The sequence below is a fragment of the Sus scrofa genome, chromosome 13 (genome assembly GCF_000003025.6).
Source record: "Sus scrofa isolate TJ Tabasco breed Duroc chromosome 13, Sscrofa11.1, whole genome shotgun sequence".
Taxonomy (NCBI): domain Eukaryota; kingdom Metazoa; phylum Chordata; class Mammalia; order Artiodactyla; family Suidae; genus Sus; species Sus scrofa.
In genome coordinates, this window is record NC_010455.5 from 125,761,167 (window position 1) to 126,885,732 (window position 1,124,566).

General features: G+C 39.7%; 3 protein-coding genes and 1 non-coding gene across 13 annotated transcripts; 3 read left to right on the plus strand and 1 right to left on the minus strand.

The window, feature by feature from the left end:
• LOC106508360 (translation initiation factor IF-2-like) lies at positions 16,586-26,855 on the minus strand. Its single transcript, XM_021069821.1, has 3 exons — positions 26,812-26,855; positions 21,343-21,961; positions 16,586-20,813 (listed from the first exon to the last, which is right to left on the minus strand). Exons 1-3 carry the CDS (start codon positions 26,853-26,855, stop codon positions 20,616-20,618), a joined length of 861 nt encoding a protein of 286 aa, XP_020925480.1. The 3' UTR covers positions 16,586-20,615.
• Positions 21,207-717,761, plus strand: LPP (LIM domain containing preferred translocation partner in lipoma). Of its 6 annotated transcripts, none has more exons than XM_021071246.1 (12): positions 21,208-21,463; positions 96,739-96,854; positions 198,076-198,139; positions 252,470-252,670; positions 323,074-323,186; positions 354,607-354,729; positions 443,830-444,522; positions 538,551-538,677; positions 597,068-597,237; positions 692,456-692,634; positions 699,337-699,457; positions 701,883-717,761. In XM_021071246.1, the coding sequence occupies exons 4-12, from the start codon at positions 252,478-252,480 to the stop codon at positions 702,009-702,011; spliced, it is 1,848 nt and encodes a 615-aa protein (XP_020926905.1). In that variant the 5' UTR covers positions 21,208-21,463; positions 96,739-96,854; positions 198,076-198,139; positions 252,470-252,477; the 3' UTR covers positions 702,012-717,761. The 6 variants fall into 6 exon arrangements, with proteins under 6 accessions (XP_020926909.1, XP_020926905.1, XP_020926907.1 ...); XM_021071248.1 differs by lacking the exon at positions 21,208-21,463 and adding an exon at positions 21,542-21,630; XM_021071247.1 differs by lacking the exon at positions 21,208-21,463 and adding an exon at positions 80,490-84,477.
• On the plus strand, positions 521,001-521,086 carry MIR28 (microRNA 28). The gene has a single exon (NR_049166.1). It is a non-coding gene; the product is annotated as a microRNA 28 (primary transcript).
• On the plus strand, positions 768,795-1,099,510 carry TPRG1 (tumor protein p63 regulated 1). Of its 5 annotated transcripts, none has more exons than XM_013982282.2 (7): positions 768,795-770,029; positions 812,995-813,126; positions 994,608-994,838; positions 1,004,220-1,004,311; positions 1,027,506-1,027,682; positions 1,087,024-1,087,177; positions 1,099,077-1,099,510. In XM_013982282.2, exons 3-7 carry the CDS (start codon positions 994,617-994,619, stop codon positions 1,099,269-1,099,271), a joined length of 840 nt encoding a protein of 279 aa, XP_013837736.1. In that variant the 5' UTR covers positions 768,795-770,029; positions 812,995-813,126; positions 994,608-994,616; the 3' UTR covers positions 1,099,272-1,099,510. The 5 variants fall into 5 exon arrangements, with proteins under 5 accessions (XP_013837736.1, XP_013837734.1, XP_013837732.1 ...); XM_013982280.2 differs by lacking the exon at positions 768,795-770,029 and adding an exon at positions 770,047-772,569; XM_013982278.2 differs by lacking the exons at positions 768,795-770,029; positions 812,995-813,126 and adding exons at positions 887,723-887,987; positions 888,216-888,479.

Sequence of the window (1,124,566 nt, forward strand, 5' to 3'; positions counted from 1 at the left end):
CAATTGGCAAGTCTGCTTGGAGCTGATTGCTGCTGGCTTATAGCAAGGCTGTGTGCCTGCATTGTTTAGCAGGTTAGCTCAGGCTTTTTCACATAGAGTTGAGTTTTATACAAAGAGAGAGAGGGCAAAAGCAGAAGCTGTGAGGTTTCCCAAGGCCTAGACTCAGAAGTTGCAAAACATTGGAGTTCCTGTTGTGGCTCAGTGGTTAACAAATCTGACTAGGAACCATGAGGTCATGGGTTCGATCCCCGGCCATGCTCAGTGGGTTAACAATCCAGCATTGCTGTGAGCTATGGTGTAGACTGCAGACGCAGCTCGGATCCCGCATTGCTATGGCTATGGCATAGGCCGGTGGCTACAGCTCCAATTAGACCTCTAGCCTGGGAACCTCCATATGCCGAGGGAGCGGTCTTAGAAAAGGCAAAAAGACAAAAAAAAAAAAAAAAAAAAAAAGAAGTTGCAAAATATATGGCTGCTGTATTCTTGTATCAGTCAAAGTCATGAGGCCAGCTAGATTCAAAGGGTGACTAAGTAAATTCCTCTTCTTTGTGGGAGGAAGAGCAAAGTAACATTGTAAAGAGACTATTGTAGCTCTCTTTGCAAACACAGTACACCTCTAACCAATGTCAGTTTTTGCTTAGAGATACTACAATTGATTTTCTTACTCCTTGATATTTCAACAAGGTCTAACATATGATAAATGCAGTTTGGGATCCAAAATACATACAAGTTGTAGAGAGAGTGAAAATAAATCAGAATTCTTCAGTCATCGGTGCTACTGTAAAGCCTAATCTCCTGCCCACAGTGTCTTGAGGTCTGGCCTGTGCATCTGCTTGCCTCATTAACCTGAGGCTTCTCTTAGGATTGCAGTTTGTCACATGTTACTGGGAAATGACCCATGAAATTTCCTCTGCTGGAGGTCTCTTAACCCATGCATGGTAGAGCCAATGAAGTCTTTAGAAATGTCCTGTGCTTGCTCCTTGCTAGCAACAATTATCTGTCCATAAATGAAATTTGCCTCAGAGAGAAGTGGTCAAATTTATAAAAACATAAAAATGGGGAGTTCCTGTTGTGTCTCAGCAGAAACGAATCATAATTACCCCTCAGACTCTGGTTCAATGGATCTAGAGTAGGTATTCACAGAGTAGTAGAGAATATAAGGTATGAACAGGAAGGAAAATGTAATAAAATTGCTTTTAATATAATAAAAATGTGATAGAAGAGGTATAGCAAAAGCACTGTAGGTATTCAAAAAAAGGAAGATATTTTTAGCTGGAGAGGGAGAAATCTAGAAAGACTTTCTAGAGAAAGAAAACTTTGACTTGAACTTGAGCAGTTGAGATATATTACAGATGTACTGAGGGATCACCTATGGTTGAATGAAGAAAATAGAATGTCTCTATCTCTGGGGATGCAGCAGTGCTGATGATTGGTCTCTGGCCTGTGTTGGCCACAGCAAAGTGTTAGAAGGAGACCTCTCTTGACACCTTTTTTTTTTTTTTTTTTTTTTTTTTTTGCTTTTTTGGGCTTCACCTACAATATGGAAGCTCCTAGACTAGGTGTTGAATTGGAGTTGGAGTTGCAGCTACTGACCTACACCATAGCCACATAGCTGCAGCAATAGCAATGCAGGATCCAAGCCATGTCAGTGACATACACCACAGCTTATGGCAAGGCTGGATCCTTAACCCACTGAGCCAGGCCAGGGATGGAACCCACATCCTCATGGATACTGGTTGGATTCGTAACCTGCTGAGTCACAACAGAAACTCCTTTTGATATTTCTTATCTGCCACATATTTGAATGTCAACTCAAAGTCATTGATATGAATTCCAGAAGACATGACACATACATACATGGAAACCATCCCTAAACCATAAAATTGGAAATAAATGCTAGCTGTTTGTGTTCTAGTAGATTATGCGTTTCATATCATCCAGTTTACACAGCATAACTATGGCCCTAACAGATTATCAATAAAATTCACATGGAATGAATTAAAAATTGGTCACTTAATTGGATCTGGGGCTACACATTGCGAAGACTGACTTGCCTGACTCAGAACTAGAGTGCAAGAAAACTTCATTGTTGATGGTTTGTCATGATGATGATGGAGTTTCTCAGAGGCTAGGACTGCTGAGTCATGGGGGCTCATACACTGACAGTAAGGCAAAAGGTTATTTGGGGACAGCTGTAGCTGCAGAAGGTGTGTCTCCACTTGAGAAGGCAAACAATCAGAGGTGAAGCCTTTAGCTCTAGGTTGCTCTGGAAAAAATAAGGAATACTATAGCAGAAACTAGGTGATGTGCAAATCAAGAAAGATTCAGACTGCGCATTCTTGTAAATATTAAGCATTATTAATAGTTACAGTACTTTGACATTATAGTATTCAGAACACAACAACTGAAGTCCCTAAAAGCCAAACTTGGCTTTGTCATCATTTTTAGGATTACAGAAGGCTAGATTTGGAAGGGGCCTTAGAGAGCTCTTAATCCAAACTCATTTCTTCTAATTTTAGAGCAAATGGTTCCTCTGGAGCCCAGGAAGCAAGTTGCCCAAGGCAAGATAGTAAGTTGTTCCAAATAAAGAAAGATACAACATGTTCTTTTGGTGCTTTTAAAAAAGAAACACTTAAGTATTTTCTTGGGTTTTCTATTTGTCAAGCCTAAAAATCTATTGATACTTAAAGCACTCGGTTGCTATATTAACCAAATTCAAAGCAATGCTACACAGCCAGTAAAAGAGAAGAAAGAGCATAGTGTTTCCACCATCTTTTGGACCTACCTCAAATCCTAGGACGAATGATGATTTAGTCCCTTAACGATCACCTATTGAGGCTTATTATAATCAAGGTATTTTCAAAACTCCCAAAGGCCTAGAAGAGCTCATAGTACAGCCAAGGCATTAGAATATTACCACTAATACTACTATTACTACTAATAACATAATAATGTGAGATATAACATGTTAAAGACTTGAAGAGACATACAGGGAGTTGAAGGAGGGCCAGAACAACAATGGTTCTGACTATGAGAGAAGTCTTTGCAGAGAAGATGACACCTGAACCGGCTTTGAAGGATTATAGGATTTGCCCTCACAGGTGTTTTTGGTAGGCTGAGAGAAGTGGACTTCCCAGTTAGCAAAGACACTGAGGTGGCAAAGCATGAGATGGGTTTGATAGAACAGAGAGCAGGAAGGGAAATGGTGAGAGAAAAATGCCGGAAAGGAAGGCTTAGGGAAAATACCGCAATAAGTTATGGTTTGCTTCCCGGCTTCCGTAGTCTCATGATGCCAGAAGACATTTATTTTTTTAAGTTTATTTTTATAATCTATATTAATCTACTCATTCAAGAAAGCTTGAAAAATATAGAGATTTAAGAAGAAATAATTTTGTTTAACAATTTGCTCTATTTCTTTCCAGTATTTATTTATTTATTTATTGCTTTTTAAGGCCACAGGTGCGGCATCTGGAAGTTCCCAGGCTAGGGTTCGAATGGGAGTTACTGCTGCCTGCCTACCCACAGCCTCAGCAATGCCAGATCCTTAACCCACTGAGCGAGGCCAGGGATCCAACCTGCATCCTCATGGATAGAAGACATTCATTTCTGCTGCAACTCCCTCCAGTACTTTTTTTTAAACAGACATAGCTGTTTTGACTTTTTTAAACATTGTCTTAATCGCACTTAATTGTTTTTCTCAATAATGTTAAACCTTACTTGTGTGATAGGTCCCACAAGAGAAATTTCTTGTGTCCAATGACAATATTAATCTCAAAAGACAGAAAACACCACAGTGAAAGGGATAAAATGAAAACTTTGATCCAGACATGGCTGTGAGAGGGCACCACTCTTTCCTACTGCAGATGCTTCATCCTACTTGTTTAGTCATGGGTGACCTTTTTTTTCCCCCAAGAGAAGGGTTTTACTTATTTTTGATTGTTTTTAATCTTTCCCCATTTTTAAAAAGTTTTGTAATTAAATTTTTTTTTTAATTTTTAGAATTTTTTCAAGTTTCATTGAAGTACTTGTGAGTGATCTTGACCATGCTCCTCAAGGACCTCCTGCTGAGGTGGGGGTCTCTGTCGACAGTTCACAGAGCGGTTTTCCGATCATTTAAACCATCATTTCACTATTCCTGAGTTTTTAACTTTGGTTCCCTTCTTGGTCTGCAGCGTGTGTCTTACTTATCCAGTGTTTATCAGACAGTATCATGCTTAGGAATTATCTGGGAATTTGGTGAAAATGCAGATTCTAATTGAGTAGGTCTCAGGTGGGCTGGAGATAACACATTCCTAACAAGCTCCTAGATGGCGCTGATGCTGCTGGTCCACAGACCACACTTTGAAAAGTGAAATCTTGGAGTATTTTCTTTTTCTTTTTTTTTTTTTTTTTTTTTTTTGCTTTTTAGGGCCGCACCTGCGGCATATGGAATATGGAAGTACAGCTGCCGGCCTACACCACAACCACAGCAATATCAGATCCAAGCAGTGCCTGTGACCTACACCACAGCTCATGGCAACACCAGATCCTTAACCCGTCCAGCAAGGCCAGGCATTGAACCTGAATCCTCATGGATCCTAGTCAGGTTTGTAAACCACTGAGCCACAAAGGAAACTCCAAGAGATCTTGGAATATTTCCTTTTTCATATCTGAGATTTTGCTCTTGTTGCTTTTAGGCAAGTAAAATGCATTCACTTGGTTAAATCCTTTCTCCCACAAGTTATATAAATCTTATATTATTTACTTTCACCACTTTATTAGAGCCAAAAAACCTAAGTCTAAAGTGATTTTTATTCCTTGCTAAATCTTTTTCCACCTAGATATTTAAGGAATTCTTTGTTGTTGTCTTTCTTTACTCTGTGCTATAAACATTCCGCCCTGATGTGTCTGTGAGAACTTCTTGTCTTTGGTTTTGCCTCAAAAGCAGTCTGGACCCTATAACTTGCATACCCAGGTAACTTCTGCAGCCCAGGAAAGTTTCTTCTACTTATGCCCTAGTCAGGGTTTCTGACCAACACTTGTTTCTGACGGAGGTCCTGCTTTCTTCCTAAGGATGTACTTTCAATAATTCTTAGGTTGGATCTCTGGCCCCTGATTTAAATGGGTCATTTTTTTTCTCTCTCTCTTTTTAAATCTCTTTAGCTTTTTCTCCATAATCTAGAAGAAATTCTCCTTTATCTTCTATGTCATTGGCTAGACTCTTCTAGGTGGTTTCTGCTCTTGGTTCTTGTCCCCAAAGTGGATGTTAATTCTGCTATTGCACTTTTTAAATTTCCTAAACTATTTTTCCACTTTATTCATTTCCCATTTCAGGTATTCTGTTGCTTTTCCATGTTGGAATCTCTCTTTAATACTTATGTCTTTATGGAGTTCCCCTTGTGGTGCGGTGGAAACAAATCTGAATAGGAACCATGAGGCTGCATGTTCCATCCCTGGCCTCGATCAGTGGGTTAAGGATTCAGTGTTGCCAGCTGTGGTGTATGTCACAGACGCGGCTCGGATCTAACATTGCTGTGGCTGTGGCATAGGCCGGCAGCTGTAGCTCTGATTCGACCCCAAGCCTGGGAACTTCCATATGCTGCAGTTGTGGCCCTAAAAAGATGGAAAACAAACAAACAAACAAACAAACAAACAAACCCCTTCATGTCCTTGTTTCAAAGGCATTACATTTAAGCTTTTAGGGAATGTTAAAAACTTCTTTCTCATTTTCTCCTTGTTCCCCTGGCCAATCAAATCTTGTCCTCCCTTTGTTTTTCCAGGATAATGGTCTCTTTTCCCTTGTTCTGCAGAGTCATGGGCATTTGTCATTCTTTTTGTGTCTCATCATCTGGATCTCCTTCTTCTCCCTTCCTGCATTTGGAAAATATCCAACTTCGTAGAGCAAAGTTTGTTTTCCTTATTGGAGCTGAAAATGCCAGAAACTTTTCTTTTTCTTTTTCTTTTTGGCCATGCCTACAACATGCAGAAGTTTGGAGGCCAGGGATTGAACCAGTGCCTCAGCTGTGACTAGAGACACAACAGTGACAATGCTGGATCCTTAACTGGCTGTGCTACCAGGGAACTCAGAAAATCCAGAAACTCAGTCTCTCCATCTTCCTTACCATCAGGGCACATAGAGGAAGCAAAGCTGAACTGGCCAACCCCAGTTTACAGATGTATCATGGTGGCAGTTCTAAAGATAGCACCTGGTGGTGGGTACAAGAAGGACTGTCCATAGCCAGCTATGACATTTAGGCATATCACCAAATGATTGGTCCCTTTATTTAAGGGACCAATTAAATAGCTTCACTCCTAACAATATAGTCCTTGAACCTGTTCTTTAGTCTGGAAGTAGCCTAGGGAAACTCCTCAACATCAGTGTCACAAATTTATTTTCTGTTTACAGTATCAGAGTCCAGTTTACTTCTTACAACTAAGAACAATCAGTATTCTTTCTTTTTTAATCTTTGCCATGGCATGCAGTGGATATGGGATTTCAGTTCCCGGGCCAGGGATTGAACCCAGGCTACAGTTGTGAGAGCTGTGAATCCTAACCTTAGACCACCAGGAACTCCCAGAGCAATCAATATCTTAAACAGATCCCAGGGTGGTCTTACTTTCTGGTAACCATTTCTTAAATGAATGGTCTTCTGCTTTTATTATGCAGTAAATCCTTGACTCCTCTTTGTCTACTTGGGTATGGTCAAACCTATTCTCAGAAGAGAGCTGGATGTCATACCACATTTAGAACCAGTTGCTGGTGTCTTTAGGATGTCATCCTGTTTAGGTCTGTTGGAGTTGGGATTTCCTAGCTCTGAGAAAGTAGACATAGAGGTCAGATGGAGACAGGAAGAGCTACCTAGTGCTCTTTTGAACAAATCTTGTTGTACAGTTCAATTTCTTCATCTATTAAAGTGGAGGGTGGGATTCAGTGATTTCTAAAGGCTGCATACCTGTATATGCATGCAGGTTGACCCACTGGTGATGAGGCCGGCTAAGAGGGGCCAGAGACAGGAACCAAGCTCAACACCCACTCACCCCACCCCTACCCCTGTCCCTCTGCTTAGAACGATCAACCTGAGCATAGCTCTGGACAGTCTATCGCTTGCTCAAAATTTCTCCATGGGCTTTGGATGAAGTTAGTGGCCAGCATAGATGGCCACCTGCTCTGCCAGGCCTTAATGCTTCTTCTTGTTCCTTTCTCTGAATTGCATCCCCTCTCAACTTTGGTCTGATATTTGCTAGCTTTATTGCCTTCTCCCTCATAAGTTCTTTTCTTATTCTCCCCACATTCTACACTCAATCCATAATGAACTATTTTTAATTCCCAATCCTACTGTGATTTCACAGTTTTTGGTCTTTTCTTGTTCTGCATCCTTGGCTGAGAACACTCCTCATCCTGCATTCCTACACCTAACTAATGCCTGCTCTTCTCTTGTGTATCAACATATTGATTGTTTCTTTCAACAAGTCTATGGCCTCCCCCTAAGACCTAGGTGCTCCTCCTTTAAGCTCCCATGACACTCTGATTCATCTTTATTTTGTTTTGTTTTGTTTTGTTTTGTTGCTTTTTAGGGCTGCACCTGTGGCATATGGAGGTTCCCAGGCTAAGGGTCAAATTGGAGCTACAACTGCTGGCCTTCGCCACAGCCACAGCCACAGCCATGCAGGATCTGATCTGCATTTGCAAACTACACCGCAGCTCAGGGCAACGCCAGATCCATAACCCACTGAGCAAGGCCAGGGATCAAACCCACAACCTCATAGTTCCTAGTCAGATTTATTTCTGCTGCACCATGATGGGAACTCCTGATTCATCTTTAACACAAATCACTCTCTAGAGTAATTGCGTGTGTGTCTATTTATAACTCCAACTAACCTCTAGCAAACTCTTTGGCTATGTCTTAGTATCTGTTGTATTCCTAATATTTAGTCAAGTGCCTGCCTTATTGTAGGAACTTGAACATATTTGTGAAAGAACATAAGAATAATTAGAAGTAATTCCTCCCCAATCCTGAACACACATAGCACTTTAAAATATGATGCCTGGAGTTCCCGTCGTGGCGCAGTGGTTAACGAATCTGACTAGGAACCATGAGGTTGCGGGTTCGGTCCCTGCCCTTGCTCAGTGGGTTAACGATCCAGCGTTGCCGTGAGCTGTGGTGTAGGTTGCAGACGCGGCTCGGATCCCGCGTTGCTGTGGCTCTGGCGTAGGCCGGTGGCTACAGCTCCGATTCAACCCCTAGCCTGGGAACCTCCATATGCCGCAGGAGCGGCCCAAGAAATAGCAACAGCAAAAGACAAAAAAAAAAAAAAAAAAAAGATGCCTTTTTTCTTCGTGTAAAGAACAGTCTTATTAGACTGTTCTTTTAGAGTAAAATCCATGACCATTTCAATTAAATGTCATGTTTAGGGGCTGCCTCATTAACAGGTACTCAGGAATTCCTGTGCTGTACCATAACCAAAAAAAAAAAAGAAAAAAAAAATTAACTGTCCAAATTGGGCTATCTTTGAGAGTGAAAGGCAGTGGTATTAACAACTACCTTATGACAATAGGCATTAAATTAGGATTGCCCAGGGCTAGTGGGACATATGATCATCTTATTTATTTAGCAACATCCCTTTGCCAGATCATTAATAGTTGATCTGAGACTTTGATTTAAGCTAAAAAGTGCAGGGTCAGGGAGTTTCTGGCTTTATACTCACTCTTTAGAAGGAAAAACTGAGTATGAAAGCTTATCATTTCATAATCAAACTGTAAGCAGTGAATTAGCAACAGGGAACAGGGTCAGATAAACTGCCTGTGATTTTTTTTTTTTTTTTTTTTTTTTTTTTTCTTTTTAGGGCCACACCTGTGACATACGCAAGTTTTCAGGCTAGGGGTCAAATTGGAGCTACAGTTTCTGGCCTATGCCACAGCCACAGCCAACACCAGATCCCAGCCACATCTGCGACCTACACCACAGCCAGCAGCAATGGTTGATCTTTAACCCACTGAGTAGGGCCAGGGATCGACTCCCATCCTGTTGAATACTAGTTAGGTTCATTACCGCTGAGCCGTGATGGGAACTCCCAACTACACAGGATTCTTGATTCTCTTTATTCTTTACCCCAGTGAATGCTACTTCCCTTTTTACGAAGTTGGGAACATGCAAAAGGAGACATTGCAATTTAGATAATTTTGAACTGTAATAATTAGTCATTATAAAATAGAAAGAAACAAAATCAAATCTGTTTCTTCTACCTCTGCCATGGTGATCAAGCATAATCTTCTAATTGTAATCAGAGGTAGGAATAAAATGTCAAAGCCATGTGTTTAGAGTTTAATTGGAGACTCAGCCATCATCCTAATGCAGCAACAACTTTTTTTTTTCTTTAAAGAAGAGCACTTAGAGCATTTAGACATTGGTTCAGCAATCCTCCATTTGGAGCCCTGGAAAGAATTCTTAATTCCACTTCACTTGGGAAAATCAAGGCTCAACATATATTGTATTTTGGTCAGTGTGTGTTTTAGTAGATCTACTGTTATCAACAGGTTGACAGATTTAGGGTCAAATGGTCCATGAGAGAACACTGAAGGCTAACTTTGAGAATGGTGTTGTAAATTTCAATGGGGATAGGAAAAGCAGTGCTAGGAATACCAATCATTTCATACATTTGCATAATGTTTATAGTTTGCAAGGCGCTTTCACATCCATTATTATTAGCAGAGTTGGGACTAGAACCCAAGTCTCTTGACTACTTGCCTGAGCATCCTCCCCTGTGCTCAGTTATATGGTGCTTGATCTGTGCATGGTATGGAGGACCTAAAAAATGTGACCTGGTTACTCAGAATTTGCAAGTTCTACTAAAGTTGATTCACATGGCTTCTATTTCTGTTAAAGAAATCTTGAAGTGTTCTGGTTCTCTCCCTATCTGTCTATTAAACCACATGTTGTGAGCAAAGAGAAAGCTTATAATAAGCTAGTCTACTGAAATAAAGATAGATCTCATAACCAGAGCCTTCTCAGTGCCTTGCTAGTATCTGAGACTCAAGTTACACAGCTGTAGCCACCTGGGTGATCTGGAATTAGAAGGGATCAGGACTTACAGGTGAGATATTAAAGTAGTTTGGTTCTCCATAAGTCAATATGACAAATGACATAATACTATGTGCCTGACTGGAAATTTGTGTGGTTCAAATAGAAGGTGAAAACACCAAGCACCCTTGGTTTTTATTGTTTTTTGTCTTTTATGGCCATACTCACAGCATACGGAAGTTCTCAGGCTAGGGGTCGAATTGGAATTGTAGCTGCTGGCCCATGCCACAGCCACAGTGACACCAGACCCAAGCCAAATCTGCAACCTACACCACAATGCGCAGCAACACTGGATCCTTAACCCACTGAGCAAGGCCAGGGATCAAACTTGCATCCTCATGTATACTAGTCAGATTTGATTCTGCTGAGCCATGACCAGAACTCCCCCGAGCCCCCTTGGTTAAAAAAAAAAAAAAAAAAAAAAAAGGACACAAACATGAATTGCTGACCTAATGTTCTCTATGGATATCTATTTTGATTCCTTTTTTTTTTTTTTTTGGTAGGATCACACTAATATGGTGTACTCAAAGTGTCTTTGAATTTTCCTAGTGACCGTACAATTGGAACCTCATCTCATTTTGGTTGAAATGAAAGCATATAGTAAAAATTTTTGCTTGAAATTATCCTTGAAATATATTTAAGAACGTGTCATGTTGGACACCAAACCAGCTTGTTTTTCCTCCAGATTTGGAACTAATTGCTGCTTATTGGTTGAACCCAGAATAACCAGCTTACTTTTAATCAGGGACAATGCTAAATTTAAAAAATGAGTATCTTTAAACAACGAAATCATAGGAGTGAGAGATTGTGACAATGAAAGGTAGGCAGACTCGGTGGGAGACCCAGTGTGGGACAGCAGGTTCACATCTTACATCTCTTGCTCCTAAGAACCATGAGGAGAGGACCACTGGCAGCATTTCCATGGTTCCCTCTGTCCTCTCCCTGCTCTCACTGTGAATGCTAAATGCATTAATGATGAATGAGACTAGACTCTCATGAGAACCTGACCTCACAGAAGGGGACAAGCAGGAAATAACTTTTTAGGGCAGAGTTGGCCAGAGATGACAACATTGAAGAGTGAAGCTGGAGAGAAAAAGAGATATCAGGAACTACCCTGGGTTGTGACTGGGGTGGTTGGAAGCTGGGAGGTATAAAGCAGAGAGAACTGAGAAATTTGAATTTAGAGGCATGTTGAATTTGAGGTTCTCAAATAAAGGTTGCAAAATCTAGAGAGATGCTAGATTTAGTCTACAACTCAAAAGTGAGAAATACAAATTTGAAAATTGTCTATCACTGGGAGCTTTTAATTTAAATTAAATTTATTCTGCAAAGTAGGAGAAACCTGGTTTCATTCAATTTGAGGTCAACCCCACCTGTTCACTGGGGATACACTAACAGAGACTGTCTTAAGCTACACGGTTGAGTGAAGGGTTGTAAAGATTAGAAATGTGGGTAAAAAATCTCATGAAGTATTTCAAAATAATATCCCACCACAAACCACCTGGCATGGATTCCTGAAAAGATTCAATTGTAAAAAGAGGGATTGCAGAGTTCCTGCTGTGACGGAGTGGGTTAACACCATGATCACTGGGTTGAGGATCTGCTATTGCCACAGCTGTGGCACAGCTACCACTTGGTGCTTGGATTTTATCCAAGTCTGGGAACTTACACATACCTTGGGTACTGTAGGAAAAAAAAAGAAGAAGAAGAAGGAAAAGAGGGATTGAGGGATTGCAACTTTCTATATATTTGTTGCTGATTTTTGTCTTAAAAAAGGAAAGTTTAATGTCTTTGTCTTAACCAGACACATAGGAAAATTTAAAGTAATATAGGTTTGTTGTAAGAAAATTTAGATAAGTCAGAGGAAGAAAGCATTCTACCACTTAATGATAATCATTTTTTAAAACTTTGGTTTAGGGAGTTCCGTTGTGGCACAGCGGAAACAAATTCAACTAGGATGTGGGTGTGTTCAGGATCTCTGACCTTGTTCAGTGGGTTAAGGATCCGCATTGCTGTTAGCTGTGGTGTAGGTCACAGACATGGCTCAGATCCTGCATTGCGTGGCTGTGGTGTAGACCAGCAGCTGTAGCTCTGAGTTGATTCCTAGCCTGGGAACTTCCATAAGCTGCGGGTACAGTCCCAAAAAACAAAAAACAAAACAAACAAAAAAACTTTGGTTCTTATCCTTTCAGACTTCTTTACATTTCCCTCCTTTTCTTTTCCCACTTTAAAACCTCATGCATGCAAGATACAGGAAAATACATGACCACATAGTTTCATACGATATGTTCACAGAAGCATCATTCATGATAGCCCCAAAGTTGAAATCATCTAAATATTCAACAACTGGTAATGGATAAATAGAATATGGTATATCCATCTCATGGAATATTATTAGGTCATAAAAAAGTACAAAAACTATTAATACATGCTACAACCTTGAAAACCTCCTAAGTGAAAGAGACTAGATGCAAAGCCACAGGTTTTGAAATTCTATTTATATGAAATGTCCAGAATATGCAAATCTATAGACAGAAAGTAGATTAGTGGTTGCCTGGGGCTGGAGGCAGGAATTGGGAATGTCTGTAAATGGGTTTAAGGTTTCTTTTGGGAATGGTGTTCTAATATCAGAGTGTGGCGATGGTTATCCAATTCCATAAAGTTATATAAAATCATTCCTATGCTTAAAATGAATGGATCTTATGGTATATAAAACTGTCAAAATAGAGATCACAGACCTCTTTTCATTCATGTTAAACTGGTTGGAAATGTAAATCTTCTCAAATCCCTATTGTTGGGCAGAGATCCTCTCTCCTGCCCTGAGAGCTGCTGTGATTCCCTTGTAGTTGGGTGAGGCTGTGTATTGCATCCATGAATGAGGCAAGGCACATCTTAAAGCATATCCTCAGGAAGATGTCCAGATCACCAAGAATTATCAGCTCTTCTGAGGAGTCACACACCTCTTCACAGCTTCCTAAACAAGCCCAAGAGGCCCCCAAGACCACGGCTGCAGGCATGGACCCCTTGCACATCATCCTTTACCTCTTGCTGTTTTGTGCAGACAGAAATGCGTGTTCCATGTTTGAATTCCTCCAATAGGTCTTGGGCTGTGTCTTCAGGCTCATCGTTGCCTGCTTCATCACTATCAAGGGAGGCTCCCAGTTGAAGTAGCAGATCCAGTCCATTCAGTGGTCCATTGAGAGATCTCAGCTGAGCCCTCCCACCCACCCTTTCCCTTAGAGTTGCTATGGTATACTATCTTGTGTTAGCATGTAGAACAGGCACTGTGTATTTTTCTGAACACTGTAATCCTAGGTCTAGAATCGTTAGCAAGTGTATAGTACATATTTATTAGAATATAAAGTGTGTATGGACTGCCTCCCTTTGTGTTTGAGGCTCTATGAAACTTCGTTGGTAGTGGACCTAAGTGGGATTAGAGCTCCATCCATCAACATTTCTACTACCACAGACTGACCCCCTGTCAGACTGCTCTGCCTGACCTCTGAATTCCATTGGCTTTCAGGTGTGGTCACAGCTCTCCTAGGTTCTGGGCCTACCTGATATCAAAAGCCAGCAGACTTGTACTAGGGACTGAATTGGATGGGCCAGAATGCATTCAAATAATCTGGTCCTGTGATCTAGCAAAATACAAACAATGATTACAGTTTCTGACTGAAAACTCGGCTGCAAAGCTTCGTAGGAGTTTTGTGGGTTAAGAGATCTCCATGGTTTAAGGATCTGACGTTGTCACTGCAGTGGTTTGGGTCGCTGCTGAGGCACAATTTTGATTTCTGGCCCAGGAAATTCCACATGCTGCAAATTCAGCCAACAAACAAACAAATAAACAAAACTCGGTAGTAAAGTTGTGTAGAAATTCATGGCCAGATACAAGCTATCATTTGTCTATATTGGCTTGATTCCTTTAAACAGATAAAGTAGTTTGTGACACCATTTTTCTCTTAAGACCAAATACTCAAGACATTTGAAAACTTGATAACGTATTCTTTTTTTACATGGACATCATTTTTTTCCTCTATTGTACATGAGGTGTGAAGAGCAGACAGTAAACAAACCTTTTGTAAACTGCTTCATTATATTGAATGCTGCATTTACTAAAAGCCTATTACTATTGTTTACCATACCAAGTTTCCATCTCTTTACTTTTGTAAAGGAGGCTGATGCTTCTCTGACCCAGCCAGAGGTCTTGTTTGCATCCCAAGCTGGCAAAATAATCTCGAGAAGACAACTAAGGTCAACTACAGAGCAGGATACATCAAATATTTAAACTGTCATGAGTGCTTAGTTCTTCCTGGAAAAAGATGACCTTGGATTTTTTTTTTTTTTTTAAGAATTCATTTCGTATAAAATTGCAAATAAACATTGCTTTAATTCTGTATCTACTCCTGGAGCAGAACTATATATCCTTAGACCTTTTTATAAAAGTGACAAATGCTGAATGAGAAGGCCTAGAACAGTGCACACAGAGGATCTTGAAACAAATGACAAATATTAATAATCCCCTCTCCTTCCTCCCTCCCAGCACCTGCCCAGAGTCATGGTCTAAGATAACATGAGCAACCTCCCAGAGAGAGGGTGTTAACTATGTTGCTTTTCTAGTTAAGGCGGGGGATTCACTCACTCACTCACTAGGTAACATTTGTCCATAAGTCCTAGGTTTTGCCTTGGCTGCAGGAGGAGAGAGAAAGTCAAGGAGCCCACTGTGAAGGGTTGGTTGTATGTTTGAGAGGAACAGGTCAAACACACTTATGTAAATTTACAATGCAATGGAACAATCACCTGCATTCCTTTTTCAGAAGACAGAGAAATCATTTTCATATCAATGGAGATTTGAAGAGAATGAGCCACAGAGAGGATGCTGGCAGGACAGTTTAAAACTGCATTTATGGAGGTGGATCTGGGAAAGTATTTCAGGAAGAGGAAACTAAATGAGAAAAAGCCCAGAGACAGGAAGTGCAGGAAGTTCTGTGTTTGTGTGTGTGTTGTGTGGTGATGTTGGAGAGTCGGTGGTGCCGCGTATAGCTGGAAAAGCTGTTCTTGGAACCAGGGAGGGATAATTGAAGAGTTTGGATCTAATGTGGTTGATATCATGGAACTGTTATAAGTTTCAGAGTATAATATGGAATGCTGTGCTTTCGAAAGACAAATTTGGCCCACAGGTTGAAAATGGCATTGAAACTGCACAGCTCAGATTGGAACTTAAACCCACTGTATTTTAACTGAAATCACACACTTTGCCTCAGGACTTGCTGAGGTTCAGGGACTTTTTCTAAGTGCAGAATGAATTCAGTGAGAGGTGAAGGATAGGTAAGAAATAGATTTACTGTTGGAGTTCCCCTTGTGGCACAGTAGAAATGAATTTGACTACTAACTATGAGGTTGCGGGTTCAATCCCTGACCTCGCTCAGTGGGTTAAGAATCTGGAGTTGCCATGAGCTGTGATGTAGGCTGCAGACCCAGCTCGGATCCTGCATTGCTGTGGCTGTGGCTATGGCCTGCAGGCTTTAGCTCTGATTGGACCCTTAGCCTGGGAACCTCCACATGCTGCGGGGGCGGCCCTAAAAAAAAAAGAAAGAAAAAGAAGTAGATTTACTGAGAGAGAAAGACACACACTCCTTAGACAGCATGGGTGGCCAGGAAGATACACATTCATTCTATAGAGAATTCAGTCCATCTCAAAAGGTTTGAGAATGCCCCCAAATATAGAGTGCTTGATTTTTATGGGATGACTAATGTGAAGCGAAGGGATGGTGAAGGAATGAAAGGATTATTCCAGCTTTTTTCAGTAAGAGTGGCAATTTCCAGGAATTTCCCCCCCTACACTTTTTTCCTTTTTTCTTTTTTTCCCTTAGAACTGTCATAGCGCCTACGGGCGTGTCATTTAGCATATGCTAATATATTACAATGAGCGCATAATGAGGCTCAAGGGCTCCTGGGATTGACTCCTCCGCCATCTTGGACCTAGCTGGTTCTAACCAGTTTATGTCATTTCCTCAACAGCTGTCTTTTTTTTTTTTTTTTAAGTTTTTCACTGCACCCTTCCCTCCTGTTTCAGCATCAAATTGAAGAACTGGGAGCATGTTGGACAGTATAAAATCTAAGAACCTAATTACCTTAGAAAATGACACCTGGGGTTCCCTGGAGGCTTAGCCATTAAGGTAACTGCTGTGGCTCGGGTTCAATTTCTGGCTTGAGAACTTCTGTATGCAACGGGCTTGACCGAAAGAAAAAAAGAAAGGAAAAGAAACAGACCAGAAAGGTGTTGACTTACCATGAGGTTACAAAGCAGTTTTAGGGCAAGGAAAGGACTCTCAACCATATTCTCCTCTCCCAGTCCTGCTTCCATTTCCAAGTGACCAGACTCCGCTGACTCCCACTGGTCTGCTTACATCCAGGCCTCATCTCTTAAGGGAAGTATCTGTATACCTTCCACATCATGACCAGGAACAAGAAGAAGAAGGGGGAAAAAAAAAAAACCCAAAAGACAAAAACCACAACAGTTGAAAGCCTACAGTGATAAAGGCAGACACTTTATTAAGGACTCAGAGACAAATTACACCCTGATTCCAGCAGCAGAGAAAAACAAGGTGACCAGGAGCAGGATACAAAGTCATGAGGACTGAGGGTAAGCCCAGAGTGACTGGGGCACTCTGTGGGGGATATATCCACTGGAGGTGGTGGGATGGTGTTGAAAAGAAAGAGGGCTCCTGGGAGGAAAAAAAAACTGGTATAAAGGCAGTTAGGATGTTTGGCAAACATCAGAACTTCCATTGGCCGGAGCGCTAAAGACTGGCAGATGTGATGCTGAAGGACTATGCCAACTACACTTAGGAGTTTGGCCTGATGGGTTTTAAATTGAGGGGAGACCACATAAGGTTGGTGTTTACCTTCCATCTTCAATGCTCTTGCTGTTATTATTTCTCCAATAGCCTCTTTATATCTTTTCCTCTTGGTCAGCTGTGGCAAATTATGAGTTCTGCACATTGGAAGGTTCAAACTGAGACCAGATGGTTACTCAGCAGTGGGTGAGAGAAGGAAGAGCCAGGCTGCCTGGGCTCGGGCAGGGGGTGGGGGGGTGTCTCAGCTTACCCATGTACTAGCTCTGTGTTAAGAGCAGACTATTTAACCTTCCAGGGCTTTTCTTTCCTCATGGGCAAAATAGAGAAAATAATAATGCAACCTCTAAAGTGTTTTGTGAAATGCAGATGAATCCTTAGAATATTGCTGGTCACATATAAGCCCAGAAGAAAGACTGACGCAAGGTACACAAAAGCCTTTGAGCAAGGGACTGCCAGGGTATGGTGGGACTACAACTTAGCCTTGTTCAAAGTCTTTTGTGCCATCACTGGACCAAGGAGGTGGCATCTGTAAGCTTTTAGGCCACCAGGGTGTAACCCTCTCATCACATGCCCTCTACCCCCCTGAAATTCTGTGCATCTCCTAGTCTCTGAATTGGTAAACCTGAATTTCTCTAGCATTAAGTCTGTGCATTTATACAGCCTTCCCTTCTTTCCCAAGTCCCTCCACGCAGCAGGTTTTAATAGGGTTGTTGAAAAAAAAGTGAGAATACAAAAGAAATCAGATCAGCAAATGAGAATGAGGCTTTTGATTTGGGTTTGCACTGAGACAACACTGCATGCGGTTCACCAAGCATCCAATTTATGACTTTGCCTCTTAGACTCCTGGTGAGTGCCTCAAGAGTAGAAATTATCTTTTGTGATTAACTTTATATAATGCTTGTGCTAACACCATGCCCACCTGAGCAATTCATAAATATTTCAGGAAGAGAGACACAGTGATCTTACCCAACACACTCATACAACAGTTTCAACATAATTAGGAGCATTTCTGGATCTAACAGAGCACTCTTACAATGTGTATGATGAAGGAAATGAATGACTCTAATTATACCTTATTAAATCTTATTAATCCTCATTAGAACCCTATTATTCTTGGTAAGTGGGTTACTGGGGAAGAAAAAAAAGATTCTGGTCAAGGCTTGTTATAGTCGATGGGGAATGGGTGAATTCATTCTTAGTTTGTGTGATATTAGGATTTTTTCATGTTAAAAAATAGCACTCAGAACATGGGTTTGCTGAAACACTGAGGATATTGTAAGTGGACAGTGTTGTAATAGAATCTGATCTTTTTAAAGCCCCAGAACAAAATCTCTTTAAGAGCTAATACTTTCTATTTCAAATTGTATTAGTTTGCAAAGAGAAAAAATATTTCATTATTGCCTGGAATAGGTACCTTAATCTTATATCTCTGCTACTATTTTCCTATTTTTTTATGAGTAAATGAAAATTTGAGAACAAGAAAATAATTTGGACCTGAAACTGACAACACTTATGACCTGAACTTAGCCAAGAACCTAGAATGGGATTTGAACCCAGCCAAAACCCAGACTGGGAACTGAACCCACGTTCCTGAACCTGAACCTGACAGCAGTAATGGGCTGAACCTAGCCAGAATATAGTTTGGGGCTTGAACCCATGTGTCAGGACTCGAACCCAGCCTAAACCCAGATTGGGACTTAAACCCAAGGTTTGAAATTAGAATCACTACCCTGCGTCTGGACTCACTGAGATACAGGTTCTTCATGTCTCCATGCAGAAGGAATTCAGCAAGAGACAAAGTGATAGGCAAGAAATAGATTTATTAAGATAGGACACTTGTGAGAGATGCAGGAGGGCAGGCAAGGAGGCTCTGCCCCCAGGATCCACTGGGCCACAGTTTTATTATCCAAGGGGAGTGGGGATTGGAAAAGCCCGCCTCTTCCTTTCTGGGAATACTGGCTCCTCCTTAGTATCCCTAAAGTGTGTAAAATCCATGGAAGGGTGGTCCTCAAACTCTAGCCCTTGGTCTATGAATGCAGGCCTCATCCCATCCCCCACCCAACAACATGAGGCAATTCTCAAGGCTCCACTAATGAAGCAAGCCTGCCTTGTGCTGATGGTTTTCTTGAGCAATTTATTAACTCACAGTGATCTCCCAACGTCCCCTAAGTTTCTCTCTATAAATGTGGTCCTTTGTTGGGACTTCTACAACTACCTGTGTCTACTCTATCCCTATCAAATTCATGGTTTTTAAGTTAGAATCACTCACCTGGTGACTTACTGTGGTTCAAGTTCTTTGTGCCTCAGCGTAGAAGGAATTCAATGAGAGACAAACTGATAGGAAAGACTTAGATTCATTAAGAAAAAGTGCTTGTGAGAGATGCTAGCAGGCAGGGAAGGAGGCTCTGCCCTGAAGATTAGGTGGGCTACATTTTAATAATCCAAGGGAAATGGGGGTGGGAAAAGACTGCCTCTTCCTCTTTCTAGAGTAGTAGCTCCTCCTCAGTAGCTGGTAAGAGAGTATTGACTCTGTAAGGTCAAACTAGGACTGTCCCGGAGCTTATTCAAATCAGAAGGGTGGTCCTTAAACTCCTGCCCTAGGTCTGAACCTGAATGCAGGCCTCGCCCCATCCCACACTCAAAGACCTGAGGCTTATCTCCTGCCTCCACTAGTCATTCTGATGGCCCTCCCCATTGATCAATCGCCAACCCACAGTAATTTCCCAAATCTCCCCAGGCACCCCCCTCCATCCATGGTCCCCCACTGGGACCCCCACAACCACACGTGCCATTATCCTATTCCATCCCTATCATACCCAGGAATGTGTGAATTCAAAAACTTTGCACAAAAAAGATGCTTGATAAAAGGCAGGAGCAAAAATGTTTCTGCATTTTTTAATTCTTGGTTAAAAAAAAAAAAAATCCCACCAAATACCCCCAAAAGCAAGTTTTCTAGGTTTCATGAATTAGTAACTCACTGGGTACTCTCACTATTTATTAATAGGAATTAGAAGATCAGGGCCTCCTTGTTGAGTGGAAAAATCATGGGATTAGTCAGGGGACCTGGATGGGGGAAGGTGGGTTCAGGTGTTTCGTTCTGTTGCTTATTTTGTGTTGGGCAAGCCTCTTTACCCGATTTTTTCCTTAAATGGAAACAAGGGACTACAATTTGTCCTAACAAAAAAACATAATATGCCAGTGAGAAAAAAGTGCTTTATCACGTGCTGAGGTGAGGAATGATTAGACATCAGTAGGATAGAAATACAAGGAAACAAAGTCCCCAGCCTTAGAGTGCCTTCCAGGCAATGGCTGCTGCCCCTTTCCTAACCTTTTAACATAATAAATGGTGGCTCTCCTGGTTGCTCACATTTAAATGTCTGAGGAAAAATATCCAACCCCAAACTTCCAGTATCAGGTCTGCCTTTATTCAAACCAGTTCACCCAGTTTGCAAACTTTTTTGAAGCTGGAAGCACCCAGTAAGCTTTCTGGGTTTCCAGTCAGGGCTGTGAAGTAAATGTTAAACTCCTGGGGTTCATTTATTTAAGCAAGAGACAGAGGAAGTTGCCTTGAAGCAACTAATTGGTATGGCTATTCAACGCTCACTGGCAGTCAGAGCCTTCTAGGAACTGACTTCATCGCGGCCCAGGCAAGTTCGGAATCTCTGTCTAGGGTGGTCCTTGTAGCCCGAAGACATTTGGTTCACTGCTCTGCAGGAAGCAGGGAGCCAGGGTGACGGGAACAGGGCTGGAAAGATGAGCATCCGGGTCTCATGCCTGGATCTGTGGAGTACATGACCTTGCACAAGTCACTTCTCTTCTGAGGGCTTCGGTTTCCCCATGTGTGTAGTGGACGGGTTGGAAGTTGATGTTGGTGCTCTGACATCCAGTACTTTTGAGCCTGGCTGGGAATTCGGGGCGGGGCTCAAGAGCAAGTCTCCGAAGGGGATTCAAAGGCTGGATCTGGTTTGCTCAGGCTTACCGCCCCCCCTCACCCCGCCAATCTGGCGCCCTAAACAGTGGACGCGCTTTCCCCCATTTCTTCAATAGCCCCTCACCCCGGCAGTGTCCTCCTTCTTCGTTTCCTTCCTCTTCCTCCAGTGCAGGCAAAGCCTCCACATCTCCCTCTTTCCTTCCTCCTTTGCAAGCTCCCCGCGTCTTCTCTCCCTCCCAGGAAATCAACGGCCCTCGGGTGCACCCACCTTGGAGCAAGGCCATGGCTCGCGGAGGGCGCCCCCTCCCCCGGCGGCGAGCGCGGCGCGGCGGCCCCGCGGGCACCCGCCTTCCCATACCTTACATGGACAAATGCGTGCAGGCAAAGTCAGGAATTCAGGCCCCTGACGTCAGCCTCCAGCTCTCAGGGCACCGCACGGGAGACCGAGGGGAGGGGGTGGGGACGGTGGGGAGGAAGGAGGGGGAAAGGCACCAACCAGCAGCCGCTCCAGCCCTGCCGAAGTTTCACTTTTTGTCTGTGGGTTCGCTCCCGGGCCCCGCGCGAGCTTTCCCGGGATAAGTAGCTTTAGGAAGCGGGGGAGAGCCGGGCGCTGTAAGGTAAGGGCTGGCGGCGCGGCGCGGGGCGCGGTGCGGGGCTCGGGGCCGGGCCTGGCCGGGGCTGGGGACAATAGGAGGGGGAGTGCCCGGGCACCTCCTCCTTCGCCGCTGCCTCCGCCTCCAGCCGCCGCTGCCGCCGCCGCTGCCCCGGTCTCCTCCTCCCCGAGGTATTGCTGCAAATCCTCCTTCCTTCCCCCCCACCCTCCGCCCGCGGGCGCCTCGGGAACCCCCAGCCCTCCCCGGGCGCGAGCGCCTCCGGGGTGGCAGGAGCGCGGGCCGCAGGGCGCCGAGCGCGCGTCCGGCCCGGGCCGCAGGGCCCGCCGTGCGGAAGTGCTGGCCGCGGCGCGATCACGGGGTGCATGCGTGGGGGAGGGGGACCCCGAGTTTTTCGGGAAGCGTTGGCCCGGGGTTGGGCGGGGTTGGAGCCCTTCCCTGGGCGCCCCCTGCCCGGGCTTTTCAGGGCTCCCAGGGGGCGGGGCCACACCCAGCCGCTTAGAGCTTTCGCGGAATCACAGTTGTCACAGTGGAAGGGGCCTAAGAGTACAGGCTTCGAGTTCCCCCATTTTCCTGTTGAGGCAACTGAGACCCAGAGAGAAGGAGAGCCTCCCCCAAAGTCACTTATTAGAAGCCGGGCCATAATTAAAATAGATGGCTCCCAACTCCTAGGTCTTTTTTTTCAAGCATTTCTTCCTTCGGCACACACTGGTGCGGGCGCTGTACTGGGTTGTAGGGTCCTAGAGGCATTTAGGGCCCAGACTCTGACCTCAGTGGAGCGCTCAGCTGAGGAGCCAAGCCTGACCCAAGGTAGACGATGCTAAGTGCTGGAGAAAAGGCACGAATAAAGTTTGAAGGGGCTCTGGATAAAGGATTTGCTTTTCTGGTTCCTAAGGAGGGGTCAGAGGCTTTTGAAGGGTGGAGGGTTTTCTGAAGCCAGTCAGGGACAAGGGCAGAGGCCATTTGCAAGAGAGAACTGCAGAGCAGAGAAGACTAAATAAAATGTGGAGAGTGGAGATGAAGCTGTAAATGTTACTGTGCAAGGAGGCAGGGGCATGAGGTTGGACGGCCGGGGGTGGGGGTACATGAGATGAAATAATCAGTGGAATTGTGCCTCAGTTCTTGAACGGAGGGGTGTCTTTGTGACTTTGGGGTGCTAGAGGTGCTGAAAGATCTCTCCGGCTTCCCTTTCCTTCCCAGGGATCCAAAGCCATCTGGCCCTCAACACTACACGCAAAAAATGTAGGTTCGTTATTTGAGCTTCTTTACTTGTACCAGAGTCACTTAACTTTGTATCCATCCCCTCTCTCTTTTCATTTCCTCACCCTTTTCTAAATTGCTTGCTTTCCAATAAAACTCATTCTCACTAAAGTGTTAGTGACTTAGTGGCCTACCTCCTCCAGCACAAGTGCATTTTAAGAAAGCTTTTAAGTGGTAGGAGGGAAAGCAACTAACATCCTCCCTTCCCCACATCTTCACCCTCCCAGCTCTTAGGGGTAGGGAAACAAAAAAAAAGGTTCAGCGAAGGTGGGTGCTCCTTCTAAAGCCTGCAGTAAATAATGGTAGACTATGGAAGGCCAGAACTCCCTGGAGGGTTCCTTCTACCCCATGACCAGCCTTCTTCCTTTCAAGGTCCCTACCTGCACCAGGGTCAGTTAAAAGGAATAATGTGTATCATATTAAATCTTTACAAGGCAGTTCCCCAACCCCAACCCCAGGCCTTTACAGTCAAGAATGTAGACTCTAGATGGGTGACAAGTAGTTGGAGTTAGCTGTCTGAATGATAGGGGTGCAGGCCTGGGGCCTTTGTGTCTGGCAGCCCCCCCAAGGTCATGCTGCTTATAAACAGTAGGCAGTTCTAGTGCTGCTTGGAGGATTGGCAGAGGGAGGAGAAACTGAGCTGTTGAGCTGGTTACTATGGCTGGGACTGGTTGGACCCTTCTTGGAGTGGTATGTTCCAGGGGACAGTCTGTTCCAGGTGGGGGAGGAGGCTTCATTTTGAAGGTCCTTATGCCAGGCATGGATAATGGCTTAAAGTTATCATTTGAAGCTTTTGAGCAGGCCAGGACATGAGCGAGAGGGGAGGAACTGGCATTGGGAAGACTTCTGCCACCTATTCCAATGAGAGAGGCAATAATCTGGCCTAAGAGTATTATCGGTGGATATTTGATCATTTATTCCACATATGTTACTGAATATCTATTAGGTGCCCTTGGCAAATATGAAAAATTTATGGCAGGCTTCTGTATTTTATTGAGACAAATAAGTTGAGTTTAATAAAAAAGCATACTTTTTCACATTTTAATATCACCGAAATTGGATTGTCTTAAAGTCACAAATGTGTCATAGTTGAGCAGTTCTTCATTCTAAGTTGTTAATGGTACATCTTACAGTTGATGGTTTAGAGTTGATGAAATTGGTTAATCATACCCTTTATGAATGTACAGTGCTTTGCACTTTTTTATAAAAAGTTTCCAATCAGATATTCTATTTGAATCTCAAAAATCCCCTGAGAATTGGGCCTAGTGACACTGTCATCTCCATTTTACCTCATGTCTAAGGTCACTCAGATAGAGATACCCTCAAAATTACAGTCCTGAAGTTTGACTCTTGGTGTTAATATGTGACTTTAACTTGTTATGGAACTAGCATGGGTTAATTGGGAACTGGGAAGTGTCAGGTTGAATTTGATGTCAGAACTATGCCTTAAGATGCTGGAATGATGAGGTTTTTTTTTTTTTGTTTTGTTTTTTGGTTTTTTTTTTTCGGTTTTTGGCCAATGGCAGAGTGTAACTAACAAGGACTGAGAAGCTCCCGTAGCCCAGGGATTCACTGCATTAAACAGAAAATGGGCAGGGAGATAGAAGATGCCAGGTAACATAGTAAAACCAGAGGATGGAGCACAGTGCTATTTTTACACAGAAGGGAAAGGAGCAGTGCATGAAGCATGCAAATTCTGGAGCCTACCTGCTGTGAACCAGGAACTGGCTGGTCCTGGGAGCACAAAGATGAGGAGAACATGGTGCCTGTTCTTGAGGAGGGTGTGTGCATGTGTGTGTGAGCATGTGTGTGTGTGTGTGTGTGTGTGTGTGTGTGTGTTGTGTTGTTTTAGGGGTATGTTTCTGCTGCACTGAGGAGGTTTGACCTCAGGGAAACTACCAGAGGGAATGGTGTCTGAAGAGAATCTTTAGGGCCAAATAGGAATTGCCCAAGTGGAAGGACAGGTAAGAATTTAACTCGTTTGTCACATGTAGATGGATGTAGGGAAGAGGCTGGTTTTGAATGGCCAGCAGTGATTGGGGTGGTGGGAAATGGAGAAAAGGGAGGGCTTTCTTTTTTTGCTAAATAGAATTAAATGGGCTACTAAAGGATTCTCTAGAGATTTGCTTGAAAACAAGTCTGGTTAAGGGCTCTGGGACCCTCTGTGGGATTAGATATTGGGTTGGTAAGGCAGGAAGAAGAGCAGCACATTTAGTAACTGGTTGAGTGAAGCTGAGACTTTGACCCTGGGCAGTAATTAGGAGTCCTAGTTCAGTGCGTTGGTGGGTGGGGAATTTCCTGGAATAAGGCATCAGAAGGCTGCACCTAGCTAGAAGAAAGCTAGGCAAGGAAGGGGGAGGTTTAGTTGTGAAGCATGTAGGAAGCTCCTATCTGAATGGAAAGGCACTGGCTTGAGGGTGTGTGTGTAAACAAAGGTGGGGATGGGGAGTTCCCATCGTGGCGCAGTGGTTAACGAATCCGACTAGGAACCATGAGGTTGCAGGTTCGGTCCCTGCCCTTGCTCAGTGGGTTAACGATCCGGCGTTGCCGTGAGCTGTGGTGTAGGTTGCAGACGCGGCTCGGATCCCGCGTTGCTGTGGCTCTGGCGTAGGCCGGTGGCTACAGCTCCGATTCAACCCCTAGCCTGGGAACCTCCATATGCCTCGGGAGCGGCCCAAGAAATAGCAACAACAACAACAACAAAGGACAAAAAAAGACAAAAAAAAAAAAAAAAAACAAAGGTGGGGAAGTGAATAAGGAATAGAAGTGTGTTACTGAAATCTGTTCCACTTGGCTTGGATGAGTGGAAGAAATGGTGGTGCATTCTTAATGCAAGTCGTAGGAATGGGAAAGGACCCTGGTGCATTGATGAGGACTGCACCTTTCCAGACTTTCTACAAACAGGGTGGGTGGGAAGCCGGTGGGGAGGGTTTAATGGCTTTCATACTTGAAAGCCACATAATTGATGCTAGAAAATGTTTATCTTTTTGTCCTTTTTTAATAGTAATAATAATAATAAACGAGTACTAACCATGTACTTATATAATTCTCATACTGATTCATTAAAGTAGGTTTTGTGATTATTAATTTCATTTTGTGAACTTTTCCTCATTTACAGCCTCTTCACCACTTTTCTGTGCCCACAGAAAAGTGCAAATTGTAGATGAAAAATTAAATCAGTCGATCTAAGAAAGAATTGGAAATTTTTATTCAAGCCAAATTTGAGGATTATAACCTTGAAGGAGCATCTCAGAAAGCTCTGAGAGCTGTTCTGCCCGTTAGAAATCAAGGCATGGTTATATGAGTTTTTGAGACAGGGCTGTAAATCAAATTATTTACAGTTTACAAAATCCAGATCTAAGGATCATCTTGGTGGGTCATGTGACCCCTTACGAGATCAAGGAGGAATGTTATCTTTTAAGGAGTTGTCTTGTTGATGCTAGGAGAATGTTATTCTTTATGGTTAAGCAGATATTCCTGCTGATGGGGGAGGTTTAGTCAACATGCATAATGCAGATCCACAATGCACAGTGAGGGAGAGAGGAGGCCAAAGGGCAGAGTAGAATTTTATGTTTAAATTTTTCTTGCCTTACCATAAAATATGAATTTTATTTCACAGAATCATTACTGTATTTCAGTGTTATTCCTCAGCATTTAACTCAGTAACATTCACTGGGCCCAGCTTTTCACTTCTGTAACTGTTGCTGCCCCAGTTCTGCGTCTCTCTTGAGATGCTACCATTCCCTCTATCATTTGGTATCTTCTCTTTTCAAGAGAGACAGAGCTTTCCTAGCAAATATCTGCCTTCTCCCTCAACATTGCCACCTCCCCAGTCCCTTGTAGTAATAAGGATTTGAGGAACCTTATAGAGAGACAGTGGGGACATTATGATAACAAAGTAGGGAAGTGATGGAGGGTCTTGATCTCAGTCATTGTGCTTCATCTATGGCTCCTGGAAAAGTGTTCTCTGGAGCAGAACCAAATAGCTCCTAGGTCCCTATGTTCCATAGGTCTTGCAGACCCCTTCCTCCAAGAAGGCTTTCTGGCTCAGGACTCTGAGGGGTCAACTCAGGTCCTTGCTGTGACCTACTTACCTTTGGTGAGCCATTTGTATTTTGATGACTTGCAGATAAGGCATTTTCTGGTGAGAGGAGATAGACCCTGGGAATGGCACCCAGCAAAGTATATGCATCTGTGGCTTTCTCTTCTTTGAATCCTTCTGTCTCTGGTGCTTTGAGGGATGTTCAGCAACTGCTTGTTTAGTCATTTAGAATGACTGTGATCACACATACATGTGGAGTAGAAGGGGACAAGGAGTCTGATAATGGCTTCATGGCACAAGGTTCATTTTCACCTTGAACTTAAAAAATCAGTCTCTTGTATTTAGTTCTGCACATTATTCAGGTACTGAGTGATTACCACATGCTGGAAATGAATCTTACAAAGTCAGTTAAGGCTCTGTCTTCAAGGATCTTCTTTCCAGAATAGGAGACAGACAGAAATAGAACATAACACTCTACTAGCATGTTGAACAAACAGCTAATGGGGGCACTAAGAAAGGGGTGACTAACCACCTGGAAGGACAGGCAAAAATGCTCACAGAAAAGAAGACATTGAGTTGGGTTTTGAAGGGTGAGTAGGAGTTCATTTGGTAGACAAAGGTGGGACAACTTTCTAGGCAGAGAGACCTTGATATATATGCATAGGCCTGAGACCTAAGAGTATTTGAGGACTTTGGAAATCACTGAGGAAGGTGGGGCCGGCCAGCGAGGGTTAGACTGTTAGACTGCACAGGGCTGACAGCGTGAGTTAAGGATGATGGGAGTGGTCTTGGCAGTGGGGACAGGAGGGCTTTTGTTACTTTTCGAGTAAAGGGTGTTATTAAATCTGTGTTTCAGAGGACTCTGGTAGCAGAGTGATAGCCGGTCAAGGCCAGAGGCAGGGACCCTGCTTAAGAGGCTGCTGAAATGTTCCAGGACAGGAAATACCGGGTCTGAACAAGGTCAACAGAGTAGAGAGGGAAAAAGTTGTTTGCTGTTAGAATCATATCAAGCACCATAGTTCCTATTCTTGTCTTTCTAATTATTAACCAGCTTATTAGCCTTGACTAGAAAAACTGTTTTATGGGTACCAAAGCTTGTAGGCAGTAGTAGCAGTAGACTGGCAGCGGGTTCATGCCTCAGAAGTGTAGACTGGGCCCTTGGTGTGGCCAGAGTGACTTGACCCCTTCTTTTGCAGATGAGGCCCCAGGGAAAGGACTGAAGTGCTCAGTCACACCCTTGTCAGCTGAGCTGGAGTTGGGTGTTGGCCTTTACTCCCTTTCCTGCCTTCTTTCAAGGTGTTTTTGATTCTGTTTCTGCTGAGCCTGGCCTGATGCATTCCTTCTCCACCCTACCTGAAGGGCTTTGCTTAGGAGAATTTGGGAGGGGATAAAACTTGGAAATCCTTGTTACTGGGCTTGAACATTGTCCTTTGCACTTTGAAAACAAAGTGATTAGGAAGGTTCAGTTTGGGTGTGTGTGTGTGGCTTGGGGATTTATTTCTTTTTCTGCCATTTATGCCACTCTCTTGTTTCTAAGAACCAGGCTTCTGATTTGGTGATAATGTTAAGATTCCTTGCCTGTGGCAGCATCCCCCCCATCACCTTTTATTTTTACTTATTTTTGCTTGCTTAAAGATTTTCAGGATGTCAGAATAGATCCATTACAGGTAGAGCCTGCTGGTTTTTCCTTCCATCTTAAACCTGCTGTTAGAGTCCGACTCACAGAACCCATTAGCATTTCACAGCCTTCATAGTACTTTTTATATGGTGAATGCATTTTGCAATCATTTTTATTACTTAGCCTCCCAATTTTCATCCAAGAGATGGGTTAGCGGGATCATTCTTATAGAATGTGGACAACAGTTGAGAGGTGAATACATGTCCCATGGGGTGCTTAAGTGGTAGAGTGAGAGTCAGACCCCCAGCTTCAAAGTTCCTGTCCTATAACTTCCTTCCCTTCTGCAGATGAGCAGGAGATGATTGATGTGAAAGTCCTTAGCCAGCCTGATACTCAGGCGAGAAAATATTATTATTTCATGGTGTGTCCATTATTAGCATTAGCTGCCCACATCTGTGACTTTGGAAGGCAACCAAAACTCTAGTTGGAGGAGTTCCCATCATGGCTCAGCGGAAACGAATCCTACTAGGAACCATGAGGTTGTGGGTTCGATCTGTGGCCTTGCTCAATGGGTTAAGGATCTGGCGTTGCTATAAGCTGTGGTGTAGGTTGCAGATATGGCTCAGATCCCATGTAGCTGTGGCTGTGACACAGGCCAGCAGCTATAGCTCCGATTTGACCTCTAGCCTGGGAACCTCCATATGCCATGGGTATGACCCTAAAAAGCAAAAAAAAAAAAAAAAAAAAAAAAAAAAAAAGACTGGTTGGAGAACCCAGAGCCTGGTTGGAGACCCCAGAGCCTTGAGGGAAAGGGCTTCAGATGCTTTCATTTTAGTTGTTACCATCACCATCTTGGTTTTTGGTGTAAGAAAACGGACCTGTGTTTGAGCAACTCATTAGCCCTGTGATCTTAAGCAAGTTCCAGAAAGTGCCTCAGTTACCTTCTTACAGAGATCATATAATAATCCTGATACATATGTGAGAATTAGGCATTTCCATGATAGTTTTTTTTTAATTTAACCAATATGGTTGCTTTTTATTTATTTTTAATAATTTTTTTGGAGTATAGTTGACTTACAAAGTTGTGTTAGTTTCAGAGTAAATCACTGTATCCATTCCTTTTCAGATTCTTTTCCCACATAGGTTATTACACATTATTGAATAGAGTACCCTGTGCTATATGGTATTTTATAAGCAGTCATATGGTGTGTGATGTGGCCATGCAGTGGGTACATGTGGATAGTTCTGGGTTCCCAGCATGGTGTCTAGCCCATAGTAATGGCATCTTGTCTTCCTGGAGGGGATCGTGGGATTTAGACCCAGGCTGCTCCAAGTTCAAGTCTTAGCTGTGCTACTCAACATGGTGGCCACAGACGATTTGGTTCACCAGCTTACTCATTTTAGACTTCTTATTCATGAGGGCACCACTGTTGAGAAGTGTCACTCTGGAGGGGTGAGTGCCACAGATGTTCACATACATTTGCAGGTTTTGCAGAGAGATGGTTTGTCATCAGTGAATGGTTGTGCAATGTCCCTTCTTCCATGTGGCCATCCCACTCTCTCTTGGGTTTTGTTCGTGTTGTGTTTGTGTTGTGTTTGTGTTTTACATCTCCTGTAGTCTTTTCTTCTGTCATGGCCTGCCATCAGAGCCCCCTGAAGTTCACATGGAAAGCTGGTGCTAAGGGGTGGGTTCAGGCCTTCCACAGAAACTTGTATGGGAATCTTTCATGGGGCAGGTAAGCCAGATGATCAGAAGAGGAAGTGTTATTTCACTCATCTTCAAGGCATGTGCTCTGGCCTCCTTCCATCCCCAGTCTGGGCACTTTTTCTGCCATAGCCCTTATCAACATTCCTTAGCCACTCAGCCATCCACCACAGCTTGGCCGCCATAGTGCAGAGGGCTTCAGGAGGCAGAGCTGCTTATCCCACTTGGAGAAGATGACTGTGGCCATATGTAGTGTGAGTTCCTTGGCATTTTTAGGAGACTGCTTTTTGAATCCTGTCCTTAAAGTTAGTCTCAATTTTCTTGTCTGTAAAAATGTCCGTAGCAACAATACTTTCTTCAGAAGTAGAAGAACCGTACTTTTTGGTTTTCCCAGGACAGCCTAAGTTTATGCCTGTGTCCTGGTGTAGCATTGCTAGTGACCCCTTTCACTTTCGAAGATGTTCTCATTTGGAGGATAAATTATATGGTCACCCTACTTGTTAGTATTGAGTAAAGTTTATGAGTAATATGTTTAAGGCCAGGCCTAGGGTAAAAAGTCTGCAAACATCTACTGTTTTTGTGCTCAAGAAATGTTTGTTCAGTGAACTACTAAAGTTGGGGGTTGTTTGAGGGGGATGACTAGTTAACAGGCAGTTAGAGTTCATTAGTGTTGATAAAAATGTGTTAATACCTGTTTAGAATATAAGAAAGTACCAGGAGAGTAGTACAGATAGAGGACTTAAGGAGTTCTCTGGAACATGTGCAGAATCTTGCTGGAAGGGCTAAACATTGAAGAACAGGAAGGCCTTGTCCAAGATATGATGGGGCAGCTAAAAGTGCTCTGGCTACTAATAGTTAAGAAATAAGATGGATTCTCTGTCCACTGTCCAATGTGTGTACTTTATCTTGGTTTTTGAACCTATTTTCCATCCAGTGTCCCACCTTGATAAAGATCTCTAACTGTAACTTTGGAAGCCCCAGTGTGGTACCAAATTCTATGCCAAGAGGTCATCAGAGTAACCTGTGCTTATTCTGCCTAATGAATTTCCAAAGAATCTGGTTCTTGTTTAGTTCCCAAGAACAAAAACAAAAACCAAAAACTTAATTGGCACCTGGAGCTTCTGTCTTGTTTGGTATGAAAATGAATCATTTTCAGGAACTGTAGTAGGGAGTTGCTACCCAGAGGGCTGGGTGTGTCCTGACTCGTGGGAAAGGCAAACTCTGCAGTGACCTGGAAGGTAAGCAGCACCTTTTCTTAGAATGAGGTGAAAGGTAGGTCAGCTTTCCAGTAGTCTGGTTGTTTCCAATCTGCTCACAGCAGCTTCACTTGGAGACTGAGGGTTCCAGTAATGACAGCTGACAGGACCCTAAAGACACATCTGTCCGTCATTTTGCTGCATTTGTGTATTCATTCATTTGACACCAGGTGCCAGGTGTACCTGCGAATGAATGAGTAAAACTTCAGTCTATGTTTGGGGGAGAGAAACATGAATGCTGTGCTATCCCTACTTCCAGAGGTCATTTAATAATCCAGAGCGTATGTAAAATATATGCAAAAAATATCTGGTGACTCTCCTTGAACAATGACCAACTCTAGGCACCTGGGGGTAACTTCACAGATAAAAAAAAACTGTCATTTGATTCGGCCTTGAAGGATGACGGAGGGTTTGTCTGAGGAGGAGGGGGTCACTAAGCAAAGGAAATAACATAATAGGGACTTGGAGGTGAGAAAATACATGGTGCATTGGAAAATTGGAATTTTGGGGGGCAGACTGCAGAGTAGAGAGGCCATTGGAAATGAGGATGTGAGAGTAGTTTGGGACTTGGATTGAGACAGGTCTTTGATTGCTGACTGAGGAGCTGAGACTGCACTGTGAAAGAAGCATCAGCTAGGAAAAGGAGGTGACTAGATCTGTGCTTTAGGACAGTGATGGGTTACTGTGTGCTGGATGGATTGGAGGGGGAGGGTACTGGAGATGGTGAGATGTGCTGCTGTAGTCCAGGCACAACATAATGGTAGCTGAATTAGGGTTGAGGCAATGGATCTGTGCGACAGTCCACAGGTGGAATAGAGGCCATCTGATATCCTAATTTAAACGAGCGGAGACTAGGCCTTGAATAGGTAACACATACAGAGTCACAGCCATGGTTTTGAGATAACCCCCAGGTGATCCATCCTCTGTGCAGTGTCTTTAGAGGGGTACAGGTGCCTAGTTGTTGAGATAACTGTTTGTCAAGAGGAGGATCTCCATCATTTTGTATCTTTTTTTTTTTTTTTTAATCTAATTAGGAGATTCCATGGAATTGGCTCTTTCTGGAGTTGTTGAATCTCTAATCACCAGAGACACTCAAGCAGATTGTGATGTAGTAGTGAAAACTCAGGCACTGGTTGAAGACTTGGTCTAGAACGTCTTTGACGTATATTAACCCCGATTCTTTTTTTTTTTTTTAAGTCCCTCCTTCCCTCCCTCTCTCCCTTTTTTCCCTAGAAAAGTTTCTTATAACAATCTTACCTGAAGTTCTTCTATCCATTTGGCTCTCCCAGATCATTTTAGCCAAACTGGACAAAAGGCAGAGATAATTAAACATGGATGATTAGGCATTAAGAATGGTGGACTCTGGTTCATGTAGAATGTGGAGGGAATAACCATTTTGAAGATAGTAAGTTAACACTCACCAGGGATATCTTTGTGGCCTAGGCCAGCCTGCATGGTCCCGATCAAAATGGGATCCACCATATATTTAGGACACCTTCTACTAGTCGACATTTTTACAATGCTTTACAGTTAATCATGTGTTTTCCTATAGGTAGATCCTCACAATAGTCCTGTGAGTTGTTATTATTATTCAAATTTTACTGTTCAGGAATGAGACTGGGAAAGATTAAATGACTTGCCCAGGGTCCATAGTAGCTGGACATTGAACCATAACTTCAACTTGAGTTTTCTATTAGCATAGTTTCGCATTCATCCTATTGCCAGCCCACGTAGATCCCCAAGACAGGCTCTAGCTTTTGTTCATATTCATATCCTAAGATCCATTGGGGATTCTGCTATGTGGTAAGGATTTAATAAATGTTTGTTGAATGAACATGTGCATGGATAATGTGAGTGAAGTAATAAATGACAACTTGATTTTTAGGAGAATCTTTAGTAGTAAAAAACCTAATTGAGAGAGTTCCCATCATGGTGCAGTGGAAACAAATCTGTCTAGGAACCATGAGGTTGTGGGTTCAATCCCTGGCCTTGCTCATTGGGTTAAGGATCCGGCCTTGCCGTGAGCTGTGGTGTAGGTCGCAGACGAGGCTCGGATCTGGTGTTGCTGTGGCTCTTGCGTAGGCTGGCGGCAACAGCTCTGATTAGACCCCTAGCCTGGTAACCTCCATATGCCTCAGGTGCGGTCCTAAAAAGACAACAACAAAAAAGCCCCAAAAAAACAAAAACCTAACTGAGCTCCTCTAAACATTAATCAATCTGTTATCAAAAGACAATGGAAAATATCTCATTTAGAATATATTTACTCAACTTCATTAAAAAAAAAAAATCCGCACTGAAAAAGCTCTCACCAAACTCTTACCTGACTGAATACCTCTCTCTGATCTCTTAGGAGACCATATTCTTGATCTTAACCCTAAAGGAGTATGTTCACCTTTCTGTGTGTGTACAGTGTTTCCTTTCACTAAATATTATTGCAAGAAAAGCTCTTCCTTCTTTTGGCCTGGGCCTTATATCTGTCTCTTATGTAACTAAAGATTTGTTGAAATTGACAAATCCTGCTGTAAATATTACCACTGTGGGCACTAGGATATTTTTCAAAGAAATTAGGTAGAATTCAATATGTTAAAACATGCAGTGTAAACATCAGTGGACAAATGGTTTTACTTCCTTCTAAATTATTTCCTGAAGACAAGGATTTCTTTGGCATTCCCACTTTCCCTTACACTGGTTACCATTTTGTCCCTTGTATTATGTGGCTATGTGAGTATGTATCTGATCTCCTTAAGGATGTAGTAAAAAATGCCTGTATGGCTGGGGAGTCAGACAGTTCTGGGTTCCAGTCACAACTCTACCTTTTGATAGTCATATAATCTTTTTTTTTTTTTTTAAAGGGCTGTTGCACCCGCAACATATGGAGGTTCCCAGGCTAGGGGTCGAATCAGAGCTACAGCTGCCGGCCTACACCCCACATCCACAGCAGTGGCAGATCCGAGCCTCGTCTGCGACCTACACCACTGCTCACAGCAAGGCCGGATCCTTAACCCACTAAGTGAGGCCAGGGATTGAACCAGCAACCTCATGGTTCCTAGTCAGATTCATTTCTGCTGTGCCATGACGGGAACACCCATATAATCTTAATACTGGTTACTCGGCCTCTCCGAACCTCCAATTGCTTATCTGTGAAAGGGGTAATAGTGCCTTCTGTGTAAGGTGCTTGTGGAAGGGATTCCGTGGTCAGTGTAGGAAAGCACTGAAGCCTGACCTGTGGAAAAAAATGCTATCTTTGTTCTCTTTGCTCTCTGCCATCCACCAGATGATAAGACAGCTAAGATCTTTTCCCTTATATTTCCCCATAAAGTATGACCCACAGCAGGTAGACCTTAAATAAATGTTTATCAGCTGGTTAAATAAGTTTTAAGCTCTTTCAAAGGAGAATTATAAGGACATAGTACTGAATAATTCTATTACTTTTTATACAGTTTGCCATTCAGCCTCCAGAAAGATTGTACTAATTTGCAGAGTCATTAGCAATGTGTGGACTAACTGGTTTCTCTACGTCTTCCCCAGGATTTAATTTTATAACTTGCATTTGTCTCCACTAAATTAATATGTAAGAAATCATATTTCATTATTGTTTCAAGCTGCATTCCTTTATTTAGTGAAAAATTTTCCAAGTAGTGTTTTAGAGTTTGTGTGTCGTCTTGCGAGAGCTGTCAAATGGCTATATATATACATATACACACACACATATATATATATACATATATATATATATATTTTTTTTTTTTTTTGGTCTTTTTGCCTTTTCTAGGGCCGCTCCCGCGGCATATGGAGGTTCCCAGGCTAGGGGTCAAATCGGAGCTGTAGCCGCTGGCCTACGCCAGAGCCACAGCAACGCAGGATCCCAGCCTCGTCTGCGAGGTACACCACAGCTCATGGCAACTCGGAATCCCTAACCCACTGAGCAAGGCCAGGGATCGAACCTGCAATGCCCTCATGGTTCCTAGTCAGATGCGTCAACCACTGCGCCATGAAGGGAACTCCAAATGGCAATATTTTAAAATGGTTTGGGCTGGAGAAGCTTCAAATGAACGGGCTGAAAATGTTTGGTGTTTGGAGTTGCCTAAAATCCAGTTTATATATTCATTCACTCAGTCAGTGTTTATTGGGCACCTACTATGTACCAGGGACTGTTTCAGGGGCTATGCATTCTACAAAGAAAAAAAGTGAATAAAGTCAGTGATCTCCACTCCAATCTCATTTAATGTGTGTGGTTGCTGAGATCTTGAAGAAAGAGGTTAATTACCAAAATCATTCAGCTTGTTAAGTAACAGAGCCAATCATTTATTTGCACAGCAATTATGATTTCTTATGTTTTGTATTAATAGCCATTTAAACCATGGGAACATCCTGGAAATTACAGAATTGTGATATCTAAATAACATCTCCAAACTGTATCTACATTGAGGAAGCTGAGTCCTGATTTTTGTTGTAGAAAATATGATCACCTGCTTTTTCCGTCTCATATGTAACTCCTTCATAGACCTCATTATCTCTTACATTTGTGTTCATTCTTAAATGAATAAACATTATTAAAAAAGGACTAGAATTTTGCATAGCAAAGGAAACCAAAAAGAAAACAAAAAGACAACTTACAGAATGGGAGAAAATAGTTTCAAATGATCCAACCGACAAGGGCTTAATCTCTAGAATATATAAGCAGCTTATACAACTCAACAGCAAAAAAGCCAATCAATCAATGGAAAAATGGGCAAAACACCTGAATAGACTGTTCTCCAAGGAAGATATACAGATGGCCAGCAAACATATGAACAAATGCTCAACATTGCTGATTATAAGAGAAATGCAATCAAAACTACCATGAGATACCACCTCACACCAATCAGAATGGCCATCATTAATAAATCCACAAAGAACAAGTGCTGGAGGAGTTGTGGAGAAAAGGGAACCCTCCCGCACTGTTGGTGGGAATGTAAACTGGTACAGCCACCATGGAGAACAGTTTGGAGATACCTTAGAAATCTATCCATAGAACTTCCATATGACCCCACAATCCCACTCTTGGGCATCTATCCGGACAAAACTCTACTTAAAAGAGACACATGCACTTGCATGTTCATTGTAGCACTATTCACAATAGCCAGGACATGGAAACAACCCAAATGTCCATTGATAGATGATTGGATTCGGAAGAGGTGGTATATATACACAATGGAATACTACTCAGCCATAAAAAAGAATGACATAATGCCATTTGCAGCAACATGGATGGAACTAGAGAATCTCCTCCTGAGTGAAATGAGCCAGAAAGACAAAGACAAATACCATATGATATCACTTATAACTGGAATCTAATATCCAGCACAAATGAACATCTCCTCAGAAAAGAAAATCATGGACTTGGAGAAGAGACTTGTGGCTGCCTGATGGGAGGGGGAGGGAGTGGGAGGGATCGGGAGCTTGGGCTTATCAGACACAACTTAGAATAGATTTACAAGGAGATCCTGCTGAATAGCATTGAGAACTTTGTCTAGATACTCATGTTGCAACAGAACAAAGGGTGGGGGAAAATGTATACATGTAAGAATAACTTGATCCTCATGCTGTATAGCAGGGAAAAAAAAAATAGGACTAGAAAAAAAAATTACCCCATCTAAGCTTTTTAGATCAACTCTGAACCTTTTTGGACATATTTTTGGTAAATAGGAATAAGAGGTGACATATTTCTTTATCAATAACATAGTTGATTTAGTTTTAATAAGGCAGTTATCTTCAGGTAATAAAAATTCAACTAACTTGCTATAACTATCTTGTTTAAAGTCAATTAACAGCCTCATATTCCTCACTTGGTGGGTAAAATTTAATAGAACTTGAGTTAAGCATTTATTGCTTATTTAATTCAAAATTAAGTTAATCACCACAGTTGGTAACAACCACTGAGTATTTAATTAACATTCAGCAAACTATCTTATTAAGTCTAAATTAGATACAGACAGGTCTTGTTTATCCCCATCAGTTTGTAAACACCATTTCCCTACCTCCCACCCCAGAGGGCCTTTGGTTTTCTCCTGGTTTTACCCTTTGGATTTGTCATCCTTATTTTCTTCTGGTCGACACTCCATTTGGGTAAAGAAGGAGAAGAGTTAAGGGTCCGCTCTGTTATGGGAACTTCTGGCTTGGGGCATAGATGAGAAATTTTTCCATTCCATTTCATTCTATTCCTTTTTTTGTTTGTCTTTTTGCCATTTCTTGGGCCACTCCCGTGGCATGTGGAGGTTCCCAGGCTAGGGGTCCATTTGGAGCTGTATCCACCAGCCAACGCCACAGCCATAGCAATGGATTGTTAACCCACTGAGCAAGGCCAGAGATCGAACCTGCAACCTCATGGTTCTTAGTCGGATTTGTTAACCACTGTGCCACGACGGGAACTCCATTCTATTCCATTTTTTAAGAATTACTGAACACGTTCTCTGTGTTAGACATTCTTTTAAACACTTAGAAAGATAAAGGGGAGGTCATGTTGACATATTTGTTTTATTTTCTCATGTTAGAAATGCATTCATTTAACATGTATTTTTTGGCCTACAGTTTGTAATGCACTCTGCTGGGTGTCAAGGATACTGTGATGATTTGGACAAGATCCTTGCTGTTAAGGAAAACACACAATCTAGTTTGGGAGGTACACTAGTAGAAATATTGGATAAGATGCTGCTCTAGGAGTACTGAGGTCTCTTAGTGTTCTATGAGAAAAGGTCTCGTGGCTAAGTAAGTTTGGAAAAGTCCAGGCAGGTTAAACAAAATTAAATTTGTATCTTTACTGTGGGACTTAGCTGAGTCTTTAGGAAACTAATGTGCATTGTGACTTATCAAGAGGTTTGTTCCCAAAGTTTTAGATCCTAGAATCTCTGTACACCAATCCCGCCACTCCGACATTTCTTGGGTATTGTTCTGAAGTGCTTTGGGAAAAGTCACTGTGGGCTATGGATCCTGTCTCTCAGCATCTCAGCCTAAGAGTGGGGTACTCAGGCATTCACCTTAGTAATCCATACAGAGTTAGAACTTCTGATTTGTATGAACGGCATGCAGAAAAAGTAGATGATTTCAGGCACAGGGCCTTCTGGCTGGGGTTGAAGGTGGGAAGTCAGAGCAGACTTTACTCACGGAGAGGAGCTGGGCTTGTGAGAAAGACACAATTTGCATAAGCAGAGAGGCCTGGAGGATTGCTAAAGTGTCATTGGGAATAGAACAACTGTGACATGACTGATTTGGTAGAGACACCCCTCCCCTCCAGACACACGGATACAGCTTAGGCCAATTTTTGTTATAGCCTGAATCTGGAGAGGTAGAGGTGGCCGACTTGGGTGCAGAACTCTCTGCTTTGGGTCTCGTTTCAGCTGAGGAACTGTCCATGTGCAGTAGCGATATCTTCTATAAGACATCTGATGCTGTGTTTGGGGAAGAGCCCCTGGATGGCTTCACGGATGGCTTGGTTCTGTCAGGTCTGGTGTCTCTTTGCTCCTTTGCGTCCCACCTCCTCCACCTGTCCTTCCTTCCCAGCATCTCTTCTTCTGATGAGTCACTTGTGTCTGCATTTTTCATTATCTATCTGTATCATCCTTTCCATCAGAGGAAAGTTACTGTTTATATTCTTCCTGACAAGTCATTTATTCCACTTAAAATGGTGCTACCAATTTTCTCCTCTCCAATAGCAACCAGCAGCTGAAACATGCTTGAGCTGATCCCCATGCCAGGGGAGATTTGTCGTCAGGCTGCGTTCTTTCAGTGTCCACCTTTTAAACCATGTCTGTATGGAAAGAAGCACAGGCAAAGGAGTAGATCTGGCTTCTGTTTTTGGGCATGAGTTTTCCCCTTTCTGAGCCTCACTTTATCCATCTGCGTAAGGTTAGCGTAGGCTAGGTGTGCTCGTGAGGTCCTTTCAACTAAACATGTTGAGTGTTAGTATTTGCTAAGTCGACATTTGCTGGAGTCAGTCTGGGTTGTTTGATGAGATGTATATCTTTTTTTTTTTTTTTTTGTCTTTTTGCTATTTCTTTGGGCCACTCCTGCGGCATATGGAGGTTCCCAGGCTAGGGGTCGAATCGGAGCTGTAGCCACTGGCCTATGCCAGAGCCACAGCAACGCGGGATCCGAGCCGCGTCTGCAACCTACACCACAGCTCACGGCAACGCCAGATTGTTAACCCACTGAGCAAGGGCAGGGACTGAACCCGCAACCTCATGGTTCCTAGTCGGATTTGTTAACCACTGCGCCATGACGGGAACTCTGAGATGTATATCTTTGAGCCTGGTAATATGATGGAATGGGCAATGAGCTGAGCTCCATGTCCTTATATAGGGGGCATGGTTCTCCTATGCCCAGCCTCCTACTGGACTCATTTTCTTTATATTGCCTGTGACATTTTAGTCATATCTCCTCTTTTGCCACTCAAGCTTATCTGTTCTTTGCCAACACTCCTTATGCTATAAATGTTCCTCTCCTATTGCCCAGCTGGATAACTGCCTATCTTGTAAGGATTTTTTTTTTTTTTTTTTTTGGCTGCACCCAAATCATGTGGAAGTTCCTAGGCCAGGGATTGAACCTGCCACAGCAGTGACCCAAGCCATAGCAATGACAACGCCAGATCCTTAACTCACTGAGCCCCTGGGGAACCCCTCTTAAGGATTCTTTTTTCCTTTCTGGCTCTGCTCATGGAGGGTGTCCACTCTGGAACCTTCTAAAGACAAATGGCTATAATGGTGGGGCAGCTAAGGAAATGGTGATCCTGGCCAGCTGCAAATCTTTCCAGGAGCCTATTTGTTCTTCAAAACCAGTTCTTTTTTTTCTTTTTTTCTTTCTTCTTTTTTTGCTTTTTAGGGCTGTACCCACTGCATATGTTGGTTCCCAGGCCAGGGGTCAAATTGGAGCTATAGCTGCTGGCCTACGCCACAGCCACAGCAACACAGGATCCAAGCCTCATCTTCGACCTACACCACAGCTCATGGCAACGCTGGATACTTAGCCCACCGAGTGAGGCCAGGGATTGAACCTGTGTCCTTGTGGATGCTAGTCAGATTCGTTAACCACTGAGCCATGACGGAACTCCTCAGAACCAGTTCTTTATTGAACAAATATTCTTCAATGCATGAGACCAAGTCTTGCTTTGAGGAAGCCCACAATGAAAGTGAGAAGCTTTCTGACCTCTGTTTGATACTTGGTGGAAACCATAGCCAGTGAGAAACATTACAAACTGAAGAGGAAGGTTTTTTGCTTTCTAGAACTGGGCAATGTGCTCTTAAATACTCAGCGTGGATTCTTAAGCACCTGGGAAAACTAATCACATAGAGAGCTTGATTCATAGACTTTGAAAAGGCAGCCTACATATTTCATTTCACTATCTAACTGGATGGGGATGAAATGTCAGCAGGCAGTCTGGCAGAGGCATAACATGAGCAGGGGGTGCAAATAATCAAGAATGTCGTGTCACGGGGCACAGGAGCCAGCACGAGCCCAGAGACGTTGTTCACGCGTGGAGTCACCATTAGTAATGGCAATGAGGTTTGGTTTTGTTCTGGGAAAGATTTTCTAAAGTTAGGGATTTACCTTGAGAGTCCTTTGGCTTTCTATTTTTTATATTAACCGTAATCCTCACTTCTTGAGCTTTGTGATTAGTTCTTTGGATTTTCCTAGTTATATATATCTACTTAAAAATCCAGAAACATTTTGAAGCTTTGATGGGAATAAGAAAATTACCTGTCTCCTTGTGGTGATAAAGTGAGTTGATACAGAACCAACCCTTAGAACAGAGTGTGACACATGGTAAGCATCCATTAAATGTTAGCTACTGTCAGTATGTTATCCTTAAAAATTCAGAAAATTGTGATTTGGACAATATATTAGATATGAGTGGGGTTTTTTTCTGTCTTAAAATAAACTTTTCATTTTGGAATACTTTTAGCTTTATGGAATAGTTGTAGATTGTACAGAGAATTTCCATACACCTCTCACTGTTTCTCTCATTTTCAACATCTTATTACCACAGTACATTCATTTGTCAAAACTAAGAAACTGGGAGTTCCCGTTGTGGAGCAGTGGAAATGAATCCGACTAGGAACCATGAGGTTGCGGGTTCGATCCCTGGCCTCGCTCAGTGGGTCAAAGATCCAGCATTACCGTGAGCTGTGGTGTAGGTCGCAGACGCAGCTTGGATCTGGCATTGCTGTGGCTCTGGCATAGGCCGGCGGCTGCAGCTCCGATTAGACCCCTAGCCTCGGGTGCGGCCCTAAAAAAGCAAAAATAAAAAAACAAAACCAAAAACCAAAAACCTAAGAAACTGGCATTGGTACATTTCTATTAACTAAACTCCAGACTCTTTAGCATTTACCGATTTTGCCATTAATGTTCTCTTTCTTTTGCAGGATGCAGTCCAGGGTACTACACTGTATTTAGCTGATATGTCCCTAGCCTAGAGTGGCTTTAAAACTTTCATTTTTCTTTTTTTAAATAGCTAGGGAGGGATTTTTTTTAATAGAAAAGCCTGTTACAACATGTAATGCTGAATGAATAAACTGGAGCAGCTGTGGATGAAATGGGGCAGGATGGGGCCCATTTTTCTTGCCCTTCTCTGCTTTTTCTGTTTGAAAGGGCTCTGGTAAAGGAAGGCTTAAATATCACTATAATTCAGTGTCCTTGTTTTCAGGGGAGGAGACTGAGATGAGGACTGGGGAATGATGATGGGAATGGGAATGTTGATGTTGGATAAAGCTGGAAGCCCAGAAAAGGTCAAAAAATGATGGAAGTGCCCTGATCCTATACCTGTTAGTAAAGGGATGAGTGAGCAGCGGTCAGGGACTCTGGAAGATCTGGATTTGAATCCAGGCTTTTCCACTGTATGCCTCAGTCGTCCTTATTTGTAAAGTGGGTCAGTGGTCAGTGATGCTTCACAGTACTTAATACTAATAAAGTACCACAGTTTACCTTGTGAAAGTTAAGTAAGCCAAGACGCTTACTTTTAGCATAGCCTGCAAGATAGTAGGTTCTCAATAAATGTTTGAAAAGAAGCAGCTTTGGAAATTAGGAAAGTTCATCCTTAGAACTTATTTCAAGAGGACGGGGACAATTTTGATGTAGAACAAAAACCAGCCATTCATAAGGAAATCTGTGACACTCAGGAATGGAAGCAGTGTTTGAGTTTCTGATAAGCAGGGTATACTGTCTGTTTTTATTCTTGGAGGCTTTTATCATACAATACTACATTATGTTGCAGTCTGACTTTCACACAAATTGGATCCCAAAACTTCTTACAGGAATTAAAAATACAAACTCGTGGGCAGTATGTGTTTTATAAATTACAGAAAACAGTAGTGAAACGACATGGCATAGTAAGTAGAGTTAGCCTGCGGCAGGCACTGGTACCCTGGAGGAAGACAGGGATGTGGTGGCTGAGTAGTTTTAGACTCACAGCCAAACTGAGAGGAAGGTACAGAGATTTCTCTCATGCTCCCTGCCCCCCATACATGCATAGCCTCCTCCCTTATCACTGTCTCCCCCTGGAGTGGTACATTTGTTGCCATTGATGAACCCATTGATGATAATGGTATATATCATTATCACCCAGAGTCCATAGTTTACATTTGGGTTCACTCTCAGTGTTGTACATTCTATGGGCTTGGATAAATGTATAATGACATGTATCCATCATTATACAGAATATTTCAGTGCCCTAAGAATCCTACCAACTGCGTATTCATTTCCTTTTTAAAATTTTTTTTTATTTCTTATTTTAATTTTAATTTTTTTTTTCTTTTTAGGGCCGCACCCACAGCATATGGAGGTTCCAAGGCTAGGGGTTGAATCACCACAGGCACAGCAATGCTGGATCCTTAACCCACTGAGAAAGGCCAGGGATCGAACCTGCAAACTCATGGTTCCTAGTCAGATTCGTTTCCACTGTGCCATGATGGGAACTCCCTGCCTATTCTATTCATTCCTACCTCCTAATCCAACACTTGGCAACCACTGATCTTTTTACTGTCCCCACCTATATCCTTTTTAATCTCTCATTTATGGACCAACTGACTGTTGGAACTTAACCTCCACTGCTTTCACTTACTCTTGCTTTTGTGATAGCACTCTCTCAGTTTGGATTGCTGTTCTCTGCCATCATCACCTGTTATAATCCAATTTGATCTTCAGGGTCCAGCACTTCATCCATTAAGCAGGTCTTGATTTCCACCCTTCATCCCTAAGCAGGAAATAATCCCTTCCTCTTAGGATTTCCTGTGGCCCTATCTGGACTATGTGCAGGGCACTGAACACTTTTCACCTTCTGTTATAGTTATCTGTATACCTATCTTATTTTGGGTCTTCAACTTCTTTAGAACATTCATTCCCATCTGGAATCTGGCAGAGGCATAGCAAACACTTGTTGAATGGATGGATGGATGCATGGATGGTTGGGTGGATGGATGATTGGATGGATGGATGGACAGGTTTGACATCACCCACACTACTCTCAAACTTAATTCCTTTACAACAGGATTGTAACTTGCTAATCTTTACATACATCCCCCAAATATCAGCCCAGAGAAGATGCTCTTTTATTTGTTCATTCATTCATTCATTTCACAATAGACTTTCATGCTTTATTTCAGAGTTGCAGCAATGAATAATCCATTTATTGATAGTCTGCATGGAGAGTAGGGTATTCTTTGGGATATGTTTCCATTCTTCTAAGGTTGATCTGGAATTTTTTTTTTTTTGAAACAGAAGTACTAAGAAAAAAATATTTTGTTAAGAGTTCCTGTTGTGGCTCCAGCAGGTTAAGAACCCAACACAGTGTCTTTGAGGATGCGGGTTGGATCCCTGGCCTCTCTCTGTGGATTAAGAATCTAGCATTGCCGCAAACTGCGGCATGGGTCATAGATGTGGCTTGGATCTGGTGTGGCTGTGGCTGTGGCTGTGACTGGCAGCTGAAAGTAAGTTTGACCCCTAGCCTGGGAGCATCCATATGTTGCACGGGCAACCGTAAAACGAAAAAAAAATTTTTTGTTTCATGTACATGTGTCACTGATGTACAAATCAAATCCTCTCATTCTTTCAGCTCACTTGGTAGTAAAGAGAGATTGCTGAACTTAGGAAGGTAGCAGAGTATATGGGAGTCTCTTACTCACTTGCCTTAGGGTTTTGAAAGATGGCACCAGGATGCCACAGTGCTCATGCTTGGGTTTCCTTGCTAATGTCTCTACTTTTTTTTAATATAGTGACAGGATGCATACTGCTGAGGTGGTAAATTGGAAAAAGAAGTGCAGTGGAGTCAACTATTTCTTAGGGCCTTCTGCATTAGTCACAGGAGGAGATGTCAGACTCAGCCAGATGAGAGAGCCAGCTGACTGAAGTTCATGCCAGGTTGAAATCAGAGTGGCATCATTGGGAGGACTTTGATGATGCTGAATTGAGGAAGCTTCAGGTTCTCAGAGTGGAATAGCTGGAAGGATCAGAGAAGTCATCTAGTCCAGTGGTTCTCAGACTCAGAGGGTCACCAGAGTCATCCTGGAGGGTTTGTTGGACCCTGTCCCAGGGCTTAGGATATAGTATATCATGAATATGCAATTCCAACAAGCTCTCAGGCTGTGTCTGTGCTGATGAGAACCACTGACCCAGTCTAGCTACTGATCTGGTTGTTTTTTCATAGATGGGGAAATGAAACCCAGAGATAGGTGGAAAGGACTTGCCCAAAGTCACACAGCATTCAGGAGTGAAACTGGAGTCAAAATCCTTGCTTGAAGTCATTTTCATACTATTGCCAGGGACTACCCAGGAACAATATTATTTTTGGTTTTGCTGCAGGGTGATGGCAGGTTTCACCAGCCTTGCCTGGTCTGATCACAAATTATTTTTCAGGGCCTTCCATTTAGCTGTCTCCAGTTACGTTTTCTTATTCAGTTAACCCGCACTTTTGACCACTGCTGTGCACTAGGAATTACAGTTGAACCAGAGGTGATACATCACTGTGGTAGTCTGAAAGCATGGCCTTCAGCTAGTCTCATATTTAGTAAATTACTTTTTCATGTTCTCATCTGAAAACAAGAACAGTAACACCTCTTAGGGCTGCTGGTAGAGCACTGAGCAGGTACAGGGCCCTCACTGGTAACTCTTGTTGCTGTCATTATTACTAAAGAGGATGAGATGTGGTCTCCACCCTCTCATGCATAGGTGGCTTCCTGAATGTTGCAATAGAGAGAAAGTAGGAATTAGCGGAACAAACACAGGGCTTGGCTTTAGGAGAGCTGAGTTCAAATCCCAGCTTTGCCACTTACTAGCTGTATAGTCTTGGGCAAGTTATCTGCTCTCTCTGAGCTATCATTTAAAGCAAGTAGACTTAGTTTATGTAACAGAAGAGCATAATGAGCAAGAAGAAGGATAGAAATTGGAAAGAGGTGGAAATCTGTAAACCAGGTGCAAGTTTTGGTTGACGTAGAATAAATCTTACTCAGGAGGAAGCCAGTAGAAGGAGATGCGTGGCCTGAGGCTTGGTGTTGGAAGGGGCATCAGGCCTGGGGGTAGTCCAGTAATGGTGGACTCTGCTGGTCAGCCCAGAAAGGGGACTGCTTGCAACTCAGAAGAGATGTCTTCCTCTCATATCAGGGACTGCGCCTGTAGAGCCACCAGTATAGGAAGGGAGGCCTGGTTGAAGTGATGTGGGCGCCGGCACTGGAGCATGGCTGGAGAATCTGGCTGGAGTGATGGCATCTGCTTTGGACTAGGGCTTTGAGGTGCATTCACGGTTCTGCACTGTGGACCAACACATGAGGGTGAAAGACATTGCAGTGATTAGAACCTAGGATTGACCTAGGCACAAGAGATTAGATTAGAAAGGTACTGAATATGATTGCTTTATGATATGTATCTCTCACAGTTGGTTCAGGAGCTGGGAGAGGCCTGGCTAGAGGTTGGGGTGGTCCAGGGGAAGATAAAGTCTCCTAGAAGCCTCAGTTTCCTTATCTGTAAAATGGGAGTAGCAGTGGTGATTATGTTGATGTCCCCCATTCTTTCTGGATTAAGGGTGAAAGTACTTGTCTGTGGGAAGGTGCTTCATGGTTACAAAATACTGGAGAAGAGCATGGTGTTCATGCTATAGGAGAGTACCAAAGAGCTGTAGAAGCATGAGAGATGGGGAGATGAAGCAGCCACAGGACTCTGAAAAGTCATCCCAGGGAGAAGACAGGGATGCTGAGATGGTGGGACCTATGTGATGACTGTGTAGGGTTTAGGAGTCCACAAAAACATTGCCTGGGCTGATCCAGAGCACAATCTTCCCTTCTTCTCCATGGAGCTTTTGGCATGGGTGGGCCCAGGGGCTCTGTTTGGGTGGCCACTGTAGCACCCTTGATTCACATGGGTGAGAAGAGTTAGGCTCTTGCGGCCTAACTAGGAGGGAGTGTTGGAGGAGGATGGTGCTTCTGGGATGTCCAGGCTGTCTGGGTGCTTTACAGCCAATCTGTGTTTGGATCAGGTTCCCCTCATGCTATACCCCAGTTAGGCTGCCCCGCCCCATGTCTTCTTTTCTCCACACATCTTGATTGGTCCCCCTCTTCTCTGCTGCCTTGGGACTACTCCAAGCAACCAGGCCGCTTGCTGCCTACTACTTTATTTTCCAAGGTCTCTGAATCTCCCTTTCTTCAGATCTTCACTCAGAGCAGTATGGTATCATTTTCCCAATGTTTGTCTTCTGCCCACTGCATCAAACTTTTCTTCCTTGGTTGGAATTAAATCCTGAGTGATCACTTACCTCTTTGCTTCCCTCAACTGTGGGTCTCACTGATGGTGAGTCAGAGCGAGAATCCATCAGGCGTTTTCTTGGTGCAAAAGGAGAGTCATAGCCGACTTATGGAGTTGACTCTGTGTCCGTTGTCTGCCATTCTCAGAACAGGGCGGGGAAGGTGAATAAAGTACCCTTTCGGCCGTCTGGGGCCTTGTGGTCAACACAGGAAACAGACATGCAAACCAGATTGAGGCATGGGTGAAGCAGTGCCGTGTCGCTGGGTGTGTGTATAAGCAGAGGAAGCATCCTGGCAGCAGGGTGATGGAGAGAGCCTGTCAGGTTTCCACAGTGATGGCCCTGTGGACATGGAGACATGTTTGGCCATCAAGAAAGAAAAAGACGTTTTGAGAACGTTGATGTGGGCCCTGTAGAGCCAATCCTCCACATTCCCTGTTGATCGTTGAAGCCTGCTCACCCCCAGGGCTTTTGAATTTGGTTGGAAGGCTGTGCTGAATCTTCCTCAGTGACCCTCTTTTGCCTTCCCTTCATCTCTGGCTCATCCTTGAACCTCTGACAGATGGCCCTCCACGTAGCCCTGTGAGCTCCTCCCTGGCTCCTACCCCAGCCCTGCAGCACATTTCCTGTTTCGGGCCTCAGGGCCCCTGGAGGCCTGGCAGTCTGGCCAAACCTGTCTCTCTCCCCTGGTTTCCCTTGTGATTCTGGAGCCCTTGTCCTTCTAGAGTGCCTGTATCTGCTACACATTTGTTTGCCCAACTCATGCTCTGCACTTCTAGATTCCTCCCCTGCTCAGATTTCCATTTAAAGCCACTGTGAACAGGTCTGAGTGTCCACTGCCAGCACCATTCCCGGTTTACTGGAACCCCATTTCTCTTCCTGCTGGGAAGCCACCCTTGACTGCAACTTGAGCAGGGCCTCTCTGCAGCCTTTTTTTTTCCTCCAAGAGCATGACCTCTGGCTGGAGAAGGGATCATCTGGCCCTGTCTTAGCTCATCCTCCATGTGTGAGGCTTTTTTCCTCTAACTCCTCGTCCACTCAACCTCCTGCCTTAGGTCTACTGAACAGAATGGCACCTGCAGGCCTGTTCTTTTTCCTGGCATCTGTGCCTAACACTCAGAAGTAACTTGTGAAAAAACAGGGATGCTTCGTTGGGTCTACTTTTAGAAGGACGTCAGAATGGCCTCTGGCAATGCCTGGGGGCGGTAAGAAAGTGTTGGTTTGATTTTCCAGTTAATTTTATTTCTAGGCATAAATACATGCATGGCCTTGTTCGGAGAAAACGAATCGTTTTGTGAGTGGAACTGAGTGGAAGACCCTTACCTACCAGTTTTCTTCCTGCTCTGCTTGAGCTTCTGCGATTCCCGGCTCTGCTTCAGGGCAAGCATTTCTCCAGCTTCCCTGGGGGCTTCCTGCCCTCTCACTCACCATCTCCCCTGGCCTTTGGGTAAAATCTTTCCCTGGGCACACCTCCACCCTGCCATCATCTGACCTTGCCTTGGTTCTAGGAATGTCTCCTGCCACCCCCTGCCTGCCTCACTCTCTGCTTCAGCTAATGAGAGTGTTACTGGTCACACTGTCTCGCACGCCTGTATGTCTTCACATGTGCTTTCTTCTTGGCCCTGGGCCCTTTGTTTCTATCTGGTGAACACCTGCTCATCCCTCAAAATGTAGCACAGATGTCTCCTCCTCTCCAACCTCCTCTCAATCCCTCAGGAAGAACTGAAAGCAAAAAACAAATGCAAATTTTCTAAGTATTGCTCTCAGAGTAGTACATACTCATAATAAAATATTTCAAATATACAGAACCAAATAAAGAAGGAAATGAGACTCACCTGTAAATCCACAATTTAGATACAAACACTGTTTGTTTCTAATATTCTTGAGTAATTCATTACATTTTTGTGCATTTGCGTTCTTCTGACATGTTGTCTTACAGTATATACAGTTTTGTGTACTACCCTTTCACCAAAAAATAAAGCATGAACATGGCATTAGGAATTCCTAATATATGTTATTTTTGATGACTGGATATTATTCCATCATAAGAATATGCTGTAATTTTTAATTTTTTTTGATAGCTGACATTTGAGTTTCTAGTTTTTCATCATTGTAAATAGCACTGTGATGAACATCCTTTTTATCAATTCTTTATCTACACCTCCGATTATTTTCCAAGATAGATTAGTGAGACATCAGATTGCTTGCTCAAGGTACAAAAACTTTTTTTTACTGTTAATTTCAAAGTAATCCATGGTCACTGGAGAAAATTAGGAACATTACGGAAAAACACAGAGAAGTAAATGAAAAACTGCAAGTAGCCACTTGCAACAACCAATGTGAAATTTAAGTATAATTGGCTCTCTGCATCTCTTTATCTTTCTAGCCCAGGGATCAACAAACATCTTCTGTAAAGGGCCAGAGAGCAAATATTTCAGGTTTTGTAGGCTTTTTATTGTCTATGTCACACCTTCTTCTTACTTCAAACAAACAAACAAACACCTCTTTAAAAAATATAAAAACCATTACTGGCTAGTGAGTCATATAAATATAGTTTGCTAATGCAGTTCTAGCCTCCAAGGTGGGGCTGTGCTGTACATACTATTTTGTGTTGCTGGCCTCCACCAGGTAACTACCCCCTCATTGCTTCTTATGGTTTTCTGTTTTATGCCGCCCGGATATTATTAATGGCTTCTTGTTGGAATGCCCATGACACCTTGGCTCTGCCTCTCATGTAGAATTTAAAGCATGTTTTATTGTGAATGTTTGCTGAGATGTCTCTTTTCCATGTCTTATTCATCTCTGTCTTGCCAGACCCAGCATGGTGTGGAGTGGTACCTAGTTGATGCTCAGCAAATTTGTGTGTGAATTTATCCCTTCAAAATGTCTGTGTCCAGAACATTGCTTCTCAAGGTTTGTTTCTTGTGCCAGTCCCATCATTATTACCTGGGACTTGTTAAAAATGAAGACTCTCAGCCCCATCCCAGAATCTGCATCTTAACAACTTCTTCCAGTGATATGTTTGGATAGTAAGGTTTGAGCAGCACTACTCGAGCTCACCTCTGCTCTTTTGGGCATATGCTTATTCATAGGCACCCCTTCCTCATTCTTTCTATTGGTAGGAACTTCCTGGGAGTGGACCACTGGCATGCACTGGTTCAGATTGGCCTGGTTGGCTAACATAGTTTGTTTCACAGTCACCATCTTGCCTACTGGAGCCTGTGTGGCTGCCACTGCTTTTGTCTGGAGGTGGAGGTAATGTGAAAGGAGCAAGCCTTTAATTAGTACCTGTTGAGTGCCTGGCCCTGTGTCAAGATCTTTATACACTTTTTCCCAAGGATGAGGCATGGTGATCTCAACTGAACAGTATGTAGGACTCTTTAAGGTTGGCGATTCTTCTTCCTTTTTTTTCCTGCCTTGAATTCTTTTTATTTATTTATTTATTTATTTGGCTGCGCTTGCAGCATGGGGAAGTTCCCAGGCCAGGGGTCAAACCCACACCACACCAGTGACCTGAGCCATAGCAGTGACAATACCAGATCTTTTACCACTAGGCCATCAGCGAAGTCCTTTTTTTTTTTTTTTTTTTTTTTTTTTCTTATTTTTTTTATTTAAGTATAGTTGATTTACAGTATTGTGTTAGTGTCAGGCTTACAGCATAGTGAGTCTGTATTTTGGCAAGTTACATTCCATTATAGGTTATTACAAGATAATAGGTATAATTCCCTGTGCTATACAGTAAATCCTTGTTGTTTATCTATTTTTATTTATTTACTTATTTATGTCTTTTTTTTTTTTTAAGGGCTGCACCCATGGCATATGGATGTTCCCAGGCAAGGGGTCTAATTGGAGCTGTAGCCAACAGCCTATGCCAGAGCCACAGCAACGCCAGATCCGAGCTGCGTCTGCGACTTACACCACAGCTCCTGGCAACGCCAGATCCTTAACCCACTGAGCGAGGCCAGGGATTGAACCCGCAACCTCACGGTTCCTAGTCAGATTCGTTAACCACTGAGCCACGATGGAAACTCCTATCTATTTTTATATATGGTAGTTTATATCTCTTAATCCCATACCCCTAAACTGTCTCTCCCACTAAGGCCAGTGATTCTTTTTTTTTTTTTTTTCTATTACTCAAATGAATTTATCACATCTGTAGTTGAATAATGATCATAACAATCTGATTTCACAGGATTTCCATCCCACAGCCCAAGCACATCCCCCCACCCCCCAAACTGTCTCCTCCGGAGACCATAAGTTTTTCAATGTCTGTGAGTCAGCATCTGTTCTGCAAAGTTCAGTCTGTCCTTTTTTCAAATTCCACATGTCAGTGAAAGCATTGGATGTTGGTGTCTCACTGTATGGCTGACTCCACTTAGCATGATAGTTTCTAGGTCCATCCATGTTGCAAAAAATGCCGGTATTTCGTTCTTTTTAATGGCTGAGTAATATTTCATTGTGTATATGTACCACATCTTCTTGATCCACTCCTCTGTCGATGGACATTTAGGTTGTTTCCATGTCTTGGCTATTGTAAATAGTGCTGCAGTGAACATTGGAGTACATGTGTCTTTGTGAGTCGTGGTTTTCTCTGGATAGATGCCCAGGAGTGGGATTGCTGGATCAAATGGTAGTTCTATGTTTAGTTTTCTGAGGCATCTCCATACTGCTTTCCATAGTGGTTGAACCAATTTGCAATCCCACCAACAGTGTACTGGGGTTCGTTTTTCTCCACACCCTCTCCAGCACTTCTTGTTTGTAGACTTTTTGATGATGGCCATTCTGGCTGGTGTAAGGTGGTACCTCATAGTGGTTTTGATTTGCATTTCTCTAATAATGAGTGACGCTGAACACCTTTTCATGTGTTTTTTTGGCCATCTGTACGTCTTCTTTGGAGAACTGTCTGTTTAGATCTTCTGCCCATTTTTGGATGGGGTTGTTTGTTTTTTTGGTATGGAGCTGCAGAAGGTGTTTATAAATTTGGGAGTCGATTCACTTGCAAAGATTTTCTCCCATTCTGTGGGTTTTCTTTTTGTGTTGTTTAGGGTTTCCTTTGCTGTGCAGAAACTTTTACGTTTGATTAGGTCCCATTTGTTTATTTTTGTTTTTATTGTCAATACTCTGATAGGTGGATCTGAGAAGATGTTGCTGTCGTTTATGTCAGTGAGTGTTTGGCCTATGTTTTCCTCTAAGAGTTTTCTAGTGTCTGGTCTTATATCTAGGTCTTTAATCCATTTTGAGTTTATTTTTGTGTATGGTGTTAGGGAGTGTTCTAATTTCGTTCTTTTCCATGTGGTTGTCCAGTTTTCCCAGCACTACTTATTGAACAAGCTGTCCTTTCTCCATTGTATATTCTTGCCTCCTTTGTCATAGATGAGTTGGCTATAAGTGCTAGGGTTTAATTCTGGGCTTTCTATCCTGTTTCACTGATCTATAGTTCTGTCTTTGTGCCAGTACCATGCAGTTTTGACGACTGTTGCTTTGTAGTATAGTCTGAAGTCCGGGAGCCTGATTCCTCCAGCTCCATTTTTCTTTTTCAGGATGTCTTTGGCTATTCTGGGTCTTTTGTGCTTCCAAACACACTTTAAAATATTTTGTTCAAGTTCTGTAAGGCCAGTGATTCTTAACCTTCAGTCAGAATCAGCCGGAAAAATTTAAAACCATGTACATGTCCAGCTGCCATCCCAGTCCTGAATCAGAATTTCTGAGAGCTAGCCTGGTCACGAGTACTTAGAAAATATTCCCTAAGGGTTTTGCCAGGCATCCCTGGCTTACGAACTAACAGTCTAGGCCACTATCTTGCTGTGCAGATGAGGACAGTGAGGCTCAAAGAGGTCACTGAGATGTGGGAGTCACCTAGATTTTAATCAGAACGATGCTGGGTCTTTTGCCCGAGGACCCACATCTCAGCCCCTCAGCTGCTGCCAACCTGAAGTGATGGGTAGGAAGGAAACCAGGGGAAGAAGGGGCCACCTGTCCCTGGTGCTCGAGGCAGACGTGCCCCAGGGCGACAAGTGACTCTGCAACCTGGGTGAGGGGCGCTGACTCAGTATCGACTTGGGATCATGCTGCTCTTTCCTTTCCTCCCCACCTCTACCCTCCTTCCTGGTCCCTGCGTTTGGGGCTGTGATTGGAGAGGCGTGAGCACCATCCACATCTCCAAGTGGCTGAGGCACCTGCCATGGCATCTGTTGTCCTTCACTCTGCAGAGTGGTGGGTGGATCGCACCCTTCAAGGCAGTAGCCAAAGAACCTGTGTTCCCTCTGACTTTTCACTGCCCTCTCAGTGTCAGAGTTTTAATGGGAAGTCTGGTCAGCCCTTGCTTCCAGTCCTGACAACCAGCGGCAAACACAATGGGGTGTTGGCCAAGGCTTTGCAAAGATCTCTTTTGGAGGGGTGGATGGGCATCACGGAGAGGTCAAGGGTGTGATTAGCAGTCTGATTATGTGGCAGGCTAGAATAGGAAGCAGGAATAGAACTAATTACCATGGTAGCTGCCATTTATTGAGTGCTTACTGTGCCAGGCACTCTGCCTGAATTATATTTCTGTTACTCCTTTAACGGCTATGAGCGGCCTGGGTTGGGGGCCGTGGTTGATGTCTTTCCCCAGTGGTAGGCTGGAGGGTGAACCCAGTTCTTGATTCCAAAGTCCAGGCTCTTAGTTGTCACGTGACACTGCTTCCTCAGCTGGTCCTATGCTCACTCCCTCACCTGCTGCTCTTAGAGATTTAACCCAAAAGCCCAAGGAGATAGATTGAACTCAATATTTAAGAATACATAGTTAGAGATATCAAAAAAAAAAAAAAAAAAAAAAGGTGTGGACTGTTTGAGTGTTGAAACACTTCTGGTTGTTGGAGGTGATCAAGGGGAGATGGTGCGCCTCTGGGTGGGAGACAGTCAGATGGGGATTCGAATGGCCAGGGTGTTGTGAATCTAATTGAAGGAGAGCCAGTCATAAAACAATAAAAAGCACATGAGGTAAAAATGTACAGATTGGGCCCTGCAGAGACTCTGAAGTTTTTTTTTAGTGTGGCCTACTTCTGGCTGTGGTGGCTTCTGAGGGCCTCCCTTGTGCCACGACTGTCAGCCTGGGGAGTCCTGCATGTAAGGACCTGCCCACAGAGAGCTCTTCATCCAGTAGTGGGGAGGACAGGCTGCCATGTAGAGATAAACAACCCAAGACCAGGTGTGTGGGGAATGCAGACAGGAGTGTGCCTCATGGGCTTACAAGAAGGGGTGGGCTCTATGAGCAGGGAATTGTGGTTTTACAGCCCTAAGCCATGCTTTTGAGGGTGCTTAGACTCCTTCAGATGGAGCTCACTGACTATGCTGGGAAGGCGGGTCGGGCCCTGTGTGGAGGACCTCTTGGGCTTCTTCCTAAAGTTATAGAGATCTGGTCTCTCCCCCTGCTCCCCCTGCCTCCAAAGTAGTGGAGGAAGAGCAGGCTGTCTTAATTCCATTAGCATTTACTGTGTGGCCACTGTGACTGGAATAAGCAGAGGCCACCTCTAAGGATAAGCAGGGGTGAGCTGGAAGAAGTCAGGCAGGGCCCTTTTAGGAGGAGGGAGCCATGTTGGTAAAGGTGTGGATGAGACTTGGTTATCTCTGCGGGCTCGAGATGTGTACAGATCCCACATCTTTTTGTCGTCCTTGATCTTGACCTGGGTTCAGTGCCTTGGTTTGTGGAGCCAGAAAGAGTTGGGAAATTCCCTGTACTTTGATCTCCGTCTCTCTAATACTTTCTAGTAACTGAAAACCGAGGAAGAGGAGTGATTTGCAGCTCCTGGAGAATTTACTTTTTATCTCTATATTTTCCTCCCTTTTCTTCAGCAAGAAATAAATTCCACTGTGTATTACTAACCCAACAGGTTCTTTATCTTCCTCCCACCACTTCCAGCTGAGAGACTTTTAGCATTTTTTTCTTTTAAGGGCTGCATCCTTGGCATATGGAAGTTCTCAGGCTAGGGGTCGAATTGGAGCTACAGCTGCCAGCCTACAACACAGCCACTGCAATGCTGGATCTGAGCCACATCTGTGACCTACACCACAGTTCACGGCAATGTTGGATCTTTAACCCACTGAGCAAGGCCAGGGATCGAACCCAATCCTCATGGATACTAGTTGGGTTCGTTACTGCTGAGCCACAGTGGGAACTCCAACTTTTCGAATTTTAGAGTGGTCCACGGATGCTGGCTTATGGTCATGTGCATTGTGGCCCCTGAGGAGGCTGTAGATCAGGAGTGGATGTCATGGCTTCTGCTGTGCTAATACTTGTTTAATAATTTGCTTGTCCTTGGGTTCCTATTAGGCTGAATACTTTAATGGCAGCCTCCATGTGTTTTCAGCTCTGTATCCAGAGCTTAAACACTTAACACAGCATAGTACCTACAGGAACTAATTGCTCAGTACATTTTTGCCAGATGTATGACTGAAGGGCTCCTGTAGCCTGCCTTCATATGTTTATGTCCAATGTAAGTTACTTCTTACCTCCTGTTGCAGATCATTAAAGATGGGTGAGAGAATGCCTGGGAAGTTCCCTTAAACTCACTGGCTGGAAAGTTTTGAAGAATTCATGGAAAATTCTAATGGGAGTATCTGGGCATCTGGTAGCCAGGTGGACACTTGCTAATGTGTAGTAGACTTACAAACGTGGGCCAAGGCCTGTAAGGCACAGCTATATTTAAGGAGTATCAGTATCAACCTTGGTTCCAATTTCATGATGTCCAAATAAAGGGCCAGGAGTGTCCATGTGTCTACAAAAGGGGTTTGGGTGAGAGGAACTGACCGGTGGGTGTGATGTAGGAAGAACAATGCTCAGACTGTGTTTTTTAGTTGAACACCATACCTCTGGATTTCTTTTTTGTATGGGATAGCGTCCCTAAATCATGGAGTTGCCACATGTAATGGGGAAACTGGTACATCCAGTACCTGAATTGGATCCTAAATCTTTGTTTCATGCAAGATCGTGATTTAGTCCTATTTGAAGCCTCCCCTCCCCAGTGTCTCTTCTCTTTCCCAAACAGAGGAAATCTGACATCACCCCTGTCCAATTTATGAGGAAAGTTTTGGGTGGATATGCAGGGAAAATTAGCTGATAGACATAGACTGCAGAAGGTAGGTCTCCCTGTGCTGTGTTTTGAGAGACAAGTGCCAGGCAGAGTTGCTGTCCTGGGAAGCCTGGCTATATTTGGATGGTCTCAGGTGGGTGGATGCTGAGATGTGAGAGATAAGGGTGTGAGGCCAGAGCTGCTGAGTCCCCAGGCTTGTAGTGATGGAGCTCAGACCTATGGGTTTTTGGTGGGTCATGCTGTACAATTCTTTCCTACTTAAAACAAGGGCTGTGTGGAGTATAGACTTTGGTAGATGAATGCCTAGCCAGGGCCCAAGTTTTAAAAGGTTCTAAACCCTGAGGTGGTGACAGCTAAGGTGCTGGATGGTATAAGAAGGAAACATTAAACACCGGCACAGGTGCAGTGTGGAATTTTGGAAATCCCTAAAAATGGAAATCTGTGAGAGTGCTGTTTTGGGCTCTGGGAAATATTCACACAGCGACACTGGCCTATCTCCTTAGCCCTCTCTATAGAGACACCTTTTATTCCTGTTCTTTTGATGACAAAGGGAGAAAAGGCTTTAATTTACAAGCTAAGGTGGACTGGATTTGAATTTGTGCCCTATTACCCCACAGCTCCATGACCTTGGGAAGGTTGTTTCTCCTCCCTGAGCTCCAAATTCTTCATCTGAAAAGCAGGGAAAAACTTTACCCTATAGGATGGTTGTAGGTCTTGGAGAGAAAGTTGGCCAGGAGTGCTGTGTGCTCTAAGTTCCATTTGTGCCCAGTCTCCCCTGTTGGCTCCCTGAGGTCAAGAATCAGGTCTGACTCATCCCTGCCCTCCCTGTAGCACTGAACACATGCCTGGTGCATAGGAGCGCCCAGTAGATGGGTCCTAAGTGACTGAAAAAAGGAGTGTTTGGTCTGATGGCTGGCATTCCCCTGGTCTTAGAAACCAGAGAGGAGAGAAAAATGGTTTAGGAATGGAGAGTCAGGCCTGCGGGTTCCTGTTTCCTCATTCAGGGTGCGGTTGGGGATTGCCCGGAGCCACAGTTCCTTGAGACTTACCACCTCAGGCCTAAATCTGCCTCCTTTAATTACCTCCTTTCCAGGGAACAGGAGTCCTTGTTGTCTGCCCAGAAGCAGCTAATTATAGCTCCAACCTCTAGGCCCTGGTGTGCTTCTAGGCCACAGGACTGTGCAGCCTGAGCTGTCTGTTGATTTTGGGGTTTCCTTGGGGATTCTGTACATTTTCAAGTTTTCATTGGGGTCTGCCTTTTATTTTGAAGCCAGTGAAGAAAGTTGAGGGGCATAGAGTGTTCACAATTTTATAGGAAGATGTTTAGGAGAGAGTTAAAGAGCTTGGGGAGAGAAGGGGAGAGGGGAGTTTTAAAAAGCCGGCAACGTGACTTAAAAGGGGGATCTTGTGCATTTAATGTTTCCACAAGAGTGACATTTCATAATGGTTTTCCCAAGAAAGTCCCTTCACATTTGATCTTGGTGACCTCTGGGTCATGCTCTTTGAAACAAATTCCTTTTTCCTTTGAAATGATATTTTTATTATTTAAAAAGATTTTAAAAGATGTTCAAATAAATGCTCATAGTAAAGATAAAATACTATAAAACAATTATTTAAAAAACCCAAAAAACTAGGAAGAATTTCTTGTCCCATTTCCCCCCCACCCTAAATCCCTTCCCCACATGTAACCACTTTTTGTTTTTAATTCTTCTAGTGGTTATTGTCATATCTCTAAACAATGTGCCTATGTCTTTAGTTTTTGAGTTGTTAATATGAGATGTACCTATTGGTTTTTATTATAGGTAAGAATTAGCTCATATGCACACTGGTACTTCCCATCTCCCTTCTCAAATTTTGATAGCTGGATCACTTCTTTCACTCTCTGGGTTAGTTTCCTTTATAAACTTATATAATATGTACAAATCTCCATTTCTTGGCATATCAGCTTTTGACAGTACTTCTTCACCCCCCATTTTGCAAGATGAAGATGTTGAGGTTTCTCCCTACTTTCCTCTCCCACTTTTACAATTTGTCAGTTATGTTTGTTACCCTTTGCATCTCCACCTTTTATAACAACATTCATGTCTGCATGTACTTTTATATAGTTTTGTAATCATAGTGGAGGCTTCTTTGCTGTGTCTGTGGGTTGATTTCAAAAAACTGAAAACAGTCAACAACATTTACATTATGATTTCTAGGTAAATGTTGCTCAATACAGAGCTAAGTCATGTGCTGTGGTTTCATTTCCTTTTCTAGGCTTCTGAGGTCGCCACCTTTAAGCCACTCGAAGGAGACTGAACTTTCCCTTAGTATCCAAATTTAATAGATCCTTCTAATTCTCTTCTAGTTGTTCAAAATCATCCCAGGTTGTTTGTTTTATTTGTATAATGAGTTGCTTTGTTGTTGTTGTTGTTGTTACTGATATCCTTTGAGTTTGAGGTTGTATTTTTTTGATTGGGAGAAGAAAATTAATTGTTTTTACTGTATCCTATATATCTTCTGTCTTTCAAACTATTCCTCTGCCTGCTTGGGGTCTATTCTATGTTGCGTCTTGAAGTTCCATCAACTTTTTCTTTTACTTTGGACTGGTTTCTCCAGATTTCTCATGCAGTCTTTTGCTTTTTTTCTGGAGTTTCTGATTGCCTTCTTCTATTTAAACCCCTATGTCTTTCTCATAACTTCAGATATTTCCAAGCTGTCATGGAGGAGTACTGAGTCATGCCATTAGCTGCTAGTCATCATCGTTATTAGTCAAAAAAAGGTATATTATTAAAATATCATCTACCAGTACTTTCCTTTGCTCACTCTTACTACGCAGTTTTGTTTGCTATTTTCTTTTCTCCAATGAATATGTATAAACATTTTTAGTTTATTTTATAATTCACGCTTTTTAATGGCTACTTAATACTCCATTGGATATGGATTATTGCCAGTTAATCTGCTCTTCTAAATAACAGTGCTCTGGGAGTTCCCATTGTGGCGCAGCAGAAACGAATCCGACTAGGAACCATGAGGTTGTGGGTTCAATCCCTGGCCTCGCTCAGTGAGTTAAGGATCTGGCATTGCCATGAGCTGTGGTGTAGTTTGCAGTCACGGCTTGGATCCTGAGTTGCCGTGGCTCTGGTGTAGGCCAGCAGGCAACAGCTCTGATTCGACCCCTAGCCTGGGAATCTCCATATGCCGTGGTGCGGCCCTAAAAGGACAAAGGACAAAAAAAAAAAGAAAAAAAACCAAAAAAACAAAATAGTACTCTGAAATTTTAATGCATGAAGGCTTTTTCTTTAGTTTGTTTTATGAATATTTAGTAGGGAAAGAAAACGGGTTGTGTCATCATCTTTGAGGGTGTATTCCAGGGACTTAAGTTTCTGTTGCATTCTAATAGTGGTCACTTGGCATTTCTTATAAAGAAACCCTTTTCTCTCTCTCTCTCTCTCTCTCTCTCTCTTTCTTTCTTTCTTTCTTTCTTTCTTTCTTAGTAGGAAGCAGGAAAGAATTACCACCACTAAATCAGCACCTTGAGTTTTCTTCAGGAAAGTTTAGGAAGATTTAGTGTGATTTATTGCTAACCTGATACTGCCTGGAAATCCACTGAGTACCGCCCTCTAAGTGAGCCCTTGGGGTCAGCTGTGGCTCTGTGACTTATACCCATGATGCTTTATCACTCCAAAACTTTATGTGCTAATTTTCTTGGCCAAGTATTATTCAGCCTGACCACCTGGATCATTTCCCTTATTCACTGAGGTTGTCTCTCAGTGACTGTTAATTCTCAGTGACTGTTGGAGAAATTTGAATCCATCTCCAAAATCAAAGGGGTACTCCCATTGAGAATATTCTACAAGATGTATAACTGCTTCTTATAAGGATAGGATTTGAAGAATGGCAGGGTTATTAGAGTAAAGGAACCACAGTGAAGAAATCCACAGTCACAGGAAACCTAAATTTTGATACATTGATGAGACTATCTTATTGTTTTGTTATCAGCATTTACTCTACGGGATTTTCAAAGTCTGTGTGACATAATTACATAAAAATGAGACCCTTATCTTTGAAAAGCTTTACAATTCATTGACAACACTGATCTCGTGCTTCAGGACATATACCCAGGTGCATTATGGAAAAATTCTGAGTTTAATGAGTCACAGTCTAATTATTTTGAATAGTGGGTGATAACATATTGAAGGTGATGATGAGACACATAGATCCAGAGTATCGCAGCTTGGAGAAGATCTGCTCCAACAGTCCCATTTTATTATGAAGAAAAGGGGACGCAGAGGAGAGAAGGACTTGCTCAAGGTCATATAAGTGATTTGTGGCAGAACCAAGTCTAGACTCCATACCTCGTCGTCTCTAGTCTATTGTTCTTTTCTAATACAGTCTCTTATAATTTAAATTTGTAATTTTATTTCTAGGTGTGTAGACTGTAGTTCACAGGACTGGACATTAGAGAAACTTTCTATCATCTACAGAGATACAGAATATTTAAACATGGAGGGAGTTCCTGTTGTGACTCTGTAGTAATCGGGGTGTGGCCCTAAAAAGCAATAAATTAAAAAATAAAAATAAAAAATAAAAATGGAGAGAATACATTTCCCTGGAATGGAATCAGCAATAACTTAAGCTCCAAGACATAAGGAATCATTTCTGAGATGAGGGAAACTGGTGGGCAAGCCAGGGTCCTTTCTTAGGATGTAACTGGAGGCATGCTATTGTTACTGGTCTCTGGGGAACTTGAGGGTTTGTTCTTGGCTAAGACACCTCCATTCTCTAGGACACAGATTCACATCTATAAAATAAGAGAGTTGCACCTGATGGGCTAGGCTTTGTAGATCTTTCATCTCTGAGTTCTGTGAGCCCATGATTGTGTGCTATGTCCTATGTTTAAGATTACTTGGGGGAAAAAAGAAGACCTTGCTGAATCACTAGCAGCATCACCTGCTTTGGTCTGTCTGGGAAGTAGGTCAGAGCTTGGCAGACATGAAAATGTGGTCGTCTGCAGCTGTGAGCTCTGCCTGGGTCTCCGTTGTAGACACCTGCCACAGGAAGGCTCCACAGGAGGGGCTGACTCTTGGAGGTGGAGAAGGGTGAATTTGTGGCCCTGATGCTGTCATGGAGAGGACTGATTGGTAGGAGGAGACATTTGGGAGGGATGAGGGAAGCACAGCTAAGTGACTGGTAGAGAAAGGGGACTGGCTTTTATTGACTGCTTATCTTGTGTGGAGCACTGGCAAATCTTTTTTTTTTTTTTTTTTTTAAACTCCTCTTGGGGAGTTCCCTTTGTGGCTCAGCAGTAATGAACCTGACTTGTATACCTGAGGATGTGGGTTCAACCCGTGGCCTTGCTCAGTAGGTTAAGGATCCGTTGTTGCCGTGAGCTGTGGTATAGTTCACAGATGTGGCTAGGATCCTTCGTTGCTGTGTCCTAGGCTGGCAGTGGCAGCTCCAATTTGACCCCTAGCCTGGAACTTCCATTTGCCTCAAGTATGGCCATAAAGAAAGCAAAACAAACCAAAACACCTCCTCCCCAACACACTGGAAAATAGGTGTCATTATTTGTATTTAAGGATGAAGAGGTTGAGGCTTGGAAGAGTTTAGTTGTCCATTGTTAGGCTGCTTGTAAGTGAGGGTGGAAGGTGTCAATACTGGGTCTGACTCCACATCCTCTTTTCTTTTTATAGTCAACTGTGCTCTGTTCTAGGTGTTGGGGTATAGAGATGAGATAGGCAAGGTCCATGGCCTCAAATTGCTTGCAGTATCTGACAAGTAAACAGATCCATTCTTTGAGAGAGTGAAAAGTGCTACACAGCAGAATATAGCACCATAAGGACACAGCAGGGAATTGTATGTTGCATTTTTATATCCTAGTCCATAATATTGTGTATTCAAGAGATGCGCCTATCCAAGGAAACCGGACAGCTCTGGATTGAGATTTTTGAGGTTAGAATTCAGTTGTGGCTGATGTGATTCAGCTGTGTTACGTGGCAAAGTCACCTCCCATCACTAATATTGGAGAAAGTAATCCCTGTTTTTCCTACTACACTGGATGATGAAGGAAGGGAAGTAAATCAATTTGATGTGCCACTGTTTTTAAAACCCCAATGGGTTATAAAACTATAAGGAGTTGTGTTTAACAGCTTTGCCTAACTTGTAAAAGATAACTTCTTATATTTATTCCCTATCCTTTGTGTACTTTGAGGAAACGCATTTCCCTTTGGTCATTTTCTTCCTAGAAGGACATCAAGAATGAGGACCCCTGTGCAGCTTCAGGAGAGTTGGCATTGGACTTGTCAGAATCAGGGGAACATTGTGGGTGTGGAGCACAGAGCCGGTCTCTAGGTCATGTCATTGGAAAGGGTCAAGATGGATTGGAGAGGCAGCAGCTGGGGTCAGAGTGATGGACTGGGCAGCTGGGGGAGGTGAGAGTCACACTGAGTCTGACTCGAAAGCTGCACACAGCAGGGGCATTCGGGCAGCAAGTACTTATTGAAGGCCTACTATGTGCCAAGTACTGGCTGAGGAGGCAGAGGCATAGGAGACATTGTGGATCACTTCAGTGTTTGCCACAAGCTTTGCCCTGTGTGGAGTGGAGTGTTCTGTTTGCTGAGGAGTCACGTGCTTCTGACTCTCAAGGAGCATCCTACCCAGTGATTAATTCCCACCCTGTTCCAAAAAGCATGCCAATCAACATTTCATTTACAGGTGACTTATCTGTATAGACAGGGGTGATATATAATGTATATAATATCCTTTACTGAAGGGGCACTGGCTCTGCTATGGGGAACCTTTTTGTTGCTGGATTGTGGGAAGGCTCAAGGGGTCCTAAGGGAGGAATTAAGAAAATTGAGGTGGCAGGAGGACATTTGGGAGTCTCGAAACAGAAACTATTTACCAATGAGTAAGCACATATTTAAATTGATTAAAATATTTAAATATTTTAGCAACCTGTGTTGCCATATCTATGTGTACTGGTCAACTCTCTTATTTTATTTTATTTTTTTTTGTCTTTTTGCTATTTCTTTGGGCCGCTCCTGCGGCATATGGAGGTTCCCAGGCTAGGGGTCCAATCGGAGCTGTAGCCACCGGCCTACGCCAGAGCCACAGCAACGCAGGATCCGAGCCGCGTCTGCAATCTACACCACAGCTCACGGCAACGCCAGATCGTTACCCCACTGAGCAAGGGCAGGGACCGAACCCGCAACCTCATGGTTCCTAGTCAGATTCGTTAACCACTGTGCCACGACGGGAACTCCTGGTCAACTCTTTTAGTGTCATTAGTGTAATAATTGATGTGCGTACAAAGCAGAGAGGAAGAGATTATTGGAAAGGCTTAATGGAATCAAAAATGACACTTGTATTGGGTTTTGCAATATGAATAGGAGTTCAGCAAAAGCTTTCTAGGAAAAAGGGAGAGCGTGGGCAAGAGCATCTGTGTGAAACAGCTTAGGACATGACTGGGTGCTTGAGGGGCTTAAGGGACTTTGTGCTTAGGTGACTGTGAGCATAGCAGTGCCACTGAAAGAACAGGAAGAAAGAAATAAGAGCAGCATATCCATTTTATCCTTTCCTCAAGGGAAGAGGAAAGATCCAGAGGCAGGGGGCATGTCAGGCAATTTTTGTTTTTATTTCAGATATAGCAGTTTTTCCTTATCTACAGGGGATGTGTTCCAAGATCCCAGTGGATACCTGAAACCGAGGATAGTGCTGTGTTTTTATACTGTGTTTTTTCCTATACATACATACTGTGGTAAAGTTTAATTTATAAATTAGGTCAATAAAATATTAATGACAATAACTAATAAAATAGAACAATTATAATAATATGCTATAATAAAAGTTATGTGAATGTGGTCTCTCTCAACGTATCTTATAGTATAAATTAAATTTACTGCCTTTTCCATCTTAACTAAGTACTTATCACACACTGTAGTCATAATTTTTTACAGTTTGAGTTGTAACAGCAAAACTAGCATGGATTTCATTTTTCTTCTTAACAATTTCATGGATAGAAGAAGATTCATTCTTCCTGTAGATCTTAGCAACCTCGGCATACAATTTTTTTTCCTAAGTCGAGAACTTTTCACCTTTTCACTTGAAGGAAGCTCTTTACAGCTTCTCTGGCGTATCTGAATTGCCAGCTACTCTTGTGTTCCGTGCCATCCATAAAAGAAGGATGACTTGAACACAAACACTGATACTGAGACAGTAGGTCTGATAACTGAGCTGACTGCTAAGTGACTAAGACAAGTGATACACTTGGTGCAGGGGTGATTCACTCTGGGGATGACCAATGGTGTGAGATTTTATCAAGCTACCTCAATATAAAGCCGATGATTTGCTTATTTCTGGAATGTTCCACTTAATCTTTTTGGCCCATGTTGGCCTCGAGTAAGTGAAACGGCTGATAAGTGAGAGGACTATAGTAGCTGCCCTGGGCCAGGTGTTAGGCTATTTGCAAGCATTGTCTCTAAATCTCCAAGTAACCCCACAAGGTAGGGGTATTAACCCTATGCACATCACAGGTTAGGAAGTCAGAACTCAGCATGTAACTCATACAGTGTCACGTGGTGGCAGGAACAGGACCCGAACTCAGGTTTGTCTGACTGCAGAGCCTGAACAGTCCACCTCTATACCATGTTGCTGCTGTGCCCCATGAACTGGTCTCTGTGAGGAACTGGAGGCATCACTATCCTCCTCTGTGAGATGGGGATCAGAATCCCTGCTGCAAGGGTCGGCAGTGCTCAGGGAAGAGGGAGCCTCCCTGAGTGCTTGCCAATCCCCGCAGTCTGACCTTGGCAGGGATAGAGGTGACACTTTAGTCTGTGTCTCCTGCCAACTCTGACTTGCCTCCCCCCCCTTCTGAGACCACCTCCTGGTGGTGACAAGGAATATGCTCATCTCATGGTTGCTGTATATTTCTGGTCTTGTGACTGGACTTTTCTCAGAGCAAATCAGTAACTTGGTTCTTGGTTAAAATTGGCCTCTCCTGTCACTTAACTTTAGGGAGAGAGTGTATTGGTCGTGTGCCCTTCATATCTCTTACTATCCATTAATGTTTGTGTTCTAGTCCCCTCCCCCAACAATAAAAACTAGAAAGATGGGGAGTTCCTGTTGTGGCGCAGCAGAATCAAATCCGACTAATATCCATGAGGATGCAGGTTTGATCCCTGGCCTCGCTCATTGTGTTAAGGATCCAGAGTTGCCGTGAGCTGTGGTGTAGGTCGCAGACATGGCTCAGATCCCGTGATGCTGTGGCTTTGGCTGGCAGTTATAGCTCCAATTTGACCCCTAGCCTGAGAACTTCCATATGCTGCCTGTGTGGCCCTAAAAAGCAAACAACATTAAAAAAAAAATACAAAAAACTAGAAAGACAAACAAAACCAGCTGAGAGGCAGTGTAGCATGTGCAGAAGAGCACTGGGCTTGAGCCAGATTGCCTGGATTCAGTTCCCAGCTCTGCTGCTGGCTACCTCTGTGCCTCAGTCTTCTTGTCGTAAAATGGGGATAATGATAATGGCACTTAGTTATAGAGGTTGTTGGGAAGATTGTATGAGTTAATATTTGTAATGTGCTTAGAAGATTACCTGGCGTATAACAGGTGTTTGTTAATCAACAACAGCACTTATAAACGGGCCCTGCCTTCCGCTGCCAGGATGTATTGCGTTCTGTTTTGAGAGCACTAGTCTGGCTTTGGCTGTGTGGTCAGCACAGAAAGGTGATGCCTTCACGTGTGTGGTCTGCTGGAGGCTGGTTGTGATGGCTGGTTTGCCAGAAGTACTTTATTGGAAAATGTGTGGCTGAGAAATACCAAGTAGAGCAATGATTTACCTTTCACTAGTTGAACAGAGTTCAGACTAAATGGCATATATAGTTGAGTTTATCTATTTTAAAATTTTTATCAGTACTGTACTCTGCAACCTGTGTATCAATAGTTTTATGTGGCTGGGTAATTCTTAGTTTGGCTTTTAAACAAATCAGGAGTCACATAAAGGGAGCCAACAAAACATCCGGATTCTGACCAACAGGGTTTAAGGCTCTGCTCTGCCACTCACATAATGTGACTCCATGGGCAACCCCCGCCCTTTCCATCTAGGGACCTCCACTTCCTATCCTTGTTCTTTTTTTTATTTTTTATTTTTTGTCTTTTTAGGGCCGTACCCGCGGCATATGGAGGTTCCCAGGCTAGGGGTCAAATCAGAGCTGGAGCCTCGGGCCTACACCACAGCCACCGCAGTGCCAGTTCCAAGAATGTGTCTCAAACCTACACTGCAGCTCATGGCAATGCAGGGTCCTTAACCCACTGAGCAAGGTCAGGGATCGAACCTGCATCCTCATGGATACTAGTCAGATTCGTTTCCACTGAGCCACGACTGGAATTCCACTCTTCTTGGTCTTATTGCTAAAATTAGGTGCTGGATGGTTAGATGAGCTTTTAAGTCTTTACCTAAGGCTTGTGACCATGTCTTCTGTGGGTTTTGAAGAGAGAAGGGAGGACTAGTGTTTTTGGAAATTTAAGTATTAATGTTAATGTGGTCACACAGAGTTTTATTTGCTTTTGTGTGTGTACAGGTAGACATTTATAGTATTATAAGCTCATATGGTTTATATTTATAATACAGGAAAAGTTGTGGTGATACTTTACCTCTATATAATACTTTAGTATTTTCCTTATTCTGAATTTTTAGTGAGTTAATGAGATATGCAGAGTTGTGTTATACTTTTATAGCAGGGAAAATGGAGGCTCAGGTACATGACCTTGAGACCTGTGTGAGTGGTAGATCTTCTGACCAGTGTTTTACAGAGTTGTTTTGCTCTAACAAAATTAGAGAGGCTGACGATGTTTGTGGTTTTTGAAGGAAGAAGGAAGTTTAAAAGGAATGGAAGATATGCTGTTTTATATTAACATTGCACTATACCAAGGGTCCAGTCATAGTGTGAACTGAGACTAGAAATTTAAAGTATAGTTGATAGAGGCAAAGAAGCATTGAGACTTCACTAATTTTCTCAATGGAATGACAATCCATCTATTCTTCTTTCATCCATCACCTGTCCATTCATTTTATCATATTAAAAAAAAACGCAGTGTGCCAGCTTCCGTGCTGAGTCCTGACTCATCAAATTTAAATAGGAATGACACGTGGCTGTTGAGGATTTAAAATAAACCCAGTTTAAGTTGAGATGTGCTATAAGTGTGAAATACTAGATTTCAAAAGCTTAGTGTAAAAAAAGCAAAATATCTTATTAATAAGTTTTATGTTCATTACTTATGCAGTAATAAATGTGGATATATTGGGTTGAATAAAATATATTATTGAAATTAATTTCTCCTGTTCCTTCTTGATTTTTTAAAAATGCGGCTGCTAGCAAATGACAGATTGCATTTGTTGCTTGCATTATATGTCTGCTGGGCAGCGCTGCTCTCTAAGCTTGTTGTCTAGTAGGGGAAGTAAGATATATACTCACATAACCTTCTTTGACAACATGCCATCCCTCTTCTTTGCTCCTCTGTCTTTACACTTGTCTCTCCTTCCTCGCCTTCTTTTGGCTTCTTAGCCTATTTCCAGTGTGACCGAAGTCGCTCTCACCCAGGTCTATGGGGTCAAGTTTATTTCTTGTCAGCACTTCTCTGATCTGGCCTCTGTATGGTCACTCTTGACCGCTCTTGCTTCCATGGCTTTCTTCATTCTTCCCCTGCATCTTTGTCTGTCCTCAAGGTTCCTTTGTTGGCCCTTGTTCCTGCTCACATCCCATGTGTTGCAGAGCTTTGTCTTCAGCCTCTTTCTGTATCTGTGTGCTCATGACCCCTGGGGGATTATATTGAGACTGGAACTCCTGAGTTCCAGACCCATATATGTAAGTGCCTTTTGGACACTCTGAGTGGAAATCTTAATGTTACCTTAGACTCAGCATGTCTTTTAGCATTGTCACTTTGGTGAATGAAATCAACATCTATCTATTCACTCAGCCAAGCCTGGAAACTGGGACTCATTCTGAATGCTTCCTCCCTTTACCTCACCTTTCTATCCATTCATCCTCAGACTTTATTGAGTCGACCATGGTAACTCCTCTTAATCCATGCACTATAGGTAACTAACTACACCTGACCCACCTGCTCCCTCTGCCTCGGTTCACCCTCACCATGTCTCTCCTGAAGTGTTTCGGTAATTCTCAACTAGCCTTTCTTTTCTATTTCCACTTTCCTCTGTTCTATTCTCTGTCCTTTTTCTTGAGTGATTTTCCAAAAATGCAAATCTATTCATGCCATATCTCTGTTTTAAAAATCTTTCAATGATTTCCTCATTCAGGGCAATATCCAAAACCCTTTTTATAAAATAGAAGACTTAGGAATTTGGCCCCTGCCTCTTTTCATCGTTGTCTCACTAATCTCTAAACAGATCCTGTGCTCCAGGAACACACATGGGGTTCTCTGTAGCCTCCATGACTTAACACGCACTGTTACCTTGTCAAAACATCACTCCGGAGTTCCTGTCGTGGCGCAGTGGTTAATGAATCCGACTAGGAACCATGAGGTTGCGGGTTCGGTCCCTGCCCTTGCTCAGTGGGTTAACGATCCGGCGTTGCCGTGAGCTGTGGTGTAGGTTGCAGACGCGGCTCGGATCCCGCATTGCTGTGGCTCTGGCGTAGGCCGGAGGCTACAGCTCCAATTCGACCCCTAGCCTGGGAACCTCCATATGCCGCAGGAGCGGCCCAAGAAAGAGCAACAACAACAACAACAACAACAAAAAGACAAAAGACAAAAAAAAAAAAAAAAAAAAAAAAAAAAAAAAAAAACATCACTCCTCTCCTACCTCATCAGGGTAGCTCCTCTGTGCCTTTTAAGACTTTGCTTTGCTGTCACCTCTGCTTGGAAGCACCTCTGACCCCTGATATCTCCACTTCCTTCATATTTGATTATTTATTGAAGTTAGTTGCCCTTCCTTGAGGGCAATTGTTATTCCTTTTATTTCTGTATCTTTAAGTACAAAGTACGTGTGCAAGAGATATTTGTTGAACAAATAAGTGCCAAATAGAAAAGGATAGAGATAAGGCATTGTGGAAGTTGTGATGAAAATTCTAGCTAGGTAGGGTTAGGAGCAGGGAAAGTCCCAGGAGAGGTGGCATTTGAGCTCTGCCCTTGAGTCTGATGGCATTGGGTTGTGAGGATACAGAGGAGACCTGGTGGCCATCATCAGGGTGCTATGTTCTACAGCACGCAAAAGTGAAGAATGCATAAGGAGAGTGATCTCAGGAGTGCATCTGGTCTAGTGTCTGTCTTTGGTCCCCAGCTGGCTTGTATACCTCATCATAGCTTCCTTCCCCCAGTACACAGCTGGCCTGGCAGCTCATGAGCATCCTTGCTCCTGAGCGGCCCTGGAGGAAAGGAATACACAAGAGTTGCTTGCATTTTTATCTTTACTTCTCCTTTGGAGTTGCCTTTCTGGAGAGCAAAGAGGTGACCTCAGCAGCCAGAGTCTGAAAGAGCAAAATGAGTCATCTTAGGCCCTAATGAGGTACATGAGGGTCCCTTCCTGGGAGTGAGGGTCAGGTGAGGTCATGCTGTGCCTGGGGTGAGCTTTGCCTCGGGGCTCCAGGCAGCACTGGAGCAGAGCTGTGCTAATTTTACCCATAGGAGCTGACTGTGCTGAAGGGCAGGGCTTATGACATTGGCCTTATCATCATCCTGTGATGCCCAGAGTTCCCAAGGTACAGCCCCGTTATGTCTGGGCTGTTTTTCCTCTTCCTGTTTAATACCTTTTTTCCATTAGGTGTGCATATTAGCAAGCAGGATGCAGAGGTGCAGAGAGCTTCAGATTTGGTGGGAGGTCATGGGGCTGGATTTGGATTCTGCCTCCACCCCTTGCTCACCAGCCATCTGACCTTGGGAGGGTTATAGAATCTGAGACTGTTTCCTTATTTGTAAAATAGGACTTAGACCTGTGCCCTAAGAATGCTTCTAGGTTATGCACTAGGCCAGACATAGTAAGCAATTATTGTGTGCCAGTCGCTGTTGAAGCTGCTTTTTTCACAGTGATCCACCTAATTCTATAAACAAACCTACAAGGAAGGTACTGTTGCTATCCCTATTTTACAAATAAGGAAACAAGGACAGGAACAGACATTTCTGAAGGCCTCCTCTGTGGGGCTGCACAGAGCAGATGGGCTAGGTGTGCTGCTGATATGCCTTTGAGGTACTGAAGTATTCAGTGGCAAATCTGGAAAACAAAAAGGTCAAGCCGAAGAATTCTCAGGCGAGTCAGTAATTATGCTAAAACCATGCTTCATTTTACAGGAATTAGAGTTTCTGTTGATCATAAACTAGTTTCTGACACCTGCTACTTATGTCCCTGAGGTCTGTTTGGCTCATTACAACAAAGTAAGATATTTTTCTCCCCTTAATAGAGGCAAGGGACTAGGTCTTGGGTATGGACAGTCATAGGTCTTACTCGAACAGATCAGAAATAGATGAATGGATGATCAGTTAATGGATCTATATTTTCCCCCCTCTTTCATGTATCAGGCTTAAGTGCTAGAAAGGCATTCCACATAATTTAAATGGAAAGGGATTAATTCAGAGAAAGAGATGCTAACAAAATTGTTGGAAAGGCTGGAGCAGTGGGAACCAGGAGGCTACACCTATAGCAATTGTGTTTAAGAATATATTTCATAGCTACAATCCAGGGATAAGGAAGGTGGGGTTAGGAATCCCCTGCCAAGGACTCTGACACTTTTCTCAGTATCCTCAAAGTTGGTGGCGGGCATTGGATTGCCAAATGGAGCAGTGTTTTCACTCTTGATTCCAAGGTATTGTTTGCCAGTTGAAGTAGGACTTAAACTTTGCTTCCAACTTCTAAGAGTCCTACAGATACATCTTATTGATGGAATCTAATTTATTACTTTCAAGAAAGTGTGGGGAATGTAGTTTCTAGCAGTCTGCCTTTGCAGTTCAGGAAGTCACTTTGGCAGGTGGAAATAACCTGAGCCAATGGAGAGACTATGCTTGTCACTAACACAGCCATGAAAATGCCCAGGGTTATTATCCACAAATACTTAATATGTGCCATTAATTATAATACTGTGATATAACTGGTATAATAGTCTTCTTAATATTTGTTTATTTAGATAAAATATATCATATCAATATACTTAATATCCCAAAAACCAGGCCACTTGCCTAGTCTCAGTTTCTGAAATGAGTTCTCCTTAGTTTTGACAGCAGTAGTTGATTTGTAATTTTCCAGCTCAGTTAAATCTCCTCCTGAGAATCATGCCCTGGACAGTTGTCTTGTTTACATAATTTGCTCATGAATGTTTATTAAACACTTACTATAAGCCTCCTTGCTATATTTGGCACTGTGGGCAGAGATAAGTCACGGATTCTCCCCTCCCTGGAAAGGGAATATATCAAGTCCATAGTGAGAATAGTACTGGTAAGGTCACGGTCAGTGTCCTAGATAGCAGGCTGAGCAAATTCAGAGAAGAGAGGCTATTCCAGCTGGACTGAGAAGCGAGGGAGCTTTCATGCAGTGTGACAGTGGTCAGGTGATTGGCTCTTGGGGACAGTAGCATCACTTTAAAGGGCTTTTGCAAATGTGGTGGAGTGTTTTTTGCCTCAGAGCTGGAGGCCAGACCATTGTTCTGTAGTTATCAGATGCTGGGTATCCTGTAACATGTGAGACATTGTAGAAATAATGGCTTTTCTTCAAAGAATGATCTCATTCCAGTTGAGAACTACCAGTAGGCCTTGAAGGATGTATAGGATATTTATATTTGATCTTGGTGCGGGGAAGGGTATTAGGTTGAGCAAAAGCACCACAAGCTAAGAGTTCATTCTGAGTAAAGAAAAGAATGTGTGCTGAGTGGCACTGGGAGAGAGTTTATGGTGGAAATAGAAGATTGAGTCTGAGTTATTGAGAAACTGAAGATATTAGATAAAGCATTTGAGCCATTGGGAAGCCACTGACGATATTGCTGCAGGGTTCTTGAGAACCTTATCGTCTTATTGCTGTGCATTAAAGAGACATCAGTGATGCTTTTTGATTGAATGAATGTTTCAGACAAGTTGTTTATAGGAGTTGGATCAGTTGCTTCTTGGGTTTTGCCATCTGTAGGATGCTATGGTCCTGGGAGAGCGTGGCAGTGGAGCATTTGGACTTGAGAACACACAGAGAGGGCATGGTGGCCTGCTCTCCAGATACTGTTTGGAGGTGGAACCAGACAAGAGTGTTGTGGTCAGGCACAGTTGCAGTTGCCTATGCTAACCAGAGAAGCTGATGTCCTCAGAATCTTGAAGGAAAGAGAGATTTTTCCTTTGCCTTCCCTTTTGGAGCTGTAGGCCATGAGGCAGGTAAGATGCAAACTGTGCAGTCCACATTAATGCTCATGCATCTTGAGCTTATTAAAAGTTGTCAATCAAACCAGTAACTTGCTGACAAGGTTCATGCACTGTGACCATGACTGCAGTTGTTCTTGGGGAGTGGTTTGCCGGTCTGTCTGCGTGGTGATGCTGCCACATGGCATTCCTTGTGCTGTCCTGTAGGTCCTGGTGGCTTTTTTTTTTTTTTTTTTCTTGTTAACTTTTATTTATTTTTTTAAGTTTGTATAATGATTTTTTTTTTCCATTATAGCTAGTTTACAGTGTTCTGTCAATTTTCTACTGTACAGCATGGTGACCCAGTTACACATACATGTATACATTCTTTTTTCTCACGTTATCAGGCTGCATCATAAGTGACTAGACATAGTTCCCATTGCTACACAGCAGGGTCTCATTGCTGGTCCATTCCAAAGGCAATAGTCTGCATCTATCAACCCCAGGGTCCCCATCCATCCCCCTCCTCCTCGGCAACCACAAGTCTATTCTCCAAGTCCATGATTTTCTTTTTGGTGGAAAGGTTCATTTGTGCTGTATATTAGATTCCAGATATAAGTGATATCATATGGTATTTGTCTTTCTCTTTCTGACTCACTTCACTCAGTACGAGAGTCCCTAGTTCCATCCATGTTGCTTCAAATGGCATGATTTTGTTCTTTTTTATGGCCATGTAGTATTCCATTGTGTATATATACCACATCTTCCTAATCCAGTTATCTGTTGATGGATGTTTGGGTTGTTTCCATGTCTTGGCTATTGTGAATAGTGCTTCAATGAACATGCAGATGCATGTGTCTTTTTAAAGGAAAGTTTTGTCTGGATACATGCCCAAGAGTGGGATTGCTGGGCCATGTGGTAGTTCTATGTATAGATTTCTAAGGTACCTCCATACTGATCTCCATAGTGGTTGTATCGGCTTACATTCCCGCCAACAGTGCGGGAGGGTTCCCTTTTCTCCACAACTCCTCCAGCATTTGTTATTCGTGGACTTACCAATGATGGGTTGGTGGCTTTTTGACACTTGGATTAGTCCCTCTTCCTTCTTTTGGGATGGGTGTGGGAATTTGGGAAGGAAAACTCAAGATGGAACTGACATATACATAAGACATTACCTTGTTGGTTCCTCTCTAAGGTTTTATTTCTGAAATCTTTCGGGGGGAAGAGAAAGGGGTGTGACCTCAAAGCCCTCATTTTATGGCTCAGAGAAGAAAAATGATGTGCCCAGGGCTGTGAAGTGAGGTGGCTGGGAGGCCGGTACCTTTTATAGCAGGGTTTCAATTGCATTCTGCTGCTGGAGGAGAATGTAGTGTTTACCACCCCTGGACCCAAAGCGCTGTGCTTGGCTACCAGCTCAGCTACTGACCGTATTCTGGACTCTCAGATTTCTCATTTGTAAAATGGGTTTCATGGTCATATCTTACCTTAAACATTTAAAAAGGTATGGCAGATGAAAAGCTTAGTTGACTACAAAGAAATAAAGAAATATTTCTTCTTACCATGGTGTTGATGTTTATGGACCAGTAATTGGCGGGAACATCTTTAGAGAAAGGATGGGGCAATGAGGTTGCTGCTGACTACACACTGATCATAGAACATTCCCAAGGGTTCCTCTTCCTTACAGCAAATAAAGAGATCTTTGGAGGTACAGGCCAGGGGGAAAGCGTGGCCAAATCTTGGAGTTGGGAGGAATTGGGTGTGTACTATAGCCTGGTGCCCTCAATGGGAGTGTCGTGGGAGATGTGGCTGGAAAGATGGGTTGGGGCTCATCCTGAGCGCTGGCCTGAGGGAAGTTGGACATTACCTTTTTTGCAGGGCAGAACACTGGTGAGGAGTCCACTGGGAAAGCCATGATGAAATTGAGGGTTAACTTGGCAGCCCCTTCAGGATGTTCAGTGGAGCTGGGCAAAACTCTGGTGAGAGACAGGGAATCCTGTAGCTGGAGCAGGGGCCTCCAGACCATTGGGAATTCGTGCAGGTATAGAGTTGTGAAGCTGTCAAGGTTTTTCTCACCCATTAACTCCCTGGTTCTATACAACATTATTTGGAGGTAGAAGGCAGGATTGCCTTACTTACAGGTAAGGAAATTTAGCCTCAGTGAACAGGTGGCATTTTCAGGCTACTGAGCTGGTTGGTGTGGAAGCCAGGTACTGGGGTGCCGAATCTGACACTTCTGTGCTAGTGACTGGATCAGTTGTTTTCTCAAACTCACTTTCTTGAACCTGGACTGTCTTGGTTGACATACTTGGAGGCCTAAGATGGCTATGAGTTTCAAAATTCCAGAGACAAAATGCAATATTTTCAAAGACAAGCTGTAGGGAATTTGGAACACAAAATGTCCTCCTCCCTTAGCTCTTTATTGCCATCATCTTGTTTTTTTTAAGTTGAAATGTCCATGAGAGCAAGGAAGGAAAGAAATGAATCCCTGTCACTTACTGAGCAACTTCTTTGCTCTGGATACAGTACTACCTGCTTTTCCATCTGTGGACTTAGATACATTTATAGATGGGGTGATCTTAACGCAGTATTTATCGTTACATTCTGCTAGGCAACTTATGCATTAAATTAGTTAATTCCTATAAAAAACTTATTAGGTGGATAATAATATTATTTCCTATTTTACAGATGAGAAAACTGAGGCTTAGCAAAATTTAAATAACTTGCTTCTGAGAACACAGCTCCTAAATAGATTATCATCCAAGTTTTCTAATTTGAGACCTCTTTCTTCCCTGCTGGACTGTATATTGTCTATCTCACTGGTAAAAATGCAGAGCTGCTTATCAAGGAGGTATATCTCAGAACTTGGTGGTTACTAGAATCTGACCTGGAAGGTACTATAAAGAGCTCAGAGGATGCTGGTCTCCCCTGAGCCTGGGAGACTCTGAGAGGGACCTTGGTGTTGGGGTGTGTTTAGGGGAGGTGACGAGTGCTTGGAAGAGTAGGAGAGAAGGAGGCTCTGGAGCCCAGTTTTAGCACCTTTGCTTTTATCTTTGTTACAAGCCTAGCATCTGCAAGCATTTTGCCTGAAGGAAAGCTCTACTGCTGAGAAGAAAACCATTGTGCTAGCTCAGTCTGTCCTTGTACTAAGGCTAAAAGGCAAAGTGTTTACAGTTGTGAGGGTCCCGGAACTTCGCCCCTTTCTTAAGGAAGTATGTGTTCTGTCTGTCTCCCTCTGAAGGGACTTTGGAGCACCCATCTGCAGGTTCAGGGTCATGCAGCCCCTGAGTAGCTGTGGAACCTTTGCACATGATCCTTGACCAGTATCTTTTGACTTGGCTCTGTATCCCCCTTGGATCTTGGGAACCTTGCTGAGATTAGTTCCATTTTTGTGACTGGATCAGTTGTTTTCTCAAACTCACTTTCTCGAACCTGGACTGTCTTGGTTGACATACTTGGAGGCCTTGGATCTTGGGAACCTTGCTGAGATTAGTTCCATTTTTGTGAAGAAGACAGTGGAAATTACAATCAGTGTTGTGTTACTTCCCTGGCCCAACCTTCAAAGACGTTGTTTAGCTGAATAATGTGTAATTATTGATTGTCCACTGTATGTAGGGTGCTGAGAACAAAGGCAAGGTTCCTGACTCTGAGGGCTTCCTGGAGAGACAAAACCAAATAAGGAATTTTGTCAACTATTTTTGGAGATGATTATGTTTGTTATATAGTATTTTTGTGTGTGATAGTTATGTGAAGATGATTTTATCTCATAGAAGTGGGACAAGGGAAGTTTGGGTAATAGCAAAGAAGAGGTTAGAAAATGGAGAGTATGGTGTAGAATTGCAAGGGGTTAAGTTTGCACTGAGAGTTAGTTAATCCTAGCCTCTACCATTTCTGTCTCTGAGACTGGCACAGCTTATTTTTTCTTTAAGCCTTCATTTCTTCACCTGCATTATGGGATCCAGACTGTCCAGCTCACTGAGTTGTTGATAGGATTAAATGGGACATTGTATGCAGCATATTTTGTACAATGCTCAGCGCAGACGAAACACTCAAACACTTAGAGTTGTTATTATTTAACAGTGAGGAGCCAAAGAAACTATTTTTTAAATCTGATCAATGGTGTGATCAGAGATTGCTTCTGAAAAAACAAACAAACAAACAAAACACACTCTGCTTTTTTTTTAATTTTTTAATTTTTTAATTTTTTATTTTTTTAAATATTTTTTTTTTTATTTTCCCACTGTACAGCAAGGGGGTCAGGTTATCCTTACATGTATACATTACAATTACATTTTTTCCCCCACCCTTTCTTCTGTTGCAACATGAGTATCTAGACATAGTTCTCAATGCTATTCAGCAGGATCTCCTTGTAAATCTATTCTAAGTTGTGTCTGATAAGCCCAAGCTCCCGATCCCTCCCACTCCCTCCCCCTCCCATCAGGCAGCCACAAGTCTCTTCTCCAAGTCCATGATTTTCTTTTCTGAGGAGATGTTCATTTGCGCTGGATATTAGAATCCAGTTATAAGTGATATCATATGGTATTTGTCTTTGTCTTTCTGGCTCATTTCACTCAGGATGAGATTCTCTAGTTCCATCCATGTTGCTGCAAATGGCATTATGTCATTCTTTTTTATGGCTGAGTAGTATTCCATTGTGTATATATACCACCTCTTCCGAATCCAATCATCTGTCGATGGACATTTGGGTTGTTCCCATGTCCTGGCTATTGTGAATAGTGCTGCAATGAACATGCGGGTGCACGTGTCTCTTTTAAGTAGAGTTTTGTCCGGATAGATGCCCAAGAGTGGGATTGCAGGGTCATATGGAAGTTCTATGGATAGATTTCTAAGGTATCTCCAAACTGTTCTCCATAGTGGCTGAACCAGTTTACATTCCCACCAACGGTGCAGGAGGGTTCCCTTTTCTCCACAGCCCCTCTAGCACTTGTTCTTTGTGGATTTATTAATGATGGCCATTCTGACTGGTGTGAGGTGGTATATGCTCATGGTAGTTTTGATTTGCATTTCTCTTATAATCAGCGATGTTGAGCATTTTTTCATGTGTTTGTTGGCCATCTGTACATCTTCTTTGGAGAAATGTCTATTCAGGTCTTTTGCCCATTTTTCCATTGATTGATTGGTTTTTTTGCTGTTGGGTTGTATAAGTTGTTTATATATTCTAGAGATTAAGCCCTTGTTAGTTGCATCATTTGAAACTATTTTCTCCCATTCTGTAAGTTGTCTTTTTGTTTTCTTTTGGGTTTCCTTTGCTGTGCAAAAGCTTTTCAGTTTGATGAGGTCCCATGGGTTTATTTTTGCTCTAATTTCTATTGCTTTGGGAGACTGCCCTGAGAAAATATTCATGATGTTGATGTCAGAGAGTGTTTTGCCTATGTTTTCTTCTAGGAGTTTGATGGTGTCCTGTTGTATATTTAAGTCTTTCAGCCATTTGGAGTTTTTTTTTGTGCATGGTGTGAGGGTGTGTTCTAGTTTCATTGCTTTGCATGCAGCTGTCCAGGTTTCCCAGCAATGCTTGCTGAATAGACTTTCTTGTTCCCATTTTATGTTCTTGCCTCCCTTGTCAAAGATTAATTGACCATAGGTGTCAGGGTTTATTTCTGGATTCTCTATTCTGTTCCATTGGTCTGTCTGTCTGTTTTGGTACCAATACCACACTGTTTTGATGACTGTGGCTTTGTAGTATTTCTTGAAGTCTGGGAGAGTTATGCCTCCTGCTTGGTTTTTGTTTCTCAGGATTGCTTTGGCGATGCTGGGTCTTTTGTTGTTCCATATAAATGTTTGGATTGTTTGTTCTAGTTCTGTGAAAAATGTCATGGGTCATTTGATAGGGATTGCATTGAATCTGTAGATTGCTTTGGGTAGTATGGCCGTTTTTACAATGTTGATTTTCCCAATCCAGGAACATGGAATATCTTTCTATTTCTTTACATCTTCTTTGATTTCTTTGATTAAGGATTTATAGTTCTTGGCATATAGGTCCTTTACCTCCTTGGTCAGGTGTATTCCAAGGTATTTGATTTTGTGAGGTACAATTTTAAAAGGTATCGTATTTTTGTATTCCTTTTCTAATGTTTCATTGCTGGTATACAGAAATGCAACTGACTTCTGAATGTTAATCTTATATCCTGCTACTTTGCTGAATTTATTAATCAGTTCAAGTAGTTTTGGAGTTGAGTCCTTAGGGTTTTCTATGTATAGTATCATGGCATTTGCATACAGTGACAGTTTTATCTCTTCTCTTCCTATATGGATGCCTTTTATTTCTTTTGTTTGTCTAATTACTGTGGCTAGGACTTTGAAAACTATGTTGAAGAGCAGTGGTGAGAGTGGGCATCCCTGTCTTGTTCCAGATTTGAGTGAGAAGGCTTTCAGTTTTTCCCCATTGAGTATTATATTTGCTGTGGGTTTATCATAAATGGCTTTGATTATATTCAGGAATGTTCCCTCTATGCCCACTTTGGCGAGGGTCTTGACCATGAATGGATGTTGAACTTTGTCAAATGCTTTTTCTGCGTCTATTGAGATGATCATATGATTTTTGACTTTTTTTTTGTTAATGTGGTGTATGATGCTGATTGATTTGCGTATGTTGAACCATCCTTGTGAACCTGGGATGAACCCAACCTGGTCATGGTGTATAATTTTTTTGGTTGTTGTTGGATTCAGTTAGCTAAGATTTTGTTGAGAATTTTTGCATCTATATTCATCAATGATATTGGCCGATAGTTTTCTTTTTTGGTGGTATCTCTGCCTGGTTTTGGAATGAGGGTGATGGTGGCCTCATAGAATGTCTTTGGGAGTATTCCTTCTTCTTCAACCTTTTGAAAGAGTTTCAGGAGGATGGGCACCAATTCCTCTTTATATGTTTGATAGAATTCACCTGTGAAGCCATCTGGTCCTGGACTTTTATTTGTAGGGAGTGATTTTATGACCTCTTCAATTTCATTTCTAGTGATCGGTCTGTTCAGTTGGTCTGTTTCTACTTGATTCAGTTTTGGCAGGCTGTAAGATTCTAGAAAATTGTCCATTTCTTCCAGATTGTCAAACTTGTTGTCGTATAGTTGTTCATAGTATTCTCTTACGGTTTTTTGTATTTCTGCTGTATCCGTTGTGATTTCTCCTTTTTCATTTATAATTTTGGTTATTTGGGTTCTTTCTCTCCTCTTTTTAGTGAGTCTGGCCAGGGGTTTGTCAATTTTGTTCACCTTTTCAAAGAACCAGCTCTTGGTTTTATTAATTTTCTCTCCACTCTGCTTTTAGAAGTAGAATCTAGTCACTTTAGCCTGCAACAATTATTTGCTTTCAGTTTACCTTTCTGAGTCATGTTTGTCTCTAGCCATCTGCACCCTTCTCCCACTAGTGCCTGCGCATCCTCTAAGCTTTCTCTTCACTGGACTTAGCTCCTTATGGCCTGAACTCAAATCTTTCCTCTTGCCTGCAATGTCCTTTACTCCTTCATTTCCCCTTTCCTCTGTCCTACCCTCTTTTAATAGCTAGCCCCAAACTTCATTCCTTCTATTGAGGGGGGATAATCCTGAAGTCTCTTGTCCTGTATTATGGTTAGTCTTTCTCTTCCACACTTGTGAAGTCTGTGGTACTGTCTGCATCTCAGAGTCCTTTGCTGTAGCATACCTGAGGATGTAGGCACACACTCCTGGTAGTTACTCACATATTTATGTAACAAATTAACCAAGTGTCTTTCTCCGAGCACAAGGAGGAAGCAGATGGTAAAATGCAGCCAAAAAACAATCATCTGGAGTTCCCATTGTGGCTCAGCGGAAACAAATCTGACTAGTATCCATGAGGACACAGGTTCAATCCCTGGCCTCATTCAGTGGGTTGTTGCCATGAGCTGTGGTGTAGGTCTGAGACGTGGCTTGGATCTGGTGTTGCTGTGGCTGTCGTGTAGGCCTGAGGCTACAGGTCCGATTTGATCCCTAGCCTGGGAACCTCCATGTGCCATAGGTGTGGCCCTAAAAATAGACAAAAAAAAAAAAAAAAAGAAAAAAAAGAAAAAAGAAAGAAAGAAAAAGAAAAGAAAAACAATCATCACCTGAGTTGTGTGCTGCTCAGTCTTGGGAATGGATTTCTGGGGTTGAAGCAAATCTTGATGACTAGTGTTGTGGGAGAGGCCTGAAGGAAACCAGAGCTGCACCTGTGCTTTCAGAGCTTCTCGGGTGCCCTCTGGCTCCTGGTGACCTGTAGCAGGACCTCTGGTATGTAAATGGGCTTCTCTGCTGCCTGGGCTGCCCAAATGACAGGCTGATCCTCTGTGAGCTGGGCTAGAGGTTTAATGGGGTTGGAGATTTCTTTTGGAATCTGCAACTTGAAATATCCTGTACCCTTGATTAATTCATGTTCGGGAGCTTCCTTAGTGCTTTCTGGTAAATAGCTCTGTACTGTACGTTTATTTCCCCACGGGCTTGTTGCAGAGACTGGAGCCTGTGTTTCTAACAACTACTCCAAGGAAAACATCGCAGGTCACGTTTCCGGAACAGAGCCTCTCAGAGGGTCTTCCCAAGCACCCATCTCTATTACTTGCTTTTGGCTTGGCATTTGCTTGTAGCTAAAAAGGGAGAGTTTATCTTGAGTGGTCCTGTAGACATCTGTGACTTGGCAGTTGAAAATCTGACAGTTGCTGCTGAGTTTCAAGTGCAAGAGTGAGTCGCATATGGACAGAACCCTGTAGAACTGGAATCATTTCCCCTCAATTCCCAGAGCCTTAATGTTTCTTTGTCTTGAGCATGACCTCACTGCTTTTTGTTTTTGTAATGGAATGCATAGTCATTGACAGGTAATCAAAATAATCCCCTACATTTTTGCAACGCCTTTTTGTTTTCCAGAAGGCTTTCACTTGCATTATCTCATTTGATCCTCATAACTTCTCTGAGAGGTAGGCAGAGGGGCTATTTTAATCTCTAATTTTCAGCTGTAGAAACTGAGGTTTAGGAAAGTTAAACAGTTGGCCTGAGATCATGTATTTTGTATGCAGTGGAACTGGAATCTTAAATACTTTTCCTCTTAAACCAGTGTTCTTTTAACTACTTACTGTCAGTGTGACCTTGAGAATATACTTAACCTCCTTGAGCCTCAGTTTTCCTGTCACTACAGTGGGTATAATCTTCCAGGGATAGTTGTCAGTAGAGATTAAATGAGATTGTCTGGGAAAGCATTTGTTTACTCAACAGTAAAGCATACTACTAATGTGAGGCATCATTCCTACACAGACTTGAATCTAAATAGTGCCACACCTGAACTGTGGCAGAAAAGAACATTTTCCCCCCATTTTGTAAGGACACTGAGGTCCAGAATGGTGCGGGCAGTTGTTAGAGATCACGACAAATTGGCCCTGCTGCCATGCCTGTTATTCTGAGAGCACTTGTGTTGGCAAGGCCCTCTTTTCCTACACAGCTCTCTCTTCATGTTCCTTGGAACAGTCTTGTATCCTGGAGACAGTTTTAGGTCTGGCGGGATCAGAGAGAGCCAGTGGGGAGCTGAGAATGTGGATCTGCATTCCTGAGCTTCCTCCACAAAAGGTGGGAATATGGTGTGGTTGAGGGAATGGAGGTGGATAAGGAATTGATCTTGAAGGTCTCTCCTCTCCTCTCTCAGTGACTGGGATTGAATAGGGTACCTCTTGTGAACCCACAAGGCTGGTGATACATAAGCAGAATGGGTTGTTTAGCATTAACATTTACTGTAAAAACCCCAAAAGGATGGCTGTCAAGTTGGCAGCAAATGCAGTAAAAGTTAGCAGTGTCATGTGGTCAGGATGCAGCCAGGGGATCTTGGATAGCTTCTTTCTGCATCCATATTCACCTGCAAAAGTTCAAAACCCATCTGACAGATATAGGTTGTTTGGATCAAAGACGCGGGACAAGGAGCCGGAGATTGAAGGTCTAGGAGCCATATTTATTTCCATATAAGGAAGAACTTTCTGTTGGAAAGATGGAATTTACAGCTGCAGGAGATAATGGTCTCTACTTCACTGGAGACCTTAGGGATGCTGCGGGGGGATTCATAAATAGGAAGGGCATTGGGTTCTGTGGCCTTGTGGTCTCCTGAGATCCCAGAGCCAGCAGTTTTCAGTGGTCAAAGAGGAAGAAGGGCATACATGCATTGAGGAATGAAAGATCCCTTTGAGGATATGGAAACTTACCTCATGCTGCTTTTCATACCTATCCCTGTAGCTGTCTCCTTGGTCCTTGCTTTTCAGAGTTCTCAGGCTATCCCTGGGCAAGTATTTTCCATGGAATCTCTCTTTCCTCTGCTAAAATGAAACTGTTGGAATATTGGAAGGGACTCAGAGGTCCTGAAAAGATGACAGTCTTTCTACAGAACCACTGAGTTGGTCTAGTTTCAGTTATAAATGAGGACCACCTCCTTACCCTCTTCAAGCCTACGCCAGGGACCTCCTGGGAGTACCGCATTGGCAGGAATTCTATGCTGAGTTCTAGTTCTGGCACGAGGTGGAAGGTTTTCTGATCCTGTTTCCTTATCTCACTGAATAGTTACTTATATTTATGTTCATTTATTAAACATGCAATCAATATGAAATGTTTGCCATTTTTTTAAGGTACTTGTGGCATGCTTGCAAAAATAGAAAACAAATGATCAGAATAAATGTCAGGACTATATCGATAGGCTGGGGAGAAGCAGCTTTTAGAGCATATAGCTGGACAATTTTGGGATACTACTCATTTTGTAGATGAGATAAGATAAGCTACAAGAGAAGAACCAATTTATCCAAAGTGGTAAGGAGTGACTGATCTGTGTGTAGGGCTTGGGTCCCCTCACTCCCCAATCAGTGATGTTTATTGCTGAAGATTGCCAGGGGATGAGAACAAGTAGCCTCCTGGTGAAGGACCAGAGTCCAGGAGTGGGTGATGATTCTGAAAAATGGCTCATCTGATGTAGAAAGCCTCTACAGCCAACAATAGAACAAGATTCTTCTAGGACATAGAACTACCAGGAAGCCAAGATACAGATTCCTTCTCTGAGCACACCCCTACTTCCCCACTCCATCATTTCCCCCAGCATCTCAACTTTCCTTTATCCTTCTCTAGAGTCATTTTAGACTAGCTTCATCACTGATTGACTTCACTGGTTCGATTTAATCATCAAATAATTTTTAGGACATTGAGATCAGAACTAACATTGCAAACTTACGGAATTCATCTTACAAATTGGACGTTTCACCCTTCTGTCCCACTCCTCCTTTCCCATGTTCTCCTGGAAGTCTGCTTTTATTCCTGGTCTTCCTGCCTGCTGTCTGCTCTATGAAGAACTCACACGAAACTGAGTTCCAAGAGGACTCTGCCTGAGAGAGTCAGGAATCCGAGTTTGAGGGTTGTTTTAGGACTCATCTGCTCCCCAAAAACTGTGGGCTGGATTTTTGGTGACCTCTTCAGATGCATCCCCTCAAACACCTCCTCAGATTAATAAATTGACTTCACAAATGTAGCTGCATTCTAGATGGCCCCATTCTTAAGGGGACCTTAAAGCCTTAGTTGAAGGCCAGTCACTTCCATGTTTGGGCGAGGGAGCCTATTTGCTGTAACAGGAGAGCCTATGGAACAGTTGAGACTCTACTTCTTTTGGGGTTAATCATTTACTCCGAGTAAGGAATTCTGTCTTTAGTGGGGCATGTTCTTCAAGTGCCAGAGGAGAGAAGGGTGATTTTTCTGACATCCTCCAGCCTGCTTCTCCATATATGGAAATGTTTACCCACCACACTGATCTATTGGAAGGGAAGGAGGTGACTCAGGGTTTAGGAGAAGCAGGATTTGAATTCTTGTTTCCAGAAACAAAGTCGCCCCCTCCCCCCGCCCCTCCCCCTCCATTCCTTTGCCCCTTGTTCTGGGAGCTGAGGCGAGAATGTTTCAGTGCTGTTCCCCTCAGGCCTGGGGACCACCTCCTTGCAGTGGGACTCAGGGTGTGTGAGAGAGAGTGAGGGCCAACGGAGGGCCAGCTGCCTGTGGGGCCTTTCAGCGCGTGAGTACATCATTATTGCCAGGTCGAACCGCATTTGTGCCTGCAGATCCAGGGCTCAGTGTCCTGAGGGCTGCCCGGTGATGGGATATGTGGCTGGGAGCTCGGGCTGCTTTCATTTAGGGTGTGGGCAGCTGTTTTCCCAGGGGAATATTTCTCACAGTGGGATCTAGTGACGGGCTTTGTCTGAGCAAAAATTCTATTATATATATATATTGTGTGTGTGTGTGTGTGTGTATATATATATATATATATATATATATATATATATATATATATATAAATTATTTTCTTCCACCTGAGGCCTAGTTTAAGTTGGGGAGAAAGATAATTTGGTAGTGTTGTCTGTCTGATTGCTAGTCTAAAGTAATATGCCAGAAGGGATGTTTGTGGCACTTCGGGAGGGATAGTTTTATCTTTAAAAGCAGAGTTATGCTTAAGAGTTAAGAGTATGCAAAATGTTGCTCTATAGCATTTGCGCGACATACCATCTGCAATAAATACCCGGTGTGCAGGGGATTGTGTAGAGTTGATGGACTGTCACAATTGGAAGGACTCCAATTAGAGATGATTCAGTTGATCTGTCTCATTTTACAGCATGACGGGACAGGGAAGGCCCAGCAGCACAGCTCACCTGCCTCATAGGTGCAGGCTAATTAGGTGGGTTAGAACCCAGATCTTTTCACTCGCCGTCATTCTTTCTAACACAGCAGTGAAGATGACTTTTAGGCAAAGGCAGAGAAGATGCCCATTTTGCAGATGAGGAAATTGAGACTCAGGATGCCAGAGTTGTCCACATTTACTCATCTAATTGGGGAGAAATTGAGAACTAGAACTAAGTTCTTCCAGGTCAAACCTCTTTCTGTCATGTTCTGTTGACTCAGAGGTCTGAATTTGTTGTTTTTTAAAATTTTACCCTTTTACCCTTCTTTGGATTATACTTACCTTTTTCAGTTTTGCTCATGTGAATATTGTTTGAATGTGAGCTGCTACCTTCTGATCTGCTTTGCTGCCTATATCTTTTTCTTTCCTGAAAGGGGATGATAGTTTGTCCAAGGGGAGGAACTGAATAGTGGAGGCCCTTATTTCAGTTTCGTCCCTCACGGAGAAATTATGCACAGGCCTTGAAAGAATCTGAGCAGGGCTTTCTATCTAAGCTTCTACCACTATTCTTGAAGCTGCAAGAATTCAATAGTATAATTCCCATTCACAGATGAGACTTGATTCTGACTAGATTTTAAACATACACACACACACACACCCCCAACTCCTTTAGCCATCTTTGATGTGACAGCAGCTTTTGACAGAGATCAAGAGGGCACCACCCTGTTACAGTCCAGTCCCACAGATGTTACATGGCCTTGACGAGTATCACTTTGTAGTCAGATCAGTTTTTGTTTAGCTTGGGGGCCGGGTCCCCTTTCTCCACTTCAGGGAAAGTATTGGAGAGGTATTTTGGGGAAGCACTTGATTCCCAGTAGCGTTAGGTGGCAGATCATAACAGAGAGGAGGAAGTGCTCTGAGACCTGAGTTTGTGTGATCAGTGAGGCAGCTCTCTAAGCTGCTCTGAAGCATCAAGGAGGCAGGGACTTGCCCAGGACTCCCAGGAACCTGCACACACCCTGCCCCCTCCTTGCCGATGGTACCTGGGCCGTGGCTGTAGGCTCTGTTCTCTGAGTGGGAGGAGGCTACCTTGAAGCATGAAGGCTTGAAGCACCTGCCACCGTGGTGCTGATGACAGGGGCACTAGGAGGTTACGGCTGGTCATATGGATATAAACGCTATTACTACTAATAGGGAGAACTAACTCGCCTTGACTGCTCTGAGTGCCATGTGCCGGGCTAAGCCCTTGACTTAGATTGATTTACCACCACAGCTACCTGTGAATAGGTACTTCTAAGGGGGGTATTTATTTATTATTATTATTTTTAAATTTTATTGAAGTATGTTAGTTTACAATCCTAATTTCTGCTGTATGGCAAAGTGATTCAGTTGGTACTATTTTTTAAAATTTTTAATTTTTAATTTTGGTATCATACACATTACCATTTTTTCCATCCTAACCATTTTCAAGTATATGGCTCAGTAGTGTTAAATACAGTCATATATCCTGGGCAACAATCTTCAGACCTCTTCATCTTGCAAAACTGAAACTCTGTACCCATTAAACATTCACTCTTCATTCTCCCCTCCCCAGTCAGTCCCTGACAACCATCATTCTACTTTCTGTCTCCATGAATTTGACTTCTGTAGGCCTCTTATAGAAGTGGAATCAAACAGTGTTAGTCTTTTTGTGACTGACTTATTTCACTCAGCATGTATCCAAGGTTTATCCATGTTGCAGCTTCTGTCAGAACTTCCTTCCTTTTGATGGCTGACTAATAATACATTGTATATATACACCATATTTTGTTAATCCATTTGGGTACTAACTTTTTTTCTTCTTACTGTACCTGTGGCATGTGGAAGTTCCTAGGCCAGGGACTGAACCAACACCACAGCAGCACGCTGAGCTGCAGCAATGACACTGGATCCTTACTCTGCTAAGCCACAAGGGAACTCCTGGGTACTATTTATTTACCTTCATTTTACAGCGGAAGAATCTGAGGCTTTGAGGGGTTAATAAAAGTTCCCCAACATCACACAGTCAGTAGTGGAGCTAGGATTTGAACCCAGGGAGTGTGACTTCAAGGAATTCAGCTAGTGAGAGTGTGAAAAACCAGGGTGAATCTCGCCTGGATGGTGACACCTTCTCACACATTGCTGTGACATTTCATTACTGTTATGTCTAAGGAATAGCCAGCCTGGAGCAGAGGACAGGGCCTAAAGATGAGATTTTCTAAGCTGGCTCTGCTGCTAACTCTGAGTCTGACTTGGGTGATGATGTGTGCCCCTTTCTGAGTGTCATTTTTCCTACCTGGAAGATGGGGCCGTAGTTGATGACTGTGAACGTTTGATCATTGCGGAGTTGGACTCTAAGCATTCTACTTGGTTTATTGCCTTCAATTCTCCTGGCACTCCCACAAGGCAGATGTTGTTGTCCCCCCCCCCAGCCTTTTTTTTTGTCTTTTTGTCTTTTAGGGCCACACCCGAGGCATATGGAAGTCCCCAGGCTATGGGTTGAATCGGAGCTTTAGCTGCCAGCCTACTCCAGAGCCACAGTAACTCGGGATCTGAGCTGTGTCTGCGACCTTACACCACAGCTCACAACAATGTCAGATCCTTAACCCACTGAGCGAGGCCAGGGATCGAACCTGAGTCCTCATGGATGCTAGTCAGGTTTGTTAACCACTGAGTCACGACGGGAACTCCATATTGTCCCCTTTTTACCTGAGAAAAGTTAGGTCTAGAGAAGTGGAAAATTTTATCTAAACTCCTCCAGTTCCTGAGAGCAAAGCATTAGTGATCAGCATCTGACTCTGAAGCCCAGGATATTAGTGCTGGGCTTCTTGCCTTTAAGCAACCTTTAAGGTTTCTGTCTTCTGTGGCATGCATTCATCTAATTTTATTAAAGCTTTATTGGATTCCCACTTATGTGCCTCATACTCTTCTGGGCACTGATCCAGTACCGGGTTTAGAGTGAGAAAAAGACACGAAAAAATGATCCCTTGGAACTTACATTCTAGTAGGGAAGTGTGGAGGAGGCAGATAATAAATGAGCATGTAAACAGCAGAGAATGATAAGTAACACTGAGGAGTGTTCCCAGAGGTGCTCTGCCTGTGAGGGAATGGAGGAAGGGCCCTGGGAAGTGATGTGTAAGCTGAGCTCTAAATGACAAGGAGCCAGCCCTGTGGCAGGCAGTGGGGAGAACATTGTAGGCAGAGGACATGGTCAGTGCCAGGGCTGTGGGGTGGTAATGAGTTTGTGTCTTAGAAACAGAGGAGCCCAGTGTGCTAGGAATAGGGGGCTGCAGGAGGAGAACATGAGATGAGGGCGAGGCGAGAGCTGGTAGGTGTCAGTGGGCTCAAGAAGGGGCTTGGACCTGAGTGGGGGTGTGATGGGAAGCATCTGAGTTGTGTTTACCAGCATCACTGGGGCTACTGTGGGGGAGATGGATGGCAAGGAGGAGGCAAGAGTAGAAGCAAGGTGAGGTGACTCTTGAAATAGTCCAGGTGAGAGGTGGAGGTAACAGTTATTAGGGCAGTCAAAGTGGAGCCAGAGAAAAGAGGATGAGTTCATAACGTGTTTTGTTGGGATGGTCTACAGGATGTCAAGTGCAGTTCCCTACAGAGAAATGTCAAGCTCAAGTGAGCAGGAATCTGAGAGACCCTGATGGAGGTGAAAACATGTGCAGTGGGGAGTGTACAGACTTGCAGCTGGTCCAGACTAAGGAGTCTAAGTCCTCCCTGCTTTGGTTTCTAATCTTAAGCTTCTGGCCAAGGAATGGAGTGGCTTCCTGACTCTGACTTCCTGGCTGGGAGCTGTTGGAACACCCGAAAATAAGCCCTGAAGAACACGCTGCTTCCTTTGCTCTCTCTGGGTATTTGTATAAAGCATTCTTTCCCACCAAGAATACGGAACATTCAGAGTGATGTTGACTTTATGGGCCATATTTAACTTAGTGTTTTTCCTTGATGTGTCCTCTGTTTTTGCAGAGACTCCTGCCTCTTGTAAACTCCATGGTGAGAAGCCTTCAGCTACCTTATATCTTATGGGTCTGGAAGGCTCTGGGCGGGGGTGCCTGGAAAAGCTGGGCTTCAAAACCTCACCTTGGCCTGGGGACCCTGGCCCAAGAATACCCACCTGCTCCCTTATTTACATTTGAATTCACACTTGCTGGTCCTTCCACGCTCCCTGTAATTCCTCTTAATGGGCTGGGCTTTCCTGTAAACACTCCAATTTTCAGTGCAGAAACTGGTCTCAGAGAAGTTAGGCCACTTAGTCAGTGTAAGGAGGTGGCCGAGTCAGATTGGGAATCCAAGACCCCTGACTGAGCCTTGTGCTCTGGCCACCAGGTCAAAGTGACCGAGCTTGTAACCTTATGCCCCTGGGTGTCTCATGGCGATCTTATCCTGTACTCAGCCTAAGCCTAGAGATGCTCAGAGATCATAAACAAAGTCATCTGAAATTCACTCCTTTGGCTTCATCACATACTTCTTTCCAAACAGTTTATAGTGTATAGTTACTGGATTTTTTTTTTAAGGTCTTTAACATCATCTCTTAAAAACAATGTTTTGTTTTTGCTCATGCGAATTTCTTTTAAAATTTCTCTCCTATTACCCATTCATTTAGTCAACAAACATTTATTGAATTCTTACTGTATGCCAGGCATTGTGCTAGGTGCTGGGGATGGATTCAAAGATAATTTGGAGGCGTATGGAAGGGGAGTGGATAATTACAGCACAGTGAGATAAGTGCTATAATAGAGGGATATATAAAGAGCTAGAAATAGCACTATGAATAACATCTCTGAACAAATTGCTTTCTTTTTTTCCTTTTGGATTATTCCCTTATGTATATTGCCCAAAGTGGGATTACTGGGTCATTTAAAAGATGAAAACAATTTGGCACAAAAAGATGTAATGACTTGCCTGGGGAATACAGCTCAATTTTCAACTGGGGAAAAAATTGTTGACAACTCCAGATTTAGACACCTCACCAGGAGGATTGGGCAGTTTTTACACTAGTCCTATAAGCATGGTGGTTTTCAGGGGAAGCACCTATTCTAAACATATCATCCCGAGTGTAGAAACACATATCTTTATATTTGATCTTACAAATTTAATGTTCATGCCCACAAGAGCCTATCTATGTAAGTTATTATTCCATTTTATGATGAGGGAACTGTGCTTTTGCTAAAAGGAAGTGACTTGCTCAGGATTCCATAGTTAATTAGTGGAGAATCCAAGGAGTTTTGTAAAGTCTTTTGATCCTACCACTGCTGTCCTGTTCTCCATGCTCCGTTCACCAATTAGAAGGTACTTATGCTCTGGTATTCATTTACTGATATGCAGAAACTCTTCTCAAGAAGATCAGGAACTGCCAGATAGGTATAGAAGTCCTAACCTCCAAAGGGTCCAGTGTCCTTCTGCACATTGACCTGAAAGGACCTGAAGGTCCATTTCTCCCACCACCCCCACTTACCTTCCCCTGCCCAGGTCCTGAAAGGTTAACACGTGGCCTTAGCACTGAAGCAAGAATTCCAAGGAAAGCTGAGTCCATGCCACAGTTATTATTTTCCTAGTATATTCAACTGTATGTTCCCTGACTATAAATTTTCTTATTTTGATATTCATATCATTTTACTAGTATTTTTGGTATTTAAGTAAAAATTCCTGCCTGTGGTCCCCAGGGCTAATCATAACCAGACAGCCGTACCTGTCCACTGTGAGTGTCTTTGAGTCAACCACATGCCCTGCCATTCCCCAGAGACATACCTGGAATTTTCTCATTTTCATGTTCTAACTCATGTTGTTCCTTTTGCCTGAGATGACCTCTCCCATCTTCATCCATAACACTCCTGCTTCTATAAATTTCTTCACCGAGACCACCTCCTGAATGAAGTAATTTCTCTTGTCTCATTTTCCAAAATGCACACTCCCCCACTAGAAGTGATCTCTGTGCTCTCTGTTCTGCTGACTCACAACACAGTGGGCTATGAGGCGATAACCATGGGATCTGGATTTGAATCCCAGCTATGATGCTTCCTAGCTGGGCAGGCTGTTAGGTCAGCTAACTTGATGAGTTTCCTCATCTGTCAAATGGGTAGAAATAATCACACCAACTCACAGGATTGTTATCAATGCTTCTTCTGTGGCACTTCCTGTCTCCCACTTTATGCTTTATCTCTCTTTCTAGACCGGGAGCTCTGTAAGGACAGGGAAGGATTCACATCTTACCTGTGTCTTTGACACCGGGGACCACAAAGTCTTCTTTAAGAGAAAGCATTGCATGTAGTCTTACTGGTGGCATCAGTTCAGACTCATTACTAGAGCCCATCACGTGGTGCTAGGACTCTGTGATGTGGAGCTTTGAGCACACACATTATAGGCTGGATAGGCCTCTGGCTCCTGCTTCCTTAGTGACAGGAAAGAGGCTCAAGCTTGTGTTTAGCCTATGTTCTTCTGATTCATCAAATTGGGGGTAGTACGAGCATTTCCCTAAAGGCAGGGTGGAAATCTTGTCTGTAACATGAGACTTGGTTTCTTTCTTGGGTCTTCCACAGGTGAGAGTTCCAGATTAGAGGAAAAGGTCAGTAGAGGTGTGGTTTTGGGGCAACAAGAGGGCCACCCACTCCTTTGACTTCTCTGGGGGGTGGACCATAGAGAAGAGGACTCTCCAGAGGAGCTTTCCTTTATTTTATTGTATTTTTATTTTTTTTGCTTTTTAGGGCCTCATCTGCGGCATATGAAGGTTCCCAGGCTAGGGATTGAATCGGAACTGTAGCCGATGGCCTACACCACAGCCACAGCAATGCAGGATCCGAGCTGTGTCTTCGACCTACACCATAGCTCATGGCAACGCCAGATCCTTAACCCACTGAGCAAGGCCTGAATCCTAATGGATGCTAATCAGATTCTTTAACCCCTGAGCCACGATGGAAACTCCAGGAAGCTTTCCTTTAGCTGTTCCCACCCTTGCCCAAGGGGAAGCTGACCCTGGAAGGGGATTCAGTTCCAGTAGCTCTACCATTTAACTTTCTCTTGTCTCATTTTCCAAAATGCAATAGCCATGAGTCTTGAAAGCCAGTGTTTTAGTCTGGCGCATAAGGTCCTCCATGTCCTGGCCACAACATTCCTTTACAGGCTCTTGTCCCACTGCATCCTTCCATGTTTTCTGTCACTGGCCGCACCAGATTAGTCACTTTCCCCAAGAACACCCTCAACTCATCTTCCTAATGCCTTGGTACATTGTATTCTCTGGGCCTATTGCCCACCTCCTCATACATGGAAATCCTCTTGGGTGTTCAGACCCAGTTAAAAGTCATCATTGGCAGAGCTCTTCCTGATCCTCAAAGGGACGCTGCATGTACTGAGACTTTGCACACTCTTCCTCTGTTTTGTGTATCCTGAGTGAGCCTGTGAGTTCTTTGAGAGGTCAAGGCATGTCTAATTCAGCTCCCACATCTATCTGCTGGGCCCATACATGGTGCCTTCTTAAGGACAGGAGGTGCTAGCAAAAGTCTGTTCTTTGCACCTCTGAATGCAGGACGGCTGACATCGTTACAGCTAACATTTGCACCAAGGGGTGTTGGAAAGCTGATTCTAAGGTTACCTGCTATTTGTTTGATCACGAGCCCAGACATTTGAAATCTTTTTTTTAGTTGCCCTGATAGCAGCTCATTGCCAGTCTTTCTCAGCCCTGCTTCCCACATACCCAGCTGAAGTCTGCTTAGTGCCTGGGCGCTGAGCTTTTTATTTCATTTGAGAACATAACAGCAAGGTGGCATTCAGTAAGGATCTACCTGCTTTTAACGTGAACAGTTTTTAGCTGAAAAGTTCAGGCTTTGTTTTTTTTTATCCCAAAGCTCCTTAGAAAGTGAACATAGCAGAAGAGTTTTTTCAGGTATATTTCTGCCTCTAGCAGGACAGCTGTCCATAGTATAGCTGTAACTGCAAAGTAACAAACCTCAGGTCATGGAGCTTGATTTTGAAGACCTCAGGTCAAATCCTGGCTTTACCATTTACTAATCCCAATTCTTGGGCAGTTGCCTGACTTCTCTAACCCTCAATTTCCTCAGAGGAAAATTGGAAAATCTTTCACATAGGGCTGGTAGAGAATTTAAGTGAGGTCTTGGGCATTAAACTAGGATTTTTACTACTGTCAGGTTCATCAACTGGATTTGAAACCTATTTATTTATTTATTATCTTCTTGGGGCCGCACCCACGGCATATGGAGGTTCCCAGGCTAGGGATGGAATACGAGCTGAAGCCGCCGGCCTACACCAAGCCACAGCAAAGTGGGATCCGAGCCTTGTCTGCAACCTACACCACAGCTCACGGCATCACTGGATCCTTAACCTACTGAGCAAGACCAGGGATCGAACCTGTGTCCTCATGGATGCTAGTCGGGTTCATTAACTGCTGAGCCATGAGGGGAACTCCTTCAAGGCCATTTTAAAATAGCAGTTCTAAGGAGTTTGCTTTTGAAGGAAAATGCCTGGGTGTGTAAGGTGACTTCCATGTGTTTTGTTTTATGTAAGGTGACATCCATGTGTTTTGTTTTATTTTTATTTATTTATTTATTTATTTATTTACTTTTGTCTTTTTGCCATTTCTTGGGCCGCTCCTGCGGCATATGGAGGTTCCCAGGCTAGGGGTCTAATCGGAGCTGTAGCTGCTGGCCTACCCCAGAGCCACAGCAACGCAGGATCCAAGCCGCGTCTGTGACCTACACTACAGCTCACGGCAACGCCGGATTGTTAACCCACTGAGCAAGGGCAGGGATCGAACCTGCAACCTCATGGTTCCTAGTCAGATTCGTTAACCACTGCGCCACGACAGGAACTCCTGTTTTATTTTTTGAATGACAAAATAGTTGAATTTATAGTCAGGGGCCACACAACATCTAACATACTTAGGGAGCATACATGGCTTATAAGCCTCAGTGGTAGTCCTCATAAATTAGAACCACAGAACCATAGGCTTTGAGAGATTGTAGATAGAAACTTTGGAAGATGAGGGGTAAACACTGATTAATGCATGCTGCGTGTAGGCTCTGTCCTTTGCAGGCTGGGTATGGAATCCTAAGAAGTGATTACATACACCCTGGTGAGTAGGTAATATTTTAGCCCCAGTTTGCAAACAAGGAAGCTTGTAACTCAGGGAGGTCCAATAATTTACACAAAACATGTCAAAGCCTTGAACTTCATCCTTGTCATGACCTCTAGAAATCCTTTCCATATGTGACAAGACCTGCCTTTACTTTGTTGATCCTTTATCCTTTCATTTCTGGGCAGCCACAAGTTCTGGGCAGATAAAACAGTGAAAGTTGGTGGTCTTGATGGCTCATAACTTGTTTCATGAATTTAGAAGTTTCTTGACTTTTCCTGCCAGGAATCTACTCATTTGGAGCTCATTTGACTATACTCATTCATCAGCTTCCACTTCTGTTTCACCATTTTTGGAGATGTTTGCCTTTACTCCGCTCCACTTTTGAGGTCAGTGTATTTGAAGGCAACGTCAAACTTACTTTGGAAAAAACAAAAAACAAAAAAAAACCACAGGTAAAAAGAAAAAAAATTGGTTGAGTATTTCCCATCTTCTCCATCACGTAGAGGTGGGAAGAGACAGCACCCGCTGGGAGTTAGGGAATTCTCATCTGAATCTGTCACTGACCAGTAAGATGACTTTGGCCAAGTCTCCCTTTCCCTTGGACGGGGGGTGTGTGGGGGTGTCTCAGTGTCTCTATCTGTAAACGGTGAGGACACTGTCAAGTGACTCCTAGGATTTTAAGACACTGCATGTTTTGTGGTGTCAAAACCATCAATTTCTGCTGAGGTGCATAATCCCGAAGCTGTTTCTCTGACACTTTTCAATCTTTAGGTTTAATCTATTCAACAATGTATAATTTTTTAAAGGGAAGCTTTTATAGACACTTCTAAAATATAAAATGGGGGGGATAAATGGGTGTTAAAAAATAGAAAACAACCAATTAAATAGTGTATAGTATGTAATTCTCCTTGGAAACTTACCACGAAATTGAGGAGCACTTTAACAACTGGTAATTTAAATTGCATTTGAACTCTGCTAATGGTTTGTTTGCATAGGAACTTCAATCATTTCACAGCAGTTCTTTAGCAAAACTGCTTGTTCTCTTTATGGAAAAGAAGAAAAAAAAATGTTAAAAGAGAAGTTCACTATGGAAAAGGGGGACCACAGAAGTTTGTGTGTGGAGGGGGAGCTGTCAAGTGCCTGAGGCATGCCCCAGGGCCAGGGTGGAGAGCTTTACCTTTCAATGAAGTTTAAAAAGCTGCCCTTTGGGCCTGTTGCAGAAACTGTTCTGGTTTGTATTTCTTGCTGCTAAAGGGGTGTGGAGGTTTGGGGGGGGGGGTCTGTTTTTTTTTTTTTTTTTCTTTTTAATGGGATTGCACTGTTCACAAGGCCAGTGTTGGCTTCTTCTTCATACTCCCATTTCTCAGTAAGTTTGAAATTATGGCTTTCTTTCATTTTAGCATGATGTCTTTGAGAATTCAAATGCCCTTTAAGACCACTAGCTCTCAGGAAATGTGTTTCTTTACTGGGCTTATCTTGATTATACTCCACTTTCCTAATTTAATTTCTTTCTGCTGTCTAGATAGACTACAAAGCTTTGAAGCAGATGTTCTGAGGTCTGGGTGCGTAAGTCCTGGTTCTGCTCCAAAGCTGATTGCGTGACCGAGGGCAAATCTCTTTGGCCAGTGAATGTTACTGACCTCTTCTGTTAAAGTGGCTGTAATTTGGTCCAGTGGAGCAATCCCTGGCCTGGAGCCCTGGACTTTCTGCCACTGAGTAATGGGGGGCTTCTCTGGTGCCCACTTCCCTCCTCTCCACATTTTCCTCCTGTCAGTTGAAAGAGCTGAAGTGGGTCATTTTAAGGTCCTCTTCAATTTTGAGCTTGTACAGACATTTGAAGATTGAATGAGATAATATACACAAAACAATTGTATGATTGATTCAATAATGTTTAAAATGACAACAGTGTAAATGAGTCATCATTTTCTGGTATATGGATTTCCTGTGCATATATGAAAGTCACATTTTATAACAATCTACTACCGTGGAATACTTGCCTGTTGGAATTTATGTTGCAGAATCCTTAGCAAAATAGTAGTGGTTCTTAATGAAATAAAGCTGGTAATGAGGATTTACCAGGAAGTTTCCAGCCCTCTGTTGCTCACTGGTACTCATTTTTACGTTAAATAAACTAAGGTTCACAGCGGCCGCTAGATCCTGTAGTTAGAAATTTATGTCCTAATTCATATTCCTTGTCTCTTTTTTATTTATTGTGGCTCAGATTTTGCTGTTAATTTATTCTTGCCTAAAATGTAAGTAACTAATTGATCTCTTTCACTTCTGATATTCTGATGAAGCAGTTGTGCCCCAAAGCTGAGGTATAAACACACAGCATCCGTTTCCCCATCATTCTTAGACGTATTAGTGAAATAGAAGTGCCGGAAACTGACTAGGGGCTTAGAAGGTATAGAGGTCCGCCACGAGATTTGTGGGTTTCAAGCCTGGCATCATTCCCAATATGATTTATCCAGAAAGTTCACAAATCTGGGAAGTTCTAAAGCTGGTAAAATCCTAGAGATTCATAAGCAACCTCCTTTTCCTTTTCACAGGTGGATACATTGAGGAAGCAGAACTGAAGACGGAGCCCAGTCTTCTGATTCCAGTTTAGAACTTTTTCCATTGTTCTACTGTTACTCATAGGAGGGAAGATATTTTTCCTCAGTTGGTGAGTCCTACGCAGAAAAGACTCTACCCTTTTGTAATCAATATGCATATTTCAATGAGTTTTAAAAGTCAGTGGTTTTCTCTTAAAGCATGGGCACTGGTACCTGGGATAGACTAAGAACTAAGAAGAACAAAATGTTCTTCCTTTCTTCTGGAATGGATTTCATTGGTGATGGACAAGATATAATACTTATAAAATGTGTGGCAAAGCAAAGGCAGACTCAGCTCTTGGAAGGTGGCAGGAAGAGAAATTGGAAGAGGACTTTGGGTTGCCAATAATTACATTACTTCCTTCTTTCTCCTTTGGCATGGAGGGAAGTGTTCTTAAAATTGAATGACCAGAAAGTCTCAATGAACAGTGTTATGGGCATTTGCGAGGAAAAGAGGCAGTAGTATGGAATGGCTAACCCCTGTGCAAGTTGTTTTTTCTGTGTTTTATAGCATTTTCACAACAACCCTTTGAGGTGGTGGAGGCTAAATTTGCTTAGGCAAGGGTATACACCTGTGCCTTTAAAGGGCCTGCGTGGGCTCCATGGGGATCTGAGTTTGAATCCTCTTGCATACTCAGAAAGGGGACTGGTGAGCAGGTAAGGTAAGCTTTCTTTTGTGTTTTGGAATCCTCTGTGTTTATAGCAGGTGGAATAGAACATCATGTCCTAGAGAAGAATCAGTGACATGGGATTTCCTGGGCTGTTAGGGAATCGAAGGAAAATAGCTGGGGGATTCTGGGAAAGGCTTCTATTTAGAATTCTAGATCTGTGCTCACCATCCCCAGTGCTGCTCCCTATGTGCCCTACCTCTAGCTTTTTGCCAGATAAATAATATAACTTGCCATGTTTATGGTGCAGTTTTTCAAAAGAGCATGGAGGCTGTTGTGATGTGATCCATAAGACCTAACTTCATTTAGAAGTGTGGCTGAGTTTATAGTTACATTTTGCACACTTTTTTGTTCTTAATCAGTGTATCTTAAAAGAACACCCGACTTTCTTTGTGCCTATGGATCTGCATAAGATAAAAGGCTGGAAGCCACTGCTTTGACTCTTAAACATTTCAAGTCTGTTAACATTTCAAACAGAGTCTGGAATGTTTTGCCCCAAGCATACACTTTGAGCATCAGATGTAAATCTTTGTTATCTGCTCCACCTCCTGAGTGTTTTCAGTGCTTAAAGTTAAATTGTGATGAATATGAGGCCTTGTGTGTCATGACAGAGTGGGAGAGAGCATCTTAACTGGAGCAAGTTGGAAGAGACTGAGATGGGTCTGCTGTCTGTAAGCTAATTATGAGCCTAGAGTGGCCTTTGTCTCCGAGACACCAAAGCAGCCTCAGATTGCATTATAGAGAAAATCCTGCTGAGTCCAGGGAGCCCAGTGGATTGGTGAACCTCAGGCCCGTTTTTAGCAGGACCTGGGCTCTGTTCTCTGCAGTGCTCCTTGTTCTACCCTCTTATATTCTGGTGGCTTCATCCTCAGGATGTTCCCCCGCACCCCTGTGGTCATGAGCTGGCTGCCTGCTGTCGCCTGGCAGCTCAGAGCAGCTACACAGTGGAGAAGAGGTAGTCCCTCCAAGGAATACCAGGTGAGGTTAGCAGGCAGAGAGAGGACTAAAGCTTTGTGGACGACTACAAACCTTCTTTTTTACCCTCTCGTTGGAGTTCTCCTAGAGTGTTGGACTTTAGTTCTTGCCTCTGCCTCCAAAAGGGACATTAACCAACTGGTCTCTCCACACTAGGATGCTGAAAGTACCAGAAGTGATCTCCCACCAGGAACCGTTACTGAAATGAGACCTGGAAAAGGCAGGATGCAGGGTACACAGGACAATTGCCTTTAAGAATATAAAATGTGGGGAGTTCCTGTTGTGGCTCAGTGGAAACAAGTCTTATTGGTATCCATGAAGATGAGTGTTTGATCCCTGGCCTCACTCAGTGGGTTAAAATCCTGCTTTGCCGTGAGCTGTGCTGTAGTTTGCAGATGTGGCTCCTATTCTGCATTGCTGTGACTGTGGCATAGGCCGGTAGCTGCAGCTCCAATTTGACTCCTTGCCTGGGAACTTCCATATGCCACAGGTGTGGCCCTAAAAAGCAAAAAAAAAAAAAAAAAAAGCAAAAAAAAGAATATAAAATATGGTCAGAAGAGGGCCAGTATCTCCTGCTCATGTGTATATCCCCAGAGGTTAGTGGACTCTCTGGCATTTACAGGTGCCCAATGCATTTTCATGGATAGAAAGAGTAAATCTAAAGCTAGTGACTGTCCTTTTCCTGAGGGTGTTCTATCAGGGCTGGCCAGTTCTCTGTTGGAAAGCTTTAGGAATTCTAGCACAGGTGAGGTTGGACTGCGTGGTTTTATGATAATGAAACAAATATCTGGACAGAAATAGGTTTTTGGGACCAGTATGGCTTAAATGTGTGAGTGCATAAAAGGGCACTGAGTATGGTGAGGTGGAGTATCAGAAGGCCTGCCCAATGTGCAACCCTAGAAAAACAACATCACTCCACCATCATTTCCCCGATCTGAGAATTAGGAGTAATAATCTTTGTCCTGCCCCCCTCTCATGTTTGTTTAGAGCAAGAGGACTGATTGATGCCAACTTTTTTTGCAAATGATAAAGTGTGGTCCATACATGATAGGTTATTACAGTTGTTTTCTTCTTTACTTTGAGTATAAAGAATATAAAGAAAAATAAGACATTGGCTATAAAGAAAAATATAGATCTTGAATATAAAGAAACAGGATTATGTACTGTGCAGTCCCCTGCACTGGTCCTGGTACAGAGTATATGCTGTGTGTGCCTTTCCTTCCCATGCTGCACCCTCATCATCCCCAGGTCTGGATGGGCACTAATTTGTCCTCCGTCTTGGAAAGGAGCTAGATCTGAAAACTTGCTTAATGATGATGGTTGAAGTTGAGATGAAATCGTGTGTCATTATTTCTTTTCATAGTTGTTTTTGTTCTTACAGTGGGAGGTGGAGGGAGGTAGATTCAAAGACAGAGGAAGTCACAATGCTTGAGAAATCCCCTACAAGCTACAGTCTAGCCATTTGGGTCTTGATTTGTTTGATTAGATAATCATAGCTTCTGCTTTAGGCGTGACTGGCCCAGTTGGAGTCAGGAAGGAAATTATTTCCCTCTGTTGATACTAGTGTACAATTGTTGATGGCAGCCAAGGGCTTTCAGTTTTAATGTTTCCTCTTTGATCCTCAGAAGAATCAGGTATTAGTCTCTGCCGGAAGCAAAGCATTGGCCACTTCCGTCAGAGGTGAAGGTCTTCATTCCCCACAGTCAGTTGGTCAGGTGGTTTCCGGGCATGTGTGACCATCCGTGTAGCCAGCTTTCATTGCTTTTATGTTTTCACTTCAAAAGTTATGAAAGGATTTATTGGGTCCAAGCAGGGACTCATCCAGCCTCCTGAGGCCCTGTGGGTCTTCTGTAACCCAGGGAGGTGTTTGCTGTCTGTGAAAGTGGAAGGTGGAGCTAACTGTCTTTCTCTCTTGCTTCCTTTCTTCTAATTCCATATTTTTCATTTTCTGACCTCAGCACAGTGGACATCTACTCTACCTTGAGCAGAGCCCCGGGATGTCAGGAGTTCTCAGGTTCTCCCTTACTGGGTTGCTGTGTGGTTTAAGGGGCTGATGGTGAATGAATGGAGAGCCCCATGAGTCCACGAGTTTAGATTGCTGCCAAATATTTACTCCTGGTTCACAGAGTGTGTGCTTTTTCTCTGCCCTGATCCCAGTGTTTTTCTGAAAGTCGGTGACACTCAGGATTTTTAGGATACCAATGGTGAATTAGGCATAGCCCCTAACCTTGAGGAGCTTATAGTCTAGTTGGAGAGAAATACATACAGAAGAGTGAAATACATTTTAGAAAGTACTATTTACAACACACATTCATTAATCACCAGATATGTTTCTGGTCTCATATTAGGTGGTTGGGAAATTGTGGGGCTTAAATGAAAGGTTGGGGGAGTGCAAAGAATTAGGAACACCGGGAAGGTTTCTAGGAGGAGAGGGTCTGATCTTAGAACTTCTCAGTGAACCATGGAACTGTAGTTTGACTCAGTAGGGCTGGATAGGTTCTGAGGGTGGTGTAGCTGATAGCAGAACACGGACGGTCAGGCAAGGAGCCGGTCACCTTCCACGTGTGCTTCATCCTCTGGTTCATTCCCTGTCAATGTGCTGCTGGTGAAAGCATCATGTTGTCTTTTGTCTTTTTTTATTTTTGGGAGGGCTGCACCCTCGGCATATGGAGGTTCCCAGGCTGGAGGTCAAATTGGAGCTGTAGCTGTCGGCCTACACCACAGCCACAGCAATGAGGGATCCGAGCAGCATCTACAACCTACACTACAGCTCCTGGCAGCACTGGATCCTTAACCCACTCAGCAAGTTCAGGGATCGAATCTGTATCTTCATGGATGCTAGGCAGATTCGTTTCTGCTGAGCCACTAAGGGAACTCTTGAAAGCATCATGTTGACTCTGAGCTGCACTGATACATGGTCGTCTCCTGGTGGTCAGAGCATGCCTGGGTATATATACCCAAGCCAGGAAGCATCTCTACATTCAGGGGGACAACATCTCTGCATTTCAAGAGTTCCTGATAGTGAATCTCTGTGGTCTTCTCCCTAAGCCCCAAGAAAAATTGTGGCATCAGTAGGGACCTTTCAATCCAGGACTGGATCTCTCAATTCGAGTGCTATCTTCCTTATCTATTGCTGCGTAACTAATAACTCCAAACCTAGCACTTGAAAACAGGAAGCACTTATTATCTCACACTTTCTTTGAGTAAGCAATCTGGGGGCAGCTAGGATGAGTTCCTTCAGGTCTCTCCTGACGTTGCAGTCTGGGTGTCTGCTGGGTCTGCAGTTTTATCTGAAGGCTCCACTGGGAAGGACCCACCACTGATCTCACTCAGTCATTGGCAGGATCCAGTTCTCTGGGGTTGTTGGACTGAGGGCCTCAGCTCCTTGCTGACTTAAGGCTGGAGGCTTCACTCAGTCCTTGCCCTGTGGGCCTCTCCCTAGGCAGCTCTCAGCATGGCAGCTGGCTTCCCTCAGAGCAAGTGAGCAAGCCAGAATCCCTCAGATCAAGCCATATTCATAGCCTTTTCGTAACCTAATCCTGGAAGTGACATACTATTTCCTCTGGAAGCAAGTCACTGCATCCAGCCCAAGTCAAGGGGAAGGGCTGCAGAAGGGCCTGAATAGCAGGAGATGGAGGCACAGGGGGCCATCCCGTGACTGCCTGCCGTACACACCCAAGCTTTCAAGGCATGTGCTGAGTGAGGTGCATGAACTCACAACATCTGTGGATCCATTTTACTTGAAGATGTTTTGAGGAGAACTCCATTTAAAATCTGAATATAAGCATTGATTTATAATTGCAAAGAATTCAAAATTGTTTGGCATGGCTTTTCAGAGGAAGAACAGAGATTGGGGAAAATAGGTCAAAATTTGGAGGCTTGAGCCTTGATGTTGTCCCTTTAGTTAAATTTCAGGGTCTACATCTCCTGTTGAGTCATGCCGTGTCCTGAAAAGTTGCATAAATCAATATTACTTGGCTCAGACAGTGTGTCTCTGCAGTTATGAATAACATTTGTATTAAGAACAGTGAACCGATACACAACATTACTGTGAGACTGACAGGATCAGACAGAAAACCTCAGCCAATACTTTCTGTCTGGCAGAAAGCCCTTTTCCAGAGCATCCGTCTCCTCCCCCCACCAAAATAGTCTTTTTAGAAAACCAAGCTCAGCTGTACATTTTATAGAAGATGACAGGTTCCCTTAGAGCCCACCTTAGCATTCCTAAAAAATTAATGGATATGGGAGACTTAAAAATGATGGTTGAACCCATTAGCAGCCTTGCAACCAAATTAAGGAAAGCTAGCTTTGGTCATTGAGACTGTCACTGGCCAAAGTGTTAATACTACTCCCACTCCATACCTCCTTTTGGCTACACACACACACACACACACACACACACACACGTATATGTTTTGTGATTGCAAAATGTTTATTATCAATGATTTAATTTTTATCGAAAGACCATGGTAGGAAATAGCTTCTATTGGGTGAAGGAAAGGTAAAGTGGAAATTGGAGTAGAGAAACTGTCATATGTCAGTTGCATAATCTTACTTAAGTCATGTAATTGTTTTAAAACTGGTCTCCCTCTCTGAAAACAAAATAGTGCCAGTAGCACCTACCTTACAGATTTTTTTGGGCTTGCAAAGCAGCATAATATATTTAGAGTGACAGTTATGTATGATACTTAGTGCGTAGTTGATGCACATAAAACATTAGTTTCCAGGAGTTCCTATCGTGGCGCAGTGGTAATGAACCTGACTAGTATCCATGAGAACGTAGGTTCGATCCCTGATCTTGCTCAGTGGGTTGAGGATCTTGCATTGCTGTGGCTGTGGTGTAGGACAGCAGCTGCAGCTCTGATTTGACCTCTGGCCCAGGAACTTCCATGTCATGGGTGTGGCCCTAAAACAAAAACAAAACTCCCAAACCATTAATTTCCATTCTCCCTAGTAGTCTGAAACTGCTAGAGACCACTCTTTGTCAGGCCATTATTTCAATGTCCTCACTTTGCACTGTCCCCTCCACTTGGACCAGACCTGCATCATTTGCATATTTTTCTCCAGATTTCATCTTTTCCTGAATAACTGAAAGCCTTAACATTTACAATTTTGCTCAATGGCTCCCAAGACATAAATACAGACATCATAATATGCTCATGTTTTCTGGTCTTTGGAAATATAGTCATTCTGAGAGCTAAATATCTGTATACTTTGTTTCATGAGGAAGGTCTATTGAAAAGTCATTGTTGGTTTTCATGACAAAATTCTCCAGTGCAGAGGACCAGCTCCACTCAGCTGCCATCAGCCACCTCTTCCTTCGTGAATGGAAACTTCTCTGAGACCTGCCCAGGGCTGACCCTCTCTGGTTCCTCTTTGGACTTCTTTAGGATGACATCACCTCCTCCTGCTTCAATGGTGACTGGCTTGAGTTATATCAGTTATTAAAAATGATCTAATATTTTCCTTTTAAATCTAGGGCCCTGGCTTGTTCTATGATTAAGCTAGTGATTTATTTATAATATGGTACGAGACGGCTGCAGCCACTCTATGATGTAATCTAAGAATGACATGAAAACAAAATAGGCTTTTACATAATGAAAGTGTTCCTGTAATACAGCTTAGAGCAAGGCTTTTTTTTTTTCCCCCATTGAGAATGAAGATAGATTCTTTACTTTCTTTCCATTCCTTTCTTATCTGCTTTTCCCAATAGTGAGTCTTAAGGTCTTTAAGTCAATTAAAAAAAAAAAAATCAGCATTTAAAACACCACAAAGACTCTGGTTGACTCTTCTAATCTCATCTTGTCCTCATCTTCATCCCCTCCCCCACTGCTCTCCATGGCCCCTGTTTTGGCTACTGCTCTATTCAGCAGCCTATAGCCTCCTCTCAGCACTCCATGGTCCTCACCATTCCTTTGCTTATGCCGTTCCTGCTACTGGAAATACTTCCTTGATCCTGAATTTTCTTCTGACAAAGGCAGATATAGTACACTGGTTTCTACAGACAGCAAACTTCTTCAGGCCAACTCAAATGCACCTCTTCCTCCAAGCTTCTCTGAAGCTTCTACCTCCTATTTGGAAGCCTTGGTTTGTATTTCTTATAGAACTTAATACAACAGCAAACTTCTCATCCCCACCTCACCGAACACTGATAGAATATCAGAGTTAGAAGAGGAGGAGGGACTCAGGTGAATGGGGGGAAGGAAGGGGTCTTTGTAGTTCTGGTTCTGCTCCTAACACTGACACATGGGAGAGCATAGCTGATCTTTGAGCTTCAGTTTTCTTCATCTGTAGAAAGAGTGGTTTGGATTTCATTTCATGTGGCCACATGGTGGATTGGTAGTGGCTCCTCTAGGTGCTGTGTTGAGAAGGATTGTGAAGCTGTATCCTGAATGAGAAGGGGAGAGTCTGTGATCATTTAGCAGTGTCTGACATGGCTGAGACAGGGGAATGGCGGCATACAGGAGGTCTCTGGGCAGTTTTTGGACTGCATAATTTGGAGATCCCTTTTTGTTTTACCTTCTGGGATGCTTTGACTTGCTGACTTTAAGTGTCTTGCCTAAGGTCACACAGGCAAGTAGTGGCTAGAATTCAATTCTCAGCTATAGAGCTGGTTAAAATTACGCATTCTAATCTTACCTTTATTTATGCAGGCTGGCCATGGGAGTTGAGAAGCTGGGATCAACAGGACTTGAGGGGCCATGGTTTACTGGAGGCACAAAGCTTCTCAAATTCTGTATGTTTTTGAGGTGGGGTGGGGTCTAGAGATGCTCTTCACCTCTTTGTCTTCTTTGTATCCAAAGAGTAATTATGTAAGCAGTACTCTAATTTATGTCAAAGATGGCATTTCAAGGGCCAGGTCAGAAAGTTAGGTTTCTCTGCCATGGTCTTTCCATGGGTCAGAGCTCACAGTGTTATTAACTCATGGTCCTTTGGATCCTTTGTGCCCTTCTGCTCCACCCCAGACAAAATTCTTAGCTCTTTGGAGAATGCTAAATTGCTTGAGCACTAGGTCAGCTTCCCCCTAAAAAGTTGGGACAGTGAGAGAGAGAGATAGAAGAGGGAAAGGATGGGGCAGTTTAGGATGGCTGATGGCACTGGAAACTAGAGCGTTTGAGGGATGGAAGAAGGAACTGGAAGTCATTAGTGTGGAGAAGAAAGAATGGGGATGGAGGAGGAGGGAGCAGATGGGACCCTACCGTAGGAGGGGACATGAATTTACTCTCTGTGACTCTAGAAGAAGTTCTCAGAGCAGTGGGTGGGAGCAACAAAAAAGCAGTGTGAAGAAGAATTTTTTAATATTAAGAGAAGACCTCAGTGGCCTAGGCCATTTTGGGGATTTTAAGTTCCCCCATCACTTTGGGGATTTAGATAGAGGCTGATACTGATGGGTCCTTGTAGAGGAAATAAAAAGTTGTGTTGGATGCCCTTTAAGATCCTTCCTGTCCAGGAGCCTGGACTTTTCTGAAGAAATATTTGTGTGCATTTTGTGTGCAAATTAAATAATTTCCATTTTAAAGTGAAGGCTTTATGGAGAAAAGTGATTCTTATTTTCTCCAAGGTCTGGGCACACAGAAAGGAAAAAAAATGCTGACTTACCTTGGGCAATCTTTTGTTTCACTTAGCAATATTGATGAAGGAATGGAGGCTAACTGAGGATGTCTTAGTACTTGTTTGTAAATGTATTTTTAAGGATGATTTCTGGCTTTTCAAGATAGTTCCAGAGAATTCTGTTCTGTTGGCCTCATTCAATCTGCTTCCTACCCAATCCCCCATCTGATGTCAACTGTTAACTTTTCTGTACTATCTTTAGTAAGTGCATTCATGTCACTTTACTCTGCTGTAGAAGGAGATTTCTAGTCTTTCTTCTCCACTACATTGTAGAAGGTTAAGCATAAATCCTGTCTTATTCCATAAGACGCCCCAGTGTAGGGGTGCCCAGTGTAGTGGTTTACAAATAATGATGATGACCCATTAACCTAAGTGGTATTGAGCACCTACTATGTGCTAGACTACTGCAGGTGCAGGGAATAGAATGGTGAAAAAAGTCAGACAAATCTTCTATTTGATGGAGACAGACAACACACCAATCAGTAAGTAGATAATATTCAGATTTTGATCTATTTTCAGAAGGAAAATAAAGCAGGTTAAGGGCACAGAGGGTGGGGAGGACACAGATTTAATTTCATTGGTCTGAGAAGGCCTTCCTGATTAGACTACACAGGAGCAGGGCCTTGGATCAGTGAAGCAGTAAGTTGGAGATGAGAGGAAGAAGAGTGTTTCAGGCTGAAAGAAAGCAATAATGGCAACACCAAATATTTTTTTAAGTCCATATTGAAATGCTCAGAAAAAAAAAAATTCGGTTGTGATTGAAAGAATACAGAGAAATCTAAGAAAAGGATGACAAGGGTTATATCTGGTTTTCAGCTTTAAGAAGCAGGGACAGGGTCTGGAGACTTGGGACAGTTCCCAGGGCAGTCTGGTTGTGGAGGGTATGGTGGTGCTCCGTGGCGGAGGACCCTCCTTTCTGAATCTCTGCTCCTGCATTAGGCGCACCTGCAGGGAGGTTGGGGCCCTGGGTGCAGATGGGCAATTGCATGCCTAATCACCCATTCAAGCACCCACTTATTTGTTTTCCACATGCAAATATGGGTTTTTTGCAGATGGATTTAATATATTTGTTGCTTCCCCATTTTATTTAAAACAAAACAAACGACCAACCATGTCAGTTGAGGGCAACAAATAGAAACAGGAGTATTATATGGTCTTTGCTATTCGTGCTGATTACATGGCTGAGAGAGATCCTAGGCAAATCAGTTTTTTCTGCGCTCAATTTTAATTTTACTTTAGAGTACCTCTTCTTTATTATTAAAAAAAAAAAAGTTTTAGAGAGGGATGTGGTATTATTTACCCTAAATCATTTTCTCAATATTTCAGGCTCCATATTTTTACTGTGTGTGGTTTCCACTTTCACATTTTTATTTTCTAAACTTCTGGCCCATTGTTTGGAAAAAAAAAAAAAAAAAAAAGGCTTCATGGAGTCTCCAAAGGCCATTGGCAGGTGGTGCCTGCAACTTCTTTAGCCTGGAAATAAACAAATAAATAAGCACAAATTAGAAGTATTTGCCCCTATTGATGTGCTATTATTACTTATTGTGCAAGATCATGCAAAAAGTTACCTCCGTTTACTTGGGAGCCCGTAGATAAACACCAGTACCCGAGAGAGGGCTTTGGAGAGTGTCTGCTTTGATTTCTAGTGAAATTTTAGAGCTCTAAGTAGGATGTCAGAATTGGTATATGCTTTGGCATTTATTTTATCCCACACACCTCACTTTACAGATAGGGAAACTGAGGCCCAGAGAAGTAAAATGACTTGTTCAAGGTGTCAGAGAATAATAGGTAGAGATTGGACTTGAGCAGTTGGAGCCTTGGCAGGTGGCTGCCTCTGTGGCCGGGGGAAGAAGAGACTGCTGGAGCGCACAGAGGATCTCATCTAAAGGTGAGGTCTATGTGTAAATGGGAGCCATGGGTCCCGGTTTTTCTCTTATAAACTAATTAAAAAATCCTTTAAAATTTTTATTGAAGTATAGTTGATTTACAATGTTGTGTTAGTTTCTGGTGTCTGGCTATGTATGTATATATATTTTTTCTCTTTTTAAATATTCTTTTCCATTATGGTTTATCACAGGATATTGAATATAGTCCACTGTGCTATTAGGACTTTGCTGTTTGTCCATTCTATGTATAATAGTTTGCATTTGCTCCTGTCCAAATCCCAATCTACTCCTTTCCTACCTCTTTTGCCTAAAAAAATTTTTTTGTTGTCAAATTTTAAGCAGAGAAGCAGTGATAGGGAATGTGGGTAGGGATTGCTTACAGCTTCCTGAATAACAAGGTTGTGGACTGAATAAGAGGGTCATTGGGGTGATTGTGTGTGGGTGTGTGTATTTGAGAGAGAGAATGCTCAGACGTGTGCACAAGAGAGAATGAGAGAGGGAGAGGATGAAGATGAACAAACTAACAGGGAAAGAGCAGATCATTTACTAGTAGGAACTCAATAGTTAGGCAAAGGATTTCTGAGCCAGGAGAAGGTCTAAAGCTTATTAAATTGTGTTGGACTGCTTTATTTTGTAGAAAAGGAAGCTAATGTCCAGAGTGGTTGAGTCATTGAGAGCCTTGCTCCCAATCACCCAACTTGAAATGAGTAGTTAGAATATCAAACCAGCAACATCCTTTGATAGGAACTTTTATTTGAAAAGTACTAGTTATCGGTATCAAAACGTATTTACTGGTTGGCCAGTAGGGCTGCTCATGGGAGAGGAAGCATCTGGACATTCTTGGGTTCTTTTCTCAAATGTGGTTTTGGCAGGAGAAGCTTGTCAAGGGCTGAGAGAGTTCCAAGCGCAGGGCTTCTGTTCTTGCAAACATGACAGAGACCTAATCAGACATCAGATGAACACTCAACTGACCTCCCCAATAGCCAGCTTCCAAGTGATCCTCTCGAAAAGTTAGAATTGGAGATGAAGGCCAGTTTGTGGCTCTTATACATGTTTTTTAATGTAGGAACCTTTCGCTTTTAAACATTAAACGTTAGGGTGCTGGTTTATGGGGGCTGTATGCAAAGTCCAAGGTGATATTTTTGGAGGTAGCCTTGAGAGCAGGAAGAGGTATGTATGAAAAGGGCAAACTTGTTGGGAAAGTATTGAGAGAGGGTCAATGGGTAATGGCTGCAGGATTAATGAATGGTCTTGGGGACAGCTTTCACCCTGAAGGCCTCTAGGAACCCAGTGTGATGAGCCAGGAAAGGCTATTGATATAAGATGCAGTCAGCCTGCTGAGACTGCCCTGTGTATGTACAACTGTCTGCCCTGAAGTACTTTTTCTCCTGAAGTGTCTTTTTTTCTCCTGCTGAGACTTCTTGGCTTGATCTAAATGCTTCCTACTGTGTGCTGAACAATCCCAGACACTGCCTGCGGCTTTTGTGTCCAAGTCAGACACAGCGTGTTGGGAGCTGAAGTGGCTCCATCCTTATTCCCAAATCTTTCTCTCCTCTCTCCCCCACTGCACCATGCCCACCCACCTACCCCTTCGAGAAAAAAAAATCATCCAAATTGTTGGAAGGTTCATTTGCATTTATTTGTGTTTTGTCCCTCATTTGTTTCTTGTTCACATCTGAGATGAATTCACCTTATGTGAGACTACGTTGAAACATACTTGAATTCTCTCTCGTTCTATGATTTCTTTTCTTTTACTTAAAAAAAGGATTTTTCCTTTTCTCCTCGGACCTCTAGCTTTCTCGTCTACACAGACAATCTATTTTTGAAGACTCTTTAGGGAGCTGCTGACTTTGTTAGAACTCCTAGTATGCAATTCGGATGACAGAATCCCACAGTTAACTTGCTTTTCTGGAAACAATTTATTTTCCCTTTAGCTTCAAGGAGGAGCAGTGGGGAATAGGGTGTTCTGAAAATAAGGGAAAATGTGCCAAATGAGTTGCTGATTTCTAGTAAGGCACATGGAAAAAAGGTTTTATTTCAGTGACCTCTCTGCTCACTGGAAAACTCTGGCGTGGTAAATTTTGTGATCTGAGGCTGAGTGCTCTTGGGTTATAGTGAGTGATGCAGGAAATCTCAGGGTGGAGGGTGCTGTCTTTTTGGGCTCAGGGGTGTTACAGAGACATTCAGTCCTTTGGCATTAAGACACATCATTTCTTCCAGTCTGGTCCTGGTTAAGGGATAGTTCCATCAATCCCTAAGTATATGGGGCACAGAAGGAATGCAGAGAGTTTAGAGAGCCAGCCTTAATATAAGTTGGCATTTGAGCATGACCATTGCATGCTCAAACTTGGTGATGCCTGCTGGATTTGTTCAACACATTTCTCATGTCTAGACACAGGCCCCTATCTTACATCCCTGCCCCCTTCCCCAACCCCTTTTGGTGGTGTCTCTATTTAATTCTTTTTGTATTTACATCTATTTGGTATTATTAAAAATAACACACTAGGTAATGGGGGGTGGTGAGCAGAGCTCTGACCCCAGTTCTGTACAACCACCTGCAGAACTACCCTCAAAATTTTCATTTATTCAACAAATATGTAAATGAGCACTCTTTACATGTCAGGTACCCGAGACACAAAAATGTGTAAGACACGGTTCTCTTACCTTGGCTGCTTAACAGTTGGGGGTAGATTACGAAGTGACTTCTCCTTTCTGGGTCTTCTTTTTATATATGGAAGAGCCAGTGCTGGGCTAGGTGATGGCCATGCTTCTTTTTTAAGGCTTAATTGTAGTCATTTACACAAAATTCATTAATCATCCGATAGCCCGCTGATCTAACTAAAAATTGGGAAACATTTCCCCTTGCTTCCTGGTTTACCAGGGGTGATACTGAAGATGAATGAGGAAATATCTCCAAAATGCTTTAATAAGCAAGTTGGAAAAAGACATGCTATAAGTTCGAGGCATTATTATTAATGGAAAAATGAAAACAAGGGCTGATGTTTTTAGAGTGAGAACAGATGGTTCCTTTGTTTAGAATTTGTGTACAAAGGAGAGAGAAAAAGAGATACTTGCCATATTGTTTAGGCCTTGAATGTGAGTGACTTTAAAATGCCAAAACAATCTGGTGAGGAAAGTCCCATGGATTCAAAATAGCTCTGACACTGATCAAACTATAATTAATTTAACAAAAAAAATGACAGTAAGAAAAATCCTAATAAGAAATGCCACAGTGACAATTGACAGAACCTAACAAAAACTCCCATTTTTGCGTCAACTCTAGAAACTTAATTCTTCCTGTGTTCAGGACTTGTACCACACAGCAGAACAAATTAGTGGGAACTGATTTAAAACTGTATTTCTTTCTAAAGTCGTCCCCGCCCCCCGAGTTATTTCAGTTTCCCATGACTCATAAAGGAAATCTTCAGGATTCACAAGAAACTGGCAGCCCTTTCCCACCTTGTTGGATACTGATAGAAAACTGCAAGTTGGGGCCGTTTAATGGGAGAGCACATCTCAAAGGACATGGGTGTTGGTATTGCAGAACGCAGGGTCTGGGAAGACTGAGAAATTTGAGGGCAAAGAGTTGTGAAATGGTTTCTGTTTCTCTTCCTTCACTTCTTATGATCTGTCTTTGCAATCCATAATTAGTTAATGTGTCCTTTTGGGATGATCCTTGCCCTCTTGTTGCCTGTCACTCTTGAGATGACAAAAAAAAAAGTGTGGGCTGTGAGAATGAGGTCTTAGGCCACAAGGACTTTCACCTCCTCTTAGGAGGCAGCTTGTGTGAGAATGCCTCCCGTACAGTGGAGATTGCAGAGTGAACTTAATAATCAAATAAGAAAGTGTGTATTCTTCTCCAAACCCCGACGTTTCTTGTGGGTCGAAATAACTCTGCTTTTGGTTGTGCCCAGCTTTTAAAAAATCAAGTAATGGCAAATATGTCATGTTACGCAGAGTTCCATTTGTGGCTCAGTGGTTAACGAACCCAACGAATCCAACTAAGATCCAGGAGGATTTGGGCTCTATCCCTGACCTCACTCAGTGGGTTAAGGATCCGGCGTTGCCATGAGCTGTGGTATAGGTCGCAGACATGACTCGGATCCTGCATTGCTGTGGCTGTGGCATAGGCCAGCAGCTATGGCTCTGATTTGACCCCTAGCCTGGGAACCTCCATATGCCACAGGTGCAGCCCTAAAAAACATTATACATATATATGTATAATGTTACCCTTACATTTGTCCTTTGTCCATGAATTCATATGTTAGGGAAACAGAAAGATTTCCGTTTCTTGACTATAATTGTTGAAATATTATTCCAAATTTTCCATTTTATTTATTGATTGATACCATAAAACAGTGTGATACAATGTAAGGATTTTCTAATGGAGAGATGACTTAGAGTATCCCTTGGGTATTCTATCTGCTGCTTAATTGTTTTGTCATCTCGAGCAAGTTTCTTTATCCCTTGTCATTTCTTCATCTCTAAAGTGAGAGTATCCACAACTTTTTTTCCCCATTAACATTAAATCCATAGTACCTGAGAGCTTTGGGAACAGACAGGTATTTCTCCTCATCTATTCATTTTTCTGACCTTTAAGTGGAATGGTGACTTTTAAACCCGTGTAATCATCAGCCTCAGTAACTTTCAGACGCCTCTAGGAAACAGACACTCTGCACTTCATTGCACTAATTTGTTTGTGATTAACATTCTCTGCCCTTTATTATATCCCTAAGTCAGGTTTTGAAATGTAATTATAAGGTATTCTTTCCTTCTTGTACTAAAATACCTTGCTCAAAGTTACTAATCCATTAAGTGACAACAATTTATTGACGTCTAAGGTTTTTCTTCCATTTTAATAGTCTTTGGGGAGAGGTTTTAGGGTATCAGCCTCCTTTGCCAGAGGTTAGTGACCAAGGCCTGGCAAGGGGACTCTTGTTGTCTCAAGTCACCCACATGAACTAGAATAGGAACTGTATTCAGCCTGTGCTTAAAGGTCCACAGGAAAGTGTCTGGTCTTCAGAAATCGGAGAGGAATGTTGATGTGGAGTCTGGAAACCTGAGTGTGACTAAGCTCAAATCACTTGAGCTTTCTGAGCCTCGCTTGACGCATCCATGAAATGGGGTAATGATCTCTTCTCTGCATGAGGGCTGGGAGCTCTCCAGACAACTTCTGTGGAGCTCTTTCTTTCCTGGGATCTATGATTCTGTGAGCTAGTCCCATACCCACAGTACTAGATGCCGGGTACTTGGGTGGGGAAAAAGTGATTGAGGCTGTTTTTGGAGCCTTAGTTTTTTTTTTTTTTTTTTTTTTTGACTTTTTGACTTTTTGCCATTCTTGGGCTGCTCCTGTGGCACATGGAGGTTCCCAGACTAGGGGTTGAATCGGAGCTATAGCCGCTGGCCTACACCACAGCTCACAGCAACGCCAGATCCTTAACCCACTGAACAAGGCCAGGGATCGAACCTGCAACCTCATGGTTCCTAGTCGGATTCGTTAACCACTGAGCCACGATGGGAACTCCAGGAGCCTTAGATTGTTTATAGACTACTCAGTAGAAGAGCAATACCTTTGAAAAGTTAGGGAACACTTTTATATATTATATAAGGGACTTGATAAAAACATGTGATAAAAACATGTTCACATATGCAGAGTTCCTTAAAATTTATTGACTTTTCGTCTATAGATGGATGAAATTGGTTTATTATTTTTGCCACTTTATTTTTGTGGAAACTGAATCAAGGAGTGAAATAAGATCATGCTATCAGTGTTGGTCTGTAAAGCAGCAAGTGGTTGAAGCTTTTCCTAGAGCTTAGGAGCTGCAGAAGAGTTTAGATTCTTCCAGTCCAGTGGTTTGCAAGCCAAGCCACCTATTCAGATCTCTAGCGGAATTAACATAAAGCTCTGTCCCTAATCTGCTCACTTGAATCAGTTTTATTTTAAAGCACCTGGGAGAACCATTGATCTAGTCTTGATCTTTGATCTGTGTTTTTGGTGGCATCTTGGTAAATATTTCTCTCCATGGGCCACACTCCTGGGCTCTCACACCTCTGACACCTAAGTGAAACTGCTGGACGACCAAGAGTTCACTCAAACAACATGAACATGCTGAAAACTCGACTGAAAAGGCTCATAAATTCTGCGAGGCCTTGAAGTGAAGGTATAAAGGAAGAGAAGGAGTTAACATTTTTTACACTGGGATGAGCCTTCTTTTATTCTTCTAAGAACATTTAAAATGATAGCAAGGAATATATTTCATTGCTTTAATTGTTCAAGGTCTTTTTAAAGTATGTACAATAAAATACCATTTAAGCTAACTGACCTTTATATTTTAATGCTTTTTGGAAAAGAAAAATACCCAGTATTCAGCTGCAGTATAATTTTTGATTTCATATATATATGTATATATATATGAAATCAAATATATATATATATATATGTATATATATATACACTCACTTTTTTTTTTTTTTAAAGTCAGCAGAGCCTGTTTTGGAATCAGAGGGCTGAGAATTCTGCTGCCTTCCGATATATTTTACCTGTTTCTGTTTAAACATCAAATTCTATTTAGTTGATGGTTCTTGACCTCATAATGTCTAACCTTCATTACCTTTTTTTTTCCCCTCCAAACTTACCCAGGAAGGAAACCTCAAGGTCTGATTCACTACTTTTTTTCTTCTGCTAGGAAGTTCAGGTGGGCAGTGGAAGGTAGCAAATGTGACCTAATCCATAATTTGGCACAAAAGAGTACTCCCTGGCCCTCCCATGCATTTGAAGGTACTTAACCTCAAAGGCCACTGCTGATCAATTTTTAAAAATTGATGCTAGCTATTACCTTGTTAGATATGGCTCATCTTCCAACTCTAAACTTATTCTTTCTAGAAGGGAAATAAATAGTACTCGGATTGCAAATGTGGTGAACTGGAATTTCAGAGGCTTGAATTGACCCACAAATCTTGTAATTGTAGCCCTAGTTACATATACATTGTGGCCTTGGACATGTTAGGTATTGTTTATACCAAGGAATTTTTTTTTTTTGGTCTTTTCTAGGGCCACTCCCGCAGCATATGGAGGGGTCGAATTGGAGCTGTAGCCACCGACCTACACCAGAGCCACAGCAACGAGGGATCCGAGCTGAGACTGCGACCTACACCACAGCTTATGGCAATGCCAGATCCTTAACCCAATGAGCGAGGCCAGGGATTGAACCCGCAACCTCATGGTTCCTAGTCGGATTCGTTAACCACTGAGCCACGGCGGCAACTCCTATCCCAAGGAATTTTAAAAGAAACTGTGTAGGATATTTTTCCATGTTAAGAAATTAAAATAGACAAAATTCTTTGTGTAGCTCTCAAATGTATGGGTACATAAGTATTATATGGAATGAAGTAGTTTGGGCTTAATTTATTTATTATTTTCAAATCTTGTTAGAAAATAGAGGAGTTCCCGTCGTGGTGCAGTGGTTAATGAATCCGACTAGGAACCATGAGGTGGCGGGTTTGGTCCTGCCCTTGCTCAGTAGGTTAACGATCTGGCGTTGCCGTGAGCTGTGGTGTAGGTTGCAGACGAGGCTCGGATCCCACATTGCTGTGGCTCTGGCATAGGCCAGTGGCTACAGCTCTGATTCGACCCCTAGCCTGGGAACCTCCATATGCCGCGGGAGCGGCCCAAAGAAATAGCAAAAAGACAAAAAAAAAAAAAAAAAAAGAAAATAGAGCTACGTCTTCTTTTTCTTCCCCCCACTTTTTAGGGCCGCACCTATGACATACGGAATTTCCCAGGGAAGGGATCGAATTGGAGCTATAGCTGCCGACCTATGCCATAGCCACAGCAATGCCAGATCTGAGCCGTGTCTGTGTGACCTGCACCATAGCTACCAGCAACACTGGATCCTTAACCCATTGAGTGAGGCCAGGGATCAAACCAGCCTCCTCATGGATGCTAGTCAGATTTGTTTCCACTGAGCCAAGATGGGAACTCCTGGCCTCATACTTCTTTGTGACTACCTGTGACTGTGCGCCTGATGTCTGTACTACCTGGTCACAAGAAGGGACTGCAGAGGTTTTGGGGTCTTGGTGGCTGGCTTTACAGGTCTGTAATTCTCTTCAAAGTTGGGAAATATACCAAAGTCTGTTTTCCCTAGATTTTGGGGAATGAAGAACTCCAAATAAATATTACCTACCTTCAGGAGTTAAAACTTGAAAGTTTGTTAATTTCTATAGGAAGAACAATAAACCCTCCTGTCTTTTAAAAAATAACTTATCTGATGATAATTTAATAATGATGTCATAGCCGTTATTGTATGTTTTGCAAACTGAGTTCTGCTAAATGTTAGCCGTTGATCTGTTGATAGGTATTACATGAAAAGGGGAATATTTGTGGTCGAACATGTTTGGAAAATGCCAGCTTATACAAATTTGAACACATTTCTTTGCTGTAGGACTTCTCAGAGATCTTAGTATGAATTTGTCAAATGTATTTACTCAAGAACAAATGTCTGTCCTGCACCCCAACCCATTTACACTCAGTAACATCTTTGATACTTTGATCACAGTAAGGTTTATTAGGGCTGTGATAGTGTATCATATAGTACGAGGATTCCACATCCCCTTTTTGATTTTTCTCTTAAATTCTTCTGACGTTAAGCTCTGTGAAGACAGGGACTGTGCCTGTTTTATTCACCACTGTGGTACAAACACCTATAGTGCCTGGAGTGTACTAGGTGCTTTATTAAGCATTTCTGAGCTTGAAGTTATTGGCTTCTTATTGACCTCCCTGCAGTGTTTCTGGTTTGCTTCTCCTCCCAAATGCTTTTATTTATTTGTCTTTGGTGCCACACTTGCGGCATATGGAAGTTCCCAGGCTAGGGGTTGAAATGGAGCTACAGCTGCAGCCTACATCACAGCTCACGGCAACGCTGGATCCTTAACCCACTGAACAAGGTGAGGGATTGAACCTGAGTCCTCATGGGTACTAGTCAGGTTCATTAACTGCTGAGTCACTACTGGAACTCCTAAATGAATTTGTTTTTAACAGCAGTTTCTTTTTAGTCTTGATAATCAGATAAATGTATTTGCAAAGGTTTATGTGTTTAACTTCCTGGCCTCTTTAGGGGTGTACAGCTTTAAGCAGGAATCATTTATTGCATAAATGATTTAAACGTTGCTGCTTGTCACCCAGGAATAGGCGTATAGAACTGCCCCTGGAAGAAGCAGCTAGTTTACAAGGCAATGCCCGCACTTGGGAGCTCTGCCTTTCTGCGTTTTCAGTTTTGGAGTCTTACTGGAAACCATTGTTGGTTTTCTCTGTCCCATGCATCTTCTATGTTTGAATACCTTTTCATTCCTTCCTTCCCTCCTTTCTTTCTTTTCTCTCTCTCTCTCTTCCTTCCTCCCTCCCTGTCTCCTTCCTTCTTTTCCTTCCTTCCTTCCTTCCTTCCTTCCTTCCTTCCTTCCTTCCTTCCTTCCCTCCCTCCCTCCCTCCCTCCTTCCTTCCTTCCTTCCTTCCTTCCTTCTTTTCTTCCATAGCCACATCTGGGGATATGGAAGTTCCCAGGCTGGGGTTGTATGGGAGCTGCAGCTTAGACCTACACCACAGTTTGTGGCAACACCAGATCCTTAACCCACTGAGCAAGGCCAGGGATTGAACCTGCATCCTCATGGAGACTACATTGGATCCTTAACTCACTGAGCCATAATGGGAATTCCATTGAATACCTTTTCTAATCAATGGCTACTCTGAATACCCAAGTTTTAGCTGCTCTGAAAGATGACAACCTATCTCCTGAGGCTGGTTCAGTCTTCCCTGTTCAGTCTTCCCTGTATGCATCTCCCATCCCAACCAGAATCTTACAAAGGATTCCATGTTTCAGGTTTGTTAGTATCAACCATAATGTGTGCTTAAGTGTGTGCATGTACACACACACACACACATGCACCTCTGAGTGAGGTGCTGAGTTGTCAAATACACATTCTGATACAAATACAAAGTTCGATATCATAGCTCTTTGGGAGGTTAGAGTTCTGAGCTATTATTGTGCTTTCTTTCTTTTCTTTTTCTTTTTGTTTTTTAGGGCCACACCTGAGGCATATGGAAGATGAAAATTCCCAGGCTAGGGGTAGAATCAGAGCTGCAGCTGCCTGTCTACTCCATAGCCATGGCAGTGCGGGTGGGATCTGAGCTGCGTCTGCGACCTGCACCACACAGCTCATGGCATTGCCAGATCCTTATCCCACTGAGCGAGGCCAGGAATTGAACCCACATCCTCATGGATACTAGTTGGATTCGTAACCTGCTGAGCCACAATGGGAACTCCCTAGTGTGCTTTCTTTATTTTCAACATTATGTTGATGTTCTTTTTGAATATACAAGTAATTAATTTTCATTGTAGAAAATTTGCAAAACACCAGACAATATAAGTAAAAAAATCTAGATTGGCTGTAATTCTGTTAACCTCAAATACAATATAGTGATAATGTGCTCTCCTGTGTTTGTATACATTGCAGACTGCAGTTTTGTGCTCTCATGTTTAAACCAGTTCGCTGTTGTTAAATATATCCTGTACTTTTAACATGAAAATTAATATTATAATATTTATGTATTGCAACGCTCAACAGTTAACCTTTACTCAGTGCCTGCAAGGCAAATCCTTGTCTTCATGAGTCAATGGTTATATCTTCATTCACTTCTGTACTTCTGTGGGCCAGCTCAGGACCATCTACGCACATGGTTTTTGCTTAGCAATTGCCAGATGAATTTCGGTGACTAGATGTTAAACCAGAATTGGATCTGCCTACCTCCTCTTAAGCAGTTAAAGCCTACTCTTGATGTATTTCAAAACTGCATAAGAAAGTGAAAACCAAAACAGGGGAAGCTGCCTTATAAGGGCAGGATGAGTTCAGGAAGATTATACCAGTTCAGTATGTATTCCCTTTGGTGATTTGAAAGTGTCTGACACTTCTGAGACAAGGCCTCAGTTTATTGTGTGGTCACCACAGTTTGTCTCTGATCTTTGTCATTTTAGGCCTGGAACCTCACACCCCCTTTTAAAAAATTAGCAAATCAGGTTTTCAGTAGTGGGATAGGGAGGAAATTGAATTAGTGAAATGCACAAGGCAGCCCAGGATCAATCAACTCAGTGCCACTTTCATGCATGCCTTGGAGGAAGAGCTTTGCCTTCATTGGCTTGTGCTCACATGCCTTGGGGATGAGATTGGTCGTCTGAGGAGAGGCATTGCATGGTGAAGGAAGAATCAGAACAAAGCATTTGGAGGATTTAAATGAGGATATTCACTGCTTCACAGGCATCTTCCTCTTTGGAGCCCCAAGAAGCTCATGTCCACCAAACACAGTGCCTCTCCTCAGGTGAAAGATGGGGCCTTTGTAGCTGAACGATAAAAAATAGACTGTGGTGGAGTTCCTGTTGTGGCTCATTGGGTTAAGAATCTGACTAGAATCCATGAGGATGTAGGTTCGATCCCTGGCCTTGCTTGGTGGGCTAAGGATCTGGCATTGTTGTGAGCTGCTACATAGGTTGCAGATGTAGCTCAGATCTGGTGTTGCTGTGTCTGTGGCGGAGGCCGGCAGCTGTGGCTCTGATTTGACCCCTAGCCTTGGAACTTCCATATGATGCAGGTATGGCCCTAAAAAACAAAAAACAAACAAACAAACAAAATCACCCAGGGCAACCTTACAGAAGGATCATCGAAGTCTTGGAATGTAACCTCCCAACAGTTCTTTTAACAGAAATCGATGCCTAAATGTTTAGATCCCTTGGCCGTGGTCTCAGCACGGCATCTCTCTCCTCTGTGTAGTGCTGGATAAACACAGATAAACCCTCACATCCTGACTCACTTCACTCATGTCAGGGAGGTTATAAAATATTTGTGTGGCTTACTTAAGTGTTATTCCTATTAGGCTTTTTGGGAAAGTACCCTCTGCCTTGATGGAGCTGTGCAAACATCTTGGTTGTTTCAGCAGCAAGGTAAAGAACCTTTTGGTGGAACTTTGGGTGAGCTCATATATTGAGCATGTGAATTGATACTGGAAAGGAGCAAAGAGGATACAGCGGGGGATTATGCTAGATGCTTCCACTAGACACTTCATACAATCTTTCCAACACGCACTCAAAATATGGATGTTTTTCCATTTTATAGGTGAGAAAGCTGAGGCTCTGATATTTTGCATTACTCTCTCAGGTCACAGAGGTAATATAGAACTCAGCCTCAAAACCAGGTTTGGAAAGCCATGAAATTTGTCACTGTTCCTGCCTACCCTGCCACCTGCCATTCAGGAACATCACTGTTTTCTCTGAGTTTGTTGATAGATTTGGGACAGGCAGCCTCCATTTGGGCCTTGAAAGTCCTATTCTGTGAAGGCTTTCTTCGTACCTGCAGTCCTACCACACACACTCCGTGCCAGACCTCTGTGAACACAATGATAGTTATATACATATTTGTCTCCTGTGCTGGACTGTGAGTTCTTCTAGATAATCTGACTTAGTCTGATTTGTGGAAGCCTTTTGATACGTATGTATTGAAAATTCAAGTTTTGCCCTGGGTTGTGTTTTCATGATAAGACACTAAAAATCTAGAAGTGCTATCTTAAAATTAGGTGACTCAGTTGCCTTTAAGTATGCACTGACTTTGGTTTTTGCTTTAATATTTGGTGTAAAGATGCTCTTTGCCTTAGGTCTCTGCTTCAGCCCTTGGAAGGGTAGTGTAGCTGAATGCCTACTTCATTAACATTTTGGGCATCTCTGAGTCTGTGCAGGAAATTATTGAGTTCTAATATTACGTAGGTTACTGTCACAGCAGCATAAAACCATTTGTAATATGAACAAACATGCATTGCAGATTTGCTATTTATATCCAGATATTACTTTCTAGTTAATATCTGGAAAACTAAGTTAATTTCCAGATTAAGTTACTTTCAAATATAGGTAAACCTTTTACATGTAAATTGAAGTGAAAAACCTTTAGTGTTTTGTACCCTGAAATTAGACAAATCAATTGAAATATAAAATAAAAGAGCAAAATGCAACAATATTTAATGGTGATTGTGAGTGCTATTAAATTTATGGGTAAAACAATTATTAAGAATTTTTGCATGAACAATTAGGGAAATAAATTGATAGTAAATGCTAGTATTAGATTAGGTAAATCTAAATTTGATAACTGAGAAGAATGTCATGTTCTTTCTTAGCTAATGTGTTTATAAAAATTGTAATAGAGGCACTCTTTTTTTTTTTTTTCTTTTTCTTTTTCTTTTTCTTTTTAGAGCTGCACCCTCAGCATATGGAAGTTCCCAGGCTAGGGGTCAAATTGGAGCTATAGCTGCTGGCCTACACCACAGCCACAGCACTGCAGGATCTGAGCTGTATCTGCAACCTACACCATAGCTCATGGCAGTGCTGGATCCCCAACCCACTGAGCAAGGCCAGGGATTGAATCCACATCCTCATGGATACTAGTTGGATTCGTTTCTGCTGTGCCACAATAGGAACTCCAATAGAGGCATTATTATAAGATGAAATTATTTTGTAATTCCTAATCGTTATAGGAGTGGTTGGTGTGTGCATTTGTAATTAAAAAAATGACTATTAAGAATTATTATTATTTTTTTTGTCTTTTGTCTTTTTAGGGCCTCACCTACGGCATATGGAGGTTCCCAGGCTAGGGGTCTAATCAGAGCTATAGCTGCCCACCTACGCCAGAGCAATAGCAACGCTAGATCTGAGCCACGTCTGCAACTGACACCACAGCTCACGGCAACGCCAGATCCTTAACCCAATGAGCAAGGCTAGGGATCAAACCCACAACCTCATGGTTCCTAGTTGGATTCGTTTCCACTGCGCCATGACAGGAACTCCAAGAACTATTTTTAAGTTTAATTATTTAATTTTACTTAGGGTTATGAATCTTTCCAGAAAAGTCCTATTTAAGAATTCTTTAATTTTTTTTTTTTTTTTCTTTGTGGCATGTGGAAATTCCTTGGCCAGGGACTGAACCTGAGTCAGTGATCGTTTTCCAGTGATCATTAGGGAAGTTAGTCCCTTATTAAAGAGAAGGAACCTGTGCGTTAGAGAAGTGAAGGGCTTTAGTTGTCCAGGTGATGTGTGGAGGCTGAGCATTTGATTCCTTCTCCATCTTGGTTCTTGGAATCCTCCAGACCTGGCTTTTAGTCCCAACTCTAGAGCTGCCGCTGGCACAGAGTAAAGCATTTAATTTCCATACTCCCTCTCTTATTAGGATAAGTATTGGTAAGCTTATTAATTAGGGTGTGTTTATAGTTCTATTCTGAACTTCAGTCGCCTCTAAGTAATTAAAATTGACCACCTTCTTGATGATGGACATCTCCTGATGTGATGTGCTCTGTGTCCCCAGCTAGCCTTGGTTTCCTCTCTTACCTTGCAGAGTGAGGCTGATGGTCATTTCACCACCAGAGACCTTTTAGCTTTGTCATTTTCTTGTGTGATGAGGGCTGAATAGAGGACAGGCAAGTCTTAATGACGGTTGAAGTTCAAGCCAGTTTGTGTTTGCTGACAAAAATGACTGAGGGCAGTAAATTAACATCTAGGTTTAAACTGGCTGGTTTTGAGTTGACACTGGAACTGTCAATAAGACTTGTTCTCGGTTTATGAGATGAAATTGATTATCTACCACATATATTTCTTATTTGTGTCTTTAAGTTCATTGTGTGACCACAGAATGCAATTTTGGAGGCAATTTCAAGTTGGTTTATTTGCTCAGTAATGATAATAATGTATTCATTATCATTTAGTGAGCATCTAGTATGTACCAGCCTACATCCACATATCATTTTTAATCTTAGAAGAAAAACAATGTGCAAGGCGTATATTTTAATTCCCACTTTGCAAATAAGGAAATGTAGGCTCGGAGACATGAAAGGACTTGCTTAAGTTCTTGTAGAAAGTGGCAGAATCAGCATTTACTTAGTAGCAAAGCCTGTACCCTACCTATATACTTCCATATTGCCTCAACATTGAAGGCTGGAAACTGAGATCCCTATGCTCTTCCTTCCCCTGTCCTATTGGTGGGAAAAACTTTGCATGGGCCAGTGCTGGCTCCTGCTGCCCAGGTGTCCCTTGACTTGTATTCTGATATGGGGACACACCTTCATTGATTACGTGATGCAGAAGACCCTCTTGTGGCATCTGCAGACAGAAAAAGGGGAAAAATCACACCCCTCTATAAAAAGCTCACTCTGAACTCCCCAACCACAGGGAAGGAAGCCTTGAAAAGGAGCTGGTGTGTGATTGGGAATACTGCACTGCTTGAGCTGAACAGTCAGTTCTTTTATTTGCTGTCTTGCTTTCCTGCGAGCATTTTATCCAGACTTTTAGCAATGACTCCCAGTCCTGGCTGCACAGTAAAATCACCTGGGGAGATTTTAATTATAACCATCCCTGGGTCCTGCCTTCTAGATATTCTGATTTAAATGGGTGGGGATGGGACCCTAGGTCTCAGCATTAAAAAAAAAAAAAAAAAAGCATTTCAGAGGATTCCAATGTTCAGCCATAATCAGTGCTTTAATGACAGAAAAGCTCTCTCTTTAGTCTTTCGTTGATATGTATACCTTCTTCTGATCCCAGCGAACCCTCAGTCTTATTCTATCAAGAGGCAGAATTTACACACCAAAAATATTCGTGCCTTTTTTGAGGTGTCTTTGACTTTGGAGAGGGTGCTACAGGAATGGATATAGATGCTGATATCAGTGGCGTTAGGATGGGAATGAGCCACTTTGGTTAGGATCATTGGGAGCAACCAAAAGAAAGAACTTTGGTTTTGCTATCTTCCTTCCTAATTCATTCTCCCTTCATCACCCTCCTGCCCCCATACCAGATTTTCAGCATTGAAGTAGTGTGTTTTCTAGTTTGGTGTATTCATAGTCACATCCAACAATTTTACTCCTGAGCCTATTGTGGCTTATTTACACTAGTTGGATATATGTTTATAGCCTCGTTACTTTTTGTTCACTGACTTAATTTACTACTACATGGAAGAGAATGGTTTCAATTGAGGAGATGACTATGTACACAGTACACATACAGAGGGACTCCATCTTGCTTTGGTGGAAGTATACCCAGACTCTCAGCCTGGCACTCTGAGTTCTTTCCATCATCTGATGCCAGTCTTTCTCTCTAGAATTAAGGCCACTCTTTACTGTCCCTGGGCTCCAGCCAGCTGAACTGTACCCTGGGCCAGGATCTGCCTGATCCCAGCCTTTGTTCCCTTCTTACCCTGGTGAAACATTACCTCTGTCCCTCATCCCAGTGGCTAGAAATAACCTTTTCTTTCCTAGAACCCCACACTGCTTTGAGTGGGAACACTTTTAGAACTTGTCGCATTGTACCTTGAGCTATTCTTATTTATGCGTGTGTGTAATTCTTCCCCTCTGTAAGCTTCTAGAGGGTGGGGCAGCCCCAATTCTGATGTCTCCTGCGGTGCCAAGAATATTGGAGGCATTCCCTAAATGTTTTTTGAATAAATGTGTTACTTTTAGCTCAATTCAGCAGTTGTCAAAAATTAACCTCAAGAGATGTTGGTAGCTTTGGTGAACATTTGGAGAGGTCTACTGTGATGGAGTGAAATCCGGTGACCTAGTTACAGAATATCCCCTGCAGGCTCCCTGGCGAGGAAGGCTCATGTTTAAACTCTGTGAAAGAAGAGCCTTGGCTTATTTATGGCAGTGGTTGTTTACGTGTCTTTTAAAATGACCACTCCCCTCCCCCCTTTTAAAGTATAAAAGCAATGCGTTCTCATGCAGGAAAATTGGAAATTTCAGAGGGCTAAAGAAGAAAATAAAAACCACCTCTAATACCTTCTCTTATTATTAATAAAACCTGTTCTATTTTAACAGTACATGATAATGCAGGGTGCTGTATTTGGAGGAGAGAGTTTGCTTTTTTTTTTTTTTTTTTTTCCTTTTGGCTTTTTAGGGCCATACCTGCTGCTTACAGAAGTTCCCAGGCTAGGGGTACAATAGGAGCTACGGCTGCTGGCCTACACCACAGGCACAGCAATGTGGGATCTGAGCCATGTCTTCGACCACAGCTCACAGCTTAACCCACTGAGCAAGGCCAGGCATTGAACCCATATTCTTTTAGATCCTAGTTGGGTTCGTTACCACTGAGCCATGACCAGAACTCCCAGAGCTTGCTTTTTTGTATTTTTTATAACTTGTGTCAGGTTCGGTGTGTCCAGTGGGTGGGCTATAGTTGTTATTATGTGGGCTGTTTTTATCATCATCATCATTACTGAAACTAAACCAAAATAGATATTGCCACCATTGGTACAGCTCAAGAAGGTCTTCACTGGCTGCACTGTGGTTGAGCACTGTACATTTACAAGTGCTTGTACTCTTTTTTTTTTTTTTTTAAACAACTGTCTCAACAACAGCCACATAGATGACATTGGATGAAGCCAGTGTTTCGTAAGACAGTGTGTCTGGAGTATGGTGGTGAGATTTTGGGGTGGCCACTGGAGGGGGCCAGGTGGCAGGCCTGGCTAAGGGCAGTGAGAGGGGCTGGAAACACGTCCTATGAGAGGCCTCCATGGCTCTTGCTCCTTTATTGGAAGATGCTCTGAGCCTACAGCAATCACTTCATCTTGGTGTACAGTCCATTGTCCTTGCAATATTTTCACCCACAGTAATGGATTTTTACTAGTTATGCAAAAAGAGGAGGGGGTAATTTTAAAGATTGAGGGACCCCCTCTCACAGTGTATTGTGTGTATACCAGATGAAGCTGTTGGGGAAGTAAGATTTGTGTTTAGAAAGCATGTTTGGGCAAATGCATGGGCTGGTGGGTGTGGTTTTATTTTTATTTTTTCTCTCTTTTTAAGTTTTTATCTTGTTCACTTTTATTTTTAAGTAGTTTTATTATTTTTTTAGAAAATGTTTTCTGAGCACCAGAGAAAATTCGAACAATGAAGAAAAGTACGAAGAAGAGAATAGAAATCTCTCCAAATTCATTCTTTAGTGAAAATTATTGTTGAAGTTTTGGAAAACACGTTTTAAAATCTCTCTTTTTGTGTGTGTATGTATATATGTGTATATATGCGTGTGTGTGTGTGTGTGTGTGTAGTATAGATACAGGCATACCCATATTTACATGAATGAGTAATTGCAGGCTTTTCTATGATGTACCTTTTCACTAAACAACATGGCTTGAAAACATTTTAATTTCAATAAATGTAGACCTCTCACACTCAAAGTGTAATGTTCTTAAAGAATGGTGGTAATATTTAAAACCTTCTTTGTATATATATGTATATATATTTAATGAAATGTATGTATACTCATGGCTTCATGATTAAAAATATTTCTTTAGATATAATTGGATAGTATCAGCTTTACCTCTATAGTAGTTCCAAGAAAGGTCCTTTGTTAATTGAGGACATACTGTCTAAGTGTTTCGAATGGAGCCAGCACTGTGCTTGGTGCAGGGATCAAGAATCTGAGATGCTGCTCCTTCCCTTCTGGGTTCAACCTGGCCAAAGTGCAAACACCTAGAAGCCCCAAGTGCTGCCATGGGTGGGTGAGTGGGAGCCCAGGGGACAGTGATGACAATCATTGTTATTGAGCTGCTGCACTCTCCCGATATTCCCTGCAATATGATTCTGGTTATTATTAGAATTAATTAGTAATAAAATTAATATTAAAAATAGTGGTTATTTTGGTAAAAGTAACATGTGCTCCTGTTTTAAATTTAGAATGTACAGGAAAGTATAAAAGAAAAGGAAAACCACCTGTAATCTCACCCTTGACAGGTAACTACTCTGACACTTTATTTGTGGAGGTCTGTTTGGCTTTGTGACCCCAGGTTTTTTAACTGAACTCACTCTCCACAACCTAGTTCTCAGCTCTACTTTACATAACATTTTTAAAGTGTTCAAGATTAAAAAATCATATTTTAACCAAAATGCACTTTCTCTCTTTTGACACCTCCCAATCTCACACACACATACACACAATCACACAAAGGGCATCGATCACTCTTGTTAAGAACCAACCTCTCATTTTGCTGATAGAAAAACTGAGGTTTAGAACTTATCCAAGATTATGTTAAAAAAAAAAGTGGGAATCAACCCTTCAGCCGAGGTCTCCTAAATTCTTGTTCAGTGCTCTTTCTTTTCTACAATGATGCCTCTGTACTAGGTCATAGAAATATGGATGGAGAGAGAAAAGGAAAAACACGTCAATTCTAAAGAGTGCAGTTTTTTTTTTTTTTTTTTTTCCTGCATCCTCTTGCTGAGCTATTTTGGTGACTATTAAGCACATGCACAATCCTGCCTGTCAGAATGTTCTGGCTGGACCAAGAGGCCATTCACTGCTGACTGCCGCCATGCTGTCCCTCTATCATGGCAGGCTGCACGGAATCCTGGGCACAGAAACTAGATGGGAACAGTCTTTTTCAATGTAAAATCAAATTTCAGGGTCTGAGTGTACACGGAAAAAAATTGCTGCCTATTTTGTTAAACTGTACCTAACAATGAAACAGTGATAATAAGAGTGTGTTACTGGCTGGGGGTAGGGCAGTGGGTGATGTTGGGGTTGATTCATCTTAGTCTCTAATTCACTCATGAGTTCCAATGAGTCTCATACATGGATACAAATTATTAATTCTCTCTAGATGTGACCTTATCATTCTAGCTCCCCAAACCTTCAGATGTTTCCTTTTGCATATAGAACCAATCATGGACTTCTGCTTGGCATTTAAGGCCCTCTATGATATATCCTTGACATTGATATAATAAAAAGATGTAAAAATGTAGCAGTTAAGAGCCAGACTTGGCAGCCAGACTGCTCCACTACTAATAGCACTGTTACCTGGGCAGGTTACTGACCCTCTCTGTTTCAGTTTCTTCATGTGTAAATTGGGAACAGGATTGTTCTGGGGATTAAGTGCGTTAGAATTTGTAAAGGTTTACCAGTGACTTGGTCGTAATCCATCACATAGAAAGTGCTTTACTTGTTTATTAAATTGGTACGTTTCCAGCTCTTCCACCAATAGCACATCCCTTTTGCATTAGACTTTGAGTCATTCCTGAGACGGTCACCTCATTTTGCTGCCTCTGTGCAGCTATGATTCTCACTTTTAACAAGTTGGCTCTCTCATTTCATTTCTGACTGTCCAACTCCTCATCATCCTTTTAAGGACAATTTCAAGTGCATTTTTATCCATTTCCTTCTTTACTCATTCACATTCTTCATTCCTTTAACAAATTTTTACAGAGCATCTTTTGTGCCAGGGACACAGTTTCTGAACTCGGGAAGGTCTGTTACTTCTGCCACCCTCACCCTTCCATTGACATATTGCCATCAACCTTGCTTTACAGTTTCTAATGGATTGGTTTGCTCTCCCCTGCTAGAATATTGGCTCTTTGAAAGTAGGGTGCTTAATACTAGGTGCTTATTGAGCTATATTTAAATTGAGTAAATGAACAAATAAAGACTTATCCTTTGTGGGTATAATACCTTCTAATAAACGCAAGAAAATAGAAACAATATTGTGTGTGTGGTAGAGGGAGGAAGAGAGAGAGCAAGAGGGAGAGTGGGATAGAAATGTTGAATGAAGAGAAGGATAATCCTGGTTCTTAGGGCAGTGAACTACTTCCAAGTTGAAGAAAAGCAAAAAGACAGGAATGAGATGGAAGCTGCCGAAGTCGAGAGAAACTGGGTGAGAGAGTAGATTATTTTCTGAACTGTAAAGCATTTTCTCCAAGAAATGGTTTTCCTTAAGTGGTATAAAATGTGGAGTGAATTGGGTCTCACTTTTCCTTTTCCTCTTTAGGAGGTTGGAGCTGATTTTTAAAATGAGGTGGGGGAGGGAGGTGGAGCTTGGAGAAGGAAAGTGAAAACTGTTTTCTGAAGCCTTCTTTTTGCCAAGCAGCTCTTTAGAGAGAAAGTTAGAAGGAGATCCTGCCAAAACTGACCAGAGGCATTCAGACCAACTTGTTGTTTCTCTCATCGTTGTCCTGGTTCTCTCCCAGCCCTATTCTCTACTCCAGATACCTTCTTTCCTTCTTCCTTTTGTTTTTAAACATGTAAGTATTAAAGTGAGAAGCTGGGGGATAGGGGGGCTGCAGCATTAAAATGAAACACAAAGTAAGCAATACATTTCAATCTTCAGTTATAAAAATGATGTTTTAGATTTATTTACCCAATCTGTTTCCTGCTGGGAACTTCTTCTCCTGCCACTGCTCCTCATTTGTTTCCCAAATTTCTACCCACTTTCCGACTCAAAGCAGGAGAGGAGACTCTGACCACACAATGGGATTTGAGAAGGGAGCAGGGCAGCTTTCAAGTGCTGACTCTAGAGGCAAATTCCTGGCCTTTTTCCTTCTGAAGATTTTTCAGCTTTTTTTTTTTTTTTTTTTTTTCTTTTAAGTCTCTTGAAAGTTTACTACTAAAGACCCTTCGCTGTGGAAGGCACAGTTTCCATGATGGACCTGCATTGACTGTGTCCTTGGTGTTTGCAGGCCTCAAGCTACTTTGTAGGGATGCTGAGATAGAAAAATTGGACCTCTGACGGCAAGGGCTTGGGGTGTGTGTGTGTGTGTGTGTGTACATGTGCACTGTGGGTGCTGTGGGGAGACTGGTTTCTGGGGATGGAGGGTGGGCCAGGCAGTAGGTAGATTGTTATGTTCATACCTGAAGATCACCTGGAGACCTGCTGTAAACTTATCAGTGACACAGGGAGGGCAGAAGGTTCTGTTTGTTGCCACTGGGGAAGGCTTCACTGAGGGTGTGGTGTTGAAAGGTCTTGAAAGATAGCTAGAACTTCAATAAACAAGGAAGAGAGACGTGCTTTCAAGACAAAGGGAATGGGGAAGACAGAAAGCGGGGAGTGGCAGGCTGCGTGTGGAAGGTATGTGAAGGTGAAGCATTGATGTCAAATCATAGAGGTGATAGATGCCCCCCATCATGTGTTTGGGGCTTTTCCCCCCTGTTAGCAGTAGGGAGAGTTATGTGTTTTAGAAAGAGCTGTGATAGGATTTCTGTGGTGTGTGTGTGTTTGTATTTCGTTTTACTTTTACTTTTTAACTTTCTGAGCCTTTTTAGGAACTGTGAGGCAACCTTAGCTCTGGGAAGTGTTCACTACCTGTCTCTCTGTCTTGCCTTTCCTTTTCTGGCCTGGCTTGGTGCCTTGTCAGGCTTCTGATAATGAAGTGTGTCAGGGCTGGCTCCTGGGAGCCATGCGAGCAGACCCTGGGCTCCTTCTCCAAGGTTCCGGGTCCTTTATCCTCCTCCTTTCCTCTTCCTCCTCCTCTTTCTCTATCACCACCCCCAGCAGCAGCAGCAGCTCTCCCCTCCCTAAAATAAATAAACCAGTCGCTCCAAGAGGTTCCAAGCACATTAGTCACATATCCCAGAAGTTTAATACAGAATTATTTTGACAGCGAGAACAAGAAGTGTTTTCTAGTTGAACGCACAGAACTTGCTTCTTCCAACTGGGCTTTCTGCCGCAGAGACAGATGATATGTTTTTTAGATGGAATCGGCTGCGCAGGAGACTGCGTCGCTTCCCTTGGAAACATGACAAACTGCTCACTACCAAAAGTGGTCCGGGAAATTATGGGGGTGGGGGAAGAGAAGAGAGAGAGAGATCACATCCTTGTTGAGAATATAACTTTCTCCCTAATAACTTCAGTCAGCCACTTAGAGCTTCTATGTGTTTATTTATTTATTTGGCTGCCCCTGGAGCTGTGAAGTCCTTTTTAAATCCTGGGCTTATGGGTGTTCTAAAAGATGAGGACAGCTCGAGTTATTGCAATGCGGGTGGCTCTCCAAGCATTCCAGTTGAATAGCTCTTCCAGAAATATTTCTTGACTCACTAATTTAGCACTTTCTGTTGCTGTTACTAAGCAGATTGAAGAGTCTTCCCTGTGATTTCACCAGACTACTCTAGGGTTGACGTGTATCCGATTATTCCTATCTGGCCCATGGAGAGATGGAGGAATGCAAAGCTGAAGTCCACTGGCGCCCAAGAGGGCCTTTTCCCTGTCTTGCCAGAGCGCTGTCTGAAGAGTCAGGGAAAAGAAGAAAAGTGTGTGTTTCTTTCCCAGCTTTGCTCTTCTCCTTTAGCGCCCCACCTCCAAGTTCTTCCTGGGTGGTTAACCTGGGCAGGAAGACCCAGAGCTGAGCATGGAGGAGAGACATTAAGGAAGTTCCAGACCTGGGATACCCATTCGTTCTGGCTCCCATTATCCTTCCCCTCTTGATTCTCAAATCTTTCTAGAGTTACAGCCTTATTGGGGGTTGGGGGTAGCGAGCTGACCTCTCTAATTGCAATGCATGCTCTCTGGAGCTCTTTTAACTTTCTCTGATTGTATCTCATTAGCCCCTCATTCCAAGGCCTTCGTCCAAGAAATGTCTTTGTGGTCCAGACATTGACTGGCTGTATGACCTTGGTCAGTAGACTCATTGGGCCTTGGTCTTTTCAGAAACTTTTTGTTTATGGAATTCTTTCTTAAACCCCTTGTGAATTGTCATCTGAAACCCCAGTACAGGTTTCCCTGCTATCTGAAAGTGAGAGTGTTCCTATGACACATTTTGTGAGCTGAAAAGGAGTCAAGTGCAGAAGCAACTGCAAACTCTGAATGCTATTTTTGCTTTTTGCCATTTTTTTTTTTTTTTGTAAGAACGAATATCCTCTTTGGCTTTCTTTTGGTCAATGAAACAGATACTAATGTAAGCCTTTTCATAAAAGCAAAGTGGTGTAAAGAAAATTTTTGAAAGGTAAATGATACCTTTAAAATAATCAAAGTATAATTATATGGTGGCACTGTTATGTCATTAAATGGTTAAATAGGCTTCCATCTAGGGCTGAGTTATGGTCCTAAATTCTGTGCCTCTGTGGAACCCACTTTGAAAGCCACTGTATTGGAGGTGCTTCAAGCTTCTGTAAGCTTTCTGCCTCTCTGGACATCTCTTAAGGTTGAGAAAGTGGCACCTGTACCGATGAGGAAGATGGGCCCAGAGGGAGACTTGGCCCTTCTGGTTTCCCTACACTGGCTGTGAAATTCCATGTGATGAAGGCCTTTTAGCCTGCTCACTTTCAGTGATTGTTCTCAGGGGTTTGTCAGCTCCTAGGCCTCCATCCACACCTGGGCCTGGTCACGTGCCTGGTCAGCACCTCCTTATTATTCATTATATAGTATTGAGTGGTCATCTCAGTAATTTCTTCCCAGAGCCTCTGTCTCAGGAACATTTATGAGAGGAGTAACATTGTATTCAAACCCCTCTTTTTCTTTTTAAAGAGCTGAGTTTACTTTTTATAAGAAAAGTATTCCTCCACTGATACTTATACAGTACCTGCATTTGTATGACACTCAATTATTCCCCAAAGAAGTTTCTGACCTTTATGATATACTTTACATTTTCTCATTGCAAAACAATTTCTAAAGAGCTTTTTCTTTCTTTCTTTCTTTCTTTCTTTTTTTTTTTTTTTTTGTCTTTTGTCTTTTTTCAGGGCTGTACCCGCAGCATGTGGAGGTTTTCGAGGCTAGGGGTCAAATCGGAGCTACAGCTGCCGGCCTATATACCACAGCCACAGCAATCCCAGAACCTTAACCCACTGAGTGAGGCCAGGGATCGAACCCACAACCTCATGGTTCCTAGTCGGATTCGTTTCCAATGTGCCACAATGAAAACTCCCAAAAGAGCTTTTTCCAGCTAAGATTCCACCATAACTCTGAGGCAAAGGAGACTCAATGAGATAATCCATATATAATCAGAGTTAGGCTTGTAGTTTATAGTTAGGTTGAGAAGAATTGTAGGGATGTGAACTTTAGACTCCCTAAAGTTCATTGCACCAAACCATTCCTTCTCCTTGTAGCAGGAATTATGAGTGAATTTGCTACTAACAGCTACTGTCTATGAAGTGCTTATTTATGTGTCAAACACTGCTAGGCAGGCACTTTGTAAAAAGCTCATTTAATCTCTTCACCTGTGGTATAAGTAGAAATGATCATGTCCAGTTTGCAGATGAGTCACTGGGATATTGAGAGGACAAGGAACTTGCTCAGGGTGCTGCCTCGCAGAATCAGTGGATCTTGCACTCTAACAAGGAACACTTGCCTCCAGAGGCCTTTCAAATAGAGGCTGTGATCTCTGCCCATCCTTGGTCCTCACTAAGGAGACAAGATATGTTCTCTTGAAAATGGCAAAGCTAGTTTGTGGTGACCATGTGCTACAGTGAGTGCAGCTCATTGTTATGGGTTAACGGTGGCCTTTTCCCCTCTCTTCTCTTGGAGGCCATGACATCTTGTTTATTTGTTTGTTTTGCTTTTTAGGGCCTCACCCGCAGCATATGGAGGTTCCCAGGCTAGGGGTCCAATTGGAGCTATAGCTGCTGGCCTACACCACAGCCACGCAACGTAGGATCTGAGCCGTGTCTGCAACCTACATCACAGCTCATGGCAACACCAGATCTTTAACCCACTGAGTGAGGCCAGGGATTGAATCCACAACCTCATGGTTCCTAGTCTGATTCGTTTCCACTGTGCCACAATGGGAACTCTGGAGGCCATAACATTTTCACCTTGTCCCTTCTACTTTCATTTTAGATTTTATGTGCTCCTCATTGAAATTACGGATCCTGTGCCATTGGGCAAGTTATTTCTATTCCTAGGGCCTTGGTTTCTCCCTCACTCAAATTAGCTCTTCTTTCCTACTCCCATCTTTTTGTCTTTCTAAGTTTACATGTCTGGGGAATGTGCTTATTGAATTCCCTTTGTATAAGTTCTTTCAAAAATATTGTTGGGAATTATAGATGCTTGGTAAATTCTTGTTTTAAATTGAAATGATAATTGCAGGTTACTCCTGTTTTCAAAGAGATTTTCTGCTTCTGAAATGCAATTTGTGAAGTTTGAAAGTCAGACACTGCATGAAGAGATAACTAAGTCATATCAAGACAGATGAATGCCTAATACATGTTCTGATTGGTTTGTTGGTGGTGTCTTTCTTTTACAGTGTCTCAGTTTTGTCTTTCTAACGCTTGCGTTTGAACTATCCTTTACCTAACATACCTGTGAACGAGTATATGCCCACACACACACTCACACACATTTTTTGAGAAAAAAAAATGCTCTTGTATTTGTTAAACTTGTCACTTTCCCCACAGAATCTGGTTAGCAGACCTTCGGGTGAACAAAAGAAAAATCTTTTTTTCTGGTCCAAGTTCAGGGTGTGAATCAATTCTCCCTGCCTTTTGCATTTTAGTAAATGTTTCCTAGATGGATTCTTCGGATTTCCAGTAAAGACAAACAGCTCAGAAACCAGATTGCATTCATACCCAAGGCCTGAGTTCTGTGACCCAGGCATTGGAGCTCAGTCCATATATGGCCAAAAGAGAAGCAGGGAGAGGGAGTGGAAGAAGAATACCAGACATCAAATGCATTCCTAGGAAGTGTGCGTTCGCAACTGACAAAACAGGATCCTTATTGGTTTCCATCTTCTGTAGAAAATGACCTGTGACGTTTTCAGAAAGAAGCGGATGTTCCAAGCATCTGCCATGGGAAACAGTTTTATTTTCCCTTTTCTTTTTGGTCACATGTAGGTTTAATTTGGAGTCGGTATTCAAGTCAGTGCTACCAAGGAATAAGGACTAAGAAATTATTCTTGGAGTCAGCACATGTGGGTTCTCAGCCCAATACGGCTGCCATCCAGCTGTGAAACTCTCTCTGGCCTATTTCTCTCAATGTCAGAGTGGCCGGGCTGAATCTGATGATCTCTGGGATCTCTACTATTTCTGTTTTCTTTGGTTCTAATTCTGCCTGAGATTTTCCAGTTCTTGTAGAATTCCCCACAGAAAGTAGTTTCTAATTCTTCCAAATACTTTCTGTGGTTTGTACTTAAAAGACAAAATAAAAACCCTGGTCTTGAATTTTTCTTTGTGATTTTCTTAAATATATCTTGGACACATTAGCTTTCACTTGGCAGATAACTTCTTACTGAGGGTGGAAATGATTGCATTTACCACATCTTCATGGTCTTACTTCTCTGCTTGTCCCTCTTGTTTTTGGAGAAGAAATCTGGGTAGGCCCAACACAGAGCTGTAGGAACAGGTGTGAATTTGGCAAATGCAGCCTTGTGATGGCATTATTAGTTTTCTGCTTCTCTTAGAAATTTTTTTTCTATGTGGGAGCAGTGAGTCGGTAGGAGGCAGCTCCAGAAACCTCCTCACTCCTTAGGAAATGGAACTAGGGATGTGAAATTGAGGTGTTGGTTTTTTAGTTAGTAATTGGATGAGTCAGTTGTCTGTCACAGATGTTAAGATTGTTAAGAAGAAATAAAAAGCAAAATTCTGGCCCTAGAGAGGACCACAGTCATTTGTACTTTATGAGACGTGATTTCTTCCTCTCTCCCTCTCCCTCCCTCCCTCTTTTTTTCTTTCTCTGTCCTTCTGTCCCTTCCCCTCCCTCCCTTTCTTTTAATTAAAATTAGTTGTTTTGCACTGTTGTGATAATTTCCACTGCATAGTAAAGTGATTCAATTATGCATATGTACATATCCATTCTTTTTCAGATTCTTTTCCCATATAGGTGATCATAGAATATTGAGTAGAGGTCCCTCTGCTGTACAGCAGGTCCCCATTGACCATCCATTCTATATACTATGGTGTGTATATGCCTGAGGCATGATATTTAATACTCCTCTTTGTCTTTATGGATTCTGTAATCTATTGGCAATAGACTTACAACAGTTTTGTTGCAAAAATTTGTTAATCGTCTGCTCCTTCTGGAAGAAGTTCTAGCCAAAGTTAACCTCTCCCTTTTCTATTCTAAAACTGTAGCATTCCTTTCTCAGCTGAGATCAAGGGAGGTTTCTTTCTTCCCTGACAAAATATTCCAGCTCTCAGGCTTTCTTATCTTGGTGGCAGCCCATGCCCTCCAGCATACTGAGTGACTGTGGAATGGTGCTGTTCTGAGGAAGCCATTGTGAGGTTTGCAGGCACCCAGGGAAGGCCCCTTCCCCCTGCTGAGGCCAAGCACAGTGCCACTTTCCTTGCTGCAACAGCCCTTTCAATGGGACCATAACTGCTCCAGAGTAGCTGCTAAGTCCTGGGCAGAGGAGAAGGATGCAGACAAGTACTGAGAAAGCAGAGAGCAATTGCTTCAGAAAAAGTGGGAGCTCAGAGGTCTGTGTTCTGATAGTATCTGTGCCCTGAGCTTGCTCTTGACTTGGTCAAGATGCTTCAAATCCCTGGGCCTTTATTTCTCCATCTGGAAAGTGAGGTGTGAATGGGCCTTAGAGGTGTCTTGTGAAAGCATTAATTTAATGTATTTCCAGATTGTCTCTTCATGTCTCATATTCCTCCTACTTCATATCCTCAGTAATACTGAGCTCATCAACTTGCTCAGAGTTCTGACCATGCCTTCTTAAGGTCAGATAGAACAAAGCCCTCTGAGAGCTCCTGCTCACGATACTATGTTGACCAAATTCTTTTTTTCTTCTCTTTTTAGGGCCCCACCCACAGCATATGGAGTTTCCCAGGCTAGGGGTCCAATCAGAGCTAGAGCCGCTGGCCTATGCCATAGCCACAGCAACGCAGGATCTGAGCTGTGTCTGCAACCTACACCACAGCTCATGGCAATGCCAGATCCTTAACCCACTGGGTGAGGCCAGGGATCAAACCTACGTCCTCATGGATGCTAGTCAGATTCTTTTCCGCTGAGCCACGACAGGAAATCCTGACCAAATTCTATAGTAAAGCATTCAACTCTTTTCACAGTGTAGTTCCAACTAATGGTTCTAGGTTGGGGAATGGAGGCTTCAGCTACCTTTCCTTGCATGTGTGGCCTTCATCTTCACTTTGAGCTCACTTAGAGCCTTGGAAGCAAGAAGGTAGGTGTATATATAAAAAGAGGAAGCTTTGCATGATGACAAGGCAGCATTCCTGGGGCTGGAGTAGAATTAAATTAGGATTCTCAGGCTCTGTGGTAGATTCTACCAATAATTTAGGGAATATTTAAGGAAACTGGGCACAATGTATCTTCTGCTTTGGTTAAAAGTATACATTGTAATGGTTACAAGTGCTTGGTGCTATTATGAGAAAACCACAGGGAAGGCCAATCATATAAACAGTAATAATTCATTGGCCATGACTAATCCTTTGGGGAGTATGGTATGTGATGGAGGTTTCTACAGGGTTTTCCAGTGGACTAACTCCTTTACATACCCATTAACTCATCAGATCCTCACAACAGGTCCATGAGGGTGGCAGGCTATGAAATATACCCTCATTTTATTTAAGAGCGAAGTGATGCTCAGATAAATTTAAAGAGGCTACCCACATGGTAAAAAGATGGCATAGCAAAAATTTCTCTGTTGCTCTAATTTCTGCACTGTGTTTCTTGCCTTTTGAAGTTTTGGTCTAGCCAGTAAATCAGGATAAACACACACACACACACACACACACACACACACACACACACACGATGTAGAAGATGGTATTTAATTACTTGTGAATTGTGTGAGCCATAATATTTGGTGAATCAGTCTTGGTGATGAGTAAGGAAATATGATAGTCAGTTCACTTTCACAACCGAATTCTCAACTAGGGTACCATGCCAGAGAACAGAATTGAGACTTTCTAGTTTTGGACTGTTTATTCTTGCATGTGTACTTTCATTTACCTAAGACAACAAAGAATGAATAATTATTGAACATGTAATACGTGCCAGGCTTGGTGCTAGTTCATGGAAGTGAATCATAAACTGGGGGTTGGGAAGGACTTTAAAATGTGTGTAGAGTACCCCATCTTTCCTTTTATCTATCCGTCTCTCCTCTGTTATTCTTATCAAGTGATAAGTCCAACTGGACCTGACTATTTAATGTGATCATTTGTGGTAGAGGGGAGTTGCTGCAACACTTTAATCTTTAATGTTTAGAGAAATACCCAAACTGTTTGTAACTTTCGTCATTGGTAATTTATGCGTCTGTTAAATGGCTTTATGAAAATAGAATCCTCTTAATTTTTTTTTTTTCTTAGAGTAAGTTCCTTATGTTGGTGCCTGCTCTTGAGAGAGATTATTAACTTTCATTTCTCCTAAAATTTGGATTCTGGAAGGTGAAAATTGAGGAAATAAGCCCATGCCGTATTCTTTCCTTTTAATTCCATTTTTGAGACCGGAATTGTGTCTATATAATTGCTCACATTTTGGGTCATGTGGGAACATGTTCTGGCAAATGGTGTTTGAAACCTATTTATACTTTCTTAGAAATACAAACTCTTCAATTTGGAAGAGACCATAAAGATTCTTTCAAATAGCCCTAGACTATAAATTCCTTGAGGTCAAGAGCTGTGTCATGTTTATTATTTCTGTCCTCTTCCTGCTGCAAATCCAAATGCCTAGCACAGGGCTAGGGGGCCTTGATAAAAGAGTTGGATTAATTGAATTTCTTACTTTTAGTCCTTTCTTTGCCCCTTACTCCACTTGTCCCATCATTGGGAGGAGTTGTGTGGACCCATTGAGCATGATGGGTAAGTATATCATAGAGTTTGCGCCCTCTCCCCCACCCACCAGGGCTTTAGCTGTGTTTAGATTTAAGAACTCTGAGTAACTAATAAAATGTGATTCCAAAGCACTCTGCAGATGGAAAGTGCTTCTTGTGTAATAAATAATAACAGGCTCTCAAGATTAGGCAGAGCCACAGAAAGAAGTGCCAACCTTGCAGGCCATAGAAACTTCAGATAGACCTCACTGTGGAAGAGTGAAATGGTTGATATTGACTCCTTTCATTACTTTGTAATTAGCTTGTTCGTCTTCAAGGTACTGCCATTCCTCTTTAAAGGCAAAGTTACCTTCTGAACTAGCTGGGGATTAAGTCTTCCAATTACCATTAGGAGAGGCATGGAAGGAACACCATGGAAATTGGTAGTCAAATCCGCTAAGTAAGCTTTAAGCCAGTGCTGAAACCTAGTCCTTTCTAGATCCTGCCATGTTTCTCAATGCTATTTCTTTTACGAGCCTATAGTCATCTCTATTTTACTTCTAGAGCATTGCTATTTTCAGGAGGTGGAAAATGGCACCTTCTCTAAAGGAGACAGTGGAATGGTCAGAGCCCATTCTGCTTGAACCATTGATTTCAGAGTGATTTGAGTGGCGTGCCTTTCCTTTGCCCTGGAGTATGGGTCAATCTGATTCAAATTTGGTGAATATATGGTGACTGCCCACCAGGAGCCATGAACTGTGTTTCCACCTGTGTTATCCCACCTTATTAAAGTGAGTGAGCTGAAGTATAAACAGAATCTTACTATTTTTCTTGGTTCTTTCAAAGCCTCTTTCTTCTTAGCAACAGTGACCTACTGTAGTGGAGGATTATTCATTTAAGCAGTAAATATTTATTCAGCACCTACTATATTCCAGGAACTCTTCTTGGTGCTGGTCAGTGAATAAAACAAAGTACTCTCAAGTTAACATTTGAGGGATTTAACGGGAATATTATTTTTTTAAAAAATGACTAGGCAGAAATATGCTTAAAGAAATAAACACCACTAACAAACAACATACCAGCTCTTTCCTTTGGCCTTTCTTCCTCTTTCTCTTGTCTCTTTTTTCTCTTTATAACCTGACTCAACACCCTTTACCCAGTCTTACCAAGAAGCCCATATTTTCTTCATTCCTTTCATTGTCTCCTCTTTTGTCTGCTTATGTGTAGTATGTGGAGTGCAGCAGATGAGCCTTGATGCTGGCTTGATCCCAACTTCGTGCTCACTCTATAGCTGACCTGTGTTGGTGATTCACTTCTGGGCATGGAGTGGTGGGTTGATGCCCATGTTGCCAATCAGAACTTGGAGGAGGGAAGGGTGGCTGGTGGCTCTGGGGCTTTTGGTTGCCCATCTAGCAGCACTGCAGTGTCAGGATCCTGCTGAAGAGATGAACATGGCTCCAAATCTTCAGCGCACTAGCTGTTAATCAGCTCAGAGGGGCCTTTCTCAGGAAGTCTTTCTTGATTATCTCCTTTCTTAATTCTTATCATGCATCTATGCCAGAATAGGAGCTCAGTAAATTTATTTATTTATTTATTTCTTATTTATTTATTTCTTTATTTATTTGCTTTTTAGGGCCATACTTGTGGCTTATGGAGGTTCCCAGGCTAAGGGTTGAATCAGAGCTGTAGCTGCTGGCCTACGCCACAGCAACACAGGATCCAAGCTGCATCTGCAACCTACACAATAGCTCACGGCAATGCCAGATCCTTAGCCCACTGAGCAAGGCCGGGGATTGAACCTGCATCCTCGTGGATGCTAGTCAGATTCATTAACCCCTAAACCATGACAGGAACTCCGAGCTTGGTAAATTTAGTTTCTTTCACTTCTCTGAAGTCTCATGTCTCTTTATTTGTGCTTGACTTAATGGCACTTGCTCTTTAATTTCATGGTTCTTGTGCCCATTTCTTACCCCCCTAGGAGGCATGGACCATTGCCATGTGTGTTGAAGTGTGTTAAATGAACTAGGGATGCATGGGAGGTGGGGACACATTTTCCTTTTATAAAAACTAAAACTACTTTCTTGTTTTGTGATGAAGATCTTGGAGCCACATTTAATATTAAATCTTAGATTTTAGTGGCTCAAATGCAGATGGCTAACCTCTCCATTGACTGAGTGGTTGAATTTTCAAGTGCTTCAAGTTCAAACCTGGATTTGAACTCAAGTCTGAGGTTTTTCAGATGCCTGATTATTTTTGGGTTGTTGTCATCCACCCCTAAACTAGATATTTGGGAATGGGACCATGATAATTCCCTAGTAGATACAAAGTAGACCTGGAGCTTTCTTCCCAGTTTCCATGATCATGACCCCCCTCTTTCATGCTTTACTTCTTGCCTTTTGTTTCTGTGCTGGATTTCAGCCCCCAGCCTCTCTGGTTAGCATGATGACTCATGTTTATAGCACATGTACTAAGTGTCAGGCATTGAGTAAATGACTTTCCATACTTCCTTTCATTTAATCCTCAAAGCCAGCCTGTGTAGTAGGTACTAATATTAGCTATGTTGGATGATGAGGAAATCAAGGTTTAGAGAGGTTTAAGTAACTTGACCAACATCACACAACATGTAATGGCAGGGCGGTTAGAAGCTAGATCTCTCAGACACCAGCTTTTGATTTCTAAATTATTCTATTCATTCCTCTTTTTCGTTCCTGCCCTTTTCTGCTCACCTTGCTTATGAGAGCCAAGGACCAGGTAGTGGCTGGGAGGAGTGCTCTGTCCTCATTTTGCCTATTGGCACCTGTAGCCAGAGCTCTTGAGTGTATGTTCTATTCTTCTGACCTCTCACCAGATTTAAATTGGCTTTCAGGGCTGAATTCACTGACAAGCACCTTCTAATTGGTTCATTGTTTTTCATGGTTTACTTGGTTTATTACCAGTGAGGGACAGCTTGACATTTACTTTCCTATCTGTTGGATTCTGATCTCCTCTCAGTGTTTCTCTACTCTTAGTAAAAGCTCTGTGACTGTAGATACAATGATAGCAAGTGCCTTTTCACATATCCACTATAATGTAATATATTATAGTAAGATCTAGAGGAATACTTGAGTATTTGGGAGTAGTCTAAGAAATGAGAGTGAGGTTTGGAGAGAGATGTGGCCTTCACATCTTCTGGTGGTTGATGGTGGGCACAGTCTAGCCCCCTTGAAATCACTGTGCTCTCCAGGGACCTGTCTCAGCCCGGAGCTTATATTATTGGTCCATAGCATTTTTATATTGCTTTATACTTGCAAAGTGCTTTCCAGTGATTTATTATCTGTTCTTGTTTTTAATAGTCCATAGGCAAGTTGATATCCAGCCTTCTGGGAACACAAATGCATAGAGAAGGCTCATCTCATCAGATATTATTGGATCTGGGGTCAGAACTCTGCACTCCTGGGATAAAGCCATTTGAGGTCATTGCCTCATGAGGATTAATAGGAGATCAAGTGGACTTAACTTTAGCTTCCAGTCTCTCAGGCAGAGGTGGAATGATGATAGCTATTTAAGGAAATTGCATGAAAGTCATTATCAAAAGATCAGGATTCCAGTTCTTACTCAGCTGTTGACCATCTGTATTAACCTTGAGTCATTGCTTTGCCTGTGTCTTGAATTCATTCTTTGGTAAAACAAAGGTTATCCTTCAAGTCCCTTTTAGATCCATCATTGTGTTAAGTGTAATTCTATGACTTTAGATCCCTTCTTTGGAAGGGGTAGTTGGTGAATTATGTGACAGGAGACATGGATATACATTCTCAGCAATTAGGGGATGTGCATTCAGAAAATGCTCACTTTCCCTCTTCTAGGATCCAAGGACACCCTGACAATGCTAAGCCTTCAGATTCATCTGATGAAGCACATCGTCTTCACTCACTATGAAACTGAAGTAGTGAGTGGAGCTGTTAGAGGAAAGGCAGACTGGAGCCAAGACCATTAATCCTGCATCTTATGGATGTTCTAGAAAGTAATTAGCAGGCTTGATTACCTCACTGGTTCAACACACGTTTTAGGGATGTGATGTAATGTGAGGAAACATTTAGTTGTCAGATTTTAGGTCTGTATCAAATTTATTCTTGCAGGAAAAGCTAGTTGTCCTGGCAACCTGAAATTGATTTTCTTTTTGCTCTTGTCAGCTGAAACTGTCCCCTTTGAATCATTCCTCTAATTTAATATAGAGACTCACCTGGGGACCAAATCGTTCCTGATGACAGGTAACCCCAGCAAATGGTTCCTCTTTCCTACCTGAGCCACAGACTATAGTTTATCTCTGCCTTCACCCCACGTCGTTCTCTTTGTGGTTATTTATTTGTCCGTGGAGTCAGGTGCGGAAGTAAAGTGGCATTCAATTAATTAGGAGTTTGGTCAGGCCTGTAGAGCAATGATGTCATTGGCAGCCAATCACAGCCCTTCATTTCCAGTTACTTCCTGGGCAGGGATGGGATTAGAATGGGTTCCAGGAGACGGAGTCGTTTAACAGGGACACCTAGCATTCTGTAACCTGGGGAGGTAATGTAATGGCCCAGATGGCAGAGAGAAAATGGAACTTCATGGCTATTTTTTGCCTGTCAGTCATCTCTATCAAGGGGAAGGGGATGATCTTTAAGCTAGGAAGAGTAGAATCGACATCATGAGGAAGAAATTGATGTCCACGATAGAAGGGGAGGTTGCAAGAGAGCAGTTTGCTCTACTGAATTATTTCAGAGTTCATGGGCCACACACATTGCATCTCAGGATGCAGAGAACGTCTGATGGTGACTGTGGAAGGGCTGCCAGTAAATGTGAAGAAACCTGGAAATCAGCAGAAATGCCAGAAGTGAGAGATGAGGAAATAGATATCAGTTATTGAAAAATAATAAATAAATAAATAAATAAATAAACAAACCCCTCAATATCTAGGGTCTAGAATCTGCTGACTTTACTGTGATTCCTGGTATAATTCTAGACTGACTTTTTAGATAGGTGATTTATGAGTCTGTGAAGGGAAGCTGTGTTCGTCAGGGGCCAGAATAGGGTCACTTCACTGTTTCTCTTTTTGTCGGAGTTAATTAGCTGGTGGTTTAGAGTGATATCACAGACACAGTGTAGACAGCAAGGCTTTGGAGTCAGATTGTCTGGGTTTAAATCCCGAGTCCTCTGCTTAGTAGCCATATGACCTTAGGGAAGCTGCTTAATTTCTATGACTCAGCTACCTCTTCTATAAGATGGGGCTAATAGGACAGAGGAAGGATGCTGTGAAGACTCAGTTAAATAATGCATGTGAAGTTAAAACAACACCAGGCACATATTAAGCATTCAATAAACATTGCTATTATTACTTGTAGTAGGGAGACATTTGAATTTAATAAAGCATTTAAAAATCTTATATTTATAGATAAGATGGAGATATGCGAGGTGGATTATGAAATAGGCAGTGGATTAGTTTATGGGTCCATGAATGAATATGCACTTCTTAGTAACATGGGTAGAAAAACTTCAAACTTACTTTGCAAGGGTGAGGATGCAAGGAGGGTGTGAGTTTGTGACCATTTTTGCAGCTTACCAATGCCTTCCCACTCCCTTATCCTTTTTCTCCCAAGAAGGAGCCATCATAAAAAATTGAATATGTGTCTAGTTTCCCCCCATACACTTATATTCCTATAAATATATTTTTTGGTTTAAAAAACTCAAATTATTTGTACAAAGTTTATGTTCTTTGTTCTTTCAAAATATAACAGGACTATCAAAATTGAAACAGTCACTTGGAGTTGCAGTACCATATTTAATTTATATATAATCATCCTTATATCCATAGGGAGTATGGTACATGTACTTCTTTCCTATCACTCTGTGGCCTTGGAAGACTTTTCTTTCTTTTTTCCTTTACCTACCCTTACCGTCTCATCTGTTCCCTTTCTTTCTTCCTTCCCTTGCTATCTACTACCTTACCTTTCTTCCTCTCTTTAGTTTTGTAAATCTCTATCCTTAGCTTAAGTTGGGTCTTAGTGACCATACTTTACATGATGCTATAGGCTTTTGGAGAATCAGGCTTTGGCCACCTAGTTCCAGCTCTGAATTGTCAGGTCTCCCTAACATATTTTCTTGGGCTTCTATTTCCTTGTCTTTAACACTGGAGGTTGTGATACCATGTCCAGCCTCAAGAGGCCATATTGGGTGATGCATGTCTTACATAATTCCTTGTTCTGTCTATGGGGTAATAGGAGGTTGGCCTGCATACAGATGCATGTTCTCTGTAATATTTGGAGGGGTAGGTTTTATGTTGGTGGGACACCCTAAGAACAGTGAGCTCAGAACCTCTGTCATGAGACTTAATGTGTTCTTTTATGGCCTCCCAGTGTCTGTAACATACGTGATAGTCCTGCACAGGGCCTTATCCATTCTGACTTCAGGCTGCCTTTTCTCCTGCTCCCTAACTCTTCCTTTCCACTCCACGCTCATACTCTTCATCCCACGTGGAGGACCATCCTGCATGGCCAGCTATGGATGCCAAGCGACATCCATCCATCCCTAGCTCCAGTTCCACCTTCTCTGAAAAGTCCTATTTAGAATCAGTCTTTTCCCTCCTGCATCCCCCATCTCATGGTTTGAATTTTCAGAGACACTTTTACAGACTACCTCATATTTTAATGAGTGTTCTGAGCTCTGATCTGCAGAAGGCATGTTTTCTGAGCCTTTGGATCCTAGCTCAGTGGCTGGCATTTTTAGGAACTCTATAAATGTGTGTGAAATTGAATTACTTAGGAGGCCTGAAGGGTTGGAAGGTTATCTGCAGTTAACCCAAGGAACTAGAGGAGCTCTTGGGACTGGGTTAGGAGAATATAGCTTTTAAGAGCAGCTATCAGCTTTGCCCTGGCTTCTTCTTAATCCCGTTTTTCTTGAGGCAGAGGGAAAGGGGATGTCTTCTTAAGATGCTGGTGACATTCTCAGTGAGATTAGGGCAGGATGTGCCATCTCCTTTCCTAGCTCTCAAGTTCTCAGAGGATCAACCTTCCTTCTATCAGGATTTGCCTTTGAAGAGGAGGAAGTGGTTTACATGATGACCTCTGAATTTCTGACTTTGGTTATGAACCTCCTGTCCAAGGAAGGTGGACAAGCCAAGGTGTCTGTTTATGAAACTGAGTGAAATTCCAGCCTTGCTTTGTGACCCTGACCCTTAGGAACACTTCAGGTTCAGGCTGCACTCACATGCTGTTCTCTAGAAACCCATCTTCCATATCATCATTATTGGGATCTGAACTCAGTTGCTGCTTGTGAAACACCTTTTCTTGATTGGCAGTGCAGATTCTGCATGTACTGCTGAATGTTGCTTCCAGTGACTCATGCATAGGAAAAAACTCTTTGTGTTTAACATGCCATAGACAGAAACCTTAGGTGGAAAGAAGATGTGTGATGAAGAGGAAAGAGAAAAAGAGCAAGGCCAGGACTCCTGGTTCCAGTCCTAAATGTGCCAGAGACATATTGTGTATCATGTGGCCTTAGTTTCTTGATCTATAAAATAAGACACTAATAATTACCAGGAAAGGTTCTTTTTTTTTTGGTCTTTTCTAGGGCTGCACCCATGGCATATGGAGGTTCCCAGGCTAGGGGTCTAATCGGAGCTATAGCTGCCGGCCTGTGCCACAGCCACAGCAACGCCAGATCCGAGCTGTGTCTGCAACCTACGCCACAGCTCATGGCAATGCCAGATCGTTAACCTGCTGAGCGCTGCCAGGGATTGAACCTACAACCTCCTGGTTCCTAGTCAGATGTGTTAACTATTGAGCCACGATGGGAACTCCTAATTACTAGGAAAGATTCTTATGTAAGTAAACTGGGATTACTTAGGTTAAGCATCTGGCAGAGCACCGGACACTGTTCAACAACAGAGCATCTCAATGAAGTTGTAGAGACTCACTTATGAGCCTGGGCTCTAGTACCATTTGAAATTGGATGATTTCTATAACTTCAGTGTGACTAGGTTACTAAACCTCTCTGAGTCCCAGCCTAAATGGATTTTATTTGGGATTAAATATATCTTGCCTACTAAGTTGGAAAGATTAGAGAACCTTTGTTAAAGACCTAGCACAGTGGTGTTTCTCAGCTTCTGGCCCTGGGTTGACCCTCCCCACTGCCCCAGCTTCTGTGGAGTGATGAGATGGACTCTCTGGGGTGATGTGCCACACAGGTGCTGATGGAAATTTCCCTCAGAGTCAAGGTGCTTTCCTGTCTCCTGGGCAGAAAACATTCTTCTCTGGAAACCTGACCTATAAAGTTGATTTAGTTATGGAGAGGCTGATTTTAGGAGGATACAAACCAGAGTATGTATGGAAAAGTGCAGCCAGTCTGGTGGAGGTTGTTTTAAGAACTTTCATGTGAAGAGCTGTTGAAGAGCTGGCAAGAAAGATGGACTTTGGGTGCCAGGAGAAGGTTGAGATGGTGATGGAGAGATGAGGAAGTGCTTGTCCAGGGTGGAAGTGACCAGGCCTAACACAGGAGAGTAGCAGGTGAGGATGGAAGGGTGGGGCTTAGCAGAAGGAAGATGGGGATTAGGAGGCCCAAGGAAGAGGTGGAGGGTTCAGATCAGAGTACTGGGTGCAGAGACACCACAGAACAATGAGGGTGTAGTTGTGGGGCTTCCAGAATAAGGACAGGAGCTTTCTGTTGTCACCATCCTACTAGGGAGAAGAAGGAATGGTCCTAGATGTTTTTATATGTGTGTGTGCATGAGTATGTATTAGTAATAGGACCAAAGAGGTTGGGGACTTACCCAAGGCCATGCAGCTAGGAAACATCTTTCATTTGCTTAAAGTGCTAAGTTTGGTAATGACTATGAGTGACAGAAATGGGCAGGAGGAGTGTGTAGGGAAAGGGCCTGGGCCCCATTTCCTGCTCCCTCCCAGGCAGGTAGTGAGTAGGAGTTTTAAGTTTCACTGTTTGATAGCATCACCTCCTCTGCTTTCCCAGAAATTATTCCTCGAAGTATGACTCGAATCGTTACTCTGCTGGGAGATGTCTCAGTTCAGAGCTGACTTTCTGCTATGGTTGTTTACTAGAAAAATGGTGGCCCTGGCAGTTCAGAGGTGGCATAATGAAGTGAAAGAACAGGGGGCCTGGATCTGAGAGTTGGCCCTGCTCTCAGAGGCAAATGAGATTGGGTGAGTGAATACACATCTTAGTGCCTGGCTTTTTCCTCTGTAAATTGGAGGATGATGATTCCTACTTGATGAATTTGTTGTGACGATGCTTTGCGAATTGCAGTGTTGGTCCTGGTACAGTAAAGTGTCTGGACTTGGATTTTGTTTCTGTGTGTATGCAGCAGAGGGGGAGGTGGTGAGTTGGTCAGCTCTCATGGCTGGTGCAGGTCTCTACTAGTAAGGTTAGACCCGCATTTTCTTCTTTTGGAGGTGGCATGTCTTGAAATATTGTGATTACTGCCTGCTTGGCTCTACCCTGCCTTGGCCTGATCACTCGTCTAGCATTTCCCCTTTAACCCCAGCTATGGGCTGAGAATCTCCTAGCTCTTGTGTTACTTGGGTGGATTTCTGAACTTCTGGGCCTTTATTTCTTCATCAGCAAAGTGGGGAAAATAATCAGCTCAGCTGCTGTTTGTATTGTGAGGATTTGCTGAAGAAAGAGATGTGAAAACCCACTGTAAGTTGTATTGAACCTTGGTATTTTTGGAGCCCATTTTCTTTCTTTTCTCCCTTCTGCTAATAGCCAGGGGCTATCTTTGGCCTTCAAAAAATGAAGCTGTACAGAGTAAGAAACGGGAGCTTTAAAGGAAGGTGACTCTCCAAGGCTCCAGAGTGAATTGGCGTCCTGGATCTGTGCCCAGTTTTGTCACAACATGTCAGATTCCTCCCTTCTGTGCAAGCCTGTTTTGTCCATGCCTATGACTTTCCCTGGGGGGAAATAGAAACTTCTGGACAGGGTGTCAGCTCTTTGAAGCCTTGAAGGTGGTGGGAGAAGTCTGTGGAGTGGCTGCTGCGGCTGTTGAGGTTCCTGTTCACTGCCCCTGGTGTCCAGCAGTGACTAGTAACTTGGGTATTTCGGTTTGGGGTGAGTCACCAGGCCCATGAGCCAGAGGACCTGTGTGTGCTTGGCAGCAGGCTGGGATTAATCCGAAGGCAACACTGCTCGTCCTGACCCCAGGACCCGCATACTCTGGCTGGATGAGGAAGTCCTCTCTGATCCTCAGTCACCTTAGCTACATATGGAAGCTTCTGGAGAAAAGATTTTTCTCCTTTCCTGCTTTATGGGGTTCATGTGGAAATCAAAGGACAGAAGGGATTTTTAATAAATAATATTTCAATATTCAGGTAACATTAGTTTCTGCTTCTTAAGACAGGCAGCTGATTTCTCTTCTTTGCTCCCTGCCAGAATTAATGTATTGATACCAAAAAAGAAAACCAGGTAAAGTCCTGAGGATGGTTGGTTAACAATCCAGTGTTTTTTATTTTTGTATTTGGTGTCTGAGGTCTCTGAATTTAAGCCTGCACTATGTCAAATATGTCTTGGGGGTACAAAGTAAGAAGGGACCATGTAAATGTAAATCAAAGCACAAGTTCAAGATCTCAGGTTTTCCTGACATGTCTATCTTGTTTTACAATATTCCATTCTTCACAGACACTGGGGCTCTGGCTCCTGTGGAGACACTTCTTACAGAGACGTAATCTTTTGGCTCACAAGGTCTATATGTGGGAAACTGAGTCCCAACAAGGCCTCGCATGGAGGAAATGGCAAAAACAGAGATGAGAAGCCAGCTCTTGGGATCCTCAGTTCCCTGTTCATTCTGACACATCACTCTTCCCTCCTGTCAGGTGAAGAGAGAAGCCAGATGGTTTGACAAATGGTTCTTGTTGCTGTCAAATCTGGCTTCTCTTTCTGCTCAGAAAGACAGTTCTTACCTTCCCTTTTTTCGGGGGATTAGGAGGGGTGGCGGAGAGGGAGGGAGGTGTATGGAGGATGAAAAACATTTTACTGCCTGGTTCTGTGGCAGAGATGACCAACAAGCTCTCGTTTCTTTGTCAAGTAGTGAAGCTGAGGCGATGAGGCATCGTCACCTTGAATTTAGAGCACACAGAGGCCTAGAAATGGCAGGCTGTATTAGGAGACAAACATTGATTTTGTATATATTCATCTGAAAAAAAAAAAGTTTAAGATGCCATATCCATAAATACTAATAAGGCTGTCTGATTCCAATTTTCAGGTGAGATTAGCATTTTATTGAGTATTTTATCTGTCAGATTCAATACTCAATGTACCATCCTCCCAGGCTTATTAGCATAATTGCTGTGCTTAAGCAACAATAAAAAATTCAGCAGTAAAATAGCAGTTAGTGCAGGCAATTTGTTATCAAAAGCTTTTACTTAAGGACAGCTCCAGCCTGCATTTATTAGCAAGTTAGGGTTATAATTTATTTTTATTTGGAAAAACAAAAGGGGGGGAAGATTTTTGCTTTTTTTGTTTTGGAAATAATAGAGAAATTAAAAGGCATTGCCTCTCTGGGAAATTGTCTACATCCGTTCTTCTTGTGCCCAGAGCAGGCTGGGATGGGAATGGATTCCGCTTGTGAGGTACAGTGGCTCAGACGAAAAGTCACTCTCCTCAGCATTGGAATAAGTGGGTAGTAAACGCCCATTTATGTTAGTACAGGTGTTTCCAAAACACTTTTTGTATCCCTTTTGTTGCTTAAATCTCAGACTAGTCCTGTGAGGGCTCCCTTTGGAGCATTGGAGACAGAGTTGGAATGGTTTTTTGTAGATGGGGCAGTTGGGGGTACTCTTACAGCTGTTTTTCCTTTGAAGTCCTGGTTGAAGCAATTCTGCCATATGAATTTTCTGTTTATATCAAGTGTCCTCCATTTCTTGTATTTATAATCTATCTCTCTCTGTCTCTTTTCTCTTTCTGCCCCCACCCCGCTCCGGCTCTCTCTTGCTCACTAGTTCAACTGACTCAGGAAAGCCCTGTGATGATCATCTGTGAGGAACTCAGTGCAAAAATAGATGATTTTATAAATAATGTGGTAGTTTTTATAGAGAAGACAGATAATATTTTAAAAGGTGGAGGTTGGGAAGTCATTTTTCTTTGTTTCTTAGGAAATGTATCAGAAGTAAGAACACTAAATTGAAGCTTTTGAGTATGTTTTAGGCTTCAATTATGAGTAATAATTTTCACATTGAAGGTAACGTTTTGGGTGAAAATGGACAACTGAAGCTCCCAAGTTTTCAGAGAAGTTATCTTAGCATCTTAGGATTTCTTTCCTCAGTAAGTTCGGAGAAAGATTATATGAGCATTGACTCTGAATATCTCTAATGTGCAAGGTATGTGCTGGCCATTGTGGGGTTTAGGGATCAGATCAGAAAGGGCTGTGAGACTCAAGATGTGTTTAGACTATTAGAGAGGAAATTCATAACAAAACAGCTTTTTTTTTTTTTTTGCAAGTACGATTCTTTATGACCCCCTCTCTTTTTAAAAATTAAAGCATGATTTATAATGTGCCAATTACTGCTATGTAGCAATGTGACTCTGTCAATATATATATTGACACATTCTTTTTTATATTATTTTCCATTGTGGTCTATTCCAGGAGATTGGATATAGTTCCCTGTTGTGTACAGTAGGACCTTATTTATCTGTTCTAAATGTAATAGTTTGCATCTACTAACCCCAAACTCCCAGTCTGTCCCACTGGGCTCTATATATGACTCTAGTAGGAATTGATTTTAGATTCTGCCATTTAATCTTCATGTTTCATTCAATTATTAGTGAATTTTTATTGAGTACTAATTATGTATTGGTCACCGTCATAATACTTTACATGCATGATCTCATTTAATTTTTATAGCAATACTCGAGGTGGTGGCAAGTACTCATTACTATTGTGAGGAAGTTGAGGCAAAGGGAAGCTAAGTAACTTGTTAAAATCACACAGCTGGTGATGGCACCTCTCTGCTCTTCCTGTCTCCTAAACGCATGTTCTTTCCACTGCATCGCTTGGCAAAAAATGAATGAGTAGCTAGCTAGGCAGATAGACAGTACCAGTGATGATTACAGGGCTGGGTTGTTCATTGATATCAGAGCTGGGGCAGAATCTGTTTACAAAGAGAACTAAACTTGAAGCTGGTAGGGGTTCAAATCCTAGTGTGCTGCCCAGTATTTTTTTAAAACCTTGGTTAAATGACCTCTTAGTATCTCAGTGTCTTTCTTTGAAATCTCCCTCCAGTGTCACTGTGATTAAATTAGAAAATGTATATGAGAGCTTTAAATGGTGCCTCCTGGTTGGGTGTGTAGCAAGTGTTGGGAATACCCAGGAATAGGCAGTCTGTGCACAGTTAAGAACAGCTATTAAAGCCAGACTCCTAGGGTTTAAATCTCTCCACTGTGTGACATTATAGAATCTCAGGTAAATAGCTTTATCTCTTTTTTTGCCTAAAGTTACTCATCTATAAATTGTAGTTACATCATATTATCATTGTAAGGGTTAAATAAGTGAAGAAATAAGTTAAAAATGTATGTAAAAATATTTAATGATACCTGGTATAGCAAGCCCTCTTATTATTCTGTCCTGCTTCAATAAGGAGGGATAGGTACCGAGTGAAAGTTTTAGGATCCTGGCCTATTCACTCAAGGACCAGAAGCACTTTAGCCTGGAGTATAGGAATTGCTATCCACAGCCACTCATGATCTTGGAGAAGTTTTGGCTTCTTTGTCCCTAATTCTTGATTATCTGCAAATGGTAGTTGAGAGTACCATTGATAGAGGTATGCCTGGGGAGTAGGCATCTATGTCCTTGATAAGCTGCTTCCTGGAGCATCTCCAAGTAGCTACTGAGGGTTAGTTTGCTGCTCAAAGATGGTGTGTAGGGTGGAAGGTTTTCTTTGTCACCCAGGCAGATGTTGTCTTCCCTTCACCCAGTCCACATGTGCCTGGGTTCTGTCCTCAGAGCTGTCTCCCACTTCCCTCCTCTTCCAAAAGACATTGATATACTGGGGCCACTTCTTCCTGGGACTGTTTTTCCTGCACCAGAAGGAGGTGAGCTGGGATTTTGGCATGACACAATTTTTTTTTTTTTTTTTTTTAAGTCTTTTTAGGGCCACACCCTCGGCACATGGAGGTTCCCAGGCTAGGGGTCGAATCAGAGCTGTATCCGCTGGCCTATACCACAGCCACAGCAACACTAGATCTGAGCCTCTTCTGCAACCTACACTACAGCTCATGGCAACACTGGATCCTTAACCCACTGAGCAAGGCCAGGGATAAACTTGCATCCTCACAGATACTAGTCAGATTCTATTCCGATGAGCCACAGTGGGAACTCCTTGGCATACCACTTTTTGAAGAGTGATGTACTCTAACATATTTCACATACCTTCAAAAAATAAGAATACACTGAAAGACACTAATTTTTATTTTTTCCTTTTTATTATTATTACTTAAGAACCACACCTGCCGCATATGGAAGTTCCAACAGCCCCAGATCTGAGCTGCATCTGTGACCTGTGCTGTAGCTTGCAGCAATGTCGGAGCCTTAACCCACTGAGTGAGGCTAGGGATCGAACCCGCATCCTCTTGGATACTAGCCAGGTTCTTAACCTGCTGAGCCACAACAAGAACCCTGAAAGACACTAATTTAAAGTTGTGCTGCTGAGAACAGCTCAGAGATGAAAGATTCTTTGGGCACCTGTGCTTTCTTGAGCTGATTGTTCTGCACAGCACTTATCATACAAATCTTGTCTGTGTGTGTGTGTGTGTGTGTGTAAATGAGTGAAGCTTCTTGGAATTGGTAGCGCTGATTTTGGGGGGTGTTTCCTTGGTTTATTCAAAATAGAAACAGAAAGGCAAAGGTGTTTGTTCATGTCAATTGAAAATGTCTTCATAGGAAAGGACATTAAGATAATACTTTTGAGTACCTTACATTATGAAGGGGGCTTTGTGGTTTTCAAAACGCTTTAATAGATATTTTCTTATGTGCACCTTATGGCATCCCTGTGAAGTAGGCAAAGCGGAGCTTGTCCTTCATTTCCCTTTTATAGATGATGTAACTGAGGTTCAGAGAAATGAGGTGAGTATTCTTAAAGCAGGAATGGAGCCTTTAAATCTGAGTTGCTTTCTGCTTTACCACCCTCATTTGAGGATAATGAGGTAATTCTTACCAATGTTATCCAGGTTATATAGCGTTGTAATAATCCTGAAAGATGTTCCCCTTTATTTTTCTTTTTTCTTTGGTTAAAGAGTTAACTGTGATTTGATATTAACTTGTTTCTCTCCAAATGTGAGCAGCAATGAATTTCTACAACTTTCTGTTAAATCAGCATGTGGTTTTTAAAAAATCAAATGTCAAAGTATTTCCTGAAATTTGCTTTAATGAACAAGAGAGGTGAAGGTAAAATTCCCTTTTTTGCATGAGGTAATTAGGGAAACAGGATGTATGAACTTGCTATAGGAACTTGCTAAAAAGGAACACTTGTACTCATGTACCAACTGGATGAATACATTAAACAATATTTATGCTGGTAGAAATTTAAGTGAAAGAAGTTTTCGTTAAGTGTATTGTTTGTTTTTGGTTTGCGTGAAAACCAAATCTATTTCATGAGTTGGATCCAAGGAAGGTGTACATCCCTACAACCCAAAAAACAGAAGCATGAGTTAGACTTCTAGTTTGACTGCAAAATACCTTTACCTGGGAGTTCAGGTGTGTCCTCAGGATACAGGGCAAAGGAATAGAAGATGCTCTTGAGCTTCATAATGACTAGGAGTTACCTCTCCACTTGCTTAGAGGGTAAGAAGGACTGAGTTCTCTTTGGCAAATATCTTTGAGTTTCTTAGACACATGACACGTAATAAGCCCAGTGCTGTATTATTAGCTTCGTGTACCAGAGTGTGAGTTAGGTTACATGTGTTTTGGAAGCTATTTCTTATTCACAGTTTGTGGTTTCTTAGGTAGCAACTTCTAAGTGAATTGCCAGGTTCCTGACAATGTCTTAAAAAGCCTTCTTTAGAAGGAGGCAGAAAGTCCTTTGGTTTGGACAGATGACCCCCTTGACTTTCCATCTTTGATGGTTACTTTTTTGGTCTACATCATCTGGTGATGCTGCTCAGATGGATGATGAAGTTGGCTATGATTTATGCTCTAGATACATATCAGTTTGTACTTTTCCAGGACACACATAGATATGAATTCTCTGTCTCCATGAAAGTCTTTGTACCGTCTATTATTGTCATGTCATAATTAGCTCTCACTCTATAAACAAGGTTAGAAATGAAGTTACTAACATGGCAAGTTGGATGTAAAAAACTAGGGAGTTCCTTCTCTGAGTTTCTCTCACACCCATAATTCTGTTAATCTGGCATTGTTTTCTCCTACATGTACTCATTTGGTCTCTTCTACTAGATTTTAACCCTACAGAGCAGGTGTCATATCTTATTAATCAACATGATGGCGCCTGGCACATAGTGGATGCCTATTTCTAAGATGTTGGGTCATATCTTAAGAAGCTGGGAGTTCCCAGTGTGGTGCAGCAGGGTAAGGATCTGGTGCTGTCTCTGCAGTGGTTCAAGTTGCTGCTGAGGTGTGGGTTCAATCCCTGGCCTAGGGCAGTCGGTCCTCAATTACTGTAGCTGTGGGATAAGTTGCAGCTGCTGCTCAGATTCCACCCCTGGCCTGGAAACATCTATATGCCAAAAAAAAAAAAAAAGAGGAGCCACCATCTACAGTGTCTAGCTACATCATGTCAGTGAGAGTTCTTTTTTTTTTTTAATCTTTTTGCCATTTCTTGGGCTGCTCCCGCGGCACATGGAGGTTCCAAGGCTAGGGGTTGAATTGGAGCTGTAGCCACCGGCCTACACCAGAGCCACAGCAATGCGGGATCTGAGCCACGCCTGCAGCCTACACCACAGCTTACGGCAACACTGGATCCTTAACCCACTGAGCAAGGCCAGGGATTGAACCTGCAACCTCATGGTTCCTAGTCGGATTCGTTAACCTTTGAGCCACTGAAGGTCACAGGTCATATGATTCCATTTATATGAAAAGTCCATAATAGGAAAATTCATAGTCTATGAAGACAGAAAGTAGATTAGTGGTTGCTGGCAGGGGTGGGGTGGGGCATAGGGAGTGACTGCTAATGAGTATGGGATTCTTTTGGGGTCAGTGAAAATGTTAAGTTAGATTGTGGCAGTGGTTGCACAGCTCTGTGAATATACTAAAAACTGAATTGTAGATTTTAAATGGGTGAACTGTACGGTTTGTGAATCATATGTCAATAAAGCTGTTAAAAAATCAGTACCTTGCCTTTCGATCTACAATCTCTGAGGGTTGTTTCAGCAAATCGGATCATCTATAGTGCCAAATTTTTAACTCACCTGATTTTTTTTTTGGGCCAAGAAGTCATGTATACTTAACAATGGTGACCATTCAGAAGGAAAACTTGTTAATACAACCAGAGCCACTAGACTTGAAATTTATTTCTGCCCAACTTCATGCACAGTCTTTTCAGGAGCTTGAAAAATTTATACTTCCAGAAATGTTGATTAGTGAGATATCTGATAAGAAATAACAGGGTACTGACAGCCCTGATTGTATAAATAGGCGTTTGGGATTGTGTTCATGGTTTGCTTGTCAGTATAGGAGAAATGTGTGATTATGTTGAATGGTGGTTAATTTCCTTATCCACCCATTTTAAAAATAAAGATGTACGGCTGGGAGACAGGTGCCCAGGGAGAAGAGGAGCCCTGAAGCCTTGATAATGAACCCCAGAAAGAAACAGGTTCCTATTGAGGAGTTGGCATTTGAGTCTTGGCCCATGTCAGGCTGTCTGATGAGCTGGGGAACTGTAACTGGTGCCTTAAGATTTTCTATTTACTCTTGTTCTCTGTTTGTTTAGACAGCTTTCCCCCCTCCTCTTTCAAGATCACTGTCCTACCCTCTGTGACTGACTTACTGTGTCAACAGAGTTGGAAGAGCAGCCAGTGGTTGTGTGTAGAGGCTGGAGGAAAGCTGTGCTTTCTAGCTTTGTATGTGAGCAGTTCATATACAAACACTTCTCTTTGATTAAGTATCCAGTGAAACCAATTCACATGAACTCCAATTAAACTTTAATGAACAAGTGGGTGTATTAATATCAGCTGAGTAATGCAGGCAGCACAGATTCCAGTAAGTGAGTCACTTCTGAGCAGCTCATTCCCCATGCACGGTTAGAATTACTAGAAAGCTTCCAGCTATATTTGAGTGGATCTGGTCTGGGCCTTGTAATTCTAGCAATCCTCAGGGCTTGTTATTCATCTCGTGACAAAACCACAGTGATCCAGACCTCTGTTTTCAGAGCTAGGAATGGGGTTGGGGAGACTTTTTCAAATTGAGCAATTAGGCCTTTTCATGAAGGAGTGACCACATGGACTTTTATGTTGTTCTCCTTCTGTTTTTTCTTTTTTCTTTTTCTTTTTTTTTTTTTTTTTTTGGTGAGAGTTCTTTCTCCTTCAACCCAGGGACAATTGTAGGTGAAGGTCAAGGCAGTGAAAGTGGAATCTTCAGTTTTGAACTGAACGTAGTCCCCCCTAAGTCTCACGTCATCCCCTCCTGCTATTCTGCCTCAAGTTGGCAAGCCTCCGATAGTTATACCAGACACAGTGAGATGTGCTTGGCATGGTGAGCCTCTGAGGGCACAGACCCTGTTCCTTCAACTGTACCTATTTCCTAGGGAAGATTAAATGAGATAATGAGTATAATGCTCTTATGTTCATGGCTAGTACATAATGAGTTGTCCATAAACATTAGTTAATTCGTGCCAGTGGAGGAGTGATGGGAGATGGAGATGATTGTGACTTGACAGTGGAGGGACTAAGACTCTCCTAGATATTTGACTTACACTTAAAAATGTCTGTGATTACAGAGTGATAAAGATCAAGTGTGAATGAGCAGGGAGGATTCAGGGACCAAAGAGATTCCTGAGGTTGGCGGCACCTGAGAGGCTGCGTGATCCTGGCCTGTGGGTCAGGTAGAGGGTAGGGTGAGGGAAGGATTTGGAAAGGCAGTTTGAGAATGAATGAAGAAAGTGAGCGAAGGCAGAAGCCCCTGACATACGACGTGCAAGGTAGGGAATGTTTGGTGTGGTTAGATTGGATGATGTGTTGGGGCTGGAGGGGGCTCACTGAGGCTGAACCCAGCCTCTGCCTTAGCCCCCAAGCCTCAGTTCTTTGGTGTTCATCTAGAAACCAGTTGAAGGTAATGCAGTGGTCAGACAGCTGGAGATAAACACTAGGTTGGAGAATGGGCTTTAGGCCTGTTAGCTCAGTGGGCTTGTTAACACAGCATCCCTGAATCAGAGTTACCCTCTTCCTCTCAGATGACATCTGTGTGTGAGGACCGTAGTGGACAGAGCCTGTAAAATTCCTAACCTTGAAGGGCAGAGAGCTTGTGCTTCCTGCAGTCAGGTACCTCCCAGGACTGGGAGGAAGGGCCTGAATTGTACACTCCCAGTTCCTTCTCCAGACTTGATACTTAGATAAATCATCGCTTCTTCCCTGTGGACAAGGGAGTGGAGGAAGGCCAATCTGAAAAGGCTTAAAGCAAGATAGAAAAGAAATATTCTTTCACCCCCAGGTTTCTCACCCTCTACTCTCACAGTTTTTTTAGGGGCAATAGTGTTAAGCTGGAAGATAGGGCAGAGCTGTATTGTGAAGTGAGGGACAGTTTTCTGAGCAGAGAATGATGTGATTCATTCAGCCTGTCATTCAGGCTAGTTAGTCTTTTTAGGAATCACCAGTTGAAGGACACATTTAGATAAATCAGACTCAAGTAAACAGGTCTTCTGTAATGCTCTCAAGGTATGTGGTCCATCAGTCACAAAATCAGCCTCAATTTCAGAGATGGCAACCACTCCTCAGTGTTAAACTTCAGACCTCACATGTGAATATGAGACTCTTTGCTCTCCTCTCAGATTTCTTTTCATAGAATGCCATAGCATAAAGAAATCCACAGGGTAAATGCATAAATAATAACAGCATAATAACAAAGCAGGAGAATCTACTCAAAAAGATTAATTCCGTATTTGGAATTTTGGATAAAAGCAGAAGGGATTCTTGGAAATCAGGGTTTGAAAATGTTGATGATACAAATTAGGAGGTATATGTCTCTTGGAAAACAAAGGGCTATATCAGGTTTTAAATATGTTAAATCATTAGTTTATTTAGCAGTTGGAGCTATGTATTTCATTATTATTTGCCAACTGCCTAGGGTATTATTTCTTTTTTATCCTGAAGAGAGAAGTCTGTTATTCCCAACTTACAGATGAAACAATGATAGGCAAATATGAAGATCATTATCCTAGGACACCTGGACTAGAGTTCATCAGCCGGATTAATCCTTTATTTTATATTGAGGCTTTCATTTTGAAATGAAACAACAAAATTTGTTTATAGGGACTCAAAAGATAAATGAATTGGACTTGATTTTGACATCCAAAGGGATCAGGGGGATGTAATTAGCTAAGGGCTCTAGCTTGATTAGGCTGAAGAGCTTTGTCATAGAAAGTTAGTAGCCGTGATGGATTATACATATTTGGTTTTGGGGCTGGTAACAAATTCCTTCCAATTCAGGGTTCATCCAGATCCTGTTGTTGTTATTGCAATATTTAAAGAAGTATGCAGAGGGATATGCTCATCTATTTTTATCTCCTGTCTTTTTTTTTTCAAGCTAATGAATATATTGTATAAAGTGATCATACAATAATCACTTGAGGTGGATACCTTTTGCAAAACCATCCCTTCAAAACCTAAATCCTATCCAAATTTCCCTGTTTATTTCACACCAGGTCTCCTAAGTAGATCTTCTTTTCTGGGGATCTTTGACAGGTCAGACTGCTCTTCCTCTGGGGCTCCTGTCTGTTACCCTGATCACTCTTTGATCCTCCTCTCCTCCCTTTGTCCACCGTGAACACAGGTTACCTATTGGCAGCTTCATCCTCCTGGGAACACTAGCTTGGGTGTCCCACTGCTTTCCTTCCCTTTGGTTCTCCTGAATTCCTATTTCGGCAATTGCTCTATACAGCAGTAGTTTCTCACCTATGTGTGCAGATCAGCCTCTTTTAGGGAAGTGTTATGGGAATTCAGATTTTTTAGTTTGCATTCCTAAATCTTTGGGTGTGGATGTGGGCATTCCAGTGAATGCTCTGCTTAAAAGCTACTGTCTCCAGTTTACTGACATTGTGCAGTGCTTAGAATTAAAGTTTTTTAAAACTACATTTAAGGTATTGGTTCAGGATGAGAAAGACATAGTCAAGGCATGAAAAGAGAGTCCAGGAGGGTGGAGAGGAAGCTGGATGATGCTACAAGGGAACCAAGGCTCAGTGTCCTGACCATTTGCTTCTTTTATTCCCCATACTCATTTCCAGAGTGAGTTTTTAATCTGCCCAGCAACATTCTCCTTGTGCCCACGTGTGTGTTCTGGTTCTATCCTAGAAGTCTCTACAGTAGGGGGACTGAGGGCAGGAGTTTTTAGCTCAGCCCAGCTAAAGATGAACCCAATCATGAGGCTCTATCTTTTTCTATAGGTTCCTACCTTTTTATAAAAACCCAACTTTTCTTCTTGCCCCCAGGCCCTAAGCAGCCCAGTGTTTTTCTCTGTATGTTTTCCACCTAACTAATCTGTCTTATACCTTTCATAATACACCAGCTTTGGTCAGAATTTGTTACTTCTTTAGTAAAAATCCAGAACAGACAGGCTATGGTGTGTTTGCTTACTGGTGCAGGTGACATGGAGGCCAGGCTTCCTTCAACTAGCATTTTGCTCTCCTTGGGCTTTTTTGAGAGTACATTGCAGAATCAGTGTTCTGACCTCTCAGTCATATCTTCCCTATTTTAAAACTGCAGAGTGGATCTTACCACCTTCCTGGGGAGCACCTCATCAGTAAGTTCTAATGGAAAAAACTTGTCTGCTAAACAGGGCAGGAAGGCGTCACAGAAGTACTGGTGAGTCATCCCAAGACCAGCAAGATTTGAGCTCTGGTGCTTCTTCAATGCTGACTCGAAGCCTCCCTCTGCATACTTAAGCAGCTTTCGAATCTCTGTCTCAGATTTCCTTATCTAGGTCAGACCGCGTCTTTTTAAAAATTTTGCATGGACTCTACTTCATAGATTGGATTGGTCCCTTTAGGTTAATTGGCTTTGTATGCTTTGAAAATAGCAATAGTAGGACATTTTGTAGTTCTTGAACAATCTTTCCTGCCCATTCTGGGGTGAGGTATTAAAGAGCCCAGAAAAGCTTATATGTATAGTGTTTTTTTTTAATTTAATTTTTTAATAGGAGTTGATACTTTGGGGTTAGGAAAAGAGCAAAACAGAGCTGGAGCCCCTTTAGAAAAAAGGCTAAAAAAAAAGCTCTTTTCAGGAAACCCTGAGTTGGGTCTGCCTTGTCTCATTTTGTTGTATGAGCTTGACTGCTTTCTGTTGGTGAGGATCCTTGAGCCCATGTTTCTGAGTTGTTGAACGGATCAGATGGGTTAATAATGCATATGAAAATACTCTGTAAGTGGGAGAATAAAATAAACGTTTCCTATTTGTTAGCACAGGTGCTGGACTTTTTCCTTAAACAAAATAAACCTTTTTCACTTATAAATATGATGTACACCCATTTTAGACCTTTAAAATGCCAAAAATACATAGTTAAATCCCACATAACTCATCATACAGAGATTGCCATCATTCTTTTCACACATGTAACCACTTTATACTTTTTTCTAAGAGGGGTCATGTTACACATAGTTAGTATTATATGTTTTCTTTGCATGATACTGTGGTGTAAATATTTCCCCTTTTTTTTCAAAAGAACATATTTTAATCACTGCATGATATTACATTATATGAGTGATATGTTTGGCCATTGTTTCCATTATTAAGCGCTGAATTTATCAAGAAGAGAGCTTGCTTTAAAACAAGGCAGGGGCCTTGACACTGTTTTTACAATAGAGGAATTTGAGGTATTTTATTTCACCCAGTATTAATATATATTGGACTAAGTTTAGAGAAAATTCTGATGGTAACAATCTCTTAGGCCAAGTTGTCTTAATTAACATAACATTAATTAGAGAAACATTGAAATGTAGTACTAGTACAGGTAATCTCATGAATGTACTGCATTAGGTAAGTTGCTTTATGCCTTCTGGGAGACTTTTTAATTTTCTCTTATTAGGAGGAAGTGGTAAATTTGTTTTGCCTGAGGGGTTAATTTTCCATAGCTGGGCATATATGTAATAGTATGGTTACCACATATTTAGATGTGATGACATAATGATGAAAAGAAACATTTGAACTTTAAAAAAATTTTTTTTGTCTTTTTAGGGTCGCATCTGCAGCATATGAAGGTTCCCAGGCTCGGGGTCGAATTAGAGCTATAGCTGCCAGCATATACCACAGCCACAGCAATATGGGATCCAAGCCACATCTTCGACCTACACAACAGCTTATAGCAACGCCAGATCCTTAACCCACTAAATGAGGCTAGGGATTGAACGAACCCATGTCCTCATGGATTCTAGTCGAGTTTGTTAACCACTGAGCCAAGATGGGAACTCCCTTTTGGAACATTTTTAAAAATGATGGTTTAAGGAACAATGGGCTAGAAAAGGAATCATGCTAGTATTTCAGTTCTGAGATTGACCTTTTTGTCATGAATTTATCTCTTTGCCTGCCTCTCTGTTTGTGTTTCTTTCTTTCTTTTTTTTTTCTTCTTTTTCCTTTTTTTTTTTTTTTTGTCTTTTTGGCATTTCTTGGGCCGCTCCTGCGGCATATGGAGGTTCCCAGGCTAGGGGTCCAATTGGAGCTGTAGCCACCGGCCTACACCAGAGCCACAGCAACTCGGGATCGGAGCCGCGTCTGCAACCTACACCACAGCTCACGGCAACGCCGGATCGTTAACCCACTGAGCAAGGGCAGGGACCGAACCCGCAACCTCATGGTTCCTAGTCGGATTTGTTAACCACTGCCCCGTGACGGGAACTCCATTCTTTTTCCTTTTTGGCTATGCTTGCAGCATGTGAAAGTTCCCAGGCCAGGGATTGAACCTGCACTGCATCAATGACTTTAGCCACAGCAGTGACAATGCAGGTCTTTAACCCACTGAGCCACAGAGGAACTCTTCTTTTTGCATTTCTGTGTGTCTGCTTAGCATTTTGCACTTCCACATTTGCCTGAATTCCATGCTGCTGTTTGTCCAGGTCCCACCTATCCATCCTTCCGCTTATCCATCCAGTCATCCATCTAATCCTCTATCCCCTGGCCATTCTTACCTACCCCTCCCATTTATCTGTCTTTCCCTTCATTGCTCATCTTTACCCATCTGTTCATACAAAATGAATGGAGACTATTTTGATGGAAGCATATGCATTTTTTGGTTGCATTTTACAAAGGTGATCATAGGAACCAAGGACATGAGAACCAGAAAGTGAAAATGACTAGAATGCGACCATTTTTGTTTCACCTTGAAGTTGGGAGGATGTTCAAAACTGACTTGATTACCTATTCTGTAATGCTCATCAGAATGTTCTTAGTATACTGCATTTTGGGGAATGTTGTTTCAACTAATATTTTTGCTAGAAATCAGTCACCAGTAATAGACTAAATGGGAGCTTTTGAGTAGTAAATTCAGAGGGAAAAATAATTTTCTTGAGTTTGAACTAAGAAAGGCAAAGATGTACAAATGACATCTTTCTGAATTTATTGACTTAAACATATATTGTGGAGTTTCCCTCGTGGCTCAGTGGGTTAAGAACCTGAGTTAGTGTCCATGAGGATGCATGGTTGATCCCTGGCCATGCTGAGGGGGTTATGGATCCAGTGTTGCTGTAGTGTAGGTTGCAGATGTGGCTTGGATCCAATGTTGCCATAGCTGTGGTGTAGGCCTGCAGCTGCAGCTCCTATTCAGCCGACCCCTAGCCCAGGAACTTCCATACGCCAAAGGTGTGGCCCTAAAAAGAAAAAAAAAAATGTATCGTGTCATTTTCAGGGAATTTAGATATAACAAACAAGGGTATTTTTGAGGTTTAGGGATCTATAGATAAAATGGAAAGGAAGGAACCAACTCTTACTGAAAACTTATTTTCTTCTGATTCTGAGAAAGCTGCTTTACACCCATTTTCTTTAATTCATATACCAGCCTGTGATGTAACTTATATTATTTCCATTCTGAAGATAATAAGCAGAGACTCAAAGACACTCAATGATTTTCCCAAATTTACGTGGTTGATGAGTGGCACAGCTTTCTTGGAATCCAAACTTGTTTGGACTCTGAAACTATTACTCTTTGCAGTAAACCCTACTTGCAAATACCTATGCCAAAGACTTGTAAAATCTTAAGTTGTATATCAGCTCTTCACTTTCAATTTTATGGTAACTCAGCCTCTGAAAAGGATCATGCGGTATTCAGTTCTTTTCTTGAAAGATGAGAGGGTTTGCATATGGATGTGAAAAAGAAGACCATTCTTAGGATAAGGATATAAGATTCAATTTATAAACCTGACTTTGGTAATTAACAGAATGGGGGTTTTCCTCATGTGCAGCTGTGTGTTTGTGTTTGACTTAACCTGAGTCTTATTAGTCAGCTTGATCCAACAGACACAAAGATCTCCTTCACAAGATACATCTTGTGAAAACAGATAAACCAATGAAATATAATAGCAACTCTCTGCAAACTTTTGTAAGTTCCAGAAAGTCAGAAAACACAGGTATTGCAATATATTTTGCCAGACCAGCTGTTATGATCACAAATGGGCCTGAAATAAGCCTAATTTTGAAGACACAAAATTTATTTAGTTCTTATATTTTCCATAGATTTGAAAGCTTGTCCCCTCTCTTTTTATCATGCCAAACTGTAGCATTGCTAATCACATTCTGGAAGTTAATTTTGACATATCTAAGAACAAATGTAGAGACTGGGTAAAAGCGGCTCTGCCTTACATGATCTTATTCTCATTTTCCATCTTTAGTTTTCTCTTAGCATTTATTAGTTGCCTACTGTCTACCAGGCACTGTGCTATGTGGGAAGGATACACTGGAACTGGGGTCAGCAAACTTTTCTGTAAAGGGACAGATAGTATTTAGCCCTGTTGCAAATACTCATTTGGTTATCAGACAATATGTAAAATTGTAAATTGTAAAATATCAGACAATATGTAAAATATATCTACCACAGACAATATGTAGACAATTGAGTGTGGCCATGTTTCAATAAAACTTTTTACAAAAAACATGCAGTGAGCCGAATTTGGCCTGTGAGCTACAGTTTGACATCTCTGGTCCTAGAATGCCCATGAAATAGGGAATGTTCCGAAGTGCGTTGGTATGTCACCAATGCCTAGAACAGTGCCTAGCACGTGGTAGATGCTAAATAAACATTTGTTGCATGAATGAACTAATGAATGAATGAATGAGACTCCTTTTCTGATCTCTAAGAGTTCATAACCCAAGAAAGGAGATAAGAAATACATGCATGGGCGTGTGAAGGGTAGTGGAATCAGGTGGTATTTTAACTGGATCCTAAAGAACAGGTGAATATGTCACCAGCCAGAGATGGAGAAGCATACTGCATGCAAAATGAACGATGAAGAATTTAGATGTTCTGTAATAGGATTTCCCTGACTTGTCTAATCATTGAAATTGCTTGTTATTAATAATGCAGATTCTCAGTACCCTCCCTAGAAATTTTGATTTGGTAAGGCAAGTTTGGTCAGTACTAATTTATGAATAAAGGCTTGGGAGTAGTAGAAGATGACATGGCAAAGATATACTAGGTTTTGTTTTTTGTTTTTTTGTTTGTTTGCTCTTTAGGGCAGTATCTGTGGCTTATGGAATTTCCCATGCTGGGGGTGGAATCGGAATTGCAGCTGCTGGCCTACGCCACCGCTCCAGCAACACAAGATCTGAGATGCATTTGCAACCTACACCATAGCTCACAGCAACGCTGGATATTTAACCCACTGAGCGAGTACAGGGATTGAACCCGAATCTTCATGGATACTGGTCGGTTCGTTACTGCTGAGCCACAAGGGGAACTTCATTAGGGTCATTTCTGATGGAAATTACATATTTTACTTTTCCTTCCAACAGAACAAATATTGACTGATGGCAGCTGGATGCTATTCTTTCTGTCCATAGAATAGAGGGGAGATTCCGTAGATAACCACCATCCTTATCCACACACATTCATATTATCCCCTTTTGATCTTATAGGAGTAATCCAGACTTTGTGATGGAATGGCATATAATTTAGTCATTTGTATAAATTATAATAAAATCCCAAATTCTGTGTAGTTACTCAACTTACTGCTTTTGAATTTTTGATTGGCAACCATCTAAGAGGGCAAATGTGTTCAAATGACAGAGTGGAGAGCTTTCTATCTTTTGCTGTAACTCCAGCTCAGACGTTTGTTTACTTGAATGCCCAGATTTCTAGACTGCGACCACTGGGAGGGTCATATGTCTCCTTTTTAGTGATGGGGGTAACTGAACTCTAAAACATAGGAAGTGACTTGCTCAAATCCTGTCACCAAATTATTGGCAAAACCAGAAGTATAATGGAAATATCAAGTTATGCAATTCAGTTTTTTTGTCATAGTGCCATGTCACACTGATCAATAAAGTTCCCAATGTACATATTTTTTCTTCCCCTTGAATCTCATAGCCTTTTGCCCCTACCTTTTCTATGCTGCTTATCATCAAGTTGTATCCTAATATCTTCTCTTGGACCTGTATCTCACTGTTACCCCAAATAAAGACAGCTCTGTTTCCCTGGAGAGTTTAACATATTTCCTGGCACTTTAGCATGTATTCAGCAAGTAATTGTAGACTTGAAATATCTTGAGCATTTTTTTCCTTTCTTGTGTGTTTTGACTCAAGTTTCTTTGCAGTTATATTGTCAGGAAAGTCAGGCTCTTCCAGAATTGCTGAAATACAAAGATACTTCTCTTAAATTTCCTTAAAAAAAAAGCTGAATTCCCCATTATGGCTGAGACCTTACTTAACAGCTCTTTTGATAGCTAAATGTCAGCAACTTCAAAAAAGAAATGTCAGTAAATTATCAGAGAGAGAAATTGCACATTTGTTTGGAGAGATATATTTTAATTGACCACTTAAAGATTATAGAAAATCATGAGAAATTTCATATCTTGCACATTTCTCTCAACTGCTAGAACTTTTTTTGTTTGTATCTCTTAGGAGACTTAATTTTTATTTCTTTTGCATTACAGTTATATGTATATATATACATTTGTCTCTCCAATAGATGGTAAGCATCTAGAATCAAAGCTTTAAAAAAATGAATCTCTACATCTCCACAAAGCCTAACTCTGTAGGTGCTCATACTAAGTATATTTGTACTTGAAGAAACATGGATAGAAAATCTTTACCCATCTTTACCCATTTACTTAATTCACTCTTATTTTGTATCTGACTTTGTGCCATGCTTTGTGCTTAACACTGGTGGTATGACTAGATTGAGCAGGGCATATAAAAATGAATAAAAGAACCATGGAATTCTAGTTTTGTGGGGATGTTGACACATAACACATAAATATAATGTGACATAGAAATCTTGGATACAAATAACCTCTACTAGAATCTGGAGGCAGGTTAATTCTGACCAGGTGAATTAAGGGAGGCTTCAGCAAAGAGACAGTTTTAAAAATATACCTGAATGTGTCTTGCTTTTCCATTTTAATCCCTGGGTTTGGTCTTTGTCAACATTGCACATACAAACACACACATGAACACACAATATGATTTTTTTTTTTTTTGCAGCAATCTGTTTGGTTGTAGATTTAAGAATAGAACTATCTTTACCTGGGACAAAAGTTAGAGAGGAACAGGTTTCACTGTGTCACCTGCAGGTTTTCAAAGTCTGACACAGATGGCCTTCATTATCAGAGGCATGGGCAGCAAGCACATTGGCTGGAGAGAGAGTATCCTGTTCTAATGGTGTTCTTTCCAAGAACTTTCCCATCTAGTTGCTGTTCTCAATAGTTAAATTACACTAAATTGTTCCTTGGGTGGAGGGAACATCTCATGGTGGAAGAAGTTTCAACTTTGACGTCAGAAGGTTCTGGTTCCATACCTGACTTTACCATCTATTATTGATGTGACCCAAGACCATTGCTTATCCTTTCCAAGGTTCAGTTTCCTCATCTTGAAAATGGTCGTAATGGAAAGTACCCCCCTGAGTTGTGGGATTAAAGGAGCTAATGTTTGCCAAGCTTCTGTTTCAGGGCCCATGATATAAGAAGTCATTGGCCTCAGAGCCAGGTCAGTTATGTAAAAGAGGGGCAGATGACATGTAAGTTTCATGCTTTTGACACAGACACAGTGCATTGACACAGTTCATAGGCAGAGATCCTTGACTAACACAAAGAAATGCTTCCAGCCCTTTGCTTGACGCACAAAAAGCCCTCTTACCTAGGTTTCATTTTCCCACCTTAGAGTCTTAGAGACATATTTTGTTTTTCTTTTTATTATAGGGAAGACAACTGATGAAATCCCATTGGTTGTTGGCCACTGTCTGAGCCCGTATCTAGTGGGGAGAAAGGTGCAGGGCATGGTGGGGAACATGGAGAGCTTGAGAGGGCTGTGTCTGAGAAGAGTGGCAGCTGTCTGGTATACACCAGTTATTTTTGCCTGGCATAGATCAGTTATTGCACATAGGAATGCATGGTCAGATTTTTTGTGTGAAGTGTTTAGGTTTTCAAATAGTGGCAACTCATTCAAATAATTTTAAAACATCACAAGAGATACTTCCTCATGGAAGTAGAAAATTGCCACTTACAACCTCACTTAGTAACATCAACTTTGGCTCAAAACTACAATAGCAACAAGTGTTTTAAAAGTCTACACTGGACATGGCATAAAGAATCCATTTAAGGACAAGATTTGACCTGCAGCCGTCCAGTTTGCATTGTCTGTGCATGTTTTTAACCGATAAAAGTAACGGTAAATGATGGCCAACACTTCCTGAGTCATTTCCATGTCCCATGCACTCTACTATGGACTTTATATGTATCATTTAATTTTTATAGTAACCCAAAGAGATACTGTTACTGTTATTATCATCCCAATTTATAGATAAGGGCACTGAGTCTCAGAGAGATTAAGTCTCTTTCCTGAGATCACATAGATTGTATGGACTACCAGGTGAGTTTCAAATTCAGGTCGGCTGTTCAAAACCAAGCATACCAGTGGTTCTCGGACTGATTGTATGTTAGAAATCACTGGAGTACTTTAAAAATACCGTTGTTCTATCCTTACCTCCAAGCTAATTTAATCAGAATTTCTGGTTTTAGGTCCACCTCAGTGAGTAGAGGTAGAAGCACTATAGATAACAATCTTTCCACATCAAGTGCTCTGTATTTCCTGCATTTTATTTGTCTTTAAAGTATTTATTACTCTTCGAAAATTATGGTTCATTTACCTATTTGTGAATTTTTCTTCTTCAGCACTGGGGTGTAAGCTCCATGAATACAGGGGTTTAGTTGGGTTTCTGGTTTTGTTTGGTTTTTGCTGTGTCCCCACCATCTAGATTAGTGCCTGAAACTTAGTAACTATTTATTAAATAGTAATTTGAATGAATAATTGATCCTTCACTATAGGGTACTAACAATCAAGCGAAGAAGACAGATAGGACATATTTGGTTTTATGAGATAAGCTGATGGTAGTGATGGTCAAGCTGATTCTATTGAAACTTGGAATACTATTATTTATCTCAGACTTTGTTAGGACGAATTGTCTTGATATGCACTGGATGGACTGTGGGGTATTTTTGTTCATCTATTCTGCTGGGCTGTATCCATTCTGTGCCCTGGTGTGTGTGTGTGTGTGTGTGTGTGTGTGTGTGTGTGTGTGAATTCACTAATAGGTAGCACACTCATATTACCCCCTTTGGGCACAATATTTTAGTGAGACAGCTAGGAATTACAAGCAGGGCATTCTGAGTTTTGTTATCCAAACAAAGGGCTGCAGAATAGATTCAGGATTGATGGTTGAGGTTTACCCAGTCTACAGAGAATTCAGATCATCTCTTCTCTTTCTAGGAAAGCCAATTTCTATAGGTCATGCTGCCATCACCATCTATAGCAATAGTTCGCAGCCTCTATTCATTGCAGACTCTTATGATAATGTTCACATAAGAGAATACCATTGGCTTTGACCAAGGGAAGCAGGCTGAGGTTATATGGAGTAACTGGAGACCTAACTATAACTCTGCCTCTTGTTCTTCAACTTAAGAAAGGCAAAGGGGATGTGCATGACAATATCTTCTGGATAACCTTGCCAGGACAGTAGTTTCTAAATAAAAACAATTCATTTGGAACTCTAGGACTTTAACAATAACTAATAACAAATTGTTTGTGAAACACCTGACCATGGATAGGATAAACCTGGTAAGAGTGAAAATTCTTAACTACTGGTATGGCCCAGGCACTGAACCATCAAAACTGACCCAACAGAAACCATTGCTCCATCAAGTACAGCCTTGCTGATGGAGTCACAGCCTGTCATGACAAAGCAGCTAAGAGCCAGCAATGTACCGAGGATGGAAAGAGACTCCAGCTTGCTCTTCTTAGGCAGGCAGAGTGTGCAAGAACCCTTGTTTCACAATGATAAAAATTGGGTTGAGGACCTGCTCTTGCCAGTTATTGCGAGGGGCTTCTGGACAATTCATGTGCCCTTTCTGAGCCCATGTTTCTTCTAATTCAGTATGAAGGAGAGTAATTTTGTCCCCTATTACCCATGCTTGATAGGATGGGTAAGCCCCCATGAAAGAACTTTTCAAGATGAAGCTCTATAACCAAGGTAAGGATGATGATGAAGAGAATGATGACAGCAGTGGTTTTTCTGCTCTTGTAGGTTGATAGTCCCTGCTTTCTCTGTCCAAATGTAGTCAAAATGAAGGTTGAGGGGACTTTGGGAGAAAGGGGAGAAGAGCACAGTTGTGACTGGACTTTTCTTCTGTGCTTCTCGAGAATAGTCATGTCCTAGAGTCCAAAGGTAAAATTCGGAGAGTCAGTTTCATAGTTAAGATTGCGTAGTGCAGTATTCTGGCTCATGCCTCTATACTGGTATTCATGAAAAGTGCCATGTCTGAAGTGGCCTGGTTGTTTTGAAAATGGGCTGATTTTGACAAAGGGGAAAAATTGGGATTCGTTTACTGTAAATTGCAAGTAAGAAACAACAGAAAGTTGAATATTAGAAGAACTTGGCTATCGCAAAAACCACACACTTTCACATCAGTAAAACATGGAGTTCTGATTTGAGTGAAATGTGAAACTCCTTGCAGACCACAGAGAGTAAAAAGGAGTACTTTTGTTTCATTATTAATACCATTGTCCTTATTTCTCTAAATGAGAATTGATAGCAACCATAATAGAATCTTTCTCAAAGACCCAACACAAAAAGAAAAATAAAACGAAATAAACAAACACAAAAACCTCACCACTAACAAACCCAGTGCACGAGGATGCGTGGTCTCTAACTAGCCACTGTTAAGTCATCAAGTACTAGAGGAAGGGGCCCACATTTCTTCTTATTATCACAGAGTTGTCATTAGATGTTCTTTTTTTTCCCCCCTCTGGAAGACTGGCAAATTTGGCCTTTTGTAACATGGCAAGAAGGGTAATTTTGTCCTCTCATGTGGCTGGGCATCTGAAGCAGATGACTTTGTGTGTACCAGGACTATCCAAGTTCACTAGGAGAGAGAGGCAGGGATGCTGGATTGAGGGGTGTGCTATAGAGTAAAAAGGGAGCTCTCTCAAGGTAAAACAAGGTAACCTTTAAAAATGAGAGGCCAGTGGAGGTGAGTGAAAGAGGTGCATTCTTTGCTGACAGGACATGTGAAAGTCTATGGAGTGGAGGTCAATAGCTTTGAGTTTTCATCCCTTGGACCTACCGCTTAACCACAGCTGGCCTCTGCTCATTTCTCAGCAAAATGTGGGAGTCAAAATAGATGATTTCCAGTCATTCTCCTGACTGGTATTTAAAATTGATTATTATGTATTCAATTCTTGCTTCATAGGGACTTGGGGTGTTGTGGCACTGGGAAGGGAAGGGAAGCTGAGGCCAGGGGATGGCGTTAGGTGTTGGGTTGAATGTATGAGGCTGAGCAAAACAGCACTAGAATTATTATTTTTGTTGTTGCCGTTATTAAATTAGGAACAGTTTTGTAGTACTGGCAGCTAAGATTTACTGAACATATATTCCTTGCCGTATCTTGGGCTAGGTGCTTTATACATGTTATTTAATTTTCATCACAACTCTGTTGAGGTGTGAATTTTAGCTTTCTGTTTCACAGCTGTAAAAACTGAGGTATTGCAAGAATAAAGAACGTCCCCAAAGTCAAAGCAATTGAGTATCTGAATTAGGGTTCAAACCCTGACATTTTTGTCATTCTTGTTCACATATGCCATAGTCAATTGCAGAATTGGAAGGTTGAGATCATCCTGCAGGTTTCCTTCCTCTCCATATGAAATTCTCATGGATGCATTGTTGATCAGACTCTCTTTAAAGAAAAATAAAAGTTAATTTGAGTCAGCAACACAAAAATATAGTACAAAATTTAAAATTTACAAAAATGCATGTAAATAGAAACAAATCTTTCTCTTATCACTGTCTCATTTCTCTACTTCCCCAACTCAAGAGGCAAACACTATTATCAGTTCCTTAAGTTCCCTTCTAGAACTCAACTGGGTATGAAGAAGCATGTATATATATGTGTGTGTGTGTTTATATTCCTTTATGTTGCAGTGTATATAGAATATTTACACAAAGGGGTGCACACTGCACATGGGCATCTTGCTTTTTTCAAATAATTATATACCTAAATGATCATTTCTATATTAGTTAGTGTCTTGTGTCAGATATCTTAGAAATTTAATTTACATTTCTGTTGTTTAGTGATTTTGGACATCATTTTAAATAGGCTATCTGGGAGTTCCCATAGTGGCGCAGCGGAAATGGATCCAACCAGAAACCATGAGGTTGCAGGTTCGATCCCTGGCCTTGCTCAGTGAGTTAAGCATCCGGCTTTGCCATGAGCTGTGTTGTAGGTAGCAGAGGTGGCTTGGATCTGGTGTGGCTGTGGCTGTGGTGTAGGCTGGCAGCTGTAGCTGCAATTAGACCCCTACCCTGGGAACCTCCATGTGCCATGGGTGTGGCCCTAAGAAAAAAGAAAAAAAAAAACAAAAAAAACAAAAACAGGCTATCTGCATTTGTATTTCTGTTTTTGTGAACTGCCTTTTGCCTCCTTTCTATTGGATTGTTGGATTTTTTTCTTGTTGATTTGCAGTTAATAAATGAATCCTTAGTCTGTGATAGGAGGAGCAACACCCCACTATTTTGCCATAGTTAAACTTGCAGACTAAAGTTAAAAAAAAAGTATATATACATACATATATATATGTATGTATATATATATATATATATATATATATAGTCAATTCAGTCTTTTGGTTTTATAGTTTTTGTGTTTTGTTTAACACTTAGAAATGCCTTCTCCATGTTATAATTATTTAGAAAAAATCTTATAATTTTCCTGCTAGTTATTTCATCTGGTCTCTCTCCTCTCATTCTCCCCCTCTGTCTTGCTATCCCTCTCTATCTCTCTCTCTTTCTGTTTCTGTCTCTCATCACCGATTCAATGAAATTATATTTTAGGAGTTCCCACTGTGGTATAGTGGAAACGAATCCGACTAGGAACCATGAGGAGGTGGGTTTGATCCCTGCCCTTGCTCAGTGGGTTAAGGATCCAGTGTTGCCGTGAGCTGTGGTATATGTTGCAGACACGGCTCGGATCTGGCGTTGCTGTGGCTGTGGTGTAGGCCAGCGGCTACAGCTCTGATGGGACCCCTAGCCTGGGAACCTCCATATGCTGCAGGTGCGGCCCTAAAAGACAGAAAAAAAAAAAAAGAAATTATATTTTGGTAAAAGATGTGAGGTAGGGATCCATTTTGATATTTTTCCGGGTCCATCAGCCCAAAAACTGTATATTAAATAATCCATCTTTTCCACACTGATTTGAAAAGCCACTTTTATTATATATTAATTTATTTAATGCTGAAGTACTTAAATATTTAATCCTTAGGAATTTGCCTAATTTAGGAGACCTTCTGTTCCATTCATTTGTCACTTCATGTATCTTTATCATGCATCAGTTATTGTAGCTATATGTTTTTATTGTCTGATTGTGCTATCTGATCATGTTACCTCACTTTCATTCATTCCTTTTTTTCCAAGTTTTTGTCTGTTGGCACCTGTTTATTTTTCCATGAGTTTTAGAATGAACTTGTCCAGGTCTGAAAATAATGCCTGTTGACATTTTATTGGGAATTGCTCTAAATTTAGTCATTAACATCTTGCATTATGCATTGTAAAGATGTTATTTCTTTTTCCTAGAACACTATGCCTTTGCATTTGAAGTCTTCTTTTATGTTCTCAAGGACCATTTAAATTTTTCATGTAGACCATACATATTTCTTACGGGTTTATTTTCCTAGGTATTTTCTGCTCGTTCTAGTAAATGAAATTATTTCTTATATTATGCCATCTAACTGATTATATGTGTGTATATGTGTGCATGTGGGTTTGTATAGCCTTTTGATTTCAGTATATTTTCTACCCAGCCATTTTCCTAAATTCTTTTATTACTTGAATATTTTTTTCTACTTTCTAATTAAGTAATCTTATCACCTGCCAATAATTTAACTTTCTCTTTCTAATTTTTATAACTTATACAGCTTTCTTCTATTCAAATGTCTACTGCCTGTAGAAGACTGAATATTAAATAGCAGTGTTAGAGTGAATGACCTCTTTTTCCTAACTTTAATGGGAATGCTTATAACATCCCTATTATAACAATTATAATATTAATTGTGATGTTTTGAGTTTTGTTTTGAGAGATATATTGTGTTAAAAACTAACCGTCCTTATTCTGAGAGTATTTTTTTTAAGTGGAGATTGGTTGTTAAATGTTTATCAAGTAATAATACATTGTTTCCTTTTCTCTTTTCTAAGAAAATATCCTAGATTTTTCTCTTTTATCATATGAATTTGATGAAATATGTAAACACATTTTTCAAACAGGAAATCATGCTAGTGTTCCTGGAGTAATATCCATGTTGTCATAGTTAGCGTGTTATTTTATTTTATTTATTTTATTTTATTTTATTTTATTTTTCATGCTGTTAGAATCTAGAAATCAGTAATTTACTCACAATTTTTGCATCAATTTTCATAAGTGAGACTATTTGAAAGTTGTGTGTATATGTATGTATTTGCCTTATCTAGTATCGATGTTTTCTTTAAATCCTCATAAAAATAATTTGTCAGCTTTTCTTTTTCTTTGTTTTTGAAATAGTACAAATATGGTCTGTTACTTAATAATGTGATAGAATTCCTCTGTGAAACTGCATTGACCTCGTACATTTTTTGGAAGGGTGGAGATGTTTGCTTTTTAACAATTTTTTATTTTTTCTATGGTAATTGGACTGATTTTTTTTAACATCTTTTTTATGGCCACTTTTGTTAACTGGTTTAGGAAATTCACCTATTTCAAATTATTTGAATAGGTTAAATAATTTCTTGTAATTATTTTCATTTCCCCTCTGTTTATGGTTATATCCGCATTATTCTTTTTTTAAATTAATTAGTTAATTATTTTTATTACTCAATGAATTTATCACATCTGTAGATGTATAATGATCATCACAATCCAATTTCACAGAATTTCCATCCCACAACCCAAGCATATCCCCCCACCCCCCAAACTGTCTCCTCCAGAGACCATAAGTTTTCCAATGTCTGTGAGTCAGCATCTGTTCTGCAAAGAAGTTCCGTCTGTCCTTTTTTCAGATTCCACATGTCAGTGAAAGCATTGGATGTTGGTGTCTCATCGTATGGCTGACTTCACTTAGCATGACAATTTCTAGGTCCATCCATGTTGCTAAAAATGCTGGTATTTGGTTCATTTTAATGGCTGAGTAATATTCCATTGTGTATGTCTACCACATCTTCTTGATCCACTCCTCTGTCGATGGACATTTAAGTTGTTTCCATGTCTTTGCTATTGAAAAGAGTGCTGCAGTGAACATCGGAGAACATGTGTCTTTGTGAGTCGTGGTTTTCTCAGGATAGATGCCCAGGGGTGGGATTGCTGGATCCAATGGTAGTTCTATGTTTAGTTTTCTGAGGCATCTCCATACTGTTTTCCACAGTGATTGAACCAATTTGCAATCCCACCAACAGTGTACTGGGGTTCCTTTTTCTCCACACCCTCTCCAGCACTTCTTGTTTGTAGCCTTTTTGATGATGGCCATTCTGGTCAGTGGAAGGTGGTGTCTCATAGTGGTTTTGATGTGCATTTCTCTAAGAATGAGTGATGTTGAACATCTTTTCATGTGCTTTTTGGCCATCTGTACATCTTCTTTGGAGAACTGTCTGTTTAGATCTTCTGCCCATTTTTGGATGGGGTTGTTTGTTTTTTTGGTATGGAGCTGCAGAAGGTGTTTATAAATTTTGGAGATTAATCCCTTGTGAGTTGATTCATTTGCAAAGATTTTCTTCCATTCTGTGGGTTGTTTTTTCATTTTTGTTTAGGGTTTCCTTTGCTGTGAAGAAACTTTTAAGTTTAGGTCCCATTTGCTTATTTTTGTTTTTATTGTCAATAGTCTAAGAGGTGGATCTGAGAAAATGTTGCTGTCGTTTATGTCAGAGAGTGTTTGGCCTATGTTTTCCTCTAAGAGTTTTCTAGTGTCTGGTCTTATATCTAGGTCTTTAATCCATTTTGAGTTTATTTTTGTGTGTGGTGTTAGGGAGTGTTCTAATTTCATTCTTTTCCATGTGGCTGTCAGTTTTCCCAGCACTGCTTATTGAAGGGGCTTTCTTTCTCCATTGTATATTCTTGCCTCCTTTGTCATAGATGAGTTGGCTGCAGGTGCGTGGGTTTATTTCTGGGCTTTCTATTCTGTTCCACTGATCTATATTTCTGTCTTTGTGCCGGTACCATATGATTTTGATGATTGTTGCTTTGTAGTATAGTCTAAAGTCTGCGAGCCTGGTTCCTCTAGCTCCATTTTTCTTTTTCAGGATGTCTTTGGCTATTTTGGGTCTTTTGTGCTTCCAAACAAACTTTATGTTCTTTTTTTTTTGTCTTTTCTAGGGCTGCTCCCGTGGCATATGGAGTTTCCCAGGCTACGGATCTAATGGAGTCCTACACCACAGCCACAGAAATGCAGGATCCAAGCTGTGTCTGCGACCTACACCACAGCTCATGGCAACGCTGGATCCTTAACCCACTGAGCGAGGCCAGGGATCGAACCCACAACCCCATGGTTCCTAGTCAGATTCGTTAACCACTTCGCCATGACGGGAACTCCCAAACAAACTTTAAAATATTTTGTTCAAGTCCTGTGAGAAATGTCCTTGATAATTTGATAGGGATTGCATTGAATTTGTATATTGCCTTAGGTAGTATAGTCATTTTTATAATATTAAATCTTCCAATCCAAGAGCATCGTATGTCTTTCCATCTATTTGTGTCATCTTTGATTTCTTTCATCAGCATATTATAGTTTTCAGAGTACAGGTCTTTTGCCTCTTTAGGTAGGTTTACTCCTAGGTATTTTATTCTTTTGGAATATTCACATTATTCTTAAAGTTTTAGGGTTTTGTGCTTTTTTTCACTATCCTCCTTTTGATGAGTTTAGGCAAAGTTTTACTATTTATTCAAAAAATGGTCCTTACATTTACTTATTGGCTCTGTCATTCTTTATTTTCTTTTTAAAATCTTCAATAATACATTTCTTCCACTTTGCCTAGGTTTATCTTATTGTTTTTTTGATTGTTTCACCATGACTTTTTTTTTTTGGTCTTTTTAGGGTCATACCCATGGCATATGGTGGTTCCCAGACTAGCGGTCAAATTGGAGCTGTAGCTGTTGGCCTGCTCCACAGCCGCACCAAGTTGGGATTTGAGCCGCATTTGTTACCTACACCACAGCTCAGGACAACACTGGATCTTTAGCTCACTGAATGAGGCCAGGGATCAAACCTGCATCCTCATGGATACTAGTGGGGTTCGCTAACTGCTGAGCCATGACAGGAACTCCTCAGCCTGACTCTTAATTCACATATTTTCATGTGTTTCTTTTTTATTAATATAAATAAAATATACATCGTTTTCCTTTAAAGATTGCTCTACCTGTATGCTACACATTTTGTTAAGCAATGCTTTTGATGTAGTTATTTGGCTACTTACAATTTTCTAAAATGACATATCTAATTGTAATGTAAGCCTTATGAGGATAGGAACCTGTCTGTTTATTCATTTGGAGCCTCCCATAGTGCCTATCACATAGCAAAGCTTAAGAAGTATTTTTGTATGAATAAATAACCCTGTGAAATAATTATGGGATTTGTGGCCAGTTGCTCCTGTTGCTCTAGTTCATCTCTACCATCTTTGGACATTCTCTCTTGGTTTCTCCTAATGTGGAGGCAAAGGAAAATATAAGACATGCTTCATGTTACATTTTCAGAGTATGTTATTCATAGATTTATTTTTGAAGTCCACCAGCACAGTTTCTCCCAAATCAAATGAACCTGAATAAAAAGATGTTTATAAAGATTAGCCCAGAGAAAATATATTTGAGTTGAATCAGAATGTTAGAGCTGATGAGTTTTCTGAGATCATGCTTATAATTTTGGTGGACTTGAGTCCTTTGTTCAAGCCAAATCTTGTAAACAGCCCCAAGTCCAGAATGTAAAATGATAAAAACAGAGCTGTTGTAGTGGTAGGGAGGGCAAAGAGCCAGGGGAAGCCCAAAACTCTACTGCTGGCTGTCTTCCCTCCTGACCTCCTCCCATGCGTCGTTTGCAAACCAATAGTTTAAGTTCAAAAACTCTCAATTTTCAGATGAGAATGAAAACAAAAATGTAAAGAAGGCGAATGATTCATTCAAACTTACTCAGTGAATTATAGGCATAACGTAGGACTACAACGCCAGCCTTCTATTTCGCCTTTAGTGCTATTTCCAGGCTCCCGGTAAGCCCCCTGTACTTTGCTTCAATGTGTGCTTTTTGATGGACCTGATATTTGATGTCCTCCCTCGGCAGGCCCAACAATCCTTTAAGGCATAGACTACTTATTTACCAATCCTGGAGGGGAAAGCTTTGATTCAGGCTCTGAGTTCTAAGAATTGCAGACTTAGTTTCTAGTCTCCTGATGAAACTGCTAATCTGGTGCCAGTGGTGTTTCTGCTGTATGGACACCTGCCCACACAGCATGATTAGAAATTATAATGACGACGATGAGTCTTCTAGGACACCCACGTTCTTTGCGTTCTTTGCAAGATATTTCTGCTAATAGTCGCTACCAGAATCAGTTGGAAAACTTTTTTTTCTTTTCTTTTTCCTTTTTTAAGCTTTTACTCCCTTTCTAAATCAACTAAAAATGCGAGTCTAATTCTGGTGTAGGTTAAAGATTGGGGCGCTCCATTTCCTGGTGGGTTACTTGTTGCGCAGGAGATCCTAGAATCTTGGGTGTGTGTGGTAATGGAAAGCGCCTTGGGCCACATATAATAGGATTGGGATCTAGTTTCAGCAGTGCCAAAAATTACCTGTGAGCCCTTGGTAGAGGCTACTTCCCTTCTCTATAACTTTGCTTCCTTTCTGGTAAGTGGGCATCCAGTTCTCTTGTGCCTGTTTAGTAGGGTGGTGGGAATCAAATGTGGTTAGTAAGTAAGGAAATGCTTCATTAGCTGTACACGGTAAATTGAGAAGATTGTTATCGGAAGTTATTTTTGCCTTGTTGTTAATTAATGCTAAGTTTATATTTATATTTAGTGTAGTATAATCAAACAGTATGGGAGTGAGAGCTGGGAAGACAGACCATTGGGGTTGGTTAGGCCAGATAAAGAACCAAAATAATGCCTGAAATGTTATAGTGTATGGGCTGTCCCTTGAACCAGGAAGAATACTGCCATGAAGATAAGGTGCACTGGGAGAAAAGAGAGGGTCTCAGGAACTGAATGTCTCCATGGAGAAATAAAAATAAAAATTAGAGATGAGATTATAGGAGGCTAGAGTCAAGGGTGTGTGATGGTGGAACAATGAAGTGGATACAATAAGAGGCAACTAGGAAACTTCTGGCACTGACTTTGGACTCTGTGTGTCTGGCGTGTGGGAGGACAGGCAGGCACAAACAGAGAGGTTGCAGGGAAAAGAGCATCCTCAGAGAAGAGCCATCTCCAAGAAAGCCCTCCACATGCCCTTCAAGCAGTAGAAGCGGTTCCAAAGCTCCTTAGAGCCAGGAATGGCCTTATCTTCTTTATTTGTCTCTCTGTCCTGACCTTTACATGGCACTTTGTTCACAATACTTGCCTTTAAAAATTTTTGTTGTGGGCCTTGCTTTTAAATTCAAGGTGTAAATATCTGAAGGAGCATTTAGGGGGGTTCTGACAGAAAAGAGCTGATTTGGGTAATTCCGTTTCTCTTTTTAGCTTCACTGTTTCCTCATCCAAAAAGTACTGAGATCCATGACTTGGTTTCTATAACACTCACTATGTTTGTTAAAGGGAATTTTTTTTTTTTTCTAAAACTAAGACTAAAAAGAATTCTCAGTGAATATGTTGATATTTCTGATATAGTGCTGAGGCTTCAGGAAGAAGTAAAGTGTTTCCAAAAGTCTTTTTCCTTTAATAGAGGACTTCATTTTGTATACTGGACTTGGATAATCTCAGCTTTCATTCTTGTTATCTACCTACCTACCAACCACATAATTTTAGCATTATTCCTGTCTGTCTGTCTGTCTGTCTGTCTGTCTGTCTATCTATCTATCTATCTATCTATCTATCTATCTATCTCTCCATCCATCCATTCATCCATCTGCTCACCTACCACACAACTACCTACCTACCCACTTGTCTATGATAGGATTTAGTTTCTCTTATTCTTTAGACTTTGGTTGGTTTGGTGAATCAAGACAACTGAGCTGAAAAAAAACTGACTTTTGAAAGAAAAGTTTGGAAAAAAAAAAAGTATGATTCCTTGAAAAGGGTTTTCCCCAGCCTAGGTTATATAGTTTCACAGACACTTAGGATGGGGACTAAAAAGCCTGGACACGATGAATATCTGAAACCCTCTAAATAAAAGTGTTGGCTAAGCTTTTTTTCTTCTTAGCACAGATGGAGACAAACTCTTTTTCAGTAAAACAGAGCCAATATAATCTTTGAAACTTTCAAACGTCTTCATTCCCCAGTAATGTTTGTTGCTATTGGTGAGTTACAAAAATAATAGAGAGTTCCTTTATGCACTTCACCCAGCTTCTGCTAATATAACCAAAGAACATTTACTGAAGCTAAGAATGTATTACTGGTACCCATAATTGGTTAAACAGCTTTTATTTTGATTTTCGCCGTTTTTCACTAATGCTTTCTGCCTGTTCCACAGTCCGACTCAGGATACTCTTCTGTATTTGCATCATGTTTTCTTAGTCTCCTGTCTACAACCACTTCTCAACCTTTCCTAGTTTTTCACCACCTTGTAGTCAAATATACTTTTTAAGTGTATTTGGCAGGTATTTTGTAGAATGTCCCTCAATGTGAATTTATCCTATGTTTTCTCATGATTAGGCTGGGGTTGTGGGTTTTAGGAAGATTACCATAGAGGTAAAGCCTTTCTCATTGCTTGCTATCAGGGAGTACGTGATATTAACATGACCTCTTACTGGGATGTTAACATTGCTGCTGATCTGTTTTGTTTTATTTTATGTGTGTGTGTGTATACATATATATGTATATATTTATTATTTTTATTTTTATTTTTTTGCGTTTTAGGGCCGCACCTGCGGTATGTGGAAGTTCCCAGGCTAGGGATCAAGTCAGAGCTGCAGCTACCAGCCTGTACCACAGCCACAGCAACATGGGATCTGAGCTGTGTCTGCAGCCTTTGCCATAGCTCATAGCAATGCTGGATCCTCCACTGAGCAAGGCCAGGGATCGAACCCACATCCTCATGGATATTAGTTGGGTTCTTTACCATTGAACCACAACAGGAACTCCTGTTTTATCTTTTTTTTTTTTTCTTTTTAAAAGAAGTTTATTTTTTATATTTTTGTCTTTTGCCTTTTTAGGGCTGCACCTGTGGCGCATGGAGGTTCCCAGGCTAGGGGCTGAATTGGAGCTATAGCTGCTGGCCTATACCACAGCCATAGCAACTCAGGATCTGAGCCACGTTTGCAACCTACGCCACAACTGACGGCTAAGCTGGATCCTTAACCTTCTGAGCGGAGCCAGGGGTCAAACTGCGTCCTCATGGATATTATTTGGATTTGTTAACCACTGAGCCATGACGGGAACTCCCCTGTTTTATTATGCTTTAATTAAAGACCATTTGTCTAGGACTGTTAACATTCTGACACATTACCACATTAGTGGTGACCATCACTAACTTGTCTTCAAACTGACAGCTTCATTCTAATGGAAAGTCAAAACTCTGAAAGCACATGTCCCCAAAAGCTCGATTAGAAAATGTGATTTGTATCTGAGGTCGTTGTTGGGACTGTCCTCCTGTCCTAACCCTGTAACTTGAATGACAGTGCTGGTTTTGGGCATTCTTACCTACTGAACAACATAGGGATTGGGGCCCAAATCTGAGACCAAATCTCCAGTAGAAAGTGGAAAACTAAGGAAAGCAAGAAAAAGTGAGAGATGGACTCTGCCAGACTTTTGCATATGACCCTTCCCCTTGACTAATAGGGCTTAGTGGGTGCCAGCCATTATCATCCTCCTTCCTGTCCTGGAGGAAGGAGTGCTGCAGAGTGGTAGAGAGAGAGCTCTTCATTGTTTGACAAAGGAACAGAATCTTCGGTATTCATGGACCAAAACCAGAAGGTACGGAATGGTGAAGAGTTTTTTTTTTTTTTTTAAAGTATTGCTACATGCACTGATGCATTGCACATTTACTGAATTTTTACCTACATTGTGTTGTCCTTAGAGGATGCACAATGGGTTGGGAAGAGAAATCCTGATGACTAGAGTTGGAAAACAAATTTTGGTTCAATCCACACAAAAGATTTGAAGGTAGAACCTTTGGTCCTGTATGTGATGATATCAGTATCCTAATGGGTAGAGTGCCTAAGTTGCTATATTGTTGGTAATAATCCTTAGTCCTGTTAGATTTTCCTCATCCTCACAAATGGGACAGAGCCATTTTCTCTCTCTGGCATTTGTTACCAGAATGTCCTACAATTTCTTGGTCTTGAGGTATAGGGTTGAGAGAAATACTGTGCAAGTATTGGTGGGTTGGGTCTGCCTGTGGGAGTCCAAGTATCTTAATAGCTATTATAAAACTTCTCTCCTTTCTCCAATAAGTGTTTCATTCTGTTCATTTACTGGAAGGTTGAGGAAAAGTTGGAGATGTGCTATCCAACATGAGAGCCGCTTACCACATGTGGCTATTGAGCACTTGAAATGTGGCTAGTGCTACATGTTTAAAGGATAAAATTCTGTATGTATTTGTAAAATAAATTTCTTTTTAATATTCTTTGAATATGTGGTGACTAGAAATTTAAAATTGCATATGTGATGCACGAGATATTTCTATTGGATAGTGGTTAGAATCTGGGAAGGGTTTGGAGCACAGTGAATTGACCTTGTATTTTCCTCTGAGTTCTAATAATGTTGGCATTAAAGGGAAAAGCTTCAACAGTCATAATTTTCATTTAAAAAGTCTGATTCAGAAGAATTGGCTCATTTTACATTATTGCTTGGACTGGAGAAGAACCTGACATTTGGTATTTTCATAATTGAGAACATAACTTGCTGACTTAAAAAAAATCACAACATTTTGTGCTTGGCCTTAGGTACTAGACTTTGAGCTCTTGGAAAATAGGGACGGTGTCCTTTCTCTTTTTACCATCCTTCTCCCCAAACCACACACTAAGTAACACATAGAAAGTGGTTAACTGGCATTTGTTGAGAAGCAAAACAACTTTTAAAGAAGTGAAAACCTTATAAAGCTACCCTATATTTATGGTTGAAAAAGAGAAATATCTACCTTTATAAGTCAACCCTTTTTCTTAAGTCAGCCACCAAAAGTAAAGAACATTGATCCAAGTGTTTATTTACTTCTTGACTTAATTATCATTCTCATCAGGTGTTCCTGTCAGCTCTGCATATGATAAAGAATCTTTTCAAAATGCCTAACCTCACCATCCCCGTGGGTAAGGGGAGACAGAAAAAGATTCTCCTTGCACAAATTAATCCTCACCTTGTTCAGATATTAAATCTAAGGCCCTGAAGTCTGGATTATTCTTACTTTTCCTCATGTTTGATCCTTTCTATTATCTACCTATACTGTGGAAGATCTGGGAATAATAATGAAAGATGAGTTTAAGCTTGGACTATATTAATTTTTCACTTGGTTTTAAAATTTTATTCTTCTTCATGCTGAACCAGAGCCTCTGTGAACACATGATTTACAGCCCTCACTCTTCTATTTAGTTAATTCCCCTGCATTTTCCTTCTGCAGTTTAAGACATAGGGCTGTGTAAGAGAGCAGGCTTTGTGTGGTGTTGTTACTCGGCCCAAGCCCTGTGTTGGGAAATTAAGGATCCTCCATGGTTTTTGTTTTTATATTAGACATGGTGCAAACTCTGCCTAATCCCTGAATATAGACTTAGTTAAAGACGTATTGCCTTGGTCAGAGACAAGACTTATAGAACCTATGATTGCTTCGTTGCTCATTATTCCTAGTAAAGTCCTTTTGAAAGAGGATTTTTGGTTATATACAGTTATATACAGCTTTATTTCTAAGAAATATTTGAGCATTGATTCTTTTGCTGAGCAGAATGGAAGATTTTGGATTCTCTTGGAAGTATGGACATGGCAGCTGTAATGAATAAAAGAAGTACTGGTTTTGGAGTCTGAAGACTTGTGTTTACTTCCTAGCCCTGCTGTTTTCTAGCTGTCAGATTCTAGATAAGTAGTATATCATCTCTGAGCATAAATTCCTTCATCTGTCCAAATTGGACAATATCTACTTCACAGGGTTGTTGTATGTTAATAAAGGTGGCATATCTATTTAGGGACCAGTATTTAGGCTTTATAAACACTAAATGAATTGATTTTCTCACACAGGTCTTGTGATGTTGCTGGTGATAGAGCCATAGCCATCTTCTTTCTTCATCTGAGAGGTGGGGGAGGAGAGCATTGGGGTTATTGTGTGGTAAAATCCACTTTAATTCTAGCTGTGAGAAAAAGAGCAGGGAAAATGTGGTAAGCAATTGCCTCTAAAAAGCTCGGACTAAAAGCACTTGATGGATTTGTGCTGGCTTCCCGGTAGACTCATCTCTGTACTGCCCGCATAGTACAATTAATAGTTATTACTCAAGAAGGAACAAATAAAAAAAAAGAAGGCAGGCATAAAAACATCCTTTCATCTTCCTGAAGATGGTCCGTTTTGTCAGGTCCGTGGAGCCATACCTGTGAATCATCCTGGGAAAGCACAGTGTGGGTGACTAGAAGGAAGATCTTGTGGTTCGTTTCTTACCCACTTCCTGGGCTGGGAAATGTCTAAGCTCATCTTTCTTATCTGCTGATGCCTTGTCAATATCCACTACCGTTCACCATGCATCTTCACAAACAAGGGCCTCTTTTTCACATCCTTACTCCAAATACATCTTTATGTAGAGAACCTGTTACTTTCTGGGCAGAATTGTAAAGCAAAAACAGAATAAAATTGAGAGGGTAAGCCTGGGGCCATGGAGAAACACTGGCATAGGTGTGGAGAGATGTAAGTGTGTGAGCACAGAAACATTCTAGCTATGTTTGTTTTGTGAGGGTATGTGAGGGTATGAAGTAACTCACAGACTTGCTCCTGATCTTGGCTGCTTCGCTCCTATGCCACTAGAGTTCATGGGTCAAGCTTGGCCACATGCAGTCTCAAAGTTTAGTTAGACTGGAAAAGAACCCTGACTTTAAGGATGAATGCTCCAAATGGGCATCTAATTCTCCTACAGATTCAACTTTGTAGGTAGAATGGAGGTGAAGGTCATGGATTATAGGGTCTCCTTCCCTGATTGAATCCAGCTGAAGCAGGAGTGATTCTGGGCAAGCTACAAATATCTCAGAGTTTCCGCTCGATCTTCTGTGAATTAGGAGGAGGGTCGTTGTCATTACTGGAGGTGGCACATGTTGTAATGTGCCTGGCACAGAACAAGCTCTCAGTAAGCGTTTGGTATTGTGGTTGTTATTGTTAGTATTTGTCACCACAGCCATTTTCCTTGCCCCTATCTTACAGGGGTAGACTGTGGATACAGGATATATTAATTGTGAAAGTGCTTTGCACTAGAGAGATGGAAACCATCAGGTAAACCAAGTCATTAAATAAAGCCTGGGATCTATTCTGCCATCTTCTTTTTTACTTGCACTCATGGATTGCTTGGCCTCAGGTCTTAAATATTCTTTTTTGCTGTATCCCTGGGACATTTTCCTTTTTCTCTCTTTCATCTATTAGTGCCCTGTGACATGTTCTCATTGCCTCCTGCTTGACTAGACACTCCTGGAGCCCTGGTTCTCGAAGTATGGGTTCCCAGAGCAGCAGCCTCACCATCAAGCCTCACAGCTTGCTAGACATGCAGCATCTCAAGCCCCACCCAGACCTGTTGAATCGTGGGGGCATGTTCCCTATCCTGCTGCAGGGTCTACCTACAACTCTATTTGCTATCACCTACTACCTTTGCTCTGAGTACATGCTTGGCCAGCATGTGTTTGTTCTGTTGTTTGAGTAGTTCCTGATTCTGATTGTTCAGAGATGGTTGAGAAAGTAAGCACAGGCCATGGAAAAGCATTGGAGTAGAATAGTGACCCAATTCAAGTCACCATTTGTACCCTGACTGTGCAGTAGAGTCTGAAATGGTTTCAATACTTTGATGATTTCCCCTTGTGACCCTTCTCCACGCTATATGGAGATAGCTTCTGAAATTGTTAATTGGATCCTATCACGCCCTCTGGCATCCAGTGGCTTCCATGGTATTTAGAAACATTCCTTTATCTCCCACCCCTAACCACTTTACTCAATAAGCTGCAGACACATTGACCTCCCCAGACCCCTGTGTATACACCAAGTTTCTTCCCACCTGACCTTCCTCTGATTCTCTGTGTGGCTGTCCTGGAGTCATCATCCAAGGCTCAAAGTTGTCTCTTCAAAGAGATCTTCCTTCATCTGTGGGTAGAGTGCCACCTCACGCACCCTCACCCCATTTCTTTCTCCCATTATTTTGTTTTATTTTCTATATAACACTGCTGGTTCTCTGAAAGCATGCTTAGAATGCCTTGTTTTCTTTTTTTTTTTTTTTTGCTATTTCTTTGGGCCTCTCCTGCAGCATATGGAGGTTCCCAGGCTAGGGGTCGAATCGGAACTGTAGCTGCCAGCCTACGCCAGAGCCACAGCAACGCAGGATCCGAGCCGCGTCTGCAACCTACACCACAGCTCACGGCAACGCCGGATCGTTAACCCACTGAGCAAGGGCAGGGACCGAACCCGCAACCTCATGGTTCCTAGTCGGATTTGTTAACCACTGCGCCACGACGGGAACTCCTGTTTTCTTTACTATACTGAAATTTCTTTTGGTGAAAAACATCTTAGTTATAATAATAATGGTGAAGATTTGCTTAGCGCTTACCATAAGCCGGCACTGCTGTAGTATACTCCATTAGTAGTATACTCTGGTGGAGCCGTTCATATGGATTATCTCTTTCTCTTAAAGTGTTATTTATTGGCATCTTTATCTTCTTGTCTTACGCTGTCAGCTTCCTAAAGATGGGGACCTTATCTGTTGCCACTGTATTTCCAGACTGTGGAAGACTGCCTGACATAGGAGAGGCCCTTGGGAAATGGTTATTTAAGGAATGAATGGGTCTCAGAAGATTATCTTTTGGGAATAAATCTACATGCAAGGAGAGAACAGAGTCTCTTTCACCTCCTATACCAGATATATTCCTTGAGAAGATAACCTTAAGTTGGTCTTTAGTCTAAGAAATGGATCAGGCATTGGAATCTGATTTAGCATTTGTTCTGGTGGCCTTGGGCACACATGCAGATCCTGACATGTGTGGCGGTTGTTGAGTGGCACCTTAATGAGAACAGATCCTTTCCAAAGTCTTAAATTTGGCACTTGGCCTGGTTGGAAATACAGGGCCTTCTGACTTTTACGTTCTTTGTGCGCACGTTGTCGATGTGCGTATGTGAATCTTTTATTATGGACTCAGCCGACAGTAACCATGGTGAGTAGACCTATCACACAGCATTTTTCTGAGTCAGTTTAAAATGCTGACAATTAAATATACCGTACTCTTTTAAGCGATCCATCAGTCTCCCTTGTTGTCATGGTGACCGGAGTATATTTAGAAATGTGACAAGTACACTGAGTTCAATTGCACTTTTGCCAAAACATAGTTTTGCTGCTAAAATTGAATTTCCTGATTGAAGATCCAAGTGCTGTTAAGGGGGCATGATCATTTCTATACATTCTTCTGGAAATGTAACTTACATCATTCTATTAAATCAGCAGTTAAGTCTTATCAGGCTAGTAAGAAACTGACACTAGAAATGGTTATACTTAAACTGGATGAAATAGAGTGAAGTAAAGGCATTTTTTTCCCCTTATAAAAGAAACTTGGGCATCATCAACATAACTAGTTTAATGATTTAATTCTTTCATATATTTGTAAGAAATTATATGTATGTGTACGTAAGTTTATTCCTCTAGATTATAGTTTTTATTTAAACAAACTTATCAAGGACCTCCTCTCTACACTTGTAATCTATTAGCAATGTTAGGGCATCTTTTTCATTTTGGGTCATACCTCAGATTGGTAAGTGTCCTTATTGTCTCCATAACCTCATTCCTTTTGGGTTTCAAATGAAGTGGAGCAAAGAGATAAAATGAACATGACATTTGGCCAAATGAAGGGAAAGAAAGTCTCTTGTCTAATTAGGAACTTGGTTTGAATCCTCACCCCCCTCTTGTCCTTTATTCTGTCAACACAGTGCTAAGAATGATGCTGAGTATGAACTGCTTGCTTGTTTGACCACAGAAAGTTTAGAAACCTATGCAGTGGCTAGGTCATTATTACAACCTGGATTTCATTCCCAGTCAAGGACAGATTCTTGTTCTTGATATGAGGAACAAGTACTCCTGGATAATTTTGCTTCTCTGTTTCCATGGAGCTGAAGGCTTTGGTAACTGGGGTTAATTTTGAGCCCCTGATAATATATATGTTAAACTTTTTATTTCTCTCATGTACATAGCAAATGGTCTGTTTTGGTGAGTAATGAAAGTTTGTAAGATTTATTGAGTTTTTAGTATATGCCTGACACAGTATATACTAAGCTCTCTGATGCATCATTTCACTGGAGCGACACAGTAATCTTATGAGTAGGTCCTTTTGTCATTCTTACTTTACATTAAAGAAACAGATTTAGGGAGATTCTGTATCTTGACCAAGAGCATACCTTGAGTAGTGGAGTCTGATTTCTGATCCATGTGTCTGCCCCATGGAGGGCACACAGTGAACAGTTGTTGATCGATCAGTGGCCTACTCCATGGTGAAGTCATGCAGGTGTTTCTGGGTCTGCACATGCTAAGATTGCAGCTATAAAGGTAAACACGTAGCCAGATCTAAAAGTAGAGCTGAGCCACTTTGTATCTTCCTGAAGGTTTAGTACTAAAGATTAGTATGAGGCAGGAAGGAATAGACATAAATGCCATCAAGACCAGTGGTTTGGCCTCAGAAACTATTTACACTCTTAAAAATGAGTTTTTGTTCATGTGAATGATAGCTAATGCTATTCATTATCTTAGAAATTAAACAAAAATAAAACTGACATTCTAATAAAAATATTTGCATGAAAATAAGTACATTTCCAAAATAGACAAACAAAAAATTAGTGAAAAATGTAAAAACTGGATTCTTACCTCTGCATTGGCTTTTTCGTGATATGTATTTTGATTAAAGTTTATGATGAAAATCCAGAAAGCATTTCTAGAGAGAATTGGAAAAGGAAGTAATTGAGGTAATTGTGGATTTTCTTCTTTGATAATACACCAAAATTTGATAGTGATAGTTTCTTAAAGTTTAGCTGTGATGTAACATTTGAAATCATATCAATAAACATTTTTTTTTGGTAATCTGTTATATTAAAATCCACTGGTCTTATTTTTACTTTGATTTGATCTTCCCCTGTGATTGTGTAACATCATTCACTGTTTATTTGGAAAATATTAGTTCATGGAGTTATGCATGACATGTTTTATTATTTAGCATTAAAAATTCATTAATATCACTACTGACTTCATCAAAACAATATTTTAAATATTAGGAAGATGTGAACTGTATAATAGTAGATGCAAGTTTCAAAAATTTTAATTTTCACTTTTACTTTTGAGTTTTATCATTGACAATAAACCCTGTTAGTTGTTTTCCTTGGTAAGATAGATTCTCTTGGTTTATTTTTGAGAAATGTGTAACATGACCAAGCCTGAATGACAAGTTTGTCATTCTTTCAAATAAAACTGGTGTTTCATGCAGAGAGCTGTTAGTTCAGCTCTCCATTCAAACAGTCATACACATGCATTTCTTTTCCTTACTTTTTTTTTTTTTTTTTTGCTTTTTAGGGCCACACCCGTGGCCTGTGGAAGTTCCCAGGCTAATGGTCGAATCAGAGCTATAGCTGCCAGCCTACGCCACAGCCACAGTAACGTGGGATCTGAGCCACATCTTCGACCCACACCACAGCTCATGGCAACACCAGATCCTAAACCCACTGAGCAAGGCCAGGGATTGAACCCGTATCCTCATGGATACTCATCGGGTTTGCTACCGCTGAGCCAGGACGGGAACTCTACACATGCATTTCTTGGAGACAATGATTTGTTTGGGATTTAACGGAAGTACCTCATGGATATTTCCTACTATCTCACACAGAATATTAAAATGCTGTAAGGACCTTGGGATTGAGATTTAATAAAATTAAGAATTTCGATGCATTAATGACAGTCTTAAGTGAAACAATACTCCTCAACCCCTCTTTACTGTGGGGCTTGGGGGTGAAAAGTACAATGACTATCACACACTTTGGTGCACTTCCTTGACTGATGTTAAACTCTAGCCATTTTTACTCACTTATTACTTTTGCACCATTGATGTGAAAGTCAACACAGTGAAAAATAATCATAATATCTTAGTTTTATGATCTTGAGTCTAGAGAGTACCCCACTAGTTTATGGATCCCACATTGAGAGCCACAGATCTGATCTAGCATTTTATAGGAGAGGAGTGCTGGAAAAGACAGCCCCACCAGTTAGTGGTAGATTAGGGGCTGGGTCTCAGTTGTTAGTGCATTCCTCTTGTTTTTCATTGGATGTCCTATTTCAGTTTCAGAAATTTCAAAGTAGGTGTTTTTGAACTTCTTTTGTGAATATGCTGATGCCAAAATGTATAATTAATTATTGAACATATAGGAAGATTTTTATGTTTTTTGCATATTAAACCCTTTGCATATTTTCCCTGCTCTATACTCACCACTGCACCACTGCTCTCTCTTCTGCTTTTTAAGATTTCAGTAGTCACTACTGCTGCCTCTTTAAACAGAACATGCTTTGTCTTTGCCAAGATGGAGAGAAGTCGAAGGAGCATTTGACTACTTGTTCATTTTCTGGTTTAGAATTCCAGCTTTGTGGGGAAAGAAGAATCACTGAGTTTGAGCTGAAGCAACCACTTCCTTCTTCACTTAGATTAGTTAAAAGTCACAGGAAAGGAAATTATACATACAATCATTATCTTTCATATCATTACAAGTTATCTCACTGGCCAACCACCCTAAAACTTCTATTCTCTAGTAAAGCCTCTCTCTCTCCCTCTCTCTAACTCCACCCCACTGCCCCACACTTCCCTGCAGGAAGGAAGTTATCCAATAAGGCAATAGAACCAGACCCAGAAATTGCATTTTTCTTTTTAATACCGCTCTCCTGTTTTAGAGTAGCTTTGGGGAAGGCTGGGGGTTGAAAGAGTTTGCAGTGTATGAAAATGAGTAAATCTGGCAAATTGTGAAAGTAGATTTATAGACTCTCAAATGTGTTGTTCTCTCATTTTTAAATAAGTTGGATATTCTCTTGCGAGATGTCATTTTTTCCTATTTCTCATCCAGTATTTGATCACTTTCCCTCACCTGTGAGCTTTGTGAAGTAAACTTTGTTATCTGACTTTCTGATTCTTCCCCAATGACTGTTTTCATTGCCCAAAAGTATGATCAGATTTGGCCTTTGATCACCCTTGTGAATCAGCTCTTCCCTAAACCTAGACCTTTGGTAACTTCCTCTTCTTTCCACAAAACTGATGTTTCCTGCCATTAGTTACCTGCAAACCATTTAGTCTTTTTTCTTTCTTTGTTAGATTTCTAGTTGTGGTTTTCCCCAACCATTTATTAGGCTCAAAAATTACCTAGCAACAGTTCTAACTCTTCACAATGTGTCTTCTGCCTCTTTGTCAGAACTCCTGAAGCATGGAGACTGTCCGGTGCTTGGTGCATCATAGGCTCCGTGGATGTGTTGAATGGGTGTTATTTTTATCCAAGCGTCTCTTCAAAGGGCATTCTTCAGATATTTATCTAGTACTCTGAGCTGTTGTTCATCTCTCATTATTGGGCAGCTAAATCTCTGAAACACAGAGCTGCCCTGCCCCATCCTCCAATGCAGACTCCCTCCCATTGCTAGGATGTCATGCATACTTTTCCTGGCAGATGGCCACTTAGCCTCTACTTGAACACTTTTAATTCTTTGTGAGGCAGTATGTTCCACTGCTAGACAGCTTCATGGTTTACTGTTCTCCTTTGCATTGCATTGAAACTGGATTTTTCATCATTTTAACCTGAATGGTTGTAGTGCTACAGATTTTTCACAAGTATAATATGACTTATACAGGGCATGTCCTCAGATACCCAAAGACAGCTTTGTTTCCTCATTCATCTTCTTCCTGCTTCAGTCTTTTTCTCACTACCTACATCCTAGGACCTGAAAAGGTCTGGAAGCTCATATTTTTTATACCATCCCTGTTTCATCATGCCATTCAGTTCTACATGCCTCTTTGTTATTTTCATCATGCCATTCACTTCTACATGCCTCTTTGTTATTATACTGGGAGTAATATGAGTTTGGGGGCTTAAGAGCTGGGATATGAATTGAAGAACTGTAATTTACTAGGTGTTTGAACTTGACCAGATTACCTTTTCTAAACATTCATTTTCTCAGATTCAAAATGGATATGTAATGATTTCTAAGAATATTTTTAAGAATTAAAGTATGTGACATGCATAGCTCAGCTACAGAAACATAACATATTTAATACATATTACTTTTAACTTGATCAGCTTTGATCTTTTTTTTCTACACATGACTTGATTTTTAGAATTCGTTATTTTAAGAATTTCTTTCTCCATTTCTCCCTGTTTAGATTTTATTTATACCTATAATCTTTTGCCTACATTTCTTTTTTTCTTTTTCTTTCTTTTTTTTTTTTTTTTAACTGTTTTACAGCCGCCCTTGTGGCATGGAAGTTCCCAGGCTAGGGGTCAAATCAAAGCGTAGCTACCGGCCACAGCTACAGCCACAGAAGCATGGGATCTGAGCTGCGTCTTCCCCCTACATCACAGTGCACAGCCATGCTGGATCCTTAACCCAGAGTGGGGCCAGGGATTGAACCGGCATCTTCATGGATACCAGTCAGGTTTGTTTCCACTGAGCCACAACGGGAACTCCTGCCTACATTTCTGTTCATATGTTCAACCTTTATTATTCTGCCTGTGAAAAATATTTCTTCACCTCTCTAATGGGTTAGTGACAGCTGGGTAATTGCAGGTTACTTTTAACTCCTCACTGAACCTCTCACTTAGTAGCCGCTAGAATCATTTAGTTGAACAATGTGTTTTTTTAAATTAACTATTCAATTAATTTCAATTCAACCAACGTTGACTAAGCACTTCTTGTACGATATGTACTGAGCTAAGTGCAATAGGAGTTGCCTAGAACACTTTTATCGTTTGTTATATAGTCATTCAATAAATATTTTCTTGAGTACCTACTAAGGGCCAGCTTCTTGATTAGGGGTTTGGATTCAAGAAACTGAGTTAGACAGAGTTTCTTCTTCAAGACACACTAGCAGGTAAAAATTACAAAACTGTGTGGTAATTTCAGTGATCTAATATGAAACTAGGCATTGTGGTCATCTTCAGAATGGCTGCTTTATCAAACCCTTTTGGGTCAGGAAAACTCCAGAGCATGGGAGAAGCTTAAAGGCTAAGTAGAGGCTCAGAGTCCACTGGCAAGATGAGACCTATACTAGGATTTAGTTATGTTTAGTTATAAAGCCAGCCTTTAAATTCCATGTGTTACAGTTGACTCCCCCACCCCTGCTTCCTAGAGTTGAGTACATACACCCTTTTCCTTTTTTCTGTTTAGTTGCCTAAGAACCAGCTTTGGGGACTAATTACTGTATGAATGCATATTTCTATATTCCAAGGTAGAAATAATAACATAAATACGTAAGAATAATATCATGACTGTAGGACACATTACAGAGCCTCTCTCCCTCATTTCATTTACTTATAAAATAGCTTATGCTTGCGAGTTTCCTAAGCGAGTACTTTCAGCACTGTTACTGATAGATATTATTACAAGAATTAGCACTGAATAATTATGTATTTAGGATTTGCAAATAATGTTTTCTCTCTTTATTCCAAAGTGATCATGCTGTTACTGTCTGATTTTATTTAGATCATAGACAGCTCTGCCCATAACCAGGTATTTAGGAAGGAGTCCCTTTTCCACTCTGTCTCAGCTTTTCTACTAGTTAAATGGGAATATTACTGCTATCACTACCAGTAATACCAATTTCACCTCATTGGATTGAAGTGAAGAATAAAATCATTAATCTGTGTGAAAGCATAATGTATTTAACTGATCATAATTGTAAACACAAAATGTAACTTTGGAATGACCAAATTATTGGCTGCTTTGTCAAGGTGAGTTCAGCTTAATTTAATTAATTTTCACTTGTTTCTCTGAACTTTCTGAAGTAGCTTCATTTCTAACTTTCTTCTGTTTAGCCAATAGGTATTGCTTGCAAGAACTATGTATTCAATGTACACTTGTTGATTGAATTTTTTGAAGTACTAATGTCCTGAAATCCAGTGTTGGAAATTTGTGAGCTACTTACTTATATTTTCATTTAGGATTCCTAAAGCCCTTGATTTAATTTCTAGATTATAAGTCCCACTGATAGAACCCTTATAAATATCACATGAAGAAGATGAGCATTACCTTTAGGCCAAAGCAATTTACTTTAAAAAAATCTGATTAATTTCAACACAATCATCCAGGATGTCAGAAGATCTCAGTGCCTTTGATAGATGCTGACAGGTGAACAAATTAAAATCAGGGAGGGAAGCAATTAAATACTGGCAAACATTACTTTAATGAGACAACCAAATCGTTCATAAGCCATGGAGTGTGTTGTATTCTTGATAAGTGTCTTAGGCTATCAGGTGAGCATGTATTTAAAAATGTTATTATATGGGATTTGATGATGGCAGTGGAGGACATTCTGTATTTGTCATCTAATGCCTTTGGCCTAATCTCACATTTTAATTGCTTTGGAGGTGAGACTTCCTAATAATCATGTTTATGACATTATTTAATATATAATTAATCCTCTCACAACCACCTTAGTCAATCCATAAAACAATAAAATGCACAAAGTTTAGACAAAATAACTTTTGGCTTTTTCGCAGTGGTTTAGAGATAACCATGGTTGAGACCTGTGGAAAGAAAAACAGAAAATCCATATTTCATACAACTTCTGTGCAAACACTTGGGGATTGTAGTGCTAACACCAGAACCCAGGTCCTCAGTCCCCTTTCCAGTGTTCTTTTCAAGATAAGAACCCTTATTCAGAAGGAACATCTGGGCCCACATGACTGGAGACTTACTTGTTTATTGGCTTAGATGAAGATTTTTACAAGGCTCTGATAGGACTTGGAAAATATGAAATATTAAGGGGAACCTCTAAATAGGCCTTAGTGATTCTCATGCCACTTGGTGGGAATTTTTGTTCCTAATGTTAGGATCATCATCCTTGAGTAATATTGCTTAAATATTGTCCTGGGGTGCAGTGGTTGATCATACCATACCATGGTTTGTGAAAAACCTGTCAAAACAGGTCTCTCTGCTCTTTTTGTTTCTCATGTTCTTCCATTCTTTTATTTTTTCCTTATTCCCCATCATTTTTCTTTCTTCTTTCTCTCTCTCTCACTCTTTCTCTCCCATTGGTTTCATTTGTTCTCTCCAATTTTCCCCCAATACAGTAAAAATTATCAATTATTTAATAATAGTTCTAGCTAGGCTTGGTGAGCTTTGCTTTGCATTGATTCTAATTAACAGTTTAAGTTTGGTAAGTTAGAAGTTGATTACACAGATTTCTTTATTTTTGGTTGAAATTGCTTCTGGTTGAAATTTTTCTTGGGAGAGGATGGGTGATTCGATAAAGGATGCAGACCTACCGGGTTCTGGTTCAGCAGTCATAAAATACACAAAGGCAGCCAAGGATAACTGGCTTCATTACCAAGATGCTAGAGTGGGATTTGTCAGTTGTCCAAATGTCTTTATGGGTCTAATGGAGAATTCCACTGCATTGGGAAATACTTGGTTTACAGAGGACATGTGAACTCCAACTGTGTGAGAAGAAGATGGTGAACGTCTTAGCTAGAAGGTTTCAACTTTCCTGTGACATGAATTGACCCCTTCAGAAAAATTCAGTGGTGCTGCCTTCTGTTGTTTCTGTGGCTTATGTTTTGATAGCTTACCCAAGGATGTTGCATCTCTGAAACTTCACTGAGGAGAGCTGAGAAAGTGTTCATGGCAACCCTGCATTGAACACTCCTCTGCCTCAGCTTAGTAATGTGTTACCTTCTGGTTAGACCACAGATGTGAAGTCTCTCTCTATCTCCTTTCACTTGCTAGTGAAGCAGGACTCAATACTAAATGTGCTTTGGTGCCTTGACAATGGACTTTTAAAGGGTATAAACTCATTGTACTTTTCTCCCCAAATAGAGCACCCCCAAATAGGAGATTGCAACGTGTAGGAGAAGAGTCTTTCCTTGTTTGGGGATTGAGATACAGGGTTAAACTTTTATCTGCTCCAGGTTAACCATGTGATCTTTGAAGTTTGGATTTCTGATTGGTAAAATTGGTGTAATAAAGTTTCATAGGGCTTATGTCAGTGATGATTTGAGATAACATGGTCATGAAATATTTTTCCATTAACCATAAAGTATAATGTTAAAAGATGATTAATGTTTTGATTTTGGTGACATATGACAAGGAGTTTTTGTAGAGTATCCCATCAACCATGCTCTGTTCATAATCTGATTTGAGTCCCGTATGAAAACGGGACATATTATTAAAACTTCCCAGAGGTCTTTTATGTCTCAATAAACCTATTCCTATGTTAAATCATCCCCTTGTGCTTGCAGTCCTGTTGACAGCTCCTTATCTCTGAATCTAAGGCATGATATAAGCACAAACTTTAGGATGACCTGTGAAACTTGTACTTCTTCACCTAAAGCAGTTTCTTTTAAATATGATTCTGAAATTTTGAGGCTTTGTTCTTTAGAACTAAAATTCTTTATTCTAGTATTAGGTGAGGCCATGTAAGACTGATATAGATAAATATTGTGGTATTTTAAAACTAGGGACACAAGTCGAGGAAATGCCCGATCCAGAGATATCCTCTAGCCTTATGTGTTTAAAACATCAATCATATAGGCACGGACTCATAGGAAGAAATGTTACCATTTTGTGCACCACCTTTGTTCATACCTATAGATATGAAATAATGGAGGATAATCTTCGAGGAAAAGTTTAACTCAGCTTTGGCTCTGAAGTTGCTATGCTATGCCTCATTTACCTAGAAGGAAATTGACTTGCCTGAAGCCATTGGTGAGAGAAAGACAAGTCTGACTGGCTCCAAATCTCATGTGTTTTTACTTCTTCCTTGCTTCAATAAAATGGCCAGTTTTATTTCATTATTCCCTCCCCCACTAAGTCTAATATATCAAATCAGTGAGTTATCTGTCTTTGTATTTTCCCAACCTAATATCCCAGGAAAGACTGAGGTAAGACCAGTGAATGGACAGACCACTGGCTGGACAGGCAGAGCCCAGAAGGTCCAAACTTGCACCCAGCCCTGTACTTTACTGTGTAGTTTTGGGCAAGTTTCCTACCTTTTCTGAACTGAGTTTTCACATCTGTAAAATGAAGATGATAATACCCATTTCCCATGACATTTGTGAAGTTAGTCATGGGAGAGATGTTAGTTCCCTTCTTGTCCTCCTTATCCCTCTGTGAACTTCTTATTCTTACTTATGAAGTGAGTAGAATGCTCTCTTCCTGCTTCTTCACCAGGTTGTTGTGGGCTGAAATGAGATAGTGAATGTGAAAGTGTTCCGCAAAACAAAGAAACTGCTGTGTAGATAGAAGAGCTTCTAATTATTAATGAATAAATAGAGCTTGGAACCTATGAGTAACTTTTACCTATTTCATTTACAGACACTTGCATTGCAATCTACTGAACCTTTTGTCTACTGACCATTCCAAGAGCTAGCTATCTAAGGTAAGAGAGGCTTGGCATTATTGCATTTATTGCTAATAGGCATCTTAGCCAACAATGTTTAAGATTGATTTCACCACCAACAGAAGAAATACAAAGGCATTTCATTTCTTGAGCACCGAAACCTGAAAAATCGCCAAGATAGTGTACTGTCCCCTCTTATGTCTTCTTCTTTTTTTTTTTTTTTTTTTTGTCTTTTGTCTTTTTTTTTTTTTTTGTTGTTGTTGTTGTTGTTTTGTTGTTGTTGTTGTTGCTATTTCTTGGGCCGCTCCCGCGGCATATGGAGGTTCCCAGGCTAGGGGTTGAATCGGAGCTGTAGCCACCGGCCTACGCCAAAGCCACAGCAACTCAGGATCCGAGCCGCGTCTGCAACCTATACCACAGCTCACGGCAACGCCAGATCGTTAACCCACTGAGCAAGGGCAGGACCGAACCCGCAACCTCATGGTTCCTAGTCGGATTCGTTAACCACTGCGCCACGACGGGAACTCCCTTCTTCTTCTTTTTTTAAGGGTCATACCTGTGGTATATGGAAGTTCCCAGGCTATGGGTGAATTGGAGCTGCAGCTAGCCACCTGAGGTCTGAGCCATGTTTGCAACCTATACCATAGCTCATGGCCGTGCCAGATCCCTAACCCACTGAGTGGGGACAGGCATCCAACCTGCCTCCTCATGGATACTAGTTGGTTTTGTTTCCACTGAGCCACAACAGGGACTCCCCCCACCCCACACCCCTTATGTCTACTTGATTTAATTTCCCCTTCATTTCCTAGCTTTTTAAGGTTTCCTACCAAAAGCACAAAAGTCTGGGCAACGTGGAAGTATTTAATGTCTCTAGTATGCCATACCTAGGATATTCTTGTCTGTTGCCTTCTTGTTTCCTCAGTTAGTATGTAGCAGGAGGGCTTTATCTCCAGTTTCCTGGCCCTTAATTGAGTACATAGCTGCACTATGCTGCCAGTGTTACCTGGCTCTGAAGGGGCCACACTTTACTAGTTGGGTCTGTCACTGTCTCTCATCTGCCCAAAACACTTCAAATAATTTAAGGCTACAAGAACAACAAATCTCAAGGATACAGAAAATGAGTTAGAGCCCTTTGAGACCTAGGACCCATAGTATCTGCATGTCACTCTCCTGGGGAACCAGTGTAAAGTAGGTAGCCCTTTGGCAGAAGAATTCACTCTTCTTAAGTTTGCTAAGAAAACAGATACTAGTAAAAATAAATTTTAAAAAATTAAAAAAAAAGAAAGAAAAGAAAAACAAGAAGCATAATGGTTGTAAAATTTGTAAAATATGAGTTTTCTCCTGCAGATAAACAGCTGATAGCTGTATTTCACAGCTAGCTCTGCTGTGGTCCGTATACTCTTCTAGAAGTTTTAGAAGAGGTGGGGTAGTCAATGTGCTGTTCCTAACTGCAAGCCCTGTAGAATAGCAAATTTGTGGAAGATTTGTTATCAGCATTTAAAGTACTGTAAACATTTGTTCTGCTGAATATTTTGTTTACCTTTTGCTGTGTATTTCCATGATCTTAATCATGATTTTATTTACACAGACCTTTGAAAGAATTGAAGTCTGTTGGTACTACCCCATATTTGTATGAGTTAGAAATTTAGAATTGAGTGGAAATTTTAGTTTTACATTAATATGGTTTTCAAAGCTGATATTCACCATACACATAGAATAAGGACAGGTCATGTGCAAACAAGGCCAGTGAGGAGACGTATGGACCATGAAACTCCTCTATGAGTAAATCAAACAATGCAGCCACTTGTGTTGTTTGATTTTATTCTCATTTCTACAAAAATACCATCTTATTTAAAAAAGATGGTAGCCAAAAATACAGGAATAGCTCCTACCTGTCTTTTTGTCCATCTGTAGTCCACAAAATGCCCCTGCAAAAAATCCTTTCCTATGTATTTCATGTATTTTCATGGGTAAACATATCAGAAAAGTGTACTATAGACACACCATAGATTTTGATAGCTCTATGAGGCAGAGACCTATTTGTTCATTAAGAAACTGTAGTTATTACATTGTTTCCTCCAATGCCAATTGTTAAATATTAATAAAATAAGTTTTGAGAAGTGGTTAACTATGCCCCCCTTCTTCACTAAAACCCATTTTGAAATTACCAAGAAAATTTTAATCATGTCTTGAAAGATCATGAAAAATTGCTCTTGAGACAGAGGGATTTAATATTTATTTTTCTGTCTATCATCCATCTGTCATCTATCTATCTATCATATCTATCTGTCTGTCTATCTACTTTTTTTTGTTTTGGAAGAGGTTTTGGTGTGGAAAATAGGATAAAACTTCTCAAATAGCCTTTGGAAAGTAGAGAAGTAAATATTATGGAGACATGCTACAGAAATTTAAAATAATCTTGTGGTAAGAATTGGTATCGGTGGCAGTAATGAAGACAGAATAACTGTTTAAATAAATAATTAGACTTGACAGTAGACGTGTCAACAGGTACCCACTTAATGAGTGTAATCATTGTTTTTCTCGGCTTTCAACGTTGATCCACTGACTGTGGTGTGTTCCCTGTCCAATTTCCAAACCAAGTCTATTTAAAGCTGTACTTCATGGAATCTGAAACTGTATACCCTGTTTACTATTTAGAGCTGATACCCGATGTTCTTTAACAGGGAATATCTGTACTTGAGCAAGAACAGGTTTCTGGCCTCTGGTAGAACATTGATTTTCCTTATTTTCTACAAGGTGATTCATTAGCAGGGATGAATAATGCCCAATTAATTCTCATGGACTTGTCTATATTGCTAGAGTGCATTGTTTATTATAATTTAATAGAAACAGCCCTAATCTGTCTTAACACAAATAAATCAGTGATTTTTTTTTTTTTTTTTTTTGAGGTGGAGGTAGAGACAGTAGTTATAAGTAAAATTATTTTCTTAGTCATCTGGATAGAATCTCATTGTTTGCAGGAGTGAAGCAATGCATTATGGGTTATGTTCTATGAACCCAAATTCATGAGAATCTAATTCTACTGCTAGCTCTGGGCCTTGGACAAGTCACTTTCCCTTCTCTGGGGTCCTTTTCAGTATCTAACAACAGATAAAGTTGGACTGGTCAGTATGGCATTTCTTCTAGTCAAATGTCCTATTTTTTACAATGTTTTTCCCTTGGCCAATCCTTTCTCCTACTGCCGCTTTTCCAATGTCATAGGAGAATGCAGTATGTGAAAATAGTTGTTCTTTTCAGCATTTGACTTTTGTACATACCAGAAGGGCAGGTAGTGATTTGAACTATACATACAGTATGATTGGCCATTTATGCATTTTTTTGGTTCCCATTCAGTTTCTGGTAGAAAAGAAAAAACATCTGTTCTTCCGTGTTTCTCTGCTCTATAATCTGGGTCTCAGTTTCACAGACTCTGGTAGCATAGAGAGGTTCCTCTTCTGTTTGTTGTTTGACTTTTCCAGGGTTGCAGTCAGTGACCTTAAGGAGAGATCAGAATGTTAAAGGCAGAGGGGACTTTAAGAACCACTCTAGCCAAATTCTTTCATTACAGAGATGGAGATTTTGGGTCAAGGAGAGAATCTGATTTGTCTAATGTATTAGTGGGCTAGAAGATCTGGGCTAGAATTCTTTCTTCTGACTCCATAGTTATATCTCTGTTTTAGGAGAGAAATCTCTATGTGAAGTGTGCTTTCTCTTCCTGATTTTAAAGGGACGCCATTTTCAGGCAAAACCAATCCCATTGTCAACACAGGGATGTGAGCTGCCCTTGAAACATAAATGGATGCCAAGCCTCTCTGTTTTTTCCATGAGGCATGGTATAGAGGATTCTGGCTGCTTGTCTTCTCTGTGTTTATTAGGAGGCTGTGGATTTCCCTGTAGTTCTTCCTGTAAGAGATTACTTGCCCCTGACCTCACCACTGTGTCTTCCTGCCCTTTTCTGATCCAGTGAATTATAGGAAGCTGAGTATGAGTTCCTAGCTGGCTATGTACTACGCATAGTTGGGAACATTAATAAAGAGAAGACAGATGCAGGATTAATACACAGGGGACAGGAGAGTAATAGCCAACATGGTGAAATCTAGTTCAAGGCCTGCAGTTCACAGTCACTGTGCTACCCAAGATTAACAGCAGCATCTTTCATTCTTTCAGACCTTCTCTCTGCCTTGTTCTCGTGGGACTGGGCTGGGACTGACAATCAGCTGGGATGATCTTTGCCAAAATCAAACTAATGTTTTCATGAGATTTCCAGAGAAGAGAGTAGTAATTATCTAATAGTTAGAAGATAACTTTGAGGCCACTGGGTCTTAACACTTATCTTATACCTCATAATCCTGGCATGTAGAGTGTGGCAATTATATTACTGAGTCTGTGGTTCAATCCTGGCTCTACTTAATTTGCTGTGACTTTGGTGAAAGCATGACTTTCCTCTGAACCTCAGTTTCTCCATCTGTAATATGGGAGGGGGAGGAGGCGGAAGCGAGTGAAATAGATGATGTCTGAGTTTCCCCAACTCTGATTTTCATGAGTCTCTGATTTTTCTAAGGTCCCATAGCAAGTTTGCAGCCAAGCTGAATCTGAAATTCTTTGTCTGGTTTGGAGTGCTCATCATGAAAACTTCCACTGTCTCTTTCTAAGCTGCATGCTTGTGTCTTTTAGCCTTGTTTTATTAAATAAACTTCTTTCTCTCTGAGTTGGAAGATCCCTTTCTGTCAAGGGACTTGCCTAAGGCAGTAGTTATTAATTTGTCTCTCTGTGTGTGTGTTTAGCGGTAGGGGAAAGGATTATGGAATATTTGGAAATGCAGATGAATCTATGAAATAGAAAATACATGTCTGCATAGAATGTTGTCTATAATTTCAGGAGGTCTGTAAACCTTCTGAAGATCATATATAGGTTCTAGATTAAGCAAAAGATATTTTTCAGTGTGGGAAGTCTGTGATGACATTTGGGTAACATACATTTCCTTTGCTGTTGGATTTCTCCCACAATTCACCTATTGTTTTGCTCTGAGTGTCAGACTCATTTATGAGCATGACTCTGGACATTTATTACATTTCAAGTTGTTGAGTGATGTCTTAATATTGAAATTCTTATTCTACTTATTTTATTCATTCACTCACTCACACACATTCACTCACTCAGGTGTTGTTTTAATCCAAAATCTGCTAAGTGCTATCCATTTTAATACTTCATTTCATTAATCTCATAAAGTAGAAAATTATTTTTTCCCACCTTTCTTATGTGGACCCTGAGCTCAGAGAGTTTGTGTAATTTGTCTAATGTCATACAGCAAATAAAATAGCAAAGTCTGGATTCAAATGCACATCTGCTTCAAGATGTGTGAATACCTCCAGAGATAACACAGACTATGAATAGGGACAGTGAAACAATTCTAAAAACTGTAGAAGTTTCTGGTAGGAATTGGACAGAGGCCCCCTGAAGAATACTCTGAATGTGAGCAATGGGAGTTCAGAGATGAACAAGATCATATGTCCTGAAACATTTACATGAAAATTCATTAATTAAGTACTCTGCTGGTACCTTCAGGCAGAATAAGAAAGTTGGGCAGTTGTATAAACTGCCTTATAAATAACTCATATTTTTCCCATTCTTTCAAACTTGTATCAGGTTAGTATTCTCAGTTTCTCCATTTTTATAAGTGAGAGGAGGAGGAGACAGAGTGATAGGGTCATAGAGCCCTGATCATACTGCAGGTTATCAACTGAATTGGAATCTCAATGCTTTGGGAAATCCATTTGTTGTTTTCTCCCTATTATGCGGGGGATTTTTACTAGAGATAGACTCCTGGCTGTGCACAGATCAGCACAGATGCAGATGTGAGCAGTTAGAATTTGGATCGTGCCAAGATGTAATGACTGCCACATGTGTGAAGCTCATCTCAAGGCCTGGTGACCCACCGTGAGTCTATGTGGGAGCCCTGGGACTGACCGCTGGTGTGAGACATGGAAGAGGCCTTGGAGATTGTCAGGGGCAACACCTTCAGATGGGCAGGCAGAACAAGGACCAGACTTCATACCAGCATCCTACAGTAACAGCTAATTAAATTTTCTGTCATCTGTTCGCTCATGCTCATACTTCCCAGGTAAATATAGCTGGATTGGGAATCCAGCACTGTTAGCTGCCGGACCTTGGATGCAGTATCTTGATTTCTTTGGATCTCAGTTTCGTTGTCTGTAAAATGGAAATCACACCCTAGTGGCAGGACTGTTGGGAGGATAAGTGGAATACCACTGTGCTATATAATACAAAAATATTATTGTCTGTGTGATTAATAGTTTGCATCCTAGCCCAAATGAGACAGGCACATGCGACCTGTTCTTATAGATTCTACTTCCTAACTTCATCTTTAGATTTTTTAGATCCTTGCTTCTTAGAGTTTGGTTTGAAGACCAGGAGCATCAGCATCACCTGGGAGCTTGTTAGAAATGCAGACCTCAGGCCACACTCCAGACTTACTGATCAGAATCTGCATTTTAATAAGATCCCTAGGTAGTTCCTAGGCTCATTAGAGTTTGAGAAGCATTGTTTTCGGCTGGAGACCAATTTCGAGTCTGTTGGCTACAGGCCTGCTGACAATGACTGGGTCTGTGCCAGCATTCCTAGGCATTCCTTCCCCAAGCCTTGAGAGACAGGAGGGAGCCCTGTGAAGTTGCTCCCTGGGAATCATGGAAGGCGGGTTGAAGGAATCCAGCAGTCTTTATCTTTTCAACGCCCTTCATTTCCTCAGAAGTGGGATTCACCAGGGGTCAAACTGGGACTGGATCCCAAGTCTTGAGGCTCCCAGAGTCCGTGCTCTTTTCATTATACACTGATGTCTCAGTCAGGAGGAATGCTGGGCTATGGGTACGATAACTCTTCATTCCCCATAGAGCGAGTATTTCCACACTGGCTGTTTTACTCTATTACTCAATTCCTAGAGGGGAAGAATTAAAAAAAAAAAAAAAATTAAAAAAGCTTGAGTCGAAAGCCAGGATCCTGCAGCTTAATCAGTTATTTTCGTTTTTTAATGAGGGAGACTATTGTGAAATAAGTAATTATTAATTACTCAAAACTAATGAAATATTTTAGTTTCCTTGCTAAAAAAGCATATGGAAGCTAAAAGAAAGCATATGGGTGTTTTTCGGGAAGCATATTGGTGAATGGACAAATTACAGTGGTGCCAATATGCCTTTGCTGTCTGGCTGGGGCCATCACTACATGTGCTGGCATCTGAGTCCTCATGTGTTTAAAGGGATTATTTAAAATTCCCATCTGATGTGTGCCTTGGGTTGCCTCTGGAGTTACCCAGCTCTGCCTCATAAATCTTTCTGTCATGCTTTTACTCCGATATTACTGGTCGAGAGTCACTTGGTTAAAAACCTTGGTGGTTGGTGGCTGCCATGCTCTTCCTTTCTAGATGTTTCTGTTTCTCTGCAGTAGACTGAGCGGGCCTGTCCAGCCAATGGCTAGGGATTGAGACCGTGTCCACCTGACAGTTTACCACAGCATCCTTTAGGCTGTAGAACTGGACCTCCTTGCTCCACTGGGGACTAGGAGTCAGATTTTAGGCCCCCCACTGAGTGTCTGCACTGCAGATTTGTCCCTTGTAAAATTGGCATGGTAATTCTAGTGCATCTTCACTCAGAGGCATGGCTGCTTATCCAGTTTATAGTCCATGCTCTTTGCTTCTCCTCACCTTTTCTTTATGTCTCTTCCTTCTTGTGTATTTAGTCATTCTGGTAAATAGCTTGATGGATTGGGAGAAGGTTGAAACTATTTTGGCTGCTCTGGGGAGTGTGCACATCCAGGCTGGTGATGGTCAGAGGAGGCATGATGTGTTTGAGAAGGTACTTGACCCAGTGTCAGAAAACCAAGGTGTAGACCAACCTGACTTAAGAAGCAATTACTTAGCACCTACCAAGAAAGGTGGCTTGCTAAGACATTGAAGGAGGGAGCTGGCAGGTATGTGGAGGTGAGTTTGATTCAGGGCCAGCCAAGTCTCAGTGTGATGTGTGGGCTCAGTAATTATGCTTTGTGAGCGAGAGTATTTGGGGAACTCTTTCTAGAGGAGGTTTCTTACAAAACCAGGGACTGGATTTGGCTTTGAAGGATGAATAAATGGACATCAATGGGAGATTACAGGGACCTGAGGGGAAATCTCTGACAGACAAGAATCAGCTTGAGGCAACACTCAGAGGCAGGTGAGTATCAGCCATGCCCAGTAAACTGGGCACGAATGATAGAGATGTATAATTGAGAGAAATCACCTGTTTTCTGGTGGGCCTCAGTCTCATCTGCAAAGCATAAGCTTTGGACAATTTGGTTCTCAAGAAACCTCAAGAACTCCAGTTGGAATACTATAAGATATCCTATTCCACAGCCAGATAAGCCATTCCGCTAAAGGCTGGCAGCTGATAGTGGCAGAGGAGCAGGACCCAGAACTTAAGTGTCCTGTTTCCTATTTCAGTGCTCTTCCTACCATTCCATAGAGAATTATGATATGATGAGTGGATGGAATGACCATTATTATTCTAGTCTTTAATGTATGAAATGGAATTTTGAAATTATCTAAGATGTAAAACATATATGTAACCATCATACATACATGTTGACTCTTCCACCAGAGAGGTCCAGCTTCTATAAAATGCTGCTTTCTTCCATTTTGTCCATGTGGGCTTTGCTTTCTTGCCTGAAGGACTGGCATATTTCCCTCCTCCTAGGAAAGCCTTCTTTCTTTACCCCTTGGCTTGGAAGCATTGCACTTTGTTTTATAATTAAACTTTATTTTGTATTGCCATCTTTTTTCTTTCTTTCTTTTTTTTTTTTTTTAATTTTAAGGTTGTACCTGCTGCATATGGGAGTTCCCAGGCTAGGGGTTGAATCAGAGCTGTAGCTGGTGGCCTACACCATAGCAACAGCAACGTGAGATCCGAGCTGCCTCTACAACCTACACTGTAGCTCACAGCAACACCAGATCCCTGACCCACTGAACGAGGCCAGGGATCGAACCCGCATCCTTGTGGATACTAGTCTGATTCTTTTCTGCTGTGCCACAATAGGAACTCCTGTATTGCCATCTTTTTATGTTTCCTTTTATCCACCTCCCCCAACATACACATATTATAGGGGTTCTGAATCTAAAGACAACTTTATTCTGCTTCTCTGAATTCCCTTTAGCTCCTGGCACAGTGCCCTCGATATTGTGCTCAATAAAGAAGCACACAACTGTGTTCTTCAACGGTTTTCCCTCTGTTTGTTCCTTGTTTTTAAGATGGATATGACACTTAGAGGCTTATAGAATTTCAGAACTGGAAAGGAACTTAAAAACTCTGTATAGTTGAGCCCCTTCCAGGGAAGAAATAGCTTACCTGACTTTATCTGCCCAATTAGTGGCCTGAGAACAGTGTCCCCATCTGACTAAGCAGCAGAGGGCTGGTTGGACCTGAACTCTTGCTCACTGCTCGGCAAGCCTTGGCCAGGTTCCTTCTTTCTATGAAGAACGTTAGTAATAAAGGTGGTACCCAGGATGCTGCTGCCATGTGAGGCAGATGGAAACAAGCAGATGTTTAATGGGTATCTGCTATGATATACCATGTGATGGGCACTTCCACATAATTTAGCTTGGTCAGTCATCATAAGCTAGGATTCCCACTCCTACAAGGGAGATAGGTTGTAAACAGGACATTTAGCTAAAACCCTTCCCTTTATCCTCTGAAGAGTGCCTGGTAGTGGATTGGTGCTTGCCTCCTGAATGTGGGCAGAGGGTCTGCAGAGTGGTATTTCCTGTTCTAAGAGTAACTTATGGGGAAGACAGATGAAAGCCAGCTGAGGTTGTGGTCACAATTGTGTTGGCAGGACCTGTGTACTCCCAGTGTAAGAGAGGACTTGATTCTTCCCCTCTCCTCCATATGTGCATCTCCGAGTCTTTGGAGAGCTTCGACTTGAGCGTCTCACAGTTGGGGGTTGGTAGTATTGGCCTGTACTTGCTCTCGTTACACCTTACTCCCTTCTCTCCCCTACCCTACAGCCCCAACTGAGTCTGTTTTTCTCACGCCTATTCATTCTCCTCACTCTGCCTCCTTCTCCTGAGTTAACCCTGGATGGCCTCAGGTCCTGATGTCTCTTCAGTGGCAACGTCCTCTGTACTGGACTGTGAAAACCCTGGCATGGAAGATGATACACAAATCTGTTAAATACATAGTAAAAATAGCTTGTGATCTATGGGACTCGGTATTAAGCAAGATGATATTAACGAGGTTTGAGTGCTGTTCTGAAATGTGGCAGCTGCGCACGCATCTTGGCTGCTTTCCTCCCTACCTCTGGCAGCTTGCGAGCAGTGTTGCCATGACACTCCTTGGGCTCTGTTTAGATCAGCTATTTTCTGAAGGAGTCCCTGACCTTCCCCACAATAGAAACCGTTGATGTGGTCATGCCAGTGCCTCTCCAGAAGCTGTGTGACTGGTGGGCCCCCAGGTTGTGACTTGGAAATTGCTGGAAGCTATTGGTGAGGACACAGACATTGAACATTTAGGAAGCAAGAAAGACTTTTAAATATCCTCTAGTCTCCTTCGTTGAGTGAGCATACTGAGGCCCATTGAATAGAAGTGACTTGCTCAAGGTCGTAGCATGAAGTAGGGACAAGGCTGGGACAGGAACTCAGGTCTCCTGAATCCCAATCTACTCTTCCCCTGCCTAAGGGTCCTTTTCAGCCCAGGTGGCAGTGGATGGAGATGAGCCAGGTCTAGGGACATCATTGTCCCTAGGAATGGGTAGAGGAAGTGAAGAGAGAAAAGGGAGCTCTGTGCAGAGGGAGAAAATGGCTGGGGGGTGTGTGGTTATGGATAGTGCAGGGGTGATAGAGACTAGAGTAAATGCCTGAGGTGCCACTCAGCAAAGCCCATCTAAAGAGGTTCTTTCCTAGCAGATTCCATAGACTGGTACATTGAGAAGTAGATGCTTACAGTGGCAGGGGGATAATAAATTCATGTTCTCCATTGCTCGGAACGCCTTCCTGACCTCATGTAAGACTGCTCATAAAACTTCCATTAAGAGCCATTCTTCTTTTTGGGGTGTTTTATTATATAGTACTAATTATTGTTCAGGGAGTTCATGAATGAAATGGTGTCTCCTCCATAAGATCATGGGGGTCCTAGAGATAGGACTTGTGACTTAGATGGACCTTCCTCTCTTTTTCCTCCCTTCCTTTCTCCCTCCTCCCACTGCCCCCTTCAATCATGGCACCTGGAAGAGACCTAAATCATATGTGTTGCACATCCAGTAAATTTTTGTTGAGTTGAACTTAGTGGAATTCAGATGACTTCTTAACTAACATTTTTATTAATTATGGTGAAAATTGGCAAATAATGATCTGGGGGAGGAGTGTTCTCAGCAACGTGGATTCTGTACAGTTTCTTGTACACTCTTGGTTAGCCTTAATGAAACCCAGTATACTGTCCAGTATTATCCTTATTTTACACTGAAGAAACAAAAGTGAAGTGACCTGTTTCAGTTCATTTCAAGTAGTAAATAAATGGTGGAGATTTGATTTGCATTTAGATCTTCTGTCTTCAAATGTTATGATGTTACTTCTACCCTTCCCCAATACTTATGGAAGGGGGGCTATCCCATAGACAGGGGTTTACCCTTCTATCAAGGAGTCTCCAACCTTTTAGGGTTGTAACCTACCCCCTTAAGAGTTTGGAAATTAAATATGAGGCCTCAGATTCAAACAGTGATTGATTATAATGCTTTGCATATCCTTAGGCTGATTTTTGTTTTCCTAGTAAGCCAAGGGAAAAAAAGAGTGTTTCTATATTCTTCAATTTGCTTAGTTTGAAGTAAATTTAGAAATAGTGTGCAAGACACTTTTAACTTTTAATAAATTTGGGTGCATCCAGACTATGGGGAAAAAAGGCCTTCTGCCCTACATGAATTGACTAATTTAGCTAAGAACAGAATTAGACCACTTTTTTTGGTTGCAAATGAAGGATGCAAGAATTCTTTGAACCTGTAGCTAAAGCCTAGGCTTTGGTTGATATTGATGTTTTGTAGGTTTTTTCTTTAATATTTACCACATTCATTAGGTGATATCCAGTATGCTTTCCTAATTTGTATAGGATTTGGATGCATTTGATTGAAAACATTCTGCATCCTTTGTGAAATACCATATATGTGGAATAGTTTTCCTTTGTTATGTATGTGCTTCAGAAGAACACTATTGTCTAATTTAAATTTCAGTACAGAGGCAAAGCTTATCTGTAGTGAGTAATATCTTGATATATATAGATCTCCTGTTTCTTTTTTGTGTCTAACTTTCCAGGTGTTTCAGGAGGAGAATGAGTTGAATAATAATGGTATAATGTCCAGAGAGAAGGCGGAATACATGCAACAAATATGCTTGTGGATCTATTTCTGTAGTGTGTGTGTGTGTGTGTGTGTGTGTGTGTGTGTGTATGTGAATTAGCTCATAGTCTTTTTTATAAAATTGTCTATACTTTGAAAGTACATAGTAACTTTTGAATTACCAGAGAAAATTGAAATCAAAACTTGGATGTTCAGTGGGGTGAATATCTTATCTTTTATTTTAGAGCTGTAGGTAAAATCAAAAGTTAGAAGATAATATTGTTTGCTGTTAGATGGAAACTAGCCCTATCTTTATACTTGCTTTGAGAGGAAAGTTTGACTTGCAAATCTGAGTATTCTTGCAAACTTCCTAAATTTCTTCAGCACCCATTGATGCTCAACTTTGCTTAATTCAATTGCATCAGTTTATACTGGTCAGTGGTTTAGAGAACATGTTATTTATTATAAGCAATGCACATACACGATAAATGAAAGAAAAGAAGCAGCAGCACTTTACACTGAAATGTTTGAAGCAATCTGCCTTGTTTTAGAATTGCTTATGTATATGTCCCTCTCTTCCTTTCTTGCTTTCCTTCTTTCTTTTTTTTTTCTTTCTTTCTTTCTTTTTTTTTTTTTTTTTTTTTTTTTGCTTTTTAGGGCTGCACATGCAGAAAATGAAAGTTCCCAGGCTAGGAACTGGCCTACACCACAGCTCATGGCAATGCCGGATCCTTAACCCACTGAGCGAGGCCAGGGATTGAACCTGCATCCTCATGGATACTAGTCAGGTTTGTTAGCGCTGAGTCACAATGGGAATTCCCTGTGTGTCTTTGTTTAAGTAGATTGGGAGCACCTTGAAAACAGGAGAAATGTTTTATGCATGTTTGTGACAATGATTTTGTGAATTCAGGTGCAGTAAATCAAAACAACTTTGATAATATCCTTTATTTGAAGTTGATAGGCTTATTCAGAATTTCTTTAGAGGTCATCTTATTACTTTTGAAATCTCTCTGCTTCATAGACTTTCTGTGGAATGAAGAAATATTGTCCATCTGCCTACTTGCAAGAAAAGTGGATAGTTTAGTGGTGCAGGAGCCTGTTTACATACTGGCCCAAACTGTCACTGTAAGAAAAGGTTGCATATATTCTAAAATGTTACAGAGCTAGGAAAAATACACACACGTAATATTTAGAGTGAATATATATGTACATATATATATGTATGATCATATATATATGTATGATCTGTTCCTTGTCACAATATTTAACCCAACGTGCTATTTACAGTAATGAATCAAAATGTCAGTTTTAAAAATATAAAGTGTCAAAGTGTTCCCACGTTGCGGGAAAGTTTGATGTGACAGTTTGTTAATCATATGACTATTATATCAAATGTGTCTCACAATGTTTTTTGCTCAGTGCTCTTATAGGCTCCTCGCACTTTTTCAGTGAATTCCAAGTTCAAGTTACTAACCAAAGGAACACATTTGGGTTACGTGTCTCCCACACCTCACACAAATGCTGCTATGTTTTCCTGTACTTACAGCTGAATGGATTTAACATCACTTAGAGTAGTTGGATTTTGTGCTTGACACATTTATATATACAAGCTAAAAGAAAAACAAAAAAACAAAAAAACCCTGCTGTAATTTTGTTGTTTTCCCTGCAAAACCATCACATGAAATTTTGGCTGATAGAATGGATGTTTCGTGTTTCTCCAAGCTGGGTTTTTGCAAGGTATAATTTAGATGCCTTACTCTTTGACCTTGGGCACATTTTGGAATTTTGCTTGGCACATTGATTATATCAACTTCTTCATCCTAATAAAAGGATGGAATCCTAGAATATAAATACTATATATATCTGGGAAAAGGCAGCATTGTTTCTTTCAGAACAATTTGTGGCTCTGTTGCCTAGTAGCTCTGGTACATGGACCACATTCAATATCTGGGACTCAGTTTTCTCTGAAGAATAATTATGAAGGTTGAGGTTAGATTAGATGAGTGAATTTTTAAATTTATGGCTTCAAGAAGCTCAGAGCTCTGAGATGTAGGGCTTCAGGTGATGGGGGCGAGGGGTGAGGACTCTGGGCCTTTCTACCTGAGCAGCTCACCCTTAGATCTGATTTTAGTCTTATATACTATTTCATGTAAATGAAAGTTTCCACTGATTAAACATCCAACTTCTCTACCTATGGGGAACCACGCTACAAGGTTACCTTCCTGAGCGATTTCAGTGGGTAGCCACACCCACAGATCTCACTAACCTGGCCTCAGGTTCTTTTTGTGCATCCAGGCAGCCTTCAGGGAAATCCTTTCAATGACAAAGGATTCTCCATGGTGAGATTTGAGAGAAGGGCTAACCTAGGTCATATCTAACTATATGACCTAGGTAACTGAGGTCATATCTAGTCTAATTTTAATACTTGTATCTTTTTAGTCTTAATACACTTATGTTCCAAATTCACAGATTTTTAGATCAGCAAAGATTATTATTTAGAACATGTACAGGCAGAGGAAGATATAGAAGGTTTTGCAGCTTCTGTTCCAAGATATGATTAGTACTCCTTAAGCTGGAGCATTTCAGCCAGTTTGGGGAGGAGGGTAGGCACCTACAGCTTGAATTTGTAGTTAATCCATCATTTTCTCCCTCCCTCCACTCCATACACATGCAACCACCACTACCTTGATCCACAGTGCAGAGCATATTCCAATGTATATTTCCCATAATGTTAGGGAAAGAAAATAAAAAGTTGTAAAATACAAATCAAGGAAAAGGCTATGAGAATGGCAAATGATCAAGGAGCAAAACTTAGTAAGACTTTAGAAATGCCTTTATGTATGAACATAATAAAATCAAATTGGTGAAAATATTTCTTATTTTTCTGCCTTTTTTTTTTTTTTTTTTTTGGCCTTTTAGCCCGTGTGTGTGCAGCATAAGAAAATTCCCAGACTATGGGTTGAATAAGAGCCACTGCTGTGGGTCTGCTCCCTAGCCACAGCCATACCAGATCCAGTCCACGTCTGTCACCTATTCTGAAGCTCACGGCAATGCCTAATCCTTAATCCACTGAGCAACACCAGAGATCAAACCTGTGTCCTCATGGATACTAGTTGGGTTTGTTACCGTTGAGCCACAATGGGAACTCGAAGAAGATATTTCTTATAGATAAAAAAATGTCGTGAAGGTTGGAGAAAGAATGAATGTCTATTTTTCTAGATACTAAAGTATCATTTTCAAAGTTCCTCAGGGATCAAATTATGGGATTAGTGTAACTCTTCTAATATCAGAAATGGTGAAGGGCGAGAATGGTCAAGTCTGTAATTTTGTCATGATACTTTCTTGTAGTGAAATGCTTCTTTGTGACAAATCTTACAAAAGTCGTATGAGCTCAGAAGCAGTAACTGAGTGCCAAGACAGAATGTGCTTTTATTGAGTCTCATATAAGCCACTGGGGATTCACCTGGGTTTATTGGGCTGGGGGGAGGGGTGACCCAAAATACATGCGTAGGATAATTAGAAAAAAAACCCAGGTGTGATTCCTGATGCATCCCTTGAAGAAACTAGTGATATGAGGCAAAATGTTCTAAACCAATGTTGAACTCTAGAATTTTGAATGGAACAGGAAGCATTTTGTGTATAGTTTTGGTCAAAGTAAAATAGTACAATAGATTATTGGGAAGGAGGGGATGACATGAGGACAAACCAAAATAAAAACCAACACGTTTGTTTTCTCATTTGTTTAGTATTTAACTTTTGCATGGACTCCCTCTGCCTCTTGCTAGATTGTAAGGACTGAGAATTCAGAGCCCTGTCTGTCTTCTCTGTATTCTAGTTGCCTAGAGTCACTCTTGGCTCATCTATGAGCTCAATAAATATTTACCCAATGAATGAGCAATGCTGAAAGATAACATTATTGAGGAAAGAAACATGACATAAATCTGGAAAATTCTGACCTGGCCACTTCTAAACTCCCCTGGAACCCTTACTAAATGCATATTGAGGAGTTCCCATCGTGGCTCAGTAGTAATGAATCCAACTAGGATCCATAGGATGCGGGTTTGATCCCTGGCCTAGCTCAGTGGTTAATCAATCTGGCATTTCAGCTGTGGTGTAGGTCACAGATGTGGCTTGGATCTGTCATTGCTATGGCTGTGGCATAGACCAGCAGCTACAGCTCCAGTTCGACCCCTAGCCTGGGAACTTCCATATGCCACCGTGCGGCCCTAAAAAGATTTAGAAAAATGCATATTTAGTTAGGTGTGAGTACTTTGCCTCATTAACTCACTTAATCCCCATAATCCCCCTCTGAGGAAGGTATTGCTATTACTGCCATTTCACAGATGAAAAATTGAGAACCAGAGAGTTTATCTAGGACTTGAACTCAGATAGTCTGTCTCTAGCAACTCCACTTCTAACCACTAAGCTACATTTACTCCATACTATGAGTATAATTATACCTGCCTGTTCTTCCTCCCAGCATGTTGTAGGGATGAACCAAGATGACAGGTGTGAAAGTATTAGGAAAGGGGTGAACCAACTGGTGAAGGTGAGACAGCACACAGATAACTATCATTTAAGGTAGAAAGTGGAAACTTGCTGAGAAAGTTCAGTGAGGAGCAAAGAACGATTACTTCCAACTGGTGTGGAGGGCAGGGGATTAAGGAAGGCTTCTTGGGGGAAGTGACATTTGGGTTGGCCTTGAATTAATAGGATTTTGATAAAGGGGATGCTTCCTAAGCAAATGGAATGAATAACATAATAGAGGCACCGATGTGCAAAGTGTTGAAAAAGAAGGCATTAGTTTATCGAATTAGCAGATTCTTTGTAAAACAGCGTGCACAGAGTAATGGGGAAGGGAAAGGGCTTGTGGAGGAAGAGGAGGATGCGGTGAGTATAGATAATGAATGGGAAGGTGAAGAAGCATAACAAAAATGCTGCCACCTTCTTAATCTTTCTGGGAATGGACTCTAAGCAAACGGATGATCCCTGCCTTATCTATATCATGCGCTGACGTATTGTTTTCTCCTGCATGGTCAGTAAATAGTAGTCCAAGGAGATACCACTCTTAAAATTGGTCCCTGTAAGCCTGGAGAATGCGGCATACTCTGGCGCCCTCTTAGGTACTGACAAAGTACATTAGCTTGCTAAATCTTTCAGGAAACCCTGTGGGACAGCGGTCAGCTTGCTTTCAATTGACTCTGGAACTTGGTTTTTCCCTTTGAGCAACCCTAGTTAATATCCCCCTGTAGACAGACTCTTGGAGACCTCCAGCCAACCTGCTGGACTGATTCATGTCTGCTTTCCAAGAGATCATCTGGGAATGGACCTAGATCCATTTTCAGGCAGCCCAGAGTCCCATTCTGAAAGAAGAAGTTACACAGAGCACTTTTGCCTGTAGAAGTGGTTATGTGTCATTTAGAAAGAAAGCTGTGCTCAAGATAACCTTGAGAACCTGCAGCCCCTCTGAAAAAAGTAAGAGTGAGAAGCAGGAAGTGAAGGAGCTGTAGGTCTTAAAATGGAATGTGGCTGAGTGTGATGCTTCATAACCACGGGACCTCCCCCAGCAGGCTGCCCTGTGAACTTTTATGAGAAAACATCCTCCAAATCAGTCACTTACCAACCAGCCCGAGAGAGGACCCAATGCCTAGCTCACTCTCACGAACTGCAGTGGCCTGGAAGAGAAAGAAAGTCAGTGTACTGTGTTGAGTGTCCACTCTGTGCCGGACATCACATTTGGAGTCATTGTGTAGAACTGTTTTATTTAATCTTCTCAATAGTTCAACTGGGTTAGGATCATTAATCTCTTCTTGTACAGATGAGGACACTGAATCAAGGGTGCCTCACTGGTGCTAAATAGATCTTGTTTTACACCTTGGCCCTTTGCCATGGTTCTTTCCATCCTTGTCTGTCTGGTGAACTTGTGTTTCTCCAGGTTGTAAAAGAGGTTCTCTTCTGAAGACCTTCTAAACCCTGAGGGACCTCTTGTCCTGCATCACATGATGCTTTTGTTGCTTAGGTCTACATACTTTCTCTCAAGATTTAAACTTTGGGCCTGAGTGGTTCTAGAGACTGCTCTGCTTGCATTCAGCTTTCTCTAGTTCAAGATTTCACCCCAGGTTTATTCGGACCCTGTCCTTCACAGGATACTACCTTCCCAGCCCAGTGTTCTGAACCTTTTTTTGCTGACATTTCTTGAATTTTCTGGATTCTAGGCCTCCTAATTTTTCATGTTGTCCCCCCTCCCCAACGCCCTTCCCCCCTTCCCCCTTTTTAGCCTACCTGTAACCGTCTTGTTATTTACTCAGGTCTGACTTTTACTTTCAAGCAACACTTTTCAAACTTTCTATGCATTGGAATCACCTGGGCAGTCTGTGCCTCAGAGGTTATTGTCCTGGAGGCCTGAGAACACAGTGTGGAAAAATTTATATTTCTAACAAGCTCCGAAATGATTCTGAAATTGTCAGTTTGTGGGCTTGCTTTGATTAATACATCTTTAAAGGACAGTTCAAGACCCCTGTTTTCCAGGAAATTTAACTATCTTTACCCGAAGTGGTTTATTTCTTCCTTTCTCTCTCTCTCTCTTTCTCTTTCCTTCTTTTATGTTTTAAGAGAACCCATCTGAGGCTCTATCCAATTAGATAACTTCCCTAGGGCTCCATTATCAACTTCTTGTGCTTGATTAAACACTTCAGATAAGAGAGACAATGTTGAATAAGTGAACACAAGTTTAGTTGGAGAATCTCGAGAATCCTGAATTCACATCTTGTCATTACTTCTTATGAGCTGTGTGTTTTGGGGCAAATCACATCTTGTAGAGTTGAATCTCTTCATCTCTAAAACAATTATTCCATTTCTTCCTGCTGCAGAAGCTCATGAAAAACATCAAATGAGAGAGTAGATATATAAGTGCAGTACAAATGCAACAATGTTCACAGTAAATTATTGTTGGTGTTTTGTTTGTATAGTTGACTCACTTTATCATTAATTATGAGGCATGAAAGAAATGGCTTTGTTTTTTAATGAGATGTGGGTTGGAAGGTGGGGCTGAAGTGGTGCTGAGATTTTAGGAAAGCTGTTTTTGGTTTCTGAAAATGATTCTCACACCAATGGTTGTGGGCCTGTGCTCACATCAGAAAAGCAATGTGCATTTTTATTGGACTTCTTCAAACTATGATAATGATTATGAAAATTGTGTTCATTTTCTGAACTTCTCATGTAAACCTGAGAAGACTGATGAAATACTAATAGTGGTTGTCATTTACAAGGGTTTGTAAGATTGCTAGTGGGTAAATTTATAAGTCCTTATATTTCTGTTTTAAATTCTTTTATTTAAAAAATTTATTTTTTAATTATAGTTGATTTACAGTGTTGTGCCAAATTATGCTGTACAGCAAAGTGACCCACTTACACACACACACACATATATATATATACACACATTTTTTTTTCTCATATTATCTTCCATCATGTTCTATTCTGAGAGATTGGGTATAGTTCCCTGTGCTGTACAATAGGACCTCATTGCTTATCCATTCTAAGTAATAGTTTGCCCTAACCCCACATTCCCAGTCCATCCACTCCCTCCTCTCTCCCCCTTGGCAACCATAAGTCTCTTCTCTACGTCTGTGATTCTGTTTCTGTTTTGTAGATAGGTTCATTAAATTTCTGTTTCTTAGAATAAGAATACCTAAAATCCTTATATTTCTGTTTTTTTAGAACAAGAACTGTTCTCTTCTAGGTTTTCTTAAGATTAAAAATCCATTTCTTAAATGCCTACTATGCAAAGCCTAGACAGGGCACTGAGGAATAAAAATATGGGTAGATGGAGTTCCCGTCGTGGCTCAGTGGTTAATGAATCTGACTAGGAACCATGAGGTTGCAGGTTCTATTCCTGGCCTTGCTCAGTGGGTTAAGGATTTGGCGTTGCCGTGAGCTGTGGTGTAGGTCGCAGACGCGGCTTGGATCCCACGTTGCTGTGGCTCTGGCGTAGGATGGCGGCTACAGCTCCGGTTCGACCCCTGGCCTGGGAACCTCCATATGCCATGGGAGCGGCCCAAGAAAATGGCAAAAAGACAAAAAAAAAAAAAAAAAAAAAGGGAAATACGGGTAGATGTAATTTATTTTTTCACTGGAGTTTTCAGTCTGATGTGAGACATATACACATGCATAACTAGCTGTTTTACAAAGCAAAACAACCTAGGTGATAAAGGAGAGCTTCAGGTGGCCTGCTTTTGGGAACCAAGAGGAGGCTTTTAGTGGGTGTGCGGGTGGGGGAGGGGCTCCTAAAAGAGGTGGTGTTTGAGCGCTTGAAGGACAGAAGGGATTTCAGCCAACCAACTTTAGGTTGGAGCAAGCCAGAGGGAGAGAGAGACGTTTCCTACAGTGTTTTATAGCTGAGGTTATGGGGAAAGTATCGATGCACAGAAACAGAAGAACTTCTTTGAGGATCTTCTGCTGATATTCTGGTCCATCTGACTATGCTTGCTTTATTTATTTTAGTATATTTGTCCCTCCTTCCTCATGGGATATTCATTTATGCTACTTCCTTGCTGGCCTTGTCTTTCCTGGTCAGCCTCTCTCTCTCCTGCAAAGTTGGCTCACCCTTGCTACCATGTCATACTCTTTTCAACCATTTCTTTTTCTGGTCTCCAGCTATTTTAAAACTCCCTACCATCCTCAGCTTTTTAAATTTTTTTTAGGGCTGCTCTTGTGGCATATGGAGGTTCCCAGGCTAGGGGTCAAATTGGAGCTATAACTGCCAGCCTACGCCACAGCCACAGCAACACAGGATCTGAGTTGAGTCTGTGACTTACATCACAGCTCACAGCAACGCCGGACCCTTAACCCACTGAGTGAGGCCAGGGATGCAACCCGCAACCTCCTGGTTCCTAGTTGGATTCATTTCTGCTGTGCCACGATGGGAACTCCACCTCTTGTTTTGATTTGTAATATTAACGATAGCCTTTTAAAAATTTCCCTGATTGATGAGATTGATGTTTTTGCAATATGAAGACACTGATTTTCTCTTCTCCAGGCTCTGGATCACCAGACCTGTAACATCAAGTCTAGGCAGTGCTTGTATGTGTAAAGTGCCTATTGTGGCCAAGAGGAGATAAGGTCACAATGAAAGGAAACAGGTTGTTAAAATCTGTTGGAAACATCCAATCAGTTGGCAGATGTGTCTGGGAATGCAGTATAGACTGACTTCACATTCTGTGGCCCGCATGTTAGAAGCTTTTGATGTTCAAAGCCTTATATTTTGATACTTATAATAATGTGTAATATAAGTATATCAACCAAATCCAGGCAATTTCACCATCCACTACATTATTAATTCCAGATGGGAAAATTCATTAGGGCTCAAATTTTGTTTGAGGCCCAACTGTTTCTTAAATTATTATTACAATTATTATCTATTTATTTATTTTTTTACAACCGATGGGAAGAGAAATTTAACAGCTGTGTGATTAGCAGGGCATGAAATTAAAAATGTTTTGCACAGAATCAAGAGGTTGTTTACTACAGAATTCCTCATCTGAGAATAAGTATCATTAAGATTGGCCACAAGATGCTCTCTTTCATTATTTAAGTTTGAGTTTTCACATCCAGTTCTTTGCTAAGAGGTCTTTAACCTTTTCTGGAAGGAAAATACTGGCCAAACTATCACAGAGCATCTCTGACGTTGACAGTCAAGGTAAGAACCTCATTTCTTTCATTCACAAAATAATAGTGCAAGGAGAAGTTCAACCTCACTGCTCTCAAGAAAGAACGAGTAATTTTGAGGAAGTCAGGTAAATTAGAAAAAGCTACAACCCAATGAGTGGTTTTAGTCTTTTTAAACTCCAAGAGTGTCACCTTTCTGTGAGTGCTGGTATAGTCGCCTAGAATGTGCCGTTTATGCTTAATGTTTCCTTTACTGGCAAAATGTCACTTCTTGAGTCTTTTTGCAAAAATTCCTCCTTTGACAGGGTTCTAGAAAGTACCACCTCCTTCTTTTGTGTTGGATGTCCACAGCATTCCCCAGAAGCAGGAGAGTGAGTCCTTTTGCTAAAGTGTGAAGCCAGCTCTTGTGTTCGCCTGAGCAAGCATGAGTGCTCTGCTGTGCATTTGCCCATCCCCTTGTCGAGTGGAGGGAGGTCAAAACAGTACCTACCTCCATGGTTGCTTTGAAGATTTATGAGAGGGAATGGCTGTAAAGTGTTTCACGCTCTACCTGACTCATAATCAATGCTCAGTTAATGTTCACTGCCCCATTTTTTAAGGCAATGTATTGTTCTGTGTGTGAAGGTCTAGCACACATCCTACACAGACTTGTTTCACTTCTAGCCTGGGATCTTTCCTCTATCCCAACCTTTCTGTCTTCGACTGAATTGTTCCAGTAAGATAGTTATTTATATACTTAAATTCTTTCTTTAGACAGATTAATTCTTTTTTATTCTTTTTTTTTAATGGGTCGCATCTGTGGCATATGGAAGTTCCCAGGCAAGGGGTCGAATCGGAACCATAGCCACTGCCCCCTACACCATAGCTACGACAACTCCAGATCTGTGCATCCAAGACCTATACTGCGGCTTGCGGCAATGTTGGATCCTTAACCCACTGAATAAGGTCAAGGATGGAGCCTGCATCCTCCTGGACATCGTGTTGGGTTTTCAACACACTGAGCCACAACGGCAACTCCTAGACAGATTAATTCTTAATTCTTTCTTTCAATTTTATCTTTCTATTTGATGAATTCAACCAGATCCAGTCTCTGCCCTTAAAGGGATTTTTCGAAGGGGAGATTGAGATTGATGAAAGTTAATGCAAGCTAGTGCTTATTGGAGATAGGCTAATGAGAGTTAAGATATTTGGATAGTATCCCTGAGGTCTAGTTAAGGAGTTTGTGGTCATTAGAGGAGAGAGACATTAGTTTTGTTTGTGGTTGGAGGCAAATGTGGAGAAAATGAAGGAAGTCTTCCTGGAAGAGGAGGGATTTGATTTGGAACCTGAATGCTGAGTAGAATTTGACCTGATAGAAAAGGGAAGAAGACAGGCCACGTGGAGGGTGTGAGCTACCCTTGGCTTTTCATATTTTCCTCCTACTGCCCTCTGGCCACCATCCAGGCCCTTTAGAGAGCTGTTACTGCAGGTGGGACATCTGTTGCAAAGCCAGTTAGTGTGTCTTTCATAGCCCCCAGGTCCTATATAAAAAATGAAGAGCCAACCCCTGGTGAATTCTAATAAATGTCTTTTAAAGGGGATGTGAGAGAGGAATAGCAGGAGAGACAAAGGCAGAAAACATTAGATGTTTGTAGAGGGAGTATAATGAAGGCAACCAGGTGCTCATTATCTTTTTTTTAGGAGAGAGATAAGTACCTTTGCTTGTGTGTGTGTGTGTGTGTGTGTGTGTGTGTGTGTGTGTGTGTGTGAGTGACTGTTTTCTGTTTTCTCCTGTCCCTCCTCCCCCTTCTTCTTCTTTTGAGATGGTATTAAAATCACTTTTGTCTTTTGCCCTTAAAAATAGATCTAGGTGAGGTTAGGCAAGAGAGTATTTCCTGGAATATATTATATGCTGGGCAGTAGATCTGGGTATTTTAATGTCTCTCCTGTAGAAGAATGTCATTGTAATTTGGGATGCCACCAGCAACCCTGTGGTATTTGGTGAGTATGTTTCAGTACTGTGGCTACTCTATATCAACTCTCTGCCAAGTCAAGGTGCTTTTAAATTTACAGTCACTTTTAGCAAGTGACCTATGACCTTGTGAGGCACCATAATGTGCATGTTGTTGGTTAAACACTACATGGCGTGGTTGCAAAATAACGAGACAGAAACACCCTGGAACATGTAGATGCAAGTAGTAAAGTCATCAGAGCATTGCTTCTTGTGGGGCTGCCATTTTGGCACAGGGAGCAGCACTTCTTCCTAAGCACTTGTTCCTAAGTTGCTTCCCCTGCTCAAAGCATCTTTGGAATCATCTTCAGAGATTGTGATGAGCCATCTTAAAAAGTCATAGAACTATGAGATGTGAGATCATGAAAATACTTACCTCATTCTGAATGTGAGAAAACTGAGGTCCAGAGACAAAGTCTGCTGTGTGTAGCAGAGTCTTTCCCTTCGTGGGAGAGGCATCAGTTCTCAATTACTTCATTAGCTCTCTATGCCCTATATTTTCTCATTCTTTATCTGCTTTTATAAGCTTGTGATTTAATTAGAAAGAAAAAAAAAGAGAGAAACAATCGAAGGGGTGGAAGGAAGTTCCTCTTAGCATTGCTTGACATCAGAGCTTATCTGTAGTGCAGGGAAAACCCAGCCTTTGTGGGATGAGGCTTCTTTTGTACTTATAAGACAGTCTCAAGAAACAGAAGTCACTTTGTCAAAGTTTTTAGTTGGTTATTGTTACATCTATTATAAAATCTGGTGTGAATAAAGATAAATTTAAAATACATGTTCCTGATTGAACTGTAGACCTTATCTTTCAGAAATAGGATACTGTCAGGGGCAAAGCTACATCCCTGCCAACATTCCTTCCTAAATGTGCTCCATAGGATACTTGCTCCACACGTGGTCCGTTCAGGTTGGGAATCAGTTGCTTTTTTAGCAATCTCCATTTTGGAGACCCTTCATGCACCCTTAGCATGATTAACTCTGAGAAGATTTATAGGTAAAAGCAATAACCACACCGTTCAGGTTTTCTCAAATTTATTTTATCACAGAACCATTTTGTGGCTGATTTCCCAGACCCACGTTCTGTCGAACATTCTTTGGATAGCATGACTTTATTGCTAAAATTCTCAAGGTTCACATCAGTGATCTTGTAATAATCTTGTGTGAAATATGAAGTTATTTGAGCTAAGCTATAGATCTTCACCTGCCCTCCCTCTCCATAGGAGAAATTACAGGTTTATTTCAGGATCAAACACTTTTCAAATGAAATGTTGCTAGGAGGAAAAAAAAAAAGCAACCCTTTTAGAGCCTAATAATTGCAGAAAGAAGACAGTGTTATACCAGCCAAACTCAATTTTGTGAATTAGGGCTTTAGCTTGGAGAGTTGTTCCTGAAAATAGCTTGTTTTTAAGCAAAACTTTGTTGGCTTTTGGTGGTGGACTTTTTCACCATCAAAAGCATGAATATGGGTGATTTTAAATGACGTGTTTCTTGCATTCAAAACCAGGGATTATGGAGTAAACAACACTTTCTTTAACTTTTCTGAAACAGTTGGCTTGACCATCATGGCATTTTTTTTTTTTTTTTGTCCTGTTTATTTGGGATATTTCCTTTTGTTTTTTTGTTTTTGTTTTTGTTTTTGTTTTTTGGAGTGCTGGAATGGCCTTTGTCAACCTTGTCCAAGCCTGCACTTGACAGATGAGGAAATAGAGGCCCAGGAGGCTTTGGTGACTCTTTACTAGTTGGTGACCAACTAGAGCTAAAATCAAGAACTTTCACTTCCTTACTAAAGCTTTTCTTGATTAGATAGTAGGTAGATAGATAGATACATGTAACACAGATGATAGTTGGATGCCCATAATTAGAAATTCTTTTACTTTTACTCACGAGGTAAGAAACCCTCCATAGTCCCTTAACCAAGTTCTTTTTTAAAAGAACTTCACTCACCTCAGGCCAGTTCTTTGATATTATTCACTTGAGAAATTAATTCACTTTGATGGGAAGAGATAATTGTGAAAGAGAGGATCATGCTGCCCATCTTGATGTCTTATTTCAAGCTGAGAGATTCATACAGCAAGACGATGTTAAATTTTTCGACCTAAGAAGAACTGGCTCATCATCAATAGCTGGAACACTCTGGCTTAGTTATACATCATTGTGTGGTTATTTCTCTCCTCTTTCCCTCCTCCTTTCTCCTAGTTTTGGCCTTTCTTTATGCATTGCCCCTGTCTTCAGCAGAAGGGCTATCTTGCTTCAAAGACAGGAAGAAAGCTCAGATCCAAGGAAGACATTCCTTCTGCTAGGTTTCTCCCAGCTGTAGCAAAAGCAAAGTAAAATTTGATGCCTTTGAGTTTGTTCCTTTAGGTAGAAGGATTTGACAATTAGGAAATTCCCCAATAAAAAGCTGCTATGGGAATCTGTAGTCTGGGGCTAGCGGTAACTGTGGTGTAGTATCATGTGAAAGGCAAGGCCATTAAACTCAATAGTGGAAAATATGAGTTCTGGGCTGCACTTCTCTCCTACCTAGCTATGGGATCCCGGGAAAACCAAAAAACCTCTCCAAGCTTCATTTGACCCAGTCTTCTCATCAGAACCTGGGGAATCATGATTCTTGGAGTTGTGTTGATTAAATGAAATAATGGATATGGAAGGCTTTATAAACTATAAATCACCCTATAAATGTGTCAGCATATTATTGCAATCAAGTAAGCAATAATAATAGCAAATACATCCACACTGCTGCCTTTGAGCCAGGTACTGTTTTAAGCCTTGACGTCTATTAGTTCACAGTTCTGACCAACTCTGTGTGTTAGTGAACAGCACCTGGCATCATAAATCACCAAGCCTGGCTGCTTACCTGGATCAGCTGCTGATTTACCAATGGTTGTGGGCACATTTCTCCCTTCCCTGGACCTCAGTTATACTCTTTGTAAAAGAAACACTTGGACTCTGTTGAACGTAAGGGCCCTTCTATTCTGGCATTTGAGATTCTGTTTGGTAGGTTTTTTTGCCCCTCATAGGCCCAGGCATAGATCAGTAATCAGAGCTCACATTTAAACCGAGGGCTATCATCATCTTAACCATTTTACGAATGAGGACACATATAAGCACAGAGAGCTCAAGTAACTTTTCCAAGGCTGTGCAGCCAGTAAGGGTACATCAGAATGATGGCAGCTAGATTGGGAGAACTCTTCAGCAACCCCAGGTGTGTCATGTTTTCAGACTTCTCACCTAATCAGCTCCATGATTATCATTTAGCTCTTTAGGTTTTTGGTGCTTGTTGTCATTTAACTCCACAATTAGATTCCCAGTGTCTTGATTGCCGGTAGTGCTGGAATGTGTATTTCCAGTGTCTGATGCAGGGTTTGGCAAGTGGTATAGTGTCTCTTTGTGTGTGCACAATTTTTCTGCCCAAACTTAGATTCTTTGAATCCTTTGGGGAGGCCAGCCATTGGCATCTCTCAGAAGTGTGTTAAATGACCTTTTCACATAAAAAGTTGGTTAAAGTTGATGACTCCGGACAAGTCTCCACATGGGAGACATGTTTCAAGTGCGGCCCATTTGTTTTCTGCATGGCGTGCATGCTCCAACTTTTTCAGGGCTGCTTAACTTGAAGACTCTTTTCCAGAGTCTTCTGGGTGCTTCACCTTGTTTTGGCTTTGCTGTTATTTAATTTTTCTGAAGATCTGGTTTTCTTGGGCTCTGGAATACAACCCAAGATTTGTGGCTCAGTTGCATCTGGGAAAGAGTCACACCCATTGAAATTGGGAGAAAATTGACTTTTAGAGCCCAAAGAAATTGACACAAATCTTAGATCATAGACATTTTCTATCTCAGACTCTGCCTTCCTTCTTTGTGTGGTGCCATTCCAAGGTGTCTTGGAGGGTTGCCTTTAACTCCTAATCCATTCGATGTACTTATTTTACCATTAACACATCATTCCAGTGAATAGTCTCTCTGATCTCCATAAGTGATCCACTCTCATTCATTTACATATGAACTATGTGATGTTATCTACCCATCATACACAATTGTGATACCAAAATGAACTAGACACAATCCCTGTTTATAAGGACCTAATACTTTGAAGGGGCAGGGGGTCATGATTTCAATCAGCAATTAGTTCTTGGTGCCCACCATGACCAAGCATCAGGCCCTTAACCAGAACTGTGGATACCAGTAGATACCAGCTCTCTTATCACAGTACTTCTGGTCTAGGAGTGACAAACCACTATATTCATAATTTCACAAATAATTATATAATTTTTATTGTGATAGGAGCCACAAAACAAAGGTGCAGAGTGTGGTGGGAGTATTAAACTTTTTTTTTTTTTTTTTCTGGCCTTGTTTGTGGGCAAGGTATGTTTTCCCAAAGAAGTGGACTGAGCCAGGGGAAAATGGACACAGGGGAGCAGGCATGGATGGATACTCATATGAGGTAGAAAATGGTCAGCACTCAGCTCAAATGCTGTGGAAGTTGCTTTGAGGAAGAATTTTTTAAAAGCTGGGTTGATGATAAAATTCCTTTCAGAATATTTTCTTGCTGTTCCCTCTATAAATGATGGGCTTTTGTAATATCATGACCTGCTTTAGTAACTGTAAATTGACTTATAGAAAAAACTTAGGTGTTTTCCTTGCTACTTCCTAAATGTGTTAAAATAATTCATATGTACATCCAAAGTCCTTGAATCCAATTAGTAAGTAAAACACTTTTCGGGTCATTATTAAAATAAATAACAGGTAAAGAAAAACTGAAATACCTATGCCTTGAGCTTTTTGCTGGTATTTGGGAGTGTCTTAAGAAATCTTTTCAGATGTATCATTTTCATTCTGCATGTATTTATCTATTCAGAGTGTCTCCCTTGGGTTTCGAATTTTACTTTTTTGGAGGAGGGGAAACAAGAAGGGTAGAGGCAGAGCTGCTAGTTACTGCCATTCAGATTATATCCTGCTTCAGGGCAAGAGGTCAAGTGGGACTCAAGTCTTGCCCTCCCTCTATTTGCCAAGCCAAGGTAGGATGCATCTTTCTAATGTGCTCAAAAAAACCCTAATGGTTAGCAGAGGCCTGGGATTGGAAATGTCTGATGCAGGTTTGTTTTTCCCTGAAAGCACTCATAGTTTAGTGGGGGAGGCAAACATGGGGATAATAAGCATAATTATATTGCCAGCCAGGATGAAATATGTTAACCAGAGGTACAAATGACATTCTGAGGGGACTCAATTGAAGGATTTTACTTCTGACATAGTAGAGAGAGCAATTGAAAAGCCATGTTGGATGGGCAAGTTTCTTCTTTTTTAAATCATAGCTTTATTGAGATCTAATTCCTATGTGACGCAATTAACTTTTTTAAAGTGTCAAACTCAATGGTTTTTATTATATTCACAGAGTTGTGCAACTACCACCAAAATCAATTTTGGAGCATTTTCATCACCTCCAAAAGAAACCCTGTACCAATTGCCAGTCACCCCTTCTTTCCCCTAACCTCCCTTCACCTGGACCTAAGCAGCCACTAATTGACTTCCTGCTCTGTAGAGTTGCCCAGTCTGAACACTTCATTCAATGCAATCACACAATATGTTCTCTTTTGTGACTGGTTTCTTTCATTTACCATAATATTCTCCAGTTTCATCTATTCTGTGGCATGATGAATAGGTTTTTGGTTGCTGGGGAATGGAAGGACGTTCACCTCAAAATGATGTATTAGGGTGAGATAAGAGAAAGACCTTCTTAAGACAGTCTGGGCTGTGTTTGAGAGTTGAAAGTAGAATATTGCATCTGCAGACTAGGTCCTGTCAGGGACGTTGTGATAAGTGTAATGGGAAATATAATTTAGAGTAGATTATGAAAATTAAGAATAAGTTTCAACTTCCTTCAGCATGCAGATGTTTTTGAAAGTGGATTAATATGACTCACTAGATGTAAGATCGAGAGAAACTGATAATTAAAACTACAAGGTCACCTAGGTTGGTAGTAGAAAGCCAGGTGTGAAATTAAGAACTCCTAACCCCCAAGTAATTTTTCCTTATTTTCCATTGCCTCTTACTTTTTGTTTGTTATCTGAAATGAGTAGAAAAATACAGGTGACTTTATAATTATTAAAAAAAAAAAAACTGTTAGAGGCATGTGAAAAAAATAAACCTGTATAGGTCATAGTTTAAAATGCTCTTCCTTGAGTGCTTGGGATAAGGCAGTATTTTCAAGATAAAGCCTACTATGTATGTTTGTCACATCATGAAGAAATAGGCTCTCCTCTGGCCCATTTGGTTGCCTCTGTAGCATCCTGTCACGTGCTGTTTTGGAGACAGAGTCTGTATTAGTCAGTTTGGGCTGCCATAACACAATACCATAGACCAGGTGACCTAAAGAACAGAAATTTATTATTATTATTTATGGTTTTTGAGGTTAGAAGTCTGAGATAGGGGTACCAGTGTGGTTGGGTTCCAGTGTGATATATTTTCCTGGCTTGAAGAAGGCCGCCTTTTCACTGTATCCTCACATGGAGAGGGGCAAGAGAGCAAGCTCTTTGGTGTCTTTTCTTATAAGGGCACTAATTTCATCCTCAGGGCCCCTACCCTCATCAAAGCCCAATTACCTCCCAAAGGACCTACATCCAAATATCATCATATTGGAGGCTAGGGCATTAACATATGCATTTTGTGGAGAACACAATCCAGTCAACAGCAGAGTCTTACTTTGTTCTGATTTCCTTTGGACTGATTGCCTTGGATGAAAGTTAAAGGTATTCCAAATGTAGTTACCCTACATTTGCCTTTCTTAGAGCCTAGGGTAGTTACTCATTGTTTGTTCTGGAGCTTATGTCACAGGCTTTTTCAAGAGGGATTTTTAGGGATCATCTGGTTAATTGACTGTTAAGAGTTAGTGGTCCCTGAGCCTCCTGAAATTGTTTGTGTAAAATTCTCTAAATTTGTGTGGGGACATATCCCCTTCTCCTCAGTATGTATAAAATGTTCAAGTGGTTTGTGTCCCTTCAAAGAGAAGGAATCTCTTACATACTAATAATATTGAGCTCCTTTACCAATATCATTAATTTTTCTTTTTTTTTTTTTAATATGATATTTGGAGTCCAAAGACCTGGCTCCAGCATTTATTTATTTAAAAATTAAAAAAAGTTTTTTTCCATTATAGCTGGTTTACAGTGTTCTGTCAATTTTCTACTGTACAGCACAGTGACCCAGTTACACATACATGTGTACATTCTTTTTTATCACATTATGTAAGCTGCTACAACCACTATGGAGAACAGTATGGCGGTACCTCAGAAAACTATACATAGAACTACCACATGACCCAGTAATCCCACTCTTGGGCATATATCCGGACAAAACTTTCCTTGATAAAAACACATACATCCACATGTTCATTGCAGCACTATTTAAAAAAAAAATTATTATAGTTGATTTGCTGTGTTCTATCAATTTCTGCTGTACAGCAAAGTGGCCCAGTTATACATACATGTATATATATATGTATATATACAATTATATCTTCTTTTTCTTATATTATCTTCTGTCATATTCTAACACAAATGATTGGATATAGTTCCTTGTGCTATGCAGTAGGACCTCATTATTTATCCATTCTAATAGTTTGCATCTACTAACCCCAAACTTCCAGTCCATCCCTCCTCCTCCTCCTCCCCCTTGGCAACCACAAGTCTGTTCTCTGTATCTGTGAGTCTGTTTCTGTTCTGTAGATAGGTTCATCTGTGACATATTTTAGATTCCACATATAAGTGATATCATATGGGGTCTTTCTCTTTCTGACTTTCACTTAGTATGAGAATCTCTAGTTCCATCCATGTTGCTGCAAATGGCATTAGTTTGTCATTTTTTATGGCTGAGTAGTATTCCATCATGTATATGATCTTAACTAATTCATATATTGATGGACATTTAGATTGTTTTCATGTCTTTGGCTATTGTGAATAGTGCTGTGATGAACATAGGTGTGCATGTGTCTTTTTGAATGAACGTTTTCTTCAGATATATGCCTGTATTTTTACAACTCATTCTTATGGATTAGGAAACTGAGTCATATGGCAGTTGTTAACTTGCTCAAGGTCACAGAGCTAGAGCTAATAGGTGACAGAACCTAGACTCAGACCCTGCAGTTAGATGACAGAGTCCAGGATCTTTACTATTATGCATTCTTTTTCTTTTTTAAATGGCCACACCCTTGGCGTATGGAAGTTCCTGGGCCAGGGACTGAATCTGAGCCAGACCTGTGACCTACTCTGCAGCTGCATGAATGCTGGATCATTTTACCCACTGCATTTGGCTGGGGATTGAACCTGAGCCTCCACAACCACCTGAGCCACTGCAGTCAGATTCTTAACTCACTGTGCCATGGTGGGAACTCCTCTTAGGCATTCTTACCTTGCATGTCCTTTACTTTCTTCTCTTTTACCCTTTTTAGACTCTGGAGTTGATTAATCCTCCTTTGACAAATGGGCAGTAGAAGTCCAGAGAGAAGTGAAACATATTTAATATGGTGCTGTGATTAAAAACACGTAGCTGTCACTATGTGACAATAATGCAGACAGACCAAAAGTCAAACTGAGAGACTTTAAACAACATTTTAAAATTCAATTAAAAATGCTCCTTTTTCACCTTTGGTTCTACCACTGACCTCATCCTCTCCCCACTCCTTTCTTTCTCTTTTTCATCTTCTACTTCTTCTTCTTTCTTCTTCTCTCTCTCTCCATTCCTCTCTCCCTTCCTTTCTTTCTTCGACAAGCGTTACTGAGCACTTACTTCATTGGACTAAGATGGAATCATTAGTAATTCAGTGTTTTAATGTTCCTAAAATGGTCTTATGGTGGGGGACCTGGGAACTGTCTTACTCCTCTGTGGCTGACATCTCTCTATCCTAGAAAATCCTTGATGGAGCTGTCACACTGAAAACAGTGTTGAGGAAAAGCAAAGTACCTAAAGCCAAGCCTTATCATTGTACAGAGTAGGCTCCCTGATTTCTGATTTTGGAGATTGGATAGTGCCAGTCATTGAAATAGATGATGCTGAAGGGAGCTTACCTGTAATGTGGGTATAGGGCTGAAAGGGATTTTTTTTTTAAGCTTTTCAAATTTGAAGATTTTGCAAATGAATTACTGTCTAAGACTAAAATTTCGAAGAAAGTGAGAAACTTTAGAAGAGAGAGAAAGAAGTCCTCTTCCTCTTTTCCTTCCAGAGGATGGCATGTATCTCAAGTCTCAATTGCCCAGACTGCCCTTTCTTCCTTTCTTTCTTTCCTTTCCTTAATTCCTTCCTCCCTCCCTCCTTTCCTTCCTTCCTTTTCTCTCTCTCTCTGTTTTTCTTTTTTCTTTTTTGGCCACATCTCACAGTATGAAGAAGTTCTTGGGCCGGGGATCAAACTCATGCCACAGCAGTGACTTGAGACCACTACAATGACAATGCCAGATCCTTAACCTGCTGTGCCACAAGAGAACTCCCAGACAGCCCTTTCCATAGTAAACTTGGACCTTGTCACCAGCCCCTATTCTATAAATCTCCTTTTGTCATTTAAACATGTGTTCATCCAGGTCACTTGTATATTTACTAAAGCTGGAAAGGAGATGGTGTGATACAGTGGAACTCATTTTTACTTTGAAATCAGTAGTGTCCAGGCTTTGTTTTTTGCTATTTGTGCAATTGATTGATTGATTTTTCTCTCAACACCAAATTCCAAGTCTGTAAAATGAGGTTAACAATAACTTACCCTATCTGTGTCACAGAGTTGATGTTCACTTTTTGACTATGGTAATGATGTGAAAGCTCTTTAAGAGGAATCTTTAAAGAAATCACTTTTTCCACATTTATAATATAGTAATTATGATATTTATTTGTTTTTACTTTCCAGGTAGAATCTAAGCTCTTTTGGATATATTTATTTATCACTTCTTCCTTTTACATACTATTTTTCTTTTTTAGCTTCCTCAGTACCTATATATATTAGATGTTCATTGTGTGGTAATAGACTCTCATTTCTTTTCTTCCGCTTTTTTGCTATTGTTGTTGTTGCTGTTGTTGTCGCTGTGGCATTTATTTTGAAGAGGTTTTACCTGTATATTAGTGGGAAGTTAACTTCTCTATAAAGAATTTATTCCTTTACTGTCTCTTGCATCTGTCCCTCGCGTCTTACCCTCTGCAGGTGTGCCGTCCTCCTGCCACCTAAGGTAGGTCTCTCTTGATATCCTCACTCTGCCCCAGCAATGATGGCATTAGGGTGTCTGCTAACACTTAAAACCCTATAGGGACATAGGGTCCAACCACTTCATAGAAAACTAAGGCTGAGAGGGAGTTTGTCCATATTTGGTTCAGGTCAGTGTGGGTGCTGGTTTTGGACTGGTGCCCATTCTGTGCTTTCTATTCAGGCTTACTGGTGTTTGTTTAGCTTCTTCTTGCCTTTAATTTTTTTTTTTTTTCAGTGTTTAGGATGAAATTACTGACTTTTGTCACATTAAAATTTTATGAAGATTCTATTTTTGAATCCAGTTCCATTCTTTTCTACCTCAAATTACACTCTCCTTTCCAACCGGTTGTGGTACATTTGTTCCCAGACATAATCAGGGATGACACCAGGCATAGAAGATATTTTTCCATGTATTAATGGAAAATTTAATATGTTTGTTTTATCTGATGAATGTCGACAGTATAGACCCATATAATCCATTTTAACTGTTTTTTTTTGGTAAATATTATTCTCAGTTTACTTTCTCCTCACTTCCTGAGCATGGTTTGCCACTTAATAAAATGTATTTTTTTTGAAATCAGACATTGTGTAAGGTGCTTTAGGAATTGAAACTGTGATTAAAATGTAGCTCCTACCCTCAAGGAGCTTCTTGTCTGGTGGAAGAGATAGACATTCTAATAGGAAGTATATACTATTGGCTAGGCTGGGTTAGGATACTTTCAACATTAAAGCCACCAAAGTGTGTCTGAAGAATGTGAGAAGAAAAGATTAAATTTGAATGGGGATTCTTGTGAGGTTGCTAGTATACTAATCTTTCACGTGTATTTAACCCCCAAATTCTTTCTCTTTGCTGAGGTGATTTGTGTTTATACATATATATATACACACACAAATATATATTTTTTTAATTGAAAATTTCTACCTGGCTTTTGCCTCATTCCAACTCTCAGTCTTTTTAATTTTAATTTTATTATGATTTGAATAATATCAAAGAGAATAAAAGATTTATGCTTTTTTTTCTGAAGATGAACAAAAAAGGTATGAGGATGATGATGTGTATCTCAATGTTTAGAAAACTGTAGAAATTAGAGAAAGGTTTGCAGCATATCAGGAAATGGGAAACTATCTTGCCCATGTCTGGAGGTGGTTTGCTCAGATTCTTAGAAAGTATTCCTTCCATAGATGATGCTTAAATCATAGCGTGTGTATAGTACACAAACAAACATGTACACGTGCCAATCCCTCCATATTTTTAACCATTTATTCTTGACTCTTTTCCATTTGATGAATCATTTTACCTTGTTCCTTTCTAAATATTACCTCCACTGGGACCTAATTAGAACCCCTCAAAATTCACAGAACATTAAAATACATGTGGGCTCTAAATGTTATCTTTAGGCATTATACAATATTAGAAACTAATTATGGTTATCCACTGTGTATACAGGTATATAAATATCTCTTCTCCCAAATTTGTTGTCAGGCTACAGTGAGAAAAGTCTAGGAAATAATTCTCATTAGCCTTCAAATTTCGAAGGAATTTTCTTCCCTAGAGTGATAATACTACAAGTTGAGACTCCACAGGCTCTAAAGTAAGTGTCTGAAGGCAAAGTTTACCTTTTTATTAAGTTACTGCTTAACTCAGCACTGAAATTGCTATATGACTCTATGAGGCAATGACTAGTTCTACTAAGCAAGCTTTTGTAGAAAAGATATACTTTGATGCTCTCTATTGAAAAGTCATGTTTAGAAAAGAAATTTAATTCAAACTCTAGCACATCAGAGTATATATACAAATATTAAAATGACCCGAGATTTGGTTGTAGAAAAATGACAACACAAAATGCTGTGTAGGAAATTACACAACCTCTCAAGTCTGAAGGTCTGGATTTTAGTCCCAATTCTGCCTGTGACTTGATCTGTGGGCCTTAGAAAAGTCAGTTCACAAGCCTGAGTCTCATTTCTCCAACTTTAATAACCAAAGAATTGCAAGCCTTAAAACTGGAAGGCTTCTAAAATTGGTCCCCTCTTTTCAAAATTTTATAAATATAGGATGAAATCTAATAAGAGGGATTCTCATGGCCTTATCAACTCTACCATTCTGTGCTAACCTACTTTTCTTTTTTTTTTTTTTTTTTTTTTGTCTTTTGTCTTTTTAGGGCCGAACCCGCGGCATATGGAGGTTCCCAGGTTGGGGGTCTATAGCTATAGCTGCCGGCCTATGCCAGAACCACAGCAATGCCAGATCCAAGCCGCGACTGAGACCTATACCACAGATCACGGCAATGCTGGATCCTTAACCCACTGAGCAAGGCCAGGGATCCAACCCGTAACCTCATGGTTCCTAGTCGGGTTCGTTTCCGCTGAGCCAGGATGGGAACTCCCTCATGTTTGTTAATGTAACAAATAGCTTGTTCTCATCAATCTATTTATCTCTGAAATAATTATGTACATGGTTGCTCAACTAATAAATGCATAAAAATGAAAAATATAAACAAAATTGCAACATTGTATCAAGCTCAGACCATTTAGAAGGAAAAATGTTACCCATAATTCTGCCATCTTGATACAGGTTCACCCTATCATTTTTGGGTATTTCCTTCCAGTCTTTAGCTATTAGCAAAAATTACCATAGAGCTGTGTATCGCTTAGAATCTTACATTAAGCATTTTCTGTATTGCTGCATATTATTAAATGATTACATTTTTAATATGTTTAATACTCCATTGAGTGGTTATGCCATATCTTAAATATTCTATTATTTTCATATATGGCTGTGATTGACATTTTTATGCATAAATATAGCTTAGTTCATCAAAAATCTTAAACATGTAGGAAGGTTGAGATCTCAGAGTCAGAGGTTAACCTTTCATGGTTATTCAAATTCACTGATGATTTGTGTTCTGCAACGGATGTTTCTCTAACTGCAGCAGGAAGGTGCGAGTGAATCAGAATCTCCCCAGTTGTGCCAGAATTACATATATTGTCTTCTTGGTATTAGTGTTTCTTTGGTTATTGCGATGTTAAACATGTCTCCTGTCGCATTTCCAGTAATATTTTGTTTATGGCATTTGAACATAAATACCTTGTGATCTGTGAGAACCTATTAACAGCAAAATGAAGCACAAATATTTTAATGAGAATTGTTCATGGCTTATCTTAAGAGGTTCTAGAACTTTTTGAATTTTATGAAGGAGGCTTTGAATAAATTGAAAGACATACCTTATTCCTAAATGGAAATATAAATATTTTTAAGTAGTTATTTTCCTTTACATTTCATGTAATCTCAGCACAACTCTCAAGAGAATTGTTCTTAAATCCTAACCAAAAATAAAAAAAACTAAAATTATCTTGATAATAAACAGGCAAAATAGCTAAGAAACATTTGAAAAATAAGGGTAATAGGGACAGGGACCAGCCTGGCTAGAAGCTGAAGTTGATTATAAGGGATTCCTAACTCAAGTGGGTAAGTGTTAGTGCTGGAATAGAAGAAAGCTGTTGTGGTGACATAACCCACCCTGATATAGAGCAACTACACACGGGATTGAGTATGCCATAAAGGGACCATCTCAGCATTCTGAAAAGGGGGTTCCTCTAATGGCACTGAATAATTGATGGGTGCTAATGAAAAAGAGTTATATCATAAATATGTATATAGACTTTGATATGAATTAAAGGTCATGTTATAAAGAAGACAACTAGCAAAAGGCTTTAATTTAATAAGAGAAGAGATTGATTATATCTTTAGTAATTGGAAGCAATAACTTTTTTAGTTTAGAACTTGAGTTTGCAAAATTTTTCTGTAAAGGACCAGGTAGCAAATATTTTAGGCTTTGAAGCCAGTGTGTCTCTGTCACAACCACTCAACTCTGCCATTGTGGCACCAAAGCCGCCGTAGACAAGAAGTCATATATCTAATAAAGAAATAGAGGATACATCTGTTTATAAGAAGAAGCATAATATTGTGATAGTTTCCTTACACATCTGTTCCCAAGTGAATTTTATATGCCTTTTAATTTTTTGCCAAACTGTGTGTGAAAAGCAGTATCTCCTTACTTTTTAATTTGCATTTCTCTACTATTAAAATTGTGTGTGTGTGTGTGTGTGTGTGTTTTATTATTATTTGCTCTGTTTGTTTTCCATTGGGATCTCCTCTTCAGTGAATTACAAGTATGGTTAATTTATCTCACTTATTTCATCTTCTTGTCACCTGATGTCTCAAGCCTTGGAAACCTGTGGTATCTCCAGACCAGTGCATATAACAGGGCACCATTTTGCTTCATAAATTATAACTCTTCCTGTAACTTTGTGCTTAAGGGCCTGGGACTTGATTTTCAGTTCAGATCTTACCTGTGTCCAAGTCTGGCTTATTGCCAATACATTAAGGCTGGAGGACCACTTTGTCTGTGTCCTGAATGGTTTTGGCTGTGTGGATCTATTGCTTAGTTTCTTCTTTAGAGTTAGTTGTTGTCTGAATGTTATCAGAACCTACCTATGCCCTTTGGACCATAAAATCCAATTGTGGGCAAGATCTGCCTTTGCATTTTGTCCATCCTGGTGAGGAATCTTAGAGCTTGAGCCTCATTCCTCTAATTATGCTACTTTAAAGAAATGGCCAGAATTATGTTTCACTCCTGAGTGATGACAGCTATTTCTGTTTTCCAAGATATGTGACTGAGACAGTGATGATATCACTTGCATAGAGCCACAGAATTCTTAGACGCACCATGAGATTATGATAATGACTGAAACATCCTTTTCTTAGACCAGGGTTTCCAAGTCCTGGGTGAGCTGCCATCACAAAGGCTGCTCCTGCCCCTCCCTGCAGTCTTTCCATTGTGTGTACTACAGGAACTGAGACCATTATGACAGAGCTGAGCTGGTTTCTCTTCTCTTTCGGGCATTGTTGTTTGTCACAATTCTGATCACCATTTCTTCCTCCTGATTATAAAGTTGTAAAATCATGGCTATATTTATATTTCCTTTTGCTGCCTAAGCTTGCAAAGTACTATTCACAGCCTTCCTTTGAAATTCCTTTATTAATAATCTCTCTCTCTCTCTGTGTATATATATATATATAATTTGCTATTTATGAAATGTTGTTGTGTCCAGTATCCACTTACTCCCCATAAGCACCAATGAGGTAAACAGGGCAGAGATTGTTGTCTCCATTTTATAGATGAGGTAGCTAAGGTCAGTGAGGTTTGGAAGGCCCTGGCCTGAGGCTACCCCTGGAGCTGGTAGCATCACTGTCTTTAAATTCATGACCTTGACTCTTCAGACATTTTTCCTCCTATCTACGGAACTGCTTCGCTTTTATGAGTTTCAGGCATTTTGTTGTCCAAGACATGAAAAAATTGGTGACTTTTCTTAAGATATCTAAGCATTATTGCATTTGCCTAATATTTATTTTACTATTTGTCTAAGTGCTTTCAGAGAAGACAGATATATGTAAATATTCCCCCCCCCCCTTTTTTCAGATAGTAAGGCAGACACATTCAAAGAAGATAGAGACCCTGAGGAAACTGTTTGTTCTTTGGTATTCTTAACAACCACTGCAACCCTGAGTTTGGATTTTTTCCCTGAGGTTTTCTAGTTGTAGGCTGCCACAATGCTTAACATTTGGGGGTCACTGATTCTTGTTCCTATTTTAACTGTGAGGTTTTTGTGTTATGTGACCTTTGTGTTCTGACTTTCAGATTTAGGGAACTGAAAATTTAGGAAGTTTTCTTAGGACCTGAATCCAAGTAAATTCCCTTACGGGTATAAAGACTCATAGAATTGTGGAATGTTAGAGGTTAAAGGGACTTTCATTCATCTAGCCATCTTGATTTGAAAACATGGCCAGTTATTAATAAAACTGAGGCTAAATTGCTGGGGCTAGATTAGGCTACCCATTGGCTTGTTCCATGTCACATCATACCTCCCCTGCTGTGTCATGCCTCTTGCCACCAGTCTTGAAGCTCTGAGAGGGCTGGCACTGTCTGTTCTGTGCATGGTTCTGCTCCCTAGTGAAGATCAGAAGGATTTGCACAGGCACTTGAGACCTCTTTGCATAGGAGTTCGGACAGTGGCTGAGTGGGTTAAGAATCCAACTGCAGTGGCTTGGTTCACTGCAGAGGCACAGGTTTGATCTCTGGCCAGGCATAGTGGGCTAAAGGATCCAGTGTTGCTACAGCTGTGGCTTGAATTCATTCCTTGGCCCTGGAACTTCCACATGTTGCGGGTGCTCCCATAAAATTAAAAAAATATAAAAACTAAAATTAAAAAAAAAAACTTCTTTGCAAAATGAGTGATTTGAATCTGTCTCTTGTTGATAAAATATTACTGTCTATTGGCAAACAGAATTTTAAAAATATGTGGGGATTGGTCAGGGTTTACTGTGGGAAACAAACCATTCTAGATGTTTTAAGCAGATAGGTTTTAATGCAGGATGTTAGGTGTTTCAAAGTTGTGGGAAGGATTGTATAGAGCAAGCTGTAGGCTGAACTTCCAGTAAGAAATCTCAGAATCACACAAAATTGCCATGTTTTCCACAACTGTGACACAGAGGTTCATGAAGCTACCAGTGAACTGTTGTCTTCAAGAATACAGCACTCTGCTTATGAACCAGAGATTAAGAAGCCATGGTTGGGAAGGTAGTCACTGGACCCTAAAACATGGAGCCCAGCCACTGTCTGCCACAGCTGCTTCTTGACAACCACAAGGCTGAAAACTGAATATAGGAAGGTGGATGCAGAAAAACCCCTCTGTCTCCGCGACTATGCTTCCAGCTGAAAGCAAGCCAAAGCCACAAAGCATGATCTCCATCTTACTTTTGTCTTCCAAGTCTCCCCAGTATTTATATTTTGGTGGAATCTCTTTTGCCTCCCCTGTAAGTCAGCCTCTGCACTGTGGCAAGTTTAATCCACCGTATCCAACACAGGAAGGCTTACTGTCACATTTCGGACATGTCTTCCATAAGGTTCTGATATTAAACTGAGGATGAATTAACAATTATATTCCATTAAATCTCTCTTTGTCAGTGTAATTAATTATATAACAGAAGGGAAGGCAACAGTTTTACTTTAGGGAATCCCTAAGGGGAATTCCTGTTTTATCAGAAAAAATGCCATAAGGAGGGAAGATCCTGAGTTGGGAGAGTATTCTAAACTGTTTTGGTTTCATACGTCTTGGAAAGTACTATGAGGAGACATGCAATATTATGATATAACAGAGCTTACTGTGTCTAGGGGGAGTTCCATCTTTGGCAAGGGTTGCCAACTTTCCATCTTGAATGCTTCACCTTCTCCCCTACCTCTGTGGAATATACATTTAGAATTTCCCAGGGAAATCAATATAAAATAGTTTATTTAAAATGTATTAAGTAGACATATAGCCTATGTGCCTGCACTGATTTCTTTTGACTTTATTTCCCTTAACTCTCATGTAACCCCTTATTTAAAAATGTTAAACATTTGTAAGTAATCCCCCCCATCTTCTCTATTATACCCTATTGAATACATTTGGGGACATTGTATTTGTTTCCTGTTCACTCCCTAATTTTTTCCTGTTCCAAATTAAGAATTAGGCAAATGTGTTGTCCTTCTACTTGAAACCAAACAGACACAATAAAATCACTGGTGATACTGCTGGTCATGAGGAGTGGGCATGTGGTAAAGATATAATTGAAGTAAATAATCCGGTTTTCTTAGGAAAGGTGATATTCTTTGCTTCAGGAGAAAAAGACTGAGAGAGTAGGGTCATTGATACCAGCTTCCTCTAGATTTCTGCTGTATCTAATATTTTTCTACTCCTGCACAATCATTTTGGTACATTTTTCTCTCCTTACTGGGAAGCACGTGCTTCTGCAGGAGGGAATCCCCCAAGGCCCTCTCTCCTTCCCATTGCTAATTGTTCTGTCCTCTTAACAATTGCAGCAATAAACTCAAAGTGTGGGAGGTCTTTGGCCATATGGACCCTTTGGGAGAGGACCCTATCATGTTCAGAATTCTCTTGGATTCAGTGACCAAAACCTCATTATTATTGTCTTGTAAGTAAAGTGACTATATAGATTAAAATATAGTCTAAATTGGGACACTTCTGAGAGGGAAGAGGGCACTGCTGATAATTACACTGAAACAGCAGGCATAAATTGGATGTATGGTCCCCCTAATTATAAGGACTTGTGGAAAACAGTGTTTAGCATGTGAAGTTCAGAAGCAGAACTTAACTCTTTATATTCCCAAATCTTTAAGTTTACTTTCTTTTATGTAATAATCACTTGCTGAACACTGCTGATGGGACAGATTCTCTATTAGGAAAACAAAGGAAGACAACATCGTTGTTCTTTTTGTCCCTCACAATCATTATAATATTTTAGAGCAGAGGGTTTTCAACCTGGCTCATAGCATAGGTCTCAAAGGAGGGCTAAGGAGTAATAATGTTTTGTACTTCCCCCTACAAATGAAGTTGTGAAGTTGCCAAAGGTTAAAGATTTAAATAAATTTGAGGAGCTATTTTATCAATTTGCTTATTTTATTCTTGGGATTTTCTTAAAGATTTGGCATCAAGAAATATTTTTTTGCTAACAGAAAGTTTGAAAACTACTGGTTTGAGATTTTTAATTTCATCTTATTGTTCTAAAGCTATAAGGCTAAGTTAAAGAAAAGGGAGAACTGGACTTTTTAAACTTGGTACACAGAAAAAAAAAAGTAGGAAACTAGGTAAATATTTAAAATATCTGGAGGGCTGCCATGTATACGTTGGCTTGTGATTCCAAGGCCGAGGTAGGACTGATCAATGTTTTCTTAGGGGAATACAAGTTTCAGCCTCACATAACTTTCTAACAGTTACAACTTTTGTGCCATGGAAGGGGTGCCATGAGGTAATGAGTTCCTGGTCATTGGTTGTGGGCAAACAAACTGGCAGAGGGTGTTTAAGTTGCAGCTTCAGCTCCACATTAGAAGAAATAACTATTAATTTTATGTTGCTTGGATATTAAACTTCTATATTGCTGAATAAGTCATCAGCTACTACCTTACATCATATGGGTGTGTGTTATTTCCCTAGAATGTCAGCCAATCCTGTATATTCTTCATATTTGGCATTGTCTTTTTTTTGCATATAGTCAGTAATTGATAATAATTCACCAGCCCTCACATCGAGAGAAATTAGAAAGGGAATATCATCCACCTATGTCATTTTGAAACTGATCCGAAACAGCCTGGCTCGTTTTTACTCAGCGGCTATTGGTCATTGCTTTTACAGATTTTTGTCTCTGTTTCAAAATCTTGAAATAAAAGTGGAACAACTTCCAACATGACTTAAGAAAAAGGTCACTAGTTGAAAATGGTTTCAATTGTTTTGCTATTAAATGTGAAATTGCAAAACTAGCCTCTCTTACATAATTTGAATTTATAACACATTCTAATGAGAAACCTGTTTTTTCATACCATTTCAAATATTGAGAAATTTCTCCAGGCTTTTGAATTGGTGTTAAACAGAAATTATTATTTTGGAGCATATAATACATAAAGTTGAATCTCTTTGTATTTTAAAACTCTATCTCATGGCCCTTGAAGGATGAAAATTTGTGCCTCTTCTCCCTCCCCTTTATTTTCCCAATGATTGGGCATGTTAGTTTAATTAAGCAATGTCCTTATATTTTACCCTTAGAGTGAGGTAGATTTTGGATTTAATAGAAATTTAAGATGAAAATTAATATTAGAGAAACAAAGATTAATTTGGAAACTTTAATTTATAATAACCATATTATCTAAATTCAGTGACATTAATTCAAATTATACTGTCAAACTCTATGCAAAAGCTCTAAATTAGTGTACAACCATTAATTGAGATGATAGGATATAAACAGCACAGTTGATAGGTGACAGTTTTGTGAGCAATATAATGTTTAAAAGTCTGACGTGTAATAGTTAACTCTGTGTCTTGTTGCTGTGATTGCTCTTGGCAGGCTATGTGGCCTGGGCAAACATTGCTTCACAGAATCACAAGCTGCAGTATCAGATGTAAATACAGCCTGAGATTTGTCAAGAGAGGGTTTATATTAATTGAAAATGAAATGAAATATTTCTACTTTTTCAAGCTATATCTAAAATAAAGTTTTTTTTTCTCTCTTATTCAATATACTTTTACTGGGATATCAAGGTGAATTTGTAATAAAGGAGAATACAAAATTATTAAAAAAATTCAAATCAATTAAATCATCCTTCAAGTGCTAGTTAGTCTCTGACCTGTCTAATGGGTACAATGGACTTGTAAACAGATAACTGAAACATGGTATTCATGTATTTTAATACAAGTTTGAGCAAGCTGTTGGGGAATGCAGACAATGAGCAGCAATTAACTTGTGGACTTACTCACTTCACAGTGGTTTTAGAATGAGAGGATTCCAGCCAGATACCATCAAAGGGAGGCCAAACTAGAGAAGTTGATATTGATGCTTTTTCCCATAGTCACTTTTTCATCCTGATGGAGGGGCAACATATAAACCAGGATTTTAAGCCCCTATGAATCAGAGATTCAGAATCTCATCTTTGTAAATCCAGATTTCCACCTTTAGAAATAGATTTACTGAGCTCAATGGGCTCACGCTGTTATTACCCCTTTTCTTGGTCTTGTACAGAAAAAATCTGTTAGAATCAGAGCCATAGAAGAAACTTACTTAGGAGAACTTTTTTTTTTTTTTTTTTTTTTTTTTTAAATAAACACAGCACATTCCACAGACCAGCTATACCAGTCTGTAACATAGCATGTTGTTGAAAGCAGGGTTTTGGAGATCATCTTGTTAATGCTTATTATTTTAGAGCTGGAGGATTTGAGGTCCAGAGAGGGTATATATTTTCTTGGTCACTTAGCCAAATAGAACCACTGTCATTAAATGTGACCCAGAGTGGGAGGTCGGGGGTCTCCTGACTTCCATGCTCACTTCCAGCGGTGTGGGTACTGACTCTTTTGGAAGAGAAATTCTTAATGTCTATGTCCTTTTCTCTGCCGTTTACCTACTCTTCCTAGTATCATCCAACAATCGACAGAGTTTCTTGATTCTTTAATGAAACTTTTCCACTGCAAACACTTTCTGGAAGCAGAATAACTGGGTTTGAATCCAATTTCCAGTATGTACTAGCTGCTATATTACCTTGCATAAGCCACTTGAACTTGTCTAAATCTTGGTTGTTGTATATTCAAGTTAAAAAGAACAAATTGTTCCCTAAGATTTCGCCACCTGAGACTCCATATAACTTCTTGGACATCAAATGGCCTGTCCTGGCTGTTGTCACCCGTTTGTAGCAAATAAAAACCAGTGAGTTAGTAATTGGTTTGTTTCCATTCTCTCCTTTACCTTCTCTTGCAGCCTGGTCTTCCAGTGCTATTGTTTTCCTGTCAGGGCTGATTGTTTCATTTGCAAATGACATTCTGAATCTGAAGTGACAGTGCAATGTGGAGTATGTCTCTATTCAGCCTCACTTCTTTATGGGAGACAATTACTTACTTGAATAGATTGATGCTTCTCTTTTTCTTCTTGGTTTACTGGGATCTGCAGATGTAGTTGGGTTTTTCTTGCCACCACCTGTGTTGCCAGCATGGGGATGGCACCTTTAGCATTGATTTGCATTCACGCTTACTCTGTGCAAGGCAGGTTGGCCTTAATGTGTTGATTCCTAGCCTACCTCCCTTCACTCTACAATTCCTGGTCAATGGGACTCATAGGAGTGAAGACAGTTTTTGTAAGAACTTCATCTTACTCAGCTGGCGGACTTTTAGGAGGAATCACGGGACATGAGAGTTGGGAGGAATGGTAGCCAGCATCTAATCTTCAGTTTACAGATAGGGAGATGCGCTGGGAGATATGCTGAGGTTCAAGACACAAGAGTTCAAAAGACGAAAGTGGTAGAGCCGGTGAGTGGCTGAGCTGAAAATTATGCCCAAGTCCTTTGCATTTCAGTCTAGTGTTTTTTTTTTTTCCAGTATTTCCAACTGTCTCTCAGATAGTCTATATAAAGGTTTGGCATTTCTGTGGAGTTGTTCTCTCATCACCCCTTCCGAGTAATGCCAGCTGTCCATGCAGAGAGTGGGGCACTTAGCCAGTGCAGGGCCAAAGCTGCCTGTAAAGAGAAGTGGAGTGAATGCATTGACATTTTCAGTCCATGGCAGATCCTGTTTGCCCTTCCGGCTCTCATCTGACCTGATGCTTCAGAGGAAGAGTGATTACATTTGCTGTTCAACTAACAATTGTGTGCAATTTTCAGCCTGCCTTATTCTTGAACGTTGTCTTCCCACGCTTCCATCACATGCCACAGCATATTTGCTTCGTAATTACACTGGTAGGGACTTACCTACACCACTTGGAAAAGGTTTGCCTAAAGTACTTATTTACTTGTGCATAATAAATCTTGATTGATACCTTGGTAATCTCTGAGATCAATCTAAGGTTCCCTCCCACAAGAGGGAGGATTGAAGAGTCAGGGCAATGAGTGACAAAAAAAGAAGGGGGAAAAAAAGAGGACTGTACTTCCTCACTGGTGATCTAAGAGGAGAATTATAGATGATTTGGCTGACTTTTACTTGTTTCTAGCTATATATATATAATCAGGAGCTTCCATAGACTCATGAGTTTTGAGTAGAGTTGTTGTTAGCGTTTATCTAGTAACCTAATGACATCTTTTTCAGAGGAGGACACTGTGATCCCAGAGAGAGCAAAGGTTGTACTGTGAGCTCATGGTATAGCTAAGACTGGGAGCTAGGTCTGAATTTAGAAGATCAGGTATCTTTGAGCTGAGTTCCAAGTTGGAGAAAAGGATAATTAGCTGTAACCTATAAGGGGAAGCTCAGTGTAGCATTTTAATACCCCCTTAAGGAAGCAGTTTTGAAATTTTAGGAAGGCACTGATTTTTATATAAAGAGAGAAGATAGTGAAACATCTCTAAAATATAGGAGAATGTTATTTAAATCTCAGTTGTTTAAGTGGACAATCCTAAAGTTTAGTTGGCTATCAACTACATCTGATGTTTAAGTCGCAAAGTATCTCAGCTTCTCAAATCTTCCATCAATAAAATGGTGATGTTAATACCTGCCATGTCCCTCAGTATCATTCATTTATTCAGCAAACATTGACCAAGAGCCAGGTCTTGGGTTAATTGCCAAGGGAGATTTAGGGACTAATGCAACATGATTTAAAGATTAATATAAACACTCTGAGTCAATCATTAGCAACACTTGAATCAGAATACATACATAAAGATTCCCAGGTGAATCTAGTGTGCAGACAGTTTGAAAACCACTTCCTTAAGCTTATAGTACTTGGTGTTAGATAATACCATGCAATGGGTGGTTGGTTGTTTTTAAATTTTGGTAATCTAAGTAAATATTTAAAGAAGAGTACACTGTGGATTTTAGAAAAGAAGCAAAACTTGAGCAAACACTAGTTCATTCTATTTTTGTGGATGACAGTGACTTGTCATTTACATGCCATCTTTAGCAAGGCTTGGTAACTTTTTTTAGTATTAAATGTCACTTTACCTGTAGTCTTATGTATTCCCTCTGGTGAGGAAGGGTCTTGGTTGTCATATGGCCTTTTGCAGTTGTTTGTGTTTGGTTATGTTTGATCAGTTTGGTCAGACTTTTGGCTTTATCAGTTTGTGTGGCTCATGATAGATTTGATGGAACAAAGCAGAGAAGACATTGCGGCAAGTAGCACCCAAGAGCTACGAATGGATATAAAAGCAAAACCTCCTGTTTCTATGTGATGACTTCCTTTGGATTTTGGTCTTTTCCTTTTTCCTATAGAGAGGCTGTACCATGGTGGAGACCATGGACTTGGGGGTCCAAAACTTGTGTCCAAGCCTCAGCTTTGCTATTTGTTAGCAGTGTCTCTTTGAGCAAGTTTCTTTAACTCTTACAGCCTTATATTCTTGATCTGCTAAATGTGGAGAATGATAATCTTACCTCATATAATAAATAGGATGATTATGTGGCCAGTAGAAAATTTCATCACATATAATAAGTCCTCAATAAATGCTTGCTATTTTTTGTCACTCTGTAGCTTTCTTGTACTCACTGAACAGTTAGGAGGAGAAGACAGAAGAGCAACAGAGCAGCAAGAGGTGAAACCTCTTAGGTTCTTTGCTTTGCATTTGAGGACAGTTCCTGAAAGACTAGTGCTTAGGGAGCCCCAGTCCTCTAACTCCCTTCAGCTTTAGGCATCTTGCTTAGATAAGGGTCACTTCTCTTGTTTTCCACTCTTCTGATGGTGTTTGTATATTTTCAGAGCCTCTGTGAAGATTTTTCCTTTCACTTCTTATTTTCATGATGATTATAAGCTTAGAGTGAAACCAGTCTAGGACCAGAGGAAGTAAGAGCAGAGTAAGTTTTGGTCCAGCAAAACCAACTCTCCCCAGTGCTTATCTTTGTGTTTACAGTGGGTCTCTTTCTGAGAAACTGAGAAACCCCATGGAAATGTTGTAGTTTGCTCATTCACTAAACTTGTGAGGTTTCCGCAAACCCACTTATCAAAATGAAGGGGTTTATTTAAGATTTCAGAGAAGGAATGCACTATAGAATATTAGAGCTGAATGGGACTTTACAGACATTCATTCTGCAAATGAGTATCCTCTCTGGTTAAAGGTCAAAAGGACTATGTCTATACTATTGTATTTAACACCTTCTTTGGATCCATCCTGCAGGGATTAGTTTTTCTTACATAGTTTTTATTCCTGTTAGATTTCTTTCTTTTTTTTTTTTTTTAGGGCCTCACGGCATATGGAGGTTCCCAGGCTAGGGGTCTAATAGGAGCTATTGCTGCCGGCCTATGCCACAGCCACAGCAATGCCAGCTTTGAGCCTCATCTCCAACCTACACCACAGTTCACAGCAACGCCAGATCCTTAACCCACTGAGCAAGGCCAGGGATTGAACCTGTAATCTCATGGTTCCTAGTTGGATTTGTTTTTCCACTGCGCCATGATGGGAACTCCTATTCCTGTTTATAGAGAATAGTTCTAGCTGCTGCTGCTGCTGCTGCTGCTTCTTCTTCTTCTTCTTCTTTTTGCTTTTTGGGACCACACCCACAGCATATGGAAGTTCCCAGACTAGGGGTCAAATTGGAGCTACAGCTGCCAGCTTATGCCACAGCCACAGCAACGCAGCGTCTGAGCGGCACCTGTGACTTACACCGCAGCTCACAGCAATGCTGGATCCTTAACTCACTGAGTGAGGCCAGGGATCAAACCCGAGTCCTCATGAATATTAGTCGGATTCGTTACCACTGAGCCATGATGGGAACTCCTCTCCGCCCTTTATAAGCTTCTTTTGTTTTCTTTATATGACATCTTTAAAAAGCACAACTCATTTAATCTTCCAAATATTTTCCCCAAATATTCTCTCTGAGTCCCTCATTTCAATAAAACTTGTCTATACCCTGTCCCACTGAAATGACTTCCTTTTTCCTTCTGTTCCAGAATTTCCAGGCATTATTTTTGTTGCTTGTTCCATTTATCTTTCAGAGCTACCTAGCTTTCAAATTCCTTGTTAATGGTTACCTCTGTGCTAGATCCTGTGACATATCCCAGTTCGTTGTTTTGTGTGTGTGTGTGTGTGTGTGTGTGTGTGTGTGTGTGTGTACACTTTGTGTTGTTCTCTGTCTCTTTTCACATAGAAAAATATATCTTCTTCAGGTAGGCTTAGAATTCCTTGAATACAGGATGATAATCTGATTCATCTGAGTATAGGATGAGACTTTGCTTTTTATGCAGCTCCACTGCTAGGCAAATAAATCTATTCATGCATTAAATTAACAGACATTTTTATTGAGTGCCTATCATGTATTAGGCCCTGATGTTAGAGAACGATAATTACTCTATGCTCAAGGATTCAAGAGTTTAGTTTCTGATACAGGCAAGCAGAGAGGCAGAGTGACATGTGATGAGCATGATGTCGGCGGTATTCCAGGTACTGTGGAAGTGTAGTGAATGGGCACATAACTTGAACTGGAGGATAGAGAATGTGATTATGTCTTTCAGGACAAGTAGGAAGTGATGCTCAGGATCTCAGTGGTACATAGTTGATAAGACATCATTTTTAATTGAATGGAAGGGAGCAGAGGTAAAAACCTAGAGGAAATGGATGAATTTCCAGCAGAATATAAATGCTGAAAAATGACCTCAAAAGAAGTGTAAAACTCCTATGATTTTTGTAGAAGTTATTAGAAATATGATTAATCTCTATTATTAAAGAAAGTGTCACTGAATTCTGATAAAGCATTTAAAGATTGGATAGTTTCAATCTCATCAATAAATAAATCCAAACAGTAGAAAAGGATACAAAACCCCCATATCAAAACCTATAATGATAAGTAAAACAAGTAGAGAAAAAATACTGTAGAAAGGTCTTACTTATGATTATACGTACAAAAATTCTCTATAAAGTACCATATTTAATTCATCAGTGTACCAAAACTTTACAACTATGATTGAGCAGGATTTTTTTCTAGGATTGCTAAGATGGTTCAATATCTGGAAATCTATCAACAGGATTCATTATATCTCTAAAATAAGGGAGGAAAAAAAGGCAATTGCCTCAATGGATGCTTAGAAGGGTGATACAGAGATTCTAGAAAGGGATCAGTAGTAACCAAGGAGATCAGCATTTATTCATTCACCCATTCATGTGTAACATGTTTTTCTAAGGGCTTCCTAGCCAGGCATAGTGCTGGTATAGTGAGACCACTTAGAAATTTCCAGCCTATTGGGGCAGATAGGCAGGTGATTAAATAGCTTATGTGCAGAGTTTTATCAGTATGAAACAAGTCATAGAAGAGCCTGAAAATTAACCTACTCTTTTTGGAGAGAGGCAGGGGATTGTTCACAACATCAGAGACATTTTAGCTGGGTCAAGATGAAAATAAAGGGGTGGCTTGGTAGAAAGGAATGGGAGATATATGGCATTGGAGATGGTGGATACAGCATGTGTCATTAAATTTCATTATAAATCCTGGGAATGGTGTCGCTGGCCCATTGTTAAAATACGGAAGAATGGTTTGAGAAGATGCTGTTAAGGTCATATGCAGATACTTGCCCAGACCCTGGCACTTAGTGGAGGTGTTGCTGGAATTGCCTCCATGGGGAGTACACTGTCAGGGTAACATGTGGTGCTGCGGATACCGAAAATATGATCAAGTCAATGGTTTGCATATGGATGCTTAAATTTTCCTTTTTCTTACTCTCTCAGAAGTTGCCTCTTCCTTTATATCTACAGAATTTCTGAAAAGGCCAGGATTCTACAGTCAGTTGGCAATGTGGGCTTGCTCTGGAAATGTGCCTTTTTGCTTTGGAAATCACTATATCCTATATTAACCCATTTTTAAAGTTTCTATTTTGGAATAACTTTAGAGTTATAGAAAATTTGCAAGGATAATATTAACCCATTTTAAAAAAAAACTCTACAAATAAAGTTTATACTACAAATGTGCATGGTGAATTAACATTTTCAAATCTTTATCTTACTTTTTCCCCACTTATATTCACTTTAGTCTTGTTGAAAGTAGGACATATTTTATCCCCTTTTAGTAGAAGACTGATGCTCAGTTAAACAAATAAAATCAAAATTAATGTTTCTTGGAGTTCCCATCGTGGCTCAGTGGTTGACAAAGCTGGCTAGTGTCCGTGGGGACGCGGGTTCGATCCCTGGCCTTGCTCAGTGAGTTAGGGATCTGGCGTTGCTGTGAGCTGTGGTGTAGGTTGCAGATGGCCACTTGGATCCTGCATTGCTGTGGCTGTGGTGTAGGCCGGCGGCTACAGCTCTGATTAGACCCCTAGCCCGGAAACCTCCATATGCCTCGGCTGCGGCCCTGGAAAGAACAACAAAAAAATTAATGTTTCGCACCCCTGAGAGATGAGCTTGGTTTTGGTATTTTAAAAAAAAAAAATCTCAAAGAATTCTGAATGTACAGACAGTTTTAAGAACCAGGAGTAAACCAGAATTATGGTTGTTCTTCTATATTAGTTTTGTGTTGGGCTTTAATGGTGGTTTAGTGATGTACAAAATAGAGTTCCTGTTCTTCCAGGGAACTCACAGATTGTCAGGTTATCTCATGTACATAGCATATGCACAGGTACAGGGGAGGAGGAGGAAAAGAAGGACCTGCAATCAGAGTGAAAATCCAATGATGCCACTGGCTTAACAGAACTCCTCTGATTTCTTATTCAGAGTCTTCCTGATTGATTCCTCTCTTACCATTAGATTATGAAAACTACACCTCCTACAATTTTCCTCGACTTACTTGCTTAGCCCTAGGCAGTATATAAAACACTTTAATATTGTTATATCATTGTTTGTCATTAAGAAACCATCAAAAGTGTTTTAAACTCTGGGAGTTAAGTTAAGTGGAGGTACCTGTGGCTCTGGGTGTGGGGAGGGGGCTGCTCAAGGTTCTGCCACCTGCTCCTGGTGTGGCCTAATGCTACCCAGGACCCATCTCTCCCTTCACCTCATCTCTCCGTGGCCATGCCATGTGCTGAGGCCTTTATTTTTTCCTGTATTTCCAGTGTTCTTTGTCAATACAGACATCTGGAAGTCATTGTGCAGCCCTCTCAATTAATTCAGTCCAATTAATAAATTACAGGGTGGATTTGGGGCTGGGAGTGGTGGGGGAACCTTCCAGGCATCCCCGGCTGGAGAGCTCTTACAATCAGACTTGGAGAGCCCTCCTCAGAGGCAGTCTGCAGGGCTGGGCCCCAGCCTGCAGGCTGCCTGGAGGATGGTTGGCCTACCCTGACACCAAGACATTTTTCTTTCCTTACAGAGTGTATTTTAATAGGAGGACAGCCCCTGGGCTGGCTGGTGTCTCTCCTTCCTGACTGAGTTTTTCCAGATTAGCCTCCTGTGGGGCTGCCTTGCACATTATAGCAGTTGAGTACTTTAGCCCCTGGCCATTAAGTACCAGTAATTGTCCCAGGCAGTGTCGCAAACAGTGCCCCCTTCCCCAATATCCAAATGCCCTGTGGTGAGGAACAGTACATTAAGTGTCCTGCCATGCACTTGTGATGTCCTTATTTCAAGAATAAACTTTTAAAGGTTCCTGAATGCCTGAAGAATGAATTCAGACTCCTTAAGCTTGCTTGCAGAGCTGTCTCTGTTTTTGTTCCATCCCACATTTTTAGTTCTTTTGGTATATCTATGTTTCCTTATCCCCCTTGTTTACTTTTCTGCCCATGTAATGTTGCCTACCTTGTTCGGCCCGACCTCTGCTCAGCACTCAAGGCCCAGTCTGAAGGTAACCTCACTAATGAGGTCTTAGTTTTGCTCCCAGCAAGAAGTGATCTTATCTTTTCCTACATTCCAGCAAAATTTTTATTTATTTTTTTACCTCATTTAGTTACCTTATGACCATTAAATTGATATAGTAATCATATTAGTGTTATGATTACTATATAATAAATTATGATATATTTATAATATTAATAGGCTATTAATAAATTGAAGCTTTTTTTTTTTTTTTTTTTTTTTTTTTTTGTCTTTTCAGGGCCTCACCCACAGCATATGGAGGTTCCTAGGCCAGGGTCTAATCAGAGCTATAGCTGCCTGCCTCTGCCACAGCCACAGCAATGCAGGATCCAAGCTACATCTGTGACCTACATCACAGCTTACGACAGCACCGGATCCTTAAGCCACTGAGTGAAGCCAGGGATTGAACCTGCATCCTCATGGATACTAGTCGGGTTTGTTACCACTGAGCTACGGTGGAAACTACTGTGTTTTTTTTTTTTTTTTTTGAAGCTTTTTTTATACCAACGTTGCTGTTTTAAGTGTCTGTTTTATCACAGACACTTCTTTAGATTAGCGACTATTTCTTACTCCTATTTATTTCCTAAAGACTGCTAGGCACTAAAATAGTTAACTGTTGGAAGAGAGGTATTTGAGACTGGTTGAGGGAGTGCTCAGTTTTTCTCCTCCTGTTAAGATAAGCTTTTCATAACTTTCCTTCCTTCCTCCTCCTTCCCTCCCTCCCTCCCCTTCCTTCCTTCCCCTCTTCTTAGAGTGCTCTTTAAAGATTTCATTACATGTGGATTAAGAAGTAATAATGAAGTGAACTAGATTGCCTTCATTTCCATGTTTCTTTAAAAACAGCAGTGCTTATTTCTTTTTAATTCTAGATTCAACAATGTCTCACCCATCTTGGCTGCCACCCAAAAGCACTGCTGAGCCCCTTGGCCACGTGCCTGCACGGATGGAGACCACCCATTCCTTTGGGACCCCTAGCATTTCAGTGTCCACACAACAGCCACCAAAGAAGTTTGCCCCAGTTGTTGCTCCAAAGCCCAAGTACAACCCATATAAGCAACCTGGTGGTGAAGGTGAGTGTGGGGATTTCAGAGGTGGGTGCCTCTAATGGGAGAGTTTAATATAATAAAAGTGATTTGTAGCTGTGGTGGGAAAAGGTAGCTCAAAAATCTGTAGTGTGCTTATTATTGTGTGTAGACTACCAAAGGTTAAAGAGCACCTAGTAACCATCTAAGCAACTCTTTTTTGGGGGCATAAAGAGTCTGTCATCTTTTAGGGGTTGTATGACTAAGATCACACAGTAAGTTAGGGCCAGAGCTACAACTGGAACTCTCATCTCTTCATTCTTAGCTTAGTGCCCTTCTATTGCAGTGTCCTCCAGCCCATCCCATTGTCTTGTAGAAATGTGTTTATCACCCAATTGCCCCTCCCTCCCTCTTGTGTTTGGACAAGTGTCCTGAAATGCTGGGATCTGATGGGAAACCCATACAAGACAAAGCTAATAAGGCACTTAGAATTGTTTTCCACTCTCTGCTGTCTGGAGAGTTCTGTGTGATCTGCATTTGTTGAAGCCCACAGACATTTGAACGAAGCCTAGTTTTAAGGGTTTTAATAATGTACATTCAGTTGACATCAAGGGGAACTTGAAGATCTTCCTGATCTCAGCATCCCAGGTGTACATGCATGGATAAGCTCACACACTGAACCCCACAGGCAGCATAAAGAGTGGCATACTATTGGAGTTACCTTTGTGGCTCAGTGGTTAACGAATCCGACTAGGAACCATGAGGTTGCGGGTTCGGTCCCTGCCCTTGCTCAGTGGGTTAATAATCTGGCGTTGCCGTGAGCTGTGGTGTAGGTTGCAGACACGGCTCAGATCCTGCGTTGCTGTGGCTCTGGCATAGGCCAGGGGCTACAGCTCCAATTCAACCCCTAGCCTGGGAACCTTCATATGCCGCAGGAGCGGCCCAAATAAATAGGAAAAAAAGACAAAAAAAAAAAAAAAAGAGTGACATACTTTTAATAAAGTTTCCATATTCTTATCAATCCATGTCAGCAGCTCATCTAAGCCCATGAAGCAGTAGAATGTTAGACTTTTGGGAACTGAGGGAGAAGAGGCAGTGAATGGAGATTATTCCATGCCTCTATTTTCTCCCCCATCCTACTTTTTAAAACAATTACCTCACCTTCTCCAGGATGTTTGTAATTCCTTCTTGGATGACATTAGCGTGTTTGTTTCAACAATTTTGCATGAGACTGTTTCACACTCTGTGATGTAGTCCAGTCTTTCTCTTTTCTTTCTAGTCCTCTCCATGCCCCCATAAACACTTTACTTGTCTATTCATGTTTTAGGACTGAAGTCAGAGGCCTAGTCCAGATGTCCAGTTGTGTCAGGTAGCTGGACGCTTAGGCAGGTGGAAGGGAGGAGGTCATGAACAGCTGGGCTGTGGCTTTTTGGGTCTCCGTCGTTGAGAAAGGGCAGCAACAAGACCATGAGAGATCTGCTCTGGAAAATCAGTACATGAAGCCCTTGGTGCACTACCTGTCCCCATGCAGTGCCTGAAACCCTGTTGGCCGTGAAGGAGACTACACCGTTTCAGCCAATCAAGGACACAGTGGGACTGGTTTTCTTTGGCTATTCTTCTTTAGTGATTGCAGGGCTTAGGAATGGGATGTAGAGGAGAATCCCTCTTCACATGACAACAGGAGTCATTGTTGGCTTCTGCATCTGTTTTCTCAGTGTTTCCTCTGCTCTGATCACTAGGAGGTTTGTTATTTTGTCTCCCCACTTTGGCAAGAGCTAAAATCCCTTTAATATGAAGGGGACAAAGACAGGCTTTCTTGTAGAGAAGGAGGCAGAGGTGTGAGGAGTCTAGTAGGTATCACCATCAGTGCACCCCTGAGGGCCAGGGTGAAGCAGGTCCTAAATAGTACAGGCTAATAAATGGTATGTGTGAGAGGGAGGAGAGAGGCGTATAATGGTTGCCCTTCAGACTCCTGTACTCTGAGTGCTGGGAGTTCTGGTGAACTGGCCTCTTGGTAGACTTCCTGTGTTGAGATGCCCTATCCTCTTTACTATACTATGTGAGGTGCTCCCGCTGTCTAGCTGGTTCTCCAGTGACACTGGCATCATCTCTGATGCTTTGCAGCTCTTTACTCAACTCTTTCTTTCTTAACATGTCACTACACACCTTTTTGTCACCTATCACAATCCTGCTTGTTTCACCTTTCCCAGTGTCTGGGCCTGACCTAGATGTACAGATGTACTCTCTCTCTTCCCTGGGGCTCCATATACGTCTTATTTCTACTTCTTTTTTGCTCCTCCTGCTCTCAATCTGACATTACTGAACATAAAGTTCAGGTGAGGCACTATGCTTTTTCATTGTCGTTATTGCTTTGTCCAAGTGTTTTGTTTTGTTTTTTGTTTTTTTTTCCCACATAATGAAGTGGAACTTAGAGAAGATAGGTGACATTCTCTATGTTTTTGTGGCTACTAAGTTTCTGAATGAGAATGTTGTTCCCACTCAGTGTGCTATACTTCATGGCATATGTGGCACTCAGGTCCATGCGATGGTGATGCTTTTCTACTTCCGAATAAGAGTATGAGCTTTGTTTCCCCATTTAAGCAACAAGACGTGGTTTCCCACTCATCCTTATGTTCCTCTTGGCTCTTATTATGCTACTGTGTTTTTAGTGGCAATGGTTGTGTATGGTCACATGTATGTCTGTATGTTCTTATGTGTGTATATATTTGGATGGATGGCGGATGGCTGGATGGGCGAGTGTACTGTTCGGTGAGTCTTCTCTTGCAATCAACAGTTTGGAATGTGGCATCCTCATTCCAAGCAACTCAGTCTCATTTCATTTCTGAAGTCTTGATTCTTTCTTGCAATTCTGCCAGTCTCTCTCTTTTTAATATAACCTTTTTTTGAATACATGAAGGAAGAAATTTCCCTTGCATATATACATTTTAAAGACAAACATGGGCAAAGGTTCATGGATATTCAGACTTTTTAAAATGTAGTTATATCTCTTCATCTGCTGTATATTATGACATGATATTTGTTAGAAGTGTAAGATTTGCTTCATTTTATATTTAATTTAAATGTTAGTGCATCTTCTCTTGCTTTCAATTTTTTTATAATTTATGTTACTCTTTGTTTAATTTTTTTATACATTTGTAAAGTTTATATCCATCTTTTTTTCCTTTTTTGTCCATTTAAAATGTTCTATACCATTAGTGAAATCCCCAGGTAATAGGTAACTCATTTTTTATGTACAGGGTGAGTTGATGATACCATGGTCTCATTCCTCAGCTCATGCTATTCTTTGCCTCTATACACACTCACCCCTTGGTTTCTAGCCCATAAAGTCTTAACATTCATAGCTTAATACAGAGCCTGACTCTGAAGAACCTAAGCCACAAAGGCAGAGCATTAGAACTAATAGGAATCACATAGTCCACCCTTTTCTGATGTAAGAGTGAGAACTGCAGTGCAGAGAGCATATGTGATTTTCTTGGAGATGCATGGCTTGCTCATGGTTAAGTTGGCATTGGATCTCAGGTCCCCTCTGTCTGAGTCCAGAGTTATCCAGGATCTCGTGAATCTCTTTGTCACCCTGCCATAATTGTTATGCATCTTGTACAATCCTTATCACAGCTGGCCTTCTAATAGTAAATCTATTTTACATAGGCCTGTCTCCTTCAGTAGACTTGGACCGTTATAGGCAGGGGCTGCCTGATTCTTGCCTTTACTGCCAACAGCATCCAGCAGGATACCTGACACAGAGTAGGTACTCAGTAATGTTTGCGGTGAAAGTTAACCACAGTGGAATGAACCTGCTTATCCAGGCAGCAGTTTCAAGCTTCTCAGCTGCTTATTAGGCTTTATAGTTCTGCAGCTCAATCTACATGTTTGAATGACTTTTACCTCCTCTTTCCATTCCTCGAGCTTTTTTAGCGCAGGATTTGTTTATCCACTGCTACCTTGAAGTTACCGATTACATTTCTTGCCCTGATATTATGTCTGTGATCTCTGGGGTTTGCTTTCTTATTTTTAAATTCTCATTGTGAAAGTAGGAAAAAAATGCCTACATGTTTTCCACATCAACTTATATTTATGTGATACCATATGTTATAACCTTCTTTTATAAGATATTCTGCTAATAACTTTCTTTACAGGGCTTTGGCACATCTAAAAATGGGGTATGCTCACCTCCCCTCCTTCCTAGTTATTAGCTCTTTAGGCCTCAGGGCCCTTTTATTTTACTACCATTATTCTGATTTTTTGTTGATTTTTTTTTTTTCCCTCAACAACTTGTGTGTCTTAGAATGTCCCTAGATTTCTAAATGTCTTTTTTGTGGATTTCCTGTTGTGGCCTATTGGTAACAAACCTGACTGCTATCCATGAGGACATGGATTTGATCCCTGGCCTTGCTTGGTGAGTTAAGGATCCGGTGTTGCTGTGAGCCTTGGTGTAGGTCGCAGACATCAGGTCCTGCATTGCTGTGGCTGTACCTAGGCTGGCAGCTGCAGCTCCAAATAGACCCCTAGCCTGGGAACTTCTATATGCCAAAGGTGGGGCCCTAAATAGACCAAAAAAAAAAAAAAAAAAAGAAAAAAAGTCTTTTTGTCTCCTGTACCATATGCTTATGAGTCCATGTATATTTTTTATTGTTTTGTCTTACAAATTTTACCATATGGAGTGTCTACATTATTTTTTAGTTTAATGAGTTTGGTATGTATGTATGGTTTTATATCATCACCTTCTCTTCCAGACTGATGAGGGCAACAAGATGATGTGATTTTTTTTCTGGTTATTAAGGTATTAGTCAGTCAGTAGTGTTCTTTATACCGAGTCCCCTCTCTGCTTCAAATTTGCAAACAAAAATACCCCAAAGCCTTAGAGTTTGATGCAGAACAAGATATAGATATTTCTTTTTCTATTCTTGAAAGATACCAAAGTAAGTGAGGTTTCCTACTTTACTAATTATTTTCATAAAATGGCTTGAAATTTTCCTCTTTTTGCAAGTCTGACAATTGGAAATTTGCTCTCAATAGTTTGGCTGAATGAAATTTGATAATATTTTGTATCCATTATTATCATAAAGAATGATTTGTAAAGTTTTCAAGTTTATAAGGTTGAAGTTATCTTGTGGCCTGGAGTTAACTTTCTTCAATATCTGAAATTCCTTTTTAGGTTTGTTTTTTTAGTGCCGTACCTGTGGCATATGGAAGTTCCCAGCTTAGGTGTCAAATCAGAGCTGCAGCAAGTAGCCTACATCACAGCCACAGCAATGCCAGATCCAAGCTGCATCTGTGACTTACACCACAGCTCATGGTAACACTGGATTCTTAACCTACTGAGCGAGGCCCGGGATCAAACCCTCATCCTCATGGAGACTAGGCAGGTTCATTACTGCTGAGCCACAACAGGAAATCCTAAAAATATTATTTATTTATTTATTTTTGTCTTTTTGCCTTTTCTAGGGCCGCTTCCCGTGGCATATGGAGGTTCCCAGGCTAGGGGTCGAATTGGGCCTGTAGCTACCAGCCTACGCCAGAACCACAGCAACGTGGGATCCGAGCCATGTCTGCGACCTACACCACAACTCATGGCAACGCCAGATCCCTAACCCACTGAGCAAGGTCAGGGATCGAACCCGCAACCTCATGGTTCCTGGTCGGATTTGTTAACCACTGTGCCACAACGGGAACTCCCTAAAAATATTTTTTAATGTAAAGTTTTAATACAGCGTATCCATAGGGTACAAATTCAAGGTAATCCTTTCAGTAGAATTTTTTTTTATTTGTACAGTCCTTTGTAGCTTATACAACACTTTTATATTCATTGTCATTTAATTCTCAAAAGAGATTTCTTAGTGTAGCTCTCTGAGTTAAGTAGAACAGATGTTATTGCCATTTATTGAGTGGTAATCTACCAGAAGTGAAATAACTTATTCAGTAATCACATAGCTAGTAAAACTGTAGAGCTAAGCTCTGTTCTTTATATCTAGGGCTCTTGCTTATTTTAACCGGTTCTTTCTATTTATTGGATGTTGGGGTAGATAGCCCCATCTATTCTAACTCCATTATTTTATTATTTCATGACTCTTCTTTGAAATTAATTTGAATATGGTTGCCCTTTTCACAAACTTTTCCTACACATATTACCTTTTATACTTCCTTACAGTATAAACAAAACCTCTGTTTTCAAGCTTTGCCTGCATTGCTTCATCTAGACTTGTAAAGTCAGATTGGAATAGATGAATTCTATTCAATGACAGTCCTAAGCCTGGAGATCTTTTACTAGATCTCATTGTGTTTTCTGCTACCTGAGGTTACTGTTCTATTCTATGGAGAGGGAGTAGTTATAGGTGATTGCTTTTGGGTTAAACTTAGTAACTAGAACAGAATGCCATCATAAACAATGGGTCTCCCTTGTTTCCTTTCTACTTCCTTGCCAGAGCCATTCTTCGTGCTTTAATCACAGTCTTTAAGCAGCAGAAGTAGAAAAGAGTTTGAAGATTATCTAGGCCATTTCTTTCACTTGTCAATTGTGAAAACTCAGTCTGAGAGGGAAGAGAATGTCTTCCCAAGGTTACCCAAGAGTTTGGGCTGAACTGGCTCCAAAATTCAGGCCCTAAATGTGCTTGTTCCGATGGGTCTCCACTGTTTTAGATTGGAAGAAACAAGGTTGGGGCTTGGTTCCCAGGAATTGATGAGTCTGATTATTGCTTTTGGGTGGGAACTAGACGTTAGTGATGTGAAGTCATGTAACCTGGTAAGCAAGACATTTTTGTTTTCTCAACAGATAGCTAAAATTTGAGGGAAATGGATGGCTACCTATGGCGATGTATTTGAAGAAGTAACTTAGAATGGACTTTTTCTGCCATTTTTATGTTGAATGTGTAAGCCAAGTTGATGCTTCTTCTCTTACAGTTAGTAAAATCTTTTTCTTTTTTAAACTTGGAATAATTGGTAGTAAAAAATGTATGAGGACTGATAGTGAACTCTGAACAAGTGATATCTAAATATTTATACTCATAGCATACTCTCCCGTCTCTGGAGTCTTGTAGTCTCTGTCTCTGATGTGAAAGGCGAATATGGCTTGCAACTTTGGACGTACACATGGGAAACATCTTGCTTATTTAGTTCTGCCAGTCCTGTTAAGCTGCCAGCCATCACAGAAGAGCACTTGCAACTTCTCAGACTGTTTGTTATAATTACTCCTGGTCGGTCATGAGGATAGTCACAAATTCACTGAACCATCACAAACTCTAATGAGACTCAGTTTGACTGGCATGTCCCTTTTCTAGTTCAGGGTAAGTATCTTGAGCCTTCTCTATCACGTGGAGCGCAGTACATGAATTTTAATTTTCAGAGCCTCAGGGGGGAAAGAGGACAAGCCATTCATTCATTAAAGGGGAAGATAATAATTGTATTAATTTGATTTTTACATTGCATCTCCCTGAAAAGAAAAGAACCTATAATTCTTTGGGTGAAATCAGATCTTACTAAATATTCCTAGGCCTTATTGACACTCAAAAGAGCCAAAGTTCAGTGCTATGTTGGTGGTGAGGGCATTTACATTCAAGCCTCAGTTTAACCACTTGACCTTGGGCATGACAATTTCTTATTCCATATTTTCTTAATTTATAAAACAAGTTGGTGATATTAGTTATCTTATGAGATTGTTTTGAGGATCAAATGTAACAATAAATGTAAAAATGTTTTATAAGTCATAAAACACCTAGGAATTACTATTACATACTTACTAAACGATCACTTACCTGAAACAGAATTTGTGCCAGACACTCTTCTAGTGGGCTGAAGTGATGAAAAAAACTTAGATTGATTCCTGTTCTCATGAAGTATGATTCCTGCTGTAATTAAAATAACTAGTTTTTATTAATACTAAGTAATATTGATAATATTATAAAATGGTATTTATTTAATAAATGCATTTCATAATTCTATACATACTGTTACAAATAATTCTAAGTTATCCAAGTACATAAGACTAATAAATGTATAGTGATATAAATATTAATAGTGGTAGTATTCATAAATACTGAGAAACAGTAATTAATTTCTAATAACATCGATAAGAATCACAGTGCCACAATACTATAATATTACAAAATTCTTGAACTTGGAGGAATCCTAAAAATTATCTAATACAACACCTTCATTTCTTGGAAAAGATAGTTAACTCCCTAATAAATTTGTAGGAGTTATAAGGTCTTTGCTCTAGAGATGCTGTAAATAATGAATTGAAATTGTCGAATACAGGCAAAGGCTATTACCTCAGTATTAAAGGTGCAGAGAGATCAGTTGGCTTGTTCAGTATTACAGAATAGTAAGTGGTGAGGCTGAGTTTGGACCCTGTGGACCCTTCCATGATTGCCATAGTTCTGTGCCACCAAAGCATTATGGTTGACTTGTTTAAAAGTGACAGTGATAGAATTAATATATGTGCAAAGAGTAGATTAGATGTTTTAGAACAAAAAGAATTCATGTTTGTTGGCTAAAAATCTCTTTTATTTTGCAACCTGTCAGATTAATTTACTGCTGAAGTGAATTCCGTAATGAGGTGGTGGATTCCTCATCCCTGCCTTACCCAAAAACTGTGAATAATGCAATATTGTATAGTGAGGTGCTCTTTAATCCTCTTCATTTTTTAAATTATATAAAATGTGTAATACAATTTTCACTTCATATTTTAAACCTAAACAAAGCTTAATTTCTTTCTTGGGAATAAAAATAAATATAGAACCACAATAAGTTATCACCACACACCTATTAGAACAGCTAAAATAAAATAATTGTATCATATGCTGGTGAGGATGTGGAGAAGCTGGATCTCTCAAACATTGCTGGTAATCATATGCAAAAACTGGAAAACTTTTTGGCAGTGCCCCCCCCCCTTTTTTAACCAAAGTAATTGTGTACTACCTATATGATTTACAAGTTGTACCCCTGGGCATTTTATCCAGAAACATGAAAAGTTATGTTCACGAAAACCCTGTATGTGAATGTTCATAGCAACTTTTTTCATAATGGCAAAATACTGGCAATAATCCCAAATGCCCTTCAGTGGGTAAATGTTTAAGTAGACTCTGGTACATCCATGTAATGGAATAGTACTATTTATTAATAAAAAAGAGTGATCTATTGATACATGTGATAGCCTGGATTGAATTAATGGCATTATGTTTAATGAAAAAGAAAAATCAATCTTGAAGGATTATGTATACCATATAATTCCATTTATAAAACATTCTTGAGATGACAAAATTCTGAAGATGGAGAACAGAGTAGTGATTGTTAGGGGACAGGAGAGAGGATGGAGTGGGGCAGGGAATGCATATGCATACCAAGAAAAGCAACATGGAGCCTGTGGTGGTGGTTATGTGAACCTGCATATGTGTTAAAATTGCATAGATCTATATATGCACACACAAAGGAATGCAGGAAACCGAATAAGGGCTAGTTGTCAGTAATGAAATAATGTCAGTTTTCCTGGCTTTGATATTGTGTTATATCTATATTACATGTTACTCCTAGGAGAAGCTGGGTGAGCCGTTCATGCGATCCTTTGTATTATTTTTACAACTTTCTGTGAGTCTATATTTTAAAATAAAGAAGTTTAGTAACAATTATACATCTCTCTATCTCTCTATCTATCTCTCTATCTATCTCTATCTGTCATCTATCTTCATGTTTTCTTCCCTCTTAAGGTGACATCTTGTATGCACCATGCTTTGACGGTTATAATGGTAGTTTGAACCAGTAATTTTCTGTTTTGGGGCCAGTCATCAGAAAGACTTGGGGAACTGACAAACAAACAAACATACAAACAAATAACACAGTCCCTGAGGCTCATGTCAGTCCTATAGAATCAGAATCTCAGGGCGTGGGCTTCAGAAATCTGTATTAAAACAAAACAGAACTCTTCAGATAATTCTGATTGGTGCTCAACCAAGTTTGGAGACCATTTGTTTATTTCAGTAATTCCAGGGGTCACTGGTGTAATACCTTCGAGCCTTCTCCAGTTCCTATGAGCACAGACTCTCTCCTTAGTTAATGATGCAACTATTGAAGTCATGCATCTTTTATCATATGAAAAATGTGGAGATTCAGAGAGAATCATCCTACATGTTGCTATGGTATTCCCTCTGTGCTTTCATCATAAATACCAGTTTCTCACATATATTGTCCTAAGGACTTTTAATTTGGATCCCCAAACAGAAGAAGATGTAAATAAAAATGAAACATTCTTTTAGAATGCCTCAGCAATGCCCAAGCTTCTGCATTTGCTCTCATGTAACTTCAAGTAACAGTGCCTGAAATTCCAGCCGATTTTGGGTCATGAAAGGCCTATGTAAATCATCTATAACTGGATTCATTATGAATGTTATGAAAATAAACCTGATACTTAAGCCTTTGGGCGAATATACCATATAAAGAAGTCTACCCTGGAACAATAATTGACCCTAGGAGCTGTAAAAGAAGAAATAATATCATGATATTGTATTTTTAGCATCCTTCTTTAAATTTATGGTATCCAGAAACTGGACGGCGGAAAATAGCACCAGGGACAAATGAATACAAGCCCCTGAGGTGTGACACCTTGAGCCTGCTAGCACTTTGACCTTCTAGCATTCTCTCTTATTATCCATTCTGTTTGTCGTTTTGTACATTGCCTCTCTCAAACAGAAGAGATGATCTGCCAGTTGAGATAGACATGTAATAGCCACCGTATACCCATGAAGTTGTATTCTGTAAATTAAGTGTAAAAGCTGATGAAAGATGTGCTGTAGGAGAAATTGGGGGAAGCTTCACCAATGGTGCATATGGAGATGTCAGATGAGGGGACATCTGAGCTGAGTCTTGAAGAGTGAGTTAGTTGTTAGCCAGGCAAAAAGGGTGGTGGACAGCATGACATGCCAAGCAAAGGGAGCGGCATATACTAAAGCAGAGGAAGTTGCCCATTTTGAACCTTGTAATTTTAGCAGCTCTTCTCTGACATACTTAGACACTTGGGAGCTTTGCAATGAGCAAAGTAACTTCACTGAGTGGACTCAACATCTCGTGTGCTTTGACATATATCTCTAGGAATAGCTCCAGGAAGTTGAGTAGCTACAGGGAAGAAGCACCAAGAAATAAGAATATACTAATCTTATTGCACCGTGGGCAAGAAGTACCATCTTGCTGGTCCTGGCAAGAAGGATCATGCCATTTCTCTCCAAGTGTCTATCATGCTTGAAAATGAAATGTTTCTGTATTTGCAGATGCTATGACAAAAAAGAAGGGGAAAAAAATCGTCTCTCTTTTAATTCTACGCAAACTAGGTCAAACCAGCCTTTTTACCTAGTCAAACACTCATCTTTAAGAATGTGTGATGTGAGCCAACTAAAAAAAAGTATTTTGTTCTGGTTTATCTCTTTTTTTTTGGAGTGATCCTGAGAAAATAGGAAGCAATGAAAGAAGAACTTTATTATGAAATATTCATTACAACTTGCAACTTTAAAGATGTGTGTGTATATGTGTGAGAAGAGATTTTGAAGCGCTTTCCCACATAATCTCTAATTTAATCACTACCATCTACTGTAATGTATTATGGTTCCTTTATTATTAAGCTTCCTGGAGACAAATGAAAAAAAAAATCTGAAATTCAGAGGACCATTGGTGAAGCTTATAAACATAGAAGCCACATTTGACCAAAATTTTAGTATTTTCCTTTAAGTAAAGCATGGGCAGGTGATATTGAATAACTGCTTTATAGTAAATGTTGATTATTGCTATTACTAAAATGATTTCTATGGCAGAATGTTGTTGGAAGAATGAAAAACTTTTTAATGGATTTTTTTTTTTTCTTTTTATGACTGCACCTGTGGCATATGGAAGTTCCTGGGCCAGGGGCTGAATCAGAGCTGCATCTGAGGCCTGTGCCGCAGCCATAGCAACACTGGATCCCAGCCTTATCTGCAGTCTACGCTGCAGCTTGTGGCAATGCCAGATCCTTAACCCACTGAGCGAGGCCAGGGATTGAACCCGCATCCTGACAGAGAAAGTATCAGGTTGTTAACCCACTGAGCTACAGTGGGAACTCCCTTAGTGGATTTATTAGTCATTTCTTCTAAAGTCCACTCTGCTTTGCTGTTAATCTAACCTTTTTAGTTACACTGTAAAAGTTGGTTATTATGACCCTGGGTCTACAGAGATTATAACACAAAGTGAAACAATCAGCACAGGGCAAAGCTGGGATTTGAATCCTTGCTTTTTACCTTCAATTACAGAGCTTTTCCTCAACACTAAGTTGTATCTCATGTTAGTGCTATTATTATTTTCTATTAAAAGAAGAAAAAATTCTCACCATTATTTTTCTTAATCATGACCATTCAGAGCTGTATGGAAATTGAAATAACATGTGAAAATTGCTTAGAATCACCTGTGCATTGGTGTATATGGAATGATGGATGAAAGTTAAAACAACCAAAGTGATTCCTATACGTCATTACCAAGAAGACATTATTTCAGAGAGTCTTTGGAAAATCACTTGACATATCCATTAATTCTGGTGAATTATGTCATCTTGCTTAGCTTGTTAGATGTCATTGATGGTTTTATTGATATTAAAATGAGATTAAAATTACATTTAAGTTTACTGATATTTTTGTTATTAATATGTTCATATATTATCATGTCCTGTGGTGTATTAAGTGCTTCCTCTGTAAAAATTATTTACTGAGAAAGAAATCTCCAAGTTATATGATGTGTATCTTGAAATGTCACCATTTGAAGTGTCATACATACCCACCCAATGTGGTTCCTGGTAGACTGAATTTGCATTTTCATATCTCACCCTCTGCCTTACTTCAGTTCCCCTACTAGGCCCAATTCAGATTTATCTCATACCATTTTTATTAAACAGGGCTCTATAACAGATGGGAAAAGAGTAAAAACACATTCCAGCCCTTAAACAGTTTTTATTTTCATTAGAAACCTGACAAATGAAAATGATAATGTAACTAAAAATATAAAGCTATAAATTCTGTTTGTGAAGTGGCTTTATGTTCAACTTCTCAGATGGTTTAATTGAAGTTTCTTGGGGCCAGGACCAGATCAGAAGGTTAAAAGAGGGGAGGTATTGGGGTGGCAGGATGTAGATTAACCTCAGGTAGATCTGAGTTCAAGTTTTGATTTTACCCTTTACTTCTCTAGGAATTTGGCCTTACTAGTTTAAGTGGCTACCTAAGCTCTTTCAATTTGTTCTTACATTAAAATAGAGGTACATATATCTCTAAGAGTTGTTTTTAAAATTAAGCAAATAAATTGGCAGAGTGTCTGTCACAAGATAATGGTCAAATTGATGGAAGCTGCCATCTTTATTGTTGCTATTATTATTATTAAAATTAAAGTGTGAATATTAACCCTAGGAGTAATAATTCATAGTTTTTTCATCCATAGATTTTTAATCATAATTGTCCAAATATAACTATGGTTGGCCAATTTTGAAAACACCTTGGTTTTATCCTTTTTTATTCTATGATAATGCTTTGCTAATTGACACTTTAGGATTATCTTGTTTTATTCCTGTTAAATTATACTATGTTGATAGGTCCTTTTTCTGAATGCAAAACACCTTTCTCGGAGAGAAACGTTACTTGAACTATATCAATATAGAAGAAGAAAGGATTCATTTTTATGGTATCTCTTTAAGAAGGAGGGTTTTGTTTTTTGTTTTTTGTTTTTTGTTTTTTTTTTTTTTGTTTTGTTTTTGGCTTTTTAGGGCCTCAACTGAGTCACATGGACATTACCAGGCTAGGGGTTGGATTGGAGCTGCAGCTACTTTCCTACGCCACAGCTCATGGCAACGCCAGATCCTTAACCCACTGAGTGAGGCCAGGGAGGGAACCCTAGTCCTCATGGATGCTAGTTGGGTTTGTTACTGCTGAGCCATGATGGGAGCTCCCAAAGAAGGAGCATTTTTTTTTATTGAATTAGTATTATAGATAATAATGTAAGTGAACATTATGTAATGAAAACTATAAAGTAAACCAGTGATTTTTATTAATTTAAAAAGTCTTTTTTGTTTTCCAGATTATCAAATGAGGCAGAGAGATTTTAGAGATGTTAGTAATTATATCATTACAGGAAAATAATTAATTGATTTGCTAGGAATTTTATCTTGGGTCCTATTCATCTCTGGGATTCATATTTGAAATTTAGCCAGTCTCTTAAAATTGTGTTTACTCTTGGTCTATGTGTATAACTTTTTCAGGGAGAGGGTCCATATGTCATCAGATCCTCAAAGAGATGCTTAACTCCACTCATTAAGAAAGATAACCTCCCCTGTTTTAGAGGTCACCAGTCTCCCAAGCCATTTATATCAATGTTGGTTAAATGAAAGCCAGCTTTCCCTTTTCCTCTTGCCATATTAGGAGGTAGAGTCTAAAAAGAGAACTGAGAATTTGGTGGTGATGGAAGTGGGGGTTCTAATAATTACATTAAAAAATGCAATGACTGTACAATATAACATGTAGACACAATTATATCACAATATATGGTTTTGATAACATGTTCATATTTGTTTGCACATCTCCTCTGGGCAGTGCATTTATAAGGTGAGGCATAGAGATGGATAAGGCATGGGTTCTTTCCTCTGAGAGGGAGGCCACACAGATATTCATTCACATTTGATTATTGAGGCGATGGAAGTTCTGTGATGAAACTGCTTGTACCCGGTTCTACAGGTACAAAGCAATCAAGGAGATTCCTGAGTCCTTTATACTATAATATGCTTTCTATTGCCTGGCATGTAATTATTACCCATACATTTTTACTTATTCCTCTTATATGTGAATTTAAAATGTCATATTTGTTCTGCTTCCATTAATGCAGTTTTGAATGATGATTCATCAGTGCAGTGGCCTATTTTAGTGAACCACAATAGCTTGGGTAGAAAGAAAAAAAAAAAGATTCAACATACTCAGGAATGGAAAGCAGCCATCTTTTTATAGCTAAAATTGCAAACATCTGGCAATTACTCTATTCTACCTCCCTTCAAAAAAAGAAGAATCGTCCGTTCAACTGTGGAGCCTGCCACTGTGTTTAATCAAGGCAGCTATGCAAGCCTCAAGGAGCGATAGGTTTTGATTCAAGGAGGCCATTGCCTAACCCAGTTGGCCAGACTCTCTTTGGAAAATACACCATTTAATACTGCCCATATGCTACTGTGTTATGTAATGATAATAATGGTAATATGGCAATTAATGGCTGTAGAAAATCCGTATTTGCTTTCCTGCCCTAGCTCATTTGTGGTGTCTTTTATGATAGCTTTTATGTTTTTGCAACTTAACTGTTCAGGTCAAGTTTGCCTCTCTCCATCCTCTGGAGCTTTTCGTATTCCTGAGTCGAAGGTTCAGCTATATCAATGCAAGTCATACTTACTGATTTGATTTTTATTATAAACTGGTCTAGTAAAACGTTGAGGGAACAAATTCATTTCTTTTGAAAGCCTGACAGTGATCTTATAGTCAAAAAACAATCCACTGTGCCTATGATTCCCTCATACCCCACCCTTTTTTCTTATTATGATAATTGCTTGTGAAACTAGTTCTTCCCTCCCTGGCAAAAGTCAGCTCTGCTGGCAGGGGAAGTGAGAATGACGGGTGGTTTGCAATAAGGGCTGAGAGTCAGAACTTCTGCATTTTTCTCTTGGGGCCAATGCCAGCTTTCACTCTGGCCATGACCAATGTACTCACCTTTCTATTCCCCATTTACCTTTCTCTTCCTCTGAGCCACTGAAGGGGATAGGTGGACTTTTCCCTTCCCAGGTTCTGCCAACCTTGCTGTCACTGTTTGCGTTTGGCTCTAGGGTATCTTGGTCAATGATCATTATGTGAAGGGATGGAAAAGATGTAGTTTAAAAAAAAAAAAGTTTCAATGGCATGGCAATTTTCAAAAACAACCTCAAGTACTAAAAATAGGATGTTTTCTGGTGTTATAGTGTTAGCATTTTATGGTACTTGGAAATCATAGGCATGCAGTGGGGGCCATGAGCTTATTATACCCTTGCTTTTTATGCCTTTGGTAGAACTATGTTCAATACCAAAGCCACTGCCTTAGCTTTGATATTATAATTTTACTAAGCTGTCTCTCCTGCCAGTCTTCCCAAAATCCCACTGAATTTTGCAAACATTTCATTAACTTAACTGCAACTTTACAAAAGTTGAGATTGTGATTGGGGGGGGGGGTTCTGTTTAAAAACATATATAAAGGGAAGAAAAGAAGCAAGAACTCCTAATAACCTAAAATGCATATCTTAGTACAACTATTCCATAGAGACCTTGATGGAATAATGGTCTCTGGAATCTCAAAATGTGTGTCTCCCTTTCTCTGTCTGTATCCAGTAAATTACTGATAGTTCTAGCTTTTCTCCCTCATGAGCACATCTTAGAACTTGGACTTGTTATAGGCAATATTGTTGCCCAGTGCTTTTCTCCTTGATGACCTTCCTAAAGTGGAAGAGCCTGTGCCACTTTATGGCTGTGTTGTACTCTTACTTAAGGGCTTAAAAATCCACAAACTTTTTAGAACACAACCTGTGCTATATTGCAGAGGACTTTAAATGTCTCAGTAGTTCTCTACCTTCACGACATGCAAGAATCACCTGGGGAACTTTAAAAAAATGCTGAGACTTGGCCTTCACTCTCAGATAATTCTAATATAATTGGTCTAGGATAGGCACCTTTTCTTTTTTAAAAACATTTTCCAAGTCTTAGAACCACTGAGACAGTCCAATCTCTCCTCTGATACTTGAGTTCCTATCACGTCTAACAAGATGTTTTTCATGCTTTTCTTGAATATTTTTAGTGTGTGAAACTGAAACTGCCCTTTCTGTCTTTGGACAGTTCTGAGTTTTTGGAAAGTTTGTCTTTATTTTGATTAGAAATCTGCTCTCATAAAATGTGGACATATTTTTTAATCTTAGGAATTTATAATCTTTAGCCATGGAGTTTAGTTAGTACTTAAAGTTTTAAAAATGTGCCCTCAGGGAGGAAAAATCTGTAACAATCTGATCACATCGCTTGAATGGTAACCAGTTGTCATTAAATAGGACCTCTTCCTTAACCACTTTTGAGTTAGGAGTCTCTGGAAAGGAATGGTGAAGAACAAACAGAAAAACAAATTAAACAAATGTTTTTTCTAGGGAGGCATCATCAGAGTTACCTTGCCAACTAGCCAATTTGACCTCAAGAGCAGGAACTCTTCGCTGGTCACCATTCAATTCATGGTGTCTAACGTGGTTGAGGTGCAAATGAGGCATTCAATGACTACTTACTGAATAAATGATAAGTATGACATTTATTGAGGTGGCTCAAATTAAATATACAAACACTGATAGTTTTAAGCATAACAGCAGGTTAGAAAATACAGTGGGAGAAGGTCCCTTTTGCAGGGGAATAAAGCTAAAATGCCCAAATGCACACATTTAATAAGAGATATGAAACATATGTTCACACAATGAAAAAACAAACAAAATATAACCCTCAACTCTCTGGAAAAACATAAGTCTTGGTAGCAGTGTCCCTGGTATAGATCTGTCCTCTCAGGCAGCCATTAGATTGCTTTGGCTTTAACATATGGTGGAGGTGGGAATATGTTTTATTTGTAGGGTCACTTGTATTTCTTTTGGATTAAAAGATATTTTACTATATTCAGGTGAAACCTGCTGCACCCCAGGTCTACCTCTGGTCCTAGTTCTGCCCTTGAAGATTGCAAAGGAAAGTCCTCCTCCCTATTATTTCCATTGTAGGGTTCTAAAGCTTTTAATTATTTTATTCAGCCTATCCTGGAAAGCCTGGTTTATCAGGGCCCAGAACTAAACTTAATGCTGTTGAGTGCAGATAGAGAATGGCAAAATTCTCTAAAAGAATTACTTTTCCTAAGCAAAGGTGTAAGTACCAAGAACTGCCTTTCAGCACAGTTTCTTAGGCTTACTGATAGGACTAGTCTATGTGGTATATTATAGTTGACTTTTAAAAAAATCACATATAGTTTTGATAAATAGAATAGAATAAAAAGTCTTGGTGGAGAAGGGTGTGGTAAGGTCAACAAATAACTTTAGATCTTTCTTGAGATTAGATTAAGTAGCTTGATTAGGGCAAATATGACATAGCTGAATAAATGAGTTGGAGTTCTTGGAACCTAGGCAAGTCTAAATTTTGAGGAAACAAATTAGAAAAGTTAGAGTTTAGAATGAGTAATAGTAAAGGCAAAACTAAGGTAATTAAGATTATTTGGAATTGCCCATGTAATTGTTTTTTGCAGTAGCTATCCCTGATTTATGCTGTTCATAGGTTTAAGTTGTTTTATGGCTATTTATTTATTTATTTATTTTTAAAGGGAGATGGATAATCTACTATTTTCCCTCTGCCCATGCCAGTGATTTGTTATTTGTGTGTTGCAGTTACATGCTACCCCTACTTGGTTGTAGCATGCCTAACACATTGGTCAATCATAAAAGTGAACATCAAAACCGTTGAAACTCAACCCATAAGTTAAGGTGATAAAGTTGCAGCATCATTCTGCAAGTACACTGACCTTTGTGATTTATTATCCCATATATTTGATTAGAATGTGAAAAGCATATAGTTAGAGTAATAGAGGCAGATGATTGAACACTCATAGACATCTGGAGAGGAAGTACTGGGGAGATGGTTGCCCAGAACTTCTAAGAGCTTTTTGTGGCAACCTGAGAAGGCAGAGGCATAGGCATGGCTTGGAATTCAAAGCCACAAAAATAAGGCTAAGTTCAATAAAACTGAAAACACTTTTATACCATCATTGATGTATAACTACCCCCACATCAATTTAGATATTTTTTAGCGTAAGTAGATTTTATTCATTTTGATATTTTTCCTTCAATTCATTTAACTATGTTATAATTAAGTTCTTTTTTTCCTCTCAGGCTTCTTGGATTCCAAATAATACTATGTTTCAGCCATAGTTCCCTTTAAAGACAGGGTTTTTTTGAGGCATTGCGTTTTGCAAATAGTGAATCTCTAGCATTCCTAAGCAGTGTATCTCATTTAATTTGCTCTATATTGGATGTAACCCAGATAAATATTATCCTATGTAAAAATATTAACAGTTCTAGACTGAAATTATAATTGGGAATTGCTGCCTCTTCTCCTGGAAAACAGTCTTAGCTCAAGGTTGAGAAAGAGATGTCTTAGGATCTGTGCCTATTTTAGAGATTTCAAGAAATTTTCCTTCTCTCCAGCAGCTGCTAGGAACCTTGTTGCTAATAGATCAGTGCATTAGTTGGATATTTGCTGGAAGCAGAGCAAGGGCAAGCTAGAGTCACAGAGAGAATTCCAGGGCAATAGGTTTGCAGGTAGAATCTGGACACCATTGGTGAAGTGCCCTTCAAGCCTTCTGTTTCCAGAAATAAACTTAATCCTCATAGCACATGCTATTTCTTCCCTAGAGTGTGAAGCACTGTGAATCCTAGTTAATAGCTTGGATCTCTTGCAGAGTTTGACTTTGTTCTGAACACAACCTCAGAATCATATATGGATACTCAATTGAAAGGAGAGAACCAATAACTTGCTAGAATAAAGGAAATTTTACCTTAGCTAAACCCAAAGGGAAGGAGTAGCCAATCAAGAAGGCAACTACTGCACATGACAAGAGCTAACTGAAGGGAAGTGTGGTCCAGTGGAAAGGATACTTATTTGTTGCTCACTTATAGCTTTCATACGTCACCAAATCACCCTAGGTTGATTTCCCAATCGTAGAACAGTGAGATTGAACAATATTATCTCTTCACTTCCTTCCTGCTCTAAAATTGTATCAAAGTATGATTCAGCTACAGAAATTAGTTAAAACTGGTTACTCCTGAAAGGCGTGGACTAAATTTTTCCCATGGAGTTATCATGACTTTAGTAAGCCTGTGAAATGGGCCATACACTCTGTTCCCTTTGCCTCCTTCTGCTATGCCCTTTCAGCTCTTCATTAGAATGGAAGCCTCCTAGAAATATCCTCCTACATTCTTTTTCCTACACTAGGCAAAATATAAATTGATTTTGTCAACTATATATAGTCCATGAGGAAGCTAACATTTTATTAGTTTCTACTATATGCCAAGTATCTCTATCATCTTTTTTTTCCTGTATCATCTTTACAACATTATTTGAAATTTGGTACTAATATTTCTAATGTTCATATAATGAAATTGAGGCTCAGAGAGAAAATAAGTTGCCTGATGTCTCATGGCTCATAAATAATGAATCTTTGATTTGAATCCAGCCACCTCTAAATCCAAATTTCATGATCTTTCTATTGTATTTTGTATGCTGATTTCCAAAATCTGTGCAAGAAGTATTTGTTAAATATGCTCACACTTAGCCACAGATCTATATCTGTATCTACCTGTATCTCTATATTCATATTTTGCTAGTTAGCCATCAAAAAGAGAGAGGTCCACATCTTCAAGAGTATGCCAAAATGGAACTTTGCCAGAAGGATTTCTATTTTTAATAGAAATCAGAGCTTTAAACTGAAGGTATGAAGTTCTAATGATAAAAATTTAGATATCAATTAGGGGAGGAATCTAGGGGGCATGATGTCAGTGGATATATACTATAGATGATATATGAACTTGGCCTTACCGTAAAAAGAGAGATAAAATAAAAGTACTTCCAAGTTAGCCTCCTGATGGTGTGAGGAGGGGAGAGAATGGATAAATGTCTGGCTGGCTGCCTGATTCTTTGAGGTAGTTTAGAGGAAACATAAACCAGGGATGATACATTGGATAAAGATTTGGAATCTTTGTTATTTCCTTAAACTTATTTACTTTTTAAACAATCATGGTCTGTTTTAAGGGCATCAAAACCTTTAGAAAGGAACCTATTACCATTTCTTTTAACCTTTACTGAAATGTGTGGATTGGTGAATTGGAGAGGAGCCTCCAGAGATGGGAAGAAGAGCTTAATCTGAACACTCATTTATTTATTCATTCAGCAAACATCCATTGAACACCTGGGACATTTAGGTGTCCCAAGAGCTGTGCAGGATTAGAGATAAACAAGGTGTGAACTTTACTTTGGCTGTGTTTTGGAGGGTAGACTAGAAGGCTCTGGCTAAGAAACCATTTAAGCATTTCCTTTCAGCTTTGTCCTTTTCCAAGCTGGAGATGAATCAAGAGCATTTTTTGGTCTGTTTGTTTTCCTGTGAAATAAAACGTGTATATATTAATACTATAAGGAAAGGGCATGGGGCCTTTATTGAAATATATTTCAGTATGGATATTGGCTGCTGTGATGCTAGATACCAGTGATGCATCATGACCACCATTTAAAGGAAGACAGGGAAATCGCCTTAGATCCTTATAAAAATGGACCTTGGAAATCTTGATCCAGTGGTTGTGAGAGGGTTAAAGAGTCCATCAATTTGTAACCAGACCCAGTGATCTTGTATGAGCCATGTCAGAATGTTGTCTGCATGCCGTCTTTTCTGATCGCAATAATCGGGTCACAAGAGAAAGAGAAGTAATAGAGTGTCTCTTAGCAACCAATCCCAGGAGAAAGAGAAAATTACTCAAACCCGGCCATCCAGCCAGGGAAGTAGGAAAAAAAAAAAAAAAAAAAAGCCTGAAAGTCTGTTGAAAGTGCTCAGGAACACGATTCCTATGTGGTAGTTCCTATAGGCTGGCTTGAGTCTCTTAAAAAAAAAAGTAGAAAAAAGAAGGAAAGTAAGAAATAAATAACTAAACAAACAAATCTCTAAAATTGAAACCTTTCTTTTATTTGCCTTCCTTCCTTTCTCTTGTTTTAATTTATTTTTTTAAACTTATGTCAGAAAGAGGGAGAAAGAGGCAAAGGGTGGGCAGGGACCAAAGAATCTTTGTCTCTTAGAACAGGAACTTGGTAGTCCAAAGCATGAGTGGATGCTGGTGGGGGGAGGTGGTATCATTTCATTGCACCCAAGGTTTCCAGTTCAGATTGGAAATACTAGAATGCTCTGCTAAGGAACAGGAATGCAAAGTCTGGAGCTGGTATTATTAGTTTTATAAAACCTGTTTCCTCTGCCCTGCTTGTTAACTGCGTAGCAGTCTGCTCTGTAGTTGTTAATATGTATCACTACAGACTTTGGTGTGAGGGAGTGGTTTTCAAACCTTTTTTGACACAAAGGGCAGCAAGAAATAAATTTTACATGGACAATCTCTCTCTCTCTCATACACACACACTTATATATAAAGATATGAAAGAAAATTTCACTTAATGGTACATGTTCTTTACAGAGTAGACATTTATGTTTTCTATTCCATTTCATTTAAAAAATACTTTTGGGGATCCAGTAAATTGATTATTTGTTCCATTAATGAGTTGTTTTCTAAAGTTTGAAAAACACTAGTCTCAGGTCAGCATTTGCCTTCCATTTTAATTGTATTAAAATGATGCCAAGTAGCAAGTTCAGCCATTTTGATGAGCCCTTACGTAGCATTGTGATATTCTGAGTAACTGTTGTTTAAGCTAAATATCTTGTATGTATCAAGAAGATGCATCATAAGATCCTGGTTTGAAATTTAGGGATATAAACATGAGGCAGTTCCTCTTGGCCTGTCAACAGTTTAGAAAGGTACCATTCTGTGGCCAAGAAGCAGTAGACGGGGCTCAGGAGACTTGCTTCCACTTGGACGTATTCTTTTCTCCCATGGAGCTCCTTGCTTGGTGATGGGATTGCATTAAATAATGTCATAAATTCCTTCTGACTGTAACGTCTTAGAATTTTCAGCTGTAAGGAGCCCCAGAAGTCATCCACTCCAATCACTTTATCTCCAAGATTCCATTTCTGAAGAAAAACATTGGTAGACTCCTTTCTTCCTTCAAGGCTCTGTGTTAGGAAGCATGGTACACGAAAGACTGAGTCTGAGCTTCTCACTCCAGATATCTCAGTCTGGTGTAGGAGCAGAGACCTAAGCAACTAATCTCACAATTGTTACTAAGTCAAATGTGCTAAACACTGTAGTTTGGGTAGAATTAAAATATAAAACCTCTGAGGAAAGGATAATTTAGTCTTGACTGGGTAGGTAATGGCTGGAGGAGGAGGAAGCTTTGGGCCTGGACTTCAAGGAGAAAAATGATTTATACATGGAGATCTCAATGATAGCGAGACATTCAGGTAGATAAATATGATAAGTAATGGAAGAGTGGCACCTTAATTGCCTCCTCTGAGTTATGTTTTTTGGCCTCACTGAGCTCACCATTCAGTATGGTGAACCCAGTGTAGTAGGTTGGTTCCCACCTGCAACCCTTGAAGTTTTCTGTATTTTATGATTTTTTTTTTCTTCCCAACTCACCTGACCCCTTAACAATGACCCATTGTCCACCGCCTAGCGATAAGGTGAAGTTTGATTAAATATCTATACAGCGTTCCCTGCTGCTAAGAGACACATACTTATGTAAATACGAGGTGTTATTACAAACTTCCCTCCACTGCAGGTGGGGAAAGTAAATAAGGAAATATAAATTAATGCACAAGCTTTTTAAAAAAAACAAAAACAAATAATACTTGAACTTTTTTCCTTTTCTTCTCTTTTTTTCCCTTTGGATAGGACCTTATTTAGTTCAAACTGATCTTTTGGTAGTTTATAAATCATGGAGATACCCTGCACTGTTGTGAATATTGGAAATAATGTTCTCAGGGATGTCACTTTCTGAACAAGACTGGTTTGGTTAAGTCAGTTAAAGGAATTAAGTGAAAAAAACCAGAATGAATCCAAGGATTTTGTAATATAGCTCCCATTTTGTACCTCTCCTTGAGGAAGACCTGAATGCTCATATGTTTTAGTCAACTATTCAGTTCTCTGAAGTTTTCTTATTGGTGTAATGAGGCAGATAGGCATATTGCTCTCTTGAAATTCATTTATGAACCTGCTTCTCCATAGGCCTCTTCTAGAACAATATTATATTCTCAGTGCTTCCCTCTGGCCCCAACCTAATACTAACAATATGACCACACTAAATGTAATTCCTTGTTATTACATGGTATTTCAAGCATGTACTTATAGCCATTATTGTATATGATCCTCAGAACTCTTCTTTGATAGATAAGTGGCAGGGGATACTCTTCCTATTTTGTAGATGACTAAGTTGAAATATCCAGAGGTGATGTCATCTAGTATCACTCACCTATAAGGCATGATATCAAGGCCAGAATAATAGGTCTCCTGACTCCTGAGCCAAGGGAGATCAGGTGGATCATGGAGGGTCACTGCTATTGCATAATTCAGATGACCTGTTTGAATACTTTTAATTTTAGATGAGGAAACCGAGGCTGAGAGAAATGGAGTTCTTAGTGTTTTGGAGTTAGGTACACAAAATTGAATCTTCTGTTTCTTGTCTCAGGTGTTTAGCCTAGTACCTCACAGGTTTAGCACTCTCCAGACTCCCTATTCTGATCATAGAAATGTATGGTGCTTGTTTTACTGAGAAATATATATGCATTTCACAAATGACTCCTCTTTATTGTTGATATTCATCTATGTATAATTACTATTTACTTAGGACCTGTTATTTGTCTAGTACTATTAATTGCCTTGGGAAACACTACCACCACCACCACCCCCACCAGAAACTTTAGACGTGAGATTTTTTTTATTTAATGATTTTTATTTTTTTCCATTAGAACTGGTTTTAGACCTGAGATTTATGTTTGTAAGGCTCAAAAGTTCTTTTAATGAGATTTAAAAAAACAAAGAACTTATTAGAAAATAGTTCAGACTTTGAGTTCAAAAGAAATTTTGAGAAAGAGTATATATCTTTAGGTCCGGACAGTCAAAAGTAGGTGGGCTCTGAAGGTTAGATTGGTACAGGTCGGCTGTGGGGATGGGGCAAGGGATGGGGCATGGGATGGTGGGTGGTAAGCAAGCAGAATTGGAGTGGAGTAGGGTAGTCAGCTTGAATAGAGACCTGTGACTGGGATGGGAATGTGAGATGAGGCACTTAGGCTGCAGGAAGTTCTAGTCTTCTCAGTGTAGAAGGGGTGATCAGAGAGACAGCAAGAAGACACTGCCAGCCTCCAGCTTGCAGCCCAGAACCACGGTATGAGTTAAGAATGTAAACTCCTTGGAATTAGGGAGCCTCATCCAGCTGTTTACACAACCGCTCATGTGGAAATAATTAGAAATTAAGATGATGCTCTTTGATGTGAACACCCATCCTAAATAGCACTTGAGGCTGCTGATGATTGAGACTTCTTCTGTGGGCTTCAGGCTTGGATGGATATGGGAGGATATGAGAGCTTCCGCTCCCAAGTGCCTGCATTTGAGTGACGTGATAAATAATGCCTGGATTTAATTTGGGGAGTACTTGTGTATCTTTCAGAAGGAAAAGTTCCTGCTATTAAGATGATATGTTATGCACTTGAAATTTTCTAATGTATTTCAATCATATAAATCCTTCTTAAGGTATTTTTTTCTTTGTGGACTTTAGGTAAATTTGAAGATTATTGGTAGATTTTGAAAATGTGCACATGTGCTTTTTGTAAGAATAAGAAAACAAATTCATTAAAGAGTACACCCACAGTCCTGCCTCCTTAATATATTGATCCCATTTTCTAGGTACCAATTTTGTCTCCAGCAATATGGTCTAATGTATAGAATTACTAAAATTATTTTTAATAATGTGTAATCAGGAGAGACATGCTTTTGCATTTTTTTTCATTTAATGTTATAGAATAAGAATTTTCCCCATCATATTTACCATTATAGTGTTTGGAGTTAGATAAACCTGAATTTATTCAGATATTGCCCTGTGGCCTGTTGTATGTGTTGCTTTCAGTGTTTTCTGCTAGAGAACGTAGTAGAGGTCTTCATGGCTACAGCCTTTTGAGGAGATAGCATGTTGAAGAAAGTGGAAGCATGCTTAATACCAGCTTATTACTGGTACTTGCCAAAGTATTCTTTTAATTAAATTCCATTCTGCTGTAAATAAAACAACGTGGTAAAGTACTTGGGGGCCATAAAGGATATTTGAAACTGGTTAGTTTAGAAGATTTTTATGTGTTTGAGATGGGTGAGAATGGGATGGCCAGACTATTTCTTCAGCCACACTTATTGAATTTAAATAGGCGAGTGGAAGAAGTCAACCACAATGAGGGAGAGATTGTCCAACTGGATTGCTTGAATATAATATCCCTTAGGGCTGGGGCATGTGGTTTCATTGTAGTCAGGACAACAGAGCACAGTGATGGATCATAAGTGAGTAAGCAGATGGAGATCTGTTGGCATACATGGCCAGGGTCATAGCTGTGCAGGTGGTTCTATTCCTGTGAAGAGTCATGAAAAACCCCCCTCTTAGACTGAGTGGGGTAATGATAGTAATGAGAATGATAGTAAAGTTTTCTGAAGTGTTACGTTGCAGTTACTATTCCAAGCATGTGTGTGTGTGTGTGTGTGTGTGTGTGTGCGTGCGTGCGCGCGCGCTTATTTCATAATAATCTTATAAAATAGTGCTGTTATTCATTTCTATTTGTTGAATGCACAGAGGTGTGAAATGACTTGCTCTAAGTCACATAGTTATTGGAGTTCCTGTTGTGGCTCAGCAGGTTAAGAACCAGACTAGTATCCATGAGGATGAGGGTTTGATCCCCGATCTCTATCATTGGGCTAAGGATCTGATATTGTGGCAAGCTGCATGATAGGTCATGGATGTGGCTCGAATCTGATGTTTCTGTGGCTGTGGTATAGGCTGGCAGCTATAGCTCTGATTCAGTCTCTAGCATGGAAACCTCCATATGCTGCAGGTGTGGCCCTAAAAAGATTTAAAAAAAAAAGTAAAAGGAGTTCCCATTCTGGCTCAGTTGGTTAAGAACCAGACTAGTATCCATGAGGATGTGGGTTTGATCCCTGGCCTCACTCCACGAGTTAAGGATCTGGTGTTGCCGTGAGCTGTGGCATAGGTCAAAGATGTGGCTAGGATCCCACATTGCTGTGGCTGTGATGCAGACCTGCAGCTGCAGCTCCAATTCTACCCCTAGCCTGGGAACTTCCATATGCACAGGTGTAGCCCTCAAAAGCAATAAATAAATAAATAAACAAACAAACAAACAAACAAACAAACAAACAAAAAATTGTCGCAGTTATTAAGTAGTAGAACTGGGTTTTGAACCCAGGCACTCTGGTCCTGGTGCTACACTCTGCTGCCAGGTTATGAAGTAATAAAGCTATAAAGGCAGATATGGCATGCCTTTAGAGTAGGACTGCAATCCCTTAGGTTTTTAAACCAGATTGACCTAAGGTTTCCAGCATTTTCTAAAGCTGTTGAACTGAATAAATCTCTCAGCTCTAATGCCAGGATAACCTGCAAACAACACAAAGAGATTTGGCCATAAAAGAGGATAGAGATCAAGACATTTATTATAGTTCTTATCTCTTTTATTTAGTTCTTTGTGTCTGAGAGAGTATGAATCTAAAACATAGTAGTAGATACCCATAAATACTTAAATTTCAGGTTTGAAGGAAGGAATGGATGGATGAATGAATCATGTAATACATATATCCATTTCTTGGAGGTTTAACCTTGAGCTTAGAATCTTTGTTTAACTATAATTAGCTTAGACTAGGTATGGTCATTTTACTAAAGCATAATTTTAGGATTAAAAGGTAACTCTGCAAACTGTAAAGGAATACTGTTAATTAGTTTCAAAATGTGTTAGTTTGATTTATTGTTATCTTTTTCTGATAAAGAAAGGGTGTAGTCTCCCCAAAAGTTTAGTGATTAAGTCACCAGCCGTCTTTTCTATTTTGGTAGTTGTGGTAATTGATGTTTCCTGGAAATTTTCCCCCTGTTCTATTAATACCGCCAAAGGGGGTTACAGCCATGACTCACTCCAGGAAGTCAACCATCATTTGCTTCCTCAATCTCACCAAACAGTCCCCATGTACAAAATCAACGACTTCTGCAAATGAGTTACTTTATAGCTCAAGAAAGTTCTAGATAATACAGCTTTTGTGGTTCACTTTCTGCTTCCTGCTGTAATGGGGACTAAAACAAAAATTCATGTTTTGCTTCTTTGTGTTCTTCAAATCTCTGACCAGTTAGGTCACTAGTGTGGTCTCTTGGTTAAGAGAACTCCCACCTGCTGTCTAGCAAAAGTCCCTTGGCGCTCATGTTTGCAAAGTTACACCTGGGGACAGGGGCTTTAGCAGTCAGGGAACTTGAGTTCATGAACTCCAGTGTGGTCTATATTTCTTAACAGTGTACACCTGACTTTGTGTTTCTGTATTCATTCATTTGGCCTTTTTTAAATCAATTAACACATTCATTTATTCTATGACTAATTCAGTATTTCTTGACCATGAGTGTGTGCCAGACACCATCCTAGGCATGAGGATATAGTGCGGATAGCACCTGTCCTCAGGAAGCTCCCAGTCTGCTTACTGTGTACTCTATTACCGAATTACTCACACAGGAAAGAAACTCAGTGAATGCAGAGAAAAGGAATCAAGCCCCAGTGATATATATAAATTTGTGAAGCATAAGGTTATTCCCGTTCATTCTGTAATTTTTTCTGCCTGGACTTCATCTTACCTACTCTCCACCTACCCCTACTCCCTCCTGACCGCATACCCATACACACTGGGATGGAACTCAATTGTGCATTTTTTGTGGCACCTCATATTTTCTATCTTGGATTATAGTAATTTATCCTCATGCCTTAGCTTCGCTGCAGATTCTTTGGGTAGAAGCAGTGTATGGCCCATTTCTGGGTCAAGGATGTCTCCCTTTTGACCTTTGCCCTCCCCCAACTCTCCTGGCCTCCTTACACAGTGCCAGATAAATGGTGTTCGACGTGTTTGACCAATGCTGGCTGTGTGATCTTAGACAAATAGGTGAACTTCTCTGAGTCTCCATGTTCTCTTTCACAAAAAAGAGGTTAATTTTGCCTACTTCCTAGGTTGTTGTGAAGGTTGGGTATTGTATTGAAAGTTCTTGTAATAACGTCTGGCACTTAGTAAGCACTTGCTAAATGTCATCATTAATAGGTGATTTTACTGCTACTTATGAATTGCCAACATTTCCTTCTAGGATTTTCTTGTAGTTCCTTATGATTGGTAGAGAAGAGACATATAGTCTAGGACTCTACATCAGCCTTCTTTATATGGGAAATTAGATGTAGATAAGCTGTTGTATATATCTCATACCCTTATATGATTGCTGACAAAATATTAAGTAAAAATTATGCTACCATTTCCCCTTGATGTCAAGTCATGGTATCATTAACTTCTCAGAATTTTTCTAGGTACTTCCTGCTGACAACAATTTTTTAAGGGGTTATGTTAATTGGTACCATCATCTAGTGATGCAGCTTGATCTTTGGGTTTTGACTTGGGTCCTTGGTCCTTGGTCTTTTGTTTATTCTTGTTGTGTGTGGCGGAATTAGGCAGAAAGACTTTGATATCCTCTTACCTCCCTCTCCCATCTCCTGCTGGCAGAGAAAATGTAAAGAAGAACAACAGAGTGACTGAAAAATTGCTGTGATGAAAAAAAAATGTGTAACATAATGAGAACTCCAACTATACACATAATATATATGAATTTATGTGTATATATATGAATATATGTATATATTTCATATGGCTATATATATCAGACTTTTGGGTTGACATATTTCTGTGTACACACAATATGCACTTTTCAAAACGTGTTTATACTCCACTGTCGTGGAATCCTTACAGATTAACCCTCTCTAGTTGTCACAGCAGTGATAGTGGTCTCCATTTTATAGATGGGGAAGTTCAGAGTCAACAGCTAATATGTTCTAGAGCAAGGGCTGAACCCAAGTTTTCAAAGTCCTGAGGCAGGAATAGTTTTTCATCACATTGTGTGTCAGAATATATCAGATGACAATTTAGAAACGTGGATTTAGATCAAAGGTGAACATTTATTTCTGTTGTAATGTTGCTTAACTTCCTAATAAAAATAAAACTGCAGTGAAGCTGCATTTGTCATCATTTAGGAACCTTCATACTCCTCTTCTTATTTTTATCACAGTTGCCAGGATCTGTGCTCCAATAAATGGTCCCTGGAAGGTTCAGTGTTAGCGTTGAATGGATGTTTTCAAATCCTCCTAAGTTTGTCCATTTCAGTACTTACCACAGTTTCTAATTGCATATGTGTGCAATCATTTGATCACTGCCCAGACTTAAATGTAAACTCCATGGGGCACTGTTGCATTTTAGGGGTCTAAGCAGGCAATAGGTATTTAGTAAACAACTGTTTAATGAATGAAAGGACACACACTTGTTAGATCCAGAATGTCAGTGCTACAAGGAGCCTTTTAAGTATTTGAATTTGGCTTAACAAAATATTACTCAAAACTTCTTCTGTTCCAACCTCTGACATAGATGCTTTGTAGTTTATATTGAGAAAAAAGACACGATTTCCATCATCAAAAACTAGTAATTTATTGGAGGGAGCATTTAAAATATGTGATATGAATTCTAGCCGAGCTCTAGGCAAAACTGTTGGGAACTACAAAGAGGTATAAAGATATACTTCTAATCAGAGACATTGCGCAAGGCTTTCTGACCATGTATTTCATCTGGATCTTGGAAAGTTGATTTTGAATGGGAACAATGTTAGGAAAGAACAGTCTATTTAATGAATGGATCATGGGGATGAATCATTGGGTCATAGTGGAGGAACAGCAGGAATTGTGAGCACTGATGGCAGGACTCAGTATAACCATGCAAAGTTAAATTATTCTTCCTCCTTTTCCACCAATTATTGTGTTTCCTTAACCCTTCTCTTAGTAGTCCACACCACTATTCTCCCTTTCTCTTCTTTCTCTCTGTCTTCCTTGCCAGAATCTGATACTTGGATTGTTCATACATTAATGTGACAGATAGGTGGCCTGGGCAAGAACATACTTTCTATGATTTGTAGCTGCAGGCCAAGTGAGGTGCTTCCCAAAGTAGATTTCTTTGGCTTTTCTTGCTCAGACTGTTTTGTGGCTATGGCTGAATTCAGTTCATAACTTTTGCTATGGAGAGTTTTTCAAGCTTAAGACTCAAGCACTATGTATGCCTGTTTAAATATAAACCTTTTTAAAAAAAAAATGGAAACTGCTTTGCTAAGATGCACGGTGCTTTTCACTGTTGTGTATCTGACTGCAGTGTTTTTCCTGAAGATGTCATCTGGCTTTATAGAGCAGGATAACCCAGAGGAACTCCCACTGCCTCCCAGGGAGGGCCTCCTAGCTTTAGAGCACATTGAAGGAGTTTACCTGTCTGTAAAACCATCCGGGGGCGGGGGGGGGGGGGAGACAAAAAAGTCTCTAAGAAAGACACTTTTTTTTTTTTTTCCTGTTTCAAAGGTAAGATAGGGGCAGATGGACAGTCATGAAAGCATGTTTGTGATATATCCTCTTAGAACTTGATTTTCACTGCTCGATTTTCCTTGCTCTTATGACTGATATTATCTATACACAGAGGAACACGTAAAATTTGATAGAAGTCAAGGAAGCCATTTCCATACTTGGGCTTCATTTACTGGTTCATTCATTTACCATTATCCCACCAACAGAAATGCTGATCCCTGTATGTTATTGAAAATGATGTAAGCAGAGTGAAAGAGCAACCGAGTACTGACCTGTTTTTGAGATCTGGCCTGAAGCTCTGTAATATGGGAGAGGTCACTCATCCTACTGAACTCAGTTTCCTTATTTATCCGGTGGGGGTAAACAGTATGTTTCTGATGTTCAGTATGCTTCAAATGGTAGCTATGTGCAGAAATGAATTGTAAATTTCAATTGCTGACTATGAAGGGCTGTAATTTTTCACCCCCTGGCTAAGGAGAAAATGGGAGCTCGAGTCTTATGTACCTTTCTCCTCTATTTTGACTTCAGTGGCACCAAGAGCTTCAGAACTTCTTTTGCTGACATTCCTAATTAGCAATGCCGAATCTCAGCCTTGTATCAATCCTCCCCATTGCTTAAGATGGAAACAAGTGTTCCTGTTATAGCTCTACCCTGTGCATGACAGGAAAGAATCGTGTTGCCATCAGAACCTTAATTTATCAATCTTACTGACTTAAATTTTAAAATTGCCAGCTTCAGATGATTCATTAACAAAGTAGTTTTTCAAGCCTTAGCTTGTTCTCCAGGGAACAAAAGGAAATGGCTCACACTAGCACTTCTAATAAGCTCTCATTCAGCAAAGGATGGTGTGCCCTTAATTTTGTCTGCATGCGTATGAAGAATGTTCTTTAAGAAGAGATTCTTCCCTCTGCAAATGCAGTGCATAATTTTCAAATTCGCCTTTAAATCTGCCACAATCCTGTTCAAAATCTGTGTTTTTCCTCTCTTCATTAAAATGTTCCAACCTGGAAATTTCATCTTTGGAAATTCAGACATTTTTTACTTCTTTTGAAGAGAGCAAATAAATGATTTCACTACTTTAAAACTACAAGGATGACATATTTTCAGCCTGTATGGCATTGGTATGGTTGAGCTGTATTCTTCTTCTAATAATACAAATAATCCATTTGTGTCTATGTGTGTTTGCATTTGGATCTCTGCCTGTATATTTTGAAAACAAAGTGGTCTTACAAGTTTAGCTATGCATCAGAATCCTAAACTTGGAACCAAAGGTTATATCTGTTTCTTTGATTATATATTGACTAGGAAAGCATCTGTTATACCCAACTAGATTGTTCTCTGGATTTTGTGAAAAGAAAGATGCAAGCAAAAGTTCATAATAGAAAGGAAAAGAGACACTCATTCATTCACTTTTTAATCAGTCAAGCAGTATTTGAGAACCCATTATGTGCCAGATACTACTGTTTTAAGACTTGGAATAAGCAATGATCAAAGTCCTAGCCCTCATGGATTTTACATTGTACAAAGGAGGATAGACCAGAAGGAAATATATGATAACTCAAGTGGTGAAAATCTCTCTCTCACTCTCTCTCTCTCTCTCTCTCTCTCTCTCACACACACACACACATCAGTGCAAGAAGATAAAGATTTCCTCTGTCATTAATGATAGGGAATAGATATGATGATTTGCCATCCATTTCATCATCCTTAAAGGCCTCTCTTCTTAAAATGAAATACTTAATGTGTTCCTTTCATGACCTATCTAGTAAGGAGTGGGAATTGTCTGCCACTTTTGCACCTAATGCTTTTAGTTTTCAGTAGAAACAACTTTCTCATACTCTGCTTGAAGGTAATGGCTTGCACGTGTGTTTTGTGCTTAATAATCTCAGGAGAGTCCTGTCCACAATACTTGCCTTAAAAAGGCTTGTGGGGTACCACTGAAATGACTAGAACCAGCTCTCTTTAGTAAGCACACTGGGATCATCTCGTTATTTGAAGTGAGCCTGTAGGTTTGGCTTCCTTCTGCTACTCAAATCTCACCTGGCCTTTATGAACCAGTGAAAGTAGCAGGTGGCTTTTGGCTTTTAGTCTTTCTGAAGTGTATCTCTTTCTGCCACTCTCCAGGCTCTGTGCCAGTGAGCTATCAGGGTCCACACTTCATGAAATAGACCTTAGATCATTTCAGCCCTTTTCTTGTAAAAGCATCTTTGTAGCCTGTTGGTTACTATTGATGACATTTAACTCCTCTGCCTTTAACTCCTGAGGTGACTGCTTTCACAATTCATCTGAAAGCTTCTGTTGGTTTCTTTCTCTTTCTTTCTTTTTTAAAAAACTGCTTGTTATAAATAAATATATATTTAATATTCTAGTCCTACTCTATTTTTCTAACTTCATTTCCCTGAGCTTTCCTAGTTTTTTACTGACCGATGAAGATACTGTGCTGTCCCCAGACTTGTCCAATCTCTCTTGGTGCACTGAGTTCCTTGCCATCTCCAAGTCCCAGCTTGCCTTCTTCTCCTTCATAGCTCTTTGCTTGCTAACAGTTATGTTCTCAAAGTGGCAATGAGGTGGCATTGTCCAGAGTAGGACTGGATGATTTATATTGCTCTTTTTACATTTCCTCCATGCCCCTTTTATCCCTAATTCTCATTTTTGAGCTTTCTAGAAATGTTCTATTTACCATAGACCTGCTGAGCTGCTAGTTTCATAGTTGTTTTCTAAACTCAGATGCTGGTGACTGCATGACTATTGGAAGATAAGATGCTGTCTCTCCTCCAGTTGTTGGCCTTAGAGAGGCTTCCTGAAGCATAGAAGCAAGGAAGCTTCAGAAAGCCTGAAGTGGTGTTGTGGCCTGAGTGATATAACTCTGATTCTTTTGGGCCAAGAACCTAGAAAATCTTGAGAAAAACCTGGAAGATCATCTGGGCATCAACTCTGACTATACCTTAGAATCAGGAACAGAATTTTTATGAACTTACCAGTGCCAGAGCATTCCTCTGCAGAGACTGATTTAATTCTTCTGCAGTGAACTTATCTGCACATTAGTGCTTTATAAACATTTCTCATATGATTCTGCGAAACCAGGTTTGAGAAGCACTGAGTTATCTTACCACCTGATTTTACAGGGAAAAATAAGGTCCAAAGCAAAGGTAACTTGGCAGGCTTCCACAACAGTAGGACCGTAGACTTGAGACAGAAAGATCTGACTCCTAGTTTACAGCCAGCACTGTTTCTGCTGTGTTTACTGCCATTTACTCTCACTTGGTGAGTCAGGTTGTCAACTCTGGACGTGGGAGGTGGGGAGACTCCCTGACCCTCCACCACTTAGGAGAGTAGATGGGAGGTTGTTCAGTGCTCCAGCTATTCAGTGTTACAGACAGGGAGAGTTTGCAGACTGTCACCTCAAGAGGTAAGACAAATCTGGATAGCTGGGTGTGTATATATTTTGAAGAAAAGGGTCATAGAATTTAGCTTTAGGGCTTGATATTTCGAAATTTGAGGTGTGTTTATAAGAGGTGTTTGTCATAATTGTAAAAAATGTCCTATTTGTTGACCAATATTTTGGGTTCAAGTTATGATTCTGGCTTTTGATGGCTTGCAGCGTGGGCAGATTGTTTCTTTTGAGCTTTCTTTCCCCTGTCTTTGTAATGGAGATAATAGTCCCTTCTCCTTGGGTTTTAGGCAGTTACTTTGAGATGACATATGTGGAAGCTGACACATGATAGAGACTCAGTAAGTGTTAATTGATTTGGAAGCAAGGCCGGTCTTATTTACTGCAGCAAATGAGACAGGACTAAGTTTGTGGCCAAATCACAAGGGTGATTTCTGTCAAATTTGCTTAGGACATTCCCTGGGACTTTGGTGGCAGACTGTGGACAAGTCTTACCCGTGAAACATGCATGGCATGTAATGCCAATGGGAGGAAACAGCTGAGCCTGTAAGACAGCAAAGTCTCAAACACTGGTATCACAAATGCATTTTGCACTATTTTCCAATATACCTGAGGCTTTTATGTTTATAAAGATCTTAGTGAGTCCTAGAATCATGTACTTCTGAAAGTCCTTGAAAGTTAAGTAGTTTAGGCTCCCATCCAGATCTTGAATCCTGGATTAATGTTTGCATAGACTCTGCCTGCACATCTAAGGTGATAAGTGATTCATTACTCTCTGGAGCCTGTTTATTTGTTGGTGAATCATGAGTTGGAAACATGTTTCCTATACTGAATTCTGCCTTCTTAAGTCTTTGCCTTCTGAGTTAACACAGAAAATCTGATCTTTCCACTTGAGGGCTTTTCTTAGTCAAATACTATAAAGTAGCTAGAAACAGAGCTAACTCTTGAAGGCTGGTTTGCAGTATGTTAGAAAATCTAAGAGAAGTTGAAAGCCATGAATGAAGTTGGGAGCCACAGTTGCTCTTTTGTCCTTGGAAATAAGAGTTTCAAGACTTTCACTCTATTGTACCTCCATCCCATGACTCCATGAACATCTCTGCTCTTTCTTTCTTCTGTACATCAGATCCCATAGACTGAATTAACAAGTGACTCCAAGGATGGTAAATTTTCATAATTGGTCCTTTAAGAACTTCTCTCTTGTCCTTGTCTTCATTTTTCCTTTAATTTTTTTTTTCTTTGACTCATCCTTCATCGTCATTTCCCTTCTAACTCATAGATCCCTGCTTTAATGTGTTTGGAGTAGTCCTTATATATGCATACATCTTTAGACATATATAGTATTTTGATTTACCTAATAATGATGCCTAATGATTATCACATGCTAAGTTTTGTCCCAAGTCTTTTACACATATTAAATTCAGTAATTTTCACAACCAACTCTCTAAGGCAGGAGCTATTATCTAACTGGTTTTATAGATTAGAAAACTGAGCACAGAGAAGTTGCTTTCCCAAAGTCACATAGCTGGCAAGCTTATAGCTGAGCCAGGATTCAAACCCAAGCAGTCTGACTCTGCACATCTCATTCTTGGCTGCTTTGCTCTAATGCCTATAGATTGTGATACTGTGCTATTACAATATATAGATAACAATTGTGGAGGATTTAGGTTTTATCAGACACTTCTTGTATGGGTTAAATTGTTTAATTTGAATAGTTCTAAAATACTGGTATTAATTTTTTTTAACAAATGAGAAAAAATTGCCTACACTTCAAAACTGGGCAAATATATGTGAGATACATTTAATCATATACACAAAGAACATTCAATGAGCATGTAATGGTTGGGACCCCTGCCCCATTTCTGATACACACTCTTGCCCCCAGAATGGGAACTACCACTCCATTATTACTAATGGATTAAATAATTATATTAATTTGCAGATCTTAGCTCAGGTTTGTGACTAGGAGTAGCATGCTTGGTCACAGTACATTCTCATATTCAATTTCACTGTGTTATGCCTTTTTTTTTTTTTTTAATGCTTACAAGCTGCACCAGGGTTCATTTCCCCCAGTAAAACATTAGGATTCGTGTTTTCTCCAACACATTGTATCATGTGATTTTATAATTTTTACAAATATGATGGGTGTAGAGTGGTAACTTCCAGTTTCTGCTTCTATTCTACACATGATAAGCTTACTCATTCTCTCAAAATTACAGGGGCAACAGGTTTGTTTCACAATGGCAAAGTATCCATTTATGGTCACATAGATCTCTAGGATTGTGGTCATGAGAATCATTTTGCCAGCAGGGTTTGTGGGAGGGAACAGATTCTCTGAGGAAGTAGTGTTATCAAGGCAGATTTCTCTACTGATGCTCCTCCATCGTGTGAGGGGAGGTCTTATTTCATTCCTCCATTTTTCCCAAAGAGTGACAACCATATCTTGGGAACTTTTCCAGGTACTTGGGAATGCAGTTGTGAGCAAAATGGGCGTGACCTTTGTTTTCTTGGAACCTCTAGTCTAGTTGCTGGGATAGCTGTTAATCAAGCACTCATGCTGACATGAATCATGGCCAGTGCTATGAAGGGGAGACAGGAGCTCTGGAATATAATAGGGGTAGCTAATGTGCTTATGCTTATTTGGTGCAAGCATTTGGGGATACTGTATGTTGGGAAAGTTATAGGTTAAGGTAAAGTGGTGGGGAAGAATATTCAGACAGAAAGAATAATATGTGCAGAGATCAAGAGCAAGACAGAATCTGGTATCTTTAATGAATGGCAAAATCAGTGTTGTTTTGAAGGCTTTTATTCATTTATTTAACACATTTCTGTAGAGTGATTATTGTAATTCAGAATATGTTAGCCAACAAGACATAGCACTGAGGGGTGAGTGAGATGAACCTGGATTTGCAGGCAAGGGGTTCTATCCTGCACTCATGCTTCTAATTAGCAGCCCATGGTCCAGTGACCTTTATTTGCTTTTGTTTATTAATGATTTCAGATCTCTCTTAACTTTCTGTTTACCTTTATCATGAGGTGGTACAGTTTGTCTGAGACCCTCTTCAACAGTGTCCTATATAAAATTTTGTCTTACTATCACAAAGAGATGCATTTTTTTGTAACGATTTTTATTTTTTTCCATTATAGCTGATTTACAATGTTCTGTCAATTTTCTGCTGCACAGCAAGGTGACCCAGTCACACATACATGTATACATCCTTTTTTCTCACATTATCATGCTCCATCACAAGTGACAAGACATAGTTCGCAATGCTATAGAGCAAGATCCCATTGCTTATCCATTCCAAAGGCTATAGTTTGCATCTATTAACTCCAAGTTCCTAGTCCATCCCACTCCCTGCCCCTCCCTCTTGGCAACCACAAGCCTGTTCTCCATGTCCATGATTTTCTTTTCTTTGGAAGGGTTCATTTGTGCCATGTATTAGATTCCAGATATAAGTGAAATCATATGGTATTTGTCTTTATCTTTCTGACTTACTCCACTTAGTATGAGAGTCTCTAGTTCCCAAATGAAAAAATGGGCAAAAGACCTGTATAGACACTTCTCCAAAGAAGATATACAGATGGCCAACAAGCACATGAAAAAATGCTCAACATTACTGATTATTAGAGAAATGCAAATAAAAACTACTATGAGGTACCACCTCACACCAGTCAGAATGGCCATCACTAAGAAGTCCACGAATAACTAGAAAGGGTGTGGAGAAAAGGGAAGGCTCCTGCACTGTTGGCGGAAATGTAAATTGGTACAACCACTATGGAAAACAGTATGTAGGTATCTCAGAAAACTATACATGGAACTACCATATGACCTAGCAATCCCATTCTTGGACATATACCCGGACAAAACTTTTCTTGAAAAAGATACATGCACCCGCATGTTCATTGTGGCACTATTCACAATAGCCAAGACATGGAAATAATGTACATGTCCATCAACAGATGATTGGATTAAGAAGATGTGGTATATGTACACAAGAGATGTATTCTTAACATTAGTTAAGTCTCCTTGCTGTGTTCAGCAAATATTGCTCCTTACTTTTTTCTTTTGCCATAAGCCAGCAATATATTATTTGTTGTTCAGGGGCACGCAGTCTGTTTGTGTGCAATTGCCTTTGGGTTCTGAGCCTATTGTTTACCTGATTGCCACACCTCTTGTTTGTTCTTGTCCCCAGAAAAACCATACTTGCTACCAAAGTCAGGCTCTTGTCTGCTCACTCAGTATTGTCATACCGACCACTTAATAGGTCTTTGAGTTTATTTTTTTTCTCCCAAGGGTGATGAAGTCTCCCTTTCCTTCAGTTGACATTTGATATAAAAAGAAAACAAGAAGAATAAAAAATTGAACAATTTCTATCCATTCCTGACTTCCTGACCTTATAACATGTTTTGCACCTACCACTTTTGCCCCCTGCCACCAAAGTTTGTGAGTGAAAAATGGCTAAAGTTGAGGTGAGATTTTATTATTGGCCCTTGCTTAATTTTCTAAGGGGCGAAGTGGACATAACACCTAATGTAAATGGTTGATATCATGAGATAGAGACTATAGCCTGTTATTGCCTTGTCTGTCTAGTTGATGTTGTTAGTTCATGTCCTGTGAAAACCCGTGTTTTGTCACATCTTGTTCTTTCTTTATATCAACATTTCTCTTCTCCAAGTATGTGCCCCCTCCAATTCCTTTCTTGATTCAAGATCTTTGGGTTCAAACTCACCTCAAACATTAAGCTAGCTCGCATACTGTATATGGGCATGGTTCTCATTTGTACCCAGTGTCCTGCACGAAACAGACTATAGTTGGTTGTTTAAGACTCCTCCTTAGGTGGACCTTCCCTTGTGGGTTCGTGGTTTCATCTCTCTTAAATTTGCTCCTCCATAGGCATCTGTTTCTGATACCGTACAGCTATGTTATTTCTCTTCGACCCTTCCTTCTTTCTTAGGTGTTGCGATCCACTTGTTCTACATCCCCATCATCTCGGCCGTTCCATGGCATCACACCCCTCCATTCTTCAGCAGTTGTTTTGTTTAGACCCTTGTTTAGACTCTGGCACTCCTTGTCTCCAGGCCCTGGGCCTCCAATCACTCTGCACCTTGCACTGTTTCTTCTAAAATATTGACCCAATCCTGTTAATGGCATATTGCAACCATTACTGAATCCACATGCCTGTGGGAATAAGTCCCAGTCCAGCCAGGAATCTATGATCCCTCGCTGATGGAATCTGCTTGTTTAACCTCAACTCCAACTGCTTTTCTTTACACTCTTCCCACTGGCCAGATTGGACCCTGTGCTGTTCTCTGAAAACATGCCATGCTTTCCTTTCCCATGTCTTTGCTAGGATGGTTCCTTCTGTCTAGAATACATTTTTCAATGTTTCTGCTTATGCATATCTATTCTATGATCTTTATCAAAATAGTACCTTCCTTATGAAGCCTCCTTTGATTCCTTAGCTGAAAGTTATTTTCATTTCCTTTGAGTTTCTGTTAATTTTATGGGTACTTCTTTTCTATTTCTTAGCATTTTATAGATGAGGAGACAGGACTCAATTTAAATAACTCTAACTCACAAATAAATATAGCAGGTAGAACTGTGGAGGTTCTAATTCACGTTTCATGAAATGTTCCTTCTACCATATCCCATTCTTCCCTTTTCATATAGTTCTACATTATGTAATACAGTTAAGGGCAGGGTACTGGAATAAAGTCTACTTTTTTTTTTTTTTTTTGAGTGCTTAGTGTATTCCAGACACTGTTTTCTGTATTTTAATGTTTATTTAATTTAATCATCATATGAATTCCTATAAGGCAAGTAATCTCACTGTCCCCACGTTACATATGAGGAAGTGAGGCAGAGAGGTTGAGTAACTTATCCAAGATTATGTAGCCAGCACGTGATTGCTAGAGTACCAGTCCAGGAGTCTGGCTACACAGCTTATGCCCTTAACTGCTCTGCAGTGATGGAGATGAGCAGGAGCTGAACATAGAAGCCTAAAGCTACTAACATTTTCAGTTTATAATATTTGAGAATTGTGGGCTGTGTTATTTCTCAGTAACTTTTCCCAATAGAAACCTATTTCTTTGATTTATGTTTCAAGACTTTAATATTTTCAAAGATTTCTCATTTGTGGAATCTGAAATTTATAATTTGACATAAACTACTAGAACTTTCCTACCTGCAAATAATTCAGCCATATAAACTTTATTTTGTATTATTTGAAAACAACTGCAATTTTTAGGCATTATACATGGGGGAAAACTATTTTTGTCTTATGTTCTAGAAGATATTCACAATATGCTATTGGAAAAAACAACTTCTCTTAGTAGTGAGCGTCTAGAGAAGTATTTATAGAAGAGAGATTACACAGATTGTTAATACTCTGTTTTTATGTTTGTCTATCTAAGAATTGAGCTTAAAATAGAATCATAGTTCTAGGGCAAGACAATTAGAGTGGAAGGCAGTTTGATAGATAATATAGGCACTACTTTATCAAGTTGGATGGTTTTGGGGTGGTTTATATAGACAGAAATTTTAGCTGAGAGCCTGATGTTCTCTCATGACCATCGTTAGTAATAACATTTGGGGACAAGCAAAGGGCTACCATGGAAAGGACAGACCTGATATTCTTGGCCTTCTATTCCTAGAAAGATTCTTTTATATAGTTTATGTAAAATGGAATCTGTACACACTTAGGAGAATGTGATTTCCTTGAAGCTGAAGACTAGGTTTTATGCATTCTTGGTAATAGGCTTCCATTAATATATTTGGAATAAATAAAACACACTCAGAGGAGGAGTGCTCAAATCCTTGCTTTCCTTGATTGGTGAGGTAATTCAGAGCATGTATGAGATTTAAGTCAGTGGAATTTTATCAGTCACCTCTTCTATTTGTTGACTGAAATGCACAACTTGAAAGTTCAGAGTTTTATTTCATTCATTGGACAAAACTGAGGACGTAAGCCTGGGACACATCATCTCAGATAACTCTAAGATACTGCTCTGAAGAGTCAAGGCAGAGAGCCAGGAGGTATAGGAGCTTTTGCAACAAAAACCAGGCAGTTGGAACATTAAAAGATAACTATTAATAAAAAAAAAAATATCTCAAGGAATTTAGCACTTTTCTATGTGTGGGAAGATGCAAGAGTTTGGGCTCACTGAAATCATCCTTTGGTATGCACCCCAGCTATCTGGGGCCAGTATCCTGCATCTTCTCATTCTCTTTCCTCACAGGGATGTGCACAGGGATGGCTACAGCAGCAGACTGCTAGATGAGGTGGAGGGGCGATATCCTACTTCTATCCTGAGTTCACTCAGGGATCACTGTCCTGGTGGCTGTAATGTAATGGTTTGATGGCTGCAACATCCTTTATTTTTTGATAAGGCATAGGTTATGTTTGATGGTAGATATGTGTACTTTTGATTTAAATATGAGCCTTAAAGTGAACTCTTTATGATAATATATTGACTAAAGGAGAATAGCAATGTTGGTGAACTTTAAAGGGAAAAAAGTGACTGTGACCTGGTCTGGCTATGGTAAAACCAGCTCTACAAAGAAGATATTAGTTTGGTCCAGCATTTTGCAAAGAATCTTTTTATTAAGGGAAAAAGAGAAGTACCATTGAGAAATATGGCTGTGAAAAAGTAAATCTTTATTGTTGCTGACTCATGCATTCATTTGACATTTTTTGATACAACATAAGAAACTGTATACTTCACATTACCAAAGTGGGTCACAACCAATTAGTAGGTCAGGAGTCAAATTAGTAAGTTGTGATATGACCAGCAAAAGATAAATACTTCATGTGTAGTGAAGGTACGTATTGCTTTCATTTCAGTTGTGTGTGTGTGGGTGCACGCACACATGTACTTGGGTCATGCTGGATCTCTGTAAAATGCATTTCTTATTTTGGTTCATGATCAAACATATCTGAGAAATTGCTAGAGGGGGGTGTATAAATCAATCATAGTTTCCATCAGCAGGTAGCTTACAGATTAAGTAGGTATATATATAACAATAAGGTAGAAAGTGATAATGCTATAAGGAAGACAGATTATCAACTATGAGAATGCAATGAAAATAAAATAATTTGAATAAAGAAATTAGCAAAGGCTTAATGGAGGAGATGACTTTTGTGCTAGATTTGAAGAGTTGGTTTATTCTGAGTGGGATTTGGAACATGGGAGTTTGGATGGGGATTTATGTGTTGATACTGTTAAAGGGTCAAAAATATTCCATGATATTGCAAGGAAACATTGCATTTCTTTTGGCCACCCATAGCATAGCTAACTTTGGCTTCTGAGAAGAATGTGAGCACATTGAGTAAATAAGTAAGCTAAATCAATGGAGCTGGGGCATTGGGAAATGCCTGTGATTTATGAGAAATGGAGCTAAATCCAAGGAAACTGCATGGAGTAACATGATAATAGTCTCTGTTTACTTTTAAGTTTGCTCATGTAGAGAATGCAGCAGTCACTTAAACCCTGAATCCTTTGAGGAGATGGAAAGAGGTAACTAGCCGGAGCTGGCATTGCTCCTTGCAGAACTTTAGGCAGCTCTAGTATCTGCATTAACTCATTAACTCTTTGGAAAATCTAGTACTGACATGTGGTATCCAAATCGGAAGTTTACTAAAGAGTCCCAGAAATTCATATCTGGAAGAGAATCATTTGAGAACCATTAGGAAGAAACATTCAGTTCTCTCTGGGAACACATACATGGGTGGTCAATTAGGAGTGACTCTTTCCCCGAATTTGGGCCTCTTAAAAAAATAGAGCAGGGCTCCTCAGAAGGTGCTGCAGTCTTTGAGTCTGGACAATGCTACTCCTGGGTGAGCCAAGAGAAGAGGTATTTCAGTACGGTAGGAGGTTTGTGTCAATGTATTCAGGGCATTTCCTCTTCTATAACCCACCACTTTACCCTGAAGTCACTATGTTTGTAAAGTTAAACAATGTAATTTTCAAAAATTCCCAGTACACAAGAAAAATGAACTGGGATACAGGGATTTTTGGGTGCCAATCTAATTTCAATTGCATCTTTTTTTAAAATTTAACTTTATTTTTAAAATTATTTCCCCAATACAGTTTTTTTCCTGCTGTACAGCATGGTGACCCAGTTACACATACATGTACATGTTCTATTTTCTCACATTATCATGCACCATCATAAGTGACTAGATATAGTTCCCAGGGCTACACAGCAGGAGCTCATTGCTAACCCATTCCAAAGGCAATAGTGCATCTATTAACCCCAAGCTCCCAATCCAACATACTCCTTCCACCTCGGCAACCACAAGTCTATTCTCCAAGTCCATGGTTTTCTTTTCTGTGGAAAGGTTCATTTGCACCCAGTATTAGATTCTGGATGTAAGTGATATCATATGGTATTTGTCTTTGTCTTTCTGACACATTTCACTCAGTATGAGAGTCTCTAGTTCCATCCATGTTGCTGAAATTGGCATTATTTCATTCTTTTTTATGGCTGAGGAGTATTCCACTGTGTATATATATCACATCTTCCTAATCCCATCATTTATCAATGGACATTTGGGTTGTTTCCATGCCTTGGCTAATGTGAATTGTGCTGCAATGAACACGCGGGTGCATGTGTCTTGTTTTTTATTTTATTTTATTTATTATTTATTTTTTGTGTGTGTGTCTTATTTTTTAAAGTGAGAAGCAGCCATTAAAATGCTAGAATTTGCCTGGAGAGAATTTTTGCACTGAGTGAAATACTAGCTCTTCACTACAATGGGTCTAAACACATGAACTGGTCACATATTTAGAATCCTATTGTTTAAGTGTCATTTATCCCAACACTTGCACTCCTCAGGGCGATGATTTGACTATTAAAGTCTGGTAGTATTCCCCTTCTCCTCTGAGGTCACTGAATTGGTGCTATACAGAGAATGATGGCATTATTGATATAATGCGCAGCATATTAGTATTAAACTATGAGCTAATATATGGAGCAGTAGATATTGTATTTTTAGTTCATTTCCTTAGGCAAATGCAAATATTGTACTTTCACAGTTACCTCAGGCGTTCACAAGTGAGAGTTACAGTGCAGGCATTTTCCAGTAAATATGAACCAAGTGGTATTATTAGTTTTGCATCCACTAGGTAAGCTTCTGAAGAGATAATTGAAGGAGAACTTGTATACGGGGCAAATTGGATATGTATATAAAAGATTCAGCAGGGATTTGAGGCACTTCCAACCCACATGAAACATTAAACATATTGAGACTAGCTTGAAGATGGGCTTTTTCTTGATCCTTGAAGGGCTGTCTTTTTTATTTTGTCAAACCGGATGAGGGCAGCCCATTTAACTGAGAAGTGAAGTGAACACAGTGAAGCTGCATTACCTTTCTTAGCTTTAGGAGAGAGGGGGTTGCTGTTATAACTTTTAAAAGTATATACTTTTCCTTTTTTTAATGTTTTGCTATGGAAAAGTTCAAACATACACAGAAGTAATAAGAACACTGTAATAAACTTCCATGAATATATTACTCAGCTTTAGTAATGATTTGACTTAGGCCAATCTTGTTTCATCTATACACTTGTTTGTTTCTCTCACCCAAGATTAATTTGAAGCTAATCCCAGATATCATACAATTGAATTGCTGTTGTAAATTTTCAGTGTTAGTAGTTGTGTCTAAAAGATTTCTCTCAACCTCTTTTGAAAGGTATTTATTGATCTTGTGGTTTTTGTATGAGTATAGGAGTGGCTACTGTTTTATGGAAGAGGAGATTAGAAAATGCAGTCTTTTGTGTTGCCTATTTCTCTGCTTTCTGAGGTAGGCTTAGCTTTAGGGTCTCAAAGTGGGGGTGTTCAGGGTCTAACCTCTAAGTGATTAGGAGAGGCACCAGTTTAATCTAAGTTTATTGTAGTTATCTAGTCAGATAATCTAGACTAAAATTAGTGATCCTTTTGCACTGAGGCCCAAACCACTAGCATTCTTTTTTTTGTGTCTTTTTATTTTTATATTTTAATGATTTTTATTTTTTCCATTATAGTTGATTTACAGTGTTCTGTCAATTTCTACTATACAGTAAAGTGAGCCAGTCACACATATACACATATCCTTTTTCTCACATTATCCTCCATCGTGTTCCATCACAAGTGACTAGATATAGTTCCCTGTGCTATACAGCAGGATCTCATTGCTTATCCACTCTGAATGCAAGAGTTTGCATCTATTAACCTCAGACTCCAAGTCCACCCCACTCCCTCCCCCTCCCCCTTGGCAACCACAAGCCTGTTCTCCAAGTCCATGAGTTTCTTTTCTGTGGAAAGATTCATTCATGCCATATATTAGATTCCAGATATAAGTGATATCATATGGTATTTGTCTTTCTCTTTCTGACTTACTTAACTTAGGATGAGAGTTTCTGGTTCCATCCATGTTGCTCAAATGGCTTTTTTTTTTTTTTTTTTTTATGGCTTTGTAGGATTCCATTGTGTACCTATACCACATCTTACTAATCCATTCATCTGTAAAAGAAGAGTGAGGCATGGAAGGAGGGAGAGCAGACATAAAGGCCACATTTGTTCCTAACAAGTGGAACTGATGGCTTGGTTTCACAGCATGTCTTCAACAAAAGCCCATATACTAGTGTGCTTCAAAATAGTCCATGGAGAGAAGGAAGGGAGAAGAAAATTTGCACTGGTTCCAGATTCCCATTGCTCATAGTATGTTTTCTGTTCAGTATCATCTTTTCCAGGAAACCTGTTTCATTAACTCTATTTTCCAAAATAATTCTTTTCAGTATGATTTTGCTTTTCAAAATAAAAAATGTGGAAAAGGAAATTCTGGGGATCCATATGCATAGAGGTCTTTCTAATCAAAAATGATCTCAAGGGAATTATAGCGTTTCATAATATTCTACCCCAAATCTAGTTCTGTACTTTAATATCTGATTATCATCAATAGAATCAACTTAATAGTATAGTTATTTTCCTCTTAGTAATGTATGTTGAGTATTCATTTGGATTCTTCATTTTGAGGTCAGAAAAATGCCCCAGTTACATGTACCTGTTTTGTCTCAGTCAAGAATTTTTCATCTTTCTTGTGTTCGTGAGTCTCTTGCTTGAAATTGGACTGTCTCCATTTAAGGAAAGATGGAGAGTTGGTTGACAATTTCATAGCAGCAATTTGATGAATTCACTTCCTGCACATTAAGTAAAGGACTCAATTGTGTAAGAATTCTAACTTTGGTTTTTTTCTGCCTTATGATGAAAATTTTTGGAAAATAAACAGCTGCCTCATTAATTTGAAGACATCTTTCTATTTATCCACACCAACAACCAACTTTATTGGCTGTGCCTGCCTTGCCTGTTTTTGAATTTGAACATGATTTATAAACAAAGAGTATATAGTTCTTAGAGTTGCCTGGAGTTGGAGTGCAGCTATCAAGGCTATTCAGATCTCTTCTCACAAAAAGCTTTTGTCCTTGAGAATGGCACCTCTACTTTAGATTCGGTTTTCCCAATCCCCTACAGAGAGATTGAGCAAGATACCCCTTAAGTATTCTCTCTACTTTGGTCTTTGAAGACTTCAAATGACTGATCCCTGCATTAAACATCTCCTGGAGAGAATAATGTAACTTGAAAACCTAGCTTTGTTGCAGAAAGCAACTTTTTCGAGGGATAGTGACCATTGGAACAGCATTCTCCTTAATCCTTTGTCCCCATTATCAGCACTGATTCTATTCCTAGTATGAGAGAACAAGCTATTCTAGATACCTCATTTATGGCTTATAAAGCATGATAGCATTTTAGAAAACTATATTCTTAGTTTCTTAAATTGTATGTATAAGCTTGACTTCTAAACATTTATTTTGAAAGAACATTGGTAAAGTGTTGAAATCAAGAAGCATGATTAAGATGATGAGGAACCAGTTGGTGATGTCTGAAATTGTTTGATTAGGAGTGGTTCCTTGGATAAACTTGATATGAATTAGCAATGTAAGAGTGTTCATTAATGGAATTCATCTAATGTATAAGTTTACTGTCTTCTAGCCATTCCTCCACCTGGAATCTTGGTATTCACTTTTGAGCACAACACTATAAAATAGATATTTTTATCCAGAGAAAAGCAGCCAAGATGGAGAGAGTGATTGACACCATGTTTTACAAGGAACTGTTGATTAAGTTGCAACCATACAGTGACCATACAGGGACCATACAGTGTAACCAAATATTCTTATTCCATGTTCTTCATTTTTTAGTCAGGTTTAAATAGCAATGCTCATCTTGTTGATAACTTTTAACATATGCCAGCCTTATGAAATAAGGAATCATAGGCAGGGTTTTACTGTCCATGTAACCAACATTCTACCATTAGGAATTTAGGTTCTTTTCAGTTTTTCATTATAAAAGCTTTTGGACATAGAGCTTCCCCAGCTCTCTGTCCCCATTTCTTTACCCGCATCATTCCACCCAGTATTTCAGATTTACTTTGTGGAATTAGTAAATAAAGTGGTATGATGCATTTTTTAAATTCTGGATTTATTTTACCAAATCTTTATCCTAATGTTGCCAACTTAAACATCTATTAGTAATGCAGGATAATGCCTATTTTACTGATGCTGGTAATTTTAAAAAATATGTTAATTTTGAGAAACTCTTTCTTTACTTGAATTACTAATATGACTTTTTTTTTTTTTTAAACATATTTGTAAGCCAGTTATACATTTGGTACCTATAACTGGCCACCATGCTAAATTCTCTCTCTCTCTCTTTTTAATTATTTCCCCAATATAATTTTTTCTCTACTGTACAGCATGGTGACCCAGTTACACATACATATTATATACATTCTATTTTCTCACATTATCATGCTCCATCATAAGTGGCTAGACATAGTTCCCAGCACTACACAGCAGGATCTCTTTGCTAATCCATTCCAAAGGCAACAATTTGCATCTGTTAACCCCAAGCTCCCAATCCATCCCATTCACTCCCCCTCCACCTTGGCAATCACAAGTCTGTTCTCCAAGTCCATGATTTTCTTTTCTGTGGATAAATTATCTTTATATTATCTCTTCTACTGCTTTATTTTTATTTTATTTTATTATTATTATTTAAAAAATTTTTTCTTTTTCGTTTTCCTAGGGCTAAACCTACGGCATATGGAGGTTCCCAGGCTAGGGGTCTAATTGGAGCTGTAGCCACTGGCCTATGCCAGAGCCACAGCAATGCTGGATTCGAGCTGCATCTGAGACCTACACCATAGCCCACAGCAATGCTGGATCCTTAACCCACTGAGCGAGGCCAGGGATCGAACCCGCAACCTCATGGTTCCTAGTTGGATTTGTTAACCACTGAGCCACGACGGGAACTCCTCTTCTACTGCTTTAAATTAACTTTTATTTCATTTTATTTTATTTTTGGCCAGATCTGTGGCACGCAGAAGTTAAGAGACCAGGGATTGAACCCACACCACAGCAGTGACACCAGATCTTTAACCTGCTGAGCCATCAGAGACCTCCCCAATTAACTTTTAAAATATATGTTGTTATTGTTATTATTATTATTTCTCTTATTTTTAAGATGGGGAAACAAGACACTAAGGAACATGTCCAGTGTAATGAAGCTAATTAGTAGCACGTTTGGGGTCCTAAGTTCTATAGTCTTTAGCTTGATACTCTACTATGTCTCACATATATATCCTTTTCATTGAATATTTTAAATGATTTTTATGTTGTGTTAGTGTCTTTAGGCAATTTGTGTGAGTTTTTAATTTAAGTGTATGTATGCATTGCCTTATTAGGTGTTGATTTTCAATTTTGTTCCAATTTGGAGTCATGTACAAGTTGATTTCAGTTTTTTTTTTTTTTTTTTAATTCTGCTTTTAACCAAACTGGAACTACTTTGGTTTAAGGTGAGGATCTAAATTAATTTTTTAAATGACATATATGTGTTTGTGTACATATATATATATGTTTTTGCATTTCCATTTAATGAATAATTTTACCATTACTTATTAATTTTGCTATCTTTTTGCTATATATGTATTGAGTGTACATGCATGCATATTTTGTTCCATTAATGTCTGTCTATTCTTGTATAAATACTTCCTCATCATCTATTTCATTTTACATTTCTTAGCCATCTTTGCAATATCTTTAAAAAGAAAGAGGACTTGCAAGAATCCAGTTCTGACCAACTTAATTTTATTAAGTGCTCTTTTCTTTGCCAGAGGGCATGGGCAGCATGCTACCTTGTCATAGCTAGGGGAGAACCTGAGTAAAAACTTTACCAGCTGTACAGTCCTCTTGCTCATTTACCTTTTAGTAAGGTGGACAGTAAACACAACTAGATTTTGTTTATTGTCTTTTCTATGCAAGGCTTTCCTAAGATGCTTTTGTATCTTTTCTCTAATTGTATCACCAGAACACCCTTATGAAGCATGCGAACTGCCTTGTGTACTGACTTGTCCCAGGTTTACAGCAAGCCCATGGCAGAGCCAGCACTGAACCCTGTATTTCTTTTTCCTTTTTATACGTCTGCAGACTGAGAAAACTTCCCATTTACAGTCTCTTATTTGTAAGTGTGCTTGATATAGTATTGGATTTGGAGTTTTGAGAGAAAGTAAGACATACTTCTTTCTCTAAAAACTATTGCTCCATTTAAATACATGGAAACGCAGGTATGTGTTCATGTTTCCAGCTCTTAGTCTAAATATCTTTGGGTCGTTTAAAGTTGTTATTGAAATCTTGATTCAGACAGAAAAGTTGAATTTCTTGCTTTTATAGCAGAAATTTTTGTGGGGTGGATGGGAAGTGGAACAAACCATTTTAAGTAAAACATGATGAAATCTGTGAGGTCCAATGTGGAAGCTACAAATGTGACTTTAAGTCTAAATTAATAATAGAATTTAAAATTTTACTCATTCAGTCACTAGCCACATTTCAAGAGCTTCGTAGGCACACTTGGTGAGTACTGACATAATAGAGATCATTTCCAAAACTGTAGGCATTTCTGTTGTACAGCATTGGTGCACATGATCTACACACAGAAGATTTAAGAGAAAGGAAAAGCAGGCATTGAGGTATACTTTATTGGTTTCTGTGTGTTTTAGTCAAAGAACCCTTCTTTAATGATTGATGCATTAGTGAAATAATCATTATTTCAAATGATTTCATAGACAATAATCAACAGAACAAGATATATAAATCTTTGTCTACAAGGACAGACGAAACTTATTATACTTATTTTATAACTAAGGAGATTAAAAGGTATTTCATAGCCCAATACCTTAAATACCAGACAAACAAAGGCTGTATATATTGGAATAAAGTGTTGAGGTCTTTCTCTTTCTAGAAATATGTGGTCTTCTTACATTTATAACTCTGAGGGTTTGAGATGAACAGTCATTCTGAGTCCTTTAAATGTTCAGGAAGCTTAAAATGAGACTCTTTGTATTCCACATAGGGGTCTAATTTTAGTCCCGGTTCGAGGCTTTTAGAAAAGCCCTGCTATGAAAACAAACCAGAAAAATCAAACTAGAACCAAGTGGATGCCAGGATCTTTAATCCATGATCTTTTATTCACAGGAAAATATGGAAGTAGATCATGTGATATATGTTTGGGGAATTTATTTATTATTTTAAGAATGTCCCTGATTGAAATTTAAATTTAAATAAAACCAAGAGTATATCTCCTTTTAGCCATCTCCCCAGACACCTTTTAGTGACAGGTAGAAATGAAACCTAGTAAAATTTCATTTCTGGAGTACTCTGCTTGCAATTTCATCCTCTGGCACTCAGGATCTGGTGTTTGGTTTGTGACTAAGATGAGTGGTTGGGGGTTCACATGAGAAATTCCACAATGAATGAGTTGGAACCCTTTGGCATCATGTCCAAGAAAGCTCACATGTCCTAGTTAACACCATGTGAAGTAAACTGGACCTTCTTAATGTGGTGGCCCCAAAGATTGGGTTTTAATCCTCTGGTGTGAAGGCTTTCACAAGTCTTTTCAAGAGCTTAAATACCATAAAATACTCTGACAAAAGCCTTCATTCCAAAGAATTTGTGTGTTGGCTCATGTCAAGAGCTCTTAGGGAAGAACAATGTGCCTAATCTAATAAACAAACAGATAATCTAGTTCAGTTTTGCCTAAGTAATATAATGTCTCTATCAAACTATTTCCTGCACCTTGAGTTCTATTCACAAGGAAAGGGTTCTGCGTGGGAATGTGTGTATATTTTCTCCTAACAGGAGGGCATTGAGCCCCTGTGACTGGATGTCTTGTTTTTCTCTTCTGGGTAGCTCTGGTTGTTTTTGGTGGGAATTTTCCGTCTTGGTAATTCAGTATTTTACTTGGTTTTTATTGTAAAGTGTGGAAATGTGTACACCTTAATTTAAGAAATATTGTTGCATCACCTCCATCTCAGTTAACAAGGGTCAGGTCAGAAATTTCTCACACGATTTGAAGCCTTTCTACCAGATTTTTATATATCTATTAAGTCAAAGTGTTTAAACTATTTCCATAAAGCAAGTTTCTGGATTCCTGAGGGGTAGGAGTTGCACAAATTGATAGCCTAAATGTTCCCCTTCACACTGCTATGTTAGCATTCATTTGTCCTTTGGAGAATTAGAGTAAAATATAACTTTTTGGGAAATTTTGAATACAAATAGCTTCGTTTTCAGTGAGGCAGCGTGACTTGGGAATCAGGGTCAGACCATAGGTATTGTCTACATTACAAGTTGCTTTCCACTTGATCTTGCTTAGAGAGTTATGTGCTATCCTTGGTGAGCACTTACTTTTAGTTGGGATAACTGTCCTATCATGGTGTCTGAAGGTGTTTTCTGATTATATCTATTAAAAAGAACCAGAGTCTGTTATTGCCATTAATTGACTCTGGTACTTTGAGTGGTGGAATCATAAATTACCGGTGTTGAAAGGACCTGTAAAGGCCATTTATAAAGCTCAGAGCTCCTTTATAGTGTTCACATCAAATAGTCTTCGTGCTATACTTCCAATTACTTGGCACTTACACATTCTCAAACGAGGTAATTTCTCCTCAGTTTTTACTTTTATACCTTAGGATTTATAAATGTACTTGCACTCTATTGAGAGACCTTTGTTAATGTTTCTGTGATATTCTTAATATTTCTTCTAAACATTTTTTTCTATAACATAATAAGAGTAAAGGCACATATTTTTATATCTTTTAGTATCAGTTATATTTTTGTCTGAAGAGCTAAATATACTTGAAATAAAATGTTCCCATCATCTCTGGTATATGCTGTATATAGCTCTGTCATTTTGCTAATTCATAACATTTATTTTTCTCAGAGTAATAGATTTTATCACCCCCTTTGAAAAATTGGTGCATATTTAATTGTAATGATTGTTATTACTATGAATATTATTATTGACTAAGATCTCCTGATGGGGTGTATCAGGTAGCTGTTGCTACTACAGTATGTTCTATAACAAATAACTCAGTGCATGCAAAAATACACACTTATTTAACTCATGAGCAGGCATGTTGACCAATTTGGGATGGACTTAGCTGGGCAGTTCTTCTGGTCTTCTCTGGACTCACTCATAGGTGCACTGGTTGCCTGGGCTTGGAGAGTGGGGCAAGTCCATTCTTCTCCATCTGATTCTTATCCTCCAACATACTAGCCTGGACATATTTTCATGATCACTGCCTTTTTAAAGCATTGCCATGTAGATCATAGCAAAAACACTGCCCTAGCATTTTTTATTCTATTTATATGGTTCAGAGAAATGACATTAACTTTCTCTAGGCTTTAGCTGGAGTTTATGTGGGCAGATTCCTAGTCATTCTGAGTTTTCTTATTCACCAGATTGACCTAAGGAAAGCAATCACACAGGGAGAGTATGAAATCCTACCTCAAACTTCCTAAAATTCATCAATCTGATATCTAATACGGTTTCTTTTCTTAAATGTGGTACCAAGGTGATAGTTGCAAAAGGAAAGTAACTATATGTAACAAACTGAAACTATTTTAAACAATATATTTAAATTTTAAAATGTGGTGAAATATGTTGACATTTTCAGAAGATTGTGGAAAACTCCACAAAATGTGTACCATGAAAGAGCTTTGATGCTTTTCTACATCATGCCCCTATGCTGACTTACTGTCCTTTGAGGTTTCTAGCACTGTGTGCACACTTCCCTTCTTTATGACAACTTGTGGCTAGCACAGTAATGGCCCCAAAGATGTTAACAGCCTAATCTCTGGAAGCTGTGAATATGTCCAATAACATGGCAAAGGGAATAAATTTTGCAAATGGAATTAAAGGCCTTTCGTCCTGAGGGGTCCTTAGAAATGGATGATGGGGCTAGAAGAAATCTTTGGAGTGATACAATTTGAGTAAAAACGCCATAGCCTTTGCTGGCTTTGAACATGGCAGAAGGGGAGCACAAGCCAAGGAATGAGGGTAGCCTTTAGAAGCTGGAAAAGTAAAGACATGGTTTCTCCTTAGAGATCTTGCAAGGAAAGCACACATATTGACACCTTGATTTTAGCCAAGTGGGATTCATGACAGCCTTCTTATTTATAGCAATGTAAGATAATAATAATAAATTTTCAGCGCTTTTCAGTAATTGTTTCTGGTAAGTTTTGCAGCAACAATAGAAAACAAATACATTATTATATTGATATTATTTGTTTATGTGTCTATTCTCTCCTCTAGACAATAAATTTCTCAAAGGCAACAATGTTGTCATATAAAAAAAAAAACCTAAAAACTTAGCACTATTCTACATTAAAGAAATAAAATTTACTGTCGAACCTTGGAGAGGTCTAGTATTTACTCAGTGTGAACACTATATATGACTAGTCCTGCCCTAATTATTAGGCTCTGAATTTTTTTTACTCCCTAGGAACACTGTTTAACCTTACTGAATCTTAAGTTTCTCATCTGTACAAGGAGTTCAAGGGCCAGATCAGGTTTGCCATATTTTTCTGAGAGTCCAAATGGAACTACTCAGTTCTGCCAACTGAACACAAAGGCAGCCATAGGCGATAAGTGAATTAATGACTATAGCTGTTTTCCAATAAAACTTTATTTATAAAACAGGAGATGGTCTGCATTTGGCCATTGTTTGCTGACCCTATACTAGCAGAACCTCCTATTCCATTCTGATTCCTTTCTAATCTGATACTTTTGTGAGTTTATATAGAGTTAGTGCCATTAGTGCCGTTAGTGTCAGCTAAGCCATGGAAGTGTCAGTGGGACTTGGTGAAGTAACTCAAGTAATGAGATGGGTCTGTTTGTAAGAAGAAGCAAGATATTGCCGAATCAAGGGCCAGGAAGGGAACTGCCATCATGTCCCTGGCAAACAGACCTGGGACAAATGCTCTTAAGGATGAGACATAAGGAGAACCTTGAATGCCAAGGCTGAGCTCACTGAACTTGAAACTCAGAGAAGTGGAACTACTGTTGCAGGAATAAAAGGGAGCCATAAATCCTTTGCCCTCTGGAATGAAAGGCCTTCCGAGGCAGCTGGCCAAATGAAGCAGGAGGAGGGGGTGAGGTTTGCACTCAGCTAAATTATGTCTTTGGGCAGCCAGACCAGGTCTGCTAAAATAACAAGGTGCTTGAACTTCTGCCCAGAATACGTCATCAAACTTTGCATTTGGGACAGTCTTCTATCACATGACTTCCTAATCTGAGCAAGGGAAGAAAGCAGAGTGAATGAAATACAAAGAATGAGGTTTTTCTTGGAGTGCCTCCCTGGAGACAAAACTTGACTTTTCAGGAGATTACTTTTTGAATTCTCTGTTCTAATTAAACAAACAAACAAAATATAAGTTCATGGATCTAACAGATTTTGCAGCATCTAATAAGATTTTGGAGGCCTTTTGAAGTTTGCTCATGATGTGAGACTTGCCCATTGCAGGTATTGGGTGTGGGTTTATAGGTAAACATGGGCCAAGAAGAGCCCATCCAGAACTAAGAAAAGGCACAGGGATTTGAGGATGTCCTTGTTTGTCTGACTGCCTGGTTGTGGTGGTTGTTTTGCCTTAGCTATTTTGCTGAGTTTTCGGGACAAAACCAAACTGTTTGATTGCTTCATCACAATAGCTTGTTTAGGTCTTACAAATTGTTCAAGATCAGTTTGTCCATAATAAAAGTGACCTAGTAATATCCCCAGACCCAGTCACAGAAGCACTTGATGTGCCAAGTTAGTGCCACCTCAGGGCTCTTTATGTGGTCCCTCTCCAAGATTTCTAAACATTCCAGAGAAAGCACAATGCTTGTTTATTTGGCTGCTAGGTCTTCATTTTGCTTTTGTTTTAGTTACACTCCTATGCCTCTCTCTCCCTTTCCCTCCCCCTCCCTCTTTCTCTCATTATATATACACTTATTTTTACATTGAGAGCCACTCAGATTTTCCCTTTAAGGAATAATTTAAATTGGTTAGGATTCAACTTATGGTTGTCAAGAATCCATGCATATACCCACTTGGAAGATATTTTCTTACCTCTTCTCCATCTCAACTCTCTGAGGCATGGGAAGAGGTGCTTTGGGACTGGAGTGATGAATTGTACATGGTATGTGCCCTCAAGGAACACTTTGTGCAGGTAAATGGCTACTGTATTCTCAATAAGATGTATGGTGAACATGCCCTAGCAGGGCTCCAGAGGGTGAGAGTTGGGAAGGTTCTTTTGTTGGGGGCAGCCAAGGGAGGCTTTGTAGGGTTGGCAGGTGACCTGGGCCTCTGAGAACAGTTAGGGGTGTGAAATGAAGACGTGGTGGAGAGGAAGGTCCTGATACAGGGAAAATCCTGAGCAAGTTCTTGGAGTCAAGGAAGGTAGTCAGACAGACGACTGGGTAAATGGCTTAGCAAAGTGAGCATTCTGAAGTGGAGAACTTGCAGAGCTTCTGTTTGCAGCAGTGATCTCAAAAAATGCATAATCACCAGAGCACTCTAGGAGGGTATATGGTAGAACTTGTCAGCTTGCTCCATTTTCTCATAAGAAGCCCACCTTGTTTGGGGATTCTGACCGTACAGGAGGAGGTCCTATTGGATCCTGGGAAGCCTGGAGCAGGAGCTTTACCAAGCCTCTAGTATTCCCAACCCATCCTTCTCTAAAATTCCAGCACTGTTGCCATCCACTCAGTTGGCCATATATGTGAGGGTTTATTTCTAGATTCTCTATTCTGTTTTACTGGTCTTTATGCCTGTTCTTACGCCAGCACCACACTGTTTTAATTACTGTAACTTTGTGGTGAGTTTTGAAACCAGGAAGGGAGAGTCCTCCAACTCTGTCTGTTTTGTTTCCAAAAATTGTTTTGGTTATTTGGGGGGCCAATGGAAGTTTTCAGTCTGGCAACAGTGTATATGATTTGTTGGAATGAACTAGATTGGGAAGAATGGAAACCATTTAGGCTGTTTCATAAATCTATGTATGAGGTAATATTTTTGTGGCAGTAAAACTGGAGAGTGGTAAATGGATTTGAAAATTTTGGAATAATTTAATGTGGCTTGCTATATTCAGGGTGAATGAATGAGACAGAAAAGAGAAAATAGTTGTTTTTTTTTTTTGTTTGTTTGTTTGTTTGTTTTTTTCACCCAACCTTTGTGATAGGGAGAATTGTACTAAAGTAAATAGAAAAACAGAGGACCCAAGGGAAGGTGAGCGGGTCTGTGGGTTAGGGGATCTGAATTCCATTTTGAGCACTGAGCTAGAGGTTCAGATGGGGATGCCCAGCTATCAGTTACAGATATAGACAGGGAATAAATGAGTACCACTATGATCTTGGTCTCATGTTGCTTATAAATAGTATGCTCATTTATAATTGATTTTTTTTAATGTAATACATTTATGGTTACCATGGTGGCAAGAGCCAGATGAAGGGTCGTGGTTGGAGAGAGCAGCAAAGATGGAGAGCTGGAGAAAGGTAATTCCACGAGGTTTCTGTGCATTGCCTTGGCTCAGAGGAGAGAGAATGCTAGATGCTATTGACGTGTGTTTTATTTTGAAGTGACTGTTATTACTAGGGTCCACAATCCTTAGCCTTGATCTCTTAGAGCCTAATGTTCCTGTTCTCCAGCTGAGAGAGACTAATTCACCATCTTGTGTTGTAAACACTCACTCATTTTAACTGATTACACCTCCAGTGATTCTCAAATCACAAAAATTACTAATTGCTATTCCTTACACATCAAAGAATGAATCCCGAATAATTAACCCCAAATAAAATTAGATGAATTGGCCCTTTTAATTAGAGTCCCTGCTGCTGTTTGTTCTGAGCTTCCTTTTCTTACTGTTAAGAGACTTTTACAATGATTAAAACTGTTTAAGACTTAAACAGCCAGTGACCTTTTAATACAATATAAATCCATGAAAGCAATATTTCAGCTAGCAGGTGGCGAAGTAAATTTTTAGAGCAAGTACCTGTCAGCTCCAGTATTCTTTTGGAAGAAAAAAACATACATGCCAAAAAACAACCACCTTGAAATGAAATGAGTGTCTCTATTTGATTATTTTTAAAGCATTTATGCATTTGCTAAAGCCTTAGTCTCGATGAAATGGCAGGGTTGAAGGAGAGTGAGTAATGGTTGGCATCATTTTATATAAATAGTAGCAACAATTTCTCAGTGAGAAAAATTTGAAGTTATTTGTGCATAAAAGACGAAGGCTGGAGAAATCACAGAAGGCCCCTGGTCTCAGTCAGCCCCTCATATCTTCAGGGAGTCTCTTGAGGCAGGGAGGTGGGCTCCCACCATGGGCTCAAGGAAGCTTTGTGGGACTTCATTGCTGCTGATCATCAAGCTAGGAGTCCTGGTCTATCTGTACTGCATTCAGCCAGAATGGTACTGAAGATCTTTCATGTGTTCCGGCTCACCTAATCCTAGTCCTAGATAGCAAGAAACTCTTCTCTTCTTCATAGTCTTCTGCAATGTAGGGGTTGAGCAAGTTTTCTCTTCATTCCTAAGCCATTTCAGTTTCTCACACTAAATTGCCGCCTGCTGTGGCAAAGGTGTCGTAAACCAGAAGTTAGGAGGTTTGGGTTCATAGTGGGTTTCTAGGTATGATGCTGCTCTATGTGATTCTCTTTACCACGATAGTTGAAAATTTCTCCATCTATAAAATGAATTTATTGGACTAGGTAAATGGCTTTTTTCCCCTTACAAAATTAATATTAAATTTTTACTTTTCATTTTGAAATAATCTCAGACTTTACAAAATGTTGAAAAATAGTATAAAGGATTCTCACTTAGTAGCCTTTATCCAGTTTAGCCAAATGTTGGCTAACATAATTATAGTACAGTTACCAAAACCAGGTAATTAACACACACACACAATACTTCGTGCCAATATATGTAATTTATTCAGATTTTATCAGTTTTCTGTTAGTATCCTTTTTCTGGTCTAGGATCCTATCTAGAATCATAAGTTGCATTTAGTTGCCTTGTCTCCTCAGTCTTCTTTAAGCTAGGATAGCTTCTCCGTCTTACTTTGTTTTTTATGAAAGTCAATGATTCTTAATTAGGGCTGCACATCAGAACCATGTGGGGAGCTTGCCAAGATACTTGGTCCCAACCCCAGACTCTGATTGAGGAATTGCAGAATGGGTCTCTCTCTGTGTAGTAAAAGAAAGTGTTTCACAAGATAATGATGCATACCTTCGTTTAAAAGTCAGAGCTGTTTCAACACCTCAAGCAGTACCATTTTTAGTTTCTATCCATATGGCTTCTCTCTTCCCATTTCCTTCATTTGCCTTTACCTTTTTCATTCCCATGTTTTTTTTTTTTATTTTTTTTTATGGGCAGAAACCTTAAGCTCCAGAATTCCTGGAGGATTTGAAGGAGTTTCTAGCTACCTTGTAGGGTATAGATACTATTAAGTCCTGTCTACAGGCCGTTTATTGCAGAAGAAAGGACAAGTACAGAACACATAGTTGCATGTTTCTTGAGGTAATGGTGCTTCCATGACCAGGTGGTGACTTAGGGATGAGGACTCAGTGCCTGTATCCTGAAGACATGCTCTGAGTAAGTTAACATGTAAAAAGAATGGCAACAACAACAACAGCAAAGCTAGGCTGCTGTTTTTAAGACCAATGTTATTAACTGTTCAACTGTGAACATCATGCTGAATCTACCAGTACTACAGTGTATTGACCTTCTGTCAGTAATTAGAAGGGGATAAATGATCCATTTTAGAAATACATATGTTCATTTAGGCAGAGTTCAATTCAGTTTAATATAATATAGAGTTATAATAAAGATCATTTATAATAGTAATGCTATTCTATTTATCAAGCATGTCTATTTATCCTATGTTCTCTATATACTCTCTAAAACAGAGAGCCTGCCCTCAAGATGCTTATGGTTTAGTAGGAGAAACCAGTAGATGCACAGTTAAACTAACAGAAAGCAGAATATATGCTTCAGTTAAATCAGGAAGGAGCAATATGTTAAACAATAAATGTGAATTATAGGCATGCATTTTTTTGTAAAGTGAAATGGTTCATTCATTGAAAGTGAAATGGTTCACTCTGTCCAGATATATAAATGGTGAAATAAGTTAAATGAGCTACTTAAAGTGTTTTTATTCTAAAACCACACTGCCTCCAGCACCATCACCCTGTTTTTGGAGGGAAGGTAAATTTCTTGTCTCAATAGACATCACAAGATGATGTCCCATCTCTATAAAGAAAAGGGGTATTTTTAGAATGGTCTCTCGACACATTGATATATATATGTATATATATATATATATATATATATATTTTTTTTTTTTTTTTTTTGCCAGCTTCTTATTTCAGTTGCAAGATTTTTCATTTCCCTAGACTGTTGCCTCATGCTCTGTCCATGGCATGAATTTTTTAACTTTTATTTCATTTTTAAACTGAGAGTATTTCACTTTTTGGTGTTGGGGCTGATGGTACCTGAGTAGCTGATAGAAGATTGATGCTTAGGCTTAAATCATTGACTTATTTATTTTGAATGCCCATCTTTGGAAGTCAAAATATATGGTGTGGTTTGTGTTTGAGTGGGAATTACTATGTTTTTGTAAGACAACTGACACTTGGTAGGTTCAAAAACGCTGTTTGGTTTTAGTCCATTTGCAGAACCAGATTGTCCTCCCAATTTCATATTATTTGAAAATCATTCAGTGCTTTTCAACTAAGAAATTGAATTTGCTTTTCAACAAATGTAAACCACTATGTGATAGATATAGTATGCTTAGATATGATGCTCTGAGATGTTTTCCTTCATACAGACTATTTATTTGTAGTTAAACATGAGGACTGTTGAACAAAATGAAGACTCAGGGATTCTGTATTAGCTAGATATAGAGTGAAACTGTCCATCTGAAAATCAAGGAGACTTCATCTACTTTAAGATAATCATTCTTCCTGCTTTTAATTTGTGAATCTCAAAGAGCATTTCAAGTGAAGTTATTTAGAAAGATGACGGAGACATTACATTTTGGCTTGGGTAAATATAGTGGTGCATTAAAATTAAACACTGGCTTAAGTAGATTCTGCAATGCATTTCAAAGTATCTTCCTTTTGATTTTTAAAAAATGCATGCCTATAATTCACATTTATTGTTTAACAATTAAACCAAAGGAAAAGGCATTAAAAAACAACACCTTGTCATCCCATGAGCTATAGACAGCTATTATTAACATATACAAAATGTTTATATGGAAATAGTGCCCTATTATAAACACTATTCAGTAGCCCACAGAAATAGTTATTCATGTTCTTCTCCAAGATACTCCATGACTCACACCATCACTAGATATAAGTCTTGGTTTAAATATTACCTCCTTGAGGCATTTTCCAAACTTTCTCTTTAAAACTGCAACCTTTCATCATCACCCTAGCAGTCCCTTATCCCCTGCTTGCCCTATTTATTTAAATAGTACTTATCAAGATTAGATATTAAGTATGTTTTATGTTTTTTTTTATACTTATTTCTTTATTTCTTTTTGCTTTTTAGGGCCGCACCTGCAGCACATGGAGGTTCTTGGGCTAGGGATCCAATCGGAGCTGTAGCTGCTGGCCTACACCATAGCCACAGCAGATCTGAGCCCCATCTGCAACCTATGCCACAGCTCACGGCAATGTGGATCTTTAGCCCACTGAATGAGGCCAGGGATTGAACCTGCATCTTCATGCTACTCAGATTCGTTTCTGCTGCACCACGACAGAAACTCTTACATTTTATTTTTAAAGTATCCTCCAGATAGAGTATAAATTGCATGAGTGCAGCAGTTAGCACTTAGCTTTTTTTTTTTTCTTTTTTCTTTTTTAATGTTGTTTGATGTTTCCTTTTAGTATCTAGAAGGATGCCTGGAACATAGAAGTTACCCAGTCAATGACTATATAGATGTCAGATCTACGTCAACATCATCATTTTGATGGCACCATAATTTTCCAGTGTGTGACTTAGTGCAATTTTTCTTTAACCAATAATTTATTGATGGATAGTCTGATCATTTCCATTATATTTCACTGTGATGAACATTTTTTAATGTGCTTCCCTGTATACTCTTTTTTTTTTTTTTTTTTTTTTTTTTTTTGTCTTTTCTAGGGCTGCACTTGTGGCATGTGGAGGTTCGCAGGTTAGGGGTCTAATTGGAGCTGTAGCTGCTGGCCTACCACAGAGCCACAGCAATGCGGGATCCAAGCCGAGTCTGCGACCTATACCACAGAGCCACAGCAATGCGGGATCCAAGCCGAGTCTGCGATCTATACCACAGCTCACGGCAATGCTGGATTCTTAACCCACTGAGCGAGGCCAGGGATTGAACCTGCAACCTCATGGTTCCTAGTCGGATTTGTTAACCACTGAGCCAGGAGGGGAACTCCCTTGTATACTCTTAAGTTACTTCTTTAGTAGGATAATTTATTAGAAGTGGCATTATGGATCAGTGTATAAATATATATATATATATATATATATATTTTTTTTTTTTGTCCTTTTTGCTATTTCTTGGGCCGCTCCTGCGGCATATGGAGGTTCCCAGGCTAGGGGTCGAATCGGAGCTGTAGCTGCCGGCCTACGCCAGAGCCACAGCAACGCGGGATCCGAGCCGCATCTGCAACCTACACCACAGCTCACGGCAATGCCAGATCGTTAACCCACTGAGCAAGGGCAGGGACCGAACCCGCAACCTCATGGTTCCTAGTTGGATTCATTAACCACTGCGCCACCTCAGGAACTCCACGTGTATAAATATTTTTGAGGGTTTTAATACCTGTTGCCAGATTTTCTTGAGAAAAGTTTTATCTGTAACACTCCTATTTATATGTAAGTAGTGTCCAAGAGTGCTGAATTTCTTATACTATCTTGTACTAATATTGCTTCATTACTCTTTTTAATCTTATTCCTTTTATTTAAGTTCCATGACTTAACAAAGTAAGTACTTTTGGAATCAACAAATTGTTTTTTAGTTAAACAGCAAAAAGGATAAGTGGAAGAAAAATAGAAAGGTTATTTTTATAACATATAATTTGGAGTTCCCGTAGTGGCTCAGTGGTTAACGAATCTGACTAGGAAGCATGAGGTTGCAGATTCCATCCCTGGCCTTGTACAGTGGGTTAAGGATCCGGCATTGCTGTGAGCTGTGGTGTAGGTTGCGGACGCGGCTCAGATTCCGCGTTGCTGTGGCAGTGGTGTAGGCTGGTGGCTACAGCTCCGATTCAACCCCTAGCCTGGGAACCTCCATATAACGCGGGAGCGGCCCAAGAAATGGTAAAAAGACTATATATATATATATATATATATATATATATATATATATATATATAATTATATGCAATTAAAGCCTCGATTCCAAAGATGTCTAGCATGGGAACTAAAGAATTGAAGCTAGTTAGTCCACATCGCCTATCTTCTCATTTAAAGGTGAGGATGTTCCATTTGATGGAGGCAATGTTGTTGCTAATTTGAGGACAGTGAGAACAAGGAACTGGGGATGCCCAGCCTTGCCCTTGTGATAATTATCACTTCTGCCAGAGAGTTCTTAAAGGGGCTTCACACTCAAGGAACAGAAGCAAAATGGGAATTCCATAACTGCTTCATGAATGTTTAAGCTCTCCAAGACAGAGGTCTGCGGTCACGCTGAGATGATGCCGAGGCTTTGGCTCGGAATGAGCAGGCTTTTTATCCTATCTCTCATATGAAAAACATGTTGTGTAAATTAGGGCAGTTCCTTTCATGTTTTTAGTGATAACCAATGGGTAGTAAATCGATTAAGAAGACTGGAAGATGATGCGTTAGATGGATCTTATCCTCAAGAGTTTCTTTTTTTTTTTTTTGTAATTTTTTTTTTTATTTTCCCACTGTACAGCAAGGGGGTCAGGTTATCCTTACATGTATACATTACAATTACATTTTTTCCCCCACCCTTTCTTCTGTTGCAACATGAGTATCTAGACAAAGTTCTCAATGCTATTCAGCAGGATCTCCTTGTAAATCTATTCTAAGTTGTGTCTGATAAAGAGTTTCTTAACTTCCGCCATATTCCCAGTATTTCCTGGTAGTTTTTAAAACCTTATTCAGCTCACATTTGCAAATGACACATTTCTAGGTCCTGACGAGACTCTTCTTTGAATCATGTGTATATGTTACTTTAAAATTATAAGTGGGTAAAACAATTACAGGTTCAAATTTTTATATAATGGGAGTTCCTGTCGTGGCTTGGTGGTGAATAAACTCAACTGGTATCCACGAGGACTCGGGTTCGATCCCTGGCCTTGCTCAGTGGGTTAAGGATCTGGCATTAAACTGAGCTGTGGTGTGGGTTGCAGATGTGGCTCAGATCCCACGTTGCTGTGCCTGTGGTGTAGGCCTGCAGCTGCAGCTCCAATTCGACCCCTAGCCTGGAAACCTCCATATACTGTGGGTGCGGTGCGCGCGCGCGCACACATACATACACACACACACACACACACACACACACACACATAGTGTACTTTGTGTACTTTGAACACTTACCCAATACTATCAACTGTATTTATTCTTTAAATTGAACCCGTGTATACTCTGGCACAGTAAAAAGGCCAGCACTTAGTTTTATAAAAATAATGAGGCATAGTTTGAAGCTTCAAGTATCTTAGAGGATAGAAAAACTGCCCTATCTGAAAAATCCACCAGACTGCAGTAAATCCTAATGGGAAATAACTCTCAAAACAATATGCACCTTCCTTTGGTTTCTCCTTCATGATTTGCTGCTAATTCCCTCTCAATTAAAACAATCTCAGATTTAAAACTACAGCCTCAATGTATTCCAAGAACTTCAGACTTGATACACAGCTAGTTACCAAGTATCTCTAATAGGATGCTTAATAGGAATCTAAAACTATATAACTATAGAAGCTTCCCTTCTATTCTTATTCCCCAGTTGCAAAATTTAGCTTCTTAGAGGCAACTTGATGTTACTGATGTCCTTGGAATCCATGTAAAAGATACTCCATGATAATAAGGCATATATGCATATATATCACCACACAAATAACATTTATCTGCTCTCCTAAACCTTGAATCCTTTGTTTGAAAAATATTTTACTCAGTGTGCTTTCTGATATAGTGTTCTTCGTGGCACATGTGATATGGAAACTGAAGATGGATCTGAAGGTAGAATTGTAAATAACGTCTTTAATACTTGGTTTCATAAACTAAAAAATAATTGCCTCTCATGTATGAGGAAAAAGCTATAATTGTGACATAACTCAATCATCTTACAGAGATTGTCATTCCTATTACATTTGATTTCTCTTCTCCCTTGCTCTCTTTACTCAACTTTGTTCAGAGAGCTTAATCTTCTCAGATTTGGTTTCCTCTAATGAATGGGCAAGTGTAGACTCAGCTGCCCTTTTGTTCATAAGTGAAAAGAAAAAATGTCATCTCTCATGTACATGTTGTCCAAATCACTTACATATAATTTACATTAGCAATGTTCAGATTGTGGACTGAGACACTTTTATGGGTCACAGTCACCCTAGTGGGTCACAGACAACACCTTTAAAATAAATAATTGAATAGAAAATGTCATTAGGCATTACATTGAATAACTACGGTTTCTTGAAACAAGGGTTTCCCTTACTTCCCTTCCTTTGTTCCAGATATACATGTGCTTATATATGTCCAGGTAGTGGATTTGTGTCACTATATAAAAGGTTATTTCTTTATACTGCATTGTGGTAAAAAAAAAGTTCAGGGTCTCAGTTTTAACTGCTTTGATCCGCAGAATGACACCACGAGTGGATATTGTTATCCTCAATTAGTAGATGAGGAAATCTGAATCTGAGATGATAGCATTGTCTTTTCCAAAGTGAAGGACAGAGCTAGGATTTGTACTTTACGTTTTTGAGCTTGAAATTTTGTACTGTTTTCTTTGTAACATATTTCTTTTCTCTATTAGTTAATGGAAAAGAATAGCTGTACTGGAAGCTTATGAGTTGGTCACCATAATTGCTTTTTATTGTGTGTGTGTGTGTTCCATCCCAGTATCTTTTGTATTCATAATTTAAATTCTTATTTTGAGGAGCTCATAAGTGATTTTATCCACACTCACCTTAAAGTTTAGATTTTTCTTAAAAAAAAAAAAATCTCCATTTAGGAAAGGTAGAGAGCCAATACTGCTAGCTGGAAGAACCTTCGAGCCACACTCTTCCTTGCGCAGTCCACAGATTTACATCCACATGACCTGGGAACATAAGTTAGAAATGCAGAATCTCAGGCCTCAAATCAGGATCTGCATTTTATCCAGATCTTTTTGGTGATTTGAACATTGATATTTGAATAGCATCTAAGGTATTAGGTAATATTTAAAATTTTTAAAATGCTTTTAAATTTATTTTTTTGGAGTTCCCGCTGTGGCTCAGCGGGTTAAGAATCCAACTATTATCCTTGGGGATGTGGATTCGGTCCTTGGCCTTGCTCAGTGGGTTAAGAATCTGCAAGCTGTGGTATAGGTTGCAGACACGGTTTGGATCTGGTGTTGCTGCAGCTGTGGTATATGCTGGCAGCTATAACTCTGATTCTACCCCTAGCCTGAAAATTTCCATATGCTGCAGGTGTGGCTCTAAAAAAATAAATAAAGTAAAATATAATAAAAATAAATAAGATAAAATTTATTTTTTCAATTTAATTTAAATTTTATTTTCTATTGGTGTATAGCTGATTGACAATGTTGTGTTAGTTTCAGGTGCACAGCAAAGTGATTCGGTTATCCATATACATATATCCATCCTTTTTCAGATTGTTTTGCTATGTAGGCTATTACAGAGTATTGAGTAGCATTCTCTGTGCTATATAGTAGGTCATTGATTATCTATTTTATATAGAGAAGGGTGTATATATGTTAATCCCAAACTCCTAATTTATCCCTTCCCTCTACCTTCCCCCTTTGGTAACCATAAGTTTGTTTTCAAAGTCTGTGAGTCTTTTTTTGTATTTAAATAATTTCATTTTTTTTTCAGATTTCATATGTTAGTGATATCATATGATATTTGTCTTTCTCTGAATTCACTTAGTATGATAATCTCTAGGTCCATCCATGCTGCTGCAACTGGCATTATTTCCTTTATTTTTTTTGGACGAGTAATATTCCATTGTACATTTATACCACACCTGTGCTTTTTGGCTATCTGCATGTCTTCTTAGGAGCAATATCTATTTATATCTTCTGCCTATTTTTTGATTGGGTTACTATTATTTTTTTATGTAGAGCAGCATGAACTGTTTGTACATTTTGGAGATTAGTCCCTTATTGGTCCCTTCATTTGCAAATATTTTCTTCCATTCTGTGGGTTGTCTTTTTGTTTTGTTTATTGTTTCCTTTTCTGAACAAATTTTTTTCTGTTTAATTAGGTCCCATTTGTTTATTTTTGTTTTGATTTCTATAACTCTGTGAGGTGGATCCCAAAAGATCTTGCTGCAATTTATGTGAATGATTGGTCTGCCGCAGGTCATTTTTTTTAAAAACATCAATTGAGTGATCACATGGCTTTTTATTTACTTAGTTATTCTATCTACATTTATTGAGGGATAATATGGCCCAGGCCTCATGCCAAGTGGTGGGGTTATAAAGATAAATGATGGGAGGGCTCTGCTTGTTAGGAGCGAATGATCACAAACACAAAAGATGCATTCAGGTCTTACAGATGCTCTAATAGAGTTATGCGTTAGACATGAAAGGGGCTGTTACCTAAACCCATGTGTATAGGTTTACTTCATTGATGATCTGATGATATGACTTGAAGATCTTGGAAGCAGTTCTTTTTACTTGGCAGGTTTTAATTGTTTTTTTAGGGCTGTTTGACCAAATGAAGGCCACTGATTTTCTCACTCCTGGATGCACATTACAGTTATCTGGGTTGTAAAGGAATATGGACATCTGACCCCTCCTCCTCATTTCCTTTCCCTATCTTCAATGTCCTGAATGCACTGGTTAGAGGTAGGGTTTGGGCAGCAACATTTTTGATAAGGTTCCTTAATGATTCCTGTATGTAGCCAAAGTTTAGAACTACTGGGTGGAATTAATGAAGTTTTATGACACTTATATTAAGGATATAGGGCAAAGCAGTCTCCAAAGGTGCACACCTTAGAGTGATAAGAGAAGTAGACATGTTTCCTTCTATATGACATGTCTTTGAACCTTCCAATTCTGTGGGGTCTAAAATAAGAACAATATGGTACTTTGATTAACGCAGTGGTTCTTCAAGTGTGTCCTTAGGACCAGTAGCACCAGCATCATCTGGGAATGTATTAGGAATACAGATTATAAGGTATTGAATCAGAGCCTCTGGTGATGGGACCAGCAATCTGTGTTTTAAACAGATCTGCCAGGTATCTTAGTGAGCTCTAAAGTTCCAGAATCACTGCTGAAAGAGTTGTAGGAATAAAAGATAGCCTAGGAAAGTCTTAGCACAGTGCCTGTTGCATAGTGAGAGTCCAAAAACCAGAATACTCTAAAGGTTGTGTGTTTGACTCCTTGTAGGCTGAATATATGGCTAGGAGCTAGATTTGATAGCTGTTGGCTACTCATAAGGCAAATGCAGCTCAAATGAACAATCTCGAATGTATATCAGCACAACTAAGTCACCAATCCTTCCACTGCGAAATTTAGACTCTTTTCTGAAGACCTAAGTTGAGACGTTTTAGCACTATCCAAAAGTGACTCATTGAGTGGTAGTGAATAGTTCCACAACACATCTAAAATATTATTTTTAAAAGGAAAAAAAAATAGAGAAATTATTTTCTGTTTTTATTTTTAAAATGAAACTTTCCTTTTCTTATTTGAATTTCTTGCAGAAAGTATTTAAAAAGATTCCATCCCATGAACCTATAGTGATGTTGGGTTTCCTGGTACCCTAAAGCCTGGATTGTACATAGATCTCCAAATTGGATATTTCTTATTCCTACTTCTCCTAATCTGTCCTGGACATACTTTTAGATTAGTTTTTAGTAAATCATATTCTTAGAAGTGTTTCTTTCTCCGAAATCCTTAATGGATCCTCACTGCATGCATGTGTGATAAAATTCAACCTCTTTGCTAGATGTGTAGTACACTGAGAAGCTTATTTTTATACTAATTTTTATAACCTACTAATGTTATTTTACATTCCTTTGTTTATACTATATCATACCTTGCTCTTTATTTTCTAGACCCTGATTTTTTAAAATTTATTTTTACCATTATGCCTTTATTTCCCTTTCTTTCTGCCTAGCATGGACTTACTCTACATCATAATGTTCAGGGGCTATTTAAATGCTCCAGTAAAGCTACCTTGTTCATCCAACTGGACATAGCTTCCTTTATCTTAACTTCCAGAAGAGTTTATTTGTAGATCTTAATAAAATCCATCTTCTGTTACCTTACCTGTTTACATATTTTTTCCTCCTCTATTTGACTGAAAATTTATGAGGACCAACACCAAGTCTCATATACCTCAGTAATCTACCGCCCAAAGCACCTTCTCTGTTTTGGCTAAATGTACTCTACATTTACTTTTATGTCACTTTTAAGTATCAAATCTGGTTCTCATTCTCCTGAAAGTTAAGACTGCTAATTAAAATGAGGAGAACTAAAATAGGCAATAATTGCTACTCAGGACAAAAAGGCATGTATCAAAGCCAGTTAGAAAGCAGTAAAATGCCAGCTGATACAGATCTTCCTTGACTTGTGATGGGGTTAGATCCTGATAAAACCACTGTAAATTGAAAATATTAAGTCAAAAATGCATTAATGCGCTTAGCCTGCCAAACACCACACCTTAGCCAGCCTACTTTAACATGCTCAGAACACTTATATTTAGTTTCTGATTGAACAAAATCATCTAACATGAAGCCTATTTTACAATGAAATGTTGACCTTCTTATGTAATTTATTGGACGCTGTACTGAAAGTGAAAAACAATGTTTGTATGGGTACAAGAATGGTTATAAGCATATTGGTTGTTCACCTTGGAGATTGCATGGACGACCTGGAGCTATGTCTGCCTGCCTCTGCCCAGCATCACAGGAATATTCTCCCTCATATGGCTAGCTCAGGCATCAATCAAAATTCGAAGTATGTTTTCTACTGAATGTCTGTTACTTTTGCACTTGTAAAGTTGAGAAATGATAGGTCGAACCATTATGAGTTGGGGACTCTATATTTTTTAAGTGCTGTGAAATTGCATCTGTATTTACTGCATTGTGTTTCCTTTCCATAGGTGATTTTCCTCCACCCCCACCTCCACCTCTAGATGATTCCAGTGCTCTCCCATCTGGATCTGGAAACTTCCCTCCTCCACCGCCCCTTGATGACGGTGCTTTCAGGGCACAGGTAGGATCTGTGGTTGAAATTGTGTTTATAAGCCATGCTAGGAATCATGAATTCTGAGATTGTTTCTGTGGTGGATAAACATTTATCCAGAGCCTACAGAGAGCTTTACAATTCACGAAGAGCTAAGGCACTTTAATGCAAAATGCCCAGCTCAAGCTTCTCAGAGTTCTGCTGGCTTGCACTCTGAAGCCCTGGAAATCCTTTTACCTGCTAATTTTATTTCAAAACTGAAAGCTATTCTTTAGGAATGCTATTTGAGAAGTCCACATTTTCTTGTTATCCTGGGGACACACAACGATGCTTTTTTGTTGCCTCATTTCTCTATTCACAAATGTTGCATTCTAAATGAGTAAAGCTGATATTTTAAGGCTCTGGTTGGTCACTGTGGGTACTAATTGGTCAGCAACATCTTTCTAGCAAAAGCAGTAGCAAAAATTCTTAGGGTTTTCCCTTCTGAGTGAGGTCAGGCATGCACAGTATAGTTTGTATTGACTCTTCAGAAGTATTGTGCTCCAGGGAGCGTTGATAGCATAGTGACCCAGAGCTGGAGTCAGAAGCATGTAGGAGCACTGCTGACCAGCTGCCGCTGTTTAGGCAGTTAAATGTCAGTTACACCTGGAAGGAAAACTAAATAATAGTCAGAATTATTCATATTTTTAGAGGTGATGTTCTTACTATAGAAATGTTAAAGAAAAAATTATTATTTTTTAGAGAAATGTTGGCAAGATTGGTGAATGAGATGGAATAGGGTTTGGTGTTTGATTTAAAATAAAAAGAATAGGGAGCTACTGAGTGAGAATATAGGTGAGAAAATACTAGTTATGAGTTGATAATTGTTGGGTGAATGGAGTTTTATTTCATTATTTCTTCTACTTTTGTGTAAGTTTAAGATTCCCCATAGTACATTTTAAAGAGGAAAAGCCATAGAAGGTAAATGCTGAAATAGTTTAGTGCATTTTCTGGCTTGCTTTCTTCTAACCCTCTTCTTGAGGGAAGACAAAGGAAGAAATCATTCATTCATTCAACAAATATTTCTGTGCTCTGTGTCATCCTTTATAGCACTAGGAATTCTATGGCAAAAAAGACAGACAGGGTTCTGCCCTCATAAAATACATACGTTAAAATGTTCATCAGAATGAGATCAGTGCTATGAGATCAGGTCATGGGAAAGGGAAAGAGATAGGGCTTACCCTATCAAGAAGGTGACACCTAAACACAGACTTGGAGGACAAGAGGAAAGAATGAGCCATGTGGATGTTTTGGGATGTATGCTTTCATATAGCAGGTCTTAAGTAATAGAATAAGCTCTTCCTATTATTGGTCAGTTGAAATTTGTAAGTTCCAGTTATAACCAGTAAGCTCTAATTAAGTTTGGGGACCAAGTCTTTTAAAGGCTATTAAAAACAGTATGTTTTACATATATATGTCATTAATTTCTACATTTTATCTTGCCGTGGCTAATAAAATCAAAGATCACTTGCCAGAAATGGATAAGACTCCTGCAACATACATATTTATTTTATGCAACAGGTAGATCCCTTGGTAAATAAAAATAATATGATTTTCATTACTTTTAGTCATTTTTTATTAACAATTAAAAAACCCTTAAAGTTTGCTTCTTATATTCCTTTGCTCTCATTTTGTTGGGGGCTGATCTTTGTGTATTGCTTTATTTATACAATCACTTTATGTAATCTATCTTCCTTGAATAGCTATGAAACTATCTTTGTAAACATTTAAAATCTTAAGCTCTGAAAAGTTTACTTGACCTTGTGATGGAAGACTTGTGTTTGAACACTAGTTGAGCCGTTCTTTCTAGCCACATTATCTTGAACAGGTCACACACTAAGGCTCACGTTTCTCTATAATTAAAAATAAGGTACTGTATTACTTCTAATAATTAAATGAAATACAGATGGATTTGAAAGTGCTAAACTATAACCACTGTACAGACATTTTGATGTTATAATTGTCACCATATAAAAATAGCAAGAGCAAGAATAATAATAAGCCTTCCCAAAGGGTTTCATTAGGAAAAATTCAAACATGAGACTTTCATAAAGTTATAAAAATTCTATTTCTTTTCTGTATGGCCCTTGTCTTGGTAACTATATCCAAACCATGACTTTGTTTTTGACAAGGAAGGAAATAAACAAAAAGCCTGTTGCCATGTTGGCTTGTGTTCTCAGTAAAACAGAAGGAAGAAGGATAAAAAATAAAACGGAGTTTGCCAAATGGAAAAGGGCAAATCTGGTAGGAGAGGCATGATGTACTTGAATATATGGAAAATTATCAGCAAGTTCAAAAGAAAATGGGTGTTTCCTCTCCTTGTTTGATAGTGATGTGATGTGATAGAGGCTTGGACCCACTCTGGCCATATTTGCCCCAGCTTTAGATATGACCTGCAGTGGAGCCCCAAGGAATATAGTCACTGGAGAAAATTTTGCGCTTTTTCCTCTCAGCCATGGTGAAAACTCCTGTTGCCAAGTCCAAATTATAGCTGGTAAATGTGTGTTTTTATGTAGAAGTCTGTTTATGTTTCCAGCCAAATTTTCAGGTCAGAGCCAAAAGAACCTCTACTAACTGTGACTATAAGAATTATAAGATTTTCAGAGCTGAAAGGGACCTAAGAGATCATGTCGTCCAACCCTGGCGCCAGGCATCTACTTACTGCCTTTTGAAGTACTTGCTAAGTGAAATGATTTCCTCTCTTTGCAAATGGGGAAACTGAGACCCAAGAAGGTGTGGATCCTGTGGTTCCTGACAGAGCCCTTTTGAAAAATCTTGATTCCCGATCTGCCCTGCCTCTCACTGTGCACATGGTTTTGCTTGAGGCCTCTCAAGGCTCTGAGATTTAGATGAGATGAAAGGTTTACGCACTTGCTTGGAAGGACCAAATGCTTTTGGAGTTTTGCTTGACTCTAAATTTTTGATGTGTGCTCTAATTTTTTTTCCTTTGCAAAATGTGAATATTTAGTGACAAGATTTCTTGTTTTGAGGATTCTCACTTTTATAGGTAAAGATGAGTCTAGGATTTTTTTTTTTTTTTTTTTTTTTTTTTGGTCTTTTTAGGGCCACAACCACAGCATATGGATGTTCCCAAGCAAGGGGTCAAATCAGAGCCATAGCCTCTGGCCTACATCTCAGCCACAGCAATGTGGGATCTGAGCCATGTCTGCAACCTATACCACAGCTCAGGGCAACTCTGGATCCTTTACCCACTGAGCAAGGCCAGGGATTAAACCTGCATCCTCATGGATACTAGTCAGATTTGTTTCCACTGAGCCAGGACGGGAATTCCAAGTCTCGGAAAATTAATGAGAGATTTTTTTTTCTGTTATTATCTGTTTGAGCTCAGAGTCTATAAGTTTTGGCGTGACCATTTAACTGTCACTTTATTTATCCTTTTGCTGTTCATTCATTTATGATAAATTGAATACATTCTATAAGTCAAACACATACACTAGAGATATTTGCCTTAGAACTTGGCATCATGGTTCTAGTTCTGAGTCTCAGTCTTGGGATTCTTAGCTTTGTTTGATCTGATGCCACAGTTGGTAATTCCTTTCTGTTTCAGCCAGTCAAGGGGCAGACATGTAGTGTTGTTTAGAATAGTTTTAAAGCGGGAGCATATGTCATAGAATTTGCAAGGGAATTAGAGATCATAACTCAAGGGCCTTTCCATTATTTGAATCATCTAATTCTTTTCAATTTAATAAAATGTGTATGGGTGGCTATTACATGTGAGGCAATGTTGATGGCAAAGGAATAGATCAGGTAATAACCTCTGGTGCAAGCTTGGGAGATGCATATTTAGACAAATTCTAAAATAAAGTGTTTCATGGAAAATTATGCTTCAGTCATCATGTTTCGATCAGAAGTACAATCTTAATTCCTGTTCTGTGTTAGAGGATGGGGGTAATAAATTACCTATGACTAGAAACATGCAAGTAGGATTCTTGGAAACAATTTTGATTGAACTGAACTTTGATGACCAATTAGGATCTTAATTTTCAGATGGGGGAATGGCTTTATAGGCAATAAAGTAAGAAGAACCCGAATATTTTTAAATTTTTTTTTTGTCTTTTTGACATTTCTTGGGCTGCTCCCACAGCATATGGAGGTTCCCAGGCTAGGAGTTGAATCAGAGCTGTAGCTGCTGGCCTACCCCAGAGCCACAGCAACGCGGGATCCGAGCTGAGTCTGCAACCTACACCACAGCTCACGGCAACGCTGGATCCTTAACCCACTCAGCAAGGCCAGGGATCGAACCCACAACCTCATGGTTCCTAGTCGGATTCGCTAACCACTGAGCCACGACGGGCACTCCCCAAGAAGAATAGGAATACAGAATATTCTGAGGAATATTCTGAAATCATTGTGTGTGTTTGTTGTTTTTTTAAATATAAGGTTGCCATCCTCAGGTCTGTTGTGGGATGCCAAGTGGTGCTTTGAGCCCTCTCATCCCTTGTGGGAAGCCCTGTGCAAATAGGGGTGTGTTGTCTAGTAGGCTTCCTGGAGCTCCTCAGGGATTTACTCGCTGATACCTGATGGCTTTGACTTCAGGTGCCCTATATTTAATTTCCTCATTTTATGACATCTCTGCTTGGCTTTTTTTCATGACCTCCAGCTGTTGCCTCATCACTCTGCCCCTTTGTGATACAGACCATGGCTTACTTTCACATGCCTGTGATACAGGGCTTTTACCCATCCAGGTCCCATCTCCTTTCCCATCCATCCAGGCAGGATGGCTGCCTTTGAAAAGTAACTTCAGCCCCTCCCTCAGGGAGCAGACTGTTTTGTCCATTGCTGGTTACTCTAAGTATTAACAATATCTTTCTCTCATTGAACTGAAATTCATCCCTTTATGGTTTCCTCACACTGATTTTCTTCCTACGCTCTTAGAAAATGATGCATATTCAGAGTGTCAGGCCAGGAGAGAGAGAGATGTGTAGGTAGGTTTACCTCAAGGAAGTCGTCATAAAGCTCCTGAAAGAGGTGAAAATAGTGTCCTGTGAGCTATGCACTGAACTTGGGGAAATGCCCAGAGTTTGCTGAAAAAAGAAGGAAGAAGAGAAAACTTCTGAAATCATTTAAGGTCTTTTCTTAAAGTCATTTTCCAAAAGTTTTTAGCCCACCTCATTTCTATCCTTGTGAAAACAGTTTCAAAGATCTTATACTTGTAAGACGAATGGTGGATTACAGTCATTTATCCATTTACTTATTGTGTATATTTAATTTGTCAATAATAGCTTACAAACCTACTGATGCTTTGGTAGAATTGGCCCTGGGATCTGTATTGTGTGACCCTTAGTCTAGGACTATCATGAAACAAGGTATGGGATGAAAGGATTTTCTTTGTAGACGTAGAGGACTCAGGCCCACAGCCACGCGTACATTCATTCATGAGCTCACAGAAATAGGGAGCAGGCCTTGCTTTATATGATTTGGACATACCCTTCCATAGAGCTCATCCCTTCTGCTGCCTGGTAGTGGGGTGAGGAAGGAAGAGGCAGGGTGCAAAAGGGGATCCAGGCTTCGTAAATTAAGAATGGAGATGTGGTATTGCTAGAGCAAAACCAGAATTGTCAGCAGAAGTTTTAATCTGCTATGAAGTACTTGTCCTTCCTGTGCAGTGAGGATACAAACATAACTTGATCCATGAAAACATACCAAAGGAGTGATTGATATGCTTATTTCTTCCTGGCCTTTTGCCTTGTTCCTTTGGGCCTTGGGTTAATGAGGCCCTAGTTGATTTGTAAGGTTGTTTGTGACCCTGGCAACGGCAGTAGCAGCAGCAGCTTGCTTCATGATTATCTCCTCCTTTTACGGTCCACATGTGGAGGTCAGGGTCAGTTTAGCAGAGGTGGTAGGTTCTTAGGCATTTCACAGGCTCTGGTCACTGTGAATTTCTAGGGGTGAATGTCAAGGATTTCCTCTGCCTTGTGCTCTGAATTATCCTCCAGTTGGGTATTCAGATGATAAAAGAGAGATTTCTGGTATCTAAACATAAAAACTTCTTTGAAAGTAGCAGCCAGAGCCAATAGGGAGTATTCCAATGATTCATTTAGTAATTTGACCATTTTTCATGAACTGTCATAATTTTTCTTCATTGTTTTTTAAGACCCTGTTTTAAAAAGGTAACCTTTTTTCCTGAGATCTATAGTGGAATATGTGTACACACACTTATTTGACCATATCAACCCAATTACCACTGTTGCCGCTACATTGAAATAATTCAGGACACATGTAGGCATCCAGCAGTGAAATTTGTTGTGGTCACGTCTGTTGTGTGTTGGGATAACCAATGAGGCTAGTTTTGTTTTAGCTCCTGAGTCTCGCTGTAGGGAGTACTTTACAGTATTTACATATTACAGAAAATTTCCTTTACCCAGAGTTAAGCAAAACTTCAGTTGGTTATTTCTGAGTCAGTGGAAGTTTTTATTCCATTTTGTCTTTCCCATTGAGAATTTTAGTGATTGCTTGAAAGCTGAAACATATTTATTTTTTGCTCTGTCTAAAAAGTTAATGCCTTTTTTTTCTAGTAATGTAAATAAATAAAACAATATGAATTAAATATTTTCAAACATGTTTCTCTATCAAGGAAAAATTATGATAGTCATACTACACACCTTATCCCCCTTATGAAGTCTGAGCACTCTTTTCTCTGTCTCAACTAAAGTACTGTTAACAGCTTGGAGACTGTATTGAAACATATTAATCTTTAAGCACTTCTTTATAAAGAATTACTTTCCACATTAAATTGTACCACATTATTAATAAACCATAGCTTTTATTTTTTTATTACATTGTTTCTTATTTGCTATTTTTTTTCCTTGAATTCATCATCCTGATTCTTTTTTAAAATTTTTATTTTTCTCTTGCAATTCTTTATCAAATAGTTTTTTTGAAAGGCTATCTATATATGTGATATATTTTTTGAGTCCTTGTATATCTGAAAATGACTCTCAAAAAAGGTTTTTAGCTTCATAGTTAAGTAAAAGTTTGGCTCTAGTAGAATTATAGGGTCAAATTTCCTTATTAATATTCAACAAAGATTTCTATGTTATTACTTTGTATCATTTAGTCTTCAGTGTTGTTGATGAGAAATCTGATGCCAGTCTGATTCTTTTCCCACTTTAGTAACTCTTGTTTCCTCTGTAAGCTTTTTTAGTGGAATTCAGCAGTTTTATTAGTTTCTAGATAGTTTCCCTTGCCCTCACTGCAATATTTCTGCTCAGCATTCAGTGAATCTGTTTGATCTAAGAAGTCAACTTTTTATTTGGCTAAGCGGGATTTTCTTGTGATGTTGGGAAAAACGCATTTTGATTTTTCACTTGCCTATTTCTTCCTTATGGAACTCCTGTTTTATGGCTTTGGATTATTTTTCCATTCTTCTTATTTGTATTCTTTTTCAACAGTTCTGCCATATGGAAGAATCCTTGTTTGCTTGCTTCTTTTATTTTTTATTTTTGTGGTGATGATGTACTCTCAAATTATAAATGAATTTATAATCCCTGAATTTAGGGAGAAAATATGCTTAGGGGTGACTCTGGATCTGCTATTTTGGTAGACCTTGCTAGCTTGCACTGCAAACTTTTATCTTTTATCTAGATCAGGAACATACAGTCCTTTAAATACCAGGGCAGCCATAGGGCGGGTGTATCCAGTTGTCACTGTGTGTGTTTAATTAGTGGAGGCTGGCCAGGGAATGGGTTTCCCTTAGATTCACATGCCAAGAGCAGAACAACAAGCATCAAAGTGTTTTATTAGTTATTGAGATCCATTGGAAGGTAGCAAAGCCCCTGTTTTCCCTGTAGTACATGCCCATTGGTACACAGCAGCAGGCTGTGATGTGGTCTCTGAATTCTCAAGCCTTTTCAGTTTCCTCCTTCACTATTTCCTTATTCATGCCTTTTCAAATGACTATGTTACCAGGAGTGTCACGGAACATGGCAAAGCACCTTTTATTAGAAAAAAAATGAACTCATTAAGTGATTTCACTGCTATTTTGACTGGTTTTCATTATATACCCTAAACTTCCTTTTCCAAGAGGCCTCCCCACCCCCCACCCTTTTTGTGTGGCAGTTTGAAGTCAGCCTAGATATTGCTACCTTTTGCTATTTATCTCAAGCTCATTCTACTGCTCTTGAGGGCTTCACCACAGAAAGCCCTCCATGATTGCATCATTGAGGCCAAGCTAAGCTTCGTGGACAACGTAATATGATGGTGAACATCATAGGTGCTGATCCAGACTACCCGGGTTCACATAGGGCTTATCACTCACTAGCTATGTGACCGCGGTCATGTTACTTAACCTTTTCATGCCCCTGTGTGCTTATCTGTAAAATGGGAATATCTGTACTTATGTCTTTGGGTTGTAGTGAGGTTACATAGAGAATATTGTATATGCCTGATAGATATTGGTGATAGTACTGTTAGACTATTTGGTGGGCTAACTGATCTCTGTGCTGAGTTTTGGTCTAGTTATTGCTGTCCTTTGCTTTGTACCACACCTACTCAAGGTGCACTAATGATGCCATCCCTTGTTCTTTTTTTTTTTTTTTTTTTTTTCGTCTTTTTGTCTTTTGTTGTTGTTGTTGTTGCTATTTCTTGGGCCGCTCCCGCGGCATATGGAGGTTCCCAGGCTAGGGGTTGAATCGGAGCTGTAGCACCGGCCTACGCCAGAGCCACAGCAACACAGGATCCAAGCCGCGTCTGCAACCTACACCACAGCTCACGGCAACGCCAGATCCTTAACCCACTGAGCAAGGGCAGGGACCGAACCTGCAACCTCATGGTTCCTAGTCGGATTCATTAACCACTGCGCCACGACGGGAACTCCCATCCCTTGTTCTTTTGCTTGAGGACTTTAGGTCCTTTTGAAAGAAATATTCCCACAAACTCTTTCTGCAAAATAAATGTTTAGGTTAAATAATCTTAGCTCTCTGATGGCTCTAAAATTCAATGTCACACTAATAAAACATTAGCTCTTTGTAACTTTGTACTTATTTGCAAAGTGCAAAATACTTTATGTTATTGAATTTGATCTTTACAAATAAGAATAGCAGGAATTCCTGTCATGGCAGAAACGAATCTGACTAGGAACCATGAGGTTGCAGGTGCGATCCCTGGCCTCACTCAGTGGGTTAAGGATCCGGCGTTGCTGTGAGCTGTGGTGTAGGTTGCAGACGTGGCTCGGATCTGGTGTTGCTGTGGCTCTGTTGTAGGCCAGCAGCAACAGATCCAATTAGACCCCTAGACTGGGAACCTCCATATGCCTCGGGTGCAGCCCTAAAAGGATAAAAGACAAAAAAAAAAAAAAGTATAGCACGCATACTATTTAACAAATACAAACAAAATTAAGGCTCAAAGAGTTGAGGTGACTTGTTTAAATTTCCCAAGTGTCATGGAAGCAGTGATTTATTTTAAAATTGATAAAAACAAAAGCAAAATGCATTTGGGGGCCTTTTAAGCCTCTTGGCTTAGTATCAATTGCCTTACAAATGAGAGAAGGCAAATCATTTTAAATTCTCAAAAAAACAGCTGAAGTCATCAACAATATGTGTTCGTGGCTAGTGGCCAAGGGCCACTGAGATAGCTTTCTGTGTAATTCTTTAGTGGAAATAAGTACATCTTCTATCCAGGCCTCCTGCCTCTTCCCTGGCAATCCTGTCGTGGATTGTACCATGTACTTCTTATCCATGGATTTAGTAAGGAAGCCCTATTGGGCTCACAGATCCTTTAGTTCCTTTGTAATTTACATAATCCACTCAACACAGGCATAAAACAACTTGATCTGAAAGAAGGGGTAAAAGTGGAAATAGAGGATGCCAAGACCAAAAACCTAGGGCATTAGCTCATATTTTATTTTTGGAACTATAATGTTTGGGGGAGATTTTCTGCTCATAGCTTATTTGGGTTGATCCATTCAAAAGTCAGATATTTAAAGCTGAAAATATATTATAGCATGTAATAGCTATACAAATCCTTGAAGGGGGTAAGCCATTATTATCAATATTTTATCATTGATTTTCGTGAGTCTGACCTAAGAGTTTCACCCTGCAAATTTCATAAATTCCAACTGACAGGGAGTGTTTATATATATATATATATATAAAATGATTTTATGCTTTGTGTTTAATGAAAGACTTTCATATACTTTATCTCCCTTGAACATTTAAATAACTTATGAAGGGGAAGGTAGGGATAATTCTCCATCGTGTGTTAGTGAAGGGATTGAGGCTAGCAGAGGAGAGGTAATATTACAGGTTTCCATTGTATTAGGTGTCCTAGTAGTGATGAGACCCTACATTTTTCTGAGTTATGCAAGTCCGTTTCTTTCTCTTTCAGCATCACTGCTTTATTGTTACTCTTCCTTTATATTATTTTTCAGTGAAGGATAGAAAATACCAATTGTCATGTTCCTCTCTAGGTAGTATCATTACTTGGTAGTCTGTGGTCTTATGAGTTCATTTGTAGAATACTCTGTTACAATATTGTCTTCAGCCTTTTAAAAACTGTTTGCGTCTTTACAGATTGGAGAATTGTACTTTGACATTAAAATATAGGAAAGCTGTTTGTAGGCCTTTAAAATGGAATTCTTTCCAACATTATAAATTTGTTTTTACATTTATTTCACCAATAAAATTTAGTAAAGATGTCCATTTTTATTACTGCAGGAAAAAGTCAAATTGGTGGTGCCTGGTATAAACTATGTTTCTGTGGGGTTTTTTTGTTTGTTTTTTGTTTGTTTTTTTAAACTTGGGGATAAGGGTGACACAAGAAAGAGAAGATTCACTTTGTAAGAAATGTAGCTTTACTGGAGGTAAAGGATTCGGTTTATGAGAGTCCCCCAGAGAGAGAAAGAGAGAGTGAGCAGCAGCTCAGCCATTCCATCTTTTCCCTATAGTTTGTTTCATTTCCTTTAGTGTTTAAAGGAGTCTGTGCCTGTCCTACAACCACCTCCTGTTTTGAACTGTAGATGACACATTGAGATGATATGTTGTTATATTTTGGGGGGCAGATCATTCCTAAGACCCAAATCTTTCCATTTTTTTGGTCTTAGAATTAAGTGTGAAAATTCTATTTCTCTTATCTTCTGTTTTTTTGGGGACACTCAGATGAAAATAACCCATTTTGATAGCACTGTCTACATCAGTAAGTAAAGCTTTACCTTAAAAAATATATTTTTTGTAACATTATTTTAAAGTCCATATGCTTCTATTCTATTATGAATTCTCTATTTAGAGCAATAAGTAATTCCATGGCTTTCAATGGTATATTGGATGTATGATGTATATTGAAAAAGAGAATAGCAACTTTCCCCTGGACAGAGATATGAGGATTCAAGCCATAGCTAACTATGATATGGGGACTTGAGAGTCAAGATCCTGACTTCATATGACCTGCCTCAGAACTTCACAGAGGACCTGCCTGGCTCAGGCTCAGATATTCCATTGAGAGATGATGAAACACTTAAATAAAAAATAGTGCACCAGAAGAGTATTTACTGTGCACATCTAGGAGACTTCACCATTTTTATTTTCATTTTCCAACAAGCCATTTTCTTAAGTTGAAATGTGCCTGTTGGATTGTTATCATTTCCTTTTAGCTCATTGAAAGCCATACAGTGTCACTTTAATTCTCTTCTGATCCAGTGGAGATAGAAACCAGTTTGGGGCCTGGTGACTACTACCAAGAAGTAATTCTGTTATTATAGATTCTGTCAGTGAAATTTTCGCCCTTTCCTTCTCCCACCCTGTTTCTTTCCCTAAACTGGGATTTAAACCCCAGATTATCATGAACTTAAGTCATTTCAACTCTGTTGAAATGGTTCTTGCATGTTTCTGCCACCTCCCCTGATTCTCCAATGACTGCCCTTTTTCTGACAAGTTCTTCTACCTCTGTTAGGCAGGAAACACTTTTAATGGTTTGAACCTCCTTCTTCCACCAATTTTCACTAAAAATGAACTTCCACGTTTCCTCTGCTAGATCTGAAACTGTTCTCTCAGAACCCTGTTCTTTTTTTCTGTCCCTAATTTTTTAGGTAGCCACTCAGTCTTCTCCCTTTTGACCTTCTGTCTTCTCTCTGTAGAAGTCCCAACTTTCATAGAGTCAACTTCGATCCCTGTCTACTCAATGGCTTGAACTGGTTAGTTATGATTCTTGGCACTATGTCTTCCTTTGACAATGTTTGTGCCATTTATTCATAGAAAATCTTTCCACAGGGAAGACCTTCACCTTCTTTGCATTCAACATGTCCACAAATTCTACTCATCCTCTTCCCCCAAAACTTTCATTCTATTAGAGGTATTTCATTGTCTCTTAAATTCTAAAATCTGTGGTCATTATTAATATGTCTTACTTTTAAAATATTATCTATCACCAACATCTGAGCTGTCTATCTGTCTATCTGTCTGTCTGTCTATTTATCTGTCATCTATCTATCTGTATGTATTTGTTCAAAATGAGTTTCAGGTTTGTTCTAGTCTCTTCATTTCCCAGTATGATATCCTATCTCATTCCTTCTCCATCTCACAATAGAACTCATTGCTTTATGGGTCCCTCCCCTCCTTCAGCTGTACTTCGCTAACCCAATTAGTCTTCAAAAATTTTTATTTTCATCCTATGGCTTTTTGCTGACTGCTACATTAAATTTCCCCTCTTGGTTGATTTTCAGAGTACTCCAAGACCTTTAAACACACTTCACCTCCCACTGTGCTCTTTCTGTCTTCTCTTTTGTGAGACCAATGTCCTCATTGTCAACTTCTCATGCCGAGTTAATTTCCCTTGTGTGTTTCTTGCTCCCTGAAGCATCCTCATCTCTCAGCTGATGAGAAATACTCCCCATTTTTTTAAAGCTTGATCCATACCCTCTAATACCACCAGCTCATCCTGATCTCTCCCTTCTTTGCTTCCAGACCCTATTGACAGGGTGGTTTGGTATAGTGCCAGGAAGCCCTACTCTATTACTTATCAGTTGTGTTCCATCTTCACATGAAAAATGGGAACAATAGCTTAGAAAGTCATTTTGAAGATTAATTAAGGTAAAGAATTTAGAGTATCCAGTAGTATCTGGTTCATAGTAAAGGCTACAATGTATTAGTTAATGTATAAATCAGTTAATTACGTTTCATTTTCCTGCCACTGAATATATGCCTTTTTTGGGACTGATTTAATTATGCTATGTAACTACAAACTATATATCATAAAGCCAGAATCAAAATATGCCATAGGGGAGACCTATAGAAATCACTTAACATCACGAATTGTAGAGCCTCACCTTTTAAAGGCTCATAATCCAGCTCATCTTTCCTGTGATGCAGAAATGGATACCTAGATTTCTTAAGTCAGCTGCCCCAGATGACACATTTGGTAGGAGAGCTGGCCTCAACCCCAGATGGAGGTTTCTGGACTTACAGGTTTGAATGTTTTCAATTATCCTCTTGTTTATTCCCCTTTTAGAAACTGTTTGAAGGCTGGATTACAGCTCACATTCCTCCATCACCCATAGTCTTTAACCTCATTAAGGGATATGTGGTTGATAGTTGTGGATTTTTGATTCATTCCTTGTTTTGGCCATAAGAATTCTCTGGAAACATCTATGGAGTATGGATTATACATGGGCTTATCACCCTTTTGATGCTTTTAATACTGTTGTAAACATACAAAGGGTCCAACATGTACACTGCTGTGCCTTGGTTCAGTGTGGTGGGGAAAGCAAATGGGAGAGGAAGTTATATACATCTTGAGGAAATCAAGCTTTTCTATTTTTAGCCCTTGCTACTGTTTGAAAAGTACAGTCCTGTTCATGGCAGTCTGGCATGTGTTTCCTTAGTACCATTTCAAACAGGGAAAAAATAAATATGGGAATTTTTTGTAGTGAAAATAGTTACTTAGTGAAATCACGTAAGTTCCTTCTTTTCCTCTTGATGAAACCTCAAACCCACTAGGCACAGATTCCTCAACCTCAACTATGCATGTCAAAGGCTCATGCAGAGGAGGAAACTGCAGTCAGCAAAACCAAGTACAGCACAATGTGCTCTGGTGCCTGAGAGAGAGGCCAGGGAAGGCTGGGGGAGGGGAGGGTGAATTCCTCCGTCAGTGGAGTCTTAGCCACCTACCAGATGGTGCCCCTGGAGAAAACTGAATCCTGAACTATATAGATAGAGACACCTAGTGTCACAGCCCTTTGCTTAAACTGTTGCTCCTGCCTGAGTCTCAGCTCTTCTTTCCCTGAGTGCCTAACAGCCACTCCCCCAATTCAAATATGTAAATTGCTTCTCTTTAGCTGTTTAGATGACATTTTGGGGATTTTTCTAATCTGAGACTGTGTTAGTTCTCATAAGAGAACAGTAAAGAATCTTATGAAAGACAGGATAAACACCTGGTCTCTATTTATTTTATTCTATTGTTCTTTTCTTTTTTTCTTTCTTTAGCACCGCATGTGCAGCATTTGGAAGTTCCCAGGCTAGGGGTCGAATCAGAGCTGCAGCTGCCAGCCTACACCACAACCACGCAGGATCTGAGCAGCATCTGCAACCTACACCACCACTCATGGCAACACCAGATCCTTAACCCACTGAGTGAGGTCAGGGATTGAACCTGTGTCCTCATGGATACTAGTTGGGGTTGTTACCACTGAGCCACAATGGGAACTCCCACCTGGTCTCTATTTAGATGGATTTTCTATAACAGAGCAGGCCTTGGTCAGAAGAGGCAATGGTAGGGTGGTTTGGAGTCTACTGTATGAATTGAGGCAGACCAGACCCTGCATTAGGGTGATGGCCATGACCATGGTGAAGGTTGGCTAGAGTCCAGAGTCATTGGGAAAGAGGAAGGAATGACAAATGGAGGAGTCTGAGATACTTTTCAGGATCGTGACTTTCTTCAGTAAAGAGATATTTGCTTCCTATCCTAGTGTTTACCAAATAGGAAGTTCCTCTGAAAAGTGAGAACTCTGAGCTAAGTGCAATGTGAACCTTACTAAAGGAAATGTTGATACCGTAGAGAAAAGATTACGCCTCATTAAGGAGAGGGACTATACAGTCTCCAGATATAAACAACTCTACTTATATAAAATTGTGATGGTAGGGTGAGAATAATACATTGCTGTAATGAATGCTAATTTGTGGATATTGCTGTATTGTTGTCAATGTTTTTTAATTGAATATGTATTAATCTCCAACAGGGTGCTATGAATAATGCCAACTTACAGTTGATTTATCAGAAGACTTTATAAACACTAGTAAAATGGAAAGTCACAGCACCCCTTCAGGGTGGTAAATGTGGTTGCCATTTGTACAGATGAGGACAAGTGAAGTGGATTGTGTTTGCTCTGTTGGCACCGTGGGTGAGAATGTGAAACTGTCAAATGAGAGAAAAGTCTTTTCCCTGTCCCTGGGAACTGGGTTAGAATACATTAGTAAAGAGCTCTCCTTAAATGTGTTCAGAGTTGTGGGATTTTAATTAAATCATTCTGGTTATTGTTAGCACTTGCATTAGCACCTGATATCCAAATTCCAGGCCAGCAGATTTCAAATCAAGTATGGGAAAGAATTCGGGTGAGGCTTGCAAAGGGTTTGTTAAATGCAGATCACTAGGCCCTGCTCCCAAAGGTTCAGATTTGGTAAATCTGGAAAGGTGGGTGGGGGGCTAAGGATTTTCCCTTTTTTTTTTTTTTTTGGTCTTTTTGCCATTTCTAGGGCCGCTCCCGCGGCATATGGAGGTTCCCAGACTAGGGATCTAATCAGAGCTGTAGCCGCCGGCCTACGCCAGACCCATAGCAACTCGGGATCCGAGTCGCGTCTGCGACCTACACCACAGCTCACGGCAATGCCGGATCCTTAACCCATTGAGCAAGGCCAGGGATCGAACCCGCAACCTCATGGTTCCTAGTCAGATTTGTTAACCGCTGCGCCACGGCAGGAACTCCAGGATTTTCCCTTTTAATGGGGGTCTGAGGTGCTTCTGTCCCCAGAGGAGGCTCAGCTTTCCTTCAAACCTCAGCCTTTTCTTTCTTATAGGATAGGACCTATCTTTAGCCACTCAACTCTAGCCTCATCCTGAGACCAAGACTTGTTACTTAATATCTGTAGGGTCTCAGCTCACTTAGTATAATCCTGCAATCCTCTCATTTACAGAACACACTAAGACCTTCTGTACCCTTAGTGTTCTATTGGACATGTTGTTCCCAAGACCTCAGCCCACTTTGTTTTCAGAGTATCCCTTTGCAGTTTGTATTCTTATTCTTCTATTTCATATGCAGGACTAATGCTGAGAGGAGATATGACTTGGTGTGATGTTGCACTGCTATAAATCCTTTGGGCCTAAATCCAAGTAGACACCCAGATTCTGCTTTGAACCACAGTTGGGGACAGAGCCTCTGGAACTGGTTTAAGTGGAATTTATCATAAAGAAAAAAGTTCATGATGGAATATGTATAGTGAGGGCAGGGGTGGTAAAAATAACAAATTCAGTTTTTCGTTATTTCTTTGTTATTTGTCCTGGTTCTTTAATATAGACTAAGTATTGAACTATTGCTAAGTAAATAGTAGCCATTTGATTATTGCTTGACTCTACCTTTTCTATGAATAGGAAGCATTTCTCAGGAAAGCCTCAAAAGGGGCCTGAGCAGAATTGTGGCACAATGGAAGGCTTTTTCGGTGGAGATAAGAACAGTGAGGCTGGAGCCAGCATCATCTTTTGCCTCCTTTGGCTGCTTGAGCCTCTACCTGGGGAAATACAGTCTTCTCGTAGCACCAGTTAATTTGTGTTCCAGGGGTTGAAGGCAGAAATGCTTGTTGTCTTGTGGATTCACATTTATTTCTGATTAAGGCAAATTCAACTTTTTGCTATTAGTCCTATACTCACTTTTTATCAATGGCACCTTTTTCATAAAAAATAGAAATTCCTCCTGGGAGTGTCTTTAATGTAATTATCTGTGCATGGCCTGAAATATATGTTATTCATACCACGTGTTTATTCCCCCATCAGCACTATGTCCCACAATACAACCACCCCTCCCTACTCACTACTTCGGCCTTGGGGACCACATTTATCCTTTGGATATCTGTACCCTGGATACCAGTCAGGCTCCTTCTGTGTTTAGGGTTTGCACACCTGCATAATCTGACCACAGCTGACCCTCCAACTCTGAACTTCATCTCTTTTTACCTGAAAGAGCACTTGTATTAGCCAAGTGCTGTGCACATTGCAGTGTTCCTTTAATATTTTTATATTCATGTGGTAAATATCTTACATACTTTTTCTCCCTCCAAGATCTTCTTAATTCTCATTGCATCCATGCAGCACTCCACTCTCTGATTTCTCTATTTTTCACTCTGGCATCTTGTGTTTCATATATTTTAATACTTGCCTGACTGTATGCAGCCCTATAATGTGGTTATTTGTGGACAAACCAAGCCCTCTAATGCAATAGTTAGCATTTGGAAGACAGAGAACCAGTGATTTTCCTTGTTTTCTGTTTCCTTTTTAAAAATATTTCCTGTCCTTCATATCAATTATCAGACTGAATATCTGATAAATATTGATGGAAAAGTGAATGAAAACTGCACTAAACGGGAGGTAGGAGGCAAAAGAGAAGCTTGGAGCTTGGCATTTAACAGTAGCTGCAGCTGTGACCTAATTCAGGTAACCCAATAGGCCCCTATAATCTCCATTTCATGGTTGAAAGGAAGCCCTTTCCCCTTTACACTTCCAGCCTAGTGTCACAGAAAGTGCAGGATCGAAAGCTCTAGGACAAAATGTTGGATCCCGTAATTCTAATTCTCACATTTTCTACCTGAGTAACTTCACAAAGTCTCTTTTTCTTTGAACCTTGATTTCCTTTTTTTGTAAAATGGGAGTAATGTCTACCCCTTTCTAGGATGGCTGGGATAATTGAATGTGGTAGTGTTTATGAAAATACTTTTATAAACATAGACTCTTCTCTGTTGACAATGGCAGTGTAGAGGAAGGTATGATTTTCTTTTCCCATATTCCTAGTAGCACCTGCATCTCAGGCTAGTGCCACTGAGTGGACTGAGTAGCTGGCCAGCAATGCTGCTGGTTCAAAGGATATTTTCCGGAATAGCAAGTTTGACCAAGAGAAAATGGTGGATGGATCTAGAGTGATTATTAGGGAACCAATGCATCTTTTATTATTAGGAAATATGATTCCTGCCATTTTAGGTGATTTCCCCCATATTTTTTTTTTCCATTCTTAGCCTTTGAGATAAGACATAAATGTATGTTTTGTCTTTTCCCCTCCTGCCTGCTTGCTAGGATGCTGTCACTCTCACCTATCTTTTTCCATTAGTCAGCTAGCACCTCTGAAGACAATACAGCTGAATGCAGCTTCCTCTCTAAAGTTATCAGTAACCCTATTTTTGAAACGAGTGTTTCAAATTGTATCTTGTTAGTATCTGCTCTACATTTTCTGTGTTTTCAACTATCAAAGTACACTTACACTAAACAGAAACAGGTAATTTGGTTCCAGTAAGTGGCTTTAAGTGAAAAAAAAAAAAAATCACTGGTAACAATGAAAAACTTTAAATTCCTTATAATGTCAGGTAGGTTGTATTTATATGACTATGTTCGATTAATAGAACTTTTAAACTAAAAGGAAACCTGAAGATTGAGTCTAAACCCATTATTTTGCTGTTTAGAAAACACAAGCTTAGAAAGGGAAAGTGATTTGCCAAGGTCACTTCATTGAATTAAGGCAGAAACAGGACAAAATGCCTAGTTTCTTGTTTCTCTACTCTCCTTGCCTACACTTTCACCTCCCTTTTCACTAAAGGGAATTCTGTGATTGTGCTGGGTGGGTATTATGTCACTTTTCTGGGTCAACATTTTTAAAGATTCCGTCATCTTCCGACACTAGGGCACTTGTAAGTTTCTTAAGAGAAAATTACAATGCTATCTTCATTTACTTTACAGTGAATTTTGTGTGGGAGAACTGGGGGAGGGGAACACGGATTCAGGTCTCCCTTTCCAATCCTTACCATTGATTGTTGGGCCAGTAGTAAATCACTTATGCTTTCTGGTCCTTTGTTTCCTTTTGGTTCGATTATGGTATTGTATTGTAATAGGTGCTAGTTTAGGTGCATCCTGTCTCCAATGGCTATGAATCTAAATGTCTCCATCCATTCTGACCATTGCTCATCTAGAAATTTTTGTAGCACTGATTTCCACCTGTGTTCCAGTGTTGCATTCTCAACTGCCTGGAGTATGGACTCTTCTTCTTGCTTAATTTTGTTGATCTTGTCCTACCAGTGAGATTGGAAATCCTGGGACAATGCCTGTGCTCCTCTCTTCTATAAAGTTTCCTCATCTGAAAGATGGGACAAGAATAACTTTTTGCTTATTTCATGGATTCTTAAGAAGAATAGTTGAAGTAATGGGTGAAATATTGCTTTGGAGAAGTCGTTTTACAGTGTAAAGTGTTCAAGTTTTAGAACTATTTCAGTCCCTTCCAAGACATCTAAATCACTTCTTGAGGGGATTTTATTATCTTTAAATGAAAATTTTGAAATAACTGCTTACATTTTGCTTCCAGTTCTAATATTCCATGAGCCTGAGTTACCTTTTCTATGCAAATCATCCATAATCTATTCATACTTACCCAAACATCTTTTATCTGTAAGTCCTGGTTGATGGTGCTTAGCACATAGAATCAGGTCCACAAAAGTTTAAAGGTATTTCTCACTCCTTTATCAACTTTGTTGATCAGCCCCTTGGCTTTATAGCTTTGCCTACTTGACATGGAATGCTTGATGCAAAAACTTAATGCTTGCCTTGTTTTTTAATTTTGGTAACATTTTGAGGGGTCATAAAAGGATTCAAGGAAAAAAGGTGTAGAGATAATGAACCAATATATAAAATTGAAGTCAAATTTCTAAGTATTTGAATATTTGCTTCCAGTTATTTCTGTGCCATTGTTGGGGAATGTGAGAAGATGGTTTCTGGAATTTATCATGCCCCAACCTATTGGTACTGTATTGTCAAAATGCAAAATAAGAAAACTATCATCCATGAGGTTTTAAAACAAAATCAATAGCAAAAATACCTGGTGTAGTCTATTTTCTATTTCATGCTACAGTGGGGACCAAAAATACTTCAGTCACTCTACTTGTTTCATAGGTTCAAATTCTTCTTCTTCTTCTCCCTTCCCCTCCACCCTCAAGCATTTTTTCCTTAATGGAAAACCAAACTCCTTTTTATCTCTACCTTTTAAAATGTCTACTAATTGAATTATTTTGTGTTAATTGTATTAGGCAAAAGCATTCCTGGGGAAGTTTCCATGATGCCATACGATGATACCTTTATAGTTATTTCAGTTGTATGTGTCTCCTTTTCTCTCTCTCTCTCACACACACACACACACACACTACAGAAAAGGCAGTAGTGTAATAGAGTGTTTGCTGAACTATGTGTGTGAACTGACAAGGTGGCTCCTCTTAAGAATCCTGTTTCTTTTTTTTTATAATGATTTTTATTTTTTCCATTATAGCTGATTTACAATGTTCTGTTAGTTTTCTACTGCACAGCAAGGTGACCCAGTCACACATATATGTGTACATTCTTTTTTTCTAACATTATCAAGCTCCATCACAAGTGACCAGACACAGTTCCCAGTGCTATACAGCAGGATCCCATTGCTTATTCATTCCAAAGGCAATAGTGTTCATCTATTAACCCCAAATTCCCAGTCCCTCCCACCGCCTCCCTGTCCCTCTTGGCAACCACAAGCCTATTCTCCATGTCCATGATTTTCTTTTCTGTGGAAAGGTTCATTTGTGCCACATATCAGATTCCAAATATAAGTGAAATCATATGGTATTTGTCTTTCTCCCTCTGACCCACTTCATTTAGTATGAGAGTCTCTAGTTCCATCCATTTTGCTGCAAATGGCATTATTTTGTTCTTTTTAATGCCTGAGTAGTATTCCATTGTGTATATATAACACATTTTCTTAATCCAATCATCTGTTGATGGACATTTAGGTTATTTCCATGTCTTGGCTATTGTGGATGCAGTGAACATGTGGGTACATGTGTCTTTTTCAGTGAGAATCCTGTTTCTTTTTTGATAGCTTGCCCAGAAAATCCACAACAGAGATTTTCCAACTATCTTTCATAAAAGCGCTTCAGAAGATATTACTGGAGACATAGGGAAAAGACCCAGTGGGTGGAACCATGTGTTTTCCTGCTTATTCTTGAACCAAAGAAGCTCTGTTTTTATCTATTTTAAGTAATGGGGTTCTGTGTATGATTTCATTTTCGGTGTAGGATTCTGCTGCTTAAAAAGGTGTGCTAGCTCTTTCTTTTATTGTCAGATAATTAATCTTATTGTGTTTAGTGTTCTTATTTTATTGATGGATAGATACTCTGTGTATTTTTCCATGTTATTTTGTAGATATTCTCATACAAATTAACCTTAATTGTAATTGTAAAAGGGACCACTTTGAGTACATTATCAACATTATTTTATTAAGTTTAGAATTTAGTAGAAATAATTCATGAGTAGATAAATGGAGTGAAAAGTGAAGTTTTTTGTTTTTTATTTTTTATTTTTTAATTTGTATATGTGTGTGTATGTTTTGCTTTTTTATTTCAATAGAACAGTGAACTAAGGGGCTGCTTGTGTGTACTCAAACACAGACCACTTTAACCCTGTCCCTGTCCTTGATGACATCTGAGTTGGCTTAAACTCTGAGTGGGCCTAACTCTGGTGGGTTTGGTTCTGGTTGTGAGTGGGTATCAAAGATAGTGGCAGGCAAGTTGTGAAATGTCATTATAGACTCATGCAAGAACTTAAAAAAGTAAGAGAGGACCCACATGGTTCATACCCCTCCTTTTATAGAGGTGAAAGCTGGGTTTCAAAGAGGAAAAGTGACTGCCTGATGTGTCACAAGTAGACCTAACCTCTTGCTGTCATCCCCATGAATGAGAGGGTCTTGTGCTGGCTGCTTCAGGAAGGCTGACTGTGGAATAGAGGTCCCTTGGGATATTTACATATAAAGGAGTTTATCTTAAGGGCCCATGTGGATGAGATCTTGCACCAGAAGGCTCAGAGATGGGGCCATATCTCTCTCCTTTTCATTCTCCCTGTTCTTCTCCTTTCTTCTCCCCTTTCTTCCCTTCCTCTCAGATCCTCTGCTTTTCTACTTTTTGCATGCCTGTTAATTTCCTCTCTCCCATAATTGCATCTTATCCTCTTATGTTCTCTCATTATTAGCCACAAACATTTTCCTTTTGGTTTATCCTCACCACTGTTCATCCTCATGGCAGTTTTGTCACATACTGCTTAGTTCGTATTTATAAGAGAAGAAGGTTTGGCAGCATCACTCTTTTTTTTTTTTTTTTTTTGGTCACAAGTCAAAGGTTAGATTCACCAGTTGTTGTGGACAGGTTGTCCAACTTTGCTTTTGTGGGTCTCAGTGTCTAAAACATGATTCTTTTGGCAACAAAGGCCAGGGCAAGACTGTTTCCTTTAAGGATATATGGGTTGATCAACTTTGGGTGAATGGACTAGGACAGAAAAGGATGAGATTATAGGGAAAATGCAGGGAAAAAATGAGGCATGTATCCATCCTAGTGTTAGGTTTTGATGCTTTTTGCTTCAAGTATAGTAGAACCATGAAAATCCCTTTGTCTCCTGTTGGTACCTTACTTCCTGTTTATTCACTGCTATCCTCTCATTTGCCAAGCTATTATTCTCCTTTGAATTCTGAAGATGTTGTCTCTGTTTGAATGCTACAGTGTTTGTACCAAAGATGGCTTATTATGGCACCTTTCCCCACTGTCATTAACATGTAGGTTCAATGAATCTTCTTAGATAATAATGAGACTCAAATTTTAGCCTGGTTTTGCATATTAGAAAAGTTGAGTTGTATTTCTATCAGCCATTGGATAATAAACTGAAGAAGTTTTTTTTTTTTTTTAATCTCTATTTTTTCCACATGGTTTTACAAAGAGTCTTAAAGAATATACTGTATTTATTATCACTAGGCAAATATGAAAGTCATATTATTCAGTAGACTGTAACCTTCTTGAGATTGGGGATCATGCTTTCCTTAGACTGCTTGCTACTTAGCATAAATGATTTCATAGAGCAGGATGGGAGAAGAGCCATTCACAGGAAACAACAATGAGTTACCCTGTGAACATTACTATCAAGAGAGAATTAGACAGAGGAGAGTCATTTATCATATAAGCTGTCTTCATGGAGGAAAGTACATATGATAAGATAGATGGGATTTTGAAATGATAAGTCCTTCAACTAAATGAGTGGGAAGAAGGATGCACAGCCATGAACTAAAGCATTTTTTTTTCTCATCCAACATTTTGGGCCTCATTCAATAAAATGACATTTTTATTAGATAAAATAGCTCTTATATTCAGTAATTCTCACTGCTGAAAGCTGCCTGTCTCAACTCAGAGTAACTGGAGTCAGTGTAATGAGGGTGCTCATATTATTACACAGTGTGTGGGATTGTTTTAAGAAGCAATGCTACTGTTTTCATTTTGTTTTAACCTGGATCTCTCTTACCCATTATTTGGATTGTCTGTTGGCATTTTCATGGCCTCATTAACTGTATAAAACACACACTCTTTCATCCTTTTAAATGTTTATTGTCTTAGAAATGTCCTTAGAGCAGTGGTTGTCAAAATGTGGTCCTCAGACTAGCAGCATCAACATCTCTTGGGAACTTGTTTAGAAATATAAGTTCTTGGGCCTCACCCAAGATAAACAGAATCAGAAACTCTGGGGTGGGATTCAGGAATCTGTGTTTTAACAAGCTTTCCAGGTGGTTCTATAGAGGTTAAAGTTTGAGAACCTAAAAGTATGTTCCTCACCATTAATTCACAGCACTATTATGTGTTAAGAAACACAGGGGCCCCATCTAACTGAAGCCCCTCACAGCTGATATTTTCCTTTGACTCAAAATGCTTTTTTTTAAAAAAATTGAATTGTAGTTGATCCTCAAAGTGGTGCTAGCCCCAGGAGCAAGCAAAGCAATTCAGATGCATTTAAAAGTTTTAAAAGTTTAAAAGTTAACTCACCATGTCAGACAAAGCTTTTATTTTGAGACTTTGATTAAGGTAATAAATGAGTATCTGACTGCTTAAGTTGTGAACAGTACTTGACATACGTGAGCTCATTTAATTCTTACAGCAATTGTATGATGAACTGAGTCACAGAGAGCTTAGGTAAATGTTAGCTTGAAGTCACAGAACTGGTAAGGTTCCAGGTTTCAAACCCCTCTAATCTGACTCCAGAGCCTTTAGCCCACTCTTTTTTGTTGTTGCTGTTAAGGATGCTTTGGGGGCAAAATTTAATAAAAAATGATCACAGAGAAATTCATTGATTATATTCTCAGCTTCATCAAAGATGGAAAGGTGATGGATACATAAGAGTTACTTAGTTTTGTTGCTAAGAGGTAATACAGCTTTTTTGTAACCATTTTTTTCTGTCACCAGTCATCTTCTTTTCAACTTTGGTATTAGAAATAAAGGGATAATGAACTTAACTGACCATAAAATTTAAAAAAGGAAGTGGAATTCATGCTATATTATTAATACTCAAATAATACCATTGAAAAGAAAATAAAAATTTTGGGAGTTCCTGCTATGGCACAGTGGGTTAAGAATCCAACTGTAGTGTCTCTGGTCACTGTAGAGGTGTAGGTTCAATCCCTGGCCCAGCCGGTGGTTTAAAGGATCCAGCATTGCTGCAGCTGTGGTATAGGTTGCAGCCATGGCTGGGATTCAGTCCCTTGCCTGTGAACTTCCATATGCTGCAGATGCAGCCCTAAAATTTAAAACAAACAAACAAAAATTATATGTGAAAGGAAAATACTGTTTTGTGCAACTAGCCTTCTAGGATTCCCTAAGGTGAGGTAGTTTTATATTCCTAAACTATCGCCAAGAGCTTTTTTTCTCTCCCCTAATGAATCACAAAGGGAAGTCCAGGCATGGTTAGGGGTTGAGAATCCCTTGGTGTTATGCCTGGGGTCTGCCCCAAGGAGTTCTTTGAGCTTTGTGAGGCATAATGTGAATATCACAGATTTATCACCTCTAACATCTAGTTTTTTCTCCGTTTATTGGATTTCCTTCCCAGGTGTGTTTTTGAGCAGTCAGATGCAGAACTTGGCTCTTCCAACCTCCCTTTTGCCATGTGTCAGTGTGATTGCTTGGCCACTTCAAAGACTGAGGTTGTTGAGGATTAGGTCAGTTTATTCATGTTTTGAGTGTGACACTGGGTATTGGCTCTAATTCTATGATGCAAACTTCCTAGAGAGAGTGGTTCTTAATTAAATAGACTGTGTCCCAATCCTTTGTTTTTCTTAACAGCCCGAACAAGAACTCTCTCTTTAACAGTGTTGATTTGATCATTAGTTCCCCAATGTTTTCTAGCAGAAGACTGTGTAGTTAATTCTACTCCCTACCTCAAAAAGGAAATGAATACTTGACAAATAAATTGTATTATATTAAGCAGGATCTTTTTATTTCCATTAATTACTAATAGATACTCTCACCATTTTGCAACCACCAATGCAATACTCCAGTAATCCATTCAGGCAAGGATCATCTATGGATGCTGAAACCAGTAGGTGAAAGGTTTGTGAGGAATAGAATATTAGCAAAGTCTTAATGTCTCACCTCTTAAAAGGGAAGAAGGGTGTTCCTGCTGTGGTGCGGTGGGTTAAGAATCTGGCATTGCTGCAGCTGTGGCACAGGTCAAAGCCTTGGCTTGAATTTGATCCCTGGCCTGGCAACTTCTGTAAACCACAGGTGTGGCTGAAAAGGGGGGGAAAGGGAAGAAGACACCTTTTCAGTGAAGAAATCTTGTGCACCCTAGCTTCACCAAGTCATTGAACTTGTCCTCAAAGGGCCAGACACCATCATGAGCTTCCTGATGTGATGCAGTGGGAAGGACACAGCATCAAGCAGCAACTATTCCTGATAAACTTGTGTAATCTGGATCTGATCATCAGACAAAGCCAGATCGTTCAACTTCTTATAGGATACCTGGCCTGAAATCTTTAAAAGATCACAGTTGTATGAAAGACTAAAATAGACTGGGGTCTGTTCTGAATTAAAAGAGATGAAAAGGTCATATCAGTTCAATGTGTGATCTTTGATTGGATTCTGGATGGAAATTAACAACAATAGATGAAAGAACATTACTGGGACTTCTGGTGCAATGTGAGCATGCATGCATATCGGATAACTCTACCCACATTACATTTTTTTGGGCATAACTATAGCAGTGAGAAATTTGGTGTTCTTAGGACATTTAAGCTGAAGTATATGGAGGGGGTGTTTCTGCAACTTCTTCCATATAGTTAAACTACAATAACAAGCAAGAAAATATATCTTTCTCATAGGAGAGAGAGAGAGAGAGAGGCAAAATGTTGACCATTGATGAATCTGGGTATCTGGGTGGAGGGTGTGTGGATGGAGTTCATTTTACTACTTGTTCAACTTTTCTATGAGTTTAATTTTTTAAGATAGTTGGATATAAATATATGTGAATGAATACTCTTTCATGACTCATTGCTGGTATTCCTTGTCTATCACCTCTAGTTAGTGGATTAGCAGTATGATCCTTTTGGTCTCACATGATATTCATTTTGGTACTAGGCTCTGTTTGTTTATTTTTTCTTTTCTTATTCTTAAGCTTTATGGAAACTCAATTAATAATGCTCGTAACATATTTGGGTAAGTAGAGAGAAATAGATGTGTTTAACCAGAAAATAAGATATTAAACTGCTAACAAGCCAACAGTTTTCATGCTAAAACTATGTGCATTGGGGTTATTAGAATGAATAAATTTCAAGGGTCTCATGTGCTGGAGTTCCCGTCGTGGCTCAGTGGTTAACAAATCTAACTGGGAACCATGAGGTTGCAGGTTAGCCTTACTCAGTGGGTTAAGGATCTGGCATTGCCCTGAGCTGTGGTGTAGGTCGCAGACGCGGCTCGGATCCCACATTGTTGTGGCTCTAGCGTAGGTTGGCAGCTACAGCTCTGATTAGACCCCTAGCCTGGGAACCTCCGTATGCTGCAGGAGCAGCCCTAGAAAAGGCAAAAACAAACAAACAAAACTCTTATTGACAGTACCTAATCATAATGCTACCACTTGTTATATGGAAGGTATATTCCTGAATATTTACAGTGGGGGAGTCATTACTATGTAATTCTACTTGTGGCACTGATAATTTTGATTTCCCAAATTATAGTAAGCCCTGATTGTGATTTGGTGGGCTTTTATCATATACATATTTATTAAATAAGTGAAATTAAGTGTCTTATAGAAAATAAGATCCAATGAATGGCTTATTCATATGAGTTTTATAGCTGTTAGTAAAAGGGTGCGGTCACTGGACCCTTCATACCCTACCTTTCATCCCACCTTCAGGCACCATCCATTACTACATCAACCACCTCTCTGAAAGTATAATCTGGCAGCACCTTGCTTCAGATGCACAGCTTTTCTCTCATTTTCTGTCCTGGGACTTTTCTGCTACCACTGTATTTTTTGAGACAAGTATGTGGGAGTTTACAACCCCATAGGTGTCTCTAAACCACTGGAGAACTAGAACCAGAGGATAGATGCTCTCTTCTCTCATTTCCTTGGTGGGAAAATCTGAGGTGTATTTCATGGGACTCCTAAGAAGGCTCCCAGGAGAATGGAGTGCTGGTTGCCCATTTTGGTGACCCATTCAACTCAGCATCTTTGAATTGGCTTTTCCTCCTTTCCTGCTTAACTTGCCCAATTCTTCAATATTCTTTCTTGGAATCGATTCTCCAAATCAATGACCTGCACACAAGCTTTGTCTCCGGGTTTGTTTTTGGCAGAACCTGGACTAAGACAATGGAGTCACTCTAGTTACAGTGGAAAAGTAAGGTAATTGTTGTTATTACACTGACTAGAAAAAACACTAGATAAAGAGTTAGAGAGTGGTTCTTTCTTATTGTTATTTGGCTTTAGGCAGGTCATTTAACCATCAGGGGTCTAGTAAGGCTGCAGTGAGAGAAAGTTAAGGAGAAGACATGTGGGTCAGTGTGTAGGATTCCGTGAGCTGGTTTTCCTCCAGTGTATAGTGTAAAGTGTTGACAGTAGCAAAGTAGTTCCTGGATCTAAAAGTGCTGCAGTAGTAGATGAAGCATCAAGAGAAGGGCTGGTGGTGGGAACAGGACATCAGTTATTTGAACTGGGACATTAAATAGAGACTCAGTGGTAAGAAAGAAGCCGATCTAATCCATAATAGGGATTGAAATGCAGAAGCAAAGCTCTTATGAGAAGGCCAGGCAGGGTAGCAGGAGGGTAGGAGGCAATCTTAGGTGCACAATCTCACAGCATTAGCCTGGATCTTATTCCATTGTATCAATCTAATATGAAAAACTGAAAATGAGGAGCAGTCTCAACTTGGAGGGAAGGGAGGGTGAAGTCGTACATGTACGGGCTGGTAGGACACCATAATTACTTGTTTCATTGCATAGCTCAGGGTAATTCTGTAACTTTTGAGTCTCTGTGGTATCCCAGTAGTTAGGACATGGGCAGTTGCTGTGCCGTCTGCTACAGTAAAGTACTGATGTTGAAGACCTGATTAAATCCTGTCTCTTTACTGATACCCCAAGGGAACACTTAATGAATGATGTTCCCTTTAAGAAGAAGAATAATTAACAATAGCCATATTATTCATATTAATTTATGGTTACTGGTTGCTATAATTAATGCTATTTATAAAAATCATCATAATTATAGCACTTTACAATTTAAAGAGTATTTTTCCCATCCATTTTCTCAGCTGAGCTTTGTAATATCCTCTGGCTTAGCTAGGGCGAGTGATGTTCTCCTCGTTTCGTAGATAAAGAAGCTATGGCCCAGGGAAGAATTTAACCAGATTCCAACCCACCACCCTTACCAATATTTTGTGCTGTCTATGAGTATATGGAAATGTATTTGTCATTCGTGATAATGTTTGATAACTGCATATAAGAGAATTAGATTCACAGAGTTCTCAGTTGACTTCTGTAACAATAATGTCCTACCTTTCTTTGTACCAGAATCCTTTGCCAGGATGTTCACATGAATTTTAAATTTTTAAGGGATTTTTTTCTCTTAATAACCCCATGCTATTTCATAGTTATTAATTCTTAGTGAGGTGAAGATGAGATCACCTCTGATAGATGGTTTAGCTCTTTGAAACATCTAGTCATAGGCAAGGGACCTACTGGCCTTAGAGAGTTCGGTAAGCTGAAATTTCTGACTCTAAGAAAACGTAACTGATTTCCCATTACTGGCTATAGCACGGGGGTTGAGGATAGCTTCTCAGTTTTCACAAGGACGACCTTCAGATCTGGGCCATATAGCATGAGCCTCTCTCTCTCTCTCTCTCTCTCTCTCTCTCTCTCTCTCTCCTCACACACACACACACACACACGACCTTCAGATCTGGGCCATATAGCATGAACCTCTCTCTCTCTCTCTCTCTCTCTCTCTCTCTCTCTCTCTCTCTCTCTCTCTCTCTCACACACACACACACACACACACACACACACACACACAGAGCATTTTGCTTCCCTTTATATCCGCTGATCTCGTTGTACTTCTAGCTGATTTTACCCAAAAGATATGGATATGAAAAAGGTTACTGGCTGGACCTGTGGCAGACTCTGTCATTACTAATACATTTATTTACTCCTATTATTTATTGAACACTTCCATGGATTAGTCCCTGAGCAAGATTCTGGGGAAATAGCGAGGAGGGAAATAGACAACTTCTTTGCCTTCATGAAGCTTACATTCTCCTGGAGAGATTGATGATAGAGGAAAGATAATATTAGATAGAGATAGCTATCATGAGAAAAATAAGCAAAATAGGGTGAGGGAATAGATTGCCATGGAGACGTCATACAAATACACCCAGAATGAGAATATGATGAGAATATTGTTTCAGATAATGTGATAAAAATTCCCCATAGTTAAAGAGGCCTCACGAATAAGGATGCCACTACCTCTGGCGCTGGGCTACAGCTCTTTAGAGCTTGATGTTATCATTATGCCAGGGATAGAAAAGGCCAAATGGATTAACTCATGCTGGCTAAATTTACAGGAAACTAACCAATATACTAGATCCTGTTAGAGGTGTTTTATGCAAAGAATTAAAGAAGTTTAAGAACTCAAGGAAGGTGGTTTAGGAGCAAGCTCCTAGGAGAAAAGAAACTAGTGTTCTTAATGGGAAATACTATTATGCTATCATTGCCTGATGCAGCATCTTCATTAAACACATAAATTTACTCATAAAATTGTAAGATTTTAATGCTAACTTGTCTGGGTATTCTAGTTTTTTGTTGGTGCTGAGTATCCTTTGGTTTCCTGGCTTTTTCTGAGGTCTTCCAGGCACTATGCTGATGTTTAACTTCCCTAGACAAGTGCAATAAAATTGATTAGATTACACTAACTTCCCATTATTTCATTCCGACTGGGCCCTCATTTTGATTTTTTTTCTCTGATGGAGTCTTAAGAGATATTCCCATCATATGTTCATGATCATTGTTCCATTGGCACCTTAAAAAGATTATTTTGATTCACTCTGCTTCCAAACTCTAGGGCCACCTTTATATTTCCTTTGCATTTCATTCTGTATTTCCTTGCCTTAAGCCCTAGGCAAACTATTTACTTGTTTTTCCCAAGCATACTTCCACTTCCTGGGAATGCCCTATGGCAATGTTATTGCCCTCTGCTCGCTCCACATGGATTCTCAGTGCAGATAGCAGTTGGTGCTCCTGTTTACGCTGGACATTATAAATCCTTAGATCCCTGGCTTCAAAATCCATGGTCACTGCCACGTGCTTTCCCTGCAGCCCCTTGGCCAGGATCCTGATTTGTCTTAATCTGATTCACCTCTGGGTCATTTCTTGGGCTTGTGTATCTCACATAAATACACGCCTGGATCACTGATCTCTCACTGATCCCTCTTCCTGGACTGTAAGTCTCTCTTTGCCCTTTCCTGCTCCAACGAAAACCCCATCATTCTATTTAGCAGTCTCTGAATCCGGAATTTGCATTATCTCCCCAGTTGGATCTGCTCCTGGAGTGCAGGGATGGAGGCATTTATTTCCTTTAACTCATATATTCATCAAAGAAAATATCCTCTAAATAGCAGTCTGACTTTAGGAAAATCATCTCATATATTTTAGTTTTCTTACTTGTCAGAGAGGGATAATTCTGCTCTATCCTACCTCACTGAGATTTTATAAAAGCTTAAAAGAAAAAAAAAAAATGAGGTGCTGAAAAGCTTGGACAAAGCCACAGTATAACTTGAAAAATTTGAACTCAGACTGACATGGATGGAAACTGGATATATCCCTTTTTCACGTGTTGATGTTGCCTCTTGCAGGGAAATCCTGGAGGCAAGACCCTTGAGGAGAGACGCTCCAGCCTGGATGCTGAGATTGACTCACTGACTAGCATCTTGGCTGACCTGGAATGCAGCTCCCCCTACAAGCCTCGTCCCCCACAGGTAAGAGCTATCTGTAAATGTCTCCTCAGTGACAGCCACAGATCATCTGCAATTACTTGAAAGGACATCTTCTTATAACCTTTTCATTCTTTTTTTATTTTCTCCATATCAACTAAGTTGTCTTTTTAATATCAATATGTATTAGTTAAGAGGCAGAAATTTCTTAAGCTGATTCGATTAGTTTTTTTCTTTAAATTCACATAACAGTGTTCTACAAAAACAATTTTATAAAATTAAATCTCTTCTCATTCCCTTGTTCTGCTCTATTTTTGGCTTTGCCTAGGTGGATAATTTGTTATATGTTGGCATGATGTTTAGAAATATAGTTTACCATGGCTATGTTAAAGTTAAGATGAAGGCTACATCTTTTCAAGAAATTCTTGCATTGAATATTGAAGTGGCTTCCCTTTTTGGTTTCAAGTAATGCTACAGGGGATATGTCGGTGCATATTTTCATGTCTCAGATATTTTATAGTGGGATTTTTGCATTGACATTTTCTTTACTTTTATTTCCACCAGTGGTAAATAGATTACATTGGCACCAACAGTTTGAATATATCAATTTCACCTTAATCGCACCAAAATTTGGTGACAACGATTAATCTATTTTTTTTTTTTAATGAAAACAGTGCCTTGTTGTCAGTTCTTCTTTGCATGGCTTTGCTTATTTTGGAGCTTGGCTATTTTTCTGCACCTTCGTTTATTATCTGCATCTCAGAAGCTAATCTTTTCACTGCTAGTGGTTATTCCCTGCCTTCCTCAGATCCTAAGAAAGTAATGGCAACTTGATTTTAGGGCTTCTGCATCTTCAGAAGATAGCAAACAGGACTTGTCATGTAGACCTTGGACTGGCACTGTTGCTACTGTGCTGTTTGATTCTTGTGTGATGTTTCCTTGACCTACAGCATTTCAGTTCTTCAACAGCAACTCCTACATTCACAATGGTTCCTTTCACGAATTAAAAATCAGTCCTGCTTCTCTGCTGTCAGTCATTTCAACACAGAACTGCATAAGGCACTTTCCTCTTTAGATGTATTCCCATTGCCTTTTCTAGACATATAATAGGATTGTAAGCTATGTAGCAGTGCAAGGCAAAACCCACCAGAGCTTAGCTCTTCCTTAGATGCAGTCACTCATGACTCCACCTGGCCTGTCTGTAGTGAAGATGCACTTTGTTTCTGTGAACACGTGATGAGCTGAATGTTGGAAGCATGTGCTATGATCTTTTGGGGGAACTGTTAGGAGAAGGAACGAGGATAGTTGAAAGGGAGAAAAATAGGACCGAGATGTCGTCTTCCAGGAGCCCATATTACATCTTCCAGGAGCCCATATTACAAGTTCAACAGTGACAGACATGTAGCAGCACAAGGGAAAGAGTGAGATACTCTTTTAAAGGTTGCAAAGTCTTAGAAGGTTTATCTGAAGACTTTCATGTTCAGCTGAGGCCTTTGTGAAATTGTGATGTTGGAGGCAAAAAGGGAGAGCAGCCTGAGCCACAGGGCAGGGAGTCCAGGCTGCATTCAGAGAAGTGCAAACAGTCTGGTCGCTGCAGACAAGGCCATTGAAAGATGAAGTGGGGTATGGGCCTGGAATGTTTCCTGCTGACAGCCTCTGGACAAGTCTGAATGCCAGATTAGGATTTTGATCTGTCTTTTATAGATGATGGGGGATAGTTGTTGATTTTCAAGCAGGGGAAAGCTACTATTCATCCGGAAAAAGAATGTAGGAAATAAGATAATCTGTGGAAAGATGCAAGAGAATGGGCTCAGATCTCAGAAGTGGTCTCAAGCAAGCCTTGATTACTTCAGAGTTTCTAACTATTGTTTGATGTTAAGCATATTCTACCCAAGAAAATTCTTCAAGCCCAGTTTCTCAGAGCAGCAAGACTGCTGGCTTTGCCATTGGACTCATTTGTCTTGTGCTTAAGTGCCTCCATGCCCTCTCCCCATTTTTTTTTTTTATTTTTTATTTATTTATTTTTTCCTCTCCCCATTTTTAAATAGAGTTTTTGTTTAATCTTTTTTATTTCCTCCTAAATTCTCATATCCTAATATATACTGGGAAGATTCTTCTTAGAGGTTTTTGCTTAATATAGCCTTCATTCTTGAAGGCTGTGTCTGTGCCTGCCTCCCATAAACCGCTGCATTTTAATGGGTTTATTCAGCAGCCACATTCTTGTGCAATCTTACTGTGCACACAAACTCATAATCACTGATATTTGGACAATGCTTTACTGATTGTAAAGCATTTTCACATATATTCACACTTGAATGAAATACAAATGTCTTAACACTGAGATATACATGGTACACTTATTTTGTGGATGAGGAAACTAAGACTTAGCAGGTAAGTGACTTGTTTTAGGACATATGACTACAGTGTGAGCACAGCTGGAACTTGGATTTAGACTTGTGTTTGATTTTTAAATTCTAGAATCAGATTGAGAACATCCCTCTGAATGTTTTTCTTTTTATGAGAAAGCCAGAGTCAGGGGACACTGTTATTCATATGACTGATCAGGGTCCCTTGATTATGGCTTTCTTATAAAAAAAAAAAACACAAAACACTCAGAGGGTTAAAAAAATTATTAGGATGGGCAATATAGGAGTGGGGGAGTGAGTGGTACAAACTATTATGCGTAAGATAGGCTCAAGGATTATATTATACAACACAGGTCATATAGCCAATATTTTATAATAACTAAATGGAAAGTAATCTTTAAAACTGTATAAAATTAAAATTAAAAAAATAAGAAATTGTCATAATCCATAAGTAGAACAAGTTGAGAATTGTACTTTTGATGTGCCAGTTCCATTCAGAAATTGAAGAGCGAGCCTTTCTAACTTCATGATTATTCTAATTTAGGAAAGCAAGAGTTAATTGGGAGATATAGCTCATTCGTCTGAATTATCCTCACTCTAATGAAACTGAATTAGATGTGTTAATATTTATTGGTTAACATAATTATATGCTGTGAGAACAATAATCACATAGTTAAAACATTAAAAAAAAAGTGCCAAGAAAAGATGATGTCTGCAGTAAACTGTGTTATGCTGTAATTAAAAGGTACTTGAAAAGTACTAGAAATGTAGACTGTTAATGCTCAACTTTGATGTTTTCATTTTTGATCCAAAGCAAATTGCAAAACCCGTTGAATCCTCTGACTACTTAAAGCAGGCTAGTAGGTCTATGATTTGTCATTATTCAGCGTGTGTTTTGTGCTTAGCCAAACCCACCTCTGAATCACCTTTGCAAGGCTGTTTTGACTCATGGATCTGGGAAAAAAATGCTCATACCTGTGGAATGTTTCTACAGTAAGAGATCCAAAGTTATTCTGTTCACATAACATGTCTGAATTCTTGAAAATAGATTTTATGGGGCATTTTCTTCCTTTTTCCAAAGGAGCATTTTCCACTCTCAGATTTTGCACTTTTATTTTTGTTCACTGATTTATGCATATTTTTATTTGGGAAATATGGCTTCATTCCTCATTTTCATTTATTTGACTAACATTTACTGAGATCCCACTATGGATTAGGCATTGGAGGTATAGCGGTTAGTATCAATATGTTCTTGCTCTAGAGTAATTTATAGTCTTATAGAGGAGACAAATGCATAAATAATTCAAAAGGATACAGGAGAAAAGCTTTGTTGGATGTGCTACTTTAAGTTGTCATGTGAATCATCAGATGTTGAAATTGTCAGGAAATCAAAAACAGGATTATCAAAGTCATATTTTATACCTTTTTAGGGAAGTATCAGAGAGGACTGCACAGAGCAGGTAGAATTTGTGTTCTCCTGGCTGCATATGCCCTGGGAAGGGCATGGGATTCAAGGTAAAAGAATTATAGGAGAGAGGAAGCCAAGGAATGTCGGCAGTGAATGTCCTTGTTGGAAGAATAAGGATTGCGATATAGGGTATGTGGAGTACAAAGTGAACGTTAGATTAAATCATATGCACTTATTACCTAAGTAGCCTTGATGCCCAAGGACTCTCATAGTAAGAAGGAAAATTGAGGGTGTGCTACAACAGTGTTTCTGATATCAGGGGATATCATCTTTATCAACTTTTACAGAAGATGTAAAAATATACACTAGTGCCAGCCACTGCATAGAGAAGTGCAAATAAATTATATTTGTGTTTAGCACTAAATTTTTTAATTATTTTAAAATGTGTGTATTAGGGAATAGTTTGGGAAGAAGAGGCATGAGAAGTTTGGAGGTAGTTTTGGAGTAAATTGTAGATGGTATGATCCTCAAGTACTACAGCTTAGAGGTCATGTAGCCACTCTTTACAGAAGCAACATTTTTGTCTAGAGGAAGGAAGAACATTGCTCAATGAGGCCCAGGATCAGTGATTTTTTTTTTTTTTTTTTTTTTTCTGAACCATGACATAATGGTTCCCTATGCATTCTAAGTTTAACCAAGGCACAGTTTGTTTCCCTTTAGCATTTTATTTTATTTTATTTTAGTATTTTTTATACTAAAAAAAATACTAAGCATTTTAATTAGTTATTTCCAAAATATATTTTGTGGTACTTTCTGTAAAATATAGCTTGAAAATATAAAGAGTAGACAAATCAAAAACATAACATAAAGGTAAACAGAAGTGTCTTTGAATTAGTATGTATCTAGGCCCCACCCCTATTCTACTGTTCATAAAAGAACACCTTATACTCTTGGGAAGAGCTACATCAGGGGTCACATTGAAAATTCTCTTAATTTCTTTCTTTTTTTTTTTTTTTTTTGTCTTTTTGTCTTTTGTTGTTGTTGTTGTTGTTGTTGCTATTTCTTGGGCCGCTCCCGCGGCATATGGAGATTCCCAGGCTAGGCGTTGAATCGGAGCTGTAGCCACCGGCCTACGCCAGAGCCACAGCAACTCGGGATCCGAGCCGCGTCTGCAACCTACACCACAGCTCACGGCAACGCCAGATCGTTAACCCACTGAGCAAGGGCAGGGACCGAACCTGCAACCTCATGGTTCCTAGTCGGATTCGTTAACCACTGCGCCACGACGGGAACTCCGAAAAAATTCTCTTAATTTCTTAGCAGACAAAGGATAAATACATGGATTTTTGATTTTCTTTTCCTTCTCTTGCCTAAATGAAGGCTAGAGTCTGGTCTTCTCATTCCTAGTACAAATCTGCCTTTTCTTCCCTGCGGTGAGTTGAGTAGCATTGGAGCTGGTACATAGATGACTTGGAAAAACTTCCCGAGATTTTATATTCATAGGGATTTAGTATTTTTGAATCAAGTTTTATTGGAATTGGTCAAATGTGATTTCACTGTTCTCACTTAGACTAGGATGAAAAAATTTTGAGAGATTCTGGGATAAGATAGGGTTGGACATAATTTGATATCCTAGATTCCAAGTTTACCAATAAATCTACTCTCTTTTCAATTTCATGTGATCACTTCTCTAAAAAGAGCACCAATTTTTTGTGTGAATTTTCCACATCACCAGTCTGAGCTTCCTCCTTTATTTCTAAAATGGGTGTAGTAGCTGCACTTTTTCCCCTTTGTAAAGATGCAGTATTCTAGAGTTGCAAGAAATTAGATGTCGTGTTTGAGGAACAGTTTACTCAATCCTTCCCATTTTATTTTGGGATTGTTAGCTTGTGTCTGGAGCTTGCTACTTTAAAGGTTTGGAGCTTGTACTTTGTGAATGGTGGTTATTGCATCAATGATATATTTATCTTTGTCATTTAAAGCACTTAAAAGGTATTGTAATTTCTTAGTCTATTTGGAAACTGAGTTCATGCATACTCTTTAGTTATATTAACAAGTCTTTAGTTGTAATTTCAGTGCTCCCACACTGAATTCCTTTCATACAGCAATAATCTATGAGACAACCTAAGAAATCATTTCAGGTGTGTCTAGGTTGTATGGAAGGTTTTTTATTTTGGATTCATGTGGTCTGAGGCCTTGTGGGCAGAGTAACTAGGGTGGAGTCTTGCGGTACCGTGGATCTTCTATTCTCTTGTGTTCCCTGTTCTAACTTGCAGAAGCCATGAGCAGCTGCAGGGGAGATTAATTAGTAATTAAACTTTTAATAGTCCATATTTTTCCATGAACCCCATCATGTAGGCTACTTGGAGATGAAAGCTGCAACGTACTAATGCTGTGTGATAAGACATAGATGATCCTTGCAGACTGGGACTCTACCGCTGCTTTGTTTGGCTTCTTGGGAATGGAGATAGGAACGAAGTCCTATACTGTTGAAAAAGAGAAGACTTATGCATGGTGTCTTCCTCTCCCTGTGCTCCCCTTGGGGGTTGGGGGAAGATTAGGCACATAGTGTGATTTGCTTAAAAAAAAAAAAAAAAAAAGACCAAAAGACCAAATTTATCTATGTATTGTATTGTCTGCTTACTAATAGCTATTTTTGAGAACTTTGGTAAAAGTTGAAATATTGCAGAAACCTCATGTATAAGATACCAAATGGAGTCTAGTCAAATAATAGGGGTAAAAATACCATCTTAATAGAAAAAGGGATCTAATTCTTTGCAGTGCCCATATTTAGAAGATCTAGGTTTTATTTTGAATTCTTTCATACCTGCCAGGAAACCTCAACAGTTAAGTAACAGTGAGGTGGGGGTGCAGGAGTGGTTAGCTGACTCAGAGCTGCATGCCATGAGTCTGATGACGGGTAATTAATTTTTAGATTGTATGTAATTGCATCTCAACAGTTATACCTCCTCCTGCTTTTTTATAAGATGATGTTTGTGTTTGTGTCTTCTGTGACTACCATAACAGAATTAGCTTCAAGACTTTGTTTTGAGTTCTATGAACATGTAGAGTGGAACTTTAGGTTGAAAAATTGCACCTTTACAAAGCTTTTGTCCCCAAATACCCATTTTACTTGCCCCAGTGTAAGAGTGTGTAGTGTAAGTTAGCTCAAGCAGTGAAAAGGGAGGAAGTTGAGCAGACAGAGGAAGCCAGCTCTGCTGGAGCCTAGGCCAGGGAAGGAGAGAAGTCTTCTCTGGTACCCTGGCCACATTCCTCTGGGTAACCTTTAGCTGTGATTTGTTTGCAAGACCTAGGCTCAGAGATCATTGTGTTACAGTATACTGAGTCAATCCATCCAGGAATTGGTTTAAAATGAAATTCACAAAATGCCTGTTGAGCTTCTCTATATTACAACAGCATCTCAGTAGAAATAATTAGCCCTTTGTCCATGCAGAAGCACATACCACATTTGCAAAATTAAAGAGCTTTCTTGTCAGGACTGGTTTCTGTATTTCTTTTCTCCTCTCCCACTGTTTAAATATCTATTTTGGGGGTAGCCTTGGTCTGAAGCTGTATGGTCCCCTTTATTCCCTTTACAACTTTTTTTTTTAAAATAAACAAAATACAAATCCAGCTATACTTTTTACTTAGGAAGATTAGATTTTTACCATGGTAAGTATATAGGAATGCTGTGTTTAAGAGAAAAGGCCATATCTCAGATAAGATATTGTCACTGTTTTGTCCTTCTTGACAACCATTTCCTTTTATGTGCTTTATAGCCGAACTAATGTATAATGATGATAAAGATGGTCTCTGTAGACAGAAGGTTGGAGGTGGTTAATAACCAAGCCTACATGTCACATTTGTCATGGTGAATAACTGGTCTGTCCTCTCCACAAAATACCACATTGGAGTATAACTGCTAAGTTTCTTTTCACACTGTGGAAAAATTACCAGGGAAGTTATACATTGCCTTTCAGTGAATATATTAACTACAAATATGAAACTTAAATTTGTTATGCTTCATAATTTGAACATATATTTTCCAGTTTACATAAAACTGCAAACTCAAATTTTACTGAAAAAGATACAAATTAACTGCTGTTGTGCCAGCAGGTGTAGTTTTCATTCATAAGTGCAGACAGGCCACTTGTGAATTTTGGAATTTATGTCTCTGTGAACTTGACTTCGTTGAAGTCCCAGATCCTCACTCTAATATACATCTTTCTGTTGGGGTTCTAGATGACAGAAGAACGTTGGATCTTGTTTTGTTGTTCTAAATCACAAATTACGCAAAAGTAAAGTAAAAATTCTAATAATTTTACCTCATAGAGTATATGTTATAGAGCCAGCGTAAAAGTGTATAATGACTAAAAGAAAGAAATAATTGTGATAAATACCAGACTATGAAGTCCTTGAAGCAAGATGAACTTTTGTTTCCTGGCACACAAGAGGTATACAAATTTGTAACTGCTGAATAAATAAGTAAATGCTGTCATCAAATCCAGTAATGATGGAACTATTTACACCTTAGAAATCTGTTAGAGGACCCAGTCTGGAGTTGATGTTGAGTTAGTGCGTAATACAGTGATAACTACTTTCTGATTTTTCCATAATTCATAGTATTTGCACAAATAAAAAATAGCACGGCTTAGGCAAATGAGGTTTGTAAGGACATCTTAATGGTGGCTGCTGAATCAGCTATAATTTCTAGTTCTGTCCCAGCACTGCCTTATATCACTTGAAGGCAATGCACATGGTTGAAAAGATGATGCTATCTGGAGTTATAATTCATTGCTATAACTATTCTCTTATTATGGGGATGGTATAAAAATAAAAAGCAAGTTATTTTCTGTATCGTCTATAGAATTGCTAAAAAGAGAGGACCATTATGTTACTCGGTGTTTCCTAATGCAAAAAGCAGCATGATAAATTCTTTAGATTCAATGATAGGAAACAAAAAGTTACGTGACTGATAAACTGATATATGCATCCTTTTTTCAGAAAAAAAAAGAATTATCATAGGACTCTTTTCCTTGAGCCCATGATTCATCTCCTTTCTTTACCATGTCATTGTTGATACCTCATGACCTAATGTTTGAGATGCTATAAGTATATGCCAATTTAAGTCATTTCAAAACTAATTAACTGCCTTAGTCTAACTTGTGCTTTTTGTAATTTATTTATTTATTTATTTGCTTTTTTAGGGCCGCACCTGCAGCATATGGGAGTTCCCAGGCTAGAGGTCGAATCGGAGCTACAGCTGCCAGCCTACACCACAGCCACAGCAATGCAGGATTCAAACCATGTCTGTGACCTACACCACAGCTCACGGTAATGCTGAATCCTTAACCCACTGAACAAGGCCAGGGATCTAACCCGAGTCCTCATGGACACTAGTCGGTTTATTACCACTGAGCCACAATGGGAATTCCTAACTTATGCTTTTTTTTTTTTAATTTAATTTAATTTTATTTTTTTTTGTCTTTTTGCTATTTCTTGGGCCGCTCCCGCGGCATATGGAGGTTCCCAGGCTAGGGGTCCAACCAGAGCTGTAGCTGCTGGCCTATGCCAGAGCCACAGCAACGCGGGATTCGAGCCGCGTCTGCAGCCTACACCACAGCTCACAGCAACGCCGGATCGTTAACCCACTGAGCAAGGACAGGGACTGAACCCACAACCTCATGGTTCCTAGTCGGATTCGTTAACCACTGCGCCACCACAGGAACTCCCCTAACTTATGCTTTTTAAATGGAAATAAACTTTCTATCTATATGTGCCTGTAGACATTTTTTAAAAATATGCAAAATTCAGATGTACTTTAAAGAGATAGTTTAATTCTAAATGGATTCTTTGTTTATATTGATGGTAAACAATGGATCCATTAAAGTAACATATTTTGATGGCATAAGTAAAATATAAGAATTAAAGTGGGCTAAAAAGAGAGCATATGTATTTATTCCTTTTAAGAAATGTGATGTTTCAGAAAGCTTGAAGTACCAGTAGTCAGACATGTAAGCCCCTTACCCAAATCATTTGTTAAGTGTCTTGAACTGCTTCTAATTCCGTCTTGATATTGTACTTATTATATGAAAGTACTGGAAAATGTTACTTCTTAGGTATGCCAGAGGTGCTAAGCTTTTTTGCAATAAGGAATCTTCTTGGCTGTCTCTGCCACCCAACCTACACAGAGTGATGTTTAATTTCCTAAATGACTGATGTTAAATTGATTGTTACCAAGGCGGTCAAAGCTAGGGAACAGATTTTATAAATAGCATCCTGGATGACCTAATATTCTATGTAATCCTAATTTTAGGGCTCCTTTTCTCATTAGCCAACCTAGCATAGCTAAAGGTTATGATGCTTAAATTTGTTCATGGGGAAGTCTACTTATAAATCAGACCTCACAGCCAGCAAGTAGAAAAAAAAGAGGGAGGATCTGGGTGGTCCGTTGGCTGCTGTGTTAGAACAACTTTGCTTAGTACCTTCTGAGGAAGGGTGTGTATGGAGATGCATCATTCAGCCGTCACCTCTCTACCCCAGTCCATCATAACAAAGGACAAAAGAGAAAGAAATAAACAATATAATTTATGACCAGAAATGTGAGAAAAAGACCAAAATGTTTCTTGAAAACTGGGACTAGTGAAAAGTGGCTCTCTGAAAAGAGACATGCAATTCAAGAATGTGGCCACTCTTTATGTTTTTCTAAGAGCTTCTGGGAGTCTCTCTCTATATTCATTGATTGATTTTTTTCAGTCGCTTATAAATTTTTTTCTTTCATTTGCTGATTATAACTGATCATAAAGTCTCTGTTGAATTGTTGAGTGGTATTAAAGAAGTGAAATTAAAGAAGACCCAAACAAATGGAAAGATAATCTGTGTTCGTTGCTTGGAAGACATGATATTGTTTAGATGGCATGTTCTCCAAATTAATCTACAGATTTCGAGCAGATTTAACTCCTGTCAGAATCCTAGCTTTCTTCTCTGGCAAGTTAAAAGGTGAAGGATAAAATTCATACAGAAATTCAAGGAATCCAGAATAACCGAAACAATTTTGAAAAGAAAGAAAAGCAGAGACTTGCACTTCCCAATTTCAAAACTTACTACAAAGCTATAGTAATCAAGCAATGTGGTACTGGCATAATGTATACATATAGGATGATGGAATGGGATTGAGAGTCCAGAAATAAACCATTACATTTGTGACAATTGATTTTCAACAGAGGTACCAGGTTATTCAATGGTGAAGAGTGGTTTTTTCAACAAATAACGTTGGGTCAATTGGATAGCCACATGTGGAAAAATAATGTTGGACTCCTGTCTTATATCACATACAAAAATTAACTTAAGGTGGATCAAAGACATAAATTATAAGAAGTAAAGTTATGAAACTCTTAGAAGACAATATATGAGCATTCTTCATGATCTTGAATTAGTGACACCAAACACACAAACAGTTAAAAGAAAATTGATACATTGGACTTTTTCAAAATTAAACACTTTTTTGCTCCAAATGACACCATTAATGGCATGTATAAACAGTCCATGGAGTGGGAGATTACATTTGCATATGCTATATCTGAAAAGGGATTTGTATCTGGAATCTATTAAGACTCTTACAGCTCAGTAAGGAGATAAATTATCCAGTTAAGAAATGGACAAAGAATCTCAATAGACATTTCTCCAGAGATGTACAAGAAGCCAATATGCATAGGATAAGATGCTTGACATCATTAGTCATCCAGGAAATAATTAAATCAAAACTAAAATGAGGTACCACTTCACATACATACTAAGATGATTATAATACAGAAGACAGACAGTAACACATGTTGGTGAGAATGTAGTGAAATTTAAATTGTCATATGTTGCTGGTTAATTGTTAAATGTTGTAGCCACTTTGGAAAAAGTCTACTAGTTCCTCAAAAGATTAGAATTATCATATGATCAAACAACTCTATTCCTAAGTATATATCCAAGATAATTAAAGCATGTCCACACAAAAATCTGTAAATGAACGTGCATAGCAGCATCATTCGTAGTAGCCAGGAAGTGGAAACAACTTAAAAATCCATCAGTTAAAGAATGAAAAACAGGAGTTCCTGCAGTGGTTAACGATTCTGACTAAGAACCATGAGGTTGTGTGTTTGATCCCTGGCCTCGCTCAGTGGGTTAAGGATCCAGCGTTGCCATGAGCTGTGGTGTAGGTTGGTGGCTACAGGTCCAATTAGACCCCAGCCTGGGAACCTCCATATGCCGCGGGACCAGCCCTAGAAAAGGCAAAAAAAAAAAAGACAAAAAAGTGTTTTTTAAAAAAAAGAATGAAAAACAAAATGTAGTATGTGCAGAAAATTAAATATTTTTTAACTGCAAATTAGAATGAAATACTGATACATGCTATAACTTGTATGAATCTTGCAATTTATGTTACATGAAAGATGCCAGATACAAAAGACTTCTTACTGCATGACGCAATTTATAAGGATAGACTAACGTATAAACATAAAAACATTGGTGGTTACCAGTGACCAGGAGTTGGGGGAATAGGAAGTGACTTCAACTGGGGAAAGTAGTTATTTTAAAAATGACTTTGTCTGAGTTTCCATCGTGGTGCAGCGAAAACATATCTGACTAGGAAACATGAGGTTTCAGGTTCAATCCCTGGCCTCACTCAGCAGGTTAAGGATCCGGCATTGCCATGCACTGTGGTGTAGGTCGCTGACATGGCTTGGATCTGGCATTGCTGTGGCTCTGGTGTAGGCCAGCAGCAACAGCTCTGATTAGACGTCTAGCCTGGGAACCTCCATACGCCACGGGTGCAGCCCTAAAAAGACAAATAAATAAATAAATAAGTAAATAAAAATAAAAATGACTTTGTCTTCGATAGTGATACAGGTTTCACAATTCCTTGATTATACTAAGGACCATTGTACATTTCTAAAGAGTGGATTTAGTGGTATGTGAATTATATCCCACTTAAAATTTTAAAAGATAAAGTGAAAGTCTATATTGAACAGTGTGCCTGGAATACACAGATAAAATTGTGCATGACTCCCACCTTTAGAAGCTTGCAGTCTGTTGGGAGAATACAATATGACAATTACAGCGCAGAGTATACATCCTAAGGAAAAAGCACATATAGGATGTTCTTGGACAAGGAAGAGGTAGAACTCAGTTTGGATATCATGGGAGCCTTCTGTGTCTGCTGTCCTTACTTGGATAGGCATCTCCACAGATAGGATAAGACTTCCATGCAGCTCCAGAGAGCAGAACAGAGACTAAAATTTAGAAACCAAGAAAGGGATTCAGCAGTCTAATAAAAGGACAGTACCTTTCTAATAGCAAGGGCAGTCGAAGTTTAAAATAGGCTGCTTCAGAAGATGACAAGTTTTCCTTCATCAGAAGCATTGGAAATGATACTCTGGCATTTACCAAGTATGTTATTTAAACTCTCTAAATCCTCAGTTTTTAACCTGAGTTAATAATACATCTTAGATTCTACATGAGGACCACACAAAATAAGGGGTGCACTATAATGTGTGAATACATTATCTTGCACATCATAACACTATTATTATTATTGCTTTCACCACCATCAGCATTATCAAGTAATGTTGGCAATAATCCTGGGAAAGGAATTCGGGCAACAGATGGGAGAATTGATTTGAATGATACTAGAATTTTGCAGTACTCTCATTCTTAGTCACAGTGCTTGAGTTTTCTGTTCCCTGATATAAATCTTGGAAAGAAAGAGAGACCTTGTTTGTATTCCAGACCACTCCAAATTGACTATTTATGTACCTAAGGCAAACTACTTAGTGTTAGTAATGGTTTTGTATTATTTGCTATGATAGCTAGTATAGATGTGTGATTTTTTAGAACTGTTATTGACAAGAACCTTCAGTGACCTTGGAGAATGGTTTTTATGAATATCAATAGAACTGGTGAACATGGAGAAGGGTTATAGATGAAAGAGTGAGGGTCAAGCCAAAAGAGACTACTTTCTTAGCCTTGCAAATATGTGTTGTCTCTTAACAACAAACAGGCGGGAATTTCCGTTGTGGCGCAGTGGAAACAAATCCGACTAGCAACCATGAGGTTATGGATTCTATCCCTGGCCTTACTCAGTGGGTTAAGGATCTGGCATTGCCATGAGCTGTGGTATAGGTCGCAGATGAGGATCGGATCTGGCGTTGCTGTGGCTCTGGTGTAGGCTGGCACCTGCAGCTCTTTTTAGACCCCTAGCCTGGGAACCTCCATATGCCACAAGTATGGCCCTAAAAGGACAAAAAAAAAAAAAAAAACAACCAACAACAAACAGGTGGCACAACTTGGTTAGGCCTCTGGAAACGATTATGTAAGATATCTTCTGAGGTCCAGAACTTCCATGATTGGCCAAGAAATCCCCTCTCTGGATCTGTTTCAATATGTGTAAATTAGACTTGAGAAATGAGATTATCTCTCATAGTGATTCCAGCTTTGAGCTGGTATGTCTATAAGCTGTATAAAAGATGAAAGCTATATTCAGTTTTCTTTCTCTATTTTTATTTTCTCACTGTAGACAATTTTTCTGTAAGATTGGGTTGAAGTTGTTGGGAGTCATTATGTACAACCAGAGGGCAGTGTCTTCAAATTGAAGGGTCAAATTCATGTTTTTCAAGATAATGTGAACCCAGATTTAAGATGTTTAGGACAATTTGGAACCCACCTCATAGAGTTTAAGATTGTTCAGAATGCGGTATTGTAGTGAATAAAATCATGGATTCTAGTGCCAGACTGCCTTGAGTTCAAAACCCAACTCTACCTGTTTTTGTGTGACCTGGGATCAGTTCTTAACCTATTGGTGCCTCTTTTTTCATTTCTGAAATGAAGAAAATTTTAGTATCTACCTCATGGAATTATAAGAAAGAACAAATGAGTTACCATGTGTAAAGCACTTAAAATAGTGTTTGTCATATAGTTAGTGTCATTTGCAATAGCAGATCTTATTATTGGGGATTAAATGATTATTTTAAAATTGTCCAAGTTACTGCTTTTATGTAAAAAAAAAAATGTTGTTTTATAAATTTTGTCTGTGATAACCATACAACTCTCTAATAAGATTATCTCAGATAAACTGGGAATGATTCTTACAATACCCCCAAAGAGTAGGGGTCTAGCCTTTCCTGGGCCTTTATCTAGTCCTTTTGGTGATTTTAGTGGCTTCTAATGCATGGACTCTAAAGCCAAAGATAGAGCAATAACCTTTCATTTCACATATGCGTGAATCACCAACATCTATTTCTGTGGGTTACAGGATAATCCCTCCGATAACTGAATAAGGTTCACTTTAAAAACAAAACAAAAATCAATGACATAGATTATGAATTTCACACAACTTAAGAAGCCTTACTTTGGATGATGGGTATACTTTGTTCCCACTCTATCCCACCTGCATACAAACTAAAGCATGGACAACTGTGGTCAAGTTACTCTTCTTCCAGATGCCCTGGAGGGTATGTAAGACACAGAATGCTGGCCTCTACTCCCTGAGTTTCTTTTGTAGCATTGGCGCTCAAACATTTGTGTTTTGAAGAAGTTCCAGATGGTGCTGATATTGGGACCGTGCTTATAATCAAATGTTTTATAAGCAGCACCCTCTTCCTCTTTTGTCTCATCTCTATAGCTGTATTCTCCGAAGGCTTGCTCTTCTGTCAAAAATGGACACTAGTCTAATGTCTTCATTTTCTAGAGGAGGAAATCCTAACTCAGAAAAATATTTTCCCCTGGTCACAGTAAATTGACAGAATCTGGAAGATTTTCTTAAAATTGAGGATGATTTGCATCTGTAATTTTTAGACTAAGCATTTAGACTTAGAAAACTAGCATTCCAATTCCAGCTCTGGTATGCTAGGAAGTATGAATTTTAGTTGCTTTATCTCTCTGAACCTCTCTCTTTCCTCCTCCATGATAAGAATACCTCCTCTGCTTACCATATATGGTTTTGTGAGAAGTAAATGACATACTGTGCATTCAAGTGCTTTGTAAATTATGAAATGCTATACAAATATTTTTCAAACTCATCCCAGTTATCAGATGCAATATCATATTAAACATAATATATTTTATGATAGGCATAACATTCTCCCACTCATCCAGGGTAAATTATTGACTTTTCCGACTGTTTTCAGGAGGAAGTAGTACAGTATAAACATGGCACATTTTGCGTAGAATTTTTTCTATTTCCTTCCTACATTGATTTCTCTGCTAATATGTTTTTAAAAATTAGCAATTGGAATTTGCCATTTAGCTATTTATTCATCTGAAGACTTAGATGTGAGATGTGGTTACATGCTATGAGTTTTTCTCCTAGAATCCTTTAATATAAGACATCCTACAAGTCACATTTATTAAGAATGAAATAAGTGAATTGCAGTTTTACTTGAAATGAATCTCTCTCTTTTTTATTTTTTGGCATTTGCATTTGTACTGGAAACAGAACTCAGGCAACTGAAGTGGATTCTGCTTCCATTTCTGCAATTAACATGTTGTGTAAAGTCTATCATTTCCTCTCTTCAAGCCTCAGGTCCCCATTTCTAAATGTGGCCAAATCTTACTTATTCCTTCCACTCACAGTGTTTATAGTATTAGAATTATGAGGCAACTTTTAAATGATATTCCTCACCTCCTTGTGAAACTCTGAATGGCATATCCATATTGATCTGGGTCTATTCTAATAAGATCTTTTCCTTTTCATGCTTCAGGCCTAACTACTGCATTTCATCTTAAGCAGTAGAATTCCTCCATACCTTTTGATCAGTATATGACTGGGTTTGTTGGGGTTATGTTTCTGTCGGTGTGACTGAAAGTTTAAGAAGACTATAACAAAATTGTCAGCTTGATGTAATGGAAACAGCTCCAGATTTGGAATAAAAAGATCGGGCTTTGTGATTTTTGATTTGCTTCTGAGTAACTATGTGACCATGATAAACTTTATTCTTTAAGATGTGGTTACTCATTTGGTAACATTTGTCATGTATATTTATTTGTATATGACAAATACATCAGTTCTTGTTTGTAAAAATTCGTTATGAACTATAACAGCCTTTTAAAAAACAGTGTGTGTTTTTAATGAAATTAATGAGGTGTAGTTTGAGGAAAACAAGCATCACCTTTTGCCAACAATATTGAGTATCACTTTCTAAAAATACAGATAATTTTATGTATTTTTTTATCTGGATCAGTTATTTATTGGTATATGATAAGCTACCCCAAATCATAGTACTGCTTATTTTTCTAATGAATCTGCAATTTGGGTAGTGCTCATGAGGATGACTTATCTCTACTCTGTGAAATCAGCACAGGTGGCTTGACTTGGGTGTGGAGGATTCACGTTGAAGATGCTTGACTGTTGGTCAGCAGGTTGGTGCTGGGAGCTTTGCAAGAGCTGTGCATCAGAGATCATGGTTTCTCTCTCTCCACACACTACTTGCACTTTCTTATAACATGGTGGCTAAGTTGCAAGAGCAAATATCCCAAGAGAACAAGGTGAAAATGTGTGCATTTTTATGACCTAGTTGGAGAAGTCACAAATAATAACTGTACGCTGTCAGTTGAGATAGTCACAAGGATTTACCCAGATTCAAGTGCAAAGGACCTAGACTCCACCTTTTGATAAGGTTCTAGAATAGTATATGTGACAGAGATACTGTTGGGGCCATCTTTAGAAAGTATAGTCTGCCCTTACACTATATTATGTTGTACTGTACCTATAGTACTGCATTACACTATGTCATTCCATCTTTTATCCTGTCATATTGTAATGGCTTAACATTGGTTTCCATTGTTGAGTACTTACTAAGTGCCAGAAATGTTGTAAGTTCTGTAATTCTCTTAGAGTTCGATTAATTTCTATAACAAACCTGTGAGGTAATCATTATTCTCGTTTTCACAGATGAGAAAAGCCCAAAGCCCAAAGATGTTAAGTAAGCTGCCCAAGGTCAAACCAGCTAGTAAGTGGCAGAATTCAGATTTTAAACCAGGCAATCTAGTTCTGGAACCCATAATTTTAACCATTCTGCTAGAATACTTCTATGCTATTCTCTCTATCTCAAATCAATACCCAAACCATGCTCTTACCCACACCTTTCCCATCTCTGTCTCCATCTGTATACCTTATAGAGTAGATGGAGAAGCAGAATTCATTGGGAGGAATCACATTTAGGAGCAGTATTATCTTTGAAAGTGATGGTCTGAGCATGTCCCCAGGTTCTCAGGGGGCAATGCTAGAAGGCCCCAAGAAAAGAAACGACTTAATGTGTCACTAGTTCCATCCACAGTTTGCAGTTGTCACTATGACTTTGCCTTTGATTTCAAACGACCTATGGGAGTCTGGGCAAATCCACGACAGCAGCTGAGTAAAAAGAGACAGAGCAAAAAAGAAAATCAGAAACAGGGGCCAATATTTGACAACTAAAGTCGTTGAAGGGCATCTGTCTTTGCCGCCCCCCTCCCCCCGGAAATTCAGCTGTTTGGTGTTCTGCCTGATGATCTACCCAGTAAATTAAGTCCTATTAGTTTCCATATTGGAATTTTTATCAGTCTAGCCCCCAAATTGAAAAACTGTAGCTAATTGTATTTTGGTTTTATCAATTTAAAAATATTATTTATTCATTAAATAATATCACTTCTTTATTCAGCAATTGTTAGGCTCGTACTGAATACAGGATGGTGCAATTTAAAATAAAGGGAATCATAGTTCTTAGCTTTTCTCATCCCACAAGGGACTTGTAATGTAGGAAACAGATGTGTAAACAGATGACAGGAATACATAACAAGTACATTGAACAAGGTTTTATGGATTCATAGAGGAAGGTGCTCCAGTCCCCTCCTGGAGAGGTCAGAGGGAGATTTCCAGAGGTGGCATTTACATAGATATATTAAGAAACTGGAACTAGTTCAGTCTGGCTGGAGCTCACGGTGTATAGGGCAAGTGTCATGACGTAAGTCTGGAAAGGAAGGCAGGTAGATATGTATCTGCCTTAAAGACACAGTGATGATTCAGGACCTGGAATCCCAGGCAACAGACAACAAACATATACCATGTTACATTTCTCTGTGATCCTTCTATCTGTCTGTCCTCATTGCCAATGACTCATCTAAAAACTGTCAGGATGGGGGCTAGAAAGCCCTCTGTCTCATCGGGGTAAAATCACACCAGGCCCAAGTCACTAGAGCCGCTAAGCTCAGCCTTCTTTCCTCTCGCACCCTTTCTTTATAAAGCTGCTGGGCCAATGTCCAGCAGTGTCCTGGGGTAACATTCATGATTCGGAAGTGTTTCACTGAACAAAAATTACATTTACAACAGAGAGTCTTTTTGATTACTTGGCACTTGTGGATTGTTAATCCATCTAACATAGGATGAAACTGAGGCCCAGTAATGTGAAATGTCATACCTTAATTATCACAAAAAGAAAACTAGAAAACTCATTGCTTATTAAATCTATATCTTCTGTCTTCAAACCCCAAAATATTTCTAGTACATCATTGGTCCCCCATTGTGCAATCTCTGTTCAAATGAACTCTGAGTTGGAACTTGATATATAGTGGCTGAAGTAGAATAGCTCTGGTTAAATATGGAGCTGGGACTCTTAGAGCATTGCTCAGCCTCATTCTGCTCACTCCAGATGCTGCCCTGAGGCCGCTCCATGTCTAATGTGAAAATCAGACCCATTTCACTGTACTAATTCCTTTTTTTTTTTTTTTTTTCTGTCTTTTATTAGGGCCACATCCACTGCATATGGAAGTTCCTGGGCTAGGGGTTGAATTAAAGCCGCAACCCCCATCCTATACCACAGCCACAGCAGTGCTGGATCTGAGCTGTATCTTCAACTTAGACTGCAGCTCTTGGCCATGCCAGATCCTTAACCCAGTGAGTGAGGCCAGGGATTGAACCCTCATCCTCATGGATATTAGTCAGGTTCTTAACCCACTGAGCCACAATGGGAACTCCGTGCACTGTGCTAAATTCTTCATGTCCTTCCTTGGAGCTCTCAGGAAGACCTAATCATCATTTTGCTGCCCAGAATGGGATTAATGGGGAACAGGAGCCCCTGCCCATGTGGGTCAGTCATACCATTCTTCCTCTTATCCCACTGTGAGTTTCTACGGATCAAAATCCAGGCCATAAGAGAATAAAAGAACTAGATGATGATGAGGGCAGTGTGGTACAGTGGGTAGAGCACGTGACTTATCTTAATTCTGTCCTTAACTGATGAGGGATTTTTTTTTTTTTTTTTTTTTTTTTTTTGGTCGTCTTTTTGCCTTTTCTAGGGCCACTTCCAGCAGCATATGGAGGTTCCCAGGCGAGGGGTCTAATTGGAGCTGTAGCCACCAGCCTACACCAGAGCCGTGTGGGATCCAAGCCACATCTGCAACCTATACCACAGCTCACAGCAACGCCGGATCCTTAACCCACTGAGCAAGGCCAGGGACTGAACCCGCAACCTCATGGTTCCTAGTCGGATTCATTAACCACTGCACCACGAAGGGAACTCCTGCTGAGGGATTTTTAGTAGACACTCTTAGTCCTTTCTTTTGTGCTGGCATTTCAGTTCACAAATGAGGGATTTGGACCCCAGTTTCCTCAGGTTCTGTTGGAAAATATTCCATGAGGCCTTCATTCGTTGAGGAAGACACATAGCTTGTCCCACTTCAGACCCTAAGAAGCATCAACCCTAGTGTTTCGCACTCTCTCTCATGATCCCTGGTGGTATATATTTTGGAAGTCCATGTTTCCTGGATAGAGGGAGCTTGACTTGGTGGGTTGGACCAGTTATCATCATGTAGAAATTAAGTGCTTCCTCACTTTTGTCTATGAATAGGTTCATTGTTCAGACATTTCATTAGACTTTGTGCCTTTTAATGCTGCCTTGAATATGGAATAATAAGTGAGGAAATCCTTTGGGTGAAGGAGAGGCAGGGGAGAAGCAGAAAAGGAGGACTATGAGTGTAAAAGTTGCCAGTTGTTATGTCTCTTGTCCTAGAAGAATCAGGACAGATTGGATTCAGATGTGAAAAAGAGAAACAAGGGCAAGCTAGATACCAGGAGGGGCATGGTTGGTATTGATGGCAGAGCCCTTTGTAAAAGGCTGCTCATTTCACCTGTCCTCTGTCCAGCACTTCAATGTGGGAAGGGTTCTTGGAGGTCCTCTGGATCAAGCCCCTCAATCTGACAGTAGAGGACTCAGGCTGGGGGCTGACTTGCCTACTCACAGTGCTGTTGCACAGCCCTTCCACAGTGTGGTTCATGGTGAATGGCCTCTGCTTGAAGTGGTGGGAGCAGGGGCCAGGTAGTCCTAAGCCCCAAAACTGTGGGTCCATCTAAATAGTCATTAAAAGGTGCTTGGTGCTAGGAGTGAGACCTGATTGAGAGGAAACCAAGACTCCCACAGGAATGGCAAGAAAACCATGAATATAACATTTTGATAACAGGCGCCACTGTAATTCCTGGAATATATTTGATGTGGTTAGAGGCCTTGAATTTATAAAAATAGTTAAGAGATTCTTCAGTACAAAGTAGTTTCCCATGTAAGCTGGATATTGGTGGACAGTTCAAGAAAAGTCTTTGTTTTCCTCATTTACTCATCATTTATTTCTTGGATTTGGAACATAAGATATGGCAGTAATGAAGTATATTATCTCCCCTCATATATGAAAGCTCCACAGTATTCTTTTAAAATACAGGAAAGATATAAATTGATGGGGGCCTCATTGTGGTGCTTCTACCTCTCCAAATCTTTTTTTTTTTTTTTTTTTTTCTGATTCCATGGATGCCATCTGAAGAGATTAGAGGATGTTGACTTGACTGTTAGTTCAGAGACCTGCAAATGGTGGTTTTTTTTTTTTCTCTTAAATAATTTGTTTAGTTTATGTATCTATGGTAGCTCAGATCCTAATTATCAGACAATTCTGTCTTATAGCTATTCTCTGGCTTCACCACTGAAGGCTGTAGTATTGTGCTTTATCTCTTTATCTCCAATTACGGCAGCTGAGATACAGAAAAGACTGATAAACCCAATATACATCAGCTAGGTTTACCTAAGACTAAGTAGTACAGAGGCCCCTACCACCACCCATTTCCTTTTCTCTATGGGAAAATGAAGTTCTTCATTAAAAATTAAATTTTTGACCACTTCACAGCCTTTCCTATAGTGGGTAAGAAACAAACATGCACAGACTCACACATCTATCTTTATGCTTGTTCTCTGTTCAGCAATTTCTGAGAAGAAAAGACCTTAGAATGGGAGAATAGATTGGGAAACTTAATCTAAAGATGTTTCATTGTAATATGAGATATCTAATTGCCCTTTTAAAAACAAACAGGATAAGTGTTTCTATAGCTGTTATCGGTTAAGACCTTTATTTTTATTTGTAAACTAGCTTCTTCCCATCTACGTGACCCTGAGTTCTCTAATCTTTTCTTCACTCCTTTCCTAGATTCCTCAACCCCACGTGCACACAATTATACATGCATTCACTTATACCCACATACTCACACATTTATACAAACGTCATGTACACACATATACTTAGGCACCCTACATGTGCGTATAGTCATGTACACACAGTCACAAACAGACATACATATATGCAACACACACCCCACACACACACTTACATGCATACACCTACACATATAATAGGTATGCACACACATACACCTATATATTTTGAGTACTACTTAGAGGTGTGATCTTTAGTATCTGAAAATGTCATAGTCATAGTTGGTATTGTCTAAGTTCCTATTGTTTTTCATGATCTCTGCTAAATACTTTGCATGTATTATTTTGTGATTATATTTAAGTGTGGTGCTAGTAGTAGCCCAATGAACAGAAGAAGAAACTGAGGCAGGGGGATGGTTAAGTAAGTTTCCCAAAGTCACACAGCTCATGATTGTGCAAGTGGGATAACAGCTGTGGGTGTCTCATCTCAAAGCCCGTGCCCCTATCTGCTACACAACGGTAGTTGGAGATAGTACTTAGAAACGACTTAGCTGCTTAAAAGAAAGACTCTTCAAAAATAAAGGAGAATTCTCACATTGAGATTTATATCAAGTAACTTTTCCAGGCAGAGAGGCAACCAATTATGATAGGAATAGATCAGAACATCTATATCCTTATCACTTTCGCTGTCTCTTTCTGGTCATTTTTTGGCAGGTATGTTAATGGGGAAAATAATTCAATTTATAACCTCATAGAGGTGTAATTAAGCTCTGTTGGGATGGTGCCAAATGAGGTCTGTTGGAAAACATGCAGAATTATCTGCATTTGAGGTATGGGTACTCTTGTCTCATTACTTCTTATACCGTCTTCTGCTGTTGACCTTTTCACCAAGTTGTTTGCCTAGGGATGGGAAGCCATCACCGATCTCATCAGTGCCCTTTTGTTTATTCTAGCAAACACTTGGGTTGGCTTCTCTGTTACCTCATTGCAGGGATATTTGGAGCCAAGACACAGCTCTTAGTTGATATGTACAGTCCTACTCTTTGTGAGAACCAGTGTCTTAGGCCTGTTCATTATTATCCTTTACATTGCATTGAGTAAAACTGAGAAAGAACACTGAGACATAGGACTGGCTTGAAGTTACAGAGTTAATATTTAGAAGATAGGGAATTTAGAAAATAGAACTTAGAAAATAGAATCAGTCCAATTGTCTTTTCATTATTTCATCATTCCTACCTTGGAAATTGATAAACACATAGAGATTCAGGGTTGGTATGCATTAAAATATTAGTGCTAAATTTAAAAAAATATTATAGTTGATTTACAATGTTCTGTCAATTTCTGCTGCACAACAAAGTAACCCAGTTATACCTATGTACACATTCTTTTTCTCATATTATCTTCCATTATATTGCATCACGAGTGAGTGTATATAGTTCCCTGTGCTATGCAGCAGGACCTCATTGCTTATCCACTCCAAATGCAATAGTTTTCATCTACTAACCCTCAACTCCCAGTCTATCCCACTTCCTCCACCCAACTTAGCAACCACAAATCTCTTCTCCATGTCCATGAGTTTGTTTTTTTGTGTGTGTGTAGATCAGTTCATTTGTTCCATATATTAGATTCCACATATGTGATATCTTATTGTATTTGTCTTTCTCTTTCTGACTTACTTCACTTAGTATGAGAGTCTCTAGTTCCATTCATGTTGCTGCAAATGGCATCATTAGTGCTGACTTTTAATTGATGCTTTTGTGGAAAGTAGTATTTGTGAACTGTCACTGTATTCCCATCATCACTTTGCACTCTGGTCTTGAGGCATTCCTGAACTTCATGTGGGCCTCCAATGATGCAGTAGTTTGACAGGGTTCTTCTATGGTAAGAAAAAAAGGATGGTGTTTTGGTATTTGTTTGACCAAGGTACTTCAAAGGCAATCTTATTTTATCAGACTCTTAAGAGAACTCTTCTTCCCTCCTTTTGATACTCTTCATAACTTCTACACTTGGTCTTAGCCAAAAGGCCGAGAAGCGATCTTCATAACTTCTAAATTAAAAAACTCTTTGTGTTATAAATAGTAATTTGTGCAGAATTTTTTTTTTTGTCTTTTTTTTTTTTTTTTTTTGCTATTTCTTGGGCCGCTCCTGCGGCATATGGAGGTTCCCAGGCTAGGGGTCTAATCGGAGCTGTGGCAGCCAGCCTACGCCAGAGCCACAGCAACGCAGGATCCGAGCCGCGTCTGCAACCTACACCACAGCTCACGGCAACGCCGGATCGTTAACCCACTGAGCAAGGACAGGGACCGAACCCACAACCTCATGGTTCCTAGTCGGATTCGTTAACCACTGCACCACGACGGGAACTCCCCTGTGCAGAATTTTTAATGTGTAATTCAGGATAGAGAAGAATAAGAAATCAAATAAAGTAAAAACTAGCAACAGTTTTTGAAAAATAAGACAGATAAACCAAGCTTTGTGGTAGTAACTAAGCCCTAAGCATTTCTTTTTGGCAATTGAGATCTTTGTAAAACACAAATTAGCTAGTCTATGGCACTCACAGGCTTTAGGCTTTGACTGGAAAGTCTGTTGGTTAGAAATGGTGGGTTTCATAGATTATGGTGAGAAAAATTGTATGAATGAATATCCCTTATTTCTACAATGGAGATAATGGTAGCTGTGCTGCTTAACTCATGAGGTTGTGTGTTTAAATGAGATGATATCAATGACAGTGCTTTATTATGTCTCCAAATATTAGTTGGTGTCATGGATTTTTTAGCAAAGTTTCCCCTTAAGAGTCTCAGGCTGCTTGTTACTTACAGTAAGAAACTGTATTATAGGATATTTTCAGTAAGAATTATATAAATTTCTGCACAGTGAAATAATATTTTTAAATTTAATAATAAACCTAGTTGTTTATAAAATATCTAATACTTCCAAATATTTGAAAGCCATGTTGGCCTCTCATCAAACTAATAGGCATATATTGAGCAGATATTCTGTTAATCACCAAATGATAAAAAAAATAAACTTTCCCAAAAAACTATAATATATGTACTAACAGAGGATAGAGAGGAGGAGTTTTCCATAAAAGGAGAGTAGAGAATGTACAGCTTATGAGTGTGAGAGTGGGAGGGATGATGGTGTGTGTTGAAGTTTAACTTTCTGCCAAAGGGATTGTTCTTCATTAAAAAAAAAAGTTCTGTTCGAGCCTGGCATTTATTAACTGGTCAGTTGTGGGCATTCAGTGATACTGGTTGGAGTTCTGCTCTGGCAACAGAGATCTCCAACATAAGAAACTTCAGGGAACTGAAGCAATTCACTTTTAATTTGGAGTAAGGTACAAGGAGGAAGAAATGGTACAAGTTCAAGTTACAAAGTTGTGTTACTGTCTTGAAGGTCCTTGGACATCAGGTGGAAAAGCTTAGGCAAATAGTTTAAATATTCACTGATTGATTGCATTGTGTCCATGGGGCCTTTCCATGCCTTCTGTTTGCTCATCTATCAAATGAGAGTCTTTGCTTGCTAATCTTTAAGTTGTAACTCTGATCTCTAATGTCATAATTCCTTGAATTATTAAATATTAACATCCCACTGAGAATTATTTATTCAGTACATATTCATAATAAAATTGCAGTGGTTTCTGCAGTAAACCTAGGTGCTAGGGACCTAGCATTGAATAAACTCAAGTTATGAGAAGTTCAGTGGGAGCTGGTGTAGGGAGAATAGACATGGAATACTGATTTAAATATGATCTGGAAAATTCTATGAGAAGTAATTAGAGGATGTTGTAAGGACCATTACCTACTCAGGAAACATCATGAGCTAAGGCCAGAAAGTAGACTTGAGCTTGGTGTATATATTAGTTTTCTGTTAGTGTTGTAACAAAATATCACAAACTTGGTGACTTAACCATTTATTATCTTATAGGTCTGTAGTTCCGAAGTCTAGCACAGGTCTCTTCAGCTAAAGAGAAGCTGTTGGTAGAACTTCAATCTTTTCTGGAGGTTCTAAGGGAGAATCACTTTCCTTGTATTTTCCTGCTTCTAGAGGATACCATATTTCTTGACTTTTGGCCTATCCTTTTTTTGGCTGTTCTTTAATAGGCATATCTTCCTCTGACAACAACTCATTAAGGTTCTCTGTTTTTAAGAAGACATGCAATTATATTAGGGTCACATAGATAATCCGGGATATCTCTCCATTTCAAGTCTTTCATCTTAATCACGCCAGCAAAGTCTCTTTGGCCAAGCAAAGTAATGTTTTCACAGGTTCCAGAATCAGAGTGTGGACATCTACAGGGGAACCATTATTCTGTCTACCACAGTCATTTTATGGGAATGAAAATGATTTCCCATTGTTAATAATGACTAGACTGAGGATGTAAGTAAGAAGAGATGAAGTCAGATCATTAAGTGTGTTTTGTACTTTATGGAAAGATTTCTGAAGCTATCCTGATGTCAACCAGGAACTATTCACTTCCTTTTAGTACAAGGATATTTAGCCTATAATGAAGTTAAACTATTGAAGTAAGTAACTTGGTGGTACCTGACAATCCTTTGAATTTATTTCTATAAGAAAATTAAGTCTATTTTTTGGCTTAGTATACTGGGACATACTCTGTATCATATGCATATTATTATGTTCCCCATTCATTTTTACCTTTTTACCATGTTCTTTTCCCCCCTCTTCCCCTATTTAGTTTTTGTGGAAGCTGAGGAAATGCCATTCTTGGTCCGTGACTTGTTGCATGAAAAGTTCAGGATGGCTTTCATCAGACAAAGGTGTCTCAGATTTTATAAACTGGAACTTGGTAGCAGCAAGGGGTGCTTAGGAGGACAAAGACATGCCTGTTTCTTGGCACAGTGGTACATGGAACTTGTGCCTTCTGGAGCTGACAGGAGTTTGAGTGAGCAAGTAGATGGTTTCTTCATGTATTCAATACAAGTGCTATAGCCAGCTTTCTCTGGGGTCCTGCAGAAACAGATCTAAGAAGTCTAACGAAAGAATCGACACCACTTCCCTGTGCCTTTAATGTAAAAGTGGGCAGTTAACTTGTGTACTTGTTTGGGAATGATTCGTAAAGCTGAGAAGGAGCTAGTAAATAGAAGGAGCCTAGTAAATTGAAAGATTCTCCTGATGGAACAAGGAAATTGAGATTTATTGTTCAGTCAGTTCCAATTACCTGTTGTGTTGCAGAGGAAAGCAGCTAAACAGGATGTTGGCTTGTAACACCATCAAGGTGGAATCAACCTCAAAGGAGACCGTGTCAGAGCAGTGTTCAATGCCTGAACTTCTACCAAGTGAGTCACTTGTGAGAAGAGGCCTTGATGCAGATAGAATCAAGGTGCCACATTATATCTGATCACAGAAATGTTAATGCAGAAGAACAAACTGGCTTTGATCTTCATGGGATTGCAGGCTGAGGAATAAAGAGGGAGGTGTATTTCTAAAGGTCATCTCTACAACTTATGAGAAAATGCTTCTGTGTGGCTGCATATCAAGAATAGGAAGTGAGCATATTTGAAGGAAGACTGCAAGCTGTTTTCCATGTGTGAATTTCACATGTGTGTTTGTGTGTATGTGTCTTCACATATGCCTGTGGGTTTCTGGAAGTGTTTAGCATCCTGAATACTCATTTCTTCTGTGTTGTAGCTGATAACATCTAACGTCCAGTGTGGTGCATGGAGAGGAAAAAGCTTCTATCTCCTGCTTTAGATGTAAATTAGATAACTTTTTTTTTTTTCAAAAAAGGTGTGCCATTTCAAAATGACTTCTTTCCTGACTTGAAAGTAGAATTGGCAACAGTGAAATGATCTCTACACAAACTCAGAAAGGATATCTTTTGAACAAGTAGTAGTTGAATTTCATACCAAACTAGAAAATGTTAAGAAATTTGAGGTGGATTGTTGTTTATACGGGTAAACTAGGAGAGCCCACAGGGATGAAGCTGTTTGTCTGAGGTCATGCAGTAGGTCAGTGGCACTGCCAAGACTGGAACCATCATCACCTGACTCCTATTTCTTTCTAGTCCAGCACAGCTGCCTCCCAAGTTTAATAGTCTATGACTCACAGTCCAAATCTATGGTGACATATAATATGTTACTTTGATTCTAAATCAACAAGCCACTTTTAGAAGTGCTTACACTGTTACATCACTTTCTATGCTATTGGATTCTTCAAGTTGAGTCTTATTTCTAGAACTCCAACAAGAGTAACAAGAGGAGCCATTTATTCATTATCACGACAACTATGTATTAAACACTTGTTGGGTGACAAGTCTCCTCTAGAGAGTGAGGGTGCAGCTATGAATAAAACAGAATGTATTTCCTTAAATGGTTACTTTTCCTCTGGAGAGAGGCATCATAAGCAGATAAACAAGTAAACATTTACGTCTGATAGAAATAAGTGCTGTAGAGAAAAATAAAGCAGACAAAAGGAGAGGGAATGCTTTGGTTGGAGTGGATTAATTGTGGCTGCTTTATATAAGGCAGTTAGAGCAGGCTTTATGAGGAGGTGATATCTGAGCAGAAATCTCAGATAGGTGAGGGAGTGAGCCATGCAGATATTTGGAACAGGAGAAAGCGTGTTCCAGACAGAGGAAGTATGAAAGCACTGGGAGAGGAACCTGGCTGGCACCTGGCTTATTTGAGAAAGACTGAAGTAGCCAAGTAAAGCTGGAGTTGAGTGATCTACAGGGAACGAGAAAAGATAAGGGCAGGAGGTACCAAGAACCATTACCTCGTCATGTGATCAAACTTACATTAGCGATCCCTCTGGCAGCTTTATGGAGGATAGAATGTAGGCTAGAAATGATAGTTGGTGGGCAGGTATGGGGCACCTGCTAAGAAGTAGTGAGGTTCCAGATATATTTTGATGGTAATGTCAAGTTTTGGGGACAGATTAGATGTAGAATATGAGAGCAAAGGAAGATTCCAGGGGGATTGCTAGGTTTTTACTAGGTAATGAGAAGAATGGAGATTCAATTTGGTGAGGTGTCAGGAGGACAGCAAGACAGTTTTGTGGTTTATTCTTTTTTTTTTTTTATGAGAATTTGATCAGCAATTTGGTTTTAGGTATGTTAGATTAGAGCTGACCTTTAGCCTTCCAAATAGCAGTTGGGTAGACAGTTACATATTTGAGTCTGGGGTTCAAGGATGAAGTGTTGACTTAATATAGACTTGGTTAGAAATGAGTAGATCCAAATTTAAAATTTTGATACTGAGTGACATTATCTAAAATAGTGGATTATGCCCTTGGGCCAAGATTTTGATATCTCTTGGAGACACCTAGGAACCATTAGAGATGTCATGAACAGTGATAATGAGGTGGAAGGAGAATCAAGAGACAGAGCCTTCCAAAGATATAGGGAAAAAGCACTTCAGGAGTGAGTGAAGGATAAGTTAACTGCTCTGTGGATCAGCTGCCATGAAGATTAAAAATCAGACCACTTGGGAGTTCCCATGGTAGATCAGTGGTAATGAACTTAACTAGTATCCATGAGAACATGGGTTTGATCCCTGGCTTTCCTCAGTGGGTCGGGAATCCAGTTTTGTCATGAGCTGTGATGTAGGTTGGCTTAGATCCTGTGTCACTGTGTCTGTGGTGTAGGCCAGAAGCTGCAGTTCCGATTCGACCCCTAGCCTGGGAACTTTCATATGCCGTGGGTGTGGCCCTAAAAAGACCAAAAAAAAAAAATCGGACCACTGGATTTACATCTTTGATGGTTGTTGCATAAAAACAAACAGTTCTCACCACTCTTCTGAGCTCTTGGCTCACGCTTGTTTTTCCTTTTCCTTTGTCTAGGTGAAATCAACACTAAATAATCATTAAATACAAGACTAGAATTACATTGTCTGGAGTTCAGTCCTAGTCACATTCACAGTTGTCTTATTTGATCTTATTCTGTGCTTCTTCTTAAGGAGGGGGGCGGTGATATTATCTACCTCATAGATTATTGGGAAGACTGAAAGAGATAAACATTTAGCACAGTATATGTCATATAGAAAATGGCTCATAAATGGAATAAAACGATCAGTATAATTAACAAAAATAAGCTTGCCTTATATTTTCTTTTTATCCTGAGAAGCCCATAACATCTTTCTAGAGTTGGGGCTGAAATGATTGTCCTATTTTATGGCATCTGTTTTTTTGTTTGTTTGTTTTGTTTTGTTTTTTGGGTGCATTTTGTCCTCATTCCATGAACTGACTACATTATAATCTATTGACTTCTACATAGCTCTCCCCTTTAGATGGTAAGCTCCCTTAGAACTCCTATTCTGCTCATATCTCAAAACTTTTGGCATTTCAGAGTTGACTTTAAAGTTCCTGAATGTCCTGGTGATGGATCAAAGTGTCACCTGCAGGGTCATTCTAATACTCTAGGTAGTAAGACAGGGGCAGGGATAGACACTTAATTGCTAGAATTTCTTATAAATGAATTTTAACTTCTTAGAATAATTCCTCAGTGTCTTTTAAATTACATTCCCTTCCTCTGCAGGAAATATACTAGTAGAAATACACAAGTAAACCTGTGTAATTTTCTTATACCTGTAGGAAGGGATCCTGAGCTTTTATTCAGCAGAGTCGACCTTTGAGATGGGTGGTTTTCCTATGGCCTATAGAGATTGCACTTTCTCTTTTCCTAGTACCTAGGACTTAAAACAGGCCCTCACTTGAATTCTTCCCCTTCATAGTTCCGGAAGCTCAAATAATGGGTATCTTTAATAGTTTCAGAAGTGTCTTCAGGAATTAGAAAAAAATAGTAGGCGTTTGATATTTGTTTCTTTTCTCTTCTTTGAATTATATGGATAAAGGTAACTTTACAAATCCAGCAAAACTGTGTTTATTGGGTTTTAAAAGCAGGTTTTCAAATCTAAATCAACACTGGGCCAAAGGAGTACATTAAGCAACAACTCCAGGAGTAAACCTGCATTTTGAAAGTTGGTCTGTAGACAGAAAAAACTGTTGTGAACAAATATCTGCTCCAATTCCTGCACCTTCATTTCCTAGTCGGAATAAGGGCAATAGGTGTTTCTTGCTTTTCTCACATCACTTTAGGCTGGATGTTAAGGTAACGCCTTTACCTCCTCGTTTTGCTCCAAGACTGCTAAGTTCCTAGGGAAGAGGCTGTATCCATACTTCACACCTGCCTGTCCTTCCTCAGAATGCTGTGTACCCTGTTGCACAACCAGAGTACATTGGCTAAAATATTTTCCTGAGTAAGGGTCAGAGTCAGGAAGGATCTGAGGGAAATCAAGAATGTAGAAGTCAAATCCTATTATTGCTAATGCCACGAGTTATTCAAGATGTTATCAAGTCCCTAGACTGTACTTGTGAGTGCTCTATTGTTCCCTTTTCTGTGCTTGTCATTATACAGTAAGCAAAGCCTTAGAGGACATGAGAGTTGAGGAGACCCCAATTTTAATCCTTCATGTTATAAATTATCAAACTTGCACCAAGAAGTGAACTGACTTGTGTGAGATCCCATAAGCTGATAACAAATGGAGATGATCAGTATCATGAACAGAAAGCATGCAAGTGTGTGTGTACATTTGCTTGTTCCTTCTCCCATGGACACTCAGACATAATATTATCTCCAGTCCTGGCCAGGAAGTTCCTTGTCTGACTCTCAGGTTTTTTTGTCCTTCTACAGAAATATAAGCTTTTCCCTCACATTGACTACTTAATTTTGGGTAAACTATGACATAGAAAAAAACACCAGATAAAAACCCATACTGTCAAGCCCTGCCCTCGCATCCCACTGTGCTGAATTTTATTGGGCCCATAACCTCTCTCTTGTTGCACACCTGCCCAGTGGGCTTTCCAGTTTTCTAGTTCTTGGTCTTTTTCTCTTTGTGTTTTTTTTTTTTTTTAACTTATAATGGCTCTCATCACTTTATACCTGATATTCTCATCCTTCATCCTTTTCTGGATTTTGCCTATCACCCTATTAGACTTGGGGTATACGGTTCTTCTGGCACTTGTCACTTCTGGGCTCTGTTATGCTTTGGTGAGCTGTTTACATTCTGCTTCTCTGATTAGACGGGGGACCTGGTAATGGTGGGGGTGTGTTTGTGTGTCCTCCATTTCTGGATTTTCCATTGTGTCTAACACACTAGTACTTGGTATGGGTTAGGCTCTCTGTCGTTGTTTGCTGAAAAAAATGAAGATAAATGGGGTGGGGGTTCAAACTGGCAACACTTTTTAAAACAATTCAGCAAATAGAGTTACCCGGACTGCCAGGCTATAGTTATTTTTGTCATTTATACCTCCCACTTGCTGCTCTAAATACAAGCAAAATAAAACTGCAGATACCCCAAAGGCCAAAAATGAATGTGATGGTCCAGAGGACAATGGGCCACATGGATTACCTTTGATTAACTTTCTGCCTAATGATGTGCATAGGACTCTGCTTTTCTCAGAGTAGCAATGACTCTGTTTTATTCTGCATTCATGGGGAAAAGAAGAGTTATGGATCCAATAAAGATCCTGACTTTTTGTCTCCAGTTGGAGACACACATCTCCGCAAAGATGAGGAAACAAAATATCTGTGTTCTACCTCTGTGTGCTCTACCCGCGTGTCTGTCTAGCTTTGTGACCCTAGTATATCCCTGTCCCTCTGGGCCTTGGTCTCCTCAGATGTAATAAGGGATCTGAAGCAGTTGATTCCCAGTGTGCTTCTTACAGCCTGGAATTCTAGGTTGAGATACAAGAGTAATTCCTTCCACTGATATATGGCCCAACCTTCAGCTCTTAATTGGTCCACAGTCATGTAAGCACAAGTACCTGATTATTCACACATTTTTGAATATATAAATTGCGTAAAACTGTTCAATGATGGTGAAAATTGAGTCCTAAATATTCTATCAGATGTATATGTAATGTAACCTATTCAGGATTTCATTAGAGTGTAAAATGATAAGTGAAATATGCACTAAGTGAGAAAGACTTAGAACATTATAAAGGAGTAATACCATTTGTTTTTATGAGTTAATGATGATGGTATAATAAGAGCTCCAGTTAGATGAAGCCTGGAGCTGACCTAGGTAGTTCTGTCTGCAGTCGAGAACCAATGAGCATGTCTTGTTTTCATTATTGTATTTCTATGTTCAGAGAATCAACTGTTGTACTGAAAATTGGAAAACAAAGCTTCCAGCTAGCCTCTTTGTCCAAGTCATTCTGGCCCCTTACGCATGCCAGCTATATTTATAGTTTTGCATATTTTATTATTCTTTTACCACAGCAGAGCCATAAAAAGAAATATTTTTCCTTTGAAAAAGGTACCCAGAATCCCCCAGTTTCTCATCAGAGAAAATGAAAACACTTACCTCGCATAAACTCACTTCAGAAAATGTGAATGTGACACTGTTCCCAAAACCACTTTCTCCTTTGTATGCCAGCTGTCCACACAGCAGCTTTCCTGACTCCTCCTTCCAGCACCTCAGACCCTTCAGCCTGCTGGGCTGGGACTGGACCAGGCCCTACATCTGGCAAAGCACAAAGGGCTCCTGGTCTCACTCTGGCATCAGGAACCTTGGATTTTCTCTCTCTCTCTCTCTCTTTTTTTTTTTTTTTTTTTTTGTATTTTTAGGGCCATACCCACAGCATATGGAGGCTCGCAGGCTAGGAGTCAAATCGGAGCTGTAGCTGCCAGCCTACGCCACAGCTCACGGCAATGCCAGATCCTTAACCCACTGAGCAGGGCCAAGTATTGAACCGGCATCCTCATGGATACTAGTTGGGTTACCACTGAGCCACACTGGGAACTCCAGGATTCTCTTCTAACACTCAGAAGCTCTGTGAGCCCTAAAAGGATATTTGACTTCTCTGGATTCTAATTTCCTCATCCTCAAGAGAGAAGTGGTTACATTTACTTTTTGTCCTGACTGGAACTATAAGAAAGAATGCATAGAGAGCATCCATCCCCTACCCTAGTATGCACTGCCTTGCTTCCCTTCCTCCAGATGGCCTGTTGTCATTGTTGCTTCAGGTTTTTTTTTTTGTGTGTGTGTATCTTTTTGCCTTTTCTTGGGCCGCTCCTGCAGCATATGGAGGTTCCCAGGCTAGGGGTCTAATTGGAGCTGTAGCCGCCGGCCTACGCCAGAGCCACAGCAACGCGGGATCCGAGCCGAGACTGCAACCTACACCACAGCTCACGGCAACGCCGGATCGTTAACCACTGAGCAAGGGCAGGGATCGAACCTGCAACCTCGTGGTTCCCAGTCGGATTCGTTAACCACTGCACCACGACAGGAACTCCCGCTTCAGCTTTTTTATCTCTATGCTATGTTATCCCCCAGAAGGGCCTTCCACTGCTCTGGTAAGATAGGAAAGAAGGCAACCAACCACCCCTCAGGATCCCATCCAGTTTAATGAGGCCTCAGATGACTACCCAGCAGTCTCTACAGCATTGTGACATCAGTTCCCCTGTGTGTTTCTCAAACTTCTTTTGTTTCATAGTCTCCATAAGGTAGTATGGGATCCACCAGCCCAGGAGTCCAGCCCTAACTCTCAGATTAACCTACTCTAAGACCTATGCCAACTCATTTCCTCCTACATGTTTATATGGCAGTCCTATGCTTTAGGTCTTGCCCAAGCTGCACAGATTATTCATTTAGGCTTTTGATTATTGGATGTTGAAGAATTGAGGACCATCCTTTCCTGTGTTCCTATCCTTTCCTAGGACTCAAAGTTTACACGTTCCCACTTTTACCCCTGATCCTCACAGGTAATATTTCTCAGCCTGGCTGATCTAGAGGCCTTTTTGGACTGATCTTCCTTCTTGATATTGAAAATTCAACACTTTCCCCTGATATTTTAGAGTTTACAGAGTATCTTCACTTGTTCTTTAGTATTGAAGTCTCAGGATAACTTCTGAAGATGGGAATTCTTATGCACAATGTAGACATGAGAAAACAGGTTGAGATGAAATGATTTGCTCAGAAGTCCTATAGTAAATGCTTCATAGCCTAGATTTCAGGCAGCAATCTTCCTCTTCCAAAACAATGCCCTGGCCTTTGTTCTGAAGGTAAACTTGACTCCCAACCTGAGTTAGGATGTCTGTGTGCTTATTAGTCCCTAAACAAATATGTCTTTTCTTACATGAGAATAAATTGAAATGTTCAAACTTTTTCTGAAGCTTATAGGATCTACACTTCCCTCCTCTTCCAAAATATTCCTTATTTTAAATTCTTTTTTAAGCTCAAAGGACATTTTACTCCAGTGCAGAAGGTCTTTGTTACCATTGGCTTCTTCAGAATTATTAGTAAAGCACATTTCTTCATTGTGATTGACAAGAGAGGTTCACTTTGTAGCTGAATGTACATTGCCTTGGGTATTGTCTCCAGACACAGTCACTGTAAAAGGAAGTACTTTTGTTTTAATAAGCACCCTTGATTTTTCTCCCCTCTCTTTAATGGAATGCCATCCCATACTTACTAATCCACTGAGCTTGTCAGTACACATCCCTGTCATTACTCAAAAATGTAAGGGAATGGTACGGTGTAGAAAGAGCACTGGGCTAAAAGTCAGAAGAACAGATTACAAACCCTCCTCTTCCACTAATTATTTGACTTTGGAAAATCTCTTATCTGAACATCTTGTTTATCTTTTACAAGGCATTGAACTAGACTATTTCTAAGGTTCTTTTCAACTCTAAGGATTGATGAATTCTTCAGCATGTTTTTCTTCTTAAGTTATTGGAATACTATCCTTTATTGTTTGCATTTTGCAAGGAAATGCTTGTTGCAGGTAAAATTAGGAGGCTTTGCAGCTATTGATTGAATACAGACTATGCGAAATATAATTGAATTATAATAGAAGTTTGGAGGAGAGAGACATCCAGAAGAGGAAATTTAGAGTAAAGTGCAAGTTCTATAGAGAATGGACATTGTTGAGGATCTTTATGCATGGAGGTGAGCAGGTTGAAATAAGTTTGTGAAAAAGGGTCCTTTTTCCCTGAGTTGGGGGGTTTTTCAGTGTGTACTGCATGTTTTCTCTCTCTCTCTCTCTCACACACACACCTCTTTTCAGCATCTCCTGACTGTTGTCCTTTTTAGTTCAACAAATAGATAAACTGCCAAGATTAAGTAGATTTGTACATTTGAAAAGTAACTCCTTTAAAAAGATGGGGGAAAATCAGATGTACCAGTATCCTTAAGCCTTATGATTGTCTTTTGGGGTTGTAAGAGTTTATCTCCCCCTTGGCTGTGACTTCCTGCAGGACAGAATTTTTTATGTATTCTTTCTTGAATTTCAAGCACAAAGTATGGTTCCACCATAGCTGGTATTCAGCAGTAAATGCTTGCTTCACTGAATTGCTCCCTGCTTAAATTCCTAGGGAGGAAGGGAGAAAGGTGTTTTTTCTTATATAGAATCATTAGGAGAATTTGTTTTTCTCATTTGGTATGTTTTAATAGTGTAGTCGTGGAGTGGGCTCTAAAAAGGGTTAAATCTAAGGATGAGGAGTCACAGTTCTCTAAAATGGAAGATCTTTATCTAGCATCTCTTTTGTCAGCTTTCTGTTTACCTACTAAGAGAATATTTTTTTGTGAGCTACCAATAACAAAATAAAACTGTGGCAAAAGAATTGACAGCCTGGATCTATTATCTGCCTGACCTGACAATTAAAAGAACTTATAACTGTGTTAGCCTGCCAGATGGATCTCCTTGAAGTATAGCGTGCTGCACTTCTGAGCGCGATTCAAGTGCGAGCTTCCTTTTCTCCCCACTTCATGTTTGTTGAGCTTGGGAAAGAAGCAGTTTTATGTGAACTAAACCCACTCATCTCAAGTGTGTTTAATGACAGCAGTATATGACAGATAAAATAAAATCCTACAGCCTCATTTGATGTTTGTTTTCATTTCAGACCTTAGTGAAAGGAGATAAAATGATGTGGCTCAAATGGAGGAGTTTAAAATAAATTATCTATTATCACACACTTACTATTTTCTCTCCAGAGAAATTTGAGAGGTCAAATAATACAAACATGACTAGTACTAGTTGAGATTTATAGAGAGCTTAGTATCTTGTAGGGTGGGTTTATGTTTATATTTCATCCTTTCCTGATGTCAAGTCTGTGAGTTAGCCTGGCCAGAAACCACTATCCCCTTATTACACGTGATATTGAATTAATTTTCCCCAAACCTCTACTTCTAAAGTGGGTCTGTTGATTTTGGTTTTTTAAAATTTTGAATCCAGTGCTTCTTCCAGTTTTCTGTGCTGGCCCATCAGTCCAGCACAGGAGTATGTGTGCAGGACATTGGAGGCATCCTGTTCTTAACTTTACTGAAACAATATATGAATGGAGCATGTGGATAATCTCTCATCACAATATCCCAACAATCATAATTATGTAGACTAGAACTTCAAAGTTATCCCTTACTATCCACTCTATTTCTTCTACTCACACTGACTCTGTACTTTCTTCATAAAGGAATCCTTACTGTCTGTTGTACATCTTCCCAATCTTTTATCAGTACATTAATATATATGACTGAGGACATACAAGTGACACTCATTTTAAACATAAATAGTATGATATTATCTTTTATTTTTAATTTGTTCTTTCCTTCTAAATCTCTATGTCAGTAAACGGGTTTGACCATATTGTTTTTAATACCTGTCTAGTGCTCCATAGTTTTGAATGTACCATCATGTACTTCTTCTGCACGGATAGGCATTCAAGATGGGCTTCAGCTCTTCCTTATTATAGCTAATGTTACAATGAACTTCTATGCATGGATATCTTTGCCTTTGTGTGAATCCAGAATCAAATGTCCAGAATTGGAATTTCTTGGTTTTTCAAATTTTATCAAAAGTCAGTTTCAACCACCATCCCAAATGTTAGCTCATGTTACAGACATGAGGATGTGTTCAAGGATGTGTTCAAGGATGTGTTTTTCAGGCTAATCTAGACACTTCTCTAAACAGACGCTTGTGGCCAGGAGAGTAAATGTTGAGGAGGTTATTTTCCATGGCTCTGTGGTTTGGAGAGAGGCGGTGCTCACCATGGAAGAAGAGTAGGGTATTCTTGTGACAATTTTGTTTACTTAAAAAGCCACATCCTTCATTAAGCTACAATAAAGTACTTAATGCAATAAAAAATATGTCCTAGAATTAAAAGGCAATGGTGCAATGCACTCAAAAATACCTTGAGTTTATTCTTTGTTAAGAAACAAGTGTTTTGCATCATGAAGCTTAAGAAAAATATGGTTCAACTTTCTGTACCAGTTATATCATATGAATGTCCAGAGAGTCAATTCTACCTCCACATTTTCTCACTGCAGTGTACTGGAGGTAATTTATAGGGGCTCCAATCTGAAAATGTGGGTATGGAAGAGAGTAGAGCTCTTAGATGGTATGTAGATTGTGGAAGAGTATTTTCACAGGTATTTTCCAAATCATGGTTAATGTGTAATAAGGAGAGACATAAAATAAACTCCCTTTTCCCCTCATCCTTCTGTTTTCTTTTTCATTGTTAAAACACTTTAGTTATTTTTAAAACCATAAATACTAGTACAGGTCAGAATCATGTTTGCCTAAGTCCTTTTAAAATAAAGAAATTGTTTCTCAGGTTCATTGTCCTTAGGTCCTTTCTAGTTGTAGGAAGCCAAGATGTGCTTAAAACTACCTCAGATGACATTAGATGGTGAGAATTTGTGGTAAGATCACAAAGAGAAGAAAGTCCAAAAACCATGTCAGCAGCCAGACAACCAAGCCTTGTGGAAACTTGGAAGATCTCTGAGAACACAAGAGTAGCTGATATTGTCATCCCCTCCAAGCAAACACCCTATGTTTCCTTATCCACTGGGTTTCCCTTCCTAGGACTTAGCTTCACTCAGTTTTTCTTTCCATTTCCTACTGCTGCTCCTGTTGCTGATTCTGTTTGGTCTTCTGGACAGCACTATGTTCCTTCTATAACACCTTTCCTGCCTTAGAGCTTCTTCACACTACTCTATCCATCTCTTGCTTTTGCTCCGTTCTCTTTTTGCTACCAGCTGTTCACTCTCTGTATTCCTAGCACTCAAAGCAATGGGAGCCAAGATTTTAGCTGGTTCCTGTCCAGTACAAATTGGGAAGGACTTCTTCCCACACAGCTACTGGAACTGGTTTTGGTTCAATCTCTGATCCAATTAGTTGTGGGACAAATTCAGAATTACCTGTTTACAAAGCAGTGGTAATGGCTTTATTAAAGACAAACAAACAACTTTTTGAGGTTCTTACCTACACAGAGCTGTGGATGTGGTAGAGACTCAACATTTTATGTGCTCCCCTGTCATGGGAAGGTTTTAACCTAGCCAAGTGGAAGGTTTTGAAGATGTAGCATTCAAGCCCACATCTTGATTAACATTCAGAAGATTCTGGTGCTCATGTTACTCTAATCAACAGTGGAACTAATTGGAGTTTAGCTTTCCATTTTAAGATTCATTGTATCCATCTTTTCAAGAAATTTGCTATAAAAAAAGGGGGTGGGGGTGGGGGAAATACCAGATTAAGAGGACTAAGGCTAAGTACCCACTATCCTCCACCCCTAAGTAAAAATGAGACCTATGTTCTCACCTGCGTTCAGGAGTGGAAACCTGTAAGATACTAATGAGTGTGGAGAAGGGAATGAATGAGAGAACTAGGTTCTGGAGGAGGCAGTATGGGCTGGAATCAAGAACACAACTGGAAAGATTTGCTTAGCATGGAGATTGTTTCACAAGAGAGACAAGTGCATCTCTGGAAGCAGATAGGTTGATGAGAAAGGAGTCATGAGGGAAAACATTTATGCTATATAGCCTCTTTCTTCTCCAAAGTAGGGAAGGAAGTTATGTATGGGAAAAGGGCATGGAAATGTGTGAGGCCAAGGACATTTAGGTATACCCTTTGGGATGTGCAATAAGCAGATCCTTGAAAAGGCTGTGTTGTAGCACTGAGGCCCACTTGAAATCTCATAATCAGGGCTGAACTTTTTCTTATCTTTCTCAAGAATCTATAAAATCCAAGAGCAGAAAAAATAAAGAAAGAAAGAACGAACCAATGAACAAATGAAGGAAGGCAGGAAGACATTGTGAGTGACTGTGAGTTAAAGTTAGCATAAAGGTTGAGTGAAAAACAAGGGAACAAGGCTAATTGACTATTAATTTTGTGACTTTAGAGAACACAGTAGATAGTACCTTCCTGGCTCCATGTTCAGCAGCCATGGAGAAGTAGAGGAATCAGACAGATGGAGACCAAAATGTCTGGCTTATGACAGATAAGTACCTTGGATGACCGGCCTTAGCTTTAAGTCCAAGGAAGTGACTATTGTTTTGCCTTTGAGTAGACAGCCCTTTGATCATGGTCATCCTTGTCACTCGTAGACTTCTCCTGAGATGAAGCTGTCTTCTATACCCCCCTTACCAAAAAAATTAGAGTTTGAAAAAATAGAGAAAAGCATGATCCTACAGGCAGCAGAATCTGAGTGGAACTTGGAAAGGAGTTGAGATATACCTGCCCTCTTTCTTTCCTCCATGTTACCAGTGAGCTAAATCACTGCTTCTCATCAGGGGAATGAGTGGGGTATAGACAGATAAAATGAATGTTTCTTCACTGAAGGTCCTTCCACATGGAAGACTCGAGTAGGGAATGAACTTTCCCCCTTCATTTAGAGATGGCAGTTCCAAAAAGTGTGTCAAGGGACTGAATGAAGTTGGGGTGATTTGATGTCTTGTGTAGGCAGAGAGATTCCAAATGGCTAAGGCAAAAATGATGAAAAGGGGCACCTATTCTGGAGTGTAGCAATAGGTGGAGGTGGGTCTGGAATGAGCTGGGTGGGTACTGCTGAGTGGATCTGAGTGGCCAGTGGAGAAGGAAAGAGGGAGGAATTTTGAGTCAGGGTGATTGGATGATCTGAGGTGGGATTTCTCCCCCATGCTTGCAAGGTATCAAGTTCTGTAACCTAGAGATTTGCTCCTCTAATTTTCCTATTGCTTCTGCCTTGGGCTCTGGGTCCTTGTTCCATTTGTACTTAGTTTTCACTATAGTTTCAAAAGCCTTTTATCTCTGACACTGTGGGGTTGCACACTCACTAGCTTTATGTTTGCTGAAAGGCAGTGTAGAGCATATGATTTTTCCTAACGTTCCAGTCTGTACAAAAGCTCATGTGTGCCTGCCTCCAGTGGCAGTATCACATCTAGATACTCATTCCCTCATCTGCAATAAGATGTGCCCACTTTCGTAGATTTTAAAGTGAGTTTGTAAAGTAATCATTTTGCCTGATCCTGACATTCTAAGGAATACTTAGGATTCTGATGGTCAGTCTCAGTGAAATTTTTGTTGCATCTAAAATGGAAATTTTCCCATAAGAGCAAGATTAATAGCAATTGCTGCAATTACTAGAGATTTGTATTTCAAGTAGTCTTTATTACATCTTAATGACTCTTAACGGTATACAAGATCAAGTTTTGTACTGGCCTTTTTTTACAGATTTTAAAACCAACAGCCGGAGAGGTTTAGCCAAATGACTTTTGAGCCAAAGCTCATCCAGTAGAATCTTTGCAGGAGGAACTGTCTCCCTTGACAGTGCCACGTTTCTAATGCCATCAGAGAAATACAGAGTTCCCCACAGGTAGAGCAGGCCCCTTGATACCCAAACACATCTGTGACTCTACACCTGTGGGTATAGGGCAAGTAAGTTCCTGTCCATTAAACCTTTCTTTAAAGTGCCAGTATTCCTTAAAAGGGATGCATTGATACAGATATACTTTACAAATTTCTAATAAGGAGAATGAGCACAGCAGTGAGCCCATTAGAAAATAATTGTGAGAAATCCTCAGGTCTTTGACAACTTTCAAAGGTTTTATTCTATTTCTGAATGTTCAAAGCTAAAATTTCTAGTAGTAGTATTTTTAAATTCTGAATAGAATTTTTATTCATAAATATGTTGTTAGATATATCATGGATTGTGGGGAAGAATAAATAAAAACAAATAGAATAAGAAATTTTTGATATTAAAATAATTGAAAGCATTTGGTATTTGATGGACAGAAAGGGACTTTTACAATAACTCAAGGTTATTTTTTAGAAACATAAATATATGTTATAAATGTGTATAATTTTCTTTATTAACAAACCCTCAAATTTTTGCAGATGTGGATAAGGCTGTTTGCTAGAATGTGCAAATTGTGTCTGCTAAGAGATGGTGTGGGCCTGTCACTTAGGGCTTGGAGACAAAATGATTTTGGAACAGCCTCTAGTTCTTAACCTGTGAATAAGGAAGAAAACTTTTACAGTGTAGTTAATAGAACTTTTCATATGACAGAAAAATGGATTAATACGGTTCAATTTTGTATTCTCCGTAAATTTTCAGCTAGCTAAGATCTTTGATGAGGAACAATTACAGAAGTAAACAATTGTGTTTCTTTTCAGTCTTCCCTTACATGATTCTAAGAGGATAGGAAAGGGTTTACACCTTGATTGCTTTTCCTAAAAGGTCTTGGCTTTCATATGTGGGTGCAGGACTCCACACACAACTTTTCTGTACTTTGAGGGATTTTGTATGTAGAAGAACATTATTTTGAAATAAGCATTGATAGGAACTGTGCTCTTTTTAATCTGTGTCATATTTCATATGTTAGCTTCATTAGCTTTTTCTTATAAGCTCACCAAACAACTCAGGATTTTTTTTTTTTTTTTTTAATTTGGGGCCGCATGTGCAGCATATGGAAGTTCCCAGGCTAGGGGTAGAATTGGAGCTCTAGTCACTGGCCTACACCACAGCCACAGCAACTCAGGATCTGAGCTGAGTCTATGACCTACACCACAGCTCACAGCAACACGGAATCCTTTAACCCACCGAGCAGGGCCAGGGATCTGAATTTGCATCCCCATGGATACTAGTCGGGTTCATTACCGCTGAGCCACGATGGGAACTCCAGGATTTTTTTTTGAATCTCAACTATGATCAGCCTAAGAACAGTGATCAAGCCTTGGTACTATCACAGTCACCTATCTGAAAGCGCTCTGTATATTGGTTTTGACCTTCTGTCCCCCCCGCCATACATACCACACCCCATATTATCCTTTTAGTTCAAAAAGCCATGGTCTGTTTTTATGTAAATTATACCAAAATTGTCACTAATCATATTTGGGGAACTAACAATAATATACACTTATTTCTAATATCATGCTGTGAGATATGATGCCAAATCGGATCTCTTTTTTGCTTTTAATTAGTCAGCAACATTTATTTAGTGCCTCCTAAACTCAGAGCAAAAAGCCTGGAGAGTGGAGAAGGGCACAAAGTAGATCTAAACACAAATAGACTATCATCCCCAGAATAGCTTCCCTTATCTTTATGAATACAGAAAACATATAAATGAAAGGATTAAGAAAATTCAAAAGCAAAATCTAAATGAGTGCAAATTGGTCTGGTAAGAACTAAGTTATGTAAATGCAAAAAGGATGCAAATTAAGAAAACTTGAAGTTCAGTATTTAAAACTGGCGTCTTTCTACTTTTATTTTGGTAATACTTTGCCATGAGAATTGTTAGAATTCTGTATACCGTACACTTCAGTGAGGAATATTTCCTGCTTCTGTTGTATCATTTAGGAAAAGCAAACCTAATTCATGACATTTTATGGAGAGCTGAAGCTGTAGAGTTTTGTGAGTGCCTGGTAATCTTTTCTCATCATCAGTAAAACCCATTATGTAATCTTAAGTTATTCAACCTCTCTGTGCCTCAGTTCTCACATCTGTAAAATGGGAATGAAAATAGGACCTATCTGATAGGATTGTTAGGAGCATTAAATGTATAAAACTATATTTCTTCTATTTTATGAAACACCTTTTTTTCCCCCCATGGTTTAATTTCTTTGAGATTGACGTGCATACTATAGTTGATTTGATGAGAAATCATTGTGTTACAGATTGAGACACCAGTTATTTCTTTCTTAATTCTTATAAAAAATAAATAATAATGTATCTAATTATCAAATGTGTCATATTGCACGTGTAAAGCACTTATTAGAATAGAGCGTGATCCACAGCAGGTCTTATAGAGTGTTACTGTTATCATTGTTGGAATATCATATCTGTGATTTGTAAGACATTCGTACCTAATCACTTTGACTTCTGCACTATGAGGCAGATATACTTAGCATCTCTGATTTTTATTTGAGTAAATAGAGCCTGAAATATTTGTCAGACTGATGAATGAAAGATGTAGGCCATGAGCTCAGGTTGTTTTATTTATGCCACATATTTCTCACCTTTATTGAGTTCTACTACATTGTATGAACTCTGCATACTAAGGATGAGAGGTAACTAAGGCAGATGAGGTTTTTTCTTTGACCTTAAATCCTGAAGAGAGGTTGGAGGAATGTAAGGCATAAACAACAAGTCAGTAAACAAATGGAGATGGCAAAATAGGATAAAAGGTGCAGAGTGTCAGTAAAGATGTTTTCTGAGAAGGTCAGGGAATGTTTCTCTGAGAAATTGACTTCTGAAGTGACACCTTAATGTCAAGTTTTGAACTTGTACTTGCAGAACAATGCATGTGTCTAAGACAGAAATGAGCTTTTATCTTTTAAGGAACTGGAATGGGTTAGGGAAATAGATGTCTATAGTCCTAAGCTAGCAGTGATTTTAGGCTTCAGATAGCAGATTCTGAATTTAGTTTCTCAGGAGCAAGGATCTGGGTATTCTTAACCATACGTCATAAGCTCATTTTTGTTTGTTTGTTTGTTTTGAGTGCTTTAGGGAGCTTCTAATATTCCAGAGAGGGATGTGAGCATGTGGATCAGTTTATCTTCTTTTCTAGATGAGTACGCTTAAGAACAGGCTATGAAATGATTTTTCCCTAGTTAGTTTTCTAATATTGTACAGTACCAAATGATATCTATTTGACTTACATATGTATGCCTAGGTGTCAATTTTGGAGGGTTTTTAAAATTCCAAACTCTTCCAAGTGAAAATTTCTAATACAGTGAATCTTAACTTTTCATAAGTGTATGGAATTGTTCCGTAAAAGGAATCATTAGTGATTTTTTTCCCCTACTTCTGTGGTTCTTTGGTATTTCTTCTCTTGGTATCAGCTATTTAGAAATATCAAGTCTGTCTTGAAATAGCCCATCAAATAATGACTCATGTCAAGCCAAGAGGTTTTTTTTTTTCCTTTTTTCATGATTATCAGCATCTGTTTTGTATATCTGATCATATACAAAAAATAACTGATGATCTATTTATTTCCAAACATAGCTTTTAGCACCAGTATTTGCTTCTTCCATAGTCCATACTCATAACTCTAAATCTGACTTCATCAATGACGTGCATCTTTCTAAGTCAGATACCATTAATGATATTGATTTGGGATGAAGCATTCTTTTGGGGTCCTGTCCACATGCTCTTGGGTAATTTACTTCTTTTACTGATACTGAATCCTTATTTATAAAATATGGATCTTGAAATATATGAATTTTCTAGCTATATCATTTGAGATATCATTATTAATTTACTTAATGAGAAATATCACATACCTTTGTGATTTGTAGAAAATGGTTCATTGGTTTAGAATCTAGTATAACATTTTCATTTTTAATAAATCGTTAAATTTAATTGACCATCTTTTAGGTACCAGGTTACACAATAGGGATGTAACATATAAGATCTCTGTCAAATAACTGAGTGGTTAAACTATGGTGACAATTACGGATTGGTAACTCAGACTTTTTAAAAAATATTTTAATGGCCACGCCCACAGCATATGGGAGTTCCCAGGCTAGGGGTCCAATCCGAGCTGTAGCTGCAGACCTATGCCACGGCCATAGCCATGCCAGATCTGAGCTGCTTCTGAAACCTACACCACAGCTCATGGCAACACTTGATCCTTAATCAACTGAGAGAGGCTAGGGATCAAACCCTTGTCCTCATGGTCACTAGTCAGGTTTTTTACCACTGAGCCACAATGGGAACTCCTCATATTTTTTAAGTAACAAATTGTTTTGATATGTAATTCATTTACCATACAATTCACTGACTCAACTTATTTTTAACGGAGATAATTACTACATTTACTGAACAGATATTTTACGAGCATCTACCATGTGCCAGGGACTTTCTAAGCGTTGGAGCTAGACTGACAATAGTTCTATAAAACCTAGCTTCTCACAAAATGTCCATCAACAGATTTTTTTTAATTAAATTGAAGTATAGTTCATTTACAATGTTTGTTAGTTTCAGGTGTACAGAAAAGTGACTCAGTTATACCTACATATATATTTGTCTTTTTTTCAGATTCTTTTCCCTTATAGGTTATTACAAAATTTTGAGTAGAGTACCTCTGCTGTACAGTAGGTCCTAGTTGGTTATCTGTTTTCTAAATAGTAGTGTGTATATGTTAATCCCCAACTCCCAGTTTATCCTCCGCTTCCCCTCTCGTAAACATAAGCTTGTTTTCTGTGTCTATGGGTCTATTTAACAGACTCTTTTCTAAATGGTGTTAAATACTGACATTGGGTCAGTAAAGGATATTCTGGCAACACATCAGGGGGACAAAGAAAACCTGATCTGGGGAGACCTGGGGAGCCTTTTGAGAGGTTGTCATCTCTAAACAGAATCTGAGAAGCCTGTGAGAGTTTTCTAGTTGATAACCTGGGGACAGTAGAGAGGGGTGAGTTTTTTGGGAGGAGGAAAGAAAATGAGCCACTGCACAAAGGTGAGACATAGGTAATCCATAGAGTTCAGTAAGGTGAGAGCAGGGGGGACAGCATGGGAAGTACACTGGGCCTGAAGGTCAGAGCTGTCAATGTGTGCCTTCATAGAATTAATTGTGTGTCTTACTATGAGGTCACAAAGGAGGATGAGGTCAGCTAGAGGATGTGATGTTTGAGTTTAGTCACAAAGGCTGTCTAGGAGGGGTTTTTTTTGTTTGTTTTTATTGAGGCAGTCTATAGTTAGTCCAGGCAGAAGGAACTACAGTTGTAGAAATACATGTGTTTAAAAGAATGGTGTTTTCAGCTAGGTAAGGAATTCGAAGGACTTAGAAGATAAGGTAAGTGAAACAGAGAAAGAATATAGCCAAACTATTACATTGTGAGAGTTGAAGAGCAGCTTATAAATGGATTCAAGCTGTATAAATGAATGTATAAATGAATTTGTACATTGCACTCTTCAGCCTGTAGACATTTGGGGGTGGGGAGGTGAGGAGTTTGAATGAAGACTGGAACATTGAAGATTTTAGAAAAGAAATTAGAAGTATGTTTTCGAAGATCACTCTGGATATACCTGAATTGGAGGATCCGTGGTTTTTAAATGAAAGTTAGGAGTGTGACATCTCTGTTGTTTAGTGTAGCTTATCTAATTAACATTTTATATAAAATTCTACCTGTCAATTACCCTTTCCAACAATGATCAATCATTTCTAATATTAGGAAATTGTAATTAAATATATGGCAATGGTAACCGATGTTCACTGAAAATTTACTATGTCACTTTCATGTATTAATTCACTTGATCCTTGTAATAGCCCAATGCCTCAGCCTATCATTTCCCCACATTTTACAGATCATGAGGCCACGGTCCAGAGAGTCGAAACTGAAACTAGCGAGTGGCAGAGCTGGTATTTGAGCCATGGCAGTCTAGCTCCTAAGCCTGATTATATGAATTGACAACTGAATACATAATCGAAATTACTAACAGTGATTGTGTTAGTGAGAAGGGATTTTGGGGCAGTTTTTTGTTAGTTTTTTACAGTTCAGTGATTCAGTGATTTTGCAACAATTACCCAAGTCTAATTTTAGAACATTTCTTCCATCCCAAAAAGAAATCTCATGCCCATTTGTAGTCACTCTCTATTCTCACCTCAACCCGATGCAACCTTGAATCTGTTTCAGTGTTAAATCAGTCTTTAAATGAATATGACTTCAGTTTAGTGACAATTTGTTTTGAATGGAAGCAATTTGATAGGCTTAGCAATTTAGGAGTGTAACATAGTTTGAACCTCTAATTTCTAACATCTGTTCAAAGTAGTGTTCTCTGTTCATAATTTAGGGCAGCGAAGGGTAGAAGTGCCAGCCCTGAGTCAGTCATTGGTCATAAGCACATGACTAAGACTGCTCCAGGCCCCACACTTGAGTTCCCCATTTGTCTTTCGGAGATGCTGGAACATAAATAGACACATTATTGAACAACATTGGAGAATGGAATTCTTCTAGAAATTTTGATGTATTTGTATTAAACTTCTTCCTGTTATAAACTATTGAATTGTTTATAAAACATCTAGTATGTATAAAGCATTTGAACTGCTTGGCATTTTGAGGATAAAATCCACATCAATTTTAAATGAAATAAAACTCCCCATCCAGAATAGAATAGTAATTGCCAGACATAAAATAGCCCAGCTGTGGAGTGACTTAAAGGACAATTGGTCTAAGGCAGAAAGTACCAGCTAGGATGCTGCTATGCAAATAATTGTAAGGCCTGAATTACTCTACCTATTTGGTAGCACATATATCTAAAATGGCTTAAAATAAAAATTGCAAATGTACCAGATTTGATCAATCTTAGCATTGCTTTTTCTTATTCTCCTAGTCCCAAGTTAAAAATAATATCCGCCTGCCTCATTTTCCTGTGTGCTAGTTAGTAAGGATTAACTAGAGTTCTCAACAGGAAAGCAAGATATAGTAGACGACATTGTATAGTGAGTGAGAGCCTGCTAGAGATAATTACATAGTCACTCCCACTATATTACCCCTCAAAGAAACTGAGCCTAATATTCTCATCCTAAGCAATTTAACCAACTTCTAAAAAAAAAAAAAGTATAAGATATTATTTAGAGAATGAAATAGCTACTGTATGTAATCAGGAGGGAGAATTATAGCAAATTATAATACTCATTTGATAAGTATATAAAGAGCTACTCTCAAAGCTTTGTACTATACCTCCTAGGTAATTGTTGAGTTGTGCTAACTGTCCTTAATAAAGGAGAAGAGATAAAGAACTGCTAAAAAAAATCAATTGTTACAGTTGTTCTTTAGGTTTTCCCCTCTGGGCATAGATTAAGTCTAATTTCATGCTCTGCAAGGATCAGGCACACATTTGGTCTTCAGATATTTAATAGTGGTGATTTCTTTGCCTTTTCAAAGCTAATATCCATGTAGAAACATAGACACTAATAAAACTAAATGTGATAAAAATGTGTTTTAAGAGCCACAGCATGTTTGTCTTTGTAGGTATATATGTTGTATATCTGTGTTCACTGCATATACCTCCCAATATAAAAAGATAGGGCTGCAGGCATATTCTGTCAGTAATTCTTTGAATATAACCAAAAGGAGGCCCAGACATCTGCTAAATTGTCCCTTTAGTCTATTAAAAAGAGTTAGCAGTAATGCAAGGGTTGGTTTCCCTTTGGTTTGCTTTAAACAAAGTAGCCCGGTGTAAAAACTTTAAGAGACTTGAGTGAGCACTTTCCTTAGAATTTGTAATTCTTGTGCCTGCATTGTCCAAAAAAAAAAAAAAAAAAAGTGCTGATCTGATTGCTATAATGAGAAACTGTACCACATAGTCACTAAAAACAGTTACTCGAAAGATGGCAACTATATTAGATGGAAAACACTGGATCCTGTACTTACTGTGTGACCTTCGTCAGGCATTGTAGTATCTCTGTGCCTCAGTTCCTGATTTCAAAATGGCATGGTAATACAGTGCCACCTCATGCAGCTATTAGGAGACTAAATAGCTACTATACATAGATCAGTAAAGCACTGTGTCTCTCACATACTTACATTTTGTCAACTCTAAAACCCATATTCACATCCTGAATATTTCTGATAATTATTGTTGGTTAGTAATTAATAATGAAATGACATAGTTGTCATTGTTGCAAATGCACATCAAAACTCGTGTGGAAGGAAATCCTGCAGGTGACAGTGGAACCGGAACCCTCTTATCATTGCTTTTGATAGCCAAGAAAACAAGACTATGGGAAAAACAGAACTGTCATGACTTTCAGTTGAAAAGTAGTTTGAAGTGGTGAACTCTAACTACGAAGAAGCTTTAGGAATGCTTCAAGTTGTTTCATTTATATATTTAAATGGTGTCTTTTAATATGAATATAATGAAAATTCTAATAACAAAAAACAATAATAATTTAAGTCAGTATTTTTTGTTTCTAGTCAATAACTGGTGGTGCATTTATAATCAATGACACCTTTTTTTGATAGGACATTGTGGTAAGCACTCAGAAAAAAATGTTAGCAGTTCTAATTAGTACTGGGTGGAGGTTAATGTGGGTAGGTGTATTGTAAAATTTAAGGGTTCTAAAGCCTTTGATTTTGAGTAAAGTGTATTGAAAGCATATCTCGGACTTAGCAAAAATCTAGAGAATTTGACTTGCAGTTCTATCAATATGACTCGCCTAAGTTTATTAAGTGGATATTGCACTAACTTGGGCTGAAATTCATGTCTGCTAAATACATACGCACTATCCTTTTCTCTTGATTATGAGAGGTAAGTTGAATAATAGAAGTGAAAGCACTTTGCAAACCAAAGTGAGAAGTATTAGTCAGGCTAGTGCAGGTAATGCTGTGCTAACAAATATTCTCCAGATCTCAGTGTTTAAAGCCAAGGTTTATTTTTTGTTTCTATTGCTTGTTCATTGTGGGTCAGAAAGACTTTGCAGGCTGATGGAATAGCCACCACCTCAAACATTGTTGGCCTCTATCCCAGAGTATAAAAGCTCTGAGGTTCTTGACCTGGGAATCGCATACTCTGGCCTATAAGTAAACCATGTGGACTTGCACTCACAACTTTTTAGTCGAAAGTATTCATATGGCTCCATCTAGCCATAAGGGTGCCAAAAAGCAGAGAGCTGAAATATTTGGAAAATAGCATAGATGACTACCAAGTTTGTAATACTACTTCTACTGCTAACAGCTCCTACATACCAGGGATTGTTGTAAGTACTTTCCATGTGTGGAGTCCTTTAGCCTCATGAAGTAGGTATGCTCAAGACCTCCATTGTACAAGAGGGAAATTAAGGCACAAAAGAGGTAGACTAATAACCTCTGCAGAATAGGCAGAACAGGGTTTTGCAAAATATAGTGTGCATCGATATGTATATCAAACTATAATGGAATATAATGTATCTTTTTAAACTGTAAAAGGAAGATACAGTTGAGAAATCTTCTATTCTGAAAAACAAGAGAGTAGACTAAGTGATCCCTAACGCTCCCTAAAATTTCACCTGAATCCTAAAGTGACCTGTGGAAAAGGTGATGCCCCTGTTTCTTTTGGAGCCTCGTCTTCAGAAGCCAGGGGCCCTCTGCTGACCAGCACACTTACCTCAGGAGCTTAGGAAAAGAGTGTTGTCCCAGTAGATGGGCTGCCAGGGTTGCTATGATTGATCCCCCTTTGACTTATTTAAACTTTCTCTTTGAGAATTTTAAACATATGTAAAAGTAGATTATCGTGAACTCAATATACCAAATTATTAGTTATCCATACACAGTTATCAATGCCCACCCCATCTTGCTTGACAGCTTTGTAAATTAACCTGGCCACCTATCAAGTAGAGCTTTTTTTTTCTTGGCTTTGTAGGACTCAGAGAACAGAAAACTGGTGACCACTTGGCAGCTTTGTACCAGGGAGGCTTAGCAAGGACATGGGAAGGATGGGATTGAAGAGATCAATTTGAAGAAAGTGCACCACTAATCAATACCTTGGACAAATTTTCCAGCTGAGGATAAATGTGGTGACAATATTTAATCTTATCCATGGGACACCCTTGCAAGTTAAGTAGGGAGGGAAAGGAGATATTTGCCCTTACTGTATGTCACAATTTTTGCCTTCTCTCTAGCGAAAACTGCAATCTTGCCCACCACTGAGATGGTTAATAAACAGGGAAAGCTGGACATCTGATATCTGTTATGGGGTAGTGTTAGAGAGCTTTGTGTTCTCGGTCCTGCCACCAGGCAGAGAATCCACTGAACTAGAAATCAGTGACATCTGAGGGACTTGTGTCCCCAAACCTCCCTGCCTCTTTCAAAGACTCCTATGCTAACTGTCTGGGGGCCTCGCAAACCTGTTGTAACATTCAGTTAACAAATGTTCCTCAAATGCTGTGAGCTCCCTGTTCCGATAGATGTGACTGAAATGTAAAGTACCTTTCACTGCCTTATTTATTGCTCCAGCGAACACGGTATATGTTGGCACCATTTATCTTCATTTTAATTTTATCTCTAACAAATATAGGCATTAATTTAAATCACATACAGAACATAACAGTTTTTATAGAGGCAAACTTATTCCAGTGTGCTGCATTTTAATATCACACTTTACCATCTTTTCTCACTTGATTCAAGAATAGTATCTCTTCCTGCCTCAGCATTTAATCTGAGGACAACAGAAACTTTTTCTTGTGCGTGCATGTTCTTGCTCTCAAACTTCATCTTTTTTGCCGATTTGCTGTTGGTTGCCTAGAAGTTTGTAAGTGTGAGCGCAGGCATATATAAGTGATTCTCTTTCTCTTTGGCCAGCTTTATAACTTCCCCTTGGGCAGTGGGGGCACCCAGCATGCTGAGTTTTACTTACAGCTGAGTTTAACTCTAGGTATTCAACTTCAGGTACCTGTTCTGTTAACAGACACAAGGAAAGATACCCTGCTTCTTCAACTCACACGTTAAAGAATCTTTCTGAATTGTTCATTTTTGTCTAATCTTTCTTTCTTTCAAAAGGAAAATTTCCCTTTCTTCATAACTGTTACTTTTGCTGCAGCTGGGTCTCTCCCTGAGGGGAAGCATGCTAAATGGGCTCCTGTATTTATGGCTACAAACCCTTCCAGTTAGCTATTACCCCTTAAGCAAGGGAAATTTCCCAATCCTTAATTTGTGGCTTGAAAAGCTGTGTCCCTCCTCAATTAAGACTTGCTGGATTGCCTCTGACATGGCAGCGTATTCCCAGAAGTCAGGGCTGTGGGGGCAGGAGTGACATGAACATAGTCAAAGACAACATGGATTTAAGATTTTCCAGGCTCCTTTGAGAAGTTTTCAGGGTCTTTCCCTCCAAAGCAGTAAACTGAAAAGAAGAAGCCCCCCGCCCTTTTTTTTTTCTAGTTTTTTAGGCCTCTGAATATCTAGGTTTAAAGACATCTGCTGTAGCCTCTTTTTTTTTTTTTTGGTCCTTTGTCTTTTCTGCAGCTGCACCCGTGGCATATAGAGGTTCCCAGGCTAGGGATCAAATCGGAGCTGTAGCTACCAGCCTATGCCACAGCCACAGCAACACGGGATCTGAGCCACGTCTGTGATCTACATCACAGCTTATGGCAACGCGGGATCCTTAATGCACTGAGCAAGGCCAGGAATCAAACCCTCAAACTTCATGGTTCCTAGTCAGATTCATTAACCACTGAGCCATGACGGGAACTCCTTCTCTTTCTCTCTCTCTTTTTTTTTTTTAACGTTAGTTGGAGCTTTAAATGTAACAATTATTAAGTCCCCTGTTTTATCCTTGTAACAACCCTATGAGACAGATACCATGACTATACTCATTTTACAGATGAGGAATCAAGACCCAGAGGAGTTTTGTTTTTTATTTATTTGTTTTCCCTTGAAATAATACTGCTGGAATGTGGCAGGCCTGGGATATTGAGTCCAGTCAATTTTCACTCATTTGCTTTTGGTATATATAGCTAGCTCTCTTCAGCATAAATTCTTGACCTCTCATTTGATGCTGACTCTCCCCAAACTCTTAATCTTTGTGCTACTAGGTGCATTTTATCTGTGGCAAGAACACGGTTACCCTGGAAACTCACTAGCTCGAATGGCAATCCAATTATAGCACCGCAGCTCTGGTTTATTAAATTAGCATTGCTGATGACGTGGACTTCTTGATTGAATGATGCTAAGAAATGGGTTCTCACCAGTTGTTCTTGCCTCTTGGAACCATTTGGGTTCATTCTCTCCCCCCTTCCCCCCCCCCACAAAAAAAAGTTACTTTGTGTGATTGATTGGACTGGAGATACCCTAGGATTGTCTTTTTTGGACCTTGGGCTTTCAGCAGTAGAGTAGCTGGAGATGCATAAAAGGAAGCCTGACTGGATTCTGCCTGCCTTTTGAGTAGCCACCTCCACCTAACCCCAGCCTCCTGATGTAGGGCCCTGGTTTGAATGGCTGAGGCTCATGGTCATCTGTTTGTATGGTTGTTATTTCCACTTCAGCCCATTGTGTAGCTGCAGATTTGGTTCAGGAAAAGATGCAGCTCTTTGATAGACTTTGGCTCTTTACAGACCTCTGATAGACCAAGAATTTGCTTTGGTTCACATTGATTTGGTTTGTGAGTTTCCTTTAAATACACAGAATTTAGATGAATTGAATATAGTCAGAATTGAATATAGTCAGTGCTTAGCCCAGTGACACCAGCTTGGAGGAAATGATGTTCTTTATGCTAGTGGGCTCTCAGCTTCCTGAAGTGGTAACAGGTAGGCTGGTAGAATTTTGTGTTACTTCCTTCCAGTGTCACGCACTATGCCAGGCGCACTTCCTATTACCCCGGTGAGTTTCATCAGCTCTATTATTAGCTCCATTATAGAGGAGGTAAAGGAAGAGCTAGAAGAGAGGGCTTGCTCATTTGCTGGGTTGTGCAGGGATGATGAGTTTGAGCACAAGTTCCTAACTTACAGTCCAGTGTTCTTTCCTTTATACCATAGTGTGTCAAGGTCAATCTTCTGTATCTCAGAAAACAAAACAAGGATTAAAAGCACTGCATCTGAATTCTTGAAGAACTAGTGTAGCTGGTATCTTTGGGGCTCATTTCCATGAGGAAAAATGGAACAATAATGATATTGGATAAAAATATTGAGTGGTAAAGAAATGAGTGAGAATATTTTATCAGCCACAAAATGGTAATCTCATGTAAGGTTGTAGTGTTACACTTGTAATTACCCAGCTGTCTCTCACATTCACTCCTGTCTCTACCCCAGTACTTTCTAGTTGTGTAAAACTTAATCTGAGAGTACTTTAGGTATTCCTTATCTATAGTTGTAGTTTTATATATAAGTATAATACTTATACTTCCTTATGTAGTATTCTGTGTCTATAGTTGTAGGGATTTAGATTTTTAAAATCCTAATTCTTTTATTTCCCTGACAGTATTAAATTCTTCTCTAATTTACTCTGAGAAATAACACCCTAGATACTTCCACATCTATTGTATTTTTCTCTTAATTAGGTATGGATCTATGTATTACTTGAATTGTGACATGTAATTATGTATGAATATTTAATAGCATTTAAAGTGATGTGTACACTAAGTTATTTCTGGGGTTGTAGGAGATAAGACTTCTTTCTTACACTTCTCTACATATTTTTTCTTTTTCTTTTAGGGCCGCATCTGTGGCATAAGGAAGTTCCCAGGCTAGGGATCCAGTCAGACCCTATGCCAGACCTATGCCAGATCCCAGCAACATCTGCAACCCATGCCACAGCTTGCAGCAATGCTGGATCTTTAACCCACTGAGCGAGGCCAGGGATCGAACCCACATCCTCGAAACTAGTTGGGTTCTTAACCCACTGAGCCACAACAGGAACTCCCTCTACATATTTTTTAAGTTTCTATAATTAACCTACTTTGCTTTTGCTTTACATGTATATTGTAATTTATATAAATATTTCTATAAATGGGTACATAATGTTTATTTTCATAAATTTGAATAAATGTATGTACACCCAGAGAGTATTTTGGCAAAGTATAACATCTTTTAACAATAAACATCTGACAAGGCAAATTTAAAAACTATTGATTTTTCTATCCCTCCCTTTCTCTCTCACTTTTCCCTTTTTCTCCACCTCTTCTACCTACTTATCTATCTATCTAATCTCTCCCTTCACCCCCTTTTCTTTCTTTTATCCCTGCCCAGCACCTTTTTAGCACTTTTCAGAATAGAAACTAAAACAATAGAAAGTAAAATGATCTTAAATATAATGTTTTAGAAAAATAGAATGTTTTTTGAGAGGAGACGGCTTTTTTGGATCCATATATCATTCTGGTACTTTTATCTATCTCAAAACAAAAGTAGAATTGTGATTTTTAATACTAATTTCAATTTTTAATGAATAGACTTTCCTTTCCAACCACTCTGATGAGAGGGAACAGAACACAAACACAAACCTGTTGGTTCTAGTAACACACATCCTAGCTGAGTGCCTTTTATGGTTTCCAATGGCCCTTATGATTTCTTTTTCTTCCTTTTCAAGTTTATAATCTTGGTTGATTGGCGTTTTAGCAGTCAGAAGTTTGGGTCCTCATAACTAAAGCTTCTACACTTTATTTTTTTCTCTCCTGATGTCTGCTATAGGACCGCCCTGCTCTACTTATACTTATGTCTTTGTATTGTTTCCCTCATCAATTCCTGTTAATTTTAGTTAGAATGATATTAACTTAATCCAGAGTGAAGGGTGCAAGTATTTGTGTGTCTCTCTGAATTTGCTAAGGGGAAATATTATTTCTCACTTTAGGAGACTTGCTTCTCACTTTTTTTCTTTTTTCAATTTGGTCTGTCCAATTAGGAGACCACATTTAGTACTTGCTAGTTGAGACTTGTGTTCTACAGTTCTGAGTGAGTTCCTCCTGTGGCCCCCCTCCCCATGAGGCACTGAGTCACAATGCGATTACCAGCTGCTAGCGTGTTTGTGCACATAGCACATTAGATAGTGGGGTAACCAAGGTTTGGCCTGGGAAGTGCTTTCAGGAAAGATAAAGACCCTTTCCTCACTCTGATCATCTTTGAATGGGTTATTGTAGCTGGTATTAGCGTTATAAGTGATCATCTCTGAGTCTGTCTCTGTTTCAGCCCAGATGGAGTTTTGATTTTGGAAAATCATTTAATGAAATGTATTTCCTGTGCCTGGTAGTCAGTGATCACTTACCAAAAAAAGGAGGTGGTGGGAGAATAAAAATAAACTTATGATAATTCACATTACACTTAGCCTTTACTGAGTAAGACCAAAAAGGGAATGAAGCAGGCTCTACTGACCAGCATTTGCAAATGGATTCCAGGAATGTGGTTAGAGTTGCCAAAGTAATCTTTGAATCCTGCCAAAATCATCCCTTGGGATTTTGTTAAGGTTAAGGGAAGTGAGAGACATGGAGGTGTGTATGCGGATGTGTTTTAAAGATTTCTTACCCAACAGTGTGTGGTGGAAAGAACACTGGCAAGCCTGAATTCTAGACCTGGCTTCACCTAATCTCCATCATACTGGAAATGTTACCTACCTTCCTTGGAACTTTATCATTTGTAAAATAAGGATGTGATTAAGGTCTTTCATCATTGATGTTCTATGATTTAGAGTATTCTACAACAGAAAGGCCATGCATGTTCAACATGTCTCTGTCTTAACTAAACTAAAATAAATGAAAACAAAACGAAAAAAGCAATCACATTAAAAATAAGTGATCCCTCCCCCCCAAAAAAACTAGTTAGTCAAGCTATGACAATTTTTTATCTAACTTTATTTTTAAAGACCCTGTTAAGAGCTCAGGTTCAAACCACAGCATGTGCAAACTATAATACTGTATTCAATGCAAATGACAAGGATCCAAGAGTTATTTTACCAAAAATCCTCAATTTTTATTAGTAATACTGTAGCAACTATTTTTCTCAATAAATTCCTCTTTTCCTAATATTTAAAAATATGATCCAAAGATTTAGTAATTAGTTATGATTACAAGCTTATATAACCTGTAACATTTTGCTGTAGCTATAATATCTAGTGCCTCTGCCTTCTCAATCATATGTTTTTCTCTGTTGCTAATACTACCTATTGATCCTCTATTCCTGATTTCGGTTCCTTCACTTTGTATGTAGAGTATAAAGATATTTTTGTTAGGTTTCTGTGTCTTGTCATTGTTCCCTCCTTTCTTATGTGTTATTGAAAGCTCCCAAGCGAGCCAGGAAGTCTCCATCTTTAAAAGGCTTTGGGGAAATATATTCCCACTATTCTCAGCTTATTGTAGGAAGGTATACTTTTTCAGAAGCAAACTTACAGCTTTGTTTAGGGTGGAAATCAGAATGCAACAAAAATGGTCTACATATAATCTTACAGCATCATTGGCAGACCTTATGAATGGTTTGTTTTCTACCAAAAGTCAAAGAGCAGCCAGTGTGACTGGTGATACCTAGAGAAGGTATATTTAGTCAATACTTTACCAGAGCTGGTAGGAGATAAAGATTAAGAGATTTATTGCAGGGAATTAATTTATGTGATTGTGTGGGCTGGCTAGGCAATCCAACATCTGTAGTATAGGCTGTTAGGAAGGACAGGCTGAAACTTTGCTACAAAAGCTAATACTATTGTCCACACGTAGAATTTCTTCTCCTTTAAAGAAGTCTCAACTTTGCTCTCAAGGCCTTTCAACTTTCAATCAGGCCAACCCAGATTCTCTAAGATAATCTTCCTTACTTAGTCAATTTATTATAGACTTTAATCCCTTACACAAGATAATTTCCCAAATATACCTAGATTAGTGTTTGATTGAATAACTAGAGAGATTGTAGTCTAGCAAAACTGACATATAAAACTGATCATCACAGAAGGTTAACTATTTTCTACAACAGATCAATCTATATAGAGAAGCCATGAGCACTGAAAGGTCAGAAACAGGAAAAGCAGAAGAGGTACCTCTTAATCATCCTAGCATAATCATCAGAATTAGTGGTTGGGGGTGATGATAGATGTAGGGGCAATAAATCTGGGCAGATGATGTTCTATCTCATGCATGGTGGGCCTGAATAAGCTTTGCCTATCTGCTCTGGGAATAGAACCATTGCTCTACAAATAGTTCCTTTGTGCTAATTTTAAGTTCCAAACAGCAGAGTTGATTGCACTTTCTTTTTCTTTCTTAATTATTACAACTTAGTAATGTGTTTATATGCTTCTTTAAAGTTGAAAGAATTTGACCAAAATGCTTTTTCCTTCACATTGTTATCCATCATCTCCTGATCTCTTGGTCCTTGCTGTTATTCACTTGGCAAATTGCACACTGTCTCTGCTCTGGGTCCAGGCTTTCAATCTTTTTTTTTTTTAATCATTTTTTATCCAAGTGTAGTTGATTTACAATGTTGTGTTAGGTTTAGATATTCAGCAAAGTGACTGAGTTTTTTGTATACACACACATATTCTGTTTTCACATTCTCTTCCATTATAGGTTATTACAAGATATTGAGTATAGTTCCTTGTGCTAGGCGGTAGGTTCTTGTTGTTTATCTATTTCATATGTAATAGTTTGTATATGTTAATCCCCAACTCCTAATTTATCTACATCAGCCCCTCCTTTCCCCTTTGGTAACCATATATTTATTTTCTATGTCTGTGAGTCTGTTTCTGTTTGATAAATAACTTCATTTTTATCTTTTTTTTTCTTTTTTTGTAGATTCAACATAGAAATGATATAATAAGATATGGGTCTTTTTCTGCTTGGCTCACTTACACTTTCAGTCTGTTTGGAAGGTTTCAGAGGTCATCTTCCTGGCTTTTCAGTCCCTTGACCTCTTACCTCCTGTGACTTTTATCTCCACTCAGTTGTAGCCACCAATCCCAGGGTTACACCTTTGATCTTATCATTGCTCTGTTCATTAATCAGAAAATCATAAAACAAAACTAAAGAAAACAAAAATACAACCCTGTAGGTTTTCAGCTCCAGGTTAGACAACTCCCACTCTACTGTTTTTTAACATCTTCGCCTTCTATTATCTTTATTTCTATTTCCCCATCAGTCTCTTGATTGTATTTCTTCTTTTCAAACTTATAGTCTATGATTCAGTATTTCAGCTCACCCTTGCCTCTATTGACTCTCTTTCAGTAAGCTTTTCCCAGAGTTTTACGTTGTGTACCTTTCCTGTTTAAACCAGCAGCACACTTACACCTTTTTGCCAACTTTTCTAGGTCTTTCATGCTCTCTTGGTTTTCTTTCTAATTTTCTGAACAAGTCCCCATATAGGGATCTGTTTAGCTCCTCTTGTTCTGCCTTCCCTTGGATGTTGGTTTCTTTGGTAGTGGTGGCGATGGGGGTCAGGGGTGTGGGGTGTCTTTCCTAGAGTCTGTTATTGTTATTCTTCCCATACTTGATTTGGAGACTCTCACTTCTGTGGCCTCAGTTACCTGTGTTGTAATGTTGTTATGTAGATCTGTTTCAGCAAGCTTTCTTGCACTTCACATCCAGACCTTTCTAAGTGCTTATTAGCCTGGTGCATTTGCATATATCACACAAGATTTAGTCTCAACATGTCTAAAATAAATTCATCAACTTCTCTCCAGAATTCTTTCTACCTTCTGTGTTGTTAAATTGAATGGTGTCACCATCCAACCAGATTCCTAAGCCAGAAGTCTACACTCCTGTCTTTCCCTTATTGTCGATTTTACCTCTCAAATATTTCACAGACCTTTCTGCTTCTTCCCATCTCCGCTGCCTTCAACAGATTTCACATGTACCATATTTGTATGGTGTTGGTAAAACGCTCCTAACTGGTTTCTTGGTAGCCCCTTTTCTGCCACCCAATCTGTTCCTAAAATGCAAATCTCACTGTAGTATTTCCCTAACACCTTAGTTTTTTAGCTCAGTAGTATAACAGAATGATTAAGTAAACAGACCTTGAAATCAATTAGAAATGGATTTGAATCTCACTTTGAATCTCATTGTTATGTGATTCTGGACAAGTAACCATTTTTGCTTTGCTCTCATATGTAAACTAGGACTAGTAAAGCACTTCTTTTTCTCCATTCCCCCCCCCTTTTTAAAAGATGTTATATGCCCTTTTGACTTCTTTTACTACTGCCCTTCTTATGCTCTATGAAACTACACTGGGCTTCTGTCAGGTCCCCAACGGTATTGAGCTGCTACTGGACAGTCATATGCTATTTTCTCTACCAGGACCACTATCCATGGCCCCAGCCCTCTGCTGCCTTGTCTCAGCATAGATGTCATTTCCCTTGAGAAATTGTTCAGCAGCTTTTTCTGCTCTTATGTAGTTTAGATACCCTTGTTAAACAGTGCTCCTATATCATTTACCTTGAATTTCCCAATCCCCATACTTTGCACCCTTCCCTGTAAATGCTCATTTAGTCCCAGCCTCCTCCTCCCACTTGATCACATGCTGTAAATTCCCTGAAGACACTGACCTCCTGAGAAAGAGAGAGATGCTGTTCTTACGGTTAAGCTTCCTGTCCCTGCTGCCCAGTGCTTAGCAGTGTCTCACAAAGACTGAGCACTCAGTAAATATTTGATGAATGCTTATAAATAAGATGGTTTCCCTAATTTACTTATGTTTCCAACAAAGTGATCACATTGTTCCTTCTGAGGGTGAAAAAAACATACCATAAAAAATCATTACCCTACCTCTGTGATGGCTCTGCAGGAACCTGACTGCTTCTAGAGAGTTGTTTACACAATCAAATCAAGTGGTATTTTGCTAGGAGGGAAAGCCCCAGGACAAGTCCCTGTCTTGACCACAAAGTTCTGTGTTTTCTGTCTTTCCTTTTGAAATCTTGGTTTCAGCAAAGCAACATTTTATCACCCCCCTACAATCCTATAAATGTAATATAGAAATGTGCATACACTGGTTCCCAATAGGTTGTAATGTTAGGCCTTGGATGGGTTGTGGGAGAAAACAGCAACCAACATATCTACTTTTAACATTACTTGGAAGGAAGTTTCTAGTTCTAGGTATGTAACTGACAAGCTTTCATGGAGAGCCTCTTTACTTTTCTATCTAGCTTTTGGGAGGTTTTTTTTTTTTTTTTTTTTTTTTTTTTTTTTTTTTTTTAGCAGTTCTACATGCTGAAAGAAAGTTCACAAATTTTAAAAGAAAATGTGGCCCTTTTCATTAGCTCCTTTTACCTCATGCTGAGTCATGGATGAGAGAGAATTTGTAGGCGGCTGAGCTGCAGGAAAAGTAATACTGTCATTTACACTTGCAGGCTGTTATGCTTTCCAGAAAACTTTTTCCGTAGGTTGTGAAAGTGATTAATCTGCTGTTAAAACTGACAAAAAGGTTCTCTGATAAGAACAAGAATTAAATGAGGGATTTTTTTTCTTTAAAAAGTAGCTCCTATTTCCAGTTTTAGACCAGGAAAAAATAGATTTAGATGTTGTTTTTTACTTTTGGTCTTTTTTGCGTCTGTGTGAATTTGTTCGTGGCTTAAAACAATCACAGGACATTTTCTATTTAAATTATGTCTATTTATTGGCATGGTTCATGCCTTATGTTTTATATCTAAATTATTCATTTTTACATCCTGTTCCCTCACTTTTTTTCCCTTTCATATTTCTATATCTGGGTCTTACTTTTTAATACGTTACGCACCATCTTACTTCTCAAATCCAGATTTCTTCAACCAGCTTCTTTTTTGAACATTGAAACTGGTGAAGATGGTCTTTGTTCCTTCTGTGATATAATTTTCTCCCTCTCTGAAAAATTCCACTCATGTAGCATTTCTACAAGTTTTAACAATTTGAACAAAAGTTGTTTGGTATAACGGAAATGAAACATCTTTGCCTTAAGAGTTTAGAAAATATGTTTTCCTGTTTTATTTACAAAAAAATGCTTTGAGATATAAAGCTTTTCCCCTGAGTTCTGGCAAATAAGCATGTCCTTTGAACATTTCTCCAGGAACCTCACATTTCAACTGGCAACCTAAAGGAACAAATAAATATATAAATCCCATGGCATAACTCAACATTTTTGTAATTTGGTAGAGAACCAGTGACTCATTTAGAGAATTCAGAGTCCTCAAGAAGGTAAAATAACATGTTAGAAGTTCATTAAAGTTGTTGCCGTTAGCATTTTTATGCCTTTTTTTTTTTTTTAAATAACAAGTTCGTATGGGTTGTTAAAATGCAGTATGGAGGTACCTTAGAAAACTATACATAGAACTACCATATGACCCAGCAGTCCTACTCTTGGGCCTATATCCAGACAAAACTTTCCTTGAAAAAGACACATGCACCCGTATGTTCATTGCAGCACTATTCACAATAGCTAAGACTTGGAAACAACCTAAATGTCCATTGACAGATGAATGGGTTAGGAAATTGTGGTATATATACACAATGCAATACTACTCAGCCATAAAAAATACAAAATCGTGCCATTTGCAGCAACATGGATGGAACTAGAGACTCTCACACTGAATGACGTAAGTCAGAAAGGGAAAGACAGATACTATATGATATCACTTATATCTGGAATCTAATATATGGCACAAATGAACCTTTCCACCAAAAAGAAAATGATGGACTTGGAGAATACACTTGTGGTTGCCAAGGGGGAGGGCGAGGGAGTGGAATGGATGGCATGCTTGGGGTTAATAGATGCAGACTATTGCATTTGGAATGGATTAGCAATGAGCTCCTTTGGTGTAGCACTGGGAACTTTGTCTGCTCACTTGTGATGGAGAATGATAATGTGAGAAAAAAGCATGTATACATGTATGTGTAACTGGGTCACCATGCTGTACAGTGGAAAATTGACAGAACACTGTAAACCAGCTATAATGGAAAAAAATAAAAATCATTATATATGTTTAAAAAAAATGCACTGGTTTGACCCTCATTGCTTTACAATTTTACTTCTCTGAAGGCTCACCATTTTATGTTAGGGTAAGCCAGGATATTTTCTCTTTTTTTCTTCCTCCTCTCCTTGTGTTTTGAAGACTGCCTTCTGAGTGTGTGCCATTCCTTTGGCAGCTGAATGGATGGTGCCTGGGAGTGGAATCCAGAGAGGATTCTCTCACAACTCTGACAGCACAGTCCCCAGTGGACAGAGAAATGGCCCCTTCTCTAACTAGATGGACCAGCCTAGATGACTTGGCATTCTTCTTTCAGTCCTAAAGTTTGGATACACGTACTGCTTTTGCCCTTGGGCTACAAACCCAAGTTTTAAAATTCTTAGTTGAAAATGTCCAAACCATTTACAATCGAAAACTTGTTCTGCTCTGTATTTTTATGGTATTTTATAGGGGAAAAAGTAGAGAACATGTAAATGCACTTGTTTTATATCTGAATTGCCAAGATTATTTCTGTTCCTTCATTAAATGTGTGTGAAATATATGAAAACACACACACAAGCACATATCTGTATATTTATATACATATATAAATCTACATAAAGAGCAGCATTATTAGATAACACTCTTACAGTTTTTTCACCCATCTCCAAATGCTGTCATGCACTGCATCTTGTGATAAAAGACTATAATTTTTTGGAAGGGGTCTCTTTGAGGTAGGATGAGTTGAAGAGAGCTTTTATATTCTGCTTTTAAGAAGAGCAGGGTCACTGCTATCTGCAGAAGTGGCTTGTCTAAGTTTTTCATAACAAAATGGAATACCTTTTAAACCAGAAGAAAAAAAAAAGAAAATCTTGTTATTTTTATTGTTGTTGAGCTTAATCATTTTAATATGACTGTAGTATTTCTAGGTTAGGAACATTTTGACTTAACATTTTTAAAAGAAAAAGGTTCTTTAGGTTATATGGAAAAGTTTTTTTCTTACCCAAATACCAATGACAAAATTTAGACCAGAAAGTAGTCATGAAGCAACAATAATGAGGTATGATTGTGGTAGGAGAAAAAAAAGCCCTATAAGGAACAGGGCAAGTGCAGTAAATTATGAATCGCTACTGAATAGGTCTCATTAGTCCACCATTGACTGTGTTTAATTGACATTAGAAAGGATTCTGGAAAACTTTGGGAAGTATAAGAAAACTTGATGTCGAACTAATGAAAGTCTTCAGAGTCCTGTTTTAAAAATTAGAAACAGTTGATTGTGTGTGAGGCTCCACAAGACAGCACCATGTCACTAACACATGCTTATAGAAAAGCTGTTTGTGTCTAAGAGAAATGGACCCACAGAATGCTGGGTGATGTAATATGTGACAGTTGCCAACGCATTTCTCCCTTTGTCCTAGATATTTTCCACAAAATATAATGGATCTTGACTGTTGTTCTAAAGAAAGTTGACTCTATGGAGGACTGAAACACAAGAGGGCATTTATAGTGATTATCTTCATGTCGTTACTTTACGTGGTCTGCAAAGACCAAGTGCCAGATGCTAAATTCTATCAACATAATGTATCTTTAATTAAATATTATATTTGCAATACAATTAATAATGTGGCCTGTTTCCATAAGTTTATTAAGAAATTACCATAATTTTTGTATAATAAGGTAATAAAAAGGCAGTGTATTTTGAAACAGGCTTTCCTAAAATGGTTATGTGTTTTGTGTCTGCTGAATTTTGAATTCAGATGAAGAGACTGATGGCCAGAATTAGCTGGTGCAATGTACTCAGGACTCTACATTACTAAGGGATCTTGTGGTGGTGTTTTTCTTTTAAAATGAAATAGATTTCTTGCTTTTTAATGAGCTCACTATTTAAGAAATTTAGAGAATAATTCTTCTATTGGCTTTGTGCTCCCTCCCTCCCTCTAATTCTTTCTAAAAACCCCAAGCAATACCAAATAATGTCAATTTCAAGTAGTATACAGTACATTGGACTGTGATAGTTCCTAATGAAAGGAGGTCATGCTTCTGGTTCCATGGCCATCATTGATGTTGTTTTAATTTTCACAATGTGTTAACATGGTAATTAAATTCCCTCAATGTCCTGTGAGGAAAGCATTTTAAATGGCATCATACATGGAGGAAAATCTTTGCTATTTCAAAATAAGACCATCTTTTAAACTGAGACCAGACTTGGATATGGAATAGTGTATCTAGCTATGCTAATGGGACTTTAATAAAATGATATTTTGTAAGCTGCCTTTTTCAAGACTGCTTGAAAATGTCACTCTCAGCTAAACAAAAGTAATTTCCTTCAGAGGTGTGTGTGTGTGTGTGTGTGTGTGTGTGTGTATGTCCTTACTCTCAATGAAACAACAGGCCCTCTTTAGAAACTAATTGTTCTCCTTGTAGTGTGTGTGTGTGTGTTTTCTCAGCGCTGAGTGTCCCTTCCCTGCCCTTCTTTTGCCCTAATAGTTGTCCCTTAATTCTATCAGATTGGTTGTCAACTAAAATTAAAGGCAGATGTTACCCTTTACAATCTGTCCTGATCTAATTTTGTAGTCTTGCTTTAGGTACTTGCTTTTAGTGTAGAAGTGGCTAACAGAACAACTTTGGAACCGCAAAGTCTAGATTCAGACACCAATATTAGATTATTTTCTGGATAAGTTACCTAAGCTCACCAGACCTCAGTTTCATCATCTATAAAATAAGAGTTATAGGTCCTTCCTCCATTGTATGTAAAGCACTTAGATAACGAGTACACACATAGAATGTCTCAGCTATTGTTAAATTCCTGTTGGATTTTATTGTTCTTCATATGTGCCCTAACCTTTGTCTGCGCCTCTGCTCACATCTTTTGCTTGAAACAGAATCCACCCTCCTCCTGCAAGGCAGGCACATGCAAGCACATGATATAAACCCATGTTCATGTTTTAATTCTGTACACCCCACAAGACAACTCAGAGAGACCCTCTCTGCAAGCCAGTTTGGGACTAAACCATCTGAAACCATAATAACGTCTCGTGTTTCTTAGCATTTTCAATTGTTATGTTACAGGCATTTACTAGTGTTATTTTGTCTCTCTTGCTGCTATGTGAACTCCTGGAATCAAGGGAACTCTTATTATGATGAATTTCTCCCTTCTTCAAAGAGTCCATTCCCTTGTTGTCCTTATTTAATTAGCAAAGAGTGCTTTTCTTTATATCTTATTTGAAACACTTTTGAATGTGCATGATGTGTTCTCTTATTTTTGCATTAATTCTATCACTTCTGGGCATTGGCAAAGGTCAGAAAACTAGGAGGAACAAAAATAAATACATTTAGTCCATTTAAGCAGTGTGAGTTCCTCTTGTGTTTCCTTCCCTCATTTAGCTCTCAATAGCTTTGCAAAAGAATGACAAATTCCTTATTAAAGGAAAATGAAAGCAGATGTTACTTCTATTATATGAATGACATTTTTTTAGTCAATGGATAATTAGAACATTTAAACATATAAATATGTATAGTTAATGCACATATATCTTTCTGAAAACTGCAAGAAACCCTCAATGGCTGTAGGATGTGTGTGTGTGTGTGTGTGTGTGTGTGTGTGTGTGTGTGTGTGTGTGTGTGTATCTGTGAGGTTCATGTGGGTTGTAAACCAACAGTTACATTCTGGAAACTCTAATGCTGTTGTTTTAAAAAATCTTATACTCTGAAGTAATATTTTTTAATTCTATATTCCATGATAAATGTTAAGTTGCATTATTTCTTTACTGCTAAAAGCTTGTGAGGTTTTAAAATAGTTTAATTTTTATACATTGAAGCTACTTCAATTATATTTTTATTATGTTTTAAAAACAAATGGTAAAGTCATAAAACATGGTTTTGCAAATTCTATTGGGAAACATTTTATTATTGGATTTTTTAAACACTAGATTTTATTTAAAATAACAAAGTTTGAATTAAATATATGAGGTGCATAGCTAATATAGCTTAACTTGAAAATATGAAGGTTTTACTACTTGCAGCATTTTTTGCTTTCTAAATGTAGTATTTTGTTTGTTTTTATAGCAGTTTGCATGTCTGCCTCTTGTTTCTGTTGCATTGCATTGCACTCTTGCACATAGATTTGAATAACCTCTATGGTTTTTCAAGGTTAAGTGAGAGTTAATTTACTCTAGGATGGTAATTTCAATATCATAGATCCTGGCAAGTGATTTAAGCAGACCAAAAAATATTTTTGTTTCATAATTGTATTTTCAGTTATGTTTTCCTCTTTATAAATACTTCTTTACATTAGAGCATACTTAAGAATTTACACATTTTTTTCTTCATTTATTTATTTATTTACTCATTCACTTGTTTATTTATTTATTGTCTATGCCTGTGACATGCAGACATTCCCAGTCCAGGAATGGAACCCAAGCCACAGCAGTGACAATACCAAATCCTTAACTTCTAGGCCACTAAGGAACTCCTTTCCCACTTTTAAAATAGGTTATTACAAAAGAAGTATCTCACTTTACCCTTCGTTAGAGGAAAAACCACAATGTAAGCAAGGACAAATGATTAATTGATACCTGGTTTCTGATTGGGGAATACTAGGGAGTAGTGGGGAATATGGCAACTTTGACCCAAGCTGCATGTAGCATTTCATACTCATTGTTGCTAGATCCTTGGGACTGAGTTCTATTTAATTGGCTTGTGACCTCTAAGACCTTAAATTTGTAAGATTTGACACAGCTGGAAAAGGGTTTAGTGCCTTTATTTAACAAGGCCAAATTGGTCATGCTTTTCTAACCCCAAATCCACATTTTGGTTGAACTATTTAGACAAAGTCTAATAAGTATGTGAAATAAATACAGTGTAATTTTGGGGTTTCATTGTTTTTTTTATTTCTCCCCTCCCCACTGAGGGTTTATAGGAATCACTACAACCAGATGATAATATTCCTAATCAGAGATGAGATTATGTCTTGGAATTTTGGTATCAGTCAATTCATTTAGGTCACTTGCACACATATGGTGTGCTTCCCCATAAAATTATCTATCTCTTCCATTAAGACATGTGCATAACTACTCTAATATTTGGATTTCCCCAAAGAAACACATCACCCTCTTTCTTGAAGGAATCATAGACTACTTATTATAGATAACATCATTTACTTTTGACTACCAGTCTTGAGATCTTCAGTTTTAACAGCCTTATTCCATGATTCTATTTCTCTCTTCTGACACCCTAGATGTATTAACAATGATCATTTTAAGCATACTTTCTTGGTTCCTATCAAATCAGTCTTGCTACTGGATCTCATTTGCTCTGTACCTATTCATATTTGGAAATAGCATGTACAGAAAAAAGGTCTGCTGGGACCGAATTTGTATGGGTATAAGCTATGGAAGGATTTTTCCTGCAAACTTTGTTCTTCATTAGGGCCTCATAATTTCTTGCCTGGATTATTGCCGTAGCTTCTTGTCTGGCTTCCTTTATGCCCTTTATAAACATATGGTTTTCCAGATTAATATTTCTTCAACACATCCCTGGTCCTGTCATTCTACATTTGGCTTCCTAACAATCTACCTGTTAGGTAGAAGGAATGTAATGATAATAATGGCAATAATGATAATAACAATGATAATAAATGAATGCTCTTACATGCTCCCTCTCAAATAACAAATGTCTTGAGACAACTACGGTTTTGGAATTCAGTATTAAGTTTAACATTGAGGTATTTGGTGTGGGTTTGAATTGCTTGTGTATAGTGTGACTGATTGAAAGATCATCTGATGTACATAAGGAGTGAGTAGGTGGGGAGTTGACATTTTGTTAGAAGTGCATATTTGGTGTTTTGATAAACCATTGCACCTCCTCAAATCTTTGTTATAGGAAACAAACTACATTGTGAAGAAAATATAGCTTGATTCAGGGCAGTGGGAAAATATTAATGCTTTCCATCTAGGTTTTGATTTTGCAGTTAAATGTGTATGCTAAATAGTAGATTATTGCATTTGAGTGTTCATATCTGTTAAAACAGATTGACTACTTGGTTACCACATTGTAAACAGCTTTTTGAGGAATTTTTAAATTTGTCATTTATGATATGTTAAAATAAAAGTAAGCTATAAAAGTACATATATATAGGGTTCACATTTAAACACCAACATCCATACCAACCACACACATGTGTACATGCCCACATATACACAAATATACTCAGACACACACACACACACACACACACAAATTCATACATGTAAATGCATAGGGAAAAAAGATGTAGAAATTAACCAAAATTTTAACAGTTACTATCGCTAAGGTTTTGAATTATGAATGTTTTCATTTCCTTTCTTAATTTTTAAAATATTTCCTGTGTTTTCTACAATGGGCATTATTATGTTGATGAAGAAATTAACTTACATGAGGGTTTGTCTAGCACTTCCATTTACAGCTCTAAGAAAGAGTGAACAATATTTTGTTCAAACATCACTAAAAAATCATGGTGTGACACAGGACTAAATAGCTAAACCAGATTATCTTTTTATAATGGTGAAATAACATCTTCAGTAGTTCCACTGCCATCTATGAACATTATTTCTGGGAAAAAGTATATTTTGCTGCTTTTTTTTTTGACCTACTAGAGTATCGAGTTAAAAAAAAATCTAGCAATAAAATGTAAAGCTCTGTAGATTAAATCTCTGATGCTTGGAATCATTCGTGGCAATTTTCCTTTTTTAATTTCAATGATTTTCCCCCCTTTCTCACCAAATTGTGATGTAATTGATACCTAGAACCCACAAGTGCAGACACACACACACATATAGACCATAATTAAGAAAATGCTGTGAAAATTAACTTCATACCTTTATCTATTTATTCATTAATTCGTTACTCCTCAGTGATGTTTTGGTAGCCCACTGTGGCTTAAATCTTTTGTGTTACCATTTTCTAGGTGTTATGAAATGATGAAGAGATGAATATTAGAACCTGGTCCCTACTCTATACTTATACCAGTTAGCACAACAGTTCTCAAACTTGAGTGTGCATAAGAGTTAGCTAGATGATGGCATTTATCTGCCATATATAGGATATCAGCAGAACAGGCTAGGGGAAGATGTTTGATTTTAGCTGCTTATGTGATATTCAAAGAGGAAGCATTTTTAACTAACACATTGAGGCAGAAGGAGCTAAGAAAGAGAGAAGATGGGGACTTGCCTCTCTTCTAGTAGTTACACAGTAGAAAGAAGGACTCTTGCCCTTGGCCTCTTAAGACAGTGTTCTTTGGCTGGCTGGTACTCAGCTTTCTGTTTAAAAAATGAATGGGTTGCAGTAAAGCAATGTCTTTTAAGAAATTTGTCAGACTTCCACTGGTTATCTGACTGTTTCCCCCTACTATAGCTGATTTCATTGAGGCCTGGAACCATTACTTGTTACCCAGCAGCTGGCAAAATTTCTGGTATTTAGAAAGTGGTCAGTTAATGGTTGATGACTATATGACACCATTTTTCAAAACAAAAACAAAAACAATTCTAATGTCATACATTTAGAGGAAACATATTTCTTTGCTGTTGGATGACTTGGGGAAATGCAGTATGTTCACTTATAGGAAAAGATATCTGGAGGCATGATACTTTTTATCTATAAATAAAGCTAATTTATCTTAAATATAAGTATACATGTTCATTTTATAAAAGAAAATGAAGGTGAGAAAAAAAGGGACAAGATATTCATATTCTTAATTATAACCACTCAGTTTTTTTTTTCTTATTCAGATATTAGAGTTAAATCATGCTATAGTTACAAGTTTATGTCCTTTTATTTTCTTATAACATTATAACATAAGGGGGGTTAGTATTCTGTAACATACATAGATCTTGAAATTTATCACAAATCTTGAAAATAGTGTCAGAATGAGAATTTTTTCAGTTTACACGCCATTCTGGAGGGCCCCAGGTATCAGAGTTTATGGGATCAAAGGCTTTTCTGAAATGCTCTAAGCAACCAGAGATCTTTGAATTTTTCCATTCAAATCCCCTTATCTTAGGAAACTGAGACCCAAAGAACAACATAAGTTAATGCGTTTCATCCCACAGCTTTCAGATCTTATTGTCCCAATTTAAATTTGTGTCCTAAAGAATATTTATCTTTGAATTTTTTATGGTTTTCTATTTTGTAATTCTAAAAAGAAAGAAAAAAAGATAAACTCTTCATTTACCTTTGGAAGGAAATTCCACTAAAGAAATGAGCCCCCAAATGACTGAACTCTGTCAGCCATTTGTAAGATTTCAGCTGTTGATGAGTTTCAGTAGTGGTGCTAATACCCAGATAGTGGTCTAGCCCCCATTCTCTTGCATTCTCTTCCATAGTGTTTGTTCACCATATGCCAAGACCAAAATAATGGTGTTCCCTCTCCCAAGCCATTCTCAAATTGCCAGCTGACAATGTCTTTCTAGAAAAGAAAAAACATAAAATCCTTACTACTTCACATTACATCATATTTACTGCATCATGTGATCTGAAACATCATATGGACTCTATCTGCAAAGCTTTCAAAAATACAAATGGACAACATCATAAAGGGTGGTTTGGTGGACCATTACACTAAGACTATTGTTGCTCTTGTCACGGATATATTTTTTAATTAATTATTATTTTTTTTTTTTTGTCTTTTCTAGGTCCACTCTAGCGGCATGTGGAGGTTCCCAGGCTAGGGGTCTAATTGGAGCTGCAGCCACCGGCCTATGCCAGAGCCACAGCAACGTGGGATCTGAGCTGCGTCTGCAACAGCTCACGCTACAAAGCTGGATCCTTAACCCACTGAGCAAGGCCAGGGATCAAACCCGCAACCTCATGGTTCCTAGTCGGATTCGTTAACCACTGAACCACGACAGGAACTCCTTGTCACTGATACTTTTAAGAAGACTGTCTGTATTTTGCAAAACACTGTGCCAATTTCCCTTCACTTCTTAGGTTATAAACTCAATCCTGTTACCTAAATAGATGACCAGAGAAACTGAGGAGGGAGCTACTTTTTAACTGTGTACCTGCTCCGCAATTGAGTGACAAAGACAGGCGTGAGAGAAACCTTTGCTTCCACATCAACTCCTCCATTGCCTCACCCTTTTTAGGCCACACCAAGGACCAGAAATGAATCTACCCCATGTGGTCAATGCAGGATTTATCCGGGCATTTGCTGAACCTGCTCACGATTTATTTTTATTCCTTCCGATAGACGTGGATTTGGCACAGGAGAGGGAATTCTTTTCTGGAACAGCAGATGTGCCTGGTACACTCATTTGCTATAACCATTTGTGCTGTGGTTGAAAAAAAAAATTGTTTTAAGAGTGCAGAATTGTTGAAGGGGGAGGGTTAAAAAACCAGAACCATTTTAGCGATTATGCAAAGTTAGAATGTGAGTAATTTTGCTGCAGTTAGTCATTATGTGCTTTCATAGCTTGTTTTACAAGGATAAAGGGATATGTACAGGTTTGGTGAATAGAGCTCTTATTTGTGCCTAATAGTCGCTTTTTATGAAAACATTTTCCACCCTTTCTCCCACTCTGTGGCAAAAGTGCTCTCTCCTTAGAAATTATACCCTTCTGTGATTCAGCCTTTTTATCTATCTACAATAAATGGACAAACAGCATCCATTTATGAGAACAAATATGTTAGGAGAAGAGAAACTTCATCTTCCCATACAGTATATAATGTGGATGATGTATTTGAATCATAATAATATAGTGATCATTTAAAAATGAGCATGTTTTCTGCAAAAAAAGGGAAAAAAAACTGAGCAAACATCTAGTGGCTGTGCCATGAGCTTGATGTGCTGTAAATATGGTGTGGTTTCAGCATTTTATTGGAGATATTTGATAGGTCTTAGCAAATTTTTTTCACCATATTCTCTAAAGACTGTAACTCACCACCTATTCCTTTTTTGCTTTGCTTTCGGTCACCCAAATTTCTTTGGACATATGTGAACGCAGGTCTGTTTGTTTCCACTGATGCAAATATAGCCACTTGCTCACACTGGTGGCTTGTCTCACTGAATTCCACTACTATTTTGGAAACTCCTGTATGAAAACACAGCAACCCAACCAATCCCCATTGAGCCTCGTGGGTGATTTCTACTCAGTGCTGCCCAGTGTCTATACACCGAGGTTCACTTTTGTTAAAAAACAAAACTGAATTTGTTGCCGTTTTATAGGCTTGTTACTAAGTCTGGACATTTTGGTGTGATGGCAGGAATGCTGGCATTAAGGTTCCAACAGTGGTCTTGGAAAGGTGGATTCTAATTCTGACCCGTCAAGGCCTTATCACCTTTGACAAATCTTTCCTGTGCCTAGTTTCCTTGAGGAAAAGGTAGAAATTTATGACTTTCAAATTCCTACAAGTTCTAATGCTCTGTGATTCTGTAAAGAATATTGTGTATTTTAATGATGCACAATTAAGTCACTTTTATTTCTTGCTCAAAAATTCCATCTGCCCCAGATTACTCTTTTCAGACTGTGTCTCAAAGACTGCCACATTTTAACTTCCACCCCATCAGCAAGTGTAAGACTTGGGGGTTTCCTGAGAAAAGGGATCTCACCCTTCTATCTTTTTGTCTTTTAATGACCTCTGAATAGCAGTAATAGACTGTAATGATTGGTTCTATTATGGTAGTTGTGTATAACCGAAGGCTCTGAACAAGGCTCACCACATCTCCTGTTACCTACAGCTAAGAAACCTAAAATGTGTAAAAACAGAATTTATTTTTTAAATTAGTTTAAGTTACGAGTCTGCTATCATACTTAAATACTTCATGGATAAATAACTGATGGTTTGGCTTCACAAAACTGGTGGGAAAAGAATAACGTGGGATGGTTATTGTTTAGCCAACTACTGCCATTTTGTTTTGTTTTATTATATGTCTCTCTCATAGACTCTACCAATAATACATTATTGAAATAATCTTATTCATTAAATAAATACATATGGGTGTATGTTTGCTAGACACTAAGCCTACCATGTTGAGTGAGAAAGACAAAGTCTCCGTCCATATGAAGCTTGGAGCAGAAGAGAATACTAAAGGAGGAATTGCAAAACAGTGGACAGTGGTTTTAAGTGCAGTCTGTTAAAGGAATATCAGTGATAGACACTTTACCTAGACTTAGAGACTTGGGAACGGCTTTCCAGAATGTCATTCACTGGAAATCTGAAGGATTAATTCTAGTTAGAAGTTGGGAGGAGGGGACAGGTTGGAAAACATTCAAATCAGGTAACTGCAGGATAGCTGGAGCATCATATTCCAGGGGATGGGATAGAAAAGAGGAGACTGGAAAGCAAAGCAATGGCTCTATCAGGAAGAAAAACTGAACCTCGTTCTAAGAGCACTGGAAAGCTTTGAAAGATTTAATAAAAGAAGATATATATATATATTGTAAACTGGGGCATCGGTAGAACTAGGGCATCAATATGTTGATAGTGAGAACTGGAAAGATTGAAAGAAATTGGGAGATAGAATCAACACCCTTCTCAATACAGAGGGGAGGAAAAATAGCATGGCCATATTTATAACATTCAATCACATCGCTCTTAGTCTTTGAAATACCTACTGACCTTAAAATGTTACTGATTTACAAGTTTTATTGTAGTATATGTGTGCACTCATTTTACTTTTTGTTATAGACTATTATTTTGAACACCTAATCCCTCGCTTACTTGATGAATAACATTCCATCAGAGCCATGCACCATTTTCCTCATCCATCCTCTAAAATTTTATTTTAAAATATATTATAGGCATAAGTTGTGGGCATTTTAATGGTTCTTCACTGCCAGTTTACCCAGCAAAGGAATTATTCCAACTTGCAGTGCTACCAGTCCTGGAATAATACACCTGCACCATCATATTCTCACAGAGATTGGGTTTTATTATTTTTTGACTAGTTGGTCCAACTCCAGGTGCTTTTCACCAGCCTCCTGGCCTGATTGGAGAAAAGTACATAGGCCCTCGAAGGGGGGATGACTCAGTGTATGAGGTTGCTTGCTATGGAAATAGGCTCTTTTCTCACTACATTCCTAGATTATAGAACTCACTCAGATTGCATGAACCCTCATCACAATGACATTTTATCCGGTGCCAACCACATGCATGCTTGGGACTAATTGTTCTGTACTGTATGGGTATTTATATAAATAGGAGCCTCAGAGACCTCTCCAGTTCAAAGCAGATGACAAGCCGTCTCATTTGGTGGTTATTAGGGGAAAAGAGTCCTTAAAACACTGGCTTCCTTGCTTTTAACATGATGACATGCTAGTTTTATGTAAAATATGTGAGTACAGGGCTTTGTCTGGCTTATTGATTCTCTGTTTAAGAGTTGGAGATTAAGAAATGAGGACTTAAGGCTGCATCTTAGTGTTCCCAATTGCCTTGATTTTATTTTTGGGAAAACAAGTTGACATGCTGGCATCTGTGTCTTCAGTAGTCCAGGGAGCCACTTGTCTTCAAGGTATATTATACCCATTCCGAATGTTGTGGAAACAGTTTAAGTGGAAAAGGTTCTAAGACAGAAACTGCTCTGGAGTGCCACAACAGACTGTACTATTTTTGCAATTTGGGCCTCCTGAAGGTATTAAGCGTAGACCCTTGCTAGCTGTACTATGAGTTTGCAGAGCACCGCACTGTGAAATGAACAAGTGCTGATTACAGTGCATGGAAGTATGACAATTTTGTTTGAATCTCTCAGATAAGAAGTCTTTGGAGGACTTGTCAGTTGTTGTGCGTGTGCCTGTGTGTTTTAGGTGTCCATCACCTACTGAGAATTAGTGTATTAGTAGTGTCCCTGCATTGGCAGCATCGTTTTGAATTCAGTGGAACCAATTTAAATCCTGTGATTTTTAATTTCAAAAGTAATTTTTGAGATCATTTTAACCATTTACCAGGTTCCAGCTACCATTCTTGAGGTAACTTCTTTCTTTAATGTAGAAAATACAGAAACATATGAAGATGAAAGCAAACATTTCTATTAATTGCAACAGCTGATGCAATTTTTAAAATCATTTAAAAATTTTTACTCTGTCCCTTCCTTTTTTTTCTATGTACACACACAGACACAGACACATAAGTTGGGATACTATGATGTTATTTTTGTGGAATGTATTTTAAAATAATTCAGGTATTTCATATGTATCATTTAAAATATACATATATATGTATGTGTGTGTGTGTGTATATATATATATATCAGAGGAAGGTGTGTGTATGTGTATGTATATATACACATACACATATATGATTATATATACATTTTTCCTGGTTTTAAAAAAGTAATATGTTATTATGTTAGAAATTTTGGAAAAAAGGTAAAGTATATACCCCCAAATCACCTCCTTAAAATAACCATTGTTACCAGTTTGGGAATAAATCCTTCTCATATATGAGATATAGATAGGTGTATACATTGATTAACATAAAACAATGTTGCCTAACCTGATTTCAAATATATAAAATTGTTGATTTTTCACTTTCTTTCTTTCTTTTTTTTTTTTTTTTTTTTTTTTGGTCTTTTTATGGCCGCTCCTACAGTATTTGGAGGTTCCCAGGCCAGGGATTGAATCAGAGCTGTGGCCACTGGCCTACACCACAGCCACTGAAATGCAGGATCTAAGCTGCATCTGTGACTTACAACACAGCTCACAGCGAGGGCCTGATTCATAACACACTGAGCGAGGCCAGGAATCGCACCTGTGTCCTCATGGATGCTAGTCGGATTCATTACCACTGAGCCACTATGGGAAATCCTCATTTTTCACTTTCTTATTTCCTTTTGTTTTCTTTTTCCTCCCTCTTGCTTCTCTTCTCCCTCTCTCTCGGTCTTTCTATTTCTTTTTACTGCAACAGGATGTTTATGAAAGAATTGACTGGAGTTCCCATTATGGCACAGCGGAAATGAATCCAACTAGGAACCATGAAGTTGTGGGTTTGATCCCTGCCCTTGCTCAGTGGGTTAAGGATCCGGCATTGCCTGAGCTGTGTTGTAGGTTGCAGACGCAGCTCAGATCTGGTGTTGCTGTGGCTGTGGCGTAGGCCAGTGGCTACAGCTCTGATTAGACCCCTAGCCTGGGAACCTCCATATGCCGTGGGTGCAGCCCTAAAAAGACAAAAAAAAAAAAAAAAAGAAAAGAATTCACCACTTTAACCATTTTTAAGGATGTATTTAAGTGACAAGTGTATTCACAAACTTGTGCAACCATCACCACCATCCATCTTCAGAATTTTTTACATTCCCAACCTGAAAATGCATATAAATTAAATAATTACTACTTCCCATTTCCACCACCCCCACCTCCCTGGTAACCAGATTCTACTTTATTTTCATGAATTTGATTATTCCATATCATTGGAATTATACAGTATATGTCCTTTTGTAAGTGGCTTATTTCCTCTTAGTATAATGTTTCCATGGTTCATTCATGTTGTAGCATGTGTCAGGGCTTACTGTTTTAGGCTGAATACAACATTGTATGTTTATACTACATTTTGTTTATTAATTCATCAGTCAATAGATACACTGGTTGCTTCCATATTTTGGATATTATGAATAGTACTACTATGAACACGAGTGTACAGATACATATTACAGTCCCTCTTTGCTCTCTCTTTGAGGTATATATCCAGGTGTGGAATTGCTAGATTGTTGATGTTTTGAAACATTTCAGTGAAACATTTCAATTTAATTATTGTATCATATTCCATTATATGAATATACCATCATTTATTTGACCCACCCCCACGTATTATTTAATTTGCTTATAATCTTTTATTTTTATAAATTACATCACCAGCATTTCTTGAAACTGAAAATTTAGACATCTGTTGTTATTTCCTTAGGTCCAATTCTTAGAAATAAAAGGTATGGGCTTTGTTAGGGCTTCTGATGTATATCAGCAAATTAACCCACAGAATGGCCATAAGAAGTTTATAGAAATAAGTATTACCTTGGACACTATGTCTAAATTATATAAGAATTGTCTTTTGAAGACAACTGAGTTAACCTCTTCCCATTACCTATAGCCCCCCAACTCCAGGTTTTATTCTTTGTCTTTCACAACAGTACCTAAAAAGGAGGTTCTTAACTGTGGTTTCAACAAAAAAAAATAATTTGTTCTTCGCCTTTTTAATTTCCAGATTTCACTCCTTAAGTGGATGGATCTAAGATAATTTGTATCTAAAAAGCTCTAAATGAAAGATACTGTGTAATTAAAAAGCCCTCCATGATTCTGTTGTACAGATTTGAAAAGTACTTCTCTTCATACATAATAGCATATTTGTATATTGTACTCTTCATCTGTTGGGTTGTTTCCTAGCTCATGAGGTCATCTATCTTGTGTATAGTGTATAAACTGAATGAGTGAGGAATGGAGCTGGGATCTGGCGTTGCCATGAGCTGCAGTGTAGGCCGTAGATGGGGCTCAGTTCTGGCTTGCTTTGGATGTGGCATAGGCTGGAAGCTGCAGCTCCAGTTCAACCCCTAGCCCAGAAACTTCCATGTGCCAAGGGTGTGGCCCTTAAAAAAAAAAAACAAAAGTAGTAAATAAGGAATGCTTGGCAGTATAACTGAAATAGATAAGCCATGTTTCCACTTTTTCCCATACTGTACAAAAACAGACACTAGCCTGTTCATTCATTTATCTAGTTATGGATAAGTACATACCTGATATAAATCCTTAGTAATGGGATAAAGCTCTATTTGGCTATTAAAACTCATTGCAAATACTCACAATTTACTCTCATAATCACTGGATTTTGAATGTCATTTTGTATTCTTTTATAGAAGAATAATATTAGAAGAATAGGAAATATGAGCAAACTCCCCTCAACTCTGTGCCTTATCCATTGAAGCTCACTTTTTTTTTTTTTTAATTTGGGTTTTAGAAAGACTTTTATTTGAAGAAAAAGATAGACTGCTCGTTTTTAAAGGAGGAGAAAATAATAGTATCCCCTAGGTCTTCATTGTTGTTCAGATGAGTAATGTCTGAGAAGTTCAGAGTTCTGTCTGAGGAAGTAATGTGAATTTTTCAATGTCATTCAACTCTAAACAGTGGCAAAACTGGAATTTATTTCTCCCTGAAAAATAAATGACCCTTCAATTTAATTGTTTTTTTTTTTTTTTTTTTTGGACTTTTGTCTTTTGTCTTTTTAGGGCCACACCTGTGGCATATAGAGGTTCCCAGCTTAAGGGCTCAATCAGATCTGTAGCTGCCGGCCTGTGCCACAGCCACAGCAATGGCAGATCCACGCCGTGTTCATAACCTACACCACAGCTCATGGCAATGCCAGATCCTTATCCCACTGAGCGAGGCCAGGATTTGAACCCACATAGTCATGGATGCTAGTTGGGTTTGTTAACCACTGAGCCGCGATGGGAACTCCACCTGGTGATATTTATATTTGGTGATGTCCTTAACTTACAATGGAAGTTGCAAAATGTTCTTCATGCAGTGTAGTTGGCCTGCAGAAATCCTTTGTTTGGCTTCTCGGTATTTGAAAAAAGTCCAAATGTTAAAGTCAGAAGAGGACCATTGGATCCATTTTTCACAAGGCAGCAATCAGCTGGCACAATATAGCAGATGCCTTAGAGTAGGAACACTTATTTTATACAGTTCATGTCTCTTTGTTGTCTCCCAATAACAACACTGAGTATCACTTGCTGTTTGTTGTCCCATTTACTCCCTTAAATTTCTTCTGGGATAGAAATATGTTTTCTGTACTCACGTAGACTGAGAAGGCCTTTCGTTTTTGTTTTTCTCACATATGGTTTATTTTACTTTTTCTTCACCCAAGAAAGGTAGAATGGTTTTTAAAACTTCAGACTGTGGAAATGGGCTACCTGGATTGGATCCTGGATCTACCACCTGCTAGCTATGTAACTTGGGACAGTTACTTAATTTCTCTGTGCTTCAGTATCTTTATTTGGGAAATAGGGATAAATAATAGTTTCTGCCTCAAAGATACTTGTGGAATTAAGTATAAAATGCATTGAAAACAAAATGTTTAAGATATCAGTAGGTATTTTAGTTTGTTTTTCCTGTCACAGAGATCCATGGACAAAATAGATAACTACAAGTGACAAATGGTCATCAGGTCTAAACAGTTGTCATGAAAAGAAAATTTAAGTTGAAATACTCGTAATCCTATCTTCCAACAAACCAACCATCTCCTTTCCATAGTCTGTCTAGTCCTTGTCCATATGGAAATGTCATTCTATGTATCCTCAATTAAATTGCACATATGATTACTTTCACATTCTGTGTTTTTCATTTAACATTTACATTTTCATTTAACATCTTGAGCATATTTTTGTGTCTTTATAGTAGCTAAAATCAAAATGTAATGAAGGGGCTTTGAGTTTTATGTTGCTGTTTATATGGTGGGCTTTAGCCTTTGTATATTTTCCCCTTCCGTTGCCTTAAAAAGTTTCCTTTTTAAATAGAAATCATTGGAGTTCCCGTCGTGGCTCAGTGGTTAAAGAATCCGACTAGGAACCATGAGGTTGCGGGTTCGATACCTGGCCTTGCTCACTGGGTTAAGGATCTGGTGTTGCCATGAGCTATGGTGTAGGTCACAGACGAGGCTCAGATCTGGTGTTGCTGTGGCTGTGGTGTAGGCCAGTGGCTACAGCTCCAATTAGACCTCTAGACTGGGAACCTCCATATGCCATGGGAGCGGCCCCAGAAAAGGAAAAAAAAAAAAAAAAAAAAAAAGAGAGAGAGAGAGAGACTAAATAAATAAATAGAAATCATTTTTGCTCTTTACACCAAATTTTGTCAAAAATTGAATGCACTAAGAATTCTTTGACTGCAGTGACTCAAATTCTCTTTGCCTTACTGTGGATTTAGCAATTAGATCAGTGCCTAATACGTAGCAGAATTTTAGTAAGTTTTTATTGAATAAATAACCGGGATTAATTAAATTTGGGCTGATTGGGGTATTGTAATTATTTGATAGTTAATTCAAAATCTTATTTCTTTTCAGTATATGTTGTTAAAGATTACTTTAAAATGCTTTAGTCTCTTTCTTTTCATGGTATGTTTATTTAAAATTTATACCTTGATTATTTCTGTAAGGGATTTGAGCCAGAATCAAGTAGAACTTACATATACAATCTGATCATTGCCATGTAAATAAGCACCTCAAATGCTTTTTTGAAAGATAGTAGTATTAATAAATCGAAAAACTAAAGTCCTTAAACCAAAGGGATAAACTAATGAGATTGCTGTAATTTAGCATACATTAAATATATCAGAGTTCCTTGATTGTCAAGTAATAAGATAAATGATTTACTTCTTATTTTGCATATTTGGTTGTAATCTGACAAGAGAAATGTATTTTTCTTTGGAGATCATTAGTCATTTATATTCAAATGTTACATGCCTACTATGTACTATGGTATGAAAAAGCCAGTGGAAAAGCAGTAATGAATAAAAGGGACAGTCTTATAGAGAACAGACTTGTGGTTGCTAAGGGAGCATAAGGGTGGTGGAGATATGGATGGGGAGTTTGGGATTAACAGATGTAAACTATTATATATAGAATGGATAAACAACAAGGTCCTACTGTATAGCCTAGAGAACTATATTCACTATTCTCTAATAAACCATAATGGGAAAGAATATGCAAAAGAATATATGTATATATATGACATATATATATATATATATGTGTGTGTGTGTGTGTGTGTACTTATATACATACAACTGGATCACTTTACTGTACAGCAAAAATTAACACTATACTGTAAATCAACTATACTTCAACAAAATAAATTTATTAAAAAGTTAAAATAAAGGATGGTATCTAGCCCTATAAAAACAGACATTTGCAAGTGCGATACCTATAGAAGTAGGGGGGTAGAGTGGTCTCTGTGTCAGAAGGTTTGGGCAAATATCCACTGAGGAACTTGACACTCAGGCTGAGACTTAAAGGATTCTTAGGAATTAGCTAGACTTAGAACTCAGAGAGAGATCGGAAAGCAGAAAGTTATAATCGCTGAGATCCGAGAGAGTCTGGCACACTGGATATCAAAGGAAATCAGTGTCAGAGAGTAACATGCCATGTACCTCTCAAGGAGAAGCAGAAGCCATAGACTTAGTACAAATCACTCCACTAAACCACCAAAGACTTTCAAGCAAGTAATGTGATCAGATCTGCATTTGAGGGGAATCACTTTCTCTAGAATGAAGGGTTCATTGATGTTGAAGAAGTGTAGACATTGGGAGCCCAGTTTGGATGCTGATGGATAATTCCTGGTGGGAGGTGGCTACAGCAGAGGAAACAGGGAAGTATTTGAATTCTAAATTTCCTATTTAGGGAATAAGATCAACAGGATTTTTTACTTGAATGGGATGTGAGGGAGAGGCTCAAGAAGGACTCCTAGTGTTCTCATTTGAACAATACTGAGGTGGATGTGAAAAGCAGACAAAAAGCATGAAAATTAGATTCAAGGAGGAAGATGAAGTAGTTTTTAACATCTTAAGCTTGAAGAGCACATGAGACATCCAAGTAAATACATGAAATAGAATTGAATATTTGGGCCTAGCATTTCAAGTACAGATGGATTCTGGAGAGAGAAGGTCAAGAGATTCTTCATAATATAGAAGGTATTTCAAGTGTGGGCAAGGTTGTGGCAAGAGTTAATAGAGAGAGTTAAGGGAGGTCTTGTGTCAGATAAAGAGAATCATTATTCATCATCCTTTGGGCACTATGTTGACTAGTATCAGTAGCACTTTGGTAGAAAGACTAGAAAAGCACTTCTAGCAAAAAGCTAGAAAGAGCCTGAATTCTTGCTGTCATTGTTGAACAGGCATAGTGGTTCTTGGCTGCCCTTCCTATTACAAAAGATAAATCTCTATATGTTTCAGACCATGATAACTTGATTTTCTGTAGTTTACAGTGTGACTTCTTCCCAACTTATAAACACACAAGACAATCATTAAAACACTAGACGGTAATTTATTTTATTTTTTTTTGGCTGCACCCGCCACATATGGAGGTTCCCAGGCTAGGAGTCAAATCATAGCTGTAGCTGGTGGCCTACACCACAGCCACAGCCATGCCAGATCCTTAACCCACTGAGCGAGGCCAGGGATTGAACCCACAACCTCATGGTTCCCAGTCAGATTTGTTTCCACTGTGCCACGACGGGAACTCCTAGCAGGCAATTATGTTAATGGAGGTATCTACAAAGCCCATTGGAAATATAACTGAAAGACCATAGAAAAAACTCAAAATCCTTCCAGGGGATTTATATGTCTTTTTATGTTTTTATTTTCCTGTTAATTATTTTATAAACATCTTTAATATATAAAGTTAATGGGAGGAGGATAGTGTCCTAGGATGTCTCTCTATCCCCCAGGAGTTAATCTGGTAGAGAAGCCAATCCATAATCAATAACTATTGAATGGATGTCTCCAGACTTCCAGAAAGACTTTACGGAAGAGGCACAATTTGATTTGAGACTCGAAGAATCAGTAGCCAACTGCCAGACAGAAATTGACTGAGCAGCAGGGAAGAAACATGGTGAACAGTCATAAAGAAGAAATCAGAGACTGTAGAAGGAAGTTGTGGCTGACAAGCAAGAGTACATACATAAGTGTATGGTCTATTCTTGTCTTTATGTAAGCCTAATATTGCTGGAGTGTATGCTGTGTGTGATGGAGGAAATAAGGTGGTGGCTGGACAGGAAGGCAAGGGCTAGATTGGAAAGTCCTTCTAAAGTGTATTAAAAACAGTGCAACATGATAAAAAGAGTTCAACACAAGGCGGAGTCATTGGCAAATCCAGATCAGCAGAGAGCCAGGATCCAGTATTTACGTCAGAGAGATCACACTTGTCAGTATTGCGGAGGAGATATGGGAGAGAGGTGAGATTAGATCATGGCAATAAACAGTTCAGGGTGATGAGAAGGGTCGGAACTAGGGAAGAGAAAGTGAGACTGGGGTAAAGTACAGGGATTCCAGAAATAATCAGATATTATTTAGAAGACGTAGTAGAAGGTTAGAGTAGGAGTGTGTGTGTGCATGTGTATGAACCTGTGGGGTGTGTCCAGGGAATGGGTGGGTTGGGTAAGATGGATAGAGGAATGTGAGATGTGATCTTGAATTGGACAAAAGGAAGCTGTGGATCTGCTCCCTAATATGAGCCAGAGAGGTGCTCTCATGGCCCCTTGACTATCCTTGTCGCCTGGCCACAGTCAGTTCTGCCTGGTAGAGGAGACATCCATTCAAAAGTTACTGATTATTCATCAGTCTCTCTACCAGACTACTAACTCCTGGGGAACAGGGAAGCATGCACTACTCATTCTAGGACACTATCCTCCCATTAACCTCACTGTGCTTTCCATGCTTAAGAGGCTTGGAAATCAATTAATGGAAAAATAACCACGTAAAAAGACTGCTACAGCAATTCAATTCTCAGGAAAAAAAAATTGTATATGCATATATATGTATATCTGTGTGAGTATAATTTTTAAAATGTGTTTGGTTTTTAAAATAAATGTTAAATCATGATAAAACTTTAAGAATTCCTGCAAAAACAAAAAAGAAATGAAATGCCAAAAATAAATATTCGAAAGTGCCAATGAATCCAGTAAGTAGAAAAGATTTGCTGTGTATTTAATTGAATATGTGGGCCAGGAAAGTGTTGCCATAGCTTTCTTTTTACCACGAAGAACATAAATAAATATGCTTTAAGATGATTCCTGTTCTTTACCCCTTCCACCTCCAATGAGGTAAAAAAAGAGAAAAAATATATAGCTAAATGTGCTATTTTCACACACATAGTTATGAAATAGAAAATACTCAGAAACATGCCGGCATATACACAGCAGACTTCATAATAAAATTGTGGAAAAACTTCATCTAGTGAGCTATTTCCTAGAAGAAAGCAATGGCGTCTGAAACTGTGCTCCGATGCCTTCCTTCAAAGAATTGAGGAATGTTTAAGTTGTGTGTGTGTGTGTGTGTGTGTGTGTGTGTGCGCGCGCATGCGCGCGCATCTACATGTTCATCAAGAAAGAAAAAGTAAAAGAGAAATTTGTTGAAAAAAAGTTGCTTCTAAGTGGTTAGGTCTATATTCTTTTTTGTTTACTTTATGAATATGATTGGTTTTCGTCTTGACAGTATATGACTTTTCAAGTATCTGTTTTGGGGGCAGACTCTTTTACAGCTGTGGTGGAGAGGATGCCTATCATTAGCCCAGTTGCTCAGTCACTGTCTCCATTTATAGTTGGGTTTGTAAAGTGTTCAAAATAGGAACTCTGGGTTTCTGCTGATCTTGAGTCATCAAAGAAAAGAAAAGCTTTATTCCTTCTTATATTTGATTTCATCTCTGCAGACATTTTCTAAGACTGACATGGTAAGCTAGAAAAATCTGACTTTTTTTTTCCTAGACTCAAACTGACTTCCATGCTCTCCTACAGAATATCAGGGTTTATGGAGTATTTATGTAGATGTTTCTTCAGGATATATGTTTTAATAAATTGTGTTATGTGGAAACTGCATCTCCTTCTATTGGCTACTGTTGAGGCCACCATACGGGAGGGAAAGGCTACTCCACCAAGACAAGAATATCAGGTTGCTTAAGTTACAAAAGTAAATAGCAAGTTTGCCTCCTGAGAGGCTATCAAAAAGGAAAGAAAACTATTCAATGGCCTTCTGCAACTTAACAGAAAACTAAATCTAGAATTACAGAATCTCTAGGAAACCACAATTGAGACAATGATGTATAGGAAAGATAGCTGTCACAGTCAAGTTCCCAGTGAAAATGATAGCACATGGAAACTAGCCCCTCTCAAGGAGTGATTTATAAATGTGTTGTGTACATACACCCATTTGGGTATAGAGAAGCCATAAGAGAAAAAGTGATAATCTGGGGATTGCAGAGTCAGAGCTGACATTTCCCTAGCTTCAAGAGGACCCAGGGGAAGAGTGGTTATTTGAATAGGAAGAGAGGGTGTTAACGAGGAGGGATTCTAGACAGGACCTGTGTGTGACCTTCCTTTGCTGATAGCTAGGAATTTCACAATCAGGTCGCTGGAAGAAATTTGGCTCAAAATTTGGTTCTGTCTTCTTTGGTTTGATAATGATGCGTCTTTGCCTTCTACTCATGTAAGGAAACTAGCATCTTCTAATCACTGTGACATTTAAAAATATTGCCATTCATTTCCAAACTCTCCCCAGTCACTAGGTGGTTTTCCCTCCAGTTGAGAACCATTATATGTTAACCAGATATCTCTGGGATGTTTTAATCTTTATCTTTGGTTCAGTGTAGATCGACAGAAAGCTACCCCCAGATAGGCATATTTCTAAATCAATATACTTGTCTATTATGGTGGAAAGAGGATAGCTGCACCATCTCCAGCCCCACATTCCAGGAAGATAGGAGGAAAGAGGAAGAGTAGGAAGAGATGATGCTTTGTCAGAAGAGCTCTAGTTTTTCCAGAAATGCTTAGTGTACATCTTATTGGCCAGAACTGCTTTACATGGCAACTGTTACATTAGAGTAATAATCTAGGGAAGTATGGGCATATTGCTGCCCCAAGCAAAATTGAAATTTTGAGTAATGAAGAAGGGGGAGTGGGTAGAAGGAAGCAGTTTGCAGCATCTGCCCCACATATATAAATCTCTAATGGCTTGGAATGGGTAAATGATACTAGGGTAATATAAAGTCTTGCATCCTTTCTTCCTATGCACACTAGAATTTTCCTGGAAATTAATAAACAACAGAATTAGGCTGTGGTCATTCACTTCTTGTATCAACAAATCTAGTCATAGTAAGTAAGAACAAAATTAAAACATTCTGTCACTGGCAGGTTTATTGATTCCTAACAGACTAATGCCTTAGGATGAATGTTTGAATCTCCATGCCTACCCTTAGCCTTTACTTATTCCCATCCTAACCAAGATCTCTCATAATTCAGGAAAAGGTGTTTTCAGCTTTGTGTCCTTAGGATATTTTTAAGGCATTCAGTATTTCTGAATTGAATGAATGAATGCAACAGAAATCAAGAAGACATAAAGGGAGGAGGAGACTGCATTTGAGTTATCTTTGGTAAATCAGTCTTTGATAGGAATCTTTTATCTAAAATTTTGTATTTCTTTGATTGTTCCAGGGGTATTTATTTCTCTAAACACACCCCCTCATTGCTTTTTTTTTATTCCCTGTGCTCAGCACTTCATCTCTCTTTCCCTAGTTCCACCTTTTAGCAGTATGACCAAGTCGTTTAGTAGTTTGATTGAGATCACATTGTTCAATTTATCTTTTTTGGCAGCGGGACGTGCTGCTGCGTTCAATATATATTTTATATGATTATATATAAATATATGTGTGTGTGTGTGTATAATTATCACCAGGTATAATGTTATGAAATTTTTCCTCTGCGGTTTTTAAAGGGTTTTATAGCTTTAGATCCTATAATTCAGAGCTAAAATTTTGGGGTACGTTTTTGTGTATGGTTTAAAATATGGTCAAACTTCAGTCTTTTGCATGTAGATGTCCAGTATTACCAGCTCCATTTGTTGAAGGACTGACTCTCTTTTTCCTATCAAGTAGTCTTTGTACCCACATCAAAATCAAATGACCATATATGCACAGGTTTATTTCTGGGCTCTCTATTCCATTGGTCTATGCCTGTCTTTATGACAGTACAACACTGTTTTGATTATTATAGCTTTGTAATAAATTTTGAAGTTGTGTGGTGTGAGACCTCCAATCTTCTTTTTCAAGATTATTTTGGCTACTCAGAGTCTCTTGAAGTTTCATATGGATTTTCCTTCCTTCCTTCCTTCCTTCCTTCCTTCCTTCCTTCCTCCCTCCCTCCCTCCCTCCCTCTCTCTCTCTTTCTTTTTCTTTCTTTCTCACTTTCTCTCTTTTTCTTCCTTTCTCTCTCTCTCTCTTCCTTTCTTTCTTTTCAGAAAATTCCCAGTGGGATTTTGACAGGGATTGTGTACTAATATCTTTACAGTATCAAGTTTTTCAATACATAAACACAGGATGTCTTTCCATTCATTTGTGACTTTAATTTATCAGCAACATTTTGTACTTTTCATGTATAATTTTCATGTATACTTTTTTGTGTTCTTTTGCCTCTGGTTAAGTTTATTCTTAAGTTTTTCTTTTTTATATTTTGTAAATGGAATTGTTTCCTTAATTTCTTTTTTATACTGTTCATTGTGAGTACACTAAAACACAACTGATTTTTGTGTTAGTCTCTGAACTCTTATAAGGCAGGAACCATGCCTTATTTTGCAGAATTTATACAAAAATAACATTTATTAATATTTGTTCTTTTATGTATTTTTATTTTCCATTTTCAGCAATCCTTGTCTTTTTCTCCCTTTTCTCTCTCCCATTTTAGGGCTCTACTAGTTCAGCAACAGCTTCTCCTCCAGTCTCCACTCCTGTCACAGGACATAAGAGAATGGTCATACCAAACCAACCACCTCTGACAGCAACCAAAAAGTCTACATTGAAACCACAGCCTGCACCCCAGGCTGGACCCATCCCTGTGGCTCCAATTGGAACACTAAAGCCCCAGCCTCAGCCAGTCCCAGCCTCTTACACTACGGCATCCACCCCTTCAAGGCCTACATTTAATGTACAGGTGAAGTCGGCTCAGCCCAGCTCTCATTACATGGCTACCCCTTCACCAGGACAATTTTATGGCCCAGGGCCAGGGGCCCAAGGCTATAACACTCATACAGTTCCTATGTCTGCGCAGGGTCCACCTCCTTCTGCACGAGGAGGCATGGATTATGCATTTATTCCACCACCAGGACTTCAGCCTGAGCCTGGATATGGTTATGCCCCGAACCAAGGACGCTATTATGAAGCCTATTGCCCAGCAGGGCCTGGCTATGGGGGCAAAAGTGACTCTGATCCTGCCTATGGTCAACAAGGTCACCCGAATGCCTGGAAGCGGGAACAAGGGTATGCTCCTTCCGGAACAGTGAACCAGAACCCTGCTGGGATGTATCCAGTTGCTGGTCCCAAGAAGACATACATCACAGATCCTGTTTCAGCACCTTGTGCACCACCACTGCAGCCAAAGGTAGGGAACACAGCAATGGGAATAAAGGGGAACCTATCTTGGCCTGCCTTCCTCATAAAGCAGGTTCTAAGGCAACCTATTTGTGGTTCTTTTATTTTTTTAAAAAAGTACAGTCCCAGGGAAGTGCATGAAGGGAAAAGGGGAAGATGCTATCTGGGGATATGGGTATTTGTTACCAATATGGCTTCTGTTTAGTATCATGTGCAACTAATTGTTCCATCTTGGACCATATTCCAAAAGATCATATGAACTGTAGCAGGTCAGAACAGTGTGTTCAGGGGGAGGAAGGATAAATAATTTATCTTCTAGCTCTTGTTTCTTGTTGGCCAAAACTTCCTTCTGTGGGCCAGAGAGCTCTCACACTTAGATTGTTGTATTTACTTAGACACTATTTAGATCTGAAGTATCTGGTGCCTGAGCAGAGACTGGAAATCCCCAAATATGGAGATGATAGATGTGTGTGGCAACATGAGATGAGCTGCAGTCAGGTTGGGCTTATGCGAAGGTGGTAAAACCCAAGCAAAGTTGGTATCATGGTGAGTGCAAGGGAAGAACAAGTGGAGAAGGGCCCAGAAGACAGGTGAGGTTAAGGGCATCTAAGATAATGCCCATACCTTGTATAGTTTTCTTGGGAAGGGGCTACAGTATAATGGCACTTATTACCCCTTGCTTACCCACTTTAATAATCCTCCAGGGAGAATATAACCCTCAAACCTTTAACCCTATTATGCACCTTAAAAAATCATTTATAACAGTGGTCTTTTTGTTGTTTGATTTAATTTCAATCATGTATGTTTTATGTCAACATGTTCAGTTACTTCCTGTGAATAGTAAGATAACACTAAACACACCTACTCATCTAAAACTTGTAGTTTTCATGAGTACTAGAACCAACATGATGATATTTCCTGTTATCATGAAAAGAGGAAACAAAGAGAGTTACTTGGAAGGAGCAAGATAGGGAAACAATTCTAATTTCTAGCCATTCTGTTAAAACTAAAACTTCCCTCCCCTTTACTTAGATATGTAAGAAATCAGAAATTCAAGAGCCCTTGATTAGCTAGAAGTTCAGTGGCAATTTGGGGGGATATATTGGGTAGAAGATTGGGCTATATATTTTTTTAATTCTTTATACATTGAGATTGTCAATTTCTAGGCATATAGGTTCAAATTTTCAATATTATAACAAAAATCAGGGAGGTTCTTACTCTCCAGGTAGGGAGTTTACCAAATTACTATTTTCACATGAAAGCATCTGCTCTTTTAATGGTTCAGATGAATTTTATGTTCTTTAGAGGAAAAGAACCCTTCCAAGCAACTGGAGCCTGTGGGTAGCTGGAGGCATCCGTCAACCTCCTGAATGCCCATTACATGAAAGTGGACTAGCCATGTTCATTTTCCAACATAAAGATTCCAAGTTAAAATGTTAAGTGTTTTTGAAACATTATTCTTGGAAGGGCTTTCTTTCCAAAATCTCTATATGCAAAGAAATGTTATTAAGGGCTTTTTGTTTTATTTTTAAAGTAAATATTTCCCCAAATAGCCACGCTGGACAGCCTTGCCCTTTGTTAACATTGCAGTGTATTTGCATTAGTCCCTCTTGGCCCCAAAGCAGTGGGTTCAGGGAAAAATGGGCTCATTCAATTTGACCTCACTTTAGTACAAGCACAACAAATTTTCCTACAGAAGAGTGAAAGTTTAGGTTGGGACAATAGCCATCAATATTTAAGTTTAAGTAGGTATGCGGTTTTTCCCTATCCAAAGCAGCCTGACTGACAGGATGGCTAAGTGATGTTCCTAAGGGAAGGAGACGGGTCCTGAGTTGTTTAAGGATCTTATTATCTGACCTGGGCAAACAGACATGAGACATAGCAAAAGTATGTCTAGGTGGAGAGAATGATCTGGTAAGAAGTACTGAGCCAGTCTTTGAGTTTCCTGTTTTCCAGTCTTGTCACTGGGCACTCTGGCTCATCCCTCTTCAACATTTGGAACCAATCCAGTGGTATAGTAAAAAGGATCAGCATCCACTACAAGAGCTGGATTTAAGATGGTAGGTCCAGATACATCACTAGCATTTGATCAATCTACTCAGGGTGACAGAATGAACTTACATTAACCCCTCTCTAGTAAGGGATTATTATTCAGAATGATCTATTACATTATTAAGGATTCTAAATATCAGTGGATTTCGTGTCATTTCTTGAGGATTTTGAAATATTTGTTTTTCAACAGTGTCATGTGTTTTAACATCATATTGTACATTTAAAACATGAAAATCAAATCATTTACTTTTTGCTGTGATTATTAAGGAGAGTGGTTAGAGGTTGATATTTAGCCATCTGTCTGTGTTTTGGGAAAGGGGAAAGAGGCTGATGAAGCTACAGATATCGTCTGTGTGTGCAGTGGGAGCATTGGTGGATGAAGGGGTAGGCTCTTTCACAGTTGGTCTTTGAGTAGAACACTGCTGTATTCAACTGCACCTGTGCACAGAGTATCTTATTGTCCCAAATATTGACTTTACTTGGCTTAGTGATGTGACTCCTGCCTTGAGAAATGAGCTCCAAGTTCTAACCCCAGTTCCTCCCTTGGCATTCTTCTTTCAGCTTGAGGAAAGCCTCTAGACTTCTTTATGTCACGCTCCCAACCTCAGTGAAGTGGAATGTCATCTTCACTAATTAATTAATGATTGCAAAGGGCTCGGAAATTTCCAAGAGCTGAATAATTGCCAAGTGAGGACTATTCAGCTTTTTCCCTGGCTTTCATTTATTTCCAATGTTTTAGTCCTTGATGGAAAACTTACCTCCATGCCCTAAAACAATTATCTTTTGTTACCTTGAAGGGATCTTAGGAATTTAGCATTTAACCTGTCAAGGAAAAAAAAAAATTTTAAATGAAGGAAAGAAAATCTCTTTTATATTTTATATGAGCCATTTTAATTTTTCTATGCCATGATGTCATATAAAGAAGAAATCAAAGAAGAGAAGGAGAAAATAGAATGAAAGTAAGAAAAGGGGAAAATAAGGAGTTCCCGTTGTGGCACAGTGGAAACAAACCCAACTAGTAGCTATGAGGATGCAGGTTTGATCCCTGGACTCACTCAGCGGGGTTGAGGATCCGGCATTGCCCTGAGCTGTAGTGTAGGTCACAGACATAGCTTGAATCCCATGTTACTGTGGCTGTGGCATAGGCTGGCAGCTGCAGCTCCAATTTGACCCCTAGCCTAGGAACTTCCATTTCCCACTAGTGCAGCTCTAAAAAGCAAAGAATAAAAGAAGGAAGGAAGGAAGGAAGGAAGGAAAGAAGGAAGGAAGAAAAGAAAGAAAAGAAAAGAAAAGGGGAAAATAAAAAGGAAAGGAAAGGAAGAAAAGAATGAAGAAAGAAATGAGACCAAATCAAAACCAACAAGGCCTGGGGGATCATGATTATATTTGAGCACTGAACTACATGCTATGGTAGACCATAATGTGTTTCCTGGACCATCTAAGCTGATTTCCTTGAAAATATTGTTATAAGAAATCTTATAAGAGAAACATTCCCTTCTCACTGGAAATCCTTATAAAGACACGGTGGAATCTTTTTTTTTTTTTTTTTTTACTATTTTATAAAAGCTAGTATCTGCTAGTTGTGCTGCTGTTCACAGAACTCTTGTTCTGTGCATTGTCTTCACATCCCCTTGAAGTAGGATGTATATTTTCTTCAATATTCAGATAAGGTGAGACAGCTTGAAAGCCCCAGAGCCAGGACCTGGAGGCAGCCATCACGTTCAGGTCCACAGTGCCAAGAAGCTTTAGCTTCCACTTCCTTGTCCTAAACCGAATCTGTCAGCCTTGGCTCTGTCAAAGAGGCAGGTATTTGCTCCATAATGTGTAAAAAGCTCTTGAGCTATGCATCTTAGGAACTCTGTGGAGGCCCACCTAGTATGAGGGTGAGGTTACATTCTTGGAAAGTCCTTCGGGAAGATGAGACCTTGGAAATCAAAATGTTATCTCTTGATAAATATAACACAAAGTTTTTTTCCTATCCAGAGTTAGAAGAGATTGCTGCTGTTCGTATCTGTGTGTGTTTAATGGGTCAGAGAGGAAGGTGAAGAAAAGAAACCACCAGGGTCAGTACTGAAGGGTCTCCAAAACCTGTGAATTGATCAGATTAAGAAAATATTTGAGAATGTTGGAGTTCCTGTTGTGGCTCAGTGGGTTAAGAACTCAACATGATCTTTATGAGGATGTGGGTTTGATCCCTGGCCTCACTCAGTGGGTTGAGGATCTGGCATTGCTTCAAGGTGCGGCATTGGTTACACAGATGCAGCTCCGCTTCGACCCCTAGCTGGGAAACTTCCATGTGCAGCAAGTACAGCCATAAAAAGGAAAAAAGGAAAGAAAGAAAGAAAATATTTGAGAATGTTGATATGGTATCATTCAAATATTCAAGTAATATCAAAATACTTAAAATTTCTTTTATTTTAGAAAAGAGAAGGATATATATATTGGGTGTCCTGCAGAGAATTGGTGGCATTTGGGAGAAAACTATCTTTATGGTAATCCCTGTACTAAATATCTCAATTCCAGGGTCAGAGAAACAAAGAGGATGAGATGATGGGGAGAGGATGGATGAAGATATAGGTCTTAGGTCAGGTGCTAATAATACCTAGGTCTGTGTAAAGTTCAGGATGGAAGATATTGCTTGAGGAATACAGTGACAGTAATAGTCATTCCCCTTTGTACAGGATTTTTTACAGCTTCCATCCTGCTTTGTGGACCTCACAAAATCCACGAGAGTTAAGCACAGATAGAGGTTTTTTCCTCTCTTTTACACTGATGGGGATTCAAAGGCCCAGTAATGAGTCTCACTGATCTGAGGTTGTAAGTAAAGTGCATAGGCCAGCTCCAATGCTGGGTTGGGTTTTCTGAAGGTTGGCCTCATGCTTTCCACCTGGTGAACTGTGGGGCTTGGTTTGGTGTTTGGATGAGATGAGGGCCACATCAGCATCACCAGCCACTATATGTGGCTCTGCCACGGCTCATGGCAGACATGTCTTTGGACTCAGGCAGTGGTGGTGCTGTGTCATGAGGTCAACAGCAGAAGGGAAAGCACCAGTTAAAACCCTTTGGGGCACCCGGACTCAGCACATAGGTCTATGCTTCCTCTTCTGCATCACCCACATACAACTTAGACCAGTCTTCCTACCTTCACAATATCTCAAATCTGTTTTCCTATCTAGATTCCCTTTGCTGCTCCCCTGGTTCAGTTGTCACCATTTCTCACCTGAGCCATTGAAATGGCCTCTTAATAGGTGTCTCCACCTCTAGTCACTCTCCATACTCATTCATCCTACATGTGCTACAAGATTAATCTTTGTACCCACCCTAAAATTCTGCCCTTATCACTAATTGCCTTTATTTCAAAAACCTTCAGAAATTCCCCAGACAGTTAATGGGATGAATTGAAACTGTAGTCTCAATTTCCAGTTTCATCTTCCTCTTTAACTTTCCCAGATTTTAGCTATGAACTTATATTCCTAGTTATTTCTCATCTCTATAGCTTTTGTCATGGAGCTCCTTTTTCCTAGAATGCCTTCCCAGACTTTCATCCACATAAATATTTGCATATTCAATGTGACCCATTAAGACCTAGTTCAAGTATTAATCTGTCTTGTTAAGCCTTCTCTTTCTAAAATTAATTTGTGCATTATCTCATGTTCTCTGTGGAAAATTTCACACTCTTACTGTACTAGAATAATTTATGTATCTGTCTTCCACCAACCTATGCCTCAGCATATATTAGACTCTAGGATTTAGGGGACAGAGATGGTATCTGGACAGTTTTCCTCCAGAGTAACTAAGACAGTGCATAATACCTTCTTGTTTAATGAAGGTGCTTGAAGAAATTTCTTATGTGCTATTGAAATAAGGAGTAAGCCCTGCTTTAGAACTTAGGAGATTGTTCATCAAAATGCTAAAGCAAACCTACACCGCCAAATCAACTTAGGTGACCTTGGTAACACATGCATTGTCACATTAGCAACTCAGTATCCAAAGTGGCCAGATAATTTCGCATGTTCAATATTTCACTAGCATTTTATAATCCTTCTGGGATAGGTATGTATACGCTGTTATGTACACAGTGGGTTTTTTGGTTTGATTTTGTTTTGTTTTTGTTTTTGTTTTGTTTTTTACTTTCTGCATTTGCCACATGTCCACAGAATTAGTTATTGTTCTTTGATCACCTTTTTTTTTTTTTTGGTCTGCACCACAGCATATGGATGTTCTCATGCTGGGGATCTAATTGGAGCTGAAGCTGCTGACATATGCCACAGCCACAGCCAGATTTGAGCTGCACCTGCAACCAACACCACAGCTCACGGCAACACCAGATCCTTAACCCACTGAGCGAGGCCATGGATCAAAGCTGTGTCCTTATGGATACTAGTCATATTTGTTTTCGCTGAGCCAGGGCGGGAGCTCCTCATCACCTTTTTGAGGTTCAATTTATATACAATAAAATGTGCCCATTTGAAATGCACAAGGCAGTGAGCCTTTGGCAAATGTATGCATCTGGGTAACCACCATCACAATCAAGGTAGAGAACATTTCCAACTACCCCATGGAGCTCCTCAGGCCTTGTTGCAGTCAGCCCCCTTCTTCTTTCTAAGAGATTATTTTCCCCCTTCTGAAATTCCATGTAAATAGAATCATATAGTATACACTCTTGCATCTTGGCTGTTTTTACTCTCTATAAATTGTTTGAGGTTTACTTATGTATATATCTATTGTATGGATGTGTAACCATTCACTTGTTTGCAGGCATTTTTGTTCCTTTTTAATTATGATAAAGCTGCTATGAGTATTCATGTACATGCCTTTGAATGAACATAATTTTTATTTCCTAGCAGAGGAAATGCTGGGTGTGTGGTAACTATTTGTCTTCATAAGAGACTACCAAAATGTTTTCCTAAAGGTGACATTTTACATTTTCACCAACTAGGTATGAGAACTCAAGTTGCTCCCTAATCCTGCCAACACTTGATATTGTCAGCTTTCTTTCTTTTTTTTTTTTTGCTTTTTAGGGCCAAACTTGCAACATATGGAGGTTCCCAGGCTAGGGGGTGAATTGGAGCTACAGCTGCAGGCCTACGCCACAGCCACAGCAACGTGGGATCTGAACTGCATCAGCGACCTACACCACAGCTCATGGCAACACCAGATCCTTAACCCACTGAACAAGGCCAGGAATCGAACTTGTATCCTCATGGATACTAGTTGGATTAGTTTCCACTGTGCCACAATGGGAACTCCTACATTTTCCTTTGGATTAACAGTGTGGAACATTTATTATCCATGCACTTATTGGCCATTTGTTCATCTTATTTGGTAAAGTGTCATCAAATTTTTGGTCCATTTAAATAATTGGATTGTTTCTTTTTATTGTAAAAGTAAATTATGTATTCTGATTGAGTCCTTAGATGTATATATTGCCAGTATTTCTTCCAAGTCTCTGACTTGACTTTTCATTTTCTTAATGTTCTTTTCCAAGAGTAGAAGGTTTTTTTTAATTTTGTCGAAGGTCAGTTTGTCACTTTTCTTTAGGTTATGCTCTCTTTCTTTAGATATTTTTACCTCCTCATGGTCACAAGGATTTTATTCTATGTTTTCTTCTAGATGTCTTACAGGTAAATTTGAGGATATAATTCACTTCAAGTTCATTTTTGTGTATTGTGTAAGGTAAGGGTCAAAGTTAATATTCCGCCGTTTTTTTCCATCATGACTTGTTGAAAGACTCTGTTTTTCTGTTAAAATATCTTGATACCCTTGACAAAAATCAGTTGCCAGAACTGTGTAGGTCTATGGACTATCTACTCTATTCCATTAGTTTATATATCTATCCTTAGGCCAGTGCTACACTATTTTGATCACTGACTTTTAGAAAAGATTTTGATATCTGCAGTTTGAGCTTTCTATCTTCATTCTCTTTCAAAAGTGTTTTGATTATTCAAAGGCTTTTCTATTTCCTTACAAATTTTAGCATCAGTTTACCAATTTCCACAAAATTGCTTGCTGCAATTTCAATTGAGATCTTCTTGAGTCTATAGATGAATTTGAAAAGACAATTGAAGTAATACTGAATCTTCCAAATCATGAACATTATATATCTCTTATTTTATTTATGTTTTTATTAATTTCTCTAAACCATATATTGTAATTTTACCCATATTTTCTTAATTTGTTTCATATTCTGGATGCTACTATAAATAGTATTTTTAAAAAATTTTAAATTTGCAGCCATTTTTGTGGTATATACAAATTCTATTGATTTTTGTATATTGACCGTGCATCTTATGAACTCTTTAAATTTAACAGTTTTACTAGCTTCTTTAAGATGCCTTAGACTTTTATACCTTATCATTTCATCTGCAAATAAATTGTTCATTCTGTTGTTTATTTCCTTGATGGATAAGTCTATCCATCAGCTTTCTATGTTTGGAAGATTTGCCTCTTGATTGAAGAAGAGACAGTTGAAATTGTAAGACATCAAAGTTATCTTCAGAATCACAAGGTTATAATCCCTTAAAATTATAGATAAGAAAACCAAAGCTGAAGAGTTACAATGACTTGAGTTAATTATATAGCTCGTAAGTGGCACATTTGAATAGAAAACTAATACTTTTTTCTAAATCACAATTCCTCTCTACATTGGTGCAAGATCAGTGAGATCAGAAGTAAAAAGGACCTTTAAAAGGTCAAAATATTGTCAAAGAAAGCTAATATCCTGGCCATTGACCTCCATATCAGTTCTGTAAGTCCTCCTAAAAATAGAAAATGATGGCCATTCTAGTGTTCCTACTGTTCCTAGGATTAGTTCTTAAGATCTATATGATAATAACTATCAAATGACTCTAACAATATGTAATGTTTAAAGAGTATAATTGTTTAAGAGTGAGAGAATACATTTCAGTTTGCCCATGGACCCATTGATATGTCTCTCTAGGAGTTTCCTTCCCTTCTTGGCCAACTGCAGTCATCATGCCCTATTTAAGAGGAGAAACTATAGTTGTTTTCCTCTCCAGCAAACAAAGAATCTTAGACCACTATTGATATATAATTATCAGGGGTGAATATAAAAACTTTGACAGATATAACATACAGTATTGGGAAGTATCTCAATTTGAAAGTCTAATAGTTGACTTTCCAAAGGTGACATTGTCCTGGAAATACTTACTTGTTAAGTTAGCTCTTTGATTTTACGGAATATGGAAACCACAGCTTTCAGATATACTCTTAGTAAATAGTATGGTATTTGCTCTATTTCATCTCTGGAATTCAGTGAATGTTCTTCAGAAAGTACAACTTGCGGAGTTCCCGTCATGGCTCAGTGGTTAACGAATCCGACTAGGAACTATGAAGTTGCAGGTTCAATCCCTGGCCTTTCTCACTGGGTTAAAGATCCGGCATTGCCATGAGCTGTGGCGTAGGTGGCAGACGTGGCTCAGATCCCGCGTTGCTGTGGCTCTGGCGTAGGCCGGCGGCTATAGTTCCGATTAGATCCCTAGCCTGGGAACTCCATATGCCACGGAAGCGGCCCAAGAAATGGCAAAAAGACAAAAAAAAAAAAAAAAAGAAAAGAAAAGAAAAAAAAGAAAATACAACTTGGTTTATTTCAGAAGGCTACTTAATTAAATAACATCTTAAATTATATAATAATAACATTTAGCATTTTTATAACTCCTTACAAAATTTACTAAACACTTTCCTCTATGGGGAAAACTCAGTGATGTGTCTGGAGGCAACCTGCCTGGTGTCATACCATACCCAACATCTGAGGGAGGAAGAGATCTTAGGTTTTCTGACTACCAGCCCAGTGTTCTTTCCACTCTGTGACTCTCGCCTTCATTCATAGCTGTCTGTGTTTACTTGTGTTAGCTTATTGTTCAAACATCAAATATTCCTTGGGCTCAGCAGTGTAGGAAATAAAACTTTAGAGTTATATTTCTGGGACACAACGTGTATTTAACATTGGAAACCCACGATTCAGTCAACTTTATATTAAGAATCCAGGAGCTGAAACTATATACTGAATATAAGTTCTGGATAACAGACCCCCTTTTATTCTGTCTTTATAAGTATTTAGTATATTTATGGCTCAAACATAGACATCTTGTTTATTTTTGATGTACCTTTAGGGATTATTATGAAATGGTTGGATAAAATTATATAAGTGTGCTTTCTATTCTTTATGAATCTGTTAGCTAAGCATATTTTCATGGTGCATACATGCAATCTTTAACATAAATTTGATAGAGTTACTATAAAGATGATATCTATAATCTTTACCAGATGATACCCCATTTTTAATCCTGCTATTTATTCCTTCCAAGAACACAAAGTATTAGGTCAGCTCTCTGAGACAGCTAATCCTGGTGATCCCTGCAGAGGCAGGGAAATTGCTTGTGACCAGCAGAAAACCAGAGAATAGTTAAAGAAGGTTGGCAGGATCATATGGGATAGGGTCCAGCCCACTGCAGCTCATGGGCCAAATCTCACCTGACATGTAGTGTTATAAATAATGTGTTATTTGAAGTTTCACCATGCTTACTTGTTTATATATTAATTATGGTTGCTTTCACACCTCAACGGTAGAATTGAGAAGGTGCAACAGAGACTTCAAAGCCCACAACATTTACTATATGTCCCTTTATAGAAAAAGTTTAAAAAGTTCCTTATCTAAAATTTGGAAATTACTTTGCAAAATGTAGGTTCTCATTAAAATAGCGCGAATATTTTTCAACTGTTTTTTTCTTATCCAGTATATCCTACATTTTGAGCTGGTGGTTGTTTGAGGGGAGGGAAGAATTAAATATCAAGATACCAAATTAACCTGCTACTTGCAGAATTGCTTCTGCATCCCTCTTGTTTCTCCCATTTAGTCAACCACATTTTAACCCTCAAGAACTATCTGTAACAAACTTATGTTTACCAAAGGGGACAGGTTTGGGGGAGGGATGGACTGGGGGTTTGGGATTGGCATGTTCACACAGTGACTGGCCAACAGGGACCTGCTGTATAGCACAGAGAACTCTACCCAATGTTCTAGGATAATCTATATGGGAAAAGAATCTGAAAAAGAATGGATCTGTGTATAACTGAATCATTTGTTGTACAGAAATTATCACATCATTGTAAATCAACTATACTTTAATAAAATTTTTAAAAAAGAACTACTTCTAATATTAACTGCTTGAAGAAGTTTGACCATTCACCCAATCCTCACTTATTAATCTTTCCTCTGAATTTTTTTCATGGCATCTTTTATTCCTTTCTCATAGTGTGCACCTTATTGGATATTTTAAAATAGGTAATGACCTTTATTGAGATATAATTCATATGTAATAGAATTTACCCATTTTAAATGTACAATTCTAGTAGTAGTAGCAGTAGTTGTTGTAGTAGTTGTAGTAGTATTTAGTATATTCGAAGAGTTATGCAACCATTATCATGATCAGTTTTCTCATCCCAGAAAAAAAAAAATCTCCTTACCCATCAGCAGTCATCTTCATTTCTCTCAAAATCTCCAGTCGACAATAACTAGTAATCTAATTCCACTATCTATAGATTCACCAATTGTGGACATTTGGAATTATACAATATATGGTCTTAGTTATTAGATTCTTTTTTTTTTTTTTTGCCTCTCCCAGGCATTTGAAACATTTTTATGGAGATATAATCAACATACTATTAAACTACACTTTTGCAGGGCATGATTTGATTTTTTAATATTTAAACACTACCTACCACTACCTCAAGCCATTACCACAATCAGGAAGTGAAGCCATCACTATAATCAAGATAGCAAACATATGTTTCACGCCTTAAAGTTTCCTCCTGCCTCTTTATAATCCCTCTCCCATTCCCTTTTCCCCATCTTTATTCCCAAGAAAACAGGGACCTGCTTCTGTCACTCACTGTACATTAGTATGCATTTTGTAGAATTTTATAGAAATAGAATCACACAGAATGTATTCCTTTGTTCCTGGCTTCTGTCACTCAGCCTAGTCATGTTGAGATTCACGTGTGTTGCCATGTGTTTCAGTGGTTCACTCCTTTTTATTGCTGAGTAGCATTCTGTTGCAGATTATGCCGTGGTTTGTCCATCCATTCAGCTGTTGATGAACCTTCGATTTGTTTCTTCTTTGAGCCTATTACAAATGGATCAGATATGCTCAGTGAATGCAGTGTAGTGTGAACATATATGCTATTCTTTCTGGGGCAAGTACCTCAGAGTAGAATAGCAGGATCATATGGTGGTTATATGTTTAGCTTTTTCAAAAACTACTATATTCCTTTCCAAGGTGATTATACCATTTTACATTCCCACCAGCAGAGTATGGGATTCCCAATTCCTCTGTATCTTTGACAGTAGTTTGTATTCTCAGTCCTTTTCATTTTAGCCATTGTAAAAGATGTGTAGTTGCGTTTCATTTTTTAAAAAATTTTATTGAACTGTAGTTGACTTAAAATTTTGTGTTAGTTTCAGGTGTACAGAAAAATGATTCATTATACATATCCATTCTTTTTCAGATTCATTTCTCATATAGGTTTTTACATAATATTGAGTAGATATCCGTGTTCTATAAGTAGGTTCTTGTTACCTGTCTACTTTATATATAGTAGTGTGTATCTGTTAATCCCGTCCTCCTGATTTATCCCTTTCCCCTACCACGTTTCCTCCTTGGTAGCTATTTGGTTTCTAAACCTTTGAGTCTGTCTATGTTTTGTAAGTTCTTTTGTATCATTTTTTATTAGAGTCTACATATTAGTGATCTATATGGTATTTGTCTTTCTTCGTCTGACTTACTTCACTTAGTATGATAATTTCTAGGTCTATGTTGCTGCAAATGATGTTATTTTATTCTTTTTATAACTGAGTAATCTTCTATTGTACCACATCTTTTTTATCCAATCCTCTGGCAATGGACATTTAAGTTGCTTCCATGTCTTGGCTATCATAAATAGTGCTGCACTGAACATTGGGGTGCATGTATCTTTTCAAATTGTGATTTTCTATGGGTATATACCCAGGAGTGGGATTGCTGGATCATGTGGTAGTTTTTTTTGTTTGTTTTGTTTTTGTTTTTGTCTTTTGTCTTTTCTAGGACCACACCCGTGGCATTTGGAAGTTCCCAGGCTAGGGGTCCAATCAGAGCTGTAGCCACCGGCCTACACCAGAGCCACAGCAACTTGGGATCCGAGCCACATCTGCGACCTTTGTCACAGCTCATGGCAATGCCGGATCCTTAACCCACTGAGCAAAGCCAGGGATCGAACCTGCAACCTCATGGTTCCCAGTCAGATTCGTTAACCACTGCACCATGACGGGAACTCCGATCATGTGGTAGTTTTATATTTAGTTTTTTAAAGAATGTCCATACTGTTCTCCATAAGGGTTACACCAACTTCCATTCCCACATCCCCTCCAGCATTTTTTTGTACACTTTCTGATGATGGACATTCTGACTGGTATAAGATGATACCTCATAGTAGTTTTGATTTGCATTTCTCTAATAATTAATGATGTTGAGTATCTTTTCATGTGCTTTTTGGTCATTTGTTTTCTTTGGAGAAATGTCTGTTCAGATCTTTTAATCATTTTTTAATTGAGTTGGGTTTTTTTATATAAAGTTGTATGAAGTGTTTGTATATTTTGAAGATGAATATCTTCATTTGCAAAGATTTTGTCCCATTCTTTGGGTTGTCTTTTCATTTATTAATGGTTTCCTTTGCTGTGCAAATTGTTTAAGTTGTTACTGGATTCTTAACATAATATTTTCAAATTACATTCATGTTGTAGCTTGTATGAGTACTTCATTCTTTTTTATTGCTGAATGATATTCCACTGGATGGATTTACCACACTTTTTTCTTTCATCAGTTGATAGATGCTTGGGTTTTTTCCACTTTGCTTATTATGAATAATGTTATCAATATTTGAGTGCAAGTTTTTGTATGATCATATGCTTTCAGTTCTCTTGAGATATACCTAAGTAGTGGCCTTGCTGGGTCATATGGTAATTTTTTGTTTAACTTTTTGAGAAACTGTTAGGGCTACACTATTTTACATTTCCACCTGCAGTGTATGAACATTCCAATTTCTCCACATCTCCACATCCCATTTGAGGTTAATCACATTATGTGTCTGCCTTCCCACGTACATATCCATGTTCTTTAAAGGTGTGAACCATGTCTAATTCAGTTTTGTTTCTTGTACACCTTACATAGTATCTTGCATGTGTCAGATAACGCAAGAATAAATGAATCAATCAGTCAAAGTGAAATGACATTGAATTGACATGGACCCTTATACCGATTTTATCACTGAGTTCTTTATGTGTTTTTTTAATAAGTACGCTTTTATAGGTATATTATTTTTTATTCCACTGTATTCCTGGTCTCTTCTGGTCTTTAGCTCCTAGCTCTTATTACCAGTCAATTAATCTTCTTTCGAATGCATTTATATTAGTCCCTGTTCACTTTCCAGCCTACACCTTTGCAGTTATTCTCTCTTTTGCTATAGTCAGTTTAAAGTACGCTTGTCTCTGTTCCACATGTTGTGTGTAAACATGATGATGCATTTTTCATCACTGAGGGAAATATGATCTCCTGATCTCACCTCCTCCCACATGGAATTGTTGCTCTCTTTCAGAAGTGATTCTGCCCTTCCAAGAGCTCAGGCCTAAAGCGTGAAGTCATGTTTTACCCCTCTTTTCTCTCACACAGCAAAATGCATTCATCTCTACCTTTAAAGTCTGTCTAGAACCTCATCATGTTTCAGTTTCTCTGCCTGAACCTGTCCAAGCCTCAGCCCATCTTGCCTGGATCATTGAACCCCCTCCTACTGCTCTGCTCTGCTCATCTTTGCCACACTTCAGCTTGTTTTCAATGTAGAGTGACCTTAGGCATCACATTCTTTCACTGTCCTGCTCAAAACTCTCCAACAGCTTCCTATCTCAGTCTGAGAAAAAGCCAGAACTCCACTTACAAGGCCCAACCCTGTCCACCATTAACCACCTGACCTCATCTATCCCTGCCCTCTTCACTCTGCTCCAGCCTCACTCTTGTTTCAGGGCCTTTGTTTCACTGTGTCCTCTGCCTGGAATGCCTTTCCCCAGATATCCTCTTGGCTGATACTCTCCCCTCGTGCAGGACCTTGCTCAAAAGTTACTTTGCTGGAGAAGTCTTCCCTGATCATCCTAAAATACCTCCCCTGCCCCAAAGTGTCCCTGTCCAACTGTACTTCATTTCCCCTGTGCTACTGATTACCACCTAACATACCGCATATCTTAATTGTTTGGATTTTTGTGTCTCTCCCTGATAATATGTCACAAGAGCAGTTTTTTGTTTTGGTTTATTTTTCTGTTTTTTTTTTTAACTGCTATACAGAGAACATTACCTGGCAATTAGTAAGTCCTCAGGAAAAAAATGTGTTAATAAATGAATGAATAAATGCTGGGCACAGAATCATTCCTTCTGTTAATCTTTTATCCAAATGAGCCTGCAGTGTTGCGACAGTGGCTTTTATATGTGAAGAGGGTACACAGCCCTGAGGTCCTCCAATATATGACATTCATTTATGTATAATTTCCCCAAACTATGCATTCCCCATCCCAGCCACCTTCTCCTACTTAAGCTCCCAGCCCTCCTTGAAACACCATGTGTTGTCTGCTTTGGTAATGTTGACATGGTGCATAGACCCTGGTATTTGACATCAAATCTGAGTCTGAGTTCCAGACTACAAGGAAAGTCATGTGTGATGACAGATGCAGAAGTACTCTTTGATTATAAAATACCACACCTATTTGAAGGGTTATCACTATATTTTGAAGGACTTTGAATAAAGGAAGGGGACTAAAAATCTGAGTGATAGATGGGACTGTTAAATATCTTAAAATTCTATGGATTAAGAGCTGTTAATACTGATTAAACATTTGTATTGGGTACCATGCTAAGTACTATCCATGGATTAGTTCATGAAATCATCTCAGTAACACTTTTCAGATAGATAGTGTCATTATTTTCATTTTGCAGATAAAAATTGTCTTGAGAGATTCAGTTGTTTGCTCAATCCAGAAATTCTTTCTTTTATAAATTTCCCCAAATGTAGACAAAATTAAGTGTTAAAGCAAATGATCTAAGTTTTATCGGATGCCAACGTGGCACCATTTGTTCATTCATTCATTAACAAATATATTCAATGCCTATTTTTAGAGGGTTAGAGTCAGAAAGAGTATAACATTACATTCCTTTAAGACTAATGTTATACTCTATTAGTGTTTCAGAAGAGAAGCAATAAGACATAATTTTAGGCAATGATACTTGCTCTGGATAAAATAAAAGATTTTAATATTGGGATAGAGAGTGACTGGTTTAGGTAGCCAACTCAGGAAAGTCGTTGAAGAGGTGAAATTTGAGCTGAAACCTAAATAATGTGAAGTGGTCAGGTGTTCCAGGATCCAGGTGAGGGATATTCCAAGCAGAGGAACCAAGAATGAGTCCTCTCAGCTTGGCCTTTCCAAGAGTAGGAAGTAAGCCAGGGTAGCTGGAACTTAGTCAGTAGAAGAGAATGAATAAAATGAGGTGGGAAGGGTGAACAGAGTCCAGATCCTATGGACCGTTGTAATGAGTTTGTCCTTTTTCTAAGAGAAGTGGAAATCCGCTGGAGCATTTTATGGAGAGAGTGATGGGGTTGGGTGGTGTTTTAAGATAATCCCAGCTGCTGTGTAAGATCCAAGTGGATGTAGGAAGATTTGTTAGGCTCTGATGCCTCTGGGGTTTCCCTTAAAAGTATTAAAAAGATTGGCTTATGAATGTTCTTATTTGCAAGTAGAAGAGCTTTTTATATTAAGAAATGTGAGGGTATGAGCCACTTTATGAGTACAGAGTTTATACCTCCAGATTTCTATAGTTGTACACTTAAACAGACTCACAGCCTCTAGCTCTAGGAGCAGTGGAGAAGTGTGGTTGTTGAATGAGAAGTGAAAATAGAAGATACACACCACTTAACTCTTTTGCAAGGGGCAGGGAAAAATTTTCCAGAGACAACTTGTTATGAATGCCATGATGGTTCAAGACTTAAGAGTTTGGGAGATGAACTAGAGTTTTGTGTTTTAAAAATCCTCTAGTTTTAATTACTTCACCAAAAAAAAATGACACTACTACATTTTTTAAAAAATGGCACGTGAGCAGTTAAAACTGAATACTCTAAAGTTAGGGACAGCATGGGCACAGGTCAGCGATGGGGTTTCATTTACTTCTATTTCTATGCCAAGGTCAGTAAGATAACAGGGACATTCTTTTAAGCAGTCAGGGATCCTGCTGGTCTTCTTATCCAGTCTCCACTCCTGGTGGAAATATAACCAATAAAAGGCAAATGATGACATCTTCAAGACTTTCTATTCACACATATGTCATTTACCTGGTCACGTGCTTCTTGTCTGCAAAGAAAATCATTGATTTTCTTTCTCCTTCCTCTTTCAACTTATCCTTTTCAAGTTAACTCTTTGTTTTGAAATGACTGCTGCAATACTTTGCAGTCTTCATAATGGTTGTTTGTGTAAATGGCCCAAAGTGTTTATCAATAGAGGACCACTTTCCCAGCACCTGCAATTTGGGGACATCTTAAGGTCTTTATGTGCAGCTCAAGAGTTACTTACGAAGTACCATTGTTATTATATTGCCTCTTAGAACTATTGTTCTTAAATTTTTACTTTCAATAAATAGTGGATCCCATCTAGATAATGTTTTTCTAGATGTCAAAGGACATACAAAAATCAACTAAAATTTAGCTCATCCTCAAATTGGATACGGAAAATGAGATATGTGTTATTAGTGACACTAGCCTCTAACCACTTACCTTCTTATTAATCAATGTGAATTACTATTAAAAAAAACTTAGCATCCCCACTTGTTTGGAGAATAGAGTGTATCCCCCATGATCAGATATTTATGGACAAACCGTTCACACAAAACAAGAATTGTAAATGCTAAAAGAAAGGCCCTGAGAAAGTTCCAGTATTCTTCAAAAGAGGTAGAGTGGGAGTTCCTATTGTGGCTCAGTAGTAAAGAACCTGACTAGTATCCATGAGGATGTGGGTTCAATCCCTGGCCTCACTCAGTGGGTTAAGGATCCAGCACTGCTTCGAGCTGCAGTTGTAGGTCACAGACACGGCTTGGATCTGGCATTGCTGTGACTGTGGCATAGGCCAGCAGTATGGCTCCCATTCAACCCCCATCCTAGGAACTTACTTGTGCCACGGGTGCAGCCCTAAAAAAAAATGTAGAACAGATTAGCCTTGCAAAGTTTCATGTAAGATGTTGACCTCTCTTGGTCTTGAATTCATGGAAACTAGGGGTGGGAAAGTAAGCATGTTAGTAATTTTCCACTGCCCCCAGTGGGTAGAGAATCAAAAGATCTTCCTTAGATTTATGTCAATATTAATTGGCTGCCATTGTGATTCTCTATGTTTATAACCATTTACCTCTAAAAATAAGATCAATTTAAAGGCTGGCTCACCACTTGCATCTTTTCATGTGAAAGCTGAAAGACAAGCGTGCATAGCAAAGACCTTTATATAGCTTTCTGTTACCCAACAAGTTTAGTAGGTAAGTAATACCTAATACCTGATGTTATGAACAATAGTGATTTTTAACTACGAATAACCCATGCCCCCTTAAGAATCACATTCTAATCACTTGAGGAAGTTTATGCTTAAAAATCTAGTGTGGCAAAATGTCTATTTCTTCTGAAATTTTGAAACCTGCTCTCAAGTATGAATGATAGCTATAACCCAAGACAACTTATTTCTTTTGTGATGCCTTCATGTGCATTGGCTCATTAGTCTTTGTAGTAAGTGTAAAGAAAATATTATTAATATCCTGAATTTTTTTTCTTTTTTTACTCAGTGAGGAATAGATGTCAAGGTATTAGTTTACTTGCCCAAGAGCATATGACCCAAGCTTTTAACCATGATACCACACTTCTTCTCTGGAAAAAGGTGTTTCTTAATAAAAATCCTCCCCAATGTGCAGCAGCACAGCTTTAAACCTTAGATCAAGTTCTCTTTTGATTGTGAATAGGACCCATGTGCTAAGCCCTTTTCTCAGCATGAGGCTATATTGGGAAGTTATCTGCCAAAAAATCTTCCTAATTATGTTTCGAATGGACTATTTAAGCCCAAATCTCCATTCCTTATCTACTGGTCTGCCCTGCCAGGCACTTATGAAGTAACAGTGTGAGGGGTGATTGGCGGGCTATGGGACAGACTAAATGGAATGTAGTAGGCAGGAATCTAGGCAACTGCCCTGAGCCTCATAGAGGAAACCACTACCCTGAGTTCAGAGATGCAGGAAGAGTTGCAAGAAGAGACTTGAAGACAAAGGCCTCCCCAGAACCGATGTGTGGAAGTGTCTCCAGGTGAGAAGGGAAGATTGTGACAGAAGCAACAATGCCCAGTTTTTCAAGTGTGATATAATTTCTCCCAAACGTGTGAACTGCTTGCCAAATGCTAGGAGTTAACATTGTTTTGTACATTTTCCCGAATAATTGGCATTGTCATTGAAGAGCTGATCAGAAAAGGGTAAGAGGAAAGAAAATGTTAAAATCGGCTGTAAAACCCAGCCCATTTATACTTGAAGTTTAAAGTCAGACAAAGGGAATGTTCCACTGACTATGACATTGATCAAAACGAGCCTGTGCTGAGACAGGATTAAATCGATCAATAAATATCCCAAACTGTCAATCTTGAAACTTTTGGGTAGAACATTCAGTTGCATTCCTACAGGAGAAATGCCAAGTGAATGAGCCTAAGCCAGGTTTGTTTGGAAAGCCTTATTTAGAGAACCATGAAGTGTGAACTTGATCACATGAAAAGCCTAGGACTGTTTAGCCTTCTGTGGCAGTTCTACGAGTTCTAGTACCAGACTGTTAATAGGGAGGCAAGACAAGTGTGCTGCTTGCTTTTGCCTCCACCCCCTTTTTTAAATTTAAAATTGCATGAATCATATTTACAAAGGACCATTGCTTTTTGTAAGACATTATCAGGTGAGGAAGTCACTGGTTTCTATTTTATTTCCTCTGGTTCCATGCTTATAGCCACACTTAATGTTAGCATGCCCTATTTAAAACAGAAGTCTATATTCTACTTCAAGTATTAACCAACTGTGCAAAATCCGAAAGTCCTAGAAATGAAAGCAAGATTTCCCAATAGTCTTCTGGAACATAATAATTACCACAGTTTTAGTGATGGGGAATTCATAGATTTTTAAGCTGTCAGAAATTAAATAAATGTGTTGCCTTTGCTTTTCTAAGAAGCTGTCTTGCTCATTTACAGTAAATTAAGATCCAGAGACTGACTGTGCAAGGTCTCACAACAGAGGTACAACTTTAAAGCAATTCTTAGACCTCTAAGCTTGGGAGATCCAGGAGGATTCCATGTGAACATTAACCATTAGCTTTCATAAAATAGCAGTGGATATTTTAATGTCACACATTTTCATATCCATTCTCTCATTTATTCCTTAAAACAAAACAAACTCAGCTTGTTGAGATGGACAGAGAATGGGAAAGTATCCTTTTATACAGATAATGATGCAATTTTAGACAAGCCACTTCCCAATTTTGCACACTATATAAATCATAGAGTCTTCGTCCCTTGTCTCTAAAATCATAGCCTGAAACGTGGAACTAGAAGAAATTGCAATCCCTAGCTTTTCTTTTTACAGAATGCCCTCTGCAGTTGCTTAACATTTTGATTAAAAAATAGGAAATTAATTAAGCAAGACAGTGAATAAAAGGTGCGAGCTAATATCTGGGTGTTCTTCAGTACTCTGAGAGGTGAGAGGTGATAAAGTTACACAAATCTCCAAAACCAAAGAAACTTGTTGATTAAATGATTGAATCCCGTTGACCATTTGGTAGCATAAATAACTGTTCAAGGTGGAAAGCTTTTGTTTTTTAAAAAAAAAGTCTGTACAAAAAGTAAGGATTTTTGACAAAACAGCATAGTTAATTACTATAGTTAATATACAAACAGTGAGCAGTGAAATTGTGTGTGTGTATGTGTGTGTGTGCTCATGTGAAAATATATTCAGGTTCTATGGGAACTAAAGCTTTGAAGCATATCACTTTGGGGAGACCTTTAAAAGGTACAAAATTATGAATAATTAGTTTGCTAGGGCTGCCATAACAAAGTATCACAGACTGGACAGCTTAATCAATAGGAATGTTCTCATGTCTTTGGAGGCTGGAATTCTGAGATCAGGGTGTGGGCAGGTTTGGCTTATCCTGAGGCCTTTCCCCTCAGCTTGTACGTGGGCACCTTCTCCTTCTGTGTTCACTTGGTCTTTCCTCTGTGTGTACTTGTGTCCTGATCTTCTCTTCTTGTAGGGACATCAGTGGTATTGGATTAGCCCCGACCTAATCCCATTTTAACTTAAGTGTCTCTTTGAAGACGCTCTCTCCAAATACAGTCACATGCTTTGGTACTAGGGTACTTCAACATAGGAATGTGGTGGGGGCAGGGGGACTTAATTCATTCCATAACAATTATGTAAACAAAATAATATTTATTTCAAATGAAAAAAGTGAATGAAACATTTTAAGCTGATTTTAAAAAGCCAGGAAATGTGACAAAAATAAAAAAATCCAGAAAATATCATTTTAGTTAATTAATTAAACAGTGACTTTTTCCTTTGTTTTGTGGCTGCCTGCTCTCTGGTTAACTCTTCATGCAACCTAACTTTATAATATTTTCTATGGGGAGAATAGAAAGATAATTTCAGTCTTTCATCTAATGTCATTGATAGACATTTAATGATTATTATTCAAGGCTTGCAAAATTTCCTTTAATCTGTACAACTTTTATTGGTAATATTGTAAAACATGATTGTCCACTTAGGGAAAACTGCTATCAATTTCCTTTCTTCTTTCTTTCTTTCTTTTTTTTTTTTTTTTTTTTTTTTTTAGTCTTTTTAGGGCCTTACCTGCAGCATATGGAAGTTCCCAGGCTAGGGGTCAAATTGGAGCTGCTGCTGCCAGCCCAGGCCACAGCCACAGCAACGCAGGATCCAAGCCATGCCTGTGACCTATGCTGTATCTCACAGCAACACCAGATCCTAACCCACTGAGCACGACCAGGTATCGAACCCATATCTTTGTGGATACTAGTTGGGTTCTTAACCCCCTGAGCCACAACGGCAACTCCTCAAGTTTCTTTTATTTGAAAGCGGTTACAAAAATACTTGTACTACTGTTGTAAGTTCATACACTGATAAATTCTATTTTGTGAAATCCACATCAAAAATGAAAATCAAGTCAGTGGTGCATTTATAATTGCTTCGGGTACATTTTTGAGCACAGTCCTGATAAGAGAAAACATCTCTTTTTGCTTCAGAGTACCGAATGGTCCTCCCTGTGTGGATGCTTTTACACATCTGACAATTGGTAGAATGTTTGGCTGACTTAGCTTCTGGCTTCATACATTTCATACCCTATTTCTCTCCTCTATCAGTTTAATCCACATACTAGGTACTGCAGGACACATTTTTGTCACCGGATTTCTGGCTCCATACCCCTGAGTCCCAGAGCTAGGAGAATAATGGGCCCAAGGACATTGAAAGTATGCCAGGAATTCATTCTTACACAATGGTAATTGGTGATATCTTAGGCATATACCATATGACAGCAAGCCACGTAATGCATCCCACTATACTTAACTAAATGTATCCTTAACTCATCTTCCACTATCCCAATCCCCAAATTCCTGAGGCCATTCTAACACTATCCCACATGAGTATGTGACAGAGGACAGTCAGAGTAGAAAGGGGCAGCAGGGAACACAGCAGGGACACCTAAGAAGGGACCAAAGGAAGTGAGGGGCCCTGAAGCTTCATTTCCTTTCTGCCAAACCTTATGTTTGCTTAAAATTATCTCTTCTACTCTGGGTATTTGCTTGGAAAGAATTATTCCCTCCCTTCCTTCCTCCTTTCCTCATTTGTATCTCCCTTTCTCAAACATTTATTCCATGCATACCATATTCCAGACCCCATGTTGGGAGGGATAAGATATATCTGATGATGTATACAGCATGGGTATAAGTGATGAAGCTGTTAAAGATAAGATCTACTGGTAGCAGATGATTAGGGTCACATTCAGCTGAGCCATCTGGCTTTATGAGGAAGCAGTGTTTGATCTGACCTAAAGGACGTCTAGGATTGGGATTGGTAGTACTGGGAATACAAAAGGGCATTCCAGAAGGCTGGTGCTGAATGTGGACTTGTGGGGAATGCAAGCAAGGAAAATGCAGACATTTTCTGTATCTGTAACATATAAAGTTTTAGTTGGTTACACGGTCAAAACAAATGGACTAAGGAGAAATCCCTGATTTTGTGGCCGTCTCCATGCTTTTGAGGAATATCCTCCAGAGTTCAATGCCTCTTTTTTTTTTTTTTTTTTGCCTTATGGGGCCGCACCTGCGGCATATGGAGGTTCTCAGGTTAGGGGTCTAATCAGAGCTACACCTGCTGGCCTATACCACAGCCATAGCAATGCCAGATCCGAGCCACGTCTGTGACCTACACTGCACTCACAGCAATGCCGGATCATTAACCCACTGAGCGAGGCCAGGGATCGAACCCACAACCTCATGGTTCCTAGTCGGATTTGTTTCCACTGAGCCACAGTGGGTACTCCTAATGCCTCTTTGAAGGCTGAAGGTTCACAACATCTGATCACACCTTTGTTCTGGGAATCCACCAGTTGTTTCTCTGACAGCATCTGAAGGAATTAAGCTAGTAGCTTTATCCATTTCACCTGTTCTTAGGAAATAGACTTAAAGAGTTCCCATCGTGGCTCAGTGGTTAACGAATCCGACTGGGAACCATGAGATTTCGGGTTTGATCCCTGGCCTCGCTTATTGGGTTAAGGATCTGGCATTGCCATGAGATATGGTGTAGGTTGCAGACGCGGCTCAGATCCTGCTTGGCTCTGGCTCTGGCGTAGGCCAGCGGCTACAGCTCCAGTTAGACCCCTAGCTTGGGAACCTCCATATGCCACAGGAGCAGCTCTAGAAAAGGCAAAAAGAAAAAGAAATAGACTTAAGACAACCGTCTCACTAAGACCTCATGTTTTTATACTAGCACCCATGGACAAATGGAGTCTTTTTTTCAGTAATATTTGGTAGTAATGCTGATGCTCCATTTTTGACTGGCTGTTTGTTTTTTTGTTTTTTTTTTCTTTTTTTTTTTTTTCTTCTCCTAATAATCCTTAAATCTATCCCCAGTTTAGTATTTGCTCATGTTGTCCTTTTATTTCCCACTCCCACTTGCTCCCTTGTTTGGTTATTCTGGTGACTCTAGGCATGGTCTTCTTTCCAAACTTCCTGTAGCTCAGAGGGAGAAGAGTCTAGAAAAGTGTCTCATTTACATACAGTCAGTGTGAGACAAGTAGTTGGTCTAGCATCACCCAGTGTGATTTGGTGGCAGAAGCAGTAGGAACCAGTAGGGGTATTTGAATGTTCAATCATCTTTACATGTTTCTGCCAAGTTATGTAGATCTGCTGATTATTTTCTTTGTGAAAGAGTCATTTTGCTGCAAACATATTAGATTGTAAGTCACTTGAGGGTAAGGAACTGGGTAGTGAAATACATAATATCTTGATGACTGGTAGTGCATAGGCACCAACCTATCTAAAATGAACCCAGCCTGGTTGCATCCTACTTCTGTGCTGACACACAATTCTTTATACAGAGTACGTGTTCAGTAAATGTTAATTGATTTTGTCATGTCTTCCATGACTATCCTTATTGTAACTTGAGGAGTAAACATTATGATGAATCAGTTGCTGATATAACTGCTTTTGTAGGGCTTAATGTTAGCATATAACAGCCCTTCCTGTGCACACTCTTAGTATTACTCTGATGGGAATGGCTGTCGTGTACTGAGTTTTTAGAAATAATAATAGGAAAGAGTATACAAAGACTGCTCTTGCTTTTAGGGTGAATGAAAACACTTGTCTCCAACACATTTAGATCTTACATAATTTTGTTCCCTGTGGTGATTTTTTCCACCAGCTAATTTATTCTAATGGCATAAGCATATTAAAATAAAATTGGATGGAGTGAGAGGTATATGCCAATAAAAAGGATCAATCATTCTTCTGACAAACGGCAAGTAATGCAGTCACAATATTTACATGTGAAATGACAGAGATATAATTGAAAAATATATCTGTATATCACTCATGCAGTAAACCTTCAAACTATCACTGATAGTTTGACCGACGTTTCATCAAAATATTGTGTAATGTGGTATAATATTCTTCCTTTTTATACCTGATTTGGTCATAAGAATTAACTTGAAGGCTTTTTTTTTTTTGCCATTTCTAGGGCCGCTCCCGCGGCATATGGAGGTTCCTAGGCTAGGGGTCTAATCAGAGCTGTAGCCACCAGCCTATGCCACAGCCACAGCAATGCGGGATCCGAGCTGTGTCTGCAGCCTACACCACAGCTCACAGCAACGCCAGATCCTTAACCCACTGAGCAAAGCCAGGGATCGAACCGCAACCTCATGGTTCCTAGTTGGAGTCTTTAACCACTGAGCCATGACAGGAACTCCTTTTTTTTTTTTTTTTTTTTTTTGAAGGCGTTTAACTTTGTGATCTCATTTTCTAGTCTGTTCCAGACATGGCTCATTCTGTCTGCCACAAAATATCAGGTAAACGACACAGCTTGATTAGACCAGAACTGTACTACCTGCTAGCGGTTTAGCACAAAATAGATTTTAAGGGGATCTGTAAAAAGGGCTGAATGAAAATGTTCCATATAAAGTGTAGTTACATAAACCTTAATAAAAACAAAGTACCAAAAAGTACTTAGTGCCTCAGATTCTGGAATCAATCCTTTCTTCCTTATTATCCCTTTTCTCAGATATTCACGTGACCACCCTGATGTTTTCTTAGCTGAACTAAACTTGAACACTAACTGGAGAGGGATTTATGTAACATCTGGTTCAAGCTGTTGTTCCTCTCATTTGCTGCACACAGATTGATTGGACACTTACCTTGTGCCAGACCCTGAGCTAGATGCTGCCTATACTGAGATAGAGAAGATACAGTTCCGGCTCACAAAGATTTCAGTCTGGTATTAAATAAGCAAGAAAAGTAATGCTTAAAGCCATGTGCTCAAGGCTTTTTAGGCATAGAAGATAGAAGGGAGACGAGAAAAGATCTGGACCTCCATCCACTTATGATTCTTCACAACCACTCCATCTTCCTAACTCAGAACATCACAGAGAATCTGTAGCTGGATTGAAATTATTCTTGGTCCTGGCTACAAACTTCATGGGCTCCATGTTGAAATTTTAAGCTTAACGTATGCATTTTTGCATTCGGTATTACTTTCGTAGATACCTGGAAAGGAGAAAGGATAGATTTTTGAGTGCTCTAATTGTTTAGAAGCCTCTGCTCTCACATTCTGGGTTGTGAGAAAGGTTCCCTTTTGTGACAGTGCTCCTTGGCCATCAGTAGCAGCAGTTTAGAAAGCCTGCATTGCATCTACCCAGTCTGGATGTGTTTCTCAAGCACTTTCATTTGAATTGTGGAACGTAGATCTCATAAGACAGCTTGTTCTCAAGAGGTTTTCAGTACATTTGGTGCTAGCCCCCCACAAATACTGTGAGAGCAGGCTTTGTCAGACTCTTTTGACATGCTCAGACAGGGCGTTCTGAACCATGTGAGAGCTGAACACATGTGTTCCAGGGAAATACAGACAATGCTCTTAGGACTGTGGGGTGCTCCACTCTGAGTATGGGACTGGGAATTGCCTCTGTATACCATTTCTGATATAGCGGAATCTAGGAGTTCTCTTTTTTGTAATTGATGCCATGAGAAAGAAGAACACCTTGGGGAATGGAGGAATGATGTGCACTTCCCTTGAAATAGTGAACATTTATTCCTCAACTTAGAATCTCTCAAATGGCACAATAAATATGCACTAAACATTTGTTAAGTCAATTTTAATACCAAATTTAAGTGACCAAGCTAACTTTAAAAAAAATGAAGTGGTGTGGGTTATAGGAATGTGAATTTTATAGGTCAAAAGTCCTAGGCTCTAGTTCCAGTTAATAATCCATAAGTGATTTCAGACAAGTCATCTATCTTTTCCTCAGTTTTATAAAATAAGGTGATTGGACTCCTTTGTTTTTTCCAAGTGCCCAAAGAGCATATAAATCTTCATGCTTATTATTTATCTCATAAGTTCATTGAGAACTTCTATAAGTAGAGTACCAAGGAAATGTCAATAACAATATGTCAAATGACAAGGTTATCCGTAGCTCCTAATTTGTTTTCATTGAATTCCAGGTTTATGTTTCATTCCCTTCATGTTTCTAGTGCCTAGCATATTTCTGACACCTAGCCAATACACAGTACACATTTATTAAAGGGCAACAATGGAATGAGATCATTATAATAGTGATCTGCCTCCATTTCCTAAACCCAGTCCTAATTAGACTATATTGAGAAGTGACAGGAAAGTGGTGGAATCGTGTGTGTGCGCGTGCACACACGCAAGCTCACATGTGTGGTTGTGGGGGTTGGGTGCATTGTGCTACTAGTCATCTGTTCCACTCATTGTCTGGCCTAGATTTTTGGCATGTAACTTGAATGGTATGATAGATTGAGAACTAGATCACTAATGACATCCCATGAAAGTCACCTTAAAGGGTGAAATTCAACCTACTCAACGTGGTTGCCTCTTTTTACAGCATAAATGACTTACACAGGTACACTTCCAGTGGCAGAATTCCCATTGCCTTTTGAACAACTCCATTTTTTACTCAAATCAGATCATGTACTGGCATCAGACAGGAGAAAAAGCTCTGGCCTCTGGTCAAAAGACCAGTCTTCATGTCCATACCACTGCCAGAGATTATTGATATTGTTTTTTCCGCCACACCTTTCTACCCAGCAGTTACTGTCCGCTTGTGTTATTTCGGGGAAAACAAAGTCTAAATGCCATAATGTGCTTGTTTAGAAACAGTAGAACACACTGTTAAAATGATATGAGAGCACACTCTACCTCATCCCAGTTGTTCCACATGATTAATCAGAAGTGAGTTTTCTAAAAGTCACCAGGCTCAAGGGAGGTGGCTACATTTGCAGTGGATTTTTCTCAGTAGGTTAAATCTAAAGGAGTAATTAAGACTCCATATTTCTGATTTGCAGGAAACGGTATTATGCCTTTCTCTCAGATGAGAATAAGTAAGGAGGATAAAGGAAGACTCTCAAATTGCAGTCTGTGTGACCTGTTTTTGAATAAACATCATCATATTCCACAGTCAATTATCTCCAAAGTACAGTGTGTTCTCTAGCCAGAGAGAGAGAGAGCTAGCGAGGAGTAGAGACTGTCACTTAAAAGTGGTTAGAGAACAGGACACATGCATTGGAGTGTACATTAATCTATTGTCCTCTAAATAATTTTATACAATTTGGGAGGGAGTAATAGGGAAGATTATACATTATTTTTACGTGATTTCATAAATATCGAATTGCAGTCATCAGTGAAAGAGACAAGCATGGCTAGGAAAACAAAATGAGGTATGTTATGTTCAGCACAGTAATAGGGCTCCTAATACCAGAGGAAAAACAAGCCATTAGTTACAACCATTGAATGGAAGTGGCCTAATCGGAGCAGCAGGATAAGTATCCCATTTTATTATGGCTTCGTTATGTGCTTTGCAAGACTCTCTGGCTCTCCGTTAAAATTATTTTCTACAGCAACACCGTGAGGGTTCAGAACCCAGGAGCGTAACTATTATTTTTGTTTACACCATGCTGCTCTGCTGGGAGAGTAAATAGTATTTGCAGTTTTGTTTGTTTCTTTTATCCTTTCCTTTCTCATTACCATGAAAAGATCAAAATTGGAGGAAAATATTTGTTGGAGAATGATCATAAAAGAAGCTTAGGTTTGATCAAAATAGTGTTAGCCACGGTGAAGACAGGTACATCACCATTGCCTCTATAATCACTTGGGGTTGTTTTGTTTTTCTTTTTTTTTTTGATTTTGAGGTAAAGTTGTCAGCAAAGGAAGGTCTTAGATGTACAAAGTACAGAAATAACATTTCTGTTAATTCACATAAGAACAGAATAGCTGTGACATTTGGCCTGTCCTGATAGAAACTCTTTTCTTTCTGTGTGGCCTGGGATTTGAATCTGGAGGCCTTTGATCCTTGGCCTCTTTACTGGCTGGTTGCTGGATGGGGTGACTCTGATCATTCATTCTCCCAAGAGGCCTATCTGTTACCATCTAAAGCAGACCACAGCTTTGCTCTTACAGCAGTTCAGCTTGATAATTATTGCTGAAACTAGCCTCTGCCTGCTCTTACTTTCTTATTCCTAAGCCTGAAGTACTATTACTTTTTTTAAAAGTTAGCATCCCCCTTTGGGGGAAATAGATCATTTCCCCCCCATTAAACCCTGAGGTTTATAACAGAACACCAACAGTGGAGTACCCTCCTTCTCATTGTGCCAACAAATCCTCACAAATTATTTATTTCCCATTTTAGACATTGGACAGTGACTCAGTGTGCCCTGGAAATACTATCACCGTAGTAATTTTCTTGTGTGGCTCAGCTTAATGTTAGAGAAATGGGTAGTTACAAGTCCAGACACTATAAAGATGGAGCTAAATATTCTTCTAAAAATAGGATATTTGGTTAACATTCAGTAGTCAACAACTTTCCTGCAGCCACACGCAGTGCCGGACTAAGAAATGGAATAAATATCCCCATGCAATGTTTGGTGAGATCTCTCTTTAGGAGATTAACTTTTAATGTTAAGGATTCGGGATAAGTTGATTTCATATGTGAGGCTTTTCTGTATGGCATGATGGTGTCTTTAACTCAAGGGATCAACAGTTGGGAAGAAATGCCCTGTTTATGGGTGATAGAAGGTGAGTATAGGCAAATTCATTAACTCAACAAAAGCAAAACCAATCCTTCTGAATCTTACATTTGTTGGAAAGATCCATTCCTAGGTGGTAATGACCTGGTATAGGGTGCAGAGAAGAAAAGGAATAGGAAGAAAGAGTTTAATATAAATTTTGAAATGAGGCAGAACTGCACTCAAAATTTTTCTCTGCTTTCTATTCACTATGTGATGTTAAACTTCAGCTTTCTTGTTTCCAAAGTGGTACAGTAGCATCTACCTCTATAGGACTGTGGTGAAGAGTAAATGAGAAAGTACATGTAAACAATCCAGTTTGACATATAATATATATTTAGTTAATGGTTACTTCAGTTATTATAACTTAATTATTCCCAGTGATGTGATGTTTATTACCTTCCAAAACAATTTATCCCATCTTTGAATAGATCTACTTTGTTTTCCTATTATTTCCAAACCCTAGTCCTAAATTTAAGCCATAATTCTAAGCCCTGGAACTTTATTTTTTCTTGATAATGGAAGAAGGGAGGGAAGGAGAGCATACTTGTCTACATGGCTGTCTTTTAGTATATTGAAGACAATACTCACAAATGCATTCATTATTCTCGTCATCTGGGTGATCATTGCCAGTTCACAAATGATTCTTTATTGATATGGTTTTGAGGACCATCTGTGTTCAGGATGTTGCCCTTTCCCTGTTATGAAATATGTGGCTTCAGATTAGACGTTGTCCTTGAAGTGTGGACTCACCCATGGTGTTCAGGGTCACTTTCTTCTCATAAAGTGATAGGCGCCTAATAACAGCTATTGTGTAGGAACCTGGATCCCTTCTTTCTAACATTAGTTTTACCGTGTGGTCCCTTGCACCCAAGTGTAGTTTCAGAGAAACGTACTGAGCCCTTTTTTCCTTGCTCATAGAAAAATATTTGTAAAGTGATAGTACATTTAGGATAAATTTATTGTATGCCTCCCTTACCAATGCCAAATATCACTCCTTGAACAGCAAAAAAGGAATCCCCCCAAAAATCTTCAAATAATTTAAATCAGTAGAATGAATGTGGTTCTAAACAAAATTCATAGAAAATAAATTTTTCTAGCCATCAGGTAAATGTTGAGTACCAAGCATTTTTATATCTTATACCTTTTCCCATATCTCCCAAAGCTTGCATTTCAGTTTTCCAAAATTTAAACAAAGAAGTAAAACAAAATCATTTCTAATATTTCTTCTAATTTTGCATAATATATGTTCCCACATCTGTAGAGAAAATATCAGAGGGGCGTTGTCAGGAAAGAATGATATTGTTGATATGATAAAGCCTATGCTAGAGAAATCTACTATATATCTTTATCTATTCACCCTGTTATCCTTGTGTCTATCTGCCCTCCATGTTCCTTTAGGATTTACCCAGGGCAGATGTCAGCAGTGACCATCAGAAGAATCTCAATCTATCACCTGAGGCAGCAATGCCTTGGATAGAACCATACTCAAAGTAGAGAATATTGAGGCAATTCTGGAACCATATAAGCTAACTCTTGGAGGAGCAGGAGTGCTGCTAATATTTACAAAATGACTCTTTGTATACAAAGTACTATAAACTCATCTGATCTTCCCTGCAAATTTGAGTTAATTAAGGCAGGGTTATTATTATCTCTTTGTTACCTTTGAGGCAATTGAAGCCCATAGAAGTAAAGTTGTTTATGGAGGTAAGGATATCAAGTAGAATCACCCATGGTGAAGCTGGTACATTGTGAAGCATGACCTCAAAACCACTAGTAGTAGCTTGCTACATTTAGGTACAGAAAGCCCCTAGAGTTCCATAGAATTGGAACATTACCAGATCTGAAATGTTCCTTAGAAATCATATCATCTGATGCCCTCATTTGGCAGAAGAAGGCCAAACTGTTCCTGAGGTGGACATAAAGCACAAGTTTCTCTTATACACTGTGCTGAGGGTTAAATGCATAAAACTAGGAAATCATCAGGAAACTGTAAAAGGACCAAGGGCAGTCTTTGGAATCATTGCGACCTCAGTGCAGACCTCCTTGCCACTTCCTGGACATTTCTGTACAGCTATGCTGCTTCCCCTCCCTGACCCTCACTGGCAATAATGCATGCCAAGCTAGATGTCGGCCTTTTTTAAGTGAGATAACATGTCAGTACCTGGCTTAATGCTTGGCCCATGATGGATGTTCCACTAATATTTACTTTCTTTCTTCCCCTCATTCCTCCTCTTATGCTATTAGGACTGCTGTTTGGGGCTATTCATTTCTGGCTCTCCCTGTGTAACCCCACTTGAATGCCCATGGTGTACCTTCCACCACCCAGCCCCACCATGACAGCCTTGGGTCTGTCCTGTGTGAGACCCTACCTACCTTGGGACAGTAGCCATGGTCCTCATATAGCACTTGCCATATCAGAAGACCTGGCCTGGTGTGGCTAAGGAGCTTCTGCTGGAGAACCTGGTTGAAAGCACCTACCTAATTAGGAGATAGGGCTGCATGAATGAATCTTTCATTAGAGACAAAATATTTGCCAGGAAGGACTGTAAACAGAAGAGAAGACTTGATTCACTTGCTCCTTTTCTCTTGCCCTCTCTTAGTTTTTGTTTAATTTAGTGTGTTTACCCCCAGGACACAGCTGCTACTGAGGCTCTTCCAAGGTTAAGAGAAACCTTTCTCTGCTTTCCGCTTCCCCCTCCGCTCCCTCTTGGACGTCTTTAAGAGAATAAAAGGCATGTGGGTATAAGACAGAGTGTGCGTTCACATGAGTGCTGGTTATTATGGGGCCCTCAGACCAAGCATTACCTCCACCCTGGCCGCAAGGATTTAATGGAGACCATCTGAGCACCCGAATTTCCCTCAAACACATTCTTTCAAGTAAAGGGTCACTATCGGTCATTTCCCTAATGTATCACTGTTGTCCTGACCTGATCCTTTTCTGCTCGGCTGTGGCTACCCCAGCATATTTTTCACTTCTCAAAAAGTGTTACTCTTTCATAGTTAAAGACCAGGCAGCACCGGTGAAGGGAGCTGCACAGTTTGTGGCCAGCACACGGGGCCTGTGGTCAGAAGATAGGACTTTAGTTATTCAGTCATATTGGGCCTTGGTGTTTTGATTTGGAAATTTGGGATACTTATAGTTGGCCTATTTCACTCTGCTATGGTGAGGTTTAAATGTGAGACTCAGTGAGAAAGTGCTTCATAGACAATAAAGCACTATATAAATAAAAATTTTATTGAATTCCTCTCATGTTCCATTAATAATTGGCACTCTGCATTGATCTGAGCACATGCTGCAGTCCACTTCGTATTAAACTTTACCTAAGAATTACTTGGAGAGAATGAGCTACCAGCATAATTCTGTGGGCTGTGCAGACTAGACAAAGTATGTTGAGTTCCTGCTACCACCAGCATGAGCTCCCAAAGGACTGTGCCTTATTTCTACTGTATAAATGTTGAATACAGGCCACTAGGAATCCATTGAGCTAGCAGGGGTTTACCTAATGCCAAATCAGGATGAGAAGTTAGATACCAGGTGGTGCTCATGACTGGTTTTGGTGTGGGGGTAGGAGGGTGTCTTTCTTCTGGGATAATGAATAATCACCAAGGAAGATAAATGGGGAGGGAATCATGAGATAATTTAATTGTAGGCCTGACTTATTTCTCATCAAGGCATCAGATTTAGCCCATTGCAGTGAAAGCCTTGTCCTCTGCTGTATTAGTCTCTCTTTTTCCCCTTTCCTTCTATGGTTCTCTCCAGCCCCCATGCTTCTAGAAGCATTTTCTGCATGGTACTCTTCATTTTAAATAAATGGTGCCCTCTTTTAGGTATTTGTTTTCAATATTCTTGAGGCTAGGAGATTTTCCCAGAGTTAACTACAGACTTTGGTAACTCAAGCACCAAGAAAATTTCCACTTGAGGTGGATCTGGCACTGGAAGTTTATTTTTTCCCCTTTCTATTTTATTGTTGGCCAGTTTGGGCCAGCATGTTGCTAGGTTGTATTGGTTTCTTAGCTCCTGTAACCAAGCTAAGATGCAAATGTCAAAAAATATGTTTTCTTTCTGAAAAGGTCTTCCCTCTTTTCTGTAATGCTTCAGGATAGGGAAGGAGTGTTTGCTTGATTCTAATTCTGGCATGTGAAATGTTTGCTACAAAATGTTTTTATCACTGTGTTATCTTGTCAAAGTTCTATCCTCATTGTCATTTTCAGCTTAATAGCATGAATGTTCTATTTCTATCAAGGATATTCCATATTTTAAGTAAATTCAACAAAGGAAATTTCAAAAGCAAAAAAAATTTGATAGAGCTAATTAGTTTTACAGTTTCAAAACCCTACAGTTAAAATAGCTTTAAGCTTCTAGTGCATCATGCTCTGACAGTATCATTTATAGGTAAAAGATGATGCTTAATCCAGACTATTGTTATATTGTAATTACTCAAGAAAAAAATTATCCTTGGAGGAAGGTAGGGGAATTGGGGGAGGGATGGGGCTATTTGCCAGAGGGCTTCCTGTTTTGGGTGACAGTTAAGGCACTTTATTCCAATGATTCTCTAGTTTTAACAATTGTAAGCCAGCCCTCATTTCAGCCAGACCAAAGAAACTGGCCTTGGCTGTAAGAAAACTCAGAGCTCCTGCAGTGAAGCCCTGTCCCCTGTGGGAAATGATAACCACATAGGAAATCGTGAACTAAAGACCATCTTTCTAGTCATGAGGTGATAGCAAAATCCCTATATTCCTCTCTTGGGTGTCCAAAAGATTTCAGTCTTCAAAAAACTATGGAGATTTTTACTATATCAGACCTTGCAAGGAGCCACAAAAGAAATGAAGCACTGGCCATAATGGAAAAAAATAAAAATCATTAAGTTAAAAAAAAAAAAAAAAGAGAAATGAAACAGCATCTGAGACAGAGATAGAAAGTGAATCAATTATGACGCCTGAGTCAACTATGATTCCTGTCCATGGAGAGCTCATCATTGAGGACTGGAGACAGATGTGTAAATTGCTATTTCCAATTTCGTAAACTGAGTATAATGAACAGAATACCAAGGAAGCACATAAGAGAATTTGATGAATTCTTCCTGAAGGAATTTGCCTCAGCCATAATTAATAATTATTAATTTGGCTTCTACTTTATCCTTTTTCTATATCTCTATGGCCATTTACTATATATAGCCTATCTATCTATCTGTCTATCTATCTATCTATCTATCTATCTATCTATCTATCCATCTATTTATCTATCTACCTACCTATCTACCTACCTACCTACCTACCTACCTATCTGAGTCAACAACTAATGATATGTTTCATATTGGGAAAGATTCCTCATTTAATATCACAGTCTCTCTGGTACTTTGTATCCATCCACCCCTTCATTCTACAAAAGTTCATGCCCTCAATATGACAGATATTTTGCTGTATCCTAAAGAAGATACAGAATTTGGTTAGGCAGTAACTTGTAATTTAGCAATGCAGATAAAAACAACAGCAAATGTTTTATGGATCCATAAAAGAGTTAAACTACATGTAGTACTTCTTCAAGGTGATGTCATTATAATTCTAAACTCAAGCAGTTCCTACTAAGAATGATGCCTGTGAGTCAGAATCACATGGCTTCATCATTTATTTCATCATCTATTCCTTGAGTGTTTACTGTGTGCATTCATTCCATGTCAGATACTATACTAGCATAAAGTAGGGATATGCAGTCTTCTGCTATCACAAGACATTGTTTCTAACCCTGAATGCTTCCCATTGTGATTGCATCTTTTCTTCTGTTCATCTTAGCCAAGAGATTTACACATTGGCTACACAGTTTGGCTTTCTTATTATCTTCTGTCCTTGTGGTTGGATTTCAACGGACATATACCAGGTGATGTCAGAAAATAAGAGACTAGGAGTTGCCGTTGTGGCTCAGTGGTAACAACCCCGGCTAGTATCCATGAGGATGTGGGTTGGATCCTTGGCCTTGCTCAGTGGGTTAAGGATCTGGGGTTGCCATGAACTGTGGTATAGGTTGCAGGTGCGGCTTGGATCCCACATTGCTGTGGCTGTCACATAGGCCAGAAGCTATAACTCTGATTCCACCCATAGCCTGGGAACTTACAGAGGCTGTGGGTGCTGCCCTAAAAAGATGAAAGAAAAGAAAGAAAGAAGGAAGGAAGGAAGAAAGAGAAAAAATAATAAAGTCTAAAAATCAAGTTACACAGGTGTTTTCACAAGTGTTAAGCACTTGTTGCAATAGGACATTTGATACATAAAGTTTCACATTATCTAAGTGACTTGGAACTGTTGGAAATGGCAGGGAAAAAAAGAGATTTGAGTTCTATATCTAGGACAATCGTCAGCGAACTTTGGCCTGCGGGCCAAATCCAGTCCACTACTTGTGTCTGTAAATGTTTATCAGAACTCAGTAATACCCGTTTGTTTATGTGTTGTCTGTAGCTGATTTCTGTCCATACAGAAGAGTTGGGTAGTTGCAACAGAAAACCAAATGCCCCGCAAACCCACAACATTTACTATCTGGCTTTTTACAGCAGAACTTTGACAAGCTAGGAAGACTTATGAATCTCTGAAGGAAAGCAGAAAGATAAAACAAATTCTAATATCCCAAATCATACTCTTCAATTTATGCAACGTGTGTTTTTGAAACCATGAATAAAACTCAGAACAATTAAGAAGAGAAAAAAAAAATTTAAAGCTTAAGCTAAGAGGTGCTGGACAAGAAATCCATAGAATATAATTCCTCATCTCCTTCAACCATCTTGTTCTGAGGATATTGTCTGTTTCAGGAATTTCTGCCAGATGCTGGATATTCTGGCAAATACATCATGATCTGAGCTGCCAGTCTGTTAGCAGAGATGGACATGCAAATAAGCAAATGCTTCTCCCAGTGATAGATGCTATAGGGGAAATGGAATAAAGAGGCAGAGAGAAGGCATAGACTGGAGGTGGCCTGCCTTCTAGCGAATCTAGGAAAGATATCACAGGGTTTTTGAATTTCACTTGTGTCTGAAAGGATGAGCCTTGATAGATGATCAAGGATGAAAACAAATATTTTATTTCTGTTAGCTTCAACTCTACTTTGAATGATTTGGTATGCTAATAACTGCATCACAGTTTATGAAATACAATTCATTCATAATCTGTCTTTATAACAGAGGTTATCTATAATAATTTTCTACATTTTATTAGATCAGTACAGATATGTCACTGGCTCAAAATTCCATTGTTTGTCATTAGTAAAACTGACCTGATCCTTCTTCTGTCTCCAAGGCCACGAGACTGTCCTCCTGAGTCAAACTTCCCTGACTTCAGTCTACAAATATTTCCTAGGACTTGTAATTGGTCTGAAAGACAAGAGAAAAGAGCCTTTGACTTTGTCTGCAACTAGAGTAACCTGTTTTATTTCAGACATTGCTAGGAAATGTTTTTTACACCTGACATTATTGCACTTGTTGCTGGTTGAAGTAACCACGGTCTGGACTCCAGATGCTTTCCTTTTCTATAAGTACAGGTACCCCTTATTAGACTGTCATAGGATTCACTTTCTCTCAGTTTACTAGCAGATTTCTTTACTTTCTATTCTCCTTTTTCCCTTCCTTCTTGTGGACACCCGCTCATAGACACCCCCTCACACACCTTTTGTGCCCCCTCATTACACAGTTTCCTTCATCACCAAAAGAGTTTTGGATAGAGGGTGGGGAAACTGGTGAAAGGCCAGAAGCTCCTGGAATGTGAGAGAAGAGGGAAGGACTGAAAATCCCACTATTCCCCCAGTTCCCTTATTCACAGTACTGGAAACCATAGCCTGTATCCTGTGCTCAGTCCCCTCACCAAGTACTATTCCAGATGCCTCTTTTACATGTATATTCTCCATCATTTCTCCAAATCCCTAGCTTCATATGTTCAAGTTTTTTACCCTTACCCCCTGCCCACAACCTCTATTTTCTCCTTAGTTGTCTGACTTGGACCTAGAAATCTCTAACACTGCATTGTAAATGTGTGTTAGAAATGTCTGCAGCTAAGTGAACAGATTCTACTACCAGGTCTTACCCCAGAAGGAGTGGTCTTAAAAAAACAAATAAGTTGGAGTTTTCAGTACACATTTTCTTTAGCCAGAAGTAATAAAACATAGAAGTTAAGAGATGGGCTTTGGAATTAGCTTACCAGGATTCCAGTCTTTCTGCTTAACTTACTAGCTTGGACCTTAAGTACCTCTCTTGGCTAGGACTCTCCTGATTCAGCTGTTGTAAGGATTAAATGAACATATGGAAAGTTCCTAGGACAGTTCCTAGCTGTGCAGTTTTAGTTATTATTGTTATCGACATTATTTTTCTCTTGTCTTGAACTATTTGTACTGTGTCTTTATTTTGGGTTCAGAAATTAGGGTTCACATAATCACAGGTGTAATAGAATTTTTGGATTAGCCTTGGAACCTAACCTCCAATTATAGTACTGTTTTTTATGAAAGAATGAATTCCTGACTTCCAAAAGATGAGTTATTGGACCAAGTCATTCATCTTTAAGAGATGGCCCAAATTAAAAAAGGGGGCCTGATGGTGACAGATAACAAAGTCAGAAAGAAAATTTTTTTCTAAATTGTACTCTACTTTTAAATTTACATTCATAAACATTTTTAAAGCACTTGCCCCAATGCAACCAATTGTGGTCATGTATACAGTCCTCAGTCATTTGGTTTATTAATTAAATTTGTTTTCTTTATTGGCTTTTGCTTTATATGTTTTGAGCTTGTCTATTTCCTCAATTATTAATTAAAGAATTACACTCAGTAGTTAGATATCATCTACTCCTGGGTTTTAGACATAAAACTGATAAATCTCTAATTGGTTATCCTATTTTATCTGTCCTCAGGCTTGCAGATTAGTTAGTGAACTCAGTTGGTGATTTGCCACCGTTGCTCTTGCTTGGTGCTGGAGTGGAATGAGAGATTACGGTACCAGCATCCCCTGTTCTCCATGAGCTTAGGTTCCAGAAAGGTATTCATTGCTTGCTTTAGAAAATGTCCAAGACCTCCATTTTACACTTCAGAAATAAAAGTTATGTCAGGTTTTCTGAGGACCCATCATATGCCTGGAACTAAGAAGAATACTGAGGTTTATACACAAGATAAATCCAACTGATTTGCACCAATACACAAATGAGTATAGAAAGTGGAATATATTCAGTGCCATGAAGAAGAACAATATCCTTTGGGAACTGAAAGGAGGTTCAAGAGGGAAGTGGAGCTGGTTGGATCTTAACCACTGAGCTTGGGAAATCAGTGACCTCAGAGTAGGGAATATCAGGAGAGTAACATTCCTATTAGAGGAAATAATGTGAGTATACTTAGGGAAGTAGGGGATTCTGGAGATTAAATCTGCCTGTGCATGTTAGTATGGCTTAAAAGTGACATTTTCATTTAATATAACCACATTTCCTTCAAGATTCCCATATATTTAGGGTGAAAATCAACAAAATCCTTAAAATGCAGAAAATCAGACTCTTTCTCTCTGAATTGTGTGTATATATACATGCACACACACAAACTCCACATGTTTCCACAAATCAATGACAATGCCAAATGGAGCAATTTTCCACAATTTTCTCCAAATAACTGCATGCTTAAGCACTGCACTCAGCAAAATGATGAAATCCATCAATATTTCTCAGTCCTGCTGAGTTTCTTCATGGTCTCCAAAAGCTTAGCCAGTGCCTTGCTGGATTAGTGGCTGAGGATAGGAGATTCTGAAAATATAAGGATCACTTTACAGATGAACTTCAGACTACACCAATCTGCTGTACCTTTAATCAGTCAGTAATTAGGAAGATAGCTTCAACTTGGTTACACCAGCAAGGAGAAAATAATAATACTTAGAGAATAGACCCATAGAATAGCTTCAGTCCAGGAATTTATACTGTTGAGCTGGCATCCTATAGAAGGGAAAAATTGTCCTAGGTTAGGGTGGGAGGAGACATACTTTAGAGGGAAAAACATATGTGTGTGTTTTTATATCCAAAATGTGTGTGTATGGCACAAATATATATATATTACTTGAAGTTATTAATTGGGTGAAGGCATTTGTATTGTTGGGAAGCCAACTATGACCAGAAGATCAGAAGATGCAAATTTAAGTATTATTAGGCTTTTGTTTTACAGTGATGGGTTATAATGTACTATCCCTTTAACTGACATATCTGTATAATCTAGTCATCTAATATCAGTGTGGTTCTAAAATATGTCCCTGTTCCTCTCTTAACCCTCAGGGCAGGAAGATCCAAAAGAGGAGGTATAGTTCCTAGTAGCATCAACAAAAGAGCCCAGAGTTTTGGTCAGCACTATAAGGTTCAAGCTGAGGGAAGGGATATCAGAAAAGGGTAGAATAGTCATGCTGGGCTTCTAGGAAGAAATGAAGTTTAAGTGGGTATTAGAAAATGAATAAGGCAAAACTGGCAGACAGAATTAGGGAGATTGCGTAATAAACATCATCATATAGTAAGGCTAGGTGGAAGATACATAGAAGAAACATAAGATTAGCTCAATGACAGGAGGACCAAAACATAGCTGTCTGAAAGAAGGCTCCATTACTCTAGAAAATAGTGAGATTTCCATCTCTGGAGAGGCTGGAAGATTGCAGAGGAGATCGAGCAACTGAAGTGGAGCTTGGGGGTGAATAGATCACCATGGAGGTGTTTTCCAGCCTTAAGATTCTAGTTGTAAAAATGAGTTCTTCTCAAAGGATAAAGATATCCTGTCTACTAGAGGTTAGAGAGAATTGGCCCAACTACAAGTTTATTTACATTAGTTAATCTTGACAAAATCTGCCATATGTAGCTTTTAACTGTGACTTCAGAAAGCATCAACCTGTGATGTTGATGTTTCCTTGCACAAATAGCAAGCAGTAAAAATCTCACATTGAGAAAACACTTTGATTGAAGAAGAGGCCCCATGCCAAGGAGTACCCAGACATTGCCAGGCCTCTCAGGGAAGTGTCCCGAAGACACACTTGAGGGCTCCTTCCTCTTGTGATGCCTGCAAATAATGGCGGCTTTAATGCTCAGTCTGTGACAGCTCGTTGGTTTTATGTCTTGAAGCTGATCTTCAAAGCCGTGAAGCAATAGCAAACTGTTTGAGATCCCAAATCAAAGAACAGATTGTTTAGACTCAAAAAAGCAAACAAACAATTACATTTAAAAACAAAGTATTGGGGAAAAAAAACAGTGACAACATTTTTTGCTCACCTGCCAAGGACTCGTGGCTAAGCTTCAATTTTTCCCACATTGCAACAGGTGACATCAGACCTTGTCCTGCCCCCAGGGTGAGCCATTTCTAGTGGTCAAATTTGGAGGTTTTTGGAGCTCTCACTCTTAACCTGATTTTCCCACCAGCTATAAATGTGAGATTGAGGAAATCAATCATTTTTTCTGTTTGGAATGAAGGTTCTATAAAATCTCTCCACTTGAGGCAATATTAGTGATAAATAACTAATACTAACATTGGGGATTCATAACAGCCCTCTGGAATGCATGAGGAAACTGGGGCTTAGAGAAGAGACCTTGTCAACATCACAGGACCAGAAAAATACGATGCAAGAATTCAAGCCCAAGCTTTCCAACATCACATCACTTGTTCTTTCCACTATATGATCCTGCTTCTAGCTAAGCACCCATTCAGTAGCTCTTGAAAAGGAGATTCTATTACCCCCTTTGAAGATAATACCAGATTTCTACTTTCTCACAGGGCTTTCCAAATAGAGTCCACATTGGCCCATTTCCATGGGCTATTTTGTAAGTTTTCAGGTATTTTATTAATTGCCTAATTGTTTGAGGGGTTTAAGTTGTCCCAGGATATCACATCTGAATTCTATTATTTTCTCTCTTTCACCTCCAGTGTGCACATTCTCCTTAACACTCTCATGATATATTAGTTTCCCAGAGCTGTCAAGGAAAGTACACCCAAAGACAGAGAACACGTAAGACATTTACAATGGTTGTTTTCCATTATCTGGGTAAGAAACAGTATAAAATGGTAAAGAATTAGCCTTAACTGCAAAAATGTTTGCCCTTAATGTTATTTGCAACCCTTGGCCTTCCTCAATATTTTAAATTATTTATCACATGCTGATATAAATTCAGCCTTACTATTATTCACTTTATATTTTACATGCTTTAGTCATTTTGCTGCTCACTAATTTAGCTTTGAACAGCTTCCCATGACTGTGGAGGGAAGCCTGCCCTCCTGAGCCTGACATCCATGGACTTCTTACTGTTAACCTTTCCATTCTTTTTTCCCAGTTTTCTATCGCAATCCCCACAGTTGACCCAATTGTAACAAAGAGCTGTTAGTATCCTTATGCATACTAACCTGTGTCATCCATTTCTCTACTTTTAATCAAATTGCCCCTCTTTGAAGAAGCCTTAAAAAAAAAATCTGGGTTAGCTAAGCTCAAAAATACCACCTCTTTGACACCTTCACAGATTCCTCCAGATGGAAGTAATTTCTTCCTTTGTATACCGGCAGCTCGTCATTGAACCCCTCTCACAGCCCTCTGAGAGTGTGCTCTGTAAGCTGAACAGTGGCACGTAACAGTATGTATGGTGTACCTGACGGGAGGGCAATCTTAATGTCCCTACTAAATTTTGATCTCCTTGACCTCCTTGGGGTTATCTGATAATTTGCTTATTAATCAATACAGTGACAATGATGATGAATGAGTAACCGATGTTCTGTCATTTATTTTTATTTATTTATTTTATTGAAGTGTAGTTGATTTACAATGTTATGTTTGTTTCAGGTGTACAGCCAAATGATTTTATTTATGGTATCCTTTGCTGTGCAATCTTGTCATTTAAATATTCCAGATTTCTCAAGTTTGTTGTTCTCTTTTTTAAAAATTAAAGTAATACATTCTTCTAGTTTAACAAGCCTACTAAGATTTATAGATGTGAAACAAACAAAACCCTTTTTAAGCTCCATCCTTTTCCAATCTCCCTGTCCTACTTTGCAAATGACATTTAGCTGCTTTTCCCTAGCATTTGCACTATTCCATGTTCCAAATAAAGGGTATATTTTCCGAGAGTTCATGAATTTTAGACATATGAAGATTAACATACAAAGGACGTGAATATGCCATCTATATGTGTGTTTGACTTTTTTAGAGCTTCCCACTCTGTGGGGCTTTAGCACTTCTCTCTCCAAAATTAGGAAACTGTGACAATGAGGTCCTTTCTTGCTGCTGACTATATTGCTGGCCTGCTGACCTGGTGTTTTAGGCTGATTATGTTTGCCTCTGAACCAAAAGAGCCACTTGATGGTCCTCTAGAGCCCCATTTCCACACAACACTTAGGCTTGAAAGTTGTAAGAGAAATAATGATAGGACAACTTGGAAATTTTTAATGCCCTTACAAGAAATACAAGTTGCTCTTAGGACCACAGAGTTGGCAGCCTATATACATCTCAACTTTGTTAACAAATACAGTCTTGATACTTAATAAATGTTATAAATAATAGTGTATCTTGATGGATTTTTTTTCTTTGGAATTGAGTTAATTTACAATGTTTCAGGTGTATAGCAAAGTGATTTAGTTTATGTATATATATATTCTTTTAAAGATAATTTTCCATTTATAGGTTGTTACAAGATACTAAATATAGTTCCTTGTGTTATATAATAGGTCTTTGTTGTTTATTTTATGTATAGTAATGCGTATTTGTTTTTGTTGTTGTTTTTTTGTCTTTTTAGGGCTGTACCTGCAGCATATGGAGGTTCCCAGGCTAGGGGTCTTATCAGAGCTGTAGCTGCCAGCCTACACCACAGCCACAGCAACACCAGATCCTAGCCGCGTCTGCGACCTATACCACAGCTCATGGCAACGCCAGATCCTTAACCCACTGAGCCAGGCCAGGGATCGAACCCACAGCCTCATGGTTCCCAGTCAGATTTGTTTCTACTGCGTCACAATGGGAACTCCAGTAATGTGTATTTGTTAATCCCCAATTCCTAATTTATCCTTTCCGCCTTTCCCCTTTGGTAACCATAAGTTTGTTTTCTATGTCCCTGAGTCAATATCTGTTTTTTTTTTTTTTTTAACATTCCACATATAAGTAATATCATATGATTTTGCCTTTCTCTGTCTGACTTGATGGATTCTTTATGGTATAAAATAACCTATTAAGTATCAGGAATAATTGATCATATGTGATATGTTTCTCTGTCTCCTCGGGACTTAATGATATTTGTTTAGAGGTGGTTGGAATAAGATACAGTGGATAAAACATTATTTCAGAAAAGAGACGTGGACTCAGCTGCTTTCTAGCAAGGCAATCTTCACATGTTACATCTTCTTTCAGAGCCTCAGTTTTCATCTATAGAACAGTATTATTAATCCTTTCCCTGGAATCATTTTTGTATAACAATCACATGAGCTAGCATATTTTGTTATCTCTGTGGCTCACAAGTAGCTAACTAACGAAGGAATCTGGGATGGCCTCTAATAGATTCTCTCGCCATTCATGTATTTAACACCTGTTTGCATAGTTGTTTAGCAAATTTGATTTATACTAAATAAGAGTCTGGCAGGCAAGGGGGTATGTTGGGAGCTTCAGGAGAGGCCCAACTAGAACCTAGAAGTGCAACCAGAGTCTTGCTCTCCCAGGATAGCTTCAGATCCTCACTCCATCTTATAGCTTGGCAAAGGTTCTCACTGTCAGGCTTCTTGCATTGCACTGATGTGTAGTGTATTCAGTTTTAATTTTATATTATTTGGTCCATCTTGTGTATTGGATCCTACGTACACACACACATGCACACTTACATGACACATGAAATTTGAGAGCTGGAAAGGATATTGCAATCCTTCTAACTTTTGTCATTAATCCTTATTGTTCTCAATCCATCTCCCTTCCTGCTTCATCTCTTGCCCAGGTGGTTTTCATTTTGCATATAACAGAAATGCATTGATTCTAGATTACTTTGGTTAGGTCTTTTAGGCATGAGAATGTGGGAATAACTGGATGTGGCACAACTCACATATGTGTGCATTTGTGTACATGCTTTTTGTTTTCTGTTCCCAACCTCATTTCTGCCTGTCCTCAGGGTGGGTGAGAATCCTTCTAAGACTACCAACTTTACTCCAACTTTATTTCCTCGGAGAATGCAAGATAGTTGTTCTCTTTTTCATATGCAGAAAGAAAATCTAAGTTCTTTGGTTTAAGGAAGTTAGGGCAACCACCTAAAAATGGAACGATTTAGTAGAGCTTATGTGCTTTGAAGTGTGTAAATGATTTGTGGGTCCATTATCTCATTCTCATGCTCCCCAAACTCCTTAAGAGTAGGTATTTCATCCCATCTTACAGGTGTGGTGATTGTTAAAGAAGTTGTTAAATAGCTAGTAAAGATTAGAACCCAGAGTCAAACCCATTCTCTCTCTTAAAGGCTTCTTTCTTTCAACTATTTTAGGCTCCAATGCTAAACATCACAGCATTTCTTGTCCTTCCCAGCCTGATGGACTTCCAAACATGTGTGTGTATGTGTTCACATTTAAAAAATAATTTTTGTAACAATTTTAGGCCACAGGAAAATCGAGCAGGAAGATCAGAGACTTCTCTCACACCCTCTGCCTCCATACACATATACATACAGCCTATCCCACCATCAACATTCTGCACCAGAATAGTACATGTGTTACAATCAATTGAACATATATTAACACATCATAATCACCCAAGTTCTTGTAAGGGTCACTTTGTTCATTTCTTTGGATATATGTATAATGATATGTTTTAATATGTTTCCACTATTATGGTATCCTACATAACGGTTTTATTGTTAAAAACTTCACTAAAAACCCTTTGCCTATCTACCCCTTCCTTTCTATAACCTCTCACAACCACCCATCTATTTACAGTCTCCATAGTTTTACCTCTTCCCAAATGTTATGTAGTTGGACTCATACATTAGTGTAGCTGGGTTTTTTTGTTTTTTTTTGTTTTTTTCCCTACTCATTAATGTTTCTTCCATGTCTTTTCATAACTTGACCTCTCATTTTATTTTTAGGACTGAAAAACATCCCATTGCCTGGACTTGCTACAGTTTATTTATCCATGTATCTACTGAAGGATATCTTGGTTGCTTCCCAGTTTGGGCAGTTATGAATTAAGGTGCTATAGACATCCATGTGCAGGTTTCTGTGTGGACCTAAGTTTCCAGCTTATGTAGGGAAATACAAAGGAATGTGATTGTTGAATCTTATGGTAAGAATATGTCTATTTTTGTAGGAAACTTTTGAACTGTCTTCCACAGTGGCTACACCATTTGCATTTCTGCAGTAATGAATGAGGTTTCCTGTTGCCCCGTATCCTGAGCAGCATTTGGTGTTGTCAGTGTTTTGGATTTTGGCCATTCTAAAAGATACATAATGTATCTCATTGTTATTTTAATTTACAATGCCCTAGTAACATAAGATGTTTAGCATCTTTTCATGTGTTCATTTTCCATCTACATATCTTTTTTAGTGAGGTGTCTTTTGAGCTTCTTCCGATTTTTTTAATCAGGTCAGTAATTTTCTTATTGTGAATTTTATGAGTTCTTTGGATATTTTGCACAACAGTTTTTTATCAGATAAATATTTTGCAAATCTTTTCTCTCCATTGGTCGCTTGTCTTCTCATCCTCTTGACAAAGATATGTTTTTGCTCCACTGTACCCTCCCTCATCTATAGCATATCTTGAGGTGGATTTAACTTGAAAGTAGCTGATTTTTTCTCGGAGTTCTCTGTATTCCTTTTCTCTTTGATTCACATGATAGAAAGGAGCCTGAGTGGCAATAAGAATATTCTGAGGCTCAGTGAGTGCTTAATCTCTCTGAAGTAAAATTCTTGACTATTGACAAGTTTGAATAAACTTGTAGCACATGATGACATTTCAATGTCTGCTGTTGTTCTCATCAGAAAGAGAGAAGGGAAGAATCATTGGCTGAGTCCTCTGCTTATATGAAACAGTAACAGTATTTAAATAATTGCTCTCAGTTCTTCAGACATACTACTTTTTTATTTTTTTCCTAAACCTTGGGCTCCTCCAGAGGAAGAGATTTATCTCAAAGAAGATAAGGGTGCCCAGTAGTGGTAGGCATTTAAGCAATGTTTCTTGAAGTGAATTGACTAACTTTACTTATTGTAAGATGATATGGCATAGTTGGGCTTCTGCTCACCATCTTTGTCTTAATAGGCTCAGTTGCCCACAAAAGGTTATAAAGATTTGAGGGAGCAGGTGGCTGGCGGGTATACGCACTTCCCTGAATTCTAGTTCTTTCAGTTCCATTTAACTTAATATCCTTCCTGCTGGTAAGGTTATGTAACTGGGGACTGATAGAGAAATTAATATTTCTTTCATTCAGGTTCATTTTTATTCTTAAGAAAAGCATAATAATAATAATAATAATAATAATAATAATAATAATAATAAAAAAAACCCAGCTAATGAGATAACAAATAGAGGAAAATAGCTTTGAAAACTGCACTTATTATTTCAATTTTAAGGTTAATATGGAGTTCCCATAGTGGTGCAGTGGTTAACAAATCCGACTAGGAACCATGAGGTTGTGGGTTTGATCCCTGGCCTTGCTCAGTGGGTTAAGGATCCAGCGTTGCCGTAAGCTGTGGTGTAGGTTGCAGACGAGGCTTGGATCCCCAGCAGCTGTGGCTCTGGCGTAGGTCAGGGTCTACAGCTCCAATTAGACCCCTAGCCTGGGAACCTCCGTGGGAAGCAGCCCTAGAAAAGGAAAAATAAATAAATAAATAAAGGTTAATGTTATTGAAGCTGTTAATAATCTCAAACACCTTATTAAAAACTGAAAGCTGGAGTTCCTGTCGTGGCGCAGCAGAAATGAATCCAACTAGGAACCATAAGGTTGCATGTTCAATCCCTGGCCTCGCTCAGTGGGTTAAGGATCCAGCGTTACCATGAGCTGCGGTGTAGGTCACAGACACGGCTTGGATCCTGCGTTGCTGTGGTTGTGGAGTAGACTGCTAGCTGTATCTCTGATCGGACCCCTAGCCTGAGAACCTCCATATGCCATGGGTGTGGCCCTAAAAAGCAAAAAACAAAACAAAACAAAACCAAAAAACGGAAGCTTACTTACATAAAGAGCTTCCTCTTGACTCTCCCATGCCCACTTTCCTTCTCCATCACCCACAATGCAGACACAAAAGTCAAAGCTATTTAGGGCTGTATGAATCAGCGTACTACCTATATCACATATATCTTTGCACAATGCACAGTTTCCTGAATTTCTCAAAGGCATGTGTCTTTCAAGGATTCTTTAAATATGTAAATAATATCACAAAGTCCCTGATGAATTCCAGACACACTGCATTATTCTGGGTGTCTGAGGGATGCAAAGAAAGGCTCAGATTCCCTGCTGAATTACCCCTTTCGCATGTTTCATTAATAAACATCAGTCAGCTTGCAAGAATGGTATGTTATCTGAATTTAATGAACTTCTGAACTGAACGGAATGCATCTAATTGACAAGGTGTCATCAAATGGAACAGAAGACAGTTTAAGTCCCCTGAAAAACTGTAGGGAAAGGAGAAGCAAGAGAGAAAGAAAAGACCCAGCACAAAGGACAGGGGGTAGAAAGCATCTCTATCTGATCAGGGCCCTGTGTATGGATTTCCCGTTCTTATTTCATGTGCAAGCATCTCAGATCTGGATGATTAAAAGGCTGTAGTGTCTCTGGATGTTAGGCTTCATATTTCCTTTAATTGCAGTATACAAACTACAAAAAGGGGTGGGGAAGAGTCACATTAAACATAATTCACAGTGAAGATTTCAAGATGTTAGATAAATGAAATGTTTCCATGGGAGGCTCTATTTTTCTGCCATCTAAATCCCTTTGCACCTAATAAATTAAAGATAAATTCTTTCAGATAATCTTTCTCTTCTCTTCCCCACCCTACTTTGCCATATTAAGTATGAAGCATGTTGTCCCCTAAAACTGTAGCAAGTAGCATGGATATTACATGCTGTATGTGTACACATGAGAAATAGTACCCACATTTTCAGAACACAATACTATGTCTGTGTTTCCTCATGCAACATGAAAAGCTATCGTCAATGGGAAAAAGCAAAATATTTTCATTTTGTGTCTTTAGGATGATTTTTGGAAGAGTGTAATTGGGGCACATGATTTTGTAAGGTACTATAATGAAATTGGCTCTAGAATTTATACCATTAAATGTTACCTTTTTTGCACACTCATTCTATTGCAATAGCCACCACATGCCATATTTGAAGTGGCAGGGTGGGTAAGCAGGAACATTTTTGTTTTCATGTGCTACCTGACCTGTGAGCCTTTTCAGATCCTTGAGCTAAAAGTGAAGGTCCCTCTCTGAATTCCTATTGCCCTTGATCATACAGCTCTAATGGAAGTTTTAATCTCCCACTTCATATTAACATTATTTGTCTGTGTGTCTTAGCATCCTTCTTAAATGGAAGGCTCTGTGAAAATAAGCTTTTTATTGACTCACGTGGGTATGCTGCTAAGTGCATAAAACCTAGAAGGTGTTCCATAACCTTGCTTGAATAAATGAAAGAAAATCACACAATGTGTTTCAAGTTGACCTATTTCTTTGACCATCAGGATGTCTGCTTTTATTAAAACTGTGAAGTTCAAGACCTGTGTATTCTAACACTTTCATATGCTCTGTGGCCTGATCAAAACAGTTTTAAAATTTTTATTTACCCTTACCATGAAAGAGAGAGAGAGAGAGAGGGAAAGAGACAAGATGTGTGTGTGTGTGTGTGAGAGAGAGAGAGAGAGAGAAAGAGAGATTGAAGAGAGAGAGAGAGACAGAGACCCATTGACCCCTGCTCGGTCCTCTAGTTATATGAAAAAATAAAAAATTTAAATAATTTTGAGATTGTCAGTATCTTCTATTTTGTTTTGTCTGAGTGATCTTTTTGATCAAAGACTGATTCTTCAGGTGAAAGTTTTATTAGTGTTTTCCAGAGGAACAGAACCAATAGTATATATGAATTTATTATAGGAATTGGCTCAAGCAATTATGGAAGCTGAGAAATCCCAGTGTCTGCTGTCTGAAAGCTAGAGAACTAGGAAATTCTGTTAAAAGCTAGAGAACTAGTAATTCAGTCAGGATCCACAGGTTTAAGAATCAGTGTGGAGGGGCTTGGGTGGGGGTGGGGATGCACTGATGGTTTGAGTCCAAAGGCCTGAGAACTAGGAGCATTGGTACCAGAGGGGAGGAGATGTTCAGAGAGCAAGTCTCCCTTCCTCCATTCGGAGGTTGGAGTCAGGCCCTCAGGGGATTGGATGAACCACCTGCACTGGTGAGGGCAGCTCTTCTTTACTTGTCCAGTGATTCAAATGCTAATCTTTTCCAGAGACACCTTCATAGACAGACCCAGAAATAATATTTTACCAGCGATCTGGGCATCCCTTAGCCCAGTCAAGTTGACACATCGAATTAACCATCAGAATAGCTACGGAAATATTACCAGGGATGAAAATTACCGAAAACTGGGGAGTAAATTAGGGGGTAGTTTGATGTTTTTCAACTGATGCTATTCACATTTAGGGCAAGAGAGTTCCTCATTTGTTGGCAATGTTTTTGTGCATGGCAGCCCATTAACATTCTTGGTCTCTACCCACTAAATGCTGGTAACACCTTGCCACACACACACCCATTGTGACAACCAAAAACCACTCCTGGTGCATTAAGCACCCTCTGGAAGAATCTATCCTCTCACTCCTGGTTCTTTGGAGAATGTCTGGATTTATGGTGCTCTAAGACTGGTTGTGATTAAGGATCTTGTGCTGTTTTTCTTTCCTCTGCTTCCTCTCGAATTCAGATCTTGTTACCACATGCCCTGTTTGACCTATCGAACCATCTATTAATGGAATTGAATGTGTTGAATATTGTTACAAACAGTACATGCTCCTTTTCTGTGCCGAATGTTGTCAAGTTCTAGAAAATGTAAAACTTCCAATCTAAAGGGTTGGGTTTTAGGACAAAGGAAAGAAAGGTTCTGGTAAATCACTTTAGTTCATCATAGTTCCTACAATTCATGTTTGAGTAGTTACTGTTTTATTAGAAAATTGTAATTTCTCTAAATATAGCTAACATATTATTTTGTTCCTAAATAGAATTTTAAAAATACATGTCTTGAAACCAGCTTGTCTTTTTCTTTGTAACATGTATCAGTTTTTTTGAAGAAGTAGTGGGGACCTATGAATCTGGCATTTGGTGCGTAATTTTATCTTAACCTCTGCCTTTTTTAGAATGCTCTGACCAATCCTATAATTCTACAATTAATGTTTTACCAGAAATACAGTCATTTACATTTATCCCTCTAAGATTTTTATCATTCTTACTCATTTATGCAGTCATTTAACCTCAGAATGCCAACTTTGAGAGACACTGTTTACCAAGCCCTGGCCAATTCATTCATGAATAGATGAATAAGTGCTGTGCCCAAAAAAGCTTACAAATCAAGAATCGTAATGTCAGTAACTTAATATTTCTCTAGGATTTTATAACTTGCAAAGCAAAGTCACATATCCCTATTTGTACCCAAGGGACCTGAAAACACATTCTTATTTCACAGTTTACTCACTTATGACTTGATCTTGTTTGATCCAGTGACTCTCTGAAGCATTATATTATTAACTCATCCTTGCAAGTGTGGAACTTGATAAGTCAGAATGATTCACAGCCTTGTGTGTGGTCAAATAAATTGACCCATGCCTTTCAACTTAATGGTTCCTCAAGGCAGCCTGGATTAGGAGAAAGAATAGGAAACTAAATCATGGTGGGATCCTGCTTCAGGCACTCTCTCAATACATAAACTTAGGTGTAAGATGCTTAATTCTAAATACAATGTTTTCTGATTTGGGAAAGAAAGCAAACCTCACAGATCTCTTTAGGACAATGATTTTTCAGCAAGGAAGAGGGAAAGGGATATGCTTGAATGAGCCTTTCATGTATTTAATAGTCATTTGATAAATATTTTTGAGTGTCTCTCTTCTAGGCTCTGGGGATACGGTATTGAACACAATAATAAAAAATTCCTGCCTCCTGGGTGCTTCTATTCTGACTGTATTATATCAGGGGCCCCAGCTTTTCAAAGGAAATAGTATCCAACCTCTTGCTAAAATCCTAAAACCCCTCTCTCTTCCTACTCATCCCTGTTTGAGTAGTCTCACCTTAAAGGAATCCACTGTTTCTGGTCGCTGCATGTTCTAGCCCTCAGGTTTGCCCATACAGAAAAGGTATTGAAAAAAGTTATCAACTCGAGGCTTTTTTAAGGTCTTCTTAAGATCGATGTACGTTACTTGTGAATGAACATAATTTTTTTCTGATTACATAGGATTGTTTTAAAATCCATGAAATCTTTTGAAATTGAAGTGGAAGTTCACCAAGACTGTTCCCTCCATTTTATCGTAAAGTCAACTGGACTCAAACACAAGAAGGGAGGGTGTGAACCTTGAAAGTCTATGGGTGCTTTATTTGTTTTTGACACCTCCCACCCCAGCAACTTTGTACGCTAGTTATTGATAAGCATATCTTCCAGATATGCACACTGAGGCACAGAGAAGCCCATTCATAGAGGAGCTGAAATGAAAACTATAAGAGCTTCATCTCATCCAGTGCTTTTTTTTTTCTCTCCCAGAATGCATCTCATTTGTAACCTGTTAACAGAGACTGAGTTAGTCCACTGTGTTAACTGGAGAACTTTTCATAGCTGTTTTCTTCCCTTTGCTCTTAATGTCAATTTAAAACATGTACGAGAATCTGAAAAGAGAGTTTCTGAGAAATTTGTGCAGCTCCTGTTTCAAAGAAAAGATAGACTTCTCTCGATGAAGCCTTGACGGCAGCAAATTTAGACAAAAACTGAAAGCAAAACAGCCTACTCAAGGTTAGACAGTGACTCAAGTCATTCCGTGCACTTAAACAATATTTAGGATGACCCTATGTAAACTCACATTATCACTTAAAAGCCAGTATAAAAATACTACCCATCTGCTGTGCTAGTCCTGCTGTTGCTTGCCACATTTCTCTGACAAGCTGTTACCTCAGAATATAGAGAGTATACATTTTGAAATCCGGAGTTTGAGTTTGAAAAAAAAGAAAAAAAATGGTATCTGGTACATATGGACTAGATTCTGTTCTTCCAAATGTAGATTTGTAACCTCATTTATTCTTAAAGATGATGTGTTAAATTAGGGGCTTTTTTTTTTTTTCTATTTCCTCTTTTTTTGACTCTAAAATGGAAACTCTTGTAATTGTATGCCTGTGACATGAGCAGTGTACAATGGGAAGTCATTTAGTTTACACCCACTGTGTGTTATGCAGAGTGAGTGTTGGGAGGTGTTTATTGCAAACACCATAACTAAGTGGTAGGGTTTCTCTGTGAACTATGTAACTTCAGGTATTAAATAGTTGTTAGGTGACTTAAGAAGTACAGCATGTGTAATTGTTTACAAACAAGTAATTTTCAGTGCTGAACGACTTAATTTCAGAATCAGAATCACCAGTGGCACTGACACAGCCAAGGTGTAATTGGCCTCCTTAATAGGTATTTGAGCATAAGAGGCAAGGCTGGAAGTTAGACCTTCAGTGCTTATCCTTCTCTCTCTGATGTATGAACCTGTGGATAAAGCCTTTAGCTAGGAATTGCAGCTTGGCCCAGAAGTGCAAAATCACTAGTGATTTGCTGATTTTTTCCATGGGATAGTTAGTTCTTTCTGTGCCAGCTGCCTAAACTATCTCCAAAGGTAGGAAAAAAAAATAGTAATAGGAGCAACAACATGTAATCTTCCTTAATATTTATTAAGATAAATATAAATCCAAGATTTTTCTGGAAATATAAGCTGCCGCATTACTCAGAAGCTCTGACATTTGATTCATTCTTTCACTCCACAGATATTTATTGAATGAACATTATCTGTAAGATCCTGGGCTAGGAGCTCTATCAAATAGAAACATGAGTCTAGCAGAATATTCAAGGGGTATAGCGACTAGGAGAGCAGGGATACTTTTAGGAAAACTTCACAGGGAAAACGTCACAGGGAAGTAGGGAGCCTTTAGATACTGGGTAGCAGCAATGGGAGTCATGATACAAAGAGGCCGTTTCAGATTCCATGTCTGCCTGAGGTAGTCATAGAGTCTTACCTATTCAGGGCATGCAGCAAATGAAGTCAGATTATTAGAGTTAAAAGAGTTCCCTAGTTTGTCTAGTCAGAGCCTTGTTTACAGATGAGAAAATCAAGAGTCTGGGTGAGGAAGGGATTTGCTAATAGCCCCATAGATGTTTAACCTTATTTAATAAAAACATAGGATGAGCACCCAGGTCGCCCATCATTGTAGTCAGGCATCTACAAAATCTTTTCGTTTTGTATTTGTTTTCCCTGTTAGTCAAGGCTACTTCAGGCCAGCTGTGGGGGTTTGAACCCAGTCCAGAGGAGGGTACTTTTGAGACAGGGATCTCCTGTTGAACTAAACTCACCTCCATGTTGGCACACACATTACTTCCTCTCCCCCTTTATAATTTTGCTATGGGACTTAACACATGTGGTTGGAGCTAAGGCCTTTACCACAAACCTATTTGAAGAGTCTGCTAATTTTTGGATGCAGCTTCCTATGCCTCTAAGCTGGATGGGCATGGGAGTGGGGGAAGAGCAAAACAAAGTCAAGGGATTCTGAACTGTCGCATCTCATGGCCACAAGCTTTTTATTTCGGTCACTACCATTATTACTTCTGGCCCAGTTGCCCTCCCAAGCCTTCCATAATTGTCTTTCATTACCTTTTTGGCCTTGCCTCCCATTGTTGCTATTTGTCAGTTGACTTTTCTCCACATCAGTTGACTTTTCTGCACACATATTTTCATGCACTTTAGCTCTTCCTGGAATGAATATTCTCTCTGCCTTTTAAAATCCTTCCAATTTTTAAATCTCAGATTAAAAACCACCCAGGCCAAAGTGCTTCTGCCTCTTTTATGGCATGTATTAAAGTCTACCTTGAATCATAGTTATTATGTTGACACAAGATAGTGAAACCTTGAAAAGAGAAATCATTTGTATTCATAGTTACTATCTCCATTGGACCTATCATTTCCTCTTTTTCACTTAATAAATATATGGGGAATACATTATTTTGACATAATATCCCCTATCCCTAAAAATTTTACACAACTTTCTTTGCAATCAAGTTAAAAACTATAACAGTTGACATCTAGATGTTTTGGCAGAGCTGTCAGCATTTCCTTCAGTTTATCACATTTTTATATTTATTTCATTGAAATCGAAAAAATAGTTGACCATTTTCTCAGCACAAAGAGCAAATCCGACTGGTTCATGCCTTCCCCTTTTCCTTCATCACAGCAATAGGGAGAATTACATCTTGGCAAAAGGAGAAACATTCTGTTAATATTAATAGATTGTCCCATTGCCCCCCTTTCCACAAATTCATGAATTCTAAGAATCTAACTAGATGATTCTTCAGACTTGAGTGGCTTCAGTGAAATGGGTCAGGGCAGTTGTGACCAGTGTTAAATGTAACAGCTTCTTCCTCAGAACTGCTTGCTTAGGCAATGGAAATCAAATGATCTGTTTTAAAAATAAACTCTCATGTCACCTGAAATGAAGGTTGGTCAAGAGGGTCACTGAGGAGCTTATGGCATCATAAGAGGGAAGACTAGTGAGGTTATTGGATTGGTGTCACTCATAATAAAGCAAGTGCTCTTAGCCTTCTCCTTTTAGGTGAAACTTACATTATAAACCTTCGTGGTTAATCTGATTCCAACTTCCTTGAGAGCTATCTCCCAGCCTCTGGGGGTTTATGTGATCTTTGGTCCACTCATAGATAACTCTTATTTTTCCTTTTGGCCTTTTTTATGCATAGAGCACTACAATGCCTCACACGAAGTTGGCATTCAATATAGTTTGAACGAATGCCCTCAAAGCACAGGAAGTTGATTTATGTCTGTTAGTTGAGTGCTGCTTCCATCTTCATCTTACATGTCAAGATCCTCCCATCTTTTAAGGATCTACTCCAGGATTTGAGCTCCTATCATAGGTTAGGCATTGTCCTAGGTGCGGAAGTGTTTACCCCAGCAGTGAACAAATTAAAGTTCCTGCTCTCATGGAATTTAAATTCAAGAAGGTAGAAAAGGGCAATTAAACACACAGACACATAGACACACAAACACACCCTGAATTCAATAACATTAAATGCTAGGAAGAAGAATTAAGAATTCCATAACATTAAATGCTAGGAAGAAAAATTAAGAAGATGGAGGACAGATGCAGTGGGGTAAATTATGAAAGTGCTGTTTTGATTAGGTGCATTTGTGGTGAGACTCACATGACTCATGGGATGTGTGAAGGATCTGGGGAAGAGCATGTCAGGCAGAGGAAATAGAAATGCAAGGCTCTGAGGTACAAGCATATTTGAAATATACAGGTAGAAGAAAAGGCAAATGCCTAGAGTACAGTAATGGAGGAGAGTTGCAGGATATGAGATCAGAGAGGCAGCCAAGAACCAGTTCTGCAGGGTCATATAAGCCACATTGAGGACTTGAACTTTATGCTGAATGAGTTGAAAAGATGTAGTAATATTTTGAGTTGAGCATGGCATGAGCTGACCAACTTTTAAAAGCGATGACTCTGGCTATTCTGCAGATAATAAACTGTAGGGGTAAAAGGCAGAAGCTGGAGAGCAGTGAGTCAGCTATTACCATAGATTGGGCAAGAGCTCATGGTGTCTTGGACCAAGGTGGCAACTGAGGTGCTCAGGTTGCGAGTCTATTTCAAAGATAGAGTTTTCAGGATTTGCCACTGGGTTGGGTTGAGGTGGGATAGACAGGAATCAAAATGTCACCATTCTATGTGAGACTGGCAGAATGCCTTTTTATTCTGAGCTTCTGTAGTCTTTTTATTTTTATTAAAAATAAAAAGGGCCACACCTGCAGCATAGGGAGATTCCCGGGCTAGGAGTCAAATTGGAGCTACCACAGCCACAGCAATGCAGAATCTGAGCCTTGTCTGAGACCTACACCACAGCCCTTAGCAATGCTGGATACTTAACCCACTGAGCTAGGCCAGGAATCGAACCCACAACCTCATGGTTACTAGTTGAATTCATTTCCACTGTGCTACCACAGGAACTCCCATGTAGTATTTTTACAGATGTTTAAGATTACTTACCATTTTACATCTAGTATTACCAGTAATAACTGAGTTTTGGGAAAACTATGGCACACAGACTCTCTGTGTTAAACCTTGTGTCACTGTCTTATCTCTGTACATACACTTCTGCACAGAATGGTGTCACTTCTATCTTCTGGTTCTCCACATGATGTTATATAGCCCAAGATCTTCTGCATGTAGAGGTGCAATAGCTCATAAGAGAATGAATTAATTTGAATACCCATATATCATCTATTTTTCAAATGAGCTTCCTGGTAATTCTGCTCCATACCAAACATGATTTTCCTTCCAAAGTGAAGATAACCTAAACACTTTCATTGAGCATGTGTGTGCACACCTGTGCATGTGCACATGTATTTGTATGTGTGTATATGTGGGTTTAAACAAAGGAGATGACATTAAAAACAATCAAGAAGTAGTTGCATATGTTATGGGGGTGGGGGGAATCTTCTACCTAATTCTGTGCTGTTCCTTATTTGCATTTTGAAATGTAGCTGTTGTAGAAGGGTTGACCCATTCTCTCTGGAAAGCAAGGAGTCTATTTAGACAAATTACTGGAATAGGTCCCTGAATTCAATGAAATACAGAACCCTTCAGGCTCAGAATGGCTATAATACCAGAAGTAGCTTTTGAATGTAACGTCAACTAATTATTTAACTATAACTGACAGCTCTGAACATTGTGTTCTTTTTGCATCACTTACTGCATTTGTGGGACATCTAATTATGAAAAAAATAAGTATTCGTCAGTGGTCTCCAGCAATACTGCCGCCAAAGAGTGAAAACACACTCTGTGCAAAACATTGTTTAAATAGAAGTGCTTGAAATTCCTCCATTAATCTTCATTTTTGCATTTTGAATGCTTTCCTGCTCGCACTTTTGGTATCAAGTGACTGAACGAGTCTGAACTGACTGTACAAGAATTTAAGTAAGAACTGGGAGGAGCAGAAATGAGGAAGCTATTTGCATTCCTGGAAGGCAGGACTCAGGTTTATTATAATCTTTCATGGTACTTCATAAAAGACAGTCTGTTTTCCAAATGCTGTTTAGGGTGAGCTTTTTGTGTTTGATATTTAAATTGTTTTTTAAAATGTTATTTTTTTTAAATCACCAGTGCAAAAACACATGAAAGAAAGGGTAGAAGGCACCCATAGTCACCTTTATTCCCCAGGGCTCACTTTATTGAGAATTTATTGTCTTCTAGGCTTTTATTTTGTTTCTTATTTTTTTTATTTTGATACAGTTTTAATGGTTATTTTCCATTTACAGGTATTACAAAATATTGGTTATACCCACATTATGTACAATACATCCTTAACCCTATCTTAGACCCAATAGTTTTTACCTCCTATTCCCCCACCCTATGTGATAACCACTAGTTTATTCTTTGTATCTATGAATCTGCTTTTTTTTTTAACATTCACTAGTTTGTTACATTGTTTAGATTCCACTTATATCATCCAGTATTTTTCTTTCTCTGTCTGACTTATTTCACATAGCATAATGCCCCCAAGTCCATCCATGTTGCTGCAAATGACAAAATTGTTCTTTCTTATGGCCGAGTAGTATTCCAGTGCGTGTGTGTGTGTGTGTGTGTGTGTGTGTGTGTGTGTGTACACACCATGCCACATCTTCTTTATCCATTTATCTGTAGATGGACACTTAGGTTGTTTCCATACCTACTTTAAACATGCTGCCATGCGTGTATCTTTTCGAATTAGTATTTTTGTTTTGTTTTTGTTTGATGTTTGGATGTATGCCCAGGGGTGGAATTGCTGGGTCGTATGGTAGATCTTTTTTTTTTTTTTTTTAATTTATTTTTCGAGAAGCCTCCATACTATTTTCCAAGGTGGCTGTGCTTATTTCATTTTAATATGTGAATTTTTTTTTTCGTTTTATGTTTGTTGCTGTTATTGTATGGAGATAGTTAGAAGACATGAGTGAAAACATGTCTCTGGCCCTTTCTCACATTCAGTATATGCGCTTGTGTGGTATGAAGGGAGAATGATTTTATATGCTCCATTTTGTGTCTATTTGCTGCTGCCAACTCACTCCCTAACCCTGGGAACTGCAAGCAGGTGTCTTCCTCCTACTCCATGCCATCGAAGGCCTGCATCTTCATTGCTCTTGAGTCACCTGTTCTTTGCATGGAAAACTTTGTTCATTCTTTTCACTGCTTTGGCAACACCTTCTAGAGCTGCTCCCTGAACTGCTGCCAAACAAAAGCATAGCATCTCTTCTAAATGTCTGGACCTTGAAATGACAGGAACCAGAGGAACTGAGTTTATACAGTGTATGAATCACTGTAGATGTCTTTAAATAAAATTTAACGTAAATTCTATATCCAAGAACAAGACTTTTTTTTTTTTTTTTTTTTTTTCCATTTCTTCTTTTGTTTTGCTTCCATTCAGCACCCTTTTACTGAGACCCTGCAAGCTGTCAAGTCCCATTTGGGACAGTAATATGGAGGCAACCTGGGGCTATTTGTTCAAATAGAGGAAATGAAATATATAAATAACTTGCCTGCAAGTTATGGATTTGCTTAGGGAGGTATACCTTAAAACAAACAAACAAATGAACAAACAAACAAACAAAACTTGTGGTATTTCCAGTGAGAGAAAGCTTATTGCTCCCCAAGAGAGGTTCAATTGGAGCTGAGCAAATTCATGATAAAGAAGGTCCTCTTCTTTTCACTGTAAGGGCCCCTGTGACCTTGGTCAGTTTATACTGAGTCACCTACATGTGAAAACAAAGAAAAAACAAATGTAGAATAGTGTCAGAAAAGAAACAGATGTGCCCATCAATGTCAATACTTATATAAATTATTAAATATTTATAAAATGGTTTGAAAGTATACAGCCTCTATAATGAACGGACAAAGCACTTTCTCTGTGATATTTTCCATTTTAAATTAGGATCCACAATACCAGTGATAAGTAGACTCTTTTTCTGTCTCTCTGCGGCTTTTAAGATATAATGTGGAAGAAATCGTTTGGCAGAACTCACTTATCAACTAAGAAAGAATTAATTTATAACCCACTGATCTTGACTGTTCTTACTCTCCCTGAAACTATGGTTCTGGATTCTTTGCACCTTCCTCCCCATCTTGGCATAAAAGAAACGGACAGCTTTGCTGCTTTTCCGTATTGAGGACAGGAAATGAAAACTTACCATGCTCTGCTGAAAATGGAGTGGGAGGGTATTGGTGGAGTGACTGAAAAGAGGTAAATTGGAATACCAACACACAATCTCTTGAGGAAAATTAGAGTCTCTTATTTATTTATTTATTTATTGGTAATTATTTTTGTCTTTGTCTTGGCTTCAAAGAAGGTTGAGTAAGATTCAGTCTCTCCAAGAGATGACTGATGAAATATACCCCTTGGTTATTTGCATCTCATTCCTGTAGAGTGTAAGGAAAAACATTCCCAACCCATTATAGCCATGGGCATGTTATAACAAACACAAAAGCTTTCTGGAATATATTATTGAACTCTTGGTTTACTGAATTAGCTTAACAGCCCTCCTTATTGAATTTTCCAATTCTTTGCCAGTCATATTTGGCCAAGTGTTTATTTAGTACATTCTCAGACACTGGTTTACTTAAATGTAGCTGGAAACTTTTTAATGCTTAATTTTGAAACAAAGGAGTTCCCAGCTTTCAAGTTTCTAATAATCTTTCTTCCCACTATTCTTCAATTCATTGTTTTCCAACCTCTTTTCTGTGAATACTTTGGGTAAAGTTTTACTATTTTATGCTTGATTTCTTTCCTTACTTTCTACTCCCTTTTCATTCATAGCAGATATGGGTTGGCTTTCCTCCCTCTCTCCCATCCTGCCTTGGCTACACAGTAACGTATTTAAATCTTTTAAATATCACAGTATTGTTTAGAATAAAAACGTTTTCCCTTGTAGACATCACTTGTTTTTGTTGACACTGCTGTGCCCAAGTTCTGAGTTAACTTAGTCCCAGCCTCTCAACAAAGGTAAGGAAGGAAATAATAACAGGTACCCAGTTTGCAACGCATATTGGGCTAGGCTTCTTCTTATACAATTTCTCACTTAATCTTCATGATAACACTGCTAAGTGTGGGCTACTATTCCACTTTGCAGTATGGAATCTGGGGCCCAAAGATATTAAATATTTTGCCTGAGGATATGCATTTAAGGTGATGTCTGAATCCAGGCACCTCTGACCTTAAAGTCTACATTCCCCTCCACCTATGGAAGACCATACAGAAAATTGAGATGAAGCCTTAAGAGGTCAGAACATATCGTTTACTTCAAAAGTCATAATCCCAGGAGTTCCCATCATGGTGCAGCAGAAACGAACTGACTAGGAACCATGAGGTTGCAGGTTCAATCCCTGGCCTCGCTCAGTGGGTTAAGGATCTGGTGTTGCTGTGAGCTGTGGTGTAGGTTTCACACACAGCTAGGATCCTCCCTTGCTGTGGCTGTGGCATAAGCCAGCAGCTGAAGCTCCAACGTGACCCCTAGCCTGGGAACCTCCATATGCTGTGGGTGCAGCCCTAAAAAGCAAAAAAAAAAAATTCATGATCCCAGAGCATGCATCTTTGCCTTAGCCACTGGAGATTATGAATGAAGTGTTAGTATTGTGTCCTTTAAGTCATTGGCAGAATGACCTTTTGGTGCCATTCTTCTTTAAAGTAATTATGATTATGTGGGCATTGGAATTATCTAGAAATATTTTAAAAACATTTTTATGTGCCTAGCATTAGGCTTAATAATTTAGAAGGAAAATTGTCCTTCTACATGGTAGATAAAAATATGGAAGAATTGAAATGAGTAAATATCTAAATGGTACTGATTGGATTCATTTATAGAGATGTCAAGTCACTTTTGGCTGAGATACAAGGAGAAGCCCGCACAGAGGGAGGGGCTGAGTCTTGAGAAATAGTAAGATCTGAACAAGTAGCTTACATCTTCATTTACATCATTTGACTTCCTTACTTGTTCAAAAAGTTGACCAAACTCACACACACACAGGTATGCAGAGAAGGAGGAAGGGAAAGGAGGGAGAAAGAAAGAAGGGAGAGAGGGAGAGAGAGACTGTGAATAGCTCAAATTGGAGCAATATTTTCAAGTCAGCATTTCTTGTGTTATGTATTTATGTTTGTATATAAAGGAAAACACATCACAAAGTGGTGGTGATAAAATCTGCTAAGTTTAGTAGCCAAGTGTATCAATTTTAGTTAAAATTATACCATCAAGTTATTGTGTAGCCTTAGGCAAATAATATAGCCTCTCAGTTCTCCCCAGTGCCATGGAATTATAGGGGTTAGTATAGTTGACCATAAAGTTCTGTTTGTACTCCGGCATTTAATGATTTTACAGTTCTTAATGTGCTTTGATTGCCCATTGCATAGCATGGGCATATTTTAACTATGTCAGTACACATCAAAAGAGGTGTGTTCTTTCTTCTCAAAAATATTTAATGCTGAACATGTTATAAGAAAACATTCTGCAGTCATACTTTCAAAATTTTTTTTTTTTTTTGTCTTTTTGTCTTTTCTGGGGCCGCACCTGCAGCATATGGAGGTTCCCAGGCTAAGGGTCAAATTGGAGCTATTGCTGCCGGCCTACGCCAGAGCCACAGCGACGCCAGATCTGAGCGGCATCTGCGACCTACATCACAGCTCACGGCAACGCTGGATCCTTAACCCACTGAGCAAGGCCAGGGATCGAACCCACAACCTCATGGCTCCTAGTCAGGGTCGTTAACCACTGAGCCATGACGGGAACTCCATAAATCTTAACTTTCTGTTTTTCTTCTTGTATTTTAATGTCTCTGCTGCTGTGTTCCTCTTTGGTAGAGTAGAAGCCAGTTTTAAGTTTTGGTATGTTCTTACCTATTACACTGGAAACCAGTGTTAAGTTTTGATGATTGAAACCCCCTCCCCTTTTTTTTATTAAAGAGTAAGAGTCCTGGGGTGAAAGATTACGCATATCTATTTCAGAATTTGAGATAGACTATCTAAAAAGATAATGTTTTTAAGAGGAAAATTTTCTTTTTTTCTTTTTCCTTTTTTTTTTTTTTTTTTTTTTGTTTTTTTGACTTTTCTAGGGCCGCTTCCGCGGCATATGGAGGTTCCCAGGCTAGGTGTCTAATCCCACCAGCCTACACCATAGCCACAGCAACACGGGATCTGAGCTGCATCTGCGACCTACACCACAGCTCATGGCAACACCAGATCCTCGACCCACTGAGCAAGGCCAGGGATCGAACCTGCAACCCCATGGTTCCTAGTCGGATTCGTTAACTACTGCGCCACAATGGGAACTCCGGAAAATTGTCAGAAAGGGAATAATGTTAGAGAAAAAGTAGATAGCAGTCATTATCATATTCTGGAGGAATCCAACCCTTGAATATTTGTCTATTCATGGAATTCTCTAGTTAAAATCCTGCCTTACAGCTTTTGAGAGGATATTCCAAGTTGTTGTAATAGCTACTGCACTTTATCCAAAGGGCAAGTTGTACCAACCCTCAGTTAAGCATTTTCACTCATTTACCCTTTTTTTTTCCCCACCTGTAAGGTGATTTGAAATCGGTAGAGGACAGGTCATTCTCATTGAAGTTGAGTCCAGGGCAGGACTTCAAAACAAGATTAATGTATCTCAAAAAAACTCTTGAGGTTTCTCACTCTGTCCAGAGGTTACACTGAAAAGGATTTAAAACAACAACAGCACAAATGTTTTCTCCATTCTTTATCATATGTCTTTGTACTTAACAGAGGGAAAAATATGTGTTCTGTATCAGACAAGCCATAACTCTGCAAAATTTTCATCAACACCTAGAGTTCTCTTGCATTTAAGATCATTGTAGCCTCATAGATATTTATGCAGAAGGCAGGAAATGTCAAGAAGGCAAATAGACCCAAATTTGGCTCCCAATTATCCCCACCTCCTGGTATTCATGCCTTTGTGTTTGGCACTGCCCTTGAGAATGGGAAGGACCTGTGACTTGCTTCTAACCAATAGAATAAAGCAAAAGTGATGGCATATACAAGATTACTTGTACTGGATTTGGGAGTTCCCATTGTGGCTCAGTGGTTAACGAACCTGACTAGCATCCATGAGGACACGGGTTCAATCCCTGGCCTCTCAGCAGCCTGGGTTAAGGATACGACGCTGCTGTGAGCTGCGATGTAGACAGCAGAGACGCAGCTCGGATCTGATGTTGCTGTGGCTCTGGCATAGGCCGGCAGCAACATCTCCGATTAGACCCCTAGCCTGGGAACCTCCATATGCTACAGGTGCTGCCCTAAAAAAAAAAAAAGAAGAAGAAAAGACAAAAAGATTACTTGTACTGTATTATGTTTAAAAAGATTGTAACATCCATCCTACTAAGAGATTCTCTCTCTTTGAAGAAACAAGCTGCCATGTTGTGAATGCCCATATGGAGAGGGCCACATGGCAAGGAGCTCTGGACAACTAGTAGCTAGAAGAAACTAAGACCCTTAGTCCAGCAGCCTGCAGGAACTATATGTGCCAACAACTATGTAAACTTGAAAGTAGATCCTTCCCCAGTCAAATCTAATGGTGAGACCATAACCTCAGGGTACTTAGCCTCAGCCTTGTACCCTGAGGTATAGAGGACCCAGCTAAGCCATGATGGTACTCAAGACCCACAGAAACTGAAATAATAAATGTATGTTGTTTCACTCTAGTAAGTTTTTGTTATTATGCAGCAATATGTAGTAAATATGATCAGGTTATTTTTATAATCCAACATTTTCTTCATCTTTCATTCTAATGAGAATAATTACTAAAGTGAAAGTGCCTTGTTACCCTATAATCTGAATCATTAAAGGGGAGTTCTTGTTGTGGCTCAGCAGTAACGAACTTGACTAATAATCCATAAGGATGTGGGTTTGATCCTGGGCCTCTTTGGGTTTAGGATCTGGCATTGCTCATTGCTGTGAGCTGTGGTCACAGATGCAGCTTGGATCTGGTGTTGCTGTGGCTGTGGTATAGGCTGGTAGCTGCAGCTCCGATTGGACCCCTAGCCTGGAAATTTCCATATGCCCCAGGTGTGGCCCTGGGAAAAAAAAAAATCATTAAAGGTATTTTATGTAAGAATTGACTTATCTGTGGCTTTGTGATGATCTTAAATGTGCCCTGCCCCCTCAGTTTCTGGTATCTCTTCAAAGGAGATGTCCCTTGACTGTTTTATAAGGAAGTTGGATATGTTTGAAAATCATTGCTGAATCCAGTTAAATTATATGAAGATGAGTTTCTCAGAGAACTGTTTTTAAACCTTTCTGCACCTGTGCCATAGGTGGTATATCAGAACTTCTGCTGGGAAATGGAATAGGGAGATGATTCTTGGAGTTTCTCTTTGCATACTAGTGAAATTCAGTTAGAAATCATGATAATAAGAGCCTTTAAATGAAGCTGCTATTTTACAATGTTACTCTTGATCCTGAAGAATGTTATGGAAGTGGAACAGGCACCCAAACTGGCCCTAAGAAGGACATATGTGTCTGTATCAGAGCTGTCTCTCTGTCACGTCCCTGGGTCTAGATGACCCCTGGGTGTCATTGCTGAAAGACAGGGGTTTGATAGTTTGGAAATGACAGCGGATCCTAAGAACCTGAAACAAGTTGTAGCCCTGGAGTAGCCCCAGTGTGGCCCCAGTATGTTCATGCCTCTTCTGATTTACATGGGAAATTACCAAACTCTTAACTATGCTCTCTAGCATGTCTTTATTCATTCAACCAAACAGAAGATATAGAGCTATTTGGAAAGTTCCCAGAAACAGTTTCATACTTCTTTCTTTGTAACACTTACCAGATCATTCTAGCTTCTGTTACAAAATCAGCAAAGCCCCTCTTTCTTGCAGCCTCTGTTTCCATCATAGAGCTGTGTTAAATTTCCCTCAATTCTGAATGAATGAGTGAAAAAGAGAATGAATGAGCAGATGAGGATGTGAATAAAATAAACCAATCTCTTCTTCTCTTGAGGGACATTACATTTGGTGTAGCTACATGTAACTCAGATTTATTTTATGGGTTAAGCATTTTGTTAAATTATTTCTAAAACACTCTAAATAAATCACCCCCCAAAATATGGGAAAATCAATTGGACTGTGACTTAACCAAGAAAATATTGATTATCTTCGTGGTTCACAGTATGTCATATGGTTCTATGTTACTAGTTAGCAGAGAACTCCTGAGGCTTATGAAGACTTTTGCAAGAACACAAAGCTCAAAAATAGCAGAGGAGAGGTACAAATGCCAGTCTTTCTGATTCCAAAATTTATATCCTTTCCTTTATGCACAGACATGTGTTCTGCTACCAATTTCTGTGCACCCATCATGTCCTGTGTATCATGTTACATATGATGATGGATAAACAGATAAATAAGGCCTAGAGCTCACCCTTATAAGGAAAAAGATAATTAAGGAAGTGAAATTTTGAGTTTTCTGGGAAGAAAGAAAATGATGCACAAAAAGAAGTCTAGGTTCAAGGGAGTGTGGTTAGATTATAAATCTGCCGTTGCAGGTAGGTAACTTGACCTTTCTGAGAACTGGTTTCCTCATGTGAAAGTTAATATCTGCTTCGTAGACTGGTTGGGAAGATTGAATGAGGAAACATGGGTAGTAGCTGTCATTGAACAGACAACCCATAATAGAAGTAGCACCATGAGATTTGAGGTATCTTTTGCAGCAAGGCCCCTGTCTTAGGGAGAATTAGTGCTGGGCAGAAGAAAGCATGCAGGATTGGAACCTATGACCTGGGCTACAGTCACCCAGCAGTGACTGTGGTCCAACAACTAGCAGCTTAGACCTCTCGGACTCTTCAGGTATAAAACGGAGATCATTGGATGGCCCACTTCACAGGGTGGTTAGAAAACATGCAGAGAACAACACAGTTGTTGCTATAAATCATGCAAACCTATGGGAAAGTTTACTCCTTTTTCACTATCAGGAATATGAGGAGCTACTTTCTTTAAGATTGTGTTCTTTCACCTGTTTTTAAAATCATGGCTCTTACTTAATGTCCTCTCAAGCCAAGCTAATGAGCATTTTAATCTTTGTCATTATCTTGATTTATTTGGCCAAGATGTTGAATACTCATGAACAAGCCTCTGCGTGTGTGTGTGTGTGTGTGTATGTATGAAAACTATTTGGCCTCAGTAGGGAATTGGTTAATTTGTTTTTACTCCTGAAGGTGTTAAACACATCCGCTGTATAATCACTTTGTTTCTTACACCTGAATTGTCCACAAAGCTTAAGCATTTTCCTCCATCAGAGACAAAATTAATAATAATAATAAAATAATAATGGTAAGTATTGTAATGGCTTATCTTGAAAACCTTATTCATATACATTTCATATTTCCCCTCTTTCATGTAGGCCATTCAAAGCATTTGAAACCTCTTGACGACTCAAGGTCGTCATCTTGACCATCTATTATTGTGCTCTGCTGGAATGCAGTAATTTGTCTCTCCTGTCCCCTCAGGCTGTCAGCTGCCATTTCTGCTGTCACTGTGCTGCCTCTCGCAGTCTTTCCCACCACCTTCTGATGTTTATTGGTTCTAGTCTCCTCTGGTATGAGGAAGCAGCAGCAAAATGGTCATTAGAATTGCTGGTGAATAGGAGCTGATAAGCACTAAATGATTATTGCTCCCAAAGGAGCATCCATCAGAGGAAAGAAGTGTTTTATTCTGGTGGGTTTTTTTTTTTTTTTAAGTCACTATTTACAAACACAAGAGCTGAGGCTACTGTTCCTTCCCATCCTTCATCATCATCATTTTTTTCTTCTCTTTTCCATCTCTCAGGGAAACGGGAAACGTGGGCTCTGACTATATGCTTTCTTACCCCTGCTCGGATTTTGTTCTTAAATCATAACAATTAGAGGAATGTTTCTAAATTGGATCATGGCTGATTGTCTCCATTTACTGTGGCTTTAAGAACAAGCTGATTTGAAGCCACATACTTTTGGCAGCTTTCATCCATTTATTTGGACTATCAAGCAAGAATGCTCACAATCTTTCAAATGAAAGAAGACATCTTTATTTCCAGTTCACACCCTTCATAATAAGAAGGGTATTTGAAATAAAGCCAAAAAGCATAACTTCCTTCTCTAACTTCATATTACAGATGACTGCAGTAATGGAAGAATACTTCCTTACTACTGACCTTATCCCCACATCAGCAGCAAAAAATGACAGTGACACCTTAAACAGAAACAGGGGAGGGAGGGGAATTCATTTGCTTCGATTTGTAGGAATTCCTGAAAGTCCGTCTTTAGTAAGCAAGTACAGATGTAGACCCAATAGAGGAAGAAGTCTTTATTTATCATTTTACTTAGAAGTCTCCTTTGAAAGGATCATTGTGCCATTATTACTGAAAAGGAGCCCAGGTAATAGTTACCCAAAATTTCAAAATTAGGGAAAATCTCATTATGAAACATAGATCTCATTTCGGTCTGGTAAAAGACCAGAACTTGGAGGCTGGAGAACCAAGTTTCTCAGCAGAAGCGAGCACTGTGTGTTACAAAGGAAATAGAGCTGAGAACAGTCAGTGGCCAGTTCTCCCCGGTGGGGGGGCTGATGGATCCCCATTCCATCTTCCCAAGTTCATTTCCCTTTTAGGTACTGGGAGCCAGCCAATGTCATAGCCATGTTAGGACACACTCCTGTTTCTTCCTTCTTCTCTGCCCAGGCTCTGCCTCCCTCTCACCTGTAGGAGGTGCTTCTTGGGCTGTTTCCCTCCCAAGTGGAAATGATTTCTTTATGGGAAATATCCATGGCATCAGCCCCATCCCTTTCCTGAGAGGGCTTTCATCACTACATACCTAGGATGATGGTGATTGAAATAATGCCTTATCTTTATGGCATCTGCCAGCTTCCTGAGGGCAGGAACTGCTTTTAATGTATCTACTTCCCTTATGAGCCTGCACCCCAATGCAATTCTCAAAGTATGCATTTAACCAGTATTTATGGGAGGAAAGAAGGAAGGGATGGAGGGAGGAAGGAAGGAAGGAAAGAATGGAGGAAGGAGGGAGGGGGGAAGAATATATCACAACTATAGAAGGCTTCTATTTAGGGCCCTAATGTAATAATGCTATAAATAATATTTTCCTTGAATGCCATTTTACCGTGTAGTTTATTACATTTAATCCCTTAGTATTCATCATTATCCTGATGTTGGATGCATGGGTGTGTAGTGTTTATCTGCCATGTGTATCTTTTTAATGTGTATGTATATTCCTTTTCTCTTTCTCACACACACACATATGCTTTTTGCATACTCATAAATGTAAACTCTCTTAAGGTAAAGACATTACCATGTTCATGACTATATCCCCAAATTCTTGAACAGTGCTGACAAAGGGGAATAATTGTTAGGTGAATGAATGAAGATAGTGCCTCTTTGGTCATCATAACCTTGTGAGATGAATACAATACAATGTTTGTCTTCCTCTTTTACAGATAGCAAAACTGAGGCCTTGAGACTGCTCAAGGTCCCATAGCTAGGTATTGACAAAACCAAGACTTGAACTCACATTTTCTATTTCCATATCTTTTTTCTTTCTGCCTTCTGGGAATTTTCTGTATTAGTAGCAAAGCAAGAAAAGTCACACAAAGAAAATTTGTTTCCACATTTAAATGCATGGTGAGTACACAAGAAATTACTGACTTTTCAATCCAATGATAACACAGATTGTGTGATTTTTAGAAAAAGAAGCATTTCTTTTCCATTCTCTTGCATTTATTAGCATAGTTTTCAGCGCATGCCCGTGTGCGCATGCATCTGCGCACATACACACACATACACACACACAGCTCTCGGCTTGTACTTTTCCAGTCTCCTGTTAATTCTTCCTTCTAGACCCTCCCTGCTCTGACCATCCCCATTTCCTGTCAGGGCTGTTGCTTGGTCAGGCCAAATTCAAGGGACATTCAGCAGAATTTGTCATGGTCCCTTTGGTCCCTTTGGCAAGTGCAGAGGGCTTAAAGGAAGCAGAACAGCAGGCATTTCAGGAGTGGGACTAGGCTGGCCTGTTATAAAAAGTTCATATTCCCCTTAATTGTAGCTCATATTGGCAAACAGAGAAAACATACATACAAATTGCTAAGTTATGCTGAGTGTCCAAGAATGTCAGTAATCCCCATGAAATCTCAATGAAATATCTTTTTTTTTTTTTTTTCACTGAAACAGGAGCCAGAGATCACATGCTGTCCATTCCACTGCCCAATCATTGTAGACAGGTTTGATACATACACATTGACCAGGAAAGGACACCCCTTAAGGCCCTAATGCATGGAAGAAACTGCACACATTTGGCAGCAAATTGAGGTGTAGCAACAATCACTTTCTATTCTCAGACACCGCTCTGTTTTTCTTTTATCTTAAAACAGTATGACTACAAAGGGGAATAAGGTATACAGTGATATAGGCTCCTACATTAAAGTACAAGAGAAAATAGGCATTTGCTTATATCTGAAGCCCATGCGGGGAGAGATGAGTCAGTAAAAAACTGTACAAAGGAGATCTTAAGTCACCAATTGTCACAGATGCTATGGCATGGCAGTGAGTAACCCATGAACTCCCTGAGGCCTTTTTTCTTTTCACTCAGACAGATCATAATAGGGTAAAAAGGATGTCTATACACATTCATGAAACTGATCCCCCATTTGACCGTGAGTCAGGCTATAGTCCATGGACTTGGGCTGTTCAGTGTAGTAGGACTCATTTCTTTCCCTTTTCCTTTCTCATAAATGACTCAGGCGACTCACTGGAGACCCATGTGAGCTTCTCTTCCTGGAATCATCATTTTGGAAGTGCATGTCCTCTAAACTTACTGGATTCACCCAATGAAACACGCCTCTGCTTTGATTTCACCTCCTGTGTGTGGTTTGCAGAGACGAGCTGTTGGGGTTTCCCACCCGTCCACGACTCAAAGTTTCTATTTCTACATTTTGACTGCCAGTTCTATATTTGGTCAAAATCCTGCTTTTTGCCTGGTTTCCTAGGGAAACAGCTTGTCAAACTGCTGTTTTTTTGTCCATCTGCCTTGCCCACTTGGGTTTTTGATTGTGCACTCTGATTATTTCCTAATCTGACAGGCACAAGGCCAAAAATGAGGGGAAACCCCTTGAAATTTCTTAAAAATAAGTTTATGTAAATGAATGGTCAGTTAGGAAATCACAGTTGTGTGTGTTGTGGTAGGGAGGGCGGTTTGTGTTTGTGTTTCTAGTTGTCTGTATGTTTATAGCCTATGATAATAAGAAAGCCAATGTAAGGGAACAGTGGGAGGGTCAAGAAACCTTATTCTATAGATGCAAAGGTACTATACGTAAAATATAGATGTGGACACAGTAACATTCCTGCAAGGACCATCCAGTCAGAAGTACCAGCTATGACACATTTAAAGAAACACTAGACTTTGTCAGAAAATCTGAGTTTTTGTGTCATTTAAACCTCATGCTGGATCTTTTCATTACCACAAGGACCACATTTTACTTCTGGAATTAGGACCCCTTGTGCCAAAGATTCTGTGCAACTGAGAGCATTAATATAAGGAAATGTGCCTTCCTTTTTCCAGCTTTTACACTTCAAACACATACATAGTGACCAATCAAACAGTGTAGAGTGACATACATAACCAATGTCACAGCACCAAGTTGATGATCTATCAATAAACAATCTAACTCCAGATAAATGCCTGTGTATTTTAGGCTTTTTAAAATATGAAATTGACCTGAAGCTCTGTTATACAGATATCATAGAAACACCAGGTTCTAGGAACAACACATTGAGAATCAGTATCCTAGATGATTTCAGAAATATTCTCCATGTCCTTTGGTTAAATTCTCTTTAGGACTTTTTTGGGGAGAGAAAGCTGGCAGAGAAGGAGAAGGAGGTATGCCTTCTTACATTATGGAACACCTATGTTTCACCTTGCCCAGGGAATTATGTCAGTGGGCCTAAAGCATGCCGAGTTTTTTCATGGTTCTGAAATAGTTGTGTTCCTGAAGTCATAGGTGAGCCAGGTCCTTCCCTGTCTGTGGCTCATGGATAGACTGGGGGAACAGGTGTCCAGGTCTTATTTCAGAACATCATCACATACCTATTGTGAGAAACAGAGCCCTCAACAAATAGAATCTGTTGTTTCATTTAGTTACTTTTCAAGATGCCATTACCAGAAATTTTATGTAAATACATATTTTATTCCCTGAGGCATGTTAATATGAGACCAAAATTATAAAACATTGAAAACAAAATTTCCTTTTTTACTAGTTTTCTCTGTGTGCTATTGGGAACATGCATGCTATAGGAGAACAAAGGTGTTCAAACCCAGCCAAAGCCTCTTTGCTGTTTTGTTTGCAGAATCATAGGAATGTGGTATTGATTTTCAGTAGTTCAATGCAGTTCAATTCAGTGAACATTTACTCTTTGCCTTCTCTGGGTCAGGTCCTGGGTCCATGCTGTGAAAGAAAGTATGGACGTTATTAATAAAGCCAACACTTAAGAGTTCCAATAAAGTGCTGAAAACATATGACTACACTATGGCCTAGATAGTAATCAGTGCCTCAGAAGAGGTACTTATTTATTTATCAAGTACTCATATTGTACTTATTATATGTCAAGTACTGTTCTATATACTTTATTAACTCGTCATCCTCCAGACAGTCCTTTAAAATGTAAGTTCTGTGGTTATCTACATTTTGCACTGATGCATAGACAAGGTAAGTAATCTACTCAAGGTCACATTGTCAATAGCAGTAGGTCCAGGCAGCAGGCTCTGGTGTGCTCTTAACCACTATGCCATGCTCTGAGAGGTGAGAAAAAGAAGAAGTTGCTTTGGATGCAGTGGATCAAGGAATGAGGGTTTCAGAAAGAAGATATGCAGATGAGTAGCATTCATCCTACCGGGGAAGTTTGGGAATGTCTGGCTTTTGGCATTCATAGCAGTGGGCGTAATATGGGCGGTAGCTTTGAAGCAGAAAATGTCTCTATGGTTGTGTTCAGAGAATAGTGATTTCAATTGTCTACAAGGCTGTTAGAGGTCTGAGACCAGCATGGCAAGCAGAGCATGCTTGTGTCCATGGCAGCACTTTGCTCAAGGTCAAGAAGCTACTAATACCTGCCACTCTGAGACAGCACATTCTCAGATACCTAAAACCAATAGGTCCAAGCTGGAACACTTCCACTTTGTTGCTGAAGAAAGCTTCCCAAATTCAACCCATTTGCTTTGGTACAACCCATACCCCATTGGAGCCAAGGAATTCTGATTTGCAGATATTTTTCTTGCTTCCTTGGCCACCCTTCATTACTCTTCTTAAATACTTTCTAGGTCATTCCTTCCTAGGTAGGAATAAGTCTCCACCAAGGAAAAGATAGGCAGAAGTGAAGAGCTCACTGACGGGGGTGTCCTGTAGTGGGCAAGGTGCTGAGGAAAGCATCTTTGCCCACCTGGGCATCATTTCCAATTGTTCATGCACAGCTGCATCTCTTCTTCTCCATGGAGCTTTCTTGATCAACTAGCAAGACAAGCCCACTGTCTAGGAGCTGCACAGCTCACTCTTTCAGATGCCACTTGAATCTTTTGGAAAAACATTTGATATCGCAGCCTGTGCTGAGTGTAGGTGTCGTGCTTCATTTATCACCTATGTTTAAAAATATTCTTAGCTTACCAAGAGATTTTCCTCCAAAGATTCTCTTTCTTCTACCAACCACAACCTCCTGTTTCTTTACTCAGTCTAGCCTTTGTTTAGGCCTGCATCATGGTATTATCAGGCACCCAAACAGGTTCACTGGATGCCTCTTTCTTACTTTTGGAGTCAAATACTCCCATTCCTCATTTCCCCTCCATCCTTGAATACATTGATGCAAGTAGGATATCCCATGGCCTAATGTGCATAATTACAGACTTTGGAGTCAGGCAGCCCTGGGCCAGAGTGTGTCATATATTGTCCTCCTCATTGAGCCTCAGTTTTCTCATCTGTATAATGGGGGTATTAACTGGACTTGCCTCAAGGGATCTTTGAAATCAATGCAATAATGTATATCAAATACTTAGCCCAGTGCCTTCACACTATGTGTCCAATAAATGTAGCCATTATTAATATTGATAATGACACAAAGCTTTTAGGATGATCATACCAGCCAAAGTACATGGCTCTTCCTCTGATTTTATTTTATGTAGCCAGAGGCCCATACCAAAGCACTGATGATAAAGGGAAGGTATAGAAAATTCTAGGCTCCTTTAAACTAAGGTGAGTGCCTCCAATTTATTTCCACAGCTCTTACAACACTTACCCTGATTGATGGCTCTGGGGAGAAATCTAATGGGCGTCATGGACGCAAGGGGGTAGACAATTCCCAAGAGAAATGCCAGAAAAAAAAAGGGAGTGGTGTATGATATGACTTTGAGTGGTTAAACCAGCATTTGTTCTTATCCACATCCACTCCTCAGCATTATCTGGGGAGCCCCCCCTTTTTTTTTTTTAACAACATTTAGTACACACACACAAACATACACACATTGTGTATTTTATTAAAGTATAGTTGATTTACAATGTTTGGTTAGTTTCAGGTGTACAGCAAAGTGATTCAGTTATATATAATATGTATTTACTTTTTTCAGATCCTTTTCCCTTATTTTAACCACACCAATTCCTGAACTCCACCCCCAGAGTTAATTGTTCTTAGGTGGGGAGTGGGGATTATTATTTTTTAAGCTCCCCAAGTGATCCCAACAGGTAGCCGGGATTCAGAACCCATGACTGAGAGGATGGGCAAGCAGAGGGAGGAAATGGAAATGCTCTGATGGCAACCAAGAGAGGAATCAATGCAAGATAGACGCAACAAGTGCTCAGCGAGCTGGAGCTTTGCTTCTGCTCTGTCTCTTATCTCAGGGCCACGTTTGCAGGCAGCACAAAAATAAAGGGGGAGGGGGACGTCGACATCAAGGATGTGAAAGTTGCTTCTAATCTTCAAATAGATATTAGGCAGGGGCTCTCAGATTCTAGCTTGGGGACTAGCGAGGCACCTGGTATGTGCGTGCTGAGGTAAAATGTATGTACTGATGTGAAAGCCTCAGTGTCAGGCCCTCTGAAAAGACAGATTTTCTGAGCTTTGCTTGCTATCAAAATAATAAAGGAATTCTGTGGCTTTCTTATGAGTCTTTAGATTTATACGCTTGGTTACAGCTTATCTCTTTTCTCCATGCTTTCTCATTTCCAGTTTCCAAATTATGGGAAATCATCTGGTTCAGTTTCAGCTTCCTCATTTTAAAGATGAGCAAACTGAGTGATGCCTGACTTCTCACAGACCTATAGGGGCAGATGTCTCCTCGCAGTGGACCAGGGTTTACTCAGTACTGGGTTCAGAGATGGAAGGGCTAACTTCAGAGTGTCTCCACCTTTCTTACTGACACTTTCTGTTTTCTTGACCAAAACCTGGGATATTCTCATGTCATCCTGACTAACCAGGTGTTTATTTTCAAAGATGGCTGAACTAAACTATGTTTAAAAACACAGATCTTACCTTAACTGCCCCAGGTACCACTGCAGAAAAACTGTGACCTTGCTGGTGTCACTGCACACCAAATGAGACTTAATTTTCCCTAAGTACTCAGGAGAAGAAAAACAATAATGTATATGATGGGTTTTTGGCCCACACCCATACCCTTTAGGAGAAGATAGAATTTGGCACAGTTCATATTCTGATTTAAAGAAAAATGTTTTGTTCTGATGTTATTTGTCTAATTAGTAGTTCACAAAAAAAGGATTGGGTTTTTCCTATGCAATGTCATCTAGCCTTTGAGATTTTAGAGTTAGATGGTTCAAATCAATTGACTTCTGTGAAGCTTCCTAATGGATGCATCTAACCTTGATCTTCACACTGTATCCTTATATTCAAGGCTCATACATAGCTCAGATCTTCCCCTTATCATGTTTGTATGTTTATTCAGTAAACATTTGTTGAATGCCACCCAAATGCCCAGATGGTTGAAGGACAGAGACAGTACACAGGGCATGTGGTAGGGAATGAATGGTGGATGCTGAGGCTATGAAGGCAAAACTGCAAAGAACTTTTAAAAGTAATTCTCAGGGAATTGGCAAAGAGCCAGCGGAGGTGTGTGAGAACAGAGGAGTAATATAATTAGATTTGTATTTTAAGAGAGAAAACATCTGATCATGGTTTATCCATTCAACAGACACTAATTGAGCACCTTCTGCATGGCAGATACCACGCTTGGCTCTGAAGATACAAGAAAGAATAAAAAATGGTCCTTGCCCTCAAGGAGCTCACAGTCTATTGAGTTGCCTTTCTGTCTTCCCCACTAGATTGTGAGCTCCTGGAGGGCAGGCACTTTTGTTCAACTGAAAAAAAAGTACAAGTTTCAGAGTTCAACCTGGATTACAGTCCCAGCTGTGTTATTTTTACCCTATGTCCTCGGTTCACTGATCTGAAAATCAGAGCTAATGGTGCCTTCCTCACTGAGTATGTGGAGAGATTACATGAGAGGATAGGATGCACCCAACACAGCAGGAGCTTTGTAAATACATTTCTTTCTATATTGCAGTGCCTGGCACATGGTAGGCATTCAGTAAGTAAATGGCTGCTGTCTAGCTGGTTGGAAGGCCTGTAGACTCTGGTGCCTGAGGGTTGGGGGAATTTCAGCCTGGGATCTATAGCTAGCAGACCCCTTCTCTGCTTGGTCAGTGGTCAAGTTGCTTACTCCAGGCTGTGAATTACAGGCAGAGCCCATGTTGGGCTCTGAATCTTCAGTTCCTGAATCCCAGCATGCATCTTGCAAAAGTCAGAACCAAAGTCAAAGGAAAATGATGAAATTTTCTCTCTGGCCAAAATGCTATCACTTCATCAAGGGCAACAGATCTTCTTGGCAAGTGAAGTTGATTTGCTTGTGCTTATGTAATCAGTTGTATTTGCAAGTGACTGAGGCCTTCTCATAGTGGCTTAAAGGGGTGGTGTTAGTTGTCCCTGTCCTTTGTTTGACATTTTGTTGTTTTCAGAAAATATTCATAATTCATGATCTCACTCATTCCTGACAAAAATCACTCTGAGGTCCACATGGTAGGAATCCAGACACTTGACTATATTCCTTCAGTCACTGGGGTGACTGAGACTCACAGAAGTAAACTGACTTGCCTAAAGTCATTTAGTTCCTTGTACTATGTGTTTGTAAGCAGTTTGCTGTTACATCAGAAAAATTGTGAGACAGATAGATGTTAGTACTTTCTGTTTGTTTAGCCATGATGGTATATCAGGAAATCTAAATTCATTTTTTGTTTTTTTGGCTCAGTATGTGAGCTTAGGAAATGCAGAATGGGATTCTTAAGATTGATATGCTTCTCTGACCTGTAAAATCATTGTTTTTCTTCCCCTGACTGATCACAAGATAAACCTGTTCCATCATGTGCTATATCTTCTATTTGTGATATTATCAATACTTACATTGACAAACTCTTAAAGATTTATATAATGCTTCTAAGAGTCACTATCTTCAAACCTACTTTATGAAGTAGAACCTGGTCCAAAGTAAGGTCTAGAGAGATTGTGTGACATGTCCTGTGACCAGTATGTGACAGATTTAAGGCTGCCATCCTAGTCCTCAAGCTTCTGAATCTGATACTTGCTATAACGCATATCTCAGACTCCATTGAGCCTCCATGTGTTTGCTGTGGGTTAGGCTTTTCCTTCGAAAGTTAGAACTTAGTAAACATAAACTTTACCACAGTAATGCTAGTATGACGTACCCTTCAAATGAAAAACATGTATCTTCAAAGGGACTGCTCCACTTTTTCATTTATTTCTCAATTTTACCTCTAATTTTTTTTTTCTTTAATGCTCCAAAAAATGTTCCAAGTTTCTTTAATCTACAGGTTGGTAGTGAGAGGTTGGCCTAATTTCTATATTCCCTTTGAGCACAAGCAATAACACATTTTAAAGGATGATAAATAGCAGTGTGAAATATAGAAGGATTCTATAAATACCCACTGAAATCCCTGTAGTCAGAACCAGGTAGAATAAGAGAACAGTCAAGCCATCCTCTTTCCTTCCACATTATCTCCCTTTTCTTGTATAAGTAGTTGCATGGATAAGACCTCAAACACCAGAGCCAGACAGACAAGGATTTGAGTCTTGGCTCTGCCTATATGACCTGCAAGACTGTAGACAAGCTACCTAACTCTCCTGGGCTTTGTTCCCCTTGTTTATAGAAAGAGGTTTAATGATATTACATGTAATTTGTAGAACAGTCATTTAGAACAATGCCTGCACATTTTTAGTTGGTAATTATAATCACTTCCTATCACTGCGTTTATCTTCCTCCAAGACCCTATTTCTCACCTTTTAGGATACTTCTGTCCGTGTCTATTCTATAGAGAGGAAATACTATCAGCCTACATTTAACATCAGTTTATGCTCCTATGTCATGGGGTATTTTGCATTTCTAATTTCATCCTTATCTTTCTAATCAAAGTGCTGACTGATGCAGTATCTACCACCTTGTGCCTGTCTAGTAAATATGATTTGGACTAAAAAAGTTTAATTTTTAGTTACAAGAACAGTATCATAACACTGCCAAAATTTTATAAAATAGAAAAGAGAAAACAAACACCCACAATGCAACACACTCATGACACCATATGTGGTGTAACAGTCAAGGCCATGGATGTCGTGTTTGAATCCTGACTGTAATACCTTAAGCCCTCTACTGCAACTGTGGGCCTCAATTTCCTCCCCTCTGAATGAAGGCAGTAACAGTAACCACCTCATAAGCAGGAGATTGGGAGGATGCTGTGCATATAAAGCATTTGGAACAGGGCTTGCTCAATAAATCTTAGTCGTGAAGAGGAGGAGGGGGAAGAGGAGGACTTGCATGTGTGTCCCCTTTATGCTTGTTGTTGTTCACAGATTACTTGAGGAGTTTCACCTCTCCTGCTCCCTGTTTTTGCCACAAGAAACATGCATTTGGAGACTGAAGAGTATACTCATTGGAGAATCCCCAGACCCAGGGAGGGGAAATGACTGTCTGGATTGCACTCAGCAAGTTTATAGTGAAGAGAGATCTAAAATTCCTAACCAGCAGGCTCCTCTCCTCATTTCCTATATACATTTCTTATTTGGGGTCACTAATTTTTGACTACTGGTTGCTATCTGAGATTGTAGATTAAGCTTCAGGAACAATAAAGCACGCTAAGATTTTTCAGTCTGGCTTTTATGGCACTGCTGGCTTTGTATGACAGGATTTCATATCCACTGGGATGTCCATACCTAAGGGCAAATGGAGAGGACTCCTCAAAATGTATAGCCATAAAAAGACAGCACATCCCTCTATGCAACCTGCCCCAAAAAACCCCACATAAATAGTTTCCATCATGATTCTCATCTTTTATGTGTGGGCATAAGTCCTTGCAGCAAAATCCCAGGGCACCCATGTTTCTATACCCTGAACTTCCTCTAAGCACTGAATTGTTAGTATCAGAAGTCATCACAGCCACTTCCAAGCTCATTTCCTTCAGTCTTTAATGAAAGCAATCTTTTTTTTTTTTCTTTAGATCAGCAGCAAAAAAGCAAACATTTACATGAGTAGTATTCACCCAAGTGTGGAGCAGCTAACTTGCTGAACCAGGGTCCTGGGTTGATCTGTAGACATCTCTCCTCACTTAGAGGTGGGCTGTCCCAGCAGATGCTCCCCTCACATTTACAAAAATATCACTGACATCATTGCACACAGCACAGACCATGAAACAAACAAAAAGTCACATAGAGGGACATAAGAGCCAAAGGTCAAGTACATGAGATTTTTACCTGAAAAGAAAGATGGCAACTTGTCAGCTTGACTTTCTTATATGTACCTCTTGGGGTCTTCACTTTGAATGTCATTCTTGCTACATCTCTGGATGTCCAAATTCTAACCTTGTCCAAGACCTGATTAAAATGCCACCTTCTCTTACTGTCCCTCCATCTCCCCACGCTGAGCCATCTCCTCTTTCTCTATGTTCTGGTAGCAGTGATTAAAACCTTTTACTTTGGCTATTGTATTTTTGAATATTTCCAGATGCCTAATGTTTCCTGCCAAATCTCCTAGAGGACAAGGCCATGTCTCAATTATTTCTTTAATTTCTTTACCGCTAGCACTTGTTAGGCCCTCAGCATTTGTGCTTTGACTAAATTTATTACTGACCATCATATCCTCAGCTGTGTTTAGTTTTTGTGCTACTAGGAACTTGCTAGGTTGTATCTCATACATGAAACAGTGCTGTCCTTATGATGCTTGACGTCCTCTGTAACATCTAGTACTTATTCTTCTCCAAAAAGCTCACTTTATATTCAAGAAGCATTGGAAGCTGAGTCCCTAACCTTAGGCATTGTCTTGAGGGTTGAGGCAGTGCTGAATAGCCTGGGTCAGTGACCATGACATGTCTCTTGGTTAGAAAGAGAATAAAGCCAGTAACAACTTGCTTCTTCCTATTACTGAGGATAGTTAGAATGACAGAGAAGGTAGAGCATATAGAGTTTTTGGTGATATTCATGGTAGTGTTATAACAATAACCCTTTGTATGTTTCTGGCACTTAAGTATATCAAGTCCACTTCATTCTGATCAGAGTGACACTTTTGACCCCATCCTTCCTAGTTACTAGACATTGGAAGGCATTTTCTAGCATCAGTGTGGCTGAGTGCAAATCCTAGCTCCTTCTCATACCAACTTGAGCAAAGCTCTTTAGCTTCTCTATGTTTGTTTCTTCATCTGTAAAGGGAGGTAGCAAAAGTACTTATGTCATTGGATTATTTCAGAGGTTAAAGGAGAAAGTACGTGTACGGAGTAGTAACTCCACATGATATTATTGTAATCCCAGGCACTGAATAAGGCCCTGGATCAAGAAAATTCTCATCAGATAGAAGTATTTGTTTCAGAAAGGCATGTGTATTTTTTGGGAACAGTGTATGGGAAGAAGGCAAAAAGGGATGGGAGAGGTTCGGGCTAGCTTGCCTAGGACTTTGGACTCACCTGTATAAAAAGTGGTTCCTGAGGTCTGCATAATGTGAGGAGAAACACCCTTTGTTAAGTCGAGGAAAGGGAGACTGGCACAAAGGATTGCACCAGCACAGCCTGAACACTCCTCTGGGGACCACATCTGTTTGTGCCAGCTGTTGTCAGTCTGTGTAGGCTTGATGAGAAGAACAGCCACGATTTTCACTTTACAACTTCCATCTTGGAATCTCAGAATACTGTGTTAGATGAGGGCTTCCAAAGTTTTGCCAAGAATGAACATACTTTTCCAAGAATGCATCACTGTGCACCCTTTGATGATGGAACAAGAATGAACTAGTTTCAGAGTAGACCTGTTTTTCTGATTTGAGCCATCTTCTTTTTTCTACCACTTATTTTTCAGATGACATGGGACAACTCAGTTCCCTCCCTGACTCTTAGTTTTTTCATTATAAATAAAAGGGTTTATCTACCACTAAATGATTTCCAGTATGTCTTCTGTTTCTGAAATGCTCAGAGTGCAAGGGATATACAGTTTCCTCCCAAATAGACTACAGCTTGGAACAATTTGGGCCAGGATCAAGTTCTCGTAGAATAGCATATTTTGTAGTATTTTGTTCATGCTTGCATTATAATCCAGCAAGGGGAAAAAAAAAAAAGATTATTAGTTTGATCACTAGGAAATGGTATTATTATCTTTTAGTTTTTTTATACGAGAGTATTAATGACCCTTTACATGATTTTTCCTTTGCCCACCACTAGTACAGTACTATTCATCATTTCTTTTTACTATTTTAAGATTTAGGATTACCCTTCCAGCTTGTCTCAGAGGTTAAGAGGCAGTCTTTTCAAGAGCAGTTCTTCTCTTGCTGAATCACGAGTGAAGACATTAAAAATGGCTCTCTCTAAATCTTGTACTCCATCTATCTACATCGGAATTACCAGGACACTTGTTATTTTCTAGGTTTCTATCTTTCTACACAGAGGAAATATTATATTTACAAAACAGAAATAGATTCACAGACTTCGAAAACTTATGGTAATCAAAGAGGACAGGAGAGGGAGAGGGATGAATTAGGAGTTTGCAATTAATATATACACATTACTGTATATAAAATAGATAACCAACAAGCACCTGCTGTATAGCACAGGGAACTATATTCAATATTTTATAATCACCCATAAGGGAAAAGAGCATTGTAAATTAACTATTTTTCACTTTTCAAAATGTCTTAGTATTTTTCCCTAAGGAAGTGTCCTTTGATAGTTCAAGACTTTGTAATACAAGGTTAAATTCTCCTAAACATATGTAGATGGACTATAAAATCCCTCTGAAACAATGGTGATGGATCGAAGACTGAGGCAGTGTGTATGGTAGGAAGTATGCACTTTCTGAACTTGATGACCGGAATCCAATTTCAAGTTCCCAAGTTCTGTCAAGGTGATCTCTGTGCCTCAGCTTCCTCTTTTGCAAAACCAGAGTCTAAGATCTGATGGGGTTGCTGTGGTGTTTATATGAGTTAACATATTGTGAACATTGTCTGGTCCCTGCTGATCTACTCAGGATACATTATTTTCACTCAAATTATAAATCAATGAATATGTAAATTAAACACATGTATTTCTATCTTTCAGAGTTTATGGAAAGGGATATTCCTTCAATAGGATTACTATTATTTGAAACCAGGTTGCTGATGAGTTAGACGTACTAAACGCTATTGGCTCTTCAGTATCAGAGCATGATGTTTTCTCCCCTCTGCCGCAGTGCTGATGAATGACATCGAGTCATTCAAATTCCCTCGTCCACCTTCCTGCCACATTTGAAAGGCATCCATAGCTCAGATTTGACAGGCTGTTTGTGAGCATTTAGTACAAGTCATGAGCCCCTATGAAATATTAGCATACATCATATCACCTTAGGTATTACTCACAGTGGCCCTGAAATGGAAGCATTCCCTCTCCCCCGCCTGCCCCCGACCCCATTTACAGACGAAGATGCTTATGCTAAGGGAAGGTTAAAAAAACTGATGAAATGTTATGCAAAATATGTGCTTCATCTTGGTATTTGAACCCGCTTTTTCTGCTTCCAAAGCCCACACTTTCTCCATTACACCACAATCAATGTTTCTGAAAGTAAATGGGGCCACACTGGTCTCCAACCTCTGGTATAATTAGCATCATGCTTTAATCAGTGAGGTTGACTGTCTTGATTAACCTTTATGACAGATCATGTAAGTTTCATATTTCTAAATGAATATATAGAGGCAGCTGTAAATTAGTGGAAAAACACTGAGCTTGGATCAGAAGCCTCATGTCTCTGTCACTTACTATGAGTATGATTTTGGTTAAGTCATTTAACATAGTCACTTAACAAACCACTAACTTTGTTTTTTTTTCTTTGTACAAAAAACACACAGTCCTGTTTCAGAAAATATTAAATGAAATGTAATACGTGTAATCATTGCGCCGGAGTTCCTTGTAGCCTGTAAAGGAACGTGGAAATGTGAATGTTTTTCTTCCTTTCCTTCAAGTCCTAATACAAGCTTCTTTTCCCCCCAGCCTGTTTTTGGTATGCCCCAGTTCATGATAACCCCTTTCCTCTAAACCCCTATCATCCATTGGTGTATCCACATGGTATTTATAACAGTATAGCCTATGATTTACATAGGCTATCTCATTTAGCTCATGGGCTAAATCCTATTGACCCCATTTTATAGTTTAGGCAACTAATATTTAGTAAAATGAAGCATCTTGCCCTGAGCCACACAAGTGGTAAGCAGTAGATGTGGGACGTGAACCCAAACAAGGTAGCCCTTAGAGCCTATTTTTCTAAAGGTCTAAACCATACCAATTACCATCAACAGTCAATGTTTTGCTTCCTTCTTTACTCCTCCCCCATGTGCCTTGATTTCTTGACTGAATTATAAATTTCTCAAACTGGAATTTCCAATTCTAGTAATTGAGGTATTGAATATACCTCAGTTATCTTGATAATTGCCATAATGCCTAATTACTAGTATTTCTGGGTAATTTAACGTAGATTTTGCTGCAACTATGGTTTTCCACACTGCTCCAATACCCTAGAAGCAAGGACTTTTGACGCCTTCCTCTTCTTTGTCTCCAGGAGCTAATCTTCCCTCCACGTTGCACTACTTTGATTTGATTTTCACAGGTCAAGCAAAAAACCTTTTCTCCGTTATTCTCACCAAGACAACTCCTGCCTCCCTGCCGAGGCCCAGAAATCCAATGTGATCAGTGCATCTGTCAGAGGGTGGACCTGTTTGCTTCGAGTGGCATTGTTACTGAACAAAAGACATGGCTTTTCTTTGCATCCGAAGTGCCTGGATCTCTGAGCAAGAACCTTTCTGACTCAAATGAAAACCACCTTGTGTTAGGTGAAATACAGGGAGTTAACCATTTGTTTGCTGGCGTGCATTTCCCACGAAAAACTCAAAAACAGAAATTTACCTCAGCCATGGAAAGTGATGTGCCAAGCGTCATATTTGCATATTAAAACCGAAAACTGATTTGCATGTTATTTCAGTGTCTTGTGTCACGTTCAGGCATCTGTCAAGCCCACTTAGACAGAAACAGCTTGTATAGTAGGAAAGTGTTTCTGTGCATATCTGACTGAAAATCTAAGGGCCTTTCCTTTTTTCAGCAAACTGTCCCCACTTTAGGCTCTTCTTTTCTGTCTTCGTCTCTGAAAATACTAAAGAAAAGACTGAAATCCCTCATTTTATAAAGTGGAGTCGTTATTTTCTAACGGTCATCCATTTTTTATTATATTCTATTCAGATAACTTTAAAATTATTTTAGAAAATTAAATTACTCATAATCCCACCATCCTCAGCTATTAACATTTCGATATATTTTCTTCTATTGTCTTTTTTTATACCTGCACAGGCACACATACTGGCATGCTTATGTATGTATTTGTGTACATTCATAGTTATCAGACAGTACTATTTTAATAGCCTCCTATTTTTTTTAACATGATAATGATGAGAATTGTGAAACAATCTAAATGTCTATCTAACAGTAGGGAACTGGTAAAACCTCAGTGTGAACAGTGAATTAGAACCCTGATCAAGGCCGGCGGAGCCCTGGTGAGAGAAACACTTAAATGTCTGGTTGAGGACAGCTTTTCTGTGGGACAATGCTTGGAAAGCAGTGCATTGTGATAACACTTTTCTTCCCAAGGTTGGAGCAACCCAGACCTTGGCATTGTTCCAGGCAACCAAATAAGAGTGAAATGTCTTCTCAGCTATGGTCACCACCAGGTACTAATGGAGCACAGCAAAGACCAAGACCTTTTTTAGTTTGAAACTTTGAACAATAGATCATCCCATTCATCAAACTTTTATGTCTTGAATCTTGCTGAGGTGAAACCTACCAAAGGAAGTAATGTCTTGTAATCGCCTTGCCTTTGTTGTGTCAAATCCCTTATGTATAACATACATAAAGCCTAATTAACAGAGCAAAGAAATTTATATAGGTTTTGGCTAAAGGGTTGTGGAAATACCTTCTTTTGACCTTGGGTGAGAATCACACAAGGTGATATGTAGGAAGGAAGCAAACTCATAGAGGTCTTATTACCTGCCACAAAGGCCATCGGCTTTCTCTTTTATGGAGGGCCTACCTTCTTAAAGAATGGCAGTTATGGAGAATGTACAAGTGTGAAGAGAAGGAGCAGTGAAATGAGAACTATGAAGTGGGTTGGCAAGAGATCTTTGCTCTAGCCTCTCCCTGACCCTGAGGATCTGGAGCTCCTGCTTCTCACCTTTCCTACCTGCCTACCAGGTGAGAGAACATCTGCGGTTGTGTCTTTTTTGCTTGGAGCTCATCTAGGCAAAAACGCAAAAGGGAGGCTGCTTCATCCTACATAACCATACATGAACTCTGTTCTACTGTTTATCTCTGTTGCCAAAGGCTAAGATGCAGGGTTTAACAATTTGGAGAGCCAGCAAAGCATACATTCACCAAATGCCATGTATTTTAGGTTCATAATTAAAAGGACTCAGAGTAGTTATAACAATTAATGTGAAATTGAAATAGACTAGACTAGACTGAAGTACTTTCTCAGCAAATAGAAGAGTGAAGAGTTACTGGAGAGACACTCTTACTCTGCAAACATGCCACTTCCAAAAAGAAAATCATTTTTGTTAATGGTTTGTAAGGTATCTCTCCTGGTAATTGTAACTGTCACTTAGTTGATGTTTAATATTTTACAGAGCTTCTTCATATAAATTAGATATTATCATCTCCCAATTTATAGATGAGAAAATCAATAATAGAGAAACAAAAACCCTTGGGGAACTGAAACGGAACCCTAGACATTAGGCACAGGAAGAAGCATGCTCTAAGCCAGGGCACTCTGGAGGCTACCCTGACACAAGGGGACTGGAAGGGGTGGGTGTAGAGAGAAGCCACTTTCTCTCAGCTCAGCCTACATCACCATAATGCCCTGGTGTGCAAGCACCATGACCTCTTAGTGGACACCCAGCACTTTCCCCTGGCTTCGGGGACATCCAGCAACTCCACCAGGCTGTCATTCACATTTATCTGTCCTTGGCTATGACTCCAGATTTGTCCTAAGTCAGGTGATTTAGAGATACCAATGCATGGCATGATAAAAGGAATATGAAAAAGAGGTTATGAGAAAACCAAGTTTTTGAAAGTTGAAGACTAACTGGAATGGATTTCCAAGCTAAAATCAAACTTTTGAAGTTGAACTCCCTGGGTGGTCTTTTTTGTGTTCCTCCCATTCATTCTTCAAGAAAAGGGGCTTCAAGAATGGAAGAGCCAAGTGCATGCCTTTCTGCTTCCATGAAGCTGTGAGGAATGTTCTGTGGGGGGATGTTTCATTGTAAATAAGTGGTTCTCCTCTTGCCCTTCTCTTCTCTGTATGACCCAGTGCTTTAAACCTGAAGCAGTGGTGAGTGTCCAGCAGATCTTCTGCTCTTGGCCTGAAGGAGTGCTGTTTCCACTAAACAGCGAGATATTGAGCATAGAGTGTGATAATTCAGTGAGTCAGAAAGTAGAAGCAGCCGCAGGAAATTGCAAACTGCAAACTTGACACAGTTAAATAGGGGGAGAAAAAGAACGAAAATATCAGAAATATATTTTTTTTCTGGCAGGCTTTCAGCTCCAAAATGGGGCTAATTCTACCTTTTGAAAGAAGATAATTTCAATGTTTCTTTTTTCAAGAACACATAATTGAAGTTATTTTCCCTCTGAGAGAAGGAACCTCTTGTACATCATTGCAAATGGACAAGAAAAATGAGCAGCTCTGGTACCCAGAGTGATAGAGTATTCATTATCATGTAATCTCTCTGAATATCTTGGCTGCTTTTTCCTGGTGTTGTATCTGCCTGGGTGGTGCTTTTCTGGTAAGGTTCAGATTTGCACTAAGTTCAAGATACCTAGCACTGTATAACTAGGAAATCAACAGCAGGTAAAGACTCAGGGAGAAGAATGACCCATGCTGAGGTCAGTATCAAAGTAACTCACAGGCTGATGTAATGACAGTTTGAGTAGCCATTTTACAAAATGGTTCCTTAGTGAATATATTTAAATAGTTAAATTGGTGGTAATAAAGATTCAAGGTGGTGAGTGTTCTCCTATGGGTCTTTGCCATTTCCACCTTAGTGCAGGCTGTTTACCACACTTCCTTTGTCTCTTAGGAGGGACGGGATTCTGCTTTCTGTGCCCAAGGAGGGATGGTGGTAGGAGAGGGTGGTTAACCTTTGTACGTTCTTGAATTCATGCCCTACATGTAGTGAAAGTTCAGTAGGCTGCAGAAACCCTGTGACCTGCCAGCTGCTTACTCAGATTCAGAATGCTGAATGAAGTTCTAGATTGTCTCAAGGGGTGCTGACAAGTGGTTTAAATCCTCCTGTAAATGGAAATATCTGTAATAATGAGGTTTCCACTTACTCAGTGTGTGTCTGTTTTTATAAACTACAAAGTATCCATAAATATGAAATCTGTGATTTCACTATAAAAATCTCTAATGATATGTGCCTTGCATTCTATGGGTACAAAAATATGATAGAGTAGAATCAAAGGAATCTTTGAAAATACCGTATTACACATAAAGATACTGAGGCCCAGGAAATATAAATGATTTGATCAAAATAGCTGGACAAGTTAAAGGCAGAACAAAGATTAGAGAGATAAGTAAATCTTTTGTACTTAATGGGTTCTGGTGTAAGAAAGTGCAAAACACTTCAAATACCATGAAGTGTTATATAAATGTGATGGATACTGTTATTTGTGTTATTCTTAATCTGGCAGAGTTTTCTTGCTCACCAAGCAGATTCTGTCCATGTGTATTCTGTCTGCAGAAACAGTCTTTATTTTTGCACTGTCTCACCCATAACCTTTACCAGGAGCCTAGATCCAAATTTGGCTTTGGTATTCATATTAAGCTTTCCCTGGAATTATAAGCAGCTGGGCCCCTAGCAAGAAAAGAATGATGACAGAGAAAATCCTGTTATAGATTCTTGGTCATTTTCTGTTTCCTGACACTTTTAAGCCAGGGGGGGGGGAATGATTTTTTCATAATCTGAGGGAAAAAATCTTTATTGTAGAAAAAGGAAACTGTGGAAGAATACAAAGAATATAAACCACTGTCCTATCCCTTTCAATCATTAACTTTTGAGCCTATTCCCATCCAGTCTCCCTTTTGGAGCAGCTGGAAGCAGGCCAGCCTAGGCAGTGCATGGCTCATCTCCACAAGTCAGCTCCTTCCTTCCTATGTCATATCTAATCACAAAGGAGAATGGAAAATACAGTCTAGCTGTGTGCTCAGAGGAAGGGGAAACAAATTATGGTGAGTAGTTAGCAAATTCACATTGTAAATATCAGAGTTCTTTTAAAGCATATTAGCAGTTAAATTACTCGGAAATGCTATAATGTCTGGTTGCATCTTTAAAAACATCATTGACTTTAGTGTTTAAGATGTTTGCCAGCAGGCATATTTCAGGAGCATGACTTTAGTAGTAGTCCACCATTTTTAAATTTCCCAATGATTCTCTATTGCCCGAAACAGTTTGGTTTTTTTTTTTTTTTTTTTGTCTTTCTGCTATTTCTTTGGGCCGCTCCCGTGGCATATGGAGGTTCCCAGGCTAGGGGTCGACTCAGAGCTGTAGCCACTGGCCTACACCAGAGCCACAGCAACGCGGGATCCGAGTCGCGTCTGTGACCTACACCACAGCTCACGGCAACGCCGGATCGTTAACCCTCTGAGCAAGGGCAGGGACCGAACTCGCAACCTCATGGTTCCTAGTCGGATTCGTTAACCACTGCGCCACGACGGGAACTCCCCGAAACAGTTTTGACCACAGTCCATTTCTCTAGCCTCATCTTACCTCTGTTCCTCTTCTATTTCTTAACATTTTTGCTAATATATATGTTGCTTTATACATACTATTCTTGGAATATCTTTACCTTTTTATTCTCTCTCTCTTTTTTCCTTCCTTCCTCCCTCCCTCCCTTCCTTCCTTCCTTTCTCTCATCTGGTGAAATCTAGTTTGTTCTTTAATATGAAACCAAGTGGTCACCTCCTTTCTGGCAACCTTCTCCCATCTCAGAACACTGAATTAATACCTGTGTTTCTGTACTTACAGTTTATCATAGTTATCTATTTTCTCGTCTTTTTCTTCCTAAACCGAGTTGTCAAAGGCAGGAATCCTGAATAATTTGACTTTAGAATGATGGTGTTTAGCACTTGGCATTTCCTTTTGGAAAGGTATGTTAAGAGAATTTTGAAGGAGTTCTCTGAAACTTATTTCTCAATAACTCATCTGCAGGTCATATAATGTTTGACTGACTTAGGAGGTTCAGGCAGTTCAAAGGATACACATATTACTGAATAAAATTGATACTTATAAGAATGTCTCTTTCTTAGAAAAGTCTAGAGGCTGTATTTCTATTTGTTTAATAGTTTTTTGTTTCAGTATTTAGCAGTAAGCCTCCACTCTGAGAACATCTTTGTATATTAGAGAATACAATCAGTAGCTTAAAATCCAAATGACTACAGAATAATAGAGTTAAAAGGGCTTGGAGACAACATCTTAGGACCCCGGAGAGCACCGAAGTGGAGCAGAAACACGCCCAACTCAGCATACCAGGTCTCGACCAGGGCTTTGCCGTCTCTCAGGCTGGTGCTTTCCACAAGGTTGCTCAATAATCTTCTCCGAGCCTCAATTTCCTCATCCATAAAACAGGATTACATCTCACACAGGGCTGTTGTACAGACATTTAAAATTATATGTATGTGAAAGCAGGCACTTTGGAAAGCTTCACACAGATACAAGGAATCATTATTATGCCATGATGAAAAAGCCAATGATACTCTTCATAATTCCACTTTTGAAGAAATAAAAATAATATAACATCCCGTGCCAGCCCTCCCTGACCCCTGCTTACAAATTTTCAACTTGTGTTCTATCGCCTATACACAATTTTTGAAGTTGTTTATTAAAAAATGAATTGGACGCAGTTATTATTTTTTCTTGGGATATGTTGAGTCCTAAGCACTCCTGGGAGAGAGAAATTGAAAGGGGTCTCTTCATCCAACTGAGGAAATTACTAAATTACTACTTACGGAATTTGAACCCTGAAAAAAGTCCTGGGCTACATCTTCCTGGGTGTGAAAGACAACCAGAAAGCACTTGTGTTTTTACCACTGTCTCTTCCACAGATGTTAAGTATTACCCACTGGAAGCTGGAGGCGAGGAGAGTTCTATAGCCAAAAAAGGTCCGGAAACACTGGACGAGATGATCTCTCAGGGTCTCGGGGTCTTTATTCATTAAAAAATGCTCACAATCCAAGATCAGTTTTATATGAGTTTAGAATCTAAAAGAAACAAGCCTTTCCAAATGTGTTATTTTAGAGACAGTACTACCAGCAAATAGGAAGGAGCATTTGTAGAATCAAAGGAGTGATATACATATTTTTCTTAAAATCTGTATAATACTGACAGGTAAGTACTTTGAAATTTCTGCTTGAAAGTAGAATGCCAAAGGTAGAATGTGAATTGCTGGCTTTGATTTACAGGCAACGGACTTGACTTTCTAGGTTGCCTTTATTTATACTAAAAGGGAAGAAAGCAGATATTAGGGCCAAAGAATGATAAATAATATCTATTCCCTGAAGGTTCATCCTAAAACTGGAAGCAGGAATTATCAGATTTTTCTTTACTAGTGTTGATTTAAATTAAAACAGCCAACACCATGAATGTTAAAGGTAATATTTCATACTTTTTTTTAGCACTTTTTCTATGGAAAGCAAGGTTTTTTTGAATAAAATGCATGTAATTTGGAATCAGGTGATACCGAATTTCTGGCTCAAGTTCTGTCTTAATCACAAACTTTTAAAAAAAAAGGTGTAGGTAATTTTCCCATCTCATCTTCAATGTTGACCTGGAATAGTACCCTCTCTTAGAGGCAGGTTAGGGAATCCAGAGTCCCATTTTCACTATGGTTTGAAAGTAGTTAAGCTCTATATAGCATGAAATGCAAGTCATCTCATTTTAATTCTTCCAGACTGTGGGGTAGCATTGTCAAATCCATTCTATAGAAGAGGATCTGAAGTTCTGAAAGGTTCACAAGTTCACCTAAGTTAAATCTCTACCTCCAACCATAATGCCAGGGCCACAGTGTGTATCCCTTCACTGCCTCTAGCCACAATAATTTTATGTTGTTATGTATTTCTGTAAAATTTTCCTTAAAGTGGATAGCACATGAACAGTATTAAGCTTAATATTAGCAAATCATCCCTGCAGTGTTCATTTGTATAAACACTCCCACCAATATAGTGTACTTTTTATAAGTAATTGTCTATGTTTCTCTCTTTCTCATCCCTGCTAGAATCCAGTCTCTCAAAGGCAACGACTGTGAATACATCTTTGTGCACCTCCCAGGGTACACAAAATAGACACTGTAAGAATGTGCAGATAAACTAATAAGCAAAAGAAATGTGAATGATTCAAAAACTTCCTTAACTTTCACAGTGACTCTCTAGGGCAAGCATTACTTGCAGTTTAGTGGAGAACCTAAGCTGAACATTTAATGTTTATAGGGTACATGAATGAATCTAGGATGGGCCCTTGCCCTGATTTTATTCTAACTAGCGTTTCCCTGGTCCTTGGGGTGTCAATTTCTTTACCTGACAATGAGTTAAATGAGGTAATGATTCTTCAGATGCCAGCATGCAGCTCTACTTTTTGTCCCTGTCTCCTAGCACATGCCATAGTCTATTCACTGCTGTCCAGTCTCCAATCCAAATTGTCCAGCAATGAAATAAAATCTCAGAGCTAAGATTAATGACCAACGTAAAAAAAAAAAAAATGCTCAGCCTCTTTAGCCTTCTGCATGTCTGTACTCCATCTTTCTGCCAATAATTAAAAGCCTAGAAACGAAAGACAATTATGAAGAATAGGTCAAAAACTTCATGTATGTTTAGAAGACATTTCATGCCTTAGACATAACGCAGATAATTAATACCCACCTTTAAGTTGTTGAAGTAAATGGTGGTAGTAATAATGAACCTTTAGAGATTTGTACTTTATGGTTTTTTTAATATCCAAAAACTCATTTGGTTTAGTGAAGATAATGGATGAATGAATATTTGAGCTTCAAGTTTTGTTGGACTGATTCTTGTAAACTATTCATAAAAAGAAAAATTCTTGATCAACAATTAAGAATGTATAAACATCACAGAAGTACAGTCCCAGTCTCATTAGCCACAGAGAACTTTGTCACCGTAATTTCTAAACCTTTAATAACAGTCTTTCTGTTTCTAACATTTTGACTGAAGATATTGGGATGCCAAATTAGAAATGGTCAAAGATAGAACATAGGCAAAATAAAATTAATAAATTTCCTCTTATTTACATTGCATAAGCTATTTTACATATGGTATTTATTTTATATCTGGTATTTCTTCTTTCTTTACATACTTTGGATTCTTGGTTGATCACCTCAATTTTTTTTTCACCTATCATTTGAATCCCTTACATTGCTATAATTCAGGTCCATCCACAGTATTTAAACACCAAGCTAGTGTCATTGTTAATGATTTACCTCCTCACTTGCTATCTGGTTTTTGCAGTGCCTTGGGTCGGTGGGGGGATTACTTAACCTTATTAACTAGAACACAAGCCCTTCACTCCCTAGACCCCTGTGTCCAAAAAAATTCATCTTCTTTTCTATATTAAACTTTATACATGGCCCATAAATATGCAACTGCTGGGAGCTCCTTATGCCACTTGGTTTTTTCCTCACCTGAATATAAGAAACCTCAATTTGTGTGTTTGCTTTGTTTCAGTTGAGCAAGTCCAGTCTGTGCCAGTACCCTTCCACTGAAATTCTTCCTCCCAGGCCACATGAGCAGTCTCCCTTGCACTTGATTATGGACTTTCTATTTTTTTTTAACCTTTAATTATTAAGGTACCTGTATCTCTCACATAACTGTAAGCTCCTTAAGGGGGGAAATTCAATTTATTCATATTTTTAAAATAGATATACGACTGGCACATAGTGACTGCTTAGCAATTATTTGGTGAAAAAGAGTCCAATTCTTTATAAACATGGATTTCTAAAGCCTGATAGATGGCTCATCTAGATAAGGCAAGTGAAAAAAGTGATGCCTCCAAGGCCAGACACTGAATAGGTGATAAAACTGATTCTAAACCCCGGTCTCCTAATAACCGCATCCATTGCCTTTTCTTCTAAGATGCAAACACTACTTGCTTTCTTTGGTTGATGTCTAGATTCCACTTTAAATATTGTGTTTTCTGCCTTTCAGGGTGGACAAACAGGGCCCCTGGGGCCTCCGGCTGCTCCCCCTTCATTCCGCCCTGAAGATGAGCTCGAGCACCTGACCAAGAAGATGTTGTATGACATGGAAAATCCACCCGCCGACGAATACTTTGGTGAGTGGGGTCTAGGGCTGACTTCGGATATAAAGGTTCTGTTCTGTTTTCCTTAATTAGTAATTAGGAGTAGTATCAGCTCCACTGGCAAAGGCTAGAGTCTAGACGCATGGGTGTTGATAAGCATGTACACACCTGAGTGTTCTGGAAATTGCTTTGTGAGACTGCAATAAAAGTGGTGTCTGTTCATCTTGTACTAACATTTCAGGGAGTAATGCAGAATTTCTTGACATACTAATTTGAGTTTAAAAATTAATTTTTTGAGTTTCTGGGTGGGTCAGTGGGTTAAGGATACAGCATTGTCACTGCTGTGGTTTGGGTCTCTGCTGTGGCATGTGTTTGATCCTTGGCCTAGGAACTTCTACTAGTATGCTGTAGTCATGGCCAAAAAAATTAACTTTTGACAATTTATTAGCTTTTCTTTAGACAGCAATAGGATTTCTGTGTGGGTTCAGTTCTCTCACTGATCTAAGTATTCATCTACAAAATGTGGAATTGGGCAGTATCTAAACTCTATGCTCTCAATCTTTTCCCTATTTGAGTTCAGGAAAAGATGTTTCCTTTGTATTTTTTTTGACTTCTCCCTTCTCCAAACCTGTGATTAAATATGAACAATTAATAAATCCAGTTCTTTAGTATAATGTGAATTTGTGAATTATATGCTAGTTATAATGTGTTAAGGGTAAATAACCTATACTCAAGGAGGTTGTGATTATTCAAGAGAGATAAGAAAAAAGCACAAACAATTACTACTCTAGGAAGATATTTTAAGAGGCATAAGAGAGTCATAGGTCAGATGTTATAAAATATAAAAGCTCTGTTCATCAAGAACATCAGGAACGTTTTAGAGAAGAGTTGGTAGCTCTTAAACCTGGACCCTTTAAAGCAGTGCCTCTCAAATTTCCTGATGAAAGACTATTTCCTCCCTAGTCTTTTGGAGACCAATATTTCCAGAGCGTATAATTAAAATTAGTTACTAGGAAAGTAAAATTACAAGAAAACAAAGTGGAAGATCCAGTTTTACCTTTATTAGATTTAACAGTAATAAATTACTCTATTAAATTGCTGTAATATTTTGTAAATACTGTTTCCATACTTGTCTTATTGCAGAGTGTTAAACATTTCTTAGTCAAATAGGCATCTATGGACTGCGTTCTGAGTAGCACTGCTTTAATGACATCTAGAAAAAAGGATATTACGGAGTTCCCGTCGTGGCTCAGTGGTTAACGAATCTGACTAGGAACCATGAGGTTGCGGGTTGGATCCCTGGCCTCACTCAGTGGGTTGAGGATCCAGCATTGCTGTGAGCTGTGGTGTAGGTCGCAGACGCAGCTTGGATCCCGCCTTGTTGTGGCTCTGGCGAAGGCCGGCAGCTACAGCTCTGATTAAACACCTAGCCTAGGAACCTCCATATACCAAGGGAGCGGCCCTAGAAAATTCAAAAAAAGACAAAAAAAAGTCTCTGCATTAAGGTATGTTAAAAACAAAAAGCTAGCATACCAAATATATATGCTTCAATTATTACAGCAACAGGATAAATATCAATTAAAAAGATATTGAACATAGTAACTGTGTTAATGAATGTATATTAAGCCCTCTGGGAAGCAGGTATGTTTTGGCCTTCAAGAACTGTGCTAGCTCTCCTACTCACTAGTTTAGACAATTTGAACAAATTGCTTGCTCTTTACATCTTTTTGTTTTATTTTATCTATAATATGGAAATAATGGCTAGTTTATAATGTTATTGTGAGTATTGAATGGAATATTTATAGAAAGCACTTAGTCAAGTTCTCGGCATGTAGAATATGCTCAGTCATCAAAGTTATCCCATGCTTTACTTAAGAAGACAAGATATGCCCATTAAAAATCCATTAATAATAATTGATTTAAACCTACGTTCCTAACAAAAATAGAACATATGTCACCAATTGGTAAATAATCATTGCCAAATGAGTATTACAAACCATGAAAGAGAATGTGGAGTAATGATTAACTTTTATTGAGTGCTTACAATATGGCAGCACTGTTATACAACGTGTACCTTTTAAGAATTAACTCATTTCATCCTTTCAGAAAAATATATAACCCTGTGAAGTAAATGCTATTATTATTTCCAGATTAGGAAATCAAGGCACAGAAATGTTAAGTAATTTGCCCAATATCAACAGCTAATAAATTGCGGGGCTGGATTAGAATCCTAACTCCAGGTTTATACATTTTTTTCTTCTAAAAGCTTTTCCCTCAGCTTTATTGAAGTACACAAAGAACTTCAATTAATTAGTGTATACAATTTGGTGGGTTTGAATGTATGTATATACTTGTATTCCCATCACCACAATCCAGGCAATAAACATATCCATCACTTCCGAAGTTTAATTTGGATATTTAGAAAAGGTTTTATGGAGGAGATCAGCTTTGAACAAATGGAAAATAAGAGAATACATTCTCTTGTAAGCAGATAGAATGAACAAAATATGAGTTGAGGCCAGAATCATTTAAGGAAAATTACTTTACATGGAAGACATCCACCAAGAACCTACCTATGTGCAGGATACTCTGCTAAGTAGATGTTGGAGGCATATGGAACCAGGTAGACATGGATCTTACCTTTAAAGGTGCTTATAGTCTAGTAGAGAATGTGTACAATGTTATGGTGTTTAATCATAACACAAGATAGAAAGTGACAAGTAATTTATTCAAAGTTCAATCCAAATCCTTTAAGAATTCAGAAAGAGATAGGACATTCCAAGGCAGGAGTGGAAAGTATTTATGGAGTAGATAACCTTTGAGTTGTTTTTAAATTATGGTAATAGAAATTGGAAGTGATATGATAGAGAAAGTGATGCCATTTTTGATGAGAAGAATTTTAACAATAGGGTATAAAGTCACTGGAGTGCAGTACCCATGTGGGAGGGAACAAATATTGGAATATAAGGTTAGAGAGGTAGGTTGGGACCAGTGGCCTAAAGCTAAGGACTTTATATTAAATAATGAGGCTTGCACATTGAGATCAAAGGTTATGGGAATTACTTCATGAAATGTGGTTAAGAATGTGGGCTTCAAAGCCAGAATGCCTTGGTTTGAAAGCCAGAAATCTCTCTTACTGGCTAGGTAAAAGCAGGAAGCAAAGGATGAATTAATAGAACTATTGTTTACTGTTCCACTCTTTATTTATTTATTTATTTATTTATTTAGGCTGTGCCTGTGGGATATGCAAGTTCTAGGCCAAGAACCCCTGCCACAACAGTAACCAGAGCCACAGCAGTGACAGTACCAGGTTCTTAACCCACAGGTCTGCCAGGGAATGACTTATTCCCCTCTTTAAACATTAAACATTTCCTAAGTGAATTCTCCATGTCCACTGCTGTGCTGGGTGCCAGAGTCACCCAGATGAAGAGTGTCTGCCCTCATAGGATTCACAGGTTCCTGGGAAGGACAGGAGAGGGACAAGCATGAAAGGGATGTCAGTAAGGCAAGGGATGCAGCACTGTGTTGGGTCTGCCTGTACTATGTGAGCATACAGAGATGAGGGAAGTATGTCAGTGTGTTTGTAGCAGGAGGGCCTGACCCAAGAGAGATGAACAAGGGTCATTTCTTTTTCTCCATCAGAATTTTACCTTAGTTCCATCCTGGGCTAGAAATAGCATTGCTAATTACTACCCTAAAAGAACTTCTTGCCCTTGCATTAACATCCCCAGCACTACCTCAACACTATTGCCTGCTTGCTTTTTCTATCACTTTGCCTATTTCATGCTGGAATTTTCATTGACACTATAGTTGACTTTTTTCACTAAGTGCTTTCATATCAAAGATCTCCTACTAGATTATGAGCATCACCAGTGACTGTGAGGGAACAAAATGTAAATAAAAGGTGTCAGTGGAGTAGTTTCCCCTGTGGTCATGTTGGTTTTTTCCACGCAACTCCTAATTTCTTTTTCTCTTAAGTGGAACGGTGCATGAATGTATTTGTTTTTGTTTTGTTTTTTCATTATGGAGTTTCCCATCACTCTTAGCAGTTTTTCTTTGTAATTAAAGAACTATAGGGAGTTCCCATTGTGGCTTATCAGGTTAAGGACCCAGCATTGTCTCTATGAGGATGCAGGTCTCATCCTTGGCCTCGCTCAGTGGGTTAAGGATCCAGTGTTGCCGCAAGCTGCAGTGGAGGTGGCATATGCAGCTCAGATCTGGTGTTGCCATGGCTGTGACATGGGCCGCAGCTGCAGTTCTGATTCGACCTCTGGCCCAGGAAACTGCACATGCTGCAGATGTGGCCATAAAGAGAGAATTAATTAGTTTTTTAAAAAGAACTATAATTACGGTATGTTTCAAAGTATGGGAAGGGATATCAAAGATCACCTTGCAGGTGACTTAGGTACAAAGGAGAAAAGATACCTTCACAAAACTGGAAACTTTCTTAATCCAAGTGATGAAACTTAGCATCACCAATAATGGGACATCTGACATATGCCAGCTGTTGTGATATAGTAGAAAGTACACAAAATCACTTATGTAGTAGTCTTGTTAAAATATTTAACCTAAATCCAACTATTAGGAAACAGGCAAAACCAGATGATGTACCATTCTTCAAGGCAATTGTCCCAACTTCTTCAAAAATGTCAGTTTTGTGAGAGACTATTTAAGAATAAAGGAGGAGTTCCCATCATGGCGCCGTGGTTAGCAAATCCAACAAGGAACCATGAGGTTGCGTGTTCAATCCCTGGCCTTGCTCAGTGGGTTAAGGATCTGGCGTTGCCATGAGCTGTGGTGTGGGTCGCAGACGCGGCTCAGATCCCAAGTTGCTGTGGCTCTGGCGTAGGCCGGTGGCTTCAGCTCCATTTAGACCCCTAGCCTGGGAACCTCCATATGCTGTGGGAGTAGCCCTGGAAAAGGCAAAAAAAAGGACAAAAAAAATAAATAAATAAAAATAAAGGAAATGAAAAAAATTTGCCGTTCAAATACAAGGCACGTGTCTTGATTGGATATAGATCAAAAAAAGTATTTGGGGCAAGGTTAGAGGAATATAGATACGTACTTTGTATCATATAGTACATCAGCTTTAATTTTGTGGGTATGATCATGGCATTATGGTTATATACGACAGTATCCCTGCTTTTTAAGAGCAAAATGTTGAAGTATGTAGGGTGAAATATCATTATGCCAGCAACTTATTTTTTTTTTTTTTTTTTTGTCTTTCGTCTTTTTTTGTTGTTGTTGTTATTGTTGCTATTTCTTGGGCCGCTCCCGCGGCATATGGAGGTTCCCAGGCTAGGGGTTGAATCGGAGCTGTAGCCACCGGCCTACGCCAGAGCCACAGCAATGCTGGATCCGAACCACGTCTGCAACCTACACCACAGCTCACGGCAACGCCGGATCGTTAACCCACTGAGCAAGGGCAGGGACCGAACCCGCAACCTCATGGTTCCTAGTCAGATTCGTTAACCACTGCGCCACGACGGGAACTCCCCAGCAACTTATTTTGAAACAAGATAAACAGATAGATGCAGACATATTGTGAGAAGGGCAGAATCTCTTCAGAACTAGAGATACTATAACTGCACAGCTACAAAGGATACCCTTTCTCTCCCTAAAAGTATTGAAGCCGTCACAAATAAATTATCTTAACACTCCCTTTGCAGGTGGGAGAACTAGAGAGTCATTTCTGTGCCTTTTGAATGTGACCATTTTAAAACTTACCTTTCTCTTGTATCTGTTTCCTTATTTTCTACTGGACACATACGCTTTCTATTGTCAGTTAGATGATAACCGTCGTGGTGGTGATGACAAAAGCTGGTATTTAACTAAAGCTCTACAAGTTTAAAAAGCCTATTTATAGTCATGATCCGACTGATATATCTGGTGGTGATGTTGTCATTTTTCTGTTAAGGAAACAGAGATTCAGAGAAGCTCAATGCTTTGGTCAAGGTCACACAGCTAACAAGTTTCAGGATTTGGACATATTCTGATCTCAAGTCCATCCTGGTTCATTACCATTACAGAAAGGCATAGACTATCCTGTGCTTACCTATTCCTGCTTCATGTCATCCTTTCCCTTCTGAAGTCAGGATTTTCAGGTGAGACCAACTGTCCCCAAGGCTTCTGTAGCCCTGACTTCAGTGTCACTGGCAATATATTTTAACTCTCTTTAACTCCTGAATTAACTGATGTGACACTAAGGAGAGGCTTTTTGTCATGGCTCACACATACTCTGTAGGGAGATTGCCCACCTGATATCCTCTATCAACCATGCTAGCTGACTATAGCCCTTCTGTTTAACCTCGGGGGAAGGCAAATCACTGATAGTTACAACTCATAGTGTTTTCTCAAGTCATTTCTTGATAAAATATTGCAAGTTGTAACCTTCAGCTGAGTCTCAGCTGACTTTTTTTATTTAATGATTTCTTCAGAAAAGTGCTAGTTTTAGTATTTCTATGCCCTTTTCCATCTTCATCAAAAATTATAACTGTTGCACTACAGTATTAGGTAAATGCCACAGAGGATGTATCATAACATAGCAGTATGGTAAGTCCAGATCTTTGAAGGGAAGATAAGCTTCTCATGCTGTGAACATTTTTATCTACTTGGACTTAAATGTTGGCCATCCTGTATTCCCAAGTGTCTTTCCTTTGGCTGTAACGTACTTGACTAGGCCTCAAACACTGTGCTGTCAGGGGAATAGAGGAAATATAGAAGAAAGTTGAAGGTAGGAGAAATTCTCATCTAATTCGATAACCATGTAGTGGATCTTTAGCCCAAATTATTTGCAAGGTTACATGCCTTCGTTAAGTGCTTACATCTTAGAGCAGCCTGTTTCCCTGGGCAACTAGGAAAATGTTTATACTGGAGGAGACTCTCGGTTCTAGGGATAGATACATAGAAAGAACAAAGGGTGATGAACTATAAATTATTATAATTTAGGGTCAACTTCAGAACTTAAAATTGGAGAGGGAAGATTTGAAAATTAGCTATGAAGACTAATGGGGAAGAAAATTTTCATTGCTAGAAAATTAGGGAGCTTACAAGGTGAGCCACCAGCATTGGAGCTTTTATTTTTCAGATAGTTTTGAGGGGAAAATGTAAGGAAAAGTTGAATTTGTCTCTGGATATCCTTGAACTAGCTCAATGAATTTATCCAGGTATTCTCCATGATGGTTGATATACCCAGAGCCTCTAAGTTTTGTGTTTTCATTCATTTTGAAAAACATGTTTGTAGATGAGTGGTTCCACAGGTCTTGGTATCTGTGACCATTATTCTCCAAAATAATGGTGTTCTGGCTGTGCAGACCCTAAGGCAGAAGGCAGACCCTGTCTGGCTGTGCAGACCCTAAGGCAGCAATCTTGGAATACAGTATTTCTGAAAATGAATAATGTAATGTTTCCAAGGAGGGACTGAAAATATCTACCAGCTTATTTTTAAGTATGAAGCTGTAATTATCTTGGCAATGTTTACATGGTGTTGTCTTATTCCTCCTTCTAAAAAATAAGAACTGAAGTGTGTGAGTCTTAAAATTGTTTAGTGAGTTATTTGAAGAATCCCTATGCCTTTAGAGCAGCACTAGGTAAATTCTCTTCACAGAACTTGGCATTTATCTAAGAATTTTTTTGTTTATCTCTTGAGTATTGTTAGTCAGGCATAGTGAGAATTTTTGCATAAATCCAGAAGTTTGTTCTAGGGGAAGGAGGCTTTATTGCTTCAAACGACAAGCAATAAAGACAGAATTGGAAGATATGAGGCAGCAGTGGGGACCTGGCATGTGTTAATCCCTAAGAGAAAAAAGGTGTGGATTGTCATGTGCTATCACTTTATTGATCAAACCACCTCACCATACTTGGTACTATATATCTTATTAATTGAGAGCAAAATGGAGATCCAGTGAATATTCATGAGTAGAAGCAGAGTGCCCCCCCCCCAAAAGGGGTAGATAGTCTATCTCTTGTCTATAGCAGTAAGACCAAAGGTGAATGATCATGGCTAGAGGAATTGAACTAAGATGCTTAGGAAACTGGAAATTGCTATTGGAAACACTGTTGAAGGTGTACAGAAAAGAAAACCTGGCATTCTGAATGCTATTGGAGGACTTCCATGCCGAAAAAGAATTAAATTTAATATGTGTTATTCCAAAATTAGCTCCAAAGGCAAGTGAGGGGAAGTTGGCAAATTATCATTTAGTATAATGAATTAACTTTTTTAACAGACAGAAGAAATTTCTTGGAAGAGCCTAGGACAAAGCCCAATAACCCCTTGTCAGGGAAGTAGTGATCGGTTTTCAAGCAATCAGTAGACTATGGGATTTCAAAAATACCATCCAACTCTGACATTCAGTTGACTGAGGCATCTCAACTTGCCTGGGAATCAAGCTTTTGCATCTAATTTCTGGTGCTCCCTCTAGCTTATCAATATTATGTGATTACAACCAATATTTATATAACGCTTTGTAAAGCACTTTTATATTTGTTATAGCATTTAAGCTGGACCGAAGCCCTGCAAAACAGACAGTATGTTTATTTCCACTTAGCACATGAAGAAGTAGAGGACTGAGGCACTAACGGAGTTATCGCTCCTCAGAGCCCTCTACCACCCCTACTAGTATAAGTCCCTAAGCAGGAGAATTGCACAGGGGCCCAGGCCTGCTGAGTCCCGTTCCTGTTGTCCTTCCACCCCACCACGCTCTCCTAGCACCACATTACTGGACTGGTCATAAACTATGAGATGAATCAGGGAACATACTTGATATTTTAGCTTCTTCATTGGTACAAGGAACAGTGTGACTGCTTTGAAGAGTTTTTAGAGGATCACAACTGGCTGATGTTAAGTAACTTGCACTTCATTATTTTTTATTATTTTGTGTCAAACTGGTTTAAGTGCTCCTGTTGATTACAAGCTAGAAAGTGATTCCAAGTGGGAGCTGCCTTTAATACAGATGGAATTTTAGGCCTTAAGGATCTTATTTTCACCAGAAAATGACCTAATTAATTAAGAACCCCAAAACCGCAATGCAAGAATAAGTAGAAAATAAGTGGTTTAGAGAAGAGGTAGTATTGATTTGGGGGGAAAAAATGGATTTCTTGGTTTTGTTTCTCTCCAGCTTTTTGTTTAAGTTGCCTCTGGGTCATGAGAATAGAATGTTTTCTAGTTAATGAGACATATTAGATATATTTCCTTTTGTGGTGGTGATTTCTGGTAAAATGTTTGCTCAGGGCAATATATGATTACAACACTAAATAAATAATCTAAGCATTCTATGTGTTCTATCTTAACACACGTTAAATTTTAAGTAATTTGGCTGCATGGTGTGTTTTTAAGCATTGATTTGGAAAACTAGATTTATAGTATCGTAATAATTTAATCTTAGAAACTATTTAGGACAACCTTTCATTTTCCAGAAAACTAAAGCCCAAGTGACTCGTTCAAGGTCATACAGCTGGGAGTGTTTCGAACTCTATCACCAAAATTTCCTTTCTAAACAAAGAAATTAGTCTCTACTAGCAGGAAAAGGAATGGCAGGGCTATTCACCAAGGTGAGGAAGTAGGTTGGTCTGCTATTTTTATGAACCCAGAAATGGTTTCACCTTATTCAAACTTGGGGTAAGAACACATTGCCCTTAAAAAGTAATAAAATAAAATACATAACTTTTCAGAACCTATGTACATATACTGTCCTTATCTTTTTACTTACTTCTAGTATATTTTCTGTCTGCCTCACTAGAATGTCACTCTGATTGATGTCGCTTTTTTTTTTTTCATACACCTCTGTGGCCCCATCTTTGGTCCTAGAACTATAGTTGGCACATAGGAAATGTTTAGTATTTAACTAATTAACTGTGAATAAAAATTATAAGCAGATATTCCGTAGTCACTGTGGCCAGGCCTGGTATAAAGTAAACTGTGGAGGGAAAATACTTCATTTATTTAGCCGATACTTATTTAGCAGCTTATAGAACCATAAAACATTTAAGCTAGAGGGAATCTTTGAGATTACCTAAGAAAATCCTCGTATTTTTAGACATGATGAAAATAAGGGAGCTTTCTAGGTTCACAAATTAATTAATGACAGAGCCATGGGTTAAATAAAATTCAGGACTTTCTCATTCTGTGTGTGCATGTGTGTGTGTGTAAAAGAGAGAGATACTTTTTAGGGCTGCACCTGTGGCAAAAGTTCCCAAGTTACTGGTGGAATCAGAGCTGCAGCTGCCGGTCTGTGCCACAGCCACAGCAACACGTGATCGTACCCACATCCGTGACCCACACCAAAGCTCACAGCAATGCTGGATCCTTAAGCCACTGACTGAGGCCAAGGATTGAACCCAACTTCATGGATAGTAGCTGGTTTTGCTACTGCTGAGCCACGATGGGAACTCCTCTCATTCCTTTTTTAAGTCACTTAAAGGCACTAGAGAATGTTTTAAGATAAAGCAACGCATGATTGCTACATTCATTGATCTTCAGTCAAAACTAGATCGATACCCTTGAATTTGAACTCATTTCCATGTGTTTTCTGTGAAAATTAAAGATTTTAATTGGTCAATGGATAAGTTGCACACTTAGGATTTTCTTTTCTTAAGTTTTAGATCACATTTCCCCCTCTCTGGGGTTCCTTCGTGGGCCTTGGTTCCCAGAACAATCTCTTACCTCCTCAATTTTCTTCTATTCAAATATAATTGGGGCAGACAGGCAGGGCATCACATTGAAAAAAAGTCATTTCCCCAGGCTTACCTGTGTTTTCCATAGAAACCCAGTGAGCCAAGTCATTCTCTTACCCTAGGCCCATTCAAGGCTGGGAAGCACTATGCAGGGTGGGTGTTTCATACAGTCTTCATGCAAACCATGGATACACCCACTTATTCCACTGCATTGGGATCACCATTCTCTTCATCACTGGAGAATGAAAAGCAGAGTAGAAAAGAGATTTTTACTTTATCATCAAGCATCTTTTACCTAATAACTGTGGAAACAAGTTTGATATCCTGAGAGAGAATGAGTTGGTGGGGCATACATTGTATATGGCAAAAGAAAGTTTCAATTCGTAGGTTTTCTGTGGTTGTGTACCACAACATGGTAGAGCTGAGACCTGAACCTAAGTGCTAATTATGCATTTTCTGATCTTAAACACACAAATACAGATAACTGTGAACTCAACTCCCTTTCCCCTCCAAACCACCCTCCTTTCCCCCAACCTGAACTTTCCCCACAACTTTCTCTAAAACACTCAGATAGTCATCTCCTTCCAGACTTTGAAGTGACATTAGAATTGTCAGAGGCATAATTAATTGACTGTCAGCAAAGCCATTGTTTGAACATCTGCTGATTTCTACTTGGTAGGCATCTGTTGTACTTTTAATTGAACAGATTCGCTCATCTACAAATATTTATTGAGTACTTGCTATACACCAATCATTGAAGTGTGTGCTATGGGAGATAAAAGAAATAAGGTCGCATAATGGCCAAGGAGAGAAACTGTTTGTTCAATCCTCTAGCAGCATAAGCTTTGATGGAAAACACAGCTCATGACTGGCAGTGGAAAATACATTCTTTTTCATCCAGGTTCAGGGGCTTTTGCCACTATTGCCAGCTGACCTGTGCCAGATAAAATGCCAAAGAAGTCCACATGAAGAGACAACTATTGGTGAGGAATACAGGCCTGTTGGCAATGAACTATTTGCAGATAGAGTTCTCAGAAAAGACAATTGAATGCTTTAAGAGAAATACAAGAGAAAAAAATATCCAAGGCCAATAAGCTGGGAAGTCCCAGATGCAGGTCCAAATTAATGGCTTTATCCTGATTTTCTTCCTAATTCTGACTCCAATGCCAGCAGTGTCATGTTAAGTTCTCCCAGATTCATTATACCACTGCACAGTTCTGACCTCAGTCCCCATTTGGTTCTCTATCAAATCTTCAACTTATATGAGTCCTGGGCCTGGCACCACTTCTACTTGGAAGTGAACATCATTTGTTAAAACTCAGCGAGAAAGAGTAAAAATACTGTGCAGGAGTGACTTGCTGAAGGAGGCAAGACAGTGTAGTAGGCAGGTGGTAATGGAAAACAGTTATTAACCTCTATTGACCCCCCAACACACACCCACCACCATTCAGCCCTATGGTCATGGCAAAGTCAGAGAGCCAATTATAAATCTTACAACTCAAGAACTTCCCATTCTTTGGCCACTGGAAGCCACAGTCATAATTTTTACCATATATGTAAACTATCTGTACTATTAATTTCCTAGCATATTTGTTCAAATGAAATAATTTGCTTTTTAACCTATTTTATCTTTATCCATATCATCCATACTTTGATTTGATGGACTAAAGCACTTATTTCTTTCCCCTAAAAGAGAGAAAATTGAATACCATAATTAAATTTAAAATGTTCATCCCTGAACCCTCTAATATTCAAGATATTGAGAAATGTGGACATAATTAAACCAGAATATAAATTGATGGAATATTATACTGAAACAATGTCATCAGAGTTACCCATTGAGTTAAGTTTTATTAATAAAAATTTTTTTTTACATTCAGCATCATCATGTTATCATGAGAGGCAGTATAGTGTAAAGATTCCGGCATTAAGCAATCAGAGGCTACATTCTGGGCCAGCCACTCTCCCACTGACCTGTTCTGACATCTTAGCCCAGCCTCTTTTCCATGGACTTCATCTCTTGTATTAGGAGATTAGATTTCATGATGTCTTGGTATCCTTTGGCCTCAACTTATTTATCTCAAATACTTTTCATATATTGTCCTCTGTATACTGTTAAAACAGAGGTAAGTGGGAAAATAGCTGCCCTGTGTAGAATTACAACATTGCTTGCTTCAGAAGAATTAGAAAAGAAACTCAAGAGTTATATTTCCTAGACTGTTTTATAATCTGCTCAATACTGTTCCTTATTCCCTAAGGTCTATGAAGATTCACATCAGTTAGAGTAGCTTTTTTTAGGGCCGTACCTAGCAGCATATGGAAGTTCCCAGGCCGAATTGGAACTACAGCTACCAGACTATGCCACAGCCACAGAAATGCGGGATCCGAGCCGAATCTGTGGCCTCTACCACAGCTCATGGCAACACCACATCCTTAACCCAGTGAGCAAGGCCAGGGATCGAACCTGCATCCTCATGGATCCTAGTCAGTTTCAAAAACCGCTGAGCCATGAAGGGAACTCCCAGTTAGAGTAGCTTTAAGTCTCATTTAATAAACACAGAATAGGGGGGAGTTCCTGTCGTGGCTCAGTGGTTAACGAATCCGACTGGGAACCATGAGGTTGAGGGTTCGATCCCTGGCCTTGCTCACTGGGTTAAGAATTTGGCGTTGCCGTGAGCTGTGGTGTAGGTCGCAGACGCAATTTGGATCCCTTGTTGCTGTAGCTGTGGCATAGGCAGGCGTCTACAGCTCTGATTAGACCCCTAGCCTGGGAACATCCATGTGCCATGGGAACGGCCTAAGAAATGTCAAAAAGACAATAAATAAATAAATAAATGTAACACAGACTAGAATTGTAATGTATAAGGAATGTTGTGTACTGAGTTGGATATTTTAGAATCACTGTTTAAGGATTTCTCTCATTTAATACATTCATTAATGATACTTGGCATATATAAATAATATTAATATTGGTAACCATTAATACGGTAATGGTCTTCAGTGCATTATCATAGAAATAGATAATTCGTCTTTTGTTACAGGGCATAATGAAACTAGCACTGGGCTTGGAGTCTGGAAATCCAAGCGTAGGTCTTGTATCTTGTGTGTGTGACATTGGTGCCATTTGACATTTGCAATGTGCTTTAGAACATATTATGCATTATTTAAAAACATTCTTTTAGCAGTTTTAAGATTAGAGTTATCATTTTCAGAGTTATCATTTTGCCAGAGAAATCAGCTTATCCAAGGACAAGTTAAGAAGTAGAACCAAATTCTTAATGTAAGTTTTTTGGGTTACATTACATGTACTTTAAGCAATTTTATATAACCTCTGAAACTTTTTGAATTTTAGTTACTTATTAAGAAAAGATTGTCTCTATCTATATTTTATAAAATTATTGTGAGGATCAAGTTAAATAAATAGATGTGAAAATGCATTCTGAACCATAACAAATCAAAAATTTAGGAGTTAGTAGTGCTTCTTAATGCAGAATCTATCTTGATTTATGCTGCTTATGATTAGTGTATAATAATCAGCCCCTCTGAATTTTTAATGTTAGTGTTTGTTTCTATTTGAATTAACTCTTTGTGTTTTCTTATGATGTTCTCTTGTTATTGGAATATCATTACAAAAAGTGTTTTCCGGTCATGGTGTGTGAGAAAGCAACACACAAAGCCATACCACAATGTTCTTATTTGCTGAGCCAACTACTCTTGTTTTTTAAATGTGGAATGCAGAAGAACTAATTGAAAAGAGACAAAAATGAATTTTGACTCAGATTGAGCAAGATGAATCATAACCCACTTTCTCATCTGAGATGTGAAGTAAAAAGAATTAAAATAAAGCCAATCACCACACGGCTTTACTGTCAGTGTCAGCATAATCAATATAGAGTGTTTTTGAGTAGAACAAAGAGTGTATTACTACTAGGCTAAGAATTGCAGATAGTAGAAAACATAGTTAATGTTTTCTTTGACTATAGTCTGCTGAGTGTTTATTTCCTGCCTTGGTTAAAGCATTCCAACCAGGAGAATTTGGGACCTGTCAGCAGTTGTCCAGACCATTCTGAAATGTACCTGTGATATCTATGGAGCAATAAGAGGCGAATCAGAGACAGGACAAGCGTGGACCACATATAATCCAAGTTTACCTTTGTCAGTTGGTAGGGAGCAGGGGGACAGCAAAATAACAGAAACTTGGCCAGGGTAGAATTGCTGCTTCCTTGAATTTACCTTACTTGGATTATTGATGTGAATGATTAAAGAGAAATAAAGATTTTGTCCTGCTGGAGTCCAGGATCCAGATATATAGTCTACCTTACTTGCAAATGTAGCTTTTTTTAAAAAATGGGGCTTGGTATAGAGAGAAAGACACTGTAACCTCCTCTAGAATGTAGTCTCTAATTCCAAAGTCAAAATTAATTTCTTTATAATTTTTGTTACTGTTGTATTTTCATCATAATTTTATAAGCTTTATTTCTCATTTATATATGCATACCTGCATATAGATATGTGTTATATATACTATGTAATATTCTTAATATATGTTTATATGTCTGTACCTTCTGCTTTACTATAAGATCATTGTGAAGAAAGACAGCATCTTCCTTATCTTGATCTTTCCCTTAGGGCAACATGAGGAGCTGGAGGTATATGAGTTCTTAAATCTCTCCATGGCACTCCATTAAGACTTTTGCTTGCAGTAGAGATTCTCTAGTCTGACTTGTTTCTGTTTAAAATAAGACTAGCATATACTGAGCAGTCACTTTATACTACAGGTTTTAAATGCTTTACACATATTTCTTGACTATAACCCTGTGAGGTGTAGGTACTGTTCTTTTATAGATGAGGGAATTGAACCACAAAGAAGCTAAATAATTTCCCCGAGTCTATTAATTAATTATTGGAATTATAGTTTGAACCCAGTGACTGCCTTCTCACCACTGTACATACTTTGCCTATGACTATAGCTTGTAGATTAGCTAACTAGGCCTGACAGAAGATTGAGCCACAAAGCCGGTGCCATCATATGACTTTTCTTCCAAATTCCATTCTATTTCTCCCTCTGCTTCTCTTGGGGAGACTTTTTTCATATGATATGATTTCCTCTGATTGCGGGTACCAGATGTATACAGGGACACTGCCTTTGCTCCCCTACAAGGACAATTGTGCCCACCCCAGCCACTTACTCCAGAAGATATGACAAATGCTGAATGTAAAACTGTTTTTGCTAACAACACTGATGCACATTTCTATTCCTCTGTTCCCTCTTGAGCTTGAAACCTGGCTCTTGTGATTTTAGCATTATTTAAATCCAGAAACTCCCTTTTCCCAACACTTCATCCCAATCCAGTGTAGCTTTCTTTCACACATGGAAACAGTTTACTTTTAACTTTTAGTAGTTCATCCGTAGTAGCTTCGTCTAATCTAGTAAGTCTCAGGAAAAGCCAAGTTCAGTCTCACTGCCAAAGTAGAAATGAGAGAAAGCAAGGAGAAAGGAACTCATCTTGAAAATAAGGTCACCCTATTGACATATTATCAGGTAGAAGAGTTCATTGCAATAGCTAGCAATTGGCTCACTCAATCGGAAGTTGATGCTATTTTAGGGCACCAGCAGGAGTGTCAATGTATATGTGAATTTTGGTATTTTATTTCATCAAGATGGTTCAGGAAGCCAAACACTGATTACCTGATTCTTCAACTTAGTTCCCACTCTTAATTTTGGATGTGTGGTATCTTCCGGCAGCTGCTGTGACACCCTGATTCTAAAGGAAATTTTTCTTGGGCTTCTAAAGCAATCCTGGAAACAGTCTACCTCACATCCTACTCTCCTGGAATCTCCCATGCTCTACCTGGTCACAGGTGGTGTGGGGTACTAGTGCTTCTGGTTCTCCTCTGGCGGAGCAAGGAAATAAAACTCAGGTGTGCGCATCTAGTTACCTTCCACAGTGTGTCTGTCATAGCAGCGTCCTCCTTGATACACTGGGCTCAAGGTGGATTTTCATTTGGAGCTCACCTAGGAAGATACCATTGGAAGGAATGGCATCAGCACCACAGTTACTTTTAAAGTCGAGAGATACCGTAGACAGGCTTCAGGATGCTTTTAGGTAAGCCTAGGAAAATTCTAAACTTTTGTCTTGTTGGTAAGGATTTGGGTTCTGATTTATTTAGAAGCATGCTTTAAATTAGAAGAAGGATTTCCAGATAAGACATTTATGGTATTTGTTTGTTCCTTCATTTCTTTATTCAACAGTTATTAAGGGCCTACTATGTGCCAAGTACTGTGCCTGGCATTTCCATTAAATATGAGTCTACGAAATAGAAACAGAAGTTTTAAAAATAACTGAATTACAATATGATAAATGGTTTACTAGAGTTAGGTAGAAAGTATTATGGGAGGGAAAAAGTTAGAATGGCTTATTATGACTGGAAAAGTGGGGAAAGGTTTTCCAGCATAGGTGATGGTGGGGCTGAATGTGGTGTACTTTGCCAGGTAAACCATGAATTTAAGAGCCTTTAGATGAACAAGTTGGTGGGTACAAAGAGACCGACAGAGAATTGCAAAAAGTGCAGTAAGACTAGGATATTAGAGTGAGGAAATGACACTAAAAGGAAGATTAGTGATCAGAGCAAAAGGGATTTTTCTATCCCCCAAAGAGTCTAGAGTCTGATCTGAAGGCCCTGAGGATCCATGAAGGACACTAATGAAAGATCATGCTGGGTACTGTTGAGAAGACAGTTGTTAAATAAAAGACCGTTTGGGGGACTAAAGGTCATTTGCATTAGTTAAAGCTGATGACAAAGAACCTGAAATACAGACAGGTGAGTGGAGGCTTATTCCCAGGCTTCTATCTGATGATGGAAATGATATTGCTATGAGAAAACAGATGTTAAATAGTGACATGCCTTCAGTCCCCCTAAGATCCACCTTATCCAGAGGCAATGTAGTTCCATTTGTCAGTGCTTATTGTGCACCTACTGTGTACAGGCACTGTTGTAGGCCTTGGCACAAAAGCAGGCAATTAGACAGACACAAGGCCTCTGTGATGGGCTTCCATCCTGTTAAGGAAAGACAACACATAAATAAGTCAAAGACATCATCTGTCAGATGGTGATAAATCCATAGAGAAAAATTAAGCAGAAGAAGGAGGCTAGTGATTATTACAGTGGGGGTGGGGGTGGAAGTAACACAGTAAATAATGTGACAAATGTAATTGTGAGGCTCCTATTGCTGGTGAAATCTGGTCTGCCTAATTTTGTTTCCTTTCCATTTGTGTTTTATAAATTATTATTTCTCCTAAACAAAGGAAATAAGCAAGAATAGCAACATAAACATTTACAAACACATAAATGTATACACAATGGTTTGTATTGCCAACATAACACATGCCAGGAAAAACAAAAGAAAACAGTAGCTAAAAAAGTAATTATATATATATATTTTTAAGTTTAAAAAAAAAAAAAAGGAGTTTCCCTCAGACACTAATCCTTGTCTTTCAAAACTGGATAGTATGAAGTAGAAAGACACAGAAAGGACAGATAATATTTGAGCCAGGATAATAATTTTTATATTTTAATGCTTGAGAACCTTGGGTTCAATCTAAATCTTTTGGTTTAGACAGAGAAAGAAAGAAAGAATGTAGCTTATTAGAGGACACCCAGGTAGGTCTAGAATTTAGGTTTCCTGACAGTTTACCTAGGGCCCCTACTATTATCCACCATACCAGACAGGTCCAAAGCTTGGGATTTGGGGTCTGTCTTCCTGGGTTTAAATTTCTACTTTGCCCCAATGGCTTTAAGCAGTTTTTACCTCTCTGTGCCAGTTTCCTTATTTGCAAAATAGGGGTGATTATAATAGTATTTATGATAGTGTTTTTGAGGATTGAATAAGTTAATATTAATGTAAATTACTCACAGCAAGGCCTGACACACATCTAGTGTTCAGAGAATGCTCACTGTGTTATTGCAGAACTGAAAGTATTAGAACATCATGATATAGGTTGTTTGGGCTTTATGTGTTTTCGTATAAACTTGAAGCCAATCTCTTATGATGGCTACATGTAAGATTTTCTGGAATTTCAGTTATTAACAAGTTTCTTTGGGTCACTGAGTAAATATAAAATACATTAAAATAACTTCGATATTAATTTCACTCACAGTAGTTCTAGATAATTTATTCTAGGAGCTGAGTTACATGAGGTTCTAAACCAGAAGTGGAACCCTAGTCTTTAAAGCACAGATTGGCCTCATAACACTTGACAGCCATTTAATAAGTACTGACTATGTTCCAAGCACCATGCTGAATGTTTTACACCGCTGGTCAGACTTAACCCCACTGCAGGGAGGCATTTGTATGCAGATTTTACAGATGAGAAAATTCAGTCCAAAGGTCTGAAGTACCTGTCCAAGGTAATGCAAATAAGATAGTAAGAGGCACAGCCTAAATTTCCGTAAACCGGTCTCTGTTCTTGTTGGTAGCACATGGCTTTTTAAATTATTATTATTAAAGTATAGTTGATTTACAGTGTTTCTTCAAATTCTGTGGTACAGCACAGTGACCCAATCACACACAGTTCCCTGTGCTGTACAATAGGGCCCCATTGCCCATCCATTCCAAATATAACAGTTTGCATCCAAAAACCCTGAACTACCCGTCCATCCCACTCCCTCCTGGGAACCACAAGTCTGCTCTCCTTGGCCATGAGCTGTTACTGTTTTGTAGATAGGATCATCTGTGCCATATTTTAGATTCCACAAATAAGTGGTATCATGTGGTATTTGTCTTTTTCTTTCTGGCTTACTTCACTTAGTATGAGAATCTCTTGTTCCATCCTTGTTTCTGCAAGTGGCATTAGTTTATCTCTTTTATGGCTGAGTAGTATTCCTCCTTCACTGTTGGTGGGAATGTGAATTGGTATAACCACTACAGAAACATTATGGAGGTACTTTTGGGAACTAAATAGAGAACTAACACACGATCCAGCAATCCTGCTCCTGGGCATATACCAGCACATGGCTTTTTAGTGATAATACTTTTTATTATCCAACTAATATATTTTGCAATCAGTCTCCATTTTACTCTACTGTCCTTTCTGTGCCATTCGTACTATTCATTCATAAAATTATAAAACCATAGATTGTTTTTGCTAAAGGGATCTGGAGGGAGTTTCCTGATTCTCAACTTGAAGACTAAGAACCTCCTGAGGGAACTTTATCACTATACCTACACACCCACACACACCTACCTTGTATATACATTGTGATTCTGACAAACCTTAGGCCTACCTCCAGTGAGAAAACACTATTCCTCTGAGAAAATTTAGCTGGTGGAGTGTGCCAGATTTCCCAGGTGGTGGAAAGAAAAACAAACAAACAAAAAGAAGTTTTGAGAATTACTGATAAATTTCATTGGTGAAAATTGAGAACCAGAGAGTCACAGTAATTCCCTAAGATCACAGCTCATTTATGTCATAGCTACCTGTAGAATCTAGGCCTTCTGACTTTCAGTATTAGGCAATGTTCTTGTTTATTCTTCAAAATTGCCTTTGTGGAATGTGCTGTCTCCCCTTTGATGGTTTTAGAGAAATATAAGGCAAAACAAAGGGAGTGACTGATTTCTCCAAGATTCCATAACAAATCAGGCAATCAAGAGAAGATGAGTTTGTTATACCATGCTGTTCTTCACCTATTCACTTGGTTCTACTTAAGTTAACAGCTCATCAATATGGAATGCATATTTTCAAAATAGTAGGTTTGTGGGTTGCATAGCTTTTTGTGTGTGTCTGTTTTCAATTTCTGTTCCTTTGATAACAGAACAAATAGTAGAGATGACAAAACTCAGCAGGAGAATTATCTCCTAGATTTTCTGTGATCTTTCTTCTCTAGTGAATCAGTATATCTAGTAATGACACAGTAGATTATAAGGTTATTTGATTTGTTAAGTAGATATTTATTGAGAGCCTACTATATATCCCTCACTGGCCCAGTGGGATGAATCAAGGGTTGTTGTAAATCCTTTCTGGGGGAAACAATGTGGTATAAATAATTAAATTCAGAGATCTCTGCTCCCCAAAAATTCATAGACTACTAAAAGTTAAAGAATCAAAAATATAAAATAATCCTTTTACCATGTGATAAGTCTTATAAAGGAGCTTCGTGCATATGACTATGAGAATTTCTGGGGGCCTTTGGGTGAGCGGAAAGATTATGGAGTGATATCTGAGCCAAGGCTTCAAGAAAGAATAGAAATTTTCCAGGAGTTCCCATCGTGGCTCAGTGACTAACTAATCTGACTAGCATCCATGAGAATGCAAGTTCAATCCCTGTCCTTGCTCAGTGGGTTGAGGATCCAGAGTTGCCATGAGCTGTGGTGTACGTTGCAGATGAGGCTCGGATCTTGTGTTGCTATGGCTGGGGTGTAGGCCAGCAGCTACATCTCCTATTTGACCCCTAGCTGAAAGAATAGAATTTTTCCAAATAGAGAAGGAGGGGAAAGATGTTAGAAAAGAAACAGCATATGCAAAAGAATAGAGATAAGAAAACAGAATTTATTAGAGAACAGTTTTACAAACTTCACAGCAGTAGTTCATTAGGACTAAAGCAAAGCTGAGTTGTGGGAAAAGTGGTAGGATACAGTAGGCTAGAGAACCTGAGTTCTCATATGACATGTCATAGAAAGGATCTTTTTATCTTTTTCTGTGCCAAAATGTGAAATTGTTGACTATTGTTAAACAGAGGATAGTATCAGATTAATGTTATAAAAATATTGAGGGATAGCCGCTTTTACTGCCACGTAACACTACTAGTAGTCTACATAACCTTATAAAGCCACTTCATAAGGGATAATGGAGCTGGAAATTTCATGAGAACAGATTTAAGTGACTTGTGGGGTGAGAAAAAAGATATGGCTATCTTTTTACTCATAGTTCAAAACAGGAAGTGCCTAGGTATGCAGAAATGCAAGTCTAGTTAATTATGTTTTTGGTGTGTTTCATGTGTATTTTGCTTTTTGCACATCAGCAATACTGCTAGAAACACTGTTATGTGAATAATTCACCAAATTCATCTGATGAAGCACCATGAAATTTTTTAAGTCCATGATATGAACGTACAAATTTAAAGATGACTTTTGACTTTCAAAAACTACACAGATCCTAAGAAAATCATTTTGTGTGTGTGTGTGTTTAGTGATGGTGCAACCTTCAAGCAGAAAATACTTCATTTCAAGGTCTGGATGCCTCCTTAAGAATTTAGAGCAAATGTAATACTGGAGTAGAAGTGGTATTTAGAGTAGAAAGTACCTTGAAGTCATCTCCTAGGTCTATCATTCTTTTGATAAAGAAAATGATGTGCAGAGAGAAACAGAAGTCCAAGCCATAAGTGGCAGTGCCCAGGTTAAAACTTGGTTCTTTCCATTATTACAAATTCATTGTAAAAAAAAAAAAAAAAATGGAAACCTCATTTTATTTGCAAAGTGTTTGGTAGCTATATGTTGAGAGAATTATCCTAGGGTGACAGATACCTTAGTACTCATTTGTAAATACAGAAACACTAATATGTGGGAAGTTTGTTAAGGAAGTATGATTGGATTTCTCATAAACAACCGTAGTTAAAATCACCTTTTATAATGCCAGGCTCATCCTTGTGACATTCATGGAGGTGTCCCAAAAGCTTACCTACTAAGGGCCCAGATCTTCTTATGGACTCTAGCCTTGGCATGAAGGAAAACATGAAATTTGCCTACAAATTTTGTAGTGCTGATACCTCTGCTGTGGAAAAAAGAAAAAAAAATTATTCTGATTTAAACAATCGTATGAAGATCCTGGAGCATCAAAAACAAATTTGCCAATTTCCTAGTAACCTTGATCCTTTTGCTGGAACACTTAAGCTTATAAGTTATTAAAAGCCCAGCTATGGTTTCTCCCAACCTTGGTCATTCTTTTCCAGTCTTTCTCTTACTGGATCTAGGCTTTTTCCTTCCTTCATTCCTCCTTTCCTCTCTCCCTTCTATCTCCCTTTCTTTCCTTCTTGTCATTTACCATGAATTTCTGGAAGAAAGGAAGGAGAGGATCAAGGGAAGAAAGATGAGGGGAAAATAAATGTGTTACTGAGTATATGGGTAAAGAGAAGAGGTAAGAAGGAGCGATCTCTATCCCCAACCCCATGGCAATCTTAGGTAGTCCTATAACACAGTTTTGTTTTCTGTTATTCCTTTTTTTTTTTTTGCTTTTTTAGGGCAGTACCTACAGCACATGGAAGTTCCCACGCTAGGGGTCGAAGCAAAGCTGCAGCCGCCAGCCTACACCACAGACACAGCAACAAGGGGGCACAAGCCACATCTGTGACCTAAACCACAGCCATAGCAATGCCAGATCCTTAACCCACCAGTCGAGGCCGGGGATCAAACCCACATCCTCATGGATGCTAGTAGGATACTAGTTTCTCCTGAGCCACAACGGGAACTCCCTTCAGTTAATTCTTAGGTCAGGATTTCCAGAATTGAATAGTAGCTCTATGAAAGACAATAAAGGGAAATAAGGAATCTTGTGACTGATACTATAGGAAAAGTGTATTCATCAAAGCATAGGTTCTTTCTGAATTAGAAAATAAACATGGGAGTTCCCATCGTGGCACAGTGGTTAACGAATCCAACTAGGAACCATGAGGTTACAGGTTCGATCCCTGGCCTTGCTCAGTGGGTTAACAATCCAGCATTGCCGTGAGCTGTGGTGTAGGTCACAGACGCGGCTCGGATCCCGCATTGCTGTGGCTCTGGCTTAGGCCAGTGGCTACAGCTCCGATTCGACCCCTAGCCTGGGAACCTCCATATGCCGCAAGAGCGGCCCAAGAAAATGGCAAAAAGACAAAAAAACGAAAACAAACAAACAAAAAAAGAAAATAAACATGGATCCCAAGTGGAAGTGTTCATTCTGACAATAAGAATCAGGTCAGACACGATTCAGAAATGAGTGAGATCTAGGTAGGAGGAGAAATAAGGCAAGAAGCTTCAACATACACTTGCATTTACATCCAGAACTCCCTCTTCCAGGAACCACTGTCCTGTTGAGTTGCCATATTAATGCTCACTGATTATAATAGTTAGATGAACCAATACTGATCATAAAAGAATATACTACTGAAAAGATAAAAGAAAAAATTTAAGGTATCTAAATTTCTTCTTCATAAAATAATGGTTAAATATATCTCCTACAGTATTGGGAGATAGAGCAAACTGAATAATACCAGTGAAAATGCTCTTTAAACTATCAGAGTTGTAAAAGTTCATCTCTGCCCCTTTTTATTCTACTGTTTCACCTTGGAGATAATTCATTGTCTTTTATTTGGGGCAGATAGAAAAGTTGGACTAGGCACTCCTTTGGCCATGGGTACCAAAGTGGGAGAATCTCTAGTGCAAAGTTCCGGCACTGGCTGTCTCCTGCCGCCAGAGTCAGGTCCACAGAGGGTTTGAATTTTGTTTCTTTAGGGATGATTACCTTTTCAGCAGTAATTCTGAAATTAATTAGTGAATGTTAATACAGGTGTCATCATTACTGTCTAATGGGCACAGCCTAATGGGAACATACCTATACTTCTATGCTTCAGAGCAGATGCATATGTAGTAAAGTATCCTCATCCTATCTTAGGAACTTTATTTTCCTTCACAAAAACTGTGTGTGTGTGTGTGTGTGTGTGTGTGTGTGTGTGTGTGTACACACCCCTGCTAATATGCATCGACACAAAAACCTCTGTAAAAATGCTGAACAATCCAGTAATACTTCTGAAAAGAATTTACTATTTGCATGTTGCCCCATAATTCTGTACTCACAGAATATGTCCCCATAAATCTGTACTAAAGTCTATTTTTTAAAATTAGGCTTCCCTGTGATATTCTCTCCCTTTATTTAAATGCTGTTTCATGCCTTCCTTTCAATACATTTTTTATATAATTTTCTTCATTTAAGTCCTATATCTTTCCTCAGTAAATTAAGTCAGTTTTTGTTGGTTTTGTGCAATTTTTTTGCTTGTTTCCATTTCTACATGATAATTCCTTGTATAAAATAAAGCTCTTGACTTTTACTTACCTATCCAGACACCTTACTGAGTTGTTATTAGTTCTATAACTCTTTTGTTGAGGTCACTTGGATTCTTTTAAGCATATGGTGTCATTTACCAACTTTGTCTTTTCTTTCTTAATATTACTTATCTCGTTTTCTTATCTTATGGCTTTACTGTAGTTTTTTTGGAAATATTATTCAATGATAGGAACAATATGAGACATCTCATTACTTATTTTAATAGAAATACCTTTAGCATTTCATATATTCATATAATATTTAATAGTAGCTACAGTCTATTGTAGATTTCACTCTTTCTCTCTTACATGGATTTTTGTTTGGGAGGCTTTTTTCCTCTCTCTCTCTCTGTTTTGTTTTTTTTTTTTTCATGCCGCAGCTGTGGCATATGGAGGTTCCCAGGCTAGGGGTCTAATCGGAGCTGCAGCCACCAGCCCATGCCGAAGCCACAGCAACATGGGATCCGAACCGCATCTGTGGCCTACACCACAGCTCATGGCAATGCCAGATCCTTTAACCCACTGAGTGAGGTCAGGGATCAAACTCGCTTCCTCATGGATACTAGTTGGGTTCTTAACCCACTGAGCCACAATGGGAACTCCCTCTTACTTGGATTTTTAAAATTAGAAATGGCCATTGAATTTTATTAAAGTTTTGGATTTACTCAACCTTGTGTTTTTTTCTTTTATTTGTTCATGTACATGAAATATTAGTAAAATAAGGTGGCTCTATCCTTAACATTGTTAGTATAAATTCTACTTTATAATTTTTACTACTTAATAACCTGATAGCTTCAAGTTGTTAAAGCTATTCATTTAGAATCCTGTGCCTATGTTCATAAATTAGATTGAGCTGCACTTTTCTTTTTGCACAACAGTAGATATTGACATTAAGTGTAGATAGGCTAACCTCCTAAAATCAATTTAAAAGATTCCTTTTTTTTTTTTTTTTTTCTTTTTAGGGCCACACCCACAGCATATGGAGTTTCCCAGGCTAGGGGTCTGATTGGAGCTGTAGCTCCAGGCCTACACCAGAGCCACAGCAACACCAGATCCGAGCTGCGTCTGCGACCTACGCCACAGCTCATGGCAACGCCAGATCCTTAACCCACTGAGCGAGGCCAGGGATGGAACCCGAAACCTCATGGTTCCTAGTTGGATTCATTTCCGCTGCACCATGATGGGAACTCCAAGATTCCCATTTTTTAATACGGTCTAGAATAGTTTGATTCATTTAGAGATTATGTCTTCCTTAAACACTAGGGTGAACTGATTTTTAAAGTCATCAGTCTCTTTTATTGGTAAATCTTTAGCAAACTTTTATATTTCTTCAGTAATTACTGGGCTGCTGAAGTTTTTTTTTTTTGGTTTATTTTTATTTTTAAACTTCTCTTGGAATTCATTTGAGAGTTTATATCCAAATGCTAGAAAAAAATTATCCATTTCATCAAGATTTTTAACTGCGTTAGCATGATGTAGGCATATTACTCACTTATAATTTTTAAAATATCTTTCTCTATATTTATCTGTCTTTTTAAAAATTTTGTCTGACTTTCCTGTTTTCATTTTAGCTAAGCTTTTCTGAGAGTTTTCTTATGTGTACGTGTGTGTAGAGTTTTTTTTTAACTCATTACTTTCAGAGTGTGGCTTTATTAATTTCTACTTCCTACTTTATTTTAGTTCATTTAGTTCATCCATTGTTGTAACATCTTAATCTGAATATTAGTTCACTTTTTTCTATCTATTTTGTTTAATTCTATAAATAAAATATTTCATAATTCACCTGTTCTTCCACCTAAGATTATTTAGAAATTTTATTTTCAAGTTATTTTCATTTTTTGACTTTCCAGAGTTTTAAATGGAAAGAAAATTAAGCCCTAAAATTTATTACTGACATATAAATTCCAGACAGAGCATTATAAAACATGCCCAGCATTGCTGAACTTGGTATTTTGTCAGCTGGGAACACTAAATACCCCCACTTAACTTGATATTTGTAAAGCTCAGAGCGGCATTGGGGTTCCTGTACACTTTGGCAATTGCCCCATGGCTAATTTGGCCAATTTCCAATTCCTCAGAGAGGGACAAAGTGTTGTCTCATTGCCACCTGCTATTAACTAAATACTTAGGATTCAGTGTCCTACGGGTGACTGGGAGACATGGGAATGGATTATTGTGGCAGCCTGTAGAACCTCCTTCCCTGGGGAATTTTGAGAACAGCAAAGAACCATCTGTCTTGGGTGGTTTTAAGAACAGCCCTGCCTAAAGGCAGGTGCATGGATTAGATGACCTGTAAAGATTGTCATCCATCCCATTGACTTCAATGGAAAGGATGCATTTGCTGAGTTTGAAAAGAGTCCAGGCAGAACACTGACAGGTTTGGGGAGCATATGGTCAAGAGCCTGAGGGTATTCAGACTTTCTTGAAATTGGAGCCACTCACTGTGCCCTGAATTCAAGAATACCATCCTCTACATGTGAACTCAGCATTAACTTATTCCACCCTTGAAAGTTATATCCATATGTAGTTCAAATTGGAGTAGTTAAAATCTTTGATCACAAGTACAGTTCTTTAAAAAAAAAAAAAAAAAAAAATAGCCTAACTGATCCATACCTATAAAGTTAAATGCACTGTCGAATCTGATTCTTTTTGTTAAGCCAGATCATCATGCACTGACCTTGACTTTTCTATCCTCAGAGGTTATTCTTTGTTTGCTTCAGGCAATTAAATGACCTGACTAATCCTTCAGCCGAACTGTCCTGAGCATATCAACAAGGAATGTGTTATAGATACAAAGGCAAGCTGCTTAAACGAATTTACCAAGTTAAATCACCTTAATTGTGATACAGTTTTCATTGTATGTAATATACTAATCTATTTTAAAGTCAGAGAAGAAGAGAAATGCCCCCAAATCTTTTCAGAATGATATGTCAGACAAAAGGATTTGCAAAGGTAAACGTAGAATAGACCAACTGTTTGAAAATAAGGGCTATAGCCTATCCAAAGAGTAATGCTTTCAGGGAAAAAAAAAAGATAGTAACTTATAACTTCAACTTAACTTTTACTGTCAACTCATTTCAGATGGATTCAAGAATTCAATGTTTAAAAACTAATAGCAATTTTCAAAGGACACAATGAACTTCTTTGCAGAGCAGATAGTGTCTCACAGACTTTGAAAAACTTATGGTTTCCAAATGAGACAGGTTGCGGGTTGGGGGATGGGCTGGGGCTTTGGGATGAAAATGCTGTAAAATTGGATTGTGATGGTCCTTGTACAACTATAAATGTAATAAAATTCATTAAGTAATTTTAAAAAGAAAGAAAAAACTAATAGCAATTTTAAAGTAATCTGTGATGAAATGTGATCAGATCTGGAATTGTTCCGATTTAGTATTGAGAATTTTCTTTTTGCTTTATGCTTATAAAGCAATAAGGCAATAACCAAAGAAATTAGCAGTAGATTTGAAACATTTAAAATGTTTGCAAATGTCAGAGATTAAAATTAAGAAACAAATAAATGGGAATTATATTTGCAATAAATATGATACTTGTGATACAAAAACTTTGATGCAGTTGGAGAAATCCCAATAGGGAAACACAAAGGCTGTAAACATAGTAAATGAGTAACTTAAAATAAATGTCATTGTCACTAAAATGAAATGAAAATTATTTTTATTCAGTAATTTTTATTTTTTTCCATTATAGTTGTTTACGGCATTCTGTCAATTTTCACTATACAGCAAAGTAGCCCAGTCACACATACATATATACATTCTTTTTCTCATATTATCATGCTCCATCACAAGTGACTAGATATAGTTCCCAGTGCTATGCAGCAGGATCTCATTGCTTATCCATTCCAAATACAATAGTTAGCCCCTCTTAACCCCAAATTCCCAGTCCATCCCACTCCCTCCCCCTCCCCCTTGGCAAACACAGGTCTGTTCTCTAAGTCCATGAGTTTCTTTTCTGTGGAAAGGTTCATTTGTGCCCTATATTAGATTCCAGATATAAGTGATATCATATGGTATTTGTCTTTCTCTTTCTGACTTACTTCACTTAGTATGGGAGTCTCTAGTTCCATCCATGTTGCTGCTAATGGAATTATTTTGTTCTTTTTTATGGCTGAGTAGTATTTTGAAATGAAAATTAAAACAACTGAAGTCTAATTTCGCACCAATGAAATTATCAAAGATTTAGGAAAAGAAACTACTCCTATTTGCAGATGGAGGGAATGTACATTGGCCCAACTGTTCTGGAAAATCATTTGTCAACATTCCTAAATGTTTCCTATCTATAAATCCAAATAAGTAGATGGGCAGGCTGAAAGAGATAGATGTATACATAAAGAGATATGTCATCTATCTATCCTAAGGAAATGTTAACTTGAATAAATCTATTTACCAAAATGTTCACTGAGCAACAATTTTAAAAGAGATATAGAAAGCTTGAATGACAGGAAAAAATAGGGGACTTGTTTTATAAAATTCTATTGATCCAAAATTAAAATACTACATCTGAAGAATTTAATATATTTAAGAAAATGCTCTTCTGTGGGGGCAAGAATGTTTTAAACTTGCATATTTAGTATGAGCAAGCTTAAGTGAAAAATATGTAGAGAAAGTCTTTAAGAAAACACATTAAAATGTAAACAGTTTCTCAGTAATCAGATTCTATGATTATTTTTTCTTCATAATTTTCTTTAATTTTCAAATTATCTGCAGTGAACATGTGTTATTTTTGTAATCAAAAAATACTTTTAAAATAGGGATATAGATAGAACAAACTAGCAAAATAAGAATATAAGAATGAACAAGTAAGGGAAGTTATGCGTGGGATAATGAGAGATCCCTAGATTGAGAGTCAAGGAGCCTGGATTCTAGAATCCAGAGAGGTATATTGAGAATGTATCCTCTGGCTCAAAGAGTCTTTGAGTCAGTGTTTTACCCAAGAGTTCATCCCTGCTTTACCCAAGACCCAAGGGCCTGCCAACCTTGGTAGAGAGTAAGCACCCCAGAATAAATTTCCTGTGGATGAACTTTAGAACTCCTTCCAATTGATCATCATTTTTTTTTTTTTTTTTTTTTTTTTGGTTGCTATTTCTTGGGCCGCTTCCGCGGCATATGGAGGTTCCCAGGCTAGGGGTCGAATCGGAGCCGTAGCCACCAGCCTACGCCAGAGCCACAGCAACGCGGGATCCGAGCCGCGTCTGCGACCTACACCACAGCTCACGGCAACGCCGGATCGTTAACCCACTGAGCAAGGGCAGGGACCGAACCCGCAACCTCATGGTTCCTAGTCGGATTCGTTAACCACTGCGCCACGACGGGAACTCCTGATCATCATTTTTAACTTCTGGAAGAGAACTAAGAAATTACTATTTGACCCCCCCTCCCCCAATTTAAGTCAACTTTGAGATGGGGGAAGCACATATTCAGTAATATCTTTGGCCTTAGGTGATTCTAGACCTAGACACCACTTCAGCATCAGAGTGACTTTTGGCTGGTGTTGGCTGTGGTTTGTTGCTGAGTATACCCATCATGGATTTTTGAATTGTTTAGTAGCCTTAGGAAATAGGGCAGTGCCCTCTGCTTATAGCACTGAGGAAGCCAAAATCCACCTTTTCTTACCCTGCGATTCAGATTAAAATTGTAGTCATCATGTCCAGGAACCCTTAGTTTAGAAAAATCTGTGCTGCTTGAGTGGTCTATAGTTAAGCCTTCATTTTACCTCTTTTTCAGCTCCAACCTACCTTATTCCAAAATGTGGCCTATTCTGCTTAACCTGTTTTCACTTGCTTTTTTAAAAAATTCAAATATAAATTGAAATAGCTTGTCTATTGTAACCTCCCTCCTCCACATACATTCTCTTTTTCTTCCCATTCCCCTGTCCCTCACTTTGTGCTAGTATTATTTTTCATATTTATATGCTTTTATTTCAGTAGAGTCTGGGAATACACTTTTGTCCTTAGTTCAGCATCTTGATGTGTTGTAATTATAAGGAAATTAAATTTTATAGCAAATGAGTCCTTGGCAATGTTATTTCCAAATGATAAGGATCAGTCATGTAGGGAATCTGCAGACTCTTGGGCCATACATATTTCAATAAAGATATTGATTGCCAGGTACTATCTAATGCTCTTTATATTCATTGACTTGTATAATTTCCATAGCAACTCCAATTAGTTGTGATATCCTTTTAATGCATATTTAACAGTAATAATATATAATAAACATTAAATAATATATATTATTAATATTATTATATAATAAAATATTATATATGTTTTACAAATGAGGAAGCTTATGCCCAGATTGGTTAGATGACTTGCCCAAGAACACACACCAATAAGTGACATAGCGAGGTTTTAAAGGCAGAGACTATGACTTCAGAAACCTTGAGCTTAGGTGTATATTTCTAAATATAGTAATGTGACTTAGACTTATCTGGAGAATTTTAGTCTGTCCTAGTGGTGAGTTTAAAGCTCTTTATTTTACTGTGGTGATTTATATAGGTACAAAGGATTCCCATTTCCAAACATAGTCACCTGACAGAATGTTTTTAATCACAAATATAAATAGTTTCTTAGTTGCTAAACCAAGCTTTCTGGTGTCCCCTAACTCTTAACTTTGAACATTTAATTGAATCCCTGGTACTATGTCTATTTGACTTTTGTCCTGAAAGTTATATTCATTTTATTCCTTCATTTGGTGCTATCAATGCCTAATTCTTATAAACCAAGCAGTGGAGTACCTTTCAGCTCTCACTATGAGAACATTTTCTGGCACAAATATCAAACTCCTTCCTTGAAAAGATTTGCTGCCCCGATTTTTTATAAAACAATCACTTTAAAATGATGGCTTGGGCCTTCCCGTCATGGCTCAGTGGTTAACAAACCTGACTAGTATCCATGAGGACGTGGGTTCGATCTCTGGCCTTGTTCAGTGGGTTAAGGATCTGGTGGTGTTGTGAGCTGTGGTGTAGGTCACAGAGGAGGCTCAATCCCAAGTTGCTGTGGCAACTACAGCTCCAATTGGACCCCTAGCCTGGCAATCCCCTTATGCCACAGGTATGGCCCTAAAAGACAAACAAACAAACAAACAAATGATGGCTTACCACTGTATATATTTATTTGAAGTCTTTCTGATATCAGGCATTGGTTGGATTCCATATGGAGTACATAATCAAGTGTTTTTACTGTAAAGGTTCCTTGGGATCTTATAGTGGGGATCAGGCAGTTATATAAATTCCTATAACACAAACTGAGTTCATCTGATTGCCTGAAAAGTTAATTTGAAGAAGAGAGATGTTATGTATACTTTGCACGTATAAAGAAAGGATTTCTGAATAATCTAAAATTTTTAACAGGCAACTCATAGACAGAGAAATACTGCAGAATTTATTAGAAAGAGAGAAGGAAAGAAAGAGAGGGAGGAAAGAAAGAAGGAAAGGGCTGATTTCTTGTCTGGTATCTGTCAGAAGGCAGCACTTGAGACATGCCTTGGCTAATAAAATTTGCTTATAATTGGTGAAAAGGGGATGTAAGGCATGGAGAAAGTAAGAATAACCTGAGCAACGACATAGAGATTGGAAAATGTGTAGCAACTGGGAAATAGAAGTCGGGAAGGAAATTCATGTAATTCCCTTTAAAACTAAATTCATAGATATTCATATATCTGATTCATAGATATATAGGAATCACATTTTATAGTCTTATGGTGGAAGGCTTTTCATTTCAAATGTTGGGTCCTTACATAATTCCTTAGGAGATGGAGTTCTGGGTAACTGGGGAGTGGATGATAAAATAAATTTAGAAGTTCTTTGAAAACTGGTTCTCATCTGATAGAAGAGGCTTATAACTAAAGATGGAAAGTAGTTATTTCAGAGTCACGAATTCTCTTGATAATCCAATGCTACATAGATGTAAGAGTGGTGTTATCTATGAACCTACTAAAGGCCTGAATTATCGATAGCCCTTTGAGTTGCATCATCCTATCTTTATCCCCTTCTAAAGGCCAGAATTGGGAGTAATCCCTTACTCATGCTTGATACTAAAACATTTTGACTGAGAACAGTACCTTTTTATAATGCTCTCTGAAAGTTTGTTCTCACGTCTTTTTATGTATCTCACATTTCATGAAGGTGAATGATAAACGATTATCATTCAATAGCCATCATAGTCTTGAATTTGTTGATGCTAAAGTAATAAAAAATTTGGGATGGAAATCCTGTGAAATCAGATTGTTATGATCATTATACAACTACAGATGTGATAAATTCATTTGAGTAATAAAAATAAATAAAAATAAATAAATAATAAAGCAATAAAAAATTTGCCTTCTGCTGCTTGGGCTGAATGTACACGGAACTCTGCCAGAATGTTATCTACACCCATCCAGGGCCAAAATGTTTTCCATATGCAACTAATAGACTCTGGAAGGTGATATCTTCCAGGTTGTTGATAAGAGAGCTAATGTGTTCATTAACACAGGCGTCATCAAGCCAATTACTCTGTGTACTAAATGTTGCTTTTGCAGTAGGGACTGTGGTGCCTAATGTGTTCTGAGCTTTAATTTTCTCATATTAATAACAGTGAGTAAATGGATCTATGTGCATACTTCAGAGAGCACTCTTGCGTTTTAGGACAGAAAGAAAAAAGTACTATAGTAATGTGTTTTATGCTCTGCTACACTCATATTTTCTACTAAAGCATACCTATCTAAGCCCAATATCTGACATCAATTTTAATAAGGATAAATTACACTTAATTGTGTCTCTATCCTTTCACATTAATCCATTATGAATATTTTATTCCCCAGAGGTAGAAAAATTACATTAACTTATTAGTGAAGAACATTCCTTTATAAGGAGTGCTTCATACTTCAGACCCTCATAACTTACTTTAAATATTTTGGGCACGGTAAATGGTAAGAAATGAAAAATAAGCCTGAATTCATAGGATAATGACCATTCAGAAGTCTTTTGTCTTCAGATTTTGATCATATGGTTAAACTTACTTGATGGGCTCAGCAGGTTGTAAAATTCTTACTCTTTCTATAGTGATCCATGAGAAATGGCTTCATCATAGTGAAACACTTTTAAATTTGATTCTTATGATGTGCAAAGTGATTATCATCTTTCCTACATCGGGGGAAAAAAGTGTGTTTTTGTTTGCTTAACATAAATTCTGATCTCTTGACAAAACGTAAAATCTCTTCTCAGTTTCCATGGCCGTGCACAATTATTGTCTTCAAGCAAATTTTTAAAAATGAAGGAAAACAATTAACTTACTTGAGAAGATTTACATAAATGTTCTTCTTTCTGCAGGAGAAAATAAATTAAAAATCATCAGTATGTTTCACTGGTATGCACCATCAAAAAAAATCAAAACACTAGTTTTTAGTAAATTTATAGAGAAAATTAATAAAGGTAGCATGATGTTTTTCTGGACATGTTATTCAAGCAAAAAACCTTGAAATTTTGTGGCAAACTTTTATGGAAAAGAAATACAACAGGACCTTCTTCAATGCATTTGGGTCTATGAGCTAATCAAAGTGAATTTTGAATTGGAGGATTCAAGTTGAGAAAGAGAGGTTATATAATTTAGTTTTAATATTTTTACCTTTGTATCCATCCATATACTACTACCTCACTCTCTTAGTTACTATAACTTTAGAATAAATCTTGATCTCAGACAATATAAGTTCTCCAACTTTGTTCTTTTTAAAAATTATTTGGACTATTCTTTATTCTTTCTATTTCCATGTAAAATTACAAAATTAGTTTATGAATTTATATCAATAAAATCTTGTAGGATTTAGATTTTAAAAATCAAATCAGAGAGAAATGACATCTAGGAATATTGTCTTCCAATAAATGAACATGTCATATTTCTTTCTTTATCTGGATCTTCTTTAATTCTCTCAGCAATGTTTTATGGTTCTTGTTATAAAGATTTGCACATATTTTGGGTCATAGACTTAAATGGCAAAGCTAAATTATAAACATTTACATGAAAATATAGAAAATCCTTATGATGTTGGGGAAAGCAAAGCTTTCTTAGAGAAGATACAAAACAAATAAACCACATAAGCCAAAAAAGAAAAAAAATGATAAATTGGATTTTATAAAAATTTTAAAACTTTGGCTGTTTGAAAAAACCCTTTTTAAAAATGAAATGAAGTTCCAGCCCTAGTTGGCAGTGTAGGAAGACCCTGAACTCACCTTCTCCCCTTAGACACACCAAATCTACATCTGCATATAGAGCTATTCCTCCTAAGAAGAACTGAGAGCTAACTGAGCTTCTGCACAACAAATAGTAGAGGGACCACATATATACAGGAGAGATGGAAATGCAGTATTGACGAAAACCCCACCCCCAAGGGGGCAACCTTCAGCAAGAAGGGATATCACTAGGCACCTTGCACATACTTGCTGACTCTGAAGCACGTGATAAAAGAGCAGTTTAAAAGGCACCTAGAGCATACTTTCAAGAAATCCATTTATTAACACTAGAGCATCTGCCAAGTGGTCAGAGAACTGTTGAAACTCTCTCTGGAGTCAGAGGTGCCAGAGAGTGCCATTTTTGCATTCCCACTCTGACTTATAGCATGTCGAGGAACATGTTTCAGGTGCCCTGGCTGACCTGACAAGATCACCCCTGCATGTTTCAAGACCTTGACCACACCAACTCTAACCGTCCCACCAAGGCAGCCTTATGTGGCTCACACTAGGATCATCCCAGCTTGTTCTCACTTCAGGGATCCCATCAGGGACTCCCAGCCCATGCTCACTCTAGTTCCATAAAATCCTTTTATAAAATTGTAGCTGAAGAATACAATAACTAAAATGAAAAATATACTAGAGGGAATCGAAAGCAGATTAAATGATACAGAAGAACAGATAAGCAATTTGGAAGACAGAATAGTGGAACTCACCTAATGAGAACCACAAAGAGAAAAAAATTATTTTTTTTTAATGAGAATATTTTAAGGGACCTCCAGGACAAAATCAAACATACTTACATTTGCATTACAGGGGTCCCAAAAGAAGAAGAAAGTTAAGTTTAGGAAAAGTATTTGGGGAAAAAAAAGAAAATGACTGAAAATTTTCCTAACCATGAGAAGAAAACAGATCTCAGGTTCAGGAAACACAGAGTTCCAAACAAAATGAAATCAAATAGATCCTCACCAAGACATATTATTATTAAAATGGCAGATGTAGAAGATAGAGAATTTTTAAGGTAACAAGAGAAAAACAGCTATCACATACAAAGGAACCCCCATAAGACTGTCAGCTGATTTTTCAGCAGAAACATTGCAGACAAGAATGGAGTATCATGATATGTTTAAAGTGCTAGCAGGACAAAATTTGAAATCTCAAGAGTACTCTATCTAGCAAGTTTATCATTAAGAATTGAAGGACTGGAGTTCCAGTCGTGGCACAGTGATTAACAAATCCGACTAGGAACCATGAGGTTGTGGGTTTGGTCCCTGCCCTTGCTCAGTGGGTTAAGGATCCGGCGTTGCTGTGAGCTGTGGTGTAGGTTGCAGACGCGGCTCGGATCCCGTGTTGCTGTGGCTCTGGCGTAGGCTGGCAGCTACAGTTCCGATTAGACCCCTAGCCTGGGAACCTCCATATGCCGCAGGAGCGGCTCAAGAAATAGCAAAAAAACAAAAAAACAACAACAACAAAAAAAAAGAATTGAAGGACAGATAACAGTATGCCAGACAAGTAAAAACTAAAGGAGTTTATCATCACTAAACTGGCCTTGGAAGGAAATGTTAAAGCATCTTAAGTGGAATAGAAAAGGCCATAGCTAGAAATAAGAAAATATATGACAGAAAAAAAATCAGATAAAGGCCAATATACAGTAAAGTCAGTGGATCAGCCACTTAAAAAGCTAGTATGAAGATGTCAATTAGAAAAATACAGCCCGAAAGTTGAGAGTTAAGTTTGGGGTGAAATTAGGACTTAAGCCCTGGAGACAGAATCTCAGGTAGCCCAGAGAGACTGCTCTGAGGAGGCAAGGGGGGAGCTAGGACATATGAGTTTTTGCATCAAAGGGAAGTTAGTAGGAACAAATGGTTTACAGATAAACAGATTTACAGAAAAGCATTTATAGAAAACCAGTTTCCATGGGAAAATGTAAGGGTCTGGGCTTACAGGAATCACTCCTTTGATATGCACCTCAGCTGTGGGTCAGTCTTTGTTTCTTTCCTGAGTTCCCTCAGGGCTCATTGGCCCACCCTTGGGAGTGGCTGTACTCACCGATGACATCTTTTGTTTTGTCCACTAACTGTAGCCTAGGAGGCAGTATTTCAGAGCTGAAATGCTGTCCTGAATAGGAAAGGGAAAATAACTAGATATAAGTCATAAAGGTGAGGGTAGCCATGCACCATTTTTATAGAATTTGCTGCTCATCTTGAGAAGGTTGCTACTACTCACAGACATCTGTTATCATTGATGGATTTTAGTGTTTTTCTAGATATGAGGACATGCATGAATTGGGCTTATAAGATCTTCTCCTAAAAGTATCTAACTATCTGAAGACCTGCTGGTCCAGTTTTCCCAGAGCACAGAATGCCTCACTCTTGGTCTCCACTCTGAGCTTTGCTCAGGGGGTGCTGCGGGTCAGGAGCTACAGTGGCTCATGTTTTACTCCATGTAGAGGCTGATGGCAAGTGCCAAACTTCAGTTGACAAAGTTTAAAAACAAAAGCAGTAAAATGAACTATAAGTGCTATTAGTAGTTAGGGATACACAAAATAAAAAGTTGTAAAAATATGACATATAAAACATAAAACAGGTAGTGGTAAGTAAAAAGCTAGTACTTTTAGGATGAGTTTCAATTTAAGCAACTCTCAGCTTAAAATAAACTGAACCACAAACCAAAAAACCTATCATAGAGATACAAAAAGTAAAGAGAAAGGAACCAAAACATAGCATAGAGAAAATCATTAAACCATAGGGGTAGAGACCAAGAGAAGAAGAAAGGAACAGAGAAGCATTATAAAAACAATGGGAAAACAACAAAATGACAATGAGAATATACCTATCAATAATTACTTTAAATGTAAATGGACTAAATGCTCCAATCAAAAGACTTAAAAGTGGCTGAATGGATTTTAGAAAAAAAAAAAAAAAAACTACCAACAGTAAGATCCATCTATATATTCCCTACAGGAGACTTGCTTCATGTGTAAAGACACATACAGACTGAATCTGAAGGGATGGAAAAAGATATTCCTTGCAAATGGATATGAAAATAAAACTGGGATAGCAAATACTCATATTTTAAAAAATAGACTTTGGAGTTCCCATCATAGCTCAATGCTAATGAACCTAAGTATGATCCATGAGATTATGGGTTCAACCTCTGGCCCTGCTCAGTGAGTTAAGGATCTGGAGCTGCCATGAGCTGTGGTGTAGGTTGCAGATGCAGCTCGAATCTGGCATTGTTGCAGCTATGGTGTAGGTCAGCAGCTGTAGCTCTGATTGGATCCCTAGCCTGGGAATTTCAATATGATGTGCGTGTGGCCCTATAAAGCAAAAATTAAAAATTAAAAAAAAAGTAGGCTTTGAAACAAAAACTGCAACAAGTCAAAGAAGGGCATTGAAAAGGATGTAACATTTGTAAATATTTATGTCCCAACATAAGAGCATCTAAATATATAAAGCACAGTGGAGTTCCTGCTGTGGCACAATAGGTTAGGAATCAAACTGCAGTAGCTCATGTCACTGTGGAGGTGTGGGTTCAATCTGTGGCTCAGTACAGTGGGTTAAAGGATCCAACACTGCTGCAGCTGCAGAGTAGGTCACAGCTCTGGCTCAGATTCAATCCCAGACCCAGGAAGTTCTGTATGCCACTTTGTATATAAAGTGCATAGTCACAACATAAGGGGAGAAATTGACAGAAATACAATAATAGTAGGGAACTTTAATACCTCATTTACGTCAATGGATAGATCACTCAGACAGAAAAATCAATGAGGAAAATTTGTCCTTAAACAATACTTTATACCATATAGTTTAATAGATATATATAAAACATCCCATCCAAAAATTATAGATTACTCATTCTTTTAAAATGCACATAGAACATTCTCCAGGATAGATCACATTAGGCCACAAGACAAGTCTCAGTAAATTTAAGAAGACTGAAATCATATTAGGCATCTGTTTCAACCACAGTGTTATGAAACTAGAAATCAATTATAGGGAGAAAACTGGAAAAGTAACAAAAACAGAGACTAAACAACACACTAACAAAGCAATCAAAGAGGAAATTAAAAAAAAATACTTAAGACAAATAAAAATGGAAACACAACTTTCTGAAATCTATCAGACACTGCAAAATCAATTCTAAGAGGGAAGTCCATGACCATACAGGAAACAAGTCAAGAAACAACAAAAATCTCAATCTAATTTTACATATAAAGGAACTAGGGAAAGAACAACAAAGAGAGCTCAAAGTTAGTATAAGGAAGGACATAATAAAGATCAGAGCATAAATAAAAGACATAGAGAATAAAAATAATAGAAAAAATATTAATGAAACTATGGGGAGTTCCCGTCGTGGCGCAGTGGTTAACGAATTCGACTAGGAACCATAAGGTTGCGGGTTCGGTCCCTGCCCTTGCTCAGTGGGTTAACGATCCGGCATTGCTGTGAGCTGTGGTGTAGGCTGCAGACACGGGTCGGATCCCGTGTTGCTATGGCTCTGGTGTAGGCCAGTGGCTACAGCTCCGATTAGACCCCTAGCCTGGGAACCTCCATATGCTGCGGGAGCAGCCCAAGAAATAGCAAAAAAAAGAAAGAAAAAAGAAAAAAGAAAATAATTAATAAAAAAAAAGAAAAGAAAATAAACTATGGGCTGCTTCTAGAAAAAGATAAATAAAATTGATAAGCCCTTTGCCAGAGTCATCAAGAAAAAAATATAAGGAGGTTCCTCAGAAAACTAAAAATAGAAAACTACCAATAGAACAAAGCAACTCCTGGTTATATATCTGGATGATACATGCACCCCTATGTTCATAGCAGCACTATTCACAATGGCCAAGACATGAACACAACCTAAATGTCCATCAACAGATGAATGGATTAAGAAGGTATGAAATATACATGCAATGGAATACTACTCAGTCATAACAAAACAAAATAATGCCATTTACAGCAACATGGATGCAACTAGAGATTCTCATAGTAAAAGTGAAGTAAATCAGAGAAAGTCAAATACCATATAACATCACTTATATGTGGAATTTAAAATATGACACAAATGAACCTATCTACAAAACAGAGACTCACAGACAGACGTAGAGAACAGACTTGTGGTTGCCAAGGAGAAGAGGGAAGGGAGTGGGATGGACTGGGAGTTAGGAGTTAGTAAATGCAAACTTTGAATGGATAAACTTTAAAGTCTTACTGTATAGCACAGGGAGTGATATCCAATCTGGGATAGACCATGATGGAAAATAATATTTTAAAAAATAATATGTGTGTATGTCACTTTGCTTTACAGCATAAATCAACTATACTTTAATAAAAAAAATTTTTAAAGAAAGTAAAAAAGAGAAGGCTCAAATAGATAAAGTCAAAGACAAATACCATATGATATCGTGTATATCTGGAATCTAATGTATGGCACAAATGAACCTTTCCACAGAAAAGAAACTCATGGACTTGGAGAACAGACCTGTGTTTGCCAAGGGGCAGGGGGAGGGAGTGGGATGGATTGGGAATTTGGGGTTACTAGATGTAAACTATTGCATTTGGAATGAATAAGCAATGAGATCCTGCTGCATAGCACTGGGAACTATATCTAGTCACTTATGGTGGAACACGATAATGTGAGAAAAAAGAACCTATACAGGTATGTATAACTGGGTCACCATGCTGTACAGTAGAAAATTGTCAGAACACTGTAAGCAAGCTATAGTGAAAAAAAAATCATTATATAAAAACAAATGAAAGAGAAGTTACAACAGATACCACAGATAAATAATTATGAAACTACAAGTATACACTAACAAATTGTACAACCCCGAAGTTACAGATTAATTCCTAGAAACAAACAATCTTCCAAGAAGATTGTTCTTAGAAGAAATAGAAAAACTGAACAGACCAATTGTTAGTAATGAAATTGAATCAATAATCAAAAAACACCTAACAAACAAAATTCTAGGACCAGATGGCAAATTCTATCAAACATTTAAAGAAAAGTTAATACCTTTTTTCCTCAGACGATTCAAAAAAACCTGACAAGAAGAACAATTCCAAACTCTTTCTACAAGTCCAGCAGTACCCTGATACCAAAACCACACAAAGACACTAAAAAAATGGAAATCACAGGTCAATATCCATGATGAACATAGGTGTAAAAATACTCAGCAAAATATTAGCAAACCAAATTCAGCAATACATTAGAAGGATCATACACTATATCAAGTATGATTTATCTCAGTGATGCAAAGGATAGCCCAATATTTGTAAATCGAGCAATGTGATACACCATATCAACAAAATGAAGGATAAAATTCATTTGGTCATCTCAATGTAGATAAAATTCAACATCCATTTATGATAAAAACCCTTAACAAAGTGAGAAACATACCTCAATGTTATAAAGGCCTTATACAGCAAATCCATAGCTAACGTAACAATTACTAGTGAAAAGCTGAAAGCTTTTCTTTTATCAGGAAAAAGATAAGAGTATCAATTCTCACTGCTTTTACTCAACATAATATTAAAAATCTTAACCATGGCAATCAGACAAGAAAAAGAAACAAAAGACATCTAAACTAGAAAAGAAGAAAAATTCACTATTGTATCACTATTCTAGATACAATATCTAGAAAACCCAAAAGACTCCAACAACAACAAAAACAACTGTTAGAAATAATAAATGAATTTAGTAAATTTGCAATATACAAAACTAATATGCAGAAATCTGTTACACTTCTATACACTAATAATGAACTACCAGAAAGGAAATAAAGACAATAATTCCATTTACAAGTCCATCAAGAAGAATAAAATACCTAGGAATAAATTGTCACTTTTCACAGAACTAGAATAAATAATCCTAAAATTTGTGTACAACCATAAATCACCCCCAATAGCCTATGCAATCTTGAGAAAGAAGGAAGATGGAGAACACACTTTCTGATTTCAAACTATACTACAAAGCTGTGGTAATCAAAACACTATGATATTGGACAAAAACTGACACATAGATAAAAGAAACATAACAGAGTGCCCAGAAATAAACCCCCACTTATATGGTCAATTAATCTATAATAAGGAAGTAAGAATATAACAATGGAGAAAATACAATCTCTTCAATAAATGTTATTGGAAAAACTGGATCTCTCTATATGCAAAAGAATAAAATAACCGCTTTCCCACACCATGTACAAAAATAAACTTAAAATGGACTAAAGACTTAAATTGTAAGACCTGAAACTATAAAACTAAAAAAAATAGGAAGTACAGTTTTTGGCATTAATTTTAACAATATTTTGAGGTGGATCTGTTTCCTCAGCGCAACAAAAGCAAAAATTAACAAATGGGACTACACTAAAATTTTTAAATGTTTGCACAGTGAAAGAAAACATCCAAAAATGAAAATCAACTTAATGAATAGAATATATTCATAAATCATATTCTGATAAGGAGTTAATAGACAAAATGTGTAAGAGCTCATACAATTTAACATCAAAAAAAATAAATGGTCTGATTGAAAAACGGGCAGTGGCTCTGAACAGACTTCTAAAGAAGAAATACAAATGACCTACAGGCACAAGAAAATATGTTCAGCATCACTAATCATCAGGGAATTGCAAATTTAAACCACAATGAATGATATTACCTTACAACTCTTAGAATGGCTATTATATCAAAAAGACAAGAAATGACAAATGTTGGCAAATATGTGGAGAAATGGGAACCCTGGTACACTGTTGGTGGGAATGTAGATTAGAACAGCCACTATGAGAAATTCTATGGAGTTTCCTCAGAAAAATAAAAATAGAGCTATTGTACAATCCAGCAATTCCGCTTTTGGTATTTATCCATAGAAAATGAAAACACTACTTTAAAAAGAAATATGCAACCCAATGTTTATTGCAGCATTATTTATAATAGCCAAGATATGGAAGTGACCTTGTGCATTGATAGATGAATGTATAAAAAAAGAATGGAATATTCAGACATAAAATACAAATGAAATCTTACCGTTTGTCACAGAATGGATGTACCTTATGCTGAGTGAAATGAGCCAGACCTCTCACCCCACCTCCCCCAACAAAGAAGATGTACTATATAATTCAATTTTTATGAAATCGTAGAAAGGGAAAATTTAATCTATAGTAACAGAAAACAGTCTTTGGTTTTCTGAAGCTGGAGGAGAGGGCTGACTCTAATGGAACACAAGGAAACTTTTCAGGGTAATGCAAATAATCTAGAACTTGATTGTGATAGTTGGAAGTGTCTATGAATTTCTTAAAATTTGTCAAAACACATATAAAATGGGTTCAGTGATTACTTGAAAATTATACCTCAATTTTAATAAACTACAAAATGCATATTTCATTTTTTTTTGTTATATGAACAAAGCTTATTGAGTAAGGGCTGTTGGCTTTGTGTGTGGTGTGTCATAGTGCATAGTGTTGTCATGGGTCCTCTACAATTTCCAATTTGGGTTCCTTTAAAGGAGAAGGAGAATTTAAAGGCGCTTGTGAAACAATATGAATGCAAAATGCTTTACAATTTTTAAGCTTTTTTTTCCTTAAATCTTAAAGCTGCTTATCCATACCTTACTGAATAAATTTTTTTTCTAAATGAGGTTTCTATGGAAGTTTTCAAAACATTCTATTTAGATATTATTTTTTTAAATTAAAACATTTTCACTCTTTTTTTGTTAATTTACACAGTAGTCGACTAAATAGTATTATTACAATAACTATAAATTGTACAACTATAAATTAATAAATTCATTGAGTAATAAAAAATAATAACAATAAAAAGAAGAATGTATGTTCAGCTGCATTTAAATGAACTACTCTGTACAGATCTATCAAATCTATCTGTTCTAATGTTTTATTTAGGACCGTGGTTTCCTTGTTGACTTTCTGTCTGGATGATCTGTTCATTGGTGTAGGTGAGGAGTTAGAGTCCCTTACTATATTTTTTTGGCCTCGCTCATGGCATGTGGAAGTTCCCGGGCCAAGGATCGAAACTGTATCACAGCAGCAATCCAAGCCACTACAGTGACAATGCCAGATCCTTAACCTGCTGAGCCACCAGGGAACTCCTGTTATATCTTCTTGATGAATTGTCCCCTTTGTCATTATATGATGTCCATTATTATCTTTTAAAAAATGTTTTTATTAAAGTATAGTTGATTTAAAAGATTAAATTAAATTAAATTAAAACATTTTCACTCTTTTTTGTTAATTTACATAATAGTCAACTAAATAGGATTGTTACAATAACAAGTTCAAATGGTATGAGTAGGTTTGGATCAAATCCAACCGACTCAGTAGCAGATTGGAAAAGGAGTCAGGCTGTGCATAGTGTCTTTTATTGGTTGTGCACAATGACACATGACTGAGTGGCCACTGGGATGGGAATTGGAGTCCTAGTTTTACACACAGTGCCTGACATGTAATATGTGCTCAATATCTGCTTGATGTGAATATTTACCTTTATTTATTTATTTTTTGTCCTTTTTTTTTTTGGATCTTTTTTTTTGCCTTTTTCTAGGGCCGCTCCTGCAACATATGGAGATTCCCAGGCTGGGGTCAAATCGGAGCCGTAGCCACCGGCCTACGCCAGAGCCACAGCAATGCGGGATCCAAGCCAAGTCTGCAACCTACACCACAGCTCCCGGCCAGGGATCAAACCCTCAACCTCATGGTTTCTAGTCGGAGTCACTAACCACTGTGCCACGACGGGAACTCCAATGAATATTACCTTTATGTTGTCCATCACAAGTCTTAAGGATTTGATAGTAGGTGCTCAGTAAATACTGAAAAATTACAGGCAATTACATGAGTTAAGCATCTATTCATTTATGAATTTTTGGCTATACTATATTAGAAATTATGTTTGTGACATGAGTTCACAGAGACATATCTGCCTTACTACTGTATCTGAATGTTAGCCCCATAGTAGATTACTCCATAAACATTTTGTCAAAGGATAGCTTTAATGTCTTCTGCCTTCTCAGGAGGAGTCTTTTGAACAGGAATATGTCTAAAACTAATCTCTGATACCTTTTTCAAACTATTTAAGACTAGAAATTTCTTGTGCAACCATCTAAGTCAGCAAATTCCTGAAAAATTATTCTGAGGAAGTTGATGGCATAGAGATGAAACTGATAGAGGAGCTCTTGCCAGCCTCACTCCCCTCCACACTTCTCTTCCTGATCTAAGGATCCAATATAGCTGAATCTTCAGAACCCTTAAAGTCCTTTGGAGCACATTTTAAATATCTCTAATTCTAGTTCACACTTTAATTCACAAAAGAAGGATCTGAGGCCCATGGTGGTTAAATTACCTAAGGTTGCATAGCTCTGTATGTATTGTAAAGCCAACCCATAAACTCATGTCTTCTTACATTTTTTCCAATGCTTTTTAGCTACCTTTCTGTTCCAGTTTTGCTGTATTCCACTAAATGCTTGCTTTTCCTTAATAGAGATCTTCCCTTTTCTTTAAGATGCACCATCACTCCCAGTTGTACCACCTGTACCAAGCTAAATTGCTCAGTGTTTACACCTTTCAAATATTTATAGACTGTCCATTATGGCACTCTTCACCCTTCAGCCTCATTATATGTACATAATACAACTCCTCGCAGCTTTTTGTCTAAGTCAGTCTCTTTAGTCTGTTCATCATTTGTACCATTCTTCTCTCTAGTGCCTAGAAGAGAACAGTTTGAGTATATTCCAGATGGGAAAAAAATAACCCCAACATGTTGTAACAGGGGGGAGAACAACACACTGACTAGATGAAAGGAACAATCTACAGGTTAATTAGTAGTATGGCCACAAATATGTGCACAGTTTTGTTTCAGAAATAAAGCAAGCTGTATTTGTTGTAACTATCTCTTCTTTGAACTTAACAGAATGCTGATAATGCCAAGCTGTGTTTACAGTCCAAATTTTTGCTAAAGACCTTCAACTTTGCGCTCCCCTTGTGTGGTATCTCTTGCCCAAGACAGAACTACAAATAAAAGCACATAGCAGGAGCTGATGCAAGAACACATTATTGAGCTTATCTGCTTTTGTGCAGTTTCTGTGGATTTACTTGGTTTCTGGGAGCTCCCTATAAGTCTTAGGATGGGAGAGCCCTTGACTTATCTCACTAGATATTAGGCATTTGGTATTAGTCATCCTGTAAAAATTAAATGTTTACCAAATACGATAATCTAAAAATGGAAACCATATCATTACAAAAGGAATCACCCAGAAATACTCTGTCATAAATAAAACCTGCCTATTGCCTTGGTTTTCTTGTTTCTTTTACTTCATAATGTTTATAGTTTTTCAACAGATTTAGGGTCTTGAAAAGTGTACAGAAATTACCATTGAGTTTATTCTCCTTACCTTCAGGCAGACTTAATCTAACTTCAATTTGTATATTCATATTATAAAATTTATCTTAGAATGAAAAGTTAAAGACTGGAAAGGTGCTTAAAAAATACTTGCTACTTGATTCAGTGTATTCATTTTGTAGCAGGAGATAGAGTATATGCCCAGCCTGGGCACATTAAGGAAATGTTCCATTTTTTTCTTAAACTCTCATATGGTCCAGAAAGGGTTCCTTCAATCCCAACTAAATACTTCCTTTAGGACTTTCTGTGCCTTTTTTGTGCTGCTCTCTCATGATCTCACAGAACTATTAGTATCTACAAGTAGAAATGTAATTCCTTGCTGTTTTTTTTTTTATTTATTAAACATTCCACTATACTTCTGAAATGATAATAGTAGAGTTTATTAGAATGGAATCTAAACTTTTCTATCTGTAAACCCAGTGATCGTGCTATTCTGGAGGTTGCAAAGAAGGGTGACTTTCCTCTCTCACACAAAGCAAGACTGTGGAGAGACTTACTCTCTGAATGAAAGGGGAGAGGGAAAAAGTAGGAACCTTCTCATGTTTTATTCAGATGTTAACAAAGAAAATTGAGAAGTGTGTTTCCTTAAAATTGACACCATTTTTTTTTTATCCCAAACATTCTGGTAAGTGATAGCAGACAATTGTGCAAGATTTTTGAGAGAGGAATTTTTCCAGGAGCATAGTCCTGGTGGGAAATATTACTTAAAAGTAATGCGCTAATCACTTTCAAACTTGCATATTTCCACATACTGTGTGCATACATACAGTTATTAATAACTGTTCCCACGATGTCACTTCAGCACTCAGAGAGCTGTGTTGCTATGCAAGTGCCAGAGATGGAATCCATGCTGACTGCAGTTTAGCAATGAGCATTTTACAGACACGCAAGGGCGAAGATGGCCTGAGGTCTAAGACTCCATGCCTGGGTCTCCTTCTGAGCCCTGATGTAGCATCATGTGTCAAATATTCATGGCATCCATCTGCCCACTCTACTGAGAAGATAAATGGCACTGCCAGCATTGCCAAGAAGCTTAGATCCTCAAAATCTATCCACTCACATCCAGTACCGCATTCCATCTTGTGACTTTTGCATAGGAATTCCTTAGAATGTGATCTCTGGATTCAAGCTCCAGATACATAAATATTTTCTACTCAGTTGTGCACATTATTTGTATTAATATTCATAGAAATTTATTTTACAGTGATATATCTTATGGAATTCCTTACATTTATTGTTGTTTATAATTTTATTTATATAAAATATATGTAACACTTTGAGTAACCTAGTTGCTCCCCAGTAACACTTTGAGTCACCTCATTGCTTGCCCAAATTTTCTCTAACACACACACACACACACACACACACACACACACACACACACACACTGGTAGAACTAGGACTAGAATCCAATTTTTCTCACCACAAATCTGCTACTTATTCCACTCAAGTGTTTTTTTATTCTTTAAAAGAATAATAATATGTTATTTATTATTATTAACAAACCTGCAAATGAATATTGAATGTAACTCCAGTTTACAAAACAAATCAGTTCAGACCAGCTATGGTCAAACAGAAACCAGAGCCTGGCCTTCACCGATCCCAAGATTCTTCTGCAAAACCTAGTACTCTACATCCTGCTGCCATATTTTCCATTTTTAGAACATACAGATGTACAAATCCAAAGTATACCAGGTGTTTCAGACAGAAACAGAGTGGTTGTGCTGGTTCGAAGGATAATGGAGTTATCCTTGCTCTGGAATCATGTAGGAGTCATCTATGTGGGCTGCAGATTCCCACACAATACTTCCATTTACAATGAAACGTTACCTTATGTGGAGGGAGAAATTCTTTATGCTCAGGCAACAGCGCCTACTAGTGGAATGAAACTAATATTTGAAGTAGAAAGTGGAGAATGCTTTTGTGCAGCTGAAAGTGTGCTGTACTGAGAGCTTAAAGGCCTTAATTGAGGTGTCATTTCTGCTGTTAGCTTCCTGTAGGATCTTAATCAAGGCACTGCCTCTATCTGAGCCTTTGTGTTTTCCTCTCTAAAAGAAATTAGACGGGATGTTTTCTAAGTTTTCACATGCTCTTACATTTTAGGACTTTTAAAAGTCCTAAAATATGTTATGGGCATTTCAGCACCAAGTAGAAAAATCAAAACCCAGGAAGACTGATTGGCTTCCCTGGGACATAGTATCAAGCAAGAAGATCATCATCTCTGGGTCCAGCACCATGCATACAGGAAATGTGGTCCAGTTCAAAGATCTCTAGACATGGGGTCAAATGAACTGAACTTGATTTCCAACTTCTCCATTATCTACCTCTCAAGTCATGCACAAGGTTATTCCTAGGTTAACACATTTTCTAAAAGAGGATAATTGTCTTACGTGGCTTTTAGTTATTGTTAAGATTCAAATGAGAACATGGAAACGAAGTTTTATGTGAACTTGCAGGATTACTCAGTTTTCATCTATTAGAAATTTAAAAGAACTAATGTTATAATTTTCATTCTGCGCTTTTGGCAGTATCAGATGGGAAAACACATTTACTATTATAAGGCAACGTTAAATATAAGGTGCACTTGTTACTATTATAAGGAGAAGACTGTGGATTTGAAATACAATTCAGGAAAACCCAGTGTTAGGGTTGCTCTTAAATAACCAGAATATGTTTGGAGATTTCCCAGCAATAAAACTAAAAGCAACTGGGCAAATTTAAAGTTTTTTCAACTTTAAGTGGAGACTGAGGGAAACAGAAGTTCCCATGAGAGTTACCAAAGAGCACATTTTAATCATATGTCAAAAATCACCACAGTAGCAGTTACTAGTACTAGTAAACATTGTTTTTCCTGTTAACAGATCCATCATGAAACAAATTTTAAATATAGAAGAATAGATTAAAAATTAATAGCCAGATTATGAAAATGTCTATGTGTAAAAATTAACTCGAAATCTTGCTTTAGCCAAAACAGATACTAATATTCCTATTAGGGATGTTGTAAGGTTTGTGCAAGTTTCCTGTCAGGCCGGATGTTTTTTAAGGATTTTGGAATTCTAAAGTTAGAGGACAGGTTAAGTGGGCTTTAAGGCTGGACTGCCTGGCCCCTAATTGCAGCTTCAATAGTTAACTCTGTGGTCTTGGGCAAGTTACCTAATCTGCAGGCTGCCATTTCTTTAGCTATGATGAAGATAATGAGAGGACCTACGTCATCAGATTGTTGGAAGGATTACTTGAGGTAATATATTTAAATACTTAAAACAGTGCTTCGCAGATAATAAGTGCTGAATAAATCCTGATTATCATTGCTCTGGGGTCTACAAATTGTTTCAGGATCAGGATTGAATTTTCAGCACTGAATTCTATTAGTACCCATTGGTGAAAATAAATCTTACATAACTGCTTCAACGACACAGCTGCCTCTTTCCCTCACACTGACCACAATCTTTTCTTTTTTTTTTTTTTTTTTTTTTGCTTTTTACGGCAGCACCTGAGGCATATGGAGGTTCCCAGGCTAGGGGTCTAATCACAGCTACCTACAGTTGCCAGCCTACACCACAGCCACAGCAACGCCAGATCCAAGCCATGTCTGCGAACTACACTGAAGCTCACAACAACGCCAGATCCTTAACCCACCGAGTGAGGCCAGGGATCGAACTCACAACCTCATGATTCCTAGTTGGATTTGTTTCCGCTGCGCCCCGATGGGAACTCCCCTGACCACAATCTTTAGAGGAGGGTCCGGAGCGTACATGTCTGGTCCTAAATAAAATAAGCTCTTCATTTTCACGTTGTCTTCTACCTCCTATAGTTGGAGGGAGAAAGAAGCAGGACCTGCTGGTTCTAGTGCTATTGTATCATTGCTCCTAATGATGACTGTTCCTATCATTGTCCTTTGTGGCCAGGGCTTCAAGGCAGTCATCATCATGGATTTTTTACAGAGACTGGAAAAAAAAGGTTACCACTGTGCACAGGACTCAATGCAAAATAGAGACTCAGTAAGTATGTTTGTTGAGGGGTTTAAAAAATAATTGGATAGATGACTCAACTACTTGTTTTGAAAACAAGGGACTTTAGGCTCAGAAAATTCAGGAAATTTGTCCAGGCTTCCATAGCTCATGAGTAATACTGGCTCTCAGTTCTGTCTGATTGCCTGATATCATCTAATATGTAATTTTATTCAAAGAGCACCATGTGTTATATCCCAAACTGCAAAGCAATGTTGTTTTTTCTGCTTTTGTTGCTGTTGTCTGATTTTTGGTTATGTTTGTGCTGTTCTTCCTAAGAAGTTTAGTTTAGTGAAGGTTAGGAGCAGGGTGTATGGTGCCCGACTCACTCCCTCTGTCAGCCAAATAAAGTACAATTTCCTGGTCCTTGGGGCCAGGACTTCTGGTCCCAAACATCACTGCTTTCTAAGAGTACTCTAGGACAGATAAACACATAAACACATGGTTCCCAGCCCCACTGCACATTAGCATCTGGATTTCAGGGCCCCACCTGAGAGAAAGTAAATCAGAATCTGCTAGTGGAACATGGTCTTCAGTATTATTTTAAAAGCTTTCCTGGTGGGAAGCCAGAGTTTGAGGCTCAACATTTTAAGCTCTTCTCTGAAGGACCCTTACCTGTACTTATTTTCCCACCTATAGCCAATCCTGACACTTGACTGAGCTCTCCTGAGACCAAGGGGGTTAGAGAAGTAATGTTGCACTGGCTCTTCTTTCTCTGGGAGTGGGAATGGGCTCCACTCCTCAGCAATGCTGAAAACATCACAGTTATGATTGAATAATGAAGTGTATTTATAGACAACCTGGTGCTGATTAAGAAGATAGGCTTTAAGAGTTCCCATTGTGGTGCAGTGGAAACAAATCTGACTAGGAACCATGAGGTTGCGGGTTCAATCCCTGGCCTTGCTCAGAGGGTTAAGGATCTGGCATTGCCGTGAGCTGTGGTGTAGGTCACAGATGCAGCTCGGATCTGGCGTTGCTGTGGCTGTGGTGTTGGCCAGTGGCTACAGCTCCGATTAGACCCCTAGCCTGGGAACCTCCATATGCTGCAGGTGCGGTCCTAAAAAGAGAAAAAAAGAGAAAAAAGAAGAAGAAGAAGAGGATAGGCTTTAGAAGTCTGACCTGATTCCAATCCCAGCTCTAAGATGTTGGCCAAGTGACTTAACCTCAAAATTCTTATCTATCTAGTAAGGATAGATAAGAGTTGATGGGATTAAATTAGAGTCTACAAGTAGCATGCTTAGGGCAATGTCTGGCACAGAGGAAAAAATTCAGTAATTTTCTTTTATGATTTTGTTATGCATCTTCACAATGCAGTATATATTTAAATCAGTGAAACATACTTGCTTTTGCACCCCTATGTGAGATTCCCCTTCTAGCTTACCTCCTTACCTGAAGGTTTACCTGAAGCAAATACATATCTATAAATAAACCACCTCGTGGTTAGACTTCATAATGAATTTTTTTACACTAGGTCACTCAGTTCTCATTCCATCTCATCAGTTTTGTTGCCGAGGCTTTTGTCCACCCATTCCCAAATCATTCTCTATGACAGTTTCAGGGGTATTTTCATTTTGTTTTTTTGTAACTTAGCCTAATTTCTTACTAAAATGCTTCTTATTTATTTGGTCTGTTTCCTATGTTTACCACTGGTTGTAGTGCTGTCGTAGTCATTGCTCCTCCTCTTGTTGTCTGTTCACATGTGTGCATGAGAGAGAGAGAATAGGGAAAAGAAAGAGAGGGTAACAGCTCTCTGCCCCCTACATCTCCTTCCATCCATGTGCCCATTGAATCTGCAATTATCTCTGCAAGGACCATGTAAGCAATAGCGGTAAAATAGTATGATACAATTATATACACACAAGCAGTGACAAAATTGGATGTGTCCTACACTCCAGCTTTTAATATATGATAAGGATTCTAGGATTCACAGAGCTAAATAGCACTAATGATAGGAGACTGAATATTGCTACATTATTTAAAGGCAGAGTCCAAGAATAACTTGATTTGATATATGATATATACTATGCGATATTGAAATTGACGGCATTTATTGACTTGAACCTAGCCAGAACCCAGATTGGGACTCGAACCCATCCTACACCCAGATTGGGACTTGAACCCACGGTTTTTAAATTAGAATCACTCACCTGGTGTCTGTAACACAGGTTCTTTGTGCCTTAGCACAGAAAGAATTCAGCAAGAGAAAGTGATAGGCAAGAAATAGATTTTATTAAGATAGGATGCTTTTGGGAGATGCAAGTGGGCAGGCAAGGAGGCTCTGCCGCAAGAATCAGGTTGGCTACAGTTTTATAATACAAGGGGAGTGTTGATGGGAAAAGACTGACTCTTCTGCTTTCTTGAGTAGTAGCTCCTTCTAAGTATCCGCTAAGAGAGTATTTGACCCTGTAAGGTCAAACTAGGACTGTCATGGTGCTTATTCAATCAGTAGAAGGGTGGTCCTTAAAACTCTTGCTCTTTGTCTGAACCAGAATCCAGGATTCACTCCACCCTGCACCCAATGACCTGAGGCATATCTCATGCCTCCACTACCTTGTTCTGATGGATTTCTTGAACAGTGGTTTTCCAGAGTTCCCTGGTTTTCCCCCTCTGTGGTCCCTTGTTGGGACTTTTATAGCTACCAGCATAACTATCCTCCTCCATCCCTATCAATGTCATACCTTAAATAGCTCTCGGTTGACAGTATTTGTGTGTTCTGTATTGTCTAAGGCCATATAGCAGCACCATGTAATAAATTTATTTATGACGCAAAAGAAGCCTATTTTATCGGAGTGCTTGTAGTTAATATATGTGAACTACTTTCTATGGTTCAATGCTGGCAAGTGCTTTTGAGAAAATAGCCAATTCTTCTGTTCATGTATGTTATCAACGAGTGGAAAGCCACTGAAAACTCTTCAAACTAAAACATCAAGAGACAGCATTAGGGAAATCACTCTTGATGGTGAGAAGAAACATATATTATGATGCCACAGAAATTTCTCTTTTTCAGCCAACTTCATTGTTAACAGTCTGTCCCCTGTTTTACATGCAACATGAAATCTGTTTGGACAATACATGTCAGCTTTTATCCTGACAAGCATTTCAGAAATAGGCAACCTTGGAACAGTGGCTTAACTTGGCTGAATATTGCAATCATCTGGAGAGCTTTTAAACATTCCAGTCCTAAGGCATCGACCTCAGAAACAAAATCAGAATTTCTGGAGCTGGGACCCAGGCATCAGTCCTTTTTTTTTTTTTCTTTTTTTTTTTTTTTTTTTAATTCCCCAGATGATTCTAACATATAAGTGTCAGCTTAAAAAAATGCACAACCTGAAAGCTGAAAGTTCAGTTTTATTTGGGGCAAAATTAGGACTTAAGCAAGGAGGATATGAAGACAAATGTGACCTGGCTTCATGTTTGCGTAAATGTAAATTTTTAAATGAAATCTTCTTTGCGTATTATAAAGGAAATAAATTCAAGTTACAAAAAAGAGAAAGCTGGAAGCATTAAATATGAAAACCCATGTCTCACTACCTTCCTTGCCTAACTTGTTGATTTTCGTGTAATCTTCACCCATGCCATTCCTAAAATGACTTGTTCAAAAACTATATAACCTTCCAGACTTAGCTCAAGTAGTTGGACTACCATAAAGCCTTTCTGTTTGTAAGAGGAAGTAAGTCAGACCTAGCAGAACAATCAGGAAGCCATTGCAATGGCCTAGGAAAGATAATAAGCCCAATGTGGGTAGCAGGCATGAGCAGGAAGGAAGCATTTCAGAGACATTGCAGAGGTTGCGATGTTTGAGGGAGTGGGGGAGGAGGGGGAAGGGTGAGAAGAATCCACAATTTATATCCACAGTTGATATAAAGCAATATATATATATAAACAAAAAAATACGTGGGCAAGCTTTTTTTTTTTTTGGTTCAGTTATCTCAATTCACTGACAAAAATCTCCCCAGGCTGTCTAACCCTCTGTCATTGGACTTTTTAAAATTAGTGTGCTAAGTATTGCCAACAAGCTCCTCATACCAACCATGGGTCTAAACTTGACCCAGAGCTTTCTGCTGGCCCCTAATCAACTTTGTTTCCTTCATGCTCTGATGCCTTCAAGTCTGGTACCATCCACCTGGTTTTTCTTGTTTAAAAGTGCTCAGATACTTGTCTTCAAATGGGCAGTAAGATTGTGGGATGCTTTTAATGATATGTAGCATGGGCCCCTCTAGGGGCAAGGATGCACTGTGCTTGAGTAACTTTTTTTCCATTGTGAATGCCTCCCTAACAGACATAGTGTGTAAATTTTTGTTAATGTGAAAATGGAACATTTGGGCACCTTTTCTGTCCTGCTGATGCGTAGGGCTATTTTTAATTTTTGTTCTTCGCTCTTTTTTTGAGCTTGTGATTTTAAAGGTGCCAGACTGACTGCCCTCCAGCCTGGTGTCCCCGATTTCTCCCAAGAATAGGAAAAGTACGGGAGGCAGTAGAGCTGGTCATGTCTGGGTCTAGCATATTAGCCTGACCCATTCTGGAAGAATATTCTCCAACATATAAAGGAGAAGATTGTTCCTTCAGAATACAGTGCATCTGCTTTCACAGCTGAGAGGACAAAACCTTGTTGTGCTGCCACCAAGTCACTGCAGAGTTTTTGGATCCAGTAAGCCCAGCTACTCATTCCTTCGGTGGAAAAACTAGAATGTTTTTCTCTCTTCCATCCCCACCTGTCAAAATTACATCCTTTAAGGTTGGTCTTAACTGCTTCTTTCTCCAAGAAACCTTTTCTGAGCCTTCTCAGGTGTGATTTTCCTCCCACATCTCCATAGCACTTTCTCAGATGATACCGTGTTTTGTTACGTAGGATGTATATAGCCTCATGATTAATTCAAAAGGCACTGCCATTGTACCATACAGATTATCGTACTGGGCAAAGAGTATATACCCGGGGAATGCCTGTTGAATACAGTGAGAATCCCAAAGCTTAGCTTTTCATCCTGACTTTTAGGGCTCTGCTCTGACCTTTCCCTTTAATTAGTGACTGAAATTTCCTCCTAGATCCTCATGGGTAGCCCTCAAACTCTCCATAAACCATGTAGGCTCAGGCTCTTGGAATCCCAATATTACACTTTGGGCAGCCATGGTCTGGAATCTTAATTGCTGCCTCTACCTCCATCACAGGCCACCATGACCAATAGTCAATAACATTTGGCCAGAACAATTTTTTTCCAAAGTGTGGTCCAGAGATCACTGGTAGTCCCTGAAGGAGTATCAAGGAGTCTAGAAAAGGAAAAAGTAATAAACAATTATTTTCTTGACTTGCTTTTAACACATCTGAAATGTAAAATGACAACATTCATAGAAATTCAATATGCTCTTAATGAATCATCACATTCTTAAAGATTGCACATGGACCACAAAACCTGTGTTGATCGGTGTTGTTTAACAGATGTTAAGTAACAGTGCCATTCAGCTCAGTATTTTCATGTCATTGGTATGTTTTTTTTCCTGCTGCTGTTAAACCTACATTTTTATTATTACTATTGTATTACACTCTTTCTTCAGTTCACCAAAATAGATCAGTGATTTGAATGAGTCTTTGAAAGTGGAAAAAAAACAGTAATAAAGATAATACCATAAATACCACTTCAGATTAATATTACAAATGTAAATTTTAGTGAACGCAATTCCAATATAAATATTGGAAATGAATCTGTATACACTGGGATGAATGTGATTATTTTGCACAAGCAGTTGAAAAAGAAATTTTTGAATGTTATGATGATATAATTTTTTTAATTATATTTTATGGACTGGTGATCTATTTGCCTGTAATCTCAAACATATTTTCTGTAATGAAATGTTGTCAGATAGTAGCATGAAGCTCTTAGAATTTTAGCACCATTTTACAACATAGTATAGTAAACTAATTACTTTTTTTCTAAATAATCACAAAAATAGTGCCATGCAAAAAACTCAATTTTCTTACTAAAGACAATGAAAGTCCAAAATTTTAAAAGCATCTTTGTAAGGTTACACATTTCATATGATAAAAAAGCAAATACAAGTTCATTCTTAGATAGAAGTTTATAAATCAAGCCATATAGTTTATTACAAACATTATATAAAAGTTTATCAAATGTCAAGAATATGCTATTAAGACTTCATAAAAATGTCAACTATGGTGGAGGCAGCTCAGTTTCCAAGAGTTTTTTAACTTTTTTTAAGCACTTGATATTGCTTATTCTTTAGGGGGGAAATGTTCTATAGTTTGAGGTATATTTTAAAGATGCATTCAAATCCTGTGACAAATATAAAGAAATGCTTTCCAGGGCTAGTGCAACCAAAGAAGTTTAGAAATATATTTTCCTCTTTTCTCCATGTTGAAACATTTAAAGTTCCTCCGCCCCACACACCTTTAGGTGTGAAATGGTTGTCAATCCAATATGATGGAGTGCTGAAAGCAGTCTTTAGTGAGAAATCTTTCCATAGTGTCAGCTCTGTGTTCAATCCTGAAGCACAGAAGCAGCACAGAGGCAAGTTAGCAGACTGGTTAGGACCATTGACCCTGGGACTAGACTGCTTGTGTTAAAAGGTAACAAACCACTTTTATAACCCAGTTTCCTCCTCTGTATAGCAGAGATGATAATAGTCCCTTGCCATAGGTTGTTAAGTATGTGTAATGCATTAATATACATGAAGCATCTAGAAAATGCCTGATCTATATGAAGCATTAGGTTTGCTATAGCTTATCTGTTAAATCTCACTGATTCTTGCTGATGTTCCCAGGGACCTATAATTACTTGTTAAGCCTTTTTACATTTGTAGAAATAAAAAATAAGAAGGGAAACTGAATGTGACTGTGAACTCTGGCTCAAGACTCCCACAGTGAAACCAGCTATGGATACAGACTGCAGCCAGCACAATGCCTCTCACTGACATCAATGTTTTCTCTTGCATTACATTTTAATGTTATTGTTCAAAACTTAATGCAATCTTTTTAACCTAAACATAATGTCTATATGTGGTCAGAGCCCCCATGAATCAATTTCATGATGCTGTAAGTTTATAGAACCCTGGGCTGGACAGTGACAACCAAAGACGTGAGGGTCTCAAAATGCTACAGTATGTGGAATAGTGGCACCATTTAGAGATAATTCAAAGTAGGAACAGACCTGGAGGCAGTGCTGAGTTGTAATGTCTTAAAGAGTATCAGGTATAAAAGATGAGACTTATTTCCTGAGGCCCCAAAAGACAGCACTGGGACTACTGGGTAACAGAATGAGGAAGCATCTGGGCTCAGTACAGGAAAGAACTTTTTAGCAGTCAGCACTGCCTGGAAATAAAAGGGACTACCTTTTTCTCTGCCTGTCACTGAGGGCTGGATGCAGGAAGTTGCAACCCAGGCTTTTATGAAAGGAGTTGAATTTTGAGTGTGAACCCAGCTCCCTCCCAGTCTAATTGGACACAGAGTGTCTCCAGGGAGAAAGACTTTCCTAGACTTTGCCTATCACTCCTATTATCCTGGGTCAAGTTTTTCTTATACTTGTATGTGACATTAGAGGCAGAGCACTGGCCTCCAATGCAGGAGACCTGGGTTCTACTGGGTCACTTTCTGTGGCACCTTGGCTGGGAGGGTTAGCTCCTCAGCTGACCGGTAAAGTCACCATCATGCTGGCCTTATGGGGGATAGTGGTGGCTGTGGTGGTCATCTTGCTCGTGGTGATGATGGCTGTAGAAGTGCTCTTATTGCGGCTGCTGGCAGTACATATTTGCTGTCTCCCCATATTGACTTCTTTAGAAAAACTCAAGATGTTCCTTGTTGTGTTCTTTTTTTTTTTAGATTTTAATTTTTTCCATTATAGTTGATTTACAGTGTTCTGTCAATTTCTACTGTACAGCAAAGTGACCCAGTCATTCATATATATATATATATATATATATATGTATTTATATGTTCTTTTTCTCACATTATTCTCCATCATGTTCCATCACAGGTGACTAGATATAGTTCCCTGTACTATACAGCAGGACTTGGTGAGTTCTTAGCAGTCTGTCCCTCTTTTTTTCAGGCCGCTGTGCTCGCTGTGGGGAAAACGTCGTTGGGGAAGGTACAGGATGCACTGCCATGGATCAGGTCTTCCACGTAGATTGTTTTACCTGCATCATCTGTAACAACAAGCTCCGAGGGCAGCCCTTCTATGCTGTAGAGAAGAAAGCCTATTGCGAGCCCTGCTACATTGTAAGTTCAGATTTGATCCTTGGGTACTTTACAAAGATGTCTTCTTTGGCAAAATGCCAGTCACTCCAGATCAAATGTAACCATCAGATCTTTGCTGCTGATCAGATTTCAAAATATGTGCCTGGGAGTTCCCATCATGGCACAGCAGAAACGAATCCAACTGGGAACTGTGAGGTTGCAGGTTTGATCCCTGGCCTCGATCAGTGGGTTAAGGATCCGGCCTTGCCACAAGCTGTGGTGTAGGTCGCAGACACGGCTCTGATCTGGCATTGCCTGGTTGTGCATAGGCCGGCGGCTACAGTTCCCATTCGACCCCTAGCCTGGGAACCTCCATATGCCACAGGTACAGCCCTAAAAGGACAAAAAGACAAAAAAAAAAAAAAAAAAAAATGTGCCTGTGTAATTGGCATATCTTAAGTTTTATCCCTATGTCCTCGGTTCATATGAGGTCAAAAGGTGTATGGCTTGCAGAGAAAATCATCGCCCTGTGGTTTATCAGCGTATATGTACAAGCTAGCACCTTGAAGCATCAGAAGATTTCCCAAGTAGCAGTCACACCTCTTATTATTAGGTCTCACTCTGTATTTGTAGAGAAACATTGCAGGGCCTTGGAACTTGTGAGTGTTCTTTCAAACTCCTGGGTCCTTTGAAATACTTTTTTTCTACCTAGAATTTCTCTTACCTATTATACCCGGCAGGTTTTCAATGATGCAATTACAGAAACTCTCTATTATAGTATCTATACCTTAAAGGGAAATAAATAGTTATGCCTACTGAGCAAATAAATTGTTTCTTTTTTTTAAAATGCTCAACTATATTTTAATAACATAGCTGGGTAACTAAAAATACTCATAGTGACATTATCTTAGCTGTTTGCCAGGCTACTTAAATCTACACATAAAGCTGTCTTCTGATATAGCTGTTTGATGAATGAACATAAACTTTTTTAATCTAAAGTAAATTCCCTTGCTATCCTTCTACTTGATTCTATATCTCTGTGTAACACTTGTTAGTAGAAGAAGTAGTGTTTTTTTTACAAGCCCACGAAATAAACATGATTTGGTCCTCAGTGCCCAGGCATCAAGGTAAGAGAAGCCTTGAGAGCAAAGTAGTGGGAGTTGGACATATCCTTGCAGATCCCCAAGGTTCAAGTTTACTGTAGAAGTTTCTGGCCTTATTAGAATTTTTCAATAACCTGAAAGGTCTTATTCATTGCAGCCCTAGAATCTGTACTACAGATCTCATAAAATTTATTTGAGATTAAGATCGCACAGGGTTAAATATTGTTTTGCATCTCTTAGGTTCTATTTTATTTCATTTTCCTGGCCAAAGGCAACTTCGTTGCATATAGTATCATCATAGTGCCATCAATGTTGGAGCTGGAAAAAAACAGAAACAAAAACTTGAGATCATTTGCCTAACCCCTCTTTAGAAGTAAGAGCACAGAGATACAGGGAGGAGGAAAGTGACTTATCTCTCATTAGTGTCAGAGCTAGGTCTGTATTCAGTTGTTCACACTCCTAGTCCCCATGTGTTTTGCAGACACTGCAAGTTTTTAGCTTGTCCAGAAAATAAACCCAAACACAATGATGTCTGTTGTTGATTTGGAAGGAACACTTACATATCAGGGAAAGTCTAGTGAACAGAAGCTTGTCTTTTTAGGAAATATGAATATTTCAGATACCACTCTTTGAAATCTTCTTTGTTGAAAAAGAAAATGACAAAATTCCCTGCCTTTGTAAACATACTGTGTGGATTGTCATTCACAATGACCTAGGACCACAGTGAAATTATTTATTGCAGTGAGCTCTGTAGCAGTGATGTCAGCAGAGCCTCTGGAAACACCTAAGGCCATTTGTCCATACACTAAGTGACCACAGGTGGCTTTGTAGTTCTTGTGCCTATTTTTCATTCCCCCACCTTTTTTTTTTACTGCATTTTTATTCTTGCTGCATTTTTATTCTTGCTATTTGAATGATGCTCCTGTGGCTGCCTCCTTCAGTTTTCTTATGAGCTAAAAATGTCATGAAAATTGGGAAGGTTACTTGATCTTTGCTGACCTCAGTTTCCTCATATATAGAATGGTGATGGTTGCAGGATTTTGACCAAAGGCCTATGAATATGAAATGAGGCAATCCAGCAATCCTTGACTGGCTCAGGGAGTGGAAGTGGAATGAATGTTATTCTGAGATTAATTTTGATAAGATTTCTGGCCTATTCAGCATTTCTGAAAGGGAGGGCCTTACATGTGCAGTGAGATACATTGGGCTTGGGAAATTGTTTTACCCTCTCAGACATACCTCTCTCCCATTTTTTTTTAATGCTTGGCTTGCTCTCCTGAGTGTGTGGTAAAACTGAAAAAAAGTTTAATCTAGCTAATTATGGGTTTCTCGAATAATGGACTTAAGTTTCAGTCTCCATCCCAGGTGTAACATCTTGGTATTTCTTTAGGACCCATTTTCCTTCTGCTTTGGTTGCCTGTTACTGTACTATGTTCATGACAAGGAACATGACCTGGCTCATATTTAATCACATCCTTGGAAGAAGTGGGTGAATTCAAATAATGGAAATTTTTACCATCCTTCTTGACTTCACTCCCTCATAAGAAACTTTAGTCAAGATTTCTCTTTAATGAGATTTATCCGTGGTGACTCTAAACGTAATTTAATTCTTATCAGAATTTAGTTAAGCTTTACTCCAAAACCCTTGTTCGATATTGATTTCAGAGTTCAGTACAGCCCTCAAGTCCTCAGATGGATGTTTTAGCATTTTAATTTCTTCTGAACTTTTATAAGTCCAATAAGCTGCCGCACTAAAAATGTAAAGGGTTTTCTTGTGCGGAGGTTGGGGAAGCGGGAAGAATAAAATGAAACATTTGTTTTGAAGATAGAGTTTGTATTGAGAAGAACCCTAGGGCTGTGTGTATCTCCCTTTGAACCAGAGCCCTTAGAAAAGGAAGCACCTGCAATGTCATCCAGTCAAATTACCTCCTGTTCCATTAGTGGAAACAATATGTCTGAAGAGATCCCTTTCAAAGCAGAGAAAACCTAAGCCCTGGGCCTCAGTCTGTGCCTTTTTTATTATTATTAATGGAATCAGAATATTGAAGATAGCGTCTTAGTTAATTATTTCTGTGTAAGGACCATCCTGTTTGATGCTCTGAGTTCGGAAAGGAGACGAGTCTAACATAAATTTAATTTATTCTTGCCCCAATTGGTTATTGATCAACTGAAGATCATATTTAAATTAAACATTTAAGTAATTTGGAGAGAAAATATACCAGTTATGGCTTTATCTTTGATTCAGTGATTATTCAGATTTACCTATATCCTCTTGAATCCTTAATCCTTACATGTACATAGGATTAAACAAATTTGATTCAGTAAGGCATTGTGTTTCACTTTAATCATTTTGTACATGCTTTCTTTTGTATTTTCTATTGATTGACAATATAAATATATGTATATATATATATATATATATAGCTTTTCATTGTTAATAATTTCCATTTTTAGCTTTTCATATGTTTAGTTTACACACTACTTTTTAAAACCATTTGCTACTGGACAGATAATGGATATTTTCCAATCTTTTAGTATTATAAAAAACATGCCTATAAATAACTGAGTAAAATTTTATTTAATTTTATTTTGAATTGCTTTCTTAGCATAAATTCTGTGATTTATATTACCAAATTTATGGCAATTTGAAGAGCTTTTACTAGATTTCTTTAAAAAGATATTTTCACTTTAGAGAACCATCAACAATAATGAGACCAAATGTTAAACTATAACCTGTCCACTATTGAAGAGGTTTATTTACATTTATTTTGAACCAACTGAATAGGTGCATTATATAATAGTTTTTAATTTGGGTTTCTGTAATTAGCAAAATCATTAAGATGCTTTTTTTCTTTGGTGATACATCTCTTAAAAGCTTAGTTTTGATTATTCTTATGGATTTGTTTAAATAAACATATTAAAATTAGAGCACTAAGCTTCCTTGGGAAGAAAAGTGATATAAATAGCATACCTTGGTCCTAGTCTTTGCTTTCCTGGTATGATGTGAAATAAATCATTTAATCTGTGAGTACCAGTATCCTCATTTATTAAAGGGAAATATTAACTTCTAACCATTCTTCAAAGAGAAGGAGTGAACAGGAGTAATATTTTCTACATGATGAAGAAATCATTTACTAATACAAGGGCTTAATCTGATTAATAACATTTTCATTGCTTTTTTTTCTTTGGCTTAATCTGATGGAATTTAGAAATCCTCTAAGTTTGGGGTAATTTCATAGCTGCAGTTGCTATGGAAATCCTGCAATAAATAGATGTCATAGAAGGAATATGAGGACATATATGAGAAGAGGTTAATGTTTTTCTTAAGATTTTTGTGTTGGTATGGGAAGCAACCATACTTCCCACTGCCCTCAATGAGACAGGCTTCTAAGTACAGATTTACAAAAGAATTGCTGTGTTCTCAGCATTGCCAAAGAGTCTGGGCCTAGAGACACAGTGCATCAGAGATGCTCAGCAAGTCTGTTTATGAGATGGCAGCCAAGGATCTTCCCCTAAACCAGGGCTCTTACTCAGAGTGGATGGAATCCAGCTCCTGACTCTCTGGTAGTGGAAGTTGGTACAGGCATTTTTATTACAGTTACAATCCAAGTGATTAAAAGACTTAAGGAAATAGGAGGCCAACTTCACATGAGACTAAACACTTAAAAGTTCCTGAATTTGCGCATTAGTGGCTCACACACTAACAGCTTTTTTTCTCCCTGTGTCACTAAATGGCTACAGTTAAAACATTCTAACTTTTCAACCTACTTTAAGAGGTAGGTTTTGTACCTTTGCAGGAAGGTTGTCTTTTATATGCTCAATTCCACCTAATAAAATGTTTTAAAAGCAGTTATGGCTAGTGCTTTATGTGGGTATTAGCAACGGACCTGAGAGTTTAGACTAAACTTGAGAAATTCAGGTGAACTTCTCTCCTCTTTCCTTAATTACATACCCCTCCTGCTCTCTCATCCCCAAGTAGTGGGTCTCTCTCTCTCTCTCTCTCTCCCTCTCTCTCTCTCTTTCCCACATACCACCCATCCACTCACACACGCACACACGCGCTTTCTTCTTAATGTTAATTACATCATCCTCCTATAAGCACTCTCCCAGGAAAGAGAAAAATGGTTCAAGAGAGAGGAAAATTTGTCAAGTATGCTCTTGAGAGATTTAACCATTCTAACTACTACGAATAGTTTTCTCCTCCATTTGTACAGCCCCTTATATTTCACAGTGCTCCTGCGCCTCTTTTACTGCACCTTACGCATTAGAACCTTGTGAAACAGACAGAGGGGAGATTATTGGTCCCATTTATAGTGGCTTTGATATTTTCAAAGAAAAAGACAAAACGAAGCCTAAGGAACAGATCTTTTCACTTGCATTTTATTACTAGATCCATTCTGCTGCCCTGAAACTACAGTTCAGCTTCCTAAAAATGTGCGGATATTGACAGCCCCCTGGGATTATATAGCCTTTGAGTCCCACAGTTTTAATTGATGACCACATGAATCATGGCTTCCAGTATTACAGAGCCTAAAATGCTAAACTTCTGCCAACTTAAAACCACAGCCCCTGCCTTTCCATGAGCATTTACTTGTTGCTCTCCCCGAAATGTCTCAGGTTTTAAGACAAAAGCCCATTTTTATGGTTAAAAATAATCACAGCAATAACTAATGTTTCTTTAGTGCCTTAATTTTTACACAGCACTTTTTGTTTATCTCAGGTCACTTTCTCAAAATCTTAGAATATAGGTACAATTATTATTGCCTTTACTTCCAATAGTAATAACTTGGGTTTTAGAAAAAAATCAGCTTGCTCAGTCCCACAGAGCATGAGTGTCAGATCCAGGACTTGATCCCGGTCTTTGATTTTCAAGTTCAACTCTGCACATATCCAACAAATTATTGGAAATTTCATTTGTTATTACTAGGTTTCATTTTTCCTCATTAATTTTTTTCTCTATTACCATATATGAGCTCAGAATATTTTTTTCTTATAGTAGTAATTAAAAAAAAACTCAGTTTTTAAGTATCACATGCTCACTAGAGAAAAATTAGAAAATACTTTTAAAGGGCATATAACTCTCCCATCTAAATATTAGAACAGTTTACATTTTACCACATATTTTTTCTATTTTGGTGTACCTGGATATGATATATGTTTATAGATGTAACCACATACCTATATATATGTTTACATGTACATACAAACACAATGAGATCATACTGTCTGTACTAATTAATAACTTGCTTTTATTATGTAACAGTATATCAAACTTTGCCTCCTACAGAAATAGTTTCTTTTAAATATTCCATGAACACTCAAAAAGAATGTATATGACTTGCATACCTTTTCTGAAAAAAAGTGACTCAAAAATATTCCAGCAGGCAAATAAATTAATCAAAAAGTATGTAGGAAATCTAGAATAACTAAAATTATGATAAGCCATGAATCAACAAAACTAATAGTTAAAAATAGATAGGAATAGGTGTAATGCCAAATTCAGACCAAAAGAAAATAATATTAATTACCTACTCATTATGATATTAATTATGATATTAATAATAGACAAAATACAGTTCAGGACAAAACTATCACATAAGCCAAAGAACACTATTTTATTGACAAATGTCATAGTTCCTGAAAAATGATCTTGAGCCTTTTTTCATTAAATAGCATTACATTGAAATATGATACAAAAATATTGATGAAATATGAGATGAAGATGGTAAAACCGTAGTCTTTATAAAACTTTAACATATTTCTTATAATCTCTGACAAACCAATTATAGAAGTTGGATAATATGATTAGATATCATTGATTTAATCCATACAACCAAAGAGATTATATCTTCTTTCCAAATCATGGAATATTTAGAAAAGCATCATATTATAGTCCAAAAGGAAAATATAGACAGCTTCTACTTTGGCTGACTGGTTGTGCATGTCAGCACAGTAAGGCAAGAAACCCATAAAAGGATAAACAATAAACATACTCTTGAGTTTAAAAAAATTTCTTGGAAAGTAATGGTAATAACACTGCATGACAAGGAGAATGAGATGCAGCCAAAGTGGAATTCCAGGTAAAGTTGGTAATCATTAATTGCAACAAGAAAGAGTGCAAATATATGAACCTAAAAAACTGGAAATGACAAAAGCAACCCAAAGGGAAAAGGGATTAGTTTAAATGAAGGCAGTTCTTGATGCATTGAAAAATATTAGAATTTTTAAGTTCAGGAGATGATTCTTTGAAAAGCATAGTAAAGTGAACATCCAGTGAAGATAATCAAGAATTAAGGGGAAAACCAAAAATTATAAAAATTTAAGAATGAAAAGGAAGCTTTCAGCATCGATGTAGAGGACATTTAATTATTACAGTTAAAATTTTATAGAAAAGAGGCTATTCTCTGTGCAAATCTAAATACAGGGGAAGAAAACTTAAATAACCTCATAAACATGGATGAAATGCAGAGCTACTACCTGAGAAAGAACCAAGAACTTTTACAAACAGGAGTTTTCAAATCTTTGAAGAACAACTGATTCCTGTGCTATTTCAATTTTCAGAGCTTAGCAAGAGAAGATAAGCTTCCCAAATCATCTTGTAAAGGTAGCCTGATCCTGATTAATTATACCTAACCTAGGTTGCCCCCCAAAGAACACTCTATGCTAATAGAACTTTCATAAGTGCAGAAATCTTAATTGAAATATTAGCACACTGAATGCCACATAGTGAAACAATCCAGGTTATTCCATGATTCCAGTGTTAGAACAATTATTAGGAATCTTTTAGCATGATTAGTTGTAGTGAAATATCAATTTTAAAAAAATTAGTAAACATCCATTGATGCCAAAAAAGCATTTAATGAAATTTATCACACATTCTTTTTTAAAAATGAAAATAATTGCAATAACTTAAAATGAGCTTTAAATAAAATAGAAGAAAAAAAGAAGATATTTAAGTTTAATAGGATAAAATAAACTAATGGTGAGCCCTCTTCCTAGATTTTCCTAGATATCCACGGAATTCCTGCTATTATATTAGTATTATTCTTAACATTCTAGCCTTTGTAATGGAAATTTGGAAACAAAAACAATATATATTATACGACTTTTTTCTTTTATGTATATACTATTTCAAGTATATAATATTTCTGACACAAAGTTATAAAGCATAATAAGACGATATACCATGTACCCATTATCCAATTTAAGAAATAAAATATTAGAAATCCAGTTGAAATCTCTTAGGTTCTTACCCCAATCACATTCTCAAGGCTCCTGTACAGTGGTAGCTAATATGCTAAATTTGTTTTAACATCCATGGGAGTTCCCATCATGGCTCAGTGGTTAATGAATCCAACTAGGAACCATGAGGTTGCAGGTTCGATCCCCAGCCTCGCTCAGTGGGTTAAGGATCTGGCATTGCCGTGAGCTGTGGTGTGGGTCACAGATGCAGCTCAGATCTGGCGTTACTGTGGCTCTGGTGTAGGCAGGCGGCTACAGCTCCAATTATATCCCTAGCCTGGGAACCTCCATGTGCTGTTCTAGGTGCAGCCCTAGAAAAGACAGAAAAAAACAAATAAAACATACATTTCTGTACAGTTTTATTGCATATCTCTAATATGTAATATATATCATATATTATTATATATTAGCTCTAATATATATTATATATAGTATATGTTATGTATTATCTCTAATATATATATTATATATATCATACTTTATATATGATATATATTATTATATATTATCTCTAATATATATGTTGTGTTGTTTGCATATAGTATTTCTTAATTTTAAATGAATGTATTGTATCATACTTATTTTTCTGAGACTTTTTCACTCAAAATTGTAAGACTAGGGTGTATAAATATGTATGAATTATATGATAATTATTTAAGAAAATCTAAGGAAACCTAAATTATTTATTAGTAACCTAGCAAAATCAAAATAGAAATTTACATTTAGAAAATAAAATGGGAAAAAAATCTTTATGAAGAAGCAACAAAAACAAAATACCTAGGTAAACCTTTAAAAGGGTAAATGATCTAAGTGAAGAATGCTATAAAATTTTACAGGGATAATTAACTCAGGAGCAAAATGATTGGAGGATTGAATATGCTTTGGAAAGCACCTCTCACTTTAACAGGCATTTATATCATCACCCTGTAATTATACAACAGCTCAACTTTCAGTGGGAGAATAGTTACTGCACTGTCCTTTGCTGATGGATTTTATTTAGCCTTTTCCCCTATAGAGCCCCTAGCCCTTTGCTGATTTTCATTACTGCCCACCACATCCCTGCAGGCTATACGGCCCTCCCTGGAAAGGGTAGTAAGGCTCCCACCTGGAAGAAGATGGCCCAGAATAATAGAGACCTAGCCAGACATACCTTTTGCCACAGTCTGCTATCCCAAACTCTACTTTTTTCTCTTGTCATAGAGATAGAATGCTTTTTAAGAGCCAGGAGGAACCTTAGAAATTCAATAACGTCATTTTATAGCTGAGAAAACCTAAAGCCTGAGAAAGCTGACTGATTTGCCTGAGGTTATATGGTTTATTAATGTCAGAGGCAGGAATAGAAACCATGAGCCTTGATGATGCCTTCAAAGAACTGCTTTCTTTGGGACTGACATGAGAGGTTTAACCATATGTGACTACAGGGCCCAGAGTAACATCCCTAGAAAATACTGGATTGCATAAATTTTGGTTGGAGAGTTTAGACATAAGACAGAAGTTGCTTCAGCCCTAACCAGAATGGAGAGTCTCAGATTTCCAGGTTACATGCCTCTGAAACTTTATGCTAGAACTTTCCCACTGCCCTAGTTTGTTTATTTTTAAATCAAGCATGAACTCACCACTTGGTGTTTGCCAGAGTTTGGATGAATGTCAGCATCAGGCCGCTGTAATAATGGTTTAAGATTATTTAATCCTATTACTTATACACTTCATTAGGCTGAGTGAATTGTTGGCAGTGGTTCAGTAAACTTCCTACTTTAGAGATAGATAAAAGGTTGGAAAGAAAATGGGGAAGGAGTCTGTTCCTTGTTTTCTTTCATATTTATCCTATATCTCCTAAAGGATGAAGGAATGATAATTACTCAGTACAGTGCAAAATCTGTATTAGTAGGGTCTTTTTAACTGGACTGTACCCTCAGAACCGAAAAATGAATACATTTTCGATTAGAATTAAAGATTTGGGCAGAGGAGATAGAGGGAGGAAAGGAGAGAGAGAGAGAGAGAGTGTGTGTGTGTGTGTGTGTGTGTGAGAGAGAGAGAGAGAGAGAGAGATTATGCTTTCAAACTGATCTTAAAAATAAACCAGAAAATAAGTTGGAAGAGTCCTAAGTAAGATATTCAATCTTTCATTTAGGGGGCCTGAGATGAGGCAGCAAATATTTTTAGAGAAAGAATATGGAATTTAACTTCAGACACTAGTCTGCATTCACTTCATTTCTTTTAGCTTAAATTTCCTCACAAATAGAATGAAAATGGTATTTCTTACCCCAGTGGCTAAGTGAGGGTTCAGAGAGGCTGATGGGGCTGAATAAAACTCAAAGTGTGGAGGCTCTGAGCAGTAAATAACTGCATAGACTGAGGCTCAGGAACATATGTACAGAACCTGCAGAAGAGAAGTTTGTGTAGCTTGAATCCCCAAAGGACAGTTATTCTTCCATGTTTCAGTCTCCAGAATGTTATCTGCACACTGCTGGTTTGAGAGCTTGAAGAGTCTGAGGACCAGTCACCAGTCATGAGCCTCAGGGAGCTTGGTTTTCCCAAAATGTGCCAGAGGCCACCTGCTTTGGAATCACCCTGAAGTCCTCATTAAAAACAAAATTCTGGACTACTCCCCAGAATTCCTGCACAAGAAGCCAGGAAGTTAGCATTGTTTATAAGGCTCTTGGAGAAGGTTCCTTTGCACACCCAGATTTGAGATCTATGTGCCTAGACCTCCAGCCCAGCTCGTGTAAGAAGCAGTCCTGAAACACTTCACTTTTACCCCACACGCCTCTCCTCCACATTCCTTTTACAATACTGGGCCAAACTGGACACTTCTCCCAGACATTGCTATCTTAGCCTTCTCTCTCTGTGCCCAGCCTGCTGTCTGCCTTGTACCTTTCTCCATCTCCACCATTTGAAAATCTATCTCATCCAACCTTAAAAAAGCTTTCCTGGAACTTCCCTAAATAGATGGGGCCTTTTCTGAACATGCAAGGCTTTTATTTCTCCCTCTCTCATAGGTTTTAACCTTCTACAATTGGTGTTATAGCCATTTGAGATTTTTGGCATATTCCCTTATGAATTTGAAACCATTATTGGGGTGGGGGTTATCACATTTTATTCTTTTTTTCTTTCCCTTAGTTCTTGTCCCAACGGGTGTGCCTCTGGTTGCTTTGATATTTATTTGGGGCGGGTGGCTGGAGGGGAATTGGGTTTCCATTTAGATCCCAGTGTCTCCTAAGAGAGTCTTTGACTCTTTGTCCTTTGCTGTACCTTGGATTTGGGACTCTATGTGTGTATAAGAAGCAGAGAAGAGAACTTGGCTTGGGGAGCCTGTCAGCAGTCATTGCTGAAATGTAAATGTAAAAAATTGAAAAGAAGGATGTGAGAGTGAAGCCAGCTGTCTTGCTTCCAGCTGTAGAATTATCATAAGAGCTGTTGCACTCAAGGGCAAATGCACAGGCCCAACTTGTAGATGAAAATTGCTGGGGAGTTTGGGTGGAAATTCTCTGATATTCTGATGACTTTGAATGGGGACATGGTAATTCCTTCCCCTAGTCAGGCTTACTTAAAAAAAATAAAAAAAAAAAAAGAACTTACTTCCTGGATCTCTCTTTTGCTCACCTCCCTGCAGAATCAGAGGATGCCAGGCAAGGCTGGCATCATCTTTATTGCAAGGCAAGAAGGCAAGTGCTCTTTTTGAGTGTTTCATAGTAACAAGCATCTGATATACTGTCAGGTCTTAAAAATATTTTTTTTTAACTTGAAGATTATTTAATAATTCAGTGTCCTACATTTATGAGAAAATAGGATGCCATGAGAGGGGGAAAGACATGTTTAGGATGTCAGGAATGCGTAGATGCCCTGAGAACTCTGAGAAATCTAAATCACAGACATACAGGTGTGATGAGTTTTTGAATTATATCAATTATTTTGCATCATGAATGTCTTTCAAAAAAGTAACTTTTGTTTTACAAGCTCTTGAATAATACTAAAAGGTATTTGGGGCAATTTATATAAATAAAGCCATTGGGACACGTTACTTAAAACTGAGCCTTCTAAAATGTATCCCTAAAAAAAAGTGAAAGTTTATATTTTTATTCTAGTTTAGGCAAAAACTCTAAGTAAAATCTATTATAGAAGCATAACAAATATACAAATAATTTCCCCACAAAATACTATTAAATGTACAGGGGCCTCAGAGGCAAGAACTCTAGGGGAATGAAGTAGAGATATTTGGAGGAAAAAAGAGGAATTAAACAAAAGTCTTCATGGAGGAAGAGGCCTGTACCTGTGTGTCATATGGTAAATCTTAGTTTCTTCTAATACCAAGTTTTCATTCTTTTTCTACCCTGACAGGTAAAAGAGAACTGTTACAATTCCTTTTTACAAATTAACAAAATCAAGGCTTAAAAAACCAAGGGCTTTGGAAAACGAGGAATTAGCATAGGATTAGAGCAAAGCTTTGAGCTCTTACACTCTACCTTTCTCTTAAATAAATTCAAGCTAAGAGATGGCCTGTCATCCGGTAGGGCTTTTCATCAGCAAGGCTTTTTTTTTTTTTTTTTTACAGCCCTCAGGTCCTAGTTTGGTTTCCCCTGTTGTTTTGTTTTGTTTTGTTCTTTTGTCTTTTTCCTTTTTGCCTTTTCTAGGGCTGCTCCTGTGGCATATGGAGGTTCCCAGGCCTACACCAGGGCCACAGCAACGTGGGATCCTTAACCCACTGAGCAAGGCCAGGGATCGAACCTGCAACCTCGTGGTTCCTAGTCAGATTCATTAACCAGTGTGCCACGACAGGAACTCCTCCCCTGTTTTAAGAATCCTTCCCTGTGTCCTTCCAGCTGAAGATAAGCACTTCCTCCTCCAATTCCCCAGAGTGTTTATCTATACTTTTTTTAAATCATTTGCCTTTGTTTTAACATTATATTGATTAACATTATATCTCACCCACATGTATATAGACTGTGAGCTCCTTAAGAAGCAAGCTCATTTTTTTCCTGTTCTTGTTTGTGTCTCTTTTCCTATTCATGCCCAAACCTTACTCCACATCTCCCAAAATAGTGCCAGAGCACTCTTGCCCTGAGGGTTATTTAGTACTTAAAAAAATATATATATGAATGCTTTGTCTGCTCAGTTGTCATAACAAAATACCATGGGCAGTGTTGTTTAAACAACAGAAATTTCTCATATTTTCAGAGACTGGAAGTTCAAGGTGCTGGCATGGTGGGTTTTCTTGAGAGCTCTCTTCCTGGTTTGCAGAAGGTTACCTTCTCATTGTGCCCTCACAGGACAAACAGAAAGCAAGAGAGTGCAAGCTCTCTGGTGTCTGCTTTTATAAGAGCACTAATCCCATCATGAGAACCCCATCCTCTTACCTCATCTAAAATTATTTGTCACCCAAAGATCTCATCTGCGAATACCATCACATTGTGAATTCAGGCTTCAACATACGAAATTTGTGGAGGACCCAGTTCAGTCCATAGCAATAAAATAAACCTTTTCACTATAGGCCTGTGAATGTATTGGTACTGGTTGATGGAGTGGTGATTAGAATATCCTGTGTTTTTGGAATTCCCATCGTGACTCAGCGGAAACAAATCTGACTAGCATCCATGAGGACACAGGTTCAATCCCTGGCCTGGATCAATGGGTTAAGGATCTGGTGTTGCTGTGAGCTGTGGTGTAGGTCGCAGATGCATCTTGGATCCCATGTTGCTGTGGCTGCGGCGTAGGCGGGCAGCTGTAGCTCCTATTCAACCCTTACCCTGGGAATCTCCATATGCCACAGATGTGGCCCTAAAAAAAGAAAAAGAAAAAGAAAAGAATATCCTGTGTTTCTAAATATAGAGTATATATCTTGAGATATTTAATAGGTATTGAGTATCATGTTGCCTTTAAAGACTTTTGGTGGGTTCTCAGTATGGTCCTATTAATGTTTAAGATAGTATATAGCCCTATTGCATTTTCCTTTAAGGTTACACTTCTACCCACTAGGTCTTACCTCATTTTTTAGGCCAGAGAAAAGCTTGGTTCTTTGGAGAGTTGTTGCACATTCCTATTAGATCATTAGGAAATTGGCACAAATGGCAGGAAGCCAGACTGGTCTGTGTCTGGCTAGGCAATGTCTGCAGGTCATTCCAGAAAAGCTGCCGGAATAACGATGTGTTCTTCAATAAAGTGCTTTTTGTCAAAATCTCTTTTGGAATTAACTCCTCATGCTTGGATCAATAAGTCTCACTGACTTGCCAATGTAATTAAGAGGTGGCAGGTTAAGCATTACTATTAATTAAGTTCAAAGTAAAATAAAATGAAGAAGGTTGTTTTTGTGAAATTGTGCTGTCAGGTTTTGCTCGAGTGTTTCTGAGTTTTTATAAAAGAGATTCCAGGAGATGGAGCAGATTACTGTCTCCATTGCCTTGGGAAAAGCAAGCATCAACGTGTGTCTCTTGAATATTTTTAACTGAAGAGTAAACTATTTGCTGATTGATTGTGACAGCCATCAAATGAGCACCTTTTGCATACAAAGCCTGAGTTCAATGTCTGGGAGACAGGAGCAGCATGAGACCCAAGCCCTGGTCTCACAGGACTCTTAGGTGAAGGAGATGCACCAGACACATACACAAGTATAATATAAGGCAGAATCTGTCTGTGAGGGAGATTTGGGCAATGATAAAGAGCTCAGAAAAGGGTGGGTGTGGAGGAGGCCATCATCAAGAAAGACCTCCCAGATGATGCAGCATTTGAGATAGGTCTTGAAAGTAGATTCAGATATGATAAGGGGAAAAGAATACACAAGAACAATTCTAATTTCTAAACATTTATTTTCGATGTTGAACCTCTTTACAACTTTGGGGGTAAAAGGAAGAAAAGAAGCCAGCCTGTTGGCAATGAAGAATTTGTTGAGCATTCATTATATGTGTATTACTCTGCAGAAAGTATAGGAGCAGAGGAGGTAAAGATTATCTTCTGGTTCATGGGTTTTTCTGCTTACGTGACAAGATGGTCTTGGACTCATTACCTTCCTCTGATGACATCTTAATGGGATTCATTGCAAAGGCCAAATTCTTTTGTTCTGAGACCGCAAGAAACATTAGCCAAGGGAAAAGCCATATTGGTGAAGTTCTTCTTTTTCTGAAAATGTGGACACTTAAAAGTTATGAAAAAGTGTGACTATACCTTTAGACATTTTACATACATTTTGCTAATAGAATTGAGTGGAAGTCAATAATGATGCCTTTAAATACTGAAAGGACCTTAAAGACCCTAACCAAGCCTCACTTTTTGCACATTGGTAAACTGAAGCCCAATCAGAGTGCAGGTAAAAACAACCAGTTATTTATTAGATATTTATGTTACCTTCCCATGGAAGAGAATGATTAGACTTTCAGGAAGGAATACATTGACTCACAATTCTCTGAGTTACCATTGGATAGTATTAGGCAACTTCACTTAATAATCTACCTGTTTTCCAGCTATGATAATTATATACCTTTTAGCATTTACCACCTGTACCAATTGCTTAGCATAATAATACCTTATACTTAAATGCATGTGCCCAAAGTACTTTTATGGTTGTTTTTCATTTGATGTTCACAACAATCCCACAAGGCAGGTGTTATTCCTAGATTAAACATGAGAAAACCGAGGCTCAGAGAAGATAACCTATATAGCTAAGAAACTGAAATAAGCTCTCTGATATCCATCTTCTTGAGAGGAGTCCAGTTTTTTACTGTGGTATCTCAGTTGCCTGACTAAATGATCTTCAGCCATTTATCCACCTGGTGATTATTTCCTGAGCACCCTCTATATTTTAAATATTGTAGTGGGCATTAAGGGTACAAAGTTTAAAAACATATAACCCTGAGACCTTGGGGAGCTCACCTTTTGAAAGAGATAGCCATTGAAACAGACAAATATGTAGTATGTTAAGTGCTTACTGGGTCTTTGAGGGAAGGGGGAACATATAAAATTGTAGCTGTTTATCTAAGCATGTCACAGTCCTGTCTCCGCATTTAGATTGTAAGTGTCTTACCATGTCATGTGTCTCTGCTTCCCCTGAGGCTCCTTGCCTGATACTCCAACGGCATTCAGTCAATATCTGTTGATGATGGTGATGCTGATGATTTTTCTCTCTGACTTTCACCACACTGGAGAGGTTTCCTCCTGGCCCTTGGCTATAATGGAGTTTAATTTCCATATTTGCATTACCCTTTAAAAAATCATTTTAAAGGAAAATAAACAACTTTATGAGATAGGTTCTAAGTACTAACATACTCAATATAGTAATGATACTCTATTTTAACCAGTTGATGCCCAACATTTGCAGTTTCTAGGATTATGCTTGTTTGACTATTCTCTTCTCTGAGTTGTAACTTTTATCAAGGGCTCTTAATGCATCAGAACAGCCTTTAATCAGCCTTTTAAAATTCTAATTATTCTCCAGTACCTAATCATTACTATACCATTGATATTTTGAGTGGTATCAAACGTTACAATGAAGGGGACAGATTTCAGTGCTTTTCAGTGGAAAAGAATATCCATATTTTCAAAATTATGGGGGAAATTTTCCTCATAGAGAAGTTGTGATTAAGTGTGTCAGTTGCACAAGCTTGGAATTCTGCTGGACAATGCCAACATTTTGTATTGCCTTATTTTGGCCATATATTATAAACAGAATATTTTCCAGCTCATTTATGTATATTTCCTGGTTTCTGAAATCTTACTGGCAAGCTTTGTGAACAAATATTAATTTCAAAGTTACTAGAAATAAAATGAAATTGAGGTTCTTTTCTCTCATATACCTAAAAGTTCCTTTAATCATTAAATTTCCAAGATGTATTTTGTCCAATTCTACTGTAGATAGGAAGGAGCTCATTATAAAGATTCGAGGTGAGAAGTCTCTCTAGCAGAAGTGACCTTTTTGATTGTCTCTGACTGTCTCCCAGCATTTCCTAAAAATGATAGTGTACAGAGTGAACACTATCAACACAAACTTGATTTATCAAACACCGAGACACACACCTATGTGTCATACAAACACAAGCACAAACTCACACCAAAGCCAGAAACCCTACCACAAAACAGAGCTCCCTTTACCCTGAGAGTAAATAAAAATTTATATCTACCACAAAATTATTTTCTAGAAAATAATTTGGAAATTTATAAGCAGACGCTACAGCACTAATTTGTCAACCAAATAACAATTTAAATGGGACTAGAAAAGAGAAACTGTAATTTAAATATTTTTGAGTGTGATACTGGTTAAGGGTGTGTGTGTGTGTGTGTGTGTGTGTGTGTAGGGATGTATTGAATTTGAGAGTAATTTATGGAAAGTGCTGCCAGCATGGTATTTCAAATGCTCCACAATTTGAATTTAAACTGCTCAATGGGATCATTAAGATTATTATGCATGTTTTCCAAAGAGTTTAAATTCAAATGACAACTTTAAAAGAAAAAAAAAAAAGATGCCCTTTAAAAACTGAGGAATGTTATTGCACTTATAGAAATTCATGCAGTTTGAAGTAATTTGTCACACACCCCCCTTCTGAAAAATACCTGATGATAATGTTCTCAGGAGATGGGGATGTTGGAGAAGGTGCACATTGCAGACACATTCCCTTGATGAGTAAAACTAGACTGTAAAGCAGACTTTATGGACATTATTTCATTTAGTGCAGTTGACAGCAGAAAATCAGGAAGGGTTGTGGATCAGTGTAGGCTGGAGCACAGAGATCTGATGATGGCAGAGACTTACTTGAGTAGGCCATGAAAGGCCCCTTCAAACTCCTAAGTGTGCCGTTTGGTTCTCTTCCTGTGGGTGGGTCTTGGAGGTCTACTTTCATTCTGTGCCAGTTAGACAAGTGAACAATCTATAAAGGAACAGGCGTGCTTACTTACTTTTCAAAAGAAGTCTTTTTGCCGTGGACTTTGCAAAGTTGTTTTGCACTGGATTTACCATTTTATTCTTTTAAATAAGCATATTTCCAGTGATGGGAAATTTATTAGCTCTCAAGGCATTCCTTTGTTGAACTCTGTAGAGGTTATAAAGTTATTTCTTGTTTTGGATGGAAGTCTGTTTCCTTAAAACATCTACTCATTTGTCCACAAAGAAGACAGCTAGTAGTTGTCTTCCATTTGAAAGCCTTTTAAGTATTTGAAGAAGTTTTCTTCTTCAGGCTAAATCCTCCACCCACACATTGCCCTGATATCAAGGCCACTTACCATGCTGACCACTTTCTTCTGGATTTGTCCAGCATATTAATATCATTCTTCTAGTCTAGTACTTAGAATTCCCATTGCCTTAGGAGTTCCTGTTGTGGCACAGTGGCTTTAGGATCTGGAATTGCTGCAGCTATGGCTTAGGTTGCAACTTCAGCTCAGATTCAATCTCTGGCCCAGGAACTACCATATGCTATAGGTGTAGTCAAATTTAAAAAAGAAAAAAAAAATTTTCCTTTGCCTTAAATAAAGAAATTGACCTATTGGGATATGTAGAACTTGATTTAAAAAATAAATATGCCAGGAGTTCCTGTCGTGGCTCAGTGGTTAACGAATCCGACTAGGAACCATGAGGTTGCAGGTTCGGTCCCTGCCCTTGCTCAGTGAGTTAACGATCCGGCGTTGCCTTGAGCTGTGGTGTAGGTTGCAGACGTGGCTTGGATCCTGCATTGCTGTGGCTCTGGCGTAGGCCGGGGGCTACAGCTCTGATTCGACCTCTAGCCTGGGAACCTCCATATGCTGCGGGAGTGGCCCAAAGAAATAACAAAAAGACAAAAAAAAAAAAAAAAGATAAATATGCCATAACAAAAATAAGATTCAGAGTTACAATACATGTTTTAAAGTTGAAGGAAAATTTTATAACCCATTTCACAATCCTAGTAGAGTAAGTTTGCATATTGGATTTTATTGTCTTCTACCTATTTTAAGCAGAAGCGAGATTTATGAAATTTTTCACCTCCATCCAGGTGTAACTTACTTCTTTGTACCTTTAGCAGTTAGCACTGTCTTGGTCTATAGATGATGTCCATTAGTTGTTTTGAATTAAGGAACAATAATAATAATAACATTTAATGTTTTCCAGTTTATAAAACATTTCCAATGTAAATGTGAGCTTTGTTGTACAGGGTTTTTTGTTGTTGTTGTTTGTATTTTGTTGTTATTGTCTAATAGGAAATCAAGGCTCAGAAAGCATAAGGGGCTTGCCCAAAAACACAGCTGGTTAGAGGAATTTTTTTTTTTTTTTTTGGTCTTTCTGTCTTTTTAGGGCCGCACCTGCGGCATATGCAGGTTCCCAGGCTAGGGGTCCAATCGGAACTGTAGCCACTGGCCTATGCCAGAGCCACAGCAACACAGGATCTGAGCCGTGTCTGCGACCTACACCACAGCTCACAGCAATGCCGGATCCTTAACACACTGAGCGGAGGCCAGGAATTGAACCCTCAACCTCATGGATGCTAGTCAGGTTCACTAACTACTGAGCAATAACAGGAACCCCGGTTAGAGGATTTGAATGTAAGACTTTGTGGCTCTAAACTTTGTCATTTAAACTGGAGCATCTGTTAGTTGCTTATCACATCCTTGATTTCTGCCGGGGTAGAAGGTATTTTTAAATTTTGTAGGGAAGGGAGAGCTTTGATTTCTATACCCTTGTCAGAGGTATTTTTCAAATTCAAGGACTTTTGGTAAATTTGAAAGCAATTCTTTGCATTTCTAGGAGCTGGATTAGAGCAGTATTTCTTTGGAGCATTGCAATTTATTTCTCCAAAATGAATCTGCAGTAGGTGTGGAAATGGGTATCTGTGAGGACCAGAACTTAGGCAGCAAATGAAACCTCTTGACGGGTTCCCAGCAACAGGCTTATTTTGTATCCAAGTCTAGAAGCACAAGCGGGAGAAAGGAGGCTTTGGTGAAGTCAATGATGTCCCCACATCATCTGTAAGGTCAGAGAAAGAGCTCAAGCTCCGAGTTCCTAGTCTCCAGACAGATTCTCCAGCCACTTGGACAGAGTCCTATAGAGGTCTAGGCTTTTGGTAAAAGTCCACCGCTTCTACCTGTTTCTCCCTTCTAGTGATTAAACCTTGTCCTCACTGCCTCCCTGAGCTCACCACCATTGCTCCACATCCATCCCACCTCAGTGTTGCTTGGGTGCCTTCCGTCACATCATTCTGTTTCTGGATCCATATCTTTATCAAAGGGGACCCATTTGTTTCTTTCAGAAATGCTCCTAAAAATTTTCCCGTATTTGACTAAGTGTCCCAGTCATAAAGCCCTTTCCAGTAATCCCAGTACTGGGCAACCAGTTCCAGTAATGGAGGAGACACTTCCAGCTGTTAAGCAATGGTCATCCTTCCAAAGGAGATTGAGCAATCCCTTTTTTTCAAGTTATATTTAAAGCATGACTCCAGAAAGGCTGGAAGGCTCTCTGGATTCTGACAGTGCTGTAGAGCTTTTAGGGGAAAGGGCTGTGAAACTGGTCCTGGATAGAACTCTCAGAGAGAGGTAAACAAGGTTTTCACTTTCTTCATTATGTAAAATCACTTTAACAGTACTTATCAAGGTTTTGTGAAAATTAAATAGAAATTTTTGAGACAGTGGCTGCTGCCATTCATGAAACATAGTCAGCCCTCAGCAATATGTATTTCATTAAAAGGAAGGTAGGCACTTGAGAGCTATCCAAAGAGACTGACTCACTGTGTTAAACAGGAGCATCTGGCCACTGGAAGGAAAGGAGCAGCAGAAGGACTCCTGTCAAGGAAAGGGGAGTGGAGATTGTGACCTATACCAGTCTTTTCAGCATGAAAGTGGAACCCAGGAAAAGGACCTAGTTATCCATAAACCCAGGGCATGCTTACACCAACAGCCCACATGGTGTATCCTGTCTTCCATGTGCCCTGGATGGAAATAATATGGTAATACCAGCCAATGCCTTTTGCATTTAAAGGGTGCTTAGCTTTTCCATGCAATTGCAAATTCACATCAGGAAATATCAAGATGAAAAATCCAAACTCACTTTCTCGTGACATTCAGGACCATTCTTGTCACTTGGCTCAGTTTCCATGTACCTGAATTGAAGGCTGCAAGGCAGTATACAGACATTGAATCAAAGAGAAATCAATTTGAACCCAGACTCCATTACTCTATACATTTATTCAGTTCTCTAAAGCAAGTGTATAAAACGAGGTTGATAGTACTTACTGTGTTGGACTCTTGGGAAGATTAAATGAGTTCAGGTAGGTGTCAAGCACAGTGTCTGCCTCCTAATAGATGTTTAATAAATGCTAGCTGTACTATTACTGAGATTCACTCTGAAGACATTTATCATCCCTTACCTCCTCTGGAAAATAGATTATATAAATATATCATAAGAATTTACATCATAACGTCTTTCTTCAGTCTTTTGCTTTTCTCTTCTGTCACTGTCTCCTGGCAAGGCTGTAATCTCAATGAGCCCACCCACTTGTGTTTTGCTCACCCACCAAAGCAGTTGAACATTGCAGGAGAAAAGCACAGAGCCAGGAATATTGATATCGTGATAAATTGTGACCAACTTTGACCCCAATCACAGCCTACATTCTTACACACTGCTCTCAGCTGTTACCTACAGCCTCCACTCTACCCCAGTTTCTGACTGCCCTCCACCCCCACTCCCTCCTCCAGGGACGACTGCCTCATTCTCCACAGTGAGAATGAAAGGCACAGGGTGACACTCCCTCAGCTTGTGCCGTCAAATTTACTCCTGTCCTCTCCATTCCTTCTGTTAGAGTAGCAGAAGAGCCCGTCAGCTTATCAAATGCCAATTAGTGTAAACGTACTCTGGGTCTAAAGGTGTTCTGATCCTGTTTCCCCTGTCTTCTCAGGACCCTCACTCCATAGGTCATCCATTCTTCATCCTGAATCTTCTAGCTATTCTGGATTGGATGCTTCTCATCAATGCCCATTTGTGTTCCAGCGTGGCATTTATTTCCCCTCCATTGACTCTATGCATTATCTAGCAGTTGCATTATCTCTTCTTCAAAGCCAGACTCTAGAAAGTTTTTCATTATATACAGTGCCTCCTTTTCCTTACCTCATATTCAGGCTTTCTTCCTGCCTGGCTTTTCTCTCTAGCACTCCTATCCTGGCTGAGGACATCTGTGACTTGGGACTTACATGTTTTCAAAATGAGGGTCAATATCATTGTTCATCTGACCTGACATCTCAACGAGGGGTTGGACATTTCATCTTTAAAAGGTTATCTTCCCAGCTTCCCTGGTATCTCTAGGTTTCTGATCTTTTTATTTATCTGCTTTGTAGATTTTTGTTGTTGTTATCTTGTTCCTTCCTCCATGTCCCCTAAATTGTCTAGCTTTTCTTGGCTACTTTTCTCCCTCAGTTCTCTCTGTAGTCAAAAGAGCCCTCATAAGTGTCCAGGTACCATCAGTATACTGACATGTCTTAAATACGAACCTTGATGGTGTTGTTGATGGATATGGAGAAGAGATGAGTGATCATTAGGGCTTAGGGTTGAAGGGAGAGATCAGAATGGCTGGGAGTGAATGTGGTTATAAGAGTGCCACAGGAGGGATCCTTGTGGTGTGGGGACTGTTCTGTATCTGACTGTGGTGGTGGCCATACGAATCTATATATGTAATAAAATTGCCTAGAGGGAGTTCCTGTTGTTGCTCAGCAGAAACAAATCCGATAGCATCCATGAGGATGCAGGTTCAATCCTTGGCGTTGCTCAATGGGTCAGGGATCCTGTGTTGCTCTGAGCTGTGGTGTAGGTCACAGACACAGCTCAGATCCCACGTTGCTGTGGCTGTGGTGTAGGCCAGCAGCTATAGCGCCAATTCACCCCTAGCCTACATATGCCACAGGTGAGGCCCTAAAAGACAACAACAACAAAAATTGCTTAGAAATAAATATGTACATATGCACACATGTGCATGCAAAGACACACACACACACACACACATACACACACACACACACACACACATCTAAGCTTTGTTCTCTCTGCTCTCTTGCCTCCCACTCACTACTCACCCCTGCAGTCTGGCTTCTGTCCCCATACTTGCATTGCACTCTTAGCATCACCAGTGGCCTCTTTGAGGTTAAATATGCTGGGGACTGCTCAGTCCTTATCTTTCTTGGGTGCTGTGCACCATTTAAAACTGTTGGCACTATCTTCTCCTTGAAACATGTTCTTCATTTGGCTTCTGTGACACCATCTACTCTAGGTTTTCCTTCTACCTCTCTACCCACAACCCTCTCCTTTTTTAACAGATTTCCTTTCCCTTCTCTTCTTCATTCCCTAAATTTGATGTTTTTCTGATTTCTGCCCCTTGTGGTCTCATTCCACACTCTCCAAAGTGATTTTATCTGCTCCCATAACTACAGACATCATCTGTATGCTGAAAACTCTCTGCTCAAGATCTGTAGCTGAACTATGTGTAAAATAGATAGACCTACCAAATAGCACAGGGAAACTTACTCAATACTGTGTAATAACCTATATTGGAAAAGAATCTGAAAATGAAAGGATATATGTATAACTGATTTACTTTGCTTTATGCCTGAAATTAACACAACTTTGTAAGTCAACTATAGTCCAATTAAAAAAAAAAAAATTCTGTAGCTGAGATCCAAAGAGCTGAGATCTCTCTGAGCTCCAAACTATGTATCTATCTGCTTATCAGTATTCATAAATAGGCTCATGGATGCACAAATCCAACACTTAAAAAACAAAACCCACAATTTTCCCTTTTAAGCCCATTCTCTCCTGTGTTCCACTTTGGTGAATGGGACCGCTTGGTTACCCTGATCAGAAGCATGGGAGCTGTCCTTATTCTGCCCTTCTTTCACTCTCTCCTCCATCAATCACTAAATTCTAAAATAATACTTTAGCTTCCTTTATGGCCTTCAGTGACTTTTCATTGCCTTCATGATAAAGTTTACACTGCTCAGACTGGCATATAAAAAGTCTGTAGCCACACACACTACCAAAACAGGAAGATTGTCTCTTACCTCTGGGCCTGAGCAAATACTTTCCTTTCTTGGAATGCATGACTTTCTCACTTCCATCTCTGTCACCTAGCCAAAAATTCTCCTCCTTAAGTCCTCAATTTAAACGTCACTTTTCCCTCAAAAGTGAATGTGGTCCTCTGTACCCTGTCCTCCCAGTAAGCTGTGATAGCATCTTATACTACTTAGAAGATTGTATTTAAATCACCTATGCATTTCTCATGTACCCCATCAGCTACAAACTCTCCCTAAGGGCAGAGATGATGTCCTATTCCTCATCGCATCCTATAGTAAGCTCTAAGTAAATGTTTCCTTTGTGTGTGTGTGTCTTTTAAGGCTGCATCTGTGGCATACGGAGGTTCCCAGGCTAGGGGTCTAATCAGAGCTACAGCTGCGGGCCTACACCGCAGTCACTGCAATGCCAGATCTGAGCCTCGTCACACCACAGCTCATCGCAAGGCCAGATCCTTAATCCACTGAGCAAGGCCAGGGATCGAACCCTCAACCTCATGGTTCCTAGTCAGATTCGTTTCCACTGCGCCACAACGGCAACTCCCTAAGTAAATGTTTCTTAACTGAGGGGTTTGACAGAACTGAACAAAGATGAGATCGCTGAGTACAAAGCCATACACATAAGCACTAAAGGGACAGCTAAGGGGTAAATGATCATGTCTAGGATAAATGATTCTCCACTGCAGAGACTCTTATTTCCAAACCTTTTAATCATTTCCTCTGAATCTTGCCAGCCCTCTTTTCAATTGTCTTTCCATGTTCTCTGCTACATTGTACACACCAGTGACTCAGGGTCTAACCAGTGCTGACTGTGTTGCGTCATGAATCTTTGCAGCCCTTTCTCAGTTTTTCCTGCTGCCACTTGGTGGCTGGGTCATGGTGGTAGAGTATGGCTGATCCTCCCAGCCTGTGGTCCCTCCAACCTTCTTGGTTATTTGATCTAATACATTACCTCATTCTTAGTCTGTTGTGTTTAGTTGTTGTTTAACAATTATTATACCATGTCTAGCTTAGTGGAAAGTGTATTGAACTGGAAATCAGGAAGGCTGGACCCTCCTGGCTGTGCCGCTGACTAGGTGGCTGCCCTGGAGTAACTGACTGTGCCTGTCCCTTTAATGGGTGTCTTTATTTTATGGCAGTAAACACTTACCTCATTGTGTTCCAGATTGTGTATGTGAAGAAATTTGGTAAAATATAAGAGTCACATGTCTGTGGCACTATACAGTTCTCAATATGTTTTCATATCCCTTATTTAATCCTCATGCCTTTAGAAACTGAGGTTAAGTGACTTATTCATGCAAACAAAAATAATAAACCAAAGGAAGTAATTCTGATTATATATAAATATAGATCACATGAAATTTAATTTAAAAAGCATTACCCATTAGACAAAAAGAACAAGGACATCAACAGGCAATTCATAGAAGAGGCAATAAAAATAGCTGCTAAACCTATGAAAAGATGTTCAGTCTTATTTTATTTAAAGGAATGCAATTTAAAATACATTTTTCCCTTATCAGAATGGCCATGATTTATACATTTAATACCTAGTTTGGGCAAAGATATGGGAAACACGTACTCTCATGTGTTTTTGATTGGAGTATGATTTGATATGATCTTTTGGAAACAAAATTTAGTACTATTTTTCAGAATTTTAATTGTACCGTATTTTGACACCAGGATTTAATTTCAAATAATATGCTGTTTGATAGATTTGCACAGGGGCACAGCAGAACCTGTTCAGAAATATGCATTGCGGTATTGTCTGTAATATTAAAGATTAGTTAAATAAAATTACAGAATATAAGATATAGCAGTTTTATACAGTAACAGGAAGACTATTAGAAAAAAAAAGACACCCAGAAAAACTAGTTTAAGGAAAAACAATGAGCAAGAAACAGAACAGTACATAAAGAATCTCATTTGTGTTTAAAGAACAACTTCTTAAAAGACTGTTTTTTGTGAATGTGTGTGTGTGTGTCTGCACACACCCACCCACGCATGTACAAGCATAAAGAAATTGTAGGAATTGTCAACTTTTTTTTGGTGGTTACTTCTGGACTGGGGTTTTTCCACTTTATATATTCTTCTGTACCAACTCGATTTTTAAATGAGTATACAAGTATATAGATATAAAAATTTGTAAAGTTATCATCCAGCTTAGGTAACTTTTTTTTTTGTTTTGGGTTTTTTTTTTTTTTTTTTTTTTTTTTTGTCTTTTTGCCTTTTCTAGGGCCACTCCCGCGGCATATGGAGGTTCCCAGGCTAGGGGTCCAATCAGAGCTGCAGCCACTGGCCTACGCCAAAGCCACAGCAACATGGGATCTGAGCTGCATCTGTGACCTACACCACAGCTCACGGCAACGCCGGATCTTCAACCCACTGAGCAAGGGCAGGGATCGAACCTGCAACCTCATGGTTCCTAGTCGGATTTGTTAACCACTGAGCCACGACGGGAACTCCTAACTTTTCTTATTCCAGCGAGCTGTAGTAGTTTTCATTGGTTTGCCCAATTTAATTGACCCAAGAAGAAAAACCTTAAAATGCACACACACACACACACACACACACACACACACACACTCACTCTTTGGAAGCTTTAAATGTGTATGACTTTTAAAGTAAAAAGAAAATTACTAATCTCATTCAGCAAGTCTGAATTGCCACCTTCGCCCCAAACCAACAGCAAGCAGGTAACTAATCTTTGGCCTTTCCTGCACCTTGTGACGTGTCAGCAGTCCTGGGGCACAGGCCTCAGAGTGAGCTGCTCCAGAGGCCCCCAGTCACTTCTCAACAAGTGCCTTTTTCTGCAAATAAAGGCCCTACATCTGAGACAAAGGAGTGCTTGGCCACTTCTACCTCCCTCTGGCCCTTTTGCCACCTAGACTCACATTTGCCTCCTACTCCAGAATATCTTCTTAACAGTAGAATGATTTTTCTGAAAATCATAGCTAATCGTGTTGCTCCCCTATTCAAACCCTTCAGTGGGTTCCTCTTCCCAGTGCTCCCTGTCTCTAGTTATTCTGTGTATAAATGAAAAACTTAATGTATTTTAATGTGCCCTCGTCTGTGGGACCTTTTGTCCCTGGCCTTCAGCAGGTTAGCTTGTGTTGAATAAGTGAGTGCCTGATGGTGGCTGAGCAAATACAGACCTTTTGTGCATCTCCAGCCTCATTCCTTCTGTCTCCACTCTAATCACATTGGGCCACTTGCTCTTTTCCAGTCTAACTGTGGTTGGTCCACTCACAGCCCTCGGCACATAGTCTTTCTCTGCCTAGAGTACTTTCCCATCTGTCAGATCTCAGTTGTCTTTTCACTTCCTCTGTGGAGACTCTCTGGCCTCTCAAGACTGTTTTGTGTTACTGGTGTGTACAGTTCATAGGGATTTGCTGTCCCTTCCTAGCACCCATTACTTTTTAGTCTGGTTTTGGGTTTGTCTGCATCCCCACTCTTTGAGGCCAGGGAAAGTTTCTGTCCTCCGATATATTGAAGACTCTGTTATAGCCCCTGCCACAACCTGGTGCCTGACATGTAGAAGATGCTTTATCAGTGCGCACTGAGTGAATGAGCTCTAGACAATACAAACCCCACATCTTCTGAGCCTGAACACCCTGCTCTTGCTCCTGTGCTAGATTCCCTTCCCACTGCCTCCATCCCCTTGTTCTGTCCCCTCAGCCCAAGCACTGTGCAGCCTGATTGGGCATAAGTTCAGAGTTTTTAGGACAAGATAGGAATGGACAGTTTAATGTCCTTCAAGATCGTTAAACAGTTTTGGAATCATACTATACTTGGAATCTTTCTCACTCTGAGACTTGTTTTCCATCTTTCCTAGTTTCTGCTCTGGTCGGATTGGTTCGGCATGTCAGTCAATGTTTATGGGTTTAGGGAGTGGCACCATAATAACCCTTTTTCCTCCCACCTAATGCAGGCTCACTGACTCCACCTCTGATTGTGCCAGGCATTACCAGTTTTGAAGCAGGGCTGCAAATCCTACCTTTCTGTTTAGGGTTTCAGTAAACCTCTTATTAAAAGTCTTAAGAATTCAGATTTGCACTGGCAGAAATTTAGAATTATTTGTTCCCTCTTCTTCTGAAGGGCTCCCAATGACACAGTGCAGTGCAGTGGAAACCATCTAAAAATGTACAGATTTCTTCTAGGAGTAAATAAACTTACCCTGCTGACCCTGAGGCAGAGGAGAAATAGCAGAAAGCAAATAAGAATGGATTAGATGAACCTGTACCTCCTCTTCCCCACTCACTCATAATGTGCGTTGAAATCAGAAATCAGGTAAAATCAAAGTGGGTTCCTCCGCTGAGTCCCCTACTCTGCTAATAAGACTTTTGGGATACATGAGGCACCACATTCAAGTTTAGCTCTGTGGATAGAGTAAGATAAAGATGAAGCTACATTTAGTTGAAAACTTCCTCACTTTTTGGAGTGAGGGAAGAATTTTATAAAGAGTGGAAGCCACAGCAATCTTGAAGCTCTGAAGAGGGGAGGAACCCGGGCTGTGAACTGTGAGTGTGCCTCTAGTCCCTCTGGTGGGCACTGTCCACATCACAGCGAGCCTGGCTGTGGTGGCCGTTAGCTTCAGAGGGGCTAGCAGATAGCAGTCAGAGGCACAGAGAAGTCTTCTGTTATTTAGAAATCTAGAAGGAAGAGATTATAAAGATAAAAGATTCAAGTCTCTTTTTTCCATTGTACTGATGGTGAAAGTACGTTACTTCAGATTATTTAATAATCAAATATCATATAGAAGTCTGACATTATTTTAATGGCTCATTTCTAAGGAAGATAACTCCCTAGTTCCCCAGGATCACCAGTGTAACAAGTGAATTTAGACTTCTTTTCTCAAACTTTCTGGCATATTCTGCACCTGTAGTTCAAGCGGCTGTGGTTGTCTCCCACCACTCTATCCTCCTCCCAATTTATGTTTTACTGGATTTATATTAGAAGATAAGGAGGAACACATAGTTTTTAAAACCCATTTCTTTAAGTGCTAAAAGAATAAGTCATTGGAATAAGCCATAGAGGATATTTGGGGGTTCAGCATAAATAAAGGATTTTGTAACAATGAATATAAGGTGAAAAGAGCCACCTCAAGGGTCCCTCCCACTTTCTCTCTTATGAAGGTCTTGACTGAGGCTGTTGATGACCTGTGATGACAAGGATTACTTTCTGCACTGGCTAGGAGCTGGACATAATGGCCCTAAGTTCTTTTGCATCCCTGGGAATCTACAACCACTGAGAAATGGAGCAGTAGAACTGGACAGAAAAGCCAAGTTAGAAGTAGATTTGAAATCTACCCTTATGCTTTCACCTCAAACATTAGGGAGAAAGATAACTCAAAAAATATAACTTTCTTAATGTCATGCCTTATATATTAGTTTGGCCAAATAATACTGACTGCTGTCACAAATAAACCCCCACACCTTAGTGATTTAACACAAGATTTTATTTCTCTGTGATAAAATCAGCTATCTGGCAGGTGCTTTCCAACTGGGGGATGGGGCTCTGCCTTATTCGGTCCACTGGCTCCGTCATCCACTAGAGTTGACGGGTCCCATGCTAGATTCTCTACACTGGGCAGGAGAGGGAAGACACAGCACTGAGGAACTTCTGAGGTCCTAGTGGGGATGTTTATGGGCCAGCTGGCAAATATGGTGTAATGTTCCTTTCTGCTCATATTCCATTGACCGGGACTCAGTCATTTGGCTACACTTGCAAAGAATGCTTGGAAATGTAGCCACTGTGTGCCCCCAAAGAAGAGGAAGTGGTTTGGTGTACATTTAGCTAGTCTCTGCATGCTTTCACCGCCATCATCATCATCATCATCATCATCATCAGTATGCTTTCCTGGAATTTTCCAAATCAAATCTTGTGTGTTCTTTAGCTTAAAGTATTTAAAAGACCACTTTACCATAATATGATTTATTTTTATTCTTCTATATGTTTTCTATCTTGGTCTGCTTTAAAATAATAACTAAGAAATAAAATCCATTTGCCCCAACTAGGTAAATTAACCTCTAGCTCTCCACAATTGGGGGATATACCTTATTTTTGAGGAAGAAAATGTTTATTTAATCATTCAACAATTAGTGATTGAGAGCCCACCACACGTCAGGGATCAGATATTTGGTGGTGAGCCAGAACAGACAAGTAGCCTGTTCTCAGGAAGTTTGTGCTCTGTTAAGGGAGATGGACAGAATGCCCATTGTCTTAAAAGGAAAGAGGATGGTCTTAAAACAAAGGAATCTGACCCAGACGGAGGGGTCAAGAAAGCCTTCCAGAGGAAGTGCTCCTTCCCTGAGCCAGGAAGAGTAAGTGAGTTTAGCCATCTCAGACAGTGGAGCTGACCTGAGGAACTGAAAGAAGGCTAGTGTGCTTAGAGCTCAGAGGCTGAGGGAGAAGTGTGGTGTAAGGCGAGTTTTCGGAGATGGACCATAAAGAACTTAGGCCATGCTAAGGATTTTGCCCATTCTCCCAAATGTAAAGGAAAGCCTAGCCATTTCATTACTTCTTACCCCACCCATCCATCACAGACTTTTCCTGAAAGGTCTTTGGCAATAGAAGAGAGATAGAAGCAACATCATGAGTAACTGAATGGTGGAACTTTTCCCCTAAGTGCTGTGGTTTTTAGCCACACATCACATGTTCTCCCTCTCTCCAACTCTCCTCATTGTTTCCTAGAGCTAGGAGTAAGACAAGCATGAAGGAAACATGGCATAGTTAAGAACACAACCTGAAGAGGGAAAGGATTTTTCCTCTTTCTGGTGTGATCTGTGTCTGAATCTTGTATTAGGTAATTCAGTAGAAAGACATGGATTTGGAGGAATATTTCCAGGCCTTCCTCTGCTAGCCAGCTACATCTTATCAGCAACTTTCCAGCATTTATTTTCAGAAATGGGTCTAGATTACAGCCTTCTGATTCCTACTCCCCACTTTTTCACACAGATCCAATTGTAGTTTTCCCTTCTCCATAATCTTAAAAGCATCTCCTCTGATTGAACCAGGTCACCCATTCTTTATCCTTTTCTCTCTCCACTGAGGTGACCTTTCTTTTCCTTCTAAAACTTGAACTAACTTTAAAACTGGTGCTCAAGACTCTCATCTCCACAAAAATGCTGTGACAACAGATTTGTTCATTTCATTCTCCTCCCACTGAATAGAAATCTGCTTGAGGGAATTATCTATAGCTACTTTTCTTAAAAAAACAACCCTGGACTCTGGACTGGGAACTGTGGGCTTTGGTGACTTAACAAAGCAAAGGAAGGCAAACTGACAGGACATGGAGGTAATCTTTGTCCTGGACTTGCTAGAAAACCATGGTCAAACCATTAAGTATTCTTCCTCAATTTGTTAATACATGAGCTGATACATCCTGTGTGTTAACTGTGTAAGAGCATTGAGATGCATGGTAATTAAAGTGGTGGTAAAGCATTTTACAGTTAATTCAGCCCATCCTGTCCACGTTGCCTGATGAATGTTCATTCCTGCAGAATCAGTGTTGCCTAAACATTAAAATCATGGAATCCTCTAGACTTCTGGATAAGAGTTGGGGAGATCAAAGCCTTGCATATGACCTGAATTATCACAGAGCAGATAATCCCATCTCCTTTCACACATCCAACACTCCAGCTGTCCTGATCTGCTTTGTATTCCTCAAAAGGTCTCACCCTTTTCTGACCTTCCGCTTTTTCTTATTCGGTGCCCTGCGTTGAAATGCCTTTCCCCACATCTTTATGTCAAAATCTTACATGGTCAAGTCTAATATTGCCTCATCCCTGAAGCTCCTTTGTCTCACTGTCTTGGAAGTAATCACTCCCTCTCACTTTATGATGTAGATGATCTTTATTTATATACTTATGCATTTATATGTGTGTGTCTTGTATTTTCTACAAAAGCAGCTTTTGAGAGTAGAGCCTATAACTTCATATCTGTGTTTCCTAGAGCTCCTTCTAGTGGGAAAAATGTTTTGAGGTCAGTAAGAATTCAGTTCAAATAGAGCTCTGTTATTAAAACATTTATTTATGACCTTGGACGAGTTTCTTAACCTATCTAAACCACCTAAATTCCTCACAAGGAGAATCTCATGGGTAAGGAGTAAATGAGAAGGCCTATAAGAAAGCTCCTGGTATGGGGTTACTTATGGTAGATATTTGGAGGGAGTACTTTGCATCCTGCATGCATTGTTATGTCTGTGGTTGATACCTAGAGTTTATATGAAATACAAAATATCTTATAAATAAAACTAGTATTTTTAATATTCAGTAAATACTTATGTGGTACATTTCATCCCAAGATGGGTACTCTGATCCATCCTATTTTATAGAATAGAAAACTGAGACTTAGAGAGGCTGAATCATTTGTCCAAACTTGGCACAGATGTTAGGGCAGTTGGACTCCGGGACCTGTGCTCTTGATGCTGCTTCCTCGATACTTTCTCCATGATGAATTATCACTTAAATAGACAATGCAGTTCATAAATCTAACCCTGTCCAGGGACATGGTAAAGCCCCTTCACTCTCGCAGACATTGGAAGAGAAAGCTCAGTCACCCCCACCACCACCACACCCCCCGCATTGCCTGCTCTGCAAGGTAAACAGTCCAAGTCTGTCCTGTCAGATTTTCTGCTCTCTCCCTGTATTCATCTTGGTCTGTCTGCCCTGGACAGGCTCCAATTCTTTTATGTGCCTCTTAAAGTCTAAGATATAGCTGCTTTGAAATACTACTCAGAGAGGTGGCAAAAATAGAAGCTATAGTTCCTGGTTTCATGGAACACTTTAGTGAGACCCTGAAGTAGCCACTTGTTGATTTGGGTCAAGCACTGACCATCACTGGTGCAGCCCAAGCTGGAAGGATGCTAAATCGAAATGAGGGAGGACGCTTAAGAGAAGGGAGCTTTCACCCTCTGTAAAGCCTCTACAGATTTAGGTTTTATGAACTCTGTCATTTGTTGGTGAATGTTCTTGCTCAGTGTGTTAAAATACAGCTGCAGTTGGGTTCCACCCTCTTCACTTAGAAGGGTGATTAACCATTTGTGATGAGTAATTATTTAATTGCCAGTTCAGCTACATGTATGTAGTTGTTTTGCTTCTTTCTCCTTCAGTGTAAGCCAAGTCTTCTCAATAATAAAAAAAATCCAGAATTAGTCAACTGCCTTTTAACAGGTTTTCTCTCAGTCTGGCACAGCAAGAAGGTTCCAATTTTATAACATCACCTTTAGCTGAAATAGATAAATAAATGAGTTCCCACTCAGCCAGTGCATTTTTTTTTTTTAACTCTCACTGCATCTCTTGTAACTATTAATAAAGTCTTTACTTCATTTTCAACATTTTCCACTATCTTGGGGCCAAAATTTAATCAGAAATAGTTACTCCTCTTTTAATACCCATTTAACCTTTGTATTTACAACAGATACAAAACCACTTAAAATTTAAGTCTTTCTTTTTATGGGCTTGTATGCTGATCCTCTTTTTCTCAGAGATATTTTTCCCAAGAGTTGTGGAGGCATGACATGGGGGTCACTGCAAACTTCCGGGCTCCACTCTTGACTGCCTTCCTTTTTCCATTCCTGTTCACCCTATTAATTTTTCTAATAGTGACTTGTTTTAAAACGGTCTTTCTTAATATCAAGTCCCTTTTTAAAATTGCTATTGGAATCCTTTTTCTTTCCCTCAGTGGAAGTATCTGACGTTTTCTTGTCTTCAGAATGTGTAAAGAGCTGAAATTCCCATAAAGTGTGCCTGCCAACTCCTTTTTATAGGCTTTATCAACAAAAGGGTTTGGAAGTGAGGTTCAGAATTGTCTCTTGAACTTCATATCAATTTAGGCTTAGATTTCCTCACTCAAGCAATTTTTTATGTAGAAAGGCAGCATGCTATACAGTAGAGTTCTTTTTTTTTAATTATAAAAGTAATTGATCTTCTAGGAAAAAATAAGTATCTAAAATAAAAAGTAGAATTCTTCCCAACTCCTTTCTCTAGAAGAAGCCATTGTTAACAGTTCTGTGTATCTGTTTCCAGAATCCATAATTGGGTATACCTTACAAACATTTATGTGTTTGTATACATTCACACAGTTAGACATTGTATATGTAATATTCTATATCTCACTTTTGTTTTTCCCTAATATGTACTTGATATCTTTCTGAAAATAATACCGTATTTGGGTCTACTTATGTCTTTGTAATGATGTCGTAGTATTCTATAGGATGAGTGAACCATAACTTAGTCATTTCTCTACCAATGGATATTTATATTATTTCCATTTTTACTATTAAAAGCAAATATCATCATGCAGTTATATTTATGCAATTTTGAGACCCTCTGTAGAATAGATTTCTAGAATTAGCTTGCTGAGTCAAAAGTGTATGTGCCTTTGCATTTTGATACCTACTGAAATAGTCCTCCAAAAAGGTGGTCCTAGTTCGTCCTTCTCAATGGTGTGTAAGAATATCTGATTCCACATACCCTCACTGACCTCGTACATGTTCATCTTTTAAATTTCTACTAAAAAAATGTCTAAAAATGGGATTCTGTTTTCTTTTTCATTTTTATAATTTTTAGTGGGTTTAGCGTCATTTCATATGCTTAGTAGCCACTTGCCTATTCATATCCTTTGTCCATTTTTGTTGTTGTTGTTGGGTTGTTCATGTTTTTCCTATGAACTTACCAGGGTTTTTAACCTTTTGTTAGTGGTTATTTTGAAACTGCTCCACAGAGCCCTGTGGTTTCCTTAGAAAAGGCCCTGAGTTGGGGAGAAGTAGCCTGGTTAGCTAGGGTCTCTAAGGTCTTACCTCCTCTTTCTTACTCCAGCCACACAGAAACACTGATCAAACAGAGCAGACCAATTCTTACTTGCATTTCATGTTAGACTTTGGGCTTAAGATAAAAGAAAGGCTCCTGGAGTTAAAAGGATGTTGAGAAAACACTGCTTTGAGAGGAGGAACCCTAGATTTGTCATAAAGTGATCTGTCTCGGGCTCTATGATTTAGCATTTTCAAATTGACGGAGCCCAGAGAGAGTAAATGTTAAGTTCTAATTTTATGACAAACACCTAAATCATGTAAACTATATTGTTAGTCTCTGTTGATATATGTAAATTACTGACAGACAGCTGTCCTGAATTCCATAATACTTAATACTGAGAAGTATTTTATTCTTCATAATAGCTTCAACATTTATTTGAAACTAGAAGTATGCGAAATTCCTGTCGTGGCACAGTGGCTAATGAATCCAACTAGGAACCATGAGGTTGCGGGTTCGATCCCTGGCCTTGCTCAGTGGGTTAAGGAGCTGTGGTGTAGGTCACAGACGCGGCTCGGATCCCATGTTGCTGTGGCTCTGGCATAGGCCGGCAGCTATAGCTCCAATTAGACCCATAGCCTAGGAACATCCATATGCTGCGGGAAGCAGCCCTAGAAAAGGCAAAAAGACAAAGAAAAGAAAAGAAACTAGAAGTATGCATATGACTATAGACAAAGTTCAGGGCTTATTATTATAATTTCGATTATTTATTTATTTTGTCTTTTTACGGCCGCCCCCTTTGGCAAATGGACATTCCCAGGCTAGGGGTTGAATCAGAGCTGTAGCCACTGGCCTACACCACAGCTACAGCAATGCCAGATCCAAGCTGTGTCTGCAACCTACGCCACAGCTCACCACAATGTTGGATCCTTACTTAACCCACTGAGAAAGGCCAGGGATTGAACCTGCATCCTCATGGATGCTAGTCAGATTCATTTCCACTGAGCCATAGCAGGAACTCCCTGATTATTTATTTAACTATTACTTTGTATAGTCCATAGATGATGCATTTATCTGAGGACTCTGCTGACTCAAAGCCCAGCAGGAATCTGCTGCCCACAGTTGTGAGTAGCTGATTTGGGCCAAGCTTTCAGTTCTCCAAGTGGAGAGATAATCTTTGAGGGCCCTCAGCTAGTTAAGACCAAAGTGGCACTCAGATTCTTAGTGTCCTGATTCCTACTGCAGTGTATTTTTCCTCACTTTGCCATTCTTTGCTGGTTAATCTTGCGCACATCTTCTTAACATCTCCCTTTGTCATCCTGACTAGGGTAAAGTGCAGGCATAATGAATGTTCTTACCTTTTGTGAATAGCATAGCACCTTACAAAAATGTGAGGAGTAATGCAAGTAACTATTGCCCTTTATTATGGTGTTGAAAGAAGTACTGCTGGTTTGAACAGTAACTGCAATAATTAAATGTGTTTTGTTTTAAATATATTCCCATATCATGTAGAGGAGTGTTGATATTTTAGCACTAGTCTCCTCTGAAATGGGCTTGATTTTTTCCCAGTTTCATTTTTTAGATTTGAAAGAAGAAAATAAAAAGAAAGATGTAACTGTGGCTCTCATTCTTTCATTTTCTCTGAAATAAGAGTGGAGTAATCACTCTACATGGTCCAGGTAGTAGCCTGAGGGCATTCTTCTGAATGCTTCTCTCTGTGTAGGTTCATTTAAGAAGGGGCTTATTTCTGCAGTCATCTACAGTACTCTTTTATAACCAGTTCATTAAATAAGACTTAGTGTAACAGATTTATTCAAAGACTTATTCAAAACAGATTCTTTTAAATGAGGACGTGGGATATTTATATTACAAGATAATTTACTCTTACATACTCAAAAATTTTCTGTATTCCTTTAAAAATATGGTTTTCTATTGTCAATATTCTAGAAGGTGGATCAAACAAGATGTTGCTATGATTTATGTCCAAATTAGTTTGTAAATTATAAACATATAATTGGCTAAATTATCACATAGTGACCACACTCTTGTAATCACCACCTGTGAGAAGATAGAAAATAGCAGTTCATGATATCACCAAGAACCTCCCCTTGTGCCAACCCAACGCTATCTCTTTATCTCTTCCCAAAGATAACCACTATTCTGACTGGCAATGCTACATATTAGTTTTAACTACTTTTGTTATATATGCTTTTATTTGGGTTTCTTTCACTCTACATTATGTTCAAATGGTTCTCATAAGATTTCAGGTGGAGCCATAGTTCATATTCTTTTAGAAGTTTTAAGGTTTTACATTTAGATCTTTGATCATTTCGAGTTAATATTTGTTTAAGGTATGAGTTATAGATTAAGGTTCTTTGATATTCCAGCACCATGTTTGGGTTCTGAACCATATGAACTCTATGGATCATATGAACCATGTGTAGATATGTTTCTAAGATTTCTGTTCTGTTTCATCATTATACGTATTTGTCAATTCTCCAATTGCCATACTCCCTAGACAACTAGAGTTTTGTAGTAAATCTGAAAATCAGACATTTTTGTTCCTTTTTTTTTTTTTTTTTTGGAATTGTTTTCACTGTCCTAGTTGTTATGATTTTCCAAATAGATTTTAGAATCATTGTGTCAATTTTTACAAAAATCTTACTGGAATTTTTATTGCAATTGTGTTGAATCTGCCAATCAGTATGAGGCGAAATAACATCTTAACAATATTGTCTTTCAGTACATGAATACAGTAGGTATATCTATCCCTTTGTTTAGATTTTTTATTTCTTTAATCAATGTTTTGCAGTTTTCAGTATAGAGATCTTGTACATATTTTATAAGATATAGTGAGGTATTTCATGGTTTTTGTAAATGGTTTTGTTTTTTTAGAAATTTTCCTTTGCAACCATGAATGACAGTAAGATTTTTTTTTTTTTATTAACCCTGTATTCTGTGACCTTGTTAAACTAATTTATTAATTCTAGTAACATTTCTTAAGTGGGGGGTTTTTACTGACAAAAACTCACATTTTCTGTGAATGGAGATAGTTTCATTCTTTCTTTCAAATCTATCCCTTTTCTGTTTCTTGTCCTGTCGCGTTGGCTAGGACATAGTCTATTAATATGATGGATGGCATTGATCAATTTTTTAATGTATCAGCCTAGCATTCTCAAAATAAACCTCACTGGGTCATGCCGTGCTAATCATTGTTATATATTGTTGTATTTAATCTGCTGGTAGTTTGTTAAGGATTTTTGCATCTATGTTCAGGAAGGATACTAGTTTATAGTTTCTTGTTGCTGTTGTAATGTCTTTGTCTGGATTTGGAATCAGGGTAACACTAGGCTCATAAAAGATATTGACAGGCATTTCTTCCTCTCTTAAATTCTGGAAGAACTTGTGGAAATTGGTATTATTCCTTAAACGTATGGCAGAATTTACTAGTTGAAGCCATCTGGCCTTGGAATTTACTTTGTTAGAAGACTTTTATCTACAAATTTAATTTATTCTAAGTGAACTTTAACAGTTTGTGTCTTTCAAGAAATTGGTCTATTTAACCTAGGTGACTGCATTTATAGGCACAATGACGGTTTATAGTATTCCCTTATTATTATTATTTTAATGTGTGTAGGTATTGTGGTATTGTTTTCTCTCTTATTCATGATATTTAAATTTATAGCTTATCTAATTTTTTCCTTTGACTAGTCTGCATAGAGTTTATCTACTTTATTTGTTTTTTTTCTTCTCAGAAGAATCAGCTTTGGTTCCATCAATATTTTCTGTATTGTATTTGTAGCTTTCACTTTCATTGATTTCTTCTCTATTATTTTGTTTCTCTTTCTTGCCTTGGTTTTAATTTGCTCTTAATCTATTTCTTTAAAGTTAAAGCTTCAATCATCAATACGAGGTCTTCTGTGCTTTCTAATGTAAACATTTAATGAATAAGCATTGCTTTAATTGCATCCTATAAATTTTTATATGTTATGCTTTAATTTTCATTTAAGATATTTTCTAATATCCCTGTGGTTTCCTTTTGACCCAGTGATTATTTAGGAGTACATTATTTAATTTCTAAATATTTGGATTCTTTTTCTATGCCTTTCTGTTGTTTCTTGTTTATTTCCTTATAGTCTGTGAACATACTTTGTATTACTTCAATTCTCTTAGATTTGTTAAAGTTTGCTTTGTGTGTCAGAATATGCTCTATCCTGGTGAATAGTCCGTGTATTTCAAAAGTATTTGTATTATTTTATTGTTGTATATGTGTCAGTTAGATTAAATTGACTCTGTATTATTCAGTTTTTTTCTATCCTTCCTGGTTTTCTATCTGCTTATTTAGTTACTGAGAGAGGGATTCTGAAACCCCTGACTATAAATGTAGGTTTGTTTATTTCTCTGCTTAGTTATAAGTTTTTTGTTTGCATAAATGTATTTTGAGGCTCTGCTGTTAAATGCATATGCATTAGGATTATTGTTCTTTCTCGATGCCCAAATTAATCTTATAATCATAATTATAACAATATTGTTGTTCTGAACTCTTATCTCATATTAATATAGATATAGATTTCTTTGATTAATTATCATTATTGGCCTTTTTTTCCCTATCAAAGCTGTTATGTTCAAAGTGGGTCACTTTAAGAAAGCAAATAGTCATCTTGGATTTTTATCCAGTCTGACTATCTCTATATGTTACTTGGTATGTTCAGAATATTTGTATTTAATGTGATTATTGACATAGATTAAAATTCAACATCTTGTTAGCCTTTTAAAAAATTTTTTTTCTGGAGTTCCCGTTGTGGCTCTGTGGTTAACGAATCTGACTAAGAACCATGAGGTTGCGGATTCGATCCCTGGCCTTGCTCAGTGGGTTAAGGATCTGGCATTGCCGTAAGCTGTGGTGTAGGACGCAGACACGACTCAGATCCCACGTTGCTGTGGCTCTGGCATAGGCTAGCAACTACAGCTCCGATTAGACCCCTAGCCTGGGAATCTCCATATGCCGTGGGAGCAGCCCTAGAAAAGGCAAAAAATAAAATAAAATAAAATTTTTCTATCTGTTCTATTTTTCTCTTTCTGCCTCTTTTGGATTGCATATTTTTCCACAGTTATATTTTTACGTTTTTCAATTATTTATACTTGATTTTAATGTTAGTGTCACCCTTTGATTTGAGGCATAATCTTAACTAATCAGAGTCTAATTTGAGTAAAATTATGTCACTATGTGTACAGTGTCAGGACCTTATAATAGGTATATTCCCACTCTCCTTGCTATTCTTTTTACTTGTGAATATGCTGTAAACACACACAATGCTGCTAATTGTGCTTTAGACAGTATTTAGAGCAATTAACAATAAGAAAAATTGTATTTATTTAGGCTTTTCTAACACTTCATTTTGTGTGTGTGTCAATACAGGTTTCTGTTTGACATCATATGCCTTCTGCCTGAAGAACTTCCTCTAACACTTCTTACAGCATAGGTCTGTTGGAAATGAATTCTCTCTTAATTTTTGTTTGTCTGAACCAGTTTTTAAGTCTCTTTCATTTTGAAAGATATTTTTACTGAGTAAAAGATTACGTTGACAGCTTTTTCCTTTCATCACTTTGAAAATGCCATTCCATTATTCTCTCTCTTGAATGGTGTCTCTGTAAAATTTTTCTTTCTTGCTTTCTGTAAAGTATGTATTTCTCCCCACCTCTGGTTTTAAGATCTTTATTCCTTTCTTTTTCCTTCAGCAATTTTAAAATATTATGTTCATAGATTTTTTTTTTCAGTTTTTTGTTTTAGTTTTGGTTTTTATATGTATCCTGCTTGGTGATCCCTTAATTTCTTGGATCTCAGATTTGCACTTTGTTTATCCTTACCATTATCTCTTCAAATTTGTTTGTTGCTTCATTCTTTCTTACTTCTTCTTCTGGGATTCTAACTACATGTGTGTTTGATATTGTCCTTCGGCTCTTCACTGCTCTATTCTTTCACACACTTTTCTTCTGTTTGCATAATTTCTACCTATCTTCACCTTTTATGATTCTTTCCTCAGTTGTTGAGAGTATACATGAACTTGTAAGCATTTTTCTTCTTCTCTGTTTTTCATTTCTAGCACTTTCATTTTATTCTCCTAAGAGACAACAAGACATAGTTTCACAGGACATAGCCTCTGTGTCTCTGATGATTATGCATGTTTTTCTGCCTTTTCCACTAAAACCTTTAACATTAAGCAGTTATTTTAAATTCCCTGGCAGGTCTGACATTTGTGTTCTGAGTCTCTTTCTGTTAGTGGCTTTGTCTCTTGACTGTCTGGCATATTTTCTTGTTGTTGTAAGGATGGTAGCAGTGGTCTTTCCAGCTTTCTTCATCCCATGCAGAAGCCACATCTCAGTTTATTCATTTTCTTGTACATATAGCTTTCCACTATATGAAAAATAATTTTTTTCTCTTCTACTACTGAGAGAAATTTATGTTATTTAGAGTGGGATTCATTACAGCAAATAGTGCTTCTATGATCAGATGTCTTTTGGTGCACATATATAAATATGTTTTAAAATAAAGACATAGGAGGAGAATTGATAAGTTAAAAAGTACACACACATACGCACATACATTATAAGGTGTATATATTATTTTTACTTTTTATGTGCATTGTAAATTTTTGCTGAAAGCCAGACATTTTATTTAGGATAGTACAGGCTTAGGCCAATATATTTTATGCCTGAAAATAGTCATTTTTTTTTTCCTTTTTTTTTTGGCCTTTGGTATAGGGTGTTTGAGTCAGTCTAGTCATGATTTGCCCTTAGTTTGAGGTTTTTTTTATTTTGGGGGGATTTTTTTTTTGTTCTGGTTTGGGTTATTTTTTATCTTATTTATTTATTTATTTTGCTTTGGTTACCTTCAGTGTGTTGCAGGTTTCAGATTTCAAATTCCTCTAATGTTGTCTTTGCCATGGGGAGTGGTTTGCCAAAGGGATCCTCTCAGTATCTGCCCCACCCTCAGATTCAGGTCTTTTCTTTGTGCCTGTACCTCAAAGAAGTCTCTCTCCCAGTACTAAGTTACTGTTATTTGGGGTTTTTTTTATGTTCACAAAGCCAAGGAGGTGCTCTCCATTCTGTTTCAAGAGTTTTGGAGAAGTACTGTGTCTCTGGATCTTAGGAGCAAGTTGTATCCATGATCCCACCTCTTTCCCAGGACTAAAGCCTTATTCTGTTTCCTTTCCCAGCCACAGTGGGTCCTCACTGATGTTCTAAGGGCAACAGGATTCACTGCTTTCCTCTCAAGGGCTTAAGGCTTTTGTTCTAAAGGGAAATATGGGAGAAGGATCTGGGCAGGGCTTTAAGCTATTCACATAGCTGCTACTGTTCCCCTCCCTGGGCTCACACCAGAACAAACACTTTATCAGGACCCTCACCCTACCTCAGGTCCTTCTTGTGAAAATCTAGTGAGAGCTGTGGAGAAAATCCTACAAATGGAGTGTGCGTGGTGAATCAAATTTCCTTTCTATCTCTACTTCCCAGGAGTTCTATGTTCTTATACTAGTCCACAACCAGCCTTCAACGATGTGTTAATAATGTTACGTGACTTCTTACCAGATAATATGGCATTCAAAGGCATTTGTCTCAGTTATCCTGTCATCTCTCTTTAGTTGGTTTAGTTAGTTTTCAGGTTAGTTGGTTGCTGTATAGCCTTGCTTCTCTAATGGCTTCAAAAAGTTGTGGATTTGAAGACTATTTGACTTTTTTTTTTTTTTTTTTGTCAAAAGGGTGGTAGCAGTGGTCTTTACATCTTTCTTCATCTTATGCAGAAGCCATATATTTCATTTTATCCATGTTCATGTGCTATAGCTATCCAATGGATGAACAAAATACCATAATTTTTTCTATTCTATTACTGGGAGGAATTTTCATTATTTAGAGTTGGGTTTATTACTACAAATAATGCTTCTGTGATCACACATGTTTTAGTGCTCATATATAAATATTTCTGTCAGGTATAGACATAGGAGTAGAATGGATGAATTATAGAGTTCACTTAATTATACATATATATATGTGATAAGGTATATATGTATAATTTTGATAAATTACTTTTATAAAAATTTTCCATAAAGTATAACTTACGGAAAAATATACCCATCTTAAATGACCACAAGCCATCTTTTAAAATGTAACATGGTAGATCTATGAATATTCATATACTAAAACATTAACTGAGGGCCTCAATATAATAGGCACTTAGAGAAATGCAAAGTGAAGGAGAAGTCACTGCCATCAAGGAGCTTAAAAGATAGGATGTGACCAAGTTCTGTACACACACACACACGCACAATAAAAGAATGGGGAGAGAGAAATCATAACTGGGAAAATAAGGAAAAGCATATTGGAGAACATGTCATTTGATTTAGACTTTCGAGTATAGTGGTATAAATATGAGCTAAGAACTGGAAGAACTGGAATCTGGAGATTTGGACTTGGATCCTACTTCTGCACATCCTAGCAGGTAAAACTCAGTCTTCCTTCTTCTAAACAGTGAATCATCAACATCAACATAAATTAAATAATGTGCCATCATGCACCTCTTAAGTGTTTAAGAAGTGCTACTGCCACCATCATTATCAGCATCATCTTACATCAGTTTTATCTTGGAGTCATCTTCTTCAGAGATTTCTTAGAAATTAGAGTCATTATGTCAAGAATGAAACATACGACCTTGTTTTATAGGAAGGAGTGAGGAATCTGGGTCCTTAATCCCTGGAAGAAATAATCTTAGAAGCATTCATTAAGGCAAGGCATACCCTTGGGTATCACTGGGTCTGAAACTCTCACTTAGAGATGAGGAAACTGAGGCCCAGAGAGAAGAAGGGACTTATACAGGGTTGCACTCTGCTGAGGTGTATACTTGTTGAAATCCTCCAGCTATACTCAAAGTTCTGAGTGGTAGAACAATGTCTTACTCCTCTTTTTATTCACAAAATGTTGTGTGGTGTATTTTGTTGTTGTAGAGATAAGGAAAGAATTTTTATTCCCTTGCATTTCTCCGGGCCTGTTCAAGGGCAAGGGTGAGCAAGTTTTTAAATATTTTGTAATTATATTTTATTGTTCAAAACCAAGTGTAGTTTATACAGATGATGATCTAGACAACAGAGAATAGAGTAAAACCTGGAGAATCCAGGTTACTCTCTTTTTCCTCTGTGTGTTTCAGGTACAAAATTCTTTGTTATAATGCTTCCCAATTCCTTTTATTGGTACTTGCAGTGCCAGTGGGCAAACAGCATTCTTCATGCAACCAGAGAGTTCTGAAAGCTTATTTTTTGCAGCTAGGATAAACCTCCAATTCCATAGTGGTGGCAGTGGTAGATTTTACCCAATGTTTTAATGGCGAACGTAATCAGAACATAAAAAGATCTAAATGCATATTTTGACAGGATTTGCAGAAATGACTAGGAGGATCTAAAAAAGCACAATTCAGTTTGTTTCTTTCACATCTGTGTTTATTTTTTCATTTCTCTTGTGCATATTGAGGATTTTTTAAGATTATATTTTAAAAAACCAAGTAAATAGTTTCCAAAATATTCACTGATGGGGTAGATTAGTGTGTTGTTTATGGATGTGATTATTAAATAATTCAAAGAGCTAACCCCAGAGTGACATTTTTTCCCTTATTCAAGGGTAATTTTTAAGATTTCCTCCACCCCCCCAGGAGCCAATTATATTTTATTGTTTTTGTATGTAATTTTACTCCAGACAACCTAATGTTTCAGGTACAGGCTTGACTCAAGAGAAAAATTTACACTTCTCTTAGTGTCCTTTATGTTTTCTGTTTAAATTAAAATATTAATCAGTGAAGGCAGGGGAAGGAGAAGAGAATGAACCCAGATGAATGAGGGAACTGATGGGTGATTATGAACAAAATCGAGCTTCTGAATCAATGTGAAGTTTTCTATAGTTTTCCACAATTTCGAGAGCCATTCCTCATAACAGATATAGCACTAAAAGCTTAAGGAGTTTTGCCACCAAGATAGGCACAGACAGAATTCATGAATTAAATTTAAATATGGTCTTTGAATAATGGAAATTATTCCATACATACAGTTTCACATGCATGAACTTATTAGCCTCCAGTGAGACTAACATATACCTTAGCTATTTAATTTCAGTAACACTAACAGCCATTTATTCAATCATGCATGTCCCTCTGGGTTCTTCAGGAATATCACTTACTGCATACTTTACTCTGTGCTAGTTTTTGTGCTGAGCATTTTGCATGCCAGATCTTATTTAATCATATTGGTGATCTATTAAAGTATTATTATGATTGTTGATATCAAAAGAGAAAAGTAGATTACTATTAAATTAAAAGGCTAGGGAGTTCCTGTCATGGCGCAGTGGAAACGAATCTGACTAGAAACCACGAGGTTGCAGGTTCGCTCCCTGGCCTTGCTCAGTGGCTTAAGGATCCAGTGTTGCTGTGAGCTGTCATGTAGGTCACAGACATGGCTCGGATCTAGCCTACACTACATCCCTGTGGTGTAGGATGGCAGCTACAGCTCCGATTAGACCCCTAGCCTGGGAACCTCCATATGCCACTGGTACGGCCCTAAAAAGACAAGAATGACAAAAATAAATAAATAAATTAATTAATTAATTAATTAAAAGGCTAGTAGATAGTGAATTTTTTTTTTTTTTTTGTCTTTTGTCATTTTAGGGCCAACCCATGGCATATGGAGGTTCTAGGTCAGGGTTCTAATTGGAGCTATAGCTGCTGGCCTACACCACAGCCACAGCAACACCAGATCTGAGCCGTGTCTGCGACCTACACCACGGCTCACGGCAACGCCGGATCCTTAACCCACTGAGCAAGGCCAGGGGTCAAACCCACAACCTCATGGTTTCTAGTCGGATTCTTTTCTGCTGCGCCACGACAGGAACTCCAAGAGTGGATTCTTAATCAGTACTCATTTGTTCATTTTTTCAGTATATCATTGGTTGCCTGCTATGCATCAGGCAGAGTTTTATGCTCTCTTCTAGTTGCATTTATAAGCTCTCAGCCTGATGACACTAGCTACCACGCAAAAGTTGCACTTCCCCTTGGGGCTGCCAGGCTCCACAAAGTTAATGTCATTGCAGAGTTTGGGGACCTACTTGGCAAAATCTAGCTTGTATTAAAGGAGCTAGTTCCCCAAGGGAATTTGGTTAACAAAGCACTCATTTACTATCTGTCCTGGGCAGCAGAGCCTAATATCACCTTAGGGAAATGCTAACAGTCCTTCACTTAGGAGATAATCTGGTCTACCACTCTCATTGGATGAGAAGGTGTCCACACCTATACACCAAGATAGTAACTGAGAAGACAAGCCACAATAAGGAGTCAGCCTGAGAACGAGTTTACAGCCTCACTTTACCAGTATCATTATATCGCACTGACTCATTTCAGAAGTGGAGGTCAAGATAATTAGTACCCCAGAAGAAAAATTAAAATCTCCCCTCCCCCTTTCTTTATTATACCCTCACAGTATTATAGTCTACTCTCATGGAAATGACTCTGAGGTAAAAGATTAAGGTTTTCTATTTTCTTTCTCTCTCTCTCTCTCTCTTTTTTTTTTTTTTTTTTGCCACCCTGTGTGGCATATGGAGTTCCAGACCAGGGATCAGATCTGAGCCACAGTTGTGAACCAAAGCTGCAGCATGCCAGATCCTTAACCCACCCTGCTGGGCTGGGGACTGAACCTGCGTCCAAACACACCCAAGAAGCCACCAATCCTCTTGTGCCAAGAACGCCTTTATTACCTTCTCTATTTACTTCTAATTGAAATTCCACTCAAATGCCCCCTCACCTTGATTCCCCATATTCCCCTTCAAATAAACTAAATAGGTTCTTCCAGGTCAAGTGGGATTAGAATTCCTCTTTGTTTTTACTCAGATTCTTCTTTTCTCTCTTATAGTAGATTTGTTCAGGCTCGGATGAGGCTTGTCTACGCACATGTGCTGCCAAAAACGCAAACTCTGCATGTTGAGTAAAACAAAGCAGAAACATGAGTTTATCACAAGACTTTTGACTTACAGGCTGGGGAAACTAAAGGCTACAGAACCAGTGGGTTCTGAGTTACTCACAGGCTAAGGGATTTGTATTGGACGAATATGGAAATTATTTGGCTTCTTCAGCTGATTGGGTGCCTAGCGATCTTCTTTCCTATTTGGATCAAGGTAATTGAGTCAGGGGTACAGGGAGGTCTAGAGATGGTGTGAGAAGACTTGACATTTGAGAACTGGCTGGTGTCCTCTGCTGGTTTCTGAGAAGAGCTGTAAATCCTAGTAAGGTTAGATAAAGTCTCCTTTTTTGTGCCCACATTGACCATCTCTGTTTTGTCTCTGACGTGACTCATGTTTAGTTAGTTCGGGTCTACAGTGAATTCTCCACACCTCTTGCACTGTAATGCACATGCGCACACACACACACACACACACACACACACACAACACACACGTGTACTAGAATGCAGACCATTTCATGTAAGCTCTTAGGAGACAGAAACAGTGTGTGATTCACCTGTCTCCCACTGTGGGAAGTTGGGCCTTGTACAGCTTTAGTCTCTCAGCCTTGATAGCAGAGTGGTTAGAGGCAGGTCTCAGAGAGAGGCTCCCCTGTGGTGTGTTAAGCCAATTATTCTATGCCTCTCCACGACTCAGTGCTCATATCCTTAAACGGGGACAATGATAATATGTCTTCTTCCCTTTGGGTAATTGCAAGGATTAAATGAGAAATTACATGCCAAGCAGTGCTTCACACACACTAAGAACTTATTGAACACCAGTTATTATTAATCTCAGTCAACATGTATTAAAGAGCTACGAAGACCCAGACACTTACTAATAAGTACATATTCCATGGACTCGAATTTTGTGCCCCAACCTCTTTGCTCTGATAGCTAGCTACCATCCGGATCACAAAGCTTCATCATGCCATTTGGATTTGTTCTGAACCCAACTCTATCCCTTGAACTCAAAACAGCTCCTAGGCCACCTGGATAATTTTTCTGGCATTTGATAAACAGTCTGATGTGATACAGGTATAATTGGACTTTGCATCTATTCCCAAAAGTGTTTTGTGAGGAAAGCCAAGATGTTCAAGGACTATAGAGCCAGGTAGACGTTTGCCATTAAAGTGCTTCGGTATAGACTCATTTCCTTCTGACTGATGTTGGTTAATAATCTAAGTCTGAATTTAATATTATATCTCTGAATGAGACAAAATAACAGGGATTAAAACTGCTTAAAATAAAAAGAAGCCGTAATAGACTTTTATTTTTAGGACAGGATGGACTCTGAAACAGATTTGTTGAAAAATGCAATTATTTTCATGGTTTTACATGTTGGTTTGGATTTTCTGTTGCTGCATGTGTGTTTTGAAAGAAGACGTTGGGTAAGCGTTGTGATTTTCCAAGCAGCTGGTCTTCTCCTGGCATTGTTACAGGGTCAGTCCATTTCACCTTAATCAGACCATAATGTCATAAATTTCTGGCTGTTCCCTTGGCAACTGTTCAGAGTTAGACTAGCCACTTTCTCTGCCTCAAGCCAATAGTGGACTGCAGGCAGGCTCCTACAGGCCGCAGGGAAGCATATTTCATTACTAAGGTCTTCACATCAGCTGATCACTTATGTCCATTGTGTTCAGAGAGAATTCAAAAGTACATTGCACAAGAAAAAAATTTTGTCTTTATTTAAAATTTGGTGTTAATTAGAGTATAGTTTTCTTACAAGGTGTATTAGTTTCAGGTATACAGCAAAGTGAATCAGTCATGTATATAAATCTATCCATTTCTTTTTTCCCATATAGATTATTACAGAATTGAGCAGGTTTTCCTATATAGTTGGTTCTTATTAATCATCTGTTTTACACAGTAGTGTGTATGTGCTATTCCCACCCTCCCAATTATTCCCTGAATCTGAACTTTGCCCATAGGATTTTTTAGTTTTGCAAGTTTTTTTTTTTTTCAAATAAGTAAAGTTTCTGCCCACTTTTGACTTTGTCTTCTAATGAGATCATTGAAATGAAGTCAGAAACTATGATTGATAAATTATAAAATGTTCCATAGGTACTTTGGTACCCCATAGTCATTGTTTCTACTGTTATCCAAACCAGAAGTCAAATGTCTTCTCATCTGCTGGGAAGTTTTTCTCCCAATTCCACCTCCTAAATCAGGCAGAGCTTAAGCCTCCCTCCATGTATATTAAAATCATTATTAGCAAAAACCTTCCTGAGATTTTTCCCCTTTTCTAAAAATACTATGCCATTTGGATTCAGTATCAAGCAAATTAATGTTTTTTATCTACTTGCTGAGGAGTGAATGGAATTTGAAATGTACCTGGGACGCCAAGACCAATATTTGAAATAACTAATCTTGTGTTCCTAAAAACTAAAAAAAAATGTTGTATATAATCCCCCACAATTAGCATAGTGCTAAGCACCCAGTAGGGGTACAAAAAATACTGCATCAAAACATTGATAACAACACCTTTATTGATAGAAGAAAAGCCATTCTCCATCTTCTTTTTCCTCCTTCAAAACTAAACAGGGAGAAGCAAGCAGCACCCTGCTATTTCTTTGGCTCTTTGATCGTTGCATGGAAATGGGCATTTGTAAATAATGGCAAGGGGAAAATCTGGCTTCTTGAAAAGACAGGACTATTTCCAAGTAAGTTTGAAATTAACTAATACAGAAGCCAACACAAAGTCTTCAGAGCAAATGAGTCCTTTTCCTGTCATCTCTTCATTGTTTGCAACTGTGAGGATGCCCTGTGTTATGGGCACTGGCTCCCAAAGTGGTGTGGCTGGAGTAGACAGTAGTACAGTTCTACAGATCCTCCCAGCACCACTTGCCCTCTTTTCCCAAAGCTCTATCAAAATTTGATACAGACTCTGGTACAAAGGGCAGTGACCTCCCAGGTGACCTTCCTGAACAAGAGCTAGTTTGAGTCAACGTACAGCTCTGAATGAATGGAAAACCCATTTTCAGATTTCAAAAGGGCTGCTAAAGCATTTAGCTCTGTACTAGAGCGATACATAAATGAATATAACAAACTGGATGCCTCTTCTGCAGCTGTTTCAGTAAGGATGCCAAGTTTTCCCATCCTTGCAGCTCCTGGCAGCTTACCCCTTTTCTAATGTATCACACCTTCTTCCATCTTACAAGTATTTTTGCTGCTCTTGCGATTCCCCACCCCAAAACAAAACTCAACCCTTTTAGAATTCTTGTGGGCCTGTGGGATGGATAGGAGATCTGCTTGAATTCGAAATGGTCGTAACTTCGCCTTGTATGTAGAACAAAAGTGGAAAACCAGATTCTGTGTTTGTCTCAAAACTGAAATTCCAAAGCCTAACCTGAAATGAAGAAGCAGATGCTACTGTGCAGTGAAATGTCTGGGTTCCCTTCAAAGGAATGCAGCGAGGAAATTACCTTCAGACGCCTATTTTAGGAGTTTACATTTTAGCTCTTTCTTCTGATTCTTAACATCAGCAATGAGCTAATACTTTAGGAAAGTGCAGTAGATTATAATTCAGTGGACATCAAATAATGTTCAGGAGCAGTCTGTCTTCATTGTTAGTGAGATCTTGTAGGTATCTCAGCTAGTAGCCTCAGGCTCACAGGATGTCAGAACCAAAGAGTGCACTGGAAGTCATGTGGTCAACCCCTTCACTGAATGAATGGGCGACAACAACAACCCAGCAAAGGAAAAACTTAGTCAAGATACCATGACCAAGTTCATGGTTTTCTGTACTGAAATCTAAATTTCATGGCTTCTAATCAGTGCTCTTTCTGTTTTTCTAGTACATCTACTGATGCTTTTTTGTGAATAATAATATAGAATGTGTGTAATCTAACAGAACTATTTGTAAATATAAATAGGCATCCTCGTTTTAATAATTTTCAAGTTCTTCTGAGTGCTACACTAGTTTCTACTGTTATTTTCTCTCTTGAGCTATTTCTTCCTTTATGTCTAAGCAAATGCCAGGGTTTTGTAGTTCCATGGCAGTTGGACAGATGTTGCACTAAAGCTAAAATTTAAGGTAGAATAAGAACTATTCACTTTTTTATCTTAAGAGAAATTCATGTGTGTTTACACACACACACACACACACACACACACACATGAAAGGCAGCTTGGTGGAGTGGAAGTTGTGTAGATTTTGTAATTCTACAGTTTAGAGTTTGTACTGTTTTCTGGCAGCATGACCTTGGGCAAATTTTTTACATTTCTTGGTCTGTTAATTCAAATTTTAAAAAGTGTGGGAGGGGTTAAGTTTCTTCCTTGCAGTATTACTACTGGATTACATATTTGAAAGACCTGACTCCTTGTAAACACTTAATACATGCCAGCTTCTTTCCTAGCCTTGTATGGTCAGCATCTATTTTGTAGGTTGTAGGAAGAAAAGATAATTTTCCATGAAGATAATTGTCTGATAATTATCGTGAGAATTCAGTTGAAGCTAATTTAAGAATTTGTTTTCTTTCTTCTCTAAAGAGTTGCAACACATATGTTATTTCTATATGGGTATAACTTATGAAAGTTTTGCCGTCTCTATTATTCCTGTATGACTTTATTTGATTACTTTGGTTTTAAGATTTCAACAACATTTTTAAAACTATGTACTGAATATCTATAATATGCCTCGCTGTAGAGGCTACAAAGACCCACACAGCAAGGTCTACCTTCTGGGAATTTGTAATAGGAAGGAAAAATATTAATTTGTTTACAAAAGCATAAAAGTTGAATTTGAACAGGGTTGTAATAGAAATATAAAATGGGGTGAGAAAGGGACCTATGCTAACTAGGTGATTAGGAGTACTGTGTAGAGGAGGTGGGAACTGGGTATTAAAGACTGAGTAGATTCTTTGACAGATAATGTTGGTTGGAAAGGAGGAGAAAGATTGAAGAACTTGAGGGGAGATTAGAGGCAGAAAAGTTAAACATGTGGATGGTGAGCATCCAGCCAGTGAGGAAGGAATATAAAAAGACAAAAGTATAAAACAAAGGTAGAAGGATCATTTATGACTGGCTCATGGGGGTCCTGAATGCTGTACTCACCTCTGGGGGTCAACAGGAAAGTTTGTGAGCCATGAAATCCCATGATCAAACCTGTCTTTTAAGCAATTAACTCTGCCAGCCATCAATTTAAAAGCCTACAGAGATTAAATTGTATATATGTATGTATAATCTTTGGCCATCTTATCTGAAAAAGAAGCCTGATGCCCTTGAAGCTTGAAGCAGAGTCAAGGTTTCAAAAGGTTACATAGAGTCTGTGACTTCAACTACACACGCAAAGTCCACAAGGTTTGAGTTATTTTCGCTGTTATGTAATAGGGTTGGTTTTGTTTTTAGCAGAGTCTCCCAAGGAAGTGTGGCAAGCACATTTCTAAAGCCCTCACATTAAACACTGTTAGCAATAAATCATTGCTTCTGTGTTAAAGTTCAAAAATTTTCCCTTGTGAAACTTCTCTACTCTACTCCCCGGTATGTTTTACTCTCCTATAAATTTGTGTGTGCGTGTGTGTGTGTGCAATAGAGTAAAAATCAGAAGAGACTCAAGTTGAAAATTTCAAGTTCTTTTGAGTCAAATGTTTATCACTAAAATAGTGGAAGTTACGAAATATGTTGGAAGTTATCTATCACTAAAATGTCGATAAAATACAAAAGTATGTGTGTATCTTTTTGTTTACAGCTGTCTGAATCTAGGTGCACTAATTGGGATAAAAGATGAAAAGCAGTTCTCAAAAGTTCACGTAGAATATTCTTCCCAAAAAAACCTACTTCGTTCTTTTTTTGTATTTTCATCTCCCCAAGATACCCCACTCCTTAGCATATCCCAACTGAAATTTCCTTCATCTGGTCAGTTTACGTATTAGAAGGTGCTAAACTGAGAAATTGTCTTCTCTGTTTCAGATATATGGAAGCTCAATGAAAAGGATACACATTTTCATTTTCAATGTTTTGAATAATCCTTTTTATTATATATAATTGTATTGTCAACTACAGTAAGCCAGGACCATTTAGCTCAGTGTGCCACTGAAATGCTTCATAAAATTAAAATCTAACAGTTTATAATTTACTTATATTTTTACCTTTGGCTTTTATGAGAACTCGGTTTAAGAAACTTGTGTAAGAAAAGTTATCTTAGTATTTTTTGTGAAAGTGTTGTTGAAGATGTTTTCTACTATGTTATTCTTTAAATGTGCAAGGTAATCTTCTCTAAGAATTCAGTTCTAGATTTCTTTAATATAATTTTTATATTAAATTCCTTCTTTGTCCTGGCCACCAGGAAGCTTAAACCTAAATTTAATGCTGTGCTACAGTAACTATCTTTTTTTAGGTTTCTGTACAGTTCTCTCCTCCATTCTTCTTCGTAGTCTCTGATTTTTTTTTCAGATTTTAATTGCAGCAATCGTAATGGATTTGACTTTTACATGTAATTCAAGTCAAATTCTTTTTTGAACATGTATATTTAAAATAAATGAAGCAAATGGTTGAAAAGAAACACACTTTAAAAACTGGCTCTCAGTTATAGCTAAACATTAGAGTTACCTGGGTGCTTTTAAAATTCTGATACACAGGCAGCAACCCAGACTGAATATCTGGAGGTGGGTCCTAGGCATCAGTGTGTGTGTGCGTCTGTGTGTGTGTGTGTGTGTCTTTTGCACCTGCCGCATATGGGGGTCCCCAGGCTAGGGGTCTAATCAGAGCTGTTGCTGCCGGCCTACACCACAGCCACAACAATGCCAGATTCTTAACCCACTGAGAGAAGCCAGGGATTGAGCCTGCAATCTCATGGTTCCTAATTGGATTCGTTTCTGCTGTGCCACAACAGAAACTCCTGGATTTTTTAATTGTGATTAAATTTTTTAATTGTGATTCCATCGTGGGGAATTATTGTTTTACATCTTTTTTATTAGGATATTCAACATTTTTTTATAGACACATTTTTGGAAAGACAAGGACATTTCAAATCACCTGTCATTCCATAATTCACTATTTAATTACTATAAACATTTTGGAATAGCTTACCTGCTAATCTTTTTCTTTAAAAAAAAAAATTGCAGTCATATTAGAGTTACCTTGTGGCTCAGTGGGTTAAGGATTCAGCATTGTCACTATTGCAGCTTGAGTCACTGCTGTGGTGTGGATTTGATCCCTGACCTGGGAATTTCTGCATGCTGTGGGTGTGGCCAAAAAGAAAAAAACTGCAATCAAATAAATTACATATATAAATAATCCTAGGTTTATGTATTATATAAAATTTATGCTTATATATTGGATATCTATTTATGTGTTTCTTAATATAATATGTGTGTGTAGCTTTATTCCAAATCACTTTTATTTCCAGGCACATTTTTCCCAAAAGTATACTCTAAGAATTTAATTTTTTATATTGTGGAACATTTATACTACATGATTTTTTTATACCACAATTTACTTAGTCCTGTATTCTATACATTGAGATTGCAGAAAACATCCTTAAACAATTTGGGGGCATTAATCCAGTTTATACCTTGGGACTGTATTGAGTGATCTATTGATACCTCCTATGTGGGATGACTTTTTCACGGGAAGGAGCATAGCAGCTCCCTAAGAACTCCTTAATACCTCATTTCTTTCTGGCATTTAAAGGAATGGCTGGAAATACAAAAAATAAAAATAAAAAATTGGAGTTCCCATCGTGGCGCAGTGGTTAACGAATCCGACTAGGAACCATGCGGTTGCAGGTTCGGTCCCTGCCCTTGCTCGGTGGGTTAAGGATCCGGCGTTGCCGTGAGCTGTGGTGTAGGTTGCAGACGCGGCTCGGATCCCGCGTTGCTGTGGCTCTGGCGTAGGCCAGTGGCTACAGCTCCGATTCAACCCCTAGCCTGGGAACCTCCATATGCCGAGGGAGCGGCCCAAAGAAATAGCAAAAAGACCTAAATAAATAAATAAATTAAATAAAAAATAAAAAAATAAAGGAATGGCTGTTTCTGCTCTTCCTAAAGACTCAGAACTTAGTACAGAACTTTCCCGGGTTTTAAAAGCATTGAACTTTGGCATTGAAAGAGTCCCTAGTAACTGACAAGGTAGTCATTGGCCACACTTTCTCCTCTGAGAAAGGAAACTGAGGTCATTAAACAAGGACTCTGAGGTGAAGTAGAAAAATATTGAGGAGTGTGGCATGTGAACACTCCTTTCCCTGACATAAAAGGTTGAGGCCATCTACTTAAGCTAGGATAACTAAACCTGCATTGGGAGGCTTGAGGCATCAGGATGGTCTGAGCCAAATTCTGGGAGAAATGGGTCAACAGTGGTAGTGGAAGCAGCACCTTGATGAGAGCACTGAGTTTCCATGGGGTCTTGGGTGACCTAAGTTTGGCATGGCATATGTTCACAGGGTGCTGATAGTATGCCTGGAACATCATACCTTAGGGTTATAAATGATTAAGTTTCAAAACTCAGTGGTCCGCAGAGTGTCCTGGCGGTCCCTACCCTTCACCATTCCACTGCTCTCTCACTTGACAGTCTCCTAAACACAAATTTCTCTTCTTGGAGTTCCCGTCGTGGCGCAGTGGTTAACGAATCCGACTAGGAACCATGAGGTTGCGGGTTCGGTCCCTGCCCTTGCTCAGTGGGTTAACGATCCGGCGTTGCCGTGGGCTGTGGTGTAGGTTGCAGACTCGGCTCGGATCCCGCGTTGCTGTGGCTCTGGCGTAGGCCAGTGGCTACAGCTCCGATTCAACCCCTAGCCTGGGAACCTCCATATGCTGCGGGAGCAGCCCAAGAAATAGCAACAACAACAACAACAAAAAAAGACAAAAAAAAAAAAAAAAAAACATACTTTAAAAAAAAAAAAAATTTCTCTTCTTACTGTATTACCTAGTCTGCTGCATGGATCATTTTAAGACCATGTAAATGGGACAGAGTTTGTCATTGTGCCTGGGACATAGTGGGCATTCAGTAGATGTTTGTTGAAGGAAAGAAGCAGGCACAATCACAGCTTTCCCTTCTGGTGATCTGCTTTATGATACAATTTCCAGGAATGCATTGTGTCTAAAATTGGGGACCATATGTACAGGAAATTCTTTCTTATGTCAATGTGAAATCCCTCCAAAGTAAAATCCCTCGTCATAGTTGTGTGGTATGGGGTGTGTGTGTGTGTGTGTGTGTGTGTGTGTGAAAACTGTAAACCTTAAACTAGGGTAGCTTTCTTCAGAGAGAAGCAGTCCTGCGCAAAGGCTTGTGTATAGGTTAGATAACTTGTCTTTTTCTGTAAAGGTCTTACTTGGACATTTTATAATTCAATTACGTATTTCCTTCCAAGAGTCCTATTTAGATTTCCAGCCAATCTGTGAGCCAGAGAGGAGCAAGGCAGAATAATAATCAAGATAATATGGAGGCATTCCCCATTGTGGCTCAGTGGAAATGAACCCAACTAGTATCCATGAGGATGCGAGTTCGATCTCTGGGCCCGCTCACTGGGTTAAGTATCCAGTGTTGCCCCAAGCTGTGGTATAGGTTGCAGACACAGCTCGGATCTAGTGTTGCTGTGGCTGTGATATAGGCTGGCAGCTGCAGCTCCAACTTGACCCCTAGCCTGGGAGTTACATATGCTCCAAAAAAAAAAAAAAAAAAAAGGTAATATGGAAAGGAGGTGTGAGATTTCTCAGCTTTTCTAGAAGAAGTGAGTAAGAATAAATATCTTTAGGATCATAATCAGCTTTCCATAGTGGCTGGAGAAAGCATCTGTGGCCTTGCTAATGCTGGCCCTTCTTTGAAGGGTCCACTCCAATGCTGGCAAGGGTTGGTGGGCTCATATGCTGCAGGACGCTTTATCTCACTATTACAACTGTAAGTTTTGGTGTGAAGTGTTGTTTTAAGGAGGGTTCACCCAGGGATATAAAATAAAGTGGAATTTAATGGAAATTTGGCATCCTAGTTTGGAAACATTTTTTATTGGGTACAGGTTTGGGTGAGGGGGAGGAAAAAACAAACAATTTCTATGTTGTAAATGTTAATATAAAAGGAACAAGTAAAACAAATTAAAATGTTTTGTTTTGAAGAGGCTTTTTTGCATTCCCATGACTCCAAAATACTTTTGGATTTTATGGTGATCCATAACTGCTTCAGTGCAGAAAGACAAAGAACAAATTAAGTTAAAGTTAGCAAATGGCGGAGGTAAGATATGGAACTGTAGTAGTCATCTGGCAAAGATTTTAAAGGGGGTTTTAAGCATGTTTTTATAGTCTAAAAAGAATATGTTATTAATAATCATTGTTAATTTAGGATTTCAAACTATGTCTTCACCTCACCAATTCTGTCATTTTTTAGTCATAAACTTTTATATTCTGCCCTTTGTATGTCTCCCTAGTCTGTGTCTGGGCTTTGTCACTGATACTGTTGCTAACTCTTAAAACTATTGGATCTTAAGTATATTTTACTATCAAAGTCATCAATGTTAAGGAAAAAATAGGAGGTTAATGGTCATGATTTAACTCATAATAATCTATTTATTTGTATCACAATTTCATCTCAGAAATATGTGGTTAGGTGGAAGAAGAACCACAGTAATCAGGAGGCTTATTTTATAATCCTGGCTCTATCGTGGAATGGCCTGCGATTTTGAGCAGATAATTTATCCTCTGTCACCTCAGTGTTGTCCTCAGTTGGATGAAATGAGGTTTAAAGGAGGTGACTCATGGGAGGAGTAAAATGAATGTGTTGGTTTAAATGATCATGCATGTCATTGTCCAATATGATAGCCACTAACTACATGTGGCTTATTTAAATTATACATCAGTAAAACTTAAAAGTTCAACTCCTCAGTCCCACTAAATACATTTCAAATGCTCGATAGGCACATAAAACTACTAGCTACCATATGGGACAGCACAGAACTGTTTCACCCTCTCAGAGAGTTCTGTTGTACAGCACTGATCGAGAATGACAGCACCTTCCAGAGTTTTGGGAATTGCTATTTGAGTTTGGACGGTATCAATTTGAGTTGCTCCATGAGCTACTGGGAATAGTACAACCTTCAGAAAACCCTGACTCTCCTTGAACCACGTGCAAGATCCTGAACCTGCCATGTATGAGGGAGCGGTTACTTTGTGTTGAATGGCATGTCAGCTGCACCACCACAGATGTGAAATCAGTGGGCATGCTTATTCTGAATTCCGTCAGAATCATTTTTAAGTACCATATGTCCAGTGTCATCTTTGGCACATTTCTCTGGCTTCATCGAGTTCCAAAATGAAACCTCCCAGGCTCCTTCATAAATTTAGTCATCCAGGGCCAAGGTGAGGATGACGTACTGAGTTTTAGAACCTAAAGTAGAGTGGGATAATGGTTCTGGGAATGAGCAGTGAGGGGGACATCTGAGAATCATGTTGCTATTATGGATTGACATAAATTCATCTTAAGTGACCAGAAGCAGCTGCATAATAAGCAGAAACCATTTACCCCTTCTGATTATGGTTTGCCACCCTCCACATTCTCTGCCTATTCTGATTTTAAAAGTTCTTATTGAACTATAGAACAATATACACAAGTTAGTACTGATTATTGATATCATCATTTTTTTACAACATCATGATAAAGTCATAGAGCAATGGCCATCTATTCTGCCTTCACAACGTGAGGTTCATTTCAGTATAGGTTCAGGGTTTCCCGAGTTCTTGCATGTGCATTCACGCATACTCACTAGAGTTTTTGGGTGTGAACGTACATGTTCTCTCTATGTACGGCAGTTTCACCCTCCCCCCCCCCCCAGCATAGACTGTAAACTGACTCCGTGTTCAATTTCCAGTTCCACCACAAACTAGTTAGGTGGTCTTGGCAAAGTTACATACCTTTTTTTTGTTTTCATTTTCTTATCTAAATGAGGATAGTAAGAGTTTCTATAACAGGATTGGTATGGGGATTAAATGAGAATGTGTGCATGTGTGTCTACAAATACATATGGGGGGATTGGTTCCAGGACCCCCCACAGATACCAAAATCCACAGATGCTCAAGTCCCTTATATAAAATGACTTAGTTTTTGCATATAACTTATGCACCTCCTCCCGTATACTTTAAATCATCTCTAGATTACTTACAATATCTCATACATTGTGAATGCTGTGGAAGTCATTGTAAATACAATGTAAATGTTATGTAAATATTTGCTAGCATGTGGCAAATTCAAGTTTTGCTTTTTGGAACTTTCTGGAATTGTTTCTGAATATTTTTGATCTGTGCTTTGTTGAATCTATGGATGTAGTACCTGCAGATATGGAGGGCTGACAGTATAGTCATACATATACACTCATTCACATAGAAGCATATGTGTGTGTGTGTGTGTGTGTGTGTGTGTGTGTGTGTGTGTGTGTATGTTCACATACATACATCTCAGAACAGTTCTTGGCACATTATAAGTGGTATTAAGTATTAGCTACAAATTAGCCATAATTATGAAGACATTGGTATGACCTTTTGTGTGTGTGTGTGTCTTTTTAGGGCCACACCCATGGCATATGGAAGTTCCCAAGCTAAGGGTTGAATGGGAGCTGCAGCTGCCAGCCTATGCCACAGCCACAGACAGCATCTGCAACCTACACCACAGCTAACAGCAATGCTGAATCCTTAACCCACTGAGCAAGGCCAGGGATCAAACCCTCATCCTCATGGGTACCGGTCAGAGTCATTACTGCTGAGCCATGATGGACACTCCTATCATGATCTTTAGTGAACCTACAAAGTCCATTGCTCTCTCTCTCTCCCTCAGAACTCTCTAGTCTGCCAAATAAAATGTCTCCATGTCCTGTCTCTGGAGAGTTGGGTTGAGCCCCTTCTTGTAGGATATCCACTCAACCCTTGAGTTGATAGGATGCTGCCTTCAGAATTAGGTAACCCCAATACTCTGGGACCTTCACAATACCTCCCTCTAATTATGAGAGCTTTCTTCACCACCACACTCCCTCAAATACATACACACACACACACACACACACACACACACACACACATTGCAACTCAATATATTTCTTTTTTTGCCAGAGATTTAAGGGCCTTGAAAATCTCTGCTCCCTTGGCTGAGGCACAGAGATATCCTGTTCCCATGCTGTTGATGTGACAGAGGTAGGGCACGTTTTTCCTCCATGTGCCACTGAACTCTCAAGCAGAATATACAAGATGTTTTCTGGTTACCTAGGCTACCCGCTGACATAATCATACCTAGCTTTCTTTTCTCTCTCCACCCCCTCAGCATCTCCTCTCACCCTCCCCTCCCTTGGGTCTTCATGTGCCGCTCTACATGGAGTTCAGCTCATACTCTATAGCCTGTCACTTATTCTGATTCAGAAGCAGCTGCCAGAGACCTGACTGGAGAGAACAGTACACTTGCAAATATTTCCTAACTCTCCAGTGGACAGGTAACCTCTTGAGAGAGAGCAACTCTATCTTGTAGATGGAGGGGTTTTTTGCCATTTTGGAATACATCCAAATTGTACTTGGTTCAGGTAGGGGCACTAATGAAATACTCTCTGGTTTCTGCAGATTTACTTATTGAAGACACCTTGCTGTCCTCATTGTAGACTCTTGCCCCATTAACTTCCATTAGTAATTAGTTCAAAGTCTCATCCGGAAAGTTCTGCCCTATTAGTCCTACCTGATCAATGTGTGTTAGGACAGACATTTTAATAGGCAGAAAACTGCATGCAAATAGGAATATGCCTTCATGTGCAATGTCAAATAATATCTATCATAATATCTGCTTATCTTAGACTGGGATTCTAGATCCTCCATGATCTGATTTCTAACTCCATGTTCCCTAACTCCCTTCATACTCCCCTCACACCAGCAATAGATTTTCCCATCACTGCATCCTTGTTTGTACTATTGTCTCTGCCTGGAATTTCTTCACTGCCACCATCACCAACATCACCACCACCACTACCATCATCGTCACTACCACTAGCATATGTCCTGTCCTTTATGATCCAACTCAAATACCTCTTCTTCTGAAAAGTATTGCCATGACTGTCTTGGCTGAAAGTGACAGTCCTTTCCTCTGAACTTTCCCCAAACACCCAGTCCATCCCACTCCTTCCCCCTCCCCCTTGGCAACCACAAGTCTGTTCTCCATGTCCATGAGTTTGTTTCTTTTCTGTAGATAGGTTCACTTGTGCCCTACACTAGATTTCAGATGTAAGTGATATCATATGGTATTTGTCTTTCTCTTTCTGACTTACTTCACTTAATATGATTCTCTTAAAATATCCTCAACCACATTTTGTCTTGTGTTCTTTTTTAGTTGAATGTGCCTTGTCTCTCCTACTAGATACGAAATTGCTTGAGATGATGGTAGGGTCCCATCTCATCTCCTCTCACTCCCTTTCTAATCAGGTTTAGGGCAGGCTTAATTCCTCATACACCAAAGTTGTTCAAAGACTACTGATTGAATAGGTATATGAAGAAGTGGCAGAAACCATATGCAGAAATCTGGAGCAAGATGTTTCATTGACTGGGGCTATTGAAAAGAGATTGATTATATAAGATATCTGAGAAATTTTATTAACAATGTGATGGAATAGTAGAGTTGTCTGAAACTTCAAAATCTAACTCCCACTTCCCCTACCATACCATCTTTATTTTCAAATGAGGAAACTAAGATTTATGGCCGGTCCAGATAACAAAGTAAGGGAATAATAGAGCTAGCACTTGTAACTCAGATCTGGCAGACATCCAGGATGTTCTTCTGAAACAAGGCTAGAATAATAGTGACATAAACAAACTATTACCCAGACACATTATTGTGGGAAGATCATTTCCCACCCCTCAGCAGATCACCCCACACACTATTTCCTTGTTGAGATATATATATAGTACAAACCAAAGGGCAGCAACTTAAGAGGAAAACATGACTACTTGCATCACATGGTAGTTCTGCACAGCTGAGTCAGAATCTCGGGTAAGGGGATAAGACCAGTCTTACTCAATTTTGTATTTGGTAAAAGACTTAATGAGTGATGTTCAGGCAGTCAGGTTATCAGCAGCACAAAATGAAGTGGTAGATTGAGCTGGCTGAAATTCCTACATCAGGAGAGGAGTAGAGAGGAAGAAAATACTGGAAGTTCTGCAGTTCAGTAGGAGGAGGAGATGATGGCGGGAGCCAAATGGTGGGGTGGGGGAGATTCCTTTCTCCAGCCATGTAACAACATTACGTGAGGGAATTCAGAGCTTTGAGCGCGTCCTGAGCTGAGTGCCTGCTGGAATGTGGACTGTAAATCTCTCTCATCGTCCTTTTCCTCACTGACCTGCAAGCAACCCCTGTTCCTCCCATCTGCTTCCCCACCACCTGCTTTCAGTGTTTCTTTATCTACATAACTTTTTCCATTCTCCTGCTATCCTCTCTGTCTACCTTTTCACGGTACCTCTCATTCTTCTTCCAAATGTTTCCATCTGGCCACCTTTTCCCCTAGCTATGAGACTCACAGTAAGATGAAGTAGGATAATGTGATCTTTTAACATTTATTCATTTATCTGCTCCACAGATATTATTGAGGACATACCTGGGCCCAGGTACTATTCTAGTTATGGAGGATACAACAGTGAGCAAAAGAGATAAAATTCTGCCCTTGTAGGAGCTTCCATTTGAGGGGGAGGAAAAAACCAAAATAATTGTAAGTTATGTAGAATATTGGGAAGATAATAAGTGCTGAGAGGAGAATAAGCCTGAGGGAAGAGGGAGAACAGAAGAGAAGGGACCAAGGATTGCAATCCAGAGTCAGACAGCTTGGGGTGGAGGTAGAATCCTAGCTCCAACCATCCCAGTCCTGAGACCAGGCAGGTTAATAGATTTCCCTGGGCCTCAGTGACCTCATCTTTATATCAAAGATCATAAGAGAAATGGGTATCTTCTTGGGTTGCTGTGGGAATTACATGACATGATACCTGTTAAGTGTTCAACACAAGGGCTGGTACCCTATAAACACTTAATGATTATATTATTATTAATGTGATGTTATATATTGTATAATATATAAATAATATGTATCTATAGATTGTGTATATGTTGTGTGTATTTTATCATCGGAATATGACTATAATACTCCTTTTTTCTCAAAAGACCTATATTTTCACCTGGTCTCTTTCTCCCACCGATTGAACTTTTGAGGATGGCAGTCACCTCTTGTTGATCTCTACATCCTCCATAGTGCCTAGCACATAGGGGATTCTATATTTGCTGGCTAAATTAGAAACAAAGAGGATATCCCTTTCCTAGACGCAATTATCTTTCATCGAAGCCAGTTTTTAGACGCCTTCTCTAATTTTCACCGTTCTCATATCACATCTAAACACAAGCTGCAGCCTCTCTACCTCCCTTCTCTCCCTTCTAATCACCATTCCTTCCCACCTCTTACAGAATATCAGACTCATGGTCCTTGTCTCACAGACTCAAGCATCCCTCCACTCCTTCACAGAAGCTTTTTGAAGGTCATTTTACTGTGGATCCAGCCAGTTCCTGTGGCCTCATTCTACCTTCACATCATCTCAACCATTTCTTTCTATTGAGAGCCACTCACCCCCCTACCAAGACCCATGTGTATGCCCCACATCTCTAGTTATGATGTTCTCCTACAGCTATTTAATATTTTCTAGTAGAAATTTCACACATTTTCTCATTTGATCCATAGAACAACTGTGTGAGGTACAAACTTCAGATAGTATCAGCTGCATTTTTCTAATAAGGAAGCATGCTCAGAGCAGTGAAGTGAAAAATCCAAGTACACATGGCTAAAAATGGCAGAGTCAACACCTGAATTCCTATTATCTGAAGCAGTAATACCAGGTTGGAAAAAATTCATGCCTGGCACTTGGATGACCTGAATTCTCACCCCAGTTTTGCTGTTTACTCATCCTATGACCCTGGAAAATGCCTTAATGTCTCAATTTTCACTTCTGTAAGATAAAAGTAACTCTTGCCCTCCCTGATTCACAGGAATATTTTGAAGATTAAAAGACATGTTATGAAATTTCAGAAAATGTAAATCGTCACATATACATGTCAGGGGTATGAATGAACTCTGTGAAAATATAATGACTTGGAGTTCCCGTCGTGGCGCAGTGGTTAACGAATCCGACTAGGAACCATGAGGTTGTGGGTTCGGTCCCTGCCCTTGCTCAGTGGGTTAACGATCCGGCATTGCCGTGAGCTGTGGTGTAGGTTGCAGACACGGCTCGGATCCCGCGTTGCTGTGGCTCTGGCGTAGGCCGGTGGCTGCAGCTCCGGTTAGACCCCTAGCCTGGGAACCTCCATATGCCAAGGGAGTGGCCCAAAGAAATAGCAAAAAGACAGGGAAAAAAAAAATCTATATATATATATATATATAGTGACTAATGTATGTGAAGGGAAAAAAATGCATACTTTTTGTAAATTCCACACACCAGGAAAACAGAAGCCTTTTGGAACTTTTGGACACATCTAAGGTTTGACACTAAAGGTAAAGAATATAGAATTGTGCTTATGAAAGCATTTTTAAACTTAAAAGGCTGAAAAACTAGTGTATGTGCACAGACACACCCCACCCCCCCAGAGTTTAAATATCATTTTCTCCCAGTGAACACACACACTTGAGAAACAGTGAAGAAGGTTGTTTCTGGGCAAACCCCAGAGGTCTGTGTATCTACCTGTATAATTCAGTGATGGTAAGTGACACGTTGATCCATCTTATTAGAGTAAGAGGCTCAGCATTTTGTGTCAAGTTTGTTGCAGAGTCCAGGAACCTATTCATGTTCTGTGGTTGTCCTGGATTGTTTCTTTTGCATCACAAATCAACTCTCCTTTACAAACAGATTCTTCCTCAGTCAAGCCTCCAGATGAGAATGCTTCACAGCCAACATTTCAATTACGGCCTACGAGACTTAGCAGAGGACCCAGAAAAACTATGCATGGACCATCAAAAACCATGAGATAATGAACACATGCTGTTTTAAGCCACTAAGAATGTTAGGCAGCAATTGAAAGCTGCCTAACACTACACCTTATGGTATTCTAAACAGATAGTATTTAGAAAAGCCTTATGCAGTGAAGGAGTCCCTTCTGCTGTTGTCCAAGTCAGTGGTTACCAAGGTTCTGCTTAAACATCTTCAGTGGTAGGGAGCTACCGTTTCACAGGGCAGCCCATTTCAGAGTTATATGGATTTGCATGTTGTCAAGGTCAGCTCTTTTGAAGGTAATACACTCTGAAGAAATAGTTTAGGACTCCTTCCATGGAGTCCCAAGAAAGCTGGTAAAGGGGTCCTGGTTCTTTTGGGTCTGGACTGTCCAAGTGGCTAACAGAACCAACTTTTTTCATAGAAGAAGGACTGGAGGGGAACCTGCATGTGACAGGTCTATAACCCTGGCTCTCTTGCTCCCAATTTTACCACCTGCAGCATTGTAAACTTTCACCTACTTAAAGTTAACAAGCTCTGCTCTGCATGTTTTCCTTACAGAGTTGTGGCCATTAAGTGAGATAATGCCTATGAAAATGTTGTTAGCTGTACATCAGCAAATGATGGCAAATGATTATTACTATTAAAATAATAGATGTTTGTCAGTAAACATTTGTCAAAGCTGGTCCACGCTTATGGAGACAGGCTCCCCAGGGAAGCTACCGATGTATAGATAAAGAAGAGACCAGGCCCCGTTTGGAATTGCATCACTGATCCTGGATTCCCTGTAGTACATTTCAGGTCTTGCTTCAGGAGTTTGTTTTTTGTTTTGCTTGGAAGGAACAAGAAGGCCCTGGAGCCAGTAACGTTGTCATCAAACTTAGTTGATAATTAGGCTCAAAGCAAACCTGTGGCAGCGAGATAGAGTTGAAACTTGAATTCCTTTCCACAGGTGGAGAGTTGGATCCTAGAGGCACTGTATACAGCTTGACTATTTGTGTGCTTCTGCATGCAGGAAGGTTCAAGAGAATCTGGGCAAAGCAATTAGCATCACTGTGTCTGCAGGCAAAACTGGTTTGAACATGTTTGTCTGTTCTTGAAGGGCTGTTGGAGCCTTGGCAGTTTATCTGATGAGAGATTTCACTAAGCAAAATGTCTTCACTTACAAATCCAGCCACTTTATACTCTCAGCCAGCCTCAAACTCGTTTATTTTCTTTAGAGTCCTTCCTACAACCATGAACCACGATGAAGTAAATTAATCCCCAAGAGCCCAAGAAATTATGAAGATGTTTAATCTGTCCATTTGAGGATATCCCAGAAAAGTGCTGCTAATTCTTTTCATGCAGACTGTTTATGTATTGTAATTCTTCTCATCTGGAAGAGAAAAGTATGTTTATACATGTATTTTGCTGGGTCTATTTGATATCTATGTTTATATTATATGGTTTACATTATTATTAAAAGTATCACTATTTTGTTAGAGTGACAATTTATTGTTTTGCTCACTTTAGAAAGAATAAAACAAAGATCTCATTATTAAAACCAAAATCCTCCACAAACCCCTCTTTTTAAACACTTAGATTAAAAAATGTCCAGTCAGCCAAATATCTATATAGCCTTTTATATTGATCCCACAAGTACCTTTCCTGCCCTTGGCCTGAATTTTACCTGTCTCTGTACACACCCTGTTCTCTTGTCAGCATGATGATACGTGTCCTCATGTCAAGTGGCAGGAACCTATAGAAATATACTATCAGTGTTCTATGGTAGGTCTTCGCCCTTTATCAAACCAATTTTTTTAATTAAGTTGATTTCTGTTTTCATTTTTTGTTTTTATTTGTTTCGGAATGGGGATTTTGTTTTGTTGGTTTTCATCCTTCCACTCTAGGCCTGAGGTCCAGTGCTAATTTGAATGCTAGTATGAAATATTTGAACCTGGTTCCTTAGAGTTCTTCCAGCTAATTATCTGAGTTGTTCAGATGTCATGATAGCAGCCTTCCCCACCAGGGGAGTTACCCGCTTTTTCATCTTTAATCCTAGATAACTTTTAAGTAATCTACCATAAATCTCACCACTGAAATTTTAATTTATCTCTTAATTCCTCAGTTTCCCTGACTAGGTGGTGAACTCTTGCAATGCAGAGAACCTCTTTGCCCAGTTCATTATAATCCCAGTGCCTAGCACAAGGCCATGCAGAAAGCTGATATTCCATAACTATTTATTTCCTAAATGAAGGACTGTTGATAGATTACACTTTTCTTATGGACCTGATAATGCAGTCCTAAACTTTGCCATAGCACCTGGGACACCAAGTGAGAGGATCTGAATGATTGGTGACAGTCTGTGTGAAAAGCATCCAAATTACTGATGGATTGTGTTCCATTAGTTCAGAGATGAATGAGTATTTCAATCCATAGACCTTAACAGAATTCATTTCAGCCTTCCCTTTTCAGAGATGAGACAACTCAACCCCAAGAGAAGGTTTTGCCTCACTGAAAGTCCTGAGAGGAGATGGTGGCAGAACCAATTCATACCCGATTCAGTTTATTTTCCTTACTGTGTTCATTTTATCACATATGCTTATACCAATTACTTGCCTCCCTTGGCCCACAAGGAAACTCATTTAATCCACTGTTAGATAAATTAATTATTCATGAGTCCTGACACTACTAGAAAATAAGCTATAAGACAAGTGAGAAGGAGCTCTAACAGCCATCCTTGGTGGCAGCAAGAAAGGACATCTGCTACTGTGAGGAAAGACTCCATCCACAGTGATGTCAATGGAGAGCTTGTAGGCAGGGTGTCTGTGCCCATCCCTACCTAACAGGAGAGGTGTTTACAATAAGCTAGCAGTTCTTGAATCAAGGACAAGCCTCTGCTCAGTCTTCATAGGCAAGGACAATGGTTTCTGTTATAGGGGAACCATTATAATTGTCTCCCACGTGCACCTTGTTCCTATGCATGTCTTTTCATTTTTGGCAAAGAAAACAAGAGCTTTGTTACCTATCTTGTGAACACCTGTCTGCCAGGATTTAGAACAAATACTTTCAGGCCATTTTGCCTTTTACTTCAGGTAAATGTCATATGGTACTCTGTCCAGAACTGTAGGGTCATGTTAGGTTTGTCAAAACCCCATGAAATGTTTATTTTAATTTTCTTTAAAGAAGCAGGAGAATAAAGAAAAATGTATCAAAAGCTTCTACTGCCAAACTACTGTTTTGATTTCTCTTTGTGTGAGCTTTGGCTTCCCCACATCTTGAGCTTTAAACTCTTTGATGTTGTCCCTTTAAGCATAAAATAAAAGATCATTCTCTTTAGTCTACAAGCTCGGAGGAGGGCAAACACAAAACATTCCTCTGTGTTCGTATTTCTATAGCAATACTTGGTGACAGTCTTAGGGCTCTCATATTTGCCCTAGACTTAGACAATAAGCATTTGGTGTTTCATGACTTTTCAGTTCTGCCAATTCCCCACTCCTGTATGGAGTTCCTTCTTATTGTTTCTGTGTGAGCAACTTGACAAGGGCAGCATCCATGGTCTCATTCCCCACTTTATCCCTGCAGGGCTTATAGTTAGCCTTTGCGCACAGGAGAGGCTCAATGCACAAATGAATGCACTGATGAATTTTCAGTTAGATTCCAGGATCTGTTTAATTCTATTAGATGCACCACCTAGGTTTTCATAAGACATTTAATTGGTACATTTTTTTATTGCTTTTTAATACCTAGATATATGGTTTATGTTACTTTCAGTAGAGCTCAAATGAATAGAAATTAAAATATTTCCAATGATAGAGTCAATCTTTTCAGTATCTTCCCACAAAATCACATTGGATCCATGAGACTCAATTCCTGGCTTTCCAGCTTGGTCGCCTAACTTTGTGTTCATAAGGCATAAAATCCTAAACTCTCAGAGCTGCATAGGCTGTTAGAGATACTATCTAAATCCTTATCATTTACAGATGAGGAAGCTGACATACTTGCATTCTTTATGGTTAGTGAATGAATTAGGAGTTTGCACCCTCCTTAATCAGGATACTCTGTGTATGTTCACAATATGTTTTTCAATAAAAATCTGACATGACCCTGTTTTGTAACTGTTCCTAGACTGTTCTAGAGAAAAGCAGAGAAGGACTCTGGGCCACCTGCTTCATTTCCAGAGTTGCTGTTCTCACTGTCAGGCAAGACCTCTGTCCTTTGTGCTCATAGCTAAATCGGGGTCACTTTTGGTCAGGCGAAAGAACGATAGTCATTTTCATAACCAATGGAGAAATTCAGTCCATTCTGCTGACCATGTTCATATTTCTTGACAAATCTTGAAATTTCCCCTGTTTGCAGTTTGATAGCCAGAGACTGAGTATTAAAGCCATTGTTTGCTTTTTCTATGCCTGCAGCCCTGCTTTCCAGAATCATTTCCACCTTAGCAGCCTTTCTAAATATTGTCATTACTTGGAGAAAAATTAAAAACTTGACAAGAACAAGTTAGAAAGCATGAAGGGGATGCTCACGTCAAGAGTGGCAGTGAAATGAAGAGAGCCTTGTTTGGTTCTCTAAGATCCAGTCCTGAATCCTCACACTGTGTCCTTTTAGCTTTGTGACTAGGAACCCTCGAGACCTTATCTCCCCATCTATCTAGTGTGGGAAAGTGGACCAGAGATTAGCCTATGCAAACTCATATTATTAAAAATCACAGTCTCTAGTGATTCTTATTCCAAGTCTTCTTTGGTCAGGTAGCTTTTGATGCGTAACAATTTCAAATGATGGTCAATATTTATTTAACATTTTATGGCTTACCAAGTACTTTACTATTTGATCATTCTATTCTTGCCAATATTACTTAATGTCATTCTAATATTAAAATAAATGTTCTCTTTTATTTTAGTATTCTGTTACTGAATAATAGAATGTAGTAGCACAGTAATATATTAATAAGATATATATTACATTCTATATAAGTCTAGACTATTTTAAGTAATAAAACATAGTAGCATGTTGAATATACTGTGACTACATTTCACAGATGAAAGAAGAGAGATTCTAGGAGAATAAAGGATTTGGTGACATAAGTTTGCTTCTGGGTAATGGGAGAGATTTAAACTCACACTTTGAAATTCCTAAAGCCATGTTGGTTCGTAAGGCTATGGAGATCCTAAATGTTCGGCGTGATCAGAGCCATACAGACAGGCTTGGCTTCTGTAGCCTCTCCCCCATCGCTGTCTCCTCTTTCTCTCAAAATACTCTAGAAAGAACTTTATTCCTTGAAAACATACAGCCTTAGATTGGAAGGAGTTTCATTTCACAGAAGTGGTTTTCATTCCCTATTTGAAAATGTGAAATGTGATTTCTCATGTAAGACTCTGGAAGTTAAAGCTGGGGGATGGGAGCCACAATTTGCAATGGTCTCTCTCACACTTTGGCTGCTCACAGCTTGATGAGGATGATCTTTGTTTCCCTAAAATTCTTTAGGAAAGAAAACCCTAGCTGCACCTACAAGTAGGGAAAGGCATTTAGACTACACAAACTCTCTTTAAACTCTGAGGCTGGTGGACAGTCTGTTTTATAAACAGGGAAAAGGATTTTATTTGTGCTTTTAATAGAGTCTTATCTAAATATCTAAAAGCTGTCTACAAGTGTCAGTTGTTGCCCTAGATTAGATTTCAAGGCCTACAACTCCCTTATGAAGTCAAGAAGGATAACTGATGTTTATTTTGCACTTGGAGCCCCCAAGGCTCCAGCAAACATTTTGTACGTCACTTCTAGGACCAGCAATAAATGTAGTAATCATTGTCAAGACTGGGCTCACACATCTGCTAAAAGGGTTATTGTCACAGTGGGGGGGGGGGGGTCATAGAATTGAATCAAACAGGCCAGGCCTGAATAAAAAACCCAGCCTCACCACATAAATGTAGTACAGCCCATATAGGATAAGTACTTAACTTTTCTGGACTTTAGTTTTACTACTCACAAATTGGAAATTATAAATGCCTTCTTTAAAAGTAAGATGTGAGAAAAATGCACCAATCAAGTTAATTTAGGGTGACAGATATTATTCCAGTCCTAGTTCCTAGAAAACCCAAAGACATAAAGATTTATCACTAGACAGAGGTATTTTTTTTTTCCTTACCATATGTTTTCCTACTCCTTCATATTCTAAGAAATTCAAGATTCCCTTCCTTTTTCCCAGCTGTTGGTGGAGGCAGGGAGTGATATGTTTGGATCTTGTTGCATCCCTTATCTATTTGAAAACCAGTATCTGTGAATTCAAGGGCTAGTTGAGTGTGCAACTGTGTTTTACCTGCATGCAACCATGTCTTCCTCTCAGACACTAAAGACCAGATGTTGAAGTTGAGAGAGTAGGCCATGTTGCCTATTCCATATTGCTATAAGGTGTTATGCCACTCCTTATAACAATGAATCCCTGCATTTGTAGAGGGCTGGATTTGACTTCCTCTGTGTCATTTAGTTCTCTCAGCTCCACAAAGGGACATTATTATTCTCATTTCACAGATAGGGAAACTACATACAGTAAATTGACTTGCCCATGATATGAAATTTCACAAGCCAGGACTAGTATCTTGGCCTGTTCCAGAATCCAGTTATGTCCTTTTCTACCCTTGCTCAGGGACCCAGAGCAAGCTTGGGCTCATTTTGTACTAAAGGTGGAGCAGTCTGATGTGGCAGCTTCCAGACTCCATGAGAAAATGGTGCACTCTCTGGGACTTGCTTTCCTTCTGCCCAGGTTCCAGCACATGGGTTACTGTGGGCTGTGGGGTCCTCTGACTGACCTTGACCTGTCAGGAGAATTAGGAGAGGACCAGAGCTGTGGCTATACTACAAGTCCTTCATTAGGACCAGCCTAATGATAAACTGTACTTGTGAGTCACAAGCTTTATGGATTCTTTTTGTCAGCCCATATGGAAGACACATTTGAAAAGCAATCTCTATAATTTGTATCTGTATGCATTTAGTATTCTTGGTGACAGTGCTTTTAAAGCAGGGTGTCTGAAGGCAGGTTAGCTTTAAGACATCTCACATGGGCCAGTGTCTTACAGTGAAAAGAGCTTATCCTGAAAACAGAAAACTAACTTCTATCTCGCCTCTTCCAGTACAGTCACCCATCTTTTCCAAATTTGTTTTCTCAGCCACCCAGTTATTTGAACCAGATGAATTTAAGCATCCCTTCCTTTTCTGAAATTATTCTTTAACTTTTCTAAGTAGGGAGTTGATTGAAAAGCTATTTGAAAGAGCTGTAGACCTCATTATGAAAAAAAGGTTAAGTTATGAATAGGAGCTATTAAGACAGTAAAGAAATAGAACAGCCCTTTCTAACGATGTCCATCCTTAAAAAAAAGGAAAATACAATTTTAGTTTCTTTCTTTGCACTCTGAGAGTTAAACCCTTGCCTAGCTAGGACATTAACTATGTTAAACAGGCTATAAAATTAATGTTCTTTCCTATTTTATGTATTTATTCACTTTGTTTATATTTTATATTATGTATTAGTATATTATAGCATTTATCTAAATATTTATATTATTTGTTGCTTTTTTTCATTTTTATTAGAGGCATAATTTACATGCAATAAAATAGTCAGATTATGAGTGTCTCTGTGGGTGACTCTAAACTGTTGATGAAATTTGACAATTACATACATCAGCCCAGAAAGTTCCCACTTTACTCCCTCCAGCCATTACCCACCTGCCACCTTCAGAGGCAACTACTTTCAGACTTTGGTCACCATAAATTATTTGTCTTTTTTTAAATTCAGATAAATAGAATCATACCATTTTATTTTTGTATCTGGCTTCTTCATTCAGCATACAGGTTTGTGAGATTTATCCATTCATCCGTACTAATGTATCATCAGTCTATTCCTTTTTGTTATTGAGTAATATTCCATTTTATAAATATACCTCCACCTCCTTTATCTGTCTCTTTTTTGATTTAGTCATTAATTTATATGAGTGGAAAATATGAGGATGTAAGTATTGAATCTGTGGGTCAAATCCATCTTCTTTTCAGTCCCAAGGGCCTCAGGTGTTTGTCATGAGGGGCTGTGACACCAACCTGAATCACTAGGCATATACCTTTGTTTCTTATAGCAGCCACTTTTTACTTCATTGTTTCCACTACTGTCTTGTGGAAATGGGATGAACATTGGCCTGAGATTCGTGTTCAGACAGCCACTCTGCTCCGACCCAGCAGTGTAACTGGCCACTTCATCATAAGCTTCAGTTTCCATCAGTCAAATGATCTGGTTGGGCTGGATAACCCTCAGCTTTTTCATCTCAGAGATCCTATGGTTCTTTGCATATCCCTCCTCTGGGCTCTAGACACTTCATCCTTCTCAGTCAGTCCTGGGATTTCATTCATTTGCATCTTTGTGGTGAAATATTCAAAGCATCAGATTATTAAAGAAATATCTCTGGTCCCTCTTCCTCTTTGATGTCCTACATGTCCCTTTTCTAGACTTGGAGCACAGAAAAGAAATGTTATATGGAGAAACATTATGCTGCAAGAAAGATTTCCCTGAGAAGTGTTGGGTCTTAGATTTTCACCTATTGTCAAGTTCTTAAATACTATTAATTTGCCAAGCTAATCAGTGACATCATACTTTATTATACTTTTTATCATACTTCAAAACTACATTGTAGATGTGTTTCCTCTGTCTTCCTCCCATGTTTAATCATTGTCTTTGGTGGTAGATACTTAACTATTGACTTAAGTTTTTTCCTCCTGTTTGTAGTAATAGTTGTGTCATCTGAGTTTAGGCACCAGATAGTCAAAGTGCTGGCCTACCTAAATTTCAGCTAGTCCTGGGCTTATATCATTCACTTGTCAGTATCTGTTTTACTTTAAATTCAACTTACTAATACCTCCTCCCCTTCTCTTCACAATTCATGGGGGAAAGGGGGGAGGGCTTTGAAACATAATCCCTCTCCCTAGGAGAAAAGCTTTCTATGAATTTTTTTATTTTAAGGGAAAATTTTGGTTCGCTTTAAGAAATAGTATCTGTCCCTAGAATAAAATAAATGAGGGAGTTGAATAGTAAAGGAGGGTATTTTTCCAGCTTCTCTTTAGTCAATAATATAATTACCTTGGATACCAAGGGATTTTAGAGGTTAGTATATTTACTCATACATAGTGGAAAATTCAAAATTCCATCTCTAAGCAAAAATGGATCTATAAAGTATCTATCATTTTTATTATACATCTCCTTGGGTATAGTCTTTGCAATATATCAGAAAAGAAAGAACATGGACTTGCAGAGTCAGAAAGGATAATTTTTTTTATCTTGGTCCAACTATATTTCAGTTGAACAACTTTAGAAAACCTTAGTATTTTTATCATAAAAAGGGAATGCTAATCTCTATTTTTCAGGTGTTTTGAGGTTCTTAGATAATATATATAAAATTCATGGCACATAAAACATGAAAATAAAGGTGGTAATGCAATTACTTTGGAGTTGTCATTTCTGCTACTTCTCATTATAACATTAAAATTAAAGTCCAAAGTTTTAATCTCTAACTTTAGAACTTCCAAAATGAAGTGTAAATTGTATGTTCACACTCACAGAATCTAAGACCTTTTATTATTGCGTTATGTCTTGCCAAATTGTGGTTAGATCCAGAAAATCATATTATAAAGGCCTCATGAATGCTGTTTTCCAGTGGAGGGCCAGGAGGGACATGATGAGAATGTTTATTAAGTGACCAGACTCCATGCTACATTTTGGAGATAAGACCTCTGCATGGTGTAGTTTTGGCTCAGATAGCCCCAGAATCTGGAAATCATCCTCCTGTCACTAGAAAGTATCAGGGAGGATGGTTACAAGCTTGAGAGAGATTTAAAAATTCAGTGGGCTTGAGGGAGGATTAGTGAATTACAAAAAAAACAAAAAAATCCACGTCATAAAGTAAATTTTCACTTGCAGGAGACACATTATTCATCTAGAATTTTGGAATGGTCCTCTCTTGAGGTAACTGGAGTGCTTGCGATTTGTTCTCCTTGATAGAACATGATTGAGTGAAAAGCATATCTAAGCTGGTCTTGCAGCCACCTTCTTTCATAAATTTCCTCTTGTGTATGCCACATGTCCTTGACAAGAAGAACACTGTTAATGGAGACAGTGTGCTCTGGAACTCAAGAGTACTGACATGGGAATTGGGAGCTCTTAAGTCTGTTGTTTCTGCTGAAGACTGATTCTATGACCTGGGAGCAATTTGATTCAAACTCAAGGTGAAAAAGATTATATCTGCAATGGGCTGAGAGCTTATCCAAGAAAGGAGAAAGATGCTACAGGTTACAAAGTGTTTCCTATTGTGCTTGTCTCAGATAAGGAAAATGGTTATTATAATTAGTGCCCAAACTTCCAGCCTAGTCCTTTTGTCTTCCAAACTCAGCTTTTCTCTGTGAATTCTAGTCTACTAAACCAGAGGAGGATTCACACTGTTAACCTCAACATAATCAATGTAAAGGCTTTTTTTGCATTTGAACCTTTATTGAGTCATTCATTAGTCAAAGTACTCTTATTGCATCCCTGTTGTTTTAGACCAGACACTGTTCTGGGGATGCAAAAGATGAGTAAGACTTGGTCCCTTCTCAAAGAGCTCAAAATAATGGGAGAGATCAGTGTGCACAAAACCAGAACACAGTGTAAAAATGCCACAAGAGTACACCTGCAGAAATCGTGTGGATGAAGAAAGAGGTAGCAGCCAATTCTATCTGAAAGGGACTAACTTAGGAGAAGTATCAGGGAAGAGTGCACATATTGCTGGAATCTGGAGTTGTCCAGGCAGAGATAAACTGGGAAGAATCATAGGAAGGGAGGTGCCACAGGGGGAGATAGAGGATACATTCAGGGGAATGCAAGCATCTGATTTGGCTGGAATGAAGGTTACATAAGAGGAATGGCTGGGTGTCCCGCAGTGTCAAAGTTGTGAGAATTCTTACTGTGCCACAAAGAGTTGGATTTCTCCTATCAGCAAGGAGTTAGATTTTGGCATCAAGGAGTTGAATTTTGGTATAGGGGTATCTTTTTATGGTTTCTAGGTAAAGTAGAGATGCTATGCCCTCTGTGCTTTAGAACTACACTCTGACCAGGTAGCACAGGTGATTGAGTAGGGCAAAGGTCACACACTGACTGCTTTCACATCCCATTCCAGCAGATATATTTTGTTTGATATTCAAAAAATTTTTTTAAAAATTTAAACTGTTGTAAACTCCTAAAATTTTGGAGAATTCACAGAAAAATACAGATTTTCAGCTTCTGCTGAAAAGCAAAACTCCCAATCTCTGCCAGGTAGCAATCAGTTAGAACTGAGAAGTACCATCACCAGTGATTGGGGCATGCGTTCTGCAATTTGTCACAGTGCCCAGCACCCACTGTTTGTTTCATACACATGAAACATGACAGTCATTGATGTTATTTTTCTGGGTCTGGTATTTGAATATGAGGCTTCTGGAGTAAAGCAAACCTGGTGTCAGAAAGATCTTTTAGTTCGACTGCCAGGAATGATGAGAACCTGAATAGGGTGTGGGCAATGGGAAGGGGAGGCGGGGAAGAAGGGTGCTTAGATGTGTAAGGGATGGGAGAGATGAGACAGAGAAGTCAAAGAAGGCTCTCAAGCTTTATTTTGGATGTTAAGAGGGTGGGATTCTCATCAAATCAGAAACAAAGGCAGAAGAGAAGGCTGCATAAAGATGGCATTGTATTCACCTTGACTCTTTGTAGTTCAAGGCTTTGGAAAATATTATAAGATTGTTGAAAATAAACTTGTAGGTCAGTAGCCTAACTGATTAGAAAGTACTGTGCTAAAGGACAACAAAGCTTTTCATTATGACCTGAACAAGCAATGAAAAGCAATGTTTTTCATTGTCTATGTCATGCACTTTAACTTGGACCCTGACAAGTTGTCGAGAAAATATCTGTCCTTGAAACCAGGAGAACGAGTAAGGAAATAGGGATGGATGTACGAAATGTCTAGAGTGGGCTAATTACTGTATATGATATTTCATAATGGGAACAGCAGAAACAGTCCTTAGTTCAGCTCCTGTGAAAGAAAAGAGTAGTGTTAAATATAAATTTTAAATGGATTATGCCGTTAGGTAGAATTTCTTAGGGGGAAAATGTTAATACAAAACATGAAGCAGGGCTTGAATTAGGATAAGTGAAGTGAGGCTTCCGGTGAACCTAACTGAAGGATTCTCAGATACTTGGAAGGCCCTAAAAGTAGGTACCTCCTTAAATTTTGTTCCCTAAGTGCCTCACTTGCTTCATCTTAGTGCTGACCCTGATAGGGAGATTTTGAAAATAAGCAAGTCATAAATGTTTATGATCCTAAATCATAAAATGTTATTCTCAGAGTTTCTGTCATGGCTCAGTGGTTAATGAACCCGACTAGTATCCATGAAGATGCAAGTTTGATCCCTGGCCTAGTTCAGTGGATTAAGGATCTGGTGTTGCCATGACCTGTGGTATAGGTCTCAGACATGGCTTGGATCCACCATTGCTGTGGCTATGGGCCGGCAACTACAGCTTTGATTTTATTCAACCCCTAGCTTGGGAACCTCCATAGGCTGCCAGTGTAGCCCTAAAAAGATAAAAATAAATAAATAAGATAAAATTCTATTCTCCATCCCATGAGAGTCCATGGGCGTTGACTTCAGTTAATCATTGGAGATAAATTTCCCTGTCTAATTCTTATGTATCTCTCCACCATGGGGTGACACAAACTCTGGGTTGAGACCTGTGAATACTAATAAAGCCTGAAGTCTTGCCTCATGACTTTCAAGGTGGGGTTGAGTTGACTGGAATATCATTAGACTATCCAATTATAGGCAATTGTTTGATAACTGGTTATACTGGCATCCTACACCAGATGGATTTCTCCCTTTCAGTAGCTTCCGCTGATACTGATGTAGCAATCTTATGGATTTGGAAGGGCCAGTCACTAGCAGGCCATGATGTCAAACTGCCTAGAAGAAGGAATATTTTTTAATGTTAGGATGGGATTATTTACCTCATTTAACAGCTTTATTGAAATATAATTGATATACAAAGAATGGCACATATTTAAAGTGTATAGTTTGATGAGCAAACACCCATGATACCATCACCACAGTCATGGTAACAGATATATTCTACAACTCACAGGGTTCCCTCGTGTCACTTTTATTTTGCTGTGCTTCATTTTGTTTTGTTTTTTTTTTTATGGCAACATTTAGGATGAGATCCGACCTCTTGACAATCTTCAAAGTGCACAACGTCCTATTATTAACTGTAGGCACTTATGTTGTATAGTAGATCTTTGGAATTTACTCAACTAGCGTAACTGAAACTTTATAGCCATTGAATAACCACTTCCCATTTCCCTCTCCTGCCAGCTCCTGGCAACCACTATTGTATTCTCTGTTTCTACGATTTGACTATTTTAGATATCCTGTGTAAGTAGGATCATGCATTACTGGTCCTTCTGTGACTGACTTATTTCACTTAGCATAATGCCCAGAGTCATCCATATTATTGTGAATAAAAAGAGTTCGTTCTTTCTTTCTTTCTTTTTTTTTTTTTTTTTTTTTGAGGCCCTATAACATGCCATTGAATACATGCACCACTTTTTCTTTACCCAGTTATCTGTCAGGGAACCCCTGGTTGTTCCCATACTTTATATCTACTATGAATAGCACTGCAGTGATCATGGGAGTGTCAATACCCTGATTTCAATTTGGAATCTTTTCCATGAGTTGTGTCATTCAGTCACAGAGAATGTAGCACTTGATATAGGCCTTTAGGATGATCTAGTCCAAGCTTTTTTCTTGCAAAAATAAGAAAACTGAAGCATAAAGGAGGGTAACTCGACTTGATCACAAAACAATATTAAGTTCAGCTGGAGTGACAAAACAGTGATGAAACATGACAATGTTCATTTCTCTCTATGGAAGCAGGAGATCCAGGACAGTGGTGGACAAGGACCAGGTTCCTGCTATATTCCTCAGCCACACTCAGCTTGTGGCTCCTGTTTAGAGGCCCAAGATGGAGGCTCCGGCATCCCAATGGACTGAGGCCAGACCCCATCCTTCTGAGGACACTTCCATTCCACTTCCAAGTCTTTGGCCAGAACTTACTCTCATGGCCAAACTTACCTGCAGGGAAGGCTGAAAAATCTTATATGTATCCTGGGCAGCTGTGTACCTGGCTAAAATTAGGAGGGTCTACAAAAAGAAAGGAAGAACAACTCTAGGGCATCAGGTATCAAGGCATGCCACAGCAAATTACGGCTATTTCCAGGACTACTATCTATCTTCTGACTCTAGATTTTTCTCATAGAGGTGTGATCTTTAATTAAAACCTATAGATCACTTTGAGATATACAGATTCATCATTGTATATGCCATACTGGATGCAGTGTTTCTCCTTGGTATATTTTTGTATTTATTAATCCCTAGACCTTGTAGATAGGAGTCAGGCATATCCATGTTCAGTTCCTGTGTGCCAATCTGTGACTTTGAGTGCATATGGATTAAAAATCTTAACTTCATTTTTTTTTTAATCCTCTAAAATACTGACGATATTTTATCACTGGCATTGTGTTAACAATTAAATGGCGTAATGTCCATGGAAAGCCCTAGCCCAGTTCTTACAAACTGATATCTAGTGCTGCAATATTGGCTCTCATCTGTTTTCCCCTTCCTTCCTCAGCTTTCCTCTGAGATTGCCTGGGTGTCCCAGGAAGTGATCAAAAGGAATCTAAATCTTTGACAAACTTTTCTCTAGATGCCCTCATTAAATTTGTTTAGATGCATTGGCAAGGCTCTTTTGATTAATTAAAACTCAAATTTCAGACAATCTTGGAAGTTCAGGAAGCTCTAGCCCAATCATAGAACTCTGTAAAAGTTATGGATGCCTGAGCCCCAATGCCAGAGGTAATGAATAGGTAGGTCTGGGAATGGCCTGGAATCTTTAGTTTATAAAGCTGTCTGATGAGCTCTTTCAAATCTAGTACAGTACTAGACTGGAGTAGAGAGAAACAGGGAGGCTCAGAGGCCAATTAGGAGGCTTCAGTGATTACCTAAGTGAGAGGTAATGGAATGATATGGTAGAAAAAGACAATAGTGAAAGGAATTAAAATATTTATTGGGCAAAATAATAGAACTTGGTGTATTGTGTGGGTGTAGGAAAAGGGAAATTGATACTGATTTTGATGCCAAACATCTTTTAATAGTAACAAAACTGTAGCTCTTGAAGTTTATCTAAACTGAACTTACTGGCATGAGGAAAAGGATGGGAAGTAAAATATGATCATTAATATTACTAAAACTTTGAGTTAGATGTAAAAATAACCCAAATCCAATAGAATAAAATATAAGAAGGGCAAAAGTCAAATCTTATCTTAAAAAATCAACTGTATGAGTACATATGAGAATCATTTAACTCGACCCCAAGATCAGTAATAATAAATAGGACCACAAAAAAGTAAATGCATTCTTTGGCTGCACTCATATAAAGAGGAGTGTGCAGAAAAGGGGAAACAGGAGTTCCCGTCGTGGCTCAGTGGAAGCATATCTGACTGGCATCCATGAAGATGCAGGTTCAATCTCGGGCCTCACTCAGTGGGTTAAGGATCTGGTGTTGCCGTTAGCTATGGTGTAGGTCACAGATGAGGCTCGGATCTGGTATTGCTGTGGCTGTGGTGTAGGCCAGTGGCTATAGCTCCAATTTGACCCCTAGCCTGGGAACCTCCATATGCCACGGGTACAGCTCTAAAAAGACAAAAAAATTTAAAAAGAAAGAAAGAAAAGAGGAAACAGTAATTCCTTGAGTGATTGTTTATTTCTGGGCCCTAAGTATTGAAGGAACTTGCGCAGAGGAGGGTGGTCAGGAAGATAAGATGACAAAAATCATGTCCCATAAGTAATTACTGAAGGAATCCAGGTATTATCCCAGTAAAGAGAAGACTAAGGAGGAGGGAGCATTTTTTTCAGTATGCTTTAGGGCTTTTACATAGAAAAGGCAACAAATTTGTCCTTAGAGGGCAGAAGTAAGGCTGATGAGATAGCAGTTATTTAAGTTGAAATAGTAAAGGATATTCCCACAATTATACCTAAGAATGGAATGGACACCTTCTAAGACAGTCTGCTGTGACTGGACATGATACAGGCAGTCCCAGGGGCTGGACACATGTTGGTTGACTGAGTGAGGATGGTACAAAGGGAATTTACGGATCAGATTGACTGGTACAGATGGCCCCTAAGATCTTTCTCACTCTGATATTACTGCATGTTGTATGTGAAATTTTAGCCTCTTAATTTCTTCAACAGTACAATTAAATAGATAATTTGTCTTATGTTAAGACAAAACAGTATCTTTTTACATGTAAAGATATATTAAGAATAATACTGGAAACTTTTGAAGAAAGGGAATTCTATACATATATTTCTGTACCAATATATTCTCAGGCTATTGCTGGGAATAAACTATACCTTGCCAGATTTGAAAAACACATTATCCCCTATATTGATGAGGAATATCTATTTTGCATTCATATGATTTGGGCATTATTGTCACTCAAAATGCCCTATAGCTGAATAAACCTAACTAGCTTCTCAAAGTTAAAGGACATTAATTTGCCTGGCCATGTCTAAAGTTAACATTCATTCATTCAAGTATTTGTTCAATAGGCAATCTCTTCCATATTTCATTCACCTTCTTTAGTGCTAGCAACATACTTTTTTAATTGTTGTATTTGTAGAGCTCATAACCAAATATGGAAGCTGCACTTAGACTTCTACTATGGCTACATGCCTAACCACTCCAAAAGTTGGTGGCTAAAAAGAATAGTCATGATTAATTCTCTCTCACAGTTTGGTGGGTCAGGAATTTGATAGCATCTCAACTGAGCAATTCTGGCTTGGGGTCCCTCATGAGATTCCTCGGCCCGAGTTCTCCCAGAGGCTTCTTTACCTCCATGTCTGGTGATCATCCTAGGAATACTTGAATCCTATTCTGAAACAACTCAGGCATCCTCCTCTATCTGTATGTAGTCTCTTCAGTATGGCAGCTTCAATGTAGCTCAACTTCTAACACGTCAACTCAAGACCTCAAAGGTATGTGTCTCAAAAGAAATCCACATGACATGAGTGGCATCGGGTGTTATACAGCATCACTTCTACCACATTCTGTTGGCCAGGCAGTTACAAATGTCTTTCTAAGCATCCATCTCTGCCTGATAGACTGTCGGGATCACAGTGGAAGAAGAGTTTATGGAATGAGGTATGTGTTGATATCATCACCTTTGGGATGTACACTTGATCGAAGCATTTCCCAGAGCATATAAACTGATGACACAGGATCCCTGCTAGAATGAAGGTATGAACAGTGTCATGAAAGAACAGAAAAGAAGGGAAATGATTAGTAAAAAGATTACATTCACATGTCCTGGGCCCTAAAAGGTGAACCAACTAACTTGTTAGTAAATGTTCAAGGCAGAGGCAACAGTGGGTGTAAAAGCATGCAAGAACAAAGCTTATGAAGTGTTAAAAAAAATTTGGATTGAAGGGTTAAAGACTAAGGGTGGGGCGGGGACGGGTGGTGGAATAGATGCCTGGAGAGTGGTGGGAAGACAATATCCTGAAGGGCCTTGAATGTCAAATCACATTGGCTCAGGGGAGCAGGACTGCTTCAGAGCACAGACAAATAGGATGATGTTCTTGTGTAATCTCTTCCATCCACATTCTTTTTTGCCTTTGATAGTAAACATATCATCTCTGTTAAAGTTTACTTCCTAGCTTAAACTGAACACAGACTCTAAACCATCAAATCACTTTTGATTTTTTTTTTTTTTTTACCCTCCGCAAACGTCTCCAGGATGGCATGCATTTGAACAAACCAAAAGTGATTTCGCTTTTCTAATTTTCAGAGCTTTTGGCTAGATGCAGAGTGAGAAATTCATACCTTTTTCAAGTAGCGTGGGTTCTTTTTTCCCCAATTCCTCTCATCCATCTGGTTCTCTGGAGGTCTTGGAATCCAGGAAAGTGTTAGTTCACTGTGCTGAAATCCAAAAAAGACTGCTAAACTGTGAAAGAAAATTTGCATTCCAGAGACGCTGAAGGAGTTAGTCCACCACCCTTTCGCAGCAGCAAAGGGAAAACATCTGTATTTGCTATCCCCTTTGTCTTTCAGCAGTTACAGAATGGAAAATCTTATATTCGTTGTTTCTGCCTTTCTTACCTACTTAATGCAAACCACTTTTGGCCATTTGGCACAGTGGGGTAGGGGGTGGGGTGGAGAGCAAAACATGGAATTATTTTATTTCTAGTGTCAGAGAATATTACAGCCAAGATACGGTTGAAAGGAAGCAAATCACTTCACTGGCTTCCTTTTGTACTCTTCAGAAGGTCACGTTCTCATGAGTGGGTGCCAGAGCCCCATGTTTGACATATATATCAACGCTGCTCTGCTCAGAAGGAAACTACACAGTCGCAGCCATGATGTTGGCATGTCATTAGGGCCTTTCTAAGTTATGGTGCTGTCTTTTGTCTTCCACTGGCAGAAGTATAATTAGAGGGACTTGTTTTCAACAGAAGCCAAATCATTGCCAAATCAGTTTAACTGATCTCTAGAGAGTCAAAGTTAGCTCACGGCCCTCTGGCTGTTCTCTTTGACACTCCCAGGAGTTAAAGGCTTAAAGTTCTCTTTCTTTTGAAAGAGGATAAAGTTTGGTTCAAACAAGCTTTTCTGTCATCCCGAGAAGTACAAGGAGAAACCTTCTGTGACCCTAGTTGTTTGGCTCAGACCACTTGTGGCTTGTTATAATTTAGGAAGTAATTGCAATTCATAAAGCCAGGTAGAAAATAAACATCTTGGCAGAGCTGAGTTTCAGGCAACTCTGAAGGGAGCTGACACGTGAGCAGAATGGTATTGGGAACATTTCTAGTCTCTGCTTGCAGTTCTTAATTCTAATGGGTGATTCACAGTAGATTTAATTCTGATCTGAAATGCACAGGGAGGCAGTCATTACTATGTATACATGTAGCTGAAAATATCATCGCTTAAACCCATTTGAGATTTTGCCTTTGGATTGATCAGTTACCCACAGTGGACAGATATTGTAAGTAAAAAGAGTGTTGTCCTACCTACCATGTTGTGTGACTCACTTCAGAGCATTTACCTTCTTACTGAAATTTGTAGCACTAATTTTTCTGAGAAATATACTCTGCTAACTGAAGAACTCGAGTTGGAAGAGTCCTTAGATGTTAAGTAGTTTAATGTCATTTACTTTTTTCATTCAGCATGTACTTATTAAGTGCCTATTATGTGTTAAGCACTGCTCTAAAGGCTGTGAATCTAGTACTGTCTCAAACAGACTTGTGGACTGATAAGCAATAAGCATGTCAGCAACTAAATATCAGATGGCGATGAGGAATATGAAGACAGCACCAGGTCATGAGATAGAGTCTGGCTCCATGGAAGGGACTGCTTAATGAGGGTAGTGATGGAAGCCTACCTGAGGATGGTGATGGAATTTCAGGTCTGTCTATGGGAATGGGTGCTATTGGGTGACTCTTCCGGGTATTCATTCCAAGCCATTCACTTATTGGCTTAATAAAATGTGTTGTGTTCCATCTGTGTCCCAGTCATTTTTCAGTGAACTGGGAATGAAAAAACGAACAAGACAGTGAGCCCTGCCCTGTTGGAATTTTGTTCAGCTCTCAGCAGTCACAGAGTTTCAAGAGACTAAGAGGTCTATTAACTTCAATCTTTTATTTCATAGGTGAAGGAGTGTAGACCTAGAGAAACAAGAGCTTTGCACAGGGCTCACTGTCAGTGGCTGCCTTTGAAAGACTAGAGCACAGCCCCTAGTTTAGGGTCATTTCTCTGTCACTGCACCTTGCAGGGTTTCCATAAATATCTATTTCAACAATCCCAGTTTCAAATAGTGGTGAGCTTACTTAGCACTGAACACAAAGATAAGTTATATTTTTCATCAGGGCTTCCTGTCTACTCTAAATTGAAGGTAACATGGTTGAGGGTAGTTAAGATGGTGCCACAGGAGTTCCTGTTGTGGCTCAGTAGGTTGAGAACCTGACTAGTATTCATGGAGATGCAGGTTTGATCCCTGGCCTAGCTCAGTGGGTTAGGGATCCAGTGTTGCCACAAACTGCAGTGCAGGTTGCAGATGCAGCTCAGATCCAGCATTGCTGTGGCTGTGGTATAGACTGGCAGCTGCAGCTTAGGTTGAACCCCTAGCCTGGAAACTTACATATGCTGCAGGAGTGGCCATTAAAAAAAAAGAGAGATGATGCCACACAGGCACAGGTATCAAAGTTTAGTTGGGGACCCTGCCAAGCTTATCTATGGTAAACTATATGTTCCATGAGACTTCTGTATACACTCTAAATGCATGATGTGTAATTGCTCCATCGCTTATTAGGTGTTCCAGGTATGTAAAAATATAATAAAGAAAATATATGTTGCAAACAGAACAGAAATGAAAAAACCTCACTATATTTTCTCAAACTCAATATGTATAGGATTGTGGATGTCTGTGCATGCATATCATATTTTCTTCTCTTCAATAATAAGAGTAATGCAAAATAGGATCAGTTGATGAGTCAGAAACTGAAAAACTAACAATTAGGGTCTATCTTCACATGGAAGAGTAATTTTGCCCAGAGAAATTATAATAATATTTTTATAGCAGTATTTTCATATCTTTACATTCTTTTTAAATTATTTATTTTAAATTGTAGTATAGTTGATTTACAGTGTTATGTTAGTTTCAGGTGTATAGCAAAGTGATTCAGTTAAACACACACAGACACACACACACATTCAAATATATATGTGTTCTTTTTCATCTCTTTACATTCTTAAAGAGTACATCTTACATTTCTTATTTAATTTAATTATCATAATTCTGGAAGGTAGACAGGACGGAATAATTATATCTCATTCTATAAATGCAAACATCGACACTCAGATTATGGAATTTTGTTCAAGAGGCTGTGAAATTCTAACTACTGTGGGAAGTGTCTACCCCAGCAGAAGAATTGGTTTTAGTGTCTATTAAAAATCTCTGTTTGCAAGTTCCAAATGGCAGGAATTATAAAAGCTGGACCTCAGACATGGTGCCATGATGCTGAATTTAAGCTTAACTCCTCTGAGTTATTGGGCAGAGATTCCTATATTTATCAGTGTGAGGCAGCCGTGTTTGACAGTAGCAAAGCCCCATGTAATTAGTATACTCAACCCAATGATTTTCCATGGGTTATGTAAATAAGTGTCAATAACAATCAACAGTAGTGATCATATTCTCATTGTTAACAAGGGCCAGAACACCAAAGAGAAGTTTTGGTATTCCAAAAAGCATCTAGTGTTGGGTTTTAAAAGAGCGCTGCATAGAAACCAAGGAAGTTGAGTCCTGACCTCACTTCTTTCACTAGATTAGGCAACCAACTTCTGTGAATGCAGTGTCCTAGTCTATAAGGGGAGAGAGCTGGACAAGATGATGATAGTAATTTTTTCAAGCTAAAGCAAACCGTGTGCTGTGAAAGGCTCTAACAGAGCAGTTTGCTAAAGATTAACTGCATTCAGTGTATAATTACCATTATACAGAACTAGATAGAAAGATGTAGGAAAAATTTGTTAATTGGAGAACAGTGTGAAAAAGAAGAATAAACAAGTTTGTCTTCACGTTTAAAAGAATAGGTTCACATCCAAACATATTTACAGTCAGTCACATGGCATATAGTAGGGATAGGAATTCTACCTACTGCAGTAGATTGTTGCAGGGATTAAATGAGGTCCTGGTTGTGCACACTTAACTAAACTTTAAAAACTCTGCCAAAGTAAGTTGTCAGTTTTTGTTTTGAGAGCATAAAACAAAGTAAATTACCTTTATGAAGAACTAAGATAATTATGAGTTTGAGATAAAATAATTTTATCCAGAGGTATGAACAGCTCTTCCACAAAATTCTCATGGAAGTAGGGGGGAAATCTCTTAGGACTCCAGAATCCCACTTTATGTTATTATGTTGTCCCGTTGTTCCAGAATATAATGCACAGGATTTCTTCAATAATCCATTTTTTAAAGTAAAAATATAAAATATAGAAGAATTGGAGGGGAAGGAATAAATTAGAAATGTACTGCATATATTCAGTAATTTAATTAAATGATCAAGGCATGTCAAGTTGATTAAATGTATGTTCTAGTCCCTTAGAATCTGTGAGAATCACACAAAACTAGCATTTATTATACACCCAGGCACTATGTATCTGCTTTCATATATGTGATCATACTTAGCCCTTATAACACTGTGATGTAAATGTTTTCATTCTTCTTTAGTAGACGAGGAAACTAAAGGCCAGAGAGGTAAAAAAAAAAAAAAAATTGCCTAAACTTTCAAACCCAGGCCTCTTGAATCTAACAGTAATTCTCTTACAACATACAATAGACTCTTCTCTGGTTCCTGAGTTAACAAGCCCCAACAGACTGTGCCTTGTCTATGTTGTAAAGGCAAATCTGTGATCTGACTTAGCTTGGAAGGAAAGGAATTCTATTCTTTTTTTCTCCTTTCACAATAATCTCAGTGGAGTGCTATGATCTTTTAATTTTGCTCCTGGCATGAAGGTCTGATGCGCTCATCAAGTCTCGGCTCCCCTTCCCCCATCATATTTCTCAAGGGTTAGGAGAGGTTCAAGACAAGTATTTTGGAAGAACTAGCATTCCACACAAGCTACACATTTTAAGGTAAAATGCCACCTCTGTGGACCTTAAGGTACCCAAACTAAATGTCCTTTAATGGGGATTCTTTTTTAAATTCACTAGAACTTAATGAATTAAATTCACTGGATTAATTCACTAATCCCAACCCAAGTGCTTCAGAATAAACAACAGGGTATTATTTACTTCCTGAAGAATGTGACTTGTAGTTCATGATAAAATTATCTAATTGTTCTGATGTTTTTGTCCTTTCTGTTGTTTTTTCCCTTTAAATTCAACATGTTTGAAGACGTTTCTCAATTTTAAATATAGTTTATTTAGTCCACATATAAGCAGAAATTTCGTAAGATTTTTCCCCCTAAATTCCGTGTTAATAATCACAGGTGTGTGTTATGTTAGTTTAGTACATAGACATTCATCTCTGACAATGTTGCTTTCCCCTTCACCAACACTGCCCAATGTTTCAGTATTTTTCCTGTGAAATGAATTGTGTCTCAATGTAGGCATATCTGGGATTTAAGTAATGAAGACTTTTGTTATAATACAAAATTACTTCCAAGGAGTTTTATAATGCATTTTTTTTTTCAGAACCAACTCAAATCCCACCAAGAATAGGTTCCCAGAATCATACATCACCACCACACTACCTGCTCCCTCACATAAGTAATTACTCTCTTCCCTGTGTTCCCATCACGCATTACTCATTCCTCTATAATAGCAATTTGTTGTGTCCTTTTCCTGTACTCAGGTATTTATAGCAGTGTCCACCTCTCCGACCACAGTGGGAACCTCTGAGGGCAGGGCTGGTGTCTTTCTGTTCTCTCTTCCTATACCTACCAGGATGTTGGCAGCTTTGTCCCACTCTTTAGGCTTTCTACAATGCTAAATAAGGTGGGAAGGCAACTCTGCTCCTCAGAAAATCATGTGAAAAGTTCTTTAAAGGGGGATTTATAAGAAAGCTGGGGTAACGTAGGCATTGGATGCAAAGAGTTGTGCTAAAAAAGATTAGCAGAAGTGAACAAAAAATAAAGAGTGTTGAGGTTCTTTTACTGAATCTTCGATTACGTGTTTTATAGTTGTCATTTGTGTTTGTGTGGGTAATGACATCAACAGAAAATACGTCTTTTTTTAACTTCATTGAAGTATAGTTGATTTACAGTTTTGTATTAATTTCTACTGTACAACAAAGTGATTCAGATACACACACACACACATTCTTTTTCACATTATTTTCCATTATGTTTTTTTTTATCACAGGATACTGAATGTGGTTCATTGTGCTATATAGCAGATAATATCCATTCTGTAGACAGTAGCTTGCATCTGCTAATTCCAGACCCCCAATCCATCCCTCTCCCACTACCTCCCCCTTGGCAACCACAAATCTGTTCTCTACGTCTGTGAGTCTCTTTCCTTTTCATAGATAAGTTCATTTGTGTCTTATTTTAGATTCTATATATAAGTCATATTATATGGTATTTGTCTTTCTCTAAAAGAAAATACATCTTAAGGGTTTGATGCCATTTGATAAACTAAATCATCAGTTTTGAAATTTTTCCTGTTTTGAAACATTAGAATTCTCATCCATAGAGTAGGAATTTTGATTATAATTGGAAAATGATAGTCATAGAGATGGGATTTTATTAGGCTTATCATTGTTATTTTCTGTCTGCTTTGAAACACATATCCAATATAAATACAGATAAAATATAGATTTAGATTAAGATATAGATATAGGTGAAAGACATTTAGAAAGTGCAAAGAAACTTTCAATAAGATATGCATGCCTTACTGGGAGGTAGAGCTGTTGGGCAGTTTTGTACTGTAGGCTTATAAGGAAAACTACCAAAATAATATGATGTGTTCATCTGCAAAGGAAGCCCAAGAAGTAATGTCATTATTGGGGAAGTCTTGATTAGCAGAATCAAGAATAAGTTTGTATTCCAAAATTAAGGTAGAAATACAATTATCTGAGTTCAAATAACATCAGTGGCATTTCAATGGAGCTTGCTGAGTCATAGCCCCATTCTCTTCATTGTCACATTCTATTCTGTTGGGACTACCTACACAGGCTGTGCTTTCCAACCTTTTTGACATCATGATTCATGTGGAAAATGATGGCATTCATTCAACACATTGGAGTGAGTAGATGAGGCTTCTCCTGGCCCAAGGCGACTGCTCAGGGACTATGGGGCCTCTGGTCTCTTATGACACTCCCAAAGGTGGTACACTTGAAACCTGTTTGAGGCACACTGTGTCTTAGCCTACTGGTTGAGAAGCTCTGCACTGGAGACTTGTTCTGAACAGTTAAATAGAATTTTATGTTAAGTACTTAACCAGAGTATAACTGATTCATGATCTAATCAATATTTGTGGAGTATCAATTTTATGGAAGGATACTGCTGTAGATGCCAGGGATCAAACAGTGAGTTTTCTGTCTTTCCTGTGGGAGCGTGTGAAATTAACAGTAGAAAAACTATCTTAAGATCTCAATATGTCCTCTCTATTTATATGCATCTAGCTTGCAGGTCGTCAGCCTTGTACTTGTAGTATGGAGTATGTCCACTGAAATATGGAATAGGTATCATGTGATATGGCAGTGGGGTTACATATTGGATGGAGAGTTAGGAGACCTATACTCTAAATCCATATCTGCCTCTAGCTGTTCTCCATCTCTATGCCTTAGTTTCTTGAAGCTGGTGATTGAACCAGATGGATGGGTTTTAACCTGGACTATGTGGATCCCCCACATGCTCCATCCTTTCATACTCTTGACTCAGAAGTGATTTTGGACTCTTTTGAGTGTGCTTCCTTGATAAATTGTTTCCACGAACAAAGGGTTGTGGAAGAGGGAAGCAAGTGAGAGGAGTTTTGAAAATGCATGAGCTAGAATAATCTCTAAAGACTTTTAAAAGTCTAATATTTTTAAACTCTCCTTCTTTTTCTTTTTATTCTTAGCTCAACAAGACCAAAACTGTATCTAGAACATGAGATGTCACCCTTATCTTTCCAAGAGTCTTTGCTGTTCCAGCATTGCTTTCATAGCTAAAAAAATACAATAAAGACTGAATATAAGATCACATTTTAATTTTATGAAATGAAAATCTCAACATTTCTAAATGGCAATACTTTATAGTCTTCCAACCCTTCAAATACTTATGTCTCTTGATTTAAAATACTCAACATTGGAGTTCCCATTGTGGCTCAGCTGTAACGAACCTGATTATTATCCACGAGGATGTGGATTTCATCCCTGGCCTCGCTCAATGGGTTAAGGATCTGGCGTTGCCATGAGCTGTGGTGTAGGTCGTAGAGGCAACTTAGATCTGGCATTGCTGTGGCTGTGGTGTAGGCCAGTGGCTACAGCTCTGATTTGACACCTTGTCTGGAAACTTTCATATGCCACGGGTGGGGCCCTAAAAATACTAAATAAATAAAGACTCAACATTAAACACACGTACACCTAAGCAATATGTGAATTTTAGAAATGTTATCATTTTCTTTATTATCTAAGCAGTTGTCAGTGCTTGTGTTTGTTACCTGTATGCTTCATTTATATTCAGATGATTCTCCCAGGTTTTCTGCCTGTGAATTAGAGAAGTTATTTATACAATATCCAAGGATAGAAAAGATATAACCAGACTGTATATATGATTTTAAAAACACTTGCATTTGGGAGTTTTTGTATACAAGATTTTGTTGGTGATTTTATTTTTATTTTCACTTAAAGTCTTGTTTTTTACCAGAGTTGTATTACCATCATTTCAGAAAAGTTTGTAAGCTCTGCCTTTTAGCAGTTAAATAGTTTCTTACTTTTTCTGCTACTCTAATATCTCTCTTTAACTATATTTTCATTGGAGTAACTGCTTAAAACATTCTCTAAAAATACTAAAAAAAAAAAAAAAACCATCAAACAATGGGATTTTTTGTTTAAAGCATAAAATCTTGGGGAGTTCCCTTGTGGTGCACGGGGTTAAGGATCAGGCTGTTGTCTCAGCAGTGGCTCCAGGTGTTGCCATGGCACGGGTTTGATCCCTGGCTCAGGAATTTCCACATACCTTGGGTGTGGCAAGAAAAAGAAAGAAAGAGAGAAAGCAAGAAAGCAAGAAAGAAAGAAAGAAAGGAGGAAAGAAGGAAAGAAAGAGAAAGAAAAGAAAGAAAGACAAAAGAAAGGAAAATACCCATAAAATCGAGACTCTTCATTCAACTTATTCTAGGTGTTTCACACCTGGCTACCCTGTTGCTTAACATGTATCATAGACTATGTAATGAGGCTGCTTGCCGTAGTGCACTGACCAGATCCCCTTTAGGACTGAGGCTCTCACTCCCCCAGCTGCTGGGATTGTTGGCAGCTAATGGTTCATAGCTGAGTCTCTCTCTGGTGATCACCCTCAACTAAAGGGAATCTCCTCACCCAAGATCATCCCTCCTCTTTGCAAGCAGCTTGTATCCATTGAGTGGCAGACGCAGGTGTATAAAGGCCCTACCCTTAGCTTTAAGAAAGGACAGTTCTTCAGAGCCATCCTAGCTCAAGTTCTCCATGAACCCATCAAAGGCCTTTGCTGTAACTGCATCATAGTTCAGCTCCTCTCTCTATCCAGGTGCTTCCTATTATCTCAAAGCCACTGTTCAATACCTTCTTTTGTGCAAATTTCTCTTTCAGAATCTATTTCCTAGAAAACTCAACCTATAGGGAGAATGGAAGGGTTGAAAACTCTCCCATATAGGGAGAATGGGGTAGCCACTGTTTGGTTATGGAGGGTGACATAAATCTTTCAGTCAAGGACATTACGATATTCAGAAGCATCATACAATTCTATGGGAGTAAAAGAAGCATCATACAATCCCATGGAGTAGAAGAAGTGACTTATTTTGCTTAGAGTATTAAGGGAGAATTAGGAAAGGTTTTGCAGAAGAGGTGACATTTGAGCTTTACTTTGAAGAATGAATAGATATTCTCTAGACAAAGAAGGGTATGAGGTGGTCTCGGCTTGTAAAAGAAAACAGCTTATTAAAGAGGTGGCAGAGAGCTCTGTGTGGCAGCTGGAGGGCAGGGTCCATGAGCCAAATGGAACTGGCTCAAGAAGGTTAATATGTCCTCCTTGAGCATTTGTTAGTCCTAGCTTCTCTTCAGCTGCATTCTTGGGGCTTTTATTTTCTGATTCAGGGGCACTTTTACAATAGTCTCACTTTGGGTATATTTTACACTGGTTTCCTCTGTAGCAGAAATGTTCAGATTACCTCTCCTTTAAACATTGCTTCCATGGACCATAAAGTCTTTCTGTAGAAACTGACGCAACCTTATATGTTGCTGCTGCTTTTGAGTAAATAGACTGAATGTTGCAGCCAAACATCAGTGCAAACAAAAACATTTTCTGGTCAAGCATTTTCTGCTTTGCTCAACTCCATAACAGGGTTGGCTTTAAAAGAAAAAGAAAAAAAGAGGAGGGGTTAAAACCTTCAGAAAAGCCAAACACAAACCCTGGGAAGACAGTTTCCAGCCACATTAGCTCGGATCACCAGGGTAGAAAAGAAGCAGAGCCCTCATTGTCCAGACCATCGTCATCTCCAGACTCTCATCTTCTGTTCTTCTGCTATTTTAATTTCACCACTTCAAAATGGGGGGAAAATAGGTTAATAGTTTCCATGAGTTTAGACTGTGACCAGAGGCGTACTAAGCAATTTCAAAACCTCTGGCAACCACAGCTTTGAGGAGAGGATGGTGATGGATTTACCGTCTTCTGGATTCCAGAGTTAAGGGAGTCAGGCCAGCACCATGATGCCAAAGTGGGCTGTAAACAATATTCCTTCCTTCGTTCTTTTTGCACACATTCATCCTAGGTTTCTTTTTATTCCAGGTAGTATACTGGATGTGGCAAGGGACAGAGAAAAACATTCTTGAGACATAAAACCTGTCCTTAGAGTTGTAGTATGGTAGGGGTAATAGATATATGTGCAAATAATTTTAACACAGCGAACACTGTAAGTGCTAGTAAGCAATGTAAATTAAGTGCTCAGGAAGGAGAGAGAAAGACGCAATTTATTCCAACCGAAGGCTTGACTGGGGAGTTGCCTTCTGAGCCATACCTTGAAAGATCAAAATAGCAAATTATGATTCATCTTAGGTATTAGCCAATGCTCAGAAGTATAGAAGTTTCTCATAGGTTTGAACAAGAGTGAGTAATCTGAGACATTAGGGGAATCTGAGCCTAGAAAGGGAGGTTGCATATCAGGTAAAGAATTAGCTCTTTTCACATGGTGGAGCCATGTAAGTTTTTCTAGAAGGAAAGTGACTTGGTATTATATATGTTATTTGGAAATGAAACTGAAAATCACTCTGAGGATGGGGAAGTATTACAGGAGGAGAGATGGAAGCAAAGAAGCCAGTCAGAGACTGTGGCTGTAGTTGAGTCATAAGCACACTGGTATGTACTTACAGGCATTCATTCCCTGACTTGTGCCCATTTATAGGTTCTCATGGTGAGAGGGAATTGCTTCTTGATTTCCACATCCTTTCCAGTTCTGCATCTTTCTGATCAGATCCCCATCCCAGGTTTACTCTGGATTGTAAGCTCAGTGAATCAGTCCAGACATCTCGATGAGAATATAGCGTCTTACATGTATAACAAGGCTGTTTGCTAAGAGAGCATGCGATTCTAGAGAAGGATGGAAAGTTAACAGCTAATTTTATCAGTCTTTCTGAGCCCTGACTCAATAAATGGTAGCCCTTTTGGCAGGGGGTGGGGATTATTTTTAAAGCCAGATAAATTGACTTTTAAAATTGACTTCTCAAAACTAAGTTCAACCTTTCAATGGAGAGTTTTCAACACTAAACCTGGAGATGGTGTTTGAGTCAAGGCTTTAAATGATCAAAAGCCCTATTGATTATGCTGAGCTCTGATTGGATCCTGCAACCAGCAAGCTTTCTGCAAGTCTCAGTCCTCAGAAAGACCACTCCCTAAAATGGGTCCTTGGTGATCCCACTAGGATTTTGATGACTAATCAAGTTTTAGAAGTAATAGTGTTCTTCCAGTGGAGATCCTGGATTGTATAGTTCAGGGGTCAACATATTACAGCCACAGCCAAATCCAGCCTGCTTTTGTAAATAAAGTTTTATTGGAGCACAGTCATGTCCATTTATTTACACACCATCTATAACTGCCTTCCTACCACAACAGTAAAACTGAGTTGCTATGACAAAGCCAGCATGGACCTTTATGGAAAAGTTTGCCATTACCCCTGCTACACTGGGAAGGAACTAGAGTAGAAGTCAGATAATGTGAGTTTTAAGTCCTAGATTTGCTACTCAGTACCTGCATGACCTCAGAGAAGCCACTTGATTCATCTAACTGTGTTTCCTTCTCTCCGTAATAAAGAAAAACACCCTGCCTTCCCCCCATCCCCAGGACTGTGATAAGCATATGAGCCCAATGTGTTCAGTGACAGTGCTTATTGGGCTGTAAGTTTCTATAGAAAGGAGCTCCTCGCATCCCAGCCTAACATTGGCATTTGTCTTTTCCTTCCCAGAATACCCTGGAGCAGTGCAGCGTGTGCTCCAAGCCCATCATGGAGCGGATTCTGCGAGCCACTGGGAAGGCCTATCATCCACATTGCTTTACCTGTGTGATGTGCCACCGCAGCCTGGATGGGATTCCGTTCACCGTGGATGCTGGCGGCCTCATCCACTGCATTGAGGACTTCCACAAGTAGGCAGACCACTCTTCCTCCTGAAGCCTGCTTATCCTCTTGGAGTCTGTTCTTATTGGTCTTACCTCCTACCCTCTGGGCTACACATTCTTATTCTTCCCTCTCTGAGCTACAGAATCTCAGGATTTGGTGGGACCTTAAAAAGAAGTTATTTAGGGAATTCCCATTCTGGCACAGCAGAAACAAATACGACTAGTATCCATGAGGATGTGGGTTTGATCCCTGGCCTAACTCAGTGGGCCATGAGCTGTGGAGTAGGTTATAGACACAGCTCAGATCCTGCATTGCTGTGGCTGTGGCTGTGACTGTGGCCAGCAGCTATAGCTCCAATTCGAGTCCTAGCCTGGGAACTTCCATATGCCTCAAGTGCAGCCCAAAAAAGCAAAAAAAAAAAAAAAAAAAAGGTTATTTATCCCCTCCTCCAGTACAGGGATTGATATCAGGTAATCTCCAGTCTGGCCTGCTTCATGGCTTCCCTGGGGCTCCCCCATCACCTCTTCATGTGGCTCTAATTCTGAGAGAGTTGACTCAGCTGCAGAGCATGTGTTCTAGAAAGAGGCAGGATCCCATGGTAGCTCTCCCTGGCCTAACTGTGAGCAAGATGTGTGATAGTGGACAAATTGCCCAATTTCTCTGAGGTCTTCAGTTTGGTCATTAGACCAGACCCTGCGTTGAAGCTTCCCATCTGTGACAGCCTAGGGTTCTGACCTCTCCATCTTTACCGCCCCACAGATGGGAGGCTGTGGGAGGATGGGCACGGGGAACAATTCAGCCCCTCTTGCTAAAGCAAGCCTCTCACATATTGGGAGGCTGTTTTATGCTGTTATCAGCATATTCACACCCTCCCTTAAGCTCTTCCCTGAGCCAGGATATTTTCTAATAAGATAAATAAATGCAGTTTTTTGAGGATGATTCGAGACTAGAACCACAAATCAAGACCACTTAACTGATGGGCCTGGAAAAATATGTCCCTGCTTCATCACTTCTCTTATTTGTAGACCCCTCTTTATTATACCTGGAGTTTTCATGAAAACTGTATAGTTTGGCATTTTGCTTATTTTTATTTGGCCAGTTTGCTGGTTAGGTTAATTGGTTGCATATTTCTAGGAACCATATGAAAGCTATAAATGCGGTTTGTAAATGGCTGTCGCGGAGGTTTCTGGCTCATGTTTGCTGGGCAGTGGCTTTAAGAACAGTCTGAAGCCCTCAAAGACATGAAGCTTGTATGGCTCACTAGTCTGGGTATCTGTTCTATGGCCTCCAGATGTGCAGTCTTGTGGGTTAATTTTCACCGCTCTGTTGATTGTCAACAACCGGGAGGTACTTGCCACAAGCAATTTGGGGACCTGAGACTCATATTTTAAAAAAGAATTTCCTGACCACTTTCCAAGTAGCAAAGAAAGTGAAAACCTCACCAAAAGATGTGAGACTGAATGAATTAAAAAACCCCAGAGGCAGGAATTCTCAACCTGAATCAGACAAGGAAGGGCTCGCTTTGAAAGGGCAGTCACAGCATAAATTGTACTTCACGTTATTGATATTTTTAGCTTGTAATTATACATGAAAGAAAAAAAAAAAAAAACCTGCGTCTATTTAAGGGAAGTGAAAAGATACCAGTGGGGAGTGTGTTTCTGTCACTGTTTCTCCCCTTTCTTAGACTTGCCCTAATCCAAGAAAGACTGATAGATATAATCAGAGCACACATGTTTCTGTTGCTGGAAAAGACTGATATATTACACCCCTCAATTAAAACAGGAAATCAATGCTGACAAATGTAAGTTTATATCTCTGCCATTTATCTTTCATTTCTAGAAGTGGGGAGCATAATTAGAGATTAGTGACTGGTGACATGTGTGTGGGTCTGCCAGGAAGGCAGACTTGAGCAACTGAAAGGCAAAAAGAATCTGAAACCCTAACCCTCCTCACCACCACCAATTCAATGGCCAGTTAAAATGCAAATTATTTTTTTTAAATGATGCCTGGTCCACAGATTGGCAGGTATGTGCAGCAGAAGCTTTTCGATCTTTTCCCCATTTCCCAAGGAAAAATTAAAGATAAATTTTACGGAACTCTGTTTCTGAGTCTTGAAAGTACTAGAACACAGGGCAGCTATAAGTCCAACCGAGGGTGGGCATCGAAGGCTAAGGAGAAGGGGATCAGAGGGGGATACAGCTGCCTGCCGCAGATTCTTGGTTGTTCTGAACAGGTCCTCCATGTGTGAGTTTTTAGGAAATGTATTTCAATTCAGTTCAACCACATCTATGAAGAGCCCTCTATGTGCGAGTGACTATGCTAAGTGCTAAAGAAGAGAGACAGCAGCAGAGAAACTGCATAGGTAGAAATAGGTAGAGAGAAGCCGCTATCCACAAGGGGCTTGCCAGGAGGAGGGGAGAGCGCAAGTGCAGACTCTGTGCTACTAGGCAGAAAAGGCTAAGTGTGAGGAGGTAGGCACAGGTGAAGGCTTAAGCTGTCAGAGCCAGAAGAGAGGACTGTGCCTTGGCACCTGAGTAGGCTTCTGGAAGCACAGTGTTTTAAGTGGGAAATGGAGATTCCTGGCAGAAGGATCAACTCATGCAATAAAGGGGAGCAGAGTGCAGAAAGGCTTCTGTGCCTTCAAGGAAGATTTGTTTGGCTGTAACTAGAGCAGCCTGGGAATAGAAGCTATGGTGAGATGCAGGGGGCCCAGGAGAAGGGATTTATCTCACCTGCTTAGAATCCTGTCCTTTAAACCAGTTTGGCTCAAACTTTGGTGGCGTTCATAAGTCACCTAGGGATCTTGCTAAACTGCAGATTTTAGTTCGGTAGGTCTGGGGTGGGGGCCTAAGATTCGGCATTTCTGACAAGGTAGTCTTGGACTGCACATTGAGTAACAAACTTCTGAAATGCAATTTTTTTTTTTTTTTTGGTCTTTTTGCTATTTCTTGGGCTGCTCCTACGGCATATGGAGGTTCCCAGGCTAGGGGTCGAATTGGAGCTGTAGCCACCGGCCTACACCACAGCCACAGCAACGCAGGATCCGAGCCACATCTGCAACCTACACCGCAGCTCACGGCAACGCCAGATCGTTAACCCACTGAGCAAGGGCAGGGACTGAACCCGCAACCTCGTGGTTCCTAGTCGGATTCATTAACCACTGCGCCACAACGGGAACTCCTGAAATGCTATTTTTAAAGCCTTGCTAATGGGCCATCCCCTCCATAACTATCTTCAGTCAGGGTTGGCCCAAATCCTCCATCCTATTAGGCCAAACTCTTTCCCATATGTCATTTTAGATGACTGCTCAAACTAGTCATCCAGTCTGCTCAAACTGGATGCAGACTGCCTGTATCCCACCCTCTCCTACCACCATTCTCTCTCCTCCTCTCTCTCCCACCTCCACCCCGCTTCCCCCCACCCACCCACACACAACTTTCCCAGTTCACCTAAATGACCATCTTTCAAGGCCCGCTTCAATTACCATCTACTCTAAGAAGCCTCCTCTGATTTCAAACCCTCCCTACCCCCATGTTTGAACTTATATCTCCTATCTGTAAATTTGCTACAGATAGCATTTAACATAATAATATAGAAAACACACGCATAGTTTTACAATAACCCCCCCCAAAAAACATTTTTGCAATAGGATAGGATATGTATATATGTTAATAGAACAAATGCAGATATATATATATATATATATATATATCCCTTGCCTGTCTGATTGCTAGAGTCCTAGTTTATTTCTGTACTCCCAGTGCCAGGACAGTGAGCTCAGAAAAGCAGATTTATTTAACTGACCCTTTCATTGCATTGAGCCTTTTTTCCCTATCTGTGCTTTCTTATCAGGGAGATTACATGCATCCATTTATTTATTTAGTCAGCATTCATTTGTGGATGGCCAGAAATCTGCCAGGACCCAAGATGATTAAGACTACCACACTCTGAGCTTTGGCTCCCATGGCTATAAAGCAGAAATGATAAAAATATTTCTTCATAATGTTGCTATCAGTAAAAAATAAGGTCAAGTGTATAGAGTGCTTAACAAGGCTTGGCACATAATAAGTACACAACAAATAGTAGCTATTTTGATCATCAGAAGTGTTTTTATCAAATTAATTTTATTATTATTGTCTGCTTAGTGAGTTGAGCCTTGAAATAGACCACCTGGGATTTTTAACAATCCTCAAAATGCTGGCCAAGGAACACTGTGGGAACTTGTGGAAACCACTTCCTGTCTCTTCACTTTGCCTTTTCCCATCATAGAAATGAGGCCAATTGGTAAGAAGGAGTCATTACTCAGCAAGAATACAGTTTGTGCTTTTCCAAAGAGGAAGGACCTTGAGACTGAACATAAAGACTGAAACAACATCTTTCTGTGCAAAATATGGCAAATACTTCATTCCATTATATATTGCCTGACTTTCTGTACCAGTCACAGTGGTTATTTCTAGAAACTCAGAAATAGAGCAAATCCTGTCCTTTGGAAGTTCACAGTTTGGAGGTCCCCAAAGACATGCAAATAATTACTACTAAAATAGGCAAATTCAGGGAAAGCTATTTTATCCTCGAGAAGTAAGTAATCCTACTTGGGGACACTAAGGAAGACTCACAAATAAAGTGGTAGGCAAGACACACTTCTGACCTCACAGAATTTACAGTCCCAGTGGGTTTGGGGAAAGGAAATTCTGCAGCTGATTCCAGAAGCCTGCTTATATCACTACTGATGACCCAGATTCAAAAATAATCAGGTAGTCCAAAGCATTTTTTTTTTTTTTTTACCTCTGAGTATAAACTTCTTGCATAAAATACCAATTATAACAACTCTGATTACTGCTGCAGTTGTGCCATGATCTTTTTAATTTTTCTTTCATAGCAATCAATTGATCTGCTGTTTAATTCATATTTATTTAGATTGCAGCCATACAGATACCTTTTGGGTGCTTCCAGGAAAATTAATATGTACATATAGAGTATAATGTATGTAAAAATGCTTTGACAACCATAAAGTGCTCTGCAAAGTGCTAGATTACTCTCATTATTTCTCTTTTAAGTCTCACTACAAATAGATAATTTTTAACATCATTAATCTTGAAACCATTTCCATGGAAAAACTGAGTTGCACAGTCTTTTTTTTTTAATCTTTTCAGTTCTTATCCATGTCCATTTCAAATCATGTCTCATTTCACATCTTCATAAATGCCACACCTAATTTCCAGAAGATACAGATGGTTGCATGGCCTCTTCATCTGTTATGAGAAAAAATTGTTATGGACATTGGTCATGTTAAGGAATATTAAGGGATTAGGAAATATTAAAATTCCTCACCAATAGGTAACTTTAAAAATATATGTATATGTGGAGTTCCCGTCGTGGTTAACGAATCCAACTAGGAACCACAAGATTGCGGGTTCGGTCCCTGGCCTTGCTCAGTGGGTTAACGATCCAGCGTTTCTGTGAGCTGTGGTGTAGGTTGCAGACTCGGTTCTGATCCCACGTTGCTGTGGCTGTGGTTTAGGCCAGTGGCTACAGCTCCGATTCGACCCCTAGCCTGGGAACCTCCATATGCCGTGGGAGTGGCCCAAGAAAACACAAAAAGACAAAAAAAAATGTGTGTGTATATATATGTATGTATGTATGTATATGTGTATATACACACACACACACAAGTCTGTGTATTCATATACATATACCCTTTGGAAGTGCTGAAGTCCTTTAAAGATTAGGAACTTGACGGCTTTTTAACCTTTTCCTTTCGAACGAAAGTTTAACACATTCAAAATGTAAGAAATACAGACTTGGCCATAGTAGGTTTGGTAAATTTAAACTCCCTCTACTAACCTTTACTGTTTTGAAAAGATATGTATTTGAGGTTTCTTGTGCTCATTCCTAGAGTTCAAGACATTTCAAAGAAAAAGACTCTAATAATTGGTAATGGGGCAACATTACCAACCTCAGGATATTTGGGTAGAGCCTGGGGAGCACATAGAAAAGTCAGGAAGCAAAAGTCAGAAACAACTAGGGGCCGCAGGACCTTTGTTCTTCCCTCTGGCTGAAATGCCCAAGCCCAGGATTTGTGTTTGCGATCTATCCACAGGTGAATGCCACGCCACACACGGAGGCACCAGTAGCTCCTAGATGCAGAAACAGTTTACACACTCACTCCCCTCACCCCATCAAATATCATGATATTTATGGTCTAAAGGATTTCAAATATCATCATGTCTAAATCCCTTATTTTATTTTTTTTTATTTTTTTATTTTTTTTGTCTTTTTGTCTTTTTGTTGTTGTTGTTGCTATTTCTTGGGCCGCTCCCGCGGCATATGGAGGTTCCCAGGCTAGGGGTTGAATTGGAGCTGTAGCCACCGGCCTACACCACAGCCACAGCAACTCGGGATCCGAGCCGTGTCTGCAACCTACACCACAGCTCACGGCAACACCGGATGTTAACCCACTGAGCAAGGGCAGGGACCGAACCCGCAACCTCATGGTTCCTAGTCGGATTCGTTAACCACTGCGCCACGACGGGAACTCCTAAATCCCTTATTTTAAATTGAAGAAGCAGATACAGGAAAGGAAAGCAACTTGCTCAAGGTCACATAAGATGGCAGACCAAATGTCCTGGCTCTTGGTTTTCACCTCTGGGCCTCACTTCTTGTCAGTGTCTCACTTCTTGTCAGTGTCTATCTTCAGTATCTAACCAGAACTCTCACTCCATTTTCAGGAAATTTGCCCCCCGCTGTTCTGTGTGCAAGGAGCCTATCATGCCGGCCCCTGGCCAGGAGGAGACTGTCCGCATCGTGGCTCTGGATCGTGATTTCCATGTTCACTGCTACCGGTGTGAGGTCTGTGGTCAGCGTCCCCACACCCTGCCAGGCTCATTAGAGCCAGGTTTTCATAAATACAGCAATTGTGAAATCTGGGAAACTCCTAGTGCCTGTGTTCATAGGACTAGGGTTTTACAAAGACCTGTAATCCAGGCTGGAGGTAACAAGGGAGACCTCTTGCCCAAGGGCCATGTCCTCATTCACACACCAAAGGGCAGCAGGTCTTTCCCCTATAATCTGAGTATTAAAGGGGAACCACACCTAGAAAATAATTTTAAAACATTGTCTTATGCTATGTGTATGACTTACCCAGAGCTCCTCTTTTGAATCAGTTTTCTTTTTTCTACCAGCTCTTCTGAGTGCAGCAAGAGATAATGTGAACTTCCTTATTACTGCGTCCTCATGAGATTGTCTCATCTAGTCCCATGAGGAGATTTTCCTAAGACAGAGACTAGTGTTGCTGGTGGGGCTGGCGGGGCCATCCCTGTTCTCCAGGATTGCATTTATTCCATTCACTGCCTGACTTGTAACTGACCACCTGCTTTATGCATTGTGCCTTGTTTTGCCCTATAGCCCAAGTTGCATGCCTCTCTCTGGCTTTAACATGAGCAAAGAGAATAAAAAACTTACAGCTTTTACCCTAGGTTTTATGACCAAAGAGAAACAGCAGTGTCCAGTCCTACAACTGACCTGAATCACAAGTTTGAAAGAATTAATACACATCCTAGAGATCATTTTGTAGATGGAGAAACTGAGACTCAAAGGAGCAAGGCTTCCCAATATTTTTCATACCCTTGCTCTACCAACCAATAGGCTTTGACTTTTCATGGTTTCGTTTTTGGTGCTAAGAGTTACGTGAAGTATACCTTTCCTCCTCCCAGATCAAATGAGAGCAGTACACAATAAGTTTGTTTTAAGATGCTGCAATTAAAAAAAAAAAAAAAAAAAACGCTATAGACTGAGAGCAACCCTGAATTAAAAGAGAGCAGACCTATCACAGACATTGCATAACACTGGACAAATCACCTCCCTCTCTGCTGCTCACTTGCCGCCTGTGAAACACACTTGTTCAGCATTCTCCCATTGTCACTCCTTTTGGTTCTAAGAATTAGGGCATTGGTGGTTCCAGCACTGTGGTCAACTCTGGGCTCTTTAGGGTGCCCAGGTGATTGTTGATGTTAGCTTATTAAATGCTTAAAATCATTTCATTTATGAAATTTTCTTCTTTTTATTGCAATGAAAAGATTCTGTTTAGTTCCATCACTCGAGTTTTCCTGACTGCCTCTAGAGCTGCAAAATATCTGCTTGTTCATGTGGGTAAAGCTGACCTTCCCAGGAGGCATAACTATTGCTGCTGCTACTGTTGTGTTCTGGGCAACACCCTTTTTGAACTAAAATTTCATTATTTGTCAAATTCAGATAGAAACTTCAAAGACCCCCTTGCTGTCATGGAAAACAGCAGAGGTGAGACGCACAGCAGTTGTGGCCTTTTCTAAGAGTTTCTACTAAAGTTAGCAAGGGCACACACCACGAGATGAAATACTGTATTTTTCTTTTCCAAAGAAACTTCTGTTTCCTGCAAAGGTAAAGGCCAGCATCTAACTGCCATGTAACACTGTCCAAACTGGATGCTCAGAGGCACTGTCTACAGTAGTATAATTCTCTACAGTTACATAGCTCTTTGCATTTTTTTTTCAAACTACATTCATATCCATGTTCCTCTTTGATCCTACAAACAGCTCGGTAAGGTAGGAATTGTGGGGATTATTTTCAGAGTGACCATTAGCCTTGCCTGCAGTGACAGAAGAGGGGGCAGAACCAAGAGTGATGCCCCAGGGGCCTGTCCCCAAGTCCAGCACTCATTCCTACACTGTACTCTGTCCTTCACAAACTACAACAGATCATTTCTCCTCAGAAGCCTTAGGTTTAAGTTTCTTTCTCAAGTTGGAGTAAGAATCCGGAGCTGGTTGGTGGCCCCTCTGTTAGCAAGAGTCTACAGCTTAGCTTTTGCCCTGAAGTTACCAAGAGATTCTGTCTGCACCTGCGCATTACTTTTAAGAGATCCTTAAACTAATGATAAATGGTAAAGATGAACCAGTGATTCATGATCTACTCTTGTTTTATTGTCTCTTGCTGTTTTTTGTTGTTGTTGTTTGAGTGAGGGGAGCACAACTACTACTTGGGAGCCTAGACCCTCGGATTCTTCTCTTCCTTTATCTGTATTTCTAGTAAGGAGGGTCATTTTGCCCTGTTCATATTTATGTCCCCAGTCTCTACTTCAACTTGATGCAACACATCCCATGTTCTATCCTGGGGTGGCCTTGGAGGGGGTGGTGCTATATGAAGGTAGTCACTGGCCTCATTATGGAGGCTGTGAATGGAAAGCAAAGGAATTTGTTTCCATTTTCACTGATGTCCTTTCCATCTTTCTTCCTTCTTCTAGGATTGTGGTGGTCTCCTGTCTGAAGGGGACAACCAAGGCTGCTACCCTTTGGATGGACACATCCTCTGCAAGACCTGCAACTCTGCCCGCATCAGGGTGTTGACTGCCAAGGCTAGCACTGACCTTTAAATTTAGTCGCCTGTTTAGTGGTTTGTTGATGGCTCTGAGAAGAATGAAACACAAGAAAAATATAAGAAAAGAAATAGGAAAAGAGAGGAAAGTCAGTCAAGCTGTGGGATGGTCTCCACTTCTATTAACCTAGGAACACATAGAGTATGAGATTTTTTTTTTTTTTTAAGTTCTTAACAAATACACATTTCACATTTAATCATGTAGAACCCTGATGGGTCTTTGTTCCCAAGGACTCGCACATTTTTGCACGGATTATACTCCATCCCATTCACTTCTGCATTCCTTTAACTTTTAATCCCTGTGCTTGTCTCACTTTTCATCTGGTTGAGTGGCTTTTTTCAGTGTGGTATTTGCTGTTGCAGTTTTTCCTGGGTGATTCTGCCAACTCACAGGTGCTTTTAGGCTTGAAGTCTCCATCCTCACTTCCACATTGCCCGGGATCATAAAAAATAGCCATTTTCCTGTTTTTTGCAAAAATAGATCTTTCTGTTGCTCTAAACTGATCATGTCTCTTGGGAAAACAATGCATAATTCTAAGTCAGGCTATAAAGAATTTAACATGTAAATTACATAGGTTAAACCAAGCCCAGATTTAATTTACAGTCATCCAAATTCAAAATCTATAATGACCAGTGGTTGGGGCTCATTTGAAAACTGATATTGGAGAGAGAGAACCAAACTTCAATATTTTTCTAAAGAAATTATAGATGGAGTATTCTAGATAAAGCATTTTGAAGTTATATTTGAAAAGTTCATTATTACTGCAAAATATTATCTTGAGATTTTCCTTTTCCACATTACCTGGACATGATAATACAAACTTTTTTTTCTCTCAAATACAACTTTTCTAATACCGTGCCACTTTTTATATCAGAAATATTACCACTTTTTTTCTAATATCCAAACAAAACTATCAAAATTGACTTTTTCCTCTAGAGGAAGATAGCTATAAAGAACAGTATAAATTCTTTTTTTTTTTTCCCCCAAGCTTAAGTCCTTTTTGCCTGACAATTGAAAATCAGGGCACATAAAATTGTGTTAGTTTCATTTAGTTTACTTTTAAAAAGCAAGAAAGCTTGAAAAGATTGTGAAACCACAGTTTCATTATTCTTATAATCCTTCTGCAACTCAAATTACATATTGCAGGAGACATTTTCATATCATTGATGTTACATTTACACCACACTTTCAAAGACAATCACTGAAAAAAAAAAGCCTTTTTGAGCTAAAAATATGCAGAGTCTCCGCCTGGAATCTTCCTTCAAACTCTTATCGGGCAGTAAAATGCTTGCCTGCCAACTGCAAAGCCACATATACTTTATTACATTGTATAAGAGGGATACTTATCTTAGTAGCTTGTTATTGTTTTGTAAACTAAGTATTTTGGGTTAACATTAGTTAAACCTTTCTTCAAATCTTCCACAAGTATATACTTTTAAGTTATGAAATATTTTAAATATACTCAAAAGTATAATAATAATATAATGACTCCCTATGACACCCGGTTTAAGAAATCAGATAAAACAAATAGTTACATTCTCCTGTATACCCTTCCCTAACTCTACAAATATCTTTTTCATGATTAGAAAGTGATCAAGTAAGTTTTCTAGTCTGACTTCTTTTTTGTAATTTTTACACTTAGAAATCAAAAACTGTGCATGTTTCGAACTGCAACTCAGGCTTCAAGAATCCCAATTAAATTTAGTTTACTTTCATAGGCATAGTTGTAAAGGTGGTTCATTTTTTTTTCAATAAGAAATTCTTAATACTATAGGTCTTCTAAATTAATCCGTGGCTCATTTGCTTTGGTCATCAAACAGTTTTGTTTTAGAACCACCAGAGTTAGAGCTTTTCAGAGGTTCCTTTGACCACTGTCCTATCCTTACTGCTGCCCTTATCCTTGATCTTACATATCTCATCATGTGAAAAACAAGGGATCCACTTTGGGCAGAGTGTGAATTTTAAGATACAATGGCAACTGTATCTATGAATTTCTGTCTTCCAAATTAAAGGCCAGAGTATATGCTAATGGCCTCAAAGAGCACTGACCATGAGACAATTTGGGTGATAATACAATCTGCTTGAATTGCTTTAGTAACTTGTTTTCTATGAAATACTTGGGGGATATCGTTTTTAGGTCATAAGCAAAGAGCCCAATTTATTGAGAGATTTTTATCTCTTGAAGTACAGTCATATTATTATGAATTTTGCCAAAAGAAGGAGAATTTATGAAATATTTATACTATAAAAATGCAATAACCCTTGTTTTTTACATTTAAGTCCTTATGTAACATAATGTTTACATGCCAAAAAAAAAAAAAAAGGAATTATAAGAAAATGCTGTCATGGACCCATCACTGTGGCATTTGCTGGAATACTGCTTGCTTATGATCTTTATAGTGCATTTTTATCACACAACCTCAGAGTATCTTTACCAAAGATTTTTAAAGTAAATTTCTTTTTAATATAGACTTATCATACTTTTATAATAATGAATGTGCACACACGCATATACAGAATATTTAGATTTAGTTTTTTTTTCTTTCACATGGTATAATAAGGAAAGGATCCTAAAATATTTTATTTGAGGATTTCTTAACTATTGATTTGTATTGCTTTCTTGTCTTGTATTAATCATTTGGTGTCAACAATGCCAAATCACTCTTTACTGTCCAGTTACATGAAATTTTGCCTATAACAGAGATATAAAGATCTAGTACCTTGAGGATTGTAATTCCACTGTCTTTTGATATATTGCCTTGATTATGATCACTTAAATACATAAGTAATAGAAAAGAATCATAGCATCTATAAGAGAATGTTTGTAAAAATGTACTGGTTTTTAAAAAATTGTCAACAACACAAATATTTGGTAATTCCGTGTAATATGAGAGGCGTGAAAAAGGAAAGAAAACCCACAATGTCCTTGGTTCTGCAGACCATTTCACAGTTAGATTTCTTTTTCACCTGGTTCTGTGGTGCAGAGCGACTCAGCGTGGAGTCTCACCTGCGAACAAATTGACCATTAGCACTCAAAAAGAAGTCTGTGTCCTCACCCCATATAGTGCATATCAAAGCTTCGAGATGCTGGATGGCTCTGCAGCTCAAAGACGTGGGTTCTTTTTCCTTTTCCAAATACATTGTTTCTGCGGGAGCAACTTCTCTGATCCAAAGTACTTCACTGAGTGTATGCTGATGAATACAGTGGAGTTATCAACACTATAATTGTTTTCTCACTATGAAAGAGTTTGCAAAGATGTTTGTGATGATGTTTCAAGTATATAAACTCTAACTACATTTAAACAATATTTAGGTCCAGAGGAAATAAGAGAGCATTTTGCCGTGGGGCTATAGTAGAGGGTTTCTGGAATCTAGACAGGACTCTGAAGATACAACTTCCAACAGTTTTCCTAGTTAGTAAAAATCCTATTAATGTGAACCAGCCAGGAATAACAGTGTTATTTCTATTTGATATGGTTTGGGCTTCTCTTGTCAAATCTATGTCGGCTGCCCCTTGATCCCTCCATTATCAAGTTCTGAAGGGTGTTGGGGAAATTATGGCAGCTGCTAGGGAGATCAGGGAAACACTGATGTAACCTCACAGCCTCTCACCATTCCTCTTGGCGTGGAAAGGCTTTTTTTCCATATACATTTCTAGAAATATTGCTATTCTACCTTAGTATTTCACATTTGTAGTTTAAACAAGCGATTGTCCATCTGTTGCCTAGAGCTACAGTACATGTGTGTTATGAATGAAATATGACAGCATGTTCCATACCCTGCTTTAGCCATCTGTAGGAAACCAGGAGGCTGAAAAAGATATACCTCTGCAAAATATGCCTCAAGTTCATTTCCTGAGATCGCTCTTTTGGTGCACTTTCATGGTTGACAATCAAGAGCAGCATGTACTTGTGCCTTATTTTTAAAGCATCTTTATACTATTATGAATGCTCCACAGACGAGTCTGTCATGTAAATAACCATCCCCAAATCTCAAGGATGTACTCATCAAAAAGTCAAAATCCAGAGAAGTCTGAACTCTTTATCTTAATGTACTCTAATAGTATTTCTATTTGCTGTCTCTTGGAAGTATCTGGGAATATCTGAATTAGGAAAACATTCTTTTGCCATAAGGTGATGTCTTGGGTGTTGTTGGTGATTAGGTGGTCTTACTTAGTGATCCTACTCTAATTTTAGATAAACAGGACAGACAACTTCTGCTTGGGTCTTTAACACCCATTCAACATACCCGCTTTTTTAAATTGCTGTAATTTTTGGTTTGTCTGGTTTTGTTTTTGTTTTTTTATTTAATAATGGACAGAACAAGTGGAGGACCTTGGTTCTGAGTCATTACTGTGGTGTAATCATGGACATTTCAGGTCAAGTTATTTCCTTGACAGATAGCTTCTCTCATGAGGCTGTTTAGTTCACTTATTATTTCAAATTTTTAAAAAGTGATCTGATTAAAGCTGTGTGGCATGGTGAGAATTCTTCCTCCCTCTTTCTCTTTGTTTCCTTTCCTTCCTCCCTTCATTCCTTTCCATTCCTACTTATTAATGCTATCCTGCTTGGACTTTTTATAAATAAATCAACATATTATGATCCTTACAGAATTATGATCATATAAGGGAAGAATTGTATCACAAAATATATGCAGCATCCATAAATCCTTTTAAAAGAGCATATTTTCCAGATTGTGTTTATTCATAAAGTGAGGTGAGATAATAGAGTCTTTCAGTTTTATTTTAATGAGTTTTCTTCAGGGACTCAGATCATAGAGTTCTTGGCAAATTCATTTATTACTGTCCTACTTTTCTCAGCTATAAGCAAAGTGATCTTTCTCAGACTAGGTTAAGATTTTTTTTTTAAATCCAAAGCATTTTGACCAAGAAAACAATCATGTTTTTAAATGGTAGCATGTTATTTTAGATCAATGAAATTTGAGAATTTTCCTTATAGCAGGGAAAAACTATTATCTTTCTAGAATTTTTACACATATCAGCACTTTTCCAATGACAATATTAAATACTAATGCTTGAATCACAGTATTTTGCAGGAGTAGGTCAGCAACAGAGCTTTTCCCTAAAGCACAGATTACCAGCCCTTTAGTCTGTTTATAAAAAGCAACATGAGAAGAACAATCTGGGTCTTTCTGTAAAGCATTATCTTAAAATTTGGATCTGAGATTTTTTTTTTCTTTTGTCTTTTGTCTTTTGTCTTTTTTAGGGCCCCACCCGTTGCATATGGAGATTTCCAGGCTAAGGGTCCAATCAGAGCTGAAGCCGCTGGCCTGCGCCACAGCCACAGCAGTGCCAGATCTGAGCCACATCTGTGACCTACTCCACAGCTCACACCAATGCTGGCTCCTTAACCCACTGAACAAGGCCAGGGATCGGACCCATGTCCTCATGGATGCTTCTTGGGTTTGCTAACCGCTGAGCCACAACAGAAACTCCCTGGATCTGAGATTCTTTTGAACTCTGGCTAATATTGACCAGAACATGCCCTCTGTGTCATTTTATGTAAAGTCTCTTTGGAAAAAGCTTACAATTCTAGGAATGTATTTCCATTTTTGGTTTCACCCTTACTCCCACTTTCTATAAATTGACCTTGATTTTCCTTTTTTCAGAGGGTCACCTATACAGAAGGTAAAAGCATACCTAATACAAACATAATTCAATACATAAATGAATTTGCCCAGAATTAATGATAATCTCAATGAGTGTGTTGTTTTGATATGTAGGCAGAGGGGTTTTGGGGTTTTTTTTGTTTGTTTGTTTGTTCGTTTTTTAACCTGTCTCCAAGAAGAGTGGGATTCAGGAGGGGAAGAAGGAATGTGAAAGACAGGGCAGGTCATAATTCAAACAATGACAAGAGAGCTCTTGTATAGTATAACTCTGAGAATTTTCATAGGGGTTTTAGGGATTAGCAACTGTAGTTGTTTAAACAAGTGAAACATTCATAGCTTCAAGTTTATGAGGTGTTTAAAAATCGCTATGACTAACAATGTATTTTTCCCTTGTCAGAAGAGTCAACTGAGACTAGCTTCCAGGCCCCATGGCATAGCCATAAGCAGCTCAGACTTTTATAATGCATGTCCTTTCATCCCTCTCTGAGAAGGCCATACCTCACACTCTCTCTGACAGATGGCAATGCATGTTCTTCTATATTCTTAGGTAAGATACACTACACCCTAAATATCTCTGAAGGCTAGAGGTTTCTATTTTCACATATTAGATATTTCGTCCCTTTCCAGTGTACTTACCTGGTGAGCGCAGTAAGCAGGAGTTGTTTTGGTCTGTGGGGCTCTTGTTCAAATCCAGTCATCCACCTTCTGCAATGCCTTGCCTAAAGAGCTATACCAAAATAGATTTGGACATCTTTTCTCCTTTTTAATTGCAAGCACAGAAAACTAACTTGAGCTTACTAAGGTCAAAGAAGAAATCTAAAATGGCATATTTTCCCTTCAATATAGAAAGGAGGGATACTTAGTCCTTTCTCTCTTTTACTTGCCATGGTCCCTGTGCAAGAAGTTGTAGGCTCTGTTTTAGTTATCCAACATGTGTGTGGCTTATTTCGTGTAAAGCTATGTGGAAGATACATTTAGTTAAACTCATTGACTTGCACCCTCATATGGTGGTTCCCAGGCTAGGGGCCAAGTCAGAGCTATAGTCACTGGCCTGGGCCACAGCGACAGCAACTCAGGATCCGAGCTGCGACCTACTCCACAGCTCACAGCAACGTCAGATCCTTAACCCACTGATTGAGGCCAGGGATCGAACCCACAACCTTATGGTTACTAGTTGAATTCGTCTCCACTGCGCCAACACGAGAACTCCAATCTCATTGTCTTTTCTCCCTTGAAGTTTCAAAAAAAAGAGAAGAAAAACTAAAATCTTTGCTCTTTATTTCTAATTGTTATTTGATTTACAGCAGTTTCTAACCACACTAACAAATATCTCTAATTCTAGCCTTGTTAAAAGGCAAATTAACATTCTATAAGCAAAAAGTTCTGTATCCTAGAAAGAGGAAGGAACCCTAAAATATTTATAATATTTTAAGATGGTGGCATTAATTCTTCCCTACTGTGCGTCTTTGTCACTTTTTCCGAGATACTGGTTCACGAGTGAGTGAGAAAAAACATCATTCATCTAACGCTGATAGATATTTACCTAATATGCCCAAATGGAAGTCTTATTAAACGACCTATGAATACAGTCAACTTGGTACTGAACATATCTTCTAAATTCAATTTTCAACCCCAGGAGTAGAATTGAGACAGGTTTCACGATGTCGTCTTCTGTTCTACACCAGTGTGGAGGGTGGTAGCTGACCCCAAGCCCCAGTGCTGTTCTTAGACAAAGATAGAATCATGCATCTTCAAGGATCTGAATCACCTGTCATTTTCCTGACAAATCACCATGCTACGTCTTCTTAGACCTGGCCAGTGTGTACTATTCCCAGCGGCCCCTTCTACCGCTGGGGCAGCTTTTTTCTGTGAAAGTTCTTCCTCATGATAGACAAAACTCCAGTTCTGGAGCTTCTGCAGAAGGCTAATGTCTAAATCTTTGCCTCTAGGTCAGATCACTAACTCTTGCAACTTCTCCTCATTTATTGATGTGGTATCAAATCCAGTCACCCTCTTGCTTCTCTTTTGAACAGTTGAACCCAACAATACTTTCTAATTTTATTTCAGTCTACTCAGTGAATTGTAGCAAACACTTTGGGTCAGACTAGGTAAAAATACTTTCTTCAGGGTTTAAAGTAAATGGAATTGGAATAATCCAAAGGAAACTGATATTTGATGTGGAAATTTCCCCCAAAGACTCAGACTTAGGATAGTGAAAGCTAGGTGAGGATAGATCTCCCATGTGTGCAAAACAGTCCTCCGCTCTGTGCCCTTTCCTGGTTTTGATGTTACTAAAATCAGAGTCAAAATAAGAAGTGAGCTAGTACATATGTCACCAATTAGATTCCCACTTCTTGGCAAGTGTTCACAAAGTCTCTTCAACCCTTTCCCTTTGTCCTTGCCTGCTCAAGAATAAGACATTTCTTGTGTAAGTTCTCATACTGAATATGCAAAAGGAGGCCTGGGCCGATGTTCCCATTGTGGCTCAGTGAGTTAAGAACCTGACTAGTATCCAAGAGGATGCAGGTTTGATCCCTGCCCTAGTTCAATGGGTTAAGGATCCAGCATAGGTCACAAACTGCAGTATAGGTTGCAGATGTGGTTTAGATCTGGCATTGCTGTGGCTGTAGCATAGGCCAGCAGTTGCAGCTTTGATCTCCAATTCAACCCCTAGCCCAGGAACTTCCATATGCCATAGGTGTGGCCTTAAAGAAAAAAAAAGGAAAGAAAAAAAAGGAGTCCTGGGTATTTTATAGGTTCCACACCAATGTCTCTGGCTGGTTGGTTTTGGAGATTTGCTTTCATTCTTCTGTGCTCAATTGTTTGTACATAGAGAGATGTTGCACTTTAGATCAAGTGAACAACTTCCCTACTTGATCAATTAAGAACTATCCTCAGGAGTCCATATTTTCTTTATACTTTTGTCTTTCTAACATCTTTATCCCTTACTCACCTCCTCAATTTAATAATCACTGTAAGAGAGTCAGCTCCTAAGTAACTGTGATGCAAGCCAACTGCAATACAATCAAATTGGTTCTATCTGCATCCCTTAAGAAGGGATACAGCATCAGGAAAAATAATTCTTCCCAGTGGCGTCAGTAAGGTTTTATGGAAGAATGAAATCTTTTGAGAAATCTTGATTTGATTCATTGGCTTGAAGTTGAGAGAAGAATATTTAGGGCATGAGAAACAGCAGGGAAGCATAGTTTATACCCAGAGAAGATCCTCTGCTTTAAGTATCACAAATTCTGGAATGTCCTTAACAGGAGAAAAGGTTTCCAGATATTCAGGGTCAGTGAGAAGAGAAAGACACAGAGGAAAGTTCATTTGATTGATGTTTGCTTTTTCATCTCGATATAATTGTGAAATAGGATAAGTTGTCAAAATATAATCCAGTATATACAGTATGAACAGGAAGCTTTATGATAACATTCAAAATGTACATTTGCATTGGCTCATAGCTACATACTCCACTTATGCACTGAACACCCCCATCTTCTGAGGCCTCACAAGACAATGAGCAGAGCACCTCTATTGGTCCACAGTTGGAAAGGATTCCACATTCCTCACTTCCTCTCACTGTTAAAATTCTCTTTCAGATTTATTGCTAAGTGATAATCCAGACTCTGCTCAAACATCACCTGCATCAAGGAGCACATTACTTCTTGAGCTTTTCCATTTTCTCCATCACACTTTGTTCCAAACTCCCAGAACCAGCCTTCGGGGCATAGGTGCTTCCAGGTGCCACACAAAATTAATCTTTAGTACATAATAAAATATTGCTTCCTCCCTCCATTTTCCTTTCAAATATATTTTAGTTTTGGCAACGCATTACTTTTTAAAAAATTTTTTTTTGATTTTTAGCTAAAGATTATGAAAAACTTTAACATTCTTAAAAATAGTCTGAAGGGTTTTCTGAAGGTTAAGTTTTAGAGTTTATGAGTTTGGGGGTGCTGTTTTTACTTTCTTATAAAAGACAAACTTTTCTGATAGTCATTATGTAACCTCATGCCTTCCCCCAGTAATTAACTCCTGAAACACTCTCCAGTTATCCAGCTGCTGATAATGACCTTAAAATGTTGGGAAATGTCAGTGTGTGATCTCCACTTCTTAACAAGGAAAACATCAAAAGCAGAAGATACTGGTTCTGTTGAAATGCATTACTTCTGGCCAGTTGTTCTGTGCAAAAGGAAGGTTACGTTCTGGTTTTATGTAGAAATGTAGAAATTCTTTCCCTATTGTCTTGAGTTACTGTTTAGTTTCAATAGTATTCCTTGGGCTTTGGGAGGACCAGGCTTGCATCCTCTTCCACCTTGGCCTTGAATTTGAGAGCCCTATGGGCAGAACCTGTCATCCTTCTCCTGGGCAGGACCTGGGGGTAGCTTTTCGAGCTCTAAAATAGTAATTCCTAAGAGAGCTTACAAACTGCTTTTGCACATGAAACAGCCCGGGAGGAAGGTTATTAATAGCCCTATCCTAGACAAGAAAGCTGAGGCTCAGAATTGTTAAGTGACTTGCCAAAAGCAATAGAGCTGGTAAGTGGCAGATTTGGGGACATACCCAGGTCTTGCAAGTCCAGTGCTCACTCTGGTGGCTGTTCCCAGGGCACAGAATACCTCAGAGCACGTGGCATGCATCTCACAGACCACCATGCCCCGTGTTAAGGGCATCCAAGGAAATTCACACGGATCACTTAGCTATCAGGTGGCAGAGCTGTATGTGCACTGTGGTGCTTGTGACCATTTAGAGCTTTCGTGCATTTTCTGTGTCATCTTGTGGGAAACTACTAGCTATTTTATCTGATTGGCAGCGTGATGGAGTGGGTGAGGAAAGGCCACCGCTTAGAACAAACACTGTGGCACTGAAGTACACTGCAGCAAATTTCCCCTGGGACCGTGGTTTGCTTTACATTAACTGAAAAACTCTCTGGAACTGTGAGGTTCAGAATATCAACCGAGACCATGCCATTTAGAATTCAGTGGCATGTGAGGGTGACTTGATCCTTACAAGAAGCTGCTCTCCCGTGGGCTACAACTTATGCCCCGCAGAGGCAGGAACTGCTGGAGGTAAACAATGCATATTCTTCTCTCTGCTCACATTTATCGAGGCCCACAAGTATACCTTACAGTATCAGGCATTTCCCAGCCAACTAGCTGATGCTGACCTTGAAATGTCTATGAACAAATGCTACAGGACTGATAGCGGTCCTGCAGCTTAGCTTTTGCCCTTTGAGGGCCTGGACTTTCCCAGCTGTTGTCGTTTTGTTTTTTGTGAGTGGTTATCATGGGGAGTTTGGTACTGTGCCGTTTCCAGCACACTTCCTGAGAAGCCTGCATGCATGTTCTAGAACCTGCTCTGCGTGGCATTTCAACAACCAGGTCTTCTCTTCAGCTTCCTCCCTGGGGAACCCATGCCTTTTAATGTGTGCTCAGCTTTTCATTTCCTCCCATTTCTCATTATAGTTGTTGGCTTTAAGTTAAAATCTATTAACTGGTTGCAAAATATTCTTTCTTCATCCAGTTCAATCTACTGCAGGGAACCTTTAAAATGGTCTTATCTGATAAGCTTTCTAGGCATTTTCCCTCCCTAGAGTCTACCATCCATCAAGGCGGTCTCATCATCTGTCTGCTAAATTCCCTTGGATTGATGAGGGCCAAGTTAAATGGCAAATGGCCCCTCACCCTTTTCCAGTCTTCACACCTGGGAAATAACATGTGCGGCCAGTGGGGCTAGCACAGTAGTAGCCTTGGCTGAGAAGGCAACATTCAGACACTGGAAAGGTGCTTCATGTTCCTGTAAGGTTTGATGTTATGATTGATGAAGTAGAAAATGATTCTTGTAGAAAAAATGGCATACCCCCACCACAGGCATGGATTAGCAGGAGCATTGAGAAAACTTTTCCGAATGATCTAGGTGAATACGCCTGAGCAGAGATTCACGTGGGTGGAACCTGTGATATCTTATTAGAGGGAATAAGAGGTATCAATATGAAAAAGCAGCCCTTTAAAAAAATTAAGGGAGCCACAGACTCTCGTTTATCTTTACAAAATGTAAAGGAAATTTTGAATACCTTTTTTCTTTCTCCATTCTACAAAATATTGCCCCCTATACTTAAGGAAAATACAATAGTGCTGTCTTCAAAATACACATCTGTGCTTGTGCATGCACATATGCATGCGCGTGCATGCACGCACACACACACACACACACACACACACACACACACACACACACCTTCCAAGAAAGCTGATCTTTCAAAAAGGAAATTTTATTTTAAAACACTTGGATTTTTCAGGCCAAGAAACTAATAATTCCTAGACCTGACCCATTTTTTGTGACTGCCAAAAAAGAAAAGGAAAAAAGGAGCTATTTAAATTTTGTATGGATCCATTTATCTCTTAAAATATGCCAAAGCAGTTTGAGATGGGGGTGGAAACAAAGGTATTCATTTCTCCTGCTTGATTCTCTCTTTATATTTCTATCTGTTGGGAAAAGGGTAAAGAACTATTCTTGGTCAATTATTATTGATACATTCTGTTGCCACTTTGTATGGTGCCTGCTTTGCTTCATACTGAGGCGTAAGAATAATACTTGTGTTTTCAACTCCTTTTCCTCCATCACGAGGGAGTAAATATGAAACCTGAATGTCCCTCACTACCAAATTATTTCACTCCACTTCTGAATTAGTTTAGAAATTGCCAAATGAAGAAAGCTAGCTTTTCTTGGATACATTTCTCCTTTTCTTTTTCTCTCTTGAGAGACAAATGTAAAGGGGAAAAAAAATCCAGTTCTTTTTCATCTTTCTTTTTGTGTGACAATTGATGATCACTTAGTAATTATAAACCAGAAGTAAGAGAATGAATAGCTTAGCCAGGTTATGATGTATCTGCCAACATATTTCATTCTTTCAAACACAGACTTTGAGAGGAAAAGGGATTTTATCATTTAAACACCAACTATAGAAATGGCCTCATGGTTTAACTTCCAAAGACTAAAAGGTGAGTTGATATTTGGGCAGCGTTTGCATTATACTAACCCTGCATGCCTTCAGCTTAGTTTGTAGATGAATTCCATCACAGCAACGTATCCATGAAATTGCCAAAAAGTGTTAAAGTGCCTTGGACCTTTCTCACTAGGTAGTAAATTGAAACAGGTATAGACCATGCCAGCCTTCTTAGCAATCTCTGAACTGATGTGTATCCTTGATGAAAGAGATTTGGGACCCTGAAAACTAAACCTTGTCACTCCCCAATAGTTTATAATGAATAGTTGCAAAGTCATTTTTAAATGACTTTCTTCCTTTTAGTATCATTTATTCTCTTGGGAAAGCTAATGAGCAAATTATCCAAGAATTCTTTCTTATTCAAAAAAGTCAGAATATTCCTCCCTCCCCCCAGAAATCTGAATTAGTTCTCATTCATTTCCAGGAAACATATGAAAGAGCAAACAGAATTAAAGATGACATGGATTGTCTGATTATTTAGCATGACTAAGATGATGTGATTTAATGTGCCTTAAGCAAAAACTTAAACTAGATGCAGAACTTTCACAGCTGGATGTAGCATTGAACTATTATAATGTTATCTATGCAGTTACCTACTTTGGTTTTTGCTTTGTCTTTTAAGCCTCACCTTTGTCATTAATTTAACAGATTTGGGGCTACCTCTCTCTCTACTGGGAATATGTGCAATTATGAGACACTCCCCCAAAAAAGGAAGGGAAAAGAAAGAGCTTTCTGAGTAGCAAATCTTGTGCCATGAAGTAGACGTGACATGAAGATGCAGAGCGGGAGGATAGTAATTTTCTCTGAGCCGCACACACCAGCTTTTATTTCATGGCTTTGTCACAGGCTTTTCTCCTTCTGTGCTGTCACCTTTGAGAAAAACGATTGCACCTTCTCCAAGTCTGCCTTTTAACAGCTACAGTTGAGTTGGCAAGACTTCCCCAGCTCTGAATATAGCCATTTGCCGACTCCGGCCTCTTTGCGAGACTGACTCAAATCTGTGATCTTCTGTTCAGCATACACATCAGCAAAGTGAGAAGATGAGCGCTAAATATAGGCTCTATTAACTTTACTTTTAGATTTACTGCCTTCAAAAAGTGCCTATTCTGAGAAACATAAACGTTATTCCTACATATGTATGTACACACGGTACCCGGAGTCATACTGTGCAGCCTTCAAAAACATACCATCGAAAAGGAGTAGGTGCTAAGATAAGAAATCTTGGCCAAATGGAAGAAAGTCGCTCATTTCCAACATCCCCTCCCTAGTGGCACCAGGGAACAGGCTGCAAGCACATTTCCCTGAGCATTCCTTGCTGATACAGCCACTTTATATTTATATCCTACTGGATGGTGGCATATTGCTGAGGTTTCCTGCACTCTGCTTCAAGGGAATATATTATGCTTTATGGAATTGGAACATTTAGTCAGAAAAAAATTGTTTAAGAGAATTAATGAGCCAGGGTCTGTAATAGGATATGTGTCATATGTATGTTTTATAAACTAAGAATTGGTGGGTTTAGAATGTCAGCACATTGCTTCTCCTTTTATCTCCCAGGCGAACAAGAGTGAACACTAAAGAAAAGTCTTGGCTGTGAGAATTGGAGGCTCAGGGGGCCAAATGCCCTTGCCAGAGCCTTAGAGCATCTTTACTTTGACTCCTAAAAATAGTAGCACATGTTAAATAGTAGCCTTTGTTTCCCTGGGTCTATCATTGACATTATAACTATAGATGGTGTCAATGGAGCAGCAGCCCAGCCTAGAAAGACAGGTTCTTACCCAAGTGCGGCAACAGTCGAGGGTTTAGACAAATAGGACGAGGAAGACTATGCATGATTTTAGGAAAAGGGTTGAAGGGAGGACGTGCTTCCAAAAAAGATCTTTCTCAATGTGTCGTCTGACTCAACCAGCTGGCAAATTACACTTGCCAAGTCGCTCTCTTCCCTTCTAAGTCGGTTGTCTCCCTGTTCACTTGATTCCACCTCTGCTTCGGGAAAGGAGGGGCTATCTCTCATGAGCCTTTCCCCAAGGAAGCTCCTGGCATCCTCTTGGTCACAAAGTTGTTGCCCCCTGTCCCTCACAGTTTCATCAAATAGAAGTAAAGGGGACAAGCAATGGAAGATGCTTTCTATGGCATTGCAGTCAGCCACCACTCTGTTTTCCATTCAAGGAACTCTGCTACTTAAATTAGGGAGAAGAGCAGAATGGATCTGGTTTCATCATTTCAAGAGTGTGGATCACCCTTCCTTAGTTGTCCTCATTTGATGAGACATTTGTTTCCTTGGAGAAAGTGATAATCTTCACTGAAACTCTACTCTTCCTGATGTTCTGTTTATACCTTATTCAATGTCAACACTAGTCACTTTCTGTTTTTTAGAGAATCAGGTGTTAGTGCTAGATAAGAGTTCAGAAATCTCTGTGTGACGTCAAAAGGGGCATTGGAATACTATGGAGTTTTTCCTCCTTGGGAACAAGATGGGCTGGGAAAGAGACAGCATGGCTTTGCTCCAGGTTTCAATCTGATCGAGACTATAAGAGTTTTATGTAGATATTAAATGTTATTTACAAGTGAATAGATCAAGGAGAAGGGGGAGAAGCCAGGTTTTGTCTATGCTACTTGTGTCAACAAGAACTTCCTACTAACAAAGTACAGTCATAGCCCCACCATGATCAGCTGCTAGTCTGAATAACATTCTCTGACTTAAAAAAACACACACACACAAAAAACATATAGGGAATATGCCTTTTTCATATGTATGATACTGACAGAGCCATAGTATTCCCAAAATATATTTCTCTTTTTCATTCTTAGCAAATTGCATTTGTCCACTACATCATGAACCATCACTGACACATGCAAAATAGCCCTCATGGTTCCTTATGAAAATAAGAGAATAAAACCTGTTATAAGCAAGTGATTTGGGTATTTTCTTTTGTATTTATACATCACCAACTATTTTAAATCATGTTTCTATTTACCTTCTATGAGTTTTTTCCTATCAATTATGTTTTTACACTGCTCTATGAGAATAAATATGAAAATCATATTCCTTTTTTCTGTAAAAGAATTACAACTACTTTATTATATTTAGAAATCCAATAAACTTATTACATTTACTTGCCTATGTGTGGAATTCTTTTTTGAGTTGGATAATCCCTGTCTCCTTTCTTCCAGCCTCTTTGACTGTGATTCATTTTGTACATCACTTGCTTTCCATATGGTCCTCTTGAGAAAGAGAACATCTCTCAAATATGATGCCAACAAGAGTATGACAACCATGTAGTTCAGTCTCAAGTAAGTAGAGTTGGCGTTCCTGTCATGGCGCAGCGGAAACGAATCCAACTGGGAACCATGAGGATGTGGGTTCGATCCCTAGCCTTGCTCAGTGGGTTAAGGATCCGGTGTTGCTCTGAGCTGTGGTGTAGGTTGCAGACACGGCTCAGATCCCGCATTGCTGTGGCTCTGGCGTAGGCCGGTGGCTACAGCTCTGATTAGACCCCTAGCCTGGGAACCTCCATGCCGCGGGTGCAGCCCTAAAAAAGACAGAAGACTAATAATAATAATAATAAGTAGAATGTACCCTAGGAATATAGGAGTGGTCAAACCTTAGAAAGTCTATTAATATAATTAACCACTTCCACAGAACAAAATAGAAAAGTGTTACCATTATAGCATCTCAATAGATGCAGGGAAAGAGGGTAAAACAATAAAACATTCCTAATAAAGAACAAACGGTTAGCAAACTAGGAATAGAAAGAAACTTCCTTGGGTAAAGTCTATGCAAAAATCACCCCCAAATGGTGAAACACTAGAAGTAGTTATTTTAAATTAAAAAGAAGATACCCACTATCAACATTTCTATACAGCTTTGCATAGAAGATTCTAACCAATACAGTTATAATAAAAATATAAGCAAAAAACTATAAAGGCTGGAATGTGAAAAACCAAAGCGGCATTACTCAAAGCTGTTATAACTACAGAAAACTGTGTAGCAACTCAAAGTAACATACAAATAATTAACATGAAACAGACTTATAGATAGAGCAAATTGCTGATTCCAAGAAGGAAGGAACGTGCTTGTTGGGTGAAAGGATGTGAAAGAACGTGTGTGTTAGATGAAGGGGATTAAGCGGTATAAACTTCCAGTTATAAATAAGTCGCAGGGATGTAATATACAACATAAAGCATATAGTCAATAATACTGTCATAATATTGTGTGACCAGTTACTAGACTTGTAATCATTTCCTTTTTCTCTTTTTCTTTTTTTTTCTTTTCACTTTTTAGGGCTGCACCCGCAACATATGGAAGTTCTCAGGCTAGGGGTCGAATCGGAGCTACAGCTGCCAGCCTGCGCCACAGCTCATGGCAACACAGGATCCCCAACCCGCCAAGTGAGGCCAGGGATCGAGCCTGCATCCTCATGGATCCTAGTAGGGTTCGTTAACTGCTGAGCCACGAAGGGAACTCCTAGACTTGTAATCATTTCTTAATGTATTTGGTTGTCAAATCACTATGCTGTACACATGAAACTAACATAATATTGTATGTCAACTACAATTTTAAAAAATAAATAAAAATTAAAAGCTTTGCAGTTTGTTTCATATAATAGTAATATACCCAAACTACATTTTATTTCTGTGCAATAGCCACAAAGAGTTTAATATACTTTTCAATAAACCATATATAATAGTGACAAAACTATAAAGTACCTAAAAATATCTTATTTTATTTATTTATTTATTTATATATATTTTTTTCCCACTGTACAGCAAGGGGGTCAGGTTATCCTTACATGTATACATAAAATATCTTCTTTAAAATGTAAAATACCTTAATGAAGAAAATCATAAAACTTTACCGAAAAACACTAAAGTAGATCTAAATAGGCAGAAAGATATACTGGTAGTCTTCAAAGATAGGGAAATAATATCATAAAAATGTAAATTATCAAAAAAATGTAAATTCTCTCCAAATTGATTCATAGATTTAATGGAATGTTAATCTAACTCCCATCAGAATTTTTACGGACTTTGGCAAGCCGATTCTAAAATTTACTCAGAAAAGCAAGTGACAAAATCTCCAAAAATTTTTAAAGAAAAAATGAATAATTTTCTTTACCAGATAAGACTTTCTATAAAGCTACAGTAATTAAAGCAGTATATTATTTGTATACTTTACAAAGACATATATAATCAAAATGGACCAGAGTTAAGACTCTTAAAACAAAGCCATCTAGTTTTTGGTAGCAATACATGTTGCAAATGATATTGCAGATCACTGTGGTGAGAGTAGATGCTGAGATAATTGGTTTTCCATGTGGAAAAAGATAACATCTGATGCCAACCTCATGTAGACAAAATTTTAAGACCTACTTAAAAACCTTTACAACCTTTAGATTGCAAAGATTTTCTTGAACAAAACTTTAAAGGGCATTAAAGCAGTAAACAAAAGAATAATTATAATTTAAACCCCATTAAAATTAAGGAATGTAGTTAATCAAAAAACTCATAATACCTTCAAGTTGGAAAAGCTAAAGGACTACCATACAGAACATACAAAGAATTCTTATGAAAAAAAAAATCAATAGAAAGATGGGCACAAGAACAGGCATCTTATGGAAAAAGAAATACAAATGGCTGATTTACGTACGAAAGAACATTCATGTTAAGTCACGTGGGAAACGTAAATGAAAACCAATAGAAGTTACCATTTTATACCAACCAGATCAGCAAAAATCTAAAAGGTTGATGATATCAAGTGTCAGAGTTGACATGGAGCAATGGGTATTTACATGTAATATTGGTGGGAGTATAAAGTACTAAAATCACTTTGAAGGATAATTGAGCATTACCAAGTAAAGATGAAGATGTGGAAATCCTGTGACCAGGACTCCTGCTCTTGTCCATGCAACTTATAGATGTGTACAAAGATGTAACAGAGCTCTGTTTGTAAGGCAAATAGCTGTAAATAAGACAAATGTCCATGTAAGAAGAACTGGGAAGTAAATAATAGCATGTCTCTGAAACAGAATAATGTGAAAATTAACTATAGGTAAATAAATCAATACGGTCAGCTCTCAGAAACATAATGTTAGTGGAAGAAAACATTTATAACAGAACATCTTTCATAGAAAATTTTAAAACTAGCATAACTAATTTTGTTGTTCAAATATATATAATATATAATAAATATACATATTAAATATATATATTCTGTGGAGGTAGGATTAAAGGAGAGAGATGTGATTGGTAAAATTCATGGCCATAGGGGATCTTTCATGCTCTTAATATTAGATTTCTTCAGTTGGACCGTAGGCTCATAGGCATTCATTTTAATATCATACATTATAATATGTGTTGAATATCGATCATACATTTCATATTCTAATGGTTAAAAGAGAAAAAAAAGGAAAGAAATGCTTTCTGATAACTTTTCCACTACAGTGCAGAGTCAAGTATTCAATACATCCTTAATGACCTTAAGGCTAAAATTAGAAGAAAGCTAAGCACTTTTTACATAAAATTATACAGAAAGTAACTTCTTTAGTAAATGAAGAGGAGGATGAATGAAAAATGGAAAATGGAGAGCAAAGCTCTCAGTGTGGGCCATGCAATTATATAGGACGGGTCCCCTCTCTCTTCCCATACTTCTCTGCCCCTGGCACGTGTAATGACTTACCTCCTTTCTTTATTGAAACTGACTACCTCCGCTTTCTGGATTTCCACTCCAGTGCAAACTAGCATACCACTGTTCCTCAGTTAGATACATGTCTGCATGCCCAAACTTTTGCCATGATTTTTCTGGGAAGGAAACAATCTTAACTTAGGTGTCCCCAAAGTATCCAGCACAACCTGGCATATTACAGACCCCCAATACATTATTATTCAATGGAATTAAATCGATCCTTTTTCAATTCACCCCAGAGTCATGTCGAAAGCAGCGCATTTCACCTCTTTCTGCCTTGGCTAGTATACTCAGGAAGCACATTCCCAGTACTTCCCTACCGTTGTAAATGGTAGAGAACTCTGCATCAAGTATCACAAGCAAGATTCCTAAATTCAGGTCAGACAGCTTCCTTCCTCCCAACTCTCTTTCGAGGGGAATGAGCTGGGTAAATAGGAAAGAGGAAGAAACACAGGATAGCCATGTCAGCAAATCTGCCGTATCCTTTATTTAGGTCACACAGGGTTCAAACCTCTCTTATGTCCCAAAGTCCTCCCTCTTATTTTCTCATGCAAGGCTCCCCACATGCTGTGCCTTCCTTCTCTTCCATTTCTATTTCCCACACTCTGTCCACCCTGCTTTCATTCCAGGCTTTCATTCCTTTAGGAAATCACCCATGAACACTGAGCTCCCTGTCCCAACCTTTTTGAACTTAGCACCTCTGAACCACCCTCCACTGGGGCCAGCCTGTTTCCAAGACACAAATCGAATCACACTAATCCTCTGATTCCAAATTTCACCATCTCTCGATTGCCCCCAGAATTCAATGTAAAATCTTTGGTGCGACCTCGAAGACTCTAGGCAATCTTTTTCTTTTTCTTTTTGTTTTTTAGGGGCATACCTGAGGTGTATGGAAATTCCCAGGCTACAGGTCAAATATATAGCACAGCTGCCGGCCTACACCACAGCCACAGCAACATGGGATCCAAGCTGCATCTGTGACCTACACCACAGCTCACGGCAAGGCTGGATCCTTGAGCCACCGAGAGAGTCCTGGGATGGAACCACTATCCTCATGGATACTAGTTGGATTCTTTTCCACTGTGCCATAGCAAGAACTCCTATCTTTCTTTTTGGAGGGTCTAGATTTCATCACCATCTGTAGTTGACAGTTTTCCTAAGTTATCTTTCCATACTTATCTCCTCCTCCTCCTCCCCCAACACACTGGCCATTAAACCATACAAGGTTCCCAAACAGAATGCACCTTCTCACTTCTCAATGCCTTTGTACTCACTTCTGTGTGTTCGCACCACTCGTTCCCTCCTGTCTGGCACCCACTGACAACTACAAAAGAACTCTGGCACAGAACTCCATCCAAACCCCTGCGCTAAGAGACTTAACCACCTCCAGCACAGATGCTGGCAGCCTGAGGGCACATCCCTGGGATAAATCAACTCCCCTCTGAGTGTCTGTCTACAAAAGTTCAAGGCTATGAAAAGAATGTACTCAGGAGTTCCCGTTGTGGTGCAGTAGAAAAGAATCCAACTAGTATCCATAAGAATGCAGGTTTGATCCCTGGCCTTGCTCAGTGGGTTAAGGATCTGGCATTGCCGTGAGCTGTGATGTAGTTCAAAGACGCGGCTCGAATCTGGCATTGCTGTGGCTGTGGTGTAGGCCAGCAGCTGCAGCTCTGATTTTACCCCTAGCCTGGGAACTTCCATATACTGCAGGTATGGCCTTAAGCAGCAAAAAAATAGAAATGAAAATGAAAAGAATGTACTGTTTGTTCAAGCCAAAACCTGGCAATAGGCCCCTGATCTCTCTTTCTTCAAGAATTTGCTTTAGAAAGCTTACAATTATAAATCCTTCCTGTCTTTTTGAGATATCTATACCTATATCTATACTCACATCTATATTTCTATACTATATCTATGTCTATATCTATATGACTCTCCTACAACCCAAGAGTATCTTTATCAAGTACCTGAAAGCCATCTCTTTGAAATGTAATCATCAGGAAGGATAGGCCGGGGTTCCTGTCATGATTTAGTGGTAACGAACCCAACCATGAGGATTCCTAGCCCCACTCAGTGGGTTAAGGATCTGGCGTTGCTGTGAGCTGCAGTGTAGATCGCAGTTGCGGCTCAGATCTGATGTTGCTATGGCTGAGCAACTGTAGCTTCCATTCAACACCTAGCCTGGGACCTTCCATATGCTGCACTTTTGGCCCTGAAAAGCAAAAGCAAAAATAATAATAATAATAATAAAAGGTAGGATAGGCCTTCTGTCGCCCTGCCTCCAGGAGGATAAAATCCTAGCCTCAATGGTTGCCTGATCACATTTACACTGAAACTACCCTTTTACTTGCTTTTTGTAATTTTTCACATCTCTGACACTAGCTGAGCCCCTGTCAACTCCCCTTCCTATTACTTTCTTCTCCCCTTAAAATGCCCAGTCACCCCTATGGAAAGCTCTTTGCCCTACTCTCTGCAGTTACAGACCAAAATCCATTTTCTCCACTTTAACTAAAGTCTGGCTTTATTCACCTTTGATGCTACTCACAGTGACAACTACTCCCAGTGACCCAGGCCCTATGTCTCCTTCTCCAGGAATTTTTCTCTCCTTGATTTCCACTATGTTATCTGTCACTGTATGTGTGTTCAAAGTTGTATGGTTTACACACAACTTCACACATAATGAGATAATTATTATATCCAACTAAAATTTTCTTTCTTTTTTTCTAGTCAAATTTCCATCTGGACTAAAACTCTGAAGGTTGAAAATTGTGTTTTATTCACCCCGCATGCATTGAGATAGGTATGTAAAAAGCCTGGCTTACACATGTGTTGAGAGGAGGTAGGATGAAAGAGCAGAGTGAATGAATGTTCCTGCATGGAATGGTAAGGGTTAAGATATGCCTTCTTTCCAGAGTTGTCCCTAAAGGAAATGGAGACCTAGAGGTGTGGTTGCAGGGCAGGAGGAAAGCAATTACACTTTTCTAGACGGAGAGGAAAATGGGCCAGTGTAGACGTGCCCTTTCTTGCCCCTGACGGTTTTCTACTCTACTTTTTCTCCTCTTCCCAAGTCTTTCTGAGTTTGTAAGCAAACCCTTTTCTTTCGAGGCCTGTGAAGAACCCTTTTCTACTCTGTGCTGTAATACAGGCACAGGGAGGAATCCCTTCAAACATGGACAAACTCTGCCCGCTGATAGGACTTCATCTTGGCCCTAACCAGACGCAAATGTATGATGTCAGGCCAACCCAAACCATCCCATTGTTTTCAAGTGTGAGTAAGTACTGACTAATATTACTTCCTCCAGCATTTTTTTTTTTTTTTTTGACTCATGAGAATGGAAACCTTCCAGGCTGTTGTTCTACATTGCTGTCTGGACAGAATGACTTCCTGCACATCATAACCACTTGAGAAAGAGGATAAAAAAAAAAAACAACCTCCCAAGGGTTCCTTTAAGTTTGGCAGTGGTTTGTGATTTTATTTTTCTCTTTTTTTGCTGCACCCAGAGCATATGGAAGATCCTTCAGCCAAAGACTGAATTCAAGCAGGAGCTGTGACCGACACCACAGGTGCAGCAATACCCGGTCCTCAACCCACTCTGCCATAGCGGGAACTCTTAGCCATGGTTTGTTGTTGTTCTCTGATTTTGCTGTTTTGTTGTCCTGTGTTAGTCACAAAAGCAACAAAGAATATTCAAAATCCAAACTGGAAAGGACCTGTTGGGGTCATCCAGTGAGGAGCCAACACTTTCCCTGCCCTTTCTGAGATCTGTGAATGCCTGGTGACGGCCCCCTCACCAGGCGCAATGTAAACACCCTTTTTCTTTGTTCAGGAGTTCTGCTCTTTGCAAAACAAGTCCTCACACCTTGAGGCTGCCAGCAGTCTCTTCCACCTCCTTATAGACTATTCTGTGTAGTCCTGCCTTCTGGGAAACAAGCAGCGATTGCAGAGAGTAAAGAGATTCCCAGCCTGTCCCATGTGGATGAGACCACTAGACGCAGGTTGATAATGACTTCGGTTAGAGAGAAAATGGAGAAGTGAGCAGCTCCAGAGCTCTGGAAGTGTCTTCAAAGAGGGGAAAGGAGAGGAAAGACACCCATCAATTGTGCCTTGGGAAGCTCAGAAGACACCCTTCTTCCTGCTGGAGTGTGGCAGATTCTGGAGAATCAAAATGGTCTAACCCAAGCCTTTCTGTTCCAGTACTCCCCCCACTCATTCTCTCCTTCCAAAACATTGGACTGTATCAGCCTGTGCCTCACCCAAGCTTCCCAGGCTGCAGGCCCCATTAGTGTCTACTCAGCTCCTCTCTCCCGCAGCCAGTCTGGTGGCAGGAGGGGCCAACTGTCCTCTGCTACATTCCGAGAAAGCCTGTGATCCTTGGGCAAAGAAGGATCGCCCCTATCTGAGATTTTGCTCCTTTCTCTGCAAGAAGCTGGACGCCTTCATAGGCAGGCACGGTGCCCCTCGGAAAATCAATCGAAGCCCCTGCCAGCTGTAGGACTCTCTTTCCTCAGGGTGTGAGTCACTTCTATGACCTCTGAGTTTCCACCAGGTTCAGGGTCAAAGGAAAAGCCAGTACCCACAGGGCCTTTTGGCTCCCTGGGAATTGTAGGATGAAGGATTCATTATAAGGCGAGATGATTGCCTTTTTCTTTTCAACTGTGATTGGTGGCCCAGAAACCACAGCCATCAAATACACAGGCTCTGCTAAATCATCACTATTTCAGCTACTAATTAGGACTAATGTTCACAGCAGAGGAGTCTGCGGGGGCAATAAACCCCTCCTTCAAGTGGTTAAACTTGCAAGCAGACACACTTTGATGACCACAAGAGCTGTTCCTTGGGAAGGGTGCTCCCTGGTAACAGCATCCCCAAAACACGGCTCCATGAATGGAGGATCAGTAGCCTAGAAATCTGGGTGTCCAAGGCACCCTGTGTCCCCTGGCCAGACCCCTGTTCTGCCACCAGTTCTATCAAGATGTCTTCGGCAGCCACGTCCACAACAAAGTGAATGGCAGGTTCCTTGGGTCAGGGTTAGCTGCAGGATGACACTGCCCAAAGGCTCGGGCTGTGAAGGGAGAATGACTAGAAGCACAGCTGGGGAGACAGTCACCTGCTGCTTCTGGGGTTTAGAGTTCCCTGCCCCTGGGCCCCCAGTTAAAGGAGTGAGTTTAGAGAAAGGCACCACGGTGCTGAGGACACATGGGCCATGGTGCTAAATACTTTCACGTGAGTTGTCTCATAGCAGACATAGAGGTATTTGGGTGTTCCCTTCAGTGGTTTGTGAGGTTTCGGGTTCAATCCCTGGCCTCGCTCAGTGGGTTAAGGATCCAGTGTTGCTGTGAGCTGTGGTGTAGGTCGCAGACGCAGCTCAGATCCTGCAGCTGTGGTGTAGGCCGGCAGCTACAGCTCCAATTAGATCTCTAGCCTGGAAACTTCTATATGGCCCTAAAAATCCCTCCCCTCCCCCCAAAAAGAAAAGAAATAGAGGTATTTGCTCCAGATCTTTTTTAGAAGTATTCTCTTCACGTATTTTGCAAAAACAAAGAAAAACTACACAGGAACTACATGCTCACTGTAGACCAAGTGAAAAATAAAAGCAAGCAAGCAAGAAAGTTTATTATTCCATAAGCCCATCACCCAGAGGAGGGTTTCTCGACCTTAGCTCGGCTGACATAGCTAACAGTGCTCTGCTGCGGGGGCAGCCTGTGCATTGCAGGATGTTTAGCAGCATCCCTGGCCTCTTCTACCCACAAGATGCCAGTAACACACTATCTCCCCAGCCCTGCAATTGGAACAACAAATAGGTCACCAGGCATTGCCCTATACCCGCAACCGCAAAATTACTCTCATTAAAAACCGAAACTCTAGAGATAATCAGTAATGCCATTTTCCAGCCCTTTTTCCTTGCCTATAAACAAGTGATACATATTTTAATGGAGTTGAATATATTGTTTTGTATTTTCATTTTTCACTTAAGCAAAGATCTTGAACATTGGCCCATGTTGATATCTGTTCTGCAATAGCCTCTCAAACCCTTCATTGTGCTCCACTGCAAATTGTAACATGATGTCTTTCATCCTCGGTATTATTTCCAAGGATAGTAAGAATATTAAAGGAAAAACCAAATTATTGTCCCTCTTTTGGCTTCTAAAATGGGAAGCAGTTGGAATAATGCATATGTATGGGGACAAAAATCTTTCTATTGTGACTTTCCATTTATAGCCACCACTGGGGAGCAAGAAAGGGAGAGAAATTTCAAGTTAAGACTCTGCTATGCTGTTAGTGGGTAAGATACCAAGTAGAGTCCATTCATAAGCCTCTGGTTAGTGTGGGTTGGGAACTGAGGAACAGAGAGCCAGATGAATTTGAAACATATAAGGGAAGGGACATAGCCTGGGAGTGGGTAGTTGAAGAGGAGGCCAAGAATGAGGGATCCTGGAAAAGAGAGAGGAGAGTTGATGGAAAGAGGCTTAGAATGGGGTGGGATGGGGTTGGGGTATGTGCTGAGAAAGGTATTTAGTTGTCTGCTCAACATCAAACCTTTCCCTGTCCAAACCCTTAGGAAAACCTGACCACACGCCTTGCTGTGTCCTCTTTGCCAAGGTACATGGGGGAATGAAAGGCATTTGGGGTGGATTTTATTATGCAGAAAAGGGGCAGTGGGGGCAGATGTAAAATACAGATCAGGGATGGAGAATGAAATAGATTTTGTAGGCAGAGTCAATTCGGAAAATGAGAACCGTCAGAAACATTGGGATCAGGGTTACAGGGTTTTCCCTGCACATGAGATGAGCACCTGAGACAACTTGTTTAAATATTTAAGGCCAAAGTGACCTCAGCAGAGAAAGGACTTAAGGAATATCCAGTCTCAGCAGACACTTAAATTACATTCCTTTTTTTTTTTTGCTCTCACAAATAGTACACAGAATACCATTATAGGAGTTCCCATTGTTGGCACAATGGAAAAGAACCTGACTAGTATCCATGAGGACTCGGGTTCAATTCCTAGCCTCACTTGGTGGCTTAAGGATCTGGCATTTCCGTGAGCTGTGGCAGCAGATGAGGCTTAGATCTGGCTTTGCTGTGGCTGTGGTGTAGGCCAGCAACTGCAGCTCCGATTTGACCCCTATCCTGGGAGTTTCCATATGCCCCAGGTGCAAGCATAGAAAGGAAAAAAAAAGAAAAAGAAAAAAAGGTATGTCATTCTAGTTAAATATTTACAAACAGTACTTAATGTTTATTACTAGGTCCAAGACAATGCACATACTTGAGACTTCTGATGCATGTTGCCAAACAGCCCTGACAAGATTTTAATAACATTGGGATATGTTCTTCCATTTCTACAGGAGAGATAATGAGGCTTGTCCATGTTTAGAGTGGTGGAGCTAGACCCAGAGCCCACGGATGTTTTTTTTAAACTCAGTGAATTTTATTACATTGATAGTTTTACAACAATCATAACAACCCAATTTTAGAGCATTTCCATCCCAAACCCCCATCCCATCCCCCCACCCCCCAGCCTGTCTCCTTTGGAAACCATACGTTTTTCAAAATCTGTGAGTCAGTATCTGTTCTGCAAAGAAGTTCACTGCGTCCTTTTTTTAGATTCCACATGTCAGTGATAGCATATGATGTTGGTGTCTCACTGTCTGACTAACTTCACTTAGCATGATAATTTCTAGGTCCATCCATGTTGCTGTAAATGCTATTATTTCTTTCCTTTTAGTGGCTGAGTAATATTCCATTATGTATATGTACCACAGCTTCTCTATCCACTCCTCTGTCAATGAAGACCACAGATTTCTGACTCCAAGTCCTCAGCCCTTCTCTATCCACTGTGCTGCCTCCTATAGCAGAACTGGGAGTAGTTAACCTTTAAAAGACTCAGCCAGCATCAAATCCTCCACTTAACCTCATTGCCCTTAGGTTAAAGCCTGAGGTCTTTCACTAGCTTGGAAAGCCCTTCACATTCTAGTCCCTAGTCCTATCTCCATCTTCTCCCTGCCTTGAATTTTAAGCTCTCGCCATTCAAAATTTCTTGAAGTTCTCTAATGTAATGTGTTCTCTCTGTTGCCTCAGGGCCTTTGCACCTGCTCTTCCCTCTGTCTTGACTCATTTTGCCTGGTACCCACTGTTTATCCTTCAGATTGAACTTGAACATCAATTCCTTCATGACGTTTAAGTTCTGAGTTATGTACCCCTATCTCTCTAAGGGGTTTCTGCAGCATGGTTTACTTCCCCATGATAGTAACTATTCATTGTGTTGTATTTCTTATCTAACTACCTGATTTCCCCATTTGTTTTTAAGCTACAGAGAACAACATTTACAAATCCAAAATCAGTTCTCACTGAGGAGCGCATTTTCCTGTAGACTAGACAGCTACTTTCCCAACCACTCTTGAGGGTTGTATAAACAGCCCGTCTCACTCTTTTGTGATCCCTGCTGGCATCTGTAGGCGTTTGCGTGCACCATCCTTGCAAGAGACAAACATATTTCCTGTCAATGCCGCGAAGAAACTTCCAATGTCAAGAGTTCTCCAGTGATGGAGTAGGTCTTCCCTTTATGTTGGAAGATGATCTTCTGCCCGTTAGAAACGCTCCACATGACGGGAGGGGCCAGCCATCAGGAATGAGCCTGCCGCCCTCCCGACCAGGCCACCGATGTGTGCCAGGTGGTCTCAGAGTGTGTGTGGAGCCAAATTGAACTAAAAGACTGTCTTGGCAACAGATACTTTCCTAAGACTCGACAACTTGCTTCCAGCCCAGCCAAAGGCTTGCCGCTCGGAGGCAAATGTCACTGTGGTGGAGTTGTCTTAATGAGAAGGCACGCTTGCCTCTCTTCTGGGGGAGTTTCCTAGAGCAATGCTCTTAGAAACTCCTTGGCAGGAATCCTGAGCCAGGCTTGGCATTGACAGCGTCCTCCTGCTGGCATTAACAAGCCTCTTATTTAAATGTAAATGAGCTCTCAGTGCCAGTTTGTGAGCGAAACACATCACTTGTGTTAAACCAGAGCTGGGAATGCTACAACACACCAAATGTCGGCTTGGTTTCCACTTCCCTACCACATCCTAGTTCTGAGGGGAGCTCTCTGGGTCCTGTCTCCTGCAGCATCTTGGGGCCTCAGGCCGTCAGGAGAATTTGTGGAGGCCAAGGGGGCCCTATTTATCGCCCTAACCCTTCTTCCATACGACCTTGATCAAGTGATTGAGAGTTGCCCCTGCCCCTCCCCGACACTGGAACCTTGTAAAATTGAAATCACACATCAAATCTCAGTCAGCACAGGTCTCTACAGGGTCTTTCAGGCCCAGCCAAGGGTCCGAGCTGGCCCTTCTGCTTTACTGACTGTGTCAGTCCAGATTTCCCAGGAAACCTGCCTAGTCTGGATGCCCTGTTCACACTCTCTTTCCTCCTGGCTGGGTTCCGCTGCCACCTAATTCACGTCGCTTAGTGATCTTACCTAATATCTGGATCTATTTAGCCATCTGCTTCCCCGCTCACTTTCCTGGCCCTTATTTGTCCATATTCTATCCAATTTCCTGTTTGGGCATTTTTTTCTTTATTTTAGATCTTTCTGGAATTGACTTGTGTTCCCCTGCTATCTGGATCCCAGCCATTTCTCCCCCAGACTCCCTCAAGCCCAGCATTCTTTCAGCATGTACATGCTAGATGCTAGATTATTTCTGTTTTCATATGTTCAGTACATTTGGATATTAAATGCACCTTGAGGCCAAGGCCTGGGTCTTATCTGTGCTGACAGCCCCAGATCCCAGCCCAAATCCGAACACGTAAATAAATGAAGGGGTGGAGGAGAGAGCAGGAAACTCCATTTCCCCCTAGGATTTTGCTACCAGAGACCAAGTAGCACTTTGTTCCATTTCACCTTCCTTTGAACTGACATGTGATTTCTAGCCAAGTGTTCATTTTGACAAAAATCCACGGCAGCAGAACGATTGAGAGCCTGCAGGAGGTGCTATCAACATAAACCACATGTATTATGGGGCCTTCCATGGGCAGCACAGTGGGCTACACTCAGCGAAAGATGCAAAATGATACAAAGGAAGCCCCTGAAAGATAACAGGTAGTTTTCCCTGTGACACTTTGAATTCAGGAAAAAGTGCCTCTCTTGCTAAGGAGAAGCAAGGTCACCAGCTATGCTGTCTAAATAGCAGAATCTCTGTGCTGCCTCAGCCCAGCTACTGATGAAAAAGTCACACTTCTGACTGCCAAGCTCAGATGAAGGTAGTGTAGACACCACGTCACACTCCTCCAGGTCCTGTCCCCATCAAAGTCCCTTCATAGACTTGGTTGAGGGCTTGTGCCGGGGGAGGTGATGCAGGATATCGGTGGTACCTGCTGTCCCTCACTGGTCCTCAGGCTGATATGTGGCTCCTATAGAGAGAAAGATTGGAGACTGATAGGATCTGGAGGATTTACACAAGCCTTTGTGAGACTGAACACAGAGAACAGTACATAAGGCATGAGGGAGGGAGACGATGCTCTCCTTTCTTCTACAGAAAGCAGGCGACCGTCACGCATGCTGCAGAGTAGAAATATTGGAGACAGAAGCCTTGACACCAAACTTGATGTACCTGCAATGGTGGGTGGGATCCAGGAGGTTTCAGCAAACTCATTCTGCAGGAAGCAGTCGTGAGTGATGGTTGTGGCTGACACTCTGCTTTGTGTGTCCTTGTGCCTCTCCTCTCTGGGGACTCCCAACTGTAGATGGGAGGCATCTTCATAGAGGCTAGTTTCTGGCAACCAGGTCAATAGGTGTTTGTATGAGCATACTTTCAGTAAAAATAAGACCCTCCCCCAGGCCACAACCTCATTTTTTTGGTAGTCACAGACCAGTAAGCCCTGAGGCATTGTAGTTATACTCCCGAAGAAAAAGTACAGCATGGAAAAGGCCTTGTTTTCTTTCCTTAGAGTCAGAAAACCTGGTGCTTGGTTCTGGCTCAGCCTCTAAGGCACAGCATGATGCTGAGCAAGTTTCTTTCCCTCAGGAGTTTGGTTTCCTCGTCTGTAAAATGAGGCAATTGGGCTCTATAAGCCCAAAGGAGAATATAGGGAAAAGCAGAGTTGAAGCCAAATGTTCATTAATTCATTCCCTTAACAAATATTAAGGGCCTGCTTGGTATCTGGTAACGAGCGAGGCTCTGCAGATAGGGTGGTGAAGAAGACATATATGTGTCTTATCTACATGAGGGTTTTGTTCAAGTAGGTGAGAGAGCCATTAATTAAAGAATGAAAATAGGGAGTTCCCGTCATGGCTTAGTGGTTAATGAATCCGACTAGGAATCATGAGTTTGAGGGTTTGATCCCTGGACTTGCTCAGTGGGTTAAGGATCTGGCATTGCTGTGAGCTGTGGTGTAGGTCACAGATGTGGCTCAGATCCCTAACCCTGAACCTAACCCTAACACTAACCCTAATCTGGCTGCAGCTGCAGCTCCAATTAGACCCTTAGCCTGGGAACCTCCATATGCTGCGGGTGCAGCCCTGAAAAGACAAAAAGACAAAAAGAAAAAAAAAAGAAAAAGAAAGAATGAAAATAAAGATAAAATTACATATGTGCTAATGCTATGAAGCTGTGAGAGAAATGGCTCTTTGGGAGTATTTGGAGAGAAAAAATATTGGACCCTCGAAATAGCGCTGGTGTCTCATAGTTCAGGATAGCAAGAATTTGGAAGGGAGCAGGAGGGAGAGAGAGTCTACAGGTGTGGACATGGAAGATGCCTGTGCAGAGAAAGGTGGGAGTGGATGTGGGAGTGAGACAGGATGTGATCCCAGAGAAAGAAAATGGCATCACTCAAGCCACGAATGGAAAGCGCTAAGAGTTAAGCATTTTAGGAAGCACTCAGCAGAAAGGACTGTGTGTTGCTTATTTCCTTTCTTCCCCGCTCCCCTACTCTCCCCACCACCGCACACAAAAACCAGCATAGAGCCTGGCACACAGTGGGTGCTCCATGGATGTAGGTGAGATAAATACCTTTTTCTCCACTATGCTCAAAAATAAGACTCAGTGGTTAAATGAATCGTTCAAGGTCACTTTGGCTGTCGGTGGCCAGAGATAAGATTGAAATCCAATTTTGAAATCATAGAGTGTTTTAAAACAGAATTGTTTTCTTAACTGCAACCACAGAACTGATTCCTAAGCAGCAATTCCAACTCCAGTCGAGGTACCAAGAGGAAAGACTCGTTAGAAAGAGGGCACTTCAACAGGCTGGCATACTGGCACAAGTGCAAGCACTCACATATCCCCTTCCTTCCTCATCCCCCTTCGGCTTCTCATTAATGTTATGCTACAACCACATGCCTTGTTCATGGAGGTGAAGAAGGAAAAGGACATTGCCTGAGACAGTCCCTCTCTCCTCTGGCTCACTTTTTCTTCTAAAGGGGCATTGGAGAGAAATGCCGTCTGGAAGGCTGACAGCCGGGCAGTCGCCAGATTTATGGCAGCAGCAGAAGAGGTCAGAGGCTAAATGGAAAACTGTGTAGATGTAAAACATCCGCTTCCTTGAAATATTGTCTTCCTCTGTGAAACGGACATAGGAAGTGATCTATTGTCTTCGGTTCTCTTCATTTAAGGAGTTTCTGCGTCACCTTCTCAGATCACAACCTCTGAGCAGGATGCTGCAGACTTTGCCAGGCACTGCTGGGCTGATGGCTGATGGGCTGGTGAGGGACCTCTGAATGCTTCTGCAAATGAGAGGACCCACCTCCAAGGGGTCCCGGTGCAGCTGGGGCTCAGGCTGCCCCGACAGCCTTTGGCTTGAGTGTTCGAATTATGAAAACGGATTTCACGTGGTGGTGTTCATGCTTGGAAAATGCAGCACAGTTGATGCCCATTCTGTGTCCCTGGAACAGCCTGTGCTTCTTGCACTGTTCAAGATCAGGGAGAAAGCGGGAGTACCTGTCGTGGCTCAGCGGAAACGAATCTGACCAGGAACCATGAAGTTGTGGGTTCGATCCCTGGCTTCGCTCAGTGGGTTAAGGATCCCAGCGTTGCCGTGAACTGTGGCGTAGGCCAGCAGCTGTAGCTCCGATTTAACCCCTAGCCTGGGAATCTCCATGTGCAGCGGGTGTGGCCCTAAAAAGCAAAAAAAGATAAAAAAGATCAGGGAGAAAGTAACTAGCTTGACAGCCTGAAAACCTAGCTCACAGTTACTTGTATGCAGCTAAATTGCATCCTCTAGTTGCCAGTACAGCCCAATTTAACAATTTAGTATCTCTGATTATCTCTGGATTATATATGCATATTTACACATGTGCATACATACATATGTGTGTGTGTACACTTGTGTATGTATGTAGTGTGGGCATCTGTGACATGGGAATGCTGATGTGCAGCTAGGCTGAGTTCATCCTAGCCTAGGATGCAGATATGCCTGCAGAGGACAAGAGCAGGTCAGCAGGTGACTGTTGCAGTGGTGACCAAGAACCTGCTGAGAAGGAAGTTTTCTAAGAGAAGGGAGAAGGTGGAGGCTTCTAACAAAAGTCCATAGAACATGAAACTTAGGAAAGAATGGGGGCTATTCTCAGAGTCTTGTACTCATTGGCTCCTGGTCTGCCTGCCGACTTCACACATGCCTGAGCTCAGGAGAATGGATGCTCATAATAAATCGGAAACAAGGTTTCACCAAAGCCTATTAGGATTAGCAGCACCAGACAGCTCCATTCTGGAGCCCCTGGAAGACATCCTACAAAACACTGAAGGAGGCTGCACAAGGGATCACTAATGCTTTGATGGTACAGCTAGGAGGGGTGTCTGCACCTTTGACAACCATGTGCACTTGAATTTGGGATGGCCACACAGAGCTTTCCCCTCAGTTCATTGTCAGAGTCAACAGAAGGAACTGGAAGGGACAAAATGAAAACTTTCAGATGATGCTGTGTATGAGAGCATGTGTGAGTCACCCCCTTGGGCTGCTCAGAAATAGTTTGAGAGAACTCTACAGGTGATTGTAGCTGCTCAGGTATGGGTAAGACCAGGAAAATACTGTTTGGGAACTAAAACCGTGCCCTCACATTTAATGCAAGGTTGGTAGTACATGGAAAATATGAGATTTATTTTTATTGTTATTAATAATGTATGAAAAACCTTCACTATAGTACCCAGCATGTAATAGTCAATGAATGTTATATGATATAAAAATTTCTAATACTGACACATAATCAATGTGAACTGATTACTTTGTCTGAGGCTCTAAGACATCGTCTTCATTTAGACAGTATTCCTCTTGTCTGCATAATAAAATTTTCATGTGTATATTTTCACATAATGTTTTTATTCATATGTTCAGTCACCTATATATCCTCTAGTTGTTAATTGCAGGTTGCGTATCCTCCAACTAGGGTCAGAATCACAGCCTCTGCAGATGATCTGCTGCGGTCTTGTATTTCCTTTTGGAAGAATGTGACCAAAGTTCATAAACTTTAAAAAGTGATGAGCATCACAGAATCCCAGCTCCCATGTGCCTCTGATGGATTTCCTTCCACCCGTCACCCTGCAATAATATTCAGGAGAAAGGGCAAGAGAGGATGGTTTTCATGGCAGCCATGTGGTTATCACCGTTTGGGGGAATGGGTCCGCTTAACCAACATCTGCCTCTGGTTTGGAGGAATAAAGGGGGGGGGCAGTAAACCTTCCCAGTGCATCAAAGATATATATCCTCGGCACATGTTTAGAAAGATTTCTAACATCTTCCTTCCTAGCTGGCCATATCACCCACAGCAACAGGAGACCACGTTTAGAAAGAGAACTGCATAAGGATTCAGGGCCAAGTTATCACTCAAGAAGCAACTTTTAGGGAGCTCCTCTTGTGGTGCAGTGGGTTAAGAATGTGACTAGTATCCATGAGGAGGTGGGTTCAATCCCTGGCCTCTCTCATTGGGTTAAGGGTCCGGTGTTGCTGTGAGCTGTGGTGTAGGTGGCAGCTGCAGCTTGAATCTGGCATTGCTGTGGCTGTGGCTGCAGCTGCAGCTCTGAGGCTCGGATTTGACCCTAGCCTGGGAACTTCCATATGCCACGGGTGCAGCCTTAAAAAGAAAAAATACACCTCCCCCCTCCCAAAATGAACCACTTTTTACTTTGGCCACAGTCACGTCTCTTAGCTCCCTCAAGCTTCAGTTTCTTCTTCTACAAAATGAGGATAACAACAACAGTCCCCAGTGCTTTCCAGGATTGGTGGGAACATCAACCTAAACGGTGAACGTGAAAGTCCTTTGAAAACTGTAGATTCAGGAGACAGTAACACATCATCACTGCTATTTGAGAAGGTGCTTCAAGAACAATGGTTGATTGTCTGGTATTTCCTGCTTCCTTTCCTATGGGAGGTGTTTTTCCCCAGGAGGTCTAGTTCTTCTCAACAGTTTGACCAGGTCACCAGTGAAAATCTGCTGACCGAGCCACTCTTCTCTGCATGCTGTCCTAGTGTAGATGTCCCAGCACTGGGGCCCAGAGTTTTGAAGCATGTGATATGGTCTTTTGGGGTGGAGAGTCCAGTGCTTCCAAGAGTCTGAGGACTGGACTTGCCTCTTATTTTTCGTTTTTGTCTTTTCCTTCATGCTTTCCCAGCTAAGTGAGTAAAGGTCTCAATTTTGATCCTGCTATTGTGTTTCCCCAAATGAGTCATTTCCTAACTTGCTTGCCTCGGCTTCCTCAACTAAAAATTTCTGCCCTTCCAACCACTGGCACCAGAACAGCCCCACCTTTACCTCTTTTTACACGGGGGTGACTTGACATAAAACTTCACAAAAAAGATGTCTTGCTGGAGTTCTCATCGTGGCTCGCTGGTTAACGAAACTGACTAGTATCCATGAGGACTCAGGTTTGATCCCTGGCCTTGCTTAGTGGGTTAAGGATCTGGCGTTGCCTTGAACTGTGGTGTAGGTCACAGACTCAGCTCCCGAGTTGCTATAGCTGTGGTGTAGGCCAGCAGCTACAGCTCCGATTCCACCCTTAGCCTGGGAACCTCCATAGGCCGTGGGTGTGACCTTAAAAAGACAAAAGACAAAAAAAAAAAAAAAAAAAGAAAGAAAAGATGTCTTGCTAATTTCTCTAAGCCTTTTGGACCAGATCTTTTTTTGGAATCCATAACTGACCTATGATACTTTGAGTTCATGAGGATTATATAATCCCCTCCTAGGAAAGTCAAGTAACCAACTATAAATGGGGGTATTCATACATTTTTAATTAACCGGGTTTTGAAGTAATGGCTGCGTAAGGACCCATGTGAAGGATTATTCTTGTTAATGTTTCTCCCATCATGTGCTTAGAATGAATTTCGGTCTAACTGAATCTTGCCAAGAATCTCATAGGAAAAGCTATGCTTTCCCTGCAAATATGAAGATGTGTCAACCTCAGAGGGTTGGTTAAGTTTTCTATTTCACTCAAAGTCTGGCATCAAATCCATTTTGCTTTGTGAGGCTTATCCATTAAAGACACTTGGCAGATTGTGCTGGCCATTGTGGCAAAGATGTAGTACTTTCCAGAACATGCAGAATTTGCAACAATGAATAGTGGCCTCCTTATTGGTATCCATACCCAAGAAATGATTTATCTTCCAGGGAACAACCGAGTAAATAAAATATCAGCAAAGTCAGTAGCCCACTGTGAATTGTTCTGGGGGCCTTTCAGATTTTAATTTTCATGAAAAGACATGGGAAGCCAGGAGGCTCACTCTTTTGCCTTTGTTCTAAACTTGCCCTATGGATCTCTTTAACAGTTTCCCAGAAATCATAGCCTACAGACAGGAGATACTGTTTGTATGAACCCAACATGTAGCAGTAACGCAGAAGGAAGAAGCCCAGGATTTTTAAAGTTAAAATATCTGGCTCATTGTCCTTGGGGAAGAGACGAGCCCTTGCAAAAGAAATGGGTGTTGGTCTTTCCTTCACACTACAAAAGGAAAGTGACCACAGTTAGAATTACGGAATTTCAGCTTTGGAAAATTCCTAAATAGTCAATCAAATTGTTCAGCTTTTACTGACAGGTGGAATCTTTGCTTTTTCCCATCATGTTCCTAGAATGAATTTTTTTTTTTTAAGTCTTTTTAGGGCCACACCCGCAGCATATGGAAGTTCCCAGGCTATGGGTCAAATCAGAGCTGCAGCTGCTGGCCTATACCACAGCCGCGGGAACGCAGATCCGAGCTGTGTCTGTGACCTACACCAATGCTCATGGCAATGCCAGATCCTTAACCCACTGAGTGCAGTCAGGGATCAAACACAGGTCCTCACGGATGCTAGCAGGGTTTGTTTCTGTTGAGTCGCTGGAGGAACTCTTGGATTCCTTTCTAAAGCATCTCTTCCAAATAGTTACTGAGCCATTGCTTGATTATCTCCAGTAATGGGGAACTCAACCTCTGATGAATTCTGCTGTTGAACAGCTCTACAAAAAGTCATTTTTTAATGCTGAGCTATGTGACTTAAATTTCTACCCATTGATTCTAGTTACATCCTCTGATGCCACAGACGACGTCAGCTCAACAAAACAAACCTGACTTTTTCTTCCATGATCAACCCTTCCTCGATCTGAGCACAGTGCAAATTCTTCGAGAAGGGAATGAACTTTCCATTGAGCTCCTGCCTTAGGCCATCTCCTGCTGTTACCTCCCATCACCCTCACTATTACGTATGGTGTTGGGATTACCCCGTGTCCATTAGCCCGCTAACACTCAGAGAGGTAGAATTTTGCAAGGCCACCCAACTTGAAGGAGGCAGCTCATGAATTCAGGACTAGCTCTGGAAAACCCAGATATTTTCCATCATTTTCTGCTGCTTGCCAGCTCAAAGGATCCTGGCAAGACCTCTGGACTTTTCTTCCCATATTTTCTACCTCAAAATAAGCAAAGAAGAGTAGAGAAGAGACTAGAATTAAGTGGTGGTCTTGACGGCCTGTCCTGGTGCCAGAGATCCTAAAGTGTGAACTTATCTCCAAAATGAGAGGGTCTGGAACTAGGCAGAGAACTCAGATACAAAACACTGCTCGGAGGCCAGACCAGAGGGTTCCATTTCAGAACCGTGCTGCTGTCTCCGAGGCAGCAATCATTCTGTGGCGATGTATGCAAGAGACAGTTAAAAAATATCTCTTCCCCATTTACTGCTTTAGAAACAGAATCCACTGCCTAATTGAGAATCCTTTCTGCCTAATTACTCCATTCCCAATTTTTTTTTTAAGCAGCAGAGTTGCTGTGGAATTATGTACTGTATAATTTCATCATTTAGCAATATGTAAATGAGGAGAAGAAAGGAAGAGGGAGAGACGATCACCCTTTTGAATTTCTATGTGCAGCAATGGGTGGGGAGGTGTGCGTAGACCAGGAAGAGGCCGCGTGGCAGAGTCGGCTCTGGGTTCCAGTTCCCCTGCTGAATAGCTCTGGACTCCTAGGCAAAATTGCATTGTCTTCTGGAGCCTCAATTTCCCCTTCCGTCCCCTTTCACACATGTGTTCCCAGCATCTAGCACACCTGCTAACACAGAGCAATGTTTCATTGTTGCTGTTGTTGCTTTTGTCTTTTTAGGTCTGAACCCTTGGCATATGGAGATTCCCAGGCTAGGGGTCTAATCGGAGCTGCAGCTGCCCCACAGCCATAGCAACGCCAGATCCGAGCCACATATGCACCTACACCTCAGCTCACGGCAGCACCTGATCCTTAACCCACTGAGTAAGGCCAGGGATCAAACCCGCATTCTCATGGATGCTAGTCAGATTCATTCCTGCTGAGCCACGATGGGAACTCCAGAGCAATGTCTTATCATTACCTAGTAACTACCTGGTGGATGAATGAGTATTTGGTTTGCTTCCCTCACAGAGTTATTATCGGGATGAAGTGATATAATGGATGTGAAAACATTTAATAAATTACAATGTGCTGCTGGTGTATAGAGTGCTGTAAGGACTAACAGAGAATATACTAATGCCAAAAATCAGAAAACACCTTCTTCTTGCCTCGCTTCTTGATTAAATAGTCTGCTTTTGGAGAAGTGAAAATAAAACAGCAATGTTCTAATGGGCCAGTGTCTGTCAATGATGAAATCACCTGTAATTCCTCTTGTTGTCCTGCCATGTTCTGCAGGGAAGATGGAGAATTGGAGCTTGAGCTTGTCATGTTCAGTGAGTTTAGGGAAAAATCAAGTCCTGTACCTCCGGGTGGTCCCTGGAGCCCATTTAGATCAGGGACCCTTGAGGGAGGTCTTCCCCTGGGGGCACCACTCAGGTTTCCAGCCCACCTGCACAGGCAGAGGCAGAGTGTGGTTTGGGCAGAGACCCTCAGGTTGTCACGCTTCTCAAGGAATGAGGCTTCAAATCACCGGGCTCCTGAGAGCAGCTTTGCTGTGGGATTTGCTTTGAGGGACCTAGGGCTGCAGTCTCTATGCCTGGAGAGAAGGGGCCCTTATTCCTGTTGCTTCATTCCTTCAGACTCTCCCCACCAGGTCAGAGCAAATGCAGGCCAGGCTCACTTTTCTCCTAAAGCAGACAATCCAGTGGTGAAAACCCTGTGTCTTTATGAGCCACTGAGTAGTTATAGTACAATAACTTAAAGATCTGGGTTCAGGAGAACTCAGAACTCACTTCCTTTTTGAGCCTGAGTTTCTCCATTTCTTTGCAACAGCGTAAAGGTAGGTGATCTCTAGATGCTCTTCTATTTCCCACCATAACATCCTCTTCCTCTGGACCAGTCCCTGGGCCTCACAGCCCAGAATACTGACACAGCTGCACTGACCTTGCGTTGACAGAGAGAAGAATTAAATGGCCCAGTGAAGCCACCTTCTTATGCCAGCATGAGAGAGGCAGCAACTGAAGATTGGAAATTTTGACATATACTGTTTTTCATACAACATGGAGCTTTACCTTAATGGTGGCTAAGAGGCAGTGAGGTCCAGGGAAAGCATAGAACTTGTGTTTTGTTTTTCCTTTTTATGGCTGCACCTGCAGCATATGGAGATTCCCAGGCAAGGGGTCAAATCAGAGCTGCAGCTGCCGGCCTGCACTACAGCCACAGCAATGTGAGATCCGAGCCGTGTCTGCACCCTAGGCTGCAGCTCATGGCAAGGCTGGATCCTTAACCCACTGAACAAAGCCAAGAAAGAAGCCTGCATCCTCACGGACACCATCGCAGATTCTTAATCCACTGAGCCACAACAGGAACTCTGGAAAGCACACAGATTGGGAGCAAGACACTTGGAGCCTTGGCCATAGCCAAGCTGGGTAACCCTGGGCTAATCACTTTACCCCGCTGAGCTTTGAATTTCCTTACTTATAAAGTAAGACAATAATATTTTTTCCCCAGAGGTGGTTGCAGGATCAAGTGAGAAAATGCATTTTATTTTATTTTATTATTTATTTATTTATTTTTGTCTTTTTGCCATTTCTTGGGCCACTCCCATGGCATATGGAGATTCCCAGGCTAGGGGTTGAATGGAGCTGTAGCTGCCGGCCTACACCAGAGCCACAGTAACGCAGGATCTGACCCGCGTCTGCAACCTACACCACAGCTCACGGATCGTTAACCCACTGAGCAAGGCCACTGAGCAACCTCATGGTTCCTAGTCGGATTCGTTAACCATTGAGCCACAACGGGAACTCTGAGAAAATGCATTTTAAATTACAGTCCTCAAAAAAAACAAAGGATGGTAGGTAGCATTTTCAAGAGTCTTGAAAAAGAATTAGGCCACCAACTACATAGCAAAGAACAAGCGGTCACAATAATGATGGAGACTTAAATTTATATTTCATTTCAGAATTTCCAAGGGCATCAGCATATACAGAATGAAATGAACAGTGGTATGGTTAAGAGACAAAATTTTCTCAGAAATCGTTGTTTCTTACTCCCCAAACTTTTTCTATCTTATAGGTAGCCCAATACTCAATAATTATTGAATGCCCAGAATATGGCAAACCCAAAATATGAGGCTAATGATAAGAATCAGAAAGGCAGAGTTCCTGCCCTCAACATGCTCATGGCACACACACTATTTCAATGTAGGTATATCTCAGGCCTCATTATTCTATGGCTCTTTGCTAAAGTCACCAACACAACTGACTTCAACAATGATGGGCTGACTTCTGGTCATTTGAAAGGTATTGTAAGAGATGCTTTGGGAGCTCAGTAAGAACTGACCCTTGCCCACAGGACGTTACTCAAAGTCTGTTAAAGGATGGGACAGAGAGAACAACATAAGAGCCCAAACAACTATTTTTATCCATTCACCCCTCAGTTACAGAGCACTGGCAGTGCATAGGGCATTATGTAAGGTGCTAGTACACTGACAAAAATAAATCAGGCAAAATCTGCACTCTCAAGAAATTCTGAGTTTGGTGAGGAGGAGAGCCTTAAATACACAGATGATTACAATACTGATTTGATACTTACAATACAAAGGACTGTAATAGATATTACAGGGAAAGCATCATTTTATTTTATTTTTTATTTATTTTTTTAATTTTTTGTCTTTTTGCCTTTTCTGGGGCCACTCCCACGGCATATGGAGGTTCCCAGGCTAGGGGTAAAATCGTAGCTGTAGCTGCCGACCTACTCCAGAGCCACAGCAACATGGGATCCGAGCCGAGTCTGCAACCTACACCACAGCTCACGCAACGCCGGATCCTTAACCCACTGAGCAAGGCCAGGGATTGAACCCGAAACCTCATGGTTCCTAGTTGGATCCGTTAACCACTGAGCCATGACAGGAACTCCAAAAGCATCATTTTAAAAAATACAACCAATGGTAGGGAGAGAGTATTATGTCCTTGGATGTCAACCCTGGAAGGCTTTCCAGAGGAAACGGCATTTGAGCTGAGCCTCGATGGGAAGGAGAAAAACCAGCCTAAGTGGAAGGAGAGGGAATAAGCCAAGGAGGCGGGAAAGAGAAAGGGGGGTTGGGTTGGAACACATACAAATGGAGGGGAGCAAGCCCACCCCTAGAGAGCTCAGTCTTCTCACCCATTCTTCTCAGCCTCTGCTCTCAGCCTGAGCACCCCCTCAGGCTGGCTTTGATCGTGGGGCCACAGGGGCTCTGTTTCTGTTTCTTTGAAGACAGTACCCACAATTGCTCCCTCATTGTGGCACATGGAAACGTCATGTCTGAGAATCACTAGAATCACTAGCCTGGGGGTGGTGGTGGAGCGGAGGTGGGCTCGAGAGGTGGCGGCAGGTGGGGGGATGTTCTTCTTGTCCTGCTAACTTCAATCTTAAGAACCGGAATTTCTGCCTTGTTGTAACAGTTCTCAGCAACTCATTTTGAAAACTTATGTCAGCTGTGACTTGTGCCAGACAAATGGGGGTGCAGCCAGACATAGGGTGCCTTGATCTCTCAGTTGTAGCCCAATTCTGAAAGCCCACCGACCTGCCAGCAGCTCCACCTGGAAGCCCCACCGGCACCTTGCCTTCAACAACCTGTTCTACACTGAATCCATCCCCTTCCTTCCTCATACCTCCTCCGTGTCTCATGTACCTTTTGGCTAATGGCTCATCTAATAAACAACCAAATTGAACAATAGGAGGGTATCAAATCCAGCTATTGCATTTATAGCTCTATCACTTCCAGGGTCCTCACTTTCTATCTAGAATTTATTCCCAAATCCTCACGTTTACTTCTTTGGTGTCTCAACATCTTCCTGTCTTTTCCAGGCCATTGCCAAAGTCATCATCTATTGGTTTGGCTACTACAACAACTTCAAACTGGTGGCCTCATCCTCTTGTACATCCTGCCTCTCTTGTATGTCCTCCATGCTGTTTTAGAAAGGACGGGCATTTCTAAAAAACGTTTGGGTCTCCCTCCATAAAGAACACACATGGTTTTGATAGGGATAGAGTAGGCACAGGTGGTTGTAGAAGTCCCAGTAGGGGATCATAGAAAAATAGGGAAACCTGGGGAATGTTGGGAGACCACTGTAAATTCAAGAAAGCCACCAGAACAAGCCAGGCTTAGAGTTCCCGTCATGGCGCAGTGGTTAATGAACCTGACTAGGAACCATGAGGATGCGGGTTCGATCCCTGGCCTTGCTCAGTGGGTTAAGGATCTGGCATTGCTGTGAGCTGTGGTGTAGGTCACAGATGTGGCTCAGATCCCACATTGCTGTGGCTGTGTCATAGGCCAGCGGCTACAGCTCCAATTAGACCCTAGCCTGGGAACCTCCATATGCCGAGGGTGCGACCCTAGAAAAGACAAGGGAGAAAAAAAGAAAAAAAACAAGGCAGGCTTGCTTGATTAGTGGAGGTGAGAGAATTACTACCACCCACTGGGTGGGGGATGGGATGACCCCTGCATTCAGAGTCAGACCCAGGGCTAGAGTTTGAGGACTGCCCTTCAGCTGATTTGAACACAGAAGTTTACTGGATATTAAGGAGGAGCTTAGTATCCCAGAAAGGAAGAGGCGGGCCTTTCCAAGCCCCACCCGCCCCTTGGATGATAAAACTGTGGCCCACCGGATCCCAGGGCAGAGCTTCTTTGCCTGTTTGCTTGCATCTCTCACAGGGGTCCTATCGTCATAACACATCTGTTTCTTACCTATCACTTTGTCTCTTGCTGAATTCCTTTTGCGCAGAGGCATTAAAGAACCTGAAATTTAGTGAGTCCAGAAACAGGGTGAGTAATTCTAATTTAAAACCGTGGGGGTTCAAGTCTCAATCTGGTTTTTGGCTGGGTTCAAGTCTCAGCACGTGCGTTCAAATCCCAATCTGGGTTTTGGCTGGGTTCGAGTCCCAGTCTGTGTTCTAGGCAGGTCCAGGCCATTAGGGCTGTCAGTTTCCGTTTCCCATTGCATTGGTGGTGCTCCTCAGTTTAGCTTCTTCTCTTGGGATGTCCCTCCCCCCACATAGATCTTATATCCCACTCTCACCAGATTGTTTTGTCACCATGTTTTCTGTCATCTTGCCCTATAAAATCCTACCTTTCCGCCAAGATCAGTCTTAGTGATGTCCTGATCCCCCAGCCTTTTTCTGGAATTTACCATGGCTTCCTTCATACGCCCAAAGCACCTAACAGTTTCTGTATGTGCTTGAGAGAGTGATGGCCCCCCACAAGGCCCAAGTCCTAATCCCCAGAACTGTGGAACTCGAGCCGCAGCATATTGGCTCAAGCACAAAACCTGAAGCTGATGGACAAAACCTGGAGCTGAAGCTCTTAACAGGCTTGGCGTTCTTCTGATAAAGAAGTAGTCTACCCTAGTAAGCTCTCATTTACTGGGTAAAGGGATGGCTTAGTCAAGCAAGACCTTATCCAGAACGAGGAGAGTTTTAGATCCCCGGCTAACCAGTAAAATCACATGACCCTTTCCCTTACTCGCTGGCTATAAAATAGAAAGAAGCAGCCAGTTTGCACTGGGGTCGGCTCTCCCTGACAACCAGGAAGCCAAGCTATCCCGCTGTGCTCACAGCGTTTCTTATCTTAATAAACTCATCTCTCTTCTCACCCTGGTCTGTGTCTGGAAACTCTTCTTCTGACCCACAGGAGGACCACGACAAAAACCTGTGACCATGTCACCTCACATACCAAAAGGAACTTTGCTGATGCAATTAAGTTAAGGACATAGAAATGGTAAAATTACTGTGGACAGTAGACCAGTGTAATCACAGGGTCCTTATGAAAGGGCAGAAGGAGGTCTGAGAGGAGAGAAGCTGCTTTCCTGCTGGCTTTGAAGATAGAGGAAGAGGGCCAAGAGCCAAGGAACACAGGTGGCCTCTGTAAGCTGGAAAAGGTAAGGAAAGAGCTTCTCCCTCAGCATCTTCAGAAGGAAGGCAGCCCAATGGAGTTATTTCCCATTTCTGACCTCCAGAGCAGCAGGACCATAGAAGGGTGTTATTTGAATCCAGCGTGGGAGAATTTTTCTTTTTTTCTTTTTAGGGCTGCATCCACAGCATATGGAAGTTACCAGGCTAGGGGTTGATCAGAGCTACAGCTGCTGGACTACACCACAGCCACAGCAGCTCGGGATCTGAGCCTCCTCTGCATCCTACACCATGGAAACCCCAGATCCTTAACCCACTGAGCAAGGCCAGGGATCGAACCCATGTCCTCATGGATACTAGTCGGGTTTGTTACCATTGAGCCACAGCAGGAACTCCTGTGGGAGAATATTTTTTAAAGCTGCAAGAAGAAATTAATACTCACTTAGCATTTATTCATTATTTGCCGGGTACTATTTTGTTCTTTGTAATTTTGTAAACTCCTTGAAAGCAAGGGCCAATTAGATTAATAGTCTTACCCCCTGAGTGCCTAAAATAGAGCTTCACATGCCATGTAGATGCCTACTATGTCTTTGCCTTTAAATCCAATGCCCTCTTTGGGGGTATTGGATTTAAATCAAATAGTCTTTTGGGTGAAGTCCCAGAACTAGATTGAAACTGTTGCCCATGTGAAGCCAGGTGGGCTGGAACGGCTACACAGGCATCATGTAAGGTGGTTGGGTTTCATCAATTCAGTAATGATGCCAGGCCTAATGCAGTGGGGGACGCTTCCGTGTGGCATTTATTAAGCGGTGCCTGTCACTAATGCCTTGGGACTTATGTCACTATTTAACCTTCTGTCTTTCAGACTCCGTGTTGGTTTTGTTCTCACTCAACTTTGCAGGGGAGTAAATATTAGTGGTCTCAGGAGAAGACACACAGAGACCATGTCCTTGGCTCCAAGACGCAGGTTTTCTTAAGTAAGAGTCGCATTTCATGTCTCTCCAGCCCCCAAGGCAGTTGCCTCTTGATACGTCCATCTATTCCTTTATTCCCCCATGAATTCAACATGGGCTGAACACAGTATGTGCCTGGCAATGTAATAGGCATGGAGGACACGTAAGGAAGTCCTGGACATCAAGATGCTCCTCCCATCAGAGCAGCAAGGAGCCAGCAGACAGGGCAGGGGTAAGTGTGATCTTTAAGCGGGATTGGGAGCTGTGTGCATGCAGCTTATTCATTTTACCCCATTGGTTCTATTGCACCTGTCAGATAGGAGAGGCCCAGACAACTGTGAGTGTTGTCCACTCAGTACTCAAAACCGAGAGATGGCAATCTCCCTTTAGACAGTGTCCCTCTGAAGGCACATTCTACCACACAGCTGGCTTTTTGGGGATCTCACCTTCCCCCACCCCTTTCAACAGTGTGGCCTTCCAATGCCACATTGCCCAGGAGGACAGTCGCTGTTCATCCTTTCCAAAGGGAAGCCTGCTTCCCTCTTCACGGGGACTTGGCAGGTCCAACTTTCCTCCTTCCTTCTCCCACCTCCAAATCCTGGCTGCTCTGCCACTAATTTACTGTGCAATTGGGCAACCCACTTCTGGTCCAGAGCCTCAGTTTCTTCTTCTGTACAATGCGTGCAGCTGCCATCCCTGCCCTGCCTGTGGGGTTTTCGAAAACCAAGTGCAATAATGAACAACATTGAAGACTGTGGTGGCCTCAAAACTGTTTATATCTGGTAACTGTCCTTAAAGTAACAGTAGTTATTTTAATATATATTTATACTAATAATTACCACTGCCGTTCTTATTATTTTTATCACTATTATTGTCGTGGGAGAGTTGTTAGCTGCTTCCAAGAATCAGGCAGCTGTCATTGCCAAGTGACTCAATCACCACATGACCAAAAATAGGCTAAATTAGGATGCATTTGAAGCCCCCTTCCAGAAAAAGCCATGGCTCTGCTTAGAGCTGCATTTTCCATGGCTTTTCTCTCCCTCTCAGGGTCACTATAGGCAGACTGAACCTATTCTGAAAGTGTCTGTTGAGGGAGGGGATGACCTAGTCCTGAGCCCCTCCTAGGCACGCTCCTCTGTCCCCCACCGAGATGGAGCCTTTGCCTCAGGACCAAAAATGACCAGGGTCTCTCAGGAGCACCTTGTTGGTCCCCTGGCATCCAGTCCTACCTGTACTGCAGACCCTTTGCCTTTGTCCTTCTTGCAAGGCTAGTCAGATATAGTCACCTTCTCAGCACCTGAGCAGCAGAGGAGGCCATGCTGGGGCTTCTGGGTGCTGTGTCTCTCAGAAAGGAGACGTCGTGGCTCAGTGGTTAGTGTATCTGACTAGGAACCATGATGTTGTGGGTTCGATCCCTGGCCTTGCTCAGTGGGTTAAAGATCTGGTGTTGCCGTGGCTCTGGTACAGGCTGGCAGCTACAGCTCCGCTTGGACCCCTAGCCTGGGAACCTCCATATGCCGCCGTGTGGCCCTAGAAGAGACAAAAGACAAGAAAGAATAAATAAATAAAAAGAAAGGAGATGTCCCTCCTCTTCACTGAGACCTCCAATCACTGCTGGTTCCTCAAGATGCTTTGGCTCCTAGTTAATTACAGGTCCCCGATTGGTCTCTGTAATGACTTCCATGTCCATGTTGATGAACTATGATCAAAGAAGTTGAAGTGTTATTTGCGACACTGTAACTTAGCAACGGGGTACTCTTCCTTCACCGTGGAGTTCAGTCCATAAAAGGCCACTGAGGAGAGTGTGGGTACCCTCAGGGTGCATGGTAACTCCTGGGTGCAGGGTCCCTGGTTGGGGGCCAAACACTGAGACAGCTGGGTCTTGGCCCTCCCTCCCCTCTTGCTGCTGATGTGGTCATTCATTTCTCTTTTGTCTGAGTCGTCTGTAAAATGAGTATATCACACCATTCTTCACAGTGAACGTGGGATTATGTATGTGAAAGTGGATACTGAATTAGAAAATGTCGTACAATGATCAGGTAATATTAAAAGAGTCTGTTCTGGAACATTTTTGAGCTTAAAATAAGACAGACGCTTATTCATCACGGAACTTTCCTCCTCTCTGTCCTCAACAATGGTGGAACTGGGGGTGGGCAGCAGTGGGAGTTGCTGTGAAGATCAAATAAGATAATGGATGTGAATTATGTACTTGGGGGTCCGAGAGCTCATTTCCAACCATATTTTGTAACTTATTCACTTACGTCATCTGCCCAAGTGCCTTCCTTTCTGAGCCTCTGTTTCATCATCTGAAAAAGACGCTGCTACTAAAACCAAACCCAACCCAGATAAATGCCACCAGTGAGAAAACCATTGGACTGGACTCTTTCGAAAGTCCTCTCCAGCTAGATCATAGAATGACCTCAATAAAAATTTCCCAGAAAATAGGTTCAATGAAAATGTCGCCCTAAAGTCAAATCAAACACCCACCGGCTTGTGGACAGTCTGAGCACATCTGTGTAGGGAATGACACTGATACATTCATGATTCTAGAGGCTAAACTCCCCTTCACACCTTACCCACCTACAAAGGAAGGGCAGAGGACAGGTCAGCAGACCTCCTGGCCCTGAGCTCTGAGAGTGACCCTGGGCCACCCTGGGCCTGAGTTTCCTTTTCATCAACCAACCAAAGGGCTTGGGCTCCGTGTTCTCTCAGGCAGTTTTCAGTTGCAAAGCCTGTGAGTCTAACTTCTTTGAGTCCCACTTCTTACAAGTGCTGGGCACAGGGAGTCAGGCTGGGCTCCTATGTGCAGGAGACGTGTCTTGTCGGAGCAGATGGAGTGTGTCTATCATGGCAGCGGCGTCACCAGTCTGGTCACTTCAGATGTCTCTCCAATTAACACTCCTGGCGGCAGCCAACTGCTCAGGCAGCAGAACATGCTGGTGGGGAAGATGGCGGGAACTCCTGGGCCCGCTGCCACGCCTATTATCCAAGCTGGGGAGTGGGAGGGTCCGGCCAGACTTAGGGGTGTGTGGGAGGTGGGAGGAGGGGTGGATAAAAATGGGAGGTGGAATGCGTGCGGGGAGATTTCTTTAGCTGTCGAGTCCTAGAAAGTCAGGGATGGAGAATGCTTATCTTGTCACAGCCCTTACTCTCATCTTCGATTTCACTTCCTTCTATACTTCCGTCCTACCTGACCTGGATTGGGACATCTTCCTCTCTTTTTCTTGCTTCCTGAGTGATCTCCCTGCCTTCTATTTCTTTTTCTCTTCAAACTGGGCCCTGTAAGACAGACAGAGGGAGGGTTTTTTTGGTTTTTTTTTTTTTTTTTCTTTTCTTTTTAGGCCCACACTTGCGGCATATGGAAGTTCCCAGGCTAGGGGTGCAATTGGATCTCTAGCCACTGGCCTATATATACCACAGCCACAGCAACTCGGGATCCGAGCCGTGTCTGCGACCTACACCACAGCTCATGGCAACACTGGATTCTTAACCCACTGAGCGAGACCAGGGATCAAATCCACATCCTTGTGGATGATAAGGAGGCCAGGGACTGAACCCACATCCTCTTGGATCCTAGTTGGGTTTGCTAAGCGCTGAGCCATGAAGGGAACTCCAGAGGGAGATTTCTAAAACGCAAATGTGACCATCTTATTCTTCTACATTTCCAGCATTTCCCATTGCCTTCAGGAAAAAACAAAAACAAAAAACAAAGAACAATAAAACATAGTAACTCCAGAATCTGAAATATACAAAGCCTGAGGGCCCTGGAGATCTGATTTGCTTCTTCTCTTGTCTTCTCTGCCCTTCTCACCCCCAGTTTCTTGTCCTTGGTTAATTACTTGAAATTCTCCAAACTCTCCTATTTCCGTGTTCTTCTCTCCGCATCCCGCCCACAGCTTGGTGCTCAGCCTTGAAAATTCAACGTGGCGGTCACTTCTTCTGGGACACACTGTAGGACCAGCCTCTCTGCAGCCACATCACCGCAAGGTGACTGCTACTTGACCATTGAGGTGATTATTTTTCAACATCACACTGCCTCACTACCCTGTGAACTTTCCGAGAGATGGGAACGCATCGCAGCCATTGCCTTTATGGAGGCAGAACTGCCTTTGACATCAGCGACCCTACTGACCTCTGAGTTAATTTCACCCATGTGGCCATTCCTTGGGCTGTGACCTTGGTCAAGGAGAACCACTTCACCTGAAAGCAGGTATGTGGTAAATGTGGGGTGAGTGAGTGTAAGTCCCCTATATTTCACAGAGGAGGAAACAGGCCCAGAAAAAAGAGGTGACCCACTGGAACTCTCACAGAGGGAGGGTCCAGGGACTTCTCCATTCCTGGTCCAAAGCTGATCCCACTAACCCACATGCTCAGAGAGTCCCAAGGCAACCCACCTCTTGTGGGAGAGGGCAGCAGAGGGTCCTCCCTGGGTGGTGTGTGTGCACATAAGGGAGGTCCCCAACTTCAGCTGGGCTTGCCACATCTCCAGGCAATCATGGAATTCCTGGATGTGAGGGCTGGGTATTGAGCGATGAGCAACCGTGCAGTCAGGCTGGCACATGGGAGAGCAAAATCATCTAAAAGAGGAAGCCTGGAGACTTGGCAGCAGTGGGAGGTGTTTAGAGTAAAAAGAAGTGGCCCTTAGCCGCCATCCATACTGACTCAGGTGTGCCTGTTACCTGTGGGTCTTACTGGCCAGGCCGGCGCATAGGGCCACCCAGAGCCTTCGTCCCCCGAGCACATTGAAAATCCCTGTCTGTGTTGTTCTTGGGAGGGAAGGTTTGGCTTGGAGTAGTTTTTCCTGAAAAATCAAAACAACTCCTCAGAGTGGGCCCAGCTTCCAGGGGCCGCCTGAGAGCCGGGCACACTTCCCTTGGCTGGGGTGTGAGTGTACCGGTTTCTGGAGTGGAGGGGGCATCTGAGGGTCACGCAGCGGGGAATCCAAACCTCTGAGCCTGATTTACAGCTCAGGGCCTCCACTCTCCTCCCCACCAGCCCACATAAACCCCCCCAATTTCCTCCTCTGCGCGCCAGCACGCCTCAGAGCTGGGAAATGGGATCTCACCAGTGGCTTTTTCTGGGCTTATGTATGGATTCTTTCCTGAGAGGATGGCAGAGGGGAGCAGAAGTGGTTCTTCAAAATGTGAGCAGGAGAGCGTCATGGTGAGTCAGAGAAGGACAAGCCTGAGACAGCTTGGAGATCAGCCAGCTCAGAGCTCCTATTTGCCTTCTTTCTTTCCTTTTCTACTCTTTATTTCCCCCTTTCCTTTTCCTTTTTTTTTTTTTTTTTCTTGTGGCTTCCACACAAAATCTTATATGGATTGCCAATGGATTAAACTTCAAAATGGAAGTGCTCCAGGCATTCCCTGGCGGGGCAGTGGGTTACAGATCTGGCATTGTCACGGCTGTGGTGAGGGCTGCAGCTGTGGTGCAGGTTCGATCCCTGGCCGGGGAAATTCTGCATACTGTGGGTATGACCAAAAAAAAAAAAAAAAAAGGCAGCATTCCAGGCAATTGTGTGTTAGGAGCTTCTGGCCTCCCCTTCTGAGCTTCCCTCTTCTCTGACCCTTATAGAGACTCATGAGGCCCCTCCTCAGATCACTGGACTTCACAGACAGCAGCTTGGAAACCTCTGCTGTGATCCAACTCCCTTATTTCACACAGGAGGTTACGAAGGCCCAAGGAGGCTATGGAGCTATTAAAGGCCAAACAGGGATTTAGTGATGGAGTTGGGCTCTCCCAGGCCCCCTCCTGGCTTTCCAGCCTCTTTCCAGTAACTTGTACAAGATTCCATGGAGACCTTGTAAAGGCTTAGCCTGGCCCTGGTTTCTGTGGTGCATAAATCTTATTTTCATTAAGGAAAAAAACCAATTAGAACTGAAGAAGCCCTGGGTCAGTAACTCTGGGAAATAAGCACCAAGTCAGCATGGCTTCTTGACCCCTTTGGCTCTGGTACTGGGATTCCTCTGCCTTTATTTAGAACCTGGGTTCAATCTGGCCTTCCTTGGCCTGAGGCCCTTGACACCTCAAGCTCTGGGGCCTGAAATTCTGTGACTATCCCTATCTCTGCCCCAAGCTTGTGTCTTTTCCCCTGCCAAGGGGTTAGGTCCTGCCCATTTCTAGCCCCAGAGATCCCTTTTATGGCCCCACTTATGGAGGCCAAGCCAGGACCCCGGCCTGCCCTGGCTGTGTCCAGCTGCCCTTTCAGAAGGCCAGCATCAGAATAAGATCCCTGACAGCCTGCTGTTCCGGGGCAGGGAAACCAAGCCGCTTCCTTCCTGAAGGCCTGGAGTCTGAAGGCACAAGAAGCTGAAGCATTAGCATTTTGCCTGTTCTCTTCCACACCCTTCCTCCTCCACAGCAACCCTAAACTGGCCCTTCATATCCTCAGCCTCCTGGACCCCTCCCAGTAGTGCCTAGGCCCAGGCCTGAGGGCTTTTCTGCAGCCCAGGAACAGAGTCAGGCTGGCCTCTAGGCCTAAGGCTTCTACAGCCACAGACCAACTCCACCAAACCCTGACCGGGAAGCCCCAGGCCATGGTTGAGGGGTTGTGAGCTGTAAGACTTCCGGAGGCCCACGTGAGAGCTGGAGAGCTCAGGGGCTGCCCTGAAGCTTAGCTGTAAAAGGTGGAGCTACCAGGAGGGGCAGGGGCAGAACTGTGGGTTAGGCCTGTGGGAGCACCACACCCACTACCAGCAGAGGAGTGCACTCTATCTGGGACCCCAGCCTTGACTCCAGATCTTGCTTATTCAGAGATTCAATGAAATTCTTAACTTCAGGGTGTCCTAGAGCCAGTACTGCCTAATCCAGAATGGAACCTGTATCAAGGGCTGAAGTGGATAAAACAAACTTGGAGGCAAAGCTCACGCAGCTTCCCGATCTCCTTAGAGAATCTAAGAGTTGTTTCACCTTCAGGATGACAGTCTTCTCTCCTGAGTCCTGTTTTGACTGCAGACCAAGAGACTCCTTCTAGAACCTACTGTAATTGTCCCCAGGTGCAGACAGGAAGGTGGAAGGCTCTCGGGCGAGGCCATGGCTGGCTGGGAATCTGCACAAGCCATGCCTACTCACTGAGTGAGACTGACATGGCAGGTCACCTGGAGAGTGTCCCCTGCCACATGAAGACCATAGAGCTTTGTCCTGGGTATAAGAGTCCCCTGCAGGGACTCCCTTGAGCAGAGAAACCAGGAACAGACCTGAGGAGGCAGAGCCTCGAAATGTCTACTATTGTTGTCTGGTTAGACAAGAACATTCCCAGAGAGAAGTGCTTTGCAGGAAGGGAGGAGTCCACCAGCTTTGGCCCAGCCTAGTTTGGAGCTTGGTTCTGACACCTCACAGCTGGTTTGCTGGCCTCATGTCCAATCATGTAATGCCCAGGAACTCAGACAGAGATCTGGACTTGGAATTCTGAGTAGGCTTAAGCAACTCACTTCATCTCACTCAACCTCAGTCCTCACCTTGAAAGTGGGGTGATGATGACACCTGCCTCACAGAGGTGTCGGGATTCAGCTAAATGCCGTGAACTTTCCCCAGAAAGAGTAGGTCCTTGGTGCCTAGTTTCTGATCTGGCTCTGAGAGGTTAAGCTCGGAGAGAAAGTACAGGTTTCAGAGAGTCAACTTGACTGTCTTCTGGGGTCTTGTGGGGAGGGCTTGGAGAGCGGCACCCAACCCCTCTGGGTTACTTGTAAAGCTTACATCTCTATGCTGCTTTCTATCCAAGAGCAATGTGCTGAATGTTAACAACTAGGACAGGAGGCAGGAGGCCAGAATTCCTCCCCAGGTCTGCCCAAAGCTGCTGAGTTAGCCACTTCCAGACCATGGCAGGGTGGGTGGCGGAGACCAAACAATTTCTCTTCTTGCCAAAATATATGATCACAAAAAGCTTTCAAAATATACAGAGACTTATAGCTCTCCAAACTTTGTAATACCCTGGATCTCCTTGGAGGATGGGAGCCACCCTAGGAGGCTGCCAGGCAGGGTTTGTTCCTTGTCTTATGAGGAGGAGCAGCCCGTGGTCCAGAGAAGGGACTGGTTCAGAGACCCACAGTCTTGGGCAGCAGAGGCAGGCCAGAGCACATGACTTCCTTCCACCCACTGCTCTATGTCTCTCTTCTTTGATTCCGCACTTAAACATTTATGTGGGGCATTTGCTTCAATTGTGCCATTTCCAGGATGGCACGCCATCCTCACTCAGCCTCGTCCCTCAGACGTGTCCTGGGCTCCTTCTGTGGAGGGACACCCCCTCTGTCCTCTGCATGGGCCAAGCTGCCCAGGGCTACAGAGGCCTGAAGCTCAGCATATAGCTGGAGATGGGGATGGGGTGGGGTGGTTTGGGACTTCAGTGGGCTCTGGGCACAGGTTCAGGAGAAAATTGATAGAGAGAGGGTTTACTGAACTATCCTGAAAGAAACAGTGCTGAGTACGTGAAACGGCCACTTGCCTGTTGGCATTTGCTTATGTCTTCCATTTGGCCTGGTTGGTCTAGGCTACCGGAAGGAGAGTGAAGAGAGGACTCTTGCTAGTGGCTTTTGGCCCTTTGTTAATGCATCCCAGAAACCACAAGTGGCAAATAAACTGACCGATTTGTAAAATATACTTAATATTTGAATTTTTATTAAAGTTAATATAGCCACGTGGTTAAAACAGGCACAGACACTGGACTCCTCAGGGAGTGGTTTTCAATTTTCAGGTGGAGAAGGTGCAGGTAACAGGTCAAAAGGCCAAAAAAAAGACTTCGGCTGGGATTAGGCTGACCCCGCCTCAAAGGCAAATACTCCAGAGGCATGTGATATATAAGGGCAATAGGCTCTTGATCCATGCCCTTCCCAGTGTGAGTCCTTTTACTCAGAGGCAACAACTTCTAACCATCGTTGCTCTGGTTGTGACTGTGATTACCCCCACAACTCTTAAATCATCTGCTTACTAGTATAGTTACTTCTTGTTTGTTCTTGGTATGGGATGAAATCATGCCCTGATGTACCACTGTAAAGTGCTATAGCATGGATCCTTATTATTAGAGAATGTGTGCAAAGAATGCCTGCATAAGATTCTATAAATATAGTTTGATGGTGCATCATTAATTTTCCTTTCCATAAGTCAATGACTCCTGCCACTGATTTATCATGATAGTGATTCTTATTCATCCTCTGGATAATAAGAGAAATCACAATCAAGTGTGCTGGTGGCATGACTCCTTTCATTAAGGCAATCTCCAGATGTTTCCTCTGGCTCTCAGAGATTGATGGCTAAAACGGTCCCACAGTCACTGTGTTTAAGTTCATCTGCAGGTTTAGCCTTTGAGGGTGGGCTCTCATCTCAAGCATAGGCACAAAGTGATTTCACTCTGCTGCGTGAGAAGTCCATTCAAGTAAACTGAATTTTAATGAAAGCTGCCTTTCGCAAAGAATTGTGTCGGTGAAGGACTGGGAGGGTGATTAGAGATGAATGTGACCTTTACCCTGAGAGTTAAGGGCTCACTCTGGTGGAAGGAGCAGACACGTGTGTGCGCGCACGCACACACACACACACACACACACACAATTTAACTCTAGATGGTCAGCGATCAATGTTAAAATGGCAGCAAAGTTTTGCGCAGTGGGAAACACACACAAGAAAAATTAATTCTGAATTGGGGGTATCTGAGACATACATACATGTGGGGAAGGCGCAGTTTAAACGGTCTTGAAAATTTCCCAGAACATTGGCAGAGTAGAAGGGGAAGTGCCCGCCTGTGCAAAGACCCGGGGGCAGGAGGGCTCAGTGCGTGGCTGGGAGGAGCAGGGTCTGAGGGGCTGAAGTGTGGTAGGAGAGGGTATTCAAGAAGCAGTTTGGAGAAGGACCAGACTGGACAGAGTGAAGGACCCTTGAGGTCCAGCTGAGGTTTGGTTTTATTCTGCAGACCACAGTGCCTTTCAAGGTGTCAGAGTAGGTCACATCACAGTGAGAAAAGTGAATCAACCAGAAGCAGACATAGAGATGGTGTTTTCCTGTCCTGCTCCAGAGTGGGGCGGTTTTACAGGAGGCAAGACTGAGCAAAGGCTTCTGGAATGGATCTGCCTGGCCCCTCCCAGAAACCACTCCTGACCTTCTTGTGTAAATACCAAATTACCTGTTCATTTCCCCAATTACCTCATCAGTGAAATCAAATCAATCACTGTTAATTCTAACTTTAATAAACATTCTTCAGTTTGCATATAGGATGCTCTTCCTCAAACCATAAATAACTGCATGATGCGTGTGAACTTTGCAAAGGAGACTTAGGTGGGGGAAAAAATAACATTCAGTTAACAAGCTTGTCAGAAGCTGAGTCATTATAAATGACAGGAAATTTTTTTGTGATATTAAAAAAACCTAACTAGGATATATATTTTCTAGAAAGCCGTTCCATATTAATGAGAGGGGAAAAGCCTATGTATCAAATCTTAGAACAAGGCAGATAGGCCCCTTGTGGGTTACTATCCATAATCATGAGACACACTAGAGCTGGTGGGTCCGCACGATGCTTTGAGTGGAGGCTACTTGCCTTAAACCCTGCTTCTGCTCCTGCGAGCCACTTGGTCTCAGGGATGTGCTCCATCTCATTGAGGTCACCCATTGATCACATGAGGAGGAATACCGTTGGGAAAACTAAGTGAGTCAGTCTAAGGAAGCCTTCTAGCACAGTGTTTTCTACCTCACAAATGCTATAAAAACATCAGCTTTTCCTATTATTAATGTTACTACGTTTCTCTGGCCCCATAAGGAAGGAAGGAAACCTATATATTCGGAGACTTATTATGCCACAGACACTTTCATAGTTGTTACCTCATTTAATTGAATACTGATAACTCTTTTCATTGGTTATGATTATTATTAATAACTATACTATATGGAAAAGGACATTGTGAGAAGTTAGGTGCCCTCAGAGTCAACAGTCTGAAGTGGCTCCTTTAGAATAGAACCCAGGATGATCTGGCTCCAAGTTTCCACCCATTAGAATAAAATCCCTTTATCTGAGAATGTTCCAGGCAAGGTTGCTGATGCAGTGTTCTCAGATCAGCTTGGCTATGCCTCGCTGTGGGTTATATTAATGGTGGGAATCAGGCTGCTTTCTTTGCCTATCTTACTGCTTCTGACACAAGGAGTGGAAGCTGCTCTCACAGACTGGAGATGCTGAGGAGCTCCACGCTCCATAGACGTGTCCATTCCACGGGGACAGAAACATTGAGAAAATACCTGGAGAAGGCCAGTGACCTCAGGGGACAAGGAGCAGCAGGTGTGGTAGAAGAAAATCCACTGGACAGATTTAGTCAGTGCATGATTACAGCCTCTGCTGGGTAGAGAGTCCAAGAGCACCAAACCATTCTCCCTGTGCACATATTATCTATATTCCTTAGAACAGCCTGAGAACTCGGGCAAGGGGCATCAGACACTTGAAACAGAGGCCCAGGGAGGCTAGGAGGCCTGCAAGCAGCAGAGTGTATTTTGAACTTGGGGCTTTTTCTATCCAAATTTGCTGCTTCCCATGGTAAACAAAAGAATATCAACATCAAAGACAAAGGAAATAATTTAGAAATTGAGATGAAAATGATGGGCCTCCCTTAGCCATGGATCTGCCCTAGGGAGTAATATCTTTTTTCCCATTGAAAGGTTCTAGCTGAATGCTTTGGGGCCTTAAAAAGAACATGTGGCTTGCACTGACTGTCAGCCTCTGGACAGGATCCCCTTGCACCTCCAGAGGTGGTCAAACTCTCCAGGGGGGTGGGAGTGTGGACTAGGGTTCAGAATCAATCCCCTCTGACAGCCAACCCCCTTCTCTCCCTGTGCTTCTTTGATTCGAGTAGGAAGTAATTCTAGGAACTTCTGACCCCGTGTCCTTGCCAGTAGTCGTTTCAAAGCTTCCTTCTTGGCAGATCCGTGAGGGGCGACTTCTGCCACAGCAGGTCTCCTAGAGGAAGCAGCTGGGGGACTTCTCATCCTGCCTTTGTGTTTCTCTTTCAAGGAAAAACTCCTTGAGAGCTGAGCGTGTCTGCATTGATCTGGCCTCAGGCTCCCCATGCCTGACCCTGGAAGACTGGTGAGAAACAATGTTCTCTCTGTCCATTGTCATGACTGACTTACTGTGGGGTCCCCTTCACCTTGGGAAATTCCATGACACCAGTCTGGCACTTGGTAGGTCTCCTTATTACTTATGTTTGGAAACACCTAGGAGTGTAATCATTCTGTCTGTCAAAGCTAAAGTTTCTCCCAGGAGGAGAATTTTTTCTAACTCTGTGTGGGTTTTTTTTTTTTTTCTTTTTTCTTTTTTTTCCCAAGTCCATCATTTCCTTCATCAGAATGCAGGGCTCCAGATGGTCAGAGGGAATTTAGCTTTGGGTACTTGGAATGTGGGGTGGCTGAGCATGGTTACATGTGCTGGGGAGAAGGGCCCAGCAGAAGGAGCGCTAGTTGAAAAGGTCTTCAACTCAGGTGATTTTTCAGGATTCAAGAGCAAGGCCTACATTTACGTCAACCATCAAATGACAAGCAAGGTGTGTCTCTGCTATTCGGTTTCCAGCGAAAGAGGCAGAAAGAGAGTTCTAGCATCCTGGAGGACTGGGGGTCACTGTCCGAGGCTCAGGCTGAACTATTGTGCAGGGAAAATCAAGAGGGTATGTCCCAGGAGGCTTTCATCTAAGTCTTACTAATTCTGGTACCCACTCTGGGCAGGTGCCACCTAAAGGCACCTCTCAGTCCTGATATTCTTTTTCTGCTGGGTCGTTCCCATTGATGGCTCCTCAGCACCTCCAATACCAATGCCCCATCAAACTCTCTTACTTCATCCCCAAACTCCTCCTCCTTTTGCTGTCTTTATAATCTCTGCTCACAGCTCCACTTCCCTTCAGCCTGTCTCCCCTGGTAGAAACCTGAGGGTTCTTGCTCAGTTCTCCTTCTCCTGCCTCCTCACCTACAATTCCTTTCAATCATTCTGCAGCCCCATCTCTGATCTTTTCATTCCTACCAGAGCCACCCTCGTCAGGCCCCCATCTCCTTCTCCACAGAGGCCTTTAGCAGCTTGCTAATTATCTCTTTGCTCTCCAGTTTCTTGTTCCACCAGTTAATTCTTCAGAGAGCTTCTTGAGCCGTTTTTGTTATGTTCTGGCTCTGCTTATTTTATTTTTCTTCCCCTAAACCCAATAATGGTTCCCACCGCCCTTCCTTTAGTGAGTCACTTGTGGGGAACACTGCTCTGCCCCTCGCTATCATTTCAGTCACTCTCACCTACACTTTCCCCCTTCCTGGCTTCTAATCATGCCGCTCCATCCTGGAATTCTCTTTTCCAAAATCTCTCTTTGTCCGAATCTTTTTCAAGGTCTTGCTCAAATCTGGAAGTGATGTCATGATGACGAAGAGAATGTAGCAGGGAGTATCATCAGTGGGGAAATGGGTGTGCGAGGACCCTGCGCCAGGAAGGAAAGAGCCTTGCCAGTCCTTCAGGTTGGATTTGACTGTTCTGTCTCCTCTGTACTCACAGAGCCCTTGATATCTCCATGATCACACGTATTGACACCTGCTCTGTTTTAAAGAGCACTGTCCAGTTTTATGTCATCTGCTAGACAGAGGATTCTGCTTGGGAAAGGGCTATGTACTACTCATTTCATGCAACAACTCATTGATCCAACAAGTATTTCTGCACATCTAGGATACAGGGACCAGAGGCCTTTGTAGGCACTTGAGGTACAGTGGTGAGTGAGGTATCCCAGGGCCTCTTACAGAAATAGACTCTGTATCTCCAGGACTTGGCAGAGTACTGATCACAAGGTAGAGACTCAGGGAAAATGTGGAACTGAGCATCCAGGAATACATGCTTGTGTGACAGCAAGATGAGCTTGACTTCCCATCGAAACTACTTATTATAAATGCCTCCAAACAGTCTCCATTCCTCAAGGTCATTGGAGACCAGGGCATCTTTCACGGAACATCCTGCAGAGACTGCTGGGGCACATACTCAGCCCTCCTTTCCAGTCTCCTGGAGGCTTGGGCACAAACAACCCCCTTTGATAGTGGACTTGCTGCTGGTTTCCAGTCATTTGACCGTGTTCTAGTCTGAGCTAATTTTGCAAGTCAAATTGCTTAAGAGTGAATATGAAATCTTTGACTGGAGCCCAAATATATAAATACCCATCACATTTCCTTCCTCCCCAATTTTGCAATCATCCCCCAAAGCAGTTCATGTTGTCCAGCATAATTAGTTATTTATACACCCTCATGTGGTCCATTGTTCAGAATTAAATTGTCTGGTATACAGAGAGCTTCTCTTGCAAGGCTTGTTTTTACCATTTTCCTGCTTTCTGGAAGCTGTGTATAAATATGTCCTTGTGGAACCCTTTGGGATGCTTCTGACCATGCCCATGCTGGTGGAGAGGAATAAGCCAGTGCCTGAGAGCAAACACAGCCCCCGAGGTCTCACACTCCTTCCTGTCTTCCAACACGAAAATCACCAAGAATTATTCATCCTTTTCTTGAAGACCCAGGGGAATTAAGATGAACACAAAAGGAGTCACAAAGAGGTAGATGTGGAAATTGTTTTGGAGACCTAGTCACTAGATTCTAGTGACTCCATTTTGCCAAAAAGGAAGCTAGTTCCCAGAAAGGAGAAGTGAAAGGGACCAGCCCATAGCGTCCTGTGGGTTAGCGGCAGAGCCAGGCCCAAACCCTCTTCAGCTGACTCCCATCCTCTTTCTACTAAACCACTGAGGGTACCAGTTCAGGAGGGCCCCAGGCGCTTCTGGGCTTGTTAGACTTTGTCCCAGAACTGGATGGCCCCAGACTGCTCTGCTCTGGGCCCTTGTGTCTGTATTTTATAGCTCATCTGTCTCCTCCCAAATGGCTTGGCAGTCAGCTCTTACTGATGAGTGTTGCCCATTGAGAGGCAATTCTGCTTGTTCTTCTGTCATGCTGTAGTCCGAGACTCCAGATGGTCCATCGATTATATTTGAAATGAAACTTGTTTCTGAGTCTGAAGGGCTCTGTTTCATGGGAGACTTCCAGAAGGTGTATGACCCAGGATGTTGTCTGCCTTGCTGAATGTTCCATGTGCACTTGAAGATGTGTATTCTACTCTTGTTGGGCAGACTGTTCTATAAATGTCAATCAGATCCAGTGCTTGATGGTATTCTTCTGTTCTTCTATGTCTGGCTGGGTTTCCATTCATGAATTCTAGTTTATAAAGTTTGTAACATTAGCTTTGATGGTCTAGAAATCTGTTCAGATTTTCTTTCCATATGAGAGTATAAGATCTTGGTTCTTATCTTAAAATGGGACTTTCTGGGGAGTTCCCATTATGGCTCAGCGGTAACGAACCTGACTAGTAACCATGAGGATGTGGGTTCGATCCCTGAGTTAATGGTCTGGCATTGCTGTGAGCTGTGGTGTTAGGTTGCAGACACAGCTTGGATCCAGTGTTGCTGTGGCTGTGGCGTAGGCTGGCAGCTGCAGCTCTGATTGGACCCCTAGACCGGGAATTTCCATATGCCACAGGTTCAGTCATATGCCCATTCAGGGCAGCCAGGGGATCAATGGAATCCCTGTTTGTACATTTCTGGAATGGTTGGCCAGATAGTATGTTTTGAAGAATCCCGAAACCTTCTTCCTAACACATATACAGACTGTCAGTATGTAAACCTACCATGGACATCATATACAATCTAAATAGATTTAGACCTATTGTTTTACCTGAGAAATATCACATCAGCTAGCCAACATCTTAATTTTAAAACGCCTTACCTTCCTACATTGTTATTCATAAGATCTCCAGATTTTCTATAATGATTACATATTAATAGTAATATAATTTATTAGAGTTTAAATATACTTATTTATTTATATTTTATTTTAATTTATTAAATATGTAACCATTCAGAAAAGATATGACAGATGTCATGTCCTTACCATAAGAATTAACAGATGCTAACATTTTGCCATACTTGCTTCAGATCTCATTTTTCTCAAAAAAAAAAAAAAAACCCGAAAAACCAAATGTAACACACATAGTTAAAGCCCCCACTTTCCATTCCCTCTTCATCCCTCCTTTTCCTCCTATTCTCTACCAAGGAAAACACTATTTGAATTTGGTAGATATCATTCCCACGCATGTTTTGGTACTTTCACTCCAAACGAATGAGTCCACTGTTTATGGCCAAGATAATATCATGTTTTTTTTTTAATTAATTTTTACAATCAGAGGGAAAAAAGACTCATCTGTCATGTTCAGAAGCCTTAGGTCCATTTTTTTTTTTTTTTTTTTGTCTTTTGTCTTTTTGGTTGTTGTTGTTATTGTTGCTATTTCTTGGGCTGCTCCCTCGGCATATGGAGGTTCCCAGGCTAGGGGTTGAATCGGAGCTGTAGCCACCGGCCTACGCCAGAGCCACAGCAACGCGGGATTCGAGCCGCGTCTGCAACCTACACCACAGCTCACGGCAACGCCGGATCATTAACCCACTGAGCAAGGGCAGGGACCGAACCCGCAACCTCATGGTTCCTAGTCGGATTCGTTAACCACTGCGCCACGACGGGAACTCCAGGTCCATTTTAATCTCTATTCCTTCCAACTGGATTTTGTTTAATCTTGGTTCTTATGCTCTTTGTCTGGAGATCTTCCCTCCACCTCCTTATTTCCTCCTAGCTAATGTCTTGTCTGGCTTTTGCCAGAAATGGTAGCTTGGACCTTGCTCCTATGATTTGGCCTTTCTGAAACTGTGATCTGTCTGCCTTTGGCTTTGCCCATCTCAAAATCCCTGCACTCTGGACTGAAGAATATCTGCCATGGATTCCCAGTTGCCTGGTCTGTGAATGGATGGAGCTCTGTTACCAGACCTGACCTGTCTGCTCAGCATTCCAGCACCAGTAGGCAGGCTCGGGTCCCATCCTTCCCTACCTGTTCTTCTTAGATCTTTCATGTTTGAGCCCAATCCCTTGAGAGGACACATCAGGGGAAAGCCGAGGGTGAAAGCTGATGAGTATGGTGATGGTGAATTGATAGTAGCTAACATTCTTGAGTAATCTAATCAAAATGCTAAGACCTCAGGTATAACAAATATGCAAGATATGTTGTTTAAAATAATAATCTCTGCTGATTAGAGAGCATCCATTGTACCTCGAATCCACTTTTTATCTCATTTATTCTTAAAAATGTCCCATATTTTATAGATGAGAAATCTGAAGCATAGAGAAGCAGTGTAGTACAATGGAAAAAGTATGGGGTTCAGAGTAAGACAGATTTGGCTTCAAATTTATACTGCCTTTTTAAACAAAACAAAACAAAACAACTTTTCTGAGTTTTGCACAAGATAGATGCCCAGCAGTGGTGGCTATTGTTACTGTAGAAGATCTGCCTAAACTTTCTTGCCTCAGGCTACACAGCTAGTGTATAGTAGAACTGGGATTCAAACCTGGTCTGCTTCTCTCAGGGCTACTTTTTTCCCCCCTCCCAGGGAAATATGAGTGTTCTATGTTATCATATGAATGTCCCTTCATTAAAGGGGGTATCATGAAGTATGGAAAGAGCACTCAGTTCGAAATTTGAAGTCTTGGGTCCTGTTCATCATCACAAACAAGCTAGGTGAACTTGAACAATTCATTGCCTCTCTCTTTCTTTGGTTTCTCATTTATATCATAAAGGGACTGAACCAGATCACCTCTAGGTTCTGTTTCTTCTACTTCCAGCCTTCTGTGCCTCAGGAAACACAACACCAAATTGCCATCCCAAGAGAGAGGAAGAAGGGCAATGACATTGATTCTTTAAAGAAAGCTAAGGTAAGAAATTAGGCAGAGCTTCTATTAGCCAGGTGCTTGTCCCAAATCCTTAATGACTGAAACCAGTTGGATTTCTTTTCTGCTTCCCAAGTTGAGTTGGGAAGGCCCAGGTTGAGTTGATCCAGGTCCTAGAGGGTTTTAGAAGACAACAAAACCAGTTGCTCACACTCATAGCTTCCTTGGGTAACTTCTTTCTTCTCTCTTTCTTCCCTCTCTTCTTTTTTATTTTTATTTTTTAGGAAGAGTGAACTAAAAATAGAAGATAGCTAATTAAGCTAAGTAATTAAGAGAGAGAGAATTATAGGAGGAATTTTGTTTCTGCTCCAGGTTTCTTCTTTCCCCTTTCTTCCCAGTTCTTTCTGACTTTATTTTCTAAAAATAGACATATTTGAAGGATCATGACACAATTACTGCTTTCCTGTTCAGTGAATTTTTAACTCCTTTCAATTACCCTGAGGACACTTGTTTGCTGAAGGAAAAGAGGAAAAACCATGGAGAATCCTTTGACTGCTTTTGGACCACTTGGGTGGTCCTTTCTGCCTTAGAATTGAGGGAGCATTCATTTGCTCCCAGAGTCGCTATTGCGCTCCTACTCTGCGTCAGTCACTGTGGCAGACACTGGGGATAAATGAGAAAGGAAAGACTTATTCTTGTCTCTCAGGGAGCTTCCATGTCAAAGGAAAGAAGGAAACACAAATGGAAATATACAATTATGAAATCTGAGAGGTGCTCTGGAGGAGCTATGAAATCACCCCAGTTCCCGCTATTTCAGCTCTGGCCCTGGAAAAGCATTCCTTCATGCCGTCTGTACTTCCACTACATGGGATTCTTCAGTTAGACAGTGAATCATTATCCATAGACTGTCCCCAGCGCATCTTCCCTCCGTGTCATCAGTGGGGATCTCAGGGCCCTCCTAGGCTCCTGGGACTTTACTGCCTGGTCTGCTGCTCTCCCCGGCCCTTCTCTGTCAGGCTATGTCTTCTGCATGCCTGGGGAGGGGGGAGGATGTCTCCAAAATACCTCCTTTCTGTCCCTGCTTTGGTGCTTTTGCTCTTCCTGATCCCTTTACCAGGAATATCTTTCACTTACCTCTGTCAGCACCTGGCCAACACCCACTCATTCATCCAGATTCTGTTTATGCTCCTGTATCCTTGAAGCAGCCATTCCTGAACTCCTCTTTCTGCCTCACAGTATCTGCTTGCCCTCCTTTCCTGCTGCCTCATGACATTTGGTTTATTGTGCTAATCAGAGAGCTCATGGGCCTCTGCCTGGTGTGATATAGTTAGACCCATCCTAGGCATTGCCTACGTAGCCCCACTTTGAATGCATGGACATTACTTATCTCTGAGTCTCAAACAGGAGGTGCAGTTAACACACAATATGTATTGAATAAGTGCCCCAATAATAAAGTTAATAATAAAGCATGTGAACAGTCCTCTATAGTTTTACAAGGAGTATTCATATATATCATGGAAGTAAGTCCTCAGAACAACCCTGTGTGAGAGGAGTAATCATAATCTCATTTTACAGATGAGGAAAAAAATAGTTATTATTATTACTGGGTGCTGACCCGTATAGGGACTTTCCGTATATTACATCATTCAGTTCTCATCAAGTTCCAATAAAAAAGGATAGGCATCTATACTGCCACTTACTGTGTGCCGAGCAGTATTTCCAGCTCTCTACATGTATTAATTCATTTAATTCATGCAACACTCTAGGAGAGGTACTCTTATTATCCTCATCTTATACATGAGGAAATTGAAGCATGTGGAGGTTAGAAGACTTGTCCAAATCCTGTAGCTGAAGGTGAGTTCCAAGCAAAGTAGAGGTTGTAGAGACAACCATTTACAAGGAGTATCCCCTCCTTTCCGAGCTCGGCACTGCCAGCACTGCTCGGTACCACCTCTATGAAGTATAATCACGCCCATTTTAGAGATGAGAAAATGGAGAACTAGAGAGATTAAGCAACTTATCAATATTGTACACCTGATCAGGGCAGAGCTTGTACTTGCAAAGCTCACGTTCTTGAACCTCTCAAGAACCTCTCAAGTTTCAGGACTAGGGCCAGACTAGGTTTAGAGAAATTTCCACAGCCATGTGAAAGGTTTATGATGCTTTAACATCTGTGGGGCTGCTCTGCACAGTGTGTTGGGCTGGACCTGGTATGTGTTGAGCAAGGTGGGGCTTTATGGGTTCTAAGACTTTGCTTCCAAGAGGCAAATTAAAAAATTAAAAAAAAAAAACAATGAAAATGTCTTTCACACCTTCTTTCTCTCTCTCTTTTTTTCAGCATGGTACTGGTTGCCACTTCTTTATTCATCCATCTGGTAGAAATTTGGAGGGCACAGGGGAGACATAGGCAAAGAGTTAAATCCAGAATGGTCAGCCAAGGTAAGGGGCTAGGCCAAGTCCCAGAAGTGAGTGAGACTGGCATTGTTTTGAGAGTCAGGAGCAGTGAGAGGGCTTGAAGACTTCTGGCCCTAGAAAGGCAGTAGCCATTTGTGCCTCGTTGCATGCTGTGGACTAGGATGGAGGAGAGAATAAGGTAGCAGTGACTCAAGATTGTGGGGGGAGGAGGCTAGCAGCCAGCTTAGAGAAACCCAGGACACTGTGAGTGACCCCCTTCCATGACCAGGTGGATCCTTGCTCCCCAGTGTAGACCATAGCATGAGTACTGAACAGAACCCAGGAAAGGGGTGTCAGTCCTGGATTTGGCTCCCAGCTTGCCACTCACCAGCAGATGACTGTGAGCAAGTTGCTTCTACTCCATTTCTGCAGAGACTCTGTGATATGGACATGTGACTTTCTATTGCACTTGTGTGGCCTGGATTAGGTCACGATGCTCATGAGAGCACTGGGCTCACTGTGGGTGCTAGGGGTTCCTGAGATGCTGAGGAAGACAAGTGTAGGCTTTGCCTCCTGGGGAGTTCCTCCCTACCCCGTTATGCTGAGGAAGGGCACATTGGTTGACTCACATCTAACTGATGGGAAAATGAGCATGGTTTTTTACGTTGCTCCGTTTCCAGGCCCAAAACTATTAAACCTACCATTGAGAATTAGCTGGCACTAGCAATTTGTCTGTGTGGGAGTGGATGGGGGCGCGGGGTAGGAAGGGGGAGGAGCTGAACCGGGAAAGGAGGGGGAAGCACATGTACAAAGCCTCCATGCCTGGAAATGGATGTCACTGAAGTGAAGTTCCAACCTGATGAGGGAAAGAGAGAGGCCATCAGGAAGCTGGGCTGTCTGCACTGACACATCCTGTGGCCCAGAAATACATCCCAGTTTCTCTCGCAACCTCAGTTTCTCCATCTGTAAAACAAAATGCTACTTTCCCACAGCTTGAAAAGGCCTGAGGTTCTTTTCAGCCATGGGGAGTTTTCTAAGGATGGAGAAAGAGAAAGAAAAAGACTTCCAGGCACTGTCCCATTCCCTAGGGTCCGGGTCTCCTAAATCAATTCTGGAACCACTGCCTGGCGATGGTGCGAGAGAGAGCCAGAGGATTCGTGTACGTCGGTGAGCGTGCATGCGTGACAGAGGGCTTTTAAATGAATCACTTTGTATCTAGCGGGGCAGCACCTGCTCCTCAGCCTCCAAAGGCAGCCGGAGCAACACGATCATTCAAAAGCTACCGCTTTCCATTCACGTCTATAATTAGAGCACAGGCTGCGGCTGCAGCTGGCGCTACAGGGGGACGGGCCTAGGGGCGGGGCCTATCCCCTTAGCCCCTCCCCTTCGTCCGCTCCCCTTCCTTCCAGCCGGGTGTCTCCAGCGGCCCCTACCTCAGCCCCGCCCTGGGTTGGGAGCTTGGCCCTCAGTCGGAGGATTCTTTCTCTTATTGCCTGGACGCCGGGGGCCTCCGCAGCCTCACTTTGGGGTCCCTCCAGTGCAGCAAATAAGCACCTTGGGGCTGCGTGTCCAGGAGGGCAGCTATATGTGGGGTGGCATCCCCCTCACCCCGCCCCAGCGCTTCGGCGCCCCGCCCTCCGGGCTCCTGCTCGCTCCCCCGCCCTCCCTGCGGCCCCTCCCAGCCACCTCTCCCTCTGTCGCATTACATAGTAATCTGAGATGCTTTGGATGAGCTCCAGGGAACAGAATGTACTTGGCAGAGACGCGGGGCTTGATGTCTGCAAAATGTCGGAAACGCAGCCAAGAGCTGCTAACTGGGTCATTAACCTCCAAAAGCAAAGCGAGGACTGTAGGCCCGCTCTGCCTCCCTTCATCTCGCCAATAAAAGTGCCTCAGTGTGAGGGGAAGAAAAAGCCCAAGGTTGGCTGCTTTGATTTCTAGGCACCAAAGGCAGACTCGGCCCCTCCTCCTGACCTAAGCCCTCCAGCCGCCCCTGCATCGGGTCCCAGTGTACAAGCAGCCTTTGAAAGGCTGGGCCTCCCCGAGGGGGCCCAGCTAGAGCCTCAGGAAAGACATTACCCGGCAGCGCCTCCCTACTGCACAGCCTCGGACGCGTTTTATTGGGTCTGAGAGGAAACCTGGGAGTGAGATGGGAAAGGATTAAGGGAGAAGATTCTAGGTCCATCCCAGACCTCACAACTAGAATGAAGGGTTTTGCCTTTCCTCTTCTCCAATGATGCTTCCCCTTCCTCCTCCTCTCCTCCCAGTCCACCTCCTTCCTCTCCTCATTGCCTTTCTGAGGGCAGGCTGTGTGGTTGCCGCCTGTGTACATGGCGGGGCTCCAGGAGACTTGAGCTCTGTCATTTGCTGTGTGACCTTGGATGAGTCATCCATTTGTCTGCTCCTTAATTCCCTTCTATGTCAATTGCTGGCCACAATAACACCTTACTGACCTGTCTTGCAAAATTTGTGAGGCCCAAATGTGAATGTCACTCACAAATGGCAAAGCTCTGCTCAGCGTCACAGATACAGAGATAGTCTCCCTCTCTTGACTCCTCTGATAGCCCCAAGGTCCCAGCTTCTTCTGGTCTTGTGTATACTTCTGAAAAATAGGAATATAAGTAGTCGCACTATGAAGCTTCAAAGGTTTGAATGTTCACAAGGGGATAGCCCCTAAAATCCACCCCCTGCAAGCTGTCCAGTCCTGTTGGATTACCAAACAGACACTTCCCCCTAACTTCCAAACCCACTTCTCCAGCGGCTGGATGGAGAGAGAAAGTGCTGAAACCAGGAGAGGTGTGGTGCAGTTCCTCAAATGATGAGACTCCCTCGCCTGTTGGAGGGAAGACAGTTGACCTGGTGAGAACAGCAGCAGTCTGTGGTCTGTGAGTCTGGACATCTGGGTAGTCTCACCCCAAGTCCAAGTCCAAGAAAGCTGATTTGTGCAACCTCACTTAGGTAAGGAGGACATCTCACCCTTGGTGGTGTCCACACAATTAGAATCAAGGCCAGCCCGGCATCAGCACTCTTCTGCCCTGTCCTTGCCTGGTCTCCCCATGCCTGCCACTGTCACCACAGCAGTTCCACTCTGCTTCCTCACCATGTTCCACAGAGGCCTGTGCTCCCTTGCCCCTGTGCCTTGGCTTCTTTTTCTTCTTCCTCTTCTTCTTCTTCTTCTTTTTTTTTTTTTTCCGTAAATCACCCAGAAGACTATGTGACCTCTCACTACCAAACATTTAAATCCTTTGCATCCCTCAAAACTCAGCTCAAATGCCAGTTACCCTCTCTAGAAGTGATAGCTTTCTCTTTCAACTCTTGGGTCTTTTTAATAATGTCAGTATAACCAGCCAGCCCTGTGTTATGTCATCTTGATGCTTACATCCTTCTTATGGAGTGGACATTTCTCCATGAATGGGGCCCCTTCACTGCTGATATTAGCCCTGGAGGCTAAGGTGACCATGTATCCTGGTTTACCTTCCTACTTTATGCCTGTTGCCCTGGTGTAATTATTAATAGCCTCCTCTTTCACTCTGAAGTGCTCTGGTTTGGATGATAAGTACTGTGGTCACTTATAAGCCTGAGGGTATCTGTCCAAGTAGCTGGCACTTAGGAAATGAGTCGACTTAGTAACTGTCGTGAACTGTCGTGAAGAATATGTCAGGGCCGTTTCTTAACCCATTCCCTGGGGCTGTCAGTCCTGGCCTTTTCTCCAGCCTGAAGGCATTTGTTTCTCTTCCTCTTCGCAGGGAAAGTAATGCAGAAGGACCTAGTACCACTTGCTTTTTGACAAGCCTCTCTAGGACTGTAGAATGTTCTGACCCAACTAGAAGTGGCTTACCCCAACTCTTCCCGTGTGTCTCAGCCCCTCAACAGTCAGACAGCTGCTGGATGTTGGGAACAGGTATCAAACGCTTGAGAAGGTCATCTGGTCTGTAGGATGAAGCCTTTGTTTCCAGCCTCAGCTGGATTTGTGGTTTTGCCCAATTTCTTTAACCATCCAGCTTTTCAAAATTACTTTCATTTGTGCAGTTGCCTTAGGAGGTCACAACTTGGAAAGCTCAGAGCTGCTTTATGACCAAACATGTAATTAACATTCTAGGTATGGCTCAGAGGTGAGGAAACACATGGTCCCTTGCCCTTTTGCATCATAAGTTTTCTCAAAAGTAAGCCTGTCTGGCTGAGTGTTTGTCGACTTATTTTTAAAGATATCAAGCATTTGGAAATCACAGCAGGCGAGATGCCTGGCTTGGAGAATGGAGCACCAGCGTCAGGAAGCCTGGGTCTTCTTTCTCCTTCTCCTCTGACTCACTGCTTTCTGGAGCATGAATCATACGCCCTTTCTCGGCATTGGGTCTCACTTCCTTCATCTCCCCTATAAAATGGGCGGATTTGCCATTCTTACCACACAGGAGGGGGCTGAGGCTGTAAGAGGCCTTGATAATTATACAAAAAATATTATTAAGAACAAAAATGTGCTGTCAGTGTGTTTCGGACTCTGGAGGGGCACACAAGGTGGGCATGTGAGGCCATTTTAGGGTCCTGCTTTTGTTTCTGGGACACCTCTGTGCCCTGAGAACAGCCTTTCAAAAAATGGAAATGGGCAGGAGAATCGGTCTCGGAATGGAGGTGGGAATGAGTCTGGTCTGTCTGAGTGGAAGCGAGACTCACAGGAACAATCAAGAAGGGGACAGAGAGCCAGAATAAAAAGCTTACAGGACTCTTCCGTGGAGGGCTTTAATGCTGGGTGGGGACATTTGCACTCTCTTCCGAGGGCCATGGGGGATCAATGGTCGGCACTGGGGTAGGGGCGTGGCACGATCTGCAGTGTGTTTCAGTGAGACACATCCCACAGATGGAGGGACAGACTCTGGAGCTGGCATCTGTCTCATCCCAGTTTGCCTTTAAGCAAATGGTGGTTCCTTTCCATCTGAGTTTCTGCTTTCATCTCTGTAAAATAAGTGGTAAAATGATCCGGAATAACTTTAACATGCTGTGATTCTGCAGTGAAAGGTCATGCGCAAATAGCCTGTGTGTGTGTGTGTGTGTGTGTGTGTGTGTGTGTGTGTGTGTGTGTAAGAGGTAATTTCTCCGTTAGATACAAAGCCATGTCCAGCGGCCTTGTTCTTCAGGGAGGAAGCCTGCCCAGTCTCAAGATCTCAAGTGGGTCTGAAGGACTTCCCGTGTGTCCAGAGCCCAGAGATCTTTCTTCAAGCCGCAACACAGCACATCTGTACTTAAGGCCTGGTCAGCAACCTCTGTCTAGACTTGTCTGCTGCCTACTTCCTAGTCTGGCTGAGACAGCTGATGTTTGAACAAACTGCACTGAGATTTGTGCTAGCTGGCTGTTCTTCAGGATTCTTCAGCTCTCTCCTTATCTTGTACTAGGTTTCTAGAAAACCTTATACCAACCAGGACTATGTGGCTCAGGGTCTCAGAACTCCAACTTAAAAGTGCAACTGGATAATGTGCTCTTGGCTTTTATTGAGATCCACTGTAAGGTAGGCATGTAGACGTTTCTTTAGTATGCAAGTACTATTGGGATATCGTCCGTTCAGTTATTTAAGTTATTTAATGGTTCCTATGTAAAGACCCACATAGAAAATCCTTCAGTTAATTCATATGGTGAAGAAGAAAACATCAATGAGAAGTTTTTGTTTTTTGGTCATTTTGGGGTTTGCGGTAGTTCCCTAGGTTCAGGGATAATTGCATTTATATCCCTGTCTTATATAGTTGGGCTTAAAAGTACTTATGCTTTTTAGTGTAAGCTTCCTCAAAACATTTTTTTTCCGCATAGGCTTATGTAAATAAGTAAATAAATAAATAAGCAGTCAGTTGGACCCAAGTTATTGTGTGAAGTGGAGAGATAAGCCCACTTATGACTAGTGGGCTGACGAGACCCTCCTAACTTTGGTTGAAACAAAAGATCCAAATGTCAGAGCATCATGAGTGAAAGCAGTCTTCACTCAAACTGTTGACTTCATGCTCCTATGACTGAGTTGCAATTTTGTGTGAGAAGGTTTGGAGGGATTATGATTATCTGTAGGCAGCGCAAGAACCCAATAATAATTAGAAGAAGAAAACCTATTTGGTTATGGGATTAGCAGGTGTAGAAGTTATATGAGGGAAGTCACATTTAGCCCATAAGGACACCATGATCCAGGTTGATTCTCCCAATTACTGTGTTGCCTAGAAGTCTGTTTCTCAGCATCTATTAAGTGATGGGGGGAGCTGTTGAGCTCTGAGGCCTCTTCTAGTGCTCATGTTCTATTTGCCTAAAAGTCAGGTTGGCTGTCTATGAACTGGCTGGTCAATCTCCACCATCCACCTTGGAGTCCATTAACCAGCCAAGAAAGTGATGCTCCCTCCCTTACCTATAACCCCCACAATGCACCCCTACTGCTGCTGGCCGAAGGGTATATCTGGATGGGAGTGGGGCTGGGGCTCAAATCTTCACACAGGCTCTTCTCACTGAAGGACATGAGTGTTCACTGAATAATGAATGACTGAATGAATGAACAGCTACCCTCAACCTGCCTTACATGGATTCCCTAAACATATTTTCAATTATAATTCTAAGATGCTAGAAACCCATAGGCTCAAAATATAAAATGTGAAATGAATCTGATAGATTGTATGGTTCAACTCTTTCACTTGCTAGATGAGGAAAGTGAGGCTTAAAAAGACTTGCCCAGAGTACTTGACCTAAGACACCAAAGCCAAGAAGCCTCTGAGCCAGGGCTGGACTCCAGATCTGCACTATTCCTTGGTGCTCATTTTTTGCTACTAGCTGGAGATCAGTCTCTGGGTTGCAATGGATAAATCTTTTGCTAGGTGACACAGTTGCTAGGCTTTCATTGCATCATTCTTGGGCTTAACCTTGGTGGATTTCTGCTACCCATTCCTAATTTAAGGATCATTTTTTATCATTACCTGGCTCTGCCCATAATATCCGGAATCACTCGTAAAAAATGTACACATTCCATCACGGATGGTTAAGTAGGGAGAGACAGACAGGTGATCCTTCTTAAGGCTGCTTGGACCACTCCGACTCACATACTGAACCTGGTTAACTTTTCCCTGATTTCTTAGTTCTCAGCAGCTTTTCCGTATAATTGCCTGGATGTCACATTTCTTCGCTCATTGCCTATCTCTTAAGGATCAGTTTATTATTTTTTTCTTGGTAGTGGGAAGAGAGGAAGAGCTGAAAAATGGGATCTTCATCGGTTTAACTGGACTATGAGCAGAATTCTATAAAGCAAGGCAAGAAAGACCAATGACCTCTTTCAGGTCACGAGAGAAGACTCAGATAACTCCAGCCAGCCCTCTGGTGAAGGAGGTTGAGATTGTCCTCCCGGAGTTTCCCACCACTGTCTTTAATTCTGCTCCAAGAGCGCCCTCTGCTGGACTGGAGCAGGACCTAGCAGTCTCAACCATCTTGGAAATGGGGCCAGCAAGAACTCTGAAAAAGTGAAAAAGGATTCGGGTTTCCTTGAGAGATGGGCTCCCATTCAGGGACGCTCTGAGCTACCCCTATTTAAACACAAGTTCAAAATAAGATGGATCCATTTCACAAGGTTCTCTTGCTTCTCCATTTCTCATTCCCTGTATTTCAATTTTTTTCTTTTGTCTCATTTTGCTGGTTAGCATTTGGGGAAAGAATCTGCATTGGTAATTCAGCCTAAATGATCATCTTAGGTGGAAAAATAGGATTTAAAGAGGGGAAACAAGGTCTAGTGAACTGTGCATAAAATTATGAATACTATCTTCTTGAGGGCAAATGGCTGGGTTACAAAGAGCAATTTCTTGGAATAACTCAATTTCTAATCTCAGATTGTATTGCTCCTTAGGTTAAAAACTTTCACCTGCTATTTATTGCTCACTAAATTAAGTCAACATTCTTTACCTTAGATTCAAGGTATGTTTATAAATTCATAATGCATTATTTTGTTTGTATTTCATTTATCAAGGCTAATAGCATGCTTATTTTAAACAAGAACTTTACCGTGATCTAGTTTTTAGGAAATGAAAATGTATTGGATTTTTAAAAAGTATATTTGAATATCAAAGTCATACATTTCACATTAAAAATCAGGCTCAGCAAATACTTAATCTTTGTATAATTTTGAACAAGGTAAAAGGCCTTGCTTAAATGATTAGCTTTTTTAAACAGAAGCGATAATTGATAGACTGGATCCTATCTTTAGCATTGAGTTTAATGCTAATATGTTCTTTAGGAGGGAAACAAAGTGAAACTTACTGGGCATTAAAAAAAATTTGAGGGGTTGATGATCTTTGAAGTACCAAGTAGGCAATGGGAAAGGCAGTGGCTAGAAATGCTTATTGAATAAAAAGAGGCAAGTATATGGTAAACACTGAAATTATGCTGAAAACTTGGCGATTGAAGGTGAATGAAACCTTAGAGATGATTCCACCCTCATATAACCCAGGTGGTACAATGAGACCTAGAAAGAAAAAAATTTCCCCAAAGTTCAAGGGCACTTATTGGAGGAGCACTATTGGAATCTGGGTCATCTGATTCTCAATGCAGAGGTCTCACCACTTGCCTACACTGCTTCCCGACAATGGCATGAAAAAGGACTCACTGGTGAGAGAGTCCCCATGTGCATTTGAAAACTTCTGCCTAAATCCTAATGAAATTAAAAGTGTTTCCTCACTCAGGCTCTGTCCCATTTCGCTATATTCTTAAGAGGCTGAGGAATGAGGCATTCAGATCCTTTCCTCACACTGACCCTTCCTGCTGTTTACACATGGACTGGCCCAGATGTTGGAGAAATAAAACAAACATTTGCAGCTGTTATGGTGGCGGGGCGGGTGTGTGTGGGGGGATGGGTGGAACCCATGAGGTTTCCAAGTTTTGATCTAACACATCAGAACACATTTGATTTTTACTGCTGGCTTAGATTTTACTGCCTTTAGCTCCCTGCACAAAGCCTGGAGGTTGTCCCTTCATGTCGGAGCCCGCACTGATTGATGCGGAGGGTTTCGGAAACTAACTTCAGCCGTCATCACGGTGGTCCCGGTGACCTAGGCAGCTACTGCTCCATTACAACACTGGGGACCCCTCTCCCCTCATCCTCTGCATTCCTTGATGCAAGGTCTGTGGTTCTCTCCGACAGGCGAAGGCCAGGAGGGACATTGTGTGAGAGGCAGTGTTTTCTAGTTATGTAAGGCCCAGTTTTAATCCAGCCATTCACTTGTCATGTGATTTTGAGTTAGTTGCCTTAAGTCCAAGCCTTATTATCCTGCTTTTCCTTAAGACAGGAATACTAATACTTATTTTTCAAAGTGAAAGGATTTAGTGACAAAATGTATTTGAAGTTTATAGTATGCAGGAGTGTCAGATATATCACAGCCATTACTATTAATTCCTGAGGGTTTTTTCCTCTCCCTGGAGCCTGTATGAATGATGTAGCTACTAATTTGTGAGAATCTAGGGCACGGGATCAGGCCTCTTGCTCTTATGCTGTTTCTTAATATTCAAAAATGTGATGACTTGTTCTTATTATCAATAAGAGCCTATTCTATTTGTATGTTTTTAACATTTTTCAAGGCACTGTTTTTTCCATTTTATTGGGAAAAATTTCAGGTTGGTAACAAAGACGAGATAATTTTATAACACCTATGTACTCACTCCTTAGAGTGTACCATTAACATATTATAGAATTTACTTTATCATTTATCCATTCTGTTCTCCATCCATCAATCCACATTTTTATGTATTTCAAAGCAATTTGCAGACATTTGATACATTCCTTAAATCCTTCAGCATGAATATCATTAACGAGAGATTAATATTTGACAGTATTTGACTTTTAATATACATTTATATACAATGAAATGAACCATCTTAATTATACATTCACCGTATTTAGACAGACGAGTACATCTGTGTATCCCACACCTCTACTGGGATGTATAACATATTAACATCACCCTGGAAATTTCTCTCATGCCCCGTTCCAGTCAATCCCCGTCTTTTCCAACTAGGGGGAAACTCTGTAGTGAGTCTTTTCATCATATATTTGTTTGAGCTGTTCTAGGACTTTACTGCATATAAATGCAATAATATAGTATATACTTGTCTGTATACATCTTCTTTCATTCAATATAATGTTTTTGGGACTCATTCCTGTTACTGGACATATTGGCAGTTTACTCATTCCCACTAAAGAGCTGCATTTGGTAGGTGGTGCGCATCCCTCCTTGAGAATACCCAGTTGGTAAAAACAAAAAGCTTGTGTGTGTGGGTACAGAAAGAAAAATATTTGGAAGGATAATCACCAAAATGCATATAGCCATTACCTCTGAGATATGCAATTGGAGCAAGAGGGGGAAATAGGGAATTTTTATCTTTGAATGTAGACACTTTTATATTGGTTGGAATTTTCATACACATATAGATATTTTAAAATACAGAAAACAAATCCAACTATTTTAAAAATAAAACCCAAAACATCACTAAACCCAGCTCCTTGTGGGATAGGAAGAGGCTTTTTGCTGTCCTGAGCCAAGGAGCATGTGTCACGGCTTTTCCTCTGTCTGGGTCCCTCTGTGCTCCTGGGTGACCAGAACCCAGAAAATGAGTAGAGGTGGTAAGCTTCAGAGGAGAAGGATACTTAGAAAAATGGTTCATCTGAGGCATAAAGTATGGACAGGTTTTGAGGGGGAAAAAGGTACAAAGAATAATTCAGATGGTTGAAAGAATCTTGAAAGGCTACAAGAATTAGAATAGCCCAGCAAGTAGAGCCATAGAAACCTCAGCCATTGATCTGTAAGACATTTATTGTGACTCCTTTATTTTGAAAAATGTAAAATGAGGCTCTACTTAAAATGACATATAACCTCATTTAATAATTGAACTTTGGAGCTGACACCAGAGGTCCTGAGGATTGTCAAAGCTCCTTGAGGGCTGGTTCATGCCTGTGTTTCCTGTGGACAGTGCCAGGCACTGAGGTGCTATATTGAGTGAATCTAATACTGGACTCCCGTTCTACAGATAGGGAAACTGAGACATAAACTGGCACTTGCTCAAAAGAACGTGGATCTTATCCAGGGGTTAATAGCCAATAATTAACCAGTGTCCGCTGAGGCACCACAGTAAGAGAGAAATTCAAGTTACATTTGAGGGATCTAGGTCAAATATAAAGAAGACTGTCTTGGAAGAGAGGGTTGTGAAAACTGTTTTTTTTTTTTTTTTTTTAAGAAATCTTTAAGAATGTAATAGAGTCTCCCGTGTTGAAAGTTTAAATGTGGCACTACTTGCCAGGCTAGACCATCTCTCATTTCCTCTCAATTAAAAATAATCCAAGACTTGGCTCGTTTTTGAAAGTCTGACACCTAGTGGTCACCATCTCTGGGTTGTGCCAAAGGGAGAAAAGGCCAAGAAAAGGGGACCACTCAGACTCTGATTTGGGAAAAGGAAATAATCTTAGAAATTTCCTAGTCAAATTAACCAAAACACAAGAAATGATTTCTAGCACCAGTGACTTTGTAGTAAAGCTTGAAGTGGAACCCAGGACATTTTGCTGGTGCTCTAGTTTCAAGATCCAGTGCCTACATCTTTCAGAGTCTCCACCTTCAGTGACTCTGGAAGCCAGACTCTGGCCAGATTTTTAGGCTTCTAATATGCCTGCAGTCTTGTTCACTAGTCATTAGAAAGAAGACATTTTCTTAAGGTAGTAGAGTAAGAAGAAGAATCTATTCTGTTCTGAGCACTATATCATGGACAATTGACCTCAGAAACACAGCCCTCTCTCAGCCTTTATTTATTAAAATGGGGGACACTATGGACCTCTAAGGGCTGGTGCAGAGCAATGTTTATGATTTTCAAGCATACACTCTATCTTGGCTGGGTTCCTCACAAGTGATGGCACTGTTAACCTTTACAAAAGCACTCTTCCCTGTTAGAATAGTAACCCCTAGTTTGGGGTTTGCAGAATCCTGTAGGGTCAGACTTCCTGAGGAGGTTTGTGAGCTCACTGAAGCTGGGTGGTGTTGTTACTATATCAGTGTCTTTCCTTGGAGAAAAGCTTCCTTAGATTTCATCCGAAGGATCTACTACCACCTCATAATTCTTACAAATCACTGAATTAGCCTTGGAATGAAGTTTCTGAGAAAGTGAAAGATGCAAGTTCTGTTTTCATAGAGTTGGTGTTTCTTTGGCTCCTTGATGACCTAGAGACAGTAGATATACATTGCTTCTTTTTTTAATTTTTAAATTATAGTTGATTACTATATTCTGTCATTTTCTGCTGTTCAGCAAAGTAACCCAGTTGTACACATATATATACATTCGTTTTTTCACATTATCCTCCATCATGTTCCATCACAAGTGATCAGATGTAGTTCCCTGGGCTATACAGCAGAATGTCATTGCCTATCCATTCCAAATGCAATAGTTTGCATCTACTAACCCCAAACTCCCAGTCCCTCACACTCCCTTTCTCTCCCTTTTGGCAACCACAAGTCTTTTCTCCATGTCCACGAGTTTGTTTATTTTCTATAAATAGGTTCATTTGTGCCATATATTAGATTCAAGATATTAAGTGATATCATATGGTATTTGTCTTTCTCCTTCTGACTTACTTCATGTAGTACGAGAGTCTCTAGTTCCATTCATGTTATTGCAAATGGCATTTTTTCTTTTAATGGCTGAGTAGTGTTCCATTGTATATATGAACCATATCTTCTTAATCTATTCATCTGTTGATGAACATTTAGGTTGTTTTCCATGTCTTGGCTATTGTGAATAGTACTGCAATGAACATAGGGTGCATGTGTCTTTTTCAATGAACTCCTTGTTGGGATTTATGCCCAGGAGTAGGATTGCTGGATCGTATGGTAATTCAATATTTAGTTTTCTGATGTACCTCCATACTGTTTTCTGCAGTGATTGTACCAATTTACATTCCCACCAACAGTGTAGGAGGGTTCCCTTTTTCCCCACTTCTCCAGCATTTGTTGTTTGTAGAATTACTAACGATGGCCATTCTGACTGGTATGAGGTGGTACCTCAATGTAGTTTTGATTTGCATTTCTCTAATAATTAGTGATTATTATTTGAACACTTTTTCATGTGACTGTTGGCCATCTGTATATCTTCTTTGGATGCTTCTGCATTCAGGATACAGTAATTCAATTCTCATTCTCTCCTTCTGTCCTTCTCTTCCATGTTGACGTGTTGAGGAACACTCATTAGTCTTCAGATGTAACTTCCACTTAACTGACCATTAACCTTTCCTTTTGTAAAGCATGACAGATCCCCTTAGCACACTAAATACTCAGGGCTGTGAGGCTACTCTGTGGGGTCCTGGTTCCCCTCTCCTCCCACCAGTTGAGTTGCATGCTTACCAAGGGTCATTTGATCTTTTACTCAAAATTGTTTATGACAGTTGCATTAATTAATACAATTATATAACTTAAACATTATGCAGACAAATGAAGTATGAATGTGAAAATCAAAAAATTAATTTTATTGGATTGTAGTTAATTCACAATGTTGTATTGGTTTCAGGTGTACAGCCAAGTGAATCAGTCGTACATATAATATATACATTCTTTTTTCCAATATAAGTTATTACAAACTATTGAGTAGGTTTTCCTGTGTGATACATTAGGTTCTCATTAATCATCTATTTTATACAGTAGTGGTATGTATTATTCCCACCCTCCCAATTCTTCCCCCCCAACAACTTCTAGGGTTACCATTAGATTGGTTTTGAAATCTGGGAGTTTGCTTTTTAAATAAGTCCTTTTGTATCATTTTTGAAAATAAAGAGATTTTTTCAATGACTATTAAATTAATTGCTCTAGAAAGGCTTAAAGGAGATGAATTCCTAAAAAATACTCTTATCATTAATTTAAGGATGAAGCAACCATAAGGAGGGACAAAAAATTAAAAGCTGGAAGAACTCTGAAAGTTTTTAAAGAAAAATAAAACAAAAGCAACCAAAATAAAAACAAAAATACCTGTATCTGGAAGTAATGGAGAATACATTATGGGTGGTTTAGTGAAGAAAAATGAGAAGGAACTCTGGAAGAGGCTTAAAGAAAGGACTTGGCCCATTGACTGGCAAATGAATGTCATCAGTTAAAAAATATGCATTCATATATCACCTTTTCTGACTAGCTGACAGTGGTGGCAGTACATTTCTTTAGTATTAAGATAAAAATACTAAAGTGAGGTTCAAGAGAATTAGTTTGCTTATGTTTCCTGAGTACAACTCTCTTGAGGGTCTGATCTTTTTAAACTTCTCGTAAAATCTTTTTAATTCCTGTAAGTCTGTTTCTTGCAGGCACTTCTCACAAACCTTTTCCCTCTTGATAGTTAAGTAAGCTTTGCTGTGGAGCCAAGCACCAAAAATTCAGTATTCAAAACCTCTGTTAATTTAATGTTCGTTCACTTTAGAAAACCAGTCGTATTCACTCACAATCTGGAACCAGCTTTCACTGCTCAATGTCTCATGATTTTAACAGTGCAGGGCCATTTGTGGTCACTATCAACATTACACACTCCATCTACAGAGTGTATGAGCCACAAATGTGGGTCTGCTCTTGGCCTTAGCCTTGCCTTCTGGGGAATGCATGCTGTGTAAACAATATACCTGATAAGGAGAATGAACTGTGCAAAGATGTTCACTGCAGCACTATATATAAAATAGCAAATACACCAAAAACTGATTAAATAATTTAGCAACAGGGGGAATCATTTTATTACAATATTTTGGCCAATATTTATTACATTGTTATAAATATGTAAATATAACTGTAAATTTAAAATATATTTATATATTTTATAAAAATGTAAATAGTTACTGCTGATGTTTATGTAGTCATGAAAATAATAATCATGATAATTATGAAGACTTTTAGCCATGATTATTGGGAAAATGTTTATGATAGTAAATAAACATAAGTGAAGAAAGAAAATTGAAAAATGGAATAAACCTCATGTTTACAAATGCATAAATGATTACCAATGAAATTGGTAAGCTGGGGAAGAGTTGGGGTTTTTATCTTTTGCCTATTTTTCACTTAAGTTTCATTCTTTCGATGATTAGAAAATCCCACATTATGCAACAGTTCACCAGTTTTTCAATCCTGGTATCCCAGGAGGCCTTGAGATGTCTGAGGTTTGACGTCGAGCTGCCCAGAACCACAGAATTACCCCCCAGAGGAGCGAGGATTAGGCAAGAGCTCCCTGAATTATGGATGGACTGGGTTGGAAAGTACCTTTGAGGTCATACTAGTCCAATGCCCTCATTCGACAAATAAGATTTATTATCACACATACTAGTAATTTGACCTGAACAAGTTACTCATCTACTCTACACCTTGGTTTCCTCATCTGCAAAATAGAATAATAAAAGTCTCTATGCCCCCTGTTTGCTGTGAGGTTTAAGTGATATGAAGGCAGTGCATGGCACAGAGTAAGCCCTTAATCAGTGTTTGTTTTGAATACGACAAAAGCTAGTGGCTGAGTCTAGGCCAGAATTCAGGTTTCCTGACTCCTTCACTATTTCTATCTCACCACATCAGAGACCTTTCATCTGAGTCCAGGCTGCAGTCCTTTGCTTTGCCTGGTACTGGGCAAGAAAAAGCCTAGTCCAGTACCACTGAGGATACTGTCCTTTACGTAACTCTTGCCTATCAGGTGATTAATGGCATACACTGCAGTCAGGACTACATATGAAAACTGTCGTGATATCATACTTAACTGAACTGAAAATATGTTTTAAATACGACAGAAGAGGGTTCAAGTCCTATGATTATTTAGGTCCTGCTTCTTTTTTTTTTTTTTTTTTTTTTTGTTGTTGTTGTTTTGTTGCTATTTCTTGGGCCGCTCCCTCGGCATATGGAGGTTCCCAGGCTAGGGGTCGAATCGGAGCTGCAGCCGCCGGCCTACACCAGAGCCACAGCAACGCGGGATCCGAGCCACGTCTGCAACCTCCACCACAGCTCACGGCAACGCCGGATCGTTAACCCACTGAGCAAGGGCAGGGACCGAACCCGCAACCTCATGGTTCCTAGTCGGATTCGTCAACCACTGCGCCACGATGGGAACTCCCTGCTTGACTTCTTGATCTGTACTTGCTTTTATGAGCTTTGCTTTTCTGCTTGACTTCTTCTTCTTTCTTTTTTTTTTCTTTTTAGGGCCATACCCGAGACATATTGGATGTTCGCAGGCTAGGAGTCAAATCAGAGCTACAGCTGCCAGCCTCTGCCACAGCCACAGCAACACAGAATCTGAGCCATGTCTGTGATCTATACCACAGCTCATGGCAATGCCAGATCCTTAACCCACTGAACGAGGCCAGGGATTGAACCTGTGTCCTCGTGGATCCTAGTTGGGTTTGTTAACCACTGAGCCATAAAGGGAAATCTCCTGCTTGACTTCTTGATCTGTACTTGCTTTTATGAGCTTTGGTTTTCTTATTGACAAGATGGGATCAATAAGGATCATCTTTCCCGTACAAGTGTGATGTGAGCTGCCATAGGTAAATGGGCTTTGTAAAATGTAAAGTAAAATACAATTCAAAGCGGTACTTTAGTTTTTTTAAATTATTTTTATTTTAAAACTACTTTTGTAGTGCATTCTATGTGCCATGCATTATCCCAAAGACTTTACAAGAAGTAATTGAATGCATTTTCATAGCAGTCCTATAAAGTAAGTACTATTATTGTCCCAGCTTTACTCAAGGGGGTGCAAGGAGATTTAGGAGCTTACTCTACATCACAGAGCTGGTAAGTGGTGGCACTGAGATTTGAATTTAGGACTTTGTAGTTTGACCACAGAGTCCGTGCATAGGCCTCATGCTGCTTTATTAGTGCCTTGGCCTAAAAGTAAAGAAACATAGGTTTTAGAGTCTGTTCTCCTTCCACACATGGTTCTATATAGTCCATACAGTCTAGTTTAATGCATATAGTCCAGTCTAATGTAATGCAATCCAGTGCAGTCCCGTCTAATCCAATCCAATCCTATTCAGTTCAATGCATTTCAACTCAAGACATACTCTTGAGTATTTAATTTGTGTTAGCAGTCACTGCAGTGTGGCAGCTAATAGGAGTAGGACCCAAGACACTTGGGTTTTGATGATGGTAAAATATAGGGTGAATAAGTCAGTCTCAAGAAAGAAGGTCAAATCTGGAACTATGAATTTTAGGATAAAGTTGCTTTGTAAAGTCTCACCTTTCTACTGCTCATTAAATAAAAAGTGGCCTAGGGAGTTCCCTGGTGGTTAAGTGGGTTAAGGATCTGGTGTTGTCCCTGCTGCAGCTCAGGGTACAGCTGTAGCATGGGTTTGATCACTGCCCGGTGAATTTTTGCATGCTGTGGGTGTGGCCAAAAAAAAAAAAAAAAAGTGACAAGTGGCCCAGCCATCTGGGAGATATAGGTCTCCTGGAACCCTGAATCTGGGTTGGAGAAGAGTTGGAAAAATAGGTACTGAGGACCCGTGAAAAGTAAATGATCATTGACTGGGTTTATGTCTTCAGTACTGGCACCTTTGCTCTCTGTCTGGTTCCAGGCATTTGGCCAGCAGCCTCATTTTAAGTTACAATGAGGCTATCTCAGTGGCCTGGTATGTGTAAATTCTTATTCCTCCTCCTCCATTAAGCATTCCAAGGGAAACATTCCTATTGGTGGGATTTTCTGTCTTTTGTCCATTTAAAGAGATACTCCCCATAAGGTACCTTGAATGGTGTCTGGCCCATAGTTATAGCTCCTGCAGTGGCCAATATTGCCATCATTATCCTAAACATTTGTATCTGACCACTTTTCCATAGTTCCTTCTGAGAGAGAGTTTGAATAGCCCCATAGCCCGACCGCATATGACAATCATTTGTTTCTTTTAGGGAGTTCTATCTTCCTGTTCTAAGATGAAAAGTGGGACAGACCAAGCTAAGCATCACAGATCATGCTTCTGCTTGTTCAGTGGTCACACTGCAAAGAATAGGAACATTCCCCATGGGTAAACTGTTCCCTTACACAACACTTTTGACGTTACGCAATTAAAAAGGCTTGCACATTAAAATCTGAGGCCTGTGTAAGTACTGCATAATTAACTGCTGTCTATTTAACCAGACAGCTCCAGTAAGTTAATTTGATGTCTGTTACGAGACTTAATAATTGTCAGTGATTTTTAAAAACAATTTACTGGTATAATCATTAACTACCCCTAGATTATCTTGTCAAATTGATAATTAAATGCCTCAAAATTCATTACAGAGTCAGTGCATTAATAGGAATGTAATTAAGTAATGTTTGCTTATGTAAGCTAGACTTTATTATCTGTATGTACACTTATTTATCTTTTCTATCAAATTTTCCTAAGGACCTCTTCAGAATCAATAGAAAACCAAGAATCAATAAATGTCGTATTAGATCCAAATGGGCAACTTAATTGAGAAACTGTGAAATAAATACGGCTTCTTCATATCTGTGAAGAGGGAAGAGAGATTATTCCTATTTACAGCAGGATTTTCAGTTGTGAAAACAGAGTTCCTTTCATTCCTCCTTCTGTTTCTTTATCGTTCTTTCTCTCCCTCCCTTCTGTCTCTCTATTCTTTTCCTTCCTCCCTCTTTCTTCCCACTCTTTCTTATTTTTTTTCTTCTTTTCATCAAATATTTAAGTACCTGATGTGTGCCAGACATTGCGTAAGACACCGAGGATGTTTAAGGTCTGAGTCTAGTCTAACATAGCCAAGGAGAGAGCCCTGTCAAAAATTGCAATGCAACAGTTTAATGCTATCCTGGAGGTATATACACAGTGCTAAGAGAGCACAGAGGCAGGAACAACGAACTATACTGAGAGTTAAGGGAGCGTTCTCAGAGTGGGTGACATCTAGGCTTGCCAGACAGCTGGATATAGGAGTTTTCCGGGGAGAAAAAGTCGGAGAGGGGTGTCCCAGGTGGAGGGAATCACTTGTGCAACCAAGAACATGTACCACTCTGCAGACAGATGGAAAGGGGTGGATTCTGAACTGCTCAGTATCATGAACAGAGCTGTGTTTTCTTCAAAGGATGACTTGGGAGGATAGAGTGGTGATTTTGGTAGTTCTCAGTTACGCAGTCACAGTGCTCAGTGGCTTGCCCCAGGAGCCTTGAGTTGTCCAGAGGAGCATTCAGATTGCCGTCTGGCTGGCCCTTCCATTCCACTGCCTCTCCTCCTGGTGACCATCATATGCCCAGGGTTTTACAGGTTGCATCAGCTTTCTGCTCCATGGTCACTGTAAAGATACCAAACCTTTCTGACCACCTATTGAAATTCCGAGTTTGATGAATAACAACATGTTTTAACCTGAGCCTCCTAAAAAGAGGAATCCATGATCCAGTTTAGTTATTTCTAGAAACTCTCTGGCTTGTCCAAGAGCAGCAGAAATCAAACTCAAAGATGTTTGGTTATATGAACAGTCCTGGATATGATTTAGAAGGGAAAGAGGGAGTTCCTGTCGTGGCGCAGTGGTTAACGAATCCGACTAGGAACCATGAGGTTGCGGGTTCGGTCCCTGCCCTTGCTCAGTGGGTTAACGATCCGGCGTTGCCGTGAGCTGTGGTGTAGGTTGCAGACGCGGCTCGGATCCCGCATTGCTGTGGCTCTGGCGTAGGCCGGTGGCTACAGCTCCGATTAGACCCCTAGCCTGGGAACCTCCATATGCCGTGGGAGCGGCCCAAGAAATAGCAACAACAACAACAACAACAACAAAAGACAAAAGACAAAAGACAAAAATAAATAAATAAATAAATAAAAAATAAATAAAAAAATAAAAGAGCCTGTTCTCTTAAAAAAAAAAAAAAAAAAAAAAAAAAAAAAAAAAGAAGGGAAAGAACCTTAAATTTAAAGTAATTTTCAAACCTCTCTCTGGAGCCCAGTCATTTGTCACCTTCTCATCCTCCATAACTGCTAAGACACACAGAAGTCAGGGGTAATAATTTTTGTCTTTACGGAGAATCAATCACTATAAAAGTGGCTGCCTGCATGGAGTTTCCCCTGGGAAGATGGCTAGGTGCCTTTTGGTCAAAAAGGGAAAGAGGGAGAGAGAGTGGGTAAAAATTTTAAAAAAATTCCGGTATTTAAAACTATATTGATTATACTCAGGTGTGCAAAGTCCCTGAAGACTCTTTCATGATGCTTGGGAATCAATTTCATATCCTAATGCTATTCTTAAGCTCAGACTCATAGAAGAATCTGCTTGCAGGTCTCTCCTTGCCCCAGGAATTAAGTATGGTGCATTTCTGATGTGATCTGCCTGCGCCATGGCCTCCCTAAGTGATAAGTACAGAGACCATCCATGTTTTAAAATGACTAAGATGATCACATTAGATGATCACATTAGACAAGGTCAAGGGGGATCAAAGTCAATGGTAAAGTCATCCTGAGGGTACAAAATTCTCTAAACTCTGCGCCTGAAAGTGTTTCGAAGTAACAAAAGACATTCTATAAATACAAAGTAGTTTTACTTAAAAAATTGCAGGTTTATGGAAAGCAGAACTTCAAAGCCCTACTCTGAGATCTCGTATAACACACCTGCTGCTTTGACGAAAGAGGTGATCAATTGGTCAAAGCTCCTGGACTAAGATGCTAGATGATAGTAGTGAAGTCTGGACCCGAGTCTGATGATCTAATCTGAAGTTCTCGGTCTGCCTTTTCTCTCAGGGCCTCACTTTCCTTCGCTCTGAAATGGGGATAATTGTCCCAGCCCTGCCCATCTCCCATCATTGTGGGATCAAATGAGCTCATGAATGCAAAACACTGTGTCAACAGGTCATAAAACTGTACAAAAACATGCAGTGCAGTATTATGATTAGATCTAAAAGGTTGTAAACATTACAGAGGAAAATACTCAGTACCTGAAACATATGATCAGCGTGAGGTGCTGATTCTGACTCGAAGGCACAGATCGGCAGACTTACAGGTTTCCCTTCCTGAGAGGGGCTGCTCTTCCCAGATGCCCCTCAGGGAGGCAGTTACAGTCCCTGCCTGTCGACCTGTCTGTATCCTCAGTTAGCCTGTAAGTTCTGTGAGAATAAGGATCCTGTCATTGTGACAGTCTAAATGCTGGTAACTGTACAGGATTTAGAGACAGGCAGTCTGGGGTGGTCCTAGTTCTAGCCCTCACCTTGCTGCTTGCCGTGTGACTTTGGGCAAGTTACCCAATTTCTTCAAATTTTAGTTTTCTCATCTGTGATATAAAGTGAGTAAATATGCCTACTTAAAAAAATTAAATGTGCAAGTTCATGTCAAGTGCTTCATACAAAGCCTGGAATGTAGAAAGTGTTCAAGGAGCACTGGGCATTTTATTATTATTATTATTAATTATTATTATTATTACTGTGATTACTCTTCCCTTCATATCTTCAGTGCCTAGAACTTCCTAGAACAATACAATACATTCAATACATAGTCATGAAAGAATAAAAAAGTAAGTCTTTATCTCAGCAGCTGCTTATACTGAGACTAATGAATCCTAAAGATCAGAAAATAAGTGGGAAAAGATTGAGTTGTGTGGGCTGGGGTTTCAAACTTTGGGGCTATTTCCGCTGTTTATCTCTATTGGTAGTGAGCAGTTCTGTCACGCTGGAAATGTATAGTACTGGTACAGCACTTTAGAGTTTATAAGTAATTTTTAAGGCCGGGATCCTTTTGGATTCCCACACCAACCCTGTGTGACAGGTATTATTACAGGACCCACTTCACAGATAAAAACATTGAGGTTCAGAAAGGGGAGAATGTCTCGCTCAGCCTTCACAGCTCTGGAGGAATAGGCACTGAAATTAATTCTTCTGGCTCATTCTTCTTTCCACCCCCCCAAGAAGAGACCCAAGGCAAATCCACCCCAGGACGGGTCTCTGGTAGTGGCCAGGGAGAGTGTTCTAGAGAAAGGTCTGGTTGTCTCGCTGACGGCAACAAGTCAAATTAGGGAAGTGGCTCATATATTTCTAGGCATTTTTTAGTAATCCATTAAGAATTACTTATGGGTTTCACCAAACCCTTATGAAGCTTATTATCAGTTTGGCTTACACTTTGGTTTTGAATCCTAATTTCCCAGGCAAATGAAATGTGCTTCACTATGCTCTGTGCTGGGTTTCCCCCCAGGAGAGCTAAGCTGCCACAACCAGTCCCCATTCTGAAGATGGAAACCGGAAGCCCCAAAGGTCAGTCACTTAGGCAAACCAGACAGAAGTGTATTTACACCATTGCTCAACTTTATAAATCCTTTAGATTTCCTGTGGAGAAAAGCATTTCTCTAGATATATCTAACTCCCCTGATAATTTCTTCCAAGGAATTACCAGCAGGTTGCAAAACCAGCATGGTTATCCACCAGCTGACATCCCCAGTCCCGGGCTCTCCTATCTCTTAGCTGCATTGCATACTGTTTTTTTTTTTTTGTTTGTTTGTCTTTGTTTTTGTTTTTGTTTTTTTTTTAATTAGGGCTGCACCCGTGGCATATGTAAGTTCCCAGGAGGCTAGGAATAGATTTGGAGCTGCAACTGCCGGCTTACACCACAGCCCCAGCAGCACCAGATCCGAGCTGTGTCTGTGACCTATACCACAGCCCACAGCAATGCCGGATCCTTAACCTACTGAGCAAGGCCAGGGATCAAATCCACGTCCTCATGGATACTAGTCGGGTTCGTTTCCGCTGAGTCACAACAGAAATTCCCACATGGCATGCTTTTGACACTCTTTCTGTCATGTTTCCTGCGGCCCAACATTACTCTAGTTCTTCTCCAACATCTTCATCCTGGCCTTCTTAATTTTTTTTCCCCAGCCTCCTAACTTTGGAGGCATTTCCCTCAATCCAAGCCTGTGCCTTTTGTTTTTTTCTTCTCTTACTCTTTCACTCCTCTCATCAGCTCTGGTGCCAGCTTTTAAGTCAGGTACTGGATACAGAAAGGTGAATAAAGTAGAGCATCTCACCTGAAGGAACCCACAGGCTGGTAGAGGGATGATGATGGGTAGATGAATGAAGACCTCTAAGTTGAATGAGGTGCTGTGCTTTCATAGGGCTGGTTTGGGCTTGAGTGGAGGGTACAGTGAAGAGGGAAGGGCAGAAAAGTCCTTGTCTTCAGGGATGTCTTAGACGATAAGAAGCTTCTCATTCGGATAAGAAAAGAAAGGGCATGTGACATAAGAGCACAACTTGTACAAAAGAACCAAGGGAAAAAATTTGAGTTAGGCTTTCCAAATCTGAGAAACGGGGATAATAATACTTAACTTGCAATGTTAATTATGTACATAAATAGAGCCTGGAAGGCAATAGATAATAAATGAATGGCCAATGATACAATAGTAACAGCAGTAGCAAGACATTTTCTCTTACCAGTCTTCCTATCTCCCCCCCACCTTTTTTGGTAAAAAGATTGGATTGGACTAGAAGATTATTTTAAAGCCCTTTCATCCCAAGATGCCTTAAAATCCTCTAGGGAAATTTCACAACAGTACAATCCTTGCCCCTCCAAATATCCCCTAATGCTGGCCCAGCCTCAGCACTCTCTCCCCTCTGAACACACAGATCATTTACTCTAAGAACCATCAATTTTCCTGACAAACAAATGCTGCCTCATTCAATATCTCTCACCATCACACAGACTGCCAGGTTTTGTGTTGTTTAATTTTATACATGGACTCAGCTTGTCTTCTCTTTGCTTGTAACAAGGATGGGGGGCACTGGATTTAGAGCAGGAACAAAAGAGTCCAATTCTGGTTCTGGTGCCTGCAGAGTTTGGGTAGTTGAGTTCTTCTCCGTTTTCTCCTCTATTGGGGATTTTTTATGATATCTAAAATGATATAATGTATATGAAGATAGGAATTTTAGGTTACATTGGTCTCTGCACCTATACTCATCTGGACTCTTGGTGGCAGCTAACAGAAACCCAACTCAAAGTAGACTAATTAAAAAAAAATCACACTTTGGACACATATAATAGGTATTGAGTGAGAAAAATCAGAATGAAGTTTCTCTTTGTCCATCAGCTATGATTGTCTCTGTGTTGGCTTCCTTATCAAGCATTTCTTATTCTTGGTTTTTCTCAGCAGATGCATGTTTACATCCCATCAATTTTAAAAACCTTCACCAAAAGTTTTTTTTCCTCCCCTCAAGGAATTTTGGCAAAAATTGTGCATTAACTCCTCCTGGAGTGACACAGGGCATGTGCCCACCTCTAATTCGGTTATCATGGCCAGCAAGTTGAGATAGGCCAATTGGCCAAGCCTGCGTCTACTCCACAAGTAGAGCCTAGTGGAGCAAGGTCAGTTCCTCGTAAACCACAGGAATTGAGAATGGGATGGTGGTTCTCTAGAGGAAAAGTAAAGAGCTATTGCCAGAATAGGGGAAAGTAGGTACTGGAAAGGCCAAAACAACAGAGGTGCTCTGAAGCACCCACCACAGCAGCCTTATCCATCAAAAGCACGAGAGCTCAAAAGGCAAATGTTGCGTGGCAACGCCACTCTGCATACATGGGGAGGGTACCGTGGGGAACTGGAGTATCAATTCACTCCACAACAAGTCTAAAAGAACATGGGCTGTGGAAAGTTCCCAAGTGGGGAATGTTCATAGGGCCTACAATGGGAGTCCAACCAACGTTTAACAGCTTTGATTTTGTTGATTTCAAACTGGCCTGGTTTTCTTAACACTGGCATCAGTGAGCAGGAGAGCAGGGGGAATGGAGAAAGTTCTGAGACCATATTTTTAAACAAAGTCTTTTAAAATAAAACTTGCACTCATTTGAATACCTGTCTGAAAGCAGGAGGGCCTCTGATGAGTTCACCCCAGGACAAGGCCGGCACTATGGAGCCAGGCTGCCGGGAGGCAGGAAGGGCTGAGCCCACAGCCACAGGACTGTATTGTCTCCTGCCAGCTGGGCCCGCTCCCTCCTCCCACGAGCCTCCAGGCAGCGGGGCCTCCTGGCCTTCGGTGTCCTTTCCGGTGGGCCTGGGCCTGGTGGGGGCTTCTTGGGTGTCCACGTTCAGGGCTCCATCCTAGCTCTGGTGGCAACTGTCTACATTCCTGGGCAGCCACGGGACAGGATCTTGTCCCCCAGGAAATAGCAGAAATGGCCCCACTTTGTGCTGCTGATACTTTGGGAAAACGAGTTTCACTAGGGGAGTACAGGATCTTCCACCTCTTCTTTTTCTTCCTCCTTCCCCACCTCTTTCCTATCTTCCCTCCTCACCAACTTTTTCTCTTTTCTCCTCCTCCCATAGGCCCCTTCTCCTAAGATGAAATCCCCTTAAGGATGACATGTATGTCTTAATTTTGGTCCAAGCCGTGGTTAGAGGAAGATATGAAAATGAGGAAAATGCAAATCACATCTCTAAACATCCAGGGAGTAGCCCCACTAAGGACAAACCAGAGGCAGGCAGTGGTGACCACCCCATCCCTCAAAGGCACATTCAGTGGTTTGGGAGTTTAGAGGCAATTTCTGTCTGGGACTCATGGGATGTTTTCTGAAAGAGGTTTTGCTTAAGTGGTCTTGAAGGCCACTTATTGAAAAACACAAGTGAACTTGGCAGATCAGAGCAGAGGACATGGACACAGCCACAAGAAAGCCTCAAGCTTAATGCAGCAGTGTTTTCACCGTTTGCTGATGGGCTAGAGTCCTTCACTCTGAGCTTGATTAATTTTAGTTTATATAAACTGTGCATAAATTTAGTTTCCTGTAAGTACTTAAGAAACCAAATCCAGCAAATTAAAAGTAGGAGAAGGGGCTGCTACAGGCAGGCTCCTGAAAATGGAGAGAAGTACAAGGTGGACGGCTTGATAAGAGAGGATACAGAACATCAAAACAAAACCTTCCCACAAACCCTCAAGAGTGGAAAAAAAATCACAGCAATCTGGATTGAGTGGGAAAGTCAAGCAGTCCTTTAAATTGAGAGAGTCTTCTAGAATGTCATCATACATTAGAGTTCAATGAAGAAAGTGATAGCCTATAGTCCCTTCGAACATGGCTAATTTATATTCTTTGTGCTGCTTTGTAGAATATAGACAAACACATAATTGATTTTAGAAAGAGTTCCATCCCAAGTGAGTCACAATAAAATTTGTATTAAAGCCAAAAACCTTCAGCATTTGCAATGCTACCTTCTAGAGAAGGAATAATGTGTCTTGACTTTTAATAAATGCAAGTGCTGTGAGTCATTTTATGTTATACCCCCATCTTCCAGTGTCCTTCTTATCATCTCTATGTCTCCTTCATTCATAAGGCTGTTTTTCCTTCTTCCCAGGCCTGTGGCTTTCAGCAGCTCCCCTCCAGAGCCTGGCACACTGAGGCTGGTAGCCCCTCGTTGGCTGCATTTCCAATATGGCATTGAGGGGCAGGGGAGGGACTCCAAGCCTGGGCCTGGGGACCCCGGCAGTGGGCTTGGCTTCCTACCTAAGAGTGGGAGATTTTAGAAAAATCACTTTCCTTCCTTGAAACTCTGTTTTCCCATTTGGAAAAAGGGGATAATTACTCTTATCCATTGAGTTGTTGTGAAAACCAAGGACATTAATTGATGTGAGATTAGTAAATTCAGCAGTCCCATTCTCAGCCCATACACTGTGCTTATAACCAGCCCTACCTCTAAGCATCATTTGCATCTACATCTGCCGTACTCATTTGATTATTACCTTACTTGAAGTTATGCTTTTCTTGATTTTTTTTTTTTAATTAGTGTCACCTTGAAGAAAGCCTCTTTTGAATGGCTTTGCAGGTCATGTGCACTGCCCAGCACTGGGGAGGGTCACTATTCATTTGGCCACGTGGTGAACAGCTTGTGGTTGTGTGTTGTACAGGGTCTGACTCAAGTGCCTGGCAGCCTGCTCTCTCTGTGAATATTAAACATCAGGGATTCTGTTTTCTATTCCTGATATGTAAGGCCTGTCCTAGGGCATACAGTATTACTAAATACTGGATTCTGGGCTCTGGATTGAAAATTGTGCACTCTATGATTCAGTCTCAGGCCCAGCTTTCAGCCTCCCATTTCATCTTTGATTGGACTGTCCTGGTCACACTCTTGGCAGAATCCATAAGCCACAGAAGTTTTCTGGTGAAGAGGAGTTTTGGGTCATCATGATTTCAAAGTAAAAGTTAGTAAAAAACTTGGCAAGCCCACTGTTTGTACTTTGTTGTTTTAATCTCAAAATCCTTGTAAATGAAGATATATCAACAGCCAGGCTTGAAAGCAGAGGAAAAAAAAATCACACACATTTATCCTAAACTCTTTCCCCCACTCCAGTTGTTAGGGAGATTTTATATCATCTGTGAAATGTCATAGTCTGACCTCTACTTGTTTCTGGATGGGCTTTGGTTTCCTCATCTGCATAATGGAACTAACCCTGTCCACTTCTCTGGATTACTAAAGAGATATCTTGGGAAAGTACTGAGGTCCAGAGCCTGACCCCTAACATGTGCTCAGACAGGATTGGTAAGAGTTCCCCTTGTGGCTCAGTGGTTAATGAACCTGACTAGTATCCATGAGGCTATGGGTTCTATCCCTGGCCTTGGTCAGTGGGTTAAGGATCCAGCGTTGCCGTGACTGGTGGTGGGTGGTATGAAGCCCATCTTTCTCATTCTCTGGTGATGTTTTTTGTCATTGGATAGCTTTGGCGTAGAACCATACCTCACACGAGAGAGGGGAAAAAAAAAAAATCAATTCCTCTGAAACTTCCACTATGGGACCCCTGGGCAAGGAAGGAGTGTCTTCCAGTTTCCTGGCCTCCCCGCTAGTAAGGACAGGCAGCAGAAGGCCTTGCTGTGGTCAGAGGGCCGAGGAGCCAGACAAGCCTCTGTGGTTACGCACTTATTTATTTCCTTATTTATTACTTTTGCAGCTAACATTTTTACAATCATGTTATTTTGTGGTTTGTTTGCGAAATGCATTGTGAGCCAAGTTTGCGTCAAATGTTCTCTGAGTTGGAAGAGGGTTGCATTGGGGAGCCCAGGGAGAGGTGAGTGGAGGGCAAGAAAGCAGTTATAAAAAATGTTACATAATTGATATATCTGTTAAAGATCCTTTCTTTGTAATCAGGCTACCCAAGGCAGATGGAGGAATGAAAACTGAGAAAACATTGTAGGCTCTCAAGAAGTAGTAGGGACAGGCTTGGCAATCTCAGAGGTGAAATGGGGCCACAGCCTGGGGACTCGGGGAAAGAAATCCGGGAAGAAACCCTGCTCCTGCTCACGGAACCCCAAGCACCAAAAAGGCATCTTTTGAAAGACTTTGGGAAAGAGTAGAAGTTGGTTCTAGAGGAGTGATGAATAATTAATTAATTCATACGTGTTATTATTAGGGAGCTTATTATAATCGTTTTTTGAAGATTTTAATATAAACAAAAACCCAGTTTTCAGAGATTAGCTGAAATGGGGCTCAAGCGATGCTCTCCCAGAGCTGTTTTCTTTTTAACTCTATATTCGTCTTTTCTCGCCCCCAGGCAGTAGTAGATTCCTGAGAGGCTGCCCTGTTGTTGCTGAAGCTCATTTTGCCTGTATTCAAGTTTGTTCTTGTATTATTCCATCTGGTTGCTCCCCAAACCACTTTCCTTTTTTACTCTCCTTGTAAATATTTACATAAGAAGGTTTTTGCAGAATCTTATATTGGTGGATTGGCGCAAAGAGTTTTTGATGTGTTTCATTCCTTTTACGAACAATTTGGTTAAGTGGATTTCCTCCCAGCTCATTGAAATAAAATCCTTTCAATTTAATAACATCATCAGACACTAAATAACATCAGAGGGAAAAATAAGTTTGCATGGCATAGCCTCGAGTGGATCTCAGCTGCTCTGTAGCTGTTAATGGTTGATGCAGAAACGGGTGATTATAGTGGAGGGCTGGATGCTGTGAATGCGAGCGTTTAAAGGCCTCCTCTTCCTAGGCAGGACAAGAACTTGGGCTGTTTTCTGGGTTGGCTGGGTGGATGAGAGATCAGGGCAACTGAATCATGAGATTAAGACACGGTTCCCAAACTTCAGACACCAGCTCATCTTGCCACCTGCCCTAAGGCTCTTGTCTTTGCTTCTTCTTCTCTGCCCTCCCTCTTGGACAAGTTCATCCTTGCCACAGCTTTAATAAATACCTCTCCACAGGTAAAGTCAAACCTGCTTCTTTAGTTTGACCTCTTTTCTAAGCCCCAGTTCTGTATTTTTAGCTCTTTTAGACATTTCGGCAAGAACCATCACTATCTTAATTCCACAGGCCCAAAGCCAACCTTATCTCCATCTGGACCTGGTCCTAGTCTGACTCCTGGGAACGTAGCCTCCCATCTCCACCTAAACCAGCAGCATTCACTCAGACACCTCGTTCCTAAGCTGTCACATTTGACTCCTCCCTCTTTATTGCTAAGTCCAATAAATTACATTGCTATTGTTTTTGACACCTCATAGAGACTTACCTGGGTTTATTGCTTATCTCTGTTTCTATCTTGGCTGTCATTGCCTTAGGTTTCTTTAGGTTTCTTTCTTTCTTCCTTTCTTTCTTTCTTTCTTCCTTTCTTTCTTTCTTTCTCTTCCTTCCTCCCTCCCTCCCTCCCTCCCTCTCCTTCCTTCCTTCCTTCCTTCCTTCCTTCCTTCCTTCCTTCCTTCTTTTTTCTGGCCATGCCTGCAGCATGTGGAAGTTCCTGGGCCAGGGATGGAACATGAGCCACAGCAGAGACAATGCCAAGTCCTTAACCACTAGGCTGCCAGAGAACTCCTGCTCTAGGTTTCTTTACATTTTATATATTCATTTATCTATATGCTCATGCATTCAACACAGAAATTCATTGAATATTTCCTATATGCTAGCTATCTAGTGGGTGGTGAGGATACTGAAGTGGGTAAGACAAAAAAGAATCATATTGCTCTCATGAGGGAAAATATAGATTAAAAATTTTAAATTATAAAACAGTGTGGCGTTCCCACTGTAGCACAGTGGGTTAAGATTCCAACTGCAGACTGCAGTGGCTCAGGTTGCTACAGAGGTTTGGGTTTGATCCCCAGCCCAGCACAGTGGGTTAAAGGATCCAGGGTTCCTGCAGCTGTGGCATAGGTCACAGCTGTGGCTCAGATTCAGTCCCTGGCCAGGGAATTTCTATATGCCGAGGGCGCAGCCCTTAAAAACAAAAACGAAAACACGAACAACAAAACAAAAGCAAAAACACAAACAAAACAAAACCAAAATGAAACAAAATACAAAACCAAAACCCAAACCCCAGTGAGCATAGTGTGATCACAGGAGCAAATCAAGGGAGGCTACAGGTTTCTCTGTCTATGACTCTTCTAAGATGCTTGCAACCCACTGTTGTCATATTTATTTATCTGACCCTGTTGCTTTCCTTCTCAAATGCCATCAGCTCCTTTTGCCATTGCTTACTCATTTCATGTCATTCATCATTTATATATTTTTGTGCTTCTACCATCTGTTTATTATCTCCATTCTCTTGCCATTTCGGTTCCTTCTTCCTTTGTAATTTTTTTTTTTTTTTCGGCTCATGACATCCAGAAATTCTTCACTTGGTTAATTAAAAACAACTTCATTCATGCAGGTATCCATGCTTCTCGGAAGACCTTCCACTCCTCATGGACTATAACTTGCCAGCTTTCCCCCATCCCCTCTTTTCACCTGTTCATGCTCCAGGAGAGCATGACAGCATTTGATACAGATTAATTTGGCTGTGAACTCTCCATTCTGTAATGCTATCTTTGACCTAAACTTGGTATTTACAGAGAGTCTTCCTTGAGTTAAAACCCCTGCTTTCCCTAACACATACTCTTTGATTTGCTTGATCCCTCCCAGCCTTGGTCACTTTTGCCTAGGAAAGAGCCTGCCTCTTATAAGCTGCAGTTCGCAGAAGCTTCTGTTAACCTGAGCTTCTTGGTCAGTACCAGACTGTGCCAGAGCAGAATATGCCGAAGAGATAGTTTCCATATGACTATTTATTATGTGACCTAGAATATAAAGCTGGGCAGTAATATCTTCATAAGAAATGTACTGTTCTGTAGTCCTTCTTCTTTTTTTTTTTTTTTTTTGTCTTTTTGCCATTTCTTGGGCCGCTCCCACGGCACATGGAGGTTCCCAGGTAGGGGTCGAAACAGAGCTGTAGCCGCCGGCCTACGCCAGAGCCACAGCAACACGGGACCCGAGCCACGTCTGCAACCTACACCACAGCTCACGGTAATGCCGGATAGTTAAGCCACTGAGCAAGGGCACGGATTGAACCTGCAACCTCATGGTTCTTAACCACTGCGTCACGATGGGAACTCCTCTGTATTCCTTCTTTGTCTTTGTCCAATTTGCAGATGAGGAAGGACAAAGTTTAAAGAATAATATCTTGTACGTGTTGTAATGAATTAGAAGAGATGATAGAGATGTTAGAAACTGGTTTTTAATGAACCCAAATTTTAACATTTGATCTCCTAGATGTGTGTGACTGCAATAAAAATTTGTTGGATGATGTGATGTTTTGTCTGTCCAGTTAGTCTGCTTTGTTTTAATTTTCTTCCTGTTTAGTGTCTCCTCACCCCACCCCTTTTCAAAAAAAAAAAAAAAAAAAAAGAGAGAGAGAGAGAGAGAAAGAGCAGGATTCCTGAGAACACAGAGCATCTGCTGTGGAGACACTGTGAGCACCAGAGCAGCCCAAGGCTGTTGAGTAACACCTGCCTACAGCTGGACCAAAGATGGGCCTGGGTTCTGAGAAAGACTGCGCACTCTCCCTGCTGGAAAGACAGACATCATTTCGGGAAATATTCAATAAAAATTTTTGAGACACAGAGTCCCATTCATGGTGGGAGGGATTGAAGGGAGCTGTTTTCCCTCTTAAGGCTTGGCTCGGTCTGGAAGGATGCTATTTAATGTAACCCAGACTGATTATTTTGTTGATCATGTTTCAAAACCCCTGCCCTTTAAATGAGTTCCCAGAGTAAATTGAGTGCCATTGTGGGAAATTTAACCTTAAAAGAAAATGTCTTCTTCTTCTTTTTTTTTGAGATTTGGGGGAGATATTGACAGGAGAGGGTGCATGGAAACCCGCCCCAAACTAAAAGGGGCTGGGGGTGCAGAGCAAAGAGAGAAGAGGATTCTGGGTCGGAAACTCTTGCTGAATGAGTCATCCCGCAGGACAAATAAAACCTCACTCATCACCCTGTCTTCCTTCTCTGTAGTGAGGGAAGCAAACAGTGGGGCCCTGGAAAAACATCAGCAACTTCTTGTAGCATCTGTAGGTGGGGAAGGCTTCCAAGCCACAGAGAGGGCTGTGAACGCGCTTACTGGGGCTCCAGTTTTTCTCGGCCAAATAGGAAGAACCTCCAAATTGACCTTGGAAAAACATACTTGCTGAAGGAAAAAAAAATTCTAAGCTCCCCCTGTGTATTTGTATTAAGAGTTTTTTTTTTTTTTTTAAAGAAACAAATAGATTGCTTTCCAGTTTTCCATGAAAAGAGTTTGAATGCTCTCAGATTCACAGTGCTAGAATCCTTGAAGTGGGTTTTGAAAGGCTGCTGAGAACTTAAGCCTTGTCGCTTGTTAATGAATACAAGGTCGTCCACATAGCATTCACATTAAAAAGCCGAAGGGGGAAGCATTCATGCCACTCCTTTCTGCAAAGATTGCAATTAGCATTTTTATGAAGAACATAAACTCTCTGTGTATCAAAGATGCACTTTTATTACTCTGAAACTGGCTCGAATAAGCATCCCGCAAACGTTTGGCTCTTTCCCTTCCAGGAGGAGGCCAATTAAAACACAGTCTGTCTCACTGCCAGCCCCTACCCACCCCTCAGTGGGGTAACAACAATACCGAGATGGTAACATTGGCGCCTCCAAAAGTGGCTGCTCAGTTATTGGGCACCTGGAAGGAAAATAATGATTCCGTGGCTGTCATCACACACATACACACAAAAACAAAAACCCCAGGATTATTTTACTTTTCCCTCCTCCCTCCAGCTATGAATTGCTTGCTTCAGGAAGATGATTTAACTTGCCACCAATTGTGTTAGCTGTTTCCCCACCTCTGGAGCAGCCAGGCTCAAAGGAGAATGGCAGATGACCATGTCTCGGTGGCGCCATCATGCTTTTACAAAAGTCATTGTCCTGTGGAAAGCAGCCTGTGCCAGTGGGCTGCTCCCTGGAGCAGAGACTTACTGCTGCATTGTCCCCTTGGGGTCATCAACAGACTGTGCCTTTGAATGTTGTTTCTTCAGGTATTTTCTGTTAGGACCAGTGTGGGTTTCTTCTTCCAGGTAGATGCTCTATCATGGTGTGAGGTAGAAAGTACAATGAACAGTGTCTGGCTGCTTTTGGAGCCAAAGGCACCAGGCCAGGTTTTACCTCACTCAGCTGGTTCTGCTCGTTAGCCAAATGGGTCTTGCTAAAATATTTGGTCTCTGTATACACAATAAACAATCTTGAACCAGAGTCAGGAAAAAGTGTAAATAAGCCCATATCCCTTTCAATGGCAACGGCACCAAACACAGTGTAAGTAGGCGGTGCTCTGGAAATGGTTCTGGAATGAAAGAACCAAGGCTAGGGAGGGAATACCTTCTACCAAATGGCTTTAGGTACAATTTAATGGTATACATATGTGTGTGTGTGTATAGTTGTATTTCTATCCATTTCCCTCCACTTTCTGAAATATGATGAAATTCATTCTGGTGTTTGCTATACTAATATTATCTCTGAAAATGAGTCTTCCAGATTTCAGACAAAGAATGGGGCAGATTTCATATGAAATAGTTAATGCAATGCTTTGAGGTCTAGCAGTTTTGATGCTTTTGGTTGCAAATAGGGAGTACCTGTCAAAACCAATCCAAATAATTCAAGTTTATTAATAAAACTTACAAAATAAGATGTCCAGAGATGTGTGGTTCTGGCATTTGATCTGCAACTCATCAATGTCAAAGCTTAAGACCAATGTCCCTGGAATTTTCTCTTTCTTTTTTTCATGCTTTCAAGATGATTATTACAGTTCTAAGCATCCTATCATCACAGAATAATGTCTACAGCACAACGTAAGAGTTTTTGGAAAACCTTTAAAGGGTTCATCTTAGACATAATTTTTTACAACTAGGCCAGACAAAAAATACAAACAAAATTCAACGATCGACTTAGACCCATTGTATTTGTTTCCCAAGGCTGCCGATGCAGAGAGACACCCATAGCAATGACAAGGTTGCTCAAACAGCTAAAATATATCTTCTCATGATTCTGGAGGCCATCATGATTCAGCTTCTCATGGTTCAGCAAGGCTGGTTTTTTTCCAAGTCTTCTCTTCTTGACTTGTAAATGACTGTCTTCTACTGGTGCATCACATGGTCATTCCTCTACGTGTGGTTGTGTCTTGTAAGGACACCAGTCATAATGGATAAGGCCCACTCTAATGCACTGATGACTCCATTTCACTTGATTACTTCTTTAAAGGCCCTGTCTCCAAATATAGTCACATTCTGAGGTAACAAGGATTCAATATAGCCTGAGTTTTGGGGGGATAGAATTTGCTCATGATACACAATGTGATTGATCCTTTAGGATTTGGCGTATCAGTGCCCAGGCAACACTGGGTTTTGATTAACAAGAAAGAAGAATGACTCTTACAAATATTTTTACTTATTAGCATTATTATTTTTCATATAATTTTTATTGAGATGCCTTCATTTCCCCAAATATAACCAATTTTGATGAGGCCAATGTTAGAAATGACTCAGAAAAACAAAATCAGGGTAATCAGTCACCTCTGTCTCCAGATATGTCCTTCGACATACGGCTAGCCAGTATTCACTAAGAGTATACACTTTTTTTTTAATTGAAGTAGAGTAATTTACAATATTGTGTGTTAGTTTAAGGTGTACGGTAAAGTAAATCAGTTATATGTATAACACACGCACACGCACGGCATGTATACACACACATGTATGTAAATATTTTTCAGGTTATTTTCCATTATAGGTTATTAGGTGACACTGAGTATTATTCCCTGTGTTATATAGTAAACCCTTGTCATTTATCTATTTTATATACAGTGGTGTGTATCTGTTAATCCCACACTCCTATTTATCCCTTCCCCCACCCCCTTTCCCTTTGATAACCTTAAATTTGTTTTCTATGTCTGTGAGTCTGTTTCTGTTTTGTATATAGATTCATTTGTATTATTTTTTAGATTCTGCATATAAGTGATATCATATGATAATTGTCTTTCACTGTATGACTTATTTCATTTATTATGGTCATTTAATCTCTAGGTCTATCTATGCTGCTGCAAGTGGTAATATTTCATTCTTTTTAATGACTGAGTAATAGCCACTGTATGTATGTAATAATAGCCACTGTATGTATGTACCACATCTTAAACCAATCATCTGCTGAAGGGCATTTGGGTTGTTTCCGTGTCTTGGCTACTGTGAATAGTGCTGCAATGAACATTGGGGTGCATGTATTTTTTAGAATTAGAGCTTTCATCATTTCCACATATATGCCTAGGAGTGGGATTGTTGGGTCCCATGCTAAGAGAGAACATACTTCTCTACTCTGATAAGAGAAATAAATGGGTTTCCTTAACAAATGGCACAAGGGTTTCCCTTAGGGAAGGAAATGTCTTAGTTTGGAAAAATTCTTGACGAAATGCTTATTGGAAAAGAGATATTTACAGGTCATGGGTTAGGAGGAGCCAAGACAATGAGAGAGAAGGCTAAACTTCTTTGAATGAATGACAAAGAGAAATTTGGGAGTGTGGGGAGAAAAGTGAAGGAGTAAGAGGAAAAAGATGTTAGAAGTAGCCTAAGGCTGAAGACCTTGAGAAAAAAGTGGACAGTGACAGTACCCATTTGTGGGAGAATCAAAGTCTTTCTAGAACAAAGAAGTCTGGTATTCGGTTTGAAAATATTTTTATTGGTGGGATGTAGTTATCTCCTCAGCCTCCTTCCTTTGGTCCTTGGTAAAACATACTTAACTTATCTCAAGAGAGTAGAGTATTAGTAGAGTATTAGGAAAGGGGCTGGGCTACAACGCATTGGATATGTCATGAGAAGAATTGCTACATGGTCCACAAATGGGATTGATTTAGCCAAAGCAGGACTTCAGAAACACTGTCATCTAGGTTACATATATATTGTAACGACATTACTTTTTAGAAATAACAGCCCAGGAGTTCCCGTCATGGCACAGTGGTTAACGAATCCGACTAGGAACCATGAGGTTGCAGGTTCAATCCCTGCCCTTGCTCAGTGGGTTAACAATCTGGCGTTGCCGTGAGCTGTGGTGTAGGTCGCAGACGCGGCTCGGATCCCGCATTGCTGTGGCTCTGGTGTAGGCTGGCAGCTATAGCTCCGATTAAACCCCTAGCCTGGGAACCTCCATATGCCGTGGGAGCGGACCAAGAAATGGCAAAAAGACAAAAAAAAAAAAAAAATGTAACAGCCCAACCTTATGTGTACCATGAGTGAGTTTAAAATGTTTCTCCATGTATTATTCTTTATTTCTAAGTCTTCAGCTTTTAGTATATATGATTATTGAAATCTGAGAAAAACAGCACAAATTTATAAAAGCATTTATTTGTGTCCATATTTTTTTTTAGAGTTTATTTTGAGATAATTTAAAATTGAGATAAAGCTGTAAAAAACAATATAGAGAGGATCCTGTGTACCCTTTGCTGAGTTTCTACCTATGGTAATACCTTGCAAAACTATAATACAATATTACAACCAGGATTTTGGCTTTCTTAGAGTCAAGATACAGAATGTAGCCTTCCCATAGGATCTCTTTTGTTCCTCTTTTGTCCATACCCACTTCCTGCATAGTCCATCATCTCCTTAACCCCTAGAAGCCTTTGCTTTATTCTCTATTTCTACAATTTTGTAATTTTGAGGATGTTATATGAATGGAATAATAGAGTATGTAACCTTTTGAGGTTGACTTTTTTTCATGTAGCATAATTTCCTGGGGAGTCATTCAGGTTGCTTTGTGTATCATTGGTTCCCCCCCCCCTTTCCATTGTGAAGTAATATTCCATGACATGTACGTGCCACAGTTTGTTTAAATATCTACCTTGAAAGGCATCTGAGTTGTTTCCAGTTATGGGGTATTACAAATAAAGGTGCTTATTAGGAATTGAATTGCATCTCCCCAGAATTCTTATATCAATGTCCTAACCTCCAGTGCCTCAGAATATAACTATATTTGGAGACAGTCTTTCCAGAAGTAATGAGGTCATTAAGATGGGCCCTGACCCAGTATGACTGTTATTCTTATTAAAAAGGTAAATTTGGAGACAAGCATGAATATAGAAAAAGTACCATGTGAAAATGTAGACAGAGATGGGGGTGATGCTTCAACAAGTCAAGGAACACCAAGAATTGCCAGCAAACCACTAGAAAGGAGAGAAGAGGCACAAAACAGAGTCTCTCTCACAAACTCTCAGAAAGAAGCAACCCTGCTGACACCTTGATCTTGGATTTCTACTTCCCAAAATGTGAGACAATAAATTTTTGTTGTTAAAAATATCCAGTTTGTGGTATTTTGTTATGGCAGCACCAGAAGCTGATACAATGCCATAAACATTTATGTGTAAGATTTTGAATGAATGTAAGTCTTCATTTCTTTGGGATAAATGCCCAGGAGTACAATTGCTGGTTCATATGGTAATTGCATGTTTAGTTTTGAAAAAAATAGCCAAGTAGTTTCCAAAGTGGCTGTATCATTTTACATTCCCACCAGCAAAGTATGAGTGATCAATTTCTCTGCAGCTTCTCCAATGTTTGGTGTGGTCACTACTTTTTATATAAGCCATTCTGATAGCAATATTTCATTATGGTATTTATTTGAATTTTTTGGACAATGACAGTGGACATCTTTCATACACTTGGTTATTTGTTTTAGCTGTTGAGTTGTGAGTGTTTTTATATATCCCTGATAATAATCCTTTGTTGTGTATGTTATTGCAAATATTTTCCCCAGTCTGTAGCTTGCTGTATCATACCTTCAACAGAGTCTTTGCTGAAGAGTTTGATTTTGATGAAGTCCACTTTATCATTTCTTCCCCCTCATGGATCATGCGTTTAGTGTCAATTATAAGATTTCTTGCCTAGACCAACACTTTTTCCTATTTTTTAAAATGAAAGTTTTGTAGTTGTCTATTTTACATTTAAGACCATGATCCATTTGAGTTAATTTATAAACGTGAGGATTATATGGAAGTCCATTTTTTTTTGTTTGTAGGTTTCCAATTATTCCAGTGACATATGTTGACAAGGGTGCCTTTCCTCCACTGAATTGTTTTTGTATCTTTGTAAAAAATCAGTTGGGTATATTTTTGTGAATCCTATTCTTGGTTCTCTATCTTGATCCATTGATTTATGTGTCTATTCCTCCATCAATACCAAACTGAATTGATTACTGAAAGCACATAGTAAGCCTTAATATCAGGCAACGTGATTTCTATCACTCTCTTCTTTTCTTCTCCATCAGTCTTTGCCTTTTATTAATGTACTTGGCCCATTTATTTTACTATAATTATGGATATCTTAGAGTTAAGATTGCCATCTTTGTTTTCTGTTTATTCTATTTTTTGTTTCTGTCTTGTTTTCCTTTATGTCCTCTGAGTTACTTGAAAGTATTTTAGAATCCCTTTTTGATTTTTCTATAGCGTTTTTGAATGTTATCTCTTTATATAGCCATTTTAGTTGTTGCTCTAGGTTTTATATCATATATACATAGCTTTTCAGGTTACTGGTATCATTTTACCAGTTTGAGAGACATATACAAAGCTTACCTCCCTTTATATTTCTTAACTTTCCCCCATTTAAAATATAACTCTTAAATATTTCTCTATACACATTTAGATCTGCATCACACAGTGTTATGATTTTACTTCATGTCAAAAATAATTTAGAAAATAGTAATAATTTAGAAAAGAGAAGGAAAGTCTATATTTATTTATCCATACTTTTGCTTACCATGTACTTTCTTCCTTCCTGATATTCCAAGATTCCTTCTTTTATCATTTCTTTTCTCTTTAGAGAACTTCCATAGCCATTCTGTTATGATAGGTTTTCCAAGGACAAATTCTTTTAACTTTCCTGTATCTGAAAATATCTTGATTTCCCTTTCACTGCTGAAAGACATTTCACTGGATATTGGATTCTGAATTGACAGTTCTTTTATTTAAGCAGTTAAAAAATGTTGTGCAACTTCCTCTGGCTTCTACAGTTTCTAATGAGAAATCCACTGTAATTTGAAAAGTGTTTTTCACAGAAGTTTGCTTTTATTTATCTTTTGCTACTTTCAAATATTTTTTCCTTATTTTCAATTTTCATAACTTTGACTATGATATGCCTTGCTGTGAATTTCTTTGGGTTTTTCCTCATTGGGTTTGCTCAGCTTCTTGGATCTGGAAGTTTATGTGTTATTTGTGTGTGTGTGTGTGTGATTTTCTTTGAAAAATTTGGGCAGTTTTTAGGTAGTAATTATTTAAGTACTTTTTGAGTACTAGAACTCCAATTACAAAATTGTTAGCTCTTTTGTTATATTCCCACTAATACTTGAGGGTTTGCTTATTTTTTGCTTAGATTGGGCAATTTCTACTATTTCTTTCTTTTTTTTTTTTTTTTTTTTTTTTGTCTTTTTGCTATTTCTTGGGCCGCTCCTGCGGCATATGGAGGTTCCCAGGCTAGGGGTTGAATCGGAGCTGTAGCCACCAGCCTACGCCAGAGCCACAGCAATGCGGGATCCGAGCCGCGTCTGCAGCCTACACCACAGCTCACAGCAACGCCGGATCGTTAACCCACTGAGCATCGTTAACCCACTGAGCAAGGGCAGGGACCGAACCCACAACCTCATGGTTCCTAGTTGGATTCGTTAACCACTGCACCACGATGGGAACTCCAATTTCTACTATTATTAAACTTCACTAATTCATCTGTCTCCTCCACTTTGCTGTTGAATCTATTCATTGAGTTTTTTTGTTGTTGTTGTTCTAGTTATTATATTTTTAAGTTCTAAAATTAAAATTTTTTGGAGTTCCCATCTTGGCTCAGTGGTTAAGGAATCCAACTAGGAACCATGAGGTTGCAGGTTCGATCCCAGGCCTTGCTCAATGGGTTAAGGATCTGACATTGCCGTGAGCTGTGGTGTGGGTTGCAGACGTGGCTTGGATCCCATGTTGCTGTGGCTCTGGTGTAGGCCAGTGGCAACAGCTCCAATTCGACCCCTAGCCTAGGAACCTCCATATGCCATGGGTGTGGCCCTAGAAAAGACAAAAAAAAAAAAAGATTAAAAAAATAAAATTATAATTTTTTTGAGTTTGCTACTTCTTGCTGAGACCTATATCTATATTACTGGCACTTTCTATTTTATCTTGTGATTCAACTGTGTTTATAATTGTTTACTGAAGCATTTTTATAATAATCACTTTACAATATTTGTCAGATAATTCTAACATACTGTCATCTTAGTGTTGACATCTATTGATTATCTTCTTTTATTCAACTTGAGATCTTCTTGATTCCCGGCATAAGGTGTTTTTTAATTTCTTTTTAATTTTATTTTTTGTCTTTTTAGGGCCACACCCATGGCATATGGAGGTTCCCAGGCTAGGGGTCTAATTGGAGCTGTAGCCTATTGCCTATTCCACAACCACAGCAACGCAAGATCAGAGCTGTGTCTGTGACCTATATCACAGCTCACGGCAGTGCCAGATCCTTAATGCATTGAGTGAGGCAAGGAATTGAATCTGTGTCTTCATGGATACTTGTCAGATTTATTTCTGCTGAATCATTATGGGAACTCCAAGGTTTTTTTTTTTTAATTGAAACTTGGACATCATGATATTATGTTATGAGAAACTGGATTTTACTCAGATCTTCCGTTTCAGCTTTCTTTTTCTGACTCCACATAGGCAGGGGGAGGGGAGGACACTGAATTGTTCCTGCCATGTGGGGTAGAAGCTGGGTTCCCACACTGGTTTACACTGTCACACAATGGGTGTGTCCTTCATTACTGCTAGGTAGAATTGTGAGGTTCAGTTTTCTTTTCTTTTCCTTCTTATCTTTCTTTCAATCCATCTTCTTTGAACCATTTGAAAATGAGTAGCAAAACCTAACAACTTCTATGTGTGTGTTCTAAAAACAAAAATACTATTTTACATAACTGTGGTACATTTTCAAGAAATTAACATTGATACAATGTTATTTAATATTACAGTGTTCCATTTACATTCTTTGTAGCACAAGAAAAATAAATAACTCAGATATTTTACAAATAAATATATTCTCTCATGTTGGATCCTGAGATTTACTATATTATATTTTACTGGGCAATCAATCCCCTGATTCTCTTTTTCTTTTATTCTTTTTCTTCACCAAACTCACCCTGATTCTTCATATTTGAATCAAGAATATCTGGTACTTTATACTCAACCAGCCTAGAATCTCTTTATATATCCTACTGGTTCTATACCTGTACCAGTCTTCATTAGGACAAAAAAACAGAATATGTTTAATATAGAATAAAAATATATAATATTTATTATATAAAGAACATATAAAGTATTGAATTCTACATAGAATATTTTAATATGAGAATTAGGAATTTCCTGAGAAAGGAAAAATTAGGAAGGGTGCAGTTAAAATATCAGAGAAATAGCCTGAAACCCTATAGTGAGTAGTTGCAAAAATTTCACTAGGATACTGCTGCAACTCTTGAGTTTCAGGGAAAGCTTCCAATCAACTATATTGATTAGCTGTGTAACTTGCCACTGGCCACCTGTGTGGCCATCTTGACCTCCCCGCATCATTTATGCCTTCCAAAATCTCATGTGAGTTTTTTCTTATTGGCATACTCTAGAATTCCATAACAAAGGGGATTCTGAGAAATATAGTTATATGGCTTCTGGTTTATCTAAATCTCCCTGGTGAGTAAATAGTGCCCCATAACAGGAGAGATAATGGATGGGAAAACATCCAACTGATCCAGACAACATATCTTTCTGGAAAATTACCCAAACAGAAATACTGTCTTAAATTCTGCCACTGAACCTATGATAGGGATAATTTGATCTTCCTTTCTCATCAGAAGGTTGAATTTGTGTTTGTTGTTCTCATCTCGCTCAATTGATTCACCCAAATTTCTTTACTATTTCTTTTTTTTTTTTTTATTTATTTTCCCACTGTACAGCAAGGGGGTCAGGTTATCCTTAGGTGTATACATTGCAGTTACAGTTTTTTCCCCCACCCTTTCTTCTGTTGCGACATGAGTATCTAGACATAGTTCTCAATGCTATTCAGCAGGATCTCCTTGTAAATCTATTCTAGGTTGTGTCTGTGATTCACCCAAATTTCTATCTAAACTGGACATCTATAGTATTTTCTAATCTATACTCTTCATTTTCTTTTTTGTTTCTTCTCCCATTCCAACCAACTGGATTTAGTTGGGGCTACCATGATTTCCTGTGACCCTGATTCCATTCTTGGATAGTTTATTGATCCATGATGGCACATTACTCATATTGTGGGGCATTCAGAAAATTTTCTTATGTGGAAATGATTTAGTGGTTTAAGTATGGGTTCTTGAATAGACCAGGAAATCAGAATTATTTCTAGTTTTTTTTTTTAATTCTTATGGCTGCACTCACAGCATATGGAAATTCCTGGTCCAGGGATTGAATCCGAGCTGCAGCTACATGAACAGCATATCCTTTAACCCACTGTGCAGGGCCAGGGATCAAACCCACACCCCTGCAGTGACCTGGGCCATTAGTCAGATTCTTAACTCCCTGTGCCGTGGCGGGAACTACTAGAATTTCTTGAAATGTAATTGAGAAGCAGAGTAAGGCTTTGTGTTCTGGTGGAAAATTCAAGAAATGTTGGCAGCTTTGTTTCCTGTTATCTGGAATAAGCCAATTTGCAGTGAGAAGAGAGGAAAATGACACATAGAGAGAAAGAAGACAAAAAAGGAAAAGACATGGAAAAAGAGGTGTGGTCATGTTCAAGTCCCTGATTCCCACTCCAAAGTCCAGCTTCATCTGTTTTCTTTTTTTCTTTTTTTGAATTTTTTTTTTCCCACTGTACAGCAAGGGGGTCAGGTTATCCTTAGATGTATACATTGCAATTACAGTTTTTTCCCCCACCCTTTCTTCTGTTGCAACATGAGTATCTAGACATAGTTCTCAATGCTATTCAGCAGGATCTCCTTGTAAATCTATTCTAGGTTTCTTCTCGTGGTTTGCTCACTCAAATCTTGTTTTGTTTATGTGATCCAATTACCATTCTCCTCCCATCCCTTCCCCTTCTCTCTTTTTTAAAATAAATTATCTGAAACCAAATTTCTGTTTCTTGGAAACACATATTATCATAACAGTGGAACAAGTGTAGTATAACTCACATTTGTAAAGCTTCTGAAACCATTTAGTTTGGAAAGTGGTCATTTCTCGTATTCACAAACATTACCTTTATATTTTATGAAGGAGTGTTTCAATAATCAAAATTGATGTTTCAGGTTTGAATGCTATTGGTCTATGATGTGGACACTATATATGAACTTTTATTTATCTTATTTAAATCTGCTAACAAGTGAAGAGGTAAAAATTTTTGTTCATATATTAAAAATGAGAAAAAAAATGCAAACCTTAGAGAAGTTAAGTGATGTCTCATAGAACATCCCCAAAGTAAGTGAGATCAGCTTGAAAGCTGATAAATCAATTTTGTGTAAATTGGAGAAAGCGATATTGGGCACAGTGCTGAACCACAATAGACACTTAGTGAGAAAAACATGGGTTAGATTTCAGTTGCCACTTGTTTTTACCTGATGGTTGTTCTTGTGCTTTGTAAATCCTTGGCAACCATGACATGGTACCTGGCAGAGTTCATGTCTTAGAGTGGATTTGAACTTTTAGGTTCAGTTATTTCTTTTTATATTTAGCCATGCTGCATTGTTTTTCATGCCTACAAATGACTTAGTTTTATGGTACGTGTAGAGCAAATGAAAACTACCTCAGTCAGTATAGACTTGGGATATCCTGCCATAACAAGCAATTTCAACATCATAAATCATAACAAAATTTTATTCAATGATCTTTCAAATTCTACTGAAAGTCCAAATGTTTCTCCAGAGTAACTGTCTCTCAGTACCTTAAGCTGTTTAGGTCTTATGGTATCTCCATATGGTTACATGATTCTGTTATTCCTACATCAAGGGAAGAGCCAAACTGTAGATTCAAGCATCTGCAATTAAACATTTCCACATGAAAACTATGCTTGTCATCTCCACTCACATTTCATGGTCAAATCAAATCACATGGTCACGCCCAATTTCAAGAGGCAGATCAGTGCAATCCTCCACATATTCAGAAGTAGTGGATACCTGCATATTGGTGAAAAATAGTAATAGTTAATAGTAATATGAACTTATGACTATTCAGCTGGAGTTAGCGATTAAGAAAGCTAAGTATGATGCCCTATAGTTTGGATCAGAACACTGTGAGTTAATACTAAGGAATGTCCTCTCTCTCTCTGCTTTTCCATTACTTTGATCACTAAGTAAAAGTCAAACATAAATAATACTACTTCTTTTTATTTGACCAAGCCTTGTAATTATAGATAATCTACTTGTCTTTTATAAGATAATTCTTCACAGTTAGAAACTCTAATGTTGAAACTATTGATAGAGTCTTATTTATAGAGCCTACCACAAAGTGTTGTTATAAACCTCAAATGAAGTAATAGCTACAAAAAAGCTGGGTATACTTCAATATTTTAAGGTGTTCTTGTTTTCCATTTGGATTTCCATCAGGTCTCTGATGACTTTTCAGCTAAAAGTTCTCTGGGTGATTCTTCAGAGGGCATAAACTCCCATTTCCAAATAACCTAAAGATCTTTCTTGGCAACAGACTCCTGCAAACATGTGTTTATTCAGTGAAAGACCAAGTGTGGCAGGGTGGACTAGGCCTGGGGTAGAAGGTAAGGGTGATCAGGACAAGTTGGTAATAAGGATGTGGCTCAGATGGAAAAATAAAGCACACTGTAGTATAAATGTGAGCCCGCTGAGATCTGCTCTGTGATTCTCTTTAATAACGGAGTCGAGAGGTGTTAATGAGCATGACACAGGGCACACAGCCATCAAGTGAATTAGTCATAGCTTGATTCTTTTATGTGCCTTGTCTAATGGCAAACATTACCCAGCAATCACAGCAGCAGCACTCTCAGATGGAGCAGAAGGTGTGGAAGGGAGTAATGAGGCTGCCTAAAAACTGTTTTACAGAGCCCTGCACCAATTCACAACAGATAATAGAACTCAAAGCCAGACAGATAATAGAAGCGACAGCCATTTATTGCTAAGAGACTGTCTGAATGTTTGTGCGTAAAACAGCCCACTCCAAGTTCTTTAATCACATTTCCCGAGAAAAAGTGGCAAAAAGGAAAGCCACGTGGCAGGCTACTTCCATTAGTGTATTCTAAATGAGTATAAAGAAGAGGAATGAGTAGATACGAAGAAAAAGAACACTGACAGAGACTGCAGATCAGAAACAGAGCCTGGCTGTTTGAATCCAGCAAATTGGGACATGTTCTTCTTGTGGGTAGGGCAGGGTGTTGGAAAAAGATCTCATCCTGGAGTTCTTTGATATTCAGCATTGTTAAAAGAATCCTAGTTTACAATTCTCCTTTGATTCCTGAAAGAGAAGATGGCTCATTCAGACCCCATTCTCTCTTATTTCATGCCTGGATTTTGGCACATTTTTAGCATCATGGATAGAAAATGGGGACAGATTGTCTTCGGTAAACTTTGGGGGATGAAATGCATAGTTTCCCATATATTTTTGTAAAAGCTGAGTCTTATCTTTTACTAAAAGATCCCCAGAAAGAACCCCAAAGGAAACACTTTACAGGGTACCTTCTAACATAATATGAAATTTGGAAACTGTTTTTCATACTTTTCCTACTTCATCTGGCAATCATGTGTTCTGTTCTAGTGTCATATTTTAAGAGGGACATTAACCAGATGAAGTGCATCCAAAAGAAGACATCCAAAATGTCACTGGACTGGGAAACCATATCAAATAGTTGGAGGGCCTGGGAAGAACTTGACATCGGGGGGATTATGGGTGAGTAGCTTGACAATAATATTCAAATGGCTGACTGCTTTCTCGTGAAAGAGGAATTGTACATGTCCTGTAAGTCTTTAGGGAGCAGAAAAGGATGACTAGAGTGAAATAGAATCGGACAACCTTAACCTAAGTAAAGGAAATGATTTGGCAGTGATGAGAGCTATCCAGGAATTGAATGGACTACCTGGAGTAGTGAGTTTTTCATCAGTGGATATATTCAAGCAGAAGCCAAATAACCACTTATCAGGGATACTGTAGAGAAAAGTTAAGCTGGGTAATGTCCTAATTGATGTGAAGTCCATTTGAATCCTTAGGAGCTGTGATATTCCTCTTGTTATTAGTCTCCTCAGGAAGGTCCTTGATGTATTGTAACCTGGAACCCAAGGAAGGAAAAATGAGAACTTGAGAGGCTCTTGAATTTTTTTTCCTCTTGTGAAGTCAGAAAGACATCAATATTTACATTATCGTGATTAGGGAAGCAAGGCTTACTGTTGAGATAAATCAATCATGATTGCTTGAGTTTTTGTTTAATTCTTTGGTTTTCTGGAGTTAATGATTACCTTATTAATTTTCTTCATTTTAAGTACATATAATTAATTAATCCCCGCATGATCTAACAGCTCTACTAAATAATCTGCATTATTACTGTGTATGCCGTCAAATGCACATCATTTATCAAGTCCACATGTAACAAGTTAGTTCCCAAAACTGTGAATCCAAAATCCATTCTTCCTTTCTGTTTCATAAATGGAAGCCTGGTATTCATTTAGGACAGCAATATGTATAGCTTAAAAAACATTTCTCAGCCTCTCTTGTAGCAAACATTGTTCATAAGATACTCATAAGATCCATAATATCCTTCTCCTTTTCTTTATTCTCTTTATCTTCTCTTTTTTTCTTCCTTCCTGAGTATGCTGATTTTATATAAGGGATCTAGCAGCGTTCATATGATGTGAAGCAACTATGACAATACAATCTACAAAGAAAAGAAGAATGGAAAGAGACTGGGATATTAATGACACTACAAAACCCAATCCAAGACTTCTTGTTTTCAGATTTCTGCTTAAATGTGGGGGAAGCATCTATTTAATGTAATCATTTTGATTCAGAGAATGGGGATTTCTAAGATATTCAGCTCAATGTCACCCTAACTGATAGCAATGATATTTCAAATCAGTGAATTTCTCAATAAATTATGTTGGGAAAGATCCCTACTTATTTGGGGAAAAAAAAACAAAGTGGAATTTTTACTTCAGTTTTTATACCCAAATTAGTCTCAGATAGAGTGACAATAAGCATGTTAAAAAAATAGATGTTTTAGAAAAAAATGCAACATTTTATAAAATATAATCTTGGATTATGGAAGGCTTGTCTCACTATCACCCAAACTTCTGAAATAAAATGACCATTAAATTTAACCACATAAAATTAAAAACTTTCTGTACAAACACTCAAATCATATAAATGATTAATTGATAGGAAAATGGTTGCCACACTGAACCATAGATCAAATATCCCTAATGTATAAAGAATTCTCTGATAGCACAAGAAAAGTTTCTGAGGCTAATAGAAAATTTCTTAAAGGAAACAGATAATCCCAAGAAAAAGAAAAACATCTGAGAAAAGTCCCTCAAAGAATAGAATAAATAGATAAATAAATAAATAAATAAATAAATAAAACATTAAAAGGAACTTTGAGCCACACTGCTCAATTTTGTACTCCATCCTACCACTTACTAACTGTGAATCCAGGTCAAATTAACTTCATTGACCCAGTTTCCTCATGGAGGATAGTAAGTAATATACATCTAACTTTATGAGGATTTTGTGAGGATTAAATGTGTTACATGGAAGACACTTAGAAAAATGTCTGATAAGAAATAATGGCTGTATGATATCCATTATATAAATATATTTTATATCATTGATCTTCCCCTTTGTCAAACATTTAGATTATTTTCAATAATTTCTATTAACTATAATTTTTAAGAAATAATTTTCACACCCATGCCTATTTTTCCATTATGATTATTTATCTAAGATAATTCCTACAGTTGGATTTGCTGGTTCAAACAATCTGAAAGATGCAAGATATAAGGCTTTTGTTCCATATTGCCAAAGACTATACAAATTTATACTTCCACTCACTGTGTCAAATCTGGACATTATCATAAAAAAAGAAAACAAAATTTTATAACAAAATCCTTATAGGTTAAACTGATATTTAAAAAGTATTGAGAGCTTTATGTAAAAATTAGGCATTGGCCATTATTCTATTCGTGTGTTTGATCTTTCTTTTTCAATTTGTAACAACCATTTACTGCTACATGTTCTTCAATCTAATGTAGTTAACCGGTTAATTGTTCAATGTGTAAATCTTTTACGCTATACATCTGCCTTCCTTATACTGATATCATATGTCATTCATAGTTTTAAAGGGTTAATTAAACTAAAATTTATTTTAGTGTATACATTTAATATCTAAGTTTTTATTTTTCAAGATGGTTAAATTGATCAATACACATCATTGAATCTTTTTTGTCTCTAATTTTAAATGCTTGCCCTAAAAAATTATTGAGATATACCTACAAAAATTCCTATGTAAGTATACAGATAACTGAATTTTAAAAATGGAAAATATCCATCTTACTTTTTAAATTTTCTTTTTCTTTTCTTTTTTTTGGGGGTGGGGGGCGCACCCATGGCATATGGAGGTTCCCAGCCTCGGGGTCCAATTGGAGCTGTAGCTGCTGTCCTACACCAGAGCTCACAGCAATGCTGGATCCTTAACCCACTGAGTGAGGCCAGCGATGGAACCTGTGTCTTCATGGATGCTAGTCAGATTCGTTAACTGCTGAGCCATGGCGGGAACTTCTTTAATTTTATTTTTAATGGTAGCACAACTGCATATAGAAGTTCCCAGTCTGGGGAGTGAATCCAAGCCACAGCTACGACATACACCACAGCTATGGTGGTGCTGAATCCATTAACTCACTGCATCAGGCTAGGGATTGAACCCGCATCGCCACAGCAACTTAAGCTGCTGCGGTTGGATTCTTAACCCACAGCACCACTGTGGGAACTCCTCACTTTGCTTTTAAGGTGCATAATTATTACACATGTTTGGCTCTGTTTTTGAGCTTTCTCCTCTTTTCCATTTACCCATCTCTGTGTTCCTGCAGCACTGTTTAAGGAATTGTAGCTCTTTAATCCCATTTAATATCTGGGTGTGTTAAGTCCTCCAAAGTACTTTCCTTTCAGAAAGACTGTCAAGTTTTGACTGGAATAATATTAAATGTAAAAATAAATTTTGGAGAATGTTAACAACATAATACCTCAAAGCTTCCTACATGGGACATGCATTCATTCATTCGGGTGTTCTTTAGGTTCAGCAAATTTGAGTTGGCATATTTAAACTAGAAAGACAAACAGCAAAACCAAAACAAAAATAGAACAAAGAAACCAAAAAAAGAGGAGAGAGAAGAAAGTTCTTCCTCTAGGAGATTTTTTTTTCCAATTTTTTTTTTCTTGTGGCAAAATACCTATTACATAAAATTTACCACCTTAACTATTTTTGACATAGAGTTTAGGGGTATTAAATACATTCATGATTTTGTGCAGCTATCACTGCCATCCATCTCCATAACCATTTTCATAATGTAAAACTGAAACTCTATACCCATTGAAACTCCTCATTCTCCCTTCCCCTCAACCCCTAGCAACCACCAGTCTACTATCTGTCTCTATAATATTGGCTACTCTACCCTGTGTAAGTGACATCATACAGTATTTGTCTCTCTGTCACTGGCTTATTTCTCTTAGCATAACGCTCAAGTGTCATCCATATAATAGCATATTGAAGAATTTCCTTCCTTCTTCAGGCTGAATACCCTTCCATTAATACGTGTATACTACATTTTTCTTACCTATTCATCTGTTGATGAGCCCTTGGGTAGCATCTACATTTTGTTATTGGAAATAATGCTGCTATGAACATGGGTGTACAAATATATATTTGAGATCCTGTTTTCAATTCTTTGGGTTATATACCCAGAATCTAAATTGACCACATCACTCTTATGTTATTTCTGTTTTTAATTTATTTAAGGAGCTTCTATACTGTTTTCTAGAGCAGTTATACCATTATGCTTGCCCACCAACAGTGCATAAGGGTGTCTATTTCTTTACAACCCTCACCAACCCTTGTTTTTTTTTTTTTATAGTAGCCATTTTAACAGGTGTGAAGTGGTATCGTATTGCTTTTTTTTTTTTTTTTTTTTGTCTTTTCTAGGGCCGCACCCGCAGCATAAGGAGATTCCCAGGCTAGGGATCTATCTAATTAATTGGAGCTGTAGCTGCCAGCCTACTCCAGAGCCACAGCAACATGGGATCCAAGCCACATCTGCAACCTACGCCACAGCTCACAGCAATGCTGGATCCTTAACCCACTGAGTGAGGCCAGGGATCGAACTCACAACCTCATGGTTCCTAGTCAGATTCGTTAACCAGTGCACCATGATGGGAACTCCATTGTATTGCGGTTTTGATTTTCATTTTTCTAATGATTAGTGATATTGAGCACATTCTCATGTGCTTATTGGTTTTCTGTGTTTCTTCTTTATAGAAATGTTTATTCAAATCCTTTTCCCATGTTTGAATTGAGTTTTTGTTGTTGTTGTTGTGGTTGAGTTTTAGGAGCTTTTATATACCTGGACGTTAATTCCTTATCAGATACATAGTTTGCAACTATTTTTCCCATTCTGTGGGTTGCCTTTTACTCTATTGATATTCTTTTTATATAAAAATTTTAAAATATTCACAATGTCCAATTTTTATCAAATTTTTTCTTTTTGTTGCCTGTTGATCATTGCCAAATCTAATGTCTTGAAGCTTTGCCCCATGTTATCTTTTTAGAGTTTTATTGCTTTAGGGCTTACATTTAGGTCTTTGATAAATTTTGGGTTAGTTTTTGTATATGGTGTTAGGCAACGATTCAAGTTTATTCTTTTGCATGTGGATTTTCAGAACTATGTGTTGAAAAGACTGTCCTTTTCCCATTGAATGGTCTTGGCACCTTTGTCAAAAATTATTTGATCTTATACATGAGGGTTTATTCTTGGGCTCTCTGTTCTATTCCATTTGTTACATATCTATTTTCATCCCAGTACCACATTGTTTTGATTATTATACATTTGTACTATGTTCTGACAGCAGGAGCCTTGCAGCTTTGTTCTTTTTCAAGATTGTTCTCACTATTTGGGGTCCATTGAGATTCCATATATATTTCAGGGTGGGTTTATCTATTTCTTCCAAAAATATTGAATTTTTTGATAGGGATTGCATTGAATCTGTAGATTGTTTTGGGTATTATTGACATCTTAACCATATAAAATATATCAATGTATTAACATGGGATGAGTTTGCATTTATTTATGTCTTTAATTTCTTTCATCAATATTTTGTAGTTTTCATTGTACAAGTCTTTCACCTACTTGGCTAAGTTAATTCCTAAGTATTTTACTCTTTTTTATTCTAGTATAAATAGACTTGTATTTGTATTTACTTTAAGATTTTTCTTTTTTTTACAGATTTACATTTTATTATTATTTCATATATCCCCAATACATTATGTTTTTTCTACTGTACAGCATGGTGACCCAGTTACACATACATGTATACATTCTTTTTTCTCACATTATCATGCTCCATCATAAGTGATTAGACATAGTTCTCAGTGCTACACAGCAGGATCTCATTGCTACTCTATTCCAAAGGCAATAGTTTGCATCTATTAACCCCAAGCTCCCAATCCACCCCACTCCCTCCCCCTCCCCCTTGGTAACCACAAGTCTATTTTCATTGCTAGTGTATAGAAATGCAACTGATTTTTGCCTGTTGATTTTGTATCCTAAAATTTGCTTAATTCATTTATTAGTTCTAATAGGTTTTTTTTGTGTGTGGAATTTTGGGGGTTTCTACATATAAGATTATATCATCTGAGAAGAGATAATTTTACTTATTCCTTTTCAATTTTATTAGATTTTGATTTTATTTTACTTAGAAATGATGAAATAATAACATCCTTGCATTATTCCTGAACTTAGAGGAAAATTTTAGTGTTTCAACTTTGAGTATGATGTTCACTCTGTTACACACAGTGTGATACACACTGTGTATGTTTCATATATGGTTTTTATTATGTTGAGATAATTTCCTCCTATTTCTAGTTGGGTTGAGTGTTTTCATAACTGCAGGGTGTTGAATTTTTGTCAAGTGCTTTTCTGCATCAATGGAGATAATCATATTTTTTTCTTCATTTTATTAATGAGGTGTATTTTATTGATCAATTTCTATCTCTTGAACCATCCTTGCATTTCAAGAATGAATGCACCTGGTCATAGTGTATAATCCTTTTAATATGCTGCTGAATTTGATTTGTTAGTATTTTGTTGAAGATTTTTGCATCAATGTTCATAAATATACTGATCTGTTCATTTTTTCTTGTTACGATTTTGTCTAGCTTTGGAGTCAGGGTACTATTGACCTCATAGAATGAATTAGAAGGTGTTTCCTCCTCTTCAATTTTTTGGAAAATTATGAGAAGAATTGATATTAGTTTCTTAAATGTTTAGTAGAATTCATTCAGGTCCAGGGATTTTCTTTGTTGGGAGATTTTGGATATTGATTCGGACTCATTACTAATAATAGATCAATTCAAATTTTCTATTTCTTCATGATTTAGTCTTGGTAGATTTTGTATTTCTAAAATTTGTTTATTTTATCAAGGTTATCAAATTTGTTTGCATATAATTATTCATATTACTCATAATTCTTTTTATTTCTATAACATAGTAATGTCTCTACTTTCATATCTGATTTTAATAATTAGAATCTTCTGTCTTATGTAGTAGTCTATCTAGATAACATTTTGTCAGTTTTGTTAATCTTTTTGCTTTCAACCTATTTGTGTCTTTGGAGCTAATGTGGGTTCCCATAGACAGCATATAGCATATATTTGGATAATGTGTTTTTATTCATTCTGATGATGTCTTGATGTCTTTGATTGGAGAATTGATTCCATTTACATTTAATTACTGATAAGTAAGGGCTTACTTTTGTTATTTTGCTATTTGATTTCTACATGCCATATACATTTTTGTCTCTCATTTCCTATATCACTCTCTTCTTTCGTGTTTTCTTTTTTTTTTTGTAATGAAATTTAAAAATTTCTTTCTCATTTCCTTTTGTGTGTTTTCTATAGCTAGTATCTTTATGGTTACCATGAAGATTGCATGTTATATCCTACAGTTATGACATTCTTGTTTGAATTTTTATCAGTTTAATGCAGTTTAGCTATTGAAAAATCTGAAGTCTAAATCATGGAGCAGAAATATGACAATGTAGGCAGAAAAGACCTGGATTATAAATGTAATATTTAAAATCAAGGTGAATTTTTCAGTTTCTGGATTCACACTGTGTAGATAGGGGTTTTCTGTTCTGCCTGGCCACTGAGCAGATTCCATATTGTATATGGGATCATACATATGAAGAGTCCTTAAATGCAGCACCCCTATTTGCTAGATGGAAACTAAGGCCCAAAGAGGTGAACTAGTTGTTCAAGGTCATTGCATGCAAATTTGACCTTTGTTTTATTGAACGATGATGCAGGTAAACTCTAGCTCAGTGACTAGCAACCTGTGGAAGATTGAGTTCTCTGGGGAGCAGATTCTGATACAGAGATTAGTTATCAGGATGTTTACTAGGGAGCATCCTTAGGATCAGTGCCTATGGGAGGGAGGGGGCCAATGCAGGAATGGACAGAGGGAGAAAGGGAGATGCCATAGGGGAACTCAGTGGCCTGATAGTTTCAACTAATACCACAGGGACCTCTGGAGCTAAAATGGCACATTGGAGTTGTCCCACTGTGATTGCAATGGTCAGACCTTTATGGCCCAGCCTCCATCAATCTTGGATACATGCCCCAAGAGGAAAGGAAGTAACCTTGGTTGAGGCAGCTCTGCATGGGAGGCAATCCCTGAAGGGTTGATGGCAGAAGGCAATCTGTGACAGCAATCCCAGCAACTGGGGCAAAAAGACCTTCCTTGAAGGGGGATCAGGGCCATGTCTCCCCACATCCATCACGAGATCCCGTTGAATGGGAGGATCAGAGATTGTGTCCCAGAATACTTGTGGCAAAATGTGGATTTGAAATCAGGATTCTCTGGCTTATAGTTCCTGTCTTTACGATTCTCACTTGCTGTTAGAGGACAAACTCTTTTTTAGGAGTTTGTGATTTGGAGTTATCTGTGATTCTTAGAAATAAGCTGATGAACTGTAGAGAGTCTTGCACATCTGGTTAGCTCGATCTATTTATCTTCATGCTCAAGCACCACAATAAAAACAGTTAAGTCTATCCCTGAAGGTTTAACAGCTCCAGCTATAGAACAGAATACTTAATACCAAGCTTTCCAAATATCTCTCCAGAACTTAAAAACAAACAAAAACCCCAAACCAAAACAAAATTCTGCATACTCATTCTCCCTTTAGTTCCATGATGATAAATGATGACCCTAAAGTGTTTTCTGAATCCACATCTTTCATGTCTGTAGATATAACCCTTCATAAGATGAATATTGAATCAGAATTCTCCAGCACCATCAAAGATTAGGGGACATTATTGGGTCCTTGCTCTGAACCCACACAGGTTTTCCCCAGGATTCAGTTATTATATTTTACCTGTCCACTATATTGACACGTCAGTCTCTCATTTTATTTTTTAAGCACTTGCTCAAAGGTCACTTCCTTCAGGAGGATTAAATGATATTACATTAAAAACACCTAATCACATCTAGCACACCTTAGATGTGTTAAAGGCAAAACACTCCCTCCCCCTTTTTTTCACGTGCCATTGTCATGTGCCTGTGGTTTCAGAGACAGTGATTGTACCTGTGAACTCCTTACTATGTGGTCCACATCAGGTCCCATTGCATAGTGTTCAAGTAGCATCATAGAAAGGGAGAGAATGAGAGAGTTACTGTGCCTAAGTCACCCACAAGGTGCTATCACCAGGCTTCAGGTTTGAAATGGCATTAGAGACCATCTGGCCCCCAGGGCTCCTGCAGCTCCTCCAGCTGGTGGAGCCCCATGCCTCCAAGGCCCTCCTTCCTCAAAATGCAACGCAGTCCATCCCATCTCTGGACAACTGTTTTTAAACTTTTTAAACTGGAGACACAATTTTACTTTGAAACTTTCATCCAGGCTTCTAGTTCTGTTCTCTGGAAACATATAGACCAAATTTCTTCCCTCTTCTTTAAGATTATCCATCAGGAGTTCCTTTTGTGGCTCAGCAGGTTAAGAACCTGACATAGTGTCCTTGAGGATATGAGTTCAATCCCTGGCCTTGCTCATTGGGTTAAGGATTTGGCTTGCAGCTGTAGTTATGATTTGACCCTTGGCCTGGGAACATCCATGTGCCTCAGGTTAGGCCATGAAAAAGAAAAAAAAACTTATTCTTCAAAATGTATGGAGATCTACTGTAGCTAACCACTCTAGAATGCAGTTGTAGAACTGTGACTATATGTCTGTCTGTCTGTCTGTCTATCTATCTATCTATCTATCTATCTATCTATCTATCTATCTATCTCTCTATCTATCTATCTCTATTTCTCTCTATATATAGTCTTTTTAGGGCCACACCTATGGTATATGGAAGTCCCTAAGCTAGGGGTCTAATCGGAGCTGAAGCTGCTGGCCTACCCACAGCCACAGCAATGCAGAATCTGAGTGGAATCTGCAACCTACACTGCAGGTAGGAAATGCTGGATCTTTAGCCCACTTAGCAAGGCCAGGGTTCAAGCTTGCATCCTCATGGATACTAGTTGGGTTCTTTACCACTGAGCCACAATGGAAACTCCCTGTGCCTTGTATATTGATTGACTTTTAGGGGCAATTTGTGTTGTCTAGTTTCCTGTTTCATTTCTGGTGTCTGAGTATGAACTAGAGATTTAGTTTGATCCTTGGTTGGATTGACTTCATGGTTCTCTTTTGGAGGCTAGTCTGAGAAGTCCTCTCTCATTTCCTCTACTTACCCAAATAGGCCTATTTTTTAGGGCCACACCCATGACATATGGAATTTCCCAGGCTAGGGGTCCAATGGGAGCTACAGCTGCCTACATCACAGCCACAGCAACCTGGGATCCGAGCTGTATCTGTGACCTAACCACAGCTCATGGCAACACCAGATCCTTGACCCACTGAGTGAGGCCAGGGATCGAACCTGCATTCTCATGGATACTAGTCAGCTTCGCTTTTGCTGAGCCACAATGGGAACTCCCCAAATGCGACTTTTTAAAAAGACCTTTCACATATGCCAGAGAATTCCATGGGTCAATATTTATGTTAATTTCTTCATCAGAGTTGTCCTTGCTGTGATATTTTAGGGATATCCATCACTCTATGTGATGGGTACTTACCACCCATCCTCTGGGAAGCCAGAGAGAGTTAAACTATTAGTTTGAGGATTTGGGGATGAGTCTTACCATGTGGTTTTTGCTCCGGATTCAGTCTGCTTACAGTTTTATCTGAGTAGAATTTAGTGAAAATTGACATTATTAGTGAAGCCCACAAAGAGAATTGATGCATCTGGAGTGCTAAAGAAGGATGGGCTATTGGGATGCATATGAACAGCAGGTTTTCTTTATGTACATTTTAGAAGTTGCTATTTTTTTGAAATAGTAATACATTTTTGGATAATGGTAATAATATAGCAATGTGTTTCAATACATGTTAATAGATATAAACCGAAAATTTGGCACCCACACTTCCTCTATTCACTCTTTTCCCTTGCTCACTGTCTTTACCATTCTACTGTTTTTTTTTTTAATAACTAAACATAAATGCACTTTCTTATTTCCCTTCTTTTTCACACTGTGTATTGTATAAACCAGAAACCACTAATGCCCACCAACATTCCTGCTCTACCTTTATATAGGAAAGACTTTGAGTGTGTTTATCTACGTGAGGAACTGACAAGAAGCAAATAGATTATAAACCTATCAGACTTTCTAGTGTATTGTAACTTCAAAGAAACGATGATCCGGGATTGCAAATGCTATTCTATTTTCTTCAGGTTCTCATATTTGTACCATCAGGAAACTGGCTGTGAAATTTGGACTGTTCCAAAAGAGCAAGACATTCATGGCGGATATGGCCACAGAGTAGTGGACAGGGAAGAACATCCCAGAGGGGGAGCCAGCAGCCGTAGAAATAAGTGGACAGTTGAGCTCCTCCCAAAGGCAACATCAACATCTAGCCAATTAATCTTCCCCACCCTCATAGTAGGAGGCCTTCAAAATGCCCTTCCTGGAGGGATTTAGAAATTAATATGGGGAGTTACCATTGTGTAGCAGCAGAAACAAATCTGAATAGTATCCATGAGGATGAGGGTTCAATACCTGGCCTCGCTCAGTGGGTCAGGGAACTGGCATTGCCATGAACTGTGGTATAGTTCACAGACATAGCTTGGCTCCTGCATTGCTATGGCTATGGCCTAGGGCAGCAGCTGTATCTCCAGTTCAACCTCTAGCCTGAGAACTTCTTTATATATATATGTAATGATTTTTATTTTATTTTCATTATAGCTGGTTTACAGTGTTCTGTCAAATTTCTACTGTACAGCATGGTGACCCAGTTACACATACATGTATAGATTGTTTTTTTTATATGTCACAAGTGTGGCCCTAAAAAGCAAAACAAAACAAAACAAAAACAAACAAACAAACAAAAAAAGCAAAAAAAGAAATTACTGTGTTTCAATCACTTCTGCTTATCTCTCATTCTTTTTTTTCTGAGTAAGTATTTCTATTTTTTCCTTCTCCTTCTCCTTCTCCTTCTCTTTCTCCTCCTCCTCCTTATTCTGTCATGCCAATGGTATATGGAAGTTCCTCAGCCAGAGATCAAATCCGAGCCACAACTGCAACCCTCACCACAGCTATGGCAACACTGGATCCTTAACCACTGCACCTGGCTAGGGATTAAACCTGCGCTGCTGCAGAGACAAAGTTGGGTCCTTAACCTGCTGTACCAAAGCAGGAACTCCAAGTATTTCTTTTTTGGTGATCCTTCTTTATTCCACCATTATATACTCCAGGTAGCTTGTAGTTTGCTGGACCATAGGAATATATCCAGATGGACAGAGAGAATGGATTCAGACATCCTGGGCTTTGAATTTGGTGCAGTGACTGGATGGAACTTTGCATTGTGTCCATTGGGGAGAATGTAAATATGTTCAATATGTTGAAAAAGAGAACCAGAAGTCTGATAGGCATAAGGGCACACTGTGGTAGAAGCTGCTAGTATTCTTTAATATTGATTTATTCTCCTCTTCCGGAGCATACAGAAAGTTTTTTCTTGTCTTCCTTGTGGTTCAGGATGACTACATGACTGAGTTATGACCCATGGAATAAGAAAGGAAGTGATGTGTTCATTTCCAGACTTGACCCTAAAAAACCTTCCTCATTGACCCTGTCTCTCCTACACTCCCCTCAATCTAGTGTGCCCCCCTCAATGATTCCATAGAGCAGAACTCCTCAGGAATGTGCTCTTCAGATTTCCTTTTGAATGAGCTGGTAAAGCTTCTTCCTCTTCATCTAGCTATTATTTCCTCAAATGTCTGCCTAGAGGCCAGTACTCAAGGCAAACACACTACCACTAGAAGTCTGGATCTGGGAATTTGCTCAGGATCTGGAAGCTTTCTCTGCCTATCCTGGTTCACCCTGCTCTCTCTCTCTCTCTTTATCTCTCTTGTTTTCTCTCTGGAATTTGAAGCCAACAACCCATAGCATACTTTAGAGTCTTTTTCAGAATTGTCCATCTGTTCTTCCTCATCAGTTCACAAACTGCTTGAACTCATAGATCACATCTTTTGCTTCTTTCATCATCTTAGTGTCCAGTAAAGTATCTGATACATAGTGGGGGCTTATAGTCTTAATCAATCTATAGCTAATTTACAGGTGAAGCAGGTGAGAGGTGCTTGGGGAGCTTAAGTGAGGTATCTCCAATTCGAGCTTGGAGGCTAAACTCTCGACCATCTCCAGAGTTCTCCAGGGGTGTTTTGAGGTATGTTTCAAGAAAAATTCTGAATCCAGAGGAAATTACTAATTTTTTTTTTTTCACTGATGATTCAGCCAAAATTGTGCATCTATCAATCCAGAAAAATCCTGCTGACAGCTTTGCTTTTGTTGACTTTTAAGCATTGGTGATTCTATAAGGAAGAGGAATCAGCTAGGATTTATGTTTCCTTATTTTATGTAGTTAACCAAAATGTTTCTGAGCATGTGCACCTGGCTAAGGAGATTCGCTTTGAGTTGGGAAGGAAATTCCCTTTCTGTATTGCCTTTTTAAAAAATAGTTAGGAGTTGCCATAGCGGCTCAGCAGAAATGAATCTGACTATTATCTATGAGGACACAGGTTCGATCCCTGGCCTCAATCAGTGGGGTAAGGATCTGGTGCTGCCATGAGCTATGGTGTAGGTCACAGACATGGCTGTGGCTATGGCACAGTCCAGCAGCTATAGCTCCTATTGAACCCTAGCCTGGGAACTTCCATATGCCACGTGTGTGGTTCTAAAAAGAAAAAAAAGACAAAAATTAGTCATCTAGTATGGCACAAATGAGCCTATCTACGAAACAGAAATAGACTCACAGACATAGAGAACAGACTTGTGATTGCTGAGGGGGAGCAGAGGAGGGTGGGATGGACTTGGAGTTTGGGGTTAACAGATGCAAATGATTACATTCAGAATTGATAAACAACAAGGCCCTACTGTATAGCACAGGGAACAATATCCAGTCTCATGGGAATGACCATGATGGAAAATAATATTAAAAAAGAATGCATATATATGTATATATATATATAAAATATATATATGTATGTGTGACTGAGTCATATTGTTGTATAGCAGAAATTTGCACAACATTGTAAATCAACTATATTTTAATAAAAAATAAAAGAAGTCTAATTTTCCTCTATCCTTGGGGATATTTTCATTAGTTTTAAAAGACTTATGGCTGAAAGAAATTTTAAATATAGGCCTATATAAACAAATCATTAGTAAACTAACAAATTAATTAAATTCATTCAGCATTAATTTAGCACCCATTAAATTAAAGGCACTGTGCCAAATACAATGAAGCCTGCAACAGTGAATGGAAATATGTGCAAAAGGGAAAGAACCCTGGATAAGCATCAGTAGCAGCAGCAACAACACAACAACAACAATGACAATAGCAATAGTATGAATAGTAGTGGTAATGGTAGCTGTCATTACTGAGCACTTATTAATTATAGGAGTATTAATCAGATTGTCTCTAATTCTGGAAATAATCTTGAAGGGCAAGTAATTACTGGTATTCATATTGTTATAGTTGAAGAAACAAAAATTCTGAGAAGTTGAATGACTTGTTCAAGATTATAAAACTACCAACTGAATTTTTCTTTTTTGGTGTTAAAAATATTTATGTTTAGAACTAGACAGTTGGTTGCAGTCTGGATGACCCCAATGTTGTTGGTAATATTCAAAGCATCCTAGTCAGAAGCCAGCCAGACATGCCTTCTTCTCTCCATCAGGGAGGAGGTCTGATCCGAGGGTGCTGACCTTGGATAGGTCAGAGTCTTATGGCTTTTTCACAGCCTTTTTGATCTGGTACTATTTGGCCTTGTCATCCACACCAAACACAAGTGTGCTATTATTGTCTGCCTCCTACCAAGTGACTTCCAACACAGCTTTCTTTGAATCCATATGTAGTTTCCCCACTCCCACTAAACACACTTTCTTACAACTCCAAGATCTGGATTCAAGTTTAGACACCACCTCTTAATGCTTAGGAATCTTGTTGAGTCTCAGTTTTCTCACCTTATCATCCAGGTGATGATCTTCAAAGGATCCATCTGTCTCCTAGGAGACGTTCCAATCAAAGGTCCTAGTGGATGTGAAAGGGATTGTGAGCTGTAAAGCACTACACACATGCAAACAAGAACACCAGTAATAAGTAGTACTAGTAGTAGTTGCAGCAGCTATCCTCCCATTGCTTATGATCTGGAATGGGAAATAGAACACTTAAAATAATCATGTGAAAAGTGACATGTGATACAAGTACAAAGAAGAAGCTGGAGGTGTCTAGAGGGAGATACCTCCCTTTTGGGATATCAGGAAGGTAATATACATGTGTGGATATGGGCTCTTGGGGAGCAGCCATGGTCTCTGCCCTCTGTTCAACAGCAGGAACAGGCAGAGGAGTAGTATTCTGCAGGAGACAAATGCACGTCAACCACCGTAGCAGAATTCTAAAGACCACTGGCATCAGAATCACTGTAGCCCCAGCTTTTTAAAAGGGTAGTCATTGCCTTATATGTCTTAGAGACTCTAAATCAGGAAACTATAGCCTGTGGGCTGGGTGCTGGTTTTTACAAATAAAGTTTTATTGGAACCCAGTCATGCCCATTACTTACATATTCTCCATGTAATTTCTTTCTTGTTCCAATAACACAAGTTGAGTAGTTGTGCTATTGGAGCCACAGAGACTCTGTGATTGCAAAGTCTAAAATATTTATTGACTCCTTTAAGAAAAGGTTTAAAGAATCATGCTCTAAATGAAGACAGCAGCCACTGGTTAAATAAACAACTCATGATAACATATGTGAGTAGGGAGCAGGGGCAGAGAGGGGAAGCCAGCTGGGATGAACAATGCAGGTGAGATCTACTCTTTGCTCACTGTCTGAGGGAGCTAGATGCTTGGCCATTAGTCACTAGGAGAGGCGGTACACTGTGATCAGTGGTTTGCAAGCCTGGATGCCTGTTAGAGTCATCCAGGGATCTTTTAAAGCTCTTGATATGCAGGCCATACTCCATGTCAATTAAATCAGAATCTCTTTGGTGTGACTGGACACTGGTAATTATTAAAGCTTTATAGCAGCTGAGGTTGAGAATCATTAATGTAGTGGAAAGAACCCTGGCCTGGGTTTCTGAAATAGAGTTCTAGCCCAAGCTCTGGCACTATTTTATTTTAACTAAATCGTGGAATATCTCGATGAGGAATTAATTCATATTCTATGCTTTCTTCTTTCCAAAGCAAGAATTTTTGCTGCGTTTCTTGGGCTGGGAGGATGCCCAGGAGGCTCTAAATTAATGGCATTCTTATTTGGGGTTTGCTCTTTGCCATCTGAGATTGTTTTTGCTCCGTGAACAATGGATTGCAGGGCTTATAGACTCTGGAAGGCATCGGATGGATGATAGTAAAGGGAACAGTTCTGGGGCAGGTCCATTTGGAATTGAAGACGTGCTAAGTAAAACAAAACAAAACAAAATCTGTTTGTTTGAATAGAGTCTTTAAGCATTATGCTATATTGTCTCCTAGCAGGGTGAGACATAGCATCTCAATACTTATTTTATCTCTCTAACGCCTCTTGACTCTTCCAGACTGAGACTGAGCAGATCAGCAAAATCAGTTAAGTGAAAGGTTAAGGGAATGAACTACAACTTTGTAATTTTGTGTGGAAAGTCCAAATTTGGGGGGCGGGGTTGAGGGTCTGATCAAAATTCAAATATATTAATTAGGGTTGTAGAACATGTAATGCTATTAACTCATCAGCTCCCATGAATATGGTCAGTTCATTTGACTGACCCTAGAAAAGGACATTGACCTGGTGAATGTCAGTGATACTTAAGAGTGGATGCTAGACCAAGGAGCTGGGCTAATTGGGGAAGGCAGACCTATTGAAATCCTATAAGGAAAGGACCTGGGAGAATGGATAGGTAGGAATTCTGTTCCTCCACAACCCCATGACTCTAAAAGTAATTCTTGATTCTAGAGAATATTTGAAAATGCAGAGAAATGTTAAAAAAAGAAAACTAACTAAAATCTTTTCTCCTACCTACTGCCACTTTTTGGTCCTGTGTTTCTATTCCTTAGTTAGTACAAAGTCATTTGCCAACCAAAATAAATCTAATATTTATTTTTAATATTTACTATAGTGTTATCCTGTGACCCTCAGATGGTCATGGACCAAATGCAATAATTCTTAACTGGATTGCTTATGTGCTTTTGAGGAGTGCTTATGAAACATGAATAGTGTGTTAAACTAAACTGTAGTATGACTGACTGCACACACTCCAGTGATTGGCATTTCACCTGAAATAAGGGTAAGAGCAGGGAGTAACTTAGTGACAGTGAAAGGGAAGAGACATGGCATAATCAAACCTGTGTTTGCTTTCTAGAATATTCTCTAGAATATCTAAGAATGTCAGTTTTCAAATGTTTAAGAAAGCATCATCAGATCAGTCAACATGTCTGCAATAAACAAACACAGTTCTGTGTAATGACCCTGAAAAATTGTAAAAATGTGATGTTTTAGCATTGAAAGACAGGGAGTTCTTGTTGTGACTAAGTGGTAACGAACCCAACTAGTACCCATGAGGATGCGGGTTCAATCCCTGGCCACACTCAGTGGGATAAGGATCTGGCATTGCTGTGAGCTGTGGTGTAGGTCGCAGACATGGCTCAGATCCCTCATTACTGTGGCTGTGGTGTAGGCCAGCAGCTGCAGCTCTGATCTGACCCCTAGCCTGGGAACGTCCATGTGCTGCAGGTGTGGCCCTAAACCAAACCAAACCAAACCAAACCAAACCAAACCAAACCAAACCAAACCAAACCAAACCAAACCAAAATAAAAAAAAAAAAAATTGAAAGGCCCTATTTTTCTCAGAAGCAATTGTGTTGTCTTTAATAGTGATTTTCTGAGTTAAAAAATATTTTTTTAGTCTATTAGTGCATGACCAAAATTTAAAGGGCTCAAAAATAGTCATTGAATACAAGATTGAGAATCACTACCTTAAGGAATAAGGGCATTGGTCTGCTTGGGCTGCCATAACAAAACACCACAGACTGGGTGGCTTAAAAAATGGAAATTTATTTTTTTTTACACTTGTGGAGGCTGGAAGTCCAAGACCAAGATGTCAATAACATTGGTTTCTGGTGAGGCCTCTCTTCCTGGCTTGCTAATGGCTGCTTCCCTGCTGTGTCCTCACATGGCTTTCCCTCTGTGTGCCTCCCTGGTGTCTCTCCCTCTTATAAAGGTCCAGACATAGGATTTAGACATACCCTTGGGGCCTCATTTAACATATTTTTACCTCCTTAAAGGCCCTATCTCCAAATATAGCCACATTGAGAGTTAGGGCTTCAACATATGGATTTGGGGGGCTATCATCCAGCCTATGACAGAGAATGTGTGATCTTGAACATTGGGAGACAGGTGAGGTTTCCATTAACCTTAGTACTGGGGAGAGTTTTACATGCCCTGTGGATAAGATCAGGGACATAGGAAAATAAAAACTGTGTTTTGGGAATGGCAAGTAGGGTTTAAGTTTAGCTAGATCATAAGATTCGTGGAGGTAGAGATAACAGGAAATAGACTGAAAAAGGAGGCTATAGGGTATTAGAGAGCCTTAGAGTAGCAGAGTGAGGATGTAGCTTTTGATGTGGGAAGATGGCTGAGAGGCACTGAAGAGTTTGGAGAATGGCATGGGTCAAAGCTGCCCTGGAGGCAGATTATGCTGGTGAAGGATGGGTCGGAAGGTGGGCGTGTTGGATGGGAAATACGGAGGCTGGTTCAGAGACCACTGAAATGATCCAGAACGGATCGTCCAGAGGCAGCTTGGTATGGTTAAAAGCATCCACTCTAGAGCCAGGCTGTCTGGTTTCATGGTGTCAAACATGATTTATGCCACTAATATAACTGAATAACCTTAGGCAAATGATTTAACTTCTCTGGGCTTTTGTTTCTCTTTTTTCCTTGGCTGTGCCTGTGGTATATGGAAGTTCCTGGGCCAGGGGTTAAACCTGTACCACAGCAGCGACCCAGGCTACTGCAGTGACAATACCAGATCCTTAATCCATTGTGCCACCAGGGAATGCCTGGGCATTTTTTTTTTTCTTCTCTTTTCTTTTTAAGAAAGGTGGGGCTGGTTAAAGTGGTATGAGTTTTAGATGAGCCAGTATCTGTAAGGAGCTTAGACAAGTACCTTGTATACAGTGCTATGTAGCTGTCTACTTATATAGTGAAGGTGGGAAAACACTAGATAAAAAAACCCAAATCAACACTTTTTCTTTCTCCTTGACCAACCTGAAAATAAAAGTTTTTCACTTAATGACTCCTGTGGTTTCCACTACATTTATACTGCAGGCCTACTTTTGTAAACAATTAGATTTCCACTCTGCCTGCCCCACTCTGCCTCCACTGACCCTGCCAAAAGAAACCCAAAATATACCCCACCAGGGTTCAGAATGCCTGTAAGCCACCAATAAATCTTTTGCATCTAAAGGATGCAGCTGTTCTAAAAGTTTACATCTGGACTAAGTAAGGTATGTAAATAGAAAGTCAGAACCATGCTTAAAAATCTCATTTTTTCTGTATTCACTTCAACAAGCAGGCTGTAATGAACCAAAACACCATAAATTCTGCATAGGAATATAAATATATACATGGTCTGTCCAGGACAAGCTTACAGAGGCAACATTATTGTGATTAAAAATATTGTCCAGTTGTAGTTTTCACCAGGTTTTCAAAGGCACACAGAATTTTTTTTTTTTTTAAACATCCAATGCAATGTTCCATGGTGTTGGTGGATGGTAACTTGGACTCAGACTGAGTTAGTCTATGTTTAGGATGAATTATGTAAAATCCCCAAATCATCTGTTTTGTAAACATAAGAAAAAAGTGATTCCAGTGAATGGGAAAAGTTGTTCCAAATTGGGAAATGGGAAAACCAGGGCCAGATGGACGTGTGTTGGAAGGCTTGAAAACACCAGCATTGTGAAGAGTGAGCTCATATCCTCTCTCAGGCCTTGAAGTGAAGGGGAAATCTTATTTATGGTTCCTGGGAACTGAGTAAGTGCCTTATTTTTGTTGTTATTCTTTTATTCCTTATTTTATCTAAATATTATTGAGAATTACTGGGTGCCAAGTGCTGGGTTTCTCAGGAAACTCATAGTCTCATGGATTATAGGCTGATACAACTAGAAGAAAACTTTGATTATATAGCGTGGCCTCATGACTTCACTGATAGAGAAACTTCGGTAAATTATGGTGTCTGGACCAGGCTTCCAGAGCCCCACTCCCCATCCCAGTGCCCTATTTGCCACATGACACTGTGCATGAGGTAGATCCTTGGGCAGTCGTCACATTGCCCACTGTGCAAAGGTGGGGAGAATAATGAAAGGCCAGGTAATTAAGCCTTGGAAGATGACCAATGGAGTCACTGAATGATCTCTTCTCCAGGGCCATATGCCCTTGGAAGAGCATGCATTTGCTTAGGTACTCCTTGATCCTAAGTGATGGATGAGGAAGGATCACTATCACTGTCTCAAGTCTGAGGTCTTCACTCATTATAACTAACAACTAAGAAAACAAAGACCTTCTGGAGCAAAGGGATCTAGATTCCCACTCTGGCATTTTCTGGTTGTTTTTAATTACCCCTGTCCTCAAGCATCAGGTTAATTTTTCCTTTTTTACCTGTAAGTGAGGTGTGCTAATATCTCTTACTACTCAGTATTATTGTGATGTACTGTGAATAAGATGCTGAGCACTTCCCCCGAAGTGTGGTAAGCTCAATCAGTGGTAGTTAGCATGAGCATTTGTCTCTGGGAACAGTGAAATGACAAACATAATAATTTATTACTATTGTATGTGTTAGGGTTCAACATAGCCCCTGCCCTCAGGGAGTTCCTGTTCCAGCAGACAAGGAAGACACATGCACAAATAATTTGCCAACAGAGCAGATTACAACAGCATTTTAAAGAAAACACCAAGTGTTTTAGTATAGAGGAATGAGGGAGACTAATTTAACTTTCTCTCTGTCCTCAATCATAGTCTACTTCTTATTCAAGATGGTATTGAATAAGTGTTTTCAATGGAAAAAAAACCCAACAAAACAAAGTGATTTAAAGGGGTTGGATGTACGAATTTATTTTAGGTAAATTGAACAGTTTTGGAAGAGGTTCAATGAAAATTGACCTTTTTTTTTTTTTTTCTGCCCTGGAGTTGTTAATATGATAATGTTCATTATCCTGTGCTAAGGGAGCCAGAGAAAATAATAACTTTTTATTGAAATTTAAATTTGTTCAGGGAAGAAAAAAAGAGAATCAGTTTGTGTGTGAGATATGATTTCAGGGTCAAAAACAGGCATGTGGAAATGTGGTTCATTTAGAGGTGCAATGTTTTATGATGCTGCTGCTTCTGATAAAAAGAGCAGGGAATAAATAGTATAAAATGTTGATGTTACAAAACATTCCACGTGAGCTCACATCAATAGAGATGAATAGGGTTTTAACGTAATTAATGCCAAACTACCTCTATGCTGTTGTGTTGTTTATTATAGAACAGACAAAAGCAATTCAATAAGCTTTCCCAGTGTAGGCCTACACGATCTTAATTGATGGGTTCATGGTTTTAGGAACAACAGCAATGTAGTAGGGCTTCACAAATGATTGAGGAGCTGGACCCCAAATCTAAGAAAGGTATTTTTAGGTAACTGAGTCGGGGTAGGAACCAGCCATGTTTCTCCTCCTTTTATTTGCTTTTAACCTGAATACTCCTGACATTTGTGTGTGTGTGTGTGTGTGTGTGTGTGTGTGTGTTTCCCTGAAGAAAAGACAGCATAAGACCTGATTCTTGGATCACATTTGCTAGACGGAGGGGACTTAATTTCATCATCGGTTTCAAAGTTTCCTCATCATAAAATGAGGGAATTGAGTGAGATGATTATTGGAGTTTCTGCATAGGGTTGTCACATTTAGCAATGGACCAAAACAAAAACAAAACAAAATAAACACAGCTAAATTTGTTTGAATTTAACTGAGCATTCTGTATTTTATCTGGCAACACTATCTCTGAGTGTCAATCATACTGCTTTCTCAAGCGAGTTTTGAATATTTGCCTGGACCCTGGATTCAAACTACCCTTGGGCTTGGCTTTTTATTTTCCCTAGTAAATCTGCATTGGATAAGTTGGCTTTGAGTTAAAACCAAATTCACTTTCTCATGCCTCTAACCATCATTCCCAATTAAATTTACTAAAAATTAGATGCAGACAATCCACTGTAGAGGAAGAAGCAAAGAGAGAAGCTGGAAAGGTTACCCCACCCTATTCCATCCCAGGGAAGTGGAGTGGACCCCCTCTCCTAGAGCCATGAAAAAGGGTTGACGGCAGATTAGCATCTACAACAATCTCTCATGGGATGGGATAAAGTTCATTTTTCTGCTACTCATGCAAACTTCCCAATGCAGTATAAGGGAAAGAATATTTAATATATTCATTTAAAATTGACTGAAGTCTTCATAAACTCCATTTAAAAAATAATAGCTAGCACATAGAGAGCTTATTATTTGCCACAAACTATTTAGGTGCTTCATGTTCATTAACTTATTTAATCCACTCATAAATTCTATCAGTTAGCTTTTATTATCACCATCATCCCATTTTACAGGTGAGGAAACTAAGGAACACAAACATTAATTTGTCTAAGATCACACAGCTAGTAAAAGAAAAGCTTAGCAGCTGAACCCAGACTATCTGGCTCCACAGTCTGTGTCCTTAACCACAATATTAGAGGCCTCGTATCATCAATGCTAGCACTCCATCACCAATTGCTGAAGAAAGTATTCAATACAGATTTAAAAGGGACAAAGAAAACTGTGTAAAGTTGAAAAGTGGGTGCGACAACTCCCATCTGCCTTACAGGATACACAGTACCCATATACTTCATAGGAGCATGATTGATGTTATATGTATTTATACATTTATATCAAGTTTTTTTTTTTTAAACATAGATGTGGGTATCTCTGGATGTCGAGACATGCAATATTGAGAGGTAAAGGAGTATTTTTTCCAGTGTCTCTCCCGCCATATCCCCTATATTGTTGGCTTCTGTCTTTTTGCTGCGGATGTCACATAAGGACCATTACAGTTATTCATTCAGCAAATTTTACTGAGTAAATACTGTGTTCCAGGCAATGTTTTAGGCTCTTGAAATACAAATTTGCACAAGATAGTGTTCTTTATTAATACTTTTGATGACTGGCTTTGTGGAGAGGTGGTTGGTTGAGACAAAAATAGGAAATTATAGGCAATCTTTTTTTGAGAAGTGGGGACACAGAGATTGTATATGACATATTATAAAGAATTTTCCAAACAAAGACCTTCTCTGCAAGCACTTTTGGAAGAAATGTCCTAAGAAGAAAAGATGCAACAAAACTAATAAAAAGAAGCAATAATGAGAAGAAAGTAATAGTTTTGGAGATAGGGGAATATTAGAATTTAGGTCTAGTTAGGTGTAAAACTGATCCAAGGTAACAGTTATTTAAATAAGGTCTTGCAGGTATGTATAATAATGGTCCCTTCAAAGATGTCCACATCCTAAACTTGGTAACACTGCGTATGCTATTACATGGCAGGAGAGACTTGGTAGATGGGATTAAATTGCAGAACTTAAAGAGATGGATTATCTGGTGGGCCTAATGTATTCCCAAGTGTTCTTATAAGGAGGCAGGAGGGCCAGAGTCAAAACAGGAGCTCTGATGCCTAAAGGAGAGGCTGGAATAATACAAAGAAGGGGCCATGACCCAAGGAATGCAGGTAACTTCTAGATACTGAAAAATTCAAGGAAACAGATTGTTCCTGAGGGCCCCCAGAAGGGATATAGCCTTGTCTGTCCTTGATTTGAGGACTTCTGGTCTTCAAAACTGTGATAACAAACTTATTTAAGCCACTAAGATTGTGACAGTTATCGGAGCAATATAAATCCAACAGACAAAGAATGAATTATTCTTTTACAAAAGAATCAAGTGGTAGGTGGTCCAGGGCTGGGGGATGGTTTTGCTCCATGAAGTTGCCAAGAATCCTGACTGTTTATATCCTGTTCATCTTTCCTCTGAAGAATGTTGGTTACATTTATGGTCAAAAACGTCTCACAACTAAAGTTTCAAGTAGCTGGATGAAAGAAGGGGAAAAGAAAGGTCATGTCCCTTCTGTCTCTTTTTTTGAAGTATAGTTGATGTATAATATTATGTAAGTTACAGGCATACAGCATGGTGATTCAGAATTTTTAAAGGTTATATTCGATTTTTAGTTATAAAATATTGGCTATATTCCCTGTGTTGTACAATATATCCTTGTAGCTTATTTATTTTATTCATAATAGTTTGTACCTCTTAATTCCATTTCCCTATCTTGCCCCCCCCTTCTCCACTGGTAACCACTAGTTTGTTCTCTACATCTATGAATCTCTTTATTTTTGTTACATTCACCAGTTTATTTTTTATATTTTTATATCACATAGAAGTGATATCATAAGGTATTTGTCTTTCTCTGTCTGATTTACTTCACTTAGCACAATGCCCTCCAAGTCTATCCATGCTGCTGCAAATGGCAAAATTTAATTCTCTTTTACAGCTGAGTAGTATTCCATTATATATATATATATATATATATACCACATCTTCTTTATTCATTCATCTGTTGATGGACACTTAAGTTGCTTCCGTATCTTGGCAATTGTAATTAATGTGGCTAAGAACTTTGGAATGCATTCTTTTTAAATTCGTGTTTTTGGTCTTTTTTTTTTTTTTTTGAATATATACCCAGGAGTGCATTGATGGGTCATATGGTAGTTGCATTTTCAGTTTTTTTGAGAAATTTCCATACTCTTTCCACAGTGGCTACACCAATTTATGTTCCCATCAACACTAAAGGAGGGTTCCCTTTTCTCCACATCCTCACAAACATTTATTTTTTGTTTTCTTTTGGATGATGCCATTCTGACAGGTGTGAGGTGATATTTCATTGTGGTTTTGATTTGCATTTCTCTGGTGATTAGTGATGTTGAGCATATTTCTATGTGCTTTTTGACCATCTATATTTTCTCTCTGGAAAAATGTCTGTTCAGTTCTTCTGCCCATTTTTTAATTGGGATGTTTGTTTTTTGATGTTGAGTTGTATGAGCTATTTATATATTTTGAATATTAGCCATTTATCAGTAATATCATTTGCAAATATTTTCTCCCACTCATTAGGTTGTCTTTTTGCATTGTTGATGGTTTCCTTTGCTGTGCAAAAGCTTTTAAGTTTAATTAGATCCCATTGTTTATTTTTGCTTTTATTTCCTTTGCTTTAGGAGAAAGATCCAAAAAAATATTGCTACAATTTATATCAAGAAATGTTCTGCCTGTGCTTTTTTTTCTAAGAGTTTTATGGTTTCAGTCTTAACATTTAGACCTTTAATTCATTTTGAATTTATTTTTGTATATGGTGTTAGAGAATGTTCTAATTTCATTGTCTTAAATGTAGCTGTCCAGTTTCCTCAGCACCACTTATCAAATCACATCCCTTTTCTTGAAGTAAACATTCCAGAAATTTACACACATAATTTCTGACATATCTTTGTTCAGAACTATATCACATAGTCATGCTGCAAATGAGGCTGGGAAATATAGTCTTTATTTTGGGAGGCTGTGTGCTGAACTGAAGGCCAGGTGCTCTCTCATTGTAGGAAATAGAGAGACTATATTAAGTAAGCAACAGTAAAATTGCTACCCCTCTTAATAAAAGAAAAATGATAGAATAATCTATGTGTAGACTATTAATGATAACAACAAGGCTTGGGGAGATGCATGAGGAGGCAAAAGATTCATGAGAAGATGTTAAAGCAATAATCTGGTCAAGGAAAATAGCTATTGATTAGCTTTTATATTGTAGGTGATTTATGGAGTTCTCATGTTGGCAATGTGGCTCAGTGGGTTAGGGACCCAACATTGTCTTTGTGAAGATAGGGGTTCAATCCTTGGCCTCACTCAGAGGGTTAAAGATTTGGCATTGCCACAAACTATGTCATAGGTCACATATTTGGTTTGTATCTGGTGTTGTCATAGCTGTTGTGAAGCCTTCAGTTGCAGCTCCAATTCGACCTCTAGTCTGGGAAATTCCATGTGCTGCAGGTATGGCCTTAAAATGAAAAAAAAAAAAAATGTTGGTGATTTAAATATTAGTGTGTGTCTTGAAATTTAAGAATTACTTCAGAATATTAAAAATAGAAAGCATAATTTCCAGGCAACCAGAAGAAGTTTTGATCTATCCAATGATAGGTATCTTGGGATGAAAAATATGAAACAAATAAAAATTTTATGTATTAAAAAAACACAAAAAATTAGTAGAAGTAAGTTCTAACACAGTGTTAATTACAATAAATGTAAATCGATTATACTTATCCTCCCAAACAAACCTTTTCAGTTTAGATGAAAACTACCATGTTACTCATGTAAGCTACATTTAAAGAAGAGTATAGAAGATTTTTAAAAAGGCGTAAAAGAGATACTACACAAATATAATCCCATAGTAGGGAGAATAGCAATTTCAAAGTTGAACAAATTAGAAATAGGGAAAAATTATCATCAGAAAAAAAGATATATGTGATATACTGGTAATCTGAACAACAGATAAAGATATATGACAATCACAAACATATTTGCTTCCAACATACCAATATATGTTCAAACGTACAAACCAATAACTGACAAAACTAAGATGGAATAAAAGTAAATTAATATCTGGGGTTGGAACGTTCAGAAAACTATTAATTAAGACAGATGGGAGGGAGTTCCCGTCATGGCGCAGTGGTTAAGGAATCCGACTAGGAACCATGAGGTTGCGGGTTCGGTCCCTGCCCTTGCTCAGTGGGTTGATGATCCGGCGTTGCCGTGAGCTGTGGTGTAGGTTGCAGACGCGGCTCGGATCCTGCGTTGCTGTGCCTCTGGCGTAGGCCGGGGGCTACAGCTCCGATTCAACCCCTAGCCTGGGAACCTCCATATGCCGCGGGAGCGGCCCAAGAAATAGCAACAACAACAACAAAAAAAGACAAAAAGACAAAAAAAAAAAAAAAAAAAAAAGACAGATGGGGAGTTCCCGTTGTGGCTCAGTGATTAACAAATCCGACTAGGAACCATGAGGTTGAGGGTTGGATCCCTGGCCTTGCTCAGTGGGTTAAGGATCTGGCGTTGCCGTGAGCTGTGGTGTGGGTGGCAGATGTGGCTCGGATCCCGCATTGCTGTGGCTGTGGCGTAGGCCAGTGGCTACAGCTCCAATTAGACCCCTAGCCTGGGAGCAGCCCAAAAAGACCAAAAAAAAAAAAAAAAAAAAAAGGCAGATGGAAGGAAGAAAAGGAAGAAAAGATTGGAACAACAGCATTTAGAAGGAAATTTTCTACTTTAAAAAAATTTATAAAAATAAAAATTTAAACAAGTTTTCCACTGAAGAAGAGAAACAGCAACAATATAACACTATCCCATACAAATGAGGAAGAAAGAAACAATAAAGAGAAGATAGTAAAATTGATGAAATAAGGAACAATTATATAGATGAGCACAAATGAATTTTAATTCTTTGATAAGATAAATAATATATATAGGCACTTGATAATGCTGATAAAAAGATTAAAGTGGAAAGATATAACTATAAATGTAATGAGTAGATGTATGATTATAATTATAGATTATATCTATATAATCTATAATTATAATCTGTAATTCTAGATATATGTATATAAGATATAATTAGAGGAGAGCACAAGAATGGCAAATACTGTTGAAGACCTACAAACTGATAAGCCTAGATGGAAGAGATAATTTTTTTTTGTCTTTTGTCTTTTAGGGCCACACCTGTGGCATATGGATGTTCCCAGGCTAAGGGTTGAATCCCTGCTGTAGCCGCTGGCCTATGCCACAGCCACAGCAGTGTGGGATCCAAGCTGTGTCTGCAACCTACACAACAGCTCATGGCAACGCCGGATCCTAAACCCACTGAGCAAGGCCAGGGATCGAACCCACAACCTCATGGTTTCTAGTCGGATTCCTTAACCACTGAGCCACGAAGGGAACTTTGAATAGATAAATTTTTGAAAAATAATTCCAGAATCAGTAGAAGAAAGGAAACTGAGATGATTTTTGGAAAAGTCCCCATCCCAACCTCTATCCTCCACTAAAATGGATTGTAAGTGATTTCTTAAAAGAGAAAGAAATTAAGAAACAAATAATCCTCTTTATACAATATCCTAGACAATGAAAGAATAAAAAAGGCCAAATTTCTTAAATTATTTTCTGAGGCTACTGTAGCATTGATTTTTGACCATATATAAATATCATTTGTAAAAAAAATACACCAGTTTTATTTATAAGCATAGATGCGAAAATCCTAAAGTAATCATTAGATCACAAATTATATTATTTAGAAAAAATAATACATCACAATCTTATATAATTTATCTCAATAATGCTAGTACTTTTTCACATCAAAAAGTTATTATGTAATATAGCATATTAATTTTCTAAGGAAATAAATCATATGCTAAATTCAACAGAAGTAGAAATTATTGAATAAAACTCAAATTTTACCTATGATACAATTTTTTTTTCACGAAAATAGGCATAGGGAAGTACATCATTAACTGTCTAGAAGCTATATATGAAGTATTTCCTACTTAAAGAAGACACTCTAGGTATATTTCATAGATATAGACAAGATTTTAGATGTATTTCTTAGATATAAGAAAAAAGGGCCTTATGTTACCACTACTAGTTAACCTAATACTACAGAATATAACCATTATAATAAAGCAAGAAACACAATGAGGTATCAATATTGGCAGGAGAAAGACTTTCAGATGATACAACCATTTATGGAAACTAACACAAACTTTTACACTATTTGGTGTTGAATCATAATTTGGATAATGATGGTACAAGGGCCAGGAGCATTCTTCCCATCAGGATTCAATAATTAAAAATATATTTGTCCTTCACAGTATACCAAAATTATTTTAAGATATAAATATATTAACCTAATAAACGAGTACAAGATGATTTTGGAGAAATTAATGTCTTTATTTAAAGGCATACAAGAAGATCTAAATAATGTAGATTGGAGATAAACCATGTTCATGGATGGGATAACTTAGCATTTTAAAGATGTCAAATTTTCCCAAATTAAATAAACCTCACATAGAATGGTAATCAAAACTTCTGCAGAGAAACCTGAAATACTGGGTCTAAAAAATGTTTTGAAAAATAAAAGTCCACAATTAAATAACAATGTTGGAAAATAAAAGCAAAAGGACATATTCACTCTACTCTATATTACTACATAATCATAAAATAAAACAATGTGGCCTATAACATTAACAGATGAAGAGTAATGAACAGATTGCAGAGCCATAAACAGTCCCATATGGTATAAAATCAAGGTGACTATTCAAATTTGCCTAGCAAAAGCCCGTTGGCCTAGCAAAATTCCAAATAATATCCCCCTTTACTCTCAAATCTTGGTTTGGCTTCTAAACTATAAGATGCCCCCTTTGTGCCTGTTGACCTAGCAAAATTACAGATAATATCCCCCTTTGCTCTCAAATTTCTGTTTGGATTATAAATTATAATATGTCCTTATATGTATAAATTGATTTGATAAATGAGTGAAGGAAGGGGGATTTTTTTTTTTTAGCATATAGTGTTGCCAAAAGTGACTTAATAAATAGAGAAAAATAAGAATTGATAAAATTTCTAGTGCACTGAACTCCTAAATGTACAGATGAATTATAAGCTAGTAAGAAAATGCTGGAAGACAGCTTGGTGACTTTGGGGTGAGAAATGTTTCTGGAACAGTACCCAAAAAGTCCAAACCATAATGGGAAAAAATGGATCTGACTACATTAAAAATTAAGAATTTCTGTTCAATGAAGGACACTGTAGATAAAGGTAGCAGATGGGAGACAGCCTGGGAGAAGATAATTACAGCATTTAAAACTGACAAGGGATTAATATCTAGAATAATTAAGCCATTCCTGCAAATCAACAACAACAAAAAAGAGGACTTGGCAAATACTGTGAATAGGCAATTCACAGAGGGAAACCCCAATTACCTACATGTTCATGAAGAGATCCCCAACATCACAGGCAATCAGAGGGGTATAAATTAAAACCACAATGAGACTCATTTTACACCCATCAGATTGGTAAAAATTAGAAAGTCAGATGGTACCACTGATGGCACAGATGTGGGGAAATGAGAGTCCCTTGCGCTGCGGATGGGAATGTAAACTGGTGAGCCATTTTGGACAGCAATCTGTCAGGAAATTGAATATACGTGACTCTCATGACCAGAAATTCCTCTTCTGGATTTATAACCTAGAGAGACTCACACAGAGCCAGAGATGGCATTTATAGGATAGTCAGAGCATTAGAGTTTGGGTCTGCTCTGTGGAAACAACAGAGAGAAACAAAGCATAGTAAAGCCAGAGCTGGCTCTCTGTGTCTCTGCAGGCTGTATTCCTTGCTGAATCTTTTCGTTAGGTAGGCATGTGATTGTCCCATTCTGCCTCAGTCCTAGGGCATTGTCAAAGCCCAGATAATGCCCCTTTCCCACCACTCTCCAAACTTTTCAGTGCTTTGTTATGGACACTATCTAGAAATTTAAACACATCAAAAGCATTCAGAAGGTGATAGTTTCCCAGTCCATCCCACTCCCTCCAAACTATTGCCTTTGGAATGGATAAGCAATGAGATCCTGCTGTATAGCACTAGGGATTATATCTAGTCACTTATGATGGAGCATGATGGAGGATAATGTGAGAAAAAGAATGCATATATGTACATGCGACTGGGTCACTTTGCTGTACAATAGAAAATTGACAGAACACTGTAAACCAACTATAATGGAAAAAATAAAAATCATTTAAAAAATGGCATTCGGAATATAGTGGAGTGAGTGTTGGGTTACCACAGAATGAAGGGAGTTCTTAACCCAGGAAGAGGGTGGTGGTGATAGGTTTCAGCAGCAGCCAAATAAGAGAAATCCATGACCTCCCTGAGTGCAGACATGTGGAGGCTCCAGAGACAGGGAGGCCACTTCTGCTCTTTCCCTTCACATAATGAAAGAGAAGCATCTCCATAAGTGAGCATGGCTGCGGAAAACGTGTACTAATAGCCAGAAACAAATAATCCTCCTTATAAAAGTGTCCTAGACAATGAAAGAATAAAAAAGTCTGAAGGTCTTAAATTATTTTCCGAGGCTAGTGTAGCGTTGATTTTTGACTGTATGTAAATGTCATTTGTAAAAAAAATTTTGTTTATTTTTTGTTTTATTTTTATTTATTTATTTATTTTTGCTTTTTAGGGCTGCACTTGGGGCATATAGATATTCCCAGGCTAGAGTGTGGAATCGGAGCTATAGCTGTCAGCCTGCAACACAGCTCATGGCAACGCTGGATCCCCGACCTCTGAGATTAAACCTGCATCCTTATGGATACTACTCGGATTTGTTTCCTCTGTGCCACAACCAGACTACACCACAAAGTTTTTTCAATTTTTTGCAGAACACTAGTATTGAACAGAAAGCTACTAAGAGAGAATTTTCACCTCTTTTCCTGTCCTTTTGGGAAAACCAGGAAAATGAGTGAAGTTTGTCTCAATCCAGATGGCACCTCAGAATGGAGATCAGTCTCAGACATTTCCCTCTTGCTCCAGATAGTTTCATTTTTCAAAGAACCACTGAACATTAAAGCTGAAAGTGGCTTTCAAAAAGTTAGCTATCATAGCTCTAGTCTGCTATGGAATTCTCTCCACAAACATTCATTCCCTGATAAGTTAATCTCAAGAACCTACTGGAACCAGACCATGGATCATACTTTAAAAGACATCCCTCCATCCTTAAGAGAGTTTCTCGGCAACCAGGTGATAACTCTTGGCTCTCACCTCCCTCCATGAAGTGGGATCTCATTTCTCATGAGAAATGTGTCCCCAGAGATAGACCCATGAATGCAAAAATAAACCTGCTCAGTCTTGGTTGCCAAAGAGCTTGTTTCCCTGGTGGTTTAATCACTGTCCCTGCTGCTGGCATGCCCTGTGGTTGGTGCCAAGAGAGTCATGCCAAGGGTTCCCTTGGGCTCCTTTCTCGCCCTCTAAATCCCACCTCAGGCCAACTGCTTTGCATTATGCTGAGGCTCTTGGCATCTACCAGTGGAATCAAAATGCCATTGTGTCCCCCATGAGGAGGACTTCCGTGTCTTCCTTCTAAAACTGGTATCACCTCTGATGCTGGTGTTCTTTCTGCTGATGTCTGTGAGACGGCAAGAATCCCTTCCCTTCCTTTGAGTCATTGTCCCTTACACTGTTCCCATGGTTCTGTAACCCCTTGCTCCCAAAGCCTTATGGTGACCATAGGTGAAAACACCCCATTAAGGGTTTACTTGCAGGTCTTCTTTCCCCAGGATCTGGGCACAACTCAGTAGGGACTGAGCTGGGTGAAAAATTTAAATGGAAGACGTGGGGTGCTCTTCACTATTATTCCTCCTCTGCAGCTCAGATGCAGTTTCAGGCATCCCTGCCTGGGCTCTGACAGCTATTCCTTAGACTGACATCTTTCCCAAGGGACTCCTCCTCCTGTCAGTCCTGGGCATTGTCAGTCCCGAGGGAGGGGGCACTAAAGGGCAGACCAGCCACAGCTATTTTAGGGTAGCTCTAGGCTCCTCCCTTCCTCTCCTTTATTTGCTTGCTCTCACTTCCTTAGGGTGGAGCTCGCCTTCCCCTAGAAACTGGATCATTTCACAGCCTAGAGTCTTGCTTAGCCTGATCATTAAATTTTCTGAACTCACTGCCAGGTCCAAGATGATGAACTACTTCTTCAGTTATCCAGATTACAGGGAAAACAGTATTGTGGCTAAGAATTTGAACTTTGAAATCAGAGTCTCGGGTTCAAATCCAGACTCTGTCTCTAGCTGTGTGATTTGGGTAAAATGCTTACTCTCAGTTTCAGTTTTCTTATCTGGAAAAGGAGAATAGCAATACTACCGCATTCACAGGAAAACTGTGAGAATCAAGTTAAGTCATTGAGTATACAACATGTGGGAGATACTTCTGCAATTATTAAGGAGCAAACCAAAATCACACACAGGGCATGGGTGAGGTGCTCATGGTCTCAATTACCACTTTTAAGCTAGGAGGTAGAACTTCCTAGCCTGAGTCCTTTACTCAGAAGCTGGCAATTTTCTGCCCTGTTACCTGGTGGTGGGGCCCTCTGGTGGCAGAGCAGAGTATAATTTTTTTTTTCTTTTTGGACCTCCTGAGCTTACTCTACTAGGCTTTCAAATGAGGAAGAATCCAGCAGATTCTGCATGTGCCTCTGCACAGAGCCCTCACATTTACACACCGAGCCTTCTTGTCCTTGTTGTGTCAAGTCTTTTTATTGCCTTAGAATGCTCAATGCAAATATACAAGGGCTTAATCTCTAGAATATATAAGCAACTTATACAACCCAACAGCAAAAAAACCAGTCAATCAATGGAAAAATGGGCAAAAGACCTGAATAGACATTTCTCCAAAGAAGATATACAGATGGCCAAAAAACACATGAAAAAATGCTCAACATCGCTGGTTATAAGAGAAATGCAAATCAAAACTACCATGAGATACCACCTCACACCAGTCAGAATGGCCATCATTAATAAATCCACAAATAACAAGTGCTGGAGGGGCTGTGGAGAAAAGGGAACCCTCCTGCACTGCTGGTGGGAATGTAAACTGGTACAGCCACTATGGAGAACAGTTTGGAGATCCCTTAGAAATCTATACATAGAACTTCCATATGACCCTGCAATCCCACTCTTGGGCATCTATCCGGACAAAGCTCTACTTAAAAGAGACACATGCACCCGCATGTTCATTGCAGCACTATTCACAACAGCCAGGACGTGGAAACAACCCAAATGTCCATCGACAGATGATTGGATTTGGAAGATGTGGTATATATACACAATGGAATACTACTCAGCCATAAAAAAGAATGACATCATGCCATTTGCAGCAACATGGATGGAACTAGAGAATCTCATCCTGAGTGAAATGAGCCAGAAAGACAAAGACAAATACCATATGATATCACTTATAACTGGAATCTAACATCCAGCACAAATGAACATCTCCTCAGAAAAGAAAATCATGGACTTGGAGAAGAGACTTGTGGTTGCCTGATGGGAGGGGGAGGGAGTGGGAGGGATCGGGAGCTTGGGCTTATCAGACACAACCTAGAATAGATTTACAAGGAGATCCTGCTGAATAGCATTGAGAACTATGTCTAGATACTCATGTCGCAACAGAAGAAAGGGTGGGGGAAAAAACTGTAACTGCAATGTATACATCTAAGGATAACCTGACCCCCTTGCTGTACAGTGGGAAAATAAAAAAAAAAAAAAGAATGCTCAATGTCAAATATAAAATCAGACATAGATCTCAAGCCTAATAATTTGGATTCTTTATAAAAATCAACGTCCCCTTAAAAGGCCCCAAACTTTGAAAAACTAAAATAGTCACATCTTTAGGAATTGGAAAAATCTTATGTCATAAAACAATTATCAGAAAGAAGAAAACGAACTTTAATGACAAGTTTAATGACATTTTTGAACTATCAAGTATCAATTTCTCTGCCTATCTTATGCTTTTTGGTTGCATTTATTTTTCTACTATCTTGGCATGTATTTTATCCCCTTTTGGGTCATCCAAGTCTGCTAGACACATAAGTTTTAAGTCAGAGGTGAATTAAAATATTGGTAATAATTTCCATCGCTAAGGTATTCATAGATTGTTTAGATTGCTACATCTCGTGAAATGATGTGAAATGATCCAGTTTCTAGGGGAGTTCTGTCGTGGCTTGGTGGTTAATGAATCCGACTAGGAACCATGAGATTGTGGGTTCTATCCTTGGCCTTGCTCAGTGGGTTAAGGATCTGGCGTTGCCTGAGCTGTGGTGTAAGTCACAGACGTGGCTCGGATCCTGCATTGCTGTGGCTGTGGCGTAGACCAGTGGCTACAGCTCTGATTAGACCCCTAGCCTGGGAACCTCCATATGCCATGGGTGCGGCCCTAGAAAATACAAAAAAAGAAAGAGATTGCTACGTATCAAAAACTTCATGCTAACCCTGGTCCATTGTTGATTTTCAATAAGTGGGTTTTGAGTGAAGAGCAAGGAGGAAAGTGTCATCTTATGCCTGCTGGTGAGTAGATAGGGTCCCAGAGAGTTTATGTAAATAACTGGGCTAGCTGGGGCAGAGACAGCCCTCACCTCCAGGGCTTTGGACTATTTCTTTATATGATATTTCAGCTGCTGGGGGCACACTTGATAATCCCTTGCAAAAATGAACTCGGTCTTGCCTGAAGAAAAGTACAATAAGATAGAAAATGAAATAGTTTTCCTAGGCATTTAGGTAAAGCATCACATCACAACATATAATCTGCTAAGACTGGGGGAGTATCTTATTTTATAGAGGAGGAAATGGATACCCTGAGAGGGGGAGAGTTACTTGCACAAGAGTTGTGGTAGCTCACCATCAGGACCAGCCCTGGAACTCTTTGTCCAATGACCTGCATAAAGGGAACAATGGAAAGAAGCCAGAGAATGCCTGGGCCCCATCGCCACTGGCGCCCGGCAGCACTGGCCATACTGTCCATCCACTGTTTGTTCTCCTTTGTGAGGCCAGGAAGAATACTTTGGTTCCTACTAACCAGAAGGTCTTTCTACTTTCACCTGTCTCCTAAGGTTACAAATCAATGGGTCCTTCTCAGAAAACAGAGGCATGGATATGTACAGACAAAATCCAAACTAGAAAGTAAATCTGAAGCTTTACAAAATACCAGCTTGAATAGAGGGCTGAATGAAGTCTGAGTTTTTATGAAAATAAGGTCCTTTATTTGAAGAAAAAATACGGAGAGGCTACAGATGGAAAAGGACACAGAAGGAGCACTATAAAGACCCCAGGAACAGAAAGCAGGGGTATCAGGTAGTGGAGAAGCTCCTGACACATCCCCTGGCTTTCTCTGTGACCTGGAATGAGCCAATTCTTTCTGAGCCTCAGCTTTTCCGTCGGCCAACATGGCAAGGTTGGACCACATATCACACAGGCCTTTTTTGGGTTTGACCTTCTGTGACATTACGTATTTTCTGTATTTTTCATATTTTCCCCAGGTGAAAGAACAATTTGTTGATTTACTAAGAAGCAGACTGTCACCAAAGTCAATCCTCTGCTCAGCCTGTTGAAATTTTTTTGGGCGACAACTTCCTCCAGGGACTGGCTTGTGTATATTGACAGCATGCCACTCACCACCTCAATTTCGGCCCTGGAATGGCCCTGGAATTCTATGACGCCCACTCTTTTGAATTGGAGAAGGGCACGGTGACATTGGCATTTCTGCTTGGGGCTAGTGGTTGAATTGCCCTTTAAAACTAGTAGTTGGGTTGTGATCCAAAGATGGCTACTGACTGGAGCCAAAAGTTTCCACAAGGATGTCATTACGAGAAGGGACTTTCGTTACCAGAGGAGAAAGCCGGCTTGCTCTTGAAAGAACGAGGTCTCTGAATGACGAGTGCCACCTACAGCATTTGAACTATACACCCAGGAGAAGGAATTTACACCAAGAACTTCATTTTTTTCCACATCTCCTTTTACTATCCCATGACCCAATATCAATGTTTTACTGGTGCCTATATTTTCTATAAACAGTAGGCACAGGGCAGATATCCAGGGAACGTTTGATAAATAAATGGATCTTGATGTCTAAAATCAGTCCATCTCCTCAAAGAATTAATGGTAAAGAGAGAGAGGAGGCATGGACTTAAACTGATAGATGCAAGGTGGCCTGTGACCTGCACTATAAGAAAGAGATAAGAATCATAGAGACATCACCGCTGGAAAGATTAAATGGGACAACATAGTCCCATTTAATGATGGGACGGGGGTGGGGGGTGGGGAATTTTAGTCGAACCTTGAAGAACACATGGGTTTTTCATATGTAAAAATGGTAAAGAGTAGGAGAGGAGTCCCAGGTTAACAAAGGCATGACAAAGGCAGGAAAGAACTACAGTCTGTAGAAAAGAGCTGTGGTCTAGGGTACATGAGGTAGAGAAGAAGTTTAAATATGTCAGTTGGCGGGCTTCTTGAGAAGAAACTAGAATGACAAGACTTTTTGGACTTCTGTGAAAGTGGAGAGCTGTGGATGTTTTTGAGAAGAGGCAAGCTATGATCAGAACAAAGGGTTAGAGTTCATTCATCTAAACTTATAATAGTACACCGTAAAAGGGCCATAGTATTATGTTTTTTGTCCAAGTGCGATTGCCCTTTTAATGTGTAATGCTCATCCTGGGTAAAGAAAACAAACTCTTTCAGGCGATTAGAGTGTTCATTAATATTCCTGGAAATAACCAAATAAAACTGCTACACTGGAAGGTTTAATTTATCTAGCATAAGCAGAAATGTACCTTTAGAGAGTTTATTTAACCGTGCCCTTCATTGGCTAAAGTCTATTTTTAATCAACAGTCCCATCTCTCTCTCTCCCCTTCTATATATATATCTTTACTACAGTAAATATAAGCATCCTATATGACAAACATGATGTTTCAGTTCTAAGAATACTAAAGGACTTCACAAACACATATGATTTTGTTTGTTTGTTTTGTTTCTTTTAGGGCTGCACTCACGGCATATGGAGGTTCCTAGGCTAGGGGTTGAAATAGAGCTGTTGCTGCTGGCCTACGCCAGAGCCACAGAATGTCAGATCTGAACCTCGCCTGCGACCTACACCACAGCTCAAGGCAACACCAGATCCTTAACCCACTGAGCGAGGCCAGGGATCAAACCTGCAACCTCATGGTTCCTAGTTGGATTCGTTTCTGCTGTGCCATGGTGGGAACTCCCACATATGATTTTATTTCCAGCACTAATACAATCTAATTGCCAATTGCACAACATTCTATTGAAAGAATTACAATAGATTCATCTATGTTCAGGTTCAATTTTTCCTTTCATCTATATGGGCAAATGGTCTATATAATTGTTATTCATCATTAGGAGAAAGAAGATTGTAAGTCTCAAAATGTTCTAAATAATAAGATCATTTTGCAGTATAAATGGAAGAGAGGACAGGTAATGAATTAGATATTTGGATTCAACTTTGACTCTGCTGGTCATAATAGCAATCCTGGGACAGATTCCTTGACCTTTCTAAACCTCAGTTGTTAATCTGTAAAATGGAAAAATATTTGTGTAGTGCATGGAATAGGAACTTGCAGAGTAGCTAGAATTTTAATCATTATCATTGACTTTAAGGTAGATTTTTTCTTTTTTTAAAAATTGTCTTACTGAAGTATAGTTAATATACAATGTTGCGTTAGTTCCTAGTATACAGCAAAGTGATTCAGTTATACATATATTATAGTAGTTTGCATCTGCTAATCACCAAATCTTAGTCTGTATATCCATACAGTGAAACATTATCTATAGGATGGCTGAAACAATGTTGGGCTCCTGGGAATAAGTGAGTCACATAACCCTGGACTGTGGTGGAAGGGACAAGCCAGTTAGAGACTGAGGCAACCTGCCTGTGGCAGGGGCTTGGCATTTGGGAAGGCTGTGGTCTGTCCTCAAGGGTCCAGTAGCCACACCAAGCTCAGGCAGGGGCTGGAGCCAGGAAAGGAAGCCCTCCTAGGAAGGAGGGGGACAGTAAGGGAAAATCCAGCAGCAGAAATGTGCTCCCCAAAGTCAGGCAGAGAGGCAGAACCCAGAGAAGGCCGGACCTCAGCTAGGGCACAGCAGCTTGCTAAATGGAACTTGTGGGAGGTCAGCAGGCTCCTGGGGCCTTGCTAAGTGGCAGGGTGTGGGGGGCTGCTAAGTTGAGGAAAATGAGGTAAAAGCATGACTGAATCTTTGTTGGGGATAGGGGTTCCTCATGTGCACACTGCAAGTCTAGGTCAGTGATGCCAAGATTTAACTACAGGGTCCATTAGTTGGCAGAAGGAGAAGTCTGGTAAGCCCTGTTCCTCCTGGGCACTAAGTTATGCACAGCCTGTGTGGACTCAGAAAACACCCTGCAATCCTGTAAGACATATGGTCAGGTCTGCTTCTCAGGACTCTTGCAAAGATCCAGTGATTCAATATGGAAGGCAGAGCTAGCTGTTTCTCAGAGAAATATCTAGGAAAATTTTCCTGGCCTGACTTACGCAGTTATGGGGAGTAGTTATGCAGGGAATTCTTTAAGTCAAAACCCCAGCAGGGAAATACAGTGAAAGGGGGAGTGATTCATCTGACAAACCAGGGAAAATTCAAAGATGGTGTAACAGAAACATCACAACAGGGTTTTTAAAGCTTCTCAAGAAGAATGACTGGTTTTTCTAAAAAGTTTGGAGATTAAAGATATTTTCCATTCTGCTTTCCCTGTGATGGCAGCTGCCCAGGGAAGGCAATTTTTTGTTTTATGGCTATTAGTCAACACTTTCAATTGCCTCCCTCACTGCTACCTCAGATTGCCACCAAGAAAAACTGACAAAAACACCTGAGCTTCAGCGAAGCCAGAGGGGAAGGAAAAAACATTGGAAACAAGACAACCTCTTTTAAGTCAGGGAAAGATCTTGGAATTCAGGCAGCTTTAGTTTACTTTATTCTATTTTATTTTATTCTGAAAATACAGGTATGGCTCTTTCTGTCAAGACCAACTAGATGGAGAAGGATACTATTAAAACTGATATCAAAATAATAGATTTAGGGAGTTCCTGTTGTGATGCAGTGGAAACAAATACAACTAGTATCCATGAGGATGCGGGTTCAGTCCCTGGCCTGGCTCAGTGGGTTAAGGATCCGGCATGGCCGTGAACTGTGACTTAGGTTGAAGATGTGGCTTGGATCCCATGTTGCTGTGGCTGTAACGTAGGGAGGCAGCTGTAGCCCTGATTCGACCCCAGCCTGGGAATTTCCATAGACCGCAGGTGTGGCCCTAAAAAAGCAAAACCAAACCAAACTAAACCAACCAAACAAAAACCCCCCAGAAAACAAAACAAAACAACAACAACAAAAAAACCCAAAACTATTTACCCTAAATAAGTCATCCTTTCAAAGAAATTCTTACCTGGTATTGAGTTATATAGTTTCCCTGGACCAAATTAAAAGTTCTGCACATGGATACTTAGATCAGAAACAGGAGGTACTTTTCCAAGGTCTCCAGTTTGCTGTGGGAGAACACCTCAGATTCCCAGTCTAAAAGCCTCAATGTCACAGTAGACTTCCTTTAGTGTCACCTCAGTTCATCTTCTTTCTATAAACTTCCTAATGTTCCCTGTTTTGGTTGGGATCACTGGAGCGGAACTGGCAGCAAGAATTCATTTTTTTTTTTTCTCTTTACAGCCACAGCTATGGCATATGGAAATTCCTGAGCTAGAGATCAAATTGGAGCTGCAGCTGAGATGTACATTACAGCCACAGCAATGCTGGATCCTGAACCCACTGAGCAAGGCCAGGAATCAAACCTGCATCCTCACAGAGACTTCGGGTCCTTAACCTGCTAAGCCACAACTGGATCTACAAGGATTCAGTTTTAAAGAGAGCCAATTTTCAGGAAGCTTCCCAGAAACAACTGGAAGGACACAGAGGGAAGTGGGACCCAGAAGGTGAGGAGGCCAAGCAGGGTACTTCATGCCTAGTCCCACTGCTATAGTACTAGACGGATTGCTGTTTGTTTTCTCTCTCTCTTGTTTGGGTGCCCAATAAATAGGCCTTAGTAATTGTTGAATACATGGCTGAATAGAGCTCTAAGTCTCCTTCCACTTGAACTCTCCGCCTATAAACTGTGATGACATCATTCCCTTTGAGTCATAATTATATCCATGCATGTGCTAAATCCTCTGCTGGTTTATAAATTCCTTGAGGTCAGGAATAATGGTTGATGAGGATGAGGGTTCAATCCCTGGCCTTGTTCAGTGAGTTAAGGATTTGGCATTGCTGGATGCTGTGGCATAGGTACCAGATGTGGCTCCAATCCTGTGTTGCTGTGGCTGTGGTGTACTCCAATTAGACCAGTAGGCCTGAACTTCAAAAAAAGAAAAAAAAAAAAAATAGGTTGAGTAGGTCTCAGCTGTGGCTTGGATTCAATCCCTGGCCTAGGAACTTCCGTATGCCTTGGATATAGCTATTTAAAAAAAAAAGAGAAGAAGAAGAATGGTTGAATTCTTCAGGATGGAGCCTAGTATAGGATTTTAAACGTGATAGGGGCCCAGACAATCCTTACTGGAATGGTTAAAACATTTTCTCAATGCTGACAGATGGACAGCTTGAACACATTGTCCTGGGCCAGGGTGGGATTTTTAGATTTAATATTCCTTCACACCTACTTCTTTGAGGCTACACGGTCTTGGGCTACTAATCAAAATGATGGCAAAACCTTCACAAAGCCTCAATGCCATGCGGATATCGAAGAAGATATACAGTCCCAACTGCTTGGGATATTTTACCTTCACTCACTCTTTACTCTTCCAACAGCATCTTGTAATTCTCCCCTCCCGCCCCACCCAGAGGGATAATTTCTGAAGTGTAAGAATTAATCACTCTCGCATCCTCCTTGAAGCATCGCTAAATTAACGACTTGACATCACATCTATCATGTTTCTGTAAGCTCTCTAAGGCCCCTTAGGATTGGGGAATGGCTGGGAGCACAGTACGAGCTGAGTAAAGAAATATTCCTTGGGAATCAGTGAGTGAATCCAAAAATGTTCCCTATGCAGTGACATTTGAGGCCCTGGGCTTGATACTGTTTGTGTTGCCAGCATATGATATATGCTTCAGCCGTGAGGTGCTTACTTGGGTACCATATCTCTTTGGGTCTAAGTCACTGAAGTGGAAAAATATCCCCTCTGGGCTATACCATGAAAAAGAAGATTTTTGGATTGGAAATTATTGTGTAAACCTCTAGCAGTTTTATTTTGTCTAGATACAAGGCTATAAAAAAGAAAAATCATCAGAGATGATAATAAGATGGCATGAGCAAGAGGATGTACTTCATGCAGAGCCATGATTGCTTTTTACACATTTGGTGGCCTCCTTTCTTCAATCTCATCACCCTCTGTGAATTCTTCAGCCCCTCTCCTCTGTGACCAAATGTTAACAGCTATGGGAAAACCTTACACTGAAACAAACAAAAACTTAAAACACCAGAAGAAATGGATTCACTGATAGAAGATGACAATATTATTCTTATCCCCAAAACACAGTTCATGTTTCTCTATGGATATTAACATAAGAATGTGTGTGTGTGTGTGTGTGTGTGTGTGTGTGTGTGTGTGTGTGTGTATGTATGTATAGAATTTCTTCTTGACCTCCAGTATTAATTGAATCTCATTTGGTTTGGGCTACTTATTACGAGGATGGTGAGTTCTGGACTTGTGGTTTGTTGGCCAGAAAGTGGCCTCAGAAATGACCTCATATATCCCCACCTACACAGCTCATCCCAGAAGAATGAGGCCTCAGAGACGACAAGTAATTTAAATATTTGCTAGAGCCAAGGTTTTAACCTAACAGCTGGGATCTTACCTCCACCCCTTATTGTTCTCCTCAAAGCCAGCTCTGACCAGTTTAGCAACGGACCCCTTCCGTGTGATCAAGGAGTGTAATCGAGGCACAATGTAGTTTGGTCTCAATTGACAGTGTAATTGTCAGGTATAAAGAGAAGAATTGACTCTATTGTTTTATACACATATGTATCTTTCTATGGACCACTTTGTGAGGTCCATAAAGCATCCCACTGGGTCAATGACTTTAGAAGGGTCAAGGTATTGTTAGGATTAATACAGTCTCCACAAATAAGGATCTCCAACAAAGAGACATGCATCATGAAACTATTTTAAGAAAAATAATTCTCAATCCTGTTTTTTTTTTTTTTTTTTAAAGCTGACACTTTCTTGGGAAAGCAGTAGGTTGTCTGTGAAGGTGATTTACCCAAGATGTGGCGAGCATACAACAGCTGTATTTAAAACACACATTCGGTCTTTATCCCTGAGGCTGGGGAAGACATGGATGATTTACACTTTTGCTGCTCAGGCTGAACTGGTGAAAAAGGCCTCAAAATATATTAAGTAGAAGACATACTCAGAGGCTTTGAGAAAGTCTCATATGTGCAGAGACCAGTTTACGAGCAAGATATAGCCAACTCAGACAGAAGAAGTCCTACTTAGACAATCCTCCTTCTGTGAGCATATCTAGTTTTGCCCCTCTGAACACTAGCATGGAGACTCCAAGGTCGCTAGGATGTCCCAGGGCACATATATACCTGTTTTGGCTCCATCACTTACTAGTTCTAAAATGTAGATAATGATAGCATCTAATTTACAGGATAGTTGTGATGATTACATGACATAGTCTCAAGTATATAGCACCTAAGGAGGTCTCAACAATAACAATAATAATAATATTTACCACACACTTTCTATGTAGTATACACAGTTCTAAGTGTTTCACATGTATAAACTCAATTAAATACTTACAACAACTCTGTGAGACAGACTTACTTTTCAATTTTACAAATAAGTAAATTGAGGCACAGAGAGGTTACAAATTTACCAAAGGTCACACAGCCAGTAGTTGTGTAGCTGGGATTCAAATCTTGACAATCTGACTCCAGAGGCCCTTAATTTGTTGTCTATTATGGTTATTGTCGTCCTAGAGGAATACATAAAGACAAACTAGGACGTTAGGTAAGTTGCATGCAGAGTAACTAATCATTTAACAAATCTTCATTGAGGAAGGGGGATTCTTCCAGCTTCAGGAAGGAGAGGATTAGAGGAATTAATAGGTGAAGAAGGGTTGGATAAGCAAAGTGTTCCAGGTGTGGTATCTTTGTGGAATATGGGGATTTGAGTTTCCAGTATCTGAATTCAGAGTCACAAAATGCAGGAGATAAGGCTAGAGAAGTACCAGGTCATGAAGATCCTAGGATAAATCATGGTAAGGAGCCAATATTATCCAGCATCTGAAGAAGCATCAAGGAGAGGTGAGAGTTGGAGAGGTGGAGACACTGTGTCCCAGTCACTTCTTTTGAACTATTAGATCCAGTAGTGGCTGAGGTTTTCCTGTGAACTCCCTAGTTATCAAAGTTAATGCCTTTTCTTTGTATGCTGGTGCTAGTTTGAGTTGGATTTCTATTACTTGGAATGTAAAGAATCTTGACAAGACCAATTAGTTCAAAGACTGTATTATTTTAGGTAAGAATATGTGAAGGCAGGATTTAAGTATAGGCCAGGTGAAGACTACGAATTAGAGAACTAACTAGTGAGTATGAGGGACTGATGGAGATGAGCAAAATTTTTCACAGGCATTACTTTTCCTCCATCATGTATTGTGTTTTTTATTTTTATGTTTATTTTTTTGTTTGTTTTTTTAGGGCCACACCTGTGGCATATGGGAGCTCCCAGGCTAGGGGTTGAATAAAAGCTATAGCTGCTGGCCTACACTACAGCCACAGCAATGTAGGATCCAAGTGGCATCTGTGACCTACACCACAGCTCACTGCAATGCTGGATTCCCCAACCCACTGAGAAAGGTCCGGGATCGAACCTGAGACCTCATGGATACTAGTCGGGTTTGCTACCACTGAGCCACAATGGGAGTTCTCTTGTCTTGAAAGGTTGTTAACCAAAGAACTTGACTTTGCTTCTTTTGACCAAGGAATAGGTCTGTGACAAATGTAGGCAAAGGGGTCCTTTTTTACTGGTAATTTGAGTCTTAATACTATACCTCTGAAATGGAAAAAAAAAAATGTTTCCTGCTCATTCATTTAAATGGGCAGACTGATGAGGTTTTCAGAATGTTTCTCCTATTGAGACTCCTGGGGTTGCATGTTTATGACCTATCAAACCCGATTCTTCCATATTCTCCCCCCTCTTTTTTTTTTTAATTCTGAGTGATCTGTCTTCTTAAAATAAAATCATTAAAAATATTAGTTGATCAATTTATTATGTTTATGTCATGGTCCCAAGGGACATAGAAATTAATCCAGGAAGTGAGATGTTGCAAGTGACTGACCAGAAAAACAAAACAAAATAAAAACAAAAACGGAAAACTGGCTGAGTTGGATGAAAGACAGAGAATTCATTTACTCTTCTGGGAAGTATGCAATACTTTTCACAATATTAGAGTCTACTGGCTAACATGATGGCTTACAGAAAAGTTCTGTAAGACAGAGACTAGCCAAGATTAAATCTGGCTTATTGATGAAAAGAAGGACACCTGGACATGATAGTAGAGATCTTATTCCTCCTCTCTAAACGCAAGTATAAACCCTCTTACATTATTCAGTAGGAGGCAAATGAAAGGAGAACTCTAAAATGTGATTAGAAAAAGGAAAACTGGTATAGAACCCCAGGACTGGAGGAAAACCACTGTGGAAAGATATCCTACTATTCCCCCAACCCTGAAGCAGAAAAAGGAGTCCCAGAATTTCCTGACCTCCAACTTATTAGCATAAGGCAGCCCAGGTAGGCACCTTCTTCCTTAGATTAAACGAGCCCGTCTGACAATATTAGGTGTGCTAGACACCACTAGGAAGGAGGATTGATCTGGAGCAGCTGAAGGAAGTGGGCTTGCGAGCTGGGCTTGAGCATTTCCTCCTCTGCACACAGACATCAGGGTGAGTTGGGGGGAAGCAGGAAGAAAGATTTAGGCAAAAGAAGAACCTGGCCTGGGAAGCCTCTTAGAACCTAAGAACTCAAGATTCCCCTTTCTTGTTCAAAGACACTAGGGAGCTGGGGAGCATGGCTAGGAGGATCCTATCACAACAAGTACCTGAACAGGAGAGCCTCTTGGTATCCACAGGCCTGAAACTTGTGGTCCCCACCAGGAGACATTCATTGGCCAAGTCTGGTGAAATCCTTCCATCACCTCAGGCAGCATTAGCAGGGACCAGTGAAAGCTCTGATAACCTCATATAAACCAAAGACAAAACTAACATTGAAAGTTCTGTGCAAATTACACTATCATTAGAACTGTAGAACAAAAAAGTAGGCCAAGACCTAGCTGCATGCTTAATGTAAACCAAGTGATAATGTAAACCAAATGATAATGTAAACCAAGTGATAATGCAAAAAGATTTAAATAAGACCTAGATTCTCCTAACATAACAGAAACAATGTTCAGAATACAATAGAAAATTATTCATCATACTTAGAATGAAGAAAATCACAACTTGTATGAGAAAGACAATGAACTGACACCAACTGTGATATGAATATGATGTTGGAATTATCTGACAAAGACTTGAAAGCAGCCACACAAAAACATTCAATGTCAATTACAATTTCTCTTGAAACAAATGAAAAAAATAGAAAATACCAGCGAAGAAATAGAATTTACAAAAAAGAACAAATGGAATTTAATGAACTGAAAAATAAAGTATTATATATTAAAAAAATGATTGGATGGGTTGAAGGATAGCAGGGAAGAAATAGACAATAGAATCCATGCATTTGAGGACAATCAATAGAATTCACTTGGTCTTAATAACGGAAAGAAAATACACTGAAAAAAGAAAACAAAACAGATCTTTAGGGATCTGCATGACAACAACAAAAATACCACTAATCATATCAGAGTTCCAGAGAAGGGGAACAGGGAATAGGGCTGCAAGAGTATTCAAAGAAGTTATAACTTAAAACTTTGCAAAACTGGCAAAAACAGAAACAGCTTCAAGAAGCTGAGCAAATCATAAGCAAGACGAATCCCCCCCGACCCACACCAAGACATTTCATAGTTAAATTTATGAAAACTAAAGACAAAATCTCTATTCTCAAAGTGGCTTCAAAATCTTGAAAGCAGCTGGAGAGAAGTGAGGCATTATTTATTGAGGGACACTAATCTGAATGCAAGAGATTTCTCAAGCTCATAAAGGTCAGAAGAGAGGCACAACATTTGTCAAATGTTAAACGGAGGCGCTGTCAACTGTATATTTTTTATCAGGTGAAACTATCTTTTGAAAAATAAATAGGAAATTAAGACATTCTCTGATGAAGAAAAACCAGGAAAATGGTTTGCTGCCAGCAAGCCTATTCTTAAAGATTGGTTAAAAACATTCTTCAATCAGAAAGGAAATGATTAAAAACAAAAAAATCTTGGAGTATCAAGAAGGAAAAAGAAATAACAAAAAAAGCAAAAATATGAGTATGCACAATAGACTACTTTTCTCCTCATGAGTTTTCTAAATCATAAATGATGATTGAACAAAAATTGCAACATCATCTAATACTCAGGATGATGATATTTAAAAGTGAGGAAGGTAAAGGAAACTAAATGGAAGAAAGATTGCCACACCTTACTTGAAGTAGTAAAATGTTGATGCCAGTAGAATGTGATGTGCCATAGATGATTTTTGTAATATCCAAAGCAACTCTACAAAAAGCAACTCTCAAAAATACTAAAAATAAATCAAGATGGAATTTTAAAAAATCATGTAATCCACTAGAAGGCAAAAAAGAGAACTCAAAACAAGAACCAGAGAAAACAAACAGAAAAGAATCAATGACAGGCGGGGATACTCACCACTATACTAATGAGGATGTATCTGTAACTGGGTCACCATGCTGTATAGTAGAAAACTGGCAGAACACTGTAAACCAGCTATAATGGAAAAATAAAAACAATTATATATAAAAAATAAATAAAATTCAAAAACCACACACACAAAAAGAATCAATGAAATGGCAGGCTTAAGTACTTGTATATCAGTAATTATTATAAATGTAATTGGTTTAATTACACTGATCAAAGGCAAAGATTGGCAGAGCTGATTATAGAATTAAATAAGTAAACAACACAACTATATACTGTTTACAAGACATACACTTCAAATTCAATGAGATAGCCATACTGACAGTAAAAGAATGGGAAAAGACATACTATGCAAACATTAAGCAAGACAAAACAAAAAAGCAGGCATATTAACATCTAATAAAGTGGAAAAAGAATTAAATTACATATGAAGGGCTCAATCTATCAGGAAGATGTAATGATTCTAAGTGTGTACATACCAAACAAAAGACCCTCGAAATACATGCAGCAAAAACTGATGGAACTAAAAGGAGAAATAGACAAATCTATAATTTTAATCCAAGACTTCAACACTTCCTCTCAGCAACTAATGGAACTCCTAAGACAGAAAATCAGAAAGTATATAAAATATATGAATTACACAATGAACCAACAGTATCTAATTGACATACAAAAAACACCCCAAGACTCTATTCAGCAGCAGTAGAATAAATATTTTTTTAAGTACCTGTGAAACATTCAACAAGATAGACCATATCCTGGGCCATGAAATATATTTTAATAAACCAATAAGAATTTAAATCTAACATGTATTCTTTGACTATAATGGAATAAATAGCAGGAAGGCAACAGGAAAACCTCTAAACGTAGTTAAAAACACATTTCTAAATAATACATTGTCAAAATGGAAAATCTCAAAGGAAATTAAAAAATACATAAAACGATTTTTTTTTTTTTTTTTTTTTTTGGTTTTCAGGGCTACACCCATGGCATATGGAAGTTCCAAGGGTAGGAGTTGAATCAGGCTACAGCTGCTGGCCTATGCCTCAGCCACAGCAATGTGGGATCTGGGCCATGTCTTCAACCTCCACCACAGCTCACAGCAACACCAGATCCCCAACTCACTGAGTGAGGCCAGAGTTCAAACCCACATCCTCAGGGGTACTAGTTGGATTTGTTTCCTCTGTGCCATGACAGGAACTCCTATAGAACAAATTTATATTGAAAAATATAATTCATCAAAATATGTAAGATGCAGTTCTTACATATGAAACAGTTCTGAGAGGAAAATTTACAAGCACTAAAATGTTTACATTAGAAAAAAAGTATATTGAGGCTTCCCAAGACCACTCCAGTTTTGGTGATTTATTGGAAAGACTCAGAATGTTCAAGTTATTATGCTCATGGTTTCTGTTTATTACAGTGAAGGAGAAAAAAAAGGCAGAATTAGCAAAAGGAAGTCTGCATGGGGCAAAAAGTCTGGAGGATACCAGGCACAAGCTTCCAAGAGCCTTCTCCAGGGGAAGTCACACAGGGTGCACTTAATTCCTCCAGGAGTGAATTGTGACTGCATAGGTTAAATGTCTGCCAAGGAGACTTCCTTGAACATGAAAGTTCAAGGTTTGCATCAGGTAATGCCACTTAAAATCACTCCAAAGAAAGTGAAACACATATATACACTTAGAAAAAAGGTGTTTTTTTCCCACTTTTATTGAGATATAGGTGACATATAACATTGTATAAGTTTGAGTAAAATATAATGATTTGATAATATGTACAAAATGATTACCATATAAGTTAACATCTGTAACCTCACATAATTATAAATTTTTTAAGTATATGAAAATTATAAAATACTGATGAAGGAAATAAAATAAGACCTAAATAAATGGAGAGGCATACTGTGTTCATGGATTGAATGACTCAACATCTTAAAGATGCCAGTTCTCCTAAAATGGATTTAAAGGCTAATGGTATTTCTTTCAATATCCTAGCAATGACTTTCATTCACATGGGCAGGATTATTATAAAATTTATATGGAAATCCACAGGCTCTAGAATGAGTGAAGGATTTTCAAAAAAAGAATAAAGTGAGAGGAATCATTCTATCTAATATTAAGGCATGTAGCTACAATAACTAAGACAGTGTGTGGAGTTCTCGTCATGGTGTGGCAGATGAATCTGACTAGGAACCATGAGGTTGTGGGTTTGATCCCTGGCCTTGCTCAGTGGGTTCAGGATCCAGTGTTGCCATGAGCTGTGGTGTAGGTTGCAGATGCAGCTCAGATCGTGTTGCTGTGGCTCTGGCGTAGGCCGGTGGCTACAGCTCCAATTAGACCCCTAGCCTAGGAATCTCCATATGCCATGGGTGCAGCCCTAAAAGGACCAAAGACAAAAACAAACAAACAAAAACCAGTGTGGTATTAGTGGAAGGATAGATGCATAGGTCAATGGAACAGAATTGAGAAACTAGAAACAGACCCAGCAAATATACCCAATGAATTTTTTTAATAGACTTTATTTTTTAGTGCAGATCTATATTCACAGCAAAATAGAAAGAATATCCACATATTCCCTCCCTGCCAAAAAGCCTCCCCCACTTGGAGTTCCTGTCATGGCTTAGCAGAAACGAATCTGACCAGCATCCATGAGGATGCAGGTTCTATCCCTGGCCTTGCTCAGTGGGTTAAGGAGCTGGCATTGCTGTGAGCTGTGGTGTAGGTCGCAGATGCAGCTTGGATCCTGTGGTGCTATTGCTGTGGCTGTAGCAGAGGCCAGCAGCTGTGGCTCTGATTCTACCCCTAGCCTGGGAACCTCCATATGCCTTGGGTGGTGTAGCCCCAAAAGCCAAAAAGCCAAAAAAAAAAAAAAAAAAAAAAAAGCCTCCTCCTCCACTATTAACATCCCATACCAGAGTAGTCAGTACATTTGGTCTTATCAACAAACCTTCAGTGACACATTGTTATCCCCCAAGTCCATATCTTTGTTATCATCTCAGTCCATTAGGGCTCCCTTTTGGAATTCTACATTCTATGGGTTTTGACAAATGTATAATGACTTGTTTCCACCATTATAGTATCATACAGAATAATTTCTCTGCCCCAAAAAATCCTCTGGTTCTTGTGTATTCTACCCTCTCTCCCCACCAATCCCTGGAAAATTCTAATTGTTTTACATCTCTGTGGTTTAGCCTTTTCTAAAATGCCATATAGTTGCTGTACTAAAGTATGTAGCTTTTCAACTGGTTTCTTTCACTCACTGATATGCATTTAAGTTTCCTCTATGTCTTTTCATGGCTTGATAGTTCATTTCTTTTTAGTGATGAATAATATTCCATTGTGTGGATATACCACAGTTTATTTATTCACTCAGCTATTGAAAACAACTTGCTTTCTTCCAAGCTTTGGCAATTATGAATAAAGGTGCTATAAACATATGTGCTCAGGTTTTTTGAATATATAGATTTCAACACATTTGAGTAGATATCAGGGAGCATAATTCCTGGTTGTATGGTAAGAATATGCTGAGTATTGTAAGAAACTGCCAAACTGTCTTCCAAAGTTTCTATTCCATCTTGCTTTCCTACCAGCAATGAAAGAGAATTCTTATTGCTTCACATCCTCTCCAGCATTTTGTGTTGTCAGAGTTTTAAATTCTGATAGGTGCATAGTGGTATCTCCATTTATTTTAATTTGCAATTCTTTAATGACATATGATGTTGAGCATCTTTTCACATAAGCACACACACACACACCCCCCATACCACAAAAATAATCACAAGTAAAACTGGAGGAATTGGAATAAGTTTGGTAGATTATATCAAAGTCCATATCCTGATTGTGATATACTATAATTTTGCAAAATGTTGCCAATGGGGGAAATGCAAAAAGTGTGTGGAGGCTATCTCTGTGTTTTCTCTTACAACCATATGTGAATCAACAGTAATCTCTATAAAAATTAAGTTATAAAAACATGCAGTAAAGAAAAGAGAGGGAATGACATTAGAGTTCTGTTCTGAAAGCCCCTCTACACATAGCTTGAAATCTAAGATATCTGAATATCCAGGAATCCCAGAGTCTTAAGTTTTGAAAAAACAAATTTCCTCCCATCTACAGTTAGTGTGAGCAAAGGCAGTGACCCAAGAAATATGGCAGGAAATTAAATTAGAGCGTGGAGTGAGTTGATTCCCTGGGTGGCCATTGTTTCTAATTGACCTTTGACTGATCAAGACACAGACCACAAAGCTGAGGGTGAAGGGAAGGAAGAGAGGCCTGTTGCTAGGAAACAGAAATTCCCAGACTAGTTTTTGGGTTCAAATATAGTGATTTGATAAGACATCTGGGTCTATTATTAGCTCCAGGAATTGCCCAGAAGCAAGGAGGCTAAAACAAAAAAGGAAAGTGCTTCAGGGACTGCTCAGTGGAAGCTCCCAGGTCAGCTGACCAAAAGCAAGAATTCCAGGACAGGGAATCCCAGGCCCTCCCACTTAACAGCATTGTGCTGGGAATTGGTCGCCACCAGGTGTGGTTCTCCTTTTCCCCCTCTCCCCAAATGGAAATTTAAAGCTAACCCTGGACAATTCAGTTAAATGAGTCAGTAAATTTCCTTTTTGTTAAATTTTCATTTTGGTTTAGTGTCATTTACAATTAAGAGACCCTTAATAGTTATATTGTTCATCTGCTGTATACTCAACAGTGTATAAATTATGTACATGTATACACAGAAATACAGCAATACAGGGTTGTCCACAGGCCTGCATGAGGCATGAACCTATACTTAGAAGCACCAGTGTGCATCTGTATACATACACACACATGCACACATTCCTGAAAGAGGCAATTATATAGGTATAGAAAATTTCATTCATAGTAGCATACGTATATACGTACGGAGATCTCCCTACAAGCAAAGGTCATACTTTGGCATAGAATTAGCCTCAGAGTATTTAAATGCAGGGATGATGCACTTATTGCAATAAATTAATGAACAGAGCTATGTTTTTTTTTTTTTTATAGCTTCAAAAGATGATGTGGGATTTTAACATAATGAAGGTTTCTAAGGTTCAGAATCTGGTAATTAGTTGTGTGCTCAATTCCATCCAGCTTTGGTTCCTACAAATAGAGTCAGGATCTGGGTCTCTATAAAGGAGTCTCCATGGAGCTGGGTTCAGGCTGGCTGCAGACTGAGCCTGGTATCATCTTCTCCTCCTTGGAATGTGCATGAAAAATGAAGCAAAGCCTTAATTAATTGAGAAGTAGAGATCAGGGATGTGAAATTTTGGCCTTGTTGGATCTCATCAGGCAGGCTGGATAGTGATGAAGGGGGAAAAGTAAATATTTAATATTCCCCCTGAACTTGGATTCTAAAATATATGGAGGAAGGGCCATAATAAATGGGCTTTGCACTCAAGGATTTCCCTTCTTTCAACAATATGTTGAGGAACTTTAACATTGATACAGTACTTTTATCTACAGATCATGTTCCAGAATTATCAGTCGCCTTGTAATGTCCTTCGGAACTGTTATTTGCCCCCCAGTTCAGAATCCAACCTAGAGTCATGCATTGCATTTAGGTGTCATGGCTCTTTATTTTCTTTTAATTGGGAACACATCAGTTGTTCTTTGCTTTTAATGTCATTTATAATTTTGAAAAATATAGGTTCACTGTTTCAAAGATTGATCCTCAATGTGAATATTTCAGATGTTTCTTAATGATAACATTCCATTTTTGGCTTGTGGACTCCATAAATGATATTGTGTCTTTCTTGGGGACATTACATTCAGATGCACCTAATTTCTATTTCCCATTCATTGGATTCATTGGTAATGTGATGTTTAGTCACTTAAAGAGTTTAGTTTCTCCAGTTTTTTTCTTGTTTAATCTATAATTTGTAGTGATATATTCTACACTTTGTAAATGTCTTATCCTCTACAAAACTACCTTCCTCTAGCTAAAATCCATTGTTTTTTGCCTAAATTTAATTTTTACTACAACAGTTTCAAATTGTTATCTTCCAATTTCATTCCTTCCTTATTTACCAGCTGGTGTTCATCCATAAGGAAGCATCTCACCTAACTATTTATCCATTCATTCATCCGTCCATGCATTGATAGACCCACCTATTTATTACTAGTATGGACTGATGGATTCTTATATTCAACTGTCCAAATCCACAGCCGTTATTTTTAATTTTTACACTCAAATTATCCTATATTTTAAAATGTGAGCCCTTGGAAGCAGGCTTCTGTGTATTAGTACATACCTCCAAGTTTTTAGTTGCTTTTTAACTTTCCGGCACAAGATATTCCATATTTATTTTGTATCTTCTCTGTTCCAGTTCTCAAATCAGCCATTTTCCCCAGGAGCACTGGTTTCTTTAGGTGATAATAGTATTTAGAATTCAAGATGCGGGCATTAACTGTGTTCATTGCTATGGGAGTGTCATTGTTTCAGGATCTTTCAGTGGACACTTTCAGGAGATAGATATCCATATGAAATCAAGATTTTATTTTATTTTATTTATTTTTTTCCCACTTTACAGCAAGGGGATCAAGTTATCCTTGCATGTATACATTTTTTTCCTCCACCTTTTGTTCTGTTGCAATATGAGTATCTAGACATAGTTCTTTTTTTTTTTTATTTTCCCACTGTACAGAAAGGGGGTCAGGTTATCCTTAGATGTATACATTGCAGTTACAGTTTTTTCCCCCACCCTTTCTTCTGTTGCGACATGAGTATCTAGACATAGTTCTCAATGCTATTCAGCAGGATCTCCTTGTAAATCTATTCTAGGTTGTGTCTGATAAGCCCAAGCTCCCGATCCCTCCCACTCCCTCCCCCTCCCATCAGGCAACCACAAGTCTCTTCTCCAAGTCCATGATTTTCTTTTCTGAGGAGATGTTCATTTGTGCTGGATATTAGATTCCAATTATAAGTGATATCATATGGTATTTGTCTTTGTCTTTCTGGCTCATTTCACTCAGGATGAGATTCTCTAGTTCCATCCATGTTGCTGCAAATGGCATTATGTCATCCTTTTTTATGGCTGAGTAGTATTCCATTGTGTATATATGCCACATCTTCCAAATCCAATCATCTGTCGATGGACATTTGGATTGTTTCCACGTCCTGGCTATTGTGAATAGTGCTGCAATGAACATGCGGGTGCATGTGTCTCTTTTAAGTAGAGCTTTAGACATAGTTCTCAATGCTGCTCAGCAGGATCTCCTTGTAAATCTATTCTAAGTTGTGTCTGATAAGCCCAAGCTCCCAATTCCTCCCACTCCCTCCCTCTCCCATCGGGCAGCCACAAGTCTATTTTCCAAGTCCATGATTTTCTTTTCTGTGGAGATGTTCATTTGTGCTGGATATCATATGGTATTTGTCTTTGTCTTTCTGGCTCATTTCACTCAGTATGAGATTCTCTAGTTCCATCCATGTTGCTGCAAATGGCATTATGTCATTCTTTTTTATGGTGAGTAGTATTCCATTGTGTATATATACCACATCTGAATCCAATCATCTGTTGATGGACATTTGGGTTGTTTCCATGTCCTGGCTATTGTGAAAGGTGCTGCGATGAACATGCGGGTGCATGTGTCTCTTTTAAGTAGAGTTTTGTCTGGATATATGCCCAAGAGTGGGATTGCGGGGTCATATGGAAGTTCTATGTATAGATTTCTAAGGTATCTCCAAACTGTTCTCCATAGTGGCTGTACCAGTTTACATTCCCACCAACAGTGCAGGAGAGGTCCCTTTTCTCCACACCCCTCCAGCACTTGTTATTTGTGGACTTATTAATGAGGGCCATTCTGACTGGTGTGAGGTGGTATCTCATGGTTGTTTGATTTGCATAAAATCAAGATTTTAAATAGATTCTTCCAATTGCATTCCACCCCCCCCAGAGTTTTCCTTGTCTTCCCTCATTCCATATTTTTATTCCCTTCCTTCCAAGTAAGAACTCTAGCTCTACAACATGTCAACGTATTTACCCTTTTGCTCAAATCCCTTAACACAAATTATTTCAATACTTTCATATTCAGTATTATGAAAATAGCAATTTCAAAATTCAAGATTTGCTTCTAGTTCTTTTTTCCCCTTTATTTACGTATTTTTGTCTTTTTGTCCTTTTTAGGGCCGCACCAGAGGCACATGGACCTTCCCAGGCTAAGGGTCTAATCGGAGCTGCAGCCGCCCGCCTATGCCACAGCCACAGCAAAGCCAGATCTGAGCCGCATCTGCTACCTACACCACAGCTCACAGCAACGCTGGATCCTTAACCCACTGAGCAAGGCCAGGGATCAAACCCGAAACCTCATGCTTCCTAGTCAGATTCATTTCTGCTGCACCACAATGGGAACTCCTTTTTTTTCCCTTTAGATGAAAGGTATTTAGACAAAGGGGGGTACCAAGTTATTTGAATAGGTCTTTCTTTCCCATTTAATGCCCAATTATGTTATCCATTTGATATACACTTTTTTGTTTGTTTGTTGTCTTTTTAGGGCCACACCTGTGGCCATGAATGTTCCCAGGCTAGGGGCTGAATCAGAGCCATAGCTGCCAGCATATGCCACAGCCACAGCAACACCAGATCCAAGCCAAATCTGCAACTGATGCTGCAGCTTGCGGCAATGCTGGATCCTTAACCCACTGAGTGAGGGCAGGGATTGAACCCACATCCTTATGGATATTAGTTGCGTTCTTTACCCATTGAGCTACAATGGGAACTCCTTGATATACACTTATGTTCATTTATTTCTGTTTGTACTTGGTTTTGTCCTTCTGTTTCACATATTTATTGATTTAATTTGATGTTTTGAATTTGTAGGTAATTAACATGATCTCCTATGTTAAACATTATAATACTCATGGAAGTATTACTTTCTCCCTTACCTCTTACACTCCTTATAGGTAAGCAATTTGATTGTATTCTGGTTTACCCTTTCAGTGTTTCTTTTAGGGAAAATAAGCACAAATATGTATTTTTTTTCTTTCTTATGCAAAATATGTAAATTATATGTATGTTTCTATATATACTAAAAAACAGTGCTACCATTATTTTCTTTTGCATTTTCCTTTTTATATTTATCAATACATTCTGATTGTACACCATATTACTTCATAGAGTTTATCCTCATTTTTGAGTGATAAATTAACAAGGATTTAAAATTGATTTGACCATTAATTTTCATCAGCACATTTAATGTATTACCCTATTTTTTGGAATTCATTCATGTTGATGAGAAATTTGCCATCAGTATAATTGTTGTTATTTGTAGAATTTGGCTTTTCTCTTAGTCCTTGAAATTCTGCAGATTCATTAAGATGTGCTATAGTATAAATTTGTCTTTCCTAATTCACATTGGTATTTGGAATTTTTTTTTTAATGGTCACACCCATGCCATATGGGAGTTCGTAGGCCAGGGATTGAATCTGAGCCTCAGCTGTGACCTACACAACAACTGTGGCAACATTGGATCCCTTAATCCACTGTCTTGGGCTGGGGATCAAACCTGAGCTTCTATAGCAACCTGAGATACTGCAGTTGGAGTCTGAATCCACTGAACCTCAGCAGGAATTCCTGGAGTGTTTTTTATTCTAATAACATTTTTTGTTCTTTAAGTTGGGAAACTTCTCTGATATTTAACTTGACTTTCTTTCATTCCTTTCTTCTGTAACCCCTTTTAGATATATATTGGAGCATCTCAATTTATTCTCTATGGTTCTTTACTGTCATATCATATTTTTATTTTTTAAAATCTCCATGCTGTTCTCTCTCTTCAGCTATGTTCATATTATCATACCTACCTATTTTTGTATTATTTATGATTTTTTAATATCTTTGGTTCATTTTGCTTATGTTATGACTTTCTTTATCTCTGGCTAGCCTAATATTCTTATTTTAGTCTTTGTCATACTGTCTCTTAAAATTAATTTCATAAAGAGTTAATTCATGTTCTAATCACTGATTTCATTGATGATCTTTCTTTACTCCAGATTTCATCATCAGTTTTAAAATTTGGAATGATGGGCTTATTTTGAGCCAGAGGGATTATTTTTGTCTCTTTTCCTCCCTAGACAGTAGTATTTTAGTTTTCAGGCATTTGAAACTACCTTCCCTATGGACCTAGTCCTGAGTTTGAATTTCATACGGGTATTTTAAGGTTTCAGCTCTATAAGATTTTATAGCTATTGAGATCCAATCTTTGAGTCCATTGTTGTCTAGCTTAGTTTCATATCAGGCTTTGTTTTTGTATTTCTTTGAGTCCAGAACTTCCCATAAACCTTAGCTTCAGGGATGAAATTGGCAATCTTTTTCTTTTCCTATCCTCTTTATAGTAAGGATATGCCCCACAGCAAATCCCTGACCTTGAAGCAGTGAGCCTACTTTTTGTCACTCAACTTGTCTAGAACACTTTTATCCCATTATTCTTTGCCACTTCTGACTTCTAGCTTCAGAGAACATTGGGTGTGAGGCATATTATACTAGTGTAGGAAAGCTACTTTGGGTAGATCAGGAAGTGCATGTTGAGCAGTATTGGGATTAAACTGGTCAAACAGGATATGGTGTACTTTGAAAACAGGAAAGCTTTAGAATTTTTTTTTTTTTTTTAAAGAATCATGAAAGGTATTTGAGTAGAAGAGTGACATGATGAAAATGATGTTGAAGGAAGATTTTCTTGAAGGGGTCAGCAGGGTAGATTGGAGTGAGATAAGACCAGAGATAGGGAAGCCATGCACACACAAAAAAAAACAGTGCAATAACTCACATGTGGACCAGCTAGTCTTGGCAAGCTCATGGTAGCAGTTATAGAGAGAAATACATAGACTTCAGTGTTTAGCATACTTTTCAAATTATAGGCGGTGAAGTGAAAAATAAGTTAAAAATGATGCCAATTTTTCAGCCTGACTACATGGAAGAATAACTGTAATTGAGATGAGCTAGTGAGAGAAGATGATGAGTACCCTTTGGATGAGTTGGATTTGAGAATAATGGCAAGACATAAACAGACCAATCTAGGAAAACAGAAGACACACTACTGGTATGTGGTTGAAAGAGCAGAAGTGGCAGTGTGGTTTTGGAGGTCATCAGCTGGCCAGAAGAATGAATAGGGGAGGAGATGGCATGAGAGAAGGATTATTATGAGAGTAAAGGACTAGTTTTGGCTAGTGTCATGGAAGGAGCAAGAGACAAAAAGGGAGCTAGTAAAGGAAACTATACAACCAAAATGGTAGGAAGACAGGATGTAAGAAGGAAAGTGAAAAATCAGGGCAGATGGGGGAGTCAGTTTTATACAAGGACAGGAAATATGATTCAACTGGTAAGGTATCCCCACATAATCAGTGATCCAAAATTTGTGTTTGAATGAAAGAATAAGAAAAAAAAAATATGGTCTTAAAGTGTTAAATGATACAGAAAATTTGATGAAAATACAGACCAGGAAGATATCTCACTAGATCCACACCATACCCTTTAATAACAAAGATTACCTCTCTGTTCTCCAGGGTTTTTTTTTTTTTTTTTTTTTTTTTTTTTTAGCCATACCAGCAATGGGTCAGGGATTGAACATGTACCACAGCAGTGATCCGAGGCAACACCTCTCCTTAACTCACTGCACCAAAAGGCAATTCTATCTATTCTCTTGTTAAAATGTAGTGAAGTATTCCTTTAAAAATTCCATTAAAAAATCTACCACGCACACATACACACACTCAATATAACTATCTTCTCTTCCACTGTTTCTTGCCTTGTGAAAACTGCATGTCAAAATTTGCAGAATGTCCTAGAACATTAATGGTGATACAGTTTTTAGATTTCCCTGGTTGTAATTCCATGTTGATGAAATTTTCTTTTTGTAGTATTATTTATCTGTCTGTGGAGGTTGGAATTTTCTTGGGAGTCATCTAGATTCAATTAATTTCTGTTTTGAGATCAAAAGAGATTTAGGAGGGGATTAAACTCATTTGTGAAGAGTTGGAGGCCATTTAATAATAAGTGTTCTGCTGGCTTCAGTTCAGTGGCAACAGCAGACTGTATATCTGTCTCTCTAAGGAGGACCCCATTAGTAGTGAGTGAAAAGAAGTGGAAACCCAAGGGTGAAAATAAGAGAGGGTATGTGTCATATGTGGAAAGACACTGGCAAGCCATGCTATTTCAAAAAAAAGACCTGGGTCCCTGCCTGGCTCTGCCATTCCTGGGTGCATGATTTTAGACAGATCATTAATTAACCTCTCTGGTCCTTTCATGGCTATTGAGAAGGTCAACCAAAGAAAGATCAATGTGTGGACCCACCCTCACCCCCCCTTTTTCTTAATATACTTGATCCAGGAAGGCAAAAGCCAAGAAGCCTGTTGGGCTTCTTTTTTTTAATTTTTTAATTTTTTAAAAATGGTTTTTATTTTTTTCCATTATAGTTGGTTTACAGTGTTCTGTCAATATTCTACTGTATAGCAAAGTGACCCAGTTACACATACATATATACATTCTTTTGTTGGGCATCTTGTCGAAGGTCGGACAACAGTTGATAGATTCTCTTCCCTAACTCCTCAAGGTTGCAGGCAGTTTCTGTGCTTTATCTGTACACATTCATGGTAATGGAGTCCCTACAACTGATTTCAAGTTCAATTCCAGACTTGTGACATCTTGTACCAGACCAATAGAGACAAAATACTCTCAGGTGCCCTGTCACTCAGTGCAATTTTGTCGGACTAATTTCTGTTTCTAGCTTTACGGTTTACCTTGAATTTCTTGAGCTCAGAGAGATAAATTCCAGTGGTTAGAATTTTTATAAATGCAGCTGTAGTAGCCATTAACGGTATGACTGACACTTAAAAAGGCCAGCAAATTAATACCAAGCATAACAGAATATTTGACTGCTTACAACATCCCTGGTGCATTTATACACATTCACACACTGAAACGCACACACACACACAGCAAATATTTATCTCTATTTGTGTCCTTCACATATGTAGCTGCAGGGAGAGAGATGAAGTTTGGGAGGGAACAGAGCCTGTGAAAATAAAGAGAAGAAAAAGAGAGAAGATGGCCTGGGTAATTTCTTTTATTTTTCCATTGACTGGGCTGGAGTGTCTATAATTAGTGCAGACTGGGGTGGGGGAGGGTGGGTGGAAGCTGGCAGATCTGTTTAAAAAATATTTTGAGAGATTCTTGGCGTAAGTGGAACCACAGGGGCCCAGGTGACCAAGGGTGGCACTGAGCTGGGGAGGAGGCCCTGCTCACTGACACTGCCTGAGAGCCAGCACAGCCGTGGAGACAGAGGGTTGGAAACTTTGACAACTTTGGATGGAATGTTGGGTTCTGTCTAGGGCTAGAGCAGCAGCAGTGAGGCTTCTTCTAGTGGGTTCGCAGGTAACTGAAGAGAACCAGCAGAAGAACCCGGAGGAGGAGAGGGAAGGCCAGGGTGGAGGCATCCTGGTCACTGAAGCTAAATGACTATTTCATGGGCCTGGGGTGTAGTCTGTCCAAGGACCTCCAGAACTGCTGGAGCAGGGATCATGAGGCTTAACTTTTCTTATCAGCTTTGCCACTGACTTTGTTGCCTTAGGCACGTCATACATCCTTTCTAGATCTAAGTTTTATGGTCTGGGAGATGAAGATCTGGGATTTGATCTGAAAGATCCTGCTAGGTCTGACATCATTCATCTCTTAAATTTATGGTTCTATTGTCAATTTTTTGTTTGCTTGTTTGCTTTTTAGGGCTGTACCCATGGTATATGGAAGTTCCAAGGCTAGGGGTCGAATTGGAGCCATAGTCACTGGCCTATGCCACAGCCACAGCAACTCAGAATCTGAGTCCGGCTGTGACCTACACCACAGCTCATGGCAACACTGGAGCCTTAACCCACTGAGCAAGGCCAGGGATTGAACCCAAAACCTCCTGGTTACTTGTTGGATTCGTTTCCACTGAGCCACTATGGGAACTCCTCTATTGTCAATAACTCTTTTCCAAGTGTCTCTGTCAAGTGACTATTGACAAATTCTAGACATGGAATCATAAACATGTCATTACCTGAATCTAGTTTCAATGCCTGTTTTTGTCATTCACCATCTGTGTGACTTTGGACAGATTTTTTTTTACCTCTATCACCCTCAGCTTCCTCATCTATATAATGAGGATAGTGACATCTCCTGTCAAGGTCATTAAAGACACACATACAATGCATTGGGCACATAGTAGGTGGTGCTTACTGTTAGTGCATTTTTAATTAGATAGTCTAGTAATAGACATTATCAATCCATTAATAAAAATGTAACTTGATATATAAAGCATACAAAGAGAAATAACCCATACATTTGAGTTTGTGAAGACTTGCTAAATCAAAAAAAATCTTCCCCTGAAGATATGTTCTATCAAAAAATATGGAGATGTGAGAGAGTTTATTGGAGAGAGGATTAAGATGGCGGAATAGAAGGACTGGAGCTCAACTTCTCTCCTAAAAACAACAAAATTCACAACTAAAGACTGACTACACTTCACCAAAATGGACCAGAAACCTTAAACAAGATACCCTACTCCAGAAGAAAAAGAGGAGACCACATCAAGAGGTAGGAGGGGAGATTTCATGATATAAGCAACCCCATTCCTCCTGGGTGGGAAGCTCCACAGACTAAAAACTAACTGGTTCACAGAGACTCACCTACAGGAATGAGAGTTCTGAGCCCCACATCAAATCCTCACGTGTGGGGATCTGGCACTTGGAGAAAGAGCCCCTGGAGCATCTGGCATTGAAGGCCAGTGGGGCTTGTGCGCAGGAGCTCCACAGGACTGGGGGAAACGGAGACCCCATTCTTAAAAGGCGCACATGGACTTTCACATGCATTGGGTCCCAGGGCAGAGCGAGGTCTCCATAGGAATCTAGGTCAAATCTGACTGCAGTTCTTGGAGGACATCCTGGGAAAACAGGGGTGAGTGTGGCTTATTGTGAGGGAAGGACATTGAAAGCAAAGCTCTTGGGAATATTCAGCAGCTGCCTTTCTCTGGAGGTGGCCATTTTGGGAAAATCTGGCCCCAACTGTCAGTCAGCACTGAGAAGCCCCAGGGTAAACAACAATCCAGGTGGGATCACAGCCCCACCCCTCAGTAAACAGGCTACCTAAAGACCCCTCAGGCACACAGATGCCTCTAATCCCATCCAGAGACTAAGCCCCACCCACCAGAGGGATTAGAATCAGCTCCACCTACCAGTGGGCAGGCATCAGCCCCTCCCATCAGGAAGCCTACAGCAAGCCCCCATACTGACCTCAGCCACAAGGGAGGCAGACACCAGAAGTAAGAGAGGCTACAACTCTATTATCTATAAAAAGGTCACCACACCAAAAACCTATAAAAATGAAAAGACAGAGAACTATAACTCAGATGAGGGAGAAAGGAAAAACCCCAGAAAATAAGCTAAGTGATGAGGAGATTCTCAGCCTCTAGGAAAAAGACTTTAGATTGTTGATGCTGAAGATGATGCAAGACATTGGAAATAAACTGCAGGCAAAGATGGATAACTTACAGGAAACACTGACCAAAGAGATGCAAGATATAAAACTTAAACAAGAAGAGATGCAAAATACAATAACTGAAATAAAAAACTCACTAGAAGCAGCTAACAGCAGAATACAGGAGGCAGAAGAACGAATAAGTGAGGTAGAGGACAGATTAGTGGAAATTATGAATGCAGAACAGAAAAGAGAAAAAAGATTGAAAACAAATGAGAGTCTCAGAGAACTCTGGGACAACGTTAAACACTCCAACATCCATATTATAGGGGTGCCAGAAGGAGAAGAGAGAGAGAAGGGGACAGAAAAAATATTCCGAGAGATAAGAGCCGAAAACTTCCCTAAAATGGGAAAGGAACCACTCACTCAAATCCAGGAAGTGCAACAAGTACCATATAAAATAAATCCAAGGAGGAATACACTGAGACACATATTAATCAAACTGACCAAAATTAAAGACAAAGAGAAAATCTTGAAAGCAGCTAGGGAAAAGAAACAAGTAACATACAAGGGAACCCCAATAAGGTTATGGGCAGATTTTTCAGCAGAAACTCTGCAGGCCAGAAGGGAGTGGCATCTTATACTTAACGTGATGAAAGGAAAAAACCTCCAACTAAGATTACCTTACCCAGCAAGGTTCTCACTCAGATTTGAAGGAGAAATCAAAACCTTCACAGATAAGCAAAAGCTTAGTATTCAGCAATACTAAACTAGCCTTACAACAAATACTAAAGGAAGTTCTCTAGGCAGAAAAGACAGCAACAGGAAACAAAAATGCCACAAATGACAAGGCTCACCAGTAAAGGTATATATACAGTAAAGATATGAAATCATCCATGCACAATTATATCACCAAAATCAGAAATCATGAGAAGAGGTGGGTACAAATGCAGGACACTGGAGATGCACTTGCAATTAAGAGAACAACAACTTAAAACAATCTCATATACATATAGTCTCTTATATCAAAACTTCAGAATAACTGCAAACCAAAAATCTACAATTGATACACATACAAGGAATCTCTGGAGAAGAAATGTATCTCATAGTAAATAAGTGCATAATCCACCATGAAGGGGGTCATTTGACATCATTCTGGGAATGCTTTAGTCTTCTTACATCTGATTCTGATTTCCTCTCCATCAAAGAATTTATGATCATTATAATTAAATAATGCAACTGTGCAATTAAATAATACAGTTCTACAATTGTATTATTAATAACCATTTCTCTCCATGGTACAATGTAAGGTCTATAATGTCTTTTTTATCACATCACCTAGAATGGTGTAATGCCTTTATTGAAGAATCAATAAGATGTAACAAATTGTGAGGACATATTTATATAGTTACACTATTTTTTAACCAACTTATGCATTTTATATTTTACTTATTTTCAGAGGATGTATTATTTTTGTTGTTCTTACCAGTTAAGTTATTCTTTTTATTATGCTATATAAAATATTTAATGGTAAAAAAAAATGAGACGTCCTATTAGAATGCACTTTTCTCATTTAAGTTTGCCTCAGAATTCCTCTTAAGTTGTTCTTCCTCACGTGTCTCTCAGCAAGAGTCCCTCATCCCCTTCTCTGACAAGAATCTCAACAAAGTCCTAAAGTCTTCTCCACCTTTACAGCTCTTTTTTTTTTCCCCTCAACTTAATTAAAATAGCATTTGCTTAATTAGGCTAAAGATAACTTCTTTCATTCTTAATCAGCCTCTAGGGAAAGCTTCTCCTTAGCTAAGGCTCCTATCTCTTCCTGTGTGGCTCTCTCAGAAGACCCACCTCTCCTCATTTTTCGTGGGCCTCTGGCTTCTCCCATCTTCCTGGAAGAACGCTGTGATGTCGTCTAAACTGACAGTCACTTTTGTAAAGCTGTTTCTCTGTTATAGTGATAACCTTATCTGATGCCAAGAGAACAGGGTACCTGGTAAATCTACACAGTTGCTGCAAATATGAAGATATAACCCAAATGTTTCAGGAGAGACTTTACATCCTTGGAGAAAGGCAACCATATTTTTCTCACTTCTATCACCTTGTAAATAGTAGCGGCTTAATAAAATTTGTTGAGTAAGACGTAGTACCCACACGCATGTGACCAAGCACAGCTGCAAGTAATTTCTAGAAATTCTGTAAGGACAGTGTTATTCTGCTGTTTAACAAGTGAGGACACATAGATCGAGTGATTTTTATCCCCAATCACATAAATCATTTAGTAGTCAGCCTAGATCCCAAAAAACCAAAAACTAATGAAAAGCAAACAAAACAAGAATCCAGTAGCAGGCTGTCAGCAAGCGGGGCCCTGCTGGAGGAGAAGTGTGCAGGCTCCACCATGCCTGAGGATGGGTAAGTCTGGCAAGGTTGGTTTCAGAGTGAGCTCTTCTCACCATCCAAAGACATACATGGTATCTGGGAACAAAAGGGAAAGATGACTGCTGGTGATGGGGGCATGGTTTGCACGAATATTCTGCATATACTCTGTGTGTGTGAGTGTTTGCGTGTGTATTTACTATGGAGTTTCAGTACCTTGCTGTGGTAGCTCTGCTCCAACTAGAGTTTGTGTCACTGGAGGTGATGGTTGTGGGTGATCCGACTTTGGTTCATCCACTTCCAGACAAGTCCCAATACATAGACCTCTCCCAGTAACGACTCAGAACTATCTTCCTCAGCTTCTTCAAGAGTCGTCTGGAAAAGTGGGTTTAAATACTGGACCAACCAAAGCAAATATTTGCACTGAGCTTACAACCCTCTACTAATTCTTTTGCTCAGTTAACACCATTTTTGCACTTGCTTCTTTCATTTTACTTTATGTTTTCTCTTTATTATGGAAAGCAGTAGAGCAGAACAGTATATGACCTGGCTTGGAACCCTGGCTCTTTCATGTTACATGTTTAGTTACGTTCCGTAAAGCCTCTGTGCCTTCATTTCTTCAACAATAAAATGGGAATGACTATAATCAAGCTAAATTCACTGACTTGCAGGGATTAAGGAAATTACTATATGTAAAGCATCTGAAACTTTGCCTATGAAACAGTGAGTACTGAATGAATGTTAGCTCTTTTTATCATTATTTTTTTTCCCTTTCCATTTGTATTTGTTGAGTTAATCAGCCTTTTTCTGATCCTTTTCTTTTATCTAGTGTTTCAGAAATGGTACATCTAATTTTTATTCTTTGAACAGTTACTTTGTATATGGGACACATGTGTTTCAAAAATCAACTTTATTGAAGCGTCATTTACATTCAGTATAGTATATCCATTTTAGGTGTACAGTATTTTGGTGAATTTTGAATAGCTTATAAGTGCATTGAACCTTTGCCACAATTGAGAAATAGACATTTTTTATCATCCCCAAAATACCTTGTTCCACCTTCTATATAGTACATCTCTCATTCCCTATTCCTTTCCAGCCCCAAGTAACCATTGATATGCTTTCTGTCACTATGGGTTAGATTTGTCTTCTCGAGAGTTAAATATAATGAAATCTTATAGCTTGCAGTCTTTTGTGATAAGTACATCTAAACACACATTGCTATTATTATCTAGTTGTTCAATAGCTCTATTCACCCCTGAATGGGACTAGAACTTAAGTAGTTTTTCTATTCTAGTTTTTCTATTCCTTCTTCCCTCTTTTTCCCCTCCCACTTTCCATTTTGAGATTAGCTAGGATTTTAGTTATAAATATTTTAAAATTATGCATCAGGAGTTATTTAAGCCTAATATAGGCTTCCTACTTCATTTACTCACCACTCTTTCTCATACCTTATATGTTATTTAGCCTTTGATTTATTTTCTTTGTGCTTTACACAATTCTTTCTTTGTCCAAATCCCTCTGCCTCCCCATCTCCAGGGGGAATTTTCTGAATCTGTGCAATCCTAAATATGTCTTTATTTTGTTATTTTACTTCATTGGTAATTTACATACTAAGTACAGGATACTAAGACAATTTTTTTTTTCCTTTAATTTCTCTTAATGCCTTGTTCTGGCCAGTCAGAGCTCAGATTCAGTACTAAAAGACACCAGCACCACTGGGGCTTTGAACTCATTAATTTTTAATTTAGCCAAATCTATTTCTGCTTTTCTGTCCATTGATCATTTTTTCCCCCCAAATCAGAATTTCAAACACCAAGCCCTCTAGCATAGTGCTTCGCTGATGTCAGAGGGCAGACAAATCACCTTTGCATTTTATAAAAAAAGTGTATATATAAACGTTTTGTTTTAGTCATTCTGGGGAGAAGGATGAGATTCTGCATTTTCTTCTCTTTCTTTTTTTTTTTTTTTTGTCTTTTTTTAGGGCTGCACCCGCAGCATATGGAGGTTTCCAGGCTGGGAGTCCAGTCGGAGCTGTAACCACCAGCCTATGCCACAGCCACAGCAGCATGGGATCCGAGCTGCATCTGCGACCTATACCATAGCTCACAGAAATGCCAGATCCTTAACCCACTGGGTGAGGCCAGGGATTAAACCCTCATCCTCATGGATGCTAGTCGGGTTCTATGTGGACCACAATTTGAGGAGCAAGGCTCTAGCTACCCATTATTTTCATGAATGTGATACTCTCCTTAATCCTTCTGAAGGTGTGAATCATTAATCCTGTGTCTTTATATCCTCTATTAAATCTGTTTTTTTTTAAAATTTGTTTCGTGTTCATACTTGTATCTGTTGTTTGTGGCATCTCTCTTCTGCTGTTGTTTTTCTCCAGGTCTTAGTTTTCTCTCTTCCCTTCCCTTCCTTTCTTTTTTTCTTTTATACATCTTTCAAATTTGGTTGTCAGAGTTACCTGTGCTTACCAGCTCCTGTTTGATGGATGAGGAACGGTCTTCTGCTCAAAGGAGTGCACCATGTAGCTTGGATAGCAGGTGTGGGAGGTTCTAAATCCACCCCCGCCAAAGCTAAAGGGGACAGTGACCACTTTAGCATATGAGCAAACCACTGCTACTGACTGTTTAGCACATGCTGGGAATAGGGCTGACTAGCATAGCTAATAATTGAGATGATAGAAAAAACTAAATTAAGTTTTGAGTGTCTAAGACATGAAAGGTACTGAGTACCTAACTCATTTAGTGGATGGAACTTGTCAGGCTTTGAAAATCTAAACCACATTAACCCTTCTTCTTGGTACTTTTAGTCTCTCTAATTTAGACTGAGGAACACAGTTTGTCTTTATTCTCATCATATACTCTTTTCTTTCTTCATTTCTGGGAGTAAATGGAAGGATGTTGAAGACATGGTCTTTTGGATGAAATGGAACAAATACTCCAGAGTAACTGGATAATACCCAAAGCCAAATCCTACATAATGGGAAGGGAATAAGAGAGAGAAAAGGAAGAGAAGAAAGAAGAAATAAAAAGTCGAGGAGAAAGTGTCAGTAAAGAAGAGATGGGGGGAGGGGAAGAGAAGAACAGAGTAAAGGTAAAATTTTCACAAGTGTGGGGAATTTAGCTGCATTTGCTTGGTGTAAGTTTTTGACCTTCTTTAAATGCTTTTGAATCTCTGCAAACAAGAAGATTAATTGAGTAGCCCTTGACATTCAGAGGGAGCTCTGGCTATAGCGACCTTGCAGACATAACCTGGGAGAACAAGGGGAATATTAATTTTGGCTTACAAAAAGGCAGATTTTCATAAGTTTATTGGAGAGATATCTTGTTCTGTGTTGTATGGATTGTTTCTGTGAGCTGAATAAAAAAGAGTATCTTATTTTGTGGGCTTACAGAGATTTTATTAGCAATATTTACCTAGATAGCAAAGAGGAAGCCATTTAAATCTTGGAACCTGACTGATTTGATTTTCAGTTTAATGTGATCTTTTATCACAGGGATTTTCTTGTAGTTTTCAGGATGTGGATGGACAATGGAAGGACAGGTGAAACCATCTGTATTTTGGGCTCAGGCTGCTAATTTCCAATATGTTGCATTCTGGGAATTTGAAGCTCACTCACTTTAAAACATCTCCCATATTTTTAAAAGTATTTGTTTTACAAAGGAAACACAGTCCCAATTTTCTATATCATAATCTATTTCTTTAGAATTTTAAATGTACCATTCTTATGGGAGCTGTTCTAATTGTTTTTCATTAAGATCAAACTGTATTGTTCTTGGTAAAGAAAGTGGCCCCACTGGAAGACATGGTCAAAGTAGCTCTTGGGACACTAGCTTTGTTTAGGGCTACCTTCACTTCTAATTAATTGTTCATTTTTTAGTCTGTCACTTGAATCTCACTCAAAATACAGCCTCTAAACACACTAAGTTCCTACCACAGGCCTAGCTCTAGGCTCCAACCCTGGGACCCAAAGATAATTGCAGCAAGTCCCTGAGTTCTGGGGCCATCAGAGACCTATAGGGAGACAGACTTGGAAACAGAGTACCCTGACACATTACATGTCCCGTAAAAGGGTTATGCAAAGGGTATCACATGACATATGATATGGTGCCTCATGAGAGGGGGCTTTACTTCATCTGAGTAAATGAGAGTCCAGGACAGGTAACCTTCCACCTGGATCACACAGGATGAATAGATGGTTTTCAGCACAATTAGTCCTGCCTTACATGTCCTCAAACACTCCATAACTTCCCCTTGCTTTTTCTATTCACTCCACTACCCCTCAGAATCCTCCACTTTTTAAAAAAGTTTTATTGAAGTATAGTTAATTTACAAGGTCATGGTCATTTCTGCTGTACAACAAAGTGACCCAGTCAGACATCTATGCATTTTCACTCTCCCCCAGATTCTTTTCCCACATCAATTATCACAGAATACTGGACAGAGTTAGAATCCTCCACTTTTAAAGCTTTGTCTATAAACAAACAAACAAAAACTATCTATTGAAAGGGCTCGAGAGTCCCCTTTAAATGGTGTCTGGGAAGTCTTGGGTTGACCAGACTGCTTCAAGTCCATGGGTTTGGGATTTGACTTGCTATTTATCCTGGTGAAATGCTTCCACTTCCTCACTGACTCCTGCTTGCATCTTAAGTTTGCTTCATTTGTTCTGACAAACATGGCTCTGTGAGCTATGGCACCAAAGTTCACCCAGGTATAATTAATTATCTCGGGGTGTCACTTGTCTTGGCAGCCGATCCCAAAAGGGGAAGTGTTTCAAATGTGAGTGTTTTTGAAAATGACGTGTAGGGCTGAAACTCAGTGCGTGTCAGTGCTGATAGGGGCAGTGGGAGAAGTATACAATATCCCTTCTTTAGGGTGATAATTCCCTCATGGTCATCCATCACTGAAGCTTCCTCCTTGCTCTGGTCAAGGTGGGAACCAGGCCCATCCATCCTTTGGAGCATAATGCACAACCTTAGGAGATGATTGACATCAGTTTTACAGGCTGCTTCCCTGTTTCAGGGCATCATATCAGTCTTGTGTCATGTGTATTGATTGTAGCCTTTCTTTTGGAGATTCTGACTCATGGCTAGGGTACCAATGCAGTTCTTTTGGCCCCTCCCCACTAAGCAAGGGAGATGAGAGGGGCTGCATAAAGGTGAAACAGACTTGATCTGCAGTGGCTGCTGTCTCAGTGACTACTTAACAAAACTCTCTCTGCAGCGAAACAGGACACCGTTCACCTTTTGATTGACAGTACAGGAGACACTGCCTGCAGTGGTAGGTTTTGGTCCCAATAACTGGCATGGGGAAGGGGAGAGAAGGGAGTCAGACTACAGCATAGATCGTATGTGGCATATTCAAAGTTGTCTTAGAAATGGCAAGGAGTTACATGGAAAGATGCTCAATAGCATTCATTGTTAGGGAAATGTAAATCAAAAACATAATGAGATATCACCTTGCACCTCTTAGAATGGCTATTATCAAAAAGATAAGAGGCAACAAGTATTGGTGAGTCTGTGGAGAAAAGGCAATCCTTGTGCACTGATGGTGGGAATATAAATTCGTATAGCCATACACAAAACAGTATGGTGGATCCTCAAAAAATTAAAAATAGAACTACCATATGATCCAGCAATTCCACTTCTGGTTAAATATGCAAAGGGAATGAAATCACCCTCTGAAAGAGGTATTTATACTTATATGTTCACTGCAACATTATTCACAATAGCCAAGACATGAAACAACTTAAGTGTCCATAACATATGAATGTATAAGCGAATGTGGTATAGGATTAAATGGAATATTATTCAGCCATAAAAAGAAGGAAAGTCTTCTATTTGCACCAACATGGATCACTTGAGGATATTATGCTAAGTGAAATAAGTCAGACAGGGAAAGACAAATACTGTGTGTTTTCCCTTACATGTGGAATCGAAAAGAAAGTTGAACTCAAAGAAATAGAGAATAGAATTGTGGTCTCCGGGGCCTGAGGTGTGGAATAGGAAATGGGGAGATGTTGGTCAAAGGGTACCAACTTCTAGCTTTAAGAGGAACAAGTTCTGAACAGCTAATGCACAGCATGGTAACGATAAATAACAATACTGTATTACATACTTGAAAATTAAGAGAATAGAAAAACTATTACCACTCATAAACATGGTAATTATCTGAGATGGAGGTGTTAACTAACATTATTCGGGTAATCATTTCACACTACATAGTGCAACAAATTGTGTTGTCCAGCTTACATTTACGTGTGAGAGATGTCAATATTAATAAAGTTGGGTCTCAGTAGCACATCTCTTCCTCACCCTTGCACTCAGACTAGCTCATTAAACATTTATGGAGTGTCCCTTGTGATAGGCACTGTGCTGAGTGTTGAGGATCCAGAGAAAAGAAGACAGACACAGAGTCTTAAAAGAGCCTTGATTACATGGATGAATGCTCTGTATCTCTGTATCTAATGGGTTTTCATCCTTTAACAGTCTCTTGAGGAATTCCCTGGTGACACAGTAGGTTAACGATCTGGTGTCACTGCAGCAGTTCAGGTCACTGTTGTGGCATGGGTTTGATTCCTGGCCTGGGAACTTCCACATGCCATGGGCATGGCCAAAAAATAAATAAACTCTCTTGAATCACTTCCATCTTCTCTATCCCCTCTTGAAACTTCATCATCCTTTAGGCAAAGATCCTCCCTGTACTCTCTAATTAGAAGCAAATCTTTCAAACATTGACACATTTCATTCCCAAATTCAAATAGTCACATTTGTTACATTCACCACTGATCTAATCAGCAAGGTTTTGTGTATGGTGAAGCAGTGAAGTTTATGGTAGTGGATACACGTTTTCCAACATTCTAATTTTTTATCAAAAGCTTGAATGCATGCTTGACAAAAGATATTTATCAATTTTGCCTTTGAAGTGACATCCTCACTTTGTTATTAAGAAAATATCTGCCAAATACATATACAAATAAGTATAATATTTATTTATTTTGCTTTTCTTTTAGGGCTGCACCTGCAGCATATGGAGGTTCCCAGGTTAAGGGTCAAATCAGAGCTGCAGTTGCCAGCCTATACCACAGTCACAGCAACATAGGATCCGAGCCATGTCTGTGACCTACACCACAGCTCACAGCAAGGCCGGATCCTTAACCCACTGAGGGAGGCCAGGGATGGAACCCGCATCCTCATGGATACTAGTTGGGTTCATAACCCACTGATCCACAAAGGAAACTCCCCACCAGTTTAGATGACGGTAGTTTTCAGGTAAACCTGGAAAAATTGGTATAGCTTACATTTCAATTGCATCACCACTTTTCCTTGAGAAAGTCATTATAATTCAGTAGGCAGCAGAGGGGCTTTATGCCCATTTCTCATTTTGCCATGGAATAGAAAGAGATGCGTACTCAATGTTCTAAATAAAATAAATGACTTAAACTGCTTCTTTAAGGGCATTCTTAACTAAAGTTTACTTAAAAAAATTTTTTTTATAGCAGTGAAGAGTACAATTGGACTTGTGTCCCAATTTGGTTTCAATGCCTTGATGTGTGCTAATGCCCCAGAAATTTTTACCCACTGTGGTTTCTGCACCATCAGTTCAAATGTTAACATGGAGAAAATGGCAGATAATATCTTCACATTATGATGAAAACAATCTTGACCTTTTAGAGCCCCTCAAAGAGTCTCAGACATCCCAGGGGTCCTCAGATGATAGTTTGAGAACCACAGCTCTGCAGGGTAGGCTTCTCTATTTCTTCCCCTTTACATATATTCATCTTTTCTTTACTAAGGGTGAAGAGACCCATCTGTGCTCTGTATGTTCTGAAGATTTGAAGAGAGAGATGTTCTCCTTAATTTGACCACTTTCTGTAACTTCATTTTTTCCTAGGTTTATCGTTATATTTTTGGATTCAACAGGAGCCAATAACCTATTCAGAGGACTCCAGAGCTAAAACTGATCAGTCGACTGTGCCTTGAAGCACAAGGCAGAAAGTAAGAAAAGAGAAAGGGGTCAAAGAAAGCACAGAAGAAACAAAGCTTAAAGAGATAGAATATGAGAATGAAAGAGAAGTACTAAGGAGAGAAAGCAAGAAGGGAAATCATGAAGAAAAAGAAGGACAATAAGAGTAAAGAAAGACAAAGGGAAGAGGGCTTCCAGGGGTGGGTGGAGGCATGATGAAATCTAGAAAGTTCCAGATAGGAGATCTGGGTTCAGTAGGACCAATTCTAGCCTTGATCCTTTCAAGAGTCAACATATTTTCTGGGCCTCACCTTTCCTCTTCTGCAAAGTGACAGGGCTAAGGAGGAAAGGAATGGTACTGGAGGCAGACACAAACATCCGCAGATGAGTTCCAGGAGTTCCTGTGCTCCCCAAATAGGGAGTAAAATCTTGTGTGTCCATGCATTATTTTAGGGCAGAGAATGAGTTGTTTTCATCAGTTACTCAAAGTTCCCTTTACCAAATTGGATGAAGAATCACTGACTTGGTTGGTTTACAATCTTTTCTAGCCCTAAAACTTTATGATTCTTGCATACAAGGGGACACCATAAACTGATCCTAAAATTGTTTCCTGGCCTTAGAGGTTCACCATCACTGTCTTCAAACATGAAATCCCTGGCCTCTCTAATGATTTGGTTTTTTTTTGGTTTTTGTTTTTTTAATGTAGAGTTAAAAAAAAAAAAAAAAAAAGGCATCCCTGGGAGTCCTGAACCTTGTCACACTGCAGTGCCCATCAGTGTAGGGAATCAGTGTCTCTGGGTGCCACGGAGCACAGCTGCTGCCCGCGGTGTGCACGCAGACAGAAATGGCTTTCCCCTGCGTGCCAGGGCTGCAGCTCCTCCGGTCTGGTCTCAGCTTGTTGACTTGGTCCCAGGGAAGGAACAAAGCTGGCCAAGTCCAATGAATGGCCGGCAGTGGAAAACCAGTGCTGCTGTCTGCTGGCAGCCAGGGCGGCCGACACCACACGTGGTCAGCCCGCACCCCCCCGCCCCCCAAGCGGCGCTCTCCTTTCCCCGCTATGGCTGGCTTTGGCAGGCGCTGCCAGGCCTGAGAATGCAGGAAGTTTTGGGTCATGGTGACCTCTAGTTGCTGATGCCAGATGAAATATGCCCTGGAGCTTCTCCAGGGTCACATGGTGTGTGGAGCAAGAGAAGGCAGAGCTACTCTTGCGCTGACAGAGTGGATTTTGGCTCCAAAATGGCACCCCTTGGGGAGTAGGAGGGGTTGTGGGTGGGAAGGGGAGGGAGGGTGGGGTGGTGGCGTGACAGTGGGTAAGAGGGGGAACCAGTCTTGCTTTCTTTTAGCCCCTTTTGCCTTCCAGGAAGCCACTTGCTCCTGGAGGTGGAGGCACAGCCCTAATTTTATGGCACAAAAATGTAGGGAAAGATTTCTACGTATTTTTGTTGTTTGTATGACAGTGTGGGTGAGCTTCTGTCTGTGCACATGCTGAGCTTCAGAGCTGGAGAAAAGCTGTGTAATAATGAGTTTGTGGCCCTCAGTAGCTCAGCTGCTCAAGATGGAAGGAGAGTGGATGGTGAGTGGTCAGGGATCTGCTCCCTCTAGTCCAACTGTTTTCAGCCATTACTGGGGAAACAAGGTCTCTGCCATTCCTCCTCTGGAATCTCTCTTCACCTTGTTCTTACATGTTAGGTTATCTAGTCTTGTTTTTCTGAGCCCCAGACTCTTAGAGGAGGCACAGCTGCCCCCAAGTTAGGCCTCTACTGAAGGCCAATGATGGACACCCATCTTTTGTCCCATCTAGGCTCCTGGTACCCAGATACAATCCCCCTGCCTTGACCTGGGTGGAGGGAAGGAGCTTGGCTACTTTTGCTCTCAAGAATCAGGAACAGAGGCCTAAAATGGAAACAGCTGAGAAGAAAGACGCCAAGTCAAAAACAAGATCCAGCTGGAGGAGGTCAGGCCCGATAAGCAGGCTGACCACAGGCTTAAAAAAGAGGTCAGGCCCCAGGAGCTGGGCTGGAGCAGCAGGAAATGTTTTTGCCAAGGGAAGACGATGGCCTGTGAGGTAGGTGGGCTCCACTCTTTCCTCCCACGCCCGACTTCAGTGAGCATAGGGAGGCCTTACTGGTTTTCCCCCTTGTTCTATGGAGATAGGAAGGGTATGTCTGGGGGTCTAGAGGAGAGACATCTTTGGGGAACATGAAACACATCATTTGAAGGCCAGCTCCAATATCCCTTCCTCCAAGAACCCTTGCTGAGTCACTCCCTCTGGTTCTTGGTTCCATGTCATTCTCCCACTATATTGCACCTGATATTTTGTTCATAGTATGCATTTCAAACTGGCACATCAGAAATTATTTGGGAATTTGGGGTTAGTAGATGCAAGCTATTGCATTTGGAGTGAATAAGCAATGAGGTCCTGCTATATAGCACAAAGAACTATATCCACCCCTTGTGATGGAACATGAAGGAAGATAACATGAGAAAAAGAATGTATGTATATGTATAACTGTGTCACTTTGCTGTACAGTAGAAATTGACAGAACATTGTAAATCAACCATAATAATTTTTTTAATTTAAAAAGCTTTTTAAAAATGAAATTATTTGTTAATAGTAGTGACAGCGTATCTCTGTTAGGAAAATTTATTGCTTTTGCAAATATGAACTCATTTGCTCTTTCTCTGTAATGACCCTGAGAAAGAGCTAGAATAGTTTTTGGCTGTCTGCTTTAAATAGAGGCAAAACTAACACAGAAAGCACAGCCCTTGATGCCATCAGATAAGGGCTGGTTATAAGCTTTATCATTGGGTGACTAGCTGAGCTGGGAAACCTGGCTTGATCAGTCCATGCAGCACTGGTGCCACCAAGAGAGATCTGTGCATTCTTAATTTGTTGGTAGAATTGCTGCAGTTTCCACCACAAGCTACTCTTTGGGTAAAAGAAAATCCTGCCCTGCACACGCAGAAAGAGATGATTTTGGAAGCATCGTATTTTCACCAACATGCTCTTTGGAACCCCGAGCAAATACCATGGGTTTCTAGCATCAAAACAAGTTTATTCTAAAGTTTCTTTTGGAAATTTGAAGGCAGTGAGCTCTGCCAGGCTTCACATCACAGCTCTCCTTGGCAACTGTGCCCTTGGGTCATTACTGCTCGCCAGGGCACACCCCTGCATCCCCACCCTGCTTTGATCCCTCCCCCTTTCCCTTCTGCATCTTACCCCTGCCAGTCATTGGCCTTGCTCTCTTGAAGCATGCCTGCCCATGCATATAAACTCATATTTACTGAATTCTTTATCTTCTGCCTCAATTGAAAGCTGGCCTCCCCAGGGGGAACCACTCATCTGGAAGTTCTCTTACCTGAATGTCCAACACATTTTTCTCATCTGAACCTGATATTAGAGCAAGGTGACCTTTTCCGATACCCCACTGCTTTGCTGCTTCCAAATCATTATTCTTCCTCCAATTCTCATTTCTCTCAAAGAAACATTGTCTTTGGCTACACCATCCAAATTCTCCGCATCCCACCCCCACTACTGCCCAGGGCCCTCTTCATCTCTTTCCGCATTCATTGGAAACTCAGGCCACAACTTGCTGTTTTCCCTCCTTCCCTACATCCTGACACTGTACTGGGTGGTTGCTCTCTGGTGGGCTCTTCAATCCCTTGACTTCCCCAAACTTCAGCGTTTCACCCTTTGACCACAAACCTCTACCTTTCCATCTCTCCCACTTCATCTGTCCCCTGAGATCTTGGTGACTCCTTGTGCTATTAATGCTTATCTTCCTTCACCTAACAGTTCTCTGTTTTCTTCTTCATTCGGTCCAGCCTAGCGAGTCATTCGTTTGCTCTATACACCCCTTTTCTTAGCCACTGTGCATTCTGATCATTTCTACTGTTTCCTCTGGTCCTGCACTTAGACAACTGAGCCAAGTAGGGAAAATTTTAAACTGAAACCTCTATAAATTCATGGTTTCAACCTTAGTCTGGCCCTCAGTGACATCTGTAAAGTCTTTTCTCTGTCCAGAATTTGTTCTTGTTGTATTTCCTACAACAGACATTTTAGAATTTTCCAGGGACTCCATCTTTCTATCCCATGGCTCTATCACTGTCAACAAGGTACCGTAACTGAGGTTGATGTTATAGATGAGAATGGTATCTGGGATCATTCCTTATCTTATATACACCTGCCTCTGTAGAATAGATATCTCTTCACCTTTCGGGTCAATTTCCCCTGAGCTCTGGATTCCATCACATACCTCTTCCTTCCTCAAGCCTTTTGCTCTAATAATTCTCTTCTATCCCTTGAATTTTCAGCCTCTTGTCCACTCCTTACCTTTTCCCTTCAGCTTAGAAAATTACCCATCTCTCCTATATTAGCAACCCATGCGTATTAAAAACTACATCCCACTGACATCTCCTTTAGCCAACACTCCTGGTTTCCTTGACCTACAAACCATTGGAGAGGATTCTTGGCTATTATTGACTCTGCATCTTCACCACCCACTCTTTCCTCAACCAGCTGTTGTCTGGCTGCTACTCCACATGTGACCTTGAAGTGAATAAACGAAAGAGATCTGGTTGAGACCTGTATTTGATGCTTTGTATATTTCCTGTCTCTTGAAGTTTGTCTTTTCTTAGCTTCTGGGACAATACCTATTCCCAGTTTTCCTATTTTACCAGTTGTTTCTTTCCTCTTTTTCCTTTTCAAGTTAGTATGAATAATAAAACAATTATAGCCAGTGCTTGTTTGAGTATTCACTATTTGTCATGCTTCCTGGTCAGATTTTTACACACATCCTTTCATTTGATGCATATACCCAGCAGGTAGGTGCTATTATTATTATCATTTTGCAGATGAGGAAACAGGGATAGAGGAATCTGAATGACTTGTTCTTAAAGTCATGCAGCTTAATAAGCAACTGAACTGGGATTTGAACGCAGACATTCTGAAACCTCACATAATTTCACATAACCACAGCCACTACTGTCCCTCCTATAAATGTTTGTTCCTGAGGTTTCAGCCTTAGTCTTCCTCTCTTCTCATCCTACATAGTCTTTCCTAATATACTTGTCACCTGCTCCTGAACTCAGACTCAGTAAGTCTGGGTTCTATAATCCAGCTGGAGTTATTGTAAAACAAAACAAAATAAACCCCCTTGCCCTGGCTGCTTCTTTATCCCAGTTTCTCCAACTGTGAAATGGGTATAATAACAGCACCTGCCTCATCAGGTCGTATGTAGTAAGCAGATGTTTGTAAAAAGCTGATCTACCTTCACAGCCATTTAATGACTTTCCTTCTACAGCTCACCTTGAATGTCCCACAGGTATTTCACATTTGACATGTCCCAAACTGAAACTCAGCAGGCCCCAATTTTTCAACATTGGTGACGGTCCACTTTTATCTACCCAGTTGCCCTAGGAGTAACCTTTTTTCTCCTTCTCTTGATCTTGCTTACAACCTATCTCCAGGTTAATCCTGTTGATTCTGATGCTTCAGTTGACTTCATTGCCTACATTCGGGGCTTTATCACTTCACATGTGAACAACTGTAATGTTTTCCTGCCTAGAATTCCTGTGTCTACTTTGTATAGTCCTGAGAATTTATTTTAAAAAAAGAGCTATGGCAGAAGTTTGCGAATGTGGTTTTAAAAAATAAGTCCTCAATATTATCTATATATTTTAAGTACTCGTGGTAATTTTGTCCTTTAAAAGCACAAATGGATTCACATATACTTAAACACATTACAAAAAAATGAAAAAAAGGAATTAAATGATATCTGATTGACAATTTTAGGCAGAGGATTTCTGCCTAAAATTCTTTCATGGCTCCCCAAAACTTTAAGGATAAAGTTTAAATTTCTTAGTATATTAGGTCTTTTTAAATGTACTCTTTCTTTTCTTTTTTTCTTATTTTTGCTAATCTCCTAATTTTTTTGTTTTTCTCCCAATAATAGAGAACTCTTGGCAATCCCTCAAGTATCAAGGGCTCTCAAAACTTATTGTATTTGTTTTTTAATTTTTATCTTTTTTACCTTTTGGGCCACACCCATGCATCTGGAGGTTCTTAGGCTTGGGGTCTAATCAGAGCTACAGCTGCCTGCCTATGCCCCAGGCACAGCAACGCCAGATCTGAGCTGCATCTGCGACCTACACCACAGCTCACAGCAATGCCAGATCCTTAACCCACTGAGCAAGGCCAGGGATCGAACCTGCAATCTCATGGTTCCTAGTCGGATTCATTCCTGCTGTGCCACAATGGGAACTCCAGATTATTGTGTTTGTAAATGCTGCTCTTCCCTACCCATCCCTTCTTGCTCTGGCTAACTCTCCTTTGTATTTTGTTGAAAGACTTGGCTCAAGTGTTATCTCCTACAGAAATGTTTTTTTCCTAATGCTCATGGCATGGTTTGGTTCTTCCTCTGAGTTTCTACAGCACCTGGTACATACTTCTGCCATTCAATTAACATTGAACATTGTGGTTCTGAACTTCACTTTGTCCCAAACACCTAGGTCTAAGGTTGACTCACTATGGCCCATGTGCCAAATCTGGCCTCTCACTTGTTTTTGTAAACAAAGGATTTTTTGGGGGAACATAGTTATGATCATTCATGTAATATTCTCCATCACTGCTTTTTCACTATAGGAGCAGAACTGAATAGTTGTGACAGAGTCTATTATTGTCCACAAAACCAAAATATTTATTATTTGGTCTTTTATAGAAAATGTTTGCAGACTCCTGACCTTGCATCAGTAACTGCATCACTATAGCCGGATTTTAGTCAGAGATGCCCATGCCTGGAGGGAGGAAGTAGATCAAGATCTTGCAGATGATAAGTGGCAAAGGAAAGGGGTAGCTGGGTGATTCAGATACACACCATAAGGGACCATGTCTCCACCCTACTCCACTGGCAATGTTGTAATGATCCATGTCCACATATGTGTTCTTGTGAAACACCTCTTAAGAGTGTCGTAGGGCAGGGACTCTGTGTTTTTCATCTTTGTGTCTTCCATGCCTAGCACAGTAACAAGTTGTTAGAAGTTTTAAAAAAAGGCAAGCTTAAGCAGAAAGACTTTTTGAAGGATGCTGGGATGCTGTACTCTTGGGAACACAGGAAGAGGTGAATACCTAAAGAAAAGCACACCACGGAGCAGAAAAATGACTGCCATTAGGATCTGGTCTTTGTCTCATTTCTCTGCTGTTTTGCGCTATGTCAGCTTCATTTTTCCCTTTCACTATGGAATTCCTCCAGCTGGCAAGAGTCATGGTCCAGCAACTTAATATTTCATTTTATAGTTTTTAGCCAATGACCAGACCTTATTTTGGTGTTCTCTTAGTCCCAAATCTCAAAGTACTAAGTCAGTTGACCATCCTTTGTAGTCAGGGAATAGGGGTTAGGTGAGAAAATGGGGTTTTTAGTGATACATTTAGATAAACTGGAGAAAGGGGAAGATCCAAAAATACAAGTGGTATTATTTAGAAGAAGTAGTGCTGGACAGATAAAGCAATAGGTACTTCCTATAGGAATTCCTGGCAGGTGCCTCCTATAGTGACATTTGATAGATAACCCCACCGATAGTAGCACATAAAAGGTGCTTAACTAATATATGTTGACTCAACAAATGAATGACTAAATAGAATGAATAAAGGAGTTATCCTCTTCTTCCACTGTTAGATGAGAACAACATTTATCTTAGAGGCTTGGGTTGAGAATAATAGCACTTAGGTAATACTTGGCAAATAATAGACACTCAGTAAATGCTCTCTAACTCTAATCCCTCACTGGGGTGGATTTGGGAAGGAGACTTAGGGACAATTTATAATAGCAGGTCACCTTTTATAATTTCATCAGCATGATGACCTGATAAAATCTCTATCTGTCTCGATGTTCCATCTCGTCTCCTAATCATACTTAAGTCAAGATGGATAAAACCAGGACTTGCCCTTGGCTCAGGCTGAGTTGCCAGATTCCTTAAGAAAAATTCTAGGTCATCAGAGAACAAAGCCCTCATTTGCAGCAATAAAGGGCTATATTCATAGGTTCAGAAGACTTACAGAAACACAAGTTTGAGAATTCCTGACCAACCGGATCAGGTTTATTTTTTCATGAGTAAATCTCTTGCTTATCTGTTCACCAAACCAGCTTACACAACATACACCCAGACTGTTCATTCTTGCAATTTCCTGACTGTACCTTCTTTCTCAGGTCACATGTGCTCTTTATCTCTTATTAAATTGCCTTCTTGTGCCCAATAACCTTCATGTACATAGCTCTTCAACCTTCAGTATCTGCTCTGGCTCCATTAACTTTCCTGACCCATGCCCATCCACATCCAGAAATTATAAAACAAACTTTTTCCCAGACCTGGTACATAACATTTCTGCTCAAGCCAGGTACCTGGGGCTTTCACCTCCTATCCCAATTTCCATTACTAAACTGTTTCTTCTAAACCCATACTAAGTAATGCTAAATAAGACTGCTGATTTAATGAAAACTTTTCTGTGCTGATAGTTTGTTGGAACCGTTTATAGTTTGCAAAGCTCTCTACAGCTCTCCAATGGCAGTGGTATGAAGATTATCTCCTGATCACAGTGCCAGTCTCTGATCACTGCTCCAGTCTCTTAAATGATTAAGAGTTTTGGAAAAATACAAAGAAAAAGTTTTTGGAGATGAAACTTCTCTTTTACTGAAAACAGTTTCTTAAATATTTCTGTCAAGGAGACTTTTTTTCAATGGCATCTCTCCGTTCTGGCAGACACTTTGGAGTGTTTACTACATTGCCTACTACATTGGTCTTTAAAGATACCTGAATCTTCTCTAAGTGTCCCCAAGTGGTGGTCTAATCTGTACTTACATTTATGATTTATTTGTGACTTCTAGAGGAATATCTGTTTCTTCCCTTTGCAAAATCAATCATCTCCACTCTAACCCCTTATGTATCGAGGAATGTTTTGCTCTCTTGCACATTTCAGCTGTGAAATCTTCTCATATCCATTAAAGAGAGTAGTCGATGTCTCCTCTTTTCCACATGACAACTTGTGTAGGTATGTGGGATCATGACTCTGTCTCATTCATGTTCTCTTTTCCAGTAGCACCAGCTTTAGGATCTTCAGCTGCTGCTCATATATTATAGTTTTGGCCATTAGCTTTCCTTGGGATGGATTTAGGTCTATCAATTTTCCTTTTAAAATTCTTAATTTTAACAGGTTGACTTTCTCTTTGAGGCCTATAGAAGAGAGGATATCTTTAATGTCCTTCAAGTATAATAAAACCTAAATATAGAGGGATTAGAATTTGCTTTGGAAATACAGGCATTCTAAATTAGAAACTTTTGTTGAAGAAAGGAAGTTTAGCCTAAAGTCATTAGTGTGTCAATATTCATAATTGTTCTAGTCTGTTCTCCAAAATAGTATGAGATCATCATTGTGGTAGCACAAACACAAAAACCATCAATGGTGACCCTGGACTTCTGCTAGTGCCTTGAGTATTTCCAGTTTTTTTTTTTTTTTTCTTAAACCTCTAGGGCATTGGATGTGTTTTTTTCTATTACCTGGGATACTACCTGCAACCTATTCTCAAAATTTTGCCTGCCAACCCCTCATGCTTCAAGTCTCTGAGGAACTTTCCTTTGATTCCTTTACCTGACTCACCCCCAGTCCTCATCTAAATCATATCACCCATCATGATGTATTTTCCAACCTGCCTTCAACTTTTCCTTATGGCAAACATCACAATTTTAAATATGTTTGTTTGTGTGATTATTCAGCACCTGTCTTCTCCACTATACTATAAACTCCAGAAAAGTCACAATTCTGTCTGCTTTACTTACTATGAAATTCTGCGCACCTGGCAGAGAGCCTGGTTTATGTTGAGAATTCATGTTTGCTGGATGAATGAATGAATGAATAAATGATTCTGGTAGCATGCTATTTTCTGTCTTCCTTGCTTACCTGTGTAGAGGACCTTGGTGGGTCTGAAGGGTTTTCATGTTCCAGTCATTTTAGGAAAAGAAGGGTGATTATTACTGCCCGCACTTCCAGCTGATGAAACTGAGGTCCAGAAAAAGGAACTGACTAACACAAGCTCACTTAGCTGGTGGCATGTGGAGATGCTAACTAGTCTAGTGGTCTTTCTTTTCCTATTTAATTAAAATTTTTTGATTAATGTTTTTGTTCTTTTAAGATTTTTTCCTTATTTTTTTGCTAGTGTTCTATTAGTAATTAAAAAAATAGTTTCTTTTGGAAATAATTTAAATGCCCATAGTGTGTGTGTGTGTGTGTGTGTGTGTGTGTGTGTATGTGTGTGTGTGTGTATTAAAAAACAGTATTTGCTGAAAAAAAACAGTATTTTCTTCCTGGAAAGATCTAGGTAGACTATAATCTCCTGATTTTTTTCTAGTAGATTTATTTATTTTTTTTTTTTAGAGCAGTTTTAAGTTCACAGCAAAATTGAGCAAAAGGTACAGGGCTTTTTCCATTTGCCCTCACTGCCCCATGACTTTTATGACTTGATTTCTTCATGTGACCTGTGGAGAAGAATATGAGGGATTTCACTGACTTAATCCTATTTATTTGGGGTTCACAGAACTTCACACAGGCTGTATGTAATATATATTGATTAAAGGAAGTACTGTCTCCCTCTGAACACATTTAATGTATTTTCTTGGGAGAGCAGTTGGTCAAAATGAAAATATTAGTTTTTATCAAAGCAGCGGCTTCAAAAATTAGCCAAAACTCCCCCTAACCCACACACCAAAGCAAACAAACAAAAAACCCAACAAAATCCAACAACATAGTTCCTGCTGTGGTGCAGCAGGTTGGTTTGCTGCTGAGGCATGGATTTGATTCCTGGTCTGGTGCAGTGGGTTAAGTGGAGTAGGTTGCATCTGCAGCAGGGGGAACTTCCATATACTGTGGGTGTAGCCAAAAATTAAAAAAAAAATACTCTTTAACATACTTTCTGTTTCATAATATGTCTATAACATATTACACTTTTTTTTCTATTGATTTACTTCACCTTTGCAATAACATGGAGGCTGGAAGCAATGCAACATCATTCCTTTGTAGAAATGTCATACGTTAGCCTTTTTCCCCTCACCAAGTTATACTACTCTTTCATTATTTCAAATTAGTGAGGTATATTTTTTATTTTCCTGCATTCAGAAAACCATAGAATCTCAGAACAGTGATATAACACAAACTTACTTCAAATGAAGAATTATGTATATCCCTACAAGCATTTTTCTGAATTGATTATTATTTTCTTAAATTCCCTAATCTGTACACTATCTTTTATAGCTCAGGGTATATAATTCATGAATATATCATTTTCAGTTCTGTGTGGAATCAGCCAGGCTTTGATTCATGAGGGAAGAGAAGTTTCTCGTCATGTAGTATTTTTTCACCCCTCTTTGAAAAAAGGCAATTTCAGAGGATCGTAAGGCTTTATGATGGCAGGAGACTTTAGAAGTCATTTAGACCAACTGCCTTTGAATCTCCTCCACACTGTATCCTCCAAAGTCGTCTCTTGCCTGCTGGGTACTTTGTGTGACGGGGAAGTCACCACCTTACTTCTACCACATACACCAGGAGTAAAACCGGTTAGTTGCCTACCCAACTAAGTGTGGTCCCTCTAACCCACTAGCCAGTGGCTGGCTTCTGAAACATGTGGGGCTTCATTATGTCTGAGCAGCAGCTTCCCTGAATCCCTGACATCTGGAGAGCCTGCTCTCCACTTGGAGACACTGTGCGATTGTTTAGCCTGTCTGGTAGCAAGGCAGGCTGACTTCATCTGGGGCTGCAGGCAGGAAGAAGCTGACAGAGGCTTTTAGAATATGGAGATTCCTGGCTAGCTGCTTGCCAGAAAAAAAGAATGTTTTAAGTGAGTTTAGGTTTCCAGATGTCCCCCTCAAAAGTACATGATTGCCATTGGGGAGGATTAAAAAAGGAGAATATGTAAGATGTGAATTAATTAGTCTTTTTCACTGATTATTTTTCACTTAACGTTTGGCAGCAGAGTGTTCATAAATTTTATTTTGTAGAATCTGGTTTTCTTTTTCTTTTTTTTTTGCTTCAAAATAACTGTCCAGAATGCTGATAGACCCACAACTTTTCTTAGTAAGATTTTATGCACATTCTTTTTCACTTGCTGGTTCACATGTTATTCCTTACATTTAAAAATCATTCTGTGTCTGCCTTCTGTAGAATAACATAATTTTATAACATAATAATGTAATTTTAACCATGTCAAATCAAAACCCAACATTTATGATACCTTGTGAAATGATGTAGTTGGCTCAGGTTATTTCCATCTTCCAGTAAAGGAGACTGCAGTAAACGTAGCACCTTAAAATTTTTTTTTATCCAAGTGAGGTGCAGTAATATTTTAAGATATCAACCTGTTTTATTTCTACCAGTGTTTCTCTCCTCCCTCTCTCTGCACCCCTGTAGTTAACTCAGTACTTGATTGCCTCAGGGAAGGCAGGAAAAGGGCTGAACTCAGAAATAGCCTACTTGTCTTTCTGACATTTGTCATGGAAAAGCCTAAGCCCTCAGGGAACCTTGAGAGTTTTGTGGAGAAGGTAAAAAGGTAGGTATTTAGGGATATAGATAAAGTATTTGGCCAGAAGCAGGTAGAGGAGAGAGCAGAATATTCCTCTGGGCACTTTGTAAAGGTGTGAGGGTGTGTGGGTTATGAGAGGAGGTGGAGAGAAAGAGAGAGAGAGAGAAGGAGGGAGAGTGGGAGAGAGAGAAAGAGAGAGAGAAAGAGGGAGGGAGAGGGAGAGAGATAAAGGGAGAAAGTGAGGGAGAAAGAGAAAAAGAGAGGGAGAAAGAGGGAGAGGGATAGAGAGAAAGAGGGAGAGATTGAGAGAGAGAGAGAGAAGTAATGAGTCAGAGAGTTCTGTAGTCCAGAGAGAAGGATGTTGGCCCCTACTTCCCAGCAGTGCTGATAGAGCAGTAACCAGATCCTAAAGAGGAAATGGCTGCCTCTTGCCTGGAATACAATGTGAAAATTGATATGCAGCAGACTTGTAAGAAAAATTCCCTTTCCCAAGGAGTGACAGGAAAGCAATAAAGTTACCAGAGCTAATGAGCCATGTATGGTGGGACAGTGAATGCAGCAACTTGAGTGGATTTAAGACTACCACTCTATTGTAATTGCTCTCTCACCTTGCTACTGCATATGGAATCCCAACTATGGCATAAACTTGGGAGAGACAAGGATACTGGGGCAAATCTAAGGAGGAATTGCCAATGTTTGTCTACCAACTGAGCAGAATAGAAACTCAGGATAAACACCTTACACTGAATGACAGAAAGTGAATGTTTATAGTACATCTAAGTGAATGGACTGAGACGTAGACTTGCTGTACAGTCAAGGACATTTTTTTCTCAATTAAAAAAATAAGATAAAAAGTACAAATAGTAGAATTCATCCCTTTCATACACAGTTCTCCAACTCTTGGCAAACATTTAGTCTTGTCAGCACCACTACAGTCATGATATAGAACAGTTCTCTCATTACCCTGAGTTCCAGTGTTTCTTTGTAGTCAGTCTCTCTACCCTGACAACCATTCATCTGTTTTTCTCCTTACAGTTCTGGCTTTTTAAGAATGTCATATAGGAGTTCCCGTCGTGGTGCAGTGGTTAACGAATCCGACTAGGAACCATGAGGTTTCAAGTTCCATCCCTGCCCTTGTTCAGTGGGTTGAGGATCTGTCGTTGCCGTGAGCTGTGGTGTATGTCGCAGATCCTGCGTTGCTGTGGCTCTGGTGTAGGCTGGCAGCTACAGCTCCATTAGACCCCCAGCCTGGGAACCTCCATATGCTGTGGGAGCGGCCCAAGAAATGGCAAAAAGACCAAAAAAAAAAAAAAAAAAGATGTCATATAAAAGGAATTAAAACTATTGAAATCTTTTGAGTCTAACTTCTAGTCTTCTAACACGTTTGAGATTCATCTGTTGTTGTACGTATGGGATTGTTTGTTCCTTTTTTATTACTGAATAATATTTGATTGTATGGATGTACGATGGTTGTTTCCGGTTGTTGCTGACTGTAAATAAAGCTGTATAAGCATTTACATACAGGTTTTGTATGGACATAGATTTACCTTTTACTTGGGTAAATATCTGGGAATAGGTTTGCTGCATTGTGTGGCTTGTGTTTAACTTTATAAGACACTGCTAGCTTGATTTCCAAAGTGGCTGTAACAATTCACATTCACATCAGCAATGTGTGAGGAGTTCTACCTGCTTCACTTTGTCAGTTATGTATGACTGCATCACTTTGTTGTTCAGCAGAAATTGGCACAGTATTATAAATCAACTACGCAAAAAAAAAAACGAGTCTAATAAGTATGTAGTGGTATTAATAACATTGTGATTTAATCTCTGTGACTTACTTGCCATTTTTATATTTTTGGTAAATAATGGGTTTAAATGTTTTATCCACTATAAAATTTTTTGTTTGTTTGTTTAGTAGTTGAATTTTGGGAGTTTTAAAAAAATTTTTCTGACCACAATCAGACATATCATTTGGAAATAATTTCTCCCAATCTCTGCCTTGTTTCATGCTCTTACCAGGTATAGCAGAAGTTCTTGCATTTGATAAAGTCCAGTATATCAAATTTTCTTCTATGGCTTATGTTTTATCTAAGAACTCTATGTGTATTCCAAAGATAAAAAGATCCCCCCCCTTTTTCTTCTAGATGTTTTATAGTATTTACATTTAGGTCTACGATCCATTTTGAGTTAAGTTTTGCATAAGGTGCAAGGTATGATTCAGGTTCTTTTTTCTTGTTTTGTTTTTGTTTTTGTGCAAGTGGGCCTCCAATTGTTCTAAGGCTATTTGTTGAAAAGATGACTCTCTGTTGAACTGCCTTTGTACATTTATTGAAAATCGGTTGACCGTGTGTGGGTCTGTACTGGACTCTCTATTGTGTTCCATCAATCTACATATCTAGCCTTTCTCTATCTAGCAGTCTGTTTTGACAATTTTAGTGATTGACTATATACTTCTCTTTAAACAATTAGAGACAAAGTCTGGAATTTTCTGATAATTGAGTTTATTCCATGAATAACACATAGGATAAGAGTCCCCCACCCCTATTTCCTTCTAATAAAGTGTTTGATGAGCCATCAGGAGAAAGAAGCCTAGTGATGCCAATGCCTAGATTCATTCTTAGCTTATGTCACTAAGAAGGAGCCTGTTATTCACTTTGTTTAAGCCTTAATTCCTGGTACTTAGATCAGAAGGTTGGGTGACAGAAAAATCTAGGTAGATTAGGGGATACATGAAAGTCAGACAGATTGTTGACTGGATTCCTCAGTTATAACCTTGAGGGACTGTAAGACTCATAGGAAAATATCTGCTATAATAGGACTAAACCATAACTGTGGCTGAGGGAAGGTGTAAGAAGAAATGTAATCCTACTGTGACTTCCTTAGTACACAAGGTAGGGATTTCTGTTTTGGCAGAAGTAAAGAAAAAATAGCACTTATTTTTGTTCCACATCACTTACCCTTGGAGAGACTTTATCCCAGAACATACACACTGTGTTTGGTTGCACCTTGTGGTTATATTGTCCAGCTCTGTTTAAGGTAGGATATATACATTCAGATCAGGAGAGTGGAACATGAAACTGAGGAGGAAGAAAAGCCATTTCTATGTGATCAAACTGATATTTTGATCTCTGATGTTTCCTGAATCACTTCTCAAATGGATAGAATCTTGAGAGAAGAGAGAAGTGTGATATGTTGTCTCCCAATGCAAACCTCAACGTATGGGTACATGGGCTGGAAACCTTGAATAATAATCCCAAGGGGCTGGTATTTGGAGGTTGCGCTCCAGGAGAAATTGAGCTTTCCACAGTAGCTAGGGCGTCAGGTGTGGTCTTTGATACTTTGGTAAGGCAAATTCTTATGTGTATTTGACTTAGGTGATTGACACTGGCTTATGTTTTATCTGTACAACTGGATTTCCAGTGGTAACAAATACTGACAGCTCACCTTGGACCAAAGAAGGCACAGCTTTTTACAATGCAGTTGTGCTTCATTATACAGGCCTTTTATTAATAGTTGATGAATGGTTCCCTGAACTGTATATTTTTCCCGGATTGTAAGTCTGGGCTTTAAAATTGCAAAAGCTAAAACTAAGTTCCACGAAGTTACAGTAGGTAAGGCATGGTGTGTAAATTTTATTAGGTGTTAGCCTTTAGCATTAGATCAACCTGCCTCAATTCTATTACTCTGCATCTTGTTTTGAATTGCATTTAGTTCTGCAGTGGAGATAACAATAGAGTTCTAACTCTCGTCATCATCCCTCTCTTTCTCTGTAAGACTTCCCTTGGGCTTGTTACCTGTTTGAATCTACTAACAACTGAAAAAGTCTTTTTAAAAAAATCCCTCTCAAGGAAATACAAATTAAAACTACACTGAGATTCCACCTCACACCTATTAGGGTGGCTCCTGTAAAATAAATAACACATGTAAACGAGGATATGGAGAAGTTGGAACCCTTGTGCACTGTTAGTGGGGATGTAAAATGGGACAAATCCTGTGGAAAATGGTATGATAATTCCACAGAAAATGAAAAATAGAATTAACATATAATTCAGAAATTCTACTTCTAGGTATATATCCAAAAGAAGTGAAAACAAGATTTCAAAGAGATATTTTATACACCCATGTTCATAGAAACATTATTCACAATAGCCAAAGGGTGGAGGCACCCCAAATAATCCTTGACAGGTAAATGAATAAATGATATGTGGCATATATACATACAATGGAATATTATTCAGCCTTAAAAAAGAAGAAAAGAACATTCTGAAACATGCTACAATATGCAAGAGCCTTGAGGATATTTGCTAAGTGAATTAAGCCAGTGATAAAAAGACATGCTGTATGATTCCATTTATATGAGCCATCTAGAGCAGTCAAATTCAAGAGATGGAAAGTAGAATGGTGAGTGCCAGAGGCTTTAGGGAAGGGGGAATGGAGAGTCGTTTAATGCGTGGAGCTTTTCAGTTTTACAAGATGAAAAGAGGTCTGGAGATTGGCTGCACAACAATGTGAATGTACTTAAAACTACTGAACTCTACATTTAAAAATGGTTAAGATGGTAAATTTTATGTTTTACATATTTTAACAAACCTTAAAATAAAAATAATTTAAAAAACCCTAAAAATATTCTCTTCCAAGAGAAGTTAGACTTGGCCGTATCTCCTTTTCCTTTCATATCAGTTTGCCTGTCCTTCAAGATCTCAAATTTTCTCTTAAGGAAATCTCTCTTTCTCCAGCTCCTTCAGTCTTGCTTCCCTTAGGTGAGGTGAAGTTTAGTACAAATGTATCCCTGGGAGGTACAATCTCAGGCGGTGAGAGTGAGAGTAAAGGGGAGAAGAAAGTAAGCAAATACAAGGAGGGGGCTACAAGGTGGGGCGATGTCTACATCTTCCTAAGCAGTCACCAGTGGTTTTCAATTGTGAGGGTCATCTCTGGAGGAAGGAGGACAGAGGAATTTATCTGCCAGCTCTGTACTGCCCCCGTCACTCAGCAACCAAACTTCTCTTTAGAGAGAGCCTCCCTGGTACTTAGGCTTGGGGGAGCCAGTTTCCATACCCTGTGGGCCAGCATGGCATCCAAGTCCTGAAGTGGTAGAAGGAACCAGCAGCTTTGTGGCCTGGCTGCTGCAGCTGCTCTGGTTTCCAGCCACTGTAGGCATCAGGAGGCTGTGCTGGAAGATGAGGTGGTGGAGATGGCAGTGGGTACACAGAGCTCTCTGTGGGCAGGATCCAAGCATCTGGGGGACAAGTGAGAACGTGTTAGACCTGAAAGGGCATTTTAATTAGTTAATTAATTTTTGCTTTTTAGGGCTGCACCTGTGGCCTATGGAGGTTCCCAGGATAGGGGGGAAATTGGAGCTGAAGCTGCTGGCCTACACCACAGCCACAGCAATGCGGGATCCAAGCTGCATCTGTGACCTACTCCACAGCTCACAGCAATGCTGGATCCTTACCCACTGAGTGAGGCCAGGGATGGAGCCCTCTTCCTCATGGATATTTGTCAGATTCATTTCCACTGTGTCATAGGGACTCCAGAAAGGGCATTTTAGCTGAGTCAAACCCAAAGGCATACCGGAGGAACATATAGCAAGTCAATAGAAATAATATAATATTGATCTGATGGAAAAACATGTTTGAAATGTGAGCATGTATGGCTGGGAGATGTGGGCAGATGAGATCAGGTTGAAAATAAATGCAATCGGAACTCATGGCTTCATAACTTTCTCTATGGAGGAGTCCTTGTATTAGTAATAGTAAATGACACCCCAAATATCAGTGTTCAGATTCTAGGTACTTTGACCATAAGCATCTTTGCCATAAACCTTTTTTTTGCTGTGTGACTAATTTGCCGTAAAGGAGAAAATCATGAAAAGTAAAAGAAGGAATTTAAAAGGACATAATGGAACATGGAAATAAATAACAAAAAGAAGACTCCATTGCAAAATACAAAATATTTGAATACACTTAAAATGTGTATAGGTTCATGACAATACTCTGCAAATGAATGATTTTATCTTGTGGATTGTACCTAAACAGTTGTCTTTCAAGTTTTCCATTCATGGTATATAGTGTTATATATATTTTTTTTAGAGCTCGCTGATTCGTCTCCTGGTTTCAGCATCACACCTTTTCACTAAAATTTCTCCCTTCATCAAGAGAGGTATCAATTCCAGTCCTCTGATGCATGTTTGTAACTGAGCTTTGTGTTGTGTAATGAAAGCCTCTACACTGTTGTTTGTTCTTGGCATCTTGTTACAGGTTCGTTGACAGACACTCCAGGGTTCTATGGGAAATGTGGATTCAACTCTGTGCCTTTGAGGCCCTCTGTCTCACTTCTCCAATGTAGTGTGTTTCAGAATAAGAAACCAACTCTTGGGCTAAATCATCATCCTCTGTCAGCTCAATAAAACAATCAATAGTGTTGCTAACTGGAAGAAATACTAACACATTTCAACCAGTTAAAACCAAACTGTCAAACAGTTATTTTATTTTTCATAGCAAAATTGCCTTAAGGCCAATTAGTTATGTAGTAAAATGTTTGTGGCATAAATGTCTACAGTAAAGGTGCTTAGTGCAAAAATACTGAACATAAAGTGTCATTTTATGCCCAGAGGCAGGGGCAATAGCCACTATGCTTAGAATGGCTGCTTAAAATAGACTATATCAGCTCTTAATCCAGAACTGAAGTATCAGGAGCACAGGTTCAAGATAAAGTTGAATATTTTAGAGGTTTAATACGTTGGACTGAATAAAACAAACAAACAGACTCAACAATGACTCGATACCTAGGGCTGCTGCTATCGAAAATTTCTAAATTTTGAAAAAAAAGCAAGCAAGTTGGTCTCCGAAGAAAAATTGAGAGTATGGAACAAGTGAATTCTCTCCACTTGAAATTAGGATAAATATCTTTATTCTTTCTTTTTTGGCTTTTTTTAGGGCCGCACCTGTGGCATATGGAAGTTCCCAGGCTGGGGGTTGAATCAGAGCTACAGCTGCCAGCCTACACCACAGCCACAGCAACTCAGGATCCAAGCTGCATCTGTGACCTACACCACAGCTCACAGCAATGCCTGATCCTTTACTCACTGAGCGAGGCCAGGGATCGAACCCGCATCGTCATGGGTCCTAGTTGGGTTTGCCAACGCTGGGCCATGAAGGGAATTCCCTAAATATCCTTATTCTTAATTTACCGATTTTCATTATCAACAAGTTTAAGTTCCAAGTTTTGTCCAGAATAGACTTTAGTCAAAAGAACTGGAAAGGCTAAAAGGTGTGGATATTATTTTTTCTCTTTGTTCTCCTTTTCTCTGACCTGGTTATCTTCTTGTGCCTTGGCAACAACTATGTGTGTTTTAATGTTCCATATCTTAAGATCTAGGGCGTCATTTTGACTGGTATCTTTGTTCTAAGATCTGGGAACTTGTTTTTGGCTTTATATTTTGAGGGTGTGAAGCATGCATTATGATAACATTTCTATTAACTTTTTAGTGTTTTTCACTAGTGGTACATGAGAAAGTCTTGATTAGATTAATTTAATTTGGAAGGCATTTAAGGAAATACCCTATTCTATTAGTAGAGAGTTCAAGCTGAGAATAATATAGGAATGCAGGCTCTGTCCAGGGTTCTGAGACAACTGACCCTGTATCTGAAATAAAATAGAAAAAGGAATAGGGAAGATTTTGTTACTTGGCACAAAACTTACAATAAGAAAGGACCTAATTTTTTGGACCTCCATCTCTCCATGAGAATATGATACTGGGTTGAAATTCTTTTTGTTTAAATCTGGAACATTTTCATATTGCATTTTCTAAAAAGTGATCTTTACTTTGACATTTGGATCTCATTGTTCCTATATGTATTGAATGGTGCAAATGGTAATAGTTTGGACTAACAAGAGGATATTTGGTACAGTATAATATTGAATCCCTATTCTTATCCATTTGAGTATTTTATAGGCAAAAGCTAAATTGCCCATCTTGGTCCCAGAGGATACACAAAGGAACAGGTTGGTTGATTGAGAATAACTCTCATGAAGATGTGCGCTGATTTACTCCAAGAGTCTGCTGGTCTCTTTCTTCAAGGAGAACAGCTAGTCTGCCTTCAGATGACCTATAATGAAGTATATTAAATGGTTAAAAGACTTTCCCATAATAAACCATGATATAAAACTATCCAATTTGAGTTATATACACCTTATGATTTATCCAGGGCAAGAATTGCTATTTCTACTGACAAAGGAGAATACTAAAACACAGGGAGTAAGAATTTACCTAAACTCATGCATCTGCTTTATGGTCTGTAAACTATTTGTCATTGATATTCCTAAGCAATTATATGAACTGGGAGACAGACTGGGATCAGAGACTTTATGAATCTGCAAGGACACACAGGGCAGATTTGAAGATGTGAAATTCTATTGTATATTCAGATATAAAATTATACCCAGTTCAACAGGCATTTATAGGGGATAATATCTACAACACATATTCAGGAATCCTACTATACATACAGCTGTAAACTAAGTATTAAGAAATATACTGAAACAGAAACTAGTCTTTGTCTTCAAGAGTTCAGCATCTAGTTAGAACTGTGTGACAAAGACACTGGAACAAAAAGTCACATATGTTTAGTGCTATAAGAAGAATGCAGCACATTATAGGTACTGTGATTAAGGAGTATGACCACTTCTAAGTTGAGGTGGCCAGAGCAAGTTTTGTGAAAGAAGTGATGTTCAAGCTTGCCTTGAAATCCACCTCCCCTTTCTCAAAGATAATCCTTCTGAGACTCTTTTATTCCCATCTATATGAACTTCACTTGTGGTCACCAATTGGTAACACTGTTTGGCCTCCCTTAAAGTACTCCAAAATTTAATAGCTGCTACTTTTCCTTATTCATGCATCATTCATTTATTCAACAAACATGGTTTTGAGGATCTACATGGCTTTAGGAGTTGGAGACACAACCATCACCACCACCACCACTACCCCCACCATCACTGACACCAGAACCCATCTTTATGTCAAAGAGCTTATGGGGGAGTTCCCATCGTGATGCAGTAGAAACGAATTTGACTAGAAACCGTGAGGTTGTGGATTTGATCCCTGGCTTCACTCAGTGGGTTAAGAATCTGGCATTGCCTTGAGCTGTGATGTAGTTCACATATGCAGCTCGTATCTAGCATCACTGTGGCTGTGGGTAGGCTGGTAGCTGTAGCTCCGATTCAACCCCTAGCCTGGGAACTTCCATATGCCATGGGTGTGCCCATAAAAAGACAAAAAAAAAAATAGCTTACGGTTCTGTGAAGAACATTGACCACTTGACCACCTGCTACCCTACACCCCTCAAAAAAAAAAATGGTGTGGCATAAGAGAAAATACACTGTGAGTTCACATAAAAGGGACACCCAAACAGACTTTGGAGGCCAGGGGAGTCACCCAGACAAAAGTGATATCTAAGTTTAGACCTGAAAGATGAATGAGGATTGGTTTGCTCAATGGAGCTAGAGAGGCAAAAGTGTTAAGAGGGCTCAGGAAATTTTGTCTAAACTACAGCTGAAAGGCACACCTGATCAGCCTTGGTGGTATGGGTCAAGTGATTTCAGGGGTTTGAAATCTAAATTTTTCCTCATGGTTGGGACACCTCTACCTGAGCCCAGGTTTTGTTGAAATCTCTGCAATTTCAAAGGAATGTGGGAAAAATGGGAAAATTTAGTTGAACAGTCCAGCATTTTCTTCTGTAAAGGAGAAAGAAAAACACTTGTAGGAAAGCTAAAGCTAAATTATATTGTACAGAACCGTATGCACAAAAGTCTTTTATCTCAGAATGAGGTTCAGTCACAATAAAGACACAGATCTATATATTTTTATTTTTTTTAGAGGATGAAACCAGAGGGATTGTAGGAAGAGTTGAATTAGGAGTGAATTTTTCCAGTTAGGTAGAGAATCCTGAGTATTTGTGAATCTTAGTGTCTGAAAAATCTCTTTTCAAAGGGTAGATAATCTAATTTCGGTATCAGTTCTTATGACGTTGAGTTCACTGAACAACTTCCAGCTTCCTCTTCTTAGACACATTAAAAGGCTACATCTCTCAGTCCCCATGATGTTAGATTAGGACTGAGTTTTGTGTGATTGAGTGTTAGCTCATGGACTGTGAGCCCAAGAGAGATAAACCACTTCTAAGCTTGGCCTGTAAAAATATCTCATATATTCTGTCTCTCTTTCTATAATACACTTTTTGTAGCTAAAAAGAAGAAGCAACTGAATCCTTGAATCATCGTTTTTAAGAACCACTGAATAGAGCCAACCAACATCAAACTATAACATGAGAAAGAAATCAATGTTTGCTATGTAAAGCCACTGATATTCCAGTGGTAATTTTTTTTTTTTTTTTTTTATTGAGGCATAGACTGGTGTATTCTGACAAATGTACTCCTCCACTTAAAGGTCTTCTCATGGTCTTCTTTGGATTTTGCAAGGATCATTTATAAAAATAAGGCTCAATAAATCAATGGGCATAGAATGTGAGTGAGCAGAAATCAAAAGGAGCTTTTGTGTTTTGGGGTTTGCATAGGTAAAACGGTGAATTGAGATGAGTAGGTTTGAAGAGTAAAAGTATGAAATTAATTTTGGACATGTTACGTTAGAAGGATACTTAGCCTTATATTGTGAGTCATAATATCATTGACGGTATTGTGCATATATACTTGTGGCTACTATTATCAAACACCTTCATTTGTTGGTGGGCTGGTTCCTTCATGGCTCAGCTGGAGTCAATGAATTCCTCTGAGAGCTGTGAAGGTACTTCTTTCTATGTCTGGAGTTGCCTTGAGTTTTCTATGCACTCAAAGGAAGTAGCATGTTTAAATCACAATAGAAGGTTAATGCTGATTTTTCCTTGGCTTCCCCTCCCCCCCAAGGCTTCATTTTCTTGAACATTTTCATGCAGCATGCTCCTACTCTTTGTAAGGATATTTCTTTTAGGTAGATGGTAAAAGCCAACAACAAATGTCAAATCCAAGTTTGTTGCACAAGCAATTTGGAAGGTCAGAATGATCTCTACAAGATGCATACCAGCAGCTAACTCAATTTTTGATTTCCCCAAGTGACTTTTTTTCTTGTGAAATCTGGATTTCACATCTTCCCGTGCTCGTCCCTTAATGGCTGGCTTTTATATTCCAAAAAATAACCAGGAAGAAGAATTGTAGAAAAGTTATTGTTTGTGTTTTTCTTTGAAATCTCTTCCATTATTCCTTGGTGCTTTTTCCTAGAAGAGTATTTTGCATCACGTGGGTACTAAATATATTTTTGTTGTCTGGTTTAAAGAAGTTGGTTTGGGCTGGAAAGAAATTTAGGGATCATCTAGTCCAATGCTATCTGTTTACAGATGAGGAAATGAAAGCCTAGAGATTTGAAATGTTTTGGCCAAGGTCACAGGAGCTGATTAGGTACAGACCTGTTGTTGCTGTTACTAATGGTGCTGCTCCTTTAGTTGTAAGGACAGAACTCAGCGTTTCACAAAGCCATCATTTATCTCATCTGATTCTTACAGTGATCATGTGAGCTGGAAAACACAGACGTTATCAATCCTTCTGGTTTTTACACAACCAGGAAATTGAGGCCCAGAGCAACCAAAACAATTCATTGAGTTATCTTATTCATTTATCCACAGATATTGGTTGAGCCCCTGTTATGGGCCAGGCACTGTTCTTGTTTTGTTCTAAATAGGAAGAAAACAAGCTCTCCCTTCCTTTTATCAGGGAAAAGGAGAGAGAAATCACTATAATAAATATAGCTAAAATAAGCGAGCTTGCCCCCTGACTTCAATCCAGTGGTGTTTTCCTCTACATTTTTGTAATTAATTAAAACAAATGAAATTTCTGGTTGATTAATTATCTTTTGCTAAGGTGAAATAGAACCCTCAAAGAAATTACACTGTAAAGAATGCAAAGCATTTTAGATGCAGCAACATAAAGAGGGCTTCAGAGAGTTATATAATTTTATGTGCTCAAGAGAATATGGGGAAACATCAGTACATGTTCCCTTTTTCTCCAGCTTTGAGATTTATGATTGGTCCGTTACAATAATAATAACAACCGAATATTGGTGCAAGAAATATATTTGATTCAGTGGGTAACATGTGACAGCTTTAACTTGTGAAATGTTGAAAAGTTCTTGCAGGAAGCTCCAGTAGAATATGTAATCCACAAGAAGGTATTCAGGGAACAGAAAAATAAAATCAAAGGAACCTGCTACCCCAATCTGTTTCATTAAATATGAAAATTAAAAATGCCTTAACAAAATGCTTCTCTTCCTCTCTCCTCCCAACAAACAAAAGCTTTAGTAGGCAGCCTGAAATTGCTCATCAAGGAAGAAGACCAGACTCAGATTCTAAATGGCCTCTTTTGAATTAAGCAATTAATGCTAAAAGGAACATGTTGTCTCCTCAGCAATTGTAAGGTAAAACATTCATTGTATTTCCTGGCACTCTATCAAGGCTTTCCTTGGCCAAAGCCAGCCGAGAAATGGTTTGCTGCCTGTGCTCTTGACCTCTGGTAATCAGGAGGATTTGGCTGATTAACTTGACAGCAGCCATTCTCCTAAGGACCACGAATGTGCCTGGGAACACTTCTCCTGGTTCCTCTTGCCCAGACCTTAGCTTGCAGGTCTTGGCAGGCCCATGGAGGCTGCTGTCGCCTCCATTTACAAAATAGAGATGTTACTCTGTGATAGTTTAGGTTGGGAGATGCATTCGTGTAATGCAACAGAATATTCTTGTTACTTCCTTGTATTTGTTGTGATCAGATTTTTCAAGAATATGGCCTCCTAAAGATACTTCTTGTTCATTTGCTCACCCAAGAATTCATACAATTAGTCAAAACATATTAATGAATGAATTCCAGAGTGTTGGAGACAGTGTGGCGAGGCTCTGCAGAAGGGAAATGAAATAAGACAGGAATCCTGTCCTCATGGAGTGTCGGTTTCTTTGGGGTGGGGTGGCAGTCAGGCAGGAAGATTCCTTATGACAATAAAATATGCTAGCTTGGAAGAGAGGCAGGTGCAGTGTGCCCTGGGAGTGCAGAGAGGTGTGAGAACCTTTCCTGTCAGTGAATAAAGCAGCCGTTCTCTAACTGGGCTTTGGCAGGAGAGGGCTGGAATGACATGACCAGGAGGCCCTGTACCAGCCAGCAACTTCCTCCCTTCAAGTGGAGACTTCCTCTTTTACTCGCTTCATGTGCACATATTTCTTATATGAGTTGTTTTTTTAGACCAAAGGGCTTAATGCAAAAATAGAGACAAACCATATAAGCTGTCTTTATTAACTCCTGGTGGCAAGAGGCCATGTCCTCCCCATTTCACATATGAGGAAAATATTTATCTTAAATAAATATTTGTTATTTAATAGAGCTAAAAATAGTGACCTTTATTTCTTCCTCCATAACACCTATCTAGTGAAGAATTTTCATATTAAATTGGCGAAGGTCAGCAACTGGCATGGAGCAAGATAAATATTTGTTGAATGGGTGAATGATGGCCATAACTAGACCTATCTTTAGATAGAAGACCAATGTTAAAGAAATCGTGACATTTAGTCTATTAGCTTGAAAGTTAAATAAACTTTCTACCAAGGCAACAATAGATCTTGCAATGAGGTCCTAAGTGATTCACTTTAATTCGGCTTAGTAGGTCATCTTTTAGGTACTTGCCTGCACTAAATGTTTGCTTGTCCCTTCTGTTTTTCTAATCTTGGATGGTAAAGGCAGATTTTATTCATTTAATTAATTTCTATGCAACTACATAAAGAAGTTTGCTTATACAGTGGGTGTTATTGTTTCCAGGATTTCCTTTATGATAATAATTTTATATAATGAGGAGAAAACCTGTATTTTATTTTATTTTATTTTTTTATTTTTTATTTTTTTGTCTTTTTGCCATTTCTTGGGCCGCTCCCGTGGCATATGGAGGTTCCCAGGCTAGGGGTCGAATCGGAGCTATAGCCACCGGCCTACACCAGTGCCATAGCAACGCGGGATCCGAGCCGTGTCTGCAACCTACACCACAGCTCAGGGCAACGCCAGATCGTTAACCCACTGAGCAAGGGCAGGGACCAAACCCGCAACCTCATGGTTCCTAGTCGGATTCGTTAACCACTGCGCCATGACGGGAACTCCGAAAACCTGTATTTTACAGTCAGACAAATTGGTTCAGATTCTTATTCTGCTATAAACTGACTGTGTAACCTTGGCCAAGTTTCTTTCCTTCTCTGTATTTATGTTTTCTCCAATATGAAATGAGGATTCTGATCCCAGGTGACTTCCCTTATTGTTTTTTAGGATCAAAAGAAATGGTCTAACTGGAAGTATATTGAGAACTACAAAGTGCTACATAAATGAAGGTGCTTATTATTCGTTAAGCCTTGGGTCTGCCAGACCATCTGATCTTTTCTAGGGTTGTTTGTTTATAGCTGATTAATTCCTCCCCGCTCTTCTCCTGCTCTTTGAGGTCTACAGAGGTGGGGATTGGCAAAGACGTGAAAAGCTACAGCTTCATGTAAACAACTTCTCTCACACTCAACTCTTCTTTGGTCTCCCTATTCATGAATCTTTTTTTTTTTTCATTTAGCATTATTTTTTATTAAAGTATAGTTGATTTACAGTGTTGTGACAATTTCTGTTGTACAGCATAGTGACCAAGTCATATATATATATATATATATATATTCTTTTTCTCATATTGTCTTCCATTATGTTCTGTCCTAAGAGATTGAATGTTATTCCCTGTGCTGGACAGTAGGACCTCATTCCCTATTCATGTGTCTTGTTAATCAAGATGTAAAGGAAGCATCCCCTGCCCCACGTTAGGTTTCTGGCAGTTTCTGGGCTTCACATATCCAAGAAGACCATCCTGTTCTTCTTCAGGAGTCTTCATAGCAGAGTTTCAACTTCTTTTTTTCAGTGAGAGATTTCATAGTCTGGTTATAAAATGGATCCTCTGTTGTATTTTTTTGTTGTATTTTGTTTTATTTTAAAAATGTCCTTCATGATCAGTAAAGTTTTTCTGCAGGAACATCTCCCTCATGATGCTCTATCTTTACCATCTCACATCAGATGAACTCTTTTGACAAAGTGCAAGGTGGATTTCTCCCTGCCAGCATGATAAGCGCTACTGATGCCTAGAACAGAGCATGGCTGCTTCCCTTAGTTCAGAGCATCATTAGAGATAATAAAAATTCTGGAAGCCAGACTTTGCTGGCAATTTAGGCTTGGGGGATGATGCATGAGACAGAAAAGCCCATTTGGGGCTGTGAGGTGCTGACATCAGGAAAACTCCTTGTTCCAGGTGAAATAAGTCAATTTGACTCAGAAGACACATGGATGGAAGAGCCAAACTCTTGTAAGGTGGCATGACCTTCTTCTAGTATTAAACAAATGTATATACCGTTCTACTTTCAGACAGAACTTGAAAGCTTTGCCTCTTGCTTTAGCCGAGGGAATCAGGTCATGGAACCAGATGATGAGTTTGGCTCCTAGCTTTGCCCCTTACTAGCTGGACAAAAATGGGTCTGATCTATGCTTATCTATAAAGTGGGGATAAAGTATCTGCCCTATCATCCCTTGATGTGTTATGAGGATTATGTGAGGCTTCATGATCATGAGACTTTCTGATTTTAAAGTGTTTTCCCATGAGAAGTGGGGAGCCTGGGTTCATGGGTTGGCAATATGAATATGAACCCCATTCCAATTAGTTCTTAGCTTTGTGACCTTGTACAATTTGCTTAAACTTACTGAGCCCAGATTTTCTCATCATTCAAGTGGGAAATGAAGTACCAGAGTTATGGGGCATTAGAGGGGTTAAATGATATATGTGAAATGCTTGGTCCCTGGCTTGTAGAGTGTACTTTACTTGGTACCTGGTTTTTGATATATGCTTTATAAGCGATTGCTCCTATTCACAGGGTTTCCATTATGGAACAATTGGTAACCCGAGCGCCAGAAACATGAAATGTGTTCCTCTACTTAAATCCAGTAGGAATGAGTTCCCATTGTGGTTCAGCAGGTTAAGAACCTGACATAGTGTCTGTGAGGATGTGGTTTTGATACCTGGCCTTGCTCAGTGGGTTTAGGATCTGGCATGGGTTGCAGATGTGGTTCAGAACCAGCATTGCTGTGGCTGTGGTGCAGGCCTGCAGCTGCAGCTCCAATTCGACCCCTAGCCTGGGAACTCTCATAGGCTGCCAAGTGCAACCATAAAAAGATTAAAAAAAAAAATCCAGCAGGAATTTCCTGTAAGATAACGTATAAACTCAGAGCTTGTGACTATTGCTGATTAGAATAAAACTGCATCTTCCCTTTGAGGCAGTAAACATTCTTCCTGAAGCTGATTTGAGGGAAAGGACACCCTGAGATTTCATGCTGATGATTCACAGAAAGCCTATTACTGTTCATTCCTTGGAGTCTGGGACATCTCCTGCAGAAGACCCTTGCTTTTCTTATTTCTGATATGCTTCCAAGGTGGGGAGAAGGAACATGGGAATCCTAACCAAAAGGGAAGATTGTGATATCGATAGGAAGTTGTTTACAGTAGCCAGGAAGGTATTGGCTCCACAAGACCATTATCCAGATGCCCGCTCCCTCAGACATCAGGGTCCTGGAGTGCAGAATGTCAGAACTGGAGAGATCTTCTAGGCGATATTATATGTGAATAAACAGATGCTGTTTACCAATGTTAAAATTGTACCTGTAACAGTAGGTACTATTTCTAATGGGCCAAGTTTGTGGTTAATCTGAACCAGGACTTGGCCTCTCAACCCCCCAATTTAGAAAGTCTCACCTTTGCTTGGCGACACTGTAGGAAACCTTGATGTGAACATGACGCAATCTTTGCCCTCAAAGCCAAAAAAGGAGACAAAATGCGCAGCTACAACCTTGGGTCAAAATCTTTGTTCTTTTCAAAGCAATACGGAGAGTCAGAAAAAAACAAACCATGCCTGTTTTGGAAAATCAAGGATGGAAACTCACAGAGAAGGTGGCCTTTGAGCAGAATCTTGATGACCAGATGCCATGGAAGAAGAGTAAGAGGCAGATACAATGAAAGGCCTAAAGCAAAAAGATGGTCTTTTCCTTATGAGTTAGAGCCTTGAGTTCTTTGTCGTCCCTCAGCTTCAGTTTCTTGGGAAAGAGAGAACAGGTAGACTTCCCTGTATGTTTAGCTGATGTATGTGGATGTGCTGTGCTCAAATGCTCCCTCTTTTTCCTCATTCCCCCCGCCCAGCCCCAAACCACACCACTGGTACTGAGACGTGGTCTATCTTCTGGACTGTTGGTGGCTCTGATTTTTCCAAGTGGCTTAAAAATCTACAAGAGACTTCTATCATCAGGCTGTTGGAGGGAGTGGGTGATAAAAACAGCCTAACAATTTTAAAATAAATTGTGCACAATTAGAAGTCAGAGAGAGGAAATTCCTCTGAGTCACACATTCCCCATGAGCTCCATTTGCCAGAGCCAGAAGTCTGTTATTGACTAGCCTTCCTGGGTCTTTTCTGGAGGGGCAGAAGCCATAGTACAGAAGTGAAGTCCTTGTACCAGGGGATGCTCACAGTATCAGCGTGGTATAGAGAGAGACTGAATGAGGGAAGGAAGGGATGTCTTAAAGAAAGGGACAGAGTATTGAAAGTTAGGTAGAGGTAGGTTTGCCAGATTCAGTAAATGAAAGCACAGGACACCCAGTTAAATTTGAATTCCAGATAAACAAAAATATGATTTTAAGTGTATTTCAATTTTTCCAGGGGGCATACTTATACTACAAATTATTTATCTGAAGTTCAAATTTAACTGGACATCCTGTATTTTATCTGGCAACACTAGGTGGATGAGGCAGGTAAATCCAAGGGCGGGGGGTAAATGATAATAAAAGTATCTTTTTAAAGAAAGAGTTATTAATTTTTTCAGGTCCTTTATCTCCCTTTAACCTCACATTAACAAAATTTTGTGACTGTTCAAGGTGAAGTTCTGAGAGATTAGGTGACTTAGCCAAGGTCATGCATGGATGCTGAGAGTATTAGCACTCAAGTTCAGTTATTTAAAAAAAAAAAATTCTTATTTTGAGATAATTTCAAACTTGCAAAAAAAAAAAATTGCAAACGTAGCACAGAGCATTCCTATCTACCCTCCACCCAACCCCCCCTTAACATTCATGCTTTACGTAACCATAGAACAATAATAAAAATGAAGAAATTCACCTTGGTGTGGTACTAGTCACTGACTTGATTCAGCTTTCCGATTCTGATTCCCCCACTACTGTCATTGTCAAGTTTCCTTCAGCTCCTGCCATCTGGAACTGTTCCTCACAGTTTTTCCTTGTCTTTCATGATCTTAACACTTTTGAAGATTACTGATGAGTTATTTTGTAGGATAACCTTCAGTTATGGCTTGTATGATGTTTTCTTGTGATTATACTGAAGGTATTCAGAAGGATACTGGCAATGCGTTTTTCTCAGGGCAAACCAGATTACGTTGATAAGTATTGTTGGTGACACTGACCTTGATCACAGGGTAACGATGGCCTCTGCTGGGTTGCTCCGTTGCAAACTTGCTATTTTTTTTTTCTTTGTGATTACTAAATTTTTTGAGAGAACATACTTTGAGAAGATGTATCTTGTTTCTATCTAAACATTCACTAACAAATTTCAGCATCTATTTGTGGATCTTGCTTCCTGCCACAGTTATTGTGGGATTCTAGCCATTTCTATGTTTCTTATTCCTTCTACATCTATTAATTGAAAATTTGGGGGAGGAAAGTGTTGTAGCTTCATGGTCATTTAAGCTCAGTTATTGTAATTCCAAGTTTATTGCTCGTGTCACTAAAGCACCGGTGAAGGAGGAAATAAATGAGTTTGGGTTACTGTAAAGTTATGATTGTTTCAAGTGTGCAGTGGAAAGGGGCTGGGAATTATTTTGTTCATTTCACAAGTATTGATCAAATACTTATGTCTATACAAGTCATTGTATGAGGTACTGTGAAGAAAAGAAAAATGGACAGAAATCTCAAAGAGGCTGATAAAGATGAATACTTGAGGCACTCTTTACAAAAGTGATAATGAAACCTTTCAACTGAATATTGAACTGATAACTGATCACACTGATGGTTATGGCAAGGACAGGTGTATCCTTGATGCAGTTTTCAAGCCCTCACTCAGTGCAAGGTCAGCTCTGTTGTGTAGAACATCCCCAACCAGGTGATTATAATGCATGTGCAGATCTTGGATGCCTCAGTTCATAGAGTTATGTGCACCATAGCCTCTTTCTTCTATAAGAGAAAGAACACAACTAGAAGATAACCATTTGACTACCTTCGGGACCCACAATTCCTTTCCAGCCTGAAAGATACTATGAGGCTTGAATGAATTCAAGCCTTGTTCTTCATTAGGAAGATGGAAAATATATATGTAGTACTTGGAAAAGTTAAATGTCTTGGTACTTTCTTGGTATTTTCTTGTTCTTGGTGCTTTTTCTTTTTTTTTTTTTTTTTTTTTTTTTTTTTTTTTTTTTTTTTTTTTTTGTCTTTTTGTTGTTGTTGATATTGTTGCTATTTCTTGGGCCACTCCCGTGGCATATGGAGGTTCCCAGGCTAGGGGTCCAATCGGAGCTGTAGCCACCGGCCTACGCCAGAGCCACAGCAACGCGGGATCCGAGCCGCGTCTGCGACCTACGCCACAGCTCACGGCAACGCCGGATCGTTAACCCACTGAGCAAGGTCAGGGACCGAACCCGCAACCTCATGGTTCCTAGTCGGATTCGTTAACCACTGCGCCACGACGGGAACTCCTTGGTGCTTTTTCTTAACAGGGGACTTGAACAGATCATATAGGTATAATCTCAGTGACCCAAATATCATCAGAGTATACAGGACTGGTCAACGATTTCTAAACTGTAGCCTCTTATTTTAACCAGTAGTCAATAAAGCTAGAGGGAAGCTTTAACAAGAATACTAATTGTCCTTTTATGTGGAGTGTAATGATATCCATCTAGGGGCAAATGTAGATTCTCCTTGTGTGGGTCAGTGGTTTTCTATGCTCTTTCCTGTCAGAGGAACATTTGCATATTCAGGCAGAATGGAATTGTTTAGATGACCCCATGAAAAATGTTGATGTGAAGAGAACCCAGCTCCACGGCACTAATATCATTAAGAAAAAATCTTACCAATAGTAGAGCATTTTCCATCTACAACAGCCTTTTATTTACATTCTTACTCAAGTGCAGGTAAGTTTGAGATGCAGGTAATAGCTACATTTTAAAATGAAGAAACTGAAGTTCAGTGTTATTCCGTTATTTTCTCTAACAATGTTGAATCCCTGCCTTGGACCCAAATGCTCTGATTCTAGAGTGTATTTTTTTTTTTTTTTTACCTTATACAATGGTGCCTGAGGACAGTGATATTTCTAAAATTCTTTATGACTGTACGTAAAGTGGCCATATGTCCCATTTTGCCCAGAAAAGATTTATGCTTTCTGTCACAGCATAATTATCAATAGTATGACTTTCTACTCTAAAAAAAAAAAATGCCCTGTTTTGGACCGGAGAACATATGGTCACCCTATTTATAGGAAGGCTCAGAGAAATTCCAACTTGGGCTGCATGCAATCTTTAAATTTATGTTAAGGCAATCACTAATAAACTACTTAAATGTTAAAAAATAATTGTCATTGAAATATACTACCATGTGTTCTGATGCAATAGTATGTTTGTGTGTATATATACACACACACACACACGTAATATATATGTATATTTACTATACATATATATATAGTATATATATATATACTGGGCAATGAGAGATAGTTGATTTTCTTTTTTTAAAATATGTTTCTGAATTCCCAAATAGTGTACAATGAGCATGTGAAGAATACATAGCTGAAAATAATTTTTAAAATCTTTCATTTAGAATTAGGGGATCTCTTTTAACAGGAGACTCTGAAATCACCACATTGAAGAAATGAAGACCCATAGGTAGGAGTCTAATGACTCCTTCATAATAATAATCCTTCTCACAAGTAGAACAGAGCTTTATATTACCCAGAACTTTCTGACCATATTTTCTCATTTAAACTTTATAAGAATGCTCGCAGTCAGTAAATGAGTCCCCCTCTGAAGCCAGCATGCAGAAGTGGAGTGAATGAGGCCAGTCTGGGACCTCTGAGGTTGTCCTAGTTAAGACTCCACACCACGGACTCTTATACTAATCCTATATTGGCTTTTAAAGCCAACAGCAAGACACTGAGCTTATTGTTGGAGGCTAATTCCTTCCCTTGTGCTGCTAGTCTCTCACTGTGAGCATAGCTAAAGGAGACAGTCAAGCTGCCAGGGAATAACACAGGGGAAATTAAGAGAAGCTTTTCCTTTCTTTAGGCCACCATTTAGCCAGCTGTTAATTTCTATCTCAAACCATTCAACAGTACCCTGACTATAACCTAGAGACTTAGGTTCCAAGCCTGACTTTGTTGTGATAGTGCCTGCCCAGTGAATTATGGTGACTTGCTTTTTCTCGCTGGTCCTGGATTTCTTCGTCTGTACAATGAAAACTGGTAACCAGATCATCACTATGGTTCTCTCTGGCTCTGATAGTGTGCGATTCCAGGTTTCTGAGCTTCTGGGGAAAAGAGTGGTTTCCAAAGTTATATTCCAGAAGCGCCCTTTCTAACTGGGGCTCTACTTTTCTTTGCATTTGGAATGAGCCCAAAGAAAAGGTCATTTTTGCAGACATCTTGAGGTTGTGCTCCAATGTCCTCATTAAATAACAGGAGCCCAGACTGGCAGGCCCAGGGGAATATTCAATCAAGGAGAAAAAGGCCAAGTCATTACTGGAACCCTATCATCAGAGCTGTAAACACAGAATTCATTCCTGGGCTTTAGCTGAAAGCCTTTTCAATCCAGCTCATTCTCCTTATATAGGTTCCGTTTGTCAAATGTGTGTGACCATTCCGATAAGTCACCAGAGGCGGGAAGGGAGAAAGAGAAAGAAAGAAAATTACAACCGTAAATAGACTCTGAACATAGAAAGATCAAAATAGACAGACTCTGGCTTTACTGGATGAGTCACTGCTGCAGCCCAGACCGCAAAAACAAGCGTGGCTTCTCTCCTTAGCGGCAGGCTTCCTGTCTGGAAAGGAAATGCTGCTCTGATTGGAGATATTGCCATTTTACAGACTTCAAAGCAACTTAGGCAACTGAACAGACAAGAGGGGGAGCAGGTAAAACTTCTTCCAAGTGCTTGTCTGGAGAACAAGCTACTCAACTCTGACTTGAAGATGCATGTAAATTCTTTCATCTTCAGCCAATGGTGGTTTTTTTTTTTTTTTTTTTTTTTTTTTAATATGGTGGGCTTCAGTTCTGGTGTGGTGTCTGTATCTTTTTTTCCTTCAATACTTCCTGAGACTTGCTTTTCAGGCACTAAGCAGAGTGCTGTGGGGGATGAACGTGAGGACCATCTAATGAGGAAGTGGGACAAATATACACATCATGACATGATGAAAGAAAATTGTGCTAAAAAGAGGAAATGCATGCGACTATGAGGGTACAAAGAAAACAGAAGTGGACCTTGATGAATGGTCTGCCAGGGTGTGAGATGAGTGTGAAGAAGGCCTATGTGTATTCAGGATTCAGCAACGAGTCAAGGTTTAGCTTGGAGTATGGCAGTACAAATAAGAGAGTGGAAGAAAATAAAGCTTGAAAGACAGATTGGGACCATCTCCAAAAGGGGTTTGAATGAAACATTGGGTCTTGCTTATGTGTTGCGGACATGGGGAGGGGCAGAAACAGTGCCACCCTGGGAAGGTAATATCACCTACTGTGGCAGGTTGGTGGGGGGATGAAAGAGAAGCAAGAACCAGGAGGATCAGTTAGGAGACACTTGCCTAAATAAATCGTGGTCCTTGTGGCATAATAAGAAATATACACTATTATGTTTTTGTCTCTGGTTCTTGGCATAGAGTTCCTAAAGTCCTTGTAATTTCTTGAGTGATAAAAATGTCTTTTGTTTTTTTTCCTAATGAGATGAGTGGTGGCTGGGGGTCCCTATCTAGCTTCAGGATGGAGACTGGTCACCAGAAAGACCAGATATGATCAGAGGGCTGGAACTTTCAGCCCTATCTTCCAACTCCTGCAGAGGGAAGAGGGATGGAACTTGAATTAATCACCAATGGGCGATGATTTCATCAATCATGCCAAAGTAAGGAAACTTCCATAAAAGCCCCTACAATGGGGTTAGGTGGGCTTCCAGGTTGATGAACATATTGATGTACTGGGAGGATAGCTGCCCAGAGGGTGTAAATCCTTCCTGCTGCTCCTCCTATACATTGTCCTATGCATTTCTTCCATTTGGCTATTCCTGATCTGTATCCTTTATAATAAATCCATGATAGGAAATAGTGTTTTTCTGAGTTCTGTGAGTTATTGTGGTAAATTATCAAACATGAGGAGAGGGTTGTGGAAACAAACTGAATTTATAACTGTTTGATCTGAAGTATACATGGTAAGACTTGCTCTGAAGTGAGGAGACTCTTGTGGAAATGAGCTCTTAACCCAAGGGTCTGCCATAACTCTGAGTCATTAGTGTTGGAGATTTGGTTGGTGTGGGAAATCCTCCCACACACATTTGGTGTACAAGTGGTATGAGTACAATCAGCCCATTGCTTCCCACCTAGAACATTCCCCCTGGGGTTAGAGAGAAGAAGATCTATAGGAGAGAGTGAAGGTAATATGTCTGAACTTCTAATCCAGTCAATGAAGATATCAATGTAAAAATACTCACCATCATAGAATGCGTTAGTGTATGTTGAAGTCATGCAGCTGACCTGCCAGCATCAGCTGTGGCCAACTCACTTTGATACAAACACAGGAAGACTGCTCATTTGTAGAAATATGGGGTAAATAGTTTTAGCTGGTTTACTCAGACTGCAGGCTTGATTTGCTAGTGGGGGTTCTGAATACTATAGTTTGGCTACTCAACCACAATTTTTTTTCCAGCCTATAATTTCTTTCCAGCCATGGTCCCAGCCCCTGGCCTTTGCAAAACAGTGGTGCTTAGAAGAAAGAGCACACACTTATCTATTGGCTCTGTTCTGTCCCCTGTGTGACCCTGGGTAAGTCGCCTGCCCTCCCTGGGACTTGGTTTCCTATCTGCAAAATGAGCTTGTTCTATGAGTCAGTGTTCAAGGCCCCTTGAGGCTCCAACAGTTTAAGATGTATATTTAGAACAGGCAGTCTCCATTGCTAATGTTATCGTTCATAAAACAAACCTATCTCATTGAGGCCTCCTGACAACCTGAGGAAAAAACAGTGCAGGTATCATTATTTTAACATATTCTACAGATGTGTAAATTGAGCTGTAGAGACATGTAGAATGTAGGTAATTTTACAGAGGACATAAAGTAATTTGATGATATAGTTGGGACAGGAGCCTTGGCTACCTTCAGCCCAGTGCTCTCTCCACTCTCCCAGGCTGCACGGCTGCCTAGGAAGGGTCAATGAAGTACATTGTAAGGAAGACACTCAGCTTTCATGAGAGTTCTTGAATATCCTGTATTTCCATTTTTTCTCCCCAGTGAGACCAGGCCAAAAGAAAAGGAATCATTTTATGGGTCATTGCAAAAGTTTTACTAATGAAAGATATTTCTTTAACAAACCAATTCTATTCTTTGAGTTGTGTGCAGATGTCAAAGTCTGTTGTGGTCATTACTTTGGTCATGCAGTCATGACCAGCTTCAAGAGGTTATACACTTGGATATGATTAGCAGACAGAAGCTGAACCATCTACACTTCAGTATGGGCCCCTTCGGCCATAAAATCATCCTAGCTCTAGGCCCAAAGGGACCTTGGAATTTAGCCAATCCAATGCCCTGTCTAGTGCTTGATCTTTTCTGCAATGGTGGTCTAGCATCTTCTTGACTACAGCATCAGGTCTTCTGGAACCGTATCATCAGCTCTCTGTTGACATCTTAACATGATTGCCTCATAGTCAACTTCACATTCAACAGGACTGAAGCAAAACCTATGTTACCATCCTCAAATAATTCTCTCTCAAATTGCACTGCCAATCATTCAGTCCAACAAGCTAAAACCTTGTCCTTTTAGATCTATTCTTCTTCTGCACTTGGTAAGTCCAATTATGCATCCTCTGAACCCTCTCACATGCATGCCCTTTTGTACTCACTTCCACTGTCCCCTGTCACGGGGCATATTTTCACCATATTTCCCTGGACAATCTATGTAGCCTCCTGACTCTTTTTTTAGGGACTTTGATAGGCAAATGCACATTTAAATTTCTAAATGGGAATACAGGATGCATTTCCCAAACTTATTGGCCACAGGACATTTTTTTTCCCCAGAGCATCTCCTGAAAAATGCTAGTTTTGCCATTCCAGATGAATTGCAGCCCCCCTATCATTGTCACATGTGTCCACCCCTCTTTGTCACTGCCCTTGTTATTTCCTCTGCTTAGCATGCCCTTCTTCCTGGCTCTTGCCATCTGGGGAAATCCTACGCATGTTTCACGGCTCAGTTCAAATGTCTCCTACTCTCTGAAGTAGGAGAAGCCTTCTTTGATCCCACGTCTCAGCATAACGTCTGAGCTCTCAGAGAAATGTGTTACTTGTGTTTCTTATAATGTTTAAATTATATTTTAGTTGTATGTGTTTGTGTCTGTCTCCCAACAAATTCTAAGCTCCTTAAGGGCTGGGAACTATATTTTATTCATGTCCCTGTCACAAGTCTAGAATGGTGATTCTGTTCTCTTTCACTTCCTTCAACATTGATTGAGTAACTTATGGCAGATGCTTGATGAACTTCATGCAATACACAAGCTTACAATTATAGCGCAGTGGTCTCCGGCCTCTTCCCCTCCCTCACTACTACCCAGTCTAGATGGCAGCCAGTGGTAATTATGCTGGGACATGGGAACATGAGAGAGGGAGATGGAGTGAGTGTATTGGCAATTACAGCACAGGATTGGTATGGTAGAGTGCTTTGGAGAAAGGAGAGCCACTCATGGAGAGCAGATATTAGGGAAAATTCCCAGCTTAAGTATCAACTTGTGTATTTACTGAGCATCTGCTCTGTGCAGGGCATTTGTGGGGACATATGAACCCTCAAGGAGCTTCTTGTAAGTAGTTGGATTGGTAAAGACTCCTGGGTCCTGTGCATAGAAACCCAATCTGCTAGCTGGACTGCAAAGAGAAATTTATTTTAAGGGTGTAAGGTGTCAGCATCCAAGGCAGGGAAGTAACGAGGTCTGAAACCTAGCTGGAACCAGAGGATGGGGAAACAAACACAGAGAATCTAAGAAGTGGCTCTACTTCTGTCCTTGTTCTATCTGTGTGCCTGTTTTGTTTTGTTTTGTTTTTGTCACACCAGTGGCATGCGGATGTTCCCCAGGGCCAAGGCTCGAACCCAAGACACAGTAGCAACCCGAGCTGCTGCAGTGACAGTAATTGTTTGCTTTTATCTTCTTGCTTACTATAGGCCAATATCTGTGTTTCCAACTCTTGGTGATTCAGAAGGCTGTGTTCACCATGTGGCTAGCACTGAATATGGTCCCTAGCTGAGTTACCTTGGACACATCATTTTCTTAATTCTCCCATCTAGAGAGATTTGACCAGCTCAAATGTCAGCAGGGATGGTCTATTTTGACGAGTTCTGCCATAAGTCATTTCTCAGACTTGGAGGGATCATCAATAAACATAAAACACATTAAGAAAGAATGACTCCTTGGGAAAATTCTTGTCTGACTCCAGATTCCAATGACCTTGGCCAGCCAATAAAACCTGTTTTGCGAGAACAAGTGCGCATAAGATTTGCCTCTGACGTGGAACTCTTTTCTGCTTAGGAACATTCCAGGCCTCTCTAACACATGCTTCCTTCTCCTCACCTCATCTCTGTTAAGATAGCCACTACCTCTCTGCCCTTTCTCCCACTTGAATTGCATTCCTGGGCCACTCCAAGGACCTTTTGCATATTTGAAACATATTTGCTAAAGTATCTTTCAATGTTTTAAAATAGCTAAGTAACTCTAAGTTTGAGGACAGTCCATGCCTTCCCCAACTGTGTGATAATTATGTTTTCCTGTGTACACCACCATAGGACTTACAGAGTCTTTTCATGTCTATTACCTTATTTTGTCTCTGCAACTGCCAGTCACTGAACAATCTTCACCGAGGACCTAAAACATAGCAAACATTGAACAAAGTTTTGAACAAAACAGACATGATCTCTACCCTGATGGAGCATCCAGTCTAGAGGGACGGTGTTCATATTTCTATTCCTATTTTAGAGACAAGGAGACTAAGGTGAAGGGATTTGTCCCAGGTGGGTTGTAGAGCTGGGACTCACCTGGGCTGCCCATTCCCACTTCAGGACTCTGATTTTGCTATCCTCTGCCTCACTGCCATTGGGGAAAAAAATCCCTGAGCATTCTCTAGGAGTTAACTGGAAAAAACAGCTAACGTCGCCACTGTGGATGGATGTGAGGGTGGCAAATAGAAAAGCCCAAAGTAACAAATACAAGGAAGAAAATAAACAAGCTTTGGAAAACTCAAAAGTGAGGGGAGGGGAACATATCCCAAACTAAAACAAGGAACAACAGCAATAGCCACTGGAAAACAAAAACAAGACTGGTTTGTTCCCTTGGAGCTGGAAGCCAGCAGGATGTCCTTAAGTTGTACAAAGTGGTGTCTGATGTGAGCATCGTGTCCCGCTGTGAACAGAACTCTACTTTTGTATCTTTCCAGCGGCCCTGATTGACAGCCTGAGCTGGAAGCAGATGTGCATAGGCCACAGCGTTGCCTCTTGCCTTCTGAAGGGTGATCAGTAGGGGTCCCAGTAAGGTGGCAAGGGGACGTGGGGTGAGCAGAGAGAGGAGGAGGCCTCCATTCCCAGGGGCATTCTTCATGCTCAGAGCAAGTTCTGGGGGCTTTTATTAGGCCAGTCCCTCCCCCTCCTCACATCTCTGTAGGTATCAAGTGCAAGTCTCTCTTGGTGGATGCGTAGAAGGGAAGATGTGATCTTGCAAAGGTCAATGGGCATTTACATTAGCCTCTTGCCCTTCCATCTTTGAGCTGAAGGTAAAGCCCCAGGGCACCCCACCCCACAGGTTCTTCGGCGCTGAGCCCTGGAAGGAGGAGTCTGCTCAGTAGAAAAGTATAGTTGGGATTGAGGGGAGCCAGGGAGGCAGGGAAAAAAAAATCACCATGTAAACAAAGGCTTGGAGGTGTGAACGTGCACAGTGGGCTAAGGGCATATTTGATGAGCTGCTCATAGTATTTCTGGTAACACATACTTTACGTGGTGAGATAAAAGATGATTGTTGGGGTTTTGAGGTAGGCTAGCTACTTTTACATCCAGCCCAGTAACCGCAGTGGATCAAGAGAGTTGACGTGCATTTCCCACTCATTTCAGACCCTAGTGCAAGTCAGCAGGGAATTACGCTCCAGGACGTCATTCAGGGGTCCAATTTCCTTCCATCTGTGGCTCTGTCCTCCCTCAGATAGTGGGTGGAGAAAGAGAACAAGGCTGGATTGTGCACAGACAGGAAGCTTAAAGGTAAGGCCAGGAAGTTGTATATTTCACTCCTGCTCATATTCCTGTGGGCTGGAACCTAGCCGCATGGCCACGCTTAGCTGTTCTGGGGATTAGTGGCTAAGAGGAGAACACGTATGGCTGAGCAGATCAGTCTCTATCACAACTTGGAGTCTGGAGAACAGAGGGTAGAGAGAATAAAGGCATTCTGAATCCTTGATGGGATTGGATGAAAGCCTTGAGCTTCCCTACAGGTGAAGCATGGGATAAAGGAGTCAAGGCAGGTTTCAGGTGTCAGGTGCCCTGTAGCCAGACTCCTCGAAGGAGGAAAGTGAGTGATTCTTACTCAAAAGTGCTTGGACCTACACCAAAAATTCTGCTCCAACTAGAAGACCATAGGCAACTAATCATTTCAGCTCAGCTCTTAAAATGGGAACAGAAAGAAACTCAGTCAAGTAGACAAATTATAGCCCCAGCATTTATAGAGTACCACGGGTTTACTGTATGCTCACACACCAGTTCTCAGCTGATTGTCACAATATCCTTGGGAAGAAGACCTGGTTGTGCATTATCATCCCCATTTTAGAAGTGGAGAAACCTATGCCCAGAGAGGTTAAATGACTTATCTAGGGCTGCACAGCAAGTAAGAAAGAGACCTGTCACTCAAACCCATGTGGTACTCTTTCTATAAGTCCACAGATCCACCTCTGCCTAGAAGAGATGCTGACCATACTTTGGAAAGCTGACCCAGATCCAGTCTTTGGATATGAAGTCAGGATCCTGGGGAAATTCTCCTCCATCACCCGCCCTTCTGTCTGCCTGACTTTTGGAATCAGTGAACCAACTCCTCATTCAGAGAGCATGTACATGTTAGCTGTCAAACAGCGCATGCAGCATCTGACAGCCCTAATATCACTGTTTGTATTATCAGACAATTACCAGTCGAGCTCGTATTCATAATTTGACTAACAACTCACGACAATGATTATTTTTCCTTTCCTGGCAAAACAAATATAGCAGCATTTTCTTTTCAGCATCAGCGCTGATGCTCCTTGGCATTCTATCAGTTGAAGGATTTTTTTTTTTCAAAAAAAAAATGTTAGTCGTACTCCCCCACATCTCGCTAACTTTACAGTCCCCCATGGCATCTGTGTGCAGTGAACTGAGCTGTTGAGACTAAATGTAATTTGCAATCAAGCTTCTGTTAACATGGAAATGTACCGGCTGGTCTGCTGCAATATGGGTTCTCATTCTGTCTAGCATATGGTTGCATTAAATCCAGTCTCCAGAATGTCTCTTGTTACCACATTGTCAATCCGTGCAGAGCAGAGAACCCTAAAAAACCACTAAAGGAACATATTTTTGGAATTGGCTCTTCTATTGGATCTTGACAAGAGCTGTCCAAAGACATACTTGGTTACTTGAAATGAACTAGCCCTGTCAGATCTATACACACATACACACAGAGACACACAGGAAACTTGAAACCTGGTTAGATGCTCAGTACTCACAAGCCTGGAGATCACACTGGAGGACAAAGAAAGGGAGAAGGCAAAGCTCCATTAGTTACATTTGAGACAGGCTTATTGATTGTTTTCTTGATATCTCAATATTCAAAAAGTCCCAGAATATTAGCTTTGCAAGGGACTTTGGCAGTTTTGGGGGCACAGATTTCGAAGTCAGATGAACCTGGGCTTGAATCCTGATACCATCCCTGACTTGGTGACCTTGGGTACATTCTGAAGCTTTGTGCTCCTCAGTTTCTTCATCTGTGAAATGGACTGTGATAAGCTTATCCTTACAACTTAGGATGCTGTGGGGGCTTAAATGCCTAAGCACACACCTGACTCAATCAAGGATGCCCACTGGTGTTCACTACCCCCTCCTTACCATCCCCACTCCCAAATCAGATGCCTAAATGTCTTTGCCAGCATCATCCACCATTGTTGTCTTGTTCGGGCCTGGCATCCCTTTGGTGTCCAGGATGTCAGTTCCTTGTAAGGCAGCCCATTCTCTTCTGCACAACAATAAGAAACAGTTTTTCCTTAGGTTAAACACAAATCTCACCCCCACCTTGAGACTTTCTTCTGGGACACACAACAAAATTCAAATTAGATGGTAAACCCTGGCATTTGGAGAGGCTATCGGGCACCCTGCAAACACTCTCTGCTCTCATTCAGCACATCCTCTTTTTTTTTGGCTTCTTGGGGCAGCATTGAGACCCGCTGGTAGCCTGGTCCCTCTTCTTGGGTATGTCCATGCGACACAGAGCACATTTTGGAGGGGACATTTTATCAGCTGCATCCTACCTGGTGATGAGTGATGATTTGCCAGACTATATGGAGCTTAACGAAAGAGGCCTCTCCTTGGGAAATTTAAAAAGAGCAAATTTCAATAAATCACGTGAGGCTTTAAATTCAGTGGAGAGGGGAGCTTCATGCCTACAGTTCTCTGCATCACTGTGTAGAGAATAATTATTTTTTTCAAGGAAGTTGATGCCCTTGTTGTACAACTATTCCGTAAATCAGAAATTTTGTAGGTTTTACCAGCTGTGCTCCAAGCAGGAATCACACCTACAGAAGGTGTATGAGACACCAGAGAGTGAGGACATAATATTCTTTCAATGACTGAAGAGTACTTTGGAGGATCAGGGCAAAATAGGGAAAGACATTCTACTCATTCATTCATTCTCTTAAAAGTTATTTTTGTGCCACCACACAGTGTTAGGCAGGAGGGATATAATGGTATATAATCCATTCCTGCCACAAGGAAGCTGGCTGACAGATTAAACCACAATTTATTCTTTATTATTCTTTTAAAATCTGCCATAAGTGTAATGAAGGAAAGAAACTGAATTCTAGCAGACAATAAGAGGGGGCCCTGATTTAGATGCGATGGACTGCTTCTCTAAACGGTATTTAAGTGGACGTGGATGCCTGCGAGCAGAGTAGCAGTAAGAATGGGAGAGATAGGAAAGTGCATGTGCAAAGTCCAGTAGGAAGCAATCAGCTTGGAGAGTTTGAGAAACTGGGAGAAGCAGGATGGCAAGAAGGGGTGATGAGGAAGGGCTTCACAGACCAGGTGGCCCCACCGAGGATGGTTCTCCAAGCCAGAAAGAAAAACAGGGCATTTCAGGCACAAAGGGCAGCGTACACACACACACACACACACACACACACACACACACACACACACACACACACACAGGGGTAGGGGCTTGACAGGACACCCCAGGTCTGAGAGAAGCTCCAGCCATACCCCGTGTGTGTTTGTGTGTGAGAAATTCAGGGCGTGGTCAGAAATGGAAAGGGAGGCAGGGTCATGTCATAAATGGCTTCGTAAATTATGCTGAAGGATTGATTATATTTGAAGATACCTTGGAAGCACTGATGCTGTTCTAAATTATCTTTTATTTATTTATTTATTTTTATTATTACTGTTTTTTCTTTTTAGGGCTGCACCTGGGGCATAGGAAGTTCCAAGCTAGGGGTCGAATGGGAGCTGCAGCTGCCAGCCTTTCCCCCCACCCCGCCCGGCAATAGCAATATAGGGTGCAAGCTGAGGGGGCTACCTATACCACAGCTTGCTGCAACGGTGGATCCTGAACCCACTGAGTGAGACCAGCAATTGAACCTGCATTTTCATGGATACTAGCAGAGTTCCTTCTGAGCCACAAATTGTCTTTTAATTTTTAAAAGTCATATCTATTTCCTTAACTTGTTTGAAGGCTTGTATGAGGAGGGCAGGGGTCTGCTTTTTATATCTCTGTATCTTTCCCCCACTCCACCCCCACCTTTAGTGTGGATTAAATTAAATTCCATCTCCTCCTCTTTGCCAGTTTGTTCCTAGCTCTAATCTGTATTCTGGGGTAACTTTCACTTTGCAATTTTCTGTCCTTTTTCGTGACATGGTGCTGAGGTCCCTTATCTTGAGGAGCCTGCAGCTTCTGGAGACCCCAGAGGATCTGACTTCAGTCATGCTTGGTGTTTGCGACTTGCTCCTGCTTTCTGATGTGAAGGTTTCTCCCAAAGGTGTGAAGGATGAGTCACCCCTGATGCAGGTTATTTTCAGCTGCCAGTTGGACATCCTTTATTGAGATCACAGAAATCCGAGGCTTGTTAGACTGTTTAGCCCAGCACACAGGATCAGTGGAGAAATTCATTAACTCCATTTAATTAGGGAAACCAAACACTTCCAAACCTACTTGACTGTCCGCCCACTTCCCACCACCTCATTAATATATTTTTTAAAAATTTTGCACCTTTAATGTGGTAATGATTTCCTTAATTCTTTCAGCATCAGAACTCCATAGATTCAAGCTATTTAGCTAAACACAAGTAGAATGATTATACAAGTGGCAGTCAGAATCCTTTGCATCAATATCTTTTGGTATTACTAAATATGAGATTTTTGGACCTGTTTTTCTGTGTACAGGTTAGACAAAAGGCAGTCGTTCAGGTTTAGTCTTATACTGTTGCAAATATTAAGACCATCTTTTTTTCAGAGAATTTTACAGTTTTCTTTTTTAAAAAAATATTTTTAATTAAAGCATGGTTGACTTACAGTGTTGAGCAGATTTCTGCTGTTCAGGAAAGTGACCCAGTTATATAATATATATATATATATATATATATATATATTCTTTTTCTCATATTATCTTCCATCATGTTCTGTCGCAAGTGACTGGATAGAGTTCCCTGTGTTATACAGCAGGACCTCATTGCTTATTCATTCTAAATGTAATAGTTTGCGTCTACTGACCCCAAACTCCCAGTCCATCCCACATTTTACAGTTTTCAAAATGCTGAAGCCAAGTGGGGCAGGTGGTATCGCCTCCATTCAACAGATGAGAATATTGGGGCTCAGAGGAAAGAGAAGATGTCTGAGGATGGCAGGTACCCCCCTCCTTAGAGTGGTAGAGAGTGACAATGAAGATGCAGATGTCAGGCTCCAGTGGCTTGAGATACATTTTTATCAGCAACATAAATAGGGATGACTGATTGTCAGCAAGAAGATTGTAACTTCAATTTAGGATGTGCTGAGTTGTGGTGGACCAGAAAACATGGAGCTGGATGAATATTTGAGTGACTTTGTCTCTCAGCTGCCCCAATAGTGCATAAACACTGGCTTCTCTACTTGATGGGATCATTTTTCCTAATTCAGAAATAGTTCAAGTTTGCCTGAAAACACACAGTTAGCTAGTAGTCTCTTAATCCATCCTAACTATATTCTTGTAATCCACTGCCCATCCGTTCAAGCTGATCCCAATGTAGATTACATGGAGGAGACACTGATTTGATGATGTGCTTCTGTGCTCTTTGCCTCATTAGAGGGTCATAGCACTTCTGTGAGATGGGACTTCTTGTTTCTATCACATCACATAGGATTAAGACTTACATGTTTGAGACTCATTTAATGACAAACAGCTAGTAGCAGACACCAGAGCCTTAAACCTTGGACCTCTGTCTCCAACATTATAGCTTATTCTGTTGTTTCCAGGGCAACTCCCTGGCTCCTCTGCTTTTCCCTTCCTCTTCCTCTCTCTGCAGCTTTCCCATCCTCCTTTAGGAATCTTCGGGAAAGCTTCCTGCAGTCTTCCAACAAGACCTGGTTTCTAGAAAATCTTTTGTATCAGTCATACATATTTTAGTGAGTCTAAAACTCTGAGTTCCCTCTTCTAAATGTATACATTTTAAAAATATTTTTTTATTCATTTTAGTCTTCAGCCGTTGTATCTTCTACCCCTTTGTCATAACAAATACTTTCCTGAACACTTACTATGCTCCTGGCACTGGAGATAAAATGGTGAACAATCTAGTATCACCCACATCCTCCTGGATTTAACATGTTTGGAGTGAGAAAGCTATTTCCTTTTATGTGTGTACATGTGTGTTTAAGAAATCTCTTTTAAGAAAAATTATTGGAATATAGTTGACTTATAAAGTCATGTTAATTTCAGGCACATAGCAAAGTAAATCAATTATACATATACGTATGTCCACTCTATTTCAGATTCATTTCCATATATATATAGGTCATTACACAGTATTGAGTAAATTTCCCTGTGCTATACAGTAGGTCCTCGTTCCCATCTATTTTATATATAGTAGTGTGTATGTATCAATCCCAACCCCCTATTTTATCCCTTCCCTTTGGTAAACATAATGTTGGTTTCAAAATCTTTGAGTCTGTTTCTGTTTTGTAAGTTAGATTGTATAATTTCTATTATATTCCACATATCAGTGATCTTATATGATATTTGTCTTTCTCTGACTAACTTCATTTAGTATGATAATTTCTAGCTCCATCGTGTTGTTGTAAATGGCATTATTTCATGCTTTTTATGGCTGAGTAATATTCCATTGCATTTATGTACCACATCATCTTTATCCAACAATAAAATAAAATAAAATTTGTTATTGTTACATATATATAATATAATGTATATATATATGTGTGTGTGTGTATACTTACACTTATTTTGCCTTTCAGGACCGTATCTGTGGCATGTGGAGGTTCCCAGGCTAGAGGTCTAATTGGAGCTACAGCTGCTGACCTGTGCCACAGCTACAGCAGTTCCAGATCAGAGCCATTTCTGTGACCTCCACCACAGCTCATGGCAATGCCAGATCCTTAATCCACTGAGCGAGGCCAGGCATTGAACTCGCAACCTCATGGCAACTAGTTGGATTTGTTTCCATTGTGCCACAACTCTTGTTATTGTTATAGTTTAAGATTATCTTTTAAAATAAGATCAATATTTTATATTTTATCTTTGTGGCATAAATCACCTTCCATAAGTGCTATACAGTACCAAAGAGAAGCTATAACCCAACAAATGTAAGGTGAATTCTACTTCAACCTAGCATATGTGAGTTGAATGTCAAATTTCTCTCCTTTTTGTTTTGCTAAATAAATAAACTAAATAAAATCCAAACAAATAAACAAACAAAAACAAAAAGAAAAAAGAGGGAGTTCCCATTGTGGAACAGTGGAAACAGATCTGTCTAGTATCCATGAGGATGTGGTTTCAATCCTCGCTCAGTGGGTCAGGGATCCAGCATTGCCGTGAGCTGTGGTTGTAGGTTGCAGATGTGGCTCAGATCCTGAGGTGCTGTGGCTGTGGTGTAGGCTGGCAGCTGTAGCTCTGATTTGACCTTTAGCCTGAAAACTTCCATATGCCATGGATGCAGCCCTAAAAAAGCAAAAAAAAGAAGCTGTTTTCTGTGAGTGGACTTCTGAGATCCACCTACCTACTTCATAGGCAACCATTTATTCCTACAAATTCTAAAGAGGTTTTAGCCTTTAATTTTGGAGTTCGGCAAGTATAGCCAAATGTTCTGCCAGTTGACATATAGGTGATAAAAGAAAAAAGGAACACGGAATGCTGATGTAACATCACACAACGTAAAGAACAAGGGAGAGGTTCTGTTGTCAAACTTAACATTAAATGTAACCAACTTCTCAATAGCCCTGGGAACCAGTAACATTTGGACAAGTTCATAAGGATTGCCGCTTTTAATAAAGTGGTTTCCTTGGCAGTTTATCACAGCACTAAACACTGAAGCCAGGAAATACTGTGAGCTTTATCTAGGTTCCTACTGAAATTTTGGAACAGATCATTACTCAGTTGATTTGTGGGCATTTTGAAGAAAAGGTACCAATCACTAGAAGTTCATGCAAGTTTACCACTAACGAGTCATGCTAGACACACCACATTTCTCTTCCTTATTTTGCCACTAAATTGGCAAATCAGCAGGATGAAGAAGATTTTTAGCAACAGACTTCACACGGCCTCCTGTGATGTGATTTTGCATAAGATGGTGACACATGAGTAGGACTGTGTTGCGTATTCACTGGTTTCATAGTTGAGTAACAAAAGTGTCTCTTTCGGGTTGCTCACAGCTCCATGTCAGCTAGAACGGAGTCTCTGTTGAGTACCAAAGATTTCTTTTTTTTTTTTTTTTTCTGGCCAATGTTTTTTATTCATGACTTGAAAGTTTCTCTAGAAGAAATGTCCAAATTTGCAAATGACACCAAAGTTAAAGGAAAAGCACGTGCCACAAACTGGCACATAGAGATGGCATTGTACATACAGTGGCCGTGGAGAAAGGCTGGGTTGACCCTGTCTCTTGTCTCTAACACCCATCAACAAGCTAACATTGAACAGGAGTTAATATCTGAAGGTTTAGCCTCCTTACCTGGAAAGAAGGAATGTGGTTGCTTGCCTTTGCAGTACAATAAGAGTAAAAAGAAGCCTAGCAGAATTCCCTAGTGGATCTATGGGTTAAGGGCCTGGAATTGTCACTGAAGCAGCTCAGATCACTGCTGTGGTACAGGTTTGATCCTTGGCTCAGGAACTTCTGCATGCTGTGGGTGTGGCCAAAAAAAGAAAAATAAGTCAATAAAAAGAAACCTAGTATTGGAGTTCCCGTCATGGCTCAGTGGGTTAAAACCCTGACTGCAGCAGCTCAGGTTGCTGTGGAGATGGGGGTTTGATCCCTGGTCAAGCTCAGTGGGTTGAAGGATCCGTCGTTGCCATAGTTGTGGTGTAGTTTCAATCCTTGGCCTGGGAACTTCCATGTGCTGTGCGTGCGGCCATTAAAAAAAACTCCCAAAAACATCTGGTATCATGCTTGGCATATACTTTTAATAAATTAATGCAATGCTAATAACAATAATAAAACATTAATATCTAAAATTATCTATACCTTCTAGAACACAGAACTGAAACTGACACGATGAAACAAATCAAAACTTGTCAGTATGCCAGTGGTGTTGGAGGTATCGGAACTAAATTTGCGACACTCAAAGCTTCTAAGAAGTGCTCAGCATATGTTAGGCACTTAAAAATGTGTGTTAATGATGGCTTAATTAGCTGTGTGTGTTTGAAGAGAAAAAACTCAAAGAGGATTTTGTATTGATATTATATTTGTCTGATGTCTTCATATCGTTGATGGGCTGCCGTGTGGAGGAGAATACGAACATGTTTATTTTGCACTGTTCTAAAGGGAAAAACCAGGCTCAAACTGGTGGGAAATTTTGGATGACATTAGAAAACTTTCTCTCCTCCTGCAGTGGATTTGGGTGACTTGATGGACAGTGGACCTTCCATAGATGAGCTGTTTTCCCTGGACTGACTGAATGAGGGCTGTGCCAGGTAGCACGGTACAGGGCAGGCATGGTGGTGCCATGAGGGAGGCTCCATTGTGCATCACTATTGCTGAAGGCTAGTTTTGTGCTGGACACAGAGTCAAGTGCTGGGGCCAAAGTAGAAGTGTGTGCCCCTCACGTTCAGTGAGATCATAGTTGCTGGGGAGAAGACGCTCCCAAGTCTCCTTGGGGGGACGGAGGAAGACCTATCACAGTGTTATTCAAAGTGGGGTCTGACTGCTCACTGCCCAAAAGCTAATGCAAGGTTTGTGAAAAGGAAAGTTTGCTTTATTCTGGAGTCTGGCCATGGGGGGAGAAGTAAAACTCAAATCCAAAGGCCATCTCCCTCCATTTACAGTAGGCAAGAGCTTTTATGTACAGAGAGAGAGGCCTACCCACAAAAATAGCAGAGTCAACTGTGACAGTCATCTTAAAATGGTCATGCAGTGGTCTGATCAGCATCATCTTCCTGGTTTCAAGTACAGTTAATCTTCAGTTCCAGAGTCAGTTTATTCTCATTTCATTGAGACCAGTTCTTGGAATCATGACAGCTTATGTTATGGCTACAGTTTGGTCATCATGGAGTTAACTTCTTCCACCTGGTGGGGGTTTCAGTCTCTAAAAACAGCTTAAGGGATATGGCTCAGAATATAATCTATAGCCCTTGAGGAGGCACTAAATGTCCTTGACTTTGCTTAGTGACTAAACTATTATTATTTGGTCTTGTTTGATTTCTTTCATTTGCTTCTGCATTTTCTCACCTCTCTTATTAAACATATTCTTTGGCTAAAGTTTTTCTACAGACAAAAGGCAGGCAGAGGACATGGGGGTGGGGTGGGGAAGGACCATATTGTCCTGCTCTGGTACAAGTGGCACCACTTTTAGTTAGAGATTTGGAGAATTGGTAGGAGTTTTCTAGGCAGGAAGGTATTCCATTAAGAGAGACTAGTCCGTGCCAAGTTTAGAGATATAAGTTATCATAATATATTGTCAGGGAGACAGTTATTTTGGGAAGCAGACACATCCAGGAAGTCAAGGCTTAGAGCATAAAGGACTAGCAGTGTCTTGCAAGGTGGGTCAGTTCTCTGGGTCCTTCCCTCTGTGTCTGCTGTATTTTGCGTACACCCAGATAACAGCACGGATCCCACTATATTATAATTGCTTAGGGGTGGGCTTCTCAGTGCACTGTGAGCTCCTTGAGGACAGAAACCATGTCTCATATATCCTGGTGTCTTCATGGCCTTGCCTGAGCTTGCCACAGCTTATATACTCAGCTAAGTCCTACTGAAAGAAAGAATAAGTATGTGAGAGCAATATGGATCTCACTTAAGGGATGGGTCCCGACATGATTTGTGAAGAGCTTTTGGATTCTTTAAATGTTTCTGAAGCTGTGCTGAGTGTAACACTAAGAATTACTTCTAGGGAGCCGTGTCTTCTGCAGAGTATTTCTGCTGATGCTAGCAGTGATTCTTAGCATTTATTTAGTACCCTTTGAACTGGCACCATGCTAAACTCTTTACCTGCCTTATTTAATTGGCACAACCTCCCTCTGTGACGTGTAGATATTTTCCCCATTCTATTGCTGAGGAAGCTGAGATTTGGAGAGGCTAAGAAATTCCCACAAGATCACACAATTAGAGTCAGAATTTGACCCAGAGTTAGAATCTGACCCAGGTCTGCTGACACTAGAACTTGGGTGCTAACCATCCTGGTATCATTAAATGAAGCCTGTTGCCCAGGGTGGGGCAGAGTCAGCCCAGTGAGGCCCATCTACAGGGACTTGGAAGATGGTTTTGTTAAAATAGGTTGAACTCTCCAGAATGTTATTGACTCATATCCCCTTATAACCTCTGCTCTAGCAGTGGAGGATGGAGAAATCCCTAGGAATAAGTAACGTTTAGAGAAACTAGAGCATCTAGTTTGTCAAGGCAACACAGCAGATTTCAAAGGAGCAAGAAGGGAAGTTTGTGGCTTCTTAGACTGTGGTGAGGGTAGAGATACACAGAAACAGATGGAAGTGAGAAAGTGAGGTCCTTTTTTCCCCTGAGCATTTTTAGTTGGGAGCTCCTTTGGGTATGTTTCTCCTTGTTTTTCATTTGGACTGGGAATGTCTTCCATTTGGGAACCCTTTGCTTCTGAGAAGCTCAGAGCAGAGCACAGGGTCCCCATGTAAAGAGGCGAGGGGCTCTGTGATTAGAGCACCTGCAGCTCTCCTGAGCCAACCAGCTCCGTGGTCTCAAATGGGAAAAGAAACAAGAATGCAGAGAAGATGCCATTTTCACAAGTTAGCTGGCATGTTTGGCTGACTTTTGCTTGCAGCCTGGGTCTTGCAGATGGGGGTGGGCAGGAGGTGAAGGAACCTCAACAGATGGCAGCAATCAGTGGGTGTTGGTGACCATTTTTCCTCACTGCTGAAAACATGGTCACCTTGTGCCTGTGACAATCAGACTCAACTCCAAGTTCCTCCGTCCTAGAACACAGAACAGTATAATCCTTTTTCAGCTTGCAGAAGGAATATTTTTAGAGAGAAGAGGTATCTAGGGAATACAAGGGCCACCTGAGATTCTGATTCAGCGATGTGAATTCACCTGCCCAGTTACAAGTCCTGATGTCTGAGGAGATTTGTTTGTCAGTCTCACAAGGACGGAAATGAAAAGCAATTTGCTGTAAACCCTTCCTCTCCCTTCTGATTGGTAAGGGGAAAAATGTCCACACACTGCCATCTGGTGGGAACTTCTGGTCACTGCATTTTTGAGAGTTCTTGCAAGAAACAACTGAGAAGGGGCCAGGCTTTTTCCTCCTGTTCGTTAACAAAGAGGCAATGAACAAAACATGGTCCTTGCCCTTGAAGAGCTCCCAGTCTAATGGAAGAACTTGACATGTTAGCAAGTAATTATAACTTGAAAAGTACCGTTTTAGGAATGTAAAGAGTAAGTTGTGAGGTAGTCTGGTTGGTAAGAAAGGAACATGGGAAAGCAGCTATAGGTAAAAGCTGGAAGAAGGTTGAGGCCAGACCGTGAAGGACCTTGAATGTCTGAGCAAGGCAGTGAGTCCGCTCAAGTTTAGTTAGAAGGAAAAAGATGGAGTCAGATTTTGGTGGTAAAGCAATACAGACAACAAGCGTCTGTATATATGCTTTCAAAGCATCCAGATCCTCTTGTTAGCAGAAGTCTCCTATGGAAATCCATTATGTGAACTAAGTGAAACCATGGATATTCAGACGGAAGTGGAAGAATTGTCTCCCACTCCACCTCTCCCATCCTTGGTACATATAGCTGCTTTGGGGGCAATATCTAAGGCCCAGCAGAACCTGGTTTGATACCTACTCCTGTGGAGTGTCCCTTAGCTAACATGACACACATGCTCTGGTTTTAGAGGTAACTCTATCCTGTCTCTCCTGACATAGGTCTTTATATATTAGGCTCCAGATCTTTTCCTATCTTTTAATCAAAAATTGCTATTTTTCATTTTAAAAAAATTTCTATTTTTCTTTTTTTTTTAGGGCCACACCCATGGTATATGGAGGTTCCCAGGCTAGGGGGTCTAATCAGAGCTATAGCTGACGACCTACACCACAGTCACAGCAACGCCAGATCTGAGCCATGTCTGTGACCTACACCACAGCTCACAGCAACTCTGGATCCTTAACCCACTGAGTGAGGCCAGGGGAACCTCATGGTTCCTAGTTGGATTTGTTTCTGCTGTGCCACCACGAGACCTCCAAAAAATATTCTATTTTTTTTGGAGCAGTTTCAGGTTCACAGCAAAATTAAGAGGAAGATTAGGAGAGATTTTCCATATCCTCCCTACAGCTATACATGCACACCCTCCCCCATGATCAGTGCTTCCTCACCAGAGTGGCCCTTTGTTACAACTGATGAACCTCCATTGACACATCATAATCAACCAAAGTCCATAGCTTGCATTAGAGTTGCACTGCCCTAAAAATACTCTGTGCTCTGCCTATGTATCCCTTCCCCACTCCTTGGTAACCACTGACTTTTCTACTCTCTCTAAAGTTTTGCCTTTTCCAAAATGTCATATAGTTGAAATCATATAGGATATAGCCTTTTCCAATTGACTTCTTTCCCATGCTTTTTACTAGAGCTGCTGATAGTTCTGAAGATCCCATTTATGGTAACTCCCATTTTATGAATAAATTAACTTTCTTATGCACAAAACCTATATCACCCGTTCCCTGTCCCTACTGCTTGAGGACAATATGTAGGAAGGTGGCTAGAGACCAGCTATCTCTGAGTGTCTATGAAGCATCATTTGTCTGCTGGCCAATATATTAACTCACATTCAGTATCTACACTTACGTGCCATCCTCAACCCACAGACCATCTATGATGGAGTTTTGAGAAGGAATCTTTTGGCTCTTACTAATGACATGCAAATCATTGCTTTCATTCTAAGAATTGAATTCTGGGAAAGCATTCAAGAGCCATCTGAGTAGTGACTGAATTATGGAGATCTACAGGAGCAGGTCTTTCTGTTCTGTTAAGACATGTAGCCTCTGGATGGCATTTGCCACAAGGAGAGAGATTTCAATCCAAGAGCTGATCAAGTGTGACTGGTCCTCCCCTCCCCGCCATGGCCAAAGGCTGCTTTGTTCCACCAATGTGGTTATCTTCCTGCCCTTTCAGATCTACACTTTCAAATGCAAAACACAAATGCCACCCACCCAACAGCATTTCCTCTAATTCTTTCTCCTGCTCCTTGTCTTTCCTCACGCCTTGCCCACTCTTGCTGCATGATGGGGTCAGTTTGCTCTCACCTTCCCACACTAGCTTCTCTGTTTCAAGCTTGTGTCCGGAACTGCCTCCTTCTCGCCATCTGGCAGCTGACATCTGCCACATCTTTCCAACTCAGGCCCCCACCTTTTCTTGGAGTCTTTCAGAAAAAAGATGTTAACTTTCACTGAGACTTTTCCCAGGACTTGATTATGTACACAGAATTTTCCACACGGTTGAACAATTACTTTTGCATCAACTCTGGCCCGCATTACTTAAGTTAATTGTTATTTTCCTGAGGACACACTGGCCAGTGTCCTTTTAGGTACCCAGAGCCAAGTTCAATAAACATTAAGAGAGTGAATATCACACTTTAGAATGAATGGGTTGGGGTTCTTCTCTGTTTTATTAGAGAAAATGGAAATGTCCCTCAACCTAAAGCCCTTAATAAAGACAGCAAGGTGGAGGAGGGGGTTTTTGCACACTGTGCAGTGTGTATGAATATCCACTGCTCACATATGTCACTCAGTTGATCACATATGTTACTCACTCATGCTTGTCTCCCTTTGTTAAACAATGGGCACATTGGGTTAAGGATCTGGTGTTGCTGCAGGTGGGTTGTAGGTCGCAACTGCAGCTTGGTTCCTGGACCAGGTGGCCAAACAAACAAAACAAAACAAAAAAAACCCAAAAAACAAAAAACTCTGACCTCCTTGAAGGATGGAGGTTTCAGTGCTTGGCTTGGGACCTGGATCAAAAGGCATGATCAATAACTACTTTTTCAGTGGATTTTTCAATGTATGTATTCAGATAAAGAAGACACATGGGCCCTCAGTAAAGTTTCCTTAAGACCAGATGGTCCTTTTTTTCATCCTGGAATAATTTCTAATTAAAATCAATAAAACAGTGCAGTGTGACTCATGTACTGTCTGGTTTATTTGGCTTTCTCTGGAGCTTCCTGAGGGCAGGGTTTTGAGTGGATGTTGATGGAGAAAGAGCCAGGCTGGAGGTAACGACACCTGTGCTAGAGCCCCACCTCTCCCAGCTTCTGTGCATGTGGTCCAGGGTAAGTCGCTTTTCATGGAACCTCAGTTTTCCCATCTGTGAAGTGAAGACATTGTCTCTCCAGGATCTTCCATCTCTGACAGTGCCTTCGATTTCCTTGGTTTTGCCTCAGGTACCAAAAAAGCCCCGATCTTTCGATTGAACTTGCTGAGTCATTTTGAATTAGTAAAAGCCCAGTGTTGGCTCCCTTTCTCTTCTGAAGTTATCCAAACAAAGATCAGCACAAATGATTCCAAGGGAAAGCATACCTCCAAAATGAGTCCTTTAGAGCTGATTGTCTTGGTGTTCAATAGTTCAAGCTTTCACAAAGCAGGTTCCTGGACATTGACTTATGAGACACTCACCAATGTAGTAGAAGCCAAGTTGAGTTGAGAGGTAGAGCTGATACCCCAGCAACAGTCTTCTCACTTCATAATGTAAGTACATTGTAGATGTATGTATTACAGAGAATCAAATTTGTCCCTAAATTTATCTAAAACCACACATAACAAAGGGCTTTAGAATAGAGCCCTTTGTACTTAGTTATTGAAGGTGTTAAGCTCCCTTGGTTGTGAGAAAGGGAAACACCCTTCAGTAAGATCAGGTCATGGAAGATTAATTTTAGGGGACATACACATAGAAACAGTCCTCTGGGTTTACTGGAAGCCAGGCCAACCTAACTACCAGGCTTCACAGTGTCTGGAATAGGAAGGTGGTCTGGACCCCACAGATTGACTTAGATCTGCTCTCAGGACTGTGGGGCCAGACACACCTGCCTTGATCTTGTGCTTCATCTTCAGTACAACTCAGCTCTCTGTCAGTTTCTACTTCTCCTAGAGTCTGTTCTTTTCTCTTCATGTTACCAAGCTGCATCATTTACTCCATGTTATAAAATCTGGAGAGACACGCTCTGACTGCTGTGGTTAATTACCATGGCCCTTGGTTGGGTAGGTTGTTTTCTTCAAGTCTCTCTATAGTTGCTGATTATCCTATAATTTGGCAGCTCTTAGATCATGGGCACTTCCTGGTCTGATATTCTTTGGCCAGAAGCAGGTTCTAGCCTATACATATAACTACTCCTAAACCTGGAGGGAAAACCCATTCCTCAGTGAAGGCAGTACATGGATGGTTTCCTTTGCAAAGGACTGTGTGATGGTGGGGTGGGTATGTCTGCTCCACCAGGAATGCTCATTAGGTGAAGAGACCACTTAAGAAGGATCAGGACCAGGAATGCTCATTAGGTGAAGAGACCACTTAAGAAGGATCACTCAATTATTTGCACAGCTATCTTATGAAAATGATATCAGGGGTGGCTTGGTTCACTCTAGAGAAGAGAAATAGGATGAAGGAAATGACATATATAGGGGAAAATTTTTTAACTTGAGGAAAATATTTCTTCTGACAGTCAGAGCACAACATAGATGGGGTGGGAGGTGATATCAGATAGTGAGTTTACTGTCATCAGACTTCTACAGACACCATTGTTAGCATAGAGTGGGCATTTGGGTGCCAGGCACTAGCTAGGATTGTTTTGAATAAATTTTTATTTCTTTTTGCCTGGCTATCAGTGGAGATCTGTCTTAATTCAGGTTCCCTAGAAGCAAAAGTCGAGAAGGGATTTAGGTGAATGTGGTGAATTGAGGGCATGCTCTGCGGAAAAATATCTCCAAGGGAATGAGGAAAGTGGGGTAGGGAAAGGGATTGCTGAGCAACAGCATGATCTCAGGTGACAGCAAGCCTATTCTGATTCAGGGGAGGTCTGGAGTGTAGTTCACACACGAGAGTGGTTCCAACCTGAAACAAGCAGTATGGGCTCCTTGACTCCTGGATCAGTCTGTCACTGAATGTAAGGGGTGAGGGATGGAGCAATGTCCCATGTGTCTTTGAACGTCATGCGCATAAGCTTTAGCTGCATTACCTTCAGTGGCTGCAAGATGGGTGTACCAGCTGGCAAATGGGATCTGGGTCGGTTGCTAGTATCATCTACCTATTCCAGATCTCCTCCAAGTCTATTGCAGGGGGCTTGACTGCAGGCAACAAAAACTTGGACTAGTGTATGATAAAGAAGAACAAATTGGAAGGTAGAGAGGGCTGACTGATTTGAGGAGAAGTAGGAGGACTGGATTGGGACCATTGGCAGAAGCCAAGGCAGTCTTGGCCAAGAGCGCCTTTCAAAGGCCTGAGCATACCAAGTCCTAGAAAACTCAGTGCACTGAGGGTCTTTCAGCCATTACTGCTTAGCCAGGACTGTGCCATGTCTAGATGCCACTGGACCTCACCATAGGCACCGTGGGTAAATCCCATCATCCCTCCAAAGCCAGGCCTCTTGTTAGAGGCGCCTGTTGACCAAATCTAGATCATATGTCTATCAAGCTAGAAATCAAGAGCAGGAAGCTCTTTTTTTCTTAGGTGGATAGAAGGCAGTTCATCTCATGTATAACTCTCATCCATGGAATAGTCTTCAGAAATAGGAAGAATGTTTGGATGCTGGGCAGAAAACATGAGGCATATGCAGAGCATCTCCTGAAAAGCTTTCCAAATGGATATTGTTACTCCCATTTTATAGTTACAAAATCTGAGGCTCAGAGAAGTAACTCTATTCATTGATTTAAGGGAATTAAGAAACTTCATTTATTCCTCAAATATTTGTTGAGTGCCTACTGTATATTAGGTACTATTCTAGGTGCTGGGTTCTTTTTACCTTTTTCTTTTTTGGCCTCGCTGAGACATATGAAATTCCTAGGCCAGGTATCAGATCCGAGCAGCAGATATGATCTATGCTGTAGCTGTGGCAACATGGAATCCTTTAACCCACTGAGTTGGACTGGTGATCAAACCTGAGTCCTGGTGCTACAAGGGTCCTACTGATTTCATTGCACCACAGCGAGAACTCCCCTGCTGGGGTTTTAGCTATGAGCAAAATCAGCAAGAATCCTTGCCCTCACACATTGTACATGTCTCTGTGTGGGACATGTACAGGGATTGTGCAGGAGAGGATTGAGGCAGAAAATAACAGCAAAGAAAATCCTGTAGATTGAGATAAATACTAGAAAGAAACACAAATCAGGCCATATTATGAGGATTTTGCAATTTTAAGTTGGGCAGTCAGGGTAGGTCTTAATAAAGCAGTGCCATCTCATCAGAGATCTGAAGGAGATATAGGAATGGGATGTGAAGGTCTGGAAAAGAGTGTCCCAGGCAGAGTGAATAGCAAGTGCAAACTGCAGAGAGGCACCTGGCAAGCTAGAGGATCCCCGTGGAGATCAGTGTGGTTGGGGCAGAGTGAGTGGCCAGAGGAGATAGATAACTGGACTGAATTATGGGGTCTTGGGGGGCCAGAGAATGTATGGAGCAGAAGATTGACAAAATCTGACTTACACTGTAAATAAATCACTCTGACTGCTATTTCTAGATGAAGTCATCTGTGTGGGAGGAGGGAGGTATTAGTAGAGGGATGGCAAAAGCAGGGAAACTGGTTAGGAGGTTACTACAGTAAACCAGATGAGTAATAATGGAGGCTGGGATTAGAGCAGTTATAGAGGTGCTGAGAAAATGATCATATTTTGGCTATGTTGTCAGCTGAATAATGACTTCCAAACATGTGCATTTCCTAGGCCCTGGTGTCTTATGCAAACAGGATATTGCAGATATGGTTCATGATCTTGAGGTGGGGAGGTTATTCTGGGTTATTTGGGGAGTGCACAGCAATCACAAGGGTCCTTATAAGGGGGGTGCAGCAGAGTAAGGAAGAGAAAAGACAGTGTGAGAATAGAAGAAGCAGAGAGAGAAGATGCTATGCTGCTGGCTTGGATGATGGAGGAAGGGGCTGGGAGGCAAGGAATGAAGCTGACTTCTAGAAACTTCTTTGAAAAGTCAAAGAAAAAGTTTTCCTTTAAAACTTCCAAAAGGAATGCAGCCCTGCTGACTTATGAGTGCCAGAACTATGAGAGAAAAAAAAAAATTTTGTTTTAAGCCACTGATTTGTGATGATTTGTTGCAGCAGCAATAGGAAACAAATACAGACTATATTATGGAGTTAGTGTCAATGATGTTTACTGATAGAATGGATGCAAAATGGAATTAAGTGAGTAGGGCGTAACTTTCATAAGAGTTTGTGATGGAGTCTCTGGAAGGATGGAGTGTCCTTTATAGTGATGGGGAGGCCCTCTTCCAAATGACATGAGACCAGGTCCATCTGGCTCTGTTCTTTCCACGCTTAGCTGTACCAGGGAGCTGAGCCAGCATGACATTCCTGGGAGGTGCACCCAGCTCAGTGGGTCAGATGGGTTTCTCTGCTGCTGTCACCCTTCGCTTCATTTCCCAGCAGAGTTTCACACTTGCTCTGCAGCCTTTCTCTATCAGCACTTCCTCACTGTTCTCCGATGGCAGCAGGCAGCACAGAGCTGCATGAGATTAGACACATATATTTTATTTTAAGGCACAGCTGAGAAAACACTCAGGAAATAAAAGTTGTTTTGACGTAAACTGTATTATCTGAGAGGCCTGTTGATGGTCTGCTGATGGGGTTCTCAGGCTGTGGGATAGATTCCTTACACAGAACATCACTGAGACGCCACTGACAGCACTGCCCTTCTCTGGTGAGCCTCAGCCAGGACAGAGAGTCATGTTAGACCAGGGAGAGAGGTGACAGTGCAGGGAGATGGGACACCAATTCTCATTCTGACTCTGCAACTCACCTGCTGCTACTCTCTTACTTTCAGCCTCAGTTTCCTCATCTGTATATTTGTTTTTCTTTTTTGACCACCCTGCAGTATACAGAGTTGCTGGGCCAGGGATAAGACATGAGCTGGATCCTTAACCCACTGTGCCAGGCCAGAGATTGAACCTGCATCCCAGTGCTTCAGAGACCCTCCCACGGATCCCATTGCACCACAGTGGGAATTCCAGGTTCCTCATCTGTAAATTGAGGGTGCTGGAGCCAATGTTCTCCATGATCCCCCTTGAACCTGGTTCTCTGGATCTCACTGATGTCAGTTGTATGTCTTAGAGAGAAGCTCGAGAGCTAGAGCGAACATGCAGCCAGCCACAGTTAGTTCTGTCTTGGGTCCTATGGAGCAGGCGCTGACCTATTTCTCTCATCTGCTCTCCCCTGCCATCTGATTGGGTTTTATCCTCACCCTGGAGCTATTATTTCTTAGGCTGCATTAGAGGGCTTGTTTCTGCTCCAGCTGGTCCATGATTCACATGTCCATGGGACTGAGCCGTGAGATTCCGTCTATTTGATAGAATCCAAGGCAGATGGCCACTCTTCCGTTCCAGACTGGACATCAAATGCCAGGAACTCAGTGAGGGGCACTGTCCTTCTGGCTTGGAGCTCTGTGAGGCAGACACACAGGGCATGTTCCGGCCACCTTCTGTACTGGTTGGCCTAACGGTGCTTTTGGTGAAAGCTAAGGAAGAAGAGAGAGCATGAAGGAGGAAGTGATTCATCTGTTTAGGGAGTGTGGTAAAAGTCCTTTACCCTTCAGGAGGATGTTTCCATGAAAAAAAAAAAAAAAACACAAAACAAAACACCCTACTGCTGCATCCCAGGAGGACCAGCAGATCCACATTGTAGACATGCTCCCTGTTTTTCTCCCTGGGCCAGTTGATGAATTGGAGCCTGCTGGGTCTGCTTGACAGGAGTTCTCATAAATTCTGCCATTCTCTTTCCTTTCTGGCTGTGAGGAATGCGACCTATCTAGTAGTACCAAAGATTGAATTACTAGTGCAATGCATGTTATATAGACTAATAAAGGCTTATATAAATAAATAAATGGATTAAAAGGATGTGATCTATTTACCATGGGACTTTATTATGATATTATGTCACTCTTTTGGTTCTCAGGGATCACACTTATAAAACAAAGACTCTGGCCAAATCTTTTATGGTCAAGAAGGTTGAATGACAACATCATAGTCATCCACCATCACCAGTGGAGGGTCCTTCAGACCATCTCATGTGGGAAAGTGTAACTCTTATTATTCCCTGGTTTTCAAACTGATTTGTATCACTCAGTCCCTCAAGCAGCTCTTGTGGACTGGGTGGCATTATTATTCTCTTTAGACAGCTGTGGAAACAGGCTGCAAGAGGTCAAGCCTATGGATCTAAAGCCTTTCCAAACGGAAGAGTAGGCATCATGTTTCTTAGACATCATTCTCAACAACATGGAGTTGCTCTGACCTTCCTCTATTCAGTTTGCCTGGTCTCTGTCTCTTTGGGCTCTGCCTCTTTCCCTTCTCTTCACAGCTCTTTTGTCTTTTTTTTTCTTCATTCACTCTTCTGAGGAATAAAACCAAATTCCTCTCATTATCACTGCAGATGTTGGTCCACTTCTCTGAAGCTGTCCTCAAAAGCACATTGTCTCTCCCAAGAACGTAGCAAGGTATTTTTTGTCTTTTTGTCCTAACAAAGGTGCGTGTCTTCTTAAAAAGAGTTATTGCAAAATCCGTTAAGATCATAAAGTGTATTGTCTCCAAAATTTTCTCCAGAGTAGCTGGGAGTTATTCCTGTGATGATAAAAATGTACTCTACTCACACCACATTGACACCCCGCTGCCCTGGGTCTGTGCCATTCTCTGCTCACAACTTTTTGCTTCAGTGTTAAAGTATATGCTTTCAAGAAATATTGAACATGATAATTAACCTGAGCAATGCACTTAAAAAAAGATAATAAATTTATTTCCAGCTTTTTAAATAAAGAGATGAGCATGGAAGAAGCAACTCTAAGAATTATACAGAAGTTCCTCAAGGACTAGGTCTCAGAAGATGAGATACCCGATATTCCATCAGGTGAAGGAAGAGATGGAGGTGGTGTTTCAGGTAGAGGGAATGGGCTCGTCAAAAGTAGAGAAGCAAGAACAAGCACGGAGTGTCAGGGTAATAGAGAGGGTGAGAGGGGAAAGTGAGAGATGATTCTGGAGGAGTAGGCTGGGAAGAAGGAAAAGCAGTTTTACATCCAGTTCTGGTGATTTCTTAGAACTGTCGGGAAGCCCAGCAGAGATGAGTGATGGGATGTTTTCATAGACTAGAGAGCACTACAAGGCAGCAGTGTTTGCTCATGCCTATATTGTTATTTATGTGTCCTTGTCATTGTTAGTACCAGTGACCTAAAGTCAGCCACGAGTCCCAATCAGGAATGATTTGATTCAGTGGCTGATGTGTTTATATTATTGTGTAGGTTGTTCCTGGCTGTAGGAGTATGATTGTGGGATGGGGAATGAGAAATAGGACTCCAGTTTTTCTCACATGTTGCAGATTTTTACCCACAACCCTGGAGTTAACTCTGCTATTGTAGGTGATGCTCTGATGGAACTTTTTTCTGTTCATGAGCTACAAAGATCCTCTGTCATCGGTCTTGATGAGGACTGCAAAGCCGTGTAGGAGGTGGCCTTCTCAGACACTGCCACTCTCTGCTACTGTCATAATAAATTCTCGAATTCAAATTCCAAAGGAAAACCTCTCTGATGGATGGGTGGGCAGCTGGGTGGAGGGGTCAACTGAATGTGGAGAAGGAAGTGGGTGGAGCTGTCAGCCTGAACTGAGATGGGCTGCAGAGCTCCCTGGACCTGCGGATGTCCAGGCTGTCAGTTAGCACCTCCTGGCAAAGGATCTATGGGTTGCATTTTCTGAAAGAAAAATAATCTCTAGGGTCCTAGTGGAAGGACCCTAGGCACTCTGTGAGCTGACTGGAGATTTGATTGGGGTATTTCTTCTCCATTGTGGGAAGATGATTCCACGTAAGCATCAAGAGGGAGGGGCCCCAAGCAAGGTTCATGTGTATTATATATGATAATGTTTGGCTGAGGGGATGCAATAGATTTTGGTGCTCTGTAAACCCCTTTTCTAATTAGAAGTCTAGGAATCCATCATCTCTTTTGTGCTGTTGTTATTTTCTTTATTTACATTTAGGTTTTTCTTAGTGTTTGGTAAATTTTGTCTTGAATATGTCAGTCTGTCTCAGTTGTGCTAAGAAAAACAAGGAGAGAGATTATGTTTACCTTGAGCTGAAAAGAAAAGAGGGAAAGTATTTCTCCCTCATCCTCCCCGCCTCCCCAGCCCTAGGAGATGAGCCCTAGCTTGGTGGAGGCAACAGGCATCAAAAGAAAAGAACTCCAGGGAAAGATAAGAGCTCGGAGGAAGGACTGGGATGCTGATGTGGCCCCACCCTCTTTACCTGCTAGGCCTGTTTCCATGTATATTTTTCTCTAGGGGATAAAAATTTAGATCACCGAATGGAAAATTCTGATTCCTCACATTCAAAACAATTATTCCATCTAGGGCGATTTTTTTGTTTTGTTTTGTTTTGTTTGTGAATTCCTTATGGTTGACTCTATAGAGAAGAGGAAATGAGATTTAATTGAACGTGCACCTCATAATGATCTGGGTTGGATTTTTGGCTTGGCCCTGTGGTGTGAATGTGGACACATTATTCAGCTTCAGTTTCCTTCCCTGTGATGGTGTTTGTCATCCCCATCTCACGGCGTGGTTGGAAAAATTTAGGACAATGTGTGTAATGTACCTAATGATTGGCTAGCATGTTGATAGATGTTTAGGAGGTACCAGCTTTTATGCTAATTTTTTATTATATATAACTGCTGAGGTAATCTAGCAGAATATCACCATGGAGGGCAGGACCAGAGGGACTAGACAGGACCTTTCCCCTTTCTTTGTGATGAGAAGCAGTATGCAGTGGGGAAGGAGCACAGGCCTTAGAGGTAGACTACCTGTGTGGCCTTGAACAAGTTACTCTGCTAGGTTTCTCCTGTTTTCTCCAGTCCTCAAATGGAGGGATATTCTAAGGACTGAATGATACAAACACATCAACCACCCAGCAGAACACTTGCCCTCCTAGCCTAATAAACAGTAAGTTCTTCCTTGTGTTTTTATCCATATCTGCTTGCCTCCCCTCACCAGCCACTATTTTTTTTTTTCAGGTGTGACAACCATACAAAGCAGTTCATTCTCTAGGCCCCTAAGCCTGGCAGTAGGTCTAAATGCAATGCCTGTACTTAGGCCTTTATCTGTTTTTTTTTTTTTTTTCACCTTTTATTTGTTCCACTTTATACCACTCCTTTCCCTGAATAAGTGAGCACCTATTTATTATGTGCGAGGGATGATGGGATGTACAGTAATTAATGTGACACCTCTTCTCTCTAAGAGCTCACAGAGAAGTCTGGGAATGGCACGGTCCAGAAATAATTATAATGCGAGACAGAGACAGTGTGTGCTGGGAAAGAGGTAAGAGGATGCAGGGGGTCACAATCTAGGTAACTAGCAACAGAGCGGTGGGAGGGTGGGGATGACAAAGGAGGCTAAGTTGGGAACAGTCCTGGGGCTGTGAAGACTTCCTCTAGGTGGAGGTGGTGGGCTGGGACTCCAGGCCGAGGGCGCACCCTGAAAAAAGGCTTGGGTGTAGAGCGTGTGAGATGTATTTGGGGAATGGGGACAGTTTAGTTTGGATGAGTACTAAAGGGAAATAATGGGGAATCAAGGTGGGCCGTTATGGTTGAGCCTTTAATGACAGGATAGTCTTTGTGTACCCAGTTTAGTTAGCAATCCAGAAACATGGAGAGCATTTTTGAACAGGACAAGAGAGTTGCCATAAATTGTATCAGAGGTGGTGTTTATCTCTGGCACTAGCAACGACCAGGTGATGGTATTTATCTGCGTCTTCAAAGGCTGATGAGCAAGAGGGGGCGGGGGTGTGTGGGAAGGAGAAATGGCAGTGTACCAATTTCTAAGTCAAGGGGACAGTAAGGACACAGAGGTAGGAAAACCTTGAGAATCATTTGAAAACAGATGAATCTAGGCTGCTATGAATATAAGATACAAGTAGGGGAATTCGAACCAGATGACCTTCAAGTAAGCATGATGGGATCCTCAAAGTTTATATCAGTGATGCTGATCAGAGTGTAAGTCTATCTGTCAAACAGAGAACCTAAATAAGTTAACTTTGATTGCTGGTTCTTTGAAGTCAGCTTTCTTGGAAGGTTCTTGTGTTATTCAAGTTTTTAAATTTTTTTATTGTGGTAAAATTAACATAACATAACATTACCATTTAACCATCAAGTATGTTTTACGTGTTGTGTAAGCATCATCTATTTGGCTTCAGAATTTTCCATCATCCCCAGTGGAAATCCATAACTATTAAGCTGTCACTCCCCATCCCTCCCTTCCCCCAGCCCCAATGAACATGGATGGATGGATAAACAAATTCTAACAGAGGCATGCAGTGGGATATTATTTAGCCCTAAACAGAAATGAAGGACAGATACATGCTACACCATGGAAAATGACCCTTGAAAGCATTATACTATGGAGGTTTTAAATTATTTTTTTCTTTTTAGGACCACACTTGCGGCATATGGAGGTTCCCAGGCTAGGGGTCTAATTGGAGCTACAGCTGCCGACCTACGCCACAGCCTCAGCAACACCAGATCTGAGCCACATCTTCAACCTACACCACAGCTCACGGTAATGCTGGATCCTTAACCCACTGAGCGAGGTCAGGGATTGAACCTGCAACCTCATGGTTCCTAGTTGGATTCATTTCTTCTGTGCCATGACGGGAACTCCAGGTTTTAAATTTTTGTGTTACTTCAATGTTAATAAGAATGATCAGTTGTAATCCTAACTTTGATGCTGTGCAGTGGTAATATGCAAATTAATTTGTTGGAATTTTTTGTGTAGGTCACAGCAATTACCTTTAAACATGTTGATTTTTGAATTGGGCTCTGCCAGCTCTCAGAGATTTTTGATGTATTTCAGAGGTCATGATACTACTTTTTTTTTTTTTTTCTTGGAAAAGATGTCCATTACTTTTCTCAAGTTTGAAAAACTCTGGTGGGTTCTCCAAAGGTCACTTGCCACAGGGAGCCCCTTGGAGTATCTTGTCTGACAGCTCAGGCTCAAATGCTTCAAGGATCCAGGCTAGTAACATAAAGGCATGAATCGGGCAGAGTGTGAGATGGTGGGAAGAGGTGGGAACTGCAGCATCCTGGAAAGGGCATGTCTCCTCTACAGGGGGAAGCCTCTACCATTTTGGATTTTTTTGTTTTTGTCTTTTCAGGGCCACACCCTCAGCATATGGAGGTTCCCAGGCTAGGGGTCGAATCAGAGCTATAGCTTCTAGTCTACGCCACAACCACAGCAACGCAGGATCTGAGCCACATCTCAGCTCATGGCAATGCTGGATCCTTAACCCACAATGTGAGGCCAGGGACCGAACCTGTGTCCTCATAGATGCTAATCAGATTTGTTTCCACTGAGCCACGATGGGAATTCCCCATTCTGGATTTTTTATCGAAATCTCTCAATCTGCAGAGTTTAGCATCTTGTTCAAAAAAATTGTAAAAGCACTGAGAGCCAAAGAAACAAATCTGCAGGAACCAATTAAAGAACTCTGGTAGAGCACACACTGGGTAATGAGATTAAACTGTGTTTGAAGGCCAACTTCATCTTTTAGTTTCCCATAACTTTTGGCATTTTTGTAAACTCCTTGAGTCTATTCCCTCAGCTGCAAAACGGGTCTAATGACAGTTTCTCCCTAATAGACTTGTCCCGTATGTAAGTATTAATTCAGTGCCTGCAGAGTAGGAAGCATTGATATCAGATGAGATTATCAGCTGATTGTTAATAATGAAATTAATGGCACAGAGTCTAATTGGTTCTGGCTTAGAGGTCTTGTAATAACTTTGGGGGAGTCTGGTGAAATAATCCTGATGGTGACCTAGGCAGGTGTCTTTGAGATTTGTCACACTGAATAGTTATGTGATAGGGATAACTAAGGGTTACTTAGTCTTTTTATAAGTAGGTTCCCCATTTGTAAAATGGCAATGACACGGTGTTGTTGTGGGGATGAAATGATTAATATTTGTAAGGCGCTTACAGCCATCTTGGCACACAGCAAGTACTGCATAGGTATTTGTTAAATAATTGGGAATAAATAAATAAATATAGGACACAAGTTGATCCAACACAGGACTTTTATCAATACTTTTTCCTCTGAGTGACTGCTTCTCACTGTGGTATTGATCCAACTTGATGGCACCTTGCTGCAGTCTGTATTTTGAATAACATTTAGAATGTGCCAGCTCAAGTTATCTGTGTTGTGATTCAAGATGGAGCTGTGATCAACACTGATATTATTCAGCTGATCTGGAGACCTTTGAGAATGTCAGGCTGGTTCAGCAAGAAAAAGTTTTGCAATCTACCTTCAGTTTATGATTATCTCCAAGCTGGTTGTTCTGGTTATTTTCATGATTGACTAGTTTCAGGCTTAAGTGCTAACATTTCTAGGAGATAAACAAGCTTCTTTCATCCATTTATAAGAGTTCTGTGGGGCAGCAAGTTAACAGTGAAAAAGGAAATACTGGACTGAAACTAAAATATAGTATATGACTTTGGGGATGTCACTTCTCTGTGCATCTTAGTTTCCGAAAATGTAAAATCAAGGAATTAGGCTTCTGGGTGTATGAAAGAGGTATCCTCCCTTCCAACTACTTGAAAATTAAATGTTATGGGTACTCCTGATACATACTCAGGGAACAGGAGAATTGCACTAGTTGGCTTGGACTGAGCACCCACCAGGTCTACCCTCTTGGACTCAGCCTTGGGCTTCTTGGTGGGACCCCAGGGCCCCTCAAAACTCATTCTGAAAACAGCTTGGTAAGAGGACGCTTTTCGGAGTTCCCATTATGGTGCAATGGGATGGGTGGCGTCTTGGGAGTACTGGGATGTAGGGTGGATCCCTGGGGGGGCACAGTGGGATAAGGATCCAGAGTTGCCACATCTGCAGCTTAGGATCAGATCCCTGGCCTGGGAACTTCATATGCCAGGAGGCTGCAAAAAAAAAAAAAAAAAAAAAGATACTTTTAGTTAATACTCTCTGATTCTAAAAAAAAATATACAGGTTTTTTTTTTTTTTTTCCAAATAAGGTGAGCTTTGTGTAGTAATTAATTAAATGATAAATAAATACATATATAAGGAATTTATTTGTACTTTACCCAGAGTTGGGGATTTTGTTAAATGGACCTCAAGGTAAAATGAAAAATTCCTTTGTAGCATGAACAACTCCTCGATGTCTCTGTTTTTCTAGATTCTGTGCCTTCTTTCTCTTCTTAATGTGGGACCCTTTGGGCTTGAAACACGATTGAAAAAACTTAGGATGCTAGCTCTTTTCCTTCAGTTTCTACTTTCCGAGTCACTGGTGTTTGTCATTCTTTTTACCTCTCTTCAACATCGGGATAATCTGAAATGGGAAAAAAAAACTTCCGTTTGAAAAAAAAGGTATCTGAAATTTCACAAAGTATGCTGGCATCACAGCATTCCATGAATATTTAATCATCGTCATCAAGACAGGAGGCTGGAGAAAAAAATCAGGTTGTGATATTTGGGAACAGCAGGTGTGGGAAGGAGGGTGTTGACACCCTCTGAAAACGGATATGGCATGTTGTGTGGCAGGTTCCCTCTGCAGTTCCCACGTCACCTAGGTGCTTTAAGAAAACTCTCAGGAGCTGGAGCTTGTCCTCACTGGCCCCATACTCTGCGTATGGCAGAGAGCATCTCTGGAAGCATGGATGGCTGGCTAAACTCCTTCCCTTCACAAGAGCCTTCAGGCTTTCTCTGTGAACTTTTTCATCATTCGGGTGACTCTGGTCCCTGTCCCTTGCATCTTTTTTATTTCTTGTTATTGTTGTGAAGCAAGCACCTCTCTTGTGTATAATCAGGCAGTGAGAGAACCGGTATCCAGCTATTAGAATTTGGGATGGGGAATGTGGAAACTCAGAGTTCACCTAGGAGCTCTCATATCCTACAGTTGGGAGCAGGACAGACATGGAAGGGCTGTGGGTCATCTAGGTACAAATTCGTTTTGTCCTCTAATTTTACCACGTAGTCCCCTCTGCCTATCACCCTGCCACATGGCTTTGCCTACTGCCTCCTTGCTGTGAGGCCTGATACCTTCTCTGAGCTTCTGCCTCTGGGCTTTTCACAACCTATTCCATTTCTGAGTTTTCTGACAGTAGGTTGGGACAGTGTAACACTCTACTTCTCAGACTTTTATGTGAAGAACAGTCCTCTGGCAGGACCTCTTAACATGGAAATTCCTGGGCCCAGCACCAGCCCTGCAACAGGGCTTCTCATTTAGCAGATCAAGAATGGGGCCTGAGAATAGGCATTTTTTTGTCTTTTCTAGGGCTGCACCTGCCGCATATGGAGGTTCCCAGGCCAGGGGTCTAATCGGAGCTACAGCTGCCGGCCTACACCATAGCCACAGCAACACGGGATCTGAGCTGCGTCTGTGACCTACACCACAGCTCATGACAATGCCCGATCCTTAACCCACTGAGCAAGGCCAGGGATTGAACCTGCAACCTCACAGTTCTTAGTCGGATCTGTTTCTGCTGCGCCATGATGGGAACTCTGAAAATAGGCATTTTTAATGAAAAGTTCTGGGGCAGATGGTGCAGAGACTGCCTACACATCAGACATTAGCTTCGGGGTTGTCTTTCCTGGACCCTGCACTAAAGAAGGCCCTGGGGTAAATGTCTGGCCTGAGGCTGGGGTCATGAAGCCCACACTGCGGGACTGGCTTTGGTCCAGATGCCACGGGCTGATACCGACATGCCTACTCCTTTATGTTGTGGGAGTGCAGCTGGGTCAAGGTCTAAGTCAGGCAAAGGGAACAACCCCTGCCCTTCCTGATGGGACCTGGAGGGGATATTCAAGGCTGTCTCTTTGCAGTTTGGTCGCAGCTCACAGGAACTCATCAAATGTCAAGACAATCATGGAACATGGTCCCCACAATATAATAAAGGTGAAAATTAAGAACACCCTCCTTGACCTAGTGTGCTATTCCCTCAGGAACATGGCCTGGCCTTAAAGTCTACTTGTTCTTCATTCTTCACATATCCCAACAGAGCAGAATAACTGTTCAAGTGATTGTACTTGGGGTGGGGGTCAGTCCAAACTGAGTCACTTTGGAGTGGGGTCTCCATTGCCCAGGGCCTCGCCTTGGATAATAGGATCACTCCCTCACCCATATACTCTGTCACTCAGAGTTGTATTCTTCTCACTTTGACATTAGAAGAATTCTATAGCAATTTCTTCTCGGTGTCACTTCCTATAGTCAGAACTCAACTTTTTATTTTTTGTCTTTTTAGGGCCAGACCAATGGCATATGGAAGTTCCCAAGCTAGGGGTTGGATTGGAGCTGCAGCTGCCAGCCATAGCCGCAGCCACAGCCATACCATATCCAAGCCACATCTGTGACCTACACCACAGCTCATGGCAACACCGGATCCTTAACCCACTGAGCGAGGCCAGGGATTGAACCTACATCCTCATGGATACTAGTCAGTTTCATTAGCCCTGAGCCATGACAGAGACTCAAGTACTCAATCTTTTAAATTGAGTTCTCTCACTTCTTCCATTTTTTTGCTATGCCAACGTGGGTCCTAAAATGTCATTTTACCCTGCAAATCAGTCTTTGATATAGAGGTGATTACAAGTGACACTTAGAACCCCAGAAAGCCAGGCCTGGAAAGGACTCCTTGAGTGTGTCCAATCTTCTTCATGCTGTTGACCAGGAAGCCAAAGGCCAGGGAGAGAAATTTCCCAGAGATACACTTGCCCAGAATCACCCAGAGAGTTAGTGAGCTGGGACTCAGGAGTAACTCTCCAGGCCTACATTGATATATAGTACCTTTCATCCTAACTAGTGCCCTTCCTCTTTTCCTTGGAGTCTCAATGTTTCAAAGGCTTGTCTCATTTGCATTGTAGTTGATCACACATTTCTTTATTTACATGTTTAATTTTTGTCAAGGTTCACCTCCTCCTTTGATTTCTTTCCTGCTGAGACCTGTGAAATGAGTCAGGCTATCAGAAGAGCTTGGGATAAGAGAAAAGAGCCACTGGTAATCATTTTGTCTTCCTGGAGTTTTAAAATATCAAGGGCATCTTTAATTTAACTTGACCCATTTAAATTGAGCATCAGAATCTGCTGGTCTCCACACTGAGTGTGGACTGGTTATCTGTGTGACAGAGGAGTAGATTTTTTCTCTGTGGATCTCAAATATGTAGAAAGGGGAATGGATCCAAAGAGAATTGATGCGGAGAGCAGCCTGGGAAGCTGGCTAACAGTGTGAAGTTGGGTCAATCCATTCTCTAATCTTTGGTGGTTTGTTTCACTGATAAAGAATGTGAATTGTGACAGTAGCCTGCATTCTGCACTAAGATCCCGCCCAGCTCTGTGATGTTGGGTGGGGTCTAGGTGGTTCCACATCCACACCAGAGCAACCCACGTTTCTTCCTGAGCCCTACAAGCAGGGAGGAGCCCCGTGCTTGGCAGGAATAGTGAACCACACCCTGGCATGAGTCAGGGCCCCATAGCTACCAAGATGGAGAAGGTCGATAGGGGTGGGGCCTGCGGCCAGTTTCTTGTTCTCCCACCTTGTCCTTTCTTGGGTTTTGGGTTTTATATTTATAAAGGAGGGAATTCCATGGCAAGGCTCTGTGTTGGGGCGATTGTGGCTGGCAAAGCAGTACCATCGTATCCCTCTTCCTAATGCTTCCTAGTTCTATGATTTGGAGGAGGAGTGGTGGAAGAAGAGGGGCAAGATTAGCTACATAATTTGCGACCCCAGCGCAAAATGAAAACACAGGCCCCTTGTTCAAAAATTATGAAGACTTTCAAGATGGCAGCAACAGAGTAAAACCAAGCATGGTGCCCTTCTGCTTGCCAGGCCCTGTGCAACTGCTCAGATCGCAGGCTCATAAAGCTGCCCTGGTGGGGGCATCTCAGGGTGTGGTGTGAGTATCTGAGGTAGGAGGGTGAGGGGGGCTTCAATGGACACCAGACCATTGCTTTGAACCAAAGCCAAGAGTGATGAGGATTCATCCTCTGTTGCACTGGATGTGGAAAATGGCACAACCCTTATTGCACCTGGTATCCACAGAGTTTCAAGCTATTGCACCTAGATTCTGTGGCAGTCAAGAGCAGACTTTATTTTGCAAAGGAGAAGTAGTCTGAGATAGAAAAGGTGATCTGTGGAAGGTCATACTGCTTGTTAGCGGAAAATGGGGACTAACTCTCAGACCTTCTTACTTCTGTGCCCTTTCTAGCCCTCAGTGAAGCTGAGTAACAATGAACTTGTGCTCTCTCATTGTCGGTGAATTGAAACTTGGGAGGAAGAGAGAGATGCAGGAAGGGAAATGAGATAAAGAATAATCGAATGGAGAAAACAAAACAGTTTAGGAAGCCAAAGCTGTTTGTCTGAGTCCTATCTGATGCATAACACACAGCAAAGCAGACAAATGTCTGTGCAGCAAAACAAAACTGGAAGAAGATGATATTTTCAAATAAAATACGTATATTTCCAAGGAGCCTCAAGCTCATCTGATAAGGGACAGATTGTCCAGAGTAAATAGAGAGAGGAAAAAAGATGCTTTGGGCCGAATGTAGTTCCATGTCAAAATCACTACAGAACTTATGGCTTCTCTTTTTCCTGCTTATCTTTGGCAGGACATCATGGAGCTGGGAGAGGAAACAGTAGATCATATATTCATGCATTTGTTCATTCTTCTGTCTTTCAAGCATCTTTTGAGCACCTCTGTTGCCTTACTAGATGGTACCTCTAGCTCCTGTATTGTGCTCGATCCTGAACAGAATGCTTAAGACATTACCCCTACCTTTAAACAGAAAAGATAGAAATGTATTAGGGGAGAAAACGAACCACAATAAAGAGAAATACTGATGATGCCTGCTGTGCGCTCTTGGAACTCAAGAGAAGGAGAAATTCACACTGCTTAAATTTCTCAGTTGATAACCAACTGAGATATCAACTGCTTGGATAAAACTGCTGCCTGGATCTATTCATCATCACTGTGCTTCTTTTTTCCAAAAGACTCCTGGTGAGGGCACATAGATGGGGAGTAGGGATGTAGGATTCTTACAACCAGAACTTATTTACCCTCAGTGATGTGTGGTTATGTACCAAGCCTTCTCTGCATTGGGGTGGGGGGGCGCATTCTAGAGTGGATGTGGTTCTCATTCAGATATGGTGAGGATCTGTGTCTTCTCATGTTTCCCCTCCCATTTGCTGCCCTGGGCACGTGTAAGTCAACATCCCTGCTGAGGTCAGGGTGAGGGCCAGCTGAGTGCCCATGGGGCTGTTACTCCATCCCCATCTGAAACATGGAAGGAAGGAGGGGAGGAGGTCTAATAAGCCCATGTTTCCTAAATCAAATAAGTAGCAACTTACAGTCTCTCCCAGGGACAGCAGGATTGAAATAGAGGAGGAATGGGAATCCACTGCAGAGCCTGCTGCAGAAGATGGGGGGAGCAACAGTCCAAGAGAAATGATCTCCAAGTGCCTATCAAGTAAGAGTTCTCAGCGACTCCATGCTCCTTGGCTGTTGAGCATATGATCCACCAGGAGAGCTGCACATGCCCTGTGAGGTAACTGGAAATAATAGACATGGGGCAAATCCTATGTGTCATCATCTGTCTCATCAAAATAGCACTGCCTATTCATGTCTAAATATGAGCAGTTACAAATCTGCTATCACCTCTAACATCTCACCCAGGGAGGTGGGTAGGATCTGGATTATAATTCTCAACACATGGAAGAGGAAACTGAGGCTTGGGGAAGACTCAGCTACTTGCTGAGGATCCCAGGAAATGGCTGTGGAGGGGCCAGAGCTCTTGTTTTCTGTGTGACATTCTTCCTTCTGCTCATGTCCTTCCTGGATGTATTATTTCTTCCTCCAGTTCCGACTGGGTGCAGTGTGATAGGAATGTAGCAGGAGCTGGGTGGAGCCTTCCATAGCCCCTGGAAACTGAGTGATAATTAGCTGCCTCTGGGACATGTGATATCTTTTCACAGAATGTCTTGCCCTTTAAACTAACTTAATACAGCAGTGCATGGGTTGGAGCTGCTCTTACATGACCAGGCTGCGATCCAGCATCTCCCTGCTCCTCCAAGCTTTTTTGCCCCCATCCTGAGCCATCATAAAAACACTTGGAGCTGAGTGGGAACAGTATTTGTCTTGCAATTACTGCTAATTGCCCTGTAGTTTTGTGGTGGTAAGTGGAGTGACCTATATACCAGTGATGTGAAAGTGTTTTCATCCTGGAGTCTATATTAAGGAGGACATATATCAGTTAGATCAGAGAACAGCGGCTTAGTCCATCACACACAGTTAACATTTATATTCACTCCACCGTCGACACCTGTTGAAATGCCAGATCTTAACAGCCCAGAACTAAGGCTGCCTCTTCCTCTGTGAAGCCTTTCTGGATTGTGCTTTCCTGTGACTTCCCACAGAGCTTTTTCTGATCCTTCCCAAGGTGCTTAGCATTTTCTACATATTTCATCTTCCTGAACTTCTTATGCCAGAGACTGTCTAGTTCATTTTTCCATCTTTGTCTGCTCTGAGGACTAATAATGCCCAAGGTCATTGCTCAGTTAACTACTTGCTGAATGAAGGCATAAACTGATTATGTCATAGAGATTGCGGAGACTTGCAAAAAGACACATGGACCTGTGATTCTTTTCATGGCTCATGTTTTACTTTATACTGACTATGCTCCTCTTTAGGTTTCAAAATCGATTCATTAATCAATTTCATTTCCTAGTCATTGATGCTGTGTCAAGTCTTATCCTAGTTTCATTTTCATATGCTGCCTTTCAAATTTTATCCACATCTCTTAAGGGGGAATGATAACCCCATGTAAGCTGGACCCCTAACCCACTGAACCACCAGGAAGCTCCAAGGTATTTATTTTAAATATTACCCTATTAAAAATTACTGAAGTCTAGTTGATTATTGTAGTCTCTTATTAAACTCTTTTATGGATGTCTCTTTGAAGTGGCAAAAAAAAAATTGTTTTTTTTTGTGTGTGTGTGTGTGTGTTTTTCTAGGGCCACACCCATGGCATATGGAGCTTCCTAGGCTAGGGGTCAAATTGGAGCTGTAGTTGCCATCCTACACCACAGCCAACGCAGGATCTGAGCATGTCTGTGACCTACACCACAGCTCATGGCAATGCTGAATCCTTAACCCACTGAACAAGGCCAGGGATTGAACCTGCAACCTCATGGTTCCTAGTTGGATTCGTTTCTGCTGCATCACGATGGGAACTACATGATGTGGCAAAAGTTTATGTGCTGGCATTTGAAAAAAGAAATGTGCCAGGTCCCTGAGTCCTGGGTCCTTGGTCCTGGGTCTGCAGCCTTTCTTTTGCAGGTCCCAGCGCCTCCCCCCTCAACTCGGCCCAGAGTGGAGAAATGTGCACCAGGAGGATGAGGACCAGGTCTAGTGCCCCAATTTATACAAATATTAGACCACAAATATTAGCTCTGGTAAAAATATGACTTACCATAGATTACAAAGCTATTAAATGGCAGATCGAGATTAATTACATAGGTGCAACTGATCACTGTTCATTCAGTAAGTATTTATGTAGTGCTTGACCCACGCTGAGCACTGGGGGGAATCTATGGGAGAATAAGATGTGGTCCTTGCCCTCGAGGAGCCTGCAGTCTAGTGAGAGTGCCATATGCTTAAATGGAAAACAGTGTCATGGGGCAAATACTCCAAACTCCAGAGAGTTTGTGTGATTCTGAGAGAGACATCCTACTGTCCACAGCACTACCCTACTGATTCAAAAGTGGTGATGAAGCTCAAAAATCACAAATATACCCTCTAAATCTAATTGTCATTACTATTAATAAAAGGTGTATAGTCTCCAGGCTTCATCAGCTTTCTTAGTGTGAGTGGGAAGCAGACAGATACCAGGAAGATTCTGGCATCCAGAAGGCTGTTCCTGCTCACCCTCTCAGGACAGGTCAAAGAGGGAGTGGGTGGAAGAATCCAGGACATCTTGAAAGAGAAGACAGGAGAGAGAGGTGTGTGTGTCATTGTAGAACGAGAAAAGCCTCACCCGTCAACCTGGTTCCCAGGCTCTGGCAGGTGGAGCTCCTCCCTGTAAACAATCCCAGTCCTCTCCTTTGACCCTTTGTTGGAGGTTGAGCACGTCCCGCTTGGCCATCTAGGTGAGGCAAGATTCAAATCGTGTGGGGTGACAGCACCCCACACCTTCTTGTTTGGCTTCCTCTGAGCCTCACCTCCACCAGCCACTGTGGTCTAACCCCCTTTATCCAAGAGAAGACCCTAGAGGACCGGCCACAGTCTAGTCAGGTAAGACCAGATGGCTTGTCACTGGTTCTGCAAAGAGATGGGGCTCCTCTCTGTGAGCTGATTCCTCCTGTCCCCAGCTTGAGTCTCTGGTCCCCTCCACACTGCCTTGGAGTTCTACATTCCTATTTTCCATGACCTGATGAAAATGCTCTGCTCTTCCTTACTACACAGGGTTGATGAGATTTGTAGACCAGCATTTTTCAGCCTATAAAATCCCTTGACATACTTATCTCTATATTGATTTTGATCTTAACTGCTCTGGAAGAACAGTAGGATAGGTATAATTTTCTCTATTCAGTGGCTTAGGAACTGAGTCTTGGTGAATTGAAGTGATTTGTTCAAGTCTGATCTGCAGACTAAGACCCAGATTGGATTTGCTGCCTCCTTTTCTCTCCCTCTGCTACACCCCCAAGCAGGTCAGACCTTATCTCAAAAAGCCAAAAGAAGTGAAAGGGCTTCTTGAACTGTCAAACGGCCAACAAAAGTGTTCTTTTCTTTCAGGCAGGTTGGGAGGGATATTTTTTGAATCGATCTGAGAGAGATTTTATAGTGATATATAGGCACCATCAAATGGATTATTTTTAGGTGGATGAGACTATGTATGTAAAAAGGCCTCACAAACTGAGAAGCGATATGCAAATTTGAGAAAGTGGCTACAGGGAGCCTGACACAGGCTCTGGATTTCCTTTGGGGCTGAATGACACTCTCTTAATGTCAACAGCAGTATTATGAGGTACTGATCACACCAGCCCTGGGGAAATATTTCAGCTTTTCTGTCTTACTGTGGTATGTGGGAAAAGCAAATCTCAAGGGGGGGGCACCCCCACATCCTTTCAAATTGACTCCTGCAATTTCCTCTCTTATGACAGCTATCATTATATCTCATTGTTCTCCAGTTTTAAGAAAATCTCATCTTCAGTGATTATGTAGTTTATTTTTTAAGAGGCTAATTTTAGCTATCATTTTTCTCTTCATGCTCTAAAGGTTGTGTCATTCTCAGTTGTGGAAAGAGATGTTTCCTGTGTGTGTGTGTGTGTGTATGTGTGTGTCTGTTTGAGTTTGTTATGACAGTGCTAATATTCATCCCCGTGGGCCCACCACAATCCAGTGGGTTGCAAAGTTATGTCATCTTTAGCAGGCTCCTGTATATTTTTTCTGGCTGCAAGGGTCTTGATAAATCCTTTAATCAATTACATGATTCAAAGTAGAGAAACTGAGGCCCAGAAAGAAGACATGATGTGCACAAAGTCAGGCAGCCAGTGATCACTGGAGCTGTAGCTTGTTCGCTTCTCACTGCTGAAGTGCTGGGTATCCCTGAGCAGAAGCTTAGCTGTATCAATGAGGGGACTGTACCCAGATGTCCTGTAAGAGTCTTTCCAATTACAGGTTTGGGGGCCCTTTGACATTTTCTTAGCATCCGGTGGAAATGCCACCTTACCCTGTAGAGGAGGAGACTCTTCCAGAGAAGCCTCTTTCCTTATTAACTTGGTTCTTGTGACATATTTGCTATCAACCAAATTTTGGGACTTCTTAGGGGTAGGGTTGGGAGATGGGCAAGCCGTGGTGGTGTCTACAGTTGAACTAGTTGCAAATATTAAACATCCAGGACATTTCTTGTAAAAATTCAGGCATCTCATTTTCTAGGAGGATCAAAAGTTTTGGTAATGGTGGATCCAGGAGATTCCTTGTGGTATAATGGGTTAAGGATTCTGCATTGTCACTGCAGAGGCTAAGGTTGCTGCCATGGTTGAATTCAGTCCCTGCCCAGGAAATTCCACATGCTGCAAGCACAGCTTCCACCACCCACCCCCAAAAAAACTGACAAAAAAATGAATGGATCTGCATTCCCACCATCAACTGGGAGGGGGCAGCCTGTGCACCCTGTAAATGGAGCATGTATTCCCCAACCCTCCACATTCCCCCTGGGACCTGACTGAGGAAACCGAGTATTGAATTTGTCAATACTTATCTCTTTCAATCTCTTATGGGTTCAAATCATTCTCTTTCAAGAGAAACCTACTTCTACATTATGAAAGACCACAGATCAATGTCACCAGGGAGGAGGTGAAATTAATTCTTTTGTCCTAACCTCTCATTATTTCAGAGGTAAGAGGAAAAATGATGACTTCTGCAGAATATGCCTTTGGCTCTGATACCTGCTCAGGATATTAAGCCAGATATCAAGACTCAGTGACTTGAAAGCTGAAGTATTAAACAAGATGACACAACTCCAACATCATCTCCAGGGACAAGAGAAAAGGAAGGGAAATTGACAAGTACTGGGTAACACTGCTCCATAGATCACTGACATAAAAATAAGAAAAGGCATTATAATATATGACAGCACATGGATAATGATACAATGCCTGCATCCCAAAGAATACAGAACAAATTATTGAAATCTTGGAAACTAGGCCAATGATGTGGTTTCTATAATTAAATCACTAGTAAAATATTACGTCTTGATCACTTATGGTGTACATCACTCTAAGCTTGGGGATTTAGTAATAAGGAGCAATGACCCTCCCCCAAAGGGGCTTCCCTAACATTATAAAGGTGTATGCAAATTACTGCAACACTTGATAAGAGATGATAAATGCTGCAAGAAGAGGAAAGCAAGTGTGGTTGATTTTACTAAGGAAAAATTCATGAAAAACAGTTAGGTTGCCATTAGGGATGGTTGTAAGGAGGAAATGACATTTGACCTGGGCTTTGGACAGAGATAAGAAGGGTTTCCAGCAAAAAAAGAATTTGATTACACTTCTAAGTTAGTACTCTCTGAAAACACTTGAGAGTGTTTGCTGTGGCTGCCTATAGGGCCAGTGGTGTGGAAGGGGGAATGAGGTTGGTTCTGCACCAGATCCTAGTTGCTGAGCAGCAGGCTAAGGGCTTTAGATCAGGCACAGCATAGTGGGTTTGAGGAACATGGCAGCTATTGACTAGACATTTAGTCCAAGTTCATGATCATCCATGTCTATTATTTGGCAGTATCATAACATCTGTATAGGTACTGCTTAGCTCTGCTGTAAGTTTTTCAGGAGAATTAACAGGAAAAAAACAAAATTGAGCAGTTTTAGACACAGTGGACAGTATCAGATACTTAGGGAGGAAGGGGTAATATATAGTGAAAAGATGGATAAAATATCATAAAAACACATTGAAAAAATCATAAGGGATATTTTGAAAAAAAATATTATTAACCTTTCTTTTTTCTTTTTCTGGCCATACCCACAGCTTGTGGAATCTCCAGGGCCAGGGATCGAACCAGAGCCATAGCAGTAACAACACCATGTCGTTATGCTGTAGGCCACAGGGGAAGTCCAACCTTTCTTTTCTTTAAAAGTCTGTTCCTCTGGGTTATCTGAAATTTAGAAAAGTTATGTTGCATAAGTTCCCAACATGTGGGATGTGGGGTCTTATTTTTAGTTGATAAGCTTTGTCCTTTGGTCAGGGAGTAGTCACCCACTAAGGAATAGTTAGAGAATGTTTGTCTCAGCCCGGACTCTTCTGTAATAAATGTGCTGGGAATTCCACAAGTATGTGGCTACTTCTCTGTGGTCTACAGCATTCCTCATGAGTTGAAGGGAAAGTTCTGGGCTTGTGAAGAGCTCTACCAGTCACCAAAACAAGAGTTAGCACAAATACCCAAGGTATTTGTATAATTAACTAAACTTTTCTCATGCACATGGTTATATGAGACATGATTCAGATTATATCTATAACTCAGAAGTCTGTGCTTCAAGGGAAGTAGGTAGTTGTCATGACAAAAGTAAAACGAAGTATTTGAATAAGATTCATTCATTTGGGAGTTCCCATCGTGGCGCAGTGGTTAACAAATCCGACTAGGAACCATGAGGTTACGGGTTCGGTCCCTGCCCTTGCTCAGTGGGTTAACGATCCGGCTGTGGTGTAGGTTGCAGACGCGGCTCGGATCCCCACGTTGCTGTGGCTCTGGCGTAGGACAGTGGCTACAGCTCCGATTGGACCCCTAGCCTGGGAACCTCCATATGCCGTGGGAGCGGCCCAAAGAAATAGCAAAAAGACAAAAAAAAAAAAAAAAAAAAAAAGATTCATTCATTTGGAGTTCCTGTTGTGGCTCAGTGGGTTAAGAATCTGACATAGTGTCCACGAGAATCTGGGTTTGATCCCTGAACTAGTTCAGTGGGGTTAAGAATCCAGCATTGCTGTAAGCTGTGATATAAGTCACAGGTGCAGCTAAGATCGGGTGTTGCAGAGTCTGTGATGTAGGCCTGCAGCTGCAGCTCTAATTCAACCCCTAGCCTGGGAACTTCCATATGCTGCTACAGGTGAGGCCTTAATAAGAAAAGCAAAATCATTCATTTAAAACAATTTATTGGGAGTTCCCATCATGACTCAGCAGAAACAAATCTGACTAGTATCCATGAGGATGTGGGTTTGATCCCTGGCCTCTCTCAGTAGGTTAAGGATCTAGCATTGCCATGAGCTGGGTTGTAGGTCACAGACATGGCTCAGATCTGGTGTTGCCGTGGCTGTGGTGTAGGTCAGTGACTATAGCTCCGATTCGACCCCTAGCCTGGGAACCTCATATGCTGAGGGTGCAGCCCCCAAAACACAAAACAACAATAAAACAATGACAACAACAAAATGTTTATTGAACATCTGCTCAATGCAAACATCTAGATTCATTCATTTCACAAAACTAATATGTGTTCTAGGGTTTAGGAAAACAGGAGCAGTGAACAAAAAGAAACAATCTTCTCTCAAATAGCTTACATTTCTAATGGAACAGATGGTCAATAAAATCAATCATTGAAATATATAATCTATGGGACACAGAGAATAATTAGACAGAGAAGGGGTTAGGAAGTCTTTGGAGGTGAGATTCTGGAGAGGGTGCTTAGAGAGGAATACATTGTTATTTAAGCAAAGAGCTTAATGATTCAAGAGAGCAAACCAGGTAAATAACTGGAGAAACAGCATTCCAGGCAGCTGTAGCAGCAAGTTCAATGGTCCTGAGGCAGGAGCTTGCCTTCTTGCTGCCTTTGAGAGTAAGGCATAGATTAAATTGAGTGAAAAAAAAGTCTTTGGAAACCAAGTTAGAAAGATGATGGTGGAGTGGGGATGGGGCAGTGAAATGGGCCCTGAGAGACAAGGGGAGGTCCTTGACATTCACTCTGAGTGAAATGGGAGCCAACAGCACATTTTGGGCAGAGGTATGACCTCCATTTCAACATTGTATTGAAGATAGATGAAGACAGAATAGGGAGAGGGCAGGCAGAATGAGGCAGATTCACCAGGGAGATCATGCTGTAATCCAGATGATTGCTGTGGAAGCTTGGACAGGTAGGTAGTGGTGGAGGTGATGACATGTGTTTGGAGCATATGTGTGTTTGATGGAATGGGGAGTAATGACACAGGCAGGGGACCAGGAGAACTCCAAGATTTTTGCTGAGCAACTGGAAGGAAGGAGTGGCCTTTATCTGAGATGGAGAAGACCATGAGAGGAAGAGGTTCTGAAGGAACATCAGGAGCTTACTTTGGGACAGGATGACACTGGAGATGTCAAAAAGTGACTTAATATGTGAATCTGAAATTCAGTGAGGATATCTGAGCTGAAGATAAAAAGTAGGAGTCATCAATAGATACATGATATAGCAATGAAATTAAATGAGGTCTTCTGAGGAGTTAGTAAAAGAGGCTTAAGGGCTGATGTTTGGGGTGTTATAAGGTTTTAGGTTAGGATGGTGGGGAGAATCTAGTCAATAGTGTGCTAAAGGGGGAAGGGCATGGTGGGGGATATCTTGTACTAGCAGAGAGGAGGATTTTGTCACTGAAATTGTTGAGAGTTGCCAGCACATGGTAATAATGAAAAGCATGTTTCAATCACATTTTCTATAGACAGCACTCCCACCCCTTTATCTTCTGCATCCTGGAGCAGGCGACTCCTGCCACCCCAACTCCCTCTATCCCCTCTGGTTCCATGGGAACCAAAAAAAGATGGAGGAGGAGCAGTGGAAGTGGCAGGTTATGACCACTAGGAGAGATGGTTGTGTGCTGGGATCCAAATGATGAAGACTTCCAAGGAGGAGAGAGGTGTTGGATGGCATTCCAGGCAGCTGTAGCAGCAAGTTCAATGGTCCTGAGGCAGGAGCTTGCCTTAGAAGTGGAGAGATGATGTCAAAAGATAAAGGGAGAAGAGGAACTGGAGCTGGTGGATACAGATGTTTCTTTTTTTCCTTTCTTTCTTTCTTTATTCTTTTTTGCCTTTTTTTTTTTTTTTTTAGGGCCGCACTTGCAGCCTATGGATGTTGCCAAGTTAGGGGTCGAATGAGAGCTATAGCTGCCGACCTACCCCACAGCCACAGCAATGTAGGATCCGAGCTGTGTCTGTGACCTACATCACAGCTCACAACAACACCACAGCTCATGGCAATGCCTGATCATTAACCCAGTGAGTGAAGCCAGGGATCGAACCCACATCCTTATGGATCCTAATCAGGTTTGTTAACCTCTGAGCCAGGAAGGGAACCCCCCAAATGTTTCTTTCAAGGAGCTAATTTGGAAATGGACCCAGAGGAATTTGGCACAAGCTAGAAATCAAAGAGAGAAGCTCCCTGCCCCCCAATTGTAAGAGAAAGATAATAGAATTGTTCTTTTGTAGAGATTGTACCTGGATTAATCCACACAGATATAGTATTTTATTTTCTTTCTCCTAGCCCTATAGGTAGTACTGGTAAGGGTTATTTCTTACATTTTTTTTTTTCAGGGAAGGAAAATTAAAGTTCTGGGGGTTGAAGTCATCTGCCCCAAATCACATAGCAAATTAATAGCAAATGGGACTCGAACCCGGGTTCAAAAAGTCAAATTCATTGCTCTCTTCACTGCCACTGCTTCATACCAAACAGATAATTTTGGAGCCCACTTATAGCTTTAGAACTCTCTATAAAGTTCGAGGAAACTTTCACTGTTATTGTTTAAGGATCTTTCGTAAATTCCAGGAATTCACACTTCTCAGGTATATCTCCTGAACTGTAGGTGTTTTTACACCAGATGCAGGATGTTTGGGGCCCTGGGAGGGAACTAGAACTCGACAGCTGCATCAATGGAAACTTGCAATATTAGAGAAGTCTTTCTTTTTTTTATTTTAAGTGATTTTTATTTTTTCCATTATAGCTGGTTTTCAGCTGTCAGTTTTCTACGTACAGCAAGGTGACCCAGGCACACACACATATATACATTCTTTTTCTCACATTATCCTTCATCATTTGCCATCACAAGTGACTAGATATAGTTTCCAGTGCTATACAGTAGGATCTCATTGCTTATCCATGAGAAGTTTTTCAAATATAGTCAACACAAGGTTGATGGTTGAACCGTCTACCTGATGGAGGAAGGGAATCCTTTCTTGCATCTGTAATCGTGGGCTGATTCTCACATCAGTCTCCTCCCCTGGTAGTGAATTTGTATCTACTTACTCACATTCGTGATACATCTATGATGCTGCCTGCTTTCTGTCCACCTGAGGATCATATGCTGTTAAACTTCTTTCTGTTCACATGAAGCTCCAAACACATATTTCAGGGTCAACCCTTCTTGCTCCCCAATTGAGATATTGCTACTCTATAAATAGGGATACATTGAAACACATATTATTTGGTCCATCCTTGGACAATGCATTCTGGTAATCAAAATTTTAGAAATGGAGACCTGATTGAAATAATGAGACATTTATTTGGTGTTTGTTAGAACTGCAGCCCAGGTGACACAGATTCAAGAAGCACCTGAATTGTGTTCTGCTGAGCTGCAAAACGGCAGAAGCTTATAAAGGCAAAAGCTGCAAGGCCACAGTTAGTTGCATAAGTTGTTTGTCAAGAATTATAATTGCAGCTGGCAAGAAGTGAGAATGCTTGTTAAGCAAAGATTGGTTTGGATCTGAAATGACTTGCATCATTACAAGGCAAGACTTTGAGACCATAGGGTTAGAGCTGGTGGGTGTTGTTCTGAATACGTCGGGTAGTGTCGCTGGGTAAAGAAAGTTCATGTTCTCAGTGGTGCAGAATGTGTCTGAGACCAGATCTCCAATGGCTGCTCATGACTCCATTTTTGGATACCCAAACTATGATTATTTAATTATAATTTCAGTTTGTCGAGAATGAAAAACTTTGCATGCCAGCTGTTCTCTCCCATCATTGATGGTACCAAAAGGACACTCCTAGAGTAAAATGTAGCTTTCATCTTCCAGCAGCAGGTCATCCTGGGTCCTTGGTGTCTGTTATGCTTTTTGCAAGAGCCCTTTGATACGTATGTATCCAGACAGCTCAGTGAGACTCCTAGAATGTCCTATTGCACCTTGCACAGATTACTGTCTAGTCTTTATCCAGTCATCTTGTAATTATCTATTTGAAGATCTAATTTCTTTCATAGGAGACAGTGTATTCCTTAAAAACAGAAGGAAATTCTATTTGTAGATTTTCTTTTACTGGGGAAACTTCTATCTCTTTTCTCCCTAGCACAGTGATTGTCACAGAGAAGGACTCCCTCCAAAATGTGTTTCAATTAATACATTAAATGAAACAATTTCTACCATATAGAATTTCACTCTGGAAGTTAATCTAAATCGTGTAAGAAAAAAAGTGGAGTATCCAAGTTAAGATATTCTTATAAACAGAATGAATGCCACTATAATCATTAACGGCTGCTGACATAAACATTTATTTGATTTTGAATGTGTTTAATAAATAAATAATTCTTGTGAATCGGTGAGACCAAGAAGATGAAATTAATAAAAATGTCCAAACACACACACACACACACACACTCCAACTTTTTAATGTCACAAAAAAGCACTGCAAATTAACACAAATATTGGACTATCTTAAAACTTTTAACTATCACACACATATTTTAAAATTAAACCTTCTTCGGACCTTCAGAAAAATGGGCTTCTTATTCCTTTTTAAAAAATTTTTGTAATTTAAAAAATATTGAGGTAAAAAGCTGACCTTTAATATTGTATTAGTTTCAGATGCACAGTGTGATGATTTCACATTTGTATATATTGGAAATTGATCAACACAGTAAGTCCAGTTATCATCCATCACCACACATAGTTACAATTTTTTTGTGTGTGTGTGATGAGATCTTTTAAGATCTACTCTCTTAGTAACTTTCAAATATACAATATAGTACTATTAACACTAGTTGCTATATTGTACATAACATCCCCAGGACTTATTCATTTTATAGCTGAAACCCGTTTAGCCCACCCCTCACTCTCTGCCTCTGGCAGCCACCAATCTGTTCTCTGCATCTATGAGATTTTTTGTTTGTTTGTTTCCACATATAAATGGGCTTTATATTTTAACGAGACTTAAATTACTACATTTCTCAGAGGGGCAATTTAGCCATATACACCAAGAAACTTAAATGTACAAACCCTTTGACCCAGCATTTCCATTTCTAGAAATTTTTATAGAGGAAAAAATTAAGGACTTTTAAAGGTTTTACCAACAAGGGTCTTTGGTGCCTGATCATTACAAAAGCAAGGGGTGGGGGGGGGGGGGCTTCCCGTTGTGGCTCAGTGGTTAACGAATCTGACTAGGAACCATGAGGTCGCAGGTTCGACCCCTGGCCTTGCTCAGTGGGTTAAGGATCCGGCGTTGCCGTGAGCTGTGGTGTAGGTTGCAGATGTGGCTCGGATCCCGAGTTGCTGTGGCTCTGACGTAGGCTGGCGGCTACAGCTCTGATTAGACCCCTAGCCTGGGAACCTCCACATGCTGCAGGAGCGGCCCTAGAAAAGGCACAAAGACAAAAAAAAAAAAAAAAAAAAAGCAAAGGGGGAAAATAAAGGCAACACGAGCAAGTAACAATAAGGGATGAGTTAAATAAATATGGATGATTGTATAATGGAACATTGTACAGTTACTAATATGCTACTGTGGAAATTATTCATGTACTGAGTAGTGTGGCACAGTCTGGAAAGCAGGGGTTTGAGATCTGAGAGATCTTTGATCAACTCAAAGCTCTTATCATTGACTGCAACCTTGAGCAAATTCCTCAACCTTTCTGAGTTTCAGTGTACTAATATGTTAAATGAGGATAGTTGTAATACCTGAACCATAGGTCTATGGTGAGTGTAAAATGAACCAACACAGTTAAAGCCCTGTGTTTGGAACACAGTAAGTGCTTGATAAACATTGCAACCATTGTCTGTATCAGCATCCTCATCAATATGCTAAATGTAAAGGGCTGCTTTTGAAACAATATTAACAGCATAATTCAGGTTTTTTTTAATGGCTCTACCTGTGGCATATAGAAATTTCCAGGCCAGGGATTTAATATGAACCACAGCTGTGACCTATACCACAGCTGTGGCAAAGCCAGATCCTTTAACTCATTGAGCCAGGCTGAGGATTGAACATGTGCTTCCACAGTGACCTGACCTCCTGCAGTCAGATTCTTAACCCTCTGCACCACAGTGGGAACTCCATAACTCAGTTTTTGAAGAAGAAGGAAAAAAAAGATATAATCTAAAGATAAATGTAGAAGAAGTCTTAAAGGATATATACCAAAAACAGTTTACTTTCATTTTCTCTGCATGGTAGGTTTAAGAAAAGATTTTCGTTTCCTTCTTTTGCTCCTTTGTATGGACCACAATGTAATAAAAGTTAAATGGGTCCAAAGAATCATTAATATCCAGGTCTAGCTGGGTGATGCCTAGGAAGGTCAGCCCTCTCTGAAGTGTCACTCTCATTGGTTGGAGGAAACAGATAATGAAACCAAGACAGACGTTCCTATCATTTAGTGTATTTTGCCTGCCAAATCCATAAACAAACAAACAAACAAACAAAAAACAAGCTAGTAACTTGTTCTCTTGTTCTTATTTATTACTTATCCTGGATGCTCTTAAAAATGCAATTTCCTGTGAATGCATAGCCAAGGACTAGAAAGCTTTGATTTGCAGTGGGGTAAATGTGATACAATTAAATATATCCCAACTTTATTATGTTGGGTATTTGACCTGCTTGGTAGATGATCTCTTAGCGTTCCAGCTTGAATTAGAATAGAGGCTCCCCATTAGGTCTATGTGGAGTCTTAGACTGGCACGACTGGAAGATACCCTCCTAGTACATATGAAAAAAATTTTAAAAAAATGCCAAAAGAAGTGGAATAACTTTCATCTGAACCCAAATTTCCTGACTCCTATTACATTAAGGTATTTTCCACCATCACTAGTTTTGTATAGTCATCCAATTGTTTAAGTTGTTCTAATATAAATTCAATTGATTATTAGACTCCTTCTAGCCTTTCCTTTCCTCAAACTTTTAAAACTCTATTTTGATACCCATTATATTTTAAGTATTATACCAGGCCTTTAGATCCATTAGTCCTCTGATTCTTACACTGTCCCATAAAGTAAATACTGGATCCACTTCATGTTTGAGAAAATTGAAGCACAAAAATTTTCAATTGCTACCCAACCTCAGGCAGCTGGTAAGTTGTAGAGTCTGGACTGAAGCCCAGGTCTGTCTGACTCCAAAGCTTTCTTTACTGTGCCAGACTATTTCCTGATATGGGAATTGATTACCTGAAATAAATCAATTTGTGTCTTTCCCTGTCCATTACCTTGTGGAAAGCTTGGCTTAATTAATTCTCCAAACATTATTGTGCCTTTAAGTTGTGGGTGAGTGATCTTGACATCCCACCCAAAAAGTTGTGTTTAAATCAAAAGTAAAGACATCTTTCAGGTTCCAATGGAAGAAGGTAAATTGTGGGCTTAGTCACTCCTACTGATGGGTTGAGCTCCCTAACAGAATTGAAACTTAGCAATTGAAAACAAATAAGAATTAAAGTTTTGCAAAAGTTGAAGTAAATAAAAGCATGAAAGGAAAAGATAGGAAAAAAAATAACCTTGTTCAATGTAAGTAATATCTTTATGAAGAGAAAGAATGTATTTCAAGGAGAAGCACTGATGTCAGAAGGTCATGGAAGCATTAGCAGACATGAAAAAAAGTTAGGGATATGGATTCCCTTGGCCTTGCATTTTCTCTTGACCTTTTCTCAAAGAAGATGGCCTGTAGTGTGACTGCTAACTCTTTGGGCATAACACAGGAAGAAGAAGGAAAATTATTTTACTCTAGTTTGTTTCAAAGATCAATGTTTTTGAAGCTGGCCTAGGTCAAGGTCAGGGTGATGTGGAATGGCTCCCTTCCACAGCCCCCCAACTACCCCTCCCCCAGGTCACTCTTTAAAACAAGGCCATTGCCACCTCTTTCTTCTCCAACTCCACATCACATACTAGGGCCTTTTGCTGGTAAAACTAGAACTTTTGCCAAATTATTCTGTCCAGTTCCTCTGTAACTAAGGGCTTTGTTCTCAGAGAATCTGTTCACTAGAGGTGCATTGGACTTATCACTGTAAGAAAAAATTTCCCCCACCTTTTTCCATTACATAATTTACATAACAGGTTTGTAACTTCTCAACCTACAAAGCAGTTTCATGATTTATTGTGATAAAACTTACCCTAGAGACACTATCTTTCTTCATCTCTCAAAGCTTCTTTGATTTTGTTTCCTGAATGTAGATTTTGCATATTAGTGGGCAGATAAAAGTCACTGCCCCAAAATATAGCTATTCATGTATAGGAACGTCTTTATTTGGGTATGAATTTTCTTTTGACTTTAATTTTTGGAGAGTTTCTGAGGGCCAGATTTTGATGATCTTACTGTATGAAACAATTAATTTTTTCCTTATACTGGAAAATAGTGTATTTGTGATGAAAACGTGAGTGCTTAAGCTTTCAAATGTTCTGACTAGTGCCAATACTTTTTTCTTATTTTATCCTCTTTGTATAAAATTAGAAAATATATTTAAGTTAAAAAAATGATAATCCAAATCACCCAGAGAAAACCTATGTTCACATTTTTGTGGATATTCTCATAATACATATGCATTAGCTATACATAACCATATTTTATTTTGATAAAAACTAAGATCATGCTATGTCCTATTTTACAACTTTAAAAAATATAACTTGGATGTTTTTCTATTGTACTTATACAGTGTTAATTATACCAGTTACATAATATTCTATCTAAATTAAATTAGGTAGTTTAGCTAAAGAAAATAAATTATAAATAAAATAGTATTGATATTTTAAAAGAACATTAGCATAAGGAATGAACTTGGATTTGCCACTGGAAGACGATGAGTTAAAAAGATAGCTAGATATATCATTTATTTTAAATAGTCTATTTCATGTGTTAAAATATACCAACACAGCTTCTAGTCGTGTACCAATTAATCTCACTTTGTCATGAGACTTAAATCTGCAGATAGGTAACATTATTAAAGAACGAAAGTAACCATCTTAGAGATGCCTACTAGATATGACGCTGAACTGTATATGATCCCTCCTAAATTGAAGGTTTTTCATTCAGTCACTCCCAACAAGAAAGTTAGTTTCAGCTACTCTCTGTAGCATTTTCTAAGTCTGTCCACTGGCTGGGCTTTTGTGGGAGAATAACAGAGTTTCATGGTCAAATATTAATGGCATTTGAAGCCTACATTGCCTATTTTTGGTAGGATGCAAGAGAAGAAGTAATGGATAATATTAAGCAGGAATAGTACTAGTTATTGTAGATTGGGCCCAGCTCATTAGGAAGAGAAGATAGAACTGCCCTGACAGATAACAGGGATTATATTTTGGAGATGTGTCAAATGTTTCAGTGATCTCTTTAAACACCATGCAATGTCATAGTTGAAGTTCTTAAATGCAGGGATACTGCCAAACAGCACTACTTTGAGCTAACCCACTTTTGGTGATGCTTATCTCAAAAGAGAAGCTCTAAAGAGTGGTCAAACTAAGTCCACGCAGTTGAATTTCTCCATCACAAATAGGGCCTAGATAAGCCACAGGTGGTTTTTTTTTTTCCTTTTTTCTTTTTAAAATGATTTTTTTTTAAAAATTATAGTTGGTTTGCAGTGTTCTGTCAATTTCTACTCTACAGCAAGGTGACCCAGTCACACACACACACACACACACATACATTTTTTTCTCACTTTATCCTCCATCATGTTCCATCGTAAGTGATTAGACAGACATAGGCTTCTGTTCTATACAGCAGGATCTCATTGCTTATGCACTCTACATGCAATAGTTTGCATCTATTAACTCCAGACTCCCAGTCCATCCCGCTCCCTCCTCCTCGGCAATCACAAACCTGTTCTCCAGGTCCATGAGTTTCTTTTTCCACAGGTGTTTTTCACTGCTTTCATATTTGGAAGAAATACTCTGGAGCAGAAATTGACATAGGAAGTATGTGTACAAGTTACTTGGGCAGCATCAAACTCAGGACCTGTAGACTTGGGTTTCTGTCTAGTCCCCCAGACAATAGCCTCCTGGGATGGTTTGACATATCCCTGGTTCAGACACATTCCATCTTCTTACCATCACCCCATAACTTGCCAGTAGTCTTGACTTGGTCAAAATAGACTAGACGATCCCTAAAATTTTGGGCAATGCCACTTTCCCTTTGGCATCTTCCAGGGATTACCAAGAGCACCCGCTTGAATATTATTTTATTTCTTCCTCCTTCTATGATAATATGCTAATGGCTCTTCAAAAGATGCAAGATCAAGACTCCACCACTCACAAAGTACTTGCACAACTTCTTCATTTGATCTTCTCAAAATATCTCTGAGAGTAAGCAGTGCAGGCATCCACATGCACTTTTGTAGATAAAGAGTTGAGAGATATTATTACAACACACATGTACACTTAATATATGAAGATGACATTACTGACCACACTTAATAATGGCTATTTTGAGTCATCTTTCCCTGGTCCATTCTTCTACCCCTCTCTTGATTGCTGTACGTATAGCCATACATTTACAGAAAGGCTGATCAAAACCAGAGATCTCTCTCCAGGAAGCCAGACTTGAGATACATATTCAAAGAAACAAGGAAATGTGACTATCAAGATATCATGTTAATTTTCTCAGTGCATATACTATTTATTCTGGCTAATGTTGCTCATTGCTTTAACAGTCATTGCAATAGGTCACAGATACATATATATTTATCTTTACTATGATATTATTTACTTATGTGCTTATATCGTTATCTTAAACACATTTTTTTTCTCTGAAATACAGAAAAAGAAAAGGCTTTTTTTTGGATGGATGTTATTGTTCTTCATCTGTGTCTCTTATCTAACTACCTTCAGGAAGCTAATATGATTTTTTTTTTTGGTTTTTATTCTTTAGCTGTCTAAGCTGTTCACTTAAGTCATCGTATAATAAATCTGAATGTCACTCTTGAAGCATAACTGCTTTCATTTTCTTTGTACTTCTACCCTGGCTTTCATTATTTTCATGAGAGCTCCCCCTTTGCTCTAGCTCTCTTGCCTCTTCTCTCTGGTGCAATGCTCTGGACCTATTTGGATCTTCTTGCACCTCATAGGTTAAATTTCAGGGATTTACCTTCTCACCAATGAGGAGTGAAATGGGTCAAAGTTGCCATAGAATACTCTCTAACACTTTCTTATATCAATTATTCTGTCCAATTAGGTGTCTTGTTTAGCATTTAGCATTTTAGGAACTTTTTTTGTCTTTTGTCTTTTTAGGGCCATAACCTGAGGCCTATGGAGTTTCCCAGGCTAGGGGTTGAATTGCAGCTGTAGCTGCCGACGTATGCCACAGCCACAGCAATGCAGGATCCAAGTCACGTCTATGACCTACACCAGGTTGGATCCATAACCCACTGAGCAGGGCCAGGGATTGAACCCTCGTCCTCATGAATACTAGTTGGGTTCATTAACTACTGAGCCACGACAGGAACTCCTGTATTTCATTATTGAAACATGGATTGTCCTTCAAGCTATGGTGACCAACAAGATGAGAAATTAGCAGTGTTTTTTTTATGACCCTAAGCCCTTCTGGTCTTTTCCCACCCCTTTCAAGTGTCTGCTCCAGAATGAATATTGCCCTTTGGTTTTGAGATAAACTTCGCTCTATTCCCTCCATCACGCTCTTAGGAGAGGCTTTTATATTTATCACTTACCCCGAAGGGTCATTTCAGGCAGAAGTGAGTTTTTCCATGTTCTATCTGTCTCTTCTGGTGTAGACATCTTCTGTGACAGTCTCTGTGACTGACCTCACTATTCCAAACACAGGATTCAGCACTCTGTGGCCATACAAGAGGACAAAGGAGGGCATGGCTCCTTCCCTTACAGAGCTCATGATCTGTTCATAGAGACCAGTCCCAGGCAATGGTTAAAAAAAGATCATAGTACCTGGAGAGCACAGGAAAAATTGCATTTCTCAAATGCCATTTGTTCATGTTAAACTTGAGGGAATAGGTGAACTTGGAGCTTGGTTTAGAAGAAAGAGCTTTAAATCATCTCTTGTCACTCTGGTTCCATCACATCCAAGGAAACAGACTCTCTAAGATGAATCTCTTTTGCATTTTCTGTCATGTGAGCTCCATGGAGTGTGGATATTTATTATTGAATGCTTTCTATGTGCTCTACTTGGTGTGAAGGATACCATAGTGAGGGAAAAAAGCCTGTCCCTATCTTCAAGGATCGTATGTGTACTAGTGAGTAGAATGTGAAAATTAAGGCAAATTGACAGGTAGGTGCATAATAAGAACTGTTACAATGATAAACACGGTCTACAAGGAGAAATGGTGGAGAGGCATATAACTCATGAGAAAAGACTGGCCAAGGAAGCCTATAGTTGCCTTCTAAATTGAGACAAAAAAGATAAATGGTAGTTAATCTGGGAAAGGAAATGAGAAGGAGCTTGGTGGACTGATGAAGCTGAAAGTATGGTATAGCTGAAGCGTAGGGTGTAAGTGCTATGGTGGAGCAGGGAAGATGGAAGGAGGAGATAGAGAAGAAAGAGGAGGGAAGAGATGTGATGAGAGGTGAACCTCTATGAGTTAGTAGGAGTTCAGATCATGAAGGTCTTGCCCAGCCTGCTCAGCAGTCAGGTTTTATTTAGATGGTAACGGGGAGTCATCAGAGGGTAAGGGGCCAGTGACACAATATGTTTTGAATTTTAGGACAATTAGTCTTCCCCCTCTGTATCATGTACATTTGAGAGAATAATATTGGAGAGAAATCAGTTAGAAGAATTTTACGGTAATCCTTAAGAGATGAACTGAGGCTGTGGCAAGATGTGGAGTGAAGTAGAGAATACAGTGGCTATTGAGGAATTAAAAGCTGTAGGACTAAATGCCTGAGTGGCCAGTATCAGGCAAGAAGAGGGAAGCAGGCACCTTTCCAGACTGGGCAGCTCTGTAGCTGTGATCTTATTCACTGAGCTTGGAACAAAAAGGAGGAGCATGTTTATGGGGGAGGTACGAAGATAAGTTCATCTTTTTTTTAAAATTTAACTTTATTGGATTATAGTTGACTTACAATGTAGTATTAGTTTTAGCAAAGTGAATAAGTCATGCACATAAATATATCCATTCTTTTTTTCCATATTGCATTTTCCTCTGCAATACAATAAGTTATTGAATAGATTTTCCTGTGCAATACGATAGGTTCTTGTTAATCATCTGTTTTGTACAGTAGTGTATATATGTTATTCCCGCCCTCTCAATTCTTCCCTCCCCCAACAACCTCACCAATACTAACTGTAAGTTTAGTTTTGAAATCTATGAGTTTTTCCCTGCTTTTTTTTTTTTTTTTGTCTTTTTAGGGCCGCACTTGTGTCATACAGAGGTTCCCAGGCTAGGGGTCAAACTGGAGCTAAATAGCTGCCGGCCTACATCACAGCCACAGTAACCAGATCTGAGCTGCATCTTCTCTCTACATCACAGCTCATGGCAATGCCAGATCCTTAACCCACTGAGCGAGACCAGGGATTGAACCTGTGTCCTCATGGATACTAGTCGGGTTCATTAACCACTGAGCCATGATGGGAATGCCAAATTTTTTTTTTCTGTTTTTTAAGGAAGTTCTTTTGTATTGCTTTTATTAGATTCCACATATAAGTGATATCATGGGACATTTGTCTTTCTCTGCCTGATTTATTTCACTCAGTATGATAATCTCTGTCAATCCATGTTGCTGCAAATGGCATTATTTCTTTCATTATTTATTATGACTATGTAATATTCCACTATATATATGTATCACATCTTCTTTATTCATTCCTCTTTTGGTGGACATTGAGGTTGCTTCATATCTTGGCTATTGTAAATAGTGCTGTAGTGAACATTGTGGTGCATGTAACTTTTTGAGTTGGTTTTCTATGGCTATATGCCCAGGAGTGGGGTTACTGGATCATATGGCAGTTCTATACTTAGAAGTACCTATGGGCCAGCAAAGACAACAGATCTAATAGATGATTGTGTAGATGGATTGGGGGTTTATGAGAGAGATCTGACTGTAGATGTATATATGGGAGTCACAGATCTATAGATTATTGCTAAATAATGAAAATAAAGAAGATTGCTTAGAGAAAGCATCCAGAGTGATTTCTGTCAAACATCAACATGGGAGACATAGCAGAGTCTCCATAAAGGAAACTGCAAGTCATGAACAAAGAAGTAGAAAGAAAACTGGGAATCTGCCATTCCAAGGAAGAGAAGGCAACAAGAATTTCAAGACACATTAGTCAGCAATAACAATGCCAAATAGATCAAAGAGGATAAAGAGTGGAAATTATCTATCGGCTTCAGTCTTAAGATCTGGGTTGAGAATATTTCAAAGATATGCTAAAAAGCAGATTTCTATGGATTAATGAGATAAAATTAGAGACAGCAAGGATGGACCATTTTTCTTTTCTTTTCTTTTTTTTTTTTTTTTTGAAAAGTTTGGTCATGAAAAACAAGTCATCCTTCTCGTGCTTTCTAAGTTCAAATGAAATAAATGTGGTCTTTTCCTCCTGGCAAGGCTTTAGACATCTGAAGAGAGTGATCAGAGTACATCACATTTGCTCTTTTCTCGGCTCAGTTTCTCCAGTTCCCTCTGCTGTTCCTCCTGTGACACAGTTTGTGGTCCCTCACCATGTAAATGATAACTTCTCTAGAAAAGAGGAAGGTCATCTCCCAGAATATGGGTCCAAATGACCAGTCTGATAATGGAAAAAGAAGAATTTGAAGAAGATCTGTTGATAACGTGTAATGTTTCTTTCTGAATTTGCTTAAACAGTTCGCTGTATGTTGGATATATATCCTGTGCCCTGACATAAGAAAGTGATGATTTATGTGGGTTTTAGAGCAATGTTTTCAGGACAGCTCCACAGAGCCTGGCTTTATGGGGACAGGAGAGAGTGGACCTCAGACTCCTGAAGAAAGGTGTCACCAATCAAGTTCCTCCTGCTTCACAGGCCAGCAAATCCTTCCTAAGAATTAAAGGCAATGAAGACAGGAAAGAGGAGCCTGAAACCCTAGTACTTCCTCTAACTTGCTTTGGAAGCATCTGGTTTCTTATTTGTAAGATGAGGGTGTTGAATTAGATGATATCTAAACTGTCTGGCAACCTCTCAGATTCCATCATGTGAAACCAATTGAATATTCACTTTGAGAAAATAATCCTGTCAGGGTGCCAGTAATATGGATTTCTTGACCTCTGTGTTGGTTCCATGGGTGTGTTTATTTTTATGATACTTTATTGATCTGCATATTTATGATTTTTGGAATGCATGCTCCACTGAAATAAAAATATTTGTAATAAAAAATGTCGTTAAAATAGTAAAGGCTGTAGTTTTTATTTGGGGTGTGGGGGACAGTTGTCAGCATTTAGGTGAATGTCTTTCCCTGAATTTCCTGAAAACGGTGCATGAGCTGTCACAGTTGGCCTAGCAGGAAACCCAGGCTTTGGGGTGACTTCCTTAAACAGAGCTCCCAGCCAGGAACATCTGGTTAAGGAATGTGGGCTGGTGCCCCTCCCTGACACCAGGATTAAAGAGGGGTAGGTAGTAATCCCTGGTAGAAAATCCACACACTCCCCTGGGATGTCCCAATAACTGAGAAAGAGGCTGGTTCTAATTTCTAAGCACTGTCACCATCCTGTTTCTGAATCAGAAGATTCAAAGTCAGGATCTTATTTACTTTGGAGAGATATAAAAAGGAGCTGCTGCCGGCTGAATTGTTGGCCTTGGTTGATTCTTTTTCTTTTTCTTTTCTTTCCTCCTTTTTTAAAAACTTAAAAAAAAACATATAGTTGATTTACAATGTTGCTTCAATTTTTGTTATACAGCAAAGTGACCCAATCACACACAGTTCCCTGTGTGTACAGTAGAACCCCATTGCCCATCCATTCCAAATGTAACAGTTTGATTTTTCTGTTTCTTTTTCACTTACATAGAAAAAAACAAAACAAAACTGGAGTGCTTATAAATCCCGGAAGTATATCATCAGGACCAACATCTTCATCCTGGTCAATTCCTGTATGCTTCTCTTTTCTGTCTTTGGAGGGTGTGGGAGGCTGGTGAGTTAGCCTTAATTATTCTCCTCTCCAGGAGGAGAATGCCACCACTTTCCTGTCCCTTCCCTGGCCTAGGCTCTTTATGGTCAGGCCATTTGCAAAGTAGACAGATACTTCTGCTACTGCCAGAGCTAAGTCACTACCCTTGATGTTCAGCTAAGTTGACTTTCTTCTACTTTTTCAGACACTCTTCCAGCCAGGTCTCCCCTGACTCACAAATCCTTGCAGAGGTTTATCTTAATGACTACCTCCAGAATTTATCTTGGTGGGGGAATTGCATTTGTTTTAGGCATGTTGAAAGGGAGAACTTGAGAGACCTGAATAGACAAGCATTTCGAATAATAACCACACACACAAAGCAGAAATGGTTACCCTGGAAAGTGAGAAGTCACAGATGAACAGGGCAAAGATGGAGTATATGCAGTGTGGCTCATCTCTCCACGAACGCTCTAAATCTTTAAGGAAGTTGTTAATCTCTTGAGGCTATCGTACTGAGCCCAGACTCTGTATCTGGGTTGATTATGCGGGACTTAGCCCAGCAAGGGTGGAGGTGTGACAGCAGAGAAGGGAATACAGAGGATGTATGGGGAGGATTTCAGGCTTTCATCTCATCAGAGAGCCTTGGCTTTGACCAAGTGTTACCAGTTCTTCAAGGGGTAGGGTTGGGGGTAGGCAGCTGACATTTACACGCCCACATTATATGCTATTCTTTGAACACCCCTCCTCCTCACACCTCACACCTTTACACCCTTTCTGGGAAATTCCTTGCCCATCCTCTAAAATGCAGTAAGCTCTGAGGCACTTTCCTCTATAGCTCTAACTTTCCACCCTCTCTATCCTCTTATTCCACTCACCCCTGTGTCTCTCATCTTCTGTTTCCATTGTGTTTTGTGCACATTCTTGTATTTGGGCTTTCTCATATAAATCTGCAGTTATCCACTTATGTTTTCATCATCTCCTCTAGACTATGAGCTTCTACTGATGAAAGACTGTGGCATGTGTTTCAATGTGTGTCTGTGTGTGTAAGTGCATGTGCACAGAAGATGTTTCCATTCATGCCCCACAAAGAGCTTCATTACTCAATGGGCATTTACTGAGCCTCATGGATGAGGTACTGGGTAATGTGCAAACAACAGTGGATCAGACATCAGACATGCCCTCATATCTCAGACCCAAGAGAGAAACAAGCAAGGCACCCATTCATCCATTTGAGAACTTGTTCTTAGCGCCTGCTCTGTACCATGCCCATGCCAAGTGCTGTCTCTGAAGATGGATGCAGCATAGTCCCTGCTCTGGAGTTGCTCGCAGCCCAGGAGTGAAGACAGGAGAATAAAATAAATGGCGTTTATAGAACAGCGTGACAAATGCTACAGAAGTCAGAAACTCCAGTGTCATTGTAACCTTGACAAGATGAGTGGTGGAAGTCTTCATGGAAATGTGCAAATTTCAAGGGATCTGTAATCTCACCAAAATCTGTAGTCACTATCCTACCTTAATCAATTATTTTCTCTATATTTTTGAGGGACTCCTCTAAAAATTAAGATTTTGTGTGAGAATCTTGGCAAACCTGTAGAATTTTCCCTTCTTAAATGCAAGAATAGTTATCTAGGCACTAGCATGTTTCTGGCCCTGGCCCTGGCCCTGGTCAGGTGTCCGCCATTCCGCTGTGGGGTCCCTAGCATCTGTGGTTATTGTGGGTATCCATTTGCATCAGAGGGAAGTCCAGGCTAAACATCCCAGAATGTCCATAATGGATGCCTGAATTCATGACTGCCATCACAATCCTCTTCTGACTCCAGAACATTTGGAACATTTTGAAGAGGAGTTGGGGGAATCCATATTAAGCAACTTTTTTATTTCTGGCTGCACTGCAGCCTATGGAAGATCACCGGCTAGGAATCAAATCCAAGCTGTAGCTGTGACTTATACCATAGCTGTAGCAACACTGGATCCTTAACTCACTGTGCCACTGTGCCACTGTGCCACTGTGCCACAGGAATCCCTGGAGCAACTTCTATGGGCTTATCTGGAGTATTATAGGCACTGGAGAAAAATTATTTAAATCTTGGGAGTGTTGAACCGGAAAGTCCTTCAACATATTTCCCCAAAATGAAAGCTTCAGAGGTCCAGAAACAGAGAAATAGATCTGTTTTGTTTGAAACGGGTTAGCCATTTGCCATCATAAAGTCTGGACCCTCATTTTATGGATGAGGAAACTGCCATGCAGAGAGGGAAAGGAATTGCCCAGGGTCACCCAGGGAGGGAGGGAGGGAGGGAGCGGGGCCCATATTTCTTTCTCCTGGTCCTGTATTCTCCCCTCATTCCCCCTCTGCCTGCTGAGGGAAAGCTCAAGGAGCAGAGCCAAGGGCCTTGCCTACAGAGGAGGAGCTGGGAGGGAAGAGATCCTCCATCAACTCCATTTCCCCCCCAGATACAGAGCAGCAGCCCTGCTGGCATGTTATCGCTAATGTACAAAATGTGAAATTGTGAAGAATTGTTTGCCAATTTTCTTATCTCAACTGGCACAGAGGAGGGCTCGTGGGAGAGTTTTCGAGGTGTTAGAGTATTTTTGTTTATCCACTGCACATCCCTCGGCTGTTCTCACAGAGACTCAGGAAAGGCTGCACACATAAATTCACATAAATTACCTTTATGAAATGTCAAAATTAAAAGCGGATTTTTATTTTGGGGCTGTGCCTCGAGGATGTTAACCCCTTCATATGAGTCGAGATGTCACCATCAGAAAAACAGTTGACATCTTTGAATGCAACCCAAGCCACAGAAACTACCACCCACACTTCCTCCCCAGCCCAGCACTCCCTCACCTGCATGTGGGAAGAAGTTCCTGTTAACAAACCACAGACTTTTCTAAGCTCCTGGTTGGCCCACAAATATTCCTCTAGATACTATATGTTTAATCTTGTGGTGGCTGTAACTTTATTTTTCATTGTCTTTAACATTTAAACAATTAACTAAACTGAGAGTTTAGGGGACACATAATCCATCTGAGCCTCAGGATCCTCATTTATAAAATGTGGAGGTTAGAATAGATGGGTGTGTTCTAACTAAGCAATCCATTTTTTCAAGGATCCAGTGAGGTAGTGATGAAGACACTCAAGTAACTATCAGTATTTCTAAAACTTTGTGGAAATCACAGATACCTGCAGTAGGGTGGCATAGGATTGAAAAATAAATCCCAGGGACACATAATGGAGAGCTTAGGAGACCCACGTGGAAAATGAAGAAAGCAAGGGAAAGAGCGGATGTGCAGGCTCTCTAGGAAGGCAGAGAGAGCAGGGAGATGAAGGATTCAGAGGAAAGGCAGTGCTGAGGAAATGGAGAGTACATAGCCCTACGAAGGGGTTCTCCATGAAACAGCCCTGAGTTTTATCAGCATCTCTATGTAATGGCAGTCTTGCTATCTTCATCAGAAACATGATGCTTTTTGTTATGTCTAAACTTCTTTATTAAATGCTTGTGTAAGGGGAAAAAAAATCTTCAAACACCCTCTTTCTTTTCCTCTGGCTGGGGTTGTGGCCACTGAGTGTTTGAAGTTGATTAGAATTTCCCAAGATAATTATTCATCTCCTTCTCTGGGAAACATATATTTATTGGAGGTTAACTATACTGGATTTCCCTTTGATTTTCAGAAAGCAAAAATTGTTATCTTAAGATTGTAGCGTTTGTCTATAGGACAGAAATTTTTCGGTACATGGTGGAACAGAATCTTCCAGGAAAGGTGTTACCGAGCTAGGTTCATTTTGTTTGACATGCAGCAAGTCAAAATGCTGATGCACCAAGGTTTGCAGCAAGAGAGGGTTTATTCGCGGGCAGCCAAGCAAGGAGAGGAGAGCGCTACGGGTCTCAGATCTGCTTCCCAGAAGGCAGGGGGCCCTGGGTATTTATAGGATAAAGAATAAAGAAGCAGGTTAGTCTGAGGTGTGGGGGCTGTGGAGAACATGAGGAAAGGAGGAAAAAAAGGTGCAGTAATTGATGTTCTGCACAAATGTAACTAGGCTACAGGCCTCTGAACGTTAAAAAATGGAGGCACTTTAGCACAATCCGAGGGTGGAGTCTTTGGTCCTCTGGCATCAAAAAGTCATGAAGCAGACACTGCACATGCCCAGATGGAGGGGAAGTGGTCCTATCCAGTCTCACCAGTACCTGGGTCAGCTCTAACTAGACACAATTGACTCCAAATTCCTGGAAAAGAGCTTGGGCAAACATCTTATTATTTAGGCTATGTGCAGCTCAGATGACATACAAGTCTTCATTAGTGAAGGTACAGGAAATGGTTTTGACTAATGATTACCTGTGCTTTTATAAGGAGATTGGAAAGTGCTGGAATAGGGGGATGTTTATAGCTCTGATGGTCTAGGATAGAGTCCCAGAATGGAGTATGAAACAGGAAACAGTACTGGTAGAGAGATTCAAGTCAGCACCACAATATAACTTCTGTGGATCTAGAACTCTTTTGCCTTTGCAGATGTTTCTACCATAATTATATCAATATTAAAATGCATATTTCTATAGCCATAAGTTGTTCAATATTTTATCTATCTATCTATCTATCTATCTATCTATCTATCTATCTATCTATCATCTATCTTTGTTTTTAGGAAAAATATAATAGATTTTGGGTACCCTGCAAGTTTTATTTTTTCAAATATGAGAAAAAAACATTTTCACCATAAAGTTTAATTTTTCTCTTCTGATTTTAAAATGCATTAAAACATTTCCCAAGCCCCTAAAAGTTTTGTGGATCCAGACACTGCCCCTCCTGTGCCTAAGGATAAGTCAGCCTGATGCCAGGTGAAGGAGGAAGCTTCCCCTGTGGTGCTGGGTGTGGGCTGCTGATGGGGGAAAAGCTGGGATGCAGCCCGGCTTCGTGCAAGCTGAATCCCAGAGCAAAGCAAGGCTGACTGGTGGCTGACATTTGGCAAAAGTGTCTTCACTTTACTGATATATACGTTTGGTAACTGCTTCTCTTCTTTTCTTCTAAATGTTCTGACTTGAATCAGTGAACTGGAGCCCCAGAGTCTGATTTCATGTTTTCATTCTATTTCGCTGTGACCTCAGGCGATTCTTTTACATCAGTGTTCCAAAATTTGCAAAATGAAGGAGTTGGACCTGACAGTAATTCTCTAGCTATCCTTTATGCCATATATGCTTCTGAAATATTCTTAGCAAAAGTCCCAGAGAGATAGATGAAAGCGGGTACCAAGCGAGGCAGGTATACATAGATCAGGATCCAGAAACAAGTTATTTACTCCAATATGATATTAGATTTAGCCCTGAATTTGGTGGTGGCTGAGACATACAGAATTCTTACCGTCTGACCAAAGGAAGGTAACACTTCTTTAGGCATTGTTGGAGGAGGTCATCTGGAAGACATGGTTGCAAGTTGACCAGCAAGTGGACTGGGCAATGGGAGATTCTTCACCCCCTGCCCTGTCCTTGCAATGTACTTTTCATCCAGAATCCCCCAGCTCGAGCCCTTTTGGAGGATGCAGGCTTGACAGCAATGTGGTGTTGAGGCCATCCGGATTGAAGATTTGATTGAACCCAGTTAAAACTTCTCTATAAACTTTAAATATTCTGGTGCGCAGGTGGGTGTGGAGATCTACTCACCTTGTGGCTGCACCCAAGACAAGCCTGGTATTTAAGTTCTCTTGCTTATTAACCCTGCCACCTACCAATCTGGAGTGGTCTGTCTCTTTCTTCCATCTCTTCTTGCTCTTTCTGCACAGGGGCTGATTTCAGATTTCACCTGGGAAGTTCCTAAGTTTGTGAACCAGTGCATTTATTCGTATATTTTATTTATTTATTTATTTATTTATTTATTTATTTATTATTACAATAGCAGCACGAACATGATTTAATTTTTTTGAAAGAGAAAAAATTCACTTATAATCCATCTACCTCGATAAATCGAAGTATTTCCTTTCTCATCTTCACCAATGTAAAAGTTATTCAGTTATTACCAGAAAAAAAGTCTTTGTTTTTTTGCTTTTTTGACCCAAGAAGATCCATTCTTTACTTCGTCCTGCAGTAGTGCTTGTACACATTATTTTAAATGTCTGCTCATTATCAACTGGGTAGCTTAGCAGTTCCTTGGCCATTGGGTATTTAGTTGGTTTCTAATTTCTTGTTATTGCCTAGAATATATAGTTAATATCGTAGGCTTTTCGAGGATAATTTTTATTACATGAATTCCCCAAAATGAGAAAATTAGGTAAAAAACATGGACATAATTACTTTATATGTCTTGGCCCTTTACTTCCTTTAGATATTGTACTGTTTTTCCTCAGTAGGGCATCACATGCCAAGATAAATGTACTGGACCATCTTAGGTAACAATCCTTTTCAATTCTAAATGGCTCCGGATGGGTCTGAAACAAGCATAATTTATCCAGGTACAAGTGTTTAGTATTTTGAGATATATTTAGTATTTTATATATATATATATATTTAGTATTTTATATATATATATATATATATATATATATATATATATATAGAGAGAGAGAGAGAGAGAGAGAGAGAGAAAGGGACTGGTTGAGCAAGGACAGAGGGCATGTTTGATTGAATTGGGAATAAACATTGTCTGGGCAGGTGGCGATGGGGACTGGCATGGGCTACTTGGTTGCCTGGCACTCCTCTATTATCCAGATGGTTGTTGAAGAAATTATGTTCATTGTCCTGACAAAGGTGTCCCCAGGAATGTAACAGAGCTGGAATCATTCTGGATTGAGGCATCTGGGCTCAACTTTCCACTCCTCACGGCTGTCAGAATTTAACTGGAGCTGAGAGTCTCCTTCTTTCCTGGACTTCAAAAGCTCAGTCTCAAAATGCTCCATTTCCCTTCCCCAAGAGTTTCCAGAGAAGACAGCCTGAGGGAGAGGAAGTAGTGCTAATTAAAGCCTCCCTCTGTTTTCCAGGCTCTGGAGCCTTTCACAGATGTCTGCTGTTAGGCTCCAGTTCACCAAATGCAGCAAATACAGAAGCAGGCTTTCCTTCCCTAAAGGCACAAACTTTCCTTCACAGGTTATGGGGAACTCTAGAAACACACTTCCTTCCAACAGCCACTGTAAAAGAGGTGGCAGACCTGCAAAAATAGAGCATTCCCCTGCTGGGGAGGACACAGTGCTTCAATTCTTTCTCTCTCTCTTTCACACACACACACACACACACACACACACAAACACACACACACTACACACTACACACACACACTACACACACACTCACTACACACACACTAAATTACTCCTGCTTCTCCATGCATGCCCTTGTATTCCTCACAAATTATCTGAACACTTGGCAAAGCTCTTCCTGTTTTAAGAGCTTGAAGCATGGTGGGCATATTGGACTCAAGCCGTGGTTGGGATTCCTTAGTGGGAGACTAGCTGCTGTCACTACTATCCAAGTGTGCCCTGTGAGGGAGGGCCCCACCAACTCTGGGATCCCCAGGGAGATGGAGATGAAATCATCTTCCTAGGAATGCTGGGAGAATCAGAGGAGACAACCTCAATGTAATCTGGCAGAGGGCTTTTCATTCATGAGTCCCCTAACCAGCTGTGTTTTCTCCTCCAGAAAGCTCCTCAGGGAGACTCTGTATATGTCCACATTTGCCCAAGACAATGCCAGTTTACTCCTGGCACAATTTTTTTTTTTTTTACTTTTTTAGGGCCACACTCATGGCACGTGGAATTTCCCAGGCTAGGGGTTGAATTGGAGCTACAGCTGCTGGCCTACACCACAGCAATAGCAACATGGGATCTGAGCTGTGTCTGTGACCTACACCACAGCTCAAGGCAATGCCGGATCCTTAACCCACTGAGCGAGGCCAGGGATTGAACCCACAATCTCATGGATACTAGTTAGATTCATTTCCATTGCGCCACAATGGGAACTCCCTGGCACAACTGTTAATACCACCCTTTTCATACTCAAAAGTGTCCAGGGTTAGGCAATAAATTACATGCTCCTACTATTTTTACCTCTCTTGAATACTCTAATTATCCCCAATTTCAATCATGTAAACTGTCTTTGGATAGGGGTTGTTTCTCACATTCTGGTGTTGCACAAAAACCAAGGAACTGGAATTTGTCTGATTAAGAACACTGAAGCTGCCCTGAGAATAAGATGGCAGTCATGTGATGATGCTGAATTGGAGCCTCCTACCTGGTGGCACTGGTAGTGTGCACACCTTAGCCACAACTACGTAGCCTCAGCTTGAAAATGGCCACTTGATTGAGGCCACTTTTACTAGGCCAGCATGTGCCTTCTATTTTGTTTTGGGTCACTTTATCTTTACAAAATGTAAATAAATCTATTGTGTTTCTATTTATTTTAAGTCAGATAGAGCTCTTGTAAGCATCCAGAGACTTAGAAAACAGAAAACAAAAATCACCTGTAACCCTATATACAGAGGTAATCATTGTTTTCTTTATTGAGGTATAGTTGATGAATGGTATTATGTTTCAGGTATGCAAAACAGTGATTTGCAATTTTTTTTTTTTTTTTTGTCTTTTTGTTGTTGTTGTTGTTGTTGCTATTTCTTGGGCCGCTCCTGCGGCATATGGAGATTCCCAGGCTAGGGGTTGAATCGGAGCTGTAGCCACCAGCCTACGCCAGAGCCACAGCAACGCGGGATCCGAGCCGCGTCTGCAACCTACACCACAGCTCACGGCAACGCCGGATCGTTAACCCACTGAGCAAGGGCAGGGATCGAACCCGCAACCTCATGGTTCCTAGTCGGATTTGTTAACCACTGCGCCACTACGGGAACTCCTGATTTGCAATTTTTAAAGGTTATATTCCATTTATGGTTATTACGGAATATTGGCTATATTCCTTATGTTTTATAATATATCCTTGCAGCATATTTATTCTATACATAGAAGTTTGTGCCTCTTAATCCCCTATCCCTATATTGCCCCTCGCTTCTTCCCTCTCCCCACTGGTAACCACTAGTTTGTCAGAGATAATCTTTGTTAATATTTTATCTTACTTTTTTCAGATTTTTTTCTAACCTCTGTCCTACCATATATATGCATACATATATAAGTTTAGGTATTATTTATTCCCTCCCTCCTCTCTTCTTCCCTCCCTTCCTCCCTCCATTCCTTCCTTCCTTCTATCCTTCTTTCTGAATTATTTTAAAAAAATGTTAGGGGTTCCTGTCTTGGCGCAGAGGAAACAAATCTGACTAGGAAGCAAGAGGTTGAGGGTTCGATCCTTGGCCTCACTCTGTGGGTTAAGAATCCAGCGTTGCTGTGAGCAGTGGTGTAGGTGCAGCAGACATGGCTCGGATCTGGTGTTGCTGTGGCAGTGGCATAAGCTGGCAGCTGTAGGTCTAATTAGACCCCTAGCCTGGGAACTTCCATATGCTGCTGGTGCAGCCCTAAAGAAAAAAAGCAAAAGTAAATAAATAAATAAATAAACATTTTAAAATGCTAATAACATCATTCATACTAATTTATAACATTTTTACATTAATAATATATTTTGGACATCATTCCATGGTGAAAAAAATATATATATATATATAAAATCATCTCATATTTATGATGATTACATGGCATTCACCCTTGGGTCTTATTTAGACAATCCCTTACTGATGAATACTTAGTTTCACTATATAGTTTTTGATATTAGATACAAGGTGGTGAGAGTGTCTAATGTTACTGTAATACAGAATGTTTTGCCATTAGATATAAAGTTATGTATTTTTTCTGCTATTAGAAACAATGTTGCAATGTACAACCTTCTATCTATGTGTCTTTGGGTATTTGTCTAAACTATTTTTTTCACATACATTTAAATTTTTCAATTTATTTTAATTAATTTTTATTGAACTATAATTGATGTACAATATTATATAAGTTACAGGTGTACAATATAGTGATTCACATTTTTTAAAGTTCATATTCCATTTATAGTTATACAATATTGGCTATATTCCCCATGTTGTACAATTTGTCCTTGAGGATACAGTTTTAGAATTGCAATTTTGCTGTTAAAAATATGCTCAGTTCTAAGTTCTTTTGTGCCCTATCACTACCCAAGAAGTATACAGAAAGATGCATTTTTATCACTTTTGATTCTTATATAAGCTTTTGCGCTGATAGGTTTTCACGCAAAAATGCTATGAAAACTTGAAGAGAAATTGTCTGATAATGATTTAATTCTGCTGTTCCCCGGTTCAGCTTCTTGTTCCCTGGGATTAAAGATGGGAGAAATGGAACTTTGCAGATTCCTTTTAACTGTCTGGAGCATCTCTGCTTCTTTTTCCTGGTAAATGTCCCCAGAGGATTGTGGAGTCTGTGTTAGTGAACTGCAGCCATTAGTACCTCTGTTTAATTTATATGTGGTGGGTTTGTCAGTTTCAGGAATATCATTTGTTCATTGTCAACTGTTTTGCCATACCTAGGACACAGGTGCTTTTTTTTTTTTTTTTTTCTGATGAGAAGATTGTTTCTTCCTTTGTTTCAGGCTGAAGAAATGTCAACAATTGGGAGTTTTGAAGGATTCCAGCCTGTGTCTCTGAAACAAGAGGGAGATGATCAAGCCTTTGAGACTGATCACCTGTCTGCAAAGGAGGAGGACCCAGACACGCTCTCAGGTCCAAGGCAGATATCCAGGTTGCCAAGCATGACTGAATCATCACTCTGCCCCAATCCTTATCACCGGCCTTATAGCTCAAGGAAGTACTTCGTTACGTGGGTAAAATTATAAAATCATTCGTATTCTTAAATACTACATCAGACTTCTCCTTAAAATCCTAATATCCTTCCATGTACCACACGTTACAACAACTATTTTCACATTTGTTAGCTCATGTAATAGTCACAATAACTTATCTCCATGTTATAGGTGAAGGATCTGAATTTCAGAGAAGGGTCTAACATTTTTAGTGTTCATTAGATTTAATATTATTTTTTTATTAGAGTATAATTGATTTACAGCATTGTGTCAATTTCTGCTATAGAGCATAGTGACCCATCTATCTATCTATCTATACATACATATTCCATAGATGGATGGGTGTGTGAGAAGCAGGTCCTCCAGTCTCCATGGGTCTTTGACTCCTTAGTCCTGTAATCCTCCTAAACTTGATCTTAGTGTTCTATGAAGAGAGAATCAGACTAGCTAGAATATAAAGCTATGATCCCACAGTGGGTACTTGTTTTACGTTTGAAAAAGACATGGATGATACAGTGGAAAGGGTTGCTGAGAATGAGCCAAACCTCAAGGGTCTAGGTGGGCATGCTTGTATTATAGAGTGCGGGCAGGCACTTTACCCCAAGCCTGTAGCTGTAGTCTGGAGCTGAGCTTCTTCCCTATGAAGATGGACAGATGTGTGATGAGGATGGGGTGTGTATATCTAGATGTTAAAAATATTTTGAACTTCTCATATTTGGACCAAGCAGAAAGTGCTTCCTTGGTTTCTAGAAACTTCTCTGTCTTGAACTCTCCTTACTACTTACAGATCTCCTTTCTGACCCTTCAACTTTCTTGTCAATGTAGTAGCAGTGAGCTCATAGGCAACAATCAGTTGGGGGCAAAATTGCAGACCATGCACTGTGGCAACAGAAACCACCTGATTTTTCAAGTATTGAACATTGAACATCTCTTTGTTGAAGTTTGTCTTTCAACCTAATCTCCTGAGTAAGTGGTGGCCAAGAGTTTGAGTCTATTGACAATGCTTTAACTAATAAAGCCTGATGCATTAGCTTTTAAAATATATCTTCCATTAAGATACATTTTTAACTAAAGAGACTCAATGTGTGTGTATGTTTTGAAGGTATATACCCATATTAACTATATTCAGTGATGTAGGTACAAAGAGCTTTGGTAATTCTAAACTATGTGTGTATGTGTTTGTGTGTTTTTGCATGTGTAGAGCAAATGTCTTGCTTTCCAAAGTGTATAAACTTCATTGAATATGCAAAGTTAAGTTGTAAGATACAGCTGTGAAGGAAATAAAAGCATCCTCTGAAGTGTCCTTATCTTTGATAGTGATGGTGTATCTGTGAGGATTTGATGAGAGATGAACAGTGATGAGTGATACAGAATAAGGGATTTATCACTGGAAGCTGGTGCAACTGACAGTTGCCTGAGAAGTTTGTATGAAGCCATTGTCTTTGCATCTGATGATGGGTCCGAAGTGGCTAGAGGTCAACCGATTGGCCTATAGCCAACAGGGAAGTAGGAATAGGGAATAGGGGAAAAACGGAATCTGCATGGACAGACTAGAATTCCTTATGCTTGAGTGGCACTTATGAAGGAAAAATGGAACATGGTCCCTCTCCCACCAAGTCTGAACTTGCAAGTGTGAGTCTTTTGGAGAAGGTGGTGCTCTTCTCCATTGAGCTGCACTTACCCCACCTGGGGGAAGGAGGATCTGAGGGAGGAAGTCTGACTGTAACACAAGCAGCTATAGGTCCAGGGGCTGCCCTCATCTCCATGCCAACAAGTGAATCAGGAGATCGGCAGCTATGAACCTGAGCTATGTCAGGCCTTTTGGCCTGCCCTGATCTCCAGCAAGGAACATGACTGATGTTTCATTTCTTCCTTTCGAATCTGACACAAATATCTCTTGTGGCCAAACTGAATTTGGAAGCAGATGGGAGAGGGAATTCTAGAAAATGTCCTTCCAGCTTAGCTAAATTGACACAGTCTAAAGCTACAACAGGATATATGAATGTGTGTATTTATTTACATGATGCATTTATTTGTGTGGCTCTACGTAGCTTATTTGTGTGGCTCCAGTCCCCTGGAGCAGCACTGTGAAGTAGTCAGGGGAGGGCTTATCACTCTCACTTTAACGGTAAATGTACTGAAGTTTCAGGGAAGTGGAGTGACCTAGGTCATAAAATATTAGTGGAAGAGCAGTAGCTAGAATCTGTATCTTCTGTTCCTAAGTCCAGTGCTCTTTTTACCATAATGTGCAATTGAACTTATGGCCCCTTTGTAAAGATTTTCAATGATTGATCTTGATTCATGTGAAGAACGTCTTCTCTATCAGGTATATATAAACCAACTTTAAGTTCTCAAAAGCTTGGGAAGGAAAAGCTTCGTCTAATGTTATCAGTGAATCTAAGGTAGACCCTAGGACTTTTAGGAGATAGCTGTAAGGCAGGCAGCACTCACTTTTCTTCAGATAAGGAGGCAAAATATGATGATTTATTTTTGAGTATGTAATACAATGAATGTGCTTTAATGCATATGAGGATAATGAAAATACAATTGTTGGCTCAACTGAAACTGCCCTATTTTTGTTGGTCTGGCATTGTAAGGTGCCCATGACCTCACCATGACCTCTGGGCTCTGTAGTAGGAAAGACGTTCAAATGAAGGAAGCTAACTCATTTTCTCAAGGGATAATTAGATAAGGCCAAGACTCTGAATGACTCAGATCTATGAAACATTCATCAGAAGGTATCATTTCTTGGAACTAAAATGAGATCTACAGATAATCTTGCTTAGTGGTTCTCAGGCTTTGTCCTGCAGACAGATCACCTGGAGAGCTTGTTGAAACACTTGCTGAATTCAGCAGATCTGGGTTAAGGCCTTGAATTCTGCATTTATATAAACTCTCTGGCAATACTCATAATTTCTGTCCACAGACCACACTTTATAAACGCCAAGTTGCTAGTCAATGGTCTCATTTTCAGAGGCAGCTAATGCCCAGAGAGTGGAAGTTGCTCACTCAGAGAGGGAAGTTAGTGAGCACTGACTTGCCCAAGAGGCTAGTAAGTAGCAAAGCTAGGGTTTGAGCCAGTGTTTCCCAATTCCCACTCATAGTTCTGTGATCCTATGCAGTAATTAAAAAAAATCAATTTATAGTGTAAGAATTTAAAGAATACATGTTGCAAATTCAGAAGAGCAGTAAGTGACTGAATGGAGAAATTCCTTGGCCAGGCATTTTGTTAAAAGTTTTAAAGTAATTTCACAAGAAGCTGTTTATTGGAAAAAAAAAAAAAAGAAAATGTGGATAAGCAAGATAAAATCACCATAAACCCACAGCTTGAAGTTAGCCAAAATATATAAATGTGCTTTTATACATTTTGGTGCATTTCTTTTCTTCCCTTTTTTTTCCCTTACATATACATTTTATTGTGCAAAAATAGCATTACATGTCAAATTGGTCTTATGTCAATAACTACATGTCTGAAAAATCATTTTCATCACTCTATAATATCCTGCTACAGAGATGTACTATACTTTATTTAAGTTTTGCTGAATATTTAGGCTGTTTCTTGTTCATATCTTTTAATCTGGGAAGGATATTTTGCCTTAGTTTATTGAGACAGGAGAACACACAGTTCTCATCTTCCAGGAGTGCACGTCCAATGCTATAATAAGGAGGACCAATGAGATGAATTTCAAGCTGAATATGTGAAAACATAATGAATATGGAAGAATAAATCAATTTGGGACAAACAAGAGGCATTTTTAGCATCATAAGATCATGCTTTAGGTAACATCTCTATACACCAGGTTATAAAAGAAGTGAATCTGTTCCCTTAAGCCTTTTGCATTCTTCATGGGTCTCTCTGGATTGTTGCTTCCTCCCCTCAGGCTCCCAGCCTATACTTTATTTCCTGCAACTTTGGTCTTCCAATAGAGCTTAGAAACATTCTTGTTCAGAGCCAGGACAGACCTCAGAGAATAGCTAATCCCATGCCTGGGACATGCAAAAGAGATGTGACTTGTCCAAAGGCAACCAGCAACTTAGGGGCCAAGGCAGCCCTGAAACCCAAGATTCCTGGCACTTTCCACCACCATCCACTGCCTCTGACCTTGGACAATGAATGAAAAGTCACAGTAATGAAGGTCTGAACCCCTTGCTATCAGTCTGCTTGGATAACCTTTTCCTCCTATTTTTGTTCATCTGTTATTATTGCTTAGACATGTCTAAAAATGGCCTACTGCCTTCTCTCAACAAAAGTACCCCTCAAGGCTAATAACTCGAGGTATATTATGATAATCACTTTAGTTGTGTGGAGTGATATTCAAAAGCAACTTATGAAAGGAACAATACTCGATCTGCATGGGGAAAGATATATTTAAACTCCCTGTAGGAATCTATATTTGCAGATACCTTATCAGAAAGTTGAAAGCGATTAGAGATGGGGAATTATCTCTAAATTTATACTTGAGAATGTAAATTACATACAAACTAATGGGACTAAAACTATTTGATCTTTTAATATTTAATTAATGGTTCCCCGTGGCCTTTTTATAGCCTGTGTTCTATTGTGAGCAACGAGACTTTAATAAGCAGGTTTGGGACTTCCCATTGTGTGGAGAGATGTCATTGCTTTCATGACACTAATTTGGCTTTCATACTCTCTCCTTTTCCCTTTTCTCTTACTATAGGGTTCCCCATGTCTTGCTCTCGAATTGGGAATGACTAAATATACTAGTTGTATTGTTACTGGGTGTGTGAGCTGCTTTCTGGCTCAGAAATCATCTATCTCACTGGGGGCAGAAGGTTTCTTGACTCCCTTCCTCACACTAACACCTTTTGGAGATTGTAATGAAGTTGATGTTTCTATCTGAGGGCAGACACTTAGCGATAATGAAATAAGATGCATTTCCTTCCTTTTCAGGGAGCAACACATTTGCCTGGGCTTTACAAATCACATCCACTTTAGAGCTGGTTTTCTTACCTTATGCATTTGCCACAGAGCAAACCCTGTCTGGACGTGCTGACATCCATGAAAGAAATCATATTGTGTGTGAGTCCCTAGGAGCATTATTTTTATCCTGCCCCCTCCTCTCACTGTCAATCAAAAGATTTTAGTGTAAGGAGGGGAGTCAAGAAACCTTTCCCAGAACATGGGAAAATATTAGCAGCAGACAGGAATATTGTTTGTGTGACAGCTGGCCCCGGGCTAGGCTAGCTCCAGGAAACATGAGGAAACAAATACATATGTCTTTGAAATTTCCTCAGTACATTTGTTTTGACTGAAAATATTTACTGCTAGATTCTTAGAGATGATATTGCCCATTATCCTATTTAGTGACTTATAGATAAGGATCCCCCTAATGATTTTTTCTTAAAATTTAGAATTAGCAATCCATGTGTGCTCTCTTGAGAAGCTTTCTTTTTATCGGATGATGAGCACATTCCATCATCCTGTCCTATTAGTCTTAGGCTGTGAAGAGGCTCAGAGCTAATTGCTCCATTGCGGTAACCATTTGATTCCCAAATCCTGGTACAAAGATTTCCCTTCTATTTAATACTAACAAGAAGAATGATAATAAAGTCTCTCATGATTCAGCATTACCAAGAGATTTTGGCATTTCCTGACAGCTGTGTTATAGTTAATGTCATTTTTGCTACCTAACAAATGAGTAAACTGATGCATGGGGTGACAAGGTGACTTATTATGAGTCTCACAGCAAATGGAAAGGCTGAGATTTAAAACCTTGTCCTGGACCCAAGTCAAAGTGTTCACACACTCTATTTCATTTTTGACACTAAATGGCTGAAGTTAATTTATTATAGTAACCAATAATAACACATGGAGGAGAGTAAAATATTCTTTCAGGATAGAATGCATAACTGTTCCTTAAAGGCTTGATTGATGCTTTTGCTGAAGGTAAGAACACAGGCAGTGAGCACACAGATAGAACTCCAGAGACTTCCGAACCATTCTGTAAAGAATACACTTTATTTATTTATTTATTTATTTATTTTTGCTTTTCAGGGCCATACCTATGGCATGTGAAAGTTCCCAAGCTAGGGATTTGAATCAGAGCTGCAGCTGCTGGCTTACGCCACAGCCACAGCAATGTGGGATCTGAGCTACATCTGTGACCTACACCACAGCTCATAGCAACACCAGATCCTTTAACCCACTGAGTGAGGCCAAGGATTGAACCCACATCCTCATGGATACTAGTCAAGTTCTTAACCTACTGAGCCACAATGAGAACTCCCAGAATACACTGTATTGTTAACATTTAATTCCTGAAAACATGTGCAGGAAAACCCCTCTCTACACCATCACCATTCATCAGGTTCCCTACCTTTAGAGTACCACTGTTACTATTTTCTTTTTTTTTTTGTCTTTTTGCCATTTCTCGGGCCACTCCTGTGGCATATGGAGGTTCTCAGGCTAGGGGTCCAATCAGAGCTGTAGCCACCAGCCTATGCCACAGCCACAGCAAAGTGGGGATCCGAGCTGCATCGGCAACTTACACCACAGCTCATGCCAATGCCGGATCCCTAACCCACTGAACAAGGCCAGGGATCGAACCCATAACCTCATGGTTCCTAGTCGGATTCATTAACCACTGAGTCATGATGGGAACTCCCACTGTTACTATTTTCTATGCATCCTTCTTGAGTGACTTTAGGAATGTACAAATAGATACTTTTTCTTTATCCATTCTCCTTTTTTTCACACAAAAATGTGGCATATTTACCCTTTCTTCTGAGCATGTTTTCTTTCACTTAATATATTTTGAAATCTTTCCATATTAACATGTTCATTGTTTTTACATATTTATCATATTTCATTGCATGGATATGTCACATAATATATCTAACAAGTCTGCTATTGATAGACATTTGCTTGATTTCCGAATTTTTGCTAGCCACAAACAAGACTGCAAGGGACACTTTATATATATGTCATTTTGTGCATATACAAGGGTATGTATAGTATAACTTCACAGAAATGGAATGTGTGTATCGAAAGATAGATCACTTTGATAGATTTTGCCAATTGCTTCCCATAGGGAAGACGTTAGGTTTGGAAAAATTCTCCATTTTTTAAAATTCATCTTCACATATTTTTGGAAAAATGCCTGGTATAAAAGCATTCAACGAAATGCTTATTTTAGAATTATTTCATTATTCTCCAACTCTGCATATAATTCTTTTCATCTGAAAAGCATTCATTTCACTACCAAGCTATATTAGCTTGAGGCAGAAATGATGTGAACACAGGAAGAGATATAAGAAATATAGCCATGATGAGTCATCAAAGAAAGTATGATTTTTTTTTTTGAGAACTCTGACCGGTAGGACTGATCGAGTCAGGCTGTGTCACAGGGAGCTGAGGAAGGGTGTTGGGACAGTTGTCATGGAATCATAGGAAATTTCCCTGCAGGGTACTTCAGTCCTACCAGCAGGATCATTTGAAACCAGTCATGTTGGCATAACCTCATTATCAGTGGGAGCTCAAGGTGTACTTGATTAAGGTCCCAGAGCTTGCTGATTTCATGACCCTTGGGTTTCAGCAGGCATGGGGTGCTCTATCAGCTTTCTGACAACCCTTTAACCAGCAGCAGAGGATGACAATAGAATCAGAAATCAATCAGTCCACTGGCTGACTATTCAATTCTATGGGAAACTTTTAAAAATTGAGACATCAGAATCTCTTGGTATAAAGGCTGTGATCATATTTTCTTAAAGATGTTCCAGGAGGTTTTGATCATTAGCTTGGCTTAGAGGCTTTGGTTCCGTCTAATGAGTTGTCTTGTAGATAAAGAAATGGAGGCTGAGGAAAGTCAAATAATTGTCTGTGGGTCACAGACTGTATTCATGATAGATCCGGAACATGAACCCAGGTCACTCGACTCTATGTAGTTGTCCTGTCCATTTCCTACATGACATGGGCTGTGTGGAGTTAATCGAAGGGGAGGGGAGAGCTAAGTCAGTAAATTCTGTACTTTTTGCCACCTCCTCATCTGAGGCAGCTCCATCCCTTTTCTATACTTCACATGTGAACTCTTGTGAGATTTTTCTTAACCAGTGGACTCTGTGGCCAACATCTTTCAAAGCCTTTTATCATTGACTGAGAAAACAAGTAAACCAAAATCCTACAACCACCTTTTCTCTGTGGGAGGAAGATATTTGAATGGGTCCTAGCTCTGCTGATATTCCATTTTGTTTTGGGAGAGAAAGGTCTCAGGCTAGGAGGATTAGGAATATTAATATTTATGGAAGATTAGGTGTGTAGCATAAAGCCCTATTGTAGAGAGACTATATGAGAACTTGCAACATCCTTGTCCCAGTGTTGGGCATGAGGCCAGAACTGTGTTGTAGGCCTGGACATGGAATGTCTGGGTTTCCTGTCTTGTCTGCCATTTGTTAGCTGAGTGAATGTGATGAATTTCTTCCTTACACAGACCCTTGTTTCCACACCTAAAAAATAAAATGGCTTATAATATGTAAGCTATGAGCTGCTACACATTGGAGTAATCTGGGATGCTTTTAAAAAATCCAGATGTACTGTTATGTGGGCCCCATCCACTTAGTATCTGATGGAATTGGGCAGGTATACAGCCTGGGCATTAGGATTTTTCAAAGCTCTCCTGGTGATTCTAATAGGTAGCCAAAGCTGAGAGTGATTGTCTAGAGAATAGTGGTTCTCACATTAGAGTTCCACACCTACAGCATTCCCTGGGAACTTATTATAAATGCATATTCTCAGACCTTCCTCAGAACTACTGAATCAGAAACTCTAGGGACTGTGCCCAGAAACCTGTGTTTTAAAACACACTTCAGGTGATTCTGATGTGTACTGAAGTTTAAGACTCACTGAGCTAGAAGACCTATGGATTTATTATTAAGATAGGGTTAACCCATTTTTAAGCTACTATGTAGGCACATCGTAGGAATACCTATTTGGAGAAGGGTGAAAAAAGAGAGATAAAGAAACCACAATGGTTTACTTCCCAGAGCCAGCTAAAATTATAGTCAGAACATTGGAAGAAGGTTTCTCTTCTGTATGTTATTGCCATGTACTCTTTGAAGAAAGAAAAGTTCCGTTTACATTTGTTTATCAGAATAACTGGTCCTCTGAAAATGGCTGTCTTCATTTCTATGAGAAATTATGAGTAAGTCAGTCTCATAAGACTTGGATCACTTTTGTCCCACCCAAGGAGAGCAGCTTACTAAATACCAGAGTTCAAGAGTAAGCTCTCCGGCAGGCAGTGCCTATGACAAATAGGAAAATCCAAGAATGATTTTTCCTGGTCAGCTTTGTGGAGGAGCTGCAGGGATATGATAACTAATCATGAGCACAAGGAGGACTGACTTCGTCTTCTCTCAACTAGGTATTTTCTTTTTCCCACTCAGCCGGGCACCATTGAGACTGCCATGGAAGACTTGAAAGGCCACATAGCCAAGACTTCTGGAGAGACAATTCAAGGCTTCTGGCTCTTGACAGAGTGAGTATTTAAAACTAACTGAAGGGCAGTGGAAGTCTAGTATTTTCCTTGACAACATAATAGAATAGGAGACGGTCATATGGAAGAATTTCTCTTGGATACTGTGTAAGATAATTAATTGACATATCCAGTTGGAGAGCAAAGCTTCGTGGTGTGCCATAGCTGACGATATGACCAGGTTTGACCCCTGCCACTGTTTCCCAGGCTAGTTGCTCTATTCAACCATCACTATGACTACATTAGGTCAGGCCCACATCATTTTCTCAAGGACTATTGCATTAGCCTCCTAACTCCCCAGTTCCAATCTCTGTCTCTTGTAAGCACTCTCTTTCCAACTATCTCAGGCTACTAAGCATCCTACTCTGGGTTCTGTGGAAAGAAAAGTTAGGAAAGAAGATGAATGAGGCCAATATGTACAGCGTGAAGTTTATCTTACATACAATAACATGAGCAACAAAACTAGAGAAATCACACAGGTAGAGAAGATAGGCCACCTGTCCAGAGTTAGGATAAAAACCAAATCTAACACTGAAGTCCTTGTCACGTAAATAACTACTCCATTCACCCTCATGGCTTAGCTTAGCTACCAGGGTTTTCATTGCAAAAGGCACCATGAAGATGGTTACCTTTCTGTCCTACACTGAAACTCTAGTGTCTGTGTGACCTTTTCTTCACCACCCAGTGACTATTAGGAATGCCACGATCTTTACAATAATAAGTAAAATATGCACATAATAAGGGTAAGAGGCACCTCTTTTCTTCCGCAGCATTCAAAATATTAAATGGAAAATGCAATTAGAACTCTGTTTCAGACACTTAATTGGTTCAGAAGTTTTCTTAGGTATAAGGTCATCAAAAGTTCTAGCAGAAAAGCCCAGAAATTTCTATACTTCTGGGAGGGACTTCTTCTTTGAGTAAATTTTAGGAAGACAACACTGAACTATTCCACCATTCAGAGAGCAGAACAAATCCCTCAATCAATTGAATGCAGGACCAAATAAATTGTGAGTCTGTCTCAGCACTGTATTACATTATTTTTTCAAATGCGTTCTAAGAATTAAATTAAAATCAACTTTTGACAACCAACCTGACAACTTCTGAGCATTTATGGCTTCATCTATAAATTGAAGATAATGCTATATACCTGAAGATTTGTTATGAAGACTAAAAAAAAACATTGTAAAATTCTTAGCAAAGTCCCCAGCACAGAGTGGATTTTCAGTGGATATTACTATCCTTCCTCCATTCTCAAGTATTGACTCTTGGTAAAAAGCTTTTTTTTGGTAGCCTCTATCTTTATTTCTATCATATCCATCTCTACCTCTGTCATCTCTGGGTTACCTTTAATGAAAAGCCTTTTCATTTATTCACTTTGCCAAGCTACATTTTATTCTCCACACTTCACCTCCCATCTACAGAGTAAAATATGACTTGTGCAGATGAAAACTCTGCCTTGATTAGGATACATGTCTACTTAAATTCTGAAGGTTACATCAGAAGTAAACACTTACCTATTTTGCTTTTACAATGGATTTCATTTATAAGAAGGATTGGACAAATGTGGTCTTTCAAAATCCATTGGTGGCTGTTTTTGAACTCTCAAATAATAGAATCCTTAATTTCTTTAATGGTGCATGTTTTGTTTTGTTTTATTTGTATAGAAATTTGACTTGGCCTTTTGTTTGTTTCAATGTTTTTGTTCAGTGATTATAATGGCCTGAAGATATCAATTGTCAAAAGATAAATCTGCTTGTGTGATCTGCATGGAGGCTTAGCACTATAATTGTGTGCTTGATTTAACATCCATGAGGGTGATTGCTAAAACCAGCAATTTTCAGATAAATATGAAAAGCTTTGCCCCAAAGACCCAAGTTTTGTTCTTAGCTCTGAACTTAATAGGACGCTCAAAGAATTGGTAATGACTCTCCGGCAACTGGTTTTCTATTTCTCTTTTGTTTTGTGGCACTCATCTATATTAAGGACAATAAAACAGTATGTATCCTGTGCATATAGAATTTCAAGTAATTATATTTGCTTATTTTCTGTAAGACTTGCTTCCTTTGCACATTGGAACCCATTTATCCCCTTTAAATTATAGGATTTTTATGTTCTTTTTTGGTCATCCTCTCTGCCAAACTTCCTTTACTTTTCTTCCCCAAGCCCTTCATCAAAAGCTATTTTCAAGAACAGATCTGATTCCAGTCATTTCTACCATAGTAAGAATTTCCTGGTTTCTTTTCTTTGCCTGTTAATCCTATAGCTAGTTCATACTGCCTTCGTGTAAGGGAAAGGGCTGCCAGTTATAACGATGGTTCAGACATCTGGACTAAATGAATAGGCTCCCAGTCACTGCAACTGTTCAAGTAGAAGCTAGGAAGCTGTTTGTCAAAGGAGGAGCATGCATATAGGTTTTATTGTTGTGGTATTTTTTTTTTCATTGTTAAGAATTTCATTGAAGTATAGCTGTCTCACAATGTCAAGTTAATTTCTGCTGTACAGAAAACTGATTCAGTTATACACATACACATATCCATTCTTTTTCAGATTCTTTGCCGTATGGTTTATCACAGAATTCTGGGTTCCCTGGGCTATACAGCAGGTCCCCATTGACCATCCTTTCCAAATACAATAGTGTGCATATACCAATCCCAAACTCCCAATCCATGCTTTTGCACTTAAATTTTCTGTTTGTTTGTTTGTAGGGCAGCAATGTAGGGAAAGGCAAAAAACAACAGTAAAAACAATCAAACAAAAAACAAAACCTCCAAAATAACAGTGACAAAACTAAGCAAAACAAGCACACACAGGGCCACAGAAAGGTGAGAGCCTGAGGATCCTTTTGTCCCCTTTCCTCTTCTTTCTAATGGAATAAAACCCACCCATTCTTATGAGTTATAGGGGCTGTAATACAGACCAATTTCCCCAACCTTGCCAAAACTCTTTTCAAGCATAACACTTTTTTTTTTTTTTTGGCTACACATATGGCCTGTGGATGTTCCCAAGCCAGGGACTAAACCCACATCACAACAGAGACCTGACCCATGGCAATGATAATGCCAGATCCTTAGCTTACTGTGCCACAAGAGAACTCTACATAACACTTTTGTATATGACAGAAATGACTGGGCTTTATGTCAGCATTCAGCTCCTTTTGAGGAGATGAGAAATCCCAGGCTGGTCATCCAATGATTGAAAGAAAGTCTGTTTTCACAACTTTGTAAATCAACTATACTTTAATTTAAAAAAAAAAGTGAAGAAAGTATGTTTTCAAATCAGTATTCCAGTTTCAGAATGATGAATAGTAAAAACCCTATTGATGGCGTATTCAGCAAATTACAAACTATCTTCACGGTCATGAACTTACTTTATACTCCCTATATCCTTGCTGGTTTTAGGATTCCCACTTTACAGATGGCAAGTGAGGAAGAGAAGGTGAAGTGGCCAGATGAATATCACATAAGTGATAGAGCAAAAAATATGGACCACACCCCTGCATTAGCTGGATTCCAATTCTTTCCCATAGGATGTAAGGCATAGATGTGGGATGACTAATGAGCCCAGCTCCATCTTTAGTCATGTGCGGTCAGACTCCTAGATGTAGTTTGATATGGAAGAGCAAGGTGGGAACTGTTGAGGGGAAGCTTGAAAAGTGCTCATGGGCCTTGTGTATCATGTTTAAGAACTTTAATTCTATCCCTTAGGTGACAGAGAGGTATGGATGGGTGAGAAAATGTGAAGCTATTTCTATTTTACAAAAATCACTGAAATTCCAAAATCCCTTGTCCAAAACCCTTGGGACCTCATGAATTAGTTGAGAGTTTTTCAGATTTTATAAATGTAACACAATGTGTATTTTATTTATGTCCCAAATGGAGGTCTGGGGCAGCCCTCCATAATCAAACATATTAATATTTTTTTTTGCAGGGAAACATGATATTAGAATAAATGGCTTCATGCTGGTCCAGATCTAGTTTTATTGCAAAGTGAGTTTGTGCCCTGGCTGTGGTTTTCAGAGCTTTTCTGAATTTGGAACTGTGGATGAGGGTTTGTGGCCTGTATGTGTTTGAAATGTGGAGGATAAAGGAATAGGTGGGTGGCTAGCTGACAAATCTGATACTTGGGCAACATCAGTGAGGGTCTGGTTCAGTGGCATGCCAGAGCTTCACTCTGGCTAATAAGAGGGGAATGGTCTAATTTCATGAATTTTGAGAGCCAATTGTTAAATTGTTTAAATTATATAGTTTCACAAATTATTATAGTATGCTAAATTAAATTAGTTTCATGCCAAGTAAATTGCCTCACTCAGTGGGTTAAGGATCTGGCGTTGCTGTGAGCTGTGGTGTAGGTCGTAGACATGGCTCTGATCTCTCACAGCTGTGGCTGCAGCCTTGGCCAGCAGGTATAGCTCTGATTCAACCTGTAGCCTGGGAACATCCATATGCGCAGGTGTGGCCCCAAAAAGAAAAAAAAATAAAAAGTCCCCATCTTCTGATGATTTTGGCTCCTTTTGCTGTTACATACACTCTTGCCTATTCTATTTGCATGGTGGGAATAATACATGACCGTGTGCTCCTGCTCATCTCTTACCAACTACACACACACCGATGTCCTGTGTCCTGTCGGTGGCTTGGAATTGGCCCTGGTGGAAGCAATTACATCATGGAAGTAAGAAAACCTTGGAGATCAGAGTTTGATTTATTCTTTTGTTCATTGTCTATACCTAATGGGGGTATGTTAACAATGAGGATTGTTTAAAGATATGTCATGGAGAACAGTATGGAGTCTCCTTAAAAAGAAAAAAAAAGAAACCAGAAGTAGAGTTATCATACAATCCTATAATCCCACTCCTGGGCATATATCTGGAGAAAACTTTAATACATGCACCCTCAATGTTCGCAATAATCAAAACATGGAAGCAGTCTAAATGTCCATTGACAGAGGAATCGTTAAAGATGTGATGCATATGTATATACATATTACTCAGCCATAAAAATGAATGAAATAATGCCATTTATAGCAACATGGATGGACCTAGATACTATCATACTAAATGAACCAGACAGAGAAAGGCAAATATCATATAATAGCCCTTATATGTGTAATCTAAAAACCAAATGATACAAATGAACTTATATACAAAACAGAAATAGATCCACAGAACTAGAAAATAAACTTATGGTTACCAAAGAGGAAGGGGAAGGAGGGATGAATTAGGAGTTTGGGGTTGATACACACACACACACACACACACACACACACATATGTGTGTGTGTAAAATAGATAACCAACCTATAGCACAGGGAACCATATTTTGTAATAACATATAGTGGAAAATTACCTATCTACATCTATCTATCTATCTATCTATCTATCTATCTATCTATCTATCTATCTATCTATCTGAATCACTTTGCTGTGCACCTGACACTAACACTGTAAAACAACTATACTTCAACAATAAAAAGTTTAAAAATGTGTTATGTGTGTGGCTGTGACAGTGTCACAGCACTAAAACATTGAGGAAATATCATTCCAGCATTCAAAAACTATTATCCAATTCAGCAAAATGTCACTTTTTCACTGATGCATGGATGAAAGTGGCTGAGGAAAGATTACTGCCAAGCAGAGGCTGCAAGCCTGCAGAGGGTCTGCATTCTGGCTGGGGCAGAGGCCATTGGCTGCTCTCATACCTGCACTGCTGACCCCCAGCCCAAGCCAGAAATTACAAAAAACCACTTCCTTTCTATCTCTCTAATGCTCTTTATTGCGAAAGCATAACATGGTGCACACTGGAAGGCAGACATGCTTAAAGGAATTCTGTTGTTTAACACAGAGTATATATTGAAGTATGCATTAGGAACTGAGGAGCAATAAACTGATAACTGACATAGCTGGCCTTTGTGGGTCTTTGTGTTTAATCATCTGTGAGGAGAGAGTTTAGGGCCATGCTTGGGCTATAACCTGGCAAACTGATGAGTTTTCTGTGCCACTGTCCCAGGTTTAGAAAGACATGGTAACTCTACTTTATTGTGAAACCACCATATGCCAAACACTGGATAAGACACTTTGGGCACACAGTATCACTTAATCCTCCCAACAGTCTTGTCATTTCCTTTTTATAGAACTTGTTGAATATAGTTTTGGGGAAAAATGTGTCTGAGGTTTCCATAGAGCCTCTTCATGGTGGTGTTGATAGATAGTTGTTAATAGATGGTGGTACCATCTATGGTAAAGATGGTCCTAATGTCATCTCCCTTAGTCATTTTCAAAAGAGACAGTAATCCTGACATATTTGTATAGCCTTGCCCTCTATAGATGCTAAGGGCATGAAATTAAGTCAGTCAAGGCATTTTCCAAGGGATATCACTCAAATTTGTTCAAATGAGCTTCTCTGCAAAGTTCTACATTTATACACAAATATTATTCAGCAAAATTAGAAAATGAGTTTGAAGGCACTTGGGTGGAGAATAAGAGAAGAATGGACAGAGAGACCAAAAGGAGAACTGGAGAGATGCAGTCAACTCCATTGAGATCCCAGTTAGCTGAAACCATTAAGAATACCCTGAGGAGGAGTTCCCATCGTGGTGCAGTGGTTAACGAATCCGACTAGGAACCATGAGGTTGCGGGTTCGGTCCCTGCGCTTGCTCAGTGGGTTAATGATCCGGCGTTGCCGTGAGCTGTGGTGTAGGTTGCAGACGCGGCTCGGATCCCATGTTGCTGTGGCTCTGGCGTAGGCTGGTGGCTACAGCTCCGATTCGACCCCTAGCCTGGGAACCTCCATATGCCGCAGGAGCGGCCCAAGAAATAGCAACAACAACAAAAAGACAAAAAGACAAAAAGAAAAAAAAGAAAAAAAAAAAAAAAAAAAAGAATACCCTGAGGAGAACTATATCCAGTTTCTTGGGATGAACCATGTTGGATGACAATATAAGAGAATGTATATATATGTATGACTGAGTCACTTTGCTATACAGCAGAAATTGGCACAGCATTGTAAATCAATTACACTTTAATAATAACAAAAAAGAATACCGTAAGGAAATTCCAGTTAGACCCAAGACTCTATCCCAGCCCAGCCTCTCTGCTATGAAGACAGGATGATGTTTATCTCAACTTTCTCTCCTTCTCTCACTGTCTTTCCTGGCCCTTCTGGGAAAGGACTATAAATAAATAGTGTGTACCCTGTTAGAAGTGGTCCATTAAGCCAGCACCAAGGAGAACATCTTGACACTCTGTGGAGTCTCCAAAAGTGCGATATGATGGCAATGAAGTGGCTCTTCAGTTGAATGTACTCAAGATGTCTTTGTCTGCAGTGGTTAAGGAGGCGGGAGGAGATAGGATCTTCCCTCCACAGACATTAGTGTGAAGTGGTGGTGGGGGTTGCTGTGCTTATTCCTCTTAGTCCTGAACGAGAAGACTGGCCTTTAGTGGCTGGGATCAAGTAACTCTTGCTCTTCATCTCAATGGAAAATACAACATGTTGCATAGCCTGTCTCTCCCTAAGCCCACCTGGGTTTTTATCCTCAGACTTTGTTGAAATCCAGCTATCTCTGTTGACCATATAAACAGTGGAGTGAAAGTGAAGTTGAGGAAGCAGCCTGGTGACATAGAAAGAGTCCTGAATTTGAAGTCAGTAGACTTGGGGTTGATTCCTGGCTCTGCAACTTATTGTCAGGGTAGCTGGATGAACTTGATTAGACTTTTCCATTTTTTAAAAAATTACTGAATTTGTCTTAATACATTCTTCAGTCCATTAGATAGTCCCTGCTCTTGAGAGAAGCACAGCTACTGTTAATTTTTGGTATATATCATTCCAACTTTTCCCCATGCATTTTTGTCAAAGATTGTTATAATATTAATATATAACATTTAGTGAGCACTTAAATTGTACCAAATATTATGTTAAGTGCTTCCCATTCACTTGCCATTTTATTGATATAATGTGTATAATTTTGATGATCTCTAAATGGCATTTTTCTTAGGTTTTTCATTGCACTTTTCTCAGATATCATGTAGTTTTGTAATGTATTGGACAATTACTTTTAACCTGTCAATGACTACACAAATGTAAAAGTTTATATTATTCCTTTAAAATTGAAGCACTAAGTAAGGGTTATTTACCAGTAGGCCAGAGTAACACTCCACAACTGGAAAGAGAAATGAAAAAATATAGGGCATTCTCCCATTTTTGCATAAAAAGTAGGTCATATTTCTATAGAAATTTATAGTTTTAAAAGTATTCTTCTTCATATAATTCAATCTTTTTTACCTTTTTATTTGATTTAAAAATTTTATTCACTTTTTTTAAAAAAACAGTTTACTGAAGTGTGGTTGATTTACAATGTTGTGTTAATTTCTGCTGTGCAGCAAAGTGACTTAGTTATACATAGATATTCTTTTCATATTCTTTTCATTTATGGTTTATCACAGGATATTGAATATAGTTCCCTGTGCTACACAGCAGAAACTTGTTGGTTATCATTTAATTCAGCCCTCGTAGCAAATGTCCAAGGTAGGAAATATTACCTCCAGTTTGCAGATGAGGAAATAGAGGCTCAGAAGAGTCACACAGCTCTAAAGTAGCAGAGATGGGGCTCCAATGCATTATGCTGCCTTGACTGTTGCTAAAATGGTTCTTTTGCTCTTGTGCCCAGATTTCATGGGTGCCCCTTATCTGACTTTAAACCGATTGACAAGCTCAGGATTCTGCCTCTTGGGCTTGGTGGGGTAAGTGGAAGTGTGCAGGGCATCTCTGCTTAATTTAGAATGACTTCCTGAAAGAAAGAGCTATCCTTGATGTTTAAATGAAAAGAAAGATGTCCTGTGAGCAAAGCAACACTGAGACACAGGAGCCTGGGAACCATTTTCCAGGCACAGGTGCCTCTGGATTACACTAATCCCCAAAGCAGCAGTGCCTGTATTCACTTTCACACCTGCCCTCACATTTGACCCTGAAAAAGACTCCTGGGAGAAGGCAAAAAGGAGTTATTGTCTTTATTTTATGGATGAAGAAACCCAGAAATTAAATGACCTGTCTAAGGGCAACCACTTATTAAGGGTCACAGAAGGGCTTGACTTCACGGGACCTCTCTCCCAGCCTAGTTGTCACCTCCTTGCTCTGTTCTTGCTACCTTTTGTGATTTTTCATCTCCTAACACAGAGATCACCATGGTTTAAATTGGTTAAATGATCTTTGTGCCTATGTCTGGTTTCTTTGTTGATTGTCTATTGTTTGCCCAGAGGAGGACAGAGATTTGTTGGGCAAGTTCAGAGACCTTTTCCTCTTTTCCTCTCCAGATCTTTCTGGCCTTGTGTTGTCCATTTGACTTTATTTAGTCTTTTCCCAGAATCAACCAAAAGAGTCAGATACCTGTAGGGAATGGTAGATGCTGCTGATGGGCTAAGGTCAATCACATCTTATGTTGTAGAGTCTAATTAGAAGGAGTGCTGAGGTGTTCCTGTCGTGGGGCAGCGGAAATGAATCTGACTAGGAACCATAAGGTTGCGTGCTCGATCCCTGGCCTTGCTCGGTGGGTTAAGGATCTGGTGTTGCTGTGCCTGGGGCGTAGGCTGGCAGCTGTAGCTCTGATTATACCCCTAGCCTGGGAACATCCATATGCCACAAGTGTGGACCTAAAAAGGCAATTTAAAAAAAGGTGTGCTGAATTACTTTTGTAACGAAAAATACTGCTACTGATAATTTAAAAAATACCCCCCAAAAAACCCCAAACAGACTGCAGAGTGAGGGATTACTACATACTTTAGTCATGAATGATAAATGTAATATGCAAATTAATAATTTGAAATGTGGCTTCTATCCAACTCCACTCATTTTTTTATCCTTCCATCTATTCTAGACTTTGCCACTCAAAGTGTGGTCTTGGAATCAGCAGCAACAGCAGCACCTGGGAACTTGTTAGCAATGCTGACCCTCAGAACCCCTCCCCACATCATAATGAACCTGAATCTGATTTCTATGATTAAACATTTGGAGCATTGGTGTAGGTCACTGTCATGCTCATGATCTGAGGACAGCAGTGGATTCTCACTACCTGCATCCCCTTCTTTGCATCTTTAAGACTCTGCATGTCAGGGATTGAATTCCCTTTCTGGCTTGATTTACCATTATGCCTCTTAACAAATTCTATCATTCAAATTCATCTGCCTGCTGTTTCCCCAGAGTTCCTGTTGCAGTGCCTTGGTCTTATGATTGTATTCATCTCATTTTCTCTACTTCATGTGCTTTCTCTACTTCCTGGCTATCCAGACCTTTCCTGTCCTTCAGAAATACTGTGGCCATAAATATTTTCCATATTCACACAACCAGAATAACCTTCTCTGTGGTCACCTTAGGCTACATAGTATAGTTCATTGTGCTTCTTATGAGGAAAGCATTCCTTAAGTTAGGACCTGATTCTTTTTATTTTTGGTTTTTTGTCTTTTTAGGGCCGCAACTGCATATGGAGTTTCCCAGGCTAGGGGTCAAATCAGAGCTGTAGCCACCGGCCTACACCAGAACCACAGCAATGTGGGATCTGAGCTGCGTCTGCAACCTGCACCACAGCTCACGGCAATGCCGGATCCTTAACCCACTGAGCAAGGCCAGGGATTGAACCCGAAACCTCATCTTTCCTAGCTGGATTTGTTAACCACTGAGCCATGACGAGAACTCTAAGTTAGGGCCTGATTCTGATTGACATTTATAAGCCCATCTCTGCCCACCTCCTGGGACTTGGTACAGTGTCTGGTACATGGTAGGGGCTCAGAACCTATCATGCACTTGATTTGCATTTAATTTTGATAGAGTCATCTACTGTTTGAAGCCCCGCACTGATACTAATAATGTCCACCCATAGAGTCCTACCCTCCATCATCCTGGCCCTCCAAGCAGTTCAATGCCCAACGAGACTTCTTCCATCATTGGGTGAAAGTACTCAGGCTGAAAAATGCCTCAAATCTATCAAGATGTTAATGACCTGTGGCAGTACTCTGGCAGCAGCAAAAGCACCTCTGTTGCCAGAATCCATTTATACTGGGTGGGTGTTTTAGACAACCACTTAATTAAACACATTGCTTTTCTCTATAACTTCCCCAATGGCAGCAGGCTCATCCAGATAGCTAATGGTCCCTGAGTAGCCTGAATTATAGGAGAGTGAGGGCGTTTAGTTACTGCAATCACAAACTTACCTGAAAGTGTTTTCCCAAGACTGCTATGAATTAGGGAGGAATGGGGAAAAGCCAAGAGCTGAAAAAAAAAAACCCTAATGCAGCTCCATCACTTACTAGCTATATGACCTTGGTATATAAATCTCTTATATCCTCTGGGCCTCAGTTTTATCATTTATCAAATGGGAATGTAAAGAGGGATACTAATTTAAGGGTTAAATTATTTAATATATTAATAAAGCCTCACACAAATTTTTGCTACATATTATGTGCCACCTAAGTGTTAGCTTTTATTATTGTTATTATTAATTAATATTTACTCATTTATACATCCATTTATGTATTTACTGAGCTCCTTAAATAAGCCAAGACTCCACCCTAAATGATGAAAATACAGAAACAAATAAGATAAAATTTAAATCTTTTTTTTGTGTGTGTGTCTTTTTAGGGCCACACCTGCAACATATGGAGGTACCCAGGTCAGGGGTCGAATTGGAGCTGTAGCCACCAGCCTACACTACAACCGCAGCAACTCAGGATCTGAGCCATGTCTGTGACCTTCACCACAGCTCATAGCAATGCTGGATCCTTAACCCACTGAGCGAGGCCAGGGATCTAACCCACATCCCCATGGTTACTAGTCAGATTCCTTACCACTGAGCCATAAGGAGAACTCCTAAAATTTCCATCTTGAAGGAGCTCTCAGTCTTGTGGGGAAGGAGGATGTGTAAATGAAGTCATGACACAGTGTGACAAATGGTGATACACAGTCCTGCAAATGATTATGTGGGAGCACAGACCTCAATGTATCTACATTATTGAGGTAGATCAAGGGGATATCCAGGACTAAAGAAGGAAGAGAAATTTCCAAAAAGATCTGATGGGAAAGAACAGCCCAGGAAGAGGGAAGAGTCTGTGCTGAGTAACAGAGACAGTCTCAGGGAACCACAAATAGTTCAGTGTGGCTGACTTACCCTGAGCAAGAGTCAGAGAACTAGAAACAAGCCAGAGAGGCAGAAAGGAAGCAGAAAGTAAAGGATTTTGAATGCCAGGCTAAGAAGTTTGGATTTTTTTTTTCCTGGAGTCACAAATTGGGGATCCATAAGCCATTTCCACCCGGCTCAGTATTTTTCAAAATTTGAGTTTGAATGTTTTTAGTTAAGGTATGTGCTCCCAGATTATGAACACCTTGTCACTACTTATTGCCTTCTACTGGCACCTTTTTCTTCCCTGATGCAGTGGTGTGTGTGGCTCTTCTACTCTTGACAGCCAACTGAGTGCGTCTCTTCCAACTCCATGTCCAGTGACCTCACTTTGGGATGTTGAAATCAATCACAGGAGATAGGAGAATTTGTACAAAGGAAATAAAATCAGGACGTCATCATTATCATAATTATTATTTTAGAATGTGTTTACTATTTATAGTATACAACTGCCTTTATGTTTCTTTCATGACCACCATATAGGCATTTCCATTTGGAGCTATCAAATAAGATGTTTGACATTATTAGAGAAGTAATAGATTCTGGAAATAATTGCCCAATAATTTAAACTTAGTCTTGATTTTTTAGGGGATTGCCAGTGTGTGTTTTATTAAAGAAAATAAATAAGACCCTAATTTTAATATTGAGGCTAACAACACAGGCCACTACAGCTGTTATACAAACAACTATTATGTCTCATATGAATAAACATGCTGCCTGATTCTCAAAGAGGAAATTGTCTCCTCTCTATGGGGTCCCTAAGTTGTCCCAAAATGCCCTGTTTTAGGGAAAGTAAGTTGGATCTAGGGAGAGTAATCAATGTGAAGAGAAGAGAGGCCCTGCTTTTACTAGTATGTTCAATAGAAAGATTTAAAAAGTTTAAGAATTACTGTGGTTTCTGAAATACTGTGCTGTGTGAATTAATAAAAATGTGGACTTATGAGCAATGGAAATTACCAGAGAAACTGAGAGGAAATTGTATATGATGAAAGGGTTAATACACCAAGAAGCAAAGGTAATCATAAAGAATAGAGCTGAAAAATATGGGAAATAAAACTGTTAGAACTGAAAGGGGAAATAGAAAAATCCATGATTATAGTTGGAGACCTCAAGACCATTCTTTCAATAACTGGTATAAAAAATGGACAGAAAGTCAGCAAGGATTTAGAAGATCTTAAAAACACTAGGACCCAATCAGCATTTATAGAACTCTAGCAAGTAATAGCCAAGAATAACTCCACCAAGGATACATGTTCTTTTCAAACACCCATAGAACATATACCAAGATCCATTATATCCTACAAACCTCACCAAATTTAAAATAGTCAAAATCATAACAGAGTATGTTCTCTGACTACAGTGGAATCAAACAAAAAATCAATAATAGAAAGATAGGAAAATCTCTGAACACTTGGAAACAAAACAACATACCTCTAAATATTGGTAAATAATGGAGTTCCCGTTGTGGCGCAGTGGTTAACGAATCCGACTGGGAACCATGAGGTTGCAGGTTCAGTCCCTGCCCTTGCTCAGTGGGTTGAGGATCCGGCGTTGCCGTGAGCTGTGGTGTAGGTTGCAGACGCGGCTCGGATCCCGCGTTGCTGTGGCTCTGGCGTAAGCCGGTAGCTACAGCTCGATTGGACCCCTAGCCTGGGAACCTCCATATGCCGCGGGAGCGGCCCAAGAAATAACAAAAAGCCAAAAAAAAAAAAAAAATTGGTAAATAATCTGTAGTCAAAGAGAGAATCTTAAAAATTTTTTTAAAAAAGTTTATTGAATGGAATATACATAAAATTACAACATATCAAAATGTGTGTGCTGCAGCTAAAGCAGTCCCGAGAAAGACATTTATAGAACTAAAGGAAAAGTGCTCAAATCAATTGAGAAAATATCCCAAGTCAATGATATAAGCTCCAGATTCAAAAATTAGAAAAAAGAACATACAAACCCAAAGTGAAAAGGATGAAGGAAATAATACCAATAAAAGTAGAACTAATGAAAAACAAAAACAATAGGGAAAATTAAAGAAACAAAAAGCTGGTTCTCTGAAAAGTTCAATAAAATTGACAAACTGCTGGGAAAGCTGACAAAGAAAAAAAAGAAGATGCAAATTACCAATGTTAAGAATGAAACAGGGGATGTCACTACAAACCCTGTAAATAGCAAAGAGATAATAAGAAACTATAGCTAACAACTCAACACAAGTACATTTGACAACTTAGATAAAATGAACCACTTCCTGAATACACACAAACTACCACAACTCACCCAAGATTAAATAAATAATTTGAGTAGCCTTATAACAATTAGAAAATTAAATTTGTAATGAAAACCTTCCCCCAAAGAAATATCCAGGCCCAGGTGGTTTCATTGGAGAATTCTCTTAAATGTTTAGAGAAGAATGAACACCAATTTACGTAATCTTTTCGGAAAACAGACAAGAACACTTCCCAGTTCAATATTAACTTGATACTAAATCCAAAGACAGCACAAAATTAAAACTACAGACCAATACCCCTCATGAAAATAGATGTTAAAAAATAGCAAAACATTAACAAATAAAATTCAGCAATATGTAAAGATAATTATATACTCTGACCAGGTGATGTTTACTCCAGGTTTGGAAGGCTGGTTTTGTATTACAAAATTAATCAATATGATCTACCATACACAGGCTTAAGAATAGAAATCATGTGATCAAATCAATGAATTCAGAAAAAGCATTTGACAAGATTCAACACACCTATTCATGACAAAAACTCAAAAAATAATGGGGGGGGTGAGCTTTCAACTTGATAAAGAATATCTAAATAAAACCTATAGTTAACATCACTCTGTTGGGAAAAGATAATTTTTTCCCCCTAAGACTGAGAGCAAAGCATGTGTCCACTGTCAGTACCAATATTCAACATAGTCCTAGAAATTCTAGCCAGAATAATAAGACAAGAAAAGGAAATAAAAGGAATACAGGTCAATCAGAAAGAAATGAAAACTGTCACTAATTGCAGATGACATGGTAATCTATGAAGAAAATGCCAAGGAATCTAACAAAAAATTCTCAGAACTAATAGATGAGTTTAGAAAGTTTGCAAAAGTACAAGCTCAATGTAACAAAAATCAATTGCATTTCTATATACTAGCATTAAATGAGTGAAAACAAAAATATAATAACAATAGTAATTACTCAAAAAAGAAAAAAATATTTAAATGCAAATATTTAACAAATGTGTATAGGACTTACAGAATGCTGCTGAAAGACATCAAATAAGATCTAAATGAAGGGAAAGACAAGCTACATTCATATTGGAAGAATCAATATAGTAAAGACGTCAATTCTCCATAAATTTGATGTACAGGTTTAACATAATTCCTTTCCAACTTAGCAAGATTTTTGTAGGTATAGACAAGACTATCCTAAATTTTTTATGGAAAGACAAAAAGTTGAAACAATTCTGAAAAAGAATAAAAGTGCTTCTCACTGGCAATTTCTGTTTTCTACTATATAACTTCAGCCTCTGGCCATAGCTGATTGGACAAAGAGGAGCTAATCCATTAGTCAACTTGAGACCCCAAAAGGCAACTCAAAGGAATTGTTTGGACTAATAGAACACCCTATCTTGAGAGTCTGAACTGACATATAGGGCCACAGAGGCCACTTAGCTCTGAGAGCAGATTGAAAATTCATAGATAATCAAGACTAAGGAAACAAAGGTCACAGGTAAGGTGGAATTCAAGGGGAATGAACACTGGCAGTAAGCAGAAGGAGCACATCGGTCAAGAGGAAAGATATGGGATGTGTAGAAGGATACACAGACATCATGAAAGAGACGGCCTCCGAGAGAGCAAATTTTATTCCTTGTGACTTTCCAGGTTTCATAAAGCCCAACTGCGCTATGGTTCCTGTTCTTGGATTTCTGTGGGATTCCTCAGAGTATTTTTATAACACATCTCTTCTTGGACTCGCCTGATGTGGGCTGTGTCTGCTGTACCCAAGGAGATGTAACTAACACAGTACAGTAAGCAAACATCTTTCCCATTTAAAAGAACAAAACAATGGAGGTGGGGAGATGTGAGCCTTTGTTGCATTTTGTCCCTCTGTTCTTCCCTCTCTGCCGCCTCCTCAAAATTAGTCCTTGTTCTCCTGCCAGCTGCTCTGGCTTCTGATCAAGTGAATCCCCTGAAGTGAATTTGGGGGAGGAGGGGAGGAGAGAGCCCCTCAGGGGGTGGACCTCTTGTTAGTGCCTGCCTTCTGCCTGGTGTGCTGGAGGACTAGAGCTATTCAATAGCCCTTCAGTGGTTTTGTGGGAAAGAGAGAAGGATGGAGTGTGCTCAGAGTCTTCTCTTTTGTGTAAGCTTTTAAAATAGCCTCTTGCTTATGGTACTATGGTAGGGAGAGCACAACTGCCTGACTGCACGGGGAAAGTACAGTGGGAGAAGCAGCTAGATGGAATGTACCTAGCCTAGGTGGGGGTCTCAAAGACCTGGATTCTCACCTTGACCCTGCCGTTCATACTAGAAGCATGTCACTTGACTGGGGCTTGGTTCCTCCCCATGTAAAGTAGGGGATAATAACCATCTATGTGAAAACATTCACACATTGCAAAGAAATCGTGGTATTCCAGCATGTGATGTGGCTTCTCCTTACCCCTCCTGCTAGAGCTCCTGCTCCTCTGAGTTTCCTTTGCTTTGCTCATGATGACTTCCTTCCTATTTCATAAAGCATGATGGATGCCTTCTCATGGACATTCTTTTCCAGGGGAAAAGTTGACCTTTGCATTTTCTGCAATCAGCTGGAGCAGTATGAAACTTCAGGGTAGGAATTCCCTTACTCAGGAAAAAAAATAGTCTTTGTGGATTCAAAAATGAATGTTTCCAGGTTTATCCTCCCCATATTTTATGGGGACATTTAGTACTATATTGGTACATGCTAAAGGCATAGTGAAGAAATGAATACATATTCCTGAGAGTCTTTTTGTGTGTGTGTGTTTATGTGTGTGTGTGTGTGTGTGTATGTTCCAAAGAATTGTCCTTTCTTTGTGACTTGTGCTTTTCCTTCACCAAATAGCAGGAAATGAAAAGCTGGTAAGAGGGTCTTCTTTAAGGGCATTGGATAGATGCCTGGGGCTTCTTTTCCTCAGCCCTGGGGACGGTGGGTTGGGAATCCAGTCACCTGAGTTTGTGGTCTTGTGGACTTGTATTGTCATTATCCAGTCTTATTACCCCACATCGACTCTTTCATGGGGGATTTCATCCCATATCTCAGAGAACCATGTATCCCTTAAGAGCTGAATGCTTTTCTCAGGACTCCTGGTAGCTCTCACAGGGCCTGATACATGACTGGCTGCATGGAGTAGTGGGGAAAAACACGAACCACAGGAAGTCAATTCAGGGGACAGGAACAGGGAAGGTTTATGGACATCGGGTTTTTATTAGAATGCTGTGTTTACTTGGAGGGTCCCCTATTTTAAACAACTTGGAGAGGCCCAGGGAAAGAGTAACCAAATGATTGAAAGAGTTGCATGTGGGTTATTTAGCTAAAGGTTTTATAAGACTTCACTTAACTCAGGGAGAGGGAAATTACTTTGCTTCAGTGCCATGCATTTTTCATCTGTTTGTGTTTGAATAGCAAACCCAAATTGGATTCTCTTTAGAGCCTGGAACCCAGTGGGTGCTCAGGGAATATGTGTGGAATGAATGATTCAGTGTTTTCCTCCCGAGTTGCTGATTCCTGGCTAGCCAATATACTGTCGTCTTCTTTCAAGGGCTGGGTTGTGCTAGGAAGCTAGAGGGTCACAGGAAAGAAGATTGATTTTTAAATCAAGTATAACCACTCTATTCAATATCAGGGAAGATATCTCACTGAGTGGTATGCGCACATGTACGGCCTACACACGTGTGCATGCATGTGCATACGTGTCCGGGGGAATGATAGAAGAAAATATTTGGGGGAGAAAAATTATTTCCAAACCACAAATTGATTTGACACAGCCTGAAAAGAGCAACTGAAAGTATTGTTAGGCCTAGGGCCACTGGGAAGCATCTGGGAAGATTTGAGTAACTGGGGGGTTAGGGGGTGGTCCTGGAAACTTCCTCAGATGGGTCCCGCCTGTCATTGCTAGTTCGCTGTTGCCCTCTGCTGGCGAAACTGTTGTAATCCCAGGAAACTGCAAATCTCCTGGAGCAACTAGGTTCCCAGTTTCCATGAGGAGGTCTAGGTTCCCTCCCTGTCAAAAGGGTGATGAAGGGAGAGCTGAGGATGAATGGATGTGTGGTGGAAGGGTGTGGCAAATCGTCTGCCAGGAAAGACAGGCTCTCATAACCGAGAAGATGAATCTTATTATTCTAATATTTTTATTCCGTACTCTGTTGATTTGCTAAGACCTTGCTCTCTCTTTGGCTCTGTGCTGGGCACAGTAATGGACCCAGATAGGACTCAGGTGCTGTCTTTACCCCCAGAGGGCCTCTCATCAAATGTGGGAGAAAGAGAAGGACAAGTACAGGAAATTGTGACTAAGACCACAATGGAAGCACTGATAAAGGCTTTTGTGTATTTAAAGGCAAGAGATGACATCTACTTGAAGGTGAGGGACGTGAGGGGAAGGTGCCATTAAATAGGTAGCATTTAAGCTGGGAACTTGAAGGATAGTGATTTTTTATTTCAAAATATCTCTTTTCTCATAAAACTAGAATGTTTATCATAAAAATTAAACTCTGGCTAAAAAAAAAAAGCATGAGAAGAAGTGAAAGTCATTGGAAATCCCATCACTCAGAAAAAATAAGTATTAACATTTTCATCTATGTACTTTGTTGTTGCTACAAAATTGGAATTATACTGAAGGTAATATTTTGTATTCTGCTTTGTCTCACTTTATGGCATGAACATTATCCCAATGTTACTGATTTTTTTAAAAATGTGCTATTTTATGGGGGCATATTTCAATGTGTAAACCCGAGTATAGGATTCTTCAAGCAGAATGAGGCAAAGCATGTAGGTTGCATTTCACAGAGATGATTAATTCTTCATTAATTTTTCATTAATTCATTTCAGAAGCATTTTTTGGGTACCTATTGCCTTGGAGACACAAAGCAAAGAACTGACTCTGTGAAGTGTACAGTGTAGGAGACTGACATTAATTAGGTAATCATAGAAGTAACTATAAAATTGCATCTGAGATAAGTACAGTGAAGGAGAAATGTGCTGTTCTAAAGTCTATATTAGAAAGAAGAGAAGTGGTCACAGAGATCTGGAAAAGTGTAATGCCACAGAAAGGAGTAATTGAGCTCAGCACTATAGGCGCTAAGTAGGTACAGTAGATCAGGAAGAACATGGTCAGCAAAGGGAACAGCATGTGCAAAGTCCCTTCAGTAGGAGCAGGCATCGTAAGTCCAAGAAACTGAAAGAAGATCAAGGAGAAGGGCGTGCAGAGGCCTGGCCTGAAATGAAGTTGAAGACATAGGTCAGACCTGACCCTGCAGAGCTTTTTAGACCAGGTGAGATTTTTTTCATTTCTCATAAGGGCTATGGAAAACAGTTGAACTTTTTGAAGCCAGAGTTGGTATGTGTGGGGGGCAGGGGGAGGCGGGTAAAAGGCCGGATGTGTTTTTTTTTTTAAAAGGTCTACCTCATTGCAGTATGGCGACAAGATTGGGAGGGAACTAAAGTTTATGCAGATCCATCAGGCCCAGGTGGCTAGTAACCCAAGCCCATGAAAAGGTGGTTGCAATAGTCCAGGCAGGAGATGTGGGCAGACTGGATTAAGATGGTGAAAATAAAGATGGAGAGACGTGGATGGTTTTGAGAGATGCTGGGGAGTAATATGTTTAGGACTTAGCATGAGAGGTGAAGAAATAGGATGAGTTCAGAAAGACTCTTAAATCTCTCACCTGCATAATGGATGGAAGGAGGGTTCTTCCTTAAGATAGGGAGCACTGGAAGAGGTCAAAGTCTGGAGGGGACAGTTATGAGTGTTGTTTTGGGGGAGAGATTTCCCAGAGAGAACCGTTCCAGAAGTGGTATAGACCAAATCGGCTCCTTCCATAGGTGGGTTTTACTACATTTGCCTACCACACTGAAGTGTTCTCTACTGGGAGGTGAGGGGTACCAGGGAGAAAACCTACATTATATCTGGAATTGGTGTCTCCATACTTGTTTCAGGGCTTGCTAGGTGTAAGGGCACCTAAGTCATTTTAAGGATCTCTGGAGCTGAGTTTCTTGTCTCTAAAATGAGGGTAATAGAATTTGGTCCAAAGGATTGTTAGGAGGATTAAATAAGAGTATTGCTAGTCAAGGGCTTTGTGAACCTCCATGAACTGCACAAATACAATGCATTATTATTATTTCTACTTCTCTACTTCTTCTGAATATTATTGCCAACCAAACTAAAATTGTAATAATATTAGAAATATAAAATTTGATGTTTTCTCCAAGAGTTCATTGGGGGAAAAAAAAGGTGTGATTGAAGTCTAAGTGAATAAATATACCACCCAAGAGCTAGAGATGATGGCCCCAAACTATTTATAAGCCTGTGTGTTTACTTGGATTCAGACTTTCCCGACATGTAAATTATGCAGAGTCTGTGTCACAGCAGAGCACTTTGTGTTCCTAAAAAGAATCTTCTCCCCCCACCCCTCGAATCCATCCTTTACCTTTTAAAATAAATCTCATTATGGAGTGCTGACATTTTCAGTAAAGCCATTCAACCAAAATCTGAGGATTTTTTAGACTAAAAACAAATCTGGTTTATTAGGCAGCAGCTTATAACTTGCTGCTAAGTAGATACAATCTATTTGGAGAAGTTTATGTAGATAACTGATAAAACATTTCACAATCCTTGTCTCTTTCTGACTAAGACTGAGAATGTTAAACAGATTATCAAGAATTCTCTCCTTCTCTCAGTGGAGTAGAAGTTGAGTATTGCAGCATTGTTGGAGTGGATGGAAATCACAGAAGCAAGATTTAAACCAGATCTCTCGGACTCTACATCACTAATTCTACTAGCATTTTCTAGCGAGTGACTGCAGATGTGACCTTCTTCAAAGGGTTGTGGGGAGATGTAGAGCTGATACTGTACATGCATCCTGGTTGGCATATGATAATGCAATGATCTCATCTTTCTTTTCTTCTTCTGTTTCTTCCTATTTCTTCCTCCTTCATCTCCCCTTTTCTCTCCTTCATGTCGCCTCCTGTTTCTCCCCCAATTGACTTAACTCCTAACATTATCTTGCCTGTCTGTCTTTAGACTGCATTGATGAATGGCATATACCTTGGGGTTACCCAAGGTCACTTAGTCACTTAGGTCCCTGCCAATGACGATGACAGCTAAATTACAAAGCACTGATTGAGAGTCATGTCCTTTCATCCTCTCCCCAAACTTAGGAGATGAGTAGAAGTACTGTCTCCATTTCTCAGATAAGGAACATGGACTACAGACAGACTCAATGTCCAATCTTACAGAGTTAGTCATTGGTAGAGCTGGCAGTTTTCACCTCCACACTCATCCAGCCCAAACACCTTCAAAATGATTATGATCAACACTCATTGATGTACTCAATAGATATTTATTCAGTGCATGCTATTTGACAGGAAAAGAGTAACTAGCTCCAGAGGCAAGTCTCTGCCCTCATGGAGTGCATGCATGTGCACACACACACATACACATGTAGGGGTGATGCTCAGACCACATTCACTGATATGGTCCTACCCTTTGCATTTGGGGATCTGTTCTAATTTGTGGTGCCAGTTGCTAAATCTTTCATGCCTTGTTCCTTCTTACAAACCATGGTAAGTGCTGAAAAGGAAAAAAGGATCAGAATGCTTTGAGAGAGTGTAATAGGGGGACAAGCTTATAAAGGAATTTAAGAAATCTTTCAATGAGGCAATTGAACTATGCTTTGGACAATGAGTTTTCTCAGCCTGCTGTAAGATGACCACGGTCAGACCCCAGACCATCAGGAAATTGTAGTCCATGTGAAGTGACTTGGATTTGAAATCTAAAAATAACCCTGAAATCTAAAGGATGCTGTTTAATAAAGTGAACAAGGGAGTAACATCATTGCCTTTTTATTTTAGGAATAGCATTGTGGTGGCTGTGTGATGATGAATGGGAGCAGGGTACCCATATTATCTTTGCATTAAATTGATTGTGTGTAGTGGGGCTTCAGATATGAATCAGTCAAGAATCATCCTTTTCAGTCTCTTAGGGAAGACAAAACATGCACTGAAATAATTATAATAAAAGTCACAGAGTGCTATATAGGAAAGGCTGTAGCAGACAGACAGCAAAAGTGCTGTAGGTGAGAGAAATTTCAGACCGTGTTCACTTCCTTTTACCCAGAAGCCACCACTTTGATTCCTTCCTGGTCTCTCTGTTAGAGAGTTCTTAACTCTCAGAATGTTCCATGTGTACCCTGAAAGGATCTCAAATCTGAAACAAATCAATAAACGCTTACCTAGTGTCAGCTTTGTCTCTGGCTCATAAGACTTTCCTTCACTTGTTTCGCTATATTCTTACCACAAGAAAATGATAGAATGAGCTTGAAATAGTGACGGCTAGAGCAGGGTCAGTGACTGATATTCAAGTCTCCATTTTTTATATTCAATCAATAATGTGACCTTTGGAGATTAGCATAAACCAGTGCTTAGTAAGTTGTCCACATTGAATTAGAACAAAGAGATATTTTTGATGTCCTTTGAGGAATATGTGCTCCACGAAGGTTTTCCAGAGAGTGGAGGAGATGTAGAGGAGCATCTGGTCAGTTTACTGCCAACATGATGTAATCTTGCTCTTCCCCTAATGGATCCTGTCAGTGGCAATCATTTCTGAGCTCTGTGGTTGTAAAAACATTTCTCTGTGATCTTCCACCTCTCTCTCCCCTTGGTCACAGGACCAGAATGGGAGAGAAGGGATGGCGTTCTTCAGCTCCCCTTTCTTCTGAGGTGATCAAACCTCCTCATTTTCTTCTAGTAGAAATGTGTCAGTAAATGCCATTATCTTCAACTTGGAAAGATTATGTCATTGACTCTTCTTCTCTCTGGATTTTACAGGATAGATCACTGGAACAATGAGAAGGAGAGGATCTTGCTGGTCACAGACAAGACTCTCTTGATCTGTAAATATGACTTCATCATGCTCAGCTGTGTGCAGTTGCAACGGATTCCCCTGAGTGCTGTCTATCGCATCTGCTTGGGCAAGTTTTCCTTCCCTGGGATGTCACTGGACAAGTGAGTATTGATGTCTTAGACTTGGGAAAGTGGTACAGTGGGGGTGAACCAGGCAGGGAAGCAATCACATAGGTCAGTTCAGTCCTGTAAGCTGAAAGAATGCAGGGAAGAACAGCGCAGTTGTAGTTTGTTGGTTGGTTGGTTGGTTGGTTTACTTTATTTATTTATTTATTTATTTATTTATTTATCTATCTATTTATTTTTCCTTTTATGGCCACACCCAAAGCAGGTGGAAGTTTCCAGGCTAGGGGTCAAATCAGACCTACAGCTGCCGGCCTCCACCACTGCCACGGCAACAGGGGATCTGAGCCGCATCTGAGAACCATACCACAGCTCACAGCAATGCTGGATCTCTAACCCACTGAGCAAGGTCAGGGATTAAACCTGCATCCTCATGGCTCCCAGTTGGGCTCATTAACCACTGAGCCATGAAGGGAATGCTGCTGCTGTAGTTTAATTCATCCAATAATCCTTGAGTTTCTACTCTGTGTCAGATACCAGGGATACAATTTTAAGTACATGTGTACTTTCATAGGAGAACCTGACAAGCAAATGGTTACAAGTAAAGTGAAAAGAGCTGTGGGGGCATGGAGGAAATGTTCTCAACCTAATTCGTATGGTAAAAATCAGAGAAGCTTTCTTGGAGAAGCACTTGGGCCAATATTTGACATGGGTGGGAGTTAGTCAAAGAAGTACAAAAATTTAAGAATATTTCAAGCAGAAGGCAGAGCAAAACCAAAGGACTTGGGGTAGGAAGAAAAGTAATGTCTTTGGGAATTGAAATTATTCTGGAAAGCTTAATGGACAGAAGCCACGATAGCTAATAGCTCTTCTTAAGTCTCTTGGGGACCTTCCCTGGAAGCTTAGCAGAGCTTGGTCAACTCTCTTGGAGATGTTGATGGTTATCAAGAGGCCTGGTGAGGTCTGTAGAAGAGAGTTGCTGAACTGAGTAGATTCTTATGGTCTCAGAAGGAATTGACTTTTCTAAACATTTTAAATCTAAGCCAGAAGGAGAACAGTCTTCTTCTCTACCTCTGAATGTGAACTCTTCCCATGGGACTGTGAGCTACTACTGTGAGCTCTTTGAGGGCAGCTACCTCTTTGTTGTTGTTATTCCTTAAATAACCAACAGTGGGTCTGATATGAAGTAAAGTAAGAACTAAAAGTCTTTCTAAAATACAGAAAAAAAAACCCACAGGTCAATCAAGTGATTGATTTTCCTTACAGAAAGCATATCAAGTCAAATACATTTTTATTTGCTTTTTTCATGGATGCTAGAAATGATTGATTTAGTTCACTAATGTCTTGAACTTGTGGATTTTTCAATAACAGGCACATTGTAAACATATTTAAACATGGCAAAAAAAAAAAAAAAATTACTGTCAGGATACAGTCTCCTACCCCAGACTTCTGGTTCTCCAGAATTATCTCCATAGCTGATAGTCAGCGTAAACAGTTTCATTTTTTTAAAGAAATAATCTGTAAATATATAAGAATAAAATGTCTTTGTATGTTTATATATGTTTATATATTTTTTAATATTTATACATATATATATATTTCTTACAAATTATTTTACTTGATGGGTCCACATGTCATAAAATGTCCTACCTCAAGCTATTTTACCCAAAGTTATGCATTGGGACTTTAATATATAATAGTAGATTAAATTCATTCTTTTTAATAGTGGAACCTATACCATTTCAAGTCTATTTATCCAGCTCCTTATTCATAGTTATTTATTTTTATCTTTTCTACCACAAACAAAGCTGCTATAAATATCCTTATATATGCAAATTATCTGTAATGCAAATTCAGTAAATGAAATGTAAATGAAATAATGCCTATTTGAACATAGCCCATATTTTTTTCTATTGAGATATTGATTTTTCTTATTGATTTTTAAGAGCTCTTTATATATCAAAGAACATCATGTTTCTGCCATATGTATTGCAAGTATTTTTTCCCATTTGTTATATCTTTTGTAACTTTAAAATGCTATTTTCTTTCTTTTTCTTTTTTTCTTTCTTTCATTCTTTTTTTTTTTACTGTCTTTGAGTTTTAGGTTATCAGATGTTTATTCTTTCAAGGCTTCTAAGTTTATTTCTTTTTGAGAAAGATTTTCTCTACACAAATTGTAAAACAGGTTTTCAGATTTTCTTCTAGGGTTTTGTAATTTTATTTTTAAAAATCCTTACATTTATGTTACATCTGGAATTTACCTTAAATAAGGAAGAAGATATGCAATCAGCTTTAGTTTTTAATCCAGATGGCAGGCTAGTTTTTTCAACATCATTTATTCAATACTCCATCTTTCCCTCTCTATCAGTTTATATTTTACATATTTATTTGTGTTTATTTCTGGATTATCCATTCCATTTCTTGTTTATTAGAGTACAAAAGGGTTTTAATTACTATAACATTTTATAACATTTTAATATCTGATATATTTACAGCCCTCTTATTAATCTTCTTTTCAAATTATTTATCTATGCATATTTATTTTCCATCAGCTTGCCTAATTAAAAAAATCCTTTTGTTAATAGGATTTTCAAATATTAAATCAATCTTTCAGTCTTAAGATAAACACATTTAGTATTGTCCTTTCTATACATTGTTGAATTCAGTTTGCTAATTTTTTATTAGGGAGTTTTGTCTATGTTCTTGAGAACATTAGTTTTTTATTTTCATTCTTTTGCAATATCTTTGCCAGGTATTTGGGTTAGCTGGTCTCATAAAGCAAGTGGGAAACTGTTGCCTTCTTTTATTTTCTAAGTGCTTTTGTGTGTAAATGCTGTTATCTCTTCCTTGAATGTTTGATAGAATTTGCAAGGGAATTTTTCTGGTCCTGAAATTTCTTTGTAGGATAGTTTTAGATAATAAAGTTAATTCATTTTATAAATATTGAGTTATAATTTTTTTCTGTGTTGTTTGGTAAATTGTGATTTTTCAAGATTTATTTTTTAAGTTATTTTATTTGAAAGCATACATAGTTAATATTCCATTATTATTCCTTTAATGTCTTCTTTCCTAATTTTTGTGATCTATGTTCTCTCTCTCTCTCTTTTTTTTTTTTTTTTCTTGTTGATGAACCTATAAATTTTGTTGGTTTTAACAAGGGCACGCTTTTCACTTTGCCAATTTTCACAATTGTCTGATCTCTATCTGGTTGATTTCTACTCTTCATTTTTTTCTCCTTCTTCATTTCTTTTGCTTCTGTTTTTCTTTTTAAAACTTTTTAATTTGCAACCCAAGGGCATTGATTTTAGACCTTTCTTCCTTTCTAATGTGGGAATTTAAACCTATAATATCCTTCTAAGTGCTGCTTTCACAACATCTTGCAGATTTTTGTATGTTTTGCAATCTTTCCTCAGAAATATTTTCTAATTTTTTTAACTTTTTTTTGACCCATAGGTACTTTAGAAGTTGAATTGGCACATTTCCAAATATTTTGATTTTTTCTAGATATTTTAATATTACTGAATTTTAATTTAGAAAACCTATTGTCTCTGACTTTAATCCTTGTAAATATATTAAGACTCGTTTTATTGACTGAATTATAATACATCTTTTGAGTTTATTATGTGCATTGAAAATATTTTTTGTATAGTTTTCTATAGCTATCAATTTGTTCAATGTATTTGATAGCGTTTAAATTATTTATGTTATTACTAGTTTCTGTCTAGATTTTTTTATCAGTTACTGAGAGGGGAATGTTAGAATTTGTTTCTCTTTTCTCTTTAATTTTATTATTTTTTGCTTCATGTATTTTGAAAGTATGTTAGATGCATACACATTCTTGATTAGTATGTTTTCTCTTGATGAATCAAGCCTTTTTTCATTGTGAAATGTTATTTTGTCTCTGCAAATATCATAAGTCTAAAAGCCTACTTTATATCTCGTATAATTATAGCCACTCTATCAATTTTATACTTATTTTTGCATAGTACATTTTTCATCCATTTGTTATCTTTGTATTAAAAGTGCATTATCTGTAGAGATCACACAACTGAGTCATACTTTTAATCTGTTTTGTTAATCTCTGCCTTTTAATTGGAGTATTTAGTCCCTTCACATTTTATGTAATTTTGATATGATTGAAGTCAAGACAGTTACCTATTATTTGTTTTCCATTCCCCCTTGTATTTTTTATTCCTTTCCCCCTTTTTAACCCTCTCTTTAAATATTTAAATTATTTTAAGTATTTAAATATTCCTCTTAAATATATATATGTGTATTACATATGTATGCATATAAGTATATATATGGATATACACATGTATTTAGGCTTTTTAGTTATAACATTTTATGTAATATTGTAGTTGCTTTAGACAGAGTTTCTCAATCTATTTACATTTTGATAAGGACCATTTTTTGGTGTGGGAAGCTGTTTTTTACTTTGCTGGATGTTTAGCAGCAACCCTAGCCTCTACCCACTAGGTGCCAGTAGCATCCTGTCTCTGTGTTATGACAATCAGAAATGTCCCCAGACATTACCAAATGTGCCCTCAGGGCAAAAATCACTGGATTGAGAACTGCTGCTCTAGGAATATAAATATTTAACTTTTCATAGTGTACTCAGGGTTACTATTATAATACTACACTTAAAACATAAAAACCTTGTAAACATATTGTTCTAAAAATGTACACATTGGAAATGGCACTATACAGTCAGTATGGTCACAGGAGGAAAAAGAATAGGCTTGGAAGGATAAAGTTTGTTATGCTCACAAATTCCAAAGAAGGTGTCATACAGGGCCATAGAAGAATACATAGTATCTGTCAAGAGGCAGAAGGGGCAGGAGCTAGGGGAGAAATTAGGCCAAGTCCTTTATTGGAGTTTCTACTGGAAAGGCAAGGCAGGGCAGGGTAAAGAGTTTAGGATTGGCTAGTTTGAAAACTTTTTGTAGGCTTTAAGCTACAGGTAGTTCTTCATTGTCTGGTACTTGGCCTTGAGCCAAGGAGGAGGAATATTGCCTCATGAGAAGTATGGGCCAGAGAGAGAAGGTTTGCCTCTGGATTGTTTAATTTGCATATCAAAGTCCATGGATTGGGCCATCACTCTCTCTAAGAATGGGCTACCCCTAAGGGAGGCATCTCTTCTCAGTCAGACATCAAAACATAATACTCAGAAATTTATATACATATAAATATATATAAATGTATATATGTACACATATACATAGAGGTCCATTTACATCCCCTCCTCACTGCCTTTTCTTTTATAGTTTGTCACATGTATTACTTTCAAGTGCATTTTAAACCCCGCAAGATAATGTTATAAATTTTGCTTTAAGAAATCATATGTATTTCAAAGAAAGCAGGATATAAAATGTCTCATATTTAAGCACATGTTTTCATCTCTGATGTTCTTTGTTCTAGAAGAGTCAGGTTTCTCTTTGATGTCATTTTCCAAATACACAGCACTTTGCATTGTAATATGCTGGGATAAATTTCTTATTTTCTTTTTTTTGGGGGGAGGTGACATTTATTTAACTTTCATTCTTAAAGAATGTTTTCTCTAGTTAGAGAATTCTGACTTGAGTTTTTTTCTTTTAGCATTCACAGTGTGTTGTTCCACTGTCATCTGGTCTCCATAATTTCTGAAGAAAAGTTCATAGTCATTTGAAGTGTTATTCCTCTGTATATTCTCTAGCTGCTTTCAAATGTTATCTTTATGCTTGCTTTTCAGAAGCTTGACTATAGTGTGCCTACTCTCTTGAGTTATATTATTAATTTCTAGTTTTATTACATTGTGTTTAGAGAAAGTTGTCTCTACTATTTCTACTCTTTGCCATTTACTGAATATTTTTACATTTCAATACTTAATTTGTATGAACATTTCATATATACTTGGATGTGGTGAAGTCTCTGCTTTCTTTGTATCGTATTTGATAAATGATACTTAGATCCATTATCATTAAGTTATTTATATTTTCTCTGTCTTTTCCAATTATTTATTAATTAAATTTTTGGATAAATTTATTAATTAAATTTTGATCTGTCATAGACTGAGAGAAGGTAATTAATTTTTTTAAATTACTATTTCTCTTTCTTTGTTTCTTTGTTTCTTTCTTTGTTTCTTTCTTTGTTTCTTTTTTTCTTTCTTTGTTTCTTTGTTTCTTTCTTTGTTTCTTTTCTTTCTTTGTTTCTTTGTTTCTTTGTTTCTTTGTTTCTTTGTTTCTTTGTTTCTTTCTTTCTTTCTTTCTTTCTTTCTTTCTTTCTTTCTTTCTTTCCTTCCTTCCTTCCTTCCTTCCTTCCTTCCTCTGGCATGCAGAAGTTCCTGGGCCAGGGATCAAACCACAGCAGTGACAATTATTATTATTATCTATTACCCTCTAATATAAACTCATTTATGTTAACAACTCCCTTTTTAATCTTCTTTTTATACTTCCATATCATTTACTTTAAGTTTTTTATAAGTATCATTATCAGCTATATCAGTGGTTGTTTATTTAGATAATATGCTTCCACTTGATGTGACATCTTCAGTAGTATATATTAAACCTCCAGTGAAGCATAAGAAATCTGCATATTCATACTATTCTTACATTCTATTGTCTTTCACTTCCCTTCTTTCATTAGTTTTACCAGACAAATTTCATTTTTATGGCATATTCGATTTTATTTCCCATGAGGCATCCAATTATTACTGCAGAGAATTGATATAATTTCAGTCCTCTTAATTAACTCGTATGGCTTTATTTAGTTTTTCATTCTAGGGCTAGAGTAAGAAAGCCTGTGCCAGCATCTAGCATGCTGTTAAAAATTAAAGGGCCTTTTCTGGGCCCCTGGGGTTAGAAACATGATGAAGGGGTGGTTTTTAAAGTTCCGCTCAATTTTTTTAGCAAACTTCCATAGTTGAGTTCTGGACTAGGGGGAGAGCCCCGGATTTTGGTCCCAATTTTACAACCGCTAACTTTGTTTCCTCATCTATCAAAAGGTCATTCATATTGTCATTCTGTTTCATTAATAGTCTTATTGTACAACTCTAATTAGATACCTTGAAAGCCTTAGTAATATGCCTTCTAGATATCAGGTGTTAACAAGTTCTGATTTTCTCTCAGATAAAAGATTTTGTTAACATGGAACTAAATAGATTAATTTGATTGTTATCTTTATTTCCAAGTCAATTGGCCTTGCTTGGTTGGGCATTAAGTCACCATTATAAGTAAGAGGTCAGGCGGCAGCAGGCAGCAAAAGGAGGAAGAGGCAAGGGAAAATCAGCTGCTAAATAGTCATAAATTGACTCAGGGGAAAGACTGAAGAGAGTGAGCAATTCCCTTGCTAAAAGAAAACACAATGACAATATTAGCACCTGCTGGCCTTAGGTGGTCATGCTGACACTGTTTACCAGGAGCTTTAACATCTTCTGTGCCATTTGACCTTCAATACCAAGAATAAATACCATGGATTGACTATATTTTAGAAATGAAAAAAGTGATGATACCAAGAGAGGTCCGGAGATTCAGGTACCATCAGCTATTTAGAATGAGTTGGGTTTCAGTATCAATTCTTCCAATTTCCTGTCCAGTGTTCTTTTAATAAATAATATTTTATTCCTTTTTTCTCTCTCCCTTCACTCTCCCTTCTCCCCTCCTGTTCCTTCCTTTTCCTTCCCTTTCCTCTCCTCTTTCTCTATGATCTTGCCTCTGTTTTTTTCATCCTCTCTCCTTTCCTTTCCTCCTCTCTGTCCCTCTGGGAGAAGATAACCTCTCCTGTTAATGTAGATTCTGCTTCTTTTCTAGGAATAGGACTATTGGAACTTAGCAGAACATGTGCCAGCATATTCCACATATGGGTGCTTACAAAACAGTGTTGTTTTGTTTTATTCACTCTTTTGTCTTTGGCTTAATGTGCAGTGAGAGGGTGATGGACAAGAGAAAGCTATAGACTATGGATCATTTATTTTTGAGATGAAGGAAGATTCTCTTGGATTAAAACATTCACCAGACACAAAAATCAGGAAATGATAAAAGGTCTGGTTTATCCTACAGGGTAACTGGTTTAACTAGTTGCTAACACGCAGATTTGGTAATTGTTCCTTATTCGAGATCAAAACCCCAAATCTTATTTCTATCATAATTGGATTCATTCCCACATCTTAATTTAAAATTTAATTTTTATAATCCTATTATGTATATAATCTCCTGAAAAGTGGAGGAAAGAGAGGAAGACTCAGTTTCTAAGATTAACCATAAATTTAAAGCTTTGACTAATCTTAACCACATCAATTTTCTTACTGTTTCAATTTGGACAATTCACTTTAATTCCTGGGCTCTCAATTTCCAATCTATAAAATGTCAATGATAAAAATTCCTGTCAAGCCTAGCTCATTAAATATAGCCCATTTAAGTGATAGGTATGAGAGTGTTTTTTAAATTGTAAAGTGCTAAAATGATTTGTTCCTTAAAGAGTTCTAAAAATCCATATTCATTTGTTAATGCTCCCAATTTTTAAAAAATATATCCACAAGAAATAATGATGAGGAAACTGACTGGTCAATTCACTTGTGTATAATCATGTAGATAAATAATGGTGGGATCTGAATCATGAGCTTCTCTGATGTCAACTCCTTTTGTTGTGTACCTAATTCCTATCTGTCCTCAAATGGATTGGGATTTTTGAGGTTAAACAGGCCCCATTTTGTGACCTCTGTCCCATCTGAAGTCTATAATGAAGAGGTAGAGTGTAGATAGTCTAGAGCTTAGAGAGCAGGTCCTGAAGTCAGGCCACCTGGGAGCCAATTTGAGGTGTGCTTCTGGGTGACCTTGAGCAAGGCACACAACAGTCTATGCCCCAGCCTCTTCATTTGTAAACTGGAGAGGGTAATAGTATCTATAGTATTGGGGATTAAATGAAATAATGCCTATAAAATGCTTAGAAAAATATGTTATGCAGTAAGCTCTTGAAGGATGTAAGCTTCTATAATAGGTTTTTGAGAAAGGCCCTGGTTAAGGGTTCAGGGATTTGCATACGGAATCACTTTCTTGATTAGGAAAGTCTCCTCCTTGTTAATTTTGGTTTCCTCATTTATAAAATTTCTAAATTTTTAAAATTGAAGTTTAGTTGATTTATAATGTTATGTTAATTTCAGGTATATAGCAAAATGATTAATATAACTGTACCTATACCTCTATCTATTCTTTTTCAGATTCTTTTCCCTTATAGGTTATTGTAGAATATTGAGTAGATTTTCTTGTGCTATACAGCAGGTCCTTGCTGGTTATCTATTTTATATATGGCAGTGTGTATTTGTTAGTCCCAAATTTCTTATTTACACCTAAACCTCTAAAATATTTCTAAAATATTTTTTGCTTTTTTTTTTTTTTTTTTTTTTGGTCTTGAAACCCTGTGCTTTTGTAGTGCTCCATTGATGTATCAATTTTACCAAAATAAATCATCTTAGAGGACTGAATGATTTTACCTAATCAATTACTCCTGTGGAAAAAAAGAGGTTTTCTGCTGGAAAATAATGTTGCTTCACACTCATGTGCTAACAAAACCTAAGCAGGAAGGTCAGGCCAAGAAATACCTTCCTGCAAGAACAGGTATTATATGTTTCTCTCTCTGTACTGTTTAAATGTGTCTTCTACAAAATCTGAGGGATAGGAAATGTTGCAGGAGTGAGGCTTGGAAACTGCTGGAGGGGGTCACCCCTCATCCTGTCTGTAGAGATGCTGGTAAATGCAGGACCTAGGAGCTGCCCCCTGTTGACTTATTATCAGTGGGAGGAAGGCATGAGAAGGGAGGGCATCTCAGACATTACTCCACTACCTAATCCTTGCTTCCTTGGATCCAAAGGCCAGTGAGCTGCTCTGTGCCCCTAGAGTTCTGATTTGGCATCTCCTTCTCAGACAAGAGCTTCAAAGGGCCTCTGCTCCGCTTTGCTCTGCTCTGGGTGAAACCGGCTCATGGCCCAGGCCAATTCTGCTGGCTTCGCGTCTGTCAGTGGGTCCTAATCACTGTTATAAGTGTGGTTCTGCGGAACACCTTGTAAAATATTTTCCTATTGCTCCAGCAACATCTCCTGTCTAGACAATCTAATTATGAGCACGGAGCAAACAGCTCAAATGTTTGCCGCTCCTAAGGGTTGCCTAACTCCAGAGGTGGGGGTGGAAGGGCAGGGGAGGGGGTGTGGATGGCCTTGGTTACTTTTTGTTGACTTGACCAGAAAACTGAGTGCTCCAAAAGAATCCAGCTAACTTTTAATTAAAAAGAAATGATCTGGTTGAAAGCTGGCATTTTGTTGTTTTTCCAAACTCAGTGGAAGATTAAAGGTTGCGATTCATTTCCCTCCAATCATATCTTTTTCTTGGCTTCAAAGGTGATTTGTGGTCTCTCTGCTTAAAAAAAAAAAAAAAAAAAAAAAAAAAACCTGAAAAAAACCCCTACTTATTTAATAATCTGCCCTCCCAACAGCATGTCGAAAATAAAAAGTGGCTTCCTAAAAGTATGTTTTTTCCAAGTAGTAATTCGATTACATTCAGGGAGAATTTCCTGAGCTGTGGCCACGTGGCAAGCATGATGATGACAGTGATGAGACCTGGACTCTGCTCCCAGGATGTTTACAGTCTCCTGGGAAGGCAGACACATACGCACTGACACTTTAACTAGGCTTTGATTAGTGCTTCGGGAGAAAGTCAGCAGTGCCATGGGTGCAGGAGAGGGAGAGAAAATTTCTCCTTGGAGACATGGGAAGGTCTTAGAGGGGAAGTAGAATCTGAGGGGGTCTTTATAGGATGAGCAGGATTTGGGCAGAGAGCTAGTGAGGAGTAGGACTTCCGGGCACAACAAACAGATGGCTAACTATTGTGACCATGCTGGGTCTCCTTAGGGGCTGGGTCCCAGCTGTTGAGAAAGTCTGGTGGAAGTTTTTGAATGACTTTGGATAATGTATGAGATATTTGGGTTTTAGTCATCTTAGGATCTGAGATGTAGAAGGTTGGCACAGAGAGGAGCCTAAAACAATTGGCATTTTGCTTCAGAACGATAGGAGTGGTGACGATGGAAGAGACAGTTTGGAGGAAACAGAAATGGGAGAATGGAGTCAGCTAAGGCAGAGATTCTGAGATTCTTTGAGGGTCAAGGTGGGGATTATAATGACCTGAACTGGGCCAGTGGATGAGAAAAGGAAGGCATGGGTGTGAGAATACTTGGCTTAGTAGAACCCTTGGCACTGGCACGTGATGACTGAATTGGGTGTTCTTCATATGTGATGGGGAGGCAGAGAAGGAACCCTGAGACTACAAGTGGAAAATGCTCTTTATTTATAATGCTTATTATTTGGGGTGCATGCTTGGCTATGGGAAAATTCCATGGTTGGGATAAACTATTGGCGCCACTGACTTTTACTGAGAACTTTCCATTTCCAGGTACTGGGCTGGGTATTGTGATGTCATTGAGCTAAAGAGAGAGTTTCTGCCCTCATGGAGTTCTCAGTCAAGGGCATAGTCAGATCATTAATAAAGTATAAAATTACAACAGTGGCAGTGCTTTGAAGAAGAGATACAGGCTGGGGTGTGTAAATTATCCATTGCTGTGTAAATACTTACCTCAAAACTTGGTAGCATAAACTAAAAATCATGTACTATTTTTTTTGTTTCTGGGTCAGGAATATAGGTGTGTCTTAGCCAGGTCCTCTGGTTCAGGTCCCTGGGGACATGGCATCTTAAGCTAAAGTTCACATTGCTGTCGACAGGCTCAGGTCCTCACTGGTGGATATCCAGAGATATTGGTTCCTGCCATAGAAGCATTTCCCTAAGGCTACTGACAATGACTCCTGGCTTCCCTTCCAGGGAACAAGGGAGGGAATGAGAGGGAACAAGGGAGATTGAACAAGATAGAAGTCACAGTCTTCAGATAATCTGATCTTGGAAGGGACAGCTCATCACCTCTGCCATATTCTATTCACTGGAGGCAAGTCAATAAATCCAGCTCACACTCAAGGGGTGGCCGTCACATAAGGGCATGGCATATCAGAAAGCAGACATTGCTGGAGGCCATTGGAGAAGTAGCCTGCTGTGGAAATGATATCAGAGCATTTATTACAAGATTAAGACCTAAATGGGAAAGTGAAGATGAGGGAGTTTTCTCTGAGGAAGGGATTCTAGAACTGGGGTTGGAAGAATGAGTAAGAATATGAGTTAATGAGTAGGTGAAGGTTATGGAGAGTGTTCCAGGGAGAGCAATGAGGTTTGTGTAAGGGAGGGAGAGACCCCGGGTACCTCTGGCTCTCCAGCACGGCTTGGTAAACATGAAGGGCCCGAGGACACTGACAGGAAGATGGGTTTTGTATTTAGATGTCCCTAAGCTGCGACATTTGGGAGAGTTAGTGTAATTTTTCCTGTATCTACCTTTCACTTGCACTGGCATTCACTGGAGGGTGAAGGGGTTCATAGTAAGAACTAGTTTGAAAGCCCTTGCTCTAAACTGTTCGGCCGTTTCTGGAACTGCTGAGGAATGGGTCTGATTCAGTATATAAAATGAATAAAATTGCCCACTTATGTCTTAGGATAATTACTTACTGTGGAATGAGATAATGTTCGTAAATCTCCTTGGGCTTCTTGGAGAAAGACATTATATAAACACAAGGCTTTATTGGTGATGATGGAAACAGAATTGGGGATTAAAATCAGATGTGCATTTTGATGCTATGACCTTTTACTCCAAACTAAGAGATCTATAAAGTTCATGTCAGTTCTTGAGAAGGGTTTCAGGTTAAGAAATGGAGGCAGCAGGGCATTGGGAGGTGAATGGAATGAATGGGTGTAGGCCTGGAGAGGCAGGGTAGGGGTTGGGGTGCTCTCTTTTTAGCTCATTTACTCTGATGTTGAAGAACATCTTTCTTTATTAATCCAAATCTGATGAAGGTGACCACTTAGAAATTCTTCTGGGTTGGGAAGAGGAAAATCTGAATTCTCCTGATTCTGCTTTCCAGGTTCTGTGCATTCTTGAGAGAAAGTTGTTTCCCTTCTCAGAGCCATACTTTACCTCCATGTAACATGAAAGAGGTTAAATTAGATGATCTTTAAGGTCTCTATCATCTTGTGGGCCAATGATTTTATAACCTTCTTCCCACTGGTGCTCCCATGAAATGAGAATAATAAGAACTCCTTGTCAGCAGTCAAGGAATATTGTGACCAGTGACAGTTTTTGTTTTGGGAAAGTTTAATATTGACGGCAGAACTTGAACTTTTGTGCATTTATTTTGCAGACCCCAGGGAAAGATGGAATCAATGGAAGAAAATAGGCCAGATCTGGTGTTTGATACATTTTTTTTTCCCTAGCTTTGACTGACATATTCTCTTCTTTCTCCTCTTTTTTACCCCCCTGCTCTTCTCTTAGTCCAACCTCTCTATACCCAGTCACCTAGTTCATAGTTTGGGGTTAATAATATCCATCCTATAAAGTTGTGAGGATTATTATTATTATTTCTATTTGTTAGGGCCACTCCTGGTGCATATGGAAGTCCCCAGGCTAGGGGTCGAATCAGAGCTACAGCTGCCGGCCTGCACCAAGGCCAGAACAACACCAGGTTTGAATCATGTCTGTAACCTGTGTTGCAGCTCACAGCAATGCCAGATCCTTAACCCAATGAGCGAGGCCAGGGATCAAACCTGCATCCTCCAGATACTAGTCAGGTTTGTTTCCACTGAGCCACAACAGGAACTCCTAAAGTTGTGAGGATTAAATGAGAACATTCAAAAGTGCCAAGCTGGTGCTCCAAACATATTAATTTCTTCTTTGTTTTCCAATGTACCCTGCTTTCTTTTCAAATCAGGAAGATAATTCTGTACTTTAAAAAATATATCCTTTAAAGTGTTGCATATGCTAATAGATAGCTACTCCCTGAACAGTTACTGAGTCATTGAGTAGGGCAATTAGGACTACAGTACTGTGCTGTAAATTCCACAGGAAAGGAATACTAATCTAATCATTCACTCAACTCAAGGCCTGGAGACCTGGAGCCTGTTTTCTGATGGAAATGGGAACTTGAGGAGTTGATTTGAGAAAGGCTAAGCTCTGTTAATGGGAGACAATGGTCTATTTCTGAAAGCTGGAGAAGCACTTGTAAAAATGCTGCTAGGGTTGTTCTCTTGTTGCTCCATAGGTTAAGGATCTGACACTGTCACTACAATGGCTTGGCCTGTTCCTGCTGTGGTGTGGGTTCGATCCCTGGCTGAGCATGAACTTCTACATGCTGTAGGCATCCCCCATTCCCAAATGTTCCTAGGAACAAAATGGTATCCCCCAATTCAGACCACACAGGAGGCATATAAGAAGGGGTGACTCTACAGGTATGCATAGAGAAGTGACCTTAAACCCAATGCATGGCCACCTGAAACACCTAGGCTTATATATATATATATTTACCACTCGATGATGGGGCAGCAGGCAGAGGAAGCTTGTTCCATCAGAAGACCTAATTTATAATTATGAACATTAGGTAATTAATGATCTTTGATTTTTTAGTTAAGAAATTGTTTCAACTATTTCATATAGTTACAGCCTTTGTGTGTTTCCCTTGCATTTTATTCTCCTTCATGGTGAGTTCAATATTGCTACTCCTAGATCCTGGAAACAAGCTTTAGTTATAATAGTTTTAATATGGTAATTCAACAAATAGAGGACAATGGTCTAATATCTCTGTAGGGAGAGATGAATTATATATTGGCCTTGCCCTCAAATAGCTTGAGATCTATTTGGGAACAGGGAGAGTAAATGTATAGAAACCAATTTCCACAAAACTCATAACAACACAAACCCTAAATTGAAAGACGAGAGCAGTGCATTTTGGGAGCAGAGATGAGGCGATTATCTTTTTGAGGGTGAGAATTGTTAAAGAGATAGATTGATGAATTTTGATAGAAAAGAATAACATCACTTATACGCTGGGAGAAGAGGCTTATCAAAAGACGTGATGATATAGAAGTTCCTGTTGTGGCTCAGTGGTAATGAACCCTACTAATATCTGTGAGGACTCGGGTTCAATCCTTGGCTCCGATCAGTGGGTTAAAGATGCAGTGTTGCCATGAGCTGTGATGTAGGTCTCAGACACAGCTTGGATCCCGTGTTTCTATGTCTGTGGTATGTACAACAGCAGCTTCAGCTCTGATTCAACCCCTAGCCTGGGAACTTCCATATGCCACAAGTGCAGCCCTTAAAAAAAAGATGTGATAATACAAAAGTGTAAAACTTTGTTTCAGAAACCAGGACCAGTCTCTCTGATGGGAGAGAGGACAGAAAATGGAGAGTTTGTTACAGACAGTGTTAAATGACAGAATGAGAATATTGTATATATTTTGATTGGCCAGGGGGAGTCACAAAGATTTCACTGCAGAGATGTTTTATGCATCTTTGTGTCCCTGCAGCTTGTAGTCTGACATCAGTATGTGGCAGGCACATCACCACATACTCAGTGAATAGTGAATCCATGATCAGAACAGGTAGTGGTATGTGGGATGGACTGGGGCACTGAGGATATTTTGATCAGGTATTTGAGTCAGTCCTGATGGATGGGATGCTTGACCTAGGTGTAGAAAGGAGAAGTTGTAAGTGAAAATCTGAGTATCATTCTCTTGTGGGCAACACTAATTAATGGCCTTAGACTCCAATGGAGAAAGTCACTTGAGATTTGCTTGGATGGAAATAAAGTCTGAAAACAGAATTGCCATGGGGTTTATGGACCCATCATCCTCAGCAAGTATCCACTTATGTCACATACTGTGATGAACTGAGCAGCAGGCAAGGATTTTGTCACACTTGCTCTTGACTTTGCCTTTGGGAATCTGTGCCAAGAATGCCCTAGATTTGATCTTGGGTGCGGTGCTATCCACTCACTCATAGTGCCCTGGCAGGCGTGTTGACAAGGATGGGTGGATGGTGGGGTTTTGCGGAGCTATTTCTTGGCAAACCTGTGAGAGGAGGCGTCCCCAAATGCCACAATACTGTTATTTTTGAGTAATGGACTGAACCCAGGTGCCTGATTGGACAGGGCCACTCCCAATTTCTTCTAGATAAATATTTGGTTGCCAGGAGGTTGTATTTAAACGAGAAATACCTCCTTAGGAAGTTGTTGCCTAGGAATTCCTGCAGAGGGCAGGATCCCATCCCTGCTGGGAAATGTTTGAGATTCACCCCAAAACTTACACTACACTCACTATACACTTGGTGAGAGGGCATCTAGTTTGAGGTTCTCTAAAACTCTGTTCCTCTGAATAACAAGACAACCATCAGTGTCAGAGGCACTGGTATTTCTTTGGAGGAAATGTTTCTGGTCTTTAGCATCATAAGGGAAGGCTTCTGAAGCACAAATGGAATCCAAGTCAGAGATGTGGCTCTAAAGAGAAAATCAGTTCTCTGCGAAAAGAGCCTGATTCTTTCTGGAATCCAAACAGAGTCTGGGAATTTGAATTGTTCAGACAGCAAACACTGTTGACTTTTCTCTTGCTGCCTGTAATCAAGGTCTGAATGTTAGTTTTTTAGGCCCCATCCATTTAGCTTTTCTAGTCTCTCTTTGGGGAGAATCCTTTTATGTTTTTGATTTCCATTTTCATTAAATGAGACCATTAGGGTTCAGCAATTAAACCTTATAACTTTTTGGGGAGGGGGAATCAAAGTTTCTGTCTTTAGAAATTCCCCAGTTAACATCGTCAGTGTTTCATTTCGTTTTTTAAAGAACACAGAACAAAACACAGAAACACAGCAAAAAACAAAGCATAAGTAAAAGCACAAGTAAAAAGACTATCACTCTTAATATTCTATTAAGACTCATCTTAAACGTGCATTCTCCATAGCATATGGCATCAAGGTCATATGCTGTAACTTTCCACATGATTTTCTGAATCATTTCTTAATCACCAGCTAGCTATATATTATTTCTTGTTTTTAACACTTTAATGCCTTTCAATGAGGGGCTCCACTGACATAGATCACCTCAGAGAGAGGAGACCTTACCCATGTCTACCAGCTTAAATACAAGTGAGAAGAGGCTTAATGCATTGGACTGGGCCCCCAGGCAATGGGAGGGTCTGTTTTGGAGAATCCATCTGGAGGAATGACAGGGAGACTGGGGGACACTTGGCAGAGTCCAAGTTCAAGATCTGTTTCTTCTGATTTATTGCAGAAGAAACTGCTCTCTATGGTGTGTTTAAATTCTTTCAGTGTGCTATTATTATAATTCAATACATGAGAATGGGTGATAAGAAATATAGGATTTTGAAGCTGGGAAGGAATTTAGATATAAATTGTGGCCTTAGGGGACTGTGGTCTAGATCTCCAATGGCAAAGCCTAGAGTAGAGATAAAAGATGGAGAAACAACCAAGGAGGTGGTTCATTGACTTTCATTGATTTCAGTCTGTAAATTCTAGCATTTTAAAAGTTTTCTTCTCTTTATGTCTTCAGAAAATAGAGAATCTGCTTTTTTTTTTTTTTTTTTTTTTGGACTCTTTAGTGCTGAACTTGAAGCATGTGGAAGTTCCCAGGCTAGGGGTTGAATCGGAACTGCAGCTGCTGGCCTATGCTAGAGTCACAGCAATGCCAGATCCGAGCCTCATCTGTGACCTACACCACAGCTCACAGCAATGCCGGATTCTTAACCCACTGAGCAAGGTCAGGGATCAACCCATGTCCTCATGGATGCTAGTTGGGTTCATTACCACAAAGCCACAATAGGAACTTCGAATCTGCTCTTTAGAAGCATCTAGGGAATGAAGCATTGGCCAGGTAGACAGGGGATGTGGAATAAGAATTTTGACTCTCCATGAGCAACCTGACATGACTTTTGATGGATTAATGTCTCTCTTCTCTGGATGTTTTATTTGTTTGTTTGTTTGTCTGTGCCATGGCATGTGAAAAGTTCCCTAAACCCATGCCACAGCAGTGACAATGCCGGATCCTAAACCCACTGAGCCACCAGGAAACTTTCTGGCCTGTTTTAAAAATCTGTATGGCAATGAGAACACCCTGTGATCTTCCAGGTGTCCTTCAGAACTAAAATTCTATAATTTGAAATTGTTATCTAAATACTCCTAAAAAGAGTAATAGTGATACATTGAGGCAGGAAAAAAAAAGTTTAGATGGTTGGACAGAAATTATACCATATGGAAGGGAACATGCTTGGATAAATTTGACCCGATCCCAGCATTTAATCCTTGTTAAGAGTCATTGCTGGTGAAAAGCCTTTCAAAAAATGTTTCCCCTCATTTCTTAGAATTTTTAAATTCTGCTTTTCTGAAATCCATGCAGTTCCCCTGGGTAGTTGCTGGGTGGCAGCAGAAGTGCTGAAGTGGTGGCCTATGGATCAAGCAGAATGACCAAATGATAATATTTCAAGGATCGGGAGTTCCCGTCGTGGCGCAGTGGTTAACGAATCCGACTAGGAACCATGAGGTTGCGGGTTCGGTCCCTGCCCTTGCTCAGTGGGTTAACGATCCGGCGTTGCCGTGAGCTGTGGTGTAGGTTGCAGACGCGGCTCGGATCCTGCGTTGCTGTGGCTCTGGCGTAGGCTGGCGGCCACAGCTCCGATTAGACCCCTAGCCTGGGAACCTCCATATGCCGCAGGAGCGGCCCAAGAAATAGCAACAACAACAACAACAACAAAAAGACAAAAAAAAAAAAAAAATATTTCAAGGATCACTTAGCATGAATGTATGCCCTAGTCCTCACAGCAAGTGACTGATACAGCTAGGAAGGGTACTAGGGCTGGAATTGTCAAAAAAAAAAAAAAAAAAAAAATCCCATTATTTCTCACTAGGCATTTGAAAAGGGTGGTAAATAATTACAGTCACCACTACAATTTACCAAACAGCTGTGTGGGCCAGGCACTGTATCAGGCTCTTTATACATCATTGTGAATCCAAATATCACCATTAGCTAGGTGTTCTTATCCCCATTTTACAGATGAGGAAGCTGAGGGAAATATTATCTGAAATGTCCCCAAAGCCACAAAGCCAGCCAGTGCTTTACCTGGAATGGGAAACACAGATCCCTGTGTCACCCAAACCTACACTTTTTCTTACCATGGGACTGCTGATATCTCATCTGGTTTTGAAGTGAGGTAATCAATGGGTCAGGCAAAATTTTGGCTAGAGAGAGAATAATGAGTTCCAAGTACTTTAGTGTCCTGTAAGTTCGCAAGACATCTTGCACACTCATTATTTGATTGGATTCACATACATACACATATACGCACATGCAAATCTCACAATAAATGCAGGAAGGTTGGTTAATTTTGAATTTTATAAACAAAATATGGAGGCTCACTTGAGGGTGAGGTCATCTTGGCAAAGTCCTCAGTAAATAGCACAGGGTTGTTGGGTCTCCTGACCCCTAAGTGGGGACATCTTCATTACACCGGTGTCTTGCAGAGATGGGTTGTTTTCTCTGCATCGGCTGTCCTCTAAGGTCAGTTGGACCAAAGGCAGAGGGACCATCTTAGGCCTTAATACATGGCATTGAGATAGTCTCCATCCATTTGATGGCCCTCATCTTTCAACACTAGCTGACTCTAGCCAACGTTTATGATGATGCCTGTGTAAGCTGCAGCTGCTTACCGAGCTCTGCAAAGAGTAGATGTCTCACTTAAGTTTGCCCATCATGCACATAAAGAAACTGTGGATGTGTTGCTTCTTTACTGAAGGCCCTTGGTTGGTGCCAACATTCAGACAAATATAGCTAAATTAGACTTAGGAGAAAATAGAAAAGAAAGCACTATCTTAGATATTGTGCATGCTTATGTTTTGCATCATTTGTTTTTGGGTAGTTCATATATATATATAAATATATATATATATATATAACTTATTTCAAATCTTGAATACTTGCGGTTGCATCAGAGAACTTCTGAAATTAGAATGGACCTTGGAGATAACCTAGGTCCAAAAGAGGGAAAGGTACTTATTTAAATCAAACTCCTTGACAGAGAGACATGGATGGCTGGGGTGTCTTGATTCCTTGGGATCAAGCTTGGGCTTGAGAACCTAATAAATGCGGATTTGAATCCTGACTCTTATTTACTGATAATATGACAACAGGTTAAACACTTGATATCTCTGAGCCCTGGTTTCATCTTTGCAGGGTAGTTGGTTTGCCTAAATAAGCTAGTTGATTCAAAAGTCTAGGTACCTAAGTACAGTGCTTATGTACTTTGCCTCTCTTTTATACCCTGATTCCCTAATGCCTCTCATTTGGTTTGGATTCTAATGAGATCACATGTTTTAGAGTTTACAGCACAGATGAACTCCACGATACTAGAGTACGACTCAGTCCTTGATGGGAAAAATACAGTGCAATCAATCCGTTTATAATATATTTACGTCATGGGTTAACCATGTTATGGCATGCTTTTCTCATATGTACTTTTAGCATCTGTTATTACATTGGGATCTGCTTTGACTTGTATTTCTGAACCTGTATAATTAAGTGTTATATTATAGTGGGCTTCACAGCATTGGGTAATGAAAAGAATTCTGGCCTTGTAATCAGCAGAATTTTGTGCCAACTCTACCAGGCCCTAGCTGTGTGATTATAAATACCTCCTTTTGAGGACTGTATTTGAGCATTTTTGTTCAGGTGACCTATACAATTCTGATAAGTTTTCAGGTTTGATATTTCTGTATTTTCTTCTACTGGTGTATATTGAGACCTCTGTTTATTATGTCTTCTAGTGGGATATAAGCAAGTGTCATGCTTCTAACACAAATCAACTTCCTAGTGGAAGACTGAGCCACTTCCCAGACACAGACCTCTCCTGATAAGTTGGGTGGGGGTTTTGGTTGCTTTTGTTTTTGGTCTTTGTTTTGCTGTTATTTGCAGTGCCTTGATACTCAATAAGATCAGCAAGTTCACTCGTTGGCTCAGGCAAAAGTAGACCTTTATATAGTACCCCAGGTTACAGGAAGATGGCACTAGAGACTCTTGTCTCAGAAACATAATAAAACCTGGGATCTGGAATGGAATAGAAACATAGAAGCACTAAGCTGAAGACCACCCAAAGCAGACATCTTCTCCCCAGTAAGCCTGACAGGTGGTTATCCAGCCTCTGTTTTCAGGCTTCTGGTAAAAAGAGAATTCGCTACTTCTTGCCTTCCCTGTCCCACTCTGTGAGGCTGGTTAAAATGGTCTTTTCTGTATTAAGTAGCAGTAAGCTCCTCTTGAAACCGTCATCTGTTGGTCCTAGCATTTGCCTCTGTAGCTACACAGAATCAAATGTCAGTTCATTAATTCAACAACTATTTAGTTTTTATTCTAGTCAAACACTGTACTGAGCTCTGGAGAGACAAAATACGACATTTTTTTTTTTTTTTTTTAATGAGGGGCTTATATATAATATGGCTGAAAGGCTAGAAAAGTACAATGTCAGTTGCAGTATGATATAGCAATGTCCTGTTGTATGAAAATATGGGGCCCTGTGGATCACAGAGGGATGTACCTTACTCAGATGAGGATGTCAGGAGAGATATCCCAAAGAGTTTGGAAATCAAAGTTTTCATGTCCTCCTTCACGTCTGTCCTCTGCTGGTTAACTGTACTTCTAGGATGTGGAAGGCAATGTACTTTTGGGAGTCACAGAAAAACTCAGGTAACTTGAATGCTAACCCCAGTTTTGTTACCATTGTCCCTGTGATACATGGAACATGTCAAATCATTTCCCACAGTAGAGGATGCAAATAGCATCATTTCATACTACCAGTACTAGACAAGTAAAAAACAATTGATGCACTCCTCTACTGAATCTCCCAATATTTCCTTCCTCTTTATTTCTACTTCTCACTGGTCAGCCTAGAGTAGAAAACCAGCACTTAATTCTTCTTGTGTTTGGGCCAAATCAAGTCTCACAAAGTTCTCTCTTCCATACTCTGTGCCTGCATTGGGGTGACCCCTAGCTTGTGCCTGAACTGTTCTCAGCATGACAATAAAAAGCATTACATTAAAAGCATACTTAGAGAAATGCACAGAAATTTTAAACATGCCCAGGCAAATGGGAAGTTGCCCCTAGGATCTTTCCATTGACCAGCACAAAAAAGATGACTAAGGCAATGTCTGCCCACTCCCATGTGGAAATAACTTTGTGTTTGTCTAGTAAAAATGTATGTTGAAGATGGCCTGATGACAGGTTATTCTGTACCCCCAAATGCCTTGATACATCAAATCTTTTATCTTTAGGATTCTTGCACTAATTTTTTTTCACTGATCCTTGGAGGGATATTTAGAGAAAATAGGGGTCTGAGAAGTCTGTTAGAACTGAGGCGTTACTCCTACTTGCTTCCGCCAAGCTTTGATAATTTTCCTGGAGCTCAAGTAAAATGAAAACATTGGGTGAGGGGGACCTCTCACAATCACTGGAGTAAAATCTCGTAATGATAGGACATGAAATCCAGTTTCCAAGTCCTGTCACATAAAATATTATTTTCCTTGGTATAGGAAAAAGTATAATGGCTATTTATTTGGCCTGTCTGGGCAAATTTCAATGTCAAAGCCAATATTTCTTGGCAGTTTTTTGTATATTATGGAGAACTTAAATCAGAACGTGGACTGGGGAGTTCCCGTTGTGGCTCAGCAGGCTATGAAACTGACCAGTATCCATGAGGATGCAGGTTTGATTCCTGTTCAGTGGGTTAAGGATCAGGTGTTGCCGTGAGCTGTGGCATAGGCATAGGTCCCAGAAGCAGCTGGGATCCCATGTTGCTGTGTCTTTGGTGTAGGTTGGCAGTTGCAGCTCTGATAATTCAAGCCCTAGCCCAAGAACTTCCATATGCCACAGGTATACGCCACCCCCCCCCGCCCCTGTAAAAAAAAAAAAAAAGAAAAAGAACATGGACTTAAAGGGTCAGTGAACTCACCACCTCACTGATTTTTGGATTTTGAATGATTCTCATGTGTGTGGTGGGGGGAACAGTGATTAAGGCATTAAGATTAGGGGTCCAGGTAGTAGCAATGAGAATTCTCTAGGACCATATTATAAGAGTATAGATTGTCTAATGCAATTTCAGTAAATTTTCACCATTGATTCATATTTTTGCAAAAGAATCCCCAGGATTTGCTACCTCCTCTTGTTTCCTCAGCTAAAGGAAATGAGTCTTCTTCCTCAGCTTGGAAATAGATATTTCTTATCAATTTAAAAGCATTTGGAGAGACTTGACTGATTTTGATCATGTCTGAGAACATATGAATAGCTATTCATTCCTACCTTACCTTTAATTTTGATTTATGCTTCTTTTAAAACAAATCCAAACCATTAAGTTTTCCCATGAGCACATCTTGGGAATTTAGTGAACTTTGATATATATATATATAAAAGCGAAGTTCATTATTGACTGCTATAAATATAACCTACAAAACCATTCATTTATCAAATATTTACTGAGGGTAAGTCATTGCACATATTTATGTCTTTTGATTGCTTTAGAAAGAAGAGAATAGAAGAATGCATCACCTATAGGGAAACCTGAGGCCTTTTCCTTTTTGACTGAACTCCTTCAAATCAAGCTTCTACTTGATAACTTGGCTCAGAGACCAAGACCCATGCATAAAAGTAATATTTCAAGCTAGGTTCGACTGATCTGTTCAAATAGAATAAACATGCATCAGGTATGAATATGTGTTAGGTGTTAGAGTGATATAGAGTGAAGTAATACAGTCCCTGCTTTCATAAAGGGTGCATTTTGCAATAGCTAACTTGAATATATAGACATCTGTGCTTTAAGGTGAGGTGGGCTTATGCCATTGGAGTGGCATTGACACCAAAGAGAAAATTCATACAGCTGTGGCTGTATCCAGGGAACATAAAGGAAGTGGTATATGACATGACTTTGAAGGAGGGAGCTAGGATATTGGTGGGGAGCTGAGATCAAAGATAGGGTGAGGATAAGAGGGTGGTCCAGGTGAAAGGTTCAGCAAGAATAAAGCCACATGGTCAGGATAGAGCAGGGAAGTACAGAGACCAGTGAGTGGATGCCATTTTGCTTGAGTATAATGAATGCATAGGGAATGATACAGCTAGAAATGGGGCCAGATAAGGGAGGGAGTATTTGAATGCTGGTATAGTGTTTGTACTTTCTTGGTGGTGATGGACCTACTATTTAATTTTAAATGAGAAAGTACATCTATTTAACAAAAAATTTTGAAGTGCCTGTATAGGTCAGGTAGCATATAAACTATTGAGAATTCAAAAAAAGAAAATAGACAACTCAAACCTCAAAGTCTTCAGTGAGGAGAGGCCAATATAATTCTTTTAATATAGGTATGAGTACTGAGAAGGATATCTTGTTCACACAACTAGGGGATTATGGAAAGTTTCTTAAAGGAAATGAACCTTAAGGATTGGCTAAGGGTCATGTATGTTGAGACAATGAGAAATGCTGCTCCAATAGGACCCTTGAAGTTGTTTATATGATTGTTAACACAAGGAACACTGGGAAGCAAGATTTGAGTGGGACGATGGGGACAGAGGGATGGGGGAGGGAGGGAGGCCTGTTAGGAGGCTGTTGCAATCTAACAGGGAAGAGAGGATGAGTCTGGACCATAGCAATGGCTGTGAGGATGAAAAGGTGGTGGCTCCAGTGAAAGCAGCAGCAGCAGCAGCAGATCTTAATCTGATGCTGGGAGTGGGGAAGGGGCTGGGAATTGCAGAAGTGGAAGAGAATGTGAAAAGGAGTTGAAAAGCAGTCTGGTAGGCAAAAAGATGTTACTTCTATTGTTACAGACTGTAGCAGACAGGAGAGGGTGGTTTCAGGGGAAATGTGTAGAATTCAGTGTTGAGTGACAACTGAAAAGCAGAATAAGCAAACTCCGTAAAACTGGGCCATGAGCAAAATTCTTGGGTTATGATGTCATAGTTTCTCCTTCTTCCCTCCTGGAAAATTTTAGGCCACAGGACAAGTGGCCAATATTGCCTCAAGTACATTTCGAAGTGTTGTCCTGGGAGTTCCTGTGGTTAATGAATCTGACTAGGAACCACGAGGTTGCAGGTTCGATCCCTGGCCTGTTCAGTGGGTTAAGGATCCAGTGTTGCTGTGAACTGTGGTGTAGGTCATAGACTCGACTTGAATCCTGAGTTGCTGTGGCTGTGGCGCAGGCTGGCGGCTACAGCTCGGGTTAGACCCCTAGCCTGGGAACCTCCATATGCCGTGGGGTGCAGCCCTAAAAAAACAAAGACAAAAGACAAAAAAAAAAAAAGTGTTGTCTAAGGTGAAAAGATTGCGAGTATTAACTGTAAAGTGTGAAAACCAGATATTGTTAGCAATTCCTTGGCTTGGCTTATGGAGGTTCTAAATAATACCTTGGGATTATTTATGATGACAGGTTTGGCGCTCTTCTTGGAAAATATACATGCTCCCTTAAGCAAACTGCTTCCTGGGGAAGAGACCAACAGAAGCAGGGTTTCCTCCAAACACCTAATTTTCATTTCTTTCCCTCTGTCTCTTTTTTTAACTTGGTGGGTAAAATTAGTGATTACTGGACCACATACATATATTTAATGACCCCACATGCTTTAGGGATGAATCATGGTGGCCTTCTCTCTTTGCCTCCTTATTACTTCATTTCCAACTCCATTTCTGTCTCCACTGTAATTGCAGCGCTGGGTGAGACGCTGCTGGAGGAGGAATTAGCTGAACTTCGGTGGTTTGGCAACAGAAAGGTAAAGAGGAAATCACATGGAACAGGAGGTCTGTGTGAAACATGTAGCCCTGTGGCTTTCTGCCCAACCAAGGCAGCTTCCCCTACAGCTCCTAGCCCTCCTCGGGCTTTCAAGGCATTGAGTGTGAGGTAGGGGTGAGGCCATATGCTGCTTTGGTCCCCGATATAATTATCTGGCCCTGAAGGGGCACCTTAAACACACATATAAGCACACACAACTTCCCCTCCTCTGAGATCCCAGGGGAATTTCAAAACCACATACATGTTTCAGGAAAACAGTAAATTTAGGGTAAGGAGAGGCACTGATTTGGGTTGTCTGATAGTTTAGTGGAGGAAAGAATACAGAAGGTAGGATGAAATTAAGAATGGGAAGGAGTTCCTGCCATGGTGCAGTGGGTTAAGAATCTGACTGCAGCAACTGGAGTTGCTGTGGAGGTGTGGGTTTGATCCCTGGCCCAGAAGAATCTGGCATTGCCACAGCTGTGGTGTAGGTCACAGCTGGGGCTTGGATTCAACCCCTGGCCTGGGGAACGTCCATATACTGAAAGTACAGCCATAAAAAAAATAAAAATAAAAATAATGGAAATATACAGCTCTATTCTATTAGAAGCAGTTTTTTTAAAATGTGTTTTTTTTTTTCATTTATAACTCAAGTCTCCACTAATCAAAATGTGCCACTCAATAGGGCTCTGCAGTCAGCACATGTTTGACCCATGTGCAGAATGTATAAGGCTACACGAATGTTCATGGCTTGAAATATTGCAAGCCAATTAATCAATTGGGAGACCAGTTGTTGGAAAACTATGTACAGGCAACCTCAAAACAAATGCATGAAGGAGTATGGGTAGCATCAATCCATGAATTAGAATGTAGTTTTTATCTTTCCTTCCAATTTCACAGTCTATGTGGGCATTGCTCTTAGCTAGCAGAGGGAAATTTGTGTCTGCTCCGGCATGCTCAGAAATGGAGAGCTCACTACCTCTCCAGGCAGCCTGTTCCATTTTTTTAATGAGCTATAACTCTGAGCACTTTCTCCTGTTTTGCCAAATACAGCCTGTTGGTGCTTCTTTTACCTCCGTAGCCAAATGGAAGTTTAGTTCTTCATATCCATAAACATCAGAGCCGTGAATGTGTGGTTTTTTCAGGATTTGTGTTTCCAGGCTGATTAACCCTCTTCACAGAGGACATTTCCTTTTATCAAAGACCCTTTCTTGTACCCCTGCTTGCTTACTTAGGCTTGGTGCCTTTTCTTTCCATGATATTTCGTCTTTGTGGAATTAAAATGGTGCTGTAACTCCAAGGCTCAGGGGCAGTGAAGGTATGTTCTGGGTAACGGGATCATCAGATGAGTGTTCATAAGGCAAGCGTTTGGGTAGTGGTGTCCACTCTCCTGAATGGGGATAGCAGCAGGGGCCCAAGGTCAGCAGGAATCTTGGGTCTTCTAGCCAACCACAGGGTGTCAGAGGCTGATGCTGGGAAGTGTTTTGATTTGCAGACTGAGAAGATTGTTCATCCAGATCCATAATGTCCTATCTCAGTAACATGGTAAATGATGCTATGAGGAATGCCTATTTCCCTCCATCTCATTATAGCCCATGCACTCATGCAATCAGGTTGGATGCGGCATCATGGAAGGAGAAAAGTGTCAAGACCTATCTCCAGTGTTCTTAGGAAGTGTGTACATAGTATAAAATAATAGAAATCCATAAGTCAAAACTTTCAGGATATATCTGAGGTCAGGTATGTTCTAGGCTAGACGTCAACAAGCTTTTCCTCTTTCTAAAGGGATAGATAGTAAATGTATTAGACTTTATGGACAATACAGTATCTATCACAGTATTTAACATTGCTGTTATAGAGTGAAAGCAACCATAGACAACATATAAATGAATGGATGTGGCTGTGTTCCAATAAAGCTTTTTCAAATAATAATAATAGGCAGTGGGCCAGATTTAGCCGCAGGCCCTAGTTTGTCAATCCCTGCCCCAGAGGGTGGACAGTTGTATAGTGGAGGATAGTCCTCGGTGACTTATAGCAAAGCCCTGTTCTGTCATGTTCAGCATTCCTGTGCATGATTCAGTTGAAGGCAGAGGGCACACCTGGTAACTTTGCTGATTTCAGGAAATTGAGAATATTCTCTAAGATATTTTGCAACATGGTTAGGGTGCAGAAAGAGGAAGGTACAGTCTAGTGGTTCAGACTAGCTTCTTTGGAGTTTGGTGGGCCTACGTTCAAATCGTAGCTCTGCCACTTTCTATTTGGAGGAATTCTTAACTAACTTGTGTAAGTTATTCAGCCTCTCTGACTTTTCCTCATTTGTAAAATCGGCATATTTTTACTTGTCTAAAGAGTTGTTGTAAGGTTTAAATTAGACAAAGTGTATAAAGCATTCGATACAATATGTGGCTCGTGGTGAGCCGTCAATGAAAGTAGCAGGAAAACCTCACTGAGTCAGTTACACAAAGGAAGCTGTCCTGTCTGGAGGAGCACTGATGTAAGCTGATTCATCACACCGAAGCAGAATCTTTCAACTGGTACTTCACATTGTGTCTGGAGACATTATCAACCTTTAGATTGTGACTTTGGATGGAAGAGTGCAGAGAGGCGATTCCCTCTTTAACGAGGTGTTTTAAGGAAAGATCCAGAGGGGGAATGTATGAATGAAAGGGTAAACTGGGTCCATGCCTTCAGAGAGGCAGAACAATCAGAAGAAGAGGGCTCTAAACAAGGCATTCGAATATTTTGAATATTCTATTACACCAGAAGTCTTCATCCAGAAGATCTCTAAGTTGGATCTGCCGTCACTTCCTTTGATCTCTATGATTGGGTGGGATTCCTATTGCAGAGGATAGGAGGAAGTAGTGATATTAATGCACCTTCTCTTTGCTACTTAGGGATCCTGCTGTCAATATAAATCCTGTATCAGCATTAGCCATTTACAGGACTCTCATCATGCTAGACTAGAAGATAGTCAGATGGTGAACTGGGTTCTACTTAACTTTGGATCTTTAGCCTAACACAGCATGGGATAAATGTTTTTTAAGAGTATGAGCATCATATTTGAAATAAATTAGTAGGAAAAATATACATCATAGCCTATGAGATACAGCAAACTCTAAAAGTAAATGTAGGCTACTCAGCAAAATTTTTCATATGTTCCTTACAAAAGTGAAACTATCTAAAAATTATCCAGTTCTCATATTTATAAAACAGAGAAAGAATGTTGAAGTAAAATGAAAGGAAATAATAAAATAGAAGTTAATAAAAAATAACAGTAGGAATTAGTGCAACAGACAAATCATCTAAAACCTGATTCATTTTAAGGCAAAAAAAAAAAAAAGGATGATAAAGCCATCACTATTATGGAAGCAGAATATTAGGCACTCAAATCACTAATGTTTGCAGAAATAGATAAAATTGAGAATGAGGAAAGAGATGTAACTATTGCTGCAGAAGAGGTTAGAATAATAACAAGAGAATATCATAAACAATTCCATGGGAATGTAATTGACATCTGAAAGGAAACAGATAAAAATCTTGGTAAAATGTAAAACTAATTCAGAAAGAAAAGTTAGGATAGACCTTGAGTCAAAGTCTATCAAAAGTGCATTAAAATTCATATCATTTCTTGCTATTTGTAAGCACCTAAGATACTTCTAATGCCTTTTAAGCCATGACAAAAAAAGCATGAGTGTCGTGAGTGAGATGACTCAAACGTTATTCATTTAATAGATACATTAAAAATAAGAACTGAAGAACTTGTGGCTCTTTTTTATGTGCTTCTTACCTGCTTCCTCCATTTTTCCAGTCTCCTAAGTTGTAGCCTAGAGACAAGGACATCAATTCTTTCTGCATTCAGCTCTCCAGGGCTAAGGGGAGAGACTTGGAGAAGCCTTGCATCTTCTGTTAAAGTGGACCAGATGATCATGATGGAAAGAACACAGGATTTGCAAATAGCCTGCTTCAAAGTGCTGACCCTATTGTTGCTATTTCCACCACTCTAGGCAAATTAACTGCTGAGTCTTAGATTCTTTGTAATCTGGGAACGATGTGCTTGCTCTGCGTTAGAGGGCAGTAATGAGGATTAATGGATAGGACGCATGTATTGGCCACTGTGGGTTGCCTACCCAACAACCACGTACCCCCTTCTTCCATTCTAGTCAGAACCAGTTTTATTTATGTACCCATTGTCTTCAGAGAAGTCATGTGATTCGAAGAAGGTGATCTCCAGCCCTGGAGATGGTGATTAGCAAGGCCCCTCTCTCCTCAGTCAAGGCTTTGGGGATGAATATATGACCCAATTCAGGCCCTAGAGCTAACATGTAATAGGAGTTACTATGAATCAGATACTTTTATAAGGTCTTTACAGATGTTTACATACAGCCTATGAGGTAAATACTGATAATTAACCTTATTTTACGAATGAGGAAAATGAAGGGAGAGGTTAAGTAACTGGTCTAAGGAAGCACGGTTAATAAGTGGTAGATCTGAGTTGAAAGCTACGAGTCTGGCGCCAAAATTTGTGCTCCTAAGCACTAAACAAACTGCGTCTCACGTAAGTGAAAGTCTGAGAGGGTCATATATAATTTTCTAATTACAAAATCAAAATGTAATTGCTATTTTTTCATCTTCCTTAATTTTAAAATACAAACTAAATGTTCACTGTAAGCCTGGGTTTCAAAAATATTGAGCACTGGTAGAGTAGGTAAATTTGTCCTCAAGGATTTGGATGCTCTCTCTGATTTGACTCTTTTTCCTGCTCAGGCATCTACTAGATTCCTGTTTTCCCAGTTCCAAACGCACACCCAGGAAAGACCTTGAAAGTCACCCACAGGAAGATTTTAAATGGTTGAAAACAGACTGGAAGAGTTCCCTAACCCAGAGCAATGTCAAGAGGCATCATAGCACTTTCCAAAATAAGTGAAGCAGGAACAGTGGGATTTTAGGCATCAGTCAGGGGATAGATGGTGTATTTTGGGCAGCGGGTCATCTAGGAGTTCCTGAAGTCATATCTGGTAGGCGTTTGTGTTTTCTTTCAGGATATCAGGCCAACTCTGGCTATAGCTCCTGTGCATCTTTATCTGCCTGGACACAAAATTTATTCAGAAGGCCGGGAGAGTGGGGGAGAGGGCATTAAACATGTGGTTTTGAGCCCATCGTGTTTTTGTCTCTTTTCTCCTTCTCTTTCAATCTCTTTCTCTTATTCTTTCTCTCTAGTCTTCTCATCAGTTTCCTCTCTCTTTCTCTCTCCCTCCTTCTCTGTCTCTCTTTCAGTCTCTGTCTTCCTCTCTCCCTTTCCCCACTTCTTCTATGCTTTTCTTTTGTAGCTGCTCTAAAGAAATCATATTTTCTAGATTTTCTACAAAATTGCCTTGGGGCACTTCAAGGACTATCTTTCCCATCTCCTTGTTTTGATTACTACGAATAGGTATACACAGCTGGCCCTTTTCTTTTCCAGTGAAACCACAATCCGCTCAGCAAATCACTGCTTTTCATTTTGCTGGCTGGAAGGATCAGCTAGGTGAGATGAGGATGTGGAGGGGGGGATGGGAAGATAATGACAGATTTGATGATAATTAATATTTTCTGTGTCTGAATAGTGAAAGTCTCAGCCAAGTCCCCCAGCCAAGCTCAAGTTAAACTCTTGGTGTGTGGGTTTAAGAGCTGTGCAACCTGGCATGCTGGGGCTGGTTTAGAGGGAGTGATGCTGTATATGTGGAATTTTGTGGTTGTCTTTTATTATTATTACTGAGTAAACCATGCATATCTAAAAAGGAGACTTTAAGTCAACCCACTCTCAAGGTGAATTAACACATTGGGTCTGAGCTACCTCGCCCATAATTTAAATTACCAGAAGGTTTATGTATTAGTTATTAGAGGCTTGGAGTTCCTCAACCATTCATTTTCATTTTTATATCAAACCTCAATTATTTGTGTCTCATGTATATGCCCATTTTTTAAAGTAATGGGACATCTTAGATCTGATGGAGTGCTAATAATTTTCAGATCCATTAAATAGGTATTCAAAGTCTTTCAGTGTTTCAGACTGGAAATACCTCTAATGGGACTCATAGGTTTTATTCTGGTTTTTCTTTCAAAAAGCCAATGAATCACTTCTTTTATATCAATAATGAAAAATAATGAACAAAATATGATTTCCTTGTAATATGATTTGTTGGCAGTTTTAATGCTATGAAATTAGAGTGCTTTATTTTTTAATGAATATGTTTTTCTAGAGAGTAACTGAATGCAGTTACAGTTTACTGACTATGACATTGATGTTTTCAACAATTTCCTTAAAAATAATATTGGATGGAATCATGGAAGCCTAGAGAGAAGGTATTTTCAGGATCGAGAATTGTTGGTAGCAACCAGTCAGTCACTTGTCCAATAAACATCTGTTAAAACTGAGCATGGCAAGTAATTGTCACACCCTCACTGTTTCATTTAATCCTCATGATAGTCCTGGGAGGTAAAAATTATTTTCTTCTTACTAAAACCAGGGAAAGTAAGGCCTGGGGACATAGGTGACTTGCCTAGATCACGGAGCTAGAAACTAACAGAGCCAGGATCCGAACCCAAATTTGTGTTAAATAAATCACCTTAAACTTTGCCATTTTTAGTTTTTGCAATAGACACCATGCCTAGAGACTTTCTTTCTTCTCCTTTGACAACAATTGAATTTAAACAGGGCAGATCAAGGACGTTTAATGGGAAAAGGATGCACAGACATTACAAGGGCAGGTATCTGACACGATCCCACTCATGTTCCCAAGTTATAGGTCAAAATTACCCCCTTAGCTTCAGGGAGAAAACTTTCTTCCTGTCCTCTCCCCTCATTTTTTTCTTTCCCTTCAAAATTCCCCACTTTTTAAAAGAGTAGACTTTATTCTTTAATACTGGTTGCCACATTATTGGGAGGAGAAGGGTATTGCAAGCAGTTTGGAAAGTATTGGTGGACTATGACTTGTGAATCTTTCTCTCCAAGTCCTATCAGAACCCAGCAGATCTATGGAAGGTGGGTCCAGGTGCTGCAGGGCTCCCCTTAGTGAGGGCACTGCAGCCTTTCTGCTCAGAGAGGGAAGGGCCCTTCCAGGATGTCAGGCTCGATGTGTTCCATGGAATCACCCCCGTAAAAGAGGTGTTCAGTGCTCCAAGCAAATGAAGAAATATCAGACTGCATGAAGTCAATTCACTTTCTTCCTGATGAACTTTCAGAATGTTATTAGGCTAACGTGCACTGAGAATGTCTAAAAGTGAGAAGTATTTCCCAAAACTCTTTGATCACAGAACTATTTCTTCATAGAGACTTTCTGCATGTAGATATCACAGGTACTGCGCATAATTTATTTCAATCTCACAACAATCCTTTAATGTGGGTGTTAACCCTGTTTCACCTGAGAGTCAGAGAGTGTAATTCCCTTGTCCAAGGTCCTGCAGTTCTAGTGGTCCAGGTAGGATTTGAACTTAGGTCTTTCTGACACTAAATTCCATCATCTACCCCTTATTCAATTCCGCCCTGTGCTTTCTCTGTAGAGACTTCTCTGACTTTCCACCTGAGATGATTTATCTTTTCTAAGAACTCTAGTCCACTTATGTTAGTTTGTATTAGGCATTTTTAAGGGATGTGGTCCAGCCCATATCAGTCTTGCTGGAGTGAAGGCCTTGCTCTAAAAGGCACAGCTCCAGAAGACATGGCCTGACCCCTCGACTGACTTATCTGCTACAACTTGCCCCGTACCTTCCTCTGCTGAAGATCTGCTGGCTTCCTCACTGTTTCTTAAAAACACCAATCAAACACTCAGTGTCTCTGCATTTGCTGTTTTCTGCCATTCTTCAGCTATCACATGGATAAATCCCTCATTTTTTCAAATCTCTATTTAAATGTCACCTTCCCAGAATGCATATCAGCCAATAGAAAAAATAATTTTTCCTGTCACATTTTTTTTGCTTTACCCTGCTTTATTTTTTTTTCATACCATACTTTTCCACCACATATTACATATTTAATGTTTCTTGCCTATCTTAATGAGTTGGAAGGTGAACCCCACAAGAGCTGGAACTTGTTTTGGTTCACTGCTGTATCCCTGGTGTGTAGAAGAGCACCAGCCCAAAGTAGGAAATCAAAGTGTAGTTGAGGAATTCCTGTTGTGGCACAGTGTAAATGAATCTGACTTGTATCCATGAGGATGTGGGTTTGATCCCTGGCTTCTTTCAGTGGGTTAAGGATCATGTTGACCACTAGCCTAGGAACTTCCAAATGCTGCAGGTGCAGCCCTAAAAAAAGCAAAAAAAGTATAGTGGACTGCAAATAAGTGAATAACTGTTTATTCTGTGTTAGCCCCATAACCAGACCACAGGAATAGATACCTCTTTCAGGTATTTTCCCACTCAGGTATTTGGAGTTGGAAATGAGAGACACTAGGTGGGAAATGGAAATTGGGATTGGGAGTAAGATGAGAAAATACTTAAAACCTTAGCTTTGGAGACCAGCCATGTGCATGGAGGCAGAGAAGACTTTTTTTCCAAAGAGAATAATGAGGCTGCAGGGAGAGCAGTTTAGTCATAACAGACCATGTGTCCTGGGATAGAGAGAAATGAAATAGCTGTCTGGGTTCCTGGGCAGCTTTCTACTTTCTGTTCTCTATTTCTCAGGAAGCGAGGCTGCATTTCTCTACCAGGTTTTGGGAGAGAGGTCTCTATGTTTATAATAAATTCTTTCTTTTCACTCAGGTGAGCTGGAATGGTTTAGTTGTAGCATTTAGTTTGTAGCTGTTAAGACTAACAGTGTTCAATGTTAAAAGTTCAAGGTTGGCATCCATGATGGCTCACTGAGGCCGTCAGGAATCCAGCTTCCTTTCATCTTCCCATTCTGTCATCCTTCACTCGGAGACCATGGTGTTCATGCTTGCCACCTCATGAGCAAGATGGTCATGCACCTCTTGGTGTCACCTCTGCACTGCAGACAGGATGAGAGTGGAGGAAGAGGCAAAGAATGTTGCTCCTGGTAAGGCTTTGCCTTTTCTTTTTTCTTTTCTTTTTCTTTTCTTTTCTTTTCTTTTCTTTTCTTTTCTTTTCTTTTCTTTTCTTTTCTTTTCTTTTCTTTTCTTTTCTTTTCTTTCTTTCTTTCTTTCTTTCTTTCTTTCTTTCTTTCTTTCTTTCTTTCTTTCTTTCTTTCTTTCTTTCTTTCTTTCTTTCTATCTTATTCATAAATGTCTTCTTTGGGGAAGTCTATCTATATCTTATTGTCCAGAAGAGTGTCCTGTTCCCAAACAGGAAAATCAAGTATTTTAGCTTTTTCAGCCTTCTGTACAATGATAGTAAAGGAAAAGGAGGTTGTACATGGCTTTTTGGTTAGCTAGTCAAGAGAATTTGACACAAATAGAGGCTCAGAGAACCTGCTATACATCACAGAGGTGAGCCTTAATTGCTCTCAATTGTTTTCTCTTTCCAACTTGAGTGAAGGGCATTGGAGAGAAGAATAGATCTAATGCTTCTTCTGTGGCCTTCAGAGCATGTAGTATAGTGCTCAATATATAACATTTATCTATATGCAAATGTGATTCTGGATTTTAACTTGGTCTGAAAATCTTACTTTCTGTGAAGGAAGGCTTGGCTCCAACCATGTTAACTGCCATCTTCCCCCACTCCAATAGCATTCCTTACTTAACTTCCTATCTTAACCATTCTACAGCTTCATTGCAAGCCTTTGCTGTTTGGTCTGGGCCTTAACTTTCTCTTATATACTTCTAACATAAGGCTATCTTCATGGCCAGTGCTCAATGAATTTGTAGTAAATGAATATGCATGTAATTGAGTTCCAGATCTTAGAACTCTTGGTGCCAGAAGTCAATTATTTACTAACTTATTTGTATCTTTTTCTAGAATTCAAATAAAAGTAATGTATACATTTTTCTAGAAATACCACTGAATGCTTAAGATTCTCTAAAAAACACAAGACTATAAACTTTACTAAGGGCTTATTCAAAGGCTTGTTTTAAGGGGTCAGCTGCCAATGTTATGATGATAGAGCAGATATGAGCACAAATGAGAGGCAAAGTCGAAACCAACAAATAAGATGAGAAAAGAAGCAAGAAATACCTTAGAGTCCCCAGGCAGTTCAAATGACACTGTGATTTTTCCAGGAAAGGGTTTCTAATATCTGAGCAATTTGCTCTGAGTACTGATGATTTTGGAGGGGAAATATTCAGAACTGCTGATATTGCTATGCTGTTCTAAATGCTCTAGAACAGCATTTAGAACATTGTTACCTGTCAGTAGCAATGTTAATTTGCTTGAAGATGCTGAGTTAATGTCCAGAAGAATTACCAGGGTTTGCAATGAGGGTTTAAGATATCAGTGTTTTTAATGAAGACTCAAATCTTGAAAACATAAGTCATATGTGTTCACCTTTGTAACTTTTCCCTCAACTTAAGGTATGGTTTTTAAAGGAAAAAAAAAGAGCAAGAGAGAGACGTAGCAGCATGGGGAAAGATTTAGAGAGCTGAGTTCATAGTGATGATAGGACTCTATCGTCTAATGATATACTCAGGGAAGATAATTTTCTTTTTAACAGAAATTTTATATCAGAAATAGTAACAGAGGCAAGAGAGAGAAAGAGAGAGAATTATGTATAAAATGTGTGTATGTACACATTCCAAAATTCAGCTAAGAAATAAAATTAGTTTTCAAGTTTTTAAATTTGGACTAATAATGTTGCTACTTAATTTTTTTAAGTGAGTAATATATTGTGTGTAACAAGAAGATGCTGCTATTTGTGAAAAACTGAGATAATAAGGTTAATACACTCTGTTTAGTTCTTTCTGTAATCTGTCATGACATTGCAATGGGAAGTAAGAACAGAACTCCAAAGGTCAATATATATTGTAGAAGGAAAGAAAAGATTAGGATAGTATAAAGGACTACTATAAAAAGTTATATACTATTCATCAAATAAGTTTGGGCTCATGCTTATTTTTAGGAGGGGCTAACCTAGTCAACCCCATGATCGTGAATCCCTAGAAATTGACACCCAGTGCCAGCTGTGTAAAGACCCTATGTTCCATCTCTTATTTTTTCTGCCAAACTTGTACTTTTCTCCATTTCCCCCTTTTGTCTTTTCTGGTCCCACCTCAGCCAGGTAAGGGGCTCTCTTAGGTCCAACCCTGGGCAGTGGAAATCATTTCAAACTAATCTATGTTTTCAAAAATCCTAAACAGATTTCATTATCATGCAGGAACAAATTCACATTTACAAGGGCAGCTTGCTTCAGGGAAGGAAAAAATTACTCATATGTCACTGGATTTAGCCTCAAGCCACTGATTCAATTCATGGGCCTAACTCACTGAGTTTGGAAAATAAGCAGCTTACAGTGGTTTTGGAAAAGATTCCAGCTTGGTATGAGGTGTCTGTGTTTCTGGGTACCCGTGTCTCTGTGTGTGACTTTTCTGTTTTTTTCCAATTCCAAGCACTTATGGAAAATTTTATCCCGTGTCACTCACCAATGTGCAGGGTAACTCTAAGACTGAAAACCTAGGTTGAAAATAGCTGATTGGACCTTCAGCAAGTGTGGGGGCTCAGGGCTGTGAAGCACTCCACACCTGCATTTCTTCCCCTTGGCGGTCTCCACCTGTGTGCCCCACAGGCATCTCAGACTCAGCATATCATCCCCCCTCCTCCCACCCCCATCTCATGCTTCCCAACAGACCTGCTTCTCTTCTGCAGGCTTTTATTTATGAGGATGGCCTCATTATCTTCCCAATTACCCAGGACTGAAAAAATCATCTTAGACTTTTTCTTCTTATTTCCCCCAGTCTAATCGGTTGCTAGATTTTGTCAAGTTTATCTTTGCTACATCTCTCAAACCTAACCCTTTCCATTTTCACTGTCCAGATCTTCCTTTCTGTCTTTGCCACCTTTCACGTTAAGGATTAAGGCTGTTTCCTGTCTGTGCTTCAGTGTGGTGGTGATGAACCTAAGCTCTCCCAACCTTCTGTGCTGGTTTAAATTCAGTTTTAGCCACTTATTGACTGTATAGTCTTCAGAATGTCTTTCACATTCTTTTTCATTGGGTTTCTTCCTCTGTAAAATGGAGATGATGCTATTTTGTATTTCATAGAATTGTGTGAATTAATTGAGACTGTTTCAAATGTCTGATACAGCACAGGATAAATATTAAGTACTATGAAATTATTAGATCTTCCTGCCTCCAATGTTCACACCAGTTCCAAGATTTATGCCATTTTATACTACCAGATTATCATCTGAAAATATCACTCAAATCAATTTATTTCTCTGCTCAAAATTCCACCAGTGATGCACCATTTTCTCCTTATGCTTCATAAATTGGATTACAAAAAGCCTCAGGAAGCAGAGAGTTGTGCTAGGGGTTATGAGAAGCCCCAGGATAAATGTGCTCCATCTATCTACCTGAAGTCTAAATTTTGATCAATGTTAAATGGTTTAGATTTTAGAATTTTTTTTGTTAAAATCAATCTAAGCAAATTAAATGCAGTTGGAAACCAAAGTATATTATTTTAGTGATAAAACAAAACAAGAGATTGCAAATAAATTTTGTGTTTGAAGCAAGTGACTTTGACCCTGTGATGCTGATGATAGTCTACTGGCAAAATGTGAGAAGCGGTAACATATGACTTTATAGCTTGAGTCATAAGACCTTTGCAATATGATCCCAACTTAATTTTCTAGTCTATCTATTTCTATATTCCCTTATGTAGAATTCAAATCATTGTCAAATTAGACATATCAACATTTCCCATACATGTCCCATTACTCCTCTGCCAATAAATGGGCTCACCTGATTCCTTCCTCTTGAACTGTTCTAACCACTCACCACTGCCCCCCCAAGTACTCACACACATTGCATATACTTTCCTTTGGTTTAAATTCATTCAGGTCATGAGGATGAATTGATAAAGAGAGGTATGAAAAGTGACTTGAAAGTTTCTTTCATTGAGCACCCTAATGTAGAACACTATGTCTTAATCCCTGTTAAGAATAAATAAGCATAGAGATATTTGCATCAATATATCAGCAATTCAAGAGGGAGCATTGATTAAAGAGCAATTGGATGTCTTTGGAAGGGAAAAAATGTTTTGCGAAGGAAGCATATCTGAATGATCCCAGGGCAGATAGGCTTGGCCACGATTGATTGTAGACAGTTTTAGATAGAGAAGAGGTTTGGGGTGAGGCCATTTTGGAGAAGATTTGCAGATGTCTTTGGAGTTATATAGTCTGGAACTAAGTCAGGTAAACCTCCTCTTAAAATAGTGGGTGAGGGTGCTGACCGTGGGGTATTTGAGGAGTTAACCAGATGAGGAAGTTTTTGGTGATTGTGTGACTGAATACTGAGGCAATTTCAGCTCAGTTGAAAGAACCCAGATAGACTCAGTTGTAGCCCAAGATCTGACTTTTACAAGTTTTGTGGGCTTTAGATAAAATTGACTTTCTTGGTCCTAGTTTCATCATCCAACAAATAGAAATAATAATGGGGGTATAAACATCAAATGAGGTGGTCTACTTATATGTAAAAACACTTTGTTGGGAATTCCCTGTGGTCTAACAGTTAGGATTTGTCCCTTTCACTGCTGCAGCCCAGGTTCAACCCTTGGTCTGGGAACTGAGATCCCACATCAAGCTGCTACATGTTGCAGACAAAACAAACAAACAAACAAAGAAAATTTTGGAAATTTTAATGGCGTTGCCCTATCCATGAAATGGAGATAATAATATACCTCCCCACAGGTTATTCTGAGGATTAAATGAGAAATCCATGCAAATCATTTACAAAGTGTTTGAAAATATGATGCCACAGGGAATAGGTATTAGTCATCATTATTACCATTGCCATTAGTATTCGTCTTCTACACCTATGAAAAGATATGCTTTTATTATGGTAGTGTTTTGATTATGGTTTTGAAACTCATTTATGGTTTAGGGGTTTGAAGGGGTGGTATCATGACTCTCTTAACCCCTTGGCAAAATCTTCGTCTAAGAAGTCAATGTTAATTATTAGAGATTTTGACAATTATATTTCATTTGCATAGTGCTATGTTTATTTCAAAGGGCTTTCGTAAATATTTATCTCATTAACTCCTGTAAACAGCTCTCATCATCAAGCAGGGTGAGAAGGATAAACACCAATTGGTAAATGGACAAATTGGAGCCAGGGGCATTGTTTTTTGGCCATGGTCACAAAGCAAGCTTATAGTGGATCTCTGTTGCTGTAGTGGAGACCTCCCAGAGTTCTGGCTATGTCTCTGCTCATCCACGGCTGCCATTTCAAATGAGCTTCTGGAAGACAGGTACTAAAAGAACACCCATGCCTTTTCATTCTCCAGATACCAAGTAGTGTTCCAACACATAGTAGGACTTCTCCTCAAACTCACTGTTTAAAAAAACCTAAAGGTGGGAGTTCCTGCTGTGCCTCAGTAGGTTACAATCCTGACTAGTATCCGTGAGGATACAGGTTTGACCTCTGGCCTTGCTCAATGGGTTAAGAATCCAGTGTTGTAATGAGCTGTGCCATAGGCCTGCAGCTGCCGCTTTAATTCAACCCTGGGAATTTCTGTATGCTGCAGGTACAGCCCTAAAAAGCAAAAAAAAAAAAAAAAGCAAAAAATCTAAAGGTATCCTTTCTATTTTTTTCTTGATGATTCTGAATATAACAAAAAGATGTAATTTGTTTGAAATCTTCCTGTAGCATCAGTGTAGGAGCTCCAAAAAGGGAGGTAAAACTTCTGCAATTGCAGGATTTACAACAGAATATTAAGAGTGATTATCTCTGGGTGGTGGGATTAGATGTAATTTTCCTTAATTTTTTGCTGTTTTGCTTCTCTGAACCTGCTACATGCTTTTGCTCCCTATTAAGTTTTACGTAAAAATATCAATTATGTGAGGTTGGCAATTGGACTACACTTTGGAGCTGGTATATTATATATGTCTCCTTCACTTGCCACCTGGGTGACCTTGGAAAACTTCCTTCACCATCCTGATTCTCAATTTCTTCATCTATGAAATATGGTGAAAATAATAATAATGTACAGCTCATAGGAGGAATGAGGAAGAATTAAGAGATAAGTAGGGATTATGGTCTATGACAGGTGATCAGTTATATACATCTACCACTACCTTAACGTCTTCTCCCCTCTTTTCAAACTTAACAATTGTTTTAGGTTAGCAAAAAATTCTATGTGGAATAAAACATAACACATTTGCAAAAATAAGTGAATGCCTTCTGGTGACTAATTATCCTAAATATCAGTTCTTTCCTACACATCTTTTGGTGACAGGCTCTTCAAGGTATTCTAATTAGATGCTCCATGGCAGTGAGCAGAGCAGGCTGCCTGGTTGTTGTAAAGGGAGGCTGGGAAGCACTGTTTGCAACGATGTCCTTGGCTGTAAGGAGACAGATGGAGAGCAGCCTCTGCAGTGTGGAGGGTCAGGCTGTCTTCTGGGACAGGCCAGAATTCAGGCATCTCAGGGTCCCTTGTCTGCTTGTTTTGGCCCTTGTACAATCGTTCGCCTAATAGGAACCTGCGGCCTCTGTTTCAGAACTTGGGCTCGGTTTAGGCAGCTCTCTAATTGGTTTATGTCATTCATTAGGAATTTCTTTTCTTTAAAGTTTGGCGACTTGAAGCCAGATGGTGAGAAGAGATTCCGTACCACCCATATGTTTTGTTGTTCCCAAGGTTATAAAGGTGGTGGTGCGGGGGATCTTCTGGCAGTGTCCCTAGTGGCTCCCAATTTCCACAGAGTTGGAGGCCTGCACTGTTTGAATGGGAGGCCCTCATCTTCCATCTCCACCTTGTAGATGGGGGACGGGCTGGTGGCAATGTCCCTGGCAGGGACCAGTCACTTTCTTCTTCTCTTCTGCACCTAAAACCAAGAGCCTCTTAATCTGAGGTGTGGATAATTAAAGAACTCTTTCATTTCTGGAGAGGGTTTGACTGAGGTAAAGTGGGGAACGATGTGACAGGAATAGGAGTAAAGAAATATCAAGGGTGGATTTGCTACACCACATACTCCTAAAACTCAGTCGGAGGGGGAATAAACCCAGCTTTGCCCCAGAACTTTACTGACAACTCTAGTTAAGGGCACCACTGTCTTCTCACTCACTGAGGATGAAAACCTCAGGACCATCAAAAAGTTGAGAGGAAGTTGCACTAAATGATTTTTCAAGTATATTTCCAGTGTGAGACTGGAAGCCTCTAAAGTCTCTCTTTCTTTCTTTCTTTTTTTTTCTTTTTAAGGCTGCACCTGCAGCATGTGGAAGTTCCCAAGCCAGAGGTGCAGCTGCAGGATTATACCACAGCCATGGCGATTCTGGATCTTAGCTGTATCTGCAACCTGTACCATAGCTTCAGGCAATGCTGTATCCTTAACCCACTGAGCGAGGCCAGGGATCGAACAAGCATCATCATGGACACTATGTTGGGTTCTTAGCCCACCAAGCCACAATGGGAACTCCCTTTTTTTTTTTTAATTTTTGTTGTTACTACCTTGATTCAGATCTCATGATTTCTCCATGTAGAGGCTCCTAACTGGTCTCACTTACTTTTTACTCTCCCCAATCCATCCTACCTCTCAAGCTTTGAACACTTAATTTTCTTTCAATCAAAGCCATGATCAAGTTCATATCTCTACCCTTATGCAAAGCTTTCTCAGCCCCCCAATTAGTTGCTTATAGGATAATGTCTTATAGTATAAGAATAAACTCATTAGCCTAGTTTTCAATATCTTCTATTGCTTGACTCCAATCTTTTTGTCCAATCTCTTGATAGATTTCTTCTCCCATGTATACTAGGTTTAAGTCACACTGGATCACTCAACATTTTCGTGCAATATTTTACATTTTCTTCCGGGAATACGATGTGAAGTTCTGAGAACAAAGGATGGCTGAATGTCTAAAACATGTGAATGTCTCCCTATCAGTTTAACCTTCCCATTAGGTGGTTCTGCCCATGGAGGACTGACTGGTGATTTTAACTCAAGTTTAAGTTCCTGGAGAAGAATAAAAGTGAAGAAGATGTGGGATCCAGTATTTAGACTGGGTTGCTTCTACAGTGATATGTAAGATCCTTCAGGTGGGGTGGGGGATAAATCAAAAAGCAAGCTCTTTCTTGGAACTAACTCTAAGTAATACTAAATAACCAGATTGATGGCATAATATCACCATGTACAGTAGTAAAATTTGTGCTTGGGACCCACTTTACTCCTTGAGTGGGAGAGAATGAGCAAAGGTAGAACTGGAATGATAAGTTAACATTATTGAAACACTGCATCCTGCAAGATATTTGTGGGGAGTTTGGCTGGGTCACACTGGCCTGCCTCTATCTCCTTTGGAGGGATGAAGAGTGGGCTGTGTATCTTAGAGGAAAATAGAGCTTGAGGTCAAGTAGACCAAAGAAAATAATTCACTACTTTTAACTAGGGTCTTTGAATAGTTTGCATCTACTCTGAAAGATGCTGTTAAGACATTCAGGCAATGAATGTAAACTATCTGATTAATAAATAGCCCAATGTCTTTTATACCAGGCCACGACTTACCAGAGGGAGCTTGCCATGCACACTGTGTGCTTCCGTGTGGAACATGAATGCTCCCCTTTTCTATGCCACCCCTATCACTCACTACACACACACACACACACACACACACACTCTCACACACAATGGGGACAGTGGAGAGGGAGATTCTCTCTTATTTTAGAGCAGGGAGTAATTGGTTAATGACTCAAGGGCAATTCTCAGTGTTCATCCTGCCTAGGGGGAGAAGTAGAAAAACTGACACTTTCCTACATTCATGCTTTTGTAGCATATCCTTCTATTTAGAATATCCTTTCTCATCAAGGTATTCAGTTTGTATTATGCATTCAAGTTCCAATTGCTACTTCTTTCAGGATTCACTGATCCTCAAGTCAGTGGTGAAATCTTTCTCTCTGCTTCTCTTTTCATGGTTTTCTCCTCCTTTCTCCCTTCCTTCCTCCCTCCCTCCCTTCCTTCCTTCTTTCATCTGTCTTTCCTTCGTTCCCTCCTTTCTTTTTCTTTCTTTTTTATTTTTCATCTACGCCCATGGCATATTGGGCCAGGGATCAAAACTGAGTCATAGCTGTGACTTTCACCACAACTGTGGCAATGCAGGATCCTTCACCCAGTGCACCACAGTGGGAACTTCTCTTTCTTTCTTTCTTAGCACATACATGTCTTTTCTAGTAGACTGTGAACAATCTAACACAGAGGATTTCCCTGGTTTATCTCCAGTGAATGCTGCCGGAGAGTGTTTGGTTCCACTGAGCTCACATTTGCTAAATGTATCATATAGCTGCTAAGATAGAGTTTAATCCTTTACATCTTTAAAACACCATGGTCTCTGTGGCTTTAAATGAGAGTTCATTTTTATTTAGTATTCGGTACTTACTTAACATAAACTCTATTGGGCATCACTCAGATTACAAAATAGGCCTTGGTCTCTTTGACCTTTAAATTATAATGAAGAAGCTAGTTTGATACTCTGAGACTCATTTCTTCTATGGTCTCCATAGAAATATGTGAGGATATGGTAGAAGAAGTCATAGTTAGACTTGAAGCATCTTTAGGGGATTGTATGTATGTGCAAATTTTAATTTCAATGATTAGAAGTTCCCAAGGGTGCACATTGCTGTACTAGCCATGATGCAGGATTAATTAAAGACCATGATCAAACTTTGTCTTGATGGCTGTTACAGCCTTTGGATAATGCTCATAATGCAGATAGAATTAATTTTGCCAGACACTGAAATGTTCTGCCATCTCCTAATTATGTCGTAGAAAGATGATTTGTTTGGTATAGTTTTTAGAAAGAGCTATCTTTTTTAAAACACTTAAGCCATTTCTTAAGCTTTGTCCAAGATAGGAGAGAAATCTATCTATCTATCTGTCTGTCTGTCTGTCTATCTATCTGTCTATCTATCTATCTATCTATCTATCTATCCTCTATCTCACCTGTTTGGAGCTCTATCTCCTCTAATTTAGGAATTATTTCTAAAATGGAAGTACATTTTATGTTGAGCTGGTAATTCAATACCTGTCTTACCAGGATATAGCACATTGAATTCCTTTCGCTTTTGCCTTGAGCTTTTAGCCTAAATAAGTCATCAGAAGGGTTTGTTTGTTCTGCCTTATAGTTTCTGATCAAAAGCTTCTTTATGAAAGATGAGATGCCAAAGGTGGAATTTAACTACAAGGTATATTTTCCATGTCTACTTTCTCCAAAAATCAATTTGAAAAATCAACTCTTCATAAAATGTTTCAGTAACAACAGGTGTAAAAAAGACACAGAAATTAGAAACTGTACTTGACAGTGAACTCCAGGTGAGTCAGCTGTGTGGTAACTCACCAACACAGCTAATGTTGTTGTTGGCTAAATTAGCAGATATAGAAAAAAGGAAAGGGTTGCCATGGTGTATTCCACAGTGACTGGATCACTTTTGGAGTTTTGTTTTTCTTTCTTGGCCACATACTTTAATAAAGGCATTGTGAAAGTGGAACATATTCATAAGAGGGTAACTTGGCTGGTCAGGGAATTTTGACCTTGTCAAATGAGGAATGGTTGAAAGAACTAGGTGTTTGTTGTCATTGCTGTGGCTTTAATATATATATATATATATGTGTGTGTGTGTGTGTGTGTGTGTGTGTGTGTATGTGTGTGTATATATATATATATATATATATAGAGAGAGAGAGAGAGAGAGAGAGACCCTATGATAGAAAGTTGTATCACTATAAACATTTGAACAGCCTTCAAGCAAACCTAACCCAAGCCTATTTTCTTGATGAAAAATGAATTTTCTTAAGGACTTCTGTTTGATAATGACATTATATGATAGGAAAACTGTCTAAATTGTAGCCTTTGGATTTTGCCTTTAAATATAGATTACCAGTTGAATCTTCTTCTCTTATTAACCCTAACCCATAAACTATTGTTCCTTCCACCAGCCAACCAAGACCCCTGTCAGAGGCCCTCACTGTCGACAGCCCTCCTTTGATCCTTCTCAGGCTGTATCCATCCCTGTGGTGAGAGGAGCCCTTAGGGCCAAAGAGATATGCCCACTCACAGCTCATGTCCCTGACTCCCAGATACTTGTTTCTAGGACCGATGGCATTAGCATCACCCGGGAGCTTGTTAGAAGTACAGTCCAGAACCTCAGGACTCACTCCACTGAGTCAGAATTTATGTTTCAACAAGGTCCCTGGTGATTCAAATACATATTAAATTTTGTCAAGCATTGTTCTAGACCATTCTCTGGGTACCTGAAACACTAGAATTCTGGGCCAATATGGCCCCGCATCTGCTTTCAGGACTCATCCATGGGCTTGCCCTTCCAAGAGTATATCATGCTACCAATGGATATGTGCTAAGGCCTGAGGAGTGACCAAGAGGTGACCACTTGGGAGCACTTCTGTGGATGAAACTCAGAAACATTGGTTGATTTGTGCTCACTCATGCATGCAAAGCTGTCACACTGAGGAATACTGAGGTTTGAAAAAGAAGAGGGAGGTTCCCAGGTCTCTAACTGTATTGTTGCTCTGAGCCTGGGTGGAAATAGAATGCTCTGTGGTAGAAGTAAATCTTAAGTAAAAACAAAATCATAAAACCCCAAGCTCATATGTATGCAAAGCAATAATATTGCAACATGAAGATAAATCAAAAACCCCAAGTAAATCCTACATCACTTACCTCAAAGCAAATATACACTGTGGAATGTAGGTAAATCAGTTCTATTTCAGGAAATGTCTGGAATTTCTTAACTTTGTGCACAGCTTAGTATTTACACCATGTTCCTTCTTTGCCATCTACCCTCCCTCATCAAATTTATGATTTGGCAGATTTATTGGATGCAAAGGAAACTAGAAAGAGGGGAAGACAATTCAGAAATTTCTGTTCTTTTGATTTACTTTTCAGAGCTCTGCTAAAGGAATGCTTTAAACGTGTGTTGAACAGTACTGGGAACTCTCCATAGAGCCCTACAATAGTTCTGCAAATAGGCATTTTTATCCTCCATTTTGCAAATAAGGTAACATATTATAAGGATTAAAATGACTTCCCTAAATCATGTACTAAATGAAGGCACTGAAATTTGAACCCAGGTCTGTATCCTTTAAACGTTAAGACTTCTTTTATGATATCAAAAGGCCTCCTTAAATAACATGCTTCACTCGTGCTAGGTACAAGATCCTCACTTTGGTCAGGGATGGAAGAAGGGGGCACTGAACACCCACTTCTTTTTTTTTTTTCTTTCTATTGCTGTACCTGTGGCATGTGCAAGTTCCTAGGCTAGGGGTCGAATTGGAGCTGTAGCTGCCAGCCTATGCCATAGCCACTAAAACACAGGATCCAAGATGCATCTGCGGCCTCCACTGTAGCTTGAGGCAATGCTGGATCCTTAACCTACTGAGCAAGGCCAGGGATCGAACCCACATCCTCACAGACACTGTGTCAGGTTCTTAATCTACTGAGCCACAATGGGAACTCCTGAACACTCAATTCTTGCTGAACAGTTTGAATGGCTCACATTGACCATGACCAAGAGAGAATATAATGTCAATGGTGGACTACATTTGTGTGCAGAAGTTAAAGATGGACATGTTTGCCTTGTCCATGTAATGTATTGTATTCAATACCATAAATAAACTTCCCCAGAAAGTGTTTTTGTAAACTTAAAGGGAAAAAAAAATATATGACATACAATCTCTTGAAATTTATTCCTTTTAATCCCTCCAGAGTGGAGAAAGCAAAATGTTTGCAGCCGTAGGACCATGATCCAGGGGGCACAGTTAGGGAAGGGGCTGGGTTCCCATTCTGTCAGTCAGAACCCTCTGTGCCCATCACCTTCCTTCGAAGCCTTGGTTGTTCCCCAAAGGGCCAAGGAGAGTTGGGCAAGGAGTTTGTAATAACTGATCTCTCTAATTGCCCTTTTATATATTCCAGACCATCTACTCTCAATCTCTTGTGAGGAAATAGAAACAGATAATATTCAGAAAATGTTTTTCTGAGAAACTTTTTTAATGTTAACTACTTTGTGCCTGTTGAAACTTGATTATCTGGGGAGCTCAAAAGTAACTTCCTTTTGAGAAAGGAGACAAAAACTTACACAAAACTGAGGCCAAAGCAACTTGCCAAAAGTCCAAATTTATAATAGAGAGAGTTGCCTCAGAATTGTTTCCTTTGTTGGGTGGCATTTTTCTTGTAGCTTTGTAGGAATTCCCCTCTCCTTTGTACACATGGTGACCCCTTGGCCCAGAAGGGCCCCCGTGTGGACCTGGCATACCAGCATCTACAGCACAGTGATTTCAGAACAGGGCCATGATACACTAGCTTCATGCAAAAATGTAACCCCTTCTGTCCTGGGAATTTCTCTAAAAATCTCGTTTTATGTACATCTCAAAATGGATGAAGTCCTCCATCTCCTTTAGACAAACAGAAAACAATTTAAGAACTCATTTTTAAAGTATGAAATTAAGAAACATAGACTAATGAAAGGGAAAAGCAGCAACCAGATCAATCTGGCCTGAAGGATGAATATTTTTGTTGTGTTGTGATTTGTATTTTTAATAGTAAAGACTATGACCTATTCGTTTCAAAACTGGTTGGCCATGTGTTACAAGAAGGATATTGTGAAGGCAATGGACATGATTTAGACATCAATAATTTCATGTTGGTGAAATTATCACAAATGCTTATAAGACTGGCTCAGTAAGTTGAACTGGTATTTTCTGTTGTTGTTGTTGCTGATGTTTTTTCTTTTTTTTTTTTTTGCTGCACCTACATCACATGGAAGTTCCTGGGCCAGGCATCGTGGAGTAGGAGCTGCAGCTGCAGCTGTAGGCCTATGCCACAGAAACAGCAACACTGTATCTGAGTTGCATCTGTGACCTATGCTGCAGCTGTGGCAATGCTGGATCCTTAACCCACTGAGTGAGGTCAGGGATTGAACCCGCATCCTTGCAGATACTCTGTTGGGTTCTTAACCCACTAAGCCACAGTAGGGACTCCAAATTGAATTGTTTAGTTGGAGACTTGAAGAGTTCTGGCTTTGAATATTGGAAATGAATGCTAGAACCATGCTATTCGAGGTTTTGAATGCCAGGCTGGGAAAGTGTTTCTGAATTTGATAGGCATCTGGATGTCCCTTTATGTTTCTAAGCTGGTTGGATCAGCAGCATGGAGAAAGGCAGAGGGTGGAATAATTCAGATGAAGAGAGAGTAGAAATGAAAATTGAGCTCTAAAATGACTGTCTTTACACAATTAATAAATGGCAAGTACGTACTGACTCTATACCACATGCTACATACAAACATTGAGTTGATATAAAAAACTCTGTAATAGGTGCTTTGAGCTTATCATATCCATTTAAAAATTATACTGTTAACAAAGTTACATGACTAAAAATTCCCTCTGTCAAACCTTAAACTTTTTATTTTTGCATTTACGGATCATCTTACCTGGTTCCTTGCTAAATGATGTGAATGGTACCTTTGTACATGTTGTGTAATGTACAACTTTCCCAACTAGATGTGGCAGCCCTACAGATTTTTACCATATATTTTTTAAATGATATTTGGCATAATAAAAGTATTTATAACTGCATAAAATAAATAAAATGACTGTCTTCATGTTAGCTCACTTTAGGAGCAAAAAACTGTTTGGTAATTAAATATCTTCTTTTATTTATTGATTTATTAAAGTAGATTAAATTTGCAATGTTGTATTTGTTTCAAGTGTACAGCAAAGTAATTCAGGAGTTCCCGTCGTGGCGCAGTGGTTAACGAATCCGACTAGGAACCATGAGGTTGCGGGTTCGGTCCCTGCGCTTGCTCAGTGGGTTAATGATCCGGCGTTGCCGTGAGCTGTGGTGTAGGTTGCAGACGTGGCTCGGATCCCATGTTGCTGTGGCTCTGGTGTAGGCCGGTGGCTACAGCTCCGATTCGACCCCTAGCCTGGGAACCTCCATATGCCGCGGGAGCGGCCCAAGAAATAGCAAAAAGACAAAAAAAAAAAAAAGTAATTCAGATATCTATCTATCTATCTATCTATCTATCTATCTATCTATTTTTTCAGATTCTTTTCCCTTATAGATTTTTATAAAACATTGAATTTAGTTCCCTGCGCTATATTTTAGGTCCTTGTTGGCTATTTCTATAGATGTCTGTGAATCTGTTCCTGCTTTGTAAATATGTTCATTTGTATTATTTTTTTAAATTCCACAAGTAAATGATGTCATATGATATTTGCCTTTTCTTACTTCATTTAGTGTGATAATCTCTAGGTCCATCCAGGTTGCTGCAAATGACATTATTTCATACATTTTTATGGCTGAGTAATATTACATTGTGTATATACCACACTTTCTTTATCCATTCATCTGTATATGAACACTTGGTTTGCTTCCATGTTCTTGGCTATTGTAAATAGTGCTCTCTCTTTTCTAATTAGATCTTTCATCTTATCTGGATATATGCCCAGGAGTGGGATTGCTGGGTCATATGATAATTCTATTTTTAGTTTTTTAGGGAACCTCTATACTGTTTTCCATAGTGGCTGCAACAATTTTACTTGCCCATCAATAGTGCATGGGAGTTCCCTTTTCTCCACACCATCTCCAGCATTTATTATTTGTGTACTTTTTTTTTTTTTTTTTTTTTTTTTTTTTTTTTTGCTGCACCACAACATGTGGAAGTTCCTGGGCCAGGGATTGAACCCACGCCACAGTAGTGGCAATGTTGGATCCTTAAACTGCTAGGCCACCAGAGAACTTGTATTATTTATAGTCTTTTTGATGATGGCCATTCTGACGGGTTTGAGGTGATATCTCATGATAGTTTTGATTTGCATTTCTCTAATAATTAGCTATGTTGAACATCTCGTCATGTGCTTGTTATGTCTTCTTTGGAGAAATGTCTATTTAGGTCTTCTGTTCATTTTTTGATTGGGTTTTTTTTTATTTTTTTAAATTATTTTTTAGTTTTGAATGTAGCTATCAGGGATGAATTTCCGCAGTTGATTTTTTATTTTTTTAAATTATTTTTTAGTTTTGAGTGTGGCCATCAGGGATGAATTTCCTCAGTTAATTAAACCACTCCCCGCTGATTCTCCAGTGGCTTATTTCTAGCTTCTATATTAGGATTAGGCTGCTCCAGACCTTTCACTGTCCTGCTCACCCCCTACCGTCAACCCTACCAAGTTATATAGGCTTCTCTGGCTGGTCTTCTTCTACTCTGATGACTCACATGTAGCCCAATTAGGAATAAATAAGAGCATCATAAAAATACAAATCATGGTACATACACTGAATTTTCTCTTTTTCTCCTCACCCCCAACTCAATGGGCTTTTTGCTCTCATGATTTCCTCTGTCTTCAATGTACTTAATGCTATTCTACTTCAATCACCTTCTTGACTTCTCAGTAAGTCCTCATATCTGTCAGACTCCAGCTGAAAGACTACCTATTTCACAAAGCCATTGGACTGCTCTGACTTTCTTGAAGACTTATTATGTATTCTTTTAGCCCTTTGCATGGTACTTGGTACAAGGTTGAAGATCAGTAAACATGTATTGAATAAATGAAAACTTCTTTGACTCAACTCTAAGGGATTTTTCCCACCTCTGAGTTCTAATTACCATTTTATCCAGAGCAATTTATCTGGTCTTTATGGAGAAATGTTAACAAGGATCTGCTGATGATGTTGACATGCAGAACAATTGTTAAATATTGTGGGAGTTACACTCTAAAGGGTTTGAAGGAGAGTTCAGAACATGAGGCTCCTTATACAGACTATGACAATGCCAGTCTATCAGTATATGTCTCTAAGGGTGACAACATTTCATGTCATCTTCGTCAGTTTAAAAAGTTATCTTTTTTAATCCTAGGATCACATTTGTTTCATTCTGACAAGCATGGAGCTTTAAGTGGACCTTCTAAAACATGAGCATTTAGATGCCCAGGACTAAAAGAACTATGCAGTTTCTTTCCCTTTATCTAAAACATTTACCCTCAACCTTATGGGATTAACTTTCCATTTAGATGGCATCTGTGAATCCAAAGCTGTTGGCATAAAATGGACATATTTTCCTTTAGGAAAGGGACTGAGGTGGCTTTTGTTTGTTTGTTTGTTTTACTATTTGCCCATGACTCCAACAGTAATGCATTCCTAATATACCTCTCAACGGAAGTGCAGAAACGGCAAATTAGAAGAAGAGCTGCTGGAATGAGGAATGTTGATAGCAGCGAGAAATGCCAGCCTGATGGTGTGAGAAGCAATAGCTGATATAAGAACTAATAAACTGAACAGTTGAGAATCTTTTAGGTTTTGAGTAATAGCCTTACTCTTCATATACAATGGTTGCATTTCATGAAGGAAACTCTTAGAGGATAGGAAAGTATTACAGAGGTTTGACCATAAATCTAGGTAACCTTTCAGATTTCAGTCTCTGTTTTGGCAAAATTAAGGGATGAAGAATATAGGACATACATGGATAATAAATCCCTTCCATGTCTTAAAATATGGAGTTTATGATGATTTTTATTAAGCCATAAAATAGTTATTTTTAATGTAAGCTGTTTAAAAAATGAGAATGTAAGTTTTTAAATGACATCCATCCAAATAATCCATTCATACTACTTCTGAAATAGAAAATATTTCTGTATGTCATTAAGTGAAACCCCTAAGTAGGTAATCCTGGGCTCCTTCTGGTCATAAATGTTAGGTATGTGCACAATTGGAGTGTCTTCTAGTGGGTATCTAATCCAATGCCTTTATTACTCCATAGTAAGGTAGGGTATCTTTGTTCTATGGGGCTGCTATAACAAAACACCAGAGACTGAGTAGCTTATAAACAACCAGAATTTCTCTCTCACAGCTCTGGAGCCTGGGAAGTCCAAGGTGAAAGTGCTGGCAGATTCAGTGTCTAGTGGGGGCCTGCTTTCTGGTTCATATATGGTGCCTTCTCTCTGTAGTCTCACACAGTGGAAACTTTGAGGGGTCTCTTTTTTTTTAAAGTACTAATGTTCTTCATGAGAAGCTTCCCTTGTGACCTAATCATCTCCCAAAGCCTTCACTTCCTAGTTCCATCACGTTGTGCATTACAATTTCAACATATGAGTTTGGGGAGAATACAAACCTTCAGAAAACATAGCAAAGGGAAGTGGAACCACATACATATTATGCCCAGCTCTAAGCCACACAGAAAATTAGTATCGATGCTAAGATTAGACCCAGGTTTTAGTGACTGTCAGTTCAGGAATCGTACGTCCATAACATGTAACATTCTACAAATGGAATAAAAGCATTCAAACTCACGGGCATCCTAACTTGGTTGGTGAATTTATTTATTCACCCATCATCATTAAAGAAGGACTTATTAAGTGATTACTATGTACCTGGCATTGTAAGTGTCCATGTTTATTTTATTCTAAGTATTTGCTGTGAACACACACACACACACACACACACACACACACACACTGTGAACCATGAAATATTAGGTTGTACTTTTGTTTGGACCTCAGTCTTCTTCCCCTCATCCCTGAACATGACTATCTCAAGGACAAACTCGTCTAAAGTTTCCCAAGCAGATAGACTTTACTTTTAAGGACTTACAGCCTTGGAGATTCCATAGCCTTTTTCTGTTACTCTCGTTACTATTCATCTTCACCTTCTCTGAATTCCACTTTTGTTTTCACTATAGGATTTTTATTCTACAGTTTAAGATGAGACATCAGGTCTCAGCAGCCCATCTGATAATTTCTCTTAGCTATTAAGTTATCCTTTGGCTTTTTGTCTAACAATGTAATGCAATTATTTAGGTCTTTCTGCACAGATACTGGTTTATGGAAATAGAAAAGGACCCTAGAGATGATCTAGTTCAACTACCTGGTTTCACAGAGGACCCCTGGAGTGCAGAGAAAAGAAAATGGTTCAAGTTACTCAGCAAATGAGTGGCAGACCTAGCCTTTGATCACAGGCTTCCAAACTGCCACTGAAAGTTCTTACCCTGGCATTGCATTACCCCTGGAATTCTCTCTTTATAGATGCTACTGATCTGTTTTACTGCATCACGGACCTCTCCCTGGAGGAATATAACCCACAGAGTTTCTTGGTTACCCATGCCAGTAAATGGTTAATCTCACTGAGCCCAAGGCCTTGGAAACTCCTGGGAGAGAGCCAGGTGAGCAAAGAGAGCAGATAAAGGCAGCACCTGCCTATGGGTTTGGAACAGCCTAGGGACACAGAGAGAATGTAAACACATTCTGCAAATCTTATTGTCTGACTTGAAGCCAGCGTCTTTTGGGTTCTTGTCATGGAAAATATTTCGTCTGAGGTCATTCATTGAACAGAGGAGCACTGAATACCCTCCAGGGTGCCAACCCAGTTCCCCCTTTTGTCCAGATTAAATAAGCAAGGGACTAACATTTCAGGGGCCTAGGAGGCCTGCCTTTCAACAATACAGGCTGGGAGGTAGGGAAAAGGAGACATTTAGAAAATAGATTGTGTTGTTCTGAACTGCTCTCTCCCCCTGGCTGCCCGCCCTCCTTCCTCCTCTGGCGCGGCTTCCCTCTGTTTGCTCACCCATACTTACAAGCACACGCCCTGCATTTAGAGCAAGAGTTAATGTCTGTGTTTCCTCATAAATCTCGGTTTGCTGCCTGGAGCTATGTTTTTAATTCTGTGGTGGAGCTTTGAGATTTGAGATGAGTAGAAAGGAGGGGCCGCTGACGGAGGTAATAATGGAAGCTGCCATTTTTTTTCACTCTGGGGAGCTGTCCTCCTCATTTGGTCCTTTGAACAGGTACTTTATACCTCAGTGTTGCGTCTGTGAAATCCAGGCTGGAAGAAGAGGAGGGCATTGAGGGAAAGGATATCGCCTGTCATGCACTGTACAAAAGGAGGCATGGCTTCTCTCTGGAGAAAGAAAAATGTATGGAATGATCAAATTCACCCAGACTGGTGACTGGCTGGAATATTTTTCTAGTTCGGCTAAAAATGACTTCAAGAAGGGAAGTCTTTCCGACAAAAACAATTCTTGTCTTACAGAGCTGGTTGTTGAAGAAAGTTATCCCTCCATTCACTGAGATCCTTTTTGTGCTGTTGAAACCATATTTAATGTCCATGGTTGATCCATCAGCCCTTGTATGATAACTTCTTCTGTTTAAAACTCATCTCTTCAACATGCCTTTGCTTTTTTTGGTTTAGAAGGCAAATCTTTTGGGGGCTGCTGTGATGATTTAAGGTAGTAATTGCTTAGGCCTTCCACCCTGCCAACAACTGTATTTGAGAAGAATTTGGCCTCTGAGTCACTGAGTAGAACATGTAATTAACATGACTAAAGGAAGAGCTCTGGTTTTTGCACATTCTGGTCTTCAGTTTATATACCTATAAAATGAAAGAATTAGATACACACCTCTAAGGGGCCTTCCAACTCACACAGTCTAGGATCCTAACAATCTCCAGCTTTTATAAGCCCTCTTCCTCCACCAAGTTCTTATGAGTCCTAATGGATCCTTTCTTCTGCTTCTATACCTTTCTGTGAGGTTTTGAAATTTACCAGCAGGAAAGGGTACCTTGGCCTTCTTGCTTCCACTAAGGTAGGAAAGGAGGCCAGATCCAGCTGGTTTCCTTGAGGATAGAAAGCATAAAATAAGTTGTAATAGGTGAAGTTCTATAATGAGGCTTTCAGGTTTCTATTGATACTTGTTTAGGCCTGGGAGGCATATGATAGTAAAATAAGATCAGAGATCATCAGATCATGGGCTTCTGGTGTTCAAGGACTGAACCTTATCCAGAGAATGTACCAATTAAATGGTGGAATCAAAGATAAGCAACTTAGGAATGTTTCAGAGAACCACATTTAAGGTGATTTAAAAGATTATTTTCAACCAATTACGGAAGTTTTCTAGAACTATGCTTATTCAGTCTGAAGAAAAGAGAGTTGAAGGGGTGTTTTAAGTTGAATGCAAGTCTCTCTGATGGATTTAAGTCTAAGTAGGAAATTATAAACATCAAGCAGAAGGTGAACCCATAAGAAATACCCTGGGACTCAGAATCAGGTGGAGGATGAGGGGATAAAGGTGAAGCAGAACACAGAGGATTCTAGCAACCCCTCTCTGCTAAAGATTTGCTTCTCTGGTTTTGTCTATGTCCAGGCATCATGTGTTTTTTCTCCTCCTTTTTATTTTCTTCCACTTTCCTCCTCCTTTTTATTTTCTTCCACTAGTAGTTCTTGACTTGACCATCTGATTAACCCTGGTCATATTTTTTTTCTCTTATTTCCTCTTAAGTTCATCCATTTCTATCAAAGATGTTTTTAAATTGCTTGTAAGTGTTCAATAAAATAAAAAATATAAAGTCTCTAACAGTAAATAGTAACATTATGGTATATAATAGGGACTTAATATTTGCTAGCTGGACAGTGACTTCCAGCATACCAGACGCTTTCTCATGAAATTGTTACCTGAAGATCTGGAAGGTGGTGTGAAAAGCCCAAAGACACAGAGAAAATGAAGGCCAAGGTTTATACTGAGAGAATGATATTGAGAAGAAAGCTACCAAATCTTTCTTTGCTAAATAATTTGATTCTGGCATTCTTTATCTGGGACTCTACCCCCACTTTGATTAATTTGACCAGAGCAGCTCAGTGAGAAAGATCCCATCTTCTCAGCCTGACAACATAATGTTTTTCTAATTTCCCAATACACTTTTAGTGCACTTATTCTCCTATAATCTCATAATTGCTAATGTTGCAAATATTAAAATTTTACAGTTCATTTTGAGAAAGATATTTTCTTTCTGACCTTTAGCTGGGATCCCAGGGCAGGCTTTTTGCCCACAGATTAGGGCAGGCTCCTTAGGGCAATTTATTTAACTCTGTGTATATTGGAAATAAGGCTGCATTGTGTAATGGCAGGGGCTTAACTTGGAATGTATTTTGTAATGATAGCCCAGAATGGTGAAAAGATCCCCATATGAAATCTAGACAGAGCTCAGCTCTGTCTGCAGTGATGCTTTGGAAACCTTAGTCCTTTCTAAGCCTTGATTTTCTTATCTTCAGAAAGAAGGCACTGGGTTATAGCTTCCAAAAGCCCTTCTAGCTCTGACATTGTTCAGTTTGTATAACTTAAACTGCTATTCCACCACATGATGGATGATTTGCGCTTTTCTGTGTTTATAAGATAACAAGGTAGGTGTTGAAGTTCCCAAGGAATGTTGGGACAATACTTGGTATGGGCTTTGTAGCAGCAGATGTGTTCTATTCAGGGGGGCTAATTTGAGGCCCCTAAACTAAAGAAGCCATAATCCAGAGGCTTCCTGTGGATCTTCTAAGAAGCCATAATCCAGAGCCTTCCTTGATTTGGTGAAGGCTAGTAGCGTCATGACGATAGCTGCCTACACCATTCACACAGACTTACTGAGCTCATGGAATGTCACTACATGGAGATATCCTAAAGGACACATGGGGACACTGAGATTTAAAAAAGAAATGAGTTTGCCTATAGTAACACAGCATTAAGTACCAGAACCAAGACTCTAACACAGGGCTCCCTGCCGTCTTGGTGAATTCATTTTTTACTCCACTCTGTCAACTTAGATTGTCACTCTTATGGTAAGGATGAGTAACTCTTTAATAAATAGTTCCTGGTTGTAACAGTGTCTTATTGTCCACAATCGCCCTAATGTTTGACAGAATATGATAGTTGTTTATAGTGCTCTGGTACTAAAAGATTTGCTGAGAAGTACCACCTTAGTTTTAACTCGAAAGAGATGACTTAATTGTAGATTTATCTTCCCAGCTATCACCTCTGGAACTCAGGAGAGAAGCTTGGCTAAACTTGTATATTTAGAAGTATACTACATCTCTGAGGAAAGGCATTACCATGCTCAAATTGATTGGTTCGTTAGAAATAGGGTCCCTCTTGCATTTCATGCTTAAACTTCATTTGGAGTTCCCCTAAGGTTAAAGAATGTAAACTGTATTTACTAAGGAAGCTATCTTGGCAGATTTTCATCCCCTTTGGATAAAAGCAAAATTGCACCCAGCACATAAATTGACACATGAAGCAGTAAGTAATTGTATCATGCAAGTTGTTTTAATGGACTCGAGCGAGAATGCTCTATTAACTTGTGTGCATAGAATATTCATTGAGCTTAGGGCTTATTACCAGGCAAGGAAAAAAAAAAGAATAAGGGAAAATATGGGAGGATGATAAATATCAGTGTAGCAGCTGAGAAAGTGAACCTTAAAAGGAAAATTTTAGAGGTATCTATGATATTTTTATTTTCCGCTCTTTTTTCCTTCGTCCTTTTTTTACCCACTTTCTGGGCAAAAGATTTAAGTACAAAAAAGGTGGAGCATCAGCCTCCAAATATAATCATCAAAATTCTGAGAAGTGGGCAGCAGAATGTGCCAGGCTCTTTTCTTAACTTCCCTTTTGTAAGAAGAAGTTGACGAATCAGCCAGTTTGGGGTGTTTTATGCATATGTGTGAGATTGTGTTTATACGCATCTCTATATGGATAAAAATTCAGAAACCACAGTGACATTCCCAAAGGGATACTTCCTTAATACAGGAAGTGACAGCTTTGTGAAGGCATCACAATTGAGCTCTGCTTTTTCATTCTATATCCCCGGATTTAATTTCTAGAAAAAACGAGAGCTCTGTGATGTTCCATGGGGCTGCTTAGAATTACAGGCAACTTAGTATTAATGCTTGTCAAATGCAAAGCACCTGAGCTTGGCTTAACCTCCAGGGATCTCCGCATTTAGAGATGTTTAAAACCACAAACCATAAATTCTGACAGGTACATGCAAAGGAAGAGGCCACAGAAATTACAAATTTGTTATTCATTGTGGCCACATTCCCCGACACAACTTCTCACCCACCATCACTCCCAATATGACTTTCTCTTGCTCTGCCCTTGGGTTTATCAGATGACCAAGCTTGGGCTATAAGAGATAGTGGCTGCCTCCCACATATTCTGGGTCAGGACTGTCACCAAGTACAGTCTTCCTATGAGCATTGACATGTTTGTTGCTGCAGTTTCAGTGGGTGTAATGTGTTCAGAGCGTAGGAACCATTAGATATAAAAGCTGAGATCACAGCGTATTTTGAAATGGCCATTATCCCTCTTAAAAGTCATACATACTCTCTTTTTTGGGAAGTTCTAATGTCTTTTCTCAGTCATTTCTTGCTTGTGTTTACTGCGTTGTGGATACAGCAGTTGTTATCTTCCTTCTCCTCAAGGCTGTCTCCCCTGTTGACTCTGTCATCCACGTTTCAGTTTCCATGTCACCACCTTGACTCTTCCTTCTTCCTTGCTCTTTTAACTTTGACCATACGAATAGTGGTGAGTTCAATATCCATTATCTCCAACCCTGGCCTTTGTCCAGAGCACCAGAATCACATTTACAATGAAGCACTTACACATAGAATTCTCAATAACACCTTGAACTTATCATGTTAGAAACCAAATTCATCCTTTTCTTCTCACCTCCTAAATTACCTGAAACAATTCAATTAGTTAGTAGGTCAGCCACTTATCTCAGCATCAATAAGGAGGCTTGCTAGGGTATTACATTCCCTTCACACTCATTTCTTTTTGTTTTAATCTAATGAAAATGACTAATTTAAAGGAAAACTCATTTCTTACAGGAGACAAGGAGAAGGTCTTAGGATCTACTGGGGGAGGCCAGAGCAGCAGTCACTCTTGTCCCGCTGGAACCCATGGTCCACTGAAGTGCCTTATGCTACATTCACTGAGCACCCTGTGAAATACACCAGTGAGAAGTTTATTGAAATTTGCAAGGTACGAGGCAGCTTGGGCATCACTGTTAAATTAGCATTTTGGGGAAAGGTATGTGCTTTTAAAACCTATACTGTTAAAAAAAATTAAGCTGCATCCTTGGGTTTATATACATAAAATCTATAATAGGTTTTTATAGAACATTTTTTAGTAAACAGTGCAGCTGTTTTATATATGAAAAAATATATTTATATTCGGCCACAGCCATAGCTACAACTCGGAATCCAAGCCACGCCTGCAACCTACACCACAGCTCTCGGCAACACCAGATCCTTAACGCACTGAATGAGGCCAGGGTTCAAACCCTCATCCTTATGGATCCTAGTCAGGCTCATTAACTGCTGAGCCACGAAGGGAACTCCTATTTTTTCTTTGCTAATTTCTTAGCAAAGAGTATGGTGTAATAGTGTTTAAAATTGCAATAATTGTGTTTGTCAGTGTTTATTTTGTACAGAATATATATAAAAATTTCTATTTATAAATAAATTCTAATTAGGGAAGGAGAGTGCAGTAGTGTGAAATATGAAGGTAGACATGGCTCTGTGGTCATGTTTAAATCCATTTTTCCTCTGGGACTCTTGGTGGTCACATCTCTAAAATGCACACCATGAACAACTGTCCTTCCTTTCAACCTCACTGATCCATTGCAACATTAAACAGAGAAAGTATGTATAAATGCTCCATAAATTGTAAAGCAATTGAGTATTTTTATGTCTTTAAATATCATCTCCCCAAGTAGATTTTAAAATCATCAGTGGCAGGGAGGTCCCTTTCTACTACTATTTCATCTTCCCTAGGGAGACCTAATCCATGGTAGGACATGCTAAGTAGTCAGGAAATAAAACAGGAGTTTCCTGGTGGCCTAGCAGTTAAGGATTTTGGTGTTACTGCTGAATCTCAGGTTCAACTCCTGGCCTGGGAACTTCCACATGCTGTGGGCACTGCCATTATATAAGTAAGTAAGTAAGTAAGTAAATAAATAAATAAATAAATAAATAAAAAGAAAGGGAAGTAAAGCAGGTGGAGCTATGAATGCAGCTCCTTTGTATTTTATATTTTCAACAGAACCAGATGTATACATAGGAGTGTGCTTAAAGGCCTAGAAATTCTTGCTTCTTTGTCCTCTATCTGCTTATCTTATGTTTATATTTTATATTTTTACTTATTTCAGAATATCATAACTCTTTATTTGCTATAAATTCAAAACACGGCAACCTACATATAATGTTCTTCTGGGTTGGATGGCACATACTACATTTCTTGCATTATTTTAAACACCCTTATTCATATAAGTGAATATGAATATGTACAAGCAAGTATTTTTAATCAATGTCTCTTTAAAAAAAATTATCTGAGGCAAAATACATGTGACTAGAGGCTAGACAGGTTCTTTATTCCCCCAACAGGTATATGAAGCTGGTATGAATCCTATTCTGCTCTCAGGAAAGGTCAATGGTCTTCTCAAGATTTATACAAATGTCCTTAGGAGCTGATGATCTCAAGGTTTGCCTCTTACTCTAAGCTATTGAAAGCACTAAATTAGTTCATTGTATGGATCACCAATCTCCAAGATACTCCTATTGCACAACATCTCACCCCAAGCATCAACATCAGCCACCAGCCTGACTCTTAACCATCCAAAGTCAACAATAACAAAAAACCAAAATGAAAACCAATAAGAATAACATAACGCTGACACAAAGGCATTTGTGTAGACTCCCTGAGGACCTCTGGGAGATAGAGTGGGAGTTTACATCACAGCGACACAGGAAGTTCAAATGGAATATCAAATCCTTATTTTTAAAAGACTTCAGTAATAATAATGTTCCAATGCATCACTTCATAATCTTCTCTCTTCTCCTCTCTCTCTATCCTACTCTTGCTTCTCCCCAAACTCTTCTTGTTTTGCTTTTTCTTATTAAAAGTGGAGTCCTTTATCTATTTCTTTTTTGTAAACACTGGTTAATCCAAAGGAAAGTGCTTAATAATGTATGTTTCCAAAGCCATTTCCTGCCTTTAAAGGCAATCTGGTTCTAACAATTAATATAATGTATATTTTGAAGTACTAGTAATTCTTTTTTTAAGAAATGCAAGTAAAAAATAGATACCAACTGCCTCAGTTATTATGTCCATCAGGTCCTGGGCCAAATCTTCTCTTATTCCTCATACCTGATACGTTTAAGCACTTATTCTCTGAGTGTCCTTTGCTGGAAGAAGTTCAGGGCAAAGGATTATAAAAACAAGTTCTGTTAACTGCAGAGAAATGCCGCTGCATTACTCTAATACTTGATAGTGCTTTATTTTTTCCTGCCATATATAAATAAAATCAAATAATTTAAAAGGAAGATGAAAAATAAAATATCAAAATGGGGATAGAATAACTATTTTCCGAATATCCGTGAGTACAGTTAGTAGATGGAAATGTTAAGTTTTGCCCAAGGCTTTCTATCAGCCTAGGTTAAAGGAGAAAATTGATGTTCATATAACTCTCATTGGATGGAAATAAGAGCAGCAGGGGTGAATGAGTGAGTGAGTGAGTGTGTGTGTGTGTGTGTGTGTGTGTGTGTGTGTGTGTGTGTGTACATGCGTATGGGCCTGATGAGTGGTTTGTTGGTTGAATTTTGGTTAAACTACTTTGTGAAACTGTTAAGTGTATTTCCTTTAAGGTTTTTTTTCATTAAATTATTCTTCCAAAGTCTTTTTTTTTTCTTCTTGGCAACAGTCTGGGACTTTTATTTGCCAAGACATTTCTTGGTCAGAGGCCATCTTGAGTGAGAAGTGAGTCGCAGCTCACTAAGAAAACAAGTGATCTCAGGCTGGGATATGAGATGATGAGTTCTATGATCCAGTTCTTTGAGCCTTAGATTCTCTTTTATTGTTGGTTTTTATGTCACAGTGTTCTTTGTGTTTAGTATGTTTTCCAAAATTGGCTTTGATTAATACCCAGTTATATTACTACAAAGTAAATATGAAGGACAGTAATTCTGCAGATATAAAAATTTCTTTTATAGGCATAGTTTGGCATAACAAGATTTTAAAAGGACAATGTAAACTAGTTTTTCCATTTTCCTTTTGAATGAAATAGAAAAAAGTAGGGAGTTCCTGTTGTGGCTCAGCAGTAATGAACCTGACTAATATCCATGAGAATGTGGGTTTGATCCCTGGCCTTGCTCAGTGGGTTTAGGATCCAGCGTTGCAGTGAACCATGGTGTAGGTCACAGATGGGGCTGTGATCTGGTATTGCTGTGGTTGTGGCATAGGCTGACAGCTGCAGCTCTGAAAAAAAAAAAAAAAGCAAAAAGTAGAAGAATATGGGAGAAATGCATAGCTAAATGAATTACTTGAAGTAATTTAATTCAGCTTAGCAAAACTATATGGCAGAGGAGAGGAAATCATGGAGAGCTGAGATACCCACAGTTGAAAACTTCGAATTGTTTGCAACCTAATGGAATAACTTCTTTTTTTTTTTTGCTATTTTAGGGCCACACCCAAGGCATATGGACGTTCATAGCTAGGGGTAGAATCAGAGCTGTAGCTGCCGGCCTATGCAATGTGGGATCTGAGCTGCTTCTGTGACCTACACCACAGCTCATGGGCAACACCAGATCCTTAACCCACTGAGTGAGGCCAGGGTCCGAACCCTCATCCTCATGGACCCTAGTTGGGTTTGTTAGCCACTGAGCCATGAAGGGAACTCCCAGAAGAACTTATTTTAAAAAATACATTTTAAGAAATGTTTTGTTTTTATTCAGAATCTTTATAGCACTTGGGATCTCTTTATTCAACAAAAATTTTTGGCACTTACAAAGTGTGGGTATCATGATTATTATTAAAGATATAAACATAAATGAGGCCAAATTATTGCTTTTGTGAAAGGCATTGTTTAATTAAGGAGACAGATAAAAATGCAAAGATTTTTCAATAAATACTAATGGATGGAGTCCTAATAAGTACTAACAGAAGTCTGGATCAAGTGAAGGTAAGTAGAGACACTCAAATGTGCATTGAATGTCTTAGACACAGTTGAGCTGAAGTTTAATCTTCTGTGGTTCCCACCATAATTGTAATGGCTCAGATGATAGGTATAAGGGCCTAAATTAAGTTAGGGATGGTAGGAATGGAGAGAAGATGAAGGAATTTAGAGATACTCAGGACATTAATGGAAGAAGGTAACTAGTAATATTTGTTAGGTAAAGGAGAGGAAGAAGTCAAAGATAGCATGGTCTGTCTTGTGTGGATGGTGGGCCCATTCATTTGAAAGGGGAAAAGTGAAAGAAGAGTAGGGTTGTGGGTTCAGTTTAGGACATGCTGAGTTTGAAACGTCCATGGAACGTGGGGTTGAGTTGGTTGCCAGGCAGTTAGAAATTTACATCTGTCTGAAGCTCAGGAGGGAAAGCTGAGCTGGTAATATAGGTTTCAGATCATACAACACTGGGTCAAAGCTGAGTCATGGGGCTGATTAGTCAGAAAGATACCTGAGGAAGGAGCATTAAGGACAAAATTGCTTTCAAATTCAAATATATACTATTTCCAAGTCTTTTAGCAGTGGTCTGAAAAATTACCATCAAATTTATGAAATATTTTGTCCAAATACTTCTTTTACACATCTCACTGACTGTACATCATTTCTACATCTGTTAAGTATGTTGGTCAAATGGCCTCTTTCCAGACTTTCTTTCTTATCTCTAAACCTTACTAAACTTCTTCAATCTGTGTATGCATATACTTTGCATTTCTCATATAAAATGGTTGTGAAAATAGCAAATATTTTTGGCATTGGTTTCATTATTACAAGATGAAAATAACCTCATATAAATTATGTAATTATATTTTATATTTATTGATAACAATTTGCATGTTTTCATGTAATTCAACTAACAAAAAACCCTTTTCATTCAGGATGCTATCCCCACTTTTAAACAAGAAGACACTTAGAGAGATTAAGTGAATTGACCTAGGTATTATAATAATAACTGTATTTCCACACCCAAGCAATTTTCTAATACTCAGGGAAATGGGATCAACCAGAAGGAATTCTGTGTGTGTATTTATAATCATTACTATTATATAATATGTGATATTTTACAATCAAGGTCAGTTTTCCTCAATTGTTTCATCACTTCATATTTGTAATTTTTAGCCTTTCTTCTTTTAACCATTTGTACTGAACCAGCTTCGTTTGCTCAATGTGAGACAAGCCAAATGCTTAGATGTTGAGGTTTTCAGCAGAGAAGGGATTTATTCAGGAGACATATAAGCCAGGGCATGGGAGAACAGGTCTCCAATTTGCCTCCCCAAAGGCAAGAGGTTGGGCTATTTATGGGATAAAGAAACAAGGTGGACTGAGGTGTGATTGGAGGTAAGAAGAAACTGAGATGATCTGGCTCTGTGTAGGCGTATTTGAGTTGCATGCTTCTTCTTAGGAGGCATGTTCAGAAAACGGTGGCATTAGCATGATCTGAAGGTGAGGTTTTTGGCCCTCTGACATCAAATGGTCATCCTTTGGACACTTAGGCCCATTTGGATGGTCTGTGATCTTGACCATTTTGAGCTGGGCGAGACTAGCTCCATGCTCCTGAAAAACAACTTAAGTAACCATTACTATAATCACTCATTTGTTAGCAGTGCTATCTATAGGGGGTGGTTAAAAGAATCTTATATTCTCTAAACTAAAAATGAAGCTTAGATGACATGTAGTTTGCAAGAACAATTAATGTAGGCTTAGTCAGCAAAGGCAGGTTGCAAGATATTATCTATTAAGCGAGGTATAGTTCAAGGGAGCTCATTGATGCCTGCCCTCTGTTCTACATTCTCTTGCTGGGTTCTTGGATTGTGTGGAGAGTCTTGCTGAGCTATTGAATCAGAGTGAATGGATGGATCATGCCTGCTCTATAGCCAAATCAAAGTGATCTATAAACCAATGCTTTTTACTCTTGTGCAGCATCTTTCTCCTTATTTTCAAGGGAATTATGAAAGTGATCCAATGTTTTAGCAATCAAATATAATTTTATATCCTTAATCCATTTGTTTCCCATCACATCAATTCAACAGATATTCATTAAGTATCCACCTGGCATTGAATATTACATGCTGAGCACTGCTGTAGATAATTGCTGGATAGCAAGAAGAATAAAACAGATTTTGCCCTCTAGACACTTAGAGTGTAGGAGAAGGCAAAAACAGTGATTAACAAATTATAATTTAATGTGCAAATGCTGTTGATAGGGAGATCCAAAAGCTTTTCTTGGAGCCCAGAATAGAGAACAGATAAATCCAAAGGGTGACAAATGTGATGACATTTGATGTGAAATTCAAGGTAAGAGTGATTTCCCATCAGAGCAGGTGGGAAAAGATATTTTCAGTTAAAGAAACGTGATTGGAAGCTGCAAATTATAAAGGTTTATAAAATCTTCTTAGGCAAGGAGTAGTTCACTTAAGTTAGAGTTTTAAGTGTGTGTGTGTGTGTGTGTGTATGTGTGTGAATGGAATGGGATGAGGATGGAAATTAGGATTTGTAGGGAGTTCCCATTGTGGCTCAGCCATTATGAACCTGACAAGTATCCATGAGGATGCAGGTACAATCCCTGGCCTCGCTCAGTGGGTTAAGGATCCAGCGTTGCTGTGACTATGCGTATAGTCTGGCAGCTGCAGCTCTGATTTGACTCCTAGCCTGGGAACTTCCATGTGCCACAAGTGCAGCCATTAAAAAAAAAACCAAACCAAACCAAACCAAACCAATCCAAACAAAAGCAAACAGAAAGAAATTAGGATATGTTGAAACCTCCTGTTTATAGAAAAAGAGTTTCTGTCTCATTTTCTTTTTTCCCTCTATACATCTGACCAAACCCACACTCATGGTGTCTCTATAAATATAATTCCAGGTAAAATGCACAAATGTGATATAGGCATTCTGCTCAGCTGTGTGGCTTCCCAAGTGATTTCCATTGTTGGGTACTGGAGGGAATCACTCTTTATTCTAACCTGCTTCACTGGCTACTAGGGAGGCTGAAACCTGTAGCCTGAAGGCTTGGAAAACTGTTCAGCTAAGGAATGTGGGCCTGCAGGCATGAAACCTGGTCTCTTTACCCAGTGTAAACAGGAAGCTAGTGATGGTTGTAATAAAGAAAACTGAGACTCTGGGCAGTGAACTGCTGGCAGACAGCACCTGAAGCAAACCAGGGAACCAGTCACTCAGCTGGTAAATAATGGCTGTAAAGTCAAGAACATTCAACACACTCACACACACACACACACACACACACACACACACACACACACACACACACACACACACACACTCTGCTATATTTTACCTTAACCAGCACGCAGGCACCATGTAACCCGAGTTGTTAAAACTTGACCCTCTGTTTTTGAGACTGGAATAAAAAAGGGAGCCAGGGGTGGGTGTATAAAAGCTTTTAGAGAAAAGTATGTGGCTGGTGGCATTCATATCAGATGACACCACGTTCCTGTCACACAGATTGAGTTCAGGTGCTTGAAATGCTCAAGAGCCAGCTTGGGGACTTGGCCTTTTGTCTGCCTCTCCTTTAATACACAGCTTGTCCCTTAGTCTTCACGGCCCCTCCTCTCTTTAAAAAGGCTCACAGAAATGACTAGAAATGACATGCATCTCACTCTAATGAAATGCCAAGATCACTGAGTATGAAATAGTGTCGACTTTTTCTTTTCAGCCCTCTGATTCTAAGGCCACAGAGACTTCTCATGAAATAAAACTCATGATGAGGACTAGGGGAGACATGCAGTAACCAATTTGATAACTATACACAAATCTATGAAAAGGTATCCTGACGATCCAGAGTGTTGGCTCTGAAAATGTTGAGGCAAATTGCACTTTGGACTTTAGGAAATCATTTTTCAGTGATGACAATGATGATGTAGTCAATGATTTATTGACAATATTGATTATTGATAGTAGGTTTCCTTTAATGCCTTTGCAACAGGACTCCAAATTCCAGCCTCATCTTATTCACTTTCCCCAACCTTTTCTAAAATACATTAGCATGTGGCACATGCACGTAGACCTTATTACAAATCCTTTATTTATTAAAGTTAGTTTAATCTTTAGAACCAAACTTGGAGTTTGATGCTGTTAGTATTCTTATTTTATAGACAGGAAATTATAAGATTCAGAGAGGCTAGATAACTTGCCCAAGGTCACACAACTAGTGAGTGACATATTAGCAATGTAAGACCAGATCTGTTTGATCTTAATACTCATGCTACATCATGCTATATACTTCCTTTATTCAGTGGTCCTCAACAGGAGATGATTTTACCCTTAGGGGTCATTGGCAGTATCTGGACAACACTTTTAGTAGCCACAACTGGGGTTGTGATGCTACTGATACCTGGTAGGTAAAGCTAGGGGTGCTGCTTTACTTCCTAAAATGCAGAATGCATGTTCCCCTGTAGCAAAGAATTATCCACTCCAAAATGGCAATAGTTTTAAGGTAGAAAAACCTCGGATTAGTTGTATAGACAGATAGCCATATTTGTGAATCTAATTCTTAGAAAACTGGATGGAATATTTCAGACGCATATATGAAATTCGATAGAATAAAAAATTAATTTTTGCCATGAGTATTTGGGAAGGCATTGTGGAAAAGATAGACTCAAGCTTCGTTTTGAAGATAAGTAAGTGTGTGGGCACTGTAGATTTTGTAGGTTGAATAGGCTATCAAAACAGAAGTTCATGAAGTTCCTGTTATGACGAGTCTGACTAGTATCCAGAAGGATGCAGGTTCAATCCCTGGCCTCTCTCAGTGGGTTAAGAATCCTTCATTGCCATGATCTGTGGCGTAAGTCACAGAAGTGGCTTGGATCCTGCAATGCTCTAACTGTGGCATAGTGGCATCTGCAGCTCCAATTCTCCCCCTAGCTTGGGAACTTCCATATGCCACACACGCAGCCCTAATAAGCAAAAAAAAAAAAAAAAAGGCAGTGATTCTTAGCCAAATACAGTGGGTTTTTCCAAAAAAAAAAGCAAAAGCTTCTAAAAAATAAAATCTTGACATTCCTGTTGTGGCTCAGCAGTAATGTGCGTCCTATCTTTCTACTTCCACTCTTGGCCCTAAGAGTAAATTCGTCACACAGCAGGCACAATCATTAAAACTAAACAAAATAAAAACAAAAAACATCTTGAACTTCTTAAAATCTCTTCAATCTGACAGAGGAATGGATAAAGAAGTTGTGATAAATATAAACAATGGAATATTACTCAGCCATAAAAAAGAGTGAAATAATGGCATTTGCAGCAACATGGATGGACCTAGAAATTACCATACTGGGTGACATTTGTCAGACAGTGAGAGACAAACATCATATTATATCACTTGTATGTGGAATCTAAGCAAAGGATACGAATGAACTTTTCAGAACAGAAACAGTCTTTGAAAAATTTATGGTTACCAAAGGGGACAGGTCAAGGGGAAGGGACAGGTGGATAGGGGTTTTAGATGGAAATGTTCTAAAATTAGGCTGTACAACTATAAATATAATAAAATATAAAATATAAAATAAAATAAATTTATAAAATAAATAAATAAAACATAATATAATTGATTGAATTATTAAATATTAAAAAAACAGCCAAAGTAAGCCATCAGGTTAAAAAAAAATCTCTTCGATCTGTGCTCCTTAATATAACTCTGAAGATTTTTTTGTGCCTAGTGCTTCAACCTCTTCCTTTTGGTCACTGTAATCCAGTCTTACAGGCAGACTTTTTTGTTGTTGTTCCTTGAATACACTATGCTCATTCCTACCTCACAGCTTTTGCAGGTACTGTTGTTTTCTTCCTGGAATACCTTCTTCACATTAATGCCTTCTTTTCACCATTTGGGCTCAAGTTTCACTTCCTCAGAAAGACTTGTCATGAAGACAGTCTATGTAAGGAACCCTGAATTTCATGACTCTATTATTCCCTAACCACATTTGATTTTCCTCCTAGAGTTTATCATGATCAAAAATACTTTATCTGCTTTTACTTTTTGTCTCCTTACCACAAGCACGTGTAAGCTCCATGAGAGGAGGATTCCTGTCAACCCATTCACAGCACTTAGAACATTCCTGGAGTGTAATGTAGGTGATTTTAGATGCTCCTTCATCTGTTAGTGACACAGAGGGTTAGTTTACAGCACTGATAGAAATAACTCATACACACACAGAAAATTAAAGCAGCTAAAACAAAAATGGCACTTGGTAAACCTAAAGAGCTAATAATAAGCAAACTGAAAACTCACATACTATTTTTGGCATTGAGAAGCAAGTTTTGGCCTGAGAAAAGTTAGTCTCAATAGAGTCAAACATGGAATCACACTAACAACTAAAATCAAACTGAGGAAAATGATAAAACTGAAAATAATAATCATCGGAAGAAAACTTACAATAGCTAAATTTGAAATGGACAACAATCAAATTTTTGTTGTAGATATTGCATCGAAAGAATCCATCCAGGGGAAAAATTCATTCAAAAAGAGAAGATAAAATGGAAAGAAAAAAGAATTATTTAAGCCTTGGTTTTTAACATGGAAATGATGATACCTTATTTTACTTCCCTAATATGTTTATGCTGGAATGAGATAACTGATGTAAAAGAACTTATTGGAAATACAAAGATATGAGCTTTCCTGGTTCATTTCCTTCTTTATATCTCTGTTTGGAATGCTCCCTGAATTACACTCCTCTTAACCCAATTCAACTTGACTAAAAAAAGGAATTTTTTTCACTCATTTAACTTAAATTTCAAGGTAGGCCGATGTAGTAATGCAAATGGCTTTGTGAGAAATTCCTCTCTCCCTATGTCTTAGCATTGCTGGTTTCAGTCTCAGTCAGGTTCTCACCATGTGTGGCACCCATGACCATGAACATTTCTGGGATTGGACGCTATTTGTTTCACAAACACATTGGTCATGTGTCTATACCTGAGCCAGTCTCTGTGACCAGAGAAATTTATTCCTCTGATTAGTTAGGACCGAGTCATGTGCTAAAGTCAGCTTTACTTAAATTATTTGGACTAAATGGAAGAGTGTAGTTCTGCAAAGGAAAACTGAGGTACTCTTATTGGAAGAAGAATCTCAAATGGAGGAAAAGATGATGGCTTGGAAAGAATAGAAGCTGTTAACTAAGCCCTCTCTAACCTCATTTCACCTGTTAAAACCCCATTAACCCTAAAAGGATTGTCTCAAAAGTCTCCTTTTGAAGTTGTTTCTGGTCCTCTAACCATGTATGATTTCTCCCTCTTTTTTGTTCTTTTAGCATTTTGTGCTTCTCTTTGCTGTTAATTTTTGTGAACTTTGGGCAATCATTACAGGTTCACTTTTTGTTTTCTTTTCTTTCTTTTTTTTTTCTTTTTCTTTTTTTGCCATGTCCACAACATGTGGAATTTCCTGGGCTAGAGATTGAACCTGCACCACAACAGCAACCTGAGCTGCTGCAGTGACAATGACAGATCCTTAACCCACTATGCCACAGGGGAACTCCACAAGTTTATTCTTTATATGATTATAGTGTCACTTCTTTGAGGGCAGAGACTATGTCTCACTTGTCTTTAAATCTTCAGCAGCACCCTACAGGTGTCTGCTTCATAATAGACTGTGAGCAAATATTTATTAAACTAACTTCTTAATGTTGCACAAATTATGGATGATGAAAATCAAACAAGATGTGACAGCTAATTTTATTATGTACATAATTGATTAACTGATTCATTTATTAAAAGGCCAACAGAAGCATTGTTAATGGTTCTGAAAGATGATTTACATTTAAGAAGTAAGAATAACTTCATCCCAGAAGAGTGGTCAACTTTTGTGAGGACTGGCTGGGGAGGGGGTGTCTCCAGACCTACTCTGCGTTCACTAACTCTGTGCTTTCTTTTCCTCTTCAGTTGTCTGGGTTCACGTGTAAGCTCATTCCAGCGATCCGGAATGCCCACAAGAATTCCACTGGATGCGAAGGAGGAAAGGGGTTGATTGTGTTAACTGAACCCATTTTGATTGAGACCTACACGGGGCTGATGTCATTCATTGGAAACCGCAACAAACTTGGCTATGCCCTGGCCCGGGGAAGCATTGGTTTTTGACACTCTCTTTGGAAGATAAGTACATCATCCATAGATACATCATTATTGAAAATTCTGTTTCAGCGTACCATATTTTTTGATTGAAACACTTACTTTTAAGTAGTATTAACATGATTTTGAATATTTAGTATCTTAGGAAATATAAAGCTTGATTAGACTGATAGATGCACTCTTCCAAGCTCATACAAGAATAAGCACATCTCCTAAAATCAGAAAATAAATTGTCCTAAGCCCATCAAGCAATGGTATCTAATGAATGCCTGATCATAAACTCAGGGCAGACCCTCTGGGTTCTTGTCCTTCTGTCCTCTAAATGTAGGCATGTTCTGGGTCTTGATCTTCAGCCTTCTGATCCCAATCTTCTCATTCACTGAGGTCTTGATCTATATTATTTTATCTCCCTTCTTTATGACCAGGGCTTCCAAATCCATATTCCCATCTCTGGTATTTTTTCAAGATTCAGTTTTGCATTCCTGTCTGCTAGTCATCTATATCACTGTTCCAATGGCCACATACATTCAGCATCTTCAAAATCCTGGATTTCTCTGTGATTTTTTTTTTAATGATACAATTCTCCATCCCTGAAATCCATCAATTTTGATGGCTTTAAATTCTTTGCCTAATACATTCCTTATAGTATCTGTCAGTCTGTTTGGACTGCTTTAACAAAATGCCACAGACTGGGTGGCTTCTAAACAATATATTTATTTCTTACAGTTCTGGAGGCTAGACTTCTGAGATTAGCTCAGTAGCGTGAGCCCCTCTTTTGAGATTGCAGACTTCTCATTATTATCCTTACAGGTAAAGGGGCAAGGGAGTTGTGCTTCCATTATAAAGGCATTAACTTCCTTCCAGAGAGTTCAGCCCTCATAACCTTATTACCTGAATCTTCCCCACCTCTTATTATGATTTCAGCATGTAAATTTGAGGGAGGGGGCACAAGCATTCAGACCGTATGTGACTTAGTATTGGACCCAGTGCCCAGATATCAAACTTAAAATTTTTCGTTCTTCTTTCAAAATTCTTCATCTATTCCTTCTCCATTGTATTCTCATTAGTATGTTATTTGATCACTTTTTCGTTCCTGTTTACCTAGATAATTGCTGTAGCCTTTTAATTGGTATTCCCTACTCCCAGGCTGATCCTCTTCCAATTCAGCAGGCACTTGGTTTCCAGATTCCTAAAAAGGAACTTGATTATATCATTTACTGCTCAAAAGCTTCCAATGACTATTTTCTTTTGCAGGTTTTTGTTTGTTTATTCACACATTTTGTTTTTTTCAGTATCAGACTTTTCCTTCTATTGAAATCTGTTTCAGGTGCCCAATATATAAGACAGATAGAAAGAAGTAGGAGCACTCTGATTGACATAAAAATAAGCATGTCAGTGACCTCAGAAATGCCCCCTGTGGAATGTCTATGGATCCAGAGGATTTAAGAAGCATGTTTTCAAAAACACGGTCCCAATTCATCCTGTTTCCATTTTCTTTTCTTTTGTATTTCCTTTTTGTCTCTCCCTGACTTATGTCTAATTTTGAACAACTCAGGAGATTAACTCACCTGTTTTCAACTCTAAAAGATTTTCTTTTTCAATTTTATTGTGTTTTTAAGTTTATTTTGAAAAGAAGTTTTTAATGTTGAATGCCATAAACATTATTATAATCAGATTTTTGCCTGTCCCAAGACTCAAAGTTGAGATACCTTGGCTTGTACTCAAGTTAAAAATTCCAGCTTTTGGGGGGGGGCGGGGCTTATGTGAAGTTCATTTTTAACGTCTTTTTTCCAACATGCTTACTTCCTCAATTTCCAAGATTTGTCCTCTGATAGTTTACAAATATCAATTTGATGGAGGCATTCAAAATCCAAACCTTGAAGAACTCTCATTTTATTTTGGCTTTATCTTTGTTTACTTCCATTAGTGTTTCTCTCCCTCCCTCTCTTTCCACTCTCCAGCACCCACTTTTTCCCCCCATAATGGCAAATGTTTTTACAATCCCCAAGGCAGGGAACTTCTATTTAGACTGTAAAAGGAAATGTTGAAATCCTTAGCTGTCCTGTCAACAGTAGTGGAATGAAAAGTCGTTGGATTATTTTGGCAGTGGTTCTGAAGTAGGCACAATTGGCAAATTATTATGACATCGCTGCCCGAAAATCCCCATTTTGCCTCAAGATAGTGGCATTTGTTGGCAGAGGCCTCTGAAATGTCCAGCACATTCTCTCTCAAGTTACCATTTAAGGATCAGTCTAACAATTGACTTCTTTCTGCATATTCATTCCCTTTGTAACCTAGGCTGGACTCTTCCCAAATGACCTTCGAAAAGACACAGTGTAGCATTATCAATGGAGCAAATCAGAAAAGATGAGAGGAAGGAGATGTCTCTTAGCCCTGAGGTCCAGTGGGTAACAATAGGGCACCAAAGATATTTAGTGTGGAGAAGAGTGATCTCAGAGATGACATGAGACCTGTCTTCACATTTCGCACAGACTGTCCTGTGGGAGTATTCCAGAAACTTATAAATGGGATCTAGAAAACAGGATTATGACCAGAGGATAAGAGAAGTCAGGGATTTAGATGATAGTTTAAGATAAGAAAGAACTTCTTATAGTTAGAAATGCCCAAAGATGTGATGGTTGTTCCTTCGAAGAGTGAGTCCCCCCAAAACTTGATGTGTGCAAGTAAGGACTAGATAAAGTGTACATTGTGAAAAGGATTTCTAAAGAGAGGACTGATAAAATCCTTTAAAGCCAGAGATGTTATGATTCTCCAATTAATTGTTGCTAATGATTAGGTAATAGACTTTTTTTCTTTGGAAAGAGTTGAATCAGTGATGTGAGACCATGGAAAATTACCTTCACTTTCCTAAGGTTTAATTTCCTTTTTTGTAAATTTGAGACAGTGTGCTCTCTTCTGCCCACTTCATAAAGATCTTGTGAGGAGTCAATGAAATAAGGTTAAATTATTTTACTAAATAAAAATCACTGAGTATCTGCCTGTCAGAGTGATGTCATTTTGGCCGCAGAAACTGGGGCAATATCCAAGGGAATTGAATTCAGTTCTTCTGGGAATTGTTTCTTGGTCACTCTGGACCTACTGACCATCTTTTTCCCATTGACATGTGATATTCTCACATGAGTTCCTTGTCCATAAGCTTGACAGGCAACCAAAACCCACAAACCAGGAGACCTATATGCACACCTAGGCTTTTCCTGCAGACTATCGTCTGAATTATACCAACAAAGGGGCATTGTACGTCTGATTAGGAATAAGATTAGATATAAGAGACATTAAGTACAAAGAATATCATCATAAAAATGTCATGGTTGGCCATATTTTCTATCTGATCTTTATCCATTCAGGAAATCCAACTAGAAAGCCCCCAATAAATCTCCTTTCAGCAACTTCGGACATCTCTATTGCCAAAATGCTCTTCATCTTCTGATACATCTTGGGTAGTTCTGATGGTTAGAAAGTTCTCCTTCTGTTCATTTAGATTCTGTAACACTCATCTGCCATCTCTTTCATTTAAAAACAAAATTACTTTGACAAGTAGGTTGATCTTGGGTTTCCATACCTGAAAGAGGGGCATTTGGGTTATAGAAGCAAAGGCTGATGTGTTCTCTAACCCTTACTGGAAGGGGACCTGTTAAGAATCACCATGTCCGACCTCCAAGTGGACTGTTGGGCCTCTTTGGAGGTCTGACCTTTGGCCATCCTCTAAGGCAGAAAAGAGAAGCCAATTCATAAATTCTGGGTCTTTTGCCTTGAACTGCATTCTCATTGTCCCTTTGCTGAAGCATTACCAAGGAAGCCAATTCACAGAGCCTGGGGGCTAAGGAAGAGTAGAAACTGTCTAATCCAGTGCTTTCGTTTCACAGAACACTGAACAAAGGCCTAGACACTGGAAAGAAATTGTTCAAAAAACAGATGGTGAATTTTTGGCAATTCTGGGATTAAATTTGAAAGTTTCCAATCTCTGATTTCAACCCCACCATTCTTTCCAGATATCTCCATTCCCAGGACAAGGCATGTCATCTCTATCAGTGTATCACAGTTTCTGAGTTAGTTCTGAGGTGGGAAAACAATAGGTCATCGTTGTTTGGGGGGAATTTCCAGAAATTACCTGTATTTTCTTAAAGGCTAAGGTCAGTCATAGTACTCTCTGGTTTCCTATCTGATCACAAAGCCCAAACAAAGCTGCGGAAGCCAGCAGAGCCAGCAGATATCTTGTAAGGCAGCTTTACCTCTGCCTGGCATTTTGCGGGGCAGGAGAGGGGAGGGCCAAAGTATTAAATTCAGGCTTAAAAGCTCCTCAGAAATTCTTTACACACAAGAGACCAAGCTGGAGAAAAGAAGATGACTCGTGCCAAGGGGAAGAAAGAGAGAGACTAATGCCTGTGGTTTTCAAAGGTTAACAACAAAAAAAGCCCGAGTATTTGCACAGAGATGAATGCTCATTGGCTCCTGGCCAACAATTATACAAGGGCTTGTGCCCACATCCTGTAGCTGTGGTTTAGGGACGCTGCTCATGAGTGACTTCTTATGTTTAGTGGCAGGAAACTTTAGTCACTGATGTGTAAACTCACCTTTGGTCTGCACCTCCCACAAAGTGCTCTGCAGGCAGTTAGGGGACCCAGCCTCCCGATTTCCTTGCAGATACCAGTTTCTCAGGGACTAGGGAAAAACTCAGCTTAAGGCCTTGGGAGCGACTAAGACTTGATCAATACTTAACCTTATTCCATTTGATTTTAGCAACCCCTTAAGGTAATTCTGGAGCCACAAGAAGGAATTATGATAGCTTCTGCTAAATCCTCTCTTTAGCCTCAAAACAAAAGACAAAAAAAAAAAAAAAAAAAAAAAAAAAAAAAAAAGGAAAGAAAGAAAAAGTGCTTTCTTTCACTTTAGGGCTACAATGGGAAATATGAGAGGCCAAGTTATGAGGTTCCTTCTGAGCCTGGATCTTGTAGCTTATGAGCTATTTTACACTCATTTTAAAATGTTCTTAGTAAATATCTCACAAGTCTCCTTTTCAGTGAAGCCAAATGGAATTTTCAAGAAATCGCTCAAAAAGCAGATGGTAAGTTTTGGGCCAAAGAGGGATTAAATACTGAATCTTCCATTTTCCCACTCCTAGCCACTGCTCTTCCATATATCCTCATTCCCAGGAGAGGCATTATCATCTAAATAAGTGTATGGCAGTTTTCATCTAAACCGGTATATCATATGTGAGATGTAATGTGAGAAAACAGTAAGTCCAGTTTAATGAACCCTCATGTGTTAGGTAGATATGAGAGATCGTGATGCTACATTATGGGTAGAGAGTATGTTGAGATCAATTTCTCTGAGTTATTACCTTGTATCTCACACCCTGTCCATAGTGCCTACTCCCTACATCTCAGAAACTACTTTTTTTTTTTTTCCTTTTATATTCCCTGCTCACTCTCAATTGAGATTGGAAGGACACTTAAAGGCCATCTCATTTAGCTTCTTACCTATTGCAGGAATGCCCGTGACCAAGACACATGCAGTAGAAGCAGACTCAGCTTCTGCAAAACCTTCCCAGGGTAGGGAATTCCTTGCTTCCTACAGCTGAGCAACTGCAGTGAGTAGAAGCTTTTTCTAACTATTATTTCCAGATTCTTCCTCCCTGGAGATTTATCTCTTTGGTCCTTGAGCTTCCTTTGAAGTTACTGCAAGTAAATCAATTTCCTATTTCCCATGGCCATACTTCAAATAAAGGCTGCTAACTGGTGCTCTCCCCAAAACTAGTTTTATTTATTTATTTATTTTTGATATAAAAACCCCACTTGCCACAACCATTCTTCAGATGATGGATTATCCAGAGACCTTACTGAACTTACCTCTTGGTCATGGACTAGTCTGTGGGTTAACCTTTCTTTTGAAATATTATATTCAACACTGGCATGGCAGTTAAAATATAGGCTGACCAGTGCAGGTTAGAATAAAGTTGCTCTTCTTTTGCCAATATCCTTTTATTAATGAAATCCAGGTTGTCTTTATCATACTATTTATTCACATGAAGCTTATGGTCAACTTTATACTATCTATAATATATAGTATATTTTTCTGATTCAATAATCTCATTTAAGGAACAAATGAGGCCACTATAGTATGGTTTACTTGCAATGAACATATATTAGCTCCTAGTAATCACTGCTTTTATTTATTTATTTAAAATTTTTTTTTCTTTTTAGGGCTGCATCTGTGGCATATGGAAGTTCCCAGGGCAGGGGTTGAATCAGAACTGCAGCTGCTGGCCTAAGCCACAGCCACAGCAACATGGGATCCAAGCCTCATCTGTGACCTATACTGCATCTGCAGCCATGCAGGATCCTTAGCTCACTGATTGAGGACAGGGATCCAACCCACATCCTCATGGATACCAGTTGGGTTTGTTACCTGCTGAGCCACAACAGGAAATCTTGCTTTTTTCTTTTTTGACATTTAAATTTCTTTTTCCATGGAGTTCCCGTCATGTCTCAGTGGTTAACGAATCCAACTAGGAACCATGAGGTTGCAGGTTCGATCCCTGGCCTTGCTCAGTGGGTTAAGGATCCAGCATTGCCGTGAGCTGTGGTGTAGGTTGCAGACGCAGATCGGATCCCATGTTGCTGTGGCTCTGGTATAGGCCGGTGGCTGTGGCTCCCATTCGACCCCTAGCCTGGGAATCTCCATATGCCCCAGGAGTGGCCCGAGAAATGGCAAAAAAAAAAATAAAATAAAATAAAATTATTTTTCCTAAAGTATCTGTTTAATATCTTATCCTGAGTCAGTGTCAAACTTCTTATTCTCTAGTGTCTGGCAACCAGCATTATTTTGAATAGGATCTTTTTCTTTCTTTAGTCTAGAGAACAAAGTGGGAGTGGTTACCATGTTGGGCAGTGAAGCCAAAGCAGTTATCAGAGTGGTTTATTCCACAGAGATCTTTGGCATTGGTTAGCTGATGGTTTTGTCTCCAGAGCAAAAAAGGATGGGAAGTCCACTCAAGTCTTATTTGGTCCATAAAGGCAAGAGTAAACTGAAGTCTGACTTGATTTAGCATCTACCACCCCATGATATCATTATTCTCAACAAATTCAGACTGTCCAATTTAATGGCAACTGTTCCCACTATCATTTTTGGCCTATTGAGAATAGCCATAATGAAGCTGTTTAAGAATAGTTGGTTTCCCTTCATAAATGCATGTCTCATGGCCTTGGTGAAGGAATTAAGTGTCTCTGGATCTTTTGACGGGAGAAAGAGAGTAATGGAGAAGCTTTTACATCATAAATCTATTTGAGCATCACAGTCTCCCTAAGCCTTTGGATGCTTTCCCCTAGCATTTCAACTTCATTCAGTGTATACTTCCTTTGTGTCCATCTTTTAGTCAATAATCCAAGAAAACTGTTGGAGCCATTTTTAGTGACTCAGACACATTGAATCCATAATCTTATTGCACTCTGATCAATAAGTGTTCCTCGGGGGAGTTCCTGTCGTGGCTCAGTGGTTAGCGAATCCGACTAGGAACCATGAGGTTGAGGGTTCGATCCCTGGCCTTGCTCAGTGGGTTAAAGGATCCGGTGTTGCCGTGAGCTGTGGTGTAGCTTGCAGATGCAGATCGGATCCCGCATTGCTGTAGCTCTGGTGTAGGCCGGTGGCTACGGCTCTGATTCGACCCCTAGCCTGGGAACCTCCACATGCTGCAGGAGCGGCCCAAGAAATGGCAAAAAGACAAAAAAATAAAACAAAATAAAATAAATATTCTTTGGTCCAACCTTATATTGCTTCCACTTAGACCTGGTATGCTTAAGATCCTTTCCCTTCTGTGTTATCCAGTTTTCTGTTGGTACACAGTGGCAAAACTTCACAATTTTTTAGGGGCATATTACACCTTCTCATGAATAACATTCTTTAACTTGTCAGAAGTTGAATTTGGTTACAAGTCTAGAAATAATGCATAGTGAGAATGGATTACTGTCATTTAATCAGGTGCTGATTCCAACTACAATTGTTGATCCAGATATAAGATTTTTTTTTTTTTTCTTGAGAGAGACGATGAAATTCCCTGGTACCTGGTATGCAGTTTTTGATCTGGCAAGTTTTTTTGTTTTTTGTTTTTATCCTTTTACCTGATATTAAAACTCCTTGAGGGCAATTTGCTTTCAGTTGTTAGGACCAGCAATATACTTAGCAATGTAATCAACCTTATAAACTTATGTCATATTCTAATCAATAGGAAACTTGAGTGATCTGTTCTGTAAGACAGCACTTTAGTCTGTTTTACTGATGATATCATGTGTTGATATAACCAGGTGAAAAGGAAGTAGCAACTATTCTAACACTTTTGTGTCACATGCATGGAAGTATATATCCCCCAAATTCTGAGGATTTTGTCACTAAGAGTCACATTGGTGACTTTTCTGATACATCGTTGGTCCAGGACATATCAAGATACACCTCCTAAGGCAAATGGCAGATTTCTGCTCTCATATTACTAAGAAAAAGTCACAATGGGGTTCTTCAGACCTTGGAGGCAACACATATTTCATTTGTGTCCTCGATTTGAACCTACTAACCAAGTAATCCAAAAGGTTTCTGGTTTTGAGTTAGGGAAAAAACAGGAAAAGGATCTAGAATAGGTGCAAACTGCTGTGAAAGCTACTTTGTCACCCCAGTAGATCCTATGGTGCTTGTAGTATCTGTGGCAGATAGAGATGCTGCAAGGAACATTTGGCTAGCCTCTCCAGGTGAATCACTGGATAGACCTTAGGGTTAAGAAAAGATATTCCGTTTTCTTAGATAACAGTTTTGCTTTTGCATCACTATTGCACCCTACTAGAGACTGGGCCCTTGATCCTACATCACTAAGTTGCAATGCAATAAGCTGCCTATAATGAACTGGATGTTGCCTGACCCACTAAGTCATAAACTTGGATATGCACCGTAGCACTCTACTATGTTACCTATTGGAGGTGATATACACCTGACCAGGCTCAAGCAGCTCCTGAATACCAAGTAAGTTTCACGAGTAAGTGTCCCAGAGAACCATGGTACCAATTCCTACTACATGTTCTTCTCTCTCTCTCTCCCCACACTTGTGGCTTCATGGAGAGTTTCTGTACAACCAATAGACTAAAGGAAGAAAAATAAGCTGATTTATGAATGTTCCTGCTTGATATGCTGCCTCACCTGGAAGTGGACAGCTGTGGCATCTACTTTTTGGTGGTCCTGAAAGATGATAGTGAAGAATATTCCTCCTAGTGGTCATAATAATTGGAATTCCATTTCCATGCTCTGCTTCAAGACTACTTTCCATTCTATTACCGAGGAAACAGATCTGGACTAAGGATATCATCCAGTTACTGTCACGCATATCTCACAAACCCACTAGAGGTGTTTTTTGTTTGTTTGTTTGTTTGTTGTCTTTTTTTCCTAAAAAAAAAAGGTAAGCCATTTCTTCCATTTTGCCTGTATCTGGTTGGGTTCATTTTCATGTAATGTACACCATTTCACAATTTTAAACACAAAGTATTTTAATATATTAAATTAACTATTTAGAACATTGTTCCAAAGGCTGGTGGCACAAACTCTAGGCTGGAACTCTGAAAGCGATTACCAGAACAACACTGCAAAGTTGGCCCATCCAGAGATTAGCTATCTCTGCCATACATGAGAATCTAGGCAATCAGGAAATTTCTGTCACAACAGTAGGTAGCAGTATCACATGCCTTAGCTACAATTCATAGGAGATTTCACTGACACGGCTGGCTCCAGAACCACATTGCATCTCCTCAATTTGCACCAGCAGAATGAATGTGACACATTCCATCCCCTTCCTCCTTACTTAGTTTAAAGCAGGACATGGGAAAGGCATTCTATTTCTTCCCCTTAATAGTAATTGCAAGAATTTATCAAGTGTCTATGGGTACCAGGCACTGTGCTAAGTACTTTGCATGTATTATATCCATGTGTCTGAAACAAATCTCTCAATATAACATTAATGTCACCACCTCCATTTTGAAATGAGGAAAGCGAAGTACAAAAAGGCTATGAAACTTGGCCAAAGTTCTGTACTTATTGGTAGAAGACCTGGATTAAATTAGAACATAATCATATTCAGGATCTAGCTCCAAAGGAATGTGAGAATTGTAATGTTTAGCTTTCTAACCTCTGCAGTTCAAAAATAATGCCTTCTAGAACAAGGTTGGCATAGATGTTGAGCTGGCCATTTTACTGAATCCACAACCTGACTTATATTTAAAATAACCATTAAACTGTTTTTTTGCCCTGACTATAAATGCCTTGAAGGTATCCACATTTCTCCTCTACCCCAGAACCTTACTTACATTGATAATCAGTAAATGTGTTTTATGATGCTGATCCCATAAGCATTTTGGTTTCAACTCGTGTCAGCAATACACGTTTAATCTTTCATGAAACTGCCACGTTTTGTAGCCTGGTTTTACAAGGCAGGAGACAAACTGAGGTCTTCTCCCTGCCTTTAGAAAGAAATATTATTTTACCAAAAGTCTTTTTATTCCCTAGATTTTTGCTGTGGTTATATCAAAAACACATAACGACACTCAGAATGTGTCATAGATACAGAAAGTGAGAAATGCCATTTTACTGGGGTACAAACTAATCATGAAGAAGACTAGCTGAGTGATGCCCAGGGCAATAGTCAGGAGTCTTTCGGTTTTAGAACAGAGTTGGGTTAGCAGAAGGGTAGGCCACACCTAGAATGAGCAGAATATGATGAGCTGGTAGATTCTCTGGCCAGAAGAAGTGTGTCAGGAAGAAGCGATGAATTGAAGTGCTCCTGGGCAGCCATTAGCTCCAAGGAGAGTGAGCTGCAAGCAGTAGAGACCAGCCATGTGATTCTTGTGGCTTTTCAGATTAAGATTCCAACAGTAGCAGTAGGGAATGTAGGAAGTAAAAATGACTTCCACAGGAACTAGAATGTGTTCAGATTTGGATAAGTTGAATACGAGGGGTTATGGGACATAGTGAAAATATTTCTGTCTAATCAGCAGGTACATGTGAAGGCATGTTGCTCAGGAGACAAAAATCTTTGGCTAGAGATAAAGGTCAGGGAGTCAACCAAGAATGAGTGGTAGTTGAAACCTTAAGTGTGGATAAAATTGCAGTAAGGATACAGAACTTTCTGCAATAATGGAAAATTCCATAAGTCTATGCTCTCCAACACAGTAGCATTAGTCATGAAATATTGCAGATGAGACTTGGGGCCTGAACATTTATTTTATTTTAATGAATTGAATTTCATAAAGCCACATGTGTCTAGTGGCTATCCTATTGAAGAGCACAGGTAGAGGAATGAAGAAAAAAATGCTGAGCGTGAAAATACTTAATAATGTTAGTATTAAATATCTGAGGTTGTATTGATGACACCAAAGATAGAAGAGAACACATGGATTTTTGAGGTTTTTTTCCCCACCCATATTTTATCGAATGGTAAAGAAAATTAAACAATACAAAAGAGCTGTGTTGGAAACCAACAATTTCCCTGCTCATCTCTTCCCACTTCTAGCTTAGTGGTAAGTTATTCTAAGAGACTTTCTAGTTCTGCTAGTAGTTACCTCCCTAACTTTGAAAACTGTTTCTCTTTCTCTGTATTGATTTATCAGTATCATATTATCTATTGACTTCCTTCTATGAAAGGAAGGTCTTTCCCATTCCTCCTTACATGTTTGTTATTTTCACTTTCCTGTTGATAAAATGTGTTACTTAAATAATATGTTTTCAACTCTATTTCCCTATCAACTTTAGTTTCTATCTCATCTCCCTTCTATGAAAATAAAGGTGTTGGGTTCCCATCATGGTTCAGTGGTTAATGAACCCAACTAGTATCCATGAGGATGCAGGTTCCATCCCTGGCCAGACTTGGTGAGTTAAGGATCTGGTGGTGCCGTGAGCTGTGGTATAAATCACAGATGCGGCTTGGATCCAGCATTGTTGTGGCTGTGGTGTAGGCCGATTAGGCCCCTGGCCTGGGAACCTCCATATTCCACAGGTGTGGCCCTAAAAATCCAGAAAGAAAGAAATAAAGAAAGAAAGAAAGAAAGAAAGAAAGAAAGAAAGAAAGAAAGAAAGAAAGAAAGAGAGAGAAAAAACAAAATAAAGGTGTCGGTAGGAGAGAACTCTAGCTTTATCCAGCAACTCTTTTTTTTTCCTTGCCTTTTGTCAAATATGCATTTACTTCTACCATATCCAGGTTATAAACATTTACATTTTGTTCTGGAATTATATTCAGTGTGTCACACTTGTCTGCACTTAGTGATTCTAAGGAAAGAAGTGATTGGGCTTGTGGAAGGAGGGATGTAAGAGATTATATGCTGTTCTGCTTTCATTCTCTGTTTTACTCTGTACAGAGATAATAACTTATTGTCTATAGGTCTCAAAATTTATCATATATTATCTTATGATTTTCTTATAGACTAAGTTATTAATATCTTTGTTTTGAAGATAACGAAATTGAAATCAAAATAAGTAAAATGACTTGACCAAGGTCATATAACTGGGAAGTAGAGCAGTTGACAGTCAAGTTAGGTTTTCTGATGACATATCACCTCATAAATCTGTTCTTAGTAAAATTTCCTAACCATTCAAATTTGCAAAAAAAGAAAAAGAAAAAAAGTAGAGAAATTTGAAGAAAAAGAAAAAGTCTGGGTTGGGTGTCTTGATTCAGGTTTGAAATCCATAGTTCATGTTTGAGTAGAGAAATCTGAAGCAGTTTCAAAGAACTGTAGAAATGCCTCCAGGCACCTGTGTGCTTCATGAATCCAAGTTGGTAAATGCTTACCTATCAGTGAAGAATCATCCAACATTAAACTAACCTTTACCAAGTACTCATATGCTAGTGTCTGAGTTAGGATATTTCATACTCATTATCTTATTAATCCTTCACAGCAATTCTTAAAGTAGAGAACATGTTAGAGATGGAATTAAGTAATTTGAAGTTCAATAACTCATCCCTATCATTCAGTCTATTCCTTCCATAAAATGGGCTAGAATAACCTCTCCTCCAGATATTTTTCAAAGGTGCATATTTGGAAGATGAATTGAAGTTGATAGAATGAAATGAGATTAAGTATCTTGGTTACTTCGGAGACAGGCAGTATACAAACATAACACTGATGAGTAATAGTGAAGTATTATAAAGCTTTGCTCAGGTTACTGGCAATGAAACTGACCCAAATGAATGGGCATTGGGAACCGATCCTGTGCAATGCAAATGATTCTGAACACTCTTCTTCTAAATTGCTAAATTCCAATGAGGATCATGCTAGCGTGATTGTACAATAATAATAGGTTCCTAATCCACAAAACTCACCCCGGGCATTTCCTATCATTTTTCAGTAATCCTGTGATTAATGCAAACTCATTAAAGAGGTATCTCAGGCAGGAGGCAGATCCAGATTTTATGCAGCTTATGTGACAAGGGGACTCTAAGGAAATAAATGAATGCAATGTTACAAATACAAAAGTAGACACAAAAAATGAATCTTTTTTGAATAACAGAGTACATCTCAAAAAATATAGGTATTGCAAACATGAGATTTATTGCAACAATTAAAAATTCAGAAAATAACATAACTTTATTAATGAACGCATCTATATGGTACTTTCTTTATATCTACTGTTGACCACATATTGGTTGACCACCTCTTTCTTTGACAATGTATTTTAAAAAAGTATTTTCTGTAAAGAGAATCAATAATTCAATTTTTCTTCAGTTTATTAAAATATATTTGTATAAAATTATTCTCGATAGTTTAGAAAAGTTTCAGCTTTACAATTCATTATTGATAATGGAAAATATCTGCCAAATTTCTTCTACACCTGTGATATGAGATTTGGATGACTTTTCACAGACTACCTCCGGGCTCTATACACATTAATCACTGCGTTTCTCCACTACCCTCATGTTTCCTGAGCCAGATGATTTAGGGCTGCTTGTATCTTCATAGGAGCCGAACTTTGGCCTTGCCCTTCCTTTGAATCTTGGTGCTAGTTGGTTATAAAAGTGGAGGCCAGTCCTACATCAAGATAAATAATAACCTAACTTTTCATAAAAATGACCGGGACCATATAATTTTATTCTACTAAACCCCAAGTAAATGCTAACCTACCTCTTCACTTTAACTCTATCTCACAAATACCCATGGTCATTTTGACAGCCAACTTTAGAGGAAAAGTGATAAAGTAAAGGGGGAGACAGAACTGCATTCTTTTCTTTGTTGTTTTTTTGTTTTTTCTTTTTAGGGCCGCATCTGCAGCATATGGAGGTTCCCAGGCTAGGGGTCCAATCAGAGCTGCAGCTGCTGTCCTACACCACAGCCACAGCAACGAAGGATCCGAGCTGTGTTTGCGACCTACACCACAGATCGTGACAATGCCAGATCCTAACCCACTGAGCGAGGCCAGAGATTGAACCTGCAACCTCATGGTTCCTAGTCGGATTTGTTTCTGCTGCGCCATGATGGGAACTCTAGGAACTGATTCTTAACCAACTTCAGTTAAATAGAATTTGCTTTTGAAAATTAAGAAAAAAATAGAAAAGAAAAATGGCCATGGGAATACTCTTGTAGTCTCAGAAGGGGCTCATTAAGTGAGGTATTTTGAAATTTAATCTTTATTAGTTTCACATAAAATTCACTCTGACACCAGGATTGTGGGGATAACAGAATTGGAGTGCAAAATCTTGATTTTGGTCCTGGCTTTCCCACTGATTCACTGTATGGGCCTTGGACAAGTTATTCAACCCCTGGCCTTTCAGTTATTTCCTTAAAAATATGAGTTTTGACTAGGTAATACTCTGAGTGCTCTTCTCCCTCTGGCATTGAATTGTATCAAGTAGAATTGGCTGTAGTAGCTAAAATCCAAACATATGGGGAAGGGGGGCTTCCTGTCTTCACAGTCTCAGGGCATATAATATCTAGGCCTGAATTCAGGAGTCAGAAGTAACCCTAGCATTTCTACTCCATCTTGGAAGAAGCTGCCTTGTTTTTCAAAAATTTAGTGATTTCCTTTCAAGAAAAAAGGTGTAGTCTTAGCAAGGACTCTAGTCCCTCTGCATCCCAGGATCTCCCTATGAGTCACTATGTAATTGATGAAGGGCTCATTTCCATGGTGACCACTTCTACTCTTCCCAGCAGCTGGAAATCTTAATCCAGCCCTGACATAGCTTCCTCAGTTGGGCTGGGCACCCACTTAACCAAAGCATTCAGGGCAGGACTTGACAGCTCGGCACTTTAGGCCCTGGAAGGTATTCCAGAAGGGAGAAGGGTGGGGGCATGGTGAAACCACTCATCTGTGCTCTCATTTTTTCCAGGGGTTAAGGTCTCAAGAGGTGTGTCCTAGCTCGAAAGGAACGTTAATGGCCAAAAGTCTTAGAGGTTCTCAAATGCTGAACAAAACATTTCTCAGTGAGTAGGGATGTCCAGGGAGACTTCGCCATACTGTTTGCTTTGGAGCTTCTTTGACAATCTTCTCTCTTCCTTGGTCCATTGGGCTAGGTTGGCTACATCTCAATTTCAATAATGGCTACCTCTTTCACTACCAGTCCATTCTCTCACAGTTTCCAGGTCTGTCCGACTCTAACTGCCTTTGCTCCAGGTCTGTCAGTATAAGACCAAGAGCCATTTGCCTGAATGGAGAACCATGCCTAAAAGTGAACAGACGGTCACAGCTGTGTCAGAGGATTCAGGCTCAAGTACATTCTAAAATAGAACACGGCCATAGAGGGCATGCTGTGCTCAACACTGCCAGGGAATGCAGCCTTGAAGCTTGGGTTTTTCACGCCTCAAACTCATTAACCCCCCAGCCTACATTTCACACATCATGTTCCTTCAGAATCTTTGGCTTCCTTCCTTCAAACGGAACACCCTTTTCTTCCTCAGGTGGCTTTGACTGGTCCTTTACTTTGTTACTGATACTACTACTCATCCAGAATTTTCTGAATTCCAGGGCTATAGTAGGAAACAGAATGTCCCTGTGGAAGGGAAGATCTGCTCTAATTATGAAAATTATTGGATTATAGGCATGTTGAGCTGGAAGGGGATCCTAGAAATCATGTCATTCTATCTCCATCATCCTACACTTTGTGCAAAAACAGGATCAAAGGTTACATGGTGAGTTTGGGTCATTACCAAGAAAGTAGGATACTGACTCCTTGCCCTGTATTTTTATAAGACCATTTATGAATCATTATTCTTAACAATTTTGTGAAGATACTTTAGATAAGTTTGATAGAAGTGGCTATCATCTACACTCATAGCACCAATTGTCTTAACTGTTTGCTTTAGTTTGAGTAAACTGTAGCCTAGAAGTACCAAAGAAATGATCCCTTGACATACACAAGCATATTGAATCTTTGTTTTCATTATCTAAATCTCCATGTACAAACATCATAGTTCATAACTAAGCACATTAATACATGCACATATTCATTCAAGAGGCCGTCAGACTATAGCCTGTTGGTAGGCGCTGTCTCTGGTCCTAAGGAGTATGAGATAGGAAATAAGACAATGCCAAGGTGGAATCCCCAGCACAGCAAGAGAACCATGCATGACCCCCTTCTACCCTTGTATGATATGGCTGTAGAATAAGGCAAATGGGAATACCTGTTTTTAAGGATATAAGATTGCTAGAGGAAAGAAGAGGAGAGAAGGATTAACTTAAACTAGATGCCCAAGGAAGACTTTTTGGGAAGGTAGTATATGAAATGGTCTCAAAGGATGGGTAAGAATTTTACATGCACACAATGGCAGGGGAGTGATAATCAAAGAGGGGAAGCAGTGTGGCCATAGCAAGAAGGTGGGGGAGATCCTGAGGGTGTTGATGCCAACTTGTGGCAAGTTGATGCTAGATCTCATGGTTGAGTCAAGAGGAGGAGGAAGCATGACTCTCTACTCAGAAAGAGGTAATTCCCAAAGACTTAGACCTAACTTTCTGTAAATTTGCATATCTGGAAAAAAGTACCAAATAGGTAGGACTTTCCAATTTTAGTATTTCTCATTTTAGCTATTTCTCTACAGAGGAGTGGCAAGATCTTCCTGCTTGGCTAGGTTCAAATCCTGCCTTTGTAACTCTGTGACCTTAGGCAACTGACCCAATCCCATCAGAGCCTCTGTTTTCTTATCCATGTAATTCAGCTAGGGTGCCTGTGAGAATGAAAATAACTTAAAGCCTGAACACTTTTCAGAATAGTTCTTGGTTCATATTGATATGTAAGTTCTTCCCCGTGAGCTCAGCCTCCCAGGGCACAAAGATGGATTTGGTAACCAGACTGACTGGATCACTGCTTGAGGCTTGGGTTTCATTGCTGATAAAGAAGATTCAGTATAGTTATATGTAGAGTGATCAACTACCCTGTTTTGTCCAGGACTGAGGGGTTTCCTGGGACATGGGACTTTAACTGCTAAACCTGGGATAGTCTCAGGGAAATCAGAATGGATGGTCCCCCTACCCATGGATGAGAGTGGTGGCTCTAGAGAGATCACTTAGGTTCAAATCTTAGTTTTTTCATTACCACACACATAACCTTGAACTAGGTACCTAACACTCTACTGTGGCTCAGTTTCTTTATCTGTAAGATATAGACTAAAATCATAGTACTAACCTCATAAAGTTGTTACGAAGATTAAAAAGTTAATATACATCATGCTAGCTCTTTCTTTTGTCTTTATTCACCTAACTCTACATTCCTTAGACAATAATTAAAAAAAAACTTGTTAAAAAGAATCAAATTAATTTCTACCCATGTACTTACACACTTTATATTCTCAATGGATTTGAGGTGGAATGAGTCTCTTCTCTACAAGTCCCTGGCTCTGTCCTCATATTTGTGAGATTGTATTACTTGGTCTTTGGCACCATTGGGTGCAAATGGAAAGCTGTGAGAGTATTTAGGGAGAGAATGTGAACTATGACTCAGGTCCTTTCTACTCTCCCTGAAGTGGGCATTGTGGTAAAGTGGAAAGTACTCGGGGAAGGGGGTCAGGACACTGGGCTCTGTCACAGGTTTGACCTTGGCCTTCCCTCTCTGGATCTCAGTTTCTAATCCTTTAAACAATGGGATTGGGTGGCATGATCCCCAAACTCCTTTGGTTTCCATTGAAAATATTACATGGACACATTTTCTTCTTTTCCCTTTCTTTCTCCAGCTCAGGACACAGAGAAGGGAGAAGCAGACAGGAGCAGTCTCCTTGCATTTCCCCAAATGTCTCCCCATCCTAAGGAGAGGAATTCTGAAGCCTCACACAAAGACTAATGTAGGCTCTGCCCCCTCTAATTATGGCCCATTAAGGCCCCAGATCCCTCCTGTCTGCAGAACAGACTATCTAACATTCTCCCTGGCAGTCCCTTCGCCAAGGACTCAAGCCATTGCACTCACTTCTGTTGATGTTTATGTTGAGAAAGTAGATAATCCCCACTGCAGTGACAAGTTGATTGAAGCAAGTAAAAACCGAATAGGGTTTAGAATTCTAATTGCTGACAGATTCATAATGGTGTGTGAGCCTGATGTCTGCCTGGCTGCTCTGCTATTCAGAACAAAGTGTGACTAAAGAGTGTATTGTTTCTGGTATGAAGTTTTTCAACCCCAGAATTGTTTCTTTTCTGAATGGAGGTGTGGGAGAGAAATGTGGCTTTCTAAAAATGATAAAGAAAAACAGCCAGAGGATTTAAAACAAGGGGAAAAAGAGAATTGGATGGGTGGAGTTTTCTACTGGAAAGATAAAGGTGGAGATGGGTTTAGGGAGGAGGACATCTGGCTTCTCTTTGGATGGTGACATTGTATTGCTTGGGGCAAGTCACTTAACCTCACTGACCTGTCTGTTAAACAGGTGTGTTAGGTTGAAAGTGTTTACAATTTTGTTGTCTTACAGTAGTTGTGTACTAAATATTTCTAGGAAAAATAATATACAGTCAAACAAAATCAGAATAGTTTGGTTTAATATCACCAAACTCCTGGCACTAGCTGAGAATATATATTGTCCATTGATATCTGTATGTATCTGTGAAATTACACAAAGTAGACTGCAAGAATTCACAAACACATCTCTCATATTGGCTGTCCTTGGGTGGATAAGGAGGGAAGTAAGACTAGTGGTTGGGGAAAAAAAGTATTTCGACTGTATTTGCATAGATTTATTTCTTATATAAAATATTTGCAAGAAATAGGACAAAATATAAAGAATTATCTATTATAGGTAGTGGGAAATACAGGTGTTATAATAGTTATGATTTTTTGTACTTCTCTTATTTCTCTAAATTAAAATGTTGAGAAAATATTTATTGCTTCTTCAAATTCTAGTATTTTGTGATTTTGCAAGACATCCTCTTTGAGCTTCAGCTTTCTCATTCTTATCTCAAAAACAAGAAAGTAGAATTTAAGAATCCTTAAATTCTATTCCAGGTAAGAAATAAAAACAATGGGGGAAAGGGATAAAAACATACATAGAGAGTATGGCATTAATATATGCATGATACTATATATAAAATAGATAACCAACAAGGACCTACTGTATATAGCACAGGGAACTATACCAATATTTTGTAATAATCTATAAGGGAAAAGAATCTGAAAAAAATATGTATGTATAATCAAATCACTTTGCTGTATACTTGAAACTAATACAACATTGTAACTCAACTATACTTCAATTTAAAAAGAAAAGAAAGGAAAAGAAAAGAAAAGCAAAATGGCTAATTGGCAGAGCAGGAAGAATCAATTTTACGCAAGTATGCTGGAAGATGGTGTTGGGACAAAAGAAAAGTGATGATTTTTTTCTCTTTTCAATTTCTAGTAATTCTCTCTCTCTCTCTCTCTCTATATATATATATATTTCCCAAATGCTAATTTAAACATATAACACTTTATTCAATGTACGGTCATTCCTTAAGTCCCTTCTCTCTGGATTCTTTTATGCCATCTTCTCTTTAGCATGTGTACCATATACTGCTTTGCTCTTGAACTACCCTGGCTCCTGTATCCTTGTAGCCTAAACATTACTTTTCTTGATGCTCTGATTATTCTCCATGAAAAAAACATTATTTATACACATATATAATATATATATCTAACATATAGAAAACACACACACACACATCTCAAATGCATATATGTATTCATTTGTTATATTATATGTGTATATATATGTATATGCATTTGAGATTTATCAGCTCCAGGAAAAAAATATATTTTGTAGCTCATGGTCTTTTTCTGGTTTCTTAACCACTTTTATTTTCAGGAGTATCCCTAAAATGTGCACTCTTAGTAACTTTCTAAAGCTTTGATGCTGAAAAACCTTTTGGAATGGATAAATTCATGTTTATAATAATTTTACTCACTCATCAGTTGTCATTATTGGGTGGAGTTAACTTGAGACAAAACATAGAATGTTTCTTTTCAGAAATAAACTTCAGTTCTATACTCTACCTGCTCTATTATTTTGTCTCTTCACATCCTAATCTCACATCAATCTGACTTTTTTAGAACTATCTCCTGAATTTATCCAAGTTCTTCTCCAGTAAGATGGTGAAAAGCTTCAGGCACATTATGAGCTAATAAATTGACAGTTTCTAGATTAAAGCAAATGCAGAGACAATGATTAAAGAGCTTCTACACTAGTAAAGTGAATAATAAGCACTCAGAGATTGTCCGTGGATAAAGGATCCCTGTGGGCATATTTCAAAGTCCATTCAGTGGTCAGGGGTTGGAGAGCTCTTATAGGAGAAGAACATGCCATAAATCACTTGCTCTTCAGATTTGTTTCTAAGGAGACAGAGACTGAAGCCATGACTTAACCTTGCCAAGATTTTAAACCTGTGGTTCCATGAAGTCTAAGTATTCTGAAGCTGAGACCACCAAGCTATGTTTCTAATATCAAAAGCCAACTGAACACTGATACTCTCCTGACATTCTGAGAACACTAACATGGGATGGTTCTCTACCCTTCCCTAGCTGGTTTTTTTGACAGTCATTACTTCCATTCTATATTGTGGGTGGTGGTGTAAATTTAGGAAAAGTTAACTGTTAGCCACTCCAGATCCAACAAACACAATTTAACCATTATGAACATTGAATCCTTCTGCTAGCTTTTAACACCTGCCTTTTCAGAGCTGTTGATTTTTTTTTTTTTAATGAAAAGTCACACCCTGATCAACTTAAAGTGTAATTGACAGAGAGAAAACAGAGCCTGGGTTATTGTCACTATCAATGGACCATAAAGAAGATGAAACCTGATGACACTGGCATGTGGGGGGAGAAGTTCCAGTGCTATTGTATCTTCTGAACCACTGACCATCAACAGGTGTTTATGGACATCACAGTTATTGCATATCCATCACAAACCTTGGGAAAGAAGATTGAGAGAGTGAGGGGAGAAGAAGAAAGATTTGGAGTTATCCCTGAGAGGGGTCCTCAGTCTTCTAAGGGTTGAATTCTTGTAACTGTTTCTTGCTTTAGGAATACTAAGAGTCAAATGGCTACCCTGAACTCCTGTTTTCCTAGGGACGTCTATGAGAAATACAATATCTTGATATTACACTAGAGAAAAAGGATTGAGGATTATGCACATCTTCTTATTTAAAGACATAGAAACCAGAGAACAAAGCTCATGACCCCACAATCAACTGAGCATCAGAACTGGAAGTTGTATTTTTTTTTTTTCACTCCCAGGCCCATGTTAGGCCTGAGCTTTGAAGGCAGATTTCATTGGACTTTTTTATCCTTTTTAATTTAAATTTATTGGAGTATACTTGATTGGCAATATTGTATTAGTTCCAGGTGTACAGCAAAGTGAATCCGTCATACATATAATTATAACCATTCTTTTTGCCCATATAGGTTATTACCAACTATTGAGTAGATTTTCCTGTGCTATACAGTAGCTTCTTAATCATCTATTTTGTACAGTAGTGTTTGTGTATTATTCCCATACTCCCAATTCTTCCTTCCTCCCAATGGTTTCATCTATGGTAACCATAAGATTGGTTTTGAAATATGAGAGTTTGTTTCTGTTTTTTAAATAATTTTATTTTACTAGATTCCACATGTAAGTAATACCATATATCTGGTTCCCCCTGACTTACTTCACTGAGTATGATAATCTCTAGGTTTAAATTCCACCTCCTCTCCTTAAGAAGATTGTAAACTCTTGAGCATGTTACTCAGTCTCTGTGCCTATGTTTCTCAATCTGTCAGTTCAAAATAATAGTAATATCTATTTTATGGGATTGTTGAAAGGATTAAATAATATAATTAAGGTAAAGTGCTTAACATAGTTCCAGGCACATGTTAATACAATTTATTCTAGCTATTATTATCATTATTATTATTGTTATATCATGCAATTGAGGACATAGCAAGTCAAATCTGTATTCCCTGGATAGGGAGGTATTTTTTATGGTAGCAAGAAAGTGGCAGATCTGATCCTATCACTGTCATTAAGAAACTTTTGAGCCTCTGCATCACATTAAGATTTTGCCTGCCTTCTTTATCCTCAAGATAAGGTTCACAAGACCCTTCCCAGCTGGCACTGGCTGGCAGTCCCAGCTCCATCCTTGGTCCATCTCGTTACCTATCCACCTGCCTACTGCTCCCCTCCCCAAGGTTTGATCAGCCCCACCCTAGTTTTCTCAACAATTCATGACCTCCCTCATCTGCAGGGCTTCACACTTTTTCCCTAGACCAGACAAATGCCCTCTCTAATCTCTTTTCCTGGTTAATTTCACTTACTCTTCAAATTGCTTTGCTTTAGCTAGGCAGCCTCCAACAAGCTGTTCATACGTTGTTTCCTTCATGACACACTTTTGAGTTTCCTGTTTTCTTGTCTCACTATATAGCTTGATTAGATATAGACCCATATATCTAAAATAGAGATATATTTTTTTTGCTGTTTTATCCCAGCTTTTAGAGTCATGTCTGCCTTGAGGGTAGGTACTCAATATATATTTATTGAATCGACAAATGATACCAGGGTTCCCTTCTCCCTACATGGAGAATCTTGCAGCCTGAACATAATGAAAAATTTTGTTCTACTCCCAGTTGCTGGTAAATGGAGCTTACAGGTTGGAATCAAAAATTACAGACGTAGCAGTTTCCCAAGAGGACCCACCTGAACCTTTGACTTCACATGAACAGGGTTTAGGAGAGAAGATTGCCGTGCCCTGAGAGAGGCCTGGAATATCAACAATTAGGCCATGGGAAAGAGAGGAGAATGGTGATTAGGTCTCTGTGCTAAGCGAGGGACTTGAAGATGTGTAATTTCCATTGTCTGTCTAGGTAATCCTCCCTTACATTTTCCCATGATTGCCCGCAATAAGATTTCTTAATCATTTGGGAGGTTTAGAGTGTGATCCCTCGAATGTGTAATTATCTCCATTATTCAAAACAAAGAAGACGCGTGCCTGTCAGAAAAAAATACAAATAAAAATGTAGCCTCCAGCAGAAAACCAAGCTCAACTCTCTACTCCACTCCAGATTCTCTCTCTGTTTTTCTCCCAGTCCTCCTCCCACCCCCACTCCAGCCCTTCACATGAAGTGGTCCACATCTCTGCTTCTGTAGGCTCTTAAATTTCAGCAGCAAGGCAGGAGTATGTATAAGAAGTGGACAGTTTCCTTGGACCAAAAAACATGCAGCATTCAGTTCAGACCAAGGCTAGATGGCCCCATCTCACAGGAGGGCATGTGCTGGGCCAAAACGTAGTTGCTGCACACCTTCTCAAGTAGTTTCAGTGTTCTGTTTTGTTTTTTTCTTCTCCTCTCTGTAGAAAACACATTGTTCATTTATCCTTCTGAAATCTTGAAATGGTGGTTCTGGTTCTTACAGCCTGTTCAGCCAAGGACTTGCTCTTGATAATCCCTGGGACCCACTGGGCCTCACAGTAAAATGAGAAAAAACCCTACATGGGGTTTGGATGACTGTGTTCTAGAGATGCCTCTGCCCAATACCAGCTGGGTGACCTTGAGAGTTTTCTTCTCCTTGGGTTTTGATTTTTCTCATCTTTAAAAGAAAGCTTTGGTTTACAGTTGATCATGGACATGGAGAGCAGATTTGTGGTTACCAAGGGGCAGGGAGCAGGAAGTGGGATGGACTGGGAGTTTGGGGTTGGTAGATGCAAACTATTACCTTTAGAACGGATAAGCAATGAGGTCTGACTGTACAGCACAAAGAACTATATCCAATCTCTTGGGGTAGAACATGATAGAAGACAATATAAGAAAGGGAATGTATATATATGTATGACTGAGTCACTTTGCTAAACAGCAGAAATTGACACAAAACTGTAAATCAACTACATTCTAATAAAAATGAGAAAATAAGAAAACAAAGCATTGGTTTACACAAGGGATAGCCATTTTTTTTTTTTTCTGTAAATGATCATATAGTAAATATTTCAGGAACTGAAGGCCACATGCTCTTGATTGCACTTACTCTCTTCTACTGCTGTAGCACAAAAGCAAGCCACGGTCAATAATGGTGAGTGTGGCTAGGTTCCACTGAAACTTATGGATATTGAAATTTGAATATCATATAATTTTTACATGTCATGGTGCATTCTTCTTCTTTTGGCTTTTAAACCATTCTTAACTCATGGGCCATACAAAAGCAGGCTACAGGCCCTAGTTTATCAATCACTGATCTGTATCTTAGTTCTACAAGGGGGCAGGATCTACAAAATTCAAGGGAGATGTGTACCATAAATACGCAGCAGCATACTTTGTTCCATTGATCTGATTGCCTTTTTGTCACCATATTCAATTTACTTTGAATTTCAAATGCAATTAATATGAGTGTGTGATTTTGTTTTGTTTTGTATCACAGGGAATTTGAAAAGACTGAGTGAGTCTTTCGATTTTGATTTTGATTTTGATTTTGATTGTCCCCAAGACCTTCATGTTCATCCTCTAAGAACTCCTGGAATGGGTTACAGCTCACCTTCTAGGGTAATTCTGGGCCACTGTGGACCAAACAACATTTGTTAAGTTTCATATATTCATGGCCATGACAGGGAGCTGAGGCATGAATAATACAAAAGAGTGGATAGAAAATCATTTATACTGCATTCGGCTTTAAAATACACCATGGATATTTTTTTCCCTCTGAAGATTTACCTTCTTAATCCCTTTTGCTGATATGAAAATGAGTTTGCATTACCTGAGCTCACAGTGGATTATGGAAGAATGGAGGCAGAGGAGAGATGTGCTGGAAATGCAATAAAAGTGACACCCCAGGTTAAGTCTTTCTCCTCAATGCCTCTTGACTCTCCCA

Coding starts and splice junctions, on each gene's coding strand:
- TPRG1 (XM_013982278.2), top strand. Junction 994,839..1,004,219: donor GGAAGTACTTCGTTACGTGG/GTAAAATTATAA, acceptor TTTCCCACTCAG/CCGGGCACCATTGAGACTGC. Junction 1,027,683..1,087,023: donor CCTGGGATGTCACTGGACAA/GTGAGTATTGAT, acceptor CATTTCTTACAG/GAGACAAGGAGAAGGTCTTA.
- LPP (XM_021071250.1), top strand. CDS start 252,478: ATGTCTCACCCATCTTGGCTGCCACCCAAAAGCACTGCTGAGCCCCTT. Junction 354,730..443,829: donor ACAAGCCTCGTCCCCCACAG/GTAAGAGCTATC, acceptor CTCCCATTTTAG/GGCTCTACTAGTTCAGCAAC. Junction 444,523..538,550: donor CACCACCACTGCAGCCAAAG/GTAGGGAACACA, acceptor TCTGCCTTTCAG/GGTGGACAAACAGGGCCCCT.
- LOC106508360 (XM_021069821.1), bottom strand. CDS start 26,855: ATGCCTTATCTGCAAGTCATCAAAATACAAATGGCTCACCAAAG. Junction 21,962..26,811: donor ATACAAATGGCTCACCAAAG/GTAAGTAGGTCA, acceptor ATTCCGCGAAAG/CTCTAAGCGGCTGGGTGTGG. Junction 20,814..21,342: donor CAGGGCTGGAGCGGCTGCTG/GTTGGTGCCTTT, acceptor ATTCCCAGCCAG/GCTCAAAAGTACTGGATGTC.